The 947,500-nt window shown below is 38.0% G+C and overlaps 20 protein-coding genes and 2 long non-coding RNA genes across 24 annotated transcripts in view; 10 read left to right on the forward strand and 12 right to left on the reverse strand.

Annotated features, from left to right (window-relative positions):
* Positions 1 to 3,414: 3,414 nt before the first annotated feature.
* On the reverse strand, positions 3,415 to 132,934 carry LOC134680349 (neurogenic protein big brain-like). Of its 2 annotated transcripts, none has more exons than XM_063539472.1 (6): positions 132,432 to 132,934; positions 127,890 to 128,016; positions 7,694 to 7,889; positions 5,047 to 5,375; positions 4,332 to 4,567; positions 3,415 to 3,718 (listed from the first exon to the last, which is right to left on the reverse strand). In XM_063539472.1, the coding sequence occupies exons 1-6, from the start codon at positions 132,760 to 132,762 to the stop codon at positions 3,600 to 3,602; spliced, it is 1,338 nt and encodes a 445-aa protein (XP_063395542.1). In that variant the 5' UTR covers positions 132,763 to 132,934; the 3' UTR covers positions 3,415 to 3,599. The 2 variants fall into 2 exon arrangements, with proteins under 2 accessions (XP_063395542.1, XP_063395541.1); XM_063539471.1 differs by having other exon boundaries at positions 5,023 to 5,375.
* Positions 111,782 to 113,029, reverse strand: LOC134680577 (uncharacterized). Its single transcript, XR_010100478.1, has 2 exons — positions 112,919 to 113,029; positions 111,782 to 112,221 (listed from the first exon to the last, which is right to left on the reverse strand). It is a non-coding gene; the product is annotated as an uncharacterized LOC134680577 (long non-coding RNA).
* Positions 132,935 to 140,669: 7,735 nt separating the features above from the next.
* Positions 140,670 to 155,552, forward strand: LOC134680344 (cullin-4A). The gene is made up of 14 exons (XM_063539466.1): positions 140,670 to 141,044; positions 141,114 to 141,256; positions 142,006 to 142,226; positions 142,814 to 143,002; positions 143,342 to 143,488; positions 144,698 to 144,884; positions 145,391 to 145,583; positions 146,576 to 146,726; positions 148,227 to 148,377; positions 150,807 to 151,028; positions 152,581 to 152,688; positions 152,994 to 153,164; positions 154,342 to 154,494; positions 155,372 to 155,552. Exons 1-14 carry the CDS (start codon positions 140,810 to 140,812, stop codon positions 155,465 to 155,467), a joined length of 2,367 nt encoding a protein of 788 aa, XP_063395536.1. The 5' UTR covers positions 140,670 to 140,809; the 3' UTR covers positions 155,468 to 155,552.
* A 10,025-nt stretch (positions 155,553 to 165,577) lies between these two features.
* Positions 165,578 to 222,904, reverse strand: LOC134680364 (histone deacetylase 6). Its single transcript, XM_063539491.1, has 20 exons — positions 222,764 to 222,904; positions 222,507 to 222,650; positions 216,838 to 216,927; positions 215,927 to 216,057; positions 214,791 to 214,974; positions 198,208 to 198,410; positions 197,432 to 197,500; positions 196,146 to 196,338; positions 189,982 to 190,041; positions 189,875 to 189,934; positions 185,787 to 185,980; positions 182,378 to 182,628; positions 182,131 to 182,212; positions 178,478 to 178,624; positions 175,680 to 175,803; positions 174,929 to 175,153; positions 172,361 to 172,486; positions 171,363 to 171,492; positions 168,558 to 169,321; positions 165,578 to 165,847 (listed from the first exon to the last, which is right to left on the reverse strand). The coding sequence occupies exons 1-20, from the start codon at positions 222,764 to 222,766 to the stop codon at positions 165,626 to 165,628; spliced, it is 3,402 nt and encodes a 1,133-aa protein (XP_063395561.1). The 5' UTR covers positions 222,767 to 222,904; the 3' UTR covers positions 165,578 to 165,625.
* Positions 222,905 to 223,479: 575 nt separating this feature from the next.
* Positions 223,480 to 247,774, forward strand: LOC134680369 (mitochondrial intermediate peptidase). Its single transcript, XM_063539494.1, has 15 exons — positions 223,480 to 223,612; positions 230,454 to 230,596; positions 231,312 to 231,470; positions 232,140 to 232,240; positions 235,677 to 235,818; positions 236,257 to 236,366; positions 237,176 to 237,364; positions 240,392 to 240,708; positions 242,056 to 242,219; positions 243,670 to 243,765; positions 244,548 to 244,673; positions 245,107 to 245,220; positions 246,220 to 246,342; positions 246,741 to 246,923; positions 247,652 to 247,774. Exons 2-15 carry the CDS (start codon positions 230,465 to 230,467, stop codon positions 247,772 to 247,774), a joined length of 2,079 nt encoding a protein of 692 aa, XP_063395564.1. The 5' UTR covers positions 223,480 to 223,612; positions 230,454 to 230,464.
* Positions 247,775 to 261,325: 13,551 nt separating this feature from the next.
* Positions 261,326 to 291,018, forward strand: LOC134680459 (U2 snRNP-associated SURP motif-containing protein). Its single transcript, XM_063539589.1, has 26 exons — positions 261,326 to 261,464; positions 261,561 to 261,677; positions 262,106 to 262,199; positions 262,587 to 262,773; positions 265,473 to 265,641; positions 267,229 to 267,394; positions 269,888 to 270,051; positions 271,014 to 271,079; positions 277,758 to 277,801; positions 278,460 to 278,680; positions 279,966 to 280,077; positions 280,568 to 280,810; positions 281,197 to 281,452; positions 281,484 to 281,567; positions 281,620 to 281,742; positions 281,795 to 281,917; positions 281,970 to 282,092; positions 282,145 to 282,267; positions 282,320 to 282,442; positions 282,502 to 282,792; positions 284,202 to 284,370; positions 286,339 to 286,537; positions 286,987 to 287,179; positions 287,763 to 287,851; positions 288,373 to 288,444; positions 289,670 to 291,018. The coding sequence occupies exons 1-26, from the start codon at positions 261,459 to 261,461 to the stop codon at positions 289,824 to 289,826; spliced, it is 3,714 nt and encodes a 1,237-aa protein (XP_063395659.1). The 5' UTR covers positions 261,326 to 261,458; the 3' UTR covers positions 289,827 to 291,018.
* Positions 291,019 to 297,597: 6,579 nt separating this feature from the next.
* Positions 297,598 to 410,534, reverse strand: LOC134680460 (kinesin-like protein KIF21A). Its single transcript, XM_063539590.1, has 29 exons — positions 410,203 to 410,534; positions 408,204 to 408,257; positions 381,893 to 382,121; positions 345,687 to 345,929; positions 338,762 to 339,074; positions 337,999 to 338,157; positions 335,508 to 335,710; positions 334,389 to 334,625; positions 333,008 to 333,169; positions 329,584 to 329,812; positions 328,441 to 328,635; positions 327,636 to 327,835; positions 327,202 to 327,273; positions 326,940 to 327,020; positions 321,741 to 321,828; positions 320,315 to 320,532; positions 319,180 to 319,344; positions 313,849 to 314,000; positions 312,855 to 312,962; positions 311,514 to 311,663; positions 309,969 to 310,073; positions 304,264 to 304,396; positions 303,097 to 303,211; positions 302,544 to 302,730; positions 300,878 to 301,015; positions 300,177 to 300,322; positions 299,565 to 299,713; positions 298,691 to 298,914; positions 297,598 to 297,640 (listed from the first exon to the last, which is right to left on the reverse strand). The coding sequence occupies exons 2-29, from the start codon at positions 408,239 to 408,241 to the stop codon at positions 297,598 to 297,600; spliced, it is 4,482 nt and encodes a 1,493-aa protein (XP_063395660.1). The 5' UTR covers positions 408,242 to 408,257; positions 410,203 to 410,534.
* A 15,334-nt stretch (positions 410,535 to 425,868) lies between these two features.
* Positions 425,869 to 452,849, forward strand: LOC134680360 (protein limb expression 1 homolog). Its single transcript, XM_063539486.1, has 5 exons — positions 425,869 to 426,010; positions 444,870 to 445,048; positions 445,629 to 445,819; positions 451,738 to 451,864; positions 452,122 to 452,849. The coding sequence occupies exons 1-5, from the start codon at positions 425,944 to 425,946 to the stop codon at positions 452,359 to 452,361; spliced, it is 804 nt and encodes a 267-aa protein (XP_063395556.1). The 5' UTR covers positions 425,869 to 425,943; the 3' UTR covers positions 452,362 to 452,849.
* LOC134680375 (uncharacterized) lies at positions 442,094 to 769,932 on the reverse strand. Its single transcript, XR_010100446.1, has 3 exons — positions 769,877 to 769,932; positions 623,001 to 623,365; positions 442,094 to 442,106 (listed from the first exon to the last, which is right to left on the reverse strand). It is a non-coding gene; the product is annotated as an uncharacterized LOC134680375 (long non-coding RNA).
* On the reverse strand, positions 492,735 to 494,262 carry LOC134680579 (uncharacterized). Its single transcript, XM_063539686.1, has one exon. The coding sequence runs from the start codon at positions 494,192 to 494,194 to the stop codon at positions 493,922 to 493,924; it is 273 nt and encodes a 90-aa protein (XP_063395756.1). The 5' UTR covers positions 494,195 to 494,262; the 3' UTR covers positions 492,735 to 493,921.
* On the reverse strand, positions 495,149 to 639,342 carry LOC134680348 (uncharacterized). Its single transcript, XM_063539470.1, has 4 exons — positions 639,238 to 639,342; positions 499,447 to 499,669; positions 496,787 to 497,798; positions 495,149 to 495,695 (listed from the first exon to the last, which is right to left on the reverse strand). The coding sequence occupies exons 2-4, from the start codon at positions 499,622 to 499,624 to the stop codon at positions 495,515 to 495,517; spliced, it is 1,371 nt and encodes a 456-aa protein (XP_063395540.1). The 5' UTR covers positions 499,625 to 499,669; positions 639,238 to 639,342; the 3' UTR covers positions 495,149 to 495,514.
* Positions 716,062 to 722,766, forward strand: LOC134680373 (acyl-coenzyme A diphosphatase NUDT19-like). The gene is made up of 5 exons (XM_063539499.1): positions 716,062 to 716,375; positions 718,851 to 718,995; positions 719,653 to 719,850; positions 722,042 to 722,249; positions 722,567 to 722,766. Exons 1-5 carry the CDS (start codon positions 716,077 to 716,079, stop codon positions 722,764 to 722,766), a joined length of 1,050 nt encoding a protein of 349 aa, XP_063395569.1. The 5' UTR covers positions 716,062 to 716,076.
* On the forward strand, positions 722,800 to 732,570 carry LOC134680346 (STE20/SPS1-related proline-alanine-rich protein kinase-like). Its single transcript, XM_063539469.1, has 3 exons — positions 722,800 to 723,787; positions 724,242 to 724,584; positions 725,340 to 732,570. The coding sequence occupies exons 1-3, from the start codon at positions 722,800 to 722,802 to the stop codon at positions 725,473 to 725,475; spliced, it is 1,467 nt and encodes a 488-aa protein (XP_063395539.1). The 3' UTR covers positions 725,476 to 732,570.
* On the reverse strand, positions 739,905 to 757,260 carry LOC134680371 (FERM domain-containing protein 5). The gene is made up of 12 exons (XM_063539496.1): positions 756,993 to 757,260; positions 756,808 to 756,912; positions 756,683 to 756,725; positions 755,695 to 755,871; positions 754,756 to 754,856; positions 752,262 to 752,402; positions 751,642 to 751,794; positions 749,060 to 749,148; positions 747,910 to 748,045; positions 747,163 to 747,235; positions 743,207 to 743,371; positions 739,905 to 740,266 (listed from the first exon to the last, which is right to left on the reverse strand). Exons 1-12 carry the CDS (start codon positions 757,074 to 757,076, stop codon positions 739,944 to 739,946), a joined length of 1,590 nt encoding a protein of 529 aa, XP_063395566.1. The 5' UTR covers positions 757,077 to 757,260; the 3' UTR covers positions 739,905 to 739,943.
* LOC134680336 (elongation factor 1-alpha) lies at positions 758,928 to 761,430 on the forward strand. 2 transcript variants are annotated; one of them, XM_063539451.1, is made up of 2 exons: positions 758,928 to 759,067; positions 759,698 to 761,430. In XM_063539451.1, the coding sequence occupies exon 2, from the start codon at positions 759,709 to 759,711 to the stop codon at positions 761,098 to 761,100; it is 1,392 nt and encodes a 463-aa protein (XP_063395521.1). In that variant the 5' UTR covers positions 758,928 to 759,067; positions 759,698 to 759,708; the 3' UTR covers positions 761,101 to 761,430. The 2 variants fall into 2 exon arrangements, with proteins under 2 accessions (XP_063395521.1, XP_063395522.1); XM_063539452.1 differs by having other exon boundaries at positions 759,002 to 759,106.
* Positions 766,349 to 768,114, forward strand: LOC134680580 (adenylate kinase isoenzyme 6). Its single transcript, XM_063539687.1, has 4 exons — positions 766,349 to 766,509; positions 766,589 to 766,740; positions 767,154 to 767,299; positions 767,893 to 768,114. Exons 1-4 carry the CDS (start codon positions 766,467 to 766,469, stop codon positions 768,080 to 768,082), a joined length of 531 nt encoding a protein of 176 aa, XP_063395757.1. The 5' UTR covers positions 766,349 to 766,466; the 3' UTR covers positions 768,083 to 768,114.
* A 4,861-nt stretch (positions 769,933 to 774,793) lies between the features above and the next one.
* LOC134680370 (protein disulfide-isomerase A3) lies at positions 774,794 to 794,270 on the reverse strand. Its single transcript, XM_063539495.1, has 9 exons — positions 794,017 to 794,270; positions 793,733 to 793,941; positions 791,500 to 791,728; positions 786,356 to 786,472; positions 782,966 to 783,098; positions 782,248 to 782,408; positions 777,451 to 777,682; positions 776,512 to 776,646; positions 774,794 to 776,283 (listed from the first exon to the last, which is right to left on the reverse strand). The coding sequence occupies exons 1-9, from the start codon at positions 794,163 to 794,165 to the stop codon at positions 776,176 to 776,178; spliced, it is 1,473 nt and encodes a 490-aa protein (XP_063395565.1). The 5' UTR covers positions 794,166 to 794,270; the 3' UTR covers positions 774,794 to 776,175.
* A 1,855-nt stretch (positions 794,271 to 796,125) lies between these two features.
* Positions 796,126 to 853,017, forward strand: LOC134680374 (uncharacterized). Its single transcript, XM_063539500.1, has 8 exons — positions 796,126 to 796,201; positions 797,847 to 797,898; positions 842,570 to 842,628; positions 847,604 to 847,760; positions 848,101 to 848,281; positions 849,584 to 849,740; positions 851,767 to 851,918; positions 852,994 to 853,017. Exons 1-8 carry the CDS (start codon positions 796,135 to 796,137, stop codon positions 853,000 to 853,002), a joined length of 834 nt encoding a protein of 277 aa, XP_063395570.1. The 5' UTR covers positions 796,126 to 796,134; the 3' UTR covers positions 853,003 to 853,017.
* LOC134680353 (uncharacterized) lies at positions 807,599 to 809,154 on the reverse strand. Its single transcript, XM_063539478.1, has one exon. The coding sequence runs from the start codon at positions 809,152 to 809,154 to the stop codon at positions 807,916 to 807,918; it is 1,239 nt and encodes a 412-aa protein (XP_063395548.1). The 3' UTR covers positions 807,599 to 807,915.
* Positions 853,018 to 858,608: 5,591 nt separating the features above from the next.
* The window catches only part of LOC134680354 (small ribosomal subunit protein mS31), a 395,354-nt gene continuing 306,462 nt past the window's right edge, over positions 858,609 to 947,500 (reverse strand). Inside the window, exons 2-7 of the mRNA XM_063539479.1 lie at positions 863,372 to 863,441; positions 863,013 to 863,287; positions 862,806 to 862,929; positions 862,074 to 862,262; positions 859,636 to 859,856; positions 858,609 to 858,907 (exon numbers count right to left, since the gene is read on the reverse strand). Coding sequence (XP_063395549.1) covers positions 858,648 to 858,907; positions 859,636 to 859,856; positions 862,074 to 862,262; positions 862,806 to 862,929; positions 863,013 to 863,287; positions 863,372 to 863,382 — 1,080 coding nt within the window. The 5' untranslated portion in view covers positions 863,383 to 863,441 and the 3' untranslated portion in view covers positions 858,609 to 858,647. The remainder of the gene's footprint in view (positions 858,908 to 859,635; positions 859,857 to 862,073; positions 862,263 to 862,805; positions 862,930 to 863,012; positions 863,288 to 863,371; positions 863,442 to 947,500) is intronic.
* LOC134680357 (uncharacterized) lies at positions 867,607 to 879,449 on the reverse strand. Its single transcript, XM_063539481.1, has 6 exons — positions 879,123 to 879,449; positions 878,840 to 879,031; positions 878,321 to 878,755; positions 878,020 to 878,076; positions 872,221 to 872,348; positions 867,607 to 868,476 (listed from the first exon to the last, which is right to left on the reverse strand). Exons 2-6 carry the CDS (start codon positions 878,976 to 878,978, stop codon positions 868,216 to 868,218), a joined length of 1,020 nt encoding a protein of 339 aa, XP_063395551.1. The 5' UTR covers positions 878,979 to 879,031; positions 879,123 to 879,449; the 3' UTR covers positions 867,607 to 868,215.
* LOC134680351 (protein eiger-like) overlaps positions 919,047 to 947,500 on the forward strand; it is a 70,850-nt gene continuing 42,396 nt past the window's right edge. The window contains exon 1 of the mRNA XM_063539476.1: positions 919,047 to 919,460. Within this exon, the coding sequence (XP_063395546.1) occupies positions 919,158 to 919,460 (303 nt within the window). The 5' untranslated portion in view covers positions 919,047 to 919,157. The remainder of the gene's footprint in view (positions 919,461 to 947,500) is intronic.

The raw sequence follows: 947,500 nt of genomic DNA on the forward strand, positions 1-947,500 counted from the left end.
ATGGCTTGGATCAGGATCAGGTACGGGTGCATCTGTAAATTGCAATTATGGTTACTTACAAGTCGCTGGCCCAATTGTACAGGTTTCTTTGTTATATTATGTTCAACGTAGTTAAAATTAGACTTAGTCATAGTTCCATTCAACGACACACCACATGCACCAAACTATTTTTTTGGGCACAATGACATAATTTCTTCCTTTCGCCGATGAGGTTAAGCCCGCTCCACACTCGTGCGCGAATCGCGGCGCGAAGCCACGAACGCGAGTCTGGAGTCGATTTCGCATATCAGCGAACTAGACTCCACACTCGCGTTCGCGGCTTCGCCCGCGATTCACGCGCATAGTCTGGAGGGCGCTTTACAAGCAAAATGGACGAATGAAAGATGGATACGGGGTACGCGTGCGGGGGGAGGGGCGGCCAGTGCGTTTAGGAATCTTGTTATTATATAGTACACTTTACTAATATCTATAAGGCTATTTACTATTTACGGAAATAAGAATAAGAAAGGGACTTGTTATTACAAGGTTACCAAGTATAGAAATCAGAATTGACTTATAATTATTAATACTCATTTGTAGCCACCGCGATTTCAATAAATCCCATTTGTATTGTCTAGAGTAATCTTTACAGTACTGTAACTAGTACACCATTTATAAACTCAAGGAAAGTTTTATAGAATTTATACAACTCTGTTATTCCGAGTAAAGAATATTCATTTCACGATTAAGTAAAACTGTTTTGTATTTCCTATACTATGAAATTAATAAAATTTCCTTGAAGTTATATTATTTTCTATCGCCTAGAAAAAAAAATTAAAAATTAATAGAGTTTGATAATCCTGTCTTTTAGAAATCAGGTGCACCATTCCCACTAACGCGGAGTTAACCGTGGTTAAAGTGGCTGGTTTAATTTTATAACTGCAAGGACAGTTCAAACTATCCATTTATAGCAAGCAAAATTACTATGATGATTGATAAATAAAATAAACCAGTAAGTTTGGAGTAAAATTTATTTACAATACCAAATACTAATAATCTTAGGTATTATCAATTTGGTTTACAATCTTAACGATGCCCGAGGCTCCGTTTCGTAGTTTCAAGTTATTATTTTAAAAACATGGCATTAAATTCCGTGTTCCCTAAAACTGTCACTATTCATTAATTTCTTTAAAGTTTTCAATGCGTACAAGGTGAAAATAAACAACGTAGGTAAAATAAACTTTGAGTTAAGGGGTTACATTATAAAATCTAGGCTCCCTTAAAAACAAATAAATTCGGATGGAGGTAACGACTTATACTACGAAACAGTGCCATAATTTAGGATTGATTATTTAAAATACTTAAATTCTTAGGATTAAGAAATACATCGTGATAGTGTATTCGAATCGCAATAACTTTACAATTATGGTTTAAAACTCATTAATAATAGTTATTTACGATACAAGTGCGTAAAAGAGGAAATTCGAAACGAGTGGCGATAAATTAAAACACGACCGAAGGGAGTGTTCTAAATCGACACGAGTTGCGAATTACCTATTCGCACGTGTATCCTACAACGTTTTACAGTACATATGGTCCTTTAAACTTTTGACATCGCACGAAAAGTGCTATTTTACGCACTAGTGCGGGAAAATAGGACCATATGTACTGTAAAGATTTTTATGGTTGAGGCAATATACAATCAAATACAAAGTAATTTATTTCGAGTTACTTGAGCAAAGCCTTTTGTGCATATTCACAGAAAAAAAAAATAGGTATATACTTAAAAAGGTTAATTGGTTCAAAAGGTCGCCTGCAGCGCCTTACTTACTAATATTTGTTAGGTATAGCTTACTTGATAATTGAATTATAAATATAATATTGTAATGTAAACCATTTACAAATACCGTTATATACAATTTAGGTAACTAATTCCCTTATCCTAGTAAGTCTTTAACTTCAAAAATTAATTGGCACAGTAAAAGGTATAGGTTTAAAAGTGGAAGTTTCGTTATGGCACTAAAATGTCAACATATTATGTATATTGCAATTCACTGTTCTACGCTAGAGATTTATTCAATTTATAACAGTATCAACAATTACATATACATTTCAGGATTACATTTGGTCCTCATAGCCAAATTTTAAACTCTTATAGCTAGTCTTATCATCTTATGTCTACTTAAAGCTATATACAATACATGCCGTATAAAAACAATGTAGGTACGGTAAGTGTATAGTATACATATCTACCTATACTGCTTAAGTATGTACCGTCAACAAATGGAATCCCGAGTTAAAGATGACATAATGTAATTTTAATTTAAACTCCATGGAATAACCTATTCCTAATAACATAGTTTATTTTGCTCGGGACGAGACATACAGTATGGGGATTCCACGCAAGTGATAGATAGTCTTACCCCACCTTACCTGAGGTACTTAAATATGTCTTAGGTTTGCGGAGTTGCATTCCACAATAGATCATATTATTTTAAACATGTTGGCCTGTATGACCATTTTTTGCTGACTGTACTTGCTTAAAGTCCTTCGATCTGGATAAACATGGCTTGTTTATAATTTTCGGAAGAAAATATAATAAATCTTTTTCGTTTATTTAGGAACGAATCAACCCAATGTTATATTCTCTGAAAGTTAGTGGTTAAAAAGATAATAAAGTCGTTATACGCTTAGTAATACAGTTAGATGGCATTTCTACGACACTAATTCGTTGCGTTACAATAATAACAAGTATTAAATGCATCTTTTACATCCTAGTGCTGATAAAGAATCATGTTAAGGTTAGTTATAATCTAATTTTGGAGACTCCAAACTTTTTGACTTTAAGAACTCGGCCAAACTGGACTTCCCATTTCCTTTTCGCGGACTCGATTGTATGGCCCTTTCCGCTTCACACGGAGCGACCTTAATACATACTTTATTTTCCTTTTTTTCAATGTTTGAACGACAGAAGCTTTAGATCGAATGATATCTAGGTGTTATTTATGGATTAAACTCTATTTCATATTTAACCACAAGCAGATAGAGTTCGTCTAAGTTCATTCTGTACAGACTTTGCCACTTTGACACGTTACGTTTTCATAGGAATTTGACGTATATCGTGGCACTGCTCTGTCGCTTGGCAAGTAGGTGCAGAATTAGCTTTGGACTGACTCTAGGTACCTAGTATACGAACAATATGTTTTGCCATCACATGGTAAGACAATTTAAATTCTTTGTTTATTTATACTAACTACAGAACTACTAACTACGTTGCTGAAACATTAGTGTATGGCCTTACTGGGGAGCGTTCAGCGGGCCGTGCAGCGTGCACAGAGGCCGCTTACATACGTTTGCATTTGTTCAAACACCGGCACAACCTGCTGTATGCACACTTTTTGGAATTTCGTTTGTCACACAGCGATGTCTGTCTAAAACTTTGTCCGTGCCCGAATCGGCAGCACTTAGAACACTAGCTTCAAAGATCACTGTTGCACTGTAACGTTTGTCACTCAGGCGTGACAGAGGCGTCAGTGTCCCGATTAGACGTCCAGTCGGACGTAACGGCAACGTCATTAGACGTCGAAGAGCAGCGCAATGTTGTGCTGCGAGGCGCGTCGCTAGTAGTGGTCGGGGCGGTAGTTGGAACGCGAGTAGGTGGAGTAGGCCGAGTCCTCCGAGGACAGCGGCCCGCGCCGCCCGCTGTAGAGAGAGTCGCGCCGCTCGGTGCCCGGGGCCCCTGGAAAAGGAAGTAACAAATAAGTAAAATTTAAAGATATACTGGCACTCTGAAAGTTTGTCAATTGTGAAAGTTTGTTAGTCTTTAGTTTGAAGCTGGCTTATGGCTAACTCATTGTCTATTGTAAGGAACACCGCACGTGCTACTATTTGCAAAATAAGGGTCGGTACGTACGGTACGGTTTTACTGAACAATAGACAAAGGATTAGCTGTTCGGGGCCAGCTACAAAACGAACGACTATACTCGAACTTCTTAGCGTTATATCAATGTAAATATGGGAAAATAGTTGGTACCTAGACTTCGAGATGGTATGCGGAGCATCTAAAATAATTCTTCTGCGAAGGTACTGGTTCTGGTAGGTTGGTAGGTAGGTGGTAGGTAGGTAGGTAGGTAGAAGACAGTGTGCAGACGGTACGCTTACGGAATACAAACTGGATTCGGTTATCTTTATGTAAAGAATGAACCTACCTTTGTAAGAGTAATAATGTCTTTGTCTTGACCTGAGGGTTGCAAAACTTGTAAAGTCGGGGACTGCCTACAGTTTTATGGTTAGTCCCACTACTGAGTATAACGACTGCAGAAGTAAATATGCAAAGAAAAAAGTAAACTCACCAGCTGGTCCCGGTCTGACTCCATTTGCGGTCCCGTATGCGGGCTCCCGCTGCGCGTTGTGCGCATTCTGGTTGTGCGTGAGCGCGTGCTGCGCGTGCGGTGCGTGCGCGTGAGCGTGCGCTAGCGTCGCGTGCGGTCGGAGTAGTAACGATTGCGCGGAGACTAGCGGCGCGCCGGCCGTCGGGCCGTTGGTGGCGGTCGTGGCGCTGCTGCCTTTGCTGTAGACGGATTGTGATCTGGGAACGAGAGGCAGATTATAAAACTAAAAATTATTTGTTCATAACAAGATTAGTGACTAAAGCTGACTCATTATCTGACACACGTCACACACCTTAATTGTAACATAGACACATTTGGCAATATAAGCGTGACTGAAAAGAAATATCGATTTGTATCGGTGTTTGCTTAGTTTTATCTGCTCTATAGAGACTACAACGCCCTGTGTGAGAATAATATCAAAGGCAGAAAACTGTGAAGTAACAAATGTGTCCCATACCCCTCATAGCAACACCAAAGCCGTGCACAGAAGAATCAATAAGCTTCTTTTTGAAGACACCACTATTGATTTCTTATATTTACCCTGGACGCATTTACCAACTACGTAATCTTTAAAACTCACGACTACATAAGTACAAGTCAGTTGGTAAATAGCTCCAGCTATAAGAAACCAAGCAAGCACAACAATAATTACATGTGAGCGTGCGGTCCGGCTGACCTGTGAAGCGTGTGCCTGGCTGGCGGCGGCGACCTGCAGTACAGACTCTTCGTCCCCGAATACAGCGGCTCAGCATTATCCGGCCTTGGGGCCGAGGCAGCGCAGTAAGTCGGAGCGTGTCTGTAGTGTGGGAACGCCGGCTTGTCGTCGTCGAGGTCTCGGGGGGACGAGGCCCGGGAGGAGGTGCGCGGGCGCCGCGAGCCCCACTCGTGGAGGAGCGCGCAGGCCGCGCCGCCGCCGAGCCCGCCCACCCAGCTCACCCAGTGGCTCTCCCAGCGGGAGAGGACGAAGGAGGGGCCTAGCGAGCGCGCTGGGTTTAGTGATGGCATCTGGAATGAAGGAAGATCGTTAGAGCCACACCATAAAATAATATCTCGGCGTCTAGTCAACTCTATGGCTGCTGCTTGACGCAACGTTGGCGCAACTGCGCAGCGACGCCATAGCGCTGACTAAACGCCGAAGCTCAAAAGGCGTTAGTGTGGCACTTCACACCCTTACTTAGGGTATTAGGGTCACCACCCTTAGATGGTATAGAGAACCTGTATACGAATAGAATAGTTCCGTCTAAGTCTTTAAAGAACCCATCAACGTGCACACTAGCGGGCAGCTTAATAATCGTAATTATTAAAATTTAACGAAAGATACCTATTGAAAAAAGGGGGCCGCTACGTACTGTATTGTGTATTTAATTACCTTTTGAATACATCAAACTAGTTTTTATGTTGCTGGATTCGGCAATCTATGCGTCCAAACAACGGCCGTTTTTGTTTTAAGTTCCTAGATCAACGAAACCAGTAACATAAAAACTAGTTTGATGTATTCAAAAGGTACTTATTTAAATACACAATACAGTACGTAGCGGCCCCCTTTATTAATTATCTTTCGTTAAATTTAAATAATCACTATTATTTAGCTGTGGCGCTAGTGTGCACGTTGATGGGCTCTTAAGTTTCGATTGGCTTACTCTATCAACAACGATTGTTATCTTTGGTTAGGGCCCCGAGCAGTTCTGTTCTGTGCTACCGATTTAAAATCACCTGTGGACGCTTTTTTATTTTCCACGAAGATACGCTCAGATCATTTTAACACCTCGCTGGCTTAAAAGTCTTAAAACTACTTCTGTTGGTGAATGTGCGTTAGGTAGGTACCTACCCAATATTTGACAGTCAGGTGTAAGTTATAAAATTAGTAAAATAGGGCGCAAAATAAACAATTAAATTTAATCATGATTCTTTCATCACTTTTTATGGTCTTTGCACCTTGAAATACTTTGTACAGCTACTCTGCCGTAAATTAAATAAAATCTTTAGAATTAGATAGCGAATTCTACGATCAATAGATACTGGCCGCGTAGCCAAGATGCCGATCGCTTACGCTCCGTAGCGATCGAAACGCAACTGTCACTGTCGCTCTAATATGGAAGAGTGATAGAGAGACATAATGCTTTTCGTTGTCGAAGCGATAGCGATTGTGACCTTGGCTAGGCCGGCTGGCTAGTTAAGGTACCTTTTAGAAAAATGTCTTATCACACATTCGAATTCTTAAACATACACCCTTTTACAAAATCTGAGCAGAATAGACAAGATGTCGATCGTTTTTTGTTGCATTGTCAGGAGACAGATGTCCAATACCCATCTAATTCAAAAAGGCAGTAAAAACGTATGAGACCGATACGCACTTACTACGTTTTTACATGTAAGTTTGTTGTAAAGCAACCAGCTGTCCGCGTCCTTATAGCACAAAAGCAGGTAGCGGGCGGAAGGAGAGAGTCCTGTATGAAACGACTTATGTCTACTGGGCTTGTATGGCGGTTACGACGTTATGTCCGTGATGGCGCACAAAAGGAGCTATTCAGGCACATGTGGCGCGATTTATCTCGGTATGCTGTCTGTCATTTTGTACAATTGCACGTGTATCGAGGAATGTGGAATATTGATGTATTGTGCCGCGAAATGTGAAATCATTTATTTTTGGCGTGCACCTATTAATTTGCTCGTACCTAAGCCAAGTAAACTATAGGTCATTATCATCATTCATCATTAACTTAAGAGTTACCTATTTATTCTCTTGTCGGTGCAGTATCTTCCAGCTCTTCTTCTTGCGCCAGCTCTTTGACTTTTTGATACGACATGACCCCTAGGTACTTTTTCTTTCACTTGGTCCAAAAAGCTGCGTCTGGGTTTTCCTCTTGCCCGCTTGCGTCCTATCCACCCCCTCAGGATAGTTTTAAAGAAGTGGTAGTGTCGTATTAAGTGTTCAATACTATCATCATTAGTCGTTCCGTCAATACTGAGGATCGTGACATCATGTCCTAATGTTGCTGGCCAGTCTCTTTTATAGGCTTCTGTCACCCGCCATATGCACGGCTTCCTTCAATAGTACCTATTATGGCGGTGTTATAGGTGGTAGGTAGGTAGGTAGTAAAGTTATAGGTAGGACCAAATATATCCTCATCAATGAAAACTAAGGAGTGGAATTCACTTCCTGCAAATCTATTCCCAGTCCACTATAACTTGGATTTCTTTAAATCGAGAGTGAATAGACATCTCTTAGGTAAGCATGTTCCATCCTAGATTGCATCGGCACTTACCATCAGGTGAGATTGTGGTCAAATGTTTACCTTTTTCCAATAAAAAGAGAAACTTACAGAGACAAACGTCGCAGCACAGTAAGCCGCTCCAAGAAGCGCGGGCGCCGCGCCGGTCCAGCGGCGCTCCATGGCGGCGAAGTAGGCCGCCGCCACCAGCCCGGACAGCACCAGCTCAGCGCCGAGGCGCTCCCACGCGCTGCCGGCGCCGGGGAGCGCGGCGGCCAGGCTGCCGCCGTATCCCGGCATGCTCAGGCTGGAACAATGAAAAGGAAGGTTATAAACCGGACAAGTGCGAGTTGAAGTCACCCGCCGAGGGTTCCGTACTTTTTAGTATTTGTTGTTATAGCGCATCAGAATCAAACGAACATTATATGTGACAAAGAAACATTATATGTGAAATTTTCCACTGTCTAGCTATCACGGTCCATGAGATACCTACAGACAGATGGACACATGACAGACGGACAGTGCAGTCTTAGTAATAGGGTCCCGTCCCAATTTTTACCCCTTGGATACGGAACCTTAAAAGGACTTCTGGCCGAACGGTCCGCCGAAATGAATGAATGAATGAATGAACATTTTTATTTCGTGTAACACATGGACACATTTCAATGTCATCAATTCGGCGCGGCGGTTAGGTAATTCAACTTATTTACAAATAGTTCGTTAAAGTTAAAACAAATATATTTGAAAAATCCATAACAAACTTAAGAACTCAATGCATCAGACGAATTAAACATGTATAGGTCCCAAACTGTATATATTTATGCATTAGTTAGCTCCTAATACTAAACTATTTACCTGTTATTAAGTCCTCACGACGCTGAATAAGAACGTAAACCTCGGCAGTGGAAACTAGCTATCCTAACTTACCCAGATTACCTAGACCCCTTATAACTTTTCTTGGACAGCGGTTATAATAGGATATAATAAAACTAGCGCCCTCTATCCTTATAATAACACTGCAGGCTCTCGGCTAGAAATATATCTCCAAAGCCAAAGGAGTTTATTGTTTGCACAGGTACAACACTTTGCACTTAGTAGCCTCTATTTTTATCGTTGATTGGTTTAGATTGAATTTTACCCTTTCTTCCGTCTACATAATATTTCAATTTTATTTATTTAATCAATGCTTATTGACGAGGCGTCGCCTAGATTTACAGATATAGAAGCATAATTGTTTTCCATCGTATTTTCTCGGAAACGTTTTTTCATACCTATTTGTCATGCTACTTCAGTCAACCTCAGTACTTTTTGTACCGAGACTGACTGAAATAGCAAGACACGTTCGTACGTTTCCGTGAAAATACGATGGAAAATAATTATGCACCTGTACGTCTTTCTTAGGGTAACGGCTCGACGAAGAAGTAATGTCGCAGAAGGAGGAGGCGGAGAGGGAGCGAGAAGCGGCGGCTGACGCGCTTCCTCTCCGACGCAGGCGGCAGGGTCGAAGGCGAGGAGCGTATGCTCGCCTCGAGCCCTAGTGGGGCCAGTGGGTACCGAACCCGCATCGCATCGGCCCCACACACGTCGTAGGGGTGGGGATCAAGCGTTTCTGGTCCCCCCCTGCATTGTGAGGGTGCCCTGGCGACAAGCCGGGGCTGCCGGAGGGCGCTGTGGTGGAATGACCTCGATCCCAGTGCGCCCTCACGAACGGCAAAGAGGGTGAAACGCCGGAGTGGGTTTAGTGGGTAGGGCCAAATTCTCCCTCCCTCTCGCTAAGAGAGGGATAAGGAGCGGCGAGTCCCACACACTGTGCGTAAATGCATTCCCACTCCGTCAAAAAAAAAAAAAAAAAAGGGTAACGGCTCGATTCGGAAAATGAATTAGATTTCTACTAGACTTCAACAAGTTACGATATGGATAATTTAAAGATATTTGTAAGATAGATATGTCAAGTTTGACGTTTCCGCGATTCTGGAGATCCTCTTGAACGATTTCGACAAGTTAAGATTTAGATATCCAAGTCACATCTAGTCGATATCTAATGTAGAACTAGTTGATCTCTAAATCGTCTCAAGATCTTGTGATTATCTCGAAATCCGAATAGGCCTGTTAGAGTAAGTTACATAGGTTACGACCTAACTTAGGTAGGTACCGAATAACAACTTGACTGATAATCCGGATTTCTCACGATGTTTTCCTTCACAGAAAAGCAACTGGTAAATATCTAATGATATTTCGTAGGTACACAAGTTCCGAAAAACTCAGTGGTACGAGCCGGGGTAAGAACCCGTGACCTCCGGATTGAAAGTCGCACGCTCTTACCGCTAGGCCACCAGCGCTTACAAAGTGCTTATATGCAAAAATTAATAAGAAACTGTCAAGGCGTAATAAATATCAACTATATTTATTTTATTAAAGCCACGAAAAGCCGGGTTGGCTCGAGGCAAGGCGACTCATTGCTATGCGCGGCGCGCGGCCAGTAAGATTTACGTATTTTCCCTATTTTATTTACTGCCCTTTTTAGTTTAGCCTCACACTATTTTTACTGGAGCTCCAGCGTGCTCCAGCTAAGTACAATGTTTTGTTTAGGGAAATAGTTCCAACAATGTCTTACATTCTCAAATCTCTCTATTTTAGCGCCTGTTGCTCTGCTGTATTTAAGGTTTTCAGGTCCATTCCATGGTACATAACTAATTAAGATAAACTGCCGGCCTAGCCAAGGTTACAATCGCTATCGCTACCACAACGAATCGCTTTGTGTCTCTCTTTCACTGTGACTCTTCTGAATTAGTGCCATAGTGACAGGTTGTGTTGTGATTCGATCGCTACGGAGCGTTAGCGATTGGCATGTTGTCTACGGAGCCTTTTATCACAGAAGAAATAATAGTACTACCGTACAGAAAGGACACTTCCTACAAATCCGAAGTTTGACAGCGGTTATGGGTCGAATCATGATATCCCTTTCTAATATATCGCACTATCCCTTTCGGCAATTTACGGTTGTCAAAACTCAAGTGATTATGTTATCTGTGGTCATGCACGCAAAAGGAAGCCAAGTGATGCCAACCCTAATAATTGCTCGGAGCAATGCTGAGCCAAAGCGGAGTCGAGTTCGACCGAAGTCAGGAGTGTCTCCCCACTGCTTTAATTTTAAAACCAATACGCTCCTTTTTTGAGCAGTCGTGTAAAAAATAAAAAGTGAATAAAATTTACCGTTTACCTATCCCTAAAAGGATAGTAAGTATACTTCCTTTTTTAAAGGGATTGTATTAATACCTATTATTATTCCTTACTAAATTAACTTGCTCCTCCCAAAACAGGAATTTTTGGGTATGCATGTGCCCCGTGCCCCGACGAGTCAAGTGGCAATCTGCATGCTAAGCTTTTGTTTTAATTTGCATAAGTTGCGACTTCCGCTGTAAATATTAGCATTGTAGCTTCGTTCGGTAAAGCGAAACATTGAACAACCCAGCTAACTGTCAATGACTTCTGCATTTTACATACGTATACATTTTCACATAGGTATACATTTGAGCCAAAGCTTATGCAATACATCCAAATTATTTTTGATGACTTGTAATATTAAAACTGGCTACTTATATATTCATAAACGCGCTACAAACATCAATTATCTGTTATTTTGACTTATATAGGTATTTATAAGAAAGAAAGAAACAGACCCGTAAAGTTTTGAATTAGGGGGTTAGTGTTTACTGTCGTCAAATGGACGCCAAACAACATCTACCTATAGACACACAAACTAAGAATAACTCACTACAATATTATTAACATTACGCGCGCTATTTTAATGATTGTATTTCGTAATTACGTAAATGACTTGCGAATTGAAACCTTCATCAATACACCCAAAGTATACATTTCAAAATGCAAATCGGGATACGAGATCCAGTAACTGGCTTGTCGATGAAGCTCAATGTTGTGGAAGACGACAATTCGCATCGGCACACAGCTTACACTAAGGCAGAACCAGCCAAGCGAGCAATTCGTCACAAAAGGGTATATTTCGTCTGTAACTCTGCTAAAATCGACCTTAAGTTCTGTTGCGTAATGTCAAATTTTGAAGAACTAAAGAAAGGTAGTTGTGGTGATAAAAGTTAGTGTTCATGTGTGTTGTGGTATACTGAAGCACTTAGTGCAGAAAGTAACTATGTAAGTAGAGGTATAGTGAAAGAGTTAAAGTGCTTTGTGCTAAATAGACTTTTTACATGCATCTTAAACTTTATCACTACTTTTCTGTTGTAAATCTTCTTTGTTTACTTAGCATTTTATCTGGTCATTTAAAAAAAACGGTAAAAAATATATTTTAACCCAGGAAAACAATTTTAAAACTGGCAAAGGGTTAAAAATATTCTTTCAATGCTAACAATAAACTTTAACATTTATGTCAATACGGCTCTATTTTTCTTTATACCAAGGGAAAAATTCAATGCGAATTTCTGTAGACAATTATGTACCTACATAATATTTGAGTGATGAAATTATCGAATTGTCTACTATTTTCAAAAATTGCGTTGGATCATAATCTTTGCAAAAACATAAAAGATAACGAAAAAGTTACACGCTTTGTGTATCACCTTATAAAGCAAAGTCCCCCGCCGTGTCTGTCAGTTTGTATGTTTGTTCGTGATAAACTTAAGAAGTACTGAACGGATTTTCAGGCGGTTTTCACCTATCAATAGAAGCCGGGGCGGGTCGCAGTATATGAATGAATTAATGAGTTATGAATGAATTAGACCGTAAAAAGTCTGCAGCGATTTTGATAGCCCACGCAGTGCAAGTGTCATAATTTTAAACGCCAAACTTCTATGAAATTATGACGTATAAATAACACTTCCACTTCGCGGGCTATCAAATCCGCTGCAGACTTTTATTGGTGCGACATCACACACACATGTCTGGAGCAAGGATGCGTGACATTGGCTTGGTTGAGGCGTCAAGTGGGATCAGCATCTGCCCGGATGTCATTGACATTGCCACATTAACGTCTCAACGATCTTAATTAGGCCCCACTAAGAAAGGATTATCACATGCGCGTATTTTTAACTCTATGAGTAAGTTATAAATGATTGAAAGAGATTTCATTCACTAGGCCTGACGTGTTAATCCACCACGTGTGTTATTTCCCGTTAACTTACGGAACACATTTATTAGATCGAATATAATATACTATTTTATCTATTTGTTATACAAATTAGGATTTTAAACACAAACATACATAAGGTACGTAATTTATACAATAATCAAAAATAGGGATTGTATCAGAAGTTAGAGAATTAGAATACACGTTTTTTTTTGCTTTGCTCGATAGATACATAGGTAGGTACTATAACTATACTATACTACTATAGTTCGTTTTTTTAGCATTAGAAAGAAGATAAGCGATTATGGAAGGAAGGGAAGCGAATAGAATATAAATGATTGTACTAGATTCATAATTGTTACATATTTGCTGTCTCGTATTTTTAAAATGTGTTTTTCAATTAAACGACACAGCAAGATTGTTTACCTTTATTCTAATGCTGTAAAAACGATCTATTGTATTACAGCTCTCATGAAATGGACGTGTTTTGATGATTGATTGTTTGTGCGAATTTAAACTTCTTTAAAGTCTCACGTTCAGCTTTAGACAAAAAGCAAAAGATACTCAATAACACTTTTTTATATGTGTAACTAAAGTGTGACAAGCACCTAATTAAGTAGTTCCCGCAATTTTGCCACGGGCATAATCGTTGTACTTGACTATTTGTGTCATGAAATAACAGAACGTATTTATACAACACAGACATGAAACCATATGAATGTAGTAACCACAACAGATAGACTGCCGTGTTCGAACTTCAAGAGACGACACGTACTAGATCCATTTTAGAAACGTTATAGTTTAGATATCAACTAGTTCTCTTTTGCAGCGCAATTCGGGCAACCAATGTCACTTTTACGTTAGATAGAGTAAGATATCTATTAGATGTGAATTGGATCTGTAAGTCATATCCTGTGGAAATCGATCAAGAGTATCTCCAGAATCGCGCAAATGTCAAATTTGACAGGTTAGATCTTAAACATATCGTTATCGTATCTTGGTGATGTCTAAACGATATCTAATAGATGTCTATTTCAAAATCCGAATCGGGCTCAGATTCTAGTGCACTGAAACGTCACAATTGACACAAATAAAGCGTCAGTAAAGTGAGCCGCGTCGCATAACAAAGGCAAACGAGGCAGTCGCTGGCAGGAGTGCAGGCTTGAACACAGAGACTTGACAACTTCGATAGTTATTACTGCTTGTACTGCAAAAGGCATTATTGTTGAAGACTCGTTGTGACTTGCAGCGTTTTGATAGAAATGGGCAATGGAATGGAAAAGACTGATAGTAGGGGCTATATTACGCGAAAAACAAAGTTTATGCCATGGATAAAATGCAGAATATAACTTTTCTGTGCATCCGTAGGGACTGCAACGCCGGATTTTGTGTTACAGAGCGCGTTTACTATGGTAAACCCGGTTACCGAGTAAGTGATAAAATGCAGCGAAGAAAATTCTCATGAGAGTTTTGAAACGCCACTAAATTACCGCAGCTATGTAATTTAACTTGTATTTTAATCAAGAAGTATAAAATATAGTAAAGAAAAACAAATCTCTTTCTTTGCACGAGCCATTAGGTAGGTAACTGTAATTTATTTGCAAATGATATCTAAATAAATCGGGCTTCAACATAAACAATGTCCATATTTGTCTACATATTACTTCTGGTGTGAGGTCTAAAATGAACTGAGCCGAGGGCGATCTCTAATTTCGCCTCAATTTTCTATCGAACGAACTTTACCTTCCCACAGTCAGCTGTAGAGATAGTTCCGCCTCAGCATGCAAGTTTGTATGTAGAGGGTTCAACTATATCTGCAGTTGATTGCAGTTGTGTAACAATACAGTTAAAGTACCGAATTAGTTTATCATTTTAATGTCCTGATTGGATATCAAAATTGCTGGTTTAAATTTAACTCTGTCAACATGCCAATAAGTTAAAACTTGATTAAATTAAAGCTGTAGGACTCCGGTCGTCAGGAGGATATGTTTACCTACACGCTAAGGTTCACAGAAAGTTCGGTCAGTAAAAAGTTTAATTATCACTGATCATTATCACTTTAATAAAATGAAACAAATGAATTCGTAGAATGAATACTCAATCAAATAATATGTACGTACAGGATATTAAGACGAAATTGGACGACGTCATAATTATCAGCTATGGTTAATAATGTCAATATCCAGGGAGGTATATGGGGACTAATTTGTATGGAGTAGCGATGTTTCACTATCCTCTTAAACAGCAACCTTTTAAACATATGACACCTCCACTAAACAGCAAATAAAACATAATATCAAGCACTAAAGCTCAGTACTCGTAAATAGAGATATCTAAATGTCTAAAGTAGAGTGGAGACAGCGCGCCGTGACGTGAATATAAAGGGCGGGACTTTGTTTCAAAGCGAATGCAGAGGATATATTATGTCATAGCTCCACGATAAATAGTAAGCCTGTTATGACAGTAGGTAGCTGTTTTATCAACAACTTTTAAAAATTATGAAGTATTTAGACTCCCTATTTTTCATACAAAATAAATATTATATTCAATGGACGCCATCGCCGAGAGGAGGCCTGTGCCCAGCAGTGGGACGTATATAGGCTGAGATGATAATGGTGATGATGAACAAATGTTGGTCTTTATGAGGAGTATAGCCTGCAGTTTAATTTTTTGCTCATATTACAGGCCACATCCGGTAGATTGATTTAATTACTGTGTGGAGTAGAAAAGTAAGACATTAATTAGGTAAGGTGTTAATAATGCTGAGAAAGCGCACAGTGACGTGAATATAAATACCTAGCGAAAAATTGTTTCAAAGCGAATGCAGACGCAGGGGATATTTTATGTCATATGAGCAACATTATTATGACATAATAAGTAAGCCTGTTAAGGCCCGATAAGTAAGCCTGTTAAGGCAGTAGCTATATATTTTAGTAAAAATAGAATAGTTCAGATTGGTTCACTAGGCAATAATCTAATGTAATAATATTTACTTTTATATCGCATATTATATTGACGTACCTATAACTCAATACTAATGATATTCCCGACGTGGGTTCAGATATCAAGGAGTATTTTGGTTGTAGCTAAATATAGGCAGGATATTTTAGAACGAGGACTACAAACAAAAGGGTGCCTAGTAAAGATGCCAATCATTCGCTACGGCGAACAATACGGTAGTCTCTCTTATATCTCCATATTAGTGCGACAACATCGGCGGTTCGTTCGCTACTGAGCGAAGCGATTGGCATCTTGGCTACGTACTCAGGATTATTTAGGATTGATACTATTGATAGCATAGCAATGATATTATTGAGAGCGAGGAGCGGCATTTAGATTTAATAATATGTTATTGATCTGATATTCATTCGCCATTTTGTTAAGTCGCGGTCGTGCTTATTTATTTTCTCCACACCAGCTCGGAAAGGCTTACTTTGCACTTCAAAACCTGATAGCAAAGTTGCATTTTATTCACATGTGAGGCAAAGTAATCAAATGCAAATTTTGAGTTGCTTTCTCATGTGTGGTGGTAGAATTGGGTTTTAAATGATGATTTTGGATAACATTCATCATTTGGATTTGATTTGGTTTGATTTTGTTAGATATTTTACATTTAATATTTGCTTCGGGTTGGTGTGGTGAAAAATTTAGTTTCACTTGAGAGCTAATTTTGTTTAACCTTCGTGCTTTGAAACCCTCGCCACGCTCACATTCCATTTAACGAACCACTCGCTACGCTCGTGGTTCAATTTTGGAATCTTTCGCTTGCTCGGGTATCAATATTAGCACGAGCGATTAAACAACAACTTTGCCCCCGAGTGAAACAAATAACTATTACTGTTATGATTTATGATTAAAATCAAATCAATAACAGATTTTTAAAACCTGATTGTCGCTCAAGATCTTAACTTGCGTCACCATTCCTTTTGTTAGTTCTCCATTGTCTCGTAAATTACACCGCAGTCAAATGTTGGCGAGATACAAATAGCTCAAAGAAGCTTAATAGTCTGGAATACATTGCCTTTCACAGCGTTGCAAATGGGTAGGTATTATAGGAACTATTGTATTGCTGAAACCTAACTTGAATACATCGAATAATTTTGTGAACAAGCAATTCAGAGGGATTTTGCTGATAATCAAACTACGTATTTTGGTTTTTTTTTCGTCAGATATTGATACAATTTTGTGGATAGATAAGAGCCCCTTATTCTGTAAAATATACACGCAATTCTACCGTTCGAAAATCTTTAAAAAAATCTTCCTCTGACTTTTGAAAACGTATGGATTTTTTTTAACGGGTAATTATATTTATTTTGTCGAGACAAGCTTTGACTTCGTAGGTATTTATTCCGCTCAGACGAAAGGAGTTCTTCAAATCAGGCAAATTTTGTCAAAATATACCTACCGAATAAAATTCGACAACAAAATAAAAATCGGTCTACTTAGGTATCTATTATTAATATCAAAGCATTTAAATGAGAGTGTAGAGTTTAAATGTCGCTCCTAAGTTATATTCTTACAATAAGTACCTACAATACAAATACTGTACATTGCACACCTCAATAAAAGAAAATAATACAAAAACCGGGCAAGTGCCAGTCGGACTCGCGCACGAAGGGTTCCGTACCATAATGCAAAAAAAAACGAAAAACAAAAGCAAAAAAAACGGTCACCCATCCAAGTACTGACCACTCCCGACGTTGCTTAACTTTTGTCAAAAATCACGTTTGTTGTATGGGAGCCCCATTTAAATCTTTATTTTATTCTGTTTTTAGTATTTGTTGTTATAGCGGCAACAGAAATACATCATCTGTGAAAATTTCAACTGTCTAGCTATCACGGTTCGTGAGATACAGCCTGGTGACAGACGGACGGACGGACGGTACGGACAGCGAAGTTTTACTAATAGGGTCCCGTTTTACTCTTTGGGTACGGAACCCTAAAAATACAGTAACTGAAGTGGAGGTAACTCGTAACGTAACAGACAGTCTTATCGCTAAAAAGCTCCACTATTGTTACTTACTAATTATTGTTCTAATTACTTTTCTTTCTATTCCATTTTAGTTTTCAGTCCAAGCGGTCTTCGCCGTCAGTTCCACAACTTGGAAAACAAAAGGGTTGTGCAAGCTTTCATCGACTTGTTGCTATAAAAGAGCTTTACATTTTATTTACACGGTACTACAGAATAGGTAAGTAGTAAGTAGTACAGTCAGCAGCAGAAGTTGCTCAGCGGGTGAGGTTTCCAAAATTACGTTGATACGCTCTTATTCTCTTAACCAGTGGTGGGCAAACTTTCTTCATGGGGGGCCAGAAAGTTTAGGAAATTTAAGTGGAGGGCCAGCATTGTAACCAAAATTTATTTTGATTTGTGGCAATCGTGGGCATTGGCCATATAGCCCATATACTAATTATTTCATAGGACCGGCCGCGGGCCGGATAAAATCCATCCGCGGGCCGCAGATGGCCCGCGGGCCGTACTTTGCCCACCACTGCTCTTAACAATAAAGTCGCGTCAAGATCAATGTGAACACCGCTTAGCAACTTCTGCTGCTGACTGTACTGTAGCGATGCAACGAAATCGCGGAGTGAGCCACGCCTGACGGTACTACAGTTGCAATTTTTTTTACAAAATAATAATAAATATTATAGGACATCCTTACACAGATTGACAAAGTCCCACGGTAAGCTCAAGAAGGCTTGTGTTGTGGGTACTCAGACAACGATATAACTATATAATATACAAATACTTAAATACATAGAAAACACCCATGACTCAGGAACAAATATCTGTATCATCATACAAATAAATGCCCTTACTGGGATTCGAACCCAGGACCATCGGCTTCGCAGGCAGGGTCACTACCCACTTAGGCCAGACCGGTCGTCGAAAAAAAAAAGTAGGAAAAGTTCAAGAAGCGTAGGCCAGAAGGAGATGGCAAGACGTTGACACCTTCCTTTACAATTGGCCGGAGGGAGCACAGAATCAGGAGTTATGGAGAACCAGAGAAGAGGCCTTTGTCCAGCAGCGGGACACTCAAATAAGTTAAAAAAAAGGAAAAGTACTCGGAAATCTCAGGGAAACATCACAGGAAATTAAGGAGGTTGTTTCGGAAATTTATCAGAGCGTATATTTCGGAATTTGAAAACTTACGGACGGCACATCCTCTTTTTAGACAGTTATACGTTTCTAATTAACAAAAATGTGTACATTTTAAACAGTGTTCTTTATATAAAAACATTTTTAACAAGTGTTTTCCTAACGATTGTTGTGCATAGGTCTGGAGTCGGATAATCAAATTGAATGCAATGTTTTAAATTAAAATGCTTATTACGAGCATGTTTTAAAACTTAAAAGCATTATTTTTTTCATCTGCTCCCAAGCATATGCTCGTATGAAAAGACTGAAGTATCAATCGCCGTTTCTTTTTGAATATTTTAATTAAGAGTCAAAGTGGGATTCGGATTTTTTCAGTGCATTATGGAAATGGCGCCGCTGAAACGTCATTATCTTGACTTGTTATTTTATGAGCCTATGGTAATGAATGATATGGCGAAAACATATTAGGGTTTTTTACGAAAACGTGTACCTTTTACTTGAAAATCAATTGAAAATTTTATTTATACTCGGAATCAGGAGTAATACTGATTTAAAAAGTCCTCACCTGTTATATTGATCAGATTACTGAACAAGGTCAAGCTCTTTAATAATTTTAATAGGTATACATGATTTTTAATAAGATTTTTTTTGTTTTTTCGAAAAAAGTGTGCCGTTTTTCCTAAAAACAGGTAATGATAGCTGTAGTAACCACGTTACGCCTCGTCTTTAAAACAATACAAAATATACATATTTTTAATGGCAGTCTTAATTGTTACTCTTGTTCTCATTTACCTCCATTCGTCTGAGTAAGAGAGACGCAAGATATCAATTTAGTCGTAAGTCATTTGGCCAGTGCGAATTGCTCCCCGGGACAGAGAGAGCCTATAAAGTTAATCTATTGCTACGCCTATTCGCTACGACCGTAGCTGTCGTAGCGGCCGTGGCTCTACGCGCAATTTTCGTAGGCGATGAAGAAAATTTACGAAAACTGATGAAGTTTTCCTATTTAGAACCAAAGATTTCCAGTTAGCTTTGCTGATTCTTTCTTTATGTATTCAAATGTGCTCATGATTCTGATATGAATATAGTAGGTAATGCTAGAAGTATTTAAACATTGTTTTATAAATAGGAGTCAGTTATAGATAACTTTTGAATTTTATCGTAGTTTAGTAACATACTTATGAATGAATGAATGAAATGAATGTTTTTTTTATTACAGGCAACTAGTGGCCCATACATAACCTTCTTCCCCCTAGCCTTCAAACTATAGATGGTCAAGCAAATCATGTCAGTAGAAAAAGGCGCAAAATTCAAATTTTCTATGAGACGATATCCCTTCACGCCTACACTTTTCAAATTTGCCGCCTTTTTCTACTGACAAGATCTGCTTGACCAACTATAGCATAAATATTATGAATTTGAATTAGACTGCTAAATATGGATAAATAATATAAATATTCTGGATTTGATCGTGATTTATGAATATGAGTGAAAACTTGCATCACCAATGCCAGCCGTAATTGATGGAGCGAAAACAATACTAGTAGAACGAATAACTTCATTGCATGTTGTTAAAACTTTGAAAATTCAATTTCCAATCCACATCATAGTTTAAACAAAGGAAAGGGTTCAGTGAACCAGACACGAGCGCGGGCTCAAAGCGAGAATGACCTATTTACACTTAACGCCTTCGTTGAAATAACTATTCTACATTCAATGGCGTTTTAAGGGTTCCGAACCTCAAGAGGAAAAAAACGGAACCCTTATACGATCACTCGTGCGTCTGTCTGTCTGTCCGTCTGTCACATGCTATTTTATCGGAAACCACTGGACCGATTAAGTTGAAATTTGGTACACATATGTAAATTAGTAAACCAAAGATGGAGGACATGTTTTTTTATAATTTTAATATACATAGGTTCGAAGTTATTAAGAAAATAGCTACAAAATGACCATCCCCCCCCCCTTTAATTATCTCCGAAACTATAGGATGTAAAATTTTGAAAAAAATCACAAAATAGTTCTTTACATATAGATCAGATGACAGGAAAACCTATTACAAATGTGCAGTCCAGCGCAAAGAATATAATACTCACTAGGAGAAGAACGGTAACTCCATACAAAAAAATGTCCCCAAACGTTTATACGTTTATATTAGTAGCGCCTTCGTTGTGTACCAAACACTGAAGTTGACAACCGGTTTAGCCTGGCGGGTATTGGTATTATAGGTATATAGTAATTCTGTTGATAAACATATTTTTTATCTTCATATCACGAAATATATGAAAGATGATTGTAAATAAACCCTTGTTTGTGGTATTATCAAAATTGATTTAAATAAAAGGCATGTTTATGTTTATATCATTATGACAGCGTTTTACACAAAAATAAAACGCTAATTAAATAACTTACCCTATTCGGAACCTAATAATAATATTGAGAATGGCAACATTGCGTTGTTGGTCGTATTGTCTTTTTCTAGCATATACGTCCCTCTCTCTCCCACGCTCCCACCACACAGCAGTTTGCTTTTTGGCGGTTGTCGCAAAAAACAAATTTCCAACTCATTGTCTCAAAATTATACATATTTACACCAGGCAGGATTAAAACTTTAGGTTCCGAATAGGGTAAGTTATTTAATTAGCGTTTTATTTTTGTGTAAAACGCTGTCATTAAACAACTGTACCGCTATTCGGAACCTAATAATAATATTGAGACGTGTTTGTTATCGCCTGGTGGTGGGAAGACGCCAAGCCAATGTGATTATATACATGTACTTATTATGTATATTATGTAATATTATTATATTATGAGTGTTTAATTAATTATGCAGTACACCCTTTATTTTAACACCTGTGAGGAGAGAGGTATTTAGTAAAGCATACAATTTGATATTCATATTTCATATTCATTTTTATTATTAATAATGTACACATACATTATATTATGATACTAACTTAACATTTTATATACGTACTTAATGTACTTATAAATGTTCAAAAAGAATAAGTGAGTCGCAACAAGGGTACTTAATTACATGTATGTGAAAACTAGGTAAAACAAGATGTGATAAGTCAGTCTACTCTTCAAGGAGCATACAACATCTGTTATTAAGGAGTAATGTAATTAAAGTGTGAAAAGATAAAAATAACAAAGTACTAGAGTAGTTTTTATTTATAAGTAGCAATTATTATCAAATTTGATAATAATTATCTATAATAGTAAAGTAAGCAGTTGCAGGAATATAACAAGGACAGGACCTTTCCTATTTCCAGAATCCCTCGGGATTAAATAGACGAATATTTTAATTATTCGTTATATCACTATCACCACAAACCAAGTTAATAAAATTATATAGGTACTTGTTGAAATGTCATAGGGAATCACTAAATTTCTTTAATGACTGTAAGCCATATACTTGGTTATAGGTTATAGTTATAGCTATCTAAATAAACCTTACTTAAAAGTATGAAGGTTACTTTGAGAGCTTAAGCCACAACACTCAATGTGTTCACTGCGCTGTGGCACTAGTTATGACGCTTTTTTGGTGTTCTTGGCGTTCAAAAGGTTAATGTAGAATTGCCACAGAACTTTATCAATAATATTTGCCGAGTCATTCTAAATAAATTAATGTTTAGCTATCATAACCTTAATTTTACTCATTAATTTGTATATATGTAGTAAGAGTAGTTTCTCAGTGGTTTACTTTATCTGGTGCCTACTGGTAGACATAAGCCTTAAAACTTTATTGGTTCTGACCGCTAAAGTGGCTTAATTTCTGTAAACTATTCATAAACATTGCTTAATTCTGAATATTCAGTTTTCTCTATTCAGTGTGTAAATTATAAGGAATAAGATACTTAATTCGAAACCCTAGCTCATCGCATAGGTGCTTTTAACCGAAATACAAATTTATGTGCTTATTTCGTGATTTGACGTTATTTGCTGTGGGAAACCAGGGGGTCCCCGACCTTTGCCGGGCGCCCAAAGCCAACAGCGCAGAGGCCCTTTAAGAGGGACCTATTTCGTCCAACGCTAGAATCAACACTTTGTCGAATCTATTAGATATTTAGGTATACTTATCCTCCTTATGAACTAAGGATAATTGTTACTTGTTTATATTTCAATAATAGCAAGATCTGAAATATAATATTACTTAATTTGGGCCAGTGTACTTTTGTATACTATATCTCTGGCCTACTATATAGGTTAGTCTAATAACATCCCGCCTTCTGGGAGGCAATATACAGAGTTCTTGGATAATATTCACGATAGCGCTAAGTGTGTGGACCTAGTTTTCCGACACGTGACTGCATGAAATTATAGTGTTCATTTTTTACAGGTCTCGAGCAAGAAGGGTACCTATATATAGGTTGAGGTCCTTAACTTGTAGATTTGGTAATAGGAGCAAGACACAGACGGGGTGTAAATTATTTGATCCACCATGTTTCAAGAGATTCATGTGCATTGATGCCTTTAGGTTACACTGTACATACAGACTATATAACTCTTTGGCAGAGTTTTGCCAACATATTATAATAAATGACTGCATTTGTTTGGGTGTACTTGTTCCACGACAAAGACATATTTATATGTATTACAATGTATTTTTGAAAAGTACTCGCGTTTCAAAATAGCTTCGCCTTTTCGCAAGGCTTGCTTCTGTTTCACATTGTGCAAAGCAAATAGTATCACAATGCTATAATTTTGTATAAATTGAGAACTAGAGGGTCATGCTCTAGACGTGACCGCCCAGAAGTTATACTAGAACCGGTCGTGCAAACCGTTAAGTCACTGTTTCTTAAAAACCTTATGTAGTGGGTACATTACATTCCACGGTGGGTACATTTGTTAAACGTATAGTATCAAACTATGACGAATAATGACAAGTGAATTAAGTGATACTTAACAATATTTGGTCCGTGCATAGAAGCACGTGCCCTTGAGATTAGAGCATGGGTAGTTTAAAATAAACTTAATCTGTGCATAGGGGCACTTACGATCAAGGTGGTTCGAATCCTCAAGGGTCACAAGGCAGACATAAGGGTGTAAAATAAATCATTCATAATCGCCCCGTTAGGTCAGTTTTGTAAATTTTTATTTCCAACATGCTTGTGCAGCACATGACAATTTTTCTATACCATGCCAGTCAGGGATATAATAATTAAATCGGTAACCTTGGTTATGTCGTGTACCTACATAGGTAGGTACTCGTAAACATGTTAACTGAAAGACTAGTGCTCTCGAGGCAAATATAATTTATATTAATTTCTAATCTGCCATAGCAGGCATAGACTTCAAAGGTTTTTAGATATTCATAGGGCCGCTAAACGGAACCCTTTGTACACCTTGAGCAGGCTGTTTGTGCTCTTGTAATTTTATTTTCACACCATGGGTGATATTAACCATAGCTTATTTCAGAATTGAACCGTAAGCTATGTCGTGTCGTGAGCTAAGTGAGCCCGATTTAATTAAGAGTCCACAGGTTATCTGGACCTTGGAGGATTGACCACATCTTATTCTAATTATCAATATTCTGCCTGGGCTTATGGTCGAATTTAGGTGACTAAATCTCTTACTATTATCTATGCCACCCACGTTATGAGGCTTAGCGTCTCCAGACCACAATTTTATATTTTTCTTCTTTAAAATAAAAATGAGTCGAGATAGGCCCGGAATCTTAGGTTATTTTATACCTATTATATTATAATTTTAGAAATGTTCAAATTTGGGTTTAGCCAATAGGGTGTTCGGGACCCTTAAAATAGATTGGTAAACAAAAATGAAACCTCGAATAATGAAGCCTTGCCTATTTCGACTGATTTTTACCAAGAACATTATTTTGTTAGAACCCTTTTCACTTTGTCTAAAAGGAGGTATTTACATATTCATCTTTGTTATATTTTATGATTGTGGCCTACTCGGTCGCCTGTGTTATGACCATATCATTTAATTTCTGACATGCCTTGCGCAGGCTTACATAGGTTGTAATATCATCATCAATAACTTGACATCAGTTCGTGAATGAATCAAAGATTCTTTGGCACACCTTACGCAGGTGGAAACATGGCAGCCTTGCGCAGGCTTAGATAGGTACACAACATATTGGTTTCATCACAAATAACTTGACGTTAGTTTGTGACTGAATAAAAGATTCTCTTAGTGGAACCGTAACAGACATAGGCATAAGAATATCATTCAAATGAAGTTTATGGGTAATATTCCCTTAGTTGCGAGTTCTTCGCTCGACAAGGGGAAAGGATTTACTTTAATAGGCACTTTTAGAAAGTGTCATTCACGGTGACGCGCAGATTTGCCATAACTAAACTTTAACTCTACAGTTAGGTTAGCGAATATAATTTGACAATATGAAACAAACCATGCGTCTTTGTCAATGAATCAATCTAAAGATTCCCATATTGTTAATGCCCTTTCAAGTCACAGGCTTCCGATTTTATTTAAAACGTTTATCAGTGTAGGTACTATTTATGTAGGTAGGTAGGTAGGCTTAAAGATTGACCCTCTTGTATGTAGTTATATATAGCATGAATAATCAAGTTATTCAAATCCAAAATAATACCAGCACATATAGCAACTACATGCAAGAGTTCTTTTCGTTGACCTTTTAAGCTACCTGTTATTTATTTAAAAAGATACCTATCTACCTACATTCCATTTTTTTTTTTTTTTTTCAAAATCAGAGATCTAGTTAGAGAGATATAAGTTGGAAGATAAGGAGTGAAATACTTAAGGATTTCCATGTAATTCTTGCGCAGAGCCATGCTAATCTCTCTCTTTGTCTAGTCAGATTTAAATTTACGTACTGCCAAAGTACTCACTTTCCACAAAAATTAATGCAATGCTTGCGATGTAGGTTTGTTCGTTACCTTGTGTCCCTCAGAGCGGAAATAGAAGCCCCGCGAAGCGGGGCTTCGTCGACTCCTAAGCGGGTACATGTTATTTATCAGCAAGTTGATTACCAAAAAAAAAAAACATTTTGCAATATTATATTTAACCCGGAACGGGATAAAACGAAAGTTGCTGATACATACTTAGACAGATAAACCCTACACGTCTATAAGCTTCTACCTTAATACGTAGGTTCTACGTAACACGTATTAACTATCCGATCCATTCGTATTCGAAAACACAAATCACTTGAAAACTGAAGGGTATGCCTCCACACATCACCATTTAAGTGTTATAATTTTAACCGTTATTATAGACACACAAAGATTTAAAGTAATGAGTAATAATTAAGGCTCAGGAGAGACTTAATGTAGGTATAAAATTAATTAAATTCTAATGGTGACAAGTGCATGCTTTACCAGCTCGATGTGTTTTCTAATAACATTATGTGTTTTAGTATTTTCATTAGCATAGCCACGGTGCGCGCAGGCAGCCTTTGAAAACTTACACATTACTATTCCGGATCGTTTTTATTTGCTAGATAGTTTAACGGACACTAAATTTAAATATTTATTTCGAACGGCAAAAGCCGTTAGAAACTGTTTTTCAATATAGTCAGCTAAACTGGGGTACAAATTCAAAAACTCACCAGCAGTTTAGCTTCACGACCTTCCAGATGGAAAAACAGCAAGCCAATGAGTTGGAAATTTGTTTTTTGCGACAACCGCCAAAAAGCAAACTGCTGTGTGGTGGGAGCGTGGGAGAGAGAGGGACGTATATGCTAGAAAAAGACAATACGACCAACAACGCAATGTTGCCATTCTCAATATTATTATTAGGTTCCGAATAGCGGTACAGTTGTTTAATAGTATTTATTCAAAAATGCTTTACATATACATATAAATATACACTGAAAGCTGGCAACTGGCAACTTAATAAAAAAATAGACATTAATAAAGCGAATTCACAAAATTTTCAGTATTATACAAATAACATTAGGCATGCCTACCTATTACACTTTACACACAGATACACTACACTTTACACACGGCATTTTACACAGATTTCCAACTTGTATGCATACATTTCTTCACGGTTAATTAATACGCTTTCCAGATGCGTTATGAGTGTTATGACTCGGTTCCTTCTGAACCCACTAAAGCTGTAAATTTCACTCTGGCTGCTTCAACAGCCGTTGCTCCGCATTTAGCACATTTTCTATGTGCATTGCTGTAATCCATGTAGGTACAGACTTACAGTCTTAAGTGGTAGTACCGCTACGTTGTATTTATTATTTAAAGATTTAATAAATAAAATTTTCGTTATGAACTTTAACCACAGCAGTTGGACAGAGTCATTGACAAATATATTTTTTTATTATGGTGGGTAGACGTACCTACCCTCCATATATTTTATGAAAATTGATAAAGTCAGTTGGAATCAAATATTCATTATAAAACTTAATCGCGTGTAATTAAGTTTTAAGTTCCGTTTTATGATTAATAGTATATAAAATTCGTGATAATCTAAATCAGAGTTGGGAGCAATGTTGCTGTAGAAAAATGTTTTTATTTTTATTACTCGCAACTTTTTCTTGGAGGCCAGCGCACACATAGAAGCTTCAGGCGCAGACATGCGCAATTATTTGGGGACATAACTTTCTTAGGAAGTGAACAGGCCTTGGTCCAGCGTGAGTCGAACTTATGTACGGAACCCTAGAAACGCGAGTCCGACTCGCACTTGGCCGTTTTTTTTTCAAGTAACAAATCGAATGGCAAATTAACTGCTACGATTTTGAGTGGCGTGTTTTTAATTGAGTTAGGGAAAAAATACCCCTGAGGCCGCCCCGGCGCATTTAGCTTGATTGCCTTCTTGAGCGGAATACGAAATTTAAAAATTTGATTTTGGGTTTTATTGACTTGATATTACTTTCAGTAAAGCTCACGCCCTACTCTGCGGCGAGACACAAAGCCCGTATCAAATAAATTTGAAATTGTTTAAGTTTGAATGTCGCCTTTTGAGATTGTAAGATGACGAAATAATGTGTGCTTTTCGGAATAAAACCCTATTTTTAAGAATGACGTTCTAATTTCCTGATTGCTAAATTTCTGACGAGAAATTCATTTTCGCAAATTTTATAGTGCCGAATTTAAATTGGATTCGTTTTTCAATTCGAAATGAAAACTTGAAAAATTTAATTTCTTTTAATTAATGAATTGTTCTCAGAGGAGGATAACATCAATTAAATTATTCCAAAGACTTTTTTCGGATTCTAAAATGTACCTACTTCTGGTTATAATATACATTACTCTTTTTGCTGCGCTGCAAGTTGCAACCTTTGTTTTCAATATAGGTAAGAAAAAATCTGAACATAATCAAAATGTATCCAATAAATAAATTATTTATTAAACAACATTAAAAGCAGTAATTTGCCGGCACAATGTATCATCGCAATAACATTAAATGTTATCTTTTAAGTACTTACCATTTCACCCTTATCTAGTGCATAAAAAACTACAAAATAAGTACAAAAGTCCGCGCCCGAAATTTGGTTCACTGCCAACCACATTATTACCTCTTTAAATATAACCGAGTGTCCACAAAATGCAAATGTTGCACCTGCGTTAGATGAAAACAAACTTTTTAGTCACATTTGTCAAGCTAAATTAGGTTATATGTGAAGGGAGTAAGAACGTTGGGATGTTACAGATGAGTTTGCCGGGTGATCTTATTTGAAAACTCTTACACGTTAGATCTAACGCTCTAGCAGAACCAACATAATTTAGAAGCTAAATTGCATGATAATAGACTTTATATCGATGTAATTAGGATTGGTTACATGCATTATTTGAAGTTTTATATGCACGTGTGTCAAATGTTTTATTTATGCAAGCTTTTTAGGGATTATTCCTAATTTTGGGGTAAATTAGATCTAAGCGGAGATAACTGTTTTTTAGAATAAATCTGCTTCTGCTTTGTTCGTGTGGTTTTCTCATGTGTAATGTTTGTTAAATTAGATCTCATTTTTGTGATTCGAACGTTCAAATAGTTTACTGATTAGAATTAGATTATTATATACAGCTCTATTCAGCTCTATTCGCCGCACCAAGGTGCATGACGTGGGTTTCGTCATTACCAAACTAAAATGGAATTGGGCAGGACATGTTGCTAGGGAGAGTGATGGCAGGTGGACTAAAATGTTAACAGAATGGTGGCCGCTTTCAAATGAAAGAAGAGCCTGGCGTCCGTTGGCTCGTTGGGTGGACGACATACGGAAAATTGCGGGTCACTTCTGGATGAGATTAGCTCAGGACCGGGACAAGTGGCGTACTAGAAGAGAGGCCTATGCTCAGCAGTGGGCGATAAAGGGCTGATATGATGATGATGATAATGAGCTCTATTCACAAGAACTGTTGATGTTAAATTTGTATTTGTCTGTCAATATGTACCGTACTCGTAGTGAATAGATTCAGGCGTTACTTTGCGGAAATCCATGGATATTAATTTAAGTAAACCAAAATATTACTTTGCTGATCCGCGGAAAGATAACGTGCTAGTCTAGTCAATCAATGCTAACCCGTTATACTTACTTGCGTATTAGTACATGCAATTAATGTTCTCACCCTCCCGCACGTTAGCTTTTCTCGGATTGGTAATATTTAGTTTTTTTTTTTTGGTTTTAATTCGGTCAAATGTATCTACATACCTACCTATAATAACTTATACTTAGATAAATCATATTAATTTGCCTAAGTGTAAGTTATTCCTTCCATTCTCGTTATTATTTACGTATTATAACAAGAATACTTAAATAGAAATTGCAAAAAGGCTATACAAGTAGAAGATTGTAACGGAAAACCAATTTACATTCCAGTAACTTACTTCGGCGAGCCAACTTTCATACACAAGATTTATTCTTTTATTTCATTCACGAATAGATACCTAATGCAATATTTTATATCCCCGATAATATGCTATTCTAAGTACACACGAAAAAGCTCCCTCGTCTATATTCGATATTCAAACTCCGTTCAGATTATCTGCATAATTTATGCGCGGGGGTCAAGTGGGCACAAATGGAACACTGGGAAGCTGGGGACATATTAGACCCCTAATACCACAATGTGACATATTCCTAGGCTGAATGATGACATATGACCTTACGATATTGATGTTGTGAAGCGTGTCATTCAATGGCCAGCAAATTGGTGCACATTCGCACCTTATGTCATGGTGACCGGCCAGTTTTTTGGTCATTGTCACATTTGTTGCGTTTGCTTTGTCACGGACATGACAATGACCGCATTTAGGCGTTTTTTGGGCGATTGCGGATTGTTTTATTAATCTGTCCAATAATGCTCTTTTGGCTATTTTTTACACTCTGTTTAGGTACATACTTACTTTATATTTATTGCACAAAATATTTCTGTAAGTTGGACCCCTCTAACTGAACCCCGCTTACTAAATCAATAGAAGACGATCATAAAACGATTTCTTTTTACTTAAGGCTATCAAAATAGTATAAAATGTTTCAAGTACTATTTCAGTAGGTATATCGCAGTATACATTGTAAAATTATTCAAAGAATAAAGAAATTATATTCATAAATATATATATTTAAAAAAATTAACACTAGTTTTCAAGCTTTTTTATTTTTATTTGAATAACAATGAATTAAAGTTAGTTTAACTTTATTTGATTATTGATATGACAATATTAAATACGGCATGTTTGTAAAAACGTATAAAACCACACAGTATCCAAAAATAAATAAAAACACTTTTATTTCACCGATATCAACAATCAAAGCAGGAAGACATTTAATATCAAAAGCAATTCCAACCACATGCAGCTTTCTAATAGCGTCAGTCATAAACGGGACATAAAAAACCCACATCCGTCCCCTCCGTAACGAGAGAACAATTACATTTAATTTACCGCTGCATTTTTAAAGTGGTCTGTTCTTCCCGCACCTCCCCGCGCCATTAACCATCCTTCACTTATTTCTCACTTCAATGATCTTATTACTATCGAATTAAAGTCCAATTTTGAACGATTTGGATCAATAGATAAAAAACCCCATATCTCTTTGTAACTCGTAATCCACCGCGACATTTGTTAAAACTACGAGTATATTCAAGAGGGTATCGCAACCGAACTGTTTGAAAACCCTAAAATTCAATTGTCCCGAAGTGGCACTTGTAATCTGGCCATTTAAAAGTGATTAGGATAAAGTAAATTGAGCTCTATGTGGTAGAAGATAAGGGTGCGGTTGAAGAGCTTGTCAAAGCGGCTAATGTATGGAGGAACAAGTGCGGGTGTTATAATTTATTTTTTATTTCACGTTTTTTATTTACAATTGAATAGCTAGTAATGATGATCCATTTTATGGTTGATTCTGGCTTTGTATTTGGATTTGTATTTTACAATATTTTGTTCGACTTATAGGCGTATTGTTATTGTCTTATATGTACCTTAGTTAATGTGAGAGTTATCTTAAAGTCCCATTTTCTTAACAAAAGTATAAAGAAATCAGTAAAAATGCTTAATGTCACGTAAAAAGTAAAGAGAGTCGTTGGATAAAATAATATTTCCACATAATAATATTATTCCGACCATTTGCGCAAAAGCAACAATGGTCGGCGAAATATAGACGTCAAATATTCCCGACAATAATCCTTTTTTGGCCACAAAAAGGACAAAAACACAAAACCACAGCGGGCGTGCCCTTTGCCCTTTACACCATAAAAAAACAACGTTGTTTTAATAGTTAACCCTTTTGACACAAATGTCAGTGAGAAAGTACGAATCCTAATCAAAACGAACGTCGATTCACTGCATTTTGAGTCTTCTGCAAACCATGTAGAGTATATTTTTAGTATAAGGTTAGGTTAGTTATTTGTTTGTTTAGGCGTGAATGCACTCGAGTGGTGTGTCTGCTGGGGGATCGCGAATGTCGTGACCATTACTCGGATTGTAGCAATATTTTATGGCCATATGGTGTTATTCGCGTGTTATTTTGTGGGTTGCCACTTGTTATAATGCGATATGTTCTGTGTATCATATGAAAATTTATCGCCTTTGGTTGAAACATTCAATGTGTCTGGCAGTTAGTACAGTAGAACATACACACACTCAACACACTTTCATATTAAAGTCTAAAGGTATGTATTTACTGCCGAGGTTTTCTTAAAAGACTTCAGTGCCTCATTCAAAAACTTCGATATTCGTTAGCGAATTAATGTTTTTCACTCCACGAACAACATTATTACATTAGGTATCAGTGTGGCAAAAAAAAAAACGGTCACCCATTCAAGTACTGACCCCGCCCGACGTTGCTTAACTTCGGTCAAAAATCACGTTTGTTGTATGGGAGCCCCACTTAAATCTTTATTTTATTGTTTTTATTTTAGTATTTGCTGTTATAGCGGCAACAGAAATACATCATCTGTGAAAATTTCAACTGTCTAGCTATCACGGTTTGTGAGATACAGCCTGGTGACAGACGGACGGACGGACGGACGGACGGACGGATGGACAGCAGAGTCTTAGTAATAGGGTCTCGTTTTACCCTTTTGGGTACGGAACCCTAAAAAATGGTTCTCATATCGTGAACTTGGGAACGTATTTATGATTATGAACACTGCTTTAACTTTTCCATCCATATCTTTCGACATCGCCGCTAAAGTCTGCCAAGCCCCAAACTTTGCCAAGTCAATTTTGGCGGAACACGGAGTGTGAGAACTCAATAAATCAATGCTTTATCCCAAAATCGCATTAAGCAAGACCACACTAACTTCTTTAAATGATCTGCCACACGGAAGTTTAGAAGTCGTTACAAACAATAGAGCTCTATAGCTTAAATACCTACCTAGCAATATTATTTTAAAACGTCTAAAACACCAAATAGCTACACATTATTGTATACTTTAAGCTTTTGTGACAAGGTTTAATTTTCCATGGTAGTTTCGGGTCGTGTAGGTTATAAATTTAAAGTAATTCAATGATGACTTGAGGTTCGGGTGCTTCGTCTCGCAGAAGCCGCAAGGCGATTAGCGGCAGTGTTGCCAGATGGTCACAAAAGTCACATTTTTCGTGAATTTTGGCCTTCTCGTGTGACATGTGCGTGACTTTCGATCATGAGGCAATTTTTGTGACTTTTTAAGCTAGTCGAATTTTGGAAGTCGAAGTTTAATTCTGCAATTCGTATTATTTAGGAACGCAGTGAACGCACCCAAGTTGACACTTGCACTGGCACTTTGATGTTAGATCCACCATCACGTTTATTATAATAGTCGTGGCAAAATGAAACTTTTTACCTTGACATGACGGTGTTATTTAGTTTGATAGTATACCTAGTAGTTATCTATACGCCTCTGGCGGTCTCTGATTCGATCGGGCAGTTTAATCAGATTGGCGAAAATTTGACTAATCTGAATACGCCTTAAATCGGAGATTGACGCCAATTTTATTTCTGATCAAATCAGTCGATTTGTTCATCCCATCTGGATACCGCTTAAAGGCTCTCGTGATTTTTCAAAAACTGATAAGAAAGTTGCATTTTATCCACATAGTACCCCTAAATTGAAAAAATGCCCCAAAAAGAAAATACTGGCGTCACAAATTGGTATTCTTGCGCCCGTACTCCGTTTTATCGGTAATATCGGTCATAATCGGCGATTTAATTCGGCGAGCCAAATTGGCGTTACCGTCCGCACGTCCTGATTCGATCGGGCAATTTAATCGGATTGGCGAAAAATTGACTAGTCTGGATACGCCTTAAAATTCATGAAATCGATCACAAATAGCATTAAGTATCAAAATGTGTGTTTCAAAAAGAAAAATCATATAAAGTTAGTAGATTATTTTTGAAATATATTATTTTCTGAATCTGAAAATCGATTTAAAGTTGGTCAAGCAGATCTTGTCAGTAGAAAAAGGCGTCAAATTTGAAAAATGTAGGCGCAAAGGGATATCGTCTCATAGAAAATTTGAATTTCACAGTTTTTTGTACTGACAAGATTTGCTTGACCAGCTATATCTACCCATACAATACAATAATATAAAAATGTGACTTAAGCAGCAAAAACGTGACTTTTAGGGAAACGAAACGTAACTTAGAACTCCAGAGCCCTGGCAACACTGATTAGCGGTGACGTATCAAATTGAATGTTTGTACTTCGCACACAGTGCGTGTGGGTTTCGGTTTCACTTTTCAGTTTGCAATAATGACCTACGGTGAACTTTGGTAGAATTAAAAAAAGCAACGTCTATTTCAGTCAAAGTACCTTCCTATTGTTTCAGCAATGCAAGTAGAAGCAGACGTTAATATAATATATATTGTCATATTTCATATTACATTATTACCTAATTATGTGTATTATATTATTACAATTTGCAATGTATCTTGTTACGGCGACAGCTGACACGGTATGGGGTTGAGATCTTCAGGTTTAAAATGTTTTATTCTCATAAGAAGGTATAAAAAAATTGGTATGAGAAAATAACAACACCTTGAAAAGAATGATAATAAACTATGCATACATATTGTTCTTTATTACTAAAAGTAGTGCACATATTTTTAACGCGGCGTGCATTTGACGCCTCTGGAGTTACAAGCGACTATAGGCTACGTAATTAAACTAATTAATGTAGGTACCACCTGTATACTTGATTACTAACGACATGATTCAACAATTTATTTTTGTAGAAAGATTTGACATCAATGTATCTACCTACTCATCTATCCCTATTTCTTATATAAACATTAGCAATCATTAGATATTATTTCAATATTAGGTATTTACTCGTAGCACGACCAAAATTCGAGAAAATGAAATTAACATAAAACAAACACGTAGGTTAGGTAGCCTAACTATTACCTGGAATCTACTAAATTCGTGGTAAATTAGTAATATGTTGTGTATAAAAATAAATACCCAACGTCAGTATTATTACAAAATGTTTACTGCAATACCATGTTTGTTCGGGTTATAATAACATGCGAAGCAAACAAATATATTTGCTCGGAGCTACACTGTTGTATTCGAACTTCAAGATATTCACAAGAGACGGCACGTACTAGATCCATTCTAGATACGTTATAGTTTAGATATCAACTAGTTCTCTTTTGCAGCGCAATTCGGGCAACCAATGTCACTTTTACGTTAGATAGAGTAAGATATTTATTAGATGTGATTTGGATCTCTAAGTCATATCCTATGGAAATCGTTCAAGAGTATCTCCAGAATCGCGCAAATGTCAAATTTGACAGGTTAGATCTTAAACATATCGTTATCGTATCTCGGTGATGTCTAAAAGATATCTAATAGATATCTATTTCAAAATCCGGATCGGGCCCACAGTCCACACAACAGGGCCGTAAAATACAATCCGCCATCTTACGAGTAGTACCTAAACCGCACTGATGTAAGGAAAGTACGCTAATGTGAGAGCAGGAGAAAATATTGTATGACGCTTAATATAGTTGTACTGTTAGCTTCCATTTCATATTTGTAAGAGACCTAAAATATTCTTACTAACGTAAAGTAATACCTGTTTAGTTTTTAATATATCATTCATCACCTTTTTTGTTGTTGGTTTGGGGAAAAAAAGGTATATTACGGATTCCTGCACCACGGCACTGGGGGTGAGTGTAGGGCCTTTATTTATATATACTTTTTATTTTTTGTTTCTCCACCCTTCATATGAAACGGGTGTCGATTTGGCGAGGCCATAGAACCAGCGCAGCGTTAGGTCAAAATCCATGCCAAACCGGCTGGAAGGCCTAATTTAACAATACCTAATAAGTAACCAAAATACATAGCGTAAAGTGCTGGGGGACTAGCCAAGATGATAAACGCTAAAAGTCACGTGACTATTTAAATATGTATATTATTTAAGTTTCAATAAGCGATTTCTATTTACGAATGTCCGGATATTCGGATCGCGATTACAAAGCTAGACTACTAAATAAAGTGTGCTATTTGCTTCTATTATTTTCTTTGTCCAATATGTATTTTGTCTCACATTTTGCTTAATGAAAGACTGAAATGCAATGACATTGGACCAAGATATTGGACAGATGGAATAGGTGCAACGTGACGATATTTTGTGTTATTGGTTAATTCACTTCCTTTCCCCTCAGAATCTTCTTAAAATGGGTTTTACAGAAGGTACCTATGTAGAGATATTTCGAGTTACTTACATCCCTGCTTTCATTATGTTCTCAATGTGGTGTAGTGTAGGTAATGGCAGATTTTATCGTTCTCGCCACCGAAAAGAAAAGTGCTTGTTCATTGGAAATTATTATTTATTACATAAGTATACATTCTGTTATATAACGCATTTTACACGAGCTGTCAAAACGAAGCTTGAATTTGTCTTAGACTTTACAAATCTATTACCTACAATTATTGAACCTTTGATAGTAGGTAGGTAATAGACAAACCATACTATTGCGCTAGATGTTCCGCTTATCTTTTACTAGTAATAGTGGCTGAACTATGTGCTCACGTGTTACTGTTGTGTTTGTGTGCACAGTGAACAAAGTAGAGAATAATAACAGTAGCCAGCCTGGGTTTAATTTCCTGAGACGGCACTACGAGTATATTCCCAACGCTGCGGGTGCAAGTGACTCAAGTACTCGGTAAAATATGGCCCCTATCAGGGATCGGTACCGGTTTTTTGCAAAAACATCGATATAACCATATTTTTCGGATTATTTTATACTCGAAACGTATTAGGACTCAGTATGGTTACCATCAGTTTGTCACTGACATAAACGCCGTCGAGAACTTAATTTACTTTATGCGTTTGTACTATATGCGAGTGCGAGCGAGATGTATAGAAAGTAAATTACGTTCTCGACGACGTTTATGTCAGTGACAAACGATGGTAACCGTACTGTTGTGTATTTAGGTAACGACTTCGTATTATTAGATTGCCCGATTAGAAATGAAATAATTAACAAAGAACGAAAAAATACCGTTTTCGATGCCATACAAAAAATATCGGTATAGGTACAATTCCTGGTCCCTATACACCAAAAATCGTTTGTATCTCCAAAATCCCCAAACAAGTATGAGCAAGCGACCTCCAAAGATTTTTTATCTTTTTTTTATATAACTAAGGTCCCTTCAGGTTCATTCTTTTCGGATCACTACATATTAATATTTTAACTTAATTTTTTACAGAGTCTGCCAGCGACTTGATCTGTGGCCTGAGTTACACTTGTAAGTTTTACTTACGTAAGTAGGGACACGGCTATACTACAGAATGAGAGATAAATATCGTTATCTCATTCTAACAAATAGCTTTGTCCCTACTTAAGTAAGTAACACTTACAAGTGTAACTCAGGCCTGTGAGTAATGATGATTTTAATAATCAGAGTACGCTAATACTGTCTTACGTAAGGCACGTAAGCGTAAGGTAGGTAAGGTAGCTAAAATATTATATTAAGGCCGAAAAATAGCCTACTTACGCTGGAGCGCCTAAGCCTTCTCAAAGTAGGTAAGCCTTTGGAACTGCAGTCGAGCGAAACGGAGATGGGATGACGGACTGTCGAGTTATCAGCCGTTTGTTCGACCCTGATAACGCCGGCCAATATTTACCGCGCAGACGTAAGGCGGACAAGGTGCACAAATACTGAATACTGAGAAATGAGGATAACAGCAGCCGTGGCTCACTCCGCGATTTCGTCGTTTTGCAACAGGTTACAACCGTTCCACACCAATTTTGGTGGCTAGCCATAAGCCGCGCGTGGCGCTGTCGCCACCTAGCGGCCATATTTGTCCTGATCGCGTCAGACGCGTTTTGTTAGAGAGTGAGTCTTCTGTACCTAGTACTAGTATTTATTCTGTGATAACAGTTACGAATTACGTTTCGGAAAGTAGTTAAAAGATTACGTATGAGGCAAAAAATAGATAACTTATCTTATTTGCGGTAAAATTCTACGAATGTAAATAGTTAAAATGGGGAGGTGTTATGCTCTACATATTTCTGATCTTAATACGTTACTGGTATGCTTCTCCTTAGTTTACATTCTGAATAATAATAATAAGTGGACGACCACTTTTCCATATAATCGTATTATCCTCTCTGTATATGATATACGTACCGAATATTTAAATATTATGAGAGACTACTTAGTTCGTAAAATCTATGTAGATGTATCAACATCGCGGTAGGTATTTCCTACTTTTTAAATATATCCAGAACAAATGATTGTCATTGCCATCCAGCAAAGACAACCAATTTATTATACATTACCCTATCAAGGAACAAATTAGTATTAATTCAGAGCGTTCAGGATATTTCAATTAAAGTCGTTATTCTCATGCGGGCCGCGCTCGGAGCGCCAATGAATTAGCCATTAACTTCTGTCACAGATTTAGTTTAGATGGTTACTTATGAATTTAATTTGGAATTTTGCTTGAGAGGGATTTTAAATCGGTTTAAGTGAGATTACTTGAAGGCAGGGAGTAGGATTGTAATATTATTTAAAAACAATTCGGCAAACAAAATAAGTTGAAAACAAGTTATAATATGAATTCTAATTTAACTACACACTAAACTGCCTCAATTTTTTTGACAACATAAAAAATAAACTATATAAAACAGCTCTTCTCTCAAAAAGTATTTTCGGAATGGAACCCCGAATTTATAATAATTTACCAGAAAGCATACGAAAACTACAGGACCTACACATATTCAAAATACCTACATACACAAATTCATAAAAGAATATCTAGATGACTACGACATAAACATTAATTATAACCATGACTAATGATAGATTTTAATTTTATTTGAATTATATTTTATTGGATTTAAATTTAAATGTAATGTACTTAATAATAATTTTAACTGTAAGTAATTTATTTCATAAGTTCTAAAATCTAAATTAATATTGCAAATGGCATTGCAATATTAATTTAGATTTTCGCTCTCTTTGACATTTGTATGCCAACCGGCAAAACATAACGCTCAAATGTACCTATATACCTAAGACCCATGTATACCTATGTTTCACAAATAAAGCATTCAGGATTCTGATTTTTAACGAAATCCCTATAAAAATAAACATTTCTTCTGATAAATACATTAGGTACGTCAGACAATCAAGTAGCTATGCCGAATTGCTTAGGTAGTTTATTCCGGGCCCTGTCTGTATATCATTTGACGACGATGCCGACAACATATTGAATTGTAGGACTAAAGATAAAAATTAAATTCCACTAAAAAATGTATGTCTAATGATGATGGATGTCGTATAAGACGTGTCGTCGCTAATGCAGCCATTCGTTACGCAGCAGATCTCGTTGGAAGGGTTGATCCCATCGCTTGAGGTCCCTAATCGATGCCAGCGCTTGGCCTTTATGTGAAAAACTCGCTGATTTATAGATTACAAGCACCTAACGAAGACTAGAGTTCTACAAGGCTTGATACTTGGTCCACTGCTCTGTATCTTATTTTGTCGTAAGGTCCTGCGGTTACTGCGATTGTACGGGAGTAAATAGGTTTTTCATCACACTTGTTCGTGCAAGGTGTCATTACATGCATAGGCGACGCAGCCCGTAAATCCTTTTCGACCTCGAATGTACGAAGGAAATTAGGCAGAAGTTTTATTTATTTCTCTTATTTGTGTGTCACGAATGGTACAGGAATTATGAATTCGTGTTAATTAAGCCCTCACCTCCGGCTTTGGGCATTCAATTCACACTGTAAATTCTTGTTTACCGCGCGCTCTTAACTTACAACACAAATTTCTTTAATACCGTAAGTGTCTGAATCTCAATCATTAACAATGCAATAATTTCAAAGCTGGACTGAAATTAACGGGCAGCCATAGGTCTCATGAGAAATATCAAGATTTTTAGCAAATATTCGGTCCCTTGTGAGACAGGGAAAAGATTGGTTGACCGATAGTAGGACGCTTCTTTCCACCTCATTAATCCAACAATGATACCGATTAACGAGTGTACAAAAACCCTTTACACACTGGAGGTTTAGACAATCACACAAAAAGTTATTTTTGGTGTATTTTAAGTAAATATGTATAAAAAAACACGTGCTGAACGTGCAAAGTTGGTGAAAGCAGCAATGTCAAAACGATAAGGAAAAGTAGGTACGCCATTCATAATTTGCTTAGTTCTTAACTACTTTTTTATTCGCCAAATAGAGTAGGTACCTAAGAGCGATAACAAGACTTATCAAATTCACACTAATTATAAAACTCGCAAGAACGTCTGACAAAGAAGTATAAAAATATTGTTATAAATTATCATGTCAAAGAAACATCAACACAAAGCCTTAAAATAAATAGAGATAACAGATAAGGCGGACGACGTCGTCTCAGTCGCACACGAGCCATGGACAATTTCGGTTACCGCGAGATGGCTTGGTCTACCCCCTCTACCGTTCCCTCAAGCCGTATGTCCACGCGATCTCGTCTCACCAGCAGTATCAGGGTGCGAGATGAAGAATTCCCCCTCAACACATCCTACAGATATCTACGAAACCTCGACTTAGTTGAAGGTTCCCGAGAGAAATCTAAAGATTACTTGTTCGTTGGACCATCACCGCCAGCTGAAGATGCGGTGCATATGTACCATAATTTTGTGGTTTTACCCACGGACCCTGAAGCCAAGATCACCGCGGATTCAATTAGGCGGGCCTTGTGCGGACGGGCCTTTACCTTGGGTGCTGGAAGATTCTTCGACGATTTAGAATGTGGACTGGTCACCGTAGATAATATAGAGGAGCATATTACATCTGCCCCGGAAGGCGTTTTGAATTTAACATTGTTATGGGCTGCATTTTTGTCGCGTGACGAATTGCTACCACCCATTTTAAGTGCTGGAGCAGATATACACTCGTCAGAACCACTAGGGCTCTCAGCTCTACACTTGGCTGCCTTCAGCGGCGCAGCTAGGTCTGCAGTGTTCTTAATTTCTCAAGGTGCCGATCCAGATTTTACCCCAAAATATTTTGCTCCATTACACTGCGCTGCGTTTGGAAATTCCGTGGAAGTAGCTGAAGTTTTAATAGCAAGCGGCGCTTCCTTACATGCAGTCGTACAGAGAGCCGGCTGTGAAGATAACCTCGTTCATTGCGCAGTGAGGTGCGATGCAATAGAGTGCATGGAACTGTTTATAGATAAGGGTGTTGATCCAGGCTACGTGACTTCAGGTGGATTTAATGCATTACACTTGGCGGCAGACCTAGGCGCGCAACGATGTCTCACATACCTGTTGAAAGCAACCAAGATTCCTGTAAATGGGCTAACAAAGCTGCGAGACAAAGAATGCACCGCATTACATCTTGCCGCCGCAAGAGGCTACCACGAATGCGTCGAAATACTCTTGGCGGAAGGTGCTAAGGCGTATACGAAAAATTTCAAAGGTTTTACTGCGTTACATCTCGCTGCCATGTGTGGAAGTTTGGAGTGTGTTGAATTGTTACTTAGAGATGGTAACGCTGATGCAAATGCAGAGGATTACGAAAAACGCACAGCTCTTCACGCTGCACTCAGTAACTCAGAGCGTGCATGCGATATCATAGAAGTGCTCGCAGGTTGGGGGGCACAAGTCAATAAAAAAGATGAGTACGGCATATCTCCGTTACACAAAGCTGCAAATGATGGTTTAACTCAATGCGTGGAGACTTTGATCTATCTTGGCGCAGATGTTACTTCTAAATCGAAAAAAGGCCAAACAGCGTTAAGTGTAATCGCACGAAAAACTCCAAAATCTTTAGCCATTTTAAGACATAATTTGGATAGCGGAATATCGCTCAGTATTCCAAAAGCGGCTAACGAAGAAGTTGAAGTAGAATTTGACTTCGGACGTTTGTTGAAGTTCTCATACCCTCGAGAGATTACTTACTTGAACAGTTTGATCGACGAAGGGCAGAAAGACATTTTACTACACCCACTCTGCTCCGCGTTTTTGTTTATGAAGTGGGGAAAGATAAGAAAATTTTATTTGGCAAGACTTATCTTTTGCTTCCTATTTGTAACATTTTTATCAAGTTACGCTCTAACTGCCGTAGTCATAACTTGTAGAGGTAATTTTACAACGAAATATGGTGTGAAGAATGAACTTTGTCAAAAGCAGTCATTATTGGGTGACATTTTGGAGGAAAATCCGATAGAATTCGAAAGATGGGTGTTGATGGGGATAACAGTTTTCGAAATATTTCGAAAGCTTACAGGAATAACTGGTTACTGCAGTATTTATCAGTACTTTACCACTTTTGAGAATATGATGGAATGGTTCGTCTTATTGTCAGTATTTTCTCTGTATAACCCCCCTACAAACTACAGTTGGCAGAATCATGTTGGCGGTTACGCTGTTTTGGGAGCGTGGACGAACTTGATGCTGATGATGGGTCAGCTCCCGATGTTCGGCGATTACGTGGCCATGTATCAGAAGGTGCTTAAGGAATTCCTGAAGCTGTTATTAGCGTATATTTGTTTACTCATGGGGTTCGCCATTTGCTTCTGTGTCGTGTTCCCTAATGAGGAGATGTTCGCTAATCCATTAATGGGTTTCATCAGTACATTGACTATGATGGTGGGAGAATTAAATTTGAATATTCTGATCAACGAGCCCGACAAAGATGATCCTCCGTTAGTGTTCGAGCTATCGTCTCAGATTATTTTCATTTTGTTTCTCATGTTTGTGACTATAATTCTAATGAACTTGCTCGTCGGTATCGCAGTCCACGACATCCAGGGATTAAGGAAGACGGCCGGTTTGTCCAAGCTTGTCCGACAGACAAAGCTGATTCTCTTCGTTGAGATGGGTATGTTTAGTCGTTGGTTGCCGAAGTGGCTCCACAAGTACGTGTACAGAACAGCTCTGGTGTCTCCGGAGGCCGGCAAGGTCATAATGAGCGTCAAGGCGTTGAACCCTCGCGAGAAACGCCTGCCGACCGACATAATGATGGCCGCTTACGAACTGGCGCAGTTAAATAAGATGAAATGCGGAAACACCGTCCAAGAGGTGTTACACAAAAACAAGTATTCTTCAAAGCTCAAGAAAGGTGATACATCAGATCAAAACGTCGGTATAGAAATTAAAGGTATGCATGAGAAGCTAGATCAGACTACATTTAATCTGAAGAAGATAGACCAAGAGATGAGGCATCTGAACACTTTGCTGATGGAACAACATTCGCTTCTGCAGACCTTGTTGAAGAGTCAGGACACTCGAGTCATGTCGTGCCACACTGCTTCTACCGCATACGCTGAGTCTCCAGTGTTCTTTTCTTATGATGCTCAAAAAATACAACAAACCCCACAAGATTACGAATAGATATAAACAATATAATTTATGTACGAGTATTTGCTAATAAGTATATATGATAATAAAGTACGCCTTAAGATTATTGTTTGTTTTGCTTATTTTTTATCTTCTAACTAAGATTAAATTCATTTGGGTATTATGTTGTGTAATCAAGTACCGCAGAGATTCACGAGTAAGGACCGTGATTATTGCGCAAATAGCGTAAGTATAACCTTCGCGCATAGCCAATAGGTGTCTTTAATTTTATTGTCTTTCTATTCACCGAGCTTGATTGGCCTATGAACTCAAGCGCCCATTATAAGATTTATAATTTAGGTGATCATTATTGTTAAGAAATTCAATGGACCGTGGACAAGTTCTTATTCTGTTACTTAATTAAAAATAGTTTATCTTGTTTAGGTATATTTAATATAGGTACAGATAGGTAAGTAATTGATAATCTTTAGCCCTGAAAGCAATTCTTTCTCTCTTGGGAAATTAAATCCCCTCAGGATTAAACGTAAACGTAGCGTTACATTCGAGAGCCTCTCGTTCGTTTCTCGTTCATTGTGGGGCTTTGTTTATCATGTAAACAACAGATTTCGGGGCTAAGGATTTGCATTTCTTTTGGTCCTTACACAACAATGGCTTAAGATGCCTTCATTACGAAAGAAATTATGTATGCGATAACATAAATTCTTTGGGATCTTAGCTTGAATATAAATCAAAAATTTTTGGTAAAAATATTATTTTCTAGGGCGAATAATCTAAACAGTACAATAGGTACATCTACTTACACAACTGTTGTACCGTAACTTCTTCATTTATGCAGTCTAATTTAATGAAAGTATTATTACTATTATTAGGTCGAAAAGAAATTACATTACCTCTGGTTATCTACAGTGACCTTGATATATGATATAACAATAGGTCAGTTCCAAAGATGGACGTTCGGTCGCGCCCGGCGCCCCGCATTAAAAGTTATATTAGTTGCCATTGCTGGACTTTGGGCAACCATCAAACTGTCTGGAACAGTATCTTCTAGCCACCGCCGTATATAAAAGCACATATTATCCAGATTAATTGGTAAAAAAAAAGTGGCAGCAGCTCTTTATGTATCAGATCAGATTACGTTCTCGCGCGCGACTACATCTAGTGCGACTTTAAGTATGCACTCGCGCGCGAGAACGCAACTTATTCTAGATCTAATAAAGTAAGAAAGTATAGGTACCTATTTCGGTGCCTTTGTGGATTGACAAACACTTGTACCTACAACCACTCATTGTCACAATTCATTCAACATTTCAACATTTGTATATTCATTAGGCATTTCATTACTAGATCATTAAGCCAATAATTTTCAATAAGCAGAGCTAATAAGAAATTTTGCTCCCGCTTAATTAAAAAATAATTAAGTAAATCGACTTCAAAACGAACAAAGGCTTTGAAGTTTAAGTTTACAGCGCCGTGATTGGCGAGTATTGACTTAGACGGATTGGTTGTCCGGCCTGCGATGCCGTTCATCAATATTACAGAATGACTTTCAAGTCCTGACAAAATGTCGGCTGAACTGTACATTGTATAATTACGAAAACAACTGAATTTAAACGGTCATGATTGTAATGATTCATGAGTCACGGTGCGGCTACACATTCGGGATATCATAGAAGTGCTCGCAGGTTGGGGGGCACAAGTCAATAAAAAAGATGAGTACGGCATATCTCCGTTACACAAAGCTGCAAATGATGGTTTAACTCAATGCGTGGAGACTTTGATCTATCTTGGCGCAGATGTTACTTCTAAATCGAAAAAAGGCCAAACAGCGTTAAGTGTAATCGCACGAAAAACTCCAAAATCTTTAGCCATTTTAAGACATAATTTGGATAGCGGAATATCGCTCAGTATTCCAAAAGCGGCTAACGAAGAAGTTGAAGTAGAATTTGACTTCGGACGTTTGTTGAAGTTCTCATACCCTCGAGAGATTACTTACTTGAACAGTTTGATCGACGAAGGGCAGAAAGACATTTTACTACACCCACTCTGCTCCGCGTTTTTGTTTATGAAGTGGGGAAAGATAAGAAAATTTTATTTGGCAAGACTTATCTTTTGCTTCCTATTTGTAACATTTTTATCAAGTTACGCTCTAACTGCCGTAGTCATAACTTGTAGAGGTAATTTTACAACGAAATATGGTGTGAAGAATGAACTTTGTCAAAAGCAGTCATTATTGGGTGACATTTTGGAGGAAAATCCGATAGAATTCGAAAGATGGGTGTTGATGGGGATAACAGTTTTCGAAATATTTCGAAAGCTTACAGGAATAACTGGTTACTGCAGTATTTATCAGTACTTTACCACTTTTGAGAATATGATGGAATGGTTCGTCTTATTGTCAGTATTTTCTCTGTATAACCCCCCTACAAACTACAGTTGGCAGAATCATGTTGGCGGTTACGCTGTTTTGGGAGCGTGGACGAACTTGATGCTGATGATGGGTCAGCTCCCGATGTTCGGCGATTACGTGGCCATGTATCAGAAGGTGCTTAAGGAATTCCTGAAGCTGTTATTAGCGTATATTTGTTTACTCATGGGGTTCGCCATTTGCTTCTGTGTCGTGTTCCCTAATGAGGAGATGTTCGCTAATCCATTAATGGGTTTCATCAGTACATTGACTATGATGGTGGGAGAATTAAAGCGAGAACGCAACTTATTCTAGATCTAATAAAGTAAGAAAGTATAGGTACCTATTTCGGTGCCTTTGTGGATTGACAAACACTTGTACCTACAACCACTCATTGTCACAATTCATTCAACATTTCAACATTTGTATATTCATTAGGCATTTCATTACTAGATCATTAAGCCAATAATTTTCAATAAGCAGAGCTAATAAGAAATTTTGCTCCCGCTTAATTAAAAAATAATTAAGTAAATCGACTTCAAAACGAACAAAGGCTTTGAAGTTTAAGTTTACAGCGCCGTGATTGGCGAGTATTGACTTAGACGGATTGGTTGTCCGGCCTGCGATGCCGTTCATCAATATTACAGAATGACTTTCAAGTCCTGACAAAATGTCGGCTGAACTGTACATTGTATAATTACGAAAACAACTGAATTTAAACGGTCATGATTGTAATGATTCATGAGTCACGGTGCGGCTACACATATCGGGATTCGGCGAATATGATGGTGTCTTTATCCAGAATGTATCCTGGGTACCTTGCACTTTGTGACTATGCTGTGAAACTTGACACAGTTGATTCTTAGCTGGTTTTGAGTAGATTCAGAGCGGGAGCCATCGAGAGCCACGGCACATTTAGTGGGGGGCGTGGGAAGCTCGACACAGCCGCACTTTAATTGAAGCAACATTTCTCTAAAACTATACATATTCCCTAATATGTGTTACATATATAATTTTCGGATAAATTAAGGATAAGGAATCAGAACAAAAACAATATCGTGCAATATCAAACCAGCTAAATAAGTTGTAAGTACAACTCTGAAATAAGCATTAAGTTTCCGTGAAATCGGCACTGTTTACAAACCCCGACGCGCTCACCTGCTCCATAATAAACCAGCCGGCAAATCCGGCAGGCTTCCGCGTAATTTCCGGAAAAAATATATCAGGCACTCACGCATTATATGTACATATTCGTACCCAAACAACTGAGCCGCGCTGCGTTTTTCCGGGATTAATAGCTCAGCTAGCTCAGCCTGAATTGTTTGTCATGAAATACGACGAGAAAAGAAATGAGATAAGACATTGAAGTTTTAGGTGGCCCTATTTTTATTTTCATGACGTTTTCGTCAGATTTCGAATAAATTTGGTGGATCAGATAGATTCACCTATTCTGTACCTACATGTATCTATAATATAAGCGCAATTTCACTAATAAATGATATCTAACCATAACAATCTTAACAATTTTATCGAAATCTGACAAAAACATCAGTAAATTAAATTTTAATATAATGTAAATATTCGTAGGTGTAATTCCTACATTTGTATGTATCTGTGTTTATTTCCAAACTAATGTAAACATAGTAATTTTAAATAAATAAAGTCATGAAATATTATGGTACGTCCCCGGGTCCTGGGAACCATGATAACTGAACTGGGTGATAAGTGAAGCCTGAAACTATGTGCCACGATCAAACAACAGCCGGGATAGGATATTGATGAAGATGGATTGTACGCTGGGTCGTTAGCGATTATTATGTGATATTAAAGGCTATATTTTATGGCTAATTAATATGCCTACTTATGCATAATAACATGTAGGTACAATCATGTTGAAAACCCAACGTTATAATTATTGGGTAATTATCTATTTGGAGTGCCAATTAATTTATATTTGAAGAGTTTTAACTATAAGTAAGTGATGTCGGTTAGCTCGCGTATCATAATAATATATGTTGATATATTACTTAAATAAGAGAAGTTTTTTGTCAATCATCATCATTGCAAGCAGAGTACTTAAGTCGCGGATGCGGCAGCAGTCGCTTTGATTGCCTAAGGGACTTATACGTACCTAAGAGTGACATTCCATTTCCAACTGCAGCTGCAATACTGTTCATTTTAGTATGGAAACGCGTCGCTGTCATTGTCAATTTCCATAGTAAAATGAACAGTATTGCAGCTGCAGTTGGAAATGGAATGTCACTCTTAAGGTAACTAGACAAAACGCACCAATTATTGATCTGATAAATAGTTGACAATATTGGAGAAGGCAATGAAACGGAACGTGACCATTCAGAGGGCCTACCGCGAATCACGTTCGACGTGTTGCCTCTCTGTCGCACTTGTAAATGCGTACGTAAGTGTGACAGGGAGGCAACACTTCGAACATGGTTCGCGGTAGGCCCTCTGTTGTCTTAACTTGTTGCATAAATTCAAAGAACTACGAACTCGTTTTAAAATAAAACTAGGCATCATAAAATAATATGATTGTGATCAATGCCATGTCAACACAGCTATCAGAGACGAATCTGGCGAGCGGCGGTAGAATGTAAAATTCAACCAATACAAAAGGTAAGGAAAGGTAAGGGAAGGTAAGGTAGGTTCATATCCCGATCGATATAAGTATAGTGACTAGTGACCCTAACCGTGAATCATTCAAGTCTGGAATTGAAAATTATGTTTCAAGCCTTAAGTCAGTCTATAAAGCATATAGTATAACTTTGCACTAGCACAAAGTTAGCGTTTAGTTCCTGTTTTGGCTTGCCACCACATAAATTTATAGCTCTACTTATACAAATTCAAATATGTTTTGATAGGACTTATATCACTTCTATTTAAACTTGAAACCGCACTTTAATTCTTGGTGATAAAGCTTAAATTTGAACTGACTCAGTTTAGTACAAATGAGCAAAATTTTTCGTTCGTATTGTATTATGCAGTCCCCAGATTTGCTGCAGTGAGCATACAGAACATACAGAAATAAAATTATAAAAACATCTGTAAACTGGAGAGAGTACAATTGAAAAACACAAAAGCACTGCAGAAGTTGGAATAAATCAAAGAGGTAAAAACAAGTGTGGCTCTAATTTTAAAAGGTTTTAAAGTGCATATAAAAAAATAGAACTGAAACAAGCTAACTTTGCACAGACTTTACAGCGGCAAATTGTGGCAGTTTTATACTTTCTCACTTTAAAACCTGTGCAGAGATCGGTTATTAGACGAATATTATTGATTATCACTTCCTATTAAGCATGACTCACGTTAGACCAGGCCGTGTCCGGGCCGGAGCTTCCGGCGCATCGATTTCTATGGAAAGCATCAAGAGTTCGCCTGCCATGTCATAGAAAAGTAACCTCAGGAAGCTCCAGCCCGGACACGGCCCGATCTAACGTGTGTCATGCTTAATGAGAAAAGACATCAATCATTATTCTGTGGTGTGGTGATGCCATTGGTGATGCTTAACTATTAGTTCGCCATTTGTACTATATTATATCGTGCAATAAAGTTTGAATAAATAATTAATCTAGGTACCTATAAAATGCTTGTTAATATAAACAGTCGGGTTTACAAAGCAATGTTTTATTCTGAGCGGCGGCCGCGGCGGATAACGTTTTTCTCAAGATATTATTCATAACAAGCTGAAACAGTGCGGAGGTCATTTTCAATTCATCAACATCCGTTTGTTTTGGTCAGGATCTAATTTTACTTGCTAAGTCAATTATATATTATTATTCGACGAGAGATCGCACAGGACCGAGAAAAGTGGCGCTGTCTTGTGTCGGCGGCCAAGTCTCATTTTGGGTCGCTAAGCCAACGGAGTGAGTAAGTAAGTAAGTAATTTATAGTAGTGTTTAAAAAAAATTACTCCTTAATTACTTAAGTACGTGTTAAACAATTTCTTAACCGAATTTTAAGGCAAATCTGTTGGCAATCTACGAGTATCAGTAGGTTATGGATTGCGTCTTTACGCTCTTTACCTTGTAATACATACGAGAGCATGCCTTGATTTTGTTATGAAAACGGTAAGTATAATTGTAATTATTGTCTGTGCCATATATCTACTAGTCCATCGTATTTCAGTTTAGATTCGCGTAAATTGGCACAAATTAAGCGCAACTCAGTCATCGAAACAAAACAGTGCCAAACAAAAGCTAGGCCGTTTCAGGTCGAATTTGCCTCGAGTTAGCGAAGTTGTTGCCACGTGAGGCAGGTAATGCAGTTTGTATGTTGGACGAGCCTAAATCAGTTACCTGTTTGGATCGGGTTAGGCTCCGTTGAAGTTCTGTTTGAAAGCCGAAAACTTGTAGGAACAATTGAACGTGAAAATATGTCCTTAACGCTGACTGAATCTTATGTGACTTTATTATATTAGGTCGACCATTTTTAATCGCATCAAATTGTTTGAGAAAAACCGCCTCAACACCTTAGATACAAAACGCCAACAACGTAAAGAGAGACCGAAGCCCTCTTACACGTATACATATAACGCGTCTAGCCAACTCTATTGTAACACCTGCAGAAGAGTCTTTAAGACCAAGTTCGGCCTGGCCAGCCACATTCGTGCTCATAACAGGCGTAATCCGTAAAGGAGGATGGGCAGATTTGTATGGACACTGGCCTATGAACCAATAACAATAAGCGACATACCATTGGAAAGGTTTTTTTATATACTCCATTTTTTTGTATGACGAGACTTGTCAAATCTCTGTTTAAAAAAAATTATGACACAAAAAAAAACATAAGAAAACGAATAAATAACTAAAATATCGTGACTCCAAATCATCCACAATAACAAAACCTTAATGATATCTGCGACACAGGAACTTAGTATCGAAAAAATCTATACGTTTAAACTCATACTACTTTCTGCGGTGATAACTTTTTTTACACACAGATTTGGGACTATCTGCCATAGTAAAAGTTTTAGAACTTAGAATAAGCTATCCAGTGGCATATCGCTTGTCCTTATTGGTCATTAGGCCAATTAGCCCACCCTCCTTTTATTTTTGAGGTCGCCGTCATCGAAATCGATGAGGAGGACTATATTTATATACTAGTTTTAATTTTGGTGAAAATTGATATCTGAGGATCTGAAAGGTGCCTTAATATAAATTAGTAGTCATAGTATAAAAAATACCGCCATCTTAAACTTCTTTCCTTTTGATATATAATCATGTTAAAATTGAGATATGAGGGTCTGAAAGCGCCTTTAACATAAATCCGTAATCGAAATTATAAAAAAACGGTTGCACATTTTTTATTCAAACGTGTTAACCTCTAGCCGCCCATACGCCTAACATTGCCAAGCAAAATAACATTTTATTTTGTCAACACAAAGTTCAAATTTGAATGGAACAGGAGACCTTTTTATAGGTCTCTGGGCGGCTAGATGTTAAAAATTACTCGTACTTACTTACATAGATATTTAGCAAACCGCGAGGTCACAGTTCGGGGCAAACTACTAGTAGCTATTACTACCTAAGTACAAGAAAGTGTCATATACTCGTACCTCACCCTCTGTTACTTAGCACAACTTTGTTTTTGCGGTAAGCAATTAACCTACCTACCCACTTAACCGAATTCTACCCTCATTACGCTTGTATCAAAAACCGGGCAAGTGCGAGTCGGACTCGCGCACGAAGGGTTCCGTACCATAATGCAAAAAAAAATAAAAAAAAAAACGGTCACCCATCCAAGTACTGACCACTCCCGACGTTGCTTAACTTTGGTCAAAAATCACGTTTGTTGTATGGGAGCCCCATTTAAATCTTTATTTTATTCTGTTTTTTAACCGACTTCCATTTCATAGAAGGAGGAGGTTCTGTATTCGGTTGTGGCTATTTTTTCTTTCTATGTACGTTCACCGATTACTCCGATATCCGTAGTCCGATTTGAGTAATTCTTTTTTTGTTTGAAAGGAGCTACTTCCGAGTTGGTCCCATTTTAATTTGGTTCTGTTCTGATGATGAGATCCATGAGGAATTGAGGGAACTCCTAAATTTTTAAAGGCACATGCATGGGTGATTTGGGTGTTTTCTTAAGCAACTCGAGCATTTTCTCCCGAAAACCACCACTTTGATGAAGTAGACCTGATGATGATGATTGTTTTGATGATAATGATGATGATTTATTAAATGTAGTATGTTCAGCGATTACTCCGGCACCTGTGACCTGATTTGAGTAATTCTTTTTTTGTTTGGAAGGAGTTGCCTCCAAGGTGTTTCCGTATTATTTTTGGTTCTGGTCTGATGATGGAATCCATGAGGAATTGAGGGAACTCCGCAGTTTTTAAAGGCACGTGTAATGTGATTTCGGTGTTTTCTAAAGTAACTCGAGCATTTGCTTCCGAACACCGCCAATTTGATGTAGTGCAAGTGTAGCCTTACCACGAGTTTGACATTGACATATTCGCTAAGTTAGCGACGCTAACGTCTTCGTAGCTACTTTTTATGCATCTCGCTCGCACTAATATGCCAGTACGAGCGAGATGCAAAGAAAGTAAGTTACAAACACGCTAGCGAATAAATCAATGTCACTCTTGGTAAGCTGGTAAGGCTACTGATCGGAGGTTATTAGGGTGTTAAGGGGTCGGGGATAAAGGGGTCGGGTAATGGTGGTTGAAGGGGGGGGGGGGTTAGAGGGATTGGGTCGGTGGCGGGGCGGAGGATGGATTTAGTGTAGTGACAGGAATTATTATTTCCCAGACGGACTCGAGAAAATTCCAGATTACATATTTATTAAAGTAGATACACGAATTTAGTGTTAATCATGATGTTGTTTTTTATTCACGCGTCGCGCTATTAACAATGCGTTAAAACTAAAAATTGAAAAATAAAAACTTTTTACAAAAAAAAGAAAACCGGCTTCAAAAAGGATGAAATAAAATATTATCCTTTTTAAGTCTATGCGTTACCAACTGATATGTTTGAAGTCGGTGCCAAGCTAAGTAGTAAAGAAAACCCGTCAAAAATAATCAGCTTTATGACTCCCATTAGAACTGTACCATTAGAACTATTATAAATGTGTAAGTAATTCTGTCTGCCTCTTTGTCGCCTTTTTATGGCTAAACAACTGAACCGGTTTAGGTGAAATTTGGCCAGAACGTAAATTCCTTGAATTGTTTTATATTTTGAAATGTAGTCCTCTGAATAAGGGACGGGAAATAACTTCAGTCCCAATCCCACGCTTGCGTGCCGACAAACATGGGACGGACTGTGCCAAGAAGGTTTGTTCGTGTGTTCTGAGGTGTGTTCTTAGGTACAGTCGACGTCAAAGATGTGTATTATACACTTTTGCACCTTGCTCCTTTGTAATAAGACGAAAAGTGTAAACATATTTTTAACGTCGACTGTACCTACAGAAAGTACGTTCATTCTAAGGCAATCCAACGTACATCCTTATCGAATCGCACCAAAATCATGGTATGCTTCAAAAGTTGGCTTGGCACCGACTTCAAACATATCAGTTGTTAACGCATAGACTTAAAAAGGATAATATTTTATTTCATCCTTTTTGAAGTCGGTTTTCTTTTTTTTGTAAAAAGTTTTTATAGTATTTGTTGTTATAGCGGCAACAGAAATACATCATCTGTGAAAATTTCAACTGTCTAGCTGTCACGGTTCGTGAGATACAGCCTGGTGACAGACGGACGGACGGACGAACACACGGACGGACGGACGGACGGACGAACGCACGGACGGACGGACGGACGGACGGACAGCGAAGTCTTAGTAATAGCCGTTTTACCCTTTGGGTACGAAACCCTAAAAATGACATCTTGATTAAATTACCAAGAACTAAGCCACGGGATCTTGCCCCAAAACACTATTCTAACCCCAGTAATTGGAAAAACAGTATAAAATAATTCGTTTCAAGCAAATTTTACACCTTGACTGTATAAAAATAAGGTAAGTTTTCGCATGGACGATTAAATAACCTGTCCCGTTTTAACTTGACTTTTTATTCCCTAATGAGACTGAACGCTACGTTTTTTAATTCAATTCTTTTCAGATATCCCCATTGTTACTGTCTCAGGCAAACTGAGGGGAATAATGAAGCTTTTGAAAACTTTTAATATCGTTTTATCAAAGGTATTTGCAGTTAAAAGGCTTTGAGCGGTATATAATTTGTAGGCACTTTTTAAAATTTCAAGCATTAATTCTGAAATACCTACTCGACTTTGAGGGCCTTTTCACAAATTATGACTCTACAATTTACAGAAAGTGTGACAGCGGGTCACTTTCACAGTTTCAGAGGGCCTGACGCGAAAACCGAAATTCGCAAATTGCAGGGATCTTTCTCTTTTACTCCACTGAATGCGTAATTAGAGTGACAGAGAAAGACGCCCGAAATTTGCGAACTTCGATTTTCGCGGTTATAGCCCAGGCCCTTGATTACAATATAAAATTAAACTTCTCCATCACAGCGACGCCACACACACACACACAGTCGCCATCATACACGGTGTAACATGAGGAAACCGAATAATTTTAACCACGCATTTCTGAGGTCCAAAGAAGTAAAAAATGTAATATGAGTTTAGGTCAATTTCGCCAAATAAATAATTTTTTGTTTTGTTTTTCTTTTTATTCAATTTTTTGAATGTATTTGTATATAAAAAATAAATGTTATTGGTAAACTTGCCACTTAAAATTGATTTTTACATTTTTTTTCGTAGAACCTACTTTTTGCAAAGTGTTACTTGTCACTTTTTGACATCTATTAATAAGGATATTTAGACTACGTCCTATAGCACCAACATCACCATCAAAAAGGCTTTTTACACTATGTAACAATAAAAACTTGTTTTTTTTTTTTAATTAATAATATCTCTGAAACTAGGCGAATATCAAAAAAGTTTATATGACATTTTTGTCTCTAAATATGATCAGGAATACGCTGTTAAAATGATTCCGTTTACTCATGTTACACCGTGTATATGTCGGAGCTACCAAGGTCCTCACAAATATCTGAATACGCCTCCATTGGCAAAGCGACGAGTGCGCGTTCAGATTTTTTGAGCACTTCGAGCGCTACGATATATCTGATGTCAAAGTGCCTATAGGTGAAAACTTGTATGTATAACACGAGATCATACTTTTTTAGATCTCGTGCGCTTTTGAGTCCCTTTCTATAGAATCCGCTTTATAGAATCTTTCGCTTGCACGGGACTCAAAATAAGCACTCGAAGAAATATCAAACATTGCTCTTGTTGTACAAATAACAACTATTTCCACGGAGTAAGTCTAGAAGGATCATTAGAGAAGACAGTATTTTCGCGGAAGCGACGCGAAGATTCGATTCCTTCCTTGACGGAAATGTTTATTGGGGTACGAGTACAGTCACCGGCAATAATATGTTACTCTTCAAAGGCCGCAAAAATATGTGACACGCTCTTAAGGCTCTACAAATAAGATCGTGTCAGATATTTTTGCGGCCTTCGTTGTGTAATAAATTATTGCAGGTGACTGTACGTTTGTATTTTTATTACAATATATTTGGATGGATTTTTGATTGAAATATTATGAAACTATTTTAATAGAGTTTGTTTCATCAAGCAATTTCAATATTGACACACGTTAAATTTGGGTCGCTACAATCAAATTATTCAAATTACAATAATATGGTACCTAGGTAGTTTAATCACGAAATTCACTCGTTTATTCGGTGGAATTAATAAAAAATAGTACATTTCGATGCTAGTGCGGAAGGTATGTCATTACTTCACGAGTACCGAGATATCTTGCCACGAGCCGCAGGCGAGTGGCAAGACTCGGGACGAGTGAAGAATGACATTTCCGCACGTGTATCGAACGACGTTTTTTAATACAGTTGCGAAAAAATAAGAAAAACATTGTTAATCGTACACTAAACAAAAGTGGTAACAGTGACAGCTCGGTTAGACGTCGTCTTTAAGTATATTATATCTATGGGCGTTTGGCAGCTATTCCGTTCTATTCAGTCAACTTATTAAGAACGGAATTTTCAATATTGAATATTAAAAAATAAACGTGTTATAATGATGAAGAGGTAAGTAATTAAATATGAAATATGTAATATTTTTCGTATTCTTACATTAACGGTAGGTTTTTATGCTGATTACGACGTTTAAAGGAAACTAATATTAACACTCATCAATAAGTAGTCGTGAATTGGAACAAGTATAAATTTAAAAAAATTGGAAAAGTAAAAAGCACTAGTTCGAGATAACCAACTTTCCGCACGCTAAACAGCTACGTAAAGTAGCACTTTTTGAGCAACTGTATTAAAAATAGTATTTAACATTTAAATAGTAATATAATCTGCATTCAATTCAGATTTCAATTACAAAATGTAAACATAAAGTAAAATTAGGTACATAGGTACAGTCGCGGTCAAGGCGTTCACAAATATCTGCAACGCCTCTATTGTCAAGGCGTTACAGCGCTGTTCAGGATATTGTGAACACGTTGGCCGCTCCGATATATCTGATAACGACTGTACAAACTTGGCAAACCTCGAGTCTTAAATATATCCTGGAATAACGTACCCAAATTGTTGCTTAATACAATACCTGCATATGTGTCTTCCGCTCTGCATAAACAAGTTACTTTACGCCTCTAGAGGGGTAAGTTCCGTGAACTTGCCAAACCTGGAGTGCAATCTAGAGTGGTATTCTGTTTTTACAACTTGTTTAAGTTTTGATATTGTTATAATACAGCCGTAACGCGACTTCTGCGTCCTAATAAATGCTTAAAGATACATCTCGTAGTTCATTTCACGCGCACTTATCGGCGTAAGCATATCATATTAATAGACGGACTCATTTATTCATATTTTAAATATTACATTGTCGTTATATAACATTTTTTTTTTATATTAGTATTAAATTATTCAAAATCTTAACGAAAACCAATATCAAAACCTTAACATATTTGAAAATCAGAATGCCGTTTAGGAGTGCAATCTGCACCCGAACCGAGCGTGCGTCTGCTCATGAGTTTATTGTATTAAAGTTTGTCGGAAACTAATTAAATCTTACTGTTTAGTTTACTTATAGGAAAGCCATATAGTCGTCTGAAGTTAAAGTTTTCTATTTCATTGTCTCTATGGAGTAGTAAGTATTGTGGTAGGATACATAAGAGGTAATAGCGGATTGTTTGAAAAACTATTTTCGAACGTTTATAAGGTAGAAAATTAGAAAAATGATCACTAATAACCTTTTCGTATAGAACTAGTTATTTGTTTTCAATATATTTTACTTAGATTAGGAAATGCATTAAAATAATATGATAACAAAAAATTGTAACATCATACATGCATTTCGCAAATAAATAACTTATGATACTGACACATTATGGCGGCTTTAGTATGTGACTTTACTATCTGATATTGAAAAGTAGTCTATAAGTGTCGTCCTCCGTCCTCCTATATGTATCTAAAAACAAGTATTCACAAATTATTTTATTATTATACCTGTCGCCCCGCTGTCGACTGTCACTCGAACCGCACACCATCGGCGATGTCAACGGCTCAACTTTCAAGCCCGCCGGAAAAGTAGGTACTTTCCTGCGCTCTTCTTGTTGTTTTGGTCTTCAGCGGTGAGTTATGAGCACTTCACATAACTTACCGAATGAAAACTTTAGTAGAAAATAGCCCGATGTTAAGCTGTGGCAATTTGTCAATCCAACTAGATATTTTTCAGTTTTAAGACTTTTATAAATGCTTACTATACATATTTTAAACTTCAAATAATGTTTAAGTTATTTAGACAAAATTTGGCAATCATGAATCAAACTCAAACTCAACAAGCTCTTATGAATCGTAATTAATCTTAATCTAATTATCAGAGCAATTTATTGATGCTAATATTATTCCCTAACGTGAAACGTACTCCATCATGATTATCATAATTTTAAATCTTGTAGGTGGAGTAATTACTATTTTTCTGTTCTTCTCTTTTTTGAGCTGGTGATATGTACGTTACTAGGTACGCTGACTTTCTCTATATCGTTCTATAAACGCTCGTCTAGGTCTTCCTCTGAGTCTCTTTTTTCTATTCTCACTATCATTTCATATTCATAATATGTAATTTGTATCAGGATGGGCACATAATTTTATATTCTCGATTTGTTTTCACTCGTTCTCAGTAGATATCACTTCTCTTCTTTATATTTTGCTGTATATGACATAATAAATATAGGTATGTCAGATAAAGTAACACATAAATAATAAAGCACAAAAGACGACAAAAAGCGATTTTTAGGTATTGAATCCTTTTCTTATAACTATAAACATCAGCGCGTAGGTATTCCAAATTCCTTTATTTAGGTTAGGTACCTACCCCGTATCGATGTCAGCGTGGCAATATTTCCGCCTGTCACCTGTCACTCGTGTCAACCCTTCGCGAGCACCTTTGTTACGTTTCAGTTCTCTCACTAGAATAATATGTCAGTCTCTTCAACTGATTCACTAAATGTGGAATGTCTCTTATAGACTGAGTTTTGTCTTACTTTGAGGACGTTTCTGAATCTTTTTAATTCTTCACTTTCTTTAAAATAAACTGAAATGATTCTTTTCTTATTGTTATTAAGATATTTTTTATTTTTAAGAATATTTGCAGCTTGAAGTTAATGTTAAATTTGTGATAGGTAGTATCGTAGCTTCCTCTTATGTCTGCAATAGCAATAGGTTTTGTAAAACATACTATCGGCTGTGTGGACGTGTTTATTATACATACTATAGTAATGTGATTCGATTTTAATATGAATGTCAAGTAAATAGTACTATAAAATGAACATAAGTATTAGCGTTTTACAGTAACCTAATTAAAGCTGTAATAATGTTGAACTTGTCTTAACCTCTAACCAGAGGCCTATAAAAAGGCCTACCGTTCCATTCTAGTTTGAATCGTTATTTTCACAAATCAAAATTGTATTTGTCTTGGCAAGTTTTGACGCGTGGGAGGCTAGAGGATAAAATTGAAAAAATAATTAAGTCGACACTCTTCGCTAAGCACCTTTTAAGGAAGGTTCCGTCTTTAGGCAACCGAAAATAAGATGAAATAACCTAATTATGCTCTTAATTCGGGGACTACTAACGGATGTCTCCGTCCCCTAAAATGATACCCAGACATCGCTGTTATTTTTAATATCTTTTTTGTGAACATCGTTCACAGCTTGACCTTTTTTAATAGGAAATTTAAACTTAGAATTTACGTAGGCGTTTATAAAAGTCATTGGAGTTAATTTTGTCCTTGTAGACGGGATTTAATTGGCAGAAGAGTTTTTAAGCAAGAATTATTGACTTAATGAAAGCGCTTGAGCTTCGGAGAAAGACTGATTTCCAATTTCATTTTACATTTCAAATTGCAAATATTGAAATCCAGTTGCTAACTTGCTACCTCAATTAATATGATTGATCTTAGTTTCTGGCCAAAGTAGCTTATAGTTTGGAAATCAACTAAGTCATTTTGCGGATTAAATAGTTATTAAACTATATCAAATACTAGCGACCCTAATAATCATCATTCTGGTGATGATTAGGGTCAATAGTATACTTAAAAAAATAGATCGTACGATCATAGATATATAGGCGGTGTAAAATAATTTACAAACATTCGCCGATGGTAAAGTAAAAAAGCGTAAAGAAAATTAAATCGTAAACTCCACGTAGTTTTCCTCTTGCGACGTAATAGATCTGTGTCCCAAAATAACGCCTTTGAGAGGCAAAAATCCTCTAAAATCTCACGCTCTGTATACATTACGAGCTCTTCAGGCTTGACGCAACGCACGATCTCCTATCTTAATAGTTCCCATTTTGAACCTTAAATCGAAGCAATAAGATTCCAATTTGCACATACATTTAGTCTCGAACGTGTGTGTGGGAGATTTGTTTACCTTTTCGCTAGAGATCATTCCGAATTAAATATTAAAGTAAATTCAGAGTCGATTTATTTGCTAAATGCAAAGTAAGTCTCCGGGGAAATTAATTATTCAGATAGAGCTAGACTTTACTTAATGTCGATTACATTTTAACTGAGTTTCGTTGCAAAGTTCATTTGAGAATATTGAAATTTAGGATTTTGACGTGATGTTAAAAACTAATAGGTAGGATTTGTAGGTAATTAAATAAAGTACCTACTAGGACGCTTATTGCTAAAATTTTACATTTACATATTTATATTATTATAAGCATTTTTCCCCGCTTTACCCTACATAATATAATGTAGAGTATACAATAAATGTCTAAGCATCTTTACATTCTACGAACGAAGATAAGTTGCCACGTCTAATAAATTTGATCGGTTAGCCGCAAGTAGGATTACCAGATACAAATTTAGAATTTCCTGACCAAATTCCTGATTTCGGAATATTTTTCCCGACATTCATAATTTTTGACGACGACGGGGGGGATTCTAGCCGTTAGCGATGGCCACCCGTTATTTTGGTGAGTTAGTAGTTAAGTTTAGTCTAAAGATTTGTTAATTCATATTATGAAGTTATTTATAAGTTGAGTGGATCTCATTTAATATTTTATTACAATGTTCTTGGATTATGTTAAATAAATAAAAAGGTACTTTATAAAAAAGTATATCAATTCAAAAAAATCCTGACATTTTCGTGTTCCGTCCCCATTCCTGACAAAAGGTCAAAATTCTTGACATGTCAGGAAAATTCCTGTCATCTGGTAACCCTAGCCGCAAGCATATTCTTTATACGTTTACCGAAATGAGATTTACGTCAAACAATAAATTACGGCCTAAACAATATTAATAAAACCGCGTTATAAAAGCCGGGGTTATCATCCAGAGGGCCCACCGCGAACCACATTCGACGTGTTACCTCTCTGTCGCACTTGTATAGTCGTACGTAAGTGTGATAGGGAGGCAACACGCCGAACGTGGGTTCGCGGTAGACCCTCGAGCCAACGAGGGTCCTACTATGTATCTATGTGTACGAAACTGGAAACTCGTATAAAATGAACCTTATAATGAAAATAATAGAGTTCATATTTAGAAATAGTGAAAGATGAACTAGAGGACGTAAACTAGTTGTATCTTCTAAGCGCCATTTGCACTATTTCACTAACAAGGGTTAACCGGTTAAACCTAGACTTATCTACCAGTACAATGTGACACTGGGCTAACGGTATAACCGCTTAACCCTGGGTTAGTGGGATGGTACAAGTGGTCCTTGAAGGTAATCGTAACAAAAAAGTACGATATAAATGCACAATATATTGAAAATTACTTGTCGAACGCCTCGGCCCGCCCCGGCCCGGTCTAGCGGGAGTCATCCTTTACACAGCTAACTAAACCATCTAGCATACCTATATATAGGGTATGTATAGCTTTATGAAGCGAAAAAGGTGCTTTAGTAGGTATTGGTATTCCTTAAAAAACTGCACATTAAGGCCTGAGTTACACTTGTAAGTTTTACTTACGTAAGTAGGGACACGGCTATACTACAGAATGAGAGATGAATATCGTTATCTCATTAACAAATAGCTTTGTCCCTACTTACGTAAGTAAAACTTACAAGTGTAACTCAGGCCTTAGGTATATAAGCCCGCGGCCGCGCGCGAGACTGACTTTATCGATAAAATGCATTAATAATCCCGATTAACGCTTTATACACCGACAAGCACATGATAAATGCGTACATATTAAATAAACGATACTTATGGTAAACAAAATATACCTACATTAAAATAATTAACATTTTACTCTGCAAATAATATTAGGTATATTGTAGGTTCGCAGAGCTTGTTCAATATCTCATAGTAGAGTTAAACAAAAGAATGTGTCTACCTAAAGTACCTAAACTCAGTATCTACGATATTCCTCTCGCCCGTTTGGCAGGCGGCGGGTAAAACCTTTCTATAGCGTGGAAAGACGTGCTGACGTGACAGGCGGATAGGCAGATCACTGTCGCTTCAAGGCTGACGCATAGTTGGGTACAGAAAACTAACAGAGCTCGAATTTCTAGATTATATTTTGCTAAAATATTATGAAAACCAGCCGGCGTATTATGAACAGCTTTATCCATCTTTATCCACGTGATAAAATAACTGTCACTGTTTAAAACCGTGGGATAGAAAGAGACGGATACCGTTTTATCATGCTGTCACGTAGACAAGAACGACCATCATATCCGAAAAGTCATAAGGAACGTAGTTTTATTTTATTTCATTTTCATAAGACACGGTACAATAGATAGGTGTTACATTCAAATAGGACTGCCAAACTGCGAAACAGTTTGATGGCAGTTATAGTATAGCGCTTGATATACATTTTTGTCTCAATTAAATATTTATAAGCATGCTGTATTATGTTAACTTAATAACTAAGCTTGCAAATTTAATTCTAATTATTCTATTAGGCCTTCAGGGTCAGCAAAGACGGGTCTACTTTTATAGGTCTCCATAATAAGTTGACCCCTCTCTACTGCTCCTGTGGACAAAGAATTGATGGTCAATATACATATAGTAAGTATCTGCGAGTCACTACCTGTATTTTGCATAGCTGTGTTAAATAAAGATTAAATAGACAAAGCTCCGTGAGAATTTTCTTTTGCCCTTTTGACAGGCGACGGTAATACTCTATGGCGTGAAAGAACGTGCTGACGATCAGGCAAGATTGACTTGATACTTATTAGTACGTGTTTCTGGCGGCGAGATAGACTACCCGTCTTTTTCTATGTTAATAAAAGAGGGTCGGGTAGTCTGCGCGAGATACTGTCGCGCCAATTATGTGCTAGCCCGGCAGCTGAATGGTGTTACCGTTGGCCAACCTGGAGATATTTCCAAAGCATTTATTTTACGACAGTCTTCTGTTTTCTCAAATTTACGGTGAAGCGGTTAAATCTTTCTCATAAACTCCGCAAAATGCATTTCAACAGTTACTCACAGAGCGTTTGGATGAATACCCACTTGCAATAAAAGCTCTTTAATGCACTTGCAATAAAACTTGTGGAGGAAAACTTTTTCGTGCACTTAATTACGATAGTGCATAAAAGACACGGGTGTACCTATACTATACCTAGCTAAAGATGATGAATGGTTGTACAATTTTAAGCTTTTCAAAACAAAAGGTCGGCAACGCAACGACGTATGTGACTCTCTTCGAGTTGAAGGCATAGCTCTAGGGAATATTGTTATAACTTCTTACAATGATGCTAACCGAACGACGTACTAAGAAAAATTTAGTGTATCCTCGTAAGACCCAAGCCAATTTTCGCGCTTTTGAACTTTCTTTTATTTCTATAAGAGTTCATAATTCGAATTTAATTTGTACTTGTACAAGTACGCGGGGACTAACGAGGGTATGTCTTGTACAATTGGTGCCATTGCAAACCGTGCCGCTGTGCCTTCAGAAAAACGTAGATTACTGTATGTCAGCAAAAAGCCCGTATTTCACTATTCACGCCGAACATCACACAACACACAACAGACGGCAATTCGGGACAGGACGTGCTCGCCAAATTAGATGAGTCGAAAAAATGGAGGATGGAACAGGACATATGAACGCTCGTGTTCGTGTTCTTTATTGTACCGTACTGGTGGCAAACAAGCAAACAACCATACAGTCTGCCTGATTAGTACCAGTGGACACCGGGCACACCATAAACTACGGATATTTGCAATTTACCTAAGGGTTTCATACAAAGTAATTTCTTTGAAAACCCACCTATATAATAAAAAGAAAAATGAGCTGGTGAGCCGTCATATAAAGCGGCTTTTGAATTTACGTCTTCGGCTGTTTCCTCGTACAAAATTTTATCGTATATCGTATTTAAATATATATTTATAAGAATATTAAAAAGATTTACTAAACTTTACTGTGCTAGAAAACATATTCAGTTTTCTATGTATAATTGTTCCTAACAAGTAGGTAAATACACAACAAAACAATACCTACACTTATAGAACGGGAAACATTCTTGGGACCAAATTACGTTATACGTAATTACTTAGGTTTATTGTACCATGTCTACGTATACGTACAGTCAGCAACAAAAGTGATAAATCAGACTACTCGACAAAAGTATTTAACATTGTCTAATAACTGAATGATAAATAAACTTTCTAGACTTTGACAGATACTTTTAAACGCGAACTCTTGAAATATATTTCTATTTGGAAGATTTCTTCAAGTTAGCAGATACTTTTAGCGCTTTGTCGGCATTGTTTCATCAACTATTATGCTGACTACACGTATTACCTAACAGACTACCCACACGACGACGATACACGTTACCTAACAAATGACCAGATCCTGATTGGGGTTGGCCGAAGAAAGCGGATAGATGAACTCGCTGGGGTGGAAAATTGAACCTCTAATTCTAATTAGACGCGGGATTTGTTGAATCATTTGTATGGTCTGTTTCACCATGAGAAAATCGGCAATTTATACGATTATGTGAGACTAACCGCTGCCTGCGACTTCGCCAGATTGGACCTCAGACCTCGACATATCTCCATAGTAAATTAATCTAAATCGGTTTAGCGGTTTCAATGATTAATTTCAGATCCAGTTTTACGCGAGAACGGCAAAGAAATAGAGGGTTCGGATTTTAATGGGCAAGACTTAAGAGCATAATATATCTCTCAATCTTATCAAAATCAGGGCCAAACATAATCTGGTTCATTGTTCAGATGTGTTTGTTATCCAAAGGGTTTAAGTTAACGCAGAGAGGTCGTTTCAGGTTTAACAATTTATTAAGGTTTTGATACAACCTTGAAGACCGCACACGCGTCAGCTAATCATGGTGCATGCGAAATACAGGCTAAATGCAATCAAGTCATGTGTGAGATAGGTGACAGTGTCAAAACTGACATATAAGATAATGTCTACGTAATTTGGTTCTATAGATTTCGCTCTCACTAATATGCAAGTACGAGCGAGATGCATAGAAAATAAGTTACGTTCTCGATAGCGTTTATGTCAGTGCCAAAATGGTGTTGGCCACAAAGGTCTATCAAAACATCAACAAATTGTTAAATCAGGTTCGATTTCACGGAATCCTGTGAGCGTAAAATTTAAATTAATAAATCGCTAGTTTTATTTGTTGTCGGCCCTTTTTAATTAAATTATTAATGAGTGAATAACTACAGTTAAAGTTAGTCTAGTTCGACCGAATTAACCCCAATTTGTGGGCGTTCGGGGCCGAGATATAAAATGTATGTTGTTTATTCACATTCCGTACTATTCGTATTTTAACATACTCTGTATTGTTTTAGTGGCCATTGGAGCGCTGTTCAGTCAACGAAACAGTTTGCGGTGAAGTTAATTAACAACTACGTGAAAATAAAAAAGTATAGGTACGGATAAAACATGAAATTTAATAAAACAATATAATAAAATAACATTGCATTACGAGTACATATAACTAGAAAACGGACGTTTACAAGAATATTTAACTAGGTAAATAATTCATAATTTTTCTGCCCCGTTTGTCACGTCCTAAAAATATATTGAACTAGCGACTCGCCCCAGCTTCGCACGGGTTAACAAACTATACACCTAAACCTTCCTCGAGAAAAAAGGGGAAAACTGCATGAAAATCCGTTCAGTAGTTTAACATACCCGTACAAACACACAGACAGACGCGGCGGGAGACTTTGTTTTATAAGGTGTGGTGATGAAAAAGTAATCTATGGTATGTTATAGGTACGCAATAATGAACAGTATGAAAGGCAGAACCTTCTCCGTGATCAGTCTTACCCTTCACTGTTCTTCGTTCTAACAATGAAACACCGCCTAAAGCTGTGAGGCAATCAGCGATAACCGAGTTATTTCTTTACGAACGAGTGTTACCTCTCGGAAAAATCCTCGATAATTTATTGCTAGTGATCAACTTTATTAGGATGCTATTACTTTAGATTCCATCAATTTTCAATAGTTCCTTACACCCTGCGGGTGCTATCTCTGCGTGCGTCCCATGACACGGGCAAGGGCAGCATCCGCCCCTTACATCTCATTAAAGTGTCAAAAGGGCACGTGATAGCTTTTCGACTACGCGCACGACTACAAATGTTCAGAATACAAAATGTTCCCTCATGGATGGGTAAAAAAGATAAGATAGATAGATAGATAAAATTTAGTACTCTTTATTGGCACACCTCAGTAAAAAGATACAAAAGAAAAGTACAATTTATTAAATGATAAGATAAGATAGGTACTCAATAAAATTTACGGTAAAACAGTTACTTGAGTTATTATAAATAAAATAAAAATAAAAAATAAAAAATAAAAAAGCCCATTTATTCCATAACCAAAAATTAATTAATTAAAATCTATTATTATTATATATATATTTTTTTTCGTTTTATATATTTTGTACACTTAATCTTATCTTTTTTTTTATATAATTATATAATTTGGTTAGGACCCCTCACGGGTAAAGGCCTCCTCCAGTTCTTGCCATCTTTTTCTGTCTTGTGCAGTATTGGGCCAGTCCTTATCTATGTCGCGAAGTTCATCTGACCACCTGGCGTTTGGTTTGCCGTGTCTTCTTTTGCCGTCTGGTCCTTTCCACAGCGTGGCCACTTTAGTCCATCTTTTGGTGTGCATTCTAGCCACATGGCCGGCCCATTTCCATTTGGATTTTAAACTGTATTCTAACGCATCTATTATTTTTGTCTTTGCTCTAATATCACTATGTCTTATCTTATCCTTTAGTTTTATTTTCAGAATATTCCGTTCGATAGCCCTTTGGCAGCTTCTAATTTTGTTTTTGGCTTCTTCGGTGTATTTCCATGTTTGACTGCCGTATGTCATAGTTGGGAGTAGGCAAGAGTCTATTACTACCTTTTTCAATTTAAGTGGGAGATTGCTTTTTAGAACTTCTTTCTTACTCCAAAACATATTCCAAGTTTTCTTGATTCTTCGATCTATCTCTTCTAAGTTGTTTGATGCGTTAAAAGATATTTGTTTACCTAAGTACACGAAGCTTTTTACGTATTCAATCTCTGAGTTTTCTATGATAACGGGTGTTTCCTTGAAGTTTGTCATCAATTTTGTTTTTTGTACATTAAGTTCCAGGCCAATTTGTTTGCTAGCTGTACTTAGTGATGAGATCATGTACTGCAAATTTCTTGCTGTTTCGGCAACTAGCACGATGTCGTCAGCGAAGCAGAGATGTGTAAGTTCCTGTAGTGACATTCTTATGCCTCTGTTATTCCAATTTAAGCTTTTAGTCAATTGTTCTAGGACGATTATAAATAGAGTCGGAGAGAGCGGGTCCCCCTGCCGTACTCCTCTCTCTATTTTTATTTCAGGGCCGGTATTTTCAAGCTTGACTCTACTTTTGCAATTTTCATAGATGTTTTTAATAATTTCTATGTATGTAGGGTGGACTTTTGCTGCAGTCATAGAGTTCCATATTGCTTCGTGGTCGATAGAGTCAAAAGCTTTTTGATAATCAATAAAGCCAAGGTAGAGTGGTCTCCTGAATTCTGAGTATTTTTCTATGAGTTGCTCTACTACCTGCAGGTGGTCGATTGTACTGAAACCTTTTCTGAAACCTGCCTGCTCTACACCAAGATAGGCCTCTACTTGTGGTGTTATTCTTGACTGTACTCCTGCTGAAAAAAGTTTATAGAGACTGGACATTAAGCTTATTGGGCGATAATTAGAAATTTCAGTAGGGTCTCCTTTTTTGTAGATAATAGTTATGTTTGATTCAGTCCATTCCTGTGGTACTTTTTTTGTTTGTAGTATCTTATTAAAAATCATAGATAAGGGTGTGAGTATGAATGGACAGCTAGCCTTTAATAAATCATTTGTTATGCCGTCTGGTCCAGGACTTTTCCTTGTTTTCAGTTTATTTATTAGCTGTAGTATTTCCTTTTCATCGAAGCTTTTGATTGGACTATGGTGTGTTTCTATTTCGTTGTTTTCAGGAGTATCCGGTTTATTTTCCATAAGGGTTGATTGTCTTTTCTTGTATAGATTTTTATAGAATTGAGTTGCAATTTCCTGTATGTCTTGTCTATTTTCTGTATCGGTAGAGTTGGACTTTAATTTCGATATCCAATTTTTGCTTTTATTAAGCTCTTTGTATGCTCTCTTCATGCTTCCCGATGTTGATAGGTGTTTTTCTAGTGTTAATATTCTATGTTGATTATATTCTTGTTTAATGTTTTTGTTTACTTTTTTATATAGCATTTTCAGTGTTGTTTTGTCTTCTTTCGTAAGTGGTTTTTTATTTTGCAAGTCATGTCTGCGTTTTATTAACTGTTTAGTCTCAATTGATATTATGGACGACTTTTCTTTACTGTTTTTAGTTGTAGAGCTTGTTACGCTCGATAATATACATTTTGTTATTTTTTCATATAATTCTTGGGTTGTCTCTTCCATAGTACTGTTTATTATTTCTTCTATGTTTTCTTGTAATCTCTTTTTGTACCGAATACTTTCTTCTTCGTTTTTAAAAACATGTGGCAGGGGTTTTTGAAATTTTCTTCGAATAATTTTTTGTTTTGATACCGTCACTGTAGCGCGTAGAAGACGGTGGTCCGACGGGAATTTCGGTGTCAAGACTTCAAAGTTTCTAATAGTTTTCAAATGAGTAGTAGTTAAAATATAATCTATCTCATTTTTAGTATTTTTGTCCGGCGATATCCATGTCCATCGTTGTTTTAAGTTTTTATGGAATAAGGTGTTAACTATCGTAAGTTTGTTTTCTGTGGCGAACTGTATTAGTCTGTGTCCTCTCTTGTTCCTTATTCCTGACCCGTAGTTTCCTGTGATGAAGTTCTCTTCTTTTTTCGGTGTACCAATAATCGCATTAAAATCTCCAATTATAAATAGTTTTTTCTCCGAAATCAATTGCGCTTTCTCGATAGTATGGTAAAAGGTTTCAATGTCTTCATCAGGAGAGGCACTAGTGGGCGCGTGTACTTGTATAATAGACATTGTTTCATGTTCAAATTGTAAATTTAGTACAGCGACTCTCTCAGAGAGTCCCACAAAACTTATTATGTTTGTTTTGTACTTTTTCCGTAACAGAAAGCCGACTCCTAGGTGGCCCTGTGTTTCGCCGTAATAGCAAAATATATGTGTTTCATCTTCTTCTATACTGTAGCCTTGCCTTCTAATTTCTGATAGTCCAATTATATCGTAATTAATTGTTTCAATAGCATTTTTAAATTCTAACATTTTTTCTGTTGATGCTAATGTTCTTGTGTTGTAGGTGCAAATTAATAAACAGTTCTCTTGTTTTGTATTTCTTTTTAAAGCTGGAGTAGAGTATTCATTAGAAGTTATAGTTTTATATTAATATGTTTCATTAATTAAGAAGCATCTCTCGACGCTGGTTGGATACAAATCTGTCAGGTTTACAGCGCGCTGTTTCAACGCCACAGCTTAGAACAGCCGTTGAGGGATGTATGGCCTTTGTTACTCCTCTCACGTATCGAGTATAATAAATAATAGTGTTTATGAAGGTAATTACAGGTGGTGGGTATTAATTGCTACGTGCCAACGCTACCAAGGCGCCTAACCTAACCTATTTTACCAACTTGACTATGCACCTGACATCGACATTTTCCTGTACATTTCTGGGTTCGGAAGTAACGACGAATTTAGCGTCAGCGTTTTACTTGTTGGAGCACCAATGTAAAAATGGACTACCTCGGTAAATTACCAATGGCGTGGCATTTTGATCATATTGCTATGGCCAGAGATATATATAACTCCGTATAAGATAAATAAAGTCTAAGAAAAAAACGTGCCTCGGACGGCCAAGAAAAAGTCATTCTCGAAAAGATGGCGCCGTTACCTTTAGCCTATTCTCGGCTAGATGGCGGTAACGACACCGTTTGGTATTTAACAATTTAACACATATTAGTGAAAGAACATGGGTCAGTATGGAACAATAAAAATTAAGAATCATTTATCCGTAAACATATTTTGATTATATTATACATTTTCAATTTTATTTTAAGTTTTAATCATGTGTCGATAGATGGCAGTAAATGTACCGTGACTACAAAATTGACAATGACAGGACCCCTCTATTCTATCTATTCTTTTTGCTATGGCCTAACGACTTATTTATTTATTTGTAACTTTACTGCACATATCAAAACAGGCGGCCTTAATGCCTCTAAGCATTCTCTACGGCGAAAATGTTGAAAATTAGTACAGTCAGCATCACACAGATAGTAACGGTGGCCAAATATATCGTAACAAACCTTTATCACCATAGGAATAAGGATGTGTACCGATATATTGGGCCACTTTGTTTGTCACTATCTAAGGTAAACGGCCCCAAGTTCGTGTTAGTACGTTATTTCGTTAGTTTTTTTTCTGGCGCAAATAATAAGGAATTCAAATATCTTTTATTCAAATTATACATATGAAAAAAATCTGTATTATTTAATCTCTTCCATAAAATGATAACCAATATTTTAGTGATTAAACTAAGAGTAATACGACGGTCGAAACTGTTAGACGGCCGCGAATAGCTGTGTTGTATGCGTGCACTTTTTTTAGGCGTAAGGTGCGCGCTCTCACTTGTTAAGCTTATAGGAAGGAAAAGCTAAACCCATTCGAATAAAAGTTTTTGGGAGTGTTTCTGTGGGTTCCTTAGTAATTGATTAGATAAGAAAAAAGATTGAATATATGCATAGAAATAACTTAAAATTGCAATAAATCGACTCACGAAATAGCGGTCATTTTATCTTACGTGTGTCTCCTATTTCGTGCCACTAACGAATCAAGGATTTTCTAGATACATTTTGAGTGCTTGTTTTTAAATATAACAACAAAGATGATTAAAAAAATAAATTAGAAAACAATTAATGTATTTCATGAAGTTTCGTATGAGCGAAATTCGGTACATGTTTTTTTCACTAGAATTCTCATAAAACGAGTTTGAATGTGACCCGAGTTAAAAACTTTAAGGTATGTTCCACGTATATTCTCATATTAACTACTAGCACAATTTTATTTATTATTGAAATTTGATTTATTTTTGTGTATGTTTATTTTTAACGTATAAGATAGTAAATTATTTTTTGTAAATAATATTTATTTTTTATTTTTTTTATTTTATTTTTTATTTAAATTGAATAGTTTGACTTTTAATCAAGTTTTAAAGTACCCATCCATATGGTTTACCTAAGTCTTAATTCAACCATTAAAGTCGACGAGTACAAAAAACTTTAAGCTAGCTCTCAATTTAACTTTTTTTTTTTATTATTTTTAATTTGACCTTACAATTATTCGTAAGTAGGTAAAACCGTTAAATATTTAAAATGATTATCAGAAAATTTTCAATTTATCACCAATTACTCTAAGAAAACTTTATGCCGAAACAGGGGACACGAATTCACGAATTTAGGAGCTGACCTAAATTTGTATCACGAAATGGGAGCCAAATAAGAGGTTCACGAAAACATTCATATAAAAAAAAGTTTCAACTAAAACCCTACAGTTTATACATTAAATTATTAACAAAGAACTAATATAACATATTCAAAAGCTTTCAAGGTATTAATATGCTTAGTAATATTAAAAAAAAATACACAAACTCTCAACTCACTCTCAAGAGCCTTAACCTGCCGAAACAGGGGCCCTTTACCTTATTTGACGCTGGCTGTATCATAGTGCGCAAAAAATTGTCTATATTGTGACTATATTTTCCGCGTAATTAGTACGATTGTGACCTAGGGTGACGATACACTTACTTACATACAATTACACGCAATTACTTCTGCTACTGACTGTACACCACTACTTGTATTGTATAATCAGTAACTAAACTGCAAAACGTAATTCAAGACCAAAAAAAGTAAAAAATGTTGCCACTTTTTTACTAGCGCGTCTTGTATTTATGTACAAATAAGTAAATAAAAGTACTTTTTTAAATCGTGGGAGTAAAATTACTAATAAATAAATGATCTTAGCGAGATTATTTATTAAAAGGAATTTACTTTTTTACAAACAAATTATTGCAGTGGCAACATTGTCTTACTTTTTTTGGTCTTGAATTACGTTTTGCAGTATAGAAACTCTGCGAAACTACCGCTGAGGGATGTACGTTAACTCTGAAGCTTATCTCCGCTTGTACTCCTTTCAAGTTACAACTCTAATAAATTATAGCATTTCCCTGAGTGTTTGCTGTAGATCCGTACAGCTCAGACCTACTACAACTTAGATGTGTAACTTTACTAGCTTCTGACCTCGACTGTGGTTACTCTACAGCATTAAACTTGTTAATTAATTGCACTTTCAATATAAATTTCTAGTCCCCATTTCAGTCAATATCTCACTACAATATTATGGACCATTTATTAAAAATTAAGATCGTATGAGCTCATAATTCTAAGTACTTACAAATAACGAAATGCCTTACTTGAGAAAAACGCATTCGATTATTTTTTATTTTGAAGACAATACGACCATAACGTAGCGTTATTTATGTATCTATATTCAAAAGAACGCTGAAAGGAATCTTAATCTTAAAACTCGAATGCAACATTGCACATAGCCTTCCTACAAACTAACTAGCGAAAAAATGAAATATTCGACAAATCTAGGATAACCATGTTGCCCCGGTGACCCACAGCCAGTATTATCATGTCCATCTAGATTGGATCCTTATCCTTCCAACGTTGGTTTGACATTTCACTTAACTTTTATGCGGGCATTTGAAAAATACGGGCATTTGAAAAATGCAGGCTAGGAAATGTCGAGATTAGAGAAATGGATACCGAAAGAGTCTATGTCGAGGAATAATATAAAATATTGATATTTGTCACGATCGCTTTTCTACTGCCTTCACTAATACACAAACTTGGCGTCTTTAATCAATATTAAGTTAACACGTTCATTATTTTTGTTTGCAAGTGAAGTAATGACATACGTGTACATAAAAATATAGACAAATACAACATAATTTTTAAACAAGCTGACATTTTCACGTAAGCATTAAACGAATGGATTCATTCAAAGGAATGAACCATTCGGTTCAGCTGCGTAGTCATCGTTCATGTGGAAATCATTCGAATAGTGATAATTAACGAATTCATTCGAATCTGTTCATTAACTATGGTAATTCGTGATGAATGTCTCATAATTTTAATTATGATGTATGCATTATTCTACATTGATATGATAATAAAGTAGGAAAAACATGTTTTTTTTTTCAACTCTACATTTATAATGTTTTGGATCACAAAGAGTTTACCTACGCTCGTGGTGGTATATGTCTTACTACATGTATATCTCATACATTTGACAATTAGGCATTTAATACCTATCTCATAAATCTGATACTTAGTGCCAGTTGCACCGACCACAATCCTACTGATCAACGTAACTCTGCAGATAATTATGTAACTTCCCATACAATAAAATTTAGCGAACGGTTCAATGGTGACAGATGGTTTAGTGCTACCAATTCTTTACTAGGTGTATTTATTTATTCAGTAGGTACGAAATTATTGTTTAATTTGAATGTATACTTAAACACATTTTTTGTAAATATTATGACCTAATATCTTGCGAATTACTAGTATGAATTAGCAATATACCTATTGCCTTTACAGTCAACGAAGGTCGCAGTGAAATACCTTGACACAAAACATAGCTACCTAATCGTAGAGATTCAGTTCAGATACTTTTTTTATGCAACTCAATTCTTGCCAGTTCCCCTTCTGGTGACAGAGTGCATAACTTATCATACAGGTTGCAATAAACGTTGGTGTGTCCCCAGAGGACGAATACGAGTATAAATGTAAGAATAAAGCCACAGGAACAATGTTAACATACGGCATGCTTAACGGGGATCCACCGAAGCTTTTAAACATTTTAAAGCCACCGCAAAATGTGTCCCGGTTCGAGATTAGATCCTTTATACGTGTTTGAGAGGTGGATTTTGTGTTTTTGACGTTTCCGTTATACTGTAGTATGAATTGTATTTTGACGGTCAGTCAGAATTAAATGTAGGGGATAAAACAATGTACCAAAAGTCTGTCATTCCCTAAAAGTTTTACAAATATGTGTACATTTTTGTGGTTTAAAATATCTAGTGCAAAATGTTCTACATATAAAAATTATAGTCAACCTAAAATTTTATTATGTAATTAAATAAAAAATGTAGGTCAAACTTAAACACTTTGTGCTTCAAAATGGCTTCAAAAGCTATCTTTAATCTTTTTATCATACGGGTCTAGATGAAATATTCAAAACGACCTAGATTTAAACTGTCACAAAAAGGTTAAATTTATTTGACGAAGAAAGAGCTTTTATAACTGGGTCTACTTAAATTTAATAGCGACGATTAGAGTAATCTTCTATAGTGATTAGAAAGGGATTTCAGTGACTGTGAATACTTAAGCCGGCTTTTATTGAACGCCAGACCGAAAATCTATACAGGGAGGAACATTTCTAGAGCCTGAGCTGAAATCCTAAGTAATCAACAAACGAGTTATTATACCTAATCGTAAAGCTCATGTAAAACGTAAAGCAAAATCCTTAAAATAAAATGTTTTTATATCAGTGACAACCCTACGAAGTTATTTACGTTTTAAATTGACACATATCATGTCATTCAATAGGATCTACTTGCTAGTAATGTGTATCTAAGTGTATCTCAAAAATGGTTAGGATTATTAACGTTATTAAGTGAAAAATAAAGTACGCAGCCTAAACAATTGTAATTTATAAAAGGCAATTAAAATTTTATTTATTAATAGCTTAAGTCTAAATGTCCTAACCTAATGTACCTATATTGTATGTCCTAAGATACTGGAGCACGCTGTGGTTACCTATAATTGGACAAACGTCTACCTTTAATGTTATGTAAGCTACTGATTCTTTTTTTCATGATGTATTGTCTGTTGGTGATCCTAAATAATAAAAAAAAATTTCGCCGTTTGCGTATAGGTAGGTAACTATAATAGTATTACCGTTATTAAAATACAGAGTTCCTGAAAACCCATTCTGGTTTGTCAGGAACAAACACGGTAAAGGAGTGCGTTAAGTTTAGACTTACAATCGTAAATTTTCCGGTAAACTTACCTGAAAAAAGAAAGAAAAGAATTAGACATGTTAACAAATTTAAACAGTCATTACTTATGTCAACATTACAAAACATTAAAACAGGCAGCCGGCCTAGCCAAGGTTACAATCGCTATCGCTTCGACAACGAAAAGCTTTATGTCTCTCTATCACTCTTCCATATTAGTGCGACAGTGACAGTTGCGTTTCGATCGCTACGGAGCGTGAGCGATTGGCATCTTGGCTACGCGGCCAGTTTATTCATTATTTAACCTTTAGCTATGGACCCTGAAATGGAGTAGGTATACAATAATACCTAGGTATCTACACATTCACCTTGCACTTCGCAGTTAAGAGTTGAAAAAGCACTTGTATGTAGTTGTACCTAGTATTTAGTTAAAGAGCTTTAAATACGACTAAAACATTTTTTTCTCTAACTGTAGAACTATCAAACGTTTATTATTAATGAGGTCCTAACCTAAAGGTCACAGTAATAAGACCCACGGGAACTTTACAAGTAATTATGTAGAAACATGCCCTACCCACCCGAGACAATAAGTTAGAAAAGTTGTTGACATAAATCGCATCGGCCGGGAATTGAATCTGGGACCCCGCGGTACGGAGCGCTTAATTGATGACCGTAGGTACTTGGTAACTTCGTGAATGGTATGCGATTTGTGACCCATTTTCGCCTCGAATGGAACAAAGTAGGTATAACTACCAACAGCTTTGAGTAATGCTATAAAAGTAAAAGTATGCCCTGTATTAGTCCAAGAGCGGTATAGAGATTTTACAATTGGTTAAAATTTTGACGTTGTTAATAACAATTGCGCTGAGTTTGCGCGTGGAACTGCAAGTCGAGCACATATGTTCTGTGGGCTAGACTATCAAGGTGAGTTTTGACATTGGTTATTCTTACTTTATTCCGCGTTATTTTTACTTTTTTATTTTATATTCCTGCATTTCTTACCACATTTGGAGATTCACAAAATCATTCCCCACGTCTAAAACTCTGGAATATGGTTGTAATATTATTTATTTCAGAGATTTTTTTTTATATCGTAATACACACAAAAGCAATAAAATGGTCACTTTAAATGGTAAGTTCTTTGCTTTAATTTTTCTAGGGAGTATTATCGTTTGTGTTTCATGCCAGCAGGCGCAGCATACAGCTATATTCGAACTTAAAGATACGTCAAATAATAGATATGGAAACGATATAGATTACATATGTCAGTGTCAAACAAGTGTCAAAAGTGACGTTTTTGTTTGAAGAAACGTCGCTTTTGACACTTGTTTGACACTGACATATCTAATCCATATCTTTTCTAGATCTATTAACTGACGTATCTTAAAGTTCGAATTGGGCCGATAGTTCCATTTTGGTCACCTGTCACTTTGCCCGTCACTTTTGCACTCTAATACTGGTTAGAACGTGACAGGCATAGTGACAGAAAGAAATGAATGTCCAAACATGTTATAGGTAGGTACTAGGCACCCAGGTTGCCAGTGACTGAATGGGCTCGTTAGGACAAACTTAATTACTTCTCACGTGTCGCGAGTTCGTTACGGGCCAATCTGTCTCGTTCTGGGTTTACAATTGTGACAATTTGCGTATATGTAGATACATATAATGAATAGATGTATAGACTGTATGTGAGTTATGAGATTGCACTTGGTATTTTTTTTGCATGTAATCTAATACATACTTACTAGAAGTTTGCCCCTATCTGTGATCTCGCAATTTAACTTAAACTGTATAGACCAGAATAAATCGTTCTCGAATAAAAAGGAAAAAGATGATTAAAATTCGGTCAGGGTCCATGCATAGACCAGAGGTTATATTTGAGTCGCTTAACTTCAAACTCGGGTAAATTCATCTGTCAGATTATGCGATTTTGGTATTAAGAAAACGTAATAGGGTAGATATTTGCTGAGAGGGTCCAATGGATTTACCCGAGTTTGAAGTTAAGCGACACATTTAGTACTTAGTGTTAAGCGGCAGAATGCAGTACCCTAACCTCAACTATGTATAACACATATTATTTGAACATTTGTATAATTTTCTAGAAAAGTCACAGAGGACTTGTTTTTCTCTGCAACTGGCAGTATCCAGGTACCTACTTCATTTTCCTAACTAGAAAACTACAAATAGCCAACTCGCTCACAGCCCCACAAGCCAAAATTCCTGAAAACAGCGCATGTTAAAAACTGGTTCAACAATGTCCACTGGGAAACCAAACAAGTCTGTTGTCAAATTACACCTTGGTGCACTTTGTATTAAAGTCCAATGTTGTATGAAGCGGTCGGTATAGGTACTAAATAAAGGCTAGGTCACATACAAGTATTATTCACGGCGGTAACAGCTGTTGGCTGGTCACTACCGTTTGTACAGCATATTTATATGTAACTTATATAAGTATTATAATTTTTACAAAATAGGTTACTTGTTTCTAGACATTTCTTATACATACATATTACTCAAACTCAACTCAAAAATATACTTTATTCATGTAGGCCTAGCAACAAGCTCTTATGAATCGTAATTTATCTTAATCTAATTATCAGAGCAATTTATTGATGAAGAAGAATTTCACAAATGGATCGTCATACATTTAAAAAATCGTATAAAAAAATACTAGTCTAAAATTTCTAGAATAAAAGCTAAATGTCAAAAAAAACATAACATAAGAAGTAGATAGCACCTTTTACATCGGAGTATCCATTTCCTCATCAATAATCAAAATACCTAATAAAGAAATAATAATTTCGAATAACAATTAATCCCACGTTGTATTATCATTCATATAGTCTTAATTGTGTGGTATAATAAGCTTTAGAAATAAGTTTACGCTTTACTTAATTCTTAAATTTATTAATGGTTTGGAAGTTTATTATAAAATCTTACACAATTACTTACCCATGAATGATTTTTTAATTCTATGGAGCCGATTGAAGGGCACTGCGAGCTTATGTTAATTTCTAGTATTAATATTATGAATTTCACAATTTTTCCTAAAAATTGCAATATTTTTATGTAAATAGGGATTAACGTATTGCTACCTAAATATATTACTTACTGCAATAGCAATGTTATTTGGTGAACACATTATGATGCAATATGTATATGGTTAGTAAAGTAACTAAACGGTGTGCCCACAACCTAATGAAAACAACTAAAACAATAGCACCTACCTTGTTGCAAAACTTGCACAAATACTGCACCTTTTATATTATACAATATACATGGAATATTGGCTACGTATATTTTAGTAGGTTTGTTTAGTGCCGGTGTAAATGTAAGACTGTAACAGCCAAATATTTAATTGCTAGACATGTATTTAATTATAACATTATACCGTAGCTGTGCAGATAGAATATTTCTCGAAAATAACTTACTTCGACTGAGTTATGATACTAAGCGACAGGTTGATCCGATGCATTGCATGATATGTGTTTGTATGAGTATGAAACCCGTTTTATATTCTCACATGGAGGTAATAACGGCATCTTTAAGCCGCTAAAACGGGTTGACGTGCCACGCTTTATTAAATAAAATATTGTTTCTCATATGTATTTTACATATGACTAACAAAGAGAGTGTAAGGGAGAAGTGGAAGTGGGAGTTGGAAGGGGCCGAAGGGGTAGACCTCAGCGGACTTTCTCTGATCAGATCGGGGAAATCCTGAAGAAACGCCAGGTCAAGAGCACCCTAAACGGGCGTACGTGTATGAAGAATGTTATGAAGGTGAAGGAAGCGAAAAACGTATGTCAGGATCGTAGCAAGTGGAAATCCGTGGTCTCTGCCTAGTGCCTACCCCTCCGGGAAATAGGCGTGATTATATGTATGTACGTATGTAATCGACATTGCTTATATAATGCTGACTATTTACACACGTAAATAAATGTAAATTCTCGCTACAAATATTACTCGTACATTTTTAATGCTTAACTTTATGACATAATGGAATATGTTCGCTCTCTCACCCAAGTTTGGTATGTAAACAATTTGGTTGTACATACAGTAACAGTAGAATGAATGGAAATTATCCTCGACCTCAATAAGGTCTGTTCCAAGCAACGTTCAGAAATGTTCCACATTTCACTATCATCTCCTTTATACCTTGAAGACATTCCGATTGCTTCGCGACTTACGCGAGCTCGTAGGTTTCTAGGAATTCTAGGTGATCTGGAGGATGATTCGGACTTACTGGTGATATCGATGATGATATTGATGACAAACGCCAATCGAAAAACTTAAATAATTAATGGAAATACTAACTAACGTGAGCTTCTCGTGAGTCGTCCCGATACCTTTCCTTCTATTCGAACATCAAACATCAACATTTATTCAGCAAATAGGCCACAAGGGCAATTTTTACACGTCAACATTGAATTTACATAAAAGCAAAAATAATAACATCAACAATTTTATGAAATAAATCTAACAATTCAATTATGTACTAAGAGATGTATATGGTCTCTTAATGTCGAATATTCGTTTGGGTTTTGTCGATATGTCGGATGCCGACCGTCAGGCATATCGTGAAATTCCTAGGCATATCGTGTAACGTGAAAATCTTTGACCCGTTCCCTGAGTCGGCGGAGCCCCGCGTAGCGGGGCTCCTATTTCTGGCCGGTTTGCCCTTCGGGCATCTGAAGCAACCTAACAAACCTGTCCTGCCTATATATTGGTTTAATGTGAATATCATCAAAACATTACACGGGAACATTACGATCTGCCTGATCTTACGATCGGCCGCCGACAGATATACCATGATCATCTTGGCTAACTAGGCCTCCATATCTTTTTCCTTTAACTTACTTAATTAACTTTCTTAATTGGAACAGTTTCTTTTTTGTTTTGATCGATTTTAAAATAAAATAAACTAAACCATATTTTCTTCGCTATTTATTCCAAATTCACGTATCATTTTTTTTGTATGGTGGTATTGGTGGGCCTTAGACGGATGTGTGAAATTTTAATAATACCTACTGTACCTAGGATAGGCCTTCTGTGTTTCAAAGCCTGATTGCCCCCGCTCGTGCGGCCATGGCAATGCACATCTTCATCCGCCATCACCGCCAGAGCCGAGATAATGAGTTTCTACGGCTGTTTAAATACAGAATACGAATACAGGATGTTTTGTTAAATTTTCATAACTAGGAAAAATTATAGAATTAAGAGAAACAGAACACATTACACTTAGTTTATAAACTGGGTAAAACTATCACTGAATGGAATCCTCATACCTACTGTTTGTCTTTCCCCAAGCAAAATAAAACTATGTTACTCGTATGTTAGCCTTATTACCTTAGATCCCTTAGTTAGAATAAAGTTATCTCTCCTGAGTTTGAATCCGACTGATTTAAAACTCGAGATATTTTGCCTGCGGCCATTTATTTGACAAGGGGCTCCGAAACGCGCCTGTTACGCAAAACATACGTAATACCTCATATACTTACAAATACAAAAGGCTGTACGTTGTGGGTTTAAATATAATTGTCCGTGAGAAAATTGCTCGCAGTTATAAATTTAAATTAAATAAGGGTTTAAGAGAGGTAGGTAGGTAGGCGTGAAATGAATTATAATGTTTAGAACATTTTATGGAAATAGTACGTCTAAATTAAACAGTTTTAATATAATTGGAATTCATACAGCGACGGTTTTTTTGAATCTTTTATTTTATATCATAAAGGATAGCATTGAATCTCCATATCACCTAACTAATGTGATAAATCATTTATTTACATACAATATATATACAGTGGTACAACTAAACGAAATTAATAACTAGCTTAAATCTAAAATAGGCCCCTGAGGCATTGTACCAAGGATGCTGGCGGCATTTCCCCGCTGTATCGCAATACTGATACGTTGTGCGAGGTATAGTTCGTTGTTTTGTAACAGAGCCCGGCGGCTAATCCTACTGTCTATTGTTAAGTAAAACCGCTCGTGCTACTTACCTACAAAAAACGGTCATACTCATTCTATTTGGCACCTGAGCGCGGGCTAGTCCAAAGCTCAAAAAACCAGTGTAGGTGCGCTCTCCGATAACGCGCCTTTGTTACGCATCTCGATGACACATTTTAGACTGGTTCTGTAGCGTTCGACTCGCCGGCACTCAGTAACCGAATTACGCAGGTTTTTATGCAGGTGGTTGTGGCACGTGGCACGAGCGGTTTTACTTAACAATAGACAATAGGATTAGCTCGGGCTCAGTTCCAAAACTACGAACTATAGCAGCTAGCTCTTCGGTCACCAGTTACATCAACCAGACGGTTCGCGATTTCTGCGAACAACTTATGCGCGCTGGGACCCCATGGACCTAGAGTTTCAACTCCAAATGGTACAAAATGGTACTCTCTACCGAGGCTCTTATATTTGTTACGTTTTAGAAATTCGGCGCTAACTAATTGTAATAATTTCCGATGCACTGGGTTCTAGTCTAGCGTGGAACATGCTTACCTAAGAGATGTCTATTGACTCTCGATTTGAAAAGATTAATGTTATAGTGATAGTGTGCTGGAAATAAATTTGCAAGAAATGAGTTCCACTCCTTAGTCGTTCGCATAACAAACTTATTTTTGTGTATTTTTTTTTTATAATGAGAGAATGCCTGCTTCCCCGGATTTGTACCTAAACTCCATCAATTCATTGTAAATGTATGAAAAGTTTGACGGAGATGAGGTTGACCGCAAACATAATAGTCATATAATTTGAGAACGACTCGCCTATGGTACGATAATAAATGCTATGAGAAGCTATCTATAGTAACTAGTTAACCATCTCACTTGGTTCGCCATAATTAGACATTCGCCAACTTTATGACATGCATGCACGCCGGATTAATTGCGTTCTTACAACGAAGAAAAACCACTCACAATAGAGGTCGACTGTAAAACTTTTATTACGGTACTGGCAGAGATTGGCAAGAAAAGATAAGTTATACGATGGCCCACAAGCTTGTCAAAGGGCGTAGTTGGAACGAAAAAGATAATGAAATGTGAAATTATACCATCCTGTCTGATTCTGCTTAGTTTGTTCTATTTCTTGTTGTCTATTTTTACCTTCTTGTTGTTTGTTTTCCATTCGTACTGTTTTTATAGTGGGAAGCAATTTGTACAAGTAATATTGTCTCAAATATAATGAACGAAATTTAATGATTTATTTACAGATGTAGGTAAAATTTCAGAAAATATCGTAAAGTCAATAAGTTAGGCAACACCGTGTTCAGCACATAATGCGACAAACTTTTCAGTTATTATGTCATGTCCATATAAATCTTAGCTCTGCAGCATAATAACTAAAACGTTAAATAACTCCGTCAAAAATATTATTACAAGAAAAAGTTCCAAAAATTTTACGCAATCAACGAGTATTAAATTTCCTAATGAAACCCAAAACGTTACGAAAACCGCTAAGTTGAGCTTTTCATTTTTAATCTTGTAGTCTGGGGCTTTAGAAGGCAAGTCGAAACTTTTTAGGATAAAATTTTATTACGTCCTAATTAAATGTAACGGCTTTTGTTGAGGCGTTTAGTAATTATAAATGGTGAACAAAAGAAAAGCTTTCAATAGCAATAAATTCACTTTATTAAATATTTATAAGCAATATTTCCTTCAGGTTCGTTAACTAGTTCCACGCTACACCACGCTTAAATAAATGTACATTACATTCGAATTCTGTTCCTCGTATGTATCGTTTTTGCGAATTTTCATTTCCATTGTAGGTATAACAATTATTACTACCCAAATACCCATCTATATATAATTGAACAGTTTCAAATGCAGGTAGGTATAATTTACCTTCAGAATCGCAAAGCTAAGAAAAATGTCTTATCGTCCGCTAAGTAATTTCACCCACAATAGAAATTTTATGTCAAATAAATACGCGTGATATCCTCATCTCATTTCTAAAGAGGCGAGACAAATCATCTACAATCAAAAAAGTGACACAGATAGTATTCTGAAATGATAAATGAGGAGGATAATATCTAGGAGGAAGCTTATTTTTGTATGGTGTCCATAAGAGAGTCCCTCCCTTTTCAAAAGAAACTCCTCAAATGTCGTCAAAATGACTAAAGCTGACTGTTGCAGTGTTACAACTGCGATTAAGTCCTTCCGTGACAAAACCTCCAAAATTGATATTAAATTAAATACACTATTAGCTATCTAAAGGGGCCCACGGATTACCAGTTCGCTGGAAGATATCAACATGTCAGTTAGTCTCAAAAGGTGACAGTTCCGAACAACTGACAGGCTGATATCGTCCGGCGAACAGGTAATCTGTGGGCCCCTTAAAAATTACTTTTCAATCTAAATAAATATTAAGATTTGGTTCTAGCTAACTGATTATATTGCTCAATCAAAAGACATCGAAGTTTATCGCTCGTTGTTTACTACAAGGTCTGTGTAAGACATACCGGGTGATTAATTCTTTCGAATGAAAGTCCGCTTTGTGTCAGACCTGATCGAAGGCGAAATAGAAATGCAAATGATACCCCAAACAAAGTTTATCCCCTGTAAAACGATTAAGGAAATCCGAAGACTTGCGCTCAATCTGAGAACTTACGTTGACTTAGACGCCCACGGATTACCAGTTCGCTGGAAGATATCAACATGTCAGTTAGTCGCAAAAGGTGACAGTTCCGAACAACTGACAGGCTGATATCGTCCGGCGAACAGGTAATCTGTGGGCCCCTTAAAAATTACATTTCAATCTAAATAAATATTAAGATTTGGTTCTGGCTGACTGATTATATTGCTCAATCAAAAGGCATCGAAGTTTATCGCTTGTTGTCTGTCTGTGTCTAAGACATGCCGGGTGATTAATTCTTTCGAATGAAATTCCGCTTTGTGTCAGACCTGATCGAAGGCGAAATAGAAATGCAAATGATACCCCAAACAAAGTTTATCCCCTGTAAAACGATTAAGGAAATCCGAAGACTTGCGCTCAATCTGAGAACTTACGTTGACTTAGACGTCGTTTTAATTTTGTGAAGCTATAGCAGAGTTTCGCTATAAAAGCAAAGTTACCTGCGACACATATTAGTAAGTTTGTATCCTACAACTCTGAAACATTCGCTTGAGTTTTGGCCACTTTACTTTATTTAGCTGCTGAGTTCGTCGAAGAGTAGTTTTATACACCTACTAAAATAGGTATTCTGTGGAACATCTCATTTCAGAGGATTACTGGATTATCTAAGATATTTTTGATACCTGCTTACAATGTGCACTAAAAGACGTTTTCTACATATCTAGTCGAAATAACAAAGGTAAAAACACAGGTGAAATTTCAACATAAAAGACTCAAAGAGCCCACAAACCCCACAATGGTCCATCCCTGCCGGTCGATGACCTGTCCCGTGGGAATGAGGAACGGACTCTAAACAACGTGTGTCTTCCTACGCTGATTAGATTGATGTAAGACTTTCAAGAAGTGCCGTTTGTAAAATAAATACTAGGCATGTAGGGTAATTGCGTCAGTTTTCCGTCCGGTGTCAGTTTCCGTCCACTTGACGGATTAGTTAATAACACATTTCATTTATAATTTGCTACTTGCGAAGTATATTTTTTATGTAGGTAGATAAATTGTTTAGATATTAAGGATGCAATAAGTCCAAATTTGTGCAGCAATGAAGGTTTATATTCAAATTTTGTCAAGTGGACGGAAACTGACACCGGACGAATACTAGCACAATGACCCTACCTAGTGTATGTACAGTTCTTGTCCTACTACGAAAATATTGTTTTTTTTAATAAGCTAATCAGTAAATAAGTAGAAGCAAGTTTAAAAGTGATTAACTATACATTTTCATTTATAAACATAAAATTTTTGCGAAGGAAATCTATTAATTTAGATTTATATATTTTTTCTTCATTTCTTCTACTTTTTAATAACAGAATATACTAAGCAAAGACTTAAGATTCATAATTTCTTTATCAAAACGTACGTTTTCCTTGGAATTTTATAAAGATAACAGAAAACGAGTCTGCGCAGAGCATGTAGCCGCAAGCTGACAAGGCGCCATCTCATTTAATACATTTTAATTAAAGGGGTCTCGCCTTATAATTGCTCTTCAAATGAACCCAAGACACAGAAATTAATATTGATTTTTCCCATTAAAATATGTTATGTTTCCCGGCCTTTGTAAGGGCCTAAGTAGAGTCGGACCAAGAAAAGTCTGCAGCCGATTTAAAAGCCCACGTAGTGCAAGTGTTATTTATACGTCATAATTTCATAGAAGTTTTTCCTGCTCCGACTCTACCGTACAGAAACTTCCTACAAAACCGTACTTTGACAGCGGTTCAGGGTCGAATCATGCTTTCCCTTTCTTGTATATGGCACTTTCCCTTTCGGCTATTCAGGTTTGTCAAAATTCAAGCCATTATTTATATGTGGTCGTGCAAGCACTTCAAGTTGTGTCAACCCTAATAATTGCTCGGAGCAATACTGAGCCGAACGGAGCCGAGATTACCCGAAAGGAGGAATTTCGCATCCCAGGCTAAGGGCTCATTTAGATCATGCGAGAACTCGCATGCGAGTTTCATTACATTACATTGCGGTTTTTGATCGGTCGATTGAATTGGACGTAACCAACAGTCCGCAATGTAACTGAAATCGCTATGAGTTCACGTGCCGTCTAAATCAGCCCTAAGTTTAAAGCGGCATGAAACGCGTTGGCCATTTGTAATGGCACTGTAAACTTTCGCAGTATTTTATAAAGAAACTTTTGTTTTAAAGCGTGTTCAGCTGGCGATGCTGAGGCGAGCCACACACTTTAGCAAATTGGAAAAGAGTTAGAAACAGGAGCGAGAGACTAACGTTACATATTAATGTTTGCAACTGTTACAAGCATGAAACTTCGACCATTTATATATCTGTTCCGTTTCAATTATAAATAAATAAATATTACAGGTCATTTATTCACAGATCAACAGTACCACAGTAAGCTCAGTAAGGATTTTTGGATGTAGATCTTTAAATCGACAAATAAATTTCGAGGCTTTGACGACGAGGCGACGGGGACCTGACCAACCACTAAAATTAACCAACTCTGTTCATATGTATATGTTTTTCAACCTTGTTTTAGTACCACACTACTTAAACTTGTTGTGTTACACAAAAAAAAGATTTATAAACAACACATCTCAACGAATAGGTAGGTACTCGAGCAAGAACGAATCAAAAGAACTAGCGATGTATTAGCGCTGATCTTAGTTTATGAAATAAATGTATTTTGATTTGATTTGATTTCATTGGGTGCCATGTAATTATTTCGACTGTGAAGCAATTGGTCAATATTAAATAACACAATGTTGAAGCGCGCTGAGCGCTGGTGGCCTAGCGGTAAGAGCGTGCGACTTGCAATCCGGAGGTCGCGGGTTCAAACCCCGGCTCGTACCAATGAGTTTTTCGGAACTTATGTACGAAATATCATTTGATATTTACCAGTCGCTTTTCGGTGAAGGAAAACATCGTGAGGAAACCTGCATACAGCTGCGAAGAAATTCAAAGGTGTATGTGAAGTCCCCAATCCGCATTGAGCTAGCGTGGGGACTATAGTCCAAGCCCTCTCGCGCTCGAGAGGAGGCCTGTGCCCAGCAGTGGGACGTATATAGGCTGAGATGATGATGATGATGATGAATGTTGAAGCGGTCAACGCCCAGGCACATCTTACCAATTTATTTACACTAACGGTTCTCATCCTCTCATTAAGTAGATACCATTAGTAGCAGTTTGTTTAGAGTTAACAGCCCTATTATTCACATTTACAGCGCGAGCGCAAGTGAGTCTAATTTTAAACCCACTATACCTTGGAACAAGGAACCCGATTCAGAGTTATCTAAATTTGTTACGGTTTTAGTCTTGTTTTGATACGAAAGACGTGACTGTGAAAGACTGAGACGCGCTCCTAATATCACCACGACGAGCCAGACGAGGGCGTATCAAAACCAAGTAATGAGATAAAACGCGCCAAACGAAGCACAGATAGAGCTGCAATCTCGAAACAAAAAGAGAAATAAACATTCGCGAAATCTTCCTTGTTTTAATTACTTATCGAATGGTTTGAGAATCGATTTAATAATAATAATCGGAAAACCATAGAGTTATATATTTGACAGAGGGAATGTCACTTAAGACAAACTGTGACCCTGCAATGGCGGACGGTTTGAAAGTGTGCGTGTAGACGAGTGATACCATGTAACACAAATTCTCCCCTAATGGTGAAACAATTATTTTCAATGTCGTCCTTGTTTTCAAATTTTAAAATAGCACAGTTTTACGTTAGACGATAAAAAAGTGTCTACCTAACTGATTTTATAGGTCTTGAAAATGCGCATTGTTGCACAATTACTATGTGCAAATATTATTTTCAATACCTAATGATATTTAACTTGTAACATATCTGGTTTTTAATAAAAAATAAATATAAGGTAAATGTACTAGTGCTCGAAATGTTAATGCCCAATAGATAACACCTTGCTGTCACCTCTATTGACAATGACTTAAGTTTCAAGATGACATGTACTGGACTGGGACCGCATCGAGCACCATGAGTATGTTTACCTTACATAACAAATAAACGTTAACTATCAAAAATTATTCATGTAAACGTCTTTAATTTCCTTATTATCGGGAAATTACCATACCGATCTAGTTTGAAATGCAAAATCAATAATTTAGCTATTTAGCTAAATGTCCTAAATGATCTCTTATATACATAATGATTTAATAAGAAGGGCATCAATTACCCTACTTTCGGGAAATTACCCTATTCAACTTCCTGGTCACACTCCTGTTTCGCATTTATAAACAATGAAATATGGAGATTTTATGTACAATACCATGATAATTGATAAAAATAGCTATGAAAAGTGATTCCGTCACTTTTTTTCTTTCGATCGGTACAATTCTTGCAGGATTTAACTACACTTGCCGGCATATTTTACATTTTTCTTGGACAAATTTACTTCACTGACGTTTTGATCCGTCTGACGGCAAATTGGTGGATGAGGGCATTGAGATAACTGTCAATGTGTGTGTGTCACGCGTAAATACTAGGAAATTGGTGGATGATGGAATCACAGTTTTTGTCTTAGCAAAACTACGTCCGTAGTATTCTAGGTCCATGCGGAAAACAAGCGGGCCGGAAGACATATCAAATACTTAGACCATTTAACTGGAGTCACCTTTAAGAACTTACCTCTCTGCCGAAAAACTTGGACAATTGTGCAAACTTTTGTATGGACTAACATGGCTATTTGTACGTTACTTACAAAGCATGTAGAAATAGCAATACATTTGACGTCCTCTGCAAAAATCGGCGACTGTTTCGTGCAGAAAATGACAGCCATCACAGAAATGACAGATCAAATATCGTATAGGTACTACAGACTTTTCCAGACTTCCAATTGGAACCACTGTAAGTACTGTGCGCTTTTAACCACATTGTAAAGCGGTCTAACATTCGCCCCAACTCGCCTACACTCCACAAACTATTACAATACCCCCCTGTTGTTTGCGCCTTGCCGTGGGAACCAACCAGCCCGTCCACCCACATGCTGGAAGGTAAGCACGTTGTCCAAATAAGCCATCTACCTATAACATACTAACAGGCATATTCTGAATTTAATTTTGATTTAGATTTTTTTAGTAGTTATTTATTTTTATATTTCTCACCTTTTTATTTTTAAATTTGTCGTATTTTTTACTTGAAAATTATGTAATGGGTCTATTGCCTGAGTAAAGAAACATTCATTCATTCATTCATTCATTAATAACAGTTTATGGATTCGATCAGCCGGCGGATTATGGATGGCTTTATCCATCTTTATCCACGTGATAAAAAAACTGTCACTTTTAACACCGTAGGATAGAAAGTGACGGACACCGTTTTATCACGCTGTCACGTAGACAAGAACGACCATCATAGCCATACTGCAGCGGTATCATGATCGCATTTGTAACACTTGTCATGTCATGCGTCACTTTCGCACTTACATACTTGTTAGAATGTGACAGGCATGGTGACAAATGATAAAGAGCGGACTATCTTAACCTTAAAGGATATTATATGTAAGCATCAAAAGTGACATTCTTCAATTAGAAACGTTACTTTTGACACTGACATATTCATCAATTATTCAGATCGAATTCATAACCTGTTAGATATTAAATTCAGAATATCCCTGTAAGTCAAAGTGTACTCACGATGCAAATGGACTTGTGGAGCTCACAAACCGTACGCTTGTTAATTTCCACTTCTGTTCGAGTTACAAATTGAATTTCGCTTATTCAAATAGTTTGCAAGCTGAGCGAAGAAATTATATAAGATTTTTCAGAGAAAGGCGGTTACAGCAAATTCTACGGCGTTGTTTCATTTTTAAACTGCATTTTTATGCTTAACAAAGCAAAAAATGGCTTAAAGTAAGTAGTTGTAAATAACAGCGGAACTGTTGGAACTTAAACAATAAACGGTTGTTTATTTGTTGCTACTATAATAGTAGACTAGGTTTACTGCAGTTGAAATGTACGTTGGAATGTTTAAATAAAGACTATTTTATAACGATGATTATAACAAGTAGACCAAATAAAACTATATTTTGCTTTCAAAATGATTTCTAAATTATATAATTATGTTATTATTCGCCCGTGTGTCTCGCTCGCCCCGATTCATGTACATGTACAGTCGACGTCAAAAATAAGTGTACATTTTTGCACCTTACTCCTTTGTAATAAGGCGTAAAATGTAAACATATATTTGACGTCAACTGTACAAGCGAACGATGATAAAATGGCTAATCACTTCCTAAATTGGACTGCGTTATGGAATAACGAACTAAGTAGTTCGTTATAACGAACTAAGTAGTTCGTTATTCCATAACGCAGTCCAATTATAAATGGTTTCCTAGTTATCATCTCAAAACTTAAAGCATTTAGTAACTGGAGACGTCATAGCTGTCATTTTCTGTACAAAACAGTCTACCGATTTTTACAGGGGAGGGGACGTCAAATGTATTGCTATTTCTACATGATTTCTACGTACAAAATAGCCATGTCAGTCCATACAAAATTTGGCACAATTTTACTATGCATGGTTTTGGTAGGGAAGCTCTTAAAGGCGACTCCAGTTTTTAATGCTCTGAGACTCAAAATAATTAGGATTATGTTGCCAACACCAAAGAGCCTATGAGTCAGAGTTATGCTAATGACTACTTAATCCCAACTGTCGGGTTACACTACTAACCCTCATGGATAACTGTTTGTAATATTAGTCCGCGGGTTAAACAAGATTACTGTGGAATATGTAGTGTTAGGTGCTGGTAATTGTTACGACACATGTGGCTACATTTACCATGCATATCTTCATATTAATTGAAATTGTCATAATAAGAGGCCTCGGGTCAGGTGAATTATGTATGGAAATTTCCATATAAAGTGTAGGTATTTTAAATGGTCTTGTGTCACATGAAATATATTAGTTGACGCTTTTAGACCCTCACGTCAAATTATTTTACTATAATTAATTTTAGCCAAAATTGTATAGTTTTTTAAAGGACTGTCTCATTTCAAACATAGACAGAGAGAATCATACTATCTTTGTCTTACACTAGTTGTAGGCGACGGAACGTACAAACTTTTTTGCTGGGCGCGTGCTGGCAGCCTGGCCGGTAAGAATGCCGCGGCCAGCGCGCGTATTTTGTTTTTGTTGATAGTTTTTGTCTGTCAATGAGCCACAAATATTTATATTTTCACATCTGTTGTCATTTTATGTGTAAATTTGTATATATTATTTGTCTTTTCCCGTGTGATTGTGTAAATATTGTATTATAATACAGCATAAGTTTTTCGCATTTTCATTCACCAACGGCAGCCCGCAGCGTACACTAGTATCTACTAGCACCAGTAGCACTCAAAAGAAAAGGATGAGTACTTATAGTTTTTTTTTCTTATTTACAGACAATTTGGTTTGACCAGCTATATATTCTCTGTACTTTTATATCCGGTGACATTGACATGATAAAGCCATACAATAAATATAAATAAATAGTACATGAAATAGCTGCCGCTTGAGAAACTTTCAGCACCAAGACAGCCATTTAGCTTTAGCTCAACTTAAGCTAGTTAGAAAAAAGATGTAGTAGTAAACTCTTTATTGTACAAAAAGACATATTAAAAATAACATACAATTAGTAAGAAGTACAAAGGCGAACTTATCCCTTTCCCCTAAACCTTATCCTACCTACCCTACCTTATAATTACCTTAAAGAGAAACTAAGACTTGACTTAACCAGACTTTTAATTATCTTTGAAGTATAATCCGCGTTGGAATATCGTATGAGAAAAGTTTAAAGTTCCCGTAACTTTCGAAACTAATAAAATATGCAAAAACATTTAGCTCGCACGGAGAATTTGACTGATGAAATAATAATCTCTTTGTTAAGTATAAAAAACTTGTATTAAGTAGTTTAGTTACTAAGAATATCGTAGAATTTCCTAAATAAGTGATAAAAAAAATTAAATCACTTGTTATTTAGACAATTTTACGATATTCTTAATAACTAAACGTGGTACAACTTTGTTATGTAATAAAGATTCCTAAAATAAAATTTAAAAACGATCATAATATTCATAAATTTCAAATACATAGATAACTAGATTTCCTTTAAACATACCTAGAAAGAGTAGAAAGGTACGGTAAACACAAGGTACCTATCATGTTTCAAGAAAATATGTAGGATTGTCAACCTTATTGGAACTTTAAAAATCGCACGCAAGATGCACTTCACTGCCAGTCGTATTAATCAAATGTATCACATCAATAACACATTGAGATTTTTAAATTCTGAACGCCGTTCATGATCGGTTTCCGAACACAGCCCGACTACAGGATTCAAGATCTCCTTGAGGTAATAAAAGAAATCAATGGAAAAAGGCACTAAATCGGCACTAAAATAAGAGTGATCGTTTTCGTCTCAGTCGGAATAACAATTTTCAACAATGTTACTAAGTTAGTGAAAAGGGCGTTACCGAGTTTCGTGGACCAATAAAACTCTCGATAGAACAGAAAAATCTTAGCGTAATAGTCAATAAAGAGCGAAGTGACGGCATTTATATACTGGAAGCCAGGGTTGCCAGACACTTTTTGGGATGTGCTGAAAAATCCGCGTTTTGAACTCGATTCTTCCAAGATAGCATTGATTGGCCCCTTTTAAAGGGCTGTCATGAACCCCAATGTTTGCCGGAAAGCCGCAAATATCGCTTTTAAATAATATGTTTTAATTACTACTTTAAGTACTAATTTGTTTGTTGTTTTTTTCTTGCACCATGCACTTAAACAATGTTTAATTCTTGCTGCAAAGTTATGACTTTTAAAGACAATGGGCCCGATCCAGATTTTGAAATAGACATCTATTAGACATATTTTAGACATCACCAAGATTCGATAACGATATTTTTAAGATCTAACCTGTCAAAGGTCATTGGGCATTTTGTTCGGACATATGACCCACAGCGTACATAAACGTAATAGGGCTAGGTATGTAGGTAAATGTATCTGCTACACAGTGGTATGAGTCTCATTCTTGCAAGCCATGGGAAAATTGAGAAAAAAATAAAAATAATTTCTTATCATTATAGCATTTTTGCAATGAATTAAGTCAAAACTATTGGAATTATTTCAAAAATACTTTGAATAGGTAGCTGCCGTTATATTGCATTGCTGTTGTTATTGTTTAACATCAAGAGGAACAAAATATCCAGTTCTAAAAAAAACAATATTTTTATTCTGCTTGATCAAAATAAATTGTTAATTCGTCTAAAAAGGCAGCAGGCGCGAAATAAAGGGGGAGTCACCATTCACCACACCGCTGGAGGCTGGGATACTCTTCGAGCCCCGCTCCGAGGCGGAGTACCGCAGCGGTCTCCCCTCCTTCACACCGATTAAAGATGTCAAGAAACCCCTGGAGAAGCTGTGCCACCCCAAACACGCCAAACGGATAGACGCAAGAGGGGGCCGCCCGGGCTGCACATGGGCATCTACGGGATGTCGGAGCTTCTCCACATGAGGAGTGTCAAGGTGGAGGCATGGCGCGGAAAGAAGGGGCCCGCACAATGTCACCGCTGCCAGGGCTTCCGGCACTCATCACATATGGATGTCACAGACAGCTCGCCTGTGTTCGCTGCGTCGAACCACACTGGGCCAGCCAATGCACGCGACCTCTAGACTATAAGGCCACCTGCAAAAACAGCAGAGGAGACCACCCCGGCAACAGCCGCAATTGACAACATTTCATTTGCCATTGTGCTATAAAACGTTTATCATGCTGCATGAACCACACTTTTGCACAATGTTGAAAGTAAAAACATTAATAACACTATCTCGTACTGTTGAATAACTTTTTTCTGCCGGGTGATACATAAAAAAAAATTACATATTTAGAAAAGTGAGATTAAATTCTCTATTTTAAAACTAGTTTGGTCTCTGTACGCGAAAATTCATAAAGCGGGTCAAAAACGCCCAATGACCTTTGACATTTGCGCGATTCTGTAGATACTCTTGAACGATTTCCACAGGATATGGCTAGAGATCAAATTCACTTCTAATAGATATCTCACTCTATCTAACGTAAAAGTGACATTGATTGCCCGAATTGCAAAAGAGAACTAGTTGATATCTAAACTATAACGTATCTAGAATGGATCTAGTACGTGTCGTCTCTTGTGAATATCATGAAGTTCAAATACGGCAGAATCAACTGCCTTTGGCTTTTTAAGTTTGAAAATAAATTGGTGAAAAGCTGTGAACTAATTAATAATAAATGAAAAGTAGAAAAATCACTATTTCTGGTCTGATATCGATAGCGGGGTCGGAGATCTTCAATATTTTTTATTGTCTATGTATGTTATCATAAAATAATCTGCTGTACCTACATTGAATGCCCGCAGTCGAAATAATTTTGGTAACCCTACAGAGAGTTACTTTTACGAGCCGTAACAAGCACACGGCGGCCCCTGAATGTTTAATCCGAACCGTCATCGTCAGTCACTCAAATACACGTGTGTTCTGCTCTGCGGCCCGCTCGCTAAATTATTCGGCACATCCCCGGCGACTCTTGTGTTTAAACGCAAATTACTTAAGAGCTTTACTCACCGCAATACCAGTTGGCGACTGAGGTCTCCTTTACCCTTGTTAAGACCAACTAAGAGTGAAAGAGATGGTGTTATGACCTCAGTCACCAATTGGTATTGTGGCTACTCTACTATAAGATAATTGTGAAAGCAGCTGAAATAGGGTTTAGGTCAGATGGATTGAGAGAAAGATAGTTATTTTTTTTTTAATTTAATAATTTAAAAGTGTTTCTCTTGCCACAGTTTCTCTTATCCTAACCTAACCTTAGATGTTTTTACTCCATCAACTCTAACCGAAATGGTCACCTAAGACCCTAAGATAAGGTATTAATACAATATGGTGGTATAGTTCGATCGATCGCCAAGATGGAGTTTGTTAAATATTACGCTTATTTATTACATTCTTTTTCATTTATATTTTGACGATAAATATTAAACTCACATTTTCTTCAAACTGTTGGCAATTAATATATCTAATTGTGTATACACTTTAGCCAGCAGATTTCGGCCATTCACATCCAAATTCCACTGTAACCCGTTAGAACCAACTCCCACTCAGTTTTTAGGAGTTTGTCCCCTGGCTTTTCAAAGTTGTCGTAACTTGATAACGTTACCTGAATCCAAAAAGACTTAAGTCTATTTTATAATTTATGTGATTATAGCATGTAACTTCATACGATTTAAAAGCATAATCGCGTGAATTAGCAAGCAGAATTCGGTCGGTCAGGTAAAGAACGAAAACTCGTTGCGGACGTGATAATGATCAGAAATAAATTGCCATGATTATGAAATTTGCGTACTCAAAGTATAGATACCTCCGATAAGTTTGAAGCGGGGACAAATGAAAATGTGGTAACTTTGTGTATCAAATAACCAACTGGAAGGTTTAATTACTGAAGTTTTTAAAATATTCAAAAACTTCAGTAAATAAACCTTTGGCCCAAGTCGTACCAGCATAATGGCTTGTTTAGAATATAATAGAATAGAAATGCGTTTAGTAATGACAAATGTATGTACTATCATTTAACACTAATTAATGCGTAAACAAGCACTAGAGAGTGAGCATCTTAAAATTAAAATATCCGCATGAGACAGTACTTCAGTAACTCTTCATAAAGGTATTTCCTAGCTGTTCCAGAAATTTAATACAAAAGTTTCGTTGAACACGTAACGTCAGTGTTAGCCTAAACACGTGCTTATGTGTTTATTTTTTCGAAGCATATGCGATACATGTGGGCCTGGTCAGACTCCGTCGCTTAAGAACGTATTAAGGATGTACTTGTTCACTACCCTTTAAAATATGAGGCATATTTTGAGGTAAACAGGCTAATTTATTTAGCTCGCCCTTCGGCATAAATGGCTAGACGGTTTTTAACATATGAGATTTGGTTGAAGTGACGAAAGTGTGGTAGTGACATAGGCTATATAAATTTTGAAAATGGCGCCCGCTAATGAAAAAAGGGAGGGAGGATTGTTTATTTTTCTTACAGCAATATGTGTACCAAATGAAAGCTAGTGAAATGGCCACTTCAAAAATGTATGTCAACAGTCGGGGTTTTTTTGTTTGTTTTACTGTAGGTAGGTACCTGGTCTACAGGCATATCTTCAACTCTTTTATGTTGATCAAAAACTGATTACAAATCAAATAACCAAAACAAAATAAAGCTAAACACCAACAATGTATTCAGCACGATCCCATATTTTATAAAACGATGCGAAATTGTTTATAGAAATGTGTTAATTATACTTTCTATTGTTTCATTTTTCCTTCCTAATTGGAAGGAAAAATGTTTCGCTAATTACATTATTAAAACCGTTTTGTAATCTTTAAGGTAAAGTCGGCGTCAAAAGTGGCCTTACCCAAGATTTTTTATTACATGAAGAGATGATTAAAATTCTTTCACGTAGGTGTAGCTAAGTTATGTAGGTCTCTATGCTCTAACACTCGGAGTAAATATCTATGGAGTAGAGACGCGCACTAATTTCTATCTGAAAAATTCTGTCGTGTTTGGCGCGGGGGACGAGGTAACGCAAACAAATAATGTTAACACTAATGCATTTTTAGCATGCGTCGCTACACACGCACACGACAAAATTATCAAACACTAGCAAAAACTGTATTCACACAAGTACAAGAACAAACACAGACAACCCTGTCCGTGAACGAGATGACGTCAGTTCTAAGTAAACCTAGATAGTGCGAGGGACGCGTCGATAATATTGTCGATAAAATTGACAATGAATTTTAATTTCTGCTTTTATCAATTATAATAATAATACAATATAATGTGTTTTTTATAATGTGTTTATATGTATTTTTATTGTTTTGTAAGTGTTTTTATATTTTACTTTTATATTCATATTATAAAAATACCTAATCTAAGATGGAAAATAAATAAAGAGAATACAATATCAAGTCTTTGTACCAGCATTTTACTAACTTTCAATTTTTGTATTGTTTAGATGTTATTTCTAATAGTTTTAGCGATAGCGGTACAACCTGAAATTCGGGAATCAGCTGCAAATGGAGTTAAAGGTATGAAAATCGGCACGATTAATCTTTAGGCCATTTGAATCAATTTGACCCGTAGCACCAAAAAATAAAAACAAACGAAAAGGAGTTATGACGTCATCTTATTTTTGTATGGAAAAATAAAAAGAAATGTTCAGAAACCTATCGTGTGTGGTATTAAATGAAAGGGCATTTTGAGCCGGTTCTAAAAATATATCACATTATTATATTTCCGTCACTTGCATTGAATTAAAATAAAAATAACTTTCAAAACATACCAAGTTTGGGCTCCTCCAGATACGAAACCGTTGAATTATTTTTTTCAAAATATACCTCAAGTAATACCCAATATCCTCATATCTAACCCCAAGAAATTAATTTCGAAAATATTTAGTTTTAGTATTATTTTAATTTTTTTTATTATTACAAATTGTGATCTATCAATCTATCAATGAAATGGCCTCTTAGCTTAGTCAATCTACCCTGCCTATGAAGCAGGCAGTCCCAGGTCCGAATCCTGGTAAGGGCATTTATTTGTGTGTTCATCATCATCATCACACAAATAAGTGACCTTACCAGGGCTTGTATATATTTGTATATGGGCATTTATTTGTGTGATGATGATGATGAACACACAAATAAATGCCCTTACCAGGATTCGAACCTGGGACCTCTTGCTTCATAGGCAGGGTCACTATCGACTAGGCTAGGAGGCCGTTTCATTGATGGATTGATAGATTACAATTTGTAATAATAAACATTTAAAAAATAATACTAAAACTAAATATTTTCGAAATTAATTTCTTGGGGTTAAATATGAGGATATTGGGTATTACTTGAGGTATATTTTGCAAAAAATAATTCAACGGTTTCGTATCTGGAGGAGCCCAAACTTGGTATGTTTTGAAAATTATTTTTATTTCAATTGAATGCAAGTGACGGAAATATAATAATGTGATATATTTTTAGAACCGGCTCAAAACGCCCTTTCATTTAATTCCATACACGATAGGTTTCTGAACAATTTTTTTTTTATTTTTCCATACAAAAAAAGATGACGTCATAACTCCTTTACGTTTGTTTTTATTTTTTGGTGCTACGGGTCAAATTGATTCAAATGGCCTAAAGATTAATCGTGCCGATTTTCATACCTTTAACACCATTTGCAGCTGATTTTGGTCAACCGCTACTACTATTTGTCAATTTGTTTGGGGCGAATCTTGCAAGCTGATATAGAATGATTTTTTATTATCAGTTCATTAGTTAATATTTTACATGTTGGTTTACTTCTGAAAGCTACGCAATATACTATCGAGCATGCAGATCTGATGACAGAGATGGAACGCGGCCACAGGATGTCATTTAAGGGATATTGAGTAGGAGATAATTAGTATATATATCGGCGGTAGATCGTAAAATCGGGCATATCGAGATATTCCTAGGCATATCATGAAACGCCGCCATTTAATAATCTGCCTTTTGCATTTTTTGCCACTGCTACTGCTGCATTATATGTGGCATTTGGAGCAGAATGCGTAGGTACTAGGTAGGTACTAAACTCATACGCTACCCAAACACGTACTATAAGTAGGCTGTCAAGCCATTTCAATGGTTATCATTTGCTAAAATTTAGGACATCCTACTTATTCGATATGCCTAAATGTTGAGGTTTGAACGGTATGGCTGGTGGTCACTAGTCAGATCATGACATGCCGGCGTTTCATGATCTGCTTAGGAATATCACACCTTGAAGTTAGCACGATATGGCTGGTGGTCAAGGCAGACGATGATCTGCCTAGTGACCACTAGGCAGATCATCGTCTGCCTAGGAATATCACACCTTGAGGTTTGTACGATATGGCTGGTGTTCGCTAGGCATCATGACTATCTGTATATTATTCATTATGTTTATATCGATTTTACCGATATTGGTTTTTATGGTGTCCCATCACTAATATTGGTACGGTGATACCAGAGTAATAAATTAAAAGTGCCTATTTATCGAAAGTGACAGCCGTAAATACCTTAAATTAATAAAATATTTGACATGTTAAATAAAAATATATAGCTGGTCAAGCAAATCTTGTCAGTAAAAAAGGCGTGTCTATGGGACGATATGCCTTCCCGCCTACATTTTTCAAATTTGCCGCCTTTTTCTACTGACAAGATCTGCTTGACCAGCTATTATGTAGAAACCAAAGGAAAGATTAATTTTCAAAAAATAGTCTATCGGTAATTTTACGTTATTTAGGGGTTGTGCACAAATCACGCGAGATGTTTTCGACTACTTTTTGATCCCCCGTCCCCCTTTTCTTTATTCTTATAGATCTATTAATTTGATTAAATAGATTAGTTTGATATGAAACTAAGGTGTTATATAAAAATAATGTGTTACATAAATTATTATAACAAAAAGCATAGCAAATAGGGCATATTACTGCAATGTTCTGCCGCCAGGGTGTAGCACTAAGCTAGCTAGTAAATTTTCTTTTTTTTCTTTATCGCTCAAATATGCAATAGTGATAGAGAGGTTAGATAACGAAATTTAAATTTTCTTGTTCCGCGGGGACCCCCAGATTGTGATGGATTGTGGTAGTCACGCCCCCTACGCAGAGTTTCGCATAATATTTCCTATTAGAAATTCTACTCGTACCTAATTAATATTTAGAAAGTCTTCTTTAGAATTACCCTAAATTAGATCTAATATCATATCACTGGTATCACTGTCAGATTGACAATGTTTTTTAGTTATTTGCAAAGTTAATGCACTATTTGATAATATTTAGATGTAATAGTACTTAAATATGATAAGAAACGTGTTCTTTTTGTAGACTAGACGTTTCCGATCTCATTTTGCACGAGAAAACGCTGAAATTCGGCATTTTCGGCTCCTATCATTCCGCTTAGACTGACGTTTGCTGAATGGCGTATGACGTGTGGCAACTAGTTTTATATAACCTCCTTGACCGGCGGCCGCGATCTTTTTGCAGAGGGGAACGCCTGTTAATGGTCGCTCCATAGATATTTACTCCGAGCTCTAACAGGCTCTGCAGGAATAAAAAAAGGTTTTGAAAGTGTCTGCGCTTCATAGCAGTTTAGTTTTACAAACTAAATATTAAATTGTGTTTACGAGTATAACAATATATGTAATAAAGACTTTTGCGACATTAATATTACCTACTTAGTTAAAAATAAATAAATACTCGTATTTCTATCATTAACCTCTACTCAAAGGTTAACTGGAAGAGATCCCTCAAAGGGATAAGTTCGCCTTTGTGCTTCTTACTAATTGTATGTTATTATTAATATGTATTTTTGTACAGTAAAAAGTTTACTACTACTACTACTATTAATTAAATATATTTAACGGTTTAGAATCCTGTATATTTAGTCGCTCGCGCGACTTGTTTTAATGTGTTTTCTCACGGCAGTTTAAGTTTGATTTTAAATATTTCTTCAAAACCATTTAAAATTGACAAACCAGGAAATATCCACAAATACATCCAAGAAACATGTCGGCGAGAATTTAAAATAGCTCCGGGAGAACGCTCCAACGTGGCACATATGAAATTACATTTGAAACCGATGGAGCGAATAGGTGGCAACTAGTAAAATAGGATTTTCGCCAGCTTTTTGAAACATTTTACAGCTTTCCCTTTATGCCTCATCGGAATAATTCGTTACAACTCTTTTCATGTCCGTTTTTCTTTTCATATCGGCTTTAGAATTAGCTAAATATTTTAGGTTCGTATTGACATCTAACACAGGTAAAAAACCAGAAGATATAAAATGCTTTTATTAAGGTTTAAATTTGAATTTAAAATTTAAATTTTAGTCGGTCAAACCATTTCCGCCAGTAGAAAAAAACGGCAAATTTAGAAAATGAAGTCCCGAAGGGTTATTGTTGTATAGAATATTTGAAAATCGCACTTTTCTACTGACAAAGTTGTTTGACAGACTATAGTTTGAGTAGAATTCTATTGACAAAACTTGTTTGTTAGAGTATAATATAATTTTACCACTAGAAAAAGTCATTAAGAAAAAAATTACCAGACAAAAGTCACGCGTATAAAACACGCGCGACGCGAGACACGCGTAACGAAATTGATCCTTTGTTGGTCTTAAATAAATTAATGCATGCTAATTATAAGATGTAATAATGTTTTGAAAAGATGTGTCCCGCCGAGTTTGTTGCCGGTTCCATATTGGGATACCCTCCTCCAATTGACGGGGGATTTAAATCTTCTCGGGGCAGAGCAGAGGTGTACGGTTGGAGCCGGTAAAGGTTTATTTGACGTTCATAAGCGCATTGTAATATGCCATATGCCTACTTGAATAAACTATTCTTTTTTATCTTTATCTTTATTTAATTTAATTTAAACACAACCCAGCATCTTACAACTCTTTATTGCTCCTTGGGCAAGTTTTTTAACGTGTCATTCTAGTCCTCTGAGGCGTCCTTTGAAGCCGTATCCAGGTCAGGCGCGCTCGTTACCGCCATTCATTTACGTTGGCAACACTGAATTAATTTTAAAATAAGTTGCGTTCAACTAGACGGAACGCGAGTTGGCAGTTCTGGCAACTTGAACACGAATTCGGAGCAGTTTGAGAAGCCATCCAAATTATGTATAAATTATTAAATTATATAACGAACAATATACACTTAACAACAAATAATTACATATCGGTCAAGCGTGAGTATATATTTAAAGAAAACAATAAAAATAAACAAATTATTAGTAGAGTGGTAGAGCTCAGCTAAGTACGTGTCGTATAATTCGAAATAACCAAAATAACATAATATATTATCAACATAGATGTACATATATAGAGTTTCGGTGAATAGCTGAATTTCCAATAATGTGTACATTGCATAAAGTGCATTTTCATGTCCAATGTTGCATGCACCGCAAACGGAACTCGATTCCAATTAGAATTTGATCGCCTGGATTTCATTCGTTGCTTAATTAACTATCTGAATTTAAATTTCCTAAAAGAAAAGGATACAATTGGAATACCTACTAGTTTAAGTAGTACCTACCAGGCTACCATACCATCATAGTCTAATATCCAGAGAGGAAATTGGCACAACGCAGATGAGGACAGAAGGCCTACTACGAACATCAAAATTTAAATATTCACGATAGACATTAGGCTAACTTACTAACCAATAAAATTTCAGTAGAATAAGTGACCTGCATACTTTGTACAGTCGGTCACAATGCACTTCAATTTATGTTAGCGCATGAAAGTACAACAGAACTATCGGTTGACTGCGTAGGTAGGTAGGTACAGTAACTTTGCCTAACTTTGATTTATTCACAAAACATCTCTCAACTGACCCCATAGTTTCGTCACAACTATTCGTAGTCAGGGGTCAGTCTTACTGGTACGGTGCCTTTGTAGAGAAGTAGGATTTAACATCGTACAAGTAGGTAACCCATTAGTCCGCTCCATACAAACTCACTCCAATCTTATTCTTGACGTGTGTTTAGGGGATGTTGTTTCATCATATCAAGCAGCATAACGTGATCTGATGACCAAGAAAGTGTTTCAAGAATTTTAGTTCAAATGTATGAACAGACCACATTCTATAAACTAACCACTACTGTATTTTAGTCTATATTTATAAATAAAACACTTAAGTAATTCAACATCATCAATGATGCATTTTCCCTCGCTTTTCATCGAAGCCTCAACGTGCTCAACGCTCATCGGCTTATGCTCTCTCCGAGACGTATTCAAACTAACAATCCCTGCACAACTATCGCAAACTCATATCTCAACAAATATCATAATTTTAAAATCAACCTAGTGTTATAAAGTATAGAGTATAAACTGCAATGTGATGCAATATCGTGATAGGCATGTGGTACATTTGCTACAATGTGTATTGATCGACGTCTACGTGCAGTATTTATTAACAGATTGTGCCTCGATTACTGCTATTATGATTTTGCTTGATGGCTCTCGTGTGACGTCATACTTATTTCTTCTCACGAATAGGTGGAATAGGTGGTGGTGGAACAGTCAGGTGGAAAAATATCTCTCGTAATGCACTCACAAAACTTCACGTAGTTAAGATGCAGAAGCGCTATAGAGGTAAAAAATATGTCTTGGTAAGCGTTACAGTAGCGTAACTGTGCCAAAGTATGAAGTAATTCCAGTTTTGTAGACATTACCGATTTTCAAAATGATCTCGCGTTCAACGTTACATTAATGCACATTAGGTTAGAAACGGCAAAGACAAAATAGTACTACAGCATAATGTAGTGCAAAATGTCCTAGGATTCCTGTATTCCCGGTTACGCCGGTACTAGTTCCCATGGGGCAAGTGCGGCTACTCGCAAATTTCAGGAGTTAAGAGTTACAGGGATTTGTATTGTGCACGTTTCTACCCAATTCTGTAAAGTGCGCTATATATCTTGTAAAGGGTTATGGGCGGCATTGTATTGTATTTCGGGATTAATCGTACTTATCCTAATGGCCATTTGTGACAATCAATCTCTAAAAACACATTGGTGACAGCACTGACAGCAGAAGGGCCGTGCCAATCGGTTACGAAGATTGTGTACTTGTGTCAAATATGCTTCAAAAGAAATGAAAGCCATGAAAGCAATTCTACAGCTAGGTACCTTACCTACATATAGCTACTTAAATTTTAAGAATATCTACCTAGGTATGGTAAACATATTTTTAGTTCAAAAAAGTAAAATATTTATATAGAACCATGAAAAGTCATGCCAAGTGTACCTACGTATTAAAAACCTGTCTTTTTCTTGGGAGACTTTTTACAACGGGGAGGGGGGGGGGGGGGGTCTTGGCCGGTCCGATATATCTGATAGCGATTATACACTCCGGAAAAAAGTTGAAAAACTTATATAAATTAAACCAGTTACAGTTAGACCATGAAAAGTCTGCAGCGTGTTTGAAAGCCCATGCAGAGCAAGTGTTATTTTAAACGTCAAGCTTCTATGAAATTATGACGTATAAATAACAGTTGCACTGCGTGGGCTATCAAAATCGCTGCAGACTTTTCTTGATCTAACTCTACATGTCACGATTGCGTGTTTATTTATTAAACTATATAAATGACAAGCTCGGCGGCAAACAAAGCTACTTAATACCGCAACATGCAACGCCGCGCTATACCCACAAAGCTGTATATTTGTGTATATTCATATGGATATACAACCATTTGGTATTAGGCAACTAGGGGATCAAAGATTCAGGCCAACTGCAAGCGGTCAACGGATACACTCGTAATGGACAACATTCAACAATTTGCTGGACATACGATAATATATGTAGGTCGTCTCGTCTGAACAAACCTTGCACTACCTTAAACAGAACAAATTAGATGAGTTCTATTATAAATGTAATTCTTTTTAATATACACATATAGGTATTAAACGAAAACCTTGAAAAATTTACGCTCCTGGCAGGTCTTGAATCTGCAACATCTGCAATCCGTGCATTGCTCTTACGAGGGCTGCTACTTATGTATCCGGAATGGGCCACTTACTGGAACTGTATTAAAAATATATATATAACATATAAAAATGGAACTCTTTGAAAGCAAAATACAGCTTGTTTCACATGTCTATCAATTGGTTTTACATTGTAGATTTTTTTTTTAATTCTTTGTTTCATCTTCAACGGATTTACTTGTGAAAATTTTCGTGCAGATGTTTTTTTTACGATGTTCGGAGTGGTTAAACTCAAAAATAGTGCATAGATCGACTTTTTTCGACTTTTGGGGAGTAAGTTCCATCGAAGGTCAATGTGTTAGTGAATAAATTGTGATCGTAATATATTACGGTATTTACGGTAGGACGAATTAAAAAAAAACGCTCAAAATCGGCTTTTATCCCACAAAATATAGATGCTGTGGACAAACTCATAATGCAAGATGGTCATAGTGTATATCGCAAGATAGAGGCATCTCATGGCAATAGTATGACGAGCATTTGTACGATATTACATGAACATTTGGCTCAAAAAAAAAGAAAAACTCGCGAAAGAGCCGTTCTTGCGTACAAAATGCACGTCTTGTATACCAAGATCAGAATGGAAAAAGTGCTATGAAAAGTCGTTTCAACATTATGCAAAAGTGTTCATCTTGGTGGACAAATACAAAGGCAATAAAACCATTTATAGCTATAGATATTTGTTATTTTTTGTGTTTCCGGATACATAAGTAGCAGCCCTCGTAACAGTCTTAACCAACTTAGTACAAAATTTGTAGTTCTCGCAGAGGCATTATCTGCTTGTTAAAAAAAATTGGTCATTATTTCGTAGTAGTAACGGCGCAGTAACTCTCTGTGAAACCGAGTACCCTGTTTCTTGCCGGAAGCCCTACATATTGCTGAAATAGGTGCAACGAAAACTGAAATCTTTATAAGGTTAATATTCCACCTCTCCAATGTGTATTTGCGTCTCATATTTTGCTTAGTGAAAGAATAAGACGCAATGCACATTGGACCAAGGATTTGGATAGGTGGAATACCACCTAATTTAAGTAAAAAATGCAACTACCAAAATAAGTCTATAATATCTCATCATTTGGATTAAGGCGATACCAAAGAGAGCCTACGGCAAAATCACTTACGTCATCGTCTGACACCATAGTCATGATAAATGTCCCAGTCTCGCATATTCCTAATATATCACGGCCCTGACCCGAAGGGATTTAACCCGCTGCCTAAGTGGACGGATAAAAATATTCCGTAGAGTATAGTCCGACAAGATTATGTAGAAAATGATTGAACGCGCCACTTCCTACGTAACTGTCACATTTTTGACGTAAAATGCTTCAACATGGTAACAATTTAGTATGAAAAATTTTAGTTCCATTTTATTTAATTTCTAGATACTAGGTACTTATTTTATGTCGCACTATAAAATTTATAGAATAAAAACGGTAAAAATGTCAACGCGTCATTGCATATTAGGATTAATAAGATATTTATCGAATAAATCTCATCTTACTGATATTTATGGACGTTCGACTTGAGTATTTATTTTTCTGTAGGTATATATAGGACAGGCCTACAGCTAGTAATGGTGACACAGGTACAGGCTGGGGCACTTACCTACTATAAAATATTGTACCTACTACAAAATATTTACATATATGTATAAATGATGATGATTGTCTCCTGACCGCTTTCGGCTACAGCGGTTACTGTGTGCTCAGCAATTTATAACTCGTGTTATTAAAGTGTATCTGATCCACTCTGCTGCGCCCTTAGGTTATTCACGTACCCTGTCTTCTTGTTAAATACTCGAGCGCATTTAAATATGTATGTAAATACATTCAAATTATGTAATTCGTGTAAAATGTTACTATTTGAACCCACCTAAAAGCGACCTTACAAACTCACTCTTTGCAAATTTCAGTATTGCATCCAGTCAACATTCCATTTTGCCGCAGCACATTGTCTGTGTCCTTAAGAGACCAATTAGACCACGCTAAATTTGGTGTCTTAATAATAGCAGCCAATCGATACACGGTTGTGACCCCAGCCCTACTGTCACAGCCGTCACCCACGGGGCATAGGTTAGTCTCTAAATATCGCACAATATAAATAATTGAGAGAATGTACCTAAGTTAAATTTAAAAGTTGTAAGTATTTATCGAGCCCTTCGAATTATAAACGAATTATAAGCATAAAGTACGCAAACTGTACTTACAGATTGTATCTAGTATTTAGTCTTGTATAATGAATAATACTTGTACTGTACTTGTATGGTACTGAGACATTAATATTGAAGGCTTAGAAAAAATATACCAACGTGCTCTTCACACAAGTACTGATATTTTACTTAGATTCAAACCTGCAGCAGTATTTTTGTAAAGTCTGAAGTGGTTATTCAAGTTTAATATTCTTACATCGGGGTTTTCGGTGCGAGAATATTTTACACTAGTCAAATAACAGGTAAAAACTGTAAAAAACGATACTAATATAACATTTCTAAGCACATTTGGACCATACTACCTACGTTCAATTCATAGTTTGGTAATTATTTTACAATTAGCAAAGTTATAAATACACGGAATCATTTATTCCCGCACAGAAAACCCCGATGTATGTTAATAATATACATATATAGTTATAAATAAATACAATCTATCATTAATTTGTTTATTTCCACGTCAGAGAAATTAGATTTTATAAATAGGCAACTTGTTTCAATAATTTGCGATATATTTGTACTACGAAAGTTAGTGCGTGGGATGAAGAATTGAGAACTGACGTGGTGAACATTCCCACGAGCATAACATATAGTACAATCATAATTATATTGAAACTAAACCCGCCATATACCAGCTGTAATAAACCTTCTCATGTACGTAACGCATAGTAGGTAATGTATTTGTAAAAAGGTCATATCATAACCGTGAAGCTATGTCTCTTACGACGTTTTAAAACAGCTTTGGCATACCGCTAAGGGTAATCCCAGTACATTCCATGCACATAACACTGTACGGCGAATATAGCAGGTATTGTCGAAATTAAAACCAACGTGTCTTGACCCTTGTCACAACCATGTGGCGTAACGACCGTGGGTCAATGTATATTGAATGGAATAGAACAAGCTAAAAATGTTCTAATACAGATTCATATGTGTATGCATGTGTGTGTAAAATTTCTAGAACAGTTTTCGCCATATTGAAATAAATGGGTCATATACTTTCCAGGAAACTGACATTTTCCCTGTAGTTCATATAAAAGTTTTAATACTTTTTCATGAGGTTGTAATAATACAGATTTTAAGAAGTAGAAAATTTGAATATGTCTATAAGAAAATTAAGCTTTCCCCTCCACAATATCCTTAAGAAAAATAAATAACCTAAACTAATAAAAAAAACATATTTAAAATATTGGTTACAATCAATAGAATATTTACTTACTTACTTACTTACTTAATACACCGGATAAGTAAAAATCTATAAAAAAACTGTTTTGCTAAGTGGCTATATTTACCATAAAATTACAGCACAAAAGAACAGTATAAGTAGAGGTAAGCAGGTAACACTCGTAGACTGTCCTGCGTGGGACGGAGGCACCTAGGACGCTCTCGAGTCCATACAAAGAAAAAAAAAACAGAATTATCGTGGGAATCACCCTGAACCGTATTAGTATATTCTGTATTTGTATAACCGGCAAACGCGCTGCATGAAAAAAGTTTTCGTAAACAAAACAATTTGTAGAAAAAATGTGTAAATAAACACAAACTTAACACAGTTATCGGGTGAGAATGTTTTTTCGGCATTTAAATGTTTGTTTAGCATAGGTAAGTAAGTAGGTAAGTATAATAGTGTGAATCAAACGATCTGAGCTAGTTCACTCAAAGAGTCTCAAGAATACAATACCATTGAGTGGTAAACCACAAATTAGGATAATCACCTAGTAGTAAAAGCAGATTATAACCGCCTTGAAATGTTAGTATAGGTTAACGACTCTATTTCTTTAAACAATAGACTACAAAATACACTAACTAAATAATGGCTAACTTAACTTTTTTTGCATTTAACAACCATCAACACTCAAAAAGAATGCACTCAGTAGAAAAACAGCTATGAGATACCATAAAATTTTATTATATTATCGGCTCTATAGTATAAAAATGCTTTGAAGATATGAATAACACTTCAAACATTTTGCATTTAGAGATAACAGATGTGCCGCCAGGGTCGTACTTGCATTGTTGCAATTGATAAGCACGTGGTTTATCTGTTTATGTCGGAATGTTGTTTAGTGGTAATTTTTTCTGACCTATACCTAACTACAGGTAGTGCAGGGAAAGATCGAAGGCACCAGGCCACGTGGTAGATCACCAATGAGTTGGACAGACCAGATCAAGGCCGCAACTAAGTGCTCGGTTTACGAATGTACCCGGAAAGCTGCTGTCCGCGACGAATGGCGCCGTATTAGCAAGATCATCACTCATCGAGATTTACAATGATGACCACGACCACTCTGACAAGAGTGTACCGACTAAGAAGAAGAATACCTAACTACAATTGTAATAAAAGAGCGAGCGAGACACCAATAAAAAAAATACCTGGCCTATTATCAAATTGTGGGCCACATTATGATATGATTGTAGTTTTAAATCTTAGTGTCTAACTGGCTTTCGCTCGTTCAGTATATGTGTTCTTATTCAATTCCTATTGATCTTTTACGCAAATTGGCTAAGTTTACCGGACATTCCCTGCTTTCGATTGGATTTTGTACCTATCTTTCTACATATATATTTTATTTAACACCAGAATACGTCCCTGTCGTGGCTAAGGTGCATGTGACTTTCCAAAAGATTGAATATAATATTATCTTTTTAGACCATTTTAACCCCATTCAACAAGAAATAAGGTTTAGAATTCAATATACATGCAATGTACTTCTAACTTATTTTGTAAGTAAATTGGTTGGCGCCTACGAGAACAAAAGCAGACAATAGGATTGTAATAAAAATAAAACAATGCCACTGTTAGTACAGGTAAGTGAACAAGATCAGTTCAAAAAATTTTACCTATGTGGCTATTTTTTCGTTATTATGTTTTTCGCATATTTTCAAAAGTCTGAATCAGCTATTATTACTTTATTTTTTATTTTAGAAAGAACTCTGCAGAACTAAGCATGTGGGTTTTATCAAGACTATGTGGCAAAGGTAATAATAAAATACCTACATATTTATGCTAACGTATCGATATTTATAGATAACTATCACAAAGAGAACAGGAAAATTACAATCTGAAATCATCCAAAGCGTGCGAAACAACGCCGTGTTTACACGTGTACAAGTTGTACAACAAATAAATAATTCATTGGCTTCACTTCATTCTCGAATTTCCAATATTTATCCAGCTTAATAATAAATTTAGGTAGTACATATATAATTGGGCTTATATTCAATTCATGATTTGTTAGATATTATTAGTCAGTTACAATAGCCATAGGATATGAATTTGATCTGGATTCGATATGGTTCGAATTTATATTCTACAATTTAAAATTTTAATGCGTAGGAAAGTGCAATGATTTTTGTGTAGATTCTTAAACCTTTAGCTTTCAAGAAAACACCACTCTTTTTGAACATTCTCATGTATCTCTTTGTGGCCCTGTGGTTGCCAAGTAAGTAGGGAATACCATTTGGCATTAAATATGCCATTTCTTGTTGAATTTTGTGTAGTAACGTTTAGATAAAAAAGAAAGCGACTAATTTTATAAAACACTTATTATTTTCTTGTTTACAAATACTAAAACTACAAACAACTCCAGTTTGCGATATTTCCGGACCGATACGACCTTCAATTCTTCAAGAAAAGAGAGCACTCCCATCTGAAATACCGGTAACGCATTTGCAACCCCTCTGGTGCTGCAGATGTCCGTGGACCATGGTAATTGCTTACCATCAGGCGATTCGTCTGCCTATACCATCAAAAATGATTAATCACCATAAGAACCTACGTTTGGAATGGTTAAAAAGCTTATAAAGCTGTACATGATGGTCGTTCTTGTCTACGTGACAGCGTGATAAAACGACATCAGTCACTTTCTATCCCACGGTGTTAAAAAGTGACAGCTATTTTATCACGTGGATAAAGCATCCATAATACGCCTGCTGAATGTCCTTGTATTATTCCAATTTTACTTTGGCATTTAATGTACCGTGGGAAACCTCCATGCTTCCCAAAATGAACAAAATGAAACACGCAATATGGTTGCATAGTCCTTTGTACGCTAAGTAAAAGAACAAATTATCCTTTTCATTCGACATATGACAGGGATAGGTAATTAAGTCGATATCTCGTGAGAATACCCCGGAATATAATCATCGTGGTGTAATTATGTTCTCCAAAAGTAATAAATACACTACACATGAAAGGCCTTCCATTCCAAGTTTCCAACCACATTATTGTTCGCAAGTTTTACTTTCCCTCCACGATTTTTGTGCCTTGAATAAATAAAAGTTTGTCCGGTCCAGGCCTCGTTTTAAAAGAGCTATCACATTAAAACTCTCAAAGAAAAATCTCAAACAATATTTAGGTGCGTACTTATTAATATTGTAAATATTAATTAAGAGCTTTACCATTCATAAGAAAAGTGCCGTGCGACATAAAATATAAGAATACAAATGAGGGCGCCACTTCCTACGCAACTGACACATTTTTGACGTAAAATGCTTTAACATGGCAACAATTTAGGATGGATTTTTTTTAGTTGTATTTAATTTAATTTCTACTATTTTATGTCGCACTAGGTCACACTAGATGATACATATGCCAATGTATTGAGCGGTAAGATGACTTAATCTCCCGGTTTGTTTAAATAAAAACTTTATCCCACGAACTTATGTTTTCATATGAAATTACGTTATTTAATTAGTTTGAGGTAGATTCTTATTAAGACCTACCTATTACCTACCTACCTATTGAACCTATTGTACCTAGAAGTACCTATTGTATCATAGTTTCCAGTTTCCACTAACTTTTACAATAAATGACAGGATAAATAACTTAGCGGAATTGCTTCAATGAATTTCCTGATAAAAAGACTTCCGATACTCTCGATGAAAACGCTGTACAGTTTCAAACAAACTTATATCACTGTCTGTATAGCCCTTGAAGTTGGTTCTCCTAAAACGGAGCGTTCGGTAACGAATACAAATAAGCACAGTTATTTAAAAAGGTCATACGTCAACTGATATTTAAAGGCGCAAAAGCCTTTTAGAAGTTACTATAGAGTTAAGCAAACACGATCCGTCCAATCCATCACCGTCGTATCTTATCAAGTGATTCGAATGGAGCCACGTGATTGAACCAAACCCCGAGTTAGAGAGAATTTGTCTTCGGAGATTAAGAGTGCTATTACATTTCGGGGTTGAGCGAGTTTAGGTATTTTACGCGCTGCGGCAGGCCGTGCGAGCTTAGTATTCCGATCCCTTCTACCACACTCGCACTACAATGATGGATTAAACATTCTTGATCCTTCGCGAAGCATATTGAAATCAACCATAACAACACTAACTGTACTTAACTTATAAAGTCCTAAAACTGTTATTTGGTAAGTACGAAAATACTAAATGCAGTGCAAATGTACATAGGGGCTGTTCATAAATTACGTCATCTATTTTTGACCCCCCATCCCCCAAATCATCCAAAAATCATGCTTCGGATGACTCTGTTTCCTCCTACGTCATGCTACCATCATCCGATGTCCAGACCCCCCCTCCCCTCCTCCCATTTGAAACGACGTAATTTATGAATAGCCCCATACTCGTACTTAAGAACTTATAATGTAAGTTCGAGTAATATTATTACTCGAAAGAAATTATAGGTACTCGCTTATTTACAAGAAACAAGTTACAAGAAACTGAAGATACACAGGGTCTGATGATGGAGCTGGAAGGTGGCCACGGGTACCAGTCTATCATGTAACTAAACCACTTCGTGTTTGGGCTCGTTTGATTCGTCTCAACAAGATCTTTGACACTGAAGATACACAGGGTCTGATGATGGAGCTGGAAGGAGGCCACGGGTACCAGTCTCTCATGTAACTAAACAATTTCGTGTTTGGGCTCGTTTGATTCGTCTCAACAAGATCTTTGACACAAGACAGTACTCAGGGTCTGATGATGGAGCTGGAAGGTGGTCACCATTACCAATCAACCATACAACTAAACCACATAATAATAATAATAATAAGCCCGCAGGGCAGCTTGTGGCGAGCTGTTGGGGAGTAACGACCCCACGGACCCGAGTGCTCCCGAGAGTCGGTCAGGGTCTCCGTCTCCGGCGTGTCTTCGTCGGTCGGTGTGGACCCCAAGGGGACCCGCAGGACTCTCAGCTCTGGCTTGCCTTCATTGGCCGTCCAGAGAGGAGTCGTTAGAGCTATATGCTCCAGGGGTGGAAGTGAAAGATGCATAAGACGCGAGTTGGCACAGTGGCTGTTAACAGCCACTGGGTAGAAAGCGGCGCACACCTCTCGACACCCCTGAGCCGCTCACACCGATGTTGCTCCTGGTCGTCTTCGCGACGGCAGTTTCAGGGGCCCATCTAGTCAGCGGCAAGTCACCACCTGCCTCGATAACGTGTTTTAGCATTGTTATGGCAGGTGTCCGGACTTCTCTACAATAGCCCAGTCTCATTGTCCATCCAAACTTCAATCCATAGACCGGTATACTATTCACTTTTTTTGCAATAGTCCCAATGCCTGCTGCGACCGATTCATGGGTGTTTATTGTTGCGCCTGTGAACGGGTTCCAGCAGGCGTTCTACATGACATTAAAGCGCTCCAAGGGGCCTCTACGTGTTGGATCTATATCCCCACGCAAGCCTATCAAAAGACCGGGATTTGTAGGCCCGTGAATTCGAAAATGGAGAAACAAATAATAATAATAATAAGCCCGCAGGGCAGCTTGTGGCGAGCTGTTGGGGAGTAACGACCCCACGGACCCGAGTGCTCCCGAGAGTCGGTCAGGGTCTCCGTCTCCGGCGTGTCTGCGTCGGTCGGAGTGGACCCCAAGGGGACCCACAGGACTCTCAGCTCTGGCTTGCCTTCATTGGCCGTCCAGAGAGGAGTCGTTAGAGCTATATGCTCCAGGGGTGGAAGTGAAAGATGCATAAGACGCGAGTTGGCACAGTGGCTGGTAACAGCCACTGGGTAGAAAGCGGCGCACACCTCTCGACACCCCTGAGCCGCTCACACCGGTGTTGCCCCTGGTCGTCTTTACGACGGCAGTTTCAGGGGCCCATCTAGTAAGCGGCGAGTCACCACCTGCCTCGATAACGTGTACTAACATTGTTATGGCAGGTGTCCGGACCTCTCAGCAATAGCCCAATCTTTTGACCAGCCAACATTCATCGCCATAACCAGCACTTTTCTCCACTATATTTACAATAGCCCCTACGCCTGTTGGGACCGATTTACGGGTATCTATTTTCTATTTGTACCCGTGAATGGGTTCTAGCAGGTGTATTACATAACAGCAAACTTCTCCAAAGGGCCTCTACGTGTTGGATCTGTATCCCCACGCACGCCTATCAAATGACCGGGATGTATATACCCGTGACTTTAAAAGAGATACAAATAATAATAATAAAAGACGTTTATTCAAAAAGTTTGAATATAGGTACATAATAAAAGTACACGATAATGCTTACAAACTAATTGAAAAGGTAAGTGGCTCAGCTTATGTCTGTGCCAGAAGGCTTCGGGGCACAGCGGCCCTAAAGACTTGCAGCAACGGACGCTGTTATTCTGCCACCGCCGTATTTGTATCTAGCTAAGGACAGTAAAAACATTTACACTATTTATTACATGTAGGACAAGATAGCAAAACCGAACAATGTGCAGTGGATAAAACATCGTGTTTAGGCTCGTTTTATTCATCTCAACAAGATCTTTGACACTAGGTGATACTCAGAGTCTGATGATGGAGCTGGAAGTTGGTTACCGGTACCAATCAACCATGCAACTAAACCACTTCATGTTTAGGCTCGTTTGACTAGTCTCAACAAGATCTTTGACACTAGGTGATACTCAGAGTCTGATGATGGAGCCGGAAGGTGGTCACCGGTACCAATCAACCATGCAACTAAACCACTTCGTGTTTAGGCTCGTTTGATTCGTCTCAACAAGATCTTTGACACTAGGTGATAAACCAAACACGAAGTGGTTCAGTTATGTGATAGACTAGTACCCGTCGCCACCTTCGAGCTCCATCATCAGACCCTGAGTAGTATCTTGAGTCAAAGATCTTGTTGCGACGAATCAAACGAGCACAAACACGAAGTGGTTCAGTTACATGGTAGACTGGTACCCGTGGCCACAGTCCAACTCCATCATCAGACCCTGAGTACTATCTTGTGTCAAAGATCTTGTTGAGACGAATAAAACGAGCCTAAACACGAAGTGGTTTAGTTGCATGGTTGATTGGTACCGGTGACCACCTTCCAGCTCCATCATCAGACCTTGAGTACTATCTTGTGTCAAAGATCTTGTTGAGACGAATCAAACGAGCCCAAACACGAAATGGTTTAGTTGCATGGTTGATTAGTACCGGTGACCACATTCTGGCTCTATCATCAGACCCTGAGTACTATCTTGTGTCAAAGATCTTGTCGAGACGAATAAAACGAGCCTAAACACGAAGTGGTTTAGTTGCATGGTTGATTGGTACTGGTGACCACCTTCCGGCTCCATCATCACACCCCGAGTACTATCTTAAGTCAAAGATCTTGTTGAGCCGAATCAAACGAGCCCAAACACGAAGTGTTTTAGTTGCATGGTTGATTGGTACCGGTGACCACCTTCCGGCTCCATCATCAGACCCTGAGTACTATCCTGTGTCAAAGATCTTGTTAAGACGAATCAAACGAGCCCAAACACGAAGTAGTTTAGTTGCATGGTTGATTGGTACCGGTGACCACCTTCCGGCTCCATCATCAGACCCTGAGTACTATCTTGTGTCAAAGATCTTGTCGAGACGAATAAAACGAGCCTAAACACGAAGTGGTTTAGTTGCATGGTTGATTGGTACTGGTGACCACCTTCCGGCTCCATCATCACACCCTGAGTACTATCTTAAGTCAAAGATCTTGTTGAGCCGAATCAAACGAGCCCAAACACGAAGCGTTTTAGTTGCATGGTTGATTGGTACCGGTGACCACCTTTCCGGCTCCATCATCAGACCCTGAGTACTATCCTGTGTCAAAGATCTTGTTAAGACGAATCAAACGAGCCCAAACACGAAGTAGTTTAGTTGCATGGTTGATTGGTACCGGTGACCACCTTCCGGCTCCATCATCAGACCCTGAGTACTATCTTGTGTCAAAGATCTTGTTGAGACGAATAAAACGAGCCTAAACACGAAGTGGTTTAGTTGCATGGTTGACTGGTACTGGTGACCACCTTCCGGCTCCATCATCAGACCCTGAGTACTATCTTAAGTCAAAGATCTTGTTGAGCCGAATCAAACGTGCCCAAACACGAAGTGGTTTAGTTGCATGGTTGATTGGTACCGGTGACCACCTTCCGGCTCCATCATCAGACCCTGAGTACTATCTTGTGTCAAAGATCTTGTTGAGATGAATAAAACGAGCCTAAACACAAAGTGGTTTAGTTGCATGGTTGATTGGTACCGGTGACCACCTTCCGGCTCCATCATCAGACCCTGAGTACTATCTTGAGTCAAATAAATACATATAGAATGTCAGGTCGTTTCAAATATTTTTAATCCTGTCCGGTAGTTTATTAAACTGTACCATTATAAATTATAATACTATAAAAACAGTGCTAGGAAGCAGTGCAAAGTCTCTCGTTGCGGTTTCCACGCACACAGTTATAGCGTTTTACACGGCGTCCGCCGCACACAATGATAAAAAACCTCGTCGTCGCCGTTGAAAATGTGCAGAGCCGACCGACACACGTCCTACCTGTACAAGCTCTGCCGCGGCACTGAGCTGGCGAGCGCGCGTCATCGGTAATATAGAGTAGTTTTCAAAAAATTGCCAAAAAATTATAGTAGAATTTCATAAACACTAATGTATACCAACAGTATAAGCAAACGTTGCAGATTGCTTGAGTATGAAAATGACTTCGATATTAAGTAGATTTTCGTAGAAATTGACACTTGTTTCGGAGAGAAAATTGAGTTCGTTTTACTTTGATTTTCTCTTTCTCAAAGGTATGTAGGAAAAATATCGTTTGATATGCCGAAAGTACAGGGTATTAGTAATACAAAATAGCCAGGTTTAGCAGAGTAAACTTCTCAACATTTCCAAATAAGAGCTTGCCGTTCAGTGCTTCACGGGGTTTTTCGGAAACGACCATCAGAAAAAAATTCATTACTAATTTAATAAGTCCTTTTTCTAATATTTACAACGATATTTAAAAAGATAAGAAGACGCTTTTACTGGAACAAGTACTCATTGTTTCTAATAATGCGCACAAAGTCCTGAATTTCGTCGACTAGTATCATCAATTTTACATTATTTCGACTTTTCTTGTAAGAGCGCTCTTAAAGCGACATCTCGTCAATGGCCACTGCATCCCTGACCCAATAAATAATAGCACTAAGTGCTAAAAGAGCCGTACCCTTCTATAGGTATCTAATCGATAGTTTTAGGCAGGTTAACAGTTAAAATCTGAATTGATTTTTTATCCTTTGACGTTGTTTTGTATCATGACAGCTGTCAGCGCCATTTTTAAAGTTAATTGGTTCGTTAAATTTAGACCGCTCAGCTAAAATTACGCTAAAAAAGATTGGAGATAACTATTAGACATAAATAATAGGGAGAAATTACAAGATAATTGTTTTTATACCGAAATAAGGGTTTTATTGCTTTTCTAATATAGTTAATTGCCACACACCTGCACGGGGAGATGGATATTTTAATAGCCACTCGGCCACCCTAGTTTCTTACCACATTGCTGTTTGGATCAAAGTTCTCGTAACCAGGCCATAATGGCTCCTCTACACGATGGGCCAACGCCGGCCACTCCAAGGGACGCAGCCATGCGGTAGAATGAGATAGCAATATCACTTGCTCCCTCTAACACATAATTACGTCCCTTGGAGTGGCCGGCGTTGGCCTATTGTGTAGAGGAGCCATTAAATATATTGCTGTTTTACCTGTGGTGGATTAGTGGCTATCACTAGAGATGCCTCGAATATTCGGCCTATTTGGCCATTATGCCGATTATTCGGTATTCGATACAAAATCAATATACAAAAACAATGAGTAGGACGAACTTCGTAGATTGCACTGTATTTTATTAATCTAAACTAGCATATTTCTTAATCATTGATAGCTAATTATTAACCCTCTTGAGAACCGAAACCTTAAAAAAACGCCGTTTTAAGATAAGTAGATTACCGCTTCCTCTCATCGTTGCATTTAACTGAACGTCCTAATGAATACTTTTAACGCCACATCCTCGCTTTCCTTATTGCTAAGACTTAAAGTCCACTTTAGCCAATATAATCAACACTTTTGTTTTTTTTTAATATGTCTACACGTGCTGTATGCACGTGCATGTCGCTCGCCATCTGCCAAAGTTCAGTGCACCACAAGCCTTTGAAAAAATATACTTTTTAATTTTCAACACACCATAGACAGCCGTAGAAGCTCGCTTTTTTTCTATTATTTTAGGTTGAAACTTTATATGCTTCCATATTCGAATATTCCTTTTAGTGACGTTTCCAATTAGAAATACGAAATATGTGCAGGAAATGTAAATGTAATGTGAAAAAAGCCTAAAAAATCGTTGGATTGTTGGGTGAAATCTCTAGTGAAAAAGTGGCAACCTTTTCTTACTTTATTTGGTCTTCAACTACGTTTTGCAGTTTAGAGACAATTACTCCTTTAAGGGCCACTTGCACCGTTCACTAACCCGAGGTTAACCGGTTAAACCCGGAGTTACCATCGTTACCAGTACAAATTGACACTGGGTCAACGGTTTAACCGATTAACACCGGGTTAATGGGATGATACAAGTGGCGTTAAATGTTATAGATTTTTTTTTGTGTTTTTGTGTCTGTATTTTTTAAGGTTTTTTTTATTTAATTCAACATTAAGAGACCATATACATATCTAAGTAATTGTAATAAATTAGTTTGAATTGTTAGTATTATTTTATAAAATTGTAGATGTACTCGTATTGTTATTTTATTACAGTGAAACCTGGTTAATTGGCACCTGGATAAATGGAAAACCTCAATAATTGCAACCAAAAGTCCGGTCCCGGTCCCTTGAGAAAAGGACTTTATCATTGAAATTTTGGAACCTCTATAATTGCAATTTAGATTTTAGTGTCTTTCGTAATTTTGCCTCTGTAATTAACCACATCGCAACTAAAACCTAAAGGAAAGAGGTAATACAGTGAAACCTGGATAATTGGCACCTGGATAAATGGAAAACCTCAATAATTGCAACCAAAACTCCGGTCCCGGTCCCTTGAGACCAAAAGGCCTCTATAATTGAAATTTTGGAACCTCTATAATTGCAATTTAGGTTTTAGTGCTTTTCGTAATTTTGCCTCTGTAATTGACCACATCGCAACCTAAGACCTCTATAATTGACACTGTGCTAAAAAAACCGTTATTTTTGCTCTTCTTTTTACCTCCATTATTGAAACGAGTCTTACTTATTACCTCTGTAATTGAAATAATGTAGTTGTAGACAGCAGAAACAATATTTTAATAGCAATGATAATTTTTAAGTAAAATGATCTTCATCCCGAATTTAATTTATTTATTGGGTAATTTATCTATCACAGCCTGTAGTAGGTGAAATACTTTTGATTATCTCAAAAACAAAGGAATTTTTTTAACCCAAATGATTAATAAGAAAATAAAATAGTAATTAATGTAGTGTAAAAGTACAAGTATAGACATAAGCAATTATATAGACAAAAACCCAGAACGTAAGCGTGTAAATCTACTTTCAAAGGTTATTTGCACCTCCATAAAAGAAATTTGTCAGAACGCAACCTCTATTAATGAGAACCTCTATAATTGACACAACGATTTTTTGAACCTCGTTAATTGACACGACCTGCTTAAATGAAAAACCTGGTTAATTGACAAAAAATGGCCGGTCCCTTGAGATTGCAATTATCCAGGTTCCACTGTAAGTAAGCCTCATAACAATTGTCATTGTTATAAGTCTTACTTATTACCTCTGTAATTGAAATAATGTAGTTGTAAACAGCAGAAACAATATTTAATAGCAATGATCATTTTATTTATATCTTCATTCAGAATTCAATCTATTTATTGGGTATCTATCACAGCCTGTAGTAGGTGAAATAGTTTTGATTAGATCAAAAACAAAGTATGCTTTTTACATTCTAATAAAACTTTCTTTTACAATTCAAGGGATTTTTTTAAACCCAAATGATAAGAAAATAAAGTAGTAGTCAATGTACTGTAAAAGTGCAAGTATAGACAGAAGCAATATATAAACCAGAAACCCAGCACATAAGCGTGTAAATCTACTTTCAATGGTTATTTGCACCTCAATAAAAGAAATTTGTCAGAACGAAACCGAACGAACTCTATTAATGAAACCTCGTTAATTGACACGAACTGCTTAAATGAAAAACCTGGTTAATTGACAAAAAATGGCCGGTCCCTTGAGATTGCAATTATCCAGGTTCCACTGTATTTTTGCTTGTATGTAAATTCAATGGAGACGTGTAAAAGTGCCCTTGTGGCCTATTTGCTGAATAAATGTTGATGTTTGATGTTTGAAATAAAAATATTATAATATTGTTTTACCACTACCTACCGAATTTTAATACAGTTGCTCGTAGTAGTTTACTCATAAACTTTGAATACAGTTTGGACAAATAATTGCTAAAAATACTTTACAAAATCGGCAGAGTGCAGCCAATTCTCAGGTATAATTTTGTTTCCAATAGATCTTTTATGTAATGCGTGTGAGGGTGGTATAGTCAATCGCATTATTTAGTCTTTGTTGCTACACGGTTCCTACTTATAAAAACGAAAGAGCATAAAATCATGGTACTTTTTATTCTCTGACACATACGGCGTTCTTGAATACAAAGCTAGGAGCAGTAAAAACAACCTTATTCTGGCATTCGACATAAAAGGTCAAATACAATAGGCAGGTACTGAGGGCCTACCGCGAACCACGTTCGACGTTTTGCCTCCTTGTCACACTTACGTACGAATTTACAAGTGCGACAGAGAGGCAAGACTTCGTGTGACTGACATAAAGAAGGTGTAGCAATAAATTTTGCTTCTTTATTGAATGGATAACCATTGAATTAGGTATAGTTGGACCAAGCTAACTCTGCATGGCATTAGTCTGTATCTACTTATTTAAAAAAATAATAAACAACTTGTACATTTTTGCATTTATTGGTTAACCAACCAAATACAAAACCGCCTGGATCCGTTACTGAATGACCTGACTTTAACCTTAATTGATCATGTAATGTTTATATCTACCCTCAACTGGCTTAAGGAGCCATTTGAAGGTAGAAATTGTTTACTTTTATTTAAGCACCTAAAGACAGAGATAATATTGCTAATAAAACTCGTCGATTGCACGAAAACCGTTGAATCGTCAGTATTGACAATCACAAATTTAATGTCGCTATGGCAATAAACATGACAATAACTTGACAAACGACCGCGGCGCCCCAATTTATAGTGCAATACTGTCGATAACACTTCGGGCGCTATATCCACATCAAACTCATCGACAGTTCCGTTTTATACTACGTCAATGTGGCAAACAAGCACACGGTCCGCTTGATGGTAAGCGATCGCCGTAGCGTATGGATTTTCCTGTAACGCCAGGGGTGTGTCATGCGCGTTACCGACCCTTGAGAAACTTGTAAGTTGTACCTACAGTTAAACAATAAAGTTAAATGCAACCTTTACAAAAAGTCACCGTCTTTTATTCTGTCATACCAAAGAGAATTAAGTTTGTCTATGGTCATACATAAAATCGAATACCTTTAAACGAGCAATTCTTGTTCATTTATTTATATGTATATATATTTCGGGGATCTCGGAAACGGCTCTAACGATTTCCATGAAATTTGCTATATGGGGGCTTTCGGGGGAGATAAATCGATTTAGATAGGTCTTATCTCTAGGATCCCGCATTTTTGAGTTTTTATATGTTTTCGAGCAAAGCTCGGTCTCCCAGATATTCAGACATTAATGTGGGCATTGTCATTGCAAATGCCATGCAGTGTTAGCTTCTTCTCTAATATTTTATCTTATTAAATCAGGTAAGAAATCCACACAGGCTATACATATGTTACCCTAGATATACCCTTGTTGCGAAGTTGAGACAGCACATGTTGCCCGCAGTCTAATTAATTATACGCCTCCAACACGCCACGACACAGCTAAGGAACAGAGGCAGTACCTTAACTCTCTTAATTGGTTTCAAATGTTATAATAGCTGATAATATAAAAAAAAACCGGACAAGTGCGAGTCGGACTCGCCCACCGCGGGTTCTGTACTTTTTAGTATTTGTTGTTATAGCGGCAACAGAAATACATCATCTGTGAAAATTTCAACTGTCTAGCTATCCCGGTTCGTGAGATACAGCCTGGTGATAGACGGATGGACGGACAGCGGAGTCTTAGTAATAGGGTCCCGTTTTACCCTTTGGGCACGGAACCCTAATGATTGCGTCATTATTATTATTATCAAACCTATTGACTTTGGCGTTATTAATAAAGATTTGTAGTGGCGATCGTTTTTAATTTAACAATTACTTAGGGGTTTGAATTGGTTTTTATACGACCTTGACGATTGGCTGATCTAATCATGTACCTATGACTTTTACCTCATTTCGCATGCAGCAGTCGACGTGAGGGATCTTCAAAGCAAGATCAAAACCGTCTTTATTGAGTCTGAATTGCGCGCGTTTTAAATTAGCGAAACAACTGTTTGTAATCGCTTTAAATTGTGGATGACTCTAAACTTTACCGTCCTGATTACGTATTTAATGACATTGATTAATTAATTAATAATAACTTATTTGCTTTTAATGGTTTTTTACCTAACTTGTGACCGTGGAGGGGGAGATAATGTTGAAATAAAAGTGAAGTCTAAATACTGGGAGATAGATTTGTGACGGTTCCGGCTATCGACAAGCCATTTGGTTCGGACTAATCACCCCGCATAGGATCAATATACCTAGTAGCTTATTTTAAGCTTGTTTTTATGATTAAAACAAATAAATTTTAAATAATATTGTCCTCTCTGCTGCCCTTTTTAGCTTAAAAAAAAGTTGTTTGAAAACATTGTATCTGAGAACAACAAATCACAATAAGATACCTACATATTTGCATTCAATTTGCATTTGAGATACCGCTTTTTATGATTATGAATTACTTCGCTGCGCTTTTATATGAATTAGTTCTATTATTTCGCTTATGTTTGGTCAATAAAAATTAAAAGGCACTTAGGCATTACGAAGCAAATATAGGTATCTTATTTAATAGCAGCTAAAATATCTGTATCAATACGAGTAGGTACAATCGCCATAATTATAATTTTAACGCCTGTTGAGCATGATTGTTACTATACACATCCGCAGCATGGAATCCGAGATATTTTTATTTCAATTCATAACTTCGGCTTAACAACTTTTAACTGGTGTAGCTCGGCCCAGTTCACAGAGATTTTCCTCGCTTTTCTGACACGATGATTTTTGCTGCGGGCTCCATGTTGTTATAAAATATACTGGTATTTTATAATTAAAGGTGAAAATTAAAAAATGTATAACTCAAAAAGGAATTTAATTTTCTTCATTCCGTTTTTTTATATTCAGACAAACTCTGGACACATAATAAAATACGCGGATCACTTTAACTTCATCATATCTTAGTATTTTTATAAAATGACTTAGAAAAAAAATGTTTTTGTTGAGGTTAGATATTATGATGTTGTACCTACTCCAGAATCCAATTGCATTACGTAGCCTGTATAAATGTATGGCCTATAAATGTTATTAGTACCTACCTATGCATTTTTTTAAGTATAGACTAGAAATTGGAAAAATAAAGGACTTGAAAAGAAAAAAACTAATGTGGATAGTGGACAAATATTTACAAAGTATGACATTACTATTGGCAACATTAAAATGGAAATTGGAATGGAAAAATGGCGATAGGCACCTATCCCTCCGTAATAAATATCCTTTATCTTATTGACTGTCTGGCCCGCATATATTCTAATTTATCGCTTCCATTTTACTTATTTGGCGCCCTTAATTAAAGGGATCAAATTAACCCTGTTACAAAATCAATTATAACACATAATCATAAGTTCATTTTGAACTGAATCACGTAGATGCAAATGCATCCCGGGTTATAAGCCCGCCATCTTGAATACATTAAGGCCCTATTACGTTTCAGTGAACCATGGCATAGTTAGCACATAATATCTCTTGGATTGAATTTCAACGTGGGAATGGTTTCAGAATGATTCACGACACCGTACGGACAGCATCACTAAGGGCCGGTATAGACGGACTGTAACCCGACTGCATTTTGTATGGGAATCGCCGACGTTGCAGTTGGCGTGCAGTTCCCATACAAGTTGCAGTCCGTCTTTATCGGCCCTTAACACGGAAACTCGTAGTTTTTATATGGAAAATGCCATGAAAAAATCACATCATGGAAACTAGAATATTTGCAAGGATAGAATCCAACCAAAATGTTAAAGTGAGTTCAATGAAAAATATCAAAAAAGCATGTCAAATTTTTATTTATTTCCAGTTACATTAGGTATCGTTATCTACCCTGCATACCATAATACCATAGCAGTATAATTTTAGTATAAAATAGCTATTGATATAGCCGCAGGATCTGACAAGCGAAATTTTACACAGAAGTGTATTTTTCAGAGTAATTGTAATAAAATGTAGGTATTTAAACCCTCACGATGGCCATGTCTTCGGTCGCAAGCTTTTCTGCCCTTCTAATTCCACACATTTAAAAAAATCCACGCAAAGTCGCGAACAATAGCTAGTTTTATACATACGGATGTAAAAGTTTCAGAAAGATTTTCAACTTCACTGAAACAGTAGTAATAGCGTATGTGGTTTCATAAATGTTTAATGTTTTCTTAGGAAGTTTTCGCTTGGATGAGTCGAGAACGAGTAGGTAATAAAACAACGGAAAAATAAATGTTTACTTGTCGGAGTCAAAGAGCAACTTTTTAAATTGAGTTTTATGTATAATTGATTTCGCAAATTTAGTATAACCTCTTAACTTAACCCAAGAGAGATTAACTTAAGCCAAGATAGGTACTTTTTCGTGCTTATGTAATATAATTATTACTTATATAATTATATGTGAATAGTTATATTCGGTGTATGTAAATTATAATTATGTTTAATAAAAATGGAAACTATAGGTCTAGATTAAGACAAGAAACTGTAACAATATTTTTTAATATGTATAATGTAAGAATTTTAATACAATTCTATTACAGTAAATTTTGTCACTAATCGGTTTGCCAAATAAATTTAACCAATTTGTACTTAAAATGAAAAAGGCATAAATGTAGCTTAAAAATGAAATTAGCAGCAGGCAGCTGGCGCGTCGTAGACTATAATTACCAGCATCGCTGTAGCCACGTCAAATTAAGCCGAATTTGGGGTAAGCTGCGGAAATAATTCGTGTAGTTTTGAAAATTGGTACAGGCATACCTTGTGGTGTCCAGATAAACATACTAAAAGTCCTCGAGGGTAGGGGGTGTGCTGGGGGTGTAATAGGGGGTTGAAGGTACCTTTTTTCATATATTTGCTCATATCTCAAATATCTGTACGAATAGCATTATACTTACTTCGAACAAAAGTTTTAACATAAAATTTACTACAAATTTGGTTACGTTTATTATTACTCTGCGATCAATACTTTAGGAGCTACAGGCTGTTAAAGTTAAATAAGAGATAAAAAATAGACGATTTAAGAAAACGTCGTATTTTCGTAATTGTTCATCATAAATAAAAAAAATAGTTTAGAGTTAGCAAGCTAAGCAACCTGCTGATAAAATATAAAAAAATAGGCCATGAGTATGTCGGGCCATGCTCAGTGTAGGGTTCCGTAGTTACCCGTCTGTCAAAATAGACTATGTGCCACAACTCAAAAACAGCTATACCGATTAGGTTCGCTTTATTTTTCCATGAAAGTATTTACTAAGTTATGTTTTCACGATTTTTTTCATATTTTTTGGACCCATGGTTCAAAAGTTAGGGGAACTAAGGGCTAAAACACAACTTTTTTCTTTCAGATCGATTATTTCCGAAAATATTAAGTTGATCAAAAAATGGTTCGGGAAGACCCTTATTTGTTTTAAAAGACCTATCCAACAACACCCCACACTATAGGGTGGAAGTGAAAAAAAATTTCATCCCCACTTTAATGTAGGGCAACCACCATAAAAAAATATTTTTTCTAATTTTTATGTTTAAATTTGACACGAATATATAAATCTATTACACTGACAAAGTCGTAAATTATAAATTAGAAAAACAATTTTTTAGGGTGGCTGCCCTACATTAAAGTGGGGATGAAATTTTTTTTCGCTTCTACCCTATAGTGTGGGGTGTTGTTGGATAGGTCTTTTAAAACAAATACGGGTCTTCCAGAACCATTTTTTGATCAACTGAATATTTTCGGAATTAATCGATCTGAAAGAAAAAAAGTTGTGTTTTAGCCCTTAGTTCCCCTAACTTTTGAACCATGGGTCCAAAAAATATGAAAAAAATCGTGAAAACATAACTTAGTAAATACTTTCAAGGAAAAATAAAGCGAACCTAATAAGTACAGCTGTTTTTGAGTTATGGCACATAGTCTATTTTGACAGACGGGTAACAACGGAACCCTACACTGAGCATAGCCCGACATGGTCATGGCCTATTTTTCTTATATTTTATCAGCGGATCGCTTAGCTTGCTTACTCTAAACTAAATTTTTTATTTTTGTTTTGTTTTGTTTTAACAATTACGAAAATACGACGTTTTCTTAAACCATCTATTTTTTATCTCTTATTTAACTTTAACAGCCTGTAGCTCCTAAAGTATTGATCGCAGAGTAAAAATAAACAGAACTAAATTTGTAGTAAATTTTATGTAAAAACTTTTGTTCGAAGTAAGTATAATGCTATTCGTACAGATATTCGAGATATGAGCAAAAATATGAAAAAAAGTACCTTCAACCCCCTACTACACCCCCAGCACACCCCCTACCCTCGAGGACTTTTAGTATGTTTATCTGGACACCACAAGGTATACCTGTACCAATTTTCAAAACTACACGAATTATTTCCGCAGATTTTTCTAATTTGCTTAGGCTACTGGTTGCATTATGCAGTTGGTGGCGAATATAGCAGAGCACGAGCTGAATACGCTGAAATTGATCTAAATTAAATTCTACGACGAAATAAGCGTTTTATATCATAGAGTTACACCAGAAAGCTGTATTTAATTGAGGCGTTAATATTAATACCAGGATATTCTAATGTCGAAATGTCGAAGTTATCCCCCTATAGAAATCAAGATAATTCGTTATTAAACACCGCTGTGCTTTTACACGCTTTAATTTAGCGCTGTGTATTGTCACGTTTCCCCCCCCCCCCCCCTACTTTCACGCAAAATAGAGACTACAGAGGGGCTACCGCCAAAACCGAAATTCACAAATTACGGGGATCTTTCTCATTTACTCCAATGAAGGCGTAATTAGAGTGACAGAGAAAAATTCCCGCAATTTGTGAACTTCGATTTTCGCGGTTATAGCCTAGATATCGTTCTCGATTGGCGTAAATGCCTAGGAAACTTAACGAAGTGTTCATAAATACATAAGCATCTAACTCAGAAATTCAGTGTCTATAAATTCGTCTTTTGTTTAAACTGAAAGGTAGCTCAGCACACTATAAACACCTCATTTAATGAGCTCTTAAATGAGCATAAGCGCTTGAAAGCAGCAAACTCAAGAAAACAGCTGCACTTGCCAGAGCTATTATTTATATAAAATTGAAAACCAGTATAGCATGATCTGACTCTACATATAGTTGTTAAATATATGGGGTCACAATTATACTAGGTTTCCTGTGATGCTATGAAATGAACAGTAATTTTGTAGCGGAAACGGGTAAGCCGGCAATTGAAGTTGGTATTGTGTTGCAATCTAAGCTAGGGCACCGAGATTGCTGTGCTAATGCTTAGTAACACGAATTATATGTCTGTTTTATTATTTCTACATGTGTTTATTGCGCTGAAATGTTATTTTTATGCTTATAGCGTTAAGATTAGATATCGTTAAATGCCAATTATTACTTTAACTGGGTTTTTAACCTTTCGGACGCCATGATTGCCAAGAACACTTAAAGTTAAGGCGGGTAAGAATAGCAGATTCAGATTCAAATAATCGAAGGTTTCGAGAAGAATGAACTGATATGAAGATTAACATCGATTAGTTCCTTTAGAAAAATATCGAATATTGGAGGTAGTATTGCGGACATGCAAGAGATCAATCTCACACCTAAGGATGTCGAAGATTGGGCAAAGTGGAGAACCCTGGGCAGGAAAGCGGACCCTGGCGCTAGGCCGGGAAAACGCTAGGTTGATAAAGATTGGAGGGAGTATTTAAAAACTTTTTGGCAGACAATCGATTCATTCTTTCGATACCCAACCCTATTGTCTCATGGGCTGTGTGCTGTCATTGTAAAAGGCTGTAGGTAACCTATAAGTATGTATTAACATGCCAAATCTCTTCCTCTATAGACCGACCGCGGCGGGGAAGGTGCGGGCGCCGTACGCCTGCCGCCCGCACCTTCCCCGCCCCCCTTAGTCGTCCTACCCCGTCGCCCCCGTACCGCGCAGGCGAGGAGTCATTTTTTAAGCGGTCGTTCTATAGACTGCCGTATTCGAACTTCAAGATATTCACAAGAGACGGCACGTACTAGATCCATTCTAGATACGATATAGTTTAGATATCAACTAGTTCTCTTTTGCAGTGCAATTCGGGCAACCAATGTCACTTTTACGTTAGATAGAGTAAGATATCTATTAGATGTGAATTGGATCTCTAAGTCATATCGTGTGGAAATCGTTCAAGAGGATCTCCAGAATCGCGCAAATGTCAAAAATGACAGGTTAGATCTTAAACATATCATTATCGTATCTTGGTGATGTCTAAAAGATATCTAATAAGTAGATGTCTATTTCAAAATCCGAATCGGGCCCAGAGTCTCCTCGGTGTATGTACCTTAGGGTCTAAAACTCACCCTAAACTCGCAGCAGCCCCGGCTATAGCTCCTCCGCACTGCGCGGCCACATACAGGATCGCGCGCAACGGCGACACGCGCCTGCGCACGCAGAGCGCCGCCGATACCGCCGGGTTGATGTGTGCACCTGGAACACAAACCAATTTATTAGGGTTCCGTAGCCAAATGGCAAAAAACGGACCCCTTATGGATTCGTCATGTCTGTCCGTCTGTCTGTCCGTGTATGTCACAGCCACATTTTTCCGAAACTATAAGAACTATACTGTTGAAACTTGGTAAGTAGATGTATTCTGTAAACCGCATTAAGATTTTCACACAAAAATAGAATAAAGAAACAATACATTTTGGGGGTTCCCCATACTTAGAACTGAAACTCAATTTTTTTTTCATCAAACCCATACGTGTGGGGTATCTATGGATAGGTCTTCAAAAATGATATTGAGGTTTCTAGTATCATTTTTTTCTTCTTCATAAACCGTAAACTGCAATTTTATTATGTTACTTGCTGCTACGGAACCCTTCATGGGCGAGTCCGACTCGCACTTGGCCGCTTTATCCAAATTAAAAAAAATTCTATTTAGGTGAAGAGTGGTCGTGGTATTCAACTCAAAAGCAATAATGGATCAATTTTCCTAATTTAAATTAAAAAAAAAGGAATAAAAGACGAATATTTATTTGGACATATTTTAAAAATCCGTTAAAAATATAAAAAAATATAGGATTATAGTTAAAAGATATAGTTGATATACTTGTATTCCCAGTTAACCCTATATTTATTCCATTACATTTATTAGTATAGATTTTCAGGAAAAACGCGAATAGAGAGTTCTATTCCGTCTACCTTTATCAAAACTAAAATCAGAGTAACACAACAATACAAAATGCATAATATTATTGTTATTGTGTTACTTACATTAAAATAAGAAGAAATACCGCGAATACAAAAGGTACTCACACTAATGGTACGGATATAAAGTGAATGCTCTCTTTGATACGTTTTAACACTTTTAACGTATATTCCTCTGGGGTAGTGTTCTGAGAAATTATATTGTAGGGAGAATATATAGTTAGTAGGTAGTCAGCAGCAACAAGGAATAGTTATTTATATATATGTATGTACCTATTACATATATTTTCAATTTGGAATGAAACGTGTATATTATTTTCACCTGCATGTATGATTTCATTCGTTTCATTCGCCTGACTTTCAGGACCTAACATTACAAAATCTTTAAAGTAAGTATGTACATATTTCAGTCGGACTATAAGTAATGTAATTGCGTGTACGCTAACTGTATAAACACTAAAGAGACCCAAACTTGCGACAGCATTATTCTCGCGTATTTTGTGTCGTCGCTGTTTTTATAATGTACTCAGGTAAAGGTAACTATAATAGGACCGGCGGCCGATCTGAATCACAAATGGACCGGCCATACATTCATGATACATTTTTGTCTAGAGTCTTGTATTACTTGGCCTCTAGAAACGCAACACTTATGTGTAATCGGGAGATCTAACTTATTTTGATTCCCACAGATGCGTTGGACTTGTTACTCTAGTATAAAGATCTTCCTTTAATAGAAATAGCTTAGCGGTTACGTCTTTATGGAAGTCATTTAATGAATTGTGCTAATGGGGCTGGAGCGTGACAAAGAATGTAACTGAAAGGAACGAGAATTTTATTCGTAAAACGTGAAAAACTATGCTTTATTACATTCGCCAGTCTAGTCTCAGACTAAGTTACCTAAGTTTACGGTAATGAAACGTAAATGGACGTACTTTTAGGTTTGTTTTCCGAGTAGGTCCTTAGGTAAAATTATATTTCCAAAAGTCCCACTGCGAACATCAATTTAAAACTTGAACAATAATTTCCCTTTTGATAGGTACGCAAAAGGAAGAGACCGTGACAAACAAGCGCACAAAGAAAACAGCATTTTGAATCGCTGGCAGGTACAAACCACTTCCTGCCATTTAAAGCTTCCTTTCAAATTACATATATAGAAAAAAAACTAAAACTATAGCTGAAAGGCCTTGATTAAAAAAGCATCAACAAAGGTTAAATAAAACAGGACCGCAGATCAGATGAATGCGATTGAAACAGCGAATGAAATGTGGATACAACATACAACATAACTGTCACAGATAAGCCAAAATGAATGAATGGAACTTAAAATCGAGCCTTTAAATAGGGATGTCCAGTCCCATTAGTGAAAATTAGGGTGAGCCATTCTGTAAATTCATCACGGATTCGCGAGAATTAGCCTATATTGTGAGTCTCTTGTGATATGATATAATTTAAAATGTCATTGTCCACGGCGTTATTAAACTTAAAAGAGGGGAAGGGTGCACGTGTCGCGCCCAGAAATAATAACTGGCTATAAAGAGTTATTTTATAGCGAGGAACATAGAAAACTAACTTATAGGGATAGGAAAGTGATCGTTCGTTGAGTTTTATTGTTAAACTCCCCATCAATAATGAGATTCTACGCGGAAAATAAGATTTCATTAAATAAATGCTCTTATTTAATGTTATCGCAATTCGCTTCTTTCTCTTTGCTAATTGGATCCGGATTTGCATAAATTCTTATTACTGTCGCATCTAATAATGTATACCCTCGTTTTTAAATTTATGTCTTTGAAGTATTTTATAGGTAATTTTTATGGACATAAAAGTACTTTAGCTGGAGGAAATTGCTTCCTGGTGAACTCAACAGCGATAGGCTGAGGGTGTTTTAGAAGTTCGTATAATATTATATTTGAGTTATCAAAACTTGAAAAAAAAACTTGTGCCGAGGGAAATGGAAACACTTCTCAAAGGACTTATTTTTCTTGTTAAAGAGTTGTAAGGATTAACTGACGGAAATTTTCTCTTTTCCTTAGCTCTTAGTCCGTTTCTGATTACAAATTTAAATCTTACATAAAATAAAGCTTTTTTGCAGATGATTTAAATTTAAAATATAAACAACTTATTTATATCATAACACTGCGTTCCACTAATACGATCTCAGTAGGAATAATACTTAATGAATGCAGACAAGGCAATGACATTATTTAAAAACTCGACGACATTTCCCCTTGTAACTTCGGACGTCGTATTACAATACTCGTACCTGTTTAATATTAAACAAATGAAAGCAGTATTTGGTTTAATTTGCGACCGGAAATCATCTTCCGTATTTTAGATTGCACAAATATCATTTCGTTGTGAATGGAATTTAAATTTGGCAAACAAATTCTCGGGTCTGATATATTGCGGTTAAATTACAAAGTTAGGAAAGTTTACCCCACAGCTCACTTGGGATGAGTTTAAAAAAACTGACGAGCGTGTAAAATTATGGAAATCACGATTTTATAACTTATATCAGCGATATAAGATTCAAAATCGAGTGCATATTTTTCAAAGTGATAGTACTTTCGCCAGGCGCGAGCCCTGTAAAAAAGTGGGATAATTGTGAACATCTGCACGATACGAGCGGTAACGTAACTCATCCGAATATCGCTCGAGTGGGAATAAATTACATGATGGTGGCTATAATTGGACTCTATATAGACAACCCTATTTCTACTTAAAGAAACAACAGCCAAACGAGTATGAAATTTATAGAGAGTTGTTACATTTTTGCTTCGAAAGTCACCCTATCTCGGCCGAATGCGTCGCACCTTGCACCAATTAAAAAAAAGAAGCAGGTACGTGCACGTGGTCAGGTTTTTTTGCCAGGCTCCTTGCAAGCTCAGCAAGGCAACGGCGAGTCTATTTTAATAGCTTTGTGGCCGACGTAGATCGCTAAGTAACAAGCTTTCCTTTGTCTTCCATTTAAAAATTATTAGGAAGTTTTAATTAACAACTTAAGTTACCGTTACTGAAAAGTTGTCTTTATTTATTACGAGATAAAGTTGACTTTGTGAACGTTAACAGAGGTTTATTCGTATTATTTTTATAAATAGATGTTGATAAAGGCAAGCTGCAGGAGCAGGGAGTAAATTGCGTGGGATAGTTGCATGTATGACCTTTCGGGTGCATCGCGTGGGATGCGAATTGCCTTTGCACCACCGAAGACACGTGTAACCCTGTAAAGTTTACAGTGTAAACCTTATTTCAATAATTGTAAGGTCTACAAATCTTTACTTGACATGTCTTCCTACTGATATGAAAGCACGGTCCAGGTAGGCAGGTGTCAGCTGCTTAGATTTCGGGACTATCTTTATTGCGTTTTACATTTGGAAATTTGTAAGAATACAATTTGATTCAGATTCCTGGTGTTGTAGAAAAAATATTGCAGTGTTGTACATACATAAGTTTTGGAATTATTAAATGGGGCATTGATTTAGGTCAGTTATATTATATGTATTTATCTATTATAAATAGATTTTTCTGTTTATTTACGAGCTCTTCACCTGGATTTCGTTTATGTCAACAGGAAACGTTTTTATACAAATCTAATTTTCATCTAATTTACACCTTGTTCTAGGGTATTTATGCGTGCGTTAAAAGAAATGTTTGGGTATAAATTGTACGGATAACTTTAAATTTATAAGTCTTACCAGAAATATTGACAAAGCAAAACGTCAGCGTGGCGATAGCACATCCCGAAGCTAAGGCCGTAGACAGCAGGATCGCCGAGGCCGAAGCACCGACTCCAGCTCCCATAGCTGCCCCGCACACTATGAAAACATACAAGAACGAGGCCGCGCACTCCGCCAGCACGGCCTTCCACAGCGATAGAGTCCTCACTTCCAACCGAGCCGGCACTCGACCAGCCAATCCCTCGTTACCATCTTTCCTCAAACCTTCCAATTTCTCAAACAACGTTATTATATGCTGCTCTATACTTTCATCCGGCATATTTAACGATTGCTCACCCATTTTTCTCATTAATATATCCACTTTTAAAAATACTACTAATCTATTATAATAAACCTATCATGGCACGCAAACAGGAATCCGAATAAAATATTAATTAAAAACAAACACTGAAGCTAAAAAAATAAACGCAAAACTCTATTTGTTTATGCTTAAATTTCGCGCGAACGCGTGTAGGCGGGCAACGGACGCCCTCACGCCGCGGCGACCGGTTTCGGAGTGAAGCTGAATGAACGAGTTGAATGGCGGGGGCTCCACTTGTTACACCCGGATCTGCTGGGGTGTAATCAAATCACCAACTCGTATCACAATAGCTAGTTAATTGGATAACCATTAGGGTTCCGTATTATTACAACATGCGTTTTAGGTTAGCAAAGTTTGCGGGTTGTTTTTCATTTGCATATGATGCCGATGTGAAAATGTGAATGACCTGCTGGCGGTTTTTCGACTTATCAAAACATTTGCTCTTTGTTAGCTGTTATCATCAATCATCAATACAGTTCATACTTAGGGAAAGGTGGGATAGTTTTAATAATGAAAAGACTAAATCAGTATAGGATACCTAATCGTAATAGTCGGTGCCATTAACGAAATGGGCCATTACACTGCGTCATTTACGCCGCTGGCCGCCTGATTTCCCGGAGGATAATTGCATGAGGCGTCCCCGCATCGAAACATTCAAACATTTGAAACTGACAAGGATTGTATTCGGAACTTTACGAAAATGTATCCAGCAGTCTCAACTACGCGTACAGTCATTATATCCAAAAAACCGACCCTACCCGTGAATAATTAGTTCTTGGATTTTTTTTTCGTACGTCCCTCGGGGGAGTCACTGGGAGTGTAAATTCAAAAAGTAGGCTTAATCAGGCTCCTGCGTATATTCGAAAAATGTTTTTTTTTTCCAAAAAAAACGGTTTTTCTTCAATAACCGGGCCATTTTTGATTTTACAGTAAAACCGTAAGGACAAAATTTGTAGGAAATTTGATTCTCTACAAGTTAGTCCAGTCATTATATCCAAAAAACCGACCCTTCCCGTGAATAATCAGTTCTTGGATTTTTTTTTCGTACGTCCCTCGGGGGCGTAAATTCAAAAAGTAGGGAGTGTAAATTCAAAAAGTAGACTGAGTCAGGGTCCTGTGTATATTCGAAAAACGGTTTTTCTTAAATAACTTGGTCATTTTTGATTTTACAGTAAAACCGTGAGGACAAAAATTGTTCAGAATTTGATTCTCTACAACTTTGTTTCCCTTCATTTATGCCGTAAAGCGTGGAACATAGGAGATAATGATAATATTTTGAATTTGTCGCTTTTTCAGGTTTAATTTCTAAAATATCGATTTTGGGGGAAAGAAGGTGGGAACCAAAATTGTTCAGAATTTGATTCTCTACAAGTTTAGTTCTCTTCATTTATGTCATAAAGTTGAAAATAAATGAGATGTTGAAAATATTTTGAATTTGTCGCTTTTTTCAAATTATATTTCCAAACTATCGATCCTAGAAGAAAAATTGTAAGGACCAACTTGTAGAGAATCAAATTTTCTAAAATTTTTGTCCTCACGGTTTTACTGTAAAATCAAAAATGACCGAGTTATTCAAGAAAAACCATTTTTGGAATATACACAGGACCCTGATTCAGTCTACTTTTTGAATTTACACTCCCAGTGATTCCCCCGAGGGACGTATGAAAAAAAAAATCCAAGAACTGATTATTCACGGATCAAAATCTATAATGACTGTACTTTAGAATTTTCTCTAAAACTTGAATCGAGAAAAAAATCCAAGTTGGGATAAGATTGAAAGGATTTTTCACTAGGGGTAAGACAAAAATCGTCCATATGCCGAAGAATTACGGGCGACTCATCTTACCCCTCATGAAAAAGCCTTTCAATCTTACCCCAACGCACCTAGGTATATAGGTAATTACTAATTATAGAACTTGCTTAGAAAATTTTACTAGAATTTGTTGAGAAATGCGACTGGGGCCTTACCATGAGCTATATATATAAGTAATATAGCTCCGTCCTTGTTGTTGAAAATGTTGGAGCCGCACACGCACACGTCACGCAAGCGGTGTGCCGTCTCTCATAAGGATATACATATATATTGTGAGGGGGCAGGTAGAGGAGCCTCACGGGGATGATGGGAATGAAAGTCAGGATCCAGAGCGATGAGGGGTATTTATTATTTAAATAAAAAGGCACCTGTAACAATACAGGTTACGTGTTAACAGATAGGTATATATAAAAAGACTTTCGTAATTCAGAAGGTTAGAAATCAAATAACTTACAATATGTGCCTTGGTGATGATGTAGATATATATCTGGAAGGTGTGCAGGGCCACAAAACGAGCACTATACTGAACTGCACGCACTTATGAATTATTACGTTTACTAATAAAAATCACACTTAAACGGTCGTGTTTAGAAACTTGGGAAGTACAGTCCGTTAGATAAAATGATGTTTATCGATCAAAGTATGTGATCGAACTGAAAATAAAAATCATTGAATGGAATTTGGAATAGGATTTGAATTTCAAAAGGGAATTTAGAATTTGTATGGTGCCAGAAATAGTATGAAGGTCGATAGTGTAACGCTTCGTTACACGCACCGTTACACTACCGGGGTCGCCCTGGAAGGGAAAATCCTGGGGCTTATGGCCAAAGGATTTTTCCGTAATGTAAATATAATGTAATGAATATGGGTATGAGTGATAAATTTAGAAGGTGGGGATGTTATATACAATGTTTATCATACAAGAGAGGCGATTTAGACATGCATACCAAAGGTCATTCATACATCATCTTATAAAATTTTGGTTAATTGTTTAACCAAAATAAGTTTCAATAGAGTACTCCTTTAAGTAGAGGACGTACTCATTAAATCGCTCTCCATTAGTATTAAGGCTTATTAATCAGTAACCACCCGCTGAATATTAATGAATCTAAATATAATATCTACAATAATGTGTACCTACAAAGAGTACGATTGTTGAAATTTATTCAACAAAATAATGCCGTATGGAATGTAGGATTACTACAAAATATCATAAGATAATTCCTTAATGGAATTAATAAATGTACTGTACGGTACGTATGTACCTAAGTACGTCAATATGAACGTTATGTCAAGGGAAGAAATATATAAATAAGTATTGTTCTAACTCTGGTAGAGTTAGCTTTGAATAACGTTATATGAATGTAATATAACGTTATATAAATTAAATAGTATAAATGAACGTATAAATTCGTACTAAGTAGGTATGTACGAAATGTAATGAGTCCGAAATGTATAATGGGGATGAGATATAATTATAAATGTATAACATTATATACAATATTTTACAAGTTAGGAGCTTAGGAGAAAAGTAGCTAAGTTTGAGCCAAATAAGAATCTAATTAAGGAAAAACAGTATATTATTTATTTTAGAATTTTGGGGAGAGGTTTAAGGTCTCTAATATGCCATCGTCCGAGCATTTTGCCGGACATGTCTTGTAGGACATATACTAAGGGTGATATTTTTTTTAGGATAGAACATTTAATAAACTTGGGTGCAAGTTTAGCAGAATAGTGTTTAGGAGAATTACTAATTGCGTAATTTCGTTTCCAGACGATGTCATTTTCGTTGAATTCGAAATGTTGGTGATGTTTATTATACGATGAAGAATTGGTTTGGTGTGCTCTCCAAAGACGGGCTTGTACTTCGGAGAAGACAGGCTGGAGAAGACCAAGATTATCAGCGTATTCGTCTCTGGGCGCGAATATAATATCATCTGTGAGATCAGATTTATCGTATGCTGATCCACATGTGACTAATTCGCGACCAAATACAAATACGCTGATAATCTTGGTCTTCTCCAGCCTGTCTTGTGAGTGTGAGGGGGCAGGTAGAGGAGCCTCACGGGGATGATGGGAATGAAAGTCAGGATCCAGAGCGATGAGGGGTATTTATTATTTAAATAAAAAGGCACCTGTAACAATACAGGTTACGTGTTAACAGATAGGTATATATAAAAAGACTTTCGTAATTCAGAAGGTTAGAAATCAAATAACTTACAATATGTGCCTTGGTGATGATGTAGATATATATCTGGAAGGTGTGCAGGGCCACAAAACGAGCACTATACTGAACTGCACGCACTTATGAATTATTACGTTTACTAATAAAAATCACACTTAAACGGTCGTGTTTAGAAACTTGGGAAGTACAGTCCGTTAGATAAAATGATGTTTATCGATCAAAGTATGTGATCGAACTGAAAATAAAAATCATTGAATGGAATTTGGAATAGGATTTGAATTTCAAAAGGGAATTTAGAATTTGTATGGTGCCAGAAATAGTATGAAGGTCGATAGTGTAACGCTTCGTTACACGCACCGTTACATATATACTACAATTCCACACGCGCACGTGCACGTCACGCACTCACGCACACGCAGCCAGTGTGCACAGGCCTTTAGTTTAGATCTTAAACAGAATCGCATTATTAAGGACATCGTGGCAAGGCCCCTGTAGACAAGAACAGCCTGACAGCCGGACCACAAAATAGATAAGTACAGAAGTCAATCACATGTATGTACTTTACTTTTCATACCTACGCTCGGCGGTCGCTCTAGGGTTGCGATTGTTGCGAACTATGACTTATGCACAAAAAACTATCGTGGTACTAGTGGCACTCGTATCTATCATATCATATCTCGTATTTAGTTGTTCGGTTTATTGTTGAGGATGAAACGGGAAGAATGGAAATATAAATTAATAATAACATTAATAACTCAAATAGGTATTTTAATGTCATTGTTATATTACAAATTTGCCACAGAAAATATCTTGCGATGATTCCGAGATTGGCGAAATACACGATTATTATATTTTTAAGTGTAATAAATTCGCATTCTCATGTACAATGTAATAAATTCGCATACGCATTCTCTCTGAAACCACTGGTAGCTTAAAAAACGACAATTCACCGTTTAATGTTGAATTTAAACAACCGTCCACTGTACAGTTATAATAACTTTTTGTTTTGTTTCTCCATTATTGCACAAAAAAGTTCACAGACGCGTGTCTCAAGCGGATGGCACTCGCGCTCGCACTGGTCCCAACTGGTCCGAGATATCGTGTCCGTGAGCAGTGTCTATGTGTGCGTTGCTCGAGCGCGCTTTGTATGTAGATTGATTTCTGTACCTATCTGTTTTGTGGCCGGACACTCAAAATACAAAAGCTTTGTATTTTGAGCTCGAAACGGGGACGTTTCGAGCCTGCTCGGTCAATATGAGACATGCTCCGAATGTAATTTATTAGGTAGGTACCTACGCTTAAATGTCGAGGGTTACGACTGTTTCGAGACTTTCCAGTTTAAGACAAAGAAACATAATAAACATTTACGTTAAATGGTTTTCATTGGCTGAAATTCAAACAATAGCGTCTGATGAAATACCTACCACCTACGTTAGGTGCTTGTTAAATAGAATTAATTGTCAAAGTTTTAGGGCAAAACTCTGAGGTGAGGGGTTCCATTAGGCACCGAGTAATTGTTAGGTACCTATTTATAGGCCCAACGTTTCTTTATGATAAATTGAGTAATTACGGTTGCCAAAAATGTTCCATTAAGGTGAGCTATACGTAGGCCGATGTCACATTATGGAGCAAACTTTATGTAATCGGTACCTTTAGGTAACCAAATAGCAATATCACGAAGATAAATTATTATTTATTAAATCAGGCGTTACTACACTCGGTAGGCGTAGCCCGGTGGTTTCCACTTCCAGGAATTAAAAATGTGACAAGAGAAACAAACATACATTTACATACTCGTACATACCTACGTGTATGTACATAGACAGATACAATCGCTTTGGTTTAATTGCACCTAAATTTCATTATGTGATTGTCTTTATTTGTCCTTAAGGACACAATTTACTGGCGTATTCTGATTTTGATAACAGGTTATAAATTAGAATAGGTAACTATTATTTAACTAATCCAGATCTTATTATGTATTATTAAAATCAGAATACGTATAAGTTATTTTGGGACTAACATTATAGTCCCAAAATAACTTAATGAATGTCAAATGGGCTTAAAAGGCCGAATGTCCAAATTACTTTCATTCATTTTGTCCAAATCTCAAAATACTCAAATGGTAATATATACGCTTTTGTTGGCCTCTGAGCGGCTAGAGGAGGGTTTTGACTACGGAATCCTAAAAACGAAGTACCTTAGCTTGGTTAATTAGTATTCCACTTGTCCAATTTCTTGGTCCAATATGTATTTGCATCTCACATTTTGCTTAATAGAGTGAAACGCAATTCACGCAGTGCATATTGGACAAAGAAACTGGTCAGGTGCACCAGACACCCCAAAGGAACATTCATGATCTCAGCATTCATGTCTCTCATTCATTGAATTTAACCTAAACTAGAAGAGCGCCATCTACATTTAGCTGTCACCGGCCGTTTCCATGTAATGGCTCCTCTACACATGAGATTCGTTGCAGAAGATGGGGAACATTGCCTACCTACCTTATAATATTAATAAGGTAGGTAGACTACGTCGTGCGTCCTGGAGCCCGGGCGTAAGAATACGGCTACGGTATCCCCTGCCTGTCGTAAAAGGCGACTAAAAGGGGTTCTCGGGGTCGGAGACGGTCGCAGCTAGGGACTGCGACCAAAAAAAAAGAGAGGACCCTCAAAGAGGCATAGCGCTAGGACGGCACTGGTGCGTTCACTGGAGATCCCAGAGCCGTCCAAAATGCGCTGAGAAGGACTACTGGGAGGTTTTTAGTCGGTGAAAGTCCGACATAACCTCCGCGCTGTCCCTGCGGTGCGGAGGTATCCATAACGGATTTTCCTCCCAATAAAAAAAAAAAAGTAGACTACGTCGTTGGGAAAGGCACACAACAGTCACAACATGGAAAGGTATCCAACAAGGTGGACCTCAAGTGGACAGATGATTTAGTCACATTCGTGGTACCTTGGATGAGGGTAGTAGGTACTCGATCGGTTCCGACGTGTCGGAAGCCGGTGTTGCTCGAAGTCGAGCGGTCACTGCGGCAATCTTAGAGGTCTAGCAGTGTACATCTTTGAGGAAATATGATTTATGTTCATGATTATGTGTACAATATAATAAATTTACCAAACTTTTAAAGCGCAGTGTACTTATAATTATAATAGACAGATTAGACAGCTTTGTGTAACAGCAACAGCAGTTTATAGGTATGGTAGTAGGTTGTTAAGGTACTTACCTAATACTACCTACCTACCGGGCATAGATAGGCACCCGGAGCTTTGGTGCTGAATTTTTGCTTACCTTATCCAGTTTTACCTTTGCGCGAAGATTTTATTCGTGTATGGTGTAAAATGCGCGGAACAACAACGCCCCTGAACGTGGCAAAAATGTGTAGGTAGGTACTTTCGTGAGGTCTGTATACCTTTTGACCATTGAATTTTATTTAGGTAATTAATAGACGGCATTTATGATTTATGTCGTGACATTGAATGTGACTCTCCATTATCATTATCAATCAGTCATTACGTCATCATTTAAATTAGCGACCTTTTAGGATAGTTTGTTTTATTTAAAAAAGGCTAGACTATGATGTATCAAGGTGAGTTTTGACATTGGTTATTTTTACTTTATTTCGTGTCTATTGCGTTCTGTTTTCGACGTGTTCCACTATTTAAAATACAAAAACTAGCATTATAATGTTCAAAGTATTTACAAATAGATAACATGGGAATGAATATCACAACATGTTTAATAAACAAAGAACTAGTCAAAGCTCCTAATTTAATTAATTCTACAAACGTGACAATAATTCCATTTATTTATTAGACACTATGTAGCGTCAAAAGAAACGTAAAATGTGACGTAGGAATATCTTTTTTCTAGATATGTCGCGACCTCTCGCGATTACAATGAAAATTAACTTATCGTAATGGTGGTGTGATTGTAGTAAACGATTGACTGAATGCTTCTATTTTTATTAGTATTTTGTAGATAATTATTATTAAGCGTACTAAAATAGTGTTGAGGCTGCGGCCCTATCATGCTTTATGTCGCAATCAGCTAAAATAACAGTTTTGGCAGAAGAAGGTGGCAATCAGGGTAGAAAACGTACACATAACAGCGACCTGTGTTCTAAAACAGACGATATGAGTGCTAGTGAAAAGAAATCGAACTTTTCTATGTTGACTACGAATTCCAATGGAGCCGTTAAGACGACGTTGCCATCGATGCAGTCCAAGCCCGGAGCGACGACGAAGAAGTTGATAATTAAGAATTTTAAAAGTGTGTTTACTCTCTTGGTACTTTATTTCTAACCTATGAATTGTGGGTTACATTAGTGCGTTGTTGCAGGCAAGCCAAAGTTGCCGGAGAACTACCAGGAGACGACATGGAGCAAGCTGCGAGAGGCCGTGGTGGCGATCCAGACGTCGACGGCCATCGCCTACTCGTTGGAGGAGCTGTACCAGGCGGTGGAGAATATGTGCAGCCACAAGGTTAAACACGTCACTTTATTATAATACGCAAAAAAAATCGCAATGTTGCGGAAGTTGCAATCCGCCTAAGCTGACTTTGCCTTGATTTTGATGTGTCAAAGTGTGGAATATACACTATTAATATCATATTTTACACATTTGAAGTTTATGTTGACACTGCCACACTCTCTTACTGCAAGGTCTGTGCAGAATTAGCTAGTTATATATTTTTTTCTTTGTTTTCATAAGGTTTTTCAGTTATAAAATAAGCCTTATATTAATCAGCAAAACAGCAGTTGTTAAGGTTAATTTTTTAATAAATTAGTCTTTGCTTTTCTCGGATGTCTTTAGCACCATTATTGACCACTGACCAAAAGTACACATTTATGTGCTAACAGTGCTGTTGTTGTAATGTTTAAATATCTGGGAGAAAGAGTTTTGCTCATAAAATATGTATATAAAAACTCAAAAATGCATGTTTCCCCAGATATAAGTCCTAGCTAGATCGATTTATTGCCCCCAAAAACCCCCATATAGCAAATTTCATCAAATTTGTTGGAGCCATTTCTAAGATCCCCGAAACATACATATATATAAATAAATATACTAGAATTGTTTAAAGGTATTGATTATACCTACTTACACAGGATGGTCCAAACCTCTATTGGACCCATAGTTTGGAAAATGCTTATCTTGCGCCTGAGTTACTGTCAGGACGCTCCTGTGCTAAGCCGACTGACATCAATTTTCAACCAAACTATTTGTTTCAGATGGCATCCCAACTATATGTAAACCTAACAAACCTCGTAGAAGCTCACGTAAAAGCGAACATCGAACAGTTTCTCTCGGAGAGCATGGACCGCCAGGTGTTCCTCAAGCGCATGGATGACTGCTGGCGGGCGCACTGCCGACAGATGATCATGATCCGGAGCATCTTCCTTTATCTAGATAGAACTTATGTTTTACAGAATCCTAGTATACATTCAATTTGGTAAGGATTTTATGACCTTTTGAGTTTTTAAAAACTTTAGGCAGCGGACTTGTCCCCAGCGGCGTGAGGAGCAAGCATTTAATCAAGCGCAATGTACTAAATGCCTTGATTTGCATTGTGCCTAGTCTTGTTTGTACCCTTTAAAAAGTTCAGTCTAAATGAATTTTTTTTTTTCATTTACTTGTGAAAGGTTTAATTTGCTTAGGTTGCTTATTAGTGTTCACAAGGATTCTACAATATGTGGATATTTTATTACTACTACCTGTACTAACTGATTAGAATTGCTGTACTAACTAAAATATACTAGTTTTTGGCCAACCAGCGATAGTATATTTTACTTCAACCATTCTGGCCTACCATAAACTAAACAGTCTTCCAAAATATCATTACTCATTACAACTTTATTGTTGTTAAGCTCAAAAATACCAGTTTAATCGGCCAGTTGTACCAAATTTTTATTCTAGAATGAAAGGTCAGAATGATCAATCATATTGGTATCTTTGATATTAAAGAACAAATAATTATAAGTTAAACATTCACCGTAAAGAAAGTTCGACAAGATATTTCATCAGTTAATTTATTTGTAGGGACATGGGCCTAGACCTATTCCGTCACCACATTGCGATGAACACCCTGATACAAACTCGCACGGTCGACGGCCTGTTATTGCTGATCGAGCGCGAGCGAGGCGGTGATGCGGTGGACATCTCGCTGCTCAAGAGTCTGCTGCGGATGCTGTCAGACCTGCAGATATATCAGGACGCGTTCGAACACAAGTAAGTGTGGGGCTGCACCACCCAAACTAGTTCTTAAATTCTAGCTTCTTAAGGCCCATCACTTAGTATGGTACTTATTCAGTTCAATTAAATTTAAATCATATTCAATTGGAATAGAGTCGCATTTGTTTTGTTTCGAAAATTTTCAAACAAAATCAACTCTATTCGCTGCACTATAGGCTCAAATTTCAGTGACAAAATCTGGATTTTACATTTGTATGGCTGGACCTTAGGAGGCTACCAACATTTGTTGAGCCATTCGCATAGCAATATGGCTGACATGTTCATCGAACTTTTGACACACTGTGAACACAAAAAAAAATATTTATGTTGTTTAAGGTTCCTCCAAGCGACAGAGCGTCTATACGCCGCAGAAGGCCAACGTCTTGTGCGTGAGCTCGCCGTGCCTTCGTACCTTGCCCATGTAGAGAAACGTCTGCGGGAGGAGAACGAACGGCTGTTACACTATTTGGACCCCTCTACCAAGTGAGTATTACTAGAATAAGTAATACATATAGCAGGTGCAAACAGGTGGGCTGTCGTAGTGTATAGTATAGTAGCATAGTAGTCGCATACAGAAACATTACAAAACAAAAAATAGCTAAAATAGCTTTTTTTTTTTTAATTATTAATGGGCTTACTCATGGCCACAGACTAGCCGAGGCGTAGACGTGGCCTACGATGGAGCGAGCTCGCCCAGAAGGTGCCTGTTCACTCTTGATTTGAAGGTTACCGGGTTGTAAGAACACGGAAATATAGACGCCGGCAGGGAATTCCATTCCTTGGCAGTGCGCATAAGGAAAGTAGAAGCAAAGCGCTTCGTGCGAATTGGTGGAATATCTACCATGTAAGGATGGAAACCGGCCGTGCGTCTAAAAGTCCGATGGTAGAATGGGGACGGTGGAATAAGCTCATGTAGCTCTTGGGCACACTCCCCGAAGTGCAGCCTGTAGAATACCGACAGGTTGGCGACTTTCCGCCGATGGGCCAAAGACTGAAGCTTAGCCGTTAGCTTCTTGTCGCCAATCATCCTCCTGGCTCTGCGCTCCACTGAGTCCAAAGCGGCGAGTTGGTATTTAGCTGAGCCATCCCACAGGTGGCTGCAATACTCCATACACGACCGGACTTGAGCTTTGTAAAGTGTTAGAAGCTGTCCAGGTGTGAAGTATCGCTTCACCTTATTTAGGACGCCCAGCTTTCTGGCCGCAGTTTGTGCTTTAGACTCAAGCTTACGCGTAAGCGTAAGAGCTTACCTTATGCTTTAGCTTAGCTTATGACAATAATGTTTGTCCTTTTATGTTTTATTCCAAATAAATTACCTTCATCTTTGACAATTTATTTTGGCATATTTGTGGTATATCAAAATCTTGTTTAGATCGGTGACATTCTATGACTCTCAACATCTGTTGTCAAAGGGTCTACCTGCCTGTAAATAAGATTAGTTAGTACCACTGAAAACCCGAGTTGTTGTTATAGCGGCAACAAAAATACATCATCTGTGAAAATTTCAACTGTCTAGCTATCACGGTTCGTGAGATACAGCCTGGTGACAGACGGACGGACGGACGGACAGACGGACGGACGGACGCACGGACGGACAGCAGAGTCTTAGTAATAGGGTCCCGTTTTACCCTTTGGGTACGGAACCCTAAAAATAATGAATGCAAGAAACATATAGTATTGTTATTTTTTCAGATGGCAACTAATACACACAATAGAACGTATGCTGCTCAGCGAACACTTAACGGCTATCCTCAGTAAAGGTCTGGAGGCTCTCATGGACGGTCCAAGACACTCCGACCTTACCACCCTGTATAATCTGTTCAGCCGAGTCAAGGATGGCTTGAATGAGCTCTGTAGCCACTTCAATGCATATATTAAGGTTGGTGACCATTTTTTTGTGGTTTAAAATACCTTACTTTCTATTTTTAATCACGACATAAAACAATGTCCCCTGCCGACTGTCTGTTTGTGTATATGTATGTTCGCAATAAACTCAAAAACTACTGAACGAATTTTCATACGGTTTGCACTTATGAATAGAGTGATTATTCTAAGCCCTAGATATTATGGAAGAGCGGGGTCTTCTGTCACAAGTATTTTATACTTACTAGAAGACTTCAACCTTTACACCTGTACCCTTTGTGTTAACAAATAAACATTTTTCATTTTCATTTCATTTTTTCATTCTTGAGAAAGGAAGGTTCTACCCGTACAAAGCCGGGCCAGATCGCTATAGTACAAAATACAGACGCGTTCATACAATTTTTATTAATAATTTGACATTTTCCCATATTTTTCGTCTTCTCGTCGTCGTTCACTATCATTCATCACAATTTCACATTTAGCCTGATTCAATAAACGTTACTGATTTTTTTTTTTTTTCAGAAAAAAGGTCGCACGATAGTGATCGAGCCGGAGCGGGACAAAAGCATGGTGGCCGAGCTCCTCGACTTCAAGGAGCAGCTCGACCACGTGGTGGCCACGTGCTTCCAGCGGAACGACAAGTTCCTGTACTCCATGCGGGAAGCCTTCGAGTACTTCATCAACCAGCGGCAGAACAAGCCCGCTGAACTTATTGGTACTTTAACACTCTATACCGAAAAACGTAATTGAAGACCAAAAAAACTACCACAGATACGTCACTGTCAAAGCTGTCAATGTCACTTAAGTCATTGTCAAGTAAACATTCCAGGTTTCGCCAACCTTTTTCTAATATCCTTATTTATATTGGCATTGATAAAAAAGGTTTTTGTCAAAACTATACAACTTTTGACGTCGACTGCACTTTATTTCCAACAATCAACTAACATTGACTGATACAATTCTAACGAGCTTAGTATAAATACTATAAGGTTCTTCAATCTCAGAGTAGTACCTACTCGACTATATAGAGGAAGAGTCATTTTTATAGTGACAATAGGTCTAAAAAGTAAAATGCTTAAATCTTTATCGTTACGATGTCTCACGTTACTTCTTACTGTGGAATTAACCAGTCTCCTCGTGAGAGTCGTGAGCCATTTAATAGACACTATTATTCTGCAATCTCGTTGATTTTGCAAAAATAATGTATGTAAGAAAAAACACTTCAGAGTTTGTTCGTAATTATTTGTAATTATTTGCACCAAATGTTATGAATACCTGAAGTGATACCAGCACAATACCAGCTTTGCAACTAAAAATCACGGATATTTAAGTTTTTATTAGCTCGTCTTGTATTTAAGTAAAAATAAGTAAATAAAAGTACTTTTTTAAATCGTAGGAGTAAAATTACCAATAAATAATTTATTTTAGCGTGTTTATTTATAAAAAAAGAATTTACTATTTAACGGATAATTCATTGCAGTGGCAACATTGTCGTGGTTTTTTTGGTCTTCAATTACGTTTTTCGGTATAAAGGCCTGTCACACAGGCGCGTTTTGCGGGCGGGGCGTGAAAGCGGCACGCTCGAAACCCGCGTAGCGCGCGCGTCCCGCCTATATCGCGCCCCGCTCCATGCTATATGCTAGAATGAACACTGCACATATTCTATTCCCTTCAAACTCTAATAATAATATAATTCTCTTCTTCCAGCCAAGTTCGTGGACGTGAAACTGCGCGCGGGCAACAAGGAAGCGACGGAGGAGGAACTAGAGAGGCTGCTCGACAAGATCATGGTGCTGTTCCGGTTCATCCACGGCAAGGATGTGTTCGAGGCATTCTACAAGAAGGACTTGGCCAAGAGGTTAGTACTAGTACTGAAACTACACGCGGGCAACAAGGAAGCGACGGAGGAGGAACTAGAGAGGCTGCTGGACAAGATCATGGTGCTGTTCCGGTTCATCCACGGCAAGGATGTGTTCGAGGCGTTCTACAAGAAGGACTTGGCCAAGAGGTTAGTACTAGGAGTGAAACTACACGCGGGCAACAAGGAGGCGACGGAGAAGGAACTAGAGAGGCTGCTGGACCAGATCATGGTGCTGTTCCGGTTCATCCACGGCAAGGATGTGTTCGAGGCGTTCTACAAGAAGGACTTGGCCAAGAGGTTAGTACTAGTAGTGAAACTACACGCGGGCACAAGGAAGCGACGGAGGAGGAACTAGAGAGGCTGCTGGACAAGATCATGGTGCTGTTCCGGTTCATCGACGGCAAGGATGTGTTCGAGGCGTTCTACAAGAAGGACTTGGCCAAGAGGTTAGTACTAGTAGTGAAACTACACGCGGGCACAACGAAGCGACGGAGGAGGAACTAGAGAGGCTGCTGGACAAGATCATGGTGCTGTTCCGGTTCATCCACGGCAAGTATGTGTTCGAGGCGTTCTACAAGAAGGATTTGGCCAAGAGGTTAGTACTAGTACTGAAACTACACGCGGGCAACAACGAAGCGACGGAGGAGGAACTAGAGAGGCTGCTGGACAAGATCATGGTGCTGTTCCGGTTCATCCACGGCAAGGATGTGTTCGAGGCGTTCTACAAGAAGGACTTGGCCATGAGGTTAGTACTAGTACTGAAACTACACGCGGGCAACAAGGAAGCGACGGAGGAGGAACTAGAGAGGCTGCTCGACAAGATCATGGTGCTGTTCCGGTTCATCCACGGCAAGGATGTGTTCGAGGCGTTCTACAAGAAGGACTTGGCCAAGAGGTTAGTACTAGTAGTGAAACTACACGCGGGCACAAGGAAGCGACGGAGGAGGAACTAGAGAGGCTGCTGGACAAGATCATGGTGCTGTTCCGGTTCATCGACGGCAAGGATGTGTTCGAGGCGTTCTACAAGAAGGACTTGGCCAAGAGGTTAGTACTAGTAGTGAAACTACACGCGGGCACAAGGAAGCGACGGAGGAGGAACTAGAGAGGCTGCTGGACAAGATCATGGTGCTGTTCTGGTTCATCGACGGCAAGGATGTGTTCGAGGCGTTCTACAAGAAGGACTTGGCCAAGAGGTTAGTACTAGTAGTGAAACTACACGCGGGCACAAGGAAGCGACGGAGGAGGAACTAGAGAGGCTGCTGGACAAGATCATGGTGCTGTTCCAGTTCATTGACGGCAAGGATGTGTTCGAGGCGTTCTACAAGGACTTGGCCAAGAGGTTCTGTCATCCCTGTGCCAACCGAACTGATCAAAACGATTTTGCTACTACTTATGGAATTTATATGAAACACCCTGACGTGACAAGGCAAATTATTTCTTGCATGGTGTAAAATAATGTATGTATTTTAAATACAGTCAAGTACCCTATTGTTACAGATTATTGGTTGGCAAATCAGCTTCAGTGGACGCCGAGAAGTCTATGCTGAGCAAACTGAAGCAAGAGTGTGGCGGCGGCTTCACCTGCAAGTTGGAGGGCATGTTCAAAGATATGGAGCTGTCTAAGGACATCAATATTACGTATAAACAGGTTAGTTTCATCAAGTCTTTTTCGTCACTTGCTCGAATAAGATCTTTTTTATGCAGGTTTACTGAAGGGAAAAGGCCTATATCGGGGATCACCAATTAGTTTCTTCAGGGGTCAGGTTCTTAAGGGCATTTTCACTTAATTGAACACCTTTAACAGCCGGTTAGCAATCGTTACAAAACTGACGGTCAATGTCAAATCCCATACATTTTGTCAGGAATGTAACGGTTAGACGTTACTGAAACACGACTTAAGTCGCGCTTAACTTGTACAAGTTAAATGAAAATATCCTTAAAATAGAAAGGGAGTTATAAATTGTGAAAGTTGACGGGTTATAAGAACACGGTTATAAGCTGCAAGTCCCTGGGGATAGGGAGACTCTTAAGGGAGAGATAGACCTCGTTTACAAAGTCTCGCTTACCTTCCTCGTTGAACAATGTAATGTGCTATAAATTTACAATGGAATTTCGTTAGTTAGGGCTCATTTAGACGATGTGAGTTCATTATATTGCGGGTTTTGTTCGGTCGGTTGAATGGGGTTGGCAACAGACAAAGGTTTGAATAGATAGCGCCATCATAGCTTGCCCCTTTTTCTATAAAAAATTGAATTTCTATGAAAAGTTAAATTTGATCCACTTCTCGGTTTCCGATTGAGCTAAATTTTTGCATGCATGTATAAATCGGTTGACAATGCAATATTATGGTACCATCGAGCTTATCTGATGATGGAGACAGGAGGTGGCCATAGGAACTCTATGATGAAACAACGCAACCTAATTGTGTTAGGGGTTTTTAGAATTGTCTCGATACGTATTAGGTGTCTGTCGTGAGAAAAGTACAGCAAGCGATAAAAGCTTGTACCAAAAATGAAATTTTTGCCAAAAACTTATTTCTGTGAAAATATATACGTAAGAACGTTGCTTTTGCAAAATATTTCTATTATATTTATATTTCTTGCATCATTTTTGAGAAAAGCACTATACAGGGTGGAAAGGCACGACGATCCTTCCCGGAAGTATTAGGTCGTTTAAGTGATACAGAGCATATTGGTAATGCTAAGAATCGTTAATTAAGTAAAAAATAAAAATACCAAATTTTCTACTTTTTAACTGTGGTGATAACCCTATAGTAGCATGTGCACATGACGGCTAAATTAAGGATCTCCGTCGGGAAAGCTCGCTTTTTTCCGATAATTGACAGAATCGCAATGATGTATGAATGACGCATAAATGACAAATAAATCAAATTAATGCAAAAATATTACAAACAATTTTATTACTTTCTTAGATAAATACTTTTTGCCAATATTTAACACTATCTACTCTTCACATACGGTATTCAAATGTACCTCCGTGTCTCATAATGTACGCCGCAGCCCGCACCCGAGCCCGCGCACATTGCCCATGCGATAGTGTATGCTCTTCGTCATTTTTCCTCCGCAGATTGTCAAAAGCAGCAATTAGCCTTTAATGTCTCATTTCGTCTACAGTTTCACATTCCGTTTGGTACACCATATCTTTTACACAGCCCCACAAATTTAAATAACCACGAGCATCTAACAAGAATATGACATTAGATAAGTAAAGTTCAATGCAATTTCAAACATCAGACGTCTTGTCTATTTCCTACCACGCAAGAAGGTTTGTTAGTTAGGTATTTAAGAAGTATTTATTCTTGATTTATTCTTAGTATTTCATTTTTGCAAGTTCATTTGGTGCATTAAATACTTGTATTTTTTTTATTATTTTAGATTGTTTCCAATTATTCGAAAATAATTTTGTGAAACGTGTTAAGAAACTAAAACCTTTTTATCAGTCAAGGAAACCAGAGATATTTATAAGACGATTGCGTACTTTTGAGTGGTTGTCAATGTCACCATTTCAACTGTCGTAAACAATGTGGTGGTTAGTATTATTAATATTAAGGAATAACATAACTACTTCGTTCAAGTATTGAACAAGTGGAACCACTGAGAAAGCGAAAATCCTGCAACGATTCTTACCGTGTTGTAAGCAGACCTAAGAATGGTTAGATAGCAACAAATTAGCATAATTTCCTGTCGAGCTGTCGTATACTGATTGTTTACAAGTAAGTTCATTGACCCTGTCACCTGTTAGGGTTAGAACAAAGTAGTTTTTTGCATGGATGTTTAAAAGGCCATAATTTAGAAACGGTTGCCCATATTAACATAGTTTCTATGGAGAAAATATAGAGCTTAGGCTAAACAATCCCCCTTTTGCGGAAAGGATCGTCGTGCCTTTCCACCCTGTATATGACTCGGCTGGAAGGCTACTTGCTGGTTTCGGAATCCATTAAACGGACTCCCAAGGTCGTCCGTTTAATACGAATCCTCAGCCTGCACGTAGCTACTTCCGAGCCTAGACAATAATGTACTATAGCATTAGCCTATAATATGTAACCTTTTATTGTAGCACCTCGCGGGCACCCCGGACAACAGCGGGCTGGAGCTGTCGGTGTACATCCTGACGATGGGGTTCTGGCCCACGTACGGCACGGCGGAGGCGCGGCTGCCGGCGGCGCTGACGCGGCAGCAGGACCACTTCACCAAGTTCTACCTCGGCAAGCACTCCGGCCGCAAGCTCACGTGGCAGCCCATGCTGGGGCACTGCGTGCTCCGGGCGCATTTCGCACAGGTAGAGTTTTTGTTTGAGATGCAACGGATAGTTGTTTGGCCGGATACCGGATATTCGGCCTGATCATCGGGCCGGCGAAACTATACCTACATTTCGGTTTTGCAAGTGCGCATTGTGCAGGTTTTGACCTGTTTCCTATAGTTCGTTTTTTTAGCAATAGAAAGAACTTGCAAGAAGGTAAGCGATCTTGACATCAATCAATCAAAAACGATTACTTATGAAAACAGAAGAATATAAAACATCGTATCGTATCATATCATAATTGTTACGTATTTGCTGTAACTTATTTTTAAAATGTGTTTTTCAATTAAAAGACACATCAAGATTGTTTACCTTATTTCTAATGCTAAACTGTAGTAAACGTTCACACGGACGCATATCTTTTTGTCAAGACAAACCCACACATGTTCAAAAAAAGCTCAGAAGTATTTAAACGACAAGTGAGACACGAACATGCACTTTACATTCCTCTACAGAAGACAGACATCTACAGAAAAAAATCTTACTGCATGTGCATAAAAATTTATAACAAGATACCGGACAAATTCAAAGAATTACCAGAAATAATCTTTAAGAAAGAACTTACTAAGTGGCTAATTAATAAATGTTTTTATAGTGTAAAGGAATTCCTATTAGATTAACATTTTATTAGATTTAATTTATATTTGTTTGTGACTATTATATTAATTGAAATTTGGTAATTTGACATATAACTTGTAACATGGTGTATTTTCTATTTTGTATTCTGGTATTATGTATATAAGGTTATATTAATTGAATTTTGGTGTTTTGACATATAATTGAGATTAATTTTGATGTATTTATATTTTGTATAAGATAGGGTTGTGGTTGTCAATTAGTTTTAGTAATATGTTGACATTTTTACTATATGTATACAATGTGACAGAATTTTGCACGCCAATAAATGGCTGAATGTAAATGGAGACCAAAATTATCACCCTGACATCTTGTAATTATGTACCTATATTCTTGCAAATAAACATTTATCTTATCTTATCTTAGGTTTTAAAAGAGTGCGCGTCCAAGTCAGTGGAATGTTTGAATTGTATTAAAATAATAAATTAGTACGATTATGACCGTGACGGTTTCTTAAATCCGATTTGTTTACTCCGAAATAAAGCAATGTCAAATATTAAAATAATGACCGGATAGTAACCGAATATCCAGTGCATCTCTAATTTTTGTTTAAAACATCAGCCCTGCGGCGTCAACGCGACCGCTCTTTTAACGTCACCGTATCGCCATGGTATCGTAAATGCGAAAGTGATGCATGACGCGAAAAATAATAAAGAGGCGGCCATGCTCACGCCGCTGGCCGCCGCTCTTTGAAAGTCACCATTAAATTGTGTTACTTCGTAAATAAACTTATGTTCTTATGCGATTAAAGGTTGAAAATAATTAGACGATTATTACACTGACGTCGGATGATTGCTACGACCGCCTTATTTTGAAGACATTATGTTCCTTACATATTTATACTGCCTTTTTTGAATTGTTATATAAAAACATGTGCACATTTTGTTATTTTCAGGGTAACAAAGAATTACAAGTATCGCTATTCCAAGCTCTAGTGCTTCTACTCTTCAATGAAGGCGACAACTTATCTTTCGAAGAAATCAAAACGGCTACAAATATTGAGGTATAGTACCTGACAATTTAAAAGAGTTTATTGTTATGTAATGTAACTTGTTTCCTAAAGAGTTTTCGAAACGTCTTTAGACTACCGAATACTACTAACCCTTTGAACGCCCGCCTATCGTGCGCGGCGCGTCATCGTCAACTTTCAGAATGTACGAAGGTTGATATTAGGTCTCTGGCAAGCAAAAGTAGTCGCTGCAATGTAAAAGCAAAAACATTCTTCTGTACTGCTCTCCACAGCTCAGGGACGCTCCCTATCAGTCCGCATTAACGAGTTAAATGTTGCCATTTCTGTCCCACTTGCAGGAAGGCGAGCTGCGGCGCACGCTGCAGTCGCTCGCGTGCGGCAAGGCGCGCGTGCTGAGCAAGGCGCCGCGCGGCCGCGAGGTCAAGGACAACGACCACTTCTCCTTCAACAACGACTTCACCAACAAGCTGTTCCGCATCAAGATCAACCAGATACAGATGAAGGAGACGGTAATTAACATATTCGTCTTCCTGACAATGTTCGCCCATTTTAGCCACGGCTCGGATAACCTGGCCCCGTAGATAACATGCCAATCGCTAACGCTCCGTAGCGAACGGAACGCAACTGTCACTGTCACACTAATATGGAAGAATGACAGAGACCCAAAGCGAATCGATGGCGAAGCGATAGATATTGTCACCTCGGCTATGCCGCCTTTAGTTCGCTCGGTAACAGTGTCGGCCGGCGACGCCCAGTAGTAACTACTAGCCGTCCCATTCTCAGCAGGCATCATAAAGACCGCTGTCCCTAATGTCTCCGCCCGGACCTACTGGGCCTTAGGGTAAGACCGCCACTGCTTGGCAACCCCCAAAATTGACATAAACTCTATTTTTACGAAAGCGACTACCATCTGGCTTTAAAATTGTAAAGACCATATTGTATAGTACGAAAACAAACGGGCCTAAAATGGATCCCTGGGGCACACCTTGCCTTCTTGACTTCCTCTACATTTCCTTATAGATTACAATATTAATTTTGTGAGAACTTTAAAATAAGTTAGAGCTATAACATTGTCTGCTGAAAAGAATAAAATATTCATAGCTCCTCAGGTATTATAATATATTGGTATTCCATGTAATCAAAGGCTTTCCACAAGTCACAGACACAGAACCACAGTATCTTTACATTTTTTTAAAATATTCAGCATCTCTTCCGTTTAAATGTACAAATACCATATCACGAACCCACAGTAAGTATTACAAGCTTTTATTTAGTTTCACCTGACCGTTGTCTGTCTATCTGTCTGTCTGTCTGTAATCAAATCTTGCAAGTTAAATTTGATTCACTTCCCGGTTTCCGATTGAGCTGAAATTTTGCATGCATACGTAAGTCGGGTGATAATGCAATATTATGGTGTCATCGAGCTAATCTGATGATAGAGACCGAAGGTGGCCATAGGAACTCTGTGATAAAACATCGAAACCAAATTGTGTTTGGGGTTTTTAGAATTGTCTCGATGAGCATTAGTTGCCTGTGGAAAGAAAAGTACAGTAAGCGATAAAAGCTTGTACCAAAAATGAAATTTTTGCCAAAAACTTATTTTTAAATATTCACCTCTTCAATCTCTTCTATTTCTATGTGAATTGAATGAGAGAGATATAACAAGTGTATGTTTGCAACGGGCAGAGCGAGGAGCAGAAGGCGACGGAGGAGCGCGTGTTCCAGGACCGGCAGTACCAGATCGACGCGGCCATCGTGCGCGTCATGAAGATGCGGAAGGCGCTCAGCCACAACCTGCTCATCTCCGAGCTCTACAACCAGCTCAAGTTCCCCGTCAAGGTACATAACCTGACTTTAAGAAGAATTAAACATGAAAAAATCAGCTCCTCAAGATTCCGACCCCAGACCTTTTAGAATATCGTTCCTGTAACTAAAAGAGTCCCGATTTAAAGTTACTAGAGTCAGACCAAGAAAAGTCTGCAGCGGATTTGATAGCCCTCGCAGTGCAAGTATTATTTTAAACGACAAACTTCTATGAAATTATAACGTCTAAATAACACTGGCACTGCGAGGGCTATCAAAGTCGCTGCAGACTTTTCGTGACTTAACTCTACTTTTCTTTTTTAGGGTTCCGTATCCAAAGTTTGACTAAGGGACAGAAACCCACCCTGTTACTAAGACTCCTTTGTCTGTCTGTCACCAGGCTGTAACTCATGAACCGTGATAGCTAGACAGTTGAAATTTTCACAGATGATGTATTCCTGTTGCCGCTGTAAAAATAAATACTACAAATTACGGAACCCTCGCTGGGCGAGTCCGACTCGCACTTGTCCGGTTTTTTTTTATATGGGGATGAATTTTGCTAAAGAAAAGCATTTCAATTGTATAAGGTTTCCATACAACGGCGTCATATTAAATACGCATATTAAAACGAGTCACTCACGTATTTTAAGTCTAAAATTGCTCGACGATCCATCCCCACATTCCCAAAAATACGTCAATGACCCGTTTTAATTTGTAATATGTCTGTTTCGCACTAAAGTTTTGTTATTAACATATTCAGGGCCAAGAACCCGACTTTTGGGTACACTGTTCGTAGCGACTACGTTGCACCATACGGCAAAACCGTGGCTGCGAGCGAGCTTAACCCGTAGCATTTAATGGCAATTAATGTGTTAAAATGGCGCCATCTACAATTAGAATTTTCGTTTTCCAGCCCGCGGACCTGAAGAAGCGCATCGAGTCTCTGATCGATCGCGACTACATGGAGCGCGACAAGGACAACCCCAACCAGTACAACTACGTCGCGTAACGCGCGACACGGCGCTTATTTATTAGTATTTATTTACAAGCACGGTCGACGGGACGGGGACATTATGCGAGGACGGCTACTGCGGATATCGTAATCTGTCCATCTCTGTCGCAAAAGCGACGATACCGTAAGGCCCCATTCGCACGACAGCTTAAAAAAGCGTTGCGTTAAAACCCGACGTTGGCGCTTTTTTACTGTTTCCAATATTTGTGTTCATATGAACGCTTAAAAATCACTTGTGAGTCGTACTGCCACGTACGCATCTCAGCAAAGCCATACTTTATTTGCTATTACGATGTATTATTTGAATATAGCTTGAATATTTCAGGAATTTGTAAGCATAAGTTGACATTTTTAAGGTGAAACTAATAATAATCTTGACGTTTGACACCAAAAATTGACACTTGACAGCCAACTGACAGCAGCGCCGGCGCTTTTTTAACGCTTGTGAGAACAGATACACAGAGTTCCGTATGTTCTATTCAATTTGACGCCAACGCTCAACGCCGAAAATCGAACAGTGCTCGATAAAAAAGCGCCGCGCTTAAAAACCGCCTTCGTGTGAATACATACATGGTTATCCATTTGCGTCATTCAAACGCTTTTTTAACGCGCGTTGAAAAAGCTGCCGTGCGAACGGGGCCAAAACGAGATTAACCCACTTTCATAAACGGACTTCAAACCTCAATTAGCTAATAATCGTTTGTCCTTATCTGTCATTTTGGCTTATGTATTTGTAAGAAATGGATTAAACGTATTTTAACTAAATCAGGCCTGTAAAAGTTTTATGAATAAAGGGGAGAGATAGTATATAATCGCTCAATATCGCAATGTTGTTCAGTATAACCAAAGAGAATTTGAAATAAAGGAATATTGTCAAAGTAAATTATGTAGTCAGTATACATCCTTATTTATTCACTGATATGTGTTAAATTTGTCAAATGTTAAAAAGTATGGCGCCATCGCTCGAAAGTTTGGCCTACTCTCGAGTAGATGAAGATACTTTTTGAGATTTAACAAATTTAAAATATCAGTGAAAGAATACCAAAAATAAGGACCAAAGTCAAATGCCGTTCTAAAAGTTTTAATCATTTGTGTCGAAAGATGGCAATAAATGTACTGACTATGTAATTTACTTTGACAATACTCGTATTCCTCTAGTCTAAATTTTCTTTGGTATAACGGCCAAGTTGTTTACATTATTTATCTCGTTTCGTTGGCCCGGTTTACAAAATGTCCGAGTTTAGATATTCGCGGTAGCCCCTCTGTTCGCTACCTCCTATAGGCTACTAACGTTAGACCAAGAAAAGTCTGCATCAATCTTGATAGCCAACGCAGTACAAGTGCTATTTTAAACGTTAAACTTCTATGAAATTATGGCGTATAAATAACACCTGCACTGCGTAGGCTATCAAAATCGCTGCAGTTTTCTTGGTCTAACTTTATAGACATCGTTAACCCTTTGCCCGCCAAGATTCCGACACGATAGGCGAGACGTTCAAAGGGTTAAGGGACTAAGTTGGCATAAACTTGTAATATTTGCGGAACGCTCTTTCCAATTGCTTACATTAGAAGGAGAGTGCTAATATAAAAAATAATATTGTAACATGTCCCTGGGTTATCTATTGGCTATGATAAATTCAGATCTAGTGTCTAAGGCAATGGAAATCTGCCACATAGAATCGACAGATTTCCTCAGTTATAGAGAATTAGACCAGTTATTTTAGGGCCATAGAAATCAGATCGGAATTTATCAAAGCCAATTAGTAAGGTTCTGAATTAGCTGAATTCAAATGTTTGTGGTGGTCCTAAAATGATTCCCACCAAACAGGCCGGGCCGTGCTTTCCTTAATGTTTAATTTCTGGATGTTACACTGGAGATAACTACCTGCTATTTAAAAATGAAATTTTATTATAACTTGTCCGAAAATTCTGCTTAAAATTAGTAAGTACTTCTATATGCCACTACCATAGAAAATTCCATCCCCTTTTCACCCCCTTAAACGATAAACACTGCCATGTTCTTTCTTAGGATTAGAATTTCATCTAAATCGGTTCAGCGATTCAAGCGTGAAGAGGTAACAGACCGAGTTACTCTAGCATTTTGCTAGCCCAATATTACAGGGTTGTTCTATGTTACATTTTCAAGATAGTTTAAATTCGACCTAATGTCACTATGACAAATGTTGTCAGTTCGATAAAAGTGAAACATAGAACCCTGTAATATTGGGGCAGCGATTTATAGTATTAGTTTAGTACAGCGGTCGGCAACCAGCGGCCCGCGAACCTCTCACTTGCGGCCTGCGAGCCTCCCTGGCTATTTTGTATGTAATATTGACAAATGTCTGATAAAGTCATAAATATTAACAAAGTGCGGCCCGCGTCCACTTCATTAACTTCTATGTGGCCCTTGGCTGCTAAAAGGTTGCCGACCGCTGGTTTAGTAGGATTGTATATTAGATTCAAATTATTTTGCCTAGTAGTGTTCATCGGCCCGGCCTGTTTGGTGATAATCGTATACATATTACGATTGTATCCAATTTCTTTGTCCAATGTGCACATTTTGCTTAGTGAGAGTGTGAGACGCAATGCACATTGGACCAAGATATTGGACAGGTGGAATAGCCACCTTACAAACTAGATATTTTAAAGATTTTGAACCAACAAAACCAGATTACTCAGCAGTCGACCATGGGCCTAGTCAAGATGACAAACTATAGAAAACGCCAAACATATTCGTAGGATCTGTCATTCAGATACATTTTTTTTACTTTTCGTTTGGCGTTTTTCGATGTAAGATTGTCATATTGGCTAGGCCCCGGCCCCCCCTATAACATACAGTTAACATAGAATTCCACAATCTATGGATCATACTAAAGTATTAAACAAGTATGTATTACATATTCATCTATAATTGTGACGTCCCACGGGTAAAGGTACCTTATGGCGGTTGACGCTTACGCTATTATTAACGACGCTCCAATATTATTGCGGCGCTATGCGACGTAAGCGCCAGCCGCCATAAGGTACCTTTTGCCGTGGAACGTCACAATTGTCTTCCGTTGCCGCAATATTCACAAAATAAAACTACGGATTATTACACGTATAAGTAAATTAATGAATTTAGTTGCGATGAATTTTAAATTTATTATGTGCAATATAATCCGTTTGAAATTTATTGATTTGTCATAACAGGGTCAAATATTTTGTTGGTTTACATTCTATAACTTATTATCACACTATTTATTACACCGTGAAATTGTCAAATTTTGTCTTTATTAGACATATTTTTCCTCCAAATCAAAGAAAAAAGCACATTCTTGAGGAAAAGCGACACAATTATAACAAAATGACACACAGTTTTATAAAATATTCTATAACATATTCATCATATCAGCCTTTTATCGCTCACTGCTGAGCATAGGCCTCTCTTCGAGTACCCCGCTTCATATAGGTAGTACTTAAGAGCTTTTAATAAACGGAGTCGCCTTTAAGAGCTTTCTCCTTTGCCGTACACCTTGCACAACTGTCTTACTAAATACTCAAAGATATAAATTGGCCTGATGACAATAACAAAGAAACATGGAAATAATAGTTTCAAAGAAACATATATGTTAATATGGTTCTAAAAAATGGTCCAATCTCAGTATAAACATTAGGATTATTAATATATTCAATAAAATAAAAGTGCAAAATTCTCCAATCAGCCATTTTGACTGAAACGCCAATCAGAAGCGACATAAGGAGTGACGTCATCAATACATGACGTATTTCTTAGAGCAGTATAGACATCCTCATTGACCGTAATTCATACATCCTCACCAAAGCAAAATGTTTCTGTACGGGAATATATTTCCAATAACACCTTGTTATACCAAATTTTATGCAAATAAAGAATTTTCACTTCATTTCATTTTTCATTTCATTTCAAAAGAGTTTGGAGGTTAAAAAAAATGTTATTTCGCCACTAAACATTTATTACGTCCAGAAAATATTATTACACGATGTAAAGTAAATGTTTATTTGTTATTAAATAAATAAAATGCTAAATAATATGATATTTCACCAAAAAACTTTTTTAATTACTTGGCTGAATGGAACTATCATTGCCATGTTTGCTGTCGTAACTAGAAAAAAATAAAAATTAATAAGTAAAACCGGCGTTCGGTAATTTTCACTCAAAATTTACATGAATCTAAATAATTCATTTTAAATTGCAACCGTGTGAGAGTCTTAGTATAAAATGAATGATTGTGAACAATTTTTGTAATGTATTTATCATTCCTAATCGTAATAATATATGGTGCTGAATTAACAATATCATTCGGATTCAAGGGAAATTCGTAACTGTAAGTATGTAAACAATGTCTACCACCATAATTTATGACGTCACAAATGGCGTGTGAGGCGTTTTCGCGTGAGGTTTAAACTAGCTATAATGCAATTATTTATGTTAAATCTTATGAGTATAGCTGAAATATTGTGTTTTTGGAACCAATACAAGTGTACCGACAATATTAAAAGGGATTTCAAAATTTGTCATCAGGCCAATGCTGTGATGTAACTTGTCGTCGGGTCAGTTTCTCGAAGTTATCTAGCCTTCATCACCTTTAGCAATAGTAGATTGACAGACGAATGTGCAAAAAAGGATTTCAGTGACTTTTAGGCACTATTAAACGCAAAATTGGACAATTACGCGGTTATATCGAAGCATTCATCTCTCTCGCACTCCATTCTGTCGAGAGACAAGTTATGTCGACGTTGAACCGTGCTTGAGGGTCTGAATCGAATCAATACTTGACCTTACTGGAGGCTAAGTTGGTTTGTGATTCTTGACGGGGAAGTAAGTTTTCCTCACGTGATGTAAAATTAATAATAATTATACGGAGTACGATTTGCTTTTATTGTTTTATTTCATTAAACACGAATTAGCTTCACCCTTTCACTGTCAAAGACGTCAACTGACACGCGCTGCTACAGCTCAATGTGATTGTGGCCTCGAATGTCCATTTTCCCGAATGTCCAGTCCCTGTACGTCCTGTTCCCCAAACGCCCAAACCCTTTACGTCCAATTCCCCGAATGCCCAGTCGCTGTAAGTCTAATTCCCCGAATGTCCAGTCGCTGTACGTCTAATTCCCTGAATGTCCAATCACTGTACGTCTAATTCCCCAAACGTCCAATCACTGTACGTCTAATTCCCCAAATGTCCAATCACTGTACGTCTAATTCCCCAAATGTCCAATCACTGTACGTCTAATTCCCCAAACGTCCAATCACTGTACGTCTAATTCCCCAAATGTCCAATTTCCCAAACGTCCAATCACTGTACGTCTAATTCCCCAAACGTCCAATCACTGTACGTCTAATTCCCCAAATGTCCAATCACTGTACGTCTAATTCCCCAAATGTCCAATCACTGTACGTCTAATTTCCCAAACGTCCAATCACTGTACGTCTAATTCCCCAAACGTCCAATCACTGTACGTCTAATTCCCCAAATGTCCAATTTCCCAAACGTCCAATCACTGTACGTCTAATTCCCCAAACGTCCAATCACTGTAGGTACGTCTAATTCCCCAAACGTCCAATCACTGTACGTCTAATTCCCCAAATGTCCAATTCCCCAAAGGTCCAATCACTGTACGCTAATTACCCGAATGTCCAATTCCCCAAACGTTCAATCACTACATCTAATTACCCGAATGTCCAATTCCCCAAACGTTCAATCCTTAACTCGTTCATTCCGAATAGTTTCACGATGACGCGCCGCGCACGATAGTCCTGGCGTTCAAAAGGTTAAAAACGAGGGGATGGATTATGTACAGTCGCCGTCAGATATAATATCGGAGCGGCCGGGGTGCTCACAAATAAATATCGTTCCTTATCATGAACAGTGGTACAACTAAAAATGAAATGCTATTGCATTTAATATTCTATCTTTTACTGGTAAGATTAAAAGTTGAATGGCATTTCATTTTGTTTTGTGTCACTATTCATGATAAGCGTCGAATTATCTGAACACGCCTCTATTGTCAAGGCGTTATAGAGTGCGCGTTCAGATATTTTTGAGCACCTCGGCGGCTCCGATATATCTGATGGCGACTGTACATACGTTTGACAAAATATTCCTGTCGGTATTCTACAGGCTGCACTTCGGGGAGTGTGCCCAAGAGCTACACGAGCTTATTCCACCGTCCCCATTCTACCATCGGACTTTTAGACGCACGGCCGGTTTCCATCCTTACTTACATGGTAGATATTCCACCAATTCGCACGAAGCGCTTTGCTTCTACTTTCCTTATGCGCACTGCCAAGGAATGGAATTCCTTGCCGGCGTCTATATTTCCGTGTTCTTATAACCCGGCAACCTTCAAATCAAGAGTGAACAGGCACCTTCTGGGCGAGCTCGCTCCATCGTAGGCCACGTCTACGCCTCGGCTAGTCTGTGGCCATGAGTAAGCCCATTCATAATTAAAAAAAAATATTGTACAATTGTGTGAAGAAAAAAAACTACATATGTATAACATGATATGATTTAATTACGGGGTTATACATTATGTACCAATGATTTATGATGAGCAATCCAACGTTTTGGCACAAAAACTGCCATACAAATAAAACACTATGCTACGGGTAAATTCACTAGAAATTAAATATAAATTAAAACATTAATAAATAATAACTTAAGTAATCTAAGTTTAGTTGCACAATTAAATAAGTGTTGATAAGTAGGTGAGGTGGCGAACTTATATAGATCTAATTCATACTTACTATATCTATGGGATTTAATTATTTGATGTATTTAGATTAAACCGTGCAGTTTTATAATGCGATAATACTTCCCTATTAATAGTCCAATTATTTTTATTTAACAACTGGCCACCTAATACTAAAATGAATTATATTTATAGGTGAATAGAATTCATTTTTAGTTTAGGGCGGCCAGTTACTGGCGTAAGTGGCGTATTACCTACTTCGATGATCAGCAGATCCAGGCTGTGATTAATTTAACTAGATATTAGTATTTAGTATCTAATCCGTGAGTAAATAAAGTTATTCTGGGTTAAAATGATCCCTACTACAGTCAGCAGCAGAAGTCGCTAAGCGGGCGAGGTGTTCAAAATTACCTTGACACGCTCTTATTCTCTTAACATTAAAGTCGCGTCAAGATCATTTTGAACACCTGGCCAGGCGTGTCTCACTCCGCGATTTCGTCGCTTTACTACAGGTAGCTAAAAGTGCATCCGTTCGGCCCCAATTTTGGGGTTTGCCATAAGCCGCGCGTGGCGCTGTCGCCACCTAGCGGCCATATCTGTGCTGATCGTAACAGACGATCTAACAAAAGTTAGAGAGTGAGTCTTCTGTACTAGTACTATTATTTATTCTGTGACCTGGCCCGCTTAGCAACTTCTGCTGCTGAATATACAATATTGCAACAATAACATTTGCACAATATGTAAAACTACATATAAAAATATATTCTAAATATAATAAAGCTACGTAAACCTTTCCGTTGCTGGCAATATTGTTGCGTTAAATACTTCATTAATGATTCTCATAGTCATGTGTGAATACTATACCTAAGTTGATAATACCTTTCATTTCCTTAATAAATTGATAATAATGATATCAGATCAGACACTCGATATTCTGACGTTTAAGGCAACAAATATTATTTTTAACTGACTTTATAAAAAGGAGGACTAGGAGGAGGTTATCAACACTGCCGGTATCTTTTATTGATAGTTAGACCAAGAAAAGTCTGCAAAGATTTTGATACCCCACGCACTGCAAGTGTTATTTTAAACTAAAACCAAAATATTACTTTGCTAATCCGCGTAATAAGATAACGTGCTAGTCAATCAGTGCTAACCCGTTATACTTACTTGCGTATTTTTTGCATGCAATTAATGTTCCCACCCTCCCACCGCAAAAATAAATACGCAAATAAATATAACAAACCACCACCAAAAGAATAATACTCGACACGTGTTTCGCCTCTCTACGAGGCATCCTCAGGAGCTGTTGACGGTCTGACGTCCGGCAACGGAATGACGTGTCCAGAATGGTCGGCCATATTTATACCTTGACCACTCCCCCTACTGTGCAAGTGTGAGTGAGATGGAAAAATTCGTAATAACGGCGATGACGCAACATTCAATTGTTCGTTAAGAATCATGCCCCTATTGTTGTACCTAATTATTTCCAGTTGTTCCAGAACACCCAAACGCAATCCCTTCTCACAAACATGCAAAACATCAAAAGAATGATTCTCAGATAAAGTGTGGCCTGTATCTAATAAGTGCTTTGCAAAATTGGATTTTTCTGGATGGTTATGTCTATATGACGCAATATGCTCTTTATACCTAGTAGTGAAATTACGGCCCGTTTGCCCCACATACACTTTATTACAATCGTCACAGGTAAGCTTATAAACTCCAGACTTTTTCCCATTCTCGATCTTATCTTTGCCATTACAAAGCTTTGAGCGCAAAGTGTTATTTGTCTTAAAGGCCACAGGAATGTCGTTAGACTTTAAAATATTGTAAATTGCATCAGACAACTTGCCAACATAAGTTATGTTCGCTTTATATTTCTTAATCGGTTCAGAGGATCGTGCCGCATACAACATAGTGTTGACTATAGTATTCTGCTTCTTTCTGATGATACCATCCACCACAGACTTATCGTAACCATTCGAAACTGCTAAGTGATAAATATTATTTAATTCAATCTGATAGTGTTCATCAGAAAGAGGCACAGTCAACATTCTATGCACATAACAATGAAAAGCAGCCAACTTATGCTGCCACGGATGCGTGGAAGAAGCCGGGATAACTGTATCGGTATGTGTAGGCTTACGGTAAATTCAAATTTTTAGGTAAGCGAACATAACTTATGTTGGCAAGTTGTCTGATGCAATTTACAATATTTTAAAGTCTAACGACATTCCTGTGGCCTTTAAGACAAATAACACTTTGCGCTCAAAGCTTTGTAATGGCAAAGATAAGATCGAGAATGGGAAAAAGTCTGGAGTTTATAAGCTTACCTGTGACGATTGTAATAAAGTGTATGTGGGGCAAACGGGCCGTAATTTCACTACTAGGTATAAAGAGCATATTGCGTCATATAGACATAACCATCCAGAAAAATCCAATTTTGCAAAGCACTTATTAGATACAGGCCACACTTTATCTGAGAATCATTCTTTTGATGTTTTGCATGTTTGTGAGAAGGGATTGCGTTTGGGTGTTCTGGAACAACTGGAAATAATTAGGTACAACAATAGGGGCATGATTCTTAACGAACAATTGAATGTTGCGTCATCGCCGTTATTACGAATTTTTCCATCTCACTCACACTTGCACAGTAGGGGGAGTGGTCAAGGTATAAATATGGCCGACCATTCTGGACACGTCATTCCGTTGCCGGACGTCAGACCGTCAACAGCTCCTGAGGATGCCTCGTAGAGAGGCGAAACACGTGTCGAGTATTATTCTTTTGGTGGTGGTTTGTTATATTTATTTGCGTATTTATTTTTGCGGTGGGAGGGTGGGAACATTAATTGCATGCAAAAAATACGCAAGTAAGTATAACGGGTTAGCACTGATTGACTAGCACGTTATCTTATTACGCGGATTAGCAAAGTAATATTTTGGTTTTAATTAATATGGATTTCCGCAAAGTAACGCCTGATTCTATTCACTGTTATTTTAAACGTCAAACATCTATGAAATTATGACATAAATTGCCAAAACTAGATACACAAACAGTTGAAATTTAGATTATATCGTCAACACAAAATTTTCTTCTATGGCAAAGGTGCATATTATTTACTTCTATGTTTGTATTGTCTTTTTTGCAACCCCTAGACTACGGTGGTGGGTGATTATATTTGTTAAACACATAACATATTGTGAAACGACCTACAAATGTCTTCTCCTGTTACTCTAAACTGTATTTTCATATCCCACATACTAAAATTCTCAATTCAATTGGCCAATCTGCCCAATACAACTGTTTTCTTTTTTAAAAAAAGCTGACAGATTAGTAATAGTTTGGGAAATCAAACGGTATCTAGGTAAGCTAGGTATCTAGTAAGTCTAGTATCTAGGATATAAAACAGAGCTTATAATATCTAGTCTCACAGGTATCGTTCACTCCATATGTAGCGTATCACTTCTGTAACAATAAGGCATGTGTTCGTTGAATTTGTGGAAGTGTGCGTTGTCCTTGGCGGGAAAGAGACGGGGATTGTCGACGTACGCGTCGCACTCGTAGCACCACACCGAGAGGTCGGAGAGGGACAGCACTAGCGGGTGCGAGGAAGATGCATAATGGGCCTCCATGTGAGCGTTGATACTGCGGCCGCATGCTCTCTGGGAACAAATAGTTCATTAATCAATATTTTGACTTGACTAGTCCTTTAATTGACCTAATATTTTTGAAATAAGGTGTACGAATTGTGAGTTAAGAGAGGGTGGGTACTGATAAATCATCATTTGTGACGTACGTTACGCTATTATTAACACCGCTCAATAGTATTTTATACAATCGTGATATAATAGAGAGCTTTTCAGTCGAGTACCGTGTTTAGGCAACGAAGCTTGCTGAGTTGCCTAATTCAGGTACGAGATTGAAAAGCTTGACTATATCACTATTGTATACAATACTTTTTCTACGAGTCAACAAAAATAATACTTAAAACTAGTAGAATCATACAAACAAACCAAACCAAAAGTATACACTATGCAGCTAAGATGGTACGCGAGCAGCCGCGATACCTTATTCATACTACGCGCCCCGGCCGCCGCGCCCGGCGCGTTGGTCAACGTCACCTTCTCGTAACTCATGAGGCCCTGGTACTTGCTCCGCGCTAAATTAAATTTTTAGACAGTTGTTTTCTCGATTTTGGCCACCGTAGCCTATGGAGACTAACAAGCAACACTAAGTGGTTTTCGTAGTCTATGGATGTTGCCATATTAAGGGTGTCACATGCGCGTTTCTGACTTATGAACCAAGTGTTTCTACTATACAACCTAAAATAAATAATTAATTTGAGCTATGGTTTTGTTTCGTCCTCTTGATCGCGGCGAGCTGTGATTGGTCAGTTTCATTATAGTTGACTAAACTGTATCGATATGAATATTATAGTTGAGTTGGGAGCCCACACATTAAAAATAACCAATTGAAGTTTGGTATAAGAAATCTTAATTCAAGAATTATAGTCGACGAGTAGAAAAATACTATTGCAAATGTATAATGAGCGTCATTAAGACCATAAAGATCGGACGCCTGCGATGGGCAGGGCACGTGATACGAATGGACGAGGCCAGAGTACCCAAGCGCCTTCTAGAAGGCCGACCGGAGGGCCGCAGAGGTAAAGGCAGGCCCAAGCTCAGATGGTTGGATGGCGATACCAGGACATCAGGACCTTAGGAGTGAAAAGTTGGAGAAGAAAGGCCACAAACAGATCGGACTGGAGAGACTTGCTCGACCAGGCTGAGGCCCACCCGCGGCTGTAATGCCTCAGATGATGATGATGATACTATTGCGGTGCTATGTGACGTAAGCGCCAGCTGCCAAAAGGTACCTTTTCCCATGGAACGTCACATTTTCAAAACGTCACAGTTCTGTGTCTACGCCTAAAATCTAAAACGACTAAATAACAATTACGACACTTAATGAAGCTTAAAATTTTAATAAAATTGTTCATGATTTATTAATTTACAGAGACATATTTATTTTATACAATTTAGTAACCTGCACGACATTTTGCATACTGTGTAACTATTAAAAACAAAACAGATTCTCTAAACAAAGTCAAATAATAGAACATAATTAATTAAAATTAGAAAATAACCCTATAAATGTATATAAAATCTAAGGAAGCCATTAAAATACACCCGACCTAAGCCGTAACGGTTAAGATATGTAAAATGAACCGTGAATCATACAAAGTTTGGCAATAGGCATGCATGCATTGTTAATTAGGGCTTTAGTGTCTGCGCGGCTACCGCGAAAACCGAAATTCGCAAATTGCGGGGATCTTTCTCTTTTATTCCAACGAAGGCGTAATTAGAGTGAAGAGAATTCCCCGCAATTTGCGAACTTCGATTTTCGCGGTTATAGCCCTGTGTCGTCCCGTCTTCTATTCACTTTGCCGTATTTGCATAAATACGAATTTACACTTTGGAAGGGGCGACATTTAATACGAACTAGCGAACTGTCCCGGTTTCGCACGGGTTAACAAATACACCTAAACCTTCCTCGAGAATCAATATTAAAACCGCATCAAAATCCGTTTAGTAGTTTTTGAGTTCACCGCGACCATATTAACCATAGACCTAGTATTACATAGATGAGCTATACGCGTGCCTCCGTGAGGGACAAAACATACGCAAAGCGACAATATTAAAAACACGTTTTAACATTCCTGACAACATACCAAAAACAATCTACGTAATTCGGTCGGGTTATTTGTTGCCCACCATAAACCATACTACATTTTTGGTTTGTTCCCCAAACAAAAAGTGAGACTGTGACAAGGACAAGCAATAATACCGCTTTCTCTGCTACTCCTACTGAAATTTCCATAAGTGAATCTCGTTCGGTCGTTTGGCCCCTCCCCCGTGTCATCGCTATATTATTGTACCTCTATGATAGACAGACGCGGCGGAGGACTTTGTTTTATAAGGTGTAGTGATATTTTAGCAGAAGTGGAGATGGACTGGCCACATGTTGAGAGACATGCAGGAAAAATGAGGTAATTGGAATAATTGGTAGCCAAAGGAGACCTCAAACAAGATGGGAGGAACTCAAACTCACAGCGGACCCGAACTGGAGAAGAGTGGCCACCACAGACCCCAATGGAAAGAGCTAGAAACCTTTGCCAAGCGGCACACTGAGCTTAGAGAGTAGAGACATACTCTAACTCAGAAAAGGGCTTGATAGACAGATAGATATGTTAGCGAATATGATACAGAGAATAGTGAGAGCAACCAATGCATTTGCAATTTGCTTAAATTATTAAAGCCAGTCGCAATCCCCAGTAATGTAAGCATGCATTATAATCATAAGTATACTCACTATGTAACAATGCAGGCACACCCACACCTCGCTCGTCTCGTCACACTCACAGCACTTCACTCTCTGTTCGAACTTCACATCCGCCGGCAACTCACTCAAACCGTCTATATGAGGGCACCACGGGAGGGGTATCACCGCGAACATCTCACCGTCCACTATAGCTTGCATGTTCTCCGCTAAATAGTCCACTAACGTCTGCTTAGCCGGTTCACCTTTAGATGAGCCCGCCTGAGGCTCCGGAATACTAGTCTTAGATGGAGTATTCTTTGAATGCTCCGGGTCCTCATCGTCAGTGCCACAGTGGATGCCATCGGAACATTTCACCGAGACATCTGGAGATTTTATCGAAGTATCCGACTTTATAGTTAGAGAGGCGAGCGCCTCAATAGTGTCATCCTGAGTTTTGGTAGAATCGAAGCTCGTCTCAGATTTGTCTTCCTCGGTTACAGTCAAACCACGGCTAGGTAGCGGTTCTTTTAGAACGTTTTCAGCCGGTAACGCTAGCTGGAACTTCAAACTCTTCCAGTACTTCTTGTGTGTGGTGATGACGTCATTGATAGTTTCGACGGCTGATGGGTTGGTGGGTGTGTTGTCGTAGTGGTGCGATATGGGGTCTCCGAGCAGGGCCTTGGTGCACTGCGTCATGGCGTGCGCGATGCTGGTGATGTTGTAGCCGCCCTCGAGCGCGAGCACGAGGCGGCCGCCCGCCAGCGAGCGCAACAGCTGCGTCATGCGCCCGTAGCACTCGGGGGACACTTTGCAACCTAGAAATATAAATAAATCAGATAATTAATTTATGTTTTCACTCATTGACGGTAAGGATATGATCGAATATAGTAAGATTTTACATACAAAGCAGTATCGGGCTTGGATATGGCCTCTTGTATTTCCAATTAACGGCTAGAGTTGAGCATTTTAACATTATACCTCGATATCAAACGGAAGGCGATGACTAAAATTATTAATGTTTTTTACATGTTTCGGTGCCTGCCGTTCCTCAATCCAGGATCTATATCTGAATCCCTAAAGTTTTTTCTCCTATCTTTGCATTCCCTAATATTGTTTGTCATAATGATCAGTTGTCCTAACACTCGTATACCCTAATTTTGGTTTCCCTTTTATCGACTGGCCGATTTTTATTTGTCCTAATATGTTTTTCCCTAATGGCACTTTCCATATTGGGTATTTATCCTAATGTTATGTAGCATAATTCTTTTTTTGCCTAGTTATTGTTAGGCCTAAAAATTATATATCCTAACCATCATGTTACCTAATTTTACTTAGCCTATCGTTTCTTGACCTAATACTCGTATGTCCTAATTTAAATTCCCCTCCTAACCTAACCAATGGCAGCATTTCATTTTTGCGAGGATCGCAGTTCTAATCTAACCTAACCCACTTTTGTGACAGCAGTTCGTTTTTTCGAGGGTCACAGTTCTAACCTAACTTAACCCACTTTTGTGGCAGCAGTTCGTTTTTTTGAGGGTCACAGTTCTAACCTAACCTAACCCACTTTTGTGGCAGCAGTTCGTTTTTTCGAGGGTCACAGTTCTAACCTAACCTAACCCACTTTTGTGGCAGCAGTTCGTTTTTTTGAGGGTCACAGTTCTAAACCTAACCTAACCCACTTTTGTGGCAGCAGTTCGTTTTTTCGAGGGTCATAGTTCTAACCTAACCTAACCCACTTTTGTGGCAACAGTTCGTTACCATTCATTATGGAAAGTAATTGTTATGATAATTGATCAATAGGAAAAGTAACTGTTATGATAATAGATCATTAGGGCAATAGCCATTAGGTCAAAACAGTTAGAGCATGTTATTTTATGCCAAACAATGTTAGGAATTTCGAAAATATGGTAAAATACTTTAGGGATCTTGATAGTTATGGTATAAATGCTTAGGTCAAATGATTCTTAGGCTAACCATTACATTATGGAAAATAATCGTTATGACAATTGATCGTTAGGGCATGTGCCCATTAGGACAAACCAGTTAGAGCAAGTGACTTTAGGACAAACGTTGTTAGGGATTCAGAATGACACCCCTCAATCCACCAACGAAGCGGCAGCTGACGTCCACGAGGGTTCATCATACATAGCCGTTAACCATTATACGAGTTATTGGATTGGTCATGGAGATCTGTTCCTGGCTCGCGATCTATGAATGCAGCTCTGTCATATTTATATTATTTATATCGAGGTGACGCGCGCGCCGCCTCGGTCGAGGCACGTTTTCACTGGCCGTTTTGTGCGCGAGGAAATTGCCTCGCTCGTAGCACGCTCTGTGTGGACCCGGCTATTGGACTGTTTTGGACCACTCGAAACAAATTTATATAAAAATAACGCACTGTGATTGGCTAGTTACCGCAGACATCAAATCCTGCCATCTCTAAAGACTACTTGCTTTTAAATCCATTGTGCGTCAGTAGAAAATAAGCGGCAAAGGGTTGTCGTTCCTTAGAAAATTTGATTTTGCGCCTATTTTTGAAGACCGGTCTGGCCTAGTGGGTAGAGTAACCCTGCCTGCTAAGCCGATGTCTTGGGTTCGAATCCCAGTAAGGGCATTTATTTGTGTGATAACACTAATTTTGATTTGTTCCTGAGTTATGGGTGTTTTCTATGTATATAAATATGTATTTATCTGTATAAGTATGTACATCGTCGCTTAGCACCCATAGTACAAGCTTTGCTTAGTTTGGGGCTAGGTTGATCTGTGTGAGATGTCCCCAATATTTATTAGTATTATTTTATTTTTATTTTTTTAAATGACAAGTTGCCTGACAATGACAGACTATATTAGTGTTACCTCCTAGCGGGTCGCCGACGCAGGCGTCGAAGCCGGCCGACACGAGCACGAGCGAGGGGTTGTACTCGTACGCTATCGGGAGGACGACCTGCGTGAACGCCGCCATGTACTCTGCGTCGCCCATGCCGCGCTGTTATACATACAGGTAAGTTTTATTATGTCATACTCATAAATTCATAAACAAAGAAGGAAATGACTAATAGAATTACTGTTAGATTTTTTTACCACGAGTTGGATGTACTCATAGAGCACGAGAACATCGTCAGGTTCTGTAAGTCACAGCGGCTGAGATGGGCGGGTCACCTTGAAAGGATGCCGGACAAGAGGGCACCAAAAGTCATGACAAGGTGGACGCCGCAACAAAAAAGACCGAAAGGCAGGCCTAAGAAGCGTTGGATAGATTGTGTAGAAGAAGATCTTAGAAAGATGGGAAAGTTTACCAACTGGAAGAAGGTCGCCAGGCACCGCGACAACTGGAGGAAGATTGTGGAGGAGGCCAAGACCCACAAAGGGTTGTAGCGCCAACGGAAGTAAAGTAAGTAAGTTAGATTTTTTAAAAGTTTACATGATTGAAAAATCGCATTGGTGGTGATAATACAATGTTTTTTGTTGTTATGTGCGTGGCGTCTCAAATGCCTCAATGCGAAAATTTATAAAAAAAAATGAGAAACAATTCAGAAAGTGCAGTAAATATCGGGAAGAGAATTTTGAATAAAAATCACAGAAAAGTGCACATGGAAATATTTCACGTCTTTAAAAAGTTCGTCTGTACACCAGGTGGCCTAGCGCCAAGCCCAAAATTCGCAAATTGACCTTTCTCTTTTACTCCAGTGAAGGCGTACAGATAAATGAAAATGAAAATATTTATTTCAGACACCATGTATCCATATTTTTGTCTACAAAACTAAGTATTAGTAGGTAACAAAGAAAAATAAAACTATAAATAAACATGCCCGCAATTTGCAAACTTCGATTTTCACGGTTATAGCATAGTTTACCTTATTCCATGGCACGTTGACGTTGAAGCCCTCCCCCCTCCCCTCGCCTACCGCGGTGTGGTCCGCGTCTTTGGAGTGCGGGAAGAACGAACCGTGGTCGTACCGGTGGATGGACATGTATAGGATCTGTAAACAAAATAGTTGATTATTACAAGCTTTTCATTTAGTGAGATCTGTCCTGTCTGTAGTTTTGTAATCAAATCCTGCAAGTTAAATTAGACCCTTTTACATGGGTTATTCCCACTAGTTATCACCAAGTGGTTACCAGTGGATTTTTTTTTCCATTTCTTCCACTGGTAACTACTGGAAAACTGTGTGGTCACTAGTGGGAATAAGCCTTTTACATTATTCGATTGAGCTGAAACGTCACACACTTATGTAGGTAAGTTGGGTGACAAGCAATGTTACGGTATAGTCTCTCGATTTGTAGCAGGCCCCGAACTGCCAGTGCCAATCCTTGTCTGGCTGAATGTCTATTGTTAAGTCAAAGATATAGATATCAGTGAATGAACATGGATCAAAATCATATATACCGTAAACCGGGGATACCTACTTTGATCAATTTTAGAGTTTGGAACCATTTTCTGACGATACTAATATACGAAAAAATATGAAATAAAAATATAATAATTCGTTTTTTCTCTTCTTTATGCCTTCCAAACAAAAAAAAATTAGGACTTATAATTTTTTCAGAAATAAATAAAAACAACGCGATCAAAGTTATATTTAGAATGGGGTTACTTTGAAACCACTATTTTTTTTGCTCGCAATCTAAAGTAGACCCGCTAAAAAGCTCGTAAAAATAAAAAAATAAAAATCGGTTAAGTACTTTTTAAGTTATTTATATTTTTAACGCGTGGGGTTACTTTGATATCATACCAACAGATACAAATTAAAAAATTTAAGCGCTTATTAGGTTATTTACTATAAATAACGTAGGAATTTAACTTATTGCTACTTGCATTTAGCAACAGATTTTTGAATTGCAAACTTTTCCGTTTCAGTAAATTTGGTCTGTGCACCCGGGTTTTTGATATGTTGCCTTTATACTTATTGTATAAAGTTCTAAAAAAATATAGTATGCTTTCGATGCAGCACGAATAGATTTTGTGCCCAATGTTTGCGAGTGCATCATTAAGTTGTTCTTCTTGGGATTTTTTGTAGTCTCGTTACCCGATATTTTTTAGTAATCTCTGGCATTATTTCTGTAAAAAAAACAATGCATATTTATTTATTGTAGAATTAATACCCAGGTGGCCTTACACACGTATAATAAACTACCTAAAGGAAAGCCGCAGGATAAAATATTGCCAATTTCCACCCAGAAAGTTAAATCCATAATATAGAAACGGGTAAAAGAATGTTTAAAATCAGATGAGCAGTTCCAGAGATCAACTCCTACATACAAAGTTATAATTTTACAACCTCTACCTCTCTCAATGACTTAAACGATACCTATTTATAATATAACTACTGAAAAAAATACATTAAAAAATCGTAAGCTGCCAAAATAATTCATGGTGTTATTTTAATCTTTTGATCAATTTCACCACGTGTAAGTAATCAAAGACACCCCGACCCATGGATTCCCCGGTTACGTGCGCATGTGGAGGTTGTCGAGTTCAGGATTTTTTTTTATAAACTCGCGAATAAACACTGATTAACCTAAGACACTATAAAATTTACATATGTATATTAATTATTGACACAAATACAGTCAGTTTTTCAACCAATAAAACTAGGAAGAAAAGCGTACCCGCCATTAATATTTTTTTTCTAAACGAAATAATAATATTACACTCGCATCCGCTTACTGCGCGGTGAAACAACTATCAGTGTTGCCAATAAAGAAAAAATAACTGCGAAATTATTTTTCATTTCGTTAAACAAGGACTTTAGTAGCGGAGAGAAGTTGTTATCAAAGTCGACCCGCAAATCAAAGTAATCCCGGTTTACGGTAAATAATAAAATCATTTATCCATATATAGACATTTTTTTGATAATTTTATACGTTTTCATTTTGAGTTTTAGTCGTGTGTCGATAGATGGCAGTAAATTTACTGTGACTACAAAATTTACCATTGTAAATTAGATTATAGAGGGGTCCTGTCATTACAGGACCCCTCTATACTATCTATTCTTTTTGGTTAAGTGAAACCGCATGTGCTACTTACCTGTAAAAAAGCGTCTTAATTATTCTAATTGAAATGGGATGTCTAATTGTCTACCAAAACGAAACTTACTTCATTCCAAAAGTTACTCTTAGAACGTTGGAATGCAATTATGAGCACCTTAGATACTCTTTAGTTTGAAAAAGTGTTTATTTTTTTTGTTATTTGTACTAGATCGCGAGCCAAGAACAGATTTCCATGACCAATCGCCTCCCGGGTGGTAACTCGTATAGTGGTTATGGTATTTTTTACATGTTTAAGCAAGTAGCTGTCTTTCCACCGCGGCTGACAATTTTTTTGAATACACGATAGCATCTAAACTATCATCTGACGAAGTATCAAGCGGGAGGCTGACGATATTTGCTCCTGGCCCGCTTACACTTATGATCCCACATACCTTATCATCTCCATAAGTGATCCTCTGCGTCCCATTGCCATGATGCACATCCCAGTCTAGAATCATGACTCGCTTGAGTCCGTGGTTGTCCACGGCGTGCCTGGCGGCGGTGGCCACGTTGTTCAACAGACAGAACCCGCTGGGGAGGTCGTCGTCGGCGTGGTGACCGGGTGGCCGCACCACGCACACGCCGGAGCCACCGCAGGAGAGAACTGTGTCCACCATCTGTGGGTGGGAGGTATTTTGAATGGCCTTTTTGTGTAGAGGCAAATCAATCAATATATATTTATTTCAGACAGTACAGTCCATATTTATCTTGTTAGTTATGTACACTGGCGTTCAAAAGAGCATGGACATGTTTCAATTCAACCGTAATATTAAGGCAGTATGGTCGACATCTATCCATGCACTTTTGAACACCACAGTACAGTAAAACCTACTTAATATCTATGCTAGTTTAATTCATAACTCCCGCGGGAACAATATAGGCCTTTGTCCTTCAGTACACCTGCTAACCACTAAAATAAAAATAAAATAAAATGATTCACAATGGTGGGAATAAACTACACTACTTTGAAAATTCTCGAGCAAACCTCGAGCTTGCGTTCAGGATACCTTAAAGATAAATTAACAATTGTTCTTAATTATAAAGTAGGAAAGGACTCATTTTGGCGTAACAGCACGGGATCCGGAAGCTACCCTCAATGCCCCAGTCAAAAATTCATCCTGTACATGAAAAGAGAATATATACCTGTAAAACACAGCCGGTGGCGACGGCAGCGCTCTCTAGCGAGTCGGGGTGGAAGTACACGGAGTCGAACTGCTCTTTCTGATTGTTCAAATCACGCAGCTTCGTTGACGCCAACTCTTTTAACCTGTTATGACATAATTTTAACATTTTTAACATTTGTTTGATTTTTTTTACAATCAAATTGTAGTCGCCGGTTGGTCTTGGTGCATTATACTTTAGATAGGAATAATCTGGCGATAGTCAGATATAGATCTTGATGCAGATACTATAAAGTCATTTTTAGGGTTCCGTACCCAAAGGGTAAAACGGGACCCTATTACTAAGACTTCGCTGTCCGTCCGTCTGTCCGTCTGTCTGTCACCAGGCTGTATCTCATGAACCGTGATAGCTAGACAGTTGAAATTTTCGCAGATGATGTATTTCTGTTGCCGCTATAACAACAAATACTAAAAACAGAATAAAATAAAGATTTAAATGGGGCTCCCATACAACAAACGTGATTTTTGACCAAAGTTAAGCAACGTCGGGAGCGGTTAGTACTTGGATGGGTGACCGTTTTCTTTTTGCTTTTTTCGTTTTTTTTTTTTGCTTTATGGTACGGAACTCGCACTTGCCCGGTTTTTTATATGTTTAGATGCTTGACAGTAGGCTAATTCGCCAGTAACTTGCCGGTTTTAGTAACTGGCCGTCCTAACCTAAAAATGAATTCTATTCACCCATAAACAGAATTCATTTTAGTATAAGGTTTCAATAACTGGCCACGTTATTCTAAAATGAATTCTATTTATAGGTGGAAAGAATTCATTTCTAAAAGTGCATGGCCTGTTACTGGCGAATTACCCTATATATTGTTAATATTTTTTCATCTGTACCCGTTCTAGCGAAACTGATATAGAGACCGTGCGTGTTGGACGATCTGCCATCTCGTTATCAGAGGGCCTACCGCGGACCACGTTCGACGTGTTGCGTCCCTACTACACTTACGTACGAATTTACAAGTGCGACAGAGAGGCAACACGTCGAACGTGGTTCGCGGTAGGCTATCTGGACCGAATGCGAAAACAATTCAATCATAAGCTGGTGCTGCCCCCTACACTAAACGGCGGCTCTATTTCGCATACTAGGGTCCGCCATCTAATTGCTTAAATTTAAAAATGGAAACTCTATGCCTTGCGCCAATGAATAGGGGGCTTTTGTGCTACCGTCTACAGTTTTAGGAGTTTATGCACGTTCCATCCATATCGTTGCATACCAGTTTAAAAAATTATCTAAGTCAATAACATAAATTCTAAATTTAGTGCACTCGCTCTAACAGGCCAGTCTCTCTATTAGAGATGCACCGGATATCCGGCTACTATCCGGTATCCGGCCTATCCGGCCTTTATTTTAATATCCGGCCGGATATCGGATAGTGACTTTCTACCCGGCCGGATACCGGATAGTAACATTGCTTGATTTCGGAGTAAACAAATTGGATTTAAGAAACAGACACGGTCATAATGGTACCTGTTTATTTTTTTAAAACAATTTAATCATTCCACTGACTTGCACGCGCACTCATTTAGAACCTAGAAATGAGTCCACGCGAACGTTTACTAGGAAACAGGCCAAACCTGCAGAATGCGCACCTGAAAAACCGAAATGTAGGTATAGTTCCGCCGGCCGAATATCCGGCGGCCGGATACCGGATATTCGGCCAGTGTCTTGGCCGGATATCCGGTATCCGGTATCCGGCCAAACAACTATCCGTTGCATCTCTACTCTCTATGCCTTTCATATATTTGCAGAGTAAAAAGGAGCTTAAGTCCACGGAAAAAAGTCTAATTTACCTGTTCAGAAGTTTGACAGTATGCACAGCTAATATTTCTTCATCAGTAGCCGTCCTACCGGTCAGTTGGTGTACTCGCTCTAACAGACCAAAGTCTCTATGCCTTTTATATAGCTGCAGAGTAAAAAGGAGCTTAAGTCCACGGAAATAAAGTCTAATTTACCTGTTCAGATGTTTGACAGTATGCACAGCCAATATTTCTTCATCAGTAGCCGTCCTAGCGGTCAGTTGGTGTACTCGCTCTAACAGACCAAAGTCTCTATGCCTTTCATATAGTTGCAGAGTAAAAAGGAGCTTAAGTCCACGGAAATAAAGTCCAATTTACCTGTTGAGATGTTTGACAGTATGCACAGCCAATATTTCTTCATCAGTAGCCGTCCTAGCGGTCAGTTGGTGTACTCGCTCTAACAGACCAGTCTCTATGCCTTTTATATAGCTGCAGAGTAAAAAGGAGCTTAAGTCCACGGAACAAAGTCCAATTTACCTGTTCAGATGTTTGACAGTATGCACAGCTAATATTTCTTCATCAGTAGCCGTCCTAGCGGTCAGTTGGTGTACTCGCTCTAACAGACCGAAGTCTCTATGCCTTTCATATAGTTGCAGAGTAAAAAGGAGCTTAAGTCCACGGAACAAAGTCCAATTTACCTGTTCAGATGTTTGACAGTATGCACAGCTAATATTTCTTCATCAGTAGCCGTCCTAGCGGTCAGTTGGTGTACTCGCTCTAACAGACCAAAGTCTCTATGCCTTTTATATAGCTGCAGATAAAAAAGGAGCTTAAGTCCACGGAAATAAAGTCTAATTTACCTGTTCAGATGTTTGACAGTATGCACAGCCAATATTTCTTCATCTGTAGCCGTCCTAGCGGTCAGTTGGTGTACTCGGGTCTAACAGACCGAAGTCTCTATGCCTTTCATATAGTTGCAGAGTAAAAAGGAGCTTAAGTCCACGGAAATAAAGTCCAATTTACCTGTTGAGATGTTTGACAGTATGCACAGCTAATATTTCTTCATCAGTGGCCGTCCTAGCGGTGAGTTGGTGCACTCGCTCTAACAGACCGAAGTCTCTATGCCTCTCATGTATCCTTTGTATCCGCTCCGGACATTCTACGTGGCCACTGTAAAATAATACTTATGTTATACGAGATATGGTTGAAATTAGATTAATTGGTAAAATGTTCGTAGAAATACAGTGGAAACTGGATAAGTGGAATCGCAAGGGACCGGCTGTTTAGTTCCGCTTATCCAGGTTTTCCATTTATCCAGTTTTCCACTTAACCAGGTTCAAATAAAACGTTTTCTCACTTACAGAGGCTCTCGCAAACATAGGTTGTGGATGCTAGTAATGTCGCTTATAGAGGTCACGCATAATAATAATAATAAAGCTCTTTATTTCCAAACATTTTAAGTAGGTACAGTTTCTTTCCTAGGTAGTTAGTACTATTTACATACAGTATATTTAATTTTTAGTATTTAGTTTTAGTTAGTGTAGAATTTAATTATATTAAGTATTAGAGTAAGGTTAGGTAAATCTATGTTAGGTTTGTTTGGACGCCCAGTTTTGGGCAAAGGCCTCCTCCATATCACGCCATTTGTGTCGGTCTCTAGCTATTCTTTGCCATGTTTTGCCTGCCAGTTTTACTATGTCGTCTTTCCAACGTGTCTTCTGTTTGCCGCTATGTCTTGTACTTTTCTTCCTGTCATCTTTTGGATACCATTGTATGATGCGTTCGCTCCAGCGTCCGTCGTTTGCTCTAGCAATGTGGCCTGCCCATCTCCATTTAAGCTTACATACTGTATGAACTATATCCGTAATTTTCGTTATTTTTCTTATTTCTGAGCTCCTTATGCGATCTATTAGTTTTACGCCCATCATTGATCTTTCTGCTGCTCGCTGGAAAGTTCTCAGTTTATGTATAGTTTTTGCTGTTAGAGGCCAACATTGACATCCGTACGTTACTGTCGGCAGAATCGTATTATCCATTATTTTTTTCTTAAGATGTATTGGTATTTTACTTTTAAATATATCTTTTTTTGACCAATATCTTTTCCATCCCATGGATATTCTTCTTTCGATTTCTTTTTCTGTAGAGTCTTGGAATGTAATAAGCCGGCCAAGATATATATATTCTTTTGCATAAGATATTTCTTTTCCTTGTATTGTCGTGATCTTTTGTTCTCCATTTGTCATCAACTTTGTTTTTTCGACATTCATGGTAAGCCCGGCTCTACGGCTCTCCAAATCCAATGTTTGTAGCATGGCTGTTAGTCCTTCGTGGCTTTCCGACATGAGAACGATGTCGTCCGCGAATCGTAGGTGTGTGAGCTTCTCTCCGTTTATATTTATACCATGATCTGTCCAGTCTAATCGTCTAAATATCGACTCTAGCAAGGCAGTAAATAGTTTGGGCGACAGCGGATCGCCTTGTTTTACTCCTCGTCTTATTGGAAAAGTGTCTCCTAATCTTTCTAGTCTGATTTTGGCTGATCCTGTGTGATAAATTTTATTAATTATATTGATGTACTTTGGATGGACTCCTTGCTCCTTTAGACTAGACCACAGGTAAGAGTGAGAGATAGAGTCAAATGCCTTCATGTAGTCTATGAATCCTATATATATTACTTTATTGTATTCGTTGTATCGTTCTATTATCTGTGTGATCGTAAATATATGGTCCGTAGTAGAGAACCCTTTTCTGAATCCTGCTTGCTCTCTTGGTTGTTGTTCATCTAACTGTTTTGATATTCTGCTTAGTATTATAGTTGAAAATAGTTTGTAGAGCGTTGGGAGTAGACTAATTGGTCTATAGTTATCTATTAATTTCGGGTCTCCTTTTTTGTATATTAGGGTTATGAGAGAGCATTTCCAATCGTCCGGAATTTCTTCTCGTTGTATAATTTGATCGTATATTTGGCTTAAATGTTTGGACAATGGCTCTATCATGGCAATGATAGCGTCATTTGTAATCTTGTCTTCACCTGGACTTTTATCTTTTTTCATTTTTGAAATGGCATATTGTACTTCACAGTTTAATAAAGGTGGCACCTCTGTTTCAAGGTATGTAGAGCTTAACTGGTTTATCTCATTAGTAGAGTATAGTTTCGTATAAAAGTTAGTAGCTGCCTTTAATATGTCAATTCTGTTTGTTGTTTCTTTTCCATCTTGGGTGTTTACAGTTTGTATCTCTTCTTTTCGATTTTCAAATAATTTTTCTGTGCGCTTTGTAGAGCTTCTAACTTCCAGTTCTTTCTCAAGAGATGCTGTTTTCATATTTTGCCTATTTTGCTTTATTTTCCTTTTTATTTTCTTGTAAAGACTTTTGAGTTGTTTTCGTTGGTCAGGGGTTCTGCGAGTAGTATTTTTCAGTTCATTTCTCTTGACTATTAGCGACTCTATTTCTTCGGTAATATAAGTTGGTTTTCTGTCCTTTTCTTTGTTTGGTAGATTTTCCACGCAGTTTTTTATAGCTTGGACGGTTGTTTTGTATGTTAATTGGCAACTGTTATTCGACTCTATATTTTTTATCTGGTCTTCTATCATATTTTTAAGGGATTCAGACTCTAGAGGGGTGAAATGTTTATATCTGATCCCATAGTGTGATCTACTTTTCTTTGTAGTTGCCTTTATGTTATACGTGAGTCGTACTAGCCTGTGGTCAGACGAGAATGGTGTATTTATGACTTCATTGTTTTGTACGTTTTTATTGCTCTTGGTCAATATAAAATCCACTTCGTTGTGTGTTGCCATCAGGGGAAACCCAGGTCCATTTTTTCTTGTCTTTCCTTTTGAATAGTGTATTTGTGACGTATAGTTTATTTTTGAGACAGAAGTTGATAAGTTGTTGTCCTCTGTGGCTTCTTTTTCAGGTCACGCATAGTATGGTCAAATAAAAGATCAAGACTTAAATAATCATCTTGTAATCCTGACTTTTAAAAAAGCAATAAGTAATGTAAATAATCCACAGTACTCGTATACAATTTACAAAATTTCAAAAACAAAATCACTCCTAATATTTATTTATGCAAGAGAAACCGTATGGTTAAATAAATCAATGTACCGATTGTGCTTTAATGAAAAAAATCCGTCATTTAGGTTTGTTGACCTGAGTCACACTAGACTGGACACTGATATCTTCACGTGACTTCTCACTTTCATAGTCTGTTATAATTTTTAATTTATCCCGAAGAGATAAACACTTGATTTTGCGCTTAGGCATTGCTTATCTAACAGCACGGCACCGCACCACGGCTAAAAGAACCAAACTGAACGATGTGTGATCTCATACAAAATACGTAAGTAGTTAAAACACGAACCTAATATGCTATCGAAACAAACTACCCTCCTTGTGACGGTTTATTAAAAATACAAATTTTATAACGCCGAGCTATTCCACTCATAGAGGTTTTGGAGACGGCTGCTTCCAGTAACAGAGGTAAAAATAAGAAATTTTCGAAAAAACGGATTCCGCTTATAGAGGTCCCGAAATTCCACTTATAGATGTAATTCGTTGCCAAGGGACTGGAACTGACCACTTGGGTCCACTTAAAGAGGTTTTCCACTAACCCAGGTTCCACTTATCCAGTTTCCACTGTATTTATATAATAGTTTAGTTATAGTACTTACGGTTCGCATATATTTTTGTGTTTTAACATAGCTTGATCGAAAATGTAGTATACTGCATGTTGAGGTATCGTTAGGTCGGTAACTGGAAACAAATAAAAAATCATTTAAATGATTTCCCCACACTCTTTTATTTGTATCTTTACGAGTCGAAATAAAAACGATTGAGGACGAAAATATTTGAACCTCTCCCACCTCGTTTCGTCTCCCTCCCACTTAGTGGAGACTGTATATTTCTGTTCCACCTTACCTAATCTCAAATGGTTCAGCCGCTCCATAATCTTCCTCTTCGTTTCATTATCTTGCACCGGATAACAGTCCCTTGTTAAGAAACGCTCGGGTCTCGTTTCGTCTCCCTCCCACCTGACGGAGACGGTATGGTTCTGTTTCGCTCTGTCGCACACATTGGGAACGCCGTCGGTGCTGTACGTGTGTTGGTAGTTGTAGCAACGCCAGTGTTGCTTGTGTGCGTATATGCAGTTTAGAATCGTATCGCGGATTCTGAAATAAGATTTTATAAGTTATTGACAGTATAAAAAAAACCGGACAAGTGCGAGTCGTACTACGAGGATTCCGTACTTTTTAGTAGTTGTTGTTATAGCGGCAACAGAAATATGTACATCATCTGTGAAAATTTCAACTGTCTAATAGTTATCACGATTCATGTGATACAGCCTGGTGACAGACGGACGGAGTGGAGTCTTAGTAATAGAAGTCCCGTTTTTAATCTTTGGAACCCTAAAAAGGGTAGTCTATGTCCCAACAATATCCGGAGGCTGAGGGCCGCACCCTGAGCCAGCAAGGGCAAACAGGGACGCTCCGGCAGTGGAATGAGCTCCCTCCCGAGGTTTTCCCGAGGGTCTACAGTATGGGGTTCTTCAAAAAAGGAGTGTACAGGTTTTTAAAAGGTCGGCAACGCGCATGTAACACCTCTGGAGTTGCAGGCGTCCATAGGCTACGGTGACTCGCCCTGTAGCCCGGGCGTAAGAATACGGCTACGGTATCTCATGCCTGTCGTAAAAGGCGACTAAAAGGGGTTCTCGGGGTCGGAGACGGTCGCAGCTAGGGACTGTGACTGTAAAAAGAGGGGACCCACAAAGGGACTTAGCGCTAGGACGGCACTGGCGCGTTCATTGGAGATCCCAGAGCCGTCCGAAATGCGCCGAGGAGGACAATTGGGAGGTTTTTAGTCGGGGAATGTCCCAACAATGTCCGGAGGGTGAACGCCGCGCCCTCCGCCAGCGAGGGCAGACAATACCCTCCCTCTAGCACCACACACACGGACGGACAGACAATATGCTGAGACTAGACTATCTCTATTGCCTGAACAGCTTCAACTTACTCATCACTCGGTTCCCCAGTGTTCTCCAGCGCTGGTTGGGAATGCCCCAGCAATGTCCGGAGGGTGAGCGCCGCGCCCTCCGCCAGCGAGGGCAGACAGTACATCCTCACTAGCACCACACAGACAGACGGACAGACATGTTGGGACTAGACTATCTCTATTGCCTGAACAGTTTCAACTCACTCATCACTCGGTTCTCCAGTGTTCTCCAGCGCTGGCGGGGAATGTCCCAACAATGTTTATCACTAGTAGTAACGTAAGGCATGTGCAAACAAGTGTCATTGTGAAGGATGAGGAATTGGAATTAGTTGATAGTACAGTTTTTCTTGGTATAACTTTAGATTCTAAACTTCAGTGGGGTCCCCATATTGCTACTCTTTCGAGTAGACTGAGTTCTGCAGCTTTTGCAGTGAGCAAAATCCGTCAGTTAACTGATGTGAAAACAGCTCGATTAGCATATTTTAGTTACTTCCATAGCATTATGGCATATGGTATTTTACTGTGGGGCGGTGCTTCAGAGATAAATACCATTTTTGTTCTGCAGAAGCGGGCTATTCGAGCAATATATAAATTGAACCATAGAGACTCACTTAGAGATAAATTCAAGGAAATTGACATATTGACAGTGCACTGTCAATATATTTATGAGAATATTCTGTATGTACATAAAAATATTGTTAATTTTAGGAAAAATTGTGACATTCATAATATTAATACTAGAAATAAACATAAGCTCGCAGTGCCCTTCACACGGCTCCATAAAATTAAAAAATCATTCATGGGTAATTGTGTAAGATTTTATAATAAACTTCCAAACCATATTACTGAATTATCAATTAATAAATTTAAAAATTATGTAAAGCGTAAACTTATTTCTAAAGCTTATTATACCACACAAGACTACATGAGTGATAAAACAACGTGGGATTAATGGTGACTCGAAATAGATAATTCAATGTATGTACTTCTTTGTTAAGTTTTATTGACATTTAGATTTTATTCTAGAAACATTCTAGACTGTTATTTTTATACAATTTTTTTTTATGTTTGACGATCTTTTTGTGAAATTCTTAGTATTAAATTTGATCTGTACAATAATCCAATATTACTATGGAATAATATTAACTTCAATAAATTGCTCTGATAATTAGCTTAAGATAAAATATATTATTATGTAAAACGTTCATAAGTGCTTGTTACTAGGCCTACATGAATAAAGTATTTTTGACTTTGACTTGACTTTGACTTTGAATGTCCGAAGGGTGAGTGCCGCGCCCTCCGCCAGCGAGGGCAGACAGTACCCTCCCTCTAGCGCCACACAGACAGACGGACAGACATGTTGGGACTAGACTATCTCTACTGCCCGAACAGTTTCAACTTACTCATCACTCGGTTCCCCAGTGTTCTCCAGCGCTGGCGGGGAATGTCCCAACAATGTCCGGAGGGTGAGCGCCGCGCCCTCCGCCAGCGAGGGCAGACAGTACCCCCCCCCCCCCCTCTAGCGCCACACAGACAGACGGACAGACAGCATGTTGAGACTAGACTATCTCTACTGTCGGAACAGCTTCAACTTACTCATCACTCGGTTCTCCAGTGTTCTCTAGCGCTGGCGGGGAATGTCCCAACAATGTCCGCAGGGTGAGCGCCGCGCCCTCCGCCAGCGAGGGCAGACAGTACCCCCCCCCCCTCTAGCACCACACAGACAGACGGACAGACAGCATGTTGAGACTAGACTATCTCTACTGTCGGAACAGCTTCAACTTACTCATCACTCGGTTCTCCAGTGTTCTCTAGCGCTGGCGGGGAATGTCCCAACAATGTCCGCAGGGTGAGCGCCGCGCCCTCCGCCAGCGAGGGCAGACAGTACCCCCCCTCTAGCGCCACACAGACAGACGGACAGACAACATGTTGAGACTAGACTATCTCTACTGCCTGAACAGCTTCAACTTACTCATCACTCGGTTCCCCAGTGTTCTTCAGCGCTGGTGGGGAAGGCCCCAACAATGTCCGGAGGGTGAGCGCCGCGCCCTCCGCCAGCGAGGGCAGACAGTACATCCTCACTAGCACCACAGAGACAGACATGTTGAGACTAGACTATCTCTACTACCTGAACAGCTTCAACTTACTCATCACTCGGTTCCCCAGTGTTCTCCAGCGCTGGCGGGGAATGCCCCAACAATGTCCGGAGGGTTAGCGCCGCGCCCTCTCCGCCAGCGAGGGCAGACAGTACCCCCCCCCCCTCTAGCACCACACAGACAGACAGACAGACAGCATGTTGAGACTAGACTATTTCATTGCCTGCACAGTTTCAACTTACTCATCGCTCGGTTCCCCAGTCTTCTCCAGCGCTGGCGGGGAATGTCCCAACAATGTCCGCAGGGTAAGCGCCGCGCCCTCCGCTAGCGAGGGCAGACAGTATCCCCCCTCTAGCACCACACAGACAGACGGACAGACAGACATCAACATGTTGAGGAGGTGCGCGTAGCATGCTGGGGTCACTTCCATTTCACCCTGTAAAAAGAATGCCATAAGATACAAAAAGTAAAGTGTATATTTCGAATTATAAAAACGTAAATATACATAAAGTTTTATATAAACACCGCACACCACACACACACACATGTTCTAAGTTCTAAGCTGCAGCTGTGATAAACAGACGGATAGACAGGCAGATGGAGATGGTTAAAAAATATAAAATACGAATTTTTTCACACCTTTGCGTTTTAAGATTTTTTTTATCATTTGTAAGTATCTAAGTAACATCATTTAGACGACCGGTCTGGCCTAGTGGGTAGTGACCCTGCCTGCGAAGCCGATGGTCCTGGGTTCGAATCCCAGTAAGGGCATTTATTTGTATGATGATACAGATATTTGTTCCTGAGTCATGGGTGTTTTCTATGTATTCAAGTATTTGTACAGTGGCGGATTTCCCATAAGGCACAGTAGGCCCGGGCCTAGGGCGGCGAGATATTAGGGGCGGCAAATTGTGACAAAAAATTCGCTGATGATAAAAAAATATAACTCAAAATTAGGCCAGGCATCGAATTCTCAAAAAAAGGTACCTATAGAGGGGAATGCTTGAAACACAATTTTTGACTTTGTACCTAACTTTATTTGGACTATCAAGGAGGTGAACATATCAAAAGTCCCCGGCCGTAGCCTTTGAGCCGGGGGAAGAGAGAGGTTTGAAGGTCACATTTTTCAGTTTTTCGCTTATATCTCAAAAACTATGCCTTCTAACGACATGATCATTATACAGAGTGAAAGTTGGTTAAATTTGCTGCAAGGTACAATTTTTACGATATCTGGAGGGCCCTCCACACTTGTGCGCGAATCGCGGCGCGAAGCCGCGAACGCGACTGTGGCGTCGATTTCGCATATTGTTGACGCCTTCGCGCCTTGTTCCCCGTTTATAGGGTTCTGTACCTTAAAAGGAAAATTCGGAACCCTTATACTCGTGCGTCTGGCTGTCCGTCTGTCACAGCGTATTTTCTCCGAAACTGCTGGACCAATTAAGATGAAATTTGGCACACATATGTAAGTTTGTGACCCAAAGATGGACGTGTAACGTAAATAAATGACACTGATTTAAACTTTCACGATTATTAAACATTATCAAAACTTCAAACTTCTTCTAGTGCGCAAAACGTTCAAACTGATAAACAAGATCAAGTGCGGGTAGTTCGAAAAACTCGCGCGGCTAGAAGATGTTGATGTCAACTTGAGCCAGTCTTCTCCGAGACCACGGGGACAACGCCGTCCTCGAAAAGTCGGAGGTAGCAATGTACAAATTGCAGAACATTCCCAAAAAGCGGAAACGTTCTCGAGAATGTTCTCAGAACATTCCTGCAACATGGAAATTATTGTTTAAACAAGAGAATATACTTGAAATAAAGTTTAAATAGGCATAACTTAAAACTAAATGTTATTATGCATGTATTATTGTCTATTAGAATTAGCTATTTTGTTGATGTGATCAATTTACCAATAAGTTGCTTAAATTCTCACTTTATATCAGAGAACATTTCGACTTTCGACAAATTTTTCCAAAATTTTTTTTTAGTTTCATTAGAATCTAGAGGCCTCTATCTCCCGCCATGCCAAATCTCAGCGCGCTCCGACCAACTCGAAAAAATAAAAAAAAAAGTCAGCCATTTTGATTTTTTTTAATGCAGTTTGTTTTGTCCCGGGGCCTTCTATGACATTTGGTCGAGCACCCCCAACCTATCACGCACCGTTTAAAAGTTGCCATACAAAATAAAAGTGGCCAGTTTTCCCACAATTATAGCATTTTTCCAAAAAAAAATTTTTCATAGGTATCTAGGGGACCCCGAGATTTCGTCACCAAAATTTCAGCGCGCTAGGACAAAATTCAAAAATTAAAAAAAAAAAGTCGGCCATATTGAAAAAAAAATGGCGGCGTCAAAACCTGCCAGGGTCCCTCTATGACATTTGGTCGAGCACCCCCCACCTAAGTCTGACCGTTTGGCCGGGCCGTCATACATTTTTCTGACCGGAAGCGGACGACCAAAAGTCGGAATTTTCTGGGGGTAAGGACTACACCTAAACTATCGTGAATATTCATGGTATAAACTACGATAAATAAATAAATTCTCGTTCTCGAGAACATTCTCAGAAGTTACCGAGAATTTCTCATGTGGAAAGTTTCGCAACTTTGGAAAGTTCTCATGCGTGCATTGCTAGTCGGAGGTAAATCTTAAAACTTAAATACGCGATTAAGTCCCGTTGTGCAGTTTTGATAATGTAAATAAATGAATTTTAAATATGGAGGCCATTTTTGGGGGGTAAATGAGAAAAGGAGGATGGGCAGATTTGTATGGACACTGGCCTATGAACCAATAACAATAAGCGACATACCATTGGAAAGGTTTTTTTATATACTCCATTTTTTTGTATGGCGAGACTTGTCAAATCTCTGTTTAAAAAAAAGTTATGACACAAAAAAAACATAAGAAAACGAATAAATAACTAAAATATCGTGACTCCAAATCATCCACAATAACAAAACCTTAATGATATCTGCGACACAGGAACTTAGTATCGAAAAAATCTATACAGCTACGTTTAAACTCATACTACTTTCTGCGGTGATAACTTTTTTCACACAGATTTGGGACTACCTGCCATAGTAAAAGTTTTAGAACTTAGAATAAGCTATCCAGTGACATATCGCTTGTCCTTATTGGTCATTAGGCCAATTAGCCCACCCTCCTTTGAAAATAAAGTTTTTCAAACTACATATGTGGTGTTACATATCAAATCAAAGAGCTCATTGTAAGAATCTCAAATATTTTTTTTTAAATAATTTAATTTAATAAATAGTTTAGCATTAGCAGTTATTCAAGAAAATAGGCAAAAAAAATGTTTTTATTATGTTTCTTTTTTAGAATTTTTGAATGTTTTTGTTGTAGGTACATAAAAGTCAATGTTATTGGTAAAACTGTCACTTAAAGTGAATACGTATTGCTTATTTTTTTTTTGTAAATCCTATGTTCCTATGATCATGTCACAAGGACATATAGTTTCTGAGATATAATAAGCGAAAAACCGAAAAATGTGACCTTCAAACCAAACCCCTTTTTTATATTTGATATGTTCACCACCTAACGAGTCCAAAAAAGTTACTTAAAGTTCCCAAGCATTTCCCTCTTATAATATATCTTTTCGTTGCCTGATCTAAATGTAGTCTATATGATGGGTGTTGAAGCTGATAAAGGGGCGGCTACAATGCTTGGGGCCTAGGGCGGCAAAGACTGCAAATCCGCCACTGTATTTGTATATTATATATATCGTTCTCTGAGTACCCACAACACAAGCCTTCTTGAGCTTACTGTGGGACTTAGTCAATCTGTGTAAGAATGTCCTATAATATTTATTTATTTATCAAATCTGACGTTCTACGGGTACCTAAACATACCATATGGCGGCTGGCGCTTGCGCTATTATTTAAACGCTCCAATAATAACTACGCGACGTAAGCGCCGATCACTATAAGGTACCTTTAAGCCTTTATAAGGCAGAGGGAATATATTTCCCACCTGGTTTTGAACTTTATTTCATAGTGATAGGATTCAATTTTGCATAATTCCCGACACCGTTATGTCTTATAAAGGGTTAACAGTGGGACGTCTCATATGATCGCAATGAATTAAAGATTATTCGAAATAATGAAGGTACAGTGGCGTCCAAAAGTGCATGGATAGATGTCGACCGTAAAGCCTATATTACTGTTGAAACATCTCCATCCACTTTTGAACGCCAGTGTACTTAAAACTTCTCTCATTATCGTAACGAATGAATGACACAAGTGAATGCCCGATGACGACTGAAAATGAACCTAAACGCGACAGCTATAAAGTCTGATTCCAATTGCCCAAATCCAACCTTTTCATCGCCCAACGCGGCGTCGTACCCCGCCGACACGACTATCAGTTGTGGCGAGAACTGAAAGAGACAGAGATAGGTTATATGTGTAGGAGTGAAAGAGATACCTCGGGGCAGCCGACCGCAGCGTCGTAGCCGGCGGATATAATGATCAGCTCGGGTTGGTACTATGGGAAAAAAATAAGAATGTTAATTTTGTACACACAACACTATTAAATGATCATTGTTGGACCTTGTGCCTTTACAATACGGCCTAAGAACTGTTAGTTAACGGTGAAAACGATGGTGCAAAGTTCAGATGTCAATTATTTTATTTTATGAAAATCACGTCTCGATAGATCAGTAAAAGTTGTCAGAAAGCACAAATTGAAATTAATAAATGGTTCATATTGATTGATCTATAGTAGAGATGCCACGAATATTCGGCAACTATTCGGTACTCGGCCTATTCTTGGAAAGTAGTTAAACACGAAGGCAATTTTTTGAACATTTTTTGATTACAAAATATTAGATTTTTATCATGGCAGACCCATGATCTTTGATTGACTCTAATTACATTCATAATTCTTTTCAACATAAAAATATATATTAGCAAACGTTGTGCTTTGATGGCGAACAGTTTTCATAATTATTGTGACTCAAAATGTTCGCATGTCATGCCGAATATTCGGTATTCGGGCGAGAGAGGAGCCGAATATTCGGTATTCGGCCAAATTCACTATTCGGGGCATCTCTAATCTACATATAGCCCTCCTCATCGGTTTTGATGACGGCGACCTCAGCCATTATGAATTACGCCTATTCTTTTTCTTCCTCGCGTTATCCCGGCATTTTGCCACGGCTCATGGGATCCTGGGGTCCGCATGACAACTAATCCCATCATTTGACGTAGGCACTAGTTTTTACGAGAGTGACTGCCATCTGTTCCAAAATATTGAAAAATAAATACACAGTATAATTATTTACCTATAGATTACAGGAAAACCTATTAGAAATGTGCAGTCAAGCGTGAGTCGGGCTTAATTACTTAGTTTTTGGTCAGACTCCTAATAAAGGCTTTTTAAAGAAATTTCACTTACTTTTAACATAGAAAAATACCTTATTAAAAATTGCGTATAATGTATGGAACCCTTAAAACGCGAGTCCGACTCGAACATGACCGTTTTTTTCCGATCATAACTAACCAGCCTACATTAGATAAAAGATAAAGATAAAAAATTGTTTATTCAAGTAGGCATATTACAATGCGCTTATGAACGTCAAATAAACCTTTACCGGCTCCAACCGTACACCTCTGCCCCGAGAAGATTTAAATCCCCCCTCAATTGGAGGAGGGTATCCCAATATGGGACCGGCAACAAACTCGGCGGGATACATCTTTTCAAAACATTATTACATCTTATAATTAACATGCATTACGAGTAATTAAGAAAAATACAATTTAAATTACTATAGAATTCATGCAATTATACTCAGTGAGTACATAACTTTATACAAATACGTAGCTCTTTCAGAAAACATATCAAATTCTTACAAAAGGAAAAGAAATAAGATCAATAAAAGAAATGAGAATACATATTATATGAATCTGACTGATTGTTATGAGATGCTTTCATACAATTTGATGTGCTTTTTACCTGAGCTGAGTCACCTTAACTCTACACATAATACAATGCTTTTAATTGCTACTTGTCGTTATTACAGTTTCTGGCTTGGACCATGCATCAAAATTCAAAATTTTATTTGCTAAAAATGCACGTACATATTAGATGTTATCATATACAATAGAATGTAGGTATCAGCGCATTTAGCCAGAAGGCATGCAAATCAGAAAATATAAGACATATTTACAAATATTTACAAAAACATATTTACAGATATACAAATAACTTAAAATTGAAACTAGAACTAGAACATATCAAACCAAAACTAAAAAGAAAATACGGCTATGCCTATGGTCATCTATGGTTAAGTTATTTGTGGTCAATTTAAAAGCTAGCAAGAAAATGTTTAACGGAATACATCAAATGTCAAGAGAAATAATTTATTTTAAAAGGATGTAATTGTTAAATATGTCAAATAATTGAATTTATACAAGTCATTGCTTAATATTAAAAAATTCAGTAATTGAGTAAAAACAGTGCTCATTCAAAAACTTAACCAATAGATGCATGTTTGTCTGTCAAGTAGTCCTCGACTCTGTAATAAGCCTTCAACATCAATGACTTTTTTAAGTAATTCTTAAGAGCTGGAAAGGGTAATCTTAAAGCATCCTCAGGTAACTTGTTATAAAAATGAATGCATTGCCCAACGAATGACTTCTGTACTTTACGAACACGAAACTTTCTGATAGCAAGCTTGTTTTTATTTCTAGTATTATAGTTATGGACATCAGAATTCTTAGTGAAGGAGTCTAGATTCTTAACAACATAAATAATACTATCATATATGTATTGGGAAGCGACAGTTAAAATATTAATTTCTTTAAAAAGTTCTCTTAATGATTCACGCACCCTTAAATTATATATAGAACGAATGGCTCTCTTTTGTAAGACAAATATAGTCTGTATGTCAGCTGCTTTGCCCCAAACCAGAATACCATATGACATTACACTATGAAAATAACTATAATAAACAAGGCGAGCTGTTTCAACATTAGTCAATTGTCTAATTCTCCTCACAGCGTAAGCGGCCGAACTTAATTTGTTTGCTAGTGTTCTTATATTAGTTTTCTTAGCATTAAGAAGCAAATTGTTCATAGTAAACCAGTTAAGTACATTAACGAGTGTGCTGTTAATTACACTGTAATCGGTAGATTTCCGATCAACCTTAAAAACTAATGATGTGTCATCAGCAAAAAGAACAATTTCACAAAGATTTTCTACTACACATGGCAAATCATTTATATAAACCAAAAACAGGAATGGACCCAAAATAGAACCTTGTGGCACTCCTAATTGGACTACAGTACCGCTAGACCGGGTTTTGTTTACAACAACTGTTTGTGTTCTGTTGCTAAGATAAGAAGACATAAAGTTTAGGGCATTTACTGACAGACCATAGTGTTCTAATTTCAAAATGAGCGTTCCATGATCCACACAATCAAATGCTTTAGAAAGATCACAAAATATGCCAATTGCATCACAAGAATTTTCCCAAATATCATAAATATGTTTAATAAGTACCGAAGCAGCATCGGTCGTGGAACGGCCCTTTGTGAAACCAAACTGATTGCTTGTAAGTAAAGTATGTCTGTTGAAGTGACCCAGTAGATCATTTAACATTAACTTTTCAAAAACTTTACTTAGTACAGGAAGTATTGATATTGGACAGAAATTAGCCATATCACTCGAATCACCCGATTTAAAAAGAGGTATGACTTTGCTATATTTCATAAGATCTGGAAAGACGCCTTGTGAAATTGAAATATTATAAATTACGGCTAAGTAAGGCGCTATTACGTCTAAGACATGACTAATGACTCTAACGGATGTTCCCCATAAGCCTTCCGTTTTCTTTAAATTGAGTGACTTGAATGTTTTAACAATAATTGCTGAATCTACTAGACTAAACTCAAAGTTAATATTACATTTCTTAACATTAGCACAAAGTAAGGAATGAGCTCGAGACGAAGATGAATGTAAACATTTTAATATAAGCAGACACCGCAGCCTATGGACGCTATATAGTATGGTACCTCAAGGGCCATGGGTAAGAGCAGCTGCGTCCATATAGTGATGTAGTCGGCACCGCCCATGCCGGTGTGGTTGAGGGGCACGTTGAGGGAGTGCCCGGACCCCCGGCCGCAGCCCGTGTAGTGGAAGTCGGACACCGCAGCCTATGGACGCTATATAGTATAATACCTCAAGAGCCATGGGTAAGAGCAGCTGCGTCCATATAGCGATGTAGTCGGCACCACAGTGTTTTCAGTTCAAAGAAGTAGTGAATCCGATGTACTTGGATATGCTTGGGAAACTTAACGACAGAGGGCGTGAAAACCAATTTTATAAGTCTTTCAAATCTTGTATAATCTGTGATGCCGCATCCATCTTTTTCGTTATGCGCAATTAACAAAAGAAAATAAATAACATAATAATTTAGTTTTACTTATTGCTTGCCTGTTAAAATATTTTTGATTCATATATATAATAATAAAATATTCATTGAATGTTTTTTCTTTAAATTAGTCCATTTTAAAATCATAATTTGCACAAATTTTAAGATACAATTTAGATAAATATGGAAGGAACGGAACGTTATTGACAGACCCGCCATGACGTTTTTATTTCAATATTTTACTTTCTTGTTATTCTAGATGCTTGAAAGTGCTCTGAAACGATTCTCTTGTGATTTTATACGACTGCGCTTGCCCCGGACTCTGATAAATCTGTTTTTATGTGAATATACCTGGTGTGTTCAACGGACTCTGATTTGCTGCTTGGATTGGTTATTTGCGACAATGGTTCGAAACAGTGTGATGTGTTGTGTACCTAATTGCGGTAAAATGCGTAAGTATTCATATGAATATTTTTCATTTTCAAGTGTGGGGCAATAATATTTAACCCTGAAATATAAATATGGAACTATGACCCCAGTAAGGCCTACTTCATGTGCAATATAACTTGGCGTTTTCGAATATAACTTTGACAAAATTGTCATGATTTATTAGCACTGCGTGGTATTTTATTGACTTGTAATAATACTTAGATTATATTTCTTTAATACATATAACACTATCATGTATATACGCAGTCTGGGTATTTTTCCAAATAAGTGTTATAAGTTATATAGAGTAGAAGTATTTTCCTATTAAGGACCGGGTCCTTCAAAGGCTTTTCTTTAGCATTGTTAAAAAACACAATATCAACACTAGGTTTTTATCATTTCTTACCTTGACTTAAGTGCAGTTTCATAGGGTCATTGTGCTAGTTTTCGTCCGGTGTCAGTTTCCGTCCACTTGACGAAATTTGAGTATAAACCTTCATTGCTGCACAATTTTGGACTTATTGTATCCTTAATATCTAAACAATTTATCTATCCACATAAAAATTATATTTCGCAAGTAGCAAATTATAAATCAAATGTGTTATTTACCAATCCGTCAAGTGGAGGGAAACTGACACTGGACGGAAAACTGACGCAATTACCCTATGTGATATTTTTTTAACTTATTTAAGTTAATATAGACATTCATTGAACATCTAAAGATCATTCTGATAGTGTACCTACCTACTTAAGTCTGTACTAGTGTTACTGTAATAATACATATACATTTCTTTTTTTTTTCAGGATTAGATAATGTGATTCTTCAGAAATTTCCCTGCCCAATTAATGAGGCTGATCGGTTTCGTACTTGGATTTACTCTGTTGGTGGAGTCCTCTTGAAAACTTTTTTGGCTGTGTGAGAAGCCATGGTGCAAGAAGCAACAACCCGACGTTACAGAAGACAGAATGCGAGAAATAACGAGGAACTATTATTTAAAACGAAGGAAATGCTCCAATCGATGAACAGTGAGCTAAATAAGTTTTTCCATAAGAGTGTAGTCTAATTTGATAGAAGTTTTTACTTATTTCTATACTTTTAATAGATAGCTTGTCTTAAAAGCGATGATTATGAATGAATACTGTCAATTAGCATTGATTTTGTAATGTAAAAATAAAACTGTAATCACATTTATTGTTTTTCAATTACTGGTCTGGGCAAACTGAACGAGGTCACATCATTGTGTGATCTTCGTTAGCGGTTTTCTGGCGAGGACTACAATGAAGGTTCACACTTGATGTGATCTGGTTCCGTTTGCACGGACTCAGAACGCAAACGTCAAACCTTAGCTATTTAAAAAGCCCGCCACTACTTGTATAGCTGTATTAATAGGTATGGATATATACACATTTGAAAAGTTGCAGTGAACTATCAATAGATGGCGCTGCATTCGAAAACCTTGACTGATAACTCTATACCCTAATATTCAATATACTCTATGGTCGGCACCGCCCATGCCGGTGTGGTTGAGGGGCACGTTGAAGGAGTGCCCGGACCCCCGGCCGCAGCCCGTGTAGTGGAAGTCGGACACCGCAGCCTATGGACGCTATATAGTATAGTACCTCAAGGGCCATGGGTAAGAGCAGCTGCGTCCATATAGCGATATAGTCGGCATCGCCCATGCCGGTGTGGTTGAGGGGCACGTTGAAGGAGTGCCCGCAGCCCCGGCCGCAGCCCGTGTAGTGGAAGTCGGACACCGCAGCCTATGGACGCTATATAGTATAGTACCTCAAGGGCCATGGGTAAGAGCAGCTGCGTCCATATAGCGATGTAGTCGGCATCGCCCATGCCGGTGTGGTTGAGGGGCACGTTGAAGGAGTGCCCGCAGCCCCGGCCGCAGCCCGTGTAGTGGAAGTCTGACTGCCGCAGGTTCGGCCAGAAGGCGCCGTGCTCGTAGCGGTGCACCGAGAAGTATACCACCCTGAGAAATCACATTAAATTGATGAACAGATATAGGATTCTATGGGGCAGAATTTATTGACAGCTAAGGAGTTCTTATATCGATAAACTCAATTATCGATAGTTTTTCCTAATACCGCCTCCAGCTTCGTTAAACGAATAGAAGTTTGTAAATGTATTTTATTTGTAGTATTATTTCGGGGTCGATGATAAAGTGTACACAATCTTATATGACCGCTAGATTAAAAAATAATACGATAAGTGAAGTTTCAAAAATCCCTTCAAAATAAAGAAAACGGAAAGTTAGTTATTATTTTGTTTCATGTTAATACTTTGAATAAAATTTATTTTTACAAACAAAACTTGGAGCGATCACTAGTACATGAGAGAAACATCGATACCTAATTGAGTTTATCGATATAGAAACTCCTTGGCTGTCAATAAATTCTGCCCCATAGAATCCAATGTCTGTTAATGAAGTATAAGCAGTCAAACAAGTTTGTCAGTAATGTAATGTCAGTAAAAAAGGCGGAAAAATCAAATTTTCTACGGGACGGTAACCCCTCGCGCCTACATTATTTAAATTTGCCGCTCTTTTCTACTGACGGAAATAGCTCGACAGAGTATACATAAGCTGGGTAAAGTTCATAGATCAGACCAGAGTCAAAACCGATCGTTTCAGTTCCAACTCAAAGAATATTTGACTACTAATCAAATCAGTTATTTTATTCGAACTGTCAAAAGGATAGCTACTATGGAATTTATATGAAACACCAGCATGTGACGTCACGATCAAATTACCTACTCTTCATAGTTTTGATACGGGTTTTAAAATAGAAATTGTGTCTAAAAATAACTGCTGTCCACGTTTCTCCATTAATCTTCTGGTGCTTTATTTCAACTATTGTGTGAAATAATGTTTGTTAAATATGTACAGTCAAATACCCTATTAGAATGGTATTCACAGAATAGCACCACCCCATCTCGTCCCGTGGGTGTCGTATAAGGCGACTAAGGGAAAACTGGCGACAGATATGCATATGCGTATCCTTAGCGGGGTCCTTGCTCACAAGAGCTGTGCGCGCGCCACATCGAAAAAAAAAAGTTTTATTAACCTTGGATCGTCGTAGAACATCTGCAGCGTGGCTTGTCCGTGATGCACATCCCAATCGACTATTAATACCCTAAAACAAAATGTGTATATTTAACATTGAGCCTGTGGAAGATTTTTCTTAAGTCGCGCTAAAAAAGAGTAGCAGCAAAAATATATCCAGCTGCAAAAATATATGGCAATGTCTCATGAATCTAGTATATAACTGGATCAGGCTTGAGGAGTGGGGGGAAATGACCGAACAGGATAGTCTTATGTATCTTTCAGTAGGAGTAGCAGCGAAGGCGCTATTATTGTTTGTCCTTGTCATAGTCTCACATTTTTTTATTCCCCACCGTAAATTTTGTATGTAGGTATGGTGGCAAAAAATTAATTCGACCAATCATAGTATCGCATTGCGTATGTTTTGTCCCTCACGGCTCGGCCACGACATCGAGCGACTTACGACGGCTGGAGCGATAACCATAGGTTGGAGCGTGACACAGCGATCGGACCTTTCGCTCCAACCTATGGTTACCGCTCCCGCCGTCGCAAGTCGCTCGATGTCGTGGCCGAGCCGTCACGGAGGCACGCGTATGGCACTTCTATAGGATCCTACCTTCTATGCACTGTCCGGTCTACCATATGTCAATGGTCGAAAAATACGTGGGCCATACTGAAAATTTCTGGATTCCGATATATGAGACGACATATTGTATCTAAGTGGCCACCAGTCCAGGAATTTTCAGTGTGTCCTAAGTTACATGACAAGCTAGAAGTCACACTTTAAAACTAACTTACCTATTTAGGCCTCGTTTGTCGATTGCATGTTTAGCAGCCAACGCTACGTTATTATAGAAGCAGTAGCCACAAGGCTCGGCGCGCATGGCGTGGTGTCCGGGCGGCCGGACGAACGCGGCGCCATTTTGGATCTCCCCGGACACTATACGGTCCACCATGTCGATGGTTGAGCCGGCGGATAGAAGAGCGAGCTCGTGGGTGCTCTGGAAAGAAAAGGACGCATAAATTGGCTTTTGATACATTTACACGGTTTTTTAAACTCTGCAATTGTACCAATTATAGTCCGTTTTATTAGGATTAGAAAGAAGGTAAGCACTCTTGACACGTATTTTTAATAAAAAACCGGACAAGTGCCAGTCGGACTCGCCCACCGAGGGTTTCGTACTTTTTAGTATTTGTTGTTATAGCGGCAACAGAAATACATCATCTGTGAAAATTTCAACTGTCTAGCTATCACGGTTCGTGAGATACAGCCTGGTGACAGACGGACGGACGGACGGACAGCGCAGTCTTGGTAATAGGGTCCCGTTTTACCCTTTGGGTACGGAACCCTAAAAAACCTTTATAAAAATATTTTCAGTAAAAAGACGTCATTGTTTACCTTTTTTCTAATGCTATAAAACGAACTATAAGTATAGGTATCGGCACCAGAGTTGAGGTCACTATACTCACTAACATCACAGTACAAGAACAATAGTGAATCTTCATAGAAATGTGCCGCTGCCGGCTTAAATGTGTGCGTGCGCGCCGGACGCCGTGTACGCACGCGCTGCCACGCACACATTAGCATAAAATACGCGACTGTGATTGCGTGCATTCGAGTACGCTGCCCACCCGCTCGCATTTGTCTGCTCTGACGGTAGGCCTCAGCACACATGTGACACCCTTAATATAGGAACATCCATTCCCTACGAATACCGCTTAGCGTTACTTGTTAGTCTCCATAGGCTACGGTGGCTAAAATTGAGAAAAAAACTCTTTAAAAATTGAATTTAGCGCGGAGCAAGTACCAGGGCCTCATGAGTTACGAGAAGGTGACGTTGACCAACCCGCCGTGGGGCGCGGGGCGCGGCGGCCGGGTCGCGTATCAGTATGAAGGTACAATAAAAGTGACAACCCTAAGCGCCAACGCAAGAGTAGGCAAATAACTTTCCGAGCGGCCTTAGATTCACTACGGTTCTTAGTGTACTGTGCTAACATGTTGTTAAAAACATTTATTTCAGGAAACTAAGTGGCCCATATAAATACCTTAAAACTAGCATATATGTATGTCGGGGCTTAATGTAGGTTTAGGTATTCAGGAATGGCTAGATGCACTAGGTAGTACATCCGTAGGGCGTAGATAATTAACGCGAGAACAAGTACGCGAGGCGTAATGCAGTCTCTATTGCTACTGTCCGACCAGATTGAGATTCAATCCCAGAGTGACGCCAGCTTGCAGCCTGGCGATCCCACTCACTTTAGTCCACAAAAACCATAAGCTAATTAATTATCAAACAGAGCAATTTCCGAGAACACATTCAGACGTTGCAAAAACCCCTGACGCCTCTAATACGCTCCCATAGCCTCTTGAACAGACATCTTTATTACCCACGTCGCTTACAAGTGTTTTTGATAAATCGTAAGTATGTCATGTAAGCGCCCATTATTTTCAATTTACCAATAACATCACCTGAGCGTCGACACGGCGATCCTGACTGTCACACGTCCTCGTGTGCAATGTGCAATAAGACATTTAATAGTCATTATGACAATTCAGCAAATTTTAATTCAACTTTACCGTTCGGCTATTCTGCCACTAATATCACTACAGATCACTAAGATCTATTCTGCTATTAAAATTACTGCAGATCACTAAGATCCATTTGTCTATTAATATCACTATAGATCACTATGTACTCGTATCATACATTCGGCAATTAATATCACTACGGATTCTAACTTTCGACGAACGATCGGCGAAGATTCGACCTAACTAACGAAGGTTATTCTGCCATGAATATCGTTAAGAGTACAAACATAAATAATCAATAAAATGCTCGAATCGAATGAACTCTTGCACAAATACAAGCAACAAGCAACAAAGAACAGTTTGAGTATCTATATTTTCTTATAAGAACATCATCAATATCATTTAAATTACGTTGATCAAGACAACACCTCGTTGTTAAATCATTTATGTGACTTCTCAAATAGCACTATGGCCCACACCACATCTGGGCACTACCACTGCAAGTCTACAGGCACCAAGGCTTGTACTTAATGTCACTGTCTCTCATAGTCATTGTCACACGGCACACGTACCGTAGCCACATGGTCCACTGACCACGTCCGTCACAAAGCTGTCATGTCTCACCGTCTCAGTACCTGTGGCACCACGGCCACAACATATGTGACACACCTTGTCACGTCGCAACAAGTGTGGTACACCGACCACGTCCATCATAAGTCACAAAGATGTCATGTCTCAACTATCACATCTCAACTCTCAATACATAGTCTTAATACCTGTGACACACCGGCCACAACACACGTGACACACATTGTCACATCACAACACATATGGTCCACTGACCACCATCACATCCAGCAGCACCCAGGCCACTTCCAAAGTGATACACCGATCACTCCAACGGTTCCACACAGGAACCCAAACCACGCCACACAAGGCATCAACACCACCACGGGTATCATCATCATCATCATCATCCCTAACACTATGTATCATCACCTGTGGTCGCCGCGCAGCCTCCTTTACCAAACACATTTTCACTAAATATGCGTGAGAATATATTTGATTCGGGTATGTGACCTACGATCGACCGACAAGCTAGACACAAAGTGATGCACCTACTTAAGTCACTAAAGTCATCAATACTCAAATGACTCTTAGTTCTCACTCTCTAAAATAACTTTGCATTGAAGTCACATAAACCAACTGAATTTCAGTTCCAATCTTCAGCCATCCAAATTATTCAAAGATTTAACATTCTTATGCGTCGACAATGGCTATAACTGACTATTCTTTGTTACTTGGTCTCAGCAAAAAAAAAATACAAAGCATTTACTAGCAGCTCAAACCAGGAATCGAACCTGTAGTATTCACGTTAGATTAGCATTTTCAATGTCTCGAAAACTTTATTTACGTAGCATTAAAAATGTAACCAGAAAACGCAAAAAGTTCATTCTGTAAGATTCATTAAAATTACTAATTATTAGAAACAGATTTAATGAAATAAAGAGTTGAATAATCATTGGTAATCTATAATTTAATAAATTTAAAAGTAACGTGATTGATAGTTGACCTTTGTAAATAAAAGGTAGTTGGAAGAAAGAATAAAAGACGACTGGCATGGCGGTTAACGGGCATTCGGTTACGGGCAGAGGTGAAGGGAGGACGATTGTGAAGTGAGAGGATTGGAGATTGAACTGTAACGGAATATTGTGATCAAGAAATATATTGCTGTTATGAAAGAAGGAATTTTTATTATACATCAGAAGTGGTAAGTACCTACAAGTCACTATGGTATTTCTGATATTAATATTAGAACTGATTGAGTTAAATCTTAATTACCCAATTAATTTGTTACAATAGTAACAGTGGTGTAAAATTATTATGATTATATACCTATACATATATTAGTAACACTTATATTGGTTGTTGTTTAGTTGAAATTAATTATCATTTCATATTTCCTATGTTAGGAAGTTTATGTTTAACGGGCGCTTAGAAACAAAGACACCGTTAATTTTATCAAGAACAAAATAATTGGGTAAACCCATTTCGGCCTATTCGTTCACTCGAGAGCAATTATACTGCAAGTTTTCTCTTCAAGACCAACAGTTAGGTTTTTTTAGTGTTTGCTGTAATGCCTATCCATAATATAATTAAAGCATTCGTTACATCGCGGGTAGCGTGAAACCTTTGGAACACCGTTTTATTTTGAATAGTTCGGATACGTTTATGATTATTTACAGATGTAGATCGAATTCTTTTAGTCTATGTATGTACCGCTTATTTGGTTACAACTTTTACCATATTTTCAATATATCACTTATCAATACGTCAGTATTATATAGCGGGGTTAAGTGTTTTCCGTTTCTGGATTTGGGTCCGTGCCGGATACTGGAACCGTGCCGGATGCATACCTGATTTGTGCCGGATGAGTTCCGGATCCATGCTGGATTCGTACCGGATCTGTGCCGGATTGGTACCGGATCTGTGCCGGATTGGTATCGGATCAGTGCCGGATCCCAAATTTGTTCTAGATTCCTTTTCTGTACCAGTTCTAGAATTTTCTCGTTTCGAAAAGCCTGTGTTCCGGATCCGTACCGGGATAGGGATCTGTTTTAAACGTCCCGCATTTAGACCCCGGAAGCAGTAAATAAATAAATAAAACAGTTGAATTTAGCTTAATAAGAACAATTTATATTTGTCTACTATTAACAACCCAAAGATTTAGAACTCTTCCATTGCTGGTGTTGTTTTCGAGTTCCAGACTATGGACCATGAGAAAAAAAAAAAACATCCAGGCGGCGCTCGAAAACTCCTGAGCGTGACCGAAAATCGAAATCTGATGATGGACAAGAACGTCGAAGCCGAAGTCGCAGGGAACAACAGGCGGAGTCGCAACCGGCGAAGCCGCAGCAGCGGCAGACACGGCCGAGGCAATGAGAGATGGCTTCGAAGATCAACACGGAAGGACAACGGCCAGGATCGCTTTCACGTGGAAGCCGCACAGGACAGGAACGGATGGCTTGTATATCTTTGTCGTCTTCAGTTGTAGATTTTAATAGATGTCGTTTATTGCTTAAACTGCGAATATTTTGGTACAGTATCCTTGGTTTTAAGAAGTTCGTTGCAAAGCTGCTGATTGCTGTTGATCAATTCGTCAATTGTGGTTGGTGCAACTGACGCTTAAGTGGCAAGTAAATAACGATATGATGAAAATACCTACATATGATGATAAGTATAATATTATCGAATTATAAAATTTCTGGATTATTTTAATTAATGAGTTACGGATTAATGAGTTACGGATTAATGAGTTACGGATTAATGAGTTACGGAGTAATGAGTTACGGATTAATGAGTTACGGATTAGCGAGTTACGGATTAATGAGTTACGGACTAATGAGTTACGCATTAGTGAGTTACTGGATTGATCAGTTACTGGATTGATCAGTTACTGGATTGATCAGTTACTGGATTAATCAGGTACTGGATTACTGGATTAAGCAGTTAATGGATTATAGAGTTAATGGATTATAGAGTTATTGGATTATCGAGTTATTGGATTATTCAGTTGAGTTATTGGATTATTGAGTTGAGTTTTATTGATTTGAGTTATTGGATTATTGAGTTGAGTTTTATTGAGTTGAGTTTTATTGAGTTGAGTTTTATTGAGTTGAGTTTTATTGAGTTGAGTTTTATTGAGTGGAGTTTTATTGAGTTGAGTTATTGGATTATTCAGTTGAGTTATTGGATTTATTCAGTTGAGTTATTGAATTATTCAGTTGAGTCATTGGATTATTTAGTTGAGTTATTTGATTATTGAGTTGAGTATAGGATTATTTAGTTGAGCTATTGGATTATTTAGTTGAGTTATTAGAGTATTTAGTTGAGTTATTGGAGTATTTAGTTGAGTTATTGGATTATTGAGTTATTGGACTATTGAGTTATTGGATTATTGAGTTATTGGATTATTGAGTTATTGGATTATTGAGTTATTGGATTATTGAGTTATTGGGTTATTGGGTTATTGGGTTATTGGATTATTGGATTATTGGATTATTGGATTATTGGATCATTGGTTCATTGGATCATTGGTTCATTGGATCATTGGATCATTGGATCATTGCATTATTGGATTATTGGATTATTGAATTATGGAATTATTGAATTATTGATTATTGAGTTATTGGATTATTGAGTTATTGGACTATTGAGTTATTGGATTATTGAGTTATTGGACTATTGAGTTATTGGATTATTGAGTTATTGGATTATTGAGTTATTGGATTATTGAGTTATTGGATTATTGAGTTATTGGATTATTGAGTTATTGGGTTATTGGGTTATTGGATTATTGGATTATTGGTTCATTGGATCATTGGTTCATTGGATTATTGGTTCATTGGATCATTGGATAATTGGTTCATTGGATCATTGGTTCATTGGATCATTGGATCATTGGATCATTGGATCATTGGATCATTGGATTATTGAATTATTGGATTATTGAATTATTGGATTATTTAATTAATGGATTATTGAATTATTGCATTATTGGATTGTTGAATTATTGGATTATTGAATTATTGCATTATTGGATTGTTGAATTATTGGATTATTGAATTATTGAATTATTGAATTATTGAATCATTGAATTATTGAATCATTGAATTATTGAATTATTGAATTATTGAATTATTGAATTATTGAATTATTGAATTATTGAATTATTGAATTATTGAATTATTGAATTATTGAATTATTGAATTATTGAATTATTGAATTATTGAATTATTGAATTATTGAATTAAAGAATTATTGAATTAAAGAATTAAAGAATTATTGAATTAAAGAATTAAAGAATTAAAGAACTGATACTGATACTGATACTAGGGGCAACTCCAGCCAGCAGATCCTGCAGCAAGGACTAGGAAGAGGAGACTACAGGGGGTAGGCGAAGTTGAGGCAAATAGTCCTGTAAGCTCGCATGACTCTGCTGATTCAACCTAAGCGGCATCGAGTCAGTGGAGGTGTCAGCGTCACCTCACACCGGCTAAGCCTCAAACGCGAAATCAAACAAAGTACGCGCGCAAACCAGCTTATTACGCAACAACCCCTGCCACCCCTCCGTAGGCGCCCGCAGCCTGCCCGAGACACCGGAGCACCCAGTAGATAGGACAGGAGTGTAGGGTTTGCAGTCAGGATAGTAGGAGAGACGGGAGATTTTCAGCCGACCCGAATACAAGGCATCGTAAAGTCAGCATGGGGTAGATAGATACTATACTTGGTGTGTAATAAATATTAGGTGTGAGGATGTGTGACTGCATTATGACCCTCCCCTTTTCCCCTCCTTTGTAGAAACCTGGATAGCCCCGTCGTTATTACGTTATCTTGGATAGTAAATCAAATCATTAGCTGCGCTCTCGCCTTAGTGTTTCTTCCTGCGAAGTTCTGGGGATTCCGTATTACTACTGCTGTAGATTCGATTTTCTTCTGGTTCTGATTAATTGATTTGTTGTCTGTCTTTCTCAAGACTATGACACAAACAGTCCCGAGGTGCGTTGTCAATGTAGGTCGACTACCGCCGCGCCGTAACATTCACCCGTAGTTATTGAGTCTATGTATATTCCCTGTTTTCTTGCGAGAATGAAAAACGAAGGTAGAAGTCACTAGTTTCTTGATTGACGACCAAGTATACAGACTATTACAGACGTAGCGTAGCGTATGGTGAGCTTTAGTAAGGTGGACGAAGAATTTTGTTGAAGAATCTGTTGGTATAATGGTTTGATGTTTGTTATCTGTGGAGACGGCTTTTCTTTGCATCCAGTGACTTGGCCTTCACTTGTAACTCAATCTACTTAAAAATATTTAATTCTACCAAAATAGAGGCACGCTTCGAGCCCCAGAAGACTGCACACTGCTCACTTAAATAAACAAACACTCATTCATTAAATTTCAGAATAAAACACAAAACTAAATATCAATTCACTAAATTAGCTATGCCCTATAAATATCTGCCTATTTCGCGGAAGACTTTAACTACACAATAAGTAGATAATATATGTATTAAAGGGTATGTCCTTGCACTTATAAGTACGTATATTTAACATTATTAATGGTAACATTCCATTTGTAGCATTTCCGCAGCTGCACTACCGGTACTGAACGCGTCGCTGTCATTGTCAATTTCCATAGTAAAATGAACAGTAGTGCAGCTGTCGTTGGAAATGGACTGTCACCTTAACACCAACCAGACTCAAGTCACTTAGCACGCACAGTAATTCTGTAGTTTCACTATCACACACCACACAAGATCATTTTACAGCATACCTACTGTACCTATTTTCAATTGGCTAGCTTGCAAAAATGCCTTTGTAGATCTGGTCAGTTGTTCGTTCGGCTTTCTGATCGGCTGTCTATCCAGCTGTTCTCTTCTCCGCGGGCCGCACCTCCCTACCGACCCTCGTAAAATCCTGAGAAGCTTCAGCAAACCTGTGCAATGTTTGTCCATTTAGTCTTTTAAACAATCTTCAAAGTGGCAGAGTCGTGGTTCTGGGGTCATTGGGTCCGCTAGTTAGGTAATAATTATTTTATTTGTCTAACGTAGGTATTTGCTCGTTTAATGACTGCCTATTTAAAAGTTTCAGCCAAGTCGATAAAGGTCCTGTAGGTAAAGACAATAGCGCAGCGGGGCGGACAAAGAAGAGAACCCTTGCATCCATAGAGCCGTGCGTAATGGACAATGGTTTATGGTTTCCGTATTTTTGACAGAGTGTTTGCCAGATGCGTGTAACCATTAAAACAATTACGTTACGTTTTTTTTTAAAGTAACTTGTTACTTTGTCCGTTTTCTTTTTAGGAAGAAATTTGTTATTGCTCAATGAAATAAATGAACAATACTTTTGTGTTATCGGAATTGTTGAGATTACCCCAACAGAACGGCATCTTGCTTTTATGTGACCGGTATCTTTCCCATGGTATTTATTTCGAGGCGTACACTTAAGTAATAGACTAATATAGTTATGCCTAATGTTGCGAGTGAGTAAAAAACTATGACCAATCCTCCTCGCCAATGACCATAATGACCATGCGGACACCAAGCAACACATGGACCCTATAATTACCTACATACTTCTTACTCCCTAATAATGTCCCTATTTCGTGTATTCTAGAAAACTAGTGAAACAGTAAATGTAACTTAGTGTAATGTGAGTAGGTATATTAATTACCAACTATTAGGTATGTATTACCTAGCTAAGTAAGGTAAATGAAGGTCCCACTGCATGTATTTTTCAGCTACTTTTTGGCTTTTTGGCCCCAAGCATTGCAAATATTCTATCGTCTTCCTTATAATTAAGTTAAATATGTATACGAATTATTGACTACTTATTCGCTATTTTCCTTATTCTAAATATTCTAGCGTTTTCATAAGTGTTATTTTCAGATAGGTTCAGTTTATTATAGGTGGTAACGTGAATAGTAAAGCGTGAATCTAGACTCAGCTACTTATACTCGCTTTTTGGCCTTATTCTGAATATACCTATCCTGGAGGTTTTCAAGGATAGACAGGACTTGTAGCCGGCGGATAAATATATTCTACCTTAATTGTATAATCTGGTGGGGACCAGTGTGCTGTATTTGGCTTACTCTAGGGTTTTCCTATGTGTGCCTAGTAAACCTAGTCGCTAGATATGTTCAGATTATAAATTAGTGTCTTAGTAACTAAGTGGTTTTATGAGGTTGGGGTCGTGTTGTATTCAGCTAGGAACATAGTCGTTACTTGGCCTAATCTAAGGTTCTACTGTTTACCTTTTTGTGATTGCGGGCTAGATATCTACGTTCAATATATGACTCCGTAACTTATTGGGTTATTAACTTACGGAGGTCAAGGTCACGCTGTATTCAGCTGCTTAGTCGCTAATTTGTTTTATTCTAAAAATTCTAGTCTTCCTACGTGTGATTGCAAGATACGTTTAGTGGGGTGAGTTAGAAACTTAATTAGTGCTTGAATAATAGTAATTAAAAGTAATGAGGTTCGTTAAGTTTGTGCTGTATACCTATTCAGATACTTAGGTTGCCTACATATGTCGCGTAGGTACTTAGGCTTAGGGCTTGAGCACGTCTAGCCTTTATGAACCTATTAGTGCTTAAGAATAACAGAGTAGGAACGGTCTCACCAAATTTGACTGTGATGTAGTACGGATACTACGGATACGGATGGAGGTCGCTTGAATCACTGTTGCAGGCGCGATCAAGATCATGCGCTCGTGGCGGTTGGCGTGGACACGGCTCGCACTCACTTAGTTTGACGCACTGGTAGGCGGAAAAATTATATGACCGGGTTCACTGATATATAAACTTATAAACACTGTCCTGTCACGAAAGGTTGAAATTTGGAATTAGGTAAGTAAGAACGCGTCGCGAGAGCTTTGGTTAGCGCGCGTCGGTACTTAGATGTTTGTGCCGCGATTGCACAAGCATCTGGCGATGGGTGACTATTGTTCGATGGGATTTTAACGCGTTTATGAGACTCCTTTGTTTGACCCGGGCACGTCCGTTCACCACCGCATCCCAAACCCAGAAGAAAGAACTAAAGAATTAAAGAATTAAAGAATTAAAGAATTAAAGAATTAAAGAATTAAAGAATTAAAGAATTAAAGAATTAAAGAATTAAAGAATTAAAGAATTGAAGAATTAAAGAATTAAAGAATTAAAGAATTAAAGAATTAAAGAATTAAAGAATTAAAGAATTCAAGAATTCAAGAATTAAAGAATTAAAGAATTATTGGCTTATTGAATTATTGAATTAAAGAATTATTGGATTATTGAATTATTGAATTATTGAATTAAAGAATTATTGGATTATTGAATTATTGAATTAAAGAATTATTGGATTATTGAATCATTGAATTATTGAATCATTGAATTATTGAATTATTGAATTATTGAATTATTGAATTATTGAATTATTGAATTATTGAATTATTGAATTATTGAATTATTGAATTATTGAATTATTGAATTATTGAATTATTGAATTATTGAATTATTGAATTATTGAATTATTGAATTATTGAATTATTGAATTATTGAATTATTGAATTATTGAATTATTGAATTATTGAATTATTGAATTATTGAATTATTGAATTATTGAATTATTGAATTATTGAATTATTGAATTATTGAATTATTGAATTATTGAATTATTGAATTATTGAATTATTGAATTATTGAATTATTGAATTATTGAATTATTGAATTATTGAATTATTGAATTATTGAATTATTGAATTATTGAATTATTGAATTATTGAATTATTGAATTATTGAATTATTGAATTATTGAATTATTGAATTATTGAATTATTGAATTAAAGAATTATTGAATTAAAGAATTAAAGAATTAAAGAACTAAAGAACTAAAGAATTAAAGAATTAAAGAATTAAAGAATTAAAGAATTAAAGAATTAAAGAATTAAAGAATTAAAGAATTAAAGAATTAAAGAATTAAAGAATTAAAGAATTAAAGAATTAAAGAATTAAAGAATTAAAGAATTAAAGAATTAAAGAATTAAAGAATTATTGGATTAAAGAATTAAAGAATTAAAGAATTATTGGATTATTGGATTATTGAATTATTGAATTATTGAATTAAAGAATTATTGGATTATTGAATTATTGAATTAAAGAATTATTGGATTATTGAATTAAAGAATTAAAGAATTATTGGATTATTGAATTATTGAATTATTGAATTATTGAATTAAAGAATTATTGGATTATTGAATTAAAGAATTATTGGATTATTGAATTAAAGAATTATTGGATTATTGAATTAAAGAATTATTGGATTATTGAATTAAAGAATTATTGGATTATTGAATTATTGGATTATTTAATTAAAGAATTATTGGATTATTGAATTAAAGAATTATTGGATTATTGAATTAAAGAATTATTGGATTATTGAATTAAAGTATTAAAGAATTATTGGATTATTGAATTAGAGTTAAAGAATTATTGGATTATTGAATTAAAGAATTAAAGAATTATTGGATTATTGAATGAAAGAATTAAAGAATTATTGGATTATTGAATTAAAGAATTAAAGAATTATTGGATTATTGAATTAAAGAATTATTTGATTATTTAATTAAAGAATTAAAGAATTATTGGATTATTGAATTAAAGAATTAAAGAATTATTGGATTATTGAATTAAAGAATTATTGGATTATTGAATTAAAGAATTATTGGATTATTGAATTAAAGAATTATTGGATTATTGAATTAAAGAATTATTGGATTATTGAATTAAAGAATTATTGGATTATTGAATTAAAGAATTATTGGATTATTGAATTAAAGAATTATTGGATTATTGAATTAAAGAATTATTGGATTATTGAATTAAAGAATTAAAGAATTATTGGATTATTGAATTAAAGAATTATTGGATTATTGAATTAAAGAATTAAAGAATTAATGGATTATTGAATTAAAGAATTAAAGAATTATTGGATTATTGAATTAAAGAATTATTTGATTATTGAATTAAAGAATTAAAGAATTATTTGATTATTTAATTAAAGAATTAAAGAATTATTGGATTATTGAATTAAAGAATTAAAGAATTAAAGAATTATTAGATTATTGGATTTTTGAATAAAAGAATTATTGGATTATTGAATTAAAGAATTATTGAATTATTGAATTAAAGAATTATTGGATTATTGAATTAAAGAATTAAAGAATTATTGGATTATTGAATTAAAGAATTATTGGATTATTGAATTAAAGAATTATTGGATTATTGAATTAAAGAATTATTGGATTATTGAATTAAAGAATTAAAGAATTATTGGATTATTGAAGTAAAGAATTAAAGAATTAATGGATTATTGAATTAAAGAATTAAATAATTATTGGATTATTGAATTAAAGAATTAAAGAATTATTTGATTATTGAATTAAAGAATTAAAGAATGATTTGATTATTTAATTAAAGAATTAAAGAATTATTGGATTATTGAATTAAAGAATTATTGGATTATTGAATTAAAGAATTAAAGAATTATTGGATTATTGAATTAAAGAATTATTGGATTATTGGATTTTTGAATTAAAGAATTATTGGATTATTGAATTTTTGAATTAATAGATTATTGAATTAGTTATTTGCTATGGATGGAGGCACGGATATATGGTAATGATAAAAAAAAAAAAAGACGGAAATAGAGGATGTTATGTTGTGATGAGTCACGTTTGTGTCATGAGAGTGATTCAGTAAGTAGCACATTAAAAAAATAAAAATGGAATCAAAAAAAAAAACAAGAGAAATAATGTGCTACACGTAAAATTTGATTAAAAAAATGGTATGTTGTGAGACACGTTTGTGTCATGAGAGTGGAAAAAAAAAAACGGAATAAAAAAAAAACACGAGAAATAATGAGTAAAAAAAAAAAAAACATAGCAGTCGAATATGTTAAGTAATGTACTTTATATGTATTGATGCATAAAAAAATATGATATATTGTTGTATAATTATTGAATAGAAACTTATATATTTAGATGGATTTATTGGATTTGAAATTATTATGCGAAGATATAGATTAATTCAATAAATAATAAGAAAAATGTATATAGACAGACAAAGAAATTGTATTAAATGGGTAATAAAGCATTAATAATTTTCTTACTGAATGCCCGATGATTTGACATGCCGAGTGTAAGATTAGATGACAGACGCGATTAGTATGACTGTGCATGAGGACATGCACAATGTCAGGAAGGGCGAGTGTAAGATTCATTAAAATTACTAATTATTAGAAACAGATTTAATGAAATAAAGAGTTGAATAATCATTGGTAATCTATAATTTAATAAATTTAAAAGTAACGTGATTGATAGTTGACCTTTGTAAATAAAAGGTAGTTGGAAGAAAGAATAAAAGACGACTGGCATGGCGGTTAACGGGCATTCGGTTACGGGCAGAGGTGAAGGGAGGACGATTGTGAAGTGAGAGGATTGGAGATTGAACTGTAACGGAATATTGTGATCAAGAAATATATTGCTGTTATGAAAGAAGGAATTTTTATTATAATTCTCTCAAAAAAAAAAACAGCAAATTATATTATTGGAAAGTGCTGATTTAGAAGTTTAGAACCTAAGCAAAGAAATATCACGGCATTTCATTAGTTGTTAAAATACTCAAAGGTTTTTATTTTTTTTTATAGTTAGGTATTGATTAAATGTACCTATCAAGAATAATGTTTTTAAGATTTTTATACTAACAACGTTATTGATTAATGATCTGAAACTAACGTTTTTTTGTTCGTGTTTTTGCCGTCTCTCCAAAAGCGTATTCTACAATTTTTTTATTGCCAAACAACGTTATCAAACAACGTCAATTGGTGTCATCTTGACGACCAAAAAAAGACTCGGCCCAAATCATTGGGTACTCCAAAAGACAAACAACAACACTTGTGCAAGTTGTGCAACATTCTGCCATAAACAAAAAAAAACAGCAGGTAGGCACCCGCAATGGACCCACTCCATTTAACATCACTCCCGGAGTTCAATGCTGTACGTATTTCACTGATTCATCGCCAAAATACTTTAGACTCTATTTTAATCGATAATAAGACTTGTATTCTTCACAGAAATGGGAGTTTTAATTTATCGGTTGTAATACTTTGACTATACGTCGATAAGTAATGTGTTGTAAGACATGCCTATACCAAAATAATCAGATTGAAGGCTTCAGTCTCAATTTACGTACTTACATCTTTAATTGAAAACCAGGTGACTAAGTAGCTTCAGTCGCCATAAAAACAATTACCTTACAAAAGGTTACTTATCGAATAACTTCAATCCATACATTGACATTACAAGATCTCATTGCTCTTGCATCATGCTTCCGTATTATCCGAGTTTATCAAAACCAAAATACCAGTCAGATACTTAAGAATGGACCAAACTCTTTTTATCGATAACTATGCGAGCTACTCGTAAAGTCCATAAAATGATGGATGGGGGGACAATCAACTGTTCAGTCGAAACATTCAAAACAATATCAAACTAATTCTTTTAAAAATCAATTTTCAACCAATATCCGTTAATTTAAACAACAACTTAATCATTCTTTAGTTTGCTACGAAATGTCTCTTTATAACGTAGTAACTACGTATCAATCGCTTAAAATTAAGCATTGCATTATGAATTAACGGATTAAACGACAAATTAACTTCAATGTTTCTTTTAGTTTTTAAAGTAGGTACTTATACTAAAAGCGGATTCCACAACAGGCTATAAAAAGCAACAATTTCGTAATTTGCAAATACGCAATTTAAATACCTCATTCAAAACCTCCAGTCTAGAAATAGACAAAATATTAGTAGCTAATTAGGAATCCCATATTATCTTAATAGTGTTAGCTCAAATTCGAGTTTTTAATAAATTCAATAAAATATTTCATCGTTCACTTCAAAATATGGAACAGAATCGAGGGCAAATAGAAACCGGTAGGCACGTAAGAATAGGCGGACTTATTGCCAAACGCCGATCTTCTCCAGGCAAACGGATTCAGACAGGGAAATGGCAAACGAAGATAATTACTCTTCAATCGTTATGTTAAATCTCTATCGCAAATGATTTCAAATTTAATTTCAGGTTCACTCATATGTTTTCTCCATTAATCACCATAATTATAAAAACAACGACTAATTGTCTTGGAAAATTATTACAAACTCTCCAAATAGGCTACACACTATATCACCGTTGGACAAATGCCACAACGTTTTTAAGTAGAGATGAAGTACTCGATTCAATTTCACAATAAATACTCAAGAATAACATCTCCGCTTATACGTAAAACGGAAAAATTCACTTTCAACCTCATGCAGGCAAATTAACGACATGAATGATACATCATCAAGGTAACAATCATAAATCATAATGGAACGAACTGACCCGATTTGATGTCCAGGACACTCCAAACAGGATTTACAGGAAACCACCAGTTTCACCGCATATTAACTTTGCACCTTACGTCTTTGCACAATTGAAATATTCACTTTTCAGTTCATAATTACACGATAAGTATCACAAATCACAACATTCACAATGCATCGAATTTTTACTGTTCAGTACCCCGCAGTACTTTCGCGTTACGATCCCACGATCTGATGTCGGGGCTTAATGTAGGTTTAGGTATTCAGGAATGGCTAGATGCACTAGGTAGTACATCCGTAGGGCGTAGATAATTAACGCGAGAACAAGTACGCGAGGCGTAATGCAGTCTCTATTGCTACTGTCCGACCAGATTGAGATTCAATCCCAGAGTGACGCCAGCTTGCAGCCTGGCGATCCCACTCACTTTAGTCCACAAAAACCATAAGCTAATTAATTATCAAACAGAGCAATTTCCGAGAACACATTCAGACGTTGCAAAAACCCCTGACGCCTCTAATACGCTCCCATAGCCTCTTGAACAGACATCTTTATTACCCACGTCGCTTACAAGTGTTTTTGATAAATCGTAAGTATGTCATGTAAGCGCCCATTATTTTCAATTTACCAATAACATCACCTGAGCGTCGACATGTATATATAATATATCTTATAAACGAAAATATACAAAACGCAATGCATACGGCAATTAACACATTCATTGCCACCCAGCCAAACAAGACGTCCGCGCCCACAACAATTTCGTCATATAAAGCAGTAGTACCACGATCCTGACTATCGACTCACCCGGCTTGGGAAGGAAATCATAAAATACCCGATAGTCTGGTTATCGGCACTGAATGTTGAAAAAATACGGCATAGAAAGTAATTCTTACCGGGTGTATGTAAATAGCGTCATATCTCGAAGAGACCTCCTCTAAATACTCCAAGTCCTGGTTCTGGTGCGTGGTCTCAAGTAACTCGAAGACCGACGGCGAGTGCATGGTGTTCAGTTCTTCTTTGGTGGCCGCCCGGGGTTCGAACTGTTTGCACTGCTCTATCAGGTTCAGTTCTTGGCACCTGCGATTATGGTAGTTTAATTTCTATGATTATATTTCCCGAAGTGGATGGAACACTCAGTCAATATAACAGTTTTGAATGATTCATGGTTAGTCTATCTACTTTCGAGTGTTTATTTGCGATAAATTGATAGTAAAACTTTGTTTTATACAGAAATCAGGCAAAAAAAAACGTTTTATTTCTTATCAATGAAATACCAAAATAATATTTTTTGCTTGATTTCTGTATAAAGTTTTACTATTGTAGGCACACATGAATAGCTACCTATTTTAGCGCAAATAAACATTTGAAAGTCGACAGATGCGCACATTAGGTATGTACGCATACGCATATTTATGTAGTAATAGTGTGTATAGTTCGTAGCTTCCTAATAGAGCCCGACGGCTAATCCTATTGTCTATTGTTAAGTAAAACCGCTCGTGCCACGTGCCACAACCACCTGCATAAAAAATCGTACGTTCACTTTACCCAAGAAATTAAATTACAACTCTTATAGAAATTGCTATAAGATTCAAAATGAACTAATTTTGTTACGATGTGTGTGGTCCGAATCAACTCGCCGGCACCCATTACTTCGGTTACTGAGTGCCGGCGAGTCGAACGCTACAGAACCAGTCTAAAATGTGTCATCGAGATGCGTAACAAAGGCGCGTTATCGGAGAGCGCACCTACACTGGTTTTTTTAGCGTTGGACTAGCCCGCGCTCAGGTGCCAAATAGAATAATGGAGACCCTTTTTTGCAGGTAAGTAGCACATGCGGTTTTACTTAACAATAGACAATAGGATTAGCCGTCGGGCTCTATTAGGAAGCTACGAACTATAATTATACTTAATACAACGCAATTGTTTTTTGTATGGAAAGCGAACCACCATAAGGACCATCCATCATGTTTCTCTCTCGTATGTAATATGGAAAAGCGCCCTCTACCTTTACCTTCCCCATAAAAAATACCTATTAATGACGCTAGTCAATCTCTCTGGGCACTCCGGATAGTTGTCATCCCAGAGGCAGCGGTGCTCCGCCATGCGAGGCTCTGTCACGAAGCCGGTAGGCCCCTTCACTTTGGTCTTGGAGTCCATCGCCTGTTGATTCAAAGATTGATTAAAAAGAAGCTAGAGGGAATATCAAATGGCAGTGAAGCGACAAAGAGAAGAAAGATCACCTTAAACAAAACCCAATTGCCAATTATTAGAAATTAACTAAAACAAAATCATGACTTCTTTATTTTGCAATCTATGCCCTTTCATATTCATCGTATTCTTCTTATTCCTCGCGCTATCCCAGCATTTTGCCACGGTTCATGGGAGCCTGAGGTCCGCTTGACAACTAATCCCATGATTTGACGTAGGCACTAGTTTTTACGAAAGCGACTGCCATATGACCTTCCAACCCTAAAGTAGGCTTATTGGGATTGGTCTGGTTTCCTCACGATGTTTTCCTTCACCGAAAAGCGACTGGCAAATATCAAATGATATTTCGTACTAAGTTCGGAAAACCTCATTGGTACGAGCCGGAGTTTGAACCCGCAACCTCCGGATTAAAAGTCGCACGCTCTCACAGCTAGGCCACCAGCGCTTCTTTATAAAGAATATAAAGTATATTTTTAAAACATTTATAAGGTTGCGGACTGGACGCAAGCCGCGCGGCATTGCGCTGGACCAAAATTAAATATATATAGTCAGACAGTAAAAAGTCTGCAGCGATTTTGATAGCCCACGCAGTGCTAGTGTCATTTTAAACGTCGAACTTCTATGAAATTATGACGTATACATAACACTTACAGTGCGTGGGCTATCAAATCCGCTGCAGACTTTTATCGCTGCGACTATAAACACTAATGTAAGTGAAAAGATTATACTTACAATTTGATAATGGTCCCGTAGCACAGTATCGACACAGTGTTTCTTCTTCTGCTGCGCTCTCCGCTTCACCGAGGCCACTGACGCCGAAGGCTACAAGCATAAGCATATTTAAGGCCCATTTATATAGAATGAGACATCACATAATAATATCGCAGGCTATAATGTTCCTTGATATCTAAGAGACCGAGATTTGCTCGGAAAACATATAATTACTCAAAAATGTGCATTTACTTATTTCATAGAAATCATTAGAGCCGTTTCCGAGATCCGAAATATATGTATAAATAAACAAGAATTGCTCATTTAAAGGTATTAGATTAGATAAGGCAATTCAATCTGCCCAAGAACACAAGCACAAAAATTTAAAATTGAAGTATGACCTGTTTTTTATAATTTTACCTTTCATAGTTTTATTCTTGTCTACTGTTTTTTAAGCTACCCAAGAAGGGAGACCTGTCCCAGTGCTCCAACTGGCGCGGAATAAACTTGCTGCCTGTCTGCTCCAAGGTGCTGTGTAAGGTTCTGCTGAACAGAATGTCGGCCGCTGTCGATTGCAGACTCAGGGATGAACAGAGTGGATTCAGAACGGGACGATCGTGTACGGATCAGATTAACGTCCTGCGCATGATCCTAGAGCAGTGTCATGAGATGAAAAGCGAGCTCCATATCCTGTTCGTAGACTTCGAAAAGGCTTTTGATAGGGTAAAGTGGAGAAGCATATGGCGAATACTGAAGCAAAGGGGAATACCAGTCAAGGTCATAGAAATAATCAAGTGCCTTTATGAGGGATCCACTTGTCGAATAATGCACAGGGGCCAATTGTCAGATCCGATACCCGTCACTGCTGGAGTTAAACAGGGCTGTTTGCTGTCACCATTGCTGTTCCTGATTGTCTTGGACGATGTGATGCGCAGAGTTACCAGTCAAGGGGAAAGGGGGCTGCCCTGGGTCAATGGCAAAACCCTTGAAGATATTGACTTCGCCGATGACCTGTGCTTACTCGCTACGACACAAGACTATCTGCAGTCGAAGACCGATGACCTGGCCGATGCCGCAGGAAGAGAGGGATTGCGTATCAACTGTGCTAAAACGAAAGCTATGCGCCTGCACGCCCAGAATGCAACGCCTATTCTAGTAAACAGGGAGCCAGTTGAAGAAGTAACACAATTTACATATCTGGGAAGTGTTATGAACTAGGGCTCGCGGTCGGGTCCGGGTTTCGGGTACCCGTTGCCGGGGCCCCGTTCTCGTGCTACACGAAACCGGATTTGTGGCCCGTTCGGAACGGATAATTAGGATCCGTGTAATTAAGATCCGTGTACCCGTGTTACCCGTGTGTCCGGATCCACGGATATTAATTACACACGGGTCCGGCCCGTTCTCGACGTATAGTGACGATGACGATCGATCGCGTTCTTTATAATAAAAACAAAGAATCTTATACCTTTAAACGAGCAATTCCATTACATTCAAATACTAAATGTACTATTTAACTAAGCAGACTTGTAACCATTGTTACCAATAAACTTTCATTTTCATTTTATCATTTTCTTTTTTTCAATTTCTATTTTTCGAGCATTTCGGAAATGGCTCTAACGGTTTCGATGAAATTTGCTGGGGGGGGGGGGGCGACAAAAGGAAAAAAAAACAGAACGGCAACAACTAGGTGACCAAATGAAAACAGCTGAACTAAGATTAGAAACTTTGACCGACTGAGTGGCAAACTAAAATCTTAAAAAATCCATTACTGAAAAAAATCCAATTCTTGTTTGTAAAACAGCACGCCTACTTCTTTAACTTTCCAAACAAAAGGTATGCCGGTTAAAATACCTGTGTCAAAATTGCCACGGCTATTTTATTGCATGTGCCGCCCGCAAACCATTATTATCTTAATCTACACGTGTACATTTCTATGAACTTCGCACGAAATAAAAATTATCTAAGTAATAAGTGGGAACGTGAGAAAAAACTAAGAGTTGGACAAAAAAAAGTCTTCAGCGGATTTGATAGCCCACGCAGTTCATTTCATAAATTAACGTATTGATTTGGTTAAATCTACATTGTAAGCCTATGATTACAGTTCTTATTTAGGTATTTATTATTTTAAGTGTTAGTTGAGATTAAGATTATGTTTAGTTCAATTACCTACATATTAGTAACGTGCAACGTTACATTACAAAGTATGACGTTTAAAATAACTCTTCCACTGCGTGGGCTATCAAATCCGCTGCAGACTATTCTTGGTCTGACTCTAGTATCTTAATATTTATTATAAACCTACATGCTCATTATTTAATCATTTTTACAAGCAGTAACATTTAATATACAATTGGTGTCTCATTTAATATAATCCGACTAAATTACATTTCAGCAACACCTCCATATTTCACAAAATAAAATATCAAGACATTATCCACCAGTATAATACCACCTCTTAAATATTGTTTAAATTCGAACCGGCCGGCCGGGGGAGTCGGTCCGCCGGCGCCGTGTATTCAATACCCGAACGAAGCCGAAGTCCGCGGCTCCGGAGCCGAGCGTAGATCCGGAGCCGAGCGTAGATCCGGAGCCGAACGCACTACACGGGAACGGATCTTGACGGGTTCGTGTAATTCGGAGGCTTAGCACCGCCGGGGCTAAGAACACGGATACACGGGTTGGCGTGTAGCACGGATATCGGGAGCCCTATTATGAACCCCCTGGGAGGTGCAGAAGCGGATGTTGAAGCTCGCATCAATAAAGCCCGCGCCGCATATGCGCAGTTGAAACCCGTATGGACTTCCACAGTCATCACTCGCCGCACCAAGCTAAGGGTTTTCAACTCGAACGTAAAGTCGGTCCTCCTATATGGATGCGAGACATGGCCCGTCAAGCAAGACATAACCAGTAGACTCCAGGTGTTTGTAAACAAGTGTTTGCGGCGAATCGTAGGAGTCTACTGGCCACGGACCATCTCCAATGTTAAACTATGGGAACTGACTGGCCAAAACCCTTTAGCTAAGGAGATACTTCTGCGGAAATGGCGCTGGATAGGACATGTTTTACGAAGGCCAAACAATCACTTATCCAAGCAAGGGCTGACCTGGAAAATTCCCGGAAAAAGAGGACAAGGTCGCCCACGTACCACCTGGAGGCGCACAGTGGAAAAAGAGGCGGCATCAGTTGGCCTCGGCTGGGCGGAGCTGGAAGAGGCCGCGCTGGACCGCGAAGAATGGAAATCCCTTCTGAGAGCCCTATGTCCCTGATGAGGGATAACAGGATATCATCATCATCACTGTTTTTTAAAGGGTCATAAAATCCACTGACTCATCAATGAATGCATGAAAATATTTTATACATTTGTAATGCTGTCCCCCGGCTGAAGGGACAGAATCATCATCATCATCATCTCAGCCTATATACGTCCCACAGGCCTCCTCTCGAGCGCGAGAGGGCTTGGGCGGGTTATTCCCACTAGTTACCACCAAGTTTTTACCAGTGGTAACTACTGGGAATTTTTTTCCCACCTTTTACCACCAATCGGGTTAGTGGTAACTACTGGGAATTTTTATTCCCAGTAGTTACCACCAAAACTTTGTTAGTGTTAAATACTAATAAAAACAGTAGGTATGAATAGTATAAATAGAGTTATTTTGAATTACCTAATAAAATCACTTGAAAAATCATCTAAATGGATTATTAAAATTATACTTTAGTACATAGTATATCATAGTTTTTGTACAAGTACCGGTTAAACTGTTTCAATATTTTTGGTCACTTTTAAGGGAGTTTACTAAAACACTAATCGACTTATAATTATTTATTAAATTACTCTATATATTTATACTACACTATTTATAGTGTTTTTATTAGTATTTAACTCTAACAAAATTTTGGTGGTAACTACTGGGAATAAAAATTCCCAGTAGTTACCACTAAACCGAGTTGGTGGTAACTACTGGGAATTTTTATTCCCAGTAGTTACCAGTGGTAAAAGGTGGGAAAAAAATTCCCAGTAGTTACCACTGGTAACAACTTGGTGGTAACTAGTGGGAATAACCCGCTTGGGCTATAGTCCCCACGCTAGCCCAATGCGGATTGGGGACTTCATATACACCTTTGAATTTCTTCGCAGAAGGGACAGAATAACAACATGAATTAGTTCAGGGATCTCCAAAATTTTTTCGCGCGGGCCACTGTCAGCGGCGCCGAGTAAAGGGGGGGGGTTTATCTGGTTGCTGGGTCGTCGGCGCCGAGGGCTGAACCTGGAGCCTGGCTCCCGCGGGCGGGATTGGAACACTGTCGGCGGGACGGATTGGAACGTTTCGCAGGCCGGATTTGGCCCACGGGCCGAGGTTTAGAGAGCCCTGAATTAGTTGATCGACCCAAAAGTATATAATTAAACTGCACATACAATTTTATGTTATTTGTCTAGTCAAGTTGTAAATCAAAACAAATGTTCTATATTTACTGGTGCAGTGATAATGCCTTCATGTAAATAAACCTGAAGAGGACCATTTTAATTTAGCTCCTAACACAAGGCCATACAGTTCATAAAAGTGATAAGAAATCTGTTGTTTGACTAATGTTTTCAGGATTATGAAGGCAATTACAAGATATAATGCATTTACATTATATGATAACAAAATCTCCATTTTATTTATATTTATCCAAAGATCACAATAAAATCTCAATTTTAAAACTATAAGTTTGTTTTTTTTTGTTTGCCTATATCAAGCTCATAGAATTTGAGGAATTAAAGTAGGATTTATGGGAAAACTGTCTTAGTTAATCCTGAATTCAAGAGTTGTCACAAATGGATATGCACTAATAAAATGGTGCCAACAAATCTATTATATTAAATAAATAATAAACATAACAGCACCAAGCCTGGTGTTATATTCAATATCTTAACTTGTACATTTGTAAAAAAGAAACATACTTTCGACATTTACAATAATTAATTAAATCATATTTGGTCAATGGATGGAATTTTATCATATGATAAAACACACTAATTTATTCATATATATGGTACAAAAACAAGTCAAAAAACAATAAATAAAAATAACTTAAAATTAAACTAAATACAAACTATTCTAAAATAAAATAAAACTAATCTAAACTAAATCTAAAAAAAGGCTCCTGTGGCAAGGTCCCCAAAATGGAATTAAGGTTAAGAGATAAGAACACTTACATGTCTTTACTGATGGACTGAAAGAGCCTACACTGAATTGATAAATACAGAAACAAATGATAAGGACTGTTATCTTTAAGATGAAAATGTTGCCCGAGTGTAATTTTTATTAAATGGAGATAAATTAAAGTTGCCACACTATTGAGATAACATTTACCATAATATCAGTAGAGTTAGACCAAGCTAAGGTGACAGTGATTTTGATAGCCCAGACGGTGAAAGTGTTATGTTTAATGTGAAACTTCTATCAAATTATGTTTACTTAACACACGTACTGTCTGGGCTATCAAATTCACTGCCAACTAAGCTTGGTCTGACTCTAGCTGTAATATTTAAGTACTAAAATACTTCAAAGATACATCCTATGAATTTTCTCTCTATAGAACAAACAGTTAGTGTGAAAAACACAGTAAATAGCTTGCTTTGAAAAACAAATTATATAATTATGACTATAATAACTTACGGCTGAGGCAATTTATTTTAATGGACTTACTTTAGCTCCCGACGACATAGCGCGTGTCTGAATTTTCGCCTTGCGGGCACCATTTCTAGTGACTATGTTTGATGCCGGTGGGGTATTCTTTTTACTATCTCCAGCGGAGCGCCGTGCCTGAGGCTGCTGGGGCGGCGGGGTAGACTAAAATAAAGATTAAAACAATAACAAAATATCTACCCACGTTGCCTGCCAATGAATAATCGAGCGCGCCAACTATAAATACAAGCACATTGTATAAGAAGTAATAAACTCACCATTTTAACTAAATTACTGATATCATTAGTCTGATTCGCTGAAAATTTAATACTATATTATTACGGCCACAACCTACATATCAATTATTTTCAAAGAATGAATACACAAACGACCAATTTTCACAATGACTTATGGCATTTGTTGACAAATGAAGTTGTCACTTTGACTACTAAGCGACCAAATAAAGATGTCCTCCGCATCCAAATCTTAACAGTCCGTAATGTGGATAGAAATAACACCTTGAAGTTATAGTAAAAATTAATATGTAAAACTTAGGGTTCATTATTAACCCAAGTTATTTTATTCATTAGTAGGTATTACTGATCAAATTCTTTGAAGCGGAATATTGTTTCCTACAAGAGTACTTTAACGAAGCCAATATGCAAAAGCTATACATGTACTGTGATTCGGACCTGATTCTTGATAGGGGTTGTTCCAAATTATTGTTTTTTTTCTAATTAATAACTTGCTTAGATGTCACAATCACAATGCAATATTTCTGTATTTTGTTGAAAACATTTTAGTTTCTAAACAGTGTACAATAAAATGATTAATCTAAAAAGCATCTAAAGATATTATAAATTTTATAAGAATACGTTGATCTTTAAAACCCTTTAGTCTTTTTCGAACGTGTTCACAATAATGCTGTCAATGGAAAAATTTTGCATTGCAATTTAGTCGGATTATAGAAAACAAATGTCAAAGATCGAGATATTTTATTAATTTATTATTTTCTAAATAATACCGCGACAATTTCTTTATTTAAACGCTCCGGAACAGGAAACTTATCAACTTCATCTCAATATCTTACATATTGAGAAGATTCTTCTATGCATTTGTACCATTTGGTAAGTCACCTCACCAGTCTCTCACGTCCTACGTAAGTTCATTGAGTTGTTGTTAAACCTCTCCTTTGCCTTATAAAGATCGTGTAAACAAGACGTATTGGTACTTGACCTCGATCTTGTGCAAATTATTCCATATGGTTGCTCTCATTAAACAAATAATGTTACCTAAGAAGTTAACCTATACAATGTAACAGTGGCGTAACTAGGGAGGGGTTGGAGGGGGCAAGTGCCCCGGGCGCCGTCCAAGGGGGGGGGGGGGGGGGGGGGCAAAATGGGCAAAAGACTACCTCTCATCCTGGTAATCTGGCCCACAGCTCAGAAAAGCAAAGAGTAAGCCGATCTTTTAGGTACTCTTTTTTGCCTCGAACTCGACCTTAAAAGACGACGGTAGCGCCCTACCGCCCACCATCCCGCAGTGCGAATACTCTATGCCAGAAACTTCTATCAAGCAGAGGGATATTCGGTAGGAGTTGCTATGCTTTCATTTTATGAGCGGGCCGAGTGCTTCAGAGAGTTCAGAGCTGTGTTCCGTGTTAGCGCGTCTTTTCCCTCAGGGGTGTCCTGTCGGGAAGTTACCATCTTATGGACAGTCCAAGAGACTACCTATGCAAATGGATCGCTAGCCCTTTGGCGCATATATATGAGCCGTAGTAGACGGAACCTACTCCAATAGCTGCTGCTGCATATCTGTGACATGTTGTCTATCGGACGACAGTAGGTACGGGGATTCCTATATAGGCTGGTTAAAAATAACTACATTCCCGTTGCCAGGGAGGTTTTGGGATTATACTGAGCAACTTTTACTATAATCTCAAAAAAAAAGTTTACCCTCCCATAGAAAATGAACCAACCAAAATGTATGAACCACCAAATTTTTTTTTCGCGACTGGAGGGTTGGTCCCATAGTAAAAGTTGCTCATTATAATCCCAAAACCTCCCTGGCAACGGGAATGCAGTTATTTTTTAGCCACCCTGTTCCACATACATACATGATCATGCTGTTACGGAGACAAACTTGGACTCGTCGATAGGCGACCTCGAAGTGGTCCCGCACGGCTGGTCTATGTTGAGGCGTGACCGGGGATCAAGAGGAGGTGGCGTACTTTTGGTAGCGAGACCTGGCATAGTTCTTCGTCGACGGACAGATTTTGAAACTGTGACTGGGGAGGACCTGTGGGTCTCTGTCACACTCAACGGCTGTGAGTTTTTAATATGTGTGGTGTATATTAAACCCAGTGCTGTGGATTCTGACTACATGACATGGTTCTGTAAAGTTGAAGACTGTACGACTTTACTTAAAAATAACAATATTGTAATCCTAGGAGATCTCAATTTAAATAGTGCTACTCTAATTATAAATAATAATTTTAACTATTTTTTGACATGTTGTAATTTATCTGAGTATAATGACATAGTTAATAGTAAGGGAAGTAAGTTGGACGTGGTACTGGTTTCGGAATGTGTGGGAGCTGTGAGTGTATGCGCAGCATCTGAAGGCTTAGTAGAGCGTGCTGATGTTTTCCATCCTCCACTTGAAATCGTTGTCACCCTGGCGCAACCCGAAAGGGTTACGGTGGTCGAGCCAAGTAACATCAACCCGATCACCGACTGGAATTTTGCGAAGGCCGACTTTCCTATGTTGTACGACCGAGTCACCAAGGTGGATTGGAGTGCCGTGCTGGCTGAAAAATGCGTAGACCGGGCGGTTGAGCGATTGTACGCTTTACTGTACAACTGCTTGCGTTCGTTCCCATGTTCGTGCATGCGTTCCCAAAAAGAGTCGTAGTAGGAAAACTACCAGAGTATATCCAACCTGGTTCTCCGCGGACATAATCAAGGACTTAAAGAGGAAGGGTGATTTGCACAGGCAGTGGAAAGCTACCGGTGACTCGTACGTATATGGTGTATATAGTGAGGTTAGGGCTGATATAAAAAGAAGAGTTTCCGCAGCGTACGATGCCTATATGTACGATATTCAGCGACGCCTTAAAACGAACCCAAAATTCTTCTGGCAACATGTGTCGAACCTACGTAACAAGGGCGGGTTCGAGTCCAGTATCATTTGCGGGGACCGAATGTTTACTGGACAAGCAGCGGCGGGGGCCTTTGCGGACTACTTTGGTAGTGTATTCCTCTCCTGCGAGCCAAAATTAAGTGCCGAATCAGCTGGAGCTACTGGCTGTGATCGTCACATAAGCATCTCTGGGTTTTCTGAGAGTGAGGTGGGACTTGGAGTTGACAAACTGAAACCGAATTGTGCGCTAGGACCGGACAATGTGCCCGCGTTTATAATTAAGGCCTTTAAACCCCAACTTTCGGGTCCTCTAGCCCATGTATTCAATCTGGCGCTCAAGTCTGGCACCTATCCTCATAGTTGGAAGACCTCGAGAGTGACACCAATCTTAAAGTCGGGTGAAAAGTCGCGAGTCGAAAACTACCGTCCCATCGCTATCCTGAGCTCATTTGCTAAGGTATTCGAGAGTGTTTTGCACTCTAAACTGTACGCTTTAGTGGATCCTTATTTAAGTGATGCGCAGCATGGGTTCAGGAAAGGCCGCTCCGTCAACACAAACCTTCTCTCGCTCGTAAACCACGTCTCGGATAAACTGGACGAAGGATGTCAAGTTGATGTTGCATACCTTGATTTCAGGAAAGCGTTTGACCAGGTTGACAACGATATCCTTTTAGAGAAGCTGTCCGCGGTAGGTTTTGATCCGTCACTCCTTAAATTGTTTGCCAGCTACCTGAAGGATCGCAAACAATTCGTTCGGCTAGGTTGCTTTGACTACGATCCGTACCCAACGAGGTCTGGTGTTAGTCAGGGATCCTTGCTTGGGCCCTTTCTCTTTTCTATTATGGTGAATGATCTTTCCAGAAGTCTGGTTGTTGGTAAACTACTATTATATGCTGACGACATAAAAGTCATAGTAGATGTCAGAACCCCGTCAGACTGCCAAAACATGCAGTGTAACCTGGATGCGATATATCGGTGGAGTGTTAAAAACCGCCTTTCTCTTAATGTGGCCAAATGCCATGTCATGAGTTTCACCCGGGCTAGACAAGAAATACTCTCGAACTACCTCATTGATTGCGAGCCTCTATCCCGCACTCATTCTATGAAGGACCTGGGGGTGCTTTTTGATCCAGGTCTTACATTTCATGACCATATGCGGTCTCTGGTTGCTGAAGGGTTTAAACGCTTGGGGTTTGTTACACGAATATGCAAAGACTTTACGCATGCAGGTGTCTTTAAAGTTCTGTACTCCGCTCTGGTACGATCCAAATTGGGAGCAAGCTCATGCGTGTGGAGCCCATACGAGTCAACCTACATGCTAATGCTCGAGAAGGTTCAGAAATGTTTTCTGCGTACTCTCTTCAAGAGGCTGTACGGGTACTATCCTTTTATGTATCCGACAGCTTACTTGCAGGGCACGCTAGGATACAACGCACTTGCGACGCGCAGACTGTTCGACCAGCTAATAACCGTGCTCCGTATCCTGCGTGGTCGCCTGGACTGTCCCGAGTTAGTTGGCGAGGCTTGTAGATTATTTGTCCCGGACGGGCGTGTGCGGTTTCGTGCTGACCGGCTGCGTCTCTTCGCGGTCCCTCCCGCCCGCACGGTCTCGCGACGCAACTCGCCCGTTTGCCTAGCGTTGAACACGCTCAATAAGCTCGGTGCTGTGTAACACTCCTGCGATTTGTTTGCGGACGGCTGGACGGTTATTGAGAGAGAGTGTTTGAAATTATGCGAGTCACTGACCTAAGGATTTAATGTATGTATACCAATTTTATGATATGATGACCTTATGTAATTTTTCCATAATTTTATTATTGTTATTTTTTTTATGTTATATTTATTTTGTATTTTGAACTTAGGTGTAAGAAATGTAATGACTTAGGCTAGTCCTGTAAAGTTGCATTTTGTTTTTAACTAAATAAATTGAAATTGAAAATTGAAAATGATGTTCTCTACCGCTCGTAGGTAAGTACAATGAGCTGTTGTCTGAAGAATTGTTTGACATGCTGCCTAGTTGCCAACAGTGACAGCTTGCCATCACTGCACCGCTCGCCGTATTAGGATAGGCAGAGTGTTTATCCTCACACCCTAGAACCTAAATGGTCGCGTACTGTGCGGTTTAAGAGGAATTCCTTCCACAGCGGTCGGGAGGAAATTTGTCGAAAAAAGGGAGGTCATTCCACAATAAGTTGATTAAGTTCCTTTTTCTCGAGAGGCTACAGTGGATATGGAGATCTCCAAAAAAGTGCATAATTTTTAAAATGGTCGGCAACACGCATGTAACTCTTTAGGAGTGTAGACGTCCATATGATGCGGTGACCACTTACCTTCAGTGGCCCATTTTATAAAGCTACAAGTTACAATTTACAAGCGGAAGTCTCTTTCTAACCCTATGTGTTAGAACGTGACTTCCACTTGTAAATTGTAACTTGTAGCTTTATAAAATAGGCGACAGGTGGGTCGTAAATATGTTACCCACCGATGTCACAGAATAAATAATAGTACTAGGTACAGAAGACTCACTCTCTAACAAAACGCGTCTGTCACGATCAGCGCACATATGGCCGCTAGGTGGCGACAGCGCCACGCGCGGCTTATGGCAAACCCCAAAATTGGGGTCGAACGGATGGACTTTTAACTGCCTGTAGCAAAGCAACGACATCGCGGAGTGAGCCACGCCTGCCGATGTATTAAAAAAACAAATATACACCGTATTGTCTAAATTAAAAGTTAACTTTAATAAAAAAAAGTAACCCTTTTGTAGTTCATTTCGTTTGTGTGTGGGGGGGGGGGGGGGGGCGCAAATTTGGTGCCTGCCCCTGGCGCCATATCCTCTAGCTACGCCACTGCAATGTAAACATAATCGTGAAGATTTTTTATGAATGAGTTCTTATCTTTTTAATCTTGTTGAAATCAAGAGTGAACAGGCACCTTCTGGGCGAGCTCGCTCCATCGTAGGCTACGTCTACGCCTCGGCTAGTCTGTGGCCATGAGTAAGCCCATTCATAATAAAAAAAAAAATAGTTTTATATAACGTATGCGGAGTGAAATTTGGACAGAGTTGGTATATATAAAATATAAAAACACAAAAATCTAAATAAAAAAGATGTGTCGTCAATGTAAAGTCAATATGTCTGTCAATCAGTTTGGTAAGTCTCATAAAGATTGGGTGTTTAATTTTGTAATTATGGTAAATCAACAAGAACGCCGTCGTCAAACAGTATGTAATTTCTATAGTAGCCATCCCCTATGGCCGAAATCAAAGGTGGTGGAATATTTTGTGCAAATGGGTGAGAGTCAAAGCACTATTTACAATATTTTGGCGTCCTTTGCCTCGAAGAAAACCACTGCTAGAAAGCCTGGTTCTGGAAACTATTCCAGCTTGAGCAAGGTTTCGGAGAGAGCTCGATTAAAGAAAATTACGGCCGGCCGTCTCGCAAAATCTTATAGAGAGCTCGGCAGAAAATTTAAAACTGAAGGAAAAACTGTTAAAAAATATCTTAAAGACATGGGCATCGATATGCGATGTAGAAAAGTTAAGCCCACTGTCTCTGAAAACCAAGAAATCACTCAGAAAGTACGGCTGCGTAAATTAGTCAAAGAAATATTTTACGCTATAAACAATGTCACTTGCGTTATGGATGACGAGTCATATTTCACGTTAGATGGAAACGAGTGGCAAGGCAATTACTATTTAGAGAACACCAATGGTCCAACCGATGAGAACGTGAAATATGTTGAGCATACAAAATTTCTTAAAAAAGTTTTGCTATGGCTTGCCATCAGTCGACGCGGAATGTCTAAGCCTGTATTCTTTGAATCAGGTTTAGCTGTGAATGCCGACCGCTACATAGAGCGTTTGTTTGCCATTAGTGCGGGATTTCATAAATACGAGTCATAGAGGAGAAAATGTAGTGTTTTGGCCAGACTTAGCCTCAAGCCATTCTTCCAAAAAAAACCTTAGCAAAATGGCGCAGTTAAACTTCCCATACGTACCGAAGACATCAAATCCACCTAATGTTCCGCAACTTCGCCCTATAGAAGATTTTTGGGCAAATCTAAAGAGGCGAGTATATTGCAATAATTTTCGTCCCAAAAATGTACATAGTTTGATTCGAAAAATAAAATCGGAGCTGAATAAAGTGCCGACATCTGTGTTTTCGACAGCGAGTGTTTTTTTTATTTAAAACAATATTGAACTTTGTCCAAATTTCACTCTGCATACGTTACAACAGAGAAAAGGTTCTATTCAGAGGGGGTTAACTATTTCTGCTGCTGACATATTTTTAAGTAGGTACATGAAGAAATATTCACGAATAAAAGCATTAAACTATCCATAGACAATAAATTGCTACTGTACATGTTGATCCAGATCCCAATCCTCCAAACACTCAGCTAACCTAGATACAGGAAACGGTTAGAAGACCACCTCAACATGCTCGCACAGCATCTTACAGTGTTGGTAGAGAACAAACTTGTAAAACACTGTAGAATAAGTAAATAACCCTTGTTTATATTTATATGCTTGTACCATCACGCTCTGCGATTGTTGCTGCCAGTTTAGGGTCCTAGCTAAACTTGTTGTTCAATACTTACACTAGGGAATGCTCCCGATACTGAGTTTGTATGGTGAGAACCGGGAATTCCTGGTTCCGGTACTGTATTTGTATAGAAAACCAATACCAGGAGCGCTCCCTAACTTACACTATAGAAGTTCCAATTAAGCAAGAACCCTAAATGGCATAACAATCCCATATGGTGACTGTACATAGATAAAACTTGCAAAAAACTGTAAAATAAGTTAATAACTATTCCAATTTCCAGATGCATTTCCAATGAAGACACTGAATCCAATATGGGCACTGCGGAGCCCACGGCGCCGCGTGTCCACGTGGTCGCCGCTGGCCACTGCCTTCAACACCAGACCAAACTCAAGACCTATCTTTGACTCTTTGAGGGAGCGGACAGTGAGTACTCTTTCTTTTTTACGGCGTAGAACATACAAGGACTTGACTTTTCTTATGAGGGCCACATAAGGCGGTTTTACCTTATAGCCCTAGGCTAGGCCACAAGATGAATTTGCTTGAAAGTGATTGGAACAAGGATCTATACCAAGATCACCTGTAGGGGCCACATAAAAAGGTGTAGTTGTATGCTGTTACGGTACGGCGTAAAGGCGCGTCTCGATATTGCGCGGCGGCCGCGCGAGCAATGTTCGACCGCGGCACACCTGCATTTTGGCGCGTGAGCCAATTTCGACACCATCTTGAACTTATGCGCGGCGGACGCGCGCGGCAGGCTATCCGACGATCGACCACAATATATCACACAAATTAATTATTCGGAACGAAATATAGCCAAATAGAAAAATTATCTGTTGCGATAATCACTACATTTACTGTTCCATAGAAACTGTTTAGTGCCCTATAATTTAATTAAAGTACGACACTTTTCATTATCCATGTATGCTGCCGCGCGAGCCAACTGAAATATATACACACCCGTTCCAACTGCGGGCGAACATTCCTTTACTGCGCGTCGAAACACCGACAGTGAATGGTTCGTCGCGCGGCGCGTTCGAGCGCGCCAATGATCGAGTTGGCGCGCAATATGGAGACACGGCTTAAGAAAGTTAAGATATTCTACTCTGTGAGGGTGCTGTAACATTACCTTCATTTCCAGGGCCTGTTCAATAAACCGGAGCTGACCAGTTTTGAAGGCTTCACAATCTTAAAGGAGCAGGCCATCTCGGCCACCGATCGGCTGATCGAGGAAGCCACGTCGGGCCCTTCCCGGCCCATGGTCGAGGTTTTCGATGAGCTCTCAGACACACTATGCAAGGTGATTTGTATTTCTTCTTCTGCAATCACTTCCTCAATCTTCAGCATTGTTACAGCTTTTACTTCAAATAAGGGATCATTCATTTATTAGTCACACGAATTTCTAGGTTTTTTTACCCCTCCCCCCTCCTTGTCACACTTGGTCACATTAGGCAAACCTTTCTTCCCCTAGTGTGACGTCATATTTTTTCAACGAAATCGGCAAATCGAATTAAGTAAGTTGTACCTATTTTTAACATTTTATCAAAATATTTTTGAAAAAAGAAATATTAGTAATTTTATAACATAACCCAAAACTGATTAGGAAAGAAAAGTAAATGAATAAAAATTATTAACGTTCCATAAACTTGTTATTTAACTATACAGCTAATTAAACAATTTATTTACAGGGCAGTATAGTTATTTTTTTTAGTATTAGAATAAAGGTCAACAATCTTGATGTGTCTTTTAATTGAAAAACACATTTCAAAAATAAGTTACGGCAAATATGTAACAATTATGAATCGACTACGATCATTTATATTCTTCTGCTTTCATAAGTACTAGTTTTTGATATTTAAAAAGCGTTTTTCAATAAAAAGACATGTCAAGATCGCTTACCTTTTCCTTTCTTTCTAATGCTAAAAAAAACGAACTAAGTACGAAATGAATAGTGGATGTATGATTGCAGGTGGCAGACTTGGCAGAGTTCGTCCGCATCGCGCACCCGCAGTCGCACTTCGCCGCCGCGGCCGAAGACGCCTGCATCAGTGTCAGTGGCGTGGTCGAGAAGTAAGTTACTACTTCCTAATCCAGCATGTCAGTATGGTTTACAGGTGTATGAAAAGGGTATACTTTACGATATTTTATAATATTGTCTATGTTATAGTTCGTTTTTATTACATACATAGATATAATCACGCCTATTTCCCGGAGGATTTCCACTTGCTACGATCCTGACATACCTCTTTCGCTTCCTTCACATTCATAACATTCCTCATACACGCTCGCCGGATTAGGGCGCTCTTGACCTCACCTTTCTTCAGGATTTCCCCGATCTGATCAGAGAAAGTCCGCCGAGGTCTACCCCTTCCAACTCCCACTTCCACTTCGTTTTTTTAGCTTTAGAAAAAAGGTAAACAATCTTAATGTGTCTTTTAATTGAAAAACACGTTTTAAAAGTAAATCACGGCAAGTATGTAATAATTATGAATGTAATACGATTATTTATATTCTTCTGCTTTCATGAGTAAGTCACTAATTTTTAAAAGCGTGTTTCAATTAAAAGACATGTTTAGATCGCTTACCTTCGTTCTAATGCTAAAAAAACGAACTATAGGAAATGTAAAATCGTTCCGTCCATCAGTACAGTTGCTTTCATAGTCTAATAAAACATGGTCTTCTCTTCCCAGAGTGACACAGGCCTACGTCACAATAACATGGCCGCTATATATAGCGAAATGGCATATTATCATATAGCGCTGTCGCATGATGACGTAGCCTTGTGTCAGTCAGGTGACCTAGAAAAGACGGGAAGAGAGTACCAGGCGGAGTATATTATTATACCATGGTAGCTTTAATTGGATTTTTTAATACTATAGTCTGTATCTTTAGGTGTTTAAAAAAGATTTTAAAAATCTACCCTCACTTGAGGCTTCTTAAGCCAGTTGAGGATAGATGAAAACATTACATAATTAAATAATGTAGGTTAAAGTCAGGTCGTTCAGTGACAGATCCAGGTGGTTTGGTATTTGGTTGTATAATCATTAAATTTTATAACTACCCGAAAACGTACAATAACGTATGCGGAGTGAAATTTGGACAAAGTTCAATATTGTTTTAAATAGAAAAAACACCATTTTTTTTTAAAATAATTATGTTCTTATAATAATGTATATATCAAGGCTTAATGCAAAAAATAGTTTACTCCCATGCGAGATGCTTTACGGCAGTTCTGTGGTACTTTGTCCATCGCTGTCGAAAACACAGATGTCGGCATTTTATTCAGCTCCGATTTTATTTTTCGAATCAAACTCTGTACATTTTTGGGACGAAAATTATTGTAATATACTCGCCTCTTTAGATTTCCCCAAAAATCTTCTATAGGGCGAAGTTGCGGAACATTAGGTGGGTTTGATGTCTTCGGTACGTATGGGATGTTTAACTCCGCCATTTTGCTAAGGATTTTTTTGGAATAATGGCTTGAGGCTAAGTCTGGCCAAAACACTACATTTTCTCCTCTATGACTCGTATTTATGAAATCCCGCACTAATGGCAAACATCGCTCTATGTAGCCGTCGGCGTTCACAGCTAAACCTGACTCAAAGAATACAGGCTTAGACATTCCGCGTCGACTGATGGCAAGCCATAGCAAAACTTTTTTAGGAAATTTTGTATGCTCAACATATTTCACGTTCTCATCGGTTGGACCATTGGTGTTCTCAAAATAGTAATTGCCTTGCCACTCGTTTCCATCTAACGTGAAATATGACTCGTCATCCATAACGCAAGTGACATTGTTTTTAGCGTAAAATATTTCTTTGACTAATTTACGCAGCCGTACTTTCTGAGTGATTTCTTGGTTTTCAGAGACAGTGGGCTTAACTTTTCTACATCGCTTATCGATGCCCATGTCTTTAAGATATTTTTTAACAGTTTTGCCGTCAGTTTTAAATTTTCTTTCCAACTCTCTATAAGAGTTTGCGACACGGCCGGCCGTAATTTTCTTTAATCGAGCTCTTTCAGAAACCTTGCTCAAGCTGGAATAGTTTCCAGAACCAGGCTTTCTAGCAGTGGTTTTCTTCAAGGCAAAGGACGCCAGAATATTGTAAATAGTGCTTCGACTCTCACCCATTTGCACAAAATGTTCCACCACCTTTGATTTCGGCCATAGGGGATGGCTACTATAGAAATTACATACTGTTTGACGACGGCGTTCTTGTTGATTTACCATAATTACAAAATTAAACACCCAATCTTTATGAGACTTACCAAACTGATTGACAGATATATTTACTTTACATTGACAATACATATTTTTTATTTAGATTTTTGTGTTTTTATATTTTATATATACAAACTTTGTCCAAATTTCACTCCGCATACGTTAGTTATTTGTTTTACAAGGGGGCAAAGTTGTTGTTTAACCGCTCGTGCTAATATTGATACCCGAGCAAGCGAAAGATTCCAAAATTGAACCACGAGAGTAGCGAGTGGTTCGAAAAATGGAATCTTGAGCGTTGCGAGGTTTTTAAAGCACGAGGGTTAAACAAAATTTGCCCCCGAGTGAAACACAAAATTTTTCACCACACCAACCCGAAGCAAATATTAAATGTAAAATATCAAACAAAATCAAACCAAATCAAATCCAAATGAATGTTATTAAATATTTATCATCCAAAATCATCATTTAAAAGTCAATTCTACCAGCAAACAAAAGAAAACAACTCAAAATTTGCATTTGATTACTTTGCCTCACATGTGGATAAAATGCAACTTTGCTATTCGTTTTTGAAGTACAAAGTAATTCCTTCCGAGCTGGTGTGGTGAAAATTATTTGTTTACTTTTATTTAAGTACCTAAATATACAGAGTATAACAAGGCACAGTTTTTTATTTATGTAAAGAACGCATGACGGTAATTTTCGTATTCTGCCACCATAAATGTCTATATAATAATTAGGTAATTTCACTGGCGCAGAAAAATATTGTTTTCAACATTCTAATAAAACGGAATTCATTTTAATTTTTAACAAGCAGATACTTCTGCGGACGATGGCATTAAGCTTGGAATAAATTTAAAAGTGGAATAATTATTGTCTTGAACTCACGGCCTCGGGATCGACACTCCAGCGTTCTACCATCTGCCATAATATGGTAGAAAGATTTGCTGGCTATGGATGAGGTCTTGTTGGCTCAGATGGCTGAACCATGGTATAATAATATACTCCGCCTGGTACTCTCTTCCCGTCTTTTCTAGGTCACCTGACTGACACAAGCCTACTTCATCATGCGACAGCGCTATATGATAATATACGATAGCGCTATATATAGCGGCCATGTTATTGTGACGTAGGCTTGTGTCACTCTGGGAAGAGAAGACCATGTTTTATTAGACTATGGGCTGAACGCTGGAGTATCGATCCAGAGGCCGTTAGTTCAAATCTCACCCAAGATAATAATTTTCTACTTTTGAATTTATTCGAAACTTAAAACCGAATTATTTTCAGGCTCAATACCCACAAAGGCCTCTACGAGGCGCTTCGCGACTCCGTGAAACGCGGCACCTCCGGTGACCAACACCTGGCCGAGCTTTTCCTCTTTGACTTCGAGCAGAGTGGCATTCAACTAGAAAACAACAAGCGGAAAAAGGTTCATAAATGGTTGAAATATTTTTTTTCTTCAATAAAGCGGCATATTGTGCTCTGTGGCATATGCCCAGCAGTGGACTACAACATACGTTCAAAGTACGATTTTATAATTTTTAGCAATTGAAATTTGGGTTAAATGGATTTATTTCCATTCTGATATTTGACTCCCCGTTCCATAAATAACGATACTTTAGCTATTGCTATTAGCTTATTGTTAACTGAAAGTACCGTTAAAAAATGTTATAAAAAATTACACTTACGTTAAAAAAAACTATGCATTTTATAAATGTATCGAAATGAAAAGTAGAGTGTTTAACTTGGGTGAAAGGCATCATTTTAGCCTCTTACCTTTAACTACCTCGGCAGAAATGAGTGCCTTTCATCCCTTGGTTAACAATCTATTCTACTTGAGGTTGTAAAATGATACTGTTTGCTTCAGGTGGTAGGGCTCAACAACTTGATCCTTCAGACCGGGCAGCGGTTCATGGCGGGCGCGGCGCGGCCGCGGCGGGTCCCGAGGGAGGTGGTGCCACAAAACGTTCGACAGTTGTAAGTATCAACTATCTTTTCGGTGACTTTTAAATTGTGGTTCTCAATTCGTTGATTTTATTTTGTCGCTATCTTAAACACGGCCGATGCGGAATTTTTCGTTTAACGTTTTTATCGCCAAAGACGGCCTTATACTTAATATTTAAAATTTCGCGGCTAACGCGAAATTTATTCAATTACTTACCTTTATTTACCGATGTTTCGACACAGGTTTCAATAAATTTCGCGTTAGACCCGTCTATAAATATGAGTTAAAGACAGCCTTGACAGCCTAATATCGACCTTCGAGCATTCCGACTGGGTTGACAATGACGCGCCGCGCACAATAGACGTTAAAAGGGCGTAATAGGCGTAGAGTTAGAAGGGATGTATATTATGTACATATATAGATTGACCGTTTAAATGAGTCCTCGCCTGCGCGGTGCGGGGGCGACGGGGTAGGACGACTAAGGGTGACGGGGAAGGTGCGGGCGGCAGGCTTACAGCGGTCGGTCTATATGTCGGCGGCCGATCCTAAGATCAGGCATATCGTGAAATTCCTAGGCATATCGTGAAACGTGAAAATCTTTGACTCGTTCCCTGAGTCGACGGAGCCCCGCTTCGCGGGCTCCTATTTCTGGGCAGTTTGCCCTTCGGGCATATGAAGCAACCTAACGAACCTATCCTACCTATATATTGGTTTAATGTGACTATCGTCAAAACATTACACAGGAACATTACGATCGGCCGCCGACATATAGACGTTAACGTTAGATTCGCATCGATTTGGTTGCAACATATGGGTTCCACTACATAATATTCTGTTCCAGCTTCAGCACAGAAGGCGACGACATAATCGTGAGCGGAGTGTACGCGGAGTGCGGCGAGGCGGCCGCGCGCGAGGCCGCGTACCGACTGTACCTCGCGCCGGACACTCAGCAAGACGAACTGCTGACTACTACGTTGGATGCGAGGCACGAGCTGGCTGAGCTATGTGGCTTCGGGTGCTACGCTGATAGGTAGGATAATACTAAAAAAACTAGGTATATTATAAAAAAAACGACTAGATCTAAAAGTGTCTAAAGACTCATTTTGTTTTTTTCATTCGCCTGGAAGGTTTGTAAAACCTCTATAGACTATATATTGATATTCCTTCATGATGTCAAAATGAGTATCAGTTGTTCGACGACATAATCGTGAGCGGAGTGTACGCGGAGTGCGGCGAGCCGACTGTACCTCGCGCCGGACAGTCTGCAAGACGAACTGCTGACTACTACGTTAGATGCGAGGCACCAGTTGGCTGAGCTATGTGGCTTCGGGTGCTACGCTGACAGGTGGGACAATTCTGCCTACACACGCACATAAACAAATGTCATCGGTCCGACTGCTGACGGGGCTCCGCCATGGCTGAAATTTTTGGAAGCGCCGTACGGATATCCTGGCAGGGTCGCCATGTACGGACGGCGTTAATCAAACAACAGCTCCGATGAAGATTATGATTTATTCTGATCTAATTGGTCAAGATACATGTTTTTATATGCAATGCTTACGTACTAATTATATACTATTACAGGAGTCAAGGCCCAGTTTTTTTTTTTCGTTGTTTATCGTTTTTAGGATAAGATAAGATAAGATAAATAATAGTTTATTCAAGTAGGCATATTACAATGCGCTTATGATAGGGTTGCCATACGTCCCGGTACGCCGGGACATGTCCTGGTTTGAAGCATGATGTCCCGGTGTCCCGGCCCATAAGCTAATTGTCCCGGTTTATAAATCATAGTTATTTAGTAGGGGGCATTGAGACAGACAGACGGCCGGACGGTCAACAAAGTGATCCTATATGGGCTCCGTTTTTTTCCTTTTGAAGTACGAAATCCCAAAAATCTACCTATTATTATTTCGAAAAAATTTCGCGCTCGCTTCGCTCGCGTTTTCATTTAGGTACCTACATTGTTTGTGACAGTTAAGTTGAAATTTGGTACACATATATTATGTCAATCTATAACCCGAAGACGGACATGTAACGTAAATAAAATGAATTTTAAACATGGGGGGCACTTATTGGGGGGTAAATGAGACAGTTAATAAACAAAGTTTTGCAAACTATATGGTGTTATTATATCAAGTGATAGAGCTGTGGGAATCTCAAATATATTTTATTAATAATTTTAAGATTATAAACTGAAATAAATGTCATATACTAAGAAAAAGTGACCAAGGCCTCCAGTGCCCCAGGCTGGAATCGAACCAGCGTCCTCTGCTATCGCGGCAGGTGCCTGAACCACTCGGCCACCGGGGTCACAGAAACATTAGTCAAATTTTTCCAAGTATATGCACTTTTTTACTGAAGGCTTGTGGCGCCCCCTAGCCATCCAGCCTGGGGCACTGGAGGCCTTGGTCACTTTTTCTTAGTATATGACATTTATTTCAGTTTATAATTTATATAGTAGTGTTTCTACTTGATAAAAACAAATTAAAATATTTCTTGGGAAATAATTTAATTTGTTCAAATACTTCATTGTAATTTTAAGATTAATAGTTTAGAAGTAATTTAAGTAAATAGACAAAAAATTACCACTTCCCCTCTTTATCTCCGAAACTACTAAAATTAAAAAAAAAACTAAATGGTTCCTTACCTATAGATGACAGAAAAACCTATTAGAAATATGCAGTCAAGCGTGCGTCGGACTTATTACTTAGTTTTTGATCGTCCCTTACGGGTCTTTTTTAAACATTTCACTCAAGTTTCACATCAAAATATACATTGTTGAAAATTGTGTAATGTACGGAACCCTTGGAAGGCGAGTCCGACTCGCACTTGGCCGGTTTTCTTTAAATGTCCCGATCTGAGCCCCTACACTTATGGCAACCCTAGCTTATGAACGTCAAATAAACCTAAACCGGCTTCAACCGTGTACGGTTGAAGCCTCTGCCCCTAGAATATTTAAATCCCCCCTCAATTGGAGGAGGGTGTCCCAATATGGGACCGGCAACAAACTCGGCGGGACACATCTTTTCAAAACATTATTACATCTTATAATTAACATGCATTACGAGTAATTAAGAAAAATACAATTTAAATTACTATAGTGTTTCGTAAATCCGTAAAGGGTAAAAGCGGAACCTTATTATTAAGACTCCACTGTCTGTCACCAGGCTGTATCTCATGAACCGTGATAGCTGCTAGACAGGTAAAATTTTCAAAAATGACATATTTCTGTTACCGCTATAACAACAAATGCTAAAAAGTACGAAACCCTCGGCGGGCCAGTCCGACTCTCACTTGTCCGGTTTTTAGTAATAATGATTTATTAAATTAATAAATAAAAACAGAAAACCACATAGGTAGGTATATAGTGCGATAGAGTGCGAGTGAAATTAAATAAAATGGAAATAAATATTTTTAAACTAAATTTGTGCTATGTTTAACATTTTGCGTCAAAAATGTGGCAGTTACGTAAGAAGGGGCCCTCAATCATTTTGTACAATTTCTTGTCGGACTATATGTGTCGTACATTTTACTTTCATCCGCCATATGATATCGGATTGGGCAACGTGAAAACGCTTTAAGACCTAGCTCACTTCGCTCATTTGATAAAGAAGTAGAGATGCGCCGAATACTCGGTTACTATCCGGTATCCGCCCTATGCAGCCCTTATTTTGATATCCGGCCGAATACCGGATAGTGCAGGGCCGGATATCGGATAGTTAATTTGCTTGATTTCGGAGTAAACAAATTGGATTTAAGAAATAGTCACGGTCATAATCGTACTTGTTTATTATTTTAAAACAATTCAATCATTCCACTCACTTGCACGCGCACTCATTTCGAACCTAGAAATGAGTCCGCGCGAACCTTCATTACGAAACAGGTCAAAACCTGCACAATGCGCACCTGATAAACCGAAATGTAAGTATAGTTCCGCTGGCCGAATATTCGGCGGCCAGATACCGAATATGAGGTCGATGGTCAGGCCGAACATCCGGTATCCGGCTAAACAACTATCCGTTGCATTTCTAAAATAACTCCTTCCTTGTTGCAGAGCAATAAAAGCGAGCACAATGGAAACGGCATCCAACGTCCGCCAGTTCCTAGACATACTCTCAGACAACCTCTACGACCGCGCCAGACTAGACTTCGACGCGATGCTCAAAATGAAACAGAAAGAGACACCCTATCTAGACACACTGTCTTGCTGGGACACCCCGTATTTCACACATAAGGCGAAAACCCAGCTACTAAATGTGGCTAATTCAGATTTTAGCCCGTATTTTTCGCTAGGCGGATGCATGGAGGGACTTAATATGCTGTGTCAGGAGCTGTATGGGATAAGTTTGCAGTCTGAAGAGATGCTACCAGGTGAGATTATAGTACATATTTACTAGCAAATAGTGATAGAGTTAGATCAGGAAGTCTGCAGCGATTTTGATTGCCCACGCAGTACAAGTGTTATTTTAAACATTATAATTCTATGAAATCGTGACGTTTAAATAACACTTGCACTGCGTGGGCTATCAAAATCGCTGCAGACTTTTCGTGGTCTTATTCTAGTAATAGTAGTCTAGTAAGAGTCCCTAATAAATATTTTTCTATGTGTAATTTACCAATATCTTAGAGCAGGGCACTCCAAACTTTTTTACCTGAGGGCTATATTGCGCCTCAGAATTTTTGCTGCTGTTAGGGCTGCACAGTGCACACTTGGAGACTGGCTCCCGCGGGCCGGGGTCTGGAGAGCCCTGTCTTAGAGCACTACCTGCATCTTATAAAACAAAGTCCCCCGGCGCGTCCGTCTGTTTGTATGTAAGCGATTATCTCAAAAATTACTCAATGGATCCAAATACTCGTACAAGAAAAAAAGTGTCCCCAAAATTTCATACAAATTTTTGTTGTCCGTTTTGTTACGGTCATAGAAGGTTATATTAAAATCTGTAACCAAACGGACAAAAAATTTTGGGTACACGTTTTTTCTCAGTAAAAATGGAAATTGCTCGTAATTCTGAGTAAAAAAAATGTAAAAATTCCCTATTCTAACACAAAAAATGTTGGTACAACTATAGAATTTTTACATTGAAATATTAGGTATTATACTGTATTTAAAATAAATTATTTTACACCATGCATAAAATAAATCACCAGATAATTATTAGGAAAACACAGATAGGAGTTCTAAAAAAGTAACTTATTTGACTAGTAGGAAAATAAGAAGAAGAAGGAGCCCTGTCTTAGAGCACTACCTGCATCTTATAAAACAAAGTCCCCCGGCGCGTCCGTCTGTAATGTCCGTCTGTGTATGTAAGCGATTATCTCAAAAATTACTCAATGGATCCAAATACTCGTACAAGAAAAAAAGTGTCCCCAAAATTTCATACAAATTTTTGTTATCCGTTTTGTTACGGTCATAGAAGGTTGTATTAAAATCTGTAACCAAACGGACAAACAATTTTGGGTACACGTTTTTTCTCAGTAAAAATGGAAATAGCTCGTAATTCTGAGTAGAAAAAAAATAAAAATTCTCTATTCTAACACAAAAAATGTTGGTACAACTATGGAATTTTTACATTGAAATTTTGGGTATTATACTGTATTTAAAATAAATTATTTTACACCATGCATAAAATAAATCACCAGATAATTATTAGGAAAACACAGATAGGAGTTCTAAAAAAGTAACTTATTTGACTAGTAGGAAAATACCATCTTGAACAGGTGAATCGTGGGCCCCGGACGTGTACAAGCTGGCCGTGGTGCACGAGAGCGAGGGTCTGCTGGGGCACATCTACTGCGACCTGTACGAGCGCCGCGGCAAGCCCCACCAGGACTGCCACTTCACCATCCAGGGCGGGAAGCTGCTGCCCGACGGCAGCTACCAGGTTAGGTGGTTTAAAGATATTTGTGACGTTCCACGGCTAAAGGTACCTTATGGCGGCTGGCGCTTATGTCGCATAGCGCCGCAATAATATTGGAGCGGCGTTAATAATAGCGTAAGCGCCAACCGCCAAAGGTACCTTTACCCGTGGGACGTCACATATATTATCATAAAAGACATACAAGTCATTTACACGAGAACAGAGTTACAAAGTAAAAGTAATCTTATCTACGGTAGCATACAAAAGTTGCTCGAGAAGTACACCCTCCTCTATTTTTTTAAGGTGGGTAGTGGTTTAAAATGTATTGCGATAATTTAGTTTGGTGTGTGACCAGAGTCAGGTTGGTGTGACCAGTGAGACCTAAAGGGCCTCACAACCTGGGCCTCCCCGATATGTCGGGGATCTCGGAAACGGCTCTAAAAATTTCGATGAAATTTGATATATGGAGGTTTTCGGGGGAGAAAAATTGATCTATTGTTCTTTTTTTAGCATTAGAAATAAGGTAAACAATCTTGATGTGTCTTTTTATTAAAAAGCGCATTTTAAAAATAAGTCACGGCAAATATGTAACAATTACGAATCTAATACTATCATTTATATTCTTCTGCTTTCATAAGTAATAGTTACTTATTTATAAAAGGGATTTTCAATTAAAAGACATGTCAAGATCGCTTGCCTTCTTTCTAAATACTAAAAAAAAACGAACTATAGGTCATATCTCTGGGAAACCGCGCATTTTTGAGTTTTTATATGTTTCCGAGCAAAGCTCGGTCTCCCAGATATTAGGCTGATAAAAACATTTTAATCACACTCGCTCAGTAAATGTGGAATTGCACGCAGGTTTAGCGGGCGGTTATAGAGATAGCGTTCTCCCAAGGGAGTTATGAAGTTTTTAGTGCCATAATTAACAGTTTTTTGTCTTTATAATTAGTGAATAGAATCAGGCGTTACTTTGCGGAAATCCATATTAATTAAAACCAAAATATTACTTTGCTAATCCGCGTAAAAAGATAACGTGCTAGTCAATCAGTGCTAACCCGTTATACTTACTTGCGTATTTTTTGCATGCAATTAATGCCGTTCCGTTGCCGGACGTCAGACCGTCAACAGCTCCTGAGGATGCCTCGTAGAGAGGCGAAACACGTGTCGAGTATTATTCATTTGTTGGTGGTTTGTTATATTTATTTGCGTATTTGTTTTTGCGGTGGGAGGGTGGGAACATTTATAATTAATTTTTGTATCGCAAGTGTGATGAAAAACATTGTGTGTAACTCGGGGCGTAATAATATTGCAAACTCGAGTCTATAAATCGCTCCGGCAAGCCGTCGCGATTTAACTTACTCTCGTTTGCAATATTCAACTTACGCCCCATGTTGCACAATGTACTATGTATATCCATATTAGCGTCGCGCGGTCGGGTAACGCAGCTTGATCATGGTTGTTTGTTGGACAGAACCCGATAGTGGTGGTGATGCTGTCGCTGAGCGGCGGCCACCGCTCCGGGCCCGCGCTGCTGTCGCCCGGCGCCGTCGACAACTTGTTCCACGAGGTAACACCATCATTCATTATATTATGAATGTCAAAATACTGAGTGAATCCACTGAGCGAAGTGCGTGAAATGTGATGTATACCGGGTGTGGCCTATAATACGAGCAAAAAATTAAACTGTAGGCTGTACTGTACTGTGATTTTTATTACACTTAAAAGTTTATTCTAAGACGCAATGTATTGCGAATTTTGTTATGTTTAAGGCGTGACAAGCAACGTCAATCACAATAATATGGCGTGGAGATGGCGTCCATTGAAGATAATATTTATTTTATATGAAAAATAGGGACTTTAAAAACTTCATATAGTATTTTAATAGTTGTTGAATAAAAGTGTCATCGTTTGAGAAGTATAATCTTTGTTTTAATTATTTGCTCGTGTTACAGGCCGCACCCGGTATATCACCGCGAGCGAAAGATATGAATCAATCTTTTCAACTCAGTGAAACGTTTTGCGCATCTCTAATTTCTGTTTAGTGCAAAATTAATTCAAATCCCCAAATAGCATTGGGGTGCCTTCATAGAATTCTGCTTATCTTATCTTATCGTTTTCGGAAGCCCTTGCGGATACACTTCGACCCATAGGGATCTTTTGTGCAGTTACCCCCTAGAGAAGATCCGTCAACTACTCAAGAGCTTTCCCCACTATATCTATGTGTCGGATGATGGAGCTCAAGGGTAGCAGTGAATTCTACTTAAAACTACCCATTATATTGAAGCTCCTCCCAAATCCTACCTGGATTCGTGACTGTAGGAATAACCCATGTTGTGTGTGCACGCGCAGGTCGGGCACGCGATGCACTCGATGCTGGCGCGAGCACGCCACCAGCACGTGTCGGGCACGCGCTGCCCCACCGACCTGGCCGAGCTGCCCAGCGTGCTCATGGAGTACTTCGCCACCAGCCCACAGGTAACTACCCTACAAAACCGACCCTGGACTCTGAAGTACGACCTAAGAACAACCAGTATATTTAAAAAAAATCAGCCTATATACGTCCCACTGCTGGGCACAGGCCTCCTTTCATGCGCGAGAGGGCTTGGGCTATAGTCCCCACGTTAGCCCAATGCGGATTGGGGACTTCACATACACCTTTGAATTACTTTGCACATGTATGTAGGTTTCCTCACGATGTCACGATGTTTTCCTTCACCGAAAAGCTAGTGGTAAGTAAATATCAAATAATATTCCGTACATAAAGTTCCGAAAAACTCATTGGTGCGAGCCAGGATTTGAACCCGCGACCTCCGAAATGAAAGTCGGACGTAATATCCTCGGCCACCACCGCTCACCAGAATATAAAAGCGAGAGAAAATTAAACTGAGAGTATGGTTATGTTCTACAGGTGGTCCGACGGTTCGCGCGGCACTTCCAGACGCGGGAGGCCATGCCGGAGCACATGCTGCAGCGGCTCTGCGCCTCCAAGCACCTGTTCGGCGCCCAGGAGATGCAGCTCCAGGTCTAGTCTATGTTCTACAGGTGGTCCGCCGGGTCGCGCGGCACTTCCAGATGCGGGAGGCCATGCCCGAGCACATGCTGCAGCGGCTCTGCGCCTCCAAGCACCTGTTCGGCGCCCAGGAGATGCAGCTTCAGGTCTAGTCTATGTTCTACAGGTGGTCCGCCGGGTCGCGCGGCACTCCCAGACGCGGGAGGCCATGCCGGAGCACATGCTGCAGCGGCTCTGCGCCTCCAAGCACCTGTTCGGCGCCCAGGAGATGCAGCTCCAGGTCTAGTCTATGTTCTACAGGTGGTCCGCCGGGTCGCGCGGCACTCCCAGACGCGGGAGGCCATGCCGGAGCACATGCTGCAGCGGCTCTGCGCCTCCAAGCACCTGTTCGGCGCCCAGGAGATGCAGCTCCAGGTCTGGTCTATGTTCTACAGGTGGTGCGGCGGGTCGCTCGGCACTCCCAGACGCGGGAGGCCATACCGAAGCACATGCTGCAGCGGTAGCTGCAAAATTTAACCTTTTGAACGCCACAGACGGCAATTGACGTCAACGCAAAATCGTGACAACGACGCCAAAGATGGCATTTGACGTCGATCGTTTTTTTTATGAAAATCTACTGAAAAACACCCCATATTATTTATTCACCGAACTAAAATTTACCCCCGTGGCGTCAGTGACACGGCCAATGGATGCGCCGTTTGGCGTTCAAAAGGTTAAAAATCAATTTGGCCAAGACATTCGGATTCAGGGATATGAACGCGATTCAGTTCAATTTTTTGAAGTGAAAACTTCTTTAGCGGCGCTGTGCACTTTTTGTGATGGAGAAAAAATATTCACCTCACGACAGGGCGCGTGACCGACAGATTCGTTGACGTTGAAAATTCGTAAGACGGACACGTGACGTGATCGAAAAACTGTTACAATGTCATTGAGTTTTTACTTCTGCCGGCACTCCCGGAGTCCAACCCGTCGTTTTTTTCTTTTTTAACGCCATAACAATGTACACAACAGGTGTTCTACTCGGCACTGGACCAGCGCTACCACGGCGCGGGCGCGTCGCACGGCGGCCGCACGACCGCCGTCCTGCAGGAAGTGCAGAAACAGTACTACGGGCTGCCCTACGTACAGAACACGGTACGGTGTCTGTCTGTCTCAACCTTTAATAATAACAAATGAATTATATTAAACTGTCAGCTTCATCTGTCGAAAGGCCCCGCATGCGGGGTGCAGGGGACTTCCCTATCTACTATAATCAAAACTTTAATCAGATTAAAGATTCATTCTATTTTATAAGCGTATATTTATTATTTACCAATAAAAACATTAAGCGCACCAACTTTACGATGCCTGTTTTTGAGAGAAAGCATCTTGAACATATACGCAATACAGTATACAGTAGAAACGAAAAGCAGATTCGCACTTAATCGCATCTTAATCTTCGCATCGCAATCGTTTGTCATGTTTGTTATACCGAATTAATTTTATTTTTTCTTAGAAAATGTTTGTTTTTAAAATTTGATAATTATTTCCAGGCATGGCAGCACCGCTTCAGCCACCTAATCGGCTACGGCGCTAAATACTACTCGTACCTAATATCCCGCGCGCTAGCGTGGAGCGTGTGGCAGCGCAAGTTCTCGGCGGAGCCGCTGTCGCGCGCGGCCGGCGACGCGCTGCGGGACGGCGTGCTGCGACACGGCGGCGCCAGGCCGCCACAGGTGTGTGGACTTACCTACCTATCAGTCACGGACGTCCACTGCTGGACATAGGGGGTAGGGAGGGTGTCGTGTTTCGGTGGTTCCGGGCCTAACTGCCAAATCCGATACATTACCAGACGATTCAATGGAGCTACGCCGTGCCCCTGATCAGGGCTCGGAACGGGCATTTTTCTAAAAACCCCGAAATAGCCCAATATTTTGAATTATTTTCTGCTCTTTATTCTATAAATAAATACAAGTATAAGCTTACAGCTCTAGATATGCTAAAACACTTCTTAATACATAGTCATAACTATCTCTAGGATCTTTAGGTAGGTCTGAATCATGTATTTAGGCAACAACTTCGTATTATTAGATTGTCCCATTAAAAAGAACCAGAATTACACCATTAAGAAGAAGTCCCACCAAAGAACGAAAACGAACTTAATAATACCGGTATTTTTGTATGGAGCAAATACCGGTTTCCGACACCTGCCCCTGATTTAGATAGTCAAAACAGATGGCGCTTTACTGCGTTCTAAATTTCAAAATTTAACTACAAAGCTATATGAGTATAATGATTGGTTTGTTATTAATTTTTGTACAATTTTGTAATTATAGACTGCTAGAATGCTGTTTGGTATATATATTGATATAAAATAGAGTGTGCCCCGTGTGCCTAATAGTATAAAATATATGAACAAAACGTTTGATCATCAATTTTAACTGATTTTATACCCTTGGCTCAGGAAATCCTGGGAGAGTACCTCGGCACGGAGATGACCCCGAACACGCTGGCCATGGCCCTCATCGAAGAACTGGACTACCACAAGGACCACCTCGACACGGTCTTCAAAATCGCTGACAAGTGAACCCTCACTGACAATAGTTATTTTCACCTCAGCAGCTCGAACAAGGGTACTGTGCTGCTTAAAAATAGTGATCAAAATGCGATTTTGCTCACTGAGTCATTTTGTCTCACTCAGTGAGCAAAATCGCATTTTGCTCACTGAGTGGGACGAAATGAGTGAGCAAAATCGCATTTTGCTCACTGAGTGAGACAAAATGTCATTCAAGTGACCTTTATAGTCAAATGTCATTTCAACATGCGGGAAGTTCGATATACTTGGATTCTATTATCTCTGTCCCTCTAGGTATGTTCTCACTGCTTAGGGTGAAAAATTTTGTGTACTACACGAGATCAAAGTTATTTACATCTCTTGCGCTTTTGAATCCCTTACTACGCTGAAGATTCTAAATTAGAATTATTATAGAATCTTTTGCTTGCACGGGACTCAAAATAAGCACTCGAAGAAATATCAAACTTTGATCTCTTGTTGTACAAATAACTATTGTTGTTCTTGTTGTGGACAAGTGTTAAAAGTGTCCACATAAGTCATGTCTTCCGCAGTGACCCTGCGATTTAACTCATCCAATATACAGTCAACGGTAAAAATATGAGTGTAGACAACTTACTCAAAAATATGTCCCATAGTTCTTAATTCACTGACATAAGAGATGGGACATATTTTTGAAATGATTTGTACACCCATATTTTTACCGTTGACTGTACATCCATCAAATAATTACTAAGATCTAAACGGGCTTTCTGTAAGGGGCTATTCATAAATTACGTCATTTCAAATTATGGGGGGGGGGGGGTCTGGACATCGGATGATGGTAGCATGACGTAGGAGGAAACGGGGTCATTCGAAGCATGATTTTTGGACGATTTTAGGGGGGGTCAAGAATCGTCATAAATCGATGACGTAATTTATGTGGAGTGGACAGCCCCTAAATAGTAATCAAAACAGAAACGAATGTCGTTTAGCTATCTTTTTTAGGCGTTGTATGGGTATTTCTGTACTCGCAAAGTTACCACTAAGCCCCAGTTGCACCATCCCACTAACCGGGATTAACCGGTTAAACCGTTAACCCAGTGTTAAATTGTACTGGTAACCATGGTAATTCCAGGTTAAACCGGTTTAGTGGTGGTGGCGGTGTAGTGGTGGTGGGGTGGTGGTCCTGTATCTCTTCCCCGCAATGTATTGGCGACAGAATCTAAAATATCTTGATCGCGTTCTAAAAACACTTGATAGGGTTTTTGATATAGTAAGCGCTTACTTAAAATTAACCATAGGGGGTCATCCATTAATTTCATCACACGTTTAGGGGGGGAGTCACAAATTTTGTGGCGTCACTTTAACTTATTTAAATTATTTAATTCGCTGTACAGTTAAATAACAAATTTTTGGAACGATAATCGTTTTTATTCGTTAAGTTTTCCTTCCTAATCAGTTTTGGGTTATAAAATTACTAATATTTATTTTTTCTAAAATATTTTGATGTAATATTGATAATAGGTACAACCCACTTACCTAATAATTAGATTTGCCCATTTCGTTGAATAAATGTGACGTCACACCAGGGGGGAGAGGTTTGCTAAATGTGACCAAGTATGACAATGAGGGGGGGAGTCAAAAAACCTAGAAATTCGTGTGATGTAATTAATGGATGACCCCTAGGGAGCGTGCATGAACTGTAGGGGCGCAGAGCACAGGAGCCCCCTGTTTATTGGCGCGAAGTGTAAATGTCAAGTTTATGCTTCCAATGTGGCAGAACCTATAATGCACAAGAAAACGTACGTCAACTGTAGAGGGCACCGTTTGCTTTGGCGTGAAGTGTCGAAGTATTGTTTTTGTTTCCGATTCAGGTCACAAGGAGTTGTGCACAAATCACGCGAGGTATTCTCGGCTACTTTTTGACCTGATGATGATTTTTTCGTGACCCCTCCCTCCCCCCTCTATCGAACTTCGCGTGATTTGTGCACAGGCCCCGAGACGGCAGACCATCTAACGCGCACGGCCGGCGGTCCCTATTGATTTGGTTACCTTTTCGTTCGGGTAATTTAACAAAATGTTCAGAACCGGGAGCATTCGCATTCCAAGTTTGGCCTAGTGCAGTTATAAAAAGTCGGTGGTTTTAATAAAAACCGCTTTGTTTAGACAAAGGATCGCAATACGGCTGCCATACATTTGATTAGCCAAAATGCAATACATACCTTCGTATGATAGGTAATCCATGGGTGATCAGGTAAAGTAAACCCAAATAATGCGAGGCAAAAGATGGGTTATGATAAAAAGGGTGCTGAGATTAAAATGTTATTTATTCTAGTGTAACTTAGCTTGTCGACATTATCAATGTCTAGTATTGAATGTTACTACTAATAATTTAAGTGCTTGTAAATACAATCCTGGTTGTAAAATGATTGTTTTATTTAAAAAGGATCTATTTCACTCCTCGAACTGCCCCAGCAAACATTTTTGGTCAATATTCCGAAAAAGGGCACCTATTTTAGGTCGCACAATTTAGGGGACCAAAATGAGGCACGTCGAATCGACGTCGTCGGCACGTCGAGTCGATATAAATGGGGAAAAAACGCACGTGCCGGCGACGTATTTATTGAAGGTAAATTAGTGATTACAACCATTAGGTCAACACTAGGTCATGTTTCCGACGTGGATTCGACGTCGACACGACGTGCCGCGTAGTTGAAATGTACTAATTTGGTAATCTTTACCACCTTTAGACGTGATGGTGACATATTTTTATCCATATAATTACTCTGCGAGGCAATATTTAGATGAGACGCGATGAAGAGAAAAAGAGACACAAACATTACGCTTATACCCTGAATATTGTAGATGGAACATTTTACTGAAAGAAGACATTATTTTAATTTAAAAAACAATTTAAACTGCATTCGTAGATTTTTAAATAATTACATGGTTGAACCGGGAATCAAATCCGCTACATCAGAAAAAAAATCATCCTGTAGCTTTATCATACCGATCGAAAGGCATCATCATAAGGATTATTTTTTGCTAAATAACATAGTGTCAGAAACAAAAGGAAGACCATGAATTTTAACATTTGATGTGAAATTTAGCGTAATAATCAAAAGAGTGCGGCTATGTATTCAACAGATTGAGACTCATTTTGAGGATTAATAAATTAAATTGATTAATTTGGAATTAAAAATGTTAAAATTCATGGGCTTCCTTTTATTTCTGACACTATGTTATTTAGCAAAAAATAATCCTTATGATGAAGCCTTTCGATCGGTATGATAAAGCTACAGGTGATTTTTTTTCTGATGTAGCGGGTTTGATTCCCGGTTCAATCATGTAATTATTTAAAAATCTATGAATGCAGTTTAAATTGTTTTTTAAATTAAAATAATGTCTTCTTTCAGTAAAATGTTCCATCTACAATATTCAGGGTACTTTCCCTCCATGTGGCATAGCCGTGGGACGTCCTGTATATTCTTTTCACTCAGAAACAAAATGTCTAACAAGAAAACAGCTCAAAGTTGTGCAATGATAATGGCAGCCACTAAGTCATGTAAAATAATTTTTATTTGGCCGATTACGCAGATAGATGAAGAAGGGTGAAATCTAGTGCGCAAAAATTTTTTTCGTGCAGTATATTAGGTTTACATAAAAAACTATCAATGGGCTTTTGAAATATTTAAGTTTTCAACATTTTACAAAATCAAAAAGCATATATTTGCTTGTAATTTAATATTTGTGTGTGTGTGTGTGTGTATTGACTCGATCAAAAATATTGTTTTATTTTGAATATTAGCACAATGAAGTACCGTGTGATGGCACCATTCAAGATATAAAACAACTTAAATTATGCAATTTATATTTAGCATCTCGTTATAATGAAAGAACTAGGGCCGCAAGAATATATGACGCGCTCTTATTGCGCTCCAAATAAGAATGTGTCACATATTTTTGCGGCCCTAGTTGTGTAAGATACTGATGACTGTACATGATTGGATAGGCTGGAAAAATTGGAGGCAGACCTCAGGTGCCGGATGCTATAACAGGTTCTTCTATATCTAATCGTTCATGAAATCATGACTAGCGGCGTAGTTGTTACAGTTAGTTAACCTTTTGAACGCTACAGACGGCAATTGACGTCAACGCAATATCGTGACGCCGACGCCAAAGACGGCATTTGACGTTTTTGATGAAAATCTTCTGAAAAAAATACCCCACTTTTAAGTTGCCATTATAGCGGTATCTAGACGGCGGTAATCGGTCGATTTGATCAGAAATGAAATTGGCGTCAATCTCCAATTTTAGACTTATGGTGATATTAGAGCCCTCTAAACTGAAATATGCCCCAGAACGAAAATACTGGCCTCACAAATTGGTATTCTTGCGTCCGTATCTCATTTTATCGGTAATATCGATCATTTTCGGCGAGCCAAATTGGCGTTTGCGTCCGCACGCGTGTGCACACGTCCTGACGTCCTGACTCGATCGGGCAATTTAATCAGATTGGCGAAAAATGTACTATAGTCAGACCGTAAAAAGTCTGCAGCGATTTTGATAGCCCACGCATTGCAAATGTCATTTTAAACGTCAAACTTCTATGAAATTATGACGAATAAATAACACTTATGCTGCGTGGGCTGTCAAATCCGCTGCAGACTTATTGGTGTAACTCTAATCTGAATACGCCTTATTTATTCACAAAACTAAAATGTACCCCCGTGGCGTCAGTGGCACGCCAAATGATGGATGCGCCGTTTGGCGTTCAAAAGGTTAACATTCATTTTTGGGTTCAACTTTAAATTCATAGCAAAATTTCGAGACCCGTCGTAACTTTAAGCTGGAAACAAATTATCGGACGCGGCTGACGGACGCGACACAAAAGTGTGCACAGTGTTCGGGACGTGGGTTTCGGCTGACAGGAACATCCAGCGCGCCAGATTTCTGTCGGATGTCCGAAGGCTCAAGGTCACGTCCACGGCTTACCTCCGATAGTTTGCACAGTTCAGTGTATATTCATTATCTAGATACCTATAAGTCGCGGCTGTGAGCCGCGTCCGATAATTTGTTTCCAGCTTTATGGCACACTGCATCCGATTCGCACGTAGCTCCGAAGTTTGAGCGAGACAACGATATACGCGTATTATAGCGTATCTCGCTTGCACGACGTGCCAATCGGATGCAGTGTGCCATGCGCACAGACCAACCCCTAGGCGGTGTTCTGTGGCCATGCGCCTATGGTTGCCGCGCCCGTCTTATAATAAAGGTACTTACCTAATGTAATGAAACTCAAGATTAATAATATTCGTTTATTATTATAAAAATATTTCCAGTGCTATTCTATTAATATAATAATCATATTATTTAGAATTGTGGATACATAAATGACGTTCTAGGCCAAAACTTCCCACTTGGTCCCTAATTCTCAACAAGTTCACATAAAAGCACAAATAAAATGGACTCTTACTAAGTAGATCTAAACAAAACTATAATTATTTATTGATAATATTTCTTATAATATCAGAGGTACTTATTATTATTATAACAACTCTCTGTTTAGCCAAAATTACGATAAAAGATAAATAATTATATTCGTTAGACTGCCCGTATATGTACACTGAGAGAAAAGGATAACAAAAACACACTTAGAATTACAAAAATAAACTTAATCCGGGGACAAGGAGAGTTAACTAATAGGAACAAATTGACTTTTGCAATTTCTATTATCTGTTTTTTGAAATTAAATTTAAGATTACCGAGCTGTTTGTAGAAATAAATAAACTTTACAGAAATAGTGAAACATCTACTTATAATTATTACTAAACTTCATTTTTTCCCCCAGTACAGAACTGTTTTTTGATTCCTGGTTTAGTTTATTAATGATTTTTCTCTCAGTGTAGGTATATATATGTGCCATTTTCGCAAAAGGTTACTTGTCGGTTGTTAATAGGGCAACACTGTCATTAGTCATATGCCTTATGGGAATATAGTTCAGAGCCGGAAACCGCTACCAACTTTTAGTATGTTGTTGGGCATGGCATTGGGTCTCCAAAACTGCCGGGAGACGGCGGCGCCGGCCATCTACTTCAGCGGAATGACGTCATCAAAATGACTCCCGCTTCGTTGCGAATCTTGCATACTGCACCCAAATTATGCATAGCACATACACGTGTGGGGTATTAAATGAAAGCCAATTAAATATACTATATTTTGTTTCAACAAAGTGTATCAAAATATGCAACAGTTTAAGAGAAATTTACAAAATATTAAAAATCACGTAAAAAAATATTCGATTATTTGGGTTTTACAACCAAACCAAAAGTCGGACGATAAAGAAATGTACTACAACATTAAAGATGACTTCTCAAGCCATACACTGATATCAATAAAATCAAAATTGGACCAAATATGTGGAAATTATGCATCAAAATGTAGATATTCGCCCATACAAAGGCATAAAAGTTAAAAAAATCAAAATTGGTCATTTTCAGGATAATCCGCATAAGCTTCTAGTGTGTTATTAGCAATATGACCTGGAGTCTAAAACTGCCGGGAGACCATCGCTGTTGTTCCTCAGTTACAAATAATGACGTCATATAAATAATCACTGCCGAATTTCGTAAAATGTAAATTATAGCTATACCACGAGTCTCACATACACGTGAGTTACATGTAATGAAAGGTTATTAAATGTATTATGATTCACCTAAACATTGTTTGTAAAAAAAATGTACGGTTTCAGAGCTAGAAACAACGAAATACCACTTTTTATGGAAAAAGTAGATATGTATCAATTTTATAGCTAAACTAAAACCGTCAAAAAAATTTTGCGTATAACATTTGAAAAACTTATTATTCAACTATATATCACAATTTAAATTTTACATTTCCGACAAAAACTGTGGAAGTTGTGGAAAAAAAACTAAAGCGCCCCAACAATTCTACCTTAATGCGCTCATATTATGCAAAGAATAGTTCTATTTATCGAGTATTAAATGAATGAACATTACATAAAATACATGAAAACGACATTTTCAAATGGAACCTTAATTAAAAAAATAATAATTTAGTTGATAAGTAAGCAAAATACTGTTTCTTTAAGTACCAAATCTCCTCCTTTCAAAGTCGGTTAAAATGTGGCTTTTGTGACCTGGGCTACAAAGACAAATAAATTGACACCTCATTTATCAAAATCAGTTCAGTTGTTTCATGTAAAAAATACATAATTACATACGTAGATAGCAGTTCCTGCTGTAGTTGCGGTAAATATTAATATGAAATAGACTCTTATTGTCATGGCCTAACGCTACATTATTAGAGAAATGTAAAGTTACATGCCAGTAAGTAGGTACATGTCTAATACAAAATGCCTTATCGAGGTAAATGCCCTATCAGTTCACTTAATGCGATACATAATTATATATTTAAGCCTCGATTAGCCTTGTACATACATACATCACTGGCTCAGTGACCCAAAGCAAAGAGGATCTTGGCCTCTGGCACAAAAGAGCGTCACTCTGCCCTATTCTGCGCCACTTCGCGCCAGTTGGGTATTCTTATGAAAGTGGAATCTTGAGTGGTGCAAGGGTTTCAAAGCTGAGCTGAGAAGGCTGGCAGAATTTTCCCTCTGATCCTCCGAAATACAGGTCACCCCTCTGATCATTCGAAGCCTCCATAAGGCATCTTGCTAACTCATCGAGGCGACGCCCGCTAGGCCTGCTAACATCTACGGCCTGAGAGTTTCAACATTAGTTGCCAAGCCACGCCAGGCCATAATAGTAAAGGTCTAATTATTGAATTTTTATTTATTGTCCGACTACGGCAGAATTTGCTATCTACGCGTGCATGTGTAGGTACCGTTTGCATGAAACTGCTGAACTGATTTTGATAAATGAGGTATCAATTTATTTGTCTTAGTAGCCGAGGTCACAAAAGCTACATTTTAACCGACTTTGAAAGGAGGAGATTAGGTACTTAAAGAAACAGTATTTTGCTTTCTTATCAACTAAATTATTATTTTTTTAATTAAGGTTCCATTTGAAAATGTCGTTTTCATGTATTTTATGTAATGTTCATTCATTTAATACTCGATAAATAGAACTATTCTTTGCATAATATGAGCGCATTAAGGTAGAATTGTTGGGGCGCTTTAGTTTTTTTTCCACAACTTCCACAGTTTTTGTAGGAAATGTAAAATTTAAATTGTGATATATAGTTGAATAACAAGTTTTTCAAATGTTATACGCAAAATTTTTTTGACGGTTTTAGTTTAGCTATAAAATTGATACATAACTACTTTTTCCATAAAAAGTGGTATTTCGTTGTTTCTAGCTCTGAAACCGTACATTTTTTTTACAAACAATGTTTAGGTGAATCATAATACATTTAATAACCTTTCATCACATGTAACTCACGTGTATGTGAGACTCGTGGTATAGCTATAATTTACATTTTACGAAATTCGGCAGTGATTATTTATATGACGTCATTATTTGTAACTGAGGAACAACAGCGATGGTCTCCCGGCAGTTTTAGACTCCAGGTCATATTGCTAATAACATACTAGAAGCTTATGCGGATTATCCTGAAAATGACCAATTTTGATTTTTTTAATTTTTATGCCTTTGAATGGGCGAATATCTACATTTTGATGCATAATTTCCACATATTTGGTCCAATTTTGATTTTATTGATATCAGCGTATGGCTTGAGAAGTCATCTTTAATGTTGTAGTACATTGCTTTATCGTCCGACTTTTGGTTTGGTTATAAAACCCAAATAATCGAATATTTTTTTACGTGATTTTTAATATTTTGTAAATTTCTCTTAAACTGTTACATATTTTGATACACTTTGTATAAACAAAATATAGTATATTTAATTGGCTTTCATTTAATACCCCACATGTGTATGTGCTATGCATAATTTGGGTGCAGTATGCAATATTCGCAACGAAGCGGGAGTCATTTTGACGACGTCATTCCGCTGAAGTAGATGGCCGGCGCCGCCGTCTCTCGGCAGTTTTGGAGACCCAATGCCATGCCTAACAACATACTAAAAGTTGGTAGCGGTTTCCGGCTCTGAACTATCTCTGCGACCGTTTCCCATAAGGCATGGCACTACATAGAGATACTGGGAAATCACCTTTACAGTACATATGGTCCTATTTTCCCGCACTAGTGCGGGAAATAGCACTTTTCGTGCGCATGTCAAAAGTTTAAAGGGTCATATGTACCTACTGTAAAACGTTGTACGATACACGTAGTGCGAATAGGTAATTTCCTCTTTACCGCACTTGTATCGTAGACATCGTAGTTAAATAACTATTACAAACTATAAGTACATATATATATATATTAAGCCCCCTTTACCTTTAGGTTGAAAATGCTTTACCTTTTGCTTGAAAATGTCACATATATTAATTATGTATACCTAATAATGACTATACATTGTATAATTGTATATATATTATGTTAATTACGGATAATGTTACTTAAGAAAGACATGTTTGTCAAGAGTTTAATAGTAAAATAATTCAGTTCTGTTCAGCTTTGGCCGCTTCTTTGCTCATTTTCAAATCATACAGGCCTTGTATAGTGTTGTTTGTAGTTTCAAATAGAATGGCTCTCATTAAATCAGGCAAATTATTTAGGCATGCAAATTCAACCAAGTCGTCCAATTTCTCAGGTGTGATAGTTTTCACCAACTTTGCAATGCACTCGGCCTTTAATTCGTCCATCATGTAGCGTGTAGCAATCACCAGGAGTGGCTCTAGCCCCTCGTCCGGTAGCGTACCCAAATAAATGTATAGCTTCAGATCCTGAAGAGTCTGCTTGGTGACTCCCTCGATACCGATTTTACCTTCTAGTGTTTCTTTCCATTCTCGTTTGAGCATCATCATAAAAACTTCACTGTATAAACCCAAAAATGCCTTTTGTATTCCAACACGACCATCTGGTGCACACAAGTAGAAATCAACGAGATCCTCATCTTCATAAAGTATCTGTCTTTGCAGGGGGATAGCCTTGGTTTCTTGCACAGTTAGTTTTACTTGAAAATTAGAAATCACTGTATCAGTTAAATGATAGTCTCGTTCCTTTGGTTCTAGCTTTGTGACGGCCCAATTATCTGGGCAAATTAACTCTTCTGTAAACTTTTCGTAAGTTAAATTGATTTTGACTGTGGATGATTTGGCGAAACCGATTTTTTTTACATGTATTTTAGGATCAAGTATAAAAATGTTATTAGGCCTAAAATGTTCAAATGTAAATCGGACCAAAACCAAGTCATTAACAATAAATGGCTCAGATGTTATTTCCGTAAGATCCCCCTTGGTGACAACCCCAAAGGATAGCACTAGGGTTTGACCATGCTGTCGTTTTTTCACAGACCTGTAGGCAAAAGTAAAGAGACATGTTATCTATTCTGAAAAACAGGCATCTGATGGTTTCCGTATCAGCAGCTATAAAAAAACAGCGGGTTGCACTCCCGGAGTGCCGGCAGAAGTGAAAACTCAACAACGTTTCAATCAAAATAATAATAACATAATCATATCATAATCATAAATCATTTATTTTGCTTAAAACATGGTACAATAGATGGTCAACAATTATAAGTGAAGCACACATTTCACCAGTAGCTGGCATGCAAAATTTATACCTACAATTATTTTAAACTAACAGTGCCATCTAGTGCAAAATGTCTGCAGCACTATGTATAATTGAGGTTAACGCCATTTAGCGTTAAATCGTCGCATTACTTGAAACCCTAAGCACATCACTGTGAGTACTACAGTTATATTAATAGCAGTTTGAGGGAAACTCACTAGATGGCACTAAAATAAAAATAACCGGGCAAGTGTGAGTCGGACTCGCGCACGAAGGGTTCCGTACCATAATGCAAAAAAATGGTCACCCATCCAAGTACTGACCCCGCCCGACGTTGCTTAACTTCTGTCAGAAATCACGTTTGTTGTATGGGAGCCCCACTTAAATCTTTATTTTATTCTGTTTTTAGTATTTGTTGTTATAGCGTCAACAGAAGTATTTCATTTGTGAAAATTTCAACTGTCTAGCTATCACCGTTCGTGAGATACAGCCTGGTGACAGACGGACGGACGGACAGCAGAGTCTTAGTAATAGGGTCCCGTTTTACCCTTTGGGTATGGAACCCTAAAAAAATATAATGACATTGTCCATCACACGTGACCTCACGCAAGGGCACTGCGCTGCCTAAGCCTAAACGAAACATCAGGCTCAGGCATACATTTTCGCCGCGCGGTAGAAAGAGTGGGTTGCGCCTTACGCTGTCTCGAGTTTAACATTTTTTCCCCATCTCATAAAGTGCACAGCGCCGCTAAAGAAGTTTTCACTTCAAAAATAATTGACAGTCAATATTAGTAAGAAAAATATGCAACGTTCATTAGGTTTTCACATGGGGACCATCTTTCATCTCATTTGCTAAAATATTTTATGATAAATGAATCTGCAAGTAGGAGTTGATCACAAACTGCTAAGAATTAAGATACCATAAACATATAAAGTTGATTATTTATATTATATTTGAAAATAAGTTAACTTAGTAGCCTTTAGGTACTCGTGTCACTGTGTCTAATATATTATATACAATAAATATGAGACTTACAATAGCATAATTAGCTATAGTTACTTACATCTCGGTCGGCATCGTTGCGCAGGTTGTTGTTCGTTTTTTTGTAGAGTCTGGCTACTGAAATTTTACCTAAATTATTGGCGGGAAATTCAAAAAATCTTGGGCTGGTCACACTTTGCTTAGTAGGAATTATAGTTTTGATACTAGATAATATTTTTGGTATTCTGTGCACAAGTAAGGTACCTATGGAAATAAGCTAAATAAAAGTTTACGTGCACTCAAAGTCAGCTTACATAATTTCTACCACTATTTAAAGTACAGTCAACAACAAACACATATGTTTACGTTCCAATATTTAGATTTTATAGATATTTTTCAGAACTTTTAGTTTATCCGTTTTTTTATACACTTGTCCTATTTATGAGATTCAGGCATTAATAAATTCACGTACTTAATCAAAGTAATAGGCAAATGTTAGAACTAGTACTTAAAGTATCAAAATATTTATAGAGCACCAACCTCCTAATTTGTTTACATTTGGTTAGGAGTTGTAAACATTGCAGTTTTTCGTTATACAACGCTACACGTCGACTTCGCACATTGTCGTAATTATTTACGAGCTTAAATAATAGTTTGCGAACATCACTCAGTATGGAAATTATTAATATTATTAACAATAAACCCCTTATAAACCGCAAACAATTTGAATGAATGACATAAATTGACAACTCACTTTTAGCTTTTTTTTAAATCATAGACAATTGGTGATACAACAACGAAATATCTGTCAACAATTTTTGGCTAGCCGGACTCTATGTTAAATCTATTGTTAAATAAACAAGACAAGTTAAACAACAACTGACAGTTCAACTTCTACACACGCTCCATGGTTCAACTGACTAAAAGGTCTCCTGTTCCATTCTAATTTTAACTTTGTGTTGACAAATTAAACTTTCATTTTGCTTGGCAAGGTTTGACGTATGCCAAAACGGCTACAGGATAATACCATAGATATCATATATATATAGACGTAGTCTCAGCGAGCTGTCACTGTTGCCACTTTTGTTTAGTGTACGATTAACAATGAGGCCCACGTTGCTGTAGCCATGTCGATAAAGTCATATCGATAAACTATCGACATTTCTTGCAATTTTAATTTTACTTCAAAGGCTTAACGATACCTAAAATGACCAAAAACGCTTTTATTCTTTATTGTGGTTATCAGATCACAATTTCATAGTCACGCCCCAGCAGGGAACCAAGGGAAAGTTCAGATATTTAATTAAAATACATAAATGCGTCCTAAAATAGGTGTTCCGCAATAATTGAATTATATTATAATATATTCATTATCCATTAGCATTTCAATTATGTTTATGTTTAACGAAGATATTGAAGCTTCACTTAATCGCTATTTCGTTCCGCTGTGTAGCGTTTATCGATGTATAACATGATTAAAATCGACTTTTCACATCCCTAAAAGAGCACACATATACGCTTTTACGCACACATACACAGGGTGGGCGCATCAAGAAAGGCAACACTTGATTTGGAGACCGCCTTGTCAACAGTATGGTTGTCCTTTTTTGACAAACGGCATTTTAAAAGAGCGAGGTGAGAGAAATGATACTAGTTGCTGCGTCGTGAAAGAGAACAGAAAAGGTTGGGCCCTTGGATAATACATGCGAATGCTCCCCGCCATTTTGAGAAGCTGACGTTCCATTACGCTTTAAACTTTAAACAAATGCATTCGTTCTATAGGTTACAGTAGTAAGAAAATAGGAAAAAAATTAAGCACAGTTAAATATTTTGATATCATGAAGTAAAGTGAAATGAAAATTCTTGTTAGTTTTAAACTTTGTATGTTTGGACTTCATGTTAGTGGTAGATTTTTCTAGCTATTCATTGAAACGATCTGCGTGCAATAGTACGCTATGTTGCGTCGACTACACTGTCAGAAGTGACAGCTAATTGCAAAAAATTGAGGTTATAAAACAAAACAGTGATATTTTTCCCATTTTCAATTAAAATTATAATATTTATAATTGTTTTTGGTTATAATTTCTTATAAAATAAACTGTATCAGGTTCATGGAACCATGAAGGTCAGTTCTTAGTTATAATAACAATAAAATTCCCTGAACTGTAGCCGTCTAATCGCTGATATACGAATGTTTTTACGTTGTCTCCATTATTTTTAGAAAATACCGGAGCAGAAGTTGCAAGCTTTCTCTGCCGGCTCAATGGGAGCCCGGAATCTGTCAAAGAAAGAGCTAGAAGAATTACGGAAGAAGGAAGAAGAGGAAGCTGCAGCTCATGTAAGTTGGGATATTTTTTAAGAAAAATATTTAATACTGCAGTGTTGAGCTTATCTTTGGCGGTATTGCGGTGTTTGGTAGACATATATATACAATAATCTATGTCAAGCTAGCTCCGAGTAGATAAGTAAATAAATATAATGTGGGCTGGTGTATAGAATACCTTAAAACAAGCTAGTTCTATCTAAAGTTGATAGCGTTTGGGCCATCGTAGATTCTCTTTTCACTGACATTTATCTGGCTTTTGCTAAAGAACAAATAGTTATAGAAGTAAGACTTTCATTGCCCATTTTATACTACATATTATTTGAGATTAAGCGTTTGGCACAGATTTGGACTTCTAATCACATTATTACATGGAACCCATAACTTTGCTTGTAATGATTTCTTCTGTACTTAGTTACTAAACAAATGTTGTGTACTTGCAGGTGTTCAAAGAATTTGTGGAGACATTTCAAGAAGCACCAAGCACCACCTCTAAGGTTTGGGTGAAAGCTGGAACTTATGATGCTGGTGCTAGAAGTGAGTATTTATTTAGAATAATACTGTGTTCGACCAGGCTAACTCTCTCAAATTGGCAAACAACAGAGTTATTCATTTCCACTAGTAGAATAGAATAGATTATAATTTATTTGTAAGTACAAATGAGACAATACATAATATAAAAGAAAACACAAAATAAGATTAAAGTGCCACGAAATGGCCTCATATCAGCATGTTGCTGATGGCTTCCAGCACTGGTCTTCCGATGAGACCATCAAGTGAGAAGTATCTAGGAAGGAATCAAGGGAATAAACAAGTCTTTTATCTTGTGTCCAAAGTTACATGCCTAGTTTTCCTAAAAAATGACCCACCACTGTGTGTTGTATAATCAAATCTCTAATATTTTTTACATTACCAAATTTCCAGAGGAAGACACCTCAGAGCGTGGTAAGCTCTACAAGCCGACATCAAGGTTTGAGGACAAGCGCCCCAGCGCCGAGGATGTTGTCCGGAGTTTGGCGCAGCGCTCCACCGAGCAGACCAGGCTCAGAGCCAAACAGAGCAAGGATAAGAAGAAGAGCAATCTTGAACTGTTTAAGGAGGAATTGAGAATGTAAGAACGTTTTAACCTTTTATTATAGCATGGCTCTTATCCTCTTAAGGCTTACCCATACCAAAGATGTATATAACTCCGTATAAGATAAATAAAGTCTATGAAAAAAACGTGCCTTGGACGGCCAAGGAAAAGTAATTCTCGAATAGATGGCGCCATTACCTTTGGCCTATTCTCGGCTAGATGGCGTTAACGACACCGTTTGGTATTTAACAATTTTAACACATATCAGTGAAAGAACATGGGTCAGTATGGAACAATAAAAGTTAAGAATAATTTATCCGTAAACATATTTTGATTATTTTATACATTTTCAATTTTATTTTAAGTTTTAATCGTGTGTCTATAGATGGCAGTAAATGTACCGTGACTACAAAATTGACAATGACAGGACCCCTCTATACTATCTATTCTTTTTGCCCATACAAATGAAAAATTTAAAATTTGCCACTGAAATATAAACCTATAGTGCAGGGAAGAGAGATGATTTTGATTTGTTTGAAAATGCTGTCCCAATTGCATAAGGTTTAAATTTCATCGAACTAAGAAGTACTTTAGGAGGTTACATGTTATGGTATGTTTCTAATGTGGTCAAAAAGATTAAGCAACAGAAGTGGCGGTGGACTGGCCACATCATCAGAGAAGGGCTAGATAAGTGGACAAAAGACCTTATCGAGTGGTACCCAAGGGGGCACAAAAGGAAAAGAGGAAGGCCTACTCTTAGATGGTCAGATGACCTTAAGAGGATAGGAGGAGTGGACTGGCCCAGGAAAGCAAGAGATCGCGGAACCTGGAAGGACTTGGAGGAGGCCTATGTCGGAAGACAAACTGAAGTTGTTGATGGGACGTAGAATAGTGAATAGTAATATATAATATAGAAAATAAGGTATATTTTTAAGAAGATAGAACTTCAGTAATAAAGGCTATTTTTATTTTATTTATTTTATTATGTTTCTAATAGTGACGGAAGTAGTGTCACCCTATGTATGGGACGTGCAAATTTTGGTATCGGATGAATTCACTTGGCACAGATACGTCAAGCTAAGCCAATCCAGCCCGGTAGCCAACCGCCACCCCCTGGTGGGTAGGCAGGGGGGCATCCAAAGTTACACGCAGCATATTGGCTTCTATTTACCTACCACCTGGAGTTTGGTATCATGAGCCGAAACTAGAAATGCTAGAAAGTTGAAATTTGCACACCAGGTTACATTTATAATGTGTATAAGAGATAAGAAGCGATTTTGAAAAATTCAACCCCTAAGGGGGTTAAAAACGGGATGAAAGTTTGTATGGGGTGCATGTTCTATTTTAAGCTAGGAATTTGAAACTTCGTTAAAAAGTATACTATTAGAATACTAGAAAACTAATTTCAGCGTTTTTGAAAATTCATCCCCTAAGGTGGCGAAATAGGGGTTGAAAATTTGTATGGAGATCAAAATTTTTTTCGAGTGTGGGGCTTGAAACTTTTTGTATGTGCATATTATTAGAATACAAGAAAAGTAATTTCAGCGTGTTAAAAAATTCATCCTCTACCGTGGTTAAAAAGGAGTAGAAAGCTTGAATCCATTACAAATTACTTTGACTGCCCCCCTACCTACCTGCCAGGGAGTGGCGGATGTCTACCGGGCTCAAATAGCTTAGCTTTACGTATATTACGTCTGTGCTAAGTGAATTCATCCGATACCAAAATTTGCACCTTATAACTTCCGTCGCTGTAATACCAGAATACCTACTAAAACTTAAAATGAAAAATATTATGATATATCCAAAGTTGATCCTACCAAACCAAATGGGTAAACTGTGACGAGGATTTTCGTTTTTATGACTAGATGCCATATGGGAATAGTTTTAAGTCATGCCATGACTATGTAAAAGCAATAAATGTATAGAATATATTATTAAAACGGGTCACTCACGTATTTTAAGTCGAAAATCGATCGACATGTTTTACTCTGTACCGAGGAGTATTACCATGGAGCTCGCGTTGGCGGACCGGCACAGACTATTCAATTATGAACAATCAAAGTATCAATAGCTTAAATCATCTTCAAATGAGGACTAAAATTTCAAGCTAAGCATTGCTGTAAAACTAATGCATATTCAAATAGCTGAAGTCATCAGATAGTTCAATAGTTGGCATTTGCAATAGTACATTATTGTCGAGGCTCGGACGACCTTGGGAGTCCGTTTAATTGAATCCGAAGCCAGCAAGTAGCCTTCCAGCCGAGTCATATTCTTTTCTCAAAAATGGTGCAAGAAATATAAATATCATCGAAATATTTTACAAAAGCAACTTTCTTACGTATATATTTTCACAGAAATAGCCCTTGCCACCTTTTTATTTTTTTAATTAAAAAAATAGAAGTGTATTTTTCTGCCGAAAATACGCCAACCTATTTGAGACAGCTATTTTTAGCTACTACTACTATTTAGTCGCGGTACTATCATCTGTTTGGCTGCTTAATGGGCCTGTGCCTTCATTTGATATGGCCATTTCAACTTTTAAAAAGTTTGGAACTCGACAAATAAGATAATTTGTATGCAACATTGCAGTCCCAAAATCATTGAGAGACTGCCATGTTTTTAACTTTTTAATTTTTGACTAACCATAAACTACGCGCTTCGCGACCTATTTTTTAGACGGCATAGTCGACTTTGCCGTCCATTTTTGAGAAAAAATATTTATATATTTATTTTAGGATACAGGAAGAGCGCTCAGAGCGGCACAAATACAAAAATGTCCTGCGGGAACGGGGCGCTCCTGTGGGCGCCGAGCCCGCGTCGCTGGAGCTCCTGCCCGACGTCGGCTCCTACGATACTGGAGACCCCAACACGACCAATCTGTACCTGGGCAACCTCAACCCTAAGGTAAAGTTGCCAATTTTAAATATAAATAATATAAATATAAATAATTAAATAAATATTATAGGAATTGACAAATTGACTATGGCCCATGGTAAGCTCAAGAAGGCTTGTGTTGTGGGTACTCAGACAACGATATATATATATAATATAAATACTTAAATAAATAGAAAACAACCACGACTCAGGAACAAATATCTGTATCATCCTTCGAGCAACACGGAAGGGAGGCGGCATTCGCACTATTTCCCCTCTGCCGAGGTACAAGATTAGCGCGTCAATTTAATCTAGCGCGGGTAATAAATCTAGTTGCACTTGGATTTTTCACCAGACCGAGTCCAGACGCGCGCGTGAACACTGCTGCACAAAAATGCCTGTTTGCTCGGTTTTTTGTTATAAAAAGAGGTCGGGGACATCAAATTTACAAAAAGAAAGTGTTACATTTCACATGTAATATTTTTTTTACATATCAATCATATCATACGTTAAATTACATTTAAATACAATTATTATATTTTAGTCTCAAGTAATTGTTGGATTTATCGATTTTGGTCGCTCAGTACAAATTGCGGATCGGTCGAGCGACAAATCCGATCTCTCATCTCTCAGAATACAATGACATACTTCAACGAAAATGTGTTAGTGTGCGTGTTGTGACACTAGTCACTCGTCCGTACACAAAAAGAGATCGAGGTTTGCAAGATTCGTCTTTGACGTGCGTCATTTTCTATGTATTTGTGTCGTCATTACAGATTGGATTTTGTATGTACGTGTGTGAGAAGTGCGACTGTGTGCACCTTTCCCCCCGCGAAAAATGGCAGAAAGATTTGTACGGTGAGATATCGCTTGGGCCCCTCCCTTCCGACGTGTCGGAAGCCGGTGTTGCTCGAAGGTATCATCATACAAATAAATGCCCTTACCAGGATTCGAACCCGGAACCATCGGCTTCGCAGGCAGGGTCACTACCCACTAGGCCAGACCGGTCGCCATTGATTGTGTTTAAAGATAAAGATAAAAAAATAGTTTATTCAAGTAGGCATATTACAATGAGCTTATGAACGTCAAATAAACCTTTACCGGCTCCAACCGTACACCTCTGCCCCGAGAAGATTTAAATCCCCCCTCAATTGGAGGAGGGTATCCCACTATGTTTGACTACCTCCTTTTTCGAATTGTCACAAGCCACTGATTTGTGAAGTCACAGTCAATTTATATTCTGTCTGTTTGCAGTTCTATCCAATTTAGTAAATAAAAACCGGGCAAGTGCGAGTCGGACTCGCGCACGAAGGGTTCCGTACCATAATGCAAAAAAAAAAAGAAAAAGAAGCAAAAAATAACGGTCACCCATCCAAGTACTGACCCCTCCCGACGTTGCTTAACTTTGGTCAAAAATCACGTTTGCTGTATGGGAGCCCCATTTAAATCTTTATTTTATTCTGTTTTTAGTATTTGTTGTTATAGCGGCAACAGAAATACACACACTGGATATCCAGGGGTCGTGACAGTAATTTTTCCACTTTTAAATTTATTCTAAGCTTTTCAATGTAGTGACGATATGTATTGTACAGTCGTAAATGTAACAATTGCCTGCAGATAACAGAGCAGCAGTTGATGGAGATCTTCGGCCGCTACGGGCCGCTAGCTAGCATCAAGATCATGTGGCCGCGCTCCGACGAGGAGAAGGCCCGCGGCCGCAACTGCGGCTTCGTCGCTTTTATGAGCCGTCGGGACGGCGAGCGAGCCCTGCGGTGTATCAACGGTGAGACAACCATAATTATTATCTATGGGCCTTAGTAGCCTGAAAATAAATGCTTTGATTGATTGATTGATTGATTTACTTGTAGTAATTTATTTCGACTTTGTTCCAAATATAGTTAAAGTTTGCCGAGAAAAATTGAATTTTGATTTGTCAATACAAAGATTAAAATTATAATGGAACAGGAGACCTTTATAGGTATCTGGGTGGCTAGAGGTTAATAGGTACCAGTGGCGGCGCGTGGAATTTTTTGCTAGACAACTCGGAGCAAAAAAAAACCGGTCAAGTGCGAGTCGGACTCGCCCACCGAGGATTCCGTACTTTTTAGTATTTGTTGTATAGCGGCAACAGAAATACATCATCTGTGAAAATTTCAACTGTCTAGCTATCACGGTTCGTGAGATACAGCCTGGTGACAGACGGACGGACGGATAGACAGCGGAGTCTTAGTAATAGAGTCCCGTTTTACGCTTTGGGTACGGAACCCTAGAAACACCAACCTTAGCATAATGTACTTATTTTTTCATGATAAGCGAAGGTTAAGTAAAGCGCTAGATGTGTCTTTGGGTGCGTCCTTTTACAGTCAGTGTATAAGCACCTTTGCCATACTTGTCATCACTGACGTCATGTAAACAGTGTATGTCGAATATGACAAAAGCGGATTCCTACTCCTAAATTCCTAACAATCCTAACTAAAAACAAGGACTGACCTTGAAACACCTGCACAAACAATACGCAACACTCAAAAATGCACTGGTTTAGTCTTTATATAAATATATGCACTATTACTAAGTAAAATCTCATTAAAACCTATAAAACTCTAATAAAAACAACATTAATAACAAGTCTTGGCAACAACCGGGCGGGAGTGTTGTCATAATATTATTCCATTTTCACCCACAACTCCCAAAATCTATTACTACAAATATATAAACTACTTTCTTTGAAGAAACGCTCGTTATCAAATTACCTTAACAAAACTTGCGACTCCATGAGATTCATGGATTTTGTAATAAAGATTCTTTTTTTAAAGGTTTTTTGAAAATTTGGTATTAATGATAGCAAAATACAATAAAATTTTACCCATTAATTCAATTTAATATTTTGGTATGGCAACATTAAGCATACGCGCGGCAAACGCGACTCGATTGAATATTGTGAAATATTACACTCCAATATAAATCTTACCTCTTTGTATTTAAGGTTTAAATTAAAATGAAGCAGCAAGTTAATACACCGTTGTCGTGTACAGTACTTGCGCCTTTGACTGTGTGCGTGCATTTTTTCCAATATAAACCTTATATTGTTACCTTTAAGGTTTTTATTGAAATGAATAACTCGATACAAAACCGAGTTATTTTGCAGCATATTTACGCGGACTTTCTATAGCGAACTTTATGAGCGTGTGCGTGAGTTTTCGTATGCCTGTGGTGGCTCATGAATGAATAGTAAAGCTTAAACATAGTCGCCCGCGCGCCCGCTATGACTAGTTGAAATTTAATCAATAGTGAAGCTTTAATAGTAAATGGCGTTATCATTTCCAAGGTAATACGCAGTGTTTTCTGTATATATATGTAGCAAAAAATTTTAGGCAAGCCGGTGGGAATCGGGTTGTATGGAGCCGCCGCTACTGATAGGTACTAACTTTTAGGAGGAGTATAATGTAACGAGTTTCACGAATTGCTTGAAACCATCACATTCCGTAAAAAGTCGCTGCCTGAGTCGGGATAAGAAGCTCCCTAAGCTCCCTGTATTACTGCAATGTTTTGCCGCCAGAGTGCAGCACTAGTGCACATAGTAAACCATAGAGTAACTTATACGTACTAGGCCTTAAACAGCTTTTTGAAAGGTATTGCTATGACATTGATACATCAAGGCAGTTTGTTTACAGGTGGCCTAAAAATCGAAATTTCGTTATCTGCCTCTCTATCGATCGAATAGGCAAGAGTTAGGGTCCGTTGCACCAAACTGTTCGTATCGTTAAAGAGTTCAGTTGCACCAACCACATTTGACAGACTGATCAACGTCAGCCGGCGCGCCCCGGCGGTTTACTATGAAACTTTTCATACACAAAAATTTAGCGAACTCTTTAACGATACGAACAGTTTGGTGCAACCGACCCTTAGAGAGGTAGAAACTGAACTTCGTGTTTCGCGGTAGGCCCTGCTTGTGCTAGTGACGCGCTCTACGCAGAGTTGTGCGTAATGTGCTGTGTGTGTGAGTTGTACTTAATGTGCTGTACATACTTAGCTTTAATCTATTACACAATAAATTACAATTACAATTAATATTCCCTATTCAACCTCCCGCTTCTTGTTGCCTGACATATTGAATAAACCGGTTAATTTAGGTTTCAGTAACGTTCTTAAAACGTTCGCGTTCTCAAGAAAATTTTGGAGCAAAACCAAAATAAAACAAGTATTACTCGTACCTACATTTTTAATCGATTACGCGCCTCGAGGTTAACAAAACTTAAAAGAATATGTGTTGTTCCAGGCAAGGAGATAATGAGTTACGAGATGAAACTAGGGTGGGGCAAGGCCGTGGTGATCCCGCCCGTGCCCATCTACATCCCGCCCTCGCTGCAGACGCCGTGCCAGCCGCCGCCGCCCTCCGGCCTGCCCTTCAACGCGCAGCCGCCCAAGCATAGGGCCAATAAGGTATGTCGTACGCTGTAGAACAATCATTTAACTGAGGCGGTAGAGATTGTTCATCTTCTTCTAAAGCCTACACCCAAGGCCAAAAGTATGGAAACAACGTTATTTTCTTTAACGTCTCATGTATCTATCTTTGTTGTATATTTGTATCCTAAAATTTGCATTGGGCAACCCCAAAATATTAAAAATTCTCGCTACATATCAAAATATCCTAAAATATTGTCGAATTTATAAAAAAAAGTTAGGACAAAGATGATAGTTGAGGACAGTCTTTTCTAAAAGGCTTATTTCTCTTTGGACACCATACAAAAATCCTCCTCTCTATCATATCCAGCATTTGAGTAATTTACTATTCAAATGTTCTATTATTAATTTTACCATATTGTTTTCAAATTTTTTGACGAATAATATAAAATCATTATAATATAAACTTTTCTATCAAAGTATAAGCTTGTTTCCATACTTTTGGTCTTGGGTGTATGTATCACTGCGACCATCCCTGATCTATTGTGATCGCCACCTACTACAACTCTCGATCCTAACCTGCAACTTGAAATAGCTGCAGGATCTTTTTGATCTCGAGAGACTTTAACTCCTCCGGGCGCAATATGTGTCTGGCTGTTCGCCCAGGATTAAGTCACGAGTACGCATTAGGCAATGCAAAGGCGTCTCCTGTCTCCATACAGAGTCTGCACCGCCCCATGTCACGTTTCCCCATGGTGTGCATGTGCTTATTTAGGCCGCAATACCCAGTAAGCACCCTTACCAAGTTGCGCAGTTCGTTCCTAGACCGCGCTAAGGCGTTCGAAGATTGCTAGAGATTGTTATGGCGAAGGCTCGGCAGCATGAAGCCGACTTGTATCGTGTTAAGTGTAAATGTAATATATTAATTAGTCTTACCCTCAAACCTCGTCGCGTGAAACTCAGCTCTATGGCTTGGTATTAAGGTCTTCGTGTGGTTGCAGATACCGCGAGTCAGGCCGGGCGAGTACTACCCGAGCGACCCGGAGGACAGGCAGGCTTACGAGGAGGTACGAGTTTAATAATACAGGGTGTTTTACCCACGGAGATACGTTATAATATAAAGTTACTCCGTGGGTAAAAGATACCAGACATTATATGTTATATAACGTCTAGCCGCCTACAAATCAAAAACTTCCCATGCATTAATCATTTGTCAGAATAAAAATTCAAAATAAAATGGAATGGGAGGCATTTTATAGTTCCCTGGGCGGCTAAAGGATAAATGTACAAATGTAATTATAGAATAGAATAGAAGAAATTTATTCAGAAAACGCTTAAATTTAGGTATTACATGAGACAACAGAAATAATTTATTATTAAACGTCACTGAAAAGGTCTCCACTCAGCGTAATGTCAAGATACCATCTAAGGAACTCGACGCTGGTCTTCCGTGGAAACCCTTACGAGAGAGCGCAACTATATGCTAAGTACAATTTTTATATAAGTGCAAAAATTTCAAGTAAATTTATTAAAGCTCTAATTATTATTATGTGTTCCGTACTCCACATCGGATATCTTCATTGAGAGAGTAACGCGATCGTTGACCAATGATGTCGCTAGCGTCTATGTAGTCGCTCCGCCCCACGCCGTGACGTAGTTCCGCTTCCACTTCCTGCGAACCGTTGCTCGCTCCCCGCTACTCGCCACCGCCATGACATTGTTTCGTCGACCGTCTTGACCGATGGTCCGCAAATATTTTTTGCGTATATTTTTGCAGCATGGTGCTTTAACATTTCCGATCCAAAGCTCGGTCGATTAAATTGTGAGATATGGCAGAGATCGCCACTATTAGTCTTTTGGCGGTCTCGCGATCGAAGTCATCGAACGGTGCTTTTCGATTCTACCCACTTTTTTCTTGCTAAATTAATTTTCACATTCCATGCTGCTAAAATCGTTACCGTTAACTCGCATTTTCGAGATCGAAGTAGGAAGTGCGTCAGTGGTTTTTGTTAACAAGTGGTAACAAGTCGCTCCGCATCGGAGAGGGAACGCGCGGTCATCGTGCCGGCGGCGGCGGCGGCGGCGCCCGGGCGGCGCGGCGGCGGACGGCCTGCGCGCGCCGCTGCCGGGTGCCGCGCTTCGCTGATAAGGAGGTTTGGATTGTCTCAAACCATCCGGTGAGCCAGTTTAAGATATTCTAATTTTATTGGCGTTCAGAAGTTACTTCGTCACTCGCGGAGGGTTCTCAGGCAGTAGCCTGGGAGTACCTCGTGTTGTTAGTTGCGGCGCGACCGGGGCGCCCCGTCCCCCGGCGCGGGGGCGCGGGCCCGGCGCCCGCCCCCGCCCGCGCGCGCCGCGTCTTTCTTCTGCTGTCGTCCAAGGTGACTCCGAGACACCGCGACGCTGCGGGCCACGGTGGACGCCTCCAGTCCGCAGGACTCGGCGAGACGTCACACGCCCGCTCCTGTTACTGCAGTCGCGGTGCGGACGCCTCCAGTCCGCGGGACTCCGAGAGACGTCACACGCCCGCTCCTGTTGCTGCAGTCGCGGTGCGGACGCCTCCAGTCCGCGGGACTCCGAGACACGTCACACGCCCGCTCCTGTTGCTGCAGTCGCGGTGCGGACGCCTCCAGTCCGCGGGACCCCGAGAGACGTCACACGCCCGCTCCTGTTGCTGCAGTCGCGGTGCGGACGCCTCCAGTCCGCGGGACTCCGAGAGACGTCACACGCCCGCTCCTGTTGCTGCAGTCGCGGTGCGGACGCCTCCAGTCCGCGGGACTCCGAGAGGCGTCATACGCCCGCTCCTGTTGCTGCAGTCGCGGTGCGAACGCCTCCAGTCCGCAGGACTCCGAGAGACGTCACACGCCCGCTCCTGTTGCTGCAGTCACGGTGCGGACGCCTCCAGTCCGCGAGACGCCCGCTCCTATTGCTGCAGTTGCGGTGCGGACGCTTCCAGTCCAGCGGGACTCCGAGAGATCCGCGTGGCTCTGCGAGACGTCACACGCCCGCTCCTGCAGCTGCGGGCGCATCGCGGGTGGATCGCGCCAAGGGGAAGGCGGACCGCTTCTGCGTCCCGACTGCTCGAGCGGAAGGAAGGTAAGTTACGTGTAAGCAGTGGAAATGCTACGAGTACAGCGACGATCGCCGCGTTGGTTGCCGCCCGTCATGACGTCGCTGGTGACCTACGCGCCGGTGGTGGCCACCACGATGGCACCACCGAGGGCAACAGCGTCGCCGTGATGATGCGTGCAGCTACGAGCCTAGCCATCGGCGCCTCCCGTGCCGGTAACGTCCGTCACGCGCACCGGCGCCTGTCGAGCTGGCCGCCACGACGGCGCCTCTCGCACCTGAGCCTGGCGACGGTGGCCGCGATGATGGCGCCGCCCGCTCGATGACGCCGCCTGCCCCCGAGCTGGCCGCCACGATGGCGCCTCTCGCATTACGCATCGACGCGGCGGCGGCGGCTGCCACAATGGCGCTGCCCGCCACGATGATGCCGCCCGCCACGATGGCACCCCCACCTGCGCACTGGCGCCTCTCGAGCTGGCCGCCACGATGGCGCCTCTCGCCTCACAGCAGTGCCTCCCAGACCAGCCAGCCAGACGGCGACCGCCTCATGCACCGGTGCCTCCCGAGCTGGCCGCCACGATGGCGCCTCTCGCCGCACGCACCGGCGCCTCCCGAGCCGGTGGCGGCGGCCGCCACGATAGAGCCGCCCGCCTCACGCGACAACGCTACTAGAGCGGGCCGCCACTATGGGTCCTCGCCTCGCGCACCAGCGCTTCTCGAACCAGTGGCGGCCGCCATGAGCCGCCCGGCCTCAGGCACCGGTGCCCCCCCCCGAGCCGGCCGCCACGATGGCGCCCCTAGCTTCACGCACCGGCGCCTCCCGAGCGACGGCGGTTGCCACAATCACGCCGATGCTGTCCACCGATGCTGCAACTACGACGATGTCGTCCCTTGCTCGCTGGGCGCCACAGTATCAGTGTCCTGTCCACATGGTTCCATTGAGGTACGCAGGCGCCTATGCAGGTATAGGTATGGTATGGTACAGCACGAACAGACCGCTAAGCTCTTGGTTTCGGTTAAAGAATCCTCCGGCGACGGCAGACAAGGTCGTAAAGAGCCCCGTCCTAGCGCGGCTCGACTGCCCGGAGTTGAAAGCGGTAAGATATGTCGATACTCAGAGGAAAATACGTCGTGTTCCCGGGTTTCATAAAGGTGCTGATCGACTTCGCTGTGTCGCTTCGAAATTCCTACGACTTCTCGAGGCCATGGAGTGGTCCAACCGGAGAACAGCTAGCGACAAGGCCCTGTGCGACCGCTCGAAACCGAGGTGAAAGGCATCGAAAAGGTCTGCAGACTTCACATAATTATCTCTGCTTGCTCGCCCTCTCCAGCTTAAGTTCCGTCTTACAAAGACGAACTCGTGCGAAAAGCCATAATAAACAAAATGGGACAAATAAACCCGCTGCGCCTGAACAAGCTTGAGTTTCCGGTGCTAAGAGAAAGGGGCCAGGAGGACTCCAGCAGTTTCCATCTGTCTGTATTCGACTTTATCGAAACAGTTTTGTTACGCAAAGCGCCAAAATCGATTTTAGACTTGATTTCATCAGTTCGATTTCCTTAAAAGCATGCTACTAACTCGATGCCCTATACTAACTCGATATAGGGTGTCTCTTCGGATAAAGCGAATTAGACCATCACGCTCCTAGACATCACGTGGGACACGCGGCACAACACACCGATTGAAAGTTTTTCTTTTTCGCGACATACAGGCCTGCCTTGCGGCAGAGTTTCTCGCAGAAATGAGACTCAATGCCTTCTGTTCAGTCTCAAATTCGCAAACTTTAGTTCATGGAGGAAGGTGAAGCCTTCGCAGTCCCCAGCAACACGGAGCTGCCGAAAGCCTCGCACCACTTTCTTCCTCATCTTATGCAAGCAGTCCGTTACAATCTCCAATATTGGTAGACAATGTACGAGGTAAGGCCCTCTCAGCGAAGAGTAACCGTTAACGGGCCGCATCTGCAGCGCTGACGACAGAAGTGTAAACATACAACCGCACCGGTACAGTATACATAAAACGATGGCGACACTACATCCCTTCCGTTACTACGGTTGTCGCAAAAACTGCTGATGCCAGCAGATCGTCTACAGGTCGCGCTGGTTGCTTGCTACTTGCCAGGTCGGTACAACCCCCGAGGGCGACGGTTTATCAAGAAGTCACTGCGCGCCCGAGTGGCAGCTGCGCCCAGCAGCCGCCGAGACTGTCTTCGCCTGACAGGCGCCTTGTTGGCCGGCCTCCGCTTTCGAGAGCCCTCGCACTGTGCCACGGTATTTCTTAACAGACTCATTGAACTGCTACCACGACCTTTGACAGCTGCCTGTGAGACTTGGCATGGATGTCTCCACCTCCCAGCCTAGTCTGTGTACTGCGACGGCGTGATAAGGAGTCTTAAAGTAGCTGTGGTAAGCTTGCAATTTACTGGCGGTCCTAGTGAACACAACGTCAGACCGCCCTCCCTTACGAGTCAACGACCTTAAGAATGAGGCGTAGCTCCTGTCAGATAGGACGCTCCAACACCGAGCTGGCGGGATCAGGAGTGACGTCCGCTACTGGCGTGACTGGCGCATGCATATAACATGCCAAGGTCTAACGCTACGTAGCGAACGAAACGCAACTGTCACTGGCTCACTAATATGGAAGAACCGGATATTCCCGATTCCGGTACTGTGTTTGTATAGAAAACAGTAACGGGAGCCCCTAGATCGTCCCCTTGTCTAGGCTGCATGTACGGCCACAATGTAGAAACGGTCTTTATGGTGCATCAAAAATAAGATCAACTGCCAGGTACCTCTAGCCAGTGAAGTAGCGAGCTATCTCAGACGTCTATTTCTATTATCCATGTTAGCTTTCAGAACGATATTCGTTCATAAGCCTCTCACAAGTGCTGTGTATGAACCACTATCGGACACTATGCCTTCTTCCAACGCCATTAATAGCGAGACCAGCGCCTCCCAAAGCACCAGCTTGGGACGCGAGACATCTACTTGCCCTAATTTAAATAGCCCTACAACGTTAGGTACGTTAGAAGAAGTACGATAGAATAGCTGCCGCACTTTTGCTGTTAGCATCAGGCCGCAGGGTCAATGACCTTACTCTACTACACTGTAGCCCGGGCAATTACATAGATAACTTTAACGCTTTTATTTTGTGTCCGAAATTCGGCTCTAAACCAGATAACGTGTCTTACCGACTGGACTCTTAGAAGCTCCGGAATAAAGTATAGACCCAGTATAAGTAGGTAGTCTGGGTACGTCACCTTGCGAGAATTACACAAAATGTTAGGGGACACTTCGCTTATTTCTTTCAGCCACAGTCTCATCCAAGCCGGCCTCGCCTACGATTGCTTTCGATCCACGATGTACTTAATAACTAAATTGGCTGGAAAGCTATTCACTTAGCGATATTTTCGCTTATGTTAATTGGGAACATGACTCGCCGAGATTCTGCGGATCGGATGCGATTTCGAATGAGAATCCTCTTAAACCAGTTTAACGTCAGATTCGAACCTGAGATTACAGTTTCAATTCTCAATTTCCTGTAATTCACATTATAACGAGTCACTGTGATTTCATGGGTTGCAATATGGTGTATACATATTTATTCTTTCTCCGAGTTCTATGACAGTAGGTGTAGCCCTATCGCTTGCGCGCCCGCTAACTCGCCACCAGGAGATAATAAACAGGTCTCAATGAAGATATCCGATGTGGAGTACGGAACACATAATATACAAATTTTACCTTCCAATAAAATTATTATTATGTTTCCTATCCACATCGGATATCTGAGTAATGCCTTCCTGGCAGGCTACTAGGCTACTTTTATGCCGACGGTACTTCTCCTCAACAATGACATGGCGGTGGCGAGTAGCGGGGAGCGAGCAACGGTTCGCAGGAAGTGGAAGCGGAACTACGTCACGGCGTGGGGCGGAGCGACTACATAGACGCTAGCGACATCATTGGTCAACGATCGCGTTACTCTCTCAATGAAGATATCCGATGTGGATAGGAAACATAATAATAATTTTATTGGAAGGTAAAATTTGTATATTCAATTAAAAACTAAAGTAAAACTAAAATAATAACCTACGGTACCTAAACAGTCATTAATTGGGTTTATCTGGCATACAAGGTGAAATAAATTATTTAGCAGGCGTTCGTTCTAGTAGGGATGTCACAGGAGTAATAGGAGTATATATACCCAATAATTATATTTTTTGTAAGATTAAAATGTGTTTTTTGAATTTACATTTAAATGAACCAATTGATGGCGAGTTCCTTATAGGTGGAGTATATTGTTCCAGCACTTCGTGGCAGAGTATTTAAAACTGCCACGAAATGCTGCGGTGCAATGTCTAGGGCAAAGAAGACGTATGGCTCCCCTAATATGGCGTTGTGAAAAAGTTAACTTTTCATAGAGGTAGGGGGGCGTCATGGATTTTATAATGCCAAAGAGCATGCAAGCAAAATGCAGCGACCGCCGCGATTCCATATTCATTAACCCACTATTATTTAAATAAGGAGTTACATGGGTTCGAGGTGGGATATTAAAACAAAAACGTGCACATGCGTTCTGCACCCGCTGCAATAGCTTTTTTGTTTGGTACAATAGACATCCTTCAGCCATAATTCAGCTTTTGCTATAACTATAACTATACTAACATGAAATATTTCTTTTTCAGATACTTTCACAGTCGATAGTCAAAGTAGTGATTCCAACTGAGAGGTGAGGCTTGTGGCTTGTACTTTGTTTAAAGTTTTTTGAAGTAAGTATCAAGTAAACCTTGGTGTTGTGAAAATAATACTTACTTACTTAGTTAATCTTGCTATTAAAGACCATAGCATGGCCAAACATCAGGAAGAATGGGACAGTCTGACGGGCGTAAGGCACGCAAAGCTCTTTATGCAAGGAGTAGACTCCGGCTGGAGCAAAAAGCTTTGGAAACTTAGCAAAAGGCAACTCCAAATCATAACGGGGGTGTTTACTGGCCATTACGGGGTCAAAGGAATTCTGGCCAAGGTGGGACACTCTGTCAACACCTATTGTCGTATGTGTGGCGAAGAGGAAGAGACAGTAAAACACCTAATTTGTGAATGTCACGCCCTCGCCAGACAAAGAATGGAGGACTTTGGAACCGGATACCTGGAACCAAAGGACTTTAAAACGTTACCCATGAGCTCCATCATCCGACAGATGGATATGGTGGGAAAAGCTCTTGAGTAGTTGACGGATCTTTTCTAGGGGGTAATTGCACAAAAGATCCCTTTGGGTCGACGTGTTACCGCAAGGGCCCCCTGAAAACAATAAGATAAGATACATGGTTGGCGCTATGACCCAAAATGAGTATTGGTCTCCAAAATATTAATGAATAATTCCTCCGCAGAAACATCCTAATGCTGATCCACCGCATGGTGGAGTTCGTGATCCGCGAGGGCCCGATGTTCGAGGCCATCATCATGAACAAGGAGATGAACAACCCCTTCTTCCGGTTCCTGTTCGAGAACCAGTCCCCCGCCCACGTGTACTACCGCTGGAAGCTGTTCTCCATGCTGCAGGGCGATTCACCTAAACAGTGGGCCAACAACGACTTCCGCATGTTCAAAGGTATAGTGCTCTCCCTCTCCATCTTCCTCTCTCGCTCCCGCTTTCCTTTCACACTCCCGCCTCTTCCTCTCTCCTTCGCCTTATTTCTTCCTAACCCTTCCCTCCTTCATACTCCTTCCCTCCCTCCATATCACCCTCGATGTCACCCGTTCACCAACTCTTCCTCCTTTCATATCACCCTCCTTCTAACCCTTCGCTCTCTATATCACCCTTCCGCTAATAACCCTCCTTATCTCAATATCACCCTACCTCCCTCAATTTCACCCTACTTCTAGTCGTCTTTCCCTTTACATCAATATCAGTAATATCACCTTTCCTCTGACCCTCCGTTTCTCCATTTGACCATCTCTAACCCTCCGTCTGTCCATATCAACCTCCCTCTAACCCTCACTCCATATCAGCCTTTCCCTTCCCCCTCTCTCCCCTTCTCCCTTCTTCCTGGCGTTATCCCGGCATTTTGCCACGGCTCATGAGAGCCTGGGGTCCGCTTGACAACTAATCCCATGATTTGACGTAGGCACTAGTTTTTACGAAAGCGACTGCCATCTGACCTTCCAACCCAGAGGGGAAACTAGGCCTTATTGGGATTAGTCCGGTTTCCTCACGATGTTTTCCTTCACCGAAAAGCGACTGGCAAATATCAAATGATATTTCGTACATAAGTTCCGAAAAACTCATTGGTACGAGCCGGGGTTTGAACCCGCGACCTCCGGATTGAAAGTCGCACGCTCTTACCGCTAGGCCACCAGCGCTTCCCCCTCTCCCATTAACCAAAATTAGCATCTTACTTCCGAAACCACACAAAGGGTAAAACGGGACCCTATTACTAAGACTGCTGTCCGTCCGTCCGTCCGTCTGTCTGTCACCAGGCTGTATCTCACGAACCGTGATAGCTAGACAGTTGAAATTTTCACAGATGATGTATTTCTGTTGCCGCTATAACAACAAATACAGAATAAAATAAAGATTTAAGTGGGGCTCCCATACAACAAACGTGTTTTTTTACCGAAGTTAAGCAACGTCGGGAGGGGTCAGTACTTGGATGGGTGACCGTTTTTGTTTTACTTTTTTTGCATTATGGTACGGAACCCTACGTGCGCGAGTCTGACTCGCACGTGCCCGGTTTTATTTTTTTTATAATATAAATGGGCTTACTCATGGCCACAGAGGCCTACTATAGAGCGAGCTCGCCCAGAAGGTGCCTGTCCACTCTTGATTTTAAATTAGTTCTAAGTTTATGGTTATCTTGATTTGTTCTTCTTAATTTTGTAACATTTTCGTACAGGTGGTTCAGTATGGCGTCCCCCGGTCATGAACCTGTATACCGCGGGTATGCCGGACGAGTTGGTCGACGAGGACGAGTCCAAGGAGAATATTAGAGGCACGCTCTCCAACAAGTGAGGATATTTGTTTATCTTCCATTTTATAGCCCATAATAATAGTACAAAAGGCTGATTAAAGAGGGTACGAATGTAAAATTGTAGGTTTGGAATTCAGGGATGTTTCGGATGCAGATTTTTTTACATCCGCCGTCATGATTAGGTACTTAAAAAACATCATATTACATTTTAGTAATTTTTGTTTAAAAAAAACTAAACGTTTAGTATTTGAGCAAGAATATAGATGCGTTGTGTTTAATAAATAGTCACTTTTGGCTGACTTTGCTGGATCTAGACGATTTCGTTATAGTTAATGATGAAATTATCTAGTACTTACACCGCCGCTAAGACGTTCCTGTACCGACTTGTTCGACATCCACATTAAGTTCCGCATCGATGCGGATGCCGATATTCGCAACATCCCTGGTTTGGATACAGCCGAGGGATCTGTTTGGGAATGTCTGTTGTCTTTTCATAAAAACCTAAATAAATTGAATTGTCCATACAGCCAACGTGATCGCCTCGAAGAACTAATACGTGGGCTCACCCCGAACCGCACGGCCATCGGCGAGGCAATGGCGTGGTGCCTCGAGCACGCCGAGGCGGCCGGCGAGGTCACGCAATGCCTCGCCGAGTCGCTCGCCGGCGAGACCACCGCGCCGCACAAGCGGGTGGCCAGGCTGTACCTGCTGTCGGATATACTGCACAACGCTCAGGCCAAGCTGACTAATGCCAGCGCGTTTAGGAGCGCGTAAGTTCATTGTTGTATAAAAATTCGGTGATTCGTCTGCTTGTAAAAAACCGGCCAAGTGCGAGTCGGACTCGCGTTCCAAGGGCTCCGTACATGACACAATTTTAAACAATGTATTTTTTATGTGAAACGTGAGTGAAATGTCTTTAAAAAAACCCGTAGGGGTCGGGTCAAAATCTAAGTAATTAAGTCCGACTCACGCTTGACTGCACATTTCTAATAGGTTCATCTATCTATAGGTAAGGAACTATTTTGTGTATTTTTTTCAAAATTTTACATCCAGTAGTTTCGGAGATGAAGGGGGGGGGGGGGGAATGGTCGGACAGACAGACGCATGGTCCTATAAGGGTTCTAAGAAAGAAGCTAAAGATTCTATTTATTGACAGCATCCAATCCCGCCTGCTCGACATAATGCGCGACTGCCACGTGGCGTGGCTGCGCATGAGCTCGCGGCTGCAGCAGGAAGGGTTCCGAGCACGCGTCACCCGCATACTGCAGGCCTGGGCCGACTGGGCCGTGTACCCCGCCGACCTGCTGCTGGCGGCCAGCGACGCCTTCCGCGGACGGACCGACACGGACAAGGTACGTCACACACTGCCACGTGGCGTGGCTGCGCATGAGCTCGCGGCTGCAGCAGGACGGGTTCCGAGCACGCGTCACTCGCATACTGCAGGCCTGGGCCGACTGGGCCGTGTACCCCGCCGACCTGCTGCTGGCGGCCAGCGACGCCTTCCGCGGACGGACCGACACGGACAAGGTACGTTACACACTGCCACGTGGCGTGGCTGCGCATGAGTTCCCGGCTACAGCAGGAAGGGTTCCGAGCGCGCGTCACCCGCATACTGCAGGCCTGGGCCGACTGGGCCGTGTACCCCGCCGACCTGTTGCTGGCGGCCAGCGACGCCTTCCGCGGACGGACCGACACGGACAAGGTACGTCACACACTGCCACGTGGCGTGGCTGCGCATGAGCTCGCGGCTGCAGCAGGAAGGGTTCCGAGCACGCGTCACTCGCATACTGCAGGCCTGGGCCGACTGGGCCGTGTACCCCGCCGACCTGCTGCTGGCGGCCAGCGACGCCTTCCGCGGACGGACCGACACGGACAAGGTACGTTACACACTGCCACGTGGCGTGGCTGCGCATGAGTTCCCGGCTACAGCAGGAAGGGTTCCGAGCGCGCGTCACCCGCATACTGCAGGCCTGGGCCGACTGGGCCGTGTACCCCGCCGACCTGTTGCTGGCGGCCAGCGACGCCTTCCGCGGACGGACCGACACGGACAAGGTACGTCACACACTGCCACGTGGCGTGGCTGCGCATGAGCTCGCGGCTGCAGCAGGAAGGGTTCCGAGCACGCGTCACTCGCATACTGCAGGCCTGGGCCGACTGGGCCGTGTACCCCGCCGACCTGCTGCTGGCGGCCAGCGACGCCTTCCGCGGACGGACCGACACGGACAAGGTACGTTACACACTGCCACGTGGCGTGGCTGCGCATGAGTTCCCGGCTACAGCAGGAAGGGTTCCGAGCGCGCGTCACCCGCATACTGCAGGCCTGGGCCGACTGGGCCGTGTACCCCGCCGACCTGTTGCTGGCGGCCAGCGACGCCTTCCGCGGACGGACCGACACGGACAAGGTACGTCACACACTGTCACGTGGCGTGGCTGCGCATGAGCTCGCGGCTGCAGCAGGAAGGGTTCCGAGCACGCGTCACTCGCATACTGCAGGCCTGGGCCGACTGGGCCGTGTACCCCGCCGACCTGCTGCTGGCGGCCAGCGACGCCTTCCGCGGACGGACCGACACGGACAAGGTACGTCACACACTGCCACGTGGCGTGGCTGCGCATGAGCTCGCGGCTGCAGCAGGACGGGTTCCGAGCACGCGTCACTCGCATACTGCAGGCCTGGGCCGACTGGGCCGTGTACCCCGCCGACCTGCTGCTGGCGGCCAGCGACGCCTTCCGCGGACGGACCGACACCGACAAGGTATACAGAATAGAATAGTTTTTATTCGTAAGCACACAGATAATAGACATACATTAGAAAGAAGATAGTGAAATTAAAGTGTCTCGAAATGGCCCCATCTTAGCATATTACTGGCTGTGATATTTGAGAAAAGATACTCAGATTAATTAACAAGCACTTTATTATTTATATTAGTTTTTACATCCAGTCGGCCATTCATTTCCATACCTATCCACGAACGAAGAGCGAGACAACGCGGTGCGATAGAGAGCGCATATTAGGTTGCGTTCATTATGGATGCGTTCTCACACTGGTGACTTCCAGCGCTGACCTTCCGATGAGACCATCAAGTGAGATATAATCACGGAAGGTAACAGACAAAAGACAAAAAAAAACATACTTTTGCTTTGTTTAATCTATAGGGTCAGTATGGGTTCTTCAAAAAAGTAGTGTACAGGTTTTTAAAAGGTCGGCAACGCGCATATGTAACACTTCTGGAGTTGCAGGCGTCCATAGGCTAGAGAAACGGCTTATCATCAGGGAAGCCGCTTGTTTGCCATCGATGTGGTAAAAAAAATATATTTGTAATTCAGTATGTGTCTTAGTGATTTTTAGTATTTTTACTCAAACTGATAAACTTAGTCGACATGTCAACATATTTAAATTTAAATAAGATATAAAATGCGAAATATTCTAATTGTTTACTAATTTTTTAATAGAGTTATCTATCTTTTTCGTTAGTATTATTAAATAAATTGACTTTAAAGTTTATTTTTCTTGTTAATAGTCTATCTCACGTGTCTACATTAGACCTTTATAATTCTTAAAACCTGTATGATAAAAGGCCATTTTTGACCCTCTTCTTGTGTCATTTTGTGTGTGACCAGTTAGGTACGGCATTTACTAATACTTAGGGCATACTGAAATTTCCTGGAACTGGCCACTTAGAAAAAATAAGTCGTCTCATATATCAGAATCCAGAAACTTTCAGTATGGCCCACGTAATGTTAACGTATAGATATAGGGCCAATTGCACCAACCCACAGACAAAACATCCTCCAGACTGAGCATAGTCGCGCTACCCCCGCTGCCACGCATACGGTAACTTTACTCCATGTTCGAGTCGAAAGTGTCTTTGTGTGACGTCCGTGAACTCGTTCGTCGTTTGAACGGACCAATCACGGCACGGGACTTCGATCACCTCGTCCCGCGCACCCCCGCATTTTTGGCAGCATCGGTTGCATGAAATAATTGCTCTAAACTCCGTCTAGAGGATTCCTAGTCTATGCACCAACCACATTTGACAGAATGATCAACGTCCCCGCGCTTTACTATGAAACTTTCCATACATAAAAAAAATAGCAAACTCTTTAACGATACGAACAGTTTGGTGCAACCGACCCTTATTCTAAACACATGGTATTGTACAGGCGGAACTGGAGAACATAGACGGCGTGTCAGACCCGGGGTCGGGCGGGTCGTCGCCCGCATCCGGCGGCTCGTGGGCGGGCGGCGGCGCCGGGCCGCTCGACGGCGCCGCGCTGCGCCGCCTCGCCGCCGGCCGCCAGCCGCCGGTCAACGACATCGACGGCGTGCCGGGTAACATACGACTGTCTACTGAAAGACACACAGAACACCGCCTCTAGAAACCTAATATTGGCCATTTTGTTCGCGACGCAAATCACCAAACTGTGAGGCGCGGGAGGGGTGCTCCCGGCGTTGCGATTGGTCGTTCCAAACATGGCGCGCTGACACGTGTAAGCGTAGGGATGGGACATGTTCATTACTTGCAGTGGTACTGGTACCAATGGTACCGTAATCTATTGTGGTAAAATAATTGTTATCAATAAAGTCCACAGATTTATTACTTCAGAATATTCATACAATATAATACAATATAAAAAGAGTTCCCTTGCACTTCTTCAAAGTTCATCATCAGGTATCAGGTCCATCTCGTGACCTAACTGCTGACCTGGATTCTTAAAAAAAATTACATCATTCATTTATTATTCATAAATCAATCATAAATTTCAAAAATACACTTTGGTGGCAAACGCAGCCTATGGAAAGCGATTATCCATTAATTACGTCACACGAATTTCTAGGTTTTTTGACCCCTCCCCCTCCTTGTCACACTTGGTCACATTTTGCAAATCCCTCCCCACCTGGTGTGACGTCACATTTTAGGCAATATTATTTTCAACGAAATCGGCAACACCAACTCGGAATTATTTTTTGTATAATAAAATATTTTTGGTAAAAGAAATATTAGTAATTTTATAACACAAAATCATTTAGGAACGAAAATTACCTAAATTACCTTCCAAAACCTCATTTGACGTTGCGACGAATAAATAAATATAAATTAATTTTCGGTTTCTGATGAATAGTGTTGAGGTTAAAGTGACAATGTTTGTGACTCGCCCCTCCCCCATGTCACAACATGTCACATTTTCTTGACCCCCTCCCCCCCTAAACGTGTGACGTAATTAATGGATGACCCCAAACTATACTACTAACTAATGGCGCTTGCAACTCCTAGTTGTGTCACATGTCATGTCACATGGGCGTTGCTCTGAAAACCTGCTAAAATATGATTATTTTCTTATTTTGATGCTACCTCAATAATGGTACTATATACTAACTAAAAACTAAACTAACATACTACATATATCTACTAAGGTAAACTACCAAGTACCTAATTAAAACTGTAGATTCTACAGATCAATTTTATTTATTCTCAGTTAAAAATAAAAGAGAATCACAATTATCTTTTACATTTCTTAAAATGGTACAATATGGTACGAGCGAAAGCACGAAGTTACCGCAATTGACAAAACCATCACCGTCACATCACTAGTTGTTGACGTGAAAGGGATAGCACATTGCATTTTCAAGTTGACGGAAAAGGACGGGCTACTTCACTGCCGCTCAGTACAACCATATTGACCAGTATAAAATGAACCCCGCGGACAAGAAACAATTTTCAACAAAATAGTGAATTTGACTTAATTGCGGAATGTTATTCCATCTGTTTTATAACTGGAAGTCTTAGATGACTTGCCACACCATTTTACACTGCAAAATCCCATGATTTCCCAATGAGTTAAATAAGTTGCGATTTATTTTCGTAAACAAACGCACGCTGTTAACAGGTCGTGAATTTGGACGCAACTGATCGGAGCGGCGCGCGTGCAATATTTTATAAGCGCTATTGCTCCGATGAGTGGAGGCCGCGAGTCGTCCTATAAGCTATGTCTATAGGGGTTGGTCTGTGGAAACACATCTTCCTAACTTTTAACAAAAAAGAACTGACTTTACATTTTCATCAGATATTATATTATCTATACACACTATGTATTAACATTGTTCGGGTTTTTACAGAAAATTGTATAAACAGTGTAGTGTAGAACTGTAGATTTGCCTAATTAGGCGTTGCCACACCAATAGTTGTCTATCTATATAAGTATGTATTAGTTGTCTACGATAACATCTATTCATGACAAACATTAGGGTAGTATTCGATGCATCTCGAATACAACTTATTCCTTTCTTACTGTCGCACAGTGGAAGAAGAGGAAGACATCGACGGGATACCCCTCGAGGTGGAGAAGTCCCGGCCAGTGGGGGGCTTCATCCCCTCCAAGTGGGAGAGCGTGGAGCCCACGGACTCGTGGCCCGAGCCCGCGCAGCCCCCGCCGCCACCCTCCATCACTCCCACGCCACAACTCGACACGTACGTAGTGAAGGATTTTTTATACAAACTGTTTTGTTTTTTTTTTCTTTCAAAATGAACTTTTCTCGAAGAAATTCATAAGAAAATATAATCTATTGTTGATTCGGAACATTTTGAAAATATGGAGTCATTACTAGCTTGAACGTGAAACTTCTTGTACGAGTATGTTGGTCAATTAGAGATCATTTTCAAAATCAAATGTAACGATATGTTATAGCACTAACGCTTATAAGTTCTGCACCTATTTAGCCTACCCGAGAACGCGATTATTTAAGAGTATAAAAGACCTTACTTGAAAATTAGCTTTTTCTTGATTATCAAATAGTTTAGGCATGGTTTCTCAATATTTTAGCCTGATATTTAACACGAATTTATGGTCAAAGTCTACTAAACGCGCCGGTGAGCTTGGCAACTCTGGAAAGGCAGGTCGAGTTCCCGTCTTTTAGTCCTCAGCTTGAATGATATTTTAATGATTATAGCCCTACGACCACCAGTACCACTGCCAACACATCGATGTCTGAAGAACTTTCGCTAAAGCGGTCAGTACTGCGCGACATCGAGGTGAAAGTCCTGAAGTATGCCGACGAGCTTGAGGCCGGGCACCGTGCGCGCCGCCCCGGATTGACCCCGCAGCAGCAATTGCAGCACTACCGCCGGAAGCTCATCAAGAAGGTTGGCCTAGTTATTCTAACGATTTTTATATTATGGCCTATTCTAAGGGCTATTCTATCGTTAGCCATCGATTTTAGTGGCGGTACGGTACACTTTGAAACGTTGTAATGCATATACATATAAGTTTAGAATGCAAATTAAATTCTAGTTATCTGTAATTGGACTCTGTTTATGAAACACGTCATTTAATAGGTATGTATTATTTAAATAAGCAACACGACGTCCACCCGGGATGTTTACTGTTCGTTAGAATAAATTTTAATCTTTCCTATTACGGAATCTCATTAACTGATAAATATATAATGCTTTATGATTATAATGTCATAAACTGAGTTTATGACATTATAAATCTTTCTAACCTAAGCTTAACCGTTTTATACCATTGTTGTCGAGCCCCAAAATAGTACGCCGTAATGGCACATAAGGCGCGCGTTTGCATAATACGAAGAATGGCTTCTAGCTTACAATCACCGAATTCTTGTACAAAATATAGGATGATTCAGGAACAGCATGGTCCTAGCTCTGTGTACGTTACTTGTAATACTCATATATTGAAATGTTTTACAACATCCTATAATTTTAGGCGTCCCGGGAAGCGAAAGAGGCAGTAGAAGAATCATTAGAGTTGCCCTCGCCGAGACGGCGGCTCTCTCCCGAAGACGATACATACTCGTAAGTTGTTTCTTTCACAAATTGGTATAAAACCTGAATTATTTCATTAATTATCATTATAGTTCGTTTTTTTAGCATTAGATATAAGGTAAACAATCTTGATGTGTCTTTTAATTGAAAAACACATTTTAAAAATAAGTTACGGTAATTATGTATTATAACAATTATGAATCTAATACGATCATTTATATTCTTCTGCTTTCATAAGTGTGTCGCTTAGCTTCAAACTCGGGTAAATCCATTCGACCCTCTCAGCAAATATCTACCCTATTACCTTTTCCTAATGCCAAAATCGCATAAACTGACGGATGGATTTACCCGAGTTTGAAGTTAAGCGACTCAAGTAATAGTTACTGATTTTTAAAAAGCGTTTTTCAATTAAAAGACATGTCAAGATCGCTTACCTTCTTTCAAGTTCTTTATAATGCTAAAAAATACGAACTATAAGACTATAAGTTCATCTTTGGTTGTTTGGGTCAATTGGTGTTTTGTCTTAATATTCGCAATATGACGTTTTACAGGACTTCGTCGAAAAAGTCAAAGAAATCTCGCGATGCATCCCTCTCGCCACCTGTGAAGAGATCGCGCCACAGGTATGTTGTTTATTTGTAACCAACAAAATTTTTATCCCACTTTCTACATAAAATAATATTCTTATGCCTAATCAGGCATAGGCATATGTAATCTTTCACAGAAAAAGGTCAACGTCACACATGTTTCATTGTCATAATAAATATGTTATGTTCTAGGTTATGGTTATGGGTCAGTATAATAACAACAAAAAAGGTGTCTTTCAGTATTTAACAAATATTGTTTCTCATTCTTATTACTATCATATTAGGGAGCCTCCTGTTATTCTTAAGACGATCACGTGACTGAATCTCCGACGATGATATGATGGGCCGATGTGTTAAATCTTATTGTGTGATTATCTCATTTGCTCCCACTGTATTCTTAAGGGAAAAACTGCCAGAAAATATTGCACTAATGACTCCAATTTTTTTATGCATTATGAGCCAATCTAAAAATAAATGGTTAATCATGACCAACTCTGGCAGCATCGAGCTCATTCATTTATAGCACCTTTCACAATATGTAATTAATTACGTATTAAAATATACCAATTGTAAAATAACCCCATGTCTTCACCTATAAATGTATGTTATGAATAATAAATTTCATAATATTGTCTTCGGTTACCTCGATTAGTTACTCATGAAATAAAACTATTGAAACGGATTATATCGCGTTAACTGACAGATTGAAGTTATACTACATCCCGACGTTTCGAACCCTTTACAGCGTTCGTGTGGTCAACGGGTGACCACCAAGAATAACGGGTGAAACATCGGGTTGTAGTATGAATTAAATAAACGCGATATAATCCGTTTCAATAGTTTTATTTCATGAAAAAAAAACATTTTTCACGCCACCTATTCGGAAAAGAGCTTTTTCTTCCCTGCTAGGAGGGATCAAAGCGGCACTTTTCTGTTCAAGCACACTATTTTGAATTTTTATTGTACATTATTTTTTTAGCTTAAATAATCTGTTTAAGCATCACATTGTGTCAACATTAAGATTTTTTTTATTTTCCTCATAGTTGATGTGAAAAGCAGTATATGTGTCACACGGTATCAAAATTATTTCGTCTTGGGCGTTAACACTTGAATCCCTCATTACGCTCAGGATTCTACTTTAGCGCTTCATTCAGGATTCAATGTACGCCCTTAACGGAAATATATCATTTTGATCCCTTGTAACACAAACTACTATTGCCGCCTTCCGGTACAAATTCTATATATGCAACATTTGTTCCAGTGAGCGCAAGTCCCGTTCCCGCTCGCGAGACCGCGAGCGCTCGGGCGAGCGGCGCGAGCGAGAGCGAGAGCGCGAACATCGGCGGCGCCGCTCCCCCGCCACGCCGCCCGCGCACCACCATAGGAAACACGCCAAACACTCCAAATACAAATACTAGACGGTTACCATACTAGGCTAGCACGGTGACAGAAATCAAGGGGCCTAGCCAACTGACTGACAATGGGTTTTAGAAAATTGCCAATCATAATTTAGATGTATCGAAATAACCACGTGACTTTCGGTTCGATGTGTCATCCCGATAGTTCTGCTTTTCGATTGGCGGCGGCGCCAAACGACTGTCTTAGCCACCACGACCACGGGGTGTCTAGTAAAATTACTTGACTACTTTGAAAACATCTCAAAGATGCGGTAACTCTATACAACTACTCGTACATAGTAGTACTCTTTTTTATTTTGGTTGACAGTGCTAAATGTAAGTCTACCAAAGTAGTATACAATTAAGTATGTATGTACATTGTAAAAGTTGTACTATTGATAATGATAGGCTCTGAGCTGTTATTGAGTTTACGACCTAAGAACGCACTGTGTTTGTAAATAGAATTAAGATGAATTAAAGTAACAAATCGTGTAAGTGATTTATGTTTCCACCTATATCAAATGCCACCAATATCTTTGCATTTTTGATTCAAAGCCGTGAATTTTACTATACCGTAGCGTACTTTGCATTGCTTGGTTTTAACACCAATGTCTATTTTATATAAAACTTAGCAAACCTTTGTTAAATTTTGTCCCTTTTGAACAAACACAAATGTCGAAATTACGATAAAGACAAACGACTAAGGGCAAGTTGCACCAACCACATTTGACAGGCTGATCAACGTCACTCAGCAGTGAACTATGAAACTTCCCATACAATAAAATTTAACGAACGTTTTGACGGTCACGGGCGGTTTGGTGCAACTGGCACTTACAAGGGCTTGTTAGACTTAATAGGCGTTTATGAATTACACGCTACTAAGTTTAAGAATGTGAATGTGTGTGTGAATGATATTTATGTGCGATATGTCAAGGTACTGTAACCACTTTTGTGCTTACATTGTAATTTGTAAAGGTTAACCTTTACAAATTACAATGTATTATAATTATGTAATTTATGTGACGTTCCACAGCAAAAGGTACCTTATGGCGACTGGCGCTTACGACGCATAGCACCGCTATAATATTGGAGCGGCGTTAATAATAGCGTAAGCGCCAACCGCCATAAGGTACCTTTACCCGTGAGATGTCACAAATGAAATTACAATTTATGATTGTAATAAATTTTTATTTAAATAAACATTTTAATTTCATTGCAGTTTACTCATTTCACCCAATACAAACATAATTCGAAAAAATTTACAAAAATCATTTAATCACAAATCAATAAAATATTTCTAAATGATTTATACAATTCGATCACACTGTCTAATATTTTTGAGGCTAAACAATTTTACTCGTAAAAATTCGTTTAAAGTAGAGAGCTTAAAGTAAAATAAAAGATCCATGAAAACTGAGCAAACCATGATTGTTTTCTAAAATTACGCAAATATCTTGAAGCACTAGCACACTAGGTATCGCAACAAAACAAATATCAAATGAGCTCACTAAAGGTAGATATATACTTAGGTACGTTGGGTAAAGGTTTTGAAACAGTATTTTTAAAGCGATACTGTAAAATAATTTTATAAAGAACCCAACGTTATTCATCGTAGCGACGAATATTTATTTTCTTAAACCCATGTGCTAGTAATTCTGACCCCCAAATAGTCACTGAAATTAAATATACTTCTAGTACAGGGCCATATATAACAAGTATTTACGGAACATTAATTTTAAACGGGGTCCCGTCATTTGTCACTACATGACTAGTTACTAGGCGATATATATGTATATATTTATTTTTCAATACGTTATATATTTCAAATGTAACACTGATAGATATATCATCAATTAAGCTCCTAGCGGTAATCATAGCCTCAGCATTTTTATATTATGGGTCAACAATGGTAATTGCATAGCGCCGAAGCGCTCACATTCTGTATAGTCGCCATCAGATATATCGGGGCGACTAAGGCGCTCACAAATATCTGAACACGCCTCTATTGTCAGGGCGTTAGAGTGCGTGTTCAGATATTGTGAACGCCTTGGCCGCTCCGATATATCTGATGGCGACTGTGCATTTCGAAAAAAGAAAACCTTGTGTATAATTGTGAGGTTTTCATCGGCCACGAAATAAGAATGTTTACATTCAGTCAGTTGTTTTCGCTAGAAATTTGACCCACGTGTCGACCCAAAGCGTAATACGTATACTTATTGCAGCTGTATATTATAATCTTCAGAAGTTCCTACCCCTGTCGATGTTAAGGCAAAATATACTTTAATACTTTTTAATACACTACTACTAAAACATATAGTCAGAAAAAGTCTGCAGGGATTTTGACACCATATGCAGTGCAAGTGTTAGTGTACGTCATAATTTCATGGAAGTTTGACGTATAAAATGACACCTGCACTGCAGACTTTTCTTGGTGTAACTCTGTCTGCTTATAATTTTGACAAACAGACAAATTTATCATTTTATTTTGACACTGAAATGAATTAAAAACGCGACAAATATTATTTTAAAAGCTTATCGCTTAACAAATTTGAAATGTAACGTATGTACCGATCTCTCAATTCTGATCAACTCTAAACAGATATTTTTTTATACACAATATTATGAAATTTATGAACTAAACGGGACTTAACCGCGTATTAAATAAAATTTAACATATCCTGTGAAATTTCAACGGCGACGCGACGCGATCAACTCCCGTTTTAGTTTATAATAATAAGACATAGTTTCAAGTTAACTTAATAATACTGAAAATACACACAACACAGCAAACACACAAAAACATAATTTCATTTTTAAAACAAACTTTAAAATTGATTTAAAATTAATCACCACAAACGCAATAAGTTTAAATAAAATTATATCTTTCTTAGTCTTTTCTAGGTTAATATTTGGACATAGTACCTAAATAATTTAGGGACTCTAGAATTATTATAGGTAGTACTAGCATGCTACTGTGTGTCCGAATAGCAAGGGCTACCGTAGCATGCCATACCTCCATTATAGTAGTAATAATAACACTAGTGCACAGAAACATTTACCTACTTTCAACTATTCGTTATTACATATAAAACGGAGTTGCATTATTGCTAGCGGCTTATGTCTCAAACATGCGGCAAATTTTAAAAATCCTTATCTGGCAATAAAACTACTAAGAAATGACACTCCGAAACTGACAGATTATTTGATATGAAAAATTGTTGTCATGCGAAGAATAAAAAAAATAGCGGTTTATAATTTAGCCGGCAAATGGTCGCATAGGCCAAAAGCTGTTTAAATTCATTGTTGCCTCAGGTCTTTCGTGTCCTGTTATAAATTGGAAATAAAAACGCGAGAGTATAAAAGTGTTATATTTCTATTGCACTAGTATTACCTCAATATAACTAGCCCATAAAATCGATTACTAGATTTACTAGTGTCAGCTACCCTCACAAACGCTACGTGGAACGCTACCTAGTCTCCCTACCCGTAACTCAGGAATGTACAAAAATATTTGCTCGGTTAATCACAGGGTACTTAATTGAAGTGAGTCTATAGTGAGCCTAACTGGTATGGCTTCAAGTACAGTAATAGATGATAATTCTTTTTTTTTTGCATTAGAATAGACTACACGATCTTGAAGTATTTTTATTCAAAAAGGCTTTTAAATAAATTTTATTTTAAATATTACTTATGAAACCAAAATAATGTAAATATACATATGTACATAATGTTTCTAAAATACCTTACTAAAACCACTTCTATAACTGAAACAATCTCTATTCTCACCTCTATTAATGGAACCCTCTGTAAATGAGACAGACATTTATTTATACCTGGCTAACTGAGACCCTGAGATACTCTTTAAGTGAGACAAATTTGCTTGCCCCTTGAGGTCCCACTTATCCAGGTTTTACTGTATATGCTATAATTACATATTACATATTTGCATATGACTTATTTTTCTGAAGTGTTTTTGAATAAAGAGACACGTCAAAACTGTGTAGTTTATTTCTAATGCTAATAAAACGAGGTATTGCATTCGAAAAACGTTATTTGTAGACACCTATAGTTCGTTTTTTTTAGCATTAGAAAGAACTTGCAAGGTAAGCTATCTTGACTCGCCTTTTAAATGAAAAACGCTTTTTAAAAATCAAAAACTATTACTTATGAAATCGAAATAATATAAATGATCATATTAGATTCATAATTGATACATATTTGCCGTAACTTATTTTTAAAATGTGTTTTCAATTAAAAGACACATCAAGATTGTTTACCTTATTTCTAATGCTAAAAAACGAACTATAGCATAAGTTGCGTTCTCGCGCGCGATTCCAAACGTGAAGTCGCGCTTGATATATGGAGTCGCGCGCGAGAACGCAACTTATGCTAGACCGTCTGACTGTACTTGAAGCATACCGCCCTACTTATATCTACATGTAAAGCTTATATGTGATGACTTATTCTAACGTTACATGATTTTGTTGTGCGTCTATTTTGGCAAAAAGGCGTTGGCATTGACAATATATAATGTGGATACACGAAAACAATATTATAAAATAATAACTGGTAATAGGAATAAAACACTAAAAAATTCCAATACTGATAAAACATGGTAATCGTAAAATATATTGTTAAAAATTAATATTTCCTAATTTCTAAGTAAGGCCGTTAAAAGGATTTTGATTTAGTAATACTTATTATCTTTATGAAGGCCATTGTTGCTATAGCTGATAATTGTGTAATGATTATATTCACTATACATACTCGTATATACTTATATAACTACTTATAATAGACATTTGCATTACCATTCGTATACCTATAGTTATTGTATGAATCATGAATATTCGGAACTAGTTTGAATTTTGTTGTAAATTAATATCTAATCGTAAAAAGTCACTACATATTGGCCACATTTATTACATAGAATACGTGTTACATAATAATTAAGTTAAGTTGTGACCATATGATATACATTTTATACTTTTGCTTATAAAGTCGTTATTTAAAATGTAGGACATTCTTGTAAAATTGAGAATTATGTTGTACAGTCACCTGCAATAATATGTTACACAGCGAAAGCCGCAAAAAGATCTCTTATTTGTAGAGCTATAAGAACGTGTCACATAATTTTGCGGCTTTCGAAGAGTAACATTTCCTATTTGAATGTGAAAAGGACTAAAACTTAGTTGACGCTGTTAAAACATCTATGTATATATTTGTTGTTACTAGGTAGATGTTTTTTTACACTACGTCTAAAAGATGGAAATGTAAAATGGTTATTCTAAATACGGTACATATGATATTGATTCAACATAATTCGATTTATTTGATTTCGCGTCATAGTTATCTGCTAAAATTTATTAAAATTGTTAAAACAGTAATTGATACTTAGGTCGTAAAATTATATATATCATCATATATTTTGAATCCATCTAAGTATTTTAAGTCCCTACTATTATTTTACTGATTGATACAAATTTCATGACATTTGTATGTAAAAACCCAAAAAAAACCTTACCATCATTACATAGATATTGGCGCGGGCATAAACAGGAACTATTTATTTTAATAATTGGGTAGCTACCAATACTTTATTGAATAATTCCAGTATGGAGTAATCAGTTAAAAACATTCTCTAAGATTATATGGTCATAATATTAGTTGTCTTTTAGTAACAGATACATCACCTTTTAAACAAGTCCAGTTATAGTAAAAGGCAACAGTCCAATTCTGCACTGGTAGAGCTAGACCAAGGGCCTATTTCTCGAATGGTATTAGTCTAATATTATTAGTGTGTTGCCATGGTAACCCATACAATTTGACAGTTCGTGGACTAATAATATTAGTCTAATACCGTTCGAGAAATAGGCCCCAAGACTATTATAGTCTGCAACGATTTTGATAGTAAACGCAGTGTAAATGTTATTTATACGTGATCATTTCATACAAGTTTCACGTTTAAAATAACACTTGCACTGCGTGTGCTATCAAAATCATTGCAGACTTGTCTCGGTGTAACTGTGAGTCGTAATGTTATGTTTATCTACTGATATATCCGATTTTGGATTTGTCCTAGTATAATGATTTGTCTTTTTATTTAGCATAGTTTGTCATTCAAATACGTTGGATATACTATGTCTATGGTCAACTACTAGTAACACTTTGCCAATATTCGATCTTATCTCATCGGAATAAGGTCTACGAATCGGTTAACAGTGTCGACGAAAGTAGAACCATAGTACCGCTAATAGAAGTATCCATAACGCGGGCAGTGTGCGGTGCGGCGTCACCTCCAGACGCGCGGGCGGCGCGGGGCGGGCGCGGCGGGCCGCGGGGCGCGCGGGGAGGGGGACGGTCACCTCATGCGGATCCTCCAGCACCGCACTCGACCGTCACTGCGGGAAAAATACAGATTGTTACGATATCTTGATAATGCTTAAAATTAGAATGTACAAAAACGATAATATGGTTAGGTACGTATAGTATGTCCAAATATTTTCGTTACTAGAAAATAATGTGAATTAAAATGAATAGTAAAGTTAACTCTAATTTATGCTGTCGTATTTTCGGGACGAAAATGGTAAGCCGGGCTAAAAATTATACAAGTATCATAAGTATGTATTATTATATTCACGGCATCGTTTTATAGCTAGTAATGTATTGTATACGAACAATAGCAATGTAAAATGTGAAAATTTAAACTTGCCTAAATATAGAAAAAAAAAAGAACGTGAACATTAGAAATTTACAACTCCAAAATCCGGGTTAAAATTGAATAAAAAAAAACTACAAGAACATCTACTGTAGTTAAATAATCAGAATCCTACCAATATAATGGCTACGCCCTTGGGGGTTTTGTTGTTAAAACTTGGTAGGGCTCTAATTTTTATTACAAAAAACATGGTACATAGGTTTGGTTAGAGGTGATTAAGAGAGTAAATACATCGAAAGCTCATGTTAGTGACTACGTCAGTTATAGAATAAGACTTTAGGGGAATGTTTCAAGTGATATGCGATGAAGCGGCGGCAATGCGTGATACTAAGCGACACGAAAAAAAGAAAAAGAAAATATATTACTTTTTCTTTTTGCAAAATTAACTAGTTAAAAAATCAAAATGAGCTACAATGATAAGTATTACGGAATATTTAAACGTGATTTTGTCACGTCTTTATTTTGAATAACAAGCGTGATTGTATTATAGTAACATTAGTAGCGCGCCTTATTTTGTTTTCAATTACAGATAAAAGTCTAAACTAAATTATGAACCGACAGATGGCACTGATAAAACATCGAACCCAGTTGCACTTATACAGTCAGTAGCATTAGTTGCTAAGCGGGCGAGGTGTTCCAAATGATCTTGACGCGACATTATTGTTAAGAGAATAAAAGCGCGTCTAGGTAGGTAATTTTGAACACCTCGCCCGCTTAGCAACTTCTCCTTCTGACTGTACATTCCATTATAATATTTAAAGTTTGGAAAATAAAGAAGAAATTTTGGAAATCTCACGATTCTGGGATGCAGTTCGTCTATTACCAACTAAATAATATTTAATATTCTTTTTTGTGCACCATACAGTTAAAAATACACAGAAAATAAATTTACATTAAAAGTTAGGTAACAACTGAAGTACCTTTACTATACAAAATAATTAAAGCTTATTCTTAAAGATTGTCTCGAGTTTGTGCAACATGGCCTGTGCCTATCTGTGTAAGGTACGCGGTGCGGTAGCGTGATGGCAGCTATGATAGGGTCTGTCAGTACTCTGTCCAACCTTGTGGCGGGTCTCAGGAGTCCTGCAGCACACGCCACACGCGCACGTCGCCGCCGCTGCAACACACTCACACTTACAGCTTGGCAACAAAGAATTTAAATTAAAAAGTGGCAACACTGTAGTGTCGTCCCTTTGAAACCAATTTATATAAGAAAACAGGACGACAGAACAGTGTTGCCACTTTATAATTTCTACTCTTTTTTGCCAAGCTGTACGGTTCGGCCACGACATTGCGCGACTTGCGACGGCGGCAGCGATAACCATAGGAGCGAGTCACAGCGGTCGGACGTTTCGTTCCCACCTATGGTTGTCGCTGCCGCCGTCGCCAGTCGTGTAATGAGTACATTACGGCCACTAGGCCGAGCCGTTAAACTAACATTCGGAATGCGATTACATAAGGTACGTACGTTGACACGGACGGTGTCAATTTCTTTCGTTGCCGCATTTATAAATGTGCAATGTGCGAAAATTTTTTCAACAAGTTGATAATTTTCTGGAAAATTTTAACGAAAGTTATAAAGTTATATCAAATAGATTGATACCATCCTCGTTAGGGCTGTAGTAGTAATGTCGTTGCAGTCACCGTTCGAATGTCACCTTTATTAATGGTACTCATACCTATATGATAACAACTATCCGAACACTCTCAGATGAATAAAAGATATGAGTCGAGAATGTAACAATTATATTTAATAGTAGTGTTTTGTGCCTACTTTTAATGACTTCCTAAGATGGGTTAACGCGTGTGACGAGATAAATAGTTATCCCGATCTCATTTCCTAATATTAGAAGTACCAACGTGTCGCCTGTACACATTTGTCGCATTCCATCACAGAAAAGGACTTTTCTGGGTCAATAAGGTCTTTTTTTCCAACAGAAATTTTAATAGAAAAGTCCTTATTGCAGTTGAAGGGTCCTCACCCTTTTCTGATGGAAAGCCACATTTATATGACCGATGTCGCGTGTGGCACGTTCCCAAGATTCAATACGTACAACAGAGTTCTACTCAATAGCCTCTGTCCATTGGCATTATCGTTAGCGCAATGTAGATTTCGTCTTATATGGCACGGCGCCATCTGGCGGACAATTAGATGAAAAATACTCACTTCCCGGCCGTATACAGCGTGTCCCCATGGTGGCCAGCCTTCAAAGCGTGTGGCGCATCTTGTAGAGAGGCGGGCGGCGCGGCGGGGCGCAGCGCGGCGCTCCACAGCCGCAGCGCCGCGTCGCGCCCGCACGACGCCACCAGCGCGCCGCCGTCGGCCGCCGCCGCCTCCGACCCCACCACGGCCACGCCCGTCACCCAGCCCTTGTGGGCGTTCATCACGGTCTGGGGACGAAGGGACAAGATCATATCAGATCTTAGAATCTAAGACTTAGATAAATAAAATGAAATAAAAAATAAATAACCCTTTTATTTCTTGCATATTACAATGTCAAACATAAAACAATCTACGCTACAATTTATTTAATTTTCTAATAATCAGTTTTTAGTAAATATTTGGTCACTGTTTAGGTACATATTGTTACCTCCAGAGTAGACCAGTCGGATCTATCCTGTGCATTTTGTATAGTTTGTCCCTGCGACTTCTCTACTGACAGATAGATATACTTTCTTCAAATAATATAATAGTGGCTCTGTTAAGTGTAGGTCTCGCGATCGCGAGTACAAATATTCCATTTTGAAGAAAAAAACGAAAACTGAAACGACAATATAGTCAATAATCCTTTCACTGCCGCGCCGGGCACGGGTATGCCCGATTTTAGTAAGCAAATCAGGAGCACGGCATTTGTGCACGCAAAATTTCACGAAAATCGATTGAAAAATGCGACCTGTAGAGGAGAGCAGTGGGACATAAGAAGAAGAAAAGAATTTTTGCACCAGCTGAAATGGAGACTCTCTCAGGCTTCGCGCTCTCTCTGTCAAAATGAAAAAAGTCACCTACAGTCGTTTAATTAAGCTGTTAACAGGTTACTTACGTGTGTGAGCGTGTTGTCAGTGAGACTCCACCGCTTGAGGCTGGAGTCTCTTGAGGCGCTGAACAGGGCGGAACCCGAGAGCGCCAGGGCTTGCACGCCGTCGTAGTGTGGCGGCTCTAGTAGACGTCGGTTGCATGCCTCCCAGCCTCCTTTAAAAAAATGTTAATATAGTCTGTCCAACTGCTGACGTTATAAAAATGTAATATCTTGAGAGAGTGTAAACAAAAAAACGTTTCTCGAATTGACCATTGACATCATTCTATTGATGAAATGCCTTATTGTTGTAGCGCATCACAAAATTGGCTACGCGAATAAATTGATAACTAGTCAGTTTTGTTGAAACTCCAACCGTTTTTCTAAAGACAATAAAAATTGTTTGTATTGAACTCCAGGGCACGAGTTGCAGTCGCCGCGAGCACTCGAGCCTGAGGAAGGACCCCCGACAGGTCCGAAACATGTCGCCAATAGCGACTAAAAATTCAAGTGAGTGAAACCGTTGTCGTCTAAACATTTTAAAATATGTCTCACGAAAGTTTAATATCGATTATTGCAAACAATAAAAATTGGTAGAATAGGTCTTTCTATGTGTTGTTACACTATACACCAACAAACCTGTATCTTGCGGACACATGTCCAAAGTCCGCACATAGTGGTCCTTAGAGCCGGTGGCCACCAGGTCCCCGGCGGGCGCTCGGCCCAGCGCCAGGCACATGACGGCCGCCGCGTGACCGCTCCACAGTTTGCAGACGCACTCCATCCTTCAAAGATAACACACGAAACGGTTAAAATACCTAAAGGTCGCAGTTGTTTTCGATGCCGTTATTTTTTTCTCACCACACCAGCAGAAAGGCTTACTTTGCACTTCAAAATCTGATAGCAAAGTTGCATTTTATTCACATGTGAACCAAAGCAATCAAATGCAAATATTGAGTTGTTTTCTTATGTTTGCTGATAGAATTGACTTTTAAATTATGATTTAGGATGATAAATATTTAATAACATTCATTTGGATTTGATTTTGTTTGATATCTTACATTTAATATTTGCTACGGGTTGGTCTGGTGAAAAAGTTTGTGTTTCACTCGGGGGAAAATTTTGCTTAACCCTCGTGCTTTGAAACCCTCGCAACGGTCAAGATTCCATTTTTCGAACTGCTCGCTACGCTCGTGGTTCAATTTTGGAATCTTTCGCTTGCTCGGGTATCAATATTAGCACGAGCAGTTAAACAACAACTTTGTCCCCCTTGTAAAAGAAATAACTATAGAATAATCTGTTTTTGTGATGAAAAGTTGTTAATAGGTATTTAAACTCACATGCGCAGATCCCACAATCGAAGCTTATCACCAGCGGCGGTATAAAGACGCCGAGGTGATGCTAGAGCGAGAGCGGTGATGGCCACCTCGCCCGCTACTCCTCTAGCTGCCGGCACTGCGCCTACTGCTCCTGATGACCTGCAAAAAGCAGCTTTTAAAATCGAGTCAATTTATAAAATTCACAAAGTTATATAAATAAATTTGTTGCGTTTAAACTGAATAATCGAAAAGAAAACTTTACCGGGAAAATTTGCCCAAAATTCTAATCTTATATGTCATCAGTAAACTCGTACTACATACATCACAGCATCTTCAGCCACACACAGAGAGCAACTTACTTTTTCTCAAAAATGGACGGCAAAGTCGACTTTGCCGTCTAAAAAATAGGTCGCGAAGCGCGTAGTTTATGGTCAGTCAAAAATTAAAAAGTTAAAAACATTGCAGTCTCGATTTTGGGACTGCAATGTTGCATACAAATTCCATTATTTGTCGAGTTCCAAACTTTTTAAAAGTTGAAATGGCCATATCAAATGAAGGCACAGGCCCATTAAACAGCCAAACAGATGATTAGTACCGCGACTATTTAGCTGTCTCAAATAGGTTGGCGTATTTTCGGCAGAAAAATACACTTCTATTTTTTTATTAAAAAAATAAAAAGGCGGCAAGGGCTTTTTTCTGTGAAAATATATACGTAAGAACGTTGCTTTTGTAAAATATTTCTATGATATTTATGTTTCTTGCACCATTTTTGAGAAAAGCACTATATATGACTCGGCTGGAAGGCTACTTGCTGGCTTCGGATTCAATTAAACGGACTCCCAAGGTCGTCCGTTTAAAACGAATCCTCAGCCTGCAAGTAGTTACTTCCGAGCCTCGACAATAATGTACTATTCTCAAAAATGGACGGCAAAGTCGACTTTGCCGTCTAAAAAATAGGTCGCGAAGCGCGTAGTTTATGGTCAGTCAAAAATTAAAAAGTTAAAAACATTGCAGTCTCGATTTTGGGACTGCAATGTTGCATACAAATTCCATTATTTGTCGAGTTCCAAACTTTTTAAAAGTTGAAATGACCATATCAAATGAAGGCACAGGCCCACTAAACAGCCAAACAGATGATTAGTACCGCGACTATTTAAATGTCTCAAATAGGTTGGCGTATTTTTGGCAGAAAAATACACTTCAATTTTTTTATTAAAAAAAATAAAAAGGCGGCAAGGGCTTTTTTCTGTCAAAATATATATGTAAGAACGTTGCTTTTGTAAAATATTTCTATGATATTTATATTTCTTGCACCATTTTTGAGAAAAGCACTATATATGACTCGGCTGGAAGGCTACTTGCTGGCTTCGGATTCAATTAAACGGTCGTCCGTTTAAAACGAATCCTCAGCCTGCAAGTAGCTACTTCCGAGCCTCGACAATAATGTACTATAATTCCAACACTTCAATTGTTGATCCCTGATTAGACCACTTGGTACCCAGCTGCTTCGCTGTACATTGACTCAGGGGCTACATGTCATATCGTCGGCTTAAGTCGCAAACTTCGTAACTCCATTTCAAGGAAATTAGTCATTGCTACCTTGGACAACAATACTTAAAGTCGTAAACCTCATAACTCCCCCTGAGCAGTTCCGAGGTTTGCGACTTAAGCCGACGATATAAGTCACCACAGCGTGTGAACCGGCGTCCGTGTCCTGGTGTCGAACAGCCTGACAGCGGCGCCGGCCGCGCCGAGCACGAGCCGCGAGTCGCCGCCGCTCTCCGCGCCGGCCGCGAGCGCGCTGACGCCGCCGCCGCACCAGCCGCGCCACGACTCCACGCCGCAGCGGAGGTCCCAGCCGCGAATTGTGCGATCTGGCAACGTTGCATTAATGTCAAACTCAGACCACAATTATTTCTGAGAGTCGGTTACGGCAACAGTGATAGAAATCACCGCTAAAACCTTTGCTAAATTTTATTGTATAGGGGTTTTCCCAGTTCTTTGCTGACTGACGTTCATCAATCCGTCAATATTGTGGTTGATGCGATCTGACATTAGATTTTATACCTCTTCTACTATTGGTAACAATTTGTTTCTACCAAGCGTTCGAAAAACATTGTTCCCACATAAAACGTCAAGAAGATCGATTTATAATTAATTATTTATGGCAGTGTTTTCTTATTATTTGATTCCTAATAAGTTTGATTAAAAACATATATGATAATGTCGAGAATACTTACCGACGCCTCCACTATAGAGGATATCTGGTGCTACGGCCAATGAGAGCGCGGCGCCCGCGTGGCCTTCCGCTATGTGAGTGCATTGTAACCACGCACCAGTACCGCCACTGACTCGCTGTAGAAAAATCATATATTAATCAATTGCTCACTAAGTTAACAGATTGTGATAAGTAGAGTATTTAATATGGTTGTGAATTTTATTTTAGACGAAAGAAATACAAGACAGAAGGTTAGAGAAATTATAAAAGTTTAATTGATTCAATTTGATGATACTTATATCTCACCATTACCTATAACTCTTCTACTGAGTTCAGAAATAAATACCAGTGGTTTTCGATGGTCCTTGACTCTCCCCATCGGATCTTCAGTCGTCTCGTGCCCGGCTCTCAGCAGCAAGCGACCCGAGCAGCTTATATCTCACCACCACCAAGTGAGTTCAGAAATAAATACGAGTGGTTTTCGATACTTACCTTAGGTGCGATTTCCTTCACTGTTCCCATGGGTGCTTCATTTGACGCAGGCAAGCCGCAGAAAAACGTCGTCGTCTTGTTCCTAGCTCACAGCAGCAAGCGACCCGAGCAGCTTATATCTCACCACCACCAAGTGAGTTCAGAAATAAATACGAATGGTTTTCGATGCTCACCTTTGGTGCGATTTCCTTGACTGTACCTATGGGTGCTTCATTTGACGCCGGAGCCAGTCGCAGGAAAACGTCGTCGTCTCGTGCCCGTCTCACAGCACCAAGCGACCCGAGCAGCTTATATCTCACCACCACCAAGTGAGTTCAGAAATAAATACGAGTGGTTTTCGATGCTCACCTTAGGTGCGATTTCCTTGATTGTTCCCATGGGTGCTTCATTTGACGCCGAAGCCAGCCACAGAAAAACGTCGTCGTCTCGTGCCTGGCTTAAGCAGCAAGCGACACAAGCAGCTTATATCTCACCATCACCAAGTGAGTTCAGAAATAAATACGAGTGGTTTTCGATGCTCACCTTAGGTGCGATTTCCTTGACTGTTCCCATGGGTGCTTCATTTGACGCCGGAGCCAGCCGCAGAAAAACGTCGTCGTCTCGTGCCCGTCTCGCAGCACCAAGCGACCCGAGCAGCTTATATCTCACCACCACCGAGTGAGTTCAGAAATAAATACGAGTGGTTTTCGATGCTCACCTTAGGTGCGATTTCCTTGACTGTTCCCATGGGTGCTTCATTTGACGCCGGAGCCAGCCGCAGAAAAACGTCGTCGTCTCGTGCCCGTCTCGCAGCGCCGGGCGACGCGGGCGGCGTGTCACCGCTCGCCTCTCTGTGTTAGTCGAAGCGTTAGGGAAGCAAGCAAAATGGGGCATGTAAACATGAACACAAGTTTTAAAGGGATCTACAGAAACAATGGTATGATCTGCTCACCGGTTTATGGTCTCATTTATTTCTAAGTATAGTATTCAATAAAATTTTTTTGGTCTGTAAATCCCTTTATTCTTAAGAATGCAGTATTTTTATTACTAAGCCTTTATTAGAGTATGATATTTTTGACAAGGGACCAAAATTTATAGTTATATGTACCTATACAGAATTTTATTAAAGGATAAAAACTTGAATAATTACAGTTTTGGCGAAATATGTAAATAATTTACGTATTAACCAAATATGCTATCTAATGTATGTGATGTATGTATATAAGCCCTGCTCTGATGAAGTACGTAATACTAAATATCATTAGTCATTATTATACCTAATCAATGAATTTGAAATTAATATATGCCAAATATGATTGAATTTATACTGAATTGATTGTTGTGGATCTAAGCTGTAAATCTGACAAATTAATGAAAACATGGGAATGAACACCAAACGTTGCCATGACATTAAGGGTATGACATGTTATGTAGCTATGTTGGTAACAAAAGCAACACACATGGTATGATTATAAAAAAAACACATAAATGACTTACCCCCGGACTAATTTTACGTGATTGTAATATAGGCATTTCATTATTTAAGGAAAACTACTAAAATGTTATGTAGAGGCTTATACTTTTGATATACTCAATAGTCATAGAATTAGAAACGTCTTATATATTTTAACAAAAAGTGCAAAATAATAAAGTGACTAAACCTAATTAATACACACCTATGTAAGAAATATATTCGCTACGCTACGTGCATGAAAACAATATCAAGACTGTATTTTGCAATTACAATACAAATATAGTGCTATTTAAACACAAACTGTGAACTATTTAAAATGTACACATATTCTCAGTATCCAAATATCGCCTCTCAGTGTATAATATTAAGGTACAAAATCAAGCATGCAAGGGTGCGCCATGCAAGATGCAAACAAAAACAAGCTTACTTCAACTGTTTATTAATGTCTATATATACATACCTACTACAGTTATAGTACACATAGCTGCCTCGTTAAAGCTAGGGTTACATTGTGACGTTACATACTTCTTTAAAGTCAGCTATACACCACAACGATTTAACTGTGCAGTCCTTTTGCGCAGTTTTTTTTGTAGTAGGTATGATCGCCCTGATTGAGCAAAGATTTACCTTAAACACAAGACTATGCAAAACCTGGAGCTGTAAACTTATACTTTGTATTTGCCTGAATAAAGAATAAAAGGAGTGCGAAGTTAAATCTGTACGATAAATAGTCGCAGTGTGTAGCCGGCTTAAATTTCCAATGTACGATCTACGCCATTGACTTTATCTGACAAGTGAAAGAAGAGATGACGACAATTCTACATCTACACGCTACGATGAACAGTGAGTATTGGAACAAAAATAACTAGGTATTTCGAAAAAAAATAGCAATTGTGTTGATACTAAATGAATGAAGCTAAGATTTCGACTAAAAGAATTAAGCTAAGATTAAAAGGTTTCTCAAGAATTTTTATTAATATTGTTAGCTTAGTATATCTAATTCTTATTTTAAATAATAATTCGAGTGACTTTTTGTACAATCTTGTCATCATCGGTCTCAAATTAAATCTATTAGAACTTTTAGTAAATAGCCATAAATTAAAAGGTTTCTGAACAAAATTTGTAAATTTAAAATTGAAATATTATATTAATATCATTTACGCTAGTCAATTGTTACCTGTACAAAATTTTACAGCGAAAATTAATGAAAAGTTAAAGCTTTTAATATTCTTAATTCTAGCAGGCGTAGATGGCGATTGGCTACTAAACTATATTACAACAAAGAAAATGCAATATTTACGCTTCAAGCTGTACAATTCTCCTTTGGGTTGATTAGTAAGACTAATAGTAACATATCTGCAATGTACGTTGCCTACACACTACACTGGTTAGCATCGTATTTTGATAAAAAATGAATTAATAATAAGTATTGTCTAATTAACGTATAGCCCCCTTATTCATAAAACTTTATGGGCCTGATCTCGTTAAATTGTTTTATCCCTTTCTTACAAATACATAAGTCAATATGACTGATAAAGACAAACTATTAGCTAATTGAGGTTTGTAGCACGTTTATGAATAAAAGGGTAAGACTTTAGGAAGACGCGAAAGATATATCACCCTCACATACGGGTAAAAAGGACGGAGATAAGATTTCTTTATTTATAATGGCACTTCTTACGGTTCCTTACGTTACATTAGTAATTGTTTTTAAAAACCTAAATTACCTTTATTATGTCTTCTTAGACTAGTAAAAACGGTTACAATTTATTGCATATTATGCAAACCCCTCTCCCCATAAAAATATTAATTTTACTTTGTACCTTGAAATTATACTTTAGTCAAAATATCTATCGCTCCTATTTTTTATTATTCTAATATGTAATCCCACCATCTATTATAAATTTATAATACGAAGACTACGTATTAGGCAAATGAACTCGAATCACGGACTAGTTGTGAGATTACAAGTGTAGTGAATAATCCATTTCCATCGTATTTTCACGGAAACGCACAAACGTGTTATGCTATTTCAATCAGTCTCAGGCGTCTCAGTACTGAGGTTGACTGAAGTAGAATGACAAATACGAACTTTTAGGAAAAATACGACGTCAAAAGATTGTTCACTACATCTGTAAGCGAATTATTTTACACCAAATAGAAATAAGTGTGTGGAAGCAACGTCATGCAGCGCGGTTAACACATATGTACATTTTGCTACGTGCGTCCTCTGTGCCGGTCCTCAGTCCTCCACTATGTTCAGGTCGGTCAGCAGGCTGCAAGCAAGCACACGCTTGAGCCCCGTGCCAACTTCACCCAGTTTACCCGACCACCACGGTAATACACGATCGTGCGTTCATAATCCTAATCGTTTATTGCTAGTTGTTAGAAAATAATAGTACATATCTCATTCAAAGTATTGTGGTTAAAATGGAGTATATTTATAAACATAAAATCATTTTATAAATATACAAAAACACATAGAAAATTAGACTGTTTCTGAAATTATTAAGCGCACGATCGTGATATTTTGTATTGTAACCGATACGAGCGATTCAAGCGAATGTGCTGAGGTATTTGACATACGAAAACAGACCAATATGTTATTACTCTCCAAAACAAATGTTTTGATCAGTGTGATGAATCAACTGGAAAATAGAAAATCTTCTAAAGTTTATTCTGGATCTTAAAAGTACACAGGAAAAAAAAACACGTATAGGTATTGGTAATTCCGCCAATGAAGTACAAGTTACAACATTTTGTATCTATGGAATTATTTGACTGGTTAAATGACTGACTATACATATTTATATGCAAGTACATACTTATACCAGAAAACAAAAATACATTCCTTTATGTTTTTAAATGCTGATCTGGTAGTTTTCGTTGTTGTTACAAGACAGTCGCCATCAGATACATCGGAGCGGTCAAGGTGCTCACAAATATCTGATCACGCCTCTATAGCGTTACAGTGAGTGTTCAGATATTTTTGAGCACCTTGGCAGCTCCAATATATCTGTCGACTGTACATCTCAGCACCGTTTTATTTTAAGAGTAAAAATATATTGTACTTTGACTCCTAGCACGTTTTTTGACTATGAACAGCTCAAAAAAGTGTCATTCTTAAGTGAATATATATACTATTCGCCAGTTATGTCTTCATGTCATTACTTATTGCAACAATTTAAACATAACCTCATAAGTGGGCCAATTTATTGAAAGTTGTACAAAGCAATTTATTTGATTTGACTTGATTATAGGTACTGCCTTTTCATAGGCCATACTTATGTATTATTCGTATTTTTACTAAGCTATATTTTTGATACATTCATGCTCATAAGTAAGACATGTATTATTCTACAATGTGTGTGATAAAAGAAATGTTAATGTATTAAAAAGTCTTGACATAAAAACATCCGAGGCGCAAGTAGAAATCTACACCCATACTACATTATATCGCACATATACCCAAGCAGTGTACCATGCACACAGGTTTCCGAGACAGACTAACATGCATACTACATGACAAGTACACATAATAAAAACTTGGTAACTTTCGCACTAGTCATATTTGTGAACTATCGTTCCAATATTTATAAACTGAAATAAATGTCATATACTAAGAAAAACTGACCAAGGCCTCCAGTGTCCCAGGCTGGAATCGAACCAGCGTCCTCTGCTATCGCGGCAGGTGCCTGAACCACTCGGCTACCGGGTCACAGCGGCATAGGTCAAATTTTCCAAGTATATGCACTTCTTACTGAAGGCTTGTGGCGCCCCCTGGCCATCCCTAAGGTAGAAAAGTATGGTTCGATTCCAGCCTCGGGCACTGGAGGCCTTGGTCACTTTTTCTTAGTATATGACATTTATTTCAGTTTATAATTCATATACTTAGTAGTGATACTTGATAAAAACAAATGAAAATACTTTCTGAAAACAATTTAATTTGTTCAAATACATCATAGTATTGTTCCAATATTTGTTTCAGAAATTGACGTTTTTGACAAAAAGCATTGAAAATGTTTATTATTCGGTAGCTATATTGTTAAGTTTAATGCGAGGTTTAGACTATCTTCACGTTACATTGCCGACTACTAAGGTAAACATTCAAAAGTTTGACCAGAAACCGCGATGTATTGAAAATTACATGCAATTTCATGTTAGTCTCTAAACCTTACACGCGTCTTACCTATTCTTTTGTTATTATTTTTAAGAAGCATGCAAAAGTTACCAAGCGTGTTTCCTGCTATATTTCAAGCCCTATTCGCACTTTGCCAATTGCTAATTGTAACAGCAAAACACTATAACCAATTATAGACTTTATTCCTTTGCAATACGGTTTAGGAATGGTCAGGTGTTGACAATGGTACTGAAATGCTTGGCGTAACAGTTGGCAAAGTGGATCAGATTTATTTAATGAACAGTTTCATTTCGTAGCATAATTTTTCTATAGAACTGCAGTTCTAAAATAAAAATATAAATATAATTATAATTTACCATCGCGTAAGGTCGATTTCTATATCCATCCATTGTTCAAATATGTAGACAAAAGAATACTAAAACGTATTAAAATTATGCAACTGCAAAACTGAATTAGATGGCGTTGTAGTGCACTATACGTTTTGTAATAAATTAACTGTAATGTCGGCTGTACACACTCGCCGAGAGCCTCTCGCCGAGACTCTCGGCAGCGCTCCGATCCAATCGGAGAAGCGAGAGACGAGTCAAGAAAGAGCGAGGCGAGAAAGGAGGAGCATGTACACACTCGTTCTCGGCTTGTCTCTGTGTCTCTCGACGAGTGTGTACAACTGACATTACAGTTCATTTAGTGTCTATGATATGAAAGAATTAAAATACCAAATAAGAAATACACAGCGAAATATAACAGCCACTGCAGTTTCATAACAAAACTGTGCTACGAGAGTTACAATAAAAAATACGATACGTACAATGATGCCGGCTTTGCCAAGCTGTGCTGCCTCCTGATTGGCCGAGGGCTCTCGGGGGGCGGGGCCCGCCGCGACGTGAGCGGCGACGCGATTGGCTGCAGCCCTCTGGAAACGTGCGTGACGTCACAGTGTGTGTAGACAGAGCACATTGTGTGGAAGTGTAACGTATACTTTTGAAATTCTGGTCCTATTTTATTACTCTGTGTATCACGTACACACTAACAAACATTTTAGAATAACTTTATGCCTGTGTGTGTTAGGAATGAAGACAATACAATTAAAAGACAGATTACGTGGTCAAACAATGCTTTAATTGACAATAGTGCTGACGTTGAAATTTAAGCTTTAAGTCCAATGAATAAAGATACAGTTTACCTTACACTGGTACGTTTCGGACACGGGTCATTTGCAATTGTATCGCTGCGTGAAATATTTTATACTCTATTATTATATATCTATCAGTAGTATCAGTTTTTTTAAGTTATGATGGGATTTTATAATACTTTCGATACATATGTATAGCCTGACAAGTTCTTTTTTAGCCCTGATATAATGTCGCTACAAACAGCTTACATATAGCAACAATACGTGTACGTCATGAATAGTCGGGACAGTGTGTATTGGCATCGTGCAAGAGCGAGTGAGGTATACAATTATGTACATGTGAGTTGTAGAAGTATGTTTCCCAATCGAAACCCAATCGAAAGAGCATGTTTAGTTGATAATTAAGTATGAATAATTTACCTATCCGCCATAATTTGATTCTAAATATTCGACCTCCGTATATATATTTACCAGATTCAGTCACTCGTGGTGGTAATGGCTCATTCTTATAATAAATATTTTTGATTATAGCACTAAAGACGCCTTAAATGAGAAAAATAATAATTTAATAATTAATATTCATATTTAGTACAAAACTAACCAGTTTATTACAAACTCACTATGAAAATCAGTACCCGTCATGTCAACAAATAATTTCACAACATTGTTTAATGGAATGCTACTGAATCCCGTATCCTTTTTCTGTCGCAAGTATTTTAATGTATTTAAAATTATTTGTTTAGCATCGGTGTGAATTTTTTTGGGCATTCTGATTGCAAAATCTATTATTATCCTGAAATATTTACAATCATTTTCGATTTGTTTACATCGGTGACATTCAATGACTTTCAATGTCGGATGTCAAACAAAATAATTGCCATTAAAATAAATTAGTTCCATCGAAAATCCGCAACGTGGCGAGGGCTAAAAAGGAACTTGTTAGGCTTTATATGATATTGATATAAAGTTGAATAGTCGACTTTCCTGTCGTGTACAGTCACCATCAGATATATCGGAGCGGCCGAGGTGCTCAAAAATATTTGAACATGCACTCTAACGCCTTGACAATAGAGGCGTGTTCAGATATTTGTGAGCACTTTGACCGCTCCGATATATCTGATGGCGACTGGGTCCGTTGTAGAGCCTATGGCTCTAGGTATCTATAGGTATTGTAACGTTGTAAAATCAACTCTAAAGAGTTAAACATAAAGTGCAGTTTACCTTAAGCTGCCCGGCGCACTGGGCACGCGACTGAGCGGTATGGGCTTGGGGGACACGGGCTCGTATAACGATTGCGTCATGACGTCTGCTTCTGTGTTTTCATTGCCGTACACGCCTAGGTCACGAAGGCGCACGGATCCCCGGCGAACACTAAAAAAAAATATAAATAAAAACTAAATAAAATATAATTAACATCACATCATCATCATCAGTAGTGTTAGTAAATTAACAATTGTATTTAGTATCTTAAGAGTAGTTAAGTGTAGTATATTTCTGTTATATATGTTTTAGTGAGAGCTGTTAAGGATAAGTGAATGTCCTTAGTGTGTCTCTGTAAACTTATCTCCTGCTCACTTATTTCTGTTTGCTTTCCAAATAAATAAAATAAATAAAAATAAAACATCACTAATAACCACAAAAAAGGTATAATATGACTTGAAAGTACCTAGTGTAAATTATTGTAATTTTAACAGATATATTATAATTACAAATTTAACAGTCTTTGAAATAGATGGTGTTGTTCGGTCCTGTATCTATAGTCAGAAAACAAAATGGCTCCTTAAGCCAGTTGAGGGTAGGTGAATACATGGTACATGAACAAATAATGTAGGTTAAAGTCAGGTCGTTCAGTGACAGATCCAGGCGGTTTTGTATTTGGTTGGTTAACTAATAAATGTTATACCTACCCGAAAATGTAGAAATTGTTTGTTTACTTTTATTTAAACATCTAAAGATACAGAGTTTAAACAGGGTAGTCGTCCTACTACGTTTGGCCAAACGCCAATATATGGCCATATAAATATTTATATATTGCGCCAGGTGAACATACGCTGTTACGTTAGAGCCATTTTAAATGTGGAGTTCTCCACACTGTTTTAAAATTAAAGTATAATTAATTCCATTTATTCATTACCCGTTTCTATTCCCTTGTAAAAAGCAAGTAGGTACTTGTACTATACTTTTTTTTGACGACCGGTCTGGCCTAGTGGGTAGTGACCCGGCCTATGAATATATGCATTTATTTGTATCAATAACACAGATATTTGTTCCTGAGCCATGGTTGTTTTTCTATGTATAAGTAAGTAAGTAAATATTCTTTATTGCACCAATAACCATACATCTTACATACATGTAAAATTACAAAGAAATTTTAGTGTTACAATAGAACCCGGTAACAACAGGCGGTCTTATCGCTAAAAAGCGATCTCTTCCAGACAACCTTAAGTATTTATATATAATATATATCTTTGTCTGGGTACCCACAACACAAGCCCTCTTGAGCTTACCGTGGGGCTTGGTAAATTTGTGTAAAGAAGTCACATAATATTTATTCATAGTTACGTGTTTCGTTGGAAGGGTGAGTTCCTGTTGTCGTCCGGCGGCGAGGCGGGCGCCGTGTGAGACTCGCGCACGCCGTTCGTGGTCACCACCGGTCGCTCGAGGAACGAACTGGAAATATGTATAATATCATTCGTGATACAAGCCTAACAAGCATTTCTAAATCAAGTATCGAATTGCCTTTTTGCATGTATGTCACACAATATAAAAATAAGATGAAAGAGCATGTAACAGTAACCTAATTTCCAAAATACGTCAATTAACACATTCACTGCCCCCGACGCACATGTGCGTCCACTGACATATCTAATCCATATCGTTTCTAGATCTATTAACTGACGTATCTTAATGTTGGAATCGGGCTGTATAACAATCTTAAAGAAATTACAGCGTTGAAAAAGGATTAAGGGCTTGTGCAAAAATCACGCGAGGTTAGATGGGGGGAGGGGGGTCACGAAAAAATCACGATAAATCACGTTGGGGGAGGGGGGTATAAGGAAACTTCACGTGTATTTTTCTACAGTGAACGAAACTAAGGAAAAAAAAACCTACCACATGAGTAGATATTTTCTCTGTTTCGTTAAACATAAATCTTCACTCTGCACTTCAAAATAGCCATCCATAGCCATCTATTTAATGAAAATAGAAAAATAGACAAGATTTTTTATATACAATAATATTTATTTAAAAAATAAGTCGAATGAAAAAATTTCAAAAAAATATAATAATATACACGTGAGGTTGTGTGTGTGTGGAGGGGGGGGGGGGGGGGGTAGCCAAAAACCTCACCAAATATCACCAAGGGGGAGGGGGGGTCAAAAAGTAACCGAAAACACCTCTCGTGATTTGTGCACAATCCCTACTGTGTTTTGTAGACATTGTAGTATGATAAACTGAAATAAATGTCATATACTAAGAAAAAGTGACCAAGGCCTCCAGTACTACTTCTAATAGTAACACTTGTAATAGTATCGTAGTATGATATGGATAAGTGTACCCGTCCACCGGCGACACGGATCTCGTGCTGGTGCCGGACGACACGCGCGCTAACATAGCAGCGAGCGCGCCGGCGCCCACGCCCCACGGGTTCAGGTTGTGGTCGCCCACCGCGCGCATCGCTGCGGCCGCTCGCTCGGCGCTTTCCTCCATCTGTAAACAAAGTTGGGTTTTAAGGCCGAGCCACACCGGCTTGCGTGTGCATGTGTGCGCGCGCTAAAATGTTGGAGCCGCACACGCACACGTCACGCAAGCAGTGTGCCATCTCTCATAAGGATCTGTATCCTACAACTCCGCACGTGCACGTCACGCACACGCAGCCGGTGTGCACAGGCCTTTATCCGGGACGGCCAAACACTTTACTATTAATTACACAGGGCCACTTGCACCGTCCCACCGACCCAGGGTTAACCGGTTAAACCTGGAGTTACCTTGGTTACCGGTACATTTTGACACTGGATTAACGGTTTAACCACTTAACCGGGTTAGTGGGATGGTGCAAGTGGCGCTAAGCAGAATAACTTTATTTGGGTTTGTAATTATTGGGTTTGTAATACATAATTACAAATAATAGTAGTTTATGTGACTGCTACATAATGAAAGGCATTAAAATACGAGTGTGGGTTTATGAAACGAATGAAATGAGTTTCATAATAGTATCACACGAGTGTTTTAATGCCTAATTATGTACAGTTACATACACTGCTTTATCTACACACATATTATAAACTTTGTATGATATATTCACTAACTTCATATTACAGCCGACTTTGCTCTCTGGCGGAACTCGCGGATATGAGATGGCGTCTCCGAAATATCTTTATCGCACGTTTTACATGAAACTTTTGTTATAGTTCCTTTAAAAACAACAAAACAAATTATTTTTTAATTATAAACTAATTAAAAGATAAACTGTACGTCAAATGGCGGCAAATGAAAACTTTTTTCACGCACGTCACGCATCCGTAGTTTTTTTTTAATTCAGAGACAAACTAGAGTCGGGGTCGATTACCACATCGTCCGATACCAACTTACATGCGAGATTTGTCAATACTGTATGCAATTGTCATTTGTTTTCGAATAAAACGTCATCTCAACTGATGTTAGAATAGGGGACAAATCAAATTGCCTTTTTTTTCAGAGATGTTCGAAATTTGAAATGCATTACCAAATCGATTTTGATATAGTAATGAAGCTATTACCACATTTACAGATAAGAAATTTGCTGTAACAAAACAGTTTATCGTAATGTGGGCCATTATTTACGAATTTTGAAGGCATCATAGACGTTTATGATATGTGTGTAGATAAAGTTAATTATATAATAGGGAATATTACGCAGAGTTTCGCGTCACTATCCGTCACAATCTGGGGATCTATCGCGAATCAAGAAAAATCGAAATTTCGTTATCTGACCTCTCTATCACTCTGGCATATTCGAGCGATAAAGAGGCAGATAACTAAATGTCGATTTCGCGTTTCCCAGTAGCCCCTTGTTAACAAAACGCCTTGATGCATCAATGTCATATTTTACTGTCTGTGAAAACTTGTCAAAAAACAGTTTAAGGCACAGTGTGTATAAGTTACTCTATGGTTTTCTAGAGGAGCTAGTGCTGCACTCTGGCGGCAGAACATTGCAGTAATATTACATTACCCCCTATTACAGTATAAAAACTACCTCTTTTGTTTTCCCTTACATAATATATGTCATGTTACTCATGTTTATACTAAACACTCATTCTCAAACACATTAATCATCCAACCGTCTTTCCCACTACTTAGGCTCACTTACACCATTCCACTAACCCGAGGTTAACCGATTAAACCTGGAGTTGCCGTGGTTACCCATACAATTTGACACTTGGTTAACAGTTTAAACGTTAAACCCCGGGTTAGTGTGATGGTGCAAGTGGGCCTTAGAGATATTACGTCGATACATCGTTAGTGCGATGCAGAAATCGCTTCGACAAGTACAGCTACATCTAGCGTACAATTGGGTAGGTAAAGTTTTTTGAAGATAGGCAAATTATATTTTTTCCCGATAGTATTCATTATAGCGATCACGGAAATGCAGCTCTTTTATTTTTATATCATTTTATTGATTAAATATAATTTTTTAAATGATCGATATGACGTTTGTGAGGTGAAATGGCAGATTCCAGTAATTAATTCCTTGGCGCGTAGTAAATGGGACGGGATAGAAAAAAAAAACGATGTCAACTGTCAGTGTCACTTAGCTCTCCTTCCCGAAAAATAACGGACAAGCCTCATGTTACCTTGCGAATTGCTATTAATGTTATCATTGAGATTTTCGGCGACCTCAGCACGACCCACGGACTTCTGATTCCCCACGACATCTGCGCGTATTTGGACAAAGATTGAATTTACTTTCGATAACTTGGCACTGCATAAATTATTGGACAACGTTTTCTTCCCCACCCCTACACGACGGCCCCTACGCTGACCCTTGGACAGAGTTTTGCAAGAAAAATAAGCGAGTTCATACGAGATTGCGAGCAGATTCTACAAATTTGAAATTATTATCATAACAGTGATAGGCACAATGCCGTTGAATTAGAGGAGCAATGGCCGTACAGGAGTACGTATCCGTGAAATACATAGGTACATAAAACTTTCTTCACTTGTGTTTTGATTTTTATTATTAAATTGCCATGAGCTGTTAAGTTCGTAAACAAGAAATCGGTCTAATTTTTTCTAACAATTTCAACCATCTGTTAGTTTTGTGTGGTTATCCTCATTTTATGAATGTTGTTCTTATTTTCAGGTGGATGTAAACATTCATTGGCGGTATTATACTGATGGCTAATTAGAACCATTGAGCCATGACATACTTCCTTGCAGTGTTATTCGGCTAAGCCTCTCCGAGCATCCTGTGAATCTGAAGGATATAATTATTTCCATAAAAAAGAGCAATCGAATTAGGACCAAGATATCCCGAGAATCTAAAGACATTTTATAAAAAATGCAATAAAATGAAAATGGGAGACTCTCTTATTTTAACAATGTTACAAGATCATGACAATGTTATGGTCTATACTTATTAAAATTTTAAAACCAACATGTCTTTATCTTTGACTTGAAAATGTACAAATGATTTGGGTTAAGTTTTATGAAATGCAACTTATGCTAAAAATCTATTATTATTATATGTCAAATTATCGTGAACTCGATGTTGCTTAAGGCGTATCCAGATTAGTAAATTTTTCGCCAATCTGATTAAATTGCCCGATCGAATCGGGACGTACGGACGCAAACGCCAATTTGGCTCGCCGAATTCAACCGCCGATAATGACCAATAAAATGAGGTGCGGACACAAGAACACCAATTTGTGAGGCTAGTATTTTCGTTATGGGGCATTTTTTCAATTTAAATGGGTCTAATATCACCATAAATCTAAAATTGGAGATTGACGCCAATTTCATTTCTGATCAAATCGACCGATTTGATCAGTCCCGTCTGGATACCGCTTTAGCACCGCGAAAGGGCGCTGCGCGGTGCGCGCGGATTGACGCATGCGCGTACCGTATGCTTTGTATCTATGGTAATATAATTTTAAAAAATATGCAAATAAAAGGCGGCAAAGTTTATTCGTTGTGCAATACTCAATAAGTTACCGCTTGTTATTTTAATACTCGTAATAAACAAAATGAGTTCAAGTGACGAAAACGACCTGGAATAGACGGCATGCACCGCCTCATTTGAAAGCAGAAGCAAACTTAATAATGAATAACTAGCTTCCTGCTAAGTCCTGGGACAAATACAACAGGACACAAGAAGGACAGCCAAAACGCAAGAAACACCTACTCTGAAAGTGGTTTTTAGCGTATTTCTGTGACCAAGTGAAAACTAAAAAGCCATCTACATTTAATATAAACTAAGAATATGCGTTGTTTTTTTAATTGTATTCGCGTCACTTTACCCCTATTAAATACGCTTTACTAAATTGAATTTGTTTTATTTCCTCACATAATTTGAGAATAGTGCTTACTATGTATACCTCAATGGAAGCAAAAATGTAGTATTTTTGAGAGTTGATACACTTGCTACTTGTGTATAGTGGCAAATGTATTAAACCCGCAATCAACACTAATCAATATGTAAACAGGCCCCAACGTGAAGCACATTTACCCTACAGACATACTTATCTATATTGACCATATTTGAACCTCTCAACTCTCTTCAAGGGCACGCCACACAGCGTGATTCTATATACTGTTGTAATGTTAATGCTTAAGGATAATAATTTGTGGATTTTATAATAAAACGAAACGAAATTTACTGGATTTATATTATATTATTTTGGATTTATATTATAAGTTTTCTAAAGTACAGTCGCCATCAGATATATTGGTGCAGCTAGGGTGCTCATAAATATCTGAACACGCCTCTATTATCAGGGCGTGCGTGTTCAGATATTGTGAACACCTTGCCGAGCCCATATATAATAGCCAATAACGACCTAGTTATAAGACTATTACAATCTTAATCATTATGTATGTATAATACAACAATCACGTTTATATAGTCCTCACAAACGTATAAGTTACCATTTTGGCCAATATATCTTCAAAGCTTGGCACCGAATCGCTGTTAAAGACTTTGGTGTGCTCAAATACGCTGAATTTGGAAAGTAACGTCTGTACTTCCTACAAGACGGTACGACGCACTTTGAGTTCATCTCTGTAATATTCTATTTCCATTCGAACGTTTCCGGGATCGTCTCCATCTATTGTGTTGATACTGAGATCCAAAATGACTCGTGTAGCAGTCCAAGAGTCGTGGTGGAGGCGTTAATGAAAATGTTCTCCAAGAAGCAGTGCCAAGTAGTCGAAAGCAATCGTTATCATTATCAAAATATTCGTGTTGATCGTGCTAGGGACGTTAAAAATACTTATTCTAGAAATCACACCGACATCCAATTACAAGAAAACACAAATGTTTCGTCCGACCATTATTTTCCAATTATTTGCAAGTTATTTTCCAAGAATGACACTGACAGTTGACATCGATTTTTTTTTCTATCCCGTCCCATTTACTACGCGCCAAGGAATTAATTACTGGAATCTGCCATTTCACATCACAAACGTCATATCGATCATTTAAAAAATTATATTTGATCAATAAAATGATATAAAAATAAAAGAGCTGCATTTCCGTGATCGCTATAATGAATACTATCGGGAAAAAATATAATTTGCCTATCTTCAAAAAACTTTACCTACCCAATTCAACAAACTTTTCTCGCGAGCGCCTCATGAATGACTCCTGGAAGATTAGACTTTATTAACCGTGTAATAAGGTTCAACTTGCCTGCGCGACTTGTGCCCTCGCATCGGCTAGTGCCTGCTGGTGGCGGGTGGCGTCGTGCGCGTACTGGAGCGCCAGGCCCGCCAGCCGCGAGAGAGCGTAGCGGCCCGCTTCCGCGCAATCTATCTGTTCTAGCAGGCGGGGCAGCTCGTTCTCATCGTTTTCTTCCTGTAAAAATATGACCAGTAGCACAGAATAAATAATAGTACTAGGTACAGAAGATCCACTCTTTAACAAAACGCGTCTTTTATTATTAGGACGAATATGACCGCTAGGCGGCGCAAGCGCCACGCGTGGCTAACGGCTAGTGAGACGGATGTACTTGTAGCTACTTGTTGCGACGCGATGAAATCGTGGAGTGAGACACGCCTGTCAGTAGTAAATACTAAATATCCCGAGATTTAAACTTATTAAGTCATTTTTTTGAGTCAGTTTTTCGTTTGCTCTAATACTATAGAAAAATAACCCAGAAAGGAAAGATTTTGTCCTATTAAATAACCCATAGACATGAACCGCTAAACAGAGACGGTTTAACATCGGCTACAATAATGAAATTGGCCCTGGTGATTTCAAGCGCGCTATCAAGGTCACCGAGGGTAATCGTTCTGTGGCCTATGCCTATAATAATAAGGTTCAAAATCCTTCACACTGACTTCAATCTGCATGATCTGATGATGCGTATCAGCTATAGCCATAGCAGGTTTTGACGACCGGTCTGGCCTAGTGGGTAGTGACCCTGCCTGCGAAGCCGATGGTCCTGGGTTCGAATCCCAGTAAGGGCATTTATTTGTATGATGATACAGATATTTGTTCCTGAGTCATGGGTGTTTTCTATGTATTTAAGTATGTATTTGTATATTATATATATCGTTGTCTGAGTACCCACAACACAAGCCTTCTTGAGCTTACTGTGGGACTTAGTCAATCTGTGTAAGAATGTCCTAAAATATTTATTTATTATTTATTATTTATTTATTTATAGCCCCCTTCAGATACTCAAGTAAAGGCCCGTCTCTCTCCTGACTGGACCGTTCCCGTTGTTTAAGGTGCCTTTCCAGTGCGCTTTCAAGGTCGCCGAGCGCGTTCTGACTTGTGACTTATCCCTATAGCAACAAAGTTCATAATCCTTCCCACTGACCTCAATCTGCATAATCTGATGATGCGTATCAGCTATAGCCCCCTTCAGATACTCAAGTAAAGGTCCATCTCCCTCCTGATTGGCCCGTTCCCGTTGCTTAAGGTGCCTTTCCAGCGCGCTCTCGAGGTCGCCGAGCGTGGAGCGCGCGGCGCAGGCGCGGGAGAGCCAGGCCTCGAGCCGCGCCCACGACTCGCGGTAGGAGGTGCGGGACCGAGAACCTGGGGGAATAGTAGATTGTTAACCAATGGTGGAAAGTGATCCATTTCACCCGAGATATTTTGGCGCTCGAACGAAGTGAGAGCGCCAATAGTTCGAAGGTGAGATGGTTACTTTTACCCGAGTTAAACACTCTACTTTTCATTTCGACTATGAGGAAAGTCAAACACAAGAAATGTATGTTGATTATTGATAATATTATCATTACATTACATTCATTCAGTTTAACTTTTTTTAAGGCGCGTATACATTAAGGCCGTTTCAGATACATCCCAATTTAAGATCGGATTGTCTATGGTTTACGATTTTTTTTTCAATCAAAATGTACACGCCGCCAATTTCAGTCATGCGGAAGCTAATATGAGAGCTTTTAACCGAATAATATGCTGTTGTTCGAAGTAAAAATTAAAAAAATATTATTAAATTTTCCACCCGGTTATCAGCCTATGAAAGGTGAACTTTCCGAACAGGAGAGATGAAAATATACTTTATTATTGGCACAGAATAAATAATAATACTAGGTACAGATGATTACAAACACAAACAAAACGCGTCTGTTACGATTAGGACTGATATGGCCGATAAGTGGCGACAGCGCCACGCGCGGCTTATGGCTAGCCACCAAAATTGGTGTGGGACGGATGTACTTGTAACTAGGTACTTGTTGCAAAACGACGAAATCGCGGAGTGAGCCACGCCTGTTATTGGTATAAACTTTCATCGTCATCACAGATTGATATTTGATATGCTTTCAAGTACCTGCTGACAGCTGAAAAATCATACCAAAAACAAATCCAAATTCATATCATAATAAGTAAGCGTCACGCTCAACCAATATGACCAATAGTTATAAATAAATAATAATAAACGACGTTTATTAAAAAAACTGAACATAGATACATAATAATGCTTACAAACCTACCGGACGACCTTATATTATGATAAGAGAGTTTCTATTGTAATACCTTATATTCTCCATAAGAAATAAGATGCAATAATAAATATATCCTCTAGCGGCCCACCATACAAGGAAAATTGGCAATCGAATTTGAATCAACGGTATTAGAAAATAGAGTTGTTTTTGTTTTGTTTTAAAATCGAATAAAACGAAATATAAGAAACTCTATTCCATTTCATTAAGATTTAAATTTCATTGGAGGTAATTTGTACTAGTATTAGGACATTGAACCCCATGAGGATAAAAGCGTACCGCGAAGCCTTCCCGCGGCCCGGCTGCTCAGCTTATCTCGGTGTCCCCGTCGGAGTAAAGACACCTCCTCTTGCTTCCGTTTCAATACCTACAAAATAAACAAAATAATAACTAACAAGTTCTCTAGTACAGTCGCCATCAGATATGTCGGAGCGGCCAAGGTGTTCACAATATCTGAACAAGCACTCTAACGCCCTGACAATACAGGCGTGTTCGGATATTTGTGAGCACCTTGGCCGCTCCGTTATATCTGGTGGCGACTGTACAAACAGCAACACTCAACTGTCCAATTGTCTATCAGTGGACCTTGTGCCTTTTGTAATAAGGTTCACGAACTGTCAGTTAACAGTTTGCGCGATGATACTCCCGCACCCATACAAATGGTTTATAAAATTTAATTCTGCCTTATGAAGGCAAGTATTTTTCTATCAATTTTAGGGGAAGAAAATATGTACATATCCTCTCTCTCTCTCTCTATGTATGTATGGCGGTGAGTTGGAGGGTGTATTTTATTTGTAGGTTTTTTTCTTCTTCTTATTAATGTGTATTTTTAGAGTAAGTGAGTTGACGAAGCCTGTTGCGGATTTTATCGCTGTAGTTTTTTGTGACGATGCCTGTAGCTGATTGTAAATTTGTATTTACCTGACGAAGCCTGCGTTGCGGATATAAAAGTTTGGTCTCTGAATAAAAGACTATCCGTTGCATCTCTACTATGTAGGCATATCCTCTAGCCGCCCATACGTCAAACCTTGCCAAGCAAAATGAAATTTTATTTTGTCAACACAAAGTTTAAATTAGAATGGAACAGGAGACCTTTTTATAGGTCTCTAGGCGGCTAGAGGATATATTTAACACTTATTTAATATTTTTTACGACACAACATAAATTTAGTGGTTTACGTTTACGACACAACATAAGTTTACGACACAACATAATAAAATGTGACATTCCACGGAAAAAGGTACCTTATGGCGGCTGGCGCTTACGTCGCATAGCCCCGCAATAATAATGGAGCGACGTTAAGGCGCGGTGTGTAGTAAAATGCGTTTTTTTGTAACCATATTTACAGACTTTTACAAGGATTTCATGCATTATTTTCTAGTATGTATAACTTTAGTCCTTGAACTACGTTATTGCTTGTCAGAAACACAACGGCTCATTACTTTCTCGATAGAATCTTAAGTTGAAAACATGCTTAAAGCTGTCTTTTGATCCATATTTTAGAAGTACTACGACGAAAATGGATATGAAACTTACCTCATTCGATAGGTTTTAAGTAAATCTTCGTTATTGCTGGTCCTTTTATTGATACGTTAATCTTTTCATTCATAATTTTATGAATTCAACTTTTGCCTACTAAATTTCACCCTACGCGGCAATACCTTGCGCCCATTCCCCGCGCCAGTACGCCCGTGGCCACTGCCAGCGTCGGACCTATGCTAGTTTAGTGGACGTTTCATAAAATGGGTAACCACTGTATAAATATGCAAATATGTTATACACACAATGTTTTTCAACATACTTACGAAGAAAAGCAAAATAATTCTTAATTACTGTGACATTTCAGACATTCGCCCGTCATATTGTCATTTTATAACAAGTTGGGAAGCAAAGCCACACACCCATCTAACCAATCCGGAATTCAGTCACGATTGATAAATTGTGTAAACATATTTTATTAAAGGCTATTAAATTAATCAAATTGAATCATTTTTAAACATATGTGTACGGATTTCAAATACCTATGTGGGAGTGTTTAGTGTATGGTGGTAACCATTTCACCGCTTTTAGGTTCCGAGTTACCTACATGCGTTTTAAGGAAAGTGGTCGAAAAATACCTAAAATGGTTTTGTGTTTAATATTAGGTAAGGTAGAAGTACTAGTGCTCGATGCTGCACTAGTATTCGACATGGGTATAGTGTGTAGCTTTCAAATAGAGCTCGACGGCTAATCCTATGTAAGTAAAACTGCTCGTGCCACGTGCCACAACCACCTGCATAAAAAATACGTACTTCGGTTACTGAGTGCCGGCGAGTCGAACGCTGCAGAACCAGTCTAAAATGTGTGATCGAGATGCGTAACAAAGGCGCGTTATCGGAGAGCGCACCTACACTGGTTTTTTGAGCGTTGGCCTAGCCCGCGCTCAGGTGCCAAATAATAATTAAGACCCTTTTTTGCAGGTAAGTAGCACGTGCGGTTTTACTTAACAATAGACAATAGGATTAGCCGTTGAACTCTATTTGAAAGCTACACACTATACTTTATGTCAAAGTAATATAGGTTAAATTTGAACGGCGACGATCTTTCTGTATTCAAATTTAATTCTTGTCACTTTGACATAAAGTGGCCGTGTCGAATACTAGTGCAGCGTTGAGCACTAGTACTTCTACCTTATTTCCGCCAAGTCCGTATCGTGCTATATGGAAATCAATTCCAAAAAATGCTGTTTTTATATAGCACACTGGTGGCAAGCAAGCATACGACCCGCATTCACCATAGCCTATGGACGCCTGCAGCTACGGGGATGTGACACATCATGCCAAATGTTGATTGATTTTATATAAAATAAAAGTCCTAATATATAAAATAAGCTTTCATAAGTAATAGTTACTGATTTTAAAAAAGCGCTTTTCAATTAAAAGACATGTCAAGATCGCTTCGAACTCTTCTTTCAATAGCTAGTTTGTTACTGCACGACACCTTGCACTTGGAGACTATGCGCTGAAACTTGGCACAGTTGATTGTTAGCTGGTCTTGAGCAGATACAGACCGGGAACCGTCGAGAGCCACGTCTTATTTAGTGGGGGGGGGGGGAGGGGGGGAAGTTCGACGCCGCCGCGCTTCACTTGGAGCAACATTTCTCTAAAACTATACCTATTAGGAGTATTAGGGCATGTGATATATCATTTTCGGATAAATTAAGGATGAGAAATCTAGTTTAGGAACTAAAACAATGCACTTTCTAACAAAAAAAAACGTAAAGTAGAAAATACTAAAAAACGTATTTGTGATTTTTTCATAATTACGTTTTCTGTTTCCGTTAATCTGTTTCAGATTTCTTATAAAATAAGTGCTACTGTTTTTCGCTACAATCAATATTAAAAAAAAATATTGAAGGGAGAAAATAAATACTTAGGTCCCCTTTTTTAGTCATTCGTAAATAACTCGTAAACGATGGCTAATAGCAAAAAAAAATTAGTGGATGAATAATTAGCATAAAATTTCCTATATAAAAGGTTATTAAAGCTTTTTGGCTAGGATCAATATTAAAAACGATATTAAAGAGAGAAAATAAATTCTAAGGTCCCCTTTTTAAATATTGATCCTAGCCAAAAAGTTTGAATAACCTTTTTTGTAGGAAATTTTATGCTAATTATTCATGTATAAATATATTTGTTGCTATTGGCTATCCTTTACGAGTTATTTACAAATGACTAAAAAAGGGGACCTTAGTATTTATTTTCTCCCTTCAATATTTTTTTAAATATTGATCTTAGCGAAAAAAAGTAGCACTTACTTTATAAGAAATCTGAAACAGATTATTTACGTAAAAGATTATTTTTTGCTGTTGGCTACCGTTTACGAGTTATTTACGAAAAACTAAAAAAAATAAACGATTGTAGAACAAATTATAAGTAACTTTCCCACATTCATAGTATTTTGTATTGAGATCACTCTGACCCACGTTTAATATTATTTTTTATCTCCCATTTATCAAAAGTTTTGTATAATAAACTATATACAGGGTGTCCCAGAAATCGACGTCAAGCCGTAAACGGATGATAGACCAAGTCATAACAGTTATCATAAAAAAAAACAAAAAAAAAATCCAACTCATGTTTTTAAAAATATATGGTCACTTTAAAAATTCACTAAAAAATCCACACCCTGTAATGGTTCTTTAACTCTTGTTACTACAAAGTCCATAATTTATTCTATTTTTTTTATTATTGTGTAATCTTGAATAATTACAGGGTGTGGATTTTTTAGTGAATTTTTAAAGTGACCATAATTTTTAAAGAACATGAGTTTGTTTTTTTTTTGTATTTTTATGATAACTGTTATGACTTGGTCTATCATCCGTTTACGGCTTGACGTCGAATTCTGGGACACCCTGTATTTTCTTAAACGTAATAAGTGTGGCTTTACAACTGTATTTAATGTTTTCAGATTCCTGCTACACTTAAAAAAAATTGGTAATTATGAAAAAATCACAAATACGTTTTTTAGTCTTTTCTAGTTTACGCTTTTTTTGTTAGAAAGTGCATTGTTCTAGTTCCAAAATTAGATTTCTTATCCTTAATTTATCCGAAAATGATATATCGCATGCCCTAATAGGTATAGTTTTAGAGAAATGTTGCTCCAAGTGAAGCGCGGTGGCGTCGAACTTCCCCCCCTCCCCCCCACTAAATGAGACGTGGTTCTCGATGTCTACCGGTCTGTATCTGCTCAAAACCAGCTAACAATCAACTGTGCCAAGTTTCAGCGCATAGTCTCAAAGTGCAAGGTCCCCATACAATGTTGTGCACTGTCAAACTAGCTACAAGTACTTTCTAATGCTAAAAAAAACGAACTACAGTATTCTTCCTTATTTTCAATACCTACTTGCCCGAAATTGACTTCTAGAATTAGTCCAAGTCTACGACTATTTTGATTGCACACGCAGTGCAAGTGTTAATCATAATTTCATAAAGGTTTGTCGTTCAAAATAACACTTGCACTGCGTGTGCAATCAAAATCGTTGCAGAATCGTCTAACTCTATTATATTTTTAAGGTAAGGAAGTACTAATTTCTGTCTCATAATAATTGTGTATAATTTGATTAGGTTCTTAGTTTGTCGGGGTATACTCTCATATTGTATATAATTTCATTAAACTTACTCATTAAAATACGAATTTGCTAATAAACCTTATTCGATATTAATTGCCGGAAAAAATCCCGGAACTGACAAATCAGAATATTCAGAATACCGATGGTGCCAGAATAAGGATGTAGACGTGCTGCGCGGGAATGGTGCGGTGCGCCGCGCGGGGCGCCCGCCCGCCTGTTCTACCACTCGTCTGCTTCACCCCCTCGGAAACGTAAAACTCAAATATAAGAGCGCCTTAATAATAGTGTAAGCGCCAACCGCCATAAGGTACCTTTACCCCTGGGACGTCAAAAATATTCTAATGTAGAAATCGACCTAGTTATTTTACCTGTTCTTTTAATCTTGTTTCAGCTTCTAGAGACCTAATGATGTTGGCATTCTTGCGAGATTCTTTCCGGAGTTGCGCCACCTGGTAACAGACACCAATTTAAGTAAAATGCATGTTGGTAAACTAAACACCAATTCATATAATATATCGTCAGATGACAGCCAAACTAATGCCAAAAAAAAATATTTTGGTACAAGCGTCAGTAAGTGATAAGTTAGTTTTTTGTCACCTGACAAAATTCAAATATTTGTTTTATTTTTACCTCCTTGGCTCTTGCCGCTTCGGCCTGTTGGTGTCGTTTGGCCTCCTCGCGCATACGTTGGATCAATTTCACCTATAAAAAGAGTGACAAATAAAATTATACGTAAAGCGTTTTCTTTACTATTAATTTAATTTTGATATAATATTTACTTATATTTAATATATTTGGGAACATTCGTAAATTGTTCGAAGGTTTGCACGTACGTGAAGTTGCATAATGGTTTGGTATTGCGATTTGCCCAAACGTTTAATCATCTCTTTCCGTTATATGGCAAACGAAAGTGACGAACCCACAATACGCAAACCAAAACACGAAATTCAACCACCACAATACACCGGACAACCTGTCCGGCACCTTCATACGTTACTCGCAAATGGATCCGCGAGAATTTAACTAGTGTTGAGAAGATAATTGAGAAGTTTGAGATCTTGTACCTTATCGCGTTTCATGGAATGCAGTTCATTCTTCAACGTCAATATTTGTTGTGCAGTCTGTCTTTGTGACCGTTGCAGTCTGGTATGTTCCCTGGCCGCAGTTTGGAGACGCTTCAGCTCGCGCGACATGCCGCTCAGACGGCGCTCGTACTCGTCCTTTACTCGCTTCAGTTTTTCACTCGGTGGTGATGCTTGGGATGCTGTGGAAGATAAAAGTGAGATTAATAATATGTAGTAGCTTTTTGCTGGACATACCTAAGAGAAAAGCTATTACCAAAGATCCAATGAGGCTACTTTCGACAGGTAAACATGCAACACTGTAGTCTACACCTACTATTATGTACTACGTAACCTCTTTGAAGGAACATCTGTCACTGTGTTTGTCATGATAATGTCATGTAATGTCATAATTTAATTGTATCATTTGGAACAGAGCAAAATTTTTGCGTCAACATGTTGCAAAACAAAAATTTTTTAGCCTTTAATTATATTGTCACGTTAAAGCACCGTAAAATGTAGGGATGTTCTTTATTTTTATAATTTGGTGGAAAATGACATTTAATACTTGTTATGTCTATACTCATTACATTATTTCAATATTAGGTCAAAAGAAGACACTTACTGAGAGTAGATAGAACTTTGTCCCTCTCCGCGTGTGTGGCCTTGATTTGCGTGTGAAGCGTGTCGAGTCGTTGTTCGTAGTGCTGTCTCAGAGACGCTAGTCGTCGTTGGGACAACTCTAGTTGTTCGATGAGACGCGCTTTGATTATTTTAAACTAATATTAGGTCAAATGAAGACACTTACTAAGAGTAGATAGAACTTTGTCCCTTTCCGCGTGTGTGGCCTTAATCTGCGTGTGAAGCGTGTCGAGTCGTTGTTCGTAGTGCTGTCTCAGCGCTGCTAGTCGTCGTTGTGACAACTCTAGTTGTTCGATGAGACGCGCTTTGGTGTCGATGTCGTCGCTTAATGCGGTTAGTTGGGCGGAGAGCGCGCGTTGGGCTGTTGAAAAAAAAAACATTTAGTATTGGCAATTTATAAAAGAGAATTCCATGCAAAGTGTGTGTGTCAATAAATAAAGCGTGTGTGGGTACTAGACAACGATAGGTATATTTTACGAAAAAATACTTGCATACATAGATTAATTAGATAATCTACGCGATTTCAGAGGAGTCTCCTTCCGTATGTGAGTGTCGAGGTTTTGTCGAAGGATTACAATATAGAATTCTTGACAGTAGTATGTATCAAATTGCTAAAAGGTCGGCTACTTAACATATGATACTTCAGGGGTAACAGACGTCCATAGACTGCGGTAACCGCTTTGAATTCAACTGGAATCAAGAATCTAAAAATACTTACTGTACCTAGCCTCTACATATTAGTTCTTTTATCGGATGTTATCAAGCATCGCAATCGTTATGAAATGATATCCGAAATGGTGTTGCGGGAAGCTTCTAGTACTAAGAACTTGACTCCAAAATTAGCTCCGAGACTGGAGGTTGTAGAACACAGCGCCAGAGTTCAAGCGGTCAGATTGTTCAACAAGATGCCTACAGATTTTAAAGTTTTAAAATGCGCCGCAACTTTTGGAGATAAGTTAAAAGTATATTTGTTAGAAAAATGCTGTTATGACATTAGTGATTTTTAATGTAACACTTAGTATTTATTGTTGCTAGCTGACATAAACTTATATAATTGATTATTATTTATTAATTTTCTTACTTATAATGAATTTTCTGTGGAGTTTGTTGAAACGTTTAATGTCATAATAGAATTTATTTATTGAATAATCATGTATGTTTTGCATGCGTTTTTGTTTTGTTCACTAGGTTAGTCATAATTGTATATATATTGAACATTCAAACACGATGTAAAAATTGTTCTTGAATAAATAAACTGAAACTGAAACTGGCCGTAAGCTAATTCGCTACCAAGGTGACGAAAACTAACCTTTGACTTCCTCCTCCTCCCGCTCGTCGGCCTCCGAGTCGGAGTCCTGGTCGGAGGGCTCGTCGTCGTCGGCGCTCTCGCCCTCGGCGCGCTCGCGCTCGCCCACGCCGCCGCCGGGGCCGGCGCCGGGCGTCGCGTCGGCGTCGGCGGCGCTCGACATGCTGTCGCTCATGTTCAGCTTGCGCTGGAACTCCAGCTCGCCCATGCTGCGCGCTAGCAGCTCTTTTTCCTGTTAAAAAAACACATTTAACTGATTTCCAAGACCGAAGTGATCCCAAAATTGTCGTCGGTCCAGTCGCCATCAGATATATCGGAGCGGCCAAGGTGCTCACAAATATCTGAACACGCCTCTATTGTCGAGGCGTTAGAGTGCGTGTTCGGATATTGTGAACACCTTGGCCGCTCCGATATATCTGATGGCGACTATCTGTACCTACAGTAAGTATATGTACACCTATAGTTCGTTTTTTTAGCATTAGAAAGAACTTGCAAGTAGGTAAGCGATCTTGACATGTCTTTTAACTGAAAAACGCTTTTTAAAAATCAGTAACTATTACTTTTGAAAGCTGAAGAATATAAATGATCGTATTACATTCATAATTGCTTCGTTTAGTTGTACCACTGTATATGTATATTGTATATAAGTAAATGATTTAAATTTTTTAAAATGTGTTTTCAAATAAAAGACACGTCAAGATTGTTTACCTTATTTATAATGCTAAAAAAAAACAAACTATAGTATACAGTAAGTATATGTGTACCTAATAAACACGGACGAAATGCCAAAAATATGTGTAACTTTAAACCTTTTTGGGTCACTTAGACTCAGAATTACGAGGACTATCGATAGAAACAAAAAATAATGTATCCGCAGTTTTTACAACAAATTTTGGGTGTCAGTTTTGTGACGGTCGATACAAATTGTAGGTAGGTACGTGGTAGGTATATGAGAATGCTTCTCATCACTGACATATTATTTCCTTTTTAAATCGATAGTCCCTAAAATTTCCCTAATATTATACTCAGCGGGCATGTAAAGTAATTCCTACGGTCTTCAATAATACAATATTTTACATACCTTGTACATGTACAGTTCCCGTTTAGCCTCGTCGATGATCGAGGACGTGTCGTGCACGGACTCGTGTCGTGTCCGCGCCGCCATCGCTTCTCGTCGCCGACTCGCTTCGTATAGAACGTTCATAAACTCCACACACCTTGTACAGTTCCCGTTTAGCCTCGTCGATGATCGAGGACGTGTCGTGCACGGACTCGTGTCGTGTCCGCGCCGCCGTGGCTTCTCGTCGCCGACTCGCTTCGTATAGAACGTTCATAAACTCCACATACCTTGTACAGTGCCCGTTTAGCCTCGTCGATGATCGAGGACGTGCCGTGCACGGACTCGTGTCGTGTCCGCGCCGCCGTTGCTTCTCGTCGCCGACTCGCTTCGTATAGAACGTTCATAAACTCCACATACCTTGTACAGTTCCCGTTTAGCCTCGTCGATGATCGAGGACGTGTCGTGCACGGACTCGTGTCGAGTCCGCGCCGCCATCGCTTCTCGTCGCCGACTCGCTTCGTATAGAACGTTCATAAACTCCACATACCTTGTACAGTTCCCGTTTAGCCTCGTCTATGATCGAGGACGTGTCGTGCACGGACTCGTGTCGTGTCCGCGCCGCCATCGCTTCTCGTCGCCGACTCGCTTCGTATATAACGTTCATAAACTCCACATACCTTGTACAGTTCCCGTTTAGCCTCGTCGATGATCAAGGACGTGTCGTGCACGGACTCGTGTCGTGTCCGCGCCGCCATAGCTTCCCGTCGCCGACTCGCTTCGTATAGAACGTTCATAAACTCCACATACCTTGTACAGTTCCCGTTTAGCCTCGTCGATGATCGAGGACGTGTCGTGCACGGACTCGTGTCGTGTCCGCGCCGCCATCGCTTCTCGTCGCCGACTCGCTTCGTATAGAACGTTCATAAACTCCACATACCTTGTACAGTTCCCGTTTAGCCTCGTCTATGATCGAGGACGTGTCGTGCACGGACTCGTGTCGTTTTCGCGCCGCCATCGCTTCTCGTCGCCGACTCGCTTCGTATATAACGTTCATAAACTCCACATACCTTGTACAGTTCCCGTTTAGCCTCGTCGATGATCAAGGACGTGTCGTGCACGGACTCGTGTCGTGTCCGCGCCGCCATAGCTTCCCGTCGCCGACTCGCTTCGTATAGAACGTTCATAAACTCCACATACCTTGTACAGTTCCCGTTTAGCCTCGTCGATGATCGAGGACGTGTCGTGCACGGACTCGTGTCGTGTCCGCGCCGCCATAGCTTCCCGTCGCCGACTCGCTTCGTATAGAACGTTCATAAACTCCACATACCTTGTACAGTTCCCGTTTAGCCTCGTCGATGATCGAGGACGTGTCGTGCACGGACTCGTGTCGTGTCCGCGCCGCCATCGCTTCTCGTCGCCGACTCGCTTCGTATAGAACGTTCATAAACTCCACATACCTTGTACAGTTCCCGTTTAGCCTCGTCGATGATCGAGGACGTGTCGTGCACGGACTCGTGTCGTGTCCGCGCCGCCATCGCTTCTCGTCGCCGACTCGCTTCGTATAGAACGTTCATAAACTCCACATACCTTGTACAGTTCCCGTTTAGCCTCGTCGATGATCGAGGACGTGTCGTGCACGGACTCGTGTCGTGTCCGCGCCGCCATCGCTTCTCGTCGCCGACTCGCTTCGTATAGAACGTTCATAAACTCCACATACCTTGTACAGTTCCCGTTTAGCCTCGTCGATGATCGAGGACGTGTCGTGCACGGACTCGTGTCGTGTCCGCGCCGCCATCGCTTCTCGTCGCCGACTCGCTTCGTATAGAACGTTCATAAACTCCACATACCTTGTACAGTTCCCGTTTAGCCTCGTCGATGATCGAGGACGTGTCGTGCACGGACTCGTGTCGTGTCCGCGCCGCCATCGCTTCTCGCCGCCGACTCGCTTCGTATAGAACGTTCATAAACTCCACATACCTTGTACAGTTCCCGTTTAGCCTCGTCTATGATCGAGGACGTGTCGTGCACGGACTCGTGTCGTGTCCGCGCCGCCATCGCTTCTCGTCGCCGACTCGCTTCGTATAGAACGTTCATAAACTCCACATACCTTGTACAGTTCCCGTTTAGCCTCGTCGATGATCGAGGACGTGTCGTGCACGGACTCGTGTCGTGTCCGCGCCGCCATCGCTTCTCGCCGCCGACTCGCTTCGTATAGAACGTTCATAAACTCCACATACCTTGTACAGTTCCCGTTTAGCCTCGTCGATGATCGAGGACGTGTCGTGCACGGACTCGTGTCGTGTCCGCGCCGCCATCGCTTCTCGTCGCCGACTCGCTTCGTATAGAACGTTCATAAACTCCACATACCTTGTACAGTTCCCGTTTAGCCTCGTCGATGATCGAGGACGTGTCGTGCACGGACTCGTGTCGTGTCCGCGCCGCCATCGCTTCTCGCCGCCGACTCGCTTCGTATAGAGCATTGGCTTCCATGAGTTGAGCTCGGAGCTCTTCTATCTCGCCTACGTAGCCCTGCCAAATCAAACTGAAAGGTTAGTAACTTAACCATTCTTCTCTTCTTGATCGGGTCACTCTTGACAGAGCGGTCGTGGTCAACATTGGAAGTCTCCCTTTGTGACACGTTTGACGGCTCGCCTCCAATCCTCCCTGACGGCTGCGCGTTTAGCGCATTCGTGCAAGGGGCCGTCCATTGCTGCCTTTATTTGGTCCGTCCACCTCATGGGCGACCTTCCTCGCGCTCGGGTACCTTCTACTCTGCCTTACACCACCAGTCGCTCTATGGGTACATCTCCACGTCGAAAAACCATTAGCACAGAATAAATAATAGTACTACCGTACAGAAAGGAAACTTCCTACAAAACCGAAGTTTGACAGCGGTTCAGGATCGAAACATGCTGTCCCTTTCTAATATATGGCACTATCCCTTTCGGCTATTTAGGGTTGTCAAAATTCAAGTAATTATCTTATCTGTGGTCGTGCACGCAAATGGACGTCACGTTGTGTCAATCTTAATAATTGCTCGGAGCAATGCTGAGCCGAACGGAGCCGAGTTTGCCCGAAGTCAGGAGTGTCTCCCCACTGCCCCGCGTTGAAGGTCATTATGGCCATTGTATCACATGCAGGTATTTAAAAACTTTGATATTCGCGTTTTCAATGTAATAATAGTAATGTTACTTTTATATTCATGTTATAAATGACCTAGCCTAAGAAGAAAAATAAATAAAAGACATGTTAATGTAATAATAGTTATTTATTTTACAAGGGGGCAAAGTTGTTGTTTAACTTTACTGCTCATGCTAATATTGATACCCGAGCTAGCGAAAGATTCCAAAATTGAACCACGAGCGTAGCGAGTGGCTCGAAAAATGGAATCTTGAGCGTTGTGAGGGTTTCAAAGAACGAGGGTTAAACAAAATTTGCCACCGAGTGAAACACAAAATTTTTCACCACACCAAACCGAAGAAAATATGAACTGTAAGATATCAAACAAAAACATACCAAATCAAATCCAAATGAATGTAATTAAATATTTATCATTCAAGTCATAATTTAAAAGTCAATTCAACCAGCAAACACAAGAAAACAACTCAAAATTTGCATTTGATTACTTTGCCTCACATGTGAATAAAATGCAACTTTGCTATCAGTTTTTGAAGTGCAAAGTTAGCCTTTCCGAGCTGGTGTGGTGAAAATATAATTTGGCAAGAGAAGCGTGGAAGACAGTACACACCTGAACTAAAGCAGTAAGCGAACAATCAGCAGCCTCTGGACTGCCATCCTTCGGCCCCCAGTTCCCAAGAGCCTTCTCGGCAATCAGTTCGCTGTTCTTCGCCGATAGTTGGTCTATGGTGCCTTGCATGGCCTTGACTCGCCGCCGGAGGGATTCAACTTCGCCTGTTAGTATGGCGTTCTCTTGCGCGACGTCGCTCCAGCCTTCCTCGCCGTTTTCTGATATGATGCGTTTACCCTGTAAAAAGATAATCATTAAAGATATGATAAATGGCTATAGGGTGAAAATAATATTGGTGTTGGCAAAGAGAATAGATATAGTATAAAGGGGTCCTGTCATAGTAAATTTTGTAGTCACTGTAAATTTACTGCCATCTATCGACACACGACTAAAACTCAAAATTAACACGTATAAAATTATCAAAAAAATGTATATATATGGATAAATGATTTTAGTATTTTTATATTGTTTTGACCCATACTCATTCACTGATATCTATGTGTTAAAATTGTGAAATATGAAACGGTGTCGTCACGCCATCTAGCCGAGGATAGGCCAAAGGTGTGTGCGCCATCTATGCGAGAATGACTATTTCTTGATTTTCGAGGCAAGTTTTTCCTTCGACTTTATTCATCTTATACGAAGTTACATATGTCTTTGGTGTTGGCATAAAAAAGAAATCTTTGGAGTCGTCAGACTCTTTAAGACTCGATTCCGTGGCGGAGATTCCGTACTCTACTATTAACAAAGCTACAAAATCTCTTCATTTTTTGAGTTAGCGCGATGTAGCAAGCGTGTCGACCGACACAGCGCCATCTAGCGAGCGATTGGGTCAACTTTCCCGCTGTACACTTTTGTTTTCTTACCTGTTTATATTCAGCTAACTCCAGTTGTAACCTGGCCACCTCATGTCGTAGTTGGTTGATGGTCCTAGAGGTAAGATCTTGGTTGACGACGCATCGTTCTTATGTTTCGCGCTGTCGCGTATTTGCACGCGTCCGCTTAAGGAATGTATGTCGACACAATCATTAGCGCGATGTAACAATCACGCCGCTAGGCACAGCGCCATCTAACGAGCGATTGGATAAACTTTCCCACTTTATCCTTTTGTTTTCTTACCTGTTTATATTCAGCAAGCTCTAACTGTAACCTGGCCACCTCATGCCGTAGTTGGCTGATGGTTCTAGAGGTGAGATCTTGGTTCACGACGCATCTGTTCTTGATGTTGCGCGCTCTGTTCGCGTATTTGAGCGTGTTGAGGGTTTCCATGAAGTCGCGATCGCTTGGCGACACGCAGGCTATCATTACGGTGTTGCTGTTACCTGTAAGTTAAAAAACAATTAATAACCATTCATAATGGGAATTTTTTTTAATTAATATTATCTCTGAAACTAGGCGAATATCAAAAAAGTTTATAGGACTTTTTTGTCTCTAAATATGATCAGGAATACGCTGTTAAAATTATTCGGTTTCCTCATGTTACACCGTGTATATGATTTTGTAAGGTTTACTCGGGTAATTCCGAATGTCGAAAACTGTCGGATAGTTCCGAAAAGACACTTTTATTATGATAGAATTAAGGGTGATTTTCATCTGAATTTCGGAATTATCCGACATTCGGTATTACCCGAATACACCTTACGGCGTTTCGGTAAGGCGAAGGTACAAAGCAATTCACTGAGAAATGCACCCTATTTCATAGAAGACAAGGTTGCTTTTGCCCCCTAAGAAGTCTTAAAGTATCTTAGTAAGCTTCGAGAGCATGTGAAGACTTTTTACTGAAAACTGAACTCAATTACATTGAAGACAAGGTCGTATTTACCTCCCAACGAGTCCTGCAGTAGCCTAAAGTTGCCTCCAGAAACTCGCGAACTAAATTGACAGGTCAATATGCACAAATGATACCACAGTTTGGCCATTGTTGTTCATATCGATATTTTCAAAAAAGTTTGAATTAGAGAATGTCGGTATTTCCAAAATTGTGCAATTTTATAGTACCTAATAGAGACAAGGATATTTAATAAACATATTGTAATTAAATAAATATTTTATTATATTTATTTTGTTTTATTTGTTAGGAAAACTTACAGCTAGAGTAACAATTAAGTTGTAGGTGATAACATAGAAAAAGTGATTTTGGCCCAAAATACAAAAAAGGCCGGCCCAGACGGGGAAATATTTCGTATAATGTGATTAATTTCTCATTTAATTCGAGTGGTGTGGACGCAAAAATTAAATCGCCTCGGTATCCCTATGGCTTCGATTGTGAAGACCAGTCCCTAAACTGGACGTTTAAGTTGACAATTAGGTCAATATCAAGCAAATCTTGTCAGTAGACAAAGGCGCGAAATTCAAATTTACTTTGAGACGATATCCCATCGCGCCTTCATTTTTCAAATTTGCCGCCTTTTTTACTGACAAGATCTGCTTGACCAAGTATAAATAATTATGGATCAATCTCATCTACCGGCCACATGTATAAAATTAAATCACCAATTTTAGATTTATGGCGACAACCGAGCTCTTGAAATAAAGAACGGCAAGTTGTTGCACACTAACATGACACTGAAATTTGTCAGTTTCTCATCCGCACCTCCTGATTTGATAGGTAACGACACAATCTTACAATCGAATTAACCACTTTTCTCGTCACATTCATATTAATCGAAATCGTTTGTGACCCCTTTATAATTATGACATGGGTAGTAAGTGCAATATTTTACTTATCGATATCATTTTATCGACATATAGGGTACATCGCCAATTATTAGCCAGTTTTCAATTACTGGCCACCTATACTAAAATGAATTCTGTGTATAGGTGAATAGAACTCATTTTTGTAAGAGGCGGCCAGTTATTGAACGAGTGGGTTGTGGATAAATTTCAGTTACTGGCCATTTTCCTTATACTGAAAATGAGTTTTATTTATCTGTAAATAGAATTCATTTTTGGAATAGGTGGCCAGTAATTGAAAACTGGCTAATAATTGGATTTTCGTACCTTATATACTAAAATGAACTTTGTTCACCTATAAATAGAAATCAAATTAAGTGGCCAGTAATTGGGGGGTGGCTAGTAATTGGCGATGTACCCTACCCGTGACTATTTTTTCTTTGCTATTCCTGGTATCATTTTATTTGTCAAACTCATGTCAATTTAGTTCGCGAGTTTATGGAGGCGACCTTAGTAAGCTTAGAGTCTCGATACGGCACGTGCCTGACTTTTCTTGTTCTGTCGCTGAGAGCGGAGAGGACATTTCCTATTTCGCTTTAAAATGAACTTTGTTACATACACAACAAGGTCGCATTTACCTCCCAACGAGTCCTGGAGTAGCCTAGTAAGTTTAGAGCCTCGATACGGCACATGAATGGCGTTTGTTGATCTATCTCCGAGGAAAGATGACATTTTATTTTTGCTTTAAAATGAACTGTGTTATTTACACAACAAGGACTTATTTACCTCCCAACGAGTCCTGGAGTAGCCTAGTGAGTTTAGAGTCTCGATACGGCACATGAATGGCTTTTCTTGATGTATCTCCGAGAACAGAGACGACATTTTCTATTTTGCTTTAAAATGAACTTTGTTACATCTACAACAAGGTCGCATTTACCTCCCAACGAGTCCTGAAGTAGCCTAGTAAGCTTAGAGTCTCGATACGGCACGTGCATGACTTTTCTTGTTCTGTCGCCGAGGGCGGAGATGACATTTCCTAATGCCAGTAGGCCGCAGTTGATGGAGATGCCCTCTTTTGCGCGTTCTCCTGTTGCCCCTAAAGAGAAAAATTCATGTTTAACCTATAGCCGTCCATTCGTCGAACCTTGCCAAGCAAAATTAAATTTTATTTTGTCAACACAAAGTTCAAATTAGAATGAAACAGGAGACCTTTTTATAGGTCTCTGGGCGGCTAGAGGTTAAAGTTGTTTAGATTTTACTTACTTAAGTGGTTTCGCTTTACTTGTCCGTATAACTATACTTGCCGCAATACCAGCTGGCGACTGAGATCATAATGCTATCTCGTTTACCTTTGTTAAGACCAACCAAGAGTGAAAGAAATGGCATTATGAATTTATGACCTGACTCGCCACTTAGTTTTGCGCCAAGTAGTCACGTTGCTGGCAATTCCCTATTACCCAGCTTTTGTAGTAATGTTGTCATTGCTGAGCCTAATACCACTACAAGGGATGCATTTCACTTTATACTGAAACACCCAACTTGTCAGTAGAAAAGGCGTGAAATTCTGATTTTCTATGGGAAGTCAACTCTTTGCGCCTACATTTTTTTAATTTGCCGCTTATTGACAAGGTCGCTGTGCCAGAGTATAGCTATGTCATAATTCAGTGAGAACTAGGATAAATAGCACTTGATTTTGGTACCTGTCCTTTTCAGCCTCTCCGAGCCCGCCAGATCCACAAAATGGAATTTAGCAGTCAACGTCTCATACTGCTCGGGCGCCTCCGCCTCCGCGTCCCGCTCCTGATCAGCCGCCAGCCGTCTCTGTCTCATGAGCAGCGTGAAGACCGCGTGCGAGCGAGACGACGACGAGTTCATGTTCGTGGCGGCGGTGGTGCGAGCGAGAGCGCCTGCGCGGAGGGCGGAGAGGGCCTCTTTGACGCAGCGGACGGCGCGCATGGATGCGCCGACGACTTTCACGCCGCCGCAACCGTCTTCTGTTATTCTGAGGCCGCCCTGGAAGAACAAAGGACTGGCGTTATTATCAGAGCTCGGCAGGGGTGAGCCATTTTGACATCACTTATGTCAAGGGTACATATTAATATAGATACACCTTAGAAAGAAATATTAAAATAGAACTTTAATCATTATAATTAAACTAAAATGACAATACCTTATGTACAAATAAACTATATAATAGTAGCATATGGATGGATATTCATATTATTTGAAGAGGTTTACTAAAAAAGCTTGCTATATAATTCATTTGTTTTAATGGTGACGTAAAGATCGTAGCGGAAAGGCAGCGTAAATAAAATAATTTATATAGTTATTAAATTACACCACATATACCATCGAATGACAAGGCATGTCCATGTTGTGCAAACTCTGAAAACAGCTCACCCCCGCCGAGCTCTGGTTATTATTTTAGTTCTCGAAATAATAATATTAATAACATTATATAGTCCCAATGCCTGCTGCAACCGGTTCATGGGTGTTTATTGTTGCGCCTGTGAACGGGTTACTGTTGGAAGTGTAACGCTGGCCATCACATAATTTGAATTTGAAAATATGTCAAGGCCTGTTGGCGTTCGTTTTCTTCCTGTCACTCGACAATAAATTTTTCCGTATGATGTCACGTAATTTGAAATAATATTGTATTTTTTGAAATATTTGTGCACAAATGTAATTAATTTACTAGCAGGTTATGTGCTGAAGCCCGCGAAGTGTGAATATTTTGTGGAAAATATTATTATTTCACTATGGATGAGTATAGTTGTAATCCGAAAGTTGCGTTGGAGAAGCTCAAAGGTACAATCAACTATCGCGATTGGGCATTCCAGATGCAAAACATACTCGTATTCGAGGATTTGTGGCAATGTATTACTGAAAAATCCGAAACCTCAGGTGAGAACGCTAACAAATTAGCTCGTAAAGAGGAGGGGGCTCGAGCGAGGCTATGTTTGAGTGTTGATAAATCGTGCTATCCTCACATTGCGCAGGCGAAAACTGCGAAGGATGTATGGGATGCCTTGCAGAAGGCGTACGATGACACCGGGTTGAACAGGAGATTGTCGTGTCTGCGAACTTTATGCTCGATTAAGCTGGAAAAGTTCGATAGCATGGAGATTTATGTCAACGAGATCTTGTCACTTGCTGAACAATTGAGTAGCATGAAGAAACCTCTTGATGATGAATTTCTGGCTGCTATTATGCTCCAAGGGTTGCCCCAAGATTATGAGCCCATGATCATGGCTCTGGAGCATTCGAGTATAGCCATAACTACAGATATGGTAAAAACAAAACTTCTTCAAGATAAGAGATGGAAAGGGAGCGCCGCTGGTGGTAGCGACGATGGCTGCTTATTTACACGGAATCGTAATGAAAAGGCTAGCTCCCGAGGCCAGAAGAAAAATGCCTCTAGTACATCGAAGCACGCTAGTACCTCGTCAAGTACGAACAAGTTGTGGTGTTGGAAGTGTCGTTCTAAAGGACATGCCAAGAAGGATTGTCCTCAGTTGGACCGCAATGGAGCGACGTCGACTTCTATGGTGTTGTCTGCACTTAACACTGACAGTTCGTGGATTATTGATTCTGGAGCGACAGATAATATGTCAGGACGCCAAGAATGGTTTCAAGCTCTCGATGAGTCGTCGACTAAGGAGGTGTGTGTTGCCAACGGCAAGAAGTTAGAGGTGAACGGGAAAGGTGACGTACATTTTACGGTTAACTCTCGTGGACATACGATAGATACTACTTTAAAAGATGTAATGCTTATACCCGACCTTACTGTTAATTTAATATCTGTGTCTACTCTTGCTGAAAAGGGATTTAAATTTATTTTTGATAATAATGGATGTGACATACTTAAAGCTGGTAAAGTAGTTTTACATGCTAGGAAAGTTGGGAGAGTTTACAGGCTTCATTCTGTGGGTAAAGTCAATCTGACAACGTCATCTACCTCTAAGGATATGATGTTATGGCATCAAAGGTTAGCTCATATTAATTTTGATAGCTTGGCATCACTTAGGAAGGTTGCTAATGACATTGACTTTCAGGTTACTACTCAGAAGAAAGTTTGTGATGTGTGTCTTAAGGGTAAGCAATCCCGCGCTCCCTTTGTGACAAATCCAAACAAACAGGTGGCCGAGGCGCGGCTGGCGCTCATTCACAGTGACGTCATGGGGCCGATGCCGACTACTTCTCTCGGAGGCAAGCGCTATGTCCTCACGTTCCTAGACGACTACTCCAGGAAGGTGTTCGTCTATCCCATTGCAAAGAAGAGTGAAGTGTGTAAGTACACTAAAGATTTTATTAGACTGGTAGAGAATCAGTGTACTGCTAAAGTCAAGGTACTGAGAACAGATAATGGCTCTGAGTACGTAAATGCTGAGCTGACGGACTTTCTTAAAAAGAAAGGCATAGTACATCAGCTGACGGTACCTTATTCTAGTCAGCAGAATGGATCCGCGGAGCGCCTGAATCGTTCTTTACTTGACAAGGTTAGATGTCTACTGTATAACGCAAATCTCGATGACAAGATGTGGGCAGAGGCTGTCAATACAGCGGCGTATCTGATCAACAGATCGCCAAGCTCAAGACTTTCTGGTAGGTTACCTGAGGAGGTATGGAGTGGTAAGAAAGTGAGCCTTAAAAATCTGCGTGTCTTTGGTTGCGAGGCATTTGCTCATGTAGATGACTGTAAACGTAAAAAATTAGACCCTAAAAGTAAAAAGCTAATCTTTTTAGGTTACTGTGATAACGTCAAAGGATATCGTTTGTTCAATCCTGATGACAATAAGATCGTTATATCACGTGATGTGGTGTTCAACGAATCTTTGTTTCCAGGGAGACATTCTAAAATAGGGCCAAAACGTGTGTTTGAACCTATTTATCTTACAGGAGGTGATGATGAGAGGGAGACGCTGAAGACTACGCCGGTTGAGGCGGAGCTAGAGTACCTGTTGGCAGAGTCGTCAGATCATCCACTTGAGGCGGAGCCAGAGTACCTGTTGGCTGAGTCGTCAGATCATACACTTGAAGCGGAAACAGATACTGTTCCTGTAGAATCACCAAATCATCCTGTTGAGTTGGAATGTGAACGCGAGGCGAGTGAAGATTCGGTAACGTTGCCTGAATTGGCACCAGAGTCTACTGGTCAACGATATAACCTACGTCCACGTATGCCTAAGACAACCTGTAATATAACTAACGTGTGTAATGTGACAGGGCCCATAGAGCCACGTACTGTCAAAGAAGCTTTAAGTTGTGAAGATAAAGAGTTATGGCAGAAAGCCATGAAAGAAGAAATCGATTCTTTTGTCTTACACGGAGCTTGGGAGCTTACTGATAAGCCGGTTGACAAGAACGTCGTTAAAAATAAGTGGATTTTTACCCTTAAGCGAGACTCGGATGGGAACATTACACGTTATAAGGCAAGGTTGGTAGCGAAAGGCTTTACCCAAAGATATGGTGAAGATTTCCAAGAAACTTTTTCACCGGTCGTTCGTCATTGCTCTATAAGATTGTTGCTATCTCTGGCTGTGGAAATGAACCTTAAGATTGATCATTTAGACGTGCAGACAGCATTCCTGAATGGAGATTTGCAGGAGGAGATCTTTATGCAACAACCGGAAGGTTTCATATGCCCTGGGAGTGAGAACAAAGTCTATAGATTACGAAAGGCTGTTTATGGATTGAAACAAGCTTCACGATCTTGGTACCAAAAGGTAAAACATGTATTACTTTCTTTGGGATACAGACAGTGTAAACAAGAGGACTGCATCTTCACTAAGAGATCAGGTGAGTCGATTGTTTTTATCGCTCTGTATGTTGACGATTTTTTCGTGTTCTATAATGACAAACGTCTGGCTGAGACGTTAAAAAGTTCTTTGTTAAAGGTTTTTAAACTCAAAGACTTAGGTCCGGTACGAAACATGTTAGGTATAAAGGTAGAACGTGATGCAACTTCCATTAAACTTAGTCAGGAAAACCGGATTGACAATATGTTAGATCGTTTTGGCATGACAGACTGTAAGCCTGTAAAGTCTCCCATGATAACTAATATTAGTTCGGTCATTGAGAGTTCTAATAATGCTACGAATAACATTGTAACGAAGTTTCCGTATCAAGAGTTGATTGGTAGTCTTATGTATTTATGTGTAACTACGCGACCTGACATTTCGTTTGCCGTGTCATTTTTAAGTAAATTTAACAGTTGTTATACGGAATTCCATTGGAATCAAGCCAAGCGTATACTGCGATATCTTAAAGGTACTAAACAAAAGGCTTTGGTATTTAAGAAGTCGAATTTAGATCCCGTTCTGGAGGGTTATTCTGACGCAGATTGGGCGGCTGATCCTGATCGAAAGTCGTACACGGGGTATGTGTTTAAATACGGCGGTAATTCGGTATCTTGGGGTAGCTTCAAACAGTCGTGCATATCGCTTTCGTCCACCGAGGCGGAGTATTGCAGCTTGAGCGAAGCGAGTAGAGAAGCGGTGTTCCTACAAGCTTTAATTAAGGAATTGTTAATGACGACTAGTTGTAAAATAGTTATGTATTGTGACAATCAATCTGCTATACAGCTTGCTACCAATCACACTCATCACAGACGGAGCAAGCATATAGAAATAAGATTTCATTACGTTAGAGATATGATAGATAGGTTTAACGTTGAAATTGTATACATCCCTACGGATGAAATGTTAGCAGATGTGTTCACTAAGCCCCTGGGCTGTGTCAAGCACGAGATGTTCACTCGTCAGCTTGGTGTGGCTTGAAGCCATGATGATGCCCACGTTATGGGGGGGTGTTGGAAGTGTAACGCTGGCCATCACATAATTTGAATTTGAAAATATGTCAAGGCCTGTTGGCGTTCGTTTTCTTCCTGTCACTCGACAATAAATTTTCCTTGTGATATGTTATAGTGTAATTTTATAATAATATACCAATTAAATGTTTCACTTCTCACTACGTGTATCACTCTAGCTACATACAAAAATAGCAGTTACATCTGGCGTAAAGCACTCCAAAGGGCCTCCACGTGTTGGATCTCTATCCCCACGCAAGCCTATCAAAAGACTGGGATTCATAGGCCCGTGAAATCCAAAAGGAGGTACAATAATATTAATAATAGATAATAAATAAATACACGGACGGTCATTACGGACATTCTTACACAAATTGACTAAGTTCCACGGTATGCTCAAGAAAGCTTGTGTTGTGGGTACTACATGAGACAACGATATATGTATCATATACAAATACTTAAATACATAGAACACCTATGACTCAGGAACAAATATTTATGTTCATCGCACAAATAAATGCCCTTAGGGGTCATCCATTAATTACGTCACACGAATTTCTAGGTTTTTTGACCCCTCCCCCCCTCCTTGTCACACTTGGTCACATTTGGCAAACCCCTCCCCCCCTAGTGTGACGTCACATTTTTTCTACGAAATCGCCAAATCGGATTAAGTAAGTACCTAAGTATTATTAATATATTATCAAAATATTTTTGACGATATAAATATTAATAATTTTATAACCCAAAGGGCCAAAACGGCTTAGGAAAGAAAATTAAACGAATAAAAACGATTATCGTTTTAAAAACTTGTTATTTAAATGTCAGCGAAGAAAATAATTTAAATAAATTTTCGGTTACTGTTTAAGTTAAAGTGACGTCACAAAGTTTGTGTTTCCCCCATGTCACAATATGTCACATTATCTTGACCCCCTCCCTCTCCCTAAACGTGTGATGTAATTAATGGATGGCCCCTTACTTATAATGATTTTCTTTAATTATTTCGTTAACATCGACAATCCAACAATGCAATATACTCACACAACAACCATGAATGTCATCATAAACTTTCAAAGTGCCCAAACAACCTGTCTTAATACAACTTAAGTACTATAAAAAAAGGTCACGGCTCAATAATCCCCCGATAAAATCACCTCGTTCATTGAGTCGATTCATTCAGCAATCGTATGTAAATTTTATTGCAAACGTAAAAGGAGATTGTTGGTCAATCAGACCTGTTGGGATCTTATCTGATTTAATTACAATTGAGACGTGATTGGCGATCTGATTATCCAATTAATTGAGTAATGAATGTTTTTACAACAGACGAACGTTCTTCGTCTTCGTCCTCGCGCTATCCCGGCATTTTGCCACGGCTCATGGACTGGAGCCCGCTTGACAACTAATCCCAAGAATTGACGTAGGCACTAGTTTTTCCAGCGACTGCCATCTGATCTTCGAGCCCTGAGGGGAAACTAGGTCACCAACGCTTCCGCAACCGCAACAAATAAACGTTGATATAAATTAAATTAGTCTTTGATAAATAAATCACTTTTGGTACAAGCTTTTATCGCTGACTGTAGGTACTTTTCTTTCCACAGGCAATTAATACTCATCGAGACAAGTCTAACTAACCCAAACACAAAGTTTGCGTTGTTATATCACAAAGTTCCCTTGGCCACCTCCTGTCTCCATCAGATCAGCTCCATATCATCATAATATTGCATTGTCATCCGATTTACATAACATAATAATATGTGTGCAAAATCGCAGCCCTCCCAGCCACTGCCTATTGTATAGGTAAGGATTGTATGTAGTACCTTAGCATAGGGATCCTTAGCGGGGTCCAGCAGATCCACAATATCTTCATTATAAAGCTCTATGAACTGAGCTTGAACGGAGAACTCCGGCGGCAGCTGGCCTTGCTCGCGCGCGGACTCCGCTCTCGCCTCCGCGCCCGCAAACAGTTCCCTGATCGCCCGTGGGATGATGCCTTTTCGGTCTTCGTCGCTGTCCTCGCCTTCCCATCCACTGCCCATTGTGTAGGTCTTGCCGGATCCAGTCTGGGGAAAGGAAAGACGGACTAAGTTGGTAAATCGAGATAGATATGTAGTTCTATATATGTATGTAGGTAGTGGTTTTAGTGAATCTGTAATTCTGTAATGAATAGAAAGCATAAACTACAATAGAATATCTTCTTATAATTTTAAATCGTATCTACAACTTCTAACAAAATCTTCCAAGCCATCTTACTACTAAATCATACATATATAGAAATACTCTACAGGTAAGGTGAGTGACCGCCATAAGCTATATAACAATTAGACCGTCAAAATGACGTCAGTGGGGTTCCACGGTCACGGAGCGCAACCGCACTCACTTTCTATAGTGACTAACCCGCGCATTGTAAGATTTTGATAAGGATTCCATGTTTAAAACAATCCTCTTTGTTCTAATATACTTGCATTTCAAAACTAACCATCTACAATTTGTTTCCCAAGAACTGCACAAGAATATTTATGAAGAACGTCTTTTTATGAAGATATATTCGGCTAATTACAAAGACAGTTTATGAGTTTAATGGTCCAAGGATTTTTTAAACATCCAGACCTGGAGGGCTACTCCAAAACTCAATTAAGTCATTACGGTTTTGTGATAATGACCCCCAAAACTTCAATTTTCGAAATTCTCTCACAGTCATTTTGTGCCGACAAAGCGCTGAAATATATGACCGTATGTGACCACACCTCGTGACTCTCAGATAGTCGTGCAGGGAAAGTCAGCGTTGCGACGCGGCTAAATGTCAATGGAGCTTTATTTATATTTTACCTCTATACATTGATTGGCTACTTAAATTTAAAGAGGCGATTGTTTGGTAAGATTTTAGCACTTAGCCGTGTCCATTTACTTTCTCTTTCAAGATAACCCTAGGAAATGTCTGGTTTTATGCATTAATGCTGGCTTTTAAGCGAGCTACGAACTATATAAGATAAAGATAAAAGATTTTTATTCGTGACGATCACAAAACATCTACGAACATGTACATACAACAACATCATGGAAAGAAGAAATCAATAAGTGTGCATCACGAAATGCTAGCTGTAAAGCCAGCGCTGGTCTTCCGTAGGGCCCATTCGGTGATGCCACGACAGATAACACATATTAAAATACATATTAAAACATTGAAAAGATACACAAAAGGAATAATTAAGAAAACATAGCATATATGGCCACGGTACCAACATCTTCAGCCTCTTCAGGCAGCCCTTTAGTAACTTAATAATATTTACACATTGTAAAATCCTCAAGCCACCCTGAGGCCTATAAAAAGGACTTCCACCCCACTTTTCATTAAATCTTTTTCACGCCACTGTTCGGAAATGTAGCAATAGATGGTCTAAAACCAAGCTGGAAAGTAGGCAATAGCTGTAGCACCTGAACCACCACTACTACAATGTTTCATTGTTATCATCATCTGTCATTGGTGACAGTTCGCTACAGCAATGAGTATCATTTAAAACAAAAAAAACAATAAAAGGTCTTTTTTGCGCAACTTCTTCCTTCAAAAATAAAATTAGGTTATTTATAGAACCAATTTCTTTGAGTTTAAAAAATAAAAGAAATGACAAAACCATTCACTTCATTTTTAGGGTTCCGTACCCAAAGGGTAAAACGGGACCCTATTACTAAGACTTCGCTGTCCGTCCGTCCGTCCGTCCGTCCGTCCGTCCGTCCGTCCGTCCGTCCGTCCGTCTGTCACCAGGCTGTATCTCACGAACCGTGATAGCTAGACAGTTGAAATTTTCACAGATGATGTATTTCTGTTGCCGCTATTAAATTAAATTAAATTAAATTAAAATTTCTTTATTAAAGACAACATAAGGTCCATACATTTGTTAGTTATCGCTTATAATTTATGTTAGTAACAACCGTAACCTAATAAAATATTTAATAATTTATAAACAAAAGTGACTTTGTCCGCTGACCCATTGCCCATAACACAGGACAATCTAGCTTATTAGCTATCATGTTTAGAATGCTGTTGGTACTCCCGCGCACTCTGTCTAGCAGTGAGGCCGTTTTCTTGCGCCACACGGCATCGAAGCGGTCTGTGCGCGCCTCGGCGAACATGGACGATGCGCTGCAGAAACGCGGCAGTCTCAACAGCATCCTAAACGCATTATTGTATTGAATGCGCAAGGCATTGTAAGCTCGCTGAGTATATCTAACCCACAGACTTGACGTGTACAATAACAACAAATACTAAAAACAGAATAAAATAAAGATTTAAATGGGGCTCCCATACAACAAACGTGATTTTTGACCAAAGTTAAGCAACGTCGGGAGGGGTCAGTACTTGGATGGGTGACCGTTTTTTTTTGCTTTTTTTTTTTTGCATTATGGTACGGAACCCTTCGTGCGCGAGTCCGACTCGCACTTGCCCGGTTTTTTTTTAACAATTATCCATTCAGTTCACGCTTAAGGCGTTTTTGACTTTTGTAGCTGTTTGTGGTTTTTTTAGCAAATTCAAAATCGGTTTGAAGCAAATAACAGAAAAACGCCTCTTAAAAGTGGTAAAAAAAGTAAAAAAGGCGGGATCTGAAAATACTTACTGAATTGGATAGTGTATATTGTGTTTGACTAAAAAATATAAGAAACGCGTATCTACGCTCGCTATAAAAATGAGTTCTTCTAGTGAAGAAAATGATAAGAGACAGTACAGGCAGTGGCTAGTAATTTGCTACCAGAGAAATCGCGGGCTAGTACTTATAGTTATGTAAATGTTTTCTTATTTCCTTGCAGTAGTCGTGAAAAGCACTATGTAATGCCTCGGCCGGAAACGCTAAAGATGGACTCGTATTATTCGAGGGCCTCCACTAACGTGTCGGCCCTCGAACTCACTCGTCCATCTTTTAGCGGTTTTCCGTCCTCTCCTACAATGTACTATAGTTTTACAAATAAAAATTGCTTTTGTCTTGGCAAGTTTCGATGTCTGGGCTGCCAGGGCATATATTACGCTTGATTTGAAGAATAAATACTATTGCCTTTGAGGCGTATTTTGGCTAGTAAAAGTAAAGTTTACCAAAAACAAATGACAAATACAAATATTTGACATTTGTTTAATGAGTATGCTCATGTTTGTATGGCCTCCACTAAGTATGTCTATCAACATAATTATTGCGGAAGATACTGCCGTATTCGAACTTCAAGATATTCACAAGAGACGACACGTACTAGATCCATTCTAGATACATTATAGTTCAGATATCAACTAGTCCTCTTTTGCAGCGCAATTCGGGCAACCAATGTCACTTTTAAGTTAGATAGAGTAAGATATCTATTAGATGTGAATTGGATCTCTAAGTCATATCCTGTGGAAATCGTTCCAGAGTATCTCCAGAATCGCGCAAATGTCAAATTTGACAGGTTAATAGATCTTAAACATATCGTTATCGTATCGTATCGTTAAGATATCTAATAGAGGTCTATTTCAAAATCCGAATCGGGCCTATAATTATTGCGGAAGGTAGTTTGCCGATCAAATTATCGTCTTCACATAGGTACAAGTATAAACATGTCCATGTAAACGGCACAAGGCCGAGCGAAAATTGAAGAGTCCGTTGAGTGCAGTGAATCTTTTATGAAGTATCTTCGACACGAGTTAATCGAAAATCTATCATAGTTTGTCTAATACTAAACCTTATTACTATGGCTATAAGGATTATAATGTCAGTTAAGGTTAAGAGTGTACAACGAAGGCATTTTTATGCATTATTGATTTGATACTCACTATTGAGTATTTGCAATTGATTTTGATAATGTTAAGCAAATAACGCAACTCGCGACGCGCAAATCTTTTTTGGCATATTTTTTCAACTCTTGTCCTCTCAACGGTTGTCGTGAACTGATACAAGTATTTCTTGCTAAAGATTGTTATCTTATAGCTTTAAATGAGCAATTTTTGTATATACATATATATATTTCGGGGATCTCTGAAACGGCTCTAACGATTTGGATGAAATTAGATATAGGGGGGGGATAAACAATCGATCTAGCTAGGTCTTATCTCTCGGAAAACGCGCATTTTTGAGTTTTTTATGTGGTTTCCAAGTAAAGCTTGGTTTCCCAGATATTAAGTACTTAGTCGTATACTCTTCCCTTCGCTCTACGGAACTCTTTAAAGCAATGTGGAATTTATTTCTTGATATTGATTTTTGACAACTGACATGGAATCGAAGAACCAGTCAACGAAATAAATACTTATTTATAAACGGATATTCTGTTTTTAATTATTAAGTGACAAGGCCACGAAATAAATCAATACATTTTTAATAATGTTTACCAGCAACTTAGATGCCTCTGTACGGTATGGCGATGTTATATCATCTTAGAGATGGTCTGAGACAGGAGTCAAAGCGATTATGTAAATTAAATCACATTAGCGTTTAGCATGGCAAAAGCCGTATAGAGCAAATTAAGAGTACGTACGACGTTACGAATTAGAGTTGTACGTACGTATATGTTTTTGACAAGGAAATGCCTCTTACAGCTGCAATGTGGAATGAATTGTCGCCTGCGCAAGAAAAGAGCGTACTCCCATCTTGAAAGCCAACAACGCACTTTCTACCTTTCTGAATAGTGATCCAAAAGACTCGAGCCCTGTTAGCTCTTTTTTTAGGGCTCGCCTCATCTCTTGACGCCTAAAAGGCTAAAAGCCTTTTCTATTTAATTAGTAAAATAGGCTTTTAGCCTTTTAGCTTTGAGGCGAGCCCTAAAAAAACCGGGCAAGTGCGAGTCGGACTTGCGCACGAAGGGTTCCGTACCATAATGCAAAAAAAAAAAACAAAAGCAAAAAAAAAAACGGTCACCCATCCAAGTACTGACCACTCCCGACGTTGCTTAACTTTGATCAAAAATCACGTTTGTTGTATGGGAGCCCCATTTAAATCTTTATTTTATTCTGTTTTTAGTATTTGTTGTTATAGCGGCAACAGAAATACATCATCTGTGAAAATTTCAACTGTCTATCATCACGGTTCTTGAGATACAGCCTGGTGACAGACGGACGGACGGACGGACGGACAGCGAAGTCTTCGTAATAGGGTCCCGTTTTACGCTTTGGGTACGGAACCCTAAAAAAGAGCTAACAGGGCTCGAGTTTTTTGGATCACTACCTCTCCTGTTGCGGGTGTCCATGCGCGCATCAATCACGCGATTCGTCTTTTCGTTTGCCTGCTATAACAAAAAAAACTTAGAGCTTTGATGATGTAGATAAGATAAAATGGTTATAATGTATATTTTCGCTTATCACTTGCGCCGGACAGTTGGACAAAGAATCAACTCGTGCGCATGCCGTTCTGTATGTTCTGATGTCATCTGCGAATCTTAACGGTCCGAGGTAAACTGTGTTATGTAAACTGTTGCGAATACGAATGTATACTGTGAGGTAATAGGAGATAATAAGTAATGACCATACGTGTGAAGATTTTTGTAACATAGTTATTATAACATTAAGAATTTGTTTCCAAAGATCGCGGTTGTTGCTAATTAACGGGTTGGCTTAAAGTAATGAGAATTTTTGTTTTCGGACATAAAAACAAAAAGACAATGGCCATGGATTTCTGGATGTTATATTGAAGAACTATGCAATATCCAACATTAGAACCAAATTCAATAATGAAGTAATTGGCCTCCCTTGTGTTAGTTTACTTAACATGCTTCTGACCGTTTGCTTTTCACTTTGGACAAACTACCAAGTACTCTCTGACTGATCGTTTTGTAATTACACGGTAAAATTTATTTTATTCTATAATATTTTGCCTACTATCGCAATATACATATCAGAGTATATAATATTTGCCAAAATTCTTCGATTGATTTAAGTCTTGGGGATATTCTAGGATTGGAAACGTTAAGTCGTTTTTCCGCGAGAGCCTAAAACCAGTTAAAAACGTCATTGCATACATTTTACCAAAATATGATACATAAACAATTTTCTCAAAATATCAATCAATTGCAGATTTCATGAAAATTTTTAGTCAGTTAGCAATTGTGAATGATGGCATGATATAGATAACAAGCTAATATGCCGAAATAATTAAAATTAACGGCAATAAAACGGTTATGTAATGTTAATAAAACGTTGTCCAAAGCATGACGCAGAGGGTTTGAATACCGTTATGAGAAATCGGATGTGGGAGACGTTTATTGTATATATAATGTTTTCTTGTAATTTAAAATATGCTCTTGTTTGTCATTGTAAAATTTCGAAAACCCATAGCTATTGTCTTTTTTTTAATATTTCCGCAAACGAAAATTCTCATTACTTTAAGCCAACCCGTTACTTCAAGACTGCAGTATTATGGTGTGATTACTATGCTGCTATATTATGTGATGACTGCTTGTCTAAAAATTACTTGACTTTCATTAAGTCAGCTGAAAATCAGCTGAAAAAAGCCCACTAGGAGTAAAACGGAGTATCTACTAAGTATATGGTAAGATAAGTTTAATGACTTCTGATAAAGTTTCTTGTAAAGGTTGATTAATGAAATTCGGTAAGTTTTTGCTATCATATATGTTCTGTTCTTCTTTATTTGCTTTCGTAAGATACAAGTATCATGCAAAATAGTATAAATAAATGCTGTGTGAATTGGCTGCGACTGTATTGAAATTGAAAGTGACAATACATTTAATATGCCGCGCGCATTTTTAGCAGTAAAACAGTGCTGTCTAGACCCATAAAAACGTGCTAGCCGGTAGAAAAATGCGCCGCCTTGAGATATGACAAGTGTTTTAAGATTCTATAGCTTCATGTGCGAAATATGGGAGCACCGATCTAGTTAGCAATTTAATATTCTAGTTAATATAGCAGAAAGAAAATGATTTCGTTCACAATTGAATTATTTATTATACCGTTTGACCGCCATTATTCATATCCAATAATATCATGCACACGCCAACATTATTGGTCCAAGCTAGCAATTTATTAAAAACTCCTGGAAAGGATGAAAGTTACTTTGGGAAATTACGCCATAATAGTCATAAATAAGCATTTTTGCTAGTTAAAGGCACATTGACTTACGATGCTTTAAAAAAAAGTTGGCATCAAAAGCGTATATTTAAAAATGCCGCTTACATTTTGACTTTAAGTTAATCTCAAGGACACTTTATCTTTAAAGCCTTGAGTTATCCTAAAATAAGCGAATGTCATATTTACCTACCTACACAAACATATACATATATACACACGCGGTCAACTTATCTGTTATCGTGTGTTATCTAAGGCTTATCACGCTTATCTAGAATAAATTCGCTGTGTGGCGCTAGAGAAAAATAGCTATGAGTCATTTGTCTATGAATTTAAATACATCAAGTAGGAAAATGCAACTAGACTAATAAAATATGATAATACATAAATAATAACTTCTTTTAAGCGCAACATAATAGGACTCGAAAACTTCGAAAGACTTCCTCAAAATTTTTGTAGGTTTTATCTAAATTAAATAAACAATAAGGGAAATAGCCGTTATTGAATGATTGTAATTACTTAGATGCCGAGACAATGCGTTTAAGAAAACTTTTGTATTAATTTTCATATTAATGACTGATATGAAAAACTGAGTAGACTCTCAAAGGTAGACTTAAGGCCGAGCCACACCGGCTTGCGTGTGCGTGACGTGCGCGTGTGCGTGCGCTAAAATGTTGGAGCCGCACACGCACACGTCACGCAAGCGGTGTGCCATCTCTCATAAGGATCTGTATACTACAACTCCGCACGCGCACGTGCACGTCACGCACAGGTGTGCGGTGTGCACAGGCCTTTAACAGTACCAACACTAGTCCAACTGCATAAGCTAATCCTTAATAGTTGTTACGGATCTGAAGATGTAGAATATAGGTTCTATAGGAGTGCTCTGTAAGGCAATGGCAACTCTAGTGTAATTGCCTGACATGTTGGTTGACTAACGGATCCCGGTTGCCTTATTTGTGGAGATGTGCATGACTGAGATAAGTGGCCGTCCGCAGTGCAGTTGTAAAAGAGCACATGATCCAATTATATTAATAGACAAATGTGTTATTCTGATTCTGAAGACATTTAGCTGACTGGAGAAGGATCTGCGTGTACAATAAGTCCATTTCTAATAAGTCATACTGAGCTCTCTTAGATAAAAATAAAATACATAGGTAATTATTTTATACAGATCGATTTAGTCTCACAATAAGCTAAATAAGGCTTGTGTTGTGGGTACTAGACGACGATATTGTAATATAATATATAATTATATATAAATATGTACATAGCAAACATCCATAACTCACTACACTAACGACTGAACTAGGAACTAGACTAGGACGCCGCCAAAAGATAATAACACTTTTGTTACAAACAAAATTTAACCAAAACAATAATATAACTATCGTAGTTAATATTCCGTAATAGTTCTGTATATGAGAACAGCGATAAAAATCCATGCGATGTCCACGCTATTACATTGCATAAGATCATAACAATAAGCCCAATAATCGCATATAAAATAACGCATTAATGACGTTTAGGTCCTAAACACAGTTGTTCTCGATAGAAATAATCTGCGCTCAGAACAGTAGCGCGATATCGATCGATAACTCTTATCAAACTATCGCATAGGTAAATGAGCACATCGATACTACAATAACATACAACGCAACACCTACTTGCCTTAATGATTCCTTTTCTCAATCACGTGCCAACGATTCCCATGAAACTCTTGAGTATAGGCTACAGGTACATATTATAGTCTACGTTTCCCCAAAACACAATGCCATAAGTATGTGGCGTGACGAAAAAAGCAAGATAAACTAATTTAGTCATGTTAGCACCTCCAGCGCCAGCAATGATAGGTACCTTGCGTATTTCTGTCCGTCGTACCACTATGGCTTTGTAACTTGGGGAAACTTTGGTAAGTATACCTAACTTATAATTATGCACTTCTCCTCAAAGCATGCCTTCACTTCGTTTGTGTTTAAGTCCTATCCTCTTGGTATACAAAAATATGTAATAAAATTATATAATAGTAGTAGTAGTAGTAGTAATCACTTTATTGTACACAACACAGGTTTACAAAAATAAACAATAATAATATACAATAATAAACAATAATAATAATAATGACCTCTTTTACAATAGCCCAGTCTCATAGTCCACCCAAACTTCAATCCATAGACCGGTATACTGTTCTCTTTTTCTACAATAGTCCCAATGCCTGCTGAGACCGGTTCACGGGTGTCTATTATTACACCTGTGAACGGGTTCCAGCAGGCGTTCTACATGACATAAAAGCTCTCCAAGGGGCCTCTACGTGTTGGATCTGTGTCCCCACGCAAGCCTATCAAAAAACCGGGATTATAGGCCCGTGATATCCAAGGAGATACAAATAATAATAATAGTAATAATATACAATATATACATGCATAAATTATAATCTCATACTAAATATCAACCCCTACTGTAGATGGCACCTTAGCGTACGAACACATAACAAAAGAAACAGATTAATTTTTCTGTGTTAAAAATTGAAAACATCTACAATTGATGTTTACAAAAACAACAACTGCTTAGAGCGGTTGACACTTTTAAGAACATTGTCAATCGTTTCAAGTGTCAACCAGTGTAGTCAGTTATGTTGTCTTTGTAAACATCCCTTCAATTAAAGTAATTAAATCATAGTCACAAGTTTAACCTCAGCTATTTATACGCAAATGAACTCTGTCAAGTCGCGCACCAATTATGTCAGCGAATGACACACGGTAAGGTCGCTAGCGCCGTCCGTAAAAGGGCGCCGGCGCATGCGATCTATATCGGTGCGCGCAGCCGGATTCCTAGAGACTATGACTGTCAACGGTTATGAAAGTCAAAACGGAGAAGTTTGTAACGGCTTTGTTAAATATGTCGAGAAAAGCCAGCGAAGCAACCTCTGTTTTGCACTTTTGTATGCAAATGGAAGACAGAAAAGTAGGGTGTAAACATTGCCGATTTTCATATAATTCAACTGAAACGGGACTTAATTGAGCATAAAAGTAAATTTATTTAATGATTACCTCCGTCGTTTTGGACTTGATGCGTCCGTGTTCCGGAAGAAATACCACTTAACAATAAATCAACCAATAACGATAAATACAAATTATGTTGATAAATGTTTCAGAAATTTTGACAAACAGTTAACATTGTAAACTAAAATAGATGTCACATACTATAGAAAAAGTTTCCAAGCCCTTCAGTGGCGGAGGCCGGATTCAAACCGGATTCTCTACTGCGAGTAGATTACGCGATTAGTTCCCAAAGTCATAAATTATAAGACGTATGTTTTATCATCCCATTAGATCCTATTTCGGTAACCTTTAACTTTATCCATTTCTACGGAACACAGTGGAAGTCATTTGTCAAACGGTAGGGCGATCAAAAGGTTAAAAATAAACTTGTGATGTTACATAAACTTGATTGATTGTCATTAGACACGAATGCGTTTTGCAATGTGAGGTCGCGAATAGGTATAATATAACTATGTAATAGCAACCCGCCCCTGCTTCGCAAGGGTTACACAAAACCTCAACAAATTATACACCTAAACCTTCCTCGAGAATCACTGTATTGATAGGTGAAACCTGAAGAAGACGAGTGAAGACTGGTGAAGAAGACGAGTGGCGGCAGCCTGCACCGTGCGGTCCACTTGGCTTATGACCACAATCAATGGAGAGATGTTGCATGTGGTCGCGATCCTCATGCAGCATTGAGAGAACGAGGAAGAAGAAGAAGGTGAAACCTGCATGAAAATCCTTTCAGTAGTTTTTGAGTTTATCGCGAACATACATACACACAGACAGACCGATGCGGTGGGGAACTTTGTTTTATAAGGTGTAGTGATGACGGTGGTTGGGGCTAGGTTGTTTTGGCTTGGAGTTACTAAATATGGATGTATGGATCTCGGTGGTTGGCTAATGTTTTGTCTGCTGCTCTTATGATACATGTCATTCTATGTACTTTTACTTTTCCTAGTCCATGGAGATTGGATGATTTCGCTGGCAACGGCCCATTCAAAGAATAGTATTTGAAATTTTGCGGATGTCGTATATAGCGGATGGCTACCATCTAAGGTCGAGGTGATTAAATTGGATATAAATAAACCAATGCAATTGGCTGATTCCATTCAACACGCCTCCCTTATTTTTTATAGTTTATGCCATCTGTTTTTCTATTAGCCACCTATAGTATGAGAGCCTAATTTAATGCAAGTATTATGCAAGGACCGGAAAACCCCTCTTTACGCTTAATCCTATCAATTCGGTAACCCAATCGTTTCGGTTACCTTATCATTCGGTAACCCTATCATAGGTTACCTGATTGTAATGGTAAGCTTATTGAAACGGTAACCCTAACATTGTTAAGGGTTTTTCAACAGGTTTTCATTCAGTTATGGTAACCTTTATTATCCGTTGCTTATTGGTTTGCTACATTTTTAGTACATTATTGTCGAGGCTCGGAAGCTACTTGCGGGCTGAGGATTCGTTTTAAACGGACGACCTATAATTTTATTATTACAGGACCGGAAGTATTTATTTTATTTATTTTATATATTATATATGTTATTTATTGTATTTATTTTATTTCTTATTTTATTTATTTTATTTATGTTATTTATGTTATTTATGTTATTTATGTTATTTATGTTATTTATGTTATTTATGTTATTTATGTTATTTATGTTATTTATGTTATTTATGTTATTTATGTTATTTATGTTATTTATGTTATTTATGTTATTTATGTTATTTATGTTATTTATGTTATTTATGTTATTTATGTTATTTATGTTATTTATGTTATTTATGTTATTTATGTTATTTATTTTATTTATTTTATTTATTTTATTTATTTTATTTATTTTATTTATTTTATTTATTTTATTTATTTTATTTATTTTATTTATTTTATTTATTTTATTTATTTTATTTATTTTATTTATTTTATTTATTTTATTTATTTTATTTATTTTATTTATTTTATTTATTTTATTTATTTTATTTATTTTATTTATTTTATTTATTTTATTTATTTTATTTATTTTATTTATTTTATTTATTTTATTTATTTTATTTATTTTATTTATTTTATTTATTTTATTTATTTTATTTATTTTATTTATTTTATTTATTTTATTTATTTTATTTATTTTATTTATTTTATTTATTTTATTTATTTTATTTATTTTATTTATTTTATTTATTTTATTTATTTTATTTATTTTATTTACTTTATTTACTTTATTTACTTTATTTACTTTATTTACTTTATTTATTTTATTTATTTTATTTATTTTATGTATTTTTTTTTATTTTTTTTTTTGTTTTTTTATTTTTTTATTACTTTATATATTTTATTTAAATTATTTATTTATTAACATTATTTATTTTAATTATTTTATTTATAATATAATAAGATTTAAAATAAGAACACACCACACGGGTAGGTATAAAGATAAGCAAAGGAACGGCAAAAAAACTTGTTTGTGCTGGAGGCTTCATAGATCGCCCATGCCAACCTCGGTTATTCAATAACAAGTTGAATTTAAGTGGGCGTAAAGATTGCAATCGTTTGAACTAGTCAAAAACCTTATAATGAGGTAACTGAATAGACTGGGTTTTTATTTCGGTTACCGGTAACAGAGGTTAACCGTATCTGATACGGTTACCGAATCAAAGTGTTACCTTATCATACGGTTACCGTTATGGTAGGGGTTTTTACAACCGCTTCTAAAATAACCCTATGAAAAACCCCGGTTAAGGTAACCGGTTCCTGTCCCTGGTATTATGAAATATAAAACCGATTAGCATTCAAACAGTTCCGCGATTATGCGTGAATGCAGTTTGGTACACCCACGTCAGGCGTATTCGGGACTGCGTTACGTGTTTATCTTAATGTTAAATACATTATCATTTGATCAAATGTTTAGGTAGTTCCCTTTTCTGACTATTAACAAAGTAGCTGTATCAACCTACAGATATATAGCATATATATAGTTATCCATGCCGTAATCGGCAACGGCGACCCTAGCTAATTACGAGCGTGAGCCCTGATATGGCTGGCAAAGCCGAACTTACTCTTAAAAACTCAGGTGGGGCAGTAAAGTTGACCAGAATTATTGTAAGTATATTTATAGGAGGGTTTCGGTCGGGATTTACGTATCTGACGTTTCGCATAGCATATATAGAATGTAAATGAATATCCCTTAAGACGTGTATTGCAATAAGGCTCTTCAAAATCTCCGATAGCGCGATCTAGAAATTCTTATTAATGGAGTACCTCTACCTATAAAATTTGAGTTGTTACGTCATTTGGCTTTTGGAAATACATGTATCATAATTATGTAGGTTTACAACAACATAGGTAAATATTACTGTTTACCGATTTCTTGGTTTGTGACATTTTTATCAGCTACATAGGTACAACTAAAAATAAATTTGCATGCTGTGATAAAAATATTGCAGTTAATAGGAAATTGTATGAAAAGGTTTGTAAACATGAAGCATATAACATTATACTCTTATATGATTAAATAAGAAGTACCTAATAAATGATCTGTTGAGTTATTTTGCTAATTCGTCACCTTGGCAAGGACGACAGAACTTGAAGTAGTCGTAATGTGATATCCGCGTCTAACGTAAATCGATGACGTGATCTTCAGTATATGGTTAGCCATCAAACGTAGCCTTGTCAACGTATTAACATATATGTCTTAACTAAAAGATGCCTTTTTACTTAGATGATGGTAAATAAGTAGGTTTAAAAACTAAAAGTGCGAAAACAGAACCGAACGATTGGCGTTCTATAGGTACTACAGCTACCTACTCTATTATAAGGAAGCGTGTTCTGGAACCGCGCATTACTTAGCCAACGACAGTGACGGCAGTCAAAAAATACTTGCAAGATGCAAAAGTTGAAGCCAAAATTGCTAAAGCATGTTATCTGCAAGATAAAACTGACCCCAAGTATATAGGAAAAAAGGTTAAGGAAAATTATGATGCATGACGATGAAGGAAGCCCATACCTTAATCACAGTATAATAAAGAGTACTAACGTACAGTATGGACACTCCCTGCCTCCCGTTGAAAGTGCCGCCCACCCGCTCTCGGTTACCTCACAGTTACCGGTTGGCAAGGACGCGACGACGCGGTGCGCAGAGCGGAGACCACGTAAAATATTCAAATATTAAACAAATATTTACAAAACCTATCAGATCACACTGAAACCAACACAAGTCAATATGAACAAAAAAAACATATTTACAACTTATATACGTAATATGTTGGTGGCCTGAATTTTCTTACAAAATTTTCGTTACTTTGTTTATAATGATTCAAAATAGGAAACTATTGTATAAATTGAGCTTAGATACCCACCTTACAACATAATACGATTCTTATTTCTTCCTAATTCGCGCAATGAGTTTTGAGTAATTGAGGTCATCGAACTTGACAACAAACTGGCGAGAACCCTCGCACGTCTTATCTCACTCACACAAGCATGGTACGCGTTCACCTACACGAGCTTAGACGTGTGCGTAGGAACGCGTTTGTTTGTTTCATACATTTGATCGCCAGTGTCCGGGGTGTGCCTTAATGGTGGGAGGTTCACGGCGAATCAGAAGAGAGATTATATATATCATAAGACGCACAGTCAGGTAAAAAAAGTCGCAACGAAGGAATATGTATTATAACCCTCAAAGCTTTAAAATTAAAATAAACAATAAAATTTAATTTACATATTCTTAAATGTTTAGTTGTTTAGGTATTTCAAAATTAGTTCATACGTGATTTTATAGTATTCAAAGAGACTGTTGAAAATTAAAATCAAAGAACACTTATTCTGATGAGTCGAGCGTTAGGATAAGGGCCTACTGCGAACATCGAAAACCTTTTCGTTATTTGCTTCTCTATGGCTCTTGCATATTTATTCGAGCGACAGAGAGGTAACGAACGAAGTGGTTCATGGTAGGATCTCTGACGTCCATCCATATGTATGTAAATAGTATGGTAATGGTAATCATAGCGTATTCTAGTTAGTATTGTTCTATACCATAACAAGTGTTAACCTAGAATTCATAAATGTCTATTACCTCATCTAAAGCACTTGTTGTTGGTTTTAGTGTTGGTGCATACCATAAACAATAATTGCATAATCGGTCGCATCGCTAAAGCGAATTTAAAAAAGTTATGGCTTTCTGACGGAACTTGAAATCTAAAAGATGTATGCGGTTAGGTAGTTTTAGTATATATGTATTATATCATATACAATGTATTATATGTATTATATATTTTAAATATATATAGTTGTTTACATATTTGTTATATTTCATATCCCATACTTTGTATATAGGTACATAATTATAGTAGGATATAGGTTTACCTATCTTGTAGGATATTAAATATTTTATCTTTATGCCGTTTAGTACAGCTTTTATGTCTACCGTTCTCCAATTTTCTCTCAACTGCTCAAGGGTTAACTGGAAGAGATCCCTGAAAGGGATAAGTTCGCCTTTGTACTAATGATGTGTGTTCTTTTATGTTTTATGTTTCTTTTTGTACAATAAAGTATTTTACTACTACTACTACTACTACTACTACAATGTTTCTCGTCTAATATAGACGGATTGCAGTTGTATACATTATCATTAATGATACATAAGCTTAGTTGGCCTTATAAAGGCAGATTTTAATAATCTTGATGTTATGACTTTAGATATTAATGGAACAGGTTATCATAAAAATAAATGTTTGCATGATTAAGATGGTCAATGATTAATTGATTATTGATAATTTGATCAATTAGTATGTTAAATAGATTAAGGACAGATAGGTATGTTGTGTTAGCGATTTTTGATGATCATTAGCAATGTATTTATGTAATATAGGGTTGTGATGTATGACAATATGAGCGATGCTAAGCGATACAAATCGGTGATCCCAATAAAATTGAGAGAGATTTGAAAAAAGTATTCATAAAGTAAATAATCATAATTAACTGCAGCCAGTTAATTATGTCACACAATCATACCATTACATGTCAAATTACCATTTTGTCAAATATAACTACGTCGCAACATAGCGACCGATAATGGCAACTTTATTATTGTAAATGAAAAGTAAAAATACGGTAGATATATCATGTCACAGTTTTTCAATAGCCCCCCCCAGATCTTTAAAATGTTTTTGCATTAATTTCCACTTGGGAGGAGGGGATTTGAGGGAGTTGCGTACACAGCGATGGTCGACATTAAGAAAATATGATAACTGTAAAAAAATGGTTTACTTATATGTTATAGATTTTTTCAATTAAATTTTGTAATCGGAAATCTGCCGCTAGACACCCTGTATATTTAGATCAGATATCATTGCTAAAAATCCGGCCACAATCGTTAGCAAACAGTATGCCAACACCTTAAAGGCAAGGCCAAGGCCGTCAAACAAGTTTACATGTTTATGTACGTTCATAAACGGGCGTATTAACATGATTTCCTTCATTCTTTCATCTCGTGTGTGGTAACGACATTATCACACATATGGTGTGTTATTTGAAAGCTTCTGATCGTATGTAGTTGATAAGAGATTAAAATAGCACGCCCACAACTAACGTTTATGTGTAAGCGAATAGATGCATTAGCAGAAGGTCTAAGGTCCCGTTTTCTAAGGGAACCTTGCATTTTGGAGACAAAGCAAACCGCTTGAAACAGGTGTTCCTGGGGGTGATCTGAGCCGATTAAGCCCGGTTGCCAAGAGGTTCCACCCAGCAGGTGGGCAGGGGAGGGGGGGAAAAGTGGCTCCGGCGCGCCTCACTCTAAGCTATATATCTGCATACATCTAGCAACTATATCAAGTTTGGTGTCTTTTTCGTGTAATTCGAGGATGAAGAATTCATTTCTGTGACTAAATTTTCACTCTTCCATACAAAAAATTCGAGAAATTAAAAATTCCAAAAAAATCTTTTCACTTTTTTTTTCGAAAATCCTCTACAAAATTAAAACTATGAGGATTTGCTCTAGAAAAAAAATACCTGTGAATAGCCCAGTTATCCTACTATATGGAATAGTAAACTTGTTAAACATTTTTTTTCATAACTCTGTTAAAAAAAATGTTTTGTGTCGCGCGGCGTACCTGCATTGTAAGAGCTGTATGCAGCGTTTAGGATTTTTAAGTATGTTTCGATGATTTCTGATAAGTTGTTATTCTTCTGGTTGTAGAAAATTACTTCTGGACGTGATATATATACAAATATAAATTAAATGTATAAATATAGATGTTGAGAAAACTTTCGCCAATAGAGTTATTATAAATGTGATAAAATTAACAAAGCAGATGTTTGACAAAAATGCGGGTTAAAATACGAGTAAGATATATATTGTTCGCAATTGCCACTACTTGCCCATGGGTCCGTGCATTTTAGTTTTTTCTTAACGCAGTTGCACCTCCCTGCGCATTTTGTTTTGCAGCGGCAACGAATAAGCTCTAAACAAGCAGCAGCCGCCGCAGGTAGGCTTGTACATATGGGCTCCCAATAACCATTTTGTTTGGACCAGCTCCAATCAGCAGGACATGGTAGCTGTTGCTGAGGGGCTATAATCTGTCCCCAAACATAGCCTCCTTGGTAAACTGCACGGAGAAATATGTTTACGTGGGTAGGGCATCTTCCATTGGAGGCAGATTCTCTAACTGAAGATTTTTTTTGTAAAAGTACTTTTCGGCACTCTTTTGCACTCGTACTTGTACCTGATCTACTCGTAAAATCAGTAACAAAATACTATGCATTTTGTTAAAATAACGTCTAGGGGCCAATTCACACCTCGTAATTCAAATCTGTCCATACTTACTATTGTAGATAAGACTCTTACTTGCCATACAAGACAATAACATTTTTTATCAATATTGGCAATGCCTGCTCAATATTGCCTTGTTTGCCGTATTTAAACCCCTCCGTTACGGCAGGATATGCGCTCCAAGCTTGAAATACGCTTTTTTCCCTGTCCATACAAAAAAGAAACAGTGTCGCAACCTGAAAAGGTGTGGAAGAATGACAAGACTTCTGACCTTTCTGGTCCTGTAAAATAAATTATATATCTATGCGTTACAAATAAAATCATATATTTAAAGAAAGTTTGCAGCACGTGACCAATTGCCCTGGTGAGCTGTCTCGTATACTGCGGTGACATATTTATTTTATTTATAATTAATGGAGGATTGGCACAGGAAAGAATCACCTGTTCCTCTCGTGCCATGCTATTACATTTTCTTAAGGTAACGTTTGTAGTTCTTCCATTAATTGTAAATAAAATAAATAAATATGTCACCGCAATAAGAGACAGGTTAACTGGGCTAATGGTCACGTGCTGCAAACTTTCTTTAAATATATGATTTTATTTGTAACTCATAGATATATGATTTATTTTACAGGACCAGAAAGGATAGTAGTCTTGCCATTCTTCCACGCCTTTTCAGGTTACAACACAGTTTCTTTTGTGTGTGGAAAGGGAAAAAAAGCGTATATCAAGCTTAAAGCGCATATCCTGCTGTAACGGGGGGACTTCTTCTTCGTTACACTCTTGATAGAGTGGTCGTGGCCATTATGAAAACTTTTGAGCGACTCATTTAACGACACGTCGCCATTCCTCCTGTAGAGCTGCTTTCCGTAAGCATTCGCTTACTGTGACCGACACACTGATTTGGTTTGGTCAGTACATCTCATTAGAGATCTTCCCCTAGCCCTGTCACCTCCTACTCTTTCTTGCACAACTAGACGTTCTGTAGATGTTCCGTCTCGACGAGACACGTGTCGAAATAAGTTGAGTACCGAGTTTTGCCCGTAGAAAGCAACCGCTCTTTAATGCCAAGCTCCTCAATAATTGATGCTCAGTCCATGATATGCCCAGCATTCGTCTCCAGCACCACATCTCTAGTGCATTCACTTTCTGTTTTTCGGATGCCCTTAGTGTCCATGTGAGACATACAGCATACAGAAAAGTGGGAAATATGAGGGATCTGACAATCCTGGTTTTAGTGGTCCTTGTAATGTTCCGGAGGGATTTAAATACGGTAAACAAAACAACATTGAGCAGCCAATTTTGGAAAAAATTGTTATTGTCTTGTATGACAAGTAAGAGTCTTACAATATAAAATCTGAACAGATTTGAATTACGAGATGTGAATTGGTCCTTAGACATTATTTTGATACTATGCATTGTGTTACTGTGTTCGGATCAGGTACAAGTACAAGTGTAAAAGAGTGCCGAAAAGTACTTTTTACAAAAATAAATCTTCAGTTAGAGAATCTGCCTCCAATGGAAGATGCGCTACCTACGTAAACATATTCTCCGTGCAGTTTACCAAGGAGGCTATGTTTGGGGACAGATTATAGCCCCTCAGCAACAGCTACCATGTCCTGCTGACTGGAGCTGGTCCAAACAAAATGGTTATTGGGAGCCCATATGTACAAGCCTACCTACGGCGGCTGCTGCTTGTTTAGAGCTTATTCGTTGCCGCTGCAAAACAAAATGCGCAGGGAGGTGCAATTGCGTTAAGAAAAAACGAAAATGCACGGACCCATGGGCATGTAGTGGCAATTGCGAACAATATATATCTTACTCGTATTTTAACCCGCATTTTTGTCAAATATCTGCTTTGTTAATTTTATCACATTTATAATAACTCTATTGGCGAAAGTTTTCCCAGCATCTATATTTATACATTTAATTTATATTTGTATATATATCACGTCCAGAAGTAATTTTCTACAACCAGAAGAATAACAACTTATCAGAAACCATCGAAACATACTTAAAAATCCTAAACGCTGCATATCGCTCTTACAATGCAGGTTCGCCGCGCTACACAAAACATTTTTTTTTAACAGAGTTATGAAAATAAATGTTTAACAAGTTTACTATTCTATATAGTAGGATAACTGGGCTATTCACAGGTGTTTTTTTTCTAGAGCAAATCCTCAGTTTTAATTATGTACAGGATTTTCGAAAAAAAAAGTAAAAAGATTTTTTTTGAATTTTTTTATTTCTCGAATTTTTTGTATGGAAGAGTGAAAATTTAGTCACAGAAATGAATTCTTCAACCTCGAATTACACGAAAAAGACACCAAACTTGATATAGTTGCTAGATGTATGCAGATATATAGCTTAGAGTGAGGCGCGCCGGAGCCACTTTTCCCCCCCTCCCCTGCCCACCTGCTGGGTGGAACCTCTTGGCAACCGGGCTTAATCGGCTCAGATCACCCCCAGGAACACCTGTTCCAAGCGGTTTGCTTTGTCTCCAAAATGCAAGGTGGTGGACCTTAGACCCCCAGCTACATCGGGATTTTCTTATGGATAACATCTGTTAAACTTTTTTTTAACGAACTGACATTCGGATTTTGGGTCACATAATACTTATTATGAATTGGCGACCGGCCCGGCTTCGCAGGGGTTACAAATTATACACTTAAACCTTCCTTAAGAATCACTCTATTGATACCTAGGTGAAAACCGTTTGAAAATCCGTAGTTTTCGAGTTTATAGAGAACACACAAACCGACAGACGCGGCGGGGGATTTTTTTTATAAGGTTTAGTGATAGTTAAATACATTCAAAAATCGAGCTAAGTGCATTTTCGAGCTGGAAAAGCGATAGGCTGTACGCCAGGTATGGGGCACATTCTGTAGGGCAAATGTTACGGATACAGTCGAATGATAAAATAAAGAGAAAGCCATGCATTTGTCGAGCAGTTGAAACACTAAATAACCTACTAAAAATGGTCTGTTATCTGCTAGTTTGGCAACCGAGTAGTTTTACTAGCTGATAGCTTTATTTGTCGGTCAAATAAGAATGAAGTCATTTCATTTCATAGTCATTTTATTTACAGGAAAGGTATTTTCTTAATTGTAAATCTACAATTCTACATCACTGTTTTTGACTGCATCTGAAACAGGAGTCGCCTATGTTTGTTACTATTACAGGGTTCTATATATGTTTCACTTTTATCGAACTGAAATTTGAACATTGTCACAGTGACATTAAGACATTAGAATTTCAACTATCTTGAAAATGTAACATAGAACCCTGTAATATTGATGGGCCAGCGATTTGTTATGAATTTTCCGCAGGGGTGACACAATACGAATTATCAGCGAGTTATTCCCACAAAGGGCCCCGTAAGTGGCTAAGTACCGGATTTCCTGTGATAACTTGACAGATAAACGTTCACGGTACTAAACTTAGGACAATAGCTAATTTTCCTTTGTTTGTTTCGAATCTATCTTTGATGCCCTAGCATCTTACAAAATGTAGATTTACTATTAGATTCCTTATTTATTTAGGTACCTACACACACATTCAAATTTGCCCTTTGGGCATTATAAACCGGAGTCGCCTTTAAGAGCGTACCCTTTTGCCGAAAACCTTGCACAAACGTTTATCTGACATAACTAATAGCCATACATTTGACGTACCCTCTCCCGCAAAAATCAGACTGTTTTGTACAGAAAATGACAGACAAGGCGTGTCCAGTTACTAAATGCTCTAAGAATTTGCCAAATATCAAATTGACTACATTTAGTACATCTATATGGAATTTAAAAATTACCTCTGCCTTGCTTATAGATTTATATCTCAGAACTACCATAAATCAAACTCATAAACTTCCAAAGGACAGGCAATAAATTTGTCATTAAGACAAATCGGAACCAGTAAGTCATAAACCGTGACAGCACTAAGCCTGCCGTGCCGTGGCCGGTAATTAAACTGTAATCCATATTAGCCAAGGAACTGCGTAGGCGCAGCGTGTAAACCGAAAGGACATAATTTGGCACGACAGAGTCAAGGGGGCCTGCCGCTGCCGGGAAAATCAATCGATATTTCTTTATCTGCCTCTCTTGCATATTCGAACGATAGAGACTGATGAAGAAAATTAAATTTTCGTCGAAAATTAAAGGTCCTAACAGCAACACATAAACTGTCCATTCGTGGACCTTATTACAAAAGGCATAAGATCCACCGTTGGACAGTTAACAGTATGGTACTCCAGCACGCTTTTCCTCTAACAACAACTTTTAGCTCATACGCCAACTTTTCTTAGCTCATACGCCATCTTGGTTCCTGTTATTAACAGTAGGCGCAAGGACCGCCCGCGCATCTACTTTTATTGTCATGACTTATGCTAATACCACAAGGTTCTAACTCACCACATTAACATACAAGTCGGAACCTTTGCGGCGTTCGTGGCGGTACCATTGATATTTTGCAATGGTTCTAAGTAACATTAATTAGCATATGGCATTAGGACCTTGTAATAGCCTGCTATATTAAGTTTCATTGGGTTTATGCGGTGTGGGTGTAGGAATTTGTGTACTGCATTTTTTTGAGGTATTAATTTTTTTTTTGGCCTGTGCCTGATTAGGATAAGCTAATTGGTTTGTCTTGATAGTGTGCGATTAGATCTTAGAGATGTACTTGTGAATATTTTATAAGTTGAAGATGGCAACCCTGTCCCTAAAGGGGCCCACTGATTAACAGTCCGCCGGACGGTATCGGCCTGTCAGTTGTTCGGAACTGTCAAAATTTTGTTCTAACTGACAGGCCGATACCGTCCGGCGGACTGTTAATCAGTGGGCCCCATAACGGGAGACTTGATTACCTGCTGTTGGTTGGATTACGGTTAGCTGATCTAAGCATTTGTGCCTTTAGAAGGACACAAAATTAATTTATTTATTAACATATTTTATATAAAAATATATTTATTATATTTTTTTTTATATAAATATTAAAAAATGAGTTGGTGGTGAAATGACAAAACACGTCCCCATTCTTTATTCATGTTCTCCAACATATAACGAAACCAGTAATAAATTATCAATTTTTTTGAAAAAAGTTCTTCTCAGAAATTAGAAGGTTTGGTCAATTTTCAGTACTTTGAAGGTCATTTTCTCCTAGCAGGTTGAGTTTGGGCAGCTAAAAAAAAATACGTGTCCGTTATTATAGACTACTCTATAACATATATCAAAATAAATCAAATCGGAGTCGGACATGTTGGGTACCCTTCCTTGTTAGTCAATTTGTGTAAAAATGTCCTATAATATTTATTTATTTATTATTTATTACGTACTTAAGTATATTCATAATGACGGAATTCCATAGCAACCAGGAGACCGTTCAATAGTTCATTATTTATGTTTGTGTTATTTATGACGGCAGCACCATACAAAAGGCGATACGGGAACAAAGGGCCATATCGCAATGCTTGAACAAAGACAATCAATAGCTCTTGAATCAATCTTATTCAGGGAAATATTGCTATGGTACAGTCGACGTCAAAGCTATGTTTACATTTTTCGCCTTATTATAAGGGGTCATCCATTAATTACGTCACACGTTTAGGGGGAGGGAGGGGGTCAAGAAAATGTGACATATTGTGACATGGGGGAGGGGGGAGACACAAACTTTGTGACGTCACTTTAACTTCATCAGTAACCGAAAATTTATTTAAATTCTTTAGTTCGCTGTACATTTAAATAACAAGTTTTTAAAACGAAAATAGTTTTTAATCGTTTAATTTTCTTTCCTAAGCAGTTTTGGGTTATAAAATTACTAATATCTATATCGTCAAAAATATTTTGATAAAACATTAATAATACTTAGGTACTTACTTAATTCGATTTGGCGATTTCGTAGAAAAAATGTGACGTCACACTAGGGGGGGAGGGGTTTGCCAAATGTGACCAAGTGTGACAAGGGGGGGGGGGGAGGGGTCAAAAAACCTAGAAATTGGTGTGACGTAATTAATGGATGACCCCTAAGGGACTAACCTGCAAAAGTGTAAACATAATCTTTGACGTTGCGTTGCGTCTCACATTTTACTCAATGATAGTGACGCAATGACATTAGAAATTGGACAGGTGGAATACCACAGGGGGCCTAGCCAAGAGAACAATCGTACATCCACAAACGCAATCAGAAAAGTAAAAGCGTATTGGGATGACACATGCTACGAAAAGTCATGTGATTATTTCCTTACATTATTTAAGTTTTCATTGGCGTTCTATCAACATTTTTCATCTCGGCTTGGCCCCGTAGGTGGTTTTTTGGAGCTCAAGGACCAAGTCAAGTGACAATTATTTATATAAAACGCCAGACGAAACTTAAATAATGTATGGAAAGGATCACGTCGCTTTCTTTTGCGTCTACAGTTGTAGGCCTTTCTTAAATGCAATTAGAGTGGCCTTATAAGCGGATTCCGCTATAAATACTTAATCCATAATATCTGAGTCAACGGAGAGACAAATTCAATAGAAAACATAAAAATATCAACCAACAACATGCAGAATAAAATGACCAATCCTATAATTCTACCATTCAATAAAGGCTCATTTACACGAGCCGAATTGGCCGCGACCACTAATGCAATTACGCGTTATGCGAGTCAAATGGCGAAAATTGGCGAAACAAATGGAAGAGAGATGACGCTACGCTTACACAACTCGTGAATGTATCATAAATTGGTACAGTCGCCATCAGATATATCGGAGCGGTCAAGGTGCTCACAGATATCTGAACACGCCTCTATTGTTAGGGCGTTAGAGTGCGTGTTCAGATATTGTGAACACCTTGGCCGCTCCGATATATCTGATGGCGACTGTACTTCCTAAATTATTTGGGGGGTTTTTATACAGAAGTTCTTTCAACCCTTAGGCATAGACAGCACTCTTGCGGCTGGATTTGCAGGACCAACCCAGAAACCTGCAAAAATGGCGATTATACAAATTTCAGCTGGTCAGGTGTTGATGGTTTCTATGGGAGACCATTTTTAGGGTTCCGTACCCAAAGGGTAAAACGGGGCCCTATTACTAAGACTTCGCTGTCCGTCCGTCTGTCCGTCTGTCTGTCACCAGGCTGTATCTCACGAACGGTGATAGCTAGACAGTTGAAATTTTCACAGATGATGTATTTCTGTTGCCGCTATAACAAAAAATACTAAAAACAGAATAAAATAAAGATTTAAGTGGGGCTCCCATTCAGCAAACGTCATTTTTGACCAAAGTTAAGCAACGTCGGGCGTGGTCAGTACTTGGATGGGTGACCGTTTTCTTATTGCATTTTTTTCCGTTTTTTTTTGCTTTATGGTACGGAACCCTTCGTGCGCGAGTCCGACTCGCACTTGCCCGGTTTTTTATGGCAATTTCGCGATTGGTTTCATCAGAGTCCAGTCCAAGTCCAAGAGAATGTTTAAGTGTGTTAGTTTATTTCATAGAGGTACAATAATATAGAGATGAAACGGGAGGGGCCAAATGACCGAACAAGATACACTTATAGAACTTTCAGTAGGAGTAGCAGAGAAAGCGGTACTATTGCTTGTCCTTGTCACAGTCTCACTTTTTGTTTGTTCCCCACCATAAATTTAGTATGGGTTATGGTGGGCAACAAATAACCCGACCGAATTACGTAGATTGTTTTTGGTATGTTGTCAGGAATGTTAAAACGTGTTTTTAATATTGTCGCATTGCGTATGTTTTGTCCCTCACGGAGGCACGCGCACACCACTTTAATATTAATATTATAGGACATTCTGTACACAGATTGACTAAGTCCCACAGTAAGCTCAAGAAGGCTTGTGTTGTGGGTACTCAGACAACGATATATATAATATACAAATACTTAAATACATAGAAAACACCCATGACTCAGGAACAAATATCTGTATCATCATACAAATAAATGCCCTTACTGGGATTCGAACCCAGGACCATCGGCTTCGCAGGCAGGGTCACTACCCACTAGGCCAGACCGGTCGTCTACAGGATGCTACTACTGTGATGTACTTCTATAGGATGCTACCTTCTATGGTTTATTTTCATGTCAAATAACTTTTTCTGTTCTGTATTGACGAAGGACGACAGAAGGTCTCAAGCAGGGTTGAGTGGTGATCTAGTCAAGATCGCAGAAGCCGTTAGATGAGTCGGTTCTAGAGACCCTTTTATCATCATCATATCAACCCTTTATCCCCCACTGATGAGCATAGGCCTTAATTTCTCCTCTCTTAAGAGACCATTTGCGGAGTCTTAAGTCAAGCAAACGACTTTCGGTAGATATAATGAATACATATCACTATTTGCATTATACATCTTATTAACACTTTGGTCGAACGGAATCCTTATTTAGTAATGGTGTTAAAAAACAGAATAAATTTAGCCAATTTTTTGCTGGATTTGCAACGGCCTTGGTAACTTGATAGGATGACTAATGATCTTCAAAAACGCTGCCTAATCCCAGGGCCAGATTCTACCTTTGACAATCTCAACTTGTTTCGACATCACTCGCAATGCAACATGCTAGGTATACATGGTGTGTCTGACCATGGGGCTTTAAATCCAGGGCTTGATTTTACTTGCTAAACTGAGCTACTTTTACTATGGGACCAACACATAATCGGGGATTTTTTTTTGGCTTTTCCATAGAAAACGTCGACATCTGATCAGCCAAAATGTATGAAAAAGTAAAAAAAAAAGGGATTTCGGGGTCAGTGCCACAGTAAAATTAGCTCAGTTTAGCGAGTAGAATCGAGCCCTGGATTTAAAGCCCCATGGTCAGATCAGACACACACTGTATACAGGCTGACCAAAAAATAGATGCTTTCCCGTTGTCATAAAGGTTTTGGGATTATACTAAGCAACTTTTACTATGGGACCAATCCCGAAATCGTAAAAAATATCTGGCTGTTTTACATAGGTTTTGGCTGGTCTATTTTCTATGGGAAGGTATTTTTTTTTCACTATTTCGGGTTTAGTCCCATAGTAAAAGTTACTCAGTATTAATCCCAAAACTTCCCCAACAACGGGAATGCACTTATTTTTTTGCCACCGTGTATAAAGGCGCTTAGACCGTAGAAATTTAGTATGGAGATAGTTTGAGGCCTGGGGAAGGACATAGGATAGTTTTCATCAATCATCATTCCACGCAGACGAAGTAGCGGGCAAGAGCTAGTATCAAATAAATATCAAATCCAGTAGAATTTTTAAAATTCGAAGGCGTCTACCAGTAACCGTCACTCTTTAACGGATATTGTACAAATCAAGCCAATCAAGTTTTATTACTACTTTACGGATGGTGTTATTTATTACTGTCTATTATTTAAAACCAATAAGGTTTAATTCTATTTTCGCAAGCTGGTATAAATAATATGGCTTTTGGTGAGTTTTTTAGTACTTTATATATACTAAGACTTGTCAGGTGAGTCCTCTTTTTTATAATAGCTAATATCGTGACTACAAGCATGATTATTTATTCTGCACAATTTATCAAATCTTCAATTCTGCACAATTTACTAAATCTTTTAGCCCATTTATATCACACTCAGTCGGAAATTCCCTATTTACCGGCTTTTGAATAATTACACTTTTTCATCATCATCATCATATCAGCCCTCTATCGCCCACTGTTGAGCATAGGCCTCTCTTCTAGTACGTCACTTGTCCCGGTCCTGAGCTAATCTCATCCAGAAGTGACCCGCAATTTTCCGGATGTCGTCCACCCAACGAGCCAACGGGCGGAACCGGCGGTACACTATTTTGCGCGCTTATAATTCTTACTAATAGATATTAGACACACAACATTTAAAAACGCGAAAGTATTTCTGTCTGTCTGATATCTCTTCACGCTTAATCCGGTAAACCGATTTAGATGAAATTTGAGATTCGGGGAAGGAGGACACAGTGTAGTTTTTAGGGTTCCGTACCCAAAGGGTAAAACGGGTATCGCAACAGCCACAATAAACATAGAAAAGGACAACCCATAACCACGACCACTCTGACAAGAGTGTACGACTAAGGAGGAGGACCCAAAGGGTAAAACGGGACCCTATTACTAAGACTTCGCTGTCCGTCCGTCCGTCCGTCCGTCCGTCTGTCACCAGGCTGTATCTCACGAACCGTGATAGCTAGACAGTTGAAATTTTCACAGATGATGTATTTCTGTTGCCGCTATAACAACAAATACTAAAAACAGAATAAAATAAAGATTTAAATGGGGCTCCCATACAACGAACGTGATTTTTGACCAAAGTTAAGCAACGTCGGGAGGGGTCAGTACTTGGATGGGTGACCGTTTTTTTTGCTTTTTTTTGTTTTTGTTTTTTTGCATTATGGTACGGAACCCTTCGTGCGCGAGTCCGACTCGCACTTGCCCGGTTTTTTTTAGGGTTCCGTACCCAAAGGGTTAAACGGGACTTACGGGACCCTATTACTAAGACTTCGCTGTCCGTCCGTCCGTCCGTCCGTCCGTCCGTCTGTCACCAGGCTGTATCTCACGAACCGTGATAGCTAGACAGTTGAAATTTTCACAGATGATGTATTTCTGTTGCCGCTATAACAACAAATACTAAAAACAGAATAAAATAGAGATTTAAATGGGGCTCCCATACAACAAACGTGATTTTTGACCAAAGTTAAGCAGCGTCGGGAGTGGTCAGTACTTGGATGGGTGACCGTTTTTTCGTTTTGCTTTTTTTTTTGCATTATGGTACGGAACCCTTCGTGCGCGAGTCCGACTCGCACTTGCCCGGTTTTAATTTTATTTACCAATCATCATCATTAATCCATGCCAACGAAGTCGCGGACTGAAGCTAGTAGTAAACATTATGCATAAATCACCTCATACTCTTGTACAGTAACCCGCAATAATATGTTACTCTTCGAAGGCCGCAAAAATATGTGACATGCTATTATGGCCCTACATAAAAGATCGTGACAGATGTTTTTGTGGCCCTGCCCTAGTTTTGTAACATATTATGGCAGGTGACTGTACTAAATACTGTATAGTTGCACCAACCAAAGTATGCAGTAGATTTGATAGCCCACGCACTGTAAGTGTTATGTATAATATTTTAAACTTTCGCGTTTTGAATACATATGATTTGAGCCGCGACCACGACCAGTGAAACCTGTGTCGAAACGTCGGTAAATAAAGGTAATTGAATATAATTCGCGTTAGACCCGTCTATAATGTGAGTTAATATGTGTTATGTATAAGTCATAATTTCATAGAGTTTGACGTTTAAAATGACACTTGTACTGCGTGGGCTACCAAAATCGCTGCAGACTTTTTACGGTCTGACTACATCAATTTACAAGTCTTAAAGCTCGTTTAAATCCCAAATGGCGCCGTTTAAAATGCACACAGTACCGTCGTTCGAGTTTTATCTTACACTTTCATCTTGCCAATATTCAATTGAATCGTGCAATTCTAAACAATACGGTCAACATAGATTCTAAAGGCTATTTTCTCGTGGCTCACGTCACAAGATACCATACTATTAAAAGTTCGCCTTTGTACCTGTATTTAAAACTACAGATAGATAAAGATAGGCCTAACCTAATATATCACCGATTGTCATTTGCAAGTTTTGCAACACGTTCCTTAGGTTGCGTTCCCACCAGAATTGTGTCATGTGTTTGTTAAGATCCAATAGAATCACTTCATATCCTCGCTCAGCGCTTATATCTATATCATTCCTCGCTAGTCTCGCTACGCATCCTTGCAAATCTCTCGTCAGAAGCAGGAAAGCGTCTTCTGCATTCATAAATTGACCGCTTTTTCCTCCATTGTGCCTGTCACTGTCTTTAGCCGTTAAAGATTAGTATAATCGATAATTTCGCCGTTAAAGATTAGTATAACCGATAATTTAGATTGTAATCAACCGCAACAAACACTTTTATTGCAACTTATAAGTGTGCAATTATGTAATTTGTACGACTAAATAGCGTTCGACACGCGACACTTTCTAACTTTGACATTAGCGTCAGTTGATCCAAGTTTGGTAGATTTAGGGTCGGTTGCACCAAACTGTTCGTATTGTTAAAGAGTGCGCTGAATTATGTATGGAAAGTTTCATAGTAAGGCGCCGGGGCGCGTCGGCTGAAGGTGATCAGTCTGTCATATGTGGTTGGTGAAACTGGCCCTTAATGTTACGAGTATTGAAGGCCGGGTTTACTGCAGAATTAGGGGGTCTGTTATTACCACGGCAAAATAGTGCAGAATGAAGGAGAGCCACCTTGGTGCACATAATAATCTCATACGGCCGCGACCCTCAGTCATGAGGAAAGCAATTACTTTCACCCTTTGGGTACTTTACTTGTTCTACAAGTTACACGTTTAAATTTAAAGATTCTAAAGTAAAGTTCTTAATATAGCTCAGCCTTTCTAGGCTGTCCTTAGAAGGCTGAGTTATATACATATTATAGTTATATATGTATCTCTATATAAGGTATTTTCTCAAAGGCAACAGATGCACTAATTACCAGTTACAATTAAGGCTAATGCACACTTATAGCACACTGCACCAGTAGTACCTTCATATTTAATATTGCATGGAAAGACAGTAATCTATATCTAGAACGTCATGGTATAGGATCAACGGAAGACTAAGGTTTAAAGGAATAGTCTCAGTTTCGCAGAGGTTTCTACCCAATTTTTCTACCCAGGCCCCGTAGACAACACCCCAATCGCTAACGCTACGTAGCGAACGAAATGCAACTGTCATTGTCACACTAATATGGAAGAGTAATAGAGAGACACAAAACGATTCGATGGCGAACCGATAGCGACCGTCACCTTCCTAGGCCGCCAGTTTAGTCATGGCCGTTAAGAGCAGTGCCATCTGGACTGGAAGATAGAGATGCCGGCAAGATGTAAGTGCGCGCGGAGTGCGAAATTTTGGTTAAAACGCGTGGTTTAAAAATAAATCCTTATTAAATTAAACACATAAAACCGGGTCTAACAGCAATCTAGGGCAGCGGCAGGAGCATGAGCAGGATAGTGTTTCTGATGTACCTGATCATTGCCCAGACTACCTAAGCCTTGCTTGCCTAGTATTGCCTAGAAGACTGACCCGTTGAGTTCATAAGTGTGCGCTAACCTTAACGCAGTCACGGCCCCGGTTCCGCCCTTCACGGCAGGATTGTTGTCGTAACTATATATGATCTGCGCATGACATTGCCATCTGAGATCACACACTCAAGAACCTTAGGGGCCACCCACACTGGCGTCAAATACAGTGTGCGCTAACCCGAGCATTGTCACGGCCCCGGTTCTGCTTGTCGTAACTTTATATGATCTGCGCATGACATGGCCATCTGTGATCATACGACACCAAAGATCCTTAGACCTGTATAGTACCTATAATGTAAAAGAAGGATTCGGCTTCGGGGTAAGTCTTGGTGGCTCAGTTGGTATTCTTTTGGTTGGTACTCCGAGTCCCGAGTTTGAGGCGGTTTCAATTCGATTTTCTAGAGTACCTATTTTATAATTACTAAACTTTGTCAATTTCCAGGGAATCAGATGTTTTTGTTCGATAGTTACACTTGAATTGGGCAAATTAGACACTAGATTGACCAATCGAACTGTGATTTTAGTATCAGAGGCCCTACAACGAAATTTTTTTATTAGATGTTGGCGGTAGGCCCTCTGGAATGCGATAAAACGACTATTAAAAGTAACAACTTGCAGATTTTTGAATGAAATACTATCTTTACGAGTACCTACGTCCTCCCATTGACGTAAAAGGCAAAATCGTAAAAATTAAAGTATCACGACCTTTAAAACCAGTAACATTGTCAATGTGGGTCACAAGATCGCAGAGTAGCCAGGCGGTCTCGGATCTGAGGGCTTACCGCGAACAACGTTATTCGCAAATTGCGGACATCTCTCTCTTTTACTCCAATTAAGGCGTAATCAGAGTGACAGAGAAAGATGGCCGCAATTTGAGAACTTGTGTTCGCAGTAGGCCCTCTACTTCCAATAACTGCAAGCGACATTCGTCTCAAGTAACAGTGTAATACATACACTGTTAATCCTATTTTCCTTTAAGCGTTTAAGCCGGTAATCGGATAGCTTAGAGGCGAATGGTCGTAAGTATACGTAACAGCGGCACGTTTAATTGAGTATTGGTATACCTTATGCGGTTGCAATAAGGATTACGAATGATCAGTGTAATATGTACAAGTAGTGTAAGGTTACAGCATTCTTCTTTTAAATGTTTGATGTTAGCTGGTCAGTGACCTTACCTTTAATTTGGCAAATGAGTCGGTGTCTTTTGGCAGATCTGATAAGTACTTTAGTTTTAAAAAGACGTAAGGGGCTGTCCATAAATTACGTCATCGATTTTTGACGATTGTTGATCCCCCCCCCCTATAATCATCCAAAAATCATGCTTCAAATGACCCCATTTCCTCCTACTTCATGCTACCGTCATCCGATGTCCAGACCCCCCCCCCCTAATGTGAAATGACGTAATTTATGAATAGCCCCTAAGTGGGCCATTATTTAAATTTGTCGACGATTTTTCTTTTTCTTTAGATTTGGATAAAAATTTCGTAGGTATAGTTCGTTTTTTTAGCATTAGAAATAAGGTAAACAGTCTCGATGTGTCTTTTAATTGAAAAATCATTTTAAAAATAAGTTACGGCAAATATGTAACAATTATGAATCTAATACGATCATTTATATTCTTCTGCTTTCATAAGTAATAGCTTTTGATTATTAATAAGCGTTTTTCAATTAAAAGACATGTCAAGATCGCGTACTTTCTTGAAAGTTCTTTCTAATGCTAAAAAAAACGAACTATAGGTTTGAAGAGTGTTTCATTCTGGGCGGAATAAATACTGAATCTCTATTTGTCAAAATAAAAAGAAATAGATTTTTTCGCTGAGTTACGAAGGTAACATTCGTTTTCGTAACGCAGGGAAAGATTATTCACGACAAATGGTTGCTCTTATTCTCTCTTAATATATGGAAATCTATCTATCAAACCACAATTGATAAAAAAAAGTCATTTATTGTCGCAAAACATACAGTAACAGAGAAAAAAAACAAGGAAAAAGAAAAAATAGACACAATAAATGATCAAAATCTGATGGAAAAAAAACCGTTTTTTCATCAGATTTTGTTTTGACGTTTAAGTCTGTGCAAAGTTAGCTTAGACAGATTCCACTGATGTAAGTAATTTTGCGCAGAGCGATTTTCTAAAAAATTACTCATTACAGAAAATTATATTGTATTCCTTTGAAAATATCGTAGCTATAAAGCAGCTTACACATTACCTGCGGCTAACTTCGCATTTTGAACCCTAAAACCTATTTTTAACCCTGTTTTAATAAAAGCAATAACCATTAATGTCGGAATTGCTCCATGTATAGAACCAAAAGCCTCACAGCTTAATTCATAGCTGTTCCAACTCAAATCGCGACTATTGTTCGAATCAAACACTTATCAGAACAATCATCAACACAAGAAACTGCTGTTTTTGCATTGTTTTAGAAGTCTCCAAATTGTGAACGGAAGGTTGACCCGAATGTTAAAATTACACCTGCTATTATTCTCAATACAAAACCATTTTAAGTATGAACTACGGTTCTGCAACGGGTCTCTGTTGTTTCCCATAAAGTTTGAAGTCATATTGTATTGTTTGTCCGCATTTTCATTAGTCATAATTTGGTTTTTCTCAGAAACGCGTAACTTTTCAGGATTGCCATAAAACAAAGCTAACCTAACCTATCTATAGCATAAATCCTGAGAAGTTAACGGTTTCAGAATTATTACTAATGACATTCTGGGCCTGATTCAGCTTTTGAAATAGATATCTATTAGATATCTTTTAGACATCACCAAGATATGATAACGATATGTTTAAGATCTAACCTGTCAAATTTGACATTTGCGCGATTCTGGAGATACTCTTGAACGATTTCCACAGGATATGGCTTAGAGATCCAATTCACATCTAATAGATATCTTACTCTATCTAACGTAAAAGTGACATTGGTTGCCCGAATTGCGCTGCAAAAGAGAACTAGTTGATATCTAAACTATAACGTATCTAGAATGGATCTAGTACGTGTCGTCTCTTGTGAATATCTTGAAGTTCGAATACAGCAGTCTGACAATCATATATTGCATTATGACTTTCAATAACTACTTATGTCAAACAAAGGGATCCGCTCTGCAACGTTTTTACGGTTCTAGGTGTTCTAATACTGGTTTACCGATTGTGGTTGGTGTACAGAATAGCGTCCCTGAACAATACTTGCAGTTGCCTTCATTATGCAACGGGTCAAGAACCCTTTCTAGTGTACACAAAGGCGGAGGATTGTTGGAACGTCTGTGACATTACGTCTTTTTGGAATTAAGTACAGGCGTTGGTTAGAACTATGCATGCGACTTGAGAAAATGTTTGCTAAAAGTTCGTTTTGTACACCTTTCCTAACAACTGTAAGGTTAGGTTTGTTTTTCTTTCACTTTGTAATTCCGTGAATGTTGAAAACTAGTGGACGAAGCCACACGAAGCTTAAAAAATAGATTATAGAAACATGCAAGTATATCTTAAGATCTGTGAACATCAGCTGCCGCTTCTATGGTGTAAGTAACAGATAGAAAAATCAAGAGGAAATACTTTTTTGTCTACGTGTTTAAGATCCGGGTGGTTACTGTCCATATATCTCAATCCACAAACGGAGCGGCAGCTGACGTCCACGACACTTTAGATAGTTAAGGTGCATTCACACAGCAGTTACCTTGTGTTGCTCACTGTTGCTCCACAAAAATTAAATGCATTGATGCACCTTTTATGATACATCACCCTTAATCACTGAGCAAATGACACACGCAATTTGTATTTGCCTGGAGTGCAATAAGTGTAATAACAGACAGGATATTCGATAAGCGAGCTAATACATCAAAACGGGCAAATGTTCGCCTCGAGCCAATTGTAACACCTGCTAGACTGACGGTCGCCGCTCCCATATTGACTAGAGTGGCTAGACCATTAAAGATGGCGACTCTTTTCCACTGCTTGTTTAGATATTAATACACCAACAGGTTATGTAAGTATTGGTTTAAATTTTTACAATGATGCAGTATGTTTTACTTTTAACATCATCCAAATTTATTTGATGTCAGGTCGTTATTAGATGCAAATGGGTACCTATTATTTTCCTTTTTTTATTTCTACTCAATTTCACGGGGAACATTCAGCTCCCAATTGTGTCTGTCGCAAGAATAAAACTAATGTAAAGTCCGAATAAGCTAATTTTTTGCACTGATTTAAACAGAACAAATGTGTTATTATAAAAATCATAATTTTATAGAATCATTACAAATGCTATACATTTGGCTTGCTTGTTTCGACTTTGAATGCCTATGGAATACGGAATGTACTAATACTACTAATTGATTGATAAAATATACCGTCCACCGCCCGCATATCGTGGATTCTGTTATAGTACGGTATTACTTCATAATTAGCGTTTTTGCCGCAAATCATCACGGAAACATTGTTATAATTCTTCATTGTTTTAGCACGCTCGCGCTCGTCCGATTAAGCCGTTTAGACAGATGCCGCAATTAGAGTGAGTGCACTGACACAGCAAGTACAGAAAGACAATTAATTAGTGGTTACATAAAGAGACTATAAAATAATACAACTAGACCTTTGCGTTTTTCGAAGCTTATAAACTGTCGATTAATACAAAACTATAAGCATAGGGCTAGGATACTCGTGGGATAAATCTCCTTGCGACGTCCACGACTTACGTACTTTCTACGAATACTACGTACTTTCTACGAATTCTACGTACTTTCTACGATTTCTACGTACTTTCTACGAATTCTACGTCTTTTCCAAATTCTTTTGCACATATTTCGAACTTCGCCTACTACCCTACTTGTAAATAGTAGTCAATAGGTACTCAGTTCAAAGGATAATATATCGAGACGAGAGTCAACTCTATATCTATATCCATCTGTAGCCACCTCTAGGTCACGCACCAGACAACAATTAGGTAATTTCGGGTTTGGTTTCTAGTATTAACTTGTCTATAAGCCAAACCTGTGGCGTTGTAGCCTCTGTCCAAAGCTCCAAAATCGGAGACTCTTGAGTCTAAAACTTTTAGTGTATGTTTCTAGTAGGTACTACTAACCTGTCCATAAGCCAGAACAGTGGCGTTGTAGCCATCGAGAGCCGCCTCCACCAGCTTCCTGACGCATGTTTCATACACCTCTTGCTGGTCGACGCTAGGCTCGAAAGCGAAGTCGAAGGTGAAGGCCCGTTCAGCGCCCAGGGCTACACCGCCGTCGCCGGCCGCGCCGCCCGCGCGCGCGCATATCGCGCAGCCTTCGACGATCTCTGCTGGCGTTTGCGGCCGTATCCTGAAACGAGAGGTGGAGTTAGTTGGTGTTTTGTATGGAGAGTATATATTCATATTAACCTATGACTGTGGATCTTCAAATGTCCTTAGAGAGATGATATAGATGTCTAGATCTGGGATCTAGCCTGGCAGTAAGCACCTTCACTAAAACACCTAATCCTTTTGCACACAGAAACCTTTAGTGACATGGATGGCTCTGCACTTATGCAGTTAATGGTATAATCGTTTTAAAAGAGTCGATGGCTCCTTAGAGCATTTAATAACTGGAGTCGCATTTAATAGCTTATACCCCTCTGCCGAAAACCTTGCACAATTGTGCAAACTTTGTGCAAGGTTTATGTGACATGGCTATTTGTACATTAAATACGTACAAAAAGCCATACATCTGACGTGCCCCTCACCCGCAAAAATCGGCAGACTGTTTTGTACAGAAAATGACAGACAAGGCGTCTCCAGCTACTAAATTCTCTAAGCTTGGCTCTTGGCTCCATTGACTTTAAGCTAACTTTAGTCTATTTATAAACCTAGTACATAGAGGCACGCAACTAAACTCTCTTTGAATCTGACACAGTTTCCATTGTTAGCCGAGGTAATGGCTGCAATGTGCACCGCACGCGACGTCAGCCCTGTGATTTCCATTTACCGGGGCATTACGTCGGACCAATCTAAGTAGGACCTAGAAATCCGTAACAAGTATGGAGAACTGGGAATACTTATGGTGGTGTAGCTAATGTTGTTAGAATAATGTCTCAACGTAGCATAACAGTCGAGTACCTAACTTACAGCCTTGTTTTTTTTTTACTTGAAGTTACACAAAGTTTAGTTTGGAGTTGATTGCATTACCCAAGGCCCCTACCTTTATTGTTCTATTTGACGGCGCAGCAACTAGTATCATTTCTCTCTCCTCGCTCTTTTAAAATGCCATTTGTCAAAAAAGGACAACTATACTGTTGACAAGATGGACTTCAAATCCAAGTGGCCCCTTTTTAGGCGACCCGCCCAAGTAACACAACGTAGCTGAATATTGTTTGAATAATAGAGCATGCCGTACTTAATGCTGAATAAGGTAGCTGTATAACAGCTGAATAAGCGTTATACAGACGTTATACAGAAGGTTTGGGCGCAAAGTGGGCATTGCCCACGCCGCTTATTTCTGAATAACAGTAATGTAATAGCTATATAAGTGTATGCCCACACATTGAATCGCTGAATAACACTTGTATAGAGGCTGTCAAAAGCTTATATTCCGCTTTTAAACCAAAGTTATCCAGCTTTGTACACAATGAATCAGTTATTCACACGTTATGAAGTTTTTGGTTCCAAAGTGCACTTTTACAGCAAATATATTCAGATATTTGTGTTAAATCAATGATTTGTCTTCCATTTTAATTTGTGAACTCGTGTCAAAGTGTAGTGTCTGCAGTGAAAACTTACAAAATAAGGAGGACATCACCCATATATTTATTTGATGTTTACATAACTTCAATTTCATTGCGCATGCGACTTTACTGTTAATATATATATGCATTTTATTAAAAAATTTAAAGCGCCGCGTAAATAATGCACCGTTTCAAAAGTAAATATAGAAAATTTACTACTCCACATTTAAATTTGTAATTTTTCTGCTTTGTTTAGATGTTTTAGTGATAGAAAATGTACTTTAACAAGTTATGCTACGATAAAACTAGTTTTATAAATGAATAAAATGGGTTTTTCAGTTCATTTTCAATTCCTATATAATTGTAGAGGTTAGAAAGTGAGCAACCGTAATGGCGTCCGACTGTGCTGAATATAAGCTGCTGCCACAGCTATTATTGTGCTAATTTCTGAATAAGCATTCACATTATTCGCGTTACTAAGCAACATGTTAGATAATAATGGTCTTAACACAACAAGTTTTGAATAACATCAGTATAATAGTAATTGTTTTCTCAATATTAAAGCCTATCAGGGTTCTATACACAAATAGTAAAAACCACATAGATCCTCACTACTTTGATGATAAAACATTATAGGTATGTAACACGGGCAATATTCAATCCTACTTCCCACTAATATTATAAACGCGATATAATATATAAGTTATATGATAAATCTGGGGGCACGGCAGTTTACACAGTTATTTTTTCCGTTATTTGTTCCGACAAATATGTAGTAGGTAAAGGTAACGCAAAGATGTACGACGTGAGTACGAAGATGTATATAGTATGAGTGGTATTGGTTACGAGTATGGTATGAATATGAATATGGTATAGGTGCGAAGATGAGGGTATATGATTCATTCATTCATATTAGTAGCGGGTATCACGGGTATGAGTACAATTAAGTATAGTTTGATATGGGCAGTATTGTTTAGGTATGAGTACGAGTACAGTGTGGGATGGGTATGAGTAGACCCACTTGAAAACTAAAAACAGTCTGTTCAAAATCGACAGGAGAATCGATTTCGCTATGAGGGTGATTATTTTATTTTTCTCATACCCAGTCCAGTCTACAACTTTTTAATGCAACAATATGAATAACTGGCATTTGACACATTGTTTGCCAACTAACAACAACCTTAAATGGCCATTGGTAAACTTTATCTCGTTGCAGTAAGGTATGAAAATGGTCAGTTAACAGTGTTTACGATGGTAACTAGCAATTGTTTTACGTCATTAAAAGTAGAGATGCAACGGATAGTTGTTTGGCCGGATTCCGGATATCCGGCCTGGACACTGGCCGAATATCCGGTATCCGGCCGCCGGATATTCGGCCGGCGGAACTATACCTACATTTCGGTTTTTCAGGTGCGCATTCTGCAGGTTTGACCTGTTTCCTAGTAAACGTTCGCGCGGACTCATTTCTAGGTTCGAAATGAGTGCGCGTGCAAGTCAGTGGAATAATTAAATTGTTTTAAAATAATAAACAAGTACGATTACGACCGTGTCTGTTTCTTAAATCCAATTTGTTTACTCCGAAATCATGCAATGTTACTATCCGGTATCCGGCCGAATAGAAGGTCACTATCCGGTATCCGGCCGGATAGTAAAATAGTGGCCGGATAGGCCGGATAGTAACCGGATATCCGGTGCATCTCTAATTAAAAGGACTATGCATCTTGTGTAAATTAACCAATCGAAGAGAATTGTTAAGAAAACTAAACCTCGATTTTTTAAATAATGGTTGGTTTAAAGAATATGCGTATTTATTCTTGATGCGTTCAAAATAAAATAAAAACACGCTCAAGCTCAAAGCAATCAGACTCAAGTAGCACTGTTGACCGTGTATAAAGCTACGGAACCCTCTCCACTGCGCACTTGTTGATACTAAGCAGTAGTTTGAATAGCGCTTCTCATTGCGTTCATTTTGCAGCTTTTAGCAAGAAAATATAGTATATGTGTACTAAAATCGCTATAACTTATCTATAAGTGTTGTTTTAGTGTTTATTATTCAGACGTTATGTCAATAAAAGCCATAATTAACTCATATATGCAGCTACTGAATAACAAATAATATGTGGATTTTATTACAGCTTCCAGTAATAGCGTCCACCTTTATTCAAAAACTAGCGTTAAAACAGAAACTGCAACCGCTTTTATACAGTTGAAAGTCTTCACCGACGCTTCTTTTCAGCATTTAGTAGCCACTATCACATTTTTCTTAATATTGTCTGCTTAAAATCATACAACACAGAATATATACAGCTAATTGCTGCTAATGCTGCTATTATGCAGCTTTTAGTAACCACAAATGCTTTAAGCTGAATAATGTCTAAGTAACTGTGTAAGAAATAAGTATTATTCAGCTTTAACATGCAAAACCGATACTATGCAAAATTTATTCAGCATTTATTGGTATAAAGGCCCCACTAGGCCCACATATTTTCTTATTCCGAATTTAGTAATTTCCACCGCATATACACAAAATTTATGCAATCTTAATTTGAATAAGATGATAATTTTACTCTATTATCCTGCTTGTGTGTTACTTGGGCGGGTTGTGCATGTGTGCGTAAAAACGTATATGTGTGCTCTTTTAGGGATGTGAAAAGTCGATTTTAATCATGTTATATATCGATAAACGCTACACAGCGGAACGAAATAGCGATTAATTGAAGCTTCAATATCTTCGTTAAACATAAACATAATTGAAATGTTAATGGATAATGAATATATTATAATGTAATAAAATAATTCAATTATTGCGGACCACCTATTTTAATAGGTATTTATGTATTTTAATTAAATATCTGAACTTTCCCTTGGTTCTCTCCTGGGGCGTGACTACAAAATTGTGATCTGATAACCACAATAAAGAAAAAAAGCGTTTTTGTTCATTTTAGGTATAGTTAAACCTTTGAAGTAAAATTAAAATTGCAAGAAATGTCGGTAGTTTATCGATATGACTTTATCGACATGGCTACAGCAAAGTGGGTCGCTTTGTTAATCGTACACTAAACAAAAAGTGGTCCCACTGACAGCTCGCTTGGAAGGCATCTGTATATATTCTTATATCTATGGCATTACCAAACGTAGGAATATCATTCCAAGTGATAGAAAAATATACTTAGTATGAGTCACTGAGTGATTCTTGCCAAACTATAGCTTTTTTTGTCGCGGTTTAAAATTATGAGTACCTACAGTGATTAAAAATAAAGTGCGGGAATTTGTTTACCTTCTTAAGGTGGTTCGCTTTTCATACAAAATTCAATCAAAGCTCATTAAGTAACTACACACTATTAGTACACAAATATTTTCGCATTTATCTTCTTTCGAATATTCGTTTGCGCGAAATTAACAGGAAAACAATGTTTCATACAGAAATCATGCAAAAATCATAGTTAACTTTTCATCAATTTTACGTATGTGTGTGTCACAAATGTCGTGTACAGATACATTTGCGACGTTGCCATTCCATTTCCGACGTTGCCGGGCTGACCACGGCTCGAATTTGGAGTGCCGTCATGTTTAGTGCAATTTTGTTGACACTGATATTTGACAGGTAGTTAATTGACCTAAGCGAGAAGTTCGTCAGCTTAGCTAAGAACTATCATGGCGTGTTATGCAAACAGTCGCTTTTTTGCTTGCAAACGGAAGATTCCCGGTTCGATCCCCAGTCATTGTATGCTGGAACATAACTTTTTGTATTTTTGTTACACCTAAATTTCGTATTGTTTTTTTATTTTTATTTAAGTTTTCTTATTATCATAAATCGATTATTAAGTATGGGCTACACGTATTGTTTTATTTTTACAAAGATAATTAGTAATTATACTCTACCTAATCTCTCTGATTTTTACAATCAGGACATCTTCACTGCAATAAAAACCGGGCAAGTGCGAGTCGGACTCGCGCACGAAAGGTTCCGTGCCATAATGCAAAAAAAAAAAAACAAAAAAAAGCAAAAAAAAAACGGTCACCCATCCAAGTACTGACCACTCCCGACGTTGCTTAACTTTGGTCAAAAATCACGTTTGTTGTATGGGAGCCCCATTCAAATCTTTATTTTATTCTGTTTTTAGTATTTGTTGTTATAGCGGCAACAGAAATACATCATCTGTGAAAATTTCAACTGTCTATTACGGACTATTACGGTTCGTGAGATACAGCCTGGTGACAGACGGACGGACGGACGGACGGACGGACGGACGGACGGACAGCGAAGTCTTAGTAATAGGGTCCCGTTTTACCCTTTGGGTACGGAACCCTAAAAAGTAGTGTATAAAATTTCCTGTGGTTAAAAATAATGGATTTTGTCTATGAATGAAAAACACAATTATTACTATAGTTTGTTTTTTTTAGCATTAGAAATAAGGTAAACAATCTTGACGTGTATTTTAATTGAAAAACACATTTTAAAAATTAGTTACGGCAAATATGTAACAATTATAAATCTAATACGATCATTTATATTCTTCTGCTTTCATAAGTAATCGTTTTTGATTTTTAAAAAACCTGATAACACTGAGTATGTGGGGGAAGCGCTGCTGGCCTAGCCGAAAGCAATTCGGAGGTCACGGGTTCTAACCCCGGTTCGTACCAATGATTTTTCGAACTTTTGTACGAAATAGCATTTGATACCTACCTATTTACACACCGATACCTATTTTTCGGTGAAAGAAAACAATGTGAGGAAACCGGACTAATCCAAATAAGTTTACTCTCTGGGTTGGAAGGTCAGGGCAGTCGCTTTCGTAAAAACTAGTGCGCATGCCAATTCTGGGATTAGTTGCCAAGCGGAGATTGAATATCTGGGAGACCGACCAAAGCTTAGAAAACATAAAAACTCAAAAATGCGCGTTTTCTCATAGACCTAGCTAAGAGATCAAACCCCTTATAGCAAATTTCATCGAAATCGTTAGAGCCGTTTCTGATACCATCCAAATATGTATATAAATAAATAATTATATATATAATAATTGCTCGTTTAAAGGTAAGATAACACAAAGGAGAAACGAAAAGAAATTACCTACTCGCACCAGTCTTGAACCCCAATCCTCTTGCACGTATTTCCACGAACATACCGTTACGCTATTGCAACATACTTACGTTGTGTGAAATTGTCTACTACAAGGATCACGGAAACACTGTTTGCATGTGTGAGTAATAGTAGGAAAAAGCGTGACAGCAACACTCCGTCGAATTAAAAAGGTGGTTTTTGCACAATGAAGTATTCAATGTTTATTCTAATAGTTCAATATTTACTTAAAAAGTGCGCGAAACATACTTTTAAGTATACAAATACCAAGACCATTTCACAAAAAAATAAAATCTGAAATTGGTGCCATCTAGCGAGAGTTAAGTTTTGAGTAACCTAGGCGAACCACCTTAAACGAAAAGTTCAATCAAAACGGCGTGCAGTCGTGCACCTGTCAAATGAAACAGCTTTGCCGACATTTACAATTACCGCGGCTATGGGCAAAAGCGGAAGTTCTACTTATATAAGGAAGCGTTGCTATAACTGATTCGTACTATATTCACAACTGGAAAGTCTTAAGAGGAATATGGCCATCCTTACATAATGAGCGTGATCTTACTCCTCGCGGGGTGATAACTTATAGAATTATATAGAATTTTTTTATAACATCAAAAATCTTTGAGGCCTATGTTCAGCAGTGGACGTCTTATGGCTGAGATGATCAAAAATCTTTAGTGTAATGTCAATAATTATAAATTACGCAAAAAACGGCAAAATAATCACGTTTGTTGTATGGGAGCCCCACTTAAATATTAATTTTATTTCCTTTTTAGTATTTGTTGTTAAAGCGGCAACAGAAATACATCATCTGTGAAAATTTCAACTGTCTAGCTATCACGGTTCATGAGATACAGCCTGGTAACAGACAGACGGACAGTGGAGTCTTAAGTAATAGGGTCCCGTTTGTACCCTTTAGGTACGGAGTCCTAAAAAGAAGGATAGTAACTTGCCCGCGAGATACTGTCGCGATGCTCCTGCGCTACTTACTTGCCTCTGCATGCATATGCTTATGCACTTACGTCGTTTAGTTGCTAAGCCGGCTACGTGCGGGTAAGTGCATGTGTGGTCCGCTAATGAAGCATGCAAGACACATCGCTTACATGAATGGGCAGTGCATTTGATGTGTGGAAGTATTTTTGGCTCAATCTGAGGTGACTTTAAATATAGAATTACCAATCTACAATTTCAAATGGTGGTATTTAGTTACCTCTTTTGCGGTCATTCGGTATTTTCGGTGCACAGGCCTGGCCTGTCTGTGTGAACATGCTACTTCAAAGGTGTCACATGAAGGTTGCTTACTTGATTACTTGTACAGTTAGTCAGTCAGTCACATTCACATCAGAGGCAATAATATCTTGCGCAACAAAAGACGCAAAAATATTTTGAAGAATCTTATTTGCAGCGCCATGAGAGCGTGCCATATATTTTCGCGTGCTTTATTGCAAAAGATATTATTGCCAATGACTGTACCTAAATAATAAACAAAGATGAAATCTTTTGACAGCATGATGTTGTCAGGAGAGATTTCAACGTCTACCTACTTCTCACTTTCAATTCTATTGTGTTGGTTTGCATCAATAGCATGTAAATCGTATAAATTATTACTCGCGTTATATGCAACACGCTATAACCCCGATACATTTATCAATATACACCATGTTAAACATTACTTGTGTTATCCGTAAGATTAGAACAATAGAGCATCTTCAACGAGAATTTCTTGAAAAAACCTATATACGGGCTCTTTGTTCCTTGTGCGGCGAGCAGCAGTACGTGACGCCCGCCGCCCGCCCGTCGTGACCGCTACTCACTTATGCCACAGAATAAATAATAGTGCTACAGAAGACTCACTCCCTCACAAAACGCGTCTGTTACGATCAGCAAAGACATGGCCGCTAGGAGGCGACAGCGCCACGCGCGGCTTATGGCAAACCCCAAAATTGGGGCCGAACGGATGTACTTTTAGCTACCTGTAGCAAAGCGACGAAATCGCGGAGTGAGCCACGCCTGCTTATGCACTGTTGTGCTAGAAATGGAGATAGGGTCTCCGAAACATGTCGTGCGAGTGACTAAAAACACGTGAGTTTAACCGTAAAATTAGCTTAAACTACTTGTACGCTGGCTTTCTTTATTTCCTGGGCGACAGTTCTATAAGCTTACCAAGCGCATAGATTATGGATCGCTGAGCCATATTTGCCCAAATATTCGTATTTTAAATCATCTGTGACGCAGCCGTACCACGTGATATCAAATTAAGAAGTAATTCGTTTTTTTTTCAGACGAGTCGGTTTTTTTTGAGGATTCTCTAGAAAAGTGCAGAACTAGACAAGGTGTAGGTATGTGTTATGTTTAATTTTAATAAAACTTAACACATTCACCTCTGAGCTACGATCGTAACGCTACGTCGCAGCCGATAACATCGGTTTCCCGATATGTAGCGGAAATGCTTCGTAGAGGGAAAACGAAAACGTGTCGTGATTAGCGCTGAATGGGTTAAGTCGCACTTATTAGAACTGAAACACAGTGGAGCCCTAAAGATGTGGATTCCAGGGACTCAAAACTCAAAGTCGCAGCACTTGCAGCCAGCGCTCACAATAGAGATGTCTCATTGTTCGACACTCACACTGGCTATTACCACAACGTCAATCCAAAAAGTCACAATACCATACATTTTGGTCTACACTTACTACCTTTTAGTCTTAAGACGGTATCAAATGAAAAAGCGATATGTACCATCGCGCACACTGTTAACTGTCCAACGGTAAACCTCATTACAAGAGGCATAAGGTCCACCGATGGACAGTTAAGAGTGTTGCTGTTTTGTATGTGGATATTGTAGGCGCTTGCGGTATTTCGGTTGTAGCAGTAAAACTGCAACATGCATGTAGGATGTCGCTTGAAGTAAGTTGTTTAGCAAATAGCAATATGCTAACTAACCATGAACTTTATGGCCTTGTAATAAGGCTTAAGAACTGTCATTAACAGTGGACGACAGTTATTGACGCGAAGAACCACTGGATTCTTTTGTTTTCGTGGAAACTGCGTAGCGTTAGTAAAGCCGCGTTTTCCTAACCGTCTACAGACGTTAAAATGACTTAAAATGTTTGCTAAATTGTATTTATATCTCAATGACAACCAGATAGATATACTCAAGGAGAAATTTAACGCAACAAAGGTATAATTACTAGATTACAGCACCTAAAGTTATTTCCAATATTAGTAATGTATTGTATTACGAGTATCAGCAAGTACATAAGTATGATATTATACACGGTGTAACATGAGTAAACCGAATAATTTTATCAGCGTATTCCTGATCATATTTAGAGACAAAAATGTCCTATAAACTTTTTAAAAAAAACGCCTAGTTTCAGAGATAATGTTAATTTAAAAATAAACAAGTTTTTGTTGTTACATAATGTAAAAGGCCTTTTTGATGGTGATGTTGCTGCTATGGGACGTAGTCTAAATATCCTTATTGATAGATGTCAAAAAATGACAAGTAAAACTTCGCAAAAAGAAGGTTTTACGAAAAAAAATGTAAAGATCAATTTTAAGTAAGAAGTTTACCAATAACATTTATTTTTTATAAATAAAATAAATAAATAAATATTATAGGACATTCTTACACAGATTGACTAAGTCCCACAGTAAGCTCAAGAAGGCTTGTGTTGTGGGTACTCAGACAACGATATATATAATATACAAATACTTAAATACATAGAAAACACCCATGACTCAGGAACAAATATCTGTATCATGTACAAATACATAAAAAAAAAATTAAAAATCAAAACAAAAAAATTTTTTTTTGGCGTAATTGACCTAAACTCATATTACATTTTTTCCTTCTTTTGACCTCAGAAATGCGTGTTAAAATTATTCGGTTTTCTCATGTTACACCTTGTATTTGACCTCGTCGCGTCGAAAGTTAGCTGGAGGAGATCCCGTATAGGGATAAGTTTGCCTTTGTATCTCTATTTCAGTAAATTTTATGTACCTAAACCTGTGTTGTGTACAATAAAGTGAATACTACCTACTACTAATGTTCGTTCTAATTGGCCTGTATGCTGATGTTCGGTTGTAGGGAGACTATAAAAAGTCCCATTTAATTTGTATGTATGCATAACCAGGTGCATCAGTCAACAAACTCATAAGACTGTATACTAGGATAGGATGTGGTATGGGATGCCTTTTAATAGCTAACGCGTCTCGAAGGGTCACGGCCTGTTGGCGGGACGCATAATTGGTCCTTCCTGCAGGCATAATTCAATCGTGGACGCTTTGTAGTGATGCTTAGTTCCTGCGGGGGAATCCGTGCTCATTGAGCTCATGACATTGCCAAGCGAATATGGTCATAGAATAGTTAATATTGGGATGATGAACATATTGAATTTTATAACAAAATTTTGAGGTAGGAATTAAGCAATTTATCACAGTAAATTGAAAACTAAAAATATACAGATTTATATAAAAATATAAAACTTCTGTTTCAAAGTATAAGTCGCTTTTTTAGCTTCCAAAAAGAAAAAAAAATGTATCATTAGATTCCTTATGTACAGTTAATTGTACAGCAATTGTATACATAAACGCAATATCACACCGTTAAAATAGCACAGCGAGAAAGACTACATTTTATTACTTAACCAAGAGTATCGCTGTTTCCATGAAAATTCTCAACTTCATTTCTTGCTAGTTGCTAATCTACATCTTGATGATACGAGTATTTCTCAGACTTCAAGTACTAATCTTAATTAAGCGATCATCTTGTTAGACACTCTATATAATTATCAGAACACCGTGTTAAGTATCCATTGTCATAAATAAGTGTACACATATTCACGTTATCCCATTGAGATAGAGTTAAACAACGTGTACATATTTCTGACGTCGTTTGAACGAGAAACTGTGGCTAGAACAATGGGGCTGGTATTTGTTTTATAGTATTTATAGTGATTTGAATCTTAAACATCAAACTATAAGGTTTAAAATAGCGTAATTCTTAGACTGAACGCGACTATAAAGACCGAAGAAGGTAGATTTCGAGTAGAAAGAGTTTCTCCAGAATGGGGGTCATTATCCAAGATGGCGGCGATTCCTCGAAGGCCTGTAAAATTGTATGATTTGCACATAACAAGATGGCAAATTTCATAAACATCTTCGATATTTGGATCATTAATGTCTTTTTTACGTGTAATAAAGAAAACTTGTTTTTCTAGGTTTTAATAACAATAGAACAAGATGAAAGATGGCCAAAACAAATCCTAAAAAAAATGAACAACAAAGTGACCTTTACTTAAGTGTTGAAATTTTGGCAATATCGCAAATCCTCAATGGAAAACATCTCATCTTAACGTACAAGGAAAACCACCTAAGATAATATTCAAATTAGCACAAAAGTCAGGGTTGGAGCGAAAGGGCATTTCTATCCTGTCTGATTCAAAAACAGTTTTGAGACCAGTATAACTGGATCTCTACGATAATAACAGTTATAAGGAGACGGTAGTAAGGCTTAAGCTGGCTGGTGTACTGTTGTGAATCAGAGGTATCGGAACAGCCCACACTGCGCGGGAGTTCGCCCACCCGTGTTCCACATAACCTTATTGAGTTGCGTTATGAGTGTTGACAGAGACAAATGAAAAACGAAGACTGCTTATTCATTCAAAATTGAGTTTCGGCCATTTGGTCGCTGCTGGAAACCATCGGGAGCGCGGACTTTTGGCCGAACGGTGTGGTATTTCGGCGGTTCGGTGGGAATCTGCCAAATCCTACACCAGATCAGGTGACGTAAGCGCAACAGAAAACTACTTCCCAAATTTGATTTTTTATGTATGTTAGTTTGTAAGGTATGTATGTATCTATGGGCCTTAGTTGTCTGAAAATAAATGATATTTGATTGTTATAGAACTATTCAGCGACGTATGGTTTCATATACCATGCGTCGCTAATAGCTCTATATAACTATCTCATTATGCTACTTGAACATACATAGAGAAATGATGGAAAGCGGAACCCAAGTGTTATTTGACGAAATTTTCAATAACTGTGGCAACCCGATTTCGCAAGAAATTTGTCAGTCTTCATTTTCACTAATCTCTGGTTAAGCCGGTTATACACTATGATACCAAAAGACGCATGTTGATATAAGACTAGTATGAACATACTGCTTTTTGAAGTGTTTTGCTACGACTAGTGTTATGATTAAGGTTTTTGCGCGTTGTTACGTTTTACTAGATCGATTTGGGCTATATGCTTTGGTAACATTGTGCCGAGCGCGAGCGTGGGGTAATGTAATGTAAGTACTAAACCTAGGAATGCAGTCAAATAGTTAGAGCGTTGGTGGTTGATTCTAGACCAAAGCTTCATTCGATTTTCAATTGACTGCTTTAGACATTATGGCAGTCCTTTGAGAGTTCCGTACCCAAAGGGTAAAAACGGGACCAGGCTGTAAATCATGTACCGTGATACGAGTAGCTAGACAGTTGACTAGACAAAATAAAATAAATATTTAAGTGGGGCTCCCATCCCATACAACAACCGTGATTTTTTGCCGTTTTATGCGTAATGGTACGGAACCCTTCGTGCGCGAGTCCGACTTTTTCCGCGAGCAAGTTTTTTGCAATTTGGTAATGCCATAGAAGCAAGAGAAATTGCATATATCCTATATTTGTAGAGTTTTCTGCGCTCCCCTTAACATCTAGTTAAGTTTATACGTGTAATAGCTTCTGCCCGCGACTTCGTCTGCGTGGAATGCTGATGATGATGATGATTGATAAAAACTACCTACTACCCTATGTCCTTTCTCGGGATCCAAACTATCTCCATAGTCCATACCAATTTTTGTCCAAATCGATTCAATGATTCAAGAGTGAAGAGAGACAGACACTCTTTCGCATTTATAATTAATTGGTACGGATAGATTAAAAATTATATTTAAAAAAAAAACAACCACAACAACGGTGAAAAGCCTTTCTTTTCTTTACCAAAACGGCTCGTAATATTTCAACTTAAACCACAATAGCCGTTTAATAAACGATCGAGCCAATTCCCCATAATATCCGGCGACAACGATGGAACAATAGGTGACAATGGCCACGCGCCATTGTGCCAATTGCCTATCTGTGCCAATCCGTGCCACAGGACAATTTGGCGTTACCAGCTGAAGCAATTCTTTTAATGACTTAATACATTCGATTATGTTGTAAAATTGACGTCACTTTTATGACTTCAGTTAGCATTTGACCTTCGATTTGGAAAAGAATTTTTTTTTTTGCTTTTGGTTTGTTTCTATTTCCGTTCCGGTATGTGTTATTTCCGTTTCCTGTGCATTGTTCCTGATTATGCAAATAAATTAAATGAAATTTGCAATGATTTTCGACCGATGGCGGTTTAAGCTTGTAATGTGATAAATAATTAGGTACAACTTTTGGATTAAGTACAGCACGTTTGAAATCCTACGTTTTTTCGGAAAAAAACCTTTATTAAAATCGATGAAATATGTAGTTAACCGAGTATGTCACCCAAATAATACGCAAATCGATTGACACCTTGTGGACCAACATCAAGTTTAGTTAGTTACATATTTATTTATTTTATTTAGAAATTTAATTCAGGCAACAAGGCCCATATTACAAATACCTTACAGACTAACATACATAATGTATTTTATAAACTTAAAACTAAACACTATTTAGTCGACAAAACGGCGTAACGGAGTTATGACGTAAAGGTGCCGTTCGGATTTAGGCTACAACAGCATTACTTGCAGTATTCCAGCGCGTTATTACTACCGACTGCTTATTGCTGCAGCAGTAATGAGGAGAAAGAGATTATCGTTTGAGATTTGCTGTCTAGTCGTTGCACAATCGAATAGACAATTCTATCGCCGAGGACACATGCTCATGCCAAACCAAACAATATATTAATGCGATTCACTATACAATTCCACACTACATTGTAGGATGTAGGTGGACCAATGTAATACTAATATGTGATACGTGAGGTCAGCACAGCCGCAGAAATATATGGCTCGATTCGAACTTTAAGATACGTCAAATGATTGGTCTATATATACGATATGGATCAGATATGTCAGTGTCAAAAGTGACGTTTCTTCAAACAAAAACGTCACTTTTGATAGTTTTGATCGTATCTTAAAGTACTAATCGGACCAATAGTTAAAAACTTAAGTAGCTACAACCCCTCTTGTCTTAATGCCAAAATCTGCCAAACCCGGCTTTGGTTGGAAACTACCAAAAATACAGAGGCGAACACCAAAGTTCGTTAATTGCGGGCATCTTTCTATGTCACTCTACTTACACCTGAATTGGAGTAAAAGAGAAAGATGCCGATGCCGCCAATTTGCGAACTTAGGTGTTCGCACCTACTCAGTTTCGGCGAGCAAATTTGTACCTAATACAGGTGGAGCCGTGGGCAATAGCATGATGACTAGCTTTGACTTTTACCGCCCACCTTATATACCGACAATGAACCCTATTTAATAAAACATAAGGTGTTAATTAGTTTGTTGATTGACTTGGCAATGCAGGCGGCTAAACAATAAACATGTCAAGTTTATTGTTAAAGAGGTGATGCGTTGAATAGTTTAGCGGCGTATACAGGGGGCGCCACAATAACTCGACATACTTAAACTAAATGTTGCCGAATCATAATCATTCATCAAATTTCGCGGTAAATTATCAAAAAGTGTGAAAAGCTCTAACTATAAAAGTCTTGAACATATTAAATTTATTTGGCTATTCAAGTATTATTCAATCGAATATACGCTCGAATGGAATTACCGTAATGCGCGAGTAGGGTCCAACCTGAAATAAGCGGCAGATGCCTGCAGCCGACCTGCCTCCACACGTATTGGCTCGCCTTTCCTGTGGGCTAAGACAGTGAAGCCGAGAGGGTAATGCAGGTGCTGGACATCCCTGTGTTTCCTGAAGTCCGTCCCAGGCGGTGTAATGTCCGTGGAGAAATTATTGTCTCTCCGGTGTTACACCGTAAATCGCCTGCAATAGACGCAAAGGCCAATGGCGCTCGTAAACTTTCGATAAAATTTTCAAGGATCGATTTAATGTCCAGCGTTTATTTGAAAACCTATATACATCAGGATTTTGTTGGTTTACTCGGGCCCTCCTGTATACACTTGACATTAGGGGAGGGTATACACATGCCTGAGAGGTTTAGATTTTGACAAGTCCTGTCACGTAGACTGTACCGGATGTCACTGTTATGTAAGACTGTCAATGAGTCGCATCGTCAGATTGGTTTTTGTAACTAATATGAATAACATAGTTTGTGAAGTTTTAAGAATTAGAGGACTATATATATGATTGATGGTATATAATTCGTGGTTTCGATAAGGCTGACTGAACTAAGACAATAGGGGTTGAATTTGACTTAACAAAAAAGGTATCAGTTAACTGGATAGTACCATTTCAGTAACAGCTAAAATCGGTCATAACAGATTTATACGCGATTTTTTACAGCAAATGTATAGTAGATTCATTCAATTGATTTAGTACAACGCTCAAACTGGAGTCCTATGAATCAGTCTGAATGCAAAAGGGTCAAAAGAAAATTGAAACAATTTCCCATTCAACATTTTTTTCTAGACTATATAGAATAGAAATTCTACCTTTCCAAGGACAGACATCTAGGTTATACGGTTGGGAAACTAGTCAAACCATTAATAATTCGTCAACACACCTAGTTTTGACGAAATAGAACGCCGAGGATGACAGACGGAATCGATGGCTTCCCACGTGTCTATGTAATATTAAAAAGGTAGGTCAAACGCTGGATGAAATCCGAAAGATCGTATGTACAGTAACTTAGGTAAGTAGCTATTCAACTTTATTTCGTTGCAGTAAGGTTTAGGTTCGGTCTGTTGACTGAGTTGTTGATATAGGTATAGGTCTAATAACGTCTGTTTGTGGGAGTTATAACAGATGTAATTATAAAAGTTACCTAGAGATAGCTTATTGGAACTTGTACTTTTAGGAGGTCACTAGCTTCGGTCAGCAAATTCGTCAACGTGGAATGATGATTTTGGAATTATCCTATGTCCTCGTCTTTACCAATTTTCATCGCTGAACCGACGGTTAAAGCCTGAAAAGATAACAGACGGTAGACTTATTACGGCAGGCACGGTAGCAGCGACATTATAAAGTAAAGGTTAGGATCCAATCATTAGACACAGGCGACAAAAGTCATCGAGGAATGCGTCAAAGAAACGTGTGGGAAGGAACGTTTGTGCCTAATTTGTCCACATGACGGCTGAGTAATGACAACAAATTCTCAGAAAATATACAAGGTTGCTTTATCGAATAATCGTAGGTTATATGAAGGCATTAGTTTAAACTTTCACGATTTTTACACATTATTATTGACCGAGCCTTAGCAAAGCGAAAGTCTCCGTTTCAGCTTAGGAAAAAGTACTTTCGTTAGGTAACAAAGTACAGTCACCTGCAATAATATGTTACTCTTCGAAGGCCGCAATAATATGTGACAGGCTCTTATGGTTCTACTAGTAAGATCGTGTCAGATATTTTTGCGGCTTTCGATGTGTAGCATATTATTACAGGTCACAGTACAAGTGTACATCATTAGGAAAATAAAACATCAACAAAGCAGTACCTACTTCAAAAGACAAGACACAGTTTCTAATTTCCATATTTCTTATATTCTCATACATATCTCTGCTAAAACTCGCCGTCAGACGAGAAGGCACCAACAATACGCGATCAGAATGCCGAGCTCGTCATAACAGCGTATTTCCTTTCAAAGGTCCGATTCCATTTGCATAACCATCGAGCCGCTTCACTCGGGTAATACTATCGCCATAACAATCGAACACAGTGATTTCTGAAGAGGAAATGCGGTCTAAACATCTGGAACTATTCTATTGGTTAGACTTTTTTTTTATTATGAATGGGTTTACTCATGGCCACAGACTAGCCAAGGCGTAGACTGTTCACTGCTGACGAAACCTGAGGTGGATGAGCTATCTGTCTGTATTATGACGAAGCCTGCGCTATGGATCTGAAGGTACCCATGCTGTTATTATTGTTTTTTTGGGTCAATAAATTATTATTTTCTATTGGTATGAGTAGAGATATTTTTGACATTTTAATATGTACCCTGGAATTTGTATGCTTGATGGAAGCATACTTGTCATACGCAACGCATGATGTTGCGTGCGTGGGCTGATTGTCCCTGTTTTGAGACTTGCAGGCACAGGGGTTTACGAAGCAAGTTTTACATAGAAAATAAGTATTACACTTTTACACATCGTTCGTCTTCGTAGGATGATGATGATGATGATGATGATGATAAACACTATCCCATGTCCTTTTTCAAGCTTCAAACTATCTCTATACCAAGTTTCGTCTAGAATGTCTAGATCGATTAGCGGTTTAAGCGTAAAGAGGTAACAGACAGACACATAAGTTTCGCATTAATTCGTATACACGGTGTAACATGAGTAAACCGAATAATTTTAACAGCTTATTCCTGATCATATTTAGAGACAAAAATGTCATATAAACTTTTTTGAAATTCGCCTAGTTTCGGAGATAATATTAATTTAAAAAAAAACTAGTTTTTATTGTTACATAGTGTAAAAGGCCTTTTTGATGGTGATGTTGCTGCTATGGGACGTAGTCTAAATATCCTTATTGATAGATGTCAAAAAGTGACAAGTAACACTTTGCAAAAAGTAGGTTTTACGAAAAAAAATGTAAAAAGCAATTTTAAGTGACAAGTTTACCAATAACATTTATTTTTTATGTACAAATACATTCAAAAAATTGAAAAAAAAAAAACAAAAAAAAAATTTTTTTTGGCGAATTTGACCTAAACTTATATAACATTTTTTCCTTCCCTTGACCTCAGAAATGCGTGGTTAAAATTATTCGGTTTCCTAATGTTACACCGTGTAGATCACTGTGCTTAGTAAATTTAAACCAGTTTGCAAAGTCTACTATGATTTACGACCTCCTGAACAAAGACAAATGTGGTGAAACACACTAATTGCGGAAATTCGCGAACCGCCAAAGCAGACCTAACGTGTGCTTTGATGTTAAGCTAGCTGCTATTTTATTTTGCCCTACGGTGAGAATCTTCAAAAGGCAGTAACGAAGCGTAGAGAATAATAGTATAGTGTTGAGATTGCGTTAATATTAAACTTTGAGCTGATGTGTCCATATTTCTTGGAACAGTCAACCAGTGAAGTGCGTGTCGAATCAGCCAAAATAGTCTGAAGAGTTGAAACTCGGAATTTCAAAGGTTGCTGACTTGAGGCAATAAGTTGTCAAAATGTGAACGGATATTTTTGGCTGTTAAAATGTACCTATAGATAAAAGTTGTCAGGAGGAGTGGCTTGCCATCAGAGAACCGTTTTGCTCATGGAAAGTCATGTTTGAGTAGGTACAGCTATAATAGCTGCTATAATTTAACACTGAAATTGCCGTACTGATTCGAGTATAAAATGTAATACGGTCGACCACCCCAATGAAGGCGAAAACACACACCGCTCCTTTTTGAACTTTAGTACTATCGCGATACAGTTGCTTTTTAAACGGCATTGTTGCTTTGCCACGCGCCAAAGTTGGAAGCTTGGGCTCGTCATAAAATAAACGATGGCTTTTGTTTAACAGATTAGGGTCTTAGGCATAAAAATCATTTGAGAAAATCCATACATACCGGATTTGATACTTAGCACTATTGTCTATTCTGTGATATTAGCAAACTTCAGGAATGTTCCTACTCATCCTACTGCATTTGTTCTCGCTCGAGCGGCCGGGCGCGCTTAACTAAGAAATCGCAAAAGGAATGAACACTATTTTATAATTAGCCATACATAACGTGACGAGAATTACATGCGGAAGTTAGTGTAAATTATCTATATAACTAAGGAGGTTAATTTAGAATGTCAAGCGTAACGAGTTGTCTGTGCATTCTTTTGTAGAAATTGAGAAACTGGTTTGAAGAAAATTTTAACCAACTAAGAAAAAATGCCTAACGACGAGGGCAAAATTATACTTACATTTTTTCAGTTATATATATTACTTTGACAAGCTCTATATCTTGTTGTACTCTTGCGAACCCCTACCCTATGAGCTAATTTGTTACCCAATCGTCCTGGTTTTACTTAGACCAATTGTGTGCTAAAATGATAAATTTGTAGATAAACAAATAGCCTTTGGAAAAACGTCTTGTTAGACCGACATTACATATAAATTAAAAACAGACGTAATTAAACATAAGCAGTATTTAAAACAAATGTCTTAAAACCGTTAATACTAACTCTAACTTATTTTGAATAACATTGTTAAGGCATTCCTTAACATTCAGGACAAAAGCCATTTATAACAATAAGACAAACTTGAGACAGTAATGGGTACAAATTGCAGTCTTAATTGCAGGAATTTGGCTAGACTTGCATTAAAGGTCATTCACTTTTCTTGTTAGATGTAAATACGGATATCCACATTTAATCATTTATCCTTACAAAATACATATGTGGTGCGGAAGTTTGGCATATAAATTATATCTATGTACCTAACATAATTAATATACCAATGTTTCGGCCTATTTTCTAAATGAGTAGGTAAATTACCCTGTAAGTATTTTTTGTGTATGATGGTTGAAGATTTATATTACGCTATTCAACATTATAATATATTTAAAACAGTACAGGTACACCGGAATACTTTTTTTATAGAAACTTCTTTATAGCGTTTACTGTAAGGGCCGTCCGATATATTAATTAATAGCGCAGCAAGTCAGCAAATTATATACTCAAACCTTCCTCAAGAATCACTCTATTGATAGGTGAAAACCGCATGAAAATCCGTTCAGTCGTTTTTGAGTTTATCGAGAACAAACATACAAACACACAGACAGACGCGGCGGGGGACTTTGTTTGTAAGGTGTAGATATTTTTGTTTATTTGACTGTGAGTGATTAAATTATTAAGACTACACTATTACTCTATAGTCTATACTGTCTATAGTCTCTATACTACTTAGAGAGCCACTACTACAAAAAAATTATACATCATAATGTCAAAATCATAAAATCATCATAAGGGGGAGGCCTATGTTCAGCAGTGGACGTCTTATGGCTGAGATGATGATGATAATAATAATTAATGTCAAAATCAATGTGGCATAGAGAAGATATCCCTATTATTTGACTGGCCTCAAAAATCAAGTTGTTTAACTTTACCAATTCACGTTACTTTCTATTTCAATATACCAATATTACCTATCGGTACGGTACTTAGCCAAATCTATCTACATTTACATTGATTTAATTTAAGCAAATATAGACTCTAAAAACATATGCAAAAGGTTGATTCTATCAGTTTAATATTAGATTTGGTTAGAGACGAGTATAATACGAAATTTCCTTGTTTTTATATGGCCTTTGGCCATTAGTCATACATATGTAATTGTGTGTGTGAGACTTTATGACAGAGTTCACGGTAAAAAGAAGATGACAGAGCATCGGTGGGTCTGGGTACTCAATCATTTCGTTAGTAATTACAGGTTTACCATGCCTACTGGTAGAGGTACTCTTTAGAAATTAGATACAGTCAACGGTAAGTCTTCGTAGGTGCATAATGAGATGTTATTGAATTTTAACACTGGGTTTTACACAAGGTACAAGGTTGAGCTAAAACATCGAAATTGTGTGTGATGAATTAATGGATGACCCCAAAACAAAAAAAAATAACCGTTCGGTACAGTCACCTGCAATAATATGTTACTATTCGAAGGCCGCAAATAGTACATTACTACAGAGGCCGGGACGAAAGGGGTTGCCGGCCGAAGACATATAGACCGGATAGGTCTGAGCACGGGCAACCCCATTTCCCGCCGAGGTATGTATAGTGCTTTTCTCAAACATGCAATGAAATAAATAAAATAAAAAATCCACGAAACCCAAGTTTTATTTACAGAAAAAACTAAAAGTAAACTACACCCAAAATATAATCAACACGTACCTATATCATTATCACGCGTATGTTTTACACGAGTCGTGTATTTTTACTACCCGTATATTTTCATGTATCTTTGATTTTTTCGCCTTGTATCCGTGTGACTGTCGTTTTCATCACATAAGTTTACATAGTCTTTCATGTTGATATCATGTTTCACATAAAACGTTGCTTTATGCATGGAGTAAATAAGTATAATTTCCACAGTGTTGACGAATTTGTAGTTACATTCATTTAAAATATGCCACAAAACTGTTTCTAATAAACTGTAAGCCATTTTTCTTAGTTTCACAAATAATAAAATTGCCATAAGCAACCACATACAATTATACATACTTCGTCTTTGACTTGGCGGCAGAGGCAGCAAGTTATTTAAAATCAATTCTGCTTACGCTGCCAATTCCAACACCTACGATTACAATTAATATTAATTTCATTATTTCGCCGGAACTCATATTAAAGTCAAAAAATCAACAACGCACCATAAATCCAATAAAACAGAATGAATATTTTTAAACTTTACCTCCTTAACTATTTAAAAATATAACTACGCGTGTTTGAGTAGACCATTTTACCGCTAACGTTTAGATGAAATATTTTAAATGTTTTTATTTGTGTAGTTAAATTTATAATTTAAAATTATAAAATTATAGAATGTATTATTTATTAAGTTCATGTTGATTTTATACAAATAAAACTGCAAATGATAGCAAACATTGTTTTTTTGTTTTTTTTTTATAGGCGTAGTGGCAGAGTGTCATTACGAACCATAAAGCAAATACTGCCTCTAGTTTTTTTTTATGGATGAATGCCACGATGCTGTGTCACAAATATCTGTGAAATGAAAATTAAAAAAGAGGACTTTGCCGGCCTAGGCCTGCAAGATGTGTATGAAATTCCATTAACGACCTTTTGTCCTAGCCGCACCTGAAACGTCATACTTCGCAGCCTATTATTATAAGGAACATAACATCAATATTTCATTGCATGTTTGAGAAAAATATATTACGCGCTCTTATGGCTCTACAAATAAGATAGTGTCAGATATTTTTGCGGCCTTCATTGTGTAACATACTATTGCAGGTGACTGTACGTATGATAGCTATGTACACTTTCATACTAGATAAACTAACATATCACTGAAAATGTGTAAATTCGTTTTGAATACAAGAACTCAAGTTTAAAACATGTATGAATAGTTTGATAGTGTACGAGTAATACGAGTATGTGTGTGTATTTATCAATTTTCGCGACCAAAGGTTGTCCGGAAGATCAGTTGTTTACCTCTACTTGTGTCGCTGTTTTCTTTAAGTATTATTTTATTCGATAGAGGTGTGCAATAAAGAGGATTTGTATTTTGTATAACTCTTACAATATAACTTGTTACATAGTAGTTACACGAAAGGACAACGAACTGCCATTGAACTAATATGTACTTATTTCTAAAACAGTTCGAATGCAATTTTCCAATTGGATGACAGTTTAAGTGCAATTGGTTTGTGTAGGCCCACACAGATGTTTTTATATATAGGAGTGGGAACGGATTTAAGGTCTTTTGTTACATAAAAGTATTGCCTAGCTGCCGTATTCGAACTTCAAGATATTCACAAGAGACGACACGTACTAGATCCATTCTAGACACGTTATAGATTAGATATCAACTAGTTCTCTTTTGCAGCGCAATTCGGGCAACCAATGTCACTTTTACGTCAGATAGAGTAAGATATCTATTAGATGCGAATTAAATATCTAAGTCATATCCTGTGGGTATCGTTCAAGGGAATCGCGCAAATGTCAAATTTGACAGGTTAGATCTTAAACATAATCGTTATCGTATCTTGGTGATGTCTAAAAGATATCTAATAGATGTCTATTTCAAAATCCGAATCGGCTCCTAGGTCTGCACGCATTTTAGTATTTATCGCCCATAAGATTTATTTAAAGATACTGTATTTGGTATACATAACAACAGTTTATTCGTATACCTACTAAACGATTTACACAAAAACTTGAATGATCAATCCAAGTATTAAAGTCAAACCGTGTGCATTCACTGCAAATATTTATTCAGCTTCCGTAGTTGTTGCAATATAGCTATCAAGGATTTGGAGCATCGGGCGTGCATGTTGATTGAAGTACCTAAGTTTTAACAGACAGTTATGTTGGCTGTAATATTTGTTAAAGATGTAGTGCGTATTTATATTCCATCGTATTTTCACGGAAACTTAACAACGTGTCTTGCTATTTCAGTCAGTCTCGGTACAGAAAGTACTGATATTGACTGAAGCAGCATGACAAATACGAACATTTCCGAGAAAATACGATGGAAAACAATTATGCACTACATCTGTAATAATTTAGGAAAAACCTGTCGCTGCAATCACTGTAAACTAGTTCCTCGTGCACGTAAAAATCGCGATAACCTGGCAATTCGTGCTTTCTCTGCTAGGCGATGAGATGGCAGTTGCTTTCGAAAAATTGACAAAATGATGAGATAAAATGAGACCCCGAACACTTTTAGTGTGAATGCTGCCATTTTAGAAACATGTCTGCTGTTGCACCTAATTACTCAGACATTTTATACATTGTATAAAGTCATGGCAATTATAAGGGTGGCAAATTCTACGAGAATGGTCACAAGTAAGAAAGCGCCAAGATGATAAGTTTAAGAAATAAAATCCACCGCTGAACTGTTATAAAAATTATCTATGACTATAAATTATTTGATGACATGTAAGGACTTTGTTCGCATTTTATGCCGCCAATTTATAACTACGCCCACACAATAACCTGATAGAGATGTCATAATCATTGCCGTCATAAATATTGAAAGTGAAATTAGCGACGGTCAAAGACGAAATATTACGGACTATTGTTAATACGAGAACGTATTAGTCACATGTCATTTACTGTATAAACAAAACAAAGGTATACAGGTATGACACGTTTACATATATGCATACATATTTTGTAATTTACATAATAATTGATAGTGAAGTGTTTGTTAACAAGTAGGGTTGGCAGTGATAGAAATATTTGTCACACCTTTTATGTAATCTATCGCCATCAGATATATTGGAGCGGCTGAGGTGCTCAAAAATATCTGAACACGCACACACCTTGGCCGTTCCGATATATCTGATGGCGTTTGTACATACATATGTAAATGCACGTTTTATTTTCATGTAATGTTACCTAAGGTGGATGAAGTTTTTGCGTACTTTTATTAATTTTGATGTTCATTTCCAATGTCATCCAATAGTTGCGAAGTGTCAAATCTGTAAAAAAAATTAAAGGCAGGTGCACACTGACCCCCTTATTTTTAATCGCGCTACAAACCTCGATTAGCTAATAATCGTTTGTCTTTATCTGTCATTTTAACTTCAGTATTTGTAAGAAAAGGATGGGTTTTATGAATAAGGGGGTTAATATACAGATCTTTATGAGAGAAGACACACAGCTCGCGTGACGATGACGTTGACACACACACACACAGCGTGTATGCTCAGGCCTTAAATTGTTAAAATGTTAAATTTCGTTAACAAACCGCAATTCACCGCACTGGTAAAATGAATGGGCAAGTAATAAGACATCAATAGAACTCTCAACCATTATTGCCAACCGTACCCTCACTATTCTTTCCATTGTGGCGGTAACTATGAAAATTGGTGTGGTAATTCGGTGGAAATGTTGTTTGTCATTGAAAAATTGTCAACTATTGTCATTAGGGTCAGGTCTTTGTGTCAAGGTTTTTGTCCTGGCGGTTCTTGAGTTACTTACGTATAATTTACGGTATCGTTTTGGGTCGTCCCATTAGTTTTTCGTCAAGTTTTTGAATTAGTCCTATTCTGCTTTCGTCACTCATTCTACATTGAAAGCCAGCGACGATTGTGACGAATGTAGAATGAGTGACGAAAGCAGAATAGGACTAATTTAAGAACTTGAAGAAAAACGAATGGGACGACCCAAGACGATACCTAATTTACCACTACACCTTATAAAACAAAGTCCCCCGCCGCATCTGTCTGTTTGTGGGTATGTATGTTCGTGATAAACTGGAAAACTGCTGAACGGATTTTGATACGGTTTTCACCTATCAATAGAGTGATTCTTGAGGAAGGTTTAGGTGTACAATTTTAATTTGTTAAGGTTTGTTTTGCGTGCGAAGCCGGGGAGGGTCGCTAGTATGGCATAGTATAGGTAGTTCTAATGATACAAAACCTATATAAACAGTTGTATAAAAAAACTATAGAACTATGTATAACATTTCGTAAATATGTAAATAATAAAATGAAAATTGATAATTAAACTATAGTACAGATTTATGAGATGATTTTTTCGGATCAAATCCTAATCTGCTAAACAAAACAAGTGGGCATAAATTGGGTTGGTCGGTCGAAGTACTTAGCAGATGGCGCCAGCATAGCTTGCCATGTCAATCCCTAGAATTGTGTAATTTTTTTTATGGAATTTTATGCCCTGGATGCCAGCATTTTAAGCCAACTCTCGTAGAAAAAGGGGCAAGCTATGATGGCGCCATCTATGTAAACCTTTGAGAGTTGCCAGCCCCATTGCCTCTGCACATAAATGTAAGAAGTGAACAATTACCTGACTGCAACACGCACGCTTGACTCGTCGCTGGACATGGCTGCATCGGTCAACCTGAAAGATAATGAGAACTATACAAATTTACTTGCACATTACATTGATGAACTGAAAATTGACTGTTAAAGATTAGTTGTAATCACTAATTAACATCTCTTGATTACAACCAAGTGTGTAATATTTTAAAGGATACAATATTGCATTTTGATAGCTTGTTTACACTATGGAGATATGTGTATACACTTACTAACCAACTTCACAGTATTGAAATCAACAACAATCAGGGTATTACAGTAAGTATGAGTTTGTTTTAAAAATAGGAATGATTTACAAATATTTGTATTTCATAAATACTCTATAAAAATAAAAAAAAATTGTTGGTTCAGTTGCTGATGGTTACTACTGTTATTATAAAGTGAACAGAAGATTTAATCATCTTTATATTAATTTTTGGCCATATTGTCACTTTCTGTGTCATGACCATAAATTAGGGTCAATGACCTGGCCTATTTGCAACGGTGAGAAATAATTAGAGGGCATATTTATTTAGATTTTGCAATTTATGAACTTTTTTTTTTTTTTTTATTATGCATGGGTTTACTCATGGCCACAGACTAGCCGAGGCGTAGACGTGGCCTACGATGGAGCGAGCTCGCCCAGAAGGTGCCTGAGGTTTGGCTAATGGCCGACCATACAAAAAAATACCATTACCATTTCTTATACTTACAAGAAATTTAAAATGTAATGAAATAAAACATATCAACTATTTTCCAATTAATAATGATTCAAATTTCATTGGAGTTAAATTGTAATAGTATTAGGTCCAGTTGCACCAACCACATTTAACGGACTGATTAACGTCAAACAGCAGTGTAGTGTGAAACTTCCTATACAATAAAATTTAGCAAATGCTTTAATGGTGACAAACGGTAACCGATTCTTAGAATGGTGGGATGCTAGAGGGAAGCTGAATTAAGTTTTATTTGTCATTTTAACAACACACAACATAGGTATGAGGCAACTATATGTAATATATATAGTTAAATTTTTTAGCATTAGAAAAAAGGTAAACAATCTTGACATGTCCTTTTAATGAAAAACACTTTTGGAAAATAAGTCTTGGCAAATATGTAACAATTATGAATCATATACGATTATTTACATTATTTCGCTTTCATAAGTAATAGTTACTGATTTTTAAAAAGCGTTTTCAATTAATAGACACGTCAAGATCGCGTAATCTTTTTCGAATGCCAAAAAAACGACCTATAGAGGCATTAACTTATTTAATACAGTCTTCTCTAATAAAATAATTATTTTAGAAGTAAACATAAAGCAATACTGTGTCAAAATATCAGCGTACAATATTTTCAAGGTGACGCTCCTTATCTGTTTACGTTTATCGGAGATTATCTCATTTACAAGTCAGTTAACGTATCAAAACAAAGTCAAACCAAAACACAACTGCCATGACTAGTAACGTATCATTTTACATAGTACGATTAAGTTAACCAAGTAAAATATAACAGAAAATATGGTAAGAAAGCATTGATAAACTATTGACACCAATCATTGTTGAGAAATTGATGTCATAATTAGGGTTGCCAGATGGTCGGGATTTGGCGGGATTCTCCCGATTTTTAGCATGTGTTCCCGATTCCCGAGAAAGTGTAAACTGTCCCGAAAAACAGCTTCACGTTATAAAACAATAATTTCAAGTTCCGAACTGTCGTCGAGCGAGCGAGCTGACGTAGTGCCAATACTGTAAAATACCGTTGTTTTTAATACAATTACTTTAATTTGAATGTATTTTTTCCCGACTTAAGTCCCAAAATCCCGAAAAATTTATATTGTTTCCCGATAATAGCGCCTTTCGATCTGGCAACCCTAGTCATAATGCCGAGCGAGGAACACAATACAGAGGTACTTCAACAAGAGGGGACGCAACGGATGTTAGCAAAACACTTACTTTCTGAACGAATGCACACACGAAAATACTTACAAATGGCTAAATAATCCTTAAATCAGCCACAATACATCACTATTCACGAAACACAGCGTTAAGACACTAATAACAGACAACGATCGCGATTTTTGTCCATCTTTATGAAATAAACTGTAAAATAATTTTATAATCGAGCGCTTCGCCTCGTGTACAGACAATTATCCAGTTTTAACACAAACTTTCATTTTCCACGGACGCGGTATTCGAGGCGTACGTTATTTTGTTTTAGACGCGTGTTATTAACAATCGAATTAGATGGCGATTAGAAAGCGCATCGCCGCTCTCCATTCACCATCGCTCGCTCGAATTGACTAACTGACAGTGACAGCAATAGCAGACGGCAATCGGTGAACTGTCAAAATCGGAGTTGCCATGTTTCTTTTGTATTTGATCTTTGAGCTGCGTTCAAAAAAATATTATTTATTGACATGTATACTTGGTCAAGCATATCTTGTCAGTAGAAAAAGGCGGCAAATTTGAAAAATGTAGGCGCGAAGGGATGTCTTCCCATAGAAAATTTGAATTTCGCGCCTTTTTTTACTGACAAGATTTGCTTGACCAGCTATAGTAATTCATTGTAGTTTGCCAATAAATTTTATTAAATTTAAATTTTATCTTTTATGTCGTGTACTTATTTTTGGTAGTTTAGAAAATAATAATTGCGTATTTTAAGTATTATAAAATTATTATGATACGAACGAACGCATTGTTATTAGTGCAGTTCAAGACGCAAAAGTGCCGTACGTAAAAAATAGATGGCGTTAAATCAACAAACAATGTTGTACAAAAGTTTGTACATAGATGGCGCAATTTACAGTTTTTATAAAATTTAAAAATGTAATATTGAGTATTTTAGTTATGACCATGTTTGGGTTTCGTTTTTAGTTTAATTAGGTGAGCCATTGTAGCCTAAGATACTTGCCTATGTAGGTCAGAGGAGCAGAATCATAAGGACAATTGAGCGCCTAAGGGAAGCTGTTATAAAATAGGTACTTTAAAATGTACTAACTTCTTACTAACTTTTATAAAAATGAAGTTCTACAGTAACTAAGAGCCTCTTAAATCCTTAGATTTGTGGCCCAGTTCGAAACCAGATTTTAAATCGTCTAGTTTCTCTCACCAATTTATTTTGACCCCTAAGTCGTAAGAATTCGCGTTCAGAAAGGGTTATTATTTATTTGGGCTCTTAAAGTGAGTCACTGTGATAGGTGAATTATACTCCGATCAATGGGAAGGGTTTTCGCATGGGAACCTCGACCACGACGACAACTTGTTGTTTTTGATATTGTTTGTTTAGCGTAACACGAAGTATACTTACTTTTGATTATCTAATTTCCTTTGCTACAGTTACCTTTATTTCCTTATAGTCTTCGATCTCTACCAAAGGAACATAATACCTGCTCTAGGATTCGTAAGCCAATTTGATTACCATGAGGCAGTGAAGTGATGAAAATTGTAATTAGGTAGCGATTGTATATCCTATTATCAGCGGCAGCCTAGAGGTTGGCTAACAGGGCAGTCGTAGGTCGTAGAGCAACAATCCTAGCAGATTTTTTTTCTTAATTTAAATAATATTAAGGACCTCGCGAAGATAAGCCGCCCGGAGCCAAACAAATAATTTATAAGAATTCTATGGCCGCCGCAGACTATTGTACCTAATTCATAGAAAATACATGACACTGCAACAAATATTTATACACATCATACAAATTGCTTACCGGGATCTGAACCCAGGACTATTGACTAGGTCAGAAAGGTCATCGACCAGACGTAGGCCAGGGAGGCCAGGCAACATAGCTTTACATAATTTCTCTCCTTGTGTATATTATCATTCGGCGCAATTATTATCAAGGCTAACAACCTCGTTGATCGGCGTTCAGCTCCCAGACGTATTAAATTATTATCCTCTTATACTTCGACAAAAAAAATTAAGTATAAGATTTTTTGCATTCATTTTTAAAGTCTGTCTCCGAATCTCCGTAATTGTAATTTATACATAAGCAACATACGATGATAAAACTGAGGTCTTTGACTTGGTGTTTAATGAATGGCGACCATGTTGTGAACGGTAGGTATACTTTACATATGTTTGATAAAAAAGCCAGCTACAGATTTTACGATTAAACCCTCCTACGATACTTAACTCACAAAACAAACAGGCTTAACATGAAGCGTCGTATACGTCAGCTGCGGTATCGCTGGTGTCAGTGGCGGTATCATAGTCGCGCTACCCCCTCTGCCACGCATACGGTAATTTTACTCCATGTTCGAGTCGAAAGTGTCTTTGTGTGACGTCCGTGTATTTGGACGGACCAATCACGGCACGGGACTTCGCTCACCTCGTCCCGCGCACCCCCGCATTTTAGGCATCATCGGTTGCATGAAATAATTGCTCTAAACTCGGTCTAGAGGATTCCTAGTCTATGGGCGGTGTTAAGTCAGTTAACCTTCGAGTGTAGAAAAAGTTAGTAATAGTTTCATAACTTAGGTACCTAGTGTCACCTAAGTAATAGGCCGCTCAGCTTTTGAGATGCTCGGAGCACACTATTAATAAGCGCCCATGTACCTACAACGGCTACAACCATTTTCGGTCGCCGTTAGACACGGTGTAGACACATCTTGCGTCGACACCGTCTATTCCGGTCACAATTCCAGTGGCAGTGTCGTCGCTGTTACGACACCGTTACCAGAAATGGGGAAGAGTCGACGCAGACACATTTTAGTCACAAAATGTCGTCGCCGTGTGGACACATTGTTACCAGTTTGCGACTGCTTTAATTCCTGGTAAATAACAGACATAGGTACCTACCTAGTCATCATAATACCGGGTAATTTTTAATTAACTTTCTTTTTCAAACGTTTGACTTGTAAATGGTATAACGTTATACAGGGTGGAAAGATAAGTCGGGCCCTGGAGGGAAACTACCTTAAATCCTTAAGCTGGCTCATTTTACTTAAAGGAGACATTTCTTTATTTTTAAAAAGAAACAAAACTGCATTCATAGATTTTTTAAACTCGCTTGCTTTGCCCGGGACTCGAACCGACAAAAAATTCAAAAAAATAAAAAGTCGCAATTTTATTCTACTAGTCGATACAGTTAATGTTAATGATAACATTTCTCCAAGAAACATTAGGTGTTACACTCGTCTGTCGTACAAAATATCCATTAACTCGAATATTTAGTACTTAATAAGATTTTTTTAGACAAGCCAAATTGAAGAAAAAAAGAAAAATAGTTTGAATGCAGTTTTATTTCTTTTAAAAAATAAAGGAATGTCTCCTTTAAGTAAAATGAGCCAGCTTAAGGATTTAAGGTAGTTTTCCTCCAGGGCCCGACTTATCTTTCCACCCTGTATACTATTATACTTTACTAGTATAGATTCCGTGATTCTAACGAGTTTCTACTCTCGTATTTACTTTCGCCATGCCAACAAGGCATTATTGCAATTGCTTAGCGAGCATGACCTTTCAGTACAAAGTAAATACGATTAACGTAAAGTTATACCTACATAATATCATCATTTCAATACACTCAGCACTTAAGAGCATTTAATAATTGGAGTCGCCTGTAAGAACTTACCTCTCTGCCGAAAACCTTGCACAAGCTTTTGTATGGACTGGCATGGCTATTTGTACATTACGTAGAAATCATGTCGGAATGGCAATACATTTGACATCCCCTCCTTCGCAAAAATCGGCAAACTGTTTTTTACAGAAAATGAGAACCATGAAGTCTCGATGCAGTTGATTACTAAATGCTTTAAGATTCAGCAGTATTTTGTGGATACGGACTGAATATGACGAAGGAGGTAAGTACCTAAGCTTTCATTACGGATAGCAAATTGCTTTCAATAGAATAACATCAGGTCGTGATAAAAGATTTTCTAGAAACTGATGTGCATCTCTTCAGAAACTTCCTGCCTCGTAGAGCTAAACTAATGTAGTAGGTAATTTAGTACTTGATGATATATCGCATGCCTGTCCAATACAACCTTAAAACGGTTTTAAGTTAAACCTTCAAAAAAATCAGGCAAGTGCGAGTCGGACTCGCGGACGAAGGGTTCCGTTCCGTACCATAATGCAAAAAAAGGCCAAAAAAAACGGTCACTCATCGAAGTACTGAGGGCCTACCGTGAACCACGTTCGACGTGTTGCCTCACTGTTGCACTTGTAAATTAGTACGTAAGTGTGACAGGGAGGTAACACGTCGAACGTGGTTCGCGGTAGGCCCTCTGACCCCACTGACCCCGCCCGACGAACGAATACATCATCTGTGAAAATTTCAACTGTCTAGCTATCACGGTTCGTGAGATACAGCCTGGTGACAGACGGACGGACGGACAGCAGAGTCTTAGTAATAGGGTCCCGTTTTACCCTTTGGATACGGAACCTTAAAAAGTGTACTTCCATCTTAAAAACGGGCAGCCCCTCATCTAGTGTTGCAGGTTGCAGGTGTCCATGGGCGACAGCCATTGCTTACCATCAGGCGACTCGTCATTCGCTCGTTTGCCTCATATCATAAAAAGGCACATTTCAGCTCTCCGTCACTCGTACAACCAATGTGAATACACTTTGGGCCCGATTCGGATTATGAAATAGACATCTATTAGACATCTTTTAGACATCACCAAGATACGATAACGATATGTTTAAGATCTAACCTGTCAAATTTGACATTTGCGCGATTCTGGAGATACTCTTGAACGATTTCCACAGGATATGACTTAGAGATCTAATTCATATATAATTTCATATATAATTCATAACTATATTTAGTTTAGTTTTATTTTTATGTGCTCTTTCTCTCCTGTCTTTTTATAAATAAACTAACATAGTTGTTAAGTTAAGAGTTATTAACCATATTATGGAACCTGTATAACGTATCTAGAATGGATCTAGTACGTGTCGTCTCTTGTGAATATCTTGAAGTTCGAATACGCGTGTTTAAGATGGTTTGTCTAGATTTCTAGAAAACTTGGGAGCCTGCAGTGAAAGGCTGCCGGTGTGACGACCATATTCCCAAACGCACGCTATTCCTAACCTAGGTCTCAGCTTATCTGTTTAATCCTTGATGATTAAATTCCACGTCAACTGTCGAAAAGCGATATCGCCACGACATGTCACCGCATATCGGAATGTCATCACCCAACCGCGATCTCAACATCGACTCAACACGTCACATTTAAATAAAGGCGGTTCACACGCGGCGCGGCCTCCCGTGTCGGGGCGAACGCCCTCGGTGTGACCTGGCCCTAACGACGCTAGTTTATACAAATGCGATTGTTATTGTATTGATTGCGATTGTTGTTGAATTCATATTTATAATTGGTAGCGCCCTGGGTTGAGTAGAATTTAAATTTATTTTTGCAGTGCAACTATATACAAGCTTTTAATCTGTACCTCGATCCTAGTTTGTAATGTACTCGTATTTACCTAGTTTTAATTTATCTTTCGGTATGAGAAAATTGAAACGTTGGTGCAATAAAATACTTCAATTTTGATAAAGGTTAAAATAGCAATGATGCCTAATGTTTAGTTTGCCTGTGAGATCGATAGTTACGTCATTATTGTCATTAAACTAATTACCTAATTTACTATATTCAGCACAAAACAGGCAAATTTTTATTGGATAAAACCTATCTAATGTATGACACATTTGTATGGCAGCCATGCACAGGCTTGCTTCTAATAAAAGGCAGCTGAAGTAAGCACTATTGAACTGCGAGTGGAGGCAATAAAATAGTTCGCATGCATTTTATCGAGCGTTGGTTGCCGCAATATAAATTAGTCAGCTTATTAACTTTGCCAGTTATACTGATTCAAACTTTCACGATTTTTACACATTATTAAACTTTTTTATGCTCCTGTCAAAAATTTGTTTTTATACTAGTAGTTCGCCCCGAACTGTGAACTCGCGGTTCGCCAAAAAGATCAATTGAATGCAGTGCTACTTAGTCCGAGATGGGCATTTCGTAATTGATTTCTGATTCCACGATTACTGGAAATTACTCTGTAATCTGATTACCGATTCCCAGATTACTTTGTAGTCTAACAATACCGAATTACTAAGTACAATTAGTAATTAGTAAGGACCGCCTGTTGTTTAACCTCTTCTTCCTGTATTATTTGTATTGTTTTCTGTAATGAGGTGTGCAATAAAGAGTATTTGTATTGTATTGTATTGTGTACAATTCCATTTGAGGAATCAGGAATCAATTTTCGAATACTACAATTACTAGTAATTGGAATCAATGTAGATTCCTCATTACAGGAATATATTACTTGACTCCTTTCAGATCACATTTCGTACTACTATCAAAAGTACAATTCGATAGTAGATATAGATGTTGTTGACTTACTAGGATGCATCTACCTATACCTTATTTGAAACAGGTGTGTAGATTTCGAAAATGATGATCATGACGAATAAAACGACATCCATGAAGACTTTTATGACATACAGCATGGCCGTCTTTTTGGATTCCAAAATGATCATCATTTTCGAAATCAGGGCCCCTAAAACCTATAAAACGACATATATGACGACTTTTATAACATAGTGCATGGCCGCTATTTTGGTATCCAAAATGGTCATCATTATCGAAATCTGCGCCCCCCAAAACCTATAAAACGACATCCATGACGACTTTTATGACATAGTGCATGGCCGCCATCTTGGATTCCAAAATAGTCATCATTTTCGAAATCTGCGCCCCCTAAAACCTATAAAACGATATCCATGACGACATTTATGACATAGTGCATGGCCGCCATCTTGGATTCCAAAATAATCATCATTTTCGAAATCTGCACCCCCAAAAACTTTAAAATTACATCCTTATGACATAGTGCATGGCCACCATTTTGTAATCCAAAATGGTCATCATTTTCGAAATCTGTGCCCCCTAAAACCTATAAAACGACACTCATGACGACTTTTATGACATAGTGCATGGCCGCCATTTTGCAATCTAAAATGGTCATCATTTTCAAAATCTGCGCCCTCCAAAACCTATAAAACGACATCCATGACGACTTTTATGATATAGTGCATGGCCGCCATTTTGGAATTCAAAAAGGTCATCATTTTCGAAATCGGGGCCCCCTAAAACCTATAAAACGACATCCATGACGACTTTTATGACATAGTGCATGGCCGCCATGTTGGATTCCAAGATGGTCATCATTTTCGAAATCTGCGCCCCCTAAAACCTATAAAATGACATATATCACGACTTTTATGACATAGTGCATGGCCGCCATTTTGGAATTCAATAAGGTCATCATTTTCGAAATCGGGGCCCCCTAAAACCTATAAAACGACATCCATGACGACTTTTATGACATAGTGCATGGCCGCCATGTTGGATTCCAAAATGTTCATCATTTTCGAAATCTGCGCCCCCAAAACCTATAAAACGACATATATGACGACTTTTATAACATAGTGCATGGCCGCCATTTTGGAATCCGAAATGGTCATCATTTTCGAAATCTGTGCCCCCCTAAGACCTATAAAACTACACCCATGACGACTTTTATGACATAGTGCATGGCCGCCATTTTGGATTTCAAAATGGTCATCATTTTCGAAATCGGGGCCCCCTAAAACCTATAAAACGACATCCATGACGACTTTTATGACATAGTGCATGGCCGCCATGTTGGATTTCAAAATAATCATCATCATCGAAATCTGCGGCCCCCAAAACCTAAAAAACGACATCCATGACGATTTTTATGACATAGTGCATGGCCGCCATCTTCATCTATATTTTGTTGCACACTTACCTTGGCCGCAGACGTTCGGAATTTTCATTCAGTTTCCGTACGGAATAACAGGTAGGAACGGGACGTCGCTCTACAAATGTCATTCCGTTCGGAAAATGGGGTTGGCCGGTCGAAGTATTTTGAAGATGGCGCCAGCATAGCTTGCCCTGTCAATCCCTAGAATTGTGTCAATTTTTTGTTTGTAATGAATATTTATGTCCTGGATGCCAGTCATTTAAGCCAAATCTCATAGACAAACAGGCAAGCTATGATGGCGCCATCTATGCAAACCTTTGACAGTTGCCAACCCCATTCCGAACGTCTGTGGCCTTGTGGCGAGGCTAAAGTCGACAATGGATTGAAAACGTGTGCGAATATAGTTGTCGAATCAAAGTCAGTAAATAAGAACAAAAAACTATACTCGTCCTTTTCTTTCGGGTGCTAGTACTGGTGTAAGACAAAGATGGTATGATTCTCTCTGTCTGTGTTTGAAACGAGACAGTCCTTTGACAAACTATAATTGTAAGCTCTGTGGAGCCTTTAACTGATTCACCATAGAGATTAAAATAAACTGTATCTGTGGTAAGCCGTAATGTTTTTTGTACCTATGGAGTGTTAAGTAGAACCTCTACCTTCCATAGTTTTTGCCAAATGTCAAACACTTAAACTATGTTTATTTTTATCTTGCTAATTATTTAAAAAGGGTAAATTTAAAGACGATATTATAAAAGTGCAAGCCGAGCACTTTCATTTGATACCAAACTCGACCATACTTTCTTACAAAAAAGATGACCAGAAATTCATGACCCCTCACAAATAGTTTTTTAGCATTTTAAGCTCTTCTAGCTTAATAACCTCTTGATAAAGCCTGCTGATAATTTAATGACTAAAATTTAATGCCCTCAACTACACGTTTACCCAATTTCATTTAAATTAGGACAAATTTACTTAAGTTCTTGAGTATCAAACTATCTTCTGACAGTTCAGCTTAAAAACATCGAAATGCCGGGACGTGCCGCTAGCCGGCCGCGTGTCCGAAGTCGAATGTAAGAACTTCGCTTCGCTTCGCTCGCTCGTTCGATTACAATCATAAAATCATAAAAAATTAAGTTGAATATATATATAGAGCTGCTCCTAAGCATGCCAAAGGTTAAATTGTAGGTACTACGGGACTTAATCGCGTATTTAAGTTTAAAGATTTACCTCCGACGTTTCGAGGACGGCGTTGTCCCCGTGGTTTCGGAGAAGACTGGCTAAAGTTAAATAAAACTTAAATACGCGGTTACGTCCCGTACGACACCTTCTGGGCACCTTCTGGGCGAGCTCGCTCCATCGTAGGCCACGTCTACGCCTCGGCTAGTTTGTGGCCATGAGTAAACCCATGCATAATAAAAAAAAAAAAAAGAGTACCTAGTACAATTTGCCAGAGGGGCTACCGCGAAAACCGAAATTCGCAAATTGCGGGGATCTTTCTCTTTTACTCCAATGAAGGCGTAATTAGAGTGACAGAGAAAAATGCCCGCATATTGCGAACTTCGATTTTCGCGGTTATAGCCCAGATACTTTGAGAGGCACACGTGGTGGTTGTCGTTTCCCATGAAAATTATCTATAAATAGTACGGTCGGTGCCCCAACTTAAGTACCCATGTTGTTATACTAATTGAATAGGCAAATACTTATGTTAGGGAACCGACTCTACATCTTCTCTGTTGTTTCGCTCTTGATCTTGACTGTGAGGTCGTAGTCACGTTGAGGCGTCCGCATCGGTAGTAGAGGCGGACACAGCTCTTCGCACGATCTTCCGTCATCTCTCCCTGTTGGTAGACTGTAGATGGTAATAATCAAATCCCAAACCAAAAAACCACACAAAACGACAAAACCTTCGATTTTCAAACACTTATCCGTACGTTGGATGGATCCTAGAACACTTACCATTTTAAATATAATGTTCAATTGCATAAGCATTGCAATTCAGCGAGGTGTATTATAATGCTGCCAGCGTCTACGGTACCTTGCCGAGGGGCGATTTTTTATTGTAGTTTAGGTTTTATTTTTATTAATTTAGTATAATTTTAGTTTATAAGTTTTTATGTTCAATTATTTTTACTATGAGTTAAGATTATGCGTCATTTCTATAGACATTATAAAATAACCAGACTTTAAAGTTTAATTTTCTTACTTTATCCTTAGAGATATAAGCATGTTTTCAAAACTTTCTACTTCTTAAACATTGTATGTATGTCTTAGAAAAATGTGTCCTCATCGTTATCTTTTGTAATATCAACATTATAAACACCCCAGGTTTTCCCGAACGTTAGTAAACTAAACTTTACTATTAAATAAGGTAATATACCGGGTGTGGCCTGTAATATGAGCAAAAAATTTTACTGTAGGCTGTACTTCTCATACTGACCAACATTTGTTCAGCGACTTTTAAAAATAACTTGTGGTTTGATTTTTAATACACTTTAAAGTTTATTCCAAGACGCAATGCATTGCGATTTTTGTTATGTTTAAGGCGTGACAAGCAACGTCAATCAAAATGATATGGCGTGGCGATAGCGTCCATTGAAAATAATATTTATTTTGTATGAAAAATACGGAGCCTAAATACTACATAATTTTTTAAAGTTGTTGAACAAAAGTGTCACCGTTTGAGGAGTCCAATCTATGTTTTCATTATTTGCTCATGTTACAGGCCACACCCGGTAAATAAGTGCTACTAAACAATTAGAATGGAGTTAAAATACTGTTCATAAATAAGCTTTGACTGTCCGAGACGGCGTTCACCACAAAATTCTATTAAATCTCGACCACAACGTCGTACGAGTAAATTAAAATGCATAAAACATATAAAATACTCCCTATTTATAGGCAATTCTGGTAAGAACACTGTACAGTTTAAGTTCTGTACCGTAAACTCAGGTAACCTTAGTCCACAACTTACAACTATGGTCCAAATTCAAATTACATTAAAATATGTAGGTATAAATAATTTTCAAATTATAATGAGTAGGGTAATTCGCCAGTAACTGGCCACCGACCAATAACTGGGCCCCCTAAACTAAAATAACTTTAAAACGCAAAATCGTATTGAATGACAGCTGCTGTCACGGTACCCAAGCCGTCCCAAGCTATGTAAAAATACTGTAACCAGAATTTATATAAAATGAAAGAACGAGAGGAACATAGCGGTATCGGTGTTGAAAACTGTTGTGTACAAAATTGATATATCAAGCATTGTATCACCGTGAGATAAGATTATGAATACTATAGTGTCATTATAATGGTGTTATAATGGCACTTACACGCCGTTGCCGAAACTCCCAGGCTTTCGCGGATAATAAAAGCGTATGACGCGTCGTTATAGATAGTTGATATTTTTAATGGATGTCATTTTAACATTTTTAACCCCTTGTCTGGGTATGTTGAGGATCCTGCCCGAATTTTTAATTTCATATATATACATAATACACATTTTTATAGGTATTTTTAATTTTTAGTTTTAGTTATTTTAATTGTAGTTAGTTTTAGTTTTATATTCCTGTTTATGTCGTATTAGTAATTTATATTAATAAATGATCTTTTATTATATTGTGATATTTATTCTCATGTGGAAAGTTTCGCAACTTTGGAAAGTTCTCGTGAGTGCATTGCTAGATATAGGTATCTAAAGAAGGAAAAGCAGTGCCCAAAACTCGGACGCGTAATATAACGGAGTGTGTAATATTTCAGTACTTCCCGCCCTTAGGCGCAAAAAAATAGCTGATAACAACTCATTTACATGTACCGCACGCCCTTAGGAGGAAAATGAAACAATATACTTTTAATATACTGAGTAGAGGCGTAGGTAATAATATCTGTTCTGAAATAGGTATTGGAATAAAGCTTCTTATTTGTACCTACCTAGGTATATTAAATTGTTATTGGTGGAGCCAATTATTTATTCTGTGGAGCTTAAAATATGTACAGGGTGCAATCACATTTTCTACTTCTTTTAAAAAATGGCTTTCATCAAATTGCTTAAAGAGCATGACGTTATCCATCAGTACCTAGTTGATTTTAGTGAAGTGCTGGACTCTACAAATAGCCACGATAGATTGCCGGGTGTTAAGTAATGGGTCCTCTACACGATGGGCCAACGCCGGCCACTCCAAAGGACGCAGCCATGCGGTAGAATGAGATAGCAATATCACTTGCTCCCTCTAACGCATAAATGCGTCCCTTTGAGGGGCCGGCGTTGGCCCATCGTGTAGAGGAGTCATAAAGAATGGATCAAACGCGTTTCAAGACAAATTCTTTTTTTATGTATTGAATTTTTTTTTAATGTTTTCAAAAGAACCAGACAAGTTAACCATGCATTCTTTAGTCAACAGTTGGCAATCCAATAGTTAATTCACTGCGTAAAAAGCTATCAATATTAAATAATCTCGAGTCGACTTCGCAATTCTGAAGTACAACCGGAGATCTCAATTTACTCGTACCAGGCAATTTACCAGTCGCTTTTCAGTGGAGGAAAACATCGTGAGGAAACCGGACTAATCCCAATAAGGCCTAGTTTACCCTCTGAATTGGAAGGTCAGATGGCAGCCGCTTTTTATAGAAACTAATAGTGTCTACGTCAATTTTGCCAAAACCGCCAAGATTGGCGAAAGAGTATCAGGAGGGCTGACCCCGAATAGCGATAAAAGCCAGGAGATTGATTGATCGAGTGTCTACGCCAATTCTTGGGATTGGTTGCCAAGCGGACCCTAGGCTCCCATGATGTGGCAAATCGCCGGCACAACGCGAGGAAGATGATAATGAATATTTACTGCAATCAACTGAACCACTATGTAAATAAAGCTGCATCCACTATATCCTCCTTTTTATTCGTTTTATTTATATAAACAGCAGGCAATTGCAGTAATTTCCGTACTTGATGACTTAATTACAACCCTTAGCTTACCAACTTAGTAACTTAATCTGCATTACTTTGTAACTTTATGGACCTACCTGTTTAATTTATACAATTTAGTACATAAATACTTATAGTTAAGGGATAATTCAAACACACGGTGGAACATAGATACGATATACGAACATAATATATCTAACTAGGAGGAAAATCTTGGAAAATTGTACCTAAAACGGTAATACTTATATATACATATAGATGAAACTATTTTGATAAAACATGTGTAAGAACCGTTGTTAGAAAACCTGCTTTTATTTGAAAAAACCCGCATCCCAGTTGGTGCACCCGTTTAAGAGCTACGCGGTACGCCGGTGCCACAGACAGAGACACATACTTACATAACGGTCAAAGTTATAAAAATTTTTGCGTCGTAGAAAGCATTCAATATTTATATACGTATCGACATTCAAGCTTTCACCCAAAGTTATTTTTTCTCAATTTTCATTTATACGCAAAAATAGTAAGTCTTTTTAATATTTCATGTTTTTATTTATTGATTTTTTGCAGGTTTTGGTACCATAAGTATATATGAATAAAAATTGTTTTACTCAAAATAAATCATTCAATACCTATATATAAACAAAATAATACTTGATAATTTATTTAATTCAAACATTTCGCTAAAGTAAAAAGTAAAATCAAAATATTCTTTATTCAACAAACACTTTACAATCTTTCTAAATAATTACTTAAACAAATAATTATCATCTTACTCTTAAAATCAGACCAATAATTATTGATACAATTATTATTGTTCTTAAAAATATTGAATGACCAGAGTTGTCAAACTTATAAGAATTCCTCCGATTTCCTTGCCGGCGTCTATATTTCCGTGTTCTTATAACCCGGCAACCTTCAAATCAAGAGTGAACAGGCACCTTCTGGGCGAGCTCGCTCCATCGTAGGCCACGTCTACGCCTCGGCTAGTCTGTGGCCATGAGTAAGCCCATTCATAAAAAAAAAAAAATTCCACAATAACATCGTCAAACACAAAAAAATAACAGACCTTATAATCATTTATTTACAAACAAGATATATACAGCGGTATTACTAAAATAAATTAATAACTAGCTTAATTCTAAAATAGGTCCTAACATAGTTAACATACCCATATTATTATATACATCGTCCTCGACAGTAGTGCATTAAATGCATTCAAAAGCTCATCCGACCGATATCGGCGTATACATCGGATATATACATCGGTATTACTAAAAGAAATTAATAACTAACTTAATTCTAAAATAGGTCCTAACATACCTATATTATTTTATTAAATACATCGTCCTCAACAGTAGTGCATTAAATGCATTCAAAAGCTCATCCGACCGATATCGGCGTATAGAGGGCAGCGTTCGCGCGAACTCGCGCGTCAGGAGACAATCAATCCGGTTTGTGCAGCGCTGCAATTAAAGTAGTGTCGCGCCGCGCGAAAGTGACGCGAAAACAGAGGGAGCACTCGCGAAAAACGAGCGCGAATCGCCAACGATGTGAACGCGAATAAAGATTTTAAAATTTGAAGTACCGTAAATGGGGTGAGTTGGGACAAATCCGTTCAAACCTCAATAAAAGTGTTCTCGTAGTATGAACTTCAGTTTTTCAATGATAATACAACCCACGGTAGTCACCCCGTACCATCCCTCCTCGCCCCAATCAACTGCCCCCCCCTCCTACTCCCCCATATTACGGTAATAAAAAAGAAAGGGTAGTGAAAATGTTTAATAGAACCAGACGTTCCTTTAGGGAATTCTTACTAATATTACGTGTCCATTTCTGCTTTTATCAGCACATTCTAGTTTTGAACCTACGACTAGATTTCTATAAGTTCTTTTTTTATGCGCGTTAACTCTACAATACCATAAATCCAAGTATGTATATTTACAAACAAGTGAATGGTTAAGAGAAATGTTAAAAAACAGGAGTTAACACCTACCAACCAGTCCGTGTGTGCTTAGGACGGCGGGAGACCAGGGCAAACATTGGCCACGACCACAGAGTAACTATGTTAGAGTTACGAAGTTGAAAAAGTTGGTAACGGACACAACTTGTAAATAAATAGCGATAAAGGTATTTCTTTTTAATTTATTTATAAAAGCCATGTGGTGTTATACTGCATGAAAAAAAAGAGAGAATAATAAAAATGTAAAGAGAGACTTATTAAAAAAACTTATGATATTTTAGGCATGTGATAAGGAAATGCTAGTACTGCTTTATCTTATAAGAATCGAATTTTGGTCAAATTCGGTTATGAATTTTATCAATTCATTGCAATTCTACAATTTTGACTCCGCAATAATGCAGGTACTGAAACGAGCAAGCATATTTCAATATTATTTTAATACAATATGGATATGAGTGTTATTTTTTAAATTTCATATCGATTTGTTAATGATACGACACCGTGACACGACTCGCATCTCGCAGAAAAACATCCAGTAGTTACCAAAGTACTGGTAACAACAAGGATTTTTTTTGTAGTTCTCGATTGTAACAACTTGACAGGCAGGGATAAAATTGAGCCCATAGAAACATACCTTCTTCTCATACGCATGACAAGTAATATTTCCAAACATACAAATTTCAGGGTTCACGTGCATCGAATACGATGCGCACGTGGGCTCAGTTTGTCCCTACCATGTGATGATCCATACAGCCGTATTCGAACGATGAGATACGTCAAATACTAGATATTGAAACGATATGAATTAGATATGTCAGTGTCAAACAAGTGTCAAAATTGACATTTCTTCAAACAAAAACGTCACTTTTGACACTTGTTTGACACTGACATGTCTAATCCATATCGTTTGAATGTCTAGTATTTGACGTATCTCATTGTTCGAATACGGCTGATAGAACCTCTTAGCGTGTGGCGCGAATCCTTGCGAATCAACCCGCTGTATCTCCGCGTTTTCAGCGCACAGCGCCCGCTGTTCTCCTCTGGCACCGCCGCCCGCGCAGCCAGTCAGCGCGCGCTCGCCGCCGGCGCCGCACGTACGTCCATGTCGCCATGGTATACCCCGACTCGCGCTGGGGAGCGGACGCGTTAGCCCCCCTCTATGATGACGTCTACCGAGGTGAATCTTTGTCCTTATGTGTATTTAGTCTGTGCTAAAACCTGGGTTCAAATTAAACTTTTATTATTTCTGTGCTAAAACCTTTGTGGAGCTCCTTGCATTTAAAGGCTTGGTACAGTAAATACATCCTACCGGTTGATTTGTATATGTATTTATAACTGTCTTATATGTATTTGTATATGCTAAACATTAGTTTCAACTTTCAAGCTCGTGGAATTAAAAGCTGTAGATTTACTTGGTAAGGTGCATTGGGGTAACTTCGAAAGCGGGGTGATTTTGAAAATTGCGAATAGATGCACTTTCTACTATAGCAATAGTAAGCAAGGTGCTTCGGTAAGCGTTGCAGTAGTATAAGTGTTTCCAAATCATGAAGTGCTCCTTGTCGAGTACATTAGAGCGTTTCAAAAAATTTCCGCTTTCGAAGTTACTCCAATGAAGGTGCACCATCGTTACAGTAAATATGTATATTCCTACCGGTTAGTTGTATATATGTAACTGCCTTTTATGTATATTATTCTTCTTAATCGCCGCACTATTGTTTGTGGTCTTACTTAAAGAACTTAACTTTAAGCTTATAACTAAAATATTCGTATGAAACAAAAAAAAAAAACTTTTTTTTTTCAATAAGGTCCTTTGTATCAAAAATCACCACCATTAATCCCAATACATTAGAATATATTTCGTACGTTAAAATGTCAATTTAACAGTGTATTTAAACAAAAGCTCTGTAAGTTAAAGTCATGATTCAAAGTTACATATTTGCAAACGCACAGGCTGAGTCACTGGCTTCAAGCCCAACTGGTTTAGCTTTGGGTTTGCTCTTATTAGGTTTGTTTTGCTAACGTCATAGTGCTATAGGTATGTTGAGCTTTTGTATCAGCTGTTGTAAGCTGTGCAAAAAAGCTCAACAGTTTTTATATCAAGGTGTTATTAACGCGGTAAAGCTTTTTAGGGTTCCGTACCCAAAGGGTAAAAGGGGCATTCCACTAGACTGTCACTTACATAACGCTTTTGCCTTGTATGGCAGCTACCTCAATAAAATACGTGAATCTCGAGAATATACTGCCAATTTGTTAGCCAAGTCATGAAATATTACCTGACCCAATATCGTTTACTCAGCATTTCCAGAAGTATTAGAAGAATTGCGTTATGTAAGCGACAGTCTCGTGGAATGCCCCAAAAACGGTATCCTATTACTAAGACTCCGCTGTCCGTCTGTCTGTCATTAGGCTGTATCTCATGAATCGTGATAGCTATAGTTGGTTTTTTTAGCATTAGAAATAAGGTAAACAATCTTGAAGTGTCTTTTAATTGAAAAACACATTTAAAAAATAAGTTACGGCAAATATGTAACAATTATGAATCTAATACGATAATTTATATTCTTCTGCTTTCATAAGTAATGGTTACTGATTTTTAAAAAGCGTTTTTCAATTAAAAGACATGTCAAGATCGCTTACCTTCTTTCAAGTTCTTTATAATGCTAAAAATAACGAACTATAGGCAGTTGAAATTTTCACAGATGATGTACCTATATCTGTTGCCGCTATAACAACAAATACTACAGAATATAATAAATGTATAAGTGGGGCTCAGATACAAGAAAAATGTTTTTTTTTCCGTTTTTTGCGTAATGGTACGAAGCCCTTCGTGCGCGATTCCGACTCGCACTTGGCCGTTTTTTTATATCAAAGTGTCTTATGTGTTAAAGCTTTTTAGTGTATTACATACTTGGAGCTTTCTTATTCAGCTGGTAGTCTCAAGCTTTGTAAAAAGCTCGTTAGTTGTAAGTCAAGTTTCTATATGAGGTGTTTTATTTGCTTTTATAATGAGTTTTTATAAGCAATGTTATGTCAATTATTAGTGATGTACCGAGTATTGATTTGGCCGACTAGCCGACTAATCGGCGCTCGAATGGCCGATTAGTCGGCCGACTAGTCGGCTAGTCGGCCATATCATTAGTTTCGTATAAGTTCAGGTGAAAAACAATAGTTTTGCTCTTTTGGTTGCGCTATTCATATATTAGCTTGGCTAAAAGGTGTTCTCTATAGGTTCAAAGACCTATCACAAGAATCCTCGTTCAATTTCTGTCTTTCTTTTATTTTATTTTGCGATCCTGATGAGCAGACCGTCACTACACGGTACAACTTGTAGGAGGTATTTCCAAGCGTCAGCGTCTTTACGAGCAACGTGCTTATATGCGTGTTTATAAGTCTCTAAATTTTGCAATAACATTAATAGTTCCCCATGGCTCCACCATTAAAAAAGAAACAAAAACTGAATTATAATAAAATCCTTTAAGTATAGAACTTAGCCATGAAATTACACGAGAATCAGTTGAGATCGACGTGTAGAGGAAAACACCAGCCCACCACCATAAGATAACGATCAAACGGTCAATTATATGAACAAAAGTTTTCACACCCTGTATAGGTATTTTGGTAAAATAGACATAAAACATATGGTAAATATTAACTGTTGGTTTCTTTTTTCTGTTTTTCTTTCACTACTAAAGTGCCGACTAATCGGCCATTTTTGCCGACTAGTCGCCGACTAATCGCCGACTACAAATGTGGCCGGATAGTCGGCTTTCCCGACTAGTCGGCGACTAGTCGGTACATCCCTATCAATTATATGAATGAATTTTCCAAAATATAAAAAAAATATAAGTGTATACTTCAAAATTTTACTTATAGGCCAAGAAATAAGAAGTTATAGAGGGAAATGCTAGGAACACAATTTTTGACTCCGTAACTTTGTTTGGACTAGTTAGGAGGTGAACATATCAAAAGTCCCCGGCCGTAGCCCCGGTGCTGGGGGGGAGAGGGGGGAAAGAAGGTCTCATTTTTCGGTTTTTCACTAATATCTTGGAAACTATGCGTCTTAGCAACATGACTACTGAGACAAACCAAAAGCTGATAAAAATTGTTACAAGTTTTATTCAGTCAAGTTTTTCGATATCTTGAATAGTTTTTGAGATATCCGCTCTTGAAAGTTTATTTAGGGCTTTAAATTATATCTTGATATCTACATTAGTGAAGCTGCTAGGCCGTGTTTGGTATCATTTTCGTATAAATCGGGGATGCTGAATTCATTTTTGGTATCACATTGACACCATTCCTAATAAAAAACATATAAACTTTAAACAAATAACTTTTTTTTTTAATTCCTCTTCACGCTTAAACCGCTCAACCGATTTAATTGTAATTTGGTATACAGATATTTCGAGTCCCAAGACAGGACATAAGATACTTTTTATCTCAATAATCATCCTTTAAAGTTGTGAAATGGAGTATGGGGGGAATTCAACTTCATCGACGAAACTGAATTCCTGAGGTTCATACTGCTTAAGGTAAGGTTTGAAGTCATGTTAGGTATCATTTTCATCTAAATCACAGATGTATACCATCCTGAATTTCACCTAAACCGGTTCAGCGGTTACTGACTCCCCATACAAACTTCCACCCCACTTTTCACATCCTCAAAAGATGCTTTTGGTTATAAAAACTATCCTATGTCCTGTGTCGAGACTAAAACTATTTCTGTACCAAATTTCAACGAAATTGGTTCAGCGGTTTAAGCGTGAAGAGGGATTTAAAAAAATATATATATTTTTAATTTTGTTTTTACTTCGGAATAGTGTCAATGTGATACCATAAATGAATTCAGCACCCCCGATTTATACGAAAATGATGCCAAACATGGCCTAACAGCATCACTGATGTAGATATCAAGATAACATTAAAATCCCTAAATAAACTTTCAAGAGCGTCTATCTCAAAAACTATTCAAGATATCGAAAAACTTGACTGGATAAAACTTGTAACTAATTTTATGAGCTTTCGGTTTATCTTAGTAGTCATGTCGCTAAGATGCAAAGTTTCCAAGATATCAATGAAAAACCGAAAAATTCGACCTTCTTACCCCCCCTCTACCCCGCAGCACCGGGGCTACAGCCGGGGACTTTTGATATGTTCACCTCCTAACTAGTCTAAACAAAGTTACGGAGTCAAAAATTGTGTTCCTAGCATTTCCCTCTACAACGTTTTTTGAGCATTCATTTCCTGACCTATTATGTCAGTTTTTGGACAGAGTTTAATGCAAGTTTTGTAAATATTGAATTATATCTAGGTATGTACACTCAACTGTAAAAATATGGGTCTACAAGTAAGTCATCTCAAAAATATGTCCCGTAACTCTTATGTCAGTGAATTAAGAACTATGGGACATATTTTTGAGTAAGTTGTCTACACCCATATTTTTACAGTTGACTGTACCTACCTACTATATATTTATTTAATAAACTAAAAAAACACTGTTAAGCGACAAACGTTTTTATTTTTAAAAACACAATTGATTAGACATCGATTTTGAATTTAAGCTATCCTACCGTCTCACGCATGTAGATTTAAACAATAATTTACACTTCTAAAACCATCACCACCACTAGTTTAGCTACAAAAAAATAAAAACGATTTAAAAAAAACAAATCAAGGGGATTCTAGGCTTGAAATTTGGTAAAACGATATCTTACAAATTATAATAAGACAAATAAACGCGCCTAAGAAAGGTATACATTTCAGCCATGGGGCAGATTCACTATGGGATTGCGGCTAGACCCATTGTCAAACATACACTAACTAATAAATTCTCGAAAGTGCCATGTCACTCCTGTTCAGCCACTTTTGACCCGTGTACTTTAGGGTGCTTTAAAGTCGCCGCTACTTAGAATCCCAAAATATGGTAATTGGTAGAGTGCCGTAAAGGCAAACAATACCGGAATAACAGAGGTAAATTAACCTCTGCTTAGAGGCCAAAGTGCCGCATCTGAGATGTATGGATCCGTTGAAAAAACGGGTAACTGAAAAGAAATTTCTAAACCCTAAAATTGTTAGTTAAACTATGTGTTCACTTCACAATAGTAGATTGTGACACAAGGGAGCAAAATTACTTTTTACGGCGAAAGCATACATTACATCCTAAAAGAAGCGAAAGATTCTAAAATAGACTCCCGAGCGTAGTGAGGGATTCAAGAGTTAACACCTAAGGTGGAAATAATTTTGCTATCATGTGAATGTGACGCATACTGCTGTTCACATCACCTATTTATAAGGAAATTTCTTTTTCATTTTCATTATGCAAAAAAAAACAAATATAGTACAAAAAAGTTTGCATCCTTCGCACTTGGCACTTTGATCTCTCCTAGCAGGGAAGAAATAGATTGTGTCACTAGGAAGCAAAATTATATATTTACGGCGAGGGCGATTCGTCTGCTCTCATTCGAACGTAGATTTTCGCCTCCTGCGCTCACGCTTGCAATGAGAATATGACCAGTTTATAGAGACTCGTAAAAGCTCCATAAAGCCCTGCTTCCTAGAAACGTCGAGTTTGCAAAGCTTAATAGAGCCAAAGCTCAAAAGTGCTCTCATGCTCAATTATGGACGAATTAGCTTTGCGACGCAGCTTCACTTTTATGTACTTACTTTTAGGGTTCCGTAATTGGACGTAAAATATTCTTTATTCGAGGTCCGAGTTGCAGGCAGTTCTGTGTTAGAGTAAGATGGTACTATCCGCCTACCTATATGTCTGTGTCGCTCTAGCACTGCTACTGAGGCTGCTACAGTCAGTGGGGAGACACTCCTGACTTCGGTCGGATTCGGCTCCGTTCGGCTCAGCATTGCTCCGAGTAATTATTAGGGTTGGCACCACTTGACTTCCTTGTGCGTGCACGACCGCAGACAAGATAATCACTTGAATTTTGACAACCCTAAATGGCCGAAAGGGACAGTGCTATATATTAGAAAGGGTTAGCATGATTCGACCCTGAATCGCTATCAAACTTCGGGTTTGTAGGAAGTGTCCTTTCTGTACGGTAGTACTATTATTTCTTTTGTGCTAGAGTTTACTGCTAGAGCAGATGTATACTACTCTTGGATGACTGAAAGTACAGTCAACAGCAGAAATACTTTAACAGGCAAGACATTCAAAATGACGCACACATTAATAATTGGTACACCGGGAACATATTCGGAGGGTTCTCGGTTCGTAGTCACTTTCCTCTACAAAGCGGGAAAACGCTGGGATCGGCTACGTGCGTAGCACCACAAAAACGTTGGCAGTGAATGTGTTAAAAATGAAGTGGTGTTTAGTTCATTTTGGACAACTCGCCCGTTTGGAAACTTATGCAGCTCTGCCAGGGTTTTACTGCTGGCAATCAAAGTGACTGGGTTGCTTTGTCGCTTTAATTATGGTAGCACGTGGTACGTGGTTCTGTCTGATAGGAACTCGTTACGACATTTTGATACCAGAGTTAATAGGTGCCTAACTCTGTTGATGTCATTTTCCTAATGCTGTTCCTAATGCTGGGGCCCACTGATTAACAGTCCGCCGGACGGTATAGGCCTGTCAGTTAGAACAAATTTTGTACAGTTCCGAACAACTGACCGTCAGGCGGACTGTTAATCAGTGGGCCCCTTAAAATCTTACTTTAATAACTTTCTAAAAATATTAAGCACGATCTGAAACGAAAACATCTGAAATTCACATTCGACTCAATTATCAAATAATCAATCTCAGAAGAGGGTAATTTGACAGAGAGATGAATTAGCTCACAGCCCTCACAGGCTTGTGTCGACGGAGTGTTTCTTAATAAAGTAGAGTGAGGAAAAATCTTGACCCAGGCGGTAAAAAAATGGCTGTGATTCTATAGTATTTTCACCTCAGCAGCTCGAACCAGGGTACTTTGCTTCTTAAAAACAGTGAGCAAAATGCGATTTTGCTCACTGAGTCATTTTGTCTCACTCAGTGAGCAAAATGCGATTTTGCTCACTGAGTGAGACAAAATGACATTCAGGTGACCTTTATAGTCAAATGTCATTTCAACATGCGGGGTCTAATACAAGTTCGATATACTTGGGTTCTATTATCTCTGTCCCTCTAGGTATGTTCTCACTGCTTAGGGTGAAAATTTTTGTGTACTACAGAGATCAAAGTTATTTACATCTCGTGCGCTCTCTACGCACTACGCTCAAGATTCTAAATTAGATTCACTCGCTACGCTCGTGAATCTATTATAGAATCTTTCGCTTGCACGGGACTCAAAATAAGCACTCGAAGAAATATTAAACTTTGATCTCTTGTTGTACAAATAACTATTTTCATATTTTTCGGGTACAGTGACAGCTGTCCAATTCCCCATACAATTTATAACGTAAAATCTTGCGTAATAGTAACTTGAAAAATATTTTTTTGACGATTAGCTCCATGCCTGCAAAGTTCAATCACATTAGGCCAATAATTTGTCCCCAAATAAAAATAAAAATAGAAATTAAAGTTGCGCCCAAATACTCACCCCGTCCCCCCCTGTCCTCACCATTCCGCGAACTTTAGACCTCTAGACTGGTCATATTTTTTATCAAAACGATTTCGACTGGCAAAGCATATTACTTTTTGGCAACCGGGTTTTTATACCTAATTAGACCCCGCTGAATCCGAATTTGCCGGTTGCTCAATCGAAATCTCGACCGGAAGTGAGATATTTGACATTAAAGGTCCCTTTTTTTAGTTTTTCGTAAATAATTCTTAAACGGTGGCGCATAGCAAAAAATGTTCTATTACATAAGTAATTTGCATAAAATTGCCTACAAGAAATATTAAGTACAATTTTTCGCTAGGATCAATATTTAAAGAGATTTTAACACGGGAAATTTAATTATAATCACTTCTAAGGTCCCGTTTTTTAGTTTTTCGTAAATAATTCATAAACGATGGCCACTATAAAAAATGCTGGAAGACGTTAATAATCTACACAATATTTTGAACAAAAAAGATTCAGTACACTTTTCGCAGGGATCAATATTTAATAAAATAATAAAGAGGGAAAGTTAATTATAATAAATTCTAAGTTTCCTTGTTTTTATTTATTCGTTAATAATTTGAATAGTATGACTCATAGCAAAAGAAAACGTATACGTAAATAATAAACATAAAATTTGCTACAAGAAACATGTAGAACACTTTTCGCTAGGATCAATATTTAAAAAGGCAAAGCAGCGGGTAAGTTAATTATAAATAATTTTAAAGTCACTATTTAGTTATTTCTAAATAACTCGTAAACGGTGCCCCATAGCAAAATAGGTTTTTAAGAATAAATTATCTACATAAAATTTCCTCCAAAAAACATCTTGAACACTTTTCTCTAGGATCAATATTTAAAGCGATATTAATGGAAGAATGTTAATTACAATCGGTTCATAGGTCACTTTTTATTAGTTTTTCGTAAATAACTCGTAAACGGTGGCCCTTTGCAAATAATATTCTACATAAATATTAAACATAAAATTGTCCACAAAAAAGGTTTTGTACACTTTTTCGCTACGATCAATATTTAAAGAGGTATTAAAGGGGGTAAGTTCAATAATCAATAATAATCAATTTCCAGGTCCCTATTTTTAGGTTTTCGTAAATGACTCATAAAATAAGGCTCATAGCCTTATAGCAAAATAAGTTCTTAATGTTCTTGTAAATAAAAAATCGGCCTATAATTTTCTACGAAAACAAATTGAACACTTTTCTCTGGGATCTATATTTGAAACTATATTAAAGAAAGAAAGTTCATTACGATCAATTCACATGTCACTTCTTTTTAGTTTTTAGGGTTCCGTACCTCGGTAAGGAAAAAACCGGCCAAGCGCGAGTCGGACTCGCGTTGCAAGGGTTCCGTACGTTACTCAATTTTCAACAATGTATTGTTTATATATGAAACGCGAAAGAATTGCGTTTAAAAAACCCGTAGAGATCGGTTCAAAAACTAAGTAATGTGCGACTCGCGCTTGACTGCATATTTCTAATAGGTTTTCCTGTCATCTATAGGTAAACCCAGTAGTTTCGGAGATAAAGCCCCCCAAAACAATGACCCCCCCCTATTTATCCATTTACGAGTCATTTATGAAAACCTGAAAATAGGGACCTGGAAATTAATTATTATTGATTATTGAACTTACCCCCTTTAATACCTCTTTAAATATTGATCGTAGCGAAAAAGTGTACAGAACCTTTTTTGTGGACAATTTTATGTTTAATATTTATGTAGAATATTATTTTGCAAAGGGCCACCGTTTACGAGTTATTTACGAAAAACTAATAAAAAGTGACCTGTGAACTGATTGTAATTAACTTTCTTCCATTAATATCGCTTTAAATATTGATCCTAGAGAAAAGTAATCAAGATGTTTTTGGGAGGAAATTTTATGTAGATAATTTATTCTTAAAAACCTATTTTGCTATGGGGCACCGTTTACGAGTTATTTACAAATAACTAAAAAGTGACTTTAAAATTATTTATAATTAACTTACCCGCTGCTTTGCCTTTTTAAATATTGATCCTAGCGAAAAGTGTTCTACATGTTTCTTGTAGGGAATTTTATGTTTATTATTTACGTATACGTTTTCTTTTGCTATGAGTCATACTTTTCAAATTATTAACGAATAAATAAAAACAAGGAAACTTAGAATTTAATATAATTAACTTTCCCTCTTTATTATCTTTTTAAATATTGATCCCTGCGAAAAGTGTACTGAATCTTTTTTGTTCAAAATGTTGTGTAGATTATTAACGTCTCACAGCATTTTTTGATAGTGGCCACCGTTTATGAATTATTTACGAAAAACTAAAAAACGGGACCTTAGAAGTGATTATAATTAAATTTCCCGTGTTAAAATCTCTTTAAATATTGATCCTAGCGAAAAATTGTACGAAATCTTTCTTGTGGGCAATTTTATGCAAATTACTTATGTAATAGAAAATTTTTTGCTATGCGTCACCGTTTAAGAGTTATTGACGAAAAACTAAATAAAGGGACCTTTAATGTCAAATATCTCACTTCCGGTCAAGATTTCGATCGAGCAACCGGCAAATTCGGATTCAGCGGGGTCTAATTAGGTTAAAAAACCCGGTTGCCAAAAAGTAATACGATTTGCCAGTCGCATCAAGAAGGAGAGCGATTTTGAATTTTTTTGTCTAGTCTACTCCCCTCCTAAGTGTTCTGTACAGTCAAGTTTAAAAATATAGGTGCACTCACTCAAAAATATGTCCCATAGTTCTTAATTCGCTGAAAAGAGAGCTCCGGGACATATTTTTGAGTACGAAAGTGTGCACACATATTTTTACACGGGACGGTACAAAATTGACCCGCCATACACAAACAATGCTAGGTTTAAAATATTTGTAGATGCCTAGCCCAAAGCCTAATGATCTCAAGACCAGCTCAGCCAGCCTAGGCATTCAACCAATAAAGTATTCAAGAATAACTGTGAAACCCGTTTTATGGAATAATTTATAGTCCTTTAGAGGATTTTTAATCGCGCTACCGCATTTGCATGTCTATATTTTAATCTTGGTCGTAAATGAGATAATAATGGCTTCATTTTAATGAAAGGTAAACGCCGATTATATTTCATATGACAGGATTTAAGCACTGTTGTTATAGAGTGTGTAAATCGAAAACGGGCAATAAATGAAACCAGGTATCGAATTTATCCATGTAATCAATTTTTGAAAATTTACCGAGGAACAATGTACTGCAAACGTTACAAGACAAGGAGATACGAGCTATTTATACTAAAACTACCAACAAACGCTGACAGTAACTTTAAGGGTCGTGGTGGTGGTTTAACTTTAAGATGCGTACGCATGCGGGAAGGTGAAAGCATGCGTACGCATCTTCATACTAACGAGCAATTTCTCATATATAAAATGCGGCTCGATGCTGACAGATGTGATTCCACCCTGATTAAAAGCTCGTATCTCGCAATTTGTGTGCTGCCAGGCGTGGCTCACTCCTCGATTTCATCGCTTTGCTACAGGTAGCTAAAACTCCATCCGTTCGACCCCAATTTTGGGGTTTGCCATAAGCAGCGCGTGGCGCTGTCGCCACCTAGCGGCCATATCTGTGCTGATCGTGACAGACGCATTTTGTTAAAGAGTGAGTCTTCTGTACCTAGTACTATTATTTATTCTGTGGTGTTGCTTTACATTGGGGGCCGAATTACTTATCTATCTATGTCTATCAAGTACATCACAGGATCTAATAATGAGCCTAAACTCAATGTGTTTGTGTGTGTTTCCATCGAGAAGTTTATTATTATTACTTTATTATCAGATCAGCTTCACATTATACATATACAGGGTGTTTGGTACATCGTTTGCCAAATTAAAACAGCAGATAGCTTGAGTCATTTGCTATCTTCTCATGCCTAGAAAAATAAAATTGACCATGGTTTTTTTTACTACTACGCAAGTAAAAATTTGAAATTTACGAAAAACTGTCATAGATGTGAATTTTTTTTTTTTGCACAAATTAAAAATTTCTAGGCCTGATGAGAAGATAGCAAATGACTCAACCTATCTGCCGTTTTAATTTGGCAAACGATGTACCAAACACCCTGTATATGTATATGTATATACAAAAAATATTTTTTTTATGATGAAAAAAGTTTAAATCAAAACGTAATTGGGTTATATACGAGTATATAGTTTAATATATTTCTCGTTGTGACTTACACTATTATGATTAAATCAATCACATTATAATAGCTCCATTAAAGTCATATTAGGCACACCATATAATCTGTTTGCCTTGGAACGAGGTCACGTACTTAATACGCGGTTTGGACACTTTAGATCAAGCCTTATTAAACTTCGCACTAGTCCAATCAACGAGTACTTTGGAGCCGTAATTCTTTTTCAATCATTTTTAATTTACAACCATGCATTTAAAATTTATGGGTGGTTTATAGGTGGTCTGTGGGAATTTTTATACTTAGATCTCATAAATTATGTGATATTAAGATGATGTTGTATTATGATGGATGTAAAGGCTGTAAAGTTTTGAAGTACTTAATTATTTACAGTGACATACAAAATTAGAAAGAGTAAAAGTGACATTCCATTTCCAACTGCAGCTGCAAAACTGTTCAATTTACTATGGAAACGCGTCGCTGTCATTGTCAATTTCCATAGTAAAATGAACAGTATTGCAGCTGCAGTTGGAAATGGAATGTCACTCTAACATACATTAACGTAAGAGTAAGATACATACTCGTACATTTACAGCACGTTAATTTTTTTATTCTAAATAATAGTTTTCTTTACTCAATTATAATTGAGCAAAATTTATTTATTATACAAAAGGTTAATGGTATATAAAAAATCATACAAAAGTAACTTAAATATATTCTAAATAAATTATGATTATATTAGTAGATACCTAATTATTTTTCGTGCGATCACTGACTGTATATGTATACTTTTTTATATAATGGATAGGAAGTGAGAAGTAACTGGGTCAGTTCTCCCTATACAGACAGTGATAGCGAAGAAGCTTTTGTAAATGCCTTGTTGATTGGAGTATTAGTAGAGTATTTGCGTCATAATTAAGAGGTTGACTGTCACTTGATACGAGAAAGCGCTTGATACGGTTGACTTCTATTAAAAATGTGCCAATATAAGATAATATCTGCCTGAGTAACTATATCACATAATAAGTAAATAGTAACGCATGTTAAGAAAACTAAGAGTATTTTAACAATTCTCATTATAATAATTGTAGTTTGGTTACAATAATACCTAATGGTTGTTTTTTGGCCTGTAGCTTTAATAAAGGAATAAAATATTATTTTTTTAATTATTTGAAAGCTTAAAGCCCCTTAGTAGCGCCAGGAAGCTCATGAAAGTCGGCTGATATAGATTAATTTATTGATACATAATTTTATACCTTTAAACGACATTTCCGTGAACTCGGAAATGGCTCTAACGATTTCGATGAAATTTGCTAAATGGGGGTTTTCGGGAGCGAAAAATCGATCTTATTAGGTTTTATTTCTGGGAAAAGGCGCATTTTTGAGTTTTTATATGTTTTCCGAGCAAAGCTCTGTCTCCCAGATACTACGGTATAAATTGCAGTCACTTCTCCATGAATTCAACTTAGTGCATATTACAAATTTAGTAAGTAATTATTACACCTAATTTTGTAGCTAGCAAACATGCTAACACTTACCCCAGTTATAGGCATGTGACAGTAAGTTATCTCCAAATATTTAGGAACACAACTTTGACAATCAAATGTCGGAGGCAACGATTATTTGTTATATTCATTCCAGAATAAAGGATGACTCACGTTAGACCGGGCCGTGTCCAGGCCGGAGCTTACGGAGCTTACTTTTCTATGATATGACAGGCGATCACGTGATACTTTCCATAGACAACGATACACCGGAAGCTACAGGCCGGACACGGCCCGGTCTAACGTGAGTCATCCTTAATACATATAAAAGTTGTACAGGAATTAAATGGTAGGCTATATGGTATTCGAAACGCGGATCTATTTTTATGATTGCTTGATTATTCCCAGATATTTAGCTATTATTTATTTTATATCATGGTCTATTTGCCATAACACAAGCCCCAAAATACAAGCCTTATTGAGCTTTCTATCTATAGGTTATATGTATATTATTATTTATTTGTAATTGTAACTTTGGAGGAGGCCTTAGGCCTTCACCTATGAACACGAGGGTTCTAAAATAATTTATTTAAAAAACAAAATATATCATCTAATACGAAAAAAATTAAAATTAAAATATTTTTATGACTCTGACTAATCCAAAAAGTTGATTGACACAGGCTGTTTTAGAACATAAGTACTCCGGGCTAACATCGATGAGTTAATTTTTGAGGTGGACTACTCATTACTAATCTACTTTGTCTCTGGTTTCAACGTATACCTAACGTATCCAATCATCAGCTGGTTGATGTTTGAGCAAAACTGTGTATGTCGGGCTAACACTGACGAGATGAAATTAGCCTACAGTCTTAGATATATCATAAATTAATTAAGTTAATCGTTGGCGTTGTAGTGATGTTTATGTAGTGTTAATGATCTTATTATCCATTTAGAAAATAAATTTCTAAATGGGAATTAAGTCAGGTAGGTACATGTGTTTTTGTAGGTACTTTTAGTGGATTTTCGTTAATAGAAATTGTAGGTTGTATTGTATTTCGTTTTGTAATTTAAAATATACACAAAATATTTTCATAGAAAGTATTTTAATCCGTTCTTAGAGTAAAAAATGTAATTATAGGCATATCATTTTGCACGTGTCCCAAAAGGTCTCACGATTATTTTTGCGCAAGTAAATATGCGATTGTTTAAAATAATATACTGTCCCTTCAGACGTACTATTTTATTTAGTTAATTAATATAAAAAATTACGGTGTCAAGAACGGACAGACAGACAGACATGGCGAAGCTATATATAGGCACTTGTTTGGAATTTTGTCTACGAAACTCTAAAAATGTGAATATGGAATAAACAATTTCGCAATATATTATTTATTTTAGTAATAAACGTCAATTTTATACCTACATTAGCACTAATGATAATTGATAACCATATGCGTCATGTTTAATATTCCATCAATAAAATACAATCTTAAAACATGCGTAGGTTGCCCGTAGGTGGCAACCTGGCAACCGTTAATTATTTGTCTAAAACCTAACTATTAAATCCACATTTGCACAGACATAATACACCTTATTATGATCGGATTAGAAACTACTTTACCATAAAACTATACAATACCTGTTAGCGAGTGAGTCAATAGGTTTGTTGAAGAGTAATTACATTCCGTGTCCATATTTGCCTTGTTGCTAAAAATGTCGTATTTTCTAATTAACCATGTTTGGAGTTCTATATGTAGGTACTAGTTATTAGCGATACGTAGTACTCAAAAGGCTGGATATGTTGTAAATAAGTTATGTTGAAATGTACAATTTATGTCCAAAAGTTGATATGGCTTTTTCGATTGCTTTTTAGCCGACGACAAGAAGGAGAAGGTTTTCAATTTGTCGGGAACTTTGTTTTTATTTAAATTATTTTGTACTTACCTATATTTCGTTTTTTTTAGCATTAGAAAGAACTTGCAAGGAGGGAAGCGATTTTGACATGTCTTTTAATTGAAAAACGCTTTTAAAAAATCCAAAACGATTACTTATGAAAGCAGAAGAATATAAATGATCGTATTAGATTCATAATTGTTACATATTTGCCGTAACTTATTTTTAAAATGTGTTCGTCAATTAAAAGACACATCAAGATTGTTTACCTAATTTCTAATGCTAAAAAAAACGAAGTATAATGTTTACCTTGGCGGGGCTAACTCTGCGATTTCGTCGCTTTGCAACAGGTAGCTAAAAGTACATCCGTTCCACACCAATTTTGGTGGCTAGCCATAAGCCGCGCGTGCCACTGTCGCCACTCGCCACCTAGCGGCCATATCTGTCCTGATCGTAACAGACGCGTTTTGTTAGAGAGTGAGTCTTCTGTACCTAGTGCTATTATTTTCACCACACCAGCTCGAAAAGGCTTACTTTGCACTTCAAAAACTGATAGCAAAGTTGCATTTTATTCACATGTGAGGCAAAGTAATCAAATGCAAATTTTGAGTTTTTTTCTTATGTTTGCTGGTAGAATTGACTTTTAAATGATGATTTTGAATGATAAATTTTTAATAACATTCATTTGGATTTGATTTGGTTTGATTTTGTTTGATATTTTACATTTAATATTTGCTTCGGGTTGGAGTGGTGAAAAATTTTGTGTTTCACTCGGGGGCAATTTTTGTTTAACCCTCGTGCTTGCTTTCAACCTCGCAACGCTCAAGATTCCTTTTTCGAACCACTCGCTACGCTCGTGGTTCAATTTCGGAATCTTTCGCATGCTCGGGTATCAATATTAGCACGAGAGGTTAAACAACTACTTTGCCCCCTTGTAAAACAAATAACTATTATTCTGTGGTATAGGTGTAGGTATGCTGTGTAGTATTACTTGAAGCCCATCTATTTAATAACTACTTATCATAAAACATTTTTATGACTCCCTGTAAAGTCTTAAACGTTGACCTAACCTATTACCCATCGGTTCCCAAGATTTCTATAGACTGATCACTTTTCTCACCGTCCCCGTTATCGTCAGCTTTCTAGACTCGTGGTGAAACGGCTCTCTCTTAGGAGTGTGCAGTATCGCGGGAGACACGTTTCTAACTACCTATTAATACAAGTGGATAAGTGTGTTCATTTTAATCATAGTTAAAACTGTTCGCATGTAATTTAAGCAGGATTAGAAGCAGTTATTCGTTATCATACAAAAATACTTGCTTAAAAGATTAGCCGCCTTAACGTAAACCACATTAAAATTTGACTCTTGAATCTAGGAAAATCTTATAGGCTTAATACGACTAGTTATGTTGGGATACGGTCCAAACGAATTACTTATAAGCCTAGCGAATTATCTACTACAAAATTTGCAAATAAATTAGGTATAGGGTATAGATAGTCCTAAAACTATCAACTGATCGATGGAAACGATTTTCTGTATGTTATTTACGTATTTAATTACATGTGCTTTTAGATATAGCACAAAAGCATATTTGCGTAGATAATTTTATTCCAAACATGAATAGTCATGATTTCATAAAAAAATACGTTTAAAATAACACTTGCACTGCGTGGGCTATCAAAATCTCAGCCGACTTTCCTTGGTCTAACTCTAAGCACATTTTCTTCATTAGGTTCGATTCTGTTTTACACAATGTGTTACGATTTTGAACTGGTTTTGAAACGACCGTGAAGACCTCTCGCGCTGGTTGGTGAATGCGAAAATGCAGTCATGAAGTTCTTATGAAAACCAGTACGGATATGATGGTCGTATTTGTCTACGTGACAGCGTGATAAAACCGTGTCCGTCTCTATCCCGCAGAGTTAAAAACTGACAGTTGTTTTATCACATGGATAAATGTGGATAAAGCGATCCATAATAGGCTTGCAGATCACAACTGTAACAAGTTGTTATATCTGAATTGGGGTCCCTACTGTATGTAATTTCATTAGGCTCGTCATTATCTGTAGTAATGAACGTAAACGCCAAGCCAGCGAGCCGTAAAACAGGTAAATTAATTTGCTATTAAATTTATGGTGCTGGTGCTAATAATATCGATTGAAGTTTGACCTTAACGTGAAATAGTGTACGTAAAAGTAACAGTTTTAGTAAATTATATAAGTCTGCCGCTAAAAGTTCTTGAAATTGTTAAATCGGTGTTGAACTTATAAACCGATCATTTACCTAAGTAAACAGAACTAAAACACATTTGATGTTAATGTGGGTCTCAGAATGACGTAGCTTACCTAGGTTGCTAAACTGTAAAGATACAGTTGTAGACTAAAGTTACAAGATAGCAAATTTGGGTGCTAAGTGTTTTTAAAAGTTGCTAAACTCAGCATCTTCATAAGTAGCCAAGTTCGTACAGTCAGCCATATTTAGCTAAGTGGGTAAATGTCCAAAAAGTGTAGGTAAAGTCAGTATCATTTGTATAGCTCTAAAACTTCTGCCATCCTGGAACAATTTTCCACATAGATATTATCTCTTCAGTTTGCGTTCTGAATTATCACAGTCTTATTGTTTTACATACATAGACATAATCTTTTTGCTAAGCTATTAGATAATGATACTTTTGACGCTTAGTTCTCCGATAAATTTGGTGCTACTGTACACAATTTTATCACTAAGATTATAGTACTTTTTTGGTTTGCCTGCATTTTAGGAACAGCTCTTAAGTAACATTTGGAAACCTTGAAACTTTGCAAATATGTACTTATAGAGTGTGTAAATAATTTCGAACACCTCGCCCGTTTAGCTACTTCTACTGCGTACTGACTGTAACACTGTTCGAGTTATAATGGATGTTTGCCCGAACTCCGGGATTGCATTCCATAATCCCGGTAGCGGATGCAAATCCGGGGCTTTTCTGGCTCGTGCAATGTATGCTTTTGTAACAAATAGTGGTGAGATTGTGACCTGATTTTGAATTGCTGATTAAAATGAATTGTTTTGGTTTATAAAGTTAGTTAATGTAATGAATAATGTTAGAAACTGAACCTTTTGTTTTTAGTAGTTTTAATATTTAAAGGCTCGTACTTGTTGATCTCTCTACAAGAGAGATTTAAATATAAATTTAAGATTTTAATAAAAATAATAAGCGCATAGTAGTTATGTAGATATTATATATTACCCTTTGATTCGTGTTTTCCATTTACTTTCGATATTACCTTTGAAAGTAGCACAATATTTAACCCATAAACGTCCACCATACAACAAATTGATGAAAAGCAATTTGACCCATATTAATCTGTAGTATTACTGAATCGCAATTAAAAAGGGATTGAGATAGCTGTCAATCCATATTGATTTAGACGTAAGTGTATGGAAATCTGTTATTTCTAATCCCTTTCTGATCGCGGCATGATAATAACACATGTCTGATACTGGGTCGCTACTCTCGCTACGACTCAAATTGAGTTAGTATCACACGTGTGATACCAGGACGCTCCACGGGTTAAAATTAACGGCCAATATGTAGGATATCAACGCATATACATATTTATAAACAGGCAGAACTGTCAGAAATTGTAAATGCCGTTATTATTTCAAAGCCGGAAATGCTCTGGACTTTTTAATAGCTATTTTGCCCTTTGCGTAAAAATCAACTTTAATCCATAGTTACATATATTATTAAATAAATGCTTTGATTTGATTTTGATTAATATACTGGTAGGCTAAAAAAATACAACATAATTTGCATGCCTTTAAATTATTGGCGAAATGTGCTGAACTCGCAAAATTGCATGTTTTTTCTTACACCATATTTCTGTACAACCTAGCTACCAGAAGTACCAGATTACTGGCAAATAAATTTCTATTTCTAAAGGTATTCATTATTATACTAAAGTATATTTTCCTGTTGCAGCTGACGGCGTGCTGTCAACCGTGAACGTGGTGGAGGCCCTGCAGGAGTTCTGGCAGGTGAAGGCGGCGCGAGGGGGCGGCGCGGGCGCGCTCGTGATCTACGAATCCGTGCCTGCCGCCCACCCCCCGTATGTGTGCTACGTGACGCTGCCGGGCGGTGCTTGCTTCGGTAGCTTCCAGGTACGTAGCAATCGTAGCTTGCAGGTGTAGTTTGTAGCACAGCGTCGAGTCTACGAGTCTGTATCTGCTGCCTATCTGCTGCATGTGTGCTATGTGACGCTGCTCGTGGCGCTTGATTCGGTAGCTTCCAGGTGCGTAGCACTCGTAGCTTACAGGTGTAGTTTGTAGCACAGCGTAGGGTCTACGAGTCCGTATCTGCTGTCTATCTGCCGTATGTTTGCTATGTGACGCTGCCGGGCGGTGCTCGCTTCGGTAGCTTCCAGGTGCGTAGCATTCGTAGCTTGCAGGTGTAGTTTGTAGCACAGCGTCGGGTCTACGAGTCTGTATCTGCTGCCTATCTGCTGCATGTGTGCTACGTGACGCTGCTGGTGGCGCTTGATTCGATAGCTTCCAGGTGCGTAGCACTCGTAGCTTACAGGTGTAGTTTGTAGCACAGCGTAGGGACTACGAGTCCGTATCTGCTGTCTATCTGCCGTATGTTTGCTATGTGACTGGCTGAAATGCAAGCTAGAATTCTGGAGAAAAGACGTTAAATTTATGTTTTATTTTCTCAGTATTCTAAAAATTGCCTTCCTTCCAGAATTGCCCGACGAAGGCCGAAGCGCGACGCAGCGCGGCTAAAATCGCGCTCATGAACAGCGTGTTCAACGAGCACGAGTCGCGCCGTATTTCGGAGCATTTCATTGAAAAGGCCGTGGCGGAGGCTCGGGCCAGCTTCGCGGGAGATGCTGCCGCCCATCAGGACCCGAGCGCTGGCATCGCTGCCTTCAGGTGAGCTACAGGAAACAAGAAAACTAAGCCCAGAATCGGTTACTTTTAATCATCGTATATGTATAACTAGCTGTTGCCCGCGACTTCGTCCGCGTGGAATCTTATCTTCAACATTTTACACCTTAAGTACCTATAATTTTCATATCCAAGCAATGTTGAAATTAAGTACTTTTCTTTTTTAGCAAGTTGTATGAAGTTTTAAGTCAAGTGGATTTTGATGTTGGTTGCTGAAATTACTTTTCTTGTATTCTCATAATAGGTACCTATGCCCTTATACAAAGATATCTGATCTCTATACAAACTTTCAACCCCTTTCTCACCACCTTGGGGGATGATTTTCAAAAATGCTTGAATTAGTTTTCATGTTTTTTATTTTAGTACCTTTTTTTGCAAAAAGTTCAAGTTCCTAGCTTGAAATTAAATTTACACCCCAATACGAACTTTCATACCCTTTTTAACCCCCTTAGGGGTTGAATTTCCAAAAACGTTGCAATTACTTACTTTTTTTGTAATCTGCTATTATGTCTTTCTAAGAAGTTTGAAAGCATTTGTAATGGATTCAAACTTTGAACCCCATTTTAACCCTGTTAGGGGTTGAATGTTACAAATCGCGGAAATCACTTTTATTGTCTTCTAATAATATCCCCAAATACAAAGATTCAAATCCCGCGCTCGAAAAAATGTATGATATCCATACAAACTTTCAACCCCGTTTTCACCACTATAGGGGATGCATTTTCAAAAACGCTGAAATTAGTTTTCTTGTATTTTAATTTAATACCTTTTTACAAAGTTTCAAGTTCCTAGCTTCAAATAAAATTTGCACCCGAAGACGAACTTCCATCCCCTTTTTAACCCCCTTAGGGGTTGAATTTCCAAGAACGTTGCAATTACTTTTTTTTTTGTAATCGGCTATTATGCCTTTCTAAGAATTTTCAAAGCATTAGTAATGGATTCAAAATTTTAAACCTATTTTAACCCTGTTAGGGGATGAATTTTACAAAACGCTGAAATTACTTTTATTGTCTTCTAATAATATCCCCAAATACAAAGATTCAAGTCCCGCGCTCGAAAAAAATGTTGATATCCATACAAACTTTAAACCCCTTTTTCACCACCTTAAGGGGTGAATTTTCAAAAACGCTGAAATTGGTTTTCTTATATTTTAATAACATATCTTTTAACGAAGTTTCAAATTCCTAGCTCAAAAGAAAACTTCAATCCCATACAAACTTTCAACCCTTTTTTAACCCTGTTAGGGGATGAATTTTACAAAACGCTGAAATTACTTTTCCTGTCTTCTAATAATATCCCTAAATACAAAGATTCAAGTCCACCACTCGAAAACATTTTTGATATCCATACAAACTTTCAACTCCTTTTTCACCACCTTAGGGGATGAATTTTCAAAAATGCTGAAATTAGTTTTCTTGTATTTTAATAATATATCTTTTTACGAAGTTTCAAATTCCTAGCTTAAAAGAAAACTTTAACCCCATACAAACTTTTATCCCCTTTTAACCCTCTTAGGGGTTGAATTTCTCAAAATCGCTTCTTATCTCTTGTACACTTTATAAATGCAATCTGGTGTGCAAATTTCAACTTTCTGGCTTTTGTAGTTTCTGCTCGGCGTTGATGAATCAGTCAGTCAGGACACTTGCATTTATATATATAGATAGATAAATAAATGAAGCGTATCGTGGTAATTTTTTATGGTTTTAAAATTGTATAAATGATGTGAGTCAGCCTCGACCACGACCAGTGAAACCTGCCGGCCTAGCCAAGGTTACAATCGCAATCGCTTCGACAACGAAAAGCATTATGTCCCATACAACCATTTCCAGTCGCCGTTACGACACGGTGTAGACACATCTTGTGTCGACACCGTCTGTTTCGGTCACAATTCCAGTCGCAGAGTCGTCGCCGTGTCGACACAGTTACCAGAAATGGGGAAGGGTCGACACATGACACAAAGTGACATAAAGTGTGGTCGCCGTGTGCACACATTGTTTCGGGTTTGCGACTACTTTATGCCAAAATCATTCGTTCATTCGTTCATTTTGTTCCTGTCAAATGGAAACTGTCAGATGGAAAAATAGTTAAATAAAAATAAGTGACATTAATACGCCATCTCTAAAACGGATTACAAGACGTAATTATATATTGTTTGCGTTTATATTACAATAGGACTTAAATTATTATGGGGAATTAAACTGCTCGAGTGATTTGATAAACTAAGTGTAATATAATCAACGCGCCACCACATTGTTTTAGTTTAGGCGGAAATGAAATTGTTTACTTCTCAGTGCTTGTGTTCATAAATATATTATTTGATGCATTTTTAGTACTTCGATGCGTATACTATACTTAAATAACAGAAATAACGCTTTACATACTACGAAACTTGTTAATTATGATGTATAAATATGGTTTAAGGCTGAGAAATATTGCAGTCACAAAGTAGTCGCAAATGTTTCGACTTTGTGTCGACTCTGTGTAGACACATGACACGCGCTGTCAAAAGTAATAACAAAGTTACTGGATTAGCAAAATGGCTCCTTGTGTTCATTTGTTTTCAGATATTCTCAAAGTGTAAAAATGACGTGGTCAGAGATGGGACTTAATAGATTAACTGTTTATTCGACTAATTAATGAAATAAAAAAAGTTAATCCTCAAATTTTAATCACGATTAGTTTAGTCGACCTAACATAGATTGAAATTGAATTAATCTGAACATTAATCGAATAAATTATCGATTAAATCTCGGTTGGAAGTTGACAGGGGGCCATTTTTGTACGTAAAAATAATAGAAATGTCTTGCATGCAGATGGTAGCCAAACACTTTGTCATAAAAGTCGAGATGGGTGTCGTTTTATAGGTATTAGGGGGCGCAGATTTCGAAAACGATGACCATTTTGGATTCCAAGATGGCGGCCATGCACTATGTCATAAAAGTCGTCATGGATGTCGTTTTGTAGGTTTTAGGGGACGCAGATTTCGAAAATGATGGCCATTTTGGAATCCAAAATTGCGGCCACGCACTATGTCATAAAAGTTGTCATGGGTGTCGTTTTATAGGTTTTAGGGGGCCCTGATTTCGAAAATGATGACCATTTTGGAATCCAAAATGGCGGCCATGCAGTATGTCATTAAAGTCGTCATGGCTGTCGTTTTATAGGTTTTAGGGAGCGCAGATTTCGAAAATAATAACTATTTGGGAATCGAAGATGGCGGCCATGCACTATGTTAAAAGTCGACATGGATGTCGTTTTGTTGGTCATGGTCATCATTATCGAAATCTGCTCTTCCTAACACCTATAAATCAACATCTATGACGGCTTATATGACAAAGTGCACGGCAGACATCTTGGAATCCAAAATGGTCATCATTTTCGAATTCTGCACTCCCTAAAACCTATAAAACGATATCCATGACGACTTTTATGACAAAGTGCACGGCACACATCTTGGATTCCAAACTGGTCATCATTTTCGAAATCGGCACTTCCTAAAACCTATAAAACGATATTCATGACGACTTTTCTGACAAAATACGTAGCGGCCATCTTGGATTATAAAATGATCATCGTTTTCGAATTCTGCACTCCCTAAAACCTATAAATCGACATCCGTGACGACGCAAGTTATCTTTATTTTCAGATCTAACAAATTGCTACAGAATACAAAGGACAAAAAAAGAAGCGAGGAGGTAATGAAACAAGCAAACATACAGATGATTCCTCGACGCAATTGGATGCTTTTAAAAATTGTGTCCAGATTTATTTGTCATAAAAGTTTTTATTTTTCACGTATTACTCTCACAAGTTCCGTGACATTTCGACCTTGTAATTTTTTAAGTAAATGGTTTTGTTTATCTGTGAGGATCTCACTAGAATAATATAATCAAGGTATGTTTATATTTGATAATTGAAATAGTAACGCAAAAAAAAATTATATTTGTGTCTTATAATCCTACCGAAGACTTTTATTTTTCCTTTTCCTTCTACACAAGTTTGGTCAAGTAATAAGAATTTAGGGCTCTCAATTTTATTTTGACTTCTACAACAGTAAAGCTACGAGGCCATGTTTGGTATCGTTTTCGTATAAATTCGCAGTACCAAATTTAGTTATGGTATCACATTGACACCATTCCAAAGTAAAAACATATAAACTTACTTTCTCTTAAACTCCTCTTCACGCTTAAACTGCTGAACAGTTTTAATTTAAATTTAGTACACATATATTTTGAGTCCCGAGACAGGACATAATAAGTTATCTCAAAAATCATCCTTCAAAGGTGTGAAATGTAGGGGGGAATTCAGAATTGACTTCTTGAAGTTAATACTGTTTAAGTTTAGGTTTGAAGTCATGTTTTTTTTTATCATTTTTAACTAAATCAAAGATGTAGACCTTCCCAAATTTAATATAAATCGGTTCAGCGGTTATTGATTTCCCGTACAAATTTCCACGCCACTTTTCCCACCTTCAAAAGATGATTTTGGTTATAAGATCTATCCTATGTCCTGTTCCGGGATGCAAACTATTTCTATACCAAATTTCAACGAAATCGGTTCAGCGGTTAAGCGTCAAGAGGAGTTTAAAAAAAACCGACCAAGTGCGAGTCGGACTCGCGTATTAAGGGTTCCGTACATTAAGTCCGACTCGCGCTTGACTGCACATTTCTAATAGGTTTTCCTGTCATCTATAGGTAAAGAACTATTTTTTGTATTCAGACAGACAGACATACAGACGCACGAGTGATCCTATAAGGATTCCGTTTTATGCTTTTGAGGTACGGAACCCTAAAAAGATTTTTTTAATTTTGTGGAATGGTTTCCATGTTAAATGGATTCAGCAACCCAGATTTATACGAAAACGATACCATACACGGCCTAGCACCTTCACTGATGTAGATATATCAAGATAAAATTGAGAGCCCTAAATAAACTTTCAAGAGCGGATATCTCAAAAACTATTCAACATATCGAAAAAATTGACTGAATAAACTTGTAACAAATTAAATTAACTTTCATTTTGTATAAGTGGCCATGTCGCTAAGATGCATAGTTTCCGAGATATAATCGAAAAACCGGAAAATGGGACATTCAAAGCCCCCTCTCTTCCCCCCGCTCAAGGGCTACGGCCGGGGACTTTTGATATGTTCACCTCCTAACTTGTCCAAACCAAGTTACAGAGTCAAAAATTGTGTTCCGAGCATTTCCCCCTACAACTTTTTTGAGCATTCGTTGGCTGACCTAAGTAGCTTATTGCATTTCTTTAAAAACTTTTCTGTAAAAGGTTGACGGGTGTTGGGTGTTTATATGGTTTTGGTCGATTATTATCATTTGCATCGCCCATGATGACTTACTAGAATTACTTACGAGCACACGAGACACTAATAGTAGTTTGACAAACCTTGGTTTTCAAGAGGTATTTTATATTGACATTTGCTGTCACAAATTTGCTGTCAGATTTAGTCGCAAACCGCACGCAAAGTGCACACAAATGTGTCGACACCTTGTTACGGAAAAGTGTACACACGGCGACGACACTTTGTTTCGAAACAATTCTAGACACATTGTGTGGACTCTGTTACGACACATCTGACATTTAGTTACCACTTTGATGATTCTGCGACTGGAATGGTTATATGGGGTCTCTCTATCACTCTTCCATATTAGTGTGACAGTGACAGTTGCGTTTCGATCGCTACGGAGCGTAAGCGATTGGCATTTTGGCTACGCGGCCTGTGTCGAAACGTCGGTAAATCAAGGTAATTGAATAAAATTCGCGTTAGGCACTTCTGAGTGTGAGTTAATATGATGTGACTGAGTTAACTGAAATCCTAGCCTTGACGCCTCGAGACATTACTTTGAGGTCATGCTTTTCTCGTTGTGTAACTGAGGATGTGTTCCAGGTTCATGCTGGAGGCGAACAAGGGGCGCACAATGCTGGAGTTCCAGGAGTTGATGACGGTGTTCCAGTTGCTCCACTGGAACGGCTCGCTGCGCGCCATGCGGGAGCGCCAGTGCTCACGCCAGGAGGTAAGCAGTTCCAGCATTTCCAGGTGTTGATGGCTGTCCCAGCTCTTCGTTAAAATACATTTGATTTTAAACTGTTGTGAGACATTTTTACGGTTTAAAAAACAAGTGAGTCTAAACCGTAAAATTATTCAATACATTTGATTGTATGGGAAATTTCAAAGTCCTTTTCTGAGTGATGTTGCTCAGTCCGACGATTGTGGATTGTTTCGTCATGAAGTGAATATGAGTATCATGTTAAAATTGATTATTTTTCCTAGGTGGTGGCCCACTACTCCGCGCGAGCTCTCGACGACGCGATGCGCGAACAGATGGCGCGCGAATGGGCCGCGCGAGAGCGCGAAGCGGGCGCCAGCGGGGTCATTCGCGCGGAGCTCGCGCGAGCCGAGCGCGAACTCCGCTCCGCAAGGCTCGCCGCCCGCGAACTACGCTTCCCGAAGGAGAAACGCGATATTTTGACCCTCGCCGCTCGTCTCGCCCCGCCGCAGCAGCCACAGTGATCTCAAATCTATGTCTAGGACTGTTGTCCAGTAAATGTCCGGGTCTTTAAAATTTTCCAATAAATAGGTAACACCGTCAATTTTATTTTTTGTAACAGAGGTTATAAACAAGCAATTGTTAGTGATAATGTGCGCCTAGATTTAGTGAATGCGCCGCGAGAGCGCACGCATCTTTGCTTCAGATGGTGCGCATAATTTTAATTAACGCAAATCAGGCAATAGGCTCGCATAAGACGCGTAGTGCGCATATGCGTAGCATTCGCTTTATCTGGACACACCTTTATGATGTCAAACAGTAGATTATTTAGAATAGGTATATAAGAATATAACATTAATTTAAGGCTCTATTTGTTGATTTCTGCTTTAAAATTAAGTTATTGCACAATATTGGAGTAGAATTAACTGGACAACAGTTCTTGAACATGGAAATATTCGCCGCCACGCCGCTAAATTGTTATTTAAGTATAGTATATGTAGTGTAAGACTGATTATTGTTTTATTTCTACCCCCTTTTCCTTTTACCTAAAAATATCTGAGCATGCAATAGTACATTACTATACAAGTGCGAAAAATTGAAACACGACCGAAAGAAGTGTTTTAACTCGACACGAGTTGCGAATTACCTTTTCGCACGTGTATTGTACAACTTTTTACAGTACATATGGCCCTGTACATTTTTGACATAGGCACTTATTGTCCTTAATCCCGCCCTAGGGCGGCAAAGTAGCACCATAAATGTAAATTATTGTGGCTACAATTCAGCAACGCGGTTCGATACGTCTAACCGATTAGATATCTATTTTTTTCGGGTCTTGACACTATAGTTCGTTTTTTGTAGCATTAGAAAGAACTTGCAAGAAGGTAAGCGATCTTGACATGTCTTTTAATTGAAAAACGCTATTTAAAAATCAAAAACGATTACTTATGAAAGCAGAAGAATATAAATGATCGTATTAGATTCATAATTGTTACATATTTGCCGTAACTCATTTTAAAAATGTGTTTTTCAATTAAAAGACACATCAAGATTGTTTACCTTATTTCTAATGCTAAAAAAAACGAAGTTTAGCCGAAGGACGTGGTTGAATACGGCCAAGTACCTTAGCGCACTTTTAATTGAACTATTGTTCACCAGTGGCTGATCTAGGACATGGTATAATAATATACTCCGCCTGGTGCTCTCTTCCCGTCTTTTCGTGGTCACGTGACTGACACAAGCCTACGTCATCATGCGACAGCGCTATATATAGCGGCCATGTTATTGTGACGTAGGCTTGTGTCACTCTGGGAAGAGAAGACCATGTTTTATTATTAGACTATGATCTAGGATGTTGCTTTGGAAGGGGCTTGAATTGCGGGGGCAGACAAATTTTCAAACCGTGCAACACTATTTCTTAAGATGGTGTTGCCAAATTCGAGTCCAATAATTGATATAGTCGCACCAATAAAAGTCTGCAGCGGATTTGATAGCCCACGCAGTGTAAGTGTTATTTATACGTCATAATTTCATAGAAGTTTAACATTTAAAAGGACACTTGCACTGCGTGGGCTATCAAAATCGCTGCAGACTTTTTACGGTCTAACTCTAGGTACATTTATAACTATCGCACATGTCACAGCGGACGCAGGGTCCCCCGTATCCTTACCGAGGGTCTTGTGTCTTCTATTGATACTTCAAATTCTTTACCTGACCTAATTTTTTTCATGGCGGAACATATGAATGCTTTTTGGGGGTCGTGACGAACTCCTTTTATTAGGTATATATAATCGGTTTAGTCGTGTTCGAAATTGAGGAACACACACAAAATAAAACATGAGTAGGAGGTACCGGAAAGTTTCCAAAATGTTTGAAGAATTCAAAAAAAAATTCACTGGAAAGATGGAAACAGAGGATCTGTCACTTTGAAAATAGAAAAAAAAATTTCACCGTATAAAAACATTTGAAGAGTATAGTTTTTCGCCTTAATAATTACGTTATATATCTAAATTCGTAAAAAGACATAATTATTTCTGCGGTAGTTAGGTTAGGTTAGAAGCCGTCTCTAGTAATTACAGCTCAAGGTTTGCCGAAGCCATATCGGGCAGCTGCGCCCGACTCAAGAGGAACTCTAATGGGGCTCCTATAGGATACTTGTGAGCTAAGAGCTATCCTGTTACCAGTCCACTTAAACACTCCTGTAAGCTCACAAATAAGGCCACATTTTACAGAGTCTAAGGTAGATAAAGGAGTGGTAAAGGATGACTCACGTTAGACCGGGCCGAGGCGTCCGACATTTCATTTTCTATGACGGCTGATCGGTGATCACGTGGTGCTTTCCATAGAAAACGAAGCGCCTAAAGGCCCGGCCCCGGCTCCGTCTAGCAGGAGTCATCCTTAAAACTCTGTTTTTAGAATTCTTAAGAAAAATCAAAACAGGAGGAATTATGCAAAGTCTAACCCCCTTCTTCATAAACGCGCTAGCCTCAATAGCGCTAGCCTCGCTAGCAGCCTAATAATCGTTTGTCTTTATCTGTCATTTTGTCTTATGTATTTGTAAGAAAGGTAATTTAACTAAATCAGGCCCGTAAAGTTTTATGAATAAGGGGGTAAATATTTAGTATTATGGCCTCGACAAACGTGCGATTCCAAATACTTAAATATCTAAAATGCATGCCTTTTGTTGCAACGTCTGTAGAAACCTTTAACTGAGGGTACTCGTAAGTATCGAGACTCAAATGTAATAGGTATTATACTCACAACAGTGTATTTTGTACTCAAAATTCAACATGAAACAGCAGACGAAATATATCAAATAGTACGTCTTGCCGTATTTGCGGCCTCGCTTGTGTAGGTATGATTTATTACTGTATTTGATATGCATGGGACAATACAAAACAGGAACCCGTGTCTCCAAATGTATGGTTTATACGCTTCAAACCTAGTACTAAATAAAATATAAACAAGAAGATATTTATTTACTTATGTTATCTTTATTGCACAAAGAAAAATATTAATGGATAAATAGAGTGGAAATATTAAGCGCCACTTGCACCATCCCACTAACCCGGGGTTAACCGGTTAAACCTGGAGTTACCATGGTTACCAGTACAATTTGACACTGAGTTAACGGTTTAACCGCTTAACCCCGGGTTAGTGGGATGGTGCAAGTGGGGCTAAATATATTAAGAACGGGTCACTCACGTATTTTAAGTTGAAAAACGCTCGAGATGTTTCACTCCGTACGGAGGAGTGTCAGCAGGAGCTTGCGTTTACGGAAATATTTACGTTACGTTTTAGTTACGTTTGCGTTAGAGTGGAAATATTTTTTTGGCATTAAGTCCGCCTTTTGTAAGTCATAACTCGAGTGACAACGCGATTTCCGGGTTGGTCCTTACTTTCCATAGTAATATCTAGTTGCTCAATATAATCCCAAAACCTCCTTGGCAACGGGAAATGCAGTTATTTTATTGCCACCCTGTATAGATATCGCCTAACAACAATGAAACATACAAACATGAAGCACCTAGTTAAACTTTAGACCTCACTTCGGTAGATAAATACGATATTGCTTAGAAATTTGAACCACAACGTGTAAAAGGCAAACGAACGGCAATTTCTAAGAAAATGTGTGGTACAGGAAATATAAACGTAAAGCAGGTGCATATTGGAGCCGGTAGCAATAGGCAAAAGTAAAGATATACAGACAGTATTTTAATCTCGTAAGGTAAGTCCCTGCGGCAGGCCCAGACGGTGATGGCGGGACGACCTAGATACCTTTCAACAACTGGCGTCGCGGAAGACGAGGGGAGGGGCCTTTGCCCAACAGTGGGACACCATAATAGGCTAGCAAAAAAAAGTCCCGGCGTACCTACATAATAGGTACCTAGGAACTTTGAACTCTTATAGTAGAAATAGAAAAAAATCCAAGTAAAAAAAATGGGGAAATATACATTTTTAACCATACCAGCTCGTAATAAAGGGTATGTTTATCCTTCAAACAGAGAAAGTTACATTTATCCACAAGAGAGGCAAAGTAATTTAATACAAATGTTCTATTGTTTCATTTCCCCATGTTGGCTGGTAGAATAGACTTTTTAGTGATGATATTGAATGATAAATATTTAATAGCGTTCATTTGTATAAGATTTGTAATGTTTTACAATTAGTATTTTCCTTACGTTAGTGTGATGAAAAATTCTGTGTTTCACTTGATAGCATAGTTTAACTCCTTGAAATCTTCGCAAGATTACAATCTATAAATTAGTCAATTTTAGTTTTGTAGGTAGTTCTATATTTTTTATGGTATTAGTTTTAGTTTTGTAGGTAGTTTTAATTTTAGGTTACTTTTTATTCTAAGTTTGTTATCAAATTTGTTGAAATTTAAGTCAATCACAATGAAAAAATCAACGATGATCAACTCTGGCCAACGTGGAAAAATATTAACAACTCAAGATTATCTTTTCGCTTAAAACCTAAACAACAACTTTTCTCCCTTGTAAAACAAATAACTATTTGAATTACGTAGGTATTTTTGTGGATGTCGTAATGTCAAAAGTCAAAATACTGCTTCTTATTCCTACATACATACTCTACAGTTTCTACACCCTATGCGGTTGGTAAGCATTAAAACCATTCAGAGTCGAAACGGATCAAAACATCCCAAAGCCCTCATCACTTACGTCCTTTTGCCCCAAGCAGCTGTGTCAATATTAGACGCGTGCGCAGCTGATCACACATGTTACTGGAATTAAACGTTATGAGGAACGCACGAATTTAAACGTGACCGTCAAGGTTTGGGCCACCAGGAAAGCTGCTTAGCACTTGCATCATTCACCAAACCCGCGTTTAACGGGTTAAACCTGGAGTTACCATGGTTACCAGTACAATTTGACACTGGGTTAACTGGTTAACCCCGAGTTAGTGGTGCAAGTGGCGCTAAGGTAGTATATTACTATAGAGTTACGGTGAGTTACCTTGCACATGCACATGCCAGTTCGAATCCCGGTAAGGACATTTTGTGTATCATCACGTACGTACGTCGTATATCGTTCTCTAATTACCTAGTAAGTATTAAACTGGATTGGACTGGATTGAGTGGTGCGGATAACTGACAGAACTGGATAGTCTTATGTATCTTTTAGTAGGAGTTGCAGCGAAAGCGCTATTATTGTTTGTCCTTGTCACAGTCTCACATATTTTTTGTTCCCCACCATATATTTAGTTATGGATTATGGTGGGCAACAAATAAATTCGACCAATCATAGTGTCGCATTGCTTATGTTTTGTCCCTCACGGCGAGGCACGCGTATACCACTTCTATAGGATGCTACCTTCTATGCCCACAGTCCACATCAGTGCTATCTCGCTGCTTTGTGTGATCTATATGTCGGCGGCAGATCGTAAAATCGGGCATATCGAGATATTCCTAGGCATATCATGAAACACCGCCACTTCATGATCTGACTAACGACTACCAGCCATATCGTTCAAACCTCAACGTTTGACGATTTGCCTGGCTACGTTTAGGCATATCAAATAAGTAGGGTGTGATATTCCTAGGCAGATCATGAAACGCCGGCATTTCATGATATACCTAGCGAACACCAGCCATATCGTGCTAACCTCAAGAGGTGATATTCCTAGGCAGATCATGAAACGCCGGCATTTCATGATATGCCTAGCGAACACCAGCCATATCGTGCATACCTCTAGGGCCCCTAGAGGTATGCACGATATGGCTGGTGTTCGCTATCTACCTAGGAATATCACCCCTAGTCTAGGGGTGATATTCCTAGGTAGATAGATCATGAAACGCCGGCATTTCATGATATACCTAGCGAACACCAGCCATATCGTGCAAACCTCAAGGGGTAGTTTTTTCTAGGCAGATCATGAAACGCCGGCATTTCATGATCTGCCTAGCGAACACCAGCCATATCATGTGTAACAAAATGACATTGTATAGCATATAGAGCATAATACTAACAATAGTTTATAAGTCATAGTCGTAAGTACTAACAAAAATGATCTCAGTTGGTCCTTAAATAAATGATAATTAAATTAAATTAAAATATATCGTGCAAGCCTCAAGGGGTGATATTCCTAGGCAGATCATGAAACGCCGGCATATCATGATATGCCTAGCGAACACCAGCCATATCGTGCAAACCTCACGGGGTGATTTTCCTAGGCAAATCATGAAACGCCGGCATTTCATGATTTGCCTAGCGAACATCAGCCATATCGTGCAAGCCTCAAGGGGTGTTCCGTTCTTAACGTTTAGTTTTTAAGTAATTAATCAAATTTCTGCGCGCTTCTACGCGAGATATTCCTAGGCATATCATGAAACGCCGCCATTTCATGATCTGACTAACGACTACCAGCCATATCGTTCAAACCTCAACGTTTGACGATTTGCCTGGCTACGTTTAGGCGTATCAAATAAGTAGGGTGTGATCTTCCTAGGCAGATCATGAAACGCCGGCATTTCATGATCTTCCTAGCGAACACCATCCATATCGTGCAAACCTCAAGGGGTGATATTCCTAGGCAGATCATGAAACGCCGGCATTTCAGGATATGCCTAGCGAACACCAGCCATATCGTGCAAACCTCACGGGGTGATTTTCCTAGGCAGATCATGAAACGCCGGCATTTCATGATCTGCCTAGCGAACACCAGCCATATCGTGCAAGCCTCAAGGGGTGATATTCCTAGGCAGATCATGAAACGCCGGCATTTCATGGTATGCCTAGCGAACACCAGCCATATCGTGCAAGCCTCAAGGGGTGATATTCCTAGGCAGATCATGAAACGCCGGCATTTCAAGATATGCCTAGCGAACACCAGCCATATCGTGCAAACATCACGGGCTGATTTTCCTAGGCAAATCATGAAACGCCGGCATTTCATGATCTGCCTAGCGAACACCAGCCATATCGTGCAAGCCTCAAGAGGTGTTCCGTTCTTAACGTTTAGTTTTTAAGTAATTAATCACATTTCTGCGCGCTTCTACCGTTTATCGGTGCAAAGCCAAAACGCACTTCACAACGATACAATATTGACATTTTAGCCAATAGGATCGTCCGAAAATCTCGGGCAGCTCGCTCAGGACGAGCCTCAGCAGCGCCTCTGTTGGCGAAAAAGAAAACTAGCGAGACGTCGCGGCATGCGGATCGACCGCTATCGATTTAAATCACATTATATGTATTAAGCCTCCAAAACTAAGTGTTTTAGTGATATATCGTGCGTGACAAAAGGCCTAAGACTGTTTAACGTACCTCCGGCCGGCGTGTGAAAGAGGAGAAGGTACTGAACGTAAAAAAAGAACAAGAGGCATCGAGAGGATTCCGCCATTGCTGCAGTATCAGGTCAGTCCAGTGCGTGATATCCTTTGGTTATTTTATCGTGTTGTACCGTTTATTACCGGTGAGTATAGATATTTATGCTCGATCCTGAATGTTGTGAATTGGCATTGCATCTCATTCCAAAACCGCGTCGTTTTGCAACAAGGAGTGATATTCCTAGGCAGATCATGAAACGCGGGCATTTCATGATATGCCTAGCGAACACCAGCCATATCGTGCAAACCTCACAGGGTGATATTCCTAGGCAGATCATGAAAAGCCGGCATTTCAAGATATGCCTAGCGAACACCAGCCATATCGTGCAAATCTCACAGGGTGATATTCCTAGGCAGATCATGAAACGCCGGCATTTCATGATATGCCTAGCGAACACCAGCCTAATCGTGCAATCCTCACGAGGTTAATTTACGATGCGCCCGGTATGAAGCTAGGAATATCAACGAACGCCAATGCTCTGATCGATCTGCCGCCTCTTTTATAAGGCAGATCGTGATATGCCTGGGCAAATCTTAGTCAGATCATGAAATGGCGGCGTTTCATGATATGCCTAGGAATATCTCGATATGCCCGGTTTTACGATCTGCCGCCGACATATATAAGATGGGCCACAATTATTTATTTATTATTTTAGTTAAAAGTTTGACATCACAAGTCGCCTTAACACCAAGCTGCAAAGCAGGGTTGCAAAAACAGCAGCGCTCCCACGCTCAGAAAACCAACATTCACATCCCTCCATCACCGCAAAACCACTCAAACCCTGACACTCAACCACACACAAATATTACGAGCGACGGGACCAACTTATACTGGAAACTGGTTATGTTTTGCGAGAGTTCGTTGAACCGCGCCGATAATTTGACGAGCTTGATAGCGGCGGTAGCCGAATTCGGTTTTCGAAACATGTTCCTTAATATATTCCTTTGCATCACCGACAGATATTGCAAAAAAGACCTTAAGACAATGTGGTAGAGTTGGGATTCTAATGGCTGTGATGCGACTGCCAAAGTTAGCAAGATATGCACTTTATTTGGTGAGGTGCTTCACAGTAGTTTTTTAAATTGCGAGTTTTCGTATGATGCTCAAGTTTGTTCGTTACCTTCGGTAAAAAACTGGCAAAGTGCGAGAAGGATTCGCGCACTGAGAATTCAGAACCATGACACAGTCACATGTACCCTAAGGCCCCTATGCTCACTACACCCATAATTTTATTTAGTGACCACGAATTATGAAAAAATTGCTTGTTCTTGAGTAATCCTTAAAAATAGGAAATCAGAAAGGAATATATGGTCGTAGCGCGGGATTTAACGTAAAACGTAGGTACTCTCATCAATCTGATAATTAACTCTGATAATATTATACAGTGTGGGAAGATAAGTCGGGCCCTGGAGGGAAACTACCTTAAATCCTTAAGTTGGCTCATTTTACTTAAAGGAGACATTCCTTTATTTTAAAAAAAGAAACAAAACTGCATTCAAAGATTTTCTAAAACTCGCTTGCCTCGCCCGGGACTCGAACCGACTAAAAATTCCAAAAAATAAAACTCGCAATTTTATTGTACTAGTCGATACAGTTAATGTTAATGATAACATTTCTCCAAGAAACATTAGGTCTTACATTCGTCTGTCGTACAAAATATCCATAAAATCTAATATTTACTACTCAAGATTTTTTTAGACAAGCAAAATTGAAGAAAAAAAGAAATACTCTTTGAATGCAGTTTTGTTTCTTTTTAAAAATAAAGGAATGTCTCCTTTAAGTAAAATGAGCCAGCTTAAGGATTTAAGGTAGTTTCCCTCCAGGGCCCGACTTACTTTTCCACCCTGTATATTATGTAGTTTAAAAATTTTCTCGTCAGATCAATCGGCTAATATAAAATAATACTGCTACGGTATGGCAGACCCGATCAACAACTGAAAATAGTCATTATTTCATAAAAATTGATCCAGCAATTTTTAAGGCTTTGGTAAATCTGCTCTTACAAATAGTCTTTTAGAATTTACGTGTGAATTCTTCATGGCCTTTGCCCTCGATTGAAACGTGTACAAAACCAAAACTAACAACTAAAATTTTGCGGGAATATAAAATAGCTTATGAAAATAGACTAAAACTACAAACAAATTAGAAATAATACTAAAATAAAAGAAACTTACCTATAAAATAAAAACCTAATTATAAAAAGAATTTTACGTTGCTTCCTCTTATTCATAGGGTTATTTCTGTGTTATTGGTTGTCGTAAAGTTGGCTACCTCGTATATTTTATTACGGACAATTACGCAAGTGGGTACTAGGTACCATTTATAGTCAGTACCTAAGTGTTTTATTTGTTAATTACGGATAAGTAGATACTGATGGATACTTGACGACCAGTCTGGCCTAGTGGGTAGTGGGTAGTGACCCTGCCTATGAAGCTGATGGTTCCAGGTTCGAATCCTGGTAAGGGCATTTATTTGTCTGACGATACAGATATTTGTTCCTGAGTCATGTTTGTTTTCTATGTATTCAATTGTTTATATATTATACATATCGTTGTCTGAGTACCCACAACACAAGCCTTCTTGAGCTTACCGTGGGGCTTAGTCAATTTTGTGTAAAATGTCCTATAATATTTATTTATTTATACTTGCTGCCGCTACCCGAATGATATCACAAGATTCACAAGGGACTATAATTATGCACACATATTTTAAAACAAAGAATTACCTATAAAATGTAAAATGACATAAAAGTGTAAAAAAAGTAAAAACTTGAATATCTGTTATTAACAAAAAATTAAATTTTTAAAAATATTTTTTTTCTAATACATAAAATGAAACTACGATTTAAAATAAAATAAAGCTACTTCCGGTACGCATCTTGTCTGAAATAAAATCAATTTATTTATTCATTTTATTTTTGTATACCTAGGTAACTCCTGCCACGAACAACGCTAAGCAAGTGACGCTAACGCTGCAGTCTCAATCCGGTTGTTACCTTAATTCCACCTTCAAATTTTCTTCTGTTTGATGTGACTAATGTGCTCGACAACTTTTTAAGTCCATTACCGTAATAAATAAGGGAATAAATATTACATTCGCGGAAATGTAGGTAGGTACAGAGTTATTACAGTTCAGCGAAAAGATTCGAATAAACATAATATGAGAGCCATTTAAATCGGGACTTTTTGCGTCCAGTAACTGGTTCCAATTTTAAAATTTACATTTTGGGTTGTTTTTGTCATATGCATTTAATTCGCGCCGGCGATGACCGCTGCAAGAAGAACTGTTGTTATAAATAATCGCTATGTGTGTTCGCCTCCCACAAACCAGTGTAAGGACCTCCCCACAATAGCATCTTTAGAGCGACGGCGTCTAGTCAACGCTGTGGAAAATGGTTGCTCGACGCAACAGAGGGCCTACCGCGAACCACATCCGACGTGTTGACTCTCTGTCGCACTTGTAAATTCGTACGTAAGTGTGACAGGGAGGCAACACGTCGGACGTGGTTCGCGGTAAGCCCTCTGTGCAGCCACGCACAGTTGCGTCGAGCAGCAGCCTTAGAGTTGACTAGATAGACGTTCGGGAGATCCTTCAGGGTGACCCCATCAAATAATTTAGCCCTCTAATAGCAACGCGGTGGTCTCCATTGCTTTAACCCTATATTTTTTAAATTTTTCCATGTTTTTGAATATTTCTTTAAGCAGAATATGTAATAGGGCTATAAAGTGGCAATGAGGCTTGAATTGATTTCTTGTAATCTGGTTCGTTGCGGTTCGGCTACTCGGTCACGTGACTGGCGACGGCGGCAGCGACAATCATAAGGTGGGAACGAAAGGGCTGTGTCTCACTCCAACCAATGATTATCCACTCACATGCTTTATGCAACTGTAGGTGCAAGCTGTCACCCTTAATAATAGAGGTCACTGAAAAATATCAATCATGTGAGTGGTTATCGCTGCCGCCGTCGCAAATCGCTCAATGTCGTGCCCGAGCCGTTAAAGGGTTCAAGCGGCAGGCTATACCAAAGTAAAGCGATGGCGACAACACACAGCAAGAAGTACAATTCGGGAGCGGGCGCATTTTTCTCGGCCCCGCTTTTTGCTCCCCGTTTATTTGAACAACGCCGACGTGCGACGGCCACAGATGAGGCATTTGCACAGACGCGACACAACTCTAATGAATCTTGCATACTAACTCCCTTATAAAACTTTATGGGACTGATTTAGTTAAATTATGTTTTATCCCATTCTTACAAATACATAGGTAAGTCAAAATGACAGATAAGGACAAACGATTATTAGCTAATCGAGGTTTGTGCCGCGTTTATGAATAGGGGGGTATTAACTTTAATATGACATAATTTAACGGGATATTTTTAATCACTAGACCCAATATGTCTGCAGGTTTATGAGTAAGTCATAATTGGGGGTTTGTTATGACGTTGCCGCGAACCGATGCTCATTGTAAAGCATATATTGTGCCTGCAGAGACAATACTAGTTATAGTGCGACATAAATAGTGGAAATTAAAAAATACAACTAAAAAAAATCCATACTTACTAAATTGTTGCCATGTTTAAGCATTTTACGTCAAAAATGTGACAGTTACGCAGGAAGTCGCTATATACAGGGTTCTATATATGTTACATTCTCAAGATAGTTGAAATTCAACCTAATGTCACTATGACAATGTTCAAATTTCAGCTCGATAAAAGTGCATGAAACATAGAACCCTGTAATATTGAGCCAGCGAAGGCGCCTTCAATAATTTTCTACAATTTCTTGCATTCTCAATAAAAATGTATTACCTAACTTTAAATAAAATGGCAAATGGCCCGTAAGATTTTGCAGGTTGTATCCTCTGCGGTGCTTAATCATTGTCCGTGTGGAACTGGCTCTTTCGACATGTCGCCTTAATTGTGCCGCATACAGGACAAACAACTCCGGAACCTGCGCAGGAGTGTTGCAGTTAAGGCGCCGTGAGTTCAGGTCCTCCGAACGCGGCTCTCTGAGCACTGAGCGGATGACCGTCAGGCCTATTCGGATTTCGAGATAATCACAAGATCTAGAGACGATTTAGAGATCAACTAGATCTACATTAGATATCGACTAGATGTGACTTGGATATCTAAGTCATAACTTGTCGAAATCGTTCAAGAGGTCCTCCAGTATCGCGGAAACGTCAAATTTGACATATCTATCTTACAAATATCTTTAAATTATCCACATCGTAACTTGTTGAAGTCTAGTAGAAATCTAATTCATTTTCTGAATCAAGCCGTGTGTGTGCCAGGATCGCAGATATCTTGGTTTTTGAATTGTCATTTTTTAGTTAGGTAGTTTTAGCAAAAAAGTAATCGATTTGTTCGATAAAAAATTAAATTAACCATTTTTGGAAGCACTTTTCACGTTAATAGTATCTTTTGTGACAAAATTGTTAAATAAATTTGTAATGATGCGTTTTAGTTGTTCGTGATTTTTTTCTAACGAGTAAAAGTTGTTTAATCAGGTTTCGAATCGATTAACAGGCAAATTCGAACGTGCACCTGATCGATATTTGAGTCATTGAAAATATTGGAATCATATTAATTGGCTGGACAAGTTCAAACGAAATGAACGCACGAATTACAACTAACTGATATGATTCAAATATCAGTTCGATGTCAGGTGCCTGTAAGTTACCTACTAGAAATCATAATTGTCCTCTGGTGGCTTGTATGAACCCACTGAACCTTAAACAAACTAGGAAGGTAATAATATATGAAGTAGGTATCTGTTTGATACCCCCACTACGAAAGGCGACGGCCGACGAGGCCGTTTCGATTTTTCTGGAAGAGCTGTAGAAAAACTCAAAAAAACTTGAGAAACACAACTGTCTGAAAATTAGCCGACGGCAATCGAGATCTGTGGAAGACGAAACCTTTTTTGCCTAAGCTGAAAGGGAGAACTTCGCGAACGCTTGGTCAAGAAAGACGCTCGATAAGGAGTTTTTAGAACCAGTCTATGTATTCGGTAGGTAAACTAATATTGTACTCGCAAAGATCTCTATTTCGTATTGCCGGGAGTAAAATTATGTATACAGGGTGATTCCGGGGTCGTGGAGCAAGCGATCAAGGCATGATACACAAGCCCATACTGAACAACTTTTACTATGGGACCAACTCCGAAATCGCGAAAAAAAAATTGGTAGTTTCATACATTTCGGCCGATCACTGTATTATGCCTTGATCGCTGGCTTTACTATGGGACCAAATCCGAAATCGCGAAAAAAAACTGGCCTTCCCATAGAACACGACAACATGTGATCGGCCGAAATGTATGAAACTACCAATTTTTTTTTTCGCGATTTCGGAGTTGGTCCCATAGTAAAAGTTGTTCAGTATGGGCTTGTGTATCATGCCTTGATCGCTTGCTCCACGACCCCGGAATCACCCTGTATACATAATTTAACAAAACTTTAATCAATATCGTACCTAATAATTATATGAAATGCGTAGGTACCTAAGCTAAGCCATCAATGTTAGTCTATCAATTACCTTTTAGTTCTAAGCTGTACACAACTAGTGCCAAAACAGCGTAATAAATAATAATGAGTGAGTTCCATGTACACTTGTTACCTTTCGGTCCTGAGCTGAATAAGGGTCGGTCGCACTTTCATGCCAAACCTGTTGTTTGCGCAGTTGCGCACACGCTGTTTCTAAATCAAACTGGGTTCCGTTCGCTTTAGGGCCACCCCACACTAGCGTCTTTTGAGCGTCGGCGTCTAGTCAGCGCTATGGAAAATGGTGTCGCTGCGCAGTTGCGCCAACGTTGCGTCGAACAGCAGCCATAGAGTTGAGTGACGCCGACGCTCGTGAGATGCTAAGTGTGGAGTGGCCCAAAGATGATTGATGGCCGCGCGAAATCGTCTTTCCATACAAAGAATTAAAATCCTCGTTTTCCTTCCTGGATATTAACATTATTGAAAATATTTTGACACAGTTTGATGTATATGAACCACAGTTATGCTCCATTTTTAGTTAGATTTTTTTAGAATTTTAATTATAATAAGAGTTAGAAGCATTTCAAAATTTGTATGCAACTGTTTTTCGTTCCTAATTCTTATAATAATGAAAAAAAAATTGATAAAAGTCATACCTATTATGTAGAAACATTACCTATCCATAATGTCAATACCCAGAGAGGAAAATGTGGACTACGTTTATATAGAGAAGCGGCCGTCTCCTTTCCTCTTAACCAGGAGGCGTATTCTGATTGTAATAATAGGTATGTTCTTCAATCAAAAGCGTTAGTTTTGACACTGACAAATCATATCCATAACAAATCTAAATCAAATTGATGCCGTTTTTTTTAAAAGAATGCCTATTTTGATACACAGTAGAGTATAGGTATTTCATTTGATACTTTAGAATTTAGTTTTCAGTTTCCGCCTAAACCTCAGGCAGGATGTTCCGAACTGGCTTAAACTAGATTAATTAAAACTACCCACGTTTTCAAGATTTCCGAACTGAAAGGTCTCTACATACAATCAAATTTTCAAGTTTGAACTGGGAACTATTTATTTACTAGTGGTTCCGTTTGAGCTGGAATTTTTCATACAGATGTAAATAGGATGCAATGCAATACCTACCTATTATCATGACATAGAGCTGATCTGATGATGAAGACAGGAGGTGACCATTAGAACTCTTTGATAAAACAACGTTAACAATTGGGTAGGTAAAGTTTTTTGAAGATAGGCAAATTATATTTTTTCCCGATAGTATTCATTATAGCGATCACGGAAATGCAGCTCTTTTATTTTTATATCATTTTATTGATTAAATATAATTTTTTAAATGATCGATATGACGTTTGTGAGGTGAAATGGCAGACTCGAGTAATTAATTCCTTGGCGCGTAGTAAATGGGACGAGATAGAAAAAAAATCGATGTCAACTGTCAGTGTCATTCTTGGAAAATAACTTGCAAATAATTGGAAAATAATGGTCGGACGAAACATTTGTGTTTTCTTGTAATTGGATGTCGGTGTGATTTCTAGAATAAGTATTTTTAACGTCCCTAGCACGATCAACACGGATATTTTGATAATGATAACGATTGCTTTCGACTACTTGGCACTGCTTCTTGGAGAACATTTTCATTAACACCTCCACCACGACTCTTGGACTGCTACACGAGTCATTTTGGATCTCAGTATCAACACAATAGATGGAGACGATCCCGGAAACGTTCGAATGGAAATAGAATATTACAGAGATGAACTCAAAGTGCGTCGTACCGTCTTGTAGGAAGTACAGACGTTACTTTCCAAATTCAGCGTATTTGAGCACACCAAAGTCTTTAACAGCGATTCGGTGCCAAGCTTTGAAGATATATTGGCCAAAATGGTAACTTATACGTTTGTGAGGACTATATAAACGTGATTGTTGTATTATACATACATAATGATTAAGATTGTAATAGTGTTAATAACTAGGTCGTTATTGGCTATTATATATGGGCTCGGCAAGGTGTTCACAATATCTGAACACGCACGCCCTGATAATAGAGGCGTGTTCAGATATTTATGAGCACCCTAGCTGCACCAATATATCTGATGGCGACTGTACTTTAGAAAACTTATAATATAAATCCAAAATAATATAATATAAATCCAGTAAATTTCGTTTCGTTTTATTTTAAAATCCACAAATTATTATCCTTAAGCATTAACATTACAACAGTATATAGAATCACGCTGTGTGGCGTGCCCTTGAAGAGAGTTGAGAGATTCAAATATGGTCAATATGGATAAGTATGTCTGTAGGGTAAATGTGCTTCACGTTGGGGCCTGTTTACATATTGATTAGTGTCGATTGCGGGTTTAATACATTTGCCACTATACACAAGTAGCAAGTGTATCAACTCGCAAAAATACTACATTTTTGCTTCCATTGAGGTATACATAGTAAGCACTATTCTCAAATTATGTGAGGAAATAAAACAAATTCAATTTAGTAAAGCGTATTTAATAGGGGTAAAGTGACGCGAATACAATTAAAAAACAACGCATATTCTTAGTTTATATTAAATGTAGATGGCTTTTTAGTTTTCACTTGGTCACAGAAATACGCTAAAAACCACTTTCAGAGTAGGTGTTTCTTGCGTTTTGGCTGTCCTTCTTGTGTCCTTCCACAGCATGAGCATGTCGTAAGTCCTGTTGTATTTGTCCCAGGACTTAGCAGGAAGCTAGTTATTCATTATTAAGTTTGCTTCTGCTTTAAAACGAGGCGGTGCATGCCGTCTATTCCAGGTCGTTTTCGTCACTTGAACTCATTTTGTTTATTACGAGTATTAAAATAACAAGCGGTAACTTATTGAGTATTGCACAACGAATAAACTTTGCCGCCTTTTATTTGCATATTTTTTAAAATTATATTACCATAGATACAAAGCATACGGTACGCGCATGCGTCAATCCGCGCGCACCGCGCAGCGCCCTTTCGCGGTGCTAAAGCGGTATCCAGACGGGACTGATCAAATCGGTCGATTTGATCAGAAATGAAATTGGCGTCAATCTCCAATTTTAGATTTATGGTGATATTAGACCCATTTAAATTGAAAAAATGCCCCATAACGAAAATACTAGCCTCACAAATTGGTGTTCTTGTGTCCGCACCTCATTTTATTGGTCATTATCGGCGGTTGAATTCGGCGAGCCAAATTGGCGTTTGCGTCCGTACGTCCCGATTCGATCGGGCAATTTAATCAGATTGGCGAAAAATTGACTAATTTGGATACGCCTTAAGCAACATCGAGTTCACGATAATTTGACATATAATAATAATAGATTTTTAGCATAAGTTGCATTTCATAAAACTTAACCCAAATCATTTGTACATTTTCAAGTCAAAGATAAAGACATGTTGGTTTTAAAATTTTAATAAGTATAGACCATAACATTGTCATGATCTTGTAACATTGTTAAAATAAGAGAGTCTCCCATTTTCATTTTATTGCATTTTTTATAAAATGTCTTTAGATTCTCGGGATATCTTGGTCCTAATTCGATTGCTCTTTTTTATGGAAATAATTATATCCTTCAGATTCACAGGATGCTCGAGGCTTAGCCGAATAACACTGCAAGGAAGTATGTCATGGCTCAATGGTTCTAATTAGCCATCAGTATAATACCGCCAATGAATGTTTACATCCACCTGAAAATAAGAACAACATTCATAAAATGAGGATAACCACACAAAACTAACAGATGGTTGAAATTGTTAGAAAAAATTAGACCGATTTCTTGTTTACGAACTTAACAGCTCATGGCAATTTAATAATAAAAATCAAAACACAAGTGAAGAAAGTTTTCTGTACCTATGTATTTCACGGATACGTACTCCTGTACGGCCATTGCTCCTCTAATTCAACGGCATTGTGCTTATCACTGTTATGATAATAATTTCAAATTTGTAGAATCTGCTCGCAATCTCGTATGAACTCGCTTATTTTTCTTGCAAAACTCTGTCCAAGGGTCAGCGTAGGGGCCGTCGTGTAGGGGTGGGGAAGAAAACGTTGTCCAATAATTTATGCAGTGCCAAGTTATCGAAAGTAAATTCAATCTTTGTCCAAATACGCGCAGATGTCGTGGGGAATCAGAAGTCCGTGGGTCGTGCTGAGGTCGCCGAAAATCTCAATGATAACATTAATAGCAATTCGCAAGGTAACATGAGGCTTGTCCGTTATTTTTCGGGAATGAGAGCTAAGTGACACTGACAGTTGACATAGATTTTTTTTCTATCTCGTCCCATTTACTACGCGCCAAGGAATTAATTACTCGAGTCTGCCATTTCACCTCACAAACGTCATATCGATCATTTAAAAAATTATATTTAATCAATAAAATGATATAAAAATAAAAGAGCTGCATTTCCGTGATCGCTATAATGAATACTATCGGGAAAAAATATAATTTGCCTATCTTCAAAAAACTTTACCTACCCAATTGTGTTCGTGGTAAAAAGCTTGTACCAAAAATGAATTGTTTGTCAAAAACTTATTATTTTTAAATCATTAATTTTTCAAACAAGGAATATACAGTCGTATTACTAAACGAAATTAATAGCTAGCCTAAATCTAAAATAGGCCCTTGAGGCATTGCACCAAGGATGCTGGCGGCATTTCCTCGCTGTATCGCAATGCTGATACGTTGTGCGAGGTAGCCGCCAGCTCTTCGGTCACCAGTTACGTCAACCAGACGCTTCGCGATTTCTGCGAACAACTTATGCGCGTTGGGACCCCATGGACCTGGAGTTTCAACTCCAAATGGTACAAAATGGGTCTCTTTACCGAGGCTCTTATATTTTAATGTAAATCTGTTGAGTTTTATAAATAATACCGATACCGTTAGGTACGAGTATGCGTTAAAAACCGTGTTTGGTATTTAACGAAAGTTTCTGATAGGATCGTTATAAAATTATTGCGTGAAATCGTTCCACTTTCGCCCAATATGCATATTTGAACGGTATCTGATGACATATTGCACATAGCACGTGCAGTTAATCGGGAAAAAGGCAACCTTATGGACTACTTAATTTATGCAAGAATTAATGAATGAATGAATAATATTTATTTCAGGACTAGTCCCATATTATGTAAGTAACAAGTTTGGTACATACTTAAATTTAGTGTTAAGGCAAGCTGGGGATATATTCCTGAGATATAAAAAAACACCATCTTTGTGATTTTCGGGGACGTCCTAATACTCCTATCCTAATGCAATGCTAATACACGATTATCGCAAATTCGCGCAAATTTATAATAGTACAATAGAATAAATAATAGTACAGAAGACTCACTCCCTAACAAAACGCATCTGTTACCATCAGCACAGATATGGCCGCTAGGTGGCGACAGCGCCACGCGCGGGGTATTGCAAACACCAAAATTGGGGTCGAACGGATGTACTTTTAGCTACCTGTAGCAAAGCGACGAAATCGCGGAGTGAGCCACGCCTGCTTTTGATCAGTAGAGACGATGCAGTCTGCTCCAGTAGAAGATCCTCAAAAACGGATCTAAACATGTCGAGCGTTCATCGTAATTGAAATAATGTGTAAGTACATATAGATACATATTACTCTCTATATAGGTAGAGATTTCCAAATTAAAACATCGATTTATATATATATCTCTATTGGCAAAATGTATGAAACAGCAGATATAATTAAATTTTACCTCGGAGAATAATATGGCTTAACGTTGAAAGACCTAAGAAAATGCCTCACATCATGTGAGTCACACAACTTCGAAAATTATCAAAACGGTAGGCATGTACTTATAATCAGTAAGATATACTTATCTACTAAATATACTTATCTCAAAACCAGCTTCAATATTTATTTATAATTATATTGTGAGGATATTCTTACACAAATTGACTAAGGTAAGCTCAAGAAAGCTTGTGTTGTAGGTACTCAGACGACGATTATACATATAATATAAAAATACTTAAATACATAGAAAACAATAAATTTAAAAGTGGAAAAATTACTGTCTTGGGTGAGACTTGAACTCACGGCCTCTGGATAAATTAATAGCATCGTTCGCAGACGTTTCTGCTTGTTAAAAATTAAAATTACATAGAAAACATCCATGACTCAGGAACACATATCTGTGTTCATCACACAAATAAATGCCCTTATCGGGATTCGAACCTAGGACCATCGGCTTCATAGGCAGGGTCACTACCCACTGGGCCAGACCGGTTGTCTTAGCTTCAATACTTCTAAATTTAAATTTTCAGAACATCAATCTAATCACAGATCGTTAAAATCAATCACCTCCAATTAGTCATAGCGTTCTATTAAATTGCACTACGAATTTCACACTAACGGACATGTCGGAATTCCTAAAAATCACAGATATGCAAATTTAATTTGATCTGGTGGCAAAAATCTGAACTAAAGTTTTGCTTATTAGTTGCTTAGTAATGACAGCACAGTGGCGCCACAACTGGATTTTAGATAATTTTGTAGAGCATGAGGAATTTACACGGTTTTAAGCATCCCAATAGTCGAAATATCTAGATTTTTGATTTGCATACCTACCTCCATTTATCTACTTGTTTCAAGTTTCTGTTTTAAGTTAATCAATGCTATTCTACATCGGTGATATCATCAATGGACGGATTAATAATTATGATTTACTTTTTATATCTATGCCTGACGCCTAATTCCTTCTTATTTTTTACGTTAATGACATTGATGATTTAGATTTTTAGCTATTAATTAGGTAGGTACCTTTTTTACATAAATATCTTTAATATCTTTATAGCTAGTAGCTAGGTACATATTTCTTTAGATTTCTCTAACTCTCCGGAAGTCTAGACTACCATAAAGGATGATTCACATTAGACCGGGTCGTGTCCGGGCCGGAGCTTCCGGCGCATCGTTTTCTACGGAAAGCATCACGTGATTAATACCTGTCATGTCATAGAAAAGAAAGCGCCGGAAGCTCCGGCCCGGACACGGCCCGGTCTAACGTGAGTCATCCTTAAGACTGTCTGTGATTGAATCTTATCAACAATAAGTCAACGGCCGCGGCTAATTATGTTATAAAACTGATGTTTTATGCATCACTCATTTCCATAGCCCGTTAGTGATCAATGATAATCTACGCTGATTCGCGTTAGCTCCGTTTGTCAGATTTACAGATTACTAGCCCACTAGACGAAGCATGCTCACTTTGTTCATATACCTTAGTTGCCAAAATATTTGAAAAATTTTCGAATATCCGAAAAATATTACAAGCCAAGGAAACCTTTATTATGGAAATGGAAAAATTTGATATCCATACAAAAATGTTAGTAATTTTCAAATTATTCCAGGTGAAAATTGTTTACAACAGCACATCATCAATTCATCAGTAGTTCACTGTAGGTATAGTGAGAGGAGGGGGGGAGGTTAATAAAGGAAATTAAATTAAATTAAAACTTCCTTAAAACACATTTAACTGAATTGCAAGATCGAGGTGATCCCATAAGTGTTCCGTGAACAAAGTTGTGTACGGAACACTAAAAACATTAGTGCCAATTTTTGGTCATATTACAGGCCCATCTTGACTGCACTGCACGTAGGTATAATATGTACTCATACCAACAACACGACTGCATTCATGTTAGCTGTCAAAAAAATTAAATGTTGTAGTACTTACCTACAAAATGAAATAAGATGCAATTGACTAATTCAGCTAGAATTTTTTAAGTAAATGTGCAGATTTTTCTATTCTTACATCAATAACTATTTTCCAAACATCTTTGGTAGGGTGACAGATCATCTCACTACATTTTATAACCTAAAACGTAAACTTTCGCAAAGTTGTATTAAATGTATTGAGATGACATCTATCACAGTACACCGTACCCATTTGAAAAATGCTCTAGCAGCCTTCGTAAGCGCTTAATACCTACAACGTTTATAAACGTTGTCTGTAAGTGGTAATCTATGATCAGATTATTATCACTTTAACCTCGTATTCCATACGATTCTACAATTGTAAAACGAACCTTAATTCGTCCACATTAGAGCTCCATTTGCAATACATCGCGGAGATGGTCAGATAGGCTTTACCCTCAGATTTAAAGATAGGGTTAAGGATATTTTCCATATCTGGTTGAGCTACTGCGGGCCTACCGCGGATCACGTTCGACGTGTTGTCTCTCTGTCGCACTTGTAAATTCGTACGTAAGTGTGACAGGGAGGTAACAAGTCGAACGTAGTTCGTGGCCCTCGGAGACGAAGATAAGTCAAGGGTCAAAGGACATGCATATTAAATATTATATTAGAAATATAAAATATTATTATTCTCTTTATTTATTTTTCTTCTTAAGTTAAGTTAATTATAATATGAATATAAAAGTAAAATATAAAAACACTTACAAAACAATAAAAAAAGTTATAAACACATTATAAAAAAACTAACCTAGGGTGCCCAAATATTATTATTATTATAACGGCCTCCTAGCCTAGTCTACGAAGCAGGAGGTCCCAGGTTCGAATCCTGGTAAGGGAATTTATTTGTGTAACTAACATGATTTCATATGAGTTTGACGTTTAAATTAACTAACACTAGCACTGCGTGTGCTATCAAAAACATTGCAGACTCATCTTGGTCTAACTCTATTCGACTCAAATTATTCATAAAAGATAAGATAAAAGATAAGTTGGATAATTGGTCCTCGCACCGGATATGAAGGTTTAGTATCGTTATTAGAAATCTTGAAGGAAGTAGTAAAAAGTCTCCTTTATAGGTACTTCGGGGTAAATTATTATATGTCGGGCGTTAATGGTGCAAGCTTTACTTAGGGTGGTATTCCACCTGTCGTATTTCTTTGTCCAATGTCAGTGCGTCTCACTCCCTCATTAAAGCAAGATGTGAGACGCAATACATATTGGACTTCGACTTAGGTATAGTTCGAGAATTATAATAAAAGTTTTTTTACCGAAACGACATCAGTGGCCTATTTTATAAAGCTACAAGTTACAATTTACAAGCGAAAGTCACGTTCTAACACATAGGGTTAGAAAGAGACTTCCGCTTGTAAATTGTAACTTGTAGCTTTATAAAATGGGCCACAGGTGAATGAATGTAGGTACATATTAACTTTATTTTACTACATTCATCTTAACAGAGGTGGGTTGAAACAATGTTAATTTTGAACCATCTACTAAATAAATAAATAAATATTTGGGGACAATCTTACACAAATTGACCTAGCCCCAAACTTGTACTATGAGTACTAGACGACGATATACATACGTATATAGATAAATACATACTTACATACATACATACATACTTTATAGAAAACAGCCATGACTCAGGAACAAATATTTATGTTCATCACACAAATAAATGCCCTTACCGGGATTCGAAACCGGGACCATCGGCTTCATAGGCAGGGTCACTATCACTACCCACTAGGCCAGACTGGTCGTCACTATTACTGTTATAGAGCTATATAGAAAAAACGATCTTTAGTCCTTTCTAGGGCTTGCATTCCGGAATTCCGGAATCTCGAAATTCCGGAATCTCGGACAAATTTTCCGATATTACAATTTCGGAATTGATACAACTGAATATCGAAAATTCCGGAATTGGATTTAAGTACTTTTTCAGGTTTTAATACGTTTATTATTGAAAATTGTTAAGAAACTACACTATACTGATGTTTTTTGTTGTTAATAAGTGCCTCTTAGTCATTCAGTGACCTATAGTATGGGTATATTTTACTTTTCGGTTTGATAAAGCAGTGGGACAATATGGGATCATAAAAAAAAAGCAAAGTGATTTACTTGCTTAGAATAGTCAGAATAGTCTCAATCCTACATGAGCGAATCTTCGATTTAGATAGAAGGTTTTCTCTATCAACGATTTCGGATCCTGTAGAAGCATATAATATATGATATTCTGAATCATAATTAGGATCTAGGAAGGAAAAAGCCTAATTTCGACCTTCAACTTCTTAAACAACACCACTACGTACTATGTTACGAAGAGTAGGCTGATTATAGAGCTGTTATATTTAACTATTTTATAAAATTATCCATTGAATAGTTTGCTAGCAACTAAATTTTCCCCGAATAAATACCGCATATCATAGAATTGAATAAAAGTAACCATTTTAATAAGGTGGTAAAAAAGAGATGAAATTATCTGTAGTACTTCAAATTAAATTTCTCTTAAACAATATTAACTTTAATAAACGTAAAGTATCAGAATTTCTAATTTTTTGTTGGATTTTACAAAAAAAATTAAGTAAAATACGATAACCCCTAATTCAGGAACCAGTTCCGGAATTCCGGAATTCGAATCCAATATCGAAAATCAGTTCCGGAATTGGAGACCATCCGATATTGCAAGCCCTAGTCCTTTCCCACCGTTCGCAGGTCCCTCAAAATTCAGATTCTAACTTTTGGACTTTCGACTAACTTGACGACAAGGGAACTAGAGAGACCAAGAAAAGTCTGCAGATATTTTGACAGCATACGCAGTTCCATAATTCCATAGAAGTTTGACGTTAAAAATAACAACACCTGCACTGCGCGTGGTGTCAAAATCTCTGCAGACTTTTCTTGGTCTAACTCTAAAAAAATATTTTCCAAAGCTTTCCTTAAAGAAAGAAATGAAAGATTCCGACGAATTGAGAAATTTCGGTTAAAATTAAATGGTACAAAGTAAACATGAATAAATTGCGAAATAAAATAATATGTATTACCAAAGTCTACCATGATCTAGATTAACCAAAACGCTCTAGCATAGTAAAATAAATATGTTAGCGGTCCGCAGGGGCGTTGACCCCGGCGGGTTTACGAGTGCATTTGCACAGTGACACCCCCTCACCCCCGCACCCCCGCGTCTGCGCCCGCGCCGGTGCGTCCACGCAGCGAGCGACGGTTCTCGAAATCGCGAGGGTGGTTCCCGTTGCGTTCGTCGAGAAGGACTCTTTTTTTAGTTTTTCTTAAATAACTCGTAAAAATGGCCCATGGCAAATAATGTGCATATATATAAAGTAATTTAAGTAGTTATATAACATTTCCTACAAGAAATATTCCATATACTTTTTCGTTAGGATCAATACTATAATTAAAATGTTTTTAAAGGGGGAAACAACCACCACCTTACCATTCATCCTGTAATCTGAGTTGTCCCCAAGTCCCATTAGCCTATTAGTCCTAAACGGTGAGCTTGAAAAATGTCAACTATAACATAATGAATCGTGTTCAAAATGCCTGGAAGAGCTACTAGTCCATGAAGGAGCTAATGAAGGGCGCCCTTCCTATGTCACTCAAGCGTAAACTCGTTGATATGTGTATTATGCCTGTTCTAACCTACGGTGCCCAAACATGGTCGCTCACTGAGAGTCAGAAGTCCAAATTGAAGGTTTGCCAGCGAGCAATGGAGCGCAGTATTCTAGGTGTCACGAGGACGGATCGCATCCGAAATACCACATTGCGCTTCAAAACACGCATAGCTGACGTGGGGGAGAAGACCACCAGACTGAAGTGGGGCTGGGCGGGTCACGTCTGCCTTATGCATCCGGATAGATGGGCTAGTATAGCCACCAAGTGGATGCCGCAAAAGAAGCGCGGACGTGGCAGGCCCAGACGGAGATGACGAGACGACTTAGACGCCTTCATCAGTGGCTGGCCGGAGAAGGCACTACAACGGGAGTTGTGGAAATCAGGGGGAGAGGCCTTTACCCAGCAGTAGGACACTACAAGAGGCTAGTAATAAAATAAAACATAATGAATATTTATAAGTCTTAATGAAAAGAGTGTCGCATGATCTTAATACAGACGGGGAAAATATACTGTAAAGAAATGTTTGCATAACAGTACCTAACAAAATATTATGCTACTGCTTAAACAAAAATTTGGACTTGTTAACTATGTGATATACCTATATTGTGATATATATAATTTGTATTTTTTCAGGTTCAGGCAATATTTATTCAACGTCAACGAGTTCGGCTAATTCTTTTTTTGTGTAGGTATATACCTTCGTAGAAAATGTTATAGGTACATGATGATACAAAAATATACTTTGAAACTCAAGCTTACACGCATCTAAGTACAAGCTTTGTAGGTTTATGCTGTCTCAAGCAAAGGTCAGCATCGTACGTGCTTTCACATAAAGAAGGAATTAGAAACGTTGCGATTGACCGGGGAATAAATTCTCTGTAATTAGGTCAACTGCCATAAGCCATCGATCGATCGTGGCTTATTGGCTTCGTTCAGATCTTTCCTTGATTGCTGCGCACTTGTGCTCAATGCACCTGTATGTAGGTATTACTAGAAGCGGTAGTTTTTTTTCGAAATGTGCGATCTTGAGCGTTCTCAGCATTAATTTTATATGATTTACACACTACATATTAATAATCTGTGGTTAACGGTATTAGGTACACCAAAGCACAAGGTTTCAAAGCACGACTCTTAAACAAATACCACAACAACGCGTAGAATATAGATACTAAATGTAAAACATATACGAATCAAGATCAAATAAACGATTTTTTTTAATATTTCCCATTTAAAAGTAAATTCGAGAAACGTATGAGGAAACAACCCAAAATTTGCATTAAATTACTCTACTACTCTTGTGGATAAAATGCAAGTTTTTCATTTGTTTTTCAAAAATGAAGAGAAATATCTGGGAGACCAAGCTTTGCTCGGAAAACATATAAAAACTAAGAAATGCGCATTTTCCTAGAGATATGACCTATGAGTTATATCGATTTTTCGCCCCCGAAAAACCCGATACATAGGGTTGCCATACGTCCCGTATATACGGGACTGTCACCGTATTTAAGTATCATCCCGTCTGGCCTAGTGGGTAGTGACCCTGCCTATAATGTTTATTATTTATTTATTTATTAATAGTGCTCTCTAGAACAGGGCTCTCCAAACAGTAGCAACCATATACACCCCCCCCCCCCTCGGTGGTCCACGCGAAAGTTTCTGAGGCTCAATATGGCCCTCACCCTCAGGTAAAAAAGTTGTCCACTGTCCCGTATCAGTTCCGACTAATTATGGCAACCCTACCCATACAGCATATTTCATCGAGCCGTTTTATATTATTATATAAATAAATATATACTTATTCTTACTATACAAGAATTGCTCGTTTATGGTATAAGATTTTCACGAGCTAGAGTGGTGAAATTAGAATTATAACCTGTAGAACTTGACGGCTAAGTCCGGAACAACCCCAAAGGGTACCAATTATGATTGATCCTGCTTCCCTGGTAGAAAAAGTTGAAAATTGACATACCTTGTTGGTCGCATGAGTTGATTAAGTTTATCGACGACAAAAACGAAGACCGGTGTGTATTATAATATACATTGGGCAATGTCTACGTACAGTCGAGAGAATAAGTAGCTAAGCTTGTAGGTTCATTACATACGGGACCCGATTCGGATTATGAAATAGACATCTACCTATTAGACGTCTTTTAGACATCACCAACATACGATAGGTAACGATAAGTTAAGATCTAACCTGTCAAATTCGACATTTGCGCGATTCTGGAGATACTCTTGAACGATTTCCACAGGATATGACTTAGAGATCTAATTCACATCTAATAGATATCTTACTCTATCTAACGTAGGTAAAAGTGACATTAGTTGCCCGAATTGCGCTGCAAAAGAGAACTAGTTGATATCTAAACTATAACGTATCTAGAATGGATCTAGAACATGTCGTTTCTTGTGAATATCTGGAAGTTCGAATTCGGCAGACGGTCTTATGCTTTTGACACTAAAGTTGTCTTCAATTTTAAGTTTATTTTGTGCTGTTTTCGACTTGAATGTCTATAAGGAGCACTTTTGGTTGAAACTAATTTACTATAATCTATATTTTTCTTAAAATATGAAACTAGAATGGAGTATACAACGATTGTAATTTCTTTTTTGGAAAGCCCTAGCTAAAAGCTCTTGAAAATGGCAAGTCACATTCGAAAACGCATTCAAATGCCGTATTCTCTAGATTTAAATACCAAATTGGAGAATTTTTCTAATGTTGCATTTGCTATGCAAGTTAGCGACACTTGCACCACCCCAGTGACCCGGGGTTAACCGGTTAAGCCGTTAACCTAATGTCAAATTGTACTGGCAATCATAGTAGCTCCAGATTTAACCGGTTAACCTCGGGTTAGTGGGATGGTGCAAAGGCCTTAGGGAACTATGAAATTTACCCTAAATATAGAAACAATTCGACTATATTTGACTTAAAATATCTCGATGGTGGTGCGGAGGTCTAAACTTAAAATCTAAGTTTATTACTCAGCTATTATTAGCGTTTAGCGGTTCAAATGTATGTTCGTTTGTTTCCCCAGTCGCTCATTCCGCCAAACAGTCTGGGTAAGCGTTTAAATTACTGCTTACTACAAGAGTTTACAGTTAAGGTGTAAACCAGGCATATTATAATGACGTGCAATTATAAGCCAAACAAAAGAAAATGTAAAGGCACATTTACACGGTACCAGTCCGGTGAAATATACTTATACACAAATACAAGCCTCCGCGCGCGACTTTGTCCGCGTGGATTGATGATGGTTGGATAAAACTACCCCATGTCCTTCCCTGGGCCTTAAGCTATCTCCATATGAAATTTCATCTTAATCAGTTTAACCGTTTTGGAGTGAAGAGGTAACAGACAGACAGATGACATGTCAAAACTATATAACTCAAGATTGTGTTATTCTTGATTTGTCAAGAACTTTAATAGGCCAATTCGACTTTTTGTTATTCGATCTGGTCATTATGGTACACTGTGGAGTGTGTGGACTGTGGACTCTACAATGTGTGGCACCCTATCCTACCGGAAAAGATGTGTCCCGCCGAGTTTGTTGCCGGTCCCATATTGGGATACCCTCCTCCAATTGAGGGGGGATTTAAATCTTCTCGGGGCAGAGGTGTACGGTTGGAGCCGGTAAAGGTTTATTTGACGTTCATAAGCGCATTGTAATATGCCTACTTGAATAAACTATTTTTTATCTTTATCTTTTATCTTTATCTTTATCTTTAAAGACGCGATCGATTTAAGGATGACTCACGCTAAACCGGGCCGTGTCCGGGCCGGAGCTTCCGGTGCATCGTTTTCAATGAAAAGCAGCTGGCATGTCATAGAAAAGTAAGCTCCGGAAGCTCCGGCCCGGACACGGCCGGGTCTAACGTGAGTCATCCTTTAAGCACAAAAAGGTGTATGACCCAGGACATTTCTGCAACTGACTGTACAAGCCAATTATGTACCTGGTTTCTCAGTAAGTGAAGTGCGTGCCAAATCAAAGCAAAGATTTTCATAGCCGGCGCAAACGAGCTATTGTTTAGTTCTAAGGGCCTACTAGTTCGAACCACTTCGTTCGATCGTTCGTCTCTATCGCTCGAATTTGCAGGAGCGACAGAGAGGTGGATAACGACACTTTGGTTTTCTATATCGTGGTGGGGTATCTGGTTATAAATAGTAGGATAGATGGCCTGAGCCTGGGTCACGCATAAGTCGTAAGGGACGTTCGGAAACTCATTCAATTGTTTTGTTGTTAAGTATTCTTGCGAAATGAATTTGAAGTTTAGGCCGTAAAACTAGTCCAGGAAGTCTAGTTATTCTAGTTAAGATGACAATGGTTGATAGAACGTCAATCGAAACTAAAGGCCCACTGAAACAGTCCGTCGGACGGTATCGGCCTGTCAGTTCGGATCAGGCCGATACCGTCCGACGGACTGTTAGTAGTGTTAGCCCCCATTCGCACGACAGCTTTTTCAACGCGCGTTAAAAGTGAACAGGGCTATTAACCGCGAAAATCGAAGTTCGCAAATTGCGGGGATCTTTCTCTTTTACTCCAATGACGGCGTAATTAGAGTGACAGAGAAAAATCCCCGCAATTTGCGAATTTCGGTTTTTGCGGTAGCCCCTCAGACAACGTTGGGGCCTTGGGGCACCTTTAAACAATGGATGGAAATGGTCACGTGTCTTTTCGTAGCAACTGTCGTCCAGATGTTTACTTTTTCCCGATTTTTTCGTTTACCGATGTATGGTTTTGTTATCTTGGCAAGGCTCCCAGTAGCCCTCATTCGCACGGGAGCTTTATCAGCGCGCGTTAAAAAAGCGTTTGAATGACACAATGATACAAATGGATAACCATGTATGTATTCACACGACAGCGGTTGTTGGATTTTCGACTTTAAGCCTTGGTTGTTAAGTCGAATTTAGAGTGTGGACAGATTCAAGCGCTTTTTTAACGCGCGTTGAAAAAACTGTCGGGCGAATGGGGGCTAGTCCCAGTATAACAACTATGTACCTAATGGTCCTATATATATAGATAGATAGATAGATAGATAGATAAATCATTTATTTGACAGCTGCAATGACACACAATATAATTTTAAACACATCATAACAGAAAGAAAAAACAATAATTATTACACTAACAAAGAAAATTGAGTTACAAAGAAAATAGCATAGAAATGAGTAGGTACAAAAGTAAAATTTTATAAAAGTAGGTAGGTACAAACTGTGTGCGTTGCAGCAGGACAAAAGGGTCACGGCTCAGTGGTACGCTTCGCTCTTTCGAGCAAAGCACTGATTTTCTGCCGGAACCCAGGTCACAACAAATATTATATTTATGTAGAAGTATTTACGTACGTCGGAAACAATCGTACAGTGTAAGTGTGATATGTGCATGTCGTGTGATAATTTTTGATAAAATACTTAGTTAGTAGGTAAAATCGACCCGTGTGTACTGTGTAAGTCTCCCAGTTGTGTGACACCAGCCTCACCATGTTATATCCTAAAATCTGCAACCAAATAGCCGAATGGAATCCCAGCGGTTTGTTTTTCAAGGAGAAGTTTTTTAAAGTGGTTTTTAAATGTTTTTTTGGATTTAAGTTGTCTTAAAGGCGGAGGGATATCATTCCAGCATTTGGTCGCGAGATAACGGAAACAACCGGTAAAGGCAATCGTCCTATGAGGGTGTACTTCTAAAATGCAACGTCGAGTAGATCTCGTGGCATGTCGGTTGTGAAAAGAAGAAATATTTATTTTAGAGAATAGATATTCGGGTGACTTGCAATTTATAACGCCAAAGAGAAGATATATATATATATATATATATATATATATATATATATATATATATATATACGTATTATCCTTTACCTTTAAACGAGCAATTCTTGTATATTTATTTATTTATATATATATTTCGGGGATCTCGGAAACGGCTCTAACGATTTCGATGAAATTTTCTATATGTTAGTTTTCGGGGGCGAAAACTCAATCTAGCTAGGTCTTATCTCTGGAAAAACGTGCATTTTTGAGTTTTTATATGTTTTCAGATATTTATGACTAGTAGGTAATCTGCTTCTTTGCTATTCGAAGAAAACAGAGCGAGACAATCTTTTACAGGCAGTTACGTAAAATTGTCTCGCTCGCACACCGCGTCAGCAAAAAAGTCGCGAGTGGACATGGAGACCATGGATTTAATTATATTTATTCATTAGTTGAGTGCGCATGCGTCACGGGACCTGCCCAACCAGTCTGGCATCCTTCATAGGGCTCCCTAGCATGCTACCAGGGGGCCATTTTTGCATTTCGAGTGCTGGATTTCGTCACTAGAAAATCTGTGGAAAACGGCGAAATGCTATTTTTTTTTAATACATACAAGTACAAGCGATATAAATTGGGAATCTAAGGTAAACGTACTGGTGCTCGACGGGGTCCCAGAACATGTCATCTTGAAACTTTAAGTCATTGTCAATAGAGGTGACAGCAGGGTGTCATCTACTGGGCATTCTGGACATTAGCATATCGAGCACTAGTACACCATTACCTCTACCTACGTGGTTTCATTGCATTTTCACTTAGAGGATATAACCTACGGAGACGCCATGTCTATAATTTTCGGTACAAAATAGTCTGCCGTTTTTTTGCGGGGGAGGGGCACATCAAATGTATACGTAACGTAAACATAGCCATGTCAGATAAATGTCAGTCCATATATGGTTGACATGTCGTTGACCATTGACCGCCTATTTTCGACTGAGGGGAACGCCAGTTAATGACCACTCCGTTTGGTTATATTCTCTAAGCATTTTCATTTGATATACCTACCAGCGTACGCAGCATTTTTAAGGGATGGGGCAGAAGTAGGGGAGGCTGGGTACATTGTAACAGGGTACGGTTGAAACAGAAATTTTTAGCTTATGGTCAGAGACCAGGGTGGGGCAACTGCCCCACCTTGCCCCACCGTGGGTACGCCCATGATACCTACCGCATGGCAGACAAACTGTATGATAACCGCTGAATGTCATGCTAGACTTGTAGGACGTGGTTCGCGGACACGTTGCGACATGTCGCCGCAAGAACCTCTATCATCTCGAGCCATAGACTACGAATCCTCTAGACCGAGTTTAGAGCAATTATTTCATGCAACCGATGATGCCAAAAATGCGGGGGTGCGCGGGACGAGGTGAGCGAAGTCTCGTGCCGTGATTGGTCCGTTCAAAGACACGGACGTCACACAAAGACACTTTCGACTCGAACATGGAGTAAAATTACCGTATGCGTGGCAGAGGGGGTAGCGCGACTATGCTCAGTCTGGAGGATGTTTTGTCTGGGTCTCGAGGCAACTTGTCTGCCTATTCGCTTAACTTGTGTCGCTCTGTGTAAAAAGGGACTAAGGATGGCTCACGTTAGTCTGGGCCGGAGCGTCCGGCGCTTACTTTTCTATGAAATGACAGGCGATCACGTGATGATTTCCATAGAACACGATGAGCCGGAAGCTGCGGCCCGGACAAGGCCCGGTCTAACGTGAGACATCCTTAACGCTACAGTGTTGTAAGTAACAGCACAGAATAATTAATAGTACTACCGTAGAGAAAGGAAACTTCCTACTAAAACGAAGTTTGACAGCGATTCAGGGCCGAATCATGCTGGCCCTTTCTAACATATGACACTATCTCTTTCGGCTATTTAGGGTTGTCAAAAATCAAGTCATTATCTTATCTGTGGTCGTGCACGCAAAAGGAAGTCAAATGGTGCCAAGCCTAATAATTGCTCGGAGCAATGCTGAGCCGAGCGGAGCCGAGTTTGACCGAAGTCAGGAGTTTCGCACCCGTGGTAACAGTGGACCGACGCCTTTGATGTTTGTGTAAATGCCGACACCACACAAGAACACAGTAGGGTTGTCAGACTTTTACACAACTGCCCAAGATTTACTTACTTTAAGTACTTACTATAAGACACGCTAGTAAGTAGTACCGAGCTGCTAACAATGGCGATGTATGCAGCTCGGGTGCGCGCGACCCACCCCTCGCTCCTCGCACGATTGCCCTGTCTAAACGGCTTTGTCGAATGACTCTATTGTTTATAGAAACTATGGTAATCATAGACTAGGAATCCTCTAGACCGAGTTTAGAGCAATTATTTCATGCAACCGATGATGCCAAAAATGCGGGGGTGCGCGGGACGAGGTGAGCGAAGTCCCGTGCAGTGATGGTCGGTTCAAAGACACGGACGTCACACAAAGACGCTTTCGACTCGAACATGGAGTAAAATTACCGTATGCGTGGCAGAGGGGGTAGCGCGACTATGCTCAGTCTGGAGGATGTTTTGTCTGTGATGGTAATGCAATGTAGCTTATTCAGTTGACATCCGAACGTCACCTTTACCAGGCGTGTCTCACTCCGCGATTTCGTCGCTTTGCTACAGGTAGCTAAAAGTACATCCGTTCGGCCCCAATTTTGGGGGTTGCCATCAGCCGCGCGTGGCGCTGTCGCCACCTAGCGGCCATATCTGTGGTGATCGTAACAGACGCGTTTTGATAGAGAGTGAGTCTTCTGTACCTACTTAGTACTATTATTTATTCTGTGCTTTTACGGTATCAAAACTAAATCACATTTTTGCAATTCGAATATGGTCCCGGAGACCGCACCGACCAGTTTGTTTGGGAGTCTCGATAAAAACGCCGCGTGTCATTACCCGCCGTGCATTTATTATTATTCATCTTATTCGCAGAAATCGCATCGCCTCTGCTTCTGTATATAACATAGGTAGTGTTAAAACAGTAGGTATGCATATTGCATATACTACGTTACGCTGGACCGCGCGACAGTCTGAGGGCCTACCGCGAACCACGTTCGACGCGTTGCCTCCTTGTCAAACTTACGTACGAATTTACAAGTGCGGCAGAGAGGCGACACGTCGAACGTGGTTCGCGGTGGGCCCTCTGGTCCGCCCGCGCTCGCGCGGTGACAATTTCACTGTACTGTTACCAGTTGCCGATTCGCACTGTATGTAGTGTGTGTGCTATGCCTCACCCACACACAAGCATAGCCAGGGTATATAAGTGCATGTACGTGTTATTTAAGTGATTATACGTCTATACTCAAAGCTAGTTGTTTGTATTTACGTCCCACCTCACATGGCGATCCTGCCAGTGCGGCCTTGCGCTGCACTGGCAGCGCGCTGCGCTTGCCAGTCAAGGACGTGGAGAAAAATCAAAATTTTAAGTTGAAGGACTATGTTATACAAAATTGTGTCGGACATTCCTGAGCAAAGTGAAAATGGGATAGTGATATTAAAATCGTGCATAATTGGACAGTAATTGCCAGGACTAGATACATATTATTTAAAACGAACTTTACACGCGGAAGGTTCTTGTAAACTTTACACTGTAAAGCATTGGTGGATGACTTTATTGCGGAATAGTATCATAAAAACGGTAAAAGTGGACAGTTCTGATATTTCAACGGAAAGATTCCAATAAAAAGTAAAATGCTGACGGGGGCAAAGCTAGTAATGATGGTTTGCAGCAGGGCGTTGTTGGTGTCCTTGGTCGAGTGTGGCGTCTGGAGGTCCAAGGACTATATATAAGGAGCGAGTAGTTTGGTGTGTGGAAAAACGACAAAGTGATAAGTGTAGTTTAGTGCTGTGCCGTGCAATAAGGGACATTTAATTATTTTGATTGCTAATTTTTTTATGTTAGCTTCGTAGTTAAATTTTTTTTAAATAATAGGTACTTTTATTTTAACTTTTGTTGGGCTTTATATTAAAGGTCCTTATGTTAGTTTTTAATGTGGCTGAATAAAATCCTATTTTTGGTAAGTAGAACTCTGCCGCTTGATGACAAAACCACAATATATGGGGTATAAAATACATACATTTGATAGTTTCGGTTTATTAAATGTCATACATCTTATACTTAGTAACATGACATGATTTTATTCCTTACAACTTACAACTATGGCACATAACATAACGGCGGCGCGTGCACTCCTTAAAGGGATCGGTATGCGGCGGCGTCTGTTATTTCATCTCTAATTTCATAGCTCGTGCACTGATTTAAATTACTTAAACATTATTGTAATGATATTAAATTGAAATAAGAGTAAGTAATAATTAAAATATTTTAAATCTCATATCTTAGAATATAAAAGTATGTCAGTACCGACTTTTAACCATAAGTACTTACTTTATTTTTAATTAGAATTTGAATTGTGTTTTTTATGATAGCGAGTTACAATTGTATCGGACAAGACTTTTTTTAATTCATGGATTGACATATTTAACAAAGAAAATAATGACGAAGTATTATAATTATGGATATCATGACTTTTAAAGTAAATAGTGGTATTGCAAAGAAGATCAGTGTTATTGTAGGTATGGGCTTGTTTAAGAAAAGATTTAAACATTGGTTTTTAAAGGGCGCAAGTTTCGTATAAATGTTAGTAAATGAATGTTGTGGTAAGTTTAAGAAAGGTAAGGAATGTGAAATAAATGAAATAATAATATGGTTAGCATGGTTGTCGATTGTATTATTAGTAAAATGGAATTTGTATGTTATTGGAAAAGTGATAAAATATTGATGTATGGGAAAACTTAACACGTAAGTTTTTCAAAAGACGATTAGCCTGATCAACTAAGAGTTGCTGAAATTCTTATATGTTAAAGTTTTCATGGTGTTTGAGTTATTATGTGGTTGTATTTTGAGTGATGGTTTATTTTGAGTGGGATTATGAAAGAAAGTAATTGAAAAAAAAAATATGTACCTATCGCATCTTCGGTGGCCCGAGAGGCGGCCTTGAGCGATTAGGTTAGCAAGGGTACGCCAGGATACAAGGCAGGCACGGAATCCTTGGAGGTCTGACCATGATTCGGTCGAGTATCAATCGTGGAGACTCCTTGGACACACGGAATGATATTGTGTATGGATGTGTTAAAAGAACTGCCTGTATGAATAAATAAATAGTATGTGTGCGCGCTTAAAAATAAATATCCTTGTATCCTGAGCTAATAAATAAATATATTATATGTATAGTAAGGTCGGCCGACCACGTATGTAAAAGCGTTGCGTACCCTTGACCTTTGATTTCAGTGAAGCATAAAATATGTCACTATAAATGAATAAATAAAATGAGAAAACAAAGAAAATATATTTAATTGAATGACGTCATATTGTAACATAAAAATGTGAAAACTGAGTAAATGATTAAATAAAAAGGTTGACTTGCAAGTAATATAAAAAATATAATTGTGATCATGACATGAATTATGGACAATACATACCTACGTATACTAAATAAACTATGAAAACTGAGTCTCTGAATGAATATGTACAACATATTATAATATATTATATAGATTTTAATATCCTGTATGTTATTGTAAGTTTTTTTTACTAATTAGTTGAAATGTTAATTAAGGGTTTATTTAGTCTAATTTGGTTTATCAAATCGCATTCATATGAATATGTAAGTTTATGATTAATTCCTGTTAAAGATATTTAACCAGTTCTTCAGTAGGTACTGTGTATAAGCTGTGTGTATAACCATTTTTTTTTCACCCAAAATAAATTAAAAAAATTATTTTGTTACAGTTAAATTTTTTTAAATTACTTTTTAAATTTTGTTTGGATTTTTAGAAAGCAAGATATTTTGTGAAATTAGTGTTTTTTTTATTATTAATTGTGTTATTACTTAAGTTGTTTTTGTTTTGATTTTTTGTGAAACTTTTATTAATCTACACTTATTTTCTTTGGTTTGTTTTCGTGAAACATTTCTTCAAGGTTCATTTATGCATTTTTACTTTCGTTGCTAAAACTGTTTTAACAAACTACTTTATATTAAATTTTAGTATAAAAAAAAGATTAAATTTAAAGAAGATTAATCTTTTTTTTCTTCAAGGGGGGGAGGTGTAGTGTGTGTGCTATGCCTCACCCACACACAAGCATAGCCAGGGTATATAAGTGCATGTACGTGTTATTTAAGTGATTATACGTCTATACTCAAAGCTAGTTGTTTGTATTTACGTCCCACCTCACACCCATAAGCTGCTTTGTTTAGTTTTAGATTATATTTTATGTTATTCGTGCACTTTGTAAATAATGTACATAATGTTTGTTTGTATTTCTCTGATGTAAGGGAATTATAATTCTTTTGGAGAAATAAATTGTTAAACCATAAACTATGTATACTACTCGGTGGCTAAAAAATACTGCATTCCCGATGCCATGGAGGTTTTGGGATTATACTGAGCAACTTTTACTATAGGACCAGCCCCGAAATCGCAAAAAAAGTACCCTCCCATAAAAAAGAACAACCAAAATGTATGAACAACCAAATTTTTGGTAACATACGAAGCAACTTGTATAAACAAAGTGGTCCTTCGAGCCTGATCACCTAAAGTTAGATATATTAGGCCTGAGAACTCACTCAACATGACTCTTAACCATACGTCGGACTCCAGCGGCCATTTTCGTGGCATGTCAGAATGATAGGTAAGGTTCGCAAATCAATCAATTCACTTTCGAGTATTTGTACTTAGTATTTGGTACCTAGTATTTATAATGTGAAATTCCAAATATCATAGCAACTAACTGCGTTATTTATTAACGTACTTGGACTACACATAAGTCAAAATGGCGAAAAAGTTCGTCTGGCTTTATCCGTCACTCAGACAATTGCAGCTGTGAGAAAGGAACAGAACAAATGAGTTAACTGGGCATGTCAAGTTCTAATATGAACACGGCTCTAAGGCTGTACGTTAGTTAGGTGTTTATTTTTTTTTTATATCCTTTAAATTTTAAATAAAAATAAGATTGAATAGTCTGTGTTATATTTGATTTAATTTACATTCATGAACAACAGTCATAATGACGCATGTCAGCTATTTATTTGTTTTTTAAGTGGCCACTTCAGTGGGCTATCAGTCATCACTTCAAAGAGTATTTACACATTAAAGATGAATAAATGATAACGGGTAATTAATTTAACTAACTATGTTACAAATACTAGGTACATTATAATGTAGATGTAGTGTAGATGTAGTCTAGTATGTAGTGTAGGTACATTATAATACTCGTAAGTTAAGATTTTTTTGTAAACCTTACCTTGCCCTCAAACTACCCGCTATAGTCCGACGTTTGCTCTTATCTTACTGTTTAATTTAGGACACTGTGACAGGACGTTCACTCAGCGTGTGACATTACCTTGGATAAATGTTACGGTGTAATAACACGCCAATTTCAACCTTATCTCAAAGCAGGAAGACCTAGTTTAGCGACCTAATAAGTTGCCTATCGAAACTCGTATCAAGGTATAATACCTACTTACCTACTTCAAGCTTCTATTGGAAACGCAGTGCATTGGACGACAATTTAGTAGGTATACCTATACTAGGTACATAAGTTATTCTTCTCTGTCTAGCGCAGTAGATGGCCTATTTTTCTCTTTCTTGCTCTTGCAAATTTCGGATGGAACATAATTACTTACTTCACGATTTGCGATTTTTCGAAGTCTTGCAGAGGTTGTCAACCTTTTAAACGTTGAGTCCCATTTATGGTACTTATTCTAACGGTTTGTTGGGCCTATTTTAATTGGGGGTCAAAACCAGAAAAAGGAACGGATTTTATAAAACCAGTACTTAATGGAAAGTCTTTCGTAGGTCGTAGATACATAGGTAGGTTTTAGGTAGGTAATAGTAATAGTTCCCTTGATAATTTGAATGACATCAGGAATGACCCGGAATAAGGATCATGACCTCTCTAGGTACCTCTTACGCTTCCCTAATTAGCCCTAAAAAAGTACTATTTTTTATTTTATTCACAATTGCCCTAACAGCTATTTGTGATTGATATGGGTGTATTTTATCACTTGTCCAAATACATAATGCAGTAGATAAGGTGACATAAAGTGCCCATGTCGAATACTAGTGCAGCGTCGAGCACTAGTACTTCTACCTTACTTACTCTCAAAATTTTTGATTGTGTGACTTTACTTCCTAAATACAAATGAACTGTCTCAGTCTGAAAGACAAGGTCAAATCTGTATTCTTTACCTGTGCTACACTACACGTGTATAGTAGACTCGCATTATTACCAATCATCAAGATACTCTAAATTGACACCTATTCTGTTCCATCAAGAATCCAATTCGGTTATCATTTTGCGCAGACTTAAGCTGTTTTGACAATACACATTATGACTCATCTTTGCCTGGTGCCATAAAAGTAGATGACTTTGTCTCAAGGTCGTTTCAAGTACCCAGTCAATTGATATTGTTAGGTAGGTATGTCAGTAGGCCAAGAAAAAACGCAGTAATGAATGTTATTAATAATTCAAAAAACTAGAGAAAACATACAGAAAAAAAATCTTTTGTTGCTAAGGTAATAGGGATGATTTGACACAGCACAAAAAGGTTGTGAAACCCTAAGTTTTAACTACCTTCTGAACTTACTCGTATTCTAATAATTTTCATTTAACCAAACCTTATTGACCAATACAAAGCAAACCATAAAAACTTCTCACCGACCACTTGAATTAAGCAGTAGACAGTCTCCTTGCTTACTCTATCTTGGCACAGAATAAATAATAGTACACAAGACTCACTCACTAACAAAACGCGTTTGTTACGATCAGGACAGACATGGCTGCTATAGTTCGTTTTTTTTAGCATTAGAAATAAGGTAAACAATCTTGATGTGTCTTTTAATTGAAAAACACATTATAAAAATAAGTTACGGAAAATATGTAACAATTATGAATCTAATACGATCATTTATAGTCTTCTGCTTTCAAAAGTAATAGTTATTGATTATTAAAAAGCGTTTTTCAATTAAAAGACATGTCAAGATCGCTTACCTTCGTTCAAGTTCTTTCTAATGCTAAAAAAAACGAACTATAGGTGGCGACAGCGCCACGCGCGGCTTATGGCTGGCCACCAAAATTAGTGTGGAACAGATGTACTTGTAGCTACCTGTTTCAAAGTGACGAAATCGCGGAGTGGCAATGCCTGATCTTGGTTTGATTGTATCCTAAATGAGTGGTTTTTACCTAGTGGTGCGCAGACCACTGGTGGTCTCTGAAGTGGTCCTTAGATTTATAAACTGAACAACCTTTTACTAAATGACTTTTGTCATTGTGTTTTGTGTCTCGTATTTTACTTGAGAAGAGTTGGTAGGTATTCTAATAATATATTTAAGAAATTAAGTAAAAAACAATAGTTTTAAATATTTAGAAACATTTAATTAAAAAATAATTTAATGTAGGTACTTAGCCATTGCTTTAGGTATGACATATTTACAATCTAACACAAAGGTATTGTTTAAATACAATGTTGTCGCTATTGCAATATCGTACTAAGTTAAAACACACTAACATTCCACCTTCCAAATACCAGCAATGTATTTTTCTTCAACTTAAGAAGACTTATGTAAAGGCGTGTTTTTTTTAATGATATATTAAATAATAAATTGCCTGATGGTAAGCAATTACACTCACTTTTTTCTTGTAGTAATTTTATTTCTTATTATTCTGAATAATATTCTGAATATCAAAAATAGTTAAACGAAAAGTAGCCTTTGTATTTTGATTGGGTTACTATACAACTCAATATTAACTAACATATTTAATACAATAGGTCCACTTGCACCATCCCACTAACCCGGGGTTAAGCGGTTAAACCGTTAACCTAGTATCAAATTGTATGGGTAACCATGGCAACTCCAGTTTTAACCGGTTATCCCTGGGTTAGTGGAATGGTGCAAGTGGGCATAAGTAGTCATTAACAATCATTCTAACACTTATAAAATTTTCTTTACTGTTTACGCAGCAACTATAGAACTTATGAAACTGTACACACAAGTCCTTTAACCCTAAGAATCCATTTTATAACCCACATAATCTTAAAGGTAAATATGGGTAAGGCTTAGAACGCACTGCAATTTATTTCTTGTGGTTTCAGAACGGCAAAAAGTGTAACATACATCATGCTTCATACACGCATGCACTTGCAAAACTGAAACTGAAAGAAATTAATTGCAGTGTGTTCTAAGCCTCAGGGTGGCTGTGGGATAAGTACCTATAACTGGCCTTCATAAGTGGGCCTGTTTAGACATTAATTAGTGTTTAGTGCGGGTTCAGACAAGTCACAATAAATACTAGTCAATGTCTAAACAGCTCCAATGTGAAGGCCAATCACACTTATCCTGCAGGAACACTAACCCGTATTGATCAAGACTATTTTTATAGACTGAATGTGCAATGCAATGCACAACACACCCATTTTAATCTGTATACTAACATTATAGATTAAATGTGTGTACTACACTTGGTTGTCGGAATTTAGTAATAAATTGTATCATTTGGGGCAATTAAACAGTCATTTTAGTACCTAGTATATAAAAACGTAAAATCACTGATTACTTCGCAGGCACCGGCGCCGTGGGTGCAGCCGCTGCCCGCTGCTGCGCGGCCGACAGCTGCGGCGTGTCCGTAGCCAACGACCTCAACTGCTTCTCAGCCACAGCGTTCACCATCTTCGTAACATTCGCCTTCATTTTATTCCTTTCCAGAGCCGTCGCCTTGCTTTTAACTGGAGCGTTAGGCCGCTTGGTAACAGCTTTGCCTTTTGCTTTCTTGTTCTTCGCGCCCGCTGGCAACTTGCTTTTTACTTTTAGCTTGCCTTGAGCCATTTTTGTTTAAGATAGTTAATGCGACGTAAATTTGCTTAGAAGCGTGTTTTGAGAAACGTGCATTTGACGTTTGTTTGACGTTGACGTTTTGTGACTTTGACAGTTACGTTTCGTTCGGAAATGAGGAGTCCATGGGGAGATATATTTAAAAACGCTCGTTTTAATGTTCCGGCAAAGCTCAATAAAAAGTACAATAATTTTATAAAAAAATATATTACGCAGGTATGGATGTTTGCATTACGTGTTTCCTGTTCCCCCAGCGAGCTCAGTGTCGAGCTCATTCATTTCTACAATTTCTAGTGGAACAGTACTGGTATCTTTTTCTATGCTAGCTCCTTTAGCTACCCCAAACCCCAAAGAAAAAGCCAGCGTCGGGCTAACCGTATAATATATACTTGGTCAAGCAGATATTGTCAGTAGAAAAAGGCGGCAAATTTGAAAAATGTAGGCACGAAGGGATATCTTCCCATAGAAAATTTGAATTTCGCGCCTTTTTTTACTGACAAGATTTGCTTGACCAGCTATATGTTTTGTTCCTACTGCTTTATATTTTTACTCACCGCAAATAAGTTAATTTATAATATAACTCACCAATAAAGCTAATATCTCACTAATACAAACCACATACATGCTGCAGGGCTTCGGCCTTCTGCTTATCATATATGTAGATAGAGACATTCCCATGTACATGTACCTACCAACTGTATACCTACTTGTTGAAAGTGGTGTAGCGTGAACCAATCTAGCCGTGGGCGAAAATCTCATCTGTGAGACATCTTTAATGTTTTGCCTTAAGTAACCGAGAAAAATAAGCTAGCACCTGACTTGGTGGTGCAACGTCAGCGTGGGTGCAATTTGCTTTCTTCTCTGATTTTATATATATAGGCAACACCACACCGCCACTACACCACCAAATGAAGAGGGCTTACAGGGATAATAAATGAAATGACAACAACATTTTCATAGACTTTTACTCTTAATCGACTGTTGCAGTATATGAATTCGAGTTTCAAGTTAAGAAATATACATAATATATAATATCTAAATATATTTTATGTACAGATAAATAGAAAAGTAGTCGAGTATAATAATTGGCTATCGATAGATCGAGCGGCGAGAGTGCAGGCGACCGGCGAGAAGCGGTGCGGACGAGGGCGCACCCCGCCTTAAAACGTCTAGAAAAATAGATAAATCGCTCAAAAACGTCAGAGTCAGTCGAAAAGGATAGAGAGCAGAGCGGGCGGAGAAGCGACCACGAGCGACGCCATTTTGGGGCATTCACGCGTACTCGGTACGGCGAGTGTCGCCATCTAGCGGTGTTCACGCGTACTCGGTGTCGGTGGAGAGGGATCGCTCGGCGGGGGAGCGGCGCCCCTCGCCCTCGGGCGGGGGCGCGCCCTCCGCGCCCGCCTGCGCCTGGGCATACGCCAAGCTCTTCTGGTAACTGAACAGCTGCCGCTCTAGAGAGTAGTTCTCCGCTTGAAGAGCAGTGATTTCACGTCTGTGGGCAAAGAAAATGGCAGTTGAATAAGAATAAGAATAAGAATAAGAATTATTTATTGCCACACACATACAAGAAAACTAAGACGATAAAAACAAAACAAACAAAAAAATTCACATGTTGAACAATAAGTACGTGTTGAACCAGCAACAATGAAATTAACATAGATTGACATTAATCGTTCTTATGTTATAAAACTTACACATAACAACCAATAGTGTGACAATAGGGATGGACTCAGCATTTGCTGTTACAGACTAGCTGTCACAGCGCTGGTTTTCAGTTCACCCCTAATTATACATATAAGACATTAAAATATAATAAAAAATAAAACAAGTGTTTTATTAAATCTGAGTACTAATAACAACTAAATCTAAGTTAATTGGCAAATGACGATGGCATGAGAAAAAAAAAAAGGCGGGGGAAAAAATAATAATAAAACTATTAGCTAGGCAGGGCAAGACATGAAAACTTACTAGGTACTGTTCAATAGGTGTTTCAAGGGTGCTTAAGTATTCTTCTGTTTATAGAGTAATATAGATTTCAGTTTAGTTTTAAAAGTATTTTGGGACACATTATTTCTTAGAGGTGGAGGCAGATCATTCCAAATTTTGGCTGCTGAGAATTTAAAGCTCCCTCTATACCCAACAGTTTTGTGGTGCGGTAAAGATAATATATTTTGTATTTTTTCTTTTGTTGTTGAGTTGAGCTAAGTAGTTCCCAATTCAAAGCTTGACGAAAGAGATGGTGGGCCTACAGTGGGCTTTTTGTAAACGCGTAACACAAGCGGAAGTCTTGTTTGAAAGAGACTTAAGCTAAGCAGTTCGCTTACATTCACAACTATATAATATACCTACATAATCATTAAAGTTTTTATGCGAATCAAAATAGTGCTCGTTGGTTAATTGAACTTTCATGTTGACATTTAAGTTATGATTAATGTTTTCTAAGATACATGTTCCGTGTTCAGTTATTATTCAATTCATCTGGTAATTTGACTTGTACATTTCACTGAACACTTTATCATTCTACAAATTAACAGCAGTAAGTAAAGAAAAGGATAACAAATATGACAGTAAACAGTAACACACCTCATCTGATGCGCCTGAAGACGACAAAGATCATCATAGATATGGTAAGTAGCCTGAAACAGTAGATACGTCTCGCCCCACTCGAGCCGGACGCGGAGCTCGCCGCCCGCGTGCAAGAAAGGACACCCAGGACGCGAGATCTCCTCCACGCGAAGCGCTGTCTCCATCATTAGGCCTTCGTCGGCGCTGTCCTGGGCGTAGTAGTGAGAGAAGGGAGCTCCGGGGAGTTCCTCAGCGTCTGACTCCCCGGCTGCTGGGTTAGCGCGCACCAACCACGCAGACCAGCTCACGTAGCGCAAATGGTTGCGTGGCACGTTGTGCACGTCTCGATAAAGCATGTGAAGCCGCACAGTGTCAGAGTGCGTGTCGCAGCGGAGCGCCCATGCCTGCTTGTCGCGGTCATAGCACGTTACTGCCCGGCCTGCCGCCGCTACTGAAAGATCAGCTAAAGCGCGGGCGTGGATCAGCTCCACAGTCAACCGCAGGCCTTTGTGTATAGGGCGAGGTGGAGGACGCGGCGTCCAAGGCGGTGTCCTTCCTTCTGCATCACAGACGCTTTCTAGAACACCTGATTGCACTCTTCTTTCGCCCTCGCCTAGAGCCAGCGCGTATCTGACGCGGCATTGCTGTCCTTCTCCTGAGAGTCGCACAAGTCTGAGTGACAGTGGTTCCTTGCTCCATCCGTTTACGGCGACGGTCCAATCGAATCCAGCGAAGGCGATGGGCGGAGTGTCGATGCGCGGCGCCCTGAGTTCGCAAGAGTAGAAAGTGCGGACGCGAGACATGCAGAGTTCGAGTTGGAACTCGCCGCGAGCGTCCGCGAATTTCGAGTTAAGTTCGGCGAGGGTGACGCAGCGGCCGCGGCCCTGCGCTGCGCAGCCGGCGCTGAAGCGGACTTGCTTGCCCGAGAAGCCCTCATTCGCGGTGAAGTGGTCGCGACTGAGGAGTGTGAAGGTGAAGTCGACGTAGACACGCATGCCCTCGCACGCGCCGCGCCATACCAGGTATACACCTGGCGAAAAAAAAATACATATGAGGAGGATTTTAGGTAGATGAATCGCGGATTCGTAGGTTCGCTACGGGTAGGTATTATAGGTACCTAATGCAAAATGCTCAGGCCCAATTCAGTTAGGCGTGTTTTATTATTTGGAAGTCTTCTAAATGTTTGCCATTTGTTTATCATATTATCTAGTAACTTGTCCTTCAATGAAAGTCAACTGCGGTGCAAAATACTCATAACAACCAGACCAGCCAACCATTTAAAGCAACTATCTTTCCAGCCAAGTTTGATCAAGTTCGTAATGAAGTCGTTAATTCATATTACGAGGGCAATACTCGTAGTCTGGTGCTCGGATGGCTTTTTAGACAAATATTACTCCCGCCCGGGAATACAGTTTGCCAAGTTAGCGGACCGGGAACGGTAGGCGTTTGCATTATAATTTCTAATTCTTTAACGTGCCTAATAACTAGGTTTGTCTTGGTCCTCAAGAGATTGGTACTATTTGAAGTTATTTCTGTACGTACTTTTCAACCGATTCGTTTATCAGTCTCGTTGTACTTTCTTAATCTAACTTAGCGCAAATTAGCAGTTAAATTGAAATTGAAACCATTGCTTAGCGTCCATCTAAGTTAACTCTACCTACACCAACTTTGACGTGATAAAGCGTGGAAGTGACACAACTAACGTTACATTTTTCTTTAGAAATTTGATGTTTACAGTAACACTAACATACTTTGCCATTGCAAACTCGGTAAAGACTGGTCCGTCTTAGAGACCCTTAGAATCTTTATAGACTTTTTACAAACATTTTTTAACTTGCAATATTTTGGATTCAATTCCCATTATTTGATTAAGCTGAAACGTGAGTAGGTACGTGAAGTAGGTACATAAAAATAAGCATAATGTATGTTGGGTGCACACTGACAATGAAATAGTTATGAGTATGATGCCATCGAGGTGCCATCTGTTGATGGACACAGGAGGTGGCAATAGAAACTCTGTGATAAAACAACGCAACCTAATTGTATTTGTGTGTATTATTGTCTCGATGAGTACTTATTAGTTGCCTCTTGGAAGAAAACTACAGTCAGCGATAAAAGCTTGTACCAAAAAGGGAATTTTTGACACTTGTTTAAATTTAAGTACCACATCGTAGTTTTTGCGAGTAAACTTGCAGTTTAAACATATGTTTATCGACTAATACAACTATCAGACAATTTCATTTAACAGGACTTTATCCATTAAAAGCCATGCCATTCACCCGGATACAACCCGGTACTAGATAAATTATATGGACACTACGACAACTCAGTATATTTTAATAGGCGTTTCACTTTATCGTCTCATGTAAGTGCCATAAAATGGGTGGTTCATCTGAACGGTAATATTCGTAGGACTCAACGACCTAACAGTAATTTAAAATGATTCTAAGAGTGTAACCAAAATGAATGATAAAAAAACGTTTTGACCTTTAACCTTGCTTCGGCATTGATCAACATTATCCTGCAGTATTACCTAGTGAAGCATCAGCCGAGCGGTTGTAAGCGACCGCGCATCTCTGATGCGCGCACCCGAAGTCTTTGCTCGTCACATCATGGTCTGTTCTCTTGTGGCGCTGCGCGTGACTACAAACCACTTGGCCCAGCTTTTCCCTTCTTACCTAGTGAAGCATCAGCCGAGCGGTTGAAAGCGACCGCCCATCTCTGATGCGCGCACCCGAAGTCTTTGCTCGTCACATCACGGTCCGGCTCTCTTGTGGCGCTGCGCGTGACCACGAAGGTGAACACGTGCGTGTCGCCGCGGTCGCGCAGGCGCGTGGCGCGGTACAGCAGCGCCATACGGCCGGCGCGCCCCGCCGCTTCACGCGCGCCGGCCCCGCCTGCCTGGAAACAAGGAGAATAACATAGATAAATATTGTGGCACAATCTTACACAATGGAGGGGAGCCGGCGATGCTTAATGTGTAAGTTACTCGAGCGTAGTAGAGAGTGTACAGACCTATAATTGGATTCGATAAACAAATCGTCCTCAGCTCAATAAAGATTTTGTTATGGTACCTATAGATAATTAAGTAACCTTAAGTACTTATTTCTCTATGGTTATGGGTACTATAGATGATGATATACGTACATAACACACACGACGACGACGACGACGACGATGACGACGATGACGATGACGATGATGATGGTGACGATGTACGTATATACATAACGATCCGATTTTCAGCAACCATGTTTCAGTTTCAGCTTTTCCTGGATACTATTTATATCATGCAGATACCAAGAGGGCATTTTGGACATAGTCAATAAAAGACATTACATAATATTATTATATATATCGGAAAATCTATTCTGATTCTTTATTCATTTAGACACTAGGGGCCCGATTCGGATTTTGAAATAGACATCTATTAGATATCTTTTAGACATCACCAAGATACGATAACGATATGTTTAAGATCTAACCTGTCAAATTTGGCATTTGCGCGATTCTGGAGATACTCTTGAACGATTTCCTCAGGATATGACTTAGAGATCCAATTCACATCTAATAGACATCTTACGCTATCTAACGTAAAGTGACATTAGTTGCCCGAATTGCGCTGCAAAAGAGAACTAGTTGATATCTAAACTATAACGTATCTAGAATGGATCTAATACGTGTCGTCTCTTGTGAATATCTTGAAGTTCGAATACGGCAGTAGCACGTTAAGCATGCTGAGGATCTTGAGTTCGAACCCCGGCTCGTACCGACGATATCTTGAATTCAAAGTAGAAGATATCATTTGATATTTACCAGTCGGTTTTCAGTAAAAATTATCATGACGAAACCGGAGGAACAATTGACAGTAGCTACGTAAGAACTAACAGTTTTCCTTTTCCAATGTTGACCTATTAGTGTGTTTTATGTGGTTCGCAGCAAATAGGCGTTCAGGTAACGTTTTTCCGTCATCCCCTGAGCTTCCGCGCCATAAAATGTGATCGATAGCTATTAACGCACTTTATTACCCGAAGAATGACCGGTAACCTACGTGTTCAAAGCTAATAACGGGAATATGTCGTGAAAGGTGGATTTAACGGGTGCCCGGGTCGTAAAAGGGGAGTTCTATCCGCGATTTGAAAGTTCGGTGATTACTGCTGATCGGCCCGATTCGAACGTTAAGATACGACAATTAATAGATCTAGAAACGATATGGATTATAAACTGAAATAAATGTCATAGGTATACTAAGAAAAAGTGACCAAGGCCTCCAGTGCCCCAGGCTGGAATCGAACCAGCAGTGATATGGATTAGTTAGATATGTCAGTGTCAAATGTGACCTTTCTTCAAACAAAAACGTCACTTGACACTGACACATCTAATCCATATCGTATGTAGAATTATTAAATGACCAATCTTAAAGTTCGAATCGGGCGGTATCGCCATTCTATTTTTAACTGAAATGGTATAATTATGATATGAAAGTTTCTGAAATTGTGAAGTTTCTACATGGAAACATTTTTGAAAAAAATCATATTTTTGTATAGAAATCGATATTTTCATTTCCATAATGAAAGTTTACTTTGTTTCCTGTAAAAAAATTCTGAAATATCGGAGAATTTTATCAACTTTTTGGAAATTTTTCGCTAACTGCACATCCTTATATATGATACAAATATTTCGACATCGTAGACACTTTAAGGATGACTCACGCTAGACCGGGCCGGGCCGGGCCTGGGCCGACGCGTCCAACACGTCGTCATTTTCTATGACCGGTGATGCTTTCCATAGAAAACGAAGCGCCGGAAGCTCCGGCCCGGTCTAGCGTCAGTCATCCTTTAGAATTGACAGGCACCAAAGCAGCACTACAGTAATGTACACGTCAAAACAATATATGATGATGATAATGATGATGAAGTGATAGCCGTGATAGGACTATCGTTATTCGTAGCAATTCTGAATAAAAAAAAAGAATCTTGGTTGAATGCAATGAAGGCGTGTTCTCTAACAAAATTGGAGTGGAAAACTCGGTAGCCCAACATACTTTACATATGTCAGCCGGCCGTATGAGTTTACAGACTAAAAGGATATAATCTTATGAGATTTTGAAGGCACTTACGGCCTTTTTTATTCAGTAACAAAGCAGTAAAATGAGGAAAAAATGCGGGCATGAAATTCTTAGGGTGTAACAATAAATTTAAGCTGGGGAGGTAACGCCATTACCGACGTCCATTTGACATGTATTAAAGTTTTATGTAGGTTAGGCACGAGTGTGTTTTATTCAGTTTTCTTATTGAGGAGATTGTTTATATCATGATAGTGGCAAACAAACGTACGGGATACCTGATGGTAAGAGGACATGGCAGTCTATGGGCACTGGCGCTTTAGTTGTAGGTACACTACACTTTTCATTCAGATTTGGGATTTTTTATGTTGTTTCTACTCAGAATCATGATCCTAAAGGATTATTCGCGCTAGAACGGCCCGGGTTCGGGCTAAGGCAACCGACACTTTATTTTCTATAACGTACCTTGTACCTCAGGTAAACATGGATGGAATGTTCCTGACGGGTGTCATTCATCTCGGCTCCCAACATGTGTCATGATTGCTAGGGAGTGGCTTTCATTCCGGTCTTTTAACAACTTGTGAATTTTGATACAATATTTCGTCAACCACAACAGTGGTGTTTTTAAGTAAATATGTAGCTAAGCTAAGACCAATTTACTAACATTAAATTCTGGCCCGTGATGAATATTCGTCACCAGCCCACGATATGGTAAATTCCGGGATATTCCAGATAGACGGTTCGGTATTAATTACGGTTGACACGGCCCCGCTATGCCCTTGATTGGAATTTGCTCAGTGGGCAAAATAATCAACTTCAAGGAACAAAATTTATTGATCTATGCAGCCAATTCTTTTCGGAAATAAGTGTTAACTTCTTGCCTCGCACAACTAAACTGTGAATGAACTATCACCAATGGTATTTCCGGACCGATACAACCTTCAAACCTTCAAGAAAAAGCGTACGTACTCCCATTTTAAAGTCCAACGACGCACACACAACCCTTAGTGCTAATTTTGATACACGGCAAGCGAAAGATTTCATAATTGAACCACGAACCTAGCGAGTGTTTCAATAAGTGGAATCTTGAGTGTTACCAGGGTTTCAAGACATAAATGTTAAACAAACATTGCTATTACCGTGTGCAATAAGTATAATTTTTTCACCCCGCAGACGCAAGGAAAATACTTACCTACTGTAAAACAAATCAAATCCAAATGCTGCTGAAGATTGAATTTCAAGTTTCAAAAGCACTTATAGGAACACCTCAATATTACTACAGTAGATTGCATGTAGATGTAGTCCAGCATCAAGAAACGGTTCAACAACGGAACCTAAGTCAGAAAAATATCCATCTCCTAAACGGCGCAAACTCATCTCCCAAATATTTCACCTTACATTACACTTTCCATTCGTATCTGCACTCGCTTCTATCAACACGCGGTACGTGGAAACGTTCTCGAATGTACTAGAATCTTCGGATTCAAGTGACATGGCCCTAATACCTCGGATGCCAGGCAATCCGAAGTGCAAGCATATTCGACGCCTCCAGGAGCCGAAGGTGCTAACCTACGTGCAAGAATTCAGGCGCAATATTGAACATTTACTTTCGGAAGCTCTTAGGTCAGTACGCAGCGAATTTGGACTTTATTTTTTGGGAGCGAATGTCGTATTTGGGATGCGGGGGTTAAGTAAGATGTGAGGTTAGTAACCACTCGATATATTGCCGTGCGGCATCCACAGGCGCTTGGTATATCATGATTAAACGAGCAATCGTTTAGAGAACCAGTAAAGTACGACCTTCATCCGTAAAAACTATGCTACATTGTGATGATTTTTTCAGTCTTGGCCTAATCTGTTAACCAAAAATACTATTTTTTTTAAGTAGGTAGTGCGGTTGCATAGGTACCGAAAAGATGGATGCTTTCTGAGAAAGTAAGCCCTTTTCATAAGCATATGAAAAGGATGTCCTATAGGACAAGGTTTAAATTTATAAAACACCTGATTCGCAGATAACACTTTTGGGTTAATTAGAACGATTGGGCGTCCGAGGTAGAACTGATTTGGAGAATTCATGAATTAGAATCAACACGATAACATTGCTTCTTAAACCGGCTAGTTTTCTTTTGCTCAGAACGGTAGCCGTCCTTTTGCTAGTCAACCGCAGTTCATAAAAAAACATGTAAACTATCTCTATTTTCAAGTTTTGTTTTATATGAATGTACCATGAAATACGTGTTTTTTGAATAAATTATGTTTATGTTTATGTTTATGTTTATGTTTATAGCTTTTGTTTAATTAATAGATGAGATTAGGCTCCTATAATCAAAAATTCTGCTAGACTAGTTCGCTTGTGCACTAGCCTGCGTTAGGAACAACAGCTAACGAGCTAACGGCCGAACAGATCGAATAAATATCGAATTCGGAACGATTCCGAATGAGTTGAGTCCATTAATTGTATCGGTATCGTTTACCGACGAGGGAATACAAGGAACAAACGTGAAACAACGGTGTTTTAATTAGAAACAACTTATTCCGGCATTTCGTTTAATCGAGTTGTGGTTGAGTTGGTCGCGAGTATAATTTAGCAATTAAAATAATTACGTGGATGAATTGGTTTTAAGAGGAAATGTACAATTAATTAAAACAGCTAAAAGCGTCGTTCAAAAAGCGTCAGATGTCAGGCGTAGCCAAGTGGAATTCGTTGATAGAAAATATCTTGCGTTATCCTGTGATTTGTGTTTAATTTATTTGCAGTTTTGGTTGCCATTTGACTACAATTAACTTTGTTTCTTCGAGTCTGTTCTCTATTCGAATATATCTGTATAAATAAAAGTTTGTGGTATTTAATATCTAACAAATTATGCGCTATTAAACTATACGGAACGGAACGGAACTATGATTCGAATTAATAATTGAAATTAATTGAATTATCTAAGCAATTTATCGTATTAGTAGAATGTTAGTTTCACAGCAATTTGACTGTGAACTTTAACCGCATAGCTAAACAAAAGCCTTTGAACTGCCAAACTCGTAACTTTCATGTGAAATATTGTTTAGGTATAATTTGGTACCTTATAGGGTAGTTAAGTAGTTACTTATTAGGTACAATCAATTTGTTCTATGAGGGCAATGTAATATTTATTTTAAATTCTTTATTTCATTGTAATCATGTTCATAATACAATAAGGTGTTACAAGTATGTGTAAAGCGGTAGGTACAAGACACCCTGTAAGGGCACACAATATGTCCTTAAACTAAACTAAAAACATAATGTACTTACATTAACTTAACTTATATTATATTAAGTATATTGCGAATGTATCCGGTTGGTAAATAAGTTTCATTTAATTATAGCATTGTATCATATTTTAGTATCACAAACATCAACATATCATTTCAAAATTTTAACCGACTTCATATTTTTAGTGTTCCGTACAAAACTAAGTTCACGGAACACTTGTGGGATCACTTCGGTCTTGTTTGGAATGGGGTTGGCCGGTTTTTTACGATTGGCGCCAGTATGTTTTACGTAAAGTCCTAAAAAAAGTGACAAATTCATGTTTGCATTTTTAAATCCTCAAAAATCGGATTTTTAAATCCTGGAAAATCTCATAGGACATAACTAAAGGATGATTCACTTTAGACCGGGCCGTGTCCGGGCCAGAGCTTCCGGCGCATCGTTTTCTAAATATGGAAAGCATCACGTGATCGCCTGTCAGGTCATAGAAAAGTAAGCACCGGAAGCTTAGCGGACACGGCCGGGTCTAACGTGAGTCATCCTTTAAACTGTTTTTCACTTTTATAGTATCTGGTCATATAAAAATAAATACAAAACTTAGTGAGAAACCGTGCTCTGAAAATATACATAGGCGTTAAACTTTAATAAGTTTAATAACACTCTATTTTACATCCAGGATTAAAAATGTGTAAAATCCCACGCGCGCGATTCGCTCTCAATATTAATTCGCATCTATTCTTATCAAGTATAAAGCTTCGGTACTCTCTCTAGTAACAAAATGGCTTAAAAAACACTGAACTTCCTAGAAACTTACGTCATTTTTCTTTATTGTAACATTTTATCGTTTTTTTATCCGTTTAACGTCGACTAAGTCAACTCATAAAATGGAGGGTTGCGATATTATGTTAAGAGCCCATCAACGTGCACACTAGCGCCACTGCTAAATAATCGTGATTATTGCTAGTGTTGCTATAATTATTTGTCCCGATGTGGGCGTAAGCACAGAATAAATAATAGTACAGGTACAGAAGACTCACTCTCTAACAAAACGCGTCTGTCACGATCAGCACAGATATGGCCGCTAGGTGGCGACAGCGCCACGCGCATGGCAAACCCCAAAATTGAGGTCGAACGGATTTACTTTTAGCTACCTGTAGCAAAGCGACGAAATCGCGGAGTGAGACACGCCTGGCGTAAGCCTGTATCTTTAGGTATTTAAATAATTTGTAAATTTTCGGGAAGTTATAACACTTATTGGTTAACCGACCAATTACAAAATTGCCTAAATCAGTCACTGAACGACCTGATTTTAACCTACATTATTTGATCGTGTAATGTCTTTATCGGTATCGTCTTGGCTCTACCCTCAACTGGCTTAAGGACTCATTTGAGGGTGAATTATGTTTATTTATATTTAAATACCTATGGATACAGAGTGTAGTTGTACGGCGCGATTCGGGAAATGAATTAGAGGTTCACTAGATATGAAATAGTAACGATATGTCACGTTCCACGGCAAAAGGTACCTTATGACCGCAATAATATTGGAGCGGCGTTAATAATAGCGTAAGCGCCAACCCCCATAAGGTACCTTTTGACATGGAACGTCACATATCGTTACTATTTCATATCTAGTGAATCTCTAATTCATTTCCTGAATCGCGTCGGTAGTAACGCTTTGTGAATCGGGGCCTGATTCGGATTTTGAAATAGACATCTATTAGATATCTTTTAGACATCACCAAGATACGATAACGATATGTTTAAGATCTAACCTGTCAAATTTGACATTTGCGCGATTCTGGATATACTCTTGAACGATTTCCACACGGCTCGGGAAATGAATAAGAGATGCACTAGATATGAAATAGTAAAGATATGTGAGGTTCCACGACAAAAGCTACCTTATGGCGGCTGGTGCTTACGTCGCATAGCGCCATAGCTCCAATAATATTGGAGCGACGTTAATAATCGTAAGCGCCAACCGCCATAACGTACCTTTATCGTGGGACGTCACATATCTTTACTATATCGTATCTAGTTAATCTCTAATTCACTTTCCGAATCGCGCCGACAGTATATGACTTAGAGATCCAATTCACATCTAATAGATATCTTACTCTATCTAACGTAAAAGTGACATTGGTTGCCCGAATTGCGCTGCAAAAGAGAACTAGTTGATATCTAAACTATAACGTATCTAGAATGGATCTAGTACTTGTCGTCTCTTGTGAATATGTTGAAGTTCGAATACGGCAGTCGTCCTGCAGAATGGCGGCCGGCCATACAGTAAACTACTCATACTCATACTCATACTCATACATTTTATTGCGTTTCATGTGTAACAGAGGATCTTATAATATAAATACAGTCTCAACATGAACCCTGCAAGGGTATAGCAACATAAACTAACAAAACAAATTAAATATTAATAGCAGTAGGTATTTAGTAATTTTTCTAAATAACTAATACATCTAATTCTCACTTAAAAATTCCTGTATACAATAATATGCTTTATTAATTAAAAAACGCTTTAATTGCAATTAAAATTTATGTATATTTGTTTCCACCTGAATTGTCTTAGGAATTTTGTTGAATATATTGACACACATGGCAAACGGACCAGAGTGGATCATTTTCATGTTGGAGTTAGGGCGGGCTAATCTAGTATTGGGTCGTAAGTTAGATGGACGAGAGTACTGTGGGAAAAGCGAAATGTTGTTTTTAACGAAAGTGCTGACTTCTAAAATGTACATGGACGGTAGAGTTAAGATGTTGTGTTTGAAGTATTCTTTACAACTTGTCATAATATCTATGTTAGCAATAGTTCTAAGACACCGTTTTTGCAGAATAAATAGCTTTGTTGTATCGGAACTGTTCCCCCATAGGACTATACCATACTGTAGCCATGCGTGTGCATATGCATAGTAGGCACATAACGCTGTTTTTACGTCAGTACATTTTTTTAACTCGTAGAGAGCGTAGGTGAATCGACTTAACTTTTTTTTTTTTAATTCAAAATTATTTATTTTTAACACACGTTTAAAGACATAGGTGCCGAATCCTCCTTTTAAGTTAAAAACTTGTGTTAGGAGGTATTCGCTCTTTCATACAGGGTTCAGCGCTAAAAATAAAATAACCTATAACTTAAGGTAATCTTAAATACTATTGTTAACTAATTACATAAGTATTATATTATGTAAGAAAATGACATAACAGTAGGTTACCTAAGTGGTCTACAAAACAGTTAAGTATCTACTAGCTAGGGTTGAAACATGCATATTTTTACACTAATGTTTAACAAACTGTATCTCACAACCGATTTCAAATATTAGCGTGATTAGTAAGTAAGAAATAAAGTACATATCCTAAACAATTACCCGTTTGCATAAACGTCCCTTGTTCCGTACCATCCGTTATACAGTTACATAATTTATTTACCTATCCTATCTATTCTATGAGTGATTCAGTCTCATCATAGTTTTTATTTTTTAACCAAGTTGATAAAAGTTTTTTACACTCTCCATAACTTTTTGTGTAAATGCTCGTTAGCCTGTTCACTTTGTTGTATAGATTGATTGATAATACATAAAATTGTCTTCGTGCAAAAGAAGTCTTAGCTGTATGAAGTTGATTAACTACCGAATGTGGATTACGTTTTCTTATTAAGTTATTATCAATTTTTAATGTTTTGTGTACCTTGAGAACACTATTTAGTATGTAAAGCTGTCGCACTGTAAGCACGTCCGCGTCACGGTAAACGTCGACAGTGCTGTATCTTATTTTTTTACCCAGAAGTGTCTTTAAGATAGATCGTTGCGCCCGCTCAAGTGCTATGAGTTTAGTTTTATGAGTACCACCCCAAACAGGTAAGCAATAGAGAATAATTGATTGTACTAGCGTTTTATATATGTATATTAATAGTTCCTTATCTGAGACATGCCTAAGATATCTAAATAACCAGTCCAGCTTTCTTATTCGATTAGCAGTTACTTCGTTTTGCTGATTCCAAGAAAGTAGTTGATCTATATGGACACCTAAATATCTAGTACAGGTAACATGATTGATGTTGGGGCATGAGCAAGTATCATTTTGTTGATTAATGCAATTGTGAGCAATTAAATTATGTTTTATCCTATCCGGTTGTGTGCTGTTTAGAATTGAAAAAGTTATGTAATTGGTTTTTTTAATATTTAATGAAAGTAAGTTGGTTTGTAACCATATCATCACTTTTGAAAGACCAGCCTCAGCATGAGCATATGCCTCATCCCAATTTTCCCCATGGAATAGTAAAGCTGTATCATCTGCATAAGAAATAACTAGCCCGTTTGTAAGTTGGATGTTAGTAAGGTCGTTTATGTAGGCCAGAAAAAGAGTTGGACCTAAGACACTGCCCTGGGGCACGCCAAACTGCGTTGATTGTTCATCGGAGCTATATACCTCATTACTTATTTTAACACGCTGTGTTCTATTGTTTAAATAACATGAGATTAGTTTTGAGAAGTTTCCGCGAACACCCATAGATTCTAGCTTTCGAATTAGGACGGGGACAGACACAGAATCAAAAGCTTTTTGTAAATCTAGAAAAATACATAACGTCTTTTTTTTACTCTCCAAGTGCTTTGAGACAGAGTTAGTTAGTTCAAGTATCGCTTCTTCCGTACTCTTACCTTCACGAAAACCATATTGTCGGTCTGACAGAAGATCGTATTTATTAAAATAATTTATCAATCTACGATTTATTATCTTTTCTATGATTTTAGAAATTGTGGAAAGGACTGAAATGGGCCTATACTTGTTGATATCTGTTCTGTCCCCGTCCTTGTGGATTGGGTGGATAATTGCTCGCTTAAGAGCGTCAGGAAATATTCCTTTGGAGAAACACAGTGAAGTCAAGTGGCCTAGAATGGGAATTAATTCAGATTTTGCCAGTTTAATAAAAGTTGTTGGTATGTTGTCCCAACCAGATGCAGATTTATTTTTAAGATTTAGGATTGTGGATTCAATTTCTCCCAGATCTGGCTCTATTATGCCAATTGATGACGCATGAGAGTGTAAGGAGTTTAAATATGTTGTTAGGTTATGATCGTAGCTCAAAGTTGGTGCAATTTTTTCAGCTAGATGTTGTCCGACAAAAGTAAAATGTTTGACTTCGATCGACTTAACTTTACTGATATTGCATTAATGTGCTCTTTCCAATTGATTGTCGAATCAAGGTGTATGCCAAGTAGTGGAAATGCTTCTACGCAATCTAGTGTGGTGTTTTTGAATGAATAGTCTATATTTATGCTACGTTTCTGGTAAGGTCTAAATTGCATAAGTTTTGTTTTATCATAGTTAAGTATTAAATTATGATCATCTAACCAGGATGTAACTACCTACTGTTGAAGAGCTCGTTCGTCGTCGTCAGTTAAAGTATATGGTCCGTTAGTTCTGTTTAATGATACTTATCGTTCAAGCACCGAGTAAATACTTAAATACATACTAAAGTTTTTATTAGTAGACTCCGTCTAAACTAACTTTGCACCGGATTGAATATAACAAAGCGAGGGAGTATCATTCTTCATATTTTCATAGAAATTAGACATTCTGCCGTATTCGAACTTCAAGATATTCACAAGAGACGACACGTACTAGATACATTCTAGATACTAGAGACGTTATTGTTTAATATCAACTAGTCCTCTTTTGCAGCGCAATTCGGGCAACCAATGTCACTTTTACGTTAGATAGAGTAAGATATTTATTAGATGTGAATTGGATCTCTAAGTCATATCCTATGGAAATCGTTCAAGAGTATCCCCAGAATCGTGCAAATGTCAAATTTGACAGGTTAGATCTTAAACATATCGTTATCGTATCTTGGTGATGTCTAAAAGATATCTAATAGATGTCTATTTCAAAATCCGAATCGGGCCCAAAGTATATGGTCCGTTAGTTCTGTTTAATGATACTTATCGTTCAAGCACCGAGTAAATACTTAAATACACACTAAACTTTTTATTAGTAGACTCCGTCTAAACTAACTTTGCACCGGCCTGAATATAACAAAGTGAAGGAGTATCATTCTTCATATTTTCATAGAAATTAGACATTAATTATGACAGTACCACATCTGAATGAAAATATTTATTTTCAGGTAACTATTGGCCCATAGATAAATACCTTAAAACTAGCATACATACATTTAGAGAGATAGGAACTCTCTATCTGTCATTAAAGTTTACTCCCTAAATTCCGACGTCAGTTCATGTATTGTATGTTCGTTAATATATTAAATTATTCTTGCCCTGTACGCCACTATGTCATCCAAATTATCAATTGTTTGTTATATGAAATTGGAGTCAAAATCATAAGCAATTAACTACGATCCAATGAATGTCGCGTTAACGCCATAAATGCCATAATGTGTCATTAATTATAAAGGTAATAGGCAATGTCAACACGTCCGACGTATATTAGACAAAATTGCTTACTGCTTTTGCTATTATAGTATATATGAATAATCTCAAGTGATTTTTTCGGGCTCGGACCCTAATCTGTTAAACAAAAGATATTATTTCCTTTATGCAATGGTTACAATGCTTACTGCTAATATCCCCGACGTAAGTAACGGGAAAAAAACCATTTAAAGAGAAAATTTATATCTCAAAAAACAAGACCACCCTAATTGTTTTCTAAACAAGCTGTCATATGAATTTGAACCTTAATACTATCACGATAGTTGCTTTTTATACGACATGGTTGCTTTGGCACGAGCTATAGACCGCTCTTAAAAGAAACAAAGGCTTTTGTTTAACGGATTAGCACCCGAACTTGAAAAAATCATCTGAGATAATTCATACTTACCTATACTATAGATGTAGATCACATATATAGTAGTATACCCTATAATGGACGTGGAACCAGTAATGGGACAAAAAAACATAATTCCTCTAAAATAAGTATCTAAAAGTAGTTTATAAACACTGGCTGTATATTATCATAAATAAGAGTCCTAGAGCTGTTTCAGTTTAAAGTTTCATTAAATTTGGTTGCTTTTTCAGAAATTGGCGTCAACCCAAAAGTTGTCGTGTCACTGAAAAAAAATACCACTACGAATTCTTAACAACTTCCCTAAGAGAGGAGAGTTAATTTATTAAATTTAAATTAATTAATACTTGATGAAAACTAGAATGTGTTTTGTTAATTGCATTTACCATGAGATAAGATATACAACACACCTATGTTGTGACTCCACAGATATAAAAAAATAGTGGTATTTGGCCCAATCCCATTATAGGAGCTGTAAAACTGCGTACCTCCTATGATGGGACAATTGACAGATTGATGCTTGCCATGCCATAATTTCATGTTTAAACAATACAGAAGTAAAATGTAGTTACGAAATATGTCAATCAGGAGGTATTCTCGGACTTCGGATAAATTAATATCGTTTTTCCAAACTTTTATTTAACTTGCCCTGTTAGTTAGTGTGGGTCCAATCTTGGTAGCTGAATTTGAGCCACTTTTCGATTTCCGATTCAGTTGAAATTTTGTGTAAGTACGTAATTAAGTATGCAAATCGGATGATAATGCAATATTATGATAACATGGACCTAATCTGATGATGGGGACAGGAGGTGGCCATGGGAACTTTATCGCAATAAACCCTAACTAATTGTGTTTGGGTATATTAGAATTGTCTCGATGGTTCTAATACAATAATAATTGGCTGTGGAAAGAAAAATACATTCAGCGATAAAAGCTTATACCAAAAATTGATTTTTTTGCCGTAACATATTCCCCATTTCAATATTTTATACTGATAGAGCAATGTCCATTATAGGGGGCCCATTACTGGATCCACGTCCATTACCGGGGGCCCATTACTGGAGCTTTGGTGTCCATGACTGGAGAAAAAAAGCATAGTTTTAATTTGTTAAATATGTGGAAACTAATTGCAGTATCTTTGATACAACATGCCTAAAACATGAAAGACGGATAGGACTTTCATCTTTTAACACGCTAAGCGGTTGACCATTTACATGTATAAGGGAAATATCATAAATACTCCAAATTTCCTCTTAAATGTCCCATGACTGGTGCTGTTACTATAGGTAGAAAAATTACCTTGGAGTCAAATAGTCTGTTCGGAAAGAGAAGTCGTGAAATGTATTGGGCTCCATACATTCCCCGACTCTTCTCTTTTCGCACAGACTCTACGTAATTATAGTTAAAAGCATATTTAACTATTTCTAAATAAATTGGTATAGGTGCATACTGTTATAAAGTCTTAATTCTTCCGTTTAGCTTGTAGCTAACAAAATATGTAGATCGTATTTTTTTATTATATGTACAAGGACTAACATTATACGAGTATAATTCTATAGTCTTACTTACCACACACACACACACACACACACGACACTTGTGGTCATTCTTTTTATACTTATGATTAAATGGTATTTAACGAGTTTCCTAACGAACAACGATACATTTACTTCGTTCGACCTAGATTTTTGAGGATAGAACAAAGAAAATGGAATTAAGTAGTGAATTTAGCATGATGCCAAAAAATAGCCCGTCTTGCTTTGTCCGGTTATCCTAATAAAATATTAGGGTCTCGTGGGAAATCCGGAGAGCAGCCCGAAACGCTTCAATAAAAATAAATGTTGTCTATGATCGTCTCACTACACTCTCACTAAGTCGTAATGCCGTGGTTGGCATTCGGGATTATTTTTGACAGTTTGTGATAGTGCGGATTTGTGATACTGATATTAGTGGTGTGTTTGAATATTTGATGCGGCTATCGTGCGGTTACTCTTCTGATTAAAGGCCTGTGCACACCGGCTTGCGTGTGCGTGACGTGCGCGTGTGCGTGCGCTAAAATGTTGGAGCCGCACACGCACACGTCACGCAAGCGGTGTGCCATCTATCATAAGGATCTGTATACTACAACGCCGCACGCGCAGGTACACGTCACGCACACGCAGCCGGTGTGTACAGGCCTTAAATGAGATATATTTTTAAAAGCGATGGCTGCAATAATAAGAGGTGCATTTAACCGTCAGTCAACGTGTAATCTTAGTTAATGAGAAGTTTGAAAGTAATTTAAAGAAACGGAAAGTAGGAAGTCCCGGCTTCAAACCCGGGGAACCCGGGTAAGTGCAATTATTTAGTATACATAATATCAAACCGATATTAGCTGTGGTCTTACGGAAAACAAGTTTAAACTAGAGAAAACACTTTTTCACTAAAAACGGGTCTTCTAGTACCTTTCTACGTCGAAAAGTTTGAGCTATTAAGCAGTATTAAGTGAAAATTATTTGCCTACTCCATTAACACAGCATACCTATACACTATACATTTTAAATGAACATAATAAATTTACTTTTATAAATTTCGTGATATCCAGATATCACAAGCCGGCAAATATCACTAGATTGCCTAACAAGGAGTCGAACGGGACCCCACTTATCTCTTAAGGCCTTCGAGCAACACCGGCTTCCGGCTTAAGGCACTTCGACTTCTTAATTTATTGCTGTGCTTCTGCCAGCTGTAATATAGGAAGTTAAAGTAGATTCATCAGATGATGACCTAAAGGTGCAAAGGGGGACCCCACATAAGTGGGAAAAGGGATAGAAGATAGAAGAAGAAGAATGACCTAAAGGTGCATCCACACCGCAGTTGACTTTTGTGGAGCAACTGTGATGCTGGAGCAACACTGTACAACAGTAAGTACCACAACACAACAACAACAGTAACAATAAGTAAGTGAACTATAGTTCGTTTTTTTTTGCATTAGAAATAAGGTAAATAATTTTGATGTGTCTTTTAATTGAAAAACACATTTTAAAAATAAGTTACGGCAAATATGTAACAATTATGAATATAATACGATCATTTATATTCTTCTGTTTATTGTTAAACTTACCAACGCAAATAAATTTGTATACCCAATGCTGGTAAGACATAGTGATACTAAGTAATTAATTGTAACACCTATGTACCTATGTTTAACAAATAAAAATATTGATTGATTGATTGATCTTCTGCTTTCATAAGTAATGGTTACTGATTTTTAAAAAGTGTTTTTCAACTAAAACCATGTCAAGATCGCTTACCTTCTCTCAAGTTCTTTTTAATGCTAAAAAAACGAACTGTAGGTAAGTTACCTAATGTTACGGTGTTGCACGAGCGGTGTGAATGCACCTCAAGGGATTTACCCTAAATAAGTAGGTGCTTAGTTATTCACACTAATTTTATATGCAGCAAAGTTCCTAACTTCGTACGTAGTTGCACGCTACGAAGGTGCACAACTGCACATGCCCGTTGTAATGTATACACCGTGGGATGGTAAAATCCGACAGATTTTAACCACGCAATCCTGAGCTAATTACATGAGACTTGATGGTCAAAGATTTTCAGTCCGCCCCTTTTATTTTATGTAATAAACCTACACTAAACAGATGATGTGTCCGCTGATATAACATTTCTAACATTTCAAACAACCTATTGTAGTACGCATCTGGCCCCAATTTCACCACGGTGACAGGTGCGACAATTGTAAAACATCACTGTTGCTGACGTCACAGGCATCCATGGGCTACGGTTACCGCTTACCATCGGATGGGCCGTATTCCTGTTTGCCACCATCATTGTATTATTAAAATTATTAAAACTTTATTACATCGGAAAAAAACAGATCTTTCTCTTGCTAAGTTTATGACAATTCTCACAAGAAACACTACAATTGTCACGAGATTCCGACATATAACTCATTTCCTGTCAGGATTCACCGGCAATTCTACAAATATGTCGACTAGAAAAAATATTTCTTGTTTCACAACATAATTGTAATACATACAATTGTAGCAAAATGCCTGTCATGTTTGTATTGTAAGTATTTCTATAGATAATATTTTATAAAATTGTGATATGTCACCTGTCGCTCGACATATGTCACTGATTGTAGCCGTGGTGAAATTGGGGCCTGGTGTGTTTCGGCCTTTAGTAATAAATAAAATCAAAAGCTTGTCGTTTATTTTTCTTCCTATTTCAAACGGCAACAGAGCAGTGAAGCGACGCGATATTTGCATAGAGATAGTTTATAGGCCGGATACTGTCATTTTTATTTTCCCGGAAAATTGAGAGAGATTGTTACTATGCTGGTGTCACGCAACTGACCCTCGGGCGAAAGATAAACTGGGGACCTACCAGTTTTTTGTTGTGTGTTTTTAAAGAGTGTGATAGTTTTATCACGCCTAAATCAAATATTGCATGCAATCAGTCTATGCAGGGGGGTCACCTCTCTCTGCAGCTGACTGTACATATGAGTATCGACATCGGTGTTTATCGATATAGGAACTCCTTACCTGTCATTAACTTTGGCCCCTAAATTTCATCGAATCACATGTAGATTTACAGGTAAATATGGAACAGTTCAGACATAAGAAAATTACCCTGTCTATCTATTGGAGCTTCAGTAGTGAACAACATTTGATGACACGATTCGAAAGCTAAAATGTAAAATTATTTTACTGGATTTCTGGATGCCGATCGGAATTGATTCGCTGAAAATTTGATCAGAATGTGATCGGTTCGAATAGTTTGATCGAAACTGAAGCCTGCTAGTTATTTATCTGAGAAATGCTTGCAATTATATTATTAAGGTGGACTGAGAACACCTATTTTTTCAGGTCATTATTTAGGTTATTAATTCATAAAATTTTGCAATCTTTTGTTAAATCTCTTTCTAATAAAAACAACTGATAAGGACAAACAACTAGCAAGGGCATATTAGAGTTGACAAGTGTTTATAAAACCGGGCAAGTGCGAGTCGGACTCGCGCACGAAGGGTTCCGTACCATAATGCAAAAAAAAAACAAAAAAAAGCAAAAAAAAACGGTCACCCGTCCAAGTACTGACCACTCCCGACGTTGCTTAACTTTGGTCAAAAATCACGTTTGTTGTATGGGAGCCCCATTTAAATCTTTATTTTATTCTGGTTTTAGTATTTGTTGTTATAGCGGCAACAGAAATACATCATCTGTGAAAATTTCAACTGTCTAGCTATCACGGTTTGTGAGATACAGCCTGGTGACAGACGGACGGACGGACGGACAGCGAAGTCTTAGTAATAGGGTCCCGTTTTACCCTTTGGGTACGGAACCCTAAAAAGCACCATAAATAATGTATTCATAGGACTTACTACTACGATGATATACAACTTATTGTATATTAATAATTTAATAAAAAAATGGATTGTGCAATACAATGATAAAAACATTACATTACAATAGATTGCTTATTAAGTACTAAGAGTAAATTCCAGCTCAATTTGTGAAATTTGAATGTCGCCCTCGGCCTTTTCGGCTCGCAAACACTTGGAGTTTGCGGAACATGTTAATTCCTGGCCGAGGCCGACCACTGGGGATTGCGGGCTTGTTGTGTTGGCGCTTAGGAACCGGTCAATATCGGATGCCCGATGAAAATTAAATTGAAAGCAAATACGAGAAATAAATACGGGTTGTTGGTTCAAAGTTCAAACCCGATAACCATTCAGATGAAAACAATTATTAAAATAACTTTAATATCCTATTGATAATAATAAGAATTTGTACACTACTTAAGTCGAGTAGCTATTGTAAAATACTCCTATATTCCAGGAAAAACGGTAATTTGCAATACCAGCTTTTTTTTTATATCTCTAGCTAATAACATAATCATATAAAATAAAATCAGTCACGGATCATAAAAAACATGAAGAAAATAGTAAAAAACATTGTTTTTAAACAAGTATGAGTTCGTCCGGATGTTGCAATGCACTTGCACCTGTCCCCTCTGTAACTGACTGACAGAATTTACTGAGATATAGTTTGCACTGAAGCTGCGTTTCCCACTGCTATATGTTATCGTTGGTATATATTATTTTATACTCGTATGTCATCCTAAAGATCAGTAACTTAAATACCTACTACCATGCTACTACCCTTCTTTGTTTTGGTCATAAGGCCGATATTGCTCATTCGCATTGTTCTTACCGAATGGCGAAATTTATGGACAAATTAACTTTCCGTATTTGTAAATCTCTTTTTGTTAAGCTACTAGATAGAGAGACAGAAAGTGTTCCTTTGTCGACGCGCAAACGATCGGCATCTTGGCCAGGCCCTCAGTACAGCTTGTGCTACAAGCTACGCGTGTAGATCCTTTTTATTTCCCTCTACCCGGCTGCGCCCCGCTTTCCTTATTTCCTCGACAGATACCCGATATTTTATTTTATTTTAAACGCGACACTGCACCGGAGTTTGTCACTGATAAATGGTGAAATTGCGGGAAGCAATCTGCTTTCAACGATTTGTTTTGAACTTTTGTATATTCTGTATTACGTAAAAAATGGCGGATTGTTTTACTTTCTTTCGTAGCTGAGATAACGTGCCACAATGTTGAAATGAAAAGGTTTAACTTTGTGACCCCAATATTTAATTTATTGAAGATTTCTTATACCTACACATAGTCAGGGGTGCGAAAGCGCTGGTGGCCTAGCGGTAAGATCGAGCGGTGCGCCTTTCAATCCGGAGGTCGCAGGTTCAAACCCCGGCTCGTACCAATGAGTTTTTCGGAACTTATGTACGAAATATCATTTGAAATTTGCCAGTGAAGGAAAACATCGTGAGGAAACCAGACTAATCCCAATAAGACCTAGTAAGTTTCCCCTCCGGGTTGGAAGGTCAGATGGCAGTCGCTTTCATGGGATTAGTTGCCAAGCGGACCCCAGGCTCCCATGAGCAGTGGCAAAATGCCGAGATAACGCCAGGGAGAAAAAGAGTCAGGGGTGCGAAACTTCTGACTTCGGCCAAACTCTGCTCCGCTCGGCTCACCATTGCTTCGAGGAATTATTAGGGTTGGCACCACTATATAGACTTCCTTTTGCATGCACGACCACAGATAAGATAATCACTTGAATTTTGACAACCCTAAATCGCCCAAAGGGATAGTGCCATATATTAGAAAGCTGACCGCTGGCAAACTTCGGTTTTTTAGGAAGTTTCCTTTCTGTACGGCAGTTATTTATTCGGACTATTATTTATTCTGTGACATAGTGAAATTGCACTTACATTGTACAGAAAAGGGAACTCTAAAAGTATGTGTGTGTGTGCGTGAATGTAAACAGACGTTGTTACGAATCCGAGAGCTTTATTATTAAGAAAACTAGATAAATACATCGAAATCCGTACCTGAAGTAGTGACAAACCATGGAGCAGGACACGGCACACTGGAATTACTATTAATCTACGCACTGGTGAGCCACTCTTTCACATAATTGAAGAATCCAGATCTCAAATTGCACATTCGAAGCACTCACACATATATAAAATTTAAATTAACTGTTACTCAAAATAAAAAAAGGAAACCGAAAAGCGGTATTTGATCAGCTGGTTTTTGACGTCTTGATATCTGACGTTTCAATTCAGCACCTCTAGCACATCTTGCATCCGCGACTTAGACCGCGACTCGAGTCGCCATTCCCGCGGCTGTCAAATCTGTCGATTTCCGTAGCATAACTTGTACCCGCGACTGCAACAGCCGCGTAGAGAACTCAAAGTCGCGGCGCGACTCGTCAGTGTTACCCGGCGAAATCAAAGTCTAAACAAATCGATATTTGCAAGTGGCAACACTGAATCGGAAACCAGGGATGCGCTAAATCATTCGTTCTTTGGTGGTAAAAAATCTAGTTTTTTGTCGATGGTTAAGTTTTTCCTGTCAAAGTCAAGGAACTTTCAAATTTTGTCAATATTTAATTACGGGAAAAAATATGAAAAAAATGTAAGTAATAGAGCCTTATATACTTAATATTGATAATATTCCTTAAATTATATATTGTTTAAACATTTCTGTTTAATAAACCTTTTATATAAAATATTTTTGTAAGTAACTATAAATAATGGAATTGCTATTATTGGTTTTGTTCTCATATTCCTGTTGTAAATAGTGTTTTTTTTTTCAGAATAAGTTCAGCATTATCCTAGACACGATTGATATTTTTAACGGAACGTGCCAACGGGACCCGAAGGTGAGAGTCAGGAAAAGAAACACACTAGGCAAGCTTGTAGGTTTCAAACGCGCAGCTGTCCCCTTTTCTAAATTAACTAAGATGTGAGAATGAGAAGCGCTTTAGCTTTAAGAACACCACCGAGGAAGTGAACTATTAATAAGAACCCTAATGGTCATGGCGTACCTATCTAAGCTGCCGCAGTAACTCTCAGATAAGTTTCATAAGTTTTTCTTGTGCCAATAATGGATGGCATGTGTGTGACTGTGTCACTGTTTATGATTTGACAAATTTATATGAAAAGCTTATTTCATAGTCCTCGATGAAGTCATGACCATATTTTATTGTTTTGTTTACAAACCAATTTTCTTTCCAGGGTGATATTTAATTCTCCTACGCCGCATGTCGAAGAATAAGGAAGAGGGAAAATACTTTTCAAGGGTAATAAAGAAGATTCTTACAATTTCTCTATTGTGGTTCTAGAGGTCAATAATGTCAATATATATTAGGTTTAATAATTAGAAGTCGACTATTACAAGAATATATAAGGCAAAGCAATATACTATTAATTTAAATATTAAATAGTTTTTTTTTCTCTCCTGTATTTTTACCTGAAAAGAAACAAAAATAAAGTAGGTAGGTACCTAGAACTCCTAGAAGCCATGATTAGCTCCCCAAGGCCCACTTCATACCTAATGCTGACAGCAACGTATCATAGCATGATCGTATCAGACCCTGTCAAACATGAAGTGAAACATCTAGAACACGGGTATAATCTAGAGGAGTCTCAATATGGTAGACCATATGATAACCGTACCTATGCTACGCAGACTATGACATGAGCGTAACGACTCCTTCAAAATATTGTTGGTGGTTGGGAAGGTTCCAAACGGTACCTAAATAGTAAGAGATTGTTGAAATTAGACATCTAACCGTGATCCTAAATATTACTACTAAGACTATGGCTTACTTAATAAGTTGGATAGTTTGTTTTGTACCTACCGTACCATCGGCTCCGTTAATGTACAAGCAAGCGGGCTCCGTTGTTAGGTTGATGAAATTTTTGAGTAAGGAAGTCTTAGGATTACTTTCACAAACTTACGAACCTGAATTGAAATTAAAAATCCTACATATGTGCCTATTTACTTAATTGAGTACCTACAAGCTAGCTGTTTGAAATTAAAGTTGTAAACATGAGTGTGTTGTGGTACTTGTAGGTATCACCGTGCATAATCGATATAAGAGTGCGTAAAGCGCATTTAGTGATTGTTCCATACTTCCTTATTCCTTAGGCCAATAAGTAATTATACAAATTATATTATTACCTACATAATATATGAAACTTGTTTTTAAGTTATAATTATCATGAGTTTAGTTAAAAAAGTACAAGCAAACTACCCGCGAGAGCGAGTCGCGTTATAAAGTCGCGTAGACTTCGACTCGCGGATTGACATAAAGACGAGAGAATATTTTGTCTCAAAATAGGCAGTTGTGCTACGGGTTTTAGTTCAAAGTCGCGATCGTTGTCATTTTCTGACAGTGACACCTGATCGCGAGTTTGTCGCGGCTCTCGCGCGTGAGTTGTGCTGCCAACACGCGACAAGCCGCCAAGTCGCGCCGATCTGTCACTTCTCGCGCCTGTCGCGGCCAGTTGTGCTAGAGGTGCAAGTGACACTTCATTGAATAGAGTGCGTTCAGAATTTGTGGTAGATTCTGCCTACTACACGCCATCTGTTAGATCGGCCCAGAACTTCATCTACGCCATTGACAATCATCGCATGCACTCTCGCGCAAAGCAACTGTGCCATCTGTTGAATATTGGCAGGACTAACTAGAGCACAAGTAACCTAACAATCGCTACGTCACTGACCATCCTGCGCTGCGTATTTCGCGCAGTTCGTGCCGATACAAACAACCGAAAGAGGGCGCTTAAATAAATATTTACAATCTGAATACAAACGCCTTTATAAGAGAAACTAATTAACCATGCCTCCAAAAGTAATTAAAAAAGTCTGTTCTAAATGTAACAAACACATTCTAACGAGAGACTACCTGAAATGCGTCCAGTGCCAAAAACTTTACCATGTCTTATGCACGGCTAATGTAACCAGAGAAAGATTCTACCTTATGACTATTGAAAATCGAAGCAATTGGAAGTGCCACGCATGTTATGAAGCAGTCACTCCTACAAGCAGAGCGGAAAATTCAAATAAACATCAACAAAACACATCGTGCGAAATAGATACTCCTAAACAAGCAAACCTGGAAAGTGGTTCTACAGTTGGAGAGACCGCGCCCATATTGCCACAGCTTTCGCCGAAAAGTCCGAAAGACCCTTACACCTCTTATCCTGAATCTGAAGATGGTGATAGTCCGTCGACATTATTCGGCAGCACTTCAAGAAGCTTACCAAGCTTATCAAACTTAGAGGACCCTCAAGTAACAGAACTTAAATTCGAAATCACTACTCTTAATTGCCAGCTTGAGAGCTCTCATGCAGAAATTGACCGCCTTAGCAGCGAAATAATGGGATACAAGAAGCTCGTCTGCGACATGCAAAAAAAGGTCGATCTCTACAAAAACTTGTTGGGTGAAAATAAAATAGTATCACCGCGCAATTTAACCCCGTCGAAGACGATCACTAAAGGCAGTTCTGCACCATTTCCTAAAAGCAAATGCAGTCCCGCTTCTGTTCTATTGCCACCAGCTGCCCAGCACCATGAAGATACAACCAAAAGTACCCCCGCCAAGTCAAGTTCGGGTGCAATAAGCCAATCAAAAAGCTCAAAAAATACGATTACAAATCCAACAAGTAATCTTGAACAACAAGATCTCAAGTCTTCGTTGAACACAGCAAAAATGCCATCCGTTAGGAATAAACTTGCAATACTGAGTAGTAACAAAAGTAATAGGATATATCCTATTGTAAAAAACGACTCTTCATTCAGCAAATTTGACTGCTGTCATTTTATAACGCCCCATGGAGGAATAAGAGAAATCCTACATCAACTCCAAAATAAACTGTCAAGCTTTACTCAAAATGATTATTGCGTTATATTAGTAGGCGAAGAAGACTTCCATGTGAACGAAAACTATTCTGACTTAGTGCGCCATATTACTGAAATAGCTACTCCAATCACGAACACTAATTTAATAATAGCATGTCCTACCTATATTTGCGGGAAACCAATCTATAACTACAGAATTGAAACTTTTAACTCTCTGCTACTCAGTGATACATCCTTCCATAAAATGCATTTTAGTTTCGACTCTAACCTTGATTTATCTTTTGACATGTTTTCGAACAGAACAGGGCGTCTTAACAATCGCGGGATGGCTAATATAATGCATCATATAGGCATATTTATCACTTCAAAAAAATCCGCACTAGAAGCGGCAACAGATTTACACTCTTCAATTAAAGAAAGGGAGAAGGGAAAGATACAAAAAAAGATTTCTGACTACCTAACGAAAAAACTTTCCAAAAATGAGACAGAATCCAGTCAAACAGGTATAAAAGAAAGAAAAATTGTGCAGAAAAAGATATATATATAACTATTTCATAAAAAAACCGTCTACATGTCCAGCAGAACCGCACTTGTCTCATATCTCAGATGAAAACAGCCCAAACTTTTTTCGTGACTAAATCAAGTACGAGTATACAAAGCAGTCAGACATTAAACATTCTGCACCAAAATATTGCAGGATTAATAAATAAAACTGACATGCTTACTCTAAATATACATGAATTATATAAGAAACAAGTTCCTATCGATATACTTTGTATCACAGAACATTTTATGAGAGCCGATGATGAGGATTCTTTGGTGGTACCAAACTATCACCTAGCGTCATGCTATTCTAGAAAAAAATCGAAGCGAGGTGGATGCTGCATACTTGTCAAACCGGGCCTACGTTTCAAGGAGCTGCCAGAAATCTCAAAACACTCAATATCGGGTATTTTTGAATGTTGCGCTATTGAATTAACTTGTTATGCCACTGTATTAATATGCGTGTATCATAGATATAAACTATGGATGAGCGCATGCATATGAATTGCCCGTTGCGATCTTCATGTCAGCAAAAAAGCGCCATCTGTTACACACTGCGTACAACTACGTGAGCTCGACTCTCGCGATAACTTTGTACGGGCGTACAAGGCTTGTTAAGTTTATTCGCGGTTTATATCAGAAGAGCGTCGATTAAGTTTATGGTTAATCAAAATTATTTGTTGTATTTGTTGGCGTTGTTTGATATCCGTGTCGTCGACACTGACGCTCCTTCTTACCTCTCAAGACCCGTGACATCTGTACTAAAATCAGCTGAAGACGAAAAACAGAGAAAATATTCCACGGCCTGTGAAATGCGACATGCAACTTTCACACCACTTGTAACATCTGTTGACAGCGTCTATGCACCCCAAATGTCCTCCGTTATAAAACATATGGCAGAAACCATATCTCAACGTTGGAACCGATCTCTAAGTACTGTACTGGGCTGGCTGAGATGCAGGATCAGTAACGCCGTTATACGTGCCACCACCATGTGCATCCGAGGCACACGCCACCGGTTTAAGTCCCCCGCCTGGTGGCTTGGGTTCGACGACGGTGCCGCCCTTCCACACATCGACTGAAACCCCTTTTCTACCCTACCTACATATGTCTTAACCTAACCCTTTGCCTATGTATTACTTATGATTCTCGTAATAAATGCTTTAGTTAACATATTTATTGTATTAAAATGGGCGAACTTATCCTTATAAGTTTCCGTTCTTCTACGTTATTTCGTGATGTCATTATCGTCTCAGGTGGCAATGCAATATTTTAAACATTCGCGCAGTGCGGTGTGCCGCCCTGTGTAAGCCGGCTCTGTCAAGGTCGACAAGTTGGCCGAGCTACTAGCTACAGCAGTACAGTTCGATAAGTACCTCCCGAGCTTTCGCGAGTAAAATGCGGCGAACAACTATTTCTGTTAGATTCTTGCTTGCAAAACAGGTAGAGTAAAAAAGAAGGAAACAGCAATACAAACTAACTATTTTGGCTCAGTGATCCAAAGAGAATCTTGGCCTCCGAAACGAGAGCGTGCCACCTGTCCACAAATATGATGCAAAAATATAAGTAGGTAATGGAAAGTATTAAATACAGCGATGTGAATTAATCGGTGTTCGAAAATGCGCGCTTTGTTTCTAGCGCTCACCTGTTAATTTTTTTTGAGTTTTACCTACAGTTAATTAAAAACTTTAACCTGACAAGAATTAATATACTAGGTACCTAAGTCAACGAATAAAACAATAACAAATACTTGATCTTGTTATTTCGAATGTTTTTAATAATTATGTAAAAGAAACGGGAACAAACTCTGTAAGACAGACAATAGGTACTTTAATTTCGGTAATTATATCCGGTAGGTAATCAACTAATCATATTTAAGTAAATTTACCTATACAAATCACGCAGTATGCATTTCTACTTCATAATAACTTCCAAAGAGAAATGACGTCCTTACAAGGTTAATGCATTAGCGCTATGACGTACGAGCGAACATTAGTTGCTCGTGAGAATGAAATAAAATTATCGTTTAAAATTGGTTTTAAGCAATAAATAAACCTAATTGGAAATTACTTACCGATGATATGAGATCCCATTTTTTTTCTTATACTTCCTATAATGGTTTTTGCACCCTTTTACAACGCAATAAGGCATTTTTGTGTTATGCTGCGTGACAACTTTCTACTGCGCAATTCGCCACACGACTGAGCGCCGGGGTGTGATAAATGCAAATATCACACCCATGTAGCGGCCCCCTTTTTAGTGCTCGTTAGCCGCGTCCTTACGAAGTAATATATATGTCCATGGCGTGTATAGGATACCTGGCTATAGTAATTTAAATAGATTTTATGAAAAAATGGACATAATTTTAAAAAACCTATGTAAAAATAATGCTTCCCAAAGGATTGTAATATGTGGGGACTTTAATTTTGACATCTTAAAAACTAACAAAATCACTTTAGAATTCGAGTATTTTCTAAAAAGTTATGGATTAGTACTAGAAATTAGGGAACCGACAAGGCCTTCTAGTAATTCGTGCCTAGACAATTTCGCTCACAACTTAAAAAAAGGCCGGGAACACAAAGTTATTGACCTAGGCTTATCTGACCATGCAGCGCAGTTACTGAAAATTCCTATAGCTAAGAAAACTAATACATTAACACGTTGGCGAGTAGAAAGACGTGATTATTCTATGGAAAATCTTATAAAATTTAGGAACCATTTAAGCAGTTTATCCTTCAGCGAAGTATATGATGCCGTTGACCCCAATGAAGCGTATAATGCTTTTATTGATGTTTTTCGATTGCTGTATAATTTATGTTTTCCAGTTAAGCAGATTATGATAAGAGCCAAAAATAATGTAAAATGGATTTCTAAGGGTATAACTTTATGTAGCAAGAAGCAACGAGAACTGCTTTGGCAATATAGGTTAAATCGAACTCTAGCTAATAAAATAAAGCTACGAAACTACTCTAGAACGTTTAAGAAAATAATAAAGTTGACACAAATGGCAAAAAATAATCATAAGATTATAACATCACATATATAATAAACCAAAAGCTGTTTGGAACATAATAAACGAAACCAAAACTAAATATCCAAAGGGACCTATCCATAAAATAATTAACCATGTTGGTAACACTCTGACGGATCCCAAAGAAATAGCTATGGCGTTCAATGATCATTTTATATACAGAGAAACTTATTCTAATTGTGGTAGTTCTGACACGAACATTCCAAATAATATACAATCGATGTTTATGTCACCAACTACGCCAGAAGAAATCAAAGCTATAATTAAAACTTTAAAAAACAAAAAGAGCACAGGTTATGACGGTATAAGCACCCAGGTTATAAAATTTGTAAATGATATACTTCATAAGCCATTAAGCTATATAGTCAATCTTTGTATTTTTGCAGGCATTTTCCCAGATGGCCTTAAAACAACAGTTATCAAACCTCTATTTAAAAAAGGCGAAAGAGAAAACATTCACAACTATAGACCGATTGCTTTAATCCCTATCATTTCGAAGATATTTGAGAAGGCAATATATCGCAGAATGTATTCCTACTTAAGCAAATTCGATCTGTTCAAAATACTATCTACATATAACTTGTACAAGTATCTATGCAGATTTGTCCCCCCTCCCCTCACCCCGCCCGCGCGGCCCTCTAATTAGTTGACACCTATGACAGACGAAATAAGACATGCACCTAGACGCCTGTGTGTTGTGTACCGCGAACCTGGTGAATTTTGCATTCCTGGAAGATTTGTGTGTCCTGGCACTCCTGGCCAGGTCCTCTGTACGGATCCCAACTCCCGGAGAAAGGTTAGTGCTGTCTTGACAAACTGACAAATGTTTATTCCAAAATTGTGTACCTACTTGTCCCGTTTTCAAACATTTTTGGTAGCAGAGCGTGGTTAGATCCCCTCTTTAACTATTTTTTTTTAAGCCTCTTGCTATAAAACCTACAATTCCCCCTTTTCTTAACTTTATTCCCCTGTTCAGTGAATTATCTATAGTTTTAAATCCTAAAATTGCATTCTGGAATTGGTTACATAACTTTATAACGGTATCCTGCAATCGACTCGCCTTTAGATTAACCCGATCGCCGTATGGTAATTGGTACCTTATTTCAAGGGCCGACGGCTCAATATCGCTTGCAAGATTTAATAACTACCACGTGGATTTAAAATTTACATTCAATTAAATCAATGCTATATAATCGTTCCCCTTAAAAGTAATTCGTTTAACTAGTATTCTTTAAACCCCCCTTTAGTGTTTTGACTATAAAATAGAATTGTTAATTTTTTACGTACTTAAGTATAAATTGTTGTTGTTAGGCAAACCACCGCGTTTCCCAATTAGATCCTTATCTGCAAGTAAATAAGTTTCAATTTAAAGTGTCTTACGATTCATATTTAATTTTCCTGTTACTAAGTGCTGTTTATCGTTTGAGTTAAAAATGACTGACGAAGGAAATAATGATACAATTAGATCGACATTATTCACGGAAACTCCTGATTATAGAAAATCAATCGGGACTTTAAGACTAACCAGTGAGTGGATTTCGAATGCGCACTCACAACTTAATACCACGGACCGTGCTCGACTTATGGTTTATGTAAATGACCTTGAAGAACAATACAAGGAGTTTCGGGAGGCTAGTGCCCAGCTCCTCGGCGGTTTAGACCAGGCGATAGATGTGGAGGAATATACCTATGTTCAAGGCCTCGTTCGGACAGTCCGCGACCAAGTTGTCGATATTAAAGTTAAACGTAACGAGATAGTCGCCCCTATCTCCGCGAGTACTCCGATGCGTTCGGTGCCCGACCGGGCTACTATTGTTGCCGCTGACCTGGACCTCCCGCGTCGCCAAAAATTACCTGATCTTCCAATCCCAAGGTTTAATGGGCGCTCGGACGCCTGGATTAGTTTTATTGATCAATTTGACAGCGTCGTTGACACTCGAAGTGATTTATTACCCACCCATAAAATGCATTATTTAATGAGTGCCTTATCTGACGAACCAAAACGTTTGGTACAACATTTGAAAGTCGAAGCCGGTAACTATTGTGTAGCCCGTGACCTTCTTAAAAGAAGGTATCATAATACACGCGTCCTTGCCGATACCTACATTGCCCAAATAATATCCCTGCCGGATATTAGTCCTCGGTTGACTGGACTACGCGCCAGTTTCCTCAATCCTTTGCTTACTGCCTATCGTTGTTTAGAACGACTCGAGTTACCAGTGAAACACTGGTCATATATACTTGTTCATATTTGTTTTGGAAAACTTCCCGCGGACTTGAGGTCACGTTTTGAACGCCGCCACGGGGACGGCCAAAGGGATCTGCCTACCTTTGATAAACTTATAGATTTCCTAGAAGAAGAATGCCGGCACCACGATAACGTTGGAAATACCTCTCTGGTGGATGCCGCGCCTTCCTACTCCAAAACCGGTACGGTACCGAGGGCCCCACGTGACCCACGTCATGCGTTGGTTGTCGAATCCAACGGCCGTACATCGAAGTGTCCTATGTGTTCGAGTCAAACTCATTACTTACGTGAGTGCCGAGATTTTTTGGATATGAGTCCCCGCGACCGTTCGAATTTCGTAAAATCAAATGGTCTGTGTTATAGATGTTTAGATAAACATTCAATCGCATCGTGTACGCGCGATTATCGTTGCAGTACTTGCCGCCGCCCTACCCATCACACGCTTCTGTGTTTTAATGACCCGCGAAACCCGGTATACCCCCGTGGAAACCCGCAGACTCGATCGGTTGCCTTTCGTCGCTCTCCTGAACCAAACAGACCTAGCTCCCCCCACCCTCGCACGGGCGGGGGTGCTCGCTATTACGTCATGAACCGCTCTTCACCCCGTCCTACTTCACCGACTTCACCCCGTGCATCCCCCCCTCCATCTCCTTCTAGAACTTGGCGCCGCTCTCCGAACCACTCCCCTACACGGTACTCTTCCCCACCCCTTCGTCGTGATGTGCGTTCCCCTACCCCTACCACTAGTAGAGATAGGCGTGCAGCGTCTCCACGCCATTCTCGGCCTGAAACTTATAAGGGCTCTCACCGCGAGAGTCCACAATAGCTAGACTGCCCCCCTCCCCCGCTCCCTTCTCGTGCTTCAATAATTATAAACCCAGATCTGGTCGTACTCGCTACTGCTATTATTCATATGAAAACGTCTAACGGATATTACGTTGAAGCACGGGCCCTGATTGATAATGGTGCTCAAGGTTGTATGTTACTTGCAATTTAGCGGTAACCCGGCTCAATGTGCACTTAATCCCTCCCCCCTCGTCTCCAATGGTACTTTATGGCATTGGAAATATTCCCGCCTTGTCAATACGCGATTGTATCCCTGTCACGTTCAAGCCTGTTCACTCTTCGTCACCAGTTACTACGGTTACCTCAACTATGGTCGTAGATACCATTGCCGGCATCCACCCGGATGTGGAACTGCCCCTATCGGTCCGATCGGCAACACGATCACTGCACCTCGCCGATCCTTTATTTTATAAACCCGGCCAAATAGATGTTTTACTAGGAGCCGATGTCTTTGGATCTTTTTTACAACCCGACGTAATTCAAATACAACCCTGCGGTCTAACGGCTATATCAACTAACTTTGGCTACATCCTATCTGGGCCAGTCACGAATCTCCCTAGTTCAAGGCCCCCTATGACAGCCCTTTCTTTAACTCAAGTCGTTGAGCGATTCTGGAAAATAGAGGAATCCCCTGAGCCACCTCAACCCAACCCTTTAGATATTGAATGTGAGACATTTTTCAAGACCACTACTACTAGAAACTCTGATGGTACCTTCGTGACAAGATTACCCCTCCTAAGTGATCGTCCCTCCCTAGGTGAGACCCGCAGTATAGCTGAAAAAAGATTCCTTAATTTAGAAAAGCGATTACAAATGAACCCCCGATTAAAATCAAAATATATTGAATTTATGCGCGAGTATCAGAGGTTAAATCACATGTCAGTATCCTCCGTAGATTTGCGTTCAGTAGAGCATTATTTTGTGCCCCACCACGGAGTATTTAAAGCTTCTGACAATGAAAAGCTCCGCGTAGTTTTTGACGGCAGCAGTAAAAGCTCTAACGGAATATCACTTAATGAGTGTTTACACACAGGCCCCAAGTTACAGCGGGATATTACCCACATACTTCTCAATTTTCGTAGGCACACAATTGTATTTGTAACTGATATCCGTATGATGTTTCGAATGTCGTGGATACATCCCGAGGATAGGCGGTTTCAGTTAATTTTATGGCGCGAGTCCCCTTTGGAACCTCTCCTTACCTATGAACTTAATACCAATACCTATGGCTTGCGATCAAGTCCCTATATTGCAATTCGCGTACTTCTTGAACTGGCGGAACAAGAACGCTCCAAGTACCCTCGCGCAGCGGCGGTAATTGAGTCCGACGTATATGTTGATGATTGCCTGACAGGAGCCTCAACCCTGGAAGAAGCTCGTAACTTAAAAGGTGAATTGGAATCTTTAATGCGTGCCGGCGGATATGAATTGCGGAAATGGCTTTCAAACAAGCCAGAACTATTAAATGACCTCCCCCCTGATTACCTCCAACCCCTTCATACAATCCGAGATGTTGAAAACTCCCAAACAGTAGCGGTCCTTGGAGTCCAGTTTAACCCCGTAACTGACGCGTTCACATATACAACACGTGTAGACTGTGATAAATGCCCCACTAAACGGAAGGTGCTATCTCTGATAGCTCGCACCTTCGACCCCAGCGGTTGGATTTCACCCGTCGTTTTTAAGGCCAAGGTTTTTATCCAGCGGCTATGGCTCTCGGGCCTTGATTGGGATGCCCCACTAACCCCAGAACTAACGGCTGAGTGGTTAACATTTACTGAGGAACTAAATACCATACAATTGATTTCCATACCGAGATGTATTTTCCCCCCGAAACCTAAGACTTATACTCTACATGGGTTCAGTGACGCCTCAGAGGCCGGTTTCGCTGCCGTAATCTATCTTCGCGCTGTAGATCAGCAGAATAATTGCTCCGTTCATTTGTTAATGTCAAAAACAAAGGTTTCCCCAGTTCGGACCCGTCTCACAATTCCAAAATTGGAATTGCAGGGAGCTGCGCTCCTTTCGAAATTAGTCCAACACGTTGCCTCCTGTCTGCAGAAGTCAATAGTGTTGGACGCCATCTATACTTGGACGGATAGTCAAATTACTCTTGCCTGGCTTAATACTCCACCACATGAACTTCAAACTTTCGAAGCTAATCGTGTATCTCACATTAAAAATGCTGAAATTCCATCTATATGGAGACATGTTCCCGGCAGTCTCAACCCTGCTGACTGTGCCTCCCGGGGCTTATCCCCTCGTGCGCTCCTAAATCACCCCCTCTGGTGGTGTCCGAAGTGGTTACTAGAGGCACCATCTAGTTGGCCATCTGACAAATTGTGTCCGATCGCACAACTTCCTGGACTACGTTGTCTCTTAGTCACCAGTGCAAGTTGCATTCCAAGTCCTGACTTTCTCCTAGAACGCTTCAGTTCCTTTCAAAAACTAATTGGCGTAACCGGTTTTATTCTAAGATTTAGTAAAAATTCTCGCTCACTTAATCATCGTGAAACTTCCCCTTTCCTGACTGTAACGGAAAGAAAAAATGCTCTTGTCTTCCTCATTAGGCTTGTACAAATTACCTCCTTCCCCACAGAAATTGATCTCCTCAAACGTGGATTAACAGTTCGTTCCCCTAATATTCAAAAATTAAGCCCATTTCTTGACACAACCGGTTTAATCAGAGTAGGTGGCCGCATAAGGCACTCTGATTTACCATTCGATGCGCGTCATCCTTTACTTCTACCAAAAACTGGTAATTTCGTGAAAATTCTTATCTTGCACTACCATAAAGAGAACTCGCATGCCCCACCTGGTGCGTTACATAGTATACTAGCCCGTGAATTTTGGATCCTGTCAGTTCGACGACTAATAAATAATATAGTGTTTAAATGTCTGCCTTGTTATCGTTTAAATGCAATTGCGAAACAACCTTTCATGGGTGACCTCCCAAAAGACCGTGTAACAGTCGCACGTGCATTTAAAGGAGTTGGTACAGATTTTGCTGGCCCGTTTTATACGAAAGTACAAGCGGTGCGTAACAGGAAACTCGTAAAAACCTATTTGTGTATCTTCGTGTGCCTCTCGACTAAGGCGGTCCACCTCGAGGTAGTCTCGGACCTAACTACAGAAGCCTTTCTCGCAGCACTTACACGTTTTGCCTCCCGACGCGGTTCACCCTCCCTTATACGATCAGACTGTGGACGAAACTATGTAGGCGCGGACAATCATCTTATTGAAGTTCATAATTTCCTAAACCTTAATAAATATACAATAGGCTCAGAGATGGCAAAACGAAATATTACCTGGATTTTTGATCCCCCGACCACCCCGCACTGGGGCGGCCTATTTGAAGCCGCCGTAAAATCGGCAAAGGCCCATTTAAAACGAGTAGTCGGAGATACCCCCCTCACGTATGAAGAACTTACGACGGTTTTCACAAAAATTGAAGGGGCCCTTAACTCTCGGCCGTTATGCCCCCTATCGCCAGACCCTAACGATCTTCAGATTCTGACACCGGGACACCTTATTATTGGAGAACCCCTTACTGCCATTCCTGAATATCCGCTGCAGGATATAAAAACTAATAAACTCACCCGATTTCAGCTGGTGCAACAGATGTTTCAACATTTTTGGTCACGGTGGCAAACAGAATATCTATGTACCTTGCAGACAAGGCCTAAATGGGCATCCTATACAGACCCCCCCGCCGTTGGGGACTTAGTACTCCTCAGAGAAGAAAATGTTCCTCCGTTAGAATGGCGACGCGGTCGCATCATATCAATCCGTCCTGGGAAGGATGGCGTTGTGCGCGTTGTACAGGTCCGGACGGCTACCGGCGTTCTGACCAGACCCACCAATAGGATTATTCGTTTACCCGTTGACAAACCTGTCAATTAACCTATTCCATTCCAGAATGCAACAAATTACATAAGCAATATTTTTTCCTTTTCTCGTAAACATGGTGATGTTTAGGGCGGGGGTATGTTCAAAATACTATCTACATATAACTTGTACAAGTATCTATGCAGATTTGTCCCCCCTCCCCTCACCCCGCCCGCGCGGCCCTCTAATTAGTTGACACCTATGACAGACGAAATAAGACATGCACCTAGACGCCTGTGTGTTGTGTACCGCGAACCTGGTGAATTTTGCATTCCTGGAAGATTTGTGTGTCCTGGCACTCCTGGCCAGGTCCTCTGTACGGATCCCAACTCCCGGAGAAAGGTTAGTGCTGTCTTGACAAACTGACAAATGTTTATTCCAAAATTGTGTACCTACTTGTCCCGTTTTCAAACACGATCTATTTTGTAACGAGCAAAAGGGGTTTAGAAAGAATATCACAATCAATATGGCAATTTATGATTTTCTAAGTGTGATTATGGGAAATGTTGACAAGAGAAATCCAGTGTGCGCACTTTATACTGACATGACTAAAGCATTCGACTACGTAAATCACAGTAAACTACTTTCTAAACTTAGTCGATATGGCATTAGGGGAAACGCATTAGATCTTATTAAATCTTATCTAAGTCAGAGACAGCAATACACGGAAATATCTGCAGTATGCCCTAAAAGGAAAAGGGAATATAAATATGTGTCACAAAAACAGTACGTTATGTCCGGCGTCCCCCAAGGAAGTGTACTGGGTCCGCTTCTGTTCCTGGTATATATTAATGACCTTCCTAATGCTATCCGTCATCACATGGTGCTCTTTGCTGACGACAGCACCTCAATTATTGAATGTAGTAATTTGAATGATTATAAGCATGACATCAGTAGCGTATTGGACAGTATAATTAAATGGCTAAATGAAAATAATCTATTAATAAACTTAAAAAAGACGAACCTAATGCACTTTCGACAGCGAACACAAATTATTGATATGGACATAGACTACAATGGCACAAAAATAGAGAATGTAGAGGTAACAAAATTTTTAGGGTTAATGATTGACGACCAGCTTAGCTGAAAATATCATATAGAGTATATATGTAAAAAGCTAAGTACATCAGCCTTTGCACTGTTTAAATTATCAAAAACTGTTAACCTTGGAGCAATGTTGACGGCATATCATGGTCTTGTAGCCTCGGTGTTACGATATGGCATCATATTTTGGGGCAACTCAGTTCATAAAGAAATAGCCTTCAAAGCGCAAAAGCGTTGTGTACGATCTATGTGCGGACTAAAAGTTAGAGAGAGCTGTGTACCTTTCTTTAAGACACTTAAAATATTAACACTGGCATCGTTATATATACTAGAAGTAGCTATATTTATCAAAACTAACCTAAACTTATACAGCAGCGTTTCTCAAGGCCGGAGATTTCCAACACGTCAACAATATAGTCAGAATCTGAAAACCCTACAGTGTTGTAATACCGCGCTGGTGAAAAATGGCATCTTAGGCATGGCACCGATAATATTTAATAAAATTCCAGACAATTTTAAAGTACTTGACATATATGAATTCAAAAAACAGTTTACTTCGTATCTTATTGACAAATGCTACTATACTATTAGTGAATACATTAATGATGATAATGGCTCAGACTTGTATTAGAATTGTATTGATTATTGATATCTAAATGTATTTTTTTTTTCTTTTGACATTGTATTTAAAATTTTAATTATAATTGTAAGACAATATTTCAGTTTGTATTTTAAGTGAAATGTGTAGTAGTATTAATGTTAATGTATGACTATGTTTTCAAATAGGTAGATTTTTTAGACATAAGCATGCGTTTATTTGATAACCGCACGAGACAATTTTGTACACCTGCATAGTGGGTAAAGCATAGAGACCAAATGTATATTTATGTACCTACCATCTTTCATGTAACCTATGTTTAACAAAATAAATGAAACTGAAACTGAAATCTATCTGTCCACCAAAAATTAAAATCTATCGAAAAAAGAATACTGACAACAAATAAAAAAGTGCCACTATAACAATTTTAATATGACAGTTATGTGGCGACACCTCTGCAAAACGACTCGAGCGCGGCTGGAGAGTCCATTATTCTAGCAAGACGTGACGTTTATTTTATTTTCAGTTTTATCGTACTTTGGAGGAGTATAAAACATACTTTAATACGGCCGTCAACTGTGGGGCAGAGGGCGAGATAAATGTGCACTGACGAGTGAACGCTACCTCTATTTTAGGTTCGAAAACAAGGCGTAGGTATTATTATCATAACTATGAGTATGTGTAATAAACTATGAGAACATAACAACTTACTTAACGGGAAGCTAACACAAAATGTAGTATTTAAATATTAATTTACGTTTTAATCAATGGCAAATGTCATGAAAAAATCGCATAGATCACTTATTTATTTGCAAATATCAACCAAAACTATAAAAGATTCAAGTTGTAAGTGTATATTTATTCTCAGCTAAATAACATTACCCTGCATACCATAGCAGTATTTAAAAAAATAAGCATAGACAAAAAAGTACTAAAAATTAAACTTAGACAAATTTATTATGCAATTTGAAGGATTTATGCGACTGTGGACTTAAAGGAAAAATGACGATATAGAAAAAAGTCAACTTTCAATAAATAATTATGTCTACGTATTATAAAGCCAATGAGTATAAATGTTTTAATATAACTAAGTAGAAGTATAATAATCAAAATCAAATCAAATCAAAAATATTTATTAAATAATTTTTTTTTTAATGTCTACTATCATGGTATAAAAATGTCTATAAGATTTTTTTAGCTCTATCTTACTGCTGTCGGGTTGCAACGGCAGTGCCAAGTATTTTTAAAACATTCTCTCCGTGAAATGTCCCTGCCACTATTTCAGGTGAAATAAGCTGCGATTTGCATACCACCGAATGTGCTGAATTTTAACCACGGCTCAAGCAATCAACGTTCAAGCCGGCCACGTAATTAACTCTCTAAATTATGCCGGGCCCAGTGGCTCTCAAACTATGGCTGACCACAGACATTCGTCTATCATCATCATCATCATCATCTCAGCCATAAGACGTCCACTGCTGAACATAGGCCTCCCCCTTGGACCTCCATTCGTACCGGTTGGAAGCGACCCGCATCCAGCGTCTTCCGGCGGACTTACAAGGTCGTCCGTCCATCTCGTCGTCGTCCGTCCGTCGATTCGTCTATACTCTATAGTATTTTTCAAACGGACAAGCTGGATAACTTTCACACGATGACGAATACCTACTTATGAACGGAAATAAAAATTGCCTTGAGAAAATGCCGAGTGCGCCAAGAAATTTGACGAAGCTCATGCCTTTTAAAACTGTAGGTTAGTTAGATTTCTTTAACCTCGTAAGGCCCAGTGTGCATTACAATGTACATTCTGTTTTAATCTAATTCGAACTTTTCAAAACTACATAAAGCAGCATTTCTTTTGTTTCATTGTTTCCTAAACAAACGAAAGTCAGGTTAATCTAGTATACAGCAAGATTTAAATTAAAAATTTGTATGTTGGGTCTTACGAGGTTAAGTAAAGGAGAACCTAGTTAAAGAAGAACCTCGAAATTAGCTCAAAAAGGTCACTATTCTGTTATAATGTACATTTAATGAACAATTAAAAATGTCCTAAGGTAACAAAAGGTTTAAAACCACTGGCATAGTTACACCAACCAGAGCGTTTCAATTAAAGTTAGAAAATATTTATCTTTTGCAACATCGTATATGTAACCATTCATTTCAAAAACCAACCTTATATCACAAACAATAAAGTATATGTTAAAACTAACTCTTAGTTATAAGAGGTTGTGAAAATTCGGTTAATTGAAATTATATTACAGGGTCTGTCCGGGGAAAAATACGCCGAAATTAAAATGAGGAAAGTTTCAGAAAGGCTTGAGTTACCACAATGAATATCCTTATTGAAAAGGGCGTAAGCGCCGATAGAGCGTTTTCACATTCTCCGATCCGTTACCGGATATCGTATAGAAGTAAAATACAGGGTGATTTCGGGGTCGTGGAGCAAGAATCCAAAGATGAGCCTAATGATGTTGTTAATTATTGTTTATCACCAATAATGATGATTATTTTCCAGATGACAAGTAGGAAAAAACATTTTTGCATACAATTTGGTGACCCTACTCAATGTGATGTCTTGTCGCTTTCCATACAGCGTATGTCAAAAGTCATAGGGTGGCCATAATTACTTAGGGCCACTTGCACCATCCCACTAACCCGGGATTAAGCGGTTAAACCGCTAACCGTGTGTCAAATTGTACTGGTAACCATGGTAACTCCATATTTAACCGGTTAATCCCGGGTTAGTGAAATGGTGCAAGTGGCCCTTAGTATAACATTAATTTAACTTGAAAAATAAGAATAATTAAAGTAATCATCTTTTAATCAAATACTACCATATGATACTGTGGATCATTTACAGAGTCAGAAAAAGTGGTTCTGGATCACGACCCAGAAATCACCCTGTATATAGCATAAGTATTTTTCTGTTGATATTTATTCATTTAAGAAATCTTCATTGGAATATGTAATAATATTAACTCACATTCTTAGACGGGTCTAAGGCGAAATTTTGCTGGCACACCAGTTAGCCGCGACCACGACCAGTGAAACTTGTGTCGAAACGTCGGTAAATAAAGGTAATTGAATAAATTTCGCTTTAGACCCGTCTATAAATGTGAGTTAATATGTATTCAAAACGCGGAAGCTTTAAATCATAATCATAATCATTTATTCGATGCAAAATATTATATTGTGGGGCGTGTAATGTTTTTAATAACAACTATTTTCGAATTTTCATTTTGCATAATTCGAATTGCATAATTTTAAATGCAGAAATGATTATTTAGTATAAAAAGAAAATTAATAAAAACAAATTGCATAATTTCAGAAATAATAATAATGCAGTTGCATAGTAATGTATTTGCATAACAGGCAATCAGTATAATGATCACTTTGTATACTATTTAATGCCCATAACGTACTTTTTCCATAAAAACCACGCACGCCTTCCAAAAGTCCGGGACCCCATGGTCCCGAGAATTTGTAAAAGACAGACAAAATAATAATAACAATACACGCTTATACACGCCCCACTGCTGGGCACAGGCATCCTCTCATGATCGAGAGGGTAATAAAATGTGTCCTATGTATTATAAAATAAGTCGGTTCTGGCGCTTCGCCGACTCGCGCGCTGTAGGGTCACAGTTCTACCTAACACTCCTCCTCGCTTCACTCGTCGTCGTACCTAACGGCGACCTGCCTTCTATCTATCTATCTATCTATACATATAATAAAGCTGTAGAGGGTCGAAAGTCTGTACATGGAAGATATTTGAAAAATAGTTGGCTGGGGTTACTTAGAATCGATAACAGAACACGTTCCAACAGTTTTTAGAATTTTTGTCTGTTTGTCTGTTTATCTGTTTGTCTGTTTATTTGAACGCGCATCACGTGAAAACGGCTGAACGGATTTTGATGCAAACTTTACTAATCTGTCGAGAAAATCTCCGGCCAGGTTATAGGCTATAAAAATTCAACCCTTAAAAGGGGGGGTAGCCACAACACTCGCTTGATTTATGTTTGTCCCTGAATCTTATGGCGCTACTTAGGAAGGAGGGGCAAACTTTTTTCAAATATGTGCCAGCACTATTGAGTACCCTGGTAAACTAACAGATGGCGCTGCGCGTGTTTGTATGTAGGTATATATTTATTTATCTGAGTTTCTTGATTACACCTTAACTTCTGAATGCCTTAACCTTAGCCAGACGTACGTGACACGCTGTACGCTTACCAAAGCCGTAGCCATAGTCAAACCTTCGGACCAGTGCCGGATTAACCAATAAGCAAAACAAGCACGTGCTTATGGGCACCACGTTCAGGGGGGGCACCAAAATGCCAGGTTGAAAAAGTAGAACAAATTTTAAAATTATTAGGGACAGACACATCGTTTTTACCACACGATTTTTTTTAGCTGTCCAAAAGCTAATTTGCAAAAATAAAGGCGCGTAATTCTTTGGGAAACAATCGGTAGCAGAAGAGTCGTGATTACATGCATAGATTCGATTTTGCGGTTCGGCGTTAGGTCTTATGCGAGGCCTTCTGCCTTACGGCAAAGTTGATCAAGTCTTAATTACACTTGGGCGTGGATCCAAAACCAAGCTTTCCTCTTTCGCAGCTGGGCCTACTGCCTTGCTCACACTTCGCCAATTCAATTCACTTGGTCAATTCCAAGCTCTGCTTTCTTGCATCTTTTATGCATGAAAACAACCTCGCTGAGACCCTTAAATATCGAGCCCTATGCGAAGCTAGGCTGATAGAAAACTGTCCCATTCCTTCTTTGTATGAAATCCTGGATTCACGCCTGGTTGGGACTAAAAGTAAAATTGCGTTTTTTATATCGAAAAATTTTCGCGCTCGCTTCGCTCGCGCATTTAATAACTTTCTAAGGTATGATAAAGGTGACATTCGGGTGGCGACTGCAGCAGCATTACTCTGTTGCAACGTTACTGCTGCGGTACTGTAAATTTTCGTCATAAAATGATGTGACTGATTTCCATACTAAAAGTAAAAAATATGTACAACTGTCTATCATATTGCGTTTTTATATCGAAAAATTTTCACGCTCGCTTGGCTCGCGTTTTCTATCACTTTCTAAATTATGATAAAGGTGACATTGGGGTGGCGACTGCAGCGGCATTACTCTGTTACAACGTTACTGCTGCAGCACTGTCAATTTTCGTGATAAAATGATGTGACTGATTTCCATTCTCAGCTGTAATGTTGCAATGAACTTCACTCAATTTACCAAAAAAAATAATGTAATCTTAATGACCCTAGGGAGAGGAGGCACCATGGTCTAGAAATGCTTAGGGCATCAAAATATCTTAATCCGGCACTGCTTCGGACTTAATCCGACGTACGTGTCGCGCTGTACCCGTTCCAAAGCCGGGCGCCTTCGGCGCCCTCATACTCAAAGCGTCGGGAGTAGCCCGACGTACGTGGCGCGCTGTACGCGTTCCAAAGCCGGGCGCCTACGGCACCCTCATACTAAAAGTGTCGGGCGTAGACCGTCGTACGTGACACGCTGTACGCGTTCCAAAGCAGGGCGCCTTTGGCGCCCTCATACTCAGAGCGTCGGGCGTAACGTACGCGTTTCAAAGCTGGGCGTCTTCGGACCCCTCATACTAAAAGAGTCGGGCGTAGACCGACGTACTTGACACGCTGTTCGCTTGCCAAAGTTGGGCGGCGAAGGCACCCCCATACTGAAAGTGTCGGGCGTAGACCGACGTACGTGATACGCTGTACGCGTTCCAAAGCCGGGCGCCTCCCTTATACTCAAAGCGTCGGGCGTAACCCGACGTACGTGACACGCTGTACGCTTGCCAAAGTTGGGAACCGAAGGTACCCTCATACTCAAAGCGTCGGGCTAAGCCCGACGCACGTGGCGCGCTGAATGCGGTCCAAAGCCGGGCTCCTTTGGCGCCCTCATACTAAAAGAGTCGGGAATTGCCCGACGTATGTGGCGCACTGCACGCGGTCCATAGCTAGGCGACTACGACTTTCTCATACTAAAAGAGTCGGGCGTAGTCGGACTACTACAAATCGCGCTCTAAAAAGTATGAAACAATAAGATAGAATTATTTTAAGAAATTATCATGCAGGAAAATATAAATATTATAATTTTTTGAATAAAAAAATACAGCGTAATGTAATTTACTATTTTTTATATATTTAGCAGCTTACTGACACAAACCGAATTCCACGCGAGCGGAGCCGCGGGCACAGCTAGTAAGGTAGAATATGTAAGTAAGTTGTATTATGTCACCCGATCATTCTTTAAAATATAATTCTACATTTTAATCTTAATACTAACTGTATGTTATAACAAGTAAAATTATTCCTGATGATCGTTATAAACAACGTTTTTATGATTATAGAACATTCTGTAATTTAATTATTATAACGAATAATATAATGGATTTTGTTTCCATACATTATGTTTATTATGAGTTTTAAAAGTAGTTAAATGTAATTATGCAAAATGTTTGTATTAAAATTGAACGGCACCCTATATTGTGTAATAATGTCCTATAATATTTATTGATTTAAAACAACGTTAACGCAAAAAAGGCGTAGGTATTAAGTACTTCGTCATGACACAGGGTACTTTTTAACAGCTGTCTTTCCCATAGGGACCATCCGACATCTAATATCGGATTGGCACTTCCTATAATTCAAGCCATGTCGGAACGATATTGTTTGTTTTATGTGTAGGCATGATGTTCGTTGTTGTAGTGTGCGTGACGCGCCGTTGCAAGCACACCTCGTGGCCCGACTACGCGGATGTAGGGTAACTGAGCGGCTACCGCGAAAACCGAAATTCGCAAATTGCGGGGATCTTTCTCTTTTACTCCAACGAAGGCATAATTAGAGTGACAGAAAAATCCCCGCAATTTGCGAACTTCGATTTTTGCGGTTATAGCCCTGGACACCCCAAAACATGAATTTAATTCACCTATAAATAGAATTCATTTTAGTATAAGGTGGCCAATTATTGAAAAATGGCCAGTTATTGAAACGTTATACTAAAAATAATTCTGTTTGTAGGTGAATATAATTTATTTTTAGTTTAGGGCGGCCAGTTACTAAAAGTGGCCAGTTATACTGGCGAATTATCCTATATAAATAAACACAGAAAACGCATATTATACATTTTACTTCTATCCGATATTAGAATGGACAGTGTGAAAACGCTTTTATCGCTTCTTCTGGCGTTTACGCCCTTTGAGTCCAAAGGTACAATACTTATCTGTTTTTGGCGGTTTCAAAGACGTTGAAAAACAAAAGAGTTCATCATTGTGTTTCTCTGAGAAGTGTTGAACAGGGTCAAAACTTGTTAAAGAAAGTTGGAAGTTGTTTTGTGATTGTTAAGATACTTTGGTGTTTAGGCACGAGTAGATAATATCGGAGTCTAGAAATTAGAGAATACCTACGTACAATCGCCTGCGCTCGCGGTGTTCCACCATTAGGGCGATAATCGTTTGAACGCCTGCTGTATTCGAACTTCAAGATATTCACAAGAGACGACACGTATTAGATCCATTCGAATACGTTATAGTTTAGATATCAACTAGTTCTCTTTTGCAGCGCAATTCTGGCAAACAATGTCACTTTTACGTTAGATAGAGTAAGATATCTATTAGATGTGAATTCGATCTCTATTAAGTCATATCTTGAAAATCGTTCAAGAGTATCTCCAGAATCGCGCAAATGTAAAATTTGACAGGTTAGATCTTAAACATATTATCGTTATCGTATCTTGGTGATGTCTAAAAGATAATAGATGTATATTTCAAAATCCGAATCGGGCCCCGCATTGCCGGTAGAGGGTAGTAAGGATAAAGGCAAATTTTTGGAACTGGAACACCGCGGGCGCAGGCGATTGTACCTACAATCGGCATACAAGATGGGGTGCCATAAAGTGACATTCCATTTCCAACTGCAGCTGCAATACTGTTCATTTTCTATGGAAACTGACAATGACAGCGACGCGTTTCCATAGTAATACGAACAGTATTGCAGCTGCAGTTGGAAATGGAATGTCACTCTTAGTTCCTTGTGACTTTCACCGTTTTTCTAAAAATAATGAAAATCTCTAGTCCAAAATGGGATAAAATAGCTAGAGAAATATTTTTGGTTGATGAAATGTCACTGACACTTATAGATCATATTGCAAACAGATCGAATAACTAAAACGCGAATTGGCCTGTTTATCAAGAAACGTCTTGTTTTTTTCTGATGGCGTAAATGTTTTTTTTATTTATTGTCCTTTTTACTAACCAAAACAGTATATTATTAATTAATAAGTATACATAAATCATTAAAACTAGCTATGAACTAAACTATAAAAACTAAACTAAAATGAAACGCTTTGTTTATTTAAAACCGTTGAGTGTAACCTACTTTTGTTTGTTCGCTACGATCGTTCGCAGAAGGTGCCTGTTATTATGTATAAGTGCTCACTCGAATCAGTGTAAAAAGGCCATTAGCCTGGAGTTCCCCTTATATTTCTCTCTGAGAATAAACAAGTGACTAGAGTCAAGCGGCTCGATTCGGGAAATGAATTAAAAAGGTACCTTATGGTTGCCGCAATAATATTGGAGCGGCGTTAATAATAGCGTAAGTGGGACTTTACCCGTGGGAAAATATACATACCCGCATATTTCTTTACTATATTGTATCTAGTTAATCTCTAATTCATTTCCCGAATCGCGCCGAATGTCTTTCGGCTCGATTCTGAAAATATATTAGATCTCTACTAGACATCAACAAGTTACGATATGGATAATTTAAATATATTTGTAAGATAGATATGTCAAATTTGACGTTTCCGCGATTCTGGAAGTCCCCTTGAACGATTTCGACAAGATAGATATGTCAAATTTGACGTTTCCGCGATTCTGGAGGTCCTCTTGAACGATTTCGACAAGATAGATATGTCAAATTTGACGTTTCCGCGATTCTGGAGGTCCTCTTGAACGATTTCGACAAGTTATGACTTAGATATCCAAGTCACATCTAGTCGATATCTAATGTAAATCTAGTTGATCTCTATATCGTTTCTAGATCTTGTGATTATCTCGTTTCCCGAATACGCGTGTTTGAGCATTGTCATTAACATAAAAGAACTATAGAATGGATGGCGTTCTCCCTAAATGCTAAGTTGCGTGTTTCGTAGCGCTCGTAGACAACAATGCTACGGCGTAGCAAGTGAATAGTTGCTGGTCTCGTAGCACCTTCACTTTAACCTACTTAAAAAACCGGACAAGTTCGAGTCGGACTCGCCCACCGAGGGTTCCGTACTTTTTAGAATTTGTTGTTATAGCAGCAACGGAAACACATTCAACTGTCTAGCTATCACGGTTCATGAGATACAGCCAGGTGACAAACAGACGGACGGACGGACAGTGGAGTCTTAGGAGTAGGGTCCCGTTTTTACCCTTTGGGTACGGAACCCTAAAAAGAGGAGGTTCAGGATAAGCTGGAATTTATATACCTATTCCCCGATTTTGAGATAATGTTTGCCACCGAAGTGTGCTAAGTTTAACGAATAAGGTTAGAAAGGTTATAATCTTTGATCTTTTATAACCCTTACTGCCCAATTCGAACTTTAGGATACTATTTGACGTATCTTAAAGTTCTAGTCGGGCAGTATGCCCCGATTCGGATTTTGAAATAGACATGTACCTATTAGATATCTTTTAGAGTCTAAAATTTAGACAACACCAAGATACGATAACGATATGTTTAAGATCTAACCTGTCAAATTTGACATTTGCGCGATTCTAGAGATACTCTTGAACGATTTCCACAGGATATGACTTAGAGATCCAATTCACATCTAATAGATATCTTACTCTATCTAACGTAAAAGTGACATTAGTTGCCCGAATTGCGCCGCAAAAGAGAACTAGTTGATATCTAAACTATAACGTATCTAGAATGGATCTAGTATGTGTCGTCTCTTCTGAATATCTTGTAGTTCGAATACGGCAGGTAGATTAATTATTGATTCGATTATTGTACCAGTTCGGTTAATAATCCTAACTCCAAAACCCGGCCGAAGCGATAGCGATCGAGTTTCTACACCATTTCTACACTAATGAGGCCAGAGTTCCATCGGTTGTTCCGCTTTAATATATATTAAAACCTATACCAAAGAGAATAGATAGTACAGAGGGGTCCTGTCATAGTAAATTTTGTAGTCACCGTAAAATTACTGCCATCTATCGACACACGACTAAAACTCACAATAAACACGTATACATGCGTAATTATCAAACAAATGTGTATGTACGGATAAATGATTTTATTATTTATATATAATTTTTACCCATGTTCATACCCTGATATATAATTGTTAAATATGAAAGGGGGTCGTCACGCCATCTAGCCGAGCATAGGCCAAAGGTGTGTGCGCCATCTATCCGAGAATAACTTTTTCTTGATTTCCGGGGCACGTATTTTCTTAGATTTTATTCATCTTATACGAAGTTATATATGTCTTTGACTATACTATTAAAACAAACAAACAAAACAAAACAAATCAAAATAAATTAACACATTCAGGACCAAGAACCCGATTGTCGGGTACACTGTTCGTAGCGACTACGCGCTACATACGGCGAAACCGTGGCTACGCGCTACGAGCATAACCGGTACTATCTAGTGGCAATGAATGAATGAATTATTTTCAGAAGCCTTCAGTAAGAAGTGCATACACTTGGAAAAAATCGACCTATGCCGCTGTAGCCCTGTGGCCTAATGGCACAGGTGCCTTTTTTTTTTTGACGGAGTGGGAATGCATTTACGCACAGTGTGTGGGACTCGCCGCTCCTTATCCCTCTCTTAGCGAGAGGGGGGGAGAATTTGGCCCTACCCACTAAACCCACTCCGGCGTTTCACCCTCTTTGCCGTTCGTGAGGGCGCACTGGGATCGAGGTCATTCCACCACGGCGCCCTCCGGCAGCCCCGGCTTGTTGCCAGGGCAACCTCACAATGCAGGGGGGGGATCAGAAACGCTTGATCCCCACTCCTACGACGTGTGTGGGGCCGATGCGATGCGGGTTCGGTACCCACTGGCCCCACTAGGGCTCGAGGCGAGCATACGCTCCTCGCCTTCGACCCTGCCGCCTGCGTCGGAGAGGAAGCGCGTCAGCAGCCGCTTCTCGCTCCCTCTCCGCCGCCTCCTTCTGCGACATGACTTCTTCGCAGAAGGAGGCCACCGCTTCCCATTTCCTCTCGCTACCCAGCATCGCCGCTATTATGCTGTGTAGCGAGAGGTCCGCCACCCCCGTCGCTGCCCTGAGGGAAGCTCTTTCCACGGCCCAGCGATTACACTCTTCCAGAGTGTGCTGAGAATGGGACAGGTGCCTGCCGCGATATAAGAGGACGCTGGTTCGATTCCAGTCTGGAGCACTGGAGGACTTAGTCACTTTTTCTTAGTATATATGACTTGGGGGTGGATTCGAATTGACCGAGCGTTAGCGAAGGTCTCCATTTCAGCTTGGGCAAAACTGCTTTTGTATGTCTGGATGTTTTCCTCAACAGATTGAATTCTCAACCCATTCTAAAAAAATAAGCTTATATAAAAGAATGTAATATTTTATAATTTTATAGTATTCAAACTAAGTGTTAACTAAGTCATAAAAAGCTTGAACACGCGTGCAATTAATTTTATTTCGCTCCCGCATTTCCCGGTGCGCTGTGGTTTTCCGCCTCCGCGGAAATTTAATATTTCCCAGCCTCGGAAGCTTTGAAGCTTTCAAACACTGTTTTATTTGAAATAATTTTTGTAAAAAAAAAAACTCTTCTATCTCATCTTTATTCTAATGGGTAAATACCTACACATCTCCTTTGAGCATCACCAATATCATTTGCAAAACATATTCACAAACAACCAATACATACAACATCAAATGTATCCTAAATTGAATAATAATGCCATGGAGGGTTAAAAGGCACAAACAAAATGCTGGTCAAACGCCGGCCGAGAAGCCTTTCGAGAGGCCAATTGTGTTTTAAGAATTTGATAAGTTTTTTTATCCTATTTAGATACGACCTTGAATCATGTCGACAGGCAACTCATGCGCATCAGAAGGTGCGAGTGAGATGCCTAATGATACCAGGCCCCTATTTCACCAACGTGACAGGTGCGACAATTCGACAAGTCTCATTGTTGCTGACGTCTCAGGCATCCATGGGCTACGGTTATCGCTTACCATCGGGTGGGCCGTATTCCTGTTTGTCACCATCATTGTATTATTTAAAAAAACTTTATTATATCGGCAAAAACCAGGTATTTCTCTTGTGATGTTTATGATGATAATGATGACAATTGTCACAAGATTTCAAAGAACTTTCGATAATTCTTGACAGCAAATGAGTTCTGTGTCGGAATTTCGTGACAATTGTCGTATTTCTTGTGACAATTGTCATTAGCTTCGCAAAATAAATACTTATTTACTGGCGATATGGTGGAGTTTTTTTTTTAATTAACATGTTGGTGGCAAACAACCACACCGCCCGTCTGATGGTAAGCGGTTACCGTAGCCTATGGAGGCCTGTGACGTCAGTAACAGTGATGTCGACAAATGCGACATTTGTCACGTTGGTGAAATAGAGTCCTGCTGATTGGATTTGGTGATCACCAATCCGCGTGCGCCTGACTGATGCTATCGGATTAGAGATGAAAAACATAATTATATAAAATACAACTAAATTTGCATTTTTTAAGTAGTCATACTTAAAAACGCAGTTTTTTAAAGTAGTCATACATAAATAGTTAAATTATATGGTGAAATAAATGTATACTAAAAAACAAGTCACCAAGTTTCCAACGCTGGTTCGATTTCAGCCTCGGCCGCTGGAGGGCATTGTCATATTTTCTTAGTACATACTTAATGACTTAACCGAAGTGGATTCTACTCTATTCTGTCCAAAGCCGTACATACAGGACACAGGCTTTAGTACATATAAGACATCTATTTCACTTTATAAGTATCATATCAAATTATTACCAGAATCGGCCTCCGATTCGTCCCAAACGCGGCCTTGTGCGTACCTTCATTTTCGTTTTACTGTACAAACGTCGAAAGGGCGCTAGAACTAACAATATAAAAAAAGCCTAAGTGTACGGAAGTTAAAGGTGCATTTACCCTTTTTGAGGTAAAGCTATATATGTTTACGGAAGAACCGCGTTCAGGGTCTCAATCAGGCCGGTGCAAATTGAGCCGTTTTTTGGCTTTTAACATAAAATACTGAAAATACGGGGGAATATTTTACCGTTGGGTGTATTCGGGTTATTCAGTAAACGGGGTATTGCTAAAATTGAAAAAACTATAGCGGCAATTTTAACACAACTGTGTAGCAACTGCTTTTTGTTGTTTTTTGTCTCATCAGTAGCTTAAGTACAACATATGAATTATTTTTAATTGTTTTCTCGAATTACCGAGCTTAAAGAAAAAAAACCGGGCAAGTGCGAGTCGGACTCGCGCACGAAGGGTTCCGTACCATAAAGCAAAAAAAAAAGGAAAAGAAATGCAAAAAGAAAACGGTCACCCATCCAAGTACTGACCACGCCCGACGTTGCTTAACTTTGGTCAAAAATCACGTTTGGAGTATGGGAGCCCCACTTAAATCTTTATTTTATTCTGTTTTTAGTATTTGTTGTTATAGCGGCAACAGAAATACATCATCTGTGAAAATTTCAACTGTCTAGCTATCACGGTTCGTGAGATACAGCCTGGTGACAGACAGACGGACGGACGGACGGACGAACAGCGAAGTCTTAGTAATAGGGTCCCGTTTTACCCTTTGGGTACGCAACCCTAAAAAACAGTAAACATTTGGAGTGTTCAACTGGGTTGTATCTTCTACATACAGTGATATTATTACAATTTGCTTTAATTAAGCGCGGATCGGTATGGAATTAATCAATAACGGCATCAGTTTTAGGACTTTTAGGGAAAAATATTAACTTGTGATTTCTAGTCGAATCACGAACCTATTGTATTTTTGCCAGTTATATTTCGTTTTCAAGATTTATTTTTAAGGAGTAAGTGTAAGCATTTGTGTAAACTTCACATATGATTTGTTTCTTGGCAAAAAGTACTTACTTTATATTTATCACCCGAATAACCCCAATGCACCTTAATTTAGTGGGCGTTGAGAAGCGGCGTGTTTTTCAGTTTGACCTCAAACGCGATCCTCTGGGGCTTCCGTTTTCCATTCTATTTGATTAGGTAAGTAGTTCAAATTTCAAAAGAAATGTTTTTTTCCGGTTCCGGTGAAGCAAAAAGAGGTTTAAAAGGTGCGTTCATTCATTAGATGGATATACAGGATGTGCCAAATGAAAAGTTTTTTTATTTATTTCAAAGCGGCTTTTTGCTTACGATGGTTACAAGCTATGTTTGGTTGAAAGTTAACATTAATAAGTATTCTAAAAACAGAAACCAAACGAATACAATGTACTCTAACTACTAAAATAAAACAACTTAAGATTAACAAATCGACCCATTTTCGTATTGTTTGTCTAAATAGAAGTATTTTTTCACGATTTCCAATTTCAGGACGAAAAACTGTTTAAAATCTTCTCAAACCAACAACACAACACGCCACAACTGTTTTCTTTTTTGCCAATAGGTGTACGAACAAGTTTGACTGCCCTATTCGAACTTTAAGATACGTCAGCCAGATCTAGTAACGATATGGATTAGATTGTCAGTGTCAAAAGTGACATTTTTGTTTGAAGAAACGTCACATTTGACACTGACATATCTAATCCGTATCGTTTCTAGATCTATTAGCTGACGTATCTTAAAGTTCGAATAGGGCCGTGAGTGAAATGCATGCGCGAATTAATATTTATTTTATTTATTTATCTATTCATCTACAATTTCACCACCACAATTCAAGAAATAATTTGTTTTAGCATACAAGCCAATTCAAATTAAATAACATGATTCTAATATCATTTTGACGTCAGTTTACGTTTGAATTGGCCAGATATTGTATGTACTCATATCTTATGTACTGTATAATATAGCGGATGGCGCTGGAGCTAATATACGGCGTTGCATGAACAAGAGATTTCCTTTGCCAGGATTGGTCCTTAGGACCCAGGGATGGATTCAAGAAGTGGAGCCACCGAGATTTTTGATGTAAATTTTTAGGGGAGGGGGGGCTCTCAACTTGATCTTGATATATGTATCATTTAAGCTACTAGGTCAAGTTTGGTATCGTTTCCGTATAAATCGGGGGTGCCGAATTCATTTCTGTTATCATAATGACACCATTCCGAAGTAAAAACACATAAAATATGAAAAAGAATCTTTTTTTTAAATTCCTCTTCACGCTTAAACTGCTGAACCAATTTAGTTAAAATTTGGTACAGAGATAGTTTGAGTCCCAGGGAACTTTTAATCTCAATAATCATCCCTTAAGGGTGTGAAAAGGGAGGAGGAAATTTGTATGGGGATTCAATAACCGCTGAACCGATTTAGATAAAATTTAGTATAGAGATAGTTTGAGTGCCGGGAGAGAACATAGGATAGTTTTTATACCAAAAAAAAACCTTAAAAATGAAAGGTAAGGTGTAGGATTGTATGGGATGGGATTGTTTGTAATAAACGCTGAACCGATTTCGATTAAATCTATTTAGTTGAAAATGATACTAAACTTGACTTAGAACCTAAACTTAAAAAAATATTAACCTCAAACATCGCAGACACTTAAACCCCCCCCCTCTGCATCAAAAATCTGGGTGGCTCCACTTCTTAAATCCATCCTTGGGTCCTAAGGACCAATCCTGCTAAAGGAAATCTCTTGTTCATGCAACGCCGTGGTTGACCTTTTTTTGCTCTGAGCAAACACAACTAATAGTAATATCACTTACCTACTCGTAACTATAATAAAATTGAAGATTTTATCATGAATTTGTATATTGTTACCCAATGACGTAAAGAGTTAAGACGAAACAGGAGCTGAGTTTTAAATATTTTAGGTAAATATACCCGTCTCGCTAACGGAAGCGGCTCCTAAAACTAGTGCGATAAGAACAAGGCGAAAAATCCCGCGTAAAAATCTCAAAAGTCGAGGTTTCGTACTCGACTGGTTTCTTCCTCCAAAACTTAACCAATCCTAACCAAACTTGGAAATCTAAATGAATATGAAATTATCTGTGTCGGACCGTTTTGCTTTTTTGGCTAATTGATATCAGTTTTGAATACTACGCCTCTCATTGCGGCATAGTCAATTAGGCCTTACGCCTTAAAAAACAAAAATATCAAAAAAAAGCAAAACGGTCCGACACAGATATTAACAATATTAATCTGTGTTGAAAAAATCATTGCTCTAGCTTCAAAACCCACGGAGGAAACAGTCGAGTACGTTTGTATGGAGAAATTACCACTCCTGTTGGCTCTTAAAGTACCTATATTGAATTAAAAATACTACAAAGGCCTATATATTCAATTCACATTAACCATTATTTGTGATTATAGTCATCATATATATATATACAAATTAGAATTGCTTTTCCATCAGTCCGACTTATCGACTGAACGTGATAAATGTCACTATTGCGTGCATTTACCCCAAAACATGTCACGTGTAGGCCATAGACTAGATATCCTCTAGACCGAGTTTAGAGCAATTATTTCATGCAACCGATGATGCCAAAAATGCGGGGGTGCGCGGGACGAGGTGAGCGAAATCCCGTGCCGTGATTGGTCCGTTCAAAGACACGGACGTCACACAAAGACACTTTCGACTCGAACATGGAGTACGAGTAAAATCACCGTATGCGTGGCAGAGGGGGTAACGCGACTATGCTCAGTCTGGAGGATGTTTTGTCTGTGCGTGTAGGTCATTACTCATGTCATCAGGAAACCGATTGAACTATAAACATTTTTGTAATTTGTTATTCAATGGGCCGATTTTTATACAGTTGTATTTTTTTATTTCGTTTCGATAAAATTTGGTGGATATTGTACAATATTAGCGCTAATTTACTGTGTAGGATACACAGAATCTTGCTCTGGGGGCCTACCGCAGAAACCGATATTCGCAAATTGTGGGGATCTTTCTCTTTCACTCTTACTACAGACGTAATTAGAGTGACGGAGAAAAATGCCCGCAATTGACGAACTTCGATTTTCGCGGTTAAAGCCCTGAGTTACAAAAACGTATGGTATTTTCGTATCGCAATGGAAAATTACATAATTTTTTTTTCTAATTGGGATTTTGTATTTATTCCGCCCTGCCTGAGTGAGGAATTCAAACTCTTCAATACAACACTGCAATATCGATATCAGAATTTTATACTTCGTATGCTGGGTATCGTCTTGGGTCGTCCCATTCGTTTTTCGTCAAGTTCTTAAATTAGTCCTATTCTGCTTTCGTCACCCATTTTAGATTCATCACAATCGTCGGTGACTTTCAATGTAGAATTAGTGACGAAAGCAGAATAGGACTGATATAAGAACTTGACGAAAAACGAATGGGACGACCCAAGACGATACCGTATACTGTCACAATTTGTTCCGATTTCTTCTGCGAATATGATTGTTCAAATACTTTAAACCATTAAATCCAAAGGCGATAACTTAACAGATGTTTATATGGCAATAGATCAAGAGAGACGGCACGTGCTCAGAATCACATGCCGAAAAGAGACGAAAAATCCAATTTACTGTACAAGTCCATAAGTCCGCTCGACGATTTTTAACAAATGGCTGAGTAAAAGCTCAGTTCAATACCTTCTATAAATTACACTTGAAAAGTCTTCGGATCTAAGAACTTGCAACTTTGAACCTTATTCATATTAGAGTAAAGTTATATATTCAATGGTAGCTAATTTACAATTGTGACTTTTTTATAGATGTACGGAATACCATTCTTGCTGTTAACGTAGCATTTTAGATGTCCAATTATCTATTTACGAGAAAATGCATGTGTATTAAGAAATACAATCCATATATTACAGTACATATATTATTTATCATTAATCGGGCTGATATTTATTTTGTGCAAGAATGTTTTTGTCAGATTTTGATAAAATTAAATAAGTTTGAAGACCTCATTCTGGGCGAAATTATTCTCAATTTTGGACAAAAAAATTAATCAAATTTTTGATTGAGTTACGAAAATTTCATACTTTTCGTGAGGTAACTCTCGGGAAGATTTTTAGGAGATTACCTACGGCGAAATTTCAGTAAATAGCACTTATATTGTACGGAATAGGGAACACTATGTTCATAAAAATTTATCAAAATCTAACTAAAAATATAACAAAATAAAAATCGGTCCTAAAATTACAAACTCGAAAGTTGTTTGACTGTTGAAACTTTCCGCTGAATTAGATATTTTTTTTTTTTTTTTTTTCAATTTCTTTTGTCTCATTGTACATACTGTCATTAGATAATTATGTGTGGAGTTTGATTTTTACAAAAGGACCTGATAATTTTATCATGGGAATCATACCTCCACGCTAAAAAATAAGTCGGAGATGCGGAGAAAGGCGCGGAGAAAAGTTAGTTTTAAATAAAATTCAAGATGTAAATGTATTTTTAAAGGTAACATAAGAAATTAGCCTCCATTTTTACAGTCCTGACAACGCTTTCAGAATTTATTTTTCCGCATTAACATAATGCTTTTTTAAACGGAATATCCCTACTGTATAGTATAGTCAAGCTTTTACTTGTAAGAGAAATTAGGTAGGCCAATATTTTTTATATAAATAAACTACATAGTGGTACAAATTTCATCATCATCATAACTTAAGAGCTCTGCTCTTGTCGGTGGATTAAACGCTAATCATTTCTTACATACTTAAGTTACAAGATTTAAATAAATGTTTATAATAATATTTAACACAAATAGAAGGTACTCGAGGAAATCCAAATTAATTTTATACCATGAATATACATACAATTGGCCAAAGAAAATTAACACCGATTCACAAACAAAAGAATATTTCGAGAAAATTGCTATTAGGTATCTCTGACACTAGGCCGAATCCAGGTCCCGTATACGACGTTCTAGTATTATTTATTTAAACTTTATTGCACAGTAAAAAATTGTACAAAAGGCGAACTTAATGCCAGAAGGCATTCTCTACCAGTTAACCCTCGGGCCAAACAGAGAACAAGTAGTAATAGATGCAAGAAAAATTAAAAGTAGGAAAATTTAATATTAAGCATAAATTTTATGTTGAACAACATACTTTTTCAAATATACATATTGCTACAATATACTTACTCATACATAGGTACATAACATACGAATATACATATGTGTACATGTAATATATAATATATATATATATACCTACGGTACCTACCTGCCTTCAGATTTTTATGAGACTTAGCTAAGAGACTTTTCTTTTTTTTTCTTTTCTTTTCTTATGGCCGCAATAATATTGATGGAGCGGCGTTAATAATAGCGTAAGCGCCAACCGCCATAGGGTACCCTTTGCCGTGGAACGTCACATATCGTTACTATTTCATATCTAGTGAATGTCTAATTCATTTCCCGAATCGCGCCATGTAGGTCACACAGGACCGACATACTCGTAGTACAGTGACAACATTAACGCTTCCCTGTCGAACTAGTTCCATAAACATTCTAGTTCAACCGCTTGAGTACTAGTTACTAATTCATTTACGTCAATAGTTCTGATATGGGCTACAGTGGAAGTTTCAACCCCTGTCTATTCTATACAGAGATGTGAAAAATACTTTATAAAAAGTATTTAAATACTAAATACAAATACTTCCTTGATAATACTATTTCAAATGCAAAATACAAAATAGTTTTTCAATTTGTATTTAAATACAAAATACGAAATAGGTATTTTCAAAATACTTTTTAAAAATACAAATACTTTGCGTTAAAATGTACTCTGAGTAGTGAATACCTAGTCTGAATTAAAAAGTCTCGGAATTTCGGAGTTGAAAAGACTCTCTTTATTCTTTGAAATCAATCCTCTATCTAAAGTGCAAATTTCTAGTTGTTTGCTCTTATTAACCGGTAGGATGTAAGTATGGATGATGGTTTTTAACGGCCAACTTTTAAAGCATTAATTTGTAATGTTTTACAGCTAGTAATAGTTTTAATGCCTCTCGTTAGTGTGATTAAAACGTCTCGTTTGTGTTTCACCAGGGCAGAAAAGGTTGTTCTCCTCTCGTGCCTTGAAACCCTCGCAACACTCAAGATTGCACTTTTTTAACCACTCGCTACGCTTGTGGTCATGTGCGACGTTACTAAACAGATTCGACAGTTCCATGTTAAAAGAATGAGAGAGTTGCCAGGATTGTAACATCAGAAAAGATTGTAACTCCTACCTACATTACCTACCTACCTACTATAAAGTATTTTGTATTTTGAAAATAGAAAATTGGTCCCAAAAACTATTTCAAATAAAATACAAAATAGTTTTCTTCAAAAGGTATTTAAATCCAAAATAGGTATTTTGTATTTTGTATTTGCATTTTAAATACAAGTATTTCAAATAAGTCACATCTCTGATTCTATACCCATATCCAGATTTAGGAATGAGTAATCTCTAGAGACAGATTATGATTTATAAATTCGTTACGGTTTTGACATTGTTCTGTACTATTTTGACGATGATTGGTATGAGTTAAATCACTAAATGTACGTATTGAATTCAGCGTTTACTCTATTATTTGTTAAGCCTTCGAGCAGATTCGTAAAATAAATTGTACAAGGGGGAAGTGTACAATAAATCGGTTATTTCGCCACTTTTTGGCATGTTATTCTTAGCACGTGCCGTTTCTCTCGGTTTGTCATCCTTTAAAATATGGCATTTACTTACTTAGTTTTAAAATTTGTGAACAAGCACATTTGCAAAAATCGGAAATTTGGTCAAATGGGAGACAGGAATGGCATTTTGAACTTTTAAAATCTGATATCAATAGATATGTACATAAAGTACTCATGTAAGATATAATCAATATCAAATTATAGATGGTGAAGCAAATCTTGTCAGTAGAAAAAGGCGCGAATTTCAAATTTTCTATGAAACGATATCCCTTCGCGCCTACATTTTTCAAATTGGCCGCCTTTTCTACTGACAAGATCAGCCGAAGAAATTCTAATATCTCGCTCCGGCTCGGAGTTTCCAGAATTGTTATACTTAATTAGATATAAATTCTCTGTTTTGCTTAAACTAAGAAAATCGGGAGTTATATTTGAACACAATTATGATTATTATTCCCTGTGTTAACACGCACATTTACGCTAAAAGACAATAACGCCATATTTACTCTAGGCGTGTAATCCCATAATTGTGCCATTAACAAACATGCCCCCTTATTAATAGAAATGGTCTCATCGTGTTAGAAACAGCTTCCATTTCAGTGCGCACCATTAAGATTTAAAGGCGTCGTTAATGTTAATCACATCATTATTACCAGCTCCGTAAAGGCTACAGTCGTATGTCGCTAACATCTATCGGAAACAAGCTCGTATTGTGTTTCTGTTTTATTTGATAATAAACTTTAATCACTTGGGATAGAGTCGTATTTAATTCATCAAGATTGGTGAGATAGGAGTTTTCGTAAGTTTTCGTAAAGACAATTTGTATCGAGTATATTATTATTTGATGTGTCAGCTAAGCCATTATCATTATGATATTGGAAGTTTGTTTAGTGTGTTGATTTATTAGGTACGATGAGGACAAAATAATCTCTTAATATGTGTAGCGGAGGGATTTGAGATATAAAGAAAATAATTAGATCGGCGTTGATTATGTTAAAGTACCTATAGTACAGCTAGATGAAGAAAAATCTGAAGGAACCGCGTTAAAAACGCATCTTAAAAGTGAAGGGCGGATGTCAATTGCAGCTGACTTGCTGTTGCGACTTTCCTATTTTATTTTAGCAGGCATCTTGCTTATTACAAAATAAAGTATTTCATGGAAAAGAAGTCATATTGCTGTTAAAATCTAAATTAAACTCGAAACGTATTCTGTTATTACAATGATTTTTAAAAAAAACGTAAAAATATGTTTTTTTTTATCTGGCTTTTACTCCTCGCTCAATTTAGCAAGGTGGATTCTACGAATGTCGATGTGTAGACTTTTGAATTGTGAGACGAGAATGTTCGGTTAAATTTTGATTTTTGTGTATTTTGATATGTTTAACTTGAAAGTGAGTCCATAAATTAAAGTATATGTTATTGAGTGAGTCCATGACAGGTATGAAATAATTAAATTTATCTATAGAAATAAACTAGCGACCCGCCTCGGCTTCGCACGGGTTAACAAATATACTCAAACCTTCCTCAAGAATCACTTTATCGATAGGTGAAAACCGCATGAAAATCCGTTCAGTAGTTTTTGAGTTTATCGCGAACATACAAACAGACAGCCGATAAGTGTAGAGATAACTCTACAGGATGATTTCGGGGTCGTGGAGCAAGAGAGCCAGACATCATACAGAATCCAAAGATGAGCCTAATGATGTTGTTAATTATTGTTTATCACCAATGATGATGATTGTCCAGATGACAAGTAGGAAAAAACATTTTTGCATACAATTTGGTACCCTACTCAATGTGACGTCTTGTCGCTTTCCATACAGCGTATGTCAAAAGTCATTGGGTGACCATAATTACTTAGTATAACATTAATTTTACTTGAAAAATAAGAATAATTAAAGTAATTATCTTTTAATCAAATACTACCATATGATAATGTGGATCATTTACAGAGTCAGAAAAAGTGGTTTTGGATCACGACCCAGAAATCACCCTGTATTCCATTCCTTTCCCTTCGGATAACGATAACTACTGATTTAGGGCTTCACATTGAAACTATATACACATTGATTAGTCAATAAACACTAATCAATGTGTATATAGTTCATACATTTACCACTATAGTTCGTTTTTTTTAGCATTAGAAAGAACTTCCAAGAAGGTAAGCGATCTTGACATGTCTTTTAATTGAAAAACGCTTTTGAAAAATCAAAAACTATTACTTATGAAAGCAGAAGAATATAAATGGTCGTATTAGACTCATAATTGTTACATATTTGCCGTAACTTATTTTTAAAATGTGTTTTTCAATTAAAAGACAATCAAGATTGTTTACCTTATTTCTAATGCTAAAAAAAAACGAACTATAAACGCAAGTAGCAAGTAGCAAATGTATGAACCCACAATAATCACTAATCAATGTGTAAACAAGCCCCAATGTGAATTCAGGCCAGCCACACTTGCTTGCTTACGTATTCATAATGTTTTTCTCTAGAGCCTAGGGAATCTCCATTGTCACTCAGAAAATGTTCGCAGAAATGCTTTATTGTACCACCAAGTCCTTACAAGTAAGAAAAGAACGCGAAAATTCCTAGCATTTTGTGTTATTTGACGGTATCTTAAGTAGAACATTGTTAAAGGATGTTTTATAAAAATAAATTCGACAATAAAGGGGTTGGTAGTATCCGTTACAAAGGTCTAGAAGCCCTTATAAATAAGATACGAAGAAGGATTTATATAAACGATATAAAATTTATACAAGCATCGATCTTCTTTCATCGTAAACAGTTAGCTTTGCCTATACATATATACTCGTACTCGTAGGGGAGACCGAGGTGAGTTGTGACAGAAGAGAGTTGTGACATCGTCGATTTTTTGGAATCTATTAACTAGAAACTAGGTCGCAACAGTGCGATGCGTTTGTTAGCTCGTAACTTGAACTAACAAACGCGCGCTATTGCGACCTAGTTTCTAGTTAATAGATTCCAAAAAATCGACGATGTTCCAACTCTCCTCTGTCACAACTACTGTATGAAAAATAATATTTTTTTTCATTTCTCTCTTTTCTAGTGCCCTAACCTTGAGATTTCGAAGAAGCTTTTGATCCTGGATAGAAATGAAATCCAATGGCATCAAAATATTTATTAGGCTAATCGTACGGTTTAACTCACGTGTTTTAATTAGTCACACGCGCGACATGTTTCGGAGAGCCTAGGTCTCCTTTTTCAAGCACTAATTGACATTTTGGAGAACCAGTACGGGATCTGGTAGCTGCCCTCGGTTATCCATTTATAAAATCCACCCTGTGTAGGTATAAAATTGATCATGATTATTTACCCCGTAATACAATTCAGCTTACCAACTACATGTATTTATTCTCCATGTTTACAATGAGACCATGTTCCCTGCGATTATTATTTGAGCCACCGTACCATACTTACGAGCTACCCCTTCCCCATGTGACTAGCCGTATGCCTATTACCTAGTATAAGCCTCATTTTTCATTGTAAAACAGAAATTAAAAAGAAATTACCAATTTAGTACTGATGTCCTCTTCAGACGCATATTTCATTCATAATTCTATCTAATATTCTAACGATTGAAACTTGATGCACGTAATTCTATGGTTTATTACTTACACATGTTTTTTTTTAACTTACAAATAAACAAACTAAAAAAATACCAAAGTAAAATAATGTCTAAAAATTCGCGTGCTTAGAGTATTCGAACGTTCCCTTTTTATTAAAGTCTACTCAAACGGACTACTCAGAATACACGGCTAATGTCTATGTGTGCGTAAATATCAATGAAAATAACTCTGTCTACCTCTAAACTGTGTGAGAGAAAGGGACGTGATTTTTGATCTGAAGTAAGCAAAAGTGAACCTTAAAATTTAGGACATATGGTTTAGTAAAACAACCTGAAACTTAAGACCTTTCTTCTTGAATCAAACCTTGTTACCTGTCCGAGGCAACGACCTCTTCTGCAGTTCTGGTATCCTGGTGCTTTTGGAATAATGTTTATCTTTATAAGTCGCCGTTATGTCGCCCAAATGTCGCTGTTAAGTCGCCGTTATGTCGCCCAAATGTCGCCAATATGTCGCCGTTTTGTCGCCAATATGTCGTCGTTCAGTCGCCACTCCGTCGCCATTTAGTCGCCGTTATGTCGCCATAGTAAAAGGTATAAAAGGCCGGTGCGGAGCGTTGGCTGGGCATTCATTCTTCGACCGGACTAGCAGTGACTCTGGTTTTCGTGTAACGTAGTACTGGTAAGTGGAGTATCTCTGCTACTTTTTCTATGTGTTTGTTTTTACTTGGAATTATCCTGGTAAATTTAAACTTAGAATTTGTGTCTGTGCTTGGTTTTGCGGGGATTTTTGATCGCCGTAACGCTAAGTTTGGACTGTTGTGGAGATTCTTTACTGCCATGTGTGGGGTTTTAATTATTGTGAAGTTTTAATTATTGTGAAGTTTTAATTATTGTGAAGTTTTCTTTACACTGTGTGTTTTGAGTGCCGTCAAGCTATGCAGGGATAGGTGTCGTTGCGTGGCTGGGGCTCAGAATTGTGTCTGTGTTTGGTTTTGCGGGAAGAAATTCTCGTAATTTTAAATATGGATGACAGTGTTTAAGGAAATTTCATTTTACTGTTGTGATAGTTTAATTTTGTGATAACTTAGTTATTTTAGTGTTTTTCTATGGGGTGTTTTTGCTATTTTAAAGCCAGATCATTGTTTGGACTGACAGTTTGTCCTGCTAATCATTCACTCCGCCTAACGGTGCCAAAGGATTGGATGGTTGGGAGTCTTTTGTTCCAAGTTTGAGAGAACTTGGCATCTCTTTTATATCAACATAAGAGATGTACTATCTCACTAGTCTCAAGGTCCAACTGTTTAGATGGATGTGGAGACGTCACGTGCGCGTCATTGGGAGTAATCCCTGCCCACTGAAGTCGGCAGTAATTGAGACTAGGTCTCCTATTAAATTTATTTATATATTTCGGTGCTCCGGTTCATACTAGTGCTGGTTGCGGGGAAAAGCTTCTGTCGTGGTTGATATCTCACACTTAGTCTTAGTCGCGGCAGAGTTTCCCACGTGATTGGTGCGTGTGTGTGCTAGGGTACTGATACACTTATATACACGGAATAGGGCGGTTTACTTCCTACCACCATGCCCGCGGGCGTAGGAGGGGGAACCAAATACACTGGCCTGTAGGTTGCTTCATCGGTTTCGCCTGCCGAACTCTACAGCTTCTCATAGGGACTACACTTGCGTATGTTACAAAGCATTGGGTCGATGGTAAGAACGAACTATGCTTTGAATGTACTAGATTAGGGACAAAGGGTAGGAATAGGGTAGAATCACACACTTTTTATTGTCTGTCAAGGTTATTTTTTAGTTGTGGTCTATAAAATTGATATGGTTGATATATATTTCTCCTTAGGGTCTAAAAATATGGTTTCTTTATTCTAAAATATGTGTGTATAAAAGGTAAAAGTGTTCAACTGTCTAAATCTTCCTAATGTATATGGGGAAAGAATTAATGTTTCTATAAAATTTATTTCTAATTTTCATTTCTGGTTGTCTGGTGTAGAAGCGAGGTACTGAGTAATACAATCAGGTATTTACAACATCAGCTTGATTTAGGAACGCAGACTATTCTGGGATTGAAGAACGGTTTGCTTTAGGGAACCTTTGTCAGGCAGGAGCAGTACAAAGGATATAATTGAGTGAATACTCAATTTCGGCCTAGATTAAACTAATAGTTAGCAAATAAGCTCGGTACTTTGTTTATACATCTAGAAAACTAGGAATTCTCTCTATATTATCAGTTTTGGGGAATGGGACTAAGGGATTAGCATCCCTAGCTTTGGAATATAAAAAAAAGATAAGTAATCGCGATGACTGATGGATACTTTGGCACTTCTTTTCATAGTCATCTAGGTGCGTTTAGGTTACGAAGTGCTGGTCATAGCCCTTCTGGCTAATTGGTAGGGTAGGTGTTCCGATTGATTTTGTAATCGGACTAAGAGCTCCCAGACTTGCATCGGGCATACGAAGTAGTACGTGTGAATTATTCACACATCGTTTAGAAGGTGTTAGTTAACTGTAATTAACCTAGAAATATTAGGATGTAAAAGAGCTTACCTCAGGAGTGCTACTTCTATGTTATCCCGGGAGCTTAATAGGCGTAGCAAGATTTTACCAACAACATTTTTATATTTATTTATAATGTCATATATGCTGCAATACTTAAATACACTATAGTAAATTTTATACCACCATTTACGTAACACTAATAAATTCTAAATGGTTTTCTATATTTGTGATTCAATTACCTTTAAATAATTACTTTCTTTCATAATTAACTATTTATTATCATAAATTCTATAAAATCTAGGTAGGTAATAATAATAAATTTAAAGTCCAAAATTTAGCTGATATTCAGAAAAGAATTTGAGGTTACCGCGGTTCATTTCAGAGGGGTTCTAGCTACTAGCAAAACGATCACATGGCCATATTTTAGGGTAAATCTAAAGGGAGTAGTTATATTTGGATAGGTAAGTAAAGTAAGTAAGTATATTAAGAAGGGGAGAGTGACACCCAATTAAGACAACGCATTAAGGCGTACCCACTAAACCTACATTATTAACCCAACATCGCACGTGACCTTTTCCCAATATTCTATGACCTCACAAAAATCATTGCACAATTCCCCCAAATATGTACTTTATTACTCACGAAACAAGGTTGCGTTCAGAATAAATATATACATCTAGATAAGATATAGCGTTAGTTATGATCGTGTCTTCCTAAATTGTTTTGGAAATATGCACTTTATACGATACGATACAAGGTTGTTATTACAATGCCAATGTGTTTTGAGATACGAGTTTAAGATAAATATGGGTACCTTCTTATTAATGATTCAAGGCGCGTATACAATTTATCAAATAAGTTTGTATATGTCTTATTTATAGGTGTTCAGTAAACTCGATTGGATCCCGAGCTCTCCGTTTTCGCACCACGAAAATTGAGTCGATATCTAGACACGCGGCAGCGTGTCAAGCCAAGTTCAAGCAAAGGAACTGGCTAGCCAGCGCCGAGTGTAATATTACACGAACCACTTGGTGCCACTTTTGACCCTTCTATAACTCAAAACATCTTTGACGTAAACACATAAAACTACGTGTGTTTAATTATATCCATAAGGATATCTAGAAGCCCAAATTTCATGAAGCTAGCTCAAACGGTTATAAAGGTATGAAGGTCAAAAAGTCGTAAATTTTAAGACTGACTTATGACTTATAGTACCTAAACCTAACCTACTTCCAGATGACCTAGAAGGATGAAATTTGGAATCCAGCTTGGTTATTGTGTGTAACCGTAGGAAAAAATCTAAAAATAAAATAAAGTTAAAAAATAGGGGGGGTCCCCATACAAAAAAACCACTTTTTATTGGGACTGACATATAAGTACCTAAACCTAACCTACTTCCAGATGACCTAGAAGGATGAAATTTGGAATCCAGCTCGGTTATTGTGTGTAACCGTAGGAAAAAATCTAAAAATAAAATAAAGTTTAAAAATAGGGGGGGTCCCCATACAAAAATCCATTTTTTATTGGGACTGATATAAGTACCTAAACCTAACCTACTTCCAGATGACCTAGAAGGATGAAATTTGGAATCCAGCTCGGTTATTGTGTGTAACCGTAGGGAAAAATCTAAAAATAAAATAAAGTTTAAAAATAGGGGGGGTCCCCATACAAAAGTCCATTTTTTATTGGGACTGATATAAGTACCTAAACCTAACCTACTTCCAGATGACCTAGAAGGATGAAATTTGGAATCCAGCTCGGTTATTGTGTGTAAGCGTAGGAAAAAATCTAAAAATAAAAAAAAGTTAAAAAATAGGGGGGGTCCCCATACAAAAAAATATTTTTTTATTGTAGCGTTGGAACCGTTACAAGCAGATATTTGAAACTACCCCAATATATGTATTATTATATTTGCTATATTAAAATAAAGTTTAGTCAAAAAATAAGTGGTGCCCCATACAAAAAACTTTTAATACGCTCTAAACAACCGGCCAACGGTGTGTCGTCGGCGGCGCGCGGTACCACATAATTATACAAAGAACAGAAGTAAAAACCATACAGCGGAAACACAAGAAAAAACATTAAATCTCAATACCTGCCTAGTTTTCTTTACAAAAAGTATTGATATCCCACCAAAAACATAAATGTAAAAAAGGAGAGCCAAGTTCAATACAAAAATTATGCTTGGCTGTGGGGCTCGCCGCAAAAAGAATGGAGATCTAAATGACTGCCACTGCCAAGTTCTATGCAAAATCCAAATATGTATTTATAGGAACAAAATAACATTATAAACAAGTATTAAACTCTATTTCTTTGCTTTATTGGATACCTATAACAATTGCTGTTATTTAAAAAAATGTGAGATCTTAAAGTAGGTTAGATTTGGCTTGGCCAGGTTTTATCAGAATTACAATATATATAAAATGATTGATATAATGAAAACTGGCCAAGTCAAATCTAACCTACTTTAAGGTCTCACATTTTTTTAAATAACAGCAATTGTTATAGGTATCCAATAAAGCAAAGAAATAGAGTTTAATACTTGTTTATAATGTTATTTTGTTCCTATAAATACATATTTGGATTTTGCATAGAACTTGGCAGTGGCAGTCATTTAGATCTCCATTCTTTTTGCGGCGAGCCCCACAGCCAAGCATAATTTTTGTATTGAACTTGGCTCTCCTTTTTTACATTTATGTTTTTGGTGGGATTGATTTTAACGAAAATTATGTACGGGAATTTTTTACGGACAGTACGTGTACATACTAAGAGAAGAAGAGGAAGACCGAGAATAAATTATTTCAACTAAATAAAAGAAAAGGTTCAGGTCGTGTCATACCATAAGGTTAAGGAATTTGGCAGAGGACCGGACGAGTCGGAGATTGCTCCACCGACAAGAGCACAGCTCTTAAATATAAATAAAACGTGCATGTACATAAACTGTGCGTTTCTCTAGAAACCTTCTGTAGTATATAACTTTCGCCCGCGGTATTTCTGAACCGATAACACCTTCAATCATTTAAAAAAATAGCGTACCATCTCATCTCAAAGCCCATCTCATCTCAAAGCTCATCTTAAAGGCCGCAACGTACTTACAACCCCTTGCAACTGAGGTTGCAGGTGTTCATGGGTGTGGATAATTGCTTATCATCGAGCTAATCTACATTATAAAATAAATATATGGAGGGAAGTACGAGGAAAGGAAAACCGAGGAAAAGGTGGATGGACTGTGTGAGAGATGATAGGAAACGAACGCAAGTGAATGATGAAATTAAGAGCGACAGAGAAGTATGGTCCCAAAGTGAATGGGAATAGGACAAGAGAATGAGGAATGATACAGTATATGTACAGATTGAATATTTTTAATAGCCTAAGAGGACAGACAGGCTACCAGATCCCTTGCAGCGACGTGTGAAACGTTCTCTTACATTTAAATTGACCGTGAATAGTGTTTAGAGATTTCAGAAAAAATATAATTTTGCGAAAATAAACGTACCTACATTACACAAAGAAATTGTTTGATGCCGATCGATTTCCTTTATGTTACTTTGGATCAAAAGTTTCTTGAAAACTAAGCTTTTAATAAAAAGAAGGTACATACAATAGATATTAGTTACCTATGTCTCAGTACCATTGTAGCAACCTGTGAAATCGGAAATTCAAACTTATACGTTGTTCTATAGACGGGCGAGCCCAACTCAGCAGGCAGTCGATTGATGCTCGAAGGGACCAATAAAACACACCCTGTTGCTGTGACAGAACACTAATTCGATAAAACGTAATATAATAAATAGTACAAAATTCAACTGTATTCTTATCACCATAGAGTCCTTTTCCCATATATCAAAGTATTGAAGTGGGACAAATAGACATGCTGTGAATGCTGTGATATGTGATGTTTTGTAAACCTATGTTCAGTTCTAGAGGATTCCTAGTCTATACTAGGAATCATCTAGACCGAGTTTAGAGCAATTATTTCATGCAACCGATGATGCCAAAAATGCGGGGGTGCGCGGGACGAGGTGAGCGAAGTCCCGTGCCGTGATTGGTCCGTTCAAAGACAAGGACGTCACACAAAGACACGGGGTAAGATTACCGTATGCGTGGCAGAGGGGGTAGCGCGACTATGCTCAGTCTGGAGTCTGTGTTTGTAAATTGGTGTTTTTGTATGTACATAAATCAGTCGAATCCTTTGCTTTTCGTATCGAGGAAGTAATTTCGTTGGAAGGAAATGGTGTATTGGTGAAAATGGAAGCGATGGAGAGAAAAATCGAATTCTGTTTCCTGTCAATCGGCGACAATAAATACTGGCAAAATATAGACGGAAAAGAATTTTTGGGACACTAGTGGAAATACATAGAAAAAGAAGAGGGTAATACCAAAGAGAATTTGAAATAGAAGAATATTGTCAAAGTAAATGATGTAGTCAGTACATTTACTGCCATCTTTTGACACAAATGATTAACACTTTTAGAACACCATTTGACTTTGATCCTTATTTTTTCACTGATATGTGTTAAAATTGTTAAATGTGAATACTTTTTAATATAACACGCCATCGAGCTGTGAGTAAGCCAAAGGTATGGCACCATCCCTCGAAAAGATGGCACCATACCTGTGGCCTATCGTTGAGTAGATGGCAATACTTTTTGACATTTAACAAATTTAACACATATCAGTGAAAAATAAGGATCAAAGTCAAATGGCGTTCTAAAATTGTTAATCATTTGTGTCAAAAGATGGCAGTAAATGTACTGAGTATATAATTTACTTTGACAATATTCCTCTAGTCTAAATATTGTTATTGGTAATACCTACCTGTGAATTCTCAGCTCAATTTATTAATCGGAAGTAGGTAGTACAAATTTAGCTTGCAAGATTTGACTCGAATATTGCAAACAAATATTGCAAGTTAAATAAAAGCTTATAAAATATTCTTAATATCAACTGATTTCGGAGAACTTTTTAATATCTCATACTTAGACCGTTTGATAGATTCCAATACGCATTTATACAATTTTCACCCTATTGACAAAGGCGTAAGGTGCATAATGTATTAGCAATTACTTTCAAACTTGAGACGTGCGAGGCACGCCTCGCCGCAGATTTTCCTATCTTCCCTTTTGTTTTCACAGAAATTTTGCGTTTGTACACATTATTAATATTCAAAGTTGAAAGCTTAGACTGCAATTACGACCTTATACAATATTCTCAAATAACAATAATAAAAATTAGAAGCACTGGTGGCCTAGCGGTGAGAGCGCGCGACTTGCAATCTGGAGGTCGCGGGTTCAAACCCCGGCTCGTACCAATGAGTTTTTTGGAACTTACGTACGAAATATCATTTGATATTTACCAGTCGCTTTTCGGTGAAGGAAAACATCGGGAGGAAACCGGACTAATCCCAATAAGGCCTAGTTTACCCTCTGGGTTGGAAGGTCAGATGGCAGTCGCTTTCGTAAAAGCTAGTGCCTACGTCAAATCATGGGATTAGTTGTCAAGCGGACCCCAGGCTCTCATGAGCCGTGGCGAAATGCCGGGATAACGCGAGGAAGAACAATAATAAAAATTAATAGGTATACATACGTTAATAATCCATCATTTAATGACATAAAATTACACCTTAAAACAAATTAGAACATACAAAAATAAATCAAGGTGGCCGCGTAGCCAACATGCCAATCGTTTACGCTCCGTAGCGATCGAAAAGCAACCATCACTGTCGCACTAATATGGAAGAGTGATAAAGAGACACAAAGCGTTTCGTTGTCGAAGTTACAAAAAAAAAACATTGACGTCCTTTGCAAAAAGCGGATAGTCCTTTTAGACTCGGTAAATAAGTATATCGATTTATCCATAAACCTATTTACCACTGTGAAGCGAGCTAAACCCCGGTTTTACCGGCTTGCCTATTCAAGATGCCTAAGCAGCTTATGCTACAGCTCGAAACTAAGTCTTTATCAAAAAAGAATTAATTTTAAAAGAAAATGCAAGCCTTTATCCAACGGATAATTTAATTTTGACTATAGTCAGACCAAGCTATCTCTGATTGGTTTTGCAATGAAAATAGTATATATTATTATCATTAATGTCATGTTTCTTTGAAAATATGACGTTTATACTGACACCTCACGTTGTTCTATCCCACTCAGTGCAAAGTTAGCTTAGACTGAATCTACATAACGTTAACTTGCATAAGGTTATGAACAGTGTATGGATGGCTTTATCCATCTTTATCCACGTGATAAAATAAATGTCACTTTTTATCACCGGAGGATAGAAAGTGACGGACACCATCTTATCACGCCGCTGTCACGTAGACAAGAACGACCATCATATCCGTACGGAAAAGCTGAGATGGCCGGCTCTTTGTCATTTGTCACCATGCCTGTCACATTCTAACAAATATGTACCTAAGTGCAAAATTTACGCATTTGATAGACAGGTGATAAAAACACGACCACAATACCGCGGCAGTATTTTAATTTATTGCACCACTCTTAAACCATCGATCGGCGTACATAATTGAATTGAAAAATGTTTAGTTATTCATTTATGCGCCGGCAGGAGTGCAAATAGGGCGTTCTCACGGGAACCCGCATATTTCAGCCATTATCCTAGCGACGGTATGAATAGCAATTTTATTAAACTTAAGGATGACTCACGCTATACAAAGCCGGTACCGGCCGAAGCGTCCGATATGTCATTTTCTACAGCTTGTCAAAAAAGAGTAGAAATTAAAAAGTGGCAACACCTTTCAAACCAATTTATATAAGACATAGAGGTACAATAACATAGAGATGACACGGGGGAGGAGCCAAACGACCGAACGAGATGCACTTATGGAAATTTCAGTAGGAATAGCAGAGAAAGCGGTATTATTGCTAGTCCTTGTCACAGTCTCACTTTTTGTTTGTTCTCCACCAAAATTTAGTATGGTTCATGGTGGGCAACAAATAACCCGACCGAATTACGTAGATTGTTTTTGATATGTTGTCAGGAATGTTAAAACGTGTTTTTAATATTGTCGCTTTGCGTATGTTTTGTCCCTCACGGAGGCATGCGTATAGCTCATCTATGTAATACTAGGTCTACTCGTATGATATAAGAAAACGGGACGACACTACATTGTTGCCACTTTTTAATTTTTACTCTTTTTTTTCAAGGTATATGACGGCTGATCGGTGATAACGTGGTACTTTCATCAAGATGCATGTACTCGTAACTGCGTCAATATATCGGGGTTCAAAAACAATACAAAAATATAAGTCTAGTGGAACCAAACGTGAATTATTCAAAACTGTATATTGAAATAGGACCATCAATGGCACCACTACTCGATTTGCCTCTCTAATGAAGACACAAATCTATTTCCGAAGCCTTGTCAAAACAACATGTAGTTACACAGTAAATCTAGCAAATTTCGTCCTTTTGGAACAAACGCTCTGTATTTACATTGGGATGTGGTCAGAGGCGTGATTGGGATGTTTGTGACGTCCGGTTGATTTTGTACAGTCAGCAGCAATAGTTACTAAGCGGGCGAAGTGTTCAAAATGATCTTGATGTGACTTTATTGTTAAGAGTATAAGAGCGCGTCAAGGTCATTTTGAACACCTCGACCGCTTAGCAACTTCTGCTGCTGACTGTACATACGTCTCCGTGATTGAATGTGTGTCGTGTCGTGACGTAATGCGACTTCCTAATTATTACTTTTGCCCAGGCATTTATAGGGTGACCCATACACTATAGGAATCCTAGGAGTTTAGAGCAATTATTTCATGCAACCGATGATGCCAAAAATGCGGGGGTGCGCGGGACGAGGTGAGCGAAGTCCCGTGCCGTGATTGGTCCGTTCAAAGACACGGACGTCACACAAAGACACTTTCGACTCGAACATGGAGTAAAATTACCGTATGCGTGGCAGAGGGGGCAGCGCGACTATGCTCAGTCTGGAGGATGTTTTGTCTGTGGGGTGACTACACAAACAACAATTTATGGAACAATAAGGGCCACTAGCACAATTCCATTAACCCGGGGTTAAACCTGGATTTACCATGGTTATGGTACAATTGGACACTAGTTTAACGGATTAGATCTCTAAGTTAATAGTGGGAGAAAATGGGTAATTTGCGTTATTAATAAGCTTACCAAAATACCTATCAACTAATTACTCTTTTCACGATAGCCGCTTACCTGAAAAGAAAAAAAGAAGCATTATTAATAAAATTACAGTGTTTTTTTTAAATCTTATAGTATACTTAGACATTTCTAAAAGACTACATTCAAAAATATACTTCAAAACTCCAAAGTCTAAGAAAAATTGGCGATTCCAATATCTACGAACTACATCATCACTTTGGGCCCGATTCGGATTTTGAAACAGACATCTATTAAATATATTTTAGACATCACCAAGATACGATAACGATGTGTTTAAGATCTAACCTGTCAAATTTGACATTTACTCGATTCTGGAGATACTCTTAGACGATTTCCACAGGATATGACTTAGAGATCCAATTCACATCTAATAGATATCTTACTCTATCTAACGTAAAAGTGACATTGGTTGCCCGAATAGCGCTGCAAAAGAGAACTAGTTGACATCTAAACTATAACGTATTTAGAATGGATCTAGTACGTGTCGTCTCTTGTGAGTATCTTGAAGTTCGAATACGGCAGTACATCATCACTTTAGTTTAGTGCAATCCGCTACGAGTGGCCGAGTGCTACGCCGCGCCTGCTACGAATGTGTTATTCTCGTAACAGCGCAGCGCTACGCCGTCACCACGGATTACCGCGCGCTGCAAGAAGATTTCGAAGATTTGACGTCCGATTTTTCAAGATTCGGTGGTCAAATATGAACTAGTAGTTAGGGTCTGTCTGTTTGCATTGTTTCTGGTGTTTTATTCAGAAACGTATTATGGCTGTATAATAATAAATAAATAAATAAATATTACTTATAGGACATTGTTACACAAATTGACTAAGCCCCACGGTAAGCACAAGAAGGCTTGTGTTGTGGATTATATAACTTTGACCTAAAATATACATATAAATTAGTTCTGTATCTTTCCTTCGTATCTTGAATTTACAGTTCTTGAAATTTTTTGAGTAGTTGCATAATAAAAATGAAGTCCTAAACATTTCATTATCATAGGTACATTATTTTTATTCCATTCTGTCACAAATTAATTCCATCGATCGTTTTACGTGGACATTAGCAATTTCGATATGCTTTGACACAATTCTCACATCAATTAACTATGGGCACTAATCGTGTTAACTACGTGAGCTGTCAGCTGGTTGCGGCTAATTCCCAGGCTAATAGGGGAAATGGCTACAAGTGACATTTCGCGGGTGGAGTGCACGGAAATTGCAACGCGCGGACTTCAGCCAGCGGAACCAAGCGGAACACGTATACACCGCACACATTACATAGTATACACATTTAATAGGGATGATTAGGGCTGATTATTACTTTTAATTATCGGTTTTTTTGTCAGTTATTCATACAATTTGATAGATAGATAAAGTTACGTATTCTGTATAATATAAGCGCAATTTTACAGTGTGCACAAAAAAATCCTAAGTGAGTTACGAAAAAGTATGGTATATATTCGTAACTCAACGGAAAATTATATGCATTTTTCAAGACAAGTTAGAATTTCGTAAATATCCTACCTAAAATGACGAGCTTTTCAAACCAGCCAAAAAATATAAAAATCTAATGATTTTTTTTCAACTCGATTTGTCGATTTCATTCGAATTAAAAATCGGCCCGTTAATAGAAAAGATTGGACACAAATTGTTGGATTATATTTTTTTTATACAAAGGATATATGCGTCTTTAAAACAAGAAAAAAAATATGATGTCATTGCGGGAACCCCACTTTTCCTGTTCTATTTTCCGAGGCTGATAGAGGAAATGGCTACAAGTGACATTTCACGGATGAACGGCACGGAAATTGCAACGCGCGAGCGTCACCCAGCGGAACATTGTATACGGATCCTGGGGCCGATTTTTGAATTTTGACCTCTCGATTTCGTGTATTTCGTTCAATAATATGTGTCCTGCTATGCATTTTTTTTATTTATTTATTAACACAAAATATTTATATACATTCAAAGAATTATGACAGCGAACAAAGCCCCCTGAGACTTCTGCCGCTGTAATCGCTCTTATTTACTCTTAATGTTAAGTATATTAAATTATGGAGGATTTCATTTCACGAAGTCGGCAATCATGTTTCTTATTATGAACACCGAGTCTAGATTCCCCGTCTTCGTGATATGAGACACTCCTATAAGTGTGACGTATACACATAATTTAAATTCTACTAATAGAATTGAAAACGAGTGATCAATACCACTAGATTCCAGCAAATTTCGCCGTTTTCCACCGATGTTTGAGTTACGAAATCGAGCGATCGAAATTCAAAAATCGCCCTCTGATCGAATTTTTAGTCATATCTTTAAGCATTTTTTTCGAGATCTATTTTTCCCACCACTTAATTTTTTCGTGGATGAATGCAGTAATTTTTCACTGAACCTTCAGCCTTTGGATCAAAAGTCGGACGTCAGATCCACTCGGCCACCACCGTTTCTTACACGTTTATGTGCATAATACTTAATTAACTTTCTTTTAAAATTCACCTGGGTTTTTCGCTTTCACATTTTTCGACCAAAGCCATCCTTTAATCAACTTTTCCTGTAAACTAAATCCCTAATTCCCGCCTAAGATTTAAGAGTCAAGTCTTATACCTCTGTATCAAACTGGGCGGCCATTTAGAAAGTACATTTTGACATCAAATTGATATCTAGACCAAAATGGACGCACGAATGATAACTAAGGTACTTCACATTAGTTATCATTCGCGCGTTCGTTTTGCTCATACTTATTCGTATATTCTTACATAAGTTGACTAAGCCCCACAGTAAGCTCAAATAAGGATTGTGTTGTGGGTAATCAGACAACATTGAATACAATATACACATAATTAAATATTTACATAGAAAACACCAATGACTCACGGCCCGGTTCGAACTTTAAGATACGTCAATTAATAAATCTAGAAACGATATGCATAAGATGTCAGTGTCAAAAGTGAATGTTTTTGAAGAAACGTCCCATTGGACACTGACAGTCAGGCAGTCAGTAACAAATATCTTTATATCATTTAGATAATCAACCTGTAAGTTTGGATTGGCATCCAGGCCGGCCGTAATGGACACGGCCCTAATCTGCTACCTGTCTATTTAATTTCCTGCTGGGAAATTAATTCCCGCTCATTATTTCCCGGCAGAATTAATTCCCGGCTGAAAAATACGTCACGCATCGTCGATCCCATCGACGCTTTTATTGGCTAATAGAACAAAGCAATTTATAATTTTTCATCCGCCATATTGACGTTTTGAAAGGGTCTTTTATTTTTAGGACCAATGTTCGACCTTTTTTGGAGATATAAATTTGGAGATATTAGGTAATTTTTTTGGGAAAATTTCGTGTAGACCGGCCTTAATTTGACTGTGAAAGTACTGAAAAAAAATGGCATACGGGTTATTCAGAACGTCGCCCTTACCGACTTGAGGTCCCAAAGTGATTAAGATGGAAATGCAACACATTAACTACAGCAGGACCTCTTTAATCCGCACCCCTTCTAACCCGAACCCACTCCGAACCCCTCACATGCGTTTTTGTTTTTGTTAAGGATGACTCACGTTAGACCGGGCCGTGTCCGGGCAGGAGCTTCTGACGCTTACTTGTCTATGGCAGATGACAAAGTGATCACGTGATGCCTTGCTTAGAAAACAATGCTTTGGAAGCTCCGGCCCAGACACGGCCCTGTCTAGCGTGAGTCATCCTTCACTCGTCCGCCATTTTGTTTCGCTTCATATTAGATTTTTTTAAGAAGGTTTAATAAATGTTACGTTTACAGATGAATACACATTGAAAACTTCTCAATATTGTTTGTTATATTTCATAAACAATACCCTAATAAATTCTATATAAGTATTATAATCCGAACGCTCCACGAATCTGAACAGGGGATAAACTTTCGGGGTTCGGATTATTAAAGAGGTCCTACTATATTGCCAAAAAACGTCTCAAAAAAAAATAACTCTCTGGCTTAAAGGACTCACATCCAGGACATAATTGTTTAAAAAAAAAAATAACTCTCTGATTTTGGGATTTTCGGTTGAATCCTATGTACAGACTAGTGACCCGCCCCGGCTTAGCATGGGTTAACAAATTATACATTTAAACCTTTCTCAAGAATCACTCTATTTATAGGTGAAAACCGCATGAAAATCAGTTCTGTAGTTTTTGAGATCATCATACCGACCATGTCGCAAGATTTTCTATGTCACCAACTACCAAAAACAATGTAGAATAGCGCAGTCAGGGGATTGAATATATTAATAACATGCCCTCTGGCGGGATTTTCATGAATATAAATACCCATGGGTATTTGAGATATTATGGAAATTATGGTGGCGATTTTTTGCCCGTATCTCCAGCCGGGGGCAAGGACTACTTCGGAATGAATAATGTATACTTACGGCGCGATTCGGGAAATGATTTAGAGATTCACAAGATATGAAATAGTAATGATATGTGACGTTCCACGGCAAAAGGTGCCATTGCCCCGGCTGAATATTGGAGCGGCGTTAATAATAGCGTAAGCGCCAGCCGCCATAAGGTACTCTTTGCCGCGGAACGTCACATATCTTTCATTTCCCGAATCGCGCCGTTACTCAATGGACCCATTTCAATGTCTATTTATATGTTTGTAAACTGAAAAAATTGTATAATCATATAATTAATCGAAGGTACAAGCAAATTAAGTACCTATAGGCTTTAACAATGAAAATTCATGTCTAATTTTCATTTATTTTCAATTATGTATTGAAATCCATTCCTCAGCAGTTATTATTTTTGTATAAGATACAAACATGCGACATAACTTGCGTTGGCCCCGTCTTAAATAAAACATGTTTATATTAATGTAATATAAAGCCTGCTATGTCGGAAAAATCCTTAGCGCTTGGTGAATATTAATAAGTGTTACCTAAAATATAGCCTGTGGTGTAATACCTCCTAATCCCCTAGTTTAACCGACTAGAAAATTCGAGACGTAACGATGATAAATTACTGGTAAATACTGTAAATCATAAAATACTAAGCCATATTAATAAAGACTAACGACCCGCCCCGGCTTCGTACGGGTTAAACAAACCCTCAGCAAATTGGCTACTTTCCTACTAGTCAAATAAGCTTATTTTTTAGAACTGTCAAAACGATTCGCTAATGTGGAATTTATTTATATGAAAACGTGTATAGTGACATCAGGGCCAACGCACCAACTTTTATATTTCAATCCGATTTATTAAGGTGAGGTATGCCCGGGGAAAATTTTCAGATTCTGTCAAATTACCCCATTTCACACACAAGCACGCGTCACGCACACTACCTCACTTTACCGGGACAGGTCAGTGACCCATCCTGTTTTTTTTAAGATGCAAATGAGAGTATTTTGAGTTTCGTCTTAACCACTAGCCTCCTTTGAGGAAGAGAAACTCTAAAAAAGTTCCATTGAAAGAAGGAAGACAAAACAATATATTTTATCTTGTTCTCCTTGTCTGTTCATGTCACATGTGACGTACTTAAATGTAAATTAACTAAATAATCGAATTCATTAGATACTCGAACTAAATAAACCGAATAAATACAGAAGTCGTCAAATGAAAAACGTTATTTAGGTACTACTCTAATCAATAGGGCTTTCGATAAGGCACAAATCAATTCAATGACAATTTCATTAAATCATATGTGTATTCCGATGATGTTATTATTATATAACTTACCTTAGCTTAGCTTCAGTTTGTATATATTTAGTTATACTACCTAGCTACTAAGAAAAAATTGCATGCTTCTTCAAGTGAAATGTAGGGGAGAGCGGGGACAAAAGTAACTGCGGGTGGAAAGTAACTATTGCTCTGTAGGTTTATCTAATAGACAAAATACCACTCCGCTGCTATTAAGTGATAGACAGTGGTGCCCCCTTCACTCAGTCAGCGCATTCAGTCGAAACGGTCGCCACGTGCTATTAGGTTGTGTGAGAGGACGCAACGTGATTTTTCGAATCTAAAGTACGTTTTTTGACTTTTAGTTATTTGATGTTTATGTTGTATTAAAATTCATACATTTTCTGAATATTTGCCCCTAGAGTGGCATTGTCTGGCTCCCAGTCTCTATGGTGGCGGGGAGCCGGGAGACGGACAGTCATAACAAGCCGTTGAATGGCGGCGCCTCAGATTTAACGGTAGCTTGAGGTTGAGTGGCGCGGCCAATTTAGAAAAATATACGTCTAGTGGCGTGGCCTCCATGGGTGGTCATCGCGAATTTGGCGTGTGTTAGAAATATGACCATTTCTTTAAAAATATGTATGAATGATATTAATTATGTATCATTGAATTCAGCATAAAATGGCTTATTTGATTGTATACCAATGAATTTCATTATATTTATGTGAATTATGCTGGACTTGATCAAATCTCATAATACCAATTTTTTTTTCTTTCATGTATAAAAATACGTATAATTAGGAAATAAAACAATTGATTGTAGAAAAAGCAGCCTTTATGACAAAACATTACATTTAACACGATTCACACAGTTTATTTCACTTTTTATCACTGCGTATTCCATTTGTATACCTTTGTAAGGACAATGTTTTTAGCAAATAAATTTCTGGTTTCTAAATGTTCGTGGCTCGAGAGTCGGGTTCCGTAACTCAAAAAGAAAAAACGGAACCCTTATAGGATCACTCGTGCGTCTGTCTATCCGTTTGTCACAGCCAATTTGCTCCAAAACTACTGGACCAATTAAGTTGAAATTTGGTATACATATGGAAGTCTGCTACCCAAAGACGGACATGTAATATAAACAAATGAATTTTAAGTATAGGCGGCTATTTTAAGGGGAATATGAGTAAATTAGAAAACCAAGTTTTGCAAACCATATCGTGTTACATAATAAAAGGGCTTATTTTGAGGATCTATATATTTTTTTTATAATTTTATATGAAACAGTTTAAAAGTTATTTAAGAAAATAGGCAAAAAATTACCGTCCCCCCCTCCCTCTTATCTCCGATAAAATTGGGTCTAAAATTTTGAAAAAAAAATACACAACCTTCTACCTCTAGATGACAGGAAAACCTATTAGAAATCTAGAGTCCAGCGTGAGTCGGACTTAAGAAAAAAAACGCGGTTGGGCTGTTTTAGGGACACAGCCGCAATTGTTTACGTGAAACTGAAACGTGGTGCGGACAGCTAGTGCGAAGGTCGATGGCCAAGCTCTGCGTTGGGCCGAAGGCCTGAAGCATCCGAGAGCTAGGTGCACCTCCACGCAAGGTCGAAGCATGAGCTTTAGGAGGTTAGTGCTCAAACAGAACAAATAATTGGTTTAAGTACGAGTAGCTAAGTGAGAAGGCTGAACTGCCGTATATCGCGACCATCGAATTTCGCAAATTGCGGGGATTTTTCTTTTACACCAATGAAACCGTAGGTAATTAGAGTGACAGAGAGAAATGCCAGCAATTTGCGAACTTCGATTGCCGCGGTTATAGCCCTGTTATCTTGAATTAACAGAGATACGCCTAACAATGAAAAAAAAATGTAGGCACTATGCTTAACATAATACTTGAACAAAAAAAAAATGGGTAACTAACTATCCTAAGATAGCCAGCCGTGTGTGGACGAATTGAATAAATAGTTGAATGTACTTAAGAACTTCGCTTTGCTCGCTCGTTCAAAAATGTGTGCAGTACTGAACCCTTGGGACGCGAGTTCGACTCACACTTGACCGGTTTTTATTTTGATTTGATATGTCATATTATATTAAATTGTAATTGCCCAGACATGGGCTCTACAACAAGAACATGAATCAAAACTAGCTATAGAACAGAGAAAGATGGAACGCAGTATGCTAGGAATTAGAATATCAGACCGAGTAAGAAACGATTATATAAGAAAGAAAACTAAAGTAACTGACATCATAGAGAGAATACGAAGATTGAAATGGAAGTGGGCTGGACATATTAGTAGAATAAACGACAATAGATGGACAAGGAAAATCATAGAATGGACCCCACCAAAAGAAAAAGGAACACGAAAGCAAGGTCACCCAAAGACACGATGGGCAGACATATTCAAAAAACGTTGTGGAACAGTATGGAGAAGAGTAGCTCAAGATAGAGACACATGGAGAACACTGGGGGAGGCCTACGCCAAAGAGGCGACTTCCATAATTAATGAAGGATAGTTAAATTAAGTTTTTGAAATTTATGTTTAGTAGGTACTGGTAATTAATAAATTTACACCAATATTAATATGATATATTTCATAGATATAATAGTAAAAATAGCTTTAAATGTAAATGACTGTGATAAAAATAGATAATGGAAATGGAATCGAAATTGAATGTCAAATTGAATCTTTTATATTTTATGAATAATACCTATACTAGTATCTTATACAATTCTATATTTTAAATACAACAAAATGAAATAATATAATAATTATGCAACTAAAAATGTAATTATGCATGCAAAGGAAATGTAAAAAAAAAATGTAATTATGGTGGAATAAAGGCTATTTTTATTTTATTTTATTTTTATTATATTAAATTACAGCCCACTGTATCTTGTTACTTTTGACCCACAACGTGTTACTTTCTGCACGCCAACGGGGTCATTAGTAACAAAAGACGATTTTTTTAAAACAAAATACACAATTATAATGTTAGTCAAGACGTTAATGTACAGAACATGCACTGACTAGGGATTGCAATCCGGTCCGGCGGATCCGGTAATCCGGCCGGATCCGGCACATTTTTCATGATACCGGATCCGGCAAATTTCACCGGATCCGGTCCCGGATCCGGTAAAGTGAAATAAAGCGCTAAAATATAAAATAACAGCTTAAAACACTGCTAAAATTTAAAAGTTCTCGCCAGTATTCGAATTTTCTCGCTCGCAAACAGCAACACAACAACTTGTTTGTTAGTTGACGCCAGTCTTCTAGCTGACGAAATATGTGTCGTGAGATTTCCGTGCACCGTAAGTACTGGATTGGTTTATATTCAATTTATTGTGTTGTTACATTGTAATTTAATGTACATGTTCTTTCGTTTTATTTTGTACAAACCATTTTAGCCCACTTATAATAAGTGTTACCTGCATTTAAAATATAATGAATAAATATTTATAAAATTAAATAGAGAAATATATGTTGAATTTTGACGACCGGTCTGACCTAGCCAGTGGGTAGTGATCCTGCCTGTGGAGCCGCGATCCTGGGTTTTCGAATCCCGGTAAGGACAATTATTTGTGTGAAGAGCACAGATATTTGTTCCTGAGTCATGGTTGCTTTCTATGTATTTAATTTTAAGTATTTGTATATTATATATCGTTGTCTGAGTACCAACAACACAAGCTTTCTTGAGCTTACCGTGGGGCTTAGTCGATTTGTGTAAAAATGTCCTATAATATTTATTTATTATTATTATTTATATGTTATTTTGTTATTATTATGCTACTAAATGTACTTGTATAGGTATACACGTTTATTGATTTTGTTTGCTAAAACTAAAATGGTTGAATTGAGAGCACCATTTTGTTGGAAATGTGGGTTGGGCTATAGATATTATAACAGAAAAAGAAGATTTTATTTGTGGTTAAGTAATGAAAACGCTGATTTTTGAAACTTTAAACAGCCGTCATCGAATTAAACTGTTGTGAGACATACTAACATTGAATAATTTACGGTTTAGACTCACTTGTTTTTAGTCACTCGCGCGACATGTTTCGGAGAGCCTAGGTCTCCTGTTTAAGACACCCGTTTTATCAATCCATTAAAAAATATCCTTAACTTCGCATATAACGCTAAAAACATGATAAAATACGTGACTTGATGAATTTTTTATCCGCAATACCAATCCGGCCGGATCCGGCCGGATCCGCCGGATTGAGGCCAAAATCCGGCCGGATCCGGCCGGATTCAAAACCAGTCCGGTTTGCAATCCCTAGCACTGACGTTATATACGAGTATGACTACATTAAACTCATCAAAATAATAATGGTTAACCAGAAACTAAGGTCAAAGTACGTAGTGTTACGTTTCTCCCCGCTCTACCCTACGCATCCAAAATTACTGTCCACCTATGTTCATCACTATATTTTTTGCAAATAAATATATCGTTATCTTTATCAATAAATAAAGTCCTGGCAGGGTGGAAATTTCATTTTGGCGGATTCTTTCTCTCTGCATCTGACTGTACCTACAGCTATTACGGCATTTTTTTGGTAAACTTACGGTTATATGTTCAGACTCTGAATCTCTATAGTTAATATTTAAGATATATGGACATATCGGTATCGGCATATTTAAGATATATGGTCCTTGAACTACGTCCAAAGAGAGGTATGGGAATGGGAACTGAGAATGACATCTCGCTTTGTGTGGTAGGGCACAGCACAGCGGATGTCATTCCAGATCTAGAGCAGAGCTCAACCTTACAGAAATCTGCAGCCAAATAACACTAGCACTAGACCCTACTCATAGTGTCCTTCCTGCCGGTGAGTATAGTTGCCAGTTATCAACGAGGGGTGCGGAGTGTTAGACTCGGCAACGCGCATGGAGTTGCAGGCATCCAAAGGCTACGAAGATTGCTTATCATCAGACGGGCCGTATGCTTGTTTGTCATCGACGAGGTATAAAATTAAATATGCACAGAATATCATTGAACGAAAAACTTTGTTTTATTTTATAGTAAATTAGTATAACACTCGATACATAGGCAATCACAAACCAGGCACCGCAGTGGTTTTGGGCTGTAAGCCTCGTAGGCCAGTATTTATAATGTATATCTCGGCCTCACAAGCCGCAAAAACTCGCTGAGGCTAGACCATAGCCGTTTATTTATTCTTGATTTCATGAAGGTTTGCAGAACAGCACGTAACCGCATTATACATCTATCTTAGACGGACCTCACAGCAACAAAATAGGTGTACCACTGCACGATTTTCAAGTAGTACACGAAATATTTACATAATGTTCCGTATTAATAGGTAATATTTGAAGATCAAAAGTTCTCTAACATAAATACAAGATCACAACATTGTCATCACAGTTCATTGACGTTGACGTACAAAAGTACGTCAAATAGGTATGCAATATTAATACCAGCATAATGAAAATTAATTCCAATCAATAAGTATGAGTCTTCAAACTTTTTTCATTCTAAGCCGGGTTTCAAGGAGCAAATTACTTAAATGATATTGGAATCGTATTGTTTTAAGATAGTTTACTGCGTTTTTCAACCATTATGCCCCAACAAATCAAATCTAAGATGAGACTCGAGCTCCATGTGATGATAATTATTTACCCTGTTTTTTTAAATACTATTTGTCTACTGGTATACTTTTTCGTATATGTATATGACTTAATGTCGAAATAAATGCGAAAACCAACTGTCATTTTAATTAAATTCGCGATACGTGTGCTTTGATCCGAGCCCAGCGGGCATCTGATCAAAGAAGTTGCGTGCACGGAACCGCTGATATCATATTTTCGAACTTATTTAGTGAATGTGAAATTAAAAAAAAAAGTAATCCTGGTAGTCGTTCAAGCATACAATTGCGCGTACATAGAAGCAGTTTTCATATTTCTATCTTTTGTGCACAAATTGTTACGAATCTTTAAAGTCCGTTTTAGACCTATGTTCGTGATCGTTTTCTATCGAGCAAAAGTCAAAAACTTAGGATTCTAATCCCTCCACTCACTAGAAAAAGCCCTCAAGTTTGCTAATTGAATGTATGGCAGCCGTATTGTGATCCAAAAAAGAGCTACGGCTTTTAAAAAACTCCGTTTTCTGAACTCACTGCACCTTAAGTAGAAATAGTGGTTAAAAATAACTCCTTTTTTTTAAAATAATTATCCTGTTGTTTTATTTCGTGCAAAGTGTGAAATAATTTATTTTAAGTAGAGGAACTTACCCAATTATACACATAAACCTTCCTCAAGAATCACTCTATTAATAGGTGAAAACCGCGTTAACTTCCGTTCAGTAGTTTTTGAGTTTATCGCGAACATACAAACACACAAACAGACAGACGCGGCGGGGGACTTTGATTTGTAAGGTGTAGTGATTAACAAATTACTTAATCCGAAGCTCAAAAGCATAAATCACAATTTGCCATCGCAATCCAGCGCGGGAACGCTGCCTGCGTGTTGGGCACCCTCCCGAAGGCACCAAATTTTGATAGGTATTTTTAATTTTTAGTTTTAGTTACTTTAATTGTAGTTAGTTTTAGTTTTATATTCCTGTTTATGTCTTTTATATTAATAAATACATAAATCACATAAATTAAAGGATAATATTCACAGTAGAGCATTAGAGTCTGCCTGAGCTACATATTCCACCGACTTGAACAAAATAAAGTGTGGCAGTATCATTATGAACGTCATATTTTCATAGAAATTTTACTTTAATGATGACATTGCAAAGATACCTTGAGTAGTAGTACAGTAGAAGTTTCCCTTCAGAAATAAATAAATAAATATTACAGTACCTATCAGTGGCGGCGCGTCCATAAAAGCCGATTCCCATCGGCTTGCCTGTTTTTGGCCGTTTGAGCAGAGTTGTAAAGGAAATATGTAAGCCAAATTAGCCCCGGCTTGCCTATGGATATGTTTGACGCGCCGCCACTGGTACCTATTTTCCCACATTAGTGCGTATGTCAAAAGTTTAAAGGCCCATATGTACTGTAAAACGTTGTACGATACACGTGCGAATAGGTAATTCGATTTAAAACACTTTATTTTTACACAAATTGACGGTAAGGTCATGAAGGCTTGTGTTGCGGGTGGGCATCATGAAATGCAGTTTAAATGCAAGCGTAAATGCACCAGTCATTAACTTGCATAATTAAGTTTATACAATTTAATGGATACCAGATGATATTTTCGTGGATAAGTAGCGTCGTATTTTCTCTTAATTACTGTATTCAAAAAGCGGTAATTAGTTGCCTCTGCTGCTTTAATTATTTCCCTAGCAGCCTTTACTAGGTAGAAAACTCACTATTCATTCAAACGAATTACAATTTTTAATTTACGGGAATATACAGGCTGGAAAAATCGAGTGCCACATGGATGGCAACTACCTTAAATATTGTAAATAGCACATTTTGTGTAAAGGAGACTTTCCTTTGTTTTTAAAGACAATAAATTCTGCATTTAAGGATTTATGAAAAATCGCTTGCCTCAGTCGGGACTCGAACCGGTCAAATGTGACAAAAAATCAAATTTAAAAGGTAATTGTTAGTTTTCATTGCCTTCTGTTATTCTGATTGTGTTTGTTATTTAGAGAAAAATGAACCTTATCAGTAAACTTATTCAATCTGCAGCATAAAATACGGCACGTTATTTTTTGTCACATTTGACCGGTTCGAGTCCCGACTGAGGCAAGCGATTTTTCATAAATCCTTAAATGCAGAATTTATTGTTTTTAAAAACAAAGGAAAGTCTCCTTTACACAAAATGTGCTATTTACAATATTTAAGGTAGTTGCCATCCATGTGGCACACGATTTTTCCACACTGTAGATGTTTAGCTCCATTTCAATTATGTGTTGTGTGTGACTCTAGTTAATAATGTAAAACATGGAAGATATTTCGATTAGTTGAAATTATCCCGCAGTCGAAATTGTCCTGCACCTTATTGGGTTTAATTGCCTGAATAAAGAAACATTTAATTCATTTCACAAAACCTCAATAGATTCTAAAATCAGAGTACAGCTCCAGAACGGAAACTTCATTTTGCCCACCAAAAGTTTTTGACGCGAATTTCGAGTTACAGCGTTCAGGCGATAAAACGCCAATTTGCCTGCTTTCCTCAAATTCAATCTGCTGAAACGGCCATCATGGCGCTTTGAGTAACACAACTATACATTGTACGGATAATTAAGACTGTTTTTGCAAAGCATTTTTTACTTCCACTGCTTATTTTAGTCAGATTGGCGACTTAGGGGTCATCCATTAATTACGTCACACGAATTTCTAGGTTTTTTGACCCCTCCCCCCCTCCTTGTCACACTTGGTCACATTTGGCAAACCCCTCACCCCTAGTGTGACGTCACATTTTTTCTACGAAATCGCCAAATCGAATTAAGTACCTAAGTATTATTAATATTTTATCAAAATATTTTTGATGATATAAATATTAGTAATTTTATAACCCAAAACTGCTTAGGAAAGAAAATTAAACGAATAAAAACGATTATCGTTTTAAAAACTTGTTATTTAAATGTACAGCGAATAAAATAATTTAAATAAATTTTCGGTTACTGATGAAGTTAAAGTGACGTCACAAAGTTTGTGTCTCCCCCCTCCCCCATGTCACAATATGTCACATTTTCTTGACCCCCTCCCTCCCTCTAAACGTGTGATGTAATTAATGAATGGCCCCTTATGTGCTTTGAATTTTAGTTTTTTTCGATCTATTTAATACTTATGGTTTAGTTTTATAATTAAATATCTTGTTTTGGGCCATACACATATTTAATTTACTTATTTGTCTTGTCAGTTCCCGAAATTAAGAATATGTTTAATACAAATGCCTGGGCATACAATGGGCATAGGCATAGCGGGGGCACAGTCGGCACAGACAAAACATCCTCCAGACTGAGCATAGTCGCGCTACCCCCTCTGCCACGCATACGGTAATTTTACTCCATGTTCAAATCGAAAGTGTCTTTGTATGACGTCCGTGTCATTGAACGGACCAATCACGCCACGGGACTAAGCTCACCTCGTCCCGCGCACCCCCGCATTTTTGGCATCATCGGTTGCATGAAATAATTGCTCTAAACTCGGACTAGAGGATTCCTAGTCTATGAGCGGGGGGATTGTGTAGATTTTTAGAAAACAACGCTTCTTGACAGATTTATCCTTAAAACGGATTTGGCCGCATTAACCTTACCCTATTTATCTTGTCCCTCTCAATTTAATCAAAACCCGAACATTCAATACCTTTATGAAGTCAAATAAAACTGAAGAAATGCTAGTGAAACGTCCAATTGGTATACACAAAAGCTCCATTTTATTTCAATCTCCTTCACTCTCAAGTACAATGAAGTCCGTTGTATTTTTTGTCGAATTTGTATAGGTACAAACTGCGTACAGTCAGCATCAAAATTATCGGATCAGACTATGCGTCAAAAGTATAGTCTACGCTCCCCTTAACAATAAAGAGATATGTCTCCATATGTTGATCTTTGGCACTTTACTTTGAACGGGAGTCGGGAACTATAGAGATACACGGTGGCTAAAAAATAACTACATTCCCGCTACCAGGGAGCTTTTGGAATTATACTGCAAATATAAGCAACTTTTACTATGAGACCAACCCCGAAATCGCGAAAAAAAATTTGGATGTTTCGTACATTTTGGCTGGTCCATTTTCTATGGGAAAGTAATTTTTAGAGCACCGTACAAAACTTTGTTCACGGTGCTCTTATGGGATCACTTCGGTCTTGCAAATCGGTTAAATGCGTTTTTCTCAAAGACCGTTTGATGTAGGTACCTGAAATTTGGAACAGTTATGGCAGGTACCATCACTAACACTGTGAATAAGTCGAAACTGCTTATTTCTGATTTTAGGGGGAAATTTAGGGGTCAAGAGGGGTAGGCTGAATTTTATTTTCAATTGTAAGAATCGTGTGAGGTACCATTAGAAAGCTTGCAAAAAATTGAGTCGATGGACTGATTTTGACTTCATTTTAGAATGCAATAGTTTCGATAAAAAATGCATTTAAAGTTGCAAGTTTTCATACAAAAATTTTCACCTCTGTCCTGGCGATTTTCGGGAAAACTATAGCTAACAGGCAGCTGACCAGTCAATATCCAACTAAAACGAGCATGGAGACGGCGGGAAAATTATCAGGTTAACTCTAACTTTATTAGTTTTTAAACTGCAGCCTGATCTTTGGTTGCTTAGGGCTAGCTAACTGATGCTTACACTGGTCATTCATATTAAGAAGTAATTTTAGTAAGAAAGATCCTTACTTAAAACTTTGACATTGAAATTTATGACTTATGTCTTTGATACAAAGTTTAATTCTACTTACTTACTTTTGTGAGATATTTCATTTTTTTTCTGAATAGCCTACTATAAGTATGAGAGAGTAAAAGATCTGCAAAATGCAACCTTATTATAAAGCAAATAAGTTTAAATTTCGAACGGGCTTTCCAACCAATGGACTATCGCAGTGTGCTCAGTAAGAATCATATTTATTATTGGAGTTTATCAGTTCAAATTTAAATTAAGAATTCCGTTCTTCACTGTCGTTGTGTTTTTTTTTTCACATTAGAGCACATAGAGTTAGTAAAGCGAATAGAGATAATAAAGTCATTCAATATTTATTGACAGCTATGGCGTCATCTACCTATAGATTTTACTGAGAGTATCTGATTCGTCGAAACAGTATCCTTTTCATTAAGTACCATTACATTTATGTATTAATTGTATAAAGTATGTATATTTTTGAACCGATCGGTGAGAGCAGCAACTAGATAGGTACTGTTCTGTTACGAAAAAAAAATTAAAATTCACAATTCACAGTTTTTGGAAACAAAGGTAAAGTTGACGAAATATAAAGTAAGCCGATCTTGATGAAACTTGTTTGAGTGACAAAAATGTCAGTTAAGATTTGGTACTCATGAATTCCAGTTCTACTAAAATATTTTTGATTTTAGAAACTGATGTACAATAAGTCCAAAATTGTCCGGTAAGTTAGGTTTATATTCAAATTATACGCAATTCTTTGTAGCAACTCCGCCAAGTGGACGGAAACAGGTACTGGACGGCAACCTGACGCAGTTACCCTACTTGTACTAAAACTTAGACATGTATTATTAGGTACTTATTTCTGTGACTTATATGAAACATGAGCAAATTGATTAATACTTTACGTTAATTATATTTTGAGTCAGAAACAAGCCTAACGTCAAAAACCGAGAAATGCCGAATCACAGACTTAATAGGCCTGATGACAAATTTTGAAATCCCTTGTATTATTGTCGGTACACCTGTATTGGTTCCGAAAAACACAATATTTCAGCTATACACATAAGATTTAACATAGATAATTGCATTTTATTATAGCTAGTTTAAACTTCGCGCGAAAACGCCTCGCATGCCATTTGTGACGTCATAATTTAGTTGGTGGTAGGGTGGTAGACAATGTTTACATACTTACAGTTACGAATTTCCCTTGAATCCGAATGATATTGTTAATTCAGCACCATATATTACGATTAGGGATGATAAATACATTACAATAATTTATCACAATAACTTATTTTACACAAAAACTCTCACACGGTTGCAGTTTAAAATGAATTATTTAGATACATGTAAATTTTGAGTGAAAATCACCGAGCGCCGGTTTACTTTTTAATTTTTCACTTTTTCTATTAGTTACGACAGCCAACATGGCAATGATAGTTCCATTCAGCCAAATAATTTAAAAAGTTTGTTGTTGTAATATCGTATTATTTAGCATTTTATTTAAATAATAACAAATAGATATCTACTTTATATCGTGTAATAATATTTTTTGGACGTAATAAATGTTTAGTGGCGAAATAATATTTCTTTTGCACCTTTCAAACTCTTTGGTGAGGACGTATAGATTTCGGTCAATGAGGTTGTCTATGTTGCTCTAAGAAATATGTTATGGATTGATGACGTCACTGTTTAGAACGCTTCTGATTGGCGTTTCAGTAATAATGGCCGATTGGAGAATTTTGCACTTTTATTTTATTGAATATCTTAATAATCCTTCAGTTTATACTGAGATTGGGCCATTTTTTAGAATCATATTAACATATATGTTTCTTTGAAACCATTATTTCCATGATTCTTTGTTACTTGCAACAGGCCTATTGTAATATTATTCCTTTTTGAGTCGTGCCTGCCCAGTCTACAAGTTTAAAATACAACAATTGCGACTATATCAAAGATTATGAGGTTGTATGTATACCCAGTATTTTTGACGGATTTAGTTTTTCATGCTCGAAGTTGCCTGTCAACTCACGTATATTAAATTGTCAACTATTTTATGACTATTTTGGTGTTTGAAAGAATCAATAATTGGCAAAGTGCCGTGGCAGAAAAAGCCATTCTCACAAAAAAAGAATCAATAATAATGAAAATGTTCAGACAAGTGGAAGAATATCATATGTACTTCAATATGTTATGGATGCTAGTAAGATGTAAAAACAACAGTTTAGCGGAATGTCAGTTTACGAAATGGTTTGTATAAATTACAGAGAAATTCATAATAATTTGTTTCTACTAGAAATGTGCCTTCACCAAACGTTTTAGATAAACGGTATTAGGCCTATATTATATAAACGTTCTTGATTTCGGTTGGCCGAAATGGGACTTACGATTTTTCCTCTTTTCACCTCCAAGATGAGGTTGATTGTTAGTGTTAGAAAGCTGTAATTTGGTATGGATATACAATCAACCCGACAAGGTGGTAAATAAAATCTTTAATCTCTAAAAAATATATCTAAGGTAGAAGCTTTGTAACTTCTACATTACCTATACTAGCCCAGAGGACTTTAATAAAAGTCCAAACTCCAAGGTCCCAGAGCTCCCAGACATTACCTTTTTATTTCCTAGTCAATAAAATGTACTTATGGGATAAATTAGTATTAGTATCCAAACTTAAAACCACCTAGGGATGTGTCGTACGGTGCTCTGAACACCGTAGTCTTGACTTCGTGCTTGGCCAATTATTTTTCGTGATTTCGGGGTTGGTTCCATAGTAAAAGTTGCTCAGTATAATTCCAAAATCTCCCTGGCAACGGAAATGCAGTTATTTTTTAGCCACCGTGTAAATCCCTAATCAATTGGAAAAGTGGAATAATTGGGTGGCAGATACTTTCTGTGGGTTGTGCTGTTGCGTATGAAACGCTACTATTCATGCTGACTTTACTCGTTTACCCAATTCACTGCATAAAATATATCTAGCTTTATAAAGTTGCTAGCCGAAATGTTTAATCAACGCGGGAAATCGCAACCGAACATTTTACGATCCCTGGCCTCAGACATTGCTATTAAAATATACTTGGTCCTTATATCAAGGTGTCAAGGCTGAAAGTAGTTTCACAACATTGTAAAGTGTGGTCTCTCGTTGACTTTTTGTTGGTTTTGGGCTGACTACTTTGGAAGCAAACTAGGATTAACTCCTAAAGTTTTCCTTTCACATAGTTTGTATACGAACATTTTAAGCCTAGTTGGTAGTGACCCCGCCTGCAAAGCTGGTGGTGCGAATTGCGAATGAATTTATTTATTATTTTACACAAGTGTATCTATTTTATCATCATCAGCCTTTTGCTGAGTATAGCTCATACCATAAAGGCCTGTCTCCATATTGCGCGGCAAACTATCGAACATTGGCTCGCGAGGCAGCCGCGCGCAATGGATACCGGGTTGGCTCGCGAGCCAACACGATCAGATCGAGTCAAGCGTCCTGGTAACAATGCCTCAGACTAATTTAGGGCTAGATTTATAATTTATTTATTTTGTTATTTTATATCAGTTTTATAAAATAATTTTAGATTTAAAAAAAAACTTCTTGTACACTAATATAAGAAGGACTTAAAACCAAAGAAAACGGCAGACTATGTGAAAGGCGAAATGAGTAAGTAGAAATGTCTGAACAATTGAACATCAACATGTTGCGCCAGCGTGTATTAGAAAAACAAACCAATGACGACTAGCATATATTCAAAACTCGTCGCGCAAAGCTAGAATTTCCGAACGAAAGCTTTAAACTTCGTAAAATCCAGTTGTCTCTCAAAGAGCGCGTTCTGGTTTGAACGGCAACATTCTACAGCTGACACATTTTTCAATCTCCACAATAAACAAACTGCAGATCATGCAGAGCTGGTGTTTGTTTAAATAAATGGAGCACAAACATGGGATGGTGTTCTATTTGCTTTCAGAGCGCAAGCGGAAATTCTGCGGAATGTAAGAAAAACTCGCATCGTATGTTTGGCCCGTCCAAATTAGCGAGATCCCACTGTCCCACCATAATCTATCCGTCTACTTAGAGTCGGACGGATAGCCCACGCAGTGCAAGTGTTATTTATACGTCGTAATTTCATAGAAGTTTGACGTTTAAATTTAACACTTGCACTGCGTGGGCTATCAAATCCGCTGCAGACTTTTCTTGGTCCAACCCTAAATAGTTCTTCTCAAACATTAAATATATTGGAAACGGGTCACTCACGTATTTTAAGTCGAAAAACTCTCACGGAAGTTTAGTTATTAAAGTTTTCCACCGATAGGCCAGCCGATTCGTAAGATGTATTCGTACTTAAAAACTCTCGAAATACTACTTAGTTTAGTTTGTCTTGTTACTTTACTAGCTTTAAAGGTTAAATTTTAAGTTAGTTTCCCCTTCTTTTGTTTTCTAAGGGCCACTTGTGCGTTCCAGGGTTAGCCAACAACTCGAGTTAACAGGATTAAACTGTAAGCTTAACTCCGAGTTTAACGGTTAACTCCGAGTTAGTTGGCTAGCCTTGGAATGCGCAGTCACCCTAAAAGTGACTAATGTTATCCAAAAGTTAAACTGGTTCAGTGTTGTCTCGGTACCGTCGGTAGGTGTTCAGAACAAGCGTGTTCGCACAAATGCGACGGTCCCAAAACCCCAGCTATTCGTTTTAGAATTCGTCCAAGTCTCCAAAGCCCCGGTATATTTCCAATTTCAATAGGAACCTTTTAGTCCATTCATTGAGGAACATTTCCGTAGGGCCAGTCCCCTGTTACATATAATTCTGAGGCCTATTCAATAACGTAAAATATGGTACCGATTTCAATATTTCGTGTTGCGTCTTAGAAAACGCTATAATAAATATACCTTCAAAGATACCTTTAACAATAACATAAGCATACGATACGAATTGACAGATCGATAATAAAGGAACTATTCGTTTTCAAAGGCGCTTGGACATAAGTTATTATATAGGGGTAAGTATAAACTGGTTGAAGGCTTAGATGCGTGCAATTGATTTGTATTAGGTATATTATTGATGGTTACAATGGCCTCCTAGCCTAGTAGATAGTGATCCTACCTATGAGGTCCCGGCGGTAAGGGCGTTTATTTATGCATTTAGCTACAAACACTGAGTTATGAATCTTTTCTATATATAATAATAATAATTTCAGCCTATATACGTCCCACTACTGAGCACAGGCCTCCTCTCCCCAGGCTAGATCAATGCGGATTGAGGACTTCACATATACCTTTGAATTTCTTCGTAAATTTATGCAGGGTTCCCCACGATGTTTTTCTTCACCGAAAAGGTAGTGGTTAATATCAAATTTCGTACATAAGTTCCGAAAAACTGATTGGTACGAGCCAGGATTTGAACACGCGACCTCCGGATCGAAAGTCGGACATCATTATCCACTCGGACACCACCGCTTGTTATTTATGTATATAAATACGAGTATATATCATATAATATCATAGTTTAGTACCTACCCACATCACAAGCCTTATTAAGCTTACTGTGAACTAGGTCGATCGGTATAACATTGTCCTTATAATAAAAACGATATCGTGCTAATGGGAGAATTACTATCTAGGTCAAAAGCTTCATTAACTGGCCTATCCAGTACGAACGTACATTTTCGATTTCAATAGCTCTTAACAAGTGTCCGTAAAGTGTCCCAAGTTTCGCTCTGCCTGCCACAGGCGTGTTAAAAAGATATTAAGGTAAAAATCAATATCCTCTAGCCGCCCATACGTTAAACCATGCCAAGCAAAATGAAATTTTGAGTTTGTTAACACAAAGTTCAAATTAGAATGGAACAGGAGACCTTTTTATAGGTCTCTGGGCGGCTAGAGGATATAAACAGGCGTTTTTATAGGTTATTCTTTGGAAGTATTTCTTACCTTAAAATTTATTTTCATTTCTTACTGGTTTTTCTTCGTTTCTAAGAGACAATTTACTGAGAAAAAACATCGTTACAATTTCTTAAAGTAACACGTCCCGATGTTTTATTTTAGGTACCTAAGTCCTTGTCTACACTCTACAGTTTGTCATTACAAATGTCGACTTAGCTCGTAGGTACACAATTAATTATTGTTTAGCTTAAATAAAGCGGCATCAGATAGCACCCTCTTTAATTTCGACACACACAAAGTAATGAAACAAAAATATAAACAAGAGGAAAATTAGCACTTTTATTTCGTATTTATGAAATTACTTACCTACCCTCTACACTCGTATTCAAAATTAGAAAGAGTAACCTAAAAGCATGAGCATGTATTTCGTAAAAAAAACGCATTATAAATCTGATACTGTTTGCGTCGGTCAGCAAAATATTATCAACACGTGACAATAACTAGACAGCTTCCTAGCAAGCCTCCACGCCTAGGGCTACTTGCACCATCCCACTATTCCGGGGTTTACCGGCTAAGCGTGGAGTTACCATGGTTACCAGTACAATTTGACACTGAGTTAACGGTTTAACCGGTTAACCCCGGGTTAGTGGGGTGGTGCAAGTAGCGCTTAGTCGGTTAGTAACCCCGCCTACGAAGCAAGAACTCCCGGGTTCGAATACCGCTGTAAGGACATAGACTGCCGTATTCGAACTTCAAGATATTCACAAGAGACAACACGTACTAGATCCATTCTAGATACGTTATAGTTTAGATATCAACTAGTTCTCTTTTGCAGCGCAATTCGGGGAACCAATGTCACTTTTACGTTAGATAGAGTAAGATATCTATTATATGTGAATTGGATCATTAAGTGATATCCTGTGGAAATCGTTCAAGAGTATCTCCAGAATCGCGCAAATTTCTTGGACAGGTTAGATCTTAAACATATCGTTATCGTATCTTGGTGATGTCTAAAAGATGTCTAATAGATGTCTATTTCAAAATCCGAATCGGGCCCTTATTGGTGTGTTTATCACGTATTTGTTCTGATTTATGGACGTTGCGAATGCAGAGTTTTTGATATCCGCGGATGCGGATGCGGTTTTTTCAAGGCTGACATCAGCGGATGCGAATGCGGAAGTCAACATTAGGTTCTTAAAAAACGTCAAATATGCATTACATTTTAGTAGTATGTAGGTGAAAAAAAGGAAACTTTTAGTATTAAAGCAAGAATGTAAGTGCGTTATATTTAATAAACAGTAACAGAACTTCGCCGACTTTACTGTATCTATACGATTTCGTTATAGATAATGACGAAATTACCTAGCACTTAGGTACACCGCCGCTAAGACGTTCCTGTACCGAATTATTCGACATCCGCATCAACCTCTGCGTCGATTTTATGCGGATGCGGATTGTGAAAATAATGCGGAAGTTCAGCGGTTGCGGATGCGGATGCGGATATTCGCAACATCCCTGCTTCTTAGTTACGGCGGGTCGAAACTTCATCAGACGCTAATGAATTCAGTTAGCCGTATCTCCACCGGTTAAACGAATAAAGGACTAACCTTGTTTAATCTCCGTGGGATATGTACTTTATTTAATAAACGGAGATAATGGGTTGGATGAAGTGTCTTTGCCTTTCAAGGGTTTACTTTACATTGCGAAAGTTGTAGGTGTGTACAGATAAAAGATTATGTAATGTTGACTCACGCTAGACCGGGCCGGGGCTAGGCCGGAGCGTCCGGCGCGTTATTTTCTAATGGAAAGCACCACGTGATCACCGATCAGCCGTCATAAAAATGACATGTCGGACCCCTCGGCCCGAGCACGGCCCGGTCTAGCGTGAGTCATTCTTTATATATTAGAAGTCCGGGAAAAAAATAATAAGTAAGTGCATTTTCTGGCACGAATTTGCATTTAATTGAGGAGATTGTGGAAGTTGCAAATGTACCTACTTATGTTTTTTCTAAGATAAAAGTTTGAATCGTTCGTTATCTTTGTGTAAAATGTAACCCTAAATAAAAATTAACTCTTACTGTGTTTCCTTTTTCTTTATTTAATTGTTCCGTTTATACATTCAAACGATTATTGCTATTGACTAAGGAACCCCAAAATCAGAATCAAATTGAGTTTGTAGGTTCCTCGTTTTCTAAATGGTTTCCGTGTTCAGCAATCTGGTTACACTGCGAGGGTCGTAGGATCTATCCCCGGTGGGGACATTTATGGAAATAAACGTTGCCTGACTGTTTCCGAGATGTTCATTTGACACGCGCACAAAGATGTATGGTGATCGTCTGAGCACAGTGCTTGAAATTCTCTGGTCTTTCTACCAGTAAGATGGAAACTTATTTAAGCCAAATTTAATAACTGAAGTCATATTTCATTCCATCATCATCATCATTTCAGCCTATATACGTCCCACTGCTGAGCACAGGCCTCCTCTCATGCGCGAGAGGGCTTGGGCTATAGTCCCCACGCTAGCCCAATGCGGATTGGGGACTTCACATACACCTATGAATTGCTTCGCAGATGTATGCAGGTTTCCTCACGATGTTTTCCTTCACCGAAAAGCTAGTGGTAAATATCAAATGATATTTCGAACATAAGTTCCAAAAAACTCATTGGCACGAGCCAGGATTTGAACCCGCGACCTCCGGATTGAAAGTCAGACGTCATATCCACTCGGCCACCACTGCTTTTTTTCATATTTATTATATACAATATATCATCAGAGTTTATTTTAGTTTCGTTATTCTAACTCCCTATGAAGTTTATGTATAGTTTTATGTGCTTAGATGTTTAATGCTATCATCTCCTTAACTCAGCAGTAGCAAAGGAAAATTTATGTCTCCATACTGTGTGCTACATATTGTGTACGATTCCTAAGGTCTTTGTTTAGTAAATATAACTAATGTATAATAATTTGTAAATCTGATAATGACTATTATTCTCGTTTCTAAAGATATAATAAATATGTAGGTAGGCGAACTTACAAAAATAAGTAACCAGTATATAAGGCTCTCTATTGCTAAACTAAGCAATAAATACGACATGAGATAACTTTTCCTGTCAGAAAAATAATTTATTAGACAAAGAGCTGTATATTTGGTCAAACGGTCCGTACCTAGAAAACCTGGAGCCCAATTCAGGTAAAATTATTTTGTTATGGTTTTGATCTTATTTAGATACGACCTTGAACGATTTCGCTGATTGGTACATACTAAAATGAAGTGAAAGTAAATCTACGTAAGATGCGCGCAAATCACCAAAATAATCGTCAAGCTCGTATCAAAAACCACAACAAATTGGTAACATAAAATGCTAAATTGTCCTAAAAAGGACTCCTGTTTCATGATGACGTTTTGTTTTTATTATGGATAATAAAAACAAAACAACATTTTTATAACCTCTGAAACGAGCACCATGCATTCGTGAAAGCGTATTTTAATGGGAAGGGAGCCAATTAGCGAGTTAAATTGCTCTGTCACCTGTAACACGAGCTGTTAGTCACACTTGACTGTTGACGCCGCGGAATATGGAGACTACTGGAAGGCACAACATACGAGTAAAGAGGTTTGTATACATGTATTATAGACCGTCAAGAAATTGTAGAAAAGTATTGAGGACGCACGTACGTAACTGTCACATTTTTGAAGTATAATGGCAACAATTGCGTGGAAGTGTTTTAGTTCCATTTTATTTAATTTCTACTATTGCATGTTGCACTACGAGTATGCTAATGTATGGGCTATAAGCTTTTCCCGAAGTAAAACTTTTTAATTAAAATTATCATTTGATGAAAAAACACATTTACTTATCAAAAAATCAATTTTACAGATCGCAAAACACTTTTCTGGCAAGTTATTTTAACGAATAATTTGTCACGTTTCATTTGACCAAGTAGATGTTATTTACAGGTAAAATAATATAACAGTTTATTACCTAACTTAAACTAGCTGACTCCACGGCACCCGCTTGAGAATAGTCCAACTCGTCACGCCGACGTGACACTTCACTGACTAATCTATGTTCTCGTGACGGCTGGGACAAGTGGGACACTGAGTCTTGATTTATTGTGTTTACCTAAAATGTAACTCAATGCTACAAGTTAACGGAACTTAAAATTCAAAGTGATTTAGTTTGAAATGATAAAATATTGTTGAATTCTTTATCTAAAAGTGAGGGTGTTAAGTGCAAGAATCTTTTTTTTCTTAATGCTTGATGCTTTAATCAAAAATAAAGCTCGACCTTTTTTTGACGCTTTTTTTCGCCTTGCTTTAGCAAGTATCAAACCCCTGGGCAAAATATCCTATTGCTCACCACAAAGACAAATTAGCTGCTAAATCTCTGTATGGCACAGATAGTGTAAGCTCGTGTGTCACGTCCGACACAGTGACGGATCTACTCCTAGGCTCTGATAGGATCAAGATGGCAAAATGGCGTGACGAGATAGGGGTCAAGGCGTTTTTCAAGTTAAGATTTAATCTTTAACTTGATCTTTAGTTTTCTGTAAGTACGTTTCAACATAACAACTGTTTTAAATTTTAAAATCAATTAATTGCATCAGGTATCATATAATTGTTAATATTATTCATGAATAGTAAAGAATATTGGTTATGAAACTTCTTTCATGGTGTTAATCGATCTTGTGTTACTTGTGAGGATATATAAAATCGTTAAAAATGATAGAAAACTTAAAGAATGATAGAAAAACGAGGCATTCTTGTCTTGTCAATTCTAGTTTAGCAAAGTCTTCCATTTGCTGAGTCAACGGATGAGCAATCAGAAATAACTAACTGGCTTTGACTCGGTGACCAATGGCTTGAACATAATAGAATCACTGAATAACTACAACTGAGGCTTTACCTGTAAACTCAAATACATATAATATTTTAAACCTTCGCGTTTTGAACACGTAAGTACTAACTCACATTTACAGACGGGACAATTGCGAATTTATTTTATTACCTTTATTTAACAACGTTTCGACTCGTGCTCAAATACTTACTCCGGAAATATCTCGATTACGTGTGAATGTTTTCATGATATTTGCCCTGAATGAAAGCGTGTTTAATATCAAAATAAAAACTAAAATTTTGCATTAGCTCCCGTTCCGTTCCCGACGCAAGAAAAAAGTTACCAACCAAGTCAGAGTCTAACCCGCCACAATATTTAACTTGGATGAACTTTAGCAAACTTTTGTTGTACAGCGATATCCAATACTGTGGTGCGATCAAAAAGTTTGCCCTCTATACTTCGTTTTTTTAGCATTAGAAATAAGGTAAACAATCTTGATGTGTCTTTTTATTGAAAAACACGTTTATAAAATAAGTCACGGCAAATATGTAACAATTATGAATCTAATATGATCATTTATTTTCTTCTGCTTTCATAAGTAATAGTTACTGATTTTTAAAAAAGCGTCTTTCAATTAAAAGACATGTCAAGATCGCTTACCTTCTTGCAAGTTCTTTCTAATGCTAAAAAAAACGAACTATAAGTTTCCAGTGGGTTACTGAATACGTTAATACTTGTCTTGTACTTTTACTATAGAATAGAACTAATACAGTGAACTTTAGGGTAACAGAGATAGCTTAGAGATCATTCGATTCATTAAATGTTTATTTCAAATACCTATAAATACGACAAATAACCTGCTAAATTGTTTATATTTTAAAACAAATATTATTAAACTAGGAGCCGTCTACAAGTTAAGGGCGTTGAAGTAAATATTCTTTATGAGTAAATAGCTTTAAGAGTGAATTTCGGATGTCAAATATACAGAGTGATCAATCCAAATGGGTCAGTATGGAGAAGTCAGAAACTATAAGAGATAGCGAAATCTGTTGTTAGGAGCCATGGCGTCGATTTTAGATTTAATAATAATGGCATTCAATTTTTTTAATCTATCATACATAACCGGGATTCGAACCTGGTCAATATTCTTTATGTAATCGCGTGTAGTATTTGTTTGTATGGCAACTTTTAAACGAAGCGTGATAGGTGAAGGGTAACTAATCGACCAAATATCATAGAGGGATCCGAGACAAAATCAAAACAAAAGGAGGACCTTTTCACGTGGATAAGGGTTAAATAAAAAAATTAGCCCTTAACTCTTGTGTATATCTACAGGAAAGACGTAACACAGTTTTCTGTTTGACCCTTGTATGGAATGAGGTTAAATAAGAAATTATTAATGAATTAATGTCTTCAACTACACTGAAGTATCTCCAAGGAAATAGTATTCAATTATATTACCTGTACATAATTGAACACAATTCCCTTGATCCATTCCATTATAATTTCATTATATAATTCATAAACTACGGTTCCTTGCATTTTAATAAATTAATTTCAGATTTTTTTTTTAATAATGCTCAGTTTAATTCTTCAAACGACTGTTAAGAGACGGGCATCTAAAAATTATAAAATCCAATTGAAATATTTACAACAAGATTTAATTTAATTTCGAGTTGGTAGACCAAAAAGAAACCTTAACACGTTTCAAAGTTTTGCGAACAGGGGCCGAGAGGCCTATTTGGCTCAAGTTTCGTTTCACGGGGGAAAAGGCTGTAAATGGAAAAACTAAAAATTGTTTATCTTCCAAAAAATATTGTTAAGCTTCCCAAAAAAGTTTTCGTATTTTTTCGCTGACATGATTAACCTGTCGGATCCCAAGACTCAAATCTGAGCCACAAAGGTTAGTGACCTTTCATACAAACAACATTTTTTTTGTATGAAAAGTCACTAACCTTTTGTGGCTCAGATTTCAGCCGTGGGATCCGACAGGTTAAAACATCTATTTAGAGCAAAATGAGTAAAAAAGTTCTGTTAATATAAATGAAATTGTGTTAAATTATTTTCCATAAGGTCAATATCCAAAGAGGAAAATGGGTTTTTTTTGTGTAATGAGAAACGATTGTCCATTTTCTTCTTAAACTAAGGCGAACGGGAGGAGCCGACGCGCATTTCACATTTACGGCCATAAGCCGGTCGGCTGCTCGCGGACGCGGACGGCTCCGGTCGGATTCCATCGCTTCTGCCATACATAATGTGTAGGCACATTGAAAATGCGCTCCGACGCGGCCCGACTCCAGCCGGTCGGTGGGAATCGTACATAAGGGGATATATCGAAAACAACAAATACAAAATTTCACATCCTTTATTAAGGATGACTCACGTTAGACCGGGCCGGAGCTGCCGGAGCTTACTTTTCTAAGACATGACAGGCGATCACGTGATGCTTTTCATAGAAAACGATGCGCCGGAAGCTCCGGCCCGGACGCGGCCCGGTCTAACGTGAGTCACCCTTTAATCGCACTCCATCAGGCATCCTTGATATTATAATAATATCTAAATATAGATCGTCAGATGTTTTTCATCGCGATCACCCCATTTAATATTCAAAAGGAAAGAGCCGAGTCACGGCCGAAAAGGATTACCTATTTCAAATGGGGCCCGAGACATTTTCTGATTCGCTCTGAATGGACAGATGATAATCTCTTGGATATTATTTTAGGTAGAAATTATTTTTTTAAACTGGATTAAATTTTAACTGCTCGACTGATTGATAATATGGTTGCTTGAAAAACTTTAACTGGCTATTAGTTACTAGTACTAGTTATAAGTACTTTTACTAATAGTCGGGTCAGCACAGTTCAAAATGTATGAGAAATGTACATTAAAACGGACATCGGAGATTTTTTGAGATGTGATTACCTATGTTACAATACTATATATATATTGAAAAAAAATCTCCTCAAAATATGTCATGTTTTTTAAATAAATCCGAGTTATTATTAAATACTAGACGGCATATGACTAAGTCTAAGTAGACATCTACCTTAGTCATCATCTTCTTAGGCTTTTTGTCACGGCTCTTGTGAGCCTGGGATCGGAGTGGCAATTAATCTCAAAAAATTGCGTAGTCACTAGTTTTTACGAAAGCGACTCCGAAAAACCCATTGGTACATTCCAATAATTACTGGACAATGTTTTGAGTCCTTGACATGACAAATGTTATTTTAAACGTTAACGTTTTATGAAATTATGACGTACTTGTAAATAACACTTGCACTGCGTATGCTATCAAAATCGTTGCAAAATTTTCTTCGTCTAACTCTAGTATCTTCATATAGTCATTTTATACCTATAGTACAAGACGTACGCACATTATTGGCATAAAGCAAGCTGCTTGAAGGACAAATACACGCGTATTCGGGAAACGAGATAATCACAAGATCTAGAAACGATATAGATATCGACTAGATGTGACTTGGATATCTAAGTCATAACTTGTCGAAATCGTTCAAGAGGGCCTCCAGAATCGCGGAAACGTCAAATTTGACATATTTATCTTACAAATATCTTTAAATTATCCATATCGTAACTTGTTGAGGTCTAGTAGAAATCTAATACATTTTCAGAATCGAGCCGATAGAATCTTGTTACACTTTACACAGAAAAAGATTAAATCTAATAATAAAATATCACAGGAAAACCTGTTACCTAAATTTATAAACACTAATTCATTTCCATTCTAGTCTCTGAAAAGGTTTTAAACTGTAAACGCAAAATGATTAATACGATTATTGCGTTTAAATTGCTTATCATTATTTAAATGGGTTTATAATGGATTACTGTGCTTTTGTGATTATAACTGATGAAATCGAGGACAAAAGCTAGTTCAATATACATAATTACATACTATAAGTAGAGAATATTCTTTTTTAATGTGTGTGTAATCTATTTAATTCACTTTACTCGTCCCTTTCAAAGAGTGGTACCTACCTATCTAATATCTTTAATGGCGTTAATAACAATAGTCAGGTAGGTAATTATTATACAATTAACATGCGTCCATTACTGTAATCTCACTAATCGTCGCGTTATCTCTGTTTTATTATATTACATTGCCTGTAATATACCACGGAATGGCCTAATGACGGTAATAGAAGAATATACAGAATGTTACTGACCATGGGGCTTTAAATGGAGGGCTCGATTCTACTCGCTAAACTGAGCTACTTTTATTATGGCACTAACCCCGAAATCCCGAAATTTTTTTTTACTTTTTCATACATTTTAGCTGATCAGATGTCGACATTTTCTATGGAAAAGCCAAAAAATTTTCCCCGATTTCAGGCTCCCATAGTAAAAGTAGCTCAGTTTAGCGAGTAAAATCAAGCCCTGAAATTAAAGCCCCATGGTCAGACACATACTGTATGTGTCGCGGTGCGTGGGCGAGTGCACGGAGCGGGCGCACGCACGCGGGTGCCATTGTCAGGCGTGGCTCACTGCGCGATTTCGTCGCGTCGCTACAAGTACATGCAGCCCACACCAAGTTTGGTGTCTATACTCTGTATCTTTGGGTATTTAAATAAAACTAAACAAAATCTAGGGTAGATTTTAGCTCCTTAAACCAGTTGAGGGTAGATGAAAACATTACACGATCAAATAATGTAGGTTAAAGTCAGGTCGTTCAGTGACTGATCCAGACGGTTATGTAATTGGTCGGTTAGCCAATAAAATGTTATAACTACCCAAAAATACTACAAATTTTTGAAGTGAAAACTTCTTGAGCTGCGCTGAGCACTTTTTGGGAAAAAATGATAAACTCGATTCAGCGTAACGCGCAACGTAAAGCTGACGTCATGTGTCGCGGACAATGTTATTCATAATCAGGTCAATTATTTAATACCTTTTATATGAAAACTAAAGTAACATAAATATTTTATTACCAGCATGGCATTAAAACGCTGGACAGTCATCATTTCGTCCATTTTGACATTAATATGTTGTAATTTTTACGAATCTAATACAAACGTCGTCGACAAAAAAAAAATTAAGCAATAAAGCTCAATGTTCTAATCTTGTACTGGCTGAAATACGAGAATCTCACAGTTACATTCTAACTTTATATCTTATACCACTCCAATCTAATTCAATAAAGCTACATCTTGATGAAATCGCTAATAAAAATGAACTTTAGTACTGGTGAATAAAACTGAAAATATCATGACCAAATATATTTAGATGCGAGGTCTCCAAGGTAACTCTACAATTACTATTCGAATTTTAAACAATTAACGCTACAAATTTATACTCACTGGCAAGCAATTTCGGAACTAAAGTTTTTCAATAGAAAGAAGGATGGGTCAATTATACATAGTCCTGCAGACATTTTGGACTAGTCATTGAGTTTTCACTTCTGTCGGCACTCCCGGAGTGCAACCCGTTGTTTTTTTTTAAATACCTAAATATACAAACTATAGTTTAAACGTTAACCCGCTCCGTGCAACCGCGCCAGCCAGCGGACGCCTTCAAATGTGGCCGGGTAAAAGACGTCGCGTTGTGACTCGGTTACTCCAGCAAATGAGCTCATTACAGGCCGTGGATCTCTTACTCACTAGATGGAGTATTTTGGTGAACCAACTTTTCCTGTATCCCCCTATACCTTGTTTTTTTTAGCATTAGAAATTAGGTAAACAATCTTGATGTGTCTTTTAATTGAAAAACTCATTTTAAAAATTAATTACGGCAAATATGTAACAATTATGAATCTAATACAATCATTTATATTCTTCTGCTTTCATAAATGATAGTTACTGATTTTTAATAAGCGTTTTTCAATTAAAAGACATGCCAAAATCGCTTACCTTCTTCCAAGTTCTTTCTAATGCTAAAAAAACGAACTATAGGCCCAAGGTCCTACTTATACATAGTACTTCTTCAGTTCGATGATAACATGAGTCGCTTTTGCTTTGTTTCGTCCAATTTTCAAACAATGCAAAATTAACTCTATTCCCTACACTATAGGTTCAAATTTTGGATATTTTATTTGTATGGCTGGGCCTTCGAAGGTCAAGTTCAGCACTTAAGAGATTATCTTGATGTGAACAAATGGTTCTCTAATGTTTAAGGCTACCGCTAATAACAAATGAAAAGTAACAAAAAATGTATGCAAATAGGGAGTTAAAAGGAGGGATTATTAAACGTAATTTAATGTTCAAAGTAATTTTTCGTAGAAATTTGACATTATGATGACATTGCCACTCTTTAAGGGGCCCACTGATTAACAATCCGCCGGACGGTATCGGCCTGTCAGTTAGAACAAAATTTTGACAGCTCCGAACAACGGACGAGCCGATACCGTCCGGCGGACTGTTAATCAGTGGGCCCCTTTATGATTTGCAAATGTTATGCAAAATCACCTTGTTCCGACTATACCTATTTGTGACAACACCTAGTCTGCGTATGCCCATCGTACCCAATGCGGAGTCTATTCGAGGTATTCAATGACACAGACATAGGCCAGATAATTGCCGCTGCACAGGAAAATGGCACTACGAATGTACGGAACTCATACATGTATAGTGCATTTTCCTTTGAAACTTTTGTAGTAAAGTTTTATAGCGACAATTACTGAGAGTCCCAGGTCTCAAGACAGGGATTAGCTTTCTGTTATTAGAAATAGCTCCTGTGATTACTTTCAGGCTTTCATTATTATATTACTCGTATCAGTAGATTGCAGAATCTTTCTAAGTGGCATTGCAAATGCAAGTTGCATTCAATTTTCGTGTTAGTTTGCAGAAACTTGCGAGTTACCCTTGGTTAACAATCTACTATTAATTGTGTCAATCGAAACTTGGAACACAAAAAAATGCCAACTACATTTACCATTGACCATAAATCTAGATCCGATTTTTCCCTTTTCATTCGGTTTCTTGGAACTATTGAAACGCAACGACACAAAGACGTACTTATCCTTGCGAGGAATCTCCTCCAATTAGGCTTTGAGCGGGCGAGTGAGATTTTTTCGCGTTTCGTGATAAGGTATGCTCCCAAAAATGAGAAAGTAAGATACTTTGAGAGGTAAAAAGTCAATGACCTTATTGATTTTACTTTTAGACGAAGTATTTATTAGTAAAATATAACCTTGATGTATTACTAACAACATCTAAAAACATTCTTAGTCTTAAATGCTTTGTAAAGAGATAAAATAAGATAAATTTTATTGTCATTGAAATCTACCAAACATTAGACAATCATAATTCGCTTAAATTGTATTCCAGACAAAGCACCGCTTTGACCATTGATAAAATTATGTTTCTTGAAAAAACACATTAATATTATCATCTTCATCGAGTGGAGACCACGAACTAGCAAGCGCAGCGTAGGACGTCCACCCACAAGGTGGACAGTCGACCTTGTTAAGGTCGCCGAAAGACGCTGGATGCGGGTCGCTTCCAACCGGTATGAATGTAGGTCCAAGGGGGAGGCCTACGTTCTGCATTGGACGTCTTATGGCTGAGATGATGATGATGATGATGATAATGATGATGAATTGGAAAGCGAACCACCTAAAAATAACTCCACTTGGCCAGAAATAGCAGCTAAATATAATACAGGCTGAAACAATTGACCTTTATGTTATTGTGTACGCTTGAAGCCCGGGCGGACATTTTGGGGATGAACAATGGATCAAATGGATGTACACCTAACGTCTCGTTTTAGTATTGCATCATAAAGAGGTATTATAATCATGTTTAGCGGTTTGATTCCGTATTACATAGACATAATGCCGTATTCGAACTTCAAGATATTCACAAGAGACGACACGTACTACATCCATTCTAGACACGTTATGGTTTAGATATCAACTAGTTCTCTTTTGCAGCGCAATTCGGGCAACCAGTGTCACTTTTACGTTAGATAGAGTAAGATATCTATTAGATGTGAATTGGATCTCTAAGTCATATCCTGTGGAAATCGTTCAAGAGTATCTCCAATATCGCGCAAATGTCAAATTTGACAGGTTAGATCTTAAACATATCGTTATCGTAACTTGGTGATGGCTAAAAGATAACTAATAGATGTCTATTTCAAAATCCGAATCGGGCCCATAGACATTTATTCATAATATTTTAAATATTACCTACATGTCAAGCATTATTCAGATCTTATATAACATTAAACTTTATTAAAATATTACTGTAAATTATTCAATTAAATAATATAACAAAGTATTATTAAATTCCCTCGCAGAGAGTTCCGTACGTACTTTTTAGTATTTGTTGTTATTGCCGCAACAGAAATACATCATCTGTGAAATTTCAACTGTCTAGCTATCACGGTTCATGAGATACAGCCTGGTGACAGACAGACGGACAGTGGAGTCTTAGTAATAGGGTCCCGTTTATGTTTATACCCTTTGGGTACGGAACCCTAAAAATGGATTCTTCTAGACTCTTCATCTTGGTCAAATGGCATTGCCATGTAATTGTATTAACTCAGAACTTCATAAAATTTTCAAGGAGCTAGAAGAAAACTTGTGCTTGGAACACACGCAAACACTTTTATCTTGTACTCTGGAAACCAGTTATCTATTAAATTGCGGTTCAAGACGAAGTTTTCTAGAAATACTTTTTACCTGTCTAAAGTTACTGAGGAACTTGTTTGAAGTACTGGACACTTGACGTGAATGACGTGGCCGACTCCCACGCCACTCCCCGGTCCCCGTGTAATGATTTACCTACTTATTAACTGAGCGAAAACAGTTCTTCGGCTCAGCTTCGGCAAAAATTCTTTCAAATGTCCGGATGTCTCATTTTTCAAATTCATAAAATTTGGTCAGCAGGTTAGATAATAGGGTATTTTCCTACTAGTCAAATCAGTTACTTTTTTAGAACTGTCAAAACGATTTGTTAATATGGAATTTATATGAAACATTACATCGTGACGTCACGGTCAACTCACCTACTTTTTATACTTCTATCCGATTTATTAAATAGAACTTGTGTTTAAAAATAACTTTTATCTGTGTTTTTCTAATAATCATCTGGTACTTTATTTCATGCATGGTGTAAAATAATTTATTTTAAATACAGTATAATACCCTATTATGTAGATTTTTTTGTAGTTTAGTTATTGGAGATTTTTCAAAATGGCGGAGCCATGGGAGTGCGCGAAGTGCTCACAGAACCCTAGTGGCTTTTATGTGTTTTTGGTCTAATTCACAATCGTACAAATTATGGGGTAGATTTTGTTGTAATTAGTTGTACTACTGGTAGTACAAATGGTACTAAATTAGTACCATAGTGCACAAACCAAAAGTCTAAACTACAACCAAATTTCGCGGAATTAGTATAAGTGTGAACTAGGATATATCGATATTAATTTTTTTTCTCGAATGGGCTAAATTATAAGGTCACTTTAAAGGTCACTCCTCAGTCCTCACCAACTATTAGCACTGTACTAACGTGCATCGCAATCGATTATTAGATTGCACCTGTAAGCCACGAAACGGTTGTCAATGCCCGTAATATAATTGCACGAGGTTCATTCTCTATGCAGCCGATCAACCCATTCGAAATGCTCGGAGGGCCTACCGCGAAGCACGTTCGACGTGTTGCCTCCTTGTCCCACTTACGTACGAATTTACAAGTGCGACAGAGAGGCAACTCATCGAACGTGGTTCGCGGTAGGCCCTCAGGCACGGGGCTCGTTCTAAAAATCTATTCTAACCAGTATTACATTTAACTACGAAATCCATATAAGTGTGGTGGGAGATCAATGTACACCTAAATTAACCGCTACTTGATCTAATTTTGACATCACTTGCCCACGAAACTCACTCGTATTCATACAATGTCAATAACCAATTTCTAATGGCTCCTCTACTTGTTGGCCCAACCTATTGGTCCAATATGTTGGGACAACGTGTAGAGGGGGTATTGGTGTCGGTTGGCTTTTGGCGCGCGGGATGGCGATGAGTTGGCCGCGGTGTCGGTTTTTCGGCCGCACATCAAAGGGATTGGCCAAGCGACGTACTACACGTGGCCCAATAATCGGCAGTGCGTGCTCGGACGCGGTCGAGGGTGGACGTTCATGCTTTTTTTTTTTAATTAAAAATGACATTCGTCTTCGTGGCCACGTGTAGTAGCGTTCCGACCAAGGCACGGCCAACTCATGGGCCAAGCGTTGGCGTTTGGCCAACGTGTAGAGGAGCCATAAAGCATGAATGCCACCTCAAACACGACGCACGTATGATACGAAAAAACTGTTTAAATCTATTATCTAAATACGAGAATAGAACAAGAGCATAAAAACTATCGCTTTCGCTGCGTATTCATTTACAATATGCAAAAGTAATTTTCATAACAATCGTTGCAACCTCACAACCCTTATTAGCGTGTAATTTCCTTTAATTTGATACCCCACGCGAATTTAAATATTGGTTTTGATTTTTCAATATTTTGATATATTTTTAGTATGTCACAAATAACTAAAAACATCGAACCCCGTCTTTGTGGGAATTATTTTGACTCCTAAGGCTATATCTCTTCTACTAACCTTTGGGATAAAGTTTGGAAAAAACTCGCGAGTTTTATTTATGAATGTTATGCTGAAGAGAGCCTTGATTAAACATTCCGTTTTGGGGAAGACACGTTTGGATTGTTGCGAGCGGCAATTGTTTTCCTTCTGTTTTATTAAAGCTTTATATTACTGCCGGCTGAAGAATCGCTAAGGCATTGTTTACGAACGGAATACGTGACAATGAGACAGCGAATCTAAGATATATATGTATATTTTTGAGAGAAAGATTACGAGTAATACAGTGTCTATAGCGTATAATCTTATAAAAAACACTTAACAAACTACCCCTTATAAAAAAACAAAGTCCCACCGCGTCTGTCTTCTTCCTCGCGCTATCCCGGCATTCTGCCACGGCTCATGGGAGCCTGGGGTCCGCTTGACAACTAATCCCATGATTTGACGTAGGCACCAGTTTTACGAAAGCGACTGCCGTCTGACCTTCCAACCCAGAGGGTAAACTAGGCCTTATTGGGATTAGTTCGGTTTCCTCACGATGTTTTCCTTCACCGAAAAGTGACTGGTAAATATCAAATGATATTTCGTACATAAGTTCCGAAAAACTCATTGATACGAGCCGGGATTTGAACCCGCGACCTCCAGATTGCAAGTCGCACGTTCTTACCGCTAGGCCACCAGCGCTTCCAACCTTCGATACGAACGCTTCACCTTCAATAGAGCGATTCTAGAGAAAGGTTTAGGTATACATATACAATTTGTTAAGTTTTTGTGTAACCCGTGCGAAGCCGGGGCGGGTCGCTAGTGAATTTAAAATACATCCCGACATTTTGGTGGACGAACAGCGTGGTGGAATTCCGTTTGGACGAATCGCGTGTTAGACCATCACCTATTAATTTCGTTTCGATCTCTCTACAGCGTTCGTGGTCAACGAAAAATTTTAAGTAGGTATGGTTTTGACAAGTGACGAAAAATAAATAATGTATTCATTTCATAATTATATTTTTCCCTAGTCTCCCGTTGTATTTAAAATTCATTGTAAGCAATATAATGTTACTGTAAGTGCGATGTAAAAGTAAGCTTTTGATCATTTGGTCTACAGGAAAGACGCGACCGAGTTAAACATACAATATTTAATATGGGTATGGCCCACTTACAATACTAGTTTGACAACCCTACTCCCGTTATTCATGAGTCTCTCACACTAACTCCCTAGTTGACATATCTGTATCTAAAACACACAAGTTTTTGGCGATAGTAACACTGGATCGACGTCAATTTATCAAGCAGTACGCATCTGTAGATTAATTAAAGATGGCAGATACGGCACTCTTGTATTGTATTGTATTGTAGTACGGGCAATTTTCCGCAACTCGACGTCCTGCGCCTATTTTATTTTATTACATACATGGATATTTTGTGTGATATACGGCACTCTTTAAAAGAAGTGGATATTTTACTTCGATGTTAGGCTTTACAGCTTCTATAGGGAATACATATATATTTTAGGATACCTCTCGTATACGTGTAGTGGTGATGATTTTTTTAACATAATTATAGATGGAGTAGTGGACGGACATGGTGAAACTATAAGTTATAAGCTCTGTCTATCTGGTCTGTAATCGATAAATAGCGGAATAGCATTGTCACTTGGCAATTTAGTGAAGTTATGCCACCAATTTTTTACGAGTGGTGTAGGTCTATCTCATACAGGTATTATGTTATCTGTGGCACATTTCCCGCTAAAGGGTTTTCGAGTGATACAGATAATATTTACGGAGATACTTTACTGCCGATACTTCGGCGAGGCTTTTTGAGTCGATGTCGAATTGTCGATTATGGAAGGAAGAAGGTTACGCCCGTTCCGCACTTTGTTTTTCTACTAATGTATGAAATTACTGTTGCTTATTAGACAATTAGTCCAGTTCAAATTGCTACCTACTTACATTTTATATGTAATTAGAGTAAGGATATATTTTTTAAGAATTCCCAAAACAATACACAATAAAATTGGTTTACACTAGGCCGTAATGAGCTGGATTCTGGAGTACTTCGGACACATAGCCAGGAAAAGCAGCGATAATCTTGAAAAATTAGTGGTCACTGGCAAAGTGGAAGGAAACAGACCTAGGGGCAGAAGCCCGATACGTTGGACTGACCAGGTTCGCACCACCCTCGACACCACAGTACACGACGCTCTTCACGAGGCAGCAGATAGAAGTGTGTGGCGCCGAGTGGTCCACACAAAACTATTTCGACGAGATGGTCACGACCCTCAGCATTGAGGAAACCGACGCGAGGAGGGAGGCCGTAATGAATGGATTTAAACGAGTAACAAAATAAGTACTAGAAAAATAGATCTACGAGTAGCAAGGTTGAAATTATTGTAAAAAGAAATAGAATTAGATAATAAGATTAATAACGTAAAACTTAAAATGTAATTTTAAACTTAGAACAAATTTAAAAGTGGAAAATGTTATTTTCAATTACGTTGTATTTGCTACTTGGGTAATAGAATTTTAAGTGTGCAAGTTTTTTAATATTGAGTAAACGACTCGTCTTAAGATTAACTTTGCTTACAAAATTGGCAGCAAATTTTTTTACTGTTTACGTTTGACCTTGGTCTCCGATTGACGTTGTACCTACGTGAGGGCGTCAAAAGCGTGGGTTTTCCTCTTTATCGTCAAAGTTATGAATTGGAACTACCCAAAATAAAACAAAAACTAAAATACAAACGCCCGGAACACTTATTATATACACCATTCAGTTTTCATATGTAAAAATAAAATGTTATCGAGGTTTGAATTTCAGTTTTGACCCTACTCACCCCATTTTACGGTAATTACTTTTAAAATAAATGTGTTGTTGCCACAAAATAAATTAATTTGCGAACAGGCAGTAAACTTTAATTGCTAGGTACCATGTTTAACGTAATTATATACAAATTCAATTGTGGTTAAATTCTGACATCGGGCGCAGTGTCCAATTTACTGAGAATTTCTAGCTACCATATTTTAAAAATTGCCTAGTATTTACCTGCAAAAAATATTGACTAATTGTTGATTAAAATATGATGTCTAAAGACTACACATATTTTTTTAAAGTTATTGAACTAAAGACTCCTAGACCCCCCACAAGGTGGACTGATGAGCTGGTAAAGGTCGCGGAAGTCCGCTGGATGCGGGTGGCGCAAGACCGGTCATTGTGGCACTCTTTGGGGGAGGCCTATGTCCAGCAGTGGACGTCCTCAGGCTGATATGATGATGATGATGATTGAACTAAAGTGGCGTCGTTTGAGGAGTACAATTTGTGTTTTAATTATTTATTTGTTTAATTTAATTTAATTATTTGTTCGTATTACAGGCCACATCCGGTATAGCGTCCTCAAATTAGATAGGTATACAATTTTTTTTGCCGTGGGGGTTCGCGAAGTCTACAGATCACAAAACCACTAGTATTTTAGATTCTTGCCCACAAAATGCCCTTTAACGTCTTTCAGATTTCATACAATCCGCTGCTATGACAACTGAGTCATAACAGTATAACTCGATTTGCGTGTTAAGAAAACACCTCGGTTTATTTCGTTATGATTTATCAAAACCTGCATTTGGTTATCGTAAGCTTGTAATTCAGTTGTTAATGGCTCACTCACACGAGGAAAATAAAAGGTTTTATTATAATTTGGTATTTACGCTTGAAAATGATTAAATGCCCTGTTGAAACGCGCATTTCAACGGTTCAATAAGCAGTTTTGTACAGTCAGCCGCTGTTGTTGCTTAGCGAACGAGGTCTTAAAAATTACCTCTATACGCTCTTATTCTCTTAACAATAAAATCGCATCAATTTGAACACCTAGCTTAGCAACTTCTGCTGCTAACTGTACCTATATTCATTATTATATTGACAACTTTTATTAATACGGATACCGATCAAACCGATGAGTCATGATTTTATTCTGAAAAAATATGCATGACACAGGAATGCTCTATGCTCATCACAGAAAGAAATGCTTTTACCCTTACTACCGATTAGGCCGGACCAATTGGTCAAACACACAAAGAGTTATCACAGCACAAGTTTATCGTAAACAGCGCCGAAACAACGCAATCAATAAATATCTAGATAAATTATAAGCCAGTATAGGTAGCCCTTAATAAGTAAGTATGACGTAGTGTCCGTAGGGACCACCTGGCCAAAAACTTCGCAGTGAAACAATATATATATAACTGCAGAAGTTGGCATTCCGATTGCTAGCGAACGCGGGTCTGCCGGCCTAGCCAAGATGACAATCGCTATCGCTTCGACAACGAAACTCTTTGTGTATCACTCTGCCAATATGTATACATATATATATAATAGTGCGACAATGCGACAATGACAGTTGCCTTTCGAACGTTACGGAGCGTAAGCGATTGGCATGTTGGCTACGCGGCCTGTTCGACACCAGCTGAAATAGAACGGCCTATAATATTGAATATCTTCTTACTATATGATGTACTACGGACTATAGGTATGATGAAATTTAAATTATTATGAAATTAAATAAAATTGGTAAGCTATTACCGTAGAGTACGCGATATCAAAGATTGACGTCCTTTGGGTACCCAAGCGCACTCCATAAAAGAACAATTTCATTAATTGATTAGGGTCGAAGCACGAAAAATCAGCGCTATTAGGTACGTACCGTAGTTTAAATGAGTTAGCAATTAAACTCTATTTAAGATCAAATTGATTATGTTTGAGTGCTAGGGGTCATCCATTAATTACGTCACACGTTTAGGGGGTGGGAGGGGGTCAAGAAAATGTGACATGTTGTGACATGGGGGAAGGGGGAGTCACAAACATTGTGACGTCATATTAACTTCATCACTATTCATCAGTAACTGAAAATTAATTTATATTTTAATATTCGCTGTCCATTTAAATAATGTGGTTTTGGAAGTAGGTAATTTTCGTTCCTAATTGGTTTTGTGTTATAAAATTACTAATATTTATTTTACCAAAAATATATTTTTATTAAAAAAATAATGCCGAGTTATACTGGGTCAAGCAAATCTTGTCAGTAGCAAACGGCGGCAAATTTGAAAAATCGCGGTTTAGCAACACTGTGTTCGAATAATTCGAAAATCGCGTGTCATCTGTGTTTTATCTGTGGAATGTGGATCGTGAATGACAGCCATCGTCTTGTTTGTTTACTTTCTGAATCGTTTCTATTTCAAGAGATATTTCTGCCGTCACCATTAAATACCAATATATTAAAAATAAGATTGTGTGCTAAGCAAAGCTAAGGTTCCTACAATGCCTACAGTGCCAACTGAGAAATCTAATAAAATATTAAAATCCAGTAGTAAAGGACGTCTCTACCTGCGGAAGCAAATATTTTATTGATACATTCTTGTTTAACGGCATAGTTTTCTTCTAATTTTATTATGTGATCTTCGAATTTGTTAATAATTTTGATTAACGACGTTTTTACACCGCTTTTAAATTGTCCGTCCATATTAATAACAATAATAACAATTTCAAAAATGTTCAATAAACGGCGAGTGACAATTTGAATTGACGTTACGTAGGGCGCTCGGAAAAAAGTTTTGGTTCAATGTACATTGCTGCTTTTCTTAGCGCAATACTGCTCTTTGAGTGTTGCCCTACTTTAGTTTGATTTACATTGCTACTGACAAGATTTGCTTGACGCACTATAGTATTGCCGATTTCGTCGAAAACTAAATTGCCTAAAATGTGACGTCACACCAGGTGGGGAGGGGTTTGCAAAATGTGACCAAGTGTGATAAGGAGGGGGGTTCAAAAAACCTAGAAATCGTGTGACGTAATTAATGGATGATCCCCTAGGCCCCTAGTCAAAATGAAAATCGTACCTCTAATAAACACCAAACTAAAAGAAAAAGTGTATTTATCGGGTGACAGATGCCACGAAAAGTCAAGTCACTCAAGTGACTATTTCCACACTATTTCCATGCACTATTTTAGTTTTGATTGACGTTTTCTTTCCACGATTGTCATCTGGGCTCGGCCTCTGCTACGATTGATGTCTAACCCAAGCTAAGGGATATATATTTCCCACATACGGCACTTCAAACGTGTGTTTTATTTGAATCGCTTAACTTCAAACTCGGGTAAATCCATCTATCAGATTATGCGATTTTGGTAATGTATTAAGAAAAGGTTGATATTTGCTGAGAGGGTCGAATGGATTTACCCGAGTTCGAAGTTAAGCTACACATTTTCGATCAGTAAGATTCGATTGTCATTTTTGAACTGTCATGTCAGCCCGGTAAAAAGCTAAATGAACGATCGCGTAAGCTCGGTAACCGATCAGAATAAATGTTCTGTGGATAACGCTATTATCTTCAGAGATAATCAAGTCAAGCCAAACTAGCGAATAACTTAACTTTGTGCGATTTTGTTTAAGGTAAGTACTTAATCTGTATTGCTTTGAAAGCAACATAATGAAAGAAATTGTTAGTCTTTAAGTGACTTAAAAAGTTTCCTTTGTAGCAACTTCTGCACCTTTATTTTGAATTGTTTAGAATAATATTATATTAAGCGTTAGAAGAACCTATTAGTTTTCTATTGTACAATAAAGTCTAAGGCTCATACATATTGTATTATGTCTTAAATATTTTGATTGATCAGTAATGTTCAGTTAGACCAAGAAAAATCTACAACGATTTTGATAGCACACGCAATGCAAGTGTTGTTTTAAACGTCAAACTTCTATGAAATTATGACGTATTAACTAACACTTGCACTGCATATGCTGCGTACTTTTCTTGGTCTAACTCTACGAACATTTATATCACTCTGTCTCACGAATGTCAACTGACAAATTCATAATCTGGGAGCCGATTTTTGAATTTCGATCGTTCGATTTCGTCACTCGAAAATCGGTGGAAAACGGAGAAAATATGCTAATTTTTGAAATTCGAGCGGTAGAAATTGGGAATCTAGTAGTATTGACCACTCGTTTTCAATTCTATTAGTAAAATTTAAATGCCTAATATTATTGAATGAAATACGAAATCGAGCAGTCGAATTTCAAAAATCGGCCCCCAGAAGAGTGTTTGTGCTCGGATTTCATAATATTAATTTTCTTATTTATTATTCTGAATACATAATGCTTGTCAGAATCATTGAATCAGAGAGAAATTCATAAGTAATCAGAAATAAACCGGATGTGTATAGGCAAAAGGTACCGTGAAACGTCACATATCGTTACTATTTCATATCTAGTGAATGTCTAATTCATTTCCCGAATCGCGCCGTTATTCAAACATCGTAAATAACTCCTAGAGAATTTCAGTTAGAATCTGGAGCGTTCCCGAATGTTATTACTCTCCAAATTGGTGGTAAATTGAATAAAAGCGACTACTTTTGCCTTTTCCCTGTTCCGGCCCGGTCTAGTTTTGTTTGCGGACGCTAAACTTATGGTAGTTATAGAGGAAATCTGTGTTTTTGTTGATATACAGGAAGCGCCTTATTTCGAGGCTTTAGCGAGGACTACTACCACTATTTCATATCTAGTGAATGTCTAATTCATTTCGCGAATCGCGCCGTAAGCCTGATGTTCGATAGTAAAAATCTTAAATGACTTGCAAAAATGTTACTAAAACCTTAAGTTCACCTTTGGTAGGTAAATATTTATTTAAATGTAGTACTGTAAGGTCAATGTGGCTAATTCCGTCATAGGGACTATTCCGTCTACGAGCGTATATTTCTTTGATTTTAAATCGTAAGGAAAAAACTTTTGCTTATGACTGCTGAAACTAAAAGCAAAACTGCTTTGTCGGCGCAATTATTAATGTTTTTCCTTGTCTGAGAATAACGCTTGTGGACGGAATAGTCCCTATGACGGAAATAGCCACATGGACCTTTCATAAATCTTAATCGGTTCAGCGGTTTAAGCGCAAAGCGGTATCAGGCAAATAAAGTTACTTTTGCATTTCAAATATTAGTAGGGTGTAATATCCAGCATAACGTGATTTTTTATAATGTAGCAATTTTAAAAAGGTGTTAAGCAAGACATGAAAATAAATTTTTCTAAGGTACTCTTTACTCCAATCTCCAATGACGTTGAATGAAGGTGCATACTTACATTTTTTAAATTAAACCAAAGTTTGCTTTACTGCAAGCTAAAATTACGGGAGTATTGAAAATTAGATGAAACACTCGCCAACTCAGCATCCGAGAAAACAATTAAAACCGTACTTATGAATTTATAACAGTTTAATTTCAGAACAAAGGGTGCAAAACCAGGCTTTAAGCATGTTCAGCGAAATGAAATAAGATTGATCCTCTGAAGGACTATTCGAACATTGCTGAACGATCAGTTCCTGAATTAATTTTTGATAGGATATTATATGAATGAATGATGAGGTATTTATTTCGAGTAACTATGGAGTTACTCGAAATAAATACTTACTACAAACATTGACATAGATATCTAGGGACTGGCTTTACGGGCAATAATAATGAGGCATGACAGGGGCCAGTACAGCGGTGTGAAACCGCTACAACGCGATTGGTTGATGAGTTCGCATCACGCGCGCGATTGGTTGACGAGTTCGCATTACGCGTGCTATTGGTCGCAACTAGTTGCGTTAGACTGCACGATTGGCTGGAATTCGTGAGTAACACCACTTAACTAGTACCTTTTTTAGTGCTCCAGTAGCCCGTCCTTAGATTATACGTCAATGACTACACTACAAATCTGTATGAGTCCTTACGCATACAGATTTGTTAATAGACTTACGTTCCTAATGTTATATACCTATTATATTATTCTCGTACTCATATTGGCGCGAGTGAATAGCGGATGAGATAGGTATCAAATTTTGACATCTGAATTACTCTACCATGTTGTAAAATTTGCTATTTATATGCGCGATTTTTTTGGAATGTGCCAAATTGATGAATGATGACACTTCCCGTGAGAAATATTCCTATTAAACCTGCTATGTTGCACGTACCTACCCCAAAAATTTAAAAATGGTGAAAATGAGTAAAAAAGCCCCCTACAAAAAGCGGGTTCTCACTGACGTCACAGCGTACACGGTTGTGCCCAAATGTATGCAAAGGAATGATGAAAAATAAGTTTCTCGTTATTCACGCCGTAAAAACTGCATTACAGTATATATATAGTTGCTATAATTATTTTCTCGTTATAACATAGAATAGGGAATCTAATCAAATTGTTGAATATTTTATGAATAGCGGCCCGATAGCCTGCGGGGACCACCGAGTCGTCTTATACGGTATCTGAACAAATGATCTGTGGCAAGGGCATAAAGGGTTGAGCATAACGTGTCGGGATGATAGATGACCGATAAGGGCAAGTCATCACATATGCACAAAATACTCTGGCTACATTATGACGTCATAACGTAATTCCTTTGTTCCTGGCGTGATAACGTATGCTTTGTGTTTTACGTGTATATTGTGTTAACAGAAGTTTGGTTTGTCTAGTAATTTTCCGTTATACATATATGTACAACTTTTCTATGCATTAACGTAAGTTAACGAATATAATGATAATAATCGGTAAAAAAATATCAAAGCAAAAGCTTCTTCTTCTTCTTCTTCCAGATTGGTACCATTTTTATCAAAATCTAGTTGATTGATAGTTCACCCCTACCCATATCGATTATACCAACTTTATGAATTCATTATTTCACATTTATAAATAGGTACAGGAGAGTACAAAGTGTGGAATGGTCCTTGCGTCCTTGGTTTACAATCCAGTTAGTCGATATTCGAAGATTAGATAAGTTTATTGATGCGTTTTATCGATAGCACTAAAAATAGGACGAGCTAAATCTATTTATGATTATTGAACTATTTTCAGCGAAAATACGTGTAAAAAGTACAAGGATTTATCATACGAAAGCCTCATATTAATAATTAGTATCCGGCTGAACAGAAGGTGTTCAATCTACGACATCTACGTAATTACTAATTAGGAATAATAAATCTAAAGGAATAATTTTAAAATCATAGAATGATTTTATCTAAGGAAGCGTTTTATTCTGATATTTTAATCTGATTTCATAATTTATAGTATTTTGTTCTACGTAGTTGTTGATTTCAGTATCAAATCGGTATCTAAAGTCCAATTTAGAGGAAAGTATGCCATAGACACAAGTAGTAGACCACAGACCACACTTTTAGGTATATGAAAGTATATTGTTGAATTTGTACAGTGTACCTACACCAAGAAGTTAATTTGAACAACAAGTACAGATGCCAAGAGTCAAATATATCAGAAAACATATAATTTATGTTATGACTTCATCATAAAAGCGTGAAGTGTGTTCCCAAAATGTGACAGGCGTTGAAATCGTAAGGAGAATCTTCAATTCAGAATGTTGTCATATGCCCTTTCAAATATGAAATTATATTTTAAATATTTTGCAGCAAAAACCATTACTCTTTCTGTTTTTGAAATAATTAATCAAAACCTGCTGAGAATCCAATTAAGCGAAGAATTTAATTGTTTCGCTCAATCAATGGAGCACATTTTTGTCTGTGAAGTATATGTATTATTTTAGGACAGACATTCTTTTGTGTGTTCAAATTCAACAATAAATGTCAAGTTACACAATGAAAGGGATTTTTCTAGTTATTTTTATTATCTTTTCATTGGTTTGTTTGTAAAAATACGCGAAACGGCACCCGAATAAATACTACATCTACCGCCCGATTCACATTTTAACAACTTATTTATTATTGTTTTTGGTACAACAACTGGTTTTGATACGACCTTCCTATTATTAGAGCGTTTTCACATTATCCGATCCGATATCGGATGTCGGAAGGAAATAAAATGTAAGAAATATGTGTTTCTCTGTATTTATTTCTACATTTAATCAATCATTATTACTAAAAAACGATAGACAACACAATAAAGGCGGTTTTAATGCGAAATGGCACTCTCCTACAGCTGTTTTTGTTATAGGCGCATTCCGAGATCCGATATCGGATGGGCGCTTCCGACAAATATTGCCACGTCGGAGTCCCGTCAGCTGTCGGACCGATAACATTTGTTTGTGTGCGTATGTGAAGGAATAATGGCTCCTCTACACGATGGGCCAGCGCCGGCCACTCCAAGGGACGCAGCCATGCGGTAGAATGAGATAGCAATATCACTTGCTCCCTCTAACGCATAAATGCGTCCCTTGGAGTGGCCGGCGTTGGCCCATCGTGTAGAGTAGCCATAATGTTTATTGTATTAGTGTACTGTACGTGACCGCTAAAGACGGCGCCCGGGCGCGCCCCGCGACCTGACTACGCGGTTGTAGGATCCTACATGCGATGTCGGATCGGACAATGTGAAAACGCTCTCTGATTGGTGCACATCTCACGCACGACTTTCACTTCATTTCACATGACCAATCAGAGTGAACAATCTTCCAGGTCGTTTCAAAATAAGATCAGAATCGTAACAAGTTTTCAAATCGGCATCGCGCTCCTAGTATCGAAATTTGACATCAAATCACGATCACGTCATTAATAATTCGGATACCGCTCAAAGGCAATTATATGAAAATAGAAAAAAGGACACAATAAAAAAGATTACTTTAATTGAATATTTACACTGACTGACATTGTTTAGTTTGCTCATTGAAGATAAATGTCTAATTGGACAGGCCTTTATAGATAATAATATAATAGTTCTCGTAATGTATGAATAATGTTTGAGTAAGAGGAATAATAATTATTAGTTTTAATTCTAATGTTTTACAGTTAAAAAAGAATGTATTTATTACCCTAGCGTTGTAAATTGACACTTTATTTTTAGAAAAAGTTTGAATAATGTGCCTTCAAAATTTATATACAGTCAGCAGTCATATTAAGAACAACGCGCTAAAGTATCTGCCACTCTCTAATTGTTTTACTGAAACTTACGTTAATGGCGCAGCGACCCAAAATGAGTCTTGGCTTCCGACTCGAGTACACGCCAGTTGTCTCAATCCTGTGCCATCTCCCGCCAGTTATCGGCATGGAGATTGAAGATCTTGTGGCTGCACCCAATATTATAGGCGAGCCAAAGGCTCATCGTCTCCGCTGGCTCGGCCACGTTTTGAGAATGGAGGAGGATCTTGATAAAAGGGCATACCTGGGACGCTCAGTAGGGCGGAGGCCGATCGGACGTCCCAGGTATCGCTGGGGTGATGCTGTTTTTGCTGTTTACTAAAACAGACAAATCTAATATAATAATATAATATTCAATTATGGTAGTTACTTTCAACTCGAAGTCTAACCTTATCCGCTATGATGTGGATTGTACATAAAATCTTATTATATCTTCATTATAACTTCGTAACAATGTATTCAGATTCACGGAAAAATGTCACAACAGAAGCTTATTTAATCATCCCAGAAGTTCGTGAATTCTCGCAATCCCGAGATGTATTCCTTCCGAGAAGGTATGGAAATGTTGACCTCGAACTCATAACTCTCCAGGGCATTCCTGAACTTATTACCTACTAGGTAGCCTATTGTTACTTAACAGAGAAAAACTCCCGCACGCAAGCATAGGTTCTTTGTTCCAGCGTTCATTGGATGCCTATCAAGGTCTCTTGAATTAGTGAACGCTATTCAACAGTTTTCAAAAGGCCCTTGTTCCAACGTAATTTTGAACACGCGAACTTTATTTACATGAGTAATTAATACGTATAATTACGAATATATTTAAAAAAGGTCAACTGAGGGCCCGATTCGGATTTTGAAATAGACATCTATTAGACATTTTTTAGACATCACCAAGATACGATAACGGTATGTTTAAGATCTAACCTGTCAAATTTGACATTTGCGTGATTATGGGGATACTCTTGAACGATTTCCACAGGATATGACTTAGAGATCCAATTCACATCTAATAGATATCTTACTCTATCTAACGTAAAAGTGACATTGGTTGCCCGAATTGCGCTGCAAAAGAGAACTAGTTGATATCTAAACTATAACGTATCTAGAATGGATCTAGTACGTGTCGGTTCTTGTGAATATCTTGAAGTTCGAATACGGCAGTGAGTTAAAAAAGCGGCATTTGCAAGGGTAAACCAAGGGTAGAAAACTTTTGTAGGCGACATTTCAAGCTTGAACTTTAATAACCAGATTGAATGTTTTTGATTTATGGTTGATCACGTGCCCTTTCACTTCAAGAATTCAAGGGCAAATATTGACATTTAAACTAACAGTTATTTGAACGAAAAGGGGTTCTGGTAGCAAAACACTGTAGGAACGTTAAAATGGTTCTGTATTTATTTTTGTGTTCTAATAATGACTTATCTTTACTTATACTTCGGTAAACTTTCTCAAAAAGAGATTGTATTATATATGCGGAGGCTTAACTTATCACACATGCAAAATACAAATGAAAATTTGATTACATAAAGACATTCTTTATTTAAAACGATAACTAGAACCATATAAATATAGTAATAAAGTTTCATAACTTGTTGTGAATTTTAGTGTAGGAAAATTTCAGACGTCAACAAATGTGTCGAAGCGGCCAAGGTACTCACAAAATCACACCTCTTTTTTCAAGGCCACAGAGTGCGTGCTCAGATATATTTAAGCACCCGGCCGCTTCGAAGTATCTGATGGCGACTGTACAGCTATTAAGTAAGCAATATTCCAATTTTATTTTCAAAACCAGGTCCAATGCTTTCAGTTAAATTAATAAAGGAAATCACGAAAGTGAAGAATTGAACTAGCTACGTTACCTTAGAAACGTTCTTCTTCTTCCTCGCGCTATCCCGGCATTTCGCCACGGCTCATGAGAGCCTGGGGTCCGCTTGACAACTAATCCCATGATTTGGCGTAGACACTAGTTTTTACGAAAGCGACTGCCATCTGACCTTCCAACCCAGAGGGTAAACTAGGCCTTCTTGGGATTAGTCCGGTTTCCTTACGATGTTTTCCTTCACCGAAAAGCGACTGGTAAATATCAAATGATATTTCGTACATAAGTTCCGAAAAACTCATTGGTACGAGCCGGGGTTTGAACCCGCGACCTCCAGATTGCAAGTCGCACGCTCTCACCGCTAGGCCACCAGCGCTTCTTACCTTGGAAACGTTGGTTTTTGCAAACTTTTTTGGGTGACATTTTTAATAAGAGTGTAGGTTGTTGGTAGGAAATAGAATATTTACTTGCAATATTCATTTCAAGACAAATTTGAACATAAACTTAAATAAAGCTTGTAAATACACTTAATCCTCAGAGCGCGGTGGCCTATTCTGTTATTACAATATGATCATCATTTCATCATTTCAGCCTATATACGTCCCACTGCAAGCAAAGCACTGCAAGCTGAAGTGGCAATGGGCAGGCCACATTGCACGCAGAGAAGATACCCGATGGGGTCGAAAAGTGCTCGAGTGGAGACCACGGACTAGCAAGAGCAGCGTAGGACGTCCACCCACAAGATGGACAGACGATCTTGTTAAGGTCGCCGGAAGACGCTGGATGCGGGTCGCTTCCAACCGGCACGTATGGAGGTCCAAGGGGGAGGCCTATGTTCAGCTGTGGACGTCTTATGGCTGAGATGATGATGATGATGATGACGTCCCACTACTGAGCACAGGCCTCCTCTCTTGCGCGAGAGGGCTTGGGCTATAGTCCCCACGCTAGCCCAATGCGGATTGGGGACTTCACATACACCCTTGAATTTCTTCGCAGATGTATGCAGGTTTCCTCACGATGTTTTCCTTCACCGAAAAGCTAGTGGTAAATATCATTGATATTTCGTACATAAGTTCCGAAAAACTCATTGGTACGATAGCCTAAGCAAATTAGAAAAATCTGCGGAAATAATTCGTGTAGTTTTGAAAATTGGTACAGGTATACCTTGTGGTGTCCAGATAAACATACTAAAAGTCCTCGAGGGTAGGGGGTGTGCTGGGGGTGTAGAGGGGGGTTGAAGGTACTTTTTTTCATATTTTTGCTCATATCTCGAATATCTGTACGAATAGCATTATAATTACTTAGGACAAAAGTTTTAACATAAAATTTACTACAAATTTGGTTTGTTTATTTTTACTCTGCGATCAATACTTTAGGAGCTACAGGCTGTTAAAGTTAAATAAGTAATGAAAAATAGACGGTTTAAGAAAACGTCGTTTTTTTGTAATTGTTCATCACAAATAAAAAAATTAGCTTAGAGTAAGCAAGCTAAGCAACCTGCTGATAAAATATAAAAAAATAGGCCATATGCATGTCGGGCCATGCTCAGTGTAGGGTTCCGTAGTTACCCGTCTGTCAAAATAGACTATTTGCCATAACTCAAAAACAGCTATACCGATTAGGTTCGCTACATTTTTCCTTGAAAGTATTTACTAAGTTATGTTTTCACGATTTTTTTCATATTTTTTTTACCCATGGTTCAAAAGTTAGGGGAACTAAGGGGTAAATCACAACTTTTTTTCTTTCAGATCGATTATTTCCGAAAATATTAAGTTGATCAAAAAATGTTTCTTGAAGACCCTTATTCGTTTTAAAAGATCTATCCAACGACACCCCACACTATAGGGTGGAAACGAAAAAAAATTTCATGCCCACTTTAATGTAGGGCAACCACCATAAAAAATTTTTTTTCTAGTTTTCATGTTTAAATTTGACACGAATATATAAATCAGTTACGCTGACAAAGTTGTAAAATATAAATTAGAAAAAAATATTTTTTAGGGTGACTGCCGTACATTAAAAAGGGGATGAAATTTTTTTTCGCTTCCACCCTACAGTGTGGGGTGTCGTTGGATAGGTCTTTTAAAACGAATACGGGTCTCCGAGAACCATTTTTTGATCTGCTTAATATTTTCGGAAATAATCGATCTGAAAGAAAAAAAGTTGTGTTTTCCACTTTAGTTCCCCTAACATTTGAACCATGGGTCCAAAAAATATGAAAAAAATCGTGAAAGTAAAGCTTAGTAAAGACTTTCAGAGAAAAATATAGCGAACCTAATCGATTAAGCAGTTTTAGAGTTTTTGCAAATAGTCTATTTTGACGGACGGGTAACTACGGAACCCTACACTGAGCATGACCCGACATGCTCTTGGCCGGTTTTTTTATATTTTATCAGCAGGTCATTTAGCTTGCTTATTCTCAACAAATTTTTTTATTTATGATGAACAATTATGAAAATACGACGTTTTCTTAAACCGTCTATTTTTTATCTCTTATTTAACTTTAACAGTCTGTAGCTCCTAAAGTATTGATCGCAGAGTAAAAATAAACATAACCAAATTTGTAGTAAATTTTATGTTAAAACTTTTGTCCGAAGTAATTATAATGCAATTCGTACACATTTTCGAGATATGAGCAAAAATATGAAAAAGGTACCTACAACCCCCCTCTACACCCCCAGCACACCCCCTACCCTCGAGGACTTTTAGTATGTTTATCTAGACACCACAAGGTATGCCTGTACCAATTTTCAAAACTACACGAATTATTTCCGCAGCTTGCCCAAATTCGGCTTAATTTGACGTGGCTACGAGCCGGGATTTAAACCCACGACCTTCGGATTGAAAGTCAGACGTTATATCCACTCGGCCACCACTGCTTCTGCACCATTACGATATGATACAGTTTTAATTTTGTTTTGATTAGACCTTCAGACGTGTCATCGGGCATCTCACGCGCACCGATAAGTATGAGCGAGATGTCTTATGAGATAGGGTTGGCAACAAACAAAGGTTTTTAGAGTTCCATACCCAAAGTGTCTGGTTTTTTTTATAAATGACGCTAGCAGTTTTACCTGTCAATAGTAATATTCTATAAAATTTGGCTTAAATGGCATCCAGCAGTAAAGTTTTAAAAAAATTACACTATAGGGATGTTTCCTGAACTTAAAATAAATTATTTCAAACCGTGCACGAAATGAAGCACCTGATAATTATTAGAAAAAACATAGATAGCAGCTAGTTTTAAACACAATTTGCATTTAATAAATCGGATTAAATCATTTATTTACATACAATATATATACAGTGGTACAACTAAACGAAATTAATAACTAGCTTAAATCTAAAATAGGCCCCTGAGGCATTGTACCAAGGATGCTGGCGGCATTTCCCCGCTGTATCGCAATACTGATACGTTGTGCGAGGTAGCCGCCATAAATCGGATTGAAATATAAAAAGTAGGTGAGTTTACCGTGACGTCACTACATTCGTTTTCATATAAATTCCATATTAGCAAATCGTTTTGACAGTTCTAAAAAAGAAGCTGATTTGACTAGTAGGAAAGTAGCCTATTAGTGGCATTGACAAATAAAACCTATCCTGGTGCCATCTGTAAAATACTTCAACCGGCCAATCATCCCGATTGGATTTCGAGAATATTATAGTCGGTCAAACAACTTTGTCAGTAGAAAAAGGCGCGAAATGCCAATTTTATATGGGACGATAACCCTTCGTCTATCGTTTTAGAAATTTGCCCTTTTTTTCTGCTGACTGAAATGGCTTAACAGACTATACCAATCAGCCTAAGCGGCTCATGCAGTGGCGCACGCTGACTCAAAGTCGTATCAAAACAAGACGAAAACCATATCAGATCAGATTGTTAAAACAGAATAGGCCTCCGGGTTTCACAATTTCCGCGGTACAATTTCGTAAAATTTCCAGTCCAATTGGGTCATTAATGTTGGTGGAAATTTGGGCGGATGTGAATTAGGTGAAATTGTCCGTGGGGTTTTCGTTTGTGATTTTTTCAAGCAAAAAACATAAGGGGAACATTTTACTACTCGTTTCCTGACTTTTTGTCATCGAATGCCTTTTTAGTGAGGATGTTAAGTGCAAACACCTTTTTTTTCTTGATTAAAGCATGAAACTTGGCACAGTTGTTCCTTATATCAAATAAAGCCGATTTCGATCGGTAGCCCGAAGGAGCCCCCCCTCTGGGGCCCGAGAGGGGGGGTCAAAGTACCGCTCCGCCCGGCTTCATTCTTAAAATTCTAACAGGCCCCGTTAAGCTAATAGGTCATATTTGGTATCAATTTCGGATAAATCAATAACGTAGAATTCATTTCTGATATAAAATAATTGCAATTTGTAGAAAAAATTTTAAAAAAAATTAAAAAATCTAATTTTTCAAGTGTAATATTTATTTTTTATTTAGTATCAAAATTAAACTGCCTGGTTTTTCTACATATAAAAAATATGACAATAAAGCCTATTTAATGCAGATTTTAAAAACGTAACTTTTCCTTACCTTTATTAAAAGAAAATTGCATAAAAAAAATCTTATATCGTCTCGCGCGGTGAATATCTTTTTCCCGACATCGGCATCGTTATGGACAACATCCGAAGTACACACTCTGGAGACCGATTAAATGTATTGTTTGTTGTTGTAGATCCTATTATAAAGATAGAAAAGTGTACAAATACTATTTTTTATGTGTCGTTCAGTAAAAAAAGGGACCTAGGAATAAATTATCATAGAGCCTCGCGTTTGTATAGAAGCATACTCGTATTTAATTAGTGTAAACCACTCCATGGACTCCATGGTCGCTATTCTCAATGAATAAGAAGTAAACTGTAAGTATTATTAAATATTTTTATTACATTATACCAGACTGTAATTTTGCGACTTGTGTATTAAAAAATACAATTCCTTTCCCCGGCACGTGAATGCGTACATTTCATCATTCACGTATATAATATATGTCAGTTTCAACCATATTCTGGCCACAGCAGGGTTGTCAGAACAGTTTGGAAACAGTCATCTGCTCCTTGCTTCCATTCCCAAGAACACAGACTGAGCAAGTTTAAAGAGGAACTAACGTCTGACCCCCAAGCCCCAAACATATAATTCTATCCTGATAAGGCTGCTTCTGTTTCAATAGTCTATTCAAGTAAAGAATTATTTCAGGCATTTTTTTTATTATTTAGCAACGGCTTTATCAGTAAGGTATTCACTTTACAAGGCTATTTCACATATCATCATATGAAGTTATAATAAACTTTTGGCGAATGTTATTTATTAAATTTACTGATATTGCTCTATCCTGTAGGAGCTTGAATCCTTGTATCGGCCAAGCTAAAAAGGGTCTATGCTTAGATCTCACTTTTATACACCATATATTAAATGGGGAACCCGGTTCAAATCCTAGAAGGCATATATTTGTGTTTATCGTGAAAGCTTGTTCCTGAATTACCTATGGATGTTTTGAGTGTATTTATCAAATACATATTATCATATATATATCATCTAGTCTTATTATCACAAGTCTTATTGAGCTTACAGTATTACAAGGTCGATCGAGAGAATGCTTGGAATACGAGTAAGACTCCTGGTGTTTCAGAGCCCGATAGAAATAAGAGTTAAATTTACCATGATGATAAGCTTCACTTATAACCACTGATATTTTAGTGAAACTCATTTCTTTAGCACTAGGTAAATCATTTTGAGACACTGTGTTGACAAAACTTCGAAGAGTTATAAGTCCTTATTTATGCCATCGCGAAATTGTGTAGAGAAACATGTTATAAGTAATGTTCCTCGTGAGGTTCCGAATACTCCAAGAACCATGAAGAGTCCGATTCATTTCATATCATGGCCCTAGTTGCAGATGCTGTAAAACAGTCATTGCAAGGTATTGATAAGCACAGTAGACATAGACGATGTAGTTATAGCAGCTAGACTAGATTCATGCGTACGAATATTTCCCCAACTACAGGATTTGTGGGCTCACGTTGACACAGTGGAAAACTCAATTATATCACATGTCACTCCATTGCATCCACAATAGGCCAGGGAATTCTATTTTTAAGCCAATAAAATTATCTATTCTGTAAGCTACTTAACTAAACTTTTTTATTTACCCTAAAAGAGTTGAAGTCTTACCCCTGTTTCGAGCATTCAGCTGAAAGGGTAGAAAAAGTGAGTTCGAAACATGGAACCTGTTCAGAGTTCAGCCATGCTACTACAAGGATCCAAGCTCTTACAAGATGGAGCAATAGCGGTGGCTAAAAGCATTCCCCTAAAATACTAAAATGAGATATTATATGTTCGGTAATAAATGCAATATTGAAGAAGACAAGTTACACCGGGATATTGAAATGAAGAGTTGTATAATGTTATACCTGTTCAAAAGGGAGCCGTATAAATGCCTCATTACGCGCAGTGTACCGTGTGGTTGATGTTTGGGATCAGACATTAGTTCGTCGTCAAACTTGCTCAATCCGTCTTCTTGGGAATGGAAGCAAGGAGCAGATGACTGTTTCCAAACTGTTCTGACAACCCTGCTCTGGCCAGAATATGGTTGAAACTGACATATATACGTGAATTATGAAATGTATCCATTCATGTGTCGGGGGAAGGAATTGCATTAATACACAAGACGCAACATTAAAGTGTGGTATAATGTAATAAGTAAGCAGATTAAATAATACTTATAGTTTACTTCTTATTAATAGGGAATATTACGCAAAACTCTGCGTAGGTAGCGCCACTACCACTATCTGTCAATCACTAACAATCTGGGGGTCTGCCGCGAAACAAGAAAATCGAAGTTTCGTTGTCTAATCCCTCTATCACTCTTGCATATTCGATAAAGAGGCAGATAACTTAATTTCGATTTTCGCTTTTACCGATAGGCCCTGGTTAACAAACCGCCTTGATGCATCAATGTCATATTTTATTGTCTGTGAAAACTTGTCAAAAAACAGTTTAAGGTACAGTATGTATAAGTTAGTTTATGAATTTACTAGAGTCGGTAGTGCTGCACTTTGGCGGCAGAACATTGCAGTAATATCCCCTATTGAGAACAGCGACCATGGAGTCCATGGAGTGGTTGGCACTAACTAAATACCTACGAGTATGCTTCTATACAAACGCGAGGCTCTGTGATAATTTTTTCCAAGGTCCCTTTTTTCACTGAACGACACAATAGAAAATATTTGTACGCTTTTCTATCTTTATCTATCTACAACAATAAACAATACTTTTAATCGGTCTCCAGAGTGTGTACTTCGGATGTTGTCTATATCGATTCCGATGTCGGTAAAAAGATATTTACCGGCGCGAGACGATATAAGTTTTTTTTATGCAATTTCCTCTTAATGAAGATATGTAAAAGTTATGTTTTTAAAATCTGCATTAAATAGGCTTTATCATCATATTTTTTCAATGTAGAAAAACCAGGCAGTTTAATTCTGACAATAAATAAGAAACAAAAATTAAACTTGAAAAATGAGATATTTTGAGTTTTTTTTTATTTTTTTCTACAAATTGCTAATTTTTTATACCAGAAATGAATTCTACGTTATTGATTTATCCGAAATTGATACCAAATATGACCTATTAGCTAAACGGGGCCTGTTAGAATTTTAAGAATGAAGCCGGGCGAGCGGTACTTTGACCCCCCCCCCCTCTCCGGCCCCAGAGGGGGGGCTCCTTCGGGCTACCGATCGAAATCGGCTTGGTTTGATATAAGGAACAACTGTGCCAAGTTTCATGCTTTAATCAAGAAAAAAAAGGTTCGACCTTTTTTTGTCACTTAGAACCCTAGCTATTTGTTTGTAAGCATATGATTTTAAACTGGTCGCCATATTTAGAAGACTTGACTTTCCATTTCTTTTGTGCACTTTTAAATTACATAACTCTATTAGAGTCTGTTCGGAAGGAGAAGAGTCGTGGAATGTATTGGGCCCCATACATTTCACGACTCTTCTCTTTCCGCACAGACTCTATAATTATTATTGTATGATAGTACCTAGTTTTTGTACTTTTTAGCAAAGTTTTATTGTAATCTTTAGCCACCCACACGTCAAAACTTAAGGTGACAGTCCATTTCCAACGACAGCTGCATTACTGTTAATTTTACTATGGAAATTGACAATGACAGCGACGCGTTCAGTACCGGTAGTGCAGCTGCGGTTAGAAATGGAATGTTACCATTAGGGAATGCAAATCGGTTATTTTCGGTTATTTTTTGTATGGAAATAATCGGTTATTAACCGAAACCGAAACCGAAACCATACAAAAAATAACCGATTTGCATTCCCTAGTTACCATTACGCAGCCAAATGCAATTTTGATTAGAAAAAATAAAGATTTGAAATGGAATGGAATGAAAGATGCAAAACGGTATTACCAGTTGTAAAACCTATATAATATCTGACTGTTTCACTAGTATCAGTTAAAACCCTAAAACAAAACAGCACTACAACTTAATTGGCATGAACATTGAACAATCCTCTTAGTTCATTAATTAGTAGGTAGTAAAATTAGGTCTTCAGTTTCAATTCCAATTAGCGGAATCCTATTGCGAGGCTTATTAGTGTTTTACTATTTCAGTGGTGGTTAAGTTGTCTTACCTATTAGACTTTATTTTTTACGGTATATTCCCATTTGTCCCAGATGGGAATAGACACTGAATATAAATCATTCCCATTTGTGGCATCCTCATGTATGGCGGCGGTCACGTGGGACGGGGGCATATATATTTTTTAGGGTTCCCTACCCAAAGGGTAAAACGGGACTGTATTACTAAGACTGCTGTCCGTCAGTCCATCCGTCCGTCCGTCTGTCCGTCCGTCCGTCCGTCAGTCCGTCCGTCCGTCCGTCCGTCCGTCCGTCCGTCTGTCACCAGGCTGTATCTCACAAACCGTGATAGCTAGACAGTTGAAATTTTCACAGATACTGTATTTCTGTTGCCACTATAACAATAAATACTAAAAAACAGAATAAAATAAATATTTAAGTGGGGCTCCCATACAGCAAACGTGATTTTTGACCGAAGTTAAGCAACGTCGGGCGGGGTCAGTACTTGGATGGGTGACCATTTTTTTTGCCTTTTTTTTGCATTATGGTACGGAACCCTTCGTGCGCGAGTCCGACTCGCACTTGCCCGGTTTTTTTCAGTAGTTGAGACTCAAGTAAGATAAAATTCAGCTTTGTGGAATTCATATTCTGCAGAATCGAGAATAGGAAGAAACAATAATAGTATAAACATCGAATAATCCAGAAAAACGGGATACAGTACCAGAGTTGTGCACGGAAATATTTATGTTTGTAATTTATAATTTGCTACATGTGAAATATATTTTTATGTGGATAGATAAAATGTTTAGATATTAAGGTTTTAATAAGTCCAAATTTGTGCAGCAATTAACTTTTATATTCAAATTTCGTCAAGTGGACTAAAACTAGAGCCGGACGAAAACTAGCGCAATTACCCTATATGATGATATATGTATATCGATGACAGCACAATAATCTGGTACCAAGTCGTCGGCAATCATTGTGTGTCAACAGTTTTTTTTTACAGAAGCTTAATCATAGTTTAAATACAAACTACGGTAAGCAGGTGACAAATCTGTAAAAAAATAACAGATGAGGATAGCCAATTTAAAAGTATTTCAACAGGCGACTTAATAAAACTTTCAAGATTTCATTATAAGAGTGCTACTGATTACGAAGCCCTAAAGAAATAATTACTAAAAAGTAGAGACCTTTTATTTCGTCAAACGTCTTCTGAATTATAATATCATTGTTTTAATTTAGAAGCTATTATTAAAAGTTCATGTTTCCGTCGCCTTAAGGAGCATTCCACGGGCTGTCCCGTACAAACGCATTTTATTTCCTGTGTTGCGACTTTTTTCTCGGCATTTAAAACAGGCGATTATTTTTCTGTGCATATTTTTGACCATTTGTCATAGAAAAGGAAACTCTTATACCTTTAAATCTTCAGAAACTTCGCGTTTGTACGGGACAACGGTAGACAATTTCATGGAATGCTCCTTAAGCCGCAGACATAACTCACGCTAAGTTCAGCTCAAGTGGTCGCCTAAATCTAGTACGAAGGGTTCATTAAAATGTAAGGCATGAATGCACTGTACAAGTTGTATTATTTTTAGCATACGAGAGCCATAAGGAAATCTCTTTCAAAATTATCTCGTGTGTACACGAATTTCCAGTGTTTACAACATATTGCTTTATTGTGCACAGTGCGATCGGACATTTGAAACAAAGTTCGGTTTTGCGAGCCATATACAATATATACATATAGTGCTCAACTGCTCATCAGAGGAATTTGTAAAGGTCTCCGTTATCGGACACGACATGGAAGACTATATTCGTTGCTTATCATGAACAGTGGTACAACTAAAAATGAAATGCTATTGCATTTAATATTCTATCTTTTACTGGTAAGATTTAAAGTCGAATGGCATTTCATTTTGTTTTGTGTCACTATTCATGATAAGCGTCGATATATACACCGTGTTTTTATTGAATTCCGTTAACTTCGGGGTATGGTTAAGTACGTTTAAGAGAACTAAATGGCATAGTTAATTTTCAAGTAAAAATTTTTTTTTTGCTTTTAAAAAAAAAAATTGTTTAAAAGGTAATTAAATGTAGCATGTAGCGTTGTTGTAACACGGGCATTACATTTAACCAAACAATTGAAATCTGTGACATATCAATGTCATTTCGAACATCGATCGACCGAGATTGTAGGTAGGTACTTAAGTTTAGTAGCAAATGTATGAATGAACTCATTCTAAACACTAATCAATATGTAAACCGGCCCTAAGTGTACACGCTTGTAGAGGCCTTATAGGAAAAAATAAAATATTGATTATCTCCGAAATGGAGTTAATTAGAATATCGGTGTCTTTGAGAAATTTACTCGATTTAAGCTCCGGAACGCACCCTTGAAATTAACGGAAAACAAATAAAACACGGTGTATATAATTTTAAGATAATAAAAAATGACATGTCAATAGGCTAAAGATAAAGACAGTTAATTATTTTAACTAAGTAGGCATATTACAATGCGCTTATGAAAGGTCAAACAAAGTGTGTAGGTAACTACAATATCATAAAATTTTAAACTATTTTAACTTATATAATTATTTATTAATTTATTAAGCTAAATGTGACACATACGAAATAAGGCACCACAAAATACGTTATGCGATATCAAAGAAAAAATAAATTTATGATCACCATGATCTTAGTCAGAAACTCTGACGATAATGTTTTGTTTTCAAAATTATTCTTTGTCTCCCATATAACCATTCCAGTCGCAGAATCATCAAAGTGGTAACTAAATGTCAGATGTGTCGTAACAGAGTCCACACAATGTGTCTAGAATTGTTTCGAAACAAAGTGTCGTCGCCGTGTGTACACTTTTCCGTAACAAGGTGTCGACACATTTGTGTGCACTTTGCGTGCGGTTTGCGACTAAATCTGACAGCAAATTTGTGACAGCAAATGTCAATATAAAATACCTCTTGAAAACCAAGGTTTGTCAAACTACTATTAGTGTCTCGTGTGCTCGTAAGTAATTCTAGTAAGTCATCATGGGCGATGCAAATGATAATAATCGACCAAAACCATATAAACACCCAACACCCGTCAACCTTTTACAGAAAAGTTTTTAAAGAAATGCAATAAGCTACTTAGGTCAGCCAACGAATGCTCCAAAAAGTTGTAGAGGGAAATGCTCGGAACACAATTTTTGACTCTGTAACTTGGTTTGGACAAGTTAGGAGGTGAACATATCAAAAGTCCCCGGCCGTAGCCCTTGAGCGGGGGGAAGAGAGGGGGCTTTGAAGGTCCCATTTTCCGGTTTTTCGATTATATCTCGGAAACTATGCATCTTAGCGACATGGCCACTTATACAAAATGAAAGTTAATTTAATTTGTTACAAGTTTATTCAGTCAATTTTTTCGATATGTTGAATAGTTTTTGAGATATCCGCTCTTGAAAGTTTATTTAGGGCTCTCAATTTTTCTTGATATATCTACATCAGTGAAGGTACTAGGCCGTGTATGGTATCGTTTTCGTATAAATCTGGGTTGCTGAATCCATTTAAGGTATCACATTGACACCATTCCACAAAATAAAAAAAAATCTTTTTAGGGTTCCGTACCTCAAAAGCAAAAAACGGAATCCTTATAGGATCACTCGTGCGTCTGTATGTCTGTCTGTCTGAGTACACAAAATAGTTCTTTACCTATAGATGACAGGAAAACCTATTAGAAATGTGCAGTCAAGCGCGAGTCGGACTTAATGTACGGAACCCTTAATACGCGAGTCCGACTCGCACTTGGCCGGTTATTTTTAAACTCCTCTTGACGCTTAACCGCTGAACCGATTTCGTTGAAATTTGGTATAGAAATAGTTTGCGTCCCGGACATAGGATAGATCTTATAACCAAAATCATCTTTTGAAGGTGTGAAAAGTGGCGTGGAAATTTGTACGGGAAATCAATAACCGCTGAACCGATTTATATTAAATTTGGGATGGTCTACATCTTTGATTTAGTTAAAAATGATAAAAAAAACATGACTTCAAACCTAAACTTAAACAGTATTAACTTCAAGAAGTCAATTCTGAATTCCCCCCTACACCTCATTTCACACCTTTAAAGGATGATTTTTGAGATAACTTATTATGTCCTGTCTCGGGACGGGACTCAATATATATGTGTACTAAATTTAAATTAAAACTGTTCAGCAGTTTAAGCGTGAAGAGGAGTTTAAAAGAAAGTATATGTTTTTACTTTGGAATGGTGTCAATGTGATACCATAACTATATTTGGTACTGCGAATTTATACGAAAACGATACCAAACATGGCCTCGTAGCTTTACTGTTGTAGAAGTCAAAATAAAATTGAGAGCCCTAAATTCTTATTACTTGACCAAACTTGTGTAGAAGGAAAAGGAAAAATAAAAGTCTTCGGCAGGAATATAAGACACAAATATAACTTTTTTTTTGCGTTAGTATTTCAATCATCAAATATAAACATACCTTGATTATATCATTCTAGTGAGATCCTCACAGATAAACAAAAACATTTACTTAAAAAATTACAAGGTCGAAATGTCACGGAACTTGTGAGAGTAATATGTGAAAAATAAAAACTTTTATGACAAAAAAATCTGGACACAATTTAAGAAGCATCCCATTGCGTCGAGGAATCATCTGTATTTTTGCTTGTTTCATTACCTCCTCGCTTCTTTTTTTGTCCTTTGTATTCTGTAGCAATTTGTTAAATCTGAAAATAAAGATAACTTGCGTCGTCACGGATGACGATTTATAGGTTTTAGGGAGTGCAGAATTCGAAAACGATGATCATTTTATAATCCAAGATGGCGGCTACGTATTTTGTCATATAAGCCGTCATAAATGTTGATTTATAGGTGTTAGGAAGAGCAGATTTCGAAAATTATGACCATGACCAACAAAACGACATCCATGTCGACTTTTAACATAGTACATGGCCGCCATCTTGGATTCCAAAACAGTTATTATTTTCGAAATCTGCGCTCCCTAAAACCTATAAAACGACAGCCATGACGACTTTTATGACATACTGCATGGCCGCCATTTTGGATTCCAAAATGGTCATCATTTTCGAAATCAGGGCACCCTAAAACCTATAAAACGACACCCATGACAACTTTTATGACATAGTGCATGACCGCCATTTTGGATTCCAAAATGGTCATCATTTTCGAAATCGGGGCCCCCTAAAACCTATAAAACGACACCCATGACAACTTTTATGACATAGTGCATGGCCGCCATTTTGGATTCCAAAATGGCCATCATTTTCGAAATCTGCGTCCCCTAAAACCTATAAAACGACATCCATGACGACTTTTATGACATAGTGCATGGCCGCCATTCTGGATTCCAAAATGGTCATCATTTTCGAAAGCAGGGCCCCCTAAAACCTAATGGCCGCCATCTTGGATTCCAAAATAGTTATTATTTTCGAAATCTGCGCTCCCTAAAACCTATAAAACGACAGCCATGACGACTTTTATGACATACTGCATGGCCGCCATTTTGGATTCCAAAATGGTCATCATTTTCGAAATCAGGGCCCCCTAAAACCTATAAAACGACACCCATGACAACTTTTATGACATAGTGCATGACCGCCATTTTGGATTCCAAAATGGTCATCATTTTCGAAATCGGGGCCCCCTAAAACCTATAAAACGACACCCATGACGACTTTTATGACATAGTGCATGGCCGCCATTTTGGATTTCAAAACGGTCATCATTTTCTAAATCGGGGCCCCCTAAAACCTATAAAACGACATCCATGACGACTTTTATGACATAGTGCATGGCCGCCATCTTGGAATCCAAAATGGTCATCATTTTTGAAATCTGCGCCTCCTAAAACCTATAAAACGACACCCATGACGACTTTTATGGCATAGTGCATGGCCGCCATTTTGGATTCCAAAATGGTCATCATTTTCATAATTGGGGCCCCCTAAAACGTATAAAATGACATCCATGACGACTTTTATGACACAGTGCATGGCCGCCATTTTGGAATCCAAAATGGTCACCATTTTCTAAATCTGCGCCCCCCAAAACCTATAAAACGACACCCATGACAACTTTTATGACAGTGCATGGCCGCCATTTCGGATTCCAAAATGGTCATCATTTTCGAAATCGGCACTCCCTAAAACCTATAAATCGACACCCATCTCGACTTTTATGACAAAGTGTTTGGCTACCATCTGCATGCAAGACATTTCTATTATTTTTACGTACAAAAATGGCCCCCTGTCAACTTCCAACCGAGATTTAATCGATAATTTATTCGATTAATGTTCAGATTAATTCAATTTCAATCTATGTTAGGTCGACTAAACTAATCGTGATTAAAATTTGAGGATTAACTTTTTTTATTCCATTAATTAGCGCCACTTGCACCATTCCAGTAACCCGGGGTTAACTGGTTAAACCTGGGTTAGTGGGATGGTGCAAGTGGGCCTTAGTCGAATAAACAGTTAATCTATTAAGTCCCATCTCTGACCACGTCATTTTTACACTTTGAGAATATCTGAAAACAAATGAACACAAGGAGCCATTTTGCAAATCCAGTAACTTTGTTATTACTTTTGACAGCGCGTGTCATGTGTCTACACAGAGTCGACACAAAGTCGAAACATTTGCGACTACTTTGTGACTGCAATATTTCTCAGCCTTAAACCATATTTATACATCATAATTAACAAGTTTCGTAGTATGTAAAGCGTTATTTCTGTTATCTAAGTATATTATACGCATCGAAGTACTAAAAATGCATCAAATAATATATTTATGAACACAAGCACTGAGAAGTAAACAATTTCATTTCCGGCTAAACTAAAACAATGTGGTGGCGCGTTGATTATATTACACTTAGTTTATCAAATCACTCGAGCAGTTTAATTCCCCATAATAATTGAAGTCCTATTGTAATATAAATGCAAACAATATATAATTACGTCTTGTAATCCGTTTTAGAGATGGCGTATTAATGTCACTTATTTTTATTTGACTATTTTTCCATCTGACAGTTTCCATTTGACAGGAACAAAATGAACGAATGAACGAATGATTTTGGCATAAAGTAGTCGCAAACTAGTAACAATGTGTGCACACGGCGACCACACTTTATGTCACTTTGTGTCATGTGTCGACCCTTCCCCATTTCTGGTAACTGTGTCGACACGGCGACGACTCTGCGACTGGAATTGTGACCGAAACAGACGGTGTCGACACAAGATGTGTCTACACCGCGTCGTAACGGCGACTGGAAATGGTTGTATGGGCTGTAACATTTATTAATGTAAAAAGATAAATACAAACTTATTTGATCATGTAAAGTCTAGATGAAATATTAATGTTGTTCAGCTTTGATCATTTCTTCGAGCCATCGTCTCGATATTGGCACAAACGGGCTTTTTATTGACTGACAAGATATCAAATTGAAGTAACATAATGTGCTGTTTGAGTGATAGATTCTTTTTTATGTTCTGTTATTTTTATAGCACAAAAATAACGGGAGCGCAACCGTTTATATCATTTGGTAATGGCTCTGCTTAATCGGATCACAAAGCGAATAAATTGTATTATCTCGATCCTTTTCCCTTCCAATTACCTTCCTGACTTTTTATTTAGAAGAAAATATTTACTGTGTTATCTTTATTCGCAAAGCAATTTGCATTATTTTCTTTAAACGCTATTTTGTTCAAACGTTTACCATTTTCCAAATAGCGATTTCAAGAGCTGGGATTCTAGGGTAAATTTTGTTAAATTGGTAATTTAACCAGGTGGACGATATGTCCTATTTATAGGACATTAGAACTTTGATTTGCACGGCGGAAGCTGGTTATTGCAATGTCGAATGCCGATCGTTAGCTCAAACGGCCTCATTACACATTCACATCAGTCGCTACGTGTTCAGTATAGACACGTCGTGTACTCTGTGCAGTACATTTTCACGGTCTAATGAACGTGTAGCGATGAATGACACGCATAATGAGCTCGCGTATTGGAGAAGGTGTTGAAGGTGTCATTTAAAAAGGACATTGGGTGTTTATTGTTTAATAAGGCTTTTATACGGTTATTGCGTCAGTTCACCGTCCAGTGCCTGTTTCCGTCCACTTGGAGCAGTTGCCACAAAGAATTATGTATAATTTTAATATATACCTAGGTACATGATCGCTGGTAGCCTAGCGGTAAAAGCGTGTGACTTTCAATCTGGAGGTCGCGGGTTTGAACCCCGGCTTGTACCAATGAGTTTTCAAAACTTATGTACCTACGAAATATCATTTGATATTTCGTCACTACTTTGAAAAATTCTCGTATCTCGCCCTGCTACCCAGAGTTAAAACGCAGTAACTCTGTACACATCCCATACATTAGTTACCACATTTTTCTTTTGATTGACAGAAGAAGATACGAGTTTTTTTCAAAGTAGTGACGATTTACTAGTCGCTTTTCGGTGAAGGAAAACATCGTGACGAAACCGGACTAATCCCAATAGGGCCTAGTTTACCCTCTGGCTTGGAAGGTCAGATGACAGTTGCTTTCGTAAAAAACTAGCGCCTACGCCAATTCTTGGGATTAGTTGTCAAGCGGACCCCAGGCTCCCATGAGCCGTGGCAAAATGCCGGGATAACGCGAGGAAGAAGATATACCTAGGTATGTACATATTGATATTATACGCAATTCTTGAATTCTTGAAATCATGCACAATTCTTTGTGGCAACTACGCCAAGTGGACGGAAACAGGCACTGAACGGTGAACTGACGCAATGACCCTAGTAGTCGGCTGCAAAAATACGCAATACGCATACCTATAACGTGTCTCACAATATTTTAGTGCACATCAATATATATTTATACTACTTATTTAGTGCATACGTTAGGAAGGAGCTTTTTATGTTAATATTATGTAGGTAGGTATAATATTAACAAACAAAATCTACTTTTTTTAAGTTTTTAATGTTGGTTATGTATATTTTATGTTTATTAGATGCATAATATACCTATGTAGTTCAAAATAGTAAATCTAAAATCAGAGTAGTAAGTAATAAAACTTACAAATCGAAAAAATCCAACAAGTGGAACGCACCTTAAAAAAAAACGTTTCAAAATTCGAACTTTCGAACGCTAAACCAACATTTACAGAACCTCGTTAAAACAGCACGTCATTCCAAGTGCCATTGTCCATCGAGTACGCATAAACACGATGCAACAGCCGCGCAACAGGCGCAAAAAGGCGGGAAGCTTTGCCGCCATTTTTAATTTAAAAAAAAACTTTGACAGCTCAACAATACCATAGACTATAGTATGTAGGTGTGTTTTAAGATGTTGTTGTGTTATTTACGTACCAAAGAGTGGTGTGGTAACGGCTGCAACCGATCGCGAGGTGGGTTCCGCCGCGCGACGGATCGCGGACTGCCGCGCTGTCACGCCGGGAGGACCTGCGCTGGCCGCCTGACATGCGCATAGTAACCCCAACTAGGCTTTGTCCTGATAACGGTGCACAATGCATTTCAAACTATTTGCTGTATTTACTTTAAGTTAGGGCCGTTAGGGATAGGCTTAAGTGGGGCTTATTATAAAATGAAATAGAAATAGGTTATGTGTAAACGAACAACATTTAAGTAGGTACCTGCCTAAAATTTACGTATTGTATTAAAAAACTAACATGGTCAATCACGTCTTATACTTAAGTCTAAAACATTTTGCTCCATAAAGAGGAGCTTCAACAGGAGCCACATGTATTATCTGACCGACGCAAACGCCAGTCACATAGTTGCAGTGTTGTTATTAAAATAGACAAGGTATAAATCTTACTCCTATTAAGGGCGTCCGCTAGTTGGCGCGGGTGCACGGAGTAGGTACATGCACGCGGGTGCACGGAGTAGGTACACGCACGCGGGTGCACGGAGTAGGTACACGCACGCGGGTGCCGTTAAAGGTAAAATTAAAATCCTTCGCCCGCGCCAGTCACCGTCGCTCATAGGTCCTGTTCTAAATATTTCTCGTTAACCCGCTCACCCGCTCCGTGCCATGTACTTTTATAAAACTGACATGGTCCTATCAACCTTTTATACCTACATTTAAATTTTACGATCAGTGAATATTTCTGTTAATTATTCCTACTTCAATACAAAACAGACTTCGTTAAATATATTAATTTTTTTGTTATTTCTTTTCAACTCCAGTTTACCCATTATGTCAAATACCTAAGCAGAGGCAGTTTTTTTTAGATCAATAGCTCCTGAATTACAAATAAGAACATAAATATTCCAAATTCGTCGACCTGTTCGATTTGGATCTGTTTATCAAAACCCGATTTTAAAGATATAATATTTTCTGTCCACCCTCCACCCCCCAACCGTTGCGAATAAGCAGGAAGGGGGTGCTAGGTAACATGGGTGCCCGGACCGGATGGACTTATACTACGAGTACCCATATTTGGCCCGATTTTTTATTTTGTTGTCGTTGTTTGGTCATCAGATTTAGATAAAATTTGCTGAATAGATAAAGTTCCCTATTCTGTATTAAAAATCTTCCACTGATTGTGAGTTACGAAAACGTGTGATATTTTCGTAACTCAACTGAAATATAGTAGATCCAAGGGATGAAAGGCAATCATTTCAGTTTATAGTCCGAGGCTATAGTATTTGAATCTTGAGGGTAAGTACTTTCAATTAACAGTTTAGGCAAAAGTATCGTTATTTATGGAATGGGGAGATAAATATCAGATTGAAAATTGTATAACAAATCAATTCAAACCCAAATTTCAATTTCAATTGTTATCGTAAAAAAATTAGTCGTACTTAGAACGGTTCACCTTTGAATTGCCGACAGATATTTCATCGAATGTTATTTCGAAGACAACGTTTCAAGTATTTTCGTTTCATCGACAAGTCACTGCGTCGAAGAATTGATACTAGTAAATTTAAATCTGGGACTTTTAATTGGCACTCGAGTTATTTCGTATATAGTTTATATCGTGGTATTTCTTTACGGGTTTTCTTATTTCATTTTGGATTGCATTTAATAAAATTTATTACGCATAATATTATTACAATATGTAATATTTGACTTTGATAGCCGTTCGTTTCTGTTTGGGGTCGCAGTTCTAACCTAACCTAAACCTACTTTGAAAGCCGTTAGTTTCTGTGTGGGGTCGCAGTTTTAACCTAACCTAAACCTACTTTGAAAGCCGTTAGTTTCTGTGTGGGGTCGCAGTTCTAACCTAACCTAAACCTACTTTGATAGCCGTTCGTTTCTGTGTGGAGTCGCAGTTCTAACCTAATCTAAACCTACTTTGAAAGCCGTTCGTTTTTGTGTGGGGTTGCAGTTCTAACCTAACCTAAACCTACTTTAAAAGCCATTCTTTTCTGTGTGGGGTCGCAGTTCTAACCTAACCTATACCCACTTTGATAGCCGTTCGTTTCTGTTTGGGGTCGCAGTTCTAACCTAACCTAAACCTACTTTGAAAGCCGTTAGTTTCTGTGTGGGGTCGCAGTTCTAACCTAACCTAAACCTACTTTGAAAGCCGTTCGTTTCTGTGTGGGGTGGCAGTTCAAACCTAACCTAAACCCACTTTGAAAGCCGTTCGTTTCTGTGTGGGGTTGCAGTTCTAACCTAACCTAAACCTACTTTTAAAGCCGTTCGTTTCTGTGTGGGGTCGCAGTTCTAACCTAACCTAAAATGACTTTGATAGCCGTTCGTTTCTGTGTGGGGTCGCAGTTCTAACCTAACCGAAACCTAAAATTGTTACAACAGAAAAATATATTAAAGTAATACGTCGAACAAATGAATTGCAATGTTGAGTAGTTGGGCCAATTAAAATAATTTGAAACGAATCAGCGATCAAGTAATATTCGATGAATAGTATTTCTACGCAGTAAGAAAAATTGAAATAAATAGTATATGAAACAAAATAACGCCAAACAATATTACTAGTACTAACGTTTCGATGAATCGTTGTCGATGAAATAATATTCGATGAAAAGTTTGTCGGCAAAACAAGGGTACACCACTTAGAACATAAAATGTCTAGTGCAGAAACGTAACATTTTCTGCACACATTTAAGAACAATAATGACCCTCTTTCAGAGCATGGGAATTTGAAAACAGGGAAATGATTTTTTTTTATTCGGTGCCAGTTTGGATTGTATTTATTCCGCCCGGAATGTGAAGCTCGTAAACAAAACAGTCATGCTTGTACACATAAATGTGCGTTGTTCATGTACAAAAAAGTAAGTACGATTTAGATTTCATTTTGACATCAAAATGAATGTTTGAATTGGCCTCCTAATATGCTGATCATCAGATATTCTGATGATATGAAAATCAGAACAATATTTCCAATTTCAGAACCTCCCGTTTTAACATTTCCGTATAGTAACAGCCCCAGTCATGGGACATTTAAGAGGAAATTTGGAGTATTTATGATATTTCCCTTATACATGTAAATGGTCTACTGCTTAGCGTGTTAAAAGATGAAAGTCCTATCCGTCTTTCATGTTTTAGGCGTGTTGTATCAAAGATACTGCAATTAGTTTCCACATATTTAACAAATTAAAACTATGCTTTTTTTTCTCCAGTCATGGACACCAAAGCTCCAGTAATGGACCCCGGTAATGGACGTGGATCCAGTAATGGGCCCCCTATAATGGACATTGCTCTATCAGTATAAAATATTGAAATGGGGAATAAATTACGGCAAAAAAATAAATTTTTGGTATAAGCTTTTATCGCTGAATGTATTTTTCTTTCCACAGCCAATTATTATTGTATTAGATCCATCGAGACAATTCTAATATTTAGTTATTAGGGTTTATTGCGATAAAGTTCCCATGGCCACCTCCTGTCTCCATCATCAGATCAGGTCCATGTTATCATAATATTGCATTATCATCCGATTTGCATACTTAATTACGTACTTACACAAAATTTCAACTGAATCGGAAATCGAAAAGTGGCTCAAATTCAGCTACCAAGATTGGCCCACACTAACTAACAGGGCAAGTTAAATAAAAGTTTGGAAAAACGATATTAATTTATCCGAAGTCCGAGAATACCTCCTGATTGACATATTTCGTAACTACATCTTACTTCTGTATTGTTTAAACATGAAATTATGGCATTGCAAGCATCATTCTGTCAATTGTCCCATCATAGGAGGTACGCAGTTTTACAGCTCCTATAATGGGATTGGGCCAAATACCACTATTTTATTACATCTGTGGAGTCACAACATAGTGTGTTGTATACCTTATCTCATGGTAAATGCAATTAACAAAACACATTCTAGTTTTCATCAAGTATTAATTAATTTAAATTAAATTAACTCACCTCTCTTAGCGAAGTTGTTAAGAATTCGTAGTGGTATTTTTTTTCATTGACACGACAACTTTTGGGTTGACGCCAATTTCTCAAAAAGCAACCAAATTTAATGAAACTTCAAACTGAAACAGCTTTACTCTTATTTATGATAATATACAGCCAGTGTTTATAAACTACTTTTAGATACTTATTTTAGAGGAATTATGTTTTTTTGTCCCATTACTGGTTCCACGTCCATTATAGGGTATACTACTATATATTTTAAATATCATCATTTTTTCCGTCTGATCCGATTTGCCGTGGATCCCTATGAGGCCCTATGATCTGATTCGCCTCGGTCTACCCTACACGGAACCGCACGGCGGTGCCCTACAACTGCAAAAAGTCCTATTCAACTCGGCGTTGTTAGCAAGTTGAGAGTTGTAGCAAAAGTAGGACCTACATCGCTAATAAGGTTTTTGTGGAATGATGGTTGTTGCGACGAATTAAGGTACTTAAATACAATTATAAGTTGAAAACTCTTCGGTGTTGCGCCTTTTTCAGAGTGGTTTTGTGACCGGGAAGCGTATTCTGACTGTAATGAGGTTATGAATTTGTTATGTATTTGTTATGGATGGGACGGGTGCTGGTGTGGGACGCCACCTGTGTGGACACCCTAGCCCCGTCTCATCTCCACGGCACTATTGCAAAATCCCGCGCGGCGGCAGAGGCGGGCGAAAAATTAAAAAAGACCAAATATAGGGGTCTCGGCCCCGAATACTATTTCGTACCCTTCGGTGTCGAGACCCTTGGCCCGTGGGGTCCGACCGCATCTACACTATTTAAGGATTTATCCAAAAGGATAGCAGACGCCACTGGGGATCGTAGAGCTGGCAGCTTCCTCGCACAAAGAATAAGTATTGCGATACAGCGGGGAAATGCAGCCAGCATCTGCGGCACCATTCCGCAGGATAGTTTGTAATTATTTATTTTTAGATTAGTTTTATTTATTTTTAGATTTAGTTTTTAAGTTTTGTAGGTTACTTATTTAATTATGTTTTAAGTATGCTATTATTTTGTTTGTAGGTATTAAGTTTGCATGCACTAATAAATACCTATTTGTTATGGATATGATATCTGTGACACCCGTATGATAAAGCCCTTAAGGTTGACTCACGCTAGACCGGGCCGTGCCCGGGCCGGGGCGTCCGGCATGTCATTTTCTATGACGGCTTATCGGCGATCACATGGTGCTTTCCATAGAAAACGAAGCTCTGGAAGCTCCGGCCCGGTCTAATGCGAGTCATCTTTTATTTTCAAGTAATATATTGATAACGGGGTTTGCTGGTCATAAAGTGAAAATACTTTACAACAGGACATATTTGTCATCAGTCCGACATCAAATCTACCACGTACATACATACATACATCACTGGCTCAGTGACCCAAAGGGGATCTTGGCCTCTGACACAAGAGAGCGCCATTCTGCACTATTCTGCACCACTTCACGCCAGTTGGGTATTCCGAGGGCGGACAAGTCTTTTTGGGCTTCGTCACTCCAGCGGTATGTCCACCATCTACCACGTACTCGTATGTAATATTTTAAGCGTGTTGCATAACTAGAGTTGTGCCGTTCTAGAGAAAGTTCTCCATTTACTATGAAGCGAGAACGTTTCTTATACATAACTGAGAAAATAATATTTTAAACTTTCGCGTTTTGAATACATATTAACTCACATTATAGACGGGTCTAACGCGAATTATATTCAATTACCTTGATTTACCGACGTTTCGACACAGGTTTCACTGGTCGTGGTCGCGGCTGACTGATGTCCCAGCAAAATGTCAAAACAGAGATTTGTGCATCTACCCGACGAAAAGTGTATGGAAAAGTTTGGGGTAGACATCACATTTTCAAACCACCCACCACACATAATGTTAATTATTGTCAATAGTCCGACACGAAACACTCACAATATCCACGCACCCGTCCGAAGATAGATCCTTTGGCTTTAACTTCTGTATCACTGGTTCCCAATACCATATATGGTGGCGTGGATATTGTGAGTGTTTCGTGTCGGACTATTGACAATAATTAACATTATTATTCAAGGAATTTAAATTCCGACCCATTTCGTACTTTGTCACAGTGACAACCGTATGAGGTCTCTAGCGGCTTTCATATTGATTGTCACTGTGACAAAGTACGAAATGGGTCGGAATTTAAATTCCTTGACTGTACATTTTGGTATAGAGTCGGACCAAGCAAACTCTGCAGCGGATTTGATAGCCCACGCAGTGCAAGTGTCATTTATACGTCATAATTTCATAGAAGTTTGACGTTTAAAATAACATGTGCACTGCGTGGGCTATCAAATCCGCTGCAGACTTTTCATGGACTGACTTTATAAATGATGTCTTTTAGATATTAAATGGCTGGCACCTGTCCTTACATTGTATTGGTGCGAAATAGACACGCAGGACAGTCAAATAAATAACAACAAGACGAAAGAAGTTTGAATAACAAGAAGTAAAGTTTGAATTGGCCTCTTGAACAAGTACATCTAAACGGCCGTATTCGAACTTCAAGATATTCACAAGAGACGACACGTACTAGATCCATTCTAGATACGTTATAGTTTAGATATCAACTATAGTTCGTTTTTTTTAGCATTAGAAAGAACTCCGCAGAAGCAAGCGTGCAGTTTTTATCAGACTCATTAATTGTTAATAATTATTGAATTATCTAATGTAGCATGGTCAATACATATAATTTACTTCAAATTGTTACCGCTAAAAGTGTCAGATTTAGAACCACAAGCGAACTTCTGCGAAGTTCTTTCTAATGCTAAAAAAAACGGACTATAGTTCTCTTTTGCAGCGCAATTCGGGCAACCAATGTCACTTTTACGTTAGATAGAGTAAGATATCTATTAGATGTGGATTGGATCTTTAAGTCATAGTCAGTCCTGTGGAAATCGTTCAACATTATTTCCAGAATCGCGCAAATGTCAAATTTGACAGGTTAGATCTTAAACATATCGTTATCGTATCTTGGTGATGTCTAAAAGATATCTAATAGATGTCTATTTCAAAATCTGAATCGGGCCCAAAGTCCGTAGTCCAATCGTATGGTTCAATGCATTGCACAAAGTGATATAGAACGAGCGCTTCCCATCTCAATCAAATGCTCGTTAGTGTGTTCTGCCTTTATTTTCTCGTTTTCCTGGCCCAGTGGACTTATGATAGTAACATAAGAATATTATAGTACAGAAAACTAATTCCATAAAAAGGGATCTATTTTATATTAAAGCTAATTCTGGCTATCTCCATCCCTTTTATTATTAAAATAAAATAAATAAATACTATAGGACATTCTTACACAGATTGACCAAGCCCCACAGTAAGCTCAAGAAGGCTTGTGTTGTGGGTACTCAGACAACGATATATATAATATATAAATACTTAAATACATATAGAAAACAACCATGACTCAGGAACAAATATCTGTGTCATCACACAAATAAATGCCCTTACTGGGATTCGAACCCAGGACCATCGGCTTCACAGGCAGGGTCACTACCCACTAGGCCAGACCGGTCGTCAAAAACATTATTATTTTAAAACATCATGATTTCTTTTCATATCATGCTATACTGGAATTTTTAAATTTATAGACGCTCACAGCATTTATTAAAGAGTTAGCCAAGCGCTTAATAGACGCAACGGGTGACCGGCAGGCTGGGCTATAATCGCGAAAATCGTAGTTCGCAAATTGCGGGGATTTTTCTCTGTCACTCTCATTACGCCTTCATTAGAGTAAAAGAGAAAGATCCCCGCAATTTGCGAATTTCGGTGTTCGCGGTCGCCGCTGGAGCTTACCTCGCCGAACGCATTGGCGTTGCCGTTCAGCGCAGTACAGGTGGCCACTGACGAGCCTTCCAACAGTCCAAATAGCGTGGCTGCAATCCAAAATCGGTCCGTGAATATCAAGAACGTACAATGTTTAATATTAGGATGCCGTCCATTTTGATGAATCAGTAACGGCATCCATTTGGAAGGCTCATCAGTGGCCTGCTTAACGCCGCCAGCCTTCTGGGCACCCTACCGGACGGCACAGACCTGGGGCCAATTTTCTATTTGAAGACTTTTACTTTTTAGGTAATTTTAGTTTAGTTTGTTTAGTTCTTAGTTTAATTTATTTTTGTTAGTTATTTGTTTTTAGGTCTAATTTTATATTCTCTTTTTATATCGAAGTCGATTAAATAAGGTCACTTATATTGGTACGGTGACTACATATTTGTGATGTTCCACGGCAACCACGGCACGGTACCTTATGGCGATTAGCGCTTACGTCGCATAGCGCTGCAATAATATTGGAGCGGCGTTAATAATAGCGTAAGCGCCAACCGCCATAAGGTACCTTTACCCGTGGGACGTCATATTTAAGCAATTTCTTTATTAAAAGTAAAAAAATACATTTTAACTACCTAGCGTAGTTTCTCGACAAACAATGTAAATAATGTAATGTATGTAATTTTCGCGTGACGCGGAGAGCACGTTACGCTACAAGGGTTGCCAGCAGATTTGATACTACATTCTCAAAGAAAAGTGGATGTATAAGAGTGCCTTTTAAAGTTGTAGGTTATTAAATTTTCTTTCATCGCTCAAGGTATGCAAACGCCTTCTTTATACAGGATGCCCAGCGAAAGACTTCCGATTCCAAAACGCGATTTAAAAGAGTCTAAAACATGACATATACCCTAAAACTATTCATTATCAATTATCATGAAAGAAAAGATGAATGCGGATTTCAATTTAAAGTTCCGTACCTCAAAAGGAAAAAACGAAACAGAAAAATAAACTGCTAAACTCGGGTGAAAGATGGTATTTCAGTCTCGAATTATTGCCATACTGTCTCGACTGAAATGAGTGCCTTTAATCCCTTGGATAAAAATCTATTATGAAATTGAAATCCGAAATCTACCGCTAGACATCCTGTAGGTACTACCTTACAATTCCAAAGCTATGTCTGTCGGCGGCCGATCGTAAGATCAGGTAGATCGTAATGTTCTTGTGTAATGTTTTGAAGATAGTGACATGAAACCAATATATAGGTAGGATAGGTTCGTTAGGTTGCTTCAGATGCCCGAAGGGCAAACTGCCCAGAAATAGGAGCCCCGCGGGGCTCCGTCGACTCAGGATATGCCTAGGAATTTCACGATATGCCTGATCTTACGATCGGCCGCCGACATCTACAAGCAGATCTATTTATATTCTTCTCAAATTAATTTCATATTTAAGCTGTTACGCCGGCTACTTAATAGCCGAAAGCAAACAATTTAAGCACTCCTCATTAAAAGCGAGAAATTCAAAACCAAACAAATAATGATTCCGCGCCGGTGCGATCTAAATTTTCATTGCCATATTTATATTTCTGGTAATGCTAAATTGAAGTCAAGTCATTTGATATTTAATTCAATACCAATGACTTACCCCCTTTTAGACCCCCTTAGAGGGGGACCCCCCCTTATGTTTTTTTATTATTATGCCTGTTGAATGTTATGAACAATTATGTTATGCCAAATCTGTTATGCGAATTCATATTATGACAATTAATGTTAGGCGTATTAAGGGGCACCCTAAGGGGGGGGGCTAAGAAGCTGAATTTTGAAAATCCGTTTGCTACTTTATAAACTTTACTTTTGTATTTTTCTAGTATAAGTAACTTATCATGCCAACTTTCTAGCAGTTACGGCGGCATGAAAGCACATTGTATGCCCTTTTATCACGCCCTAGGGATGAATTTCAAAAACCGCAAAAAAAGTTTCTTTTGGTTTTTAGTAGTTTACCACAAAACAAACTATAATTTTCTCGCCCGAAAACAAGACGTCAGTTTTTAGGGTTCCGTACCCAAAGGGTAAAACGGGACCCTATTACTAAGACTTCGCTGTCCGTCCGTCCGTCTGTCTGTCACCAGGCTGTATCTCACGAACCGTGATAGCTAGACAGTTGAAATTTTCACAGATGATGTATTTCTGTTGCCGCTATAACAACAAATACTAAAAACAGGTTAAAATAAAGATTTAAATGGGGCTCCCATACAACAAACGTGATTTTTGACCAAAGTTAAGCAACGTCGGGCGTGGTCAGTACTTGGATAGGTGACCGTTTTCTTTTTGCATTTTTTTCCTTTTTTTTTGCTTTATGGTACGGAACCCTTCGTGCGCGAGTCCGACTCGCACTTGCCCGGTTTTTTCATGCGCTTTACTGCCCGATGCCACAGAATAAATAATAGTACTAGGTACAGAAGACTCACTCTCTAACAAAACGCGTCTGTCACGATCAGCACAGATATGGCCGCTAGGTGGCGACAGCGCCACGCGCGGCTTATGACAAACCCCAAAATTGGGGTCGAACGGATGTACTTTTAGCTACCTGTAGCAAAGCGATGAAATCGCGGAGTGAGCCACGCTTGCCGATGCGAACTTTCAGATACGTCAAATAATAAATCAAGAAACGATATGGATTAGATGTGTCAGTGTCAAAGGTGACGTTTTTGTTTGAAGAAACGTCACATTTGACACTGACATATCTAATGCATGTCGTTTTTAGATCTATTAATTGACGTATCTTAAAGTTCGAATTGGGCGGTTAGTTTCTTACATCCCCTAAAATCCCTAAATGATCGAAAGTTTGCGAAAAACCTTGTTTCTCTTTCGCTTATTTATATTTCTTATTTAATAAGCATACGTAATAACAACTGAAACACTTTCCTCTCACTAAAAGCGAGAAATTCAAAACCAATGAAATAAAAATTCCGCGCCGGTGCGATCTAAATTTCCATTGCCCCATATTTCTGGAGTGATGAATACTAAATTAAAATACTTCGGGGAGTTCGATATCAACAAAGAAAACTTCATTATGCTGTACAGTCGGACTGGGATTCTGATTACATAATAAGCACAGACATATATATTATATGGTGACAAATAGGCCAATTCGAACGTACACTGACATCGGAATGGTATCTAAATTATTATTACAAGTTTTTATTTACTTCCACCTGACCGTTGTCTGTCTGTAATCAAATCTTGCAAGTTAAATTTGATCCACTTCCCGGTTTCCGATTGAGCTGAAATTTTGCATACATACGTAAGTCGGGTGACAATGCAATATTATAGTGTCATCGAGCTGATCTGATGATGGAGACCGGAGGTGACCATAGGAACTATGTGATAAAACAACGAAACCTAATTGTGTTTGGGTTTTTAGAATTGTCTCGATGAGCATTTGTTGCCTGTGGAAAGAAAAGTACAGTCAGCGATAAAAGCTTGTACCAAAAATGAAATTTTTGCCAAAAACTCATAATAGTTTTATAGTAATATCATTTAGTTATCGTGCATTTCGCACTTGTCCGCACTAGTCGGCTCTTTATCATTTGTCACCATGCCTGTCACGTTCTAACAAATATGTAAGTGCGAAAGTGACGCTTGGCATGAAAGGTGATAAAAATGCGACCATGATACTGAGCTATAACCGCGAAAATTGAAGTTCGCAAATTGCGGGCATCTTTCTCTGTCACTCTAATTACGTCTTCATTGGAGTAAAAGAGAAAAATCTCCGCAATTTGCTAATTGCAGTTTTCGCGATAGCCCCTCTGCTTCTGAAGTGTATTCGCGCGATCAAGAGGCACGATAACTGAATGACATCATTTAGATATTATCATTCTGATGTCAGGTAGGCACGTTCGAATTATAGCCTATTTGTGTCAAAAACGTTCGAAAACCGGCGACTTTAATGTGGCTATTATGACAGTCAAGGATTAAATATAAGTGAATATTTTATCATAAAGATTTTCAAGTTGACATTTTGAACATACCTATATATAAGGATCCAGTAGGAAAATTAGGCTTTTAAAAGTCCATTAGGTACGTATAGCAATGTACAAATTGCAGAACATTCCCAAAAAGCGGAAACGTTCTCGAGAATGTTCTCAGAACATTCCTGCAACTTGGAAATTATTGTTTAAACAAGAGAATATACTTGAAATAAAGTTTAAATAGGCATAACTTAAAACTAAATGTTATTATGCATATATTATTGTCTATTACAGTTAGCTATTTTGTTGATGTGATAAATTTACCAATGAGTTGCTTAAATTCTCACTGTATATCAGAGAACATTTCGACTTTCAACAATTTTTTCCATAAATTTTTTTTTGTTTCAGTAGAATCTAGAGGCCTCTATAGCGCCATGCCAAATCTCAGCGCGCTCGGACCAACTTGAAAAAATTAGAAAAAAAAGTCGGCCATTTTGATTTTTTTTAATGCAGTTTGTTTTGTCTCGGGGCCCTCTATGACATTTGGTCGAGCACCCCCCACCTATCACGCACCGTTTAAAAGTTGCCATACAAAATAAAAGTGGCCAGTTTTCCCGCATTTGTAGCAAAATTTCAGCGCGCTAGGGCAAAATTATAAAAGTTTAAAAAAAAAGTAGGCCATATTGAAAAAAAATGGCGGCGTCAAAAACTGCCAGGGTTCCTCTATGACATTTGGTCGAGCACCCCCCACCTAAGTCTGACCGTTTGGCCGGGCCGTCATACATTTTTCTGACCGGAAGCGGACGACCAAAAGTCGGAATTTTCTGGGGGTAAAGACTACACCTAAACTATCGTGAATATTCATCGTATAAACTACGATAAATAAATAAATTCTCGTTCTCGAGCACATTCTCAGAAGTTACCGAGAATTTCTCATGTGGAAAGTTTCGCAACTTTGGAAAGTTCTCGTGCGTGCATTGCTAGGTAGGTATACTAATAAAGTTTTGGACCCCTTTGTATTGTACCACATTATAAAACCTTATTTGCAATTGTTTTAGCCTGTCAACCGGGGATTTTCGAGAAAATCGTTTTTTTAACTTTACCTTTCGATCATATCGCAAATAACTATATGTTTTACAAGAGAGCAAAGTTATTATTTAACCCCTCGTGCTAATTTTTAGTAAATATTTAATAGAAGAGTTATTATACAATTCTGAATACACGCGACGTCTATGTAGATGTGTCTGTGACCAGTACAGTCCGATTGCATAATCAGCTTTGTAAACAGCATCTAACGAGATACGGGGACGTGCTTATTTGCCTTTGTGGTTAGCTTTAAGGCGGGTAAGGGAGACTTCAAAAGAGTTTGTGTTATGTGAAAGAATTTTCTCTGATTGGGTCGAGTTAGATTCTTTTAACTCTACACATGGAACCATTTCGTATTCAATTAAGTGAATATAATAAGTACCTATAATAAATTAAATGGAAGTTGCCTACAGCATAAGGATTCATGTCGCTAGTTTTTGGTCCGCCATTTGTTATAGCAACATCACTACACCTTATAAAACAAAGCTCCCCGCCGCGTCTGTCTGTGTGTTTGTATGTTTGTTCGCGATAAACTTAAAAACTACTGAACGGATTTTCATGCCGGTTTTACCAATCAATAGAGTGATTCTTGACGAAGGTTTAAGTGTGTAATTTGTTAAAGTTTTGTGTGACTCGTGTGAAGCCAGAGCGGGTCTCTAAATACTGAAACAACAACTAATAATATTTAGCCACACAACTTAAAACATGTAAAATGATCAGTGCAAAAGTAAAAAAAATTACATACCTATTCGTAATATGTATTAGTATTTTATTTATTAGTAGCTGACAAAAAAATAGACGACCTTTCTAGTTTTGCAAGCTCATTTCCCTTTATACTTTATGTTTGTAATTTTATCTATGCTTGCGAAGTTTCGAAGTTGTTTTTTGCTATCACTTTTGCTAGCATTTTTGACGCAAATGCGACGTCATGTTTACCGGGGTGGATAAAAAGTTTTCTTATTTTTCTTGATGTTATTGCCTTTCTACCTACATACGTTTTATATTTAGGGTGTTTTAACAACCCTTAACCAAATTTTGCACGGTGAATATTTAGGTCATACTGAGCATCTTTTAGGTACTACAGGGTGATTGGAAATTCGCCGTATTCCTTGAAAGGAGTTATTCTATGGGTCATTTGCAATGACTTAAGTCCAGTCAACCAGGGGTCAAAACTCATTGGTTTTAAAGTTATTTGAGATTTTAGTTTTTTGTTTAAAAAAACCCGGCTTTCGAATAAAAAGTGGTAATTGTGAAAAAACTTCTCAAATTTGGAATTAAAAAAAGACCCATAGAATAACCCCTTTCAAGGAATACGATGAATTTCCAATCGTCCTGTATAGGACCAACGTGGAAATACGCGAGTATTTTACTTTGAAAACACGTTTCTTTGTAGTCAAAACTGAATAATCGACATAAATAGTAGTAGTAGTAGTAGTAGTAAACTCTTTATTGTAAAAAAAGACATATTAAAAATAACATACAATTAGCAAGAAGTACAAAGGCGAACTTATTTCTTAAAGCTGAAGCAAAAACACATAAAAATCGCATAAAATAATACCAATGCATGCACTAAAGTCCATTATCCACTACAATGCAGACACGTGGCTATAAATAATGGAGAAGGTACAAAGATGGCCGAAACCGAATACGTAAATAACGTATGTATGTTTAGAGTTGCGCCATCATTCGGTAACAAATATTCGGTATTCGTCACATCTTTGACCGGACCAAGGGCGCGGTCCGGTACGCCCATCTGTTACAGCTTTTAGAGGTAGCGGACTTAATATATTTTTTTTTATAATATAATTTCCATCATTTTACTATAAAATCTAAAACATTTACAAAGCAACAGAACAGAATTCGGTATTAACGCCGAAAGCGTAATCTTTATCTGTTTGCTTAATCAAAATATTTAACCAAATATTCGTCCTCGGTGAACTCTGTATTTGAGTTACATGTTACATCCAGTACCCCATGTAAATTTCATTCGATAGCGTGACGTGCGTTCGCGTTTGCATTGCCTATTTTTGTATGGAATTTTGAACACCGCGCCAAGCGCGGAAACTCAAAGTCCCATACAAAATGACTCATAACGCAAACACGTACGTAACGTCACACTATCGAATGAAATGTACACTAGGGGTACAGGCCATAACCGCGAACATCGAAATTCGCAAATTGTGGGGATTTTTCTTTCTCACTCTAATTACGCCTTCATTGGAGTAAAAGAGAAAGATCCCCGCAATTTGCGAATTTCGGTTTTCGCGGTAGCCGCTCAGCGCACCTCTAGTAAGCCTTAACTTCAATTTGCATCATTGGGGCGCCATCATCCTTCCCGCGAGTGTCGTGAGACTTGAGGTTTGGGGGAAGTTGTGTTTTTGGCGTTGCGCTATGCTTGTTATCGCTGCAATAACTATTTATTTTTCACACCACCTATTCGGAAACTAGCTTTTTCTTCCCTGCTAGGAGGGATCAAAGTGGCACTTTTCCTCCCTGCTAGGATCAAAGTAACACTTTTCTGTTCAAGCACACTATTTTAAATTTTTTTTGTACATTATTTTTTTAGCTTAAATAATCTGTTTAAGCATCAGATTGTGTCACCACTAAGATTTCTTTATTTTCCTCATAGTTGACGTGAAAAGCAGTATGTGTCACACGGCATCATAATTATTTCGTCTTGGGCGTTAACACTTGAATCCCTCATTACGCTCAGGATTCTACAATAGAATCCATCGCTTCATTCAGGATTCAATGCACGCCCTTGACGGAAATATATCATTTTGATCCCTTGTCACACGAACTACCAATAGTTAATTACATACTTTTTTGTATTTACACGTAATACAGATCTAGTGCATAATTGTTTTCCATCGTATTTTCTCGTAAACGTTCGTATTTCTCATCCTACTTCAGTCAAGGTCAGTACTTTTTGTAGTTTATGTACCGAGACTGACTAAAAAAGCAAGACACGTTCGTACGTTTCCGTGAAAATACGATGGAAAATAATTAGCACTACATCTGTATACCGAGCATTTTAAATTATAGCAATTATAAATTAAATTTACTCGTTTTAGCATACACATACGAATAAAATATATAAATATACACACTTGAAACATTCGGCGTATAACACACATGAATCCTTTTAGTTCGATCCTATTAGCGCATAAAGTCGTTATTGTCCCCAAATGATTACAGCGAGAACAATATCAGTTTATTCCGATGTGTGTTCGCTTGAACCCTTGAGTAATATCAAATCAAGATTAATTTCTTAAGTTCTAATGCCGCTTCTTGACACTTGTCAGGTATTACGTACGGGATCGTATGACTGACGATCATCTTGGGACTTAACTATTCGGTTCGGTAACATGTAAATAATTCGCTTGCGATGTCTATACTGCAAAACGTAATATTTTCAAGGCCAAAAAAAGTAAGACAATGTTGCCACTGCAATAATTTGTATGTAAAATAGTAAATTCATTTTGATAAATAATCACGCTAAGATTATTTATTTATTAGTAATTTTACTCCTGCAATTTAAAAAAGTACTTTTAGTTACTTATTTTTACACAAATACATGACGCGCTAGTAAAAAAGTGGCAACATTTCTTACTTTTTTTTGGTCTTGAATTACGTTTTGCAGTTTACAGGATTTCCTGTGCGACCGAATTTGCTATAAAATATTGACACGTTACGATAATATGAGCACAAAGCCGTTAAAGCCGAGATCAGGAGTTATTACCCTGATTAATGTTCAGGTTTACAACGTTACTAACTTGTTTACGAGGCTGACTGTACTCTCTACAATCATAAGAGTAAAAAGATATGGCGATATTTGTACAGTTTGGCGAAATTTTTGTTACTGTGTATGTATGTGTTTTTTATATAACAATAAATTAAAAAAAAAAAAAAAAAAAAAATATATGCGACGGAAAAAGTTTTATGCAAAAATTTCATTTTTGGTTCAAGCTTTTATGGCTGACTGTACTTTTCTTACGACAGACAACTAATACTCATTGAGACGATTCTAAAGACCCTAAACACAAAGGTACAAAGGTTTCGTTGTTTTATCACATAGTTCCTATGGCCACCTCCAGTCTCCATCATCAGATCAACTCGATGGTACCATAATATTGCATTGTCGTCCAATTTATACATGCATGCAAAATTACAGCTCAATCGGAAACCGGGAAGTTGATCAAATTTAACTTGCAAGATTTGATTACAGACAGACAGACAACGGTCAGGTGAAAGTAAATAAAAGCTTGTAAAAATGGCTATCGCGCGGGCTTTACCTTTTATCTTAATTACTCGGATAATAATCTTCGGTTTTAGAATTTTGCTTGTCAGATCCTTCATCTGTATAGTGATAAAACTGATAAAATAGTGATACTAAAATTATACTGCTATAGTATGCAGAATAAGATACTGAAAAAATGTAAATTAAAATTAAATATTTTTAGGCTATGAAATTATATAAAGTTTTTAAGGTTTTGTTTGGAGTCTATTCTTGCAGATATAGTCCATTAAGTTTGTGTGTGATTTCATTCATACCGTTTGCCCTTGGCTAGAACTTGTAAATAATACTAGAAACTCGATATAAAAACTACAATTTTAGTTTAGCCCCCTCTTAACAGTATGGTACAGTCATCGGTAAAAATATGGGTGTAGACAACTTACTCAAAAATATGTCCCATAGTTCTTAATTCACTGACATAAGAGTTATGGGACATATTTTTGAAATAATTTGTACACCCATATTTTTACCGTTGACTGTACTAAAAGCAGCGCTCTTAACTGATCGCTCGTGGACTTTATCTCGTTGCAATAAGGTATACAACATTTCAGCAGGATGAAAATTGTCAGGAGGGTAGGTAATCACCGACAGACGGGGACAATGTGACCCTTTGTTCGTATCTGTCTTTACAACTTTGTTAGTTTCTTGAGAACTAGTTCTTCTAACGCTTTTTTCGGTTACGTTGGGGACAATCTTAGAACACTTTCGGATGTTGGATGAGACTACAAAAAAACAAAAAGTAAAAAGTGTCTTTTTTATTAATTAATTATTATATATTTGTAGTTCAAAAGAAAAAGTTTAATTTTTTTTTATTTAGAAATTTAATTCAGGCAACAAGGCCCATATTACAAATACCTTACAGACTAACATACATAATGTATTTTATAAACTTAAAACTAAACACTATTTAGTTGACAAAACGGCAATTTAATGCAATAATAAGAGGACTTGATGCCATAGGGCATTTTCTAGTAGCTGTCTATCTCCGAATGTCATTTGACATCTGAGAGCCTACAGCGAACCACATTCGACGTGTTGCCTCGTAGTCACACTTAAGTACGAATTTACAAGTGCGACAGAGAGGTAAAACGTGGTTCGCGTTAGGCCCTCTGATATCCGATCGGATAATTGGAATAAAATCGTTAAATCGAATAGCTGCATCGTTCGGATAGTTGATGTTTCGGATAAACTAAATCACCGTTCGGATAATTAATGGAGTTTCTGTAATGTGAAGTATGTGAGAGTGCATATCTAAAGTAGAATAATTGAACAAACAACCCGCTTTTATGTCACGACGCGCGGCAACAATACAAAATAGACAATTGCGACCGCACAATAGCTGAACATTTATTGGGTACGCATAATCCGTTATTGAAATTGGCTAAACGGTTGGAAAACTCCATTTTATGGACCACTGGCTTTTGATAAAGACTAGATTTTAATGGGATGAAAAGTACAATACATGTTAATCGATTTTCCTTGTGCACGATTTCATACATAAATCTTATAACCGTTCAAGTGTAGTAGTAAGCGTAGTCAAGTGGCGGGGCCCCGGTAGGTGGTCAGCGCAGATTAAGAAAATTTTACAAAATCGTCGATTTTGGCTTTTCTATGTTTGAAAGTATACATACTAAATCACATATTATTAGAATCAGCGTTATCATCATCATCATCATCATCATCTCCTCCTAGCCGTTTTCGGCTACAGCGACTGCTATGCTACAGCTGAGAGCGTCGCTGGTGCGCTCTCAGGTGACTGACGTACCCAAACCTTGCAGCAAATGTGCGGCCACATCCGCTGCATGTCAGCACCCCTCCGACGTAATTGTACGTGATGGCCACAGGTGGTCTGGCCTTTAGCTCGTCACGCTTAACGTCGAGCTCTGTGCGTCGCCTGGCTTCAAACTCACGCACCTGCGTCTGCACAATATGCCTCCACTGTGGACGGTCACCAGCTAGTGTCTCCCATGTTGATGGCTCTATATGAGCTCTCTTCATATGCCGCTTCAACACATCTTTGAACCGCAGAAACTGTCCGCCTTGCTTTCGCTTACCAGTTTGCAGTTCGCTGTAGAAGATGCGTTTCGCGACTCGATCTTGGGACATGCGGGAGACGTGACCGCTCCATCGTAGCTGTCGCCTCATTAGGTAGGCCTCTATTCCGGCGACATCAGCACGTTTAAGGATCTCCGTGTTCCGAACATGGTCGGACCAGTGGATCAGCGTTATATAGGCTATTTGAATATAGCAATTAAATTATTGTAATGCTTATACATTTGGCCAGACCTAATCAAACTCCGGAAGAATGACAGTTTTCCAGCTTCCTTGTTAAAAATGTCTACCACCATAAAACTAATTGATTATTGGAGGTAATTGCTACCTATTTAATTATCAAAGGAAGTGGTAAGATACATTTTATTTTACAAAACAACCTCTTAAAAAACGAGACTGACCTCGGACTAGGTGGTCGCTCCCGAATCAATGGTCCTCACCAAAAAATTTTATACCAAGTGTTTTTGTGTTTCTTATGGTATGCTATCCTTTTCTAACTCGCTACCTAATTTTGGGCGCTAGAAGAGCGTAACTATAAAATGCGTTCAATTTCACCTATAAATACGTCAACATCTCATTAACCACTCACTGGTGGATGACAGTTTACTGGTTTTCGCATCAACCATTCACGGGTTGACCGCCACTTGAAGGGTTATGTTATATATTTTTCATTTCTCATGCTCCGAAACAGGGTCATCGTTTTCTAAAAGGTGTGCAGAAAATGATACGTTTATGCACTAGAGCATTTTAGGTTCCAAGTACGATTTTTTTTACGATAAGCAATTGAAATTTGGGTATTAATGGATTTGTTATACAATTTCCATATTGATATTTGACTCCCCATTCCATAAATAACGATGCTTTTACCTAAATGGTTAATTGAAAGTACCCTCAAAAAACACTATAAACAACGCGATAAAATACTGATCGTAATTATTAAACGGAAGAATGAATTTAATTCCATTTTCTATAGTTATAAGCAGTTTATAACGCATGACAAAGCTCTTTCTTAGCTACAGAGAATTAAAATAACTGCTCGTTCCCGGACTGCGGGGAAAGGCTGATTATCCCGGAACAGATTATGACGGCGCACTGAATCGGCCTTTGTGAGTTTTGTTACTGCGTCCTGCAAAGCATTTCAATGGCCGGAATGAAAACGTCTTCTTGAAAAACGGTTGGAGTTGAATGTGTTACTTTTCCGAGAAAATATAAAATCTGAACCCCTAGTGTACAATACAATACAATACAAATACCTACTCTTTATTGCACACCTCATTACAGAAATCAATACAAATAATACAGGAAGAAGAGGTTAAACAACAGGCGGTCTTATCGCTAAAAAGCGATCTCTTCCAGACAACCTAGTGTACTTAAATTTAATTCGATACCTAGCGTGACGTGACGTACGCGTTTGCGTTAAGTCTCATTTTGTACGAGATTTTGAATAGCGCGCCAAGCGGGATGTTTTGGACAATTTCCAATTCCTGAAATTAATTAAAGTTTTAATAGTTTTGATATGATACGATCGCTCGAGCTTGTTAGTGCACTTTTAAATAAATAACATTGAAGAATCAAATGTAATACTAAGAATTTCACAAAAAGATCGTCATTACCTATATAAAAATACTAGCCAAGAATGTTTCAATGTAAATGTTTGAATGTTGAGAAGTAGGTCTACTTCTTATGTTATGTTTTTATTTGACATTATGATTTTATTCTAGAAACATTCTTGGCTAGTATTTTTATATATTAATCTATATATATAAATGCAAGTGTCCTGACTGACTGACTGACTGATTCATCAACGCAGAGCCGAAACTACAAAAGATAGAAAGTTGAAATTTGCACCACCAGATTACATTTATAAAGTGTACAAGAGATAAGAAGCGATTTTGAGAAATTCAACCCCTAAGGGGGTTAAAAAGGGGATGAAAGTTTGTATGGGGTTCAAGTTTTATTTTAAGCTAGGAATTTGAAACTACGTAAAAAGATATATTATTAAAATACAAGAAAACTAGTTTCAGCTTTTTTGAAAATTCATCCCCTAAGGTGGTGAAAAAGGGGTTGAAAGTTTGTATGGATATCAAAATTTTTTTCGAACGCGGGACTTGAATCTTTGTATTTGGAGATATTATTATAAGACAGGAAAAGTAATTTCAGAGTTTTGTAAAATTCATCCCCTAACAGGGTGAAAAAGGGGTTGAAAGTTTGAAACCACTACAAATGCCTTGAAACTTCTTAAAGGCGTAATAGCTGATTACAAAAAAAAAATTGCAACGTTTTTGGAAATTCAACCCCTAAGGGGGTTAAAAAGGGGATGAGAGTACGTCTTGGGGTGCAAATTTTATTTCAAGCTAGGAACTTGAAACTTTGCAAAAAGGTATTAAATTAAATTACAAGAAAACTCTTTTCAGCGTGTTTGAAAATTCATCCCCTAACGTGGTGCAAAAGGAGTTGAAAGTTTGTATGAATATCAAACATTTTTTTCAAGCTTTCAAGTTAGGAACTTCAAACTTGGTAAAAGGGCATTAACATTATACTAAAAGTTTGTATTATAAAATTTGCATCGATGAAAATTATAGGTACTCAAGATGTAAAATGTTCAAGATAAGAGTCCACGCGGAATATCCATTTAAATATTCATTTCCTCAACGAACGGCCTTGATTTGCCGCGCAGCCATCGGCACGTACAGGCCGCGGCCTTAGATATCATTTTGATGTCAAAATGAACGTCTGAATTGGCTGCCAGGACACTGTGTTTCTGTTTGTCCCGCCCACTAACTGCCGTGTTCGCTAATTACCCCAAATTACCCTCGTCCCTGTAATTGAGCACTTAAAACGTCTAAAAGGTAAGTGTTATTAATTTGGTTAGCATTGGGGTTGTAATGATTACGCAAATATTGCTTTTGCCTTGAATTTTGCGTTATGGATTTGTGTGGACGGAAAATTAAAGGCGATTTATTTGATAAATGAAATATAACTAATATCCAGGAATTGCAGATTTTTAAAAGAATATTGTAAGAAAATTCGTAACACTATTTTATTAGATGTTCCACTAGCGTTCCGATTGAAAATTTCATCGAATAGGTTTTGGTTAGTGTCTGCCCTTGCAAATAATTATATAATCTAAAGTAGTTTCTAGTTTTATGTATAGTATGTAGCCTTGATTACAAGTCAAAATTCTATAAAAACCGGGCAAGTGCGACTCGGACTTGCCCACCGAGGGTTCCGTACTTTTTAGTGTTTGTTGTTATAGCGGCAACAGAAATATATCATCTGTGAAAATTTGAACTGGTGACAGACAGACGGACGGACCGACGGACAGTGGAGTCTATGTAATAGGAACCCGTATAAATTTACCTTCAAAGCAAAACTACAGTTTTGCTTTTGCCCCCTCTTAAAAGAATTGCAGATAGCTGGAAAATGGGAAACGCAATGAAATAATGGCCGCAGCAGCATGTAATGAAAAGGCTTGGGAAAACAAAGGATGGTGTTTGACAACTGTTTTTTGTCTCTTGGAAATAAAGTGTTTCGGCTTGTTGTTTTTAACGTTGTGTAATAACACGGTAATAATTACGTTCGTGACATTTTGTGTTTTTACTGTAGGGTCAATAAATATTATAACAACAAAACTAAAGTTTAAAGTTTTAAATATCTACTAAATAAACCTTTTTTCATTGTTTGCCACGTCATGTTATCTATGTGATATAATTTAGGCATATAAGGTACATAATGCTACACAAATCAATATGTAATGCCATGCCTCTTATGTAATAATTAGGTATACAATGTACGTCAAATAAATGAAACGACTTTGAGTAGTAGGTGTACCTACATTTAATCTCAGCCAAGAACATAAAATTATCGAAATCGGCTCAGTATTTTGACGCTACTTTTAAAAAGTCCCTTTCACTAAAAAAACGGTCGTAAGTAATTGAAAGTGTGTTAAGATAAACAGCGTCGGTTTTCTATGACAACGTTTACAATATTACAGGTGTAAATAAAGTCACCTTAAGCCCGGGCTCAGCGTACACCACAGATCGCTTAATAGATGGAGCACATTTAGGTAAATAGACATAGACACGTTCACTCGTTCAGCACGCAAAGACCCTCTCATTGGTACCATCACGCTCCGCGATGGTTGCGCCATTTAGGGTCCTAGCTAAATTGGTTGTTCAATACTTACGCTACAGAATTTCCAATTTAGCAAGAACCCTAAATGGCATAACAATCCCGTGTGGTGACTGTACCTACAATAATGCCTAAAAAATACCGCTAGCTTGCCATCCGCGTATTGCTCGCGCCCTGCAGCTTACTTGCACGTCATGCTACGTAAATATTCGCGAGCTTCAGCGAGACATTTACGGAAATCTGGTCACACACTGCTAGTATACTGTTAGAACGCCGCTGTTTTAAGGTGCAGTGAGTTCAGAAAACGGAGTTTTTTAAAAGCCGTAGCTCTTTTTTGGATCACAATACGGCTGCCATACATTCAATTAGCAAACTTGAGGGCTTTTTCTAGTGAGTGGAGTGATTAGAATCCTAAGTTTTTGACTTTTGCTCGATAGAAAACGATCACGAACATAGGTCTAAAACGGACTTTAAAGATTCGTAACAATTTGTGCACAAAAGATAGAAATATGAAAACTGCTTCTATGTACGCGCAATTGTATGCTTGAACGACTACCAGGATTACTTTTTTTTTTAATTTCACATTCACTAAATAAGTTCGAAAATATGATATCAGCGGTTCCGTGCACGCAACTTCTTTGATCAGATGCCCGCTGGGCTCGGATCAAAGCACACGTATCGCGAATTTAATTAAAATGACAGTTGATTTTGGCATTTATTTCGACATTAAGTCATATACATATACGAAAAAGTATACCAGTAGACAAATAGTATTTAAAAAAACAGGGTAAATAATTATCATCACATGGAGCTCGAGTCTCATCTTAGATTTGATTTGTTGGGGCATATTGGTTGAAAAACGCAGTAAACTATCTTAAAACAATACGATTCCAATATCATTTAAGTAATTTGCTCCTTGAAACCCGGCTTAGAATGAAAAAAGTTTGAAGACTCATACTTATTGATTGGAATTAATTTTCATTATGCTGGTATTAATATTGCATACCTATTTGACGTACTTTTGTACGTCAACGTCAATGAACTGTGATGACAATGTTGTGATCTTGTATTTATGTTAGAGAACTTTTGATCTTCAAATATTACCTATTAACCTGTCCTGTCCCACGGCTGAAATCTGAGCCACAAAAGGTTAGTGACTTTTCATACAAAAAAAATGTTGTTTGTATGAAAGGTCACTAACCTTTGTGGCTCAGATTTGAGTCGTGGGACAGGACAGGTTAATACGGAACATTATGTAAATATTTCGTGTACTACTTGAAAATCGTGCAGTGGTACACCTATTTTGTTGCTGTGAGGTCCGTCTAAGATAGATGTATTATGCGGTTACGTGCTGTTCTGCAAACCTTCATGAAATCAAGAATAAATAAACGGCTATGGTCTAGCCTCAGCGAGTTTTTGCGGCTTGTGAGGCCGAGATATACATTATACATACTGGCCTACGAGGCTTACAGCCCAAAACCACTGCGGTGCCTGGTTTGTGATTGCCTATGTATCGAGTGTTATACTAATTTACTATAAAATAAAACAAAGTTTTTCGTTCAATGATATTCTGTGCATATTTAATTTTATACCTCGTCGATGACAAACAAGCATACGGCCCGTCTGATGATAAGCAATCTTCGTAGCCTTTGGATGCCTGCAACTCCATGCGCGTTGCCGAGTCTAACACTCCGCACCCCTCGTTGATAACTGGCTACCATACTCACCGGCAGGAAGGACACTATGAGTAGGGTCTAGTGCTAGTGTTATTTGGCTGCAGATTTCTGTAAGGTTGAGCTCTGCTCTAGATCTGGAATGACATCCGCTGTGCTGTGCCCTACCACACAAAGCGAGATGTCATTCTCAGTTCCCATTCCCATACCTCTCTTTGGACGTAGTTCAAGGACCATATATCTTAAATATGCCGTTACCGATATGTCCATAATATCTTAAATATTAACTATAGAGATTCAGAGTCTGAACATATAACCGTCAGTTTACCAAAAAAATGCCGTAATAGCTGTAGGTACAGTCAGATGCAGAGAGAAAGAATCCGCCAAAATGAAATTTCCACCCTGCCAGGACTTTATTTATTGATAAAGATAACGATATATTTATTTGCAAAAAATATAGTGATGAACATAGGTGGACAGTAATTTTGGATGCGTAGGGTAGAGCGGGGAGAAACGTAACACTAACGTACTTTGACCTTAGTTTCTGGTTAACCATTATTATTTTGATGAGTTTAATGTAGTCATACTCGTATATAACGTCAGTGCATGTTCTGTACATTAACGTCTTGACTAACATTATAATTGTGTATTTTGTTTTAAAAAAATCGTCTTTTGTTACTAATGACCCCGTTGGCGTGCAGAAAGTAACACGTTGTGGGTCAAAAGTAACAAGACACAGTGGGCTGTAATTTAATATAATATGACATATCAAATCAAAATAAAAACCGGTCAAGTGTGAGTCGAACTCGCGTCCCAAGGGTTCAGTACTGCACACATTTTTGAACGAGCGAGCAAAGCGAAGTTCTTAAGTACATTCAACTGTTTATTCAATTTGTCCACACACAGCTGGCTATCTTAGGATAGTTAGTTACCCATTTTTTTTTGTTCAAGTATTATGTTAAGCATAGTGCCTACATTTTTTTTCATTGTTAGGCGTATCTCTGTTAATTCAAGATAACAGGGCTATAACCGCGGCAATCGAAGTTCGCAAATTGCTGGCATTTCTCTCTGTCACTCTAATTACCTACGGTTTCATTGGTGTAAAAGAAAAATCCCCGCAATTTGCGAAATTCGATGGTCGCGATATACGGCAGTGCAGCCTTCTCACTTAGCTACTCGTACTTAAACCAATTATTTGTTCTGTTTGAGCACTAACCTCCTAAAGCTCATGCTTCGACCTTGCGTGGAGGTGCACCTCTCTCGGATGCTTCAGGCCTTCGGCCCAACGCAGAGCTTGGCCATCGACCTTCGCACTAGCTGTCCGCACCACGTTTCAGTTTCACGTAAACAATTGCGGCTGTGTCCCTAAAACAGCCCAACCGCGTTTTTTTCTTAAGTCCGACTCACGCTGGACTCTAGATTTCTAATAGGTTTTCCTGTCATCTAGAGGTAGAAGGTTGTGTATTTTTTTTCAAAATTTTAGACCCAATTTTATCGGAGGTAAGAGGGAGGGGGGGACGGTCATTTTTTGCCTATTTTCTTAAATAACTTTTAAACTGTTTCATATAAAATTATAAAAAAAATATATAGATCCTCAAAATAAACCCTTTTATTATGTAACACGATATGGTTTGCAAAACTTGGTTTTCTAATTTACTCATATTCCCCTTAAAATAGCCGCCTATACTTAAAATTCATTTGTTTATATTACATGTCCGTCTTTGGGTAGCAGACTTCCATATGTATACCAAATTTCAACTTAATTGGTCCAGTAGTTTTGGAGCAAATTGGCTGTGACAAACGGATAGACAGACGCACGAGTGATCCTATAAGGGTTCCGTTTTTTCTTTTTGAGTTACGGAACCCGACTCTCGAGCCGCGAACATTTAGAAACCAGAAATTTATTTGCTAAAAACATTGTCCTTACAAAAGTATACAAATGGAATACGCAGTGATAAAAAGTGAAATAAACTGTGTGAATCGTGTTAAATGTAATGTTTTGTCATAAAGGCTGCTTTTTCTACAATCAATTGTTTTTTTTCCTAATTATACGTATTTTTATACATGAAAGAAAAAAAAATTGGTATTATGAGATTTGATCAAGTCCAGCATAATTCACATAAATATAATGAAATTCATTGGTATACAATCAAATAAGCCATTTTATGCTGAATTCAATGATACATAATTAATATCATTCATACATATTTTTAAAGAAATGGTCATATTTCTAACACACGCCAAATTCGCGATGACCACCCATGGAGGCCACGCCATTAGACGTATATTTTTCTAAATTGGCCGCGCCACTCAACCTCAAGCCACCGTTAAATCTGAGGCGCCGCCATTCAACGGCTTGTTATGACTGTCCGTCTCCCGGCTCCCCGCCACCATAGAGACTGGGAGCCAGACAATGCCACTCTAGGGGATATGCAAATATTCAGAAAATGTATGAATTTTAATACAACATAAACATCAAATAACTAAAAGTCAAAAAACGTACTTTAGATTCGAAAAATCACGTTGCGTCCTCTCACACAACCTAATAGCACGTGGCGACCGTTTCGACTGAATGCGCTGACTGAGTGAAGGGGGCACCACTGTCTATCACTTAATAGCAGCGGAGTGGTATTTTGTCTATTAGATAAACCTACAGAGCAATAGTTACTTTCCACCCGCAGTTACTTTTGTCCCCGCTCTCCCCTACATTTCACTTGAAGAAGCATGCAATTTTTTCTTAGTAGCTAGGTAGTATAACTAAATATATACAAACTGAAGCTAAGCTAAGGTAAGTTATATAATAATAACATCATCGGAATACACATATGATTTTAATGAAATTGTCATTGAATTGATTTGTGCCTTGTTCGAGTATCTAATGAATTCGATTATTTAGTTAATTTACATTTAAGTACGTCACATGTGACATGAACAGACAAGGAGAGCAAGATAAAATATATTGTTTTGTCTTCCTTCTTTCAATGGAACTTTTTTAGAGTTTCTCTTCCTCAAAGGAGGCTAGTGGTTAAGACGAAACTCAAAATACTCTCATTTGCATCTTAAAAAAAACAGGATGGGTCACTGACCTGTCCCGGTAAAGTGAGGTAGTGTGCGTGACGCGTGCTTGTGTGTGAAATGGGGTAATTTGACAGAATCTGAAAATTTTCCCCGGGCATACCTCACCTTAAGTTTTTTACAATTTGTACGCGCGTAACAAATCTGAGTTTCAGGAATAAACATCGGCGGTGTCAAACCCTAGGTTTATCTCTATTAGAATCTCTAGATGGACCTACTTAGACGTATTTCTTAACGATTTACTAAGCATTTGCATTAAACCAGGAAAATTGTAATTTTATAGGAAATAAATGCCCATGCCAAGGTAACCGGTTTTTAAGCCACAAGAACATGATTTAACTCGGTTTCTTAAAATATAAAATAGCATGGGGCATAACTGAGTCATGTGGCTTCATGTAGTGTCGATTAGTATTCGTATGCTTAGTAAAAATATAGAAACAAATGTTACAAAAAGATCGTAACATGCAATTTTGTCTATCAGTACAGTGCGAGTTCTACAGGAGGTAGTCTGTGGCGTAAACAAATCCTGAATTAATTAGGTTTACGAGAAGGAGCCATTTGTCATTCTGCTGGCCTGGTTATGCGCAGGGGCTTCTTGATAACTGCTAAATTGTTTACTTTACTATTTATGGTAAGTTATGTCAACTTATGCACGCAGTTTTGTCTGTTGTAGGGTAAAGCATGATTCACGTTCGACCGGGCCGTGTCCGGGCCGGAGCTTCAGGCGCTTACTTTACTATGACATGACAGGTGATCACGTGATGCTTTCCATAGAAAACGATGCGTCTGAAGCTCCGGCCCGGACACAGCCCGGTCTAACGTGAGTCATCCTTAAGGTAGGTAACCATATCACGCTGAAGAGCCCATAGGTAGGTAGGTATTAGGTACGTGTTTTATAACGCAGAATCCAAATGGCTTTCTACAGTCTTTTAATCTCCATCGTAAAATTATGCAGTAAAAGGAAACGATAGCTATTAAAACGACACTCGAAAGATTCTATTTACTTATTCACCCAAAAGAATACAATAGCGACGAGTGCAAAGTAGATATTATTTATTCAGCTCTCAACTCAAATAATACCGCTTTCTGGAGATAAAATATGAATGTAAAATGTGAACCGCATATTTCTACAGGTTTTAAATGTAAAGCTTAATTCTGACTGATTTATGTGCCCTAGATTCTACGAGTGATGTTCGAAGAAGGACCCTTTTAAAAGGACGCTAGTGCAAAATCATAGGTAGTCAATCAACGGCAAATTAAATGCCATGATAATTACAAAAGTGAATATTTTAACCACTACGTAATATAATGTTTAAAAAGCCTATTAGGAACATCGTCAATTGGCCATATTTCAAACGAACGATCCCCTAAAATATGGCTTCTTTAATACTCACCGTTATATTACCACGGAAATTCATTTCTTGCCCCTAGTTTGTTTAATGTGGTTGCCTTACTTTCGTTCCCCATATAAAGAAAAGAGATGCAACACGCATGTTTGAGAAAATTCCGATAGCAAACCACCAGAAACCACGAAGCATTGCCACAAGATTGCCACGGGACTTTGTAAAAAGTTCAATTGCTATTCCGTGACTGTCAAAGTACCGAGTTGGGAAGAAAGATGGCCGACAGAGATCTTTGCGAATGTAATAAGTGGAAGAGTTTTATTCTGCTCATTCAATTGTTTTTCTACTCCCGTACTTTTATTTGTCATTTAAAGGGTTGTGCACATACCTTTAAACCCCTATCTTATAGTTGTCAAGACAAGTCTTTAGTCTATTCCCAAAAAAGTATTTGTGCTTACACGCAGTATCTTTTTGGCGATTTTACGATACTTCGTGTAATGACCACTTAAAAAATATTCAATGAAATACAGTGTTGCAAACCTTATTTTAAATGTCATCTCTGACAAATAAGTGAACCATAGACATGTTTTTTTTTAATTTCATTCATTCATTCATTCTTTTCCTGCCCGTACCCTCCATTTTTGCTACTTCTTGAATTAAAAAGATTTGTTAAATTTCAATTTTATTTCAAAGTAAGTGCTGGGTCGAAGAAAAAGTATTGTATGCAACGTTGTTTAACTGAGTCAAAAAATACTCGTGGCGTCTTTATTAACAATTTTCGGCTTCGTCTCAAATTGTTACTCACGCCACTCGCCTTTTTTGACCTCTCTTAAACAACGGTTGCATGCAACAACGGGTGTCATGCAAATACTATTATCCTGCCCTTACTCTCGCAAGAAATTCTAATTTTAAAATTAGCTGTTTTAAAAAGACTCTCAACTGTATTTTATTTACTATTCTAATAAAAGCCTCCCTTACACTTGCTTAGCTTAGCTCTCTATACTGTTTTTGTTACTAGGTAAACGTATCGTCATAGGTGTTATGACGATACGTTTACCTAGTAACAAAAACAGTATAGAGAGCTAAGCAAACTCTACGAACATCAGAAGCTTTTTAAAAAGCTTCCGTATTTCGTATGTCTCCACTCTTAGGTACCTAAAAGACATGTTTCCTAATATTTAACTCGTTCAAACGCTCTTTTTAACCGACTTCCAAATCTCAAAGAAGGAGGTTATCAATTCGGTTGTATGTTTTTTTTTATTTTTTTTATTTTTTTTTATGTTTGTTACTCCATATCTCCGTCATTACTAGATCGATTTTGAAAATTCTTTTTTTGATTGAATGTATATGCATACAGATTGGTCCCGCTTTTGTCAAAACCCAGTTCTGATGATGGGATCCATGAGGAATCGAGGGAACTCCTCAAATCTTAAAGGCATATATATAGTGATTTTTGGGTTTTTATCAACAAATCAAGCATATACACCCAAAAAAATGACATTTGATGAAGTGGAACTGCTGATGATGATCAGAACGGAACTCTTTAACGACGCATAGTTCACGGTTGGCGATTTGTCCTCTTCGTTATGTTTGTTAAGCAAGTTAAGTTTTTAAGCCACATTTTTGTCAAGCTCGAGTTCTGATGATGGGATCCATGAGGAATCAAGGGAACTCCTCAAATCTTAAAGGCATGCGTATAGAGATTTTTGTATTTACATCAGAAAATCAAGCATTTTCATTAAAAACTGTGGCATTTGATGAAGTGGAACTGCTGATGATGATCAGAACAGAACTCTTCAACGACGCATAGTTCACGGTTGGCGATTTGTCCTCGTCGTTATGTTTGTTAAGCTAGTTAAGTTTTTAAGCCACATTTTTGTCAAGCTCGAGTTCTGATGATGGGATCCATGAGGAATCAAGGGAACTCCTCAAATCTTAAAGGCATGCGTATAGAGATTTTTGTATTTACATAAAAAAATCAAGCATTTTCATTAAAAACTGTTGCATTTGATGAAGTGGAACTGCTGATGATGATCAGAACAGAACTCTTAAACGACGCATAGTTCACGTTTGGCGATTTTTCCTTTTCGTTATGTTCGTTAAGCAAGTTAAGTTTTTAAGCCACATTATTGTCAAGCTCGAGTTCTGATGATGGGATCCATAAGGAATCGAGGGAACTCCTCAAATATTAAAGGCATACGTATAGATTTTCTTGTATTTTCATCATAAAATCAAGCATTTACATTAAAAACTGTCGCATTTGATGAAGTGGAACTGCTGATGATGACCAGAACAGAACTCTTCAATGACGCATGGTACACGTTTGGTGATTACGAATTTCGATTTTGACTTGGACTGGGACCTGGACTCGGACTCATATCCGGATCCGGTTCGGACCCGGACTCGGATCCAGATTCGGATCCGGTTCGGACCCGGACTCGGATCCGGATTCGGACCCGGACTCGGAACCGGACTCGGACCCGGACTCGGATCCGGACTCGGACCCGGTCTCGGCCCCGGACACGGACCCGGACTCGGACCCGGACTTGGACCCGGACTCGGACCCGGACTCGGACCCGGACTCGGACCCGGACTCGGACCCGGACCTTGACCCAGAAAACCACTATGATACCTTAACTAAATAAACAACTATGATTACCTATCATAAAATTAATGTAGGTATAAAGTACGATGATGCCAATCTTACTAGCCCCTCCCGCTTAAACCCCCGTACACCGCACGGCATGCGCCGTTAAGTGGGTTAGGTTAGGTTTGAACTGCGATCCTCACAGAACCGAAAAAGGATTAGGTTAGGTTAGAACTGCGAGCCTTACAGAAACGAAATGCTACTTGAAAAGTGGGTTTGATTAGGTTCGAACTGCGATCCGCACAGAACCGAACTGCTATCTGAGGAGTGGGTTAGGTTAGGCTAGAAATACGACCCTGATGGCTCCTCTTCACGATGGGCCAACGCCGGCCACTCCAAGGGACGCATTTATGCGTTAGAGGGAGCAAGTGATATTGCTATCTCATTCTACCCCATGGCTGCGTCCCTTGGAGTGGCCGGCGTTGGCCCATCCTGTAGAGGAGCCATTATACAGAAGCGAAATGCTAGTAGAAAAGTGGGTGGTTTTACCTCCTTTTCTACATAGTGTACCATCTACAATAATCTTTCATCGGCCCCCATGGAAGTCGGTTTTTTTTTCTTAAAAATTATTGGTCTTGACGTACAGGAATAAAGTCTTCCAGGCTCCTAATTTCGTTTGACATACTAAAATTGACGCTAGACATACTTAGCAACTGTGCCTTTTTAGACGCTTGTTATGCTTTTATTTCACTGATGTATCCTGTAGGTAACTAACTTTGTAGATAGTAGAGTAGGGGTTAAAATACGGGGTATATTTTTAACCACTTGTTGAAAAGCACAATTATGAAAGAGAAAGATTCGTATGATGCAGGTGACCAAAGGAACTCTGTTATAATAAAACAAAGAGATCTTCCAATATTTCTTGTTAAACATATTCATATCAGTTTTTCACTAACTAAAACTAATAAGAAAAACCGGGCAAGTGCAAGTCGAACTCGCGCACGAAGGGTTCCGTACCATAATGCAGAAAAAGGCAAAAAAAAAAACGGTCACCCATCCAAGTACTGACCCCGCCCGACGTTGCTTAACTTCGATCAAAAATCTCAACTGTCTAGACAGTTCGTGACTACCACGGTTCGTGAGATACAGCCTGGTGACAGACGGATGGACGGACGGACGGACGGACATCAGTCTTAGTAATAGGGGCCCGTTTTACCCTTTGGGTACGGAAACCTAATGAAAGAAATCGACAGTATTTTTTTTCATGTTATATTGTCGCTTTTTTTGACGTTTGGATCCATATTTAACTTTAGACGTTTGTCTTAAGGTTCATTTTGCAGTGATTGTACGGAAAGCCTGGTCCTTAGAAAGATATCCTTTTTTTATGTCTACGCGTCGGCTGTAAAAAGGTAAAAGGCCTATGTAGGATTATTAATATTATTATTGCCGCTTGAAAAGCGTCGCCACCTTAGGCTTTTGAGAAAACTTTCCCGACACAGAATATGCGAGTGATTCTCAAGGAAGTGTCATCGACAGGTTAAAGTTAATGATTTAATGAATGAACTTCAAGTACCCCAAATTTTCAAAAGGGAACGGAAAATGAAGAAGTTATTTTCAAGACTTACAATATCCTATTTCTTTCTTTCTTTCTTTCTTTATTTAAATCACATGCATAAACTTACAGCTAAGGATGCCAAAACGCTTATGCGGTAGGGACAATACATACAATTAGATTCAAACACAGACTAGAGATTAAAACATTACAACAAAACATAAACAATGAAATACGGTCAGGTTAAATCACAAACATTACATTAGTTACACATAAATTAAATTAAATTAAATGCAACAGAGGATAGGATGTCAAACTTAAACTTACACACATATATACATAATATATACAAAAATACCATTATTCATTCGTCAAATACACATTAATATAATTTAAGAATTTTCTTGTGAAGACACCGACACTATCGTAGTATACGTCAGCATCTTGTTTGATGTTAAAAAAGTCATTCAAAAGTGCCAGAGCTCTAGCAGTGGGAGCGTTCTGGGCCCGACGAGTACGAATCGCACCGCGCGCGAACAGAGGCCTTCGTCTGCGCACCCCACCCTCACCAGTGTCTTCCGCGATCAGTCGCGCCTGCGGTACAAACAAACCGATACGCTCTAAGACAGTTGGATTGTCGACCTTATTATTGAGCAGTTGGTAGTAGTGCACCGCAAGTAGGAGTTTGCGCCGTAACTCGAGCGTATCTAAGCCCACCATCCCTGTCACGAAAAGAGAAGGAAACAGAAAGGGATAGTACCCGTACTGCCTCTTGTAGAGAAATCTCGCAAATTTCCTTTGGATCCTCTCTAACATCAGAGTGTACTTTTTCTCACTTGGATCCCATACCGTGGACCCGAATTCCAATAGGCTACGTACGTAAGCATTGTACAAAACTTTGGGTATGAGTCTACTTTTAAACTGGGAGCTGACTCTCATTATAAAACCCAAAGTTTTGGTTGCACGCTTACAGATGGCAGTTATATGCGAACGGAAATTAAGCTCCCTGTCCATATTTATGCCTAGGTCACGTATTTCCTGCTCTCTTGCTATCTCGACGCCACTTAGATGGTAGGAAGAGTGAATCGGCGATTTGGCTCTTGTGAATGTAATGACTTTACATTTGCTTTCGTTGAAAAGCAGACGATTAGCCTTACTCCACTCAGCAACAGCGTTTATGTCTAGCTGTAATTTGTCACAGTCGCTAACATTTTCGACCTTTAAATATATTTTAAGGTCATCGGCAAACATGAGACACCTCGCATACTTTGTGACTCTTGGTAAGTCGTTGATCATTATGAGGAACAACGTTGGGCCAAGAGTACTCCCTTGGCTCACTCCAGAACGCGTATAGAATGGCTGGGATTCGTGACCTGCAAGTCCTACATACTGTGATCGACTGCCAAGGTAATTCGCAAAAAAACGCAGAAGCTGGGGCACAAATCCCAGTTGGGCAAGCTTTTGCAATAGAATGTCGTTGTCGACTAAATCAAAAGCCTTTTTAAAGTCAAAATAGGCTGCGTCGACTTGCCTACGCGCATCAATGGCCCCCAGCACGTATTCCACAAAGGCTACGTGATTAGTCGTAGTAGATCTGCCTGTACGGAAGCCATGCTGCGAGTCATCGAGCAGTCCAGCTATTTGCCGACTTATTTGGTAATCAAGTATCGACTCGAATAACTTGCCGAAAACAGGTAAAACAGCAATTGGCCTGAAACTTGTTACATCCGGACCCAAACAAGAAGCAGAACCTCCCTTGGGCACAGGTGTAACTCTTGACACTTTCCAACGTCTAGGAAAGGAGGCTTGTTTCAAAGACAGGTTAAAAATGTGTAAGAGAGGTGCCTTCAGGACTGACATGCAGTCAATGGCCAGAAATGGGGGAACGGCATCGGGGCCGGCTGCAGATCGAGGTTTTAGTCTCTTAGTTGCACGAAGCAGCTCCCACTCCTCCACCCCATCGACAGCGATTCTTCTAACTCCGCCCACCCCCTTCACGCTCTGTGCTGCATCGTCCGCGTCCAGTCGCGGTATATCTGGTTGGAAAACAGAACTGAAGTATTCGGCAAAGGCTTCAGCTGCATCTTGGCCAGTTACGAGATTATCTTTATAGAAGAATTCTTTACACGATAATTTCCCCTTACGCTTTTTTTTCACGAATTGCCAGAATTTAGTCGGCTCATTCATGATATTGTCTTCTATATTTTTAAGGTATAGTTGATACGATTGGTCAGTCAAGGTTTTAACGTGCCCCCTGTAGTACCTGTACAGTTCTTTATTGCATACAGCACCAGTCTCTTTGAATTTTTTCAGATGGTAATACTTGAGCTGTATGTTTAAGATGATTTGTGGCGTGTACCAATCCGGGTAACTGTATTTACCTACACGATTTTTTTGTTGGTTTTTGTACGGAACAAACTTTAACATACACTCAGTTAACTTAGTGTAAAAAACCTCTGTAGCCTGTTCAGCCTCCTGGCAGTCATGTACTTCTACCCAATCTATATTAGTGATTGCGGCATATAGCGCACGAAGATCTGCCTTACGAAAATCCCACGCAGGCGAGGATAACTTCCCTTTAGACTGATGCTCAGAGGAGGGCGAGTGTGCATGTAGACGAGATGTTCGCACCAAGGTAAGATCGACCTCAAGCGGCGGGTGATAGGCGTCCATCGGGACCAAAGGCTCCACGTCACCAGATACACGAATGCTATCGGAGTCACGATCGAACAACACAAAATCAAGGAGGCCTCCATGCCGGTTAATAACATTATTGTATTGACGTAGCCTACCAAACTCCAGAAACAATTCGAATTGCACTCTTACATTATTCGAGCAGGAATTTAAATTGAAATCACCTACAATACAGATGTTCAATTCGGAGTGGTTGCAAAGTACATTCTCAAGACACGTTAGGACTCTAAGGTATTGATCATCCTTGTAGTTAGGTGGTAGGTACACCACGCAAAACAGATATTTTACATTTTTCCAGGTAATAATACATACTAACAATTCCATATCATCAGTGATGCCATCAATGTCCGTAACTAAGCGTATAGAATAGGAGCTGCGCACTGCGATAAGTACCCCTCCCCAGCCCACATCACCAGCACGGTCCTTGCGAATCACTGTATACTCTGAAGGAAACAGTTCAGCATCCTGTACTGAGCTATTCAGGAAAGTTTCCGTAAGCGCGATGACGTCACACGGACACAATAATAAATTATTAAAAAACAGTTGGGTTTTAGATCTAAGCCCACGTACATTCTGGTAAAAGATAGACACATGTTTCACATTGGAATTATTTTTTAGAATTTTGGTTTTTGGCACGAAAAAATTGGCGCCACGGTTTAACACAAATGTCTTTAGGCCAGTTTCCAGAGTCCAACACTATGTTTTCGAACTTCGGAGGAACACACAGCTTAAAAGAAGCATAATCACCTTTAGCTTTCAAGGCTTCCGCTGAGCAGCCCTCCTCACCACATATACGATCCAGGTGAGCTCGAACCTGTTCAGCGGTGGTTCCTTGCTTTAGGTAAAAGGCATGAATATAACGCGGTCTCACAGCAGCTTCCAGTAGTGCTTCGACAGGAGCTGTAGCTCCACACGCCAGACCCGCGGCGGAGGTGGACTTGCGTTGTCGACGACCACGAACCGGCTCCCAAACCCCCTCGTCAGCGTCGGTACCATCGTTATTCATAGGCGTGGCTGGAGTTTCACTGGCGGGCTCTTCAGGTTTAGCTGCAGATGTCTGCACGGAGGGACTTAACGGGTTCGTAGTCAGACCTGGTTGGACTGGTGCGCGGGGCCTCTCCGCTAGTGTCGAGTTTTTCGGAGATTTTTTTCTAGGTGGTTTACGGTTACTAGGTGCTGGATCTTGCAGATCCATATCTGTTTGTACACCCACTGAGCGGGGATTCACCTGTTTCTCTCTTCTGGTCGCCATCGTGGCATCAGGTTGTGCTGCCGCTGTTTGTCTTAAAGCAACAGTATTTTTTAGCGCGTCAATTTCGAGGTCTTTGGATACAATAATTTTCTTGTAGTCATCAAGGGACGAGGACAATGACATAAAATGACTCTTAAGATCATGCAACTCCTGCCTAACAATAGCAATTTCGCTTATTTCTTTGTGTAGTTCGCGAATCTCCATCAGTATCCTGTGAGTGTCTGAAACGACTGTAGTTTCAACTGATATAGGTTGGTGGGTGTTAGTTGCCAACTTACTTGATGACGTTTGCCGGGATCCACGGAATAATGTGACATTGCTGTCTCGATCACTCGTATTATAGGTGTTGTTTAGGGTACTATTGGCTGAACGGATCGGAGTGTTCGTATTATCACCTCTAGGAATTGCACTCTTACAAGTTGGACACAGCCAATCATCCTTTGTTTTTTGCGAGAATTGCGTGAAATTATCTATAGATATTTGTAGGCATGCCAGGTCATACAATGCCGAACATGCAGAACATTCCATGTAATCAAGCGTGCGAATTTTTTCGCCGCACCCATTGCAGTGAGTTGACATCGTTATAATGCAGTAACGAAACGTACGAACGCTGCGTGAATGCCTGGCAACACTTTTTTTGGTTACGCTGTTGGCACTACTGCTTTGCTGTCACAGCTGTCAAATGTAACATCCAATCATATGGTTTGTCAATTGTGAAAACTGGTTGTCTTAAATGAGTTGCTTGTTAATATCAGTTATTATGCAATGTGTTGGTTTAAAATAATAGTGCAACGGCTAGATAAGACTCTCACCAAGCTGGTATCTGCAGTGTAGACGCTATGTAGTGTGTAATCTGCGATATATCGTTGACGTAAGTTTCTAGGTTACTTCTTCAACGCACTTTTAGTAATAAAAAATGATTTACGATTAAGCATTAAAATTTAAACTTCGATAGCTCTTGAGTACGTGTTTATCGGCCGGAGTTGCCAGCCTATACATTGAACTCAGGTTAAAGTTAAGCAGGTTACAGTGAAAAATACATTCATTTTTATTTTTTCCCTTGAACGGATAATAATACGAATGTCTCACTTTTAGCAAAGATGAATAAACCTTCATAAAATATTAAAATTATTACATTAGGCCCCATACCAAATATGTCTTACTTTTTTTGGTCTTGAATTACGATTTTCAGTTTAGTCTCAGATAAAAATGTTTTTTTTTCTCGACAAAACTACATTGTCTTTAACGAGCTTTTATATCCCGACGGTAAAAACTAATCAAAATTCTTTCGGGAAATCGCTGATATTCCCTCGCCTAATTATTTTTCTTGGCGTCAGTCACGGACGGGACTGGCGTGTAATGAGGAGTATTACTGCAATATTCTGCCGCCAGAGTGCAGCACTAGTGCACCCAGTAAATCATAGAGTAACTTACATAATAGGCTTTTAAGAGCCAACAGGAGTGGTCATTTCTCCATACAAACGTACTCCTCGTTTTCCTTCGTGGTTTTTGAAGCTAGAGCAATGATTTTTTCAACACAGATTAATATTGTCAATATCTGTGTCGGACCGTTTTGCTTTTTTTGATATTTTTGTTTTTTAAGGCGCTAGAGCCCTTCAAAAATGGCCAAAATGGCCTAATTGACTATGCCGCAATGAGAGGCGTGGCATTCAAAACTGATATCAATTAGCCAAAAAAGCAAAACGGTCCGACACAGATAATTTCATAATCATTTATATTTCCAAATTTGGTTACGATTGGTTAAGTTTTGGAGGAGGAAACAGAGGAGTACGAAACCTCGATTTTTGAGATTTTTACGCAGGATTTTACGCCTTGTCCTTATCGCACTACTTTTAGGTGCCGCTTCCGTTAGCGAGACGGGTATATTTACCTAAAATATTTAAAACTCAGCTCCTGTTTCGTCTTAAGGCATAACAGTTTTTACAAGCTTTTATTTAGTTTCAACTGCATGACCGTCGTCTGTCTGTCGGTCTGTAATCAAATCTTGCAAGTTAGATTTGATCCACTTCCCGGTTTCCGATTGAGCTGAAAATTTGCATGCATGTATAAATCGGATGACATTGCAATATTATGATACCATCGAGCTGATCTGATGATGGAGACAGGAGGTGGCCATAGAAACTCTGTGATGAAACAACGCAACCTAATTGTGTTAGGGGTTTTTAGAATTATCTCGATGAGTATTAGTTGTCTGTCGTAAGAAAAGTACAGTCAGCGATAAAAGCTTGTCTCAAAAATGAAATTTTTGCCAAAAACTTATTTGTCAAGTTTTCACTATGACATTGATGCATCAAGGCGGTTTGTTTACTCGTGGCCTACCGCGAAACGCGAAATTCTAAAATTCGTTATCTGCCTCTCTATCGATCGAATAAGCAATAAGAAAGGGATAAAACATAATTCAACTAACGCAGGCCCATAAAGTTTTATGAATACGCGGGCTAGTCTACAGCTAAAGTTACCATAGAGTTTTTCATTGTAATTTTTATCGTTTCCCGCGAGATAGCGGGAGCCCAATTCAAACTCACAATTAGATATCAAAATGTTGTCATTTTGTTATCATTTCTGAATTTGGCTAGTGTTGATTCGTAGGTACATGAATATTGGCGCGAGCGAGAAGTTCGGGCGAAGAACGAAAAAATGGCACCAATTTGGCGTTTTAAGATGTTAAGTTCGAATTGCCGTCAAAGTTTGAATATGAGAGTTATCTGGAAGTCGTGAATTTACCGCGACATTCAGAATACTTTGCGTGTGACGCGATGTGATTTAGGTCGGAGCTTGCTGTATAAAAGTTTTAATTTGAATTCATACGCAATTCTGAATTTGTTGAATCTTTGTTATAATAGGACGTGTCGTGAATGGGTATTTGTTCATCACATTTAATAGGTAGTTTAACAAACATTCATATGCGTACATAACTGCCAAATTCAATTAACTTGCGAAAAAACTGAAAAACTAACACATTTATTCATGCTATTTTGAAATGTGAACTAAATTGTGACATACACCAAAAAGTCTGTTATTTTGAAATGTGAACTGTGTTTGTGTTCGACTAAGGTTGATTTTACAATGAGAATACATTTATGCAGGATTGGTATTTATATTTACACAGTTCCATAGCAGAAATCAGTCACAGAGCCGAGTAACGAACGTTAACAATGTTCAAATATAGGTATACAAACATTGTACAATGTTAGTATAAAGCTTTCCTATTGTTTTTCGAAATTTTTTGGTTTTTATATGACACGAGTAAAGAAATTATTTTGATTAGGATTTTTTCTTAATTTTTAGTGTTCCGTACAAAACTTTGTTTACGGAACACTTATGGGATCACTTCGGTCTTGCAAATCAGTTAAATACGTTTTTCTCAGAGACCGTTTGACATAGATACCTAAAATTTGTAACAGTTATAGCAATTACCACCACTCATATTGTAAATAAGTCAAAACTGCTTATTTCTTATTAAAGGGGGAAATTTAGGGGGTTGAGAGGGGTAGGCTGAAACTTTTTTCATTTGTAAGAATCGTGTGGGGTACCATTAGAAAGCTTGCAAAAAATTGAGTCGATGGACTGATTTTGACTTCATTTTAGACTGCAATAGTTTCGTCAAAAAATGCATTTAAAGTTGCAAGTTTTCATACAAAAATTTTCACCTCTGTCCTGGCGATTTTCGCGAAAACTATAGCTAACAGGCAGCTGACCAGTCAATACCCAACTTAAAGAAGCATGGAGACGGCGGGAAAATTATCAGCTTAACTTTATCTTTATTAGTTTTTCAACTGCAGCTTGACCTTTGGTTGCTTAGGGCTAGCTAACTGATGCTTACACTGGTCAATTCATATTAGGCGAGAAACATCCTTAGTTAAAACTTTGGCATTGAAATTTATGACTTATGTCTTTGACACAAAGTTTAATTCTGCTTGCTTATTTTTGTGGGATATTAAATTTTATCTCAATAGCCTACTATAAGTATGAGAGAGATCTACAAAATACGACCTTATTATATTGCAAATAAGTTTCAATTTCGAACGGGCTTTCCAACCAATGGACTAGGCACCTCAAAAATATGAAAAATTCAAATTAAGAATTCCGTTCTTGACTGTCGTTGTGTTTTTTTTTCCACGATAGGACACATAGAGTTAGTAAGGCGTATAGAGATAATAAAGTCATTTAATATTTATGAACAGCTTTGGCCTCATGTATAGATTTTATTGAGAGTATCTGATTCGTCGAAACAATATACACAATATTCCTTTTCATTAAGTACCATTACATTTCTGTATTAATTGTATAATTATAATATCTATTAATTATATTCAGTACTTACGTATATTTTTGAACGGATCGGCGAGCAACAAGATTCAGGGCTATAACCGCGAAAATAGAAGTTCGCAAATTGCGAGCAATTTTCTCTGTCACTCTAATTACGCCTTCATTGGAGTAAAAGAGAAAGATCCCCGCAAATTGCGAATTTCGGTTTTCGCAGTAGCCCCTCAGTCCTGTTACGAGAAAATAATTTTGGAAGACATTAATAGTATATGACAGTTAGATATCAAAGTTTTTAGAAACAAAGGTAAAATTGACGAAATATTTAAAGTAAGCCGATCTTGTTTTTTAGCAGTTCTAAATAATATTAAAGTCTATATATATATGGCATAGAACTAGAAACAAAATCAAATAAAAAATAATAATGAGTTCTAAATTCAAATTGAAGGAGTATACATTTAAGGTATTATAGGCCAAGCGCGCACCACGATATTAATTTTTGCGACACGATTTTAGAATCGCGCTGTAATATATCGCAGAAAATTCACTGCGCGCACTGCGATGAAAAAGTCGACGATTTGTTCATTCTCAACATGGATTTCGTACCAGTCGCTTGTCATGAAACGTGTCTTTAATATGCGATTGCTGTATGACTTTGAGCATTTATAACACAAAGGTGATCCCCGTCTATTTCCATAATTAAATGGTCAACATCTAGCGTCTCATTTTGAGATGATGTTGGGGTTTGGAGAGCGAAATGGAGGTCCGGCCGGGGTGCGATTTTATTATCATAGTGCGCGCGGGGCCATACAACTCCGCATGCTGCAATTCACTTTGCGACAATCGCGTCGCGAACAATCGCGGAAAAATGTGACAAATCACAATTTTAAAATCGCTGCGATTTTTTTGTCGCATATGCGCGCACTAACATATAAACACATACGTTGCATTTCTGCGACAAAAATTATCGCAGGACAAAAAATCGTGGTGCGCGCTTGGCCTTACTCTAAATTATTATAATACATCAAGCATTCGCGAGATGCTCGACTTCGGTATTCAAACACAAAGCAATAGTACAAGAATCTAACTAAATGCAAAGGCCGAAGGAGCGATTCGAAGATCCGAAGCGTCCGACAGACGCGCGCCTCCCGTAACTTTTCCAAGTATTTTTAAGTATAAGTGTCTAAGTCGCAAGATCCAAAGGCTGAAGTCGCATTGGGCCGAAAGCCCGAAGCATCCAGGAGGTCAGTTCTAAACACAGGTAATTAATACAAGTGTCTAAATGCGAAGGCTGGAGGCCGAGCTCCGCGTAGGGCCGAAGGCCTGAAGCCTGCAAGATGTCAGTGGTTAAACACAGAACTGACAGCCTGGACGCTTCGGGCCTTCGGCCCTACGCGGAGCTCGGCCTTCGGCCTTCGCATTTAGATACTTATACTATTGTTCTGTGTTTAACCCTTAACATGGCAAGACATGAAATAATGTATCCACCTATCTCGTGGAAGGTTTTTGGGGATAGTAATGAGTAAAAAAGTACTATATTAAAGAAAAAAAAATTAAAAGCATTCTGGAAGTAGGGTTTTTAGGGCGTCCGTTAAAACGGACATTCCCACGAACCTTATAGATTGATTGCTCCTAAGGTTGTCCTAAAAAATGGACAATGCCGTTATACAGTTTAAGAAAATTAAAAATATTAAGGAATTACAGGACAAGAAAATTTAAAATTATTTCAATAACACACTAGTGAATGTTTGGAAAAATGTTTAGTTAGATTATTAAGAAGAAAAAACTTATGAGAAACATAATAATACTATATTTACTTCCAGTGTTGATATGTAAAACGACCCACGTACAGATATCTTAAACAATAAATATATATTTTAAAGCTAGTATACATGGAAAATAGGCTCATAAAGCTAGTTACACATTCCAATGATTGTAAGTAATATTACTTTACTTAAATGACCACACCATTTATCACTATGGTCTCACAGTTCTATGTCTTGCTTGTTTTCTTATTACCCGGACTATCTGGAACCTAAGCTGGTGGTAGGGAATAGCTGTAGTTCCTGTAAAAGTTTAGATATTTTTCGGTCTCAATGGCCTCTGGGAACATTCTGGGAATATATGGCTCCTCCTTGGCGAGAACCAGAGTCTTATCCATGTCATGCTCCCAGACCGAAGACTTTAGTTGGCGGTGCTTGACATCAGCTATAATAATATGTTTTTGGGGTGTCATTCTGAATCCCTAACAACGTTTGTCCTAAAGTCACTTGCTCTAACTGGTTTGTCCTAATGGGCACATGCCCTAACGATCAATTGTCATAACGATTATTTTCCATAATGTAATGGTTAGCCTAAGAATCATTTGACCTAAGCATTTATACCATAACTATCAAGATCCCGAAAGTTTTTTACCATATTTTCGAAATCCCTAACAATGTTTGGCATAAAATAACATGCTCTAACTGTTTTGACCTAATGGCTATTGCCCTAATGATCTATTATCATAACAGTTACTTTTCCTATTGATGAATTATCATAACAATTACTTTCCATAATGAATGGTAATGAACTGTTGCCACAAAAGTGGGTTAGGTTAGGTTAGAACTGTGACCCTCGAAAAAACGAACTGCTGCCACAAAAGTGGGTTAGGTTAGGTTAGAACTGTGACCCTCAAAAAAAACGAACTGCTGCCACAAAAGTGGGTTAGTTTAGGTTAGAACTGTGACCCTCAAAAAAACGACCTGCTGCCAAATAAGTGGGTTAGGTTAGGTTAGAACTGTGACCCTCGAAAAAACGAACTGCTGTCACAAAAGTGGGTTAGGTTAGGTTAGAACTGCGATCCTCGCAAAAATGAAGTGCTGCCATTGGTTAGGTTAGGAGGGAAATTTAAATTAGGACATACTAGTATTAGGTCAAGAAACGATAGGCTAAGTAAAATTAGGTAACATGATGGTTAGGATATACAATATTTAGGCCTAACAATAATTAGGCAAAAAAAGAATTATGCTACATAACATTAGGCTAAATACCCAATATGGAAAGTGCCATTAGGGAGAAACATATTAGGACAAAAAAAAAATCGGCCAGTCGATAATAGGGAAACCAAATTAGGGTATACGAGTGTTAGGACAACTGATCATTATGACAAACAATATTAGGGAATGCAAAGATAGGAGAAAAGACTTTAGGGATTCAGATATAGATCCATGTTTTTGTACCCGAGTAGAAATGCTTTGCTTCTTGTGCCCGACATATGAAAGACTAGATTCTATTCTAGACTAGAGAAATTAGCTATTTACTCTCGTGAATTTTGTAGAGATTATATTTTACAGGCCTCAGGAATTGTAGCATCTTCATCGTCGACTTGAAATAGGTTCTAACCGTAGGACATTTCAAGACGTACCCATAATTTGGATATTAAAGCGAGTAGTGCGTTTAATGGTGACAAATTAAGTTTTGTAGAAGGAGTAGTACTAGAGGACAGGTCGTATTTTGGTCATCAGGTCGAATATTATGAACAACTTTTTCCCCACAAGGACTACGTTAGACTTTGAAATTACATTTAAATACAGATAGTGCCATTCATAATGAGGCGCACTAAACTTTAATAGCATGACAATAAGAATAAAAGCATGCGTGTTCGTAAATGAACATATATTTGTCCGTCATATTTGACATCCTCGTAGAAAGTGACCTGGCTGAAAAAGAGTCAGATTGAAGCAAGGCAGATGCATAATCTGTCTCTAGTAAAATTTCGTCATCGTCATCTTTTTTGTTATCTCTCTCTTCTGAGTCAGATGGTGGAACCACCTGTAACTAAAATATAAATAAATGTATACATATACTTATGTATAACGTAACCCCAACGCAGCAATAGCCTATAAAATGATGATAAATGAAAAAAAAGTATATACCCTAAGTATGGCAATGTCCGTTTTCTGTCACAATCTTGTCTCCGCACAAGTCGGCACTGTCCGTTTTTTAGGACGTGCTAAATGGTACCTTGTTACCAGTATTATCGACAATGTCACAAAAATGGGACACGATATATTTGGCAATTTTTGACTTAGAATTAATCTATGATTTAATGAGCTTTATATAGAACAACAATGTCTAACTCATCTAATAATAATATCAACACAAAGAAAACACTTTGGCTATTTACTTTATATCCTATGACGTCATGAACACACTCCGTCGCAAATTCAGAGAATTTCAAATTTCAACTGCCGCCTGCGCATAAACCGAATTTTGTCTGATATTGTCTTAAACTAGGAAAAAAAGAACAATTCTCGCACTTTCTTTAACATACTTCCTTTTCTAGCCTGCACTTAGTATTTAAACTTGACGCCACATTTAGTACCTGTACTAAAAAAGTGACAGAAACGTTTTAAGGGTTAAGTACTAACATCCTGGACGCTTCGGGCCTTCGGCCCTACGCGGAGCTCGGCCTTCGGCTTTCGCATTTAGACACTTGTACTATTGTTCTGTGTTAAAGAACTGACATCCTGGACGCTTCGGGCCTTCGGGCTACGCGGAGGTCGGCCTTTGGCCTTCACATTTAGACACTTGTACTATTGCTCTGTGCTAAAGCGATGACATTTTGCTAAAGCTCGGCCTTCGGCCTTCGCACTTAGACACTTTGTACTATTGTTCTGTGTGTGTAGTTGAATACGGTATCCTAAAAACAGGCAAACAACCTCAGTAAAATGTAACGATGCGAGCGGTACGGCTACCTTCAGTTTGGCATTGACATAAACGCTACGGTGGGCGTGAACGTAATTTACTTTCTATGCATCTCGCTCGTACTGATATATTAGTGCGAAAGAGATATACCTATAGGAAGTGTAGCACCAACAAACTCAACTTCGACCCAAAATGACCTCGACGCGTAACGCAGGTAGCAGATCCTGCCGGCCCTTCCGCTAAGCGCCGGCGCCAGGCCGTTTTTCTATAGTGCGGCGGGCGCGCGTTCCAGTAATGCCGCCGCCACGCCATTTTTTCTCTACGATGCAATTGTCGCGCGCTCCAGGTTCGCGCGCCAAACATCGGTTACACCCCCACCGCGGGGTGACGCCAAGCTTCGAGAGCATCGTTTCACCCACGCTGTCAAGTGGTATAAAAGGTCGCCGGGTCATGACCCAAATCAGTTGACATCCCAGTCGGCTCCTAGCTAGGACCTTGCTCTAGGCACGGCAGTCCCGAGTCACACATTGCGTAAACCCTATATGGTCGCAATTCCGATTCACACGGCTGTCTACTAGACCAAGTTCTCCAAGCGAACTCCTTACTAGTACGGAGCAAGCCCGTCCAGATCACACATTGCATAAACCCTCTATGGTCGCAATTCCGATCACACACGGTGTAACTCCTACCCTAGTAAGGCGTAAGCCTAGTGCGGAGTACGTCTCGTCACAGCTAATTCGCCATACCCGTGTCACCTATACGGTCGGTCGCCCAATCAAGTAAACAGACAATTTGACGGTCGCGTAGTGAACAGTGCACCTATACAACAAAGACCATTGTGCAGTGTTAGTGACATTACGGACTTTATCAATACGTCATAAGAGAACTGTGTAAATATACTGTGTGTGTGTTCAATAAAATTCTTATTGGAAAATCTGTGTTGTTCTGATTAGCCAGGCCTGAACCCATTACCATCCAATAAGAGTGCCAACTAGGTAGAAACCTCCACCTACCTAGTCAGCGCTCTCACGAGGGAAACTCACCAGCCCGCTCTGGTTTTCACAGAAGTAAATTACGTTCACGATATCGTTTATGTCAATGCCAAACTGATGGTAGCCGTACGGAACACTAAATGCCTCGAGCTATCTCGGACTTGGCCAAATTATTTTTTTTATTCCATCGAAGTGTTTTAGTTTGGTACAGGTTTAATATGGTATTTGACTGTATTTAAAATAAATTATTTTACACTCTGCATGAAATAAAGCACCAGAAAATAAATAGAGGAACGTAGACAGCAATTATTTTTAGACACAATTTCTATTTTAAAACCCGTATATATAGAGTAGGTAATTTGATTGTGACATCACATGCTAGTGTTTCATATAAATTCCATAGTAGCATAATCGTTTTGACAGTTCGAAAAATGAAACTGATTTGAATAGTAGTCAAATACCCTATAGTTGCCAACGTTGTGGCGGATCGTAACCGTACCCATGTGTGAGACGATCGTTTTTGATTGTCGAACTGGGCCCCGGCCAAAATAGTTGCGGTTTACCCAACGCTTATGTACTTATACGTTTCACGCCCCGCCGCACTGATGCCAGTGGTGGCTAATAGGTAGATAAATGTAGCTGTTTTTCCTGTTCACTCGTTTATCTCTTCATAAAAGAAGCTGAAACCCAGTTAATCTGCTTAATTGCGGAAGATCCATTTACCGATGGTCTGCCGGAAATCGGTTGCAACATAATGGTTACAATCACACAACACAACACAACACAACACAATAACACAACAACACAACACAACATAACACAAGCCTCCTTGAGCTTACCTTGGGGCTTAGTCAATTTGTGTAAAAAAAAATGTCCTATTATATTTATTTATTTATTTTTTTATTTATTTATTTACAATCGCTTGGCAAGTGTGGCCAATATGATTGCTTGGCCGCAATGCTGTTACACTAAAAGAAAGGTTCTCATTGCAGTATCTAAATATTTTGTTACTAATTGAAAAAAACGGACAAGTGCGAGTCGGACTCGCCCACCGAGGGTTCCGTACTTTTTAGTATTTGTTGTTATAGCGGAAACAGAAATACATCATCTGTGAGAATTTCAACTGTCTACTAGCTATCACGGTTCGTGAGATACAGCCTGATGACGGACGGACAGCGGAGTCTTAGTAATAGGGTCCCGTTTTACCCTTTGAGTACAGAACCCTAAAAAAGACTTGCAAACCATGAACAACCTGTTACTAAATCGGTTTTAGGATAGTCACAATCACATTTGTTATGAGTTAAAAATGGCTTTGGTTATCGTTAACATTTCGATATTTCTAAGTCGATATTTAATTAATCACCACTGATGGTATGTTTAAATAAATAAATACCCCCTAAAAACCGGGATACATTCTTAAAGCCTGATCACTCACGCTCGCGTTAGCAATGAGAATAGACTGGCAGATTGATTTGTCCCCCTAATCTCCCAACCTGTTGATTTCCATCATCTTGATTCGTTTCCTTAGCGGGTAATTAAGAGATTACAGTTCAAACAGAATGAAAACGAGAACAATGGGTAATTGTTTTTAATTTAAACCTATAGAAAATGTGCGAGTATTTTTAGTAGTAGGTAGTATATAGTAGTAAATTCTTTATTGTACAAAAAGACATATTAAAAATAACATACAATTAGTAAGAAGTACAAAGGCAAACTTATCCCTTTGAGGGATCTCTTCCAGTTATCCTTTGAGTAGATGAGAGGAGACAGTGAAAGGAGGGTGACAAATGCAGCAAAATGTACAACAAGGTACCAAAAAGATAAAGGATATAAATACATACAACATTTATAGGATAAACATACATATATTACACAAAAAGGAATGGGGAAAGTACACAAAAAATTGGAAAGAATTAGAACGGCATAAAGTGACTATACAATAGAAATATAGACAAATTAATCAGTCAGATCAGATAACCATAGCTTCTTTAACCTCTCCCTGAACGACGCAACCGATTGTGCCTGCCTGAGCGACACAGGCAGCTCATTCCACAGCTTCACTGGACGCACTGCAAACGACTAGGAGGATTTTTTAGTAGTCACTCCACAGATCTAAAAGATATTTGAAGTGTGCAAAAGAGAAACCATCACGTATAACTATGAACATTTCATAAGTGTGAAAGATGAGACTACAAATGCGAAAAACATTACCATTACGCTTCATAGCGGCCGTTTGAATGTACCAAAACATAAGGTACTACTGCAGGTAAGTACAAGCAGAAATAAAAAAATAACAACTGAAGACAAAAGGTGAAGAATAATCTAAAATTTACAGAGTTATAACCACGTTGTAACTCTCCACAGTCACTGACAATGCTCGCAGGAATAAGTTTTATTTATTCGGCGCACATTCACCGCACTACATTGTTAATTTTATTTTACAGTGCACTCCATAACCCGCCAGGTGAGACGTAAGACATTGTAGGTATTCGAATTTAGTTAATACTAGCTTTTGCCCGCGACTACATGTGCGTAGAATAAGTAAGTACCTACTTCTATCCCTTGTCAGACCTGTGGTAGACCATGTCGATCTCGCATCGGTCTATTTAGCCACCAAAAACGGTGTTACACCATAAATCGTCTGTTATAGACGAAAAGGCCTATGATGATGATGATGACTTCTATCCCACTTCCATAGTAAATTCCACTCTCCCTTTTTCTTCTTCCCCCTATTTCGGAAATAAATCGAAAAATATTACATTTCACAGGACTACATATCTTCATGTCAAATATCATCGTAATTGGTTCAGCGGTACAAGCGTGAAGGGGTTAAGACCGACAGAGTTACTTCCACATTGGCTAGTAGGGATTTCAAAATTTTATTAAGGACATACTTAGGATAGTTTTTATCATGGAAATCACCATTTTATACTGCAAAATCGTGGACAGAAGCCCTACTTTACCTATACTCGTACATTGACTGTCTGCCGTATTCGAACTTCAAGATATTCACAAGCGACGACACGTACTCCATCCATTCTAGATTTCGTTATAGTTTAGATATCAACTAGTTCTCTTTTGCAGCGCAATTCGGGCAACCAATACTTTTACGTAGGTAGAGTAAGATATCTATTAGATGTGAATTGGATCTCTAAGTCATATCCTGTGGATAAGAATCGCGCAAATGTCAAATTTGACAGGTTACATCTTAAACATATCGTTATCGTATCTTGGTGATGTCTAAAAGATATCTATTTCATAATTCGAATCGGGCTCTGTGAAGACGTTAGTAAGTGTTATTTTTTTACCTACTCGTTTCTATTGCTTCCCAATGTTGTTAATAAAATAACTAACCGTAACTGTCCGTTTGGGGCAATTACCAATATTAGAGACAGCAGCTTTGCTAAAACGTAATTTCTCTAAATTTTCCCTAAAGGTCTCGGAAAACCATCGAAAAAACCAATTACAGAGCTTCGTAAAGAAGCCATCTTACTCGTAGAATTCCTGTCGATTTAAAATGGGCAGCCAATTTTTTTCGTTCAGACGCTGATGTTTGAGCATTTTAAACTCTATCTTGTTACAATACGGTAGATAGTTGCGGACAATGTGATTGTTTCACGGTCAAAGGGCGTAATTTTCTCATTTTCACGGAGACAAATGTTACGGTCGTGGACATCGTTAACTGACCGGTAGTAATCCTTAATGCAATGAGATAAGGTGCAGCAATGATTAGTTAATTATGTTGCTGTCACTTAATTTCTAGATTAGATAATTGTGTTTCTCTTACAGATAAAATTAGACTAGAAGATCACAGATTAGAGATTGCGATTTTCTATGAAGCTGTATAGCAAACAACTTCAAAAGCAAATTGTAGATAATGGCTAGTAATAACAGTGGACACGATCCCTGATAAAGGATGACTCACGTTAGACCGGGCCGTGTCCGGGCCGGAACTTCCGAAGCTTCGTTTTCTAAAGAAAGCATCACGTGATCACCTGTCATAGAAAAGTAAGCGCCGGAAGCTCCGGCCCGGGCACGGCCCGGTCGGCCCGGTGTAACGTGTCTCCTTAAATCAAAACTTTCCCAATATCTCTACTAATATTATAAATACGAAAGCACATCTATATGTCTGTCTGTCCTCTTCATACGAAAACCGCTGAACCGATTTAGATAAAATTTATTATTTATTATTAATTCATTTATTCATATAAACAATTACAATGATACATATCTTTATATATAAACGCGAGCGGCTCTGACGGTAAAACCGAATGAAATTATGCTCAATCGAAAGAGCTTGAAAAAATATCACTTTTGAATCGAGAACATGTATCCGCAAAATTCGTATTGTCGAGTATTTTGCATTTAAAAGTGAAAAAATTTCGACAAAGAATGCAAATGTTCAATTTGTTGGTTGTCATTTGACAGCGTTTGTTGCGTTTAGAAACTGCAAACATGCTTACAAGTTAGGTTGGTCGTTTTTTTTTAAATAAAAAGCAAGACGAATATTACTGTTTATTTGATGACTTTCCGGTATGTATAATGGTTATCATTTGCATTAAGTTTCGTTTCATATGGATATGTATACCGGTATAATTATTACATAATTATTTTTTAAGCCAGAACGTGCGATAGTCTGTTACGGCTTTTAAGACGATAGCAACACTGCCTAGACGTCAACGACGGCTGTTATTCGAAAATACTTTATCCGGTACTCCAGACGTGATAAAAACCTGTTAAATAGTGTATTGTGTGTGTTAACAATAAAAAAATAGTCACCGAACATAGTGCAAAGTACAAACGCCATCGTAACATAACGAGATTTGAACTTCAAAGCGTTCCATGGGAGTATTGTGTTTAGTATAAACATCGGTCTCTCAGTTGTATTTTAATATTTCAGAATGGTTCCAAATATTCTTACATGTCAAGGCACTACTAGCTACCTGGAAATGCAAGTGAAAGCAACCTTGAAGCAGCTGTGATAAACTAATAAGTGAACGAGATGAAAATGACGTTGTTCAAAGAAACTTTGAGTTTAAGTGCCAGCTGACTGTAAACAGTGTGAAACAGTGAAAAAGCTACAGTGTATTGTGGACATATTTAATAACTGTGCTTTAGACTATGAATCAAATTTTAGGTGTATCGGTGAATTGGAAAGTGAACTGCATTTATAAAGCTAATAAGTTATCTCCGGAGTCAATGTAAGTTGAATATAAGATTAAATATAATAAGATATATAGATAGTATATATGTCGCAGTCAAAAGTGTGAACTGGTCAAAATAACTTTTAACAGGCAAAACAGGCAAAACTGCTTTTGACTGACCATGTTGGTCAAAAGTAGTTTTACCTGAAAATCATTGGTTAATAGTAATTGTGACTGTTACTATCAGTCAAAAGTACTCACAGAGATAGGTAGGTTAGGGTTATTTTTTTTTGCTACGCCCAAAAAACGAAACTGTTCTCAGAGATAGGTAGGTTAGGGTTATTTTTTTTTTGCTACACCCTAAAAACGAAACTGCTGCCAGAAATAGGTATGATTTTCAGGTAAAACTACTTTTGACCAACATGCTCAGTCAAAAGCAGTTTTGCCTATTTTTGTCGGTTAAAAGTTCTTTTGACCAGTTCACACTTTTGACTGCAACATGTTGGGCTGGACATATGGCAAGGGAAGGTAAAGATAAGTGGGATAGAGAGGTAGCGGAATGGTATCCTATGGAAAAAGGAGAGAAGGGAGACCAATAATGAGGTGGTCGGATGATATAAAGAAGCATGCGGAGCCGAATTGGATAGGGACGGCAAGGGATAGTGAGCTGTGGAGAGAGCTGGGGGAGGCCTATGCCAAGAAGGCAGACTGAAATAATTATTAAAAAGCGAAAAAAAATAAACATAAAAATTATTTAATAAAGTAACTAAGGAAAAAAATATAGAAACTAATTGATATAAATGAAATGTGAAGTTATTTAAATGTAATATGTACTGAAATTTAATTTTTTGGTCAATAAAGGCTATTCTATTCTATTCTAATTTGACAGGTGACAACAAAAAAATATTAATTCCTGCTAAAATTTCAGAGTCATAGTGAAGCGTAGGTTGATTTTTAGGGTTCTGTAGCCAAAGGGTAAAAACGGGACCCCTATTACTAGGACTCCAATATATTATAGAACAAAACAAATTATTTTCAGAAAATATTTAATTTAGGCTTAGGGATGGCGAGGCTCCATAAGCCTTCAGCAAGTAGTGCATAAGTATACTTGGAAAAATTCGACCTATGCCGCCGTGGGTGGCCCGGTGGCAGAATGGCACAGGCACCTGCTGCAATAGCAGAGGACGCTGCTTTGATTCCAGCCTGGGGCACTGGAGGCCTTGGTCACTTTTTAGGGTTCCATATCCAAAGGGTAAAAACGGGACCCTATTAAATACTAAGACTCTGCTGTCTGTCTGTCTATCTGTCACCAGGCTGTATCTCAAGATCTCATGAACCGTGATAACTAGATTAACTAGACAGTTTTAATTTTCACAAATGATGTATTTCTGTTGCCGCTATAACAACAATTACTAAAAACAAATTAAAGAAATATTTAAGCAGGGCCAATGCAATGCTAGGCTGGATATAACAGATGAAATGAGTAAATTTTTATTAATATGTTTTAATATGACATGTTGGTGGCAAACAAGATACAAGGCTGTCAATGCCGATGGTAAGTGGGAGTTTAGACTAGACCTCTGCTTCTCCAAGGGACTCACATTGCTGACCGGTTACAAATCTATTATACTCTTAAAATATTTAAGCGGGGCCAATGCAATGCTAGGCTGGATATGACCGATGAAATGAGTAAATTTTTATTAATATGTTTTATTTATGACATGTTGGTGGCAAACAAGCATACAAGGCTGTTAATGCCGATGGCAAGTGGGAGTTTAGACTAGACCTCTGCTTCTCCAAGGGACTCACATTGCTGACCAAGTAAATTTTTATTAATATGCTTAATATGACATGTTGGTGGCAAACAAGCATACAAGGCGGTTAATGCCGATGGTAAGTGGAAGTTTAGACTAGACCTCTGCTTCTCCAAGGGACTCACATTGCTGACCGGTTACAAATCTATTACACTCTTAAAATATTTAAGCGGGGCCAATGCAATGCTAGGCTGGATATGACCAATGAAATTAGTAAATTTTTATTAATATGTTTTAATATGACATGTTGGTGGCAAACAAGCATACAAGGCTGTTAATACCGATGGTAAGTGGGAGTTTAGACTAGACCTCTGCTTCTCCAAGGGACTCACATTGTTGACCGAGTAAATTTTTATTAATATGTTTTAATACGACATGTTGGTGGCAAACAAGCATACAAGGCTGTTAATGCCGATGCTAAGTGGGAGTTTAGACTAGGCCTCCGCTTCTCCAAGGGACTCACATTGCTGACCGGTTACAAATCTATTACACTCATACTAGGGTTCCGTACCTAAAGGGTAACTAAAAACCGATTCCGACTCGCACTTGGCCGGTTTTTTTAGTAGGTACTAGGTATATGACATTTATTTCAGTTTTACTTCATTGTCCGTCTGTCTGTCTGTCTGTCACCAGGCTGTATCTCATGAACCGTGATAGGCAGTTGAAATTTTCACAGATGATGTATTTCTGTTGCCGCTATAACAACAAATACTAAAAAGTATGGAACCCTTCGTGCGCGAGTCCGAATCGCACTTGGCCGGTTTGACATTTCAGGCTCCGTCACATAGGCGCGTTTCGAGTGCGGCGCGTGAGCGGGGCGCGCCGCTTTTTCATATAAAACGCTCAGGCCCGGCTCTGAAAACGCGCCGGTGTGACGGAACCTTTATTTCAGTTTACTCCACTGTCCGTCTGTCACCAGGCTGTATCTCATGAACCGTGATAGCTAGACAGTTGAAATTTTCACATATGATGTATTTCTGTTGCCGCTATAACAACAAATACTAAAAAGTGTTCCGTTCTTGGTGGGTGAGTCCGACTCGCACTTATCCAGTTTACTTATTTTTATTTTTTTTGTAAACGAATTTAATATTAACGGATAGGCATTAATATTAAAGAATGAAATAGTAGTCATAATTTCCATAGTTTCACTTTAGTGCCATGAATGGTAGGTACAAAAGGGTTCCCTCTTTTGAGATTGGAAAGTGGGCTAGGTTATAAATGCGGCCTTCACAGAACCGATCTGCGACCAGAAAAGTGGGTCAGGTTAGAACTGTGATCCTTATAGAACCAAACTGCAACCAGAAGTGGGTTAGGTTAGGTTAGAACTGCGACCCTTACAGAACCGAACTGCTACCAGAAAAGCGGATTAGGTTTTTTTAATTACATATTTGTTTTTAGATATATCGGAATAGTAAATTTTTCGTGTTATAATTGTATTTATGTTACGGATTTAAAGTTTTCTAAGATGAGATAGGTTTGTAACCGCCTTGATGAAGGTTTGAAGTCTAAAAGTAAATAATTACTTAATTCAAAATGAGAATTACCTATTACTATTATTTATTTTACCCGAGCGAAGCCGGGTTTTCATCTAGTATACAATAAATGCGCCAAACTGGAGTAACCAGTTTGTTGGCGCGCCGCCCTCAACTCTTACTTAATAAATATTAAGGTAAATGTTTACAATCGTGACTTATATACTATTGTTAGTAGAAAAGAAAGCATGCATTTTTTAACTATTTATATTGTTATTGATATTTTAATATGTACATGATTGTGGAATGATTTTATAATTTTCTAGGTAAGTATGTATTTGAAATTATTACTTTTTAGGTAAGTATATTTCCAACATCTCCAGTTTTAACTTTCTTTTAAACGCTGCTTTTGTAATATTTTCATTTACAGACAGAAATCTAATGTTATTATAAATCCGAGGAGTTATATAGTGTAATGTTCTTTCCCCATAGTAATTACAACATTGTGGTTCGAGATATTGTGCACGCCTGTCAGCTCTTAACAACCTATCGTTTAGCCGTCTAGGCATTTTATGGTCGCTGCACCCATATTGGTCTACGGCCACAAGATACCTAAACTTTTCTTGAACAGGGAGGACCCCACACTTCCCATATAGCTGATCGTAGTCTCCTTTACACTTATTCTTTTCTTTTTTACCTACAAGCATTTTTAAAAACCTTATTTGTAATGATTTAATCTTGCTTATATAGGTAGGAAAGGTCCTCCCGTACACACTTAGACCGTAGGTTATTAATGATTCTACTAGCGCATGGTAAACTACAAACAGTGTTTTTTTGCTGACTACGTTTTGAAGGTGGTAAAATTTCCCTATCAATATTCTAAGTTTATTACATAGATAGTAAATATGATTTTTCCAGCTAAAATTGACATCTACCGTTAGCCCAAGATATTTATACTCATTTACGGATTCCAGTCGAGTACAGGTACAGGCAGTTTTATCATTATGGAGGCAGTCGTAGGTATGACCAATAATTGATATTTGTGAACCTTTTTTTTGCATGTACGGCGAGCACACGTGCATTATTTTCGTTTTGTTTATGTTTAAGATAATTCCGTTGTCATGTGACCACATTAGAATATTATCAAAATCGATTTGTATTTTTCTTTCGACTTCATGTAGATCCTTGTCCTGATCAGACATGTATCGTCAGCATACATGTATGTCTGGCAGTATTGTATGACATTACTAAGGCTGTTGACATGCATGATGTATCCAACCGGGCCATAGACTGACCCAGTCGGCACACCAGACGTCACGCACGCGAGCTCACCGGACACTCCGTTTACAACAGTCTGCAGGGTTCTGTCACTTAGGTAATTTTTAAAGTAATTTTGGTAAAGGTAGGTAAAAGGTGATAAAGATAGTTGACCTCTAAGGCCCAGGGGGCCGATTTTTGAATTTCGACCGCTCTATTTCGTGTATTTCGTTCAATAATATATCCAGTACCCGGCATTTAAATTTTATTAATAGAATTGAAAACGTGTCCTTAATACCACTCGATTGCCAATTTCTAGCGCTCGTATTTCAAAAATTAGCATTTCGCTGTTTTTCACCGATTTTCGAGTGACGAAATCGAACGCTAGAAATTAAAAAATCCGCCCCCTGGCAATCATCATCATTTTACGCGGACGAAGTCGAAGCTAGTGTTATACAACTTAATACAAAAGAAACAAATTGCGAAAACAACGAAGCAACGTTAAAACACAAAACAGACATCCGGTCGTTTCTCACGTACGTAACAAAAGGAGTAGCGTGTTAATTTGGGTCGAAACAAATTACGTTCGTACGACTTATACGAGAAAACAACAAGTGTTCGAGTTACGACAACTATTACTCTCAACAGACTCTCGATTACTCAAGTACAAACTAGGCAATGATTTATTTCCTTCCTCGTTTAGGCATATCAATGCTTTGGTCCTAATTTGCACAATAAATGGAGTGCCAATTATGACTCACGTTAGACCGGGCCGTGTTAGATCGTTTTCTATGGAACGCATCACGTGATCTCCTGTTTTGTCATAGAAAAGTAAGTTTCCGGCCCAGACATGACCCGGTCTAACGTGTGTCATCTTTACAGGTGGGCACCTGTAAAGATGACACACGTTAGACCGGGTCATGTCAACAAGAATGTGATAGAAAAACAATAAAATGCTTGACATGGACCAGCGGAACGAATACTATATTCTCTCTTTCAGCATATCTTAGCTTTTACCTCAGTTGCGTCCCCACCTGCTTACTTGAGAGCACTAGGTCTACAAGAAAATATACAGGGCGTCCCACGGCTATGCCACATGGAGGGAAAGTACCCTAAATATTGTAGATGGAACATTTTACTGAAAGAAGACATTATTTTAATTTAAAAAACAATTTAAACTGCATTCATAGATTTTTAAATAATTACATGGTTGAACCGGGAATCGAACCCGCCGCACGAGAAAAAAATCACCCTGTAGCTTTATCATACCGATCGAAAGGCTTGATCATAAGGATTATTTTTTGTTAAAGAACATAGTGTCAGAAACAAAAGGAAGACCATGAATTTTAACATTTGATGTGAAATTTAGCGAAATAATCAAAAGAGTGCGGCTTTGTATTCAACAGAATGAGACTACATTTTGAGCATTTGATAAATTAAATTGATTGATTTTGAATTAAAAATGTTAAAATTCATGGGCTTCCTTTTATTTCTGACACTATGTTATTTAGCAAAAAATAATCCTTATGATCAAGCCTTTCGATCGGTATGATAAAGCTACAGGGTGATTTTTTTTCTCGTGCGGCGGGTTCGATTCCCGGTTCAACCATGTAATTATTTAAAAATCTATGAATGCAGTTTAAATTGTTTTTTAAATTAAAATAATGTCTTCTTTCAGTAAAATGTTCCATCTACAATATTTAGGGTACTTTCCCTCCATGTGGCATAGCCGTGGGACGCCCTGTATATGTACATAATTATATTACTTATGATTACTACCCCTACTATTCAGATTTAAGAGAAGTCAAATGTAAAATTTTAAGTAGTTTTTATACGTTACCAGTATAATATATATTGAATTAGCTAGTGATAGCCGAGAGACGTGACGAGCAAAATTCCTAGGGTCATTGCGGAAAGAGAAGAGTCGGAGAATGTATGGGCTCCCCTATATTTCACGACTCTTCTCTTTCCGCACAGACTCTCGGAGCGATTTGGGAAACGAATTAGAGATTAACTAGTTACGATATGTGACGTCCCACGGGTAAAGGTACCTTATGGCGGTTGGCGCTTACGCTATTATTAACGCCGCTCCAATATTACTGCGGCGCTATGCGACGAAAGCGCCGGCCGCCATAAGGTGCCTTTTCCCGTGGAACGTCACATATCTTCACTATTTCATATCTAGTGAATCTCTAATTCATTTCCCGAATTGCGGCGCCAACCGCCATAAGGTACCTTTGGCAGTAGAACGTCACATATCTTTACTATTTCATATCTAGTGACTCTCTAGCACGCGTATTCGGGAAACGAGATAATCACAAGATCTAGAAACGATATAGAGATCAACTAGATTTACATTAGATATCGACTAGATGTGACTTGCATATCTAAGTCATAACTTGTCGAAATCGTTCAAAAGGGCCTCCAGAATCGCGGAAACGTCAAATTTGACATATCTAGCTTACAAATATCTTTAAATTATCCATATCGTAACTTGTTGAGGTCTAGTAGAGATCTAATTCATTTTCAGAATCGAGCCGTAATTCATTTCCCGAATCGAGCCGTCTATCACTACTTACCGCTACGCCGTAGCGCGTAGCTGCTTTGTAGCGGAAACTATAATCGTCGAATCACAGCCGTATTCGAACAATGAGATACGTCAAATGCTAGATATTGAAACGATATGGATCGGATATGTCAGTGTCAAACAAGTGTCAAAAGTGACGTTATTGTTTGGGTTTTGTTTTGCATCGTTTTCTATGGAAAGCATCATGTGATCGCCTGTCATGTTATAGAAAAGTAAGCGCCGGAAGCTCCGGCCCGGGCACGGCCCGGTCTAACGTGAGACATCCTTTAGATGTTTTTTTTTGTTCAGGCCTAACAAACAGAGACAGTTACCTGTCGATTGATTTGCATTTTCAATAAAGAAACAAGAGAAACTAAATATTTTACGTTTTTTAAACAAAATCAATTCAAATATTCCTTCTTTTTTTACATCGGTTAATAATGTGTCTTTACAGACGGGTCCTTCAACAGTAATTCGGCCATTTTGTCCGAGACGTCTTTCATTGAATTACTTAGGTAACGTAATATACTATTTGGGCCCGTCCAAACAAAGACTTTTTATAGGTAATAGCATTTAAGGGTACGTACGTTTACTTTATTAACTTCTTGTAACATAATAAGGTTCAGTTATAGGGAGCTAACATTTGTGATGTTTTTAGGAAAAATGTACAAACCAGTTTACCGGTTGTCGGTAATTTCTTTTCGGTAAACTGGTGCCTTTTTGTCTTTATGGATCCTACCGACTGCGCCATGTCAGGAGATATACAAACGACCATTACCGCGTATAGACTACTTTATTCATATATTGCTTAGCCTACCCACATTATTGTGATTATCAGGATACCTACACGTACCTACTACTTAAATAGTGACAGGTAAACGCAAAGCGAAATGAGGTGATTAGGTATTTCCTTCAAATATAACATAAATAAATAAATATTATAAGACAATTTAACACAGATCAACCTAGTCCCACAGAACCTAAGCTCAATAAGCCTTGTGTTGTGGATGCTAGACGACGATATATATTTGATATACAGGGTCATTTTTGGACCGTTAGCCATATTGTACCAGGTGATTAGGTAATAGGCCGTACTGAACAACTTTTTCTTTTCTTTTTGGAACTAACTCCGAAATCACAAAAATTTTTTTGGCCGTTTCATACATTTTGGTCGAGTGAATATCGACGTTTTCTATGGGAAGGCCTAATTTTTTTTGGGATTTCGGGTTTGTTCCCATAGAAAAAGTTGTTCAGTATGACCTACCTAATCACCTCGCACAATATGGCTAACGGTTCAAAAATAACCCGTATATTTATTATTTATTTATTTAAACTTTATTGCACAAAATATATACAAAAACGTACAAATGGCGGACTTAATGCCAAATGGCCTTCTCTACCAGTCAACCATAGGGCCAAACGGAGATATCTACAATTAGTGCAGAGAGAGAAATATACCTATTGAGTAAATTAAAAAAAGCAGACTAACACATTACATTAGCCGTATATATTAAGGATGACTCACGCTAGACCAGGCCGTGCCCGGACCGAGGCGTCCAACTTGTCATTCGGCTGATCGGTGATCACGAAACGTGGTGCTTTCGATTGCAGTGCAAGAACAAATTTTTGCAGTCGCTTTACAATAGAAAACTACAATTACAAAAACAAATAATCTCTATATAATAACATTTTGTTATGGAAGAAAACTAGGTGCCATTACGAAGTAATATCAATTTTCTTTCCCCGAACTCAACATAAACAATTACATTTATCATATCTTAAATCTTAAGCCCTTGTATATAAAGTCCACAATCGAATGCACATTTCTATAATGTACACCTACCGGCAAGTCAACTTTAATCGTGCCTCGATTAATCTTTGTGTCTACCCGACTGGCACCTAATCAATTATACCTACCGCAATCTACTTTGCCTCTTCAACCCCTACCCTTACCTACACTTCAATATCAACCATATTTACATGAAGATAAGGTTTAATTTAAAATTGATAGTTCCTTTTCAGGTGTGATACCGAGTTGTCAAATAAACCGACTCGAGCAAGAAAGCGGGGAGAAATAAGGTGTAAAGGTAATGAGATGAGGGTATCGCAATTTAGTCGTATAGTGTTGCCATATGTTGAAGATTAGCTGGATAATAAATAAAAGGCAGAAGATTATTTTTAAGTACGGGGGGGAAATGTATAAGGGCAAATTTGTGTTTTGCTGAGGAAAATATTTTTTCGTTATATTTGGATACCTACACGCAAAGTCGTATCAAATCATATTAAAACCATATCAAATTGTAAAAAACAGAATTGTCCCCATTGTCGCGAGTCGAACGGAGCGATCGTTGCGATTTACTGTAATAGCATTGAACGGTATTTATTGCATATTGGCCCCGTGGCGCCTTTGTACAATTTTACGGTAATATACTCAATTTGATGTTTTTATACTGAGAAATTGTGACAAATATCAATTTAACAAGTATTTTTTTAAGTCGCCTGATGGTAAGAAGGTAATTACCGGCCTTTAAAATGGGAGTTGAGTACGCTCTTTTCTTGAAGGTTTGAAGGTCGTATCGGTACGAAATATCGCGGACGACAGCTTATTCTACAGTTTAGTTGTGCGAGGCAGGAAGTTTCTGGAGAAACGCACAGTTGAAGATTGCCAACGAGGTATCTAAGTGGTGAAGATGGAAATGTATTGACTTTTAAATACTTTTAAATCTTTTAATGATTGAATTAAATAAAAGACAACATACTTGTATGTAGAGGTATGTAATAAGTAGTAAGAAATTGCGGTCTCTAAGAAACCCATTGCTATACTAACTGAGCTACTAAGCTCACCCGATTGCAGCGAATAATGTCATCCTATGCTTAATTTTTTTTTCTTGGAATATATCGGTGCGATTTACTTTAATAAAATTGAATGATATTTATTACACGGTAGTAAATTGAACGGTAAACGGTCTATTTATTTCCAACCAAACTTCACATTTTAAAGTTTCAAGTTATATACATTGTAATTTGTCTAAACCGAATTTTGACTAAATAATGATGGAAAATGAAGAAATTATGAAAAATTGCACCCTAGAAACTTTAGATCCGGAATAAATGGACTTTCAGAAAATTGAAACCTTCAAACACAGACAAAACATCCTCCAGACTAAGCATAGTCGCGCTACCCCCTCTGCCACGCATACGGTAATTTTACTCCATGTTCGCGTCGAAAGTGTCTTTGTGTGACGTCCATCTCTTTGAACGGAGCAATCACGGCACGGGATTTCGCCCACCTCGTCCCGCGCACCCCCGCTTTTTTGGCATCATCGGTTGCATGAAATATAAATTGCTCTAAACTCGGTCTAGAGGATTCCTAATAGTCTGTGCCTCCAAATATCACAAAGTATTCGCCCCTAGCCACTGACATTACCGAAGCTATAACTATATATACAGCATGAAGGGCTCTGAAAGGTCATCAGCCACAGGTCACACCCGCTAGATAGGGACCTACAAGAACAGCTGATATTAGCCAGCAAAGCGGAGGACGGAGCAGGCCCCCAAGAGGAGGACAACAAACCCGCCATCTAGTAAAAATTGCAGAGAACTGTGGATGAGCACTAGGGTTGCCAACTTTTTCTTGGTGGAATATAGTATTTTCCAGAATAAGGCATCAAAAATATAGTACTTTTAGATAAAATACTAAACATGAGTGTAATATACGTTTAATCGGAAATATAGTATGTTAGCGTACTATTTATATATTTTTCCAAAAGTATATAGTACAGAGAGCCAAAATATAGTACAATACTATATAATATAGTACGGTTGGCAACCCTAATGAGCACAGCGGGCACCCGTGATTATGCTGGTATGAATGAAACATATACGTATTAGGTACTTAACTGAGGCCTGTTAAGCTTTGTTGAGAAAGTAAATATGATAGAATGTTCTTTGATCAATCGCGCAATGGCTGAACAGGTTCGAATATTACACAGCTTATTTATATTACAGATTAGATTAACATATAAAAATACATCTTATACCAAAATCGTGCGATAAAAAATAGTAGAAAATAAATGAGGACGCCACTTCGTAACTGTCACACTTTTGACGTAAAATGCTTAAACATTGCATTGGTAACAATTTAGTACGGAAGTTTTGTTAGTTCCATTTTATTTAATTTCTACTATTTTATGTCGCATTATAAGATGGAAGTTGTATCGCAGCAACATTAACGATATTTTATTTACTTTAGGTTTTTAGGGTTCCGTACCCAAAGGGTAAAACGGGACCCTATTACTAAGACTTCGCTGTCCGTCCGTCCGTCTGTCACCAGGCTGTATCTCACGAACCGTGATAGCTAGACAGTTGAAATTTTCACAGATGATGTATTTCTGTTGCCGCTATAACAACAAATACTAAAAACAGAATAAAATAAAGATTTAAATGGGGCTCCCATACAACAAACGTGATTTTTGACCAAAGTTAACCAACGTCGGGAGGGGTCAGTACTTGGATGGGTGACCGTTTTCTTTTTTGCTTTTTTTGTTTTTTTTTTGCATTATGGTACGGAACCCTTCGTGCGCGAGTCCGACTCGCACTTGCCCGGTTTTTTATTTATTATTTTATTAGGGTCCGACTGAAAACCAACGTTGCAGTTAATTTTACTGCAACATCATGCTGAGTCGAGCCCCTTTTTAACATCACGCTGTTTTGTTTATATTTTAACATAAATTTAATTTTGTTTTAGAAGTTTTTAAGATTTTATGTTCAAATGTACCATTAATGTGATGTTTGTGATGTTAAATAAAGTTTTTCTATGTCTATGTGATATGTCTATATCTACGCCAAACGAAGTAGCGGGCAAAAGCCAGTGGTAAATACAGAATCTAGAGAAGGTAGTCTATGTCCAACGTATCTAAATTGACACTACGCTTACCGAATCTCGATGTTGCAGGTTATTATGGCCGCGTTTATGGCTTTTATCGCAGTGGATAAAATAGCTGTCTCTCTCGCACATACCCGTTAGGAAGAGGACAGAGATTGTATTCATGGAGATAAAATATCGTAATGTGAAAAAGGGTAAGGTAAATGGGTAGTACATAGTGTTAATGTAATAATAAAGATATTTGAGGGTAATGAAACGGCGCTTAACTTTTTTAATAGTGTGTAATATTAACAAAATTATACATCACATAAACTAGAATGGTATTATTTCGATAGGTACTTTAGATGTATGTTGCATTGTTATTATATTCCAAGCTGTGTAGTAAATATAATACAAAGTGTGTAGGTATTGTTTTACATAATATAAAATGTTGTATACATGTACCTATGTAGTTTACTCGTTGTTTAGTATCCAAATATTAAACTGTATTTTTAAATACCCAAATATACCTATCAAAACCTTTTTCGATTCAAAACTTGTAACAATATAAAACTGATTATGCGTAAGTACCCATTCAAGTATCGTTTTTTTTTCAAGCTTTTCTCATATCAATAGGATATATAAACTCCCTAAATAGAGACTTCAAAGTGCGACGTGCCATCGAAGTGATATGAATAAATGTAAAAAGAACGAAATAGGCGTCAATCGAAATCACGCGCTTTTGAAGAAAATGCGCATTATAATATACCGTAAAACGGGGTGAGTAGGTTTCGCGGGGAGAGTTGGGTTATGAATGGGGAGAGAAGGTTTGAGAGGGGGGTGAAAAGGGATTTTAAGGCTACTGCTACAAAAATAATATTTCCAATTTAAAATAGGGCTATAGTAATACGCATAATAAAAAAAAATCGATCCAACAATCTTCCAAAATCACCTTTGTATGAAAAACCCTCTCACCCTAAATAGGCACTACGGGGTGAGCTGGGTTTTCCTCTTTATCGTCAAAGTTATGAAATGGAACTACCCAAAATAAAATAAGAAACAAACGTCCGAACCACTAATTATATACACCATTCAGTTTTCACGTGTAAAAATAAAATTTTATCGAGGTTTGAAAGTCAAATTTCACCCAACTCACACCATTTTACGGTAAATGAAGCCTAAATGAAGGTATTAAATAATAATAAATAAATAATAATAAATATAAGACGTTCTTACACAGATTGACTAAGTCCCACAGTAAGCTCAAGAAGGCTTGTGTTGTGGGTACTCAGACAACGATATATATAATATATAAATATGTACTTAAATACATAGGAAACAGCCATGACTCAGGAACAAATATCTGTGTCATCACACAAATAAATGCCCTTTCTGGGATTCGAACCCAGGACCATCGGCTTCACAGGCAGGGTCACTACCCACTAGGCCAGACTGGTCGTCAAAGTATTACCGGTACCCCTAGTGTAACTTTCATTCGATAGCGTGACGTGACATACGCGTTTGCGTTAAGTCTCATTTTGTATGGTCCCGCTTGGCGCGCTATTCATAATTCCATACAAAATGAGACTAATAATTAGTAAATCTTTTTTTTTATTGCGAGGAAAATCCTTTATGGATACCTCCGCACCGCAGTGACAGCGCGGAGATTATGTCGGACTTTCACCGACTAAAAACCTCCCAGTGGTCCTTCTCGGCGCATTTCGGACGGATCTACAGTGAACGCGCCAGTGCCGTCCTAGCGCTATGCCCCTTTGTGGGTCCCCTCTTTTTTCAGTCGCAGTCCTTAGCTGCGATCGTCTCCGACCCCGAGAACCCCTTTTAGTCGCCTTTTACGACAGGCAGGGGATGCTACAGGGCGCAAATAATAATTCGTAGACCTTAAAGGATGACTTCAGTTAAACCGGGCCCGGTAAGGGTTGAAACTTCCGGCGCTTACTTTTCTATGTCGTAAATTTCGTAATAGATTAAATAAATTAATTAATACAGCTAAAAATAATTACAGAAATTCGGAGATCAAAAATTGTAAAGGGGACTACAGAAAAATATGGGCATGTATAAATAACTGGTTGGGACGGGAAAAGGGAAGCCTGGATAGTACAATAATAAAATACCTAGGGAAAAAAGAAAATGTATACAATATTTGTTGTGAATTTGCGAAAACATTTACTAAAGAAATTTTAAATATTAAGCATGTGTGTAATATTAAGTTCTTAGATAGACAATCGTATGTAACCAAGAACGACGTTTCATTCAGATATGTAAAAATCACATCGCATGATATTGAAAAAATAATTGACAGTTTAAATTCCAAGAAATCACCAGGTTTGGATAACATTAGAGTACAAGACTTAAAGTGTATAAAAAGTAAAATTAGCCCTGTACTAGCAAACTTTGTTAATTTAAGCTTATCATCAGGGTTATATCCTGACATGTTAAAAAAAGCCATTATACGACCGATTTATAAATCTGGTAGCCATTATGAGTATACAAATTACAGACCGATTGCTATATTGTCTATTATTAACAAAATCGTTGAAAAAGTGATTGTCGGCCAAGTTAGTACGTTTTTGGAGCGGCATAATATAATAACTGACCACCAGCATGGGTTTAGGAGAGGCCGAAGTACAACCACGGCCTTGACACACTTCTCGGAGGTGATTAACAATAGCTTAAATAGTGGGGAACAGGTATTATGCCTTTTTATTGATTATAAAAAGGCATTTGATACCTTGGACCACGAGGTTTTGTTACAAGCTATGGCGGAATGTGGCATAGGTGGACCCACAAACATGTGGTTTAAAAATTACCTAAACAATAGATTAATTCAAACTGCGATTGCGGGTACAAAAGGCGCGGAGGCGAGTGTGACGCTCGGTGTGCCGACTGGCTCGGTGTACGGGCCGGTCGGTTACATAATGTTTGTAAACAGTGTCGTTAATGTAGTGCAGAAATGCAAGGTGTTTGTATATGCCGATGACATGTGCCTATTTTATTCATCAAAAAATATTAACGAGGCTCGCTGTCAGTTGCAGTATGATTTTGAAAATATACTAAAATGGGCACATGACAACGGTATCATAATCAATATAAAAAAAACGAAGTGCCTACATATACACTCTCCGTATAACAGCATAGCAAAAAAAGTGGATTATACACAAATTGGCATTGTAGGACATACTTATGACTGTTTGCATAGGAACAAATTAGACTGTGAGTGTTCATTTTTAGAATATGTTGACCGATGTAAACACTTGGGACTGCTGGTGGACTATAACTTCAATTTTAAATTTCACATAGAGGAACTTTGTAAGAAACTACGAATAGTCTTGGGAAAAATGTATCAACTGAAAAAAGTGGTGAGTAAAAATGTGTTATTAGTGGTTTACTATGCGTTAGCGGATTCCATAATTAATTACGGTTTAAGTGTGTACGGCCGCACCTTTAGTACTTATATAAACGATGTAGAAAATTTGCAGATCAGATTAGTTAAATATTTGGTTGACAGTAAAATAAAAAATATGTGTAATGATTATAGCGAGTTATTCCCACTTTGTAAAATTTTACCTGTACAAAAAAAAATTAAATACCTGATTGCTTTAGAAAACTATTACTTAGATGAGTATAAACGGCCAGCATTTAATAAATACAACACGAGGAGGGTACGTGAAGGGAAGTTAATACAGCCTGCGGCGGTTAATTATTATGGGAAAAGGTTAAATAAATATTTAGTGCCTAGGCTGTTTAACGAAATAGGGTGGTTAAGAGGTAAACCTAGGTTAAGTAAGCCGATCCTTAAAAAGAGATTAAAAACATACCTTTTAGAAAATTAAACTTTGAGACAATGTGAAGACTTGTTAGGCATCTATGCATGTTAGTTTTTTTATATTATAATAAGGATTACCTATTGTTTAAGTTACTAATTGTTTTGTTTAGGTGCATGATTCCATTAGTTAAGTGAGCGCTTCATTCGCCAACAAACTGGTTACAGTTTGGCGATATTGTAAATTTTGTTTATGAGCATGTACCTTTTGTGTAAATAAATTAAAAAAAAAAAAAAAAAAATGACAGATCACGTGATGCCCATAGAAAACGAAGCGCTGGTAGCTCCAGCCCGGACTCGGCCCGGTCTAATGGCTCCTCTACACGATGGGCCAGCGCCGACCATTCCAAGGGACGCTATTATGCGTTAGAGGGAGCAAGTGATATTGCTATTTCATTCTACCGCATGACTGTGTCACTTGGAGTGGCCGGCGTTGGCCCATCGTGTGGAGGAGCTATAACGTGAGTCATCCTTAACGCAATAAATAGAATGTAACAGTTCTATTTGCGTGAGAATAAAAGCAAAACATATGCTTTACAAACGGCCGCTTTGTTGATGCAAAAGAAATTGCACGAAGTCCGCAATAGCAGCGGACGCTGGCGACATATGTGACAAGGTATTCCGGCTGTATTACTTTGGCCACACTAGACATAGCGACAGTAAGCCAATAAAACACTTTAAACTCTCGCGTTTTGTACACATATTTAATTACACAACCGGGTCTACCGCGGTATAATTTCATTGTGTTGTTTTCTTTCCGTGACCACAGCTGGTGCAAGTGGTGCAACTCAGCTGAAACGTCGGAAGGTAAAAACAATGAAATTATATCGCGGTAGACCCGGTTGTGTAATTAATTATGAGTAAGTCATTAAGTTTTTTTGACAGAGACTACATTTCTGGAAAAAGCTTTTATCGCTGACTGTATTTTTCCTTCAACAGACAATTAATACTCATCGAGACAATTCTAACAAAATTAGGTTGCGTTGTTTTATCACAGAGTTCCAATAGCCCTCTCCTGTGTCCATCTTCAGATTAACTCGATATATACAGTGAAACCTGGTTAAGTGGGACCTGGATAAGTGAGAAACCTCTATAGCTGGGACTCATGGTGCGGTCCCGACACTTTAGCACTGAATTACCTCTGTTACTGAGAAAAAACGAACCTCTATAACTGAGATTCGTTGTTGTTATTTTATAGTCACATTTACCTCTATAAGTGAGATGGAGAGTGTATTTTACCTCTTTTACTGATACTATATTTATAAGATTACATTTTCCTAATTGTTTTTTAGAATTTTATAGGGAATTGACTTCTGTATCTGAGATAACGTCAATTTATGACCTCTCTAACTTGGACTTCATTGAACGATTTCCGTATTCTTACTAACTTTTAGTCTATCCACAAATTCCGCATTTGCCTAATTGTGTCTAAACAACTTCAAACTTTGATTTAGTTAATTTATCTAAGTAGCTAAAACTATCGAAACGAAAGCTGAAATTTTGATAAGTAACACGAAAAAATTAATTCTCATTTATTAAATTTCTAATACGCAATGAAGTCCGTATCAAATTTAATTTAATTTTGATATATCTATCCATTGGAGAATCATTCAAAATAAATTCAAAGAAATATTTAAACAGGCTTAAAACATATTTAGGGACAAGGATTATTTTACCTTATTTAGTTTTAAAGATATTAATTATTAAATACCTTATTAACCACCTCTATAACTGAAATATACTCTATTCTCACCTCTATTAATGGAAACCTCTGTAAATGAGACAGAAATTTATCTGTACCTGGCTAACTGGGAACCTGGGTAAGTGGAAAACCTCTTTAAGTGAGACAAATTTGCTCGTCCCTTGAGATCTCACTTATCCAGGTTTCACTGTACTTATAGTATATTATTGCATTATTACCCATCTATATATTGTGGTATTTATTGCATTGTCACCCATCTTATGTACATGTGAAGTTTCAACTCAATCGAATAAGTTAAATAAAAGCTTGCAGTCGCCGTCAGAGCCGTCAGAGTGGCCAAAACGCTCACAAATCTCTGAACACCTTTATCTTCAAGGCGCAAGCGTGCGTGTTCAGATATTTTTGAGCACCTCGGCTATTCCGATATCGATTGATGTTCAGATGTCGACTTAAAAGTAATCTATTTTCCTACTAGTCAAATCGGCTTCTTTTTTAGAACTGTCAAAACGATTTGCTAACATGGAATTTATATGAAAACGAGTATAGTGACGTCACGGTCAACTCACCTACATTTTATATTTCTATCCGTTTTATTAAACATAAATTGTGTTTAATAATAACTGCCATCTATGTTTTTCTAATAATTATCTGGTGTTTTATTTCGGACACGGTGTGAAATAATTTATTTTAAGCAGAGGAAACGAAATCGACATCTGAAATAAACAAGAAAAAAAAAAGAAGGAAGGAAGGGTTTGTTATCCAGTTGACGTACTGTGGCATGCACCCGCTGTCCGGCCCCAGGGGGCAGCAACAGGCGCCTGATCAATGAGCAGCCTCCCCCCACCCCCTACCACATCCCCCCTCCCCGCTGCGCCGCACTTGTTGCGCGCAGCCATTAGCACCCCAAACATCTAACCTCTACCTTAGGAGTATGAACTTTGGTGACGGTTATTTTGTTTCCGTCTTTATGGTAGAGTTCATCATCATCATCATCATCTCAGCCATAAGACGTCCACTGCTGAACATAGGCCTCCCCCTTGGATTTCCATACGTGCCGGTTGGAAGCGACCCGCATCCAGCATCTTCCGGCGACCTTAACAAGGTCGTCTGTCCATCTTGTGGGTGGACGTCCTACGCTGCGCTTGCTAATCCGTGGTCTCCACTCGAGCACTTTTCGACCCCATCGGCCAACTTCTCTGCGTGCAATGTGGAAGGCAGAGTTGAAGTTCCTTAACTGGGTCTTTCCTGTAGACATGATAAATTAAGGTATCACAGTGGCTAATAATTTTTCACCTTTACAGGCGGGATACCTACACATGTGTTCGATGATCTGGTCTGGGTGTCCACTCTCGCAGGCAGGAGAGGCGCCCCAACCCCATTTATGTGAGTGGTGTCCACAGTTATCAATTCCGGTTCTAAAGCGATTAAGGGCGGACAATAAGCGGCGGGGCTCTTCGAAGCCAGTTACTATTCTTTATATCAACCCCTATATAGGTGACAATTAACAAAGTCTTAAACGACTGAAGTCGCGGTCGAACGCAAGTACATTAATAAACACCCTCAATTGTAATGAAACGTATTGTGCCCCACTTCCGTCAGCGCACACAATCCACAACAAAGACCTTTCACCCCAACCTATTAACGTCATGACATGCGAACTTTAAACTTCCCGTTTACTTTCCGGCCAACTCTGTGTAAAGGTTCGTTCTTTTATTCTCAAGGTAAGTAAATTACCTACCTTCCTATACAAAAACACTTGATTGACACACACAAACCGAACAGAACCTTTATAACTTGTAAAGTGCCTCATTCACATTCAAATAAAAGATATAAAAGGTTAGCAAGAGAAGCTCGCAATTTTTGTACGAATTAGGAATATATATTGTAATTGTCCCCAAGTTGGTACTATGAGGAATAGATGAGAAAATTACGCGTAATCGTAACAGGCACAGTCTTATTACTAAACAGCGCTTTTCAGGTAAGGTTTACTCGGGTAATTCCGAATGTCGAAAACTGTCGGATAATTCCGAAATGAGACTTTTATCATGATGGAATTAAGGGTGATTTTCATCTGAATTTCGGAATTATCCAACATTCGGTATTACCCGAATACACCTTCCCTATTCAGAAATGCGAATTACACACCAAAATTAGACTCACCGTCTACGTTTTCTCATTTCAGTTAATAGAAAGGGCAATTTTCTCCGCAATCATTCTTATGGCTCCTCTTCACGTTGGGCCAACGCCAACGCCAACGAGGGACGCATTTATGCGTTAGAGGGAGCAAGTGATATTGCTATCTCATTCTACCGCATGGATGCGTCCCTCGTTGGCGTTGGCGTTGGCCCAACGTGAAGAGGAGCCTTTAGGGGTCATCCATTAATTACGTCACACGAATTTCTAGGTTTTTTGACCCCTCCCCCCCTCCTTGTCACGCTTGGTCACATTTGGCAAACCCCTCCCCCCTAGTGTGACGTCACATTTTTTCTACGAAATCGCCAAATCGAATTAAGTAAGTACCTAAGTATTATTAATATTTTATCAAAATATTTTTGATATATAAATATTACTAATTTTATAACCCAAAACTGCTTAGGAAAGAAAATTAAACGAATAAAAACGATTATCGTTTTAAAAACTTGTTATTTAAATGTACAGCGAATAAAATAATTCAAATAAATTTTCGGTTACTGATGAAGTTAAAGTGACGTCACAAAGTTTGTGTCTCCCCCCTCCCCCATGTCACAATATGTCACATTTTCTTGACCCCTCCCTCCCCCTAAACGTGTGATGTAACTAATGGATGACCCCTTCCTACAAAATATCGCAGGCGTAAACTAGAGAAGTGAGAATAAACGAAAGCGGTATTCTAGTTTCAAATCCGTAAAAGTTTTGATATTGACATGATATAATCGTTCGCGCTTAGTGGTCTACCCGAAATGCATAGCGAGTCGTGTCAAAGTCGTATCATAACCATATCAAAACTTTAACAAATTTGAAAGTCAGAATACCGCTGTAGACGGATAGAAATTAATTGAATATTTCCCAGTGTTTCCAACTGATATTAACAAGTTGGACGGTCTCGTCTCATTCATTGCGAGAATAGGTTCTATAGATCTTGTCTTTGAATACTGTTTTACCTTTTAATTTCATATTTTAGGTATAAACGTGAATTTTCATTGAGAAGGAAAGAATGATTATTTTGACTCCCGTAGTTAAAAGAGAAAATCAACAAAATTACTTGGATACCTATCTAATATAAGAAAATTTACGATAGAAGGTAAAATATGGCAATCTTCCTACCTACAAGTACCCCAATAAAATTCCTACCTAAGCATAAATTCCATCGAAAGTAAATTAAAAAATTTCCACTAAGACTGAGTAAGACAAGGTACAAACATCAAATTATCTATTGTTACCTATTCCCACTAGTTACCACCAAGTTGTTACCAGTCGTAACTACTGGGAATTATTTTTCTCAGTAGTTACCAGAGGTAAAAGGTGGGAAAAAAATCCCAATAGTTACCACTGGTAACAACTTGATGGTAACTAATGGGAACAACCCAAGATTTATACTCGTAAAACATTATCTCTTCTTATAGTCTTGAAATTCCCGCTTTTTATCCTATTTTTCTTCCTCTCCGTATGAAACCATATAGGCAGGTACAAGCTTTGGAAGGCTTTAAGATTTGGATTTTGGTATTTCTCGGCGTATAATCTGCAAAAGTTATATGATAAAACCAATTAAGCTTTATAATAAATTTAGGAGCAGTGCTACTACAATGTAGGGGAAGTGTCTAAAATGTAAAGGCACTCCTAAAGCACCATTCGTGTCACCTGTTTCAATCTCGGTAAAGGCAACCCCAGCAGATGAACCTCGCAACTTAATTGCTCCATTGTAACCCTTGTCTTTGTCTTCCTGTTTGGAATAATATCTTCAGACTCCGCTTTACCTACTGTTGTACTTAGGTTAGGGGTGCGAAACTTTTCCCTTCGGGCAAACTCGGCTACGTTCGATTCAGCATTGCTCCGAACAATTATTAGGGTTGACACAACTTGACGTCCTTTTGGGAGCACGACCACAGATAAGATAAATGGCTTGAATTTTGACAACCCCAAATAGCCGAAAGGGATAGTGTCATATATTAGAAAGGGACAGCATGATTCGACCCTGAACCGCCGTAAAACTTCGGTTCTGTAGGAAGTTTCCTTTCTGTACGGTAGTACTATTATTTATTCTGTCCTTAATAGGTTATCGCTCATACTATGCAGTGAGCCGTATACCTACTGTACCTACGTTAACGTAGTTGTATTCACCAAAGGTGGTCTTTAACGAGTCCGTTCTGGAAACCGTTTTTGTGACCTTTGTAGGTGCATGGTGGTCCTTCATTGAATTAAATTAAGCCAGTTGAAGATGGGTTTTCACTTTACGGGTGCTCCACTGTTACTGTTTCCCTCGCTACCCTATCCTTCGCTATTTTATACAATAGGACCCTCTTATGAAACTCAGTTTAAAGTACCTAAGTAATGTAGAGATCAGAGCGGCTACCGCGAAAACCGAAATTCGCAAATTGCGGGGATTTTTCTCTTTTACTCCCATGAACGCGTAATAGAGTGAAAGAGAAAAATCCCCACAATTTGCGAACTTCGATTTTGGCGGTTATAGCCCAGACGTAAAAACTCCAAACATTACAATTACCTATGGCATTTGCATCTTGAAGAAAAGAGCGTACCTCGCCTATCTTAAATTGCGGCAATGCTACAACCCCTTTGATGTTGCGGATGTCCATAGGCCAGTGTAAATCGCTTACCAGGCGATTCGTCAGCTCGTTTACCTCCTACATATACTTATCATAAAAATGTTACTACACAGTAGAGACTGTATTGCATTAAGTACATTTCTCGCGTATTTTTGGCCTAAAGGCATTAATAAGTAGTTTTGTGGAGATTGTCCTTAACAAAAAAGTTGTAACTTCTTGTGTAATAAATAACTAAACTAATAAAAACTAAATCGCAGCCCTCAAAGGTACCGGTACCGGTTAAAGGGCGACCCATACAGATGAACCTCGCAACTTTATTGCTCAATTCAAGCCCTTGTCCTTTGTGCTTCCGGACAAAGGGACCAATTAAACCTTAAGGACGTAATACACTGGTGAAGTAGCGATGTGACGAGTCCACTTTTTTTCGATTCGAATCATTCGAATCGATTCGGCCACTGATCCGAGTTGAAATTCGAACTGACTCGACTCGACGGTTTGCGTGGTTCGCGACAAGGTCACGGGCCGCGGAGCCGCAAACGAGTCAAGCGGCAGTTGTTGTAAACAGAACCTTCAGGACACCGAATTAAGGTTTATTTTTCAATGGCCATACTACCAGTGAACTCGACTCGGGATGGCAAATCAAGCGGCAGTTGTTGTAAAAAGAACCTTCGGGCTATGGAATTAAGGTTTATTTTTGAATGGCCTTAGCGTAGCGTTGACTCGGCTCGGAGAGTTGGTGAATTGGCGATTCATTCGCCGAGTCAGCGGATCGGATACCAAGTTACCAGTCAGTTTAGTGGCCGAGTTGATTCGGATTGCCAATAGTCTTGATTCGAATCAACTCATCTGTAGGTTGATTCGGATTATTCGAATCAGATAACTCGACTCGCCCATCGCTATGGTGAAGCGTTTCACTTCGCTGTTGAATACAAAAGGCGCAGATTCACGTTCACTCACGATAAAATAGATATTTACCTACATACATCGTATCGAGATACTGTGATACCGAAAGATAAGTACTAGGTACCTACCGCTGAATATTAGCTAAATGATTTTCGTGGAATATTATTTGTAATTATACAATCAATTTATCGATAGTGTGGTTGCAATACGTGCTGGTGATTCCCTGATATGATAAAGGCATTTTGCATCAATAATATTTTAACGCTTTCTAGTGTTTTGTTATAGTTAAGATCGCGACACGATGCACAGAATAAAAAAGTATTCCAAAACAAAACATAGGTAATTCCTGTTTCATGCCGGTTGTGAGCTGTTGAGACTGTTGTGTATCCTTATATTATACTACTCTTTGCAGTTGAGCCACTTCAGTTTGATTTTGGCGCCAGCTTATTTAAGCTACAAAGATAAACGGCCGTATTTATTGCTGAAAATTTTCTTAATATTGTTTGCATACTCTTCAATATTTTAACAATATGTTTACATAAAAGCGATTTTTTATTAAAAAAATAAAATGTAAATTATTTTGTTCACTTGGCTGTACCGTGAAATGCCTGTGCCTCTGTATTAATAAAAAAGCAATAATATCAGAGTGACGCTCTTTACGTCATTGTCTACTCAATACAGCCGAATTTGTGCTATTGTAATATAGCGCGTACTACGTTACAATAAAAACGAATTCGCCATACTATAATTCAATTTCTTTACGCGACCCAGTACGAGATTCTTACAAGTGGATAAAACAAATAAAAAGTTTCTGGAATTATAAAAATGTGAGTGAATGTCAATTGTATGCTATTTTTGTATTGGTCTCTACGCTATGCCATCTTAGAAACAAACTAATGATAAGAATTTTAGTTAGGCGACGTACTATTTGTGTAGGTAAGTACCGAACGCCAACTGCTACGTAACAGATAATGAGACCTTGTAGGCTGGTTATTTACCAAGTTTTCGGCGCAGTATCGGGTGCTCATTATGAATAATGTCATTAGAACCAGTTGGCGTGACGCTGCGACGTTAATAGTGCTCAGTAAGAAGAAGGTTGTGGTTCCGCGTGAGTGTGTAAACTACGACATACTGTTCCAGACACGTACGGCGAGCGCATCGTTCGCAAACAGCGTCGTGTTCCCCGGGGGTGTCACTGAGCCCTCGGACGCGAGTGACGAGTGGCTGAAGTTGTTTAGGAGTTTCGGCTTCGGCCAGAGGCACTTTGAGGCGTTCCACGGCCCCGGGGCTCCGGTCACACCGATACTACGTGATAACCCCGTCAAAAGGTAATGTAAACATTGCTTTAATGTAAATTGTAGGCCTTTACAGATGATAATGAAGTGTTAATGCAGCTCAAGGAGTGTTAAAACAGCTAATCCTTGCAAGGAACTACTTTTTATCTAGGTATATTTGGTTTTACAATTATCTGTGTGTATTCTGTGCCTAAGTAAATATTCCAAATCTCCTATTGGCTAAATCTCAATGCATCTGAGAGTATGATCAAACGTACCTGATCAAACAAATTACATACATATTTACAGCCTTTGTGAGTATAAGTATTTGCAAATGAGGTTAGTTTTGTGTGTTTTTTGTGCGCTTATGTAGTGGCAATTAGTTACCATGCTTTTTAAACTTTAAGATTTGGCCATCACCATAAGTACCATGCACCGGTGACCATAACATCACAACTTACATTGAGTATACTTGTAGTGAGTCCAATTAATTTAATGCCATAGCAAACATATTAATGTTTATTTGTAATATTTTAACCTTAAAAAATGTTGTGTGTAGACCTGACTTTTAATGTTGGTCATGTTTCTAGTCTCAATTTTGTACCAAATAAATTGGAAGTTACAGGTAACACACAGCAACCCGACTTTAATAATAAGGTGCAAGTTACCCCACTTCAGAGCGGGGTAATTTTGAAAATGGAATATATCTATAAAACCAAAAGTACTTATACAAACTTTAGCAACACTTATGCTAGTGCAATGCTTAGCAAAGAAACTTTAGCAACACTTATGCTAGTGCAATGCTTAGCAAGGCATCTTGCTTACTGTTGCTCCAATAGATAGTGCTTTGACAAAATTTTATACCAAATTGCCTAAAGTAATAGTAAGGTAAACATACTGGTGCTTGATGCGGTCCCAGATCTTGAAACTTAAGTCATTGTCAATAGAAGTGACAGCAAGGTGTCATCTACTGGGCATTAGCATGTCGAGCACTAGTATGTTTACCTTAATAGCCTTTATTTCATGCATTTTTGTTTTTTTATTACACTTTCATTTTCTTTTTTTAAGTAGCCTAAAGTACCAGTTACATTATCACAGCCTCAATGTCAATATCTGAAATACAATGTCAAAACAACCTTCATTTTTCAGTTAGCAAAAGGCAAACTTTCACAAGTTTCTTGACACAAAGACTGTCTCACATGTCTTATTGTATATTGGCATTGAGATCAAGAGGTTAAAGAGTAATATTATAAATAAAATAAATATAATAGCGCGACTGCATTTGTGTTAACACAACAAAACCGCATAAGTATTTAATACATTTGAAAAATATTAACCATAAGTCCTACAGCTATTATTTTTTTCTTCATAAAATAACGCATTTAAAGTCACTTAATAATTTACTCCATGTAACATCTTCAGTCTTCGAGTCAATGCTGAGGATTGTGATATCTGAGATATAATGTCCTTCTGTTGTAGTCCAGGTTCCTCTATGGGCTTCTGTTTCTCGCCAAGAGGTTGTGCACAAATCACGCGAGGTGTTTTCGGCTACTTTTTGACCCCCCCTCCCCCTTGGTGATATTGGTTGAGGTTTTTGGCCACCCCCCTACCGGGACACAACCTCACGTGTATTTTTTTGAAATTTTTTCATTCGACCTATTTTTAAGATAAATAGTATTATATATAGAAAATCTTGTTTATTTTTCTATTTTCGTCAAATAGACTCGCTAATTTGAAGTGCAGAGTGAAGATTTATGTTTAACGAAACCGAGAAAAAGTATCTACTCATGTGGTAGGTTTTTTTTTTCTTAGTTTCGTTCACTGTAGAAAAATACACGTGAGGTTTTCTTATACCCCCCTCCCCCAACGTGATCTATCGTGATTTTTTCGTGACACCCCGACCCCATGATCGAACCTCGCGTGATTTGTGCACAAGCCCCAAGCGCATGGCCTCATGCAGTTTCACATAATTGCAGGTGCAGTGACATATGATTTGTAATACATTGCAGTGATTGCGACCCTACTTAGCCAGCGATTATCTAAAATCGCATGCCATGTGTTGCATGGTCTATAGGAGCCTTCAACATAATAGCAAAAAGAATAGATAGTGTAGAGGGGTCCTGTCATAGTAAATGTTGTAGTCACAGTACATTTACCGCCATCTATCGACACACGACTATAATCTCAAAATAAACACATATAAATTTATGAAAAAAATGAATATATACGGATAAATGATTTTATAATTTTTATAACATTTTGACCCATGTTCATTCACTGATATCTATGTGTTAAAATTCTTAAATATGAAACAGTGTCGTCACGCCATCTAGCCGAGAATAGGCCAAAGGTGTGTGCGCCATCTATGCGAGAATGACTTTTTCTTGATTTCCGAGGCACGTTTTTTCCTTAGACTTTATTCATCTTATACGAAGTTACATATGTCTTTGATAATAGTAAGCATCATTAATAAGACATCAAATAATTATATCCTTAATTTTACTAAAATAAATATTATTATTGTTGTAGACACATTGCATTGCGGATAACTGCAATCCGGGAGACATTTGAAGAGCTAGGCCTTCTCCTGGCCAGTACTGAACATCAGAAAGACAGGAGCAGCCTATCAGCTAGTATCCTGCCAGGTCTGGATGTTAAGCATTGGCAGAGCAAGGTAGGATATGTAGCAATACGTATGTACTTAGTTTTACTGGCCATTTTCCGCAAATTGACAACCATTGTGACTATTTTTGTGAAAAATGAGGTAGCGGTAGCGCTACTCTAACCACCCCTTCTCCACAAAACCTAGCAAGGTTTTATTATTATTATTAAAGCTTTATTTCTTCCATAGTTTTAACAGTTTTATAAATATATTATTTGACATGAAACTATGATAGTTTTATATGGACCCCGTTTGGGTAAAAGCCTCCTCCAACCCATGCCATTTTTCAGGGTCTTTGGCTGACTCCATCCAGCTTGCACCTGCGACCTTATGAATATCTTCTGCCCAACGCCTTCGTGGCTTGCCTGGTTTCCTTTTTCCTTGTGCTATAGGCCCTGACCATGTTGTTGTTTTAAGTGTCCATCTTTTATCATTAAATGCTAGCAAGGTTACTAAATATAAAATTATATTTCGTACACAAGTTCTAGAAACTACCTATCAGTAATTTAGTATAAATCATTAGACACCATATAAATCATCAAAATAATGTTAAAAAACTGGTAAGCGATAGGATGCACTAAAAATTTGTGTTGTGTTTTTATAATAACAATAATTTCACCATTAAAACTATTTATAGTTTATTTCTATTTACATTGTAAACATTCCCAGATAAGCAAGAACCCTGAGGAGCTTCTAACCCTCTGTAAGACCCTCGGCTGCTACCCCGACATCTGGTCTCTACACTACTGGAGCAACTGGCTGACTCCTATTCACTTCCCGAAAAGGTTCGACACCGCCTTCTTCGTCACCACCTTAGACAATCGGCCTGAGGACCTGGAGTCAAGTAGTGAAGTGGTTCATGTGCAGGTATAAATTCATTTGTTATATATTACTTTGCAACACCCTTGGCTGCTACCTGACATCTGAGCCCTGCACTACCGGAGCAACTGGCTGACTCCTATTCACTTCCCGAAGAGGTTCGACACAGCCTTCTTTGTCACCACCTTAGACAATCGGCCTGAGGACCTGGAGTCAAGTAGTGAAGTGGTTCATGTGCAGGTATAAATTCATTTGTTATATATTACTCTGCAAGACCCTCGGCTGCTACCCCTACAACTGAGTTCTGCACTACCGGAGCAACTGGCTGACTCTGGTACACTTCCCAAAGAGATTCGACCCAGCCTTCTTTGTCACCAGTTAAGACCAGAGGCCTGAGAACTTGGAGTCAAGCAACGAGGTGGTTCATGTGCAGGTATAAATTGATATGTGTACTGAAATAGTTTCTTTTTAATCTATTTTTTTAAAGGATCGGGTGTCGTCACGTCTGAAATAGGTTATTTGTAATTTTAACTTCAATTAAGTAGCGGCTCACAAAATATACCTACGTTCCAAATTTCATTTAAATACACCTGTAGTTTTCATAGAAATTGGCTGTGGCATACGACTGACAGACGGATGGACAGTTGCTCCATCGACTGTCGTCTAGTGCTAGGGTTGCCAGATGGTCGGGATTTGGCGGGATTCTCCCGATTTTGAGCATGTGTTCCCGATTCCCGATAAAGTGAAAACTGTCCCGAAAAAGGAGCATTCCACGGGCTGTCCCGTACAAACGCATTGTATTTCCTGTGTTGCGACTTTTTTCTCGGCATTTAAAGCAGGCGATTATTTTTCTGTGCATATTTTTGACCATTTGTCATAGAAAAGGAAACTCTTACACCTTTAAATCTTCAGAAACTTCGCGTTTGTACGGGACAACGGTAGACAATTTCATGGAATGCTCCAAAACAGCTTCACGTTATAAAACAATAATTTCAAATTCCGAACTATCGTCGAGCGAGCGGGCGACCCGCGTCGAGCGATGAACGAGAGACTGTTCAAGATCTCAAAGAATTTATCAATTTATACTATTTCTATATGAAAACGTCTATGGGCAGAGCAGGTAACGTAGTGCCAATAATGTAAAATATCGTTGTTTTTACAATTACTTTTTCCCGACTTAAGTCCCAAAATCCCGAAAAATATACAGTTTTTCCCGATAATAGCGCCTTTCGATCTGGCAACCCTATCTAGTGCCCACAACACAAGCCTTATTGAGCTTACTGCGGGACTAGGTCGATCTGTGTACAATTGTCCTATAATATTTATTTATTTATTCATTATGCATGGCCACGACACGCACTTGGCCGGTTTTTATTATAACTATGATTCCTAAAGATTGTGTCCGCGAAAAGCTAGGCCACCAGTTATATGGACAAAACCCGTCCCACTTTTCATATTCACGTACCATCTCAGTCTATTTCGTCCTCAGTGGGCGGTTCACTCAACATCAACATTTGACTCACATAATTGATATCATTTGTGACGTTATTAGGTGAATTATAACGGGCTTCTTCCCAAAAGCAACAGAACTCACGTCATTCTGTGAAATCATTACGTCAGGAGGAGGTAGATCTGGCGGTACATATTTGGATGTCAACTCTTGAGTTTAATTCAGTTCACGTTTAGCGTTCTTTCTATGCAGTGTTCTCTCGTGCTCTTTAAACCCCTAGATATTAACTTACCTTCTTTTATATTAATTTTAAGATATTTTGAGGAGACACATTTGGCTATTTTCGGACCAGGCCTTTAACCCAGAGTATGGAGATTTGAGACCCGTGTCTTACCAAAGACTAGTAGGAAAGTCTCGTTGCACAAAAATAATTTTATATTTGGGTCAAAATTCTTTTCGTTGTCTTGTTTCTGACCACTCCGTCACGCTTCTGTTATTGTCTTTTATCCAATAAAAAATTAAAATTGAGTGCTATTGGATGTCTTTCTAACTGTAGATTATAATTCTCTAGATAAAAATTAGAAACTAAATTTCACCCCATACAAATAAGCTCCACTCCATCACAATAAAACGAAACGAATTTTTCACCTATTTACCAATTACTTTGCAGGGAAGCAAAATGTAAGAAATCTGAGGACTAAATCCAAAAAAAGTCTAGTCACTCTTGTAACTTAGACGGTCATTGGTCATAGATGAGTAGATGACTGATTGAAATTTTTATTTTTCCAGTGGGCGAGCCCTGACGACATCCTAGCAAAGTATCACAAGAGCGAGCTGGTGCTCTTCCCACCGCAGAGCTACGAGTTGAACCGCCTGCGTCACGCCCCGGACTGCGAGGAACTCATACGGTTCGCGGCGAAGCGGAGCTCTGGGGGGAATGCCCTGCTGTACCCCGTGATACTGAAGGCTAGGGATGGCGAGCTACATCTGTTGCCAGGTATAAATAAATATATAAATATATCCACCTAAGTCCAGAGTTCCTTTTATAAGGACAAAATAAATCTAATTTTGAATGAACTACTTTATAATGGAATAAAATTTTGAACACTTTGAAGTAAACAATTTTTTTTCTTCTAATACTAATTCATGAAAATGGTTCCAAAGCGTTTAATACTCTTTTTTTTCATTCTCTTTCAAACAATTGATAGAAATTAAGCCAAAATTAGTACATACATATTGATACAATATTCAAACTCTCTTCCTTCTTCTATCCTTCCTTCTTGAAAGCAGCTGTAATAATCTACATTTTTTTAGGTGACGAGCTCTATCCATCAAATGTAGACTACTTAAATGATGGTCAAATCATACAAAAAGACAAGACAGTGCGAGAAATAAGAGAAAGCTGTCAAACACTACACCGTTTCGAAGCAAGCACCGCTAAGCAGTTTGTCATTAAAAACTGCAAACTTGACAACCACATAGATATGGGCGATCGGATCATCCCTGTAGCATAACTTGTATTTTACGTGAACTCTTTAGTATTCAAAATGGCGAGCGCTTGGCCTAATAGCCAAGAAGACTATGAGTTGTTAGAAGTAATTGGTGTTGGTGCGACCGCTGTGGTTCATGCAGCTTTGTGTAAACCTAGGAACGAGAAATGTGCCATCAAGCGAATCAATCTCGACAAATGGAATACTTCCATGGATGAGCTTTTAAAAGAAATCCAAGCTATGTCCTCATGTAACCACGAGAATGTAGTAACGTATTACACGTCTTTTGTCGTCCGTGAGGAGCTTTGGTTAGTTCTACGGCTTTTAGAAGGCGGTTCGCTCCTCGATATAATAAAGCATAAAGTCCGCGCGACGAATTGCCGTCACGGAGTTTTCGATGAAGCTACAATAGCTACCGTTCTTAAAGAAGTTCTACGTGGCCTTGAATATTTCCATCAGAACGGACAGATCCACCGAGATATCAAAGCGGGGAATATACTCCTAGGTGACGACGGTGCGGTACAGATAGCTGACTTCGGAGTGTCAGCTTGGCTGGCAACCGGTCGGGATTTGTCACGACAGAAAGTCCGCCATACTTTCGTAGGCACCCCATGCTGGATGGCACCAGAAGTTATGGAGCAAAACCACGGCTACGACTTCAAAGCGGACATATGGTCGTTCGGAATAACTGCTATAGAAATGGCTACCGGCACAGCGCCGTACCACAAGTATCCTCCTATGAAAGTTTTAATGTTAACTCTTCAAAACGAGCCTCCAACTCTTGATACAGGAGCGGAAGAAAAAGACCAGTACAAAGCCTATGGGAAGACGTTTAGGAAAATGATATCCGAGTGTTTGCAAAAGGATCCGACGAAGCGGCCGTCGTCGACCGAGCTGTTGAAGCATGCGTTCTTCAAGAAGGCTAAGGACAGGAAGTATTTGGTGCAGACGCTGGTGTCGACGGGGCCCAGCATGGAGACGAGAGCACACAAGGCGTCGCGTCGGCAGCCCGGCGCTTCAGGGCGGCTGCATCGGATGGAGACAGGTACGTGTTGTCTTTTATTTTCTAGAATAACATTCAGTTTGGTGTATATCCTTCTACTTGAAGTGTGCCCTGTGCACTGCAATAATGGGCCAATTTTGGTATCCATATCATATCTCGAAGTAAATGACATATGCTAGGATAAATGAAACTATTCTCAACTGTTTCCATGATCATAGTTGCAAATGAAACTATTCCCACTTATTCTTGGGGACTGGTAGGATAAAATCAATCTGAGATCTGAAGAGGAAACCAAAATATGAGATTTGTAGCATAGAATGCTTCAACTGTTTTAAAAGAAAATCAGTCAGAATCGAGTTCGCTCTCACTGTGAAAACATACATACTTAACCATAACATTGTTAACTAACCACCTGTGAACCTTCTGCCCTTGCAATAAGCGCTACAAATGATCAGTCACTGTTCACTGACTGACCAATTCATTATACAATTTCTAGGCGAATGGGTATGGGAAAGCGACGACGAAAACGACGACGACGAAGACAACGCCGCCCGCGACCGCCCCATGAACACCCTCGCCCGCGCTGACTCCTCCGACGACGAGGACGAACCCACCACCGGCGCCGGAACCTTCACCATAGGCTCCCTAGGAACCAGCAGCGAAGAACCTCCGCTCATCAACCTGGTGCTCCGGATGAGGAATGATAGGAATGAGCTGAATGATATCCGGTTCGAGTTCGCTCCGGGGAAGGATTCTGCGGACGGTATTGCTACGGAGCTGGTTGGAGCGGGCTTGGTGGAGCAGAGAGATGCTGGCGCCGTAGCGGTGCACTTACAAAGGTGAGTTAGTAGACTTAGTAGCCATTAGTTCAATGATACCCATGAACATCGCCCAAGCTGACTCCTCTGAAGACGAGGACAAACCAACCACCAGTGCCGGAGACTTCATTATAGGCTCCCTAGGAAACAGTTCTGAAGAACTTCCAATCATCAGTCTGGTGCTCCAGATAAGAAATGAATTATGTCCGGTTCGAGTAAGCTCTAGATTTTTTCCGTCGTCTGCAACTTTACGGATGTACCCGTGACTATATTAGTCCATTTTGACAAGCTTTTGTTTAACTTGCAATGTATGTATGTTCCGGTCAGATCTTTCAGGTAAATTAAACCCACTTGTCATTATTCGATCGAGTTAAAACTTGTGTTAGGCTTGTTAGAATCGAAGGGTATTAGTTGCCCAATCAAAACCAAAATATTACTTTGCTAATCCGCGAAATAACGTGCTAGTCAATCAGTGCTAACCCGTTATACTTACTTTCGTATAACGGGTAATATTTTGGTTTTAATTAATATGGATTTCCGCAAAGTAACGCCTAATTCTATTAACTATGAGTCGCCCGTCGAAAGAGAACCACAGTAAACAATAAAAGCTTGTATTGTATAGTCTGTCCGCTTTGCTAAGATCAAGTACGCCATAGTCAATGTATGGCGTACTTGATCTTAGAAATCGGACAGGCTATATCAAAACTTAATTTTTTTGCCAAAAACCTTATCCTCGTTTATACATAGACAATAAACGTGGTTTGTTTAATTTGCAGGTTGGTGGACAACTGGCTGTCCCCGGGCGAGGCTGGCCCCATTCGAACCGCCACGTTCCGTCTGGACGCCGCGCCCATAGAGCCCCCCGACGAGAAGGGACTGATCGGGTACGCGCAGATTTCCATCGTCGACTAAACTAGCAGCCACACATCGGTGAATCGTATATCTTCGTGATAAAGATGAATTTACAATGACAAGAGCATGGTCGGCTTCAGACAGATTTCCATCGCCGAGGAGGAACTTATTAGCCTCTACAAACGTCGTCGATAATCGTTATAATTATTTAAAATGGCATGCCATTACAAGGTCTATCTTATGTCTTTGCAGTAAGCAGGGTTGGGCAGTATTTCAATTACATGTATTTGAAATACATTTTAGTATTTTGTATTTGTATTTCAAATATTGCACTCACATGTATCTTGTATTTCAAATACTTCAAGCTTCAAAATACATTTCTACAAAATACATTTTATTAAATTCCATAGGATCATAATCCTAAAAAGGAACGTTTTTTTTTTAAATATAATGTACGACTTGTACGAGGGCAAATAGGTACAATGCGCGAGTTATTTATTCTGCGCGGAACTTTTCGTCAACAGCCAGGGGATAGAGTCATTGCAGTAGTTTCCGTCCATGCTCTAGTTTTCGACCACTTGACAGATAGGCAAATAATATATTTCATTTTTAATTTACTATTTGCAGCAATGTAGGTTTATATTCAAATTTCGTCAAGTGGATGAAAACTAGAGCTGGACGAAAACAAGCGCAATGACCCTATACGTTTTTATAGGAAATGATATTCGTTAAAAAAACTAAATGATTAAACAAAAAAAATGAAAAGTATTTTGTATTTGAAATACATTATTTTAAACACTGTAATTTGTATTTCAAATACCAGTCTCCAAAGTAGTTTGTATTTGGTATTTCAAATTTCTTTTAAAAATGTATTTTGTAATTTGTATTTGTAATACGTGGAAGCCAGTATTTTGCCCAACCCTGGCAGTATGCTATCTATACGATTAATTCCCGGGTCGTTGACCGCACGCGCCGGTGAAACGACGGTTGGATTGACAACTCTTAGATTATTGTTTTTTTTTATCTAATGCAGGGGTCGGCAAACTTGTGAAGATGAGCCAACTGCAGTAAATTTTATGGGTGACGTAAAGCCGCTATTGTACCTCCTCCGCATGTGGCTCGCGGGCCGAGGTTTGCCGACCCCTGATTTAATGCATAGACATCGCTGCCGGCATTATACCTACGCAAGCGAACTCGCTTGGTGCTTGGTTTTTTTAAGCTTTAGAATTATTAGGGTTATGTTTGTGGCATAGACTATCGAGTGTTGTTGAGATATTATTTAATTTTTCAATTAATTCGACGCTTACTTAATGTGAACCATGTTTTTATTGCTATATGTATGGCTTTATTTTATGTTAGGTGTATATACCCATATCAAAATACAATAACGAGTATGGTTTTATGTTTTAGTTATTATTTAATTGAATTGTGAAATTTAGCCCTCAATAAATACTTATGTATTTTTCATTCCGCTCAGGAGCATTTTTTATATATAATAATATTAATAATGTCCTGATGTCGATATTTGCTAATATTTATTTGGACATAAATTACAATGCATCACATTATATAAATAATTAAAAATATATTTTACAATAATTAAAGTATAAAAACTCCATAACACTCTATAATCTAAAATAAAAACGTAAACCCCATATCATGTCTCGCTTTTTCGTGACGTCATGAGTAGGGTAAACTACCCATTAATTTGCACTGAAATGTAGCAGTCATTGGCACTTTTGTAGAAAAGTATGCTGCCTTAAGCCCCCATTCGCACGACAGCTTATTCAACGCGCGTTAAAAAAGCGCTTGAAGCTCTGTCCGCACTCTAAATCCGATTTAACGTCCAAGACTTAAAGTCGAAAATCCAACAACGCTTGATAAAAAGCGCCGCCGCTGTCGTGTGAATACATACATGGCTATCCATTTGTGTCATTCAAACGCTCGGAGTAATTAACAATGGAGCCGCAATTAACAGGCGTTTCCCTCTGTCGAAAATAGGCGGCCAATGGTCAACCACGTCAACCGTATGTATGGACTGACGTTTATCTGACATGACGTACCTATACATTTGATGTGCCCCTCCCCCGCAAAAAACGGCAGACTATTTTGTACCGAAAATTTTAGACATGGCGTCTCCGTTGTTAATTACTCCGAGTTCAAACGCTTTTTTAAAGCGCGTTGAAAAAGCTGCCGTGCGAATGGGGCCTAACATAAGGTTAGAGGTCCAACCTTGGGTAGGATGCCAACGATAGGATACCTATTTTCGACGCCCGGCGCGTCAAGTCTGTATCTATAACTATAACTAATTAAGTTACATATTGTTTATACGCTCCGAATACACATTTTATTGGTGAATAAAGGATTTATGATAGTTCTATTGTTTTCAGCTCAAAGTATGAATTTCTGAAACGAATTTTTGGGTTATATGCTGTGCTAAACGAAAACCGGTTAACGAAAGTATAACCAATCTTAAAATTAATCCCCACTATAAATGTAGTGCATAATTGTTTTCCATCGTATTTTCACGGAAACGTACGAACATGTCTTGCCATTTCAGTCAGTCTCAGTACAAAAAGTACTGAGGTTGACTGAAGTAGCATGACAAATACGGACGTTTCCGAGAAAATACGATGGAAAACAATTAAGCACCTACATCTGTACTAATATTTTTAGGCACACATATAAATGTGTCTATTAGGGAAAATAAGGATTTGCGATCCGGATCCAACTAGTATGAAAACCGGATTCGATGGATCATCCGTACAATTTGGATCCGTGTAGCATCCTATACGACCCGGCCTATACGAAGCGGCCCGCAAACCTCTCACTCGCGGCCCGCGAGCCCCCCTGGCTATTTTGTATGTAATATTGTCAAACATCAATGTCTGATAAAGTCGCACATTAACAAAAGTGCGGCCCGCGTCAACTTACTTAACTACTATGTGGCCCTTGGCTGCTAAAAGGTTGCCGACCGCTGGGGGCTTTAATTTTAAGAGTGGATTTACTCTAGAACCCATTTAAAGGATTGTTTCATATCGCCGTTAGTTCCTACGATTAGCCATAGTGACTTAGATGAAGTAGGTTTTTTTAATGCGCCATTTCCAATGCGCTTTTATTGCACATTTATCTAAAACTAAAGCAAGACCAACTGAACAAATTGTTAAAATAATTATAAAAGAGATAACTAAACAATAGGGTAATTCGCCAGCAACTGGCCACCGGCCAATAACTGGCCACCCTAAACTAAAAATGAATTATATTCACCTATAAACTGAATTATTTTTAGTATAAGGTTTCAATAACTGGCCAGCCTTCAATAACTAGCCACCTTATACTAAAATGAATTCAGTTTATAGGTGAATACAATTCATTTTTAGTTTAGGGTGGCCAGTTACTAACAGGTGACCAGTTACTGACGAATTACCCTACATTGAAAAAAATATGTAGACACTTGCAGATACAGGCGACTCGTCTGGCCTAGTGGGTAGTAAACCCTGCCTGTGAAGCCGATGGTTCTGTGATGAACACATATTTGTTCCTGAGTCATGGGTGTTTTCTATATAAGTATTATACGTATGTATTTATTTGTATAACTATGTATATCGTCGCCTAGGACTTTTAGTACAAGTATTGCTTAGTTTGGAGCTAGTTTGATCTGTGTAAGATGTCCACTAATTATTTATTGAGTATTTATATATTTTATGCGTAAACACTTCTTGTTTTCTTGGTTTTGCTTTAGGGTCACCTACTTTTCTCTATTTACTATGATTTCATTTGGGAATGGCCCATATTTTAAGCGCATTTTCGTAGCTTTGTAAATAAAATGAATATGTCCCCGACAATAATCTTTCTGGAAGCATTTCGTTACTAATGAAATTATATGAGATGAACTTGTTAAAAAAAAAGTATTAATCGATTGTCAAATATATTAAGAACGGGTCACTCACGTATTTTAAGTCGAAAAACGCTCGACATGTTTCACTCCGTACCGAGGAGTCACCCAGACCCCCCATCCCGAGGAGTCCGGAGGAGGAGGCGCCGGTCCGTCACCGTAAACGCAAGCTCCTGATGACACTCCTCGGTACGGAGTGAAACATGTCGAGCGTTTTTCGACTTAAAATACGTGAGTGACCCGTTCTTAATATATTTAATATGCTGAGTCTCACGGAAGTTTTGTTATTAGAATTACTCGATTGTCACTCCCATAGAGTATCATTAAATACTCTTCCTCCTTATTTTTTTTGAGTTAACACTACTGAAATAACTATTATAATTTAATTTATTGCTAGGATGTAGGGTAATTCGTCAATTAGTAGCCACCGGGTTATAACTGGCCACCTTAAACTAAAAATGAATTATATTCACCTTTAAACAGAATTCATTTTAGTAAGTATAAGGTTTCAATAGCTATAGCCACCTTATAGGTACTAAAATGAATTCCGTTTTTAGGTGAATAGAATTCATTTTTAGTATAAGGTGGGGTGGCCAGTTATTAAACAGGGGCCACTAATTGACGAATTACCCCATTACACTGAGAATGTATCGTAATTTAAATTTAAATTGCAAAAGGTTTTTTTTTATTGTAAAATACGTTTATTTCATATAATTTCATTTTTTCTCGCTTATATTAAAATACTGCCTTAGCAACGCCTTCACAAGTCCGTGTAAGATTATTAGATTACAAATAAAGACATAAAAATATAGATATGTATGGTGCAAGAGAGATTGACTAAATGCAAAAAGTCATTTTTTTATGTGATAATTTTTGTTGGAAGTCTCATTCTGAAAATCTTGTAATGAACTATTTAACGAATAATTTGCATTGCTGGAATGCATTTTTTTATTAAATTATAATGTTGTATTACTATCTCTTTCTATAACATCACTTTCTTTCTTCGGCCTTTACTTTAGTAGAAAAAGTACTAAGTCAACAATATATGGAAAAGTTGACAATAATAAATAATTGTAAAACTAAAGAATAAAGATGCATATATTTTTGTCATGCTTTCTTTTTCGAATCTATTGATTAATCGGTCAATGTGGGAAAGACCGGCATGTAAATTTTTTAGTTGGGAGAACCGTCATAGGTCTGTATCTTTAGGTATTTAAATAAAAGTAAACAAACAATGCGTAAATTTTCGGGTAGTTATAACATTTATTGGTTAACCAGCCAAATACAAAACCGTCTGGATCAGTCACTGAACGACTTTACTTTTACCTACATTATTTGATCATGTAATGTTTTCATCTAGCGTCAACTGGCTTAAGGAGCCGTTGAGGATAGATTTTATTTAAGAGCATTTCTCAAATAGGTTGCCAAATGTGTAAGGAAATCTGGTAACAAAAAAGGAATGTTTCATACAAACTTTCTGGGACATTTTGGGAAATATGGTGGAAGCTGTTCAGCTTGATGTACTTTACCAGAATACCAATTTTTATTGAAATCTAAGAGGCAATCGAAATGTACAACCTTTTTGAGAAATGCTCTTAAATACCTAAAAATACAGAGCTTATTAGTAATAGGGAAAAATCTCTCGTATTTGTATACGTACGTAGCTCAGACACAGTCAGAAAGGAAGAGCTTCGCTCCTTCTGTTCTAGCGACCTGTATGCGGAGTAGGTATACCTGTACAAACTTAACGGCAAGGCCACGACATTGCGCGACTGCCTTCAGCTAAGGCGACAACGATAGGTTGGAGTGAGACACAGCGATGGGATCTTCCGTTCCCACCTATGGTTTTCGCCTTAGCCGAAACCGAAAAAGCATGTAGACGGTCTTTCCCGCATTTACCTTACGAGTGGAAAAGGACGGCAATAGTGAATTACGAGACGTTGTGACTGTTTTCATATCATTTAGTCATACATTTTGTATTACGAAGGCTCTTCATAAAACTTGTGCAAGTGCCATAATAGACTGGACACTGTCAGTAATAATATTAATTGTGTACCTACAGACACAAAGCTGCATACCCACATAAGATGAATTCCTTTTTAAAAGTGGGTAGGCAGTTTTGCAGCTCGATGTGCCTAGTTAATACTAGAAATTACTAATATGATTTTATTACTTACCCTATTAAAAATTATCTGAAATATCGGTTCAATAACCAGTGCAGTGGTTTCATTGATAAATGACTGTATTATGCAATTAAAAAAAACGATTACATCATCTTGACCCACACAAAAGGGATCAAAATTGGCATTAGCACTTACTTTTTTTGCTCCCCTATAAACCTAAAGGGTTCTAAATATTATTACTGATGGTGCTGCCATCTATTGAAATCATAATGAGACATGTAAGAATTGTATATCAAATACGCTAGGGGTGGTAGATCTAGTATTATATTAGTAACGATATAGATGTTTCCTATTATATGTACTATGACATGCACATTGGAGTTGGCGGGAGAAAGAATGCTTTTTGTAAGCATTTTTTGTTTTAGTTTCTCAAAGGGAATTAGAACTATTGGCAATGAACTGTCAATGAGTCACATTAAAACCCCTTATTCATAAACGCGCACATTTGTCCTTATCTGTCATTTTGACTTATGTATTTGTAAGAAAGGGATAAAACAATTTAACTAAATCAGGCCCATTTTATGGATAAGGGGGTAAGTGTTTACAGACGGCCGCACTGGACCGCGACCTTGGTGCGGTCCGGCGCACGTTCGATAGTGGGTGGTCCGCCATACGTCTGTTAAGGACGCAGCTATAAGCGAGAGCGAAAAAGAGATATTTTGGGCGTGTGTACAACTTCTGTCCTTGTAAAATTAGTTTCTTTCGTCTTGGTTTTTTGCTATTGGGGCTAAAATCGATATTTATATTTCAACTAAATCAACCATTACAAAATGGTAGTCCGGGAACTAATATTAGTTATATATATGCATTTTGAGGAATTATTTATATTACAATCAATAATTATTCAGAGCCCAAAGAATATTGAAATGGTGGTCGATCGGTAAAAACATTTAAAAAATAACTTATATGCCTACGTTATAAGGTTATTTTTACGTTAAAAGCAAAAAACTTATTTAAGTAGTTTGCTAAAGCGTTCTCTCTCCCGCTCACACGTGGTTCTTTCGAGCCGCGGTTTACATTGTTATTTGTTTGTTGCTTATTTTGAGGTATTTTTAATAATAAAACGCATAAACTTTTCGGCAGGATATTTTATTCAAAACCTCTAAGATTTTCCAAAACCTTACCGTAACTACCTAGTCTTAGTTCAACTACTAATAATTTGTGGCCACACTGTCAATAAAGGTACTTCCCTTTGAAAGAAAGTAATGACGGAAGTATGGACGAATTATTAACAGATATACTCCAATACGCGACGACAGAGCTATGTGCTATGCGTAGTAGAGAAGTTTAAAACCTTAAAATACATTTTTTACAATTTAATTCTCGTATAGGTACCCAAAATTAATATGTACTACTACACGTACAACATAACATGCTCAAACACATTTTTTAGGCAATTGATTCATGTGTTTACGCCGCTTTCATGGTTTTCGGAAAATATTTTAAGAAATAATTCATACGATTCATATAACAGCCAGTGTAGGAGCACCATTATGAAACACATTTGTTAAGCGAGAGTAGTACTAACAGGTATACAAGAATACTGTCATTATTATTGACAGTGTGTGCCACATTGACAGAATGTACAGACGCTAACTGCAAGTCGGCGTAAAGGAATGAGAATATAAAAATAAGTTTTGTATAAACTTAATTCTTTAGGTAGCCGTTGGTCCATGGAGAAAACAACCCACTGCGAAAATCTAGTCGCTGAGTGTCTAGGTCTACATCGTTATCTAAATAAAATTGCTTACAGATGTAGTGCATAATTGTTTTCCATTATGTTTTCTCGGAAATGTTCGTATTTGTCATGCTACTTCAGTCAACCTCTACTTTTTGTACCGAGACTGACTGAAATAGCAAGACACGTTACTACGTTTCCGTGAAAATACGATGAAAAATAATGCACTACTTCTGTACCTAATATTTTAGCAGCGTGATAAAATTATAAGCTACTGAAAGTTGAACCACAACAAAATTGTTCAAATAAATGAAAATATAGGTATGTAAGGTGTATTCGGGTAATACCGAATGTCGGATAATTCCGAAATTCAGATGAAAATCACCCTTAATTCCATCATAATAAAAGTCTCTTTTCGTAATTATCCGACAGTTTTAGACATTTGGAATTACCCGAGTAAACCTTACTTAAATGAAATATTATTTTTCTCGCTGATCTGAACTTAATTTTATAGGTCACGTCCCACTCAGAATTTAAAAAAAGTGATCCCATAAGTGTTCCGTGAACAAAGTTTTGCACGGAACACTAATAACCGTCCCAGAGCGGCTACCGCGAAATAGCAAATTGCGGGGATCTTTCTCTTTTACTCCAACGAAGGCGTAATTAGAGTGACAGAGAAAAATCCCCGCAATTTGCGAACTTCGATTTTCGCGGTTATAGCCCTGATTTGAGTAGCCTTACTTCACTTTAACCTGAATCTTTAGAACTTTAATTAATTGTGACTAATTCAGATATCCGACATTTTTTAACACTAATGAATCTAATGATACAGTATAGGTAAAACACCACTGATTGGCACTATGATATAATTAAGCTTTTAAAGTATGCTACATGCATTTTATTTATATTTAATTGTATGCTATTAGCCTTAACAAAAATATTATCACCAGTTTGGTTCAACTTTCAACAGCTTAAAAACTATATTAATAGGTACATGGCCATATTTAATATACATACTAATAATATCAAATAACCTTGATGCTCGGCATAAGCTCAAGAGAGAGAAAGTCAGATGAGTATTACTGTTTGCGTAGGTACAGGGAATTAGTCTGAAAACTATAGGCTAGTTCGTTTCTTTTAGCATTAGAAAAATCTTGGAAGAAAGTAAGCGATCTTGACATGTCTTTTAATTGAAAAACGCTTATTAAAATCAAAAACTATTATGAAAGCAGAAGAACATAAATGATCGTATTAGATTCATAATTGTTACATATTTGCCGTAATTTATTTTTAAAATGTGTTTTTCAATTAAAAGACACATCAAGATTGTTTACCTTATTTCTAATTCTAAAAAACGAACTATAGCTAAGCAATGCCGTGGTAGACTTTTATCTCAATTATATAATTCATAGCTGTATCAACAGTTTTTTACCGAAGGCAAAGTTGAAAAGGAATGATTGATTAATGATATTTTTAGATCATCTTAAAAAACGGCCAGCTAAATTTCATTTTAGGCAAAATGTGCCAATTTTTTTTTTCTAGTCTTCATGGGTGTTTAGAGCAGCGGCCTGCGAACCTCTCACTTGCGGCCCGCGAGCCTCCCTGGCTATTGTATATGTAATATGGACAAACGACAATGTCTGATAAAGTCATAAATAATGACAAAGTGCGGCCCCGGTTAGATACTTTGGTAAATAATAAATACATGTTGATAATTTGTTACAAATGACTACAAATAATTTTTTTTAGACTACCATTGCATTGCTTAACCCGTATCCAGAAATTCTAAAAAATCGCGTGACTAGGCGAAGTCTTACTCTTTACTCTAAAACACTCACTCTAATAAGGCTTTATTAACAATAACAAACGAACAATAAAATTAATAGCAATTCAAGTAACAACAAATAAAAAAAATAAGTACATTTCTTTACAATTCCTCAGTGATTAAAATTGTTTAATGTCAATATTGTGCATTTATTTCATTAATATTAAGCTTAAACGCTATAAAAATAAAATAAACCTCGAGGAACATTTAAAAAGATCTATACATACATTTGTCAATAATATCCTCTAGCGGCCCACCATACAAGGAAAATTGGCAATCGAATTTGAATCAACGGTATTAGAAAATAGAGTTGAATTTGTTTTGTTTTAAAATCGAACGAAACGAAATAAAATAAACTCTATTCCATTTCATTAAGATTTAAAATTTATTGGAGGTAATTTGTACTAGTATTAGGACATTGAACCCCAAGAGGATATTATACATTTTCAGTATGACTAGCGTGAAATTCCTTATGGCACAATAATATTGACCGTATAGAAACCCCATTTTACACATTGATAAAGTCATTTCGGCCAAGTGCGTACTTAGGGGCAACTGCGCCCGTCAATAAAAGGTTAGAGGTCCTTTCATAATGACATGACATGACCAACCTTATGGACGCACTTGTCCCGACTGACTTTACGGTACTTAAATTATGAGTTTATTAAATAAATTGTGACGTTCCACGGCAAAAGGTACCTTATGGCGGCTGGCGCTTACGTCGCATAGCGCCGCAATAATATTGGAGCGGCGTTAATAATAGCGTAAGCGCCAACCACCATAAGGTACCTTTACCCGTGGGACGTCACAATTATAAGTAGGATTTTATTAATACAAAATAAATGCTGTGTAAATTAAATTACATATGTATAGACTCTAGAGTTACACCAAAATAAGTCTGCAACGATTTTGATAGCACACGCAGTGTAAGTGTTATTTTAAACGTCAAACTTCTATGAAATTATGACATAAATAACACCTGCACTGCGTCGTATGCTGTCAAAATCGTTGCAAACTTTTCTTGTTCTAACTGTAATAAATAAGTAAACTTGGAAGACTATTGCCAAGTGGAATGTAACAAAATAAAAGCGAGCATGAGATTCACAGTCAATTTCCAATGTAAAGTGTCACAACTCAAAATTTGTGCGATTGTGAATTTAAATTACTCGAGTTAGGTGTGACCTTTTTAGACGAATTTGCTTTAACCTTTTGAACGCGACAGACGGCAATTGACGTCAACGCAAAATCGTGACAACGACGCCAAAGACGGCATTCGACGTCGATCGTTTTTTGATGTAAATCTACTGAAAAACACCCCACTTTATGGTTTGCATTATTTTTTCACAAAACTAAATTTTACCCCCGTGTCGTCAGTGGCACGGCAAATGGATGCGCCGTTTGGAGTTCAAAAGGTTAATAAATAATATATAATAAACTAGAATTAAATAAACATAATTAACAATTATAAGTTTAAACAACTCACCGCTATACATGACAATGTGTCCAGTTAAAAATGAACCTTCATGCATTGCGATAAAGCTGAGATTGTTCTTTTTAAAATTATTAAATACACCGGTTACATAACAGTTATCTACACAAAAAACATACAGGATTTTAAATACAACCTGCATAATATCAACAAAAACAAAAATTAAAAATTCAAATATTTGTAGTTACGCCCGACCCGCTAAGCAGGTTCTATGTTCGTCGCTTTTCGCTACAAAGCGGGAAAGCCATGTTATTGGCTACGCTACGAAAGTGTTAATATTTATTTCAATTATTATTTCCTTATGATCCAATAAACAATAGTGACATCATAATAATAAGCGACTATCACAAAAGGTCGTGCTTAGATTAAAATGCTTGTGCTATTTTATAAATATAATTAATTGTACTGTAAAAAAGCGTATAGCGGTGACCTAACCTAATTTGCAGACTATTTTAAGTTTTGAAAATCAAGTCTTAAAAATCTATATAAGTACTAGGAAAACTATCAAAACGTGTCGGAAAAATTTGACACTTTGGAATCGTCCCGTTCGTCAAAACATTGCAGAGGGCATTGTTGCGTCTCTGTCGCACTTGTACATTCGTACGTAGGTGTGACAGGGAGGCAACACGTCGAACGTTGTTCGCGGTAGGCCCTCTGTTCTTTTTCCTTAGTAAGTACTAAATTCGAATCCCAAAACACATTCTTTCAACGACCAATTATACAAGTTTTTCAAGTCTTTTTAACCGTTTTGTATTTTGAGAGACGTGACGAATTACAAGTCACTTGTGTACTTTTACCACCATTTTCATAAAACTTTACAAGCCTCAATTAGTTAATAAATAAATAAATATTATAGAATATTTTACACAAATTGACTAAGCCCCACGGTAAGCTCAAGAAGGCTTGTGTTGTGGGTACTCAGACAACGATATATATAATATATAAATACTTAAATACATAGAAAACAACCATGACTCAGGAACAAATATCTGTATCATCATACAATAAATGCCCTTACCAGCATTCGAACCCGGGACCATCGGCTTCATAGGCAGGTTCACTACCCACTAGGCCAGACCGGTCGTCATTATAGTCGTTAATTGAGTCGCTTAACTTCAAACTCGGGTAAATCCATCTGTCAGATTATGCGATTTTGGTATTAAGAAAAGGTAATAGGGTCGATATTTGCTGAGAGAGTCGAATTGATTTACCCGAGTTTGAAGTTAAGCGACACAATTTATAGACACACCATTAAAGTACATATGGTGAGAATTGAGACTTGTAGCTCGTTATACGGCCCCGACACTATCATGGATACTGACATTACTTTGACGGAATGACGTTTTTAGTGTTAGTGTAGGGAGTGTCATGAAGGAATGACGGCAAGTAATGAAGTTTATTTTAATAATTTCCGTCAGTATTGGAGTTATGTCAAAGTAATGATACTAGAAATGACATTATACTGACAGTGAATTGGTTAGAATGATGGAATCAGAAATGACAGAAAGAATGATGGACGATAATGAAGTTATTAAAAATTTTTAATATTTTTGAAGAAATGTCAAAATAATGACAATATACTGATAGTGAGTGGAGCGCATTAGTGAATAACGTCATTAGTTTTTTTTAGAAGAGAATGTGAACTTTTTTTATTTATTTTTAGTCACATGTATTGTAGTTTCGAATTTCGTACTTATTAAAGCCTAGTAATCACTTCCGGAATCCTCTACGAACATTTAAAATGTTTCACTTCGGGTCCATTTAAAGGAACTAGTATTAGATATAGTCAGCAGTTCTATTATACATTATTATTTATTTCTTTGTTAAATCATGGATTTTTTGTTTGGCAAAAGCTTTAATAGAAGGTCGATGAAAGATTTGTTAGAGTTTTTTTTATAAGGTACTTTTGTTTAGTAAATGAAGCGACTTTCAGTTGTCTCGGCTAAGCCAATATGACTCACGTTGTTTTAAAATAGATTTAGCATATTCATAAAGTAATCATACCAATCATATAGGCATTACAGACTGTCGCACAATTATAAAGCATAATATTTTCAAGAGGCCATTTTGGCCAGTTTTTGCCATTTTCTTTTCTGTGGTTACAAAGATAGGTGTCTCTATGTTGTGGGTGTTTTATCTAGTATTTTTTGTGCATTTTTATAATTTTAAACCTCTTCAATTTTTTAATCACAAGAATCTGAAAAACATTCCAAAAAACGGCATATTATCAAAATTAAACAAGTTTGGGGCTCGAGCTTAAATTTGACATTCGGCCTTAAAGACAAATGAAAGTCACGACACTTCTTCTCAAAAGCGTTCAGATTCCGACATTCTCATGCCAGCGTTCGAAAATACGTACTTCTAAAATATCTCCGTGCTATATTATATTTTACAATCGACTTCTTTATCCTATCGTACAAATCTCACAGGGCATGGATTTTTTTGGAAATTGCAACTTCATTTATAAGGCCCACTTGCACCATTCCACTATCCCGGGGTTAATCGGTTAAACGTGAAGTTGCCATGGTTACCAGTACAATTTGACACTAGGTTAACGGTTTAACTGCTTAACCCCGGGTTAGTGGGACGGTGCAAGTGGGCCTAAGGGACTGGTCTTATTTACGCGAATGTTTATTAACAAAAGTGTAAGTTTATAGAAGTGAATTTCTTCTTTTATGTGGCCATAGTGGGATCAAGAAACATAATTTAAAAAGGTATAATAATAATTTCAGCCTATATACGTCCCACTGTACGGCACGGGCCTCTCATGCGCGAAAGGGCTTGGGCTATAGTCCCCACGCTAGCCCAATGCGGATTGGGGATTTCACATACACCTTTGATTTTTTTCGCAGATGTATGCAGGTTTCCTCACGATGTTTTCCTCCACCGAAAAGCTAGTGGTAAAAAGAAAATTTCATGTATATTTGCTTATTCATCAAGACATGTTTAAAGAGGCAGGCCAATTGAAATTATTGTTAATAAGATATAGAGGAGTCATTAAGATTGAAAATGGCTCATATTGCGTGAAAGATGTCGCTTCTATAATAACACTTGCTAATAGTTTGCGAGGAATTTAATAATTTACTTTAAAACTATGAAATCACCTCTATAAACTTACGCTTTTTGCCGAGTAAGCTACGATCCCTAGAATCAGACTAACAAAATCTGCAGCGATTTTGATAGCCCACGCAGACGTCAAACTGCTATGAAATTATGACGTGTAAATAACACTTACACTGCGTGGGCTATCAAAATTTCTGCAGACTTTCCTTGGTCTAACTCTAATAAGAGACGCCTTAACCCCTTGACCGCCAGACCAGACGTCAACTGACGCGCGCGGCTACATCCCAACATCCTTCGTGCATCACAAGGTTCGCAAAGCGCCGCGCACGACAGCCGTAGCATTCAAAGGGTTAATATCCCACCACGCGCAAATTCAACCTCCTACCTCGATAAAATCAGAAGAACTCCAACACCTTTCTCTTCAAATACTCCTTCAACGGCGCGTAATAATGATGCCTGAGCGACACCAACTCGGGTTTCCTTTTCAACGGCCTGAATACCGCCCAATCCGTCTCGAAGACGAGCAAGGCGATTAGAGCGAGAGAGAGCCATACGAAGAGGAAGGAGGGTATGAAGGTGCGCAGGAGCGAGAAGGGGCGAGGCGGCGGCTGCAGGGCGGGAGGGGGACGCCAGTCGTCGGGCGGCGGGGCGCCGGTGCCGCCCGACTCGGAGGACGAGGGGCACGAGTCGCGCAGGATGTACTCGCCGGCGCACGGGACTGGAACAATCAGAAACAATACGTCAGAATATAGCCCCCTCCAGACTATGCTGTCTGCGAAAATCGACGCCACACTCGCGTTCGCGGCTTCGCGCCGCGATTCGCGCACGAGTGTGGAGGAGGCTTAAGGCACAGACAATAGTACATTATTGTCGAGGCTCGGAAGTAGCTACTTGCAGGCTGAGGATTCGTTTTAAACGGACGACCTTGGGAGTCCGTTTAATTGAATCCGAAGCCAGCAAGTAGCCTTCCAGCCGAGTCATATATAGTGCTTTTCTCAAAAATGGTGCAGAAATATAAATATCATAGAAATATTTTACAAATCAACGTTTTTGCATATATATTTTGACAGAAAAAAAGCCCTTGCCGCCTATTTATTTTTTTAATAAAAAAATAGAAGTGTATTTTTCTGCCAAATATACGCCAACCTATTTGAGACATCTAAATAGTCGCGGTACTAATCATCTGTTTGGCTGTTTAATGGGCCTGTGCCTTCATTTGATATGGTCATTTCAACTTTTAAAAAGTTTGGAACTCGACAAATAATTTGATATTTTGATATTTGATATTTATTGAAATCAAATTTTACAGCATTACAGCTAACACCAATGCACTGTAAAATCAAGTAGTAAAATTAAGTACCTAAGTAAAGTAAATAATAAAGCAATTAATAAGCTACTAAGATATTACATGTTTGATTCGCAAAAACGTAAAAAATCTTTAAAAAGTTTATGACTTTCGTCGGCAAACAAGTCGGAGTTAGGTGCAAAAGATAAGAAATTATTAAGGAGTGTCCGGCAACGGACAATTGGAGAGTACTGGTGTGCAGTCGTGTGAATGGTTCCATTATCTAGGAGGTGATGGCTACGACAACGTAGGTAGTTGTCGGGAACAAAAAAGGTAGTCGTTTTCGTCACCAAGTCTAGGCAGTCTGATTCTCCCCTTAATATTTTAGATGTAGTAGACATTAGATTGACATTACGCCTTATCTCGAGGGAGTTAAAGCGTAGCATGCCCAGCAAAAATTTGGTTGGGTATAAAAAGGGGTAATACCCGTAAGTTTTTTTATATAAGAAACGGAGAAAAGCTTTCTGTACCTTTTCTAAAAGCAAGGTGTAGGATTTTTCATGCGGGTTCCAGATTAAAGAGCCAGATTCAATTTTACTTCTAACTAAAGCAATGTATAATAGCTGAACTACTTTGGGATCATTAAAGTTTTTTGAATTACGGATGATAAAGCCGAGTTTTTTATAACAATCTTTAGCGAGAGATGTTATATGCTCGTTGAAAGTAAGTTTAGAGTCAAACATTATGCCAAGATCTTTAACTGTGTTAACCCGGGTGAGTGGTATATGGTCTAGCAAATAATCATTATGAAATGGAGAGTGAGCACGGCTAAAAGTCATGACACTGCACTTAGATAGATTAAAGAGTAATTTGTTTTTCTTACTCCAACAGACCAGTGCATCAATATCTTGCTGAAGTAGGTCACAGTCCGTGGAGTTATTTATACAACGAATGAGCTTCAGGTCGTCGGCGTAGAGTAATGTGCGAGAGTGGTGAACTACATCTTCGAGATCGTTTATCATTAAAATAAAAAACAAAGGACCAAGAATCGAGCCTTGGCTTACTCCAGAACGGGTATGATATGGAGGTGAATCGTAACATCCGTGACGAATAAACTGTTGTCGATCTTTAAAATAGTCAGCAATGAGCTTAAGTAGTTGCGGAGTGAAGCCAAACGCGGTGAGTTTCTCCAAAAGGATGTCGTTGTCGACACGATCAAATGCTTTTTGAAAATCAAAATATATTATATCTATCTGTAAACCTAAATCAAGGTGATGGGAAATAAAATCTGTTAGTGATAATAAATTTGTGTTAATCGAACGTTTAGGGCGAAATCCATGTTGACTGTCGCTAAGGTATGGGCTGATCTGGACAGAGATTTTTTGATGTAGAATAGATTCAAAAACTTTGGCTAAAGAAGAGAGAATAGCAATAGGTCGGTAGTTTTCGACTTTTGAAGAGTCTTTAGTTTTCGGAATGGGTTTTACACGAGAGATTTTCCATGCAGTAGGATATGTACCGGTGGTTATGCAAAGTTTAAAAATGTAGTGGATAGGATGAAGCAAAAATTTCTTGCCAGCTTTAATGATATACGGAGGCACATTATCTGGACCAATCGCGGATTTGGGTTTTAATTTATTAATTGCTTTATTTATATCATCCAAAGATATATCTTTAACGTCAATTCGATTAGCTGAGCAGGACGAATCATTTTTTATGGTAAGAGCGGAGTCTAAAAGTGGGATATCTGGTAAAAAGACACTAGAGAAAAAGTGGGAGAAAGCTAACGCAGTGTCAACACCCTTACACTCTTCGCCTTTGTATGAGACAGAGGTTTCAAATCCGCCCGTTGTTTTCAAACTGCGGATATGATTCCAGAATTGTTGAGGATTAACTCTGATGTTTTTTTGAAGAAGTTGCATGTGATCTTTGTAAGCTTTATCTGAGAGCACCTTTACGCGAGTTCTTAGCTGGCTAAATGAATGATAAAACTTTAAATCATTTGTAGACTTCCATATTTTGTGTTGGTAACTTTTTTTGGAAATGAGTTTAATAATTTCAGATGTATACCAAACAGGATAACATCTATTATTTTTTTGCGATCGTACCTTCTTAGGGATGCATTCATCAAATATACTGTAAATTAAACGATAAAAAGCAGTAACAGCACTATCGACATCTGAGGATTGATAGACAAGAGACCTAATGGAATTTGTATGCAACATTGCAGTCCCAAAATCGAGACTGCAATGTTTTTAACTTTTTAATTTTTGACTGACCATAAACTACGCGCTTCGCGACATTTTTTAGACGGCAAAGTCGACTTTGACTGTGGTGGTGGTGGTGTGGTGGTAGCGGTCGCTGGTGACTGACCGGGTTTGTCGTGTGGGCGGAGGTCCTGCGGCGCGAGCGCGATGTCGACGGCGGGCCCGGCCAGCAGGCAGGCGCCGTTGCACAGCCCCGCGCCCCCCGCCCCCGCCAGCGCCCCCACCTCCTCCAGGGGGGCGCTGTGCGTGGACCGGGGCAGGCTGCTGTACCCTGGAGAATTATCAATCATTATATCTGTGGCCCTAGTGAAAAAGGGTACAAGTCTCACGCGGTTTAGGAGTAAAAGGGCACAGGTGTTACTTGGGACCCATTTACAACCGCGCTGCCCGAGACATGTACCTTTTTTCACTAGGGACACAGATATAAATGTTGTTATAGTCGCACCAATAAAAGTCTGCAGCGGATTTGATAGCCCACGCAGTGTAAGTGGTATTTATACGTCATAATTTCATAGAAGTTTGACGTTTAACATGACACTTGCACTTGCACTGCGTGGGCTATCAAAATCGCTGCAGACTTTTTACGGCCTAACTCTAACATTCTTTATTAAAACCCATGTTAATTAAAGATGTAACTGTGGGTCTGTATTGTTTCCCAAATATTTTAAGTCATAATGTATTGTTTGTCCGAATTTTCGTTAGTCATAATTGGTTTTTCTCAGAAACGCGTAATTTCTCAGGATTGCCATAGGGGTCATCCATTAATTACATCACACGTTTAGGGGGAGGGAGGGGGTCAAGAAAATGTGACATATTGTGACATGGGGGAGGGGGGAGACAGAAACTTTGTGACGTCACTTTAACTTCATCAGTAACCGAAAATTTATTTAAATTATTTTATTAGCTGTATATTTAAATAACAAGTTTTTAAAACGATAATCGTTTTTACTCGTTTAATTTTCTTTCTTAAGCAGTTTTGGGTGATAAAATTACTAATATTTATATCGTCAAAAATATTTTGATTAAATATTAATAATACTTAGAAACTTACTTAATTCGATTTGGCGATTTCGTAGAAAAAATGTGACGTCACACTAGGGGGGAGGGGTTTGCCAAATGTGACCAAGTGTGACAAGGAGGGGGGCCTCCTTGTGGAGGGGTCAAAAAACCTAGAAATTCGTGTGACGTAATTAATGGATGACCCCATAAAACAAACCTAACCTATCTATGGAGTAACCTTAAGAAAATCCTGAAAAGCTAACGGTTTCAGTTTTATGACTAAGCGCCACTTGCACCATTTCACTAACCCGGAGTTAGACGGTTTAACGGTTTAACCATGGTTATAAGTATGGTAATAAGTATATTTTGACACTGGGTTAACGGTTTAACCGATTAACCCCGAGTTAGTGGGATGGTGCAAGTGGCGCCAACGATAATATAACAAACAATTCGTTATGACTCATAATCCTGAAAAGTTACGCGTTTCTGAGAAAAACCAATTATGACTAACGAAAATTCGGACAAACAATACTTACATTATGAATTTACGACTTCAAACTTTATGGGAAATAAAGAGACCCCTGTCACTGCAAATAAATATGTAACCTGCTAAGTTCTAGTCGTTTCAGCAGTTTAGAACTTAGAACCTTTTTTTTATAATTTGATTTTGTCCTTTTATGCGGGCTGTATACAGTATACACTCGTCGAGAGACCCCGAGACAGGCCGAGAACTAGTGTGTACATACTGCTCCCTTCTCGTCTCGCGGTTATCCGAATGGATCGGAGCGGTGCCAAAACTCTCGGCGAGAGGTTCTCGATGAGTGTGTTCAGCCGACATTAAAAGCACACCGAGACTTAGGAGGCTATATATAATTTCATAACACATTAGTTAACTGAAGCCAAAAATTTTTTACTACATTAAATTTTTTACACTTAAATTACATAGCTAAATACCAAATGAGCTAAATTAACAAAAGCAAAACAAAAATTGCAAAAATAAAAACACTAATGGTTCCATTGCCCATCGATGATATATTTATTATGGTAATTAGACAAGCATTTGATCAAAATCTTACCTTAATAATAAATGTCGGTGAAATATGTGGTAGGTAGGTGCTAGGTGTAACATGCTTCAACCAGTACCAGTTGCAGTTGCGTGTCTCAATTTTAAAGGTGCAAGCTTTATGACATTCTTGAAAAAAATGTACCAAAAGAAATTTTCAAATTTTTTTTTTTATAAAAATGGTACAAAGAGCATTTATTGAAAAAAAATTAAAGCTAGAGCATAAAGAAGATTAAGAGTTTTCACATTAATAAAATTTAGGTAAATATATAGACTTAATACATTAAAAAAATAGAAAAGAATAAAGAAATGAAGGTGTGATAAAAACAATAAGGAAATAAAGAAGAGTTTTATTTACCAAATAATATAATAAAACAAAATTTTCTAATGACTATTAAAGCTTACAAGAAAATGTTTTAAGTATTTATAATAAATATAAAATAATGGCAAACACAACAAAACAAAATAGGCAATGACTAGATATATAAAGGCAATCAAATTCATAAAACTACTGGTATAATAGTTATTTACGATACACGTGCGAAAAAGAGGAAATTCGAAACGAGTGGCGATAAATTAAAACACGACCGAAGGGAGTGTTTTAAATCGACACGAGTTGCGAATTACCTATTCGCACGTGTATCGTGCAACGTTTTACAGTACATATGGCCCTTTAAACTTTTGACATCGCACGAAAAGTGCTATTTTACGCACTAGTGCGGAAAAATAGGACCAGATGTACTGTAAAATAACACTTATTCAGCTCAAAAAAAGTATAAAAAAAGTTGTACCATAAGACATTTTCTGACTAGAATAAACAACAAAGCTGGAACTTTTGGTCGCATGCAAAATTAGTTTGAATTAGGGTTTTTTTTTCTACAAACGATTGCGGTTTATCGTCAAGGGTTTAGATAGAATACGTATGAAAATTACTCGCATTAACTTTATAAGTCCCAGTTAATTTTTAAGACAAATGAAAATTAAATTAAGTAAGGACCCAATGTGTTAAAGAAGAGGATATTATTTTTATGACTTGTGATAATATTGGTTACAAGGTTAAACAGCTGGGTTAATAGGTTCAGTAAGCGTGCTGGCATATAACTTTGTGTAAGCCTATGAAGCGAGTACTTATCTACTTCTACTATTACTTTAGGAACTAGGCAGCACCGTTGGGTCGAGAGAGCGTGCTGACATAGTACTTGTGAATGACGACATATCTACCCCATGTTTACCGAAGTCGCTCGTCATTGGTGTGGAAGGCGTCGCCGGGACGCTTTCCGCTTACATATAGACGTGTGATAATATGGTTACAATACAAGGTTAAACAGCCGGGTTAATAGGTTCAGTAAGCGTGCTGGTATATAACTATTGTATGGTGATATGAAGCGTGCACTTATCTACTATTACTTTAGGAACTAGGCAGCACCGTTAGGTCGAGAGAGCGTGCTGACATAGTACTTGTGAATGACGACGTGTCTACCGCATGTTTACCGAAGTCGCCCGTCATTGGTGTGGAAGGCGTCGCCGGGACGCTTTCCGCTTACATATAGACGTGTGATAATATGGTTACAATACAAGGTTAAACAGCCGGGTTAATAGGTTCAGTAAGCGTGCTGGTATATAACTATTGTATGGTGATATGAAGCGTGCACTTATCTACTATTACTTTAGGAACTAGGCAGCACCGTTAGGTCGAGAGAGCGTGCTGACATAGTACTTGTGAATGACGACGTGTCTACCGCATGTTTACCGAAGTCGCCCGTCATTGGTGTGGAAGGCGTCGCCGGGACGCTTTCCGCTTACATATAGACGTGTGATAATATAGTTACAAGGTTAAACAGTCGGGTTAATAGGTTCAGTAAGCGTGCTGGCATGTAACTTGTGTAAGCCTATGAAGCGTGTACTTATCTACTATTACTTTAGGAACTAGGCAGCACCGTTAGGTTGAGAGAGCGTGCTGACATAGTACTTGTGAATGACGACATGTATCGTGTGTTTACCGAAGTCGCCAGTCATTGGTGTGGAAGGCGTCGCCGGGACGCTTGACGCTTTCCGCTTGCCGCCGCCCTCCTCCTGAACAAATATACATAGCGTCGGACCAAACTAAATCTACATGGCATTTGCAATGACAAAATGTGCGTATGTCATCATTAATGACAAATTTCTATGAAAATATGACTTTAATAATGACAATGCCTCACTTTGTTTTGTTCAAGTCGGTGCAAAGTTAGAATAGACGGACTTTATCAAAGAATATAATTGATTTTTTTTTAAAATTTGTGTAGGATGTGTAAGCCTAAAATAAAATCGTTCGTATTTGATAGGCGATGTAGAATAATGTATTATAGATGACACTGCACGGGTAACTTTGACAGTGGACACAAAACGTATGACGCAGTCCAGCGGGATCTATTTTGGCCGTAAACTCGGAGCACTATTTTTTTATTTGACCTTACCAATATTACACAATCAACAAATAAGTTCTGTCAGTAGAAAAAGGCTGCAAATTTGAAAAATGTTGACGCGAGGGTTCGATTTCCCATATAATTTTTTATTTTCGCGCCTTTTTCTACTGAAGTTGGCTTAGTAGATTATATAAGTAATGACTTCAAATCTTTTCTAGCGTTTGCGCAATCATATCTCTCAACAACAAACAATATGCAAGATTTTATGCTTATGACTTTAGCTTTCCTTAAATTTATTTGTGTATGACTTAAGTAATGAATAAAATTAAAGGAAAAGCTAACCTGCGAATCCCTTGGTGCTAGCAATCCATCTCGTTCGAGTATCTCCCGCTCTGTGCGTCCCACGTATTTGAATTTGGTGCCCCATGAGAACAGACCTCCACCGGAGTACACGCATGCGTCTGATGATGATGCCAATCTGGACGAGAAAAAGTAATGTGTTATTTGATGTGTTTTCTAAAAAAGTTAAAAAATAAAAACCGGGCAAGTGCGAGTCGGACTCGTCCACGAAGGGTTCCGTACCATAAAGCACAAGAAAAACGGAAAAAATGCAAAAAGAAAACGGTCACCCATCCAAGTACTGACCACGCCCGACGTTGCTTAACTTTGGTCAAAAATCACGTTTGCTGTATGGGAGCCCCACTTAAATCTTTATTTTATTCTGTTTTTAGTATTTGTTGTTATAGCGGCAACAGAAATACATCATCTGTGAAAATTTCAACTGTCTAGCTATCACGGTTCGTGAGATACAGCCTGGTGACAGACAAACGGACGGACGGACGGACGGACAGCGAAGTCTTAGTAATAGGGTCCCGTTTTACCCTTTGGGTACGGAACCCTAAAAACCGACTTCATAAAACAGATTAACAGGCCATCCTTTCATAGTACCTATTTACTTATTTGGCTCACAAACCAAGTTGACAACAAAAACATTAAGTTTAAGTATAATACTAAAAAGATGAGTTGATTTTAAATAATAATTTCAGCTTATAAACGTCCCACTGCTGGGCACAGGCCTCCTCTCAAAGACGAGAGGGTTTGGGCTATAGTCCCCACGCTAGCCCAATGCGGATCGGGGACTTCACATACACCTTTGAATTTCTTCGCAGATGTATGCAGGTTTCCTCACGATGTTTTCCTTCACCGAAAAGCGAAGAGTTGATTTTCCGATAGAGTATGGTTAACAAATAGTGAAATAAACAGTAGTAAGATTTGAAATCTAAACAAAGTTGCGTTTAAATGTTAAGTTGTATTTATCAAAATCTTCTATTGAAATCAGAAAGCATAAAAATAAAAATCTTGTCCGCCTTTTGTCAATCCTAATGTCTCAAAAGCGCCACGGTTACGGTCAGAAGAGAATGAATTGACTGCCACAGTCTAAAATCAACCTTGGTGCATTACAGTAAGGTTTAAAATCAAACTGGAGACTCACGTAAAGAAGAGCATCTGCTCGATGGCGCAGCACCACACGTGGCGGCACGCCGGGCCGTTCGGACACTTGAAGCCCACCGTGTGCTTTTTCTGAAACAAAAGTGATTTCTAATTTTTGCACACCTAGGCCCACTTGCACCAGTGACACTAACCTGGAGTTACCGTGGTTACCACTACAATTTGACAGTGGGTTAAAGGTTTAACCGGTTCATAACGGTTTAACCGGTTCATAACGGTTTAACCGGTTCATAACGGTTTAACCGGTTCATAACGGTTTAACCCCGGGTTAATGGGATGGCGCAAGTGGCGCTTAGGTCCACTTACACCACTCCACTAACCCGGGGTTAACCGCTTAAACCTGGAGTTACCATGGTTACCAGTACAATTTGACAGTGGGTTAACGGTTTAACCGGTTCATAACGGTTTAACCGGTTCATAACGGTTTAACCGGTGCATAACGGTTTAACCCCGGGTTAATGGGATGGCGCAAGTGGCATTTAGGTCCACTTACACCACTCCACTAACCCAGGGTTAACCGCTTAAACCTGGAGTTACCATGTTTACTAGTACAATTTGACACTGGGTGAACGGTTTAACGGGTTAATCCCGGGTTAGTGGGATGGTGCAAGTGGGCCTTACAGATATGTAAGTGGATAGATAGAAAATAAGTTAATTTAATAATATAACACAAATTATAAAGGAAGTTATCATTTTTTTATGAAAAATGTGTTCTTCGAAAATGCAATCACTATACTTAGTAGGTGCCTATTTTTTAGTAAGTAACTAAATCATATCATGTAATACCAATACTAAAAACTTTGCATAAATTTTAATTTTGTCAATAATATCTGATAATATGAAATGAGTCCATTGTTTGCTGCAGCGGTCGGCAATAGTAGTTACCGAAGTTGACGCGGGCCGCACTTTGTTAATATTTATGACTTTATCAGACATTGTCGTTTGTCCCTATTACATACAAAATAGCCAGGAAGGCTCGCGAGCCGCTTGTTGCCGACCGCTGGTTTACTGCAATCATGATTCATTCTACGATTCTCGACGTGCTATCATGACTCGTATCACAGATAAAACTACTAAAATTTAATGCATGTTATTTCACAAGGGTCTCTATTGTTTCCCAAATAGTTTTAAGTCATAATGTATTGTTTGTCCGAAGTTTCGTTAATCATAATTGCCATAAAACAAACCTAACCTAACCTAACCCATCTATAGAATTACCTTACGAAAATCCTGAAAAGTTAGCGGTTTCAGTTTTATGACTAACGATAGTAACGATAATATGACAATAATATAACGATAATATACATTATGACTTAAAACTTTATGGGAAACAAAGGGACCCCATTTCACGACAATAATATTGCGTAACATTTCGGTCAAAGGTGTTGTGTGGTGTCAAATAATAAAGTTTAATAGGGAATATTACGCGAAACTCTGCGTAGGTGGCGCCACTACTACAATCCATAAAAATCTGGGGGTTTACCGCGAAACAAGAAAATCGAGATTTCGTTATCTAACCTCTCTATCGCTCTTGCATATTCGATTGACAAAAAGCAGATAACTAACTTTCGATTTTCGCGTTTCCCAGTAGGCCCTTGTTAACAAATCGCCTTGATGCATCAGTCATATTTTATTGTCTGTGAAAACTTATCAAAAAAACAGTTTAAGGCACGGTATGAAACCTGGTATGTATGGACATAGTATGAGTCCCAGGACCTTTCCTGGGACTCATACTATGTATAGCATAGGGTAGTTTTTAGATTGGAAAGCCTCCCTCTAGCTTTTGTACATGAGTAACTGTGTACCTGCTACTGACTCACTGTATAAGAATAAGAATAAGAATAGTTTATTGCTCACATATTGATCTTACTCTAAAAGTACAATAAGATTACAATATGTTACCCTACAAGGGCATTGCAAATACACGTGCATATAAAATATGTATTACACATAAGAAAGGTACTTACACTATAATTTATCTATTTCTATGCCTATAATATATAACAAAAATATTATTTTAGTATCTTAGAATTATACTTATTTTCATTGAAAAATTCTTGCAGGGAGTAAAAACTATGGTCTATTAGGTAGGTTTTTAACTTGGTAACAAATTTTGTGTATGTTTTTTCGTTGGTTATTTCTTTTGGAAGGTAATTATAAATTCTTATAGTCATAACGTGAGGGCTCTTGTTTCTAATTTGTAAGTTACTTGATGGTATGGCTATTGTATCTTTATTTCTTATATTTATGGCACACGTGTGGCGGTCTGTTGCTTTTGTATATAAACTTGGATTCTTGCGGACAAATTTACTGGCTTCTAGAATATATAGACAAGGTAAAGTTAAAATTTTTAAGTTTTTAAAGTGAGGTCTACAGGTTTCAAGATTTTTAATATTTGTAAGAATTCTTATGCACCTTTTCTGCAGTATAAATAGTTGTAGTATATCTGTGCTATTGCCCCACAAAATGATTCCATATTGGAGGCAGGTTTGAGTAAATGTAGTAAATGTAGCAGGTATTGCTTATGTTATTGAGTAAAAGTACCTCGGACTATGATAATCTTACCTCAGGATAGTTGAGGTGTACAATAAACATTCTGCCCTCAAAGTTGATCTTGTGCACTTCGTTCCACTTAAAATGGTGCGTCTTTCTACTGCCCTGGAACGTGAGGATGCCGCTGTGGTTGATGCCCAGGTATAGCTGGTTGCTTCTGTGATCCTGACGACAAAACAAATAAAGAGTTTTGTTAGAGCAGGGGTATCCAAACCCCGGCTCGCGGGCCAAATCAGGCCAGCGCGCGGTGGGCTGGATGGCTCGAAAAGAGGACATTCACACTTTTTTCAGAAAATCATTTTTTGAAAAATGCTATCCGATAGAGAATTATATAAGGAACAATAAATTTAATGTGGTATACATTTTTTCGAAATAAGGCATATTGACACTGACAGCAGAAAAAAATAAGGTCTGTTTTTTTGTATGGGACCCAAAAATAGGTATCTTGTTTCTCAGAAACTATTAGAGGTCCCGTCTTCTACCTTTCAAGACTTTGTTCTTCTACTTTTATAGAGTAGGAAACGATAAGCAGATGTTTTATACAGGAGCTGGTTTTTTTTAGTCCAATAAAAAGTCCAAAATTAGTTTCTAAAATTAAAATAACATTTAATAACTACAAAATAACATTATACCTTAACAGGGTGAGGATCGACGCCATAAGTGTCAAGTTGGCACGCTATTTTGAGGAAAGTGCGCTCGGCCTCCTGCGTGGACATGCCCTTCACGCCGCCGCTGCCCCCCGGAGTCCCCTCCACTGGCTCCCTATGTAACTCCTGCAATCATTATATAATCATATATGTAGGTTAGTTATCTTATCTGTCTGTGAAGCTTTTTTTTTAATTATCTGTAAAATTTTATGACAGGTACGGATTTCCCACATCAAACTCAATTCTTATTATACTTCTCTTTGACTCAATTATCGATGCTTTATATGAATACCATTTTGGAGAACTAGCTTTATCAAGGGGTGTAGGAATCTGGTACAGAACAATCCAGGCTAGACCATTGAGGATACCCTAGTTTGATTCTACCAATCTCGCTAGAAAAGTGTTAGTTTCAGCTTTCCGAGTCCGGTCCGGACACATCTTCAAATAAGCTTCTGTGTATGGTGGGTGTTAAACCGTCACCTCTGTGTCTAGTCTGTCAGAGGACTGATGACTTGTCTCACGTCTTGTTGGACTGCGTCCGGAAACAGAATTTGAAAAAAAAATATTTTTTGGTAGTTTGTGTTCCATGTACAATGGAATAAAGCCATACGACATAATAATAATGGACAGATCAATAATTGTTGGTTGGCAGAACCTTTGTCTGATAATGCAATCAGTGTATACCACTTTACTGATCTCTCCCTTGAGTAGGGAACTATGAAAGCACCCATGAGGCTGACATGTGCACCTAGTAGCCACAATAAAAATCAGATTTAATAAAAAAAATCCCGTTGGTATATTACTCCTTAGTCCCACAGCAAGGCTTGTGTTGTCGATACTAAACGAGGATAGGTACAAAGAAAAAATCCATATTAATTCAAGAAAATACCGGGATAAACACACAAATAAACACCTTTACTGGGATTCGAACCCGGGACATTGTGCTTCATAGACAGGTTCACTACCAAAAGCAACTAGACTAGAAGGCAGTTAAACTAACTTGGCTAGAACAGTGCACCCTCATAAAAGTGTCATACTTGACAAAGAACTTGGTAAGAAAACTTAGCATAGTCCACCTCAAGTGCCTTTTTTGAAAATGACACATATAAAAAGGAGCCAGGGGCCAAATTCGACACGTACAACTGTCAGATTTCGCACCCACGTCAAATCAACAGTTGATTTTATTGCATACTGAGTGTTGATTCCTTCGAGCAACACCGGCTTCCGACACGTCGGAAGGGAGGGGCCCAAGCGATATCTCACCGTACAAATCTTTCTGCCATTTTTCGCGGGGGGAAAGGTGCACACAGTCGCACTTCTCACACACTTACATACAAAATCCAATCTATAATGACGACACAAATACATAGAAAATGACACACGTCAAAGACAAATCTTGCAAACCTCGATCTCTTTTTGTGTACGGACGAGTGACTAGTGTCACAACACGCACACTAACACATTTTCGTTGAACTATGTCCTTGTATTCTGAGAGATGAGAAGTCGGATTTGTCGCTCGACCGATCCGCAATTTGTACTGAGCGAGCAAAATCGATAAATCCAACAATTACTTGAGACTAACATATAATAATTGTATTTAAATGTAATTAAACGTATGATATGTAAAAAAAATATTATTTATTCTTTTTGTAAATTTGATGTCCCCCCGACCACTTTTTATAACAAAAACCCGAGCAAACAGGCATTTTTGTGCAGCAGTGTTCACGCGCGCGTCTGGACTCGGTCTAGTGAAAAATCCAAGTGCAACTAGTTTTATTACCCGCGCTAGATTAGATTGACGCGCTAATCTTGTACCTCGGCAGAGGGGAAATAGTGCGAATGCCGCCTCCCTTCCGTGTTGCTCGAAGGTTGATTCCATCAACGGTGGATAATATCATTTGGTACAACCAAAACTCAACTCTAAACTAAGGGTGGTTCGGTTTGGTTTGCTTGTCATCGTAACTGTGGATTGTTAATGTCAAATTTTGACATTGTACGTATTCGAGAACTTATGATTTTTACCACATCAACGGGAGATCAACACGATACGTCAAACGTCGCTTGTCGAATAGGGGTCCAGGATATACCACACATAACTACATGAATGATATTACAACGTGGGATTAGCTGTTAGTCGAAAATATTATTTATTTATTAGGTATATTTGATTATTGATGAGAGAATGGATATTCGGATGTATGTACTTCTTTTGTTATATTTTTTTTGACATTCAGATTTTATTCTAGAAATTCTAGTCTAGTATTTTATATACAATTTTTTTTTGACAATCTCTTTGTGAAATTCTTAAGTGTTAAATTTGATGTGTACAAAAAACCAATGTTATTATGGAATAATATTAACATCAATAAATTGCTCTGATAATTAGATTAAGATTAATTACGATTCATAAGAGCTTGTTGCTAGGCCTGCATGGATAAAGTAAAGTATATTTTGAATTTTGAATTGAATTTGAACTTACTTGTATCCTAGCCTCAATAGCGTCTGTTTGTCTGAGCAGCAGTCTCATTTCTGTGACGTAGTTACCCACATGGATGTTCGGGTCATAGTCGCCAAGCTCAACTGGAAAACAAGTACATTTATCCTTAAACAACATCAAATTACAGGGCCTAGCCTTTAGTTTTGCGAATGGTAATTCCTATTTTACTAGGAATTTCCTATTTATCGCACTTGTATCGTAAATAGGTGAATCAACTTTTTCTTGTCACTCGTTGCCATGGTTGCGTTCTCCTGGGTCAGTCCTTAAAACCTACATGCGAATTCGGGAAACGAGATAATCACAAGATCTAGAGACGATATAGAGATCAACTAGATTTACATTAGATATCGACTCTGTATTTTGTATGTAATTCGACATTAAGAGACCATATACATCTCTTAGTAATTGTAATGCGTTAGATTGAATTGTTAGTTTTATTTTATAAAATTGTTGATGTTATTATATTTATTTGCTTTTATGTAAATTCAATATTGACGTGTAAAAGTGCCCTTGTGGCCTATTTGCTGAATAAATGTTGATGTTGATGTTGACTAGATGTGACTTGGATATCTAAGTCATAACTTGTCGAAATCGTTCAAGAGGACCTCCAGAATCGCGGAAACGTCAAATTTGACATATCTATCTTACAAATATCTTTAAATTATCCATATCGTAACTTGTTGAGGTCTAGTAGAGATCTAATTCATTTTCAGAATCGAGCCGCAAATTTAGACATTTAACTTTTTTAACCCTTTCCATAGAGAGTAGTCTACCAAGCGTGTCAGATAAAGTTGGTGTACAATGTCTTCTAACAAACTATGATACTATTTTCTCTTGGCTGACCGTACAGAATAACAACAAGAAATAGTTGATCCACCGAAATAACCATTAAATATGCAAGTAAAGAATATGAATTCATACTTTGAATAATCAGGGCTCCAAGCATAGCTGCCTCATTTGACGTGCAATAAAGCCTCCCATGCAGCAGGTCCCTCTTCAGCTGCAGGTAGATCTGGAACCGCGTGACGTCTTCCTTGAGCAGCAGCGGGTTGGGCGGGTAAAACTTCACTCGGAAACTGAACAGTATCGGCGATGCATCTGTGAAGATTGGGAATCATAATTTTAAAAAAAGTTACAAGGGAATTTATTGAATTCAAAATGCACCAGGGAATGTAACCGGTTTTTTGCAAAAACTTTGAAATAACCATATTTCTCGAATTATTTTATACTCAAAGTAGGACTCAGTTGTGTTTTTAGGTAACGACTATGTATTATCATCGGATTGCCCAATTAGACATTAAATCATTAACAAAGAACGAAAAAATACCATTTTCATTCCAATACAAAAAATACCGGTATCTGATCCCTGGCATGAACTGATGGTAATAGGAATATTATGTTAGCTTTAACCTATAGTATCCCACAGTCCTAATGCTAGTACAAATTACCTCTCAATTACATTTAAATCATGGTATAATAATATACTCTGCCTGGTACCCTCTTCCCATCTTTTCATGGTCATGTGACTGACACAAGCCTACATCATCATGCAACATTGCTATATGATAATATGCGATAGCGCTATATATAACGGCCATGTTATTGTGACGTAGGCTTGTGTCACTCTGGGAGGAGAAGACCATGTTTTATTAGACCATGATTTAAATCATTCTTAAATTGAACAGAGTTGCTTTTATTTTATTTGTTGTTGGACAGATTCTTTTTCAAAATGAAACAAATTTAATACCTTTAATTCAAATTTGTCTACCAATTTTTCTTGTATGGTGGTCCAAGACCAAGAGGTCAATATAATTGTGGGCAATTAAAATTGGAATTAGCTATTGGAAGATGTAAGTTGTTATTGTTTTGCACAAATATGACGGCAAATCAAACTATAAACAACAGTTACCTTTGACTTGTTTCAATATTAACTTCGCCATATGCAGCCAATGCTGAAAAACAGATGATTAATAAATAATCAATAATTTAAATATACAAAATATTCACAGGATAATGTTTATATGGTTGACTCACCCTCTGACCGCCGGCGTCCACATATCGCAGCCCGAAATAATCAGTCTCCGTGAGGTTTAACTGTTGGCACACATGCTCAAGCAAATACTTGCCCTTGTAACTCGGCTGAAATATAAACCAGACGTCAATATACAACATTTTTTATATTATTTAAGAGTTCACAATATTAGCGAAGTATTACTTACGTGGAATTCACATTCTAATATCTCTGTATCCTCTAAAAGTCGCACTGTACATTTATAAACAATATCGCCTCGACTTTTGAACATGTCGTTTTGTGCTTTTTACACGTGTTTTTATGATACAAACTAACATTTACTAATTTAACATTTTTAATTAAATCCACTGCATTAACTTTGTTTTGGTTCCATTTATAAATTAGTGATAATTTTCATTTGTTTCACAATTTTCGCATTAGAATTTTTTGTATGAATGAGGTGTGGGGAGGGGAAGGGGAAGATGATGACATTTCTTCGATGGCTCTCGTTCAGAATTAGATTAAAAAGGATAGCACATTTTTTAATAACATACTCGAGACAATATCCTATTGTAATTTCATTAAATTGTTAAATAAAAGATTAAAACTCTCTCGTGTATGCTTATTTTTTCACTTTATCAATACAGATGAATTAAAAAATCTTTATGACCGTTCAGGGCAAGGATGTGTCATTTCGTACTCATTAAATCAATAGTAAGCTTGGAAAGTAATGAAAGTTGTTTAAACAATGCAATTAGATTGATTAATTAAAAATTGCAATATGTTAATTGAACATATTATTAATCTTTATTTCCGAACGTATTAATTTAACCTGCCTCTTGCAGGTAGTGACGACACAAACACTATCTAGTTACCAGTGTGCAAAATTATTACCCAGTATAAGGGAAATAGATAACTACTTGGCCATTGCTCCAACTCAAAATTGAGATATTTTTTTCTTCAGATATTTAACATTAACATGTTTTATTTGATTTCACTTGTTTTACAAAGGGCTGTTAAACTTAGCAACAATGCAAATAAAAAGAAAATGTAAAATTAATAAGAAAGCTGTTACCACCAATTTTATTTCCCACCTTTTACCATGGGTAACAACTGGGAAAAATACTCCCATTTGTTACTACCAAACCGCGTTTGTGGTATATTAGTGCGACATAAAATATGTAGTAGAAATTAAATAAAATAGAAGTATTAAGATTATTTACTAAATTGTTACCATGTTTAAGCATTTTACGTCAAAAATGTGACAGTTACTTACCTAGGAAGTGGCGCCCTGAATAATTTTCTATAATAAAATTTATTGTCGGACTATGACTAGGTACTGGGATTTATTTGTCCCAGTTGCTACCACTGGTAGTTTATGGGATTTTTTACCAGTAATTACCACCGCTATTTTATTAGAGTTTAATAATAATAGAATTATTATTATAAAAACTAAACAACCCGACTGCTTAATAAAAAAAATTAAAAAGAAATTAAAAAATGTTTATTGTGTTAAACAATACAATTTGCATACAATTACACTTGAGTCCTCCTTGTAAGTGTATATGTATACCTGTAATAGGAGAACGCGCTCTGTATTAATGTATGTAGGTACATAATTTTAATTCAGCTTAGTTATGCTATATCTATAAAATAAACTGAAAAGGGAAAAACAAGTATCAGAATACCTATATAATGAAATAACTACATATATTATGTATATTTAAATTAGTTAAACTAAATACTTTAAGGTGCTGCAGGCGGGGACGAACAATACTTACAATTAGTTACCTACTGACACAGAAAGATCGACCAAAACTACGTTTGTCACCTCATGCGGCAGTTTAAGATATTTAGTTTAACTAATTTGAATATACGTAAGACCGCATCCAACGCAGCCCCTGCAGCACCTGCTTAGAAGCGAGAATTGTTTTCGCTTTCGATTCAGGTCACGAAATGGCAGACCCTCTAACACGCACGGTCTCTATACTTTTACATGACGTGTGTTAAATTTTGTAAGTAGAAAAAGGAGTGAAATTCAAATTTTCTATGAGTTGATAACCCATTGCACCTACATTTTTAAATTTGCCCCTTTTTTTCTACTGACGGAAATGGCTTGACAGACTATATGTTTGTGGTAGAGAAATGGGGTAAATGTTGTTTATAATATGGCTACATTCGGTGGAGCACCGGAAGTGAGTCTCGTCCTTCCAGCTGAAGGAAAAATCATTTCTCGGCCATTCTGTTGGAGTCTTTCTCGGATATTACACGTAGTAATCCGTGGTGAGTGTCAGAAGAAAATAGTTAAGTGCAGTGAAAAGTGTAATTATCTAAAGTTTTGTTAAATATAGTGTTAGCATTTAGTCCGTATTGGCAGTAACTTAATTTCCCGCAAACGAGTTATTTTCCAAATACGCTGGAAAGTTTGCCACTGTGGTGTAATTCAAAACCTGTCGATATGTCAAGTTAACAACGTGGAATTCTTTTGTTCGGTTTTAAATTGATCTTTTGTAGCTTTCATATGTTTTATTATCGTAAATCACGTTAAATAATGGCAGTTTTAGTAACTTTCAATCTGCTTACGCGTCACACTTGCGCACCGGCATGCGTTGCACCACGTGGTAGTGGAAAAGATTTGTTTTCTGTATACTCGTTTTGCATTAAAGTATTTCTATATCATCATACATTTAAAACTGTTTGTGAAAATAATCTAATTGAATCAATAACTTTCCACAAGCTGTAATGGCTGACATCCATTGTGAGATGTCAAGATAGGGCGAGGCGGCCATGCGGCCGCCATATTGCCGGTCGCATATCTTGTACATGAGGCCCCGTCCGACCTTGTGTGTGCATCCTATCGTCGTCTTGGAATTTATTGCACTTTATTAACGATTTCTTTTCGTTTTGTTTTAGACTAACCAAAAATGGGCAAGGAAAAGATTCACATTAACATTGTCGTGATCGGACACGTCGACTCCGGCAAGTCCACCACCACCGGCCACTTGATCTACAAATGCGGTGGTATCGACAAACGTACCATCGAGAAGTTCGAGAAGGAGGCCCAGGAGATGGGTAAGGGCTCCTTCAAGTACGCGTGGGTGTTGGACAAGCTAAAGGCTGAGCGTGAGCGTGGTATCACCATCGATATCGCCCTGTGGAAGTTCGAGACCGCCAAGTACTACGTGACCATCATCGATGCTCCCGGACACAGGGATTTCATCAAGAACATGATCACTGGTACCTCACAGGCCGATTGCGCCGTGCTCATCGTCGCCGCCGGTACTGGTGAGTTCGAGGCCGGTATCTCTAAGAACGGCCAGACCCGCGAGCACGCCCTGCTCGCCTTCACCCTCGGTGTCAAGCAGCTGATCGTGGGCGTCAACAAGATGGACTCCACTGAGCCCCCGTACAGCGAGTCCCGTTTCGAGGAAATCAAGAAGGAAGTCTCCTCATACATCAAGAAGATCGGTTACAACCCAGCTGCTGTCGCTTTCGTACCCATTTCTGGTTGGCACGGAGACAACATGCTGGAGGCGTCCACCAAGATGCCCTGGTTCAAGGGATGGAATGTCGAGCGCAAGGAAGGCAAGGCTGAAGGCAAGTGCCTCATCGAGGCTCTTGACGCCATCCTGCCCCCTGCCCGCCCCACAGACAAGGCCCTGCGTCTCCCCCTGCAGGACGTCTACAAAATTGGCGGTATTGGTACGGTGCCCGTAGGCCGTGTCGAGACTGGTATTCTCAAGCCCGGCACCATCGTCGTGTTCGCGCCCGCCAACATCACCACTGAAGTTAAGTCCGTGGAGATGCACCACGAAGCCCTCCAAGAGGCCGTGCCCGGCGACAACGTCGGTTTCAACGTCAAGAACGTGTCCGTTAAGGAGCTGCGTCGTGGCTACGTCGCTGGCGACTCCAAGAACAACCCCCCCAAGGGTGCCGCAGACTTCACCGCACAGGTCATTGTGCTCAACCACCCCGGACAGATTTCAAACGGCTACACGCCTGTGCTCGATTGCCACACAGCCCACATTGCCTGCAAATTCGCAGAAATCAAAGAGAAGGTTGACCGTCGTACCGGCAAATCCACTGAAGATAACCCCAAATCCATCAAATCAGGAGACGCTGCCATCGTCAACCTGGTCCCCTCCAAGCCTCTGTGCGTGGAGTCCTTCCAGGAGTTCCCTCCTCTCGGTCGTTTCGCCGTGCGTGACATGAGACAGACGGTCGCCGTCGGTGTCATCAAGGCTGTCAACTTCAAGGAGGCTGGTGGCGGCAAGGTCACCAAAGCTGCCGAGAAGGCCACCAAGGGCAAGAAGTAGCTAGGCCTTTTAACAGCACAATTTTTCATCCAACTGCGATACTTCATTCACCGAAAGGTGTTCAGAAGGAAAGAAGGGCTACAAACTCATTCCTTTTCTATATTTTTTACAAGGCTTATACTGTAACATTATTTTATAATTTATATAAGGTGGTTATACATATATCTGAAATATTTTGTTATGACTGCAACTGAAAGTGTAAATTCATAGAAATAAAGGTAGCCTCCAGTACAGAATTGTATCATTTCTTTAAGACCTTGAAATAGATGCAGTAAATAATTTATTTTTGTTTTAAGTAATGGTACACAAATAAATTTAAATTTCCTGACATCTTTCGATTATTTCATCTAGCCAGACTTTTAAGTATCAAGTGATATATCATATAATAGATAACATTTTATTGTCGCATAATTATCACTTAATGCTTGAATTTAACCATCATTAATTACCCATTTGAAACAGTTAAATTCTGAAATAGTCCAAACTATAGGTACCTAGTTTAAAATATAAAACTAGAAATGCCAACCTAACTAAAACTACAGTGAAAGGAATTTATTTGAAGTGAAATAAAAAAGTTATTGCTTTCACTCTGCTAAAATAATTTGTCAGTACATAAATGTAATTCCCAGTTCTTGTCCTCTCACGAACAAAGAGAAAGGTACTTATACACAGTGGCATTTATATATTTTTGACAAATACATGGTTCCCGATTCGCTGGATCCTCGTACACTCTTGATTGTGACGTCCTAAAATAAATCCGGCGAATCGGGAACTACGAGTATAACCAAATACATATATAACTTGGACATGTTTGTGGGTTCAGTCAGACATGTAACGGGCCATCACAGACATTCAAAATAATCAATACGCAGTCTGGATTTTCTAGATAGGTACATACGGAGGGGTGTCTGGAAGCCTATCCCGAGGTCATTCAGGAGCTCGGCCCGCGCATGTCAAGTAGCCTAGTCTATTTTTGGAATTAGCGATACAGGGTGCAAGTTTTGCTGGGATCCCAGTTAGGGTTGACGAGCGAACGTAGGTATCTAGAAAGATACATTGAAATTGAAATTTCCTGATTTTGCATTGCCTGATAAGATTTTATAGGTAAGTGACTGATAAAATCGATCTGGAAAATTAAGTAGGCATAATGTATAAATATATACTTCTGAATGATAGCATTGATACTTTGATAGTAATTATTTTAGGTGAAGTCCACATCAAAAATATAAGTTTGTCTATACCATTGCAAGTGTTCATAATTAAGGTGTATTCGGGTAATGCCGAAAGTCGGATAATTCCGAAAATCACCGTTAATTCTATCATAATAAAAGTCTCTTATCGGAATTAACCGACAGTTTTCGACATTCGGAATTACCCGAGTAAATCTTACATAATTTATCTTAACATGTTTATGAGTATTATGTTCTGATTATTTGCTTAAATAGGTACATAAAATAGTATGGGACAAGTTGACAACTGTACCTATGAATCAGAAACCTAAGTAGTTCGATGGAAATGCCTAACACCTTGCGCAGAATTATGAATCACTGTCTGAATAAGCACCTAAATAAGGAACAGCAGGCACGGTGATCAGTAATTGTTACAGTGCAGTTGTGAAATATTTATGAACGCCTCTTGATATTATTGCACGTGGCTGTACCGTTGCACTCTGCTTGACGCAAGAAACCCCTGTTTAAAAATATTAATATCCGTTTCCTACATGATTTCATGGTATATTTGATAGTACCTTTTGCCAGCAAGTTGATGAAACTTATTAAAACTTATATGCGCGGGAGCGTAATCTCATCTTAAATGCCCACAACGCACTTACAATCCCTCTAGTGTTGCGGGTGTCCATGGGCGACGGACGGTTCGCTTACCAAAAGGCGTATACATGTACTGCACGTACCTATGCTAAAAATTTTTTTGGGACACGTAAGATTGCATATTCAGGTCAGTTTTTTTTTAGAATTTGGTAGCAGGTAACCTAAGTTTACAGCTGTTATGTCACACAGATGTAATTTCCCCTTCCTCTCCATGGGGTGGATTTCCAAAAATTAAGTAGGTAGCTCATGTTCTACCACTTCTACCTTTATGCTTTAGTTAACCCATTGCAAGTACATCTCTGTACATGCCAAATCTCATCAAAATCACACACAGCTACTTCCGCATTCATAATCTAGACACGCGGCAGCGTGTCAAGCCAAGTTCAAGCAAAGGAACTGGCTAGCCAGCGCCAAGTGTAATATTACACGAACCACTTGGTGCCACTTTTGACCCTTCGATAACTCAAAACATCTTTAACGTAAACACATAAAACTACGTGTGTTTAATTATATCCATAAGGACATCTAGAAGCCCAAATTTCATGAAGCTAGCTCAAACGGTTATAAAGATATGAAGGTCAAAAAGTCGTAAATTTTAAGACTGACTAACATACCTATAGTACCTAAACCTAACCTACTTCCAGATGACCTAGAAGGATGAAATTTGGAATCCAGCTCAGTTATTGTGTGAAAGCGTAGGAAAAAATCTAAAAATTAAAAAAAGTTATAAAATAGGGGGGGTCCCCATACAAAAAAACCATTTTTTATTGTGACTGACATATAAGTACCTAAACCTAACCTACTTCCAGATGACCTAGAAGGATGAAATTTGGAATCCAGCTCAGTTATTGTGTGAAAGCGTAGGAAAAAATCTAAAAATTAAAAAAAGTTATAAAATAGGGGGGGTCCCCATACAAAAAAAACATTTTTTATTGTGACTGACATATAAGTACCTAAACCTAACCTACTTCCAGATGACCTAGAAGGATGAAATTTGGAATCCAGCTCGGTTATTGTGTGTAAGCGTAGGAAAAAATCTAAAAACAAAAAAAAGTTAATAAATAGGGGGGGTTCCCATACAAATTTCTTTTTTATTGTGACTGACATATAGTACCTAAACCTAACCTACTTCCAGATGACCTAGAAGGATGAAATTTGGAATCCAGCTCGGTAATTGTGTGTAAGCGTAGGAAAAAATCTAAAAATAAAAAAAGTTAAAAAATAGGGGGGGTCCCCATACAAAAAACCTGTAATACGCGCTAAACAACCGGCCAACGGTGTGTCGTTGGCGGCGCGCGGCACCACATAATTAATACAAAGAACAGAAGTAAAAAACATGCAGCGGAAACACAAGAAAAAACATTAAATCTCAATACCTGCCTAGTTTTCTTTACAAAAAGTATTGATATCCCATCAAAAACATAAATGTAAAAAAGGAGAGCCAAGTTCAATACAAAAATTATGCTTGGCTGTGGGGTTCGCCGCAAAAAGAATGGAGATTTAAATGAGTGCCAAGTTCTATGCAAAATCCAAATATGTATTTATAGGAACAAAATAACATTATAAACAAGTATTAAACTCTATTTCTTTGCTTTATTGGATACCTATAACAATTGCTGTTATTTAAAAAAAATGTGAGATCTTAAAGTAGGTTAGATTTGGCTTGGCCAGTTTTTATCAGAATTACAAAATATATATGTTGAATAACTTTATAAAATGACTGATGTAATGAAAACTGGCCAAGTCAAATCTAACCTGCTTTAAGATCTCGCATTTTTTTTAAATAACAGCAATTGTTATAGGTATCCAATAAAGCAAAGAAATAGAGTTTAATACTTGTTTATAATGTTATTTTGTTCCTATAAATACATATTTGGATTTTGCATAGAACTTGGCACTCATTTAAATCTCCATTCTTTTTGCGGCGAACCCCACAGCCAAGCATAATTTTTGTATTGAACTTGGCTCTCCTTTTTTACATTTATGTTTTTGATGGGTAGTAGATACTAGTGCGGAAAACAGTAATTATTACATATTCGCACGTGTATCGTACAACGTTTTACAGCCTACATATGGTATGGCCCTTAAAATTTCGAAGTAGTTACGTAATGTGCTTATTATAGCACAGGGTGTCGTAATGGAGCACCAGATGTACTGTAAAACCTATTACCTAATAGATAAAAATAAATATTACTTAGTACCTATCTATGAAAACTCGTAACTTATTTTGATAGTGTAGTGTTACTGACAAAAGGGTGAAATTTAATGAACAATTCGTTTATCTCATGCTTTCTCTCTTAAAACTACGCGAACTATTCCTAATGAGATGTTCCTAAATCAATGACCGTGAACGCTCGCGACTACTCTGCACAAACTACAATGTCAATGACCTTTTACCTCCCGGTGAATGATGACTGGAGAGTAGCCAATATGCAACCCTAGGAAATGAACATTCTAAGGTAAATAGGAAGAGGTGAATAAAACAAAATGAAACTACAACATTTTAATATTATTAAAGTACTAAGCTAAAGTAAACTATATCAGTTTAGTATGTTATGTTTTTCACCCAGGCGCACGGCTTCCGCCTCTTCTTGTTCTATGATCATGTTAGCCCATTCCTCGGCTTGCCGATACCTTTTCTTCTGTACATGGGGCGCGTACACTAGCCTATGGGCCACAACCAGGCCAGATGTGACAGATACAGCCATTAAAGTTTTCACCAGCGGACTGGATGTCCTGAACCAAAGTTTGACGGCCTCCATGGTTATTTATCTTCCACAGCTGACTCAGGCTGTGAGGTACGCTTGTTCCTGGGGAAATGCTCGTCAAAAAGCGGTCTCCAGATATAAACTCCGCCAAAAACACCCAAAACTGATACGAGAATAATCTGACCTCTTGTTATGCCTCTTGGTCTATAGATTCGCATATTAACGTTATCACATTAATTTATTCGATTATTTACTAACGCTATTTCAGTGCAAAATAGTGTTTCGAGTCAATAAATAACATTTCGTTGCTTATCATGAATAGTGACACAAAACAAAATGAAATGCCATTCGATTTTAAATCTTACCAGTAAAAGATAGAATATTAAATGCAATAGCATTTCATTTTGAGTTGTGCCACTGTTAATGATAAGCGTCGATTTTAACATATAATTATTTTAGGTTATATCACAACATAACCTATAAAATTGGTAGAGGCGTTTTTAAAAATCTTTAAATCTTATAACCGGAAGTAGGTTTTGACATAAAAATTAATACTGAAGTTCATATTATAAATTAAATGGTGGCGCGACCATCGCCAGTCGCGTCTCCTCATTATATGTTGGTGAGTATTATATTCTTTGCTTTTGAATTCCTAAACGTAGCCTATCCGTCAGTGTCACTATGACAGTAAATATACTCGAGTAATAAAGTAATTCAAGTATCTCAACGTGGTTACGTTTGTTGATGTGTTTGAGAAATTAAAAATAATTTACAGATGCATAACGTAGTTAGTACTTTAATTGAGCTACATTAATGAGATAACAATAGCGGCATGGCATCCCATCCAAGGCAGGTCCCAAATATTTTAATAACAGGTGCGTGGAAAAACAATAAACAAAACCTTAAGACTCGTAAGGGATAGAAGATAATTAAACTGTTAAATTTATGTTCTAGGTACTCCTGGTGTCGGCAAATCCACGCTGTCGAAGTTGGTGGCAGACAGGACCAAGTTTACTTGGAGAGAAGTATCAAAACTCGCTGAAGAATTCCATTGTTTAGACGAGTATGATCCAGAATACCAGTGTCCGTACCTCAATGAGGATAAGGTAAATTGGAAAAATCAGGGGTTTTTAAAGCATTTTGAATTAAATAAGGACACCTTCCTTCTTGTCAGACGTATACCTACACTAGAGTCACTATACGACCTCGTACGCGGGACATGTGTGTTTGAAGGTTCATTTCCCGGTGTCTCAGCCAACAAAATAAATTGAAATCGGCTCCCTGAATGCATGGCATGCCTTATGGAAGTCTCCCATACCAATTACTAAAGTATTACCTAATAATATTGGACATAGCTGAATTATAAAAAACTTAAAAATTTACCTGAATTAACTACATATTAACTCACATTTATAGACGGGGCTAATGCGAATTTTATTGAATTACCTTTATTTACCGATGTTTCGACACAGGTTTCACTGGACTGAATGAACTATATTTATATTAATTACTTTTCCAGTTACTTGACATGATGGAAGGGTTGATGGCGAAAGGTGGCAACATAGTGGACTACCATGGCTGCGAATTCTTCCCCGAGCGGTGGTTTGATGCAGTTTTCGTAATCAGAACTAGCAACACAGTGCTGTATGACAGACTTTCTGCTCGGTAATACACTTTGTCATTAGTTTTAGAACATGTAGATGTTTCGGTTTGGCCATTTGGTTTACTGGTGGAGAATAAGTTTCAGTAATTGTTAGTACCAAATCAACCAGAATCCCCCTTGCATATTTGAGTGATAACGAAATTTCGATTTTCATTTTTCTAGAAGGCCCTCAATTCTAGACCATGGTGCCCCCCTCTCCCATGGATTATCCATCATATTTTATCAATTCATAGATTTAGCCCCCATTCGCACGACAGCTTTTTCTTCGCGCCTTAAAAAAGCGCTTGAATCTGTCCACACTCTAAATTCGACTTAACAACCAAGGCTTAAAGTCGAAAATCCAACAACGCTTGATAAAAAACGTCACCGCTGTCGTGTAAATAGATACATGGTTATCCATTTGTGTCATTCAAACGCTTTTTTAACGCGCGTTGAAAAAGCTGCCATGCGAATGGGGCCTTAGATGCCATATAGGCACAGCACAGGCTATAATAATGGAAACCATTAAAAAAAATAATTTGCAGAACTTGTTTTGCCACTGAAAATCTACTAAAGTACTAATATCAATGTCTTATATTATTTTCTTTTTTTGCAGAGGATACACTGGTAGGAAGTTAGAAGACAACATACAGTGTGAAATATTCGAGACTCTGCTAGAAGAAGCACAGTCATCATACAAACCGGAAATAGTTATTCAGCTTCAGAACGAGACGCAAGAGCAGCTGCAGCAAAACGTGAACTCAATCGTAGAATGGATAGAGAGGTGGAAGGAGGAGAACTTATAAAATAATTAATATTGTAAATGAAAGTTTTTTTTTTTATAATCCCAAAAATCTTCTAAATACTCTGCAAGGGTGAATAATTTTTTTTTTTGCGGTTTATGCGGTTTTCAGAAGTGTTTGTTACATTTTGGAGGTTTTAGCTGTGGGGAGACACTCCTCCTTTCGGGCAAATTCAGCTCCTCGCCTCAGCATTGCTCCGAGCATGCTCCAAGCAATTATTAGGGTTGGCGCCACTTGACGTCCTTTTGCATGCACGACCATTGATAAAGTAATTACTTGAATTTTGAGTAGAAATTAAAAAGTGGCAACACTAGTGTCGTCCCGTTTTCTTAAGCCCCCCATTCACACTCCTACATTGTAGTCCGGCTCGCAGGACTGCGGAGTAGGATATAGCTCACACACCCTCCTACATTGTAGTTCGCCTTGCAGGACTACGGAGCAACAAATAGCTCACACACGGTACTGTTTTGCGATCCATCATCTACCTACTGCTTCGTTTCTCACTAGTGTCGATCTACCTACTCTTGAAAATGTTACGTGCAATTAAAAAAAACAACGGGTTGCACTCCGGGAATGCCGGCAGAAGTGAAAACTCAATGACATTGTAACAGTTTTTCGATCAGGTCACGTGTCCGTCTTACGAATCTTACGGTCATGTGACTTGTCGCGAGTTTAACATTTTTTCCCCATCACAATAAGTGCACAGCGCCGCTAAAGAAGTTTTCACTCCAAAAAAAAAGAAAATAGCTCTTCTTCGGGGCATCCATTAATTACGTCACACGAATTTCTAGGTTTTTTGACCCCTCCCCCCCTCCTTGTCACACTTGGCAAACTTTGTGACGTCACTTTAACTTTATCAGTAACCGAAAATTTATTTAAATTATTTCATTCGCTATACATTTAAATAACAAGTTTTTAAAACGATAATCGTTTTTATTCGTTTAATTTTCTTTCCTAAGCAGTTTTGGGTTATAAAATTACTAATATTTATAACGTCAAAAATATTTTGATAAAATATTAATAATACTTAGGTACTTACTTAATTCGATTTGGCGATTTCGTAGAAAAAATGTGACGTCACACTAGGGGGGAGGGGTTTGCCAAATGTGACCAAGTGTGACCCTCACGTACATTTTGTTTCTTTCGAGGCGATTATTTCCTAAAATATTTACTTTATTAAAAATGTTTTTTTTAAGAACCCTATTTATTTTAAAACTCATATCAAATGACATCTTACAAAATAAGCTGTGACATAAGGTAGGGTCGCCTAAGATCGGACGCTTTTTTTCAATTTTTGACAGGGTTGCAGTTTAATTTTTTTTATCATACCCTACGACTATTTTCTAAATGTGCTGTTATTGAAAGTAATTAACAATGAAACAATGAATTTGGTCATATTTTATTTATTTAGATAAACACAATAGCTTGTGTGAGACACGCCTTCAAAGTGACGGATATTTTTTTTCTGGATACGTTACACGAAACTCTAGTGTTGAAGAAGTTCGGACTAGGTACTCCATAACTTCAACTCTGTTAGTGCGGCATTAGAGTGCACAACAGGAAAATATCCGATATTAAGTTAACAATAACATATCACAAAATCATCCTGATATTCCGCGTGGTGTGACTAGACCACAGAAACAAAAACAAAAACAAAATGAAACACAAACAAAACAAAAACAAAATCGAATCGAATCGTTTTGTTCGAAAGAAACAAAATGTATGTGAGAATTTTTTTTTCGTGTCGACTCTATGGTGTGGGATGTTGTTGAAAAGGTCTTTAAAAATGAAGAGGACTTTTAGAACAACATTTTTTGATAAAGTGAATATGTTCGGAAATAATCGCTTTGAAAGAAACAAAATGTGTGAATTTTTTTTATCGTAATTTTTTGGCTATGGGGGGGGGGGGGGTCTTTATGTCCAAAACTACTAGGTACAAAATTTTGAAAAAAAAACATACAAAATAGTTTGACGAAGATATTGAAGCTTCAATTAATCGCTATTTCGTTCCGCTGTGTAGCGTTAATCGATATATAACATGATTAAAATCGACTTTTCACATCTCTACAAGAGCACACATATACGCTTTTACGCACACATACACAACCTGGGCCTACCAAAAAAGGCAACACTTTGATTTGAAGTCCATCTTGTCAACAGTACGGTTGTAAATACTGGCATCACAAACTGGTATTCTTGTATCCTTTTATCGGTAATATCGGTCATAATCGGCGAGCCAAATTGGCGTTTGCGTCCGCACGGCCTGATTCGATCGGACAATTTAATCAGATTGGCGAAAAACTTACTCGTCTGGACACGCCTTTAATCGGGTAGTCCCATTTTTATGGCAACACAACACAGTCATTTTTTTACGACAGTGATTGCGGCATGCGGCATTTTATTGATTTTATTTCATTCGCAGGCATTTGCTTGCTGAACAGAGGGCCTACCGCGAACCACGTTCGACGTGTTGCCCCTCTGTCGCGCGTGTAAATTCGTACGTAAGTGTGACAGGGAGGCAGCACGTCCAACGTGGTTCGCGGTAGGCCCTCAGCTTGCTTGCGTTGCGTTTACACGTTTACGCGACATTTTAACCACGAATTTAATTTAGTTACTTACCATCATTTAACTAAAGTACCAGTGATACTTGTGCGCCACAACATCATGACTCACGTGTAAGTAAATGTATGTTTAATGATATGATAGTAATTATCACTCGGGGTTTGAAATTTCGCATGGTTGGACTAAAGCAAAGGGGGTGCAGTACTTTTCATGATGTTATCCTAGAGAATACGCTAAAATAAGCATCTTTTACTTGTGTGATGGGGTCGCGTTCGCCGGGGCGGGCGTGGCCTCATACAACTCCCCAGTTCCAGTCGGGAACCAGGGTTTCCTAGTTAACTCGGAGGAGAGAGGGGTACAGTAGGGCGGTTAATAGAAACACAGATGCAAATCGACGGGCTTTTATGCCGGTTCATTAGTGCTTAAGTCTAGGTATCCTAGGCTAAGACGGCGCGGGGTGACTCCGTTAGTCACTACTAGGGTTGCCAACTTTTTTTTGGTGGAATATAGTATTTTCCAGAATAAAGCATCAAAAATATAGTACATTTCAAAAAAATATATTACTTTTAGATAAAATACTAAACATGAGTGTAATATACGTTTAATCGGAAATATAGTATTTTAACGTACTATATATTAATCGAAAAGTATATAGCACAGAGAGCCAAAATATAGTACAATACTATATAATATAGTACGGTTGGCAACCCTAGTCACTACGGTACGGAATCCCTACGCTACACGCGATTTGGGATACTCGGGATCCCCAAAGGGTAAGGGGGATGAAGACGGGGTAGGTGTACAGGGCGAAAGGGCGATGCCGTGTCCAGGGGGCCTACCCGGAACCCCAGGCCGGCACAAACGGGACGCAGGATCGGGATGGTAAGCGGGAAGGTAAGGACCGGGTGCCTACTCGGAAACCCCAGGCCGGCACAACCGGGAGAGCAGCGGTGCTCAGTCGCTCACGACAGAAGGCGGTGAGGACGACTGCCGACGGTCTGGCGCGCGCTCGCGCTTTTATAGCGGCTTGCAGGGTGCGGTGCGCGGAGCGGCGGGGGCCGATCGTCGTGGGTGGTCCTGCGCAGCGGTGAAGCACGATGACACGGCGCGTCGCGCGGCGGTGGAGTGTGATGCGCTGTTCCAGCGCCATCACACTTGAAAAACTTTTCTCTACAATCAAAAATGGCCGAGATAGGTATTTGACCCGGAAGAGAAGAGCCGACTTGGATATGGTTAGGTTAGGTTAGACTAAGGCGGGAGCAAAGCTTCGAGGTTATTTTTTTTCAACAATCCAAAAAAAGTAATTCCACAGCAACTTTCGGGTCAAATATCCCAACTTTCGTGTCAAATATCACGGCCGTTTTTGATTTTAGAGGAATGTTATTCTTAGAAAACATGCTTATTTTAGTGTATTCTCTACAATAAATAACACAATAAAAAATAGGTGTTATAATAACACAACATTCATCGAAATCCTAGATTTTTCCCAACTCTCGGGTCAAATATCTTGAGAAAAGTTTTTCCTACAATTATTTTAGCGTTTTGATTGAAATTTTTCTGTCTTTTACGATTCCTATATATTATGCATTTTTGGTCAAAAATTTTCTTTCTTTTTAAGTCTTTTTTGTGCACCCCCTTTGCTTTAGGCCGAACTTTTTAGCCATACTTAAAACATAGCAAGATTTGCATTACCTACATCACATCTGATTTATTTATGTTTTACAGATCTCTATTAAAACTACAGCGTGGTCCAAACTTGAAGGTAGTAATTTCACTTTTGATAGACAATGATGTAAAAGATACAGATGAAATAACAACTGAAATAATTAATGTTGATGATTTGGTTGAAGTTAGTTTTAAATTTAAGTTTGAAACTAGAGTAACACCATATATAAGGATGAAGTTGAAAACCAGTAACCTTATTGCTCAATTTCACGTAATTGCTACTGTTCATAAATCTGAGACACAAATTTTAAATAAGCAATTATTGTGTTCTGCTGAATGGTTGGAAACTTCTATGGAACCATTTGGGTATTCCTCTATACAAACAATCAATGGCAAGGATACATGGGCATATTTAATACATGTAGATATCACTGTTCATAAACAATTTCCTGCGGCCTCCCTACCAAATATTGACAAACTTTATGAAGACACACAATTCACCGATTTTCAACTGCATGCAGCAGACGGCAATGTGCCAATGCACAAATCATTACTTGCAGCAAACAGTGATGTGTTCAAAGCAATGATGAGCGGAGAGTGGAAAGAAAAAGGAGAAGGACAAATCAACATAGAAGGAGTGACTGTGAAAACACTTCAGCACCTAAAGGACTATATGTACCTGGGAGTATTACCTGATGAGGGCCTAGAATCACTTCTAGTGGTTGCGAGCCGCTACTTGATGGACAAGCTGAAGGCTGATTGCAGCAAAAAACTGATTCAAACAATCAAGTTGGAAAATATAGGTAGTCTTATTAAATTTGCTATTAAGCATGACGTGCCTGAACTGGTACAAGCTATGATATTTCATACTCCAGATGAATTAGTGACTGATTTTTACCTGTCAAAAATCATAGATTAAGAGTCTACCAATGGTGACAAAAAATAGATTATAAAAAATATTGTACTCTTTCTTGACAAAATTTTTCTATGCTAAGACTGTGAAGATGTTTTTTAGGGTTCCGTACCCAAAGGGTAAAACGGGACCCTATTACTAAGACTTCGCTGTCCGTCCGTCCGTCTGTCACCAGGCTGTATCTCACGAACCGTAATAGCTAGACAGTTGAAATTTTCACAGATGATGTATTTCTGTTGCCGCTATAACAACAAATACTAAAAACAGAATAAAATAAAGATTTAAGTGGGGCTCCCATACAACAAACGTGATTTTTGACCAAAGTTAAGCAACGTCGGGCGGGGTCAGTACTTGGATGGGTGACCGTTTTTTGCATTATGGTACGGAACCCTCTTCGTGCGCGAGTCCGACTCGCACTTGCCCGGTTTTTGTTTATTCCTGCTAATGTTACTTATGTTGGTTATTGGCAGATTAGTAGTTCGTGAATATTCTATGATTAATAAAATTGAAAGATTATTATTTTTTGGTTACTTAAACAATGATTAATGCATGTGCAACATTATTTTTGTAACAATAATTATTATCAGAGATGTGAAAAATACTTTATAAAAAGTATTTAAATACAAAATAGTTTTCTTCAAAAGGTATTTAAATACAAAATAGGTATTTTGCATTTTAAATACAAGTATTTAAAATAAGTCACATCTCTGATTATTATCTCATCTGTTAGTAAAGTTGTACTTAGGACATAAATGACATAATTACCTGTTTAAGTGTACGAAATAAAACTGCATGATTGATTATTACTTTTTTTACCAGGAGGATCCCAACTTTACCAATTTTCTTATCACAGATAATAGCTGGGAGTTCTTTCACAGCTCAGTTATACACTTTATAGCACCAAAAGTAAAAATGTACATTTAATTTTGTACCTCATTTTCTAATCAACTTAATAAAAAGAGATGTCTATATAAGGGCAATTCGCCAGTAACTGGCCACCCTTAACTAAATATGAATTCTATTCACCTATAAATAAACAATTAATTTTAGTATAAGGTGGATAGTTGTTGAAGGCTGGCCATACTAAAATATATTAACTTTATAGGTGAATAGAATAGTTTTTTAGTTTAGGGTGGCCAGGTATTGGACGGTAGCCAGTTAGGAGATACTTTTGAAAGCAAACAAGAGGATTTATCTCTATTCGGAAAAATATTCCAGGGTGGCAGATAATTTTGACATGTTTCATTCACTACTATTTGATGTTGGATGTAAGTACATAGTTGGTTGGTTTGTTGTTCAAGACTACTTTAGATTCAAACAGGCAAATAAGGCGAGATAGACTACTTGTCCCGCTTTTATTAAGATAGAAAAAGAGTGGAAGTCGTATCTCGCCGCGAGATACTGTCGCGCCAATCATGTGCTAGGCCTACAGACTACCGCTGGCATTAATGTGCGACATTCCATAAGATTACATGTCTTTGTGACAATCAGCGCCACTGCTCCCTCCACCGACTTCGCACTTGCCAATACGGAGTGTATTACAGGTTGAGGAAATGAAAATAAAACCACAAATAATTATAAATACAACCTAATTTATTCAATATCCCACTGACAGTTAAGAAATGCATCAAATTACTGTATTTAGAGCAACCTACAAGTTAGAAAATATTTATAATTTCACAATCTCATACTTTCAAAAACGGCCACATCGATATGGAATGATAACTTCATACTCAATAGCATTTAAAGTGCGTAAAAAAATGTAAATATCATTGAAGTTGGAAGGCATAACAAACTATATCCGTAGTATATTTCTGTTGGTAACAGTGTGTAGAATTTACACACCTAAGATGGTCTAAATAAGATTCCATGCAATAGCAAGCTTTATTATTCGTTAAACAAAATACTATTACAGTACATATGGTCCTACTTTCCCGCACTAATGCGGGAAATAGCACTTTGTCAAAAGTTTAAAGGGCCATATGTACTGTAAAACGTTGTACGATACACGTGCAAATAAGTAATTCGCAACTCATGTCGATTTAAAACTCTCCCTTCGTTTCGAATTTCCTCTTTTCCGCACTTGTAGCGTAAATAACTATATAACATGAGAAATAAATACCGGTTACATTAGGTGTCTAATTATTAATTACATATATAAGTCATAACAACAGATTTTATTTTGCTTTGAAATGCCCAATGACAGATGAAGAGTGTAAACCTATTTAAGAGTCATGTTCACAAGAAGTTTTATAGAAAAACATATGGAGACTTGTGCCTATCAATTTCAATACATTACTATAAATTATTTATAAACTATTTAAAACTAGATTGACACGTCCTTTCAAGACAACGAGGTGTTTGTTACTTTTTACAAAATCCGCCATTTCTTATCAAGTCATAAATCTAACGCTGCATTTAATGTTGCCAGCATAAAAAATTCTACGGGAATCCAAAGTACAAGTACACTTAATGTACCATCAGTCGTAAAAGTGCACGGCGACTTTGAATGAATTCATTCATAATCTCTCCATGCAATTCATACTGGCACTATTTTTATTTAAAAAACTGGCAACACTTGAAACGTTAGATTATACTTCGATTAAAAAATAACGAATCTGTGTACTTTGAAAGTGTTACCAGTGTATACACTGCCTACAGATTATATATATATTTTCCCACTTAGACTGAGACACACACACTCGCGCACTAGTGGTCGCTACTTTCAATCCATCCTAACTTTAAAAAAAAAGAATCTGACCCCGTTATAAAGTCGGTTCATCGTCTATCTCACTCTAACTTACTACACCCTGACTATTTATAAAGAGTGGAAGAGGCGCGCTACAAAATAGAAAAGTAGGCCGAAGCTTTCAAACGTATATCCACCTCATTTTTCCAGTGCAGTGCGACAGAGACAAGTAGCGACCAGCGGTGCCTTCAGATCTGTTTGCTAGGATTACAGCTCGTCCCGCTTCTTCGCGTTGCCCTTCCTGTCGAAGCCCTTGAGTTCGCTGGAGGCCTGCTCCGCGATGTACTTGATAAAGTCGTCGAGGGCACGTCCACCCTGGAATAACAAAACAATTTTTATAATAAGCTGTAAGGGTAGAAAAATTTAAGGCACAAGTCTAAGTCAGTTAATGCTCTGAATCGACAAATCACTACACCTTAAGCCTGATCAGATCTGCGAAATCGAATCCACACTCACGTTCTTGACTTCGCGCCGCGATTCGCGCATGTGTGTGGAGCGGGAATTCAAACTTTTGAATGCAGTTTACCTGAGATGACTACTCACGTTATATCTGATGGGCTTCTTGCCGTCGGCGGACTTCCAGTAGATGGTGGGGAACCCTGACACGTCGTATAGAGATTTGGGCCAGTCGTTGGCCGTCGCGTCGATCTTGACGATGTCGACGTCTTCACCCTTCAACTGTAATGAGAAAGTTATAATTAATTATAAATTAGCTTGTGCTATGGGTGATCTAATTATAATGTTAAATTGGATCTAGACAACATGATAGATTATTATATACATATATCTGTTATTACAGGGTGTGATTCAAAAATCTGTATTTCAGAATAATCTTTACAATTCACTTTTATGAGAAACTTAAACTCACCACTGTCCGTGACCAAACTCTTGAAGCTTGCTGAAGGAACATACCTTCTCTCCCAGCTCCTCCCACACTGGAGTAAGCTTCTGGCAATGACCGCACCAAGGCGCGTACAACTCAACGAGCGCGTCACGGCCGCTGTCCGTGACTAATCTCTTGAACTCCTACACATTGTCTAACACTAGGAGCATACCTTCTCTCCCAGCTCCTCCCACACTGGGGTAAGCTTCTGGCAATGACCGCACCAAGGCGCGTAGAACTCGATGAGCGCGTCACGGCCACTGTCCGTGACTAATCTCTTGAATTCCTAGACATTGTCAACACTAGGAGCATACCTTCTCTCCCAGCTCCTCCCACACAGGAGTAAGCTTCTGGCAATGACCACACCAAGGCGCGTAGAACTCGACGAGCGCGTCCCGGGCGCTGTCCGTGACTAATCTCTTGAACTTCTACACATTGTCTAACACTAGGAGCATACCTTCCCTCCCAGCTCCTCCCACACAGGAGTAAGCTTCTGGCAATGACCGCACCAAGGCGCGTAGAACTCGATGAGCGCGTCACGGCCGCTGTCCGTGACTAATCTCTTGAATTCCTAGACATTGTCAACACTAGGAGCATACCTTCTCTCCCAGCTCCTCCCACACAGGAGTAAGCTTCTGGCAATGACCGCACCAAGGCGCGTAGAACTCGATGAGCGCGTCACGGCCGCTGTCCGTGACTAGACTCTTGAAGTTCTTGCCGACGGCGACCTTGACGGGGCCGTCGTTGGGCTCGGGGACGGCTTCGGACTTGATGAAGGGCTCTAGTTTGCCGGCGAGCAGGTCCTTGGTGAATTGGAGGACGTTCTCGATGCTGGAAATTTAAATTTAAGTTAGAAACTTCAGAAACTTTTCAATAACATAAGTTCAAATAAGTGCAGCTTTTCCAGAGCTATTCATACATTTAAGGAGTAAATGTGTAACGTTTTCAGGCACAACAGTATCAGTTGTCAATAAGAATAATTTGCATTCTTATAATAGTAACGCCATGACGCCTCATTGTGAAGTTACCTTGCACATATAAGTATGTATTTACCTTAACCCCATTGTTCAAGTAAGCAAGTACTTAGGTAATGAAAATTTACAAGAAAATTATAACTAGGTAACGACAGTCGGTCTTATCGCCAAAAAGCGATCTCTTCCAGATCTGATTAAGGTCTCTTAATATTAACATTTAATGACGCAAACTCAGGTTTCATTTTAGATTCAAACTCATTGAATTTAGTGATAATTTTAGGCCAAGGATAGTGTCCATGAAGTTGATTATCAAGTAGGTATTTTCTCCTACATAATAAGTTCGTAACAAGTAATTAAAATGAAGTGGAGCATTCCGAAAACGCATCGATAAGCAGCAATCGGAACAAAACGTAAATGCACATGCACAATGCAGTCGTAAACTATAAAAATAGGCATTTATAAATTTACTATGTCCATTACTAGTTTTTAAAAATGTGTACTGCCTTTTTACAACAAGGTGTTGATTTAAAGCTATAGGTTATTAGATATACTATAGGTGATATTTCATATATCTTCAGCCCTTTAAATTTAGATATTGACCACGCGAACTGCACAAACTTGGCAGTAATATGTATACACCCTATGAGCTCCATACTTGACTTAGCAAATGGACATGTAAACTTAGCATAGCCCGACTCGTAAGTCCCCACACACCATTTATAAAAGTCTAAAACTCCTGGGACTTCGTCGTCTCGTAAAAATAATGTATTAACACTTTGACTACCGAGAACTATTATTGGAAACAGGCGGGCTGTCGATCGCTTTTCACGTTCATTCAGCCACATTCCCTGGTTTGGAGCTGCAGTTGCAGTATTACTGTCACTGTGGCATTCCCACACTTTTCTCCTCTTATTTTCCTGCTAAGTGCTTTGTGTAAAAATACGCAATTATGTATAACGGGTTAGCACTGATTGACTAGCACGTTATCTTTTCGCTTTTAATTAATATTTTGATTTTAATTAATATAGATTTCCGCAAAGTAACGCCTGATTCTATTCACTATTTCTAAGACAAATATTTACCTGAACTCAGCGGACATGATGTACTTGTTGCCATCGGCGTCTCTGCCGGCGACGACGGGCTTGTCACCCTTGGCGAAGTCGACGCCATACTCGTTCAGTTCGTGAACTCGTCCTTCAGAGAGCCAGTAAAGTCACAAGAAACTCTTCTTCTCTGTAGTGTAATGTACCTGAACTCAGCGGACATGATGTACTTGTTGCCGTCGGCGTCTCTGCCGGCGACGACGGGCTTGTCACCCTTGGCGAAGTCGACGCCATACCCGTTCAGTTCGTGAACTCGTCCTTCAGAGAGCCAGTAAAGTCACAAGAAACTCTTCTTCTCTGTAGTGTAATGTACCTGAACTCAGCGGACAGTCAGCATCAGATATACCTGAGCGGGTAAGGTGTCCAAGAAAACATATACACTTCAATCGTCACAAAAATAAGGACATCTAAGTTGTCATTTTAGCATTGGCTTTCAGTTCGTCACATATATCTTAACTTCTGAGTTTTTCTTTAACACATACACCCTTATTTAATCACAATGACAATAACGGTTAGAAACTCAGTGGTAACTAAGCACTCAAATTCAAGCTGCTGTCATTAATACCTACACGCACTGCCAATCACGTACGTCAGCAGCCAGGGTGCCAGCAGTTGCTAAGCAGTTGTTATTTCAATGGTAACTAAGCATCAACATTTTATCTGTTTAACTTTTAAAAAAATACTGTAGCAGCTACGAATTGACACCTCCTTTCTTAAAGAAGTATTTTATCGTCAAGTGTCAAACTTAGACAATAAATAAGTAGGTTTTACGAGAATGATAGGTTTTTTATTTTAACTGTCATAGGCGGCCGTTCTTCCAAATCGTAGAGCATATTATATGTTAATATATTCATTTAGCCCGCTTATTGTACTAAAATATACTATATAGTACTAAAATACGATGCTCCGAATCGATCAAAGAACGAAGGAGAAAATAATAGAATTGAAACTTAACACGTTCTCTGTCCCAATCTGACATGTAAACCTTATGGCTTTGTAATAGAGGCTAGCCGTTAAAACCATCACTGCCATGCATATACGAGTACACCTACGTAATATGCTAACTGTTGACCATAGGAATGACGAATTTTGTTTTTACAACTTAGCAGAGAGGATAGAGTATAATACGGAGTTATAAGGCTTGGCCACACACAGAGCGCGACGCAGCGCCGCGTCCGCGCCGCGTGATGCCGACGCGAAGCCTGGTCAAACAGGGCGCGCGCCGATCGCGCCGGCCTCACGCTCTCAACACGCCCTCAAGGCGCGCGTGAACGCGGCGCGGCCGCGCGGGAACGCGGCGCACCGCTCGCTGCCTAACGTCCGATCCTACTGATGTGACCTTGCGCGACGCGGCGGGCCGCCGCGTCCGCTCGGCGCAGCGCTGCGCACGCGCCGCGCGGACGCAAGGGGCCGCGCGGCGCGGGGCGCGACAGAAGCGGGGCGTGATACCGGCGGGACGCAGTCTGTTTGACGTCGGTAACCTGTTAGCATGTGCCGCGGTCGCGCGACGTGGACGCGGCGCGGACGCGGCGCTGCGTCGCGCTCTGTATGTGGCCAAGCCTATATACAGTATGTATCAGAACGAAAGGCCAAGAAAGAGACCCATTAATGTTTAGGTCATACTGAGCAACTTTTACTATGGGACCAACCCCGAAACCCCGGAAAAAAATTACTCTTCCATAGAAAATTTCAACATCAGACCAGCAAAATGTATGAAACTTCCAAGTATTTTTCCGCGTTTTCGGGGTTGGTCCCATAGTAAAAGTTGTTCAGTATGACCTAAACATTAATGGGTCTCTTTCTTGGCCTTTCGTTCAAACTAACGTTCGTACTAACAATAAGTTCAAATATATACAGTATGTATCAACATACTGTACATCTTTGAACTTATTGTTAGTATAACCAGTATAACCTAGCAGTAAACATCAAATGGCATTCCGCACAGGAGTAATCTAAGGAACGCTTACTGCGGGTTCAAACCTACAACGTCCTGTTAGAAAGTCGTACAGTCACCTGCAATAATATGTTACACAACATAGGCCGCAAAAATATCTGACACGATCTTATTTATAGAGCCGTAAGAGCGTGTCACATATTTTTGCGGCCTTCGAAGAGTAACATATTATTGCAGGTGACTGTACATACTTTACATGTGACATATCTTCAAAAAACATATAAACTTATGCGAAATTAATATAAAACTAGAAATTAATAATAGAAATGAAACCCAAAAAAAAAGTTGTAATATCTAGGGGTGCGCGTCCGACTGAGATTTGAACCCGCGGTCTCTGCTTTGAAAAGCAAACGCCTTAGTCACAAGACCACAACGTGCCTTGACAATTGGCTCTAAATTCGGCTTCAGTTAGCTTTCGCTATGTGTCACTCATTCGTTTTGATGATTCTATTCAATAAAAAGAAATAGTTTTCAGTAAGCTGACTGACAGGCCTCTGTCAATGGTTGAAGGGCAAAACGTGAGATAGATGTATGTGATGACAAGACTGTACTGCTTTCGATGATTGTCAAAACGCTTTACCTGAAATTAGCATAGCTATTATTCATTCAATATACGACCATACATGTATGCTTTAAACGTCTATTTTTCCATATTGTTCAGATATATTTGACACGTTGACCGCTTAGATACCAATGGTTTTTTGACAGCTAAGGTATCAATGATTTGTTGTAAGTGTAGAAATTAATGAATAGCGACTGTTAAGATATTTGTGACATGTTGAGCGCTCACAAGTAAATGCTACCATGACAGTCAACAACTTTTTGACAGTTTAAACGTTTACCTCTCTTTGAGCACCTGGAGTGTATAGCGACTTCTGCTGCTGACTGGACATGATGTACTTGTTGCCGTCGGCGTCTCTGCCGGCGACGACGGTCTTGTCTCCCTTGGTGAAGACGATGCCATACTCGTTCAGCTAGTCCTTTAGAGAACCAGTAAAGTCACAAGAAACTCTTCCTCTCTATATGAAGTGTAATTTACCTGAACTCAGCGGACATGATGTACTTGTTGCCGTCGGCGTCTCTGCCGGCGACGACGGGCTTGTCACCCTTGGCGAAGTCGATGCCATACTCGTTCAGTTCGTGAACTCGTCCTTCAGAGAGCCAGTAAAGTCACAAGAAACTCTTCTTCTCTATAGTGTAATTTACATGAACTCGGCAGACATGATGTACTTGTTGCCGTCGGCGTCTCTGCCGGCGACGACGGGCTTGTCACCCTTGGCGAAGTCGATGCCATACTCGTTCAGCTAGTCTTTTAGACAACCAGTAAAGTCACAAGAAACTCTTCTTCTCTATAGTGTAATGTACCTGAACTCAGCGGACATGATGTACTTGTTGCCGTCGGCGTCTCTGCCGGCGACGACGGGCTTGTCACCCTTGGCGAAGTCAATGCCATACTCGTTCAGTTCGTGGGTGAACTCGTCTTTGCTGCTGATGGCGAAGGTCACTTCTGAGAGCTCCTTGGCGACCTGATAAAGATTCAATTTTAAAATTTAATGTTAAAAAAATGATGATTAATGTTAAAATTGAAGACCTGATTCTTACAAATCTGGACTTTCTTGGGCTCATTCCACTCAGAGTCGCCAGCCTCCATCCTACCATTAAAAAAAGATGTCCCGAAATGTCCGTTCCATTACGTCACGTTTTAGTGTGAATTTTTTTCATTTGTACGTGACGTAGTGGAAACTAAAATCTTCATACAATTTTTTATGTAATTTTTTAGCATCAGGATTGGTGATTCTGAGTTGCAAGAACCAAAAAAGGTCAGGATCTGTGAGAGTCAGGTTTTAATTTTTTTTAAAGCTCTAATACAGACAAATATGATATCTACAAATAGAAAACACGTGCTTGTAATTTATCAATTTTAACCTATATGGGTTCTACATGTGTAATGTGTTTATAAAAAGATATAACAATGTTTTGTTAACAAGATGCACTCTGCCAAACGTTTCAGAAAATATTTCGTAACATTTACGGCTGCACATTCGTAAGTTTTACCGATTACATTTTTTTTCTTCCATCTCACCTTGAGCACACGGTTCCTCCAGTAGTTGGTGCCCTTGGGGTTCTTGACGTAGTCCACGTCGTAGTAGGCGACCACCAGAGGGTTGGAGAAATCGGCGATGTTATCCTTCTGGCGCACGCCGACCAGACCGTGGCTGGAAACGATCATACATTTATCATAACACGTTTATCTACAGAATAAATAGTACCTACTAGATACAGAAGGTTCATTCTCTAACAAAACGAGTCAATTACGAGATACAAGCTCAAGCGCGAGCAGGCATCCGTTCCGTAGCGGTGCGCGGCAACCTAGACTAGACACCAAAATTGGTGTGGGTCGCATGTACTTGTAGCGACGCGACGAGATCGCGGAATGAGCCACGCCTGATATGGTTAAGTATGTGGATGGTCTGATACTGAAAAACAACTGTAATTTGCTTGTACCTAGTTTATCTATGGTTCCAAAATTCTTGTGTTGGCCAGGAGTCGGCAAACCGCAGCTCGCGAGCCGCATGTTACTAATTGGAAGTACGATCGCGGCTCTTCAAGCGGCCAAAAAAAATTACATTTAAATTTTTTAAGACTACTGAATACACCTTTTTTCAAAAATGGATGCAAAGTCGACTTTGCCGTCTAAAAAATAGGTCGCGAAGCGCGTAGTTTATGGTCAGTCAAAAATTAAAAAGTTAAAAACATTGCAGTCTCGATTTTGGGACTGCAATGTTGCATACAAATTCCATTATTTGTCGATTTCCAAACTTTTTAAAAGTTGAAATGGCCATATCAAATGAAGGCACAGGCCCATTAAACAGACAAACAGATGATTAGTACCGCGACTATTTAGCTGTCTCAAATAGGTTGGCGTATTTTCGGCAGAAAAAAAAATACACTTCTATTTTTTTATTAAAAAAATAAAAAGGCGGCAAGGGCTTTTTTCTGTGAAAATATATACGTAAGAACGTTGCTTTTGTAAAATATTTCTATATATGACTCGGCTGGAAGGCTACTTGCTGGCTTCGGATTCAATTAAACGGACTCCCAAGGTCGTCCGTTTAAAACGAATCCTCAGCCTGCAAGTAGCTACTTCCGAGCCTCGACAATAATGTACTATTTCCGGCTCTTTGAGATTCCTGGTGGTGTGGTGGAATAGTGGTGATTTCTAGTCTCTCTACGGATACGTGTGGCTATCGTGTTCAAAAGTTTGCCGACCCCCGGGTTAGGCGGTTTACACATTTACACACGATTTGTCGGTCGTATAAATCGTCCATCGTTCAGACGATACCTGTGTGTTTTGTCTAAGGGGCTGTCCATAAATTACGTCATCGATTTTTCATCGGTTACCGGTAGGCTAGGTAAATTGAGCCTACATCGAATTTAATTTGGTCACAGTTTAGACGACGCATAAAATTATGCGCCACGCTTATTAAAGCGTGTAACGGCGTATCAAGAATGTTTATGACTAAAAGTCACGATTTTATACGCTAACTTAGTCACTGTGGTTTACTAATTAAAAGATTACACGCCTTTATCATAATAGGCAATCCGTCGTCTTCAAAATTTAAAAAAATCTTACATCAGACGGTTTTAATATTTCATATATTTTCTATGAACTCGCGTCTTTTTTTGTGCAATAACGATTTCTCACACAGATCGTGGAGTTAGTGTCAGAATCGCATTTTAAGATTATTATATATGATTTACATCAATTTTATTCGTAAAATACTTAGTAATGGCGGGCGTGGCTCACTCCGCGATTTCGTCGCTTTGCTACAGGTAGCTAAAAGTACATCCGTTCGACCCCAATTTTGGGGTTTGCCATAAGCCGCGCGTGGCGCTGTCGCCACCTAGCGGCCATATCTGTGCTGATCGTGACAGACGCGTTTTGTTAGAGAGTGAGTCTTCTGTGCCTAGTACTATTATTTATTCTGTGGTAATGGTTATGGCTGTTATATTTTCAAATACAAATGGTTATTATAAGTGACATTATCAATAAAATGAATGCATTTTAGCATAACTAATTCAATGGGTGAACAAATGTAATATACATATTCTATTCAAATGTATCCATAAATAGTTACGTTGTGCAATCTGCTGAAAATAAGCATACGAAATTTGAACGCCAAGATCTTAATACTCGTCGTAGTTGTACCCACAGCGCCATGGACAAATATAGGTTATGATTAGGGATGTACCGACTAGTCGGGAAAGCCGAATATCCGGCCTCATTTGAAGTCAGCGATTAGTCGGCGACTAGTCGGCAAAAATGGCCGATTAGTCGGCACTTTATAAGTGACCGACAATCAAGGCAAAAATAAATTAATACAGCAAATATTTACCATAAACTTTTCACCTATTATATCCAAATTCCTATTTAGGGTCTTTTCGAAAAATTTTATTCGAATTATTGACCGTGTGGTCGCTTTCTTATGTCCGGTTGTCGTAGGAATAGCCTTAGGATTTTTTTATTTATTAATATTTTATTTTTTAGCGTTACGTTATATGATGAATAGCGCGACGAAGGGGGGAAAAACGATTGTTTTTTTTTTAATTGATCTGAGCCGAACTTAGACGAAACTAATGATCAGACCGACTAGCCGACTATTCGGCCGACTAATCGGCCATCCGAGTGCCGATTAGTCGGCCAAATCAATAGTCGGTACATCACTATAGTTATGATATATGTTGTCAACGTAACCTTCACACTTTCAAATAAGGTTTACATTAGCTCGCTTGTGTACATTTTAGGTACTCAATAGATGTCACTAGTTTCAAACGAACTAAAATGTATCGTAGTTACATTGCAAGGGTTAATTTTCAGCCTATTTCCAATGTTATCGCGAATCAGATCAGATGTAGGTACACTAGTCACGAGATGTCGTGTTGTGGCCATACATTCACTGACGGCCCGATTCCAACTTCAAGATACGTCAGTTAATAGATCTAGAAAAGATATGGATTAGATATGTCAGTGTCAAACCAGTGTCAAAATTGACGTTTCTTAAAACAAATACGTCACTTTTGACACTTGTTTGACACTGAAATATCTAATCCATATCGTTTAAATATCTAGTATTTGACGTATCTCATTGTTCGAATACGGCTGTGAGTCGGTACAATGTCAAGAGAGATTGTGGTCAAATCATAGACTAGGAATCCTCTAGGCGGAGTTTAGAGCAATTATTTCATGAAACCGATGCCGCCAAAAAATACTGGGGTGCGAGGGACGAGAGGTGAGCGAGTCCCGTGCCGTGATTGGTCCGTTCAGACACGGGCGTCACACAAAGATACTTTGACTCGAAAATGGAGTAAAACTACCGAATATTTGTGGCGGAGGGGGTAGCGCTACTATGCTTTCTGTCTCAGTCTGGAGGATGTCTTGTCTGTGGGTCAAATACCAATAAAAAAAACTTACTAGTTGTCCTTGATGAAGGCCTTGAGAGAGGGTGCAGCACCATCGCCAGAGTACACCACGGAGGACTCCTCAAACTTGTTCTGCAGGCGCTTGGGACGGTACAGGACTACATTGTCTCTGTGAACAAGAAATAAATTTAAAAAAAAAACTTAAATAAATTTCTATAGTCATGGGTCGAGTCAGGGGTGTTTTCCATGTATTTATATTATACATATCGTTGTCTAAGTACGTTGTGGATACTTGCCTTATTGAGCTTACTGTGGGACTTAGTCAATTTGTGTAGTAATGTCCTATAATATTTATTTATTTATATATTTCGTTTTTTAGCATTAGAAAAAACTTCACAGAAGCAAACGTGCCGTTTTTATCAGGCTCTTTAATTGTTAATAATTATTGAATTATCTAATGTAGCATGGTCAATACATATAATTTACTTCAAATTATTACCGCTAAAAGTGCCGGATTTGGAACCACAAGCTTTTACTTCTGCGAAGTTCTTTCTAATGTAAAAAAAACGGACTATAGTAATAAAGGTGTCACTATCTATTTGATTTGATGCTGACTGTACATCGACTTCCACTTTTACCTATTTGTAATAGAGAAAGACCACTTTTACCTATTTGTAATAGAGAAAGACCACTTTTACCTATTTGTAATAGAGAAAGACCACTTTTACCTATTTGTAATAGAGAAAGACCACTTTTACCTATTTGTAATAGAGAAAGACCACTTTTACCTATTTGTAATAGAGAAAGACCACTTTTACCTATTTGTAATAGAGAAAGACCACTTTTACCTATTTGTAATAGAGAAAGACCACTTTTACCTATTTGTAAAATAGAAAGGATGCATGAAATATCGAATATAATGCAGTTTTAATCATCCAAATCCGTGTTATGAGTTGGAATTGATTCGCAATCATAACATTGCCACATACCGCCAGTTTCACTTTAAATTTATTTATAAACTCAGTTAATTCGTTGTTATTAATAACCGTGTTTATGCAAAAAGTAAACTATTAAACAAATGTGAAACAATTTTTTTCACAACTGCAAAATCAAATCAACATCAAATTATAATAAAATAATATATGTCGGAGCCTGACACCAGAAAGACGTATTGTCGGTCCCATATAGGGCTAAATCTTCTTAGGTCAGATGTCTAGGGTTGTAGCCGGCCTAGTTTGAGTTGAATAAATATTTAAACGGTTTCATATGATCTTTTTATTTTTTCGTTTTTTAATCAGTTAACCTCCTAATAGCAATTAGTTCTTTTTTTACATTAAGTACTGAAATATGGTAGGCACTAGTATGGTTAACGAGTTCGAGTGTTTATTTCATGCACTGGTAGCATACTGGTTACGCTGTGAAGTAATACATCTAGGTGCTGCCCCCACGCGCCCACCGCCTTTAAGACCGTCGCTATCCGACATATAATTAAATATTAATAATAATATTAATAATTAAATATTAGGATTAGGATATTAGGATCTTAATTATAATTAAATATTAGGATCTGCAAATCAGGTCCTAATAGGGTATTTGACTTCTAGTTAAATCAGTTTTTCTAATCAAACTGTCAAAACGTTTTTCTACTATGGAATTTATATGAAACACTAGCATGTGACGTCACGATCAAATTAGCTACTCTTTATAGTTTTATACGGGTTTTAAAATAGAAATTGTGTCTAAAAATAACTGCTGTCTATGTTTCTCTATTAATCTTCTGGTGCTTTATTACTTTCATGGTGTAAAATAATTTACTTTAAATACATTCAAATACGCTACTATTAAAATGAATGTTGTTTAAATGTTGCTAACTATGCTTCACATCTTTAAATAGGTTTCTGAGAGACTACAGCGACGCTTATCATGAATAGTGGCATAAAACAAAATGAAATGCCGTTCGATTTTAAATCTTACCAGTAAAAGATAGAATATTAAATGCAATAGCATTTCATTTTGAGTTGTGCCACTATTCATGATAAGCGTCGAGGTGTGAGAAGAATTCAAAAACAACTTGAGAAAAACAAAAGAAATGTGTAAACATAATGCATAATGAACAAATAGTCAGTGAATAAATACATATGTAAGATAAATAATTTACTTAAGTACCACATAATGATATGTATATTGTGGGCTTTAAGGACACGTCAGTTTAAACAATTTATTACTGGTTCAACTATTCAGAATAATAAAATTAAAAAATGCAGCTTATCTGTATTATCAGTCCAGTTTTTTTAAACTATATGACCATTAAAAACAAAACTATAATACGAAATTGAAATTGATTAGATAACAGTTAATATGTGACATTCATATTTGTATTTAAAATTTGAATAAACTTGTTATTATATTAGTCAATTTATTAACGATTAAGTCAGACTGTTAACACCTGTGTAAACGTACATACAGCTAAGTAAATATGATATAATTGATATAAAAAGTCCTTGAGTACTCTATAAGTCACCTTTGACTTTTAGAGGACATTAAAAATTTCACCTAATGACATTGAAATTGATAATGGTGGCACTTTCAGTATGGAATAAACATATTCTAGGTAATGATAGAGGACCTTTAGAGGTAAAAATTTGTTCCCTATGTCCAGCTTCTATCTCTATTTACAGAGAGGCAGATACTTTTGGTGCGTTGGTCTATTGCAGCGGTCGGCAACCTTTTAGCAGCCAAGGGCCACATAATAGCTAACGAAGATGACGCGGGCCGCACTTTGGTAATATTTGTGACTTTAGCAGACATTGTCATTCGTCAGTACATACAAAATAGCCAGGGAGGCTCGCGGGTTGCCGACCGCTGGTCTATTGTATCTATCCTACTAAAATTTTCGTGATGCACACTTATTGTTCTTTTCTGTTCTTGCTGTTGTTGTCTGTACATGTTCGTACATGTTTTGTGATCGTCACGAATAAAAATCTTTTATCTTATATCTTTACAAAAATTAATAAAATATACAGACAGAACTAGATACAGAAATAAATACAGGGTGTTTGGTACATCGTTTGCCAAATTAAAACGGCAGATAGGTTGAGTCATTTGCTACCTTCTCAAAACTAGAAATTTTTAATTTAGCGCACATTTTTTTTTTCACTTCTATGCCAGTTTTTCGTCATTTTCAAATTTTTACTTGCGTAGTAGAAAAAAAAAACCATGGCCCATTTTGTTTTTCTAGGCATAAGAAGATAGCAAATGACTCAACCTATCTGCCGTTTTAATTTGGCAAACGACAAACACCCAGTATATGTATAAGGGCAGAGTGACTACCTACGTAATGAATTATAATTTCATCATAAGGCAGATTCACTTACTTTGTTCATTTTTCTAAGATAGATGGAGCTAACTTCACTTATAAATTTCGTACTTAAATCTTCGATCAATTATGGATATTTTTTTAAGGCATGTCTTGGCAAGTGTAGGACAGAAACCTAGAAGATAAGGAAAATTACAATAATATTTTTCAAACTACTATTGAAATTATATTAGAAAGAATCAGGGCTCGGAAACCGTTCTCATTTGTCAAACCGGTTTCGTTCATTCGCCCGTTTGCGGCTACCGGTTAAAGAACTGTTCTTTTGAGATAACGGTCTATGTCATATACGTTCTCATTTCGATCTCGAGGAACGAAAATAACCGGTTAAATTGAAAATATCGAAGCGAGATAGAACGAGTAAGTATTGCTATCTCTTTCACGTATGCCAACGAGTTTAAGCGAGAGTCTCCGAAAGCCAAGAGTAACCGGTATTATGTCGTTCCCTGCGAACCATAAAGTTCCGTTCCCTCTTCTTACCGGTTAGGAGAGAGAACGTAATTTGTTAGTTCGCGTTCCATCAATTAACCGGTTTTTTAATGAACGAAATAATATAACGGTTTTGGAACGATATTAACAGGTATTTCAATACCGGTTCCGAGCCCTGGAAAGAATACCGTTCATACACTTACCAAGGCAATACCTATTTAGTAGTAGTTAAAGTTAGTAGGTAGGTGCCACATTAATTTTTGAATTTAAAATGTTCTGTTCATCTTAGTTTTCGACAACTCTGGATTCGTAAGTGTAATATTGATAATAACGAGGGCTGAAATAATAATTTATATAGGCAGTTAAAAAACTATGAAGTATATTATGAAATTAATATCTAATAGAAGGGGAAAAATTATCGGCCATCTATTACCACACCACACAACCACTTCATCAGAAACATCATAGAAGGAAAAATAAATGGAAGTAGAGGGAGGGGAAGACCAAGATAAAGTTATATGAGCCAAGTAAAGAGCATGTAGGGGCCGTGTCGTATCACGACACTAAAGGGCTGGCTTTGGATCAACCAAGGTGGATTCATCAAGCTGCCGACAAGAGCCCAGCTCCTATGTGCAGTTAGCCGCAGAGATAGTTATCCCTCCCTGCTTAAAAATTTCTATGCAGGGGGCTCGGTATCTCGGCAGCTGGCGGTACCATCGCCAAAACTGATAACTGTCCATCGGTGAACCTTATTACAAAAAGCATAAGTTCTACCAATGGGCAGTTAAAGCTTGGCAAAAAAGCGTAGAAATTAAAAAGTGGCAACACTGTAGTGTATTTCAAACCAATATATATAAGAAAACGGGATGACACTACAGTGTTGCCACTTTTTAATTTCTACTCTTTTTTGCCAAGCTGTAAGAGTGTTGGTTTTTTTTACTATAGAGAGGATAAGTCACAAAGAGAAGGTAAGCTAAATAATTGACCTTTTAAATGCATCCATTTGCCGTGCCACTGACGCCACGGGGGTAAAATTTCATCATCATCTCAGCCATAAGACGTCCACTGCTGAACATAGGCCTCCCCCTTATGGGGGGTGAATGCCATAATCGCCACGCTTGGCAGGCGGGTTGGCGATCGCAGTCGAGTACACCGAATTTGAAGGACGCTGTTGCCCGCCCGTCTTGGACGTAGTTTAAGGACATACCCGGGTCTTAAAATGTAGTCTTGTGAATAAATAATGCCAACCTAAAAGTGGGGTGTTTTTCAGTAGATTTTCATTAAAAAAAAAAGATTGACGTCAAATGCCGTCAATGGTGTCGTTGTCACGATTTTGCGTTGACGTCAATTGCCGTCTGTGGCGTTCAAAAGGTCAAAAATCAATAAAAACTCACTTGTAACCAGCCTTGTCCAAGACCTCCTTAGCGCTGGAGTGCGCAAACGTAACCTCCTCCCTCATCTTATCAGCCGTCTTCAGGAACTCTCCCTTCAAGTCACTCTCCTTCTCGAAGAAACCGATGGCGGTGACCTCGTCCTTTTTGAGGAAGTTCTCGTAGTCGGCCACGGTGAGGAGGTCTTTAGAGCTGGGGCCAACTTGGGCGCGCATGTATTTGACGATGCCATCTGGTGAAGGAAGTTTGATTAGTTTATGGATGGATAATTGGATGGTGTTTAGCAAAAATGAGTCATCCCACATCCATTTTGCAATAAAATGTCAACTTTAAGCGTCAATTTTTTGAGTTGACAAATTAATGTGGGTTGACACATTATTGCTTAACAACATCCAATTGTGGGACACAATTTTGGTTTAAGAAAAGTTTTTTTTAAAGCAGAACATTTATGTCATTAAGAATAAGTTTTAACCTTTTAACCGCCAGCTATTTTCGATCGAGCGTGCTCATGTCGCCACCGACAGTAATTGTACCACGTAGAGTAAGGTTGGCATAGTTACGGGAGTTATAAATGTGCTGTAAAAGCCAAATCAGATCTTTGTCTTATTTATCAGACTGGCGAAATGAGCTGGAAATGTAATGTCTTATACATATATCAGACTCTGGCGGTAAAAGGGTTAAAAATTAAAAAAAAATCCGTGCTACACTAAATTTAAATAAACCCATGATTTTATGCTCCATGTTAAAAAGAGTTATTCACATCTGGGTTAGTCAATCATTTTATGGTAGTTAGGTATTTTAGGTATTTATATCGTTTAGTTATTAGCACCTGTATATTTGACACATTCAAAAAAGGTAAGGATCAATACCACATGCCATAATTTTAACCTGGCTAATAAATTAAATGTTTGTTTGTTTAGTTTCAGACATTTAACTACGAGGGCTGCTACTTATGTATCCGGAAACACAAAAAATAACAAATATCTATAGTTATAAATGGTTTCATTGTCTTTGTATTTGTCCACCAAGATGAATGATGCACTTTTGCAAATGTAGAAACGACTTTTCATAGCACTTTTTCCATTCTGATCTTGGTATACAAGACGTGCATTTTGTAGGCAAGAACGGCTCTTTCGCGAGTTTTTCTTTTTTTTTTAACCAAATGTTCATGTAATAAATATCTTACAAATGCTCGTCATACTATTGCCATGATATGCCTCTATCTTACGATATATACTATAACCATCTTGCATTATAAGCTCGTTCACAGCATCTATATTTTGTGGGATAACAGCCGATTTTGAGCGTTTTTTTTTTATTCGTCCTACCATAAATACCGTAATATACTACGACCACAATTTATTCACTAAAACATTGACCTTCGATGGAACTTACTCCCCAAAAGTCGAAAAAAGTCGATCCATGCACTATTTTTGAGTTTATCCACTCCGAACATCGTAAAAAAAACACCTACACGAAAATTTTCACAAGAAAATCCGTTGATGGTGCAACAAAGTTTTTTTTTAAATAATGCTACAATGTAAAACCAATTGATAAACATGTGAAACAAACTGTATTTTGCTTCCAAAGAGTTCCATTTTTATATGTTATAAATATATTTTTAATATAGTTCCAGTAAGTGGCCCATTCCCGATACATAAGTAGCAGCCCTCGTATCAAGTCACCTATCTTAATACAGGCTCAGCCTAGTTTGGTCTCTGACGGATATAGTTATATTTTTGTATATTACCTAAATTTGTAAATAATTCTTTTTGTATTTTTTTGTAAAATATAAGGGAAACAGATAATAACTATTAAGTAGGTATTTGATAATAGTTAATAACACAGTTTTCCCTATATCTGATATGAAATTAATATACCTATTATGTATTAGTTTTCGATAAAAAAAAGAATCAACATAATTAAGTGTATCTCCTTGGATGTCACGGGCCTAAAAATCCCGGTCTTTTGATAGGCTTGTGTGGGGATATCAATCCAACATGTAGAGGCCACTTGGAGAGCTAAATCCAATTCTATTTATTAGAATAATGTTAGAGGGTAGACTTAAAAATATCTTATCTCCTGTTGACAAGATAATTTTCTGCTAACTGTGTAAGATAACTAATAATATTTAACATGAAAATTAGGATCAATGCACTGATTATCAGGTTATCTTATCAAATGAATCAAAAACTGGTTCTAAAGGGTCAGAGGAAGTGTGGCGTTGGCAACTTACTTGACTCCCTAGGCCCGTTGTAGTCCTGAGATACCTCTCCTTTACGGAAGATCTTCAGGGTCGGGTAACCCGAGACGGAGAACTGCTCGCAGGTAGCCTTGCCGCCCTCCGTGCAGTCCACCTTCGCCAGCGTCACCTGCGGGTCGTCGCCCTTCAGCACGCCGGCCGCCACCGCGTACTCCGGTTTCAGTCTTTTACAATGTCCGCACCTAATACAAACATCGTAAAAATCGATTTACACACTACACATTCAAATTAATCACCCTTCAGTGTCAATGACTTACCATGGAGCGTAAAACATGACCAGCGCCGTATCATGTTGGGATAGTACAGATGAAAAGTCCGAATCTGTAAGATCTAGCACGTCCTCTTCAGCTGCCCTACACAAATATATTACACCTAAGAATAACACGATTTTAAGTGATCCCATCATTTTTGTGCCGGCACTTTACTAAGAACCGTGCGCTATAGCTCGCCACCGAACAGAAGCTGAAGAATAGAAAGGGACAAGGACCGGAAAAATACACGTATGATGCTGCAGAATGACACAAGCCGGCACAGCGTTGGCTGTTTCTGATTGGTCCGTTGTCGATGCGTTCACGTTTCAATTTAATGCAATAATTTTGATTCGCTCTTACACAACTGAATTATAGTGCGTCAAGCAAATCTTGTCAGTAGCAATGTAAGAGCCGTAACACACTACCGCACCGCACCAAGGTCATTGTGGGATGCACCCATAAGTAAGAGGGAGAAAGAGATATCGCTTTCTCCCTTTTACTTATGGGTGCGTCCCACAATGACCTTGGTGCGGTGCGATAGTGTGTTAGCTACTTAAAGCAAACCAAAGTAGGGCAACCCTCAAAGAGTAGTATTGCGCTAAGAAAAGCAGCACTGTACAATGTACATCGAACCAAAACTTTTTTTTCCGCTGAACGCGCCCTATTACGTACGTCAATTCAAATTGTCACTCGCGGATTTCTCCATTGAAAATGTTAAAAATTGTTATTAATAGGTATGGAAGGGCAATTTAAAAGCGGTGTGTGATGTTGATAAAAATGATTAACTAATTTGAAGATCTCGAAATAAAATTAGAAGTGGATTATGCCGTTAAACAAGAATGTATTGCTTCAGCAGGTTAGATGTCCTACTGGATTTTAATATTTTATTAAATTTCTCAGTTGGCACTGTAGGCATTGTAGGCATCTTAGCTTTGAGCATAATCTTATTTAATATATTGGTATTTAATGGTGACGCAGCAGAAATATCTCTCGAAATAGAATCGATTCAGAATGTAAACAAAGAAGATGATGGCTGTCATTCACGGTCCACATTCCACAGATAAAACAGGCGACACGCGATTTTCGAATTATTCGAACACAGTGTTGCTAACCCGCGATTTTTCAAATTTGCCGCCGTTTGCTACTGACAAGATTTGCTTGACCCAGTATATGCTTTAATTATTGTTATAGAGATTTTAATAAGTTTTAAACATATATTTTATAAATAAATCAAAAGTCGATAATATTAAGCAACGTTCACATTCTATCGATAGTTTAATGTTCGACAAGTCGCTACCCTAGCAAGCAACTCGGCTTAGTGATGGGTCAAATCGAAAAAATTTCAAACCGAATAAGTCGACTCCGATTTAAACCCAAATCGGTTTGCAAACCGATTTGGCCAAGTCGATTTAACTTCTACTTTTTAAGTATCAGTAGTTCAAACCGCTCCGTAGTCACTTGGTTTTGAGTTGAGGAAATTGAATTGTCAATTTTACGCTTTGTTCGATCCTTAGAATCCTTAGACTATCACGACAGCAAAAACTTTGCCTTAAAACTTTTGTAATATTTTTTGACTTTTCGTTGCGCGATAAATCATAATTTTATAATTTCTAAAGCTAAAACGGGAAAGCACTATACGAGCAAGCAGGAAAGAGCGTGCGGTCTCGTGCGCTTTCGTGTCATTGCCGCGAATTTGTTGAGTTCGAGTTTGCAAAGCGACGCGGCGCAAAACTGCCAAACCGATCCAAGTATACCGCCAAATCAATCGCTTTAAGCCCATGCGAAATTGAACCTTACTACTTAAACAATAAGTTTCATTTTACCTTACCTGTAGATACCAAGTTTCGACTTGACTCGACTCTATAATGGCGGCAATGTACATGGCAACATTTTTCTTCGTGGTTTGAAATCGATTTGCGTACATTTTAATCCTCAATATGTCAAACGAAAGTGACGAATCAACAAATATGAAAGGATGCGTTTAGAGCGGGTGAACGTATCTTAAGTCGATTTCCGGAACACTCACGTCGATTTAGTCGACTTCAGACCTAAATCGGTTTGAACCGATTTGCGAAGTCGAATCGTAACATCGCTAACTCGGCTTTGGCTTCTGTCAATCGGAAAATGGCAGCGACGAGTGTTGTCGTTCTCGACCGTGGAAATAATACAACTTGTACCGTAAATCTTTTCGGTAAGTGATCTTTTCTGTTATGTGCATTATTAACGTTTATTGCGGTTTGTTAAAATTTTACGTTAACTCAATTATTTTCTCATGTTTGATTCATATTTAGAAGAGCCGCATAACCTTTGCTTTTATTATTATTTATTTTGGTAGTGACGCGCGGAAGTTTTAAAATTGTGTTTGTAATTTGTCTCTTATAATTTCGTGCTTCGATAAAGTTTTTTTTAATTGTCGAGTGCGCAAGGAGCGTGGTCCGCTTCAGCTTGTTGGTAAGGAGTTTTTTTCATAGTGAATAGAATAAGTCGTCTGCGGCGGGCTGACCTTGGCTATTGGATTGTAGGAAGTAAAACTTTAGTTAGGTACTTACCTTTAAATTGTAGTTTGGTATTTGATGTACTCACAAAAAATATTCATAAGTAATATTCGTAGTCAGTATTTGTATGAGAAACTAATTGAGAAGTAATTTTGTATGAGAGCTTAATGATGTAATGTTATTGTAAATTATTATAGTTAATTATGGCCACATGAATATTAGTGTTACTATGCTCGACTAGAGTGTGACTGCCTTGTGCTGGCCTCTTTGAAGTTATTCCAATGCATCAACATGCAGTGAATAAAAAACTAAACAGGAAATGATATAACTTTCAGTAGGTACCTACGGTTTACGTTTTGTATAACAATTTGTAGAAATACTTTAGCTTTAAGACTATAATGAGGATGTTAATTATAAGTTATCTCTATTTTTAATAGTAATGTGATTAAATTTAGACCTATTTAAGTCTTATCATTGCAGCAACCTCTGATCCCTACTGAATCTTAATTTTTTATGACTTATGTAGATATGAAAATATGGTCCTCACCTAATATTAAAACCTTTGTAACAGGCTGGCACCTGTAAGTTTCCGGGCTACACAAAATTCTTATATGGACAAATTGTATAATAAAAATATAAATACCGCTTCTTGCCAAAATAGAGGTGAACCGAGTGAAAAGAGTAGAGGGTGATCGGTTTTTTTATTTTTCTAACTACTTTTGATTACTTAGTAATCAAAAATATTTATCTACTATTTTAAATTGTTCTTTTTTTGCTTTATATCAAATAATATTAATCAACCATAACACCAAGTTTTCTTGGTCTTCATTTATAAAATAGAGTTACAGGATATTGTAGCTTGTAGCAGACTATTTTTAGGGTTCCATGGACAAAATGGCTCAAATAGAACTTGTAATTTGGCTTAAATGACTCGCATCCAGGCCATAATTGTAAAAAAAAGAACTCATTTATTTTTTATTTCTTTTATTTATATGTAGATGGTCAAGCAAATGTTGTCAGTAGAAAAAGGCGGCAAATTTAAAATATGTAGGCGCCAAGGGTTATCAGCCATAGAAAAATTTTGAATTTCGCGCCTTTTTCTACTGACAAGATTTGCTTGACTAAGTATATTTATAATTTTATCATGACCATGTGTGTGTGTAATTGTGTATCCATATAATATATAGATGATCAAGCAAACCTTGTCAGTAGAAAAGGGCGCGAAATTCAAATTTTCTATGAGACGATATCCCTTCGCGCCTACATTTTTCAAATTTGCCGCCTTTTTCTACTGACAAGATCTGCTTGACCAACTATAGTTTAATGTACATTTTATTGCAGGAGCTACGGTTGTATCATGGAGGGTGAACAACCAAGAACAGTTATTTGTAAGGTAAGTCTAGATTATAATATTCTAAATTATTTATGGCACATCTACCTTTATAGTGTGGATCAAAGTTCTTTACATTGTCTTGTTTCTGACCACTCTGTCACGCTTCTATTTTTGTCCTTTGTCACATAAATAAAAAAAGTTTGTCTTTCTAGCTGTATATTATAATTCTTGTGAGAAAAACTAAAAACTAAATTTCACCCCATACTTACAAAAAATTCACCTGTTGTTACCTAGCTTTTAATGTGCATTTAATTTTCTGTGTATTTTTAACTGTATGGTGCACAATAAAGAATATTTATTATTATTAAATTCCACTCCGTCACATTATTTGGGCACAAAAAACAAGACAACGAAAATAATTTCGACCCGTGTTTGGATTTTTTATCCAGTAAATACTGAATAGAAAGAAAGTGGAATCACTACATAGTGACCCACCATCCTCAGGATATTGTTATTACTGTATCACACTCGTCTGATCATCTGATGGCATGGAAGTCAGCTGTGGGCCTCGGCAAACATGCAATGATGACTTATTACGAGCCGATCATCATGACTTAACCACAGTGTGTTTCACGTGTACCGAGCTACTCTAATAATGCGATGACAGCGATGTATGGTAGTTAGGGCGGAACCCCCCCCCCCCCCCTCTTCGCACGTCGCCCTACGTCGAACGACTGTCTAACCTCTAAGATCCCGACTCATTTTTGCAGTTTTGAATTTGGAACCTTGTTTTATTCCATTATAGTTCAAAATTCGATTTTAATTTGTTCTTTTTAAAGGAACTCAGGACTTAGTAGGTGAGACTGTGTCTTAGGTATTTTATTTCATAGTATGTTTATCATTGATGCATTAGTTGTCTGATTTGATTATCCCACGCTTGTTTACTTCGAGATAATGACTGGCAAAATCCGTCATCAAACAAATTGGGGCTTAACATGACTTGGGACTTTATACCTACGACCTATAAATTTATACAATGATTACCACCGGTCTTCACTAAAGAGCTTACACCGAAAATCGAAATTTCGTTATCTGCTTCTCTATGGTTCGAATATGCAAGAGTGTGAGAGGTAGGTAACGTAAATTTTCGCGCTAAGCCCTCTGCGCGGGATTCAATCTGTATCATCCCCTCTATTTCATCCTCCGTACCCCTAAAATTTTCCATGTAGGAATTCAGGTCTTTGGAAGAGACCTTGAACCCCTTAGCTCAGCTCCTGAGGTCCTGAGTAGGATCCCTCTGGTATCTCTATTAACTTTGCAACAGGCGCACTACAACTCAAACCTCCTTTTGAAGTATGCTTCAAAGAAATAATTTTAGGTGGTTGACTGCTTGAGTAATAACGCCATCTTTAGAAAGAAAAGAAGACATTGCCCTAAATGCGCCTGTGGTGTGCCTCAAGGGTCTGTCTTAGTCACATATCATGAAATATCAATCCCGTATGCAAATGCCCGGAATCTTTGACATTGCGTAGATTTGCAATTAAAATGGCGGTAATTGCCGTTGGCATTCGCATGTTAATTTTATGTAGGAAGCATATTTAATCTATGGTAGGAAGTCGGCTCTTGCATATGGTAATCTTAGAGGCTTGAAGATGGCGGTAAAGATATACCTATAGGAAACTGGGCGATAATGAGTTATTATGTCTTGATCGGTAATCGTATCGTAGTTGAGGTAAAGAAATTTCAAGAGATGGTCAATTAAGGTTCATAATAAACGTTATTAACTCTAATTGTTAATTAATAATTGATTCACCTAAAATTACTAAAATAGGAATTACGATTAAGTACTTTAATCTTTATCCCGGGTGATAGCTCAAAAAGTTCGACAGCCAAATATTGTCAAAAAGTGAAAGCACTTTCTTCTGAACGTCTACCCGCCGGTTTCAGAAATGAAATCGCTGACGACATGTTTGATGACCGACTTAAAGAACTATTAACGACATCGCTGTACTCTGTCAAAGAGTACAAAATTCTAATGTTACTCCAACTATAACTTAAATATGTATATCATGCATTTAATCTTATTCACTCGACCGTTCATTCGCTACCTTTTTTGCATTGACTTTGTCTGCTCTGCAGACAGTTTCGGTGAATGATTACACACACATTATGTGCCTGTAATCAAATCATTCACAACCTCTCTATGTCTAGGCATTCTTCGTTCAACTCCTTAGGAAACGATCACCCACTGTGTTACTTATGCCCTGACGGCCTCCTGTCACGCTTACGTACGAATTTACAAGTGCGACGGAGAGGCAACACATCGAACGTGGTTCGCGGTAGGCCCTCTGCTACCCGTGTTCATTATCAAACTCAGTAAACGAATCGGGACTCGGAGAGACCATTCAGCGGGCGCAATGGAGTGTGACCGGCGGAGGTCGCCGCCTGACGGATTGCATTCTTGCGTCGCATTCTATTTTTGATGGTGTCTAGGCAAGTGGGCACGCCCTAACTGTTAGGCTAATGCCTTTTTATGCCTGTCTGCCAGTACTCAGTCAGCTCTTGCTCCGCTACACACTTGGTCTTAATACCAATGCGTCACTTTAAAGAATATTCATGTTTGTGAGGCATAAGCGAATTGCATTAAATATGTAGCAGTTAAGAAAAAACAAGTAGTCTCGTGCGAATATATTAGGATTCGGTATAGGTACTTACTGGTATTGTCACTTAAACGACACTGTCCCGTCTTTCCTAAAAGATTAGGGTTGCAAGTTTGGGAATTAAAACGCGCTCAACCCCACAAAAACGGGGCACGCGTCTCATATCCGATATAATTTCCCCAAGTTTTTGTGTCAAATTCGCCACTTGACCCTTCCTATTATATTCTTAGTTTTGGCACAACCCTGTTGTGCCTTTGTCAACGCTGTGCTAATGTGTAGGCAACCCTGGGTTCATATTCCCATGCTTATTGAATTGTTTTAAACCAGTTTAAATGTGATCTTAAATTTAAACAACTAAGGTCATCTTCAGTCTAGATATGTCCCACTGCTGGGCACGGCCCTTCACATTGTACAAGAGGGTTTGGGTTATAATCCCCACCCAGAACCGGCTCTTCATATTCAGTTATAAGTATGGATTTTTTCGTAGATTGTATGATTTTCTTCATAGAAGAATAACTAGTAAATCAATTGATATTTCGCATCTAACGTATTGAGAAACTCTTTAGTACCTCAGCTATAAATGAGAATAGCAAAGCCATTTCGTGGCTACTAATGTGTTTGTTGTTAGTTTGATTTTCCTACTTTTTACCTATTTTTCGTTTACTTGTTGCACGCATGCTGCCACGAATAAATGGTTTCTATTTCTATACGTTCTCCCATCAAACTGCTTATTTAAAACTGCTGCCATCTTATTCTGTGGTTACGACATCCCTTACACAGGTCTGTAACGCACCATCGCACTATAATCGAGAGCAAAGCAATGCTTCAATATTTTTCAAACTGCTGCCAATTTTGCTGGTTACATTACTTACTAAAAATTCAGCCCCTACTCTGATCCACAACGCGCCATCGCCATCCCACTAAAAAACAACAGCAAAGCGAGCAAGGCATACCTCAACATTTTTACAACTGCAACTCAACACTATTACTTATCCTGTGGACAATTCCTTACACTGGTCCGCACCGCGTCATCCCACTCCCACTAAACAACAGGAAAGCATACCTCAACATTTTTAGAACTGCAACTCAAACTATAACTTATCCTGTGGACAATTCCTTACACTGGTCCGCACCGCGTCATCCCACTAAGCAACAGGAAACCATACCTCAACATTTTTAGAACTGCAACTCAAACTATTACTTATCCTGTGGCCAATTCCTTACACTGGTCCGCACCGCATCCCACTATAAATGGGAACACTGGAGCAGCGAAGCTCCCGGGCTTGTTTTTGTGCGGCTGGGCCCGCCCCCCTGCCGATGACTAATGGTCTCCCCGCTAATGCCCAGATAATTTTATGCTACCGACGATGACCAGGAGTGTAAGAGCGTCAATGGGTGTTGTTTAACTTTAAGGGTTTAAATACGAGTAAATCCTAGTTGGCAAACGGGTGAATCAACTTTTTGACCAATAGTTTTGAATGTCTCTTGCGTTAGTCAAAATGTGTCGATGTTTAAAAATTGTGGACAGATTTGTGTCGGTCAAAAAATTGATTCGTCCAAACGTGCCAAGCGTGCACTTAATTTTGACGAATTTTTGCAAATCGAACCGAATCGAACCAACCCACTAACAAATTATTTGGAAAATCGAACCTTAATGTTAAAACATGTAGTAAAAATTTGAATGGAGATTTCGTGTGGGTGGGCACAAATACCCCGTTCCCGTTCCCGCTTGCAAAAATACGTCCAATTATGATCAGTACACAATATAACTCTAATCCCCTTAAAAATAAATAGGTTCTAGTATTAAATATCAAAGTAGAATAGGTAATCATTTTACGACTATTAGTAAATTGACAATTACATCATATTCATTTCATACTCGGACTCAAACTCGTTCATTTACCACTTTACCTTCCCTATATCTATCTATACTTACTCGTACCCATAACCAAAACTAATCTTCACTAACACATATCATATCACAGTCACACCCTTCTCAGTACATCAGAGACCGTGTAACATTTGGTCAGTCCCTCTAATATTTCACCACAGCTGTCTGACGCGTGTAATAAGCGATGGATGTCACTCGGAGAAAAAATCAACATGTGCGCTCGATCAGAGCACGTGGGTTTTAGTCGTGCGTTAGTCGGTGCGACTTATTAGATGCGCCGAATAAAGCATAGTCGCCATCAGATATCGGAGCGGCCGAGGTGCTCAAAAATATCTGAGCACACGCTAGTTAGCGCCTTGACAATGACAATAGAGACAACGTGTTCAGATATTAAGAAGCACTTTGGCCGCTTGTCGAAGCGCAGATATATCGATATCTGATAGCGACTGTACCTTAATATGTAAGGATAATCAATTTATCACAATGCACTGAATGCACCTACAATACAAAGGTTCTCAAGAACATAGCCGCCATATGGGTTATCGAAGTAACCCTTCGTTTTAAAACGACATGCTGTGATAACACAGGAACATTCAAGTTGAAGTTGAAGAGAAGAAATTGCGAGCGAGTGGAGAATTTGATTCTAATTCTATTAATTAATTAACCCCTCAACATTTTATACTTATGCCATCCTCCACATTTGACTCTACCTTGTTTTGAACACTTCTTAACTTTATTATTGCCAGCGGTATTTAATTTCTGCACTGTCATCCTATAGTCTTATTTCCCAGAGTCAAATTCAGTAAATAATCAACGACTACACGCCGAATTATATAGCAATTAATGCGAAATCAATTTAGAAGCACGTATTGTGAGGATGCAATTTGGCGGAGAGACAAAAACTCGTCTCTGAGCGCCTCTAACAAACGACCAGGGATGCCATTCTACATGATTGCCGAGGTACCGATGCATAGTCCAACGTGTAACCGCGCCAGGTTATCTGTCAGCTATCTACTGATTAAAATCGCAAATGACTACGACGCTTAATAGTTTTTTATATTTTTCTTTGGTCATAACTATTTCATTATTTTTAATCAACTTTGTCAGTAGGAAAAGGCGCGAAAGTCTAAAGATCCTCGCATTTTTCAAATTTGCCGCCGTTTTTCTACTGACTCAGCTGGCTAGCCAGAGTATATTTTGTTCAATATTTGTAATCAGCTCAACATTTATGACTTTGTGAGTATAAATATGATGATGTGCAAGTTGTGCTCTACCTAAATAATTGGCTGAAATATTTTTATCACTTCACCCACATTAGAGAATTATGTTTGGCCTTATGGTTGACTGGTAAAGAATATCTTTATGGCTCCTCTTCACGTTGGGCCAACGCCAACACCAACGAGGGAGCAAGTGATATTGCTATCTCATTCTACCGCATGGCTGCGTCCCTCGTTGGCGTTGGCCCAACGTGAAGAGGAGCCTTAACGCATTATATCCTGATTGGAATTGTCAAGTTACAAAAACCCTCCTCTTTTGGTGTCCGGTTTAGTGTTCTCTTTCCATTTGAGCAATTTGATGCATTGTTCGTTTTCTTATGAGATCCTTACAGTGGGTATACCTCCAGAAGCTCTGTGTAGAATTTTATATTGAATTTTATATTTATTTTATCCAAACTTTAAATCAAAATAATGGCTTCTGGAACTCGAAAGGATAAACCACATTACACTTCCCGGCCTCGAGTTAACCACAAATTGTGCACGATGGGTGGATAGTGATACTGATCTTTCGAATCGCGAATATCGGAATTTTAAAATCGACTATCTCCATTTTTGCCCAGAGATCAAGTCATTCCAGTCTAGGTATCATAATTAAATGTATCGCAATATTCGCAATGGGTTTTTCTGGCTCTAATATATAGTAATTTAGTCGACTTCATGTTCTTTAGAAAATGTTGGGAACTTGAGTCTTTGCAGAGAGCTGATTTTTTTCTAACAATTTGACAGTATAGACTATCCATTCGTAGTCATATACGTAAAACCAGTATAAAGTCTAATCAGTTATTGTGAAGTTGTCTTGCCTAATTGCTGAGACAACTGCTTAGTGCGAGTGCGACGCTGGCAGAGATGTAGGTAACACATCGCTGAACCCAATACAGGGTTCTATGTTACATTTTGAAGATAGTTGAAATTCGATTCAATGTCACTATGACAATGTTAAATTTTCAGTTCGATTAATGTGAAACATAGAACCCTGTAATATTGGGCCTGCGACATGCGATAAGCGAATTGCGTTACGATTTTCGAAGTAGGACTAGGACCTCAGTTCCTCGGATTTTTCGACTAACACGACAGCAATAGGAACATTCAGCCGCTAATGATTCTATGCGCACGTTATACTTATAGCTATACTACATATTATCCACAACCGAAAAGACATATAACCGCGAACCATGTCCTGAGTTCGGCCCCTTTGCAGTTCAGTTATTGATGAGCCACAATTCGTTTGTTCTTAATCTAAGATGGTTAACGATCAATGTTCCTTTTTAACCGACCTCAAAAGGAGACTCTGAAATCTGAGAGATATTATAATCTCGAAGATGCGTGGGAGAAACGATTTGGAAAATTATTTTCCGGTTGGTCTCATTGCATTGGAGTGGAATAGAGGGCAATCTTGAATATTATAGGCATGGCTACCCGTTGTAGCAAAAATATCTATCTACTAGTAATCAGTTTAAATAAAGGCATAAGCTTGGTATGCTGGTATGTGTCTGATGGACGATACCACAATGTGAGCGTGTTGCGAATCTGCTCGAAGCGTTTTTTGCGTTGCTTCTGACTAAGGATTTGTGGGTTTTAACGCATTTATAGAATCACATAAACCTCAAGTCATAACCAAAGACATTAGCTTCTCACTTTAATACGGCAAAGTAGGTATAATTGTTTCTATGTCCCTAGCTGTCCCACCGTGACACAAATGGTGCGAACAGGACGCAATAAATCCAAATTAATGTATGCGTCGTGTGCGACCCGATATTAGGAGAGAGGTCGGAACTCGTAAAACCACTACGGTAATCTGAATTATTACGTATCCCCGGGCAGTTGAAAATGGCAGTGAGAATGGCGGGGACTTCAAAAGTCCACAAATATGCTATGACGTAAACTTTAATTTCACTTACAATGAGTTTTAGTTACAGCAAGTATTCCGCAAATCACAAAAGCGCCTTTTTAGGGTTCCGTAGCCAAATGGCAAAAAACGGAACCCTTATAGATTCGTCATGTCTGTCCGTCTGTCTGTCCGTGTATGTCACAGCCACTTTTTTCCGAAACTATAAGAACTATACTCTTGAAACTTGGTAAGTAGATGTATTCTGTGAACCGCATTAAGATTTTCACACAAAAATAGAAAAAAGCAATAAATTTTGGGGGTTCCCCATACTTAGAACTGAAACTCAAAAAAATTTTTTCATCAAACCCATACGTGTGGGGTGTCTATGGATAGGTCTACAAAAATGATATTGAGGTTTCTAATATCATTTTTTTCTAAACAGAATAGTTTGCACGAGAGACACTTCCAAAGTGGTAAAATGTGTGTCCCCCCCCCCCCCTGTAACTTCTAAAATAAGAGAATGATAAATCTAAAAAAAATATATGATGTACATTACCATGCAAACTTCCACCGAAAATTGGTTTGAGTGAGATCTGGTAAGTAGTTTTTTTTAATACGTCATAAATCGTAAACCGCAATTTTATTATGTTACTCGCTGATACGGAACCCTTCATGGGCGAGTCCGACTCGCACTTGGCCGCTTTTATTACAATAAGCTCGTTTTTCATCTAAATAATAGTATGTACTTACATTTTATTGCAAGTGTGTCAAAAACTACTAAGGTACCAGACATAGATATGGATATATGTGACGTTCCACGGAAACGAAGACGTGTGAGATATCGATATATGTGACGTTCCAGCTGGCGCTTACCCGCCAGACATAGATATCGATATATGTGACGTTCCAGCTGGCGCTTACGCTGTTGTTCACGTCGCTCCTATACAAATACGTTAAGTGCCAAACGTCATAAGGTACCTTTACCCGTAGAACGTCACGTAAATCATTGATGAAATATCCCTATTGATGAAAGAGTAGGAGTGACGTAGGAGGTACTAAATATGTTTCATGGTAATATGGCGGAGAAATTAAAAATTGAATCTGAATTTACAATTAAATGTTAGACAAGGTATAACGAGGCAGAGGCGGGTTTGATATCAACTCGCTAAGAGAATATTAGGTATCCTATAATAGGATTCTTTATATTATGTACTAACTTGAAACTCTTGAAAGTTGAAATAATATCTTAAGATCCTACTTATACAATCATTTCAATTCAACATTATTAATAAAAATATAGTAGAGATAGAAAAGCTAGAAATCTGTAGAATAAGGGGTCATCCATTAATTACGTCACACGAATTTCTAGGTTTTTTTACCCCTCCCCCCCTCCTTGTCACACTTGGTCACATTTGGCAAACCCCTCCTAGTGATAGAGCTTAGCGAAAAGAAACTGCATTTTTGGCAGAAAGCAAGCCGCTTTGCCCAGTGATACTAGGGTTCAATCTAAATGATTTCATCCGAGGAAACACAAATTTCATTCACTAAAATTCAAGATGGCGGACCTTTTCCAAAATGGCGGCCGCAATATTTAAAAAAATTATGGACACAAAACGGCTGCACCGATTTTAGTGATTGATATATCGATCAATTCGTATTGACACCTGTAATCGAATAAAAAATATGGCATCTAAGAAATTAAAGATGGCGGCCGAATATTAAGAAAATTGTGATTTTTTCTTTAATTTTTTTCCTTCTAATGAAAATAACAACTAAATATTCTATAATATGATCACATATTCTTTAATATAAATGAAACCTGATAATATTATCTGCAAAATAAAAAAATAATCTTAACAAACCGTTGAGTAGTTTTTGAACTATGCGCATTTCAAAAAGCGCGTAACTGCCGTCCGAAACGGCCCGCTCGCGCGGCTCGCGCCAAAACTGAGAACTTTGATGATTTAAAGGCAAAAAAAGAATTGAAAACATATTTGCTTTATTTATTGAGCTATAAATTAAGATAAGATAAGATAAGATAAGATAAGATAAAATTTATTTCATTGAAAAATATCCAAAAATTAAAACAATCATAATACGCTTAAATAGTTACTTAAATATTATAAATGTACAATCACAGTGGTTTAGAAAAGTAAACATAAAATAAAAGATCTTGTAAGCAAAAATTGTAACTGGCTCTAACATTGTTTAACATCAATACCTAAACTAAGTAATACTTGTATCTTAGGTATTTCGTGTTATTAGGTCAATGTAGTGTAAGTTAGGTGCTTATTGTGCTAAAACAATAAATATGATATTAGTACAAGAAACATAGGTAAATAACAGTGAATTAAAACGTTTCAACTTTGACAATATAAATAACAAAATAGGTAGTTTTTTAGAGATACGTAGTGAGGCGTTTTAGGGGCCCTCATAGTCTATGTTATTTAAATGTCTTATTTGGGCACTTTTTTTCGCTGGGCACTGCTCATCTCCGGTTTTGTGGTCTGATGGTTTTTTGAAACGCATACACGTAGCGCAATTCGGATGTTCAGACAGTTTGGTGCATTCTTTGATGGTGTGTCCTGATAATCCGCAGTGGCTGCATGTGGATTCAGCTTCCCTGCAGTACTTGGCAGAGTGTCCGTAGAGCTGGCATTTGTAACATCTAGTCAAGAGAGTGTAATCTCGTGCAGGGCAGGAAGTCCAGTTGATGAATACGCGCTGTTGTTGAATGAGTGTCCGTCTTACTTCGGCTGAGCACTCTAATATATAATTGCATGTGGCTAGGTCCTTTTTGCCAGATTTATGGCTTAGCTTGATCGAGCTCATAAAAGTTTCTCTAGAAATATTTGGATGCTGATCTACAATATTTTGTTCATAAATGCAATCAAATACCTCGTTTTCTGTGATATTCGAGGGAACGCTTAACAAGATAATTTTGGGTCTCCTTTTGGTAGTTTCTTCCAATTTCAATCCCGATTTTTGAAGCTGCTGGGATGCTTTTAACTTTTCTAGGTCGTCCTTGCGGTCGGTATTTATAATAACGCCTCCGTTTTTCGTTTTTCTCATTCCGCGAATATGTAGTTTAAGGGCTTCGGGTTTTATCAGGTCCTGTACAAGTTTTTTGGTGTCCTCGCTAGACTTGTCCTTCTCCGTAGGGTAAATTACAATAGAGTTGGTCTTGATAGGTACTACAGATGAGTTGTTACCTGTTCTCACTTTGTCGGCGAAAGATACTTTTGTCTCTATTTTAGGGGCAACTTGTAGACTGAGCTGCAGCTCCTTGATTTGTTCTCGAATGTTGTTCTGCTCTGACAAAGCTTTAAGATGGGCATTGTTGACTAAAATTTGCTGCTTGACTGCCTGGTACTGCACGGCGAGCTGGGACACTCCACCTGCCACATTCCTGCTTATTTTATTTATTCTTAGCTTCTGGTCCGCATTTAGTTTTCCTTCATTGGCAATGGTGCATATTTCGTTCAAACATTGTTCTATCGAGGATAGCCAACCTTGGATTTCACTGGTCGACACCACATCAACTGACGTGGGCTGCGCTGTAGGTGCTGGAGAAGGCACAATCGGGTCCGTTTTCGTAGGTCTTCCTTCGGGAGGAGGGGTCCTTACAGTCCTAGAACTTCTATTAAATGCGTCTGCCATGTTTACGTAATTTTGTCCCCATTACACACTTTGATTTGCAAAACGTGTACGATTCACAGTTATTGAAAAGTGCTGATGTTGGTTTGACACAGTTACACAATATTTGTTATTTAAAATAAATTCAGAATTTTAGATGACACGACCGCTCACGACGGCGATCGCCATATTAATTATTTACCACTCTCAATTTAAGTTTGATGATATGATATCAATAACACCAAAACATCTGTATCGGAAGATTTAATCAAAATACGCCTAATACCCTGTTCTTAATTTAAGTTTGATGATATGATATCAATAACACCAAAACATCTGTATCGGAAGATCTAATCAAAATACGCCTAATTCCCTGTTCTGCCTGATCTTATGAATAGGAACACATGCGGAAGAAGTTGATGGCCGCATCGTACTTCACGCAAAATAATTGAGAGTGGCCTGCAAGAGTTATGGCTAATAACTGGGACAGTAACTGGGGATTACAAAGCCTTCCTAAAGAAATCATGGCTATGCTGGAAAAGTTCACCTGCTACCTATATGACCCATAAATAGCATATTCGTCGGTCAACTTGGTACGCAAGGAGCTATTTGCTACTAAAAATAAATTGGTACCCAGCAATCCACCAATATCGGCAGCATTACATAAACACGCGCTCCGTCTCACATATCAAGCAGGCCACTCATGGGGTGATAGATATGCCCCTATTCTTGATGATGCCTCTGTGCCATTGCCATCTTCTTGGGGTTGGAAGTCATCTAATGGCAGTTGGGAACCGCAATGGTCTGATGCCAGGGAGATATGGCGTGAATTATCATACCTGGACCATTGCGGCTGTAAAAAAGGCTACGAAACAATGCGCTGCACGTGTCGGAGGGTGGGTCTACCCTGCACAGTGCAATGCAGTACTTGCAAAGGCAACTGCAAGAACGAAAGGTACTTATAGGTAAACCACGCCACACTGTCCCGCCCTCCATTACTATTTCAATACTACACACATTGAAATATTAATGGAAGTTAGTTTGGCGTAGTTCATTTCTATATATTTAATTTAATTATATTAGGTATATTTTGATCTGATTTCATATGAATTTTCTTTTCTTTCTGTTCAACCACATCGGACAAAGATGATAGAGAGGAATAAATATGAACCCACGGGTATAGGTACCTTAGTGCGGATAGCGCTTACGCTATTATTAACGCCGCTCCAATACTATTGCGGTGCTAAGCGGCGTAAGCGCCAGCCGCCATATCTTTTCCCGTGATGGTCACAAATAATAAGCGGAAATACAATTTATTTATTAATTTATAGCTCAATAAATAAAGTAAATATGTTTTCAATTCTTTTTTTGCCTTTAAATCATCAAAGTTCTCAGTTTTGGCGCGAGCGGGCCGTTTCGGACGGCAGTTACGCGCTTTTTGAAATGCGCATAGTTCAAAAACTACTCAACGGATTGTTAAGATTATTTTTTTATTTTGCAGATAATATTATCAGGTTTCATTTATATTAAAGAATATGTGATCATATTATAGAATATTTAGTTGTTATTTTCATTAGAAGGAAAAAAAATAAAGAAAAAAAACACAATTTTCTTAATATTCGGCCGCCATCTTTAATTTCTTAGATGCCATATTTTTTATTCGATTACAGGTGTCAATACGAATTGATCGATATATCAATCACTAAAATCGGTGCAGCCGTTTTTTGTCTATAATTTTTTTTAATATTGCAGCCGCCATTTTGGAAAAGGTCCGCCATCTTGAATTCTAGTGAATGAAATTTGTGTTTCCTCGGATGAAATCATTCAGATTGGTCCCTAGTATCACTGGACAAAGCGGCTTGCTTTCTGCCAAAAATGCAGCTTTCGATGTAAATATCACCGTAAGCCCTACTACTATCCCCCCTAGTGTGACGTCACATTTTTTCTACGAAATCGCCAAATCGAATTAAGTAAGTACCTAAGTATTATTAATATTGCTTAGGAAAGAAAATTAAACGAATAAAAACAATTATTGTTTTAAAAACGTGTTATTTAAACGTATAGCGAATAAAATAATTTAAATAAATTTTCGGTTACTGATGAAGTGATGAAGTTAAAGTGACGTCACAAAGTTTGTGTCTCCCCGTCCCCCATGTCACAATATGTCACATTTTCTTGACCCCCTCCCTCCCCCTAAACGTGTGATGTAATTAATAGGGGTCATCCCTAAGAATAAGCATGCATAAAGCATTAATTTAGAGTGGATTGTTTTTTGGCGAAAAAATAGGCCGAGAATGCATCTTAATTTTTCCTGGAACATATGAGAAATATTAACTCACATTATAGACGGGTCTAACGCGAATTTTATACAAAATATTATATGAGAAATTAGTGAGAATCGGATTGAAAAGTGTAAGTAGCAATCAAAGTAAAACTTTCCTATAACAGTCCTTTTTACTCGATATGTATGTTTATCCGTGCCTTTCAATCTCGAGATGATTGACCGGTCCATTTTCGCCCAAAATCAAGTGACACCTACTTTAAGACAATCATTTGTGAGCCCATTTTTAGCCAACCCAGGTCCCTAACCCGCTTAACTATCGCGCTCGTCATCTGTTCGCAAGTACCGTAAAACTTCCCAACTATAGTCCAATACAGCAACTATGGTCCAGTAGTTCAAAAGGAAATTAAGTATCAATACCAATATACCTTTTGGTTTACTCCGAGTTTTTTCTTCCATTTATAAACATACCTTGTCCTAGAACTCCAAAAACTACAGTAAATAAAAGACACCTGAACGAATAAATTACAGTTAATTTTGGACCATAGTTGGGAGCTATGGACTATAGTTGGGAGGATTTACTAATCGAAAGATCATACAGAAATAGATGAACTAGACTCCTTTTTGAAGGAGTGGCCAGACAGGATCGGAAAAAGATCTGTGGAGTAATTGGGGGGGGGGGAGGCCTTTGCCCAGCAGTGGGACACGTAAGGCTCCAAATAATAATAATAAGATCATACGCCAAATATGTCTACATTTAGCATAGGCATATGCAACATTAACTTTAAGCTAATTTACGATTTCACTCACGTATTTTTAGTCACTCTTAATTAATTAGTTTAAAATTAGAATATCTTACGATAGTTTAAATTAGATTATAGGCAAAATTTTCGCCCATTAAGAAGTGACTCCTACTTAGATTAGGCAAACATTCGTGTGCCCATTTTTAGCCGTATCGAGTCCCGATAAGACGTCACTATCATGTTCGTCAGCTGTTCACAAGTACCAAATGAAAGATCATGCGGCAGGTTGATTAAATATAGGCAACATTTTCAACCAAAAAGATGTGACTCCTAATTAGGTTAGGTTAGACACACATTCGTGAGTCCATTTATAGCCGTATCGAGTCCCGAAATCACGTCACTATCATGTTCGTCAGCTGTTCACAAGTACCGATCGATAGATCATACGCCGCGACCATGTATGGCTACGACAAAATCTAATGATGTCATGCGTTAGAAAAACCGATAGGATTAAACAACTGTTAACACTTAAATCGAACGTGCTAGGAAAGTGTGAGGAAAAGCCGATAGTTGGTGAATGGAACGAATGAGAACGGAAAAGAAGTTCTTCTAATTTAATAAAAACTAAATAAATTATGATAAAAGAACATGCAGTGTCAGTAGCTTGTTTTTTCGTTACTGTATTTATACCTGTGTTTTTGGTCAGTGCAGTCCGGACACTGTTTTTCCTCGAGGATATGAGAAAGAATGCGTTAAAATAAGCATTAAATGTTAATCATTGCAGAGATAATTGAATATACATTTTTGGCCCCCGTTTTAGCTTAAGCAATTGTAAATGCAATTTCTCGTTGTAAGTAGGTACACTAGGACATTTATGTCTGACATCTTGGTTTGAATTAAATCATAGATGACTTATCTTAGACTGCGCATACTCGTTCAAACTACAGATATGCAAGTTACGGAAAGTTTCCAAGAAATTAAAAGAGTTCTCGGAAAATTCAATAAAAAAATTACAGGATACAAAGGACACTTTCATTTTGCAAACGGAACACTTCGATATCTATACAAAAATAATTTCGATTCCAAAAAATATATATGAGCAGGTCTGAATTTATCCATGTGGAAATTTTGAAATTTTGGTAACTTTCTGACTGTACATGATTAATTAAAACGCATAAATGAGAGTTATTACTAATTCCACATCTATGTATCACACTTTTGAAGCGCTTTCCATTTCTGCCGACTATTGTTAAACTATCACAAAGTTAAGTTTACACTGAAGCGTAGGATGATAATGAAGCAAGAACGATCTCAGTGCGGATTAACAGTTGTGAAATGCATAATGAGATGAAGGATTACCACATGTTTACAATTTATAGCGTGATTTACCAGAAATTTTAGATACTCGAAACTCTGTTTCACTTGGGATTGTTAACTATTTCGAACGGAAATTTTATAAATCTATCATCTGTAAGATTAAAATATAGTAACAAAAATTAAAGTTGGTATAATATTATCAAGAAAAAAAAAACAGGGTCCCGATTGTTTTTCCGCTCCGTGTATGGAACCTAGACGGAAATATCAATTTCCTAGCATTGTAAATGTTGATTTTCGCTCTAATGATGTTCTATTATGGCTTGGTTTTAAAATCCTAAGTCCTAACATTGACAAACAAAACCTCGATTCACTGATTTACACCTTCACGACTTTTACTCATTATTCACAATCCTCCAAACAAACCCCGACTTCCTAACAAAATCAAAAAAACCGGGCAAGTGCGAGTCGGACTCGCGCACGAAGGGTTCCGTACCATAATGCAAAAAAAAAACGGTCACCCATCCAAGTACTGACCACTCCCCGACGTTGCTTAACTTTGGTCAAAAATCACGTTTGTTGTATGGGAGCCCCATTTAAATCTTAATTTTATTCTGTTTTTAGTATTTGTTGTTACAGCGGCAACAGAAATACATCATCTGTGAAAATTTCAACTGTCTATCTATCACGGTTCGTGAGATACAGCCTGGTGACAGACGGACGGACGGACGGATGGACGGACGGACGGACAGCAGAGTCTTAGTAATAGGGTCCCGTTTTACCCTTTGGGTACGGAACCCTAAAAAAGACAGCTTTCGTATAAGCGACAATATCATGAAATATTCCTACAACTTTTAGTGGGTTTTTAATTTTTATCCAGTTATACCGGTTTAAGTACAATTTTAGTTACTTGTGAACTTTGTATCGCCTTAAAGCTTTACACCTCTAGTGCCCTCTATAAGGTCATATCACTTACGTCAAATATACTACATTTACCTATAATAAATCATCCTTCATAATAATTACGGTTGGCTTAGTTAGCTCATGGATAAATCACGTCTTAACCTGCTCCGATAAAAGAGGTTATGTTACTAAGAAATGTACGTCGTTTACGTCGTTTTTGAAAGAAGCATGCTAAGTCTTAGGATAGTAATCAACCCACAGATCATTTACCTAATAAGATGGAGCATGAAAGCTGATCTTAAATACTAGAAAACTTATGACAGTATGAGAGCATTTCGATTGACAGATAGAGGTAGAGATCTTTATTTACACACCATCAGGTGCGGTCGACGTCAAAGATATGTTTACATTTTTCGCCTTGTTACAAAGGAGTAAGGTGCAAAAGTGTAAACATATTTTTGGCTTCGACTGTTCAAAAAATCCGTACGTGCTTTCTTTGCTAGCAGAATGAAAAAATCTTAGTGTATTATTAGTTTCATAATATGTTTCGTCGTTATTTATTTATATATATATGTGTATATATATATTATAGTATATGTGTACAGTATATTTGTATAGGTATTTTATTGTTCGTTTTTGCTGTTGTAATTATAGCACCGCTCACAATCTCTCTGCTTAGCCTTAAGGTTGACTGGTAGAGAATGCCTTATGGCATTAAGTCCGCCTTTTGTACTATAAGATTTTCTTTTGTGCAATAAAGATTAAATAAATAAATAAATACAATATGGTGATGGATGCTGAAAACTTGAATCACCCCACTCTTAAATACAATACTGTTTATTGCACACCTCACATAAAAATAAATAAATAAATAAAATATAGTATTTTAATTACAAATTAAAAAATAGTGGAAAAAAATCCTGGGTCTTGTGTAAGTAAGTATAACACGCAATTAGACTGGACGCACCTGAGTGGTTGCAAGATTAGACACACAACGTAAAGCCTTTACAAACCGAGTCTACGAGAGATGATCTACGTAAATCTAAGGATAGTATTAAATCACAAGAGCAATCAGACATTGAATATTCTAAGTGGGTGTTTGCTTGGATTAGTAAATTACAAATTGGTGCTAAATCTGCCAAGGTGCCAATCGTGGACGTAGGGCGGTTCGTTAGACAGAACGCTTTCAGACAAAAGCAATGCAATTGATTATTAAAAAAAAAATTCAAAATTATTTATTTTTTAACACACGTTTAAAGACATAGGTGCCGAATCCTCCTTTTAAGTTAAAAACTTGTGTTAGGAGGTATTCGCTCTTTCATACAGGGTTCAGCGCTAAAAATAAAATAACCTATAACTTAAGGTAATCTTAAATACTATTGTTAACTAATTACATAAGTATTATATTATATAAGAAAAAGACATAACAGTAGGTTACCCAAGTGGTCTACAAAACAGTTAAGTATCTACTAGCTAGGGTTGAAACATGCATATTTTTACACTAATGTTTAACAAACTGTATCTCACAACCGAATTCAAACATTAGCGTGATTAATAAGTAAGAAATAAAGTACATATCCTAAACAATTACCCGTTTGCATAAACGTCCCTTGTTCCGTACCATCCGTTATACAGTTACATAATTTATTTACCTATCCTATCTATTCTATGAGTGATTCAGTCTCATCATAGTTTTTATTTTTTAACCAAGTTGATAAAAGTTTTTTACACTCTCCATAACTTTTTGTGTAAATGCTCGTTAGCCTGTTCACTTTGTTGTATAGATTGATTGATAATACATAAAATTGTCTTCGTGCAAAAGAAGTCTTAGCTGTATGAAGTTGATTAACTACCGAATGTGGATTACGTTTTTTTATTAAGTTATTATCAATTTTTAATGTTTTGTGTACCTTGAGAACACTATTTAGTATGTAAAGCTGTCGCACTGTAAGCACGTCCGCGTCACGGTAAACGTCGACAGTGCTGTATCTTATTTTTTTACCCAGAAGTGTCTTTAAGATAGATCGTTGCGCCCGCTCAAGTGCTATGAGTTTAGTTTTATGAGTACCACCCCAAACAGGTAAGCAATAGAGAATAATTGATTGTACTAGCGTTTTATATATGTATATTAATAGTTCCTTATCTGAGACATGCCTAAGATATCTAAATAACCAGTTCAGCTTTCTTATTCGATTAGCAGTTACTTCGTTTTGCTGATTCCAAGAAAGTAGTTGATCTATATGGACACCTAAATATCTAGTACAGGTAACATGATTGATATTGGGGCATGAGCAAGTATCATTTTGTTGATTAATGCAATTGTGAGCAATTAAATTATGTTTTATCCTATCCGGTTGTGTACTGTTTAGAATTGAAAAAGTTATGTAATTGGTTTTTTTAATATTTAATGAAAGTAAGTTGGTTTGTAACCATATCATCACTTTTGAAAGACCAGCCTCAGCATGAGCATATACCTCATCCCAATTTTCCCCATGGAATAGTAAAGCTGTATCATCTGCATAAGAAATAACTAGCCCGTTTGTAAGTTGGATGTTAGTAAGGTCGTTTATGTAGGCCAGAAAAAGAGTTGGACCTAAGACACTGCCCTGGGGCACGCCAAACTGCGTTGATTGTTCATCGGAGCTATATACCTCATTACTTATTTTAACACGCTGTGTTCTATTGTTTAAATAACATGAGATTAGTTTAGAGAAGTTTCCGCGAACACCCATAGATTCTAGCTTACGAATTAGGACGGGGACAGACACAGTATCAAAAGCTTTTTGTAAATCTAGAAAAATACATTATCAATTATCAATTAGTATCCAGAATAATATTTATTTATGGTAATTATACAATGCACCATATATTTTAGATAAGTACCTACTTAAGATTGCTGCGACCTTGTAGGGTGTAATATGTTAATGCAAAAAAAATTGCTATTGACTTTTGATATGTAGAGACCGTCTAATTGGGAGACTTGGCAAGAGACAAAGTATGTAAGCGCCACCATAAACATTAAATTCCTATGAAAACGTGATATTTATGATGGCTCTGCCACACTTTTCGCTGCCAAATTGGTATAATATATACAGACTATAGAGTTAGAAGACTATCTATAGATGGTTTGAAAGCAATAATATTTGGTATAAACCTCTTAATAAGCCACCATTTTAAATAAATTAGCGACTTTCATGTTTATGTTAATTTCTCTAAAATGTAGTTTAAAACTTAAAAAACTAGCATTTAGTTATTATACTAGGTATAAGTCACATATAATAAACTAACTAACAATGCTACCTATGCTAATGTTTTTAAATCACACACACGCCAATCTCTTTCACCACATTAAAAAAAACGACTTAACTACCTAGTACTCATGCAAGTTGCAAAAACACACATGCGAACAAAAGGCGTCCATTACCAAAACCAAACAACGGACAGTGACAAACACAGCAAAACCTACACAACACTCCAAAACGTTGTATCTCACACAACGTTAAACCACTTACGCCCTTTTCGTTTTAAGAGCCTTATGTTCACCAATCCACTTACCACTTCAAAACGTCGTATCTCACACACAACCATAAAGCACTTACGCCCTTTTCGTTTTAAGAATCTAGTACTCTCCAAAATGTCGTAACTCACACAGAACACTCAACAACTTACGTCGTTTTTGTGTTAAGTGCTCAGTGTTCACCTCAGGGGTGCCTTGGGGTCAGCAGATGCTGGGGACAGGGTATTAATAAGACGCCCCGCCCTCTGTGGCTTAACACCACCGATTTACAAACGTCTACAGATAAGCCGATTTGGAGACAAATGCAGCGGAGCGTGGAGATACGCTAATTCGGGTAACTAGCTCATTTCTAGGGTACAATGGTTTCAAGGGTCATTTCAAAATGGAAAATTATAAAACGAGCACACGAGTTAACAACTGAGCTGCTATTAAATACTAACTCAGTGACTATTGAGCTGTTGTAGTTGTCTTTAAATCCCACCCACGTCTTTATTTTTAGGGTTCCGTACCCAAAGGGTAAAACGGGACCCTATTACTAAGACTTCGCTGTCCGTCCGTCCGTCCATCCGTCCGTCCGTCCGTCCGTCCGTCTGTCACCAGGCTGTATCTCACGAACCGTGATAGCTAGACAGTTGAAATTTTCACAGATGATGTATTTCTGTTGCCGCTATAACAACAAATACTAAAAACAGAATAAAATAAACATTTAAATGGGGCTCCCATACAACAAACGTGATTTTTGACCAAAGTTAAGCAACGTCGGGAGGGGTCAGTACTTGGATGGGTGACCGTTTTCTTTTTGCTTTTTTTTTTTTGCATATTGGTACGGAACCCTTCGTGCGCGAGTCCGACTCGCACTTGCCCGGTTTTTTAAACTTGTTTATTAAAATCCATCTATCTAAGCTGAGGAGGAAAGCAGAGTCGCCAACTGCGATATCTGCGACTCTGTCGAGGATGTACAGCACTTCCTAATAGAATGTGTTTGGACTCGATACAAGAGGGCACAACTATTAGAAGCTAGGGGTTATGCAGGAACTGATATTGGGGTTTTTCACTCGATATTGGCGGAACCCCTGTCTGAAACTGCGAAATTCATGTATAGTTTTTTTGATATCGAGTAACACCTGAATGATTTGAAATTTAAACTGTAAGGTAGAGGCTTAACAGAGCCGACATGTCTCATTGATAAAGGCTTCTTTTAAGACGAAACAGGAGCTGAGTTTTAAATATTTTAGGTAAATATACCCGTTTCGCTAACTGAAGCGGCTCCTAAAACTAGTGCGATAAGAACAAGGCGAAAAATCCTGCGTAAAAATCTCAAAATTCGAGGTTTCGTACTCGACTGTTTCCTCCCCCAAAACTCAACCAATCGTAACCAAATTTGGAAATCTAAATGATTATGAAATTCGGCCCTATTCGAACTTTAAGATACGTCAGCTAATAGATCTTGAAACGATATGGATTAGATATATGTCAGTGTCAAACAAGTGTCAAAATTGACATTTCTTCGAACAAAAACGTCACTTTTGACACTTGTTTGACACTGACATATCTAATCCATATCGTTTCAATATCTAGTATTTGACGTATCTCATTGTTCGAATACGGCTGATAATCTGTGTCGGACCGTTTTGCTTTTTTGGCTAATTGATATCAGTTTTGAATATTACGCCTCTCATTGCGGCATGGTCAATTAGGCCATTTTTGAAGGGCTCTAGCGCCTTAAAAAACAAAAATATCAAAAAAAGCAAAACGGTCCGACACAGATATTGACAATATTAATCTGTGTTGAAAAAATAATTATTGCTCTAGCATCAAAACCCACGGAGGAAACAGTCGAGTACGTTTGTATGGAGAAATTATTGGATCTGGAGCGTAAAGGAAACTATGATGATCTGGATGAAGAGATATATTATCGAAAGGAATAGGCACTGATACAAATTTTGTGTTTACAGCATTAGGGTCTAAACGGATGTGTCTGCTTGACGCACGCGAACAAAAGGCGTATATTTATTTAAATATTCAAACTAGTTCTACGCGCGTTCACGCAGTATCCTTTAAACAAGATTCTGTTAGTTTATAAAGACACTTTCCAACACTGGCCCTTAAACTAAAGCAGTCTTGTTTCAACACACAAACACAAAACTTAAGTTAACATTAAATTAACAAAAAACATATGCACTGAGCTTTCGCTACACCGTATCAACAAAGTTCAGTTATCCACTTTATGAATTGTAATTCAATAAATGTTTGAAAAGTAAACGAGTCTTTTGATTTCATGTAATCACTATCATGTTTGACTAAACCAACAAATAACCATGATGGTAATCACATTAAGAACACAATTATTACATAGAATACACAGTTATATGTATTTACCTATGACAGTAATGTGAGCTGTCTCACAAACTTACTATGTTTAACTTTACACAACGCTTTTGTCAGTATATCTGCCAACATATCATTAGTATTCAGATACTCAATAGTAATCTTATTACTATTTACAAGTTCTCTAATAAAATGATGCCGTATATCGATATGTTTGGTCCTAGCATGATGTAAAGAGCTCCTACACAATTTTAGCGCTGACTGATTGTCATTGAAAATTGTCGGTACAATTTCTTTATTTATAATTTCTTTCAGAAATGTACTAATAAACAAACCCTCTTTACAAGAATTAGATAAAGAATAGTATTCGGCCTCGGTAGAGCTAAGGCTAACTGTTTTTTGCTTGCGACTTTCCCAAGTAACTACTGACTCACCTATTTTAAAGACATAGCCCGTGTACGACCGGCGGTCTACGTCGTCGCTGCCCCAGTCTGCATCCGCATATCCAGTGATGTCCAGCTGCTGCTTGCCTTTCTTAAAAGTCAAACGGAGATCCAAGGTACCTTTCAAGTAGCGCAGGACTCTTTTGGCTGCTTTCCAGTGGGTCTCTGTAAATGATTCGTTAAATTGACTCAAGTAGCTAACTGCGTATGCGATGTCTGGTCGGGTACAGATAGCAATATACATAAGAGAACCTACAAGACCTCTATAATCATAGGTATCATCTCTTTGATTGCCCCTAGGTAACTTAAGTCCAGTTTCCATGGGAGTAGGCGAACACTTACACTCTTCCATTTTATATTTCTTCAGCACCATCGCGATATAACTGGATTGATCGAGAGTAATTTTGTTTTCATCTCTACACAATCTCATACCTAACACCTGATGAGCTGACCCTAGATCTGTCATATCAAATTCCTTCATTAATTTGACTTTGACATCTAACTTATCACGTTCATCACCTGTCGAAAACAATATTATGTCATCAACGTACAGAGCAATAATTATAAACGACCCCTTCAGTCGCTGAAAATAAACACAAGGTTCAGATGATGACTTATTGAACTTCAATTTACTGCATAGAACATGATCAATCTTCTCGTACCATGCCTTTGAGGCTTGTTTCAACCCGTAAATGGCTTTATTTAATTTGTAGACCTTACTTTCTTGACCTTTAACTATAAAGCCTTCCGGTTGTTCCATGAACACAGTTTCCTTCAAGTCACCGTTGAGAAATGCTGTTTTTACATCAAGATGTTCAATCTTCATACCGTACTCAACCGCCAAGGCTAACAAAGTACGTATAGTGGAGTATCTGACAACCGGTGAATACGTCTCCTCATAGTCTATTCCATATTGCTGCGTGAAGCCTTTAGCTACCAGGCGCGCCCTATATTTGAGTAGTTCACCGTTCAATCCACGTTTTACTTTGAACACCCACTTGCATTTGACAGGTTTTTGTGACTCTCGTCGATCTGTCAGTGTCCAACACTCGTTCTTAATAAATGAGTTGTACTCACAAGACATTGCTTCTCTCCAATTGTCAGCATCTGGACCACTCAGCGCTTCTGGTACAGTCCGTGGAGCATCTGGATCGCACGTGCCCGCTAGGAATCCAAAATGTGGTGAACCCGATGAACTGTCATATTCCGAAGTATCCATACTCTCCTCCTCTGGAATATAAGTTTCATCGGCCGGATCATCACATTCACTAGAGCTAGACGAATCATGTATTGTGATCGTACTCGTTCGATCGCTCGTATTCTGAGAATTTTGTGTCAAATTGGCATCATCAGACGTACCGCTCACTACCGATGATTCTGGTTGTACAGAAGTTAAGTCAGACAATTGGATTTCAATATTTTTATTTCCATTATTATTTACAATTTGTGGAAATATTTCAATTGACTCAATGACATTGTCAATGTCATCATTTGATACTTTTTTAATGAACGTATTTTCTAAGAAGGTTACATCTCTGGCTTTGATGCATTTTGTTGGTTGTTCCGGGTCCAAGAGTCTGTAACCCTTTGTATGCTCACAATACCCAACAAAAATGTACTTTTTGCATTTCGGATCTAATTTTGAACGCTTCAAAGTCATCGCATAAGCCACAGAACCAAAGATACGTAAATGACTTAGAGATACCTTTTTGCCACTCCACTTTTCTTCAGGAGTGCTCCCCAGTACAGCTTTTGTAGGACAGCGGTTTTTAACGTAGACTGCCGTGTTAACAGCCTCCGCCCAGAATTCGTTGCTCAGGCCCGCATCTTGCAGCATACATCTTGCAGCCTGCATCACGGTCCTGTTCGCGCGTTCTGCGACCCCGTTCTGAGCAGCGGAGCCAGGAACAGTGGTTTGATGCACGATGCCATTGCTTTTGAGATACGCCTGAAAAGCAGAACTGGTGTATTCTCCTCCGTTGTCGCTACGTAGCGATTTTATCTTTTTACCTGTCTGGTTCTCTACTAAAGCCTTAAATTCTTTGAACCTATCAAATACTTCACCTTTTTTAGTTAAAAAGTACACAAACGTCTTTCTAGAATAGTCATCTATGAAAAGCAAGAAATACCTCGCACCGCTGAATGAGGGAGATGGTAGCGGTCCACAGACGTCTGTATGTACTAAACCCAGGACTTCTTTAGCCCTGTTGAGAGATTTCTTAGGAAAGGGGACCCTACTTGCCTTACCTTGTACACACGCTACACACGTTTCAAAATCTCTACTATCATATGATATACCAGAAGCCATACCTTTTCTCAAAAGTTCCATGCTTCTTCTGTTGAGATGCGATAGACGACGATGCCAAACCTTCTCTGAAGCTACAGAGACAGTTTCGTCGCTAGTAACCGCACGCTTCTCCTCCACTGCTGCATTGGCCATCTGTTTGTCCTGTAAAGGAACATTAGAACACGCCCCCACAGTGTCAAGGACATAAACATCATTTTTCAAAGTAGCTGTCGCTGCAATAACCCCATTATCTAATATTTCGCAACTATCGGATTCGAATACTATCTTAAAGCCTTTCTTTGCCATGGCGCTTACCGACAATAAGTTAGCTGCTAAATTAGGTACATAATACACATCACTTATAGTCTTTACAGTGCCATTACGTTGTTCCACTTGAACATTTCCTCGCCCGGCCGTAAATAGTTTGTCTCCGTTAGCTACAGTCACCTGCAACGATTTCTCTGACTTCATGTCACTCATAATGTTCACATCTCGACAAAGATGACTCGCCGAACCACTGTCCACGTACCAAAGATCACTTTCCACGTTCACCGACAGCGCCGTGAGTAGAGCCTTTGCCGACGACGTTCCCTTGCTACTTTTCTTCTTGTTTAACATCGGACAATCTTTCTTGAGATGTCCGGTCCTCTTACATACATAACACCTGGGCAGCTTTCTCGCGGCCGCCAGAGCCGTAACTCCGTCTCCGTCGCGCTTGCTGTCCTCACGTCGCATCCTCTCCTGTAGCAGCTTCGCCGATACAACTTCGCTAGATAATTTGGCAGTTGACGAGTTCTCAATAGCCATGATTAGCGGGTCGTAGTCCTCAGGAAGTCCGCTCAGCATGATGACCGCAACAAAGTCATCCTCCAACCCAGCACCAATATCCTGCAGTTGTTGTGCGACATCCGTGATTTTGTTTATGTATTTCTCCATACTCTGACAATCCGTCAACTTTGTGCTGAATAATGTTCGCAACAGGCCTAATCTCCGACATAATCCCTTATCTTCATACGCTTTCTGAAGACTCGTCCATGCTTTGTGTGCCGAGGTCGCGTTCCTGATGTGTACGAAGGCCGTCGATTGCACGGACAATGCAATGCGTGCGAGCGCTTTCTGGCCCTTTTTCACATCTTCCGGTTTTTTATCGTCAACCTCTTTTTCCACAAAATCCCAGAGATCTTCATGAACTAGCACCATCTTCATCATAAATTTCCACGATGAATAGTTTTCCATTCCCTTTAGTTTTTCCATCACGAGTGGAGTTGAGGAACTTGTACTGGACGCCATTACTGTCGGCAACCGTATTAACTATTTTCGCTTTTTACGCTCGAAATACGTTTTGATTTTTATTGAAAACGCGCAGGCCCGTAACCTATTGGATCTGGAGCGTAAAGGAAACTATGATGATCTGGATGAAGAGATATATTATCGAAAGGAATAGGCACTGATACAAATTTTGTGTTTACAGCATTAGGGTCTAAACGGATGTGTCTGCTTGACGCACGCGAACAAAAGGCGTATATTTATTTAAATATTCAAACTAGTTCTACGCGCGTTCACGCAGTATCCTTTAAACAAGATTCTGTTAGTTTATAAAGACACTTTCCAACAGAAATGACCCTCCTGTTGGCTCTTAAAAATGTAGATTAAAAAAACTATGTTAGCTAAGAACAGAACAAAATGAGGAAGTATAATTATCGACATCATATTTTCATAGAAAATGGCATTAGCTAATGATGACATTGCCACTTTGTTATTGCAAAAGCCATGCAGAGTTGGCTTGGCCAGACTCCGATTTAACCAGTAGGAACAATGATTGATGGCTATTCTAACTTGTAATTTAAATAACCAAGTAAACTCAACTATCAAGTAGAACCGAATACGGTGGCACGTGCTCAATGTAACCAAAAAGTGGGCGCGTATCTTGTACTCAAATTCATCATCAGAACTAACCGCATTCAAACTTTAAAAATATACTCTAGATTTCGAATTACTCTCAATGTATCTCCGTCGCGCTTATGTATTTGGTCCGAGATGCACTGACTAATAACAAATCAAGTTCAGATTTTTAAAGTTCTAATGCTCCAGCCGTAACCTTCGGCACGCCGGAATGAAAGTGTTTTTGCTGCCCGGAAAACGTAGGCGAGCGCTAAGCACGTCGCTTACAACGTATTAGCACCTTAATGCCTTGTTATAAAGTTTATATTTGAATAACAGGCGATCTGTCTCCATTACCTCGTAGAAGAAAGGTTTTAGAACGTTGTACCTTAATGCGTTTTCTTAGAAGCCATATTTCAATGACTAGAAATCTATCTTCGTCCAGTAAGAAAGGTATTAAGTCTCTTAAACTGCTGTTAAAGCTTGTAAGAACAGAAGCAATCGTAACTGATCATTGATATACCTTACCGCTTTGAAATAAGGGTTAGATATAGTCAACAGTTTGGACGATTATATGTTCTTTTTGAATGCATTTGTGGTCTACGAATTTTGTAACAGTTTTGATGAGTGATTCATCCGTTGCATTGTTTTACGAGGTTTAGATGCAATCACGTCGGCACAAAGGAACTAACAACATGAATTCATGTAAATGTCGGCGGCCGATCGTAAGATCAGGCAGATCGTAATGTTCCTGTGTAATGTTTTGACGATATTAGTCACATTAAACCAATATATAGGTAGGATAGGTTCGTTAGGTTGCTTCAGATGCCCGAAAGGCATCAAACTGCCCAGAAATAGGAGCCCCGGTACCGTCGACTCAGGGAACGAGTCAAAGATTTTCACGTTTCACGATATGCCTAGGAATTTCACGATATGCCTGATCTTACGATCGGCCGCCGACGTAGTGGGCCATCTATCCGAGAATGACTTTTTCTTGATTTCCGAGGCACGTTTTTTTCTTAGACTTTATTTATCTTTTACGGAGTTACATATATCTTTTCTTTACCTACACTAAGTTGCATTCACTCTTGACTACTCGATGATTGATATCTGACTCATGTCTATATGATTAGTGTAACTTCCTCATAGCAAAACCTTAGGTTATATTATTATTCGAATATACATTTATTTAATTATTGCTCTTTGCATTTTGATGTAACGTGTAATTTTCTGGATACCGACCTTTTAAACTCTATTACAATTACTTAAGGTTGAAAATGAACTAAGTTTGTATAACAGTAGGCTACTGATAAAAACCATCGTCATATATAAACTAAACCGTATTGCAAAGACATAAAGTCTACCACCAGATGGCCAGTCAAGAGTTGAATAGTGTTGGTAGCAACTCGAGTATTTTAACTTTTAAGTCCCGAATCGAGTCGTTTATTCAGTATTTTTTTAAACCCAACTCAAAAGGATTTTCTGAGCCTCAGAATAAATACTCTACAATTTTGTAAGTGTTACTAAAATAGTAATCTATATAAATTAAGCGTTATTTTATGATGCACCTATCTGAGTTATGTAACCCATGATTTTTACATGAACACATTTTTACATTTTGATTTTATTTTTTGTAAAAAAAAACCGACAAGTGCGAGTCGGACTCGCCCACCGAGGGTTCCGTACTTTTTAGTATTTGTTATTATAGCGGCAACAGAAATACATCATCTGTGAAAATTTCAACTGTCCAGCTATCACGGTTCGTGAGATACAGCCTGGTGACAGACGGACGTACGGACAGCGGAGTCTTAGTAATAGGGTCCCGTTTTACCCTTTGGGTACGGAATCCTAAAAAAGAGAGTTCTCTGAAAAGGACTCAAGTCTCTACAAGTCTCAGATTACAAACAAGTTGAAATAAACTCGAGTTTTGACTTAATTTCAATGAGTCAGAACAACACAGTCATGGGCCCGATTCGGATTATGAAATAGACATCTATTAGACATCACCAAGATACGATAACGATATGTTTAAGATCAAACCTGTCAAATTTGACATTTGCGCGATTCTGGAGATACTCTTGAACAATTTCCACAGGATATGATAGATCTAATTCACATCTAATAGATATCTTACTCTATCTAACGTAAAAGTGACATTGGTTGCCCGAATTGCGCTGCAAAAGAGAACTAGTTGATATCTAAACTATAACCTATCTAGAATGGATCGAGTACGTGTCGTCTCTTGTGAATATCTTGAAGTTCGAATACGGCAGTTAATTTCAATGAGTCTGAATGCTTAAAGACATGATTCTGTATCATGTCTTAAAGCAGATGACTCAAAGGACTCGAGTCTTAGCCAACACTGTTGATAGTAGTCAGGCCGCGTAGCCAAGATGCCGATCGCTTACGCTCCGTAGCGATCGAAACGCAACTGTCACTGTCGCACTAATATGGAAGTGTGATAGAGAGACATAATGGTTTTCGTTGTCGAAGCGATAGCGATTGTAACCTTGGCTAGGCCGGCAGACGTCTGACTTTAAACTTGCATCCTGCCTGTCCTGCGCCTGGGGGGACACTTAGTTCAATTTGTAGTTTTATACAGACGGGGACAATTAAAAGGCGATCTTTCGAAGAACCCTTTAGTTTTCCGGGCCTGGGGGTAAAGTGTAAAATAGTGTAAAGGTTAAATTAAACTTATAGGGTACCTACGCTTACCATTATAGGTAAAGGGGCATTCCAGAAAAGTCTCGGCTACGTGACGCTATTTTTAGGGTTCCGTACCCAAAGGGTAAAACGGGACCCTATTACTAAGATTTCGCTGTCCGTCCGCCCGTCCGTCCGTCCGTCCGTCCGTCTGTCACCAGGCTGTATCTCACGGACCGTGATAGCTAGACAGTTGAAATTTTCACAGATTATCTATTTCTGTTGCCGCTATAACAACAAATACTAAAAACAGAATAAAATAAATATTTAAGTGGGGCTCCCATACAACAAACGCGATTTTTGACCGAAGTTAAGCAACGTCGGGCGGGGTCAGTACTTGGATGAGTGACCGTTTTTTTTTTGCCGTTTTTTGCATTATGGTACAGAACCCTTCGTGCGCGAGTCCGACTCGCACTTGCCCGGTTTTTTTTACACTTCTGATTATTTAAGCTTCAGCCGATATTTGAGATGACGACGTTTTCTATAGGTTAATAGGGTTGCCCGACATTTTCTTGGCTGGTTTTTCTATATTTGGGTGCAAATGCAAAATGTCCGATGGCAGAAAACGACGCAAAAACTATTATAAAGTGTACCAAGTTTTGTTTGAACTTGCCAAGGAGTTTTCTTTTACTTTAATTTTTGTGAAAAGACTAAAGGAACTTAGTATCACAAGCTCTAGCCAGATAAACAAGTTTTCTAGAATAATGTTGTCTTCCCACGCTTTACTTGGCAATTAGTTAAGGTCTATTTTATTAGACCTCCCATTGCGTGTCCACGATAATTCTGCATTTAAATGCATTTTAGAAACTAATATTGGAGGCGACACTTGCTGGCCGCGATTCAATGTCACATTAACAAAATCAAATTACTTTTGTTTTAGCAGCAACACCTAGGGCCACGGCCACCCCGCACTAGCGTCTTTTGAGCGTCGGTGGTTCGTCAGCGCTATGGAAAATGGCGTCGCAGCGCAGTTGCGCCAACGTTGCGTTGAGCAGCACCCATGGAGTTGACTAGACGCCGACGCTCGGGAGACGCTAGTATGGATAGCTGTTAGGGGGAATCCGGGAATGGTTCACCATATTATCCTATAACCCATAATCTTGCAACACTTATTATTATATTGATGTAGAAGGCGTAGAGTTAGACCAAGAAAAGTCAGCAATGATTTTGATATTAGCACACGCAGTGCAAATGCAAACTTCTATGAAATTATGACGTATAAATAACACTTGCACTGCGTGTGCTATCAAAATCATTGCAGACTTTATTTGGTGTAACTCTAACAATCATTTACGCCTTACGGAGCGTTCCAACTGCTCCAAGTTACTCGACGTCAAAGGACTCTACGACTTTATCGGAATCGATAAAGCCATTCATAAAACTTTATACATATCCTTTATCTTTATAACCATAAGACCATAACCTTCCTAATGGATTATGCAAATATCGTAATTTTCCCGGTTCAAAACATGCCGGCATTTAAACAGCCATTTAATTTAGCTCCACCTTAATGTCACACGACCATGGAGCTACACCTGGCAACATTGCAATTGACACGCGCCTGGCCAATGGCGACAGGACATTTTAAGAGTGCTTTGTTTATGATTGTAATGTTATAAATTTATACAGTGAAAAAAAAATTTGAGCCTACCAGGAGCCTGCCTACAAAGTTATCTTAGACGGACTCTAAGATAACTTTGTATCGATTTAAATAGAACAAACTCATAACAAATACTCATAGAAAATTTACATTAATGATGACGTAATGTAATGCGGAGTTATTTTGGTCCGACTGTACCTTAATTTGCTTTTTTTTATTTTATTATTATGCATGGGTTTACTCATGGCCACAGACTAGCCGAGGCGTAGACGTGGCCTACGATGGAGCGAGCTCGCCCAGAAGGTGCCTGAGGTGGTGCTTAATTATGGAAACATGCTTTTATTTTTCGTAAGAAGAGAAACTGTTTTAACAAATATCTTATTGTATGTGAATGTTTTTCAAATTATTTGTGGCTTTTCATGCAATTTATCCTGGATTTGATTGGCCTCTTAAAAGGTTTTTGATGTAACGACAAAAAACAATTTTTTTTTGCTGACTCGTCATTTTCCATTGTATTTTTTTATTCTTTGTATAAATAAAAGTACTTATAAAATAATATGTACTTTCTAGTAATAAATAATATGTACTTATAAAATAATCTACTTTCCATTGAAAGTTGAGCTAGCTCAACAATTAAAAGTAGCCTAATAGTCTTCCACCCTGTATATTAGTATAATGTCCATGTCCATATCTCATTACCGGTTCTTGATACAGCTGTGTCCTAAAATGATCTAATTGCACTATTGACTTGTCGCATCTTTAATGCGACCTTTATTTCTCGAAGCCCATAGTTTTTTCAAACAAACTGGTTTACAGTATTCTTTTAATATGTCAAAGTAACACGGTCCACTGCGAATCATTAAGCTTCGTCACAGATCTCTTTACTATAGATGGAGCATATAAAACGACTCTATCACTATAAGTAGGTATAGGCGCTCTCATTGATTTAGTAAAAGGGTCGGCAAACTTTTGAGAAGAAGACAATTGAAATAGTAATCGCCATTATTTTGGAATCTCAGAGCCGCAAATGCTGTTTTCAGTTGTCAAAGAATCTATTGGGAGCCGCCGTTAGCTGAAATACTGACCCCTGGTTTAATATGAGAGTGTGACCACTTATTTCAGTTACGTTTACGTCTGTATATAACTAAATTGTTCTGTACCTAAATATGGGCTCTTACAGATGGAATTTGAATCCAATTAACTGAGTGCAAGAGTTGTACAGCTTAGTACTTTGATCTATATAACCATAGCGTGGTTTAACATATAGTTCGTTTTTTTTAGCATTAGAAATAAGGTAAACAATCTTAATGTGTCTTTTAATTGAAAAACACATTTTAAAAATAAGTTACGGCAAATATGTAACAATTATGAATCTAATACGATCATTTATATTCTTCTGCTTTCATAAGTAATAGTTTTTGATTTTTAATAGGCGTTTTTCAATTAAAAGACATGTCAAGATCGCTTACCTTTTTGCAAGTTCTTTCTAATGCTAAAAAAAACGAACTATAAATGTTGCAGTCTTTCCTTACAATGTATGTATGTAAATACAATGTGTTGTGCTGAGCACAATGTGCTCTACGTAAAGGGAGACCATGGCTTACAATGGCCTATGGTCAATGCTGCAATAACTGGAATATATAAAGACTTTGGTTGGGAATACTTGAGAAGACCGACATAGGCAAGTATTCTCGTAATTGTATAAGTCTTTTGCTCAGATTCAGTGAAAAAGGAAGAGTTTCGGTCTTTCTGCTCTACCGTCCTTCTGTAAGTGGAGAATGTATACAAACGAAATAGTTAGAAGGGAAAGAGCTTGACGACTAGGGCTTGCAATATCGGATGGTTTCCAATTCCGGAACTAATTTTCGATATAGGATTCCAATTCCGGAATTCCGGAACTGGTTCCGGAATTAGAGTTTCTCATATTTTTATTCAATTTTTTAGTAACAAACAACAAAAAATGTGAAATTCTGATACTTTACGTTTATTAAAGTTAGTATTGTTTCAGAGAAATTTGATTTGTAGTAGATAGCTACGTTTTTTTTCTCCTCTTATTTTATCACTTTATACAATTAATGGTTAATGGTGCTGTTTAATGGTTATTTTTATTCACTTCTATGATACGGGGCATTCGGCGAAGCTATAGTTGCTAGCAAATCATTCGATGCATAATTTTATAAAATAGTTAAATATAATAACTTCCTACTTTTCCTAGCCTAGTATTCTCTCTGAATGGAAGATAAAGAATCCAAATATTATTAAATTTCAATTCTTAAAATTCGCTTATGTAAGATTTAGACTATTCTGACTATTCTAAGCAAGTAAATCGCTTTGCTTTTTTTTATGAGCCCATATTGTCCCACTGCTTTAGTAGTTCACTAAATGACTAAGAGGCACTTAATAACAATAAAAAACACAAGTATAGTGTAGTTTCTTAACAATGTTTAATAATAAACGTATTAAAACCTAAAAAAAGTACTTAAATCCAATTCCGGAATTTTCGATATTCAGTTGTATCAATTCCGGAATTGTAATATCGGAAAATTTGACCGAGATTCCGGAATTTCGATATTCCGGAATGCAAGCCCTATTGACGACGGTCTTTCCCACCAAATTTTTTGTGAAGTGCGCAGCGACGACGCTTCATAAATGCTTCACATCATATTGCAATATCCATATGAGGTAATCTTTAAACCGCGCCTTCAGTTTTTGCAACACGGGAGCTTTTTCACAACGTCTACTAGTTAAAATAATTAGACGACTCATTACGTATAAGAAAGGGTGTTTTTTGTAAGCCTTTTTACTCACTTCCTTTGCAAATCGGTGGCGAATATTAACAACTTTTTTTTACCTATAATTAATCAGAAGTGCAGATTGTATAATAACCAGAGCTCGGCGGGGGTGAGCTGTTTTCAGAGTTTGCACAACATGGTCATGCCTTGTCATTCGATGGTATATGTGGTGTAATTTAATAACTAAAGAAATTATTTTATTTAGGTTGCCTTTCCGCTACGATCTTTACGTCGCCATTAAAACAAATGAATTTTATAGCAAGCTTTTTTAGTAAACCTCTTCAAATAATATGTATATCCATTCATATGCTACTATTAAAGTTTATTTGTACATAAGGCATTGTCATTTTAGTTTAATTATAATTAATAAAGTTTTATTTTAATATTTCTTTCTAAGGTGTATCTATATTAATATCAACACTTGACATAAGTGACGTCAAAATGGCTCACCCCTGCCGAGCTTTGATAATAACATTACATTAATATCTTTGCAATTCTTGCTTATACTACTTTTTACGCAATTTTGTAGAATATTGCATGAGAATAAGGAATATATTTGACTAAGCGGATCTTTAAAAATCGGAGGCGAATCTTAACAACTTTTTTACTTATAATTACTCCTTTAAGCGGTCTTCACATCTTCCGCACGCCGCTCCGGTGTGCGAGCGAGACATGTTATACAAATACAGCGTGTATTTTCAATATGTACAACCGCAAATGGAAATATGATTCAAATTTCATCGAACCTAATAAGTAGTTACTAGGACCGTGAGCCTTACGAGGATAATGCTTAGGCTATGTATTAATTTTAAAAGTAATTTTGAATATAGCCTTATGGCTTATGGTAACAGGCAATGTATTGCGGACATTCTTATTTATCACTCGTGTTGTGACAGTAGTCACGTCGCGTCAGTAAGTGCGACGACTTTTTGAAAAAAAAAGATACATTGCGTGCTGAATAATGTTATCAGGAAGAAAGAATATTTTTTTTGTAAAACATGTGAAAGTTAATTTATTTGGGCATATACTAACTACCCTTAGAATATGTGGGCGTATCAAAAATACATGCTATCACCTATCAGCGCTATATACGAGCATAACGCTGTCCCGCTCACACACCTCAACGGATCCGCACGATAACCGCGTTAAACCAAAGATTATTTCAACTTTGAAGTAATTTTTTTCAACAAATTACGGGTATAATTTCCACTCAGCTCGCAATATTAATGAAACTCCGTATATGGTAGGACAAGTTTGTTTGCATCTTAATGTAATTATAACCCTTAAGGTGTAGCGCGGTAGCCGGCGCCGGCGCATCGGCGAATTGATAGGGTTGCTACGCGTAAAAAAATATATTTTGTTTTAATGCCACATATATATAAATTATTGTAACGTCTTGTAACAGTATTACGTGATATAATATAATACATTACACCATATTATGTGTCAGAGAAACAAATAATTTGTGACGGCCAAATTTACGAAATAATATATTCATTGCAATCCTTGGTTACTATAGAAATAAGGGTGTGTTCCGATATATTTGGCCACATTGGTCGTCACTTTTTATCCGTAAAATAATAAAGATACTTATTACCTAGTCATGAAGTACTCATTCAAACATTCTCACGATAAATCGATGGTCGCAATAAAGTATTATGATTATGATTAAACAGATGAAAGGACAAGTCAGCATAATGATCACTTTAAACCAAACGCCGGTTGCTGGTGTTCTATTGGACTTTTTAATGGCTGATACAGACGGACTGCAACCCGACTGTAATTTGTATGGCAAACGCACGCTAACTGCGACGTCTGCGTGCAGTTCTCATACAAGTTGCAGTTGGGTTGCAGTTCGTCTGTACCGGCCCTAATATTTGATTTAAATGTCATTCAATTCGACATAGAACGTGCATGCATCAATAGGGACCCATTATAGATCATTTGTAGAGATGCAACGGATAGTTGTTTGGCCGGATACCGGATATCCGGCCTGGACACTAGTCGAATATCCGGTATCCGGCCGCCGGATATTTGCCGGCGGAACTATACCTACATTTCGGTTTTTCAGGTGCGCATTCTGCAGGTTTGACGTGTTTCCTAGTAAACGTTCACGCGGACACATTAAATTTCTAGGTTCGAAATGAGTGCGCGTGCAAGTCAGTGGAATGATTTAATCGTATTAAAATAATAAACAAGTACGATTATGACCGTGTCTGTTTCTTAAATCCAATTTGTTTACTCTGAAATCAAGCAATGTTACTATCCGGTATCCGGCCGGATAGCAGGTCACTATCCGGTATCCGGCCGGATAGTAAAATAATGGCCGGATAGGCCGGATACCGGATAGTAACCGGATATCCGGTGCATCTCTAATCATTTGTTCATATTTAACTGGTTATTTGAATCACCGAAGAAAAATGCAGTATAGTATGTGTCTTGTGGCAACCCTAGCCGGGGTGTGTCGTGCGCGAAGCTCACATTATAACAATGTTGAGAAATATGATGAGCTTACCAGAGACCAGTACATTATAGACTGCCAACGTCTTATATGTAATAACAACGAAGAATAAAGGTGAGACAGGAGAAACTCCAAAATCGAAAATCTACTCCGCCGATTTTAATAAAGATGATCTATTAAGATGCATATGGGCATTTTTTTAAATACGCTCATTAACAGGAGGCCGATGAATTTTTTTTTTTGGTCGTATCGTCTCGCTTCCGCTAATACCTAAATATACACAATGCAAGTACAAGCGGAATGCAGGCGCGAATGATAACAGAATCACATCATTTAGATATCAAAATGTAAGGTCGGATTGGCCTCCGCACCGGTTGATGTTGCACCCTCTAGCGGACGGCTATCTACAGACAGACACCTTAAACAAAGTCCCCCGCCACGTCTGTCTGTTTGTGTGTATGTATGTTTGCAATGCGATAAACTCAAAAACTACTGAACGGATTTTCATGCGGTTTTCACCTATCGATGATAGATTGATTCTCGAGGAAGGTTCAAGTGCGTCGTTGGGGCGGGTCGTTAGTAACAATGAATGAAAACATTTATTTTCAGGCAACTATTGGCCCATAGATAAATAGGGTACATCGCCAATTACTAGCCACCCCCCAATTACTGGCCACCTATACTAAAATGAATTCTGTGTATAGGTGAATAGAACTCATTTTTGTAAGAGGCGGCCAGTTATTGAACGAGTGGGTTGTGGATAAATTTCAGTTACTGGCCATTTTCCTTATACTGAAAATGAGTTTTATTTATCTGTAAATAGAATTCATTTTTGGAATAGGTGGCCAGTAATTGAAAATTGGCTAATAATTGGATTTTCGTACCTTATATACTAAAATGAACTTTGTTCACCTATAAATAGAAATCAAATTAAGTGGCCAGTAATTGGGGGGTGGCTAGTAATTGGCGATGTACCCTACCTTAAAACTAGCATACATATTATTACAAAATATATCTTAAAAACTAAAAACACAATAATGGCAGCGATGCAGTTCGCACAACCCCGCAGTGTCAGGGAGCCGGCCGCGGAACCGCCGGAACTTGACACCCTTCGGCCAAAACTCCTCCTTGGTGAATAATAAATAATAAGACAGTCTTTATTACCCACTCGTCTAGATGACGAGCATATTTAATCAATATTTATGAAAGTAGCGAACAATGGGAACGGGCTCGAGAAACTGTTCGGGTCGGTGTTTTTGCAACTATCGCGGCTTACCCGAGCGCGGATTAACATTGTTGCGATTGTGGGCCGCGACAAAACGTAATTACCGCAAATAAGATTAACAAATACCATAGACCATAGGCAAGTAGATTGAACAAGTACCCCTGTCACTGTCACACTAGCACAGAATAAATAATAGTACTAGGTACATCAGAAGACTCACTCTCTAACAAAACGCGTCTGTCACGATCAGCGCAGATACTCGTATGGCCGCTAGGTGGCGACAACGCCACGCGCGGCTTATGGCAAACCCCAAAATTGGGGTCGAACGGATGTACTTTTAGCTACCTGTAGCAAAGCGACGAAATCGCGCAGTGAGCCACGCCTGACACTAGGCTCCTCACGTTTGGGGGGTAGAATGCCGCAACTGCCGCAAGCGATCCCATGACGGTCCTCTCACGGCAAAGAGGGTGACGCCGCAGGGGATGTTATAGTGGGTATTCTCCTCCCGTCCCTCTGGCTAGCAGAGGAAGTTACGGGAGGAGCGAGTCCCACGTACCACCCCCATTGGGCTTCCCCAGCCCGTGGGTGAGATACGTAAATGCATTAACCCCTGCGTCAAAAAAAAACCGGGCAAGTGCGAGTCGGACTCGCGCACGAAGGGTTCCGTACCATAATGCAAAAAAAACAAAAAAAGAAAAAAACGGTCACCCATCCAAGTACTGACCACTCCCGACGTTGCTTAATTTTGCTCAAAAATCACGTTTGTTGTATGGGAGCCCCATTTAAATCTTTATTTTATTCTGTTTTTAGTATTTGTTGTTATAGCGGCAACAGAAATACATCATCTGTGAAAATTTTAACTGTCTAGCTATCACGGTTCGTGAGATACAGCCTGGTGACAGACGGACGGACGGACGGACAGCGAAGTCTTAGTAATAGGGTCCCGTTTTACCCTTTGGGTACGGAACCCTAAAAAAGGCTTCTCATGCTGCTCCTCGCGCTGCCGATGCCGCGATGTTGCCCTCTCTGGCCACACGCTCAACTCGCCCAATTAATCGCGATGCTTCTTATGGCTCCTCTGCACGATGGGCCAACGCCGGTCTCTCCAAGGGACGCAGCCATGCGGTAGAATGAGATAGCAATATCACTTGCTCCCTCTAACGCATAAATGCGTCCCTTGGAGTGGCCGGCGTTGGCCCATCGTGTAGAGGAGCCATTACAAACAGCAACACGCTTAACTCTCCATTACTGGACCTTATGCCTTTTGTAATAAAGTTTACGAACTGTCAGTTAATAGTGCGGGCGATGTTACTAGGTATTGCCGGTCCTTTGACTCGTGCCAACAACATTTACGTTAGCGAATGCGATCGATCGCATTCCCTCTATCGCACCAATACATAAGTGTGAGCGAGATGGACTGCGATCGAGTTTACGCAGTCACTTACGTACCTAAATGTCAAGTGCGGCTACTGTAGTTAACCGTAATAAATTCTTACAGTTCCTACCAATTGCCTCGGTGAAGTCATGTAGCAAGCAAAAAACCATTGTCGCTTTTTGGATACCCTTCACAGTCGTCACGTGGGCAATTTATGAATGGCAAACTATTTTTATGAATTTGTTCATTTAATAAAATAATGGCGCAATTAAGCACTATTAATTGGGGCAAAAAGCATCTGACAGTCTGAACTTATAGAACGACAGCGAGACCGAGCGGTGTTGAATGCCTTAGGGGCATTCCACGAGAATGTCGCTTACGAAATGATTTTGCCTTGTATGCGTAAAAATGCGTAAGACTTCGAGAGTACCTATACTGCCAATCCAAGTCATGAAAAATAATCAGACCAAATATCACTTCCTTATTCTGGATCTCTCTTCTTCCTCGCGTTTCCCCGGCATTTTTGCCACGGCTCACGGGAGCCTGGGGTCCGCTTGACAACTAATCCCATGATTTGACGTAGGCACTAAGTACGAGCCGGGGTTTGAAGTTGAACCCGCGACCTCCGGATTGAAAGTCGCATGCTCTTACCTCTAGGCCACCAGCGCTCTTCTGGATTATTCTGGATGTCGAATGCCCCATTAGCACCTCTTAAAATGTCACATGAAGTACGAGTATTCATGCTACGTCTACTTCAATGTATGGTCTGTCTGTGATTAAGAGAATATCGACTCAGAGAACAAAGGAATTCTCTACTTGATAAATTATCTAAAACACCTTTTTTAAACGAACGGGTTCTCATTGTTTCCAAAAGCACAAATGGCGTTTTTAAATGGCCCATTTAGCATAACTTTAAACTTTTTAATTGCAGAATACCTTTACTGTTTCCGAAACGGATATAATTAGGTAGAAGAAAGCTTGGGTTATATTTACTGCTATTTGTCTGGATCATGTTTCGATCAACGACTTTTATTGAACCTTAACATCATGGGAATAGAGTCTATTGATGGTCAAATGTTGTTGGTACAAAAACTCGGCTGCCGAAGGAATGTATCGGATTCGACCCATGAAGGAATTTCATTCGGAATTCTCAATTAAAAGTTTATCTAGTCTGTGTTTCGTGGAAAGGTTCCAGACGTTTTGGGGTGTCGAACTTCTTTCGTTCGTCTACTTGCCTCTATCGCTCGAATATGCAAGAGTGATAGAGACAGCGAAATTTCGATTTTCGCGATTAGGTTCTCTGGATACGTATTTGTGGACACGGAGGACGAAATGTAATTAGAACAGAGTGTGCATCTGATTAGGGTTAGGGAACAGACCGCTTTCATTTCCATTTTTTCGAGAACGTTTTTTCTGATCTATATACAGCACAACCGGGGTTTGCACACAGAATAAATAATGGTACCACCGTACAGAAAGGAAACTTCCTACAAAACCGAAGTTTGACAGCGGTTCAGGGTGGTTCCCTTTCTAATGTAAGGCACTATCCCTTTTGGCTATTTAGGGTTGTCAAAATTCAAGTGATTATCTTATCTGTGGTCGTGCACGCAGAAGGACAAGTTGTGTCAACCCTAATAATTTCCCGGAGCAATGCTGAGTCGAATGGAGCCGAGTTTGCTCGAAGTCAGGAGTGTCTCCCCACTGGCATAATCGAGGTTTGAACCCACGATTTTTGACCACTACTAAAAGTTAAGTAGGTATAATTATATTGATTATATATTTTTGCACACATAAATTAAACGTAAAAATTATACTTATTTCAAAATTTTTGCTAAGCTTAAAAATTATAAGATAATAAGATTATATCTATAATATAATGCAATAAACGGGAACTACATAAAAGAATACCATCTTAACGGGCCCAGGAGGCCAATTCGAACTTACATTTAGATATCAAAATGGACAAACAGATGTCATTTTGTTTTTATTATTCAAGCATAAGCTTCGCGGGATATATGTATTGGCAGGGGCGAACGGTATCAAAATGACATTATTTTAACATCAGAAATGTACGTGCGAATTGTCCTCAAGTACCATTTCTTTTTATAGATCGCGCTAAAAGGTGACTTCTATACATGGTATTAGAAATGTCCCTATATGTATTGCTGTCATTACGAACGGGACTTTTTGTACAACCAATTAATGCGCACCCGAACATAATTATAAAAGTAATGTATCGTAATAGCCAAGTGTCCGGGAATGTGGTTATTTAATATATCGTAAACGAATTAGCGTTTTTATCCTGTTTTTAATTATGTTTAATTATTTTATCAACCAAGGCATTAACAATATATAAAAATACATGTTGGTTCAGGTTTATTTTAAGCGTATTTCTTTGCAAAATATTATCAAATGTGGTATTCAGAATTACCTAAACTAGCTAGAGTAATTACCACGTTGAATCCTGATTTCTCCATTAGCATTATTTCTGTACATAACGCGTCATATTTGATTTGATCTATAAGATGCGTTTTCCCACCGGATCACTACTTAGGTACAGTCGCCATCAGATATATCGGAGCGGCCAAGGTGTTCACAATATCTGAACAAGCGCTCTAACGCCTTGACAATAGAGGCGTGTTCAGATATTTGTGAGCACCTTGGCCGCTCCGATATATCTGATGGCGACTGTACATACAGTTTTTTTTTTCACCAGACATATCCGTTAAAGGCAGTCATCTCTTCTAGTGTAACTATAAGCCTATACGTCAAAGGAGTTCTTGGCAGTTCTTCCTAACTATTGCTCTCTGAGCATTAGCGAGCGTTCGCCTCAGACTAACTATACGTTATTGGAGATCATCTTACAGTTCTCCTTTTTATACCAAGTCTGATGTAAGCGGACCGTATGATAGACGCTTGCAACCCTTGCGACCCTTAGTGTGTAATCCTTTTTTGAAGAACTTCATACTGCAGTAAACCTTCGGCTGGGACTTCATTCCACAGCTGAGTCGGAGCGTTCTCGGAAGAAATGTCCTTTAAAAGTGCAGCGGGAGTTTCCAATTTTGGTCTATGAGACAAACATATAACATACAACATGAGAATCGTGCGTTTTAGACCCTTATACCAATGAGTTTCAATATGTACGAAATATGTATCATTTAAAATAGGAAAACATAGTGTGTCAATCGGTTTAAAAGAAATACTTTAAACTTCAATAAGCCAAACTTTTCATGTTGCCTGTGCCAAGTCTTGAGATTAGCTTGCAAAAGTGGATCCCCGCTCTCCGAGGAAAGCGCTATACACATCAAACTATAAATGATGAATAGTACAGGACCTCCGTACACAAATTGACTAAGCCCCACAGTAAGCTCAAGAAGGCTTGGGTACTCAGAAAACGATATATATAATATAATACTTAAAAAAAACATAAAAAGTATAAAAACACCCATGACTCGGGAACAAATATCTGTGGTCATCAACTCATCACAGAAATAAACGCCCGTACCAGGATTTTAACCCAAGCGGCTTCATAGGCTACCGAGAACGCCAGACCGGTCGTCAGAAACCCAAAACCCAGTCACAAAGGGAGGTACCGAGAGGGCCAGAACGGTCGTCAAAACCCAGAACCCAGTCACAAAGGGAGGTACCGAGAGGGCCAGAACGGTCGTCAAAAACATGGAGACGATAAAGTGCAAGTGATAGGAACAACACCCGTTGTCACCGCTGTCCTCTCGGCGCGGACTCCAAAATGTTTAAAATGGCATAAATAATTTATATCCAACTCGCCGGGGCCGTTTTTGCCGTCCCTGTCCACTGATGCATTTATAATATAAGGGTGCTTTTTGCAGTACCCGAGCCGTGATGGAATGCAACCGCTAAAATTGATCTTGTTTCGAGAAGTAATTCTTCGAGGGGTTGAATGCCTTGGCGATGTGCGTAGACTACTTTAGGGTTACCAGACCAGACCGGGGCTATAACCGCGAACAGCTTTATGCATCTATTTGGTTCACTATATCGAATATGCATGATCGATAAATAGAAGATTTCTAAATTCCGATTTTTCGCTTTAAGATAGTGAAAACCGGTGTATCTTACAAAGTTACGACTTGTCCTGGATTACGAACGAAAAAAATTTATGTGCGAGTACTTTTCATCGCTCTGTCGATTAGGATATTTTAGGTCACATTGGTATTTTTTTATAATAATAGGAGGCAGACGAGCCGTTATGTTAAGCGATTATCGTCGCTCAATGAACACCCATACAGCCAGAGGGGTTATAAGACTTATAAGTGCGATGCGGACCTTTAAGACCCTTTTCTTGAAGGTTTGAAGGTGGTATCGGTCGGGAAATACTGCAGTCGACAGTTCATTCTAGCTGTGCGAGGCAGGGGACTTTTTTCTAACATTTATATGTAAGTTTCTTATATTTAAAATATCTTTCGAATTTTTTGATTTTCCAAAAGAGCAGTGACGGTAGAAAAGTAATACTCTTGCCTTTATTGGGCTGGTAAACACTAAACATAATATTAGTCCATTAAAAAGATTCTCTATGAGGACAAATAACAGTGACCCTTAGCCAAGATAGGTTGTGCATTATAATTATAACAGGAATATCTTTTATATTGAAAATCAGATTATTCCAACGAGTACTGGCAACCCTCTGTTTGCGGTTAGCGGATTGTGGTCATGACTTCTGGCGTGTATTATAGTAATGGTTCGTTTAGACGTACATATGTCTGTAATGCAGAACAATGTGATGCTCGATACTCGATATAGGCAAGACCAGTCCGTATTGGATAGGGAGAGCATATTAAAATTATTAACGCGTAAGGTGTGGAAATTGTCTATAATTTTATTTAGTTAGTGTGTGCTTATATTCGCGAGTTACTCTTAAATTTTAGACTTAATCGCGGATAGGTAATATAGTAGGTATACCCACTTGGAAACCCTCAAAAATAGGCCCACAGCAGCATTCCAAGAGAGTGCTGACACCGAATACGATTTTACGGTTTGATTTATGTTTATTCTTTTTTGGATAGTTAGTAAGGTGGTTATCAAAAGATGATTTGGTGTAATGCTAAACCAAGGATTGTGTATTTATTAAAGTACGCTACAATTTATACATGACATCCTGCCCTGTTATATATGAAACTATTAAGACCACCGACCGACCGAACACTTGGAAAAGCATGTAACATCCTGCAGGAAACTCTCCAAACTAGACACGGACTTCGGCAATGAAGACGCCGACTAAGAAGAAGATCCTGCCCTGTTACGGTAAAACAGCGTTCTACGAGTATATAGGAGTTATAGGACATAAGTATGTAATAAGATACGCCGTTTTGCCGTAACAGGGTAGCATAGCGGCCTATCAATGTCAATTTGTGTAAAATAACCACGTTTTTACTTTTAAAGAAACTTTTTATTTCTTTATTTGTTTTAAATGTTTTTATTTCTTTTAAATACCGTTTCCATTGAAAGCAGTTTCCGTAAGGCTTCTGAAGAATTGTTATAACTTGGTTTTTCATGAAATATCAATCCTTTCTATATTTTGACAATTGTTTATAAAAGTTTTTTTTGTTTCAGTAAACAAGCAGTGTTCGATGGCAAGCGAGCGATACGAGGAGGGATACCTTTTGTGTTTCGTGAGTATTGTACTTGATCATTCTTCTTTAATTTGCTATAACTTGAGCTAAAAACCGATATACAAAAACCGAGACTCAATTGTTTCCCAAAAAGTTTTAAGTCATAATGTATTGTTTGTCCACGCGTATTTTCGTTATTCATAATTTGTTTTTCTCACAAACGCGTGACTTTTCAGGATTGCCATAAAACAAACCTAACCTATCTATAGGATAACCTTACGAAAATTCTGAAAAGTTAACGGTTTCAGAATTATGAGACTAATGACAATAATTATGACAAACAATACATTGACTTAAAACTTTATATCAAACAAAGGGACCCCACAAAAAAAACCAACGCCGACTTAATATATAAAAGCTGATGGGCTACAAGATAAACCAAATTTACCCCGATGTGCATAGAGAGGAAGCATAGTTAGCATGTACTTACATATATATTAGATAATAAAAATATTCAGTCATGGTAGTAATTTTTATCAAATAAATATAAATGTTGTATAAAAACTTATAAACTAAAATTAATAATTATTATTGGACAATTAGCAGGTAATATTATGCGTCAAAAGAAGCTATCAATCTCTAGTAAAATATTTAAAAGAATCATAGTGTGACAGATATTTTATACTGCGAACTATTCTAAGCTAAATGACTAATATGTCTAAGATGAATGGTAAAGTTGGCCTAAAATGTTAAAACGGCAAATATACCTGTAACGCTACAACGTAAGATGCAGTGACACCTGTTAAAACACCTCAGGGAACTTCAAGAGTAAACTGCCAATATCTATAAACTCCGAACCCGTTCCATAACTGACAACTGGTCTGGTATTACAAATTCGTATAAATGCGATCTTCGAACACATATAGCTATCACGAATTTCAAGCTCATTTTATCCTGGTCACAGTGAACCACAGGTGTTATACACATATAAGGACTTAAGGACTCTTCGCGAATTATTTATTCTAAATTTGAATGAAGCAATTAAAGCTATAGGGTAAACGGTAGTCATAAACGTCGATATAAGTTATTGCACACGATAAAGTACCTACATGTTGATCTTTACTGTCATTTATGATTATGAAAAATTATTAAATTAGTTCGTTTCGAGTAGAGTACAGGTTTTGATTTCTTGAGCCGTTAAATAAATTGCAAGCATACTTTTGTGTTTTCTAAATCAGGGGTTTTTTTCACTTTTTTCGATCCATAGAGATATTCGAGAAATATCCGAAGTTTCTTTTTCCATTTACGTCATGGAAAATCTCCCAAAAACAATAAAAAGGGTCAATTTGTCCTGACAATTAGTGACACCCATTTTATTGTCCCTTAGGTATTATGTCAAATCTCATCAGTGTCATTGTAATTATACCTTGAATGGTAATTTATAACGTTATCAGTAAGCTGTAGTACAGTAAGTACGGCACGGTAACTTACTGTAAACTCACTCTTGGCAATAGAACACATAAAATTATATTGTTATTCCAATGTTTATTGCGTTAATTTCACAAATTATAATCGTATGTGCATTCTATACCAATTACAATCTATCGTATGTAATTGGTATAGAATGCACATACGATTATATGGTTTTTAGGGTTCCGTACCCAAAGGGTAAAACGGAACCCTATTACTAAGACTTCGCTGTCCGTCCGTCCGTCCATCCGTCCGTCCGTCTGTCACCAGGCTGTATCTCACGAACCGTGATAGCTAGACAGTTGAAATTTTCACAGATGATGTATTACTGTTGCCGCTATAACAACAAATACTAAAAACAGAATAAAATAAAGATTTAAATGGGGCTCCCATACAACACACGTGATTTTTGACCAAAGTTAAGCAACGTCGGGTGTGGTCAGTACTTGGATGGGTGACCGATGTTTTTTTGGCTTTTTTTTTGCATTATGGTACGGAACCCTTCGTGCGCGAGTCCGACTCGCACTTGCCCGGTTTTTTATTATTGGCTCCGTGCACTTTGAAGTTCTTTTGCAATAAATAGGCGTCGGAGCAATACAAATTTATTGATACTTTTATTTAACTATTGGTTACGATACCTATTACATATTTAATGTGCAGTAGGTAGTGTTGATAACTGCTTTTAATTTACTTATTAAATCAGGTGATGTATTTATTAAAACAGAGATTAAACAAATGATCACGAGTCTAAATTACCTAAATTAGCCTGAGGCATTGTTCCCAGGACACTGGCCGCGTTCCTCCTCTGCACAGTGAGGCTGACTTTTTGCACAAAAAATGCGCTACTCTTAATGTATAGACATAATATACGAAATTTATTTTTAGGTAGGTACTATAAAAATTATGATTTTAAACAAAATAGTGTGGCTGGAGCGCGTTTTTTTCTCCACTTATGATAAGGTGTTTAGACATTTTTAATTATTTATTTAAAAACAATACAAAACTTCCAACTTCACTATTTTAAAATAACAGAAAGAAAGATTTTCTCGACCAGCGTTTAAAGACATAAATAAGTGTGCAGTAACAGCCTAAAAAGACCGAAGCCTATGATAGGGCTAGTTACATTTCGGTCAAATTTTTGGTTAGGGGTTGTTAGGGTGATGGCACCAGTAATGGACACGGCACCAATTATGGACATTTTTTACGTTGATCGAATTTATTAAGCAACTGTCCCAACATTTTTCAACTGGCAACACTAAAGCATAACAAATAGACGTTTGAGCTGTCATTTTGACACATGTCACCAAAATCAGCCGTTTTGTTCTAAGATGGCTGCGAAGTAAAATCTCGTTGCGGGCGGTGGTCATAAAAATCCGTTATTGTTGTTGAAATAGTTAAGGAGGTGAGTACATATTTGTGCATGGTGTTATCTTGTGTTATGTTGTAATGAGATTTAATGTTATTTTTACTGAATAATACTATATTGCAAGTAAATTGAGCTAAGTTGAATATCTCCAATCACAGCAATAAGTTTTTTGTGGGGTTTGTTCATTACTGGATTCGATATTTTATGAAATTCAGTAATGGACAAAAGTGTCCAAGCTTAAGCTTTTTATTACTTTTTTAGTTTATTGTGTTAAATTATTTAATTTATTGCACTAAACATTTGAGTTGGGTTGATTTTGTGATTGCTCTTTATTTTCCAATAATGGACGATGTCCATAACTGGGTATTTTTAGTTGTCCATAATTGGGCTCTTTGTTTTGTCTTAGATGGATGGATAAATGTGGTCGGACTGCAAAAACTGCCAGGCTAAGGCGAGGCCGACCAAGCCATACGTCAACAGGTTTATTTTGCTATTATAATCCGTTTTTTTCATCCTATTTTTCGACAAGGTAAATTATAGCTGTCACGTGGTACCACAAATTTGGTTGGACTGCAAAAACTCGTAGCCTGGCAGCAAAAACTGCCACTTCTATTTCTTGATGAGGTAAATTGTAGCTCTCACGTGGTACCACAAATTTGATCGACCCAATCGCCAATCGGCCGGCCAATACAGGATTTGGCCGACCATTTTTTTTTACTGTCCTCAAAGGCAGCTATCGTACCATACAAGTTTCATACGATTTTTCGATAAGATTTTTTTGATGATTTTTTTATAACTGTGGTCGGACTGCAAAAACTGACTGGTTATGGTGAGGCCGACCAAGACACGTCAACAGGTTTATTTTAGCTATTATAATCTGTTTGTTTCATTCTATTTTTCGATGAGGTAAATTGTAGGGATTGTAGCTGTCACGTGGTACCACAAATTTGGTCGAACTGCAAAAACTGCCAGGCTAAGGTGAGGCCGACCAAGCCATACGTCAATAGGTTTATTTTAGCTATTATAATCCGTTTTTTTCATCCTATAGGTAAATTGTAGCTGTCACGTGGTACCACAAATTTGGTTGGACTGCAAAAACTCGTAGCCTGGCAGCAAAAACTGCTAATTCTATTTCTTGATGAGGTAAATTGTAGCTCTCACGTGGTACCACAAATTTGATCGACCCAATCGCCAATCGGCCGGCCAATACAGGATTTGGCCGACCATTTTTTTTACTGTCCTCAAAGGCAGCTATCGTACCATACAAGTTTCATACGATTTTTCGATAGGTCATTTTCATGTTTTTTTTTTATAAATTTGGTCGGACTGCAAAAGCTGCCAGGTTAAGGTGAGGCCGACCAAGACATACGTCAACAATTCTATTTTGCTATGAGGTAAATTGTAGGTGTCATGTGGTCCAATAAATCTGGTCGGACTGCAAAAACTGCCAGGCTAAGGTGAGGCCGACCACTTTTTTTTTACTGTCCCCAAGGTCAGGTATCCTACCATACAAGTTTCATTCCATTTTTCGATGAGGTATTTTTTTGATGTTTTTTTGTCCAACGTTTTTGCCATTTGTACAAAATCTGCCAGGTTAAGCCGACCAAGTGCGTTGGAAGGTACTAAATGTCAGGTACCTCTACAGGGTAGGTATATTCTATTTTTTGATCAGGTTTGTTTCATGCAGCCGGCAACCGGACTAAAACTCTTATAGTATAACTTAGAAATCTAAATGAAAGTTCAAATAGCGTTAATAAAAGTTGATTTGTGACATCATTTGTTTCATTTATGTGTTCAATACAAAAGTGTCCATTAATGGATGTTCATAATTGGGTCCATGTCCATGACTGGGTGTCCATTACTGAATTTTTGATGTCCATCAATGGTGATTTCGTAAATTTCAATTTATATATTTTTTATTAATTATGTATTAAACATACAGAATTTATGGTTTTGTTTAAATGTTCCTCATGTATTTAAGTACCGAAAAAAAAAATCACCATTTTTGTATCGTCAAAAAACATCCCATTTTTAAACGAAATTCTAATTTAGTGCGCTTAACATGTCCATGATTGGTGCCGTCACTCTACTAAACTGTGGAATTGTGGATACATAAATGGGAATACATCCAAGTCGCAGAATATAAGTATTTTATTTAAAAAAGTGGCAGTTTTTAAAAGAAAGGCCTTCATGTTGCAGCTCAATTCGGACAATGGGCATTCGGACCGCAGCACGGCTTCGCGCGGATAGCGCGCTGGCATCTAGAGAAGGCGCCAGAGCGGCTCCCCAGCGGCGACGTGGAGGCCGTGCTGTGTCTCATAGACGACGACTTCACACGCTCCATGTGGCACTTCCAGTGAGTACCAATACCGACGAACTAGAATAACTATAGAAGTCTGACCAGAGCTCAGTAATGACCCCAAGGGTTTGTGTCGAGAGCGACTCAACTATACGTCTCAACGCGCAGTTTGACAACGACGAATATTGGTGCGGCTATCTTAACATTCTTAACCCCGCTTATTTATTATTCATTTATTTTAAACTTTACAAATGGCGGCCTTAAGGCATTCTCTATTAGTCAACAAATGGGTCAACCAGAAAGATTAAGTAGGTGTAAGTGGCCCGCTTGTCAGTTTTTACCTATAGCAACTTACAGTCATTACAGATACTTAATAACAAATACGTACTTTTTGCAGGTTCAGACTGACGTACCGACTGATCCTCCGCGAGAAGGAACTCCACTTCAACATCGGCGTGTACAACCCAAGCAAGGAACTGACGTTCAGCTGCCAGCTCCTCCTGCACACGTACTTCAAGGTGCCAGACGTGCGCCGCTGCCAGATCACCGGCATGCACGGGTGCATGTTCATTGACAAGGTTCGATACTTGATACTGATACCTTTAACCTTACTCGCAGAATATCTAATTCTAACCAAGGAAAAAGGATAATTTTGCGACTTCAAAACTTTTGACCACGAAGATTGACTTATACGAAAAATTCCAGCCTACACTTTGGGTCAATTTTATTGTTAGTTTGGACTAGACGTGTGCGCCGATTAAAAAATGATCGGCGGCGGCGTTTGCCAAAAAATTGGCGGCGGCGGCGTGTTTTCGGCGTGAAATCGGCGTGACCTTGAATTTCATGTTTCTTAAGAAAATACATTAATTTGTAGTTTTTCTTGAAAATTTTATCAATGCAGTTTACTGGTCAGTTAACTACGTTTAGTTTGAATATGCTGTGAGTAAAATAGGGTTTCTAAAATAATATCTTAGGATAGGTATAATAACTGATTTTCCCTCGTAACTGGCTTGCATTAAGAGGTTCCCTGGTCCCCATGACTTTCCGTTTTTTGCAAGCTTTCCATGGCTTATCCTATAAAAAACGTTAACAAAACAGAACTCCACATATCCATGACATTTGCTAGACTATAGTGTTCTTTCGTAGTTTTTCGTCGTTTCTTGTCGCACAAGCACCAGGCTCACCGAGACGTATCTTCTTTCTCGTTTTCCCATTGCTGATGCTCGCGACCACATATAATTTGTCTCCATTTCGTGCGGTCATAAGCCGTATGGACTGCTCAGTGCAGACTGCTGCAAGCCGACCTCTTCATAGTGTTCAACCATCTCACACATGCTCCAACTCGAGCACGTTTGTCATTCATTCGGTTTAAATTCATGTGTTTCTCCACGTCATGCGTTGGATAATATGTCCGAAGAATCTAAGGGCTCGCCCATGCCATGTTGGGAAGAGATGAGTGGCGATATAGAGCTCTTTGAGAATGGAGGGTTTGTTCTTCTAGCTATCCAAGGTATAAGCAGCACTAGCAGCAGTCTTCGTTCGTTTGTTAACAGTTGACGGTGAATACTTAGGACTACTCAGTTACTTTAATTGGTGTGTCAAATAGTTTCTGCAACTGGCTATTCAGTTTCATTTAGTTAATAATTCATGTATATTTGACAACTGTAACATAAATAATACAAAAAATTCATTTTGTAATCCAAAAACCAATTTGGAATAGCTAATTAACAACACTCAAGGTCACGCCGATTTCACGCCGATCATTTATCGGCGGCGGCGGCGTGGTCAAAAAGCCCGGCGGCGGCGGCGCGCCGGCGCGGCGCACACGTCTAGTTTGGACCTTTCAAACTAATTTACTAATTGAAAATAATTGCTTCCAGACGCGAGAAGGCACAGTGTACCAAGAAACCCGGGAAGTGGTCACCATCAACGAATGGACGGATCGCATCTACCAGAACACGATGCAGGAACACATCATCACCAACGTCGTCAGCGGCCGCAAGATGCGGATACAGAAGTACAACTTCCCTGACACCGGTATGTATCGCACAGTCTACCTGACTCGAACAGACAACGAGTGGGGCCGCATCTACCTGAACACGATGCAGGAACACATCATCACCAACGTGGTCAGCGGCCGCAAGATGCGGATACAGAAGTACAACTTCCCTGACACCGGTATGTATCGCACAGTCTACCTGACTCGAACAGACAACGAGTGGGACCGCATCTACCTGAACACGATGCAGGAACACATCATCACCAACGTCGTCAGCGGCCGCAAGATGCGGATACAGAAGTACAACTTCCCTGACACCGGTATGTATCGCACAGTCTACCTGACTCGAACAGACAACGAGTGGGACCGCATCTACCAGAACACGATGCAGGAACACATCATCACCAACGTCGTCAGCGGCCGCAAGATGCGGATACAGAAGTACAACTTCCCTGACACCGGTATGTATCGCACAGTCTACCTGACTCGAACAGACAACGAGTGGGACCGCATCTACCTGAACACGATGCAGGAACACATCATCACCAACGTCGTCAGCGGCCGCAAGATGCGGATACAGATGTACAACTTTCCTGACACCGGTATGTATCGCACAGTCTACCTGACTCGAACAGACAACGAGTGGGACCGCATCTACCAGAACACGATGCAGGAACACATCATCACCAACGTCGTCAGCGGCCGCAAGATGCGGATACAGAAGTACAACTTCCCTGACACCGGTATGTATCGCACAGTCTACCTGACTCGAACAGACAACGAGTGGGACCGCATCTACCTGAACACGATGCAGGAACACATCATCACCAACGTCGTCAGCGGCCGCAAGATGCGGATACAGAAGTACAACTTCCCTGACACCGGTATGTATCGCACAGTCTACCTGACTCGAACAGACAACGAGTGGGACCGCATCTACCAGAACACGATGCAGGAACACATCATCACCAATGTCGTCAGCGGCCGCAAGATGCGGATACAGAAGTACAACTTCCCTGACACCGGTATGTATCGCACAGTCTACCTGACTCGAACAGACAACGAGTGGGACCGCATCTACCTGAACACGATGCAGGAACACATCATCACCAACGTCGTCAGCGGCCGCAAGATGCGGATACAGAAGTACAACTTCCCTGACACCGGTATGTATCGCACAGGCTACCTAACTCGAATAGACAACGAGTGGGACCGCATCTACCTGAACACGATGCAGGAACACATCATCACCAACGTCGTCAGCGGCCGCAAGATGCGGATACAGAAGTACAACTTCCCTGACACCGGTATGTATCGCACAGGCTACCTGCCTCGAACAGACAACGAGTGGGACCGCATCTACCTGAACACGATGCAGGAACACATCATCACCAACGTCGTCAGCGGCCGCAAGATGCGGATACAGAAGTACAACTTCCCTGACACCGGTATGTATCGCACAGGCTACCTGACTCGAACAGACAACAAGTGGGGCCGCATCTACCTGAACACGATGCAGGAGCACATCATCACCAACGTGGTCAGCGGCCGCAAGATGCGGATACAGAAGTACAACTTCCCTGACACCGGTATGTATCGCACAGTCTACCTGACTCGAACAGACAACGAGTGGGACCGCATCTACCTGAACACGATGCAGGAACACATCATCACCAACGTCGTCAGCGGCCGCAAGATGCGGATACAGAAGTACAACTTCCCTGACATCGGTATGTATCGCACAGGCTACCTGCCTCCACCGAACTAGAATAACTGTAGAAGCATGACTAGCATTTTGAGTTTTTGTAAAAATATTCAAAAACTCGGGTATTTTATAGGTCCAAAAGAACTCGTGATTCGATTTAAGTCTGAGAAAATTTACAGTTTCATGAGTGTTTCATTTCGATTAATGATGTGTAGTAGTAGTAGTAAACACTTTATTGCACAAAACGACTACATAACACAGAGAGAATACAGTAAATGTGTACATAGGCGAACTTACGACAGATTAGTTAGTTGTTCAATGGTATCAATAACACCCACAATAATTTCTTTATTTTCTAGTGATCTGGAACCCCTGGGCGGACTACGCCAAAGAGATTCCTGATTTCGGCGACGACGAGTTCCCGAATATGGTGTGCGTGGAGGCCGCTCGCGTCGCCGCTCCAATTGTTCTACTACCCGGAACTGCCTTCGAAGCTTCGCAAATACTACAGGTACCTACACATTCTTCTTCTTCTTCTCCGTTGAATTACTCTTGGCAGAGCAGTCGTGGTCACGTTGAACGACGAACGATTCTACGACAATTCTCCCTGGCAGATGCTTCTCTGGCACATGTGTTAAGTGGGGTGTTGGTAAGGGCTTTTATCTGATTCGTCCAACGCATTGGGGAACGTCCTCTTGACCTACAGCCATTGACCCGTCCCTGGACAACAAGTCTCTCCATGGCCCGCTCTTCACGTCGCGTCACATGTCCGAAGTATCTGAGGATACGCGCTCTGACCGTAGCTGAGAGCCTCTCTTTCACCTTGAGTTCTTCAAGTATGGAGACGTTTGTACGGTGTTGTGTCCAAGATACTCGCAGCATTCGTCTCCAACACCACATTTCGAGTGCGTCGATTCTTTGTCTCTCTCGCTCCTTCACTATCCATGTCTCAACACAATACAGTAATATACCTACATATAACTTGACTTATATCGACCGAGATATGAATCGTTATTAGTTGATTACCTTTTGTATTGCTTTCGAGCTCCCGATATTTCGACGCGCATTTGACACTTGACACATCTAATCCATATCGTTTCTAGATCTATTAACTGACGTATCTTAAAGTTCGAATCGGGCCGTTATTCAGATAGAAAGTAAAAAAACCGGGCAAGTGCGAGTCGGACTCGCGCACGAAGGGTTCCGTACCATAATGCAAAAAAAAACAAACAAAAAAAAGCAAAAAAAACAACGGTCACCCATCCAAGTACTGACCACTCCCGAGGTTGCTTAACTTTGGTCAAAAATCACGTTTGTTGTATGGGAGCCCCATTTAAATCTTTATTTTATTCTGTTTTTAGTATTTGTTGTTATAGCGGCAACTGAAATACATCATCTGTGAAAATTTCAACTGTCTAGCTATCACGGTTCGTGAGATACAGCCTGGTGACAGACGGACGGACGGACGGACGGACGGACGGACGGACAGCGAAGTCTTAGTAATAGGGTCCCGTTTTACCCTTTGGGTACGGAACCCTAAAAAAGACTCGTATACCTGATGTTTACAGCATGTTTGTAATTTGCAGGTGATGTAAGCAGATGGCGGTCCCGCCGCCCCGCAACCGTCCCGCGCCACGTCAATTACGGAGCCCTGAAGGGCCTACCGCGAACCACTTCGACGTGTTGCCTCTCTGTCGCACTTGTAAATTCGTACGTAAGTGTGACAGGGAGGCAACACGTCGAACGTGGTTCGCGGTAAGCCCCCTGACCATACTGTTACACACATTCCACAGGTAGCATAGTTTGACGGTTAACCTTTAAACGCCACACTCTTTATACTAAAACAGACTTCAAGAGAACCTATTGCCAGGCGTGGCTCACTTCACTACAAGTACAAGCGGCTCACACCAATTTCGGTGTCTAGCCATAGTAGTTGTCGCGCACCGCTACAAGTAAATATAAAAGCGTTTAAATGGTTACCGTTAGAAGATAATATTTTGTTTGAATTCCTGTGTTGTTATTTGACTCATTAATACAAAATGAATGTATAATGGCATTCCGTATGTACAGTCGACGTCAAAGATATGTTTATATAAGTGGTGCAAAAGTGTAAACATATCTATGACGTCGAATGTACAAGAAACAATACCTAACTAATGTACTACGTAGGGATAATGTATGACAATTATCGCTATAGTAGCGGTGTCACTAATATAGCTATTTGCTATAATTTTTTTAATAAAAATAATACAAAATAAAAGTGCTCATAACTTCTTGTACTTGCAAGTAGATGTAGTTTTACATCAACGTCTAAATTACATTTTTTAATTACACTGAATTGTCAATTCTATTAAATTTACAAAGTTTTGATATACGTTGACTTGAATTTGTCAACTGTTTTAAAAATGGCGGATAACAAAATGTTTAATTGTTTAACTTAAGCACACTCATCTTGCCAAACATAATTCGTAATTATTCTTGTTCTTTGGATGAATCAACTTCTTCTTGTCACTAGTTGCCATGGTTACGGTCTCTTGGGTCACTCTTAAAATACTAGTTATTTCATGTTTAAATGAGCCGACCTTGAATTTTTTGGTATTTATAAGGCCTTTCCATAATGGGACATCTACTAAGCCCGTTTGTAGAACATGGTACAGCAGTTCTTCTAGCAAACTATGCTACTGTTGTCTCCTGGCTGATGGGACAGAATAACAACAAGAAATAGTTGATCGACCCCTTTATACAATTGTTTCATTTCTCACGTCTTCCGTGCTTCTTGTGATACTTGTTATTTCTTTAGCTTTAATGTTACTTGACTGTACACTAGTTTCCGTTTTCAATAGTTCCAGGGATTTTAACTTTGTTATGTAGATTTGACACCAAAATGACTAAATGGGCAAAAGTGCTCTGTAAGTTTAAATCGTAAATATATAACACTTTAAACTCTCGCGTTTTGTACACATATTTAATTACACAAACGGGTCTACCGCGATATAATTTCATTGTTTTTACCTTTAATTCCGACGTTTCAGCTGAGTTGCACCAGCTGTGGTCACGGAACAATGAAATTATATCGCGGTAGACCCGTTTGTGTAATTAAATATTCGTAAATATGTCAAACAAAATAGTTGCCTGAATCCGAGAGAAAGAAATACAAAGTTATTGGTTTTTTGGAGTAAAAATAAACTCATCTACTCAATTTGATGGCAGGTACAGTAACGCACATAAAGTGTATTCCTCCTTAATTGTCCTATCATGTAAACAAACACTTCTCGAAGATATTATCACACTTTTCTCCTGGGGTACACAATAATCATCACTTAAGATGTTGTTGTATACTTAAAGAAACTCACAAAGTATTGAAAGCAACCAAATGACCACTGAAAAATATAATTTCTAATAAGATTTACATCAATAATTGCAGTAATGAAAGGATCACCTCAACAACATCTGACATTACGATGTCTAGATTGTCTATGAATCGTATTGTTTGAATGACACTTTGACGTCACGTTTGTTTACATGATAAGACACGTAAGGATGTATACACTTTAACAGACCACGTTTGTAAACTAGGTTTATTTGCGTTTGTTGGTGTAATTCGTTTTAGCAAATGATTGCTGTTTTAACAACTAGTAACAGGATATAGCCAACATTTTGGTTATGATTATGTTTGTAAGTTTCTCTCATAAAATTGTTTTTAATTATTGATAGCTCAAAATACTCAGGCATTGTTGTGTTATTCAATTGTTATTTACGTAACTGTGGTTGTAATTTTACATTAAGTTTTTTCGATGGGGCAGAGTTTTTTGACCTGTATCCGTACCACGAGTTGACACTTGACTTTTACGTAAGCGACTGCGTAAACTTGATCGCAGTCCATCCCTCTCGCTGGTATTGGTGCGAGAAAGACAATGCAATGGAGTTCACGCAGTCACTAACGTAGATGTCAAATGGCAACTCGTGGTAGCCGTGTTGATCGCTTTTTTGAATGCAATATTTAAAGAATAATTTTCAGTTTCTTGCCCCATTATAAGCTATACTTAATTAAGCTTTTATACACTAATAATACTGAATTGCCTCTAAACTATGTAAACATGTGTAATTGTAATTTCCAAGTAATGTACAAATTCCTAAAACATTCCGTGCATAATAATGTACATAAGCGAACGATCTGTACAAATTAATGTTTTATTTACATTTTTTTTTATTATATATTTACCTTTTTTTTAATTTGAAGAATTTTGGAGGCTTTTAAAGTATACGACGGTAAATGTAAGATTATGTACTTATAGATATAACGAGTTCCTTATTAGGCGGTCATGCAATATGGAGGGCTTATGCTCGAGATATAATATGTATAAGACTTTTTACGAACGAACCACTGGGTTCCTAGCCAAGATGACAATCATACATCAACAAAAGCCAAACGAAAATGAATCAAAGTATCAGTATAACAGATGCTACAAAAAATCACGTGACTAATTTCATGCATTATTAAGGTTTCGAGAAAATCAACGATTGTCATGTTGGCTGCCCCCTGTTGTTTTAGAATTATAATTTCCACTATTTTAAATAATTCACAACTGTATGGACTAGGAAGCAAAAATGTATTAACACAACACCAAATTAAAATATACAGAAATGAAAATATCATGTATTTTCGTTTCTGTGTATGGTTTTGACTTTATGTTAGCGTTAAAATTTTAGTCCAATAGAAATGGCTAAAATGTTATCAAATTTTTATTCCTCAATCTTGTATAATTTTCATGCTCTTTCATTTTACATACTACGGTCAATAACAATTTTAAATATGTTTTAATCAAGAAAATTCAAGAATAACGCTTGTAGGTACAATTTTTTTAAACATCTTTGGCCATTTCAATTAAATACCATGTTACGAATAACGCTTTTCAGCATGTATCGTGGTCCCTTTCCTAATACCCCCCCTCCCCAATTATTGAGACCCCTCTTTAATCTAACTTTACGAGTTAGAGAGAGATGGACAAACATTGCCGCGATAAATGTTGAATTGCTAAGTAATAATTTGCTAACAGAATAACATAAATTGTCCCAAACTCTGTTTAACTATAAGCGCTATGAACGAATACTTGTCATAAGATCTTATTTTATCTTCCTAAGGATCACGATGCTACTTGTAGTACTAGGTCGTTTAATCATTGCATTCGACGTCTGCTGCTGACTGTACATAAGTTTAAATCCTATACCGGGTGTGGCCTGTACCACGAGCAAATAATTATAAATTATAACATAGATTGTACTCCTCAAACGGTGACACTTTTGTTCAACAACTTTTAAATATTATGAAGTATTTAGACTCCCTATTTTTCTTACAAAATAAATAATATTTTCAATGGACGCCATCGCCACGCCATATCATTGTGATTGACGTTGCTTGTGACGCCTTAAATATAACAAAAATCGCAATACATTGCGTCTTAGAATCAATTTTAAAGTGTATTAAAAATCAAACCGCAAGTTATTTTTAAAAGTCGCTGAACAAATGTTGGTCAGTATGAGGAGTACAGCCTACAGTTTAATTTTTTGATCATGTTACAGGCCACACCCGGTATAGGTACTAAAATTTTTGTATTTAATGAAATTTAAATTTAAAACCTTTTTCAATCGGTACATATTTGCATTTCTTTTGTTCCGTTTGACATTAATTCAAAGTAAAATCTACTTTGCGTCCTTCCTATTGTTTCAAATTCCTCTGACGTTTTTTCTTGTATGGTGGCCCTTAGGAGCATAAAGGTAACTATTAAGATTCAACAACTAAAGTCAACCTTAAGCGTATGTGCATAAGGATGCTAATTGCACAATATCAAGGATAACTCGTTTTTGTACTAAGTGTGTACGAGCTGTACATTTGTATGGAATATCGTTGTAATTTATCAGTGATGAAAACATCGAAGTTAGCAACGAAACTGTACTTCAATAGGTGCAATAAAGTGAAGTAATAAAATTATAGCTTGTTTTATTTACATTTTTATGAATCCTTGTAAGTAAAGTCCATTCCAATAGAACTTGCAACCTATGTAAACAAACCGCCATATTGAAATTGTCTCTGAATGATGAATTTGCTAGTGATGGGCAAGAGTCTTACTTAGTCCTTTACTTAAGGCCGTAACACACTATCGCACTGCATCACGAACTTGGTGCGTCGCATCCATAAGTGAGAGCGAGAAACAGATATCTCTTAAATTCAATAACAAAGAAGTAAGATACGCGTACATGCCAAGAAAAACAGTGAACGAGTAAAATAATATTGAAACCGTCAATCATTCAATAGTGATTATTTTGTCAAATGTAGGGTAGATTTTTATTCATGAACAGTCCAAAACGACCAGTTATAATTTTCCGTAGTTTAAAAATAATGTTTAAAAATGGTGCGAAAGAATGGAAAAGGTTATTTAAAAAAAAGGAATTAAAACGATTAATCTGAGTTTACATATTTATTGAAATTAAAATTGTCAAACTACCGCGTAGTGTATATAACCGCGTTGGCTGGTACAGACCGTGAGTCGCGTAGTGTGTAGCGGCTTTACGAGTATATCACCAACTTTAGTCACAACACTACCCATCATAGACAATTGTAGAATGTAAAAGAAACAAAAACGTCATTACATCAGGGCCTAATAACCTAACTTATGAAACCATTTTAAACTTTTAATGAAATATCCAAGATACAGTTATATATTGTTGTATTTTACGGTAACGACCGCTTTAATAGTGTATAGTGTATGTGTTTCAATGGTGTTTGATGAGATGATGTGAAAATTCAAGGAGAAACAGTGACAAAACAAAGTTACGTCTTTTGTTTACAAAGTTTGCAAGTTCTATTGGAATGGACTTTACAAGTAATGTGTAGAAATACGCAAAGTATAGCTTAGATGGCACTGTTATCATTTCGATCCCGTCTTCCGTGTCGAAGTGCCATTCAAGCTTTTGATGGTTCTGTAAACAAATTTATTGTTTTCAATTTTTGAAAATCCACAAAATTTCAGTGCGCCCCGCTTATGGGAAATATGCATTAACTATAGGGGGCTGCACAGCACCCTGTTTATTTGTGTAAAGTTTAACTTTTCGATTTAAGCCACAAGATGGCAGTTTCTCAAACGCGAACGGTCTAAATATTAGTTTCACGTTTTGCCTACCGATATTTAATAAAAAGATCATGTAACATCAACTAATTTTATTAACTATTTACAATAAATAACTACGCTGAAACCTCCTTCGACTTGCCAACATTCCAAGCTCCAACATCAATAAGCACATCTTTCTTCGACTCGAAATACTCCTTATACCACATGATATGGTCCTTCTTTTCCTGTGCCGTGTAGAATGGGTTCTTCGAGAGGCCGACGCAGACTAGTTCCATGAAGTGTCGAATGGGCCCCTTGGAGGGACACCAGCCTTCGAGGTGCGCGTCGAGGAATATGTGCTCGGAGAAGTGGACGTCTGCTTCTTCTTCTAGGCCTGTAAAATAATATAATTAATGAAAACCCAGGAGATTGCTAAAGGTCGGTTGCACCAAACTGTTCGTATCGTTAAAGAGTTCGCTAAATTTGTATGTATGGAAAGGTTCATAGTGGCGCGACGGGGCGCGCCGGCTGACGTTGATCAGTCTGTCCAATGTGGTTGGTGCAACTGGCCCTAAGACTCCTCAGTCCGTCTGTCTGTCTGTCACCAGGCTGTATCTCATAAACCGTGATAGGCAGTTGAAATTTTCACAGATGATGTATTTCTGTTGCCGCTATAACAACAAATAAACAAAATAAAATAAATATTTAAGTGTCCCATACAACAAGCGTGATTTTTTTGCGTAATGGTACGGAACCCTTCGTGCGCGAGTCCGACTGGCACGTAGCCAGTTTTATTACGATTGTAGTGCCATCAGGGCTTACTTTGCGTTCGAATTATGTGTTTTTTTGTGTTGAAATGCCGGGATAACGCGAGGAAGATGTGTTGTTTTGACATTAACACATTCAGGGCCAAGAACCAGACTGTCGAATACACTGTTCGTTCGTAGCGACTAAGCGCTCCATACGGCAAAGCTGGGACTTAGAGTCGGTTGCACCAAACTGTTCATATCGTTAAAGAGTTCGCTAAATTTTTATGTATGGAAAGTTTCTTAGTAATGCGCCGGGGCGCGCCGGCTGACGTTGATCAGTCTGTCAAATGTGATCGGTGCACCTGGCCCTTACCTTGTTCATTATTGATAGGGAACTTCCAAACTTTCCCCTGCTCCGTCCACAGGATCATCTTCTGGAAGTAATTGGCCGGTTGCTGCGACGTGGCCAGCGATACTTCGCGCTGTTTAAGGCTCTCCCACACTTGCAGTTTGGTGCCGTAGTTGTGTTCTTTAGTTTTGAAGATGTTTAGGGGTTCACCGCTGAATATGTTAATGGTGGTAGGCTGGGGTAAGCTGAAAGGTAAAATGCTTTCTTATACCTCGTTTTTTAGCATTAGAAAAAGGATAATCAATTCTGACGTGTCAATTCACACTTGAAATAGTTATTTACGATACAATTAAGTTCGTAAAAGAGAAAATTCGAAACGAGTGGCGATAAATTAAAACACGACCGAAGGGAGTGTTTTAAATCGACACGAGTTGCGAATTATCTATTCGCACGTGTATCGTACAACGTTTTACAGTACATATGGCCCTTTAAACTTTTGACATCGCACGAAAAGTGCTACTTTACGCACTAGTGCGGAAAAATAGGACCATATGTACTGTAAAATACGTTACAGCAAATATGTAACAATTCTAAAGCACAAGTGCAATAAGCAGTGGTAAACAGAAATCCCAGTTTTTCAACTAAATACAGATTTTCTAGAAAAAAACAAAAGTCTTCAATAGGTCAAGATATTTTATCTATTTATAAAAATGAATCCCTATTTCCCTTGGTCATGGCATCACGCGTAATCGGCTGGATCAATTTCGCTGATTCTTTTTTAACCGACTTCCAAATCCCAAAGGAGGAGGTTATAATTCGGTTTTTATGTTTGTTACTCCATATCTCCGTCATTACTGGACCGATTTTGAAAATTATTTTTTTGATTGTATGTATATGCATACAGATTGGTCCCGTTTTTGTCAAAATCCAGTTCTGATGATGGGATCTATGAGGAATCGACGGAACTCCTCAAATCTTAAAGGCATACATATGGTGATTTTTGTGTTTTTATCAACAAATCAAGCATATACATTCAAAAACGTGACATTTGATGAAGTGGAACTGCTGATGATGATCAGAACGGAACTCTTCAACGACGCATAGTTCACCTTTGGCGATTTGTCCTCTTCGTTATGTTTGTTAAGTAAGTTAAGTTTTTAAGCTACAATTTTGTCAAGCTTGAGTTCTGATGATGGGATCCATGAGAAATCGAGGGAACTCCTCAAATTTTAAAGGCATGCGTATAGAGATTTTTGTATTTTCATCAGAAAATCAAGCATTTTCATTAAAAACTGTCGCATTTGATGAAGTGGAACTGCTGATGATGATCAGAACGGAACTCTTCAACCACGCATAGTTCACGTTTGGCGATTTGTCCTCTTCGTTATGTTTGTTAAGCAAGTTTAGTTTTTAAGCCACATTTCTGTCAAGCTCGAGTTCTGATAATGGGATCCATAAGGAATCGAGGGAACTCCTCAAATCTTAAAGGCATACGTATAGAATTTTTTGTATTTTCATCATAAAATCAAGCATTTACATTAAAAACTGTCGCATTTCATGAAGTGGAACTGCTGATGATGATCAGAACAGAACTCTTCAACGACGCATAGTACATGTTTGGTGATTTCGAATTTCGATTTTGACTTGGACTGGGACCCGGACTCATACCCGGATCCGGTTCGGACCCGGACTCGGACTCGGACCCGGACTCGGACCCGGACTCGGACCCGGACCCGGACCCGGACTCGGACCGGGACTCGGACCCGGACTCTCACTCAGAGACCCGGACCTTGACCCGGAAAACCACTATGATACCTAAACTAAATAAACCACTATAATTACCTACCATAAAATGTGGGTATGATGATGCCAAACCCCTCCCGCTCAAACTCCCTTACACCGCACCGCATGCGCCGTTAAGTGGGTTAGGTTAGGTTTGAACTGCGATCCTCACAGAACCGAACAAAAGTGGGTTAGGTTTGGTTAGAACTGCGAGTCTTACAGAAACGAAATGCTACTAGAAAAGTGGGTTTGATTAGGTTCGAACTGCGATCCTCACAGAACCGAACTGCTATCAGAGAAGTGGGTTAGGTTAGGCTAGAACTACGACCCTTACGGAAACGAAATGCTACTAGAAAGTACTGGTTTTACCTCCTTTTCTACATAGTGCACCATCTACCATAAAATCTTTCACCGGGCCCCATAGAAGTCGGTTTTTTTTTCTTAAAAATTATGTGTTGTGTTATTGTCAGGAGAAAGTTATTATGAAAGAAAAAATAAGAAAGTGCCAGAAAAGGATATATGAAACGAAGTTCACTGGGTCATCTAGTATAATATACACGGTGGCCAAAAAATAAGGGCATTCCCATCCATAATCCTAAAACCTCCCTGGGAACGTGAATGCACTTATTTTTTAGAGAATGCAGGACCCACATGGATGGAAAACCACATATTATACAAACCTCTTCCGTTCCCTAGTTGGTGGCCTAACTGTGTTCACATCCTGCTTGGGTCTGCTTTGCTGTGTGGTCCTTTGCCCTTCTTTAGCCCTGACAAGCCGTTTCACTTGCTTTCCTCGAGTCTCTCTCTGGACGGAGGCTCTCTCCTCTCCGCCTTTTGAGTGGTCAACCTTCATGCCGATCAATAAGTCACTGGAAGTGAATGTAATGTTCAAAATTTTAATAACTGTTTCTCAATGACATGACATGAAAATGGACACTAATAATAATTTACCAATTATTCACAAAATAATTTGGCGTTATTTATCAAGCATGGTTAATAAGAAGGAACACTGTAAATTCTTTGAACCAAAGGGGCCAAACACAGTGGCGGATTTGCAGTCTATGCCGCCCTAGGCCCCAGGCACAGTAGTAACTACTAGCCGCCCCTTTCTCAGCACACATCACATAGACTGCAGCCCCTAATATCTTGCTGCCCATGGCCTTAGGGCAAATCCGCCACTGACCAAACACAAAGGACTGCAATATGTTTATTCTAGAATATGAAAACTGTGTTTAAAAACTTTAATAGGACTATCTTATTCTTAATTTAAACTTAGTTTAGAATATCGCTCGCAGACATATCTGCCTGTTTAAAAATTGGTTTATCTTATTCTTCTTTTCATATACTTTTGAATGTGTTTATTTTAAGTATGCTTCTAATTCAAGTATATATTTTATATAACAGGATATTACCTAAGACTGGTAGAGGTTTGATTAATTTTTCCCAAAACTTTTGACAGTAATTCTGCTTCAGTTTGCTTCACGTCTCCACCAATGGCTTGTGCAACATCACCCGCTGCCTTAGTAATGCTCTCCTCTGAAAACAAACAAAATAATAAGACAATTTAAGACAGAATTTAAAGACTATTTATAATTTAATTTTATATTCCAGACACCAACCTATTTTCTCTACTTTAACCTCGATTTCATCTTTTTTCCGCTGTCGCCTCACGTCTGGGGCCGAAGCAAAGTTGGCTCTGTACTCGGCTTCCTTTGATAAAGGCTCAGACATCATACTTTTCAACAGGGCTTGGATTTTGTCTGTGCTGGAATCGACTTGTTTCTCTTTTTTTGCTGCAGGACTTGGTTGTTGCTCAGGTTTTTTCCCATCGCCGTCGGAGGGTTTGTCGGATAAATATCGCACAATAACTCTAAAATCCCGTTTGAATCGAAGTCTGAAATGTGTGAAATAAATTAAAAATAGCATTGATAAATACAAGGAACTAAAGTAAAAGGTTTTATTAAAAATTTACAAATACCTTGTTAACATTTTTAATCTTTTATCAATACGTTTGACAGAGTTTACGAGAAATTATTGAATATTATTTACTGTTTTAGTTCAATCTCGAAATTTATTTGAAGGTTAGAATTTTAACGTTCCGTTTGACGGTGTTTTGACAACGCCACCCATAGATTTATAATATATAGAGATTACGTCTCAGCGAGCTGTCACTGTTACCACTTTTGTTTAGAGTTGCACCAAGAAAAGTCAGGTTATCAGATCACAATTTTATCGTCACGCCCCGGCAGGGAACCAAGGGAAGGTTCAGATATTTATTTAAAATACATAAATACCTACTAAAATATGTGTTCCCTATAATTAAATTATTTTATATTATATTGTAATAGATTTATTATTCATTAGCATTTCAACTATGTATATGTTTATAGCTGGTCAAGCAGATCTTGTCAGTAGAAAAAGGCGGCAAATTTGAAAAATGTAGGCGCGAAGGGATATCGTCCCATAGAAAATTTGAATTTCGCGCCTTTTTTTACTGACAAGATGATATTGAAGCTTCAATTAATAGCTAGTTCGTTACGCTGTGTAGCGTTTATCGATATATAACATGATTAAAATCGACTTTTCACATCCCTAAAAGAGCACACATACACGTTTTTACATACACAGCCAGGATGCACCAAAAAAGGCAACACTTGGATTTGAAGTTCATCTTGTCAACAGTGTGGTTGTCCTTTTTTGACAAATGGCATTTTTAAAAGAGCGAGGAGAGAGAAATGATACTAGTTGCTGCGCCGTCAAAGAGTACAGAAAACGTAGGGGCCTTGTTTGAAGTTCATCTTCTTGTCAACAGTATGGTTGTCCTTTTTTGACAAATGGCATTTTTAAAAGAGCGAGGAGAGAGAAATGATACTAGTTGCTGCGCCGGCAAAGTGAACAGAAAACGTTGGGGCCTTGACGCCACCATTAAATTATTATGGCCTGTACTGTACACACGTGATCGACTGTTGCATTTCAGATTATTGGCGATGGACAATGGTTGCCAACTTAGGGGAGATAACCAAACGGAGACGCCTTGTCTGTAATTTTCGGTACAGTCTGCCAATTTTTGCGGGGAGCAGCACGTCAAATGTATAGGTATAGCTGGTCAAGCAAATCTTGTCAGTAGAAAAAGGCGCGAAGTTCAAATGTTCTATGTGATGATAACTCTTCGCGCCTACACTTTTTTAATTTGCCGCCTTTTTCTACTGACGAGATTTGCTTGACCAACAAAAATAGATGTGTCAGATAAACGTCAATCCATGGCCTGCGCCAATGGTCACCTGGATAACAGGCGTGTTATTAACAGAGAAGAACGCCTGTTAATGACTACTCCGAAGATTGCCAACGACTTGGGTGCAACGAACTATCGGGCAATTGTACCTAATATACTTACACAGCTAAGAGTGAAAGAGATAAAAAGATATACGGACCGCCGGATCAAGGTTGCGGTCCGGTACATTCGTCTATTAGTGCTTTATGGAAACCTCATTTGGGGAATCCCACTGCTGTGGCAATACATTAATTCAAAGTCAGCCATTTATGAACGTCAAATAAAGCTACCCTTGGCAAAAAGAGTAGATATTAAAAAGTTGCAACACTGTAGTGTCCTCCCTCTCAAACTAATATACATAACAAAACGGGACGACAACACTAGAGTGTTGCCACTTTTTAATTTCTACTCTTTTTTGCCAAGCTGTACACCACTGCTCGAGAAGATTTAGATCCTTCCTCAAATGAAGGAGGGTATCCCAATAGGAGGGACCAGCAAGAAACTCGGCGGGACACATGTTTTCCAAGGCGAAAGGAATAAAACATTCTGTTGAAAATATAAATGTTTATTAGAACAAGTAGTTCGCTAACAATACAGCGCACACTGCTAAATACAAATACGACCACAACATATACTTCATATGTTTTTAACTGATTTTGAGCAAAATTTTCGTGGCTCAATGCACTCTTTTACATATAAAATACGCAATTTCCATTAAAAACTATTTTTTAATGACTAAATATTCTTAACGCGTGGGATCCTTTTTTATCAAATTGAGAGATCAATTTACTTAATAAAAATTGTTTATACAGTAATATAGAACAATACATACTAAAGTACCATTGGAAGCACAATTATATAAGTACAAATAACATACATTACTTAACTATAAGTACACATAACATTGTGACATGAATACATTAAAAATAATGAGTCATAACATTTTATGACATATTTTTTGAGCTCGCTAATAAAACACATTTTACAGGATTCCAAGAAATATGTCAAAAGTATAATCCCTTAATATTATGGCACCTTTATCACCTAAGATATGTTTATATTTCAGACGCTAAAATGACAGTTCGGTTGGTCAATTTCATACCCAATCATCCAGATTTAAAGTAAGGACACTAAGAACTAAGAATTTCGTACATTGACCCGCCATTTAATATCTCTATCGTACGCGCTTAATTATATTGATCTCCCGCTCGCACAGAGGCATTGACCGCGGGCATCAAAGCATCAGCATTATAACTAGAGTTAGACCAAGAAAAGCCTGCAGCGATTTTGATAGCTCACGCAGTGCAAGTGTTATTTACACGTCATAATTTCATAGAAGTTTGACGTTTAAAATAACACTTGCACTGTGTGGGCTATCAAAATCGCTGCAGGCTTTTCTTGGCCTAACTCTATGAGCGTGTAATAGACTGATAGAGGTAAGAAATGGCGGGTCATAGAACTAAATTCTTTGTGCTGAGCGCCCTTACTTTAGTAACAATGTTGTACTGAAATTTCAAATTGGGGCAATAGAACTGTCATTTTAATATCCGGTATACAAACAAGCAAACACGCAACACGTTTTATACCATATTTATAAAAATATGTTCATTGCTAAACTATTGACTATATTTAAGGCACATTGTAATATATTCTACAGCTATACATTGTTCAAATGGAGTAAAATATAAGGCTTCTACTTATATAAGCTAGAAAGGGGGGGTAAGTACTAAAGTATCTCTACTTTACAAATATCGAATTTAAACTGTTGTGAGACATACTAACATTGAATCATTTTAGGGTTTAGACTCACTTGTTTCAAGTGAGTCTAAACCGTAAAATTATTCAATGTTACATATATGTATTCTTCTTTATTTAATAGAGATAACCAGGCAAGTGCGAGTCGGACTCACGCACGAAGGGTTCCGTACCATTACGCGAAAAACGGCAAACGAATCACGTTTGTTGTATGGGAGCCCCACTTAAATATTGATTTTATTCTATTTTTAGTATTTGTTGTTATATCGGCAACAGAAATACATCATCTGTGAAAATTTCAACTGCCTAGTTGTCACAGTTCATGAGATACAGCCTGGTGATAGGCACACAGACGGACAGTGGAGTCGTGGAGTCTTAGTTTTAACCCTTTGGGTATGGAACCTTAAAATAGGGCATCAATTAAGTAAATACCAGCGACATCGCGTCAAGCAATTTCAATATGAAAAACCATAAACTTGACGTACAGTAGTGGCCGAGATAACTGACCCCCTTGCATAGAAACCTGTTTGTAGGGGTCAGTTATCGATGCAGCTTAATGTACCTTGCTGTATTGGTAGGTACGTAGTTGAGAGGTCAAAATAGGGGAGACCGAGGTGACTTGTGACAGAGGAGAGTTGTGACACCGTCGATTTTTTGGAATCTATTAACTAGAAACTAGGTCGCAATAGCGCGCGTTTGTTATACCGCAAGACGTAATTCAAGACCAAAAAAAGTAAGACAATGTTGCGACTGCAATAATTTGTTTGTTAAATAGTAAATTCCTTTCGATAAATAATCACGCTAAGGTAATTTATTCATTTGTACTTTTACCCCTACTATTTAAAAAAGTACTTTTATTTACTTATTTGTACATAAATGCAAGACGCGCTAGTAAAAAAGTGGCAACATTTCTTACTTTTTTTGGTCTTGAATTACGTTTTGCAGTTTAGTTCAAGTTACGAGCTAACAAACGCACACTGTTGCGACCTAGTTTCTAGTTAATATATTCCAAAAACTCGACGATGTCACAACTCACCTCGGTCTCCCCTACCTCTAAAGTTAAACTAGAAATACTTTACTGTGGTACTTGGCAGTGTTAGGAGTCATTTTGAGTCTAAATTAGTCAACTTCTGTACACATTTTTTGAACAAATTCTGCAGAAGTTCAATACAACTTAATATTAGTCCATACAACACTGTACAGCATTTCGAAAACTTTGTTTGCCTCGCGTACTCAGCACGATTTGAGGCGTCAATTTTACTTATAATTCTACATTTCTTATACTAAATAATGTCCCGAGACGTTATCACGTTTACTATACTATTTAGCACCATTCCTTACATATCTTAATAGTTCGGCCCCGCGTGTCATTTTAAACTGTTACAAACTAGTTACAAAACATTTTCGTTTAGTTTAATTATCAAATTTGTACTCAAAAATCCTGAACCAGTCGAAATTATGACCTAAATGTAGAAAAAATTATGTCGAATAACTCTTAGTAACTTTATGAAGAATCTAAAGACGTATTGGGCCGTCGTAGGTTTCGAAGGTTGAAGGAAAAAACTTAGTAATATTGTTTGCATCCCTTAGATAGGCCTACGTTATCCCAATATGTGTTCTCGGTATGATGGGTTATTTGAGTTATAATGTTACCTCGTCAGCTCAATCTACACAACTATATACATTAGCATTTTTAACACAACTCAGTTTGTAACTATTCATATCTAAGCATACTGTAACTCAGTAACCTCACGCGGGGCCGCCGCCTCACAAACACTATCACATTCACAGCCATATTAGGAACTAAGTTTCACAAACCCAAAGTAGGAGTTCCCGGGCCTCAGCCACAGTATCTGGTTGGGTTCCCTCTGCGCCAGGTTCACGGTGTCCCCCGTGTTGAACCTGGCCACCGTCTGCACGGAGCAGGACATCTGGGCCTGCTTGGGGTTCTTGTTGGAGCTGTTGTCTCCGGTGGCGCAGGTGGATAGGAGCCGGGGCTGCGAGGACTGCCGCGCCCACACGAAGTAGCAGTTTGGGGCTCGGGATAAGTATACTATCTGTGGAAGAAAGAATTTGTGATGTTTTAGTAGTTCGTAGTCCTAGTATGTGTCTGGCACTGTCTGGTAAGCCTATTTTGTCAGTAGATAGAAACGGCAAAATTTACGTCAAGCTTCTGTTTCCATGCTTTTTAGTAAAAAAAATTGGGCCCTTACAGGAAAAAATAAGATCTTTAATTTATCAGTATAAAGCAAGAAAGCCCTTGCAACAAAATTTCCATTTGCACGCATCTCCTCTTTGTCCTCGCCTTGTCCCATTTCAGTTGGAGTCGGCTCTCCTAATCAATCTTCGCCAGGCCATTCTATCCTGGGTCGTCTGTGGATCTAATTGGGCTGGATTTAGGTCTTGGTTTATTTTAGATGTCCACGTGTCTCGGGGCCTGCCTCGTCCTCTCGGTCCGGTTTCAATGTCAAGCACTGTTCTCGTCTGTGCTCTTTTGGGCGTCTCACATAGCCGTACCACCTCAATCTAGACTCACATATTTTCTCCGGAATTGGTCTTACTCGGAAGGTACTGCGTATGTACTAGTTTCTTACTTTCTTCTTTCCATTTGCACGCATATTAATATAAAATTACGCGAAAACAATTTAAGAGAGAAAACAGTGGCTATTCCATTATTGCTTCATATGTATTTACAATTCAACGGTTAACACTATAATTTTTAAGAAAAAAAAACTGACTTCTATGGGGGCCGGTGAAAGATTATTGTAGATGGTATAGGTATACTATGTAGAAAAGGAGGTAAAACCACCCACTTTTCTACTAGCATTTCGCTTCTGTAAGGGTCGTAGTTCTAGCCTAACCTAACCCACTTCTCTGATAGCAGTTCGGTTCTGTGAGGATCGCAGTTCAAACCTAACCTAACCCACTTAACGGCGCATGCGGTGCGGTGTACGGGGGTTTAAGCGGGAGGGGCTAGTAAGATTGGCATCATCATACTTATATACTTACACATTTTATGGTAGGTAATCATAGTGGTTTATTTAGTTAAGGTATACGGGGGTTTAAGCGGGAGGGGCTAGTAAGATTGGCATCATCATACTTATATACTTACACATTTTATGGTAGGTAATCATAGTGGTTTATTTAGTTAAGGTATCATAGTGGTTTTCCGGGTCAAGGTCCGGGTCCGAGTCCGGGTCTGAGTCCGGGTCCGAGTCCGGGTCCGAGCCCGGGTCCGAGTCCAGGTCCGGTCCGGGTCCGAACCGGATCCGGGTATGAGTCCGGTTCTGGGTCCGAGTCCGGGTCCCAGTCCAAGTCAAAATCGAAATTCGTAATCACCAAATGTGTACTATGCGTTGTTGAAGAGTTCTATTCTGGTCATCATCAGCAGTTCCATTTCATCTAATGCGACAGTTTTTAATGTAAATGCTTGATTTTATGATGAAAAGACAAAAAAATCTATGCGTATGCCTTTAATATTTGAGGAGTTCCCTCGATTCCTTATGGATCCCATCATCAGAACTCGAGCTTGACAAAAATGTGGCTTAAAAACTTAACTTGCTTAACAAACATAACGAAGAGGAAAAATCGCCAAACGTGAACTATGCGTCGTTGAAGAGTTCTGTTCTGATCATCATCAGCAGTTCCACTTCATCAAATGCGACAGTTTTTAATGAAAATGCTTAATTTTCTGATGTAAATACAAAAATTTCTATACGCATGCCTTTAATATTTGAGGAGTTCCCTCGATTCCTTATGGATCCCATCATCAGAACTCAAGCATGACAAAAATGTGCATTAAAAACTTAACTTGCTTAACAAACATAACGAAGAGGAAAAATCGCGAAACGTGAACTATGCGTCGTTGAAGAGTTCTGTTCTGATCATCATCAGCAGTTCCACTTCATCAAATGCGACAGTTTTTCATGAAAATGCTTGATTTTTTTATGTAATTACAAAAATCTCTATACGCATGCCTTTAAGATTTGAGGAGTTCTCTCGATTCCTCATGGATCCCATCATCAGAACTCGAGCTTGACAAAAATGTAGCTTAAAAACTGAACTTGCTTAACAAACATAACGAAGAGGACAAATCGCCAACCGTGAACTATGCGTCGTTGAGGAGTTCCGTTCTGATCATCATCAGCAGTTCCACTTCATCAAATGTCACTTTTTTGGATGTATATGCTTGATTTGATGATAAAAACCCAAAAATCACTATATGTATGCCTTTAAGATTTGAGGAGTTCCCTCGATTCCTCATGGAACCCATCATCAGAACTGGGTTTTGACAGAAACGGGACCAATCTGTATACATATACATTCAATCAAAAAAAAAAAATTCAAAATCGGTCCAGTAATGACGGAGATATGGAGTAACAAACATAAAAAATAAAAAAAATAATAAAAAAAAACATACAACCGAATTGATAACCTCCTCCTTTGGGATTTGGAAGTCGGTTAAAAACAATTAAACTAACGAATATTATGTAAATTGAAATTTATTTATAGGTATTTAATTTGTAAGCAAATAATGTATTACCCCGCTTACTAATGCACATATCTGTAGTAATTGTTACAGTTACGTTATTACGGGACTGTTTTCGCGTCATTGCGGTTAGGGATTATTGTCTTTCAGTCTCGAATCATGTGACCAGTTTACGTTGTGACAGAGCCTTTATTGGTAATTTTGCCACAAAAAATTCCAGTGTGTGTAATTAAAGAGTCACTAGACAAAACTTGTTAAGGTTCACGATATAATAGATATTTTTTAACTAGGCAAACATTTCTTTGGTAAGGTCTAGAATTAATTGACGCTTACAAAGTATACCTATGTTTTAAGTTGGTAATAGGTATAAGTTTAACTGGTCGTAACTGGAATCTGTTATCTCGGTATTAAAGTGTATCACTGAGCAGCATTATAATTAACGGTTCTTCCCCTGTTTTAACGTACACGTTTTACACTACACGTCTTGACTGTCAGTTTCTGTATGCTGCCAGCTTAAAAAACCGGGCAAGTGCGAGTCGGACTCGCGCACGAAGGGTTCCGTACCATAATGCAAAAAAAAAAACAAAAAGAAAAGAAAAATAACGGTCACCCATCCAAGTACTGACCACTCCCGACGTTGCTTAACTTTGGTCACGTTTGTTGTATGGGAGCCCCATTTAAATCTTTATTTTATTCTGTTTTTAGTATTTGTTGTTATAGCGGCAATAGAAATACATCATCTGTGAAAATTTCAACTGTTTAGCTATCACGGTTCGTGAGATACAGCCTGGTGACAGACGGACGGACGGACGGACGGACAGCGAAGACTTAGTAATAGGGTCCCGTTTTACCCTTTGGGTACGGAACCCTAAAAATCAATACGGTAAAAGCTAATCGTAGATGGCGCTCTCGACGATGGTACATTTTTATAGGGAAATTGACAATGCCCTTATTATTATTAAAAGCTTATATGGTGTCCTATGGCGTACTAGAAGAGAGGCGCATGCAGTGGGCTGATATGATAATGATGATGGTGTCCTATGGGCAATGGCCTGTCCCCTGGATCTCTATCCGTCTCTCAGCCATTGAGATATAGGTCCAGGTCATCACGCCATGTCCGCCTGGGCTTGCCAGTTCCTCACCCGTCTTGCGACACCCACACCGTGGCTATTTTGGCCCACCTCAGTGGGTGCATGCGGCAGACATGGCCGGCCAGTTCTATTGTCATGACAATGCCATAGACATAAACAATTAAATAGAAAGTTCCCTTCTTTATAGTATACATAAAACACTTAACATAAAAAATACTTACTTGAGCATAGACTAAATAAAGTCCACTCTCTTTGATCGTGACGTAGTCCTTGTCCGGATGCAGCTCTATCTTGGACTCGCTGTCTTTGGACGAGACGTTCACGTCACGCTCCCACGGACCAATTATTGCTGTAACAACAAATACAAGTCATTCATTAATGGTATAAAATAACAAAAAACATTTCATGTAAAGTGTTGCTATTACTAAAGGCTCTGTCACACAGGCGCGTTTTGCGGGCGGCGCGTGAGCGGGGTGCGCCGCTTTTACATATAAAAACCCTCGCGCCCCGCCCGGATAACAACCGAACAACTGACAGGCTGGTATCGTCCGGCGAACTGGTAATTTGTGGGCCCTATCAGTACAGTACCCCTTAAGTGTAAATTTGTTTTGTAACTAAGTCAATGTACGTATGCCGTTTGACCGCCTGATTTCCATTTAGGCAAGTCTGTAATAGTAGTATCCATGCTTGGGTGTACTTGTAGGTGGGCAGGTAATGATACTTAATAAGTTAATACTAAACCAAGATGGGGTTCAGGAAACGTTTTACTGAGAGCATTACTTGGTCGACCGGCGAGGCGCTATGGCTTTTGTGGGCTGATTTTAAGATTCTAGTGTGTTTATGCCGGCTTACTGTGTAAATGCCTAAATTAAATACTAATAAATTAACATACACACAAAAGTAAAATGCAGTCTATGTTGAAATATCTTTAAATATCAAGTTTTTGCCTAATATTTGTCTCATATTTTCATGCGAGGCACTATAGTAATATTTTATTAACTATACTTTCTTTCTATTGAAGAGAAAACAATAATTATGATACTTATAAATGAAAAAGCATGTTTTCTGAGCATTATCTGTATCCAATTAACAATACAGATACTTTACCCAAGTTTCGTAATAAAAGCAACAAGAAACCAATTAAAAATAAACAATAAAAGATAGGTAGATATGTACTACAAAGGGGCTATTCATAAATTACGTCATTTCAAATTAGGGGTGGGGGGTCTGGACATCGGATGACGGTACCATGAAGTAGGAGGAAATGGGGTCATTAGAAGCATGATTTTTAGATGATTATAGGGGGGGGGGGGGTCAAAAATCGTCAAAAATCGATGACGTAATTTATGGACAGCCCCAAACTAGTACAAACTACTTGAATTATAGTTAGTAGCAGTACACTCAAGAGCGACGGTTTTTTTTTGCTATGGAATTAATAAAAAGTACCTAACCCGATTTTATTGTACCTTAGTGTAAGTACCTACGTGACTAACGTGACTTCATAACTCGAGTACACTTAAATAAACCCATTTCTATTGGATCCATGTTAAGTAGCCATTTATATTGTTTATAGTACATAGTACTTGTTGCGATTTTTAATGACTGCGCAACGTACTTGAGCTACTAATCTACTCTGTTATCAATGGTAGGTATGTTAAATGAGATATATGTGTAGTCGGAAGTATCATGTTCGCTCCTAAATGCTTTAATGTTTAAATACATTTTTTGTTATGTGACGATACTTTGCGCTTACATTTTTCAAATTTGCCCCTTATTGACAACGCTTGCTTGCCAGACTACATGTTCACCCTAAGTAGATATTTTTTTCTAAATAAGTAATAATACTGCTATAAGTGCCAGTTAGTTTCCTCGTGTATCTAAATTCTAAATGATAAAATCAGAATATCAGGCTGAACTGATTTTGTTCTATGGTTGTCGGTAAAAAACAGAGACCATAGATAAAAATAAGAGTTTATAAAAAGTCAGTTTTTAAGGGCTTTATAGACTTTGCAGCAAATCGTGCAATGAATTCAGTCGTTCTATCAAAAACCACGAAGTATCGAAAATCGCATGCGATACCCCTTTAAATTAAGACCGGTGTGTATTGGTCCTTAACAAAGCGTTCAGGTTTTTTTTTAATCCGACCTAATTATCCGACTATGGAATGAAGGGCACAAATCCGCTTTCTCTTATTTCAGTTATTTTCCCTAATGATGTCATTGTTCTAATATTAGAAAGCACTAAGGATATCGTTAGTAGATTATTATCTAATCTGTTATACTTCAGACTGTTTTAATTGGCATTGTTATTATTGTTTTGAGTGGGATAGACGATGATGCTATGTACTGTTCAAGTGATATGATTATAGTGTGACTGAACTAAGTATACATACTTATGTATTGTTTATCTTATTTTATTAAAAACAATAATATTACGTATTTGTTCATGTTTTATGTGTTTTGATTTTTCCCACGGTATTTAATTTGACTGAGACGTTAATAGGTACACTTCGCCGCAGTAGCTATGATATTTAAAAAAATAGTCTAATTTCTGATATACATGGTGTTTTTGAATATGTGGGTCATAAGACTTTTTTATGAATAACCCAGAAATTGGAAGTCTCTTGAAAAAACATCGACATCTAAAGGTGGAGGTTCGCGCCGTGACAGAGACAAGCGTCCGAGACAGAAGACCGCGACCGGAGACCGCGATCATCACTTGACCATAGGCAACGCGCATAGGAGACGTGTGAAGCCCCCTCCAGACTATGCGCGTGAATCGCGGGCGAAGCCGCGAACGCAAGTGTGGCGTCGATTTCGCAGATTGTTCACGCCTTCGCGCCTTGTTCTCCGTTTTTTGTCGGTATTTCGGCCCGCGTCAAAGGAGACGCGAAGCGCGAACTTGCAAGACTCCACATTACACAATATTTTGGCTCCTCTGTGGCAAGATAAATATGAATTATATTATGATTATATTATACTAAGCAGCTATATTTTACGGTTTTACAATAAAACAAAATGGGAAAACAGCTAAATCACGTATGATGCCATAGATAACTAACAGTTAAACTCGATCAGCTGATGCTTTTCCGCCATATTGCCGCAAACCAAACTGCGAAATCGCCGTGAAGTGTGCGAGTGTGGAGTCTTACGTCAACTTCGCGATATGTTCGCTCCGCGACATCGCGCCGCGATTCACGCACATAGTCTGGAGGGGGCTTGAGGTCTCTTGTCTCCTCGCGAACTGTCGCTTATATGTTGTCTATGGTCAAGTGATGGTCGCGGTCTCTGGTCACGGCATATACTATCATAATTGAAATGGTACCTGAATAGGGGTCGAAACCCATCCTGTATGATTCAATGTTATTGCAATAACGTGATGCCAATTTCGCGAAAAATCTTGTTGATAATGATAATAGATTGTTTGCTCTTTAAGCATGTTTTTACAAGGGCATGAAAACATAATTAGTACGCAATAAACGTATCAAACGCGATAAGAATCCAAATGTAGGTCTTTAGTGTTTCGCATAATCACGATTTTAGGCTGCAGATTATGTAGGTAGTTGTCTGTAAAAAGTAATCTGTTTGTATAAGATTACTATTATAGTAATTTACCATCTATAATAGATGGTCAAGCAAATCTTGTCAGTAGAAAAAGGCGCGAAATTTAAATTTTCTATGAGACGCTATCCCGTCGCGCCTACATTTTTCAAATTTGCCGCCTTTTTCTACTGACAAGATCTGCTTGACCAAGTATAGTTACTAGCTTATGCCCGCGACTTTACTTTACTTGATAACGATTGATTAACACTACACTACACTAAATAAATGAAATTAATTAATAATTTAGCCTATATACGTCCCACTGCTGGGCACAGGCCTCCTCTCAAGTACGAGAGAGTTTGGGCTATAGTCCCCACGCTAGCCCAATGCGGATTGAGGACTTCACATACACCTTTGAATTTCTTCGCAGATGTATGCAGGTTTCCTCACGATGTTTTCCTTCACCGAATAGGTACATACTTAATGTTTTTGTGGTGTGTCGATCCTTCGCGCCTACATTTTTCAAATTTGCCCAAATGATATTTCCTACATAAGTTCCGAAAAACTCATTGGTACGAGCCAGGATTTGAACCCGCAACCTCCGGATTGAAAGTCGGGCTTCATATCCACTCGGACACCACCGCTGTTATTAAATAAATAATAAAGAAATATTATACGACAATTTTACACAGATCAATCTGGGGCCTAATTTTATAAAGCTACAAGTTACAATTTACAAGCGGAAGTCTCTTTCTAACACATAGGGTCAGAAAGAGACTTCCGCTTGTAAATTGTAACTTGTAGCTTTATAAAATAGGCCACTGGTCCTACGCTAAGCTTAACAAGGCTTGTGCCGTGGGTAATAGACGACGATATATATTATATAATAATATATAAATACTAAAATACATAGAAAACATCCATATTAAGCGAAGCAAATGGTCTCTCTCATGTTGGAATTAGGTTGAGTGAGCCACTGTACCCGGTTATTTTTTTGAGCCACTGTTCCCTCCTTGACCCTACTCGTATTCCAAACAAGTTGTTATCCAAATTAGCCAGTAGTTGCAACGACTGTTTAACCAAACGAAGGTTCATATTACATCGTCTGGTTACTTAATTGTGAAAGTAATTGGCTGGGCCCATCGCATTCCGCGCTTCTATGTGTATGACAGTGGCGTGCGTCAGGCAGCTATGGGGTATTTAATTCGACACTTGATGCATAGGGTAAATCGTCAATTAACGGCTACTGGTATATAACTGGCCACTCTAAACTAAAAATGAATTCTATTCATCCATAAACAGAATTAATTTTTAGAATAAGGTTTCAATAACTAGCCACTAAAATGAGTTCTGTTTATAGGTGAATAGAATTCATTTTTAGTATAAGCAGGCGTGGCTCACTACGCGATTTCGTCGCTTTGCTACAGGTAGCTAAAAGTACATCCGTTCCATCCCAATTTTGGGGAAAGCCATAAGCCGCGCGTGGCGCTGTCGCCACCTAGCGGCCTTATCTGTGCTGATCGTAACAGACGCGTTTTGTTAGAGAGTGAGTCTTCTGTACCTAGTACTATTATTTATTCTGTGGTATAAGGTGGCCAGTAATTGACGAATTACCCTACATATAGTTCGTTTATTTTAGCATTAGAAAGAACTTGAAAGAAGGTAAGCGATCTTGACATGTCTTTTAATTGAAAAACGCGTTTTAAAAATCAATATCTATTACTTATGAAAGCAGAATAATATAAATGACCGTATTAGATTCATAATGATTGATTACATATGTGCCGTAACTTATTTTTAAAAGGTGTTTTTCAATAAAAAGACACATGAAGATTGTTTACCTTATTTCTAATGCTAAAAAAAACGAACTATAGGCAAATAGTATGAAGATTTTCTCATTTGTTGCTTTTTACTACACAGTTGCATAAAGAAATTGAAGAATGAAATTCTTGTGGTCACAGCTTTAGCAACGAGCTTCCAAGCATCTGCTCATTGTTTCCTTCACACTTGCAAAATACTTTCAACTTTATTTACCATGTAAAAAGGCACATTTTAGCATGTATTGTACAGAGATTAATGCAAATAATCAGGCTTTGTATTGTACACACATCCTGGCACATAAATTATCATATTAACTACATATTTCTCGTTTTATATGTATGTTACTCATACTATGATAAAGTCACGCGAATATAGACTATAATGCATTGCAATAAGGGCCTGGATACACCTGTAGAGTTATGTAATTGTTTGTCTATGAATGAATGCATTGATGGTAAATGCAGGATAATAGAAATAACTAGGTAATTAAGAAACAGGTCTGAGAACTGAGATATTTTATGTTTTAATGAATTTAGACCTTAATTTCTATGAGATAAGATTCACTTCTGAATGCACTACGAACGCTATAGACCTATACATATAAGTATATACCAGATGTTTTTTTTTAAATAACATATGATAAGTTTTAATACTCACATTTTGATCCCAAGTGGATTTCACTCATAGCACCATTAAATTGAGCGACTAGAAGTTCTGAAAAGAAAAAAAAAAATTATTTAATTTTTTTTTAAATTAGGTAAAATGGCAGTGGCACTAAATAGTTCAATGTCTAAAGTGTTATCCAATCAAATTAACTAATTAACAATAAATTTAGATTTTAATTAATTTGCATAGTTGTTAAAATAACAAGTACAGACTAACATACTTTATGGGTTCTTTTTTGTAATTAAGTTTTTAAAATACATATAACAATGAGATTAATGAGTTAGATTGATACCTTTTTGGAATATTGGTAAGCCTAACACAGGCTCATCAGTCTTGTCTGTTTTGTCTGCCTTCTTGCTTGAGTCTACTAATAACATATCTTCACCCAAGTCTTCCACATAATATCTTCTAGGTTTAGACTCATCGACACTAGGGTCCATACGGGGCTCTCTTTCAGGTTTATAAGACCTCACGGAGCTCAATGCACTCTGCTGAATATTATCTTGATGTCCATCCTTCACACTTTGATATACAAACTGATCTCTCATAGTCTCCAGTTGTCTTCTCATTGAAATCATCTCATTCCAGTAATAAAATGCTATAGAACTACTTATCACCATACATAGTACACTCAACAAAAAGTTCAGTATGAATAGCAGCTTTATTTTCTTAGAAGACGCTATCGACAGTGTCGTGTTTATATGTACGCCGACCTCCGTAGGTTTTTCTAAAAAAAATTAAAGTTTTAGACTATGGCGCGAAGAAAAATAGGAAAGGAAATGTTGTCCGTGCTTAGGTATTTGACAATCACCTGTGTTGAGATGAATGACAGTCCCATCGGATTTCGCTTTAGTATTTTTACCAGAATTCAGAAATATGTTTGCCGCACCTGCTGACGCCGAGTTCAAGGGTACACCCTCGATATTAACTTTTCTCTCTTCGAACATCATAATATCGTAGTACGCCGTACTATAAACTTACGATGCGGCGTGGGTGCAGCGTCCTAAACAAAGGAAGTCAAGTTAAAAAAGTTTCGCACAGCGCCGATAACCGCGAGGTCGGAGACAATCAAAACAAAAAACATTCATACATACCGTTACTATCAAGCACCGTTTATTCCATTAGATCAATATCACTGTTTGTTCACTTAAACTACACTTAAAGTCTCTTCGTGTTTAATAAAAACCAGTCCGGCAGAACCACTGAATTAAATAAAAACAAAATAAAACTAAAGGTTCTGGGCATCGCACGGGCAGCGGTCCGCAGGGCGAGTCCGACTGTGGCTGTCAAGTCAATGGCGCGGGAGACGGCTACTGTTCGCGCGCCAAATTCAAACTGCGAGCGAATGAACGGCAACGGTCGAGGAATGCGGCCGAGATAGTACGCTTTCGACTACGCTGGACGCTTGATAACCAAACAATACAAATAAACCACCGCGAATCCCCTTTTAACTGTTGTTGCTCGTAATAATTTTGCGTATCAGCGAAATTTGCAAGGCTGTATTTTACTTACGCACCCTGGACTACATAAATTTAGATTAATTGATTCATTACACAAATATGACGCATTGTTTACCTATTTGCATAGGATTTGCTTAAACTGCTCAGCTTTGCTCATTATACAAAGAACATTACATTATTGGAATGCCTTACAAAGTTTGCCTAGGTCTTGATACATTAAGATAATGACTAGGACATATATACATATCTAATATACCTATCTAGAGTATCTAGAGCAGTTAACATTGTTAGGTACTCGTGGTATTACTCGACAAAGTAAGAAGTTTAAATAAATTCCACGTTTAGAGAATGTGAGCATTACGTTTTTACGCTTATTATATACCTGGATCTTTGTGTACACGCCCCTTATCGCCCAGGCAGGTACGATACGGCCACAGCCTTTAAAAAGTTGCTACAGTTTGTCACTTTGTAGGTACATTTTTATGTTCAACCTGCCGTGGGTTTTTCGCATTTAATACCTACTGCGCTATGTGTACAATGTGCTAAAAGTAAAAGTATACCTAAGCCTCTTTCTCAGTAAGTTAGGCACCCCTTATTATCTAAGATGTAGAAGACCTAATTCGAGAAAACCCACGTGTATATGTAAAGTGAAATTCTTGCCTAGCTTTTCTCAAGTATAATATGAGTCACTTCAAAAATCGAGTTTACGAGGTTAGAGGTTATAAAAGGGTAACGCGCATGTGTCACCCATGTAGTCTAACCCAGTGGATATAGAAATCTTTTTTAAGAAAACGTTAGAAGTGTAGGTAGAGTTAAACCAAGATAAGTCTGCAACGATTTTGATAGCACACGCAATGCAAGTGTTATTTTAAACGACAACCTTCTATGAAATTATGACGGATAAATAACACTTGCACACTTGCAACAAATATCAAAATGCACCAAGTATGCTATCAAAATTGTTGCAGACTTATCTTGGTCTAACTAAGTAATTGTCTCAAGTCAACAATCTCATCACCTGTACCCCAATCTGCACAGATTTGGAAGCGCCTGCTGGTATGCGGTATGCATTGTATGCACATTGCATTGAAGAAGTGCACAGCTGCAAGCCATACGGGATCGCAGACTAGGACCAAATTTAGAAAACTATTCCAATGGGCCCGAGCTAAACTTGGATGCGAGAGGCATGTGCAAATCGCTACTTATTACACCAACAGCCGGCGTATTATGGATGGCTTTATCCATCTTTGTGAGAAAGTCCAGAAAGTGACGGACACCGTTTTATCACGCTGTCACGTAGACAAGAACGACCATCATATCCGTACAGAATTAGCTATGTGCAGTGCAAAATAGTGGCGGGGAAATATGTATATTTTATTTCCTATGTTGCGACTTTTTCGGCATTTCAAGCAGGCGATTATTTTTCTGTGCATATTTTTGACCATTTCGCATAGAAAAGGAATCTCTTATACCTGCAAATCTTCTGAAAGTTCGCGTTTGTACGGGAGAAAAGGTAGACAATTTCATGGAATGCTTCTAAAGATATTTGACATTCCACATTAACACGGCGAATGTTTTCAGGTAACAAAATTAGATAATAGATACCCTTAATTAGGAGTGCAAAAGGCTTAAAAAATCCTGCCATGCTTTATAACAGAACCCAAAACCGGATTAAAAATTAAGAGTCCATTAATGAAACGTGAACAACTTTCTCCATATTTCCCTTCATTTGTAAATACTAGACATGAGGCTCGGCCGCTAGCCTCAATTTCTTACAATTATTTAGGTGGTGTGCTGACGTGCCTAAAATGCGCTCGAGTATTTAACAAGAAGATAGGGTACGTGAGCCACTTAAGGGCGCACCAGAGAGTGGATCAGCTACACTCTAATAACACGAGTTAAAAATTGCCTACTCCAGAGCACACAGTCGCTGTGGCCGAAATCGGTCAGGAGAGCATCATGATCATCATCATCACTAGACATATGGTTAATGTTGACTAGACCAATCTAATTAAAAGAAAAAAATGAGTCACTCCTGATTGACGCATGGCATTTGCAACTACCGCATGTGCAATCGATGACAATATTATTTGGTTGAGCTGTCAATTCTTGTTTACAGTAATCGGAGACACAAAAGAATTCACAGCTGTTTTGTGTACTTATTGCTTAGAGGATATAACCAACTGAGACGCCATGTCTAAAATTTTCGGTACAAAATAGTCTGCCTTTTTTTGCGGGGGAGGGGCACATCAAATGTATAGGTACGTCATGTCAGATAAACGTCAGTCCATACATATGGTTGACATGTGGTTGACCATTGGCCGCCTATTTTCGACAGAGGGGAACGCCTGTTAATGGCGGCTCCATTGTTAATTACTCCGAGACTTATTGCGTGAATTGCCATTGCTTTCTTGAAGGCATGAATCAGTCAAGTTGGCGATAAACAAAAGCTTGCGTTAGGTCACAAGACCAGTGCGTTAGTTATAGCCTGTCCGATTTCAGGGCTATAACCGCGAAAATCGAAGTTCGCAAATTGCGGGCATTTTTCTCTGTCACTCTAATCACGCCTTCATTGGAGTAAAAGAGAAAGATCCCCGCAATTTGTGAAAAACGGTTTTCACTGTAGCCCCTCTGAGAGTCTGAGATCAAGTTCGCCATACATTTACTACGGTCCTTTTTAGAAAAGCGGACACACTTTTATGCAGGTTGACCAAAGTTCGACGCGAGAGGTACCTCTGTGGATCATACTGAGCATTTTTTACTATGGAACCAACCCCGAAATCTCAAAAAAAAATACCCCACATAGAAAATGGACCAGCCAAAATAATATGTATGAAACAGCCATTTTTTTCGCGATTTCGGGGTTGGTCCCATAGTAAACGTTGCTCAGTATGATCCATATACCTACCTCTCTCGTGGAACGATGGTCCTTATGACAGTTCCTTCAAGATCCTTTTGGTTGGTCTAAATAAAAATAAAATTGAAGATATGTACCTATATGTTTATACCGTATTTTTAGTATTACCGTATGTTACTTTTCTAAATAAATTAATGTGCTTTTAGTTTACTTCCAAAAAATATTAATTACATACTTAAAAATATTATACAATAATGTGCTATAATTTTTAGGTCAACTAGGTTAAGAATATAAAAAAACAGAACGAAGTAAAAAAGTTGGATTAAAAAAATCTGATGTGTCAGTCTATGGCCTCTGCTCTTGACCGACATTCGGCCACTCTTATCAACGCATTATGAATCAACTCATAGAATATGAGCCACCTTAAGGCATAATTAGAAGTAATTAGCTGACACCTTAGCGGACATTATCTCATACTGAACTTATACAAATACTAAAGGGCTTAATTGTAAGTAACTTTTCTTCAATCTTGTCCTTCTTTCACGGAGACAATAGGCTTATTCAATTATTCATGGCGCTTAACGATTATTCCCTTCAAGCGAACCAGTTAAGTAATGATATCTTGATACAACACAGTTGTTACAGATCTAAAGATCATAAAAATATATAGAAACAAACATACATAGTTAGTGAATACAGTTGTACGGTAGCAGCCATACATGAGAACTACTGCATTAATTTAAAACGTCGTAAATGCTTATGTGTAACCATTCAATATTCAAAAGTGACCTAACGGCAGTTGGCGCTTATATCATTATTGACAATTCTCCAATCAAAATAAGACGATCCGTGATATAACCGTTATAACCGCCAAAGACATCTAGGAAACGACACATTTTTGAACATATAACATTTTTAGGGTTCCGTACCCAAAGGGTAAAACGGGACCCTATTACTAAGACTTCGCTGTCCGTCCGTCTGTCTGTCACCAGGCTGTATCTCACGAACCGTGATAGCTAGACAGTTGAAATTTTCACAGATGATGTATTTCTGTTGCCGCTATAACAACAAATACTAAAAACAGAATAAAATAAAGATTTAAGTGGGGCTCCCATACAACAAACGTGATTTTTGACCAAAGTTAAGCAACGTCGGGAGTGGTCAGTACTTGGATGGGTGACCGTTTTTTTTTTGCTTTGTTTTTGTTTTTTTTTTGCATTATGGTACGGAACCCTTCGTGCGCGAGTCCGACTCGCACTTGCCCGGTTTTTGAATTTAGAAAGTTATCTTTGTGGACGTTAATTTGATCCGGGGAGCTACTTGAGTGACCTTGAAATGCTTGTAATGAACTAATTATATTGGAATGAATCTTTTGGGTCATTGTCACCTTTGTTTTTTATTTCTTTTACTTTAGTAGAAACGTGGTTGACACACGTGACACTGACACTCTTATTGAGAGTAAACTCGCATAAATTTAACAACAACATATGTCTAGGTTAAGTTAAGACACACTGGCTGAGAAATACTTCAATAGATATTCTATAAACGACCTAATTAAAATTCGTCCAGTAGGTCCATATATGTGACGTTCCACTGGTAAAGGTACCTTATGGCGGTTGGCGCTTAGGCTATTATTGAAGACGCTCCAATACTAATGCGGCGCTATGCGACGTAAGTGCCGACCGCCATAAGGTACCTTTACTCGTGGAACGTTACATATGTACCTATAACTGGACTGTCTTTGAACTGTCAAGTGGAGTCCAGACGGGATGATGAAATCGACAGAATAGATAGAAATGTAATTGGCGTCAATCCCCAATTTAATCACTAATTTTTGATTTATGGTGATATATGAGCCTTCTAAATAATAAAGAAAATGCCCCCAAACGAAAACAAATGGCACCTCTATTTTATCGGTAATATCGGTCATTATCGGCGGTCGAAATCGGCGAGCCAAATGGCGTTTGCGTTCGCACGGTCTGATTTAATTCGATTACAAATTAAAAATTATATTGTTGCGATTTTCTTGTAAAAATATGGCCTATGTGACTAAAAGTATGTTTCACAAAATGGTTTATATGACTCACAAATGCGTTTTGATTAATCATAATTATCACAAAAGAGAGTCAGCACATTCATATTTGTAAATTATACTTAAATTAATAAAAAACCGGGCAAGTGCGAGTCGGACTCGCGCACGAAGGGTTCCGTACCATAATGCAAAAAACGGCAAAAAAAAAACGGTCTCCCATCCAAGTACTGACCCCGCCCGACGTTGCTTAACTTTGGTCAAAAACACGATTGTTGTATGGGAGCCCCACTTAAATCTTAATTTTATTCTGTTTTTAGTATTTGTTGTTATAGCGGCAACAGAAATACATCATCTGTGAAAATTTCAACTGTCTAGCTATCACGGTTCGTGAGATACCGCCTGGTGACAGACGGACGGACGGACGGACAGCGAAGTCTTAGTAATAGGGTCCCGTTTTACCCTTTGGGTACGGAACCCTAAAAATGAAAATAAATTTAGGTAGTTACCTACTCAAATTAGTTGATCACAATAATCACTGCAGTTATCATATCATTTGCTTTTTTAATACTGCTGGGCAAAGGCCTCCCCTCTTTCCCGCCATTTGGTCCTACCCGATGCACACTCCCGCCACTCTTTACAAAATGTGTCAAAATCGTTTTTTATTTAAGTTGATGTTCATACTGCCAGTTATCATATGTTATCGAGCTGTTTATTCGAAAGCTTTGTTATAATAATGAACATAAAGTTGGTCAAGCAGATCTTGGCACTGTCAGTAGAAAAAGGCGACAAATTTGAAAAATGTAGGCGCGAAGGGATATCGTCTCATAGAAAATTTGAATTTCGCGCCTTTTTCTACTGACAAGATTTGCTTGACCATCTATATTATAGCTCTAAAGTCTAAGAAATTAAGAATCGAATTGCTATGTATGCGTGTATTTGGCTGTTGGAGTGATTATTACGAAACTTGGGGATAGGTAGTAGAAATCGAAGTTTTTTAATAATGATTCACTCCGTGAATGTTGAATAAACTCAATATTTAGCTGTACTGACTTTGTCTTAGTCATGTGTGTCAATGACCTTATTTTTGGTACAAACGGCCTCTCGTGACGCATCCGAAGTTACTTGTATTAAGATACAGTTATGGCGCCTTATACATAGAGTCATTTATTGCACCAGTTTTGGTCGTCTGTACTTTGGTAAAGTTTGTTACTCTTAGTGTTATAACTTATATCCGACATTCAAATTGGAATGCAATGCCCTTTTTAGGGTTCCGTAGCCAAATGGCAAAAAAGGAACCCTTATAGATTCGTCATGTCTGTCTGTCTGTCTGTCTGTCCGTCCGTCCGTATGTCACAGCCACTTTTTTCCGAAACTATAGGAACTATACTGTTGAAACTCGGTAAGTACTTAGATGTATTCTGTGAACCGTATTAAAATTTTCACACAAAAATAGAAAAAAACAATAAATTTTAGGGGTCCCCCATACTTAGAACTGAAACTTGAAATTTTTTTTTCATCAAACCCATACGTGTGGGGTATCTATGGATAGGTCTTCAAAAATGATATTGCGGTTTCTAATATCATTTTTTTCTAAACTGAATAGTTTGTGCGAGAGACACTTCCAAAGTGGTAAAATGTGTCCCCCCCCCCTGTAACTTCTAAAATAAGAGAATGATAAAACTAAAAAAAATATATGATATACATTACCATGCAAACTTCCACCGAAAATTAGTTTGAACGAGATCTAGTAAGTAGTTTTTTTTTAATCGTCATAAATCGTAAACCGCAATTTTATTATGTTACTTGCTGCTACGAAACCCTTCATGGGTGAGTCCGACTCGCACTTGGCCGCTTTTTATTTGCTGTATTTATTAGCGTATTGCTGGTAGTGAGAAAAAATGGACTGATCTAGCTTGGTCACTTATTAAAACAAAAAAAGTTAATTAATTTCAGATTATACGTGACAAAACATGTGTGATTCCAGGGGCGTTCCATGGATGTCTTAAAATAGTTAAAAGTAAATTCATAACCATATAGGTGCCTATGTATAGTCTAGCTAGGACCCATTTCCCTCATTAATTAGACAAATTAGAAAAAAACTCCTTCCTTCTTCAACGCCCATATATTTTTATTAATTTCGCGCTAATATCTTATGGTATGACAGACAAATTGGCCAGGTTAATCGGTATCGGCAAGTACCTACCTAACAGAACCACTTATGAGAGTCCCGTTAAGGATTCTAACAATAAGTGCCAAATCTAGGACGTTTTGGTAAGGTCGTTCACTTGTTTCCTTTTAGCGGTTGTCCTGAACTGGGTTGACCGTTACCGAGGTTCAAATTTCGAATGTAGAACAGAGAAAGCGGTTTCCGAGAAAAAGTAGATCTTCGTTTATTTATAGAGATTATTTTTATGTTACGCAATTTTTGTTGGCTGTGATTTTGTTATTATAGAAGCCTGATAATTTGTGTAGAGTTCATGTTCCAATTGTTGAAAAAACGAGCATTTTCATATTTTCTGCCCCGATATCGGTTGTTGGATGCGACCCCAAAGAAGTAAAAACTAAAATAAAACGCCATTTTTATAGGTATTTATTAATTAATTGTTTAAATTGATTTATTTATTGTTTAAATGTTTATTTTTCAAAAATGATCTTAAACCAAAAAGCGTTAAATATCTCATTTTATGATGTACGAATTTAATATAATAATAACCTTTACCTTGTCAATGCCTTCCGGAGCCTTACGCTCCAGAGGGGATCCTATCTCATCGCATAATAATTGATTATCATAATGTAATGTTACGCATAAATCTCTTTTCGCATATTTTTTCTCCAACTGAAACATAAAATATTTTCGAAAATGTGTTGCATAGGTTGTGTAGAATAGGGTAGGTTAGGTTAGGTTTGTGTTATAATTTTTCGGAAATGTTAATATTTCCAGCACAATGACAATTATGCGAAATGAGTTTTATGACATTAGGTACATTAGGACAATCAATTATTATGCGACCCAATATGGACCCGCTCCAGAGGTATAAGCTCCGAATAATCAAAGTACCTACCTAATTATAATAAGTGGTGAACGGTGTTGGTCACACATACTGTATATAGTGTTAAAAATACTTTATATTTAAGCCTTTCTTGTAGTGACTGTTTGTTTACCTAAATAAATAAAAAAAAAAGTCTTGATCAAGTCTTGATGCCAAAGGACGCTCTCAGACTCATAGCCACCGCTTTTCTCCAAGAATCATCCGACATCCGATATCGGATCGGACAATGTGATAAGTGATTGCGATATGATATATATAATTATGATATATTCTTGATTATCAAAAATCTATTATCAGGCGCGGATCCAGCCCTAAAAAAAGGTTGTGGTCACAGCCACTCCAAAATCGGCCAGGTGCGAGTCGAGGGTACCTGTTGATTCCCACTTAGGGTCACTTGCACCATTCACTAACCCGGGGTTAACCGGTTAAACCTGGAGTTACTATAGTTACCAATATATTTTGTCACTGGGTTAACGGTTTAACCGGTTAACTCTGGGTTAGTGCGATGTTGCAAGTGGCGCTTAGATAGATAACTACACTAAAAAACTCCTTAACCTATCCTATCCTATAACGAAGCTAGAAATATTGCCCCTGTTAGTAAATAATCTATATTCTTGCAAATAATTAGGGCTCTGTATTCTGTATTCAGCTGCAACCTACCCTAATGATTCCCCGAGCAATTTTTAGCAGATTGTCGATTCGCTTTTACAACGTTTCGCCGAAACTCGTTTCGCAGAGTCAATTATTCGTAGATGTAGGTAACTTTTGGGAGACTTTTTTTAATCTACGTATTTTAAAGGAGCCTTTATCAAATGAGACATGTCGGCTCCGTTGGGCCTCTAGATTACACGAGTTTCAGTAAGTGTTACTAGTTATCAAAAAATTGGTACATTAATTTCGCAGATTTAGACAGGGATTCCGCCAAAATCGAGTGGAAAACCCCAACATCAGTTACTGTATAGCCCCCAGCATTAAACTCGAGTCGAGTAACATATTATTTATAAACTTTAAGTCGAGTAACATATTATAACTTTTTTAAAAGTTTTTGTCAAGCGGCACTCGATAATAAGTATAATAAGTGATCGAGTATACATACTGTGGACGGTTTTACCTGTGGACTGCCGGTATTTAAAGAACTACTAACGATAGACTACCATCGTGACATTAAAAAAATACATTTTCTTATATTACTAACAATTATAGTTATTCACCATATTTATAAATACGGAGAATTTTTATTTTCGGCTCTGAAAACAATTTTGCCCATAACGAATAAGCTTAAAAGTTTCATTGTTGTTTTATAACAGTTTTCGCATTTCGCCAGAATTAAAAGTAGTCGGAATTTTACCAAAAATGGCATGCGATTTTTTGTAAGGTCTATGGAGCCCCTTCCATACCCATATAGCCCTGCGCTCTAAAACTCCTATAACAGTCAATTAAAACCTGGAACTATTTTAAGAAATTGTACTTAAATTTCTGAATGTTTAAATTTAAGACTCTATAAGTAAACAATTTAAAATATTGCTGTTTATTCTGTATTACTATTACTATTATTATAATAATTTGAGTGGTCAGCTGATACAAGTACTTATGACAGCTAGGAGTTCTAATTAACCGTGTTTCGGCCAATGGTTAATTTACTCGGGCAATTTTGACGTTCTCCAAACGATAATCCTACGAAAAGTAAAACTGCGTATCGATCAACTAACCACTCTGCGTACTTATACCTAATGAAATTCTGCCAAATGTTTCTCTGCCAAAGCGTCTGCGAAACAAAAATCGGCGCAATTCTACTCGGGAAATCGATAGGCCACCCTATCAGGGTTGTGGGCATGCCCACCGTGCCCACAACGGTGGATCCGCGCCTGTCTATTATTATGCTAGGTACTCCGACTATATGTAAATAGCAAATTAATTTCAGTTATTTGTGCAAATTACAGATGCCTCTAGCTTGATAAATATTTTGAATTTAGAGAAAGGTAGAGAAACGTGCGCGTACCTACTATTAATAATGTACGAGTAGGTAGGTTGTGTACCTACATATTACATATACAGTGAAACCTGGTTAAGTGGGACCTGGATAAGTGAAAAACCTCTATAGCTGGGACTCATGGTGCGGTCCCGACACTTCAGCACTGAATTACCTCTGTTACTGAGAAAAAACGAACCTCTATAACTGGGATTCGTTGTTGTGATTTTATAGTCACATTGACCTCTATAATTGAGACAGAGAGTGTATTTTACCTCTTTTACTGAGACTATATTTATAAGATTACATTTTCCTATTGTTTTTTAGAATTTTATAGGGAATTGACTTCTGTATCTGAGATAACGTCAATCTATGACCTCTCTAACTTGGACTTCATTGAACAATTTCCGTATTCTTACTAACTCTTAGTCTATCCACAAAATTCCGCATTTGCCTAATTGTGTCTAAACAACTTCAAGTTTGATTTAGTTAATTTATGTAAGTACTTAAAACTATCGTAATGAAAGCTGAAAGTTTGATAAATAACACGAAAAAATAATTTTTTATTTATTAAATTTCTAAGACGCAATGAAGTCCGTATCAAAATTAATTGAAAAAAGCTATCCTTTGGAAAATCATTCAAATTAAATTCAAAGAAATATTTAAACAGACTTAAAAAATATTTAGGGATAAGGATTATTTTACCTAAACATTTAAAGATATTTACAAAATACCTTATTAACCACCTCTATAACTGAGATATAATCCTCTATTCTCACCTCTATTAATGAGACCCTCTGTAAACGAGACAGAAATTTATTTGTACCTGGCTAACTGGGAGCCTGGGTAAGTGGAAAACCTCTTTAAGTGAGACAAATTTGCTCGTCCCTTGAGATCTCACTTATCCAGGTTTCACTGTATATATAAAAATCACGGAAACTATATATTATCGAGGTTGTTAGTATTTTCCAGACGTTATTTGGAATACGATTCGCTGATATCGTTTGTTATGCTTAAGCCCCAAATTTTTATTAAGTACCTAAGTACAGAAAATAATCTGTTATTCGACAAATACGTAAATAACGATGTTTTGTCGTTGCTTCGGCCCTGAACCTATTTATGTAAGAAATATACAAAAAGTTGGAACGATATCTGAAATTGACAAAAATCATAAACTCCATACAAAACTCATCGTAAAAGAGTCTTTATAACTATGATTCATGAAGGGCTACTATTCAATAATATAGATTTAGGTAAATAAGTATGGAATTAGTTAAAGAGAACAGTATTTGTTTACATTGAACAGAGCTGCTTATTGGTATCCTAGAAATTGTAATTACCTCATTGACATCTATTTATTAATTTGTCAGCGTTTTTCGTAGGGCTCGGACTATAGAGTATATGGCAGATTATAGAAGCATAATTCATTTGAATTTTTCGGCACTACTTTGGGTGACACATTATATTTTTGTGCCTACTTTCTATAATTTGCGATGTTTTTAGTGACACGATGTTTTTGATGGATATCTGTTAATAGAAAACGCCGCAAAATTAAAAACAAATAGTTTAGTCATTTTATTTTATTTTTGACGACCGGTCTGGCCTAGTGGGTCACCCTGCCTGCGAAGCCGAACTGGGTTCGAATCCCAGTAAGGGCATTTATTTGTATGATGATACAGATATTTGTTCCTGAGTCATGGGTGTTTTCTATGTATTTAAGTATTTGTATATTATATATATATGTATATCGTTGTCTGAGTACCCACAACACAAGCCTTCTTGAGCTTACTGTGGGACTTAGTCAATCTGTGTAAGAATGTCCTATAATATTTATTTATTTATTTATTATTATTTGATGTCGTTTTTAAGGAGCAGAGTCTGGTGTAGCAATGTACAAGTTGCAGAACATTCTAAAAAATTCAGTAACATTCTCGGGAATTTCCGGAAACATACACGAGAATTTAAATTAAATTTCCAATGAGAGCATTCCCTATGAGTATTATCAAAAAATGTACTATTAGTATTACTTTAATAAACTCGTAAATAAGACAGTCAGTTAAAATAATTGATAACGGTGGTGACCAGCGACTTCCTGAATAATTATTATGGTTCGTAAAATTTAAGTTCTGAGAACATTCCGTATGAAAAAATTTCGCAACTTTGGAAACTTCTCCTTGGTGCATTGCTAATCTGGTGTTGCTGGTGACCATGGGTGATGGATTTGCCCAGTGGCAGATTTGCAGTCTTTGCCGTCCTAGGCCCCAGGCCCTGTAGCCGCCCTTTTCTCAGCACCTATCATATTGACTATATTTTGTGTTATTTCTTGCGATCATCAGCGAATTATTTGTCACAGTTTGCCGCCCCTAATATCTTGCCGCTAGGGAATGCAATCCCGCATGAAGAACTCAATCCCGGTATTCCGCGGGATTGCCATTTTAAGTCCCGCGGGATCCCGGTATTTGCGGGATCCCGCAAGTTAGTATACAATTTTACGAATTAGTACTAAATATGAAGGTTGAAAACAAAAAGTAAACTAAAATTAGAAATAGTACATTTTGTATTAAAAGAATACGGTATAATGACAGTAATCAAGAATTTAAGAACGTGTGTAAAGGCTTAATTAACGCGATTTCGTAAGTCCTGTACCACTCGTGGCACACACAATGTTTTTCATCACACCTGTGAGGAAAAAAGAGGGAAAACAATAAAAAATCTGCCTAATTTCGGACGTACCTACATAACAAAATTCCCTGGGTACAAATTTAAGATTTACGGACCGCGTCGCCTACGTAAAATAACACCTTTTACGAGCAAGTGTGATGAAATAAATAGACAAATTCGGGTAAAATGCTCTTCCGTGTCATTACCCCTTTCCTTCATAGATGCATTTAGGCTCCGTGAAGAATTTTCGCCAGTAGGCACGTGCCCGAGCCTGTGTTCCTTGTAGTAACACCTAAGAACCACGTCGCTCTTCGATCCCGCAAATCCCGCGGGATCCCGCTTAATTTACGAGCGGGATTAATCCCGCAAATTGCATGCGGGATCCTGGTATTTCGGGATCCTGGTATCCCGGTATTGCATTCCCTACTTGCCGCCCTAGGCCCGGGCCTACTTGGCATAAATCGGCCATTGTATTTGCCATAAACAATTATATAGGTAGTAGGTACCTCGTAGGTATATAATCTGCGGACAGAACTGACGGACACATTTACACCTACATAAATACCTAGCTAATAATTCTGTCGCTTCTACGCTCATTATCACAATTATGTAACATCTTGCGCGTAAAATATATTCATAAAATCAGCAAATTTACTACTATTTACATTTACTACAATTGTCTGATTCGAGTAATAGGATACGTGATTGTTTACTTATAGTAACGTTAAGTGGGACACCTTGCAACGCAAAAGCGTTTTTTTTTTAATTAAGGTAGGTCTGCGGCGGCAAGGTGTTTGCACCAGTTCACATGAGTTGTAGGTATCGGTACCGAGTCTAGTTTTTTTTCTTTGTTTGCATATTTGTTTGTAGTGTGTTTGTGTTCCCCGCCAATCCGGAGCAAAATGAAATAAATTAATACTTGGGGACAGTCTTACACAGATCGACCTAGCCTCAAACTAAGCAAAGCTTGTAATATTATAGGTACCTACTAGGCGAGAGGCGAGGATATGCATATGTACTTAAATAGATAAATATAAATATACATATAAAATATTCATAACTCATGAACAAATATCTTTGACAAACACACAAATAAATGCCCCAATACCAGGTCTCGACACCGGGACGACCTCCGGTTTCGCAGGCAGGGTTTTAAATATAGTATTTAATTTTATTTTAATTTAATAACGTTTATTTATTTAAATTTGCGTATTTGCACCATTAATAAATACACATGCAATAATGAACTCGCGACCTGCGTTACTTTTTCATGAATGGAAGCGAACATGCATTTTTAATTAGGTTTTAACGTAGCATAATGCGCTTGCACTTGTTTTCTTTAATATTATGGAAATATTAAATTTTGTTATTAGATACTGATAATTATATTTCTAAATATAACTGACACTGATATGAGTCAATTCACTTTCACCGAAAGAAAGCTGAGAACCGGTCTAGGATGTTTTGCTGATGTTTTGTGGCTTGTGACGAATGTGTAGGTATAATGTTTAAATGCGGCGTGACATTACCAATTTAACATTTTTCTATCTTAATATTTCTAAGTTTTGTAAATTATTATTGTTATTTTTATCCGCACAGTTAGAGCTTGATTGACTTGATTTATCAGAAAGTTTGATCTATTCCTGTTACCTACACTCGAGAAAATATAGGAGGTATTTCACCAAGTTGTGTAGTAATTTAAAATAGAGTGTGTTCATATTATTTATATTGTTTAGATTCTTTATTGATAGAAACAAAGAAATAAATTAACAAACATAATAAAACTTACAAAAACTATAGGTAAAAAATTTGCCCCAGATCGCCGTCAACGGGCAAGGTGCCCAGAAGGCTGGCCGTATTTCCTCGCTGTATAGCGATGCTAATACGCTGGGCGAAATAGTGGCCAGCCCTCTGGTCACCAGAAGCCTCTATTAAGCGCGCCGACAAGTCTTTGTACAGTCGACGCGCACTTGGCCCTCACGGCCCCAAAGTTTCGACACCAAACGCCGCAAATATGTAGCTGCTTCCCAGAGCGGCATATTTGCGGCGCTTGAGGCTTTCGGCTGAGGAAGCCGCAGCGCCAGCAGAATCCTTGGTGCTTGGAACATGGGACGGTGCCAGGGTATCAACGCAGGTAGCGTCCCAAACTAGCGGCCGACCCATGCTCCAAGGCACCAGTGTCATTCCGTCGGGCCTCTTGCCGTCATCCCTGGCCAGACCGCTGGGCTCGAGGACTGCAGGTACTTTGGCACTAACAAGAGCCCGACGGAGGACATCATTTATACTGGCATGGCGCGGGGGATCCTGCCAGCGCTTCGAACACATGAGAGGCCATGGTGGCCAAGAATGTCCACCGTGGTGCCACATTGACAACGATGTGGCTGATTGGTAGATGCCCCTAAACGTAAGCTAGCTGCTAGGCGGAAGGTAGTGTTGTCGAGAAAAGTCCCAATGTTTGGAGAGGGTAGCGCCTGCAGCCACAGACCTGACTCCCACTCTGCAGTCGCAAGGAGACGAGCTCGGTCTATCGAACTAGGTGACGTATCTAAAAGGTTTTTCCGTACTAGTTGACAGAGCGGCTCGTCCCACTGCCTCTGCGAGCAGGGGTTTTCAGGCAGGTCTGTGTTGGGACAGGTTGTTTAGATTAATTTTTAATTGTAGGTAATATAATGTTATTGTGATTATGAGACCTTACTCGGAATAAATGAAGTTTAATGTTCTTTTACAGTACATATGGTCCTATTTTTCCGCACTAGTGCGTAAAATAGCACTTTTCGTGCGATGTCAAAAGTTTAAAGGGCCATATGTACTGTAAAACGTTGTACGATACACGTGCGAATAGATAATTCGCAACTCGTGTCGATTTAAAACACTCCCTTCGGTCGTGTTTTAATTTATCGCCACTCGTTTCGAATTTTCTCTTTTACGCACTTGTATCGTAAATAACTATTAATATACCGGGTGTGGTCTGTAATATGAGCAAAAAATTAAAACATATGCTACGAAATGCATTCAATATTTTAATATAAAAATAGTAGGGAGAGCTCCATGCCATATTTTTCTTGTCCCTGGTTTGCATGCTGCACCTTTCACCGCGTACTGTAGCATGTAATGTAACTTATATAAATTGTCAAAGGCAATATTTCACTTTGCTCACTTTCCGAAAGATTCCTCTTAATTAATGAACATCCCCTGGCGACGTCACTTTAATTACCTCTCACATATATATCAAGATATTCTCATGAGAACTGTTGATTTACCTTGAAAGGTTCTTTTCGGTTATTTATATTTATGTATTTTTTTTACGTTTGACGGTATTAAGGCTGAAATCCGGATTTTTGTAATGTCTATTTTATTTAGCGGCTAGGAAAATAAATATTCTTCTTTTTTATTAACCTGTACATCTGTACTGTATATGGAGTAATATATATTTTTCTTTATTTTTCAAGTTTTCATTGTAACGAGGTTCTGGCCTTGAGTTTTGTCGAATTCGCAATAAAATATATTATAGTAAACAGTTATTGCTGTACATAGTTACTTATCTATATACGCATAAGTATAGGTATTTACTAAGTAGTTTATAGTAATACCTATTGTAAATCTAGGTTGATTGGTCGTCACAGCTAGACTATTTAGATTCCGAGAAAAAGCTGTGAGTTGTCGTAATTTGATACCTACAAATTGTATATTAACATGTTTTATTGAAAATCATGTGATGTAATCTTAAACGTAAATACATTAATTATTTACACTGTAAATCTGTTATTGTATTTTTCTTTGTGGTGCAATAAAGTGTATTTACTTACTTACTTACTTACTTACTTACTTACATTCCCTTGATACCAATTAAATTGGGTAATATTTTTCATTTAGTTCAAAATGTCTAAACATATAGAGTCAGCAGGCGTATTATGGGTGGCTTTATCCACGTGATAAAATAACTGTCACTTTTTAACAGCGCGGGATAGAAAGTGACGGCCACGACAGTTTTATCACGCTGTCACGTAGACAAGAACGACCATCATATCCGTAAAGAACAAGTTAAGTTTGCACAAGCCCAGCTCTGGGGTGACGAAATGTGAATGTGAAAGTGTCACCATAGCATAAACGTCTCATTTTGATAAACATGTGATACTGTACCTATTTATTTACACAAAGATCTGCAATTTTTTTATTGCTCATCTGATCCTAATCGGCCGATGTACTACCTGCTTTACCTTTATAAATATGGAGAGTTACAATCCTTTTATTATTTTCAAATTTAAATATGAATTATAAATTATTAGGTAAGTATAAGTTGACTCAATTAAAAAAATTAATTAATTAATTAATTGATTATGAATCCTTTACAATCGCAAAACACAAATGAACTACGAGCGGTCGGGTTGAGCTGGAGCGAGGCCAGAGCGGTCGCTGAAGATAGGAAGGCGTGGCGCGAGCTTGTGAAGGCCCTTTGCACCTCTGGGGTGCCTTAGGACAACAACAACATAAGTTGACTCAAATATAAATAATCCGCCGCCCGCCTGCGGAATTTCCAAACCTAAAACTTCTAATTTTCAAGAAATCTCTCATCTTAAATGCATCCATGGGCGGCGGTAATTTGTTACCATCAGGCGATTCGCCTGCTCGTTTGTCTCTTATATATCATGCCTTAAAAAAACAATCCTTTGTTTTCATTTAAATACTCGTGTGCAGTCTTTAATACATAATTTGCCTTGTGAACTCTGCCCGGCTTCACACAAAGCTAATAAGTGATATAGGTAGCACGTCATTCAAGCGATAAAATTACTTTTACGAGTTCACATGTATAAATAAACTAACTATGGGCACCACGTGGAGAGTTAGATAGGTACCTAGATACCTAATCTTAGTCTGCGGAACGGACTTAAATGACGAAAGTAGGCATTTAAAAAAATGAAGTGTGAGGCAATTTTTTGTGTTGCCGGTTTCATGCCACCCGCACCAAGGCAAGGAAGATCACGCTAGAACGGCCCGGGTCCGGTACCTACTCGCTGCGCTCATGGTTCAATTTTAAAATTTTTCACTTGCTCACCGGATAAGTATTACAAGGACGAGGGATTAAACAACAACTAAACTATTGTTTATCTTTGTAACCAATAAAAAAATATAGAGTGAAATTTGATCTAAATTATTATACGTGATCCTGTATAAGTATATTTTAACATGGTCACTGAAGTACTTAATGGTACTTTTGAAAAATATACTTTACAGTACATATGGTCCTATTTTCCCGCATTAGTGCGTAGAATAGCACTTTTCGTGCGATGTCAAAAGTTTAAAGGGCCACATGTAACTGTAAAACGTTGTACGATACACGTGCGAATAATTCGCTCGTATTTCCTCTTTTCCGCACTCGTATCGTAAATAACTATTTTATTACTGGAAGAAGTTACGGGTAATTATATGAAACGGGCCCCAGTATGAGGTGGTTTTTCATTTCAATGAGGTCATCTCACTTTGAGCCGTAAATGCATAACTGCATATCAATCGGTCTCAAGTTTTAAACACTTACTTAAGTAGGCGCTTGAAAAATAACCCGATCAAATACCAAACTGATCTGTTTTCGCACGCGACACCATTTGCCCATTGACGCGTATATCATATTCGCACTATTGTAAAAAAAATGCTGATGGATTCTTTATGTAAGTGGAGCTCAAAAACAGGTGCTTTGGTGTCAGTTGGGACCTATCAGCCTACATTGTTAGCTGTTAACGACCTTGTTTTTGCGTTTGTGAGTAAACAGGCCGCGTAGCCAAGATGCCAATCGCTTACGCTCCGCAGCGATCGAAACGCAACTGTCACTGTCGCGCTAATATGGAAGAGTGATAGAGAGACATAATGCTTTTCGTTGTCGAAGCGATAGCGATTGTCACCTTGGCTAGGCAGCCAGGTGAAAAATCGCGTGAGGTTGTGTTTGAGCTCTGGTATATTAAAGATTGGTCTTAGGCCTCACATATCATGAAAGTGAGTAGGAAAATATTGCTCAGACATTGGTATAGGGCATCGGCTAGATTTGTTAAATGTAGTTAAGGCGTGCTTTTTCCGTAGGAGCTAAGCGAACCAGTTTTTTGAATCCATTAGAAATATAAGAAACAATGTTTTAAAATTGTGAAAAAAATATATCTTATACTTAAGGATCTGGCAGATACGTTTTGGATCTCAAAAACATGATTAGATAAACTTTGCTCGATAGAAAAAAATTCCAAAGTTACGCCTTTTTTTAACAATAAACCCAAACCATATCTACAATACAAACTTTTTAGACTTGTTTTTTACACAAATGTATAGGTAATAAGATAATCTAGACGTTTTGGATCACTTTGTCTCGGTAACATCATTAAAATAATTTCTATGTTTCAATACCTACTAAATCCGCAAGCGCAATCACTCGCGAACGCACTTACGCCCTCTTCAGTCGCGCGGCAGCGCTTGTAGAGGACGGACCTGTGTCAGTGTGTTCCGCGCGGTCACGTGATTTTACCATTTACAAACAATGGGAAACAAAGCATATGAAACGTAAGAAAAAGTCACTAAGTGCTATAAAAACACACTTTCTGATAACAGAAGCATCTAATACTTTACGAGGTGGTTGAAAGCGCCTAGCTTTACTACATCAACAGTTAAAATATTTCAGTATTTTCACTAGGTCAGCAACCAATTTCAATGTAGGTAAATAATATTATATTCCTAGATAATATAATTGTGAGTATGTAAGTATGATATATTTACAGTATTTCACCTTTACTGATATACCTACGTCCGATCTGCAAAATGATTATATTCCTTCGTGCTCTTTGACTCCTTTGAAAATCAGAAATTATTTATTTGGATTGACACAGTATGGGGATGTTACAATATATGTATAGTGTTACGCTTTTAGTATGAGGATGCCGAAGGCGCCCGGCTTTGGATCGCATGCAACGTGCCAGGCCCGTCAAGCGTGCAAATTCATCATCATAATCATAAATTTATATAAATATAAAATGTCAAATTGAATTAATTGAAAAAATTACCATAATAGGCATATCGCAATACAATTATTTAAGAACTAAATACATATCACTAATTTTAATATTTGACCACGGTCGACATGAATTAAATATAATTGAGAGTTCCAAGTGCCTACAGGCAGTTCATCTTGTGCTTGGTTGTATTAGTCTTGTTCGAGAAACTGAACACGGTGAAAAATAGAGATAATACTCCTAAAAATACGTGTGATACCTCATTAGATTCGTCATAATGCCTAGAAAAATGTATTCGAAGCGTGTAGTAGCACACACAAAATATCAAAAGTTATAAGCAAAAAAAGGGGGGAAAGTAGAGATCTTTAATTTCCCCAATATCTCAAAAAGTATTCATATTACGGTGCGAGATGGGTGGGGGGTGCTCGACCAAATGTCATAGAGGGCCCCAAGACAAAACAAAATACATTTAAATTTTTTCAAAATGGCCGACTTTTTTTATTTTTTTTCAAGTTGTTCCGAGCGCGCTGAGATTTGGCATGGCGGAAGATAGAGGCCCCTAAATTCCTATGAAAAAATTTTTTTGGAAAAAATCCAAGATGGCGGAAATAATGGTCATTTTAATTTTGTATGGCAACTTTTAAACGGTGCGAGATGGGTGGGGGGTGCTCGACCAAATGTCATAGAGGGCCCCAAGACAAAACAAACTGCATTTAAAAAAAATCACACAGGGCGACTTTTTTTTTAATTTTTTTCATGTTGGTCCGAGTGCGCTGAGATTTGGCATGCGGCGAGCTTGGAGGCCCAAGATTACTATGTGAAAAAAAAATTGGAAAAATCCAAAATGGCGGCGGACACAGGCCAAATTCAAATTTCCAAGTAGGTTAGGCGAGCCCGAAGGAGGCTGAAGGCCGACCCCGCGGAGGGTCGTCAGGCCCGGAGCTTTATCTCGAATGTCCAAGCATGCTCCACCCCCAGTAATTTTGGGCGAGGCCGAAAGTCGAGCTGCGGGAATGACGAACAAAGCAAAATCCTATACAAAAGTTTATAGGATTATTAAGCGATTTGTTAACCCGCGCGAGGCCGGGGCGGGTCGATAGTAATAAATAAACATAAAGCATACGCTAGACTGAATAAAAATATAAAAGTTTCACTAAAATTTACTGGATTGTACAGTCAGCAGCAGAAATAGCTACGGGGCCTAGTAATCAAAATGATGACACGGAAATGTCAAGATAATAAGGTCTGTGTCGATCATTTTGAACATGTTATTCTGCTTATCTATATCTGCTGCTGCCTGTACTGGTTTTAGAGTCTGGCTAATTTAGGTAGAACTAGAGTTTAGCTAAGAAAGGTAGAAGAAATTAATTTGACTGAACCATATCTGGTAGAAAAAGAAAATGATTGATGTTTTAAACCTGTTCAAGGACGTGGAATAGTAGATATTAATTCGGCGTCTTGAACAGGTTTTCAACAACAATCAGTTAATTATTTAATAGATATTTGGAAGAAACAAAACATAATATTGAAAATAATTTGTTACATTACGGTATGTCCGTGTGGCGTAAAGCCAGTGGACTGTAGTTTTTTAAGTTAGTTCCTTCGCTACACTATACTGCTTTACCAGATTGTAGAAGGGCTTACCGGGATTTTGTGGTCTGCAGCTGGCAGAGGCCTCGGCGGGTGGATTGCTCGCTGCTGGCTTCCTCGTTATTTCAAGGCACTGTTTTATGGTATATTTTGCGAATTCAGATATCCTTTCTGTCGCGATGTTTTGGTGACACTGACACCGTTAGTTATTACTTTTTAGACCATTGCTTGTGTGTCGCCGGCCAGTAGCCTCGCTACCTCAAGTAAATCAGTATAGCAGTAGGTATTAAGGATTAATACTAAACACCCCCCACCGAAAGCACTATGTGGCTTTTTCATAATATGAAAAAAGTTAAAAGTTAGACCAAATCAAAATCGTTGCAGACTTATCTTTGTCTAGCTCTGCCAATCAATTCAATTCCATCATCCGCTCCTCCATCTGACCTTTAACTGAGTTTTCCCTAAGCCCGATAAAAAAAAAAAAAAATTATTTTTTTTGTGAGTACCTCTTATAATGAAGGATATTTTTGCTGAGTATCAACATCCTACTAGTGACAGTTTTTGACTTATGATTTTATTATTATTTTTCTTTAATGTATTGTTTTTCGGGATGTATTCAAGCGATTTGCTGAAATTTATTGAATAGTGTTCTTTATTTAGGTATGCCTTGATACTCAAAAACCGAATACCATTTGTCATATAAAAAAAAATTACTCTCTACTCAACCGGTGTTTTACAATGTAGTATACAAACTCTTCGATTATGTTTGCGTTTTCTTATCAGGTTGTCGTATTTAAGAGTAAAATGCTAATCTCTCACCCCGATTGATTAAGGTTCTACCTACCTATCTACCTTACCTACCTACCTACCTACCTACCTACCTACCTACTTACCTACCTACCTACCTACCTACCTACCTTACCTACCTACCTACCTACCTACCTACCTACCTACCTACCTACCTACCTACCTACCTACCTTACCTACCTACCTACCTACCTACCTATACCTTACCTTTATATGAACAATACCTTACCTTAATTGACCGTCACCTTAAAATGTTTATTTCCTTTCGGTACTTTAATTCTACTACGCTGCCATTAAATTAAAACGTTGTTACCGATCACTAAATAATAAGTACACATGGCTCTGTAAAAATAATAATTCTAAATATAATGATCAGAAACACGTAATGCAAAAAATATATACATATACAATAAAAACTATAAAAACGTGACCCTTGCACGGTATGGTTAAAATACTGCCATCATAAGATCCTTATACTGTGACCCGTTTGCTATCGCCGCCGCGCACAGCGCGCGCTCACGTGCTCGTCGAGCGGATCGGGACGCGCGGGCGGGGCTTCACGGTTTGCCGCGCACCTCACCCCCTCAGATTCGTTGATGAGTCGAATCATATCGCCTTAAACAAAAGACGTATATATATGTAATAGACGTAGTATTAAATATTATACGATACAGCTGAGTAGGTAGGCATGTGGCAAATGCATCATAGTGTTGACATCATAATTATGAAGACGATAGTCGTGATGATACTGATGATAGCAAACTAAGTGATATCATATCTTGTTTCTATTATGGCCAATAGAGTAATGATAAACCTATGTGTGAAAAAACCATTTTATAAAAAGGGGGCTAACGCCAATCTGTAGTTATTATATTTTTTACACGTTTTACTCAAGGGCGAATGCTGTGAAAAAAATCACTCGAAAACTAGACAAAATTTGCGATGACAGACTCTAAACAAAAGCTAACCTACCTACCTACTGTTTTTCTCGTACCTTACGGACTTACGCTGAATACGTATCGCTGAAGTCAATACAAAGCCGATTCTCCCCGACAGCGTGTCGCCGATTAATGGGTTTGTGGAAAACACAGCTGTTGCTCACTTTTCCCTAGTATTCGACTCATTCGAACCAGTGTTACTTATGTATCTGTATTCAGGGGCGGCCTTAAGGTGACAGTCCATTTCTATGTCCATTCAGCTATGAGCGGAGCTTGAAATTGATGAAAATAAACGGCCGAAAGCCGGATAAGGGTCTCCCCTGATATATCGACGCGCATTCGGCAAAAGCCGATAGGAAAAAGCTTTATGTCCACGCAATAAGAGCGAAAAAGCCGTCGACGCGTCGGCAGGCGCCGGCCGATGCGAGCCGAGCCGAACGACGACTTTTTCGCTCTTATTGCGTGGACATAAAGCTTTTTCCTATCGGCTTTTGCCGAATGCGCGTCGATATATCAGGGGAGACCCTAAACCGATCACGGTGCGCTTCCATGTAAGGCTAAACTGCAGAAGAGGAAAAGCTAGAATTTCACTAATGTGGTCTCTATTCTCCTGCTGCTCAACCTTCGTTGCTCAAGCGCGGGGTGGTTTTGGGTTTTCGGCCCTAAAAATGCTTCTTGACTTTGCTTTCAATTGAATAAGCAGTAGCGACTGTCGTGAGTTAAGCGCGGCCGAAAATTGAGTGGAAGTGCAAATTAATATTCACCCTGGCAATCGAGAAATGAGTAACTCTTCAAGGATAAAAACAGATTTAGGTAACTTGCGCTTTATTTTTCATAAGATTTAACCTTGATAAGCAATTATAAGATTACTTTATTCATTTCTAAGTTTAATTATGCTGTAGCAGACAGTTAAGGCTGCAATTGGAACAGTGGTATGGCGTGACATGGCACTTACAACCTTTCAACACTGTCACCCGTTTGTTGATGTTGATGCGTACGACACGTGGTACGTGTTGTTTTTACGCGTTCTTGTAAAGGTGTGTTTTGATCGATTGTGGGCTATGAATCGATTGCGCTTTGATTGGTCGTTTATGTCGTCAATGGGTACGTAGAAGGTACGCGGTGAATGATGGAAGTTACCAGAAGGCCTACACTGAGAGAAAAATCATCACCAGGAATTAAAAAACAGTTCTGTACTGGGGGAAAAAATAATGAAGTTTTAGTAATAATTATGGACGTTTCACTATTTCTGTAAAGTTTATTTATTTCTACAAACAGCTCAGTAATCCCAAACATAATTTCATTTCAACTAAAAGATTATAGAAATTGCAAGAACTAATAGAAATTTCAAAAGTCAATTTGTTCCTATTAGTTAACTCTCCTTGTCCCCGGATTAAGTTTATTTTTGTAATTGTAAGTGTGTTTTTGTTGTACTTTTCTCTCAGTGTACCGTGAAAATCGTTTTTTCTTTTATCTGAGAATAGCATAAACAGCGGCATTTATTCGAGGTAAAATAAAAGAAGAAAACAACGCGTAACGTAACATAACATAAGCCGCGAACTAGTTTTAATGTTTTAAAATCTGCTTTTCTATCACTCGTTTAAAAAAATTAAGATGATTTATTTTAAAGGACGTAGACGTAATTTATTAGGTACCTGGGTAGGTAGTGTAGGTACCTAAGCATTTTATCAAGGAAAATTATTTTAAATAAGTTAAAGTACCTACGTCATCACAGGCCATTAAAGGCCTATAATGATGTTTTACAGACTTTAATAACGATTATAAAAACAAAAAGCCACATGGTATCCAACTCGGCGTTTCGCACATGATATTGGTCCATAAAAGCTGGAAGCAGACTCCAAGGTTACCAGCCTAGCCAATTAGTTCAAGGCCCTAGGTTGGATTTCAGATTCCTAAACGGGACTTGTTTTGTTTTGTGCGACCTTGGTTGAGACAAAGCGTATGGCTTCATTCGGAAAATGAATTAGATTTCTACTAGACTTCAACAAGTTACGATATGGATAATTTAAAGATATTTGTAAGATACATATGTGAAATTTGATGTTTCCGCGATTCTGGAGGTCCTCTGGAACGATTTCGACAAGTTATGACTTAGATATCTAAATCACATCTAGTCGATATCTAATGTAGATGTAGTTGATCTCTAAATCGTCTCTTGATCTTGTGATTATCTCGAAATCCGAATAGGCCTGATAGTTTCGGTCTCAGCATCACACACGGTCTGAGATTAAGAATTGAAACTATGGTTTCGGAATTTTAGAGGGGAATAGGTATTATTAAATATTATTGAAAACGGGATATGGTCGAAACATACGTTGTCAAAAAATATTTAAGTAAGTACCTACAAATATTTTTCCTACTAAAATACCACGTCTTTTACAAAAAGTCATTAAAAATTAAAACTATAGTTAGTTACCTATAAATAAAATTTGCAATTTGTCCTTTCTATAAGCGCCACTGGGGCTCGAGAGGCTATAATATGCTATCTGGTTTATTGTATGGAAAAAAGACAGAGAACAAATAAGTTCAAAATATAGGTAGGGCGCAACGAAATTTCCACCGCCTTACAGAAGATCTACTCAAAACACTGCACATTTTTAGTGTTCTGTGCAGTTTTTTGTTCACGGAACGGAACACAATGTCATGTGTATTTTTATTACTTACCTACCTATACTTTAAGTTCGATGAAACTTAAAAACATTTTCAATAGGAACCGTAGAGTTGCATATGTTTTGTTTCGTTTGATTTTCAAATAACAGACGTCTCTCTGACGCTGCCCTATAGGTTCTAATTTCACTGGCATGGATTTTTTCCTCTGCTTAGGTAGTTTTGACCGTATACCAAGAAACAAATGAACTCTTACTTATAAACCTGACTCAGTGAATAGTTGCAGCGTTCTTAACTGTAGGCGTTTACTATTAAAACGCGTGTGACTTGTCTGGGTTGGAAGCCTATCCGTTGCTTAAATATATCATCTTGATTTGTTAATGGTAGGTATGACTTAACATACCTACCATTAAGAAATTGATATGATAAGAACTTGACACGACTCGCACGCGCGTACTAATGCTTAATTTTGGACAAGCCCACAACCTAATAGTGTTAGTAATAGTAAGTACCTATATAGTAATCTATAAATTTTATAGAATTGACCGGATATAGGCAGGTATAGTAAATTCACTTTCATTTTCAAAATGTTATTGAAAGATAATTATTGTTTATTGGCAATTTTCTTGTTTTCAGTCGGAGGGATATCGGATCGGACAGTGTGAAAAAACCTTTCACGATGTTTACTCTTTATGTTATTATTTAGCAAAACGGGACTTAACAATAATTAAGTTTTTAATTTCCGTCCGACGTTTTGAGGAGGTGTTTGTCCCCGTTGTCTCGGAGAAGACGGTACGCGATTCGATTACAGATGTAGTGCATAATTGTCTTTCTTTGTTTTTTCTCGGAAACGTTCGTATTTCTCATGACTTCAGTCAACCTTAGTACATTTTGTGCCGAGACCGACAGATACCTATAACAAGACACGTTCGTACGTTTCCGTGAAAATACGAAGGAAAATAATTAGGCACGACATCTGTAAGTCCCGTTCTGCTAAATAATAATTAATAATATGAAAACGCTCTTAGGAGAATAAAGGCCCATCAATGGACGCGTACGCATACTACGTAAGTTTTGTAACACTAAGCTGTTTGTGCAATGCATATGCAAGTAGGCGTCGAATTCCTAAGACTAATGGATGCATTGTGATGTTTGTTTGTGTTTCATCACGCATGACATTGAGGCTCTTCCGATTCTCACCGGATGTGGGCTACATATGTAAATAATAGTCATGGCATCGTATTTAAATATAGATGTAAGTATGTACCATAAAACCATTATGTAAAAAAAATACTTCAGTATTTTCAAATAGTGAATATAATCAAAATCATACGTTACTTTGCGGAAATCCATATTAACCAAAATATGTATTACTTTGCTAATCGGCGAAAATTGAGTTTCACAGCGGCCGCTTGAATGTTTCAAAGCGCACTGAAAAACACGGAAAGCCGTATTTAATATTTATTAGCACATACAGTGGGGTGAATAAACTGATTAATATATATATCTTGTAAAAAGTATAGGTACTTTTAATGATACTATATCTATACAAGCCACACGGTGGTTAAAAAATAACTGCATTCCTGTTCTCAGGAAGGTTTTGGGATTATACTGAGCAACTTTTCTTATGGGGCCAACCCCGAAATCGCGAAAAAAGAAATTACCCTCCCATAGAAAGTGGACCAGCCAAAATGTATGAAACGGCCAATCTTTTTTACGCACATTCGCGGTTGGTCCCATAGTAAAAGTTGCTCAGTATAATCCCAAAACCTCCCTGGCAACAGGAATGCACTTGTTTTTTAGCCAGCCTGTATATCATTCCGATTTTCGTCGCGCTTTTGATTTTTATCAGGCAATCTTATAGGTACATGCTAGACCTGTGGCTATAAGGAAAGTGGTAGGCGTTAATATTTATTAATAACGAGATTTTTTGAAGTAAAATTATTTTATTGTAATATGTATTAGATACATATGTAAAGACCTACATAATTCGTGCTTAGAATTTCACAGCTAATGTAGATGGCGTATTACAGCTCCATATAAATCCGGTAACTTTGGTTGTTTAATTTTGTTTAATAAACATATATTTTATTTAACTATATACTTACATATGTTTGCAATAAGAAATCCGCAACGCAGGCTTCGTCCGGTGGCTACAAATGCAAATCAGTAACATGCCTCGTCCCAAACATACCAAGGATGATCCGCGGTATCGTCTTGGGTCGTCCCATTCGTTTTTCGTCAAGTTCTTAAGTTAGTCCTATTCTGCTTTCGTCACTCATGCTACATTCGTCACAATCGTCGGTGGCTTTCCATGTAGAATGGGTGACAAAATCAGAATAGGACTAATTTAAGAACTTGACGAAAAACGAATGGGACGACCCAAGACGATACCATATCCGCAACAGGCTTCGTCATTATAAAATCTAAGTTAAACAATATTTAACCGTCACGAATCGTACCCGGCTCAAATGTCCCCATTACGCTGGCAGCGTTACCGCGCTGAATGGCCAATGAGATGTGTTGGACCAGGTACGATCCGGACCGAGCGTCGCACCCCCTGTCCCTCAGCCGCCGACCCAAATCCCTCACAAAGTCCCTAGCCTCCACAGCCCCTAGGTCCTGCAGTCTCGACTGCAACTGGGACAAAGTCGCAATGGTTCCAGGGCAGAGTATTTGGCATGTTGCATTTTGGCGGCATACTCCGCGGCTGTCCCATCAGACCTGACAGTGAGACTCAAGTGGGAAGGCGCAAATGTGCTCACGCACGTTGCATCCCACAAGAGGCATCGTCCCTTCTGCCATGGAACCAATGTCAGTCCATCAGGCCTCTTGCCATCCGTGCGGCACAACCCTGGAGGCTCCAAAACGCAAGGAATATTGGCCGACACCAAAGCCCTGCGGATGACATCATTGATGGCATGATGCCTGGAAAAACGGCCCGCACACTTCATGCAGCTAAGCCCATGGTGACCATCTTCTTCAACCATGACCCCACAAATGCACCGATGCGCTTCGCACACCTTACACCCCAATCGCAAGGCAACCGCGATGCTTAAAGAATCGTTATCTAAAAGTGTGCCTAGCGAGGGGGAAGGCAATGCGTGTAGCCACTTATGCGCACTGCCAAGGAATGGAATTCCTTGCCGGCGCAAGGAATTCCATTCCTTGGCAGTGCGCATAAGTGGCTACACGCATTGCCTTCCCCCTCGCTAGGCACCGTCTATATCTCCGTGTTCTTATAACCCGGCAACCTTCAAATCAAGAGTGAACAGGCACCTTCTGGGCGAGCTCGCTCCATCGTAGGCCACGTCTACGCCTCGGCTAGTCTGTGGCCATGAGTAAGCCCATTCATAATAATAATAAAAAAAAAAAGCCACCCTCCCGACTCAACCCTAGAAGCGGCTTTGAGGCGCGCCAAATCAGAGCCTATCGCCACCCCTAACATATTCGCCATGATCCTTCTGCACAATATATCGTCCCACCCCCTCTGAACGATGGGATTGTCCGGCCGCTCATCTCCACCACAAAAAATGGTCCATTTGGCTAGTGCCTCCGCTACAAACGGTACCTGGGTAATGTCACCATTGTTAGACAAAATCCGAGTGACAAGACCCAAAGTACCACGGTACACGGTACTCGGCTCACGAGCCGAGGCAAGAAACGCTACCACTCCGACCTCTCTACAGCGCCGTATTCCCAACTCACACCGTGCCGGACAGGGAGAGCAGCTTGACACCACTGCGCTTCATCTAGATGCACATTCAAGATGGATTCAATCGCCCCCTTGACTTTGAGAGATTTGACAATCAGTTACCACAAAACTTAATGATGTTTATAAAACTGGTGGCGTGATGGATGTTTGAGGTTCCGTGAGAAGATGGATGCACGTTCTTCTACTGTTTATTAAAATGTGTTAATTTATGTTTTTGTAACTTGTTTTTTATATGGGGATCTATACATATGAGTGCCAAGTTCTGTGTTGTGTAGAAAAATCCTAAAATTATAAAGGATTTGACTTGGCTAGTTTTTACCAACAAACCAAACTTTTGAAAAGTAGCTTATACGTAAAAACTAGCCAAGACAAATTCTTTATAATTTCAGGATTTTCTACACAACACATAACTTGGCACTCATATAGATCCCAATTCTTTTGTCGGCGAGTCAACAACGACACATATTATTCTTAATATTGAACTTGGCTCTCATTTCAAATTTATGTTTTTGTTGGGATATCATTAATTTTTGTACAGAAATTACTATAGTAGGTATTCATCATGAAAGCAGTTTGCTTAAGCTGAAAAGGAGACCCTCGCTAACGCGCGGTCAATTGTTAAAAAGTTTCAGTTTTCAGATTTTTTCTTTTGTATATACACCTAATAGTCTACCTTCATGCCAAATATCAAGTTTCTAAGTAATCTAGAATGGGTTAGGTTTTTGGTCTATAAGTATTAATTTTTTTCCATCGAAATATCAATAATTTCCAGTTTTCAGATTTTTTCCTCTATATACACCTAATAGTCTACCTTGATGTCAAATATCAAGTTTCTAAGTTATCTAGAAGGGGGTTAGGTTTTTAGTCTATAAGCATTAATTATTTCTTTTTTCCATCGAAATATCAATAATTTCCAGTTTCAGATTTTTACCTCTATATAAACCTAATAGTCTGCCTTGATGCCAAATTTCAAGTTTCTAGGTCATCTGGAAGTGGGTTAGGTTTTTGATATATATGTCAGTCAGTCACAAAAATGCCGCCTTTTAAACGTTAATTTATCAAAAACTGTTTGAGCGACGTTTATGAAATTTTGTATTTTGGACAAGATATTCAGCTTCAATACATGTACCAAATATCATTTGTGTAGGTTGAGTAGGTTTCAAGTTGTGAACGGGTCAAAAGTAGCTCTGAATGGTTCGTGTAATATTACACACGGTTGCTGCGTCGCCAGTTCCTTTTTCTTTGAACTTGGCTGGACACGCTACCGCGTGTCTTGATTTAATAACGGCGACTCATTTGTTATCAATATTAATTGAATAGGAAGAAGAAGTTGGGGAGGAACAATTTTTTTTCAAATACTTATATGTTAACTACAGCTTGGCAAAAAACTGGCCAAGTGCGAGTCGGACTCGTCCATGAAGGGGAACCCAGCAAGAGGAACGGGTAGCAGCAAGTAACATAATAAAATTGGGGATTACGATTTATATTTATAACGTATTAAAAATAACTATTTACTAGATCTCGTTCAAACCAATTCTCGGTGAAGTTTACATGGTAATGTACATCATATATTTTTTTTAGTTTTTCCATTCTCTTATTTTAGAAGTTACAGGGGGGGGGGGGACACATTTTACCACTTTGGAAGTGTCTCTCGCGCAAACTATTAAGTTTAGAAAAAAATGATATTAGAAACCTTAATATCATTTTTGAAGACCTATACATAGATACCCCACACGTTTTTTTTTTTTTATTATGAATGGGCTTACTCATGGCCACAGACTAGCCGAGGCGTAGACGTGGCCTACGATGGATGGATGGACGTATGGGTTTGATGAATAAAAATTTTTGAGTTTCAATTCTAAGTATGGGGGGGGAATCCCCAAAATTTATTGTTTTTTTTTCTATTTTTGTGTGAAAATCTTAATGCGCTTCACAGAATACATCTACTTAGGTACCAAGTTTCAACAGTATAGTTCTAATAGTTTCGGAAAAAGTGGCTGTGACACACGGACGGACAGATAGACAGACATGAGGAATCCATAAGGGTTCCGTTTTTTGCCATTTGGCTACGGAACCCTAAAAAGTGTCGTCCCTATCAAACCAATTTATATAAGAAAACGGGATGACACTACAGTGTTGCCACTTTTAATTTAATTTCTACTCTTTTTACAAGCTTTTATTTACTTTCACCTGTCCCGTTGTCTGTCGGTCTGTAATCAAATCTTGCAAGTTAAATTTGATCCACTTCCCGGTTTCCGATTGAGCTGAAATTTTGCATTGATTTCAAATTCAATTGCCATTTTTTTTGTATGGTGGGATTTAGGAGATAAAAGAAAAACGCAATAAAAATAATAAAGTTACACGCGCGTTCCTGACCCTTCATATATGGCCACCTCCTGTCTCCATCATCAGATCAGTTCGACAGTACCATATTATTGTATTGTCATCAGAACTACATACAGCTGCCAATTTTCATGACGCTACGATCCTTGGAAGATGGTTAAATTAGTTACCTTAGATTCCATAATATATGTAGTTAGTTACATAACTACAGGTCGACCTATATAATAATAAAAGCTTATTAGTAAAAAACAATGAATTTACATGAAAATATGTACCTACGAAAGTTAAGTACCTACTTACTTATAATTTTTCTGCTTATTGTTTCAATTTTGGGTTATGGAGGAGGCAGTAAAAGTTATAAAAAATATAATAATATACCTATATCTTGCGGGATCTTCGGTATAGGTACTAGGGTGGAGCGCGCTTGTATGGAAATTTTTTTTTTCGTTAGTTTCAATTCTAATAGTGCGGAAAAGTTGTCTTATGGTAAGAGTATATTGTGTGATTTTTTATATTTTTTTATGACGTCATCTTGTGCCTCCGCATCACCTTTCAAATATTTAAAGAAGTGGAAAAACGTGACAGGTGTGTAACCATCAAAAATGATATTAAAGCTTTATTTCCTGCCTAAATATTTAATTATACAGTTATTGTAAGCACCTAAGTAAACAAATATTTATTAAAAATATAAGTACCAATTATAAAAAAATTATATTGCTTGATGAAATGGGCCTTTAAAATCCATTACGGGCAGCATCAACATCGCTAAAGTGAAAATAACCGAAATAAAAAAATAAAACATGATATGTATGTATTGATTATTGTATATCATAAAAATATGTTTTCCTTCTTCGATATTATCCATTTCCCAGTTAAATAAACCATAATAAATGGTTTCAAATATCTAAGAAGGAACCACCAACACTACGTGAGTGCAAGCAACTTTTACTCTCATATGTATGTGTTAAATATTGTTTTCCTTTTTTTTAAAAGGTTCTTACTTTAGATAAATATGTATTGGAATACATTTAGGTGTTAAAAGAGTTTTTTCTTTTATTTTGACTCCATAAAAAGTTTTGCAATATATTTGAAGACTACACTCTTCTCACCGTATAACCCACTTCAGGACGACAAGATATTAAACGTGATTAATTACAATATAAGTTATATACAACGACAAACTAAGTGTCTTCTGAAACAAAAATAATCAACTTTGATAAATAATTCAGAAACAATATAATTGTGTACCTATTTATAATATTATAATCAATATTTAAGGCCAAAGCGATATATATCCCTCCTCCACTTAATCATCAGATAGAAAACTGGAATTCGCAGAAAATTTCGTCAAATTGGTATCTATATTTTGCAATAGCATGGATTTACTTTCATCGCTGATATAATGAAGACATAAAACATACTTTTTTACCACTACTTGGTCAATTTTACTATATTTCAAATATACGTCATTGCAGTGGATACGGCCCATATTTGACTACTGGTATAGTCAATAATTACTATAGAGGTGAATGTCTGATTGAACTTTTTATTCACCTAAAATAATAACTTTAAATAAAAAAGAATAATTAATAACTAAAAAACCTAAAGTCATTTTAAGTCCAAATAATCCTTAAACAAAGTTGGTGCTATATACAGGACAAAAAAAATTCATACAAAAGTTCATTGACCTTGCGGAGGCACTTACTCCCTTTTAATAGTAAAGTCGTCATAATAACTTCTTATCTTAAACCCTAAAGGCAACTTTTTATCACTATTAGAAATCCAAAATCCAAAAAAAATAATTTCGCTCCACCCTAATAGGTACTTAATTTTCTTTGATATATCGTCGCGTAATAATAAAATACGGTGTTAATGATAGTGAAACCTTCGAAATTATATGATATATTTTACAACATTTTCCTCGACAATATATTTCAATAGCGATCTATCTCTCCCTGCTTCACCCGAATTATTACTCAATAATCTTACACGATGACATAATACTCGTATTGTTCTGATTATGTTTGTTATGATTTTCGCGTGTACTCGTAATTATTGTCAAACTCCATCACACTACCAGTGCTAATGTGCTCGAGAAAAGACGTTAAAAAATTTAAAAATGTATATTCGTTTTCGGGTGCTAATCATTTTATTATTACCAAGTGTTCATACTACAGTGCTTGAAGAAAATTATGAATATGAAGATGGCGATGGAAATTCTATTAGTACTACTAAGAGTCCCGATGTAACGAGTTTGTTATCTATATATGCTGCAAATGCTCATATATTGGCACTATTACATGGATTGTTCGAAGTTAATGCGAAAAAAACAAGCGCAGCAAATGAGCATGAGTCAGAGAGAATTCTGGCGAAAGATATGTCAAAGATATTTGAGTGTAAATCTAGTGATAAATTTTCCTGTGAGTTAATGCACTCTCCCCGTCATAGTAAGAGTAAAGATGTAACTGTCGATAAAAAAAATAAAGATCAAATAATAAATAAAGTTCACTGCAAGTTGTGCAATGTGAAAAAATATACAAATGACATTAAATTAATTAGCTCAGAGCCGGATTCAGTTGAAAGTGTCTCAAGAAACGATCATTTTAGCATACGAGTAGAATCAAAACACTTAAGCAACAAAGCTTTGGAAAGAGAAAATTCCACTAAATTGCTCAGAATGAATGCTATTTTAAAGCCATCCAGACTTTTCGATAGCCTATCAAAATTTAGATTCAACCGGAGTTTCAGACCTCAGCCTAAATTAGTAGGTTTCGATTGCAGCTTTAAAAAAAAGAGGTTAAAATTTCAAGAGCCGAAGTTAGAAGTTAAGAGTTATTTCAATAACTTTTCTCAACCTAAAAATGATTCAGATCATACATCTCCACGCCGTGGCAACACAAACTTCACTGGGCTTGTGAAGCAAATTTTGAAGGCTATTAAAAAGGAAATTCCTCAGAGCATTCCTGTCAAGGCACACCGCCGTCAAAACGGATCACGCAGCTCCAAATCAAAGGTCAGATACCTTTATTCCCCCTTGCGTGGAAAGTATCATCATACTGTAAGGCCCTGGCGTCATCAAGTATTTCGAGTCACTGGTGCTCCTGATCTCCCACCACGAAGCACCTCTATCAGCCCGAAACTTCAATTAATATTCATTTCTTTAACAAAACCAACCAAAGCACCAAGAGAAAAGCCTTCATATTCAAAAATTTTCGGAAGTCAACATAGATCTAAAAGCACCACACACAAAACAACTACAAGAAGGAAAGAACTAACAACAAAATTAAGTAAATACGATGACAAAGTACAAACAAGAAGATATAACGAATTCGCAAAATGGTCTTCAGAAGAAAAGACTTTTCGGCCAAAAGTGTGGGTACAAAGCGAAGTATTCCAAGTTCCTGCTAGACATCGCAAAATTACTTGACCAGGACACAAGCAACACTAAAATGCAGTTACATGTAAGGAAAACAAGAATTGTACCTAGTAAGTACCTACTACTAAAAACTAAAGAAAAAGCATCTAAACAAACTGCATATGCCTAGATAGATATACCACTGAGACGCTTTGCGAGCGTTACGCCGGCTAGTCAACTGATGTGACCCTAATGAAGTACAAAGGGGAAATTTCTAAGTTTTTAGACCTACTGGCTGGTGGAGAAACGCCTTCGGTTCGGTGGTCTTCGCCACGTATGTACGCCAAATATTAAGTAAATCACCAATCACGACCTTTTTACAAAGCTTAAGCTTGGTAAACCATTACTTGATTTTATATTAACGCAAAGAATTTGAGTTTTTAGTGAGAATGTTGTTGAATAACTAGTGTGATCGATTTCGTAGTGACACTAGAATAATTTTTTGATGTAAATAGATGTGTGTTGAGTTTATAGTATTAATACATTTATTATGAAGAATTTATATTTAATTCTGTCTAGCGGTAAATAATATGTAAATACGTTGATAGCGTACCAGAAGACGAGCGTTTTTAAAACGGGAGGACGGAGGACCTTTGTCCAGCAACTGACGTCTCAGCTGATATGATGATGATGACTGGATGAATAAGGCCGGGTTTAATAAGTTAGCGCTCTAATTGTGAGTGCAGACGCAGCGTCTCGTGTGCGGCGTAAGTATAGCAGCCAGTACGATAACCAGCTATCAGAGATGCTAACTGGGATTTTGAAAAAATGCTAGACTAATGTCTAGATTATGCCAAAGATTTTTGGAATATGCTAAAAAAAAATGTCACTTGAAATAAGACACTTAAAACACATACATTTTTCAAATGTGCCGCCTTTTTCTACTGACAAGATCTGCTTGACCAACTTTATATAGACCATCGACGTCCACCCGTCCACAAAAGTCAAAATTCATATGAAAATATGAACCACATAAGGCGATGGCTTGCTGCCAAGTTGGTGCAAACTTGGCTTAGACTAAATTATGCTAAAAAATATGCCAGATGCTAAATGGAAAATCTTGGTGCCAAAGCGAGTGAAAATATGCCAGATCTGGCATCATTTATGCCAAGTTGGCAACACTGCCAGCCATCGACTAAATAGGGGCAAAATTTAATGACTAGTTCCCATTGGAACCTGCAGGTGACTATTCGGATTCAGGCTACACAAAAATGACTGCTGCATTATTGCAATGCTACATTACTGCCCGAAATGTCAAAACCGATGTTGCCGCCCGGGTTTTTGACACTGTAGACAGCAATAATATCGAGTTGTATTATTGCTGCAATAACGTGTCCCGCCGAGTGTCTTGATGGTCCCATATTGAGGGTCTCCCTCCGATTGAGGAGCAATTTAAATCTTCTCGAGCAGTGGTGTAGGGTTAGAGCCGGTGTACCCTTCTTCAACGTCAAATAAACAGCATATTAAACGCCTATATAGATATACTTTAAAAATAAACTATCTTTAACTGCAGTCTGTATCTGTTTGTCCTTTCGGTCACACTTTTTGATCGTAAAGTTCAATCTGTTTTTCACAGAGATCCACGGGAAAGGCTTTTTACTTTAGATACAAGCAACTGTAACCGTCTGTTTGGTTGCTCCTCACCAACGCTTTTTAAGGCTCCTCTTCACGTTGGGCCAACGCCAACGCCAACGAGGGACGCAGCCATGCGGTAGAATGAGATAGCAATATCACTTGCTCCCTCTAACGCATAAATGCGTCCCTCGTTGGCGTTGGCTTTGGCCCAACGTGAAGAGGAGCCTTTAGCTGCGAGCTGCGGGTACGTCATACGTGTGACTCTTAGGGCCTCTTATACTATTGTCTCGATCTCTAGCGTCGGCGTCTTAGTCAACCCTATGGCTGCTGCTCGAAGCCACGTTGGTGTAACTGTGTTGGTGCACAGCGACGCCATATTCCATAGCTTCGGCGTCTTAGTCAACTCTATGGCTGCTGCTCTACGCCACGTTGGTGTAACTGTGTTGGTGCACAGCGACGCCATATTCCATAGCGTAGTCTAGACGGCAACGCTCACAAGACACTGGTGAGGGGTGGCTTTTAAAATACTGGCATTTGCATTGTACTGTGTCTCAGGCGCATCTGTACTGTACTAGAAATGTAATGAAGCGGTCGATGCTTGCGCAATGCTAACTCCCGATTATACTTAAGTACTTATGTTATCTCTCTGAGCCAATACTTGGAAGTGTATATACTTACGTTACATTTTAATCTTAAACTAATTGTTATGGAATATATGTAATACCTAAGTACATCAAGAGGATGACAGAGGGGCTACCGAAACCCGAAATTCGCAAATTGCGGGGATCTTTCTCTTTTACTCCAATGAAGGCGTAATAAGAGTGACAGAAAAATGCCTGCAATTTGCGAACTTCGATTTTCGCGGTTATAGCCCTGAATGGTTAATCCGGTGAATTTGTTCAAGTCGGTGCACATTTAACTTAGACGGACTTTAACCTCTTCCTTTTTTTTGAATGCGGTTAAAAAGGATATATGTAAAAATGCTTATAGATGGACAGGCGTATTTCTAATTTTAATTATAGGAAATGAATTCGATTTGGATCAGATATGGAACGGATCTATCAAAAGTGAGGTTTTTGATTTAAGTCACTTAGATCCGATCCTTATCCAATCCACATCGAAATTAAAATACGAATACGCATAATGTTATTCGATGCTTCATAGAAATAGACCAAGAAAAGTCTGCAGCGATTTTGATAGCCCACGCAGTGCAAGTGTTATTTTCTACGTCAAACTTCTATGAAATTATGACGTATAAATAACAGTTGCACTGCGTGGGCTATCAAAATCGCTGCAGACTTTTCTTGGTCTAACTCTAAACGCGAGCGTCTCATTCATTCGCATTTTATCTTAATGCGCTGTTATCGTTATCACCGCCATTGTGACACCGAGGCAAATATTTACAATATTTATGACCCGCACAATCTGTGTCAATAATGCGCGGTGTCGCTACTGTGACTATACGTATTTTACGCTGATTTATTGGCCAATTTTGTATTGGTTTTAATTGGCACCCAATTGCGCTCCACTCACTATCAGTATAATGTCATTATTTTGTCATTACTTCAAAAATATCAAAAAAGTTTAATAACTTTCATTATCGTCCATCATTCTTTCTGTCATTTCTGATCCCATCATTCTAATCAATTCACTGTCAGTAGTAATGTCATTTCTGGCGTCATTACTTTGACATCACTCCAATACTGACGAAAATTATTTAAATAACCTTCATTACTTGCCGTCATTCCTTCATATCAATCCCTACACTATCAGTAAAAACGTCATTCCATCAAAGTAATGTCATTATTCATGATAGTGTCGGGGCCGTAATAGTTATTCGTCTCCAGGGGCATTACAGAAAAGCGTTCAGTACGTACATAGGTAGGTAATGCTTATTTTTTATTCCGAAATGGTGTTTTTCTTCCCCGCTAGGAGGGATCAAAGTGTGAATGTCTAGCAATATTTCAATGAAATGGGTAGGGAATTAAATTCCCTGACTGTTGGAAAGCGAAAAACGGGGGATGCGATGTTTACCCAGCGGTGTTGGGGGTTAGTTTGTTTCCAAAAAAAAAGCATCTAAAGGATACAGATTTGCAGCGGTTTACAAGAATGTAAACGGCGGTGCGATTCGGAAAATGAATTAGACACTAACTAGATACGATATAGTAAAGATATGTGACGTCCCACGGAAAAAGGTACCTTATGGTGGTGGGCGCTTACGCTATTATTAACGCCGCTCCAATATTATTGCTGCGCTATGCGTAAGCGCCGACCGCCATAAGGTACCTTTTTCCGTGGAACGTCACATATCTTCACTATTTCATATCTAGTGAATCTCTAATTCATTTCCCGAATCGCGGTGTCAGCCGCCATAAAGTACCTTTTGCAGTGGAACGTCACATATCTTTACTATTTCATATCTAGTGAGTTTCTAATTCATTTCCCGAATCGAGCCGTAAGTATCTACTTAGTACTTCGTAACGTTTTATCAGATGTGATGGACTTTACAGATTTCTTGTTTGACTAAGAAGAAGCTCAAAATAAGAGCTATTTAGAGATTTTTGATCTTTGAAACATAGAGTTGATATTATAATAAAATCATTGACGTAAATTTAAAAGTCATTAATTAAAAAAAATGTTGGGCATGATAAAGTTAAATCATAGGACGAATACCAAGTAATTCCCTAGACTTGGTATTCGTCCTTCTTTGGACCAAATAATTGCACTGCAGCTGCTAAAATAACTTTTTTTAACCCTCTGAACGCCTTAAACGTCAATATAACGCCAATATCAACCTTGGTGCATCCCGACAAGGTTCTCGATGGCTCGCCGCGCACGAAAGGGTTCAAAGGGTTAAACAGTTCTTAAAGGAACATAATCCAAATTTCAACCCACTGATATCTTCTGATATGTTAAATCAAAACGACCTATCAACCGTAATATCCTCACGTCTTACGTCTTTCCTCAAACAAAACAATATCATCTGAACCCATGCGCGCGCGCTGCGCCACTCCGCGCCCGTCTGTCAGCGCGCACGCGCGTCTCCGCGATGTCAGTGTGATCTGTGCGGTGTTTGTGTTTTTTTTAAATATTCTTGTAACCAGCCATGTATACGCAAGAGGTTCTAAGCAAGAAAGAGTCGGACATGTCGAAAAATCTAGTGACGGGTGAAATAGAATACCGGCCGAAAAAGAAGCAAGGATGCATGATAGCTTTGGTGGTGGCTGTGGGTGCGCTCGCGCTGTCCCTTGCTGTTTTGACGGTGGTGAGGGAGATGCAGATATCGAGATTGAGGAGTGAGGTCGATCAGCTGACTGTCAACATGATAGCTGTGACGGCGAACATCAAAAGTCTTAATCAGAAGGTGAACAGAGATTTGAATGATTTTAAGACGCTGGATGATGATACGGTAAGTTTTTTTTTTTTATAAGGTAGTACAGAAATTTAGGAGGAAAAATCATGAAAATAAAAAATATGAACTTATTAATCCCTGTCTTTCTGATAGAGTTCAGGATGTTGGAAACATTATTAGCCCATAATTTATACCCTACCTACCGGGAACGCGAAATTCGTATTTTTGCTATTTGCTTCTCTCTCTATCCTTCGAATATTCAAGAGTGATAGAGAGGCAGATGACGAAATTTCGATTTTTGTGTTTCGCGCCCTCTGAGCTCTAACTGCGAAAATCGAAGTTCGCAAATTGCGGTTATCTTTCTCTGTCACTCAAATTACGCCTTCATTGGAGTAAAAGAGTTGGCTAATGGGCTCTACAAAACGTCACCGATAACCGCATGCGTTTTGCGTTACATTGCGGCATTTGATCGATCGATTGTATTCGTTGCTGCCACTTCGCCGGCAAGTTATGCCATTTGTTGCACCGCCTCTAGAAGCCTTAAACTTGACGTACGCGTGCAGCGTTGTAGTATACAGATCCTTATGAGATACGGCACACCGTTTGCGTGACGTGTGCGTGTGCGGCCCCAACATTTTAGCGCACGCGCACGTGCACGTCACGCACACGCAAGTCGGTGTGCACAAGCCTTTAATGTAAATCGAGCCGGTTTTTGTTTATAATTTAAGATCAAATTGTCTATACCTACAGTTCGTTTTTTTTTAGCATTAGAAAGAACTTGAAAGAAGGTAAGCGATCTTGGCATGTCTTTTAATTGAAAAACGCTTTTTAAAAATCAATAACTATTACTTATGAAAGCAGGAGAATATAAATGATCGTATTAGATTCATAATTGTTACGTATTTGCCGTAACTTATTTTTAAAATGTATTTTTCAATTAAAAGACACATCAAGATTGTTTACCTAATTTCTAATGCTAAAAAAACGAAGTATAGTGAAAAAAATATTTCCGAGATATAGACATTCAATTCAACAGATTTCAAATACATTTATATTCTTACTTATTACATTAGGTACCTATCTATTTATTATAGCCTGTATTAATAGTTGTACCTATGGCTTTTGGCCATATTAATCATATTATGTATGTGTACCTACCTACCTAATCTGTAACAGTATCCAATGTTTACAAACAAAGTTGGAATTTGGAATTACGTGCAAATAAAAATTGTTATGACTATAAAACCACGTCTAATCTGACCTGTTGTCTACACATGTTTTTAAGTAGAGTCAGCAAAATAATTAATTATGTATTTTGTTTAAAAAAATATATCAAAATTGGCAGTTCATTTAGTACGACGCCCGGTTAATACGACGACGTACGGCGTCGCTATACTATAACCGGACTCTATAGTTCGTTTTTTTTTAGCATTAGAAAGAACTTGGAAGAAGGTAAGCGATTTTGGCATGTCTTTTAATTGAAAAACGCTTATTAAAAATCAGTAACTATCATTTATGAAAGCAGAAGAATATAAATGATCGTATTAGATTCATAATTTTTACATATTTGCCGTAACTTATTTTTAAAATGTGTTTTTCAATTAAAAGGCACATCAAGATTGTTTACCTTATTTCTAATGCTAAAAAAAACGAACTATACTGTACGTATTTATGAATGAATGAATATTTTTAATTTCAGACCAGGTCCATAAAATTTAAATAAGTAAAATTAAAATTAAATTAAATTATATCATTAATGGATCCCTACAATATAGAATAAAATGAATTTATTTACGTCTTATCATGGCTGGGTACATAAGACAGGTTATAAAAAGAACAAACGAAAAAAAAATTTTAGTGCCCCACCACGGATCGTCCCACATAAAAATACCACAAGACGTCCACTGCTGAACATAGGCCTCCCCCTTTTTTGGGGGGTGAATGCCATAATCGCCACGCTTGGCAGGCGGGTTGGCGATCGCAGTAGAGTACACCGAATTTGAGGGACGCTGCTGCCCGTCCACCGGTGGTCTTGGACGTGGTTTAAGGACATACCCGGGTCCTGGACGTAGTTTAAAGACATACCCGGGTCCTATAAATCTCATTAAAATATATGTATATTCCGAATAAAAAATACGCCAATAATAATCCCGTTGTACTTATGTATTTTAATACCTTATTGAATGGGACTATAAAACACAATGCTACGCGTACGTTCTTGAAATATCGTCAGTAAATTATAAAGCCCCGTTTGGCTCCCACACGGCAGTAAAGTATACGAAATTAGGAGATGTTTACAAACACCAAGTTTGCAATCAGCTGCCAAATACTCGGAGGCTAAATATTACATGAAAATATCGGACGAATATACGTAAATAGGTATCTATAAAAATTATTAGTCATATAACCGTATTATATTTATTTATTTATAATAAGGCCCTTATTTGGTGCAAGTAGACGCACCAAATAAGGCCCGGTTTGTAAGTTTTCATGTATAAAATTTCTTGTATAAAAATATGATTTTGCGTCCGTGTCCGCTAGTATTATAGAGAAAAAGGCAAGTGCATATTAAAGAAAAGTAAAAAAAACAATGGGCCTTATTTGGTGCAAGTACGTTAGCTATTTTGGGTAAAGTAGATGTCCGAGTACTAGTCACTGTCTGAAAGACACCTGTTAGTACCTACCTATAGTTGTCATCTTTTAAGTTACATCAGGTGACGACAGGGTATCAACTATTGGGCATTAACTAACCAAACACTGGGACGTTTACCTTATAGGTAATACTAGGTAGAGCACGAGAGTACCTTTGATTTCTGACTTTCCTATTGTTTTAATTCAATAAATGTAATATTGACATTAAATTGGTGCTAACAAAAGCACAATCGATTGACATCATCAAAATAAATTGACATCTAAACTCAAAACTCAGAATTATAAGCTCTAAAATAACATCAGTCAAAAACTAATGCGTATACATTTACCTAAGTATGTCATCCAATGGTTAAGTGTATGTCGATTGTCGGACCACCATATTGGGAAATAGGGGTCACTTGTTGTGTCCTTCGGTTTGGGGTCGCCACTCATAATAATTTCTGCCCCTTCAAATGTACTACCATTTATCTGAGGCGGTTAAGGTGCATGAGGCTCAGAGAACTTTTTTCAGATCAGAACACGGTTGCCAAAAATTTAATAGCAATCTTGAGGCCTTTCTCTAGGGACTTCAGCGATCCGAATCCCGAGATTTTGACTTTCGCTCCATAGAAAAAAAATCACGGACATAGGTCTAAAATGCACCTTAAAAAAACCGGACAAGTGCGAGTCGGACTCGCCCACCGAGGGTTCCGTACTTTTTAGTACATATTTGTTGTTATAGCGGCTATCACGGTTTTGACAGACAGGTGGTGACAGACGGACGGACCGACGGACGGACGGACAGCGGAGTCCTAGTAATAGGGTCCTGTTTTACCCTTTGGGTACGGAACCCTAACTAGGTATAAAATTTTATGCGTAAAAAGTAAAAATATGAAAATTATTTGCGTTTAGCTACTGTTCCCGCCTTGATCCTGCATGTATTATAGCTATTATAAGACAACTTATAACTCTAGAAACAAGATCATAGCACGGAATAATGGCTCCAAGCAACCTGATATGCTTACCTAATGCGTGCTAAAGTTATCAACGCGTCGTAAACATTCTTTTATACGCCTCGAAGTATCTCTGGTACTTGTTGATAAAGGCATATTATGTGTCGTGCTCTCAGAAAAGGGATCTTACATAGCTCGCATTTTAATCTGTTATATAAACTAGTTATCATTAATTTCAATTTCAAGGTATTGTAGATCGAAAATATAACAAGTCAACATTACATTTATAAACTTAGTTTTTTTATTTGAGTCCATGTTACATATTATTTTGATTGCATTATATTTATAAATACTCTACTGGACACTCTAATAAAAAAAATAAGTAGAGATAAATAATAAAGCAATTTAAGTGTTAACCATGGGCGGTTTTATTACTTATCCTGATTTGAAATTCTAAATCAGAATTTCAAATCAGGATAAGTAAGAAGTTATGTAATTTATTCTTCTAAAGTAGGTATTTTATCTCAAAATAGCTTATGCGCGTGCCACTAAAATATGGAATATTTTTGCCTAGTAACAACATTATTAAGTTTACAACTCCCATCCTTTCTTTAAAACAGACAGGTAGACGACTCTTTTTGTTGTTATCTAATAACTTTTGTACGCCGCGGGATTTCCTTGGGACGAGACAAAAAACAAACAATAGATTGACAAATTAACACGGGCCTTTCTTCGATAAAAAATTGTTTTGCTAAGGCCCAAGGCAGGGTTTCTCAAAATGTTTACCCGCGTATCATAAAACAAGCCAACGTTAGTCTATAGCTTGCTTGCTATAACTTGCTTATTTCTGGAACATTCAATAAGCTGGATCCAGTTCAACAACAAGTTGTATATTGTTAAGAATATTAAATAAGTAGTTCTCAACTTCTCAGCTAGGCTGAATCAATTATGTTATGTTACCATGCAGGACCTAATTAAAAAGCGCTTTGGAACAAACACTTATTATATTATTTTTAACGTATTATTAGGTCGAATAAACGCTCGACATGTTTCGATCCTATTTTCGGGGATCTTCTTTTAGCTTTTAATGTAACGAAAAAAAAAACTTTTTCTTGTTACAAATGACTTCTTGTCACAGCATTTGTATTGTAATAATGCAGACCCAAGCGCGAAGAATAGGGCTATTAGCCCAAGTAGAAACCTTACCTACTAGTTATTATAATATAGCTATAGCTACCTACAGTTGTACAGTCAATTACAGAGCTATGAATACAGGCAAAGTGCCAAAAATATGTATACACGACCTTAATGTACAGGCAATAAAGTACTGTATACATATTTTTGACACTTTGCCTGTATTCATAGCTCTGTTGTTGACTGTACATAGCAGTTTGCGAGTTAAACTAAGCAATTATCACAAAGTTATTTCAGTTCATATATGGTGTGGAAGAACGAGTTAGCTGAGACTCGGCCTGAGACGTGTCCGGAATACCGTCCAGCTCGCATTACATAATCTGAACATGTTGACGATCATAGATAAGATTCAAGATATAAAGCTAAGAATACCTACACGTGCTAGGGTACATCACAGACTTGATGGTGATTGATGAAAACTATCCTATTTCCCAGGCCTCGGCCCCGGCCCCGGCCCCGGGCCTCAAACTACATTAATTATACGAGTATACCCATATTAAATTTCATTGTAGGTAAATTTATTCGGCGGTTTAAGCGTAAAGAGGTAATATACAGACAGAGTGACTTTCGTGTTTTTAACATAGTAGGGATTTTGAAAATATGTGAAGGAGAGTTTATAATCCAGTCAGTATTTAACCAAGTTTTTTTTTTATTTATTTAGAAACCAATTCGTCATATAAACATATCAAAAAGCAATACAAAACATGTACCGCAACAAAAAAAGAATTCAACAAAAAGACCTGGTGGTTCATAATTATACATTATGTTAACTGAAATAAGTAAAACATACCTAATAACTAAGTTATAATAAAGTCAAACTAAAATCAAAGAACGATATGGAATCTAACGACTTAAGATTCTCAGCGAAGTGATAAATGACATTCAATTTAACAGAACTGGCGACCAAAGAGCGAATGGCAATGGAACGTGGCAGATTGACCTAATGAGCCAAAGCTCATTATATTCATTAAACGACTGACATTGTGTGACCTATAAAACCGGCGTGTTTGTAAACTCTAGAAATGACTCGCACGCCTGATAAACTAAAAATAACATCTGCGTTTTAAATTGAATCTCAGAAAGAGGTCATCACCTTTTACTTTATTGCAAATGTAATTTTTTTAACGATTAAGCATGTATAAGTATCTAAGCATCAATTTTGACCACGAACTTTTTAAGAAAGTAACCCCTTTCGCAACTGTTCCACCATTTATGTAGGTACCTACGCAAATAGCTGAGCAATAATTTAAATAAAAAAACCGGGCAAGTGCGAGTCGGACTCGCGCACGAAGGGTTCCGTACCATAATACCCATGCCAATTATTTTGTACGTAAAGAACGCATACATGGTGGAGTTTCTATCTTCACCGACAAAAAACTTAAATATGTGACTTGTAAGAATATAGATATGCTTTCAGTGGAATATCACTGCGAATTATGTGCAATAGAAATTGAACTAAGACCTGTAAATTTAATAATTATTGGGATATATAGAACTGGCCTGGGCGACTATAACAAAATGATAGAAACATTAGAAGCACTATTCAATTTACTCTGTAGCAGCGATTATAAGAACTGCTCAGTAATGATTCTAGGCGACTGGAATGTGAATTTTAGTGTTGAGTCGAACAATAAACGAAACCTAATCGATCTAATGGCGTCATATAACTTACAAAACATCGTCGACTTCCCGACTAGGGTAGACGGTGACACAAAGACGTCAATTGATTGCCTCGTAACAAACATTCAGACAGATATCATAAACGTCAAATCATTGAAATCAGACATATCTGATCATGATGCCCAACTAGCCCACTTGCATATACAAGAATATTGCAAGCCAAAATATGTATACGTCGAAAGGCGCCATCAAAGTGCAGAGAATATCACAAATCTCTGTGAAGCGATGTTGTCATATGATTGGAATAAAATTCTTGCGTCTTACAACTCCAATACCGTTGATAACTTCATCCAAAAATTAAATCACAATATGAACATGCATATGGCACAAAAACTAATCAGAAAGAAAAACGAGAATCGTATTCCGTGGCTATCTGAATCTGCTCATAATATACAACGCGATATAGATGATCTACTCTTATTCCATGAACAGTACCCGCAAATTGACATCAAGGAGATTTTATGCATAAAGAGACAAGAAATACAAACATCATTAAAAAACTTGAAAAGGAAACACACGGAAGAACGAATTGTATCGAAAAGAAGAGACTAACAACATCGTACAAGAATACAACTGGAATTTAAAACATGAAAACAGTAAAGAGTCCATTCACTACACCGAAATACCTGACTACATAAACAATTTTCTTATTCGAGTAGGAACTGATCTTGCCTTAAATAATAACCCAGATATAAACCAAGCGATGGCCCATATAAGGTCAAACTGCTCTGAAATCCACACCGTATTAGCTTTCTCCCAAATAACTACAGCAGAGCTTGTAAAAATAGCAAGACTAAAGATATCAAAGTCTCAAACAAAGGACATATATGATATCTCAGGAAAGATTTTATTTGACGTTATTTCTGTTTTATCAAATCAATTGACATATATTATAAATAACATTCTTCGCTCCAGTATATATCCTCTATCACTTAAGAAAACTCGTCTGTGCCCCATTTACAAAGGCAAGGGCGATAAAACAGATGTGGGAAACTACAGACCTATAACTATCGTTCCTATGGTATCAAAATTAATAGAATCTATAATATCAAACGACATTCTAAGACATATTGAACAAAACAAAGCGCTATCAAATGCACAGTACGCTTATAGAATAGGACGTTCCACCACAGCGGCGACACAGAAATTCGTGGAAAGTGTCACACGATGTCTAGAAAATAAACAAAAAGTTGTAGGAATATTTTTAGACCTTTCGAAGGCCTTTGACTCTGTGAATCATTCCCTGCTGCTGGCTAAATTGAAAACATATGGCATAAGAGACAAAAGTGCACATTTACTAAAATCTTTCCTATCAGAAAGGCAACAGACTGTAGAGATAAAAGTAAACGGTAAGCACTACAGGTCACAGCCACAATTAACAACAATAGGCGTGCCACAAGGATCATCTTTAGGGAACACCTTATTTTCCTTATTTCTAAATGACATTGATAAACTTGACATAGACGGAGAAATTATATTATATGCAGATGACACGACAATTATTGTAAATGATGAATGTGATGACAAATTAACTAATAAAATAAGCATGATCTTACAGAAACTGGAGTGGTGGTTTAGAATAAACGGACTTAAACTAAACTCTGAAAAGACAAATATAATGAAATTTAACACTCGTCAAACTGACGCTAATAAAATAAATATACCTTTATCAAACGGCACAATCATTGACAGTGTAGAGCATGTGAAACTACTTGGTTTCAACTTAGACCCAACATTATCATGGAAAGCTCATATAAACTCAGTATGTGGAAAACTAGCAAAAGGCATATATATCCTTAAACAATTGAAACCCCTCATCTCAAATTATCATCTGAAAGAAGCCTACTTTTCATACATACATTCAATCTTGTCTTATGGGATTATACTGTGGGGAAACTCAACTGACTTTGAACGTGTCTTAAAAATGCAAAAACGAGCTATTCGAATCCTGGCCAACGCAAAATATAATGATACCTGCAGAGAACATTTTAAAAATTTAGAAATATTAACATCTGTATCGACATATATCCTAGAAGTTATAATGTATGTTAGAAATAATCCAAGTGAATTTGAACGTATCGGCGACGTAAGTAAACGACCGACTAGATATCCTGACAACTTAAGACAAAGCAAATGCAGATTACAAATGGCGAAAAAGTGTCCCAAAATAATAGGGCAGAAACTTTACAACAAGTTGCCAAAAGTAATAAAAACTGAGACAAATATTAACACTTTTCGTCGCAAAGTTAAACAGCTCCTACTTAACAAGACGCTTTATAGCGTTAAAGAATACTTAAATAATAACTATTAATGTATCCATTAGAATCAATAGACTACTTAGTAACTGAAATTGAATTATATTTTTAATGTTTTATTATTTTTATTTGTTGTTTCTATGTTTGTAAAATAATGTAAATATTAGTTTAAAACGTGTACCTAGCGTACCTACCTTGACGATCTCACTATGTGTGCATATTTTTGTTTGTATTAATGAAAATTTTGTATCGCTATTGAGAAATAAATAATTCTGATTCTGATTCTGATTCTAATGCAAAAAAAAAAACAAAAAAAAGCAAAAAAAACGGTCACCCATCCAAGTACTGACCACTCCCGACGTTGCTTAACTTTGGTCAAAAATCACGTTTGTTGTATGGGAGCCCCATTTAAATCTTTATTTTATTCTGTTTTTAGTATTTGTTGTTATAGCGGCAACAGAAATACATCATCTGTGAAAATTTCAACTGTCTAGCTATCACGGTTCGTAAGATACAGCCTGGTGACAGCCGGACGGACGGACGGACGGACAGCGAAGTCTTAGTAATAGGGTCCCGTTTTACCCTTTGGGTACGGAACCCTAAAAACCACTTTATGATACAAACAATTAATCATATTGGCAGTACCACAGCTAAATCCTCGTTTTTCTCATTAAAAGTATTCCCGTAATTCTTAGTACATATTACTAAGTATTATATTAATTACATATCAATATTACTAATAAGAGTAATGAGACAATATTGTGGCGTGGGCATCATCAAATAAACCAATCATTAAATACGGTGTTGTTAATAACATATTGTTTGCTTTTAATATTAAATTTCGTCATTGGCGAGATAGCAAACTGGTATTTCCAAGTTAGGTCAAAGGCCTTATTTTGTTTAAAGTTTGTAATACTTCAGTGTTTGTTAATTATACATACTTAGTCAGTTCTGTTTTTTACACATTTAGCTTGTATGTATTGTTGGCCCGATAATCCCGATATATATTAGTTGGCCTTATACCGGGTGTGGCCTGTAATATGAGCAAAAAATTAAACTGTAGGCTGTACTCCTCATACTGACTAACATTTGTTCAGCGACTTTTAAAAATAACTTGTGGTTTGATTTTTAATACACTTTAAAGTTTATTCTAAGACGCAATGTATTGCGAATTTTGATTTGTTTAAGGAGTGACAAGTAACTTCAATCACAATGATATGGCGTGGCGATGGCGTCCATATTTATTTTGTATGAAAAATAGGGAGTCTAAATAATTCATAATTTTTAAAAGTTGAACAAAAGTGTCACCGTTTGAGGAGTACAATCTATGTTTTAATTATTTGCTCATGTTACAGGCCACACCCGGTATAACTTGTAAGTATTGTTGGTCCGAAAACACACTGTATATTAATTACATTTGCATTCCTAAATAAGTATGCCTAGTAAAAACAAAAATAAGAGTATGGCCCACTTATTTCACAGACACGAGTAGGTATAATTAGCATGTCAAAGTAACTTTCCTTATCAGGGTGACGAGACATGGAATTCAAAACATCACAATCACTGCAAGTGATTTGAACTAGTGTCCGTTTATGTTCAGAAAGGTTATAACCTGATTTATATTGTTTTTAATTACATAATTTACATGTAACCGAAAATCTACGTTGCCATTCATAAGTGACAACAAAATTTATACGTGTCTTTCTTAGGGGGATGTGAAAACCTTTTTAGTTTTTATATTTTTTCATTCTTCGTCAATCAAAGCTTTGAAACTATAAATAGTTTCAAATATTTCCGTATTTTATAATTCTAAATAACATGTTCAGATTTTAGTCTACAATTTTTAATTATTAAGGAAACAAAATAGCATCACTCGCAATCATTTATGCTTGGTAAAAGTTAGTTAAGATTTTAGGCTAGGTTTTAGGCACTGGCGTCGGTCGGCTTTTGTTTACACTGTAACTTGTTTGCAGTGAAACCAGTTATATCGGTTACATAATGACAGTAAAATAGTTTATATATGGTATCGAGTCTTCGCAGCGTAGCCTTGAACCTCGGTTCGTAAAGGATATTGTATAAATTTCATATTATACATAGCATAGGTACATTTTGCGTCTGGACAACATTACGAAAGATAATAATCGGCGGCGGTTCAATACTACAGGATAAAACACCATAGGGGTTCCTTTTGTACCTTTTTTGGTACGGAACACTAAAAATCCATTTTGTTACAGCATACCTAGAAGACGTAACTACGTACTTCCCAAACCTGAATATGGATTCATTTCCCAAGTTTATTCAGGCAACTTATTGATCCTCTGGATAAAAAAAGATTAATCTTAGAGAACAAGGCCTGCTGTATTAGACACATGAGTTTGTTATAAAACATTTTAAAAGCTATATAGGGTTCGGAATTTCCTACAAAGGTGGTGAAAAAGTGGTGGGTATTTTTAAGACGCGTCGCTCGTTGATTAAAAAGGCCCATTGACGCAGGGGATGACAAAATCGAATAATCATTGGGCCTTTCTAATTCGTATTTAGTTCCTCTATTTAATGTGTATTTTTTAATTCAATTACTATTAATTCATAGTTGTATTTAGACTAGGTAGACAAGTAGATATAAAGGCCTGTGCACACCGGCTGCGTGTGCGTGACGTGCACGTGCGCGTGCGGCGTTGTAGTATACAGATCCTTATGAGAGACGGCACACCGCTTGCGTGACGTGTGCGTGTGCGGCTCCAACATTTTAGCGCACGCACACGCGCACGTCACGCACACGCAAGCCGGTGTGGCACAACAATTGACGGTATTTATGTTTTAGTTCGTTAGTCTCTCTGTGTGGTCACTATCTTTTTACGTGGTGCCCTTTGAGCTCTGGTTTTTGGCGACTAGCCAAAAACATCGCCACAACAGAATCTGCTGCTTAAAAAAAGTCTCAACAATAGTGATTTTCTTCTAAGAAACGACCTATTGAAATAATCATTAAGTAGTGACGAGATAAGAATCATTACGCAATATTTGAACTAGACACGAGACAGTGTTCTATTGATAAGAATATCCGTGTTCATTTCTAGGTATAACTAGGATCTACACATTCTACACTGAGAGAAAAGTACAACAAAAATACACTTAGAATTACAAAAATAAACTTAATCCGGGGACAAGGAGAGTTAACTAATAGGAACAAATTGACTTTTGCAATTTCTATTAGTTCTTGCAATTTCTATTATCTGTTTGTTGAAATTATATTTGGATTACTGAGCTGTTTGTAGAAATAAATAAACTTTACAGAAATAGTGAAACGTCCATAATTATTATTACTAAAACTCCATTTTTTCCCCCAGTACAGAACTGTTTTTTAATTCCTGGTGATGATTTTTCTCTCAGTGTAGCGATTGTTTATCTAGGTACTAATCGAATATAACATTGTATCAACTCGTCAACTTTAATATTTGCATTAAGATTTCATAAACCAAACCATAATCGCATACATTTCACTACGGGCTCCCGACGTAACTTTAACTTCGTTACGAAGCACTTTAGCGAACTATTTAATGAAACTTTCTTCGCCTCGCCGCGGTCAAGAGGAGAAAACCAAAGGATAAAATAAAAGACATTAACAAGCTTTTTACCTCCTTTACCTTAGGGTACCAGAATATAAAGAACAAAAAGTATTAAATCAGGTTGTGCAGGAATAAATTAGAGGCATACGAAAGGTAGAGTTATTTCCTACAGATTCACCAGTGTTTTCGGGAATTTAATAAAAAAATCAAAATGCTAATATTTTTATCAAAATATTTTTAAATAAATATTATGATATAATATTTTTTACTGACAGTGCCGTCATCATGCTCTAATAGGTAATATCTCTACCTAATCCCTTTAAAAGAATGTAAACAATTAGTTAATATCACGTAACCTGTCAAAGGGGAAACCTTTATTAGGGATAACATATTACCGGCCTTTTAGAGATTTTCTGTTTAAAAATTCCCGATTACCGAGCTTAAGCGAATTCGTCTAGTAAGACGAGGAAAATTTCGCATTCTTTGTAGAAATTTACTATTTTAATTACTTTGATTTGTTGTGACGAGAAACAGAAGAACATGTAGAATGTAGAATACAGTAAATATATAAACAAACGAAAATAGTTTGTAGGTAAAATGTGAAAATACTATCACAGGATTAGTACGAATTTTATGTAACTGTTGACAACGTCTCATCTATTTAGGTTTCCGAGAAGATAGATATTCTGGCGCTGGTTCAAGCGCAGTCGGAACATATTAATTGTTGGTTCAGGGAACAACGAAACTGATGGGTGGAAGTTGGGAGATACATTACAAATGTAACGATAAATATTAGAATGATAAACTGAAATAAATGTCATAATATGTGACGTTCCACGGAAAAAGGTACCTTATAGCGGCTGGCGCTTACTTCGCATAGCGCCGCAATAATATTGGAGCGACGTTAACAATAGCGTAAGCGCCAACCGCCATAAGGTACCTTTACCCGTGGGACGTCACATGTGTACTAAGAAAAAGTGACCAACGCCTCCGTGCCCCAAGTTGGAATCGAACCAGCGTCCTCTGCTATCGCGGCAGGTGCTAGTGCCATTCGCCCACCGGGCCACAGCGGCATAGATTTTTCCAAGTATACACTTCTTACTGAAGGCTTATGGCGCCCCCTGGCCATCCCTAAGGTAGAAAGAACAGTATGGTTCGACCTTCTGACTGGATCATCTTAGAAATAAATATATATTAGAATGTTTTGGGATATTTACACAGATCGAAGAAGTAATCAGACGAAGCAAGTACACACGGAAAGAAATGTTTGCAATATTTTGTTACTACTTAATCTACCTACACAAAAATTAGGACAAACGTCGGTATGTAACAACAAAATTGGTTTTAGATATTTATTGAGTATTTTTTTAGGTGCCATAAAATATCTAGTTTTAAAATCTAGTTCCTTGTTAGTAAAATCTTTATCAAAATTCGTTTACTTTACTTTACTAGTCTTTTACAGACATTGTTTTTCTTCCTTACGTTCGAGATGACCAAAATAGTTCATTTACCTACCTACATTAATAAACAAGATCGTAGGTGAATGACCTAAAATAATCATCATCATCATCTCAGCCATAAGACGTCCACTGCTGAACATAGGCCTCCCCCTTGGACCTAAAATAATACCGACTGTAAAATACTTCTGTGTAGCGATGGTGTTTATTTGGTTTATCCTCATTCGATTTACGCAAGAGGACGTTTGTCCTTAACGATAAAACATAAATATTATAGACGAAAAATATATTCATCTATTAAAATAACCCAATATACAAAAAAAAAAGTTTTACATATTGTGATGCTACGGAAATGCATCCTACATTTTCATCGTCATAACGATTGACCGTCTAGTTCAAGTTTAGTTCAATTGCGTACGTGTGTTAATTTATTTGTAAGGTATATAAATAGCCTACTGACGTTAAAACGTATACCTACACCCACGTAAGACTACCACAAATCCTTTAAGCATCACCGATAACAACGCTCTCTTTCCATTATCATCTAACTCTTTAATGAACTACACTTAACGCGTTAAAAATATGCTTAAACAAGTCGTAATTCACCGTAGATTACGTCTGAAGTTGTTAAAACTCTATAAAACTGAGAGAACCATTAATATTTAACGGTCGGTGGCGTTAAAAGTACGTATGGTGCTTGAAAACGCATAAAATGCTACCTACTTGAAAAACCGACCATTGCACTGTTATAGTCCGACAAGTAATTGTAGACAATTATCGAGGGCGCTTCATACGTGACTGTCACATTTTTGACGTAAAATGCTTAAATATGGCATCAATTTAGTATGATTTTTTTTAGTTCCATTATACAGCTTGGCAAAAAAGAGTAGAAATTAAAAAGTGGCAACATTTTAGTGTCATCCCTTTCAAATCAATCTATATGAGAAAACGGGATGACACTACAGTATTTGTATCTCCATATCCAACTTTATCTTTCTAAATGGTTCCTATGATATCTTATATTACGGTACGTTAATATGTAAACGACACTATATTTCAGTGCATAGTTACCAATAGTTACTCAGATTTAATGTTAGAGGAAAAAGTTACCACTACAATTTTCGCCATATTTTAGCCAGCCTTTCTCCGACCAGGGGGGGACAAAGCTGTGCACGAGACGTCGGAGGTAATTTTAAAGAGTATGTGTGAAAATCGTGAAAGTTTAAATCACTGTCTCAATAGTTGTCACATTAAATCTTAAATTCAAACAATACCAGAAAGTTTACCATATTTACTAAAAATATTGTTATCAAACTGCACAACGGGACTTAATCGCGTATTTAAGTTTTAAGATTTAGTTTGTGTTAGTTTTAGGTAAATCTTAAAACTTAAATACGCGATTAAGTCCCGTTGTGCAGTTTGATAATGTTTAATAATCGTGAAAGTTTAAATCAGTGAAAAATATTGTTATTGTTATTGTTACTAAAAATAATTCATGAATTATTCGGCGAGTGGATTTAAATTATTTGTTTTGCATTGGGTACTTTGGGAGTTTAGGTAGGTTGAAACTCGTAAATTATTCTCGTTTAGTGCCTTTTTACAGCCTCTTAATGCCACGGAAATAGAGTAGTGTGCTAAATGAGGAAACGAACTATTAAAATTCATTGACATTGCTAGTTCGTTCTTTCCCTCGAAGATCATGGTTAGTCGGGATGGGGAGACATATAATATATCTGTTATATCATGCCTATTAGAGTTAGACCAAGAAAAGTCTGCAATGATTATGATAGCATATGCAGTACAAGTGTTATTTATACTCATAATTTCATGGAAGTTTGACGTTTGAAATAACACTTGCACTGCGTACGCTATCAAAATTGTTGTAGACTTGTTTTGTTCTAACTGTAGCTGTACGTTCTCAATCTCAATCATAAAGTAAAAATGTATAGGAATGCGAACGAAAAGGCAAAATAATAATAAATAACTAAATAAATATTTTAGGATATTCTTACACAGATTGACTAAGTCCCACAGTAAGCTCAAGAAGGCTTGTGTTGTGGGTACTCACACAACGATATATATAATATATTATTATAAATACTTAAATACATAGAAAACAACCATGACTCAAGAACAAATATCTGTGTCATCACACAAATAAATGCCCTTACCTACTGGGATTCGATAATAGGTATCTACTTTTTATATAAAACAAAGTGCCCTGCCGGGTCTGCCTGTTTGTGTGTTTGTATGTTCACGATAACCTTAAAAACTTCTGAATGGATTTTCATGCGGTTTTCATCTATCAATAGAGAGATAGAGTGATCCTTGAGGAAGGTTTAAGTGTATAATTTGCTAACCCGTGTGTGCGCCAGTAATAATAAGGCCCAGCTAAATGAGGCCCAGCGCATAGCTAATACATAGTTGATTCAGCATTGAAATGGTCGCCTGGCGGTCGTCCAAGGAAAGGGTAGGTATGTAAACTTCCGTCGATCTATATTTACGCAAATTACGTTCACGTGCTCTTCACGTCGCTATTACGGATTCATTCATGTGCACGATAATAATTTATTTATCACCTTATTATTTACGTTATTACTAATTATAATTTGGTTTAATATAGAAAAGGATTATATCTTTTGTAAAAGTAAGTAGGCAAATTGTTATATGTACTTATGGTATTGTTGTACTTAACATAATTAGTTTGCAAAACTATGTCAGTCTGGCCTGAAATAATTGCCATTTATTATTATAATTATTATAACTATTCGTAGTTTACGGTCGTGAGAATGTCTATTGTTTTTTTTATAGGATGATGAGATTATCTATCGGTGATTATGATTCATCCTATAATTAAAATTCTGTTTAAATTACTCAAGAAATTACCATCAACTATATACAAATATTTGTATCAAACTATGTGAAATTTATGTTAAACCAGGCTTGTGTATACTTAAGATATACCCCAAGGCGAATATCTTAGTTTTTTAATAGAAAGGTGGGAATATCTGATGTAGAGTTTCTATGTGCGTTGGTTACTTTTCTAATAGAGTCGGAGTTTAAAATGTTTAAATAAGAGTGACATTCCATTTCCAACTGCAGCTGCAATACTGTTCATTTTACTATGGAAATTGACAATGACAGCGACGCGTTCAGTACCGGTAGTTCAGCTGCGGTTAGAAATGGAATGTTACCATTATTGAAGAAATATTTTATTCGAATTAAAACCATATAAATTACCTTCTCAGAAGACGTAATTAGTACCTACGCCAATTAACGTAGTTTATTTATTTAATACCTTTCGTAGACTCTATTCAAAACGATACAAAGGATATTTGATATGCCTAAATCTAAAATGTTAGATGAAGGAGCTTGAAGGTGGAGTGTAGGCGAGTAAGGCGATTATATGCCGTATAAAATGTAGCTCCATTTGCGCAGTTTTATTTCAGCAGATATTATAGAGTATTACAGAGCTTTTACCCAGGTTTACCTTTGATGCTTGATTGTAATTTAATTTATTACATTTCGATATCAAACATACTTTAGATCTAATTCTTACTCTAATCTCATATCTAATTTATTGCATTTAGATATCAAACAACAAATCTTGTTCGCTTACGAGTGTAGAGAAACAATAATAGCGGAAATAAGCAGTCTGTAATACGAAGAAATACTTATACTCTGTTGTACTGTACTAGATACGAATTTTTCCTATTATTAATTATATTAAATACTTTAAATACTTTCATACCCTGAAGGCCCTGCTGGATACCTACCATAAATGTATACATACAGTGGAACACTCTAGGCTCATATAATATGTAGATAATGCGAAATTACTCTTTTTTTTATATAATTATTATGAATGGGCTTACTCATGGCCACAGACTAGCCGAGGCGTAGACGTGGCCTACGATGGAGCGAGCTCGCCCAAAAGGTGCCTGTTCACTCTTGATTTGAAGGTTGCTTATTTTTTACAAGATCTTTGAGATAGGTTCCATTATTACTAAGCTATAAAACATTTTTCACATTTGCATTTATTTGTTGCCTACGTCAAATATCGAGAAAATACAAAGCTCTTTTTTAATTATTAGAGCTCCTTTTTACGAATATGTAATACTATTTAATACGTAAGTAACCTATGTAGGACCTACATTTTATCGATCATATTTTCTCTAATATAAATCACCTACCTACCTACCTACCTGCCACCTACTTATTAAATACCTATAGGTAGGTAAATAAAAATGTACGTAATACAAGTCTCTGGAATATGTAGGTAGGTAGTACCTACAATGTAGGTAAATTTTTTCATCGATATTAAAATGCCTGAACTTTTAGTAGGTACTTTTATTTTTCTTTCCCGTAAACCCGAAGCCTCGCGCTTCCTCGTAGGTATTCTGAAAGTCTGAAAAACTTGGAACTTGGTAAATACTTTCGTAAATAGTTGGCTAAAATATAAAGGTCCTTTGCGGGTCTTCCATAATATTTGGTTCGGAACTTTGCTCAGTCTCTTGTGGAAAAAATCAACGGTCCTAGGGGAAAGTTCAGAGGGAAATTTGTTTTAATACAATGAAGTTTAGTAACCTTTTAGAGGGAAAAATAAAATCTACATAATAGATACTGATGGCAATTTGTTATGAGCTTATTCTAAAAAAAAGTGAAAATATCCTGAATAAAAACAGTCTATAAAAATAATATATTTAAAATAATAGAAGACTACATAAAAATGGGGCAAATAGGTAACTAAAGATTTATAGATGTACATACACTTAATAAAAAAAAAGTCGCAAGTTGGGGTCGAAAAGTGCTCGAGTGGAGACCACGGACTAGTAAGCGCAGCGTAGGACGTCCACCCACAAGATGGACGGACGACCTTGTTAAGGCCGCCGGAAGACGCTGGATGCGGGTCGCTTCCAACCGGTACGAATGGAGGTCCAAGGGGGAGGCCTATGTTCAGCAGTGGACGTCTTATGGCTGAGATGATGATGATGATGACAGACTTAATTATATTAATCCATTTGAACTAGATTTATGGCATGACGAATCTTCTTTGTAGATTTCTATTAGTCTTGTGTCAACTTCCGTTCACTTTAAGTGGTCATGCGACCGGGATTAGATGACTAATGTTGCTAAAGTCTAATTCAATGTGGTCAAAATTTGAGGTCTAAATATGATGGTCCTTGTCAGCATTGAATAGATAGCCGTAGAGCTAGCCACGGAAATAGGTATGCAATTTATAGAGCAACGAAATCCCTCTAGTTAGTGTGCCATATATAAAAGTTCATCACCGGGCACTACTTTTCCCCCAAATAAAACGCCTGGCATTGTTATATTTAAATGAAATAAATAATTAGCTATTATATCACACCAAACTCAGAGCTCTATAAAATGCACACCTTCAATTGATTTTACAACCACTTTGTTGCCCATCCACTCCCACACCCACCGCTAGACAGCTGCCAGGCGCCCGGATTAATTAATAATGATAGTATGGCATACTAACTAGACGGATTTCGTTGCTCTATAAATTGCATACCTATTGCCGTGGCCAGCTCGTAGACCAAGAAACCGATTATAAGTAGGGACCAAATTATATACGCAATCGAATTCCTTTTAGTCGCCTACTTTGCTCCAGAATTGGTATTTAAAATTGGGTAAGTATTTAAAAAACATTATATTGTGATGCAGTTATGCAGCTTTAAAGTAGACCTCCACTATTATCATGTTGTTTTTTTGATATACTTTTAATGTATAAAAACTTTTGGGGCACAATTACCCAGTGGGGGGCAAAATAGGCACATTTTACAGTATCTTATACAAGTATTTTCATAGCGGCAGCCCACAGTCATCCACAGTTAATGCCGAAATAAATTTTTCAATAAATTAAATTAATGCCAAATGCTTATTGCTTAACCTACACACACCTAAGTACTTAGGTATACATTACCACAATACAACCTACTTTGTAATAATGTAATTATACAGTTTTAGTTTTCGCGAAACATATTAGTCAGTATTCTGGGAACAATGTAAAATAAACACCTAATAATTATTGTAGGCGTGAATCAATATTCGTGGACAATGACTCTGGAATTGATATCGACTGTAACCGGTGGTCATACAGACAACAAAGACGGCTAAATATCTAAAATTGTTACATATTATATATTACCTACGTACTAGGTCAGTAAAGTAAGTAATGTCGCATTTATTGCAGCTTACTGTAAGTACCTACGTAACTTGACTACGTAACATGAAAACCTAATTTAAAAGGGTTTAACAAAAAACATAAAAACGTCAAAGGTTAGCTAAAACCAACGTCATGGCATATTTCCATAATTATAGTGCTTTAATATTATATAACCTGGACCGACTAAATCTCAATGCCCAAAGTTACCTTCCAGGACTAGTTTTTTCTGTTTCGCAGAGCCGGAAAGCGGCAACTTCTTTCAGCGCGCATCGGGACAAAAATTGACACTTTCTGGCCGGAGGGCTAATATTAATTATAATATAGTGTTTCGTAGTATAAGTCGAATATTGCTCAATGGATTTAAAGAAATGCAGTATGGGGAGTTTCTCTCGCTCGAGTGACATCTTGACCGTTTCTATTCCTGTCGCGTCGGCGGAACCTTTGTACCCAATCACCATTGCAGACGCGATTGGACAAATTAAACCAGTTAATAATCATTTGCGCCTAGGAAGAGCCCTGCGTCGCGGCTCCGACCTTAATTTATATACTCGCTTAAGGATAAAAGGCGTAAATACCAGTGCATTTCCTATGTAAAGTCCAATACGGGTCAATATAAACATATATTGAATGCCTTAGTTACAACTACAAATTGATAAATTACTTTAAAAGATCCTTCACCTGCTTAATCTTTAAGGTTTAGTATACTTACGTTTAGTGGCAAATCAATGTGTAAACAGGCCCCAATTTGAAGGTCCAGATCCTGCAGTCACACTTACCCGTATTGGTCTCATGTAGACTTCGTTTTTAACTAACTATGCACAGACTTTGACGTGACAAATTGAGGCTGTGGCACAGTCAACGGTAAAAATATGGGTGTACAAATCATTTCAAAAATATGTCCCATAACTCTTATGTCAGTGAAATAAGAACTATGGGACATATTTTTGACTAAGTTGTCTACACCAATATTTTTACCATTGACTGCACAATAACCGTAATATTTTCATAAAAAATTGACATTTGTCAACACATCTTTCCAAATGACTATCATTCGTTGATAGAAAACGCCAAATAATGAAAAGAAAATTCCATTTTCGATTTTCTACCGAGAAAACCCTCTGGATTGAGCGAATGCCTCTGCCGGGTAATGGTAATCACAGCGTTGAGCCTAGCATGGCGCTTACGCTGTTCGGACTTAAATGTGGTGGTTACGCGAATAGTTTATAAACAGTCTAGGCTGGCGTCTTCTAATGGAAAGATGCCTTTGCATTTCAGCAGAAAGGTTACGTAATGAAACATATTTTTTCTTGGGGGAGGAGATATTGTGTTGAATGATTTTTAACAGACTTCCAAATCCCAAAGGAGGAGGTTATCAATTCGGTTGTATGTTTTTTATTTTTATTTTTTTTATTTTTTATGTTTGTTACTCCATATCTCCGTCATTACTGGACCGATTTTGAAAATTATTTTTTTGATTGAATGTATATGCATACAGATTGGTCCCGTTTCTGTCAAAACCCAGTTCTGATGATGGGTTCCATGAGGAATCGAGGGAACTCCTCAAATCTTAAAGGCACACATATAGTGATTTTTGGGTTTTTATCATCAAATCAAGCATATACATCCAAAAGAGTGACATTTGATGAAGTGGAACTGCTGATGATGATCAGAACGGAACTCCTCAACGACGCATAGTTCACGGTTGGCGATTTGTTCTCTTCGTTATGTTTGTTAAGCAAGTTCAGTTTTTAATGCACATTTTTGTCAAGCTCGAGTTCTGATGATGGGATCCATGAGGAATCGAGAGAACTCCTCAAATCTTAAAGGCATGCGTATAGAGATTTTTGTATTTACATCAGAAAATTAAGCATTTTCATTAAAAACTGTCGCATTTGATGAAGTGGAACTGCTGATGATGATCAGAACAGAACTCTTCAACGACGCATAGTTCACGTTTCGAGATTTTTCCTCTTCGTTATGTTTGTTAAGCAAGTTAAGTTTTCAATGCATATTTTTGTCAAGCTCGAGTTCTGTTGATGGGATCCATAAGGAATCGAGGGAACTCCTCAAATATTAAAGGCATGCGTATAGAGATTTTTGTATTTACATCAGAAAATTAAGCATTTTCATTAAAAACTGTCGCATTTGATGAAGTGGAACTGCTGATGATGATCAGAACAGAACTCTTCAACGACGCATAGTTCACGTTTGGCGATTTTTCCTCTTCGTTATGTTTGTTAAGCAAGTTAAGTTTTTAAGCCACATTTTTGTCAAGCTCGAGTTCTGATGATGGGATCCATAAGGAATCGAGGGAACTCCTCAAATTTTAAAGGCATACGCATAGATTTTTTTGTATTTTCATGATAAAATCAAGCATTTACATTAAAAACTGTCGCATTTGATGAAATGGAACTGCTGATGATGACCAGAATAGAACTCTTCAACAACGCATAGTACACATTTGGTGATTACGAATTTCGATTTTGACTTGGACTGGGTCCCGGACTCGGACCCAGAACCGGACTCATACCCGGATCCGGTTCGGACCCGGACCCGGACCTGGACTCGAACCCGGGCTCGGACCCGGACTCGGACCCGGACTCGGACCCGGACTCAGACCCGGACTCGGACCCGGACCTTGACCCGGAAAACCACTAGGATACCTTAACTAAATAGACCACTATGATTACCTACCATAAAATTTGTAAGTATATAAGTATGATGATGCCAATCTTACTAGCCCCTCCCGCTTAAACCCCCGTACACCGCACCGCATGGGCCGTTAAGTGGGTTAGGTTAGGTTTGAACTGCGATCCTCACAGAACTGAACTGCTATCAGAGAAGTGGGTTAGGTTAGGCTAGAACTACGACCCTTACAGAAGCGAAATGCTAGTAGAAAAGTGGGTGATTTTACCTCCTTTTCTACATAGTGTACCATCTACAATAATCTTTCACCGGCCCCCATAGAAGTCGGTTTTTTTTTCTTAAAAATTATTTTTTACAAATTGATTCTTGTGTATAAGCGAGTGATGTCAAATTTAAAGCAATTTGTAAAGTTTGAATATATGTACCTTATGACAATATATACACCGTGTTTTTATTGAATTCCGTTAACTTCGGGGTATGGTTAAGAACGTTTAAGTGAACTAATTGGCATAGTTAATTTTCAAAAAAAAAATTTTTTTTGCTTTTTTTTAAAGAAAAAATTAAGTTTAAAAAGTAATTAAATGTAGCATATAACGTTGTTGTAACACGGGCATTACATTTAACTCAACCAAACAATTGAAATCTGTGACATATCAATGTCATTTCGAACATCGATCGACCGAGGTTGTACTTAAGTTTAGTAGCAAATGTATGAACTCATTCTTAACACTAACCAATATGTAAACCAGCCCTAAGGCAAGTGTACACGCTTGTAGAGGCCTTATAGGAAAAAAATAAATTAGTGATTATCTCCGAAATGGAGTTAATTAGAACATCGGTGTCTTTGAGAAAGTTACTTAATTTAAGCTCAGGAATGCACCCTTGAAATTAACGGAAATCAAAAAAAAACACGGTGTATATTTTTTAAAAACCTCAGGTAAAATAAAAAAGCTAAGATTAAATAATCTGAACTAAAATAAAGGCAAGGTTTTGTTACTTTAAAACAGAGACCGTAAAATCAAAAATAGCGATAGTATAATAAAATGAAGAAAATAAATAGTTACCTACATTACAAAAATGAACAGATATTTTTTTATAAATATGTTTCTTAATCCTTTTAAAACACCTGGCGTAAATTATGTTTTCCAGGTTTTTTGCAATAATTTAAATCCACTTTGAAAAAAAGCAATCTTGTTAAAAAGTCACCAAAGCATCCTATTATTTTGTGATTATTGTCAGTCCGATAACTGTCAAATGGCCGGTTAGAGCTTGTTAACCGATTATACCATCCTCCACATTAACTGACAGATTATCAACCTTATTGCCATGGAATAAGGTCCACAGATGGTCAGTCAAGTTTCTGAATGTGCCCGTAGGTGCGGGTCCAATTTGTCCACTTAATTCGAGTAATCTCCCTTTGGCTAATTCTGTGGATTGATTGAATCCCACGCCACGCTTCATTTATCCAATTTCCATGAGAATTTATAGTGTGCAAAGGTTAGAAAGGAACGTTTGACATTACATACATACACATACATTACTGGCTCAGTGACCCAAAGAGGATCTTGGCCTCTGACATAAGAGAGCGCCACTCTGCCCTATTCTGGGCCACTTCGCGCCAGTTGGGTATTTCGAGGGCGGACAGGTCTACATACAACATTACTTTAATATTACTAAAAGAAGTTAAGGCAGTCATAACTCTATTTAATTACACAAACAGGTCTACCGAGATATAATTTCATTGTTTTAACCTTAAATTCCGACGTTTCAGCCGAGTTGCACCAGCTGTGGTCACAGAAAGACTGACGGCCCAGCAAATGTCAACGGAGATATAAATAAATCAACACTAAACTACCCGAAATTAGTCCGTAATAATGTTAGGGGTAGACAAAGAAATTGCAGCAACCCGTTAAAGTTTAATGTTTATTGTCCACGACACGACACGCAACACTCACAGTATCCGTACACTGGTCCGAAGATATATCCGCTGGTTTCAACATTTGAATCACTGGGTCCCCAACTCCCCAAGTAGACGATAATTTGTACCCGTCCTCTCTATTGAAATTTTAACTCTTTTTAGTCTTTAACTCTTTCGGTAGAAGTGGCTAGTCGCCTCTTTGAGGCGTGTACAGTCAAATGCAGAGATAACTGACCCTCCTGTATATTAGAAATTTGTTTGCTGGGACAGTAGAGAGGGAGGGTTAACTATCACTACAGCTGTTTGTATAATTAATGAAGGATAATGTGTGATGAAAATAAATACCGCAATCGAAAAAGCTTCGATGGACTCTTAAAAGTTTTAAATTATTGTTTCGTCTTCGAAGTTGACTCCTTAATAAGAAGTTATGGTCTCCACATAAATATGTAAGTAACTTATATACGATCTCGTGTTCAACATAAATTTAATTAACGTCTAAAATTTCCTGATAAGTTACTTAAGTTATTTAATCACAGTTTAAGTTTATAAACAGACTAAACTCAATATTAACGAATATTAAATAATCAAAACAAAACTTGGTACAAATACAAACTCTAAACACGAATTTCAGTTATTAATTTTACGGCTTTGAAACTGGCCGGAAACATTCAAATATGGAATTGAAAACTGTTTTCCTTTTATGTTGGCAGCCGTTGAAATTTAAAGGCTAGGAATAAAAGCGTTTTCGGCCAGTGTTCGTTTTTTGCAGCTTTTGCATGAATATGAGGCCACGGATTTATATGCAAAGCGAAGCGTGCTCTACTATCAATAACTGTGACCGAAAGAGAAGTCAAACTAGAGGATTGCATCTCGTTTTGGTTACGGTTGTTATAGTAATGTCAGTACCCTGTGACAGTATTAGTCATTAGAGAGAAGGCACAGAATAACTAATAGTACTTGGAGAAGGTAAGCGATATTGATGTGTCTTTTTATTGAAAAACACTTTTAAAAATAACTCACGTGCGTGACGGCAAACATGTATCCAACGATTATAAATCATATACGATCATTTACATTCTTTTGCTTTCATAGGAATGGAACTTATAGCAAAAAAAAAACCTTTTTCAATAAAAAGACACGTCAAGATTGTTTAGGTTTTAGAATGAAGTAAGGGACAGTATGAAAGTACATATGATCAACTGTCTTGCTATCGCTCGGTAATAAGGGACAGTTATGATCAGCAAAACAAGTACAGTCGCCATCAGATATATCGGAGCGGCTAAGGCGCTCATAAATATCTGAGCACGCCTCTATTGTCAGGGCGTTAGAGAGCGTTTTCAGATATTGTGAACACCTTGGCCGCTCCGATATATCTGATGGCGACTGTACCAGTACTATCTAGTATCCAGGTTATATGTAGATTTTGTAGATCCGTGTTGCGTCCAGCATACAGTATTTGCATCTGAATATGATGCACGCTGCGCTCGGTTATTTCTGGCAGATATGTGGGTTAACGCAATTTAGCCTTTCCACGGGTTACGTCAGTGCGGCAGGTGGTTCTCGTCTCTGCTTTAATCCATTTCAGCGTGATAAACATGATAATAATGAATATTGGGTGTGTTAGTTGAGTGTTTCATGTCTGAACCTGATTAGAATAATGCAATGTAAAATTTACATGCATGAAAACGATGCACTGAAAAGCAGCGTCATTGTACATGCTGAGTGCATGTGCATTTTGGTGATTTGTGTTCTTGATTTATTGCACAGTCGACGTATAAGATGTGACATGTTTACACTTTACACCTTACTTCATTGTAATAAGGTGAAAAAATGGAAACATCATTTGTATGAACTAAACGCCTAAATAAATAAAAGTTTTCGTGAATTGGACATCTTTTGGAAAAGGGTTTGTTATAGGTAGGTACTTATGTACTTACACTTTTCACCTATTTTACACGAATAATATTTAGAAAGGACTGCAAAGGTTAAGTGTCAATATCATCCCAATTTCATAAGCAAATGCCAGCAAATTGGATTTCGGTACACGTTTCCCCTCCTGGCGGGTAGGAATGATGCTCTTAAAAGTATTACCTTTCTGTAACATGAAACTCGCACAGGTGAACGTATTTTGAGTGTTTCATTTCTCATAAAGCTGAATTTCTCAACCAAATAATTATTGAATGTCCTGGTGCGACACGGCCCCTATATGCTCCTCACCTTACCTTACCTCACCTTACTTGGCTCATATAACTTTTCCTTCGTCTTCCCCTTCCTCTACTTCCCTTTATTTTCTCTTTAATGATGTTTCTGATGAAGTGGTCGTGTAAAGGCTTCGGATCGACCAAGGTGGAGACAAATTCATCACGCTGCACTGAAAAGAGCCCAGCTCTTAAATTGAATGATGATGATGAGTTATTGAATGTAGAAGAAGTGTATTCTGAAAAAAAGTCGTGGCGTGAACAGCCGTACTATATATATGATGGCTCCTCTACACCATGCGCCAACGCCGGCCACTCCAAGGGACGCAGTCATGCGGTAGAATGAGATAGCAGTATCACTTGCTCTTTCTAACGCATAAATGCGTCCCTTGGAGTGGCCGGCGTTGGCCCATCGTGTAGAGGAGCCATGATATGGTGGCATTATGTGGTAATTGATGATGACAAATTAATGGGCGATGTCAAATCAATAATAAGAGTGAAATGGAATGTCACTTTAAATCATGTTGAAATTTTGTAATTGAAATCGGTATTTTTGTCTATAAAATTTTCGAAATCCCCGACATAATGACAATGTTGCAGGTTATGTCTAAAAATATATTTACAATAAATTGGATCAAAACCATCGTAGCTGTTATTTAACCATTGTTTGCTGCATTTCAAAGTTCACCTTTAAACCAATACATGATTAATTTACTTAGTAATTACTACTAACAATGGAATAAAGGAAACCACAACAGTAATAACAGTGAAATATACCTAAATACGATATTTGTAGCGTTGGTATTGCCTATGCCTAATGACTCAAAATATGAGGTTAAATTGTGTGTCATAGTCATATTGTATAGGTAGGTAAGCTACCTAACTTATTTTTGAAATACATTTTACTACATTGCTTACGTAATATTTTGCGGGTACTACAATTATTATTTATAAAAAAACCGCCTTCAAAATAGACCCAGAAACTAAAAACCAAAAAATAATTGATACTTATAGTCCGACAAGAAATTGTAGAAAATTATTGAGGGCACCACTTCCTACGTATGTCACATTTTTGACATGGCAACTATTTAGTATGGTTTTTTTTGTTATTTTTTTTTAATTTCTACTATTTTATGTCGCACAATACATACGATTTCCTGATGTGTTTGAAGTCGGTGCCATGTCAAATAGGTCCCCCGCTACACACCTACTCCATAAACTCAAAAACTGCTGAACGGATTTTCATGCGGTTTTCACCTATCAATAGAGTGAATTTTGAGAAAAATTTTAGTAGTACCCGTGCGAAGCCGGGACGGGTCGCTATAAGTAATCTTTTAAATAGAATAACCTCAGCAAGCAAGTATCATCTCAGAATATAGGTTATCTGTGCGTGTTTAATTTCTTAAAGT

Source organism: Cydia fagiglandana, chromosome 3 (assembly GCF_963556715.1).
Source record: "Cydia fagiglandana chromosome 3, ilCydFagi1.1, whole genome shotgun sequence".
Lineage (NCBI taxonomy): Eukaryota > Metazoa > Arthropoda > Insecta > Lepidoptera > Tortricidae > Cydia > Cydia fagiglandana.

Coding starts and splice junctions, on each gene's coding strand:
- LOC134680353 (XM_063539478.1), bottom strand. CDS start 809,154: ATGGCAGACGCATTTAATAGAAGTTCTAGGACTGTAAGGACCCCTCCT.
- LOC134680460 (XM_063539590.1), bottom strand. CDS start 408,241: ATGTCCAGCGACGAGTCAAGCGTGCGTGTTGCAGTCAG. Junction 329,813..333,007: donor CTAAACGGGAACTGTACAAG/GTATGTGGAGTT, acceptor TTTTTTTAACAG/GAAAAAGAGCTGCTAGCGCG. Junction 300,323..300,877: donor CGATTGTGGGATCTGCGCAT/GTGAGTTTAAAT, acceptor TTATCTTTGAAG/GATGGAGTGCGTCTGCAAAC.
- LOC134680344 (XM_063539466.1), top strand. CDS start 140,810: ATGTCGCAATCAGCTAAAATAACAGTTTTGGCAGAAGAAGGTGGCAAT. Junction 141,045..141,113: donor GATAATTAAGAATTTTAAAA/GTGTGTTTACTC, acceptor GCGTTGTTGCAG/GCAAGCCAAAGTTGCCGGAG. Junction 151,029..152,580: donor TCCGGGCGCATTTCGCACAG/GTAGAGTTTTTG, acceptor TGTTATTTTCAG/GGTAACAAAGAATTACAAGT.
- LOC134680459 (XM_063539589.1), top strand. Junction 262,200..262,586: donor TTATGATGCTGGTGCTAGAA/GTGAGTATTTAT, acceptor CCAAATTTCCAG/AGGAAGACACCTCAGAGCGT. Junction 280,811..281,196: donor GCCAGCGCGTTTAGGAGCGC/GTAAGTTCATTG, acceptor ATTTATTGACAG/CATCCAATCCCGCCTGCTCG.
- LOC134680348 (XM_063539470.1), bottom strand. CDS start 499,624: ATGGCGCTGCTGTACCGCGCCACGCGCCTGCGCGACCGCGGCGACACG. Junction 497,799..499,446: donor CTCGGCTGATGCTTCACTAG/GTAAGAAGGGAA, acceptor TTTTTTCGCCAG/GTGTATACCTGGTATGGCGC. Junction 495,696..496,786: donor CTTCAGGCGCATCAGATGAG/GTGTGTTACTGT, acceptor CTTTGCCCACAG/ACGTGAAATCACTGCTCTTC.
- LOC134680357 (XM_063539481.1), bottom strand. CDS start 878,978: ATGATGTTCGAAGAGAGAAAAGTTAATATCGAGGGTGTACCCTTGAAC. Junction 872,349..878,019: donor AATCCACTTGGGATCAAAAT/GTGAGTATTAAA, acceptor TTGTTGTTACAG/CAATAATTGGTCCGTGGGAG. Junction 868,477..872,220: donor TTTATTTAGTCTATGCTCAA/GTAAGTATTTTT, acceptor TTTCTTCCACAG/ATAGTATACTTATCCCGAGC.
- LOC134680579 (XM_063539686.1), bottom strand. CDS start 494,194: ATGGCTCAAGGCAAGCTAAAAGTAAAAAGCAAGTTGCCAGCGGGCGCG.
- LOC134680369 (XM_063539494.1), top strand. CDS start 230,465: ATGAAGACACTGAATCCAATATGGGCACTGCGGAGCCCACGGCGCCGC. Junction 240,709..242,055: donor GTCTGAAGAGATGCTACCAG/GTGAGATTATAG, acceptor CATCTTGAACAG/GTGAATCGTGGGCCCCGGAC. Junction 243,766..244,547: donor TCGACAACTTGTTCCACGAG/GTAACACCATCA, acceptor GTGCACGCGCAG/GTCGGGCACGCGATGCACTC.
- LOC134680360 (XM_063539486.1), top strand. CDS start 425,944: ATGGTATACCCCGACTCGCGCTGGGGAGCGGACGCGTTAGCCCCCCTC. Junction 445,049..445,628: donor CTTGCTTCGGTAGCTTCCAG/GTACGTAGCAAT, acceptor CCTTCCTTCCAG/AATTGCCCGACGAAGGCCGA. Junction 451,865..452,121: donor GCCAGTGCTCACGCCAGGAG/GTAAGCAGTTCC, acceptor TATTTTTCCTAG/GTGGTGGCCCACTACTCCGC.
- LOC134680364 (XM_063539491.1), bottom strand. Junction 182,629..185,786: donor ACTGGGGAACCGAGCGATGA/GTAAGTTGAAAC, acceptor ATCTTATTTCAG/AATCCGCGATACGATTCTAA. Junction 175,804..178,477: donor ACTGTCAAACATCTCAACAG/GTAAATTGGACT, acceptor ATGTCATAACAG/GTTAAAAGAGTTGGCGTCAA.
- LOC134680580 (XM_063539687.1), top strand. CDS start 766,467: ATGGCATCCCATCCAAGGCAGGTCCCAAATATTTTAATAACAG. Junction 766,510..766,588: donor CCCAAATATTTTAATAACAG/GTGCGTGGAAAA, acceptor TTTATGTTCTAG/GTACTCCTGGTGTCGGCAAA. Junction 766,741..767,153: donor CGTACCTCAATGAGGATAAG/GTAAATTGGAAA, acceptor TTACTTTTCCAG/TTACTTGACATGATGGAAGG.
- LOC134680371 (XM_063539496.1), bottom strand. CDS start 757,076: ATGTTCAAAAGTCGAGGCGATATTGTTTATAAATGTACAGTGCGACTT. Junction 755,872..756,682: donor AATATTGAAACAAGTCAAAG/GTAACTGTTGTT, acceptor CAATCTTCACAG/ATGCATCGCCGATACTGTTC. Junction 751,795..752,261: donor TCGATCCTCACCCTGTTAAG/GTATAATGTTAT, acceptor TTTTGTCGTCAG/GATCACAGAAGCAACCAGCT.
- LOC134680373 (XM_063539499.1), top strand. CDS start 716,077: ATGAATAATGTCATTAGAACCAGTTGGCGTGACGCTGCGACGTTAATA. Junction 716,376..718,850: donor CGTGATAACCCCGTCAAAAG/GTAATGTAAACA, acceptor TTATTGTTGTAG/ACACATTGCATTGCGGATAA. Junction 718,996..719,652: donor TTAAGCATTGGCAGAGCAAG/GTAGGATATGTA, acceptor AAACATTCCCAG/ATAAGCAAGAACCCTGAGGA.
- LOC134680370 (XM_063539495.1), bottom strand. CDS start 794,165: ATGATGGGATCACTTAAAATCGTGTTATTCTTAGGTGTAATATATTTG. Junction 786,473..791,499: donor TTGGACAAGGCTGGTTACAA/GTGAGTTTTTAT, acceptor TCTTGTTCACAG/AGACAATGTAGTCCTGTACC. Junction 782,409..782,965: donor GGAGGAACCGTGTGCTCAAG/GTGAGATGGAAG, acceptor AATCTTTATCAG/GTCGCCAAGGAGCTCTCAGA.
- LOC134680336 (XM_063539451.1), top strand. CDS start 759,709: ATGGGCAAGGAAAAGATTCACATTAACATTGTCGTGATCGGACACGTC.
- LOC134680346 (XM_063539469.1), top strand. CDS start 722,800: ATGGCGAGCGCTTGGCCTAATAGCCAAGAAGACTATGAGTTGTTAGAA. Junction 723,788..724,241: donor GCTGCATCGGATGGAGACAG/GTACGTGTTGTC, acceptor TACAATTTCTAG/GCGAATGGGTATGGGAAAGC. Junction 724,585..725,339: donor GTAGCGGTGCACTTACAAAG/GTGAGTTAGTAG, acceptor TTTAATTTGCAG/GTTGGTGGACAACTGGCTGT.
- LOC134680349 (XM_063539471.1), bottom strand. CDS start 132,762: ATGAGAAAAATGGGTGAGCAATCGTTAAATATGCCGGATGAAAGTATA. Junction 128,017..132,431: donor TTGCTTTGTCAATATTTCTG/GTAAGACTTATA, acceptor TTTGTGTTCCAG/GTGCACACATCAACCCGGCG. Junction 4,568..5,022: donor GCCGGACCGCACGCTCACAT/GTAATTATTGTT, acceptor TCTCGTTCCCAG/ATCACAATCCGTCTACAGCA.
- LOC134680374 (XM_063539500.1), top strand. CDS start 796,135: ATGGCAGCGACGAGTGTTGTCGTTCTCGACCGTGGAAATAATACAACT. Junction 842,629..847,603: donor AGGGATACCTTTTGTGTTTC/GTGAGTATTGTA, acceptor TTCATGTTGCAG/CTCAATTCGGACAATGGGCA. Junction 847,761..848,100: donor CGCTCCATGTGGCACTTCCA/GTGAGTACCAAT, acceptor TACTTTTTGCAG/GTTCAGACTGACGTACCGAC.